This window comes from Lissotriton helveticus, chromosome 6 (assembly GCF_964261635.1).
Source record: "Lissotriton helveticus chromosome 6, aLisHel1.1, whole genome shotgun sequence".
Classification (NCBI taxonomy): domain Eukaryota; kingdom Metazoa; phylum Chordata; class Amphibia; order Caudata; family Salamandridae; genus Lissotriton; species Lissotriton helveticus.
The window spans coordinates 1,524,222,090-1,525,375,522 of NC_136067.1; the positions used below are offsets into that span (position 1 = coordinate 1,524,222,090).

A 1,153,433-nucleotide genomic window follows, 5' to 3' on the forward strand; every position below is an offset into this window, starting at 1 on the left:
TGAAAACAGTGCTTCTTCAGACGCCTACAAGGCTCACGTCATCTAAAGAAACGTATGATCTACAAGTCGCAAGGACGACTGCAGAGATACATACATTATTATCAACCAATTCCCCCGTACATTTCGCGGAAATCCTGAGCGAAATCTTAAATATTTCTGATACCACAGGGGTCTCAAAGGTATTTAAGACAGTATTTTCGATGGCATTAACACCATTCAAAGCCATACTGGGTATTTTTCCAGACTTCGTCCATTCGATTTTTGGCGGACTTCCCCTGATCCTAGGACTAATTGCAGGAATCCTATTCCTAGTCCTTATTTTTCGTTATGGCAACCCATGTCACAGAACAAAATCTCACGACAATGGAAGATACGATCCTAGCCATTGGATACCGGGACCGGATATCAAAAATCCTGGGACTCTCCCGGCTTAGAGACCTAAACATGACTTGGTTTCTATCATTTCGACCAATGTGGCAAAGGTGTGTTTTACCTGTACTAAGGTGTCTGCTATGCGGAGAAGAATGCGTGTTAGACACCTGTCTGACGCTACAATCGGATGCGCCAGTGGATGCAGATACACTGTTGGTTCCTACCAAGGTTCACGCACTGTGCTGCCCTCAAAGGCTGCCAATTCTGATGACGGCATTCCTGGAATCTTCACCACTGCGATTGAAGAGTAGTGAAGTTCAAGATGAAAGCAGCATCGAACAGGTACGACCTTCTGTCAGCAATGCAAATCAGAATGTCAATGGAGACAATCATGCGCATGAATGCATGGTTACCCCTATTTCCGACTTAGTGGAACTTTCCCATGAAGCTGTTGACAGTTTTTTCGAAAGCCTGAATGATATGATGTTCTCTCCGGAACAGAAATAGAGACTTTTGAGTAAACTCGCACACGGCGTTCCCTGAATTCGGCCTTCAACTTTAAAAATAAAGTCACATGAACAATTACAATCCAGTTCACGGACAGCAACTTTTTTCAGCAAGCCCCTAAAATATTTTTCTATATATTTTTTCCCGGGACACTGATCTTCTGCTTAAAGTAAGAAACTATTCCTAGAGAACTAAGATTTCTATTTTTTTAGATTCTTTATAGACTTTATATAGACTTTAGCTGCCCACTGGTATGTTCACAATATATTTTATGTGATGAAATGGTTTCGACTTTTTTTCTGTATAGCCATATTAAGAGCCATTTCATGTGTATTTATCATATACCAACAAACAATAATGCATAACAATGCGTGTTTACTTTTGCATTTGATTCATAGCTTAAGTGCATACGATATATATGACTGCAATTTTTCAGTATATTTGAAAATTTCAAAATGCATTTATGTATTTTGGGGTGGTAAGGTATACACTATACTCTATAGTATGTTGTACTATGTTATACTATGCATAGATTAGTAGATATGACCATAGTTAGCGTGGAGTGGGTGTCGTGTATTTCTATAGGTTCTGAATCGATCCCCCTATTCCTGACCCTATTCTGGTTAAACTACCTAGCTAGTTAACTAACAGTCAGCCCATGAGGCAAGAAATTCCCCATGATGCAGATACCGTTATCTGACGCAGTCACACTACGGCACAGGAACGTGTTATCTGATTAGGTCATAACGCTTGAGATCTAATTAGACAAGCGATATTCCTCCAGCCCCTGATAAGGCATACGACGTTCTCATAACAAATCAAACCTATGACAACCTGGATAATCCGTGCGGCCATTGTTTTGATTTCACAGAGAACTTTAGTAAAGAATGTGCTAACGAGCAAGTCGTATGACATCTTTATTGACGTACCTATGTCCATCCTTACGTCAATCCCGGCACCTTTAAGGTATAAATATTGCCGATCTTGCCCTATGCAAAACACACGCGTGGTGACAAGACGGAGCAGCCATACTTGCCGAAGCCAAGAGCAGAAGCAGACCCCGCAGGCAGCAGCCCCGCCTTCCTGACGCGCTGAGAGACGCGCTGCTATCTCAAGCCGAGAGACCCAGCACCGGCGCTTCCGGGTAGCCCTCGCAGGCAGCCTGGAATATCGAGAGCAGAGAAAGAGATACCATTCCTCATTCATCCTAAATTCCAGGTACAGAACTGAATAACCCCTCCTAGAGAATTCTTTAGTTATTCACTTGGCAAAAACAAACTTAACTTAAACTGTAACTTTCTATTCCCGCCCACGCATTAGACTTAGGTCAGGTACACGGGGTAGGCGTATTTAGAAACACCAGTTGAGTACGTTTAGTCAAATGTATATGTGTATGTAAATATATTTAAATCATTTTAAACATCATATGGCTCAGAAACCATATCAATGTTTTTACAGTATTATTTTATACTATTGCTTCTAATGTATGCACTTTACTTAACTATAAGTATCGCAATAATATCGATCCATTTCTCTTGTACGAGAAAAGAGACTGATCAATAAATAACACCTTTTATTGAACACGCCCGTCTCTTCCTTTTCTCTACATTCTGATGAGACTAAGAATGCACGTACTGACTGAGTAAAATAATTGCCTTGTGCTCACACGACTCTCGAGATTGACTCTTGATTAGGGGAGAGCAAAGTTGTCATGTTCTATGGTTGTCAGAAACTAAATCCCTTCTTGTCTAATCAGGGAAGTTAATCCTTCCTTGAACATTCGAGAAAGTTTCTAGCGAACTCTGAGCTTAGCTGGCAAACCCAAAAATTAAGTCTAGTATCGACAGTAGTAGACCTAGTTAACGTCTGGCCTAGGCCTTTACTGCTGTAGGTACTATTCCAATGCGCAGAGCCTATTGGGAAAATAGGAACTACACTACAGTTTGATCACGTTTATCTCAAACAACCTTAAAATTAAACAGGCCCATTATTATTTACACTCCAAATACTTCCAGCTTATAGTTTTAAGAGACCTAAAAGGAGCAAAGATTATTATTATTAATTTTTATAATAATATTCCGAGGGAAGAAATGGTGGTTGCAATGAAGCAACTCAAGGAGGAAGTTCAGGTAGAGGTAGATAAAAACAATGAAGAATTTGTAATTTTATGGGGGGGAGATTTTAACTGTCCACTTTGTCCCAAAGGTAGTCAGGGACTATGTGGGCTAATGACAGATAGAGACACGAATCTGACCCACTTTGACCATAATCTAATGGGGGATTTGCTGAACGAAATACTATTTACGTTTGACTTAGGGTTTGCTAATGAAACAGCGCTAAAACCCGCACCCTTTATTCCCACTTTTGTTGGTAGAGGATTGACGTCAGCTATTGATTTTATTATCACCTCCAGTAACCTTAACCATAGAGCGGTGGAGGTTACAAACATCCCATTGCCGATAAGTGATCATTTCCCGCAATGCCTTAAGGTAGTTGATCTATTCCCAGACCCATCTACGGCCGCGCCTCCTGTTGGGGCAGCGGTTGATGTGGTTCTCGGGAGACAAAATGGGTACTCACTTAAGTGGAGCAAAATAGTCCCCGCAATGTTCTTTAAGAAACTCTGGGAGGCGTGCTCTACTAGCTTTTTGACCTGTTTGGGAAATGATGCGAGTAGTGATCAAATTATTGAGCATTTTGGTATCATTGCCGCAAATATAAAAAGCAGTTTAAGGGTGGAGTCAAAGCGTAGTGGTAAGGGATGTAAGAGTTGGTTTAATAATGCATGCACTAGGGCGCTGAAAAATTTAAAACATGCAGTTCATAGAAGCCCCAGAGACCTAGGCGAAATAAGAACATGTAGGTCAGTATACAACCAGGCCCTTAAAGAAAGGAAAACTGCGCTAAATAAGGAGGCATTAGATTCACTCTGTGAGGCCTCACAATCCAAAAATTCTGCTGCATTCTGGAAAGTAATTAATACACCTTTTCCTTATGAAACCCACACTGCGCGAATTGAGATTGCAATAGATGAGGATAATTGGGTGGATCATTTCTCCAATCTTTATATGGCTCAGGATGACAATCAAGGAGGAGGCCCACAGATTAGTTTGGATTTACAACCAGGGCCAAATTTGATTGTTACACTTGATGAGGTACTGCTTGCTTTAAAAGCAACTAAGGGAGGAAAGGCAGCTGGGCCCGATGGGATTCCGGCGGACCTTTTTAAAGCAAACTCTGAAATCTGGGGGCCTATATTGGTACAACTTTTTAATGCAGCTTTGTCAAGGGGCTTAAAAGATTCCTGGTTCACCTCTGTTATTGTCCCTATTTACAAGAAGGGGGATAGAAACAGCTGTGCCTGTTATAGGCCCATCTCCCTTCTTGATTCCTCAATAAAAATCTTGGGTCGAATAGTGTTGGCAAGACTCCAAAGCTGGGCGGAAGAAAATGACGTCATGAGTGACTTGCAATTTGGTTTTCAAAAAGGGATCGGCACAATTGAGCAAGGCCTAAACTTAATGTTACTACAGCACAAGTATATAAGGATTAAGTCGGAACGCTTGTATTTTACTTTTGTGGATCTTTCATCTGCGTTCGACTGCGTGTCACATGCCAAATTATGGGCAGTAATGAAAGGTATGGGAGTGGATAATACTATCATTTGTTTTCTGAGGGAACTTTATAGTGGAGCCACAGCTTCTGTTCGCTACGGTAGAGGGGGGGAATGCTCCAGAAAATTCAGTGTGGGCCGTGGAGTTCGTCAAGGTTGTGTGCTGGCACCTTTTCTCTTCCTCCTCTACATTAACGGGCTTGAGCATCATCTGCTGCATGAGTGCGGGGATATGCCCAGGGTCGGGAGGAGGGCTATCCCTGCGCTCATGTATGCGGATGGTGCCGTGCTTATGGCACGCACACCGCAGGCTCTGCAAAAGCTAGTAGTAAGCTTTGAGAAGTTTATGCTGAATCTAGATTTGCTGGTTAATTGTAGCAAAACATTCACAATGAACTGTGGCCCCAAATCAAGTAAACCAATGAAAAGAATGTTTTTAAATAATCTTCCACTAGACAATACCCCAACCTTTTCTTATTTGGGCATTTTATTTCATGAGTCAGGTTCATGGACAAGTGCAATTAAGGCCAGAACTCTTTTATTTATGAAAACGATCATGGCTCTAAAGAACTTTGTCAGAAAATTGGGCAGGAAACCAATAAAAGAACTATTAACAATATATAAAGCAACATGCTTATCTGTGGCTATGTACGGCTCAGGTTTGTGGGGGTATGCAAATGTTGATCCTATCCAGGTTGTGGAAAATAAGTTTATGAGGGAAGTCCTTGCTGTTCCACAGTGCGTTGCCACATTCAATTGTCACGCCGAACTGGGTCAATCTCATATATCAGATATTATCAAAATTCAACCCATCCTGTTGTGGCACAGGGTTTGGACTACAAATGAATGTACTATGAACCGGGCTCTTTTACAGGACACCCTGCGCCTGGAGCATGTGGAGAGATCACAGTGGCTGGGATATGTTAAGTGCTTCCTAACTGACTTGGGGTGCTATTCTTATTTTTCGGATCCATCTACAATGGATAGCATCTCAAGGAGCACATTAAAAGCCCTCTGCCTGGACCATCTTGAGGACAAGAGGAAGAGAGTTGAAACTCTGAAACATTCTGTACAATCCCACCACCCTACTCTATGCGAGACTAAGACTGTACAGCCTTATCTTTCCCTGCCCATGTCAAACTATGATCGTTTTCTTTTAACTCGATTTAGATTTTGTATATATTTTAGATTGGTGTCCTTTCCTAGTATGAACCTATGGACTCGCATCCTGCCCACTTGCCCATGCGATGGCATTTCACAACAATCGGACATTCATATCCTTTTCTTTTGCAGATTTTATAGAGCCTCTCGTATTGAAATCATCGTCCCTTTTTTAAAAGAAATGAATTTAACCAGATGCCGCCCAGCTTTTTTAGAGGTCCAGAGAATGGATACGGTTTTAACTGTAACTGTGGTTTTAAAATTTTTAAAAACTGTGTTTCATTTACGGAAACAAATGACTAGGGAAATGGTTTAAATCTCCCTCACTGAACACCTATTTTTAGAGTTGTAATCATTGTAGCCTGTTGTATATGTTTGTTACTTTTATGGTTATTTGTATTTTAACCGAATAAAGTTTTGAAACTGAAACTGACTGCTTATTTCTGGGCCAGCAAAATAATGAGCTGTTAACCATAATCATAAGACTGGAAGTTTGTTGCAGGATCAGCACATTATTTATTTCCTCCACCCTCAATCTCTGATTAATGCCATTATAGCAATAGTTTAACTTATATCTGAAACCCTAAACTTCAAGTTTCTGGGAATGCACCCTGCTTTCAGACAACTCACTTCTTATTCTCGCCTTCAGTTTCATGCTCACCCTGCACTCGCAGCGATCACAATGCACTCACACTGATCACCATGCACTCATAGCGATCACAATGCACTCACACTGATCACAATGCACTCACACCATTCACCCGCTCATCCTGCACTCACAGTGATCACAAAGCACTCACACTGATCACAATGCACTCACACTGATCAGCATGCACTCACAACATTCACCCGCTCACCCTGCACTCACAATGATCACAATGCCCTCACACTGATCACAATGCACACACACTGATCACCATGCACTCACAACATTCACCCGCTCTCCCTGCACTCGCAGTGATCATAATGCACTCACAGTGAACACAATGCACTCACACTGATCACCATGCACTCACAACATTCACCCGCTCACCTTGTTCTCAGTGATCACTCTGCACTAAAAATGTGCTTGCATTGTTCACTCTGTACCTCACCCTGCAGTCACACAAGCACACTTCTCATCCTGCACTCATGTGACACTTCACTCACCTGTCCCCCCCTCACTGCTCAATCTGTAGCTCACTTAAACAAGGCCATGACTAACCATGCACTAATTCATCCCATTCTGCACTTACAGCCCAACCCAAATTCCTATGGTCAACCCACTCAACCTGAAGTCACTCCTTTTACCCTACTCTCACACTGTTGCATTGCTCTCCGTTCAGTCACAGGGGCACTCTTGTCACCCACACAGTGCAGAAGGTTAAAGTACCTGGTACACAGAAGATGTACCATTCACATCACAGATCTGAGTGTGAGTAAACTATGAGTATTTTGTCAGACAAGTGCTATAGAGAGATGAGGTGTATTGTTGGTGAGTGGTAGTGAGGGAATTCATGGAGAAGGTGGAAAGACTGTTGCACGGTGTGCGACCAGTGCTAGGGCCAGCCCTGGCTGGGAGTGTTAAACCCTCCGAAGTTCGGGTCTAGTGGATCCCCGATTCTGCCTATTATTATTTATATTTGTAGTGCGCTACTGTTACCTAAGGGTGTCCCGGGGCTAATAACCATCTGCCTGCAATGTGAGAGAGGCATCCGGGGTTGGGAGAGGAGAGAGGGATGGAAGGAAGGGGTGAGAGGAAAGGGGCATGGGTAAACTGCTTAACTCTGCACAAGACTGCCAGGGGTTGAAGGGACCCTTGCTGCTCCTGGCCATGGCCAGGTGAGCTTCTAATGTGGCAGCGCGTATTCCTGCGGAGTGGGAGGCCCTTCACAAAGGTTGACTAGGCATCTTTCCGATGTTAATTGCTGTGTTTTGGTTATAAACTGGTACTGATGGGGTGAAATCTTTCCTCAGTGTTACTGTGTTTAAAACATTTCAAAAATATAAAGCAATGCTATCCCACAATACGCAGCATCACAGAACATTATTTACATTTTCTACTCACACAATTTAGTCAAGCCTGTCGCATAATTTGGTCCTCACCTGTCTCATAATTCCAGTAGCCCTGCCTAGAGGTTTAGAAATTTTTGTCAGGAGGGGGTCCTTACGCCTGTAAATGTTGACAGGTGGGTCTCGGCATCCAAAAGTTTAAAGACCTCTGGTGTACTCTAACAAAACTATTCCAGTATATGTACCTCAGACCGAGGGAAAGAAAACGTACCTCCGTGAAGAGTCTGCATCTGTTCACAGCATTGTAAAAGGAGCACTGAACACGTACGGGCAAAATACTGGCTCAGTGGAAGGAAACGTGCATGCACTACGCTGAGTGAGCAGCAGCTGAGTGCTGTTCACACACAACTTACAGCTAGGGTGACCAACTGGCATTGGTGCAAATTCAGGACGGTGAGTGTAAAAATTCAGGACAAAGGGTCAAAATTCAGGACACAAATTCAGGACAGGAGGTCAAAATTCAGGACAAAACTTCAGGACAATAGGTACGTTTTACAGACACATCAGAGGTCGCGCAATAGTATATAAGTAAGCCCAGCCATTTTCAAACATATTCAACCATTTGCAAACCTATCCATCATGTATCCTTCCATCTATCATTTCACTCATCCATCCCTTCATCTATCCCCTCATCCATCCTTTCATTCATCCTCCATTATCCATCCATCCATCCACCCTATCCATCTGTACACTTATCCATCCACTCTTCATCTCATCCATCCATTCACTCATCCATTCAGCCATTTACCCTTTCACCATTCCAGCCATCCTTTCACTTGCTAATCCTTCCACCCATCCACTCTTTTAGCCATCCATCCATCCTCCCTTTCTCTCTCCATCGACCCTTTCACTTAGCCATCCTTCCTTCCATCCATCCATCCACCCACCCATCCATCCATCTACTCATCCACTCATGAATCCATCCATTGACCCTATCACTCATCCATCTATCATTTCACTCCTTCACACATCTATTCATCCTTTTGTCCATCTACCTTCCCTTTCCCTCACTCATCCATCCTTACATCCATCCTTTCACTCATACGTCCATTCATTCACCCTTGCACTTACCAATCCATCAATCCATCCATCATTTCACTCATCCACCTACCCACCCATCATCCACCCAACCATACACCCACCCACCATCCACCCACCCACTCAACCATCCTTTCACCCACCCACCATCCAATCCACTGATCCATGCTTTCACCCACCCACCATCCACCTACCCACTCATCCATCCATCCTTTCACCCACCCACTCATCATCCATCCATCCATCCTTTCACCCACCCACTCTCCATCCATCCATCCTTTCACCCACCCATCATCCATCCATCCATCCATCCGTCCTTCCCCTCATCATCCATCCATCCTTCCCCTCATCATTCATCCATCCATCCTTTTCCCTCATCATCCATCCATCCTTTTCCCTCATCATCCATCCATCCTTCTACCCACCCACTCATCATCCATCCATCCTTCCCCTCATCATCCATCGATCCTTTCACCCACCCCCTCATCATCCATCCATTCCCTCATCATCCATCCTTTCACCCACCCCCTCATCATCCATCCACCCTATCCCTTATCATCCATCCACCCTCCCCCCCTCATCATCCATCCATCCTTCCCCTCATCATCCAGCCATCCATCCTTTCCCTCATCATCCATCCTTCCCCTCATCATCCATCCATCCTTTCACACACCCATCCAATCATCCTTCCCCTCCATCCATCCCCTCATCCATCCATCCCCTCATCAATCCAACCCCTCATCCATCCTTCCCCTCATCCATCCTTCCTTCCCCTCATCCATCCTTCCTTCCCCTCATCCATCCATGCATCCCCTCATCCATCCATCCTTCCCCTCATCCATCCTTCCTTCCCCTCATCCATCCTTCCTATCATCCATCCTTCCCCTCACCCATTCCATCCATCCCATCCATTTATCCTTCCCCTCATCCATCCATCCTTCCCCTCATCCATCCAACCATCCATCTCCTCATCCATCATCCTTCCCCTCATCCATCATCCAGCTACCCTCCCACCCATACATCCAGCTATTTACATTTTCTCTCCATCCTTCCCCTCACTCATCAATCCATCCATCCTCTCTCATTATCCATTTATTCAATCTTTCATTCATCTATTCACCCTTTCACTAATTCATCCAGCCATTCACCCATCCCTTCACTTACTTACGCGCCCACCTTTCCATATTAATTTTGAGCTGAGCCCTTTTGAGAAGAGGCCCATCAAAAACTTCACCCTCGCTGCAGGGGCCGTTCCAGGAATGGGACAGAAGCCACCCAGGGCGGAGACAGGATCCACCACAGGGGGGGGGGGGGGGAAAGAGCCATCACAGGCGGGGGTGGACTGGAGCCACCACATGGGGGGACAGGAGCCATCACAGGTGGGGGGGGCGTGGACTGGAGCCACCACATGGGGGGACAGGAGACATCACTGAGGGGAGGGCAGGAGCCATCACAGGGGAGGGAACAGGATCCACCAGGGTGGGCACAGGGGTGGGCATGCAGTATTCTAGTATCATCGTGGGCTCCTCGCCCCCTCCTACACAAGAAAAGGAAGACAGGCTCTCTGTCCAAAATGCCACCCCCCACTGTGATGTACAGTACTTACAGGAGATACTCTAAGAGAACTGATTGTCCTCCATACTTTGTTAATCAGTGTGGGTGCGATTGTGCCATTTCTTTATTGTATTACATTATAGACTGCATGTTTGAAGAACCGAGGTTTGCTTACAATTTAGTGACAGTAATTAAGCTCGGTGACGAGAAGCACGTGCTGCCTCGGTGTAATCACGGGTGTAATCTGGCCGAGTCTAGGGTGTTTGGGGCCCTGGGTAGAAATGGAATGTGTGAGCCCCCATCTAAACAGCAGAGACGTGAAGCATTATGGGCAGTTTGCATCTCAATAGATGCCCCTGCTCCTGAACCTGCAGCCCCTCCCTCTCAGTCACCTTCGAAGCACCTCTTAACAGGTCATCAAGGGCTGGAGGTGTGAGGGTTGCCATCCCGCTGCGCCTCTCCAATGCTGCTGAGTATCTGAGGAGCTTTGGTGCAGCATCGGAGTGAAGAAGGGAGGTGGGTGCAAGCTGTGCCGGCTTTAGGGTGGGGCAACCGGTGCCCTGTCAAAATGACGGACAAATGGCGTCCGTTAAAGAATCCTTCACGGACAACGGACAGACGGACGAAATTACGGACTGTCCGTGAAATTTACGGACGGTTGGTCACCCTGCTTACAGCGGGTGAGTCATAAGAACCAGTGGGGGAGCACTAAAGGTCCCAGGAACAATGGTAGCTGACCGGGAAGTGCAGTTTGCCGCGAGGAGGCATGAATAGTGTGTGAAAGTTGAAATGATAACAGATATCGGATGATTGCTAGCGCGAAAGGTGGCACAATGAAGATCTAATATTCATAACATTAAACATGCATACAAATTACAGTTTTAATGATAACAGCTGATAATTGCTAGAGTGAATAGTAGATAATGATCTATTATTAATAACATCAAACATGCAAATAAATTAAGGAAAAATAGGTTGATTGAGAATATAAAGTCAACCTGCATGCTTCATGAACCATTTTGGGTCAATCACATGACGTGAGGAAATATCATGTCTTGAATTAATCGCAAGGCATAGAAGCAATAATGAGCATGACTATGCATACAAGTTCCCCATTATGCATATCCCATGTACAGTTTATTGGAAAAGCATTACACAATTGAAAACATTTGTGGGCTAAAGAATTTGAATAACCTCTCAGGGAGCAGGCTCCCCCCAAAAATTGTGGAAATACATAAGACAGTTTGTGGAGTGCCCAGGTTCTCAGACAGTTGGTAGAGTAACTTCACAAAATAAACATACGGTTGGTTAGATGTCTTGGTGACTCACTGATACAATGGAAGACAAGATGTAAATATACTTGTTCATTCCATGATAATTGGGCACTACTGCCATCTAACTCATTTAAACCATTCTGGATGGTATCTAGGGAGTGCATCCATTTGCATTCATGTGGTGAGAACCAGCTGAATGTCTCCACCCCTGATACCCAACGTGTCCTTCTCAAGGACAACCCACCTGATATTTTCTGGTCGATGATTGACTCTCTGGAAGTGTTCTACAAGTGGTGCCCCAGCTACGGCACACCTCACTCTACTACAGTGTTGTAAAACCCAAGCTTTCCCTTTTTGACATGTCTGTCCAATGTACATCAAATCACACAGACCGAGGATGGCATAAATGACATCGGATGTATTGCAATTAGTGTGTGTTTTGAAGTCGATTACATGGTTTTTGTAGTTCAATTGTTTGGTCTGAATGGTTAGACTACATGCCTTGCATTGTCCACATTTGAAATGTCCTGTTATTTCCGGAAGATGCCAAAGGGACTGAATGGAAGGTGACAGGAACGTCTCTAAGAGATAGCGAACCACATTATCACATATGCTCTTTCCTTTCTTGAATGAGTCTATTACTCAAGTCTTCGTAACTTTATTGGGCACTAGTAAAGTTTCCGTGGGGTTGAACCAAGCTCTTTTTCGAGCGTGCTTCATCAGTCTTCTTGAATACCCTCTCTCTATGAGGCGAACCATGAGGTTTTTTGATTCCACCAGGTAGTCCTTCTTGCATGAGCAGTTACGGTGAATCCTATGAAATTGTCTGAAAGGCAAATTGTCTTGCAATCCTCAAGGGTGATGACTGTGATATCTCAGTAATGAATTGCACTCAGTTGGCTTCCTGAACAGTGTTGTGTACAATACGTTATTGTCTGCTTTGATGGAGATATCCAATAAATCATTTGTACTTGAGTCTGAGTGCATGATGAAGTTGATGTCAGTGGACAGTTGGTTACAGACACAAAAAGAAGGTGTCCAGTTTGATTGAGCTCCCCGTCCAGATGAGCAGAACGTCATCGATGTAACGTTTCCATAAGGTTACATGATCATACTATGGGTTAGTTTCATTGTACACAAAGGTGCTTTCCAAATGATCCTTGTATATATTGTAGATGTTCATGTTTCAGATTAAGTTTGTTTCCACTGGGACCATTCCCTCCTTGTGCTGATAAACAATTAGCTAACATTTGTATCTATGACAAAAGTGTTCCACAACTGAAGCCATCTTAATTTATTCAAAACTGTACAAAGTAAAGCCTTTCCTTTAGAAATTAACGAATTGAGGGTGTTCTATTTAACAAAGAAATTATGGGTGGTGCTCTAAAAACATAAAATGAGGCAATGGCAGCAAAACCGACTACGGAAGACAGGAGGGTGGGTACTGCGGCACTCGCACGGAAACTAGAGCAAGCTGACTACAGGAGGTCAGGCTGAGATGGACAATAATCGGGCCATGGAAGACAGGAGGGAGATGGCAGGGGCAGAAGGTAACCATTCAGTAAAGGCAGAGGCAGGATAATGGACCACAGATGGAAGGATAGAGGGTACAGGGGAAAGTACATGGAGAATACAGGGCAGGGTAAAGGGGGCAGGGGTAGCAAGCTAACCACAGAGGGAAGGCCATCATGGGCAGGGGCAGCAAGCTGACCTTGGCAAGCAGGCAGGAGATGGCAGCAGCAGGCAGATGGAAAATGGAGTTCGAAAGGAGGAAATCAGGGGCAGCAAGTTGAACATTGAGGACAGGCCTCCATATGCAGGGGATGCACAATGGACCACGGAGGGAAGAAGGGAGAGTGCAGGGAATGCACACAGAGACCTGAGAGCATGGGAGAGGGCATGACTGTGCATACAGAGAATGTAGGCAGGAGCAACACTTTGACCATGAGAACTATGTGGGAGGCGACAAGGGCAAGCAGAGAGAGAATGGAGGGCAGGTGGAGCAAGCTGACTATTCAGACAGCAAGGGCAGCAAGCTGACCAGGGGGGCGGGAGGGAGACAGCAGTGATATGCAGATTGAGAACAGAGAGCAGGTAGGAGGGGACAGGGGAAGCAAGCTATCCACAGATGGCAGACTACTGCGGGTTGGCCACCCTCGGGAAGTCCAGTCAAGGGAATATCCCTGAGTCTGGCTTTATACATCGTGTAGGTTCTAGATGTCTATATATTGTTATTCCTACAAATTCCAGATTTTTATGGGTAACCAGGCCCTCCGTTTCACTTTCAGTGTGGAAATGGGGACAGCCCTCAGAGACCTCATTCATTCATGCTTCCCCCCCATGGGGGATGGGGGCAGCCTTTTACCAACTCTAAAACTATAGTATGTGTGTGAGTGAATAGAACTTGTGTGGGAACACAACAAGCTCTGTTATGTTATGTTATGTTATGTTATTTATTGATTTCTATAGCGCACGGCTACTCAAAAAGAGTATCCCGGCGCTTTAATGGAGAAAGAAACAATGCTGCCACATAGAAAACATAACACCAAGATAAAAACTAACAGAAGAATAGGCCAGAAGTTAGCGGGAGACCGGCTACTGAGTAAACAGCCACGTTTTGAGGCCCTTCCTGAAAGCCAGTAGGCTGGTCGCTCCCCGTAGGGCCAGTGGTAAAGAGTTCCAGAGCTGAGATGCCAGCAGTCCGAAAGAGCGGCCTCCAAGGCGCGCTTTCTTTACCCGGGGAACAACTGCAAGGTGCAAGGCTTCCGACCTTAGAGACCTGGTCGGATGATAAAAGACCAGTCTCTTTTGGAGGTACTTGGCTCCCTCCTTGTGAAGGGCTTTATAGGCCAAGGTCAGCGCCTTAAAGGCAATCCTCTTGCGGATAGGAAGCCAGTGTAACGTTGCCAACAAACCCGAGGCCCTGGAACGCCTGCTAAGGCCAAAGACTGCCCTGGCAGCGGCATTCTGTGCCACTTGTAGCCGCTGCAACAAGTACTCTGGGAGGCCCAGGTAAAGAACGTTGGAATAATCCAACCTGGACCCGATCAGAGCCTGGACAGTCAGCGTCCTATGTTCCACGGATAACAGAGGAAGAAACCTCCGCAACATCCTGAGGATGCCAAAGCACATGCCCGACACCCCCAGGATCTGGGATTTTAAGGAAAGCCTGTTATCCATCTTCACCCCCAGATTCTTAGCGACCTGAGAGGAGCAGGACGGAGGGAACATATCCCGAGGCCACCAGGTCTGCCAGTCTGGTTCTGTATCGCACCCAAAGAAAAGAACTTCGGACTTGTCGGAATTGCACTTAAGGCTGTTTAGATGGAACCAGTGAAAAACAGCCCCAAGGCAATCCCGAATGCTCTCCCCATCAAAGTCGCCTCCTCTCTTACAAGAGAAGAGGAGCTGGGTGTCATCCGCATAGGATACGATCTGGGCACCATGCGACTCCACCAGCGCCGCCAATGGGGTCATAATGATGTTAAAGAGGGTCGGGCTCAAAATAGAACCCTGAGGGACCCCGACTCCCAGAGGCGGCATCGCGGCGGAATCCGGCGGGGCCCAGATCGACTGCCGGCGGCCGGCTAGGAAAGAAGAAAACCAGTCGAGCACCGTCCCCCGTAGGCCAATCTCGAAAAGTCTGGCGAGAAGACCATCATGGGGAACGGTGTCGAACGCCGCCGACAGATCTAATATCACCAGCATGACTTTGCCCCCCGAGTCCAGAACCCCTTTAATGGTTTCCGAGACCTCAAGGAGCGCTGTCTCAGTACTGAGATGGGGACGAAAGCCCGATTGGGTGGCGTGCAGAATCTCATGAGATTCAAGAAAGTTGGAGAGCACTCCTTGGACGTGCTTTTCCAGAATCTTCGTGAGGGCCGGCAGCAAAGAAATGGGCCTATAATTAACCGGGGCCTTCGGATCTAGGCCAGATTTTTTAAGCAATGGAATCACCATCGCCTGCTTCCAGGCCTGCGGGACCACGCCGAGCCTCAGCGAAAGATTTAAAAGCGGATTAGCCAACGGGTTGATCACCTCCGCGACTTTCGCCAGAAATTTGGCAGGGCATGGGTCAAGAGGAGAGCCCGATTTTAAATTGCCCATAAGAGCCAGAGAGTCCGGAGCAGAGATAGAAGGAAACACACTCAACGTCGCCCCTGGCCCAGCCTGTGGCAGTGTGGTAATGTCGGGTTCAGTCTGGCCCGCAGACACTGGTGCCAGGAATGACTCCTGAATGCGTTGGATCTTGCTTGTAAAAAAAACAGCAAGGTCCGTGGCCCAGGAGCTAGATGGTTTTTGGGTCGAGGTGTTGGACCAAGGTGTGGTGAATTCTCTTACAATGGAGAAAATCTCCTTGCAAGAGTTGGACGCAGCATCAATCCTCCTTGCTAGATAGGCTCTTTTTTCCAAACGGATATCCCGGTGATAAGCCTTAACCACCGTTTTGTATGTCAACTTGGCGCCAGTGTCATATTGCGCCCGCCAGGCTCTTTCGGCTACCTTGCACTGCTGCCGCGTAGCCGACAGTGCAGCGGTAAACCAAGGTGCAGAGACCCGTTTCGGTGTCGGGCGAGATGTTACTTCCGGGGCAAGATCGTTTAGCCTATCCAATAGCCAGTCTTGCATGGTCTGTAGATCCCTGTCTAGATCACCCACAAAAAGGCAGGGATGGGCCTCAGCTGCCTGGGCCAACATCTCCGGGGTAACACGATGGAAAGCCCTGTGGACACGACCCTGTTGGTGTACCGGGAAAGGCACAGATTTAACTATGCCCTTGATGACAAATTTTGCAAGAAAGTGGTCCGACCACAGGACAGGAGTGATCTCTATATCCTCAAGGGGAACAGACGAGAAGACCTGGTCAAGGGTATGCCCCTTCTCATGCGTAGGCTCCTGAAAATAAGGGGTGAGCCCCAGCGGGGTCAGCGCCTCCGAAAGTTTAGCGGCTGCCGGATCGGATGAATCATCCATCCGGAAGTTAAAATCACCAGCTACGATGAAATGTTCGGCTTTCAGGGCCAGCTCCACCAGTATCATATCTTATGTCAGTAATCACCCAGGGATATTCCCTTGACTGGTTGTCACTGTACCCTGTTCCCTGGTGCTAGTGGGGTACTCTCTCCCTTCTGTAAACACCCTCGGGAAGTGCCTGGTCCAACCTTTGCTATGCATGGCCAAAGACAAAACAAAAGTTAAAGAGACAATATTGTTAGGTATGGTAATATGATCTTTACTTTCATTAAAACAAACCCATATATTCTCAGAAAAACAAAGATTAAAGTGATGTAAATGTATTTGGATTTATATAGCGCACGAATCACCCAGGGGTCTCAAGGCGCTTGCTTAGGGAACCCGTCCTGGTATTCCCCTGTGAGATACCCGGCAGGGTATCCACAAAGTGAAAGCCAGGCAACCCGCCTCGAGGGGCCGTAATGGAGATTAAGCAAGCTATTGCCCAGAGTCGCAGAGTGTGACCCCGTGAGTCGAGTAGGCACCGGAGCGAGAATTGTCGAGTCCGTGGAATTTTGAGCCCGAGACCCGCTGAGGCGGGGAATCGAACCCTGGTCCACAGCCGATCTCAGCTTCCGGGTCTGCCGCCTCTAACCACTGAGCCACGCTTCTCCACCGTTATAGTCTTTTAAAAATGAATGTTTATGTACTCACAAAATTATTGACATTTACCAGTTATAATTCAGTGATCTAACTCTTACTTTTGTGTATACCATAATTTCACATAAAAACTATCAAAATGGTTCTAGAAGACAGTACTTGTTGGTTAATGTTCCTTGAACGATTCACTAACATTAAGGTGATGGGTTTATCTGCAACAGGGTACAAATGAGTCACATTGAGATGCATTTTTTTGCCATTAAGAATTCAAGGTGACATAGCCTGATGAAACATGTGTTGATTACAGAAGATGTGCTGAAGAAAGAGGCTCAAAGAAACATGGAACAAAGAACTAAAATGAACGAGTCATTTGGATTATTTACTACGCTGCAAACTGTGCTCACAAGAATGGGTTTCGCTTGATTTTGGACTTTATTTACCTTAGGGGCATTTATGTGACTACTCCTTTGCCATATTAGAGCACATACTAAGTCCATTGTGATTTTCTTCATGCTACTGGGTAAAGAGTTTGAGCTGACATAACTCTGGTCATCATAGTGATTGTTATATATTAGTGTGTGTGTGTGTGTGTGTGTGAGAGAGAGAGAGTGTGTGTTTGTATAAATAATATAACGTACCTGCATGGTAAAGTCACACATTGCAAGGTGCCTAAAAGCTAGTGTGTGTGGTACTTACCTGTATGGTAAAGACTGAATGGTAATGGAACTGCACAGTAATGGATGTGTGGTAAAAGTTACATCCACCAGTGTCTGTGTGTCCATATATTGGATTCACTAGTTATTCTTAATTTTCAAAGTGTGGGTACTTGGTGGGGGGCAAGGTGATGAAGAACATGTTCCTCTAGATTTATTGGTGTGTTCGCTTGTGCATGATTTGCAGTTTTTGGGGATGTTCTTATTTCTCATTGCAGATATTCAGCTCACTGGAACAACTGCTGTTGCACTACATCTCCAAAGGGCATATGTACAAAACTGTTTTATGACCGGAAATAGGTTGATGCTCAGAGCTGGTCTGTTAATGCCCACAAAACACCATTTCTAATGTACATATACCAAATGCCAAGTCGATAACTTATTACTGAATCACAATTTGATTTAGTAACTTGGTATTTGGAATGGTCATGTTTAAGGCATCCCCTCCAAATCCAGAATCGCAGTGGTATGTATGAATGTTTCGTGACCGAATTACAGTCACAAAACATTTATATTTTACTGACCCCTCAAAGGAGGTGTTAACTACTCGCAAATTGGAAGTAGGCCAAAAGGGACTTTTGGAAACTTCAAACAAATATTTTTAAGAGCAGGTACTTGTCTCACAAACCACTGCTACTCAATGAATGAAAATTAAACATTTAAATTTAGTTTTTGAAACATGTTCCATTTCCCTTTAAGGAAACCGGGCTGGATTAAAAAAAAATAGACTGCTTTAATAATAAGCAATCACAGACATGGTGGACTTCTGACAAGAGCAGGCCACCATGTCTTTGATTGCTGCAATTCCTAATCGGTCTCAAAGTGAGACCTACCTCATTAATATTCATGAGGATGATGGATTGTGACCCACTGGAAAATGCTATTTAAGAGTTGTACTTTTTTGTACATTAGGAATTGCAGCTTCCTATTTGCTATTCTGTAAGAATCGTAATTAGGAAATCACAATTCTTAATTTTCGTATATATGACCCCAAGTGTTTCTTTTTCAATGTTCTTCTTTGCATTTTATATTAACAATGTTTTAATGTGCAAACATTTTTCCAGCATCATCGCACTTATCACGCTCAGGGTGATTTTGATTGTCTGCATTTTAAATATTATGCTGACCTATTTTGCAACTCTTGGTTTGCCTCTGTGTGTCTCCTTTCTTCAAAACAACCATCACTTACAAAATATGTGTAATCTTGCCTGGTAGAGCTAAGGTGTTATCCCACCTTGATAAATGCAATTCTTTAATCATCTGCCTGTTATCTGAGGAGATCTGAGTCTTGCAATCTATCCAGAATTCATCAGCCTGCTTGGCGCAGAGATAACATTATGCCAGAGTAAATGAATTATACTGGCTTGCAGTAGTCAGCATTCTGTTTTTCAAGCATTTTGCTTGATTCATAAACCTTTTTATCAGTGTACTCCCATCTACTTAGTAGACAGGCTGACCTTGTTCGGCGATTTTCTCCCTGAGTGCTTTATCATCAGCGTGCTGCTATGAATCCCAAAATGCTAATTAATTCACTCTCCTGGTCATTCGTTTCCAGTCAAAATCTAATTAACCATCATTTTTTTTATATGTGTCCTTGTATGCACACAATCTCCGTTTTACGAAAAAAATACTTTAAACGTGATTTCTTGTTTAACGACTTGCAATATTTAAAAACACTAGCCTGGTTTGTTAAAATACTTTATAGTCAACTACATTTGAAATGCCAAACAATTTTTATTATATTGAATTGTTAGAAATCTATTTCTTATAGCGTATGTCACGAAATATGAATATGTGGATGGTGGTCAGAAAAAAGACCTTACCTAAAAATATTAATGAATGCATTTTGAGAATGCAGAAATCTATCTGTCTCAGTGTTTTGTAAGCCTCAGCATCTTCTAAATTACTTGTTGTGCTTCTTTAAAAGTGGAACGCTACAGCTAGGTATTTTCAATGCAGAGCAGAGATATCCTTGAGTAAGGCATTAAGAATGTATAAGGAACTCCAAAATATCTTCAAATTAAGACCGTATATAAAAAATGAAAACGTAGCTCTCTCCTTCGGCATCATATTAAATCACATCTACTGGAACATTTAACATTGAATAAAATACTGTTTGTAATATTGCTAGTTCACATGGTGAGCATTACTACAAGAGCTAGTATTTAAACACTCATCTATCTACAAATGTGTTTGATCAGAAAATCGAAGGAAAAATACTTTAGGGCAGAAATATTGTTGTATACAGATAGAGGACAAGAATACTGTGAATGTACGTTTTTATGGGTAAGCACAGTTTTAGTATACTTAAGTCCACATATACATTTACTTTGAAGACATACATATCTTCAAGGTAAGTAGATGTGGAGTTAAGAATAGTGTTGTATCCTGAGATTTACATTACCTTGTAAATCAGCCTAGGTCTTCCTAGCTGCTCAGCCAGAGCAAGAGTTGGTGACGGAATGTTGGTGTGCCTGTGATGAATGGAATGCCTGGGTGCCTGTGTGGATGAGTGTGTGACAGTTGGAGATGGGCTGAGCAGCTAGGCAGGCTGCTCCTGGTGGGGCTGGCAGGGGCTGGCACTGGAGTCATAAGAGCTGGTTTTAGAGTTGTACCAAGGTAATCCCTGTTTGATATCACTAGACATGGATTATTAAAGAAGATTTCAAGAAACCTACATCCTGACTACAAGTGTCTTCTTATACAAAGTACCACATATTTTTGGCAACGAGGACCAAGGACCAAGACCCAAGCGTACTTAAGGAATGAACACAAATCCAGAGACTCCTAAGAAATCTTTGTAACCAGCTTAACTTGAAGAAAAAAAAGGAAAGAAAAGTATGGAGTAAAAGGCAAGTTAGCCCCACCAGTGTCCAGTCATCGGACGGCCCCAACTTGTTGCCTGATCCTACTCTATGGACTTGTCCACAGGTATGGCCTGTTTGCAGTTTGGGTTTGTTTGTTGAGACTTGACCCTGCAGTATGGATGTATCCACTGCGCAAGAGAACTTTGGTTGGTCAAGTTTAGAGTTATGTCTAACTCTGTGAAGTAAGGAGCGCCTGTGACTGTTCAAGAGATGAGTTATGGACTAACTCAGTGAATATTTTCACTTGTACCACACAGGAGCGGTGTGGTTGTGACAATCTGTGCAGTATGTATCTCATATTACTAATGGCTTGATCTTCAAGTAAGGAAGTAACTTGCTGGAGATGTAATGGAGAACTGTGGCAGATCAAGATTAAAGGCGTTAAGCTTCGTGCCTTTAAAGCACAGTCATGGTCATTTTTCCTAGAGGATACCGGCATGACCATGAACAACTAAGTGAAGATAATTCACAGGCGCCACCTAGGAGTAGTGTGGCTGTTACTATTTGTGAATGATGTTCGACACATGAGCAATAGAAAGATTATTTAGAAAGACACACAAAGCAGAATCAATAAAGAATTGTGACTGTTAAAGTTTGAAGCTAATTCACAAGTGCAACACAAGTGTGGCGTGGTGTTGTTAACTCAAGTGCTCTGGTAACAAGGTGTGTGTTTTTTAAACATTTTCACATAGTGGATATTTATCAGAATTACGTGGAGCAGTTCTATACCACAACCTAATGGTAGTTTTTTTCCACAGAATCATACGTAGCACTGTGAAGGTTTGAAAATCCTCTCAACTACTGGTTTATTCTGGCTATATGTGTGGATTTATGTGCTGACCCGGTGCGTTATAGATTGGGTTGCGCTATGCACAGTATATAGTTTGAACGCTGCTTATTCTGTTTCACGTTTGTGTTACTGTCAGCGCTGAGGACTTTGAAATATTACATTCAGTCAAGGCTTCGCTCATATGTTCGATGTTACCGCTGATGAATGGCAGTTTAACCGCGACATTTTAATTGGTAACACGAGACATTGGCTCGCGCAAGCTTACCTCCATTTGAAGCCGCGTGATATCTCGTCATGCTGGATTCGTCATCTGCTTTGTCTACGTCAGCTTTCTCCTTGGTGTGATTTCAACGCAGGAAGATGCTGCTGATGTACGTGCGGCACCACACGTGTGCCGTGAACTACCCGGCTTGACGCCAAATACGTGACGCCATCTTTGGTCTGACACTCTTTGCCTTTGTGCTCACTCCCTCCGTTTTGCCAACCACGTCTTTTTGTGCAATCCTGGATGTTACTTTTGGAACATGAAATATGGTCTCTGGGCATAAAACACAATGCTGGGTCTCTTCAATAAGATGCTCTTCTGCAATCGACGTTGAAATAGCTGTCAATTTCGTGGGATCGAGTGACTCTTTACCAAGTCAGTCATCTGATATCAGGACCTGGTTTGCACTATTTTTAAGTCTGCGATCTTCACATAGACCTTGGGTAATGTTTTGAGCAACTAGTTTTGTATCTCTTTGGTGAAGAGATTGATGTGCCCTGTGACTTTCATTTATTACACATTGTCATTATCGTCTTATATTGTCCTCGGTCTCACGGTTAAGTTCTTAACTGTGGTTTCTGGTTTATTACAACTTGGGAATTCTGCATTGTTGTTATCTCCTGCATTTATATGTGTGGTTACCATTGTTACACATGTTGTGTTTGCTTTACAACAAGTTTCAGGATGTGTGCACTGTATCTTAGTGTGCACAGTGTTCTACATCTCGGGTAAGAGATCGCTCACCGGTGGGGGCCATAGCGTTCTACTGTTGTTGGCATTGTACTTTTATTTGCTGTGCAACGTTAGTATTTCTATTAGTGTTTGTGATGCCTCAGTTTTTATGCTATTTACAGCTTGGCACTTCTTAGTCTCTTGGTGTGAGGACATCATTGGTTTCCCCTTAGTTGAGGGTGGTTCTGGTGGGTGGTCCCCATTTTCTTGTGTTATATGTGTGTAAGTCGCCCCGCGCCTCACATGTTGTTTTGTGTGTAAGTCCCCCTGCGTCTCTCGTGTTGTTCTGTGTAAGTTGTCCTGCGCTTCAGATGTTGTTGTGTGTAAGTCGCCCTGCGCATCACGTGTTGTCCTGTGTAAGTCGCCCTGCGCATCATGTTTTGTCCTGTGTAAGTCGTCCTGCACTTCAGGTGTTGTCGTGTGTAAGTCGTCCTGCGCGTTACATGTTGTTCTGTGTAAGTCGCCCCGCGCTTCAGATGCAGTTGTGTGTAAGTCGCCCTGCACCTCACCGTGTGTGTGTACCCTCTGTGTGGTCAATATTGTGGTACACGTGTGTTTGTAGCATTTGTACACCCTTGTTGTTAGATTCTGGCCTTGGGTGTTTGTCGTGGGGTGTGTGCACCCTTCTCTTCTAAATTTTCTTTTGTGCTTTTGGGAAAGGACGGGGTTGTTTCTATTTGTAATGTGATATTGTTTTACATTGTTGCTTTACATTGTTTTGCCTTCCCTTATCGCAATTGTGTGATGCTTTATTTCTAATAAATCTTAACAACTTTCATTAGTGTAGATGGGGGTTTTTGTATGCATGTAATTTGATGCATGTTTTTACTATGCCATATTATGCCCATCTTTTCTAGTTTGCTTTGTTCTTCCTTTGGTGATGTTTTAATTTCTTTTTCATCCCTAGGTTATGAACTTTATTGTATTGTGTATAGTCCCTTTCTTATTAGATCTGTTTTCATTTTAAAAGGAAAGGGATAATGTTGTATCCTGAGATTTACATTACCTTGTAAATCAGCCTAGGTCTTCCTAGCTGCTCAGCCAGAGCAAGAGTTGGTGACGGAATGTTGGTGTGCCTGTGATGAATGGAATGACTGGGTGCCTGTGTGGATGAGTGTGTGACAGTTGGAGATGGGCTGAGCAGCTAGGCAGGCTGCTCCTGGTGGGGCTGGCAGGGGCTGGCACAGGAGTCATAAGAGCTGGATTTAGAGTTGTACCAAGTTAATCCCTGTTTGATATCACTAGACATGGATTATTAAAGAAGATTTCAAGAAACCTATATCCTGACTACAAGTGTCTTCTTATACAAAGTACCACAAATAGCAAATTGCTAAATACCTATTTGCACTTACGATGTCTTTATTTTGGTCATCAATTTTTTTGCAGCAATAACTTAGGCACTAAATATTTTTCTCGTCAATATTCTGTCGTACAACCTCCATCGTCTGCCTCCATAATTGTGGGTGTGATGTTTTCTTCCCAGTCAGTGGTGTTATTCTAAAGCCTCCCGAAGTACCACAGTCTTGCTTACAACACCAAATCCATAGCATACCACTCCCATTATCAATTCATGGTGTCATGCTTTCCTCATTTTTTGCAGTCATTTTTAATTATCTTTTTAATATTTTGCAAGCTTTGTGATATGGAAAGCTTACAAAATAGAGGAACAACTCTAGGGGATTTTTCCAGTAGTAGGAAGGTATGAGGGTAACAAGTGGAGTGGCACCATTTTGCAGCCATGCCCCTTTAGAGTCCCATACGTACTGCCACATCAACTCCCTGGTCCTCAAACAACCCCTACGCATAGGCACCTGCCCTTATATTAAGCCTTACATCTGAACCCCCGTTTTCCAAGAAATTCAAACCAAACCTTATCCCTCATTCACTACACCATCCTGTACATTTATCACAAGTCTGAGGCTGCTCCCAACCTCAGGATAACCTGTCCATCGTGGGAAGAACCCCCTGTAACTGGAAACAACCCAATTGGGCTGATATGGATGATTTAACTTCAAAGCAAGGTTTTCAACCTTCACAGGAGAAAAATAAACTTATACCTTCACAGGAAAAAAAAACTTCTCTCCTACTTACCACTAAATAACACCACTAGAGTGTCACTTTTTTGACACTCTGGTGGGGTTGCTCTCAACCCCAAATTAACAAGGTGGCATTAAGCCATGTAACATGGCTTGATGCCATCTTGTAAATATGCCCCTCACCGCAGCAGTCAGTGTAACATAGGGGAGGGAAATTTGTGTAGCAATGGGTGTTCCGTCGCAACACCCATTGCTTTTTGACACTATCCTATATTTACAAGGATGGGACAGCAGCAAAAAACCGACACCTGGGAATACCTGAACTTAGGATGGTGAGACGAGGAGAAATCATAAATGTCCGAGGAGAACTCATTCATTTCTCCTTGTATTTTGCTCTTTGTATGTGTACTGCATTCTGCAGCACACATAGAAATAGCAAATTGCCGTAGGGTGTGGCCAACTGCCGGATAAGATGGCCGAACAAGAACGCGGCTCAAGTTCTGATCCCTTGAATCCCGATTATCCGTACACATATCTGCACCAAATAAGTGTACTCACGCCTGAATCAAGGTCGCGGAAGTCGGCCGCCACAATTCTGTGAGCAGACGGGACCTGGGCTGGTGTCTGGAGCCTGCTGCGACTCGCTGGCTGAGTGAAGCTGTGTGGCCATGGCCTCGCGTACCTGCGCGGCTGAGTGAACAGACCGAGAGCGAGCCTGAGGGGCAAAGTCCCGACTGGTGCTTGGCTGCGAGTGACTCACAAATGCAGAAGGCTGCAGCGGCTAACTACCGTAAGGTGACCAGATCCCAGGCCAGTAAGTAGCTGTGGGTGGCAAGGGCGTGCAGATGCAGGATTGCTGCACGGGCCGATATAAATGGTGCTACTGGGTGCAAGTGGCCGGAGCAGCGGATCACTAATGGCAGTGCGCCTGTGTCGGGCCCGGCCACGCCGAGCAGCCAAGAACACTGAATGGCACTGCGGGAGCGGCAAACCCATACAAGAATGAGCACTGACAAAACACTGTCCATAGACTGATGAGTCGCATTGAAGTAGACCTGACTCTCACCTGATGAGCGCCATTGATCCCTGACCACAGTAACTGTGCTGAATAACCTGCAGGCCATCCAACCTTGGAAAACCTGAGGCGGCAACACAGCTAGACAGCACACGCCTTGGGGCAACAGACTGAATAAGCCAGCGGGGGCGGTGATCTACCGCACATGACACACAACTGAAAGGAGAGCCGTGATGTCAAGGGCCCCCCACACACAACCTACTGCCAAGTGCTGCACTGCGTGGTTGTTCTCCTGCAACACTTCCTGACACTGTGCACTTGTGGAGTGCCAGAGACAGACCTAGCTATAGTGTCATGCGATGCTAGGGGAGACATCACCGTGAGTATTGCTGGTGAGGAGGTGAGCCCAGCAGGGAAAGCCAACAGGCCAACGGGTGGGTATTACCGGGTAGAGGGTGGGGAGGACCCTGATACCCTCCCCTTACCCCACGACAATAGTTTACCTACTAAAATCCAATGAACTTCACCATGTCCGGAAGCAAGGGAAGTCGTGGTTCCCACCAGCCTAAGCTGGACAAGATGGCACGGTTCCAGACCCACGAAGGGACCAATGTCATGTGCAGGCTGACGCATCACAAACAGCGCATGGCACGCCTCTAGCACAAAATGCTCCTACACTCCAGGACATTCTCTCTGCAGTCACAGTGGTGCGTACATCACTTGAATCTCGCATTGACTCAATTTTCATAGAAATCGCCATCATCCGGGCTGACTGTCGCAAAATGGATGAGCGAATGAAAGAAGTGGAAGAAGTAACCCAGGGCCTAGCTACCACCCCAAGGGACTTGAGAAACAGGTTACAGGCTACAGGCTACCAGTCAGGCAATGGTGGACCAACTTGATGACTACAAAAGCAGGGCCAGAAGGAATAACGTAAGAATTATCGGGGTTCCTGAGAAAGCAGAAGGTCATGCCATGGATTTGTTCGTGGAGAATTTAATCACACAGCCCCTGCAGCCCAAGTCTCTCTCCAAATATTTCTCCATTGAACAAGCACACCGAGTACCTGTCAAGATCTTACCTAATTTATTTTCGCTGGAACGTCATGGATCTGAAGTATGGTCCTCAACTTCGCCCAGTCACCACTTGCCACCGACACTTAGTCTCTGCCGGGTAACAATGGTAATCAGGGGAAGAAGGGAAACAAAACAAGGAATAAAGGGAAAGAAACCAAACACATTCTTCAGCACCACGGCACAGTCAGGAAGATGAAATGCTGTGAATAGGAAAAAGGGTAACAATTACAAAGTGATAATATATCTATATCCCTATTGTATTATTTACTACAAAATGTGTAACTACCTTAAGTTTCCCCTCTTCAAGGTGTAATGTGTAATTGCTGTACAATGATGTATGATAGACTCTGGTGCTAGGAATACTGGTGCTAAGAAATAAAAGAACACAATAAAGCAACAACCTTATATTTTAACAATAAGCAAAAAGGTATGTATAAGCTTGTCTGTTTGTTACCTATTCTAATGTAGCTTGCTGGGTACATTTCAAATAACTCTAATTATTCATAACATAATATTCCTTCATGCAGGTACTCGATTAAAGGCCTTGTTCCTCTTTATAAGTGGCAGAGACAAGAAGGGAGCGAACCCCACAACGCAGGAGCAATGGAGAAGGTAAATATACAAAAAATAATATTGAAATTAGCATTGACAGCGCAGCCGCGCTGTTACTGTGTTAGCCAGAAGAAGATTTTGATTTAAATGTCCTCTTTTCCTTTTTACACTGCAGATCCAAGTGACTGGAAAGTCCAGGGAGCAGCGAGAAACCCCGGCGCCAGGAATGACCCGAGAACGTCAAAAACGCGCAGAATGCCCGCCGAGCACGAAGTGAGAGAGGCAGCCACATGAAGTCTGAACGCCACTTCAACGCCCGATGAGATGCCCTACAAAACACAACCTTCAGGAACACAGCAGGTTGGTAAGAACCATCCGTGAGAACGCTAAGCGTTTGCTGCTTGTGGAGATGCCCGATTTGACCCCCGCAGCCTTTCCCATGCAGGCGCAATAGCGCACGGTGGCCATTTTGGTAGTTTTTTACGTGCGCGGCTGTATCATACTCACGCACTCCTGACAGTACCTGGGGGCAAACCCAAACCTGGGCAGCCTCCCAGGCCTATACTGCCCTGTGTTTTTATTTTCCGTGACAGGGATGTGATCCTACAAACTGTGCGTTGTTCTCCTCCTCTCAACACCATCATGTTTTTCCCGGATTTCACAATAAAGATGCAAAGACAGCGCAGAAGTTTCCTCGAAGTCAAGCAGGCCTTGAGGGAAAGAGCGCTACCATACCCGATGCTATGCCCCACAAAACTCAGGGTGGAATCTGAGGGCAAAGCATGGTTCTTCACAGAGCCGGAGGCAGCCTGGGAGTGGCTGGATGGATGGCAGTAGGTGGGAGGCCCAAACAACTCAGACAGGCTTAGGAGACAGACAGGAAAAGATGAAAATGGTGCTACGTCAGACAAAAAAAGTGAGGGACATTACTGATGCAGAATGAATGGAGAGCGGCTGGTCTGGCCCCGCATCGTACCATGTGGGCAGTGACAAGTATAGAGACACACATGAAGGACCCAGTAGTTACACATAAGAACTTTGAAGTTCATTATATAACTATGCTACATAAGGGCCCTGGTGGACCTGCATGACCGGATGCTGGACAGAAGACGATGGGGCAATGCCCTGGAGCAGAACTGACTGAGTATATAAGTTGAGAATCTATAAGCACAGACTATTTGTCATATGTGTATCTGGGGTCAAAGGGGTTGGGGATCCAGGTCCAATGGTCCACATCTCCCCCGAAATTGAGAAGGGAGGGCGACTGGCGCTCTGCAAAGGTGTGGTGGTGGGTAGCTCAAAGTCCATCTTGCAGGGAGGCAGGGTGGGGGGGGAGGAATTTGAAAGTTGAGGGGAGTTTATCACTGTTTAATTGCATCACAAAAGTTATTAATTGGCTACAGCGCATATCCATCACTGTTTCCCGCTCATTCCATCAGGCATATAAATACCGCAATGTACAAACTAAGCATTCGCCATGCAGCTGACAAGACATCTCCACCCCAAAAAACTAATTGTTGATACTGGGCCCATTGCGGCCCCCATGCAAACGCAGTGAAAGTTACCAGCGCCCCTGGGAAAATGAGAGTTGAGGTTGCACTAAACCTACCCTCCTGGAATGTCAATGGGTTGGGTGATAAACTCAAGCAGCGGGTGGTGCTCCAATACTTTTAACCACAGGCATCAGACATAATTTTGCTGCAAGAAACTCACCTTGTTTGGAATACCTGCAGGTCACTGGATAGATGGGGATAAAAGCTCTTAGTCCACTAGGGATTTACTATTGGGTCGAGAGGGGTATCGTTATTAATGTGGAAAAATCTCTCATTTATGGTGACTCGCACACACAGACGAATACGGGCGCTTTGCGGCAATGTCGGGGACCTGGGAGGGTAGGTGTATGAATATCCTCTCTGTATACATACCTTCGGCCTTGCATAATGTAACTTTACCGGAACTGAGTAAGATGATTCTTGACTTACCAGATGGCAAAATAGTGATAGGAGGAGACCTCAATATGACTCTGTGCAACAAGATGGACAGATACTCTCCCAGGGATAATCTACGATCAAAAAACAAAATGGCTGAATTTTTAGTGGCGGTTGGCTTGACTGATGTATGGCGGGCGACTCACCCACATGCACAACAATATACATACTATTCAGCTGTCCATAAAAACAACTCCCTAATTGACTACATTCTTACAATGGCAGAGACAGCACACTATTTTACTGGGGTTGAGTACTTAGCGAGGGGCATTTCAGACTATACCCCCATAAAGGCGCAATACTTGGTGAGTACTGCCCACACCCCTAGAACAAACACGATTAGCCCATGGAGCCGTAAATCTCACAAATAAAGGCCAGCCTGGTCAAGGATACCGACTATTACTTCATGGAGAATGTGGGGTCGGTCCAGTCATCACACATTCTATGGGAGGCCTACTAAACTTTGATTAAGGGCCGGGTCCTCTCCCTTGCAGTGGGCCATAGGAAAGAGAACAAGCATTTGCAATGCAACAGGTCTCGCATTAGTTAGAGTTAGAGAATTTGGCATTGTTTATATTTAGCAGGATATGTTTGCTGGTTTGTGTACTGTGTGTGTTAGGGAATGGCAGGTTTGTATGTATTTATGGAGTAAGTATGTATATTATAGCGTTCCCAGGCCATGTTTACGTTGCCAGTGAGGCTAACAGTAGACATATACACAGAGACAAACATACAGAGAGACACATGCACCGATACACACATAGAGACAAATATACACAAACGCACACAGAGAGACAGACATGCACATAGAAACATACACACAGAGATGCACACATAGAGACTGACACACATATAGAGACGCACACACAGACATACACATAGAAACAAAGATGCACACACAGAGAAGAGACGTACTTACAGAGCCAAATGCACATAGAGAGACGCACACACAGAGATAGAGACGCACACACAGAAAAATACATGCAGATAGAGACAAGCACACCGAAACAGAGATGTGCACCGAGAGACAGAAACACACACATAGAGATGCACACACAGACACAGATACAGAAACGCGAACACAGCAAAAAACACACGCAGACAGAGATATGCACACAAGACAGAGACATGCACACAGACACAGAAACGCACACACAGAGACAGAGGCGTATACATAAAGAGAGACGCACACACAGAGACAGACACGCACACATAGAGACTGTGACACACACACACACACAGACAGATAGTTTGGTAGCTAAATGGGCTAAAAAGATGTGTGTAAACACATTGGAAAAAAAATATTGCAACACCAATTGCAACAAAAGTCTATAAATTGTAGGCCCAAAAAATGTGCATTTATTTTTGTAGCAATGGTGGCATGCTGCGCTTTAAATGAATATGTTTAAAAGTAAAGTGCACCATACTGCGATTGCTACAATAGTTCATTGTGAATGCGTTAACAATTGATGTGTGCACTGATGGCTGGTGGTGTGTGTGCCTGTAGAAATTGTGCACTGATGATGTGTGGTTGTGTGTGTGGTTGTGTGTGTGTGGTTCTGTGTTTGTGTGGTTTGTGTGTGTGGTTGTGCATGTGTGGTTGTGGGTGTGTGGTTGTGTGTGTGCTTGCGGTTGTGTGTGTGCTTGTGGTTGTGTGTGGTTGTGTGTGTGTGGTTGTGTGTGTGGTTGTGGGAGTGGTTGTGCGTGTGGTTGTGTGTGGTTGTGTGTGTGGTTGTGTGTGTGGTTGTGTGTGTTTGTGTGTGGTTAGGTGTGGTTGTGTGTATTTATGTGTGTGTGGTTGTGTGTGTGGTTGTGTGCGTGTGGTTGTGCATGTGGTTGGGTGTGTTTGTGTGTTTGTGTGTGTTTGTGTGTGTGGGGTTAGGTGTGGTTGTGTGTATTTGTGTGTGTGGCTGTGTGTGTGGTTGTGTGTGTGTGTTTGTGTGCGTGGTTAGGTGTGGTTGTGTGTATTTATGTGTGTGTGGTTGTGTGTGTGTGGTTGTGTGTGTTTGTGTGTGTGGTTCGGTGTGGTTGTGTGTATTTATGTGTGTGGTTCTGTGTGTGGTTGTGTGTGGGTGGCTGTGTGTGTGGTTAGGTGTGGTTGTGTGTGTTTATGTGTGTGTGTGTGTGTGGTTGTGCATGTGGTTGTGTGTGTGGTTGTGTGTGTGTGGTTGTGTGTGTGGTTGTGTGTTTGGTTGGGTGTGGTTGCCTCTCCCTCCCACACCAGAATTTAACGAGCCACTAATTATGTGAGCCTAAGTCTTTTCTGCTCACTTCTTTCCTGGCACTTCTGGGAGATGCAAAGAAGAACGAGGCCCCTGGTCATCTGGGATAAAATGCAATACTTGGAACATGGCTTAGCAGCAGCCGCCACATAATACAAGGGCAGACAGGACAGGGACAGTGAGCAGAGGCAGAGAGCACGTGAGAGACTGTGCACAATGAACCCTGAGGGTATAAAGGGTAGAGGCAAACAGCTGTGGGCCAGAGAGGAGTGGTGGAACAGACCCCAGTGTTAGAACAGGCACGGAGGACAGGGGGAGAGCAGACAGGACAGGGACAGTGATCAGAGGCAGAGAGCATGTGAGGGACAGTGCACAGTGAACCCTGAGGGTATAAAGGGTGGAAGCAGAGAGGAGAGGTGGAATAGACCCCAAGGGTAGAACAGGCACAGAGGACAGGGGGAGGACAGACAGGACAGGGACAGTGAGCAAAGAGGGAAGATGCAAGAGAGTCCGAGGGCAGAATAAACAAGGAGAGCAGGGAGGAGTGGGCAGTGAGCAGAGGGCAGAGATTGAAGTAGACAGATGGCGTGAGGGTGAATGTGACAGTAGGCAAGTAGCAGAGGGCGCACAAAGGATAAAGGGCAGGTAGCACAAGGGCAGTGAGCACGAGAGTACAGTCCAAAGTTAGGATAGGGCAGAGAGCACAAAAGTCCTGCAAGAAGTCAGGATAGGGCAGAGCGCACCAGAGTAAAATCCAAAGTTAGGATAGGGCAGAGAGCACAAGAATACAGTCCGAAGTTAGGATAGGGCAGAGAGCACGAGAGTACTGTCAGAAGTCAGGATAGGGCAGAGAGCACAAGAGTACTGTCTGATGTCAGGATAGGGCAGAGAGCACGAGAGTACAGTCCGAAGTTAGGATAGGGCAGAGAGCATGAAAGCACTGCAAGAAGTCAGGATAGGGCAGAGAGCACAAGAGTACTGTCAGAAGTTAGGATGGGGGCATAGAGCACGAGAGTACAGTCCGAAGTCAGGATAGGGAATAGAGCACGAGAGTACTGTCAGAATTCAGAATAGGGCATAGAGCACAAGACTACAGTCTGAAGTCAGGATAGGGCAGAGAGCACGAGAGTACTGTCAGAAGTCAGGATAGGGCAGAGAGCACGAGAGTACTGTCAGAAGTCAGGTTAGTGCATAGAGCACAAGACTACAGTCAGAAGTCAGGATATGGCAGAGAGCACGAGAGTACAGTCCGAAGTCAGGATAGGGCAGAGAGCACAAGAGTACAGTCAGAAGTCAGGATAGGGCAGAGAGCACAAGAGTACAGTCAGAAGCCAGGATAGGGTAGAGAGCACGAGAGTACAGTCAGAAGTCAGGATAGGGCAGAGAGCACAAGAGTACAGTCCGAAGTTAGGATGGGGCAGAGAGCACAAGAGTACAGTCCGGAGTTAGGATAGGGCAGAGAGCAGGAGAGTACAGTCAGCACATTGCAAATGATAATGTCTTTTACTCATGTGTTATGAGTGTATACATGTGGTGTAGTAAAAAAAAAGAGAACATGGGAGAAAATAAACAGAAGGGGGCTGAAAGCCGCCATTTTACTGTTGCATGCTTACATATCTTTCTTAGAGCAGCAAGTGTGTTTCAGAGGCAGACAGCAGGGTGTGTATCAATACGAAACAAGTAATCTTGCCTTGTAATTCCCAGTACCTGGTGCATTTAGCGTCCGCCTGTACAGCCTCCAGCTTGGAAACAAGTACCCCATGAAGGAGAAGAGAAACAGAAACCGGAGGAGCAAGAAGGGAGTAGGTGGAAGAAGAAACGCTGAACCTGGGCGTTTGCTGCTTGTGGAGATGCCCGATTTGACCCCCGCAGCCTTTCCCATGCAGGCGCAATAGCGCCCGGTGGCCATTTTGGTAGTTTTTTACGTGCGCGGCTGTATCATACTCACGCACTCCTGACAGTACCTGGGGGCAAACCCAAACCTGGGCAGCCTCCCAGGCCTATACTGCCCTGTGTTTTTATTTTCCGTGACAGGGATGTGATCCTACAAACTGTGCGTTGTTCTCCTCCTCTCAACACCATCATGTTTTTCCCGGATTTCACAATAAAGATGCAAAGACAGCGCAGAAGTTTCCTCGAAGTCAAGCAGGCCTTGAGGGAAAGAGCGCTACCATACCCGATGCTATGCCCCACAAAACTCAGGGTGGAATCTGAGGGCAAAGCATGGTTCTTCACAGAGCCGGAGGCAGCCTGGGAGTGGCTGGATGGATGGCAGTAGGTGGGAGGCCCAAACAACTCAGACAGGCTTAGGAGACAGACAGGAAAAGATGAAAATGGTGCTACGTCAGACAAAAAAAGTGAGGGACATTACTGATGCAGAATGAATGGAGAGCGGCTGGTCTGGCCCCGCATCGTACCATGTGGGCAGTGACAAGTATAGAGACACACATGAAGGACCCAGTAGTTACACATAAGAACTTTGAAGTTCATTATATAACTATGCTACATAAGGGCCCTGGTGGACCTGCATGACCGGATGCTGGACAGAAGACGATGGGGCAATGCCCTGGAGCAGAACTGACTGAGTATATAAGTTGAGAATCTATAAGCACAGACTATTTGTCATATGTGTATCTGGGGTCAAAGGGGTTGGGGATCCAGGTCCAATGGTCCACATCTCCCCCGAAATTGAGAAGGGAGGGCGACTGGCGCTCTGCAAAGGTGTGGTGGTGGGTAGCTCAAAGTCCATCTTGCAGGGAGGCAGGGTGGGGGGGGAGGAATTTGAAAGTTGAGGGGAGTTTATCACTGTTTAATTGCATCACAAAAGTTATTAATTGGCTACAGCGCATATCCATCACTGTTTCCCGCTCATTCCATCAGGCATATAAATACCGCAATGTACAAACTAAGCATTCGCCATGCAGCTGATAAGACATCTCCACCCCAAAAAACTAATTGTTGATACTGGGCCCATTGCGGCCCCCATGCAAACGCAGTGAAAGTTACCAGCGCCCCTGGGAAAATGAGAGTTGAGGTTGCACTAAACCTACCCTCCTGGAATGTCAATGGGTTGGGTGATAAACTCAAGCAGCGGGTGGTGCTCCAATACTTTTAACCACAGGCATCAGACATAATTTTGCTGCAAGAAACTCACCTTGTTTGGAATACCTGCAGGTCACTGGATAGATGGGGATAAAAGCTCTTAGTCCACTAGGGATTTACTATTGGGTCGAGAGGGGTATCGTTATTAATGTGGAAAAATCTCTCATTTATGGTGACTCGCACACACAGACGAATACGGGCGCTTTGCGGCAATGTCGGGGACCTGGGAGGGTAGGTGTATGAATATCCTCTCTGTATACATACCTTCGGCCTTGCATAATGTAACTTTACCGGAACTGAGTAAGATGATTCTTGACTTACCAGATGGCAAAATAGTGATAGGAGGAGACCTCAATATGACTCTGTGCAACAAGATGGACAGATACTCTCCCAGGGATAATCTACGATCAAAAAACAAAATGGCTGAATTTTTAGTGGCGGTTGGCTTGACTGATGTATGGCGGGCGACTCACCCACATGCACAACAATATACATACTATTCAGCTGTCCATAAAAACAACTCCCTAATTGACTACATTCTTACAATGGCAGAGACAGCACACTATTTTACTGGGGTTGAGTACTTAGCGAGGGGCATTTCAGACTATACCCCCATAAAGGCGCAATACTTGGTGAGTACTGCCCACACCCCTAGAACAAACACGATTAGCCCATGGAGCCGTAAATCTCACAAATAAAGGCCAGCCTGGTCAAGGATACCGACTATTACTTCATGGAGAATGTGGGGTCGGTCCAGTCATCACACATTCTATGGGAGGCCTACTAAACTTTGATTAAGGGCCGGGTCCTCTCCCTTGCAGTGGGCCATAGGAAAGAGAACAAGCATTTGCAATGCAACAGGTCTCGCATTAGTTAGAGTTAGAGAATTTGGCATTGTTTATATTTAGCAGGATATGTTTGCTGGTTTGTGTACTGTGTGTGTTAGGGAATGGCAGGTTTGTATGTATTTATGGAGTAAGTATGTATATTATAGCGTTCCCAGGCCATGTTTACGTTGCCAGTGAGGCTAACAGTAGACATATACACAGAGACAAACATACAGAGAGACACATGCACCGATACACACATAGAGACAAATATACACAAACGCACACAGAGAGACAGACATGCACATAGAAACATACACACAGAGATGCACACATAGAGACTGACACACATATAGAGACGCACACACAGACATACACATAGAAACAAAGATGCACACACAGAGAAGAGACGTACTTACAGAGCCAAATGCACATAGAGAGACGCACACACAGAGATAGAGACGCACACACAGAAAAATACATGCAGATAGAGACAAGCACACCGAAACAGAGATGTGCACCGAGAGACAGAAACACACACATAGAGATGCACACACAGACACAGATACAGAAACGCGAACACAGCAAAAAACACACGCAGACAGAGATATGCACACAAGACAGAGACATGCACACAGACACAGAAACGCACACACAGAGACAGAGGCGTATACATAAAGAGAGACGCACACACAGAGACAGACACGCACACATAGAGACTGTGACACACACACACACACAGACAGATAGTTTGGTAGCTAAATGGGCTAAAAAGATGTGTGTAAACACATTGGAAAAAAAATATTGCAACACCAATTGCAACAAAAGTCTATAAATTGTAGGCCCAAAAAATGTGCATTTATTTTTGTAGCAATGGTGGCATGCTGCGCTTTAAATGAATATGTTTAAAAGTAAAGTGCACCATACTGCGATTGCTACAATAGTTCATTGTGAATGCGTTAACAATTGATGTGTGCACTGATGGCTGGTGGTGTGTGTGCCTGTAGAAATTGTGCACTGATGATGTGTGGTTGTGTGTGTGGTTGTGTGTGTGTGGTTCTGTGTTTGTGTGGTTTGTGTGTGTGGTTGTGCATGTGTGGTTGTGGGTGTGTGGTTGTGTGTGTGCTTGCGGTTGTGTGTGTGCTTGTGGTTGTGTGTGGTTGTGTGTGTGTGGTTGTGTGTGTGGTTGTGGGAGTGGTTGTGCGTGTGGTTGTGTGTGGTTGTGTGTGTGGTTGTGTGTGTGGTTGTGTGTGTTTGTGTGTGGTTAGGTGTGGTTGTGTGTATTTATGTGTGTGTGGTTGTGTGTGTGGTTGTGTGCGTGTGGTTGTGCATGTGGTTGGGTGTGTTTGTGTGTTTGTGTGTGTTTGTGTGTGTGGGGTTAGGTGTGGTTGTGTGTATTTGTGTGTGTGGCTGTGTGTGTGGTTGTGTGTGTGTGTTTGTGTGCGTGGTTAGGTGTGGTTGTGTGTATTTATGTGTGTGTGGTTGTGTGTGTGTGGTTGTGTGTGTTTGTGTGTGTGGTTCGGTGTGGTTGTGTGTATTTATGTGTGTGGTTCTGTGTGTGGTTGTGTGTGGGTGGCTGTGTGTGTGGTTAGGTGTGGTTGTGTGTGTTTATGTGTGTGTGTGTGTGTGGTTGTGCATGTGGTTGTGTGTGTGGTTGTGTGTGTGTGGTTGTGTGTGTGGTTGTGTGTTTGGTTGGGTGTGGTTGCCTCTCCCTCCCACACCAGAATTTAACGAGCCACTAATTATGTGAGCCTAAGTCTTTTCTGCTCACTTCTTTCCTGGCACTTCTGGGAGATGCAAAGAAGAACGAGGCCCCTGGTCATCTGGGATAAAATGCAATACTTGGAACATGGCTTAGCAGCAGCCGCCACATAATACAAGGGCAGACAGGACAGGGACAGTGAGCAGAGGCAGAGAGCACGTGAGAGACTGTGCACAATGAACCCTGAGGGTATAAAGGGTAGAGGCAAACAGCTGTGGGCCAGAGAGGAGTGGTGGAACAGACCCCAGTGTTAGAACAGGCACGGAGGACAGGGGGAGAGCAGACAGGACAGGGACAGTGATCAGAGGCAGAGAGCATGTGAGGGACAGTGCACAGTGAACCCTGAGGGTATAAAGGGTGGAAGCAGAGAGGAGAGGTGGAATAGACCCCAAGGGTAGAACAGGCACAGAGGACAGGGGGAGGACAGACAGGACAGGGACAGTGAGCAAAGAGGGAAGATGCAAGAGAGTCCGAGGGCAGAATAAACAAGGAGAGCAGGGAGGAGTGGGCAGTGAGCAGAGGGCAGAGATTGAAGTAGACAGATGGCATGAGGGTGAATGTGACAGTAGGCAAGTAGCAGAGGGCGCACAAAGGATAAAGGGCAGGTAGCACAAGGGCAGTGAGCACGAGAGTACAGTCCAAAGTTAGGATAGGGCAGAGAGCACAAAAGTCCTGCAAGAAGTCAGGATAGGGCAGAGCGCACCAGAGTAAAATCCAAAGTTAGGATAGGGCAGAGAGCACAAAAATACAGTCCGAAGTTAGGATAGGGCAGAGAGCACGAGAGTACTGTCAGAAGTCAGGATAGGGCAGAGAGCACAAGAGTACTGTCTGATGTCAGGATAGGGCAGAGAGCACGAGAGTACAGTCCGAAGTTAGGATAGGGCAGAGAGCATGAAAGCACTGCAAGAAGTCAGGATAGGGCAGAGAGCACAAGAGTACTGTCAGAAGTTAGGATGGGGGCATAGAGCACGAGAGTACAGTCCGAAGTCAGGATAGGGAATAGAGCACGAGAGTACTGTCAGAATTCAGAATAGGGCATAGAGCACAAGACTACAGTCTGAAGTCAGGATAGGGCAGAGAGCACGAGAGTACTGTCAGAAGTCAGGATAGGGCAGAGAGCACGAGAGTACTGTCAGAAGTCAGGTTAGTGCATAGAGCACAAGACTACAGTCAGAAGTCAGGATATGGCAGAGAGCACGAGAGTACAGTCCGAAGTCAGGATAGGGCAGAGAGCACAAGAGTACAGTCAGAAGTCAGGATAGGGCAGAGAGCACAAGAGTACAGTCAGAAGCCAGGATAGGGTAGAGAGCACGAGAGTACAGTCAGAAGTCAGGATAGGGCAGAGAGCACAAGAGTACAGTCCGAAGTTAGGATGGGGCAGAGAGCACAAGAGTACAGTCCGGAGTTAGGATAGGGCAGAGAGCAGGAGAGTACAGTCAGCACATTGCAAATGATAATGTCTTTTACTCATGTGTTATGAGTGTATACATGTGGTGTAGTAAAAAAAAAAGAGAACATGGGAGAAAATAAACAGAAGGGGGCTGAAAGCCGCCATTTTACTGTTGCATGCTTACATATCTTTCTTAGAGCAGCAAGTGTGTTTCAGAGGCAGACAGCAGGGTGTGTATCAATACGAAACAAGTAATCTTGCCTTGTAATTCCCAGTACCTGGTGCATTTAGCGTCCGCCTGTACAGCCTCCAGCTTGGAAACAAGTACCCCATGAAGGAGAAGAGAAACAGAAACCGGAGGAGCAAGAAGGGAGTAGGTGGAAGAAGAAACGCTGAACCTGGGCCTCCAGCTCAGTAACAGCAGGGGAGACATTAAAAAAAGAACACAAGGGAAAAACAGAAGCAGGCTGAAAACTGGTACCCCACAGAATTTCGTGCAGCTTATGTTAACGAGCTTGGATTGAGGAGAGGGCTGTTATCATCTATGGAGAAGCACAAAGACGCGAACCTGTGGCTCTTACAACAATGCTGAGGTTGAACGAGGGGAAGGCAAGTCACATATTTATAGGTGTTTGGTTACTAAATATATAGTTTAAACCCATACATGATGACTTGACATTACACACATACACACCTGTGCCACGAAATAAGATGCACACAGTGGTTTGTTCCACTAAGTGTCCAGGGAAGGAAGATTGCATACGGACACACGGTCCTGCAGGAAGGTAAAGGTCCACCTCCCCATGCTGTCATTTCTACCCCACAACAAATGCACCCTCCGTGCATTATTCCTGACAGCAGCTCAGCTCCATGATCATTCCAACCGTGAAAATCCCTGACCTGGAAGTGAAAGCACACTCTGCATGAGCGTCACTATCTTACTACAGCACAAATCAGGTCTTTCCAACCCGTGCTTGTACACTCACAAACATCACTGCCTTTCTTGAATAAATATGCATCTCTACAACTATGCTGGTCTAGATTAAGTGGGCATACAAAACAAAATATGGCCCCTGTAATGCAATGCCTCAACGCTACCGCCGACTCAGTTTCATGTAATACTAAGCATTAGCAAGTGACAGAATGTGTTTTTGCCTGACCCTGATATGACCGCTAATGACAACTCTAAACTTGTTTTTATTGGGAATAATATCCTACGTGTTATCGATGTTTCATTTTGGTAGTAGTGTAACGTGCTTGGCTGATACAAAATATGAATTCATAAAACGTCCTACCGTTGAAAGTAAAGCCGTCAGCATGCCAGTTGCTGCTATCAAACTCACAGAAAGCATGTCAGGGTTGGGCTTCACCCCCGAGTGAGAAATGTTCTACACCCTTGTTCTTTGTTGGGTCTGATCGCTTTTAATAGTCTGGCATCGCCCTTGTCTGGTTTCCGGTCCCGTCCCACACACCTTGATCCTGCCTCACCTGATGCGGCACACGGCTCGCAGCCTTCGCCTCCAGACCAAATATTCCCTTTTTATGCATTTTGTGTGGGCAGTTTACAAAATACATTCTACAATATAATCCGAAGCGCAGCCAGAAGAGTTCCCACAGGTGTAAGTAAAAAGTCACCTGCTTGTCTGGGCTCAAAAATGTATCACCGTGGCCTCATTAATGCGTCTGCTTTACCTGCCCACTCACTTTCAGCAAAGAAAAGACACGTTTGCCAAAAATAGCCAATTTTCAGCTGCGCCGCAGACTTCAGGAAGCGTTAGCTGAGCGGGTTATCAGGGAAACTGCAGATGAAAATCACTGTAGAGCAGCTAAACCTGTCTGTTGGATCGTGTGCCATGGCACACAAGAATTTCGAGTAGCTGTGCACTGTGGTGTGCAACATTGCAAAGTTTTCGCCTGTGAACTTTCCAAAAGATTTTCACAAACCTCCAGGCTTCACAAACTTTGAAAAGTTTGCAACGTTAAAAAAAGAGCTGAGCTTGGGTTATGAGATCGCGGCTCAGCGCACACCATTTAAAAGACGTCAGCGGTTGTTTTCTTAGGTTGCTTCGCCGTGAAATGGATCCGAAAAAAACAAGGTGGAAGTGGACTATCATCCTTAAAGGCCATTTCGTTTTCTGACACGAGGTGTCTCACTTTACAAGTCCATAACAAACTGTGCAATCTCCTTCGCCAACCCTGCATGCTTTTATTCCACCCATCCACCCAGTCTGAGTCCGCATCAAACCTTCTGTGGCTGGCCTAGCAGTGAATAACAGATTTAGGGTTCTGTCTGGTTTTACTCCGATTGCTACGGATGCATGGAGGGCACTAGCGGTGGGCTTTTTAATATGAGAATAGCGAATGCCCATGTTTGGAAAATGAAGTCTGTTAACATGTCACGGATTTTATCACATCTATCTTTCGCTAAGCCCTGCACACTTCGTGCAACAAATTCGGTAATTTACATTTAGGTACTGAATATACACACATTCCTTTTCCATGCAGCAGTGGAAAATGGGACACATTACACATCATATCTGTTGTAACATTAATCAGAAATAGAATATGATAGTAACATTACATTAGGCATTTCAAGAGTGTTTTCAAAAGCACAGACTCGTCTCTTTCTATTCAGCCACGCACAGAGGCACCCTGCACGAAGACGTGAAATTGCACATCCAGAATGGTATATTAATGCACCAGTAATGCACTCGAAGTGGCATTTGGCATAGGACACCGTTCATCACATCCCTTCTCATACACCCTTGCGCACAGGACCATAGTCTGCCCTACACACGGAGTAGCAATCACCAGTGCAATGAACCTTGTACGCAATCACTGCACAATGAGTAACAGGATACCGTGCTGCACTTTGCACATAACACACTTACTGCGGCTTATGCAAAGGTGTATACGCATTCTTTAGTGCATAAGAAGCTTGACGTTTAGCAAGAGACTCTCGCAAAGAGTCCAGTATGAACTTGCACTCCACTACAGAGTGTTTGCAGTATGCAAATGCTTAAGTAATGGGACCGAGAGCCAGTCTGTTTGTTGAAGTCTGCGTCTCTCTGCGATTCTGACAGGTTCCTGCAGGTCGGCCAGGCGCAGGGTCTCGGACAGCACCCAGATGTAGTTGTGCCTGAAGCGCAGGGTCTCTATCTTGGCGAGGCGGGTTGTCGGGTGCGGCCTCGGGATAGGCGAGTTGACACATGTTGAATTAGCACATAACACTCTAGCTGTTGTTTCGCTCATTGCCATCAACTTACAGCGATCACATCCAAAAGTTTCCTTTGTTGCCAACTCCAGCCAAGTACTAACAAGACGTCAGCATTTAGTTGCTTCGCCGTGAAATGGATACAAAAAAAAAGAAGCTCATGAGTGGTGCGCGCGGGCGAGCGCCACTGCGAGCATATGTCTTTAATTATCGCAGCCGTGTCTGGCTGCGATAATTGAAGACATATGGGCTTTGGTGCGCGTAACAGACGCCAATAGGCAATAGGCGGAGCCACACAACTGCCTATGGCCTATTGTGTGTTCTGTTAAAAAACAGCACGCACGCAAAGCCCAATCAAAATGGACCTAGGAAATAACACACACAAGCTGTGTGGAATTTCCAGGTCCATTTTTGAAACCCTACCAGAAGGCCTTTTCGCTACTCTTCGCTTGCGAGCCCTAAAAATAGACAACTAGTGGAATTAGAACAGGGCATTCTGATAAGGGATTAGGCCATGGAGGGCACTTGGGACGAGACAGAAATTCACATCTTAGAACTCAAAAGGAAAGAATACAAGGATGTAGCAACCAAAAAGGTTGGTGCTAGGCAGTTTTATTAGTGCTAGGGGAAATGCAGGGGTGTGCCATATTTTTTGTAAATATAGCAAATGCCTACGTTTCAAAAATGACGGAGTGTGGCGTTAGCAATTTTGGAGTAACACCGCGCTGCAACATTTCATTGTAAATAATCCCCCTGATTTCAACCAATCTAAAGAAAAATAAGTGGCTGTGTTCAATATCATTGCTAGAATCAGCTCTGAGCCAAAAGCTTGCTTACTGGTTGAAGATACTTTTAACTGCACTTGCTCTTAACTTATGCTGAACCCACAGCAAAATGGCCTGGTGAAAATTACCTTAAAGTCCTCAGTGATAAGTCATACGTGTAGCACTTGGAAGCAAACTGATTCCATGTCAATTGATTGAGTCATTTAAACACAAAGAGAGAGAAAGGGAATTTGTTGTGGAGCTACTGTTGGTCCCCTTATGATCAATCAATAAACAAAAGGAAGAGTGATTCCAACTGGAAAGCATTACCTTGAGGAGTCCTGGAGTGTTTTTAAAAAAGAATCCTCACTCACCAACCTAGTAGGTGACATGCTTCATCATAGGGTTCCCACCTGAGGGGCTGAGTGCCTCTTGGTGTGCTACGATGCCTGATTGCAGCGGAGCAGGGTTTTTTGACTGTGCCGGGAGTGAAAAATAACACAGTGAAGTTTAAAATTAAAGCTTTTAACCCCTTCCACACTCATGACGAGCTGGGCTCGTCATGAGGTAGCATCCTGCTACGCTGATGACGAGCCCAGCTCGTCATGTAACATGTGTTTTTGTTGCTTCCAGCACACAGCGGGAAAATGCATAGCATCGATGTGGTTAATAGTGTAGAAGTAAGGTAAGATTAAAAGGTGGTAAATATGGATGTTTCAATTGGCCTAATTGACCAATAACATCCGGAGTGAGTAGGTGGTGGCCGGTCTACATGTTTGAGCCTCCTTACGTAATTAGCGAGGCTTTGATCAGGACCAGGTAAGCCACGGGGTATGCACACACTAGGGTGTACCCTCACCTGTGGCAGGGTTTACCGTTAACTTACGGTTTTGGACCTTCAGTGTTGTCTGAAGGGAAATAGATATTGTTTTTGAAAGAGCGTTACCCCATGGATCCCAGCAGGGGCGGTGGACTATTGTCACACATATGCCAAATCCAAGAGTCCACTGGACACCTGGTTCGAATGGGGTGAAACAGAAAGATAATGTTGGAGCAGAAGCAGTGCCTAATTTGTTTCAGGGGTTTCCAATGCTTGGCACCGGAACCTAATTGTCAGCACCGGCTCTAGTGACAGTCCATCACTGTCTTTTTAATTTTGAGATGAGCACCACAACTGTGTTTATTTAGTCAATATACACTGAAAATGAATAATACCACCCTCTCATGCTATTAATATAGCTTTATGTGGCCTGAAATAGCCCGAATTGTAACACTTTTAAGAGTGAGATGGTTGAGTGTTATGTTGGTACTGCCTTTGGCAGCTCTGGCAGGGTATGGGTGGTGTAGGCTGCAGTGTCTTTTTCGACCAGGGTCCTGGCACTTTATGTTTTTTACAAATTAACCACTGAGCAGAAGGTCTATGCCAGATATATTTGAACCGTTTTAGTATCTTTAATGGAGTTTGCAGCATTCTAATTTTCCAATACAGTATTATAGACTACTTCTGGGGGGTATAACAGTTATTATGATAGGCCCTGAAACAGAGTCATAGGCAGGAGATCACAGGTGAAAGCCTATAATGTTGGAAGGCCCTTTAACAGTCAGTATATACCAACACAGAACGGCTATAATGTTGATAGAACATTCAACAAACTGAGAATATAATGTTCTAAATCAAAAATGGAGAAGCAGATAAACAAATATTAGAATGGTGTATTACAAGGTATGTACCAGCCATTATGGGCCCTCGGCTATTTCATTGTCTTCAGTGAAGTTCTCAACGCTCCAATTATCTAATTGGTATTATTTCCCTAAGAGAGATAGGCTTGTCAGCTGTTGAGGCTAGTACCACGGGGAGCATATCTGAGATGTACTGCAGCAGAAATATGCTGGGGTAGGGGTGGAGACAGCCATTCAATTGCTCCATTCAGCTCACCACTTTGTTTTGAAAAAAGGCATAATAAATATTGCAGTATGAGTATGTCTGGTGTTTATCAATACATATGTCCAATGCTGCATCCTCAAAACTACAGGTCCTTGACACACAATTAAAGATCTTCATTCATTGCTGTATTTGAGTGTTCACTCAAACCGAACTTTATCGCAGAGGCTGCCCCCACGAAGGGGGGGCTCGAGAGCCGGCACCATAACGGTCGCGTTGCTCCTCTCCTCCCCCCCAGGAACAAGTCAGTGTGCCAAAAAGTTGGCACGCAAGCAGCCAAGGGCGCAAAAGGAGCCCGGGCTCACCGCAACACATGGACCGCCAGGACCAATGGTGGGGGGAGCGAGATAAGAAGCACCCAATGAGGGGCCTAGCCAACAGGCAGGCCACCAGGACAGCAAAGGAGAGGGGGGATATAAGGCTGCTCCCCCAGGTGAGCTCCATGTCAACGGTCGGAGCAGGCGGAGCAGCGCCTGGAGCAGAAGTTTCCCACCCACCCACACCGAAGGTACAACAATGTCGCAGGCTGAGGCTTAAGGGCAGGTGTGGCAGAGAACTACGCGGATTAGGGTTGGTAACAAGGCACACCGGGGGGCGGTGTGCCAGGATGGGACCACTAACCTTGGGATGCCCCACAGCTGGGAGAGCTGGCCAGAGGGTAAGACCACTCACCTTCAGATGCCTCACTGCTGGGTGAGGCGGCTTACCAAAAAAGGGGGGGTAGAAAAAACGGAGACGGCGCTCAAAGCCCAGCCCCCGCCGGATGGCAGGGCACAAGGTAGCGATTCATAGCCTAACTCCTTGGACAGAAGCTACCCCTCTCCTCCACACAAGGGAAGCCCAGAAAATCCAACCTAGAGAAAGGGAAAAGAGACTAACATAAGCAAAATGCAAATGTCAGGTATACTATCACTGTATTCCAAAATAAAAACTGCGGCCAATAAATGACCACAACAAAAAGAAGGGTGTGTTGGTTATTTAGTTGGCAGAAAGGGTATGCAGTATGGTGGATGTTGCAAAGAGGGGAGGTGGGGGCGAGTGCGAAGGTTATTATTTTGCAATTCTCTATTTATTTATGTGTTGGTAATTAACTGTTCTTTGCTGAACTTTCTTGCCTGCACCTCTCATTGTTATTATCGTGTTACATCTGTCATAAGTGATACAGGTATACAATTGTATATATAATTCATCTCATCCTTTGAAATATCTTGTTAAATTGTCTTTTCCCACTTCTATGTATTAATTTATGAGTGCAACTTCCTGTTGCTCTACATTTGAATGTGATTCAAGGGTGTTCCATTCCACATGGAACCTATTCTTTATCCTTGTTTAAACACATCTGTTGATAACCTACTAGGTAGCATAATTATCAAGCTTGAAGTTTATCATCTGCATATTTACAGCTTTTTATGAAAATTCTGTTTTGATTATTACACCCAGAACGTTTTCCCCCTGCAAACCTATCACGCTGCCGACCATTTTCAAGACTTCAATTTGAAAGAAACTGTAGTGCACTTCAGCAATGCTATTTTGCTGCCTTTCATAGCGCTTGTGTATTATTTTTTACAGAGCATCTTTGCATTATCACATACGGGCTGCATTGTCCTCGTATGTACTGCTCTCCATAGGCAGCTTGTTCTGATGATTTTATGCTATTCAATGTTTATCACAGCTTGTATAAATTGCTGTGGCATTTTAAATCTACAGTTTGTTGATTATGTCTGCTGTCATTAAATATGTTTTTAGGTTGAATAAAACCCTTTAAATTATGGACTTACAAGACAAAGATCCCAGGAAGGACAGGTCTCTTAGCTGGCGGTGGACAGTGTTCAGTCCAGACAAAGGGTAAACCGAGGCACCTTCAATAAATATGAAGCCACTAACCAAAGAAGGAGTATTGACAATTCGTTTGATTATAATATTTTCACACAGCCTGCCTTCCATTACATTCGGTAATGATCTTACTCTTGATCAATAGGTACACGGGTGTTCCTCAAATTTGGATGTCAGACTTCACCAATAATTTTGTTTTTGAGCAGACAGGTCGGCACTTGTTCGTTCCACGGACAAAGGTAGAACTTCATATTCCATGCAGAGAGAGGCATTGTCCACTTGAGTTTGTGTGCATTTGCATTTTGTTGCAGTGCTTTTATTCATGCCAGATCTGTTCCTTATCTCCATATGCTCCAAAGTTGTATGTGTGTGTAAGAAAATGCGTCTTTTTGTAAGGACACTGCCATTTTCTTCCGGACTGATATTGTTGTTGTCTTTTTTTTACTCTGTGCACGGGGACACTGGTAACTAGGACCCAGTGCATATGCTCTGACCAATACAACTTGTAAAACATGGCCATAATCCAGACATATTTAACTGACCTATAAGTTCCTATGGTATATGTTACAAAAGTGTACCCAGTGTCTGTAAGTTAAATTTCACTAGTGGACTTCTTGTACCACCACCAAAGTGGCATTGCAAAACGTGTCTCCAGGCCTGTCCCTGCAGCCTGGGTATGTAGATTAAAACTGCCAAATTGACCTGCAAAATAACCTTCTTCTCAGGCCTAAGCCTTCTTTTTTAATACTTAGTCACTCCTAAGGTAGGCTCTAAGTATCCAATGGGCAGGGTGCATGGTATTTTTAAAGTAGGACATGTATTTTCTATGCTGTAAATGTTCTGGAAGTGAAAAACTTCCAAAGTTGTTTAGCCTTGGGCAAGGCTGGCTCTCCCATTAAAAAGCACTGGGTCATATTATAATACCCTATAATGCTTAACTTCAATTGGGAAGTAGCTGGGGATATGATTCAAGGACTCATTTTGATAGTAATTTATAGTAATTTAAAAACTATCTTAATGGTCAAGTCAGATTGCATGTGACTATTTTGAAAATGAGACTGTTAGAAAGTTTAAATTTTTCTGTCTGAGCCAAATCTGCCTTTCTGCCGGTGTCCATTATTGCCCAGGAGCTGAATGGCTCCTTGTTTAGGTGTCAAGTGGCTGAGACAAAGAGAGATGGCTGACCTTCTCCTGACAGCGGGGCCATCTCAGCTGTGTCAAGGAACTTCATAATCTTGAAGGGATGCTTACTGAGTCATAGGCAGGCGCAATTCACACCTGTCCTACTAGCCAGCCAGACACCTTTCCCAGTGGGGGTGTTGTGTAATTCCTATAAACCTATATGGGATCTGTGTGTTTAGACAACATACACTTTAGGATTGGTGTCCGGACTGATTCTAGACACCCCTAACGGGTATTTTAGCCTGTATACCAGTTATCTAACAGTGCCACTAGAAACCCCTCTTACCAAGGAGAGAATAGTTCTGGGCATCTATCGAACATGACAACCCTGATCCCTCAGAATCGTAGAACCAGTGTACTACTTTTTGCTCAGTCACTCGTGCTCACTTCGTGTCAGAGAGATACACAGTATAAGCAGTGGGGGTGTTTACCAATAAGAATTTATTTAACCAGTGTCAGTCTAGTGTAAAATAGGTGTGCAACCATTAGACAGTAACATATATAAATGATTATAAGCATTAACAGAGTAAAAGGATGGCAGATTTCTGCCATCATGCTACAACAAAGAATACAGGCAAGTATATAAAATACATGACAGTAAAATGCGTACTACTATGATGCAACCCTAACTAGATGTACCTAAATGTACCTAGCATGAATGTGGGTGTAAAAGCCAAGAATCCCTTTAGGATAAAGTCAACCATGTTACCCAAAGTGAGAGACTGTAGGACCCCATCTTGGTTTTGAGATGGACAACCCACAAGGGATGTCAGATCACCTGCAGGCTGGCTTGTCTGCTTGCAGGAGCCTCAGCATCTCGCATCAGTGAGTCAGCATGGAAGTCCTTTTCTCCTCTGACTACCTCAGCAAGATATGGTGTATGTACCCAAAGTGGTACCCCCTCGGGAAATACCTTGCTGTGTCATGTCGGACTAGGATGACAGAAGGCATGACCCTTTTACATAGTTATTTTTATTTTTTTATTTATTTATTTCCACATAATACATGAGACAATCGGAATGAGCCACTTATACATATGTAAGTATAAAATTGCAACCGTTCATTTCAATATACAGAGTCAGTATCTTAAACCATCAGATCAAAAAATAAAAAATCTGAAAAACCTTTGTGGTACAAAGAGCAAATTGCATGATCTGACTAAGTAGAAAAAAACATTCATTCATTATAATATAATTATCATGTGGAGCCAAAAAAAGAGATAATAAGTCTTTGAACAAACCAAGGATAAAGACATGAGAAATACGAGCATTTTTGGATAAATGGATAGATAAACACAAACGGGATTTAGATTTCAAGCTCCAAGTACCGTCTTACATAACCCCATATTTGTTCACCAAGCTTTCTCTTACGATGACCCTTCAGTGCATACAAACTGTTCTCCATATTAAATATTGTGCAAAAATGCGCCCTCCACATTTAAAAAAAGGGCGGTTCCTGCTGCAGCCAGAAAGATGCAATGCTAAGTCTATATACAGCGGTGGCTAAAAATTTTAAATACACATGTTGTCTTGGTATGAGAGTCTCGACTGCTCCCATTTCTACCCCTAAAAGAATTTGCGTGGCTGTTAATTGAAGTGGGGTCCCAGTAATGTCTGACAACATTTCTCCACCTGCATTAATAACGGTGCTAACATTGAACAGCTAAAGAAAACATGCAAATCATCTGCAGATGAATATCCACAGCGGAAACATTTACCAATTGCATCCCCCGGACATTTTGAGATCTTATCAGGTGTGTAATATAAGTTGAAAAGTGACTTAAAATGCTGCGCGGATAACTTTGCCGAGAGGAACACATTTTTGGCCATTTCCAAAGAAATTTCAATCTGTATATCATGCCTACCTAATTTGGTCCCCCATTAAACGTTTTGTTGTTCAATATCATTAGCCTTCAGAATTAACATATGACCATATAATACCCCAATCCTTGCATTTTTCACAATATATTCTATCAAATAATTAGCTTGAAAAATACCTCCACAATTCACCAAATGATTCCTGATTTGTAAATACTTAACAAACTGTTCTCTAGGGAGCTGGTACTGTTCCCTCAATTGTTCGAAAGATTTCAAACAGCCATCACTATATAAATCCCCCACCATCCTTATACCTTTCCCCCTCCAGTGGTAAACCACCTGATCCCATAAATCCAATGGCAAAAATATTGAGGATACCAAGGGAGTATACCAAGAAATTTTCCCAAAGCAGAACATATTCCGTACAACCCTCCAAACTTTATATGCTGCAGCCAAGGTCTTAAATCTTGTGCGTTTATAATAGCTCCACTCAAGATGCAGAAACAAACAATTTCTCGCGTTAACCCCTAAAAGCATCTGATATATAGATGGGCATTCAGCAATGTCCAAAGGAGGGGCCACTGTTAACAAGACATTCATTCCTTGTAACATACAAGCATAATAATACAACGTAAAGTCTGGTACAGACCAGCCACCTAATTTTCTTGGTAAAATCATATATCGAACTGCCCTGCGGGCCTTGCCACCAGACCACATAAAACGCATACAAATAGTTTGGACCTGTATCAAAGTTGGCCTAGGGATTTCTAGAGGAACACATCTAAAAAAAGAAAGTATTTTCGGGAGTATCATCATTTTTAATAAACTGCATCGCCCACTAGGGAGAGATGTAGACATTCCGCCTGATCTAGTTGTTTCTTTATCCCCGAAATAAAACCCTCCCAATTAGATTTGACCAAGGCAGTTGTAGAGACCCTTAAATTAATCCCCAGATAAGTAACCTCCTGGAATACCCTTGGGTCTACATACTTTGGCATATTAGCACATAACAACTGGGTCTTAGCAGCATTCAATTTATAGCCAGATACCAGACCAAATTTTAAGGCTAGATCTTCAATCTCCTGCATCGCTGCAGTTGGACACTGTGTAATGACGGCAACATCGTCCACGTAAGCGACGACCTTGAATTGATAGGTTTGTATCGTGACCGGTTGTATCTTAGCACTAACAGCCAACATTCTTAAAAACGGCTCGATATATAATGAAAATAAAACAGGGGAACAGGGGCAGCCTTGCCTGGTTCCCCTTTGTATTTGAACCACCTCTGACACGAGTCCCATGGTGCTAATGCGGGCTATAGGTTGGCGATACAATGTCTGAAAAGATGTTATAAACTCTCAACCAAACCCACGACACCTAATAACATCCCACAAAAAGCACCATGCGACCCGGTCAAAAGCCTTCTCTGCATCTAACAAAATCAAACATAATGGCTCCCGGGTTACATTAACATAATCAAACAAAGTTATCACAAGCCGAACATGGTTCACCTTTCCTCGGTGTGGGATAAACCTATGATGTATAGTAGAAACTAACGGAGTGATAACAGATGACAGCCTGTTGGCTAAGATCTTGGAATAGATCTTCCCATCCGCATTTAAAAGCGAAATGGGACAAAAAGAGCCGGGCAAATTCACCGGCTTGCCTTTTTTATGAAACACTACTATACAAGCTTCGCTCCAGCTCCTAGGGGGGTCCCTTTTCTGAGCCATGCGCATTGTTAAGAGGAGATCTTCCTTTAAAACAGAGAAAAAAGTTTTATACATTTCAACCGGCAGCTTATCAGGCCCTGCCGCCTTTCCACTTGCCAGCCCATAAACTGCTAATTCCAACTCTACTAATGACATAGGGGCTTCTAGAGCTTCTGACTCCTGTATAGGAAGATCTGACATGCAATACTGATTAATAAGAGTAGCGGCCGCATCGCTATCACACTCATCCCTAGAGTATAATTTCTCATAGTATTGTCTAAACACCTCTAAAATACCACTTCCATTTTCAACAGAGTTACCATTGGAGTCCAGAATATTATCTATCCGTTGGGTTGCTTCCCTCACTCTTAATTTTTGGGCGAGGCATCTGCCACTTGCCTCGCCGTACTCATAATGCATTTGCTGTTTAATAAAAAACTTTTTTGACGTTTCCTTAGACCAATAAACGTTTAGTCTTGCTTTGCACTGAGCCACCGATGTGATTGATTCAGTTATGTCCTCACCCGTCTGAATTTCCTGAACGAGTAACTCCTCAGCCTTCATCAATCCTTGGTATAGCTCTTGAAACTTAACTGCCTGTTTTTTTTTGGTTATATAAACCAAAACTCAAAGCTTCTCCTCTAAACGCAGCCTTGAAGCTATCCCAAACTTATCCGACACTGCTAGTCCGTCGATTTATATTAAAAAAAGTAGTGATCCATTGCTGCATATTTTCAATAAATTGCTGCTCCAATAAAAGTTTGCGGTCAAAAGAAAAACCTCTTGGCATTATAACTGCTGTTATGACAGATATTGATAAAATTATCGTCCCATGATCAGATGTAATTATTGGGTACACCTGAATCTCAGCCTGATTTAATGATGACTTTGCAGCAAAAAAATAATCAAGCCGAACTAACTTACGATGGGGAAAGGAAAAAAACGTATATCCAGGAGCCGATCCTCTTAAATAAGCCCACACGTCCACCAACCCATGAGCCATCAATAATGCCTGTAGTGCCTTAAATACACGTGGTTTCCTACCAATATATTTCGCCTTTTCATTACATATGATATTGGGTGCCAAATTTATTTTTAAATCCCCACACAGGATCAATGGTGTGGGCCAAGATGCCAATTCCACATTTAGAAACTCTAGAGTATCCCTTTGGCACCTGGAGCGATAAATTCCCCCCCCCTCTTTTTTTCCCTTTTTCTCTCTTTTCCTCTTCTCTTCTTCTCTCTCCACCGCAGCCAAGAATTTTGTTATACTGCATTGTATTATACTTGTAAAATTTATTTTCAATAAAATACTTTGAAATATAGAAACTCTAGAGTATCTGCCTCATCTAAATTTGCCCCATACACTGAGCAGATCGTAAAAATTGTAGGACCTACAATACATTCTAGAATTACCCACCTGCCCAGTCCATCAGTTAAAACTATACCTGTGTTGCCTATGTGCTTTTTACCCAGAATTGCAACTCCTCTAGCCGTCCCTGAAAATTTAGTGGAGGCTAAAAGATTATATCCCAACTCCGCAAGCAGGTGACGTTCGCCCAAACCATATGAGTCTCTTGGAGACAAATTATATCACAATATAAAGCATGAAGCTCTAGCGCCACCCGCCGTCTTTTATCCAGTGAATTCAGCCTCCTCACATTCAATGTCCCTATCCTAATACCCCTACCCGCCATTTACTTACATCACAACAAGGTCGTTTAGCTCCAAAGACTGTCACAGTCCCTCCACAAAATGACTAATTTCCCTATTGTACTCATGTATTGTTTTTTGTTTTTCACCACCCCCACCCCACCCCGCACCCCCTTCCATCCCATCCCCCCACCACCCAAAATAAGGCTTAAGGACCATGTCCTCAGTGATGTAGAAGTGTTTTTACCACATGCCCCCCCTATAGACTCCCCTGCCCCCACCCTTTATTTATCTCTCTCCTTATTGAATCATACAACCTAATATTAGCTTAGGTATCCATTGACAGACCTCCAGTTAAAAAACAGCTTATTCAAATATATATGCCCCATTACTCTAGAGTCATATTTACAGATTTTTCCACTCATATTCCAATGAAGCATATATATATTAGCCCCTGACTTAAGGGGATACATAAAAATAAATCAACATCAGCTGGGGAAAAAAACAAAAAAAACACATAATCAATCAGAGAATATCTATAAGTAGTAAAGAGAGAACCCCTGTAACCTATATCAGAAAGAACCAAAGTTACACATTTCACCCCAGGCTGCAGCCGTTATACATTCTAGTGTCACCTCAAAAAAACGTATTTATTTAACCGATGTGATTATAATACTGTCATTTAGCGTTTCGGGCTCTTATCCATATCCTTCATGTAATCCTGCACTGTCGTCGCGGACATAAAGTATCTGGTTTGGCCTCTAAAAATAATCTTTAATTTAGCTGGGTTGAGCAAAAAAACTTGAGCCCCCTTAGCCTGGAGGGGAGCAATTAATTTCCTGAGTAGCCATCGTTCATGCACTGTTGCAGGGCAAAAATCGGGACGCACGAAAAAAACTCACACCCCATACCAGACCGCTTTTTCTCCGGGCGTGCCAGGTCATATAGCGCTTACCGAAGTAAATAGTTTTTCAAACAGATTAGAATTGCCCTGGGGTATGAGTTTGAATCAGCTTGTCTCTCCTTTCCACGCTGCGGTAGCGCAAAAGGGAACCTATGTGCCCGAATAACTTCTGTTTCCTAATCCCAGGCATTAAGTTCTGGGAAGGCTTCCTTAAATAGTTGAATGATAAATTTACGTGGATCTGAGCCTTCCTTTGTCTCGGCTATACCTAACACACGAAGATTGTTGCGACGTGCACGATTCTGTAAGTCCGTAAGATTCCACTCCACGTCTAATTTAGATTTTTGCAAAGTCTCGATAGTCGATTGTTGCTTGGCCAAACTGTCTTCTGCTGAGGAGACTCTCTCCTCTACCTCTACCACCCACGTAGTAACCTCAGCACATGTCTTGACCAGGCGTCGTACTGTATTCTGGAGCTTCCTAACAGCCCCTTGTGTGCGTAGCCCTTCAGCCTTAGTCTCACTACGGTGCGCCATTATACTTTTGTAAATCAAACTGAGAGTGATCGAATTCTCTTCCAAATCGTCCTCCAAATTAAACTGAGCTAGAGGGAGACTCCGATCTTGCGCTGACCCTTCACACACCATCTTTCTTACTGTTTTGTGGGGGGAAGCTTGCTCAAACTCCTCTCCTTCCTCATCATCCGGTAAATCCCCCCACTCACCAGGGTTGCTAGAACTGTCTTCGTCAGCATCGGGCTCTTTATCTGACGCTACCGTTAAGTCGGACATCTAGTAAAATTTCCCATCCGATCCTGCATATTCTGACTCACTGCCTTTATACATTATTCCAGTAATAGTATCAGTAGTTACATCTATGGTTGAACCTAGACCTGGACCTGGATCAGGTAGTGAACTGGTGTCTGGTGTAACAATTGCTGTCAGTTCATTGCCATTCTTTGCTGGGCTGGCTAGTAACAAAATTGGTGAAGCTCCAATAGAAGTACTCACGGTCGCCCCGACCGACCGGAGCTCATGCTGTGTACTGGGAACTGGACAGGCATCCCTCGTCGCCGCAGAGTCCACATTTGCTTTTGCCTTTGCGCCTGCATTTTATTAAATATTGCAGGAACAGATCGTGGCTTAGCAGGAAGATCTTGATTTAGAGGCGCTGTTTGAGCATGGGAGCCACCCTGTATCTTCGTTGCCGCTGCCAGCCCATGGTGATTATTGCTGGCCTCAGAACCCAGAGCAGAGCCGTTCAGATTACTGGTAGCGTTATCTCTTGCCTGGCTGTTTACTTGACTGCTTTTACTTGAGCCTGCTCCACGAGTACCTGACACAGTGTTGCCATTAATCGCTCTCGCAACAGTAACCACACCATTAGGCAATGTATCAATGTCTCCTGTAGCTAGTGCAGTGGCTGGCACCATAGAATTGGCCACCTCAGCTGGGGGGACCCCCCCTTGTTTCTTCGAGCCTCCTCTCCCCCTCGCCATTGCTGCAGCTCAATATAAGTCTCACCTCGCCCCCAATACAGCCGCCCTGCGACCAAATGTCGGGAGATTAATCGAGCCGTTGATATCTTCGAGGCGATAAACCTTCAACACTCAGTGGTGAGCTGTGAGCTGCAAAACAGTCCAAGACAGTCCGAAGCCGAAGGGAAAATTCAAGAAAAAGACACTTGCCGTGCCGAGCCCAGTCCACCCAGTCTGCTCAGCCCGCCATTAGCCGCCTCCTTGCCAATGTGCCTCCAGCTGCTGTACGTCCGAGACGCCTGGGAGCTTCAGAAACTACACCTCGGCGTTGAGTCTCCCAAACAATGTGCCGCGCCACATCCAACAGCTCCGTCTCGAGCACCTGCCACAGAAACCCCTGCCAAAGAAACGCCTCCCAAACGCCGAGACAACACAGGAGCAGACCGGCAAACCTCCACTGTTCGAAAAAGCAGTTCAATTCTGCTCAGCTCTGCTCACACTGGTATTACCCTTAGCGCTGCACCCGGGAGAATTGGTAACTACCGGGGGTAGAGGGAAGTCACACGGGGCTTGTTGATGGAGCACCTCACACAGCCACACTAGCGGCCGCGATCTTGCCTCCCGATAATAATGAAAAAACTTACATAGCTATTATGCATGATATGGTAGGTCTGCTGTCCTGCTGTGATTCCAAGAATCCTCATGCATAAGAAATGAGGCTTAAGCTTTTCGGAGAAAACCCCATGTCATCTTTGGACATTACTGTAACTAGGTAAAAGATCAGTACTAAGAATCGTTATGTAGTGTATTGGTAGAGGGAGAATATAGGTGAAAGGTTGGGTGACTACCTGAGCCTATGTTGGGGTACTTACATGGAACATAACATGGAAGGAGATACCCCTGAAGTGGTTCAGAGTAACTACAAGTTAGGGTTTGACCTTTATCATAGCCACGCCTCTGGGTGGGCACAGTGAGCTCTGCACAGAGCAAGAAAGGTTTTGCCATGTTGATTTTAGGCAGAGAGGGGCACTTTTGTAGGAAGGCTGCATGGTATTGTCTACTTCATCAAAAAGCCTAAAGGATATGCACTCATCACATGTTTACAAACATAGGGGTCGATTACGATGGCGTCCGCCATATTAGGATGGGAAACACTGTCAAAGGTCCGTACGCGGCGGAAGAGCACTCACCGCCGCGGAACTCGGCCCGACCCCGGGGCAGACGTAACCAATCCAGAGACACCGCCGTACGGAATGACGTCTCTGACCGCCCTCCAAATCATGATAGCGGGAAACACACATAAAATTGCTGCAGAAAAACAACCTGCCTGAACACCGCGGATTCCCCACAGCGAAGATGCAACACATTGCAGAGATACCCACCACAAGCAGATCGCCGTCATGGACCCAGCGCTACACGCATTTCCGATACTCTTCCTGCTCCACCACCAGCAAGTCATGGACCATCATCGACGACGACGCAGGTACGCCAACCCACCAATTGCTGTCGGAAGGGGAGTACCTGCCAGGGCTGTGACGTTGGAAGGGGGAGTGTCATGTTTGAGAAACTACATTGACGATCGCACCAAGATATCCACAATTCAAGTACACAACCAGGAATGACAACGACAAACCACAAAACATGATTCACTAGCTTTATTTAACATAATAGGTGTATAATCTTAGAGTATTCAAGACCATGGGCACTGGGTACAACAGAGCAGGTACATCAGAGGCAGCACGTGAGAGGGCAGAATGCAGTATCAGAACAGCAACAGGGCAGTGCGGCCAACAGAGCAGGTACATCAGAGGCACCATATGAGATGTGCTAAGTGCATCAACAGTCCATTGCACAGAACAGTTACATCACTGGCAGCACATGAGAGGGCAGAATGCAGTATCAGAACAGCAACAGGGCATTTTGGCCAACATAGCAGGTACATCACTGGCAGCACGTGAGAGGGCAGAATGCAGTATCAGAACAGCAACAGGGCATTGTGGCCAACAGAGCAGGTACATCACTGGCAGCACATGAGAGGGCAGAATGCAGTATCAGAACAGCAACAGGGCAGTGTGGCCAACAGAGCAGGTACATCAGAGGCAACATATGAGATGGGCTAAGTGCATCAACAGTCCATTGCACAGAACAGTTACATCACTGGCAGCACGGGAGAGGGCAGAATGCAGTATCAGAACAGCAACAGGGCATTGTGGCCAACAGAGCAGGTACATCAGAGGCAGCGTATGAGAGGGGCTAAGTGCATCAACAGTCCATTGCACAGAACAGTTACATCACTGGCAGCATATGAGAGGGGATAAGTGCATCAACAGTCCATTGCACAGAACAGTTACATCACTGGCAGCACATGAGAGGGCAGAATGCAGTATCAGAACAGCAACAGGGCAGTGTAGACAACAGAGCAGGTACATCAGAGGCAGCATATGAGAGGGGCTAAGTGCATCAACAGTCAATTGCACAGAGCAGGTACATCAGACACAGCATATGAGAGGAGCTAAGTGCATAAACAGTCCAATGCACAGAACAGTTACATCACTGGCAGCACATGAGAGGGCAGAATGCAGTATCAGAACAGCAACAGGGCAGTGTAGCCAACAGAGCAGGTACATCAGAGGCAGCATTCGAGAGAGGATAAGTGCATCAACAGTCCATTGCACAGAACAGTTACATCACTGGCAGCAAATGAGAGGGCAGAATGCAGTATCAGTACAGCAACAGGGCAGTGTGGCCAACAGAGCAGGTACATCAGAGGCAAAATATGAGATGGGCTAAGTGCATCAACAGTCCATTGCACAGAACAGTTACATCACTAGCAGCATGTGAGAGGGCAGAATGCAGTATCAGAACAGCAACAGGGCATTGTGGCCAACAGAGCAGGTACATCAGAGGCAGCATATGAGAGGGGCTAAGTGCATCAACAGTCCATTGCACAGAGCAGGCACATCAGAGGCAGCATATGAGAGGGGATAAGTGCATCAACAGTCCATTGCACAGAACAGTTACATCACTGGCAGCACATGAGAGGGCAGAATGCAGTATCAGAACAGCAACAGGGCAGTGTGGCCAACAGAGCAGGTACATCAGAGGCAACATATGAGATGGGCTAAGTGCATCAACAGTCCATTGCACAGAACCGTTACATCACTGGCAGCACGTGAGAGGGCAGAATGCAGTATCAGAACAGCAACAGGGCATTGTGGCCAACAGAGCAGGTACATCAGAGGCAGCATATGAGAGGGGCGAAGTGCATCAACAGTCCATTGCACAGAACAGTTACATCACTGGCAGCATAGGAGAGGGGATAAGTGCATCAACAGTCCATTGCACAGAACAGTAACATTAGTGGCAGCACATGAGAGGGCAGAATGCAGTATCAGAACAGCAACAGGGCATTGTGGACAACAGAGCAGGTACATCAGAGGCAGCATATTAGAGGGGCTAAGTGCATCAACAGTCCATTGCACAGAACAGTTACATCACTGGCAGCATATGAGAGGGGATAAGTGCATCAACAGTCCATTGCACAGAACAGTAACATCACTGGCAGCACATGAGAGGGCAGAATGCAGTATCAGAACAGCAACAGGGCAGTGTGGCCAACAGAGCAGGTACATCAGAGGCAACATATGAGATGGGCTAAGTGCATCAACAGTCCATTGCACAGAACAGTTACATTACGGGCAGCACATGAGAGGGCAGAATGCAGTATCAGAACAGCAACAGGGCAGTGTGGCCAACAGAGCAGGTACATCAGAGGCAGCATATGAGAGGGGATAAGTGCATCAACAGAACAGTTACATCACTGGCAGCACGTGAGAGGGCAGAATGCAGTATCAGAACAGCAACAGGGCATTGTGGCCAACAGAGCAGGTACATCAGAGGCAGCATATGAGAGGGGCGAAGTGCATCAACAGTCCATTGCACAGAACAGTTACATCACTGGCAGCATAGGAGAGGGGATAAGTGCATCAACAGTCCATTGCACAGAACAGTAACATTACTGGCAGCACATGAGAGGGCAGAATGCAGTATCAGAACAGCAACAGGGCATTGTGGACAACAGAGCAGGTACATCAGAGGCAGCATATTAGAGGGGCTAAGTGCATCAACAGTCCATTGCACAGAACAGTTACATCACTGGCAGCATATGAGAGGGGATAAGTGCATCAACAGTCCATTGCACAGAACAGTAACATCACTGGCAGCACATGAGAGGGCAGAATGCAGTATCAGAACAGCAACAGGGCAGTGTGGCCAACAGAGCAGGTACATCAGAGGCAACATATGAGATGGGCTAAGTGCATCAACAGTCCATTGCACAGAACAGTTACATTACTGGCAGCACATGAGAGGGCAGAATGCAGTATCAGAACAGCAACAGGGCAGTGTGGCCAACAGAGCAGGTACATCAGAGGCAGCATATGAGAGGGGATAAGTGCATCAACAGAACAGTTACATCACTGGCAGCACGTGAGATGGCAGATTGCAGTATCAGAACAGCAACAGGGCATTGTGGCCAACAGAGCAGGTACATCAGAGGCAGCATATGAGAGGGGCGAAGTGCATCAACAGTCCATTGCACAGAACAGTTACATCACTGGCAGCATGTGAGAGGGGATAAGTGCATCAACAGTCCATTGCACAGAACAGTAACATCACTGGCAGCACATGAGAGGGCAGAATGCAGTATCAGAACAGTAACAGGGCATTGTGGACAACAGAGCAGGTACATCCGAGGCAGCATAGGAGAGGGGCTAAGTGCATCAACAGTTCATTGCACAGAACAGTTACCTCACTGGCAGCATAGGAGAGGGGATAAGTGCATCAACAGTCCATTGCACAGAACAGTAACATTACTGGCAGCACATGAGAGGGCAGAATGCAGTATCAGAACAGCAACAGGGCATTGTGGACAACAGAGCAGGTACATCAGAGGCAGCATATTAGAGGGGCTAAGTGCATCAACAGTCCATTGCACAGAACAGTTACATCACTGGCAGCATATGAGAGGGGATAAGTGCATCAACAGTCCATTGCACAGAACAGTAACATCACTGGCAGCACATGAGAGGGCAGAATGCAGTATCAGAACAGCAACAGGGCAGTGTGGCCAACAGAGCAGGTACATCAGAGGCAACATATGAGATGGGCTAAGTGCATCAACAGTCCATTGCACAGAACAGTTACATTACTGGCAGCACATGAGAGGGCAGAATGCAGTATCAGAACAGCAACAGGGCAGTGTGGCCAACAGAGCAGGTACATCAGAGGCAGCATATGAGAGGGGATAAGTGCATCAACAGAACAGTTACATCACTGGCAGCACGTGAGATGGCAGATTGCAGTATCAGAACAGCAACAGGGCATTGTGGCCAACAGAGCAGGTACATCAGAGGCAGCATATGAGAGGGGCGAAGTGCATCAACAGTCCATTGCACAGAACAGTTACATCACTGGCAGCATGTGAGAGGGGATAAGTGCATCAACAGTCCATTGCACAGAACAGTAACATCACTGGCAGCACATGAGAGGGCAGAATGCAGTATCAGAACAGTAACAGGGCATTGTGGACAACAGAGCAGGTACATCCGAGGCAGCATAGGAGAGGGGCTAAGTGCATCAACAGTTCATTGCACAGAACAGTTACATCACTGGCAGCATATGAGAGGGGATACGTGCCTCAACAGTCCATTGCACAGAACAGTAACATCACTGGAAGCACATGAGAGGGCAGAATGCAGTATCAGAACAGCAACAGGGCAGTGTGACCAACAGAGCAGGTACATCAGAGGCAACATATGAGATGGGCTAAGTGCATCAACAGTCCATTGCACAGAACAGTTACATCACTGGCAGCACATGAGAGGGCAGAATGCAGTATCAGAACAGCAACAGGGCAGTGTGGCCAACAGAGCAGGTACATCAGAGGCAGCATATGAGGGGGCTAAGTGCATCAACAGTCCATCGCACAGAGCAGGTACATCAGAGGCAGCATATGAGAGGGGATAAGTGCATCAACAGTCCATTGCACAGAACAGTTACATCACTGGCAGCACATGAGAGGACAGAATGCAGTATCAGAACAGCAACAGGGCATTGTGGCCAACATAGCAGGTACATCACTGGCAGCACGTGAGAGGGCAGAATGCAGTATCAGAACAGCAACAGGGCATTGTGGCCAACAGAGCAGGTACATCACTGGCAGCACATGAGAGGGCAGAATGCAGTATCAGAACAGCAACAGGGCAGTGTGGCCAACAGAGCAGGTACATCAGAGGCAACATATGATATGGGCTAAGTGCATCAAAAGTCCATTGCAAAGAACAGTTACATCACTGGCAGCACGTGAGAGGGCAGAATGCAGTATCAGAACAGCAACAGGGCATTGTGGCCAACAGAGCAGGTACATCAGAGGCAGCATATGAGAGGGGCTAAGTGCATCAACAGTCCATTGCACAGAACAGTTACATCACTGGCAGCATATGAGAGGGGATAAGTGCATCAACAGTCCATTGCACAGAACAGTTACATCACTGGCAGCACATGAGAGGGCAGAATGCAGTATCAGAACAGCAACAGGGCAGTGTAGCCAACAGAGCAGGTACATCAGAGGCAGCATATGAGAGGGGCTAAGTGCATCAACAGTCAATTGCACAGAGCAGGTACATCAGACGCAGCATATGAGAGAAGCTAAGTGCATAAACAGTCCATTGCACATAGCAGGTACATCAGAGGCAGCATATGAGAGGGGATAAGTGCATCAACAGTCCATTGCACAGAACAGTTACATCACTGGCAGCACATGAGAGGGCAGAATGTTGTATCAGTACAGCAACAGGGCAGTGTGGCCAACAGAGCAGGTACATCAGAGGCAAAATATGAGATGAGCTAAGTGCATCAACAGTCCATTGCACAGAACAGTTACATCACTAGCAGCATGTGAGAGGGCAGAATGCAGTATCAGAGCAGCAACAGGGCATTGTGGCCAACAGAGCAGGTACATCAGAGGCAGCACATGAGGGGGGCTAAGTGCATCAACAGTCCATTGCACAGAGCAGGCACATCAGAGGCAGCATATGAGAGGGGATAAGTGCATCAACAGTCCATTGCACAGAACAGTTACATCACTGGCAGCACATGAGAGGGCAGAATGCAGTATCAGAACAGCAACAGGGCAGTGTGGCCAACAGAGCAGGTACATCAGAGGCAACATATGAGATGGGCTAAGTGCATCAACAGTCCATTGCACAGAACCGTTACATCACTGGCAGCACGTGAGAGGGCAGAATGCAGTATCAGAACAGCAACAGGGCATTGTGGCCAACAGAGCAGGTACATCAGAGGCAGCATATGAGAGGGGCGAAGTGTATCAACAGTCCATTGCACAGAACCGTTACATCACTGGCAGCATGTGAGAGGGGATAAGTGCATCAACAGTCCATTGCACAGAACAGTAACATCACTGGCAGCACATGAGAGGGCAGAATGCAGTATCAGAACAGCAACAGGGCATTGTGGCCAACAGAGCAGGTACACCAGAGGCAGCATATGAGAGGGGCTAAGTGCATCAACAGTCCTTTGCACAGAACAGTTACATCACTGGCAGCATATGAGAGGGGATAAGTGCATCAACAGTCCATTGCACAGAACTGTAACATCACTGGCAGCACATGAGAGGGCAGAATGCAGTATCAGAACAGCAACAGGGCAGTGTGGCCAACAGAGCAGGTACATCAGAGGCAACATATGAGATGGGCTAAGTGCATCAACAGTCCATTGCACAGAACAGTTACATCACTGGCAGCACATGAGAGGGGATAAGTGCATCAACAGTCCATTGCACAGAACAGTTACATCACTGGCAGCGCATGAGAGGGCAGAATGCAGTATCAGAACAGCAACAGGGCATTGTGGCCAACATAGCAGGTACATCACTGGCAGCACCTGAGAGGGCAGAATGCAGTATCAGAACAGCAACAGGGCATTGTGGCCAACAGAGCAAGTACATCACTGTCAGCACATGAGAGGGCAGAATGCAGTATCAGAACAGCAACAGGGCAGTGTGGCCAACAGAGCAGGTACATCAGAGGCAACATATGAGATGGGCTAAGTGCATCAACAGTCCATTGCAAAGAACAGTTACATCACTGGCAGCACGTGAGAGGGCAGAATGCAGTATCAGAACAGCAACAGGGCATTGTGGCCAACAGAGCAGGTACATCAGAGGCAGCATATGAGAGGGGCTAAGTGCATCAACAGTCCATTGCACAGAACAGTTACATCACTGGCAGCATATGAGAGGGGATAAGTGCATCAACAGTCCATTGCACAGAACAGTTACATCACTGGCAGCACATGAGAGGGCAGAATGCAGTATCAGAACAGCAACAGGGCAGTGTAGCCAACAGAGCAGGTACATCAGAGGCAGCATATGAGAGGGGCTAAGTGCATCAACAGTCAATTGCACAGAGCAGGTACATCAGACGCAGCATATGAGAGGAGTTAAGTGCATAAACAGTCCATTGCACATAGCAGGTACATCAGAGGCAGCATATGAGAGGGGATAAGTGCATCAACAGTCCATTGCACAGAACAGTTACATCACTGGCAGCACATGAGAGGGCAGAATGCAGTATCAGTACAGCAACAGGGCAGTGTGGCCAACAGAGCAGGTACATCAGAGGCAGCACATGAGAGGGGCTAAGTGCATCAACAGTCCATTGCACAGAGCAGGCACATCAGAGGCAGCATATGAGAGGGGATAAGTGCATCAACAGTCCATTGCAGAGAACAGTTACATCACTGGCAGCACGTGAGAGGGCAGAATGCAGTATCAGAACAGCAACAGGGCATTGTGGCCAACAGAGCAGGTACATCAGAGGCAGCATATGAGAGGGGCGAAGTGCATCAATAGTCCATTGCACAGAGCAGTTACATCACTGGCAGCATGTGAGAGGGGATAAGTGCATCAACAGTCCATTGCACAGAACAGTAACATCACTGGCAGCACATGAGAGAGCAGAATGCAGTATCAGAACAGCAACAGGGCATTGTGGCCAACAGAGCAGGTACATCAGAGGCAGCATATGAGAGGGGCTAAGTGCATCAACAGTCCATTGCACAGAACAGTAACATCACTGGCAGCACATGAGAGGGCAGAATGCAGTATCAGAACAGCAACAGGGCAGTGTGGCCAACAGAGCAGCTACATCAGAGGCAACATATGAGATGGGCTAAGTGCATCAACAGTCCATTGCACAGAACCGTTACATCACTGGCAGCACGTGAGAGGGCAGAATGCAGTATCAGAACAGCAACAGGGCATTGTGACCAACAGAGCAGGTACATCAGAGGCAGCATATGAGAGGGGCGAAGTGCATTAACAGTCCATTCCACAGAACAGTTACATCACTGGCAGCATGTGAGAGGGGATAAGTGCATCAAAAGTCCATTGCACAGAACAGTAACATCACTGGCAGCACGTGAGAGGGCAGAATGCAGTATCAGAACAGCAACAGGGCATTGTGGCAACAGAGCAGGTACATCAGAGGCAGCATATGAGAGGGGCGAAGTGCATCAACAGTCCATTGCACAGAACAGGTACATCACTGGCAGCATGTGAGAGGGGATAAGTGCATCAACAGTCCATTGCACAGAACAGTTACATCACTGCCAGCACATGAGAGGGGATAAGTGCATCAACAGTCCATTGCACAGAACAGTTACATCACTGGCAGCACATGAGAGGGCAGAATGCAGTATCAGAACAGCAACAGGGCATTGTGGCCAACATAGCAGGTACATCACTGGCAGCACGTGAGAGGGCAGAATGCAGTATCAGAACAGCAACAGGGCATTGTGGCCAACATAGCAGGTACATCACTGGCAACACGTGAGAGGGCAGAATGCAGTATCAGAACAGCAACAGGGCATTGTGGCCAACAGAGCAGGTACATCAGAGGCAGCATATGAGAGGGGCTAAGTGCATCAACAGTCCATTGCACAGAACAGTAACATCACTGGCAGCACATGAGAGGGCAGAATGCAGTATCAGAACAGCAACAGGGCAGTGTGGCCAACAGAGCAGCTACATCAGAGGCAACATATGAGATGGGCTAAGTGCATCAACAGTCCATTGCACAGAACCGTTACATCACTGGCAGCACGTGAGAGGGCAGAATGCAGTATCAGAACAGCAACAGGGCATTGTGGCCAACAGAGCAGGTACATCCGAGGCAGCATATGAGAGGGGCGAAGTGCATTAACAGTCCATTGCACAGAACAGTTACATCACTGGCAGCATGTGAGAGGGGATAAGTGCATCAAAAGTCCATTGCACAGAACAGTTACATCACTAGCAGCATGTGAGAGGGCAGAATGCAGTATCAGAGCAGCAACAGGGCATTGTGGCCAACAGAGCAGGTACATCAGAGGCAGCACATGAGGGGGGCTAAGTGCATCAACAGTCCATTGCACAGAGCAGGCACATCAGAGGCAGCATATGAGAGGGGATAAGTGCATCAACAGTCCATTGCACAGAACAGTTACATCACTGGCAGCACATGAGAGGGCAGAATGCAGTATCAGAACAGCAACAGGGCAGTGTGGCCAACAGAGCAGGTACATCAGAGGCAACATATGAGATGGGCTAAGTGCATCAACAGTCCATTGCACAGAACCGTTACATCACTGGCAGCACGTGAGAGGGCAGAATGCAGTATCAGAACAGCAACAGGGCATTGTGGCCAACAGAGCAGGTACATCAGAGGCAGCATATGAGAGGGGCGAAGTGTATCAACAGTCCATTGCACAGAACCGTTACATCACTGGCAGCATGTGAGAGGGGATAAGTGCATCAACAGTCCATTGCACAGAACAGTAACATCACTGGCAGCACATGAGAGGGCAGAATGCAGTATCAGAACAGCAACAGGGCATTGTGGCCAACAGAGCAGGTACACCAGAGGCAGCATATGAGAGGGGCTAAGTGCATCAACAGTCCTTTGCACAGAACAGTTACATCACTGGCAGCATATGAGAGGGGATAAGTGCATCAACAGTCCATTGCACAGAACAGTAACATCACTGGCAGCACATGAGAGGGCAGAATGCAGTATCAGAACAGCAACAGGGCAGTGTGGCCAACAGAGCAGGTACATCAGAGGCAACATATGAGATGGGCTAAGTGCATCAACAGTCCATTGCACAGAACAGTTACATCACTGGCAGCACATGAGAGGGGATAAGTGCATCAACAGTCCATTGCACAGAACAGTTACATCACTGGCAGCGCATGAGAGGGCAGAATGCAGTATCAGAACAGCAACAGGGCATTGTGGCCAACATAGCAGGTACATCACTGGCAGCACCTGAGAGGGCAGAATGCAGTATCAGAACAGCAACAGGGCATTGTGGCCAACAGAGCAAGTACATCACTGTCAGCACATGAGAGGGCAGAATGCAGTATCAGAACAGCAACAGGGCAGTGTGGCCAACAGAGCAGGTACATCAGAGGCAACATATGAGATGGGCTAAGTGCATCAACAGTCCATTGCAAAGAACAGTTACATCACTGGCAGCACGTGAGAGGGCAGAATGCAGTATCAGAACAGCAACAGGGCATTGTGGCCAACAGAGCAGGTACATCAGAGGCAGCATATGAGAGGGGCTAAGTGCATCAACAGTCCATTGCACAGAACAGTTACATCACTGGCAGCATATGAGAGGGGATAAGTGCATCAACAGTCCATTGCACAGAACAGTTACATCACTGGCAGCACATGAGAGGGCAGAATGCAGTATCAGAACAGCAACAGGGCAGTGTAGCCAACAGAGCAGGTACATCAGAGGCAGCATATGAGAGGGGCTAAGTGCATCAACAGTCAATTGCACAGAGCAGGTACATCAGACGCAGCATATGAGAGGAGTTAAGTGCATAAACAGTCCATTGCACATAGCAGGTACATCAGAGGCAGCATATGAGAGGGGATAAGTGCATCAACAGTCCATTGCACAGAACAGTTACATCACTGGCAGCACATGAGAGGGCAGAATGCAGTATCAGTACAGCAACAGGGCAGTGTGGCCAACAGAGCAGGTACATCAGAGGCAGCACATGAGAGGGGCTAAGTGCATCAACAGTCCATTGCACAGAGCAGGCACATCAGAGGCAGCATATGAGAGGGGATAAGTGCATCAACAGTCCATTGCAGAGAACAGTTACATCACTGGCAGCACGTGAGAGGGCAGAATGCAGTATCAGAACAGCAACAGGGCATTGTGGCCAACAGAGCAGGTACATCAGAGGCAGCATATGAGAGGGGCGAAGTGCATCAATAGTCCATTGCACAGAGCAGTTACATCACTGGCAGCATGTGAGAGGGGATAAGTGCATCAACAGTCCATTGCACAGAACAGTAACATCACTGGCAGCACATGAGAGAGCAGAATGCAGTATCAGAACAGCAACAGGGCATTGTGGCCAACAGAGCAGGTACATCAGAGGCAGCATATGAGAGGGGCTAAGTGCATCAACAGTCCATTGCACAGAACAGTAACATCACTGGCAGCACATGAGAGGGCAGAATGCAGTATCAGAACAGCAACAGGGCAGTGTGGCCAACAGAGCAGCTACATCAGAGGCAACATATGAGATGGGCTAAGTGCATCAACAGTCCATTGCACAGAACCGTTACATCACTGGCAGCACGTGAGAGGGCAGAATGCAGTATCAGAACAGCAACAGGGCATTGTGACCAACAGAGCAGGTACATCAGAGGCAGCATATGAGAGGGGCGAAGTGCATTAACAGTCCATTCCACAGAACAGTTACATCACTGGCAGCATGTGAGAGGGGATAAGTGCATCAAAAGTCCATTGCACAGAACAGTAACATCACTGGCAGCACGTGAGAGGGCAGAATGCAGTATCAGAACAGCAACAGGGCATTGTGGCAACAGAGCAGGTACATCAGAGGCAGCATATGAGAGGGGCGAAGTGCATCAACAGTCCATTGCACAGAACAGGTACATCACTGGCAGCATGTGAGAGGGGATAAGTGCATCAACAGTCCATTGCACAGAACAGTTACATCACTGCCAGCACATGAGAGGGGATAAGTGCATCAACAGTCCATTGCACAGAACAGTTACATCACTGGCAGCACATGAGAGGGCAGAATGCAGTATCAGAACAGCAACAGGGCATTGTGGCCAACATAGCAGGTACATCACTGGCAGCACGTGAGAGGGCAGAATGCAGTATCAGAACAGCAACAGGGCATTGTGGCCAACATAGCAGGTACATCACTGGCAACACGTGAGAGGGCAGAATGCAGTATCAGAACAGCAACAGGGCATTGTGGCCAACAGAGCAGGTACATCAGAGGCAGCATATGAGAGGGGCTAAGTGCATCAACAGTCCATTGCACAGAACAGTAACATCACTGGCAGCACATGAGAGGGCAGAATGCAGTATCAGAACAGCAACAGGGCAGTGTGGCCAACAGAGCAGCTACATCAGAGGCAACATATGAGATGGGCTAAGTGCATCAACAGTCCATTGCACAGAACCGTTACATCACTGGCAGCACGTGAGAGGGCAGAATGCAGTATCAGAACAGCAACAGGGCATTGTGGCCAACAGAGCAGGTACATCCGAGGCAGCATATGAGAGGGGCGAAGTGCATTAACAGTCCATTGCACAGAACAGTTACATCACTGGCAGCATGTGAGAGGGGATAAGTGCATCAAAAGTCCATTGCACAGAACAGTAACATCACTGGCAGCACATGAGAGGGCTGAATGCAGTATCAGAACTGCAACAGGGCATTGTGGCCAACAGAGCAGGTACATCAGAGGCAGCATATGAGAGGGGCTAAGTGCATCAACAGTCCATTGCACAGAACAGTTACATCACAGGCAGCATATGAGAGGGGATAAGTGCATCAACAGTCCATTGCACAGAACAGTAACATCACTGGCAGCACATGAGAGGGCAGAATGCAGTATCAGAACAGCAACAGGGCAGTGTGGCCAACAGAGCAGGTACATCAGAGGCAACATATGAGATGGGCTAAGTGCATCAACAGTCCATTGAACAGAACATTTACATCACTGGCAGCACATGAGAGGGCAGAATGCAGTATCAGAACAGCAACAGGGCAGTGTGGCCAACAGAGCAGGTACATCAGAGGCAGCATATGAGAGGGGATAAGTGCATCAACAGTCCATTGCACAGAACAGTTACATCACTGGCAGCACATGAGAGGGCAGAATGCAGTATCAGAACACCAACAGGGCAGTGTGGCCAACAGAGCAGGTACATCAGAGGCAGCATATGAGAGGGGCTAAGTGCATCAACAGTCCATTGCACAGAGCAGGTACATCAGAGGCAGCATATGAGAGGGTATAAGTGCATCAACATTCCATTGCACAGAACAGTTACATCACTGGCAGCACATGAGAGGGCAGAATGCAGTATCAGAACAGCAACAGGGCAGTGTGGCCAACAGAGCAGGTATATCATAGGCAACATATGAGATGGGCTAAGTGCATCAACAGTCCATTGCACAGAACAGTTACATCACTGGCAGCACATGAGAGGGCTGAATGCAGTATCAGAACAGCAACAGGGCATTGTGCCAAACAGAGCAGGTACTAATTAAGAACAACAGCGGTCCCATGCATACACAATGCTGTAGGTAAATGAATATAGACAGAATCAATTCTATATTTAGAGCGACATGTCCAGCCAGACAGTGGTCTTTAAATTTACTCAATATGCAAAGAATTACAACCAGAAGGAATACCTTCAACATTCACCAGTGTGGGGCACAAGCCTGTACCCTGACACTCCTAGATTCCACACTGAGAGGAGAAAAAGAAGGGCTTTTGTAAGGCTAAAGTGACGTTTTCTGTTTCAATATTCATATGTACAGAAATATCATGGGGCACCATTTACAATACATTACATATAAGTCAGGTTATGTATAAGGTGCGAGGCAGGTCGACGGCGTTTCGGTCCCACTACTTTAGATCATGGAGACCATCATCAGGACATTAAGTAATGCCTTAGCGTATATAAAGCCTCTAAATGCCTGAGGGAGGGAAAGAGGAGAGGAATTGACAAATGTAAATTTTCATAAAATTATTACTGTGACTTGGAGTGATCTTATTTATAAACAGACGCGGTGACTTCGTGACGTTTCCTATTAACTTAGGATGGATGACATGCGGACAAGTAACTCTCTTTCACATTTGATGCCATTTACGAGGGAAACTGCACAATTCAGGCGAAAGGGTGACCGTGTGGGTGACCAATGGTGGACTAATTGATCATGCGTTTGGGTGGAGTGATTGGATGGAGGCCGTGGGGTACTGACAGTAGTGTGCAACAGAGCAGGTAAAACACTGGCTACCCAAGTACATGGGTCAACCGACCCGTCCCAAGGACATTAATAATGCTAGGGTGGTTACATTCGTCAATCTACACACAAAGTAAAATGACATGTGAGTGATGGCAACTAAACCTCACACCACAGAATCTGGTGGACTGTTTGAATTACTCGCCTCGGACACACTTCCAGCACCAGAAACTGGAGTGTGAGACACAGCCACCGATATACTGACTAAAACATGAGCCATAGACCCAGACACACTGCCAGCACCAGCAACAGGAGTGTGAGACACAGCCACCGGGATGTATGTCATCACAACGCATGCTTTTACTACGCATGCCTTTACAACGCAGGTTTTACAACGCAAGTCGTTACAACGACTTGCGTTGGGGGGCGCTGGATAGTGGAATAGTTTAATTTACTATTCCAACTCCAGTCCCCTTGGATAGGAGGGAAGGTTTTGGATAGTAAATTAAACTATTCCCTATCCAACAGCGCCCTCCAGCGCAAGTCATTGTAATGACTTACGTTGTAAATCCTGCGTTGTAATGGTAGTGCGTCGTAAAAGTTGCGTTTTGATGGATGTTTCCCCAGCCACCGATCTACTGACTGACACATGAGCCATAGACCCAGACGCACTGCCAGGACATGTCCCTGTACAGTGACCAACAAATACCATGGCTGCATCTGACACATGAGAGTGGCGGACACACACAGTGCCAGTACCTGCAACAGGAGAGGGCACAACTGACACAGTGCTACTACATGATGCATGACAGCGAACAATAGACATAGTGCCACTATCTGACACATGAGAGTGAACTGCAGCTGAGCCACTAGGACCACTGAAATGATGAGCCACAGGGCTGTATGGGCCAGGAGGCAGGGTGGCGATGGGAGCTGGGGACAGCTGTACTGGAGCGACATTGTGGTGGTTAGGTCTCACTGGTGTGTGTCTCGGTTTCTTTGTGAAATGTAGGGGCACCCCGGACATGACTGGACTGGTAAGTGGAGTGGCATCATCAGACATCAAAGGTGGATCATGTGCTTGTGGTGGTCTGCTCTCTGGGGACGTGCTGGACCCTGCCTGTCGTTTGCTGTGGGCCTGCCGTCTGCCCTCTGCATCATGTGTAATGGGGGATGCAACAACAGTGTACTCCTTCCTCTGCTTCTGCGGGGCGTGGATGGGAGTAGAGGTATGGGGGGACTCCACCGCTGACACATGTGTTGTACGTTCCTTCAACAACATCAGCCTCAGTGCAGCCAGGGGTGATGTATGCCTGTCCTTGATGGCGCTTGTGTCCATGGGAGAACCCTTGGCCATGGGATGTGCCTTGGACATAGGAGGTGTCCTGTCTCTGGAATGTCTCTGATCCCAGGGTGGTGCCCTGTCCCTGGGTGCAGACTTGTCCATTGTAGTGTCCCTCTCCTTTGAAGCGACCTTGCCCTTGTGAGTGTCCCTGCTCTTGGGAGGTGCCCTTTCCTTTGTAGTGTCCTTATCCTTGGGAGTGTCCCTGCTCTTGGGAGGTGCCCTTTCCTTTGTAGTGTCCTTGTCCTTGGGAGTGTCCCTACTCTTGGGAGGTGCCCATTCCTTTGTGTTGTCCTTGTCCCTGGGAGTATCCCTGCTCTTGGGAGGTGCCCTTTCCTTTGTAATGTCCTTGTCCTTGGGTGTGTCCCTGCTCTTGGGAGGTGCCCTTTCCTTTGTAGTGTCCTCATCCTTGGGAGTGTCCTTGCTCTTGGGAGGTGCCCTTTCCTTTGTAGTGTCCTTGTCCTTGGGAGTGTCCCTGCTCTTGGGAGGTGCCCTTTCCTTTGTAGTGTCCTTGTCCTCGGGAGTGACCCTGGAGTTGGGAGGTGCCCTTGCCTTGGGAGTACCTTTTGTGGGGGATGCCTCTGTAGCATGTGAAGCCATTTCCCCCAACACTCCGTGATGATCCTGTGTGTCAACTCCAGTGTAGCTCACGTCGTCTTCGGTGAAAGATATCCCAGTCCTAGGGGATGGTGTCTGTGCCCTCTGTGCCCTGCCTTGCTGCCTGTGGCTGCTTCTAGTGAAATAACCTGCATAAGAGGCCTGGTCTGAAAATTCACTCTCCCCTGAAACATCTAGTGGTGTGGATGGTGGTACAGAAGTACCACCCTGTCTATGCAACTGTACAATGGCTGAAGACACAGTGTTTGCTAATGACTGAACTGTTCTGTGGAGACCAGCAACATCACCATGCATCCCCTCCATGAATGCCACCACCTGCCCCAACTTCCTATCGTGGTCTTGGAATGCATTGATCATGTTGGTCTGCCCTACACACAGCTGTCGCAGCAGATCTACTGCCTCAGCACAAAGTGCACTTTGTGTCACAGGGGCAGGCTCTGCGGTGCCTGGACCGAAGGCAAATCTGCTCCCCTTACTCTGACGAGCACGAGCAGTAAATGTTGCAGTGGGTGGCAGTGTGGGCCCTGTGTGCTGTGTCCCGACTGAAGGTGTCGATTGCCCACTCCCTGTCTGTGACAACAGTGCTGACTCACCAACACTGTTTGATGATGAGGAAGATGGTGTTTCCACTTGTGAGTCCTCTGGTACGGTTCTGTCCCCCTCTCCGTGGCTGCCCTCTTCAGTGTCAGTCTGCGTGTGTGTGATTTCGGATCCGGATGCATTGCCACCACTCATCTCCGTAGTCTGTGGGTCCGTGCCCTCTGCCAAAGCTGAAAGAGAGAGAAAAGAGTTTTACCTAGGTGCCACACTCACGTATTGAATGTTACAAAATCACAACTTTCCTTACAGTCGAACAACATGTATCACCCATCCTGCACACGACACACCCCTACCGGACATCCTCATAGCAAATAACCGTTGTTGGCTGTGAAACATGTACATAATAGAAACAGGGCAACTGCATGCAGTCGAGCACACATGTCATGCCATGGGACCACAGACCTCAAGGGCATGTCCTGGAACCCTCAAATACAAAGCAAGTGGTATGACCACCTGGCGGACATGGAGGCTACCGCTCACTCCGCTAATGGCACCTACAAGCAATTTCAGCCAAACAAACGCACCACGGATGTCACTACTGTGTATGAGCACCAATACATGCATGCACTCACAAGTCTCACACACATACAGTCTGCTTACCGCTAGTTTGCTGATGATCCCCTCCCAGCCGGGCGGACAGGTCAGGATGCGTCACAGCAATGATAATGTGCATTAGAGGGGTCATGGTGCGTCGGGCCAGACGGGTTGATCTTGGAATCATCCCCAGTGTCATCTCTGCAACATTCTTGCTCAGCCTGGATATGTCGTCCCAGCGCTTGTGGCAGTGTGTGTGTCGTCTCTTGCACACCCTCACTGCCCGTACATCACGTGCTATTGTCCTCCATACGGCCTTGCGAAGGTGCAGCTTGACCTACCATGATGGGAGACAAGAGGGAAACGTCAGTGGACCGTTTGACATTCACAAACATCACAGAAACACGTATCTTCATGCAGCCATGCTCAGTACAACACATGTGAAGGCCCCTTAGCACACCGCCAAGCTTGCAGAAGCCAGGAGTCAGTGACCACCTCATGCCCACCAACATGTTCCCCACTGCACTTAGCACCTGTCCGGGGACACCGTATAGCCGGTCATAGTGGCTGAGCACACCGTCCACAAGGACTTCAGGCTCTGCTGCGGAGAAGGGACGAGACCGGGTCTCTCGCACTCCCTGCATGGCAACGTTCATGAACGTGGCAGTACCGAAGCAGTTGTTGGCTATCTCAGCAGCAGCAGGTCGAGGTGATGGTCGGAGGCAGCAGTTGTTGGCTATCTCAGCAGCAGCAGGTCGAGGTGATGGTCGCAGGCAGCAGTTGTTGGCTATCTCAGCAGCAGCAGGTCGAGGTGATGGTCGCAGGCAGCAGTTGTTGGCTATCCCAGCAGCAGCAGGTCGAGGTGATGGTCCCAGGCAGCAGTGACTGAAAGCAGTGAATGTGTGCTGCCGAAATTCACACGTATATAGGGCCCAGAGCTCATATCCGTGGCACACGTCTGCAGCTATTGGTTTTCCCGGGATGCCTCATTGAAAAAGAGCCAATGAGTGGCCCTGGTGTGGCGGTGCACGGCTTCCGCTATATTTGAATGCGCATACGCGCCCCGCGTAACCTATTTCTATTGGCTACATGTGCACGGACCGTCACGGTCACAGATCTGCAACCGCATGTGCGCGCTTCCGCCACGGTGCATCATTTGAACAATTTCAAAGCCTGGCGTCGACATGGCGGTGCACGCATTACGTGTGGGCGGTGCAGGCTAACACGTACTTTTTGGTGGGCGACCGGCCTTCCCCGGTGGTGGGTGACTGGCCTGGACCGGCGGTGGGTGACCGGCCTTCACCCGGCGGTGGGTGACCGGGTGCTGCAATGTGACTGTAAGGGGGGTATAAACTGCCATTTCATATTGCATATTCAGAAGTATGTGTTGGCCTGCACCGCCCATAGCGACGCCACTGACTGTTCATTCTCAAATGATGCACCGTCGTGGTAGTCCGCACATTCGTTATGAGGGGTGTGGCCGTGATAGTACTTGTCCATACAGCATATGTCATGCACAATATCATGAACTACGATCATCTTCTGTGTAGGTGGAAGGCGTCCACACATGGCATATGTACACACACTGCATGTCTCCGCACACATTTAATGTTGACAGTTGTACATGTGTGTTAGGACATGTACAGAATGCTGCAACTATCATGGTGTCAAGTCAATGGCCCCGTCGCCACGTAAGTATTTCATGTCCACTTTTTGTCATGTGTAGTCATACTATTGACCTTGCCAGTGGTTAACTATGGCTATTGATGTGCACCCAAGTTACAACACATGTACATGGCGACGTGTTGACGTCTTGGTTTTGCGTACACACGTTTAAATTCATACACATCTACACAGTACTTCAAGGGTGTCTAACTACATTCAGGAGCTGTTGTGAGTGTGTGGTTTGTGTGTGCAAGTAACAATGATGGGGGTATACATGCATTCTGTATATGCGTATGTGTGTTGCCTGTTGTGTGCCCATGCATGTCATGTGAGGATGCCCAGCATTGTAGGTGGGGTCATTGGTGCATGAAGACAAGGAGGGTGTGTTCCATGTTCGTATTGTGTGTGCACGTGCATGTGTGTCTGTGGTGACGCTTGTCCACATTTGGGTCCTCAGTCATGTGTTCTTGTCACTTCTTTAGACCTGTGTGCACGTTACATTGGACATGTTTGCACACATGATGTTGTGTGTGGCAGAACATTTGTTTAGTTTTTATCTTTATTGCATTAAATATTGGTCACATAACACATATGAGCATTGTCGGCAACATGTCTTATTTGTATTGTGTTTGTCAACATGTGATAGTGTGGAACAGCTATGCGTTGTTGGTCAATTGACATCTGCTCCCATATACTCCCACACAGGAGGGCTCCCAATGTGCATCGACCATACACTGTGCTGGAGGACATGGTTGACGAGGAGGTGATCCGCAAATTCCGGCTTGATCGACGTAGATTGCTGGAGCTTGTAGCCCAATTGTCACCTCATCTGCAGCCACGCAGAACATATCCTGGAGCTATTACACCCACAGCAAAGGTGATGGCGGCACTTCAAGTCTTTGCAACTGGCACCTACCAGTACACAGTTGGACATGCCGGGGGATGTCCCAATCCATGTTCAGCATGGTACTGCGGGATGTTCTGAATGCCATGATGCTTTACAAGGATGTGTACATCCATTTTCCACGGCCGGCAGAGTTGGCAGCAGTCAAAGGGGACTTCTATGCCCTGGCACACATACCACACGTAGTGGGTTCCATTGATGGCACGCATATCGCTCTCATTCCCCCCAAGGCTCGTGAGCCTGTATATCGCAATCGAAAGCACTACCATTCGATGAACGTGCAGGTGGTGTGCCTGGCTGACAACATCATCTCCCATGTTTGTGCCAGATTCCCAGGCTCCGCACATGACTCACACATCCTGCGGAGCAGCAGTGTCCCCCAACTGATGGCTAATCTGCATCCAGAACGTGCGTGGCTTGTAGGTGAGTATGCTGTGAGGACAGTTGTGTTGTATGTGTGGCATGGTGTACCCACCAATCCTGGTAATGATATTAGTGCCTGTCATCCCCCCACATAGGCGACTCTGCATACCCAAACCGACCGTGGCTGCTGAGTCCCATACATAATCCAACTACTCCTGGTGAAATGCGTTATAATGATGCCCATGGGAGGACACGTCGAGTGGTGGAACGTACTTTTGGACTGCTGAAGTCTAGGTTTCGCTGCCTGGACAGAACCGGAGGGGCCCTACCATACTCACCAGGCAAAGTATGCAGAATCGTGATTGCCTGCTGCATGCTCCACAACCTGGCCTTGCGCAATAATATTAAACTGATCATGGACCCTGAAGACCAACAGGTTGCTCAGCCTCCCATCCCACCCATGTCGACTGATGAGGATAGTGGTGAGGAAGAAGGTGTGGACCAGAGGCGTCAGCTCATTGATCGCTATTTCCCTTGAATGTGAGTAACTACCTCTTATGCAGCCAGACAATGTGTGATGTATGTTTGCTGGTGGAGTGTGGATGTGGTGTGTCTATGATGCCTGGTCTGGTATGTACGGTTTGCACATGTGTGTGGTAGATGGTGTACATGCAATGCTCCCTGATGTGTGCCCTGTGATCCACTTAATTGGTGATGAGTGTGGTTTGTGGGATGTTGCAGTACAGTGTGTTTTGATGGGTGTGAATCACTTTCCTGACCTGTGTTTGTTGTTCTCTCATTATCCCTAGGTCACTTCCACAGAGGCATGATTCTCAGCAACATTGATCCCTGCACCTGGTAACGTTACATTCTAGGACAATCATGTGACTAAAACATGGAGGCCACATATCATTGAGTGTTTACGTGATGTTTATTAACAGGTTGTGCATTGATGTTGGTGCATATTTACAAAGAAGTGTTGGGGGGGAGTGAGAGTTGAAGGTCATGGCAGATGAAAACACCGTGGGGACACCACATTGTGTGATGTCCAGCTAGTCCAACAGACGCGTGCCAATGCTTGGCACTGTGGGGCAGGATAGTTGGCAGGGTGAATGGCAGGCTCAAGCAAGGGTGAAGTCATTGGCGGCCCCTCTTAGAGCGGGTAAATGGGGCATTACCACTGCTCTCACCGGGATCCTGCCTCGGACGGCCCCTCCGTCTTGGAGCCGGAGCGGAGACAGCTGTGGGGGCAGGTTGGTCAGGGGCCACCTCCCTGTCCGTGTTTTAGGTGTGGGTGGCGGTGGTGTTGGTGACCGGTCCCGCTGGGCACTTGGGTGAGGGGGTGGTGGTGTGGCGCGGGATAGCTAGTCCCTCCACAGAGCAGTTTGCTGGCCCATGAGGTCCACAATTTGGCCTATGTGGGTATCAATGGACCGCAACAGATGACTGCTCTCTTGTGAGTCTTGGTGGGCCCGATCAGACAGTGCGTGCGACCGCTCATAGGAGGCATGGACTCTGGCGATGGCTTCCAGGGTTTCCGCGCCAGGATGGGGTGGGTGTCCTTCCCCACCTTGCCGGACAACTGCACTCCTGGTTGTGAGCTGTGCCCTCACCTGTGTCCTCTCACGTCCACTCTCCCTGCTTGCCTGGGATGTCCATGGCCCATCATCGGCCGATGGGTCAGGCAGGGTGGCACAGGCAGGAGTGGTGGTGGTGGTGGCTGCACAGCTCACAATGGCTGGTATTGGTGTGGTGACACAGGCAGAGGTGGTGGAGGCAGTGATGTCCTGGGAGCCTGATGGCCCTGAAAGTCTGCTTGGGCCCGCATCGTCCTCTGCACCCGAGCTGGCAATGGGATCGTCCCCAGAGTGTCCGTGCTGTGAGGTGGGCGACTGGTGCTGGCGGTTGCTGCTTTCGCCAGTCAAGTTGCGATCACCTGAGGGACAAGATTATCATGATCAATGCTGTGGACATGACATGTTTTTGGTACCCACATTACAATTCAATAACCTCTCTCACACACCCCACCCACCACCACCCTCCCTGTGGACATGGGGGCCTGTAGGGAGTTGTAGTGCTGGTCTCTCACACACCCCACCCACCACCACCCTCCCTGTGGACATGGGGGCCTGTTGGGAGTTGTAGTGCTGGTCTAACTCACACCCCACCCACCTCTCACACACACCCCACCACCCTCCCTATGGACATGGGGGCCTGTAGGGAGTTGTAGTGCTGGTCTCTCACACACCCCACCCACCACCACCCTCCCTGTGGACATGGGGGCCTGTAGGGAGTTGTAGTGCTGGTCTCTCACACACCCCACCCACCACCACCCTCCCTGTGGACATGGGGGCCTGTTGGGAGTTGTAGTGCTGGTCTCACTCACACCCCACCCACCTCTCACACACACCCCACCACCCTCCCTGTGGACATGGGGGCCTGTAGGGTGTTGTAGTGCTGATCTCTCACACACGCCACCCACCACCAACCGCCCTGTGGACATGGGGGCCTGTTGGGAGTTGTAGTGCTGGTCTCACTCACACCCCACCCACCTCTCACACACACCCCACCACTCTCCCTGTGGACATGGGGGCCTGTAGGGTGTTGTAGTGCTGATCTCTCTCACACGCCACCCACCACCACCCGCCCTGTGGACATGGGGGCCTGTAGGGAGTTGTAGTGCTGGTCTCTCACACACCCCACCCACCACCACCCTCCATGTGGACATGGGGGCCTGTAGGGAGTTGTAGTGCTGGTCTCTCACACGCCCCACCCACCACCACCCTTCCTGTCGACATGGGGGCCTGTAGGGAGTTGTAGTGCTGGTCTCTCACACACCCCACCCACCACCACCCTCCCTGTGGACATGGGGGCCTGTAGGGAGTTGTAGTGCTGGTCTCTCACACACCCCACCCACCACCACCCTTCTTGTGGACATGGGGGCCTGTAGGGAGTTGTAGTGCTGGTCTCTCACACACCCCACCCACCACCACCCTCCCTGTAGAGATGGGGGCCAGTAGGGAGTTGTAGTGCTGGTCTCCCACACACCCCACCCACCACCACCCTCCCTGTGGACATGGGGGCCTGTAGGGAGTTGTAGTGCTGGTCTCTCACACACCCCACCCACCACCACCCTCCCTGTGGACATGGGGGCCTGTAGGGAGTTGTAGTGCTGATCTCTCACACACCCCACCCACCACCACCCTCCCTGTGGACATGGGGGCCTGTTGGGAGTTGTAGTGCTGGTCTCTCACACACCCCACCCACCACCACCCTCCCTGTGGACTTGGGGGCCTGTAGGGAGTTGTAGTGCTGGTCTCTCACACACCCCACCCACCACCACCCTCCCTGTGGACATGGGGGCCTGTAGGGAGTTGTAGTGCTGGTCTCTCACACACCCCACCCACCACCACCCTCCCTGTGGACATGGGGGCCTGTAGGGAGTTGTAGTGCTTGTCTCTCACACACCCCACCCACCACCACCCTCCCTGTGGACATTGGGGCCTGTAGGGAGTTGTAGTGCTGGTCTCTCACACACCACACCCACCACCACCCTCCCTGTGGACATAGGGGCCTGTTGGGTGTTGTAGTGCTGGTCTCACTCACACCCCACCGACCTCTCACACACACCCCACCACCCTCCATGTGGACATGGGGGCCTGTAGGGAGTTGTAGTGCTGGTCTCTCACACACCCCACCCACCACCACCCTCCCTGTGGACAATGATGCCTGTTGGGAGTTGTAGTGCTGGCTGCGTTGCCAACATGCAAGGCTGAAAACGTAGGTGGCAACATTTGTGCTTGGTCATGGTGTGTGCATTTGAGGTCAGGACTTCAGATTTGGGTGACTATGTGGACCACATGCATGGATTTGAGCCTGGGAGATGTGTGTTGTCAGTTGTGCAAGGCAGACCATGTCAGTGTGATAGTGGTGATTGGTTTGTACTTACCAGCCTCTAGTCCTTCCTCGATTTCTAACAGGCTCTCAGGGTGCAGTATGCCCAGCACCTTCTCCTCCCATTCTGCATATGGTATGGGCTCCGGGGGAGTGCCGCCGCCAGTGTGGTGTGCCCGCAGGTGGTTCTTTGCCCTGATGCCTTTCACCCTTGTCTTGAGGTCGTGCCACCGCCTCTGGATCTCGTGTTTGGTGCGTGGCACGGTCCCTGACGCATTCACTTTGGTCACTATCCTGTCCCACATGTTGTTTTTGGTTGCCACGGTGGTCTGCTGGTCTAGGGTGCCGAAGAGATGTGGTTCGACACGGATGATTTCATCCACCATGACCTTCAACTCACTCTCAGTGAACTTGGGATTTTTCTTTGGTGCCATGGTGTGTGATGTGCAAGGTGTTGGTGGGGTGTGGTGGATGTGCAGGTGTGTGGTGTGTAGGGATGGTGTGATGGGTGTTTGTGTGGTGGGTGTGTTTGTGTGCAGGTTGTATGTGTGTTTTTGTGTGTCTGCTGTTCGTGGTATTCAGCCTCTTGCTTGCAGCTGTGCTGTGATGCAAAGGATTGTGGTTGTGGGAGGGATCCATTTTATACTCTGTGTGGTGGTTGTGTTCCAATGGTTGTTGCCAATCAGGTGTTCTGTGGGTGTGTTGACTTGAGTGCATTTTTCGGTGCTTGGGGGGGTGTCATTGTGGCGTGTAGTTGCTGTGGGTGGGTGTTTCAGGTGGGTGGGTGTCCTGTTTAGTGTGTTTTGTATTTACTTCCGTCAGCCATTTTGTAATCGGTTTGACGGAAGGAATGGTGTTCATGTGGTCCTTCCGCAGTCATGCTCCGTTTGTCGATGTATTATTTCCGCTGCTGTCATGGTAGGATGTGAGTTCCGTTGGACTGGCGGCGTTATCCTAATCGCGAGACCGGAGCCTCCGCAGGTATTGCGGCGGATGTGCCTGTTCCCACGGTCATGTCCGTCCGCGGCTGAGGGTGTTTCTTTGGTACCGTCCGCTTGCGGCGGTCTTTGGTGTGCTCCGTCCGCCGCGGACGGTGTTTGATGTGATCCATCTGCCGCGGTCGGAGTTTCTTCACATTATTATCCTAATCGCACCGGCGGTTTATCCGCGGAGCGGTCGGGAGTATTTTTGCCGCGCCCATGGTGGACGGTACCCGTTTTCTGTCCGCAATCCTAATGAGCCCCATAATACGTAGCATACCATACTATTAATAAATCAGAATGCAAGGAGTTATATAAGAGGTGTTCATGCAAAACTTGCAGATACATGCGTGGCCGATGCCTCGAGGGCAATCGCATAAAGTACTGAAATTTTGACAGAGATACAACCTGAGTGAAAAAAAACTGAAAAAAAACTAAGAAGCACTTTTGCAAATCTTTGCCTTTCCTCCTCGCGATCTTGTTTCTTATTTCTACACGTAGATCAGAATAAGGATTTGAAATTATACCAAGAATCTTTTCAATAATAATGTACTTATAGTTATGTAAGAAATGCTTTTCTATAGATCACCTCTTTGTATTCCTCTATCATTCAATATTGTTGTCACTAAAATATGCTGTTTTTATTTTTCTTCTGCTTTCGGACCTTTTTTCCAGTTCACTGACACAACATCGATGTAAAAAATATTGATGTGAAAAATATCGAGTAGAAAATATAGACAACAAAAATATCGACTCCTATACTTAAACAGGTAAGTACAAAAATATTGATGCAAAAAATATAGATGTAAAAAATATTGATTTAAATATATATACAAAATAAAATAATATACATTAAATATTATTAATTTTCACAAAATACATGAAATGTAATGTACATTTTTACAAAATATAACAAATACATTTACAAAAAAATATAAACATACAAACATTATAATTTATATGTCATCAGGGCTGGAAAAAAGGAAAAATACACATGTAAATGTTGACATCTATCAAAGTTATAAAATACAATTATCCAATACAAACTACATGCCTTTTGTTATAAATATCCAATGATCCCCTTCAAGCCTTCCTATATACAACCTAGCACCCATCTGTTCACCCAAGATGTTATCACATAATTGTTGATTTGTTGAACTGTTGATTTGATGTTGTATGAGTTTTTGGAACGATGATTTTTGAAAAGCATTTGATTGAGAAATAATAAATGGAACATTTCTACAAAAGCAAGCTTGCCTGTGGATAGGGTTCTTAGTGAATGCAATAATTGATTGATTACCATAGTAAGGACAACGAACAGTTTTCCAAGAGTTGGAATAGTTTTGCGGATTTAGGGCCCGATGTAGGTAATCCCAGATTACAGATTCTTAAATACCGAATCATACCGATTCGGTATTTAAGAACTGGCAATCGGGATGTAGGTAATATTACCGTATTAATTACCGAATCGGTATGATTCGGTAATTAATGAATCGGTATTTACTGATTCGGTAATTGCCATTTATTCCTATGGGCCTCAGACCTTGGGCCTTTTCTAGTGGGTAGGTGAGCTAATTGGCTTGCTACTCACCTAGCAGTAAGGAGCATGGTTGCCATACCTCTAAACCTTTCAGACCTGCCTCAGTGGCGTCATTGAAATCACCTGATATTTGACTCCAATAACATCACAAGAAATGATGTCACATGACATTTTAACTTAGTAACATCAAAGTAAGTGACATCACTTTTGACCTAATGACTAGATGCAAGACGGATGTTCTGGTGATGCTATCAAATGTGAAATATGAATTAGCCACACTTGGAAGACCAGACCCCCTCCTATACCTGTTGGTAATAGATTCAAATAAAACAAACATTAACAAAGTCAATAGGTCTGGATTTAGCAAATCAGGGACCCCAAATTGGAGAAATGCCCAGTAAAAGCATATCACCTCCAAACTAAGGGCCTGATTACGATGGCGGTTTTCCCGCATCCTCCGGGCCGGCGGAAGCCACCGCCGGCCCGGAGGATGCGGGAAAACCGCTGCGGACTGAAAAAGACCCCCCTGCCAGATTAGGATGGCTGGGGGATCGTTTTTCAGTCCGCAGCTTTTCCGCCGCGGCCGCCTTCCGACCGCGGCGTAAAAGCTTTACCATGGCTGGCGGTGTCTATCAGACACCGCCAGCCATATTAGGATGTCTGTAGAAAGATGCCTTTACACGGCGGAATTTCCGCCGTGTAAAGGCATACGGATTTTTGTTTGGGGGCCCGTTGCGGGCCCCCAGGGTTGAAGGGGGGTGGGGGGGAGGTACCTATGGTACCCCCCTGCATTTGCCTGCACAAAGCGGCAGGCACCGCGAGGTGCCTGCCGCTTTGTGCATGCAAATGCACAACTTACATTTTTATCATTGCGGCGGGTGCTGGTTCAAGCAGCACCCGCCGCAATGATAAAAATACAGGATGTGACCGCCAGGGTGGCGGTCACATCCTAATTTGCACGGAGGGACCATCGCTGCCCCTGCGGACGGTCCCTCCTACTCTATGGTGGCGGACGGACTCAGGTCCGTCCGCCATCATAATTGGCCCCCAAGAGACAACTCTAATCTTTCCAGAGTGTCTAGGAGCCAGAGTTCACAGCAGACACTTTCATTTTCTGCTTTTATCTTGGGGTAAAATCCCTCGATATCACACACAAGGAGTGCATAGAAGATTATCGTATGGAATGCATAATTTTCAGAGTCAATGTTTTAAATGGGTAGCAATCTGTTGCACACAATAATGCATTTCTGAAACACCACGTATAACTTGTTCACCCAAGCTAATGAACATTTGATACATTTCACATACACAACTGCTACACAATAAACATTTAAAGTGCATTGTGAATTAGAACACAATCACATCACTTAAGAACTTTGCTTTCTTTTCTCTTAATAACTCTACCTTGGTACCCGAGTGTAGTAACATGTTTGTCTCATTCCTGACGTTCAATGCTCCTGAAGCAGTTATTTTGCCTAAGACTGTTTCGTTCTCGTCTTTCTGGACTCCTGAATCACCTTTGTAGCTCACTTGCCCACCCCTCCTATTCATTCAGCAGGCACCTCACCAGTAAACGAGTTGCTTGGAGAACTCACCTCGACCTCTTTTGATGTATGTCATTTTGAGTAAAACTAGATGTGTACATCCTAGCAACCTTTATAATGGATATCACCTATTGTGGGTGAGGGACACGCATCCTATTTAAGCAATACCTGAGTTAAAAATGCATTATATTCCAGCTTACAACACAAGAAAATATTTCTTCATAGGAAACGTATTGGCATTAGTCTTAGTTCTGCGTACCTTAGGAAGAAGAACTGCACCATCCCTGTAAATAAATATTCTGTAGACCACCTATATTTACACCCACTCCATAATCTGGTCAGAGGTTGCCGTTTGGTCTTAGGACAAGGGTGTAGGAGACAATAATGAACAGATTTAGCAACACTTTGCACTGCCACAAAGTGATGCAAAGCAGTCAAGTCTTAATAACATCTTTACTTGACAGCACAAATATTTACACATGTGGAAAATTTGCTTTAAATGAATTCAAATGGCTCTTTATAATACTTTAGGGCCCATTATGATGGTGGGTGGAGGCACCACCGCGGTACTGGTGATGACAGAAAATGACTTTCCGCACGCCAGCTGCGGTCCTCACGCCCGCCATGTTCGTATGGTCAAACATAGCCCATTTCCCGTCCACCGCTGTGTGACGCGAACTGCTGTAAAAATGCGCCCGCCACCGCTGCTGTGGGAGCCAATAGAGACCCACCGAAGTGCACAATGACGTCAAGACCGCTGTACAAATCAGGATGCCCCAAACAGCCAGTCGCACCAAAGCGGAGAAACCGCCCAACAAGATACAGCGGAAGCTCGACAGCGGAGCGCAAAACCAGCATCCCAGGCCTCACCGCCCGGTCCTGATCGCAATGGACCCTGCCCTAAACATCTTCCTGGTGCTGTACCTGATACACTACCAGCCACTCATGCCGCTGCAGGTACGCAATAACACAACTGCGCAGACAACAAAAACACATTACCCATGTGCAGATACAGGGTTCCTGTCCACACCAGACACCATGGTGGGGACAGGAACACATCCACAAGTGTACTCACACATGTCCTACCTGTCACCAAATCACCCCTCCGCATCCAGGTCACCTATCTACCGTATCTTGAAGTAATGTCTCAGTCACGTCACTGCAGCGGAGAAGCAGCGTGAAAACATGCACACAATGTAGTAGGCAGGGCCAGCGCCAGGCATGGGCAGTCCACTAAGATCACAGGGCCACACCTCCACACTCCACACACTAGACCCCCCCAACATGAAGGGACCTGCCATGTGCCCCTCCTGTGCTCCCCCATGCACAATAACCAGCCAGGTGAACCCGCACCCTGCAACACACACCAAACAACTAGGGAGCCAGCCTCAGCAGGTGTGGCTGCAGAGGAACACACAGCACAGAAGCACAGGGCCAGGGCAACCCACACACCACAACAACACCATACTCATGGCAAGAATACAGAGTCCAATCACAAAATAAACACATACACAGATAATGAACAATCGCTCAACTGGACACACAGCCTGCCAAGTCACACAGACATACCCCACACTGACACACAGCCACATACACAGACCACATGCCAGCAGCAATGGAGGACAACAAATAGGAAACCCAAAGTGAAGTGCATAAAAATGGAAGGCCAAGGAGCTAACCACCAAGCATGTGTATATCACGTGCAAGAGAAGGAACATATAACAACACCCTCAGCCCATCAAATCACACATGGCTGGCACAGTGAGCAACGTTTAACCACAGTCACCTCAGTGCAACAACTCAGGGGGACAGGAAGGCAACCCATGTATAGGCACAGTAATGAAAGGAAGGGTATGGAGTCAAACAGTGAACAGCCACACATCTGTATCCAACTACATGATAGAAGTATGTCAGCAGCATAACACACAGGGCCCATTGCAACAGTCAATGACTGTCAAACACAATTATGAACCTTCACACATACCCCCCATTCACACCTGCAGCACACAATGCCAGAGTCAAACACACAGAAGGGTGTCAATAATGTCCAGTCAATATACTGACAAAAATCACACTCCCTGGGGGGTATCCACAAACACCACACACACACACAGGGATGCCTGAACCAATGCTTGCACAAAAACAGTAGCCAAACACATAACTCAATAAAGACACACAAAGAACTACAACAAGACCAGACATGACCTGTGCAGCAAAACTGTGGAATGGGAGCACAGATACAAAAGTAGTACACAATCTCATCAGTCAGGAACAATCATTACAAAACAATCATGGACACAAACTGAGAGAAATGGGCCTATAATGACACACAGACAGACATACCACACCACCCATCAAGTCAACATGGAGTCATAGTGTACCACATGCCTTCACATGCACAAGAATGACAAGAGACAGCTCAAATATGAGAGGAGAAAACACCAAGGATGCACCTAAAAAAAGCACAGGAGCTAGAATATACCTAAGTTCATGTGACAGACACACAAGTAAGGCACACCACACTGGCAACACACATCTAAATGAAACACACCAACAAAACACACACACTGACATGCAAATAGAACACGACACAGAGCATCTGTCATCGGCGAGAGACAACACAGCCCAAACACTGCACACAGCCACATCATTTATTTATTTAATTTTATTTATTTTAGGAGTTTTGTATAGCGCTAGCTGGACCCGAGGGTATCAGAGCGCTTCACAGCATGTACAATTATGAGCATTATCGGCATAAACACAATCAACAACGTGCACAATTATGAGCATTATAGACATATATACAATACAGATATTGTGCTCGAACATGAGGATTGAGGCTGTGAGGTTTCAGACAAAGGAGCTAACTTGCTAGGAATGAGTAGGGTGTCTATCAATCAAGACGAGCCTCCAAGAATTTTTCTTTGTTCAAGCAAGACGGGTCAACCCGTCGTTTTCTCGTTCTGGGACAACTATTTCAGAACATATGCGGAGTTGCGGTAAGGTGTTGAACCGTTTCCGGTGTATCTTGTGTTCTTACCGTTTCGTTCGAAATTGATCTAGGAAGAGGGCTTTGAGTAGGTTCTTGAATTTCGGGAATTAAGGGGTTGTTCTGATGTGGGGGGATTGAGTTCCAGATCTTTGGTGCATTTCCCGCAAAAGATTTAGTTGCGGTTTTGTGTTTCTGACTTTTCAGTGGGATGAATAGTAGAGTGTTGGAACTCCTGAGGTTCCTGGACTGGCCGGTCCTTTTGAGTTTGGCGGCCAGGTATTCTGGTTTGCCTGTGTGAAGGGCTTTATGCGTGAGGCAGGTCGTTCTGAAGCTGGCTCGCAATTCAATTGAGAGCCAAGTTCCCTGAGTGCGGGAGAGATGTGGTCGAATTTCTTAGTTCCTGTGACCATTCTTGCTGCAGCATTGAGGGTTGTTTTCAGTGGGCTTAGGTGTGATTTTGCTGTCCCGATCAGGGCTGCGATTCCATAGTCAATTCTGGAGAGCACCAGTGCTTGGGTGGCCTGCTGAAGGTCTTTCGGGGGAAGGAAGCGTTTTATTTTGTATGGAAGTTTCAGATTGAGAAAAGCGCTTTTGACGGATCTTGTGATGTGTTTTTTCATGTCCAGTTTGGGATCTAGGGTGATACCTAGAGATTTCACCGAGTCCGCCGGGGTGAGGGTGCCATTGAGGGTGTCAATGGCTTTAAGCCATTCTTTGATTTGGGCGTTTTTGTCTCTGTTGGAGATGAGGAGTACTTCTGTTTTCTAATGATTGAGTTTTAGGTGGTTTGTTGTGAGCCAGTGTTGAACCTCTTTGAGCGTGACATTTAGTCTATGTATGTCGTCAATGGGGTTAGTTTCCAGATAAAGCTGTGTGTCATGCGCATAGAGGTGGAAGGGGATGTTGGAATTCCTGAGTAGTGTGATAAGGGGTTCCATGTAGATATTGAAAAGTTGGGGGGAGAGTACTGACCCTTGTGGAACACCTCTGTTGACGGGGTGGGGGTTGGACTCAAAGTTTTTAATTTTTATTCTTTGTGAGCGGTTGAGGAGAAAGGAAGCGAACCAGTGGAGGACCGTCATTTCAAGGCCTGCTCTTTCTTGAAGGACTTTGAGGAGTAGGGTGTGATCAACTGTATCGAAAGCGGCCGATAAGTCTAGGAAAATGAGAAGGCAGCATTGGTCTGAGTCAAGTGACTTATGTAGATCGTCTATGACATTTAGGATTGCGGTTTCGATGCTGCAGCCCTTTCTGAATCCCGATTGGTGGGGGTCTAGGAGCTTGATGTTATCCAGGTGTTGCCTCCGCCTCTCTGCTCTAGTCTATCTTTGTTAATCATTGTAAGTCCGTGAAGCACAGCATGTCCATGTTGGGGTAAGACAGGTTGTTTAGCCAGGTTTCCGTGATAAAAGCAACATCTAGGTCATAGGAGAGGATAGCTTCTGCTAGTTCTGTTGCATATTTTAGTCCGATCTGCAGTTGATGAGCATGCATTTCAATGGGGGTTCTTCTTCTTACCTCGACTTGCTGGATTGGACTGTAGGTAGGGAGGTTAGGTGAGCTGGGGGTCTAGGGACTCTTGGGGGGGTTGTTCCCTTCCAACTCCTGTAATTACTTGGATCGTGGATTTGGGTGAGGAGTTCAAAGGTGGGGCATATGCTAAGGCAAATGGTATTGCTTCCTGGAGGGATGTATAGATTTGGGGGAGGGGTCCGGGGGGTTCATATGATGAGGCGAGTATTGTCGCTTCCTGGGGGAAAAGAGTGGATTTTGCTCTTCTTGTCTGTCTGTTTGGATCTCGTTCCCAGGTTTAATGGTTGAAGGTCGGGTTCCGGGTGGGACAGGCGGCCCACTGGGGGGGGGGGTTGCTCCTTCTGGGTTGTGAGGGGATTGGAGGAGCTACGGAGTGTTGAGTGGGCATTCGGATTTTATCTAGGGAGGATAGGGTTTCGTTCAGGCCTTGTACCAAGGTTTCAAGCTGAGATTCTAGAAGGTTGAGGCGTTGCGTCATGTTATCTGTGGAGGTGGGAAGGGTAACCTGGATGGCGCTGTGCTTTGGGGAAGGGGTTATAGTCCAGTCTTGTTGGATGATGGTGGAGGAGCTGCTGGGATTGTTGTTTCTGAGAGGGCTCTTGGCTAGGGGGGAAGCTGGCTCTGGTCGAGGGTCATGCTGGGTGTGGGGAGGGGCTGTGGTGAGGTTGTGGTTGGGGGTAGGGCTCCGCTCTGGGAGGATGTTTGGTATTGCGGGTGGCAGGGTTGGATGTTGGAGGGAACCTTAATCGGAGGGGAAGAGTGGCGGTAAGTGCCATTGGAGGGCAGGGGAGGGGATCGAGAAGAGGGCGCGAGAGTGTTCGATTGCCTTGTTAGCTGTTGGAGGCTCTTAGGGGAGTGGTCCGAGCGTGAAGTGTGTTATGTAATGGTGCCTTCTTTAGCGAGAGGAAGAGGGAATCGAAGACCTCAAGGTTATCATTTTTTGCCTGTATCAGGATAGTGCCATTCTCTAAAATGGTTATGGAGATGTTGCCGGTTAGGGTCTGATGTTTCGGGAGAGAGATCGTTAGTTTACTGCTATGGGCTGTGATGGTGGATTTGGAGACAAGGAGATGTGAGTTGTGGATGGTGACCCAGTTGTCGGGTCTGTCAGTGTGGAAGATAAAGTCAATTTTTAGCTGCCCTCTCTAGGAGCAGTGGTATGTGTCTACGACTAGCGTTTCGGGGTGTTGTCTGACCACTCTGTGTTTAAAGTGTTTTTTTGCTTTACTAGGGAGTCTGGGGGGGAAGTTATAGCGATTGAGTTCGGACCATGGGGTGTCAAGTAGTTAGGGGTTCGGGGATAGGCAGCCATTTGCGTGGCCGGTGGCATCTTAGCTAGGTTAAAAAGGAGGTGGCGTTCCTCTTGTGTGGAGAAGGGAGAGTGCTGTGTGGGGGAGAGAGAGCTGAATGTCGGGAAGGAGGGTTTGGAAGGTAGAGGGGTAATCTCTGGGAGAGAGGGCAGTTAGCTAGGCGTCAGAGGGGTCCTCTGATTGGCCTGGGTACCGGTTAGTTTGGTGTGGTGGGGGATCAAGGATTGAGGATCGAGGGGAGTGGGGTTTGGAGTGCGGCCGGAGGGTGGCTACAGTACCTTGTGGGTCCAGTGATTGGGGATCCCTTTTGACGGGACCTTATTAAGGCCCTGGTAGACAGTTGAGAGACCAACCTTTAGGGGCTGTCAGCACTAACCTTAGAGTTCTTGGGGCAGTGGACTCCAGGGTTGACAGGGGTCTTCTTATTGGTTTATTGCTGGACTTTCTTTACGTTGGTGGCCCCTCTAGGGTCGGGTAACTGGTGTTCCTAGCGTGTTCTTGCCCAGGGCTTCATTCCCTACTTGGGATGCAAAGCGAGGCAGTTTGAGGTCGTCTTGGGATCATAACGCAGGTCCTCTTCTCATACAGCTTTGGGGGTTGTCGGCTCTTGTTAGTCAAGCGTCCTCGTTAGACCGTGATGTCTGTAGTTTTGTGGCTCTTTGGGGGCTTGTTTCAGACTCAGGTTAAAAAAGTGTCAGCCATTTTTAAGTCAGGCATCTGGGACTGCTGCGTTGTTGGGTCCCTGTGTGCTATTCCTGGCTCAGACCGTCATCCTCAATTAAGTTGAGGGTCCCCACTACCCTGGTGTTGCTGGGTCATGAGGTTCCGGCTATCCGGGGTCAGTGCCGGTCTTGAGTGTTGATCCAGGGCCAGGAGCTCAGCCCGGAAGCTCCTTCCTTGCGACCATCTTGCAGGATTTCTCTATAGTTATAGCACATCATAAACATATGCCCCCTGTCATGAGGCTGTACGTTTTCTGCTAGAGAGTGTGATCTCTTGATCTGTGCCCACCTCAGAGTGGATATAAGCCTGTCACATACAGCTTCTGGATTCATGTTTGCATCATTGCGGGCGGCCATTTTGGGGTCTAGTGGCACCATTGCAGTGGTGTGAGACTGGGCTCTGAGTCTATCCGTAGTTTCCTGATCTCGTCGCCACTCTAGACCATAGTGGATGTCATCCCACCGTCAACAATGCTGCGGTGAGCCCAAGTCTGTCTCCGTCACCTATAGATTATTGTTTTCAGGATTGCATCGATACGGGTGGCCATTTTGGGGTCAGGCGGCACCAGTGCAGTGGTGCGACATGGGGCTCTGAGTCTGCAGTCTTTCCAATGCGATTTTTCCTGGTCTCGTCGCCACTCCTGACCAAAGCTGTGGTCGTCCCACCGTCGACAATGCTCTTGTGAGCCCAGGTCCTTCTCCGTGGGGGTGAACCGCTCTTGAAACAACCCGAGTCTCTCCCGATGTTCAGCTTGCTCCCGAGCTCTCTCCTCTTCACCTTGGGACCAGGTGAGTGTAAGCTCCGATATAGCTGGGGCTAGAGGGGGTCGCTCCTTGGAAGAGCTCCGGTGAGCCCATGTCAGATTATCTGGGGCGATCCGACCCCAGTGTCGCCCACGTCTTCCTTGGTGTCCGGACGCTTCCTGGGTCCGCTGATCTTCACCTATGGGACCGTCTGATCTCTGTGCCTGTTTTTAGGGGGAGTCAGGGGGGGTCGCTCCGGTCAGGATTTGCACTGTTATGATCCCGGATCAGGAGCTTAGCACGGTAGCTCCTTCCTTGTGACCATCTTGCATGACACACAACAGATGCACATGCCAAGAAATCACATTACAAACACAGCAGAACAACAGGGCATGCTCACCAGTCAAGGACAAGGCAACATACACTCACAGTACGGCATGCACATCAAGCATACCAGTTCCACACAGATATGAGTGACACACCATGAACACCCACAACAACAATCAAAACAACACACAGACAATAGCACACCCAGGAAGTTAAGCAGCGCAAGGAGCACGCGGTAACTCCAGTAATTTAATTCTCGGTGATCTGAATATACGGCAGAATGAGACAAACAATCCTCTAATCCAATTGCTATCCAGTCTCCTAAGTGATAACAATATTACACAATATTGTACAGAGGAGACACACTACAAAGGAGCCACACTGGATGCCATCATTGCACAAAAGAACTCAATCACGATCAACCACATACTTCCCGTCGACTGGTCTGATCACCACGTGATACTATTTCATATCAATCACCCCACTCTCTCCCAAAAACCCCCTCAAGATCCTCCCAAATGGGGGAGAAACCTTTCTCAAGCGCCCCTGGATATCCTGGAAGATCAGATAAGCTCACTCCTCCCGGACAACAAAGACCACCTATCCACCAGTGACCTCACTGATCGGTACAATTCCAAGCTAGTGTCCTTTCTTGACAAAATAGCTCCACATAGGCTCAAGAGGAGCAGAACCATTCCATCCAGAACATGGTTCAACTCTGACCTCAACTCAGAAAGGAGAATCTTAAGGGCCAAAGAAAGAAAATGGAGAAACAACCCGACCGTCATCCTTCGCGATCAACTGAAATCAGCCCCTAGGAAATACAACAACCACGTCAAAAACAAGAAATCCAGCTTCTTTCGCGAGGCACTGGACAGTGCCAAAAATAGACCGAAGGAGCTTTATAGCATCATCAGACAACAAACCTCCAAGCCAGTGGACTCATCCGTACAGGCGTCCAAAGAACTCTGCGACAACTTCGCCCACTTCTTCAACAACAAGATCACAAAAATCGAACTATCATTAGCCCCCAACAACTCACACCCATAAAGAGTATCACGGATGTACCCCATGCTCTCTCTCCGGGCTCTTCATCCATCCCCTGGCTGAGCTTTCGCCCCGTGCAAGAAACAGAGATAATCTCGTTGATCTCCACCGCCAAACCATCAGCGCACATCTCAGATCCCATTCCTCCCATGCTAATCAAAAAAATGAAACACGCTTTTGCACCGAATTTGGGCAATATCATAAACAGCTCCTTAAAAAATGGAGGGGTTCCCGACTGCCTTAAAATGGGGCAAGTCACCCCCCTGCTGAAAAACCCCGGTCTAGATGCGACTGATTTGAACAATTTCAGACCTGTATCAAACCTCCCCTTGCTCTCAAAAACACTTGAACTTTGCGTACTTCATCAATTAACACAGCTCCTGGATAACATCAACCTATTGGACCTCCACCAGTCTGGTTTTAGAAAAGGCTGCATCACAGAAACTGTGATTCTGAACATCATGGATGACATCCATGGATCACTAGACTGTAACAAATTCTGCCTCCTCATTCTCCTTGGCCTCTCGGCAGCATTCGACACGATGGACCACAAACTCCTCATCGGTGCTCTTCAAGAAATAGCTGGTCTCGGCGAGGTAGTTCTCAGTGATTTTCCTCCTTTATACACAATCGCACACAAAAAATCAAAATCAATAACTTCACCTCCGAAACACAGCAAGTCAACAAGGGCGTCCCCCAAAGTTCGGTGCTCTCTCCACAACTCTTTAACATCTACATGGAACCGCTATCCAAACCACTCAGAAAAGCTAACATCCGCTTCCACCTCTACGCGGACGATACGCAGATCTATGTGGAAACTACCTCGCTCAAAGACATCCAAAGATTAAAGGACGTCTTGAAAGATGTGCAAGAATGGCTGACAAACAATCACTTGAAACTAAATCCAGACAAAACCGAGACACTCCTCATTTCGAACAAGGAGGATAACCCACAAATCTTGAATGGTTAAAGGCTATCGATGCGCTCAAAGGGTATCTTACTCTAGCAGACTCTGTCAAATCTCTAGGCATCACCTTAGACCCAAAACTGAACATGATGAAACACATTAAGAACTCGGCCAAAAGTGCATTCCTTAACCTGAGACTTCTGAACAAAATCAAACCCTATATTCCAACAAAGGATCTCAAACTGGCCACACAATCTCTGGTACTGTCAAGACTGGACTATGGGAACGCAGTCCTAACAGGAATTCCAAAATCGCATCTGGCACTGATCAAAACAACACTACATGCGAAAGCCAGAATGATCACTGGCATAAAAAAATCGGAACACATCTCCCCTGCACTTAAAGAACTCAAATGGGTTCCAGTAGAAATACGAAGTAACTTCAGAACGGCCTGCCTAACCCACAAAGCCATCCATACAGGCAAACCCGAATACCTAGCAAAAAAACTCAAAAAGGCAGGTCAGGCCAGAAATTCGAGAAGCTCTAACTCCCTCCTACTCATCCCACCTAAAACTAGAAGGAAAAGAACAGCGGACTGCTCTTTCACTGGAAACGCCCCCAACATTTGGAATTCCATCCCTCCGCACATCAGAACCATACCCTCCTTTTTGGAATTCAAAAGTCAACTCAACACGGAACAGATAGCAAGCATAGAGCTAAATGATCCCTAAGATCCTTGAAACCAAAGAAGCTCCACAGGACAATTATGTCGTTCTATACTATGCAATTCGTTTATTGTACATCGCTCACTTGTCATGTTTCTGTTGAATATATACTATGCTCCTACTGTAAAGCGCTCTGATACCTCTGGGTCTTGACAGCGCTATAGAAAACTTCTAAAATAAATAAATAAATAAACAGTTGAACTGCATATGAGCAACCATGACTGCAAAACAGTACATGGAAATCACATATAACCATTTGCGAAAATGTCCTGAGTGGCACATTGCTCCTGTGCACAGATATGCACCACAAAGCACAGTGTTACAATTGAAGTGATGGGGGGGCATGCACACAGGCAAGCCAAGGGGACAGCTGACATGAAAGTGAAGTGTTGTGTAGGTCAGTAGTGGACATGGCAGGAGTGTACCATAAACAAATCGATGTAGTGCAGACTCACAATGGGTAGGCATCTGAAGCACAGATAGGGGATGTATAACATCACACACCACATGCCATACAGGAGACAATAAAGCCCCATGTGACTACTATGTATGAGAAAACACACCCACACTGTCAGTGTGACTGAGCAGGTCTGCACAATGACCACAAGTATCGGATGTACGACGTTACAACGCATACTATTACAACGTATGCTTTTACAACGCATTTTTTACAACGCGTTGTATACTACAACGCAATATTTTACAACGACTACTATTACAACGCGATATAGAGTAAGTAATAGAAAAGTACTATTACAACGAATACTCTTACAACGCATACTTTTACAACGCATTAAAATGCGTTTTTTTTTATATATAAAATCTGTCACGGGATGCAGGGAAATTAGGGGTTTTGGGTGGGGAAGTGTTTTAAAATGTGGAGATAAACTGCACGGAAATAGTCTGAAATTACAGATTTTTTTTAAAATTAATACTCGAGTAACAAATTTAATACTCGAGTAACAAAATTAGTACTCACATTTATAAAAATTCTCAAATTTTACTGAGCAAAATATTATCTTTCTTTTAAAACGGCCTTTAAAACATAGAAACTTTATTAAGAAAATGAAAAATAAAGATTTCATTTCAACGAAAAGATATTGCTTATATAAATCCGCCATTTTAAGTACTTATTTTAACAAAGAAGTCCATCAACTATTTCCTTGACCTTAAAGATAAACACAAGTCTCAAAATGGATGCTAAGAACGGAACGAAATTATCAAAACATCACTTCATAACCAAACATTTTAAATTAAACGTTTCCACATTATAAATCTTACTATAAAATTAGAAGTGTAACGGTGTAAATTAAAAAATTAATGATGCTACTGAGTAAAACATATAAATAGAAGCAAGACACCATTTTACATTCAGTTGATTATCAACTCCCAGAGTAAGCAGACGTCAACTGGTGACTCTCTGACCTCTTGAACTACATATCAGCAGTAGCCAACTTTATAGCGTTTATTCACGGATATTCAAGTAAGTACTTAATATGAAGTAAAAGAATGTTTATGTTGAACATTTATTCAAGTTAATTTAAACATTTTAACTTTATTAAAACGGTTAATATTACCATATTAGCCATTATTTTAAAAAATACCAGATTATATTAACAAAGTTCTCTCAATAATCCAATGTAAATATAAATGTAATTTTTATGAAAACGTTATTAATATCTCATGTGGCAGTAATTATTTTTGAAAATTCAGATAACTTGTTTTAAGCAACGATAAATTTTTATTTTTTTCTAAAACAGTTCTCCAAAGAAGTGACACTCATACATAAGCTTCTTTTCATCAAAAGCTTGTTTTCTACTAATGAACATATCTCAAGGCGACTTATATTAAGGTATTTTTTTCAACAATTTATCTAAAAACCTGACTAAATATTTTACAAACCTTACTAGAAAATAATCCTTAGCGAAATTCACACAGATAAACCAACTAAGTTTACGAAAAACATCGTTTCAATTTTCTACAAAAAACAAATAATTTTAAAAAGGTAAATTATTGAATATTATTAGATATACGAATTTATTTCAGAAAGCAAAATTCGATTATGCACTTCTCGGTTATCATTTACTCGAAAAAATAGTTCTGATTTATACCAAAAAAAATTAAAATTCATTTTAGATACTGAAAATTATCTTTTGAGGCCCTCCAAACAAGACTCATACTGAGGATATACCTCGACAGACAAAACCAACAAAGAAACATCCAAATAATTACAATTATTACTAAGGTAAGTGCTTGATAGTGTTAATACTCTATTGTAACTCTATAAAAGTGCATCAGTAGAGTAAGTACTGGATAGTGTAGGGGTGTCACTTACTATACTAACTCCAGGTAAATGCATATGTATAATAAGTGATGGATAGTGTAGGGATACCACTTACTATTCTAACTCCAGGAAAGTGCATATGTGGGATAAGTGCTGGATAGTGTAGGGATGCCATTTACTATTACAACTCCAGGAAAGTGCATCAATAGAGTAAGTGCTGGATATTGTAGGGGTGGCACTTACTATTTTAACTCCAATAAAGTGCATCAGTAGGGTAAGTGCTGGATAGTGTAAGTGTGCCACTTAGTATTCCAACTCCATAAAAGTGCATGAGTAGGGTAAGTGCTGAATAGTGTAGGGATGCCACTTACTATTGGAACTCCATTAAATTGTATTAGTTTACTAAGTTCTGGGTAGAATAAGTGTACCAATGATTAATCTGATGTTTAAAAAAGTGAGACATTTCTAAAAAAGTTATACATTCAAAATACATGTTTTATACCAAATTGAAAAAGATTCATTTAGTAATTTGCCATACATTCAAATTTTAGAAATAATCAAATTACATGAAACATGTATAAAACATTTGAAACAATCTCCATTTTTGTATTTTAGAATCCAACTGGAAGATCCCAACCAGAAAAACCAATCAACCAAAAACCAACCAGGAAGAGCAGCAAGAAGCAAACACCAAAAACCAAAGGTAATTTATCATAAAAATCACCTCTAAAGCAGAAAATTATGAGCATAACATTTATATATCCATTTTATAATAAACAAACGAATATCATCAGAATAGTAAGTGCAGTTTAATGTAAATGAGTCACTTTCAATTCTAACACCAGCAATTTGAATCTATAGGAATAATGTGAAATATTTTTGAAGTGCACATTTCTTATCAAAAACGTTGAAAAGTGCTACATGAATGTAAATTTCGAAAAGTATAGGAGTACCACTTACTATTCGACTTCCATGAAAATGCATCAGTAGGGTAATTGCTGGATAGTGTAGGGGTGCCACTTAATATTCCAACTCCAGGAAAGTGCCTCAGTAGGGTAAGTGCTGGATAGTGTAGGGGTATCACTTAATAATCCAATTCCAGGAAAGTGCATCAGTAGGGTAAGTGCTGGATAGTGTAGGGGTGCCACTTAATAATCTAACTTCAGGAAAGTGCATCAGTAGGGTAAGTAATGGATAGTGTAGGGGTGCCACTTACTATTCCTACTCCATGAAAGTGCTTCAGTAGGATAAGTGCTGGATATTGCATAGGTTATAATTAGTATTCCAACTCCATAAAATTGCATCAGTAGGGTAAGTGCTGGATAGTGAATGTATGCCACTTACTATTCTAACTCCAATAAAGGGCATCAGTTGGATAAGTGCTGGACAGAATAAGTGTACCAATGATTATTCTAATGTTTAAAAAAGTGAGACATTTCTGAAAAAGTTATACATTCAAAATACATGTTTTATACCAAATTGAAAAAGAATCATTTAGTAATTTGCCATACATTCAAATTTTAAACATAATCAAATTATATGAAACATGTGTAAAACATTTTAAACAATCTCCAATTTCTATTTTAGAATCCAACTGGAAGATCCAAACCAGAGAAACCAAACAACCAAGAACCAAAACAAACATAAATTAGAAGACCAGAAAGAGCAGCAAGAAGCAAACACCAAAAACCTAAGGTAATTTATCATAAAAATCACCTCTAAAGCACAAAATTATGAGCAAAATATATATATATCCATTTTATAAAAAACAAACAAATATCATCAGATTACTAAGTGCTATTTAATGTAAATGAGTCACTTTCAATTCTAACACCAGCAATTTGAAGCAGTAGAATTAATATGAAATATTTTTAAAGTGCACTTTTTTTATCAAAACCGGTGAAAAGTGCTACATGAATGTAAATGTCGAAAAGTATAGAAGTACCAGTTACTATTCAACTTCCATGAAAGTGCATCAGTAGGGTAAGTGCTGGATAGTGTAGGAGTACCACTTAATATTCCAACTCCAGGAAAGTGCCTCAGTAGGGTAAGTGCTGAATACTGTAGGGGTACCACTTAATATTCCAACTCCAGGAAAGTGCCTCAGTAGAGTAAGTGCTGGATAGTGTAGGGGTACCACTTAATATTCCAACTCCAGGAAAGTGCCTCAGTAGGGTAAGTGCTGGATAGTGTAGGGGTGCCACTTAATATTCCAACTCCCGGAAAGTGCCTCAGTAGGGTAAGTGCTGGATAGTGTAGGGGTGCCACTTAATATTCCAACTCCCGGAAAGTGCCTCAGTAGGGTCAGTGCTGGATAGTGTAGGGGTGCCACTTAATATTCTAACTCCAGGAAAGTGCATCAGTAGGGTAAGTAATGGATAGTGTAGGGGTGCCACTTAATATTCTAACTCCAGGAAAGTGCATCAGTAGGGTAAGTAATGGATAGTATAGGGGTGCCACTTACTATTCCTACTCCATGAAAGTGCTTCAGTAGGATAAGTGCTGGATAGTGCATGGGTTATAATGAGTATTCCAACTCCATAAAATTGCATCAGTAGGGTAAGTGCTGGATAGTGAATGTATGCCACTTACTATTCTAACTCCAATAAAGTGCACAAGTTGGGTAAGTGCTGGACAGAATAAATGTACCAATTATTATTCTGATGTTTAAAAAAGTGAGACATTTCTGAAAAAGTTATACATTCAAAATACATGTTTTATACCAAATTGAAAAAGAATCATTTAGTAATTTGCCATACATTCTAATTTTTGAAAAAATGAAATTACATGATACATGTGGAAAACATTTGAAACAATCTCCAATTTGTATTTTAGAATCCAACTGGAAGATCCAAACCAGACAAACCAATCAACCAAGAACCAAAACAAACATAAATTAGAAGACCAGGAAGAACAGCAAGAAGCAAACACCAAAAACCTAAGGTAATTTATCATAAAAGTCACCTCTAAAGCACAAAATTATGAGCAAAATATATATATATCCATTTAAAAAAATATATATATATCATCAGATTACTAAGTGCTATTTAATGTAAATGAGTCACTTTAAATTCTAACACCAGCAATTTGAAGCAGTAGAATTAATATGAAATATTTTTAAAGTGCACTTTTTTTATCAAAACCGGTGAAAAGTGCTACATGAATGTAAATGTCGAAAAGTATAGAATTACCAGTTACTATTCAACTTCCATGAAAGTGCATCAGTAGGGTAAGTGCTGGATAGTGTAGGAGTACAACTTAATATTCCAACTCCAGGAAAGTGCCTCAGTAGGGTAAGTGCTGAATACTGTAGGGGTACCACTTAATATTCCAACTCCAGGAAAGTGCCTCAGTAGAGTAAGTACTAGATAGTGTAGGGGTACCACTTAATATTCCAACTCCAGGAAAGTGCCTCAGTAGGGTAAGTGCTGGATAGTGTAGAGGTGCCACTTAATATTCCACCTCCCAGAAAGTGCCTCAGTAGGGTAAATGCTGGATAGTGTAGGGGTGCCACTTAATATTCTAACTCCAGGAAAGTGCATCAGTAGGGTAAGTAATGGATAGTGTAGGGGTGCCACTTAATATTCTAACTCCAGGAAAGTGCATCAGTAGGGTATGTGCTGTATAGTGTAGGCGTTTAAATTACTATTCCAACTCCAGGAAAGTGCATCAGTAGGGTAAGTGCTGGATAGCGTAGGAGTTCCAATTACTATTCCAACTCCTGGAAAGTGCATCAGTAGGGTAAGTGCTGGATAGTGTAGGGGTTCCAATTACTATTCCAACTCCAGGAAAGTGCATCAGTAGGGTAAGTGCTGGATAGTGTAGGGGTTCCAATTACTATTCCAACTCCTGGAAAATGCATCAGTAGGGTAAGTGCTGTATAGTGTAGGGGTTCCAATTACTATTCCATCTCCAGGAAAGTACATCAGTAGGGTAAGTGCTGTATAGTGTAGGGGTTCCAATTACTATTCCAACTCCAGGAAAGTGTATCAGTAGGGTAAGTGCTGGATAGTGTAGGGGTTCCAATTACTATTCCAACTCCAGGAAAGTGCATCAGTAGGGTAAGTGCTGGATAGTGTAGGGGTTCCAATTACTATTCCAACTCCTGGAAAGTGCATCAGTAGGGTAAGTGCTGGATAGTGTAGAGGTTCCAATTACTATTCCAACTCCAGGAAAGTGCATCAGTAGGGTAAGTGCTGTATAGTGTAGGGGTTCCAATTACTATTCCAACTCCAGGAAAGTGTATCAGTAGGGTAAGTGCTGGATAGTGTAGGGGTTCCAATTACTATTCCAACTCCAGGAAAGTGCATCAGTAGGGTAAGTGCTGGATAGTGTAGGGGTTCCAATTACTATACCAACTCCTGGAAAGTGCATCAGTAGGGTAAGTGCTGTATAGTGTAGGGGTTCCAATTACTATTCCAACTCCAGGAAAGTGCATCAGTAGGGTAAGTGCTGGATAGTGTAAGTGTAGCACTTACTATATTAACTCTGAAATTTAATTTAAACATGAAAAAATGTATCCTTTTCTAACAAATAAAACATATATATATATATAAAACATAATAATTTTCTTTTTTTTTTTTTGTCAACAGATAATGTCAAGCCAGGCCACAGCATCCTATATTAAATCCAGGAAAGGGAACAGACTTCTGCAACATTGTTGGTATATATATTGTAATGAAAGATTAAGTGAACCAAGGAAACATTGGAGGTGTGTGAAATATTATTCTTCCCGTTGCAGCGGCAGAGCGGTTACTATTGGTGACATCATAGTAAATACCACTGAACATAACCACTCTGCCTCTGCAATGGAGATTGAAATACGTCAAACAATTAACGAGATGAAAGATATTGCATCCACCTCCAATGAAACTCCTGGTTCAATTTTAAGAGAGGTTGCACAGCAAGTCCCTGGTCATATTGCTTGTAATATGCCTATTATACCCAATTTGCGTAGAATTATCCAACGTAAAAAGCAGGCAAGTAACACACACACAGTTACCCCTCAAACTTTTGCTGACATAACTATTCCTCATGACCTTACTCTGTCTTTCTCTAATGAACCTTTTTTACTCTATGACAACCAAAACCCTCTGAAACGTATTTTAATATTTAGTACTCCCCGCAACCTTTTTAAGTTAGAGAATACTGAAATTTGGATGATGGATGGGACGTTTAAATGTACACCCCATCCATTCACTCAAATTTACAGCATTCATGTTCAAATTAACAAAAATGTAGTTCCCTTAGTGTACAGTTTACTACCAGATAAGCAATCTGCAACCTACACTGAATTTTTAACAGTGATTAAAGACAAAACATCTGGCAAAAGTCCTCGGAAAATCATTATTGATTTTGAATTGACTATGATCAATGTGATCAACAAATTGTACGTGGATCCCCAAATTCAGGGGTGTTTTTTTCATTTTTCCCAGGCATATTGGCGTAAGTTACAAAAAACATCCCTGGTTACAGATTACTGCTCAGATAGTAAACTGCAATTTGAATTAAAAAAATTAACAGCACTTTGTTTTGTACCTCCTGAAAGTGTAGACAAGTACTACACTGCAATTTCTGAATCAGAATATTATGTCGAAAATGAAGAAAAATTGGCTCCCTTGTTAAATTACTTTGAGGACACATGGATTGGACATCTAAGCCGATCAGGTCGCAGGAGGAAGCCACGTTTCCATGTGGAGTGGTGGAACTGCTACTCAACCTGCTTAGAAGGAGGTGCTAAAACAAACAATGCCATAGAGGGATGGCATAACTCCTTCAGTCATACAATTGGTAAACATCATCCAAATTTCTACTCTTTTTTGAAAACTTTGAAGAAGGAGCAAAGTTTTCAAGAAATGAGACTAGCTCAAGCATTAACAGGTAGCCTAAATCCACGACCTTCTAAGCAAGCTAAGGAAATGTCTGAGAGACTATTGGGAGTACTTCAACAATTTTCGTTGACAGTGGCATTAGACTACCTGGAAAATGTTGCTAACATATTACATTTCTAATCATTTTTCACAATTTTACTTTCCTGCTTTGACCTAAATTTTTTTTACAAATTTAATTTAATTGGCATTTTTGTTTAAAAAATGTTTTCAATTTTTTGTCGGGTTCCTTTACCTTTAATAAATTTTTTTTTTAAATTCCTCATTTTTGCCGAGAAGGTAATGTCACATTCCAAAACTTATATTTTCCCAAAAAAATCCAAAATATGTCTTTAAAGCAATACATCAAATCACCGCCTCAAAACGAAAAATACAATATACAAAAATGTAAAGCTTTGAAACGAAAAAAAACCACTAATCCAAAAAAAAATGACTCCTTTTTTTTCGTACAATTCGAAATAAACAGTTTTATTTATCAAACACCTTGTGCAAAGCAATCATTTTGGAAAAAACAAACAAACTATCCTATTTCTCCTCTTCAACTTGTCAATCGATAAACATATCTAAGTTTATTCAAACAATTAAACGTTCAAAATGTTTTCAATAAATCAAACATATATACTTATTTTCACTCTGTATCCATGACATTTTTTGTTACATAACCCGACGTAGACATATGCAAGTAATATGTTCGGCGACATGCTGAAACAAACTTTAAACATCATTTAACAACTATCGCAACCTCTCCTTAATCTTTCATTACAATATATATGTTCAATAAAGTTTTTTAATTAGAAAATAACTTTATAAAGTTTCCTACCTGAGCGCAGATCAGCTTCCAGCTGCTTCCAGCAATCGATGCTATCCAAAATGGCCGCTAACGTCGACGTCAACGTAAAGACGTCATCAAAATGTAACAAGATAAACAAAGGACTACTTATTATACATTATTAAATAAAATATATTATTTCATTTCACATGTTATTTGATGTTGTAAAATTATTAAAAAATATGAAGTATATTAATACAAATTTAAATTTTTATTATATATTTTTTTAACAAAAATAAAACAATTTTGTAAAGAACGTCATTGTCTTTATACTTTTTTACTTCATTAATTTTACTCTTTAAGTATTTTATTCACTACGATAAATAATGTTTTTGTTCACTTACCTGTATGCTGGTCTTGTTTTCATTTTCTCTCTCCTCCTTCTGTTCTTTTTCGTCCTTACTAATCCATTGCGTTGGTTACTATGGAGCGGTCATTGCAATAAACGAAGGACTAAACCTCCCATTGAAATCAATGTTAAACCGTGGGAAAAATGCCAAAAATGTTTTTAATTGTATGTGTATCATTTTGAAAAAAATATATATATTTTAAATAATTAATTTGTAAATAAATATATTTTTTAATAATAATTTTTTACTTAATATAATTATATAAAGTTAATTTTAAATCTTTTAAATTAATAATCTTCATTAAATCATTAATCACTTCATTTAGTTAAAACAATTAATTTTTTTTTAAAAATACCTGAGTATTAATTTTTGTTACATTAATCCAAGAATATAATTTATTAATAAAATATTAAAATATAAATATAAAATATTCAATACTTAGACTTTTATTAAATAATACATGAGTATTATTAATATAATAATTAATTAATTGAAAAGAAATAATTGTAATATATTTTTTAAAAATTACATTTACTAAAATAATATATTTTTAACAATTACATTTACTAAATTAATACATGAGTATTTTTGATTGTTATTTTAAACCTATTATCAACATTTGTCCAATATATTATTTAATAATTTAATATAAAAATAATTAAAATAAATATTTCAAACAATTACTTTTTCTAAAAAGATACCTGAGTATTAATTTTTGTACTTTAAATAAATAGTTTAATAATTAAAATGTTAAAATATATATTTAATACATATGAATTAATTTATAATATTATTAACATTTATCTAACAATAACACCAACATTAAATTTAAATAATTAAATATTTATTACTGAAAATAAATACCTGAATATTAACACCAACATTAAATTTAAATAATTAAATATTTATTACTGAAAATAAATACCTGAGTATTAATGCTTGTGATTTATTGTGATAACATGTATCCAATAAATAAAAAAATAATTATATTATATATTTAAAACAATTACTTTTTCTAAAAAGATACCTGAGTATTAATTTTTGTAATTTAAATAAATAGTTTAATAATTAAAATTTTAAAATATTTTTGTAATACATAACTCAAAATAAAAACCTGAGTATTAATGCTTGTGATTATAATCATTTTAGCATTTTAGCAATTTAAAATTAAATACATTGAATAAATATACAACATTTTTATTTTTAAATAAATTTTAAAATTCATAAATTTACGTTGTAATAACATGCGTTGTAATAGTTTTTGCGTTGTAATAACGTGTGTTGTAATAACATGCGTTGTAATAGTTTTTGCGTTGTAAAATTTACGTTGTAACAGCACTGCGTTGTAATAGTTGCGTTGTAAAGGTCGTTTCCCCAAGTATCAAGACTCATGGCTGATCACCAAAACACAACACTGACTTGCCAGTCACACACTCTGCATACTCACAACTGCCACCAACAACAAATAGGAGTCAGTCAGAACTGCAAGGCCACACCAACACAACACAACATACAACTCAGACATGTGCACAAAGTCACAAGCACAGGGCTTACCAATCCAAACAACAGGCACTCAACTCCTGGGTGACACATGTGTGCAATTGACATTGCAGGGGCACACCCACATCAACACTATTGACAAAGTCACCCCTTCACACTGCACACTTCATGAACACACAAGTGCACACATTGACTTTTACACCCGTGACTAGGACCAGAGTGATGTTGATACTGTAGTTCCTAATAAACCAACATCATTGCACCCCCAAGCCTCCGAGTCAAGAAGAACTGAAGTGCCGGTCACCTCCTTAGAACCCTTAAAAAATAAAACAAGCCATTGGCAATGTTGAAGTGGCATATAGAGCATGTGTCACAGTAAACCATACCCACGCAGAAAACGCTTTATTTAGCAAGGACACTGACAAGGCAGACAGCAGGAGTAACTGTTTTTATTCACATATTACACAGATAGTCACCACAAGTAGACAACAGCAATGCCAGTGGCCAGGACAAAGTGCAGATGAGGTACATGACATCATGCACAGGGAAGGGGCAAACAGCAGTGAACATCAAGGTTAGTGGCCAGTCCAATGTGCAGAGTAGTTACATGAGATCCTGCACATGCAAGTGGCAAACAACAGTGAACAACAAGGCCAGTGGCCAGCACAAAGTGCAGAGTAAGTACATGAGAAGCTGCACAGGGAATGTGTGTACTGTAGCCTGCCATGGTCAGCAACACAGTCGGGGGTAACAATGAGCAGTACAGGCACTGCTTTGGGCGAGACTGGAGTGTGAGGGGGACTTCCACTCAGACTTGGCTGTCAGTTTGCCTGGGAGGTGGCTGTGTCTCAGTGACAGTTGGAGGACTGGACAGGGAGAGAGAGCCCAGCTGAGGTAGAGGCATCAGTGGCCTGGGAAGCCAAAGGGCTGCTTGGGTCAGGCGGTGTAGTGGCACGTGGAGGTGGAGTCATGCTGCTGTGAGACACAGTGTGGGTGGGAGATTGTGGAGGGGTGCCTTTCCACTTCTTGGGGTCTCTAAATGGCTTCCCTGTCTTGGGATTCATGGAAAGTGGTGTGGATACAACAGGCACACTCACCACCAAAGCTGCATCAGGTGCAGACAGTGGCCCTCCCTCTGGGGACATGCTGGATATAGCAGTACGCTTGGCCTGGCCTCGCCTTTACCCCTCCATTGCCTGTTTACGAGGTGTATCCCCTACAGTGCCCTCCTTTCTCTGCTTCACAGGGCTTTTGATGGTAGCTGAGGTCATGGGTGAATCTGCCTTGGTGCTCTTCTTATGTGTGCTCTTAGCAGGCACCACCTTCTCAGCGGGCACATAAACTGTCTGCCTGTCTTTGCGAGAGGCTTTTGGGACAGGAGAGTCCTTGGCTGGGGATGCCTCTGATGCATGTGACCCTGAGGACTGCTTCTTGGCTTTGTGGCCCTAGGTGTTGCCTGACGGGCTTTTGTCTTTGCGTTCTGGGGTGGCTTAATTTTCTGTGGCGATTGTGTCTGCACCCTGAACCACTTGGACTGCTCCTGCTGTGTGTGCTGTATCTTGCCCTTGAGGTCTGTGGTGTATGGTCACTACCGTCAGATGTGGCCACTGGCAGGTGGTGGACAAAGGGACTGGAGCTGGATTCAGAGATTGTGCCAGTTGAATGGCTGCCGTCACTACTGAGGACAAAGACTGGACAGTCCGGTATACCGCGCCCACGTCTGAATGAATGTCCTCCATGAAAGCAACCACCTGTGCCAACTTTTTGTTGTGATTGAGGAAGGCATTGAGGAGAGCTGTCTGGCCCACACACAGCTGGCGCAAAAGGTCCACAGACTCAGCACTGATGGAAGCAGGAGGGGTAGGGGCAAGGGCAGTGGTGCCTGGGGTGAAGGACACTCTTCCCTACTTACTCATGCGAACACGGTTAGCAACAGTGGCAATAGTTGGGAGGGCGGGCACTGTACGCTGTATGGTGGAAGAGGAGGCAGATTCCCCATTCCCTGTGCCCACCAACATAGATGCGTCACCGCTGGCGTCCGATGACGTTGAGGTTTGCGTCTCTGGGTGTGATTCCTCAAGCAGACTCCTGTCCTTATCCGAGGCACTGGTCACATCTGTGTCACTGTGCTTGTGTGCAGCAGTTGTGCTTGATGCCTCACCACTGGTGTCCATCCCCTGTCATTCTGTGCCCACAAGAGATGCTGCATGAGAGAGAGATGAAGGGTCAGTTTGTTGACATCAACAGAACAATCATATGCAAGCAAAGCATCACAAAAGATTATGAAATCTCCATGTTGCACATCACCCAGTGCAATAACATCTTGCAACCTCAATTTTTAACTCAAATCTGGCGTGTCAATAAGCAAAGGGGGCATAAGTGAGCCATGTGATGACCACTCCGCACAATATCATTCCGGTAGCTCCATTCAACCAGACACACAAATAGCTCTGTGCACACCTAGTGCCCTGATGGGGGAAAATATGTACCCCACAACATGTTTCCACTGTCATATCTGAATGGAGCAGAAGGGGACAACACAGATACAAACCACAACCTAACAGTCCACAATGGCCATGAGCTTATGCCATCCACCATGTTGTACTTTGGAGCACAACTACTGTTGCACATTGGTGTCAGATGTCTAAGTCTCACCATTCTGAGGTCAGGCAATGCACACATTGATGAAAGCACACTCAGATTATGCACACTGCCATGCCCTTACATGGGATTTCCCAGATTACCCCAATGCAGACGATACCTGAAGCCCACAACTCAGAATGTAATGGTTATGCCTATTACTCAGATTACATTAGGAAGTACAGGTAGGGCAAATGCATGACAGCTGCACCCAACACAGAGGCCAATTACAACCCACTGCATCACACTACCAACATCACATAGCCCAGCACTTGCCCAGGCTGTGAACACATACAGCCACTCACAGCCAAAGTTTCCCTTCCAAGAATACTCACCCCTAGTTTTCTGCTGATGGTCCTTCAAATGTGCATCCAGCTCAGGCTGTGTAACGGCCAAGATGCTGGCCATTGGTGGTGTCATGCTCTGCCGCACCAACCTGCCAGTCAGAGGGAGCAGCCACCGCGTCATCTCCGCCACATTCTTGCTCAGCCGGCAGATGTCATCCCACCTCTTGTGACAGTGTGTGCGCCGTCGGTTTGAGACACCCAGAGCCCGCACCTTGCATGCAATGGCCCTCCACACAGCCTTACACTGGTGGACTTCGAGCTGCAGGCATGGGAGACAAGAGGGGGAAAATCAGTGACACAGTGTTATGTACCAATATCTCTCAGTATTGGAGCATGATACTAATTTATCACAAATTCATATATATGTCCAACAGAGACAATACAGCATCTCACATAGTACATTAGCATGGGAGAACGTAAATGCATGCAGGTATGAGCGTGGACACAGTACCTGCCCATCTCAATCACATGCAGGATGCCAGCATAGAAAGCTATGTGTAGGCTGCCCACATCTACTGTCCATTTTTTAGTTGAGCAAGACGTACAGTACATATCAATATTTTTTGGGGTAGACTCACTGTGTCTAACACTGCGCAGCCCTCAATGTCCTATCCCTGTGAATGGCTCAATGTGTCATGGAAGTCACATTGAGGGACATGATCTTACAAACTCACACCCTTCTCACAAGGCCTGTCGTGTGCAATCTACAGTGCTGAGATGGCTCATTGATGGAGAGTCCCGCAAAAATTACACATGTAACACTCTATATTCAGTGATGTGTCCTTGTCAGATTTGGCGGTGACTGTGCAGGCCAGGTGGGCTCACACTGAGGTCCAATGAGGGGCATCAGAAATGTCACATGAAGGGACAATTTGAGAGTGGAAACAGTGCCTACACATGCTAGTCAGTACACATGCTGGTGCAAATTGAGGGTGCTGTGCACAATAGTACAGCAATCTGCTGTGTCATCGGTGAATGCCCACCAATAGTGTCAACCTTGGGTAATGAAGTCCTGAGCATAGTGCTGAACTGGAGATGATGTACAATTTTGAGCCAGATACAATTCCACCACTACCCTCTAGACGAAAACCCCAGCTAAGGCCACAGATGGGCCTGTGAAAGGACATTAGGGACCCACACAGCCAATCACACAAGCAATCACTGCCCTGACTCCTGCATTGCCAACTTGCTGCGTCACTGTATGGCTGACAAGACAATACATGTCCCTCCAATCTTGATGTGCAGGCAGGGAGATGTGTGAAATAGGCTATACACCCTTTTACCCAGGACACAGCATTCTAGGCACTGCATGACAAAACCCCACACTCTCAGGCACATACTGCAGCAGATCAACTTCATGTGTGCCCCCACTTCACTCTCACTCCTACTCTGGAAGACATACCACAACATTTGGAGCACCATATAGCCTTGGATACTGTGTGAAGGGACTGACACGGATCTTCTCAGTCCTCAACATCACTGTGGCCAGGAGACAGCAGCAGCAGTTGGTGTGGCACACAACATTTACAACACGTGACACTACAACGCAGGCATTACAACACATACCATTACAAAGCATGACACTACATCGCATGTCACTACAACGCAGGCATTACAACGCATACCATTACAACGCATACCATTACAGTTAGAATAGTAATTTTTAACCCCTACATAATCCAACACTTACCCTACTGTTGCACCCCCTGGAGTTAGAATAGTAATTTCTACCCCTATACTATCCAATACTTACCTTAAATGCAATGTAATGGTATTCGTTGTAAAGGTATGCGTTGTAAAGGTAGTATGCAATGTAATAGAATGCGTTGTAAAGGTAGTTTTATAAAATGCATGTAGTGTCATGCGATGTAATGGAATGCGTTGTAGTGGATGTTGCAATGTAAAAACTGCGTTGTAAGTGCATGCGTTGTAAATGTATGCGTTGGCACATCATACATTCTATGGTGTTGAGGGGTGGCAGGCAGCAGGCCCTGGAGACAGCAGCAGCAACAGTTGGTGGTGAGGGCTGTCAGGCAGCAGGCCCTGGAGACAGCAGCAGCAGCAGTTGATGGTGAGGGGTGGCAGGCAGCAGGCCCTGAAGTCAGCAGCAGCAACAGTTGGTGGTGAGGGGTGGCAGTCAGCAGGCTCTGGAGACAGAAGTAGCAGCAGGTGGTGGTGAGGGGTCTCCATCAGCAGGCTCTGGAGTCAGGGGCAGAAGCAGGTGGTGGTGAGGGGTCTCAGGCAGCAGGCTCTGGAGACAGGAGCAGCAGCAGCAGCAGGTAGTGGTGAGGGGTTTAAGGCAGCAGGCTCTGGAAGCAGTGGAAATGTGAGGCTTTCTCCCACACATATATAGCCCCCTGGGGTCATTTAAGTGGTTCTAAGCTGCAGCAATTGGTGTTCCCAGTCAGTCTTTTTCAAATGCATGCAATGACCGGCTCCGCAGTGTAGGAGCACGCCTACCGCGATTTTCAAAACTTGAATTGCGCTACCGCGATTTTGTTTCCCATTGACTGTAAGGGCATGGTCCATGGCGGTGACACACCGCAGGGGCCAGGTGAGCGCTAGCGCGGTGGTGCATCTTTCAAATGCAGCCAATGACCAGCTCCGTGGTGGCGGAGCACGCCTACTGCGATGTTCAAAACTTGCATTGTGCTATCACGATTGCTGTTCCCGTTGGCTATAAGGGCATGGTCCATGGCGGTGATGCACGGCAGGTGCCAGGCGGTTGCTCCCGCGATTTGGGAGTTGGAGCATGCCAACCGCCATTTGACCATGTGTTTATGCCCATAACTACCGTGATTGTGTCTTGGGCATAGGCGGTGACACACCGCATGTACCAGGTGGTAGCTACAACAATATGGGTGCCATACATTGCCATGAATGACCGTGATTCGGGTGGAGGAGCATGCCAACCTCCAGTTGACCATGTGTATATGCCCAATCACTACCGCAATTGTGTTTTGGGCATTGGCGGTGACACACCGCAGGAACCAGGCGGTATCTACTGTGATTTGGGTTGCGGGGCATGCCAAATGCCATTGGACCATGTGCATATGCCTATCACTACCGCAAATGTGTCTTGGGCATTGGCAGTAAAACACCGCAGGTGCCAAGCGATATCTACCGCGACTTGGGTGGCTGAGCATGCCAACTGCCATTTGACCATGTGTTTATGCCTATCACTACCGTGATTGTGTCTTGGGCATTGGCGATGACATACCGCAGGTACCAGGCGTAACTACCACAATATGGGTGCCATACATTGCCATGAATGACCGTGATTTGGGTGGTGGAGCATGCCAACCACCATTTGACCATGTGCATATGCCTATCCCTACCTCAATTGTGTCTTGGGCATTGGCAGTGACACAACGCATGTGCCAGGCAGTAGCTACCGTGATATGGGCGTCATACATTGCCATGAATTACAGTGATTTGGGTGGCGGTACACTTTGACAGCACCTATGGACAAGTGTGAAAGGCCAATGTACAGTTCTCAACAGTGCACAGTGGCCACATGATCAATGGTACATGATTGTGCACACAATGCCAATGTCACATTTACCTCACTGCTGACTACACATGCCATGTTTGTGTTTATACTTTGGGACATTGGCATGTACACCATCACATGTCCCTTGTGATATTGCTGGGCATGCCCTCAGAACAGTGTTGTGGTGAACCCTCCAATGGGTACACATGGAAAGTGTGTAAATGCTGAGCAACTCACGGTGATGATTGTCTTACTGAACAATGTGCTGATTTGAGTGTCTACTTTTCCTGGCTCATGCATATACCTGTTATTCTTGCACAGACTGTGCTCAGTGTGTTGATGATGTGTGCCCTTTTTGACTTACGCCTGAGGGTGTGGCAGGTTCAGCAGCTAGGTATGAGACAGTCATGTTGCTGTTTCACACATAAGCTGTGTGAGATACTCTCAAGGCTGCTCATGCAAGATGTGGCAAGATCCTTTGGGCATTCTCATAATCAGATATTGTATTGTAGGTACTTGCTGTGTGAAAAGTGGACAAGTGTACGACTAGTGTAGCTGAAGGTGTCCCTACATCTAAGGTGTGCTGGAAGCTCAACTGTGATGCTAGTCATTGTTGCCGTTGTGTCAGTCAAAACGTAAGATGTCAGAAACATCCCCTAGTGGATTGCATTGACATGTGTCCTCTCTCATCTCACCTAGGAGGAGACCAAATGTGCCTCGTCCCTTCACAGTGCTGGCAGACATGGAGGATGAGGATGTCATACAGAAATTCCATCTGGATAGAGACACCCTCAAAGACCTATGTGCTATATTGGAGCCCCCACCTGCAGCCTCGCAGGACATATGCTGCTTTGGTGCTTTCACACCAATGTCTAAGGTGATGACGGCCCTGTCTTTTTTTGCTTCTGGATCTTTCCAGTAAATGGTGTCCAGTAGTGTAGGTGTTCAGCATGGTGCTGCGTGATGTCCTGTCCGCTATGATGATCTATAAGGACAGATATATCCATTTCCTCAGGGGGCGTGAATTGGCGGGTGTTAAGGGGGATGTTTTTGCCCTTGGACACATCCCCCATGTTGTTGGTGCCATTGATTTCACACATGTTGGGCTGGTTCCACCACAGGCACGTGAGCACAACTTCAGAAATAGTAAACATTTCCACTCCATAAATGTGCAAGTGGCGTGCCAGGTGGGTATGATCATCTCGCACGTGTGTGCCAAATTTCCAGGCTCAGCCCATAACTCATACATCATGCGCAACAGCATTATACCACAGCTGATGACTAACCCGCTACCTGAGTGTGCATGGATTGTGGGTGAGTATGCAGAGTCAATTAGTGTGCTGTGTGTGTGACATGCTGTCCTCTGCCACAGTAACATTACAAGGTTACTCTGTGTTTCATACACCTAGGTGACTCTGCATATCCCAACCGACCTTGGTTGCTGAGCCCACTGCAGAATCCCAGGACACCTGCTGAAGTCCACTACAATAATGCCCATGGGAGGAGACGTCGTGTGGTGGAGCGTACTTTTGGTCTCCTGAAGTCATGATTTCGCTGCCTGTACAAGACCGGAGGTGCACTGATGTACTCGCCCAGGAAGGTGTGTCAGATAGTAGTTGAATGCTGCATGCTCCACAAGTTGGCCATTCGCAAGGAGAACCTCCTGCTCCTGGATGCTGATGAGCAGCCAAGGCCTCCACCTGCAAACCAACCCATGTTCAGTGACAAGGATAGTGGAGAGGAGGATGGAATCGATCTGCGTCAACAGCTCATCAACCGCTACTTCGCTTGAAGGTGAGTGACGATGTACAACGGACCCACTGTCTGATGATTTCGCTGTTGTTGGCAAGCTGTATGTGACCTTTGTGACTACAGCCGGTTGTTGACTCAGTGGTGGCTGACAATGTTTCTGGAACAGGGTATTTTGGCACATCTACAGGATGTGTATGCTGGCACTATTGCTCATTGTGATGTGTGCATGATGAAGTAGCTTGATGGTAAGAGTTGTGTGATGTCTGTGAGGCCAACCCCTGACTTGTGAATCTTGTTCTGTTGTGTTTTTCTAGGTTCCTTCAGTCTCTCCTTGCCTAAATACATTTGATACTCCTGGGACATTGTAATCATGGTGAAGACTGCTCATCCTGGAATAAACACGGAGCAGAAACAATGACGTGTGTAAGGAGGATTTATTTACAATGGTGATATGTGAGGGGTTGAACATTTACAATGAGGTGATTATTGAAGCAGTGAGTTGACAGTTATGGTAAATGAGAGAATAGAGTAGCCACCACATTGATAATGTCATGACCCAGTCAAACAGAGAGATGCCATTCATAAGGGAGTGTGGGTAAAAACACTTCAAAAAGGCAATGTAGTAGTGAAACTCTGTTTATTTAGACCATAGTCTTTAAACTCCACAGATCTTATAAATACATAAAACTATACAATACCAGACAACAACAAGGAGAAACTCATTAGCGTTTAAAATCACACAGTTACTTTGAGGATAGCTTTGCTTAATACATCTGTAATAAAATCGTATCTACCATCGCCCCTAGTGGCCTGTGTATTTCCAATTTTCTAGACTCAGTTATAAAAGTTTAAAACCTCATAAGAACATAATTAAACAATGATAGCATAGACCCTAAAATTAAAAGGATACTTTACCCACTTCTTCCTCCTTAGCAGCAATAGATTAAAACCATTTGGTCTATAGTTAACTTTGGTCTCAAGCCTTTATCTACTTACTGGGTGGGTTTAAAGATAAATGAATCACTATCCTTGCTTAAGTTTTTCCCTTGCAAAACAATTTACACCTCTCATATAATTTTCTAGTGCAATTGCGATATCCAGATTTTTCATTTCTATCAGTAGCGTAATGGCTTGCGCTCGTGACCTCATTCCGTATTTTACAAATAGTGGCCGTAAAACAGTGTTCTCACCTCTAAAACCATAAGGCAATCTAACAATATGTGCAATATTTCAAACTTTGTCCCAAGCCCGCATTTGCATGTTCCGTCAGGATATAGCATTTCTGCCTTTAGTTTCCCCTCCATTAGCCATGGGTTAGTGCCAATTCGTATCTTCAATATTTCGCATCTAAACCCGTGGTTTGCCAGAGTTTCTAGATATGGGTACCAAGCTACATTCTCCCACGATTTTATCATGCATTGGACCTTTTTTTTCTTTCTCAAGTATTCTAGGTCCTGGTTCATCAATTGCTCCATGCCTTTGGCACTAAGTAAACTCTTGGTGAAAGCTACATCTAAGGGATTCTGGTTTGCTCTCACCTTTAGGCTCCCAGTTATCGCCTTTATTTTCCTTCTCGCTTCCTTTGCCTATTTTCGGCTGCTATGCCGGATTTCCTCACTGCACCAATGTGAAATCTTCTGCGCCCCACCCTTTGGTTTGACATTTCCAAAATCTTGCCAGGGCCATTTGGGCCTGACTATTCAATGCTATTGTTCTTGTCTCTAATCTAATTGCCTGTATCATGGCTGAACTTGGTAGGGTCAATAGCATTTTTAGGGCCTTACCTTCCTCCCGATCCCACCCTCCTTTGCCACTTAAGTGGAGAACTTCTACCATATACAGTACTTGGGGCGGGATCATAGCTTCATAAGCATTTAACATTGGTTTATGTGACATGTCCCCATAGTCTTTATTAAATTCTTTCAGTCCACAGATGGAAGAAGACGCTTTAGCTTTTTGGGCTTCCTAGTGTGTACCCTATTTTTGGGAGATTTCAAACCATAAGCCTAGGTATTTATATTGATTTACGATTTCCAATTTTGTTTGACCTAGATACCAGCTAAAACTTTTAGTCCTTTTACCAAAACATAGAATCTTCATTTTGTCCATATTTACCACTAAAAGTTTAGTCTCACAGTAGACTCTAAAAGCATTTAATTTTCTCTGTAGCCCTAGCTCTGTTTGATCAATTATCACTAGGTCGTCCGCATATAGCAGGCTTGCTACTTTCCTACCGCTCATTCTGGGGCTTGCGCTTCTTTCTACTTGAAGTGCTGCTGGTAGGTCTGCTAAAAAAATTGAAAAGAGGAGGTGGGCCAGGATGCAGCCCTGTCTTAGCCCATTTCCTATGGCTATTTTCTTTGTCAGTGCCCCTTGAGTGTCCTTAATTACTTGGGCCCAGTTTCCTCTGTGTAATTCTTTTAGAATGGCCAGTAGGCCTAGTGGGATATCATATTTAATCAAGCTCTCCCATAAGCTCCTACTGTCCACCAAATCAAAGGCCGCCCGGAAGTCGATGAAACAACAGTACATTTTCCCCTTTTGTTCTATCGACTTCCGGGCAAGTGCCCAGAGAGCATAGCAATGGTCTACAGTGGAATGCCCTTCTTTGAATCCCCCTGTTCTACTGGGACAATTGAATTCTGTTCTACCCAATTTTTTAGTTTGCCTAACACTATTTTTGCAAATATCTTCTCCCCGATATCTAACAAATTAATTAATCTGTAGTTTTTTGGGGTATGCATATCACCTTTCTTGTGTTTGGGCCTTATTATTGCCCCTTTTCAGTTGTTAGGGAACCTCCCAGTATCTAAAATGACTCGGAACATTTTGGCAAAAAATTCAGCTCACCAGTCCATCTGGGTTTTAATTATCAGGGCAGGGAGGTTGTCTGGAACAGCTGCTCTTGTTAAATTCAGGCTCTTTATCGTGCTTTTCATTTCAGAGACCGAAAAGTTGTGTTTTATATCTGCTACCAGACCGCTCCAATCTGGATGCAGATTCTCTACTCGCTTTCTCCCGGGACTATATAAGTCCTGCAAATATTCCTCCCAAGCTGCTTCTTCCACTACACAGTTTATTATGGCCATCTGGCGATCCGCTGCCGAATGAACTAGTTTCCAGATCTGGCGTAGGTTCCTTGTCTCAATTGCCTCAAGTAATTTTGACCAACAGCCTTCTTTATATTCTCTTTTTGTCCTAATTAGCATATTATATTCTCTTTTTAGATTTACGAGGGCATTTCCACTACCCTGCGCACCCTTTATGAATTGGCGACGTGCCATTCTCCTCACTTCTCTCTTCTTTTCCAGGCATTCCTTTGTGAACCACCGTCCTTGTCCCTCTGGCTTTGAATGGTTCACTTTGTCATTTATTTTACCTTTTCTCAATCCATCACTAAGGGTTTGGACCACTTCCTCGATTTTACCCACGTACCAATCTAATCCCTGGTCACTCACTGTGCCCAGTTCTAAGTTCTGTTGTAACCTTACCGGGCCACATATTCTTCTGTTAACCTAGTTGTGCACCGCCTGGGGTATTCCACCTGTTGTTCAATGACTTGGGTACGGGGGTTTAAATGTACATCTGGGAGCTCCAGATCTAAAATGTTATGGTCACTCCCTTTTCTATTTGAAATCCTAAACCCTTTAATTAGTTGGAAGCTCCAGGGGGTCATGAAAACATAATCGATTGGGCAGTTTTGGGAACCTAACTTAAACGTTTTCTTTGCTGGGCAATCTAAGGTGGATCTTCCATTTAGGCAAAAGATGCTTTTAGTCCCCAAAAAGTTTCCCAGCTGGATGTCCTTAACAGTTGTTATACATTCTGGGAAAGTTGCTTGTGTTATATCTTAAGCCTCTAATACTTCTTGGAACCAGCAGTCTACTTTCTTGGGGTGTAATTTATGATTAAAATCGCCCATTAGCATAATCAAATCCATTCCATATATTTCACAAATTGTATCCATATCTTCTTTAAAATACCCCATTTCTGCTGCGTATTCCTCTGTAGTACCCCATTGCATATATACATTTATAAACATTATCATATTCATTTTTGCTAAATCAGATAGAATTATCCTACAAGTGAGCAGCCATTTACACTTTACGGTTATTTCAGTCACCTTCTTCACTATTTTAGTTGACACCAGAGTCATTATTCCCCCCGCTGGGCGGCCAAATCTATGCTTCTTTGCTAATCAGTTTAGCTGGCAGAAGCCGTCGAATGTCGGGGGCTTGCCACATGGCCAAGTCTCCTGGATACACATAATCTCAGTATTTTCTCCTAATTCCCTTATGTTTTTTGTTTAGCTCTGTCTCAAAGCCCATTTATATTCTAGGAGGCTATTCTTATGCTATGTGGCGTACCCTTTACCTATTCAACGTCATCTAGCCAGCCTTCCTCCCCATGCCCCTCAGAGACTCTAATTGAGGGACCTTCGTGGCCTATATCCTTGCTCCAGTTTCCCCACCAATTTTCCACATTTGAGTTATTTGCTACTATGTTATTATTTCCCAGGGGGACTCCTTCATCTTTTTCCGGGTCACTTATCCATACCTGTCTCTTTCTTAATCCTGCATGACACGTTAGGAAATGTTTTCCTTGCCACTCTTTCCCTTCTACTTCTAATTGCATTTCCTCTTCAGCTATTAGCCGTATTCCCTCTTTCTGTAGCTCACTTGCTGCTTTCTCAATCAAACTCTTTACCAGATTCGATACATCATTACTCCGGTCACATCCTTACCTTCTTTATTTTGCCTAAATCTCACTTATCTTAGGTTATTTGATCCTATATCTTTCAGATTATGGCATTTGGCAAACCCTTGCAGGAGTTGTGACCTATTTAGCGGCAACCTCTTTCCTAACATTTTACCCCCTTTACCTAATGGGATTGGTTCAAAGTATAGCCACTTATTCTCTCTCCCCTCTTTCTTTCCCCCATTTAATGTCAGGGGTTGTGTCGTATAGGCCTTTTATATCTGAGTGTTAGGTCTGCTACTTCGTACCTCCGGGTGATCCATGGTTGCAAACTTCCTCTATAGACACAACCTGGCTGTCTCCCAGATTCGTTGGGCTGTGTTATGATTTTATTCTTAACATGATTCTTCTGTGGACCCGAGTTACTATCTAAGTACACATTTTTTTCTTGCTTTTTTGAGGTTTTCTTCTTTATTATACTCATAGTGGTGTTGGGTAACTTTGATTTATACCCCCTTTCACCCAACACCTTCTCCACCCTTGGGCCTTTCTCTATATTCTCGCGCCCCTTCTTTTGTGGTTTCCTTCCTAAACGCCTCGCTCTATTTATTTGACCACGTCTAGTCATCTCTCCTCTTCTTATTACCCGCATTGGCCACTTTAAGATATACACTTCATGGTTTTCTTTGGGTGATTCGGCAATTTCTGCCTGTACCTCTACCCGGGGTTGAGGGTGGGGGACTGGGACTTGTCTTACCATAGATGGCATGTGGCATCTAATCCCCTGCAACTCCCCCTCTATTTTAGCTAGATACATTTTTTGAGTTTTTAAGATATCATTATTTGATAATGTCGCTTCTAAAAGTCCTTGTAGGGTTCTTTGTAGTATTAGCATTAGCTCCAACATCGATGATGCGGGCATTGCTGAGAGTTCCCGGTTTGTCTCAGGGGTTAAGTTCAGATCCGCACTCTGTTCTGGACTGGCATTCCGATTTTCAGGCTGACTTTTCTTTTCGCTTCTTCTCTGATTTGACTTACTGGACATCTACAGGATGTGTATGTTGGCACTGTTGCTCATTGTGATGTGTGCATGATGAAGTAGCTTGATGGTAAGTGTTGTGTGATGTCTGTGAGGCCAACCCCTGACTAGTGAATCTTGGTATGTTGTGTTTTACTAGGTCCCTTCAGCCTCTCCTTGCCTACATACATTTGATACTCCTGGTACATTGTAATCATGGTGAAGACTGCACATCCTGGAATGAACACGGAGCAGAAACAATGACGTGTGTAATGAGGATTTATTTACAATTTTGATATGTGAGGGGTTCAACGTTTACATTGAGGTGATTAATGAAGCCGTGAGTTGACAGTTATGGTAAATGAGAGAATAGAGTAGCCACCACATTGACAATGTGGTGACCCAGTCCAACAGAGAGATGCCATTCATGAGGGAGTGTGGGTAAGAACAGTCCAAAAAGGCAATGTAGTAGTGAAGAGGGTTGCCTTCATGGCTTGGTCTGTGACTGACATTTGGCAGGTGCTTTGCCACAGGATACTCTGAGGAATTTCTTGGGATGGCCCTTTCGTCGCTTGGCAGGGGGGCCTCTGCTGTAGCGCAATTGGGGTCTGAGGACTCAACCCCCTCTGTGGCCGACGTAAAGGATGTTGAACTGTCATTCTGCGGCTCACCAGAGGGAGGTGGAGGTGTTGGTTGTGGTGCAGGCCTGTCCCTCAGTACCGCCACTAGCTGGCCCAAGAGGTCCACAATTTGGATGTCCATAGACCTCATCAGCAGGAGAAGCTCGCGTGAATCTTCTTCTGACTGGCCAATTCATCCCTGGGCCAGGGTATAGGCCCCAAGTACTTTGTTGATGTTGTCCAGGGCTTCGGTTCCAGGGTCTGGTTGTCTGTGACTGACTCTTGCCCTCCCACCTGCCCTTCTGGCATGGACCTGTTGCCTCACCATAGTGGCCCCCGCATTCTCTCCCTGCCCTCCTCAGTTGGTGGTGTGGGTGGGTTATCCCCTGGGGCAGGGAGAGTGTTGCAGGCAGCACTGGTGGTGGTGATGGTGGAGGACGCACAGGCCGTAACAGCAGGGTTCTGCGGATATGTTGGTGTTGCTGCAGATGTGGTGGGGGATGATCGGGTCCCGGGACCTGTTGCGCCCTGGCACACCAGATGGGCTGGCTTCGAGCTCCTTGTCCTCTGAATCCCGGGAGTCAACATCAGAGAGTCCATGTTGAGGGAGGGGGAGACTGGATCTGCAGGTTGATGGTGTTGTCCTCTGCAGTCAGTTCTTGGTCACCTGTGTAATTGTAGTGCACCACGCAAGCTTTGTGTTAGTTGTATATTACTCACTGTTTGTACACCACACAGTTGACTAATCCTCACATTATTTGTATGCACACTACTTGGCCTCCTTGACATGATGTTGAGGTACATGCATTACTTGTCCATGGTGTGACATGTTGAAACATACCATGCGCCACGCGCATATTTTGTGATTACAGGGACATGCTGCCATCTAGTGACTAGCGCAACAAAGAATTAATGTAAAGCTTCTTTGTTGATTACCCTGCCTGGCAGACATTACATCTGAGCCTGAACAGGCTATTGTCATCTCAGGCATACCTTTGTCATGTCATGTGCAAATCTAAATTTGTACCACCAACCATGCTTTCTTTGCTTTCATATGGTCCTTGATGCTCTGACCACATGGCATTTACACATGGCATTTACACATGGCATTCAGTGCTATGCATGATTGTGCACAGACTTTCTTCTACATGTGAATTGGTGTGTCACACTTTGTTTGCTGTGACAGTTACATTTGCTTAGCTGTCTGCATACTGTGAGTGGCATTAGGATCTGTGTGTATTTTTGTGTGATGAGAGGGCTGGTGTTGGCATATGGCACCATGCTTTTTGAGAGGAATGGCTGGGTGCATGTACTGGCTACTTACCTATTCTGTTTTGCCATTTGTGTTGGATTTGTGACACATCTCTGTCTGTGTTTGCTGGAAGCTTACAACCTGCTCAGGGGTGGGACAAGAGAGCATAATATGTCTACCTACCTGTTAATTTGAAGTGGACAGTGCAATGTCTGACATATGCATCTGGTTTGGAGGGAGTGCTCCATCTGGATGATTTGTGGTAGAAGGGGGCATGGTGGTAGTAGTAGTGCAGGCCTCACCCACAAACCCCCCCTCCCTGAGAAGATGGCTACCTACCTATGAGTTTGGATGTTGTACTACAATGACTGCCACATACTTCTGGGGGTGTGGGGAGTGCTCCATCTTGCTAAGCTGGGAAAGAAGGAGGCATGGTGGGAGTTGTTGTGCAGGCCTCCCAACCCCTAACAGCCCTCCCAGGGAAGATGGCTACCTATGTGTGAGTTTGGTTGTTGTAGTACAATGGCTGCCACATGCTTCTGGAGTGGGAGTGTCACATCCTGCTCAGGGTGGGACAGGGGTGCCTGGTGGGTATAGTAGTGCAGGCCTCTCAGCCCCAAACAGCCCTCCCTGTGAAGATGGCTACCTACATGTGAGTTTGGTTGTTGTACTACAATGGCTGCCACATGCTTCTGGAGGGGTGGGGAGCGCTCCATCTTCCTGAGCTGGGGAACAAAGAGGCATGATGGGAGTTGTGCAGGCCTACCAGCCCCAAACAGCCCTCCCAGGGAAGATGGCTACCTACCTGTGAGTTTGGTTGTTGTACTACAATGGCTGCCACATGCTTCTGGAGGGGGGAGTGCCACATCCTGCTCAGAGGTGGGACGAGGTGCCTGGGGGGAGTTGTAGTGCAGGCCTCCCAGCAGAAAACAGACCTCCCAGGGAACATGGCTTCCTACCTGTCAGTTTGGCTGTTGCACTACAATGGCTGCAACATGCTATTGGGTGGGTGGGGAGTGCTCCATCTTGCTAAGCTGGGAAACAAGGAGGCATGGTGGGAGTTGGTAGCTACCTACCTGTGAGTTTAGTTTTTGTACTGCAATGGCTGCTACATGCTTCTGGGTGGGGGGAGTGCTACACCCTGCTCAGGGGTGGGGCAGGGCGGTCTGCTGGGAGTTGTAGTGCTGTTGCCCGGACACGTACAACCCTGTATATGTTGTCTACCTTAGGGGTGATTCAGATGGAGTGAATGTTACATCTGTGAGACATGTGTTGGATATTGTGGTGCTTTTGAATATACTTGTGCCTCTGAGATGTAGCTTTGTAGTTGTGATGGACAGTACATAGCAGTGTCATGTTCTACATTTGTTTGTACTTACCAGCCTGCACTCCCCCTGCAATTCCTGTGAGACTCTGCAGTATGGGAAGCACTTTCTCCTCCCATGCAGTGATTGCTCTTGGTGGAATGGGAGGCCCACCGCCAGTCCTCTGAGCCAGCTCATGGTTCTTGTTCCTCTTTTCTTTCACAACCCTCTTCAAGTAATGCCACCACTTCATGATTTCATTTATTGAGCGCGGGGTCGTCCCTACTGCATTAACCTTGTCGACTATCCTTGCCCACATTTGTGCTCTTGTGGCTAAAGGTGTTTGTTGGACCAGGCTACCAAACACTTGTGGTTCTACTCTGATTATCTCATCTACCATGACTGTCAACTCACTCTCTGTGAATTTGGGCATTTTCTGTGGTGCAATGATGTGTGATGTGCAGAGGGGATAGAGGTGCAGGGGTGTAAGTGGTAGGGGTGGGGGTGATGTGTATGGTGTGTGATGTGCAGAGGGGTTAGAGGTGCAGGTGTGGAAGTGGTGGTGGTGCTGTGTGTGGTGTGAGTAGTGATGGAGTGTTGATTTGCCTCTCCTTTCAGCTGTGGTGTTTGCCCCTTCACTTCTGGAGTATGGTGAGGAGTGTGGTCAGGGAAGGGGCTGGGTTTATAATCAGCTATGTGGGTGTGTCAAAATGGGATATTGCTGTCAGGTGCGTTGTGTGGGTTGTCCTGGGATTTGTATTTTTGTAGTTGCCATGTGGGTGTGTCTTTTGGGTGTGTTAGGTGTTTTTGAGGGCAGGGCTAGTTTGCTGTGTGCACATTGTGGCCTTGTTGTGAGTTTTTTCTGTCGACCGCCATATTTGTCACAGAGCATCCGCAGCAGTGGCTATGCTACAGCTCCTCCGCCGGCACTCCCATTCTTCACTGTTTGCGACTGCGGCGGTCGGAGACAGCGGAACGTACTATGGTCACATCGGATATATCCTAATTTTCTGTTCATTCTCTTCCCTGTCCTGGTGGCGGTTTGGTGATTGTCCGTCTCAAATATGACCGCCGCGGAAGGATTTTAGCCTTCTCCGCCCGCCAGGGGTGGTTTTTAGTTTCCTCGTTCCACCGCAGTCAGATTTTTTGGGTGGTTGATCCTAATTGTACCGCCGGTTTTGTCGCAGTACCGGCAGACGGTTGATTTCCACTGCCATGACAGTCGGGGTGGTTCCCCACCGCCATCCTAATAGACCCCTAAGTGTCAAGAAGGCATCTGATGGTTGGTGCATGGGTGTTCCAATGCTACCACCCATGTTTTTTTACTCAAAGACCTAACTACCAACAATGGTAGTCAGGGCTATGTGCTATAAAGTAACACCACCTCGAGGTAGGGGCTAACAAGGAAAAATACTTTCTTCTATCTTTTGCATGTGTGCTCCACTGTACAGCACATAAACAATGCAGGAAATGTCTTAGAGTACACCTAACAAAAGAGACACAAATGATGGATGGAATGTAGAACAGATCAAACATTCACCCCATTCACGCGATCTGGGTAAAATCCATTGTTCTTTTTCTCACATGCCATCCCAGTTTAGACCCAGCCATATACAAATCAGTCTTGACCCTGCTTCTCATGGGAACAGTTCACTATGAACTGCCAAGCCTGATCCTCCCTGGACCAGAAAGAAGCGTCCTGGGACTGGCTCCATGATATCAACCCTCATCATGCAGGCTAGCTTGAATCCAGTTGCACAGTGAGCCTGTGACCCACGTTTTGGCATACCTAGTGTACTAAGGGTGAGAAAGCAAAAGACACACAATATTAGACAGAATGCGGAATAAATCAAATATTCACCCCAGTCAGGAGATCTGGGTTAAATCCAGTGTTCTTTTGCTCACCATGCCACCCCAGTTTAGTCCCAGCCATATGCAACTCAGTCTTGATTCTGCTCCTGATGGGAACAGTCCAGCCTGAAATGTTAAGCCAGTGCTACTACATTCAAGCTAGCCTGGCTGATGAGGGGTGATACCCCAAAACTGGTCCCTGGACCAGAAACAAGCATCCTGGGACCAGTTTGGGGGTACCACCCCTCATCAGCCACGTTAGCTTGAATCCAATGGCACAGTGAGCCTGGAACCCACATCTGGGCATGCCCAGCGTACTTAGGGCAACGAAGCAAATGACACACAAATAATGAACAGAATGCGGAACAAATTAACCATTCACCCCAGTCAAGAGATTTGGGGTTAACTCCATCATTCTTTTGCTCACCATGCCACCCCAGTTTAGACCCAGCTATATGCAAATCAGTCTTGACCCTGCTCCTCATGGGAACAGTCCAGCCCAAACTGCCAAGCCAGATCCTCCCTGGCCCAAAAAAAGCATCCTGGGACTGGTTTCGGGGTATCACCTATCATCAGCCAGGTTAGCTTCAACCAAAGGGCACAGTGGGCCCATGACTTATGTCTGGGCATACCTGGCACACTTTGGGCAAGAAAACAAAAAAAAACACAAATGAAGGATGGAATGCAGAAAAAAATAAACAATTCAGCCCTAGTCATGAGATCTGGTATTAAATCCATCATTCTTTTGCTCACTTTACCACCCCAGTTTAACTCTGCTCCTCATGGGAACAGTCCAGCCTGAACTGCCAAGCCAGGCCGTCCCTGATCAGAAACAAGAATTTGAATACTGGTTTCAGGGTATTACCCATCATCAGCCAAGCTAGCTTGAATCCAGTGGCACAGTGAGTATGGGTCCCACGCCTGGGCCTTTCCAGCGCATTTAGGGCGAGAAAGCAAAACAAACACAAATGATGGATGGAACGTGGAAGAAAGCAAACATTTACTCCTAGTCAAGAGATCTGGGTTAAATCCATTGTTCTTTTGCTCACCATGCCACCCCAGTTTAGACTGAGCCATATGGAAATCAGACTTGACACTGCTCCTCGTGGGAACAGTCCACCAAGAATTGCCTAGTCAGGTCCTCCTTTGCAGGCTGTGCCAATGGATTCAAGCTAGCCTATGTGATAAGGGGTGATACTCCGAAGCAGGTCCCATGATGTTTGCCTCTAGTCCATGGAGGAAAGTGCTTGGCAGTTCTGGCTGGATTGTTTCCATGAGAAACAGGGTCAAGACTGATTCGCCTATGGCTTGGCCCAAACATGGGTGGATTAGTGAGCAAAAGAACTATGGATTTAATCCAGATCTCTTGACTGGGGTTCAACGTTTGATTTATTCAGCATTCCGTCCATCATTTTTCTCTCTGTTAGACTTGGCATACTTGGTGTGGTTTCCCTTGCCTTTTTGTCTCTACCTCCTTTATTTTTGATGGTATGCTGGATCTTGTTTTGCTGGCATAGGTGCTTTGGGCACTTTCTCACTGCTGATCAATTTAAAAGTGCAAGTGCTCCCTGTGTAAACTGTTACTACGATTGGTTATCCATGATTGAGACATTTGATTTACTGGTAAGTACCTAGTATAGTGCCCTGTGTGGGACCTGGGCCTGTAAATCAAATGCTACTAAATGGCCTGCAGCACTGATTGTGCCACCCACCTGAGTAGTCCTGTAAAGTTATCGCAGACCTGAAGTGCCTGCGTGCACAGTTGCGACTGCCATGTTGCCCTGGCAAGTGCACACGCTTGCCTGGACCCTAACCTTTACTTTTCATACATGTAAGGCCTCCCTCAGTGAGGCCCAGGGTACCCCCAATGAGCTGACTGCAGTGTATGTAAACGGTAGCACATGCACTGGGTTTTACATGTCCTGATAATGAAATACTGCCAATTGTGTTTTTCACTATTGAAAGGCTATCTGTTCCAAAGGCTAACATGGGAGTTGCCTTGTAACATCTTTCAAGAATAACTTTACATTGGGACAGGACAGAGAAGTAGAGTCAAGGCTCAGAATTTATTAACATATTTTTAGGAAGATGGTTTTTAAACTGTGTGTTTGAAAATGCCACCATTAGAAATTAGGCATTTTTCGAGGAGGAGTACTGCCCCTTTGCTGATTGTGCTTTGCTGGTTTGGCCTGCAGTTGCTGCTTATACCAAGGAGAGGACAAATACTGGAACGTTGCTGTGAACCTGCTTGAAGAACTATCTCCAAGGGCCTGTGTGTGCTGGGCTCCTGTTCTGAAGTCTCAGGGACAAACATACATCACCACCACCCTTTGATGAGCCCCTGGACTCTTCTGTGGACATATGTATTCAAAAGGGTGTCAATTCCAGTTCCTAAACTCTGAGAATTGTGTGATTGGTTCTGCAAAGCAAGAAAAATAACTCTGCCCTTAGCGTTGCCACCAGTGACGCTGCAACCTGCACCAAGGCCACAGTGTGTGAAGTGCATAACACACGGCCCAGCCTGCACAGCAGCTCCGAAGCTCTTCAGTGCCAGCCGGTGCCACATATATCAGCCTTTCTGATGCCTGCGCTCACACCGTCACCATCACTGCCAGCGCCAGCATCCCATTATTGCGGAGCTGATAGCTGTCGAGGGTCACATCCCAAACTCTTCGAAGTCACATTGCCTAACCGGAACCAACGCCTCTCCATTGACATGGCCTAACTTCCCCTGTCCTGTATTCAATGCTTCGCCTCCTTGTAGACCTGATGCCTTGCATCCCCCGTGACAAACGGGAACCAGCCTCGCCTTGGCACAACGCCTCACCTCCACGACTCTGTGCATCGTCTACTGACTTAGTTTCCTAGGTACTGCTGTTTGGGGATCCGTGTGACTCCATGCCCGACGCTGCGTAACTCGTGGTCGGCTCGTACTTTGGATTTGTGGCTGTCATGATGTTGTAATAGCTTCAGGTGGAGCTATTTGTTTCTAAATGCACTATTTGTGAAGTACCTATTCTAAAGGTGATATCTTAATACTTGTATGTTGGATTTTTGTTGTGTTAGTCATGTTTGTCATGTTTGGTTTAGAGAAATATACTGTATTGTTCTAAACTGGTGTGGTGACCATTTATGGTGTTTTCACTGTGTTATTGCATGTTTGGGTACAAATACTTTATACATTGCATTTTGGAAAGGCCTGTCTGCTCATACCAAACTAACAAGGAGGTGAGTATGGGTTATCTAAAGTGCGTAAATCCCTTACTCTGACTAGAACTAATGGTCCCTACTTGGACAAAGGAGCATACCTCTGCCAATTAGAGACCCCCTTTTCTAACACACTCTAAGTGAATTGGGCATTCCAAGATGTGGGTCCCTTGCTCACAGTGTCAAGCTAGTCTAGCTGAAGACCCCGAAACCGGTCCCAAGATTAAGCATGGGCGAATTTTTCGAATTGGCAATCCGCGCAATTGCGTATTTACGGATTCGCAATCCACAAAATCGGCAAACTCTCGCGAATTATGCGGATTTTTTTTTGGGGTTCGCAAGTGTTTCTGCCGTTTCGCGAGGGTTTTTTACCAGTTCGCAAACTTACTTGTCGGGTAGCAACGGTCGCGACCATGATGTTTCTACGTCTGGTTCATCAAAGCACCCTCTTTTTCACCACTACCACCCTCTGTTTCGCCACCCTCTGACTCACCCATGCCACCCTCTGTTTCATCACTGTAGATTATGGGGGGAAAAGCACACCTGCCCTGCCTCAACTGACATGAATGAATTAGGGGCTGATTGATTAATGTGTCACTGAATTTGAACTTCCAGTCTGGCACCTGCTTCCTTATCTGTAATTGCTTTCTGTTGCAGTCTAATTTTTTTTAGCAGGACCTTTGGCATACTTGTAGCTATTCTCTGAGCCTGCTGTGAGGGTCAGAGCAGGGTCATAGAATAGTTGCAAGTAGGCAACTGAACTCTGGAGGGGCCCCTCAGGAAGCACTAGAGGGAATGGTTACTAATGTTAAGATTGAACTTTTGCACCTGCTGAGTGCTTTCAGTTTTGCAAAAATCGTTTTTCTGCAATTTCGCGCGATTCGCGGGGCGCGAATTCGTGCGAGATCATTTTCAGAAGCCGCGAAATTGTGGGAATACACGATTTGGTTTTTTTTGCGGCGTGTTTGTTCGCGTGATTTTTTGCGTGTTCGCAAGCCGCTTGTAGCGCAACGTTTGCGAAGTTACCCTAGCGGTCGTACATGGGCGCGGCCATTTTGTTTGTGTGACGTATTTCCATTTCCGGGTGCTATGTGTAATCTCGCAAAGTGTGCAGCTCGCTAGTACATCTTCGCGTGTGATCGCGGGGAAAATCTCGCGCGAACTTACCCACGCGGTCGTCAACGGGCGCGGCCATCTTGTTTTTCATTCATTGCTATGGTTCTAGGCATGCTTTCTGTATCCTCTGTCAATCTCTGCCATCCTTTGCTTGTTTGAAGTTTTTTTGTTCTATTTTACTTATTATCTATCCCTCTATTTTTCTAGCTCTATATTTTTGTGTTTTCTGCTACTTTGGGTTAATTTTAAACTACTTTTTTTAACTCTTTTCTTTTCTTCTTCCCTATTCTATTTCTTCTTTATTATTTACCTTCCTTCCTGCCCAGACCATGGTAAAGGGAGCCTTTGCGGGCGTTTGAGGGGGGAGCAAGTTATAGCTCGGGAGATTTTTAGTGCGGAGGAGGTGGCCGCACTATTCTTTCATGTCCAGCGCCGCCTCCCCAAGACCATCATGGGATGCGGCAAGATCGCTACCGGCTACGGGATCCCGGAGCACCGGAAGCGGTGGGAGAAGGTGTGTCGGGCCATGTTTGAACACTCTGGGGTCCGGCGCACCTACAACCAGGCCACCCACCGCTGGACGGATCTCATGGACCGGGAACGCGACTTGCTGGACGTGCTCGGCATCGAGATCCCCGGGCTTGGTGAGTAGTAGTAGCTATTTCTAGCTATTTCATCACTACTCCCGCTCTGTGTGTTATTATATTGCAAATTTTTGTTTTTTACCAAGAGCAATAATGCTGCCGATTACATTGTAGGTAAATTATATTTCAAAATCTTCTGTGCATTTCAGATGCACTGCTCTCCTTCTCAGTAGCCTTGCTAATATGCTTATTTGCTTTCTATTTTGTGTTCATTTCATTGGCCTGAGAAAATATGTATGAGTGTAGTGTAAAGAACTGCGTAATGCTAGACAATAAGGGTCAGATTTTCAATTACCGGCGCATCCCTGCAAAGTAGCAGGGATGCGCCAGTAATTGTGCGCCACGCCACCACCACCCATGGTGCGCCGTATTTACGATGCGGCGCACCTTGGGCCCAAAACGTCACAGAAGCATTACGCATCTGTGCCATAAAGGCGGCGCATTGCTGGAGTTGCGTCACAACGATGGCGCAGCTCCAGCAATGCTCTGGGGTGCCCTATCTCCCCAATGCTGCGTCAAGCCGTACGTCTGCTTCAAGCAGGCGCAGGGTTTGAGTCACGAATCATTGTCCTAAAAGTGACTGATTGACATCTTGTAGATTTCCCTCAGCCACTTTTAGGATGCGTTCCTGCGCAGAAACGCCCTCCTTTGCGCCGGAACGCCCCCTGATGACGCAGGGCTTTACAACGTGCTGCATCTCCCATATGCGTCATGTTGTTAATATATGCCGCACCATGGCGCCTCTTTTGTTATGCTTCTGCATCACAAAAGTCACGCAACAATGGAGCAAAAGAGCCGCAAGGGGCTTGTAAATCTGCCCCTACAGACTCAAGTCCAGTCCTTCCTTTGTACACCTGACAATAAGAAGAAATAGTGGTGGTGGATTGATAGTTTGAGTATTTTAATGACTGGTTAATGTAGTAGGAAAGTTTTTAGTGTTGTCGCTGATCTGCAGTCACGATGGAGTTTGTCTGTCACTTCGCATGCTGCGGACTGCTGCCTGCCAGTCCTAGGCGAACCTTTTTAGTAGTTTGTTTAGTGAGTTGCATAACTTTCCAAGTCGACGGTCCGCAAATCAAGCAATACTAATATTGTAGTAGACCACATGAGATAGGTCAATATATCCCGTTGAATAGTTGTCTATTTGCTATTTCGCCAAAAGATTTTGTTATTGTTCTTTTGGTTGACAACAATCATCCATGTTTTTGGGTCTTTCTTTCTTTCATGTTGTACATCAGCTCCCCCCAGGGGCAAGAGGACATTGGAGGAGGCTGCTGCTGCTGAACAAGGCCAGGATCGGTCAGGCGAGGGCTCCTTTGCTGGCCCCGGTAAGTTTTAATTTTAATATAGACTAGAGTACCTATTTTTTCCTAGCGTTCCTCATTCGATTTTTTCTAAATCGTTTTTGATCTTCTTGTAGACTGTATCTAAATTCTTATCCTGCCTCGACTATGACTCCCTGTGGTATTACTAGATTATTCTTATTAGTCTGTCTGTGTAGCTAACTAAGATTGAACATTTGGCAAAAGGTGTAAAACGAAACTCCCATTCTAGTCAGCAATAGCTCTATGCACTGAGTGCAGTCCTCTGGGATTGTCCATAATGTCTTTTCAAGTCTTCTAAATGTTTATGCTTTGACAATTAACAACAATAAAAAGGTGAATGACCACCAAGAAAGAATAAGATACTACTTTACTTTTGGTTTGGATAGGAGGACAATCCATACTACTACTGTTGCAGGGACAAATCTGTACAAACCGAACTATGGACACTAAATAGTGCATTGTTTATCAATTATAATAGGCGCAGGTAGACTTTCCACATACCTCAGTGATATCAGACTTTGAAGAACACCCAATCTCCTTACTGACTAGATAGTGTGGCAGAGTCATTTAGCTCCCGAATTCATTGATGAATGATCCCCAATGATGATTATCCAACGCAGGACAAGAGTACGGAGTCAGAGTCCAGAAGTGTCAGAGGCGCGGGCTCATGCATTGTAAATTGCAAAACCTTTTGCTCATTCACTCATGACCAAAAACCACAGAGTCTATTTAAGTTTTAAAGCTTTATTAAAAGTAAAAATATTTATTAAAATCAAGTTTGTCATAAAACATAAATGGTTGATTCAAAATGGAAAAGTGCTTATAGTGATTTATTTCACACATTTATTGTGGGCGAGCCAAGCCCTCACCTGGTTTGAACTTTAATTTTTCTTTTTGGTGCTGAATCGTTGGTCCCTCCGTTCTAGCGATGATGATTTGTTCTTAGAAGTGAAGCTTCTGTCTGTTATGAGACAAATGGTGCGTGTTAAAAAGCAAGCATGCATCAGTTGTGCCAAAAAGTGCAGCAAGACAACACCCTTCCCTGGAAAAAGGGACATTTTTACTTTAGAGTAGACAGTCACAAATTATTAGATTGTTTTCTGTGTTCACATTTCTTCATTCCTAGACAAAATACTAGTGATTGGTGTATGTCTATGACATCTAACATTCTTAAATGTACTTTGTAGGTGGAACATCTGGTGCTGGGCCCAGCGCGGAGGTGGAGGAGGAAAGTTCTGGGGAGGAGGCGGTGCAAGTGCCGGACCAAACTGCTGCGCGGGTTGCCACGGTGATGGCGGGCAGTGGTAAGCTCTTATATTCCTTACTTATTGAGATTGCAGACTGCATAGTGTGCTCCCCGTGAGAAAACGTAAGGTTTGTCCAGATGAGAGACATGAAGAAGAATGATTGACATATAGTTTGAATGGATGGATGCCTGGATCATGGAACCATCTGACTCTTAGATAGCATATGTGTATCTCAAGAGAGTAGACGGTCACTGGATGAACTAAGTGTTACTTTGAAGAGCATGTAACACCGCACCCGCTCGTCCGTCCCAGTGTAGGAAAGGCAAGGAAAAGAAGTTGCAATTTTGTCCGAATACTACCATGGATAGTAGCAGTAGTTTGTATTGCAAGCACAGCATATATCCGGCTATTACGATGGCCACTCACTACCTCTGTTAATAAGTTTAGTAGAACTCGGTCATTCTTGTGTTGATGTATCACTGTTCACTCAATAAAAAGCAAAGCACCTAAAGACATCCCATATGTAAGGAAATACATACCATGTGCAGTGATAGATAATCAGATTATTTATCTTCTTCATTTTCCTTTTCTAGTATCTATTCATTGGCACTGTAGGGTGAAAGTTAAATTAATTAAGCAGTAGCCCTTGTAACAGAGTATTCTCAGTGCCACCCATAATAGAAAAGTAAGAGCATCACCACCTGCATGTACTGGACTGGTACAGTAACGCAAGTCTGTCTCACTCATCATGGCGGGCGTCTGTTTTTCTTGGGTGCAAGTTGACTGCGCTGGCATTATGCCGGCTTGCAGAAGTTAACGTACCAATTTTGCTAAACAAGAGAGAAGAAGAAGAATAAGACTGGTGTACTGTCATAGTCGACTCTAATGGAGTGAGTCCATAGTGCTCGTAGAATTGATTCCTTAAACTCCCACTAATGTTAGAGCAAGGATGAAGAAGTGGGAGGTTAGATAGATACTGGACACAATAGGTATGTACTGCGCTTGCAAGTTGCTACTTCTACTGTGACACAACTTTCTGCTGAATCATTTTGTGTTAATCTTAAAGAGCATTGGTTACAGACTATGTCTTTCTTTCTTCATATAGATGCTCCTTCCAAACCAACAAGGAAGGAGCTGGCTGAAAGGGCCCGGCAACGGAGGCTGAAGGCCACTGTCGCCGAATATCGGCGGCTGGTGGCCCAGGAGGAGGAGGACACGCAGAGTACGTCAACAACATCCATGGCGACACCTGCATCCTCCTCCGCGCTCCCTGGGTCAGCCAGTCAGCGCAGCAGGTCTCCAGCGGTACGGAGCCGGGGTACCGCAGCCACCCGCCACCGCCGAGCAGCAAAGAAATCGGCTGCCTCCCACAGCAGTTGCAAAAAAAGGATGCACCGCCTTTCCCTGAGGGTTTCCTACCTCAAGCAGGAGCTCCTCAACACCAAAACCCTGCTCGAGACCCTCCGCAAGGAGCATGCTGACCTGGCCCGAAAAGTCAACAGCAGCCAGAAGGAGGAGACTGTCCCTTGCCCCTTTTTTAAAGACTTCTGGGGGGTGGGAATTGGGAGTTGGGTTTTCTACTTTTTTGGACTTAGTTTTTAGGGACATTTGTTGGGGTTCGGGTGGGGGGCTGGGTTGGGTCTTGCGGGAGATTTTTTATGTTACTGGATATATAAATATACTTTAAACTTAAACTTAGCATACGTGTTTTTACTGCTTTTGAGGCTGGTGGGTGGGGGTTTAACAGTCCTGAAACTTAAGTGGCATCTTGATTCAAGTTGTGTACTACTAATGGCACAAATGGCACTAATGGCACAAATGTTTTCAAAACTAAGTGCCTCTCACAGAGTAAGTGAATTCAATAGTCCTAGGACCGTCACTCTCTCGTCTCTCCTAATACTCCATTATACTACCTCCCCCCAAACGCTTATCTTACCTGTAATTTGTGTTTGGAAATAGGGATAGGCACAGGGCTGGCTGCACGCGAAATGGCGATTAAGGTTGGCAATCCTGGGCGGATGAAATGTCATCATTGTGGCGGTACTTGTGGTGTTACACAGTGACAGTTGCAGCATCTGAAAAAAAGAAAATGAAACCTTGTTTGTCCTTACCGTAGCATTAGAACGGTACAATAGAGAATATAGCAGGTGACAGTACACTAGAACAGTGCCACAATGTAGCCTAACAAATGGTAAAGTATTGAAAGTATAACTACTACTTGCGTTGAATTTCTTTGACATTGGCTACTATTACAAGAAATAGTACTGAAGGTGAAGGACACGGCAGCGTAATAATTTCATTTGCCACGTGTAGGAGGAGGATGTTCTTGATGACCAATCAAGTTGATGGCGCACATGAAAATCTGCTTTCATTTGCCAATAGGGACTCAGTGTCAAGCTGAGTAAGAATATATCCTCGGATTCCTTCACCAGCCTGTTGCTATGACCTTATCCTCCCCAGCAAGTGTGTGGAATTATTGCTGTCATTTAGTCACACATCAATCAAAACCACACAGCCCGGGGGAAGAGGGTTAGGGTTTGGAAAATGGATGGGAATGGGGTTTTTTGGGAAAGTTTTGTTGAGAGAAGAAAAAAAAAGCACAGCATAGACAAACAATAATTGAAGATAAACAAATCTTTGGGTACAAAGCTAACCATGAATCTTTTAAGTGACATAAAGGAAGTGCATGCACTACTGCATGCATGGTTACTGAAAAGTAAGTAGTACTTTCGACAACCGTGAATGAAAGAATGCGACAGTACAGGGCTGCAGTAATAATTATGCGTTTTCACTTGCCTATCTCTGCACTCAGAGAAACACTTCGTACATTAAATTAGGTTTGAAAAATAGCAGAGGTAAAACCTATCCAATGGCTGTAGGGATGAATTTAGAAGCAGAGATCAAAGAAATGCAGAGTCCCACTCATAGAAGTTCACATCAATAACATTACTTAAAAGATAATTAGAAAAGAACGGATACTGTATCTGTATGTTGTTGTAGTTGTCCTGTTGAATTTGGGAAGTTGTAAGATGCATCCAACCATTCCTCTTATTAGCGGGACTCCTCCATTCCATCTGACGCTCCGTCCATCAATGTTGGTGACCAGAAGACACCCTGTCCACTGCCTGCCTGGCGGATGCTGAATTGCGGCTCGCTAATGTGAAGCCTGACTTCATCCTTTTCCCATTGCACAGGCTGAAACCCGGCCTGTAATTATTGATGGAAAAACAGGAAGTGATATTAGAACACCACTGACAAATAAATATAAGGTATGTACGCTGTGTAGTGCAAAAAATCACACTTTGAGTTTCCTAATAGACAGTACAATATTTTTGAAAGTGCGTATTCTGACTGAGTCTCCTTTTGAAGGATAAATAAGTATGGGCGAATTAATTTACCGGATCTTTCCCCTCAAGCTAGGTGTACTGTAAACTGTGTTTTAGAACAAAATTAGACCTTCCCAGCAGTGCTCCCAGACCCTTACTAAACCCAGTCGCAAAAATGTAGAAGACCCCCAATCAGATCTCAAAAAACGAGGCTTAGTAGAAAATGGTGACAAAACGTACTTTGAAAGTAAAGTAGGCCCAAATCCCCCCTTATCCACCGTGGATTGTATTCAAACCACTTGCAAGCAAGCAAAAGTATCCATACCCAGCATCGCTCCAAGACTCGCAAACCCCCCCACAAACAGCCCCCCGCCCAAACACATGCAATACAATACTGCTAACCCTAACGTGCCCTAAGTTAAGAATAGTGGCAAGCGCTTTCTTTAACTAGGCCAAATCCCCCCTTCCCCACCATGGATTTTCTTCAAACCACTTGCAACCAAAATTACACATTCCCACAAGTGCTCTAAGACCCCAGAAATCAGTTGCAAAAATCTAGAACACCCCGAAACACATACAATCCTGCTGCTAGTGCTAACCCCAACGAGCCCTAAGTTAATGTGCAAAAACGCTTTTCCTCATGGATTTTCTCCAAAACACTTTTCTCCGGTATTAGACCTTCCCAGCAATGCCCCAAGACCCGCCAACCCACCCGCAAAAAAGCACAACACCCCCAAACAGGCAAAAAGCAAAAATGGAAAATCGCTGGGCAGCTAGGTCATAACTCCACTTTTCCACCACGGATGTCCTGGAAAACAAATGCAATCAAAATTAGACTGTGCCAGCATTGCTCCCAGACCACAAAACCCACCCACAAACACCAGGAACCCCCCCCAAACAGGCCACCGAAAACATGAGAGTGAGCAAAATGGCAAAAACATTTTTTGCTCCGATTTTCTCCAAACCACTTTTATCTGGTATTAAACCTTCCCAGCAATGGCCCCAGAGCCGTCAGCCCAGGCGGAAACAAGTACAAGACCCCCAAACAGGCAAAAAGCAAAACTACAAAAATGGGGACTTAGTAATTTTCCTGGCAAATTCCCAGCATCACTCCACGCGCGCTCTGCAGCTAGGCCCTAACTCCCCTTTGCCACCACGGATTTTCTTCAAACCACTTGCAATGAAAAGTATCCATACCCAGCGTTGCTCAAAGACCCCAAAACTCACCCACAAACACCAGGAAGCCCCCCAAACAGGCCCCCGAAAACGCTGTAGTGAGCGAAATGTCAGAAAATGCAAAAACGTTTTCCTCATGGATTTTCTTCAAAACACTTTTATCCGGTACTAAACCTTCCCAGCAATGCCCCAAGACCCGCCAACCCACCCGCAAAAAAGCACAACACCCCCAAACAGGCAAAAAGAAAAAATGGAAAATCTCATACTTAGAATATTTTTCGGCCTTCTTTCAATTCTGTCCAAACGCGCTGTGCAGCAAGGTCATAACTCGACTTTTCCACCATGGATGTCCTGGAAAACAAATGCAATCAAAATTAGACTGTGCCAGCGTTGCTCCCAGACCCCAAAATCCACCCACAAACACCAGGAACCCCCCAAACAGGCCACCGAAAACATGAGAGTGAGCAAAAAGGCAAAAACTTTTTTTGCTCCGATTTTCTCCAAACCACTTTTATCCGGTATTAGACCTTCACAGCAATGGCCCCAGAGCCGTCAACTCACCCGCAAAGAAGTAGAACAGCCCCAAAAGTGCAGAGTCTTTCTTCATTGGGCGTAATCCAGCCATCTGCTTTGAGGGAAATAGGAGTCTGGAGGAGGAGGATAGAGGAGCATGTTCTTGTGAACTTGTGAACCTGAGGAATGCAGACTGCGGCACCTTCAAATCAATAAGCAAATAAGTGAAGACAGTTCTGCTGATGGGCTTGTTTTTGTGATTAGGTGATTAAAGTTTTTGTTATATAGATTTTGCAAAACAAAGAAAGAGACACACAGGAATAAAAGTGAATAAGGACGAAAAAGAAAGTTAGTGATTCATTGACTCATTTTCAAGGCTCGGTGTCAGGGAAGAAGAGCTCGTCCTCAAACTCTGCGAATTCATACAGGAGTAGGTCACTTAACATAGAAGAACTTCCCTCATCTAAGTTGGTGTCCTCCTCGTCTTCTTCCTGCGTGCATTCTCGTATTTTGTAATCTGGTGGTATGAGGTGCTGATTCATCTTGATCATTGTTAACCTCTCCACATTTTTGGGCGAGAGGCGGGTCCTTTTGGAAGTTACAATGCCACCAGCAGCACTGAAAACACGTTCAGAAGATACACTTGCAAGTGGGCAAGACAAGTAATTTATAGCCAGGTTGGTGATCTCTGGCCAAGCAACTGTTTTCCCATGCCAATACGCCAATGGGTCATGAAAACGATGGACCGCTGTTGAGTCATTCAGATAGGCCTGCACCATCAACTCAAGGTTCTCCCGGGTTCCTCCACTTTGCTTACTTTTTTCTGGGACCATTTCAGAAGCAAACCCAAGCTGAGTTAGCCAATCCTCTTCATCACCCGATATTACTGTTGTGTCTGGTGCAGATGATACGGTTGCTGGTGTCGTTAACGGCTGAGAGGGAAAATCACTCACTTCTGCCACAGCCACAAAGGCAGAAGGGGATTTTTTTGACTGCGGACAGCCTGCTGATGCTGATGTACTGCCTTTTCCTTCCAATTTCCTGCCGTTCTCTTTCAAACCGAGTGGCTGACACAGCTAGCCAATGTTTGTACTTTGTAACATCTGCGTCATCAAAAGGAAAGAATACTCTGCCTGCCACTGCCTTTTTGTACCGTGGATCCAGAATAGTAGCACAAATGTAATGCTCTTCTGTCTTGATCATTTCAAGACGATCATCGCCAAGTAGGCGGTGTAATAACGTCTCCGCCAACTCGAATGCTTCTTCCTTTCCATCTTTTTCAAACTTAGAACACACCGCCTTCAGTCGGTGCTCTAGCATGCTCAACAATGGGATAGCTTTTCCCAAATTACAGTCCTCCCTGCTGACTGCACGCGTGAAGACCTCAAAAGGACGAAGCATGTCTGTCAGGCTTTTAACTAGGTGCCATTGCTCCACCTGTATCCTCAAGTCCATCATAGGTGTACCCAGTTTAAAAAAATACTGATCGACTACCGCATACTGCTCATACAGACGCTCAAGCATGTAGAAGGTTGAGTTCCAAGGTGTTGCCACCTCCTGGATGAGTGCTTTCACTGGCAATTTATGTTCATATTGCAGGCACCTCAGCTGCTTCCGGGCCTTAAAAGAATGGTTGAAATGTGTGCGCATTCTTCGGCAGGTGGTCAGTAACTCGGAGACTTTCTTCACTCAAGAATTTTTTAACAACCAGGTTTATACAGTGCGCCAGACACGGCACTCTGAAATAGTTACCCATATCCATGGCCTTAACTACATTGGCGCCATTATCCGTGGAAACATAACCAATCATGCGTTTTCTTGGGGACAGCCATTGAAAGACCTTTGTGTTAAACTCGTGCAAAATGTTTTCTGCTGTATGAGTTTTCTCCATGGCAAACATGGCTATTGTTGCATGTTTCCGAGCAGCTTAATAAACTTAGTCCTCATCAACACCTGCGTTTATCTTGTCTTTAACCCCTGAAAAAGAGACCCAGTGTGCAGTGATGCACATGTAATCAGTGGCTGCGCAACTGCTCCACATGTCTGTTGTCAGATGTATAGTGTGAACAGCACTCTTCTGCAAAGCTGCCCCAATCACCTCCAGCACATCTTCATGTAGTGCTGGAATCACAACTCTGGCAAAATAGAACCGGCTAGGAACCTTCCATTTAGGGCAGAACGTTGCCACCATTTCAAGAAAACCCACCCCTTCCACAAAAGAAAAAGGGAGAAGGTCCAGCGCTAGCATTTTAGCCAGCCTACTGTTATACAGACGCGCCATTGGGTGGTTGCGTTCATATGGCGCTTCTGAAAACAACATGCTTCTAATGGTGGGCTGGACCATTTTACGGGATGATGATGACTTCTGCGACCCAGTTACGCTCCGTGATGAACTTTTCCGCGTTGGTGTCTCACTCTCTCCCACACTCTTAGTGTGGCTCATAGATTTGCTGCTGACAGGGGTACTGGGTGTAAGTGAAGAAATGTTTGACGCTTCTTCTTCATCCTCGTCATCAGCAGATGAAACATCAACGGATACAATTTGTTGACTTGCAATTCGGGCATCCTTGATCTCCCTTAGGTGCGCATGCCAATTGACAGTGTGCTATCTCTCAAGATGACCTCTCTGGCCTCCGGTACACTAGTTGGTACCAAGCTTACCACGACTAACTCGAACCTTACAAATGGTACAAATGGCTATGTTTTCCCTTGTTGGGCTAACACTAAAGAATTCCCTAACTGCAGACTTCAAATGTCTGTGGGGAGCGGAGGAGGCGATACTGGGAATGCTGCTAATGCCAGATGAACTGGAGGATGTGTGTTGCCGACATTTAGTATGTTGTGCACTTACAGCACCACTAATTGAGGACATGGAGGTCGAGGTAGATGGAGGTCCCTTCTGGCGAGAAAATATGGAAGCTGTAGGTCGTGGTGTTGGTGTACTAGTTAACTGCATTCGTGGTGGTGGTCCCATTCCCACGTCGCCATCATCATCATCACGCTCAGCAGCATTTCGGGCTAGGGTGAAAATGTCTGTGTGCTGCATGCCCGCTGAGGCTGGAGTGACGCCTATGATGACTGCGTCGTCATCATGAGAGTCTTCATCAGCAGGAGCAGTATACGCCCCTTCTTGTTCAGCGTCATCATCAAACTCCATGACTCTGAGACTTTCGGGGACCTTCCTTTTACGCTTAGCTACCTTTGTTAGATCATGGTGTGCCTCACTCTCAGACGGCCGTGGTGGTTCCCAAGTTTGATCCATATCATCAGAAGGAAGGGGGCTTGAAGAAAAAGTAGACACCATCCTTGATCTTTTCCTTGCTGGGGATCTGGAAGACAATAAATCATCAGGAGGAGTGGCTTCCTCATGTGATACCTCGGCTTGAATGTCGATTTCCTGATGTGCCCCTACTTCGGGAGGAACAACTATTGTGGGCACTTGTGCCGCTCCATGCACCTCTGCTTGCTCCTCTCCTTGCACCGCCTCTCCTTCCACATGTACTTGGGCTTGTACTTGCACATGTGGTTGTTGTTGCGGCTGTGGTTGTTCAACACTCGTCAGATGAGTTACAACAACCTGTGTTGATTGTGGGATGCTGCTACTTTCTTGCGATGAGCCAACATCACTGGTCGATGGTGATTGAACAACTATACTGGCTGCCTCTGCAGCACTCAAGGGCTTGGACCTAAGTTGGCGTGGTGGTGGTGGCACTGAGCCCAATGGAGCGGAGGTGCTGCTCCCAGCTTGGTCCCCAGCAGACCCCGCTGCTGCTGCAGGCGTACTTTTTTTATCCCAAAAAAAGTGGCGGTCGTCACACCAGTCTCCTTGGTAAGTGGCGCCAGTTGCTTCTTCTGCTCCTTACTGGCAACTTTCTTGCTAGAGGAGCTACGGGCAACTTTTTTTGGGGCCATCTTCTTCAGATTTCAGAACAGCAGGCCGCAGTTGCAAAAGTTGCAGAGTTGTCTTGTCTGTGGCCACACGTGACGTCGCGTGACATTATGCTGCACACACCGCTGCACGACTTCTTCCTGGCACTGGTGGTTCTCTTGTGCACCTAAAAGCAATGGAAGACAGAGGAACATCAGTTATACACCCCCAAAAATTGAAAAACATGCACACATCAGCACAATCCCATGCCATCCATGCACTCAATGATGTTTAAATTCAAGACACCCCACAGAAAGACTAGGCCCATGCACCACTCACTACCCCTGGGCATAATGGATGAAAGCTAGGCAAAATGGGTGCAGGCCTGAGAACACTGCCTGCCTTCAAAATGGCCACTTGCACCCCAAGCACATGGCCAGGGCCTGCCTGTACCAGAACTCAAAATGGCCCCCACCCACAAGGCCAGTCCCCATCAACACCCCAAAAAAAGTTAAAACACACAAAAATCACCACAATCCAATGCCATCCATGATGTTTACATTAAAGAGACCCCACAGAAAGACTCAGTCCATGCACCACTCACTACCCCTGGGCAAAAGGCTCCAACAGCAGCCCCAAAAATCGAAAAACACACAAAAATCAGCACAATCCCATGCCATCCATGCCCTCAATGATGTTTAAATTCAAGACACCCCACAGAAAGACTAGGCCCATGCACCACTCACTATCCCTGGGCATAATGGATGAAAGCTAGGCAAAAAAATGGGTGCAGGCCTGAGAACACTGCCTGCCTTCAAAATGGCCCCTTGCACCCCAAGCACATGGCCAGGGCCTGCCTGTACCAGCACTCAAAATGGCCCCCCACCCACATGGACAGGCCCCATCAACACCCTCAAAAATCATCGAAAAACACACAAAAATCAACACAATCCAATGCCATCCATGCCCTCCATGATGTTTACATGAAAGAGACCCCACAGAAAGACTCAGTCCATGCACCACTGGGTACCCCTGGGCAAAAGGCCCCAACAGCAGCCAGAAAAATCGAAAAAACACACAAATCAGCACAATCCCATGCCATCCATGCCCTCAATGATGTTTAAATTCAAGACACCCCACAGAAAGACTAGGTCCATGCACCACTCACTACCCCTGGGCATAATGGATGAAAGCTAGGCAAAAAAATGGGTGCAGGCCTGAGAACACTGCCTGCCTTCAAAATGTTTAACAACAAGGGGTGGTGATGGACAGAGTTTCTGAATTAAGCAGAATACTCTCACCCAGTCAGGAGATCAGGGCTAGATCCAACACCGTTTTTTAGCTCACTGCACCATCCCAGTTCAGAACCTGGCTATATGCAAATTAGTATGTTCCTCTCCCAGTGCATGATGGGAACAGGGCAAACCAAACTACCAAGCCAATTCTTACACTGGGAAGAAAACAAGCTTCCGGGGACCGGTTTCTGGCATTTCAGCCGTCGTCGGCCCGGTTTGCTTGAATCCTGATGGTGCAATGAGCAAGGGACTCACATCTGAGTATACCCTTCCACGCTTAGGGTGGACAAAATATTTAACAACAAGGGGTGGTGATGGACAGAGTTTCTGAATTAAGCAGAATACTCTCACCCAGTCAAGAGATCAGGGCTAGATCCAACACCGTTTTTTAGCTCACTGCACCATCCCAGTTCAGAACCTGGCTATATGCAAATTAGTCTGTTCCTGTCCCAGTGCATGATGGGAACAGGGCAAACCAAACTACCAAGCCAATTCTTACACTGGGAACGAAACAAGCTTCCGGGGACCGGTCTCTGGCATTTCAGCCGTCGTCGGCCCGGCTTGCTTGAATCCTGATGGTGCAATGAGCAAGGGACTCACATCTGAGTATACCCTTCCACGCTTAGGGTGGACAAAATATTTAACAACAAGGGGTGGTGATGGACAGAGTTTCTGAATTAAGCAGAATACTCTCACCCAGTCAAGAGATCAGGGCTAGATCCAACACCGTTTTTTAGCTCACTGCACCATCCCAGTTCAGAACCTGGCTATATGCAAATTAGTCTGTTCCTGTCCCAGTGCATGATGGGAACAGGGCAAACCAAAACTACCAAGCCAATTCTTACACTGGGAAGGAAACAAGCTTCCGGGGACCGGTTTCTGGCATTTCAGCCGTCGTCGGCCCGGCTTGCTTAAATCCTGATGGTGCAATGAGCAAGGGACTCACATCTGAGTATACCCTTCCACGCTTAGGGTGGACAAAATATTTAACAACAAGGGGTGGTGATGGACAGAGTTTCTGAATTAAGCAGAATACTCTCACCCAGTCAAGAGATCAGGGCTAGATCCAACACCGTTTTTTAGCTCACTGCACCATCCCAGTTCAGAACCTGGCTATATGCAAATTAGTCTGTTCCTGTCCCAGTGCATGATGGGAACAGGGCAAACCAAACTACCAAGCCAATTCTTACACTGGGAAGGAAACAAGCTTCCGGGGACCGGTTTCTGGCATTTCAGCCGTCGTCGGCCCGGCTTGCTTGAATCCTGATGGTGCAATGAGCAAGGGACTTCAAAATGGCCACTTACCCCAAGCACATGGCCAGGGCCTGCCTGTACCAGCACTCAAAATGGCCCCCACCCACATGGCCAGTCCCCATCAACACCCCAAAAAAGGTAAAACACACAAAAATCACCACAATCCAATGCCATCCATGATGTTTACATTAAAGAGACCCCACAGAAAGACTTAGTCCATGCACCACTCACTACCCCAAGGCAAAAGGCCCCAACAGCAGCCCCAAAAATCGAAAAACACACAAAAATCAGCACAATCCCATGCCATCCATGCCCTCAATGATGTTTAAATTCAAGACACCCCACAGAAAGACTAGGCCCAAGCACCACTCACTACCCCTGGGCATAATGGATGAAAGCTAGGCAAAAAAATGGGTGCAGGCCTGAGAACACTGCCTGCCTTCGAAATGGCTCCTTGCACCCCAAGCACATGGCCAGGCCGGGGGCCCTGCCTGTACCTGCACTCAAAATGGCCCCCACCCACATGGACAGGCCCCATCAACACCCCCAAAAATCGATAAACACACAAAAATCAACACAATCCAATGCCATCCATGCCCTCCATGATGTTTACATGAAAGAGACCCCACAGAAAGACACAGTCCATGCACCACTGGGTACCCCTGGGCAAAAGGCCCCAACAGCAGCCAAAAAAATCGAAAAAAAGCAAAAATCAGCACACTCCCATGCCATCCATGCCCTCAATTATGTTAAAATTCAAGATACCCCACAGAAAGACTTGGTCCATGCACCACTCACTACCCCTGGGCATAATGGATGAAAGCTTAGGCAAAATGGGTGCAGGCCTGGGAACACTGCCTGCCTTCAAAATGGCCCCTTGCACCCCAAGCACATGGCCAGGCCGGGGGCCCTGCCTGTACCTGCACTCAAAATGGCCCCCACCCACATGGACAGGCCCCATCAACACCCCCAAAAATCGATAAACACACAAAAATCAACACAATCCAATGCCATCCATGCCCTCCATGATGTTTACATGAAAGAGACCCCACAGAAAGACACAGTCCATGCACCACTGGGTACCCCTGGGCAAAAGGCCCCAACAGCAGCCAAAAAAATCGAAAAAAAGCAAAAATCAGCACAATCCCATGCCATCCATGCCCTCAATTATGTTAAAATTCAAGATACCCCACAGAAAGACTTGGTCCATGCACCACTCACTACCCCTGGGCATAATGGATGAAAGCTTAGGCAAAATGGGTGCAGGCCTGGGAACACTGCCTGCCTTCAAAATGGCCCCTTGCACCCCAAGCACATGGCCAGGCCGGGGGCCCTGCCTGTACCAGCACTCAAAATGGCCCCCACCCACATGGACAGGCCCCATCAACAGCCCAAAAATCGAAAAACACACACAAATCAACACAATCCAATGCCATCCATGCCCTCCATGATGTTTACATGAAAGAGACCCCACAGAAAGACACAGTCCATACACCACTGGGTACCCCTGGGCAAAAGGCCCCAACAGCAGCCAATAAAATCGAAAAAACACTAAAATCAGCAAAATCCCATGCCATCCATGCCCTCAATGATGTTTAAATTCAAGACACCCCACAGAAAGACTAGGTCCATGCACCACTCACTACCCCTGGGCATAATGGATGAAAGCTAGGCAAAAAAATGGGTGCAGGCCTGAGAACACTGCCTGCCTTCAAAATGGCCACTTGCACCCCAAGCACATGGCCAGGGCCTGCCTGTACCAGCACTCAAAATGGCCCCCACCCACATGACCAGTCCCCATCAACACCCCAAAAAAAGTTAAAACACACAAAAATCATCACCACAATCCAATGCCATCCATGATGTTTACATTAAAGAGACCCCACAGAAAGACTCAGTCCATGCACCACTCACTACCCCTGGGCAAAAGGCCCCAACAGCAGCCCCAAAAATCTAAAAACACACAAAAATCAGCACAATCCCATGCCATCCATGCCCTCAATGATGTTTAAATTCAAGACACCCCACAGAAAGACTAGGCCCATGCACCACTCACTACCCCTGGGCATAATGGATGAAAGCTAGGCAAAAAAATGGGTGCAGGCCTGAGAACACTGCCTGCCTTCAAAATGGCCCCTTGCACCCCAAGCACATGGCCAGGGCCTGCCTGTACCAGCACTCAAAATGGCCCCCACCCAAATGGACAGGCCCCATCAACACCCTCAAAAACCGAAAAACACACAAAAATCAACACAATCCAATGCCATCCATGCCCTCCATGATGTTTACATGAAAGAGACCCCACAGAAAGACTCAGTTCATGCACCACTGGGTACCCCTGGGCAAAAGGCCCCAACAGCAGCCAAAAAAATTAAAAAAAAACTCAAAAATCAGCACACTCCCATGCCATCCATGCCCTCAATTATGTTAAAATTCAAGATACCCCACAGAAAGACTTGGTCCATGCACCACTCACTACCCCTGGGCATAATGGATGAAAGCTTAGGCAAAATGGGTGCAGGCCTGGGAACACTGCCTGCCTTCAAAATGGCCCCTTGCACCCCAAGCACATGGCCAGGCCGGGGGCCCTGCCTGTACCTGCACTCAAAATGGCCCCCACCCACATGGACAGGCCCCATCAACACCCCCAAAAATCGATAAACACACAAAAATCAACACAATCCAATGCCATCCATGCCCTCCATGATGTTTACATGAAAGAGACCCCACAGAAAGACACAGTCCATGCACCACTGGGTACCCCTGGGCAAAAGGCCCCAACAGCAGCCAAAAAAATCGAAAAAAAGCAAAAATCAGCACAATCCCATGCCATCCATGCCCTCAATTATGTTAAAATTCAAGATACCCCACAGAAAGACTTGGTCCATGCACCACTCACTACCCCTGGGCATAATGGATGAAAGCTTAGGCAAAATGGGTGCAGGCCTGGGAACACTGCCTGCCTTCAAAATGGCCCCTTGCACCCCAAGCACATGGCCAGGCCGGGGGCCCTGCCTGTACCAGCACTCAAAATGGCCCCCACCCACATGGACAGGCCCCATCAACAGCCCAAAAATCGAAAAACACACACAAATCAACACAATCCAATGCCATCCATGCCCTCCATGATGTTTACATGAAAGAGACCCCACAGAAAGACACAGTCCATACACCACTGGGTACCCCTGGGCAAAAGGCCCCAACAGCAGCCAATAAAATCGAAAAAACACTAAAATCAGCAAAATCCCATGCCATCCATGCCCTCAATGATGTTTAAATTCAAGACACCCCACAGAAAGACTAGGTCCATGCACCACTCACTACCCCTGGGCATAATGGATGAAAGCTAGGCAAAAAAATGGGTGCAGGCCTGAGAACACTGCCTGCCTTCAAAATGGCCACTTGCACCCCAAGCACATGGCCAGGGCCTGCCTGTACCAGCACTCAAAATGGCCCCCACCCACATGACCAGTCCCCATCAACACCCCAAAAAAAGTTAAAACACACAAAAATCATCACCACAATCCAATGCCATCCATGATGTTTACATTAAAGAGACCCCACAGAAAGACTCAGTCCATGCACCACTCACTACCCCTGGGCAAAAGGCCCCAACAGCAGCCCCAAAAATCTAAAAACACACAAAAATCAGCACAATCCCATGCCATCCATGCCCTCAATGATGTTTAAATTCAAGACACCCCACAGAAAGACTAGGCCCATGCACCACTCACTACCCCTGGGCATAATGGATGAAAGCTAGGCAAAAAAATGGGTGCAGGCCTGAGAACACTGCCTGCCTTCAAAATGGCCCCTTGCACCCCAAGCACATGGCCAGGGCCTGCCTGTACCAGCACTCAAAATGGCCCCCACCCAAATGGACAGGCCCCATCAACACCCTCAAAAACCGAAAAACACACAAAAATCAACACAATCCAATGCCATCCATGCCCTCCATGATGTTTACATGAAAGAGACCCCACAGAAAGACTCAGTTCATGCACCACTGGGTACCCCTGGGCAAAAGGCCCCAACAGCAGCCAAAAAAATTAAAAAAAACTCAAAAATCAGCACAATCCCATGCCATCCATGCCCTCAATGATGTTAAAATTCAAGACACCCCACAGAAAGACTGGGTCCATGCACCATTCACTACCCCTGGGCATAATGGATAAAAGCTTAGGCAAAATGGGTGCAGGCCTGAGAACACTGCCTGCCTTCAAAATGGCCCCTTCCAGCCAAAGCACATGGCCAGGCCGGGGGCCCTGCCTGTACCAGCACTCAAAATCGCCCCCACCCACATGGACAGGCCCCATCAACACCCCCAAAAATCGAAAAACACACAAAAATCAACACACTCCAATGCCATCCATGCCCTCCATGATGTTTACATTAAAGAGACCCCACAGAAAGACTTAGTCCATGCACCACTGGGTACCCCTGGCCAAAAGGCCCCAACAGCAGCCAAAAAAATCGAAAAAAAACCACAAAAATCAGCACAATCCCATGCCATCCATGCCCTCAATGATGTTAAAATTCAAGACACCCCACAGAAAGACTTGGTCCATGCACCACTCACTACCCCTGGGCATAATGGATGAAAGCTTAGGCAAAATGGGTGCAGGCCTGAGAACACTGCCTGCCTTCAAAATGGCCCCTTGCACCCCAAGCACATGGCCAGGCCGGGGGCCCTGCCTGTACCAGCACTCAAAATGGCCCCCACCCACATGGACAGGCCCCATCAACACCCCAAAAATCGAAAAACACACAAAAATCAACACAATCCAATGCCATCCATGCCCTCCATGATGTTTACATGAAAGAGACCCCACAGAAAGACTCAGTCCATGCACCACTTGGTACCCCTGGGCAAAAGGCCCCAACAGCAGCCAAAAAAATCGAAAAAAACACAAAAATCAGCCCAATCCCATGCCATCCATTCCCTCAATGATGTGTAAATTCAAGACACCCCACAGAAAGACTTGGTCCATGCACCACTCACTACCCCTGGGCATAATGGATGAAAGCTAGGCAAAATGGGTGCAGGCCTGAGAACACTGCCTGCCTTCAAAATGGCCACTTGCACCCCAAGCACATGGCCAGTCTGGGGGCCCTGCCTGTACCAGCACTCAAAATGGCCCCCACCCACATGGGCAGGCCCCATCAACACCCCCAAAAATCGAAAAACACACAATAATCAGCACAATCCCATGACATCCATGCCCTCAATGATGTTTAAATTCAAGACACCCCACAGAAAGACTAGGCCCATGCACCACTCACTACCCCTGGGCATAATGGATGAAAGCTAGGCAAAAAAATGGGTGCAGGCCTGAGAATACTGCCTGCCTTCGAAATGGCCCCTTGCACCCCAAGCACATGGCCAGGCCGGGGGCCCTGCCTGTACCAGCACTCAAAATGGCCCCCACCCACATGGACAGGCCCCATCAACACCCCCAAAAATCGAAAAACACACAAAAATCAACACAATCCAATGCCATCCATGCCCTCCATGATGTTTACATGAAAGAGACCCCACAGAAAGACACAGTCCATGCACCACTGGGTACCCCTGGGCAAAAGGCCCCAACAGCAGCCAAAAAATCGAAAAAAAACAAAAATCAGCACAATCCCATGCCATCCATGCCCTCAATGATGTTAAAATTCAAGACACCCCACAGAAAGACTTGGTCCATGCACCACTCACTACCCCTGGGCATAATGGATGAAAGCTTAGGCAAAATGGGTGCAGGCGTGAGAACACTGCCTGCCTTCAAAATGGCCCCTTGCACCCCAAGCACATGGCCAGGCCGGGGGCCCTGCCTGTACCAGCACTCAAAATGGCCCCACCCACATGGACAGGCCCCATCAACAGCCCAAAAATGAAAAACACACAAAAATCAACACAATCCAATGCCATCCATGCCCTCCATGATGTTTACATGAAAGAGACCCCACAGAAAGACACAGTCCATGCACCACTGGGTACCCCTGGGCAAAAGGCCCCAACAGCAGCCAAATAAATCGAAAAAACACAAAAATCAGCAAAATCCCATGCCATCCATGCCCTCAATGATGTTTAAATTCAAGACACCCCACAGAAAGACTAGGTCCATGCACCACTCACTACCATGCACCACTCACTACCCCTGGGCATAATGGATGAAAGCTAGGCAAAATGGGTGCAGGCGTGAGAACACTGCCTGCCTTCAAAATGGCCACTTGCACCCCAAGCACATGGCCAGGCTGGGGGTCCTGCCTGTACCAGCACTCAAAATGGCCCCCACACAAATGGACAGGCCCCATCAACACCCCCAAAAATCGAAAAACACACAAAAATCAACACAATCCAATGCCATCCATGCCCTCCATGATGTTTACATGAAAGAGACCCCACAGAAAGACACAGCCCATGCACCTCTGGGTACCCCTGGGCAAAAGGCCCCAACAGCAGCCAAAAACAAAAACAAAAATCAGCACAATCCCATGCCATCCATGCCCTCAATGATGTTTAAATTCAACAAAACAGTTGTATCAAGCACCCATAACTAACCCTGGTCCTACTGGATACTGTGGCTACCCACAATATATTTTATTTAATGTTCTGAAAAAGATCCAAAATTGTAGTTGCAGCAACTGTAATGCCCCAAACAAACTTACTTGTGAAATTTGATTTCTAATCCAAAAGTGATCCAAAGAAAGTCAAAAAGGCCTCAAATCCAAATATCCAGCAGCATCCACAAAAAGTAATCCTTCGAGGTCAAGATCCAAATGAAAGTGACCAGAACATGAACAAAGCACTAGGAGGAGCCTGCTGGACAGGAACAGGAAGTTGGAGACTGTGGGGCACTTCCTTCCTCCCCCCCCAACCCCCAAAATGGACTCCTTGCAAAAAAAAGTTCAGGCAAATGTCAACCTGAGGAGTTACTCTGATAAAAATCATCATTTTCAGAAGGTTTATGCTGCTTGCTGGTGGATTTCTTGTGCAGAATTGCAAATTTTGCAATTTCGCGAGTGCGAGATTGTTGCTGCCCGCCGTATTTACGTGTTCGCAATTGCGAACTCTCGCGATGCGTGCTGTGCAAGGTGGCAAGCCGCGATGACATAATCGCGGTCGCCAAACTCCCGCGGGATCCCGCAGCAAGATCCAAAATGGCGCAGCACACGCAAAATATGGAGAAAAACAACTCTGCAAACGCTGAATGACGGTAAGTGAACGGCGCGCGCCGCAATATTGTATCACCAAGCAAAAAAATCCGCTGCGTGCGAATTTACGAATTTTCAGCAAATTCGCGAGAGTTCGCGGATTGCGAATTTGCCGAAAATCCGCAAATTCCACGAGCGGAACGGATTTTACGCCCATGCTTACCCAAGATGCTTGTTTCTGGTCCAGGGAGGACCCAGCTTGGCAGTTCAGGATGGACTGTTTCCATGAGATGAAGGGTCAAGACTGATTTGCATATGGCTAGGTCCAAACTGGGGTGGTGTAGTGAGCAAAAGAATGATGGATTTGACCCAGATCCCCTGACTGGGGGTGAATGTTTAATGTATTCAGTATTCTGTCCATCATCATATGTTGTCACAGCATTTTTCCACCTAAGTGGGATGGGTATGCCCATATGTGGGTCCATTGGTTGCTCTGCCACTGGATTCAAGCTAGCTTGGCTGATGAAGGGTGAAGCCCCAAACCAGTCACACGATGCTTGTTTACGGTCTAGGGGGATGCGGCTTGGCAGTTTGGGATGGACTGTTCCAATGAGCAGCGGGGCAAGACTGATTTGCATATGGAGTTAAAACTGGGGTGGCTTAGTGAGCAAAAGAACAATGGATTTAACCCAGATCTCTTGACCGGGGGTTCATTTTTAATGTAGTCAGCATTCTGTCCATCATTTATTGTCACAGCATTATATTATACCCAAGCATAGTATTTTGTACTGGATGGACACCCTATCAGTATAAAACCAATACTAGATATCACATAGACACCTTTGCACTTTGGAGCAAAGGTGTAGGTGTGGCACTAAGCAGCCTGTTTGTGCACCAGTGCTGCGGAAGAGAGCTACAGTACCCTATCTTAATATATGTGTCTCTGCATTGCTCCTTCCCCCAGTGCAATGCAGTACATCAACTTTGCTTCCTGTGCTGCTTTGCATAGCTTTTAATAAATGTAGCCTTACATTTCCACGAGGGTTATGGACATCCACTCAGCAGGTCGATGATAATTTGAATAATCAATGAAATCGCAGGTAGTGGCACTAGAGGAACAAGCACGAAAGTGAGTTGTTACTAATGACAAAAACAAATATAAAATTGCTAACATAACCTAAATACTAATAAAATGGCTAAAACATTCCTGAAATGGACTCATCTAATCTACAATTTGAGGGAATCATCACATGTACTCCAAATCTTTGAAAAGCATCACTACCACAAGCTTTTTATGTTATGTGGTTGCACAGTATGCCTTTCACTCTGAGTGACATTGTGCAAAAATACAGTGTCTTCATAAATACACATTACAAAAATTATTGACCAAAACTCGATGTAAACAGAAAAGATGATTGAATCCAAGAGTATGTGATCATCGTCAAACAGTCAATGTTTTGGACTGGTTAATGCAATATTCAGAAAGGATTGCTGGTGTGGATATTACATTGCTGGAAGGTAAGCAGATAAGATAAAATAAGGGCAAAACAAGAGAGACTGCTACCAGGCAAGAACATGCAGGTCCTACTTCGCAAATGTAAACGCACACTTTTGGCTATTTGGAGTAGTTCGTTTTTAGGCCTCCATAACTTTATGTCCACATAAGATATCCACGGCAAATGTGTGGCCCTTTTTCCACCATCCTGGCGATTATAAATGTGCCTAGGGATTCTGGATTCCACAGGCGGGCACTGTGAAAATTGGCAAAATATAGCAACATTTTGAGTTTTTGAGAAGAATAAGAAAAAAATGCTTGGGATAAAAGTGTCTGTTTGTTTCTTAAAAATGGCATAAACCAATCGTTTGCTGTGCAGATGTCACCATCGTCTGTACTTTCCGGAACATGCAGAGTGGAATCAAAAAACAAATTTTTAACCACAGTTTTAGCATTTTTCAAAGAGGTGGCCCATTTCTTATCTTTTTGGTACTTTCAACCTACTTCCAGTGTGTGGTGGATGCCAGTGTAAGACCCATGGGTGATCTAGGAGAGCTATAGGTTTCTGAAAAGTAGACATAATTCTGAATTCAGCAAGGGGTCATATATGTAGCTCTATCAAGGGTTTCCCAATGACACTAACTTTTGAAATAAAGGATCATTGAAAATTAGTAGGAAAAACAATCCATTTGTGGCAGCGTTTTCATCTGTAATTCGTGTGACATGTGTCTTCCCATTCTGGTATGATCATAAAATATATAAGCATTGTATATTCCCTTCTGGATCAGGCGAGTAACATTTTATACCAAGAGCGAGTTTTACTATTCGCATTATATGGCTGAAGATTATGATCATTGATATCCACTCTGCTTATGTACTTGTAGTCAAGTATACAGGGGGCTTGTAAATTTTATCCATCTGACCTAAACCACGACGTGGACATGCTCTCAACATGAAATATTGTGAACATTTTCACATAACACCAATTAGAGAAATTGACTGCGAGCACTTATATTAGAATGTAGTGTAATGTACAGTGATTTTCTTTCAGCTTCTTACAAACCTGCTCTTGCGGGAATCCTTTGAGGCGACAACAAACTGTACTGCATGCCACAGTTACAGCTTTGTACAGTTTACTGAACTGCTCTACTCCCGTATAGAACTTGTCCACATACAGGTTATATCCTTAGTGCCTGTATAATCTCCCATATAATCTTTCTCAAGATGCATGGGAAGACAACCTACAGGGTTTAGAGTGGAGTCTTTCCTGTATACACTCTCAAGCGGTATACAGAGCCAGTAGAGTTCTCACAAAGCATGTACAACCTGATTCCACTGCAAGCTCAATTGCTCATAATTTACTACCTGAACAGCAACTGCCCTTTGCACAGGGTCAAGGATTCATCAATGGCTATATTCTTTTCAGAAATATAAATCTCTGGAAACCTTGCAGACATATCTTCCATGACAGGCCACATTTTAAACAACCCATCATGGTCTGAATGGTTCCGGTCCAATGCAGCGGAATTGTCATTGAAATGCAGCATATGCTGCAATAGCAAAAAACTATCTCTGCTCATATAAAGATGGGTGTTACCCAAACTGTACGAGTAGACCAATAGGACTTCAAGCTTGGTTTGTGCACTAACCCAATTTTGAGTCTAAGGCCCAAAAACATCTTCAACTCTTCAGGTGAAATTAGAGTCCACTGGTGTGCCCCAGAATGAAGCCCTAGAGTGCCTCCATGCTTCCTCAGTAATTGTTTAACACGCTAATTTGTTTACTGTACAATTTGTTCAAGGAAGTTGGCATCCCGAAAAAGATGTATGTAGTCAATCAGCAACAAATTGGCTCTATCAACTTTAAATCCAGTGTTGCCAGTGAATGGTGGAATTTGGGGCTGACCTAAATTTAGGGGCAACCATGAGAGCACTCCATCGTGCTTGCCACCTCAAATGCCTGTTTTCTGGGCTGGTATAACTTGCTACGGTTGCTACGGTTGCTCTGCTGGACAGACTGTGTTGGTGAAGGGACAGCACAACTGCATCATCATGTCCCACAGAATCGCTGGCAGATGGAACTCCACTGGCTGAAAAGTCGCTTCCAGATTGTGCTCCATTTTACTCTCCCTCAGATGCTGTCTCAGTATCGGTTGTCTCAGTCTGTGATCCTGCATCAGAGTTATAATCCATAACCTGAGTTATAGCCTGGGCAGCAGTCATCCAATGAGATGCCATCTCTGCTCAATGTTTAAATCCTTCCTACTAAAACACTATTGTATGCAGACGTTTTGTTCTATATCATCTGGTGGGTGTGTGCGTCGGTGAGTTCTGTGCAAAAGAAAATTTTTACAAAACCAGACTTATCTTTTTGGTAACTCTGGAGGTTTGTCAACGACATTAAAAAAGACACAGAATTACTTCACCTCACCACATATCCAATACCACAGCATACATTTGTCAAGGCAACTTTATTGTTGAAGGAGCTGTTGGGCATTGCCAATATAAAAGTAATTATGCTTCATAATACAGCACTTTTTTATTGATAGTATGACTTCATTACTTTATGATTTGCAACCATGGTAATACTGTCTGGTAAATATTGAAATGTGTGTTAACACCCCTGGGGTCACAATCTGTCTCCAGGGAAAACAAGTTTCAAAACAATATATATATATGGCCCCCAAAGGTGGTCAACCCATCTGCGGGGGTCGACCCTCTACCTACATTTCTTTTTTTGTTTTGGGAAATGTGTGGTTTCCCCAGGGCCCACGATCAAGTAGCTATTACCTCATAGTTTGTGAATATCAAAAAAATAGTAAACGTACTGAAAAATGTAAGTTTACCTTTGTGAATCAGGCGTGCAGTGCAGTGTTCATCTTTATGACTTTAAATAAACTGGTCACAGATACCCAGAATGTTCAGATGATTAGCCTAGTTAGATAGACAGTTGGGAGCATGCAATAGTGGAAAACAAATATTAAAGGTCAGCAGTCAGGTGTATGGGCTAATTAGCAAATGTGCTACTCAATAAAAAGCAGCTACCCCATCTTCTCAAAAAATCAATACAGAATAAAGACATCTGGTTGTATAAATAAAAAACTGTCTGCAGGAAGCTATCAGATCCCAAATTATTTGTAAAATACACTTGGGGCATATTTATGAGAGGATTGCATTACGTTTGTACCTCGTAACATGGTACATGCACGATGCAAACCTCTAAGTCACATTTCTGAAGCCATGCAGGCCACTCTGCGTGGCTCTGAGTGGCTTAAACAATCTGGAGTAACACAATGCAGGACAAAACACTGTGTTGCATTACTCTGCCCTGGGTAGGCGTTCCATGGACATTGTGTGGGTGTTCCCACGTCACTCTCATGGAATTTGAGCATCCCCAGATTTACAAGAACCTGCAAACCTGGGGATGCTCCAAAATATTTCACCTTACCAGGTGAGGCGGAACGAGGAGAAATATCTCTATTTCTCCTCTCTCTATGTGTGCTGCATTCAACCCACATAGAAAGAGGGATATGCCTACCAGGTTTGTTTTTATGTAGGAAGGTACCCCTACCTGCACAAAACAACCCTGCATGCAACACAGGCACCCATGCAAAATGGTGCAAGGGTGCCTGCATTGGTGCTAGGCCGCCAAATGGGTATCAGAACAAGGGAAAGGACAAGAATGCGCATAATTGACTTAAATCGGCGCATTCCTGCCCTTTCCCTATCATGCAGTTGCTGCACTGCGTCACAAGCTCATAAATAATTGTGCAAGTTCTATGCTAAATATTTCAGTTTGATCATTTGAAAATCAAACTTTTGATTAGAGTTGTTTCCAAAACCCTTAAGAAACAACAAATATTAATGTATTCAAGTGGCAGCATATGCACTTCTAGTGAAACTTACCCCTCTGACTTCTGGAAAGCAGGGAGGCATCTGTACATGACTATTCCTTCAATGCAGTACTGATATACAAGACAATCATTAAATTTTGATAACGTCTCACAATACCGTATAGTCTGTCTTTATTAAAATAATTTTAATCACGCTTTTCCGGGACTGTAATAAAATGGAAAATATTCACCCACTGTGTTTACGAGTATCCCTGCTGAGGTCTCACAAAACTAAACTTCAAATGAAAATTTCAGCATTAAGTGTGCATTAGGGATAAAAGCTGCAAGGCAAGCATGAATTCTTTAATGGGGTTTGGTTCAAACAAGCGATATATGTGCACACCAATGGCATTTGTTGTGTAAAAACTGTTAGCTTTGACGTTTCTTTCATTGCCTTATTGCAATTCCCTTTGGTCAGTTGCTGGAAAAGGTCTGGAAAGTGTGATTGTAAATTGCAATTATTATAGTAACCTCATGAGGCTTTCAGGTGTTTACACGTGATGGTCATTAATTAACGGCTGCTAATGAAACATGGACTGTTGGAGTGGAGCAGGGTAAAGGTGAAAACGAGTCCTTACTTCAGCCTTTAAAAGGAAAGTCAGAAGATTAAGGTGGATACAAAACATACTTGTTTTGCTGAGATTGACAATGAAAAAAGAAACATGCTTCAAAGCTACAATGAAAAAATACATTTTCATTTGTCAAAGGTGTCTCAACACCACTAATACAGCTATGTAACTGTGGCAACCCTAACATAGCACTCCCTGGGCCTGGTTTATTTACAAATAAGTGAGTACTAACATATTATCCATGCATGCCTAGGTTGCAACCGTAATGTGATGTCAAAATGCTTGAGGCTTTTGTGGGGAAAAATATAGCAAGTGCTGGACTAATGGCCCAATCTGTGCTGCTAGAAAATGTCGGTGTGACACAGGTTTATTTATTCCTGATCAGAGGAGCAAGATGGAGGCAGCCAGACATAAGCCATCCATTGCTTCATTCCTTTGGTTTGGTGTGCGAGGACACATGCTGGCACAGCAATCTGTGTGGGCACCAGTGCTCTCAGAGATGTAACAGAACAGGAAGGGGTTTCATTTCATTCATGAGTACTCTCATCTGGCCTGTTTGTAAACAAAAAAAAACAAATAGATAGCATGTAGAGTTCTAAGAGGAACACCCTAATTTGCCAGGTGAGGCTACATTATTTTTATTTGTGCGCCCATAACCCTATAGCTGTTCCATGACAGGTTTGAGCAGCTTATACAGCCTTAGTTTTCCCTTTTATGATAGTGCACGCGCTCGTCTTTCTTCTCTTACAAATGTAGAGTTACATGGTCCTCATCTACTAACACCTGGCAACTGGTGATTTAACACTGCCCAAATGTGTTTCAGAGCTAGAATCTTTTGCACTCTCCTCTTATCGAACTACAAAACAAGTACATTAAAGGCCTGGCCATGTTCCATCTTGTGAACACGCGTTAACACTAAATTTACCTTAAAAGACACAGTACAGGGCAAGCCCCGTGTAGTCAATGAGGAGTCTGAGGTAAGGGCAATATCAGAGACAATGGCTCCCGAGGTATGATGTACATATAGGGCCAGATGTACTTGTTTTTACTGTCACAGTGAAACTTGCAGTTTGCAACCATACAGAATATATCTTACAATGTATTGAACTTTCTTTAAGAGTTGGTAATTTTTTACTAACCCAAAAATGGCTTTGTGATTTCGTTTTTGAATTTACATGTTGTAGGCATTCCTTCTGCATTGCAAGGTTTTATGACCAAAATTCGGTCGCAAAACATTGAAAATGTACCTCCTCCTGAATTGAGGGGATAGGCCATTTGCAAGAGGAAGGCATCATTTTGGAACCCATTCCTATTTGTAAATGTAAAAAAAAGTTTGCTGGCGATTAGACACCGGTCAAGGGATCACTGCCGACTCTAAAACAAACTTCGAATAATAGTATTTGTGCTACATTTTTTTTTTGCCAAAGAATTTCGCTGTCTGCACCTAGTGCCTAATCAGTACTTTGGGGCTGATTAGGATCGCGGTGAATCCGCATCCTCCGGGCCGGCGGAAGCCACCGCCGACCCGGAGGATGCGGATTCACCACTGCGGAGGCTCCAAAGACCCACCGCCAGATTAGGATGGCTGGTGGGTCAGAAAGACCGACTGCCGCTTTTCTGCCGCGGTCGCATTCCGACCGCGGCGGAAAAGCTTTGATAAGGTGGAGGTGTCTATCAGACACCGCTAGCCATATTAGGATGGGGCAGAAGACAAGCTTTTCCGCGGCGGCTTTTCTGCCATGGAAAAGCATGTGGTCTTTCGTTTTTGGGGGCTTGTTGCGAGCCCCCAGGGTGTTGGGGGGTGGGGGGTGCACATGGGGGGTACCTACGGTACCCCCCTGCATATGCATGCACAAAGCGGCAGGCACCGCGCGGTGCCTGCCGCTTTGTGCATGTATATGCAAAGCATGCACTTTTAACCTTGCGGCGGGCGCTGCTTCAAGGAGCACCCGCCGCAATGTTAAACATAGGGTATGTGACCGCCAGGGTGGCGGTCACATCCTAATCTGCATTGAGGGAACGTCGCAGCCCCTGCGGACGTTCCCTCCACCTCGGGGGTTGCCGACGGACGCAGGTCCGTCCGCCATCCTAATAGGCCCCTAAATTTGAGCAGGTAGTTTTCGGTGCTCGGCACTGGCACCTAATTGTCAATATCTGCATTTATGGCAGTTGCCACATGGTGGTGCTGTTTTTTCAATTAAAATATGTGTAATTCAATAAACATTAAAAACAACTAAAACCTGCCACCCAAGACATTCTTATAGCTTTGGGGGCCTCAAACAGTCTGAAATGTCAAACTTGTAGCAGTGTGATGGTTAGTAATTGTGTAGGTACTGTAATAAAAGGCGCTGGCAGCGGCAATGAGTGGTGCAAGCTGTGGCGGCTTCCTGACAAGGGCCATACACTGTCCCTAATTAAGCAGCGCTGCATTCAGAGGTGTCGAAATGCCCATCGCCTGGGTGGAGAGGAGAGCATTGTAACGAGGGGTAACTCCTGTAAAAAAAAACACAACAAAACGGAAATCACCAAGTGATCGAGAGTGTGTTGGTGTTTGCCCTGCTGTGAATTGTCCACTAATCTAAAAATAAGTAATCTTTTGTTTTCAATTTTAAAGACTATCTTTTTGGTTCTTAGGTCAGTTTATTACATCCTTTTACTGACCCCAAATATGCTGGTTGTTAAGTTGCAAACAGATGTTTGTCATTTGTTTTTTGTACATGGGGTCCATCATTTTAAAATCAAGTGAAGGACTCTCGAGGGTGGTCGGAGCGAGTGAATGTTATGAGTTCAACATACAATAAAAAGCCCACATTTTGAAGTTGGTATCAATTTAACATATTCTAGTTTGATTTAGAAATATAGTACACAGTGAAAAGTGAGTAAATATCATGATATGTGTGCAAAAGTGCTGCAATCCCATCTGTTAAAAAGGTTTTAGGAGATTAAGCTACAGCGTAGATCTGCCCATTGTTTGGATTTCTCTAAGGTACAAAAAGGGAAGTTAGAAAGTATCCATTTCATCAACGAAGAGATACTCTATATAAGGTGTGAGGATTTTCGTGTATTACACTAACAAAAACTGTCCAGGGCTCAGTCAGGCTCATTTGCACAACCTTAAGTTCGTCCCTGGTAGGTATGGCTTTGAGCAGCAAGGCTTAAACAAAGGAACTAGTGTAACACATTCAACAGTACAAAATAACAAAATAAGAAAGCCAGGCAACATGAAATAAAAACAACACCAATTTAAAAACAGATTATATTTTTATGAATTTTTAGAGTCCTTAATGATCCAAATCCACTGGAGTGTTCTGGTGATACAGCTTTTAAATGGTTTGTCATTTTTTAATTCAACTGCAAACAAGCATTGGTCAATCAAATGTTTATAAACTATTTTGACTACTATTGTCCAGCTTGGTGACCAAATCTGACAGGGAAAAAGTCTGGGGGCCAATGGGATAGAAATTGACAGTTACCTGGCCACCAGAGTGTTTTTCAGTCCAGTTCCAAACTTTATGACGCAACCACCATAGACTTTAATGGAGTGGTCCTGATGCTTATGATACAGGATGAAAAGATGTTCAAGGATGCTCTGGTTATGGTGCAGTAAAAAGGGGGCCTTTGTGATGATTCCTCGGTCCTCAGGACATGTGGGATGACTTTGTTCACAGAGGTTGGGCTACCAGTCTCCATACACCACGGTCCTGGTGAAATCCTTTAGTAGGGGCTAAGGGGCTAGTGTCCCTCTGGGTGACCAATCTGGATGTTGATGACAGACCTGGGTCCAGAAGACTCGGGTGCAACTTTTGGCCTCTGAGGACTGGTCTTTTGGGACCCCCTACAGCAGCAAGCATGGTGGCTAGCAACTGTCCTACTTGAGCTGTGCTGATCCTGGTGCAGGTTCCAGGAGGTCAATGCACAGTTACTTTGAGTCACTCATTTGATCTGAAGTTGGCACACAACCTTTTCCCAAGCCAGAAGCCACAGGCACAGTCCTCTCTTCACTGGCCCAATGTGTAGCAGGTGTAGTCCAGCAAATTGTGCAGCCTCTCTTTGTGCAATCCAGGGGGGGGGCAGCAAGGCAGTCCTTCTTCAGTCCTTATTTCAGTTGCAACATAATCTGAGGTTCAGGGTGCTAGGAATGCCATATTTATTCACAGAAATTGTCCTGGGGGATGATGTGGACACTGGCCAATGGGTTCCAGGTGCTCTCCCTCTTGGTGACAGTTTTCCGGCTATGTGTGGCACCTGGCAATCTGAGAGAGCACAATTTTGTCTCCTCTCAAGATGTCTTGAATCTTCCTTGTATGTCAGGAGCTTGGTAGCCCACCCTAAAGGTGTAGCAACCTGAGGCCTACACACCCACAGAAAAACAAGTTTGTGTACTGGATTTCCCTTACTGTCCATATCTCCAACCTATATCCCTGAGCAAAGAGCAGCCCCTCAGCAGTATGAATGCCATCTGCCATTCAAAGGCGGTGTTACATTTGAAGCTCACCTTTTGGACTAACACCATGAGTGGTTTCAAGCGAAGGGGAGGTAACACCTCATGTTTTAGCACGCTGCTATTGCTCTTAAGCCTGGGAGACATTCACATGACTCCCCAGGTGGGCAAAATGCTGTACATGTGAGGCCACTGGACTGCTGGGCACAGAAGGGCAACTTTCTAAAGGTAGCATTTTTTTAATAGTGGTATTACATTTGTCTTAGTTTAATGTCACAATTAATTTGACACCTTACACTGCCTTGCTAGGTAGTCCCATTCATAAGTTAGCCATGTTAAGGGGTCAGCTGGAAACCCTGTGCTAGCCAATGGGACTATTAGCATTTCTGAGGCCAGCCCGCCGCTTACCTGTGTCACAACTTACAACCGCATCTCAAACCAAGTGGGCAACATAATAAACAAAAACTGGAGGATCCTAAACACAGGCAGTCATGAATGGTCACAACCATTATTCGCCTACAAAAAATCCAACAGCCTGAGGGACCAACTGGTGTCGACACGACCAAGAACCAATGAATGCACAGCAAGCACCATACTACACACTGCGTGGGGCCTGCCTAGAGTGACGGGACACTACCCCTGTGGAGACTGCAGCATCTGCGATCTGACACAGCACAGCAAGACCCTCGACCTGGAACCAGGAAGGGCTTGGCACTTGTGGGACACCCCCGCGCCGCACGGCCACCAGCTGCTGCGTGTGCCCCATTGCCTTGCCTAAACTGCCTCGCTGCTTGCCTCGCTGCCGCTGACCACGCCCCCGCCTCCGAGCGGCGTGGTCCGTGCTCGCCTGCCGATTGCCTTAACTGTTGTTGTTTTGTGATCTTGTTTTTCTCTCCATTTGTGCCGGTTTCCTTGTAAATTTGTGCCCGTGTTAGCATTTTCCTTCCTGTTTGTCCGCCTTCCTCGCCGCCCTCCGCTCTCCCTCCCCGCTTCCCGCCACCGCCGCTTACCCCGCCCCTTTTTCTCTTCTGTACCCTCCCCGCTCCCGCCTCCCAGCTGCTCCGCCCACCCGCGCACTTGGCCTTATATGGCGACCGTGCGACGCAGGTGAGTGTGACCCACTTGTGGGACACCCCCGCGCCGCACGGCCACCAGCTGCTGCGTGTGCCCCATTGCCTTGCCTAAACTGCCTCGCTGCTTGCCTCGCTGCCGCTGACCACGCCCCCTCCTCCGAGCGGCGTGGTCCGTGCTCGCCTGCCGATTGCCTTAACTGTTGTTGTTTTGTGATCTTGTTTTTCTCTCCATTTGTGCCTGTTTCCTTGTAAATTTGTGCCCGTGTTAGCATTTTCCTTCCTGTTTGTCCGCCTTCCTCGCCGCCCTCCGCTCTCCCTCCCCGCTTCCCGCCACCGCCGCTTACCCCGCCCCTTTTTCTCTTCTGTACCCTCCCCGCTCCCGCCTCCCAGCTGCTCCGCCCACCCGCGCACTTCGCCTTATATGGCGACCGTGCGAACGCGCAGCGGTCACGCGCAGCGGGCGCGCCGATTGTGCGCCGAAGGCGCGCCAAAGGTAAGCCCGTCCGCGCCTGGACCGCGCCCAGTGCCAGGACCCCTGGCCCTCGAGGACCCCGACCGACCCGCCTGACGTACACCGCCGCCACCCTCTTCGCACTCAACTCCGGCCGAGTCCCAGGATGCTACAGAGCCACCCCACGACGCGTCCACGGACCCTTCAGCTGCAACACCTGCAAGTTCTCCTGCATCCGGACCTGCCCGACACCAGCACCTGCCATGCCGAACACCAGCAGCAACCACCTCAAGTGCATCCTGCTCAACACCCGCTCCGTCCACAGACACACCATCGAACTCTGGAACCTCCTCGACACCACAGCCCCTGACGTTGCCTTCATCACGGAGACCTGGATGAACGCCTCCTCAGCGCCCGACATCGCCATCGCCATCCCAGAAGGATACAAGATCACCCGGAAGGACCGCAACGCCAACCAGGTGGGAGGAGGCATCGCCATCATCCACAAGAACACCATCCGCATCACGACCAGCACCAACAACACCCCACCCTCCGCCGAACACCTGCACTTCCAGATCCACACCGACCCGAAGACCACCCTCAGAGGCACCCTGATCTACCGACCTCCGGGACCACGCACTCAATTCAGCGAGGACATCGCCGACTTCATCAGCCCGCACGCCCTCCCCTCCGCCGACTACATCCTCCTGGGGGACTTCAACTTCCACCTGGAGAACAACAACGACTGCAACACCAACACCCTGCTCGACAACCTCGCCAACCTTGGACTCAAGCAGCTGGTGTCCACCCCCACCCACCTCGCCGGACACACTCTCGACGCCATCTTCTCATCCAGCAAAGACATCGCCTTCAGCCACGCCACAGAACTCCACTGGACAGATCACAGATGCATCCACTTCACCTTCAGAAGAACAACGACTCACCACCACCAGCAACAGGTTGCCCGAAGAAGCTGGAACAAGATCACAGCCGACCAGCTCGCCGCCTCCCTGAGCCAGCACCCTCCGGCCAGCTCAGCGAACCCCAGCCAGGCCGCCGACAACCTCACGAAGTGGATCAGCAACTGCGCGGACGAACTCGCCCCACTGAGGACCCCGCCCAGCAGACCCGGCAGCAAGAGAGCCCCATGGTTCACCGACGAACTCAAGAGCTCCAAGAAGAACTGCCGAGCCCTCGAGAAAGCCTGGAGAAGGGAACCCACGCCGGACAACAGGACCACCCTCAAGCTCGCCACCCGGAAACACCACCAACTGATCCGCATCACCAAGAAAACGGCTTTCAAAAACCGACTGGACAACAACGCACACAACTGCAAGGAACTCTTCAACATCGTGAAAGAGCTCGCCAACCCCAACGCCGGAAACAACGACATCACCCCCTCGCAAGACCTCTGCAACTCCCTCGCCTCCTACTTCCACAACAAAATCGCGGACATACACTACAGCTTCAGCACTCAACCGACGCACGCCACGACCGCAGCATCGCCACCCACCACCACCCTCCGCGCCTGGACCCCGGTCAACACCGAAGACACCGTCCACACGATGAACTCCGTCCACTCCGGATCTCCGACCGACCCCTGCCCTCACCACGTCTTCAACAAAGCCGACGCGGTCATCGCTCCCCACCTGCGGGACATCATCAACACCTCATTCGACACCGCCACCTTCCCCGAGAGCTGGAAGCACGCCGAACTCAGCGCTCTACTGAAGAAACCTACAGCAGACCCCACCGAACTCAAGAATTACCGCCCCATCTCTCTACTCCCGTTCCCAGCCAAAGTCATCGAGAAGACCGTCAACAAACAGCTGGCCGCCTTCCTCGAGACGAATGGATCCCTCGACCCATCGCAGTCTGGATTCCGTGCCAACCACAGCACCGAGACCGCCCTCATCGCCGCCACTGACGACATCCGAGCCCTGATGGACAACGGGGAAACAGCGGCCCTCATCCTCCTAGACCTCTCCGCGGCTTTCGACACGGTCTGCCACCGCACCCTAGTGCAGCGCCTCAGCAACGTCGGAATCCAGGAGAAGGCGCTGGAATGGATCGTCTCCTTTCTCGTCGGAAGAACACAAAGAGTCCGCCTACCACCGTACAAGTCAGAGGCCACCAAAGTCATCTGCGGCGTCCCTCAAGGATCCTCACTGAGCCCGACTCTCTTCAACGTCTACATGAGCCCCCTCGCGGCCATCGCACGCCAACACAACCTCAACATAATCTCCTACGCCGATGACACCCAGCTGATCCTCTCCCTGACCAACGACCCCGCCGCCGCCAGAGCCAACCTGCACGAAGGGATGAGAGAGGTAGCCGAGTGGATGACGACGAGCCGCCTGAAGCTGAACACAGATAAGACGGAGGTCCTCATCCTGGGCTCCTCGCCCTCCGCCTGGGACGGCTCCTGGTGGCCCCCCGCCCTGGGCACCGCACCCAAACCGACGGACCACGCACGCAACCTGGGTTTCATCTTGGACTCCTCCCTCTCCATGACCAGGCAAGTCAACGCCGTCTCCTCGTCGTGTTTCAACATCCTGCGCATGCTTCGGAAGATCTTCTGGTGGATCCCCACAGAGACCAGGAAGACCGTCACCCAGGCCCTCGTCACCAGCCGACTGGACTACGGCAACGCACTCTACGCCGGAACCACCGCCAAGAACCAGAAGAGACTCCAGCGCATCCAGAACGCCACAGCCAGACTCATCCTCGACATCCCACGACAAAGCCACATCTCCGGACACCTAAGAGACCTGCACTGGCTCCCGGTCAACAAGAGAATCACCTTCCGCCTCCTTACCCACGCACACAAAGCTCTCCACAACCAAGGCCCGAGCTACCTCAACAACCGCATCAACTTCTACACCCCCAAACGCCACCTCCGATCCGCCAGCCACGCCCTCGCCGCCGTCCCACGCATCCGCAGAGCCACAACAGGAGGAAGGTCCTTCTCCTACCTGGCCGCCAAGACCTGGGACTCCCTCCCGGCCGACCTGCGCCTGACCCAAGACCACCTCTCCTTCAGGAAGAAGCTCAAGACCTGGCTGTTCGAGCAGTAGCGGCACCCCCCCCCCCAAGCGCCTCGAGACCCTACGGGTAGGTAGTGCGCTCTATAAATGTCTTTGATTGATTGATTGATTGGCATCAACTGAAGCATACCAATTGTAATTCCACGAATCTAATATACCTCATTGAGTGCCCGTGCAAACTCAGATACATAGGGATGACAACGAGAAAAGTGTGCACGCGGATCACAGAACACAGAAGCACGATCCGGTGCAAAAAGTCCAACAGCAGACTCATGGAACACTTTCTCACTACAGGACACACCCCTAACGATATGCGGTGGACAGTAATTGAACAAATTCCGGTCCACCCCACTGACAATGAGAAAAACCTCCTCACCAAAGAACAGCTCTGGATCTTTAGACTGTCAACCCACATCCAGGGCCTAAATGACAACATTCCTTGGAACAGCCTAAAGAAATAATCATCTTGCCTCGGAATAGCTTAAAGAAATCATCCCTTGTCCTTTTTAGCCACCTCTACAAACCCAGCAAGGCTGTGCCAAACATACATGCCTCTATTCCATGCAACGCCTAAAACACTACCAGTAACCAGTGATTTGCCCCTTTACTGAGTACCAGAGCATAGCTCACATGAGCACTGCACCGCCCACCACACTGCACTGACTAGGGGATCGAATCAGCACCTCTGCCCAGTCATACACTTTTTATTTTATTTCTTTATTTCGTTATCCCTTATTTTTTAGTAACACACAAGGCAGCAAATTCCTTTATTGCATAAAAATCCTTTATTGCATAAAATTCGTTATTATGTAAACCATTGCGGAGATTTATTCTTCACTAAAGCCACGACAACCGTCTAGGGCACGAGCACATGCATCTTTCTTCTCTGTCTATCCCACAGATGCTGGCTAGAGAGAGACTTGCCTACTGAGAGTAGCACTGGGAGCACGCTACTCACACAGACCACGCCCCTCCTCAACGAGCTACACCTGTGATCAAGAGAGGGTATTTAAAGCCTCCTTCTGCAAGCACTCAGTTCCTTCGGACCTTGCGACCGGATCACAGGTGTTCCATTGGGCTTGGAGACACAGCCAAGTAAGTAAGGAGGCCGGTCCCCGCTCGCGGTACAGCCGCCAGTCATGCTGCCTTTGGCCATAACTGAGCGTGCAGCCCTTTACCGCTAGCAGCGTGTGACCTCCCCTCCTTTTTAGACATTACCTTTTTTCTCCTTTTTCTCCACTTCCAGAGTGCTAATAAGTCCCGACCCTCTGGCGAAAGTCCAGGGAGTTTTGTCCTCTGTTGACAGGAGTAAGCATCCTACTTGTAGATAATTTGCACATTTATTTTATGCATCTAGGTACTAGCACCTTTAGCGCCTATACCAAACCGGCAATTGCCACGTTCCGTCACAAGCACCTACACCCCCGCCTTATTCGCTCACACGTCTAGGCACCAGGCGCTAACCCACCCATGTGCGTGGTTGGGTATACAACCTTTACCACGCAACTTTTACCACGACCTACCTTTACCACGCAATTTTTACAACGCAGGATCCATTACAACGAAGTACCATTACAACGCATGTATTTACAACGCAGTACCTTTACCACGCATACCATTACAACGTAAGTATTGGTAAGTATATAATTTTATCAAAAATATTATAAGTTTGTGTTTTTGGGTAAAGGGGTATTTTTAGGGTTTAGGGTCAGTTTTGTGTTTTTGGGTAAAGGGGTATTTTTAGGGTTCAGGGTCAGTTTTGGGTTTTTGGGTAAAGGGGTATTTTTAGGGTTCAGGGTCAGTTTTCAGTTTTTGGGTAAAGGGGTATTTTTAGGGTTCAGGGTCAGTTTTCAGTTTTTGGGTAAAGGGGTATTTTTAGGGTTCAGGGTCAGTTTTCAGTTTTTGGGTAAAGGGGTATTTTTAGGGTTCAGGGTTAGTTTTCAGTTTTTGGGTAAAGGGGTATTTTTAGGGTTCAGGGTCAGTTTTCAGTTTTTGGGTAAAGGGGTATTTTTAGGGTTCAGGGTTAGTTTTGGGTTTTTGGGTAAAGGGGTATTTTTAGGGTGCAGGGTCAGTTTTCAGTTTTTGGGTAAAGGGGTATTTTTAGGGTTCAGGGTCAGTTTTCAGTTTTTGGGTAAAGGGGTATTTTTAGGGTTCAGGGTCAGTTTTCAGTTTTTGGGTAAAGGGGTATTTTTAGGGTTCAGGGTTAGTTTTCAGTTTTTGGGTAAAGGGGTATTTTTAGGGTTCAGGGTCAGTTTTCAGTTTTTGGGTAAAGGGGTATTTTTAGGGTTCAGGGTTAGTTTTGGGTTTTTGGGTAAAGGGGTATTTTTAGGGTTCAGGGTCAGTTTTCAGTTTTTGGGTAAAGGGGTATTTTTAGGGTTCAGGGTCAGTTTTCAGTTTTTGGGTAAAGGGGTATTTTTAGGGTTCAGGGTCAGTTTTTGGTTTTTGGGGTAAAGGGGTACAGGATAAATTAAATTAAATAAAATAATTAAATTAAATAAAAATAAATAAATTAAATTAATTAAATTAAATAATTAAATTAAATTAAATAAAAATAAATTAAATTACATTAATTAAATTAAAATAAATTAAATTACATTAATTAAATTAAATTACAATAAATTAAGTTAATTAAATTAAATTACATTAAATTAAATTAATTAAATTAAATTAAATTAAATCAATTTAATTAAATTACATTAAATTATAATAAAATAATTAAATTCAATTAAAATAAATTGATTATATTTAATTACATTAAATTAAATTAAATTAAATTAATTAAATTAAATTAAATTAAATTAATTAAATTAAAATAAATTAAATTACATTAATTAAATTAAATTACAATAAATTAAATTAATTAAATTAAATTACATTAAATTACATTACTTAAATTAAATTAAATTAATTTAATTAAATTACATTAAATTACATTAAATATATTAAATTAAATTAAATTAATTAAAATAAATTAAATTAAATTAATTAAATTAAATTAAATTAATTGTAATTAATTTACATTTCAAAAAATATTATATACTTACTAATACTTACGTTGTAATGGTATGCGTGGTAAAGGTACTGCGTTGTAAATACATGCGTTGTAATGGTACTTCGTTGTAATGGATCCTGCGTTGTAAAAATTGCGTGGTAAAGGTAGTCGTGGTAAAAGTATGCGTTGTAACGTCATACATCCGCGTGGTTGACAATATTGCATTTTTTAACTTTATGTGTCTCTTGTTTGTCCTTTTTTCCTTTACAGGTACAAACTGAGAGGAAATACCTCTTACATATATAAGCTCCTTAGCGCGTGCTTCACATACAGGGCACTATTAATCACATAGATCCATGTAACACCACCACACATAGGTCCTGAAGAAAGCCAGTTTAATAAAAAGGCCTGGCTGAAACTAGTCGACCACAGTGGACGCGGGAGACCATAAGTCAACCCCTACACGTCCCAAGCCTTTGTTTTTAACCTCTGCCTGGGGCCCACTAATAAAGTTAGGGACCCCAAGGACAGAATTTTTAAATCTCACGCAACACACCTGCACAGCACACTCACCTTCCAAAAAACTCGCTCCGCAGTAATCTGGCATTGCAGCACACCTGAGGCACACTCGGTGCCTCGGGTGGTGCCCGATGTTGAAGCATGCCACCAACTAGGTTGGTGGGTCAGGGCCTTCATACCAAACCAAATGGTTTCCCATGTAGACACATAGCACACAGACATAGCTAGTTCTCTTTGATTAACCACTATATCCCAGGGGAAACGAACTAGCTACTCTAGTTTCTCTCTCTCTCCTGCTTTTCTCTATAGGGTTACATATGGAATTCTGGTTTAGGAATATCAACAAATGTGGATTCATACCGTAGCAAGTGGAAATATATTCATCTAATGTTTTCCATATAAGAGATCGTATTAAAGGAGATTGTTTAGTTTTGTAAAAATCTATTCCTTTCCTTAGATAAAGAATTCAATCCCACCAACCTTGTACAGATAAAAGTTTAGCAGATTTTTGTTTCAAAGTAATGGATTTGATTGCACGTGAAAAACGAAGATCAAACAATTTCAAATCCATATGTGATGAAGGAGTAGTAAGGGAAAAATATGTATTTATAATAATGTTTAAGGTTAGAGGTGTATCAAACTTAACAATGTTAGAAATAGTGTTCCAATCATTAAACCAAAATTGGAAAATAAGCGGATAGTCAAAAAACATGTGGTGTACCAGATTATGTGTTACTATGCTAACAATCTGGTTTATCAGAAAGATCTGCATCAAATAATTTGACAGGAGACCAATAACAATTATTTAAAATAAATTAATTGGATTGGCAAATAGATTCCCAACTACAAATATTGCAGAGCCATTTTTTCTTTATTCTCAGTGGGGTACAATTGGTTTTAAGAATAGGATTCAAAAATTGTCACAGTTGTGTAAGGTAATAATTTATATTTTAGATATTATAGAGGCAATATGACCAGAAAATCTATGAATATTAAAGAAATGCTCTATATCTGAATATGAAGGTTGAAGAATAGAACACATCTAGGCATTGAGGATTGTGTTGCATAAGACCACATGTTGACGGTAAGCAGATGATGGAATATGATATTTGTATTGCAGATCTGAGATGGACAAGAACATGTTGTTATGATGGATATCAGAAATATAAAACATCCCTGCATCAATCCATGTAGACTAACACGAGATAGGTATATATAATTTGATCCTAGAATTATACCACAGTGATGCTTTTTAGAATGAACAATTTTATTGTGAAATAATGCATCAACATTATTGATAGCACGTTATGTTACATTTAGGATTGAAAATGTACACCCTAGTTTACGAATGTCCATGGTAAGGATTGCAAGTAGAGGAAAATGAGCAGCAATATTCCTCTCAAACAGAACCCAACTTGGTGTACGATCAATGACTGAGTGTGGAAACCAATGATCACTTTGTGCAGATAAAAAAGAGAAATTACATTTTTCAAAATCAGGAAGACCAAAAACCACCTTCCAATTTTGAGAGTTGTCATGTTTTATATTTAATCCTAGTGGGCCTGTTATTCCAAATTAATTTAGTGAGAGTTGTATTGAGGTTCTTATAAAAAGTTGTGGGAAATGACAGAGGTAGCATAGATAGCCATATAATATTTGTGGCATAATTACCATCTTAATAGTTTCCAATTTCCTATATCAGATAAATTCAAAGATAACCATTTTTATAATTTCTCTGTAATATAGGAAATAACTTTTTTGCAATTTATGTCAACAGTGCCCTTTATTGAATTTTTAAAATGCATTCCTAAATACTTTAGACTAGATGAATTCTAAATAATATTGGTATCACTAAGCATACCTTTTGTACAATACACATTCAGTGGAAAAGTCTGTTTTATTATTCAATCAATCAATCAATCAGGAGTTTGTATAGAGTGACTACTCATCCATGAGAGTCTCAAGGCGCTGAGGGGGCTGCTGAACCGTCTGGGCGTGGAGGATCTGTTGAAGATCCAGGTCTTGAGGTTCTTCCTGAATTGGGTCAGTAACAGGTATTGCCTGAGGTGGAGGGGCAGGGTGTTCCAGATCTTGGCTGCGAGATAGGAGAAGGATCTTCCTCCAGTTCTGATCTTGTGAATCCGTAGGACAGTGGCCATGGCAAGTTGGGTGGAGTGAAGTTGTATGGCAGGTAGTGAAGTGCGAGGTGGTGGTTCAGACATGCTGGTACTGCATCATGGAGAGCTTTGAGGGCATGTGTGAGAAGCTTGAAGGTGATTCTCTTGTTGATTGGGAGTCAGTGGAGTTGTCAGAAGTGTTGCTGTGGCTGCTGCGGGTGATATCGGGGACCTGTCTGGCTGCAGGGTTTTGGAATTTCTATAGTTACCTGAGCTGTTTCTGGGTAACACCGATGTAAGGTGCATTGCCGTAGTCAAGTCTACTGGTGATGAGTGCGTGGGTGACCATCTTTCTGGATTCTGTGGCGATCCATCTAAATGTCTTTCAAAGCAGGATGCGGATACAGCATTGATTTGTTGGTTCATTGTGAGTGAGAAATCCAGTATGTTTCCGAGGGCGCGTGCATGGTATGTAGTGGTGGGAGGGGTTCCTAGTGCTGTGTCCACCAGGAGCCCTCCCAAGCTGAGAGGGCGGGTCCCAAGATGAGTACTTCCATCTTGTCAGAGTTGAGCTTGAGGCAGCTGTCTTTCATCCATGTGGCAACATCCTTCATTCTGCTGTGAAAGTTGATTTTGGCCGCTGTGGGTTCATTGATGAGGATCAACCGGATGTCGTCGGTGTAGGAGATGATGTAAAGTCTGTGGTTTCTGACACTGACCGATGGGGGAGCCATGTAGATGTTGAAGAGGGTGGGGCTCAGGGAGGAGCCCTGGGGCACTCTGTAGCTGATCTTTGTAGGTTCCTAGAGGAACAGGGTAATCTGACTCTCTGTGTTCGATAAGGAAGGAGTGGATCCAGTCCAGTGCATGTGTCGTGGATGCCGGCATCCTGAAGTCTCGTGATTAGGGTGTGGGTTAAGAAGGTGTTGAAGGCAACCGACAGGTCCAGTAGGATGAGGGATGTGGTTTCGGCTTGTTGAGGAGGAAGGAGATGTTGTCAGAGTGTGGTCTCAGTGATGTGGTTGCTTTGGAAGCCGGATTGGGAGGTGCCAGGATGTGGTTCTCGTCAATCAACTCGGAGAAATGGGAGTTGGTGGCCTTTTCAATGACCTGGCCTGGGAAGGGATAGAGATATGTTGGAAGTTTTTTAGGTCTGTCGGGTCGGCGGATGGCTTCTTCAGTAGGGTGTTGATCTTGGCGAGTTTCCAGTCATCGGGGAAGGTGGCAGTTTTGATGGAGCTGTTGATGGTGCGGCGAAGCTCAGGGGCGATAGAGGCGGCTGCTCTATGGAAGGTGTGATATGGGTATGGATCAGATGGGGCTCCCGAGTGGATGCTCTTCATGGTGTTGACTGTGTCGTCTGTGGTAACAGAGTCCAGTTGCGCATGATCTGTTGGGATGCGGGGTGTTTGCGTGTGGAGGTGACAGGCATTGTGGCAAGGTCTTGGGCGTCGAAGTTGTCATAGATCTGCCTCATCTTGTAGTGGCAGAAGAAGCCAGGTTTTTTGCAGAGGTCTTGGGAGGGTGGGATGTCTGTGATTCGCTGTTCGGCCTGGTGAACTCCATGATGATGGCAATGGTGTATTGATGGGTGACATATAAAGTAGGACACAATCTGCATGAACAGAGGTTTATAGAGTTGTGTTATTAACAGCAATCCCTGTAGTGTCTGGTGAATTATGGAGAAGACACAATGAAGGTACAAAGGTCAGTAAAACGATTTGGAGAGAGAGGTCATCCTTGTCTTGTACCTCTATATAAAGCAAAGGATGCGGAGGAGGTACCATTAACATATATTGTTGCTTGAGGTGCTGAATACAAAGCCTGTACCATTGAAAGAGATGTTGCGCCAAAATCAAATGCCTCCATAGCGGATGTATGACGTTACAACGCATACTTTTACCACGACTACCTTTACCACGCAATTTTTACAACGCAGGATCCATTACAACGAAGTACCATTACAACGCATGTATTTACAACGCAGTACCTTTACCACGCATACCATTACAACGTAAGTATTAGTAAGTATATAATATTTTTTGAAATGTAAATTAATTAAAATGAATTTAATTTAATTTAATTAATTTAATTTAATTTATTTTAATTAATTTAATTTAATTTAATATATTTAATGTAATTTAATGTAATTTAAATAAATTAATGTAATTTAATTTAAGTAATGTAATTTAATGTAATTTAATTTAATTCATTTAATTTATTGTAATTTAATTTAATTAATGTAATTTAATTTATTTTAATTTAATTAATTTAATTTAATTTAATTTAATTTAATTTAATTTAATGTAATTTAATATAATCAATTTATTTTAATTGAATTTAATTATTTTATTATAATTTAATGCAATTTAATTAAATTGATTTAATTTAATTTAATGTAATTTAATTTAATTAATTTAATTTATTGTAATTTATTTTTAATTAATGTAATTAAATTTATTTTAATTTAATTAATGTAATTTAATTTATTTTAATTTAATTTAATTTAATTATTTAATTTAATTAATTTATTTTTATTTAATTTAATTATTTTATTTTATTTAATTTATCCTGTACCCCTTTACCCCAAAAACCAAAAACTGACCCTGAACCCTAAAAATACCCCTTTACCCAAAAACTGAAAACTGACCCTGAACCCTAAAAATACCTCTTTACCCAAAAACTGAAAACTGACCCTGAACCCTAAAAATACCCCTTTACCCAAAAACCCAAAACTAACCCTGAACCCTAAAAATACCCCTTTACCCAAAAACTGAAAACTGACCCTGAACCCTAAAAATACCCCTTTACCCAAAAACTGAAAACTGACCCTGAACCCTAAAAATACCCCTTTACCCAAAAACTGAAAACTGACCCTGAACCCTAAATATACCCTTTTACCCAAAAACTGAAAACTGACCCTGAACCCTAAAAATACCCCTCTACCCAAAAACTGAAAACTGACCCTGAACCCTAAAAATACCCCTTTACCCAAAAACCCAAAACTGACCCTGAACCCTAAAAATACCCCTTTACCCAAAAACACAAAACTGACCCTAAACCCTAAAAATACCCCTTTACCCAAAAACCCAAACTTATAATATTTTTGATAAAATTATATACTTACCAATACTTACGTTGTAATGGTATGCGTGGTAAAGGTACTGCGTTGTAAATACATGCGTTGTAATGGTACTTCGTTGTAATGGATCCTGCGTTGTAAAAATTGCGTGGTAAAGGTAGGTCGTGGAAAAAGTTGCGTGGTAAAGGTTGTATACCCTCCATAGCTTTCAACAAAAATGTCCAATTAACTTTAGCAAATGCTTTTTTAGCATTTAGAGCTAGAAGACCAATAGGATATTTTAGATATGGAAGCAACAGTATGAAAGACAAGTCTAGTGTTGTATGCTGATAATCGTCCCTCCATAAAACCAGTTTGGTCTGGGTGGAAAATATTAATTAGAACTTGGAATAGTCTAAGTGCAGTGATTTTGGCATTCATTTTGCAGTCTTAACTAATAAGTGAGATGGGGTGAAAGTTTGAGAGTAATCATTGGTAGTAAAATGATTGAGGCATCTTTAAACATTCCCTCAACAGAAGCACTGCAAGAAAAATCCTGAAATAAGGATAAGGGGACCGGAGCTATTTGAGCGGAGACAGCTCTGTAGATTTCTGTTGGAATTCCATCACGGTCAGGTTCACTTTGAGACTTTGATGAGTTAATTGCAGAGTATACCTCTTCTATATTTAAAGGGCCATCAAAAATATTTCTGTCTGTATGGGATGATGTTGGTAAATTACATTGAGAAGGGAATTAATCAGTTGTAGCATCAGGAGCAGTGTGGGGTTTACTGTATAGGTTTGAGTACAATTCTTGGAATTCTTGAGCTATTTCTGTATTAGATAATAGTAGGTGAGCATTTGAGAAACGAATAGCAGGTATCTGTAACTTATCTCTTTTAATACGTAAATAGTTAACAAAAATACAACCTGCTTTATTAGCTTCAAACTGGAAATAACTTTCTTTTTACAAATATAAAGATTCACTCATTTACTAAGCAATGTATTGTATTCATAGCAATGGGTTTTCAATTTTAGCTTAACTTGTATATCTGCAGAAGATATAAACTGTTGTTCAGCTAAAGAGATTTGTTTCTCTAGTAATGATAATTTGGTATTAAAATACTTCTTCTCATATGCCATTATGGAAATGGAAATGGAAATGCCTCATATGTACACTTTGAAAGTGTTCCAATGAGTAACATTTGCGGTATCTTCAAGTTTATTGTTTTGAAAATAATATGTGATAGCAGGTACTAGTCTGAGATGATTTTGGTCAGAAAGTAAACTTTCAGTATTCATTCTCCACCTAAATGTATTTTGAGGAACGTCAGTTAAGGTTAAAGAAATTGAGAGTAAAACATGTTCTGATTTGGTTATGGGTTTTATTTTAGAGTTGGAATCATATGAGTTAAATGTCTGGAGGATAATAAACATTCACTATGTGAATGTGTAGAATGAGCATTGGAAAAGAGTGTAGAATATTTATCAGTTGGGTTTGTGATTCAATTAATTATTATTCTAATTTAGTGGTTGAAAAAAAGGCTTTAAATAATGCACATGTTTTTGTAGGATGAAAATTAACTGTGGAAAATCTATCTAAGACTGGGTCACATTTGGTACATCAAGAAGATGCTCATAAGAACGTGCAAAAGAGGAGGAGTGCTCAAGAATTAAAGGAGTGAATGAAAAGAGCGAGAGTTGGTGACATTTTAAAAACAAGGAGAAACATATAATGGTTCAATGATTCTTGGACCACGTATAACTCTAATCTGTAAAAACGTGCATCTAAAGAGTTCTGATTGTCAAACATTAATGTAAAAGTACTGTGTGTAAAATACAATATGTGGTAAAGATATGAGAATCATTGAACCAGTATATGTTTTCTCCTTGTTTTTAAAATGTCACCAACTCTGGCTTCTTTTCATTCACTCCTTTAATTCTTGAGCATTCCTCCCCTTTTGCACCTTCTTATGAGCATCCTCTTGATGTACCAAATGTGTCAAAAATTGTTTTGACTTCCAAATGTTTATTGAAATTTGAGAGAATAAAAAGAAGTTGTTTATTCTCCAGCAGATCGGTCTGGGTTGTTGCATTTTCAGTTCAAATGTCCTGCATTGAATACTGTGAGCAAATGAGGGAAAGCTCAAAATAAGGAGCTCATAATTATAAGCTAGATTAATTCTATCCTAAATCCAGGTCTAGGACCATTGTTTTTGATACAGAACTGTACCCAGGTCCAGGAACATTTTGGGTCACCCCATTTTTGATAATGGATGTTCTCATATGACTCATTTAATCAAAGGAGGGAGAGAGAAGCAGAGATTCATTCCGCTTACATTAGGTATAGAAGAAATCAGAGAAGAATGAATCACAAATTCTGTTATTACCAGAGTCCAGGTCTAGGGTTCTGGTATGTCGAAGACCCTTATTCATATGCGACAAGTGGCGTGGTATATCTTGGTTTTCCACCCTGTCAGCTATGTGAGTAGCCTCATCATTGTGTCCTTTATCACTTGAACACTGGGTTTCCAAGTGATCTCCTTTTCACACCGAGGAGGACCGTCTGGTTATATGACAGTTGTGATAAAGAGTGTTCTAGCGTACTGTTCCAGCAAAAGTGTTCTAGCGCAGTGTAAGCTAAAATACCTCCTGTCCTTAGTTTGAATTTTTAATTATTGAGGCTGGGGCAAGATTAAAAAGTGTAGGGTGGGGCTCTGTCAGTAGTGCTACTGTTCCACTGCACCTGGTGATAGTTCGTGGAAGGTCAAAATGTTTCGGCCCTTGGTAGCCCTCACGGGTCTGTGGGCATTCTTCAGGATCAGATCGTAGTTGGCTATTATCAAAAATGGCCTTTGGTAGGTAAGTAGGGTACTCACTAATCTTCGTCGAGCTCATTTGCTCAACTTCGTTTTAGAGTAATAGTTGCTGATTTAGTCTATAACTCTGGAGAGATATACAGTACAGATAGAAATACATTACAATTTAGGTATTATCATGCTCTGTTTTAGCAAAATTAACATTGTAAAGCTGGAACAGTGAAGGTTTAGTGGTGGGCATGATTTGAATTACAAACTATCTAGATGAGCTTGTGAACGGATCACTGACATGATATAGAATGACAAAATATAGACTTACCAAAATATATTCACCAAAATATAGCATGCCAAAATATCGAATTCCTATCTACAAACAGGTAAGTACAAAAATATTGAATCCAAAATATAGTCTGTAAAAAATATAGTCAGTCAAAATATCGAATTTTTTTAAATGTCTTAAAAGTAATTTAAAATTAATGAAATAATAAATATAATTAACTAAAACATACTTAAAAATACTTAAATAACCTTAAAAGTAAGATATAATTAATTTAAGTTATTAATAAAAAATGTACAATATTTTACCGTAGGATAGCAGGAGGGTAACATTTAATATTACCACTCCAGTGAGTGCAACAGTAGGGAAAGCGTTGGATAGCGTAGGGGTAAAAAATACTATTCCCACTCCAGTGAGTGCAACAGTAGGGAAAGCGTTGGATAGCGTAGGGGTAAAAAGTACTATTCCCACTCCAAAGAGTGCAACAGTAGGGAAAGCGTTGGATAGCGTAGGGGTAAAAAGTACTATTCCCACTCCAGAGAGTGCAACAGTAGGGAAAGCGTTGGATAGCGTAGGGGTAAAAATTACTATTCCCACTCCAGAGAGTGCAACAGTAGGGAAAGCGTTGGATAGCGTAGGGGTAAAAAATACTATTCCCACTCCAGTGAGTGCAACAGTAGGGAAAGCGTTGGATAGCGTAAGGGTAAAAATTACTATTCCCACTCCAGAGAGTGCAACAGTAGGGAAAGCGTTGGATAGCGGGAGGGTAAAAAATACTATTCCCACTCCAGTGAGTGCAACAGTAGGGAAAGCGTTGGATAGCGTACGGGTAAAAAATACTATTCCCACTCGAGAGAGTACAACAGTAGGGAAAGCGTTGGATAGCATAAGGGTAACAATTACTATTCCCACTCCAGAGAGTGCAACAGTAGGGAAAGCGTTGGATAGCGGGAGGGTAAAAATTACTATTCCAACTCCAGAGCGTGCAACAGTAGGGAAAGCGTTGGATAGCGTAGGGGTAAAAATTACTATTCCCACTCCAGAGAGTGCAACAGTAGGGAAAGCGTTGGATATTGGAAGGGTAAAAATTACTATTTCCACTCCAGAGAGTACAACAGTAGGGAAAGCATTGGATAGCGTAGGGGTAAAAATTACTATTCCCACTCCAGAGAGTGCAACAGTAGGGAAAGCGTTGGATAGCGTAGGGGTAAAAAATACTATTCCCACTCGAGAGAGTGCAACAGTAGGGAAAGCGTTGGATATTGGAAGGGTAAAAATTACTATTTCCACTCCAGAAAGTACAACAGTAGGGAAAGCATTGGATAGCGTAGGGGTAAAAATTACTATTCCCACTCCAGAGAGTGCAACAGTAGGGAAAGCGTTGGATAGCGTAGGGGTAAAAAATACTATTCCCACTCGAGAGAGTGCAACAGTAGGGAAAGCGTTGGATAGCGGGAGGGTGAAAATTACTATTCCCACTCCAGTGAGTTTAAGAGTAGGGAAAGTAATGATTTAATATATTATTAAAAATAAATTAAATATCAATACCAATAAAACATTAATTGAAATTAATAACCAATTTAATATTATGTAATAATTAATTAGAAATACAACTACATATGAGTTATTAAAAATTAATAACCCATTCATAATTATTTAACAACGAATTAATTTTCAATAACAAAAACGAATTAATTATAAAAATAATACCAATTAAAAATTAACAGTAAATTAATTATCAATACACAAAAAGTATTTTTAATATGTAATTAATTACAATTACATTACTTCCCACCCTAATCCCCTATAAACCCACATCCCACTACAGAAAATACATTAATACAATTATCATAATTATCTAATATTTAATTAATACAAAATAATTACCAATTAATAAAAATTAATTGCCAATTAATAGAAATTAATTACCAATTAAAAATGAATTAACAATAAATTTAAAATCAATACCAATAAATGAAAAAAATGATTTACTTAATTACAATTAAATTACTTCCCACCATATTCCCCTATAAACCCACAACCCGCTACAGAAAATAAATTTAGAAAATTAACATAATTAACAATTAATCAATTAATAAAAATTAATTACCAATTAAAAAATAACAATAAATTCAAAATGAATACCAATAAATAAATAAAAATATTTAATTAATTACAATTAACTTACTTCCCACCCTATTCCCCTATAAACCCACAATCCGCTACAGAACTAAAAAGCTACATTTTATTAAAAATTAATAATAATTGCTAAAAATTAATATTTAATTTAATATAATTAAATTACTTCCCACCCTATTCCCCTATAAACCCACAACCCGCTACAGAATTAAATTACGCAAAAACTTAAATAACATAAAATTCATTACTTAAAATACATTAAACATACATTACAAAAATTAATATACACTTTTCACACATATACTAACATACAAAACACTTAAAAAATTGATATTATTAAAAAAATCGATATATTTAATGCCTATATTGTATACTTCGATATTTTGACTTCTATATTTTGAAAATCGATATTACTTACCCTAAATTCGATATGTTTAACCCCTATATTGTGTCCATTCGATATTTTGTCCATTCTATATTTTTACTTCGATATTATGTCCATTCTATATTTTGGAATCGATATTATGACTGTTTACCCTTGTGGATAAAGCCTGAAATAGTTTAGTGCAACTGTAAAGCCTGTGTGGTGTGAGATCTGTCCTCTCTAGTAGTGAGGATGGAGTGCATTTCATTCATAGGATCTGGTGGATGGTTTCATGTCAAGGACAAAGTGATGGTTCATATTGAAACATCTTCATAACACAAAGCCCATTTATATAAAGTAATATAGCAGTGCCCAAAATGCGTGAGGTTTGTCTTTCAGAATGGGATGGTTTCGGTGCAAATCTAAGCAATGTTAAAGTTAGTCCTGGATGTGAGACATTTCTTGCGGTATGATGGTGAGCGTGTTCTCAGTTACTGCATGACGACTAGGAGGACAAAATGTAAATATGTATCTTTTACTAGATACCCATTATGTGACAACCGCACAAAATTATAGGAAGTAATTAAACTTTCTCTATATGCCTGGCTAGCTCTTAAATGTTGTTCGGGCGACAGGATTACATATATTTAGTTCAACGCACATGGTTATTTCACGTTAATTGTGATTCAGTAATGGTCTCAAATGTTAAATGTGCGAGGCGCACAAAATTATTGTAGGTGATTGGTACATGGTGTAGAAATTCTCGCCAGATTAGCCTTTACATGTAGAGCTGGGCAATGGATTTACATATTATTCGTGTGTTCCTCGTATTCAGCGTGCTTGGTCAAGTCATGTTTACTGTGGCCCTGGCCTATTCCTTGAAGGTTCGCTATCGGCCATATAATGCCTGTTACATGATGACAGGTTAAAGTGCTTTGAGTGTGTCTGTCTGCAGATATACACTGGTTACGTGATAGCGCGCAGGCAGGTGAAAACATTGCCAATGTAATGGAGGTGTGACAGTGTGTTGCTATTATATTAAGGAACAAAAAACACCTTTTGAAGGAGAGCAATTTGGCTTCTGCGAGTTTGCAAAGGCATCTTGCTCCAGGAAATCAAATGGTTGTTTATGAGGACAGGCGTGTGATCCAGCGGCCTATAGAAAATATATCATAAACAACGATACCCAACTTCATAACCTATAAACAAAATTCTATACTAAATATGGACCCATTTATAAACCTGACATATTTTGGGCCTACTGAATCAGGTGGTCAGATTAAATCTATATACACATTATCTACAAACTATATACATTTTTATACATCTGCGAAAAGAATATTGTCATAAGAATAAAATTTATCCATTTAAATGACCACCATTGGCGACGTGATCTAGCTAATAGTAACCTACACTCCTAAATAACCAAGACCAGCTTGTTTGTCAAAAGTAAGATTTTATTTACTAAATTATGGTATATAAGTTGATAGTTTTATAAATGAATTTTATTTGCAATAAAGCAAGCATGATTGTAAGAAATATGAGAAAAATACAATTTAAGCAAGTAAATCAAAATCAAAGAGAATATTTAAAGTTTAGCATTTCTAAAACCTAATTCCCTAACTGAATTAAATAGATAGAAATTAAAGAAAAGTTCTTTGAGGATTCTTACGTGCTCCACGCAAAGTCCGACAGCACATCACCCTCATCGGAAAGTCAGAAAGCAGCAGCCAGCCCATCCCTAGGGGCATGACTTTTTATACCTTTCTACGCTAACTAAACTACGCAAAGGAAAGTTTTCAGAAATCTTCGACGTCCCATTGGCTGAGAGTGACAAGTGACATGTCACCCACTTTTCAAAAGTTCTATTAAATCACTTTTCTTAGAGACCATTGTCTCTTCCACGTGAAACCAGGAGCTTCCTGAGTTTGCAACAAATGTTCAAATTTGTTCTCACTACGTCCAAGCAACTTCCGCGGATGCCAAGTTAAGGCTGACAAAATGTTCATTTTCGACCTTGGCCATGTCCGACAGAATGATGACAGCACATCAGTTTTTGCTTTGTGAATGCAGCTTTGATAAACGCTTTAATTCAGAATGGGCGTCTCGTGACTTTTGCAGAATTACAAGTCAGCTCTTTTCTGCGACTCAAGTGACTAGGCCCAAAAGCAGGCAACTTAAGCTTTCTAGTATAAAACAAACACAAGAAAAGTATTAATGTGAGAAATAATGTAGATTCTGTATCCACCCCAAGATTTACTAATCAATTAACCCACCCGATTAATCAAAATGTTATCTAGCCATTGCAAACAAATAAAGCAGCGTTTATATCTACCAGTCTCCGTTATTCCATGAGACTTATATGCACCTAGAATAGTAGAAATGACATCACACAGACAAGGAAAAGCAAAACAAGCACATGCTTCTTTTAAGTTTGCAGCAGTTAGTAATGACAAAAACGAAAACAATAAATTATTTTATTATTTTGCACGAACAAAAAGATGCAACAATTATGCACGTTTATGAGCACACATGTTAGTCCCCCCATGTGTAAAGTTTAATCTAAGTTGTATTAGCACGACATATCATAAATCATTAATATTATTATTCATGTTATGGAAATGTGACTTCACGAGATTAAACAAAATTTTGTTTTCTATCTCGCTCCATCAACTCCCTCATCTGGTGATTAACAAATCACCACACCAGCACTCAAAATTTTGATAATTTAAATTTCTAAGAAATCGATTCAAATTCATTTGTATCAGTAAACCTAAAAGTCTGTTTCTGCATAATCTTTGGAATTAGCATAACGCTCTCTATGTAACTCCTGTAATTCGATTTCTCTTTCTTCTTCTTTTCTGAGTTTATAGATTCTTTTCTTCTCTTTCAACTGTTTCTTTCTTTTATGTAACAAACAACTTATTTTGGTCAAAATAAAAATGAATACTATTATAATCAAAGGTGCCAGAATCTTGCCAAGAATTGAACTTCCAATATCATGAAACCAGTTTTTAATTGCTTGAAACCTTTTTGAAAGTTTCCCTGTAAAATCATCTTCTTCTAAAGGAATTATCTCTGAATGCATTTGTGTAATATTCTTAATATACATTTCAATATTCTTACTTTCATCAGGTATATATGTACAACAATGTTGTACATGTAAAATGCCACAGACTCCTCCCTCTTTTGCTAGGAGTATGTCTAAAGCAAGGCGATCTTGAATTACCATGGATCTAATTGCAATAACTTCAACATTCACTAATTGAAATCCATCAGCTGTGTCAGTTGATAATCTATCAACTATAGTGGACAATTTTCTGATTCTCCCTGCATTTAGGGTTATACCAACAAAAGGTATTACAGCTTGAAAAATATCTCCCAGAACTTCAGTAAAAGTTTCTCTTTTAACTCTATTTACATAATTATGAATTTTAAACAATCCTTCTGAATCTCTGTCAACATGAAACACTTTAGGAAAAACAATTCCCACATAACAAGTTCCATACCAGTGGTCTGGAAGGTTGTAGTAGGCTTTGTCACCACAAACAAAATAAATCCCAGGAAAGATAGGATCTTTTCCACCTTTAAATCCCCAACCTCCCAAAATCTGATAAGTATCTTCACAGTTACTTGCACCTACAAAGTAATTATCAAAAAGTGTATTATCTCTTCTAATGCAAAGTTTTCCACTAACTGGTTTGTCTATGTGAATTGCAATATTTTCAAGCATTTTGCCATTTAATTTCTCATCCTCTTTTTGCCAGAAACTTGACTTAGTCTGCTTGACTAATTCATTCCTCTTATAAATTGCTCTTCTCTCCTCAACCATATTCAAAAATTTCTTTCCTTCAGCACTTAATTTACATGTTAGATTATTCTTGTAAGCATACTCGTAAGTGAGTTCGTTAGTAACAAGGAAAAATTCTCTCATTTGTTTTGCTTTCTTATGCTTATTTAAAGCATTATCAATCTTAATATTTGCATAAATTTCATCATAATTTGAATAGTAATATTCTAAACGTCCAGTTTGATAAAATAAACTAGTTAATACACTACATGTTACAGCATAAGTGAGAGGAAGCATATTATATGTTACTCCCTCAGAAACAGAAGCAGGTAACTTAACGCAGACGTAGCAGTCTTTTGCATCCATTACCTTAACATATTCACTCAATAGCTTTGTGAATGTATTACTTGAGAAATCACCAATTGATTTATCTTGATGAATGTTAGGCTGATGATCAATAACTTTTGTAGACGCACTATGTTTAGTTTGGCTAACCAGAGCTTTGCTTGTTATGTTAACTTTGTGTAATTCTCTATTCATTTCCAAAGGGATAATCACAGCTAGAACCAACCAGAGCAGAACTAAAATGAGCAGACACACCAGAGTCATCTTACAGCATCTTTTAAAAACAGAACACTTTGAAGTGCTCTCCTTAACATAAGGCATTCTTGGTTAATTTTAGCCTCAAAAAAATAAAAATAAATTTTAAAATTCTAAATTTATATTTACACCCCCCTTTTAAAATATTTTTTTTTTTTTTTTTTTTAAAACCCTAAACAAGATTTCTTCGACCTTATGTCATACATAAGTTTTCTTCAACTAAACAGTTTTTCTTCGACCTTGTGTCAACTAACAAATTTTCTTCAGCCTTTTGCCAATTTAATATTTCTGTACCTCAATCATTGTCACTAATTTCTTGGATTTCGTTTTCTTCTTCACTACTATCATATATATCAATAACAGGTGGAATTACTAAGTAAGTCCACTCAGGAGACTTGTATTTTTGGTTTGGTCTTATTATTCTCTTCCCTTTTCTCGATATCACTTCAATTTTTCTTCCAACTCCAACTTCTTTTCCAGGACTCTTTTGACTACTGATTTCTTCAACTTGTTCTTTTGGCTTTTTGATCAATCTGACTCTCAATCTTCCACCTGGCCAGTAGTCTGCTTTTCTCACGTACTTCTTCTTTGGTTCAGAATTATTTGATTCTGACTTCCAAGTCCTTTTCTTTCTATTTTCACTTTCACCTTCCACGTCACTTTCTTCAGTTTCGTAGTCTGAAATTTCAATTGACTCAGGAACTTCTCTATTCGGCAATTTCACTCCTTCAGGAACTTCACTTTGTCTTCCATCACTGGTACTTGGTAATTCGTTTTCCTCCTCTTCCTCAATTACCCCCAACTTCCCAGATTTCGGATTTTTGTTCCTTACTTCAGAGTTTATTCTCTGCCTTTCGATACTCTCCTGGTCTGAAACTTCTTTTTGTTCTGCTTCTTTGTCTTCAATGTAGACAACCGAATCCTCAGTTATCTTTCCTTTTAACAGATTCTCTTCACCTTCAGAATCTATTTCAATTATTTCCAAGTCTTTTCTTGTCAAATTTCCATTCACTGGCACAGTTTCCAGATGTCGACTTTCTTGTCGATCTTCAGAATCTGGAATTATTTCACCTTCTGTTTCGCCTTCTGCTTCAGAATCAGAATCGTCTGTAGTATCACTTTCAACATCAGAACTCTCAGGAGTTGGTACTGGAATAGTATGACTAGGATGAATCCAACGTTTCAATCCTCTGCACTTTACAGCATTAGTAGTGATTAAAATTATCTGCCTAGGTTTCTGCCATCTAGGAGCTAGACAATTCCTTCTCCGATGTACTTTCGTTCTGACCCAATCGCCAGGTCTCAGATCATGTGTCAAAACCTTTTCATCTGATTGAGCTTCAGTTCCCACCTGATTAGATACAGAAGTTACCATATCAGATAACCTTTTACAGTAATCCAAAATAGCACTGTCATTTATGCTCAACAGTTTACCTACAGGTACAAAAGCTTGCCTCATAACTCTTCCCATTAAAATTTCATGAGGACTCAAACCTGTCTTTTTATCTGGTGTACTTCTTAATGACATCAAAACAAGTGGAAGAGCATCAGTCCATTTTATACCTGTTTCAAGACACATTTTTCCAATTCTGTTTTTAATTGTTCCATTTATTTGTTCAACTACTCCTGATGCCTCTGGTCTGTATGCACAGTGTATTTTCTGCTCAATGCTCAAAGCTTCGCAAATTAACTTCATCAGTTTGTTATCAAAATGGCTTCCTCCATCACTCTCAATAGTGACTGGAAAACCGTACCTTGGGATGATTTCTCTGAGCATTAGTTTTGCCACTGTAATTGAATCACAATGTCGTGTAGGGAAAGCCTCTACCCATCTTGAAAATAAGCATACAATTACAAGCACATATTTCAAACAATTGTGTAAGGGCATTTCAATGAAATCCATTTGTAACCTGGTAAAGGGACCACCTTCTCGACCAATTATTCCTGTCCCCACCACTGATTTTCTGTTTGGATTCATTTGTTGGCATGACAAACACCTTTGACAAAAGGATTCTGCAATAGTTCTAAACTTGGTATTGAACCATGTTTCTCTGAAAAGTCTAACCATAGAATCTCTTCCTAGATGTGCTGGACCATGATATAATCTGGCCATGTCAGCAATCAAACAATTTGGTAAGACTACTCTGCCATCTTTGTAAACCCACACTCCATCTTCTTCACGTGGTCTACAATCTGATCTTAACCATAAGTCTTTTTCTTCATCTTCTGCTTCATTTTGTAAATCTCTAATCTCATGCCATGTTTCTACAACAGTTGTTAGCATTAATGAATTTGAATCAGTTTCTTTACTCCTCTCCCGATTGTATGAATAATTTTTCCTTGCGCAGTATTTAGCTGTTTCGTCTGCGAAGGCATTTCCCTTGGAAATATAATCAGTTCCTCTAGTGTGCGCTGCACACTTAACAATGGCGATTTCTTTTGGCAATTGTATTGCTTCAATTAATCTCCTAATGAAAACTGCATTTTTAATTGGTGATCCTGCTGATGTCATGTATCCTCTCTGTGACCAGAGTTGTCCATAATCATGCACAACTCCGTACCCATACTGACTATCAGTAATGATGGTAACTCTTATATCCTTTGATATTTCACATGCACGAATTAAAGCAATCAATTCAGCCACCTGTGCTGAACGAACTCCTTCAAGACATGATGCTTCTTCAATATCTACGACTGTACAAACTGAATATGAAGCTTTTAAGACACCTCCTTCGGATCTTAAGCATGACCCATCTACAAAGTAGACAAAATCCGATTCAGACAAAGGTCTGTCTTTGATGTCTTTTCTTGGTTTAGTGCAGAATTCCATGACATCTAAACATTCATGTTCTGTTTCAATGTCATCAACAATTTCAGAATCAGGCAGTAATGTAGAAGGATTCAGATTTAAACATCTTGAAATCGAAACATTATCTGCTCCTAGTATGATTTTCTCATACTTTGTCAATCTACTACTTGTTAGATGTTGAGTCTTACCTCTTGTCAGTAATATTTCAACTGAATGAGGCACAAAAACTTTCACAGGAAATCCCATAATGATCCCCTCACTTTGTTCGAGGCTGATACTTGTAGCTGCAACTGCTTTCAAACAACCTGGTAATGCTTTAGCAATTGGATCAAGAACTGCAGAGAAGTATGCAATAGGTTTCTTTAAATTTCCGTGTCTCTGAATTAACACAGATAATGCACATCCTTCTCTCTCACTGCAATACAGTTCAAAATCTTTCTCATAATTTGGCATGCCTAAAGCAGGAGCTTGGCATAAGCTCTTTTTCAGGTTCTCAAAAGAGTCCATCTCAGCATCATTGAGAATAATTGGATCTTTTACATCTGACTTTGTCAGTCTTTGTAGTGGTTTTGCAATTACTGAAAATCCACTTATCCATTGTCGACAGTAACCAACCATTCCCAAGAACATTCTTACCTGTCTTTGTGTTCTTGGTGGTAACATTGCTTGAATCATTTTTATTCTTTCTATCGTTACTTGTCTTTTTCCCTTTGCAATTCTGTGACCAAGATATTTTGCTTCTTGTTTACAAAACTGTAGTTTTGCTGGGGACACTTTATGTCCTTCTTCTGCAAGGCGATTTAACAGAATTATTGTGTCTGTTACACAATTTTCTCTTGTCTTTGCAGCTATTAACAAATCATCAATATACTGCACTAGCGTAGACCTACCAGGTAAGTCTAGATCTTCTAATGATCTTTTTAACAGTTCGTTAAAAATTGAAGGACTTTCTGTATAGCCCTGAGGGATTCTTGACCATCCGAGGGTCTTACCTTGGAATCTGAAAGCAAAGATTTCATAACTGTCTGGATGTAAGGGAACAGTAAAGAATGCATTGCAAAGGTCAATGACTGTATACCATTCAGCATCATGTGGAATCTGAAATAGAATTACTGCTGGATTTGGAACCACAGGACAACATGGAACGACAATTTGATTAACCTTTCTCAAATCTTGTACGATTCTAAATGTTCCGTTAGACTTTTTAACTCCCATAATTGGTGAATTACAAGAGCTACTCTCCATTTCTTTTAATACACCTTGCTTGATTAATTTTTCAATTATAGGTGTAATACCTTCAATTGTTTCTGTTTTCATTTTATATTGTGGAGTGTTTGGAAATTCTATTCCCTGTTTCAATGTAATTTTTACTGGATCTACGTTTTTCATTAGACCCATCTCATTTCCAGTAAAATCCCATATTTCAGATTTCACTGTTTCTTTGAGTTCTTCAGGTAAATCTTTTTCTTCAAATGCAGGAAACAATTTTGTTTCTTCTGCTTCCATCATCATCATTGTCATTCTGTATAAACCATCTTCCTCCATTGTTTGTAATTCAACTCCATCAGGAGAACAATATATTCTACAATTCATTTTACATAGGATGTCTCTGCCCAATAGATTTACTGGACTACTATTACAAACCACAAATCTGTGTTTATCTCTGTAGTTTCCAATTTCAACTGGTACTGGATCAGTTAAGTCAGTTTTAATTTGTTGATTACTTACTCCGACAACTTGGATGGTATCCCCAGAGAGAGGTAGGTTTTCAATTTCCACTGATCTAACAGTAGAACGGGTAGCACCAGTGTCCACTAGAAAAGTGATGTCTACATCATTAACTTTCCCGTTTACAAAAGGACCAGACTGGTCAACCTCAAGAGTGGCTCCAACAACACACTCTTCCTCCTCTCTCGGGCACCGTCAACAATAATCATCAGAATCGCTATCTTGACTTTCTGCTAATAAAAATTGTTGTGAAGCATTTTGCATTTGAACCCTTTGCTGCTTTTGCTGTTTTTGTGGTTTTATTACCTGTTCACTTCCCTGAAATCCCACGTTTGGATTATATTTTTGAACTCCCCCAAAATTCGGAAAAGGTGGTTGTGGCAATTGGTCTTGACGATTATTCACCTGTTGCTGTTGCTGTTGCTGTTGCTGAATATTTAATTCGTTTAACCCCTGTTGCATCTGTAGCTGTCGCTGCAGGTCAACACCATTCTGCATCTGTGGATTCAATAAGGGATTCTTTAAGTTTTTAGGAGGATGAGGACACTCGTCTCTCCAATGTCCAATTTCGCCACAATTAAAACAAGGTAATCTTTGTTTCAACTCCTCAATCTTTGGGCTAAATTTCTTTGGGAAATTATTACTTTTAAACTTTCCTTGTATCTGGTTTGTATTTCCAGTTTGAACAAAATTAGTGTTCTTATTTCCCATGCTGGCAATCTGTTGCTCAGCCACCTTTACCTGAGCCCACATGGCTTTCTCCTTCAGCTTCTTCTGTTTTACTTCTATTTCATCACTGCAATACTTAGCCTTTCTTAGAATATCATCTACAGATAGTGATTGCCATCCGACAATACTATTTCTGATCATTTCTCCAATTTCAGGTTTTAGTCCATAAACAAATCTATAGACAAAATGGCTCATGTCTTTTTCATCTAATTTTTCATAACCACTGTATTGTTTAAAAATTAACAGTAGTCTTTCATAAAAAGAATGAACTGATTCTTTTGTTTCCTGTTCTGTTCTTTCTATTTTAACCCAATCGACTTCTTTGGGTGGAATTTTGTTTTTCATCCAAACAATTACTTTTTCATAAAAATCCATTACAAGTGGATTTGGAGCACCTGTTTCTTTGATTCGCTAGGGTTCTGTTTTTGGCCAACTAATCGATATTTTACATTCTGTCCAAAGATCAGATGGAACGACAATATCAAAAAATCCATCTAAATCAATCCACAGAACTTTTGATACTTTGATAAATCTATCGACTTGCCTGTACCACTCAACTGGTTTCTCCCTCAATTTTGGAAAGTCATTTGTAAATAACAGAATGTCCTGTCTCGACCAAGGGACATGAACATATCCTCCACCTGCAATTTCTCTCATTGGAAATTGTTTTGACAATTTTTCCAATCTTTCATCTTCCTTCTTTTTCGTCCATTTTACTCTCCATTTGTTCAGTTCTCCTAGCTTTTTGATATAGACAATCAAATCTTTAATATGAACTATTCTTCCCATTGAGTTTAAACTCTCGATGTCACTTTCTGAAAAGTCTAATCTGTAATGTTTCGCAAAATTCTTTTGTTTACTCACATCGATTTCAAGTTCTGCTGCTAGATCCTCTAGTTGATCATATTTGTTTTTCGTTTTCCACTGTATGCTTTTACAAATGAACAGTAGTTCATCATCTCGATAGTAATTTAAACTATCTGGACCAATTGTTCCAATTATTAATTCTTCGATATTCGCTTTTAATTTGGCCACATCTAGTTTTGGTGTGGTTACCCTGACTTCAGGACTCCCTATATCTGATATAGCACCCATTGGTGTTTTTGGAGATAAATCCTCATTAAAGGTTAAATCAGGCATTCTCGATTTAGAAGAGTTTATTTCAGATAAGTCTGAATAAAATTTTTCAGCAGCCTTTTGAATTTCTGTATTTAAAGGAATAGTTAATCCAGTTTTGTTTGTTTCCTTTTGATCAAATACGGGCTGAACAGGACCAATTGTTACTGGAACTGTCACAGCTTCCATGCCTTTTGTCATTCTTTTTATTAATTCTTCTTTAGATCTTAAATATTCATTATAATCAACATCTTCAACATTTCTTGCCTCTCTTGTATAATCTTTTGGAGGTTCTCTTGCTCTTGGAGCCATTGTAAAATGTCTACCTTCATTTCGAGCATTCTCGAATTCTGGTCTTCTAGGAGTTTCAATGATTTCACAATTATTTGGATAAAGTTTAGGAGCTTCATTAATTGGAGGTGCACTCGGTGAAGTTTCAGTAGAAACCACCGGAGTAGACCATGATCTAGGAGGTCTCAAAGGCTGATTCTTTCTAGCAGTTGTATATATTTCTTCCATAACTGCATCCTCAGATTCACTTTCCATAGATTTCCCTGTAGGAGTACCCATTACCATTTCATGAATTAAATACAATCCTTCACTCATGTTTCCCTGTCTCCACATTCGCAATCTATCTTCATGAGTTTCTCTTCTCCAAGGTGGATTTTTAGAAGGTCTTTTAATTCCACTAGCTTCTCTTTGTAACTGATACATCTCGTCTTCCCACTCAACTAAAGCTTCAAATTGAGTTGGTCTCGGTTTCGGAACAAGAGCATTCATTTTCTCTCGTAAATTTCTTAAGACTTTTACATTAAATGAACCATCATCAGGCCAAGTTAAAACACCGTCGTTTTTAGTATAGCGTTTCCAACTATCGAACCATAAGACAGTATGATATCCATATTCACCTTCCATATACGCTGCAGGTGTTTTGTACTTATGAAGTAGTTTACCACCTCGCGTTTCGATTTTCTTGTCAGGTGAAAATAAATTCTTAAACTTCTGAAATAATGTTGGCTTTTTCTCAACATGTTTAAAATGATAACTCATTTTTAGGAGTTAAATCTAATTCACAAAATCGTTCGTAAAATATTTCCGGGATGTTCCGAAAAACAACCAATCCGTGCGCGAAACACACCAACAAGCCAATGACAGTTGAGCTACGTCACTTTTCTGCTCAACCAATAAAATTGGAGTTTTTCCGAAGGACCAATCAGCTCACAGGCCGTCAGAGACTCAAGAGCCAATCAGAATATAGCTTGTGACGTAGGTCACCCAATCCCAGCGCGGCTCTGTGACGTACACAGCAGCTGCGGTTTCTCGTTTCTCACTCCTGGCGCTTACCCCTCCTTCACAAAATCTTTTCACAGCGCCATTTTAAGAACACTTTTCAGTGTAAATTAATTCTTAACAATGACTATAAGGACAACATCTGTTCGTTTCACTATTTAGGATAGTTTACATACATTCAAGTATCCACACTTCGGAATAGACGGCGCTATTCACACTAAGGATAATATTCAATTGTTAGTAGAGTAACCTTACCCCACCCTTCTAACACGTATAATTATGAACTCGCTTTGCTCTGAACCCACCGCGAAGTGAAAGTTCTAAGAGTTCCACTTGAACATAAAATACAATTCAAACTCGCACTTTCACACTGAAATTTCCCTAATTTCAAACACACATGAAATCCGTACAGGACTCTCACCTATTTATAGAAATCATGCACCGTTAGCAAAATAACGACGTTATCCGTACAGGGCTCTCACCTGTTTATAGATATGAAACATGTACCCGTACAGGACTCTAACCTGTTTATAGATAATCATGCACCGACGCTAATTTACCCTTCACTCAAGCTCGGGTATAACTAATACTCTTATCACAGTGAGTTTTATGGAAGGCGCTTTGTCCCTATTCTCATGCTGCTTTAATTTCTTAGAAAACCCTCACTATACAAGATTCACACCTAGCCCTAAAACTGTGCTGCTCGGCGACAACACTATGGTACACGGCGATACCTCTTGTGATACTCGGCGATATCACTACAAACAGAACAGATGGCTTGCGTGACTAATTTCTCGCCACACAATCTATACCGGTATAGCTTACAGATAGCACGAAAAACGAACTCAACATGTGTTAAAACATCGATCCTATTTCCATACCATAATATTTTAGTAACCCTTAGCAACCACCATATTACCTTGGTTACTCTTAGCAACCATCAATTTCTGCTACCAGAGAATTGATCCAGCGGCCTATAGAAAATATATCATAAACAACGATACCCAACTTCATAACCTATAAACAAAATTCTATACTAAATATGGACCCATTTATAAACCTGACATATTTTGGGCCTACTGAATCAGGTGGTCAGATTAAATCTATATACACATTATCTACAAACTATATACATTTTTATACATCTGCGAAAAGAATATTGTCATAAGAATAAAATTTATCCATTTAAATGACCACCATTGGCGACGTGATCTAGCTAATAGTAACCTACACTCCTAAATAACCAAGACCAGCTTGTTTGTCAAAAGTAAGATTTTATTTACTAAATTATGGTATATAAGTTGATAGTTTTATAAATGAATTTTATTTGCAATAAAGCAAGCATGATTGTAAGAAATATGAGAAAAATACAATTTAAGCAAGTAAATCAAAATCAAAGAGAATATTTAAAGTTTAGCATTTCTAAAACCTAATTCCCTAACTGAATTAAATAGATAGAAATTAAAGAAAAGTTCTTTGAGGATTCTTACGTGCTCCACGCAAAGTCCGACAGCACATCACCCTCATCGGAAAGTCAGAAAGCAGCAGCCAGCCCATCCCTAGGGGCATGACTTTTTATAACTTTCTACGCTAACTAAACTACGCAAAGGAAAGTTTTCAGAAATCTTCGACGTCCCATTGGCTGAGAGTGACAAGTGACATGTCACCCACTTTTCAAAAGTTCTATTAAATCACTTTTCTTAGAGACCATTGTCTCTTCCACGTGAAACCAGGAGCTTCCTGAGTTTGCAACAAATGTTCAAATTTGTTCTCACTACGTCCAAGCAACTTCCGCGGATGCCAAGTTAAGGCTGACAAAATGTTCATTTTCGACCTTGGCCATGTCCGACAGAATGATGACAGCACATCAGTTTTTGCTTTGTGAATGCAGCTTTGATAAACGCTTTAATTCAGAATGGGCGTCTCGTGACTTTTGCAGAATTACAAGTCAGCTCTTTTCTGCGACTCAAGTGACTAGGCCCAAAAGCAGGCAACTTAAGCTTTCTAGTATAAAACAAACACAAGAAAAGTATTAATGTGAGAAATAATGTAGATTCTGTATCCACCCCAAGATTAACTAATTAATTAACCCACCCGATTAATCAAAATGTTATCTAGCCATTGCAAACAAATAAAGCAGCGTTTATATCTACCAGTCTCCGTTATTCCATGAGACTTATATGCACCTAGAATAGTAGAAATGACATCACACAGACAAGGAAAAGCAAAACAAGCACATGCTTCTTTTAAGTTTGCAGCAGTTAGTAATGACAAAAACGAAAACAATAAATTATTTTATTATTTTGCACGAACAAAAAGATGCAACAATTATGCACGTTTATGAGCACACATGTTAGTCCCCCCATGTGTAAAGTTTAATCTAAGTTGTATTAGCACGACATATCATAAATCATTAATATTATTATTCATGTTATGGAAATGTGACTTCACGAGATTAAACAAAATTTTGTTTTCTATCTCGCTCCATCACGTGTTGAAGTGCCAGGGGAGGGAGTCTAAGAGAGATTAAAATCAAGTTACCTTATTGAGCTCCTGGTCGCGCTTGTGCTGACTCTGTCCTTATCGCCCCGGATTTAGTTATGATTGGCAGGAAGTCAGTGCTATTTTGACCTCATGAATGTGGTAAAAATGGAAGAAAGGCTGGATGTTTAGGTATTTTTTTTCTTTAGTAGAAAAGGATTGTTGAACAACAAAAAAAGGGAGAAACAGATATCTTAGTTTTGAAAGTGGTCAAGTGATCACCTAGATGGGGTGGCTCAGTGACACTTAAGATGGCACCATATATTATTACAGTGTGTTGTCATGGTGCGTCCGCTGTCATTCCTCAGAGGTGACGTACCTCTTATTGGTATAGAACTGGGTCTGGACTCTGGGGGTGACATGGTCTTATGCTGTATTATGCATAGTTCCTTATTCTGATATATTGTTGTTTTGATGTTTGAACTGGGACTTTCAGTGTATTGCCAAGAGCCAAGGTATATAGGTCTTCAGACAGTAGACCCACCGCTGTTCCTTTTCATAGAGGTGAGGTACCTCTTATTGGTATAGAACTGGGTCTGGCCTCTGGGGGTGACATGGTCTTATGCTGTATTATGCATAGTTCATTATTCTGATATTGTTGTTTTGATGTTTGAACTGGGACTTTCAGTGTATTGCCAAGAGCCAAGGTATATAGGTCTTCAGACAGTAGACCCACCGCTGTTCCTTTTCAAAGAGGATACACACTGCAATGTTGTTCTTCATGTTAGGGTTTCCAAAATGACCTACTGAATGTCCTCTGTGGTGTGTTTCATGTTGAGAAAGTAAGTGCTCATTCGGGTGGTGGATTTACCGCATTTGATGTTACTCCAGTGTTAACAGATCCTCTGTTTTGCTCTTCTGCAGGTCATGCCAATGTACTTAAGGCTGCAGGGACAGATAATCATGTAAATAATGTGAGTTGTATTGCAATTGGTGTGCTATTTGATCGTCCACTCAAAATTTTCAATCAGTTTTAGACTCTTGGTGGCTTTACTACGTTTGCAAACGGAACAAGATCCGTGGGGTTAATGACCAAGGATGGGTGGTAGGTTCCACATTGTAGTCACTATTTCTTCCTGGGGTCTTTTTTGGGGTGGTCTTGTATGTACTAGCAAGTCCCGGATATTCCTAATTCTTTTGTTTGCAAACCTTGGTTTTGGCCAGTTAAATGTTCCTGATCTTAAGATACGCCAGTGTTTATTGACTGATTTTTTCACCAAATTGGTGACTGTACTGTAAGTTGTGACGCACGTCAGGACATCTGGGTTATTTTCTTTGTTATTTGTTGCTAGGAGGTTGTTGTCTGGCATTTCCGTATGACTTTGTCTAGATATTCTCGTTGTCTAAGCTTTTGGCTCAGATCTTTTGCTTGTGCCTTGTAATCCTGTATGTTGTTGCAGTTTTGCCTGATGCACATAAAATGGCTACAAGGAAGATTTTCGCTTAGAGGATGAGGATGAAAATTGTTGTGGGACAGCAGACATTTTTCTGCTGTGGGTTTGTAGAAGGTTTTTGTGTTGATCTTACTGCCTTCTCTGTAGATGGTAATGTCCAGGAAGTCTAGTTGCTGTTCGCTTGCTGTGTAGGTGAACCAGAGGAATTCGTCTTGTGTATTCAGCCATTGATGAAATTCTGGTAGAGTATTCGGTGTTCCCTTCCAAATCATTTGCACGTCGATTATATAGCACTTCCAGAATAGATTCTTAGTTCTGAAGGAGTTGGTGTCATTTAGGATGTGTTTGTCCTCAAAGGTACTGACATGAGGGCCAGCCAAACTTGGGGCGAATGTACTGCCTATGGATGTACCGTGGGTTTTGAGGTACAGGGTATTTTCATATTCAAAGTAGTTTTCTGTCAACGCTAGACGACAATATTCCATGATGAAATGTCTAGGGGTGTTGTGACTCCATTGTTGTTTAAAGAGGATATCTTCTATGGTTTGTATGGTGGCCTCTTGTGGCGGGCTTGTGTAGAGGCAGTCTATATTGAGTCCTACCATGCATGTTGTTCCTTCCTGATATGTCTGGTCTTTGAGTTGATTCAGGAGATCCAGTGTGTCTTTTAGTTATGTAGGAGTATTTTGTGCAAGTGGTCGACAAATAGAGATAAATGTTCTAATGTAGAACCAATGCCTGAGACGATAGGGCATCCTGGAGGTGGTGTTTTCTTTTTGTGAATCTTTGGAAGTGAATTGAAGTATGGTATCTTCGGTGTCTGGGTTTTGAGAAAGTCTGCTTAATTTTTTGATATCCAGTAGTTGGTTTTGCCCTCTTCTAGCATTGATTCTATTGTTTTATTCACAGAGTTGGGTCTTGATTGAGAATTCTGTAGTATCTGTCATCTGCTAAGAGAGCCATGCATTGTTGGTTGTAATCCTCTGCAGTCAGTAGGAAGATAAACCATCCTTTATTGCTGGCTTGATTATTAGACCCTCTTGTTATCTTAGTTCTTGGAGGGTCAGACATTTTATGTCATGTTCATGTATGGTTTACCTGTTCTTTCTTTTAGATTATCCACTTCTTTGAAAATGGCCTGTTCAAAGGCCAGTATTTCTACTGGTGTTGAAGTGTTAGGGGGACAGAAGGTCGATTTCTTTCTTAAATCTATGTCTTCATCTTTTGTGAGATTTTCTTTATCTTTGAAGAAAGCTTTTAGTGTTATTTTGCGGCAGAACTCGGCTAGTTCACACTGAATTTTAAATTTGTCAAATGAGGGGGAGGAGCTTCGCGCGTTTCCATGATGGACGCGTGAGCTAAGGGCTCCCGAGACCCTTTCTGCCTCCCGCGATTATCCTGTGAACGATCCTGATTATGACGACGGGTACTTTTCGTTGATGCCCTGCTGATGTCCACGTCCTTTTCGAAATTCGATTTGGCCGCCGGATGCCGGACTTACTGCACTTTGAAGATTGCGGCCTACATCGTATGCCAACCGGGGGTTTGAGTCCCCGAGGTACCCAGGTGGCAATTGAACAACAACGGCTGATGTGCCACGCCCTCTGCCCCTGGTGTACTTTCAGTTTCGTTTTTGGTCGCTGTTGTGCACGCCCTGCTGCCGATCGGCGCTCCGGACCTGTTATTGCTGCCGACCTTCAGCCAGCGCTTGGTCCATACTCTCTCGCCGTTTCGAGCTTGCCACAACGGACATTATTTTGATCAGACCCTACTGATCCTGTTGGAGTTGGTTGCCCGTCATGGCGGGCAGGGCGGTTATCGAGAAGCGTACCACCAGAGGCCCGTCCCGGGGGGGGGGGTCGCCCAATCCCAAACTATTGATCGATTTACTCGCCCGCGGGGCTCCCCGGGCGGGTCGAGTGGTACCCTAGAGGAAGCTGGTGACGGTTCTCCTGAGAACGAGGAGCCGACCCTGAAGGACATTATGGGCGCCATTGCGAGTGTTCAGTCCAACATGAGCCAGCAATACGAAACCTTGGCGGCTAAGATCGATACGGTGGCGATTGATGTCACCCTCATCAGAGCGGACTTGGGGAAAACTAACGAACGTGTTAAGTCCCTTGACATCAAGACTGCTAGCTTGACCACGGATGTCTCGGATCTCCAGACCACAGTCCGCAATCTCCGGACTACCTCTGATCTGCTTGCCAGTCGGCTGGAAGATTTCGAGGGCCGGGCCAGGCGCAATAACGTGCGCATCGTCGGGGTCCCGGAGAACTCTGCTGACCTGCCTGTTGATATCCTGGTGGAGGACCTCGTATTGAAACATTTGGCACCAAAGGGCCTTAGTAAATTCTTCGCTGTGGAGCGTGCTCATCGTGTTCCGGGTGGGAAGCCGAAGTTGGGAGCCGCTCCGCGACCCATAATTGCCAGGCTTTTCAATTTTCGTGACAGGGACGCTATCCTGCAAGCTTCACGAATGAATGGACCCACTAAATTTGAGAATGCATCGATTAGTTTCTATCCAGACTTTACTCAGGCGGTGCAGAAACAACGAATGGGCTTTACGAGAGTGAAACGGCGCCTTCGAGACTTGGGACTGAAATATGGTATGCTTTTCCCGGCCCACCTACGTATCGAACGTGAAGATCGGGCGTTCTTCTTTGACCGCCCTGAGGTGGATAGTGACTGGTTGGACACTTTGTTGACGCGCCAGGAGGACCCGGAGACCTCGAGGGGCGCAGAAGGTGGCTTGGAGGACCAGGAGCAGTGAGTCTACATCGGCGACCCTGAATCTGCGGCAGTGGCTCAGAGACTTTGTTCTGTTATGTTGTGAATGCCCAGGGGTGTGGGGGGTTTAGGGAATCTTCCTCCTCTGGGGATTTTTTCTCTCTTCTTGTAGGTTAGGTAATGGGGTGACAGGCACACTGCAAGTTGGGGTGGCTTTCAGGTCTACCGCAGGGGTGCAGGGAGGGGGGTTTGTGTTTGGTGGGTTCACTGGGGGTGGTGGGGGGGTTGTTTCCTCTTTGTTTGTTTCGAGGCTGCGCTTTGTTTCATATTGGCTGCTATGTGATTGTTCCGGGGTGGGAGGACAGACTGTTTTCTTCTGGGATGGGGGGTAGGGGGCTTAGGGTGTTGAGCTGGAACGTTAACGGTCTCGGGGACAGGATAAAACGTGGGATAGTACTGCAATATTTAAAGATGTTCCCCGGATGTGGTCTTGCTCCAGGAGACTCACTTGGTGGGTAATACATGTCATGCGCTGAACAGACGGGGCTACCGTTTGGTGGCCCACTCCGGCTTCACCACCGGATCGAGGGGGGCGGGTATCCTGGTTAGAAACTCCCTCCCCCTGGAGATAGATGGCACGGCGTTGGATGACAGAGGCCGCTATGCAGCTGTTATGGGGAGGTGGGAGGGAAAGTCGATCTCCATATTGTCTGTTTACGTTCCGCCTGGTCTGCAGTCTACTACATTCACCGACTTGGGTGGGGTAATTCTGGGGTTGCCTGATGGCTTGCTGGTGGTGGGTGGGGACTTTAATTCCGTGTTAAATGGAGAGTGTGATCGTAGCCCCCCCAGGCTCCTCCCTGCATCGCAGCTATGGCTGGGGAAATTTCTGGATGCTTTTGGGTTGGTGGACTGTTGGAGACAGCTGCACCCTGACCGGCTTCAATATACCTTCCACTCGGGAGCTCACGGAAGTCTCTCGAGACTCGACTATATCCTTGTGCCGGTGGTGCAGTTGGTCTCGGTGCGAGAAGTTAAGCACTTGGCGAGGGGGATTTCCGACCACTCCCCGCTCTGGCTCCACATAGACGTACATCCGGGGGCTGGGGGCCGGATTGCACCGATCAATCCATGGCATCTTCAGAAACCCAAAATTAGATCGGAGGTGGTCAAATGTATGAACTTTTACTTCGCTGAAAATGAGGGATCTGCGTCCTCCCCGGTCTCCCTATGGGAGGCCTATAAAACTGTGATCCGTGGTCAAACTTTGTCACTGGTGGCTGGCGGGAGGAGGCGCAAGAATGAGGTGGTGGTGAAGTTGGAGTCTGAGATTGCCGTGTTGGAGGAACGTTTGGAGTCCGGGGTTACACCTGAGAGATTGCACTTCTTGGCTCTTAAGCAATCTGACTACAGGGCCTTGGTGACTGACGCGGCTGAGGCAATGAATCGTGTGCAACAAGGGCGTCTGTATGATGTGGGTGATAAAGCGGGGAAGTTGCTTGCTTGGCTGGATAAGCGTGATAGACTGAATCGTGTGGTGCCTGTTGTTGAGAAAATTGATGGAACGCGAGTCGTGGACCCTGTCGAGATAGTCGATGTGTTTGCCCAGCATTTTTGGGTTGTGTATGCGCTGGTCTCGACTATCCCGGAGGAGGATTCGCACTTGTTACTTTGTGATCTTGTGCTGCCTTGTCTCTCTGAGTCGGACAGGGTGCTTATGGAGGCGGATATTTCTATTGACGAGGTTGCGCTCGGTATACGCCACCTTCGCTCGGGGAAGGCCTCTGGTCCTAACGGTATACCAGTTGAGTTGTATAAGCTATGCCCTGATAAGATGGCGCCGTATCTGCTTCGTATGTTTGCGGCATCGCGAGACCTTGGGTCCCTTCCCAGGGACCAGAGGCTGGCCTCCATTGTGGTTATCCATAAGGATGGCAAGCCACGCGAGAGTTGTTCCTCGTATCGTCCGATTTCACTCTTAAATGCGGAACCCAAGATATTGACAAAACTTTTGGCAAACCGCCTGGTCACGGTGATTGGCGAGTTAGTTCACCCTGATCAGTCTGGTTTTATTCCCCGACGTAACACTGCGCTCAATCTTCGTCGTCTTCATGGCGTCCTTGCGAGGGCGGGATCTCTCAGCGAGCCGGCCATCTTGGTCTCTCTTGATGCCTCGATGGCCTTCGACACAGTTGAGTGGCCATACTTGTGGGCTACTCTCGCCAAATTCGGTTTTGGTCCAAAATTCATTGCGTGGGTCAAACTTCTGTATGAGCAACCGTTGGCACAGGTTGTGGTTAATGGTAGAGCCTCGGAACCCTTTGTTCTTGGGCGTGGCACGAGGCAGGGATGTCCTTTGTCGCCGCTCCTATTCGCACTTGCGTTGGAACCCCTCGCTGCTTGGCTCCGCTGGGAGCCTTCCCTGAAGGGTATTCGGTGGTCCCCTGATTTCGAGGATCGTGTGTCACTATATGCCGATGACATTTTGTTGTACCTGACGTCTCCCCGTAAGTCGCTAGGGGTCCTTTTTGATGTCTTGAGTTCTTTTGGACGTAACTCCGGTCTGGTCATCAATTGGGCCAAGTCTTGTATCTTCCCGTTAACCGATGACTCCCTCTCTCTGCCCCGAGTGTGCCCGATCCCGGTCTCTAGGGATGGCTTTAAGTACTTGGGGATTTATATTTTGCTTGACCCTGTGGTACGCTATGAGCGGAACTTGTTGCCTCCACTTGCCCGGCTTCGGTCGGACGTTGCGGCGTGGTGTAATTTACCCCTGTCCCCCCTGGGACGGGCAGCTCTGTTCAAAATGATGTCAAAATGATGTCTCTTTCCCGTTTTCTATATGCCGTCCAAAATACACTTGATCTAGTGCCGGCTAGCTATTTTCGTGAAATCAAGTGCCTTCAGAGGAAGCTCGTGTGGGCTGGCCGGCCCCGTATTGCGTTGGCCTAGCTGACGTTGCCCTGGTACGATGGTGGCATAGCGTTGCCTGATATTAAACAATACTTCTGGGCATCTCAACTGAGCGCCGTGAACCATGCTATGTATGGTCCGGTTCCGAATCCCGCATTTGAAATGGACCGGTTGCTCTTGCCCGTGGGTGATTATTACCGGGCGCTCTATTCTAGCTTGACGGGGCCCACTGGAGTAGCGGTGCGAGTGTGGGGCAGCGCGACTGCGGCTACCGGATGGGTGGACAGACTGTCCAAGGCTACCCCTCTGTTTGCTGCGGAACGGCTCGGTGAACTAAGGACGTCAAAGGGTTTCGATAGGTGGGATCTAATTGGAATTAGTAAAGTGGGCGACCTCTGGGTTAAGAATAGGGTTAAGACCTTCGCTGAATTGAAACAGGAATATAATCTGAATGACATGGAATATTTTCGCTACCTCCAGATCCGTCATGCCATTGAGTCGGTTTTTCCAGCCGGTTCTGATATCCCAGAGTGCTCCCCCCTGGAGGATAGAGTGCTGGACGGACATGTTCCGGACAGCACTATCTCTCTTATTTATAAAAAACTCATCAACGATAGATCGGACTTGCTTGTTCAGCTTCGTAGTACGTGGACTGACGATGGGCTGGAACTGGATGATGAGGACTGGCAGGCTGCGATATCCTCTCCCAAAGAGGTTGCGATTCCGGCGCGTCTGCGACTCGTTCAGCTGAAGATTCTGCATCGGGTGTATGTCACGGGTCCACGATTGATGCGCATGGGTTTTTCAGCGGATGGGCTGTGTCGCCGTGGCTGTGGTATGCTTGCTACCTTCCTCCATATCATATGGGAATGTCCGGATGTAGTGTCTTTTTGGACTAGAGTGCATGCGGTAATGGGAGAGGTAACGGGTGTTGAGTTGCTGCCTGAGGCCAGACGCTGCTTGTTAAACATATGGGAACCGAATGATTGCACTGCCGCCCAGAATCAATGGGTCACGCTGGGTAACATGGTTGCGAAAAGGGACATCGCTCAACTGTGGGGATCCCAGAGGGCACCATCGGTTCGCAAGTGGGAAGACAATATGGACTGGTGCATGTTCAGAGAGAAAGTTGTCTATGTCTCCCGTGGCAGGCCGCGGAAATGGGGTAGAATATGGGACCAATGGAACTCACACCGTGGGGAGATCTGTGATCCCCCTCTCCCTGATCCTCCTGATACACCCTGCTCCCCTTGACTGTGTGTTTCGGCTTCCTCCTGTACTATGTAGTTGCTATGTATCTGGCTCTGGGTCCCCCCTCCCCTCTCCTGGAAGTGCTCCTGCTTTTTCGTATTGTTATTTGATTGCCTCTCCCCGTCCCCCATGGGACGTGCACAATAACCCTAGGTACAGCCTCGATCTTCTTTTTGGTTATGTTTCTTTGTTCGATTGTATAAAAAATGAAACCTTTCCATCTCCTATCGTTAAATATTTGGTTAATATCTTGCACTATTGCTGCCGGACCCTCGGTTGTTGGCTGAAGAGCTGTGTAGCACTATATTGCTTTTATTATGTGTTGTTGGCCGGCCCTGGCGGTTGTAGGCCTGTAACTGTATTTTTCTTCCTAATAAAGGTTTAAAAAAAAAAAAAAAAATGTGTCAAATGATGATGTGGGTACAAACCCTAAGCCATTATTCAGGACTCTCTGTTGGTCATTGGTGAGTATGATGTTAGTGAGGTTCACTATTAGTGACTCGTTGTGCTGGGCCCCGGTCTCTCTCTGTCTTTTGACATACTGCGCCGTTTGGACCTGTCAATCCTGCTCGTTCCAGGTCACTCATTTTCTCCTTCCTCTGCGTTGGTTTGGGCCTCTTCCTAAAAAAGGTGGTCTCATTGCCTGGAAATTCAGAGGCAGTGGTGGTCCTTGCATATATGGGTTCATCCATCCTGTGAATGGTGGTGAGTACGGTTGGAACATAGGGTGTTGATGGTCACTGTATTGTGGTGTTCTTCAATTTTGCCACCTTCACGTGGGGCATTTATTCTGTCCTCTATTATATATTGTACCTCATCATTACTCCAAACTGTATTATTTGAAGAGTTGCCGCCAACGGATTCATTGTCACTTTGTGCTACTGGTGCAGAATAATTCTCCTTGATGTAAGGGTACATTTTCTTTTGTGAGAGATCTTTTCCTCGTTTTTGTATTTTGTTCTGGATAAGGTAATCTTTCATCTTAGCCATTTTGTTGTTGATTTCATCCAAATTTTTTTTAAATAGATATGTACTGTAGTTTTCAATTTGGCTTCAATCTTTTGGATTTTTATAGTGAGTGCTTCAGATAGTCTTGTTTCATTTTTATAGTAAGTGCTTCAGAAAGTCTTGTTGCTGTTTTTATGATTAGTACCAAGTAGTCTCTCATACATTTCCATGATATAGCTGCCCAATCTTTTCAGAATCATTTTTCTTGGAGGAAAATCCTCAGGCGTTGTGTACCCAGAGGCCTTTGGGGGCCGCATTGGCCCAAATATATTCCATCATAGTGAGGCCATGAATCGCAGTTTTTACTTTTGTAATCGGTGAAGTCTTCCCAGTCATTGGTTTGGACTAGGGTTTCAGTGAGTTCTGTCTCCTTTAACAGCGACGGTCCAGATAGAATTGCATTAATCTCTTCATGTGTGTAACTGAATCCTTGGTTATCTGTCACATTTGTAATAATGGTGTGTTAAAGTGGTAGGAGTGTTTTGAATTTATAGAAAGAATTGAATTGGTAGCGTGTTCCAGTAGAAACAGGTCACAGGGAATCTGTACATATAGTCCTCTCGACAGAGAGACTTTCTACTTTTGGTAGAGAACTAGAGATTTTCGAAATCTCCCACAGCTGCAAGCTGCTGTATTACTCAGTAAAGAAAAGGAGGGAGGGAGAAGCAGAGATTCATTCAGCTTCCGTTAAGTATAGAAGAAATCAGAGGAGAATGAAGAACACATTCTGTGATTACCAGGTCCTAGGATTGTGGTATGTCGAAGACCCTCACTCACATGTGACAAGTGGCCTCATCATTGGGTCGTTTTTAATCACCCAAAAACTGGGTTCTCGAAATCATCTCCTTTTTCGCCCGGAGGTGGACCGTCTGGATATATGACAGTTGTGATTAAAAGTGCAAAAGTGTTCTAGTGTAGTGTCTTCGACACACCAGAACCCTAGACCCTGGTAATAACATAATTTGTGATTCATTCTCCTCTGATTTCTTCTGTTCTCATATGACTCCACAAAAATGCTACTGTTCTAGTCAAATCAAATTCAAATTCAAATTTCAAAGCTTTATTCGGTTTAAAAACAAAAACCATAAAAGCATACTACATCAATGCGTTTAAAATTCATCAAATTCACAATAAAAGTTTCTGATCTGATTACAAGCTAAAAACACCATCGACAGTCTATATTAATTATGCAATATATACAATGTTCTAATTTTTGGTATAGTACTATAACAGAGTACAGGAGAATGAGCAGTGGAATCCATATATTTATAATTGTAAGGCATAATATAAAAAAAGGCGTAATAAAATCCATATATATACACAAATGGATACAAGGTTACTGATTTTCGCAATGGCTTCCCATAGTGTTCCTGAACCTGGTAACAGCCTTTAAGAAGGAAGAAATGACCATGATGGTATGTTAATTTGCCAACATTTGTAATCTTAAAAAGGTTGTTCTACTTTGTCTTAGGTCCCATCTTCCAAGGATAGGCATTAAAAAAGTTTTCCTTGGTACAACATAGTATTTGCAAAATAAAGTGCAGTGCCTAGTTGTTTGTATTGAAATATTGTTGCATGGACATATGGGAGAATGTTTTGTGCATTCATTTGTTTCAGGAAATGTGATCAATCTAAAGAAAGACCCACAACGAAAACGGACCCAAAGCATGCAGGAGAAACTGCTCTGTACTAATGCCAGATAGGGTTGTTCTCTAGATGGTTCAGGCAATGTGCATTTAGAGATTTTATGGATACAGTTTCCAAACTACTAGGTTTATCGAAGTATTCCGGGTGGCCTATGTCATGTATCATTCTTTTTATATAACTAATCCAAGGCATATTCCCACCCTATTCAACTTGAGGCAATCTATGATTACGTCTCTGTTGAAACCCATCTCCGTAGATGCCCATACCGTATGCCATAAAAGGAGAGGATTGATCTTTATAATGTCAGAAATATATGAGAGACCAAGTTCCCTGTGGCAGCTAAAAGTGGCGGTAGAACTAGGAACTGCCAACAAATAGTGCATGAAGGTGTTTTCACAACATTGGATTTGATCTGTATCATCAATCAATCAATCAATCAATCATAGCATTTGTATAGCGCACTACTCACCCGGAGGGTCTCAAGGCGCTTGGGGAGGGGGGGGTCCGCTACTGCTCGAACAGCCAGGTCTTGAGCTGCTTCCTGAAGGCGAGGTGGTCTTGGGTCAGGCGGAGGTGGGTCGGGAGGGAGTTCCAAGTCTTGGCGGCCAGGTGGGAGAAGGATCTTCCTCCTGTTGTGGCTCTTCGGATGCGGGGGACGGCGGCGAGGGCGTGGCTGGTCGATCGAAGGTGGCGTGTGGGAGCGTAGAAGTTGAGGCGGCTGTTGAGGTAACTCGGGCCTTGGTTGTGCAGGGCTTTGTGTGCGTGGGTGAGGAGGCGGAAGGTGATTCTCTTGTTGACCGGGAGCCAGTGCAGGTCTCTCAGGTGTCTGGAGATGTGGCTTCGTCTGGGGATGTCGAGGATGAGTCTTGCTGAGGCGTTCTGGATTCCCTGGAGTCTCTTCTAGAGCTTGGCGGTGGTTCCGGCGTAGAGGGCGTTGCCGTAGTCCAGACGGCTGGTGACGAGGGCCTGGGTGACCGTCTTCCTGGTCTCGGTGGGGATCCACCGGAAGATCTTACGTAGCATGCGCAGGATGTTGAAACAAGACGAGGAGACGGCGTTGACTTGTCTGGTCATGGAGAGGGAGGAGTCCAGGATGACGCCCAGGTTGCGTGCGTGGTCTGTTGGTTTGGGTGCGGAGCCCAGGGCGGGTGGCCACCAGGAGTCGTCCCAGGCGGAGGGCGAGGAGCCCAGGATGAGAACTTCCGTCTTGTCTGAGTTCAGTTTCAGGCGGCTAGTCATCATCCATTCGGCTACGTGTTTCCTTCGTGTAGGTCGGCTCTGGCGGTGGCGGGGTCATTGGTCAGGGAGAGGATCAGCTGTGTGTCGTCGGCGTAGGAGATGATGTTGAGGTTGTGTTGGCGTGCGATGGCCGCAAGGGGGCTCATGTAGACATTGAAGAGGGTGGGGCTGAGCGAGGAGCCTTGAGGAACGCCGCAGATGACTTCGGTGGCCTCTGACCTGAACGGGGGTAGGCGGACTCTCTGTGTTCTTCCAGCGAGGAAGGAGATGATCCATTCCAGTGCCTTCTCCTGGATTCCGACGTTCCTGAGGCGTTGCACTAGGGTGCGGTGGCAGACAGTGTCGAATGCCGCGGAGAGGTCTAGGAGGATGAGGGCCGATGTTTCTCCGTTGTCAAGCAGGGCACGGATGTCATCGGTGGCAGCGATGAGGGCGGTCTCGGTGCTGTGGTTGGCCCTGAAGCCCGACTGTGAGGGGTCGAGGGATCCATTCGTCTCGAGGAAGGCGGCCAGCTGCTTGTTGACTGTCTTCTCGATGACTTTGGCTGGAAATGGGAGGAGCGAGATGGGGCGGTAGTTCTTGAGTTCGGTGGGGTCTGCTGTTGGTTTCTTTAGTAGAGCGCTGAGTTCGGCGTGCTTCCAGCTCTCAGGGAAGGTTGCGGTGTCGAAGGAGGCATTGATGATGTCCCGTAGCTGGGGTGCGATGGCGGCGTCGGCTTTGTTGAAGACGTGGTGAGGGCAGGGGTCGGTTGGAGATCCGGAGTGGATGGAGTTCATTGTGCGGATGGTGTCTTCGGTGTTGATAGGGGTCCAGGCGCTGAGGGTGGTGGTGGGGGGCGTTGGTGCGGTCGTGGGGAGCGTTGGTTGTGTGCTGAAGCTGTTGTGTATGTCAGCGATCTTGTTGTGGAAGTAGGAGGCGAGGGAGTTGCGGAGGTCTTGTGATGGGGTGATGTCGTTGATTCCGGCGTTGGGGTTGGAGAGCTCTTTCACGATGTTGAAGAGTTCCTTGCTGTTGTGTGCGCTGTTGTCCAGTCTTTCCTTGAATGCTGTTTTCTTGGTGGCGCGAATCAGTTGATGGTGTTTTCGAGTGGCGAGCTTGAGGGTGGTCATGTTGTCCGGTGTTGGGTCTCTTCTCCATGCTTTCTCGAGAGCTCGGCAGTTCTTCTTGGAGCTCTTGAGTTCGTCTGTGAACCAGGATGCTTTCTTGTTGCCGGGTCTGCTGGGCGGGGTCCTCAGTGGGGCGAGGTCGTCTGCGCAGTTGCTGATCCACTTTGTGAGGTTGTCGGCGGCCTGGCTGGGGTTTGCGGAGCTGGCGGGAGGGTGCTGGTTCAGGGCTGCGGTGAGCTGGTCGGCCGTGATCTTGTTCCAGCTTCTTCGTGCAACCTGTTGCTGGTGGTGGTGGATCAATGCCCCAGATGCCAGCCCTATATATCCCTGTTGAAATACATTTGGATTTATAAATGGCCAGCAACTCTGGGAAGGGTCTTCTACCTAGTTTCTTAGAAAAGTTGGTAACTGCTCCTATGGCTCTCGAGAGGGTCAGCTTCCTAGTATTCATGGCCGCTTTCCAAAATCCCATTCTGTCAAAAGTTAGTCCTAAGTAAAATAATCTGTCCGTGATTTCAATTTTTTTGTTATCGATAAAGATGTCACATGTCTTTCTTGTTTTTGCCCTGCAACTCATTGTAAATGTCTTAGCGCTGTTAACCTTTAAGCCCCTGTCTTTCATATAGGCAACAAAGTTATAAACAGACCATTGTAATCCCAACTATGTCCGTGACATTATAACAGCGTCATCCACGTATAATAGGATATGGACGGGGTACCCCTAATGGTTGGATAATCATGTTGATGCTCGCTCAAGTACTATCCTAGGCTATTTAAATAGAGCGAGAAAAACAAGTGCGCAAGTATGCTCCCTTGCCTCAACCCTCTTTTTATAGGGAACTTGGCTGAGCATCCCCCCTGTTTCCCGTATCGTACCCTCGCACCTGCCCCCCTGTATAATTCCTTTATGAACATCAACAATGACAAATCAGCCTTTAGATATTTAAGAGTATTCCACAGCTTGTCATGTTTGACACAATCGAAAGCGGAGCATAAGTCCACAAACGTGAGGAAAAGTTTGCCCTTCTTTGCTTTTGTGTATTTATCTATAATTAATGAAAATTTAAGACCCTGTTCAGTGGTACCTAAACCTGATACTGGAAGATTGATAGGACTCCTGTCTCTTCAGCCCATGTCTGTAGCTTGTTTAAAATGCCCCTTCCCACTATTTTCATGAAAGCATCCAATAAAGAAATCGGGCAATAACAACTAGGTTTGTTTCTGTTCCCCTTTTTTAAATATAGGTATCACAATTGCGTCAACCCATGTGGGCATCAACCTGTGGCGATTACAGCTAATTAATAAGTTCGTTAAAAGGGGAGCCCATAGCCCTATATAGATTTATACAGCCATAGTGCTTTCCTTGAGTCACTCTTGTTTATGGCTCTAATTACCTCCTGAAGGGAAATATCGATCTCTGAGGGAAAGGGTCCATGATCGATATTGTCTTCTCTTCCCAGCACTTCTATCGTTGTCATATTGTCATCTATGGACGTATCAGTGTAGAGCCCTGAAAAAAGTTCTACCCACTTGTCTCCACTAATGACCATATCTATAGTGTCGGTCTCTCTATTATTTAAAAAAGGAGCATTGACTGCTCTCCAAAAACCAATGTTATCTTTCTTTATGCAGGCCTCATGTAGAGCCTCCCATGCTTCCCTTTTTAATTGTGCCCTGCGGGTATTTAACGCTAATTGGTACAAGGTTCCTGCCTGACTTACTATATGCTTACACCTAGGTTCATTATGCAGAGCATTTTTTAAATGGGTATGGGCCTTCGTGCATTCTTTATCAAACCATCCCAGTGAGGATTGCTGCCCGTGTCGCTTTTCTCGCATTAGTAGTTTCCGGGCCTCAGCTGTTATCCTATGGAAGGCATTAAAGATATCTTTGTCATCCCTATCCTGGGATGACAAAGGCATATCTCTATTTCCTCTAGTGTTGTTAATCAAATGTTGAAGGAATTCCTCAGGATCCACTTTTGCCCAATTAAGAGTATACACATTGGTGCTGGCAAGATGGATGTCAAAATTATATAGCAAATTTCTATCAGTTCTTCTCGCCAGCCCTCTTATGGAGAGATCTAAGTAAATTGGATAGTGGTCGCTCATTAAGATATCAAGAGTCTTACAAATAAGTACATTACAGGGGTACCTCTTAGGAATTAGGGCAAAATCAATGATTGAATTACGTCCCCTCCGGTTGGAGGTCGGTTGGAATGGTATGGAAGGTGAATATAGTTCATTTGCATAACCTAGATCAGATTGAAAGGCTATGTCTTTTAACAAATCTCCTAGGCTTGTGTGTGAAAAGTGTGAGGGTACATCTTCATTGTCCTTCCCCTAACCACAGATACCATGTCCACTGTATTGACACAAGGAGCAATTAAAATCGCCCACCCAAATAATGAACATGTCCCCCGACATTTATCCTTCAAGATTTTTTAAGGATTTACACAGGATAGTTAGGACGTTCATTGTCAATGTTTTAGGAATGTTATTATATAGGTTTATTAAAACTGCATCCTTTTGCCCACCTAGGTTCATTGTGAGGATCTGATCAAATTCACTGACAACTATGATTTTGATACTAATAACCCCTGCCGCATTGGAGACATAGGTACATAGGCCTCCTTTATTACGACCATGCTTACTGGCACTCGCTGGGGTGTTAAATATTTGAAAGCCATTTATATGCATCTCCTCAGTTGCCCTTGTTTCTTGGAGGCAGATTATAGCATATTCGTCTATATAAATTAACCACTGGGGGGCTCTTACTTTGGCCGATAATCCTGTGATCGTCCAGGATAATATTTTACATGTTCTACTGGTGTTTGACTTAATCAATTCTCCTTTGTTTGCCCTTTGTATACCTAGTGTAGTATGTTTGATTGGACCCTTGCTGGTGTCGCTCAGAATTTTTGCTGGGGCTACACATCTGTCCCCGACCTCCCTGTTGTTATCTTTGGGCAACGGTTGATCTAATGCCTTCTTGCGCTGGATGTTAGAATTGTATCCCTCAGTGTCTGAGTATCTCGCCATTTGGGGAATTGTACCCGTTTTCCTTTGGACCACCTCCCCCCCTAAATTTGGGGTGGGTCAATCTAGATCTTCCATGTTAGTGTTGCAAAGCGATTCCATCCTGCTATATATCCCACATGGGAATCCCTAGTGAATTTTCTAACATGGGGATCCCATACAGGTTTTTTTCCATCGGGCCTATGTAGACACGGCTAGGGTGGATAAAAGGCTCCTAATGGCAATACATTTATTGCATCATTGATAAAGAATATTACCTGTAAGAAACAAGGACCCCCTGAAAAAGTGGATACTACAAGTCCTAGGTCAGGGATTAATAGCATGTGAAATAGCAACCACGGCACTTGAACTAAGAATTCTTTCCAATCAATTAAATAAATTTAAAGAAGAAGTAGTAGGTCTGTACTCAAAATTTATTATTGACCTTATCTAAAAACAACAATCACAAAACATACAAAATAACCATCAATTTAGACATTATCAAAGTATTCATAAATTCAACAATACATAATCCATACACATTAAAAAGTAACAAATCATAGTTTAAAAGATGGCATACAGATGGTTCTCTACGCGCGTTTCGGCGACCAGCGCCTTCTTCTGGAGTAGCCACGTATGTCCTAAAAATAGGAAAAAGCAATAAAAGAAAAACAATATTCAAAACAATATAACATAATAGATTTAAAGATACCTATATATAAATAAAGATTCATAACACAATTAAAATCTGGTACAGTTAACCTACAGCAATATAATTACATCTTCTTTTTAGAGGAACAAAAACGAGTTTAAATAACTCAGTACTGCCCTAAATAAGGGCTTTCATTTCTTTGTGCATTTCAGTTTCAAACCTAGGATCAACATGTAGAGAAAAGGGGGGTGAGGGGGAGGGGGGGGTTTAAAAACCATGAGTTGAATTTCCTGAATGGGTGAAACAGCATTTATTTCTGATTATAAACATAGAGAGGAAACACCATTATTTTTAGGCAGAAGTGCTCCCATATGTTGAAAAGTAACAACAGCCTACTTACTCAATTAAGGAAGTAGACAGCAACCTGATTTCATGAAGCCTCAGCGTAAATGCATAAAAATCTTCTACGAGGCAATGAGTGATAAAGGTAAGTAATTGCTCTTGTATAAAGCTGTTTATTTAGCACACCATTTACAGCTATAATACTTACATGTTCTAGCATGAACTTAGTCGCAGAATAACCTCAAAAAGTAAATTAATATCTGATAGTGGTGAGGGGATAGAACAGGATAAGCTGAAATGAGAAGTACATTTTAATTATGCAACCCTTTTTCCCTTAAAGTGAGATTGAGAGCGTAAGATATTCTAATAAAAATCACTTCAAGTTACCTGATCCTAATTCAAGACTGTCTTGTCTCACTAATAGTTGACTGAAGTGGTCAGCACAATTGTATAATAAGAGGGTTGTGGAGGAGTCAGGGAAAATAATGAATGAGAAATACCTTTCCTGGAACGCAGAGGTTACACCAGTCAGTTCCATATGGAAACCACCGAGGACTTGGCAGCGCTCCCTATTATTCAGGTTCAGGGCAGACACCGCAAAATATGTTTTCGAATAGGGTACCAGACCAATCTAGATGCGATAATATGCCTGTGAAATGACGATGCAACCTAGTCCATGTTTAATTTCCTCTTTTTCTTATCAAATTGTATATGTTACACACTAAAAGCTTTTTGGTCCCACTATTGAGAGTTGAAACATAAGACATAGGGGCATATTTCCAACAAGTAGCGATAATTATTGCTAGATAGGCTAGCGATGATTTTTTTTATTGCTGCCTATCACTGGATATGTTAGCTGAGAAAAAATGCTATTAGCAAAGTTTTTCTCCATTGTGCTAAAATATCCAGCGATAGCGGCGAAATGCGTGATTATCGCTGAGAATACAGCGATATTCACGCATTAGCGACGAAATGCTCTTAGCCATGTTATCCACCTCCCATTGGATAACATGGCTAAGAACTGGTCTGAGCAGGCGTTAGTTTTTGGCGTTAGCGGGAATATTTCCATCGCTACGCCTGCCTTGCTAATAGGCGATAGCAACGTTAGCGACTGCTTTCAGTCGCTAACAGGTTGGGTACGCCCACTTTGCATGTCATTAGCGATAAATATCGCTGACATGCAAAGCGGGCCCCAAACCGCTCGCTATCGCCTACAAGCTGCCGCTAACATCAGTTAGCGACAGCTTGCTAATAGAGCGATAGAATTATCGCCGCTTAGCGGTCGAAAACGGCCGCTAAACCGTCGATAATTGCCTATCGCCACCCTTGGTAATATGCCCCCTAGAGCCCAAGCCATTCTTGCATTACAAGGTCTTTCAGTCGATGAAACATGTGTTGCTCTAATCTGCTTTCTTTGTGCTGCCATCCGATCATGCAGAACTATGCATCTTATTTAAAAGATGTAAGGCTGCGACAACCGGTAGGGATTACAATTTGGAAAGAACTCAAGTATAGAGATGTAACCTCTGGCTGCGAGAAATGTGATTTTGTAATATTTTTAAAGGATAAATTGCCCGGAACAATCAAGAGTAGTACCAGGAAATCTATCCATTCATTGGGCGGGTCATAAAGTAGGCTTCTATTGGCAGATTTATATAACCTGTGTTATTATATTCTAAACTATCAATAATTAGCCATCAGAAGAGTGTATTGGGAGTGATTTTGTACCTAAGTATTAAACTTATTTTTAAATGTAAGATAATAATTGTATGTTCTTATATGCACTTTTAGGGTTTCCTATGCAAAACCGAATAAAGATATTTTAATTTGATTGATAAATATCTCATATATAGTGACATTTTATTTATTGTTACTTCTATTTTTACTGACTTTTGATCTTTTGTTTATTTCATGTGTGTTATGGGCTGTACCCAAAATACATTATTTGATTGATTGACTTCTGAAATTTAGATTGAAGAGGTGGGATGCTCAAAGTTCTTATTATTTTATTGTTTAATAGATTTTAATAAAAAGTTTAACAAAAGACTAAAGCCAACACATGTTTCAGGAGCTCTTAATTTATTTGTCGCTTCATCAGGGTAAAACACAGGTCTTTCCTAATATGTACAACTGGGTTTACTGGATGAGGTCAAAAGATTAGGGAAATCCGGTCGCCCAGTTGTAGGAGCAGGCAGAGTTCCTTAATACCATTAAGCTTTTTCTTCTGTCTGCTCCAGATCCTGTCTCCATCAATTATCATGCCGCCATTTCAATTGGGTACAGACCCTTGACATATAACACAATAAATTCTCCACAATATTGAGGAATGTCATTGTTCCTACAACTTGAAGACCAGATTTCTATAACCATTTGACCTCATCCAGTAAACCGTGTAATACATATTGATAAACCCCTGTGTTTTGCCCTGTTGAAGTGACAAAAAAGTAAGATGTTGTAAAACACTATTAAACAATAAAATATTGAGAACTTTGAGCATCTCGTCTCTTCAAGATAAACTAAATTGGTCTGTGACCTTAGGAAGGTGGTTCTGCTGATGTGACTGGCAGACTGAAGAGCCATTTTCAACAGTCAAGGTTCATGACACCTGAAGCTCTCTAGCAATCTAGAGTAGCTTAAAGTGTGCAAAATGGCTAGGTGAGGCTATGACCTTAGGATCACAGCTTTTAAGGTGAAGTTGACTGAAAATGTGCCTATCATTTGAGAATATGTGGTAGTGTTCCATGTGGTATGTACCTACGCACCAGAGTATGGTAAAAAGTGGTGCAACACACCCACTTGGCAAAATGCTCAAGTCCAGGCCTCCTGATTATGGACATCAGCTGTATCTTCATGGCTGATATGTAAGGGTAAGTCATTTTGCGCTGACTTTCATTGAATGAGAGTGATGGCCCACAAAATACTGTGTTAAATTCATTGGCACTGAATATTGACAACAACTGATATCTTCTCGTTCTCTGTACAGAAATTAATAATTGAGGAGATACATGGGGCAGGGGAGAAAACTGTGGGGATGCACCCAGTACTCACTCCAGAAAAGGCCTCAGAACACACCATGGACAGTTTAAATTGTTCTATTAAAGATCTACCTTTTTACAATATGGGTTGCTGTGGATCAGGGGCCTGGGCACAGCCACCATCCAAGAAACCTTCCAAAGCCAGACATTTCTGAAACGCAGACCCCCAGGGGACTTTAGGTTCTGACGTGCATGAATATCACAATGTAATTTATCCACAATGCCCAGCAAACTTCAAACTTTGTCTAACATCATACATTTTCCTCATTTTTCTATGATGGAATCTTCTGGAATCTGTAGGGATCCACTTAATTCCTGCCACCCAGTGTTTCCATACTTGTTCTAAAAAAAAGCTATATCAGTTGTGTGGCTAGATGTAGTATCCACAACATGAACAGCTCAAACGATGAGCAATGTGAATCCTTCATGTGGACCCCCATGGTCCTTAGTTGTTCTTTTCTTCCCTAGTGGAATTTCTGCCTGACTCCATTTTCGGGCAGATTGTGAGTAAGCATCCCCTTATGCTCCCAGGGGGTTACAAATATTGATTGTGATCATGAGGGTGACCAGAGCCCATGGCCCAGAAGGGCCGCTCCCCCAAAATGAAATAATTACTGTCTAGTGGTGTGGATGGTTGCTTGGGCATCGCCCTGTGAGGGCACTCCCCTAGTCTGGATTCCTTCTAGAGAGACACCATTGGAAATAGGAGATTTTCCCCTTTCCAATTATTCCTATCCCTGTAAATGCAGTGCTTTTGGCCGAGCTATGCCCCAGAGAATCATTGGAAGTGAAAGTTAAATGAGCTGATTAGATCATTTAAATTTCGCTGTGACGTTTATGACATTAGTGCGCCATGCTTGCAAATTGCCATTGGAAAAATAACAGACTTGGCCGGCTGGGGAATCTCTTCCTCAGCAGTCCGATCTTAAGTAAAAAAAGGGAATAGGTGCTTTGTCATGACCTCAACGTCAATAGCTCACACCGTAAGCACTCTTTAACGTGCAAGTCATGTCACTTGGCATGGTGTGTTTAAACCACAACTGCAATACAATGTGCTGAAAGAGGGGTTTGGAATTCCTGGTATTCAGGTATACAGAATAATCTCTCATGAGGAGACCTCCCTTTCCAAAGTGAATTATGAATTGCAGTATGAAAATTAATCTATTGTTAGTCGCATACAAATTTGGTTGTGTATCTTATTTCAGGTCACAGGACTGGCTTCCCCCTTTCAGGCCTAGTCAATCAATCATTCAGGTGTTTGTTAAGCATGACTACTCACCCGTAACAGTCTCAAGGTGCTGTGAGGGGGGTGCAAGTTCCAGTCCATCAAGGAGGGGGGTCTGTCGAAGAGCCAGGTTTTGACGTTTCTCACGAAGATGGAGAGCGATGTTGTCTGTCTGAGGTGGAGCGGAAGGGCGTTTCAGACTCTGGCCATGAGGAAGAGGTAGGAGTGGGCTCCTGATCTGGTCTTTGTGGTGCGAGGATCATGGAGTAGGAGAGCTGGGCTGATTGTAGGGTCCTTTGGGGTGCATGGAATGTGAGTCGGCTGTTCAGGAATGCTGGTCCGGTGTCGTGGAGAGCCTTGTGTGCGTGGGTGAAAATCTTAAAGTTGATTCTAGCCTCGATGGGGAGCCGGTGGAGTGAGTGCAGGGGCTTGGAGATGTGTCAGTGTCTTGGCAGGTTCTGGATGTTTTATAGCTTGCGTGTGAGTTTTTTGTTTATTGCGGTGTAGAGTGCGTTGCCATAGTCGAGTCTGATGGTGATGAGGGCATGAGTGTGCTCGAGGGCGATTCATTTGAAGGTCTTACATAGGAGGAGGAGGGTGTGGAAGCAGGAGGATGCGGCGGAGATGATCTGGTGGTCCATTTTGAGCTCTGAGTCCAGGATGATTCCAAGGTTGTGTGCGTGGTCTGTGGTGGTGGGTGGGCTTCCGAGGGCGGAGGCCACCAGGTGTCGTTCCAGGCATCGGGATTTGGGCCCATGATGAGTACTTCTGTTTTGTTGTTGTTGAGTTGTAGGCAGCTACTTTTCGGGTTCGTGGGATAAGGAGAGGATGAATTGGGTGTCATCTGCGTATGACACAATGTTGAGTCCGTAGGTTCTGACAATGGGGGCGAGCGGAGCCATGTAGACATTGAAGAGCATGGGGCTGAGGGAGGACCCCTGGGGGACTCCGCAGGTGGTTGGTGTAGGATCTGAGAAGAAAGGGGGAGTCTGACCTGCTGCATTCTGATGGAGAGGAAGAAGTGGATCCAGTCGAGGCCCTTGTCCTGGATTCCTGCTTTGTGCAGTCTGCGTATTAGGTTGGTGAGAGACTGTGTTGAACGCTGCTGAGAGGTTGAGGAGGATGAGGGCTTCTGTTTCTCCTCTGTCCAGCAGGGAGTGAATGTTGTATGTTGCATTGAGGAGGGTGGTTTCTGTGCTGTCGTTTTTTCTGACGCCAGACTGGGAGGAGTAGAGGATGTTGTGCTCTTCGATGAAGGTGGCGAATTGGCTGTTGATGGCTTTCTCAATGACTTTCGCTGGGACCGTGAGTAGGGGGGTGGGTCTGTAGTTCTTGAAGTCGGTGGGGTCCACTGAGGGCTTCTTCAGGAGGGGGTTGATCTTGGCCTGTTTCCAGATGTCGGGGAAAGAGGCGTTCATCAGGGAACGGTTGATGGTGTGGCGGAGCAAGGGTGCGATAGTGTTGGTGGCTCTGTTGAAGATGTGGTGGGGGCAGGGGTCCATGTGGGCCAGGAGTGGATTGACTTCATTGTCTTCAGTGTGTCTTGGGTGGTGAGGGCTGTCCAGTTGTCAATCGGTGGCTGGCGAGGGTTCAGTGTGTTGGTTGTCTTCGTCGAAGTTGTCCTAGATGTTCTTGATTTTGTGGTGGAAGAAGGTGCTGAGTTTGTTGCAGAGGTCTTGTGAGGGAGGGATGTCAGTAGACTCGCTGATGGGTTGAGCGAACTCCTTGATGATGCTGAAGAGTTCTTTGCTGTTGTGCGCGTGTGTGGAGATTCTGTCTTCAATCCATTTTTTTCTCATTATTCTGATGAGTTGGTGGTGGGCGTTGGTGGTGGCTCTGAAGTCGTTGTGGGCCTCTGTGGATTTGGTGTTCCTCCAGGCCTTTTCAATGTGGCGGCATGCGCGTCAGGACTCTCAAAGTTCAGTGGTAAACCATCTGGCTTTCTTGGCATGAGTGTTGTTGTATTTCTTGATGGGAGCTATGGTAAGAGATCCATCTGTGCAGGTTTTGGGCTGCGGTGTTGGGGTCGTCGTCTTCCGCGATGGTTGGGGTGTAGCTGCTAAGTGAGGAGGTGAACTGGTCGTCAGTGATTTTGGTCCAGTTTCTTCATGGGAGAAGGTGCTAGTGCCTGTGGATTGTGGGTGTTCTGAAGGTGAAGTAAATGCATCAGTGGTCTGTCCACAGGAGTTTGGTGGTGTGGCTGAAAGTGAGGGAGTTCCCTGTTGTGAAGAGGGGGTCGAGGGTGTTTCCTGCTGAGGGTTCGGTCACGATCTGGCGTAGTCCAATGTTGTGGAGGTTGTCCAGAAGGGATGTGGTGTTGGGGTCAAGTTAGTTGTAGTTAGGGGATGGAACTTTCACTTTAAAGGTCTGAGCATATACATTAATGGAAGAAATGGAGCAAGCCCTATAAGTGGTGCATGGGCATAGGGCAAGGTGTGATCTCTTTATTAGATGGGAAAAGAACAAAAAATATGTTAAGAGCTGCTGCAGCTGCTGGAGTCCCAAATTTTCAGTGTGCCTTCAGGGGTGGGTCCCCATTTAAATGTGAAACCAACTACACTAAAGTCAATCACAACAACTTGCATGCAGATGAAATATATACGCCAGGCGAAACACAGAGAACTATTTAGGTTTCATCTGGCCTTAATAGTTCCTTGCCCTGCCTGAAAATCTTCTAAACAATATGACCTTCCCAGAGCCCATGAAAGTATCTCCTTTCAGCAGGATATTTTCAAAAGGTTCCAAAAGGAGCCACAAGGGGAAGGGAGCCTTTCCTTCATGGATGAAGGGCTATTACCCCACATAGAACAGTGCAAACAGCAGCGGATCTAAACCTGGCCACAGGGTAGTGACTGAATTCATGTTATTCACACAATGCAGGAACAACTTAGGGCCAGATTTAAATCTTGGTGGTCAGACCGCTGGTCTGTTGTGGTGGTGGGACTGAGTACTCTGTCAAGCCGAAAGCCGTATTTAGATGTACATTCAATACAGGCAAGACTTTCGCGGCAATGATCTCTTATGCTCACAAAGGTCTTGGGATTGGCAGTGTCCTGGTGGCAGAGTACTGACAGGGGTAACTACGGCAGTGGGGAGACAGGTAAGTATAATTTTATTTTAAACATAAAGCATAATAATGTTATGTCTGTTTAAGAGATAATCTTTGCCCCCCACCCCCGAAAGTAAACCAAGGTAACTTCTTTTCAATATCTTCGTGTCACATGTTTTGCTCCATGTGTGTCTTTAGTTCCAGGACTGAGTCAATCCTCAGTGCGATTCGTCCACGGACACATGTATTGGTGTGGTGCTATAGCAATTGAATTGGTAACCTTGAGCCTTGAGAAATCCCCAAGCCTAATAGCCGCAAAGGGGGCTAAACACATGACACAACAATATTGAAAAGAAGTTTCCTTGGTTTACTTTCCCCAAACATTCTCTCTAAAACTACTATTAACTGGGGTATGTAAGGTCCAAACCCCATTGGAGTGTTCCCCGGCATAAAATACTGGGTAGGCAGGAAGAGGGTGTTGGATCTTGCATCAATACATTTTATATGTTGTGTCATTGTACATATGTATTTGTAGGATAAGTGCAGTGTGCATTATGTGTGCATACTACCTTGTACCCCACCAACATACACACACCATGCAATCTATACCCACATACACCACAGATACCTACCTATGATTTCCTCAAAACAGGATGCAGGTCCATCACGGTCAAGGTGCAGCAGGACAAGGGTACCTGGATGAAGGAGAAGAGGATGAAACTGCATCTTGTTCCTCCAAAAAAGGTGAGATTTCACCCATTTTTGTCCCATTCCACCAAATCAAAGTGGGTGGGATTGCCATCGGAATTCCCTTAGAAACAGCTCACATCCATATACTGATGGCAGGAATGCTGACCCCTACTGCCTGCAGCCCATCCTGCGATCGGGCTGGGAAGCAAAGTCCGGGCAGGGTTAGTGGGACCCTGGCGGTCTTCCATCCCACTGAAATCCAGCATCGTAATTGGGCGGCAGACCGTCAGGTAGGTGGGAGGGAAGGCCGCCAAAAAAGCCCACTATGTCAGGTCCCGCAAATATCTAAATCAGGCCCTTAGATATAAGTGCTGCATCTTAAGCATTCTGTAAACTATAAATGGTTTAGAAATCCATCTCCTGGCTTTGCCATAATATATTCATGGCATACAACCCTTAATCTGCAAAGAAAGATAACAGTTTCTGCTATTCTTGATAATAAATCTACAGACGGTTGCAGAAGGCAAAACAGCTGCTGCAACCGACTCGATGTCCATTAACTAAACACTGTAGGTCAAGATCCATGGAGTTCACTTGGAGTGCACAGAGACTTGTATTTCATTTAGTTGAAGCTGCACTTTAGAATATTACTCTTCTTCACTTTCTTAACTGGCCCTGGTCCTACCCTCCAAATAAGATATTTCGGATATGGTCAGAAAACTAGTTATTTATTTGTGAGGAGGAACTCTTATCAGCATATTAACCACACCCGGTTAGGTCTCAATAGAAGTCTTAGAGGAATTCTGCTGTACTCCTGATAGCTAAGGCACAAAAAGCAGGTAATATCTCAGACACATGGATGTGATGTTCAAACAGTACCATCAATTTAAAGTCAAGAAAATGACACAGTACAATTTCTACACTAATTTAGAAAACATAGAGAAAATATTAACATCTTCGATGCTCATGACGAGACCAGCTCGTCATGAGGCACAGTGGAGTTGTGCTCATGATGAGCTGGTGTCGTCAAAACGGCTCCGCTCCGCCCACGCGTGATTGATTCCCCGCCTGTGCGGACGAATTAATCAGTGGGCGGGGTTGTGACGAGACCAGCTCGTCATGAGCACAGCTCCACTGTGACTCATGACGAGCTGGTCTCTTCACAAGCACTGTGGCGCTGCGCTCACCCCCCCCACACCGTGGGTGAATTGCCCCCACAGGGAAGGGGTTAAAGCAAAAGACACCAAAATGATTCATCACACATGCGATTTAAATATTTTCAAGTTTTAAGGCAAAAAGTGCCTCAAAAAGTAAAGTGTCATAAAAAATATTAGTTTGGTAAAATATTTTATTGGCACATACCAACAGAAGAACACATGTGTGTGACAGTACTCAAACATATAGAATGACATTCAAATGTATTTCTTTGAAGCTCAGCTCAAACTAGGACAATTAGAAATCATCAAATCATCAGTATCTCATTCTCCACAAAGTATTACATTGCATTGTTGTTTCCTTTGTCTCAACTCTCCTATGACATCCCTCAACCCCAGCATGTAATAAAGTATGTATATGCATATTCCTTCTTGTCACAATCTCCTCCTGCGCCCTCTCTTTCACAACCCCATCCTGTGCCCCCTGCTTAGTGGTCTAGCATGCAGGGCTCAGGTTGTATTACCCTGTGGTACTTTTTGGTATGCACCCATAATTCTATTGAGCTTGAATCCATACAAGTGTGCACCAGAACCTGTGAACCAATAGATGATCTGTACCTGCTGTTACTAGGGCCTTGGTGTGGTTTTCCATCGAATCCCTGCAAGCTTCCTCCAGAATTCCCATGAGCTAATGACAAGCCTTGCGCCAGCTGTTTCTAGGGACTTGGTGGGTTTTCGATTGAATCCCTACAGGCCCCCTGAGAATCCTGTGAGCCAATGGCAAGCACTTACTCCCACTGTTACTGGGACCTTGGTGTTGTTTTCCTTTATGAATGTTCCAGTGAAAACAAAACATTTGTTTCCTTTTATTTGGTTCCAATCATCAAGTTGCACCTGCCCATTCTATAAGGTCAAAACAAGTGACCTAACATGTGTTTTCTTCAAGGTCTGAGTACCTGCCGGATGGCCATGTGCCCCAAGTGCCACACGTGATCTAGCTACATCCGTTGAGCCTTCGAGAGGGTATATATACCCACCCAAACCTGAGTCGTAGCTTGGCCTCGCTCACTGTTGAACAACCTTGCCCCTTTCCACTCATCTGAAGAATTCAGCTAAAACACAGAAGTGCTCCAGTCTCCATCAAGTCCAAGTAAGCTAATGGTTCATGAGGCTCCCACTCCATTGAAGTCTTCTTCCTATCTCTCTCCAGCACAGCTACTGCGGACCCCCGCGACTCCCTGAGTCAAAGCCATGAGATCTTCTTTGAACTTCAGTCAAATGGTAGAACCAGGCTAAGTACTTGATATCAGGTTAGTGCACACTAATCCTCCTATAGTAGTAAGCAGGACAGAGTATCAGTGCCTTCAAGGACTAAAGACTTTTCCTTCATACCCTCTCTGCAATTTACTCCAGCGATTCTTGTGTGTTATATTCTGGACCCTTCCTGCAACCTTGGTACTAGAACTGTGAAAGCACAAGGATTAAAGACTTTAGCTACAGGTTTCTCTGATGAACAGAAATACCAAGAGAAAGCACTTCAGAGTCTTCGATATATACATGAACCTTGTACTCCAACCTGTGTTCTGAGTGTATCCTTGGGAGGGCAATTAACTCCTATCTTTGTTCCGAGTTTATCCTTAGGAGTGCAAGTAATTCTAATCTGTGTTCTGCATTTATCCCTGGGAGTGAAACACTCCAATTTGTGATTTTGGTTAATCTGCTCTCATGACGTGCTGTTGATGAAACCTGAAAATGCATGCCACTGAAGTAAATGCATGGTCATTGTATGTAGAGAACTCTTAGTTTGGTTTCTCTGATTAACAGTAATACCAAGAGAAAGAACTTCAGAGCCTTCGATATATACATGAACCTTGTACTCCAACCTGTGTTCCGAGTGCATCCTTGGGAGTGTAATTAACTCCAACCTGTGTTTTGAGTGTATCCTTGGAAGTGCAAGTAACTCCAACCTTTGTTCCGAGTTTATCCTTGGGAGTACAAGTAACTCCAGTCTGTGTTCTGCATTTATCCCTGGGAGTGACACACTCCAATTTCTGATTTTGGTTATTCTGCTCTCATGACGTGCTGTTGATGAAACCTGTAAATGCATGCCACTGAAGTAAATTCATGGTCAATGTATGTAGAGAACTGTTAGTGTACTGATGGTAACTGCCTCCTCTTGCTATTTCCAGTGTATTGCATCATCGCAAAACCAGAGGTTCTGGTCCAGTGTACATCTATCTCACAAACACAGAAGGTCTCAGGAATGGCCAATACGTTTACACAGTGTCATGCAGCCACTAATCAGATCCAATACTGAATCATTTCTTATTTTATCCCAACTTCCCTAGGACCGTGAGTGATCTAAGGAGTTTGGTTCCTTGATCTTGTGCAGCTCAGAAAGGGATAGGAGTTCCAGCATCGGCTCCAATGTCGGTTCCGTGGTTGGGAACAGGTTAGTGCATGACACCTGTCACAGAGCACACATTTTAGTTTTGTTTGTGTATATTAAATATCAGTTTTTGTATATTCGTGCTAGATCATCCACTCGTGTTTTGTCTATTGTGTTATCTATATCTTATGAAAACCACATCAGAAAAATCATAGTCATAGTGCCATCTGGCTCCTTACTTATCATTCAGCTCTTGTTCACCCCATGGAGGTCTAAAATCATTTTTGTTGGCCAATATCAAGAGGAGCCCATCCCATTCCATTGCTCATGGCTGCCCTACTTTCGTATTTCATTTCTAAATGTTTGCCCTTCTGCTGCCTGAACCCATTTAGAAAGTTGCATATAACAGTGTGTTATTCCTGGTGCAATATATTCCTTCCAGGACATAGTTAATTGCCCTTTGATCAAGATCAGCGAATCTACACTACATTCTAATGTGTCTGGGCTTCATAAATTCCCACATGTGTGGCCTTGGACTCTGATCTAACCTGGTGCTAGTAATCTCTTCCATATTGACAAATACCTCCTTCTTCCACTATGACTGTGAGGATAAGTATAACTGCAACACGTAGAGTAGTGAAGAAAGCTTGATCGTAGTCCTCTCGCCGGACATTTTACAATGCGAGCTTTCACAAAGCCCGAGCATCTCAAATGCAGCGCATTGATCACCGTGCAGCATGCCATGAATCTGCATCTCTGTGCCACTGGCAGCCAGTGGAGGTCCCAAGTCACCCGCGTGAAAGAACCCCCTCTTGGAAGCTATACTATCAGCCTAGCAGCCTGGTTTTGAATTAACTGAAGCTTTCGCAAGAGACATTTCGGGAGATCCAGATAGAGAGAGTTTGTGTTATCCAATCTGGAAAAACCAGTGCCAAGATAACTTGGATCAAGGCCTCTCTCATCAGGAATTTCCTAATCTTTGTTATCCAGCGAAGTTGCAGGAAACAAGCTGAGGTCACTGCACTGACCTGCTGTTTACATGATAGATCCTCGTCGATGATCACCCCCAAACTTTTTACTGCCCTTTTCGGAGTGGGAGGGAAGGCCATCTTACTAGGCCACCACCCTGGATTCCAACATACCGTTCTACCCTTAGTGAGGACTATCTCAGTTTTGTCTGAGTTAAGTTTCAGTTGTCTAGCTGCATCACTGTCATCAATTGCGAACAACAGTTGCATATCATCCGCCTTGTTGAAGATGTTTACTTCCATCATCTTAAGGGATCTGACCAAAGGTTGTATGTAGATGTTGAATAAGTTGGGGAGAGAGAGGACCCTTGGGGCACACCACATCCCACCTTAACCTCTTTAGAGGAATAAGGAGCGAGTTGCACTGATTGATGAGATGAGATACAGTTTGTTTAGTTTAATGTATGATGTGCAATGTAGAATATTAAATTGTCATAATTTGAATGTTGCAGTTATGGAAACCACTTTAGGGTACTCTGAAATTTTCTGGAAGTGTTAGTCCATTAATACACCACCAAATCTTTTGCCTACCTTGTCCTCTTTAGCCTTAGGCCTATTTTGGTCATGCCATGTAACATAAAATTGTGTCACTGCTTTTCAGCCCCAACCCAGCAGTAAAGGTATTATGTTCTGTAGATCTGATAGACTCTGATTAATTTAACACATATATTTAAATATGGTTACCTATGCATTAAAATCCAAAAAGCTTTGGAACTTGTATAGCACATCAACCTTTACCAAATCCCTCAGGAAATTCACACCCACACCTGTCCACAGCTTCATGTACCGGGTACCCACATCCTGATGGATGTTCCTGCCCCTCTCTCCATGGATTTGGGTGTCTTAATCCTTGGACCGTTGACCTCTTATTCTCTGATTGGGTCGGAATTATAAAGTACAAGGGGTTTCCAAGTGCTAATTCTCTTCGCTGAACCATTGACGAAGTCCAACCTACCAAAACGCCTAGCGCCCTTAGCCAAGCTGCACAGGATGGTAACTTGCTAGAGACCCAGGTAATGCATATTTCCCTACGTGCAATTTGATTAGAATTAATAAAAGTTGCTCTAATGATTTTCTATTCTTCCCAATAAAGCCAACATTTTCAAAAATCCCAAACATAATCAAAGAAAGGCTTACCTCTATCTTTGTTTTCAAAATAGCTGTCAATATCTTACCCACTTCTAGCCAATAAGCATGAACACCTGGGCACTGCCAAAACATGTGCACATCATATGCTTTGGCCAATCCATATTTCAAGCAACAACGGATTTCCCCTCCTATTCTGGATAGTTTCTTGGGGGACCAGTATACTCTATGTACAGTAAAAAGATGATTCTTCTTTAATGGAGCATATTTAACAAACAACCACAGCATGTTCAAAGATACTTGCCCCAGAGATGTTAAGTCGGTGTCAGGTAGCTCAAATTTCCACTTTCCCTCCAGAGGTATGTTATAGCGGTCTTCCTCCTGTTCCAACATCCAGTACCATTTAGTGATTTTATTTTGTAGAGGGTTGCCGCATAGTGCCGTCTCCCAGTTATTCGGGCCACTAAGTACTTGACTTTGAGCCAATCTTGTCAATTGGAAGTATTTAAATCTGGACAAATGACTGTTTGTTTCCTTTGATAAGTACTCCCAGGAGATTGCACCATGCTCATCCATCAAATGGCCCAATTTCTCCATTACGGTTTCCATAAGTGGCGTGGACAGTGAATCTTGTAAACACTAAGGAGTCCCAAGTGATTTCCAAATTGGGGCCATATAGCTATAATAAGGTAAGTCTAATATTCTCCAAACTTGAATCCTGTTCTCAGGACCTTTTAAAAAATGTAGGGTGCCTGTACTTAAACATGAAGTAACTGCCTTGTTCAGCAAAGTCATGGGTCAAAGCTCCATAGCATGGCCACCTTGATTGACAATTTTTGGTTAGGTGTACTCTAAGATTTTTCAGCTGAAAAGTCCGGGAGGGCAAGCCCACCTGCAATTTTTTTCTTGCGTAAAGTTTTCCAGGCAATTTTTGGATTTTTGCTAGCTCAAACAAAACTAGTCAGGTCACTTTGTAGTTTACTGTAACACTTTACCTCGAAGTGCAGCGGTAAAGCATTAAATATGAAGGTAAACTCCAGGAGAATCATCATCTTAATCAGATTTACCCAGCCTATAATTGATAAAGGCAGATTTAGTAGTAGTGAAGTTAGGACTCCTAACTTTAGGACTCCTAAATGCATTCTGTGAATACCGAAAGTCTTAAAATTAGGAATTTTCTCAATTTAGTAGTAGTAAAGTTAGGACTCCTAACTTTTGGACTCCTAAATGCCTTCTGTGAATACCGAAAGTCTTAAAATAAGGGTTTTTCTCAGTTTAGTAGTAGTAAAGTTAGGACTCCTTACTTTAGAACTCCTAAATGCCTGCTGTGAATACCGAAAGTCTCAAAATTAGGATGTTTCTCAATTTAGTAGTAGTAAAGTTAGGACTCCTAACTTTCGGACTCCTAAATGCCTTCTGTGGATACTGAAAGTCTTAAAATTAGGATATTTCTCAACTTTACTAATACTAAACTGAGAAAAATCCTAATTTTAAGACTTTCGATTGTTTCAAGAGTTGAAGAATTCTCCTTCTCCTATCTGCTACTCTCAAACCATTTATATTCCAGTTTAGTATCCTTGGGATGTGTTTTATTATCTAGATTAGCAATCTTCTAGCAGTGTCCCACTTCCAGCGCTCCATATTCTGCGTGTGATTTTCGCATATGAAGACCATATATATTAAATTGTGCTCAGGTGGTCTGCTCGAGTTGTGGGGTCTCCTATGCCAGTGATCAAGGGCGCTGTGACGCCCGAAACGCGTTTGGCAATATTTGTGCGCTGGAACCAGGCTGATGCACTCTTCGGATTAAATGAACTAAACACGCTGTGTTGTGGCTTCATCTGTTGTGGGCAACTCTGGTTTTGGATTTATAGCGGCAAGCTCGGCCGCGATGAAGCCCCACTGCGCATCATGCAGGTCCGTAGTGCAGGATATCAAGAGGCACTACATGGAACAGTGTGTTCGTTCTGAGGAGCATGAATGCTATGTCAAGCCTGGCTGCAGCACATACCCACTGGGGTAAGACTGTTCATTTTTCTGGGGACCCACATCGCCCACTGGGGTTGTATTGAAGAGCGGACTACATTTACCAGAAACCTTCACAGCACACGCCCACAGGGGCGGAACATTAAATTGTGCTCAGGTGGTCTGCTCGAGTTGTGGGGTCTCCTATGCCAGTGATCAAGGGCGCTGTGACGCCCGAAACGCGTTTGGCAATATTTGTGCGCTGGAACCAGGCTGATGCACTCTTCGGATTAAATGAACTAAACACGCTGTGTTGTTGCTTCATCTGTTGTGGGCAACTCTGGTTTTGGATATATATATATATATATATATATATATATATATATATATATCTATATATATATATAGGAGGTACGTGGCGCTCCCGAAGCTGTAACCAGCAAAGCAATGACAGCCGAACAGCAAATCAGGAACAGCGAGACCCAAGGATGGTGCAAATGTTCTTTTATTTAAATATTAGCCCAGCACCAGTCCGCCATGACGCGTTTCGGCTAGAGATAGCCTTGATCACATGACAAACGTCACGAGGGCTGATCACCCATTTAAAGTGCAAAATGCCATCACATGGAATGGAAACAAAAGAAATACTATCAGTGTTTCCATGTTTTTACAATTATTACATTACGGCATAAATGCCAGTATTGCACACAATTTCAAACGATTGGTCATAGATTGTAGTTAATACAAACAATTATCATCGACCGAACACTACCATTTACAGGAATAGATATCTATTTACATGAGTATGCATGGCAACGGCTACAACAAACTTTTAAAATGATATAAAAGTTAAAAGCCGAATAAATAGTTATATACAAATAAAATATAATATATAACCATTAAAATTCCAAAACTTTGTACAAAATACGCTCTAATTGTAAAGTTCCGTTATCATGAACTCCTAATAATGTACAGTGGTGCCCAAGTGGGCTGTAAATGTCAAGACCAGTTGTAGGTACTGTACATGTGCAAAATCGCTGTTAGTGCAAAACATTGCGATGGCATTAAAGTGCTCCCAAGAATGTGAAATTGATAAAAATTCAAACGAAAATAAAATTTAAAATGGTCGTGGAGAGTTTCAGGGACATGTTGAACAATTAATTTAAAATTCATATGTCACAGTTCATAGAAAGGTTCAAGCTTCATTACAAAATTCAAGATAAGGATAAGGATAGAAGTGCAGTAAGCAAGCAAAGCAGCATACGGTTAAACAATTATTCAGAGATAGGTGTGGCAATCCTCCCCAGTATTAAGACCTTGCGGTGCCTTGGTGTCAAGTAGTATTATATAGCGAGTCTCCAATTTACGTAAAAGGGACTCCCTATCACCGCCTCTCCTTTGGGGAGGAACACAATCTATCGCAAAGTACTTTAATAAGGATGCATCCTTTCCATGTTTACTTTCAAAATGCCTGGCTACAGGATATGTCGCATCTGCGTGGGTGATAGCTCGCAGATGCTGTAGAATTCGTTTGTGCACTTGTGGTCGAGTGCTACCTACATATCTCAACCCGCACGGGCATTCCAGAACATAAACTACAAACTCAGATTTGCAGTTTAATTTCTGTTTGATTTTGATTGGAAAAGGTGAAAGAGGGGTAGAAACCTCCGTTTTACTAATGCCGTGTTTACATGCTTTGCAAATTGAGCACCTCAAAAATCCTTTGCTCCCACTGAGCCATGAACCTGAATTTACCTCAGGGCTACTAGAAACGAGACTGTCTTGCATTGCCCGGGCTTTGCGATAGGTAATGCTGGGTTGTTTAGACATGTGGGAACCAATTATCGGGTCACTAGAGATTCGTCGGGTGTAAATGATAGACGGCAGTGTCGAAGCCTAACGGGTGAAAAGCGTATGTCAAAGGGGGCAGGGGGGTCTGCCAAATAAATCTTTTTTGATCAAGATACTGACTTGGAGTGCCGTCTATCCTTAGCCCGACGTGAGGCACTACAAGTCCCATAAGTCCCATCCAGGGCGTGCATCTAAGCAAGAAGGGGGGTGGTGCCTCAAGCGCTCCTTCATAACTGCCAAAGCCTCTGAAGAGAAGTGGGGACACTTCGAAACGCGTCAGGCATCCAAGGCAGTTTGAACAGTTAAAGGATATCGCTGTGCTGGAGGCGTGCTTACCATTTAAGGCTCCTTGTGGGCAGCTGAGGTCCGGGTGCTTCTTTGTACGTTGGGTACTTTGGAGCTGGAATATTTACGCGGCGACCCATGCCGCGGAAGGAGCACCACCCTGAAAGAACCAGGGGCCATGCGGTCTTGACTACGAGCCAAGAACATGGGACAGCAGCATATGGATTCTGCACGAATTCCACACAGCGAGGCCCATCTGTGGGCTTGAAATGTTACCGACTGAACATTAGCGCGACGTGAGGCACTACAAGTCCCATAAGTCCCATCCAGGGCGTGCATCTAAGCAAGAAGGGGGGTGGTGCCTCAAGTGCTCCTTCATAACTGCCAAAGCCTCTGAAGAGAAGTGGGGACACTTCGAAACACGTCAGGCATCCAAGGCAGTTTGAACAGTTAAAGGATATCCCTGTGCTGGAGGCGTGCTTACCATTTAAGGCTCCTTGTGGGCATCTGAGGTCCGGGTGCTCCTTTGTACGTTGGGTACTTTGGAGCTGGAATATTTACGCGGCGACCCATGCCGCGGAAGGAGCACCACCCTGAAAGAACCGGAGGCCATGCGGTCTTGACTACGGGCCGAGAACATGGGACAGCAGCATATGGATTCTGCACGAATTCCACACCGCGAGGCCCATCTGTGGGCTTGAAATGTTACCGACTGAACATTAGCGCGACGTGAGGCACTACAAGTCCCATAAGTCCCATCCAGGGCGTGCATCTAAGCAAGAAGGGGGGTGGTGCCTCAAGCACTCCTTCATAACGGCCAAAGCCTCTGAAGAGAAGTGGGGACACTTCGAAACGCGTCAGTCATCCAAGGCAGTTTGAACAGTTAAAGGATATCCCTGTGCTGGAGGCGTGCTTACCATTTAAGGCTCCTTGTGGGCAGCTGAGGTCCGGGTGCTCCTTTGTACATTGGGTACTTTGGAGCTGGAATATTTACGCGGCGACCCATGCCGCGGAAGGAGCACCACCCTGAAAGAACCGGGGGCTATGCGGTCTTGACTACGGGCCGAGAACATGGGACAGCAGCATATGGATTCTGCACGAATTCCACACCGCGAGGCCCATCTGTGGGCTTGAAATGTTACCGACTGAACATTAGCGCGACGTGAGGCACTACAAGTCCCATAAGTCCCATCCAGGGCGTGCATCTAAGCAAGAAGGGGGGTGGTGCCTCAAGCGCTCCTTCATACCTGCCAAAGCCTCTGAAGAGAAGTGGGGACACTTCGAAACGCGTCAGGCATCCAAGGCAGTTTGAACAGTTAAAGGATATCGCTGTGCTGGAGGCGTGCTTACCATTTGAGGCTCCTTGTGGGCAGCTGAGGTCCGGGTGCTCCTTTGTACGTTGGGTACTTTGGAGCTGGAATACTTATGCGGCGACCCATGCCGCGGAAGGAGCACCACCCTGAAAGAACCGGGGGCCATGCGGTCTTGACTACGGGCCGAGAACATGGGACAGCAGCATATGGATTCTGCACTAATTCCACACCGCGAGGCCCATCTGTGGGCTTGAAATGTTACCGACTGAACATTAGCGCGACGTGAGGCACTACAAGTCCCAAAAAGTCCCATCCTGGGCGTGCATCTAAGCAAGAAGGGTGGTGGTGCCTCAAGCGCTCCTTCATAACTGCCAAAGCCTCTGAAGAGAAGTGGGGACACTTCGAAACACGTCAGGCATCCAAGGCAGTTTGAACAGTTAAAGGATATTGCTGTGATGGAGGCGTGCTTACCATTTAAGGCTCCTTGTGGGCAGCGGAGGTCCGGGTGCTCCTTTGTACGTTGGGTACTTTGGAGCTGGAATATTTACGCGGCGACCCATGTCGCGGAAGGAGCATCACCCTGAAAGAACCGGGGGCCATGCGGTCTTGACTACGGGCCGAGAACAAGGGACAGCAGCATATGGATTCTGCACGAATTCCACACCGCGAGGCCCATCTGTGGGCTTGAAATGTTACCGACTGAACATTAGCGCGACGTGAGGCACTACAAGTCCCATAAGTCCCATCCAGGGCGTGCATCTAAGCAAGAAGGGGGGTGGTGCCTCAAGCGCTCCTTCATAACTGCCAAAGCCTCTGAAGAGAAGTGGGGACACTTCGAAACGCGTCAGGCATCCAAGGCAGTTTGAACAGTTAAAGGATATCGCTGTGCTGGAGGCGTGCTTACCATTTAAGGCTCCTTGTGGGCAGCTGAGGTCCGGGTGCTCCTTTGTACGTTGGGTACTTTGGAGCTGGAATATTTACGCGGCGACCCATGCCACGGAAGGAGCACCACCCTGAAAGAACCGGGGGCCATGCGGTCTTGACTACGGGCCGAGAACATGGGACAGCAGCATATGGATTCTGCACGAATTCCACACCGCGAGGCCCATCTGTGGGCTTTAAATGTTACCGACTGAACATTAGCGCGACGTGAGGCACTACAAGTCCCATAAGTCCCATCCAGGGCGTGCATCTAAGCAAGAAGGGGGGTGGTGCCTCAAGCGCTCCTTCATAACTGCCAAAGCCTCTGAAGAGAAGTGGGGACACTTTGAAACGCGTCAGGCATCCAAGGCAGTTTGAACAGTTAAAGCATTTCGCTGTGCTGGAGGCGTGCTTACCATTTGAGGCTCCTTGTGGGCAGCTGAGGTCCGGGTGCTCCTTTGTACGTTGGGTACTTTGGAGCTGGAATATTTACGTGGCGACCCATGCCGCGGAAGGAGCACCACCCTGAAAGAACCGGGGGCCATGCGGTCTTGACTACGGGCCGAGAACATGGGACAGCAGCATATGGATTCTGCACGAATTCCACATCGCGAGGCCCATCTGTGGGCTTGAAATGTTACCGACTGAACATTAGCGCGACGTGAGGCACTACAAGTCCCATAAATCCCATCCAGGGCGTGCATCTAAGCAAGAAGGGGGGTGGTGCCTCAAGAGCTCCTTCATAACTGCCAAAGCCTCTGAAGAGAAGTGGGGACACTTCGAAACGCGTCAGGCATCCAAGGCAGTTTGAACAGTTAAAGGATATCGCTGTGCTGGAGGCGTGCTTACCATTTAAGGCTCCTTGTGGGCAGCTGAGGTCCGGGTGCTCCTTTGTACGTTGGGTACTTTGGAGCTGGAATATATATATATATATATATATATATATATTATGGTACAAAGTGCCCTGAAGCAATAAGAGGTCATGCGACAGAGCCTCGCCATGCGGCTCCTTAATGCAGCCTGCCTTCCTGCTCTTTCATAAATCCAATTGCCAACGCGTTTTGGGGAACAACCCCTTCTTCTCGGGCTGCCAGTAATGAAAACACCTGAGCCTCGCACTCTTTTCACTCTACAGCTTTATTGAATTGCATCACTTCCCCCAGTGGGCGTGTGCTCGGTGTAAGTCTTTGATGTATGCTGGGACATGGAGTCCTGAGTGCGAACATTAATCTTCTCTTTTAGTAAGTTCAAATATTTCATACATTATCAAGGCGCATTTAAATCCTGTAGTAGGTTAAGAGCATTTCGGCAGACAAATTTTGCATATTTAGGCACTGTGCTGGTACTGTCTTGATTCGTGCAAAACAACAGCCTCACCCTGCTGGTATATGGAATTCTCCTCCAGCTTTCGCGGCGATGGTGCTCCTCCTCACGGCCAGGCTGCCGTGTTAATTTATTATCGTCCAAAGTGCCCTGAAGCAATAGGAGGTCACACGACAGAGCCTCGCCATGCGGCTCCTTAATGCAGCCTGCCTTCCTGCTCTTTCATAAATCCAAATGCCAACGCGTTTCGGGGAACAACCCCTTCTTCTCGGGCTGCCAGTAATGAAAACACCTGAGCCTCGCACTCTTTTCTCTCTACAGCTTTATTGAATTGCATCACTTCCCCCAGTGGGCGTGTGCTCGGTGTAAGTCTTTGATGTATGCTGGGACATGGAGTCCTGAGTGCGAACATTAGTCTTCTCTTTTAGTAAGTTCAAATATTTCATACATTATCAAGGCGCATTTAAATCCTATAGTAGGTTAAGAGCATTTCGGCAGACAAATTTTGCATATTTAGGCACTGTGCTGGTACTGTCTTGATTCGTGCAAAACAACAGCCTCACCCTGCTGGTGTATGGAATTCTCCTCCAGCTTTCGCGGCGATGGTGCTCCTCCTCACGGCCAGGCTGCCGTGTTAATTTATTATCGTCCAAAGTGCCCTGAAGCAATAGGAGGTCACGCGACAGAGCCTCGCCATGCGGCTCCTTAATGCAGCCTGCCTTCCTGCTCTTTCATAAATCCAATTGCCAACGCGTTTCGGGGAACAACCCCTTCTTCTCGGGCTACCAGTAATGAAAACACCTGAGCCTCGCACTCTTTTCACTCTACAGCTTTATTGAATTGCATCACTTTCCCCAGTGGGCGTGTGCTCGGAGTAAGTCTTTGATGTATGCTGGGACATGGAGTCCTGAGTGCGAACATTAATCTTCTCTTTTAGTAAGTTCAAATATTTCATACATTATCAAGGCGCATTTAAATCCTGTAGTAGGTTAAGAGCATTTCGGCAGACACATTTTGCATATTTAGGCACTGTGCTGGTACTGTCTTGATTCGTGCAAAACAACACAATAACACAATATATATATATATATATATATATATATATATATATATATACCGCCACTCACTCGAGATTCGTCGGGTGTAAATGATAGACGGCAGTGTCGAAGCCTAACGGGTGAAAAGCGTATGTCAAAGGGGGCAGGGGGGTCTGCCAAATAAATCTTTTTTGATCAAGATACTGACTTGGAGTGCCGTCTATCCTTTACACCCGACGAATCTCGATTGAGTGGCGACATTGAAACGCGGTTCACCACCGCGAGGCAGAGCACCCGGGAGAAGGAGGAGCGACGGCGGTGAACGAGCTGTTCTAAAAAAAAAATATATATATATATATTACCTACTGGCGGTCGCCAGTAGGTATATATAGTTAGGATTTTTTCTCTATGGGATTTTTGAAAATTCTATGTCTAATAACTTTGCCGTTTGTGGACGGAATTGGCTGAAATTTTCAGGAAAATGGCACATTTTGTTTCTGAGCAGCCTTTGAAAATTTGGGGGGGGTTCGTCAAGGGGGGGCCGAGAAAAAAGGGGGGTCCCAAAACGCGTTTTTCCCATGTTAATTTCCATAGGGCGGTTGGCCTCACTTTTAGACCGAACGGCTGAATGGATTTGCACGAAACTTGGCAAAATTGTAGGGACTGGTAGCCCGATGTGCCTTTTGTAGGTCTCAATATATGTGCTCCAGTGGATTTTGAGAAATTAACGTTTAAAAAAAGATATATATCTGTAAGCGCGGACCGGGCAGCGGCCTAGGACGCGTACTTTTCGCGCAACGGAGCTTTGTGAAGCGAAGCTGATTGGTTCTCCGGCGTCTGTCAACATTCCAAACAGTCCGTAGTGGCCGCAAACAGTCCGTAGTGGCCGCCATCTTGTCTCTCGGTAGGATCGAGAGACAAGAGGAGGCCAAAGCGAAGGGGTAAATGACCATAAGGGGGAATAGTAGATCCTCGCTGACCCCCTAGGTTTGATGTGGAGGTTTTAAAAGGGCCCCGCGGGGCAAAAAAAAAAATTATAATAATAATCTTACGGCTGAATGGATTTGCACGAAACTTGGCAAAATTGTAGGGACTGGTAGCCCGATGTGCCTTTGCTAGGTCTCAATATATGTGCTTCAGTGGATTTTGAGAAATTAACGTTCAAAAAAAGATATATATCTGTAACAGCGCACCGCTTCGCGTACTTTTCGCGTTACGGAGCTTTGCGAAGCGAAGCTGATTGGCTCTCCGGTGTCTGTAAACATTCCAAACAGTCCGTAGCGGCCGCCATCTTGTCTCTCGGTAGGATCGAGAGACAAGAGGAGGCCAAAGCGAAGGGGCAAATGACCATAAGGGGGCATAGTAGATCCTCGCTGATCCCCTAGGTTTGATGTGGAGGTTTTAAAAGGGCCCCGCGGGGCAAAAAAAATAAATAATAATAATAATCGAACGGCTGAATGGATTTGCACGAAACTTGGTAAAATATTAGGGACTGGTAGCCCGATGTGCCTTTGCTAGGTCTCAATATATGTGCTTCAGTGCATTTTGAGAAATTAACGTTCAAAAACAAGATATATATCTGTAACAGCGCTCCGCTTCGCGGAGATAAAATTATATCTGTATTACCTAGCTGTTGCTAACACCAGTTAGCGACGGCTAGTAGGAGATAGCGACCATCTTGGGCCCCACTTTGCATGTGAGTGATATTTATCACTAATGACATGCAAAGTGGGCATGCCAAGATGTTAGCGACTGGAAACAGTCGCTAACATCGCTATCTCCTATTATCAACTTTTGGAAATATTCGAGATAAGCGCGAATATCTCCAAAAAGTAACAGCTGCCCTGAGCAGTTCTTAGCCATGTTATCCTATGGGAGGTGGATAACATGGCTAAGAGGATTAGCTCGGTAATGCATGAATATCGCTGAGTTTTCAGCGATATTAATGCATTGCGGTCGGTTTTTATCGTATTTGCGATAAACTTTGATAATAGCAAGGTTTATCTGCGATAATTTCTGACGGTAAAAAAATCTTTGCAATGCATCGTTAGGGATAAATATCGCTTAACTTTGGTAATATGCCCCAACGTCTGTTAACGTTCGATTCGAAGGAAATCAGGAAGTGTTGAAAAACATTGTCTGCGCCATCTTGTCTTTTTTCAAATGCCACACTTTTGTCGTGCACGGCAGCCATTTTAGATGCCTTGACCAGACCCACTCTGTGCACGCTGTCGATCCTTAGCATGGCTCCCCACCCTCGCAAGCATCTCCCCCAGGCAGTGGTCACCCCCGCTCTCTGTCTTATGCATGGGTAATAAACCTCCCCCCATCTGCGCTGCTCTTTCCTGAGAATCACACCCTGTGCCCGCCCGACACCTCCCTTTCGCCCTATTCACTACTGCACCCTCTGACACTCCTTTTCCTCTGTGTCCGATTGTCCAGGCTGGTCCTAGGGTATCAGCTAGCCCTGCAGATGTAGTTTATGGCCACAGCTGTAAAGATTCACCCCTCTTCAAAGGAGTTATAGTAGATCAAGGCCCACACTCGATGAGATCCGTCACAGCAGAAGCGTTGCTATTATCTGAAAACCATCCTGTATTGTGATTGGGGAGGGGACCGAGCGTGAAGCGGAAGATTCCAGGGATGACTCTTTGTACATCAAAGTTTTTACAATTATGTGTCACATTAAAAATATATAGCACTCCGACAAAGTAGTAAGATTATAAAACTTTAATAATTTATAAATATATACAAGAAAACAAAAATAGTAATAACATATAAACATTTTTAGGGAAAAACAACGAAGTAGCGGTCGGCTGTGCGAATAGTCCCAACGCAGTACAACGTCCAGATTTCCGGCGTGGGGCGGGTCATCAGTAGCAAACTGTTGTGCGAATAGTTCCAAGGCAGCAGAACGCGCTGAAATCTAGATGACACGAAAGTGATGTCTAGTAAGTTGCCACCCAGCAAATAACGGCGTGGGGCGTCGCGGGGGGTGGGTCTTCAGTAGCAAACTGTTGTGCGAATAGTTCCAAGGCAGCAGAACGATGGCACCAAGGTGATGTCCAGTAAGTTGCCGCACTGGTTTTGGTATCCTACAATGCTGCTCCGAATAACGGCGTGGGGCGCCCCGGGGGAGGCGGCGTGAACGGGCCTCTCCAGGTGGAGTGTCATCTGTTGTAGTGGGGCGCCCCTTTACCGTTTCAGTTGCCATTCCGTCCGTTTTTGGTCCACTGTGTCAAAAGCCGCAATTCAGCTGAGTTGCGCCCACTCTTGCGGTGCAGCGATAGGCGGCTGTCACAGGACTCTCAAAATGGCGGCAGGCTCTTTCCTTTTTGGGCCTGGTCCACTGAAATGGCCCTGGGACACCTTGGAAATCGGACGCTTGTCTGCTAGGTCTTGGACCCCATTCTCGAAAGCGTCCCCTCCGCCTTGAGAATTCATCAAAAGTTTTGGGGGCCCCGACTCCTGCAGGCTTCTGGTGGGGAGCGGCTGCCATGATTGCTCGCGGAATGACTACGACGGAGCTACGAGATGGTGGTGCTCTCATGCTGACGCCAGCTTCAGTCTGAAACATCCAGAAACAAGGTGGGGCTTTCATCGTTTGGAAAAAAAAAAAGTTTTCATCCAATGAAAAGTGTTGTTTTTAGGTCATATGATCAAGCCTTCCATCATTAGGAAACCAAAAGTAAAATGAACCAATGAAAAGTTTTATAAACAAGTCACATGACCTGTTATGCGGCATAGGGTATAAAATGCGGAGAAAATACGTTGGCACGTGAGGCGGCGTCAGTAGCGGACCGATGTGCGAATAGGCCGAAGGCAGCACAACGCGCCAAGATCCGGATGGCACCGAGGTGGTGTCCAGCAAGTTGCAGCACTGGTGTGGCCATCCTACAATGTTGAAAGTCGGCGTGGGGCGCCCCGTTGGCCTGTGAGTTTGCGTCAGTAGCGGACCGATGTGCGAATAGGCCGAAGGCAGCACAACGCGCCAAGATCCGGATGGCACCGAGGTGGTGTCTAGTAAGTTGCCGCACTGGTGTGGCCATCCTACAATGCTGAAAGTCGGCGTGGGGCGCCCTGTTGGCCTGTGAGATGGTGTCAGTAGCGGACTGATGTGCGAATGGGGCCAAAGGCAGCGCAACAATATTTTCTGACGAGAAGACACCACAAGGCGCTGAGATGCCAAGATCCGGATGGCACCGAGGTGATGTCTAAGTTGCGGACTGATGTGCGAATGGGGCCAAAGGTAGCGTAACAATATTTTCTGTATGGAAGATACCACTAGGCGTTGAGATGCCAAGATTCGGATGGCACCGAGGTGATGTCTAGCAAGTTGGTGTGGTCATCCTACAATGCTGAAACTCGGCGTGGGTCGCCCCATTAGCCTGTGAGATGGCGTCAGTAGCGGACCGATGTGCGAATAGGCCGAAGGCAGCACAACGCGCCAAGATCCGGATGTCACAGTGGTGGTTTCATAGTTGAGAGGCACTTCATCTGCAGTGGGGCGCCGAGATCCGGATGGCACCGAGGTGATGTCTAGCAAGTTGCTGTACTGGTGTGGTCATCCTACAATGCTGAAAGTCGGCGTGGGGCGCCCCATTAGCCTGTGAGATGGCGTCAGTAGCGGACTGATGTGCGAATAGGCCGAAGGCAGCACAACGCGCCAAGATCCGGATGGCACCGAGGTGGTGTCCAGCAACTTGCCGCACTGGTGTGGCCATCCTACAATGCTGCGCCGAAAGTCGGCGTGGGGCGCCCCGTTGGCCTGTGAGTTCGCGTCAGTCAGTGGGGGCTGTTTGAGGATCTGACTGCATTGGAAAGCAATGTGATGCTGTGCGTCGCCCCCAAGATGGAGGTTCCTCGGCTGCAGTGGGGCGCCCCTTGGTGTTTCACTCGCTATGCAGCTGAGTTGCGTGCGCACTTGTGGCGAATAGGCCGAAGGCAGCACAACGCGCCGAGATCTGGATGGCACCGAGGTGGTGTCCAGCAATTTGCCGCACTGGTGTGGCCATCCTACAATGCTGCGCCGAAAGTCGGCGTGGGGTGCCCCGTTGGCCTGTGAGGTGGCGTCAGTAGCGGACCGATGTGTGAATAGGCCGGAACCAGCACAAGGCGCCAAGATCCGGATGGCACCGAGGTGGTGTCATAGTTGAGAGTTCTGAGCAGCGCTTGTAACACTGTCTGAAGCTTATTTGCACCTGCTGCAGCTTCACTATTGCCCTGGTGTGGCCTAAGATCGCCCATGACATAGGCGGCCACCTCCCGGGGTCCGGCGGAACTTTTTTCCTTTTCCTTTCTGCATCTTGTCCCAAATTCGTTTGACCTGAAGACACGACCAGGTCCCTGAATGTGTGCAGGGGGACGCTATTGATTGAATCAAAATGGCGGCTTCACACAAAGCTGACTCAAGCGTTTTCTGGTGGTTTCATAGTTGAGAGGCACTTCATCTGCAGTGGGGCGCCGAGATCCGGATGGCACCGAGGTGATGTCTAGCAAGTTGCTGTACTTGTGTGGTCATCCTACAATGCTGAAACTCGGCGTGGGTCGCCCCATTAGCCTGTGAGATAGCTGTTCTTTGGATTTGGGCCTGGTCCACTAAAATGGCCCTGGGACACCTAAGAACTCGAACGCTCGATTTTTTTTTCCTTTCCTGTACATGCAAAAAAAGGTAAATGCCCGGTATGTTACACGCTTCATCTGCCACGATGAACTCTCCAGAGGAAACGAAAAAATATATAGTTGTGGTAACTATACCATGCATCGTCATATGGAGAGGTGGCACCAATTAATTATAGTGCTGCATAAAAGAGAGATTTGGAGGAGAACCCCTGACCTGCTAGTACATTCATCAAAGAAGTGGCACTGAGAGCTTCAGAGGCAAGGGAAACGGTCCCAAATATTTAGAAGAACTTTGGAAAGATTAAAATGACATGTTTAGATTGTGGTAAATTAATTTCATGTGGGCAGATGAGTGTTACTCTAATAAATACAGCATATGAACATCATCATAGTCGATGGTTGGTAGAGACATTTTGACTATATCCTGGACCTGCCCGTCCTCGCCCAAAATGGCGCCGGAATAAATGGGACTCGTAACTCCTTGTTGTGTACTGGTTGCAGAACCTTGAAATCACGAGATACGTATGCAGTTTTGAAGCACATGGCGGGCGGGGACGAGAATTGATTGAATATTTCGACATCCCTATTGATATTAAGTTCTGATGTGTTATTGATTACTGTACTGTTGAAAGTTCGAATTAACGTCACCCATGGTACTTGCCCGCAAATGTATATCTAGATAATTTTATTGTAACTGGCCCTGTCGTATTTTAATTATAAAATGTACGTCCACCGATTCCATAACTGTTAGACACCTTAGTTCTTGCAACCTAATGGCCCGCCCGTTACGTTCCTCTACAGTGTAAATGTCTACTCATCACATACGATTACAGTTTGCTCCGTGGCCGGCCCACGTGGTTATAGGCTCGTATTTGTATAATGAAATTTTCACAATAAAGGTTTTTAAAAGAAAACATGGTAGTAGTATATACATTGGTAAAGTTTGTAATAATAGTCACTGTTTTAGAATCATTAAAAGGCAAGTGAAATAAAGCAGACCAATTACATGAAGGGTAAAAGGTATAATACGCAGGAACGCAGTAAAGATAAATGGTCAAGGGCTGTTGTGTTTTCTATTCCTGCAACATAAAGTGATCGATAAGAATCTCATATTCAGGCGTATCGGCGACTAAGACAGCAGGTCGACCCTCTTTTGCTCAACGGCTCCATCATGGGACGAAGAAACGCTCTTTTTCTCGAAAAAAGAATATATTTTACTTGCAGGACAGTTGTAAAATTTCCGGGAAAGTACATTAGCCTGGAACATTATAACATATATTTAAGAAAAAATAATGTTCGGAAGTAATGAAAAGCGTAATTTTTAGGTCATATGAGCAAGCCTTTCATCATTACAATAAGAAAAGTAAAATGAACCAATGAAAAGTTTTATTAACAAGTCACATGACTTGTTATGCTTACGTTACGCGCTGCGCGCCCCGGATGACTTCCGGATGCGCTAACGCGGCGCGTCATATGACGCATTACGCGACAACGCAGGTCCAGAATATAGTCAAAATGTCTCCACCAACCAGCGGTCGGAACACAACCCCTTTCAGCAGGCTAAATAGTTCTGTTAAATGAGAACAGAAGGGACAGGCAACAAGAACCATCAGTGAAAGAGGGGAGGGCTAGTTCTTCTCTACTGGGTTACATTGGGGCGCTACCGGAACTGATCGAATTGGTAGTCTACAGTGTTTCTGGATGTTTCAGACTGAAGCTGGGGTTAGCATGAGAGCAGCATCATTTCGTAGCTCCGTCGTGGCCATTCCGCAACCAATCATGGCAGCCGCTCTTTATCGTTATTTTGGGCGGGGTGGGTGGCGGAGCCGAGCTGTTTTGCAGCCATCATTGTGTGGAGTTCAGTTCATCTCACTAGTTTTGTATTTGTCATGAGGGGTTGTTCCTAATGTTTCTATTTTAGCGAGGTCAAAAAGAGATCCCATTAGTGGCCTACTGATTTTGCTCGATTCCTTTTCTTTTTTTTTACACGATTTTTCGTTATCTGCAAAGACTAAACAGAGTATTGCGACTCTGTGTTTGTTTGTAAATAGAGAATGAACCAAAGAGAACTAATTCTAAAACAGTAAATACTTGGATAACAATCAATCAAATGGAGAGAGAAGCAGGCACGACGGATTACAACGGGGGCAAAGGCCTGCGTTAACTACCTTTCACTATCTGCAAAGAGAGAGTACTCCTAATAGAAATGAGGGGGGGGGGCACCATTCAAAGCAGATCAGTGTGCATAAACACGAAAATGTTTTCACTTACCACGTACTTGACATTCGACAGCTTATGATATTTGCTATTAAAAAACCATTGAAATTCACTGAAAAAACCATAGGTTATAGACCATATATAGTTAGGAATTAGCATTTACAAAACCTTGAAAATTCACTGAAAAAACCATAGGTTATAGACCATATATAGTTAGGAATTAGCATTTAAAAAACCTTATTTTACTCACACAAAACCATTGAAATTACATATATAGTTAGTTGCACTAACTATATATCGCGCACCTGCAATCCACTGCTGATGATGTCACATATTACATCATTCATGACATGGTCAGTGACATCACTGATGACATCACTGATGACATCTCAAATGACATCACTGATGACATCACTGATGACAACATCCAGTGACTGTATGTTTCTGTAAAGTTAAAATGTGTCTTACATATTGAAGAATGAGTGGAAGTATAAGTGTCTGGACAAAGGATTTAGTAGGTGCATGACTGAATGCATGAGTGAGTGATTAAATGTGTCTCACTGAGTGCATGGGTTAGTGACTAAAGTGTCTTAATTTGTGCATCATTATGTCTGTTGTTCTGTAAACTGCTGCATGTTTTGATCAGTAGCTATATAATTAACTATATGGGTTACTGATTGATTGTCCAAGTATTTGTATGGGAGACTGAGTGTGTGTGTGGCTGGCTGGGAGGTGTGTGACTCTGTGCAGATCAATGTGTACTTGTATCAATGATTGTATAACAAGGTAAGTATGTGTTAGTATATGTTTGAAAATGTAAGGTGCTCTATGTTTAACTGTATAGACAAGAAAATGGAAGTGTCATTGATTCTTTACAGGACTGACTAGGTGTGTGAGTAACTCCATGGATGAGTGGCAGACTGTGAGTGTCTGTATAGGTGTATGAGTGCATATGATAGTGTTGTAAAGATGAGTGATTGTATGTATGAATGATAGTATGGGTGAATGAGTGAAGGTGTGTGTAGACGTAGGAATCAGTGAGTGCGTATGTAGTAACTAGTATTGGTGTGTCAATGGTTTCAAAAATTATATTCTGTATTTAACACTGGGTGAAACAGAGGTTATATTAAAATGTGAGGAGATGCATTGTATTGTCATATGAATGATATCATCAGTGATGTGGTCATTGATGTCAAATGAGATGTCATCAGTGATGTCATCAGTGATGTCATTTGAGATGTCATCAGTGATGTCATCAGTGATGTCACTGACCATGTCATGAATGATGTAATATGTGACATCATCAGCAGTGGATTGCAGGTGCGCGATATATAGTTAGTGCAACTAACTATATATGTAATTTCAATGGTTTTGTGTGAGTAAATTAAGGTTTTTTAAATGCTAATTCCTAACTATATATGGTCTATAACCTATGGTTTTTTCAGTGAATTTTCAAGGTTTTGTAAATGCTAATTCCTAACTATATATGGTCTATAACCTATGGTTTTTTCAGTGAATATATATATATATATATATATATATATATATATATATCAAAGCTCCAGCTTGTGTCCCACAGTTGAGAGGCACACGAATAGACAACAAGGAGCTCCAAACTTAAACTCCTTTATTGAAAGGTATGAAGGACACCAGCCAGCCGATCTCTTTCACAGCCGGTCCACCGCTGCCTACGCGTTTCGAATGTCTAATTCTTCCTCAGAGGCTGACAGTGAAAACGGAAAAGAAACAGCTGGAGCTTTGATTTTAGGTGGCGGTCCAGCCACCGAGAGAGCACCACCCAGTGAACAAAGGGGGCCACGAGGGATTGTATCTACTACCCCTCACAGGTGGAGTGGCGACAAAGGATTTAGAGGGAGACCCGCCCGCTGAGACCCATCCGTGGGTTTTAAATATGTCAGCAGAACATTGTAGGCACTTCAAATGGAACGCATTTCCTACCGGGACTCCAACTCTCATAAGCACTTGCGCAGCATCATCATGATCTGCCCATTGGATGAGCTACTTGCATTTAGGAGAGCCGTGAAAACATTTATTTTTCATACTGGATCCTAGGACTCCATTTTCCAATTCTTTGCCTTTACTGAGTTGTGTTTCTTCCCCAGATAGAGCGCCGGGACGCCCCTTTGCTGGGGCAGCTGTGCGCTCTAGAAATGGAAATAACATAACATAACATAACATTGGAGGGCGCGCAATCAGATGTACTTAAGAGGCGGGGACCGGACTGTGTCTTTTCCGTTTTCACTGTCAGCCTCTGAGGAAGAGTTAGACATTCGAAACGCGTCAGGCAGCGGTGGACCGGCTGTGAAAGAGATCGGCTGACTGGTGTCCTTCATACCTTTCAATAAAGGAGTTTAAGCTTGGAGCTCCTTGTTGTCTATTCGTGTGCCTCTCAACTGTGGGACACAAGCTGGAGCTTTGATATATATATATATATATTCACTGAAAAAACCATAGGTTATAGACCATATATAGTTAGGAATTAGCATTTAAAAAACCTTATTTTACTCACACAAAACCATTGAAATTCCATATATAGTTAGTTGCACTAACTATATATTGCGCACCCGCAATCCACTGCTGATCATGTCACATATTACATCATTCATGACATGGTCAGTGACATCACTGATGACATCACTGATGACATCAGTGATGTCATTTGAGATGTCATCAGTGATGTCACTGACCATGTCATGAATGATGTAATATGTGACATGATCAGCAGTGGATTGCGGGTGCGCAATATATAGTTAGTGCAACTAACTATATATGGAATTTCAATGGTTTTGTGTGAGTAAAATAAGGTTTTTTAAATGCTAATTCCTAACTATATATGGTCTATAACCTATGGTTTTTTCAGTGAATTTTCAAGGTTTTGTAAATGCTAATTCCTAACTATATATGGTCTATAACCTATGGTTTTTTCAGTGAATTTCAATGGTTTTTTAATAGCAAATATCATAAGCTGTCGAATGTCAAGTACGTGGTAAGTGAAAACATTTTCGTGTTTATGCACACTGATCTGCTTTGAATGGTGCCCCCCCCCCTCATTTCTATTAGGAGTACTCTCTCTTTGCAGATAGTGAAAGGTAGTTAACGCAGGCCTTTGCCCCCGTTGTAATCCGTCGTGCCTGCTTCTCTCTCCATTTGATTGATTGTTATCCAAGTATTTACTGTTTTAGAATTAGTTCTCTTTGGTTCATTCTCTATTTACAAACAAACACAGAGTCGCAATACTCTGTTTAGTCTTTGCAGATAACGAAAAATCGTGTAAAAAAAAGAAAAGGAATCGAGCAAAATCAGTAGGCCACTAATGGGATCTCTTTTTGACCTCGCTAAAATAGAAACATTAGGAACAACCCCTCATGACAAATACAAAACTAGTGAGATGAACTGAACTCCACACAATGATGGCTGCAAAACAGCTCGGCTCCGCCACCCACCCCGCCCAAAATAACGATAAAGAGCGGCTGCCATGATTGGTTGCGGAATGGCCACGACGGAGCTACGAAATGATGCTGCTCTCATGCTAACCCCAGCTTCAGTCTGAAACATCCAGAAACACTGTAGACTACCAATTCGATCAGTTCCGGTAGCGCCCCAATGTAACCCGGTAGAGAAGAACTAGCCCTCCCCTCTTTGACTGATGGTTCTTGTTGCCTGTCCCTTCTGTTGTCATTTAACAGAACTATTTAGCCTGCTGAAAGGGGTTGTGTTCCGACCGCTGGTTGGTGGAGACATTTTGACTATATTCTGGACCTGCGTTGTCGCGTAATGCGTCATATGACGCGCCGCGTTAGCGCATCCGGAAGTCATCCGGGGCGCGCAGCGCGTAACGTAAGCATAACAAGTCATGTGACTTGTTAATAAAACTTTTCATTGGTTCATTTTACTTTTCTTATTGTAATGATGAAAGGCTTGGTCATATGACCTAAAAATTACGCTTTTCATTACTTCCGAACATTATTTTTTCTTAAATATATGTTATAATGTTCCAGACTAATGTACTTTCCCGGAAATTTTACAACTGTCCTGCAAGTAAAATATATTCTTTTTTCGAGAAAAAGAGCGTTTCTTCGTCCCATGATGGAGCCGTTGAGCAAAAGAGGGTCGACCTGCTGTCTTAGTCGCCGATACGCCTGAATATGAGATTCTTATCGATCACTTTATGTTGCAGGAATAGAAAACACAACAGCCCTTGACCATTTATCTTTACTGCGTTCCTTCGTATTATACCTTTTACCCTTCATGTAATTGGTCTGCTTTATTTCACTTGCCTTTTAATGATTCTAAAACAGTGACTATTATTACAAACTTTACCAATGTATATACTACTACCATGTTTTCTTTTAAAAACCTTTATTGTGAAAATTTCATTATACAAATACGAGCCTATAACCACGTGGGCCGGCCACGGAGCAAACTGTAATCGTATGTGATGAGTAGACATTTACACTGTAGAGGAACGTAACGGGCGGGCCATTAGGTTGCAAGAACTAAGGTGTCTAACAGTTACGGAATCGGTGGACGTACATTTTATAATTAAAATACGACAGGGCCAGTTACAATAAAATTATCTAGATATACATTTGCGGGCAAGTACCATGGGTGACGTTAATTCGAACTTTCAACAGTACAGTAATCAATAACACATCAGAACTTAATATCAATAGGGATGTCGAAATATTCAATCAATTCTCGTCCCCGCCCGCCATGTGCTTCAAAACTGCATACGTATCTCGTGATTTCAAGGTTCTGCAACCAGTACACAACAAGGAGTTACGAGTCCCATTTATTCCGGCGCCATTTTGGGCGAGGACGGGCAGGTCCAGGATATAGTCAAAATGTCTCTACCAACCATCGACTATGATGATGTTCATATGCTGTATTTATTAGAGTAACACTCATCTGTCCACATGAAATTAATTTGCCACAATCTAAACATGTCATTTTAATCTTTCCAAAGTTCTTCTAAAAATTTGGGACCGTTTCCCTTGCCTCTGAAGCTCTCAGTGCCACTTCTTTGATGAATGTACTAGCAGGTCAGAGGTTCTCCTCCAAATCTCTCTTTTATGCAGCACTATAATTAATTGGTGCCACCTCTCCATATGACGATGCATGGTATAGTTACCACAACTATATTTTTTTTCGGTTCCTCTGGAGAGTTCATCGTGGCAGATGAAGCGTGTAACGTACCGGGCATTTACCTTTTTTTGCATGTACAGGAAAGGAAAAAAAAATCGAGCGTCCGAGTTCTAAGGTGTCCCAGGGCCATTTTAGTGGAGGACATGATACAGCGATAATGCCCTGGATAAGGACACTTCCTTCGGGCACCCCACGCCGTCTTTCGGCGCAGCATTGTAGGATGGCCACACCAGTGCGGCAAATTGCTGGACACCACCTCGGTGCCATCCAGATCTCGGCGCGTTGTGCTGCCTTCGGCCTATTCGCCACAAGTGCGCACGCAACTCAGCTGCATAGCGAGTGAAACACCAAGGGGCGCCCCACTGCAGCCGAGGAACCTCCATCTTGGGGGCGACGCACAGCATCACATTGCTTTCCAATGCAGTCAGATCCTCAAACAGCCCCCACTGACTGACGCGAACTCACAGGCCAACGGGGCGCCCCACGCCGACTTTCGGCGCAGCATTGTAGGATGGCCACACCAGTGCGGCAAGTTGCTGGACACCACCTCGGTGCCATCCGGATCTTGGCGCGTTGTGCTGCCTTTGGCCCCATTCGCACATCAGTCCGCTACTGACGCCATCTCACAGGCTAATGGGGCGCCCCACGCCGACTTTCAGCATTGTAGGATGACCACACCAGTACAGCAACTTGCTAGACATCACCTCGGTGCCATCCGGATCTCGGCGCCCCACTGCAGATGAAGTGCCTCTCAACTATGAAACCACCACTGTGACATCCGGATCTTGGCGCGTTGTGCTGCCTTCGGCCTATTCGCACATCGGTCCGCTACTGACGCCATCTCACAGGCTAATGGGGCGACCCACACCGAGTTTCAGCATTGTAGGATGACCACACCAGTGCAGCAACTTGCTAGACATCACCTCGGTGCCATCCGAATCTTGGCATCTCAACGCCTAGTGGTATCTTCCATACAGAAAATATTGTTACGCTACCTTTGGCCCCATTCGCACATCAGTCCGCAACTTAGACATCACCTCGGTGCCATCCGGATCTTGGCATCTCAGCGCCTTGTGGTGTCAGTCAGAAAATATTGTTGCGCTGCCTTTGGCCCCATTCGCACATCAGTCCGCTACTGACACCATCTCACAGGCCAACAGGGCGCCCCACGCCGACTTTCAGCATTGTAGGATGGCCACACCAGTGCGGCAACTTACTAGACACCACCTCGGTGCCATCCGGATCTTGGCGCGTTGTGCTGCCTTCGGCCTATTCGCACATCGGTCCGCTACTGACGCAAACTCACAGGCCAACGGGGCGCCCCACGCCGACTTTCAACATTGTAGGATGCCCACACCAGTGCTGCAACTTGCTGGACACCACCTCGGTGCCATCCGGATCTTGGCGCGCTGTGTTGCCTTCGGCCTATTCGCACATCGGTCCGCTACTGACGCCGCCTCACGTGCCAACGTATTTTCTCCGCATTTTATACCCTATGCCGCATAACAGGTCATGTGACTTGTTTATAAAACTTTTCATTGGTTCATTTTACTTTTGGTTTCCTAATGATGGAAGGCTTGATCATATGACCTAAAAACAACACTTTTCATTGGATGAAAACTTTTTTTTTTTCCAAACGATGAAAGCCCCACCTTGTTTCTGGATGTTTCAGACTGAAGCTGGCGTCAGCATGAGAGCACCACCATCTCGTAGCTCCGTCGTAGTCATTCCGCGAGCAATCATGGCAGCCGCTCCCCACCAGAAGCCTGCAGGAGTCGGGGCCCCCAAAACTTTTGATGAATTCTCAAGGCGGAGGGGACGCTTTCGAGAATGGGGTCCGAGACCTAGCAGACAAGCGTCCGATTTCCAAGGTGTCCCAGGGCCATTTCAGTGGACCAGGCCCAAAAAGGAAAGAGCCTGCCGCCATTTTGAGAGTCCTGTGACAGCCGCCTATCGCTGCACCGCAAGAGTGGGCGCAACTCAGCTGAATTGCGGCTTTTGACACAGTGGACCAAAAACGGACGGAATGGCAACTGAAACGGTAAAGGGGCGCCCCACTACAACAGATGACACTCCACCTGGAGAGGCCCGTTCACGCCGCCTCCCCCGGGGCGCCCCACGCCGTTATTCGGAGCAGCATTGTAGGATACCAAAACCAGTGCGGCAACTTACTGGACATCACCTTGGTGCCATCGTTCTGCTGCCTTGGAACTATTCGCACAACAGTTTGCTACTGAAGACCCACCCCCCGCGACGCCCCACGCCGTTATTTGCTGGGTGGCAACTTACTAGACATCACTTTCGTGTCATCTAGATTTCAGCGCGTTCTGCTGCCTTGGAACTATTCGCACAACAGTTTGCTACTGATGACCCGCCCCACGCCGGAAATCTGGACGTTGTGCTGCGTTGGGACTATTCGCACAGCCGACCGCTACTTCGTTGTTTTTCCCTAAAAATGTTTATATGTTATTACTATTTTTGTTTTCTTGTATATATTTATAAATTATTAAAGTTTTATAATCTTACTACTTTGTCGGAGTGCTATATATTTTTAATGTGACACATAATTGTAAAAACTTTGATGTACAAAGAGTCATCCCTGGAATCTTCCACTTCACGCTCGGTCCCCTCCCCAATCACAATACAGGATGGTTTTCAGATAATAGCAACGCTTCTGCTGTGACGGATCTCATCGAGTGTGGGCCTTGATCTACTATAACTCCTTTGAAGAGGGGTGAATCTTTACAGCTGTGGCCATAAACTACATCTGCAGGGCTAGCTGATACCCTAGGACCAGCCTGGACAATCGGACACAGAGGAAAAGGAGTGTCAGAGGGTGCAGTAGTGAATAGGGCGAAAGGGAGGTGTCGGGCGGGCACAGGGTGTGATTCTCAGGAAAGAGCAGCGCAGATGGGGGGAGGTTTATTACCCATGCATAAGACAGAGAGCGGGGGTGACCACTGCCTGGGGGAGATGCTTGCGAGGGTGGGGAGCCATGCTAAGGATCGACAGCGTGCACAGAGTGGGTCTGGTCAAGGCATCTAAAATGGCTGCCGTGCACGACAAAAGTGTGGCATTTGAAAAAAGACAAGATGGCGCAGACAATGTTTTTCAACACTTCCTGATTTCCTTCGAATCGAACGTTAACAGACGTTGGGGCATATTACCAAAGTTAAGCGATATTTATCCCTAACGATGCATTGCAAAGATTTTTTTACCGTCAGAAATTATCGCAGATAAACCTTGCTATTATCAAAGTTTATCGCAAATACGATAAAAACCGACCGCAATGCATTAATATCGCTGAAAACTCAGCGATATTCATGCATTACCGAGCTAATCCTCTTAGCCATGTTATCCACCTCCCATAGGATAACATGGCTAAGAACTGCTCAGGGCAGCTGTTACTTTTTGGAGATATTCGCGCTTATCTCGAATATTTCCAAAAGTTGATAATAGGAGATAGCGATGTTAGCGACTGTTTCCAGTCGCTAACATCTTGGCATGCCCACTTTGCATGTCATTAGTGATAAATATCACTCACATGCAAAGTGGGGCCCAAGATGGTCGCTATCTCCTACTAGCCGTCGCTAACTGGTGTTAGCAACAGCTAGGTAATACAGATATAATTTTATCTCCGCGAAGCGGAGCGCTGTTACAGATATATATCTTGTTTTTGAACGTTAATTTCTCAAAATGCACTGAAGCACATATATTGAGACCTAGCAAAGGCACATCGGGCTACCAGTCCCTAATATTTTACCAAGTTTCGTGCAAATCCATTCAGCCGTTCGATTATTATTATTATTTATTTTTTTTGCCCCGCGGGGCCCTTTTAAAACCTCCACATCAAACCTAGGGGATCAGCGAGGATCTACTATGCCCCCTTATGGTCATTTGCCCCTTCGCTTTGGCCTCCTCTTGTCTCTCGATCCTACCGAGAGACAAGATGGCGGCCGCTACGGACTGTTTGGAATGTTTACAGACACCGGAGAGCCAATCAGCTTCGCTTCGCAAAGCTCCGTAACGCGAAAAGTACGCGAAGCGGTGCGCTGTTACAGATATATATCTTTTTTTGAACGTTAATTTCTCAAAATCCACTGAAGCACATATATTGAGACCTAGCAAAGGCACATCGGGCTACCAGTCCCTACAATTTTGCCAAGTTTCGTGCAAATCCATTCAGCCGTAAGATTATTATTATAATTTTTTTTTTTTGCCCCGCGGGGCCCTTTTAAAACCTCCACATCAAACCTAGGGGGTCAGCGAGGATCTACTATTCCCCCTTATGGTCATTTGCCCCTTCGCTTTGGCCTCCTCTTGTCTCTCGATCCTACCGAGAGACAAGATGGCGGCCACTACGGACTGTTTGCGGCCACTACGGACTGTTTGGAATGTTGACAGACGCCGGAGAACCAATCAGCTTCGCTTCACAAAGCTCCGTTGCGCGAAAAGTACGCGTCCTAGGCCGCTGCCCGGTCCGCGCTTACAGATATATATCTTTTTTTAAACGTTAATTTCTCAAAATCCACTGGAGCACATATATTGAGACCTACAAAAGGCACATCGGGCTACCAGTCCCTACAATTTTGCCAAGTTTCGTGCAAATCCATTCAGCCGTTCGGGCTAAAAGTGAGGCCAACCGCCCTATGGAAATTAACATGGGAAAAACGCGTTTTGGGACCCCCCTTTTTTCTCGGCCCCCCCTTGACGAACCCCCCCCAAATTTTCAAAGGCTGCTCAGAAACAAAATGTGCCATTTTCCTGAAAATTTCAGCCAATTCCGTCCACAAACGGCAAAGTTATTAGACATAGAATTTTCAAAAATCCCATAGAGAAAAAATCCTAACTATATATACCTACTGGCGACCGCCAGTAGGTAATATAAAGATATATGTGAAATCAGCTGGTCATTTCAGCTGTATTCCGATGGGATGAAGGAGCCGGCCGGCCAGTAAGTCGGAACTGGCACATATTCCCAATAGGATGGCGTTTCTGCCATTGGCATTACAATGTCGCTTTCTGACAAGCTTTCCACGCCGGGCTTTCCAACATGGAAAGTCTGTCAGAAAGTGACTTTTTTTGGGCCTCTAGCAAGGCCCCCTTTCTCTCTGCCGCTTCAAGTTGGTGGCCGAGGGGACACAGGTGACCCCTGCTAATCCCTGCACTGCTAGCCTGCCACGCTGGCAGGGATTAAGAGAATCTCCCATTTCTCTATGGCAACAGTGTCAGTCAGAGGCAACTCCGACCCACATCGTAATGAGGCCCTAAATGTGAACATTTTGTCAGGATGATTTTTTTAAAGCATTGTTTGAAAATTAGTATTCATACATTATATTAATTTAATGTAATGAATATAATTTGTATTTATTGTTTGGTACATTTGTATTTTATTATTTCATACAAAAAATAACTATTTTAATGAGTATACCATTATATTGTTCATTAAAATATTTTTTGAATGTTTTTAAAGAATATTAAGCATTAATAAATGTCCCTACACTTTCCCACAGGGGATCTCCATCTTGCAGTGAACATCTCTTCCAAAAGGTGCTCAGTTCCTAGTAGTAACTTGACACTTATAAATTCTGTTGTAGGAGGCTCTACCATCTCATATGTAGGGAAGCACTTGTAAATCTCCACTTCAAAATGGTGGATAGCAAAAAAGTAGAGTTACACACAGGTTAAGGAGTAAATATAAACATGAGTAAATAATCCTATGTATAATTACATTTGTGAACCGAGCCGTGAGAATGTAGGGCTAGATGTATGAATAACTGGTTGCAAAATACTAGATGCAATTTGTGACAATTATTTTTGCAAATAGTAAAGAATTTCTGAACTGATCTATGTATTAATAGGTCAGTTCGTAAAATTCCAAATTGTCGCGGGTCATGTTATGACCTACTACATAAATATTATTGACACAGGTCACAAAATACGAATCTCTACTATCAGAGGCCAGTACAGAGATGGTGGTCTTCTGCAGTCAGAAGACCAACATGTCTGTGATCGCTTTTCAATAAAGCTAACTTTCTCTTCCCATTTGTAAATGGTCTTCCATCTCCTTTGAGGTCTGGTAAGCTTTCAAGTGTTTCTTAATTTAATGTGTAGAATACCGATTCTATATTTGGAACGGGTGCCTACAAAAAGCAACTTACAGCCCGGAAACATTCTAAATGCACTCTCCTAAAATCGGATTAGTACATCTGAAAAATAATTTTTGCTGTTGCAAAGACGGAATCTGAACCTTTGCGACCAAAAAATGCTTATTATTATAGCAGCTCCAATGTTTCTCGGACATTACACTTGTGGCACTGGTTTTGTATCGAGAGCTTAAAGCCGGAGAGCGTATCGGTCTGCACTACGTGCATTATTAGAGTAACCTGAAGATAGAGGAAGTTGTTTTTGCTCTTACTAATGAAATACGACATGGCACATTAGTAGGAATCGATATATGGAGCAGGATTTTCTAGTTGAACCAAAAGGTAACCTGAAGATAGAGGAAGTTGTTTTTGCTCTTACAAATGAAATACGACATGGCACACAAGTAGGAATCGACATATAGAACAGGATTTACTAGTTGAACCATAAGCTTTAATATCTTATGGCATACTGCCTCGCTGAACATCAGATACGCTCTCTACAAAGTACCGACCCGGCGTCAAAGACTCTCCTTTTCGTCTTTTTATATTGGGTTTCTAAAGTATACTACCCATAACCAATCAGTATACATGGTTCATCTTTCTGTTTTGGTTGTTCATGGATTAAGAACAACGATCTGCTTTTAATTGTCCCCTGGAATTTTGGGTTTGATTGTCTGGAAGAGGTCCTGAGGAAGGTGGCCTTGTGCCGCCGAAACGCGCGTCGACCAAGTGCGGGGTCTCATACTGAGTTTTGGGACCTACTAATTGGCGTGATGACTCTGCCAATTAAGATTCAGTTTCCTTTTTTTCAGATGCTGTGTTTTTTTAATGAAGTGCAGGTATGATTGTGGTAGTATCTTGTGATTGAGTGTATGATACCAGGGGCTCATCTATTTATTTGAAGCATATTGTGTTATATTTTTTGTATATATTTATTGTTATACTTGTCTCTTTTTTGTATGAATTATGAAAATATTTATAAACTGTAACTGTGATAAAATGTTTCTTATGAATCAAAATATAATGAAAAAAATATAAAAACACTAAAGTATTGACAAATTGAATAATAAAAAGCTTTATATTTTTGAAGAAAATAAAAATGATTGTTGTGTATCTGTCACCGAGATTAAACTAAGAAATGGATGTATACCAGTATTTGAGATTATGGCCATTGTTGGAACAATTCCTCTTATTGATACTTGTGGCACTGCATACATAGCCACTTCTTTTTAATTTGCAATGCATGGCAGTACTTATGTTTGTTTGAGTGCAAGGCCTCTCTCGTTGAAGAACTCTCAATGTAATTAAGGTCTCTGTCTATGGACCAAACAAACCTATTTATTCTTCTCAGCAAAGGAAATCTTGTATTCCTTTCTTACAAAGTTTCATTTATTTGCAATATTGAATACATGACGCAGTGTTCCTGCTGCTAGGATTTGAGCAATGGCAATATGTATCTCTTCTATACTGCTTCGGTGAGATATTAAAAAATATGCGAGTTCAGATCATTGCATGGGGGATACACACAGGTCCTCGATTACGTGGCATCATTCATTTCCAGGAATCAAAAGGGGGAATTAGATTTACAGTAGGTTGCTAATTAAATATGCCTTCCTAAAATGCAATGGGAATATTTTTATTGTATCGATGTTTCTCTCACATTCAGATGGAAATATTGAAGCAAACAGCATCCTAACTTAGAGCAGGTTGAGTAAAACAAAACAAATCAAAGTTAAACAAATGCACAGAGGCAACATTTAAAACAAAACATGTTTATCAAGTATTGTTTTGCCACATGATCTTTAATCTCAAAAAATGTATATTAGTTTGAGCTTGAATTTATGACTGAAATAGCTTTTTAAGAAATGAAACAACAAAAACATAAACTGAGTCATTTTTAAAAGAGTACAGTACTCTCATTTTCATGAATATTTTATGGCGAAGAAGTAGGCGAATTAAATGAACATGTATGGCTCATTTGATGAAGGCTGCACCGTTTGATGACACAAATGCATCATCTAGAAAAGAAAATCAAAACTCATAAAGTAAAAAATCAACTATTATACTTGTGCAAACAAAAGCATTTTAAACGCCTCAGAAAGTCGTGTCTATGGCATCAGGGAATCCAGTCAATTGGGGAGCAAGCCTTTTTGGCTTGTGGATGCTCACCTTTTCATTAGACACTGTATGGGCCTCATTTATGAAAAGTGCCGCATCGCTGCGTGAAAACAGCGATGCGGCACTTTTCACTGCGCACTCCTTGCGACACCAATGATGCGTCATATTTAATGTATGACGCATCATGTTGCAAGGAGTTACAGATACGTCCGTATTTCGGATGTATCTGTAGCGCAAAAGTGACGCATTGCTGGAGTGTGTTACAAAAGTGACGCAACTCCAGCAATGCGCCCTTTCACATGAGGCAAGCCCCATGTGAAAGGGCCTGCGTCAGTCTTACGCCTGCCTTGAGGCAGGCGCAAGATTTTGACTCAACGGCGTCCTAAAAGTGACGCAGTGAAATCTCATAGATTTCACTGCGTCACTTCTTTGACCCTTCGTTGCGTCAATACGCTCCCCTTGCATACATTATACCTGGCGCAGGTATAATGTGGCGCAGGGATTTACAAAGTGACGCATCTACCTAGATGCGTCACTTTGTAAATATGGTGCAACAAGGCACATTATTTACGATGCTGATGCGTCACAAAAAGTGACGCACCAGCGGCGTAAAAGTGACGCACGGCCTCATAAATGAGGCCCTGTATATGTTTGTGGCTCAGAGTCCAATGTAACCCTTCGTTCTCCCATCACTGCTTCAGTCTTATAGAGCACTCTCATCTCTGTTCGAAGAAAATCCCCAACTTTGTGATGAACAATTGCGAGACAAAAGGCCTACCAACTGCACATGATCATTATATGGCAGGTCACATAAGACTTATGTTATTACATAGAACAACGGGTCCTCATGCTTCAAATACATTTGATCGGCAAAACCCGGACATGTGTGTGCCCAGATTTTGATGCATAGCCTATTCTACTAAATTAGCCAGATTGGGCTTTGTGTGAAAAACAAACGCCTACTTTAAGCACATGTTTATAACGACAAACATTGAAGTGTGCTGCGGCTAAGTTTGTTCTAGAAGGGCACACTTGTAGTGTAAATCCTTTGTTAAACAGCAACTATCACCTCTGCACCGTAGAGCGGGGCTGTGCCTCATGCAAAGCAGTCTATGTGTGCACCAGTGCAATGCAGGCAATTTGTTTTCTGTGCTGCGTTGCATGAAAAGTGTGTAAATCTCAAAAACGGTTTGTACATTACCATGCATTAAAAGTTCTCCATCCTATTTTATGCTTGGAGCTGGGTCTCTCAAATGTCTACTTTTTTGCTTACAGAGTTCCAAGTATTATGGAACCCATAAAGAGAAGTTTCCAGTTGTGAATAACTCCCCATTCCTTGGTAACATGGGTGTTTTGTTGGTCTTTTTTGCTATTTATTTTTATTATCTTTAGTAATAAAGTAATATTTCAGGAAAAAAAAAATCCTCTGGCAATTTAGGGTCTTATTTACGGTCCCCTTGTGCCGCTGGTGCGTCACTCTTCCAGCGGTGCAGTGTGTAGACCCATATCTACGAGGCCACTTTGTGTGGCTTTTCATGGCATTGTAGATATGGTGTAAGGCAACACACTGCAGGTCGCTGTGTTGCCTCACACTGTGTCAGGGATGTGTTCCAATTTGTGTTGAGTTGGGTGTTCCCATGCAACACCCATGGGCTTTTTATGCATTCCCAGATTTGCAAGGATCTGTAAACTTGAGAAAGAGTCAAAACCGAATCCCTCCCCAGGGCAGGCGTAATGAAGAGAAATAACTTAATTTCTCCTTGTTTTTACTCATTCTTTGTGTGCTGCATTTTACAGCACACAAAGAAAGAGGAAAACACCACCATGGAATGTTTCTGTGCCGGAAGGTGCCCCTTCCTGCGCACAAGCAACCCTGCCAAGAATGCAGACACCCTTGCACCATGGTACAAATGTGCCTGCATTGGTGCAAGGTACCATAATGTGCATCAGCACTGGTTGAAAGATAAGGAATGCACTGTATCTCGTAAATATGGTGTATTTCTTGCAGCACTGCCCTATGCGAACCCCTGTCCATTTCTTGTGAGAGCATGCACTGTTATCGCAAGGATTACCCAGAGACAGCGAGGAAGAGGAGGAGGGCAGCCCAGAGACGCCGCAGTACGGGTAAGTGGTTTTCATTTTACTTTTCATTAAAGTCTAATTCATTGTTAATAGGTGGGGTGGAGGCGGGGGCTGGCCGACTCCGCTCCGGAGTGTGCAGAGATTTGCCTACTCCACTTTCTCCATGGAACTCAGAGTGGGCAAATCTCTGCACACTCCGCAGGCGGAGCAGAGTTCTCCGCTCGCGGTTAGAATCAACTATTGCAACAGCCTTTATGCAGGAACCAATAAATCCGTTCTTCATAAACTTCAGATGGTTCAACATTCTGCAGCAAGATTAGTCCTAAAATGGCCTAGGAAATCATCTGAATCAGCCGCTCTTAAAGACTGCAATGGTTACCAATAAATCAGTTCTTCATAAACTCCAGATGGTTCAACTTTGTGCAGCAAGATTAGTCCTAAAATGGCCTAGGAAATCATCTGCATCAGCTGCACTTAAAAGACTGCACTGCTTACCCATCCACAAAATAATACTGTTTGAAATCCTAATAATTACTTTCAGAAGCATCTCCGGTCTACGTTCTCTCACTATGTACCTTGCCGCACGCTTAGATCTTCCAATTTAAATTTATTAAAACCCCCAGCCTTCAGAAGTATCTCAAAAGGGGGCAAATCTGTTGCTGTGTTAGGCACAAAGGTTTGGAACCAACTCCCTAGTAGCCTCTGTTTCATTCAATCAGAAACCCTTTTTAGGAAGTCCCTGAAAACCTGGATTTTTACTGCCCCAGATGTACTATGCAAAGCAGTCATCTAACACCTCTCAGTCCAGTTCTCATTTTTGTTTTGCTCTGCCTTCAACTCAACAACTATATCACCATGATACTCCTCGGAGTGTAAGCTGCACTCTATAAATACTCTGTAACATATGATAATATAACATCTGACGGATCGTGTCTGTGGCCACCTCCGATTAGGAGAACATTTTCAGTGATTATTTTCTACATGCCTTGATCTCTTGACTTTTATCTAATTTATTATCACTTACATTGTTCAAGATCCTGACAATATTGTTCTGTAATGTCGTTTGCTTTAAAGAAGTACACTATTGGAGTTGTTCCTTGGGGAGATTATTTAAATGGTTAAACCAAGGTTTATTATGTTTGTCTCTTTTGCATTGAGTTCCAGTAACTGATCGCTTTTCATATCTGGAATTAGTTCAGTCCAGAAGTTATTCCAATAGAATATTTAATACACAAGTCTCCTTCCAATGAGCTAGCTCATTAAGCAGTCACAATTCATTTTTCAATAATCTATTAATATTTTGTGTTGTCTTGTTTTAATTGAGTATACTGTGCATACAACTGTGTTACTGAATATTGACGACAACAATATTGGGGTACAAGAATATTGAGGACAGAATACCGAGGGACAATATAGCAAAAGTTAAGTGCATACAGGGAAGTACATGCACCACGTATATGGGGAATTCGGTATAGAAAGTTTAGGCTTAACTGTTGACATTAGATTATATCTATATTCTATTATTCTATATTTTTATTCTGCCTTGAAATAGTGTGGCATCTATGTGATTTCAACATTCAGGAGTCACACCTGTGCCTACCATGAATAGAACTTCATATACGTAGGAATACTAACTGGGTAGGGGAGAGACGCTGCCCATTTTCTAACAAAATATGATATGAAATAACATGACATGACTTTGTAGGTTGTTGTTGATAACATGTACTCCAGAGTTGCATTTTTCGCTCAATATATTTTCTCCGTTATAATGTTCTAAGTGACTTGATTGCTTTTTCAGACTGATACTCTCAAGTAAAAATAGGAAGTACTCCTCATCCGAATTTCTGGAGATCAAATTTGCACCAGAATATCAAGGTCTACATATTGGTTAGTTAAATATTGAGTCCGAAGTACCTTTTATTCCATTGGAGTTAAAAATAGAAACTCTACACACAATGAAGCCACATTTTGAAACGATTTTTATACCCCAATGGTTACGTCAGTTTATATTTTTGTTATCAATATTCTGCATGGAAGCCGGAAGATCATGGTTCTATTAACACAAAGATGCACTTGGTTTACAAAAAAAACCAATATTGGGTATATTTGTGACATTTTGACATTACAGAGAATATACGATAACCCTTATTAAAAGCTAATTGCTTGGCAGTCAACTCCATTTGAAATTGTTACCTAATTTTCATCATGGCAAACAAGAAACTGCAGATGGTGTAAACAGTGATTACCTGGGGATCCTTTTTTTGTTATTCCAAATATGCCAATCCGCGATCCATACTGGAAAGGGTTATGCTTTTTTTGGCACCATGAGATGCCGATTCTCACAGGTTTGTGAATAGTATTCTGGATCATGCCATCTTATGTTCAACAGCTGTTTTCCAAGCTTTAGCTTTCTCAGTTATTACAATATTGCAGAAATATGTGGGGATTACAATATGCATAATTTCAAGTTGCTGTAAAAATTAATTTAATAGACAAATAATATTGCTTTCTTGGAGCACTCCGATTATGCCACTGCAAAAGCAACGTAATACCCATAGGACCAACCACTATTTTCTCTGTGGCTCCTTATTCAACTAGTTCAGAATTTGATCAAGGAAAGATATTGCATTGTACATGGATGCTCATCTGAATGATCAGCTAATTTACCACATGGATTAAATATTTCTATGCACTAGCTAGGAATTCAGTTTACTCCACTGACTGCACTTACTAGCCAAACTATCACATCACATTTAAATCCACTTATTTGAATTCATAACTATGAACCAAGATTCAGAGAATTGGGTCAAGACTATCCGAAAAATACCCACAGACCAAAAATAAAAGTGGTATGAAACGCGTATTACAGAAACCACACAGGCCAAGATACCAAATTTAGACTCAAAATCTTGCCTTGTGAGAATCAATAAAGAAGTGGCAAAAGAAACCCATACTCCCAGTCTTTGCACGATATGAAGAGAGAGTAAAGTCATAGTTTGAAATTGACTTTACTCGATTTCTCTAAGTTCTTACTCTAGACTAACATTGTAACTATGACGCAAGGGATAAGTGCTATGCTTTTCCATATAAAAGCCACCAACTTATGCTGTGTAGTATTCCTTCCTTATGAAATTTGCATAAAGCCTGAACATCTGAAGATATTTATCACAAGTTTACAGACCCCGGTTACACTAATCCCCATATGAATTAATTATATCAATTAACATACTGCTTAAAACCAGGAGAATTCCCATTCTGATCATCACTGTTCATTTTTGCTTTAAACAGAGAATTTAATATTGCATTTTGTAATATTAATATCTTGGCCCTCACGTGTTGGCCTATGAAGAAAATCTGAAATTAATAAAGGTTCCTACTTGACTTAAGAAGCTTGTCTATTAAGATTCATAGCTAACCATTAGATTGACCTCAAATACAGTCTGAGTTTAAACTGAAGGAAACACTTTCAATTGGCAGCATAACTAGTGGATTTTGTAAAATTGTCACATAATGAAGAGAAGTGCTGAACATTATTTTTACACTTAATGTGCTACTGTCAACTTCAAACCTGCCAAACAGCTGCCAATCTGCTTTACTCAAATTGACCCGCAAATATCCAAGTTCCTCCTCCTCTCTGGACTGCTCCATCTTACAAGTGGTACAAAAGGGGGTGGTGATGGACGGAGCATCAGAACCAATCAAACACTCACACCCAGTCAAAAGATCTGGGTTTGATCCATCACCGTTCTTTAGCCCACTCTGCCACCCCAGTTCAGACATGGCTATATGCAAATCAGTCTGACCCTGTGCCTCATGGGAACAGTCTAGCCCGAACTGCCAAGCAATGCCTTGCCATTTTTGACCCTGTGCCTCATGGGAACAGTCCAGCCCGAACTGGATCTCTGTACTGGGGTGAATGTACGACATTGTTCTGCACTCTGTCCATCACCTGTTGTTTTTGCATCCATCTTACAAGTGGCAAACCTTTTGAGACCTGCCTACAGTAGATCGTTCGGTTCTGACAAGCATCCAAAAATATGCTGGTAATCCTGTGCCCTTACCTATATTTGGTCCAGATGATTTGGTCATATAGTCCCAGTAAGGATTACACTGAATTAGCTTCTTATAGGGTGGAGGAGTTTATCCAAGCTAGAAAACATAGTCCATTATTCCATAATGAAGCTCACCAAACTACCTAACTGCTAAAGTGGTCATCTTTGGAGGCTAACAATGGTCCTGAAATGAAAACTGTCTCTAAGTCGAAATGACAGCCTTCAAAAAATCATTAAATACAAAAGAAGCTTGGGCAGGGAGGGGACCTAGAGTGTGAAACTCCACCCCTCTCACCAACATGATGAATTCATCATATATTAACTGTAAGTGAGAAAATAAGACCCTACTGCTGGACCTGGCCCTTTCTGCAAGGTCACCCCAGATTGTATCCTTCCTCTGCAACCCCTCATGGTTGGCTTTTAAGGCTCTATACACTTTTTTCAGTGCTAACCAGAGGTAAAGTGCTTGTGCTCACCCCTAAAATATAGTAACATTGGCCCACATCTGATTGACACATTTAATTTACTTGTAAGTCCCTACTATATGGTACTACCTGTACCAAGGAACTGTAAATTAAAAGCTACAAGTTGGCTTCAGCACTAATTGCGCGGATAGCTAACAACAAAAAGGAATTTGTGCTACTTGAAGCTACTTTTATCTAATACTTTAAAAATGAATATCTCAGATTCTTCTCATTAGATTTTTTAGTTCTGGTATTATTTCATTTATTAACATGTACTCTATCTAATTTGAGTTGGGATTTTTCTTGTGTTGAGGTTTCACTTTATTACAGTTTTAGTGCTGCTTAGATACGTTACACATTGTCTCTGACTTCTTTTGTGCCAACCTACCTGAGGGATGAACACAGGTCATTTTAGTGATTTTTGTTGTTCACCCTGACAAGGACTGTATTTATTATTTGAATGGTGCTTCCACCCCTTACAACTAATAACCCAATCTCTTCCACATTCTATGGCACTTCCACTTGGGAATAACTACTTGATGATCTTGACCCTGAGTATTTGACAAACAAACTGAGAATGCCATAAAAGTGTATTTGATACTATATTATGTTACAAAGATGTGTAAATTCAGACGTGCTACTTGGCTCTGATTTATCCTCCCCTCACTGACATCATAAGTATGTAAAAGTTATTTATTCTTGTCTTTTTGTATGGTTGACATTTCTATTTGTTATCAGGTTTTTCGTTCACATGCTGCACTTGTATATACGTATTCTGCTTGCTAAATCTCAATTCAACAGTAATAGATCTGGTTCATGCTATAAAAATGCAAATAAATACATTTAGCAGTATTTTTTCTATTATAAAATAGCTTACGATCGAAGTAGGAGAAAACTGCAAAGGACTTCTTTAGGTCATTTACTTTGTGCTGTTCTTGGAGCCACGGGACGGACCTTTGTTTGCTGCTTTGACCCCTGGAAAGGAAGCCAGCACCTTGCCGGACCCGCTTCCCGGGTCCCGCATCGCTGTCAGACCTTGAGGCAGAGACTGCGTCTGAGGGCTTTTGGACTTCTGGTTGTTGAGCCGTGGGGAGCGCTGATAGGGCAGCAGGGCTGCGAGCTGTCTCACAGGGACTCAATTTACCAGGAGCTCCTGCGTGAGTAACTGAACCGCAACACCTGGGCCGCTCTCCCTGCCTGCCACGCCCCGCCTCGTTGGTTCAAATACCTGCATATCGCCCTCACCTGTGGGATTCCCTTTGTGCTGTTCTTGGAGCCACGGGACGGACCTTTGTTTGCTGCTTTGACCCCTGGAAAGGAAGCCAGCACCTCGCCGGACCCGCTTCGCGGGTCCCGCATCGCTGTCGGACCTTGAGGCAGAGACTGCGCCTGAGGGCTTTTGGACTTCTGCTTGTTGAGCCGTGGGGAGCGCTGATAGGGCAGCAGGGCTGCGAGCTGTCTCACAGGCACTCAATTTCCCAGGAGCCCCTGCGTGAGTAACTGACCCGCAACACCAGGGCCGCTCTCCCTGCATGCCACGCCCCCCGCCCCTTCTCCCTACTTTACTGACTCGTTATACCGCTGCGCGGGAGCGCCCGGGGCTAAGCCCGGGCAAAGGGCGGGTCCTCTTCGGCCCTCCGAGGCCCGTAGGGTCTGGTCTGGGCCAGAACTCCTGGTTTTGTTTCAGGTGACTGTATTGTATTATGCATAATCACGGGGGCCTTTAGTAACGTGAGCAAATCTCTGTGCCTCTATTTCTATTCGAGGTATTAAGGAACTAGGGTCTTTGGGTTGTGCTCAGCTCATCCAGGTATTAATCTCCAGCCAAAGTGATGTGCACTCGTGAAACACGAAGCAAAGCTGCGGCTGGAGCTTCTAAATTGACAGGCACACTAGATAATTTCATTGTGCGCACTAACTCTTTAATTGATGAGGGAATAGCCCTCATGGAAAGAAGGGTGTCCCAGGATCTCGCACAAGCGAGAAGGTCCTCACTAGGCCCTATAGACTCTGCACACACACCAAGTAAATCCCAATGTATTCCTGAATCCAACCCTTCCTCTACCCCCTTATTAGCAGTCTCCCTCACTCCTTCTTTGGTTCCCTCATTAGCTATTGATCATCAAGATACGATACTCTTACAAAGGGGCATACTGGAGGGCGCTATCCCTAAACGCACCCAACCACATCATAAGGACAATGGCGACCGCATAGTTATTTATGATTAGGCAGGACCCCCAGCGGTGCTGCCAGTACCAGTGGTGGGCTTGAGGAGGGGAGAGCTAATTTGGATAATTTGGGTAATAGTGTTGGGAGAGTAGAGGCGCCTCATGTATCCCGCCCTCTATCGATGGGCATTCCTGACGATACAGCCTCAAATATTAGTGGGGAAAGCATCCTTGAGCGAGCAGCTTGGATGAAATTTCAGAGGGTACAGAAGATAGGAACTGTATATTTATGAGCTCCTTATCTGATCTTATTACGTCTTTACTTTCTCCTTTGGAGATCAGATTACAGGGCATTGAACATCAGCTCCAGACTTTAAACCGAGAGCTAAAAATCCGGACAAATGCTCCCACCCAAAAAGCTCCTGGTACACTAGCTTTGGCTGGGTCAAAACCGCCTCTATCGACTAAACAGTCTGAAGGGAAAAATCCCACCCCCAAAATGTGCTTGCCCAAAACCCCCACCCCTAAGAGCAATATAAATTGTATCACTAAGTTGCCTACTAATGTCCCTAGCAAATCGCTGGAAAAATATGGTCCCATTATCCCTGCTCCTAAATCCCTTACATCACTCCCAGTGAACCCCAAGGTACGCCGGAATATTAGTCTACCACCTGATGCCTGCCCTTATATTATAGTTCTAACAGGTGTCCCCGAACTTGCCCCCGCAACATCAGAACCATTTTGGGCCCTAAAAAACAAAGTCTGCCACTGGTTAGATAGAAACTACCCACTTCCACCCAATATTCATACTAATCTGCTTATGGTGGAGAGAGCACCGTGGGTTGGCGAGAATAAAAAAAACATCCAGGGCGACTGTGTGGTTGTGACATTTGAGGACTCACGATCGGTGGAGCATATTTGTGCTGGGCCCCCTTGTAACAACAACTCTTCAATTTTAGCTAAACCCCTTTCCTATTTTTATATGGTTGCAGATCATGGCAGTAATAGGTGGAGCTGGTTTAGAGCCTCTAAGTATATGAGTGGGGGAATGAGAGGGGAGCCTCTGTTGGATCACAACATAAACCAGTGGGATGAGGGTCTTGATGGAGGATGGAACACAGTACAAAGAAGAGCTGGTAGGCCCCCTTTTGGTGCTAATCAGTTCAATGGGTATGGTTTGGTCAACAGCACAATCCTCTTCCAATACCCTGTTTCAATCGATATAGTGGTCTGGAAGCAGTTGATTGACATCCAACCCACTCATCTGGTGATGATGATACAAGGGAGGTGGTAACTTCTCCATTGGTTGTACTTGGAAGTGGTAGGGGGGGCCAAGCGAATATGGAAACTATTTGCCCTAGTTTGGGTGAATCTGAACATAGCCTTACAGTCACAACTAAGGTACCATCGGCACCCCTCACCCCGATTAATATCCTTTCATGGAACATAGCAGGGCTTAGGAGAAACCTTGTTAACCCAGAATGGAGCAACTTTATTGATTCCTTCCAAATTTGTACGTTTCAGGAAACTTGGTCCTTATCCCCGCAATACAAAAACGGGTATTCTACCTCTTTTGTCCCAGCAGTTTCCTCAGGGAAAGGACGCCCCTCTGGAGGTTTGCTCATCTGGGTGAAGGTTAATCTAAACTGCACTGTCATTACACATAAAGTTTATTCTAATGATATTTTGCACATTTCCCTGAAAAGTCCACATGGGGGTATTGTACATCTTTTTTGTGTTTATGCAAGAGGGGTTCAGGGTGGTTTAACCTCGCCAATAATTGAGCTGCTGGATGTTAAGCTTTCAGAACTGCCGCCGAGGTCCCACATTTTGGTGGGGGGTGATTTTAACTGTACATTTGAACCTTTGGATGATGAGGATATACTGGGTTTGAGTTCTGAGGGTTGGAGACAGACAATTCCCCCTTTAGCATTGGCTCCTATTAAGAAATGGTCTGCCAGAGCAATCCAGTTGAGTGCCCTCACCCTGGAACACAACTTACGGGCTCTAAATGGACGGACTACATCCGATCGTGACGGGGCAATGACCTACGATAGGCTAGGCTGCCCATCACGAATCGATTACATTCTTTTAGATGTACAATCTTGGGCCAGTTTAGTAGACAAGGAGGTTAGACAGACCTCAGACAGTGATCACAACCCATTATGTATGAAAATCAGTTGGGCTAATGGAATTTGTAAGAGTGGGGGGCCTGAGCTGATCACTAAGGAGGTCTTCCCCTCCAACTGTAATCGGAAACTAAGATGGGATGTGGTAAAATGTGAAGAGGGGAAAATTAACAGCATTAGGGAGCTAGTCACAGCAGAAACCGACAGCCTCTCAGCGGTGGAATTGGCAGATCCCCACTTTTCAGGGCCTAACTTGCTAGCCCAGTACAAAAACCTAACTGTTAAAATAGGAAAGTATTTTCTTAAAAACCCCCAGGGGCCCACTCGAGTGGATCTCAGACCCCCGAAGGCTAATCCATGGTACACAGTGAACTGTAGAGAAAAGAGGAAGGCTATTGCACTGGCCATAAAATCGAAAGACCCTATAGTAGTGAGATTAGCTAGAAAAGAGTACCGCAGCACCATAACCTTAGCCAAGAAAAATTGGGAGGAGGAGCATTGGCAACAGCTCAAGGTCGCTGCCTGTGGAAAGAACTCAACTGTTTTTTGGAAATTAATCAATGTCTTAGATCGCAGGGGAGTTGACCCTATTTTAAACCATATTAATGAACAGCAATGGTATGCCCATTTCTTAAAACTGTATTGTGAGGATGGTGCCGTAGCTCCCTCAATACCACCATCCGTGGGTAATCAGATTAACCCTAGATCGGACTTGGGGAGTAAGGCGGATTCATTCACCCCGCGAGAAGTTAGAGATGCCATCTTAAAAATTCTTCCAGGTAAGGCAGCCGGTTCAGACGGTCTGCCTGGGGACCTATTATTACACAATCCCAAAATTTGGGCTGAGTATGTAGCATGTTTAATGAACCTAATTCAGCAAGGCCACCCCGTCCCGGAATCATGGAAAGGGGCGGAGGTGATCACGATACACAAAAAAGGTGATAGAGAGGACCCTGCCAACTACAGACCAATCAGTTTAATTGACACCATTCAAAAGGTAGTTGGCAGGGTCATTATAAATCGAGTAGAGACTTGGCTTATGGACGATGGTATTCTAACCCACTTCCAGGCCGGGTTTAGGCGGAATGTTGGGGCAGTGGATCAGGTCTTCCGGTTTTGTGCGGTCTATTGGAAGTCAGTATTAATTACCAAGGGCAGCCTTTACTTGGCTTTCATAGACCTGAAAACTGCGTTTGATGTTATTCCACGTGCCAAATTATGGGAGGTTCTATTGGCCTTGGGGTTTCCTAGTTATTTGCTGCAATTTGTTATCAAGCTCCATGAGAATAACTATGCAAGGATACGGTGGGGGATTCAGGGCCAATTGACAGGGAGGGTACCAGTTAACAGAGGGGTGCGGCAGGGATGTGTGATGGCCCCGACACTGTTCTCCTTCTTTATGAATGGGGTGGTGGACCATTTGAGGGAGGACCCTGCGGATGCCCCTGTCCTCGCCGGGGAGAAAACCCCCACACTCCTCTTTGCGGACGATACCCTCTTGATGTCCAAGACCCCCCAGGGTCTCCAAAAACTGCTTGACCATTTTTCCCTCTTCTGTAAAGATTGTGGGCTAACAGTAAATACCTCGAAAACAAAGTTAATGGTTTTATCCACACACAGAAAGGTTAGGAAGGCTTATCTTACATTGTATGGGTCCCCTCTAGAGGTTGTGAGTGAATTTGACTATCTTGGGGTAAGGTTGTCCAACAATATGAGCTGGGATTTCCATATAACAAAGATGGTATTAAATCTCAAAAGGGTCTCTGGAGCTATACTAAAGAACCAGCGTCTTTCCATTAGCAGACCGGTGGCCCCCGCGTTGGCAGTCTACGAAGGGAAGGCTTTAGCTTCGGCAGTCTACGGCTCCGAACTATGGGGTGCCGAAAACACCAAGACCCTAGCTACTGCGGAGAACAAGTTCATTAGGGACTTAGTCTCACTCCCAGTTTCAACCCCCTTGACACCACTATTTTTTGATATGGGTAAAAAACCTATTACAGATAAAGTCCAACTAAGGCCGCTGTTATACTGGGTGCGCCTTAGAAGGACACAAGAACTAGCACAATACGCTCGAGTGTTGGACGAGTTAATCTCCCTAAATGTCACAAACAAAATAAAGTGGCTAAATAACCTCAAAACGTTGGTAATATCCATAGGTTTGGGAGAGTTCTGGGTCTCACAATGCCCCCCCGCCAAACAAGTTGTCAAAAAACTTTATTGGGATTGGGTTGAGGCTAAGGTCAACTCTAACTCAAACCAGGGAACCCTGACGTCCAACTTTTTGGATCATAAACCTTCAAGGAAGCTAGAACATTTCCTGGATTTTATCCAATTACCTAGAGATAGAACTTTGTTTTTTAAATTACGATATGGTACCCTGCCCCTTAAAAAATTCATGGAAGGGTGGAAGACCAAGGGAGGGCATGACTTGAACTGCCCTGGCTGCCCATGTCCAGAGGAAACCTTTGGCCACATTATGTTTGCATGTACAGCCTATAAGCATGTTAGAGCTAAATGGTTGAAACCAGTATGCAGGGAATTAGGAGTGAAGGATCACAGATCAGCCCTGTGTCTTATTTCAACCAACACTGTTTCCATGTTTATTATTTGTGGGGTCGCCAAATATCTAGCGGGTGCCTGGCTAATTCGCTCAAGGTTGTTGGGCAATGTGCAACTCTTTTTTTAGAAATAATGTATTGTTTTTAACTTTGTTTTTACTCTTGTTGTTCTGGATGGAATTGTAGAACTATTGGATGGATTGTTTTATGTATTTTTCTTTTTTAAATTTTTGTACTTTTATGATATATATCTATCGAATAAAGTATTACAACATTTATTTTGTTACATTGCTGTGATATATGATATTTCATTTATTAGATATACGCATTTCATTTATTAGATATAAGCATTCAGACAATCTTATCCCTACTACTTTTGTCATAGATAGTGGGAAAGGTTGAGGCAAACCTTTATTAAATGACTTCTCATTTGAGGAATTGAAATGCTTGCCAATTGACATAATCCATCGTTCACGATCACATTTGCATCATCTGCAAGTAGTAACGTGCATTTGTATTCATAATGGTTGGAATATCATGTCTCCTCTAAGTTCGAACAGGAGTTTGGAAAGCATTTATTTTTTTACACAACATATTCTTGTAATCATAAGAATGCATCCTTTGCTGTGTGGCAAGACATCAGGAGATATTTCAAAGGGCTTATGAGAATACACTTTTTGACAACAGGGGGCACTTGGATCTGTATTGACGTTGAAGGGATGTTTCTTGTGATTGAACTCACAGTGTAGAGTTTCTGGTAAATATATCCACATACTATGTGAATATATTTAAATAAATCTACCTTAATGGAAGCAGTGAAGGGTGGTTCAGAAATCCTACCCCACACCTTTTCATTTGCCTGTGTTTCTGCAATGGCTACCAATTCATTGGTATGTTTGTGGGCCTTTACTTACTGAAATCCCTATGATGGAGCAAGGGCATCGTAGAAAAGAGACTTGCTCGGAAGCAATCCTTTTGATTAACTTTTAATATTGTATTAACCATGTATTGTGACAATTAATACACATAACATTGAACATAAAGGATAGAGAAGCTTGCCTATGTGTATTACTAATAAGTAACTTGAGTGAAATTCTAAAATGGCTGCTATCGGGAAATCTGTATTGCGCATGCGTCCGATGCATCTATGCAGTAGGATGAGTTGTCGTTTGGAGGAATTTTCTTGCGCATAAGCAGACGCTATTAAAATGGCTGCTTAAGAATCAGTTATACAGACATTTTTTACAAAAAGTTTGAGTCTGGCTGTTTATTAACATATTGGTTTAACTTTATATTAGCAACATATTTGTGAAAAAAACAACAGTCTTAAAAAATAACTTTCAACATCTAAACACACGAATAAACCTAAGTTCCAAACAAATATCAAACTATCCATTGCTATCTAAACTTATGGGGATTCAAAAACTGCTGAAAAACTAGTGTACTCCACAATGTCTGACAAGATCTTCTCTAGAGGGACGAACAAAAAATATTCATGTGGGACAACATCCATGTTATACCATCTAAAAATCTATCATGTAAACCTCTCTAACTGTTGATCAAGCAGAGTGAAGCTGGAGGACCATCTACGTCAGTGGCAGCTGCAACAATTCCTGGCCTGAAACTCCCTTCTGAGGTGTATACTACTGCAAATGATATGGCTCCAGAGTTGTCAAGAATGGCCACATAATGCATGGACTGTATCAGCGCCAAAGCCGGCGGAGTACCGTGTGTGCCTACCTGCACGCTTTGCCATCCGGGGTCCCTGACCTGCTTCCAGCTTTGTCTGCCTGGGGTTTTTGAGCGTCCCGCCGAGGGAGAACAGCCGCCAGCACTCCGCACCCGCTGTGTCCTCCCCCCGCCGCAGCCCTCCTACACCGGGACTGCCGCCGAGTGGGGGAGTAGACTACAGCCCCCAGAAGCCTCCGCGACTGGCCCGGAAGTCGCGTAGAGGCTTAGCGCCTGGAGGCGCTGTAAAAGGGGCTGACCTTGCGGAGGAGCGGGTGTATCAGCGCCAAAGCCGGCGGAGTACCGTGTGTGCCTACCTGCACGCTTTGCCATCCGGGGTCCCTGACCTGCTTCCAGCTTTGTCTGCCTGGGGTTTTTGAGCGTCCCGCCGAGGGAGAACAGCCGCCAGCACTCCGCACCCGCTGTGTCCTCCCCCCGCCGCAGCCCTCCTACACCGGGACTGCCGCCGAGTGGAGGAGTAGACTACAGCCCCCAGAAGCCTCCGCGACTGGCCCGGAAGTCGCGTAGAGGCTTAGCGCCTGGAGGCGCTGTAAAAGGGGCTGACCTTGCGGAGGAGCGGGTGTATCAGCGCCAAAGCCGGCGGAGTACCGTGTGTGCCTACCTGCACGCTTTGCCATTTGGGGTCCCTGACCTGCTTCCAGCTTTGTCTGCCTGGGGTTTTTGAGCGTCCCGCCGAGGGAGAACAGCCGCCAGCACTCCGCACCCGCTGTGTCCTCCCCCCGCCGCAGCCCTCCTACACCGGGACTGCTGCCGAGTGGGGGAGTAGACTACAGCCCCCAGAAGCCTCCGCGACTGGCCCGGAAGTCGCATAGAGGCTTAGTGCCTGGAGGCGCTGTAAAAGGGGCTGACCTTGCGGAGGAGCGGGTGTATCAGCGCCAAAGCCGGCGGAGTACCGTGTGTGCCTACCTGCACGCTTTGCCATCCGGGGTCCCTGACCTGCTTCCAGCTTTGTCTGCCTGGAGTTTTTGAGCGTCCCGCCGAGGGAGAACAGCTGCCAGCACTCCGCACCTGCTGTGTCCTCCCCCCGCCGCAGCCCTCCTACACCGGGACTGCCGCCGAGTGGGGGAGTAGATTACAGCCCCCAGAAGCCTCCGCGACTGGCCCGGAAGTCGCGTAGAGGCTTAGCGCCTGGAGGCGCTGTAAAAGGGGCTGACCTTGCGGAGGAGCGGGTGTATCAGCGCCAAAGCCGGCGGAGTACCGTGTGTGCCTACCTGCACGCTTTGCCATCCGGGGTCCCTGACCTGCTTCCAGCTTTGTCTGCCTGGGGTTTTTGAGCGTCCCGCCGAGGGAGAACAGCCGCCAGCACTCCGCACCCGCTGTGTCCTCCCCCCGCCTCAGCCCTTCTACACCGGGACTGCCGCCGAGTGGGGGAGTAGACTACAGCCCCCAGAAGCCTCCGCGACTGGCCCGGAAGTCGCGTAGAGGCTTAGCGCCTGGAGGCGCTGTAAAAGGGGCTGACCTTCCCGCGTCGCGGGACCGCGCGCGGGGCCATGCCCGGGGCTAAGCCCGGGCAAAGGGCGGGCCCTCTGTGGCCCTCAGAGGCCTGAGGAGTCTGGGCTGGGCACAACCCCCTGGCCTATTCATTACCACCCCTAAGGTATTTACCTCATTGTTTATAATACTCCACATATATCGTACCTATGGAGCCGAAGTCAAATACCAAGAACTTGGTCAAAAAGACGCCCATTCGTACACGCTCTGTCACAAGGAACACTGCTACTGTAAAAACTCCGCTACCAACATTAACTGCAATCGATCGTATGTTGCAACAAACTATCGTGGTGGTAGCTAACGCTATTGAAAATACCGAGAGACGTTTATCTCTACCACCCAGTGCTTGCTTAACTCAGCACATATCACAAACTGTTGAATGCAGCGTAAATAACATAAACAATATAAATGTGACAACATTATCAAATGACTCCATCTTAATGCAATCCTATACGGGCCTTCCCGGGGGTGAGCCTCCCCACGTGGAAAATGATCTCATAATTTCTGCATTATTTGAAGACAGGGAAAGTCGGTTGTCAATAACGCCAAATCTACAGATTGATGATACACCACCTGAGGCATCGGGGCACAGTAATACGCCCAAGTTTAACGCAGTTTTGATTCCTTCCGAGAACGAAGATCTCATCCCCGTAACTGATTCGTCCATCATTAGCTGTGCAGATAGCACGCCTGCTCATCGCTCTGCCCACAGTAGACCCAGGCGCACACGCTATAGAAAACTACTGGCCCCAAGCAGGGTATATGTGAAACAAAGGGGTAGGAAAAAGAAAGCAACTTCGTTACAATTAGAGCAGGTAAACAGAGGAGAGCCCCCACCTTCACAGTCAAGTTTAAACTCTGGGTCAAGAGGCAACACTGATCCCACCACATTTAATGTGGATTCTTTAATGTGTCAAATTGCAGATGCAATGAAGCTCCTTATTTTCCCCCTAACCGACAAACTTGATCTGATATGTAAAAGGGTGGAAAATTTGGAGAAATTAGGCTTAGCTAAGTTAGATATCCTCGAAAACCTGGGCTTGCAAGTTTTTTCAACTTCCTTGCATGTACCCCACATAAATAAGGATAACCTGACTGCAACTAATACAATTAATACACAGGTCCCCCCTGTTAGAAATGTCGCCCCAACGACAACTATTGCCAAGCCTAGTAACATGCATAACTCTACCAGAAGTAACATGATAAGTGGGCCCTCTGAGACAAGAGGTAGAGAAGCAATTGGTCATACCCCAGAAAACGGGAATTTACTAGCACACAGTCAATATAATAACATTATTCCCGCAGTGATTAACCTCCCACCAGAAAGTAGACCATATGTGGCTATCCTTGCTAACGTCCCGAAATTAAAACCCTCCCAATTTGAAAATAACGAAACACTTAAAAATAAAATTTTACATTGGCTCGTCCCCAATTGTGGATTCCCTCTACGAGGGGCAAGTCAAATTCTTTCAACCCAAAGGGTAGGGTGGGTGGGCCCTAGCAAAAAGGAAATAAGTGGGGACTGTGTAATTATAAATTATAAAACTACCGAATGGGCAAGAGATTCCATCCTTAATGCCCCGATTCCATCCAATAATGATTACAACACCACCCTGTTCCCACTGGACTACTTTTATAGGAATCAGGTGGGATTTAAAGTCCCAGTGCAGAATTTCAAACACCCCAGAGCAATAAATATGCTACGTCTCCCTGCACGGCAGGCTCCAGCACAACCAGCTGGGCCCTCCATGCCCCCTCACGGCCAAAACATCCAGTATGTACCACAGCAACCCCCGAATTTACCTGTACCGCAGGCTCTAGTGCAACCAGCTGGGCACCTTATGTTTCTCCATGGCCAAAAGACTCAACATGCATTACAGCAACCATCGAATCTATTTAGAACACCTAACCCAAATTATCTCAATTTTAATGTTCCTGGGTAAGGTACCAGTGTTCATGGCCAATATGCTGTCCCAACATCTAACAGATTCCAGATACTCAACTCACTAGATGAAAATGACTGACTGGGGGACACTGTTGCTGTTGGATTACCTGTAATTGAAGAACCTAGGTTGACGGTTGCCGATATAACTGAGGACCCCATAACAGTCACTGCTGTAGTAACAACCGATGACTCAATCCCGGTAGACGTAATCATACGTAACTGTGAGAACGAGCCGGAGAATTATACAACACCATCATTCACAACAGCTACTGACCCACCGTACGTAGCAACAGATGAAAATTTGAGGGTCATCACCAGGAATATAGCAGGGTTAGCCTCTAAGGTTAACACCCCCATCTGGGCTGATTTTATCAAACAGGGTTACGACATTATCTGCCTGCAAGAAACCTGGGTCAAGGAAGATGTACACATTGAGGGATACACATCTTTTAGTGTGCAGGCTGTGGCCTCCCAGGCCGGTAGAGCCAAGGGTGGGCTGGTGACTCTGATATCTACTGCACTGACCGAATTCCGCGTAAGTGGCCACACTATATTAGGAGAGCACGCCTCTGTTCTGCGCATGATTCACAGCAGATGCAGAGATCTAATAGTAGTGAATTTTTACAACAACATTGTGGGGCATAAACGGGAACTGATTATTTCCGATATTGAGCAGGCCATTGATGTGTCCCTCTCAAGTACACCCAAACAAGCTGCAATCCTCTGGGCTGGAGACTTTAACATCAAAACATGCAACTATGCCCTCAAGGGGGCATGCGGCCACAGGGAGGAGTACATGGGAAGGGAACCTAATGTATATAACCACTTCCCGCATAACAACTATGGTGGTGTTTTAAATAAATTACTTGCTAAATATGACCTGGACCTTTTAGAATGCAATAAGAATGCAAACAACGACAGGTGCCCGACGTTTCATGGTAGAAATGATAGAGCGCGCGAGGCCACCCGACCAATAGTTTTCGCCGTTTCCGGCTTCAGGGCCCATATACTTTTCAATTATCACCATATACCTCGATCAGGTGACTTCACGAGCTCTACCAAGTTGTGTGTGTGTGTTCCCTACTATTATTTCAGTGCACCCGACTTACCATCCACCGATGCGGGTACCTAATGACCACAATGAATCAGGGAGCTAGCTGTAAAGAAAGGCAACAAAATACAAACCCAACCAACAACATTCAAATACTGTTTAAATGACCACGGACAACTGGAAGTTTTAAAATGTTTATCTAAAGTTCATTATTTTCTTGCATGAGGTACAGTAAAATAAGGCAATCAATGACCAAGATAACGTAAATTATATAGGCATAAAGAAATAATGACAGAGTAATCATTAAAGTACTGATAAAATGTAACGAGAAGAATACTATGCAATTCAGTATTATCTAAACATGGGCAGACTAAGTGTGGGTAATTATAGGAGGGCCTACAATGAGTAACACGCTTCACTTAAAGTAAAGGGGCCTTTGAACAGTCTAGGCAATGAAGTTCTAGACCATATCAGGAAGTGACAAACTGCAATGCAAAATATAATTTCTAACAAATGAGAAGACATAGGAACAAACTTATGAAAAAATGTAATTGACTTTCAATAGATGCGGAAAGGCATGGAAAATATAACATATGCAATGATGAACTTTATTAAAGCAAAAGTTAGAAATTCAGAAGGTGCAAGATTTTAAGAGTTTTCAGAGCAATATTTACCTAGAAAGGTGTGGAAACCAAACCCTGGCCACGGGTCAGTTAAGGACAGGAAACCCTCAAGGAAGGATACCCCTCAAAGGACAGCAGGTGCAGAATGGACACCCAGGACAGAACAGGATACCCTCGGAATAGGAATCAGGACAGGACCCTCAGGACAGGACAGCAAACCCTCAGGACAGGACCTCTTCAGGACAGGACCGGAACCCACAGTTCGGAAGCAACGCCTGCGCTCCACCCGCTCTGCAGCTATCGATCAAGACCCCGATTGGGTCAGCGAACTCCCAGCTAAGTGCTTCGCCAGCACTTTAAGGTTCAGTAGAACCTCAGTCTATGGTCAAATTCGGACAGAGTGCTTCTCAGCGCTCTGTATCTTCAGTCACCTATTGAGTGCGTTGGGTCAGTGACAGGTCAGCTAAACCAGACAAGTCGGACGGCTCCCCAGGGGAACCCAGGGTAGATATACAGTTTGGGGACAGCGTACCACCCCCCAATGTTGCAAAGTGTCAGAATCCCTCAATGTCGATTGGTCCTAAGGTAGGATTTGGGTAACACACCAATCATAACAGTCTATTTGTATGCCACATTAACATATTTTGGTACCGCCTAGTGGGATAGTGGTTCCCATGAGAGACTACACGGCAAGCAGCAATACAATTACATTGTAACATATAAGGAGCCATATTCGCTGTTCTCGCAGGGCAGAGGTGACTTTCTCAGGAGCATCTCGCCCATCGCTGCCAACTGGCTATGTTCCATCAGTCAAGGTCCGCTGTGCCTCGGCAAGTCGCGCAGGCGCAGAAGGACCTCCAAAATTGTTCTCGGTACAGACAAACCCCATTCCCCGCGGTACATGAAAAGTAAGCGAAAAACAAATTAATACATAGTAATGTCAATATGGAAACACATCACAGGATTTGTACTTTTAACTCATCATCAAGAAATAAAACTATTGCGTTTAAATGTTAGCCACATTGATACAGTCACAAGAGCAGTGGCACGAGCAGTACCACATGATAAGCACAGCTATGAATTACGCATGCGCATAACTTTCCCTCCACTTCTGCAGACGCGTCAGGACACGTGAGTGTGGCTGACGCATGCGCAGTAACTAAATACAAGCGGCGGCCATTTTTAGATGACTCGAGTAAATTATTTTAGTAAAACACATGTGCAAGCTTCACGATCCTTATCAAAACTAAACATAAATATTAGTAAAACATACACTTGTTACCGTATTACACATAAACGAGGTTCTTGACTTCGGCAAGCCGCAAATATGCGAAGCTTTGCTTCATCAATCCCCTCTTTGATGATATTTACTATCATCACAAAAAATGGAACCAGATGCCAACTTTCTTTCACACTTTATAAAGTTCTATTTCTTCCAGCAGTCGTTCTAACTTTTCTCTCTCAGTTTTAGTAGGGTGAGAAGTCTTCACCTTTTTGTATATCTGATCATTCACTTCCTCCAACTCAATCTCATCCACACTCCGTTTCAACCCTCTTGCATTTACCTCGTGCTTCTTGGTGCGCTTGCGGCATTTACAACAGATAAAAATGAGAAATATAATAAGACCTATAATACCAATTGGCATCAGTATCTTGAACAACAAGCTTTTACCTATGCTAGCAAGCCAATGACCTACATTTGAGAGACCATCTACCAGTCTCTTCCAGGCACTATCAACCTCGAGTGGTTTGAGTTCCTTTGCCAGATTAGTAATGTTTTTCACATATCTTTTGATCTGTACACTTTTATCCGGAATATAAGTGCAACAATGTTGCGCCTTCAACATCCGGCAGACTCCGCCCTCTTTCGCTAATAAGGTGTCAAGAGCAAGTCGATTCTGCAAAACCATTGATCTGATCGCAACCATTTCGGTATTGACCAGCAGAAATCCATGAGCTGTTTCAGTAGACAGCACATCCACTATAGTAGACAATTTGCAAATTCTGTGAGTGTTCAGAACCACTCCCACTCCAGGTATCAGTGCACTGAAAATACTACCCATAATTTCACCTATACTTTCTCTTTTACTACGCACTAAGCCATTAGTATCTTCATTGCTTCCAGCTTTCCCATTCACATGGTATATTTTCGGGAAGACAATGCCAAAGTAGCAGCTTCCATACCAGTGATCCGGCAATTTGAAATAAGCCTTGTCCCCACAAATATAATAAATTCCAGGAAACACCGGCTCTGACCCATTTTTGAAACCCCAACCTCCAATTACCTTGTAATTATGTTCACATTCACTGGAACCAATGAAAACATTATTATAATAGCTAGTCTTCTCGCGGTGAAGACATAGCTTGCCTTTCTTTTCAAAATCCAGCAACAGAGCAGGACCCGCTCCACCAGATGAGGTGCCTTCCATGTTCTCTGCCCACTTTGGCTTTTTCTGACTTTCGTCATTAGCCTTCTTTTGAATTTTAATTCTTCTTTTCTCTGCCATGTTCAGGAACATCTTTTCCTGCTCACGCAAAGAACAAGTCAAGTTATCTCTGTGTGCGTCTGCTATGTCAATGTTACCTATAGTCAGAAAGTAGTCGCCCATATATCTTATGGAGTCACTTTTGGTATGTACAGGATTCAAGTTCCCACGTATCGGAAGTTCAGAAAAGATCACGTCATTATTAGAGTAATAGTACTGTAATGGTCCTCTTTTGTAAAATAAACTAGCTAAAATGCTACAGGAGATTCCATATGTCAATGGCAGGTGATGGTATGTCACGCCTTCAGCCACAGAAGTAGGTAGCTTCATGCAGACATAGCAATCTTCAATTTCCATAGTCTCTACATAGTGTATTAACAAGTTTGCGAAAACATTTAAATGTGTTTTATTCTTAACTCCATGATAATGTAGTCCTCCCTCATCTGATGCTTCTAAGTCTCGTTTTGTTTGTCTCAGTGCTCTCTCATGTCTTGTTACACTCTGTGTTGTCAACTCCTCACTGTCAGTATTTACAGTTTCAGTAGGGACAATGTTAGTATCTTTACTTACAGCAAAGGGAATGAAAATTGTTAGTCCTATCCAGATGACTATCAGTACTACTACACTACATATACACACCTTGCAACACGTCTTAAAACAGCTGCAACTAGGTCTACCATTCACTGTTGAATCAGACATTTTGGCTCAGAAGGAGTTTCTCGACCCCTCTTTTTGGCTTTACACAACTAGCTTACTTTGTACAAATTCACGGTGGTTCGTCTTCTTCTTCAGCTGAGTACTCAGGGACGGGCTCTCCGTCGCTCACGTCAGTTATATCAAGATCTTCAAGTTCTTCCAAAACGAGTGTCCATTCAGGAGACTTGTATTTCTTGTTTTGTCTTTTTAATCGTTCACTCCTTCTTTTGGAAGAGTTTTCTTCTTGCTCTGCTATCCGTGCACTTCTCCTTGCTTCTGCACGTTTCTCTTCCACCGTCTTTATCCTTAGCCTTAGTCTCTTTATGAACCTAGGCTCAAGGTTGTTTCTTTTCTTTAGTCTCTTAGTTGGTACTTGAACTTCACCTTCTTCTCTTATTCTCTTGTTCTCTTTAGCTTGTGGCAATTCTTCTCCACTTTCTTCTTCTACTTCCCCTATCTGGCTAGTTCCAGGGCTAGCATCGAATTCTTCTGCCTGGTTGCTAATCTGGCCTTGTTCAGGAATATTTTGTTTTTGGCTTTCGATTGTCTCTGTTTCTGTTTCTGTTTCTGTTTCCTGAACCCGTTCTCCTAACCCTCTCTGATCCTGTTCAAGCACTTCGATCTCTTGATTTTCTTCTGCTCGAACTATCACTCTATTTCTAGTCTCTCCCTTATCTGCATCAGGTGTTAGCGGTGGTGTATCGAACACCTGTTCTGTCCCTGTCTGACCTTCTCCTTCCTCAGTTTTGATGTGAATCTCAAGCGGCTGAGGTTCTTCGCCTGTGCCTTGCTTTTCCTGGCTAATCCACTCTCTACCTTCACACAGTCGTTCTCTTGTTCTGATGGGATCTTCGGTCAGATCAATCATCGGTATCCATTCTTCTGGCCATATGCTTGGCAGCTCGTCTTCAGCTACTCCTGGCTCAGTTTCCTGGACCTCTTCAGCAGGCTGGATTCTTGGCAGTTCGTAGTCAACTACTCCTGGGCCAACGTCTGCTGTTCCTGCAACCTGACTGGTGCTGGGCTGCTCGTTGTCAGCTGCTTCTGGACTGGCTCCTGCAGGGTCCTCTGCTGGTTGCCCCTCTTCTGCAAATTCTTTGTCTGGTAATACCTTCTGGGTGTGTCCAGCGTGGATCCACTGGGGAACACCTGCGACCTTCACTGCAGTGGTTGTTACCAGGATTACTTGGCGTTTCTTTCCCCACCTTGGTGCCAGACAGCTTGATCGAGTGTGCTTCTTTATTTTGACCCAGTCTCCTGGAACCAGGCTGTGGAGAGGAGTCGTTGGATTGAGGATGCCGTCGTCTCCAATCTGGCGAGAGATAGAACGCACTTGGTCACCCAATCTTCTGCAGTATTCAAGCACCAAATCATCAGTAATACTCAACAGTTTGCTTCCTGGCACCCATGCTTGTCTCATTACTCTTCCCATAATGATTTCATGGGGACTTAGGCCTGTCTTGCGGTCAGGAACACTTCTCAGTCCCATCAGGACCAGGGGCAGGGCCTTCACCCAGGTCATGCCAGTAGCATTTGTCAGCTTTGCTAGCCTGTTTTTGATAGTTCCATTTACTTGTTCCACTATTCCAGAAGCCTCTGGGTGGTATGCACAATGCAGTTTCTGCCTTATTCCAAAGGCTTTACAGAGTTCAGCCAGTATTTCATTCTGGAAATGTCCACCCTTATCTGATTCAATAATGTATGGTATTCCGAATCTAGGTATCAGTTCTTTTAGTAAACACTTCGCTACTGTCAGTGCGTCACTTTTGGGAGTAGGGTAAGCTTCTACCCATTTCGAGAATACGCACACAATGACAAGGACATATCGCTTTCCTTCACAACGGGGCATGGTGATGAAATCAGTCTGTATTTTTATAAAGGGACCCCCTGATCTCCCAATTTTGCTCAGTTCAACCATTGTCCTCTTGCCTGGGTTCATCTGTTGACATGACAGGCACCTCTGGCAGAGGGACTCTGCTACCTTCCTGAACTTTTTACTGTACCAAGTCTGTTGAAATACCAGAATCATGGCATCCCTACCAATGTGTGATCCTTCGTGTATTAATCTTGCCATTGTGCCAAGCAAGTGTCGGGGTAACACAGGCATACCAGTTGGGCCCAAAATCACACCATCCACACGTCTCGGTCTACACCCATCCTCCTTCCATTTCTCTCTTTCTTGCCAAGGAGCCGATTCCTGCCACTCTCTCACTTCATCCCAAGTAGGCACTTCCTCAAACACCTGAAGCTGGCAGCTGGTTCCTGGCCCCCCTCGTTTTGGATTTACAATATACCGATCTTTGGCGCACCATTGGGCCACTCGATCAGCATAATCGTTTCCCAGTGATACTTTGTCCATGCTCTTTTTATGAGCAGCACATTTTACCACTGCCAGTTCTTTGGGCAACTGGATGGCCTCTAAAAGGTCATGAACAACCTTTGCATTCCGAATGGGAGTACCTGAGGAAGTCATGAATTCCCTCTGTAGCCACAATTGGCCAAAGTCATGCACAACTCCATAACAGTACTGACTGTCAGTATACACTGTTATGCGTAAGTCCTTCCCAATTTTGCAAGCTTTTATCATAGCAATTAATTCGGCTACTTGTGCAGACTTGATGTTATATAGGTAACCTGCTTCTTCAATTTTTGTAAAAGAGACTACTGCATAAGCAGCACTCAGGCCTCCTAGTTCATGTCTTAGACAGGAACCATCCACAAATAGTTCTTTATCATGTTCAGGCAATGGCGTTTCTTTTATGTCTGGGCGTGGTTTAGTACTGAACTCTGTCAGGTCAATGCAGTCATGTTCATCATCATCCCCACCTTCCATTTCCAAGGGGTCGGGGAGCAAAGTGGCAGGGTTCAGAATACCGCACCTAACAATGCTTACATTTGCTGCACCCACAAGAATCCTCTCGTATTTAGTCAGCCGACTAGGGGTGAGATACTGCGTTTTAGTTCTGGTCAATAGAATTACTACTCCATGCGAAACATACACAGTCACAGGATGTCCCATGACAATGGACTCACTCTGTTCCAAACTTGCACAAGTAGCAGCTACTGCTTTCAGACAGCCTGGTAACCCAGCAGCTACTGGGTCCAAAGTGGCAGAGAAATAGGCCACAGGCCTTCTGGTCGTGCCATGTTCTTGAGTCAGGACTGACAATGCGCAATTATCGCGAGTGTCACAGAATAAGGCAAATTCTTTGGAATAATCAGGCATTCCCAGCGCAGGGGCTGTACACAGACAGTTTTTCAGTTTTGTGAAAGCCATTAGGCTTTCATCGTCCCACTCTACAATATCTGGCATTCCTCTCGTGGTCATTTTTATCAAAGGCCGGGCTAAGGCTGCAAATCCCAGAATCCACTGCCTGCAGTACCCTAGTACACCCAGGAACATTCTGACATCTTTTTGAGTACGGGGCAACTGCATCTTTTGAATTATTCTCACTCTTTCTGATGTGACTTTTCTGACACCCTTTTCTATCTGGTGTCCTAGATATTTCACTGATTTCGCACAGAACTGTAGTTTGTCAGGGGCCACTTTATGCCCTTTCTCACACAGATGATTTAGGAGGGCAATGGTGTCAACTATACAGTCCCTATGACTTTTAGACGCCAGTAGAAGGTCGTCTATGTACTGCACTAACACAGAGTTCCCAGGTAAGATCAAAGTCTCTAGACATTTTTTCAAGATCTGATTAAAGATAGAGGGGCTCTCTGTATACCCTTGAGGGACCCGGTTCCAACAATACACGTGACCTTCGAAGGCAAATGAGAAAAGAAATTTGCTGTCGGGGTGCAGGGGTATCGAAAAGAATGCATGACATAAATCAATCACAGTGAACCACTCAGCATCCCAAGGAATCTGGTACAGAATCACTGCAGGGTTCGGGACAATAGGGCAGCAAGGAACTACAATTTTGTTAACCTTTCTCAGGTCTTGCACTACCCTATACTTGCCACTAGGCTTCTTGATGCCCATAATCGGTGAGTTGCATGGGCTGCTCATTACTTCCTGTATGATGTCTCCTTCTAATAATTTTTGAATTTCCAGAGTGACACCTGCTTTCACTTCAGCATTCATTCGGTAGGGCCTAGTGTTAGGATATACTGCATTGTCCTTGATGGCTATCTGTATAGGGTCCACATCTTTCATTAACCCCACATCTTTTCCAGTGAAATCCCACACCTCTGGCTTTACTGCTTCCTGGAGTTCTTGGGGCAAGTCCTGCAGGGTCAATCTTTTAATTTCCGAGTCAGGTCTAAGTAACAATAGTTTATAAATGCCATCTTCATCTGGGGTCTGTATTTCAACACCCTTTGGTGTGCAAAAGATGGTACAGTTCATTTTGCACAGCAAATCACGACCCAGTAGATTCACTGGACTGGTGTCACAGACGACAAATCTATGCATTTGTTTAAAATTTCCAATTGAAATCTCCATTGGTTCGGTAACAGGAGTACTAATCAATTGATTAGATACACCCACTACTTGGATATTTTCTCCCGAGAGGGGTAGGTTTGGAACGTCCACTGTTCTTACAGTAGAACGGGTAGCGCCAGTGTCCAACAGAAAGGTGACATCATTTCCGTCAACCTTTCCTTCAATGTATGGTCCAGTCTGGTCTACCGGCAAGGAAGCGCCAAGTACGCACTCCTCGTCCTCCCCTCTCAGGCCCCGTCAGTCCTGATCATTACAAAGGAAGGTATCATTTAGCAGATACTGCGAAGTTGCTGTATTTCTGTTCTCCCCGCTTTCCCAAACTTCTATCTCCTCACCCTCTGCCGGTCTTCCCCTGTATACCTGCTTGGGTGCTCGAGGCACCTGAACTGTTTTTACCTGGGGTTGAGTCTTTCTTGGTTTTTCTTTCTGCGTCTGTGGAGTTAAATCAGGAGTTTTTGCATTATCATTTAATAATTGGGGACACTCGTTTCGCCAGTGTCCAATTTTGCCGCACTGATGGCAGGGAAATTTCTTCATAGCCTCTTCCCTGCTAAATTTGGGCCGGGGCTTTCCTCCACCCCCTCCCCCAGGATTTTGGCTCTCAGCATTTTTAACCATGTTACTCAATTGTTTTTCCTGCTGTTCTGCGAGCTTCACCTGAGCCCACATCACCTTTTCCTTAAGGGCCTTTTTCTTTTCTGCCATCTCGTCCTCACAGTACTTAGCGTACCGCAGGACCTCATCCATTTTCTTAGTATGCCAACAGATTTTATTATCTTTTATCCACTGACAAATTTCAGGTCTTAAACCATTTACAAACCTGTAAATAAAGTGCGTCATGTCCTTCAAATCGATGTTATCAATACCACTGTATGTTTTAAATACCTGCAATAACCTCTCATAGAAGGAGTGCACTGTCTCGTCCCTTTCCTGTGTTGTTCTATCTATTTTTGTCCAATCCGTTTCCTTTGCGGGCACCTTTTCTTTCAAATGCTGAATTACCTGCTCATATTTTCGCATGACATCCTTTGATGGCTCCCCTGTTTCCTTATTTCTTGGGTACTCCTCACTAGGCCAGTCTATGGCTATTTTACACTGGGTCCATAAATCTACTGGAACCACAATGTCGAAAAACCCATCCAGGTCTTTCCACAGACATTTCTGTACCTTCACGAACCTCTCCACCTGCCTGTACCAGTCAACTGGTTTCTCTCGTAATTTTGGAAAATCGTTCGTGAAGGACACAATATCCTGCCTAGACCAGGGGACATGTACATATTTCCCTCCTGGAACTTCGCGCATGGGGCATAACTGCTCAGGTTTTTCTACCTCCCTTAAAGCAAATTCAGGAGTCACTTGTCGGGAGCGAACCTCTTCCCTCTTTTTCGCCCACCTGCTTCTCCATCTTTCCACATCTCCCCATTTCTGCAGTACCCCCATTAATTCTTTAATCTGCAGCTTTTTTCCCGCCACATTCAGGTGCTCTATATCTTTGTCTGAGAAGTCTGCTCTGTACGGTTTCTGTAAGGGCTTGGATTTTGAGATATCTACCCCCATACTAACTGCTGTTTCGCTCAGTTTTTCGTGGAGCACTCTGGTGTTCCTTGTAAAGCTTTTACATATGAACGACAATTCTTCTTCAGAGTAAGTGTTCAATCGATCCAACCCCACATTTCCTGCCATTAATTCTTCTATTTCTACCCTCAGTTTGTAGAGGTCTAAAGGTTTCGTTTGCGGAGTCTGTTTCTCTAATTCACGACTCCAACTCTCAATTTCGTCCGGAGTTACCAGAGAGACATTCCTAGTACCTGATGCTGTCTCTAATTTGATTTCTTTTGTATTAAAAGGGTTATGCCTCTGCTGCATTCCCTTTCCGGTCTGTTTGTTTGGCAAGTCCAAGAACGCAACTTCAGACTCGCACTCACTGGACTGATCATCTATGATTATCGGTTCCTGTCTCGGGGGTGCCATGACTGGGGTCATAACTGGAGTAATCGGATTTCCCTGACCATTTCCGTACAATGGGACCACCGGTCCAATAGTTACTGGAATAGTCAATGCCTCAGGACTGGTATTTAACTGGGAGATTTTCTGAATTATTTCTGTCCTTTGTCTAGTTAGAGCCTCTTGCTCCTTTTCCACTAGTATCCTTCTTAAAGTGGTGTCATGTAATATCTGTGGGGTCAAGGGAGGAGTAAAACTCGGGGCAGTAGGATGCGTTTCACTTGGTCCCCCACCATAATTTGGTTTCGGAAATAAAGTTCCAGTGTTAAAGGACCTGCGTTCTTCCCCATATGGAGGTTGAACAAAAGGCAGTCCTGAATTCGATGGTTTCTCTTCGCTTTCATACAAGGGTCTGGGGAAAAAAACTTTCGTACTTGAATATTTTTCTTCCTGGCTTGCGGGCACTTTGGGATATATATCCCTTGTTTCCGCCGGTTCGGGTTTCTCAGGATAGGGCAATACTTGACCACCCCCTCCCAGTCCTAAGAATCTGTCTTCTTCCTTGAGGAAGTGGCGTCGGGGAGCATCTCCTACACTGGAAGGGCGGGTTCCCTCATTATAAGGTGGCGGACTTCTGGTACAAATGTCATCTAGCAATTCATCATCTGATTCCCCCGGACCCCCCCAATGTTTACACTTTTCGGTGCTTTTCTCACCTGCTCCAACGTTATGACATGCCGGCATCATGGGAAACAGACCCTCAACAATCATGCTCTGCCTCCACTGTTTCATCCTTTTATCCCGGGACTCCTGTTTCTGCCTGGGGTACCACTTGGTCAAACCCTTGTCCATTCGGGGTCTCTCTCTTTCAAAAGCCTCAATCTCCCATTCCTCTAATGCCTCATACTGCGTTAGTCTCGGTCTGGGATGCAGTTCATTCATTCGGGTTCTTAAATTAAATAAAATCCTTCCATTGAAAGTACCATCTAACGGAAAAGCCAATACTCCGTCATCTTTTGTGTACTTCACCCAATTCTCCAACCACACACAGGTATTGTACCCTCGGTCAAACATCATAAATGAGGCAGGAGTATTAGGTGGTGGGACAAGAACACCTTCTCTAGATTTAATCGGTTTGTCCGTTTTAAAATAATTTTTCACCTTACTTACAAGGGACATTTTTCTCTTAGTTCCGTACATAATATCGTATCTATTAGTCTTCCACTGATCCCTTTCAAACCCTAGGTGCCTTGGATCAGGTCGAGTTCCTGTAGTCTGCGAGTGCCACATACGACTTCTGCGCTAAACTTTGTTTACAAACTACCTCCAATCAGAACGTGCTTCAGAAATTCGTGCAACCAATGGGTGCGCGACACTAAATAAGCTCCGCCAATGGGTGCGCGGCCCCTTCGTGAGACAGTTCCCACGCTCCGGCGCTCACCCCTCCTTTACAATTCCAGCTCCGCTACCCGCCCGCTGCTTCTACCAATCCCAGTGCGGCACAGAGTGACGTCAGAGACGCTTCGCGGCTGACCCCCTCCCTTCACAAGGTAACGGAAACTTTCTTTCTTTTAAAGTGCTCAGTGCTTGGTTATTTTACAACAAATACACATTCGCCACAGTGCTCAAGTGTCTAGACAGAGAAAGAATTGTTTTACTGCAAGTAAACTACTTCCATTTACTTTTCACTCGCTGCGGGCAGATCTCTTCCGCCTACCCTTCACTCTAGCATCGGTGAACCTGTTATTCCCCTAAACTCATCCACTTCTTTCCGGGATATATTCCGAGTTTAAGGTTTCTCAGCGAACCCCTCTGCTTTCACGCTAGCTCCGAGGAACCTGCTACTCTTCCGATGTGACCCTTACTAGGTTACGCCACTATGGGAATTTTGCCAATGAACCCCGTTACTGTCATTTATTCACACATGTATTCAGAAAAACCCTAGTTAGTGCTTCCCGGTTATCCTAACCTGCACCTAACTTTCCTCGAGCCTGTGACCTCAGGACAATGGATTCTATTCACCACTTGCCCTTTCAATTCCCCGGGGAGTTCGGACAACATGAAACGATACGGTTTACAAATGCATGGATTAGTACATATAACAATATAAGAACAAGAATAATAACAATGCAAAAATTCATGAGTTTCAGCAGCGTATTCACAAGAGAATGATCAGGTCTCTTAGAACAGCCGCTCTTCTAGCAGCATCAATATACTAGCAGCTTCCGACTCAACTAGTCCAACTAGTCCCTGCCTTACTCTCAACTAGTCCCTAACCATCCTCTAGCTACCAGAAAAACTGATAGAGCGCGCGAGGCCACCCGACCAATAGTTTTCGCCGTTTCCGGCTTCAGGGCCCATATACTTTTCAATTATCACCATATACCTCGATCAGGTGACTTCACGAGCTCTACCAAGTTGTGTGTGTGTGTTCCCTACTATTATTTCAGTGCACCCGACTTACCATCCACCGATGCGGGTACCTAATGACCACAATGAATCAGGGAGCTAGCTGTAAAGAAAGGCAACAAAATACAAACCCAACCAACAACATTCAAATACTGTTTAAATGACCACGGACAACTGGAAGTTTTAAAATGTTTATCTAAAGTTCATTATTTTCTTGCATGAGGTACAGTAAAATAAGGCAATCAATGACCAAGATAACGTCAATTATATAGGCATAAAGAAATAATGACAGAGTAATCATTAAAGTACTGATAAAATGTAACGAGAAGAATACTATGCAATTCAGTATTATCTAAACATGGGCAGACTAAGTGTGGGTAATTATAGGAGGGCCTACAATGAGTAACACGCTTCACTTAAAGTAAAGGGGCCTTTGAACAGTCTAGGCAATGAAGTTCTAGACCATATCAGGAAGTGACAAACTGCAATGCAAAATATAATTTCTAACAAATGAGAAGACATAGGAACAAACTTATGAAAAAATGTAATTGACTTTCAATAGATGCGGAAAGGCATGGAAAATATAACATATGCAATGATGAACTTTATTAAAGCAAAAGTTAGAAATTCAGAAGGTGCAAGATTTTAAGAGTTTTCAGAGCAATATTTACCTAGAAAGGTGTGGAAACCAAACCCTGGCCACGGGTCAGTTAAGGACAGGAAACCCTCAAGGAAGGATACCCCTCAAAGGACAGCAGGTGCAGAATGGACACCCAGGACAGAACAGGATACCCTCGGAATAGGAATCAGGACAGGACCCTCAGGACAGGACAGCAAACCCTCAGGACAGGACCTCTTCAGGACAGGACCGGAACCCACAGTTCGGAAGCAACGCCTGCGCTCCACCCGCTCTGCAGCTATCGATCAAGACCCCGATTGGGTCAGCGAACTCCCAGCTAAGTGCTTCGCCAGCACTTTAAGGTTCAGTAGAACCTCAGTCTATGGTCAAATTCGGACAGAGTGCTTCTCAGCGCTCTGTATCTTCAGTCACCTATTGAGTGCGTTGGGTCAGTGACAGGTCAGCTAAACCAGACAAGTCGGACGGCTCCCCAGGGGAACCCAGGGTAGATATACAGTTTGGGGACAGCGTACCACCCCCCAATGTTGCAAAGTGTCAGAATCCCTCAATGTCGATTGGTCCTAAGGTAGGATTTGGGTAACACACCAATCATAACAGTCTATTTGTATGCCACATTAACATATTTTGGTACCGCCTAGTGGGATAGTGGTTCCCATGAGAGACTACACGGCAAGCAGCAATACAATTACATTGTAACATATAAGGAGCCATATTCGCTGTTCTCGCAGGGCAGAGGTGACTTTCTCAGGAGCATCTCGCCCATCGCTGCCAACTGGCTATGTTCCATCAGTCAAGGTCCGCTGTGCCTCGGCAAGTCGCGCAGGCGCAGAAGGACCTCCAAAATGGTTCTCGGTACAGACAAACCCCATTCCCCGCGGTACATGAAAAGTAAGCGAAAAACAAATTAATACATAGTAATGTCAATATGGAAACACATCAAAGGATTTGTACTTTTAACTCATCATCAAGAAATAAAACTATTGCGTTTAAATGTTAGCCACATTGATACAGTCACAAGTGCAGTGGCACGAGCAGTACCACATGATAAGCACAGCTATGAATTACGCATGCGCATAACTTTCCCTCCACTTCTGCAGACGCGTCAGGACACGTGAGTGTGGCTGACGCATGCGCAGTAACTAAATACAAGCGGCGGCCATTTTTAGATGACTCGAGTAAATTATTTTAGTAAAACACATGTGCAAGCTTCACGATCCTTATCAAAACTAAACATAAATATTAGTAAAACATACACTTGTTACCGTATTACACATAAACGAGGTTCTTGACTTCGGCAAGCCGCAAATATGCGAAGCTTTGCTTCATCAGAAACAGTCGGTCTTTCATTGACCATATAATGATATCCTGTTCCGTAGTTTACATTAACGTCTGGGTGATCGAACAAACTGTCAGTGACCACAACAGTGTAACGGTTGAACTATTGGGTTGGGGAGCCAAAAGGAACATTTATGCCCAACCAATCCAGGACATTGTGGCAGAAAGACCTAATGGGATGAAGGTGAAATGGTTAAAAGTGGACCCTAACCAATTTGTAGCCAACGTGATTACAAACTGTAGCAGAGAGGTTGAATATTGTCTGTCATCTAACCCATGCCCGCGAACTTTGTTATCAAATTTCTTAAATATAACACAAGCGATCGAGAAATCCTTGACACAAAAAGTTCGAAAATTAAGGAAAGTCAAGGCGGCATGGTTTGATAAAATTTGTGCACAATCACTCAAAAGGTTGAAAACCCTACTTGATGCTACTCCAAGAGACGCTAGCAAGATCAGAGAAGAGCGTCATAACTATAAAACTGCACTCTCCACCAGGAAGAAGGAATTACAGGATGAGGCATGGGCCAAACTAGATCTGGCTGCTGACACCAAAGACCACAAACTTTTTTGGGACACTGTAAACAGCCCATCCTTGAAGAATGATAATTTTCCCGAGCTAACTTCACACGTCAGTTGCCGGGCCTGGATTACACATTTTACAGGGATTTTTAACTCCGAAATTACCTCTGGTTTTATTCCTGATTTTAATCCTAATGTTTTAACTGATACATCAACCTGTTTTAAATGGGAAAAGATATTGTTTTCTGTGACATTAAACGAGGTGACCGAGGCAATTGAAATGAGTAAGGGGGGGGAAGCCCCGGGACCGGATGGGGTCCCTGTGGACTTTTGCAAATTTGAGATTACCCTATGGGCCCCGATTTTGACCCGTTACTTTAATGCTGCTATTGAAGATAAGTTGCCAACTTCATGGGGTCAATCAATTATCGTGCCTCTCTTTAAAAAGGGTTCTAGGGCAGAAGCACGTAATTATCGACCAATTTCACTTTTGGACTCGTCGTTAAAGATTTTGAGTCGTGTACTCCTGGCAAGACTAGAGTCCTGGGTTGAAGACAACAATATTCTCTCACCAATTCAATACGGGTTCCGCAGGGGTCTAGGGACTATGGAGCAGTGCGTGAACCTGGAACTCATCATCGGCAAATACACGAAGGCCAAGGAAGGGAATCTGTTTATGTGCTTTGCCGACCTAAGTTCCGCTTTCGATCTGGTGGAACACGCACTGCTCTGGCCTACACTACTTGCCATGGGCGCCCCGCCCGAAATCATTCACCTTTTGGCTAGAATGTACAGTAGCCTTTCAAGTAAGGTCAGATTTGGAACAGACGGTGAATGCACCCCCTTTTTTAAAGTCGGCAGAGGGATTCGACAAGGGTGTGTGTTAGCCCCTCTTTTATTTTCCCTTTTTATTAACCAGGTTGATCAATTTTTACAAGACTCCCACGCCGATGCACCTATTATTAATGGAAAGCAAACACCCGTCCTTTTATACGCGGACGACGCGGTCCTGATTTCCAGGACCGCAAATGGGTTGCAAAGGCTAATTGAGAAATTTCATAGTTTTATTCTTGGCAGGAAGCTTAAAATTAACAAGGGCAAAACAATGACCATGACCTGTGGAAAGAAAACGAAGAAAAACAAAACATTCTTTTTAGATAGGGATAAACTCGAGGCCGTCCAACAATTTTGTTACCTAGGTATCATCTTCTCAGGCGATGGGAGATGGGCAAACGAACAATCAAGTGTTGACCTGAAAATGACTAGAAATGTAAACTGTATTTTCAGATTTGCCTCAAAACTAGGGGGTCGTAGAATCCGAGAGATGATCTCTATTTATAATTCAAGGTGTTTATCCTCTGCCTTATATGGAGCAGGGATATGGGGATATAATACCCAGATTGGCCTATCCATTCAGCAGGAGGAAAACAAGTACCTAAAACGATTATTATGCCTCCCTGCTTCGGCCTCAAATGAGATCACCCACAGAGAGTTAGGTATAAATCATGTTATAGATTTAGTTGCACTGCGCCCCCTGTCCCTTTGGCGGTCCATATGGGCCAAAGAAGAAACCAAGTTTACCCAGGATTTAATCATTGAGTGTATTAAACTTGACCATCACTCAAAAATTCCCTGGCTAAAACACATTCAATCTTGGTATAAGACCCTTTTTGGCCAGGACATTTTTAAAGATTTACTAACAGAATCAGTTTTAACTAAACGTGATCTCAAATTGACTTACCTGGACCACGCAAAAGGGATCAGAATGAAGGAGTATGCAACACAACGTACGTTCAAACTATATATGGAATATAATCTCAGTACAGGTCTTTCCTCCTACCTCACATTTGTCAGTATTAATTCCCATCGTTTTGTTTTAGCCCGACTGAGGTTGGGAATAGTTCACCACCTTGTGGCCTTCCCCACAGCAAAAAAACCCGGAACATGTTTGTGTCCATGTGATGGGAAATCCAAACAGAGCACCTGCCACTTTTTACTTTTTTGTAATTTTTATACTGGTTTTAGAAAGTTTTATCTGAAGCAATTATTTTTAGATCATAACATGTGCAATTCTAGAGCCGCAATGCAACTGATATTTTACTTGGCTTCTCCGGATGTGTGTTATCGCGTGGCCACTTATATTTTAAAATGTCTGTGGCAAAGAAAATCTATAATAATATGACCTTTTCCCCTCGAATATCCCTCAGACTGTTAAATTTTAAATAGTACCTGTCCTTGCACTAGCGTTCTTTGCACAAACCTCTATTTTTCAACAAATTGCTGCTACAACGCTTACAGCGACCTAATAGCCCCGCACTTTATATTTATTTGGAATTATATGTCTATTAGCACTTTATGTATATAACAGGTTCCTTGAACTTCTGCACTTTACATCTGCACTTTTGCACTTATTTTTGTATAACAACTGCTGCTAGACTACACAGAGTGATTACTACTAACTATTATACTTTAAGTGGTATATGACTCTTGCAATGGCATTTCTTTGCACTAGCACCTTTTGCACAGACTTTTAGTGTATATAAAATGCTGCTATGACGTTTATAGGGACAAAATGACCTCTTGTTCCCCATACATTTTCTTTGATATGTTGATAGTACTTTGTGTACACAATAGGTTGTGCGAAATCCTTTTCGCTTGTACAATAACAGCTGCTAAAATACACAGAGTGACCAATTAATTATGCTTCTAAAAATGATATCCCTGTACTAATTGAACCAAACAAGAATGGTATGGATATCGTTGTTATTTTTCTTTTTTAAAAACTGTTTCATTATCCAATTGACATAAATATGATTGAAACTGTATTTATGTGTTGCTACATGGTTGTACTTGTTCCAACCGAATAAAGCATTTTTGAATTGAATTGAATTGCATGGACTGTAGTGTTGTTATAAGTGAAGGTGAGCAGTGTGTTACAGGTATTTAAAATGCTGCCAAAAATCATACATGGTGTTTTTCCCCCCTTTTATCTTTTTTGCACATTTCATAAGAAGTGTTCAAGTGAGCAGCAAGAAGGCAATGCAAAGCTGAAGGACCCCCGACTTCAATAGCAGCACAACAACATCAAAGCAGAGAGTCCATTCAAGAGTCCGACTTCAAGATTTAGCTTCACAGTTTTCCCTGATGGCATCATACACCATGGATTGTTGAGTTGTAGTTAGTGCTGGAGAGCAGTCCATAACGGTCCTTCGCAATACTGGAAAGAATAATAAATGTTGATATATTTTTTTATTTTTGACATTCATAGTTTTTCTACATTAGCAGGCATTTTATTATCTTACAAAATGGGCATCTTATATCTACCTATTGTTCATGTTATTATCTTCCAATTTATTGTAACACTACTTACATATAACCTGCACTATGCACAAGTCAAACCATCCCTGTACAAATAAATACACAGCTAACTTTTGCCAGTTATCATATTTTAATTTTTCACTTTTTAAATATGTGAAAGGTCTGTGTTTAAATCTTCTTGTAAATGCATCAACAACATATACAAAAATACTCTGTTTTTTTACAGAACACTCTATTGTATTTTATAATCTCTTTTTTTAAAACTATCAACTGTAGTATATGTGTCTTGTACTGCAACTCCTCTTAGCAACTCTTCATTTTCCCTAGAATCCTGCTCAGGACCAAAGAAACAAAACTGCACATTATCAGAAACATTTTCTACGTCTGTCACACTACGATGCAAAAGTGCTCTAATTATTTCTCCAAAACATAAACCAAGAGTTTTCACATAATGCAATCTCCTACCTAAAGTTTGCATTGTTGAGTGGTATAACCTATTTTGTGATTTAAACTTTGCCTTGGAAAGATACATAGGCATTTTCTTAATTTATCAATTGATTCCTGTCTAATACTATAAACAATACTACAATTCCATTTGTATACAGTGCCCTGACTACACCTTCTTCGTACCTCTTCTGCAATACCTTCTTCTACATTTCTAGATATCATCACCTATTTTGCTATAGGGCTTCAATTTTCATTTGATAACATTCTCCTCTTTAAACAATAGTGTGAACTACTTTGTTATCCTGGACATAGCTTTCTTCATTAAAGAAAGCCTCTATAGAAGAAGTATGTATCCATTGTCCACTAAAAGATGTACAACAGTGCTTCTATTCACTAATCTTTTCTTCTACTTTTGTCTCCTCATGCAAAACACTATTTTGTCAAGAGACTTTATTGTATTTAGAATCAAAATGAAAAGCTTATCTTCAAAGCAAAAACCTTATCAACTACTCTCACAGCTCATTCTTTCTGTTTTACTGCATCTCTCTTTCTTCTACACTTTTTTAAATTTAACACTAAATTTACAAGCCTGAAACTATGCAATCATTATAACATTTACGCAGAGCCAATAAGGTTCTGCGCAAGGTGATTAGATGAATGAATGTGTAGTGCCTGCATACTTCAATAACTACATAATTTCTGCCTGCCTAATTGCAAGAGTGCATGTATAGTTTCTTGATAATTGAATAACTCCATGAGTAGTGAATCATTGATTTGATAACTGCCTGAGTAGTGGTTGGATGATTTCACGACTGCCTGAATACTGCTGAGTGACTGAGAGTACATTAATTCCTGTTAGATACATAACAATTGTCACAATATTTCTGAACCATTCATTATCTCCTGTCAGTATCAAACTACCTGTTTTACAGTATACACACTTTTATTCTGAGATATGTTTGAGTGAAATCTGGGTATTAAACTTTATGTATAATTGTATACATGGCCTTCTAGAAACATACATTGCTTTGCTACTGAGAGTGGACATTCATCAGTACATTTTTAAAACGGAAAACAACATTTTGACATTTTTCAAAGCACAAAATCTTTAGCGAATGGCATATCTACATCATTTCTCAAATACTTCTTCTGCTTCTAAAACTTGTATTCAACATATCTCCAACAAATGTTACACTCGAAATGAAGCTAGCACAAGAACTCCTAAGGCATTTTGCACTATTAATCCTTCTCAATTTTAAGCAAAGCATGTTTAAAGAAAAATACAACCCTCCCCTTATACATGACATTTTCATCAGCCTTACTAAACATAGATCACCAGGTAAACATATATGTGATTACTCAATAGTTATATACCTTCAAGCCATCTTTCCCAAAATATATACCTCTCTGTATCTTTAAGCAAACTTAAAAGTCCCACTGTATATATAGCTATGTGCAAGCACCAAAAGTATATCGCACCATCTAAGCATATGCAAAGTGGTCATATAAGTTAAAACCACATTGACAAACACTTCCCAATATATAGCTAACATGTATTACTTCTTTCTAATTACATACACACAGACAACATGTTCTCATCTTTTATTGCTCACTACACTATTTCTGTTTAATAATGGTACTAAAAGTACTACAACCCCCAGAATGCAAATGACAGATGTATCTATTCTGCACATGATGTTTACACATTTAAAACATTCTTAGTTCCTCATTGCAACTTTCCAGAAAACTATACTGGTAATTTTCAATGAAAAACACAATGAAATAAACAGGCACTAATTCATTTTCTCTTACTTCCCAAAACACACCTCTTTCCTGCTTAGTTGGTGTATGGTGCTTCTCCCACAGTGCCTACAACAGTTTGCAGTTTCAGCACTGGGACGCACCTTTGCAGGGGCAGCTATGCGCTTTACAAAACATATAACATAACATAACATAACCTCTTAAACATATACCCTCTAATAGATGCAGTTCTACCCATACAGTTTTTCTCATCGCTGTGATACTCCTTTTAATCAAACTCCCATATACATCTTCAATTCTAATGCACATTTTAAAAATAATTACAAAGTTATGTACATACCATTGAATTCAGTTTGTAGATTATATTGTTGTTTTATCTCTTTCTGAATAGTTTAGACAGTGTTATGATTTGTAAAAAACTAAGCACAAGAACAGTTTATCACTCTCATACAAAGCAAGTTTAAAATGGCAACCCCTTCAAATTTCCAGTCTATCATCATGAGAAAAACAGCAAATGAAATCATTTCTTTCATTTTAGAGTACTGAATCTCCACTTGTGAATGGTTAGCATCTGTTAAGCCTTTCCCTCCCTTTTGAAACAAGGTTCCCGTTGACGCATTTTTGCTATCATCTCGTAATAATTGCAAAAAAAAAACCAGGAGTTCAAACCAATACCTAGCTTCATTTTTTTAACATTTAAATACTACACAACAGTTTATTACATAGTCCTGAGTTGGAAATTAAAACTTGCCATTACTTACATTATGTCATCACTCCTCAACTTGTAAAAAATAAATTCTGTCTCTTTAACACCCTTCCCCCAATATAGTCTTATCTCAGAGTACTTAGCAAATCAGTGGAACCAGTAGGTCAGCAGTTCACAGCGCATTCTAGATAGAACATTCTGCTTTAAAATAAGATACAGCAGATGTGGTTTACTACACAGTTTTGAAGGCATTTCCATGTCTGTATTACATTTCCTTTTTTAAACAACAGCCACTAATAAGACTTCTTTCTCATCCATCTAACACACTACCTAATTTTATTCACTTTCGTGCTGACAGCATCCAATGAAATATGTGTATACATATATATATATATTTGCACTAACTATATATCGCGCACCCGCAATCCACTGCTGATGATGTCACATATTACATCATTCATGACATGGTCAGTGACATCACTGATGACATCACTGATGACATCTCAAATGACATCACTGATGACATCACTGATGACAACATCCAGTGACTGTACGTTTCTGTAAAGTTAAAATATGTCTTACATATTGAAGAATGAGTGGAAGTATAAGTGTCTGGACGAAGGATTTAGTAGGTTCATGACTGAATGTATGAGTGAGTGATTAAATGTGTCTCACTGAGTGCATGGGTTAGTGACTAAACTGTCTTAATTTGTGCATCATTATGTCTGTTGTTCTGTAAACTGCTGCATGTGTTGATCAGTAGCTATATGAGTAACTATATGGGTTATTGATTGATTGTCCAAGTATTTGTATGGGAGACTGAGTGTGTGTGTGGCTGGCTGGGAGGTGTGTGACTCTGTGCAGATCAATGTGTACTTGTATCAATGATTGTATAAGAGAGTAAGTATGTGTTAGTATATGTTTGAAAATGTAAGGTGCTCTATGTTTAACTGTATAGATTAGCAAATGGAAGTGTGATTGATTCTTTACAGGACTGACTAGGTGTGTGAGTAACTCCATGGATGAGTGGCAGAGTGTGAGTGTCTGTATAGGTGTATGAGTGCATATGATAGTGTTGTAAAGATGAGTGATTGTATGTATGAATGATTGTATGGGTGAATGAGTGAATGTGTGTGTAGACATAGGAATCAGTGAGTGCGTATGTAGTAACTAGTATTGGTGTGTCAATGGTTTCAAAAATTATACTCTGTATTTAACACTGGGTGTAACAGAGGTTATATTAAAATGTGAGGAGATGCATTGTATTGTCACATGAATGATATCATCAGTGATGTGGTCATTGATGTCAAATGAGATGTCATCAGTGATGTCATCAGTGATGTCATTTGAGATGTCATCAGTGATGTCATCAGTGATGTCACTGACTATGTCATGAATGATGTAATATGTGACATCATCAGCAGTGGATTGCGGGTGCGCGATATATAGTTAGTGCAACTAACTATATATGGAATTTCAATGGTTTTGTGTGAGTAAAATAAGGTTTTTTAAATGCTAATTCCTAACTATATATGGTCTATAACCTATGGTTTTTTCAGTGAATTTTCAAGGTTTTGTAAATGCTAATTCCTAACTATATATGGTCTATAACCTATGGTTTTTTCAGTGAATTTCAATGGTTTTTTAATAGCAAATATCAAAAGCTTTTAAATGTCAAGTACGTGGTAGGTAAAAACATTTTCGTGTTTATGCACGCTGATGTGCTTTGAACGCTGCCCCCCCCCTCTTTTCTTTTAGGAGTATTCTCTCTTTGCAGATAGTGAAGGGTAGGTAACGCAGGCCTTTGCCCCCGTTGTAATCCGTCGTGCCTGCTTCCCTCTCCATTTGATTGATTGTTATCCAAGCATTTACTGTTTTGGAATTGGTTCTCTTTGGTTCATTCTCTATTTAGAAACAAGCACAGAGTCGCAATACTCTGTTTAGTATTTGCAGATAGTGAAGGATAGGTAACGCAGGCTTTAGCCCCCGTTGTAATCCGTTGTGCCTATTTTTATCCCTCATTTGATTGATTGTTTGGCCGAACATTGATCGTTCAGAATTGGTTCTCTTTGGGTGATTCTCTATTCACAAATAAGCACAGAGTCGCAATACTCTGTTTAGTCTTTGCGGATAGTGAAGGATAGGTAGTGCAGACTTTTGTCCCCTTTGTAATCCGTCATGCCTATCTCTGCCCCGTTTGTTGGTAGTTGGTTCAGCCCGGGCCGTTTATTAGAGGTAGATCATCCGACTCCACCGGAGGACACCCCTAATAAAAAGGACATATATATAAAATGCGGACTAGCCGCTGTATCGTGCAAGCAAACTATAACATAAAAATCGTTAGAAAAAACAAAAGGAATCAAGCAAAATCAGTAGGCCACTGATGGGATCTCTTTTTGACCTCGCTAAAATAGAAACATTAGGAACAACCCCTCATGAGAAATATGAAACTAGTGAGAGGAACCGAGCTCGACGCCATGATGGCTGCAAGACAGCTCGGCTCCGCCGCCCACCCCGCCCAAAATAACGACAAACCCTATGCAAATATTATAAATATATACAACACACCAGCAAAGTAACAGGGTAAAACATTTTATTAAATAACTATTTACATGGCAGCCTGCTGCAACATCGATCCAAATGCATGACGCTGTCCCTGTCCCTCCTTCCTTAAAGTAGCAATGCTGGGCTACTTTGGGCTACTTTTTAGTAGGATGTGGGCTTTAGAAAGTCTACAAAGGCCATCACCCGGCGAGGTAGCGGCCTAGGGGTGGAGGACCGTTGTGCAAATAGCCCGGGGGCGAAACCACGCGCCAAGGCTCGTCCCCAATACACCCAGAGATGATGTCCAGCAAGTTGTGTGGGGGGATGCCTTGCTGATGCCGCCACCCCCCCACCTTCTTGTTGCCTGATCCGGCCAGCTCAATCGATCGAGCATGAGACTCTTAAACCCAGGGTCGTAGGCCCGGCCATCTTAGTGTAATGCATGCCGCCGTTCCCGGGATTTCTCCCCGACTACTCTGCGGCCTACGAGATGGAGAGGCCGGGGCGTTGACTAGGCGGGGCCTCCGGCCGCAACCACAGCGCCAACGATCACTGCTGACGGAGGGGAGCCTTGCCGGTGAGAGCCACTGATCTGAAGAACCGCTGCCTGCGGTGCCTCCCTGAGCCGCTTGACGGAGGCCCCCGAGGGGCGGTGTGGTGGCGCGGACTCGGAGGGGGCGCTTGGCTCCTGCCCCCTCCCCAAGTCTTGTTGCCCTGGTGTAGCCTGAGATCGCCCCCGACATAGGCGGCCGGCTCCCGGGGTCCGGCGGGACTTTTAGCCTTTTGGTGACTCTTCCATTCTGGACCTTGTCCCACAATCCGTTTGACCACGTCCTGCGGTGCCCTCGCAATGCGGCCTGGTCCCTGAATGTGTGCGGGGGGACGGTATTGATTGGATCAAGATGGCGGCTTCACACAAAGCTGACTCAAGTGTTGCTGCTGATGCTATGCAGACAAAAACTGGTTTTCAGTTTGTACATTCTTCAGGATTTTTCCATCCAAGGCTGGTTGAGAGTTTGTAGAACGATGGCTTCAGATTTTCAACATACTACTCTTCAACATTCTTCATAAATGTAAGAATGTGAGACTCACTAGGAGAACGGCCGTTTATCTTTCCTTTCAAAATGCTGCCAACAATATTTTCTGTATGGAAGACACCATCTTGTAGCATAAAGGGCTGCGTCAAGGGTGGTATTGCCCAGAATGTCTTGTTTTCAAGTGCTCGTAATGACGAAGCCAGGACTGTGGCAGAGCGTCCAAAATCTACAAAAAACACCACTGCCAACTCTTCAATAACTTCCATCACCCAGCACCGCATTTCCAAAGAAACAGCATAGCAAGCTTTCGTGGCCTTTAGAGTTTTCGGAAGCAGTTTCCCAAGACCATCACTGCAGCCATTGCAATCCAACAGAGGAACTTTTTCCAAGATCGGCATATTAACAGGGCTGCTGGTGTAATCGGGGCTCTTGCAGCCATTCAACTTAATTGAAGCTTTCACAATGACAGGACGCCCACTGAACTTCGTGCCATGACATTTACTTATAACATTCTGCTGGGTCTTCGCCGAACTGAAGTCTACAAATGCAAAGCATTTCATTCCGCTTTGACATTTCTTGACATGTAGTGGGTTGAAGTCTTTAAAGAGGTCCACAATTTGCTCCTCAGTCACATCACTTGAAAGATTCCCCAAGCCAGGCAGGTCCCACACCACTTGAAAGGACCTGCCTGGCCTCGACCAAAATGGCGCCAGTATGGGAGCGACTTGCAACTCCTTATGACGTTCTAGTTACTTAGCCTTGACGTTATGGGGGATGTATGCGGTCTTTGTGCACATGGCGGGCGGGGAAGGGTACTGACTGGGCATACGGACAACCCTATTGATGTCGGTTTTTCATTATTGATTATTGTATTATTATAGCTTCGAAGTAATGTTACCCATGATACTCGCCCTTGGTGTGCGTATGGACGATTTTATTGTAACTGATCCTGTTATACTTTCGAATAAAAAATCAACCTTCACTGATCCTGCAACCGTTTGTCATGTTTATTTTTTTCAATTAAATGGCTCGCTTGTTACATACTCCTATACCCTGGCTTTTGACCCTTTCCTACGCGCGGTCTGTACTACCGCCCTCGGGCGATCTATGTAATGAACAGACTACCATTGCCGAGACACAAGGGAATGCATCTCAGAGAGATAAGTCAAGTACGTGGTAGATAAAAACATTTTCGTGTTTATGCACGCTGATGTGCTTTGAACGCTGCCCCCCCTCTTTTCTTTTTCTGCAGGTTACATTGGAATTTCAGCTAAAGTATGGAGAAGACCTAAACCGCACCGTGTTCCACGCGAGGAAAAATAGGCTAGCTCTGTGAGACGGTACATTATATGTACGAGCTATCTCTGGGAGCGTGAAAGATTGTATGGTATGAATGTGCGCATGGGCCCTGATTTGTACGGTATGAATGCGTATGTGTGGCGCACGTTTGGGTCAATAAAAGAATGCTTTTTGTATGACTGAGACGTTGATCGAACGGTTAATGGAATGAGAAAAATAAGCCCGAACATGGTATCCGCATGTGAAGGACGAAAAAGAATATAGCACTTTCCTTACTTAGGAACGACTCTCTCTGGAGCTAGTGAATGGGAGAGTAGCCTACACCAGAAACTTGAAGGGTTATTTCAGTACGACGAACCCGACCCCAACCGATATTCCAAATGTACACCCAAAATAATGCGCACCAGTAAGTCGATTTATGTGCTGACTAAATAAGAGAAGTTAGCTCGGCTCCGCCGCCCACCCCGCCCAAAATAACGACAAACCCTATGCAAATATTATAAATATATACAACACACCAGCAAAGTAACAGGGTAAAACGTTTTATTAAATAACTATTTACATGGCAGCCTGCTGCAACATCGATCCAAATGCATGACGCTGTTCCTGTCGAGGTAGCATAGCTGGCGGCCTAGGGGTGGAGGACCGTTGTGCAAATAGCCCAGGGGCGACACCACGCGCCAAGGCCCGTCCCCGCGGTCAGCTGCAGCAGGGCGACCCTTAGCGTTTCACTCCCCGGTCAGCTGCACCATGACTGCCATTGGCGTTCCACTCGGTTGGATGTCCGGGGACCCGCTACGGTGGCCGGGGTGAAGAGCGGCTGTTGCTGCGGAACGCTCAAAATGGCGGCCGACTCCCCGGATTTGGGCCTGGTCCACTAGAACGACTCTGGACTACCCTGGAACTCGAATGCTTGCCTGCTCGGGCATGAGCCCCACTCTTGAAGATGTCCTCTCAGTTTTAAAGGTTCTACGAGAGTCGTTGGCCCTCGACTCCCGCGGGCTTCCGATGGGGGCAACCGCCACTGTTGCTCGACTATCCCCCATGGATATACCGCTGCCACGGGTGTCCGCCGCCTTATCCACATCTGGTGCCGTAAGGGAGGCTGATTCAGTGCATCGGCGGAGGGATACGCCTGCTGTCCCGCTCTCCGGAAGTGGCCACAACATTGTCACAGGATGGTAGTGCTCTCATGCTGACGCCAGTTTTTGTCCGAATTACTAAGAGACACTGTAGACTGCCAACTTGATCAGCTCCGGTGGGACCTCAGCGTGACCCGGTAGGGAAGATTTTGCCTCCCTCGCCTTTGAGTCATGGTTCATGCTGCCTGTTCTTTCTGTTGGCGCTAACGAACTTTTTGAACTGCCGAAAAGTATTCTGGTCCTGCCGCTACTTATTGGAGACATTGAACTATACTCTGAACCTGCCTGGCCTCGACCAAAATGGCGCCAGTATGGGAGCGACTTGCAACTCCTTATGATGTTCTAGTTATTTAGCCTTGACGTTATGGGGGATGTATGCGGTCTTTGTGCACATGGCGGGCGGGGAAGGGTACTGACTGGGCATACGGACAACCCTATTGATGTCGATTTTTCATTATTGATTATTGTATTAATAAAGCTTCGAAGTAATGTTACCCATGATACTCGCCCATGGTGTGCGTATGGACGATTTTATTGTAACTGATCCTGTTATACTTTCAATTATAAAATCAACCTTCACTGATCCTGCAACCGTTTGTCACGTTTAGTATTTTCAATTAAATGGCTCGCTTGTTACATACTCCTATACCCCTGGCTTTTGACCCTTTCCTACGCGCGGTCTGTACTACCGCCCTCGGGCGATCTATGTAATGAACAGACTACCATTGCCGAAACACAAGGGAATGCATCTCAGAGAGATAAGTCAAGTACGTGGTAGATAAAAACATTTTCGTGTTTATGCACGCTGATGTGCTTTGAACGCTGCCCCCCACCCCTCATCATTTAGATTACTACCGCCCATTGCACAAAAGCGTACCGGGCGCTCCCCACGCAAAAAAAAACGTTTTTGTTTTTTTTTTGCCCCGCGGGGCCCTTTTAAAGCCTCCACATCAAACCTAGGGGGTCAGGGAGGATCTACTATGCCCCCTTATGGTCATTTCCCCCTTTGTTTTGGCCTCCTCTTGTCTCTCGATCCTACCGAGAGACAAGATGGCGGCCGCTCCGGACTGTTTAGAATGTTGACAGACACCGGAGAGCCAATCAGCTTCGCTTCGCGAAGTTCCGTTACGCGTCAAGTACGCGAACCGGAGCGCTACCCGGAGCGCTGTTACAGATATATATATTTTTTTGAACGTTAATTTATCAAAATCCACTGGAGCACATATATTGAGACCTAGCAAAGGCACATCGGGCTAACAGTCCCTACAATTTTGCCAAGTTTCATGCAAATCCATTCAGCCGTTCGGGCTAAAAGTGAGGCCAACCGCCCTATGGAAATTAACATGGGAAAAACGCGTCTTGGGACCCCCCTTTTTTCTCGGCCCCCCCTTGACGAACCCCCCCCAAATTTTCAGGGGCTGCTCAGAAACAAAATGTTCCATTTTCCTGAAAATTTCAGCCAATTCCGTCCACAAACGGCAAAGTTATTAGACATAGAATTTTCAAAAATCCCATAGAGAAAAAATCCTAACTATATATACCTACTGGCAACCGCCAGTAGGTAATATATATATACATATATATATATATATATATATATATATATATATATATATATATATATATATATATATATTGTAATAAAAAACACATCCATTTTACATGCTTTTCTAATGGAAAACTACCTCATTTAGCGATATAGACATCTCCTGACCTTCACTTCAAAATGCTTACAGTATGGATTGTTTGCCACAGCTACATCTATTGGGCTAAAGAGGCTGCAAAAAACAGAGGTTTTGACATTGACTTTGGTTTGCAAAATTTGCACATTACTTGGTTTGCCAAGAGAGGGTTAAAATGTTATCAGTTGCTAGCTTTGGTTAAATCCATTGTGGATTCCCAAGCTCCTCGCCTCATGATTGTGCACTTTGGTGCATTGACCTAGGCAAATTGACTAGGGTAGACCTGGAAATCCTAATGAAAGAAACCTTTGCAGAACTGATGTTGATTTTCCCTCATGCTGTCTTGGTGTTCTCCAATATATGCCAAATACAGAAATGGAAGTTGTCTAATCAATTCTGTTCACAGATTGACGAAGCCAAGAAACATGTTAATAACACTGTTTCTGCATTCATCATATACCATCTCATGGGCTGTATTTATAACAACATTCTGTGTTTTGACATGCAAGGAAGCTGTTCCTAAGTAACCTAAAACTCTGCATTCAGTCTTATGTGTAGCAGCTCTTATGTGTAGCAGACATATACCGGACCCCCCAGGATTTAGCAGTTTTGCGATTTCCTGATTTGCAAAAAAATTGTGAAATCTGCACTTTTGTCAAAATGCCGCAATGTCCTCAAAAGATGTAAAATTTAAAAAACTGTCTCTTTGCTGCCACTAAACCATTAAAAGGAGGGTGAGCAACATGCATGCAGCAGAGGTGATACATTCCTCTGTCTCCTGCCTTTGAAATGCACCTCGCCCCCTCTTGAACAATTAGCCTGCATGCCGCCTCACACCTTTGTGTGTCCCGCACGGAACCTGCAGGCCATTAGAAAGCATAAGTCTGCGATATTTTTGTGGCTGGCTCAGTTTTGCCCACCACAAAAATACCACGAATTTGTAGGTTTTGGGCACAAAATTTTGCTTTTTTGGCAGTGAAATTTTCCATCTAAAGCCGCAAAATCCTGGGGATTCTACACACTAGAGGTTTGTTACTGTACACCTCAAACTCATGTTTTTCTAGTATATTTCTGGAACAACCATCTCTAAAACCTATTTTCAGTTTTTGTGGTGACTCTGGAGAGCGCAATGACGTTGCTCCTAATGCATCCTGGGGACACATCACTTAAACGGAAAGCAAAAGCAGGATTTCAATAGCCACCACCACATTAAAAAAACGTATAACTATATAATTAATTATAACCATCACAGTAGATAACTCACCTTATAAATAACTCTACAAAAACATTTATCGGAATCTCAATATCTCTATAAGAATGTGCATTAATGATTCATCAATATTCCCGCGACATTGATAGTTGCGAAGCCACCGCAATGGTACATGGGGAACCACACTGGCCACATACCTTGTATCACTAACACCTTCATTTCTCAATCATGAGGTCAGTGTATCGCCACCCTGACCCCTTATGTGGGCTTTCACACACATTTTCAGCCCCAGGAAAAGTTCATGATAGATATAATGGTGGCCGCAATTTTCTTTTTATGTTGCGACCAGCCAATCACAGCATTCCCCTTTGCACGTCCATTCACGATTTATCACATAAACTTAGCGAAATATCAGCTGCGAGCTATCACTATAAATTTAAACTTACATTTCTCAAAAACTACTGAATGGATTTATACCAAATAAGCAACAGGCACTTCCTTCAACTGACATCTACCTCCCTGCCAAATTTGTTGTAAGTCCGTTCAACGGTTGAGGATGTGGAGGTGGCTAAAGTTTCCTATGGAAATTAACATTACAAACGCAACCTTATTTCACACCCCAATTTCTCGGTCCCCACTCCACAGATTACACCCACACTTTCCCACTCAATAGTTCCTAGTGTTACACTTTTTGGGCAAAATTTCATGCAGATTGGTCAAACAATGCCAAAGTTAGAGCCAAGTCAAAAGCTGCTTTTCCTATGGAAACTAGGTCCTAACTATAACTACCTACTGGTGACTGCCAGTATATACATTTATTTATAATATATATTTATATATATTATATATATAAATTCCTCTGTGCTCTCCCTCGTGCAGCCCGAACCACCACCAAAACGAAGGTTCCGTCGTCGCAAGGACCCCAAGAGAGTAGGTCCTATCACATCCAACTTTTCCTTCACAACAAAGGATGACGAGGTCGTATGTGGTTTCCCGAAGTTTTATTTTTCGGCCACTATCAAACGCATTTCAACTGCACAGCAGTCTTGCTCACTGATACCGAGATATCGAGCGTGGCCATTTTTAAAACTTTTTTCCGTGATTCACACGTGTTCTCTAACAAATACAACTTTAGTGCAAGTGAAAAAAGACTCGTAGTTCATTACATTGCGGTACACAGTAAATTCAGAACCTCAATGCTCATGATACGTATATCAAATTCATGTCAGAGTGCAAGTCATTTTTTCATCCAAGATCATGTTAAAACAATTATAGAAAAGTTATAAAAGAATTCATTTCTATTTACAACATTTACATTGTTCTCAACAACACACATTTTCAAATTGATGCGTTTCTCTTCAACACTCGATATGCCCTAATTTCACTATAAAATTATAGACAGTAAAATCCATAATAAGTATTCTAGTCTTATAAACCTTTATAGTTTTCTTGGTTTACCCCAATGGAGATAATACGGCCCAAGTGGGCATCTAACATGAAAAATGTATTACTTAAAACCGTATCAAGCCCAAGGGGGCACTGTTTCGTCTACCTCCTCAAATTTATATCCTACGAGTTACTATTAAAACCTCTCCATTACCACATTTAGAACAAAGCTAATTTACAATTCCGACCTTATGCCTTTTCTACTTATTCTTACAGATGCGTGTGGAAATGTTATAACTCCAGTATTAATTTTCTAGACCTAACAGTTTATGTCATTGAAGGTAGAGTAGAAACAAAACTCTACAGAAAAGATACTTCAGGGAATACATTACTACACGCAAAGAGTTTCCATCCGAGTAAAGCGAAGCATCCCCTATGGTGAATGTTGTTGCACAAAGAGAAACTGCAGTGAAGCGATAGAAACAGGAAAATAACTCAATCTTTTAAAGAAAGGGTTCAAAACTAGAGGTTATCCAGATGAATGGGTTGACACTATCATAACTAGAGCTTCCAGAAAAACGAGAGAACAAATTCTGTTCGAGAAGGATAAAATACAACAAGGAAGCAGGAAAAACAATGTAGATTTATAACTACATTCAGTAAACAGCAAGATAAACTTAAAAGTATCCTAAACAGGCACTGGCATATCATTAAAAATGATCCACTGCTAGGAACAGCAGTACCCTGGAGACCATAAGTTACATTTCACAGGGCAAGATCCTTTAAACAGGTGTTGGACAGAAGTAATTTGAGAAACTCTCAACCTAAAACAACTTGGTTAAATAAACAGCAAGGGTTTGTGAAATATTTGAAATGCAATGCAAGCATACATGGAAAAAATACTGAGCAATATACACCAGGGCTGACCAAGAAAACAATTAAAGTCAAGGGAAAGTATTCCTGCAAAGTTATGCTGTGTACGTGCTGCAGTGCCCCTGTGGCTTGCATTACATCAGCAGCACAATTTTAGAAGTCCACAAAAGGATCCTACAGCATCTGAGGGCGATAAAGAATGGAGATCGGTCCTGTCCTGTGGCACGCCATTTCGAAAAAGTCCACAACAAAGATGCTAGGGGACTAACTTATTTTGTGATTGATTCTGTGGCAGAGAATATCAGATGGGGCTACAGAGAAAAAGCGTTGAGGGGGTCCTGAATATTGAGGAAGATTTCCACATGCATCTGTAAGAATAAGTAAAAAAAGCATAGGTCGGAACTGTAAATTAGATTTGTTCTAAATGTGTAAATTTAGAGGTTTTAATAGTGACTGGTAGTATATAAATTTGAGGAGGTATAAATTGCACTCAGACATGAATTTGAAATACGTATCATGAGCATTGAGGTTCTGAATTTACCATGTACCGCAATGTGATGAACTACGAGTCTTTTTTACTTGCACTAAAGTTGTAGTTGTTAGAGAACACGTGTGAATCATGGAAAAAAAGTTTCAAAAATGGCTTCGCTCGATACCTCAGTATCAGTGAGCAAGAATACTGTGCAGTTGAAACACGTTTGATAGTGGCTGAAAAATAACTACACACAACGTCATTATCCGTTGTTGTGAAGGAAAAGTTGGATTATATATATATATATATATATATATATATATATATATATATATTATATATATATATATATATATATATATATATATATATATATATATATATATATATATATATATATATATATATATATATATATATATATATATATATATATATATATATATATTCTACTTGCAGTCGCCAGTAGGTAGTTATAGTTAGGACCTGTTATCCATAGGAAAATCGCAACATTCTATTGGCAATAACTTTAGTGTCGATTGATGAATCTTCTTGAAATTTTCCAAACTTTTGGCCAGCTCAGTTCCGCTCCTTCCCTAAATGTTTGGGGGTGAATGGTCAAGTGGGGGCTGAGTAAAAAGGGGGTCCCAAAACGTGTTTTCCCCATGCAATTTCCCTTAGGACATTTAGCCACGGCTACAGCCCTAACGGCTGTACGGAATTACACCAAATTTGCCAGAGAGGTAGTCCTCAGTTCCGACTTGTGCCTTTTGCTTATATGGTATCAATCTGTTCAGTAGTTCCTGAGAAAATTACGGTTAAATTAATTTATATATCTATGGGCGCAGTGGATTCGCTGTTTGTGCGAGGATTGGCATCGTAGCATAAGCGCACCGTCCCGATCACGCGCTCAATGCAAATTGGCTGCCAAGCGGTTGTAAACATTCGAAACCAGGAACTGTTGGCAGCCATTTTACTCCTCGGTATAAGCGAGGCTGAAGAAGTCTGTGAAATATGGGTGCAAAACATGAAAAGGGGCAGGGTATACACACCCTGACCCCCTAGGCCTGCTTAGGGGGTCCCATAAGGACCCATAGGGCAAACAAATAAGAACATTCTTTTTTTTTTAAAAGCAATCGCGGGATGCGCATAGGACCCACGCATTTCGCTGCCAGAAAAAACGAAGCATGTATGTTTGAGATATACATCAAGCTTATGTGTTTAGATCTTGGGTGGCTCTTAAAAGAGCCCTTGTGTTTATTGAGAGATTTTAGTACCTACAAGTAAGTACCGACGCAGAGTCTAAAGTTTATGAGGAAGATTCTGCTCCCTTCATCTGTAAAATATACACCATCTCTCCTATAGATGCTATGCATATTGAAACGCAGATTGTTATGGTATATGGACCCCATTCTATAGTCTCGGAGAAAAGCAGAAACAGATTTATTCACATGTTTTCTAGCTTTCTCAATCTGTGGACAAAATTGATTGGACCAGTTCCATTTCTGCCTTTGGCATATGTTAGAATAGACAAAAGCAGTTCGGGGGAAAAGTGACATCAATTCTCCAAAGGTGTCCTTCATAAGCATTTCCAGATCTAACCCAGTGAAATGAAATGAAATGAAAATGCGTTTAATATAGCGCGAAATAGCTGCCCGGAGGCGTCCAAGCGCTGAAATTGCATAAAATTGTAGGCAGTGAGACCAATTGGTACAGAGGGAGAGAAGAAGAAACTATTTATTGAACAAAATTTTTTTTCAAATGTTTCCTAAATGAAGTCAGGTCTGAGTTCGACCTTAATTGGAGTGGTAGATTGTTCCACAGTTTGGCTGCGTTCACGGTAAAAGAACGGCCGCCTGACCTGGCCCGGTTAACTTTGGGCACCGTGGCAAGGTAAGCGCTGGCTGAGCGTAATTGTCTACTGGGGAGGTATGGGGTAATTAGTGGACGATTAATCAAAGGGCCAGTTGCCCAGAATGACTGGTGGGCGATGCAGAGGGATTTGAAGGCAATCCTGTCTCTCACAGGGAGCCAATGTAATTTTGCTAATCCAGGTTTAGCAGAGGACCTGCGGATTTGGAGTAGAGTACGGGCTGCACAGTTTTGGATTACCTGTAACTTCCGCAGAGTAAAGTCAGGAGCTCCCAAATAAAGTGCATTTCCGAAGTCCAACCTGGAGTGGATCAATCCCTGTACTACAGTCTGCCTAGCTTGGAAAGGTAACAGGGGGAGAATCTTCCTCAGCATTCTAATAATGCCAAAACAGGTGGCAGACAGCTTAACAGCCTGATGGTCCAGCGTTAGGGCTCTGTCTAGCCAAATGCCCAAGCTCTTAATGGCATCCTTTGGTACTGGGGGGGGGCCCAGACAGGCCGGCCAGATGGAGCTCAGCGAGGATGGGGCTGAGCGTCCCAACATCATAACCTCTGTCTTGTCCCCATTAAGTTTGAGGCAAGACAGGGTCATCCAGTTGTTCACTTTGCTCAGACATCCAGCCAGATCGACTATGGCCGTAGGGTCCACAGCCTGCGTCAATGAGACCACCAACTGAGTATCGTCCGCGCAGTCAAAGTGCCTAGGTCATTGCCACCAGAGTGCACAATTATGAGGTCAGGGTGTTGGAGATGTAAAAAGGATTTCACCAATGGCATCAATTGGTGCCACTTTAACCCTCACTGTCCAATCCATTTAATGTCTACATTTGGTAAACCTAGGTCTTTGTGCATTCGTGTGTGTTCTGCATACCTTTGGCTCAAGAAAATATAGTTGTGTCCCACAATCCACACTCTAAGCATCTTGAAAGGAGGTCTGGATGCACTCAGATGGTTTCTGTAAATGAAATGGCTGTTTGAAAACTAAGATTTATCTAAAATGGTGGATAAGATGCAGTGTTGAAAAACAGAATAGACATGATTGGTTGTTTGACAACATTCTACGCTGAAAACTCGGGTGCATGTTTCTGTTTTTTAAAAGCATGATTCTTATTGGTCATCAGAACGGGATTGAAAAGAACATTACGTAGGATAAGCTGGTATATTGAGAAGTCAAGCACACTTGCTGTTTTCATTAGCAACATTGTGTGATGAAATGTTCTGTCTTCGGGAGCCGGCATTGCTTTTTCGCATGGGGAGATGCTACTTGTATGTGGAAATGCAATCTGTTTTAGATTTTGAAAGTGAGAACAGATTTCACTGTTCTATCTTTCAAAATGCAAACCAAGTTTGCTATGGGAGGGCGGAAGCTGTGAGTGTCCCGCCGTATCAAAGCAAACAGCAGTGTTCCAGTGTTCCAGTGTTCCAGGGATAGGCACACTAGGACACTGCAGGAGCTGGCCTTCAGGTGTGGCGGTCCCTAGGGCGGTCCCTAGGGCCCTCGAGGGCACCAGGCGAAGGGCCACGCAGTCTGCCTCCCATAATATACAAATTCCCGGGGGTGATGGTTCCCTTGGCTTGAGGGGGGTTGTTGAGGCCCACACACTTCTAATTTTGTAGGGGGGGCTTGGACGCGAAAGTGGTGCAAGGGGGTTATAAATCTGGTACACAGTGTTTTGTTTTACTTTGCTTTCCTTTTTGGTCTTGTAGAGGATCCAGGGTTAATATAATGTTTTTTGTACATCCAGTACCTTTCAACCCTACCCCCAAAAGGCTTTCTGCCTGTTACCATAGTAACAGTTCGTGGAGCGCTTAAATGAGCACAGATGCTAGAAGTTCACCACACTATGTTGCTAATGGAAAAAGTTACTGTGTTGTAGTTTTAAAACTTTTCCCTAGGAACCGTTAGTCGTAGCTATAGACTCTGGTAAAGATCTGGTAAAGAGTTAGCCTCAGAATTATACTTTTATTAAAACAATAAATAACTGGAACGTAACTTAAAGATAACAATAAATAAATAACTAGAAACATAACTTTAACAAAACAATATAATAAACAACATGTGATATGGATTCAAATAGAAGTACGGTAGGTAATCTTCAAAACCAAAAAGAAAATTAGTGTTTAAAATTAGATCGATGTGACTAAATGAGGTCAAACATTACAAGTCAAAGTAACACTTGACGCAATTTCCTTCTTTTAATGTGTGCAGTGTGCCTTATGCATTTCACTTGTCTTATAGGCCCGCGTTCAAGCGGTGTCTGTATGGACGTGCCTACTGCATCAGATTTACATTACAGATCAACAGGTCTTTAAAATGATTCAGAGATGAGACAGAATTAGGTGAGAGATCAAGTCATTATGCAGGACAATATTCTTTAGGGCTTATTTACAAAACTCTTGCGCCACTATTGTGTTACTTATCTCATATTGAAAGTGACAGAAAAGTGGCGCAAGGGGCTTGTAAATAAGCTCTTTTATTTCTAATGCATTTAATCAGAGGCATTGTATATTTAGGCCGCTCTGCTTACTTTGTGTAAACACTGTGACCAGCAGATTTCACAACTTGAACTCAGCTTTGGTTCTACATGGCAAAGTGGACAGCAGCGTCCATAACTTTAAAAGCGAAAGAGAAACAATATGAGAGAGAGTGAGAGAGAGAAAGAGAGGGAAAACTACATTAAAACTGTGAGAGAGAAAAAGTTATAGATGGAGCAGATTTACAAAACCAGCCTCCACCACCCATGGACCTTCCTCCTCGTTGTTGCCACCTCCTTTGCTGTGCCTTATCAATCAAATCTCTTCACTTGACCGTGGGTGTACTCGCTCTCAAAACGCTTCCACTGGCCATTGTACATGCAGACTTTGGTCCACCCTTTTTATCCATTTTTGCACTTTGAGATATAACGTCCTACCTCTATTCTTCATCTCCTACTTTCTCCTTTCAAATTCTCTTGGAAAGACCTTATTAAGCCTTCAAGAGAAAAAGTAAGAAGGCTCGGAAACCACTTTATATGTGAGCTCTGTATGCCATCCTAATACCCAATCATCTAATTACATGCTTGCTACCTTTCTGTAATGCACTTCAGTTGCAGTGTCCATTCTTGTCTGACTGTGTGTGTCACAACAATTAATGGGACAATTTTTCTGCATATTTTTAATAAAGCACTTGACACAATGCATAGTGACATTGTATTTATTGTAAATAGTTATTGAATGTTTTGAAATGAATGTCTACAATACTTAAAACAGGTGAATGCAAGAAAAGTTACTTGCCGCATATGCAAGACTGCTTTCAAGAGGAGACCCCAATAAAAAGTACTCGTGTGGAACTGCAAGTATGCGGAAGCACTTGCAGACCAAGCATCCGGTCAACTTTGCAAGGGGAGAGTTAAGGAGATTGAGAGATGCTCTTCCTGCTTCATCAGAAGGCCCAAGTACCAGTGGAGATACACCGTCAACCTCTACTGCACAGCCTAATATACGTCCCCAATTTGGAACCCTTTAAGAGAAAAAGTAAGAAGGTTGGGAGCTTTGTATGCCATCCTAATACCTAATCATCCATTAGTTATACAGAGACCCCCTGTATCAGACCCATCCATACAAGTGTGATTTGGAGATTATATGCCACCAAAAACCCCTCAAGTACTTATATCCGTTACTTTTTAACTTCATCGACTAGTCATATTGAGAGTATTTATCTTAACATTATCCGTTAAAATTTGTAAATCTTTTTGGCTGCATACAGTAGAGAAAGACTCTAAATGTAAAAAAGAAGTATATTAGCGCATCATAACAGCAATGGTAAAAATTGTAGTGCTTAATTTGCAATATGTTCTACATGCTTCCAGGGGTTTACTGATCGAGTACATAGGACAGTCACAACTGTTCAAAACAACTCCATTAGGTCCATTGCAATTTTCATTGAGCTTGTCACAACTAGTACGTGCCATGTTTGAGACATCGGTATAATGAGCTAGAATTGGGGGATATACTTTTGTCAATCTCTGCAATTGGCTGCTGACTTATGTAACATTCTGCAAAGTGAAAAAAGAGTTAAAATGTATATGTTGTACAAATGTCCAAGCTTAATTTTAATGTACATAAAAACAATTGTTCTCAACAGGATTGGGGTTGAAAAGCAATCATCAGGGGTTTCAAACCAACCGCGTTAGCACCATACTAGTGGTTAGACAAAATCATATGCGAATACCAATATGCTTCCGATGGGCACTATGGATGCGCTCAGTAGGCGTTCACAAGTGTCATCCCTAGCAGCCCTCTTTCCTATTTACAACTATTCTAACGAAAACAGTTATTAACATAAAATAACATAAAGTAATGTATCTTCAACAAATTAATGTTTAAAAAAACCTAATGGAAGTATCATTACCAGCATGCAAAAAACACCACAATTGTAGCTGTCCTGTTATTTTTGGTTAGAGTCTATCACTAACTGCCATTGGTTATATTCGGATGCTTCAATATCTGTGGGAAAACCTTTTAGAGATATACGAATGGTTATGTTAAATATTTCAACATGTCGAGATTATAAGTTGTACCTAAAGGCATCTTGGTAGCATTATTGACTAATTTTACAAGCTTTTCTTCCATATCGGCAATACGGTACGGTCCAGTAAACTTATGTTCCAAAATGCCTCCTTTTCTTGTTGTTCGCTTGCAATATGTCAGAAGTACTAACTCTCCTTCTCTAAAGGTGTACAGCTTATATATTAGTATGCTTATATAAACCATTTGTCTTTGGGTGATAGGTTGCACTTACAGAACGTTCTATTAAAATAGGAAATAGCATTGCATTATACAAATGTTAGGCCGGGATTGGTCACTCACTTCATTCACAAACTCCTGGCCTTGATCTGATAGAACCCTTTTTGGACTTCCATGATCTAGAAATTGACAAATAAACATCAAGGAAAATTGAAAGACATGCCTTCAAATAAAAAAATCAAAACAACATTTTCATTTTGTATCTCAAGTGCAGGCGGAAAACGTGTAACGAGCATTTAAATGAGAAACATATGGGTTTCAGAAACAAACGTCTATAAGACTATCACAATGGAGATCTACATTTTATAAAAATATTTATAGCATCAAGAAAAATTATAACTCACACATTGTTCAATTCCAAATGACATATTTGGCCAATAAAATCGTGAGGACATGCTTTTTTTTTCATTTTGTTGATACCAGAATGCCCACTAATAAGAGACGAACAGAATTCAGAAAAAAAGTTTTGGGCTGCTACAGCACCATTGACAACTTTAGTGTTCTTTTCTTTACTAGTGTAGAACAAGCTACCATCTATTGAAAAAATAGAAAAGAAAACATTACAATGAAAAAACATGAATTAAAAAATTATTGTACTGTCAATGGTGAATTTTTTAGACAGTCTATGCAATCCATGCTTCTGGACTTTAGTGAAATCTTCAGCATACACATTATGTGTCACATAATGAAAAAGCTCTTGGTACTTAGTGGCATCCATTTCTATTTAAAATTAGGATAAACATAAACACAAGGTTAAGAGAATATCATCACATGCTCACAGTACATTGCAATACCATAAATAACTAAATATGTGAGTGAGTACACCAATAATATAATAACTGCCCCCCCATCCCTGACCCCTCACTCTACTTACAAAGTTTAAAGAAGGGACGGCCACGTGGTGCAGCACTTCACAATCATGTTGCCTCACATTCAGGGCCAGGGAGAATAAGTGGTTGCTGTAAATACCCAGAAACAGAGGCCACAAGTAAGCCTCAAAGGAAAGTCCACTTTCATGAAGATGTCAAGGTGTAACTTAGTGAAAAGAAGCTGCTTCAGCAACGAGGCCTGTGCGTGGGATGGCCACGTTGTGCAGTGCTTCACAATCAGCGTGGGAGAGATTAAGTGCCACAGAGAGATTAAGTGATTTGCAAACACACAGGTTGGACTCTGTTTGTAAAATGGTCGGCGCTACACACTGTGGTTATCTCAAGTTGGTGGTACCAGAACGTGCTGCTTAACTTGTCAGTTGTATATCAATGATTACCACTAGTACTCTAAGCCTTAAATAAAACCTGCCCTACAAATGGGGACCACAAAACCTTTTCACTCTGGCGCAGCACTTACCAATAAGCCACAGGGAACAGGAGCAGCTCCTCGCACCCCTCTCATCGAAGTTTCAGAACATTTGACTACTTACCAAGCTTTAATTCCTAGGAAAGATGTTTGTACAGAAATACTACACCACCTTTCCAACTTCAAAATATGAAATACCTTTCAAGATACCTTTCTTCCCAAATGCAGCACAGAACATAGCCCCTTCAAATACTCAATGATGTTCCATATATTTAAGATGAAGGCAGCACCAGTTATCTTGAGATTCTAAACCAAGACAAGTTAAAGAAGCAGGAAACCGTGCTAAAATACACTGCTTCAATAACGGCCACGTGGCGCTTGGCAAAAGAAACGCAGCAGGATTAAGTGATTTGCACAGAAGAAAGGATAGCAAATCAAGTTTAATGTTATTAAAAAACATGGAGAGCGTGCTAAAATACAACATTGGCCAATCGATTACATGTGCAGTGCAGGGAGAGGAAGCAGCACGTGGCGCACTATGTAAATAATGAAAGGCGGCAGGATAAGTGATTTGCCCAGAAACATAGCCTACCAAGGCAAGTTATTCGACGTATAAGAGCTGGAAACCGTGCTAAAATACACTATTGCCGAAAACATTACTTTTGCAATGTATGGGGCACGTGACGCACTGCTTACATGAGAAAAACTACATTGCATTAACTTGAACAGCACGTAGCACACTGCTGCGGGAACGGCCACGTGGCGCTTGGCAATTAAAGAAATGCAGCAGTATTAAGTGATTAGCACAGAAACAAAGGTTACAAAGTTAACTTTAACAATATAAACAAGCATTTGCAATGCAATAGGTCTTGCATTAGGAAAGTTTGAGCTATTCAGATTGTAAATGACACTTTTTTTATTTATGTATTGGTTTTGAAAATAGTGAAATTAATAGCTTTGTTATTTACAATGCTAATAGTTTTAACTTTCGCAAATGTGACACCTATAGCATTTGTAATGCAATATGTGTTGTATTTACGTGACTTAGATGTATTGATATTACAAATAACAATGGCTTTTAATTTTTTTAATCATTAATAGGAGCGTTTGTTATATAAGGCCAAGAAACTCTTGCTTGTGAATGTGCACTTTATGTTGAACATGTTCCAGTACTCTTAAACAAAGCCATCAGGCTTGCGGATAACATCATGTACTATAAGCTAGGCTCACTCTCTTGTGCTCTTACTTCTGGTGTTTCAGAGGTGTTCTGCAGCGAGGGTTTGTCCTGGTTTGCAGTTCTGCCCTCTGATGATGCATCTTCAAACCTAAGTTTGGACTTTGGATGTAACGGGATGCTGAATAAATCAGACTGTGACAAACGATGTTCTTGGAGGGTGAGTTTCCGTTGGATGTTTCCTGACATTCCTTATTGAACCACAGTATTCCAGCGTGACCTTTGCTCCTTTGCACTACCTTCTTTCAGAATGGAGTGAAGACAGGTGGTCAGTGGTGAAAAAGACGTGTATCAATCTTGAAGTATACTGTGTATCCTTGGGACCTAAATGCAGAAAATAACTGCAGGTAACTAATAGGTGCAACCACAAGCAGGGCTGGACTGGAAACCAAACTCAGCCCTGGAAATCAGCCCACCCTGCAGGAGGCCGTGCCTGGAATGGGGTCCTTGGGGCAGCGCCGGGTCACAGCAGCCGACTAGGGAAAGAATGGCCACTGAGACCCTGGGCACAAGCTTCTCCAGGCTATATTTAATAAGGTTCCAAGCCAGAGCGTTGATGCGTGTAAAAGTCTTAAGCTGCCATCCCGAGCACTTGAACCCTCACACAGTTAGCCGGTTGCGCATGGATGCAAATGCGGGTGGTATTTATTGAACTCATACTGTTTTTAACTAACAATTTATCTAAGCAAATCCAGGGAAAAGGCCTGGTAAAAAGTGACGCATGAGGATTTCGGCAGCTAAATACCGGCTATGCCTGTTATGCCTCTTTACAATGTGGAATACTTGGAATAGGAAGTATCTAGCTCATCCCATGTACATTCAACCCCGCGATATCACTGTTCAGTGCCAGTGGCTAGAACGCTTCCCTATTCTCGCCTACTTCGAATCATGCCCACGTCTCTGCTCCTTGCAGATGTCACTCTTTCTCCATCAGTGTATTATGAAGAACAGACTCTCTGTAACCAATACATGGTGCAACAAGGCGCTGGAGCACAGGAAGTCCAGCGAGGGCTGGCAGTCCAGGAGCAGCGGCTGCCGGCCGGGCCCGCGCACAGCAGCCGCCAGAGACGGCGAGCGTCCACTGACATCACCATCATCATGGGGCTGTGGTGCGCGGCAGAGACGTCGCTGTGAGCGTGCACATCGGCAGCTCCGACACTGACTCACGCGAGCGACCCAATCCCATGCGCGCGTGGCTAGCTCTTGTCTCTCCCTCTCCCATTGACGATGCTGGGTGCGTGGCCAGCTCTTGTCTCGACAGCTATAGCCGACAGCTATAGTCCTCGAAGCAAGAGCGCGCTTTCGCGCGCTTTTCGCAGCGAGACCTAAAAAGCAGGAAAGCGTGCCTAAAAACAACATTGCCAAATCAAACAAAAATTTGTATTTACGCGGTACTTAAAGTTCGTTCAGATTAATTAACTTAATTACCCTTAAAAAAAGTGCTCACCTACGAAGAAGTGGATACGAACACTATCAATGGTTGTGACTGCGGAATAGGAAAAGTTTGAGTTCAGCGATGCGATGCAAGAAGTGAACACTATCGACAGGGTTGTGACTGCCGAATAGGAAAAGTTTGAGAAGGTTGGATGGTTATAAATGCTTTGCAGAACGATGATTGGTTGAACCGTGATTGGGCATATTGTAATTGAGCATGCACAAATAAAATGAAATACGTTGGGGTACACGGCCAGATGGTGGGATGTATTATGCGCATGCATAACATTAACACGCATGCGCTACCACAAACATGCATACGCAAAGTGAAGGCAACTCCTAGGGGGGTACATACACAGATGGGGTTCTGATATCGGTAGGATAGGCAGGAGGCGGGGAGCCGGCGGGACCTTGTGGGGATTGGAGACCCCCCCACGGTCCCCAATAGTGAGGGACATCCCGGGAGATGGGCTCCCCATGTCGTCAGTGATGTTATTTGAGATGTCATCAGTGATGTCATCAGTGATGTCACTGACCATGTCATGAATCATGTAATATGTGACATCATCAGCAGTGGATTGCGGGTGCGCGAGTTATAGTTAGTAAAACTAACTATAACGGGGGAATTTTGATGATTTTGTACGAGTGAAATGTCCAACTAACTATAACACCCCTGAAACCTGTGGTTTTTTCAGTGAATTTCTGAGGTTTTTTAAATGCTAATTCCTAACTATAACATGCCTGACTGATGAGGTTCATTTATGGCCCTGATGCACATTTTACATCTTAATGGAAAACACCTACAAATAAAAACATAGCAGGGGCTCGAGTTGAATCTTCCTTTCTGTAAAGCACAAATGATCCTAACTTCATGGGCTTGGAGAAGGCAAAGCAAAACAATCTGAAATAATTATTGGAGGTGAAGCATGGTTGATCTATTGGAGAGCAATCTGATCTGTAGTGACTGTGATGAGTGGTTTCTTTCTTGAACTGAAAGAAGCGTCCATTATTCTCCCTTTTAATTACCCTGAGAATGCAAATGCCCAGGTCATCTGCAAGGTCTGCCCATTTGGCCCCACCCTGTTTTCCTTAGTAGTTTGCAAAGGTCTTCCCTCCTTTTCCCACTATGATGTACAGATTTCCAAAACGACTCTGAGAGCGTTTCCCACCATTTTTGGTGATGCGTTCTTGATGCAGAGGAGTTTTGCCGTCATATCACTCAAGCAAAGAAGCACTTAAAATAGTTAGGAGGAAGTACCCTTGTTCGGTGGAGAGTCTGCTTTGTAGTCTCGTCCTGTTCTCTAGATGAAGATTCATGTTATCTCAAAATTGTGGATCAAGATGCTTGACGAACGATCACATTGCTGAAAATTAAATGCACACAAGGTCACTGTAGACATAAACTCATGGTCATTTATGCTGCTGTAGTGTAGAATATGCATTAGTTGCTATCCTATGAGGTAGCACTTGCTAATTAAGCAGTAGAAAGTACTCCAGTTGGGTAGGTATTTTGTGCAGTCAGTGATGTCATTTGAGATGTCATGAGTGATGTCACTGACCATGTCATGAGTGAGGTAATATGTGAGGTCATCAACTTTGCATTGCAGGCGACGTAACTACTGAATTTCACTGGATTTGTGCAAGTGAAATCTATATTCTCCCTGCATCTTTAATTATATATATATATATATATATATATGTGACCAAGCACCCTAGAGGAGTGAAACGCGTTGTGGAAGGCACTTGCCTGAGACATTTTATGCCATAATAAACTGTCTTCCCTGCTTTGAAACTTCTATTTGTGTGGGGGTCGTTTTTCATTGTTTGGAATTAAGAGGTCCGTGCCTGCATGCTATTTGCTGCTGTTCCAGTACGGGGACGGGCAGGATTTGTTTATATATATATATATATATATATATATATATATATATATATATATATATATATATATATATATATTACCTACTGGCGGTTGCCAGTAGGTATATATAGTTAGGATTTTTTATCTATGGGATTTTTGAAAATTCGATGTCGAATAACTTTGGCGTTTGAGGACGGAATTGGCTGACATTTTCAGGAAAATGGCACATTTTGTTTCTGAGCAGCCCCTAAAAATTTGGGGGGGTTTCTTCAAGGGGGGGCCGAGAAAAAAGGGGGGTCCCAAAACGCGTTTTCCCATGCAATTTTCCATAGGGCGGTTGGACTCACTTTTAGCTCGAACGGCTAAATGGATTTCCACGAAACTTGGCAAAATTGTAGATATTGTTTGCCCGATGTGCCTTTGCTAGGCCTTAATATATGTGCTCCAGTGGATTTTGATAAATTAACGTTCAACAAAATATATATATCTGTAACAGCGCTCCGGTTAGCGCCCCGGTTCGCGTACCTGACGCGTAACGGAACTTAGCGAAGCGAAGCTGATTGGCTCTCTGGTGTCTGTCAACATTCTAAACAGTCCGGAGCGGCCGCCATCTTGTCTCTCGGTAGGATCGAGAGACAAGAGAAGGCCTAAACAAAGGGGGAAATGACCATAAGGGGGCATAGTAGATCCTCCCTGACCCCCTAGGTTTGATGTGGAGGCTTTAAAAGGGCCCAGCGGGGCAAAAAAATAAATAAATATTTTTTTCGTTTTTTTGCGTGGGGAGCGCCCGGTACGCACACCGGAAAGCGGTCCGGGGAGCGTACTATGAGGAAAAAAGAATGATAGACTTTTCAAATATTGTATGTTTATTGATTGTTCGTTTTGTTGTTTTTTTTTTTTTTTTATTTGATTATTAAATATACATTTATTTTTGTGATTGTTTTTCAAAATTTAATAGAACGTCTAACCTTTGACTGTCCGAAATGTCGTCATTTTCAGTGAACATAACTTCCAACATTTGAGTGTCCGAAATGTCCTTATTTTGAGTGAACATAACTTGCAACATATGAGTGTCTGAAATGTCCTCATTTTGAAGGAGGAAATCTACAGATTGTACACATTGTAGTAGTTCATGGTCCCGTGATTCATCCATGAATTCAATGTCATTTGGTTCAATGTTTTCTTGATTGGTCTCTGCAAGGACAATTTCAAATGACACTTTTTGTTCTCCTTCCATTTTGCCTGAAATTTGCATAAAAAAATATATATATCAGTAGAGATAGGGCACTGTTGGGATTAATTTTAGATAGGTAGTTTTTAACAGTGAATTTATCTTTGGACAGTGTATGGTATCAGACTGGAAGTAGAAATATAAAAAAGTGTATGTGATGAAACCTAGGTAAATTGATAATTATACAAGACAAGCCTAAATCCATCCACAACTATAACAGAGAAGTCTATCTAAATCTATAACTATTACAGAGGGATAGTATATAACTATCAGAAAAAGTTTTCCATATTAACTTAAAGTGCACAATATACTTCAGTTTTCAAAATAACATCTTACCTTTTAAAAACAGTTTAAGTTGTCAGTGAAAATGCTCTTGCAATGTACTTCAGGAAGTAGTAGTCAAAATGGCTGTGTTTCTCACTCTTTCTTTATATATATTCAGGTACATAACCAATCAAATGTCAGGTAAAAAAAGTAGAAAATGAAAGTAACATTTTAATTGGTTGTCAATACCAACACTTCAGATGTGTTTTGTGAAGTAATTTACCTCAGGAGGTTGTGTACATTTCTGTTATCAGCATAACTTTGAGCCCAGTGGATATAACTATGTCCAACAATCCAGACAGAAAACATGGTGAGAGGAGGTTCTGCTGCAGTCAGATGAAGTGTGGTAATGAAATGGCAGTTGAAACAGTAGGAGTATGTAATGAAAAAAACTGTGGAGTTTCTGTGCTAATGAATCAGTAGCAGTGATTGGTGGATTTTGATTGCTGAAAACAGAATGTTAGGGTGCATGGATGAGTTCTTTGAAAGATGTAATTTGAATGGTCAAGAAAAAATCATTTTATGAAAGATTGCACTGGATACGCAGGTGTACTGAGAGTTCAGAGTTCAATTGAAACATTGTTGTGTGAACTTGTAAACATGAGAGGTCTTTCAGGAGGTGGTTGCTATGGAAAAAAGACAGAAAGGGCAGAGGGGGGAAGGGTGTTGATTTGAAAAAAGTGAGGGAAGAGCTTTCATTGGGTGACATGAGAGATAAGTGTGATGAATTACAGCATTTCTGTGCCATTGTTGGTTGCAGCCTCTGGAGTGCATACCCTTTGCTCTGCTAAAGAAAAATTGGTGTGTGTCTGAGACTGTTTTGAAACTCAAAAAGTATTTGCTAAGGTGAGAAAAGATTCATTTAATTTAGATAGAGAATAGTATGCTTTAGGGATAAATTTATGAAGAAAGTTGTGTATTTAAAATTTTGCTTTGTCTCAAGTGTTTTACAAATAGATTTAGTTTCTTTGAGTTTCATAGCCATGTTAAAAGTGACGCAAAAGTGGTGGAAGGGCCTTAAAAATACGCTTTCATGTGTGTTAGGGCATTTTAAGTCACTTCCCCATGAATGTGGGTAAATAAGTGATTTACTTGATGTGTTTAAAAAAGTTTTTTGAAATCAATTAGGTTTCTTGATATGTACTGCTAGAGTTTCATAGGCTGCTTGGGGCATATTTACAAGGCCTTTGAGTCACTTTGATGTTATTTTCCCCATTTTAATTTAAGACATTTCCCCGTGGTGCAAAGTTCTTGTAAATACGCCCCCATGTGTGCTTGGCAAATTTAGACTTTGTTTCTTTGAGTTACATAGCCATGTTAAAAGTGACGCAAAAATAGTGCAAGGGCTTTAAAAATAATCTTTCATGTGTGTTAGGGCATTTTAAGTCACTTCCTCATGAATGTGGGAAAATAATTATTTTTTTTGATGTGTTTAAAAACGTTTTTTGAAATCAATTAGGTTACTTGATGTGTACTGCTAGAGTTTCATAGGCTGCTTGAGGCATATTTACAAGGCCTTTGAGTCACTTTGATGTTATTTTCCCCATTTTAATTTAAGACATTTCCCCGTGGTGCAAAGTCATTGTAAATACGCCCCCATGTGTGCTTGGCAAATTTAAGTACTGACAGGGTGTGCTTCTACATAGGACAAATAATCATATGCTAGACTACATCTGCACAATGAGATACCTAAGCAAAGGAAACACAGGTGATGTGATTTTGAAATGAGCAAAAATATTTGCACGTTTTTTAATTACATCACCTGTGTTTCCTAACATTACGAATCACATTGTGCAGATGAGGTTTACGCCTGTCCAGGGAGACAGAGGAGGTCTGGCCTTTGTTCAAGAGTGCAGTGGACATGACTCACTTCATTGGTAGGCCTGCACATGTATTATTTCCTCTGTACTCTTCAATAAGCCTAAATTTCATCTGCAACCGTGAGTAGGCCTCACCTCAAACAAACCTCTGGATAGGCCACACCTTATTGTCATCCTGAATCAATCATTTAAAATGTTAGGGACAGATTTATGATGGCCGTGCGCCTCTTTTGCACAGCTGTTGCGTCACTTTTGTGACGCAGCAGTGGTGCAAAAGATGCACCATGTTGCAAGATAGGCCTCACTTCATCTGCAACAAGATACCGTCAGTTTAAACTGTATACATTTAGGACTGTGTAGGGGGCATGGAGAAGCTGAGGTTTCTGTAAGTGTCAAAGTTGTTGCATACAGTGCTCACCTTCTACGTACTCTTTCATATGCTAGACTACATCTGCACAATGAGATACCTAAGCAAAGGAAACACAGGTGATGTGATTGTGAAATGAGCAAAAGAAATTGCACGTTTTTCAATTACATCACCTGTGTTTCCTAACATTATGAATCACATTGTGCAGATGAGGTTTAGGCCTGTCCAGGGAGACAGAGGAGGTCTGGCCTTTGTTCAAGAGTGCAGTGGACATGACTCACTTAATTGGTAGGCCTGCACATGTACTATCTCCTCTGTACTCTTCAACAAGCCTAAATTTCATCTGTAACACTGAGTAGGCCTCACCTCAAACAAAACTCTATATAGGCCACACCTTTTTGGCATCCTGAATCATTCATTTAAAATGTTAGGGGCAGATTTATGATGGCCGTGCATCTCTTTTGCGCCGCTGTTGCGTCACTTTTGTGACGCAGCAGTGGTGCAAAAGATGCACCATGTTGCAAGATAGGCCTCACTTCATCTGCAACAAGATACCGTCAGGTTAAACTGTATACATTTAGGACTGTGTAGGGGGCATGGAGAAGCTGAGGTTTCTGTAAGTGTCAAAGTTGTTGCATACAGTGCTCACCTTCTACGTACTCTTTCATATGCTAGACTACATCTGCACAATGAGATACCTAAGTAAAGGAAACACAGGTGATGTGATTGTGAAATGAGCGAAAAAAATTGCACGTTTTTCAATTACATCACCTGTGTTTCCTAACATTACGAATCACATTGTGCAGATCAGGTTTAGGCCTGTCCAGGGAGACAGAGGAGGTCTGGCCTTTGTTCAAGAGTGCAGTGGACATGACTCACTTCATTGGTAGGCCTGCACATGTATTATCTCCTCTGTACTCTTCAATAAGCCTAAATTTCATCTGCAACCCTGAGTAGGCCTCACCTCAAACAAACCTCTGGATAGGCCACACCTTATCGTCATCCTGATTCAATCATTTAAAATGTTAGGGGCAGATTTATGATGGCCGTGCATCTCTTTTGCGCCGCTGTTGCGTCACTTTTGTGACGCAGCAGTGGTGCAAAAGATGCACCATGTTGCAAGATAGGCCTCACTTCATCTGCAACAAGATACCGTTAGTTTAAACTGTATACATTTAGGACTGTGTAGGGGGCATGGAGAAGCTGAGGTTTCTGTAAGTGTCAAAGTTGTTGCATACAGTGCTCACCTTCTATGTACTCTTTCATATGCTAGACTACATCTGCACAATGAGATACCAAAGCAAAGGAAACACAGGTGATGTGATTGTGAAATGAGCAAAAAAAATTGCACGTTTTTCAATTACATCACCTGTGTTTCCTAACATTACGAATCACATTGTGCAGATCAGGTTTAGGCCTGTCCAGGGAGACAGAGGAGGTCTGGCCTTTGTTCAAGAGTGCAGTGGACATGACTCACTTAATTGGTAGGCCTGCACATGTACTATCTCTTCTGTACTCTTCAACAAGCCTAAATTTCATCTGTAACCCTGAGTAGGCCTCACCTCAAACAAAACTCTATATAGGCCACACCTTTTCGGCATCCTGAATCATTCATTTAAAATGTTAGTGGCAGATTTATGATGGCTGTGCATCTCTTTTGCGCTGCTGTTGCGTCACTTTTGTGACGCAGCAGTGGTGCAAAAGATGCACCATGTTGCAAGATAGGCCTCACTTCATCTGCAACAAGATACCGTCAGTTTAAACTGTATACATTTAGGACTGTGTAGGGGGCATGGAGAATCTGAGGTTTCTGTAAGTGTCAAAGTTGTTGCATACAGTGCTCACCTTCTATGTACTCTTTCATATGCTAGACTACATCTGCACAATGAGATACCAAAGCAAAGGAAACACAGGTGATGTGATTGTGAAATGAGCAAAACAAATTGCACGTTTTTCAATTACATCACCTGTGTTTCCTAACATTACGAATCACATTGTGCAGATCAGGTTTAGGCCTGTCCAGGGAGACAGAGGAGGTCTGGCCTTTGTTCAAGAGTGCAGTGGACATGACTCACTTCATTGGTAGGCCTGCACATGTATTATCTCCTCTCTACTCTTCAATAAGCCTAAATTTCATCTGCAACCCTGAGTAGGCCTCACCTCAAACAAACCTCTGGATAGGCCACACCTTATCGTCATCCTGATTCAATCATTTAAAATGTTAGGGGCAGATTTATGATGGCCGTGCATCTCTTTTGCGCCGCTGTTGCGTCACTTTTGTGACGCAGCAGTGGTGCAAAAGATGCACCATGTTGCAAGATAGGCCTCACTTCATCTGCAACAAGATACCGTTAGTTTAAACTGTATACATTTAGGACTGTGTAGGGGGCATGGAGAAGCTGAGGTTTCTGTAAGTGTCAAAGTTGTTGCATACAGTGCTCACCTTCTATGTACTCTTTCATATGCTAGACTACATCTGCACAATGAGATACCAAAGCAAAGGAAACACAGGTGATGTGATTGTGAAATGAGCAAAAAAAATTGCACGTTTTTCAATTACATCACCTGTGTTTCCTAACATTACGAATCACATTGTGCAGATCAGGTTTAGGCCTGTCCAGGGAGACAGAGGAGGTCTGGCCTTTGTTCAAGAGTGCAGTGGACATGACTCACTTAATTGGTAGGCCTGCACATGTACTATCTCCTCTGTACTCTTCAACAAGCCTAAATTTAATCTGTAACCCTGAGTAGGCCTCACCTCAAACAAAACTCTATATAGGCCACACCTTTTCGGCATCCTGAATCATTCATTTAAAATGTTAGTGGCAGATTTATGATGGCTGTGCATCTCTTTTGCGCTGCTGTTGCGTCACTTTTGTGACGCAGCAGTGGTGCAAAAGATGCACCATGTTACAAGATAGGCCTCACTTCATCTGCAACAAGATACCGTCAGTTTAAACTGTATACATTTAGGACTGTGTAGGGGGCATGGAGAATCTGAGGTTTCTGTAAGTGTGAAAGTTGTTGCATACAGTGCTCACCTTCTACGCACTCTTTCATATGCTAGACTACATCTGCACAATGAGATACCTAAGCAAAGGAAACACAGGTGATGTGATTGTGAAATGAGCAAAACAAATTGCACGTTTTTCAATTACATCACCTGTGTTTCCTAACATTACGAATCACATTGTGCAGATCAGGTTTAGGCCTGTCCAGGGAGACAGAGGTGATCTGGCCTTTGTTCAAGAGTGCAGTGGACATGACTCACTTAATTGGTAGGCCTGCACATGTACTATCTCCTCTGTACTCTTCAAAAAGCCTAAATTTAATCTGTAACCCTGAGTAGGCCTCACCTCAAACAAAACTCTACATAGGCCACACCTTTTCGGCATCCTGAATCATTCATTTAAAATGTTAGTGGCAGATTTATGATGGCTGTGCATCTCTTTTGCGCTGCTGTTGCGTCACTTTTGTGACGCAGCAGTGGTGCAAAAGATGCACCATGTTGCAAGATAGGCCTCACTTCATCTGCAACAAGATACCGTCAGTTTAAACTGTATACATTCAGGACTGTGTAGGGGGCATGGAGAATCTGAGGTTTCTGTAAGTGTGAAAGTTGTTGCATACAGTGCTCACCTTCTACGTACTCTTTCATATGCTAGACTACATCTGCACAATGAGATACCTAAGCAAAGGAAACACAGGTGATGTGATTGTGAAATGAGCAAAACAAATTGCACGTTTTTCAATTACATCACCTGTGTTTCCTAACATTACGAATCACATTGTGCAGATCAGGTTTAGGCCTGTCCAGGGAGACAGAGGAGGTCTGGCCTTTGTTCAAGAGTGCAGTGGACATGACTCACTTAATTGGTAGGCCTGCACATGTACTATCTCTTCTGTACTCTTCAACAAGCCTAAATTTCATCTGTAACCCTGAGTAGGCCTCACCTCAAACAAAACTCTATATAGGCCACACCTTTTTGGCATCCTGAATCATTCATTTAAAATGTTAGGGGCAGATTTATGATGGCCGTGCATCTCTTTTGCGCCGCTGTTGCGTCACTTTTGTGACGCAGCAGTGGTGCAAAAGATGCACCATGTTGCAAGATAGGCCTCACTTCATCTGCAACAAGATACCGTCAGGTTAAACTGTATACATTTAGGACTGTGTAGGGGGCATGGAGAAGCTGAGGTTTCTGTAAGTGTCAAAGTTGTTGCATACAGTGCTCACCTTCTACGTACTCTTTCATATGCTAGACTAAATCTGCACAATGAGATACCTAAGTAAAGGAAACACAGGTGATGTGATTGTGAAATGAGCGAAAAAAATTGCACGTTTTTCAATTACATCACCTGTGTTTCCTAACATTACGAATCACATTGTGCAGATCAGGTTTAGGCCTGTCCAGGGAGACAGAGGAGGTCTGGCCTTTGTTCAAGAGTGCAGTGGACATGACTCACTTCATTGGTAGGCCTGCACATGTATTATCTCCTCTGTACTCTTCAATAAGCCTAAATTTCATCTGCAACCCTGAGTAGGCCTCACCTCAAACAAACCTCTGGATAGGCCACACCTTATCGTCATCCTGATTCAATCATTTAAAATGTTAGGGGCAGATTTATGATGGCCGTGCATCTCTTTTGCGCCGCTGTTGCGTCACTTTTGTGACGCAGCAGTGGTGCAAAAGATGCACCATGTTGCAAGATAGGCCTCACTTCATCTGCAACAAGATACCGTTAGTTTAAACTGTATACATTTAGGACTGTGTAGGGGGCATGGAGAAGCTGAGGTTTCTGTAAGTGTCAAAGTTGTTGCATACAGTGCTCACCTTCTATGTACTCTTTCATATGCTAGACTACATCTGCACAATGAGATACCAAAGCAAAGGAAACACAGGTGATGTGATTGTGAAATGAGCAAAAAAAATTGCACGTTTTTCAATTACATCACCTGTGTTTCCTAACATTACGAATCACATTGTGCAGATCAGGTTTAGGCCTGTCCAGGGAGACAGAGGAGGTCTGGCCTTTGTTCAAGAGTGCAGTGGACATGACTCACTTAATTGGTAGGCCTGCACATGTACTATCTCTTCTGTACTCTTAAACAAGCCTAAATTTCATCTGTAACCCTGAGTAGGCCTCACCTCAAACAAAACTCTATATAGGCCACACCTTTTCGGCATCCTGAATCATTCATTTAAAATGTTAGTGGCAGATTTATGATGGCTGTGCATCTCTTTTGCGCTGCTGTTGCGTCACTTTTGTGACGCAGCAGTGGTGCAAAAGATGCACCATGTTGCAAGATAGGCCTCACTTCATCTGCAACAAGATACCGTCAGTTTAAACTGTATACATTTAGGACTGTGTAGGGGGCATGGAGAATCTGAGGTTTCTGTAAGTGTCAAAGTTGTTGCATACAGTGCTCACCTTCTATGTACTCTTTCATATGCTAGACTACATCTGCACAATGAGATACCAAAGCAAAGGAAACACAGGTGATGTGATTGTGAAATGAGCAAAACAAATTGCACGTTTTTCAATTACATCACCTGTGTTTCCTAACATTACGAATCACATTGTGCAGATGAGGTTTAGGCCTGTCCAGGGAGACAGAGGAGGTCTGGCCTTTGTTCAAGAGTGCAGTGGACATGACTCACTTAATTGGTAGGCCTGCACATGTACTATCTCCTCTGTACTCTTCAACAAGCCTACATTTCATCTGTAACCCTGAGTAGGCCTCACCTCAAACAAAACTCTATATAGGCCACACCTTTTTGGCATCCTGAATCATTCATTTAAAATGTTAGGGGCAGATTTATGATGGCCGTGCATCTCTTTTGCGCCGCTGTTGCGTCACTTTTGTGACGCAGCAGTGGTGCAAAAGATGCACCATGTTGCAAGATAGGCCTCACTTCATCTGCAACAAGATACCGTCAGGTTAAACTGTATACATTTAGGACTGTGTAGGGGGCATGGAGAAGCTGAGGTTTCTGTAAGTGTCAAAGTTGTTGCATACAGTGCTCACCTTCTACGTACTCTTTGATATGCTAGACTACATCTGCACAATGAGATACCTAAGCAAAGGAAACACAGGTGATGTGATTGTGAAATGAGCAAAAAAAATTGCACGTTTTTCAATTACATCACCTGTGTTTCCTAACATTACGAATCACATTGTGCAGATCAGGTTTAGGCCTGTCCAGGGAGACAGAGGAGGTCTGGCCTTTGTTCAAGAGTGCAGTGGACATGACTCACTTCATTGGTAGGCCTGCACATGTATTATCTCCTCTCTACTCTTCAACAAGCCTAAATTTCATCTGCAACCCTGAGTAGGCCTCACCTCAAACAAACCTCTGGATAGGCCACACCTTATCGTCATCCTGATTCAATCATTTAAAATGTTAGGGGCAGATTTATGATGGCCGTGCATCTCTTTTGCGCCGCTGTTGCGTCACTTTTGTGACGCAGCAGTGGTGCAAAAGATGCACCATGTTGCAAGATAGGCCTCACTTCATCTGCAACAAGATACCGTTAGTTTAAACTGTATACATTTAGGACTGTGTAGGGGGCATGGAGAAGCTGAGGTTTCTGTAAGTGTCAAAGTTGTTGCATACAGTGCTCACCTTCTATGTACTCTTTCATATGCTAGACTACATCTGCACAATGAGATACCAAAGCAAAGGAAACACAGGTGATGTGATTGTGAAATGAGCAAAAAAAATTGCACGTTTTTCAATTACATCACCTGTGTTTCCTAACATTACGAATCACATTGTGCAGATCAGGTTTAGGCCTGTCCAGGGAGACAGAGGAGGTCTGGCCTTTGTTCAAGAGTGCAGTGGACATGACTCACTTAATTGGTAGGCCTGCACATGTACTATCTCCTCTGTACTCTTCAACAAGCCTAAATTTAATCTGTAACCCTGAGTAGGCCTCACCTCAAACAAAACTCTATATAGGCCACACCTTTTCGGCATCCTGAATCATTCATTTAAAATGTTAGTGGCAGATTTATGATGGCTGTGCATCTCTTTTGCGCTGCTGTTGCGTCACTTTTGTGACGCAGCAGTGGTGCAAAAGATGCACCATGTTGCAAGATAGGCCTCACTTCATCTGCAACAAGATACCGTCAGTTTAAACTGTATACATTTAGGACTGTGTAGGGGGCATGGAGAATCTGAGGTTTCTGTAAGTGTCAAAGTTGTTGCATACAGTGCTCACCTTCTATGTACTCTTTCATATGCTAGACTACATCTGCACAATGAGATACCAAAGCAAAGGAAACACAGGTGATGTGATTGTGAAATGAGCAAAACAAATTGCACGTTTTTCAATTACATCACCTGTGTTTCCTAACATTACGAATCACATTGTGCAGATGAGGTTTAGGCCTGTCCAGGGAGACAGAGGAGGTCTGGCCTTTGTTCAAGAGTGCAGTGGACATGACTCACTTAATTGGTAGGCCTGCACATGTACTATCTCCTCTGTACTCTTCAACAAGCCTACATTTCATCTGTAACCCTGAGTAGGCCTCACCTCAAACAAAACTCTATATAGGCCACACCTTTTTGGCATCCTGAATCATTCATTTAAAATGTTAGGGGCAGATTTATGATGGCCGTGCATCTCTTTTGCGCCGCTGTTGCGTCACTTTTGTGACGCAGCAGTGGTGCAAAAGATGCACCATGTTGCAAGATAGGCCTCACTTCATCTGCAACAAGATACCGTCAGGTTAAACTGTATACATTTAGGACTGTGTAGGGGGCATGGAGAAGCTGAGGTTTCTGTAAGTGTCAAAGTTGTTGCATACAGTGCTCACCTTCTACGTACTCTTTGATATGCTAGACTACATCTGCACAATGAGATACCTAAGCAAAGGAAACACAGGTGATGTGATTGTGAAATGAGCAAAAAAAATTGCACGTTTTTCAATTACATCACCTGTGTTTCCTAACATTACGAATCACATTGTGCAGATCAGGTTTAGGCCTGTCCAGGGAGACAGAGGAGGTCTGGCCTTTGTTCAAGAGTGCAGTGGACATGACTCACTTCATTGGTAGGCCTGCACATGTATTATCTCCTCTCTACTCTTCAACAAGCCTAAATTTCATCTGCAACCCTGAGTAGGCCTCACCTCAAACAAACCTCTGGATAGGCCACACCTTATCGTCATCCTGATTCAATCATTTAAAATGTTAGGGGCAGATTTATGATGGCCGTGCATCTCTTTTGCGCCGCTGTTGCGTCACTTTTGTGACGCAGCAGTGGTGCAAAAGATGCACCATGTTGCAAGATAGGCCTCACTTCATCTGCAACAAGATACCGTTAGTTTAAACTGTATACATTTAGGACTGTGTAGGGGGCATGGAGAAGCTGAGGTTTCTGTAAGTGTCAAAGTTGTTGCATACAGTGCTCACCTTCTATGTACTCTTTCATATGCTAGACTACATCTGCACAATGAGATACCAAAGCAAAGGAAACACAGGTGATGTGATTGTGAAATGAGCAAAAAAAATTGCACGTTTTTCAATTACATCACCTGTGTTTCCTAACATTACGAATCACATTGTGCAGATCAGGTTTAGGCCTGTCCAGGGAGACAGAGGAGGTCTGGCCTTTGTTCAAGAGTGCAGTGGACATGACTCACTTAATTGGTAGGCCTGCACATGTACTATCTCCTCTGTACTCTTCAACAAGCCTAAATTTAATCTGTAACCCTGAGTAGGCCTCACCTCAAACAAAACTCTATATAGGCCACACCTTTTCGGCATCCTGAATCATTCATTTAAAATGTTAGTGGCAGATTTATGATGGCTGTGCATCTCTTTTGCGCTGCTGTTGCGTCACTTTTGTGACGCAGCAGTGGTGCAAAAGATGCACCATGTTGCAAGATAGGCCTCACTTCATCTGCAACAAGATACCGTCAGTTTAAACTGTATACATTTAGGACTGTGTAGGGGGCATGGAGAATCTGAGGTTTCTGTAAGTGTGAAAGTTGTTGCATACAGTGCTCACCTTCTACTTACTCTTTCATATGCTAGACTACATCTGCACAATGAGATACCTAAGCAAAGGAAACACAGGTGATGTGATTGTGAAATGAGCAAAACAAATTGCACGTTTTTCAATTACATCACCTGTGTTTCCTAACATTACGAATCACATTGTGCAGATCAGGTTTAGGCCTGTCCAGGGAGACAGAGGTGATCTGGCCTTTGTTCAAGAGTGCAGTGGACATGACTCACTTAATTGGTAGGCCTGCACATGTACTATCTCCTCTGTACTCTTCAACAAGCCTAAATTTAATCTGTAACCCTGAGTAGGCCTCACCTCAAACAAAACTCTATATAGGCCACACCTTTTCCGCATCCTGAATCATTCATTTAAAATGTTAGTGGCAGATTTATGATGGCTGTGTATCTCTTTTGCGCTGCTGTTGCGTCACTTTTGTGGCGCAGCAGTGGTGCAAAAGATGCACCATGTTGCAAGATAGGCCTCACTTCATCTGCAACAAGATACCGTCAGTTTAAACTGTATACATTTAGGACTGTGTAGGGGGCATGGAGAATCTGAGGTTTCTGTAAGTGTCAAAGTTGTTGCATACAGTGCTCACCTTCTATGTACTCTTTCATATGCTAGACTACATCTGCACAATGAGATACCAAAGCAAAGGAAACACAGGTGATGTGATTGTGAAATGAGCAAAACAAATTGCACGTTTTTCAATTACATCACCTTTGTTTCCTAACATTACGAATCACATTGTGCAGATGAGGTTTAGGCCTGTCCAGGGAGACAGAGGAGGTCTGGCCTTTGTTCAAGAGTGCAGTGGACATGACTCACTTAATTGGTAGGCCTGCACATGTACTATCTCCTCTGTACTCTTCAACAAGCCTACATTTCATCTGTAACCCTGAGTAGGCCTCACCTCAAACAAAACTCTATATAGGCCACACCTTTTTGGCATCCTGAATCATTCATTTAAAATGTTAGGGGCAGATTTATGATGGCCGTGCATCTCTTTTGCGCCGCTGTTGCGTCACTTTTGTGACGCAGCAGTGGTGCAAAAGATGCACCATGTTGCAAGATAGGCCTCACTTCATCTGCAACAAGATACCGTCAGGTTAAACTGTATACATTTAGGACTGTGTAGGGGGCATGGAGAAGCTGAGGTTTCTGTAAGTGTCAAAGTTGTTGCATACAGTGCTCACCTTCTACGTACTCTTTCATATGCTAGACTACATCTGCACAATGAGATACCTAAGCAAAGGAAACACAGGTGATGTGATTGTGAAATGAGCAAAAAAAATTGCACGTTTTTCAATTACATCACCTGTGTTTCCTAACATTACGAATCACATTGTGCAGATCAGGTTTAGGCCTGTCCAGGGAGACAGAGGAGGTCTGGCCTTTGTTCAAGAGTGCAGTGGACATGACTCACTTCATTGGTAGGCCTGCACATGTATTATCTCCTCTCTACTCTTCAATAAGCCTAAATTTCATCTGCAACCCTGAGTAGGCCTCACCTCAAACAAACCTCTGGATAGGTCACACCTTATCGTCATCCTGATTCAATCATTTAAAATGTTAGGGGCAGATTTATGATGGCCGTGCATCTCTTTTGCGCCGCTGTTGCGTCACTTTTGTGACGCAGCAGTGGTGCAAAAGATGCACCATGTTGCAAGATAGGCCTCACTTCATCTGCAACAAGATACCGTTAGTTTAAACTGTATACATTTAGGACTGTGTAGGGGGCATGGAGAAGCTGAGGTTTCTGTAAGTGTCAAAGTTGTTGCATACAGTGCTCACCTTCTATGTACTCTTTCATATGCTAGACTACATCTGCACAATGAGATACCAAAGCAAAGGAAACACAGGTGATGTGATTGTGAAATGAGCAAAAAAAATTGCACGTTTTTCAATTACATCACCTGTGTTTCCTAACATTACGAATCACATTGTGCAGATCAGGTTTAGGCCTGTCCAGGGAGACAGAGGAGGTCTGGCCTTTGTTCAAGAGTGCAGTGGACATGACTCACTTAATTGGTAGGCCTGCACATGTACTATCTCCTCTGTACTCTTCAACAAGCCTAAATTTAATCTGTAACCCTGAGTAGGCCTCACCTCAAACAAAACTCTATATAGGCCACACCTTTTCGGCATCCTGAATCATTCATTTAAAATGTTAGTGGCAGATTTATGATGGCTGTGCATCTCTTTTGCGCTGCTGTTGCGTCACTTTTGTGACGCAGCAGTGGTGCAAAAGATGCACCATGTTGCAAGATAGGCCTCACTTCATCTGCAACAAGATACCGTCAGTTTAAACTGTATACATTTAGGACTGTGTAGGGGGCATGGAGAATCTGAGGTTTCTGTAAGTGTGAAAGTTGTTGCATACAGTGCTCACCTTCTACGTACTCTTTCATATGCTAGACTACATCTGCACAATGAGATACCTAAGCAAAGGAAACACAGGTGATGTGATTGTGAAATGAGCAAAACAAATTGCAAGTTTTTCAATTACATCACCTGTGTTTCCTAACATTACGAATCACATTGTGCAGATCAGGTTTAGGCCTGTCCAGGGAGACAGAGGAGGTCTGGCCTTTGTTCAAGAGTGCAGTGGACATGACTCACTTAATTGGTAGGCCTGCACATGTACTATCTCTTCTGTACTCTTCAACAAGCCTAAATTTCATCTGTAACCCTGAGTAGGCCTCACCTCAAACAAAACTCTATATAGGCCACACCTTTTCGGCATCCTGAATCATTCATTTAAAATGTTAGTGGCAGATTTATGATGGCTGTGCATCTCTTTTGCGCTGCTGTTGCGTCACTTTTGTGACTCAGCAGTGGTGCAAAAGATGCACCATGTTGCAAGATAGGCCTCACTTCATCTGCAACAAGATACCGTCAGTTTAAACTGTATACATTTAGGAATGTGTAGGGGGCATGGAGAAGCTGAGGTTTCTGTAAGTGTCAAAGTTGTTGCATACAGTGCTCACCTTCTATGTACTCTTTCATATGCTAGACTACATCTGCACAATGCGATACCAAAGCAAAGGAAACACAGGTGATATTGTGAAATGAGCAAAAAAAATTGCACGTTTTTCAATTACATCACCTGTTTTTCCTAACATTACGAATCACATTGTGCAGATGAGGTTTAGGCCTGTCCAGGGAGACAGAGGAGGTCTGGCCTTTGTTCAAGAGTGCAGTGGACATGACTCACTTAATTGGTAGGCCTGCACATGTACTATCTCCTCTGTACTCTTCAACAAGCCTACATTTCATCTGTAACCCTGAGTAGGCCTCACCTCAAACAAAACTCTATATAGGCCACACCTTTTTGGCATCCTGAATCATTCATTTAAAATGTTAGGGGCAGATTTATGATGGCCGTGCATCTCTTTTGCGCCGCTGTTGCGTCACTTTTGTGACGCAGCAGTGGTGCAAAAGATGCACCATGTTGCAAGATAGGCCTCACTTCATCTGCAACAAGATACCGTCAGGTTAAACTGTATACATTTAGGACTGTGTAGGGGGCATGGAGAAGCTGAGGTTTCTGTAAGTGTCAAAGTTGTTGCATACAGTGCTCACCTTCTACGTACTCTTTCATATGCTAGACTACATCTGCACAATGAGATACCTAAGCAAAGGAAACACAGGTGATGTGATTGTGAAATGAGCAAAAAAAATTGCACGTTTTTCAATTACATCACCTGTGTTTCCTAACATTACGAATCACATTGTGCAGATCAGGTTTAGGCCTGTCCAGGGAGACAGAGGAGGTCTGGCCTTTGTTCAAGAGTGCAGTGGACATGACTCACTTCATTGGTAGGCCTGCACATGTATTATCTCCTCTGTACTCTTCAATAAGCCTAAATTTCATCTGCAACCCTGAGTAGGCCTCACCTCAAACAAACCTCTGGATAGGCCACACCTTATCGTCATCCTGATTCAATCATTTAAAATGTTAGGGGCAGATTTATGATGGCCGCGCATCTCTTTTGCGCCGCTGTTGCGTCACTTTTGTGACGCAGCAGTGGTGCAAAAGATGCACCATGTTGCAAGATAGGCCTCACTTCATCTGCAACAAGATACCGTTAGTTTAAACTGTATACATTTAGGACTGTGTAGGGGGCATGGAGAAGCTGAGGTTTCTGTAAGTGTCAAAGTTGTTGCATACAGTGCTCACCTTCTATGTACTCTTTCATATGCTAGACTACATCTGCACAATGAGATACCAAAGCAAAGGAAACACAGGTGATGTGATTGTGAAATGAGCAAAAAAAATTGCATGTTTTTCAATTACATCACCTGTGTTTCCTAACATTACGAATCACATTGTGCAGATCAGGTTTAGGCCTGTCCAGGGAGACAGAGGAGGTCTGGCCTTTGTTCAAGAGTGCAGTGGACATGACTCACTTAATTGGTAGGCCTGCACATGTACTATCTCCTCTGTACTCTTCAACAAGCCTAAATTTAATCTGTAACCCTGAGTAGGCCTCACCTCAAACAAAACTCTATATAGGCCACACCTTTTCGGCATCCTGAATCATTCATTTAAAATGTTAGTGGCAGATTTATGATGGCTGTGCATCTCTTTTGCGCTGCTGTTGCGTCACTTTTGTGACGCAGCAGTGGTGCAAAAGATGCACCATGTTGCAAGATAGGCCTCACTTCATCTGCAACAAGATACCGTCAGTTTAAACTGTATACATTTAGGACTGTGTAGGGGGCATGGAGAATCTGAGGTTTCTGTAAGTGTCAAAGTTGTTGCATACAGTGCTCACCTTCTATGTACTCTTTCATATGCTAGACTACATCTGCACAATGAGATACCAAAGCAAAGGAAACACAGGTGATGTGATTGTGAAATGAGCAAAACAAATTGCACGTTTTTCAATTACATCACCTGTGTTTCCTAACATTACGAATCACATTGTGCAGATGAGGTTTAGGCCTGTCCAGGGAGACAGAGGAGGTCTGGCCTTTGTTCAAGAGTGCAGTGGACATGACTCACTTAATTGGTAGGCCTGCACATGTACTATCTCCTCTGTACTCTTCAACAAGCCTACATTTCATCTGTAACCCTGAGTAGGCCTCACCTCAAACAAAACTCTATATAGGCCACACCTTTTTGGCATCCTGAATCATTCATTTAAAATGTTAGGGGCAGATTTATGATGGCCGTGCATCTCTTTTGCGCCGCTGTTGCGTCACTTTTGTGACGCAGCAGTGGTGCAAAAGATGCACCATGTTGCAAGATAGGCCTCACTTCATCTGCAACAAGATACCGTCAGGTTAAACTGTATACATTTAGGACTGTGTAGGGGGCATGGAGAAGCTGAGGTTTCTGTAAGTGTCAAAGTTGTTGCATACAGTGCTCACCTTCTACGTACTCTTTGATATGCTAGACTACATCTGCACAATGAGATACCTAAGCAAAGGAAACACAGGTGATGTGATTGTGAAATGAGCAAAAAAAATTGCACGTTTTTCAATTACATCACCTGTGTTTCCTAACATTACGAATCACATTGTGCAGATCAGGTTTAGGCCTGTCCAGGGAGACAGAGGAGGTCTGGCCTTTGTTCAAGAGTGCAGTGGACATGACTCACTTCATTGGTAGGCCTGCACATGTATTATCTCCTCTCTACTCTTCAACAAGCCTAAATTTCATCTGCAACCCTGAGTAGGCCTCACCTCAAACAAACCTCTGGATAGGCCACACCTTATCGTCATCCTGATTCAATCATTTAAAATGTTAGGGGCAGATTTATGATGGCCGTGCATCTCTTTTGCGCCGCTGTTGCGTCACTTTTGTGACGCAGCAGTGGTGCAAAAGATGCACCATGTTGCAAGATAGGCCTCACTTCATCTGCAACAAGATACCGTTAGTTTAAACTGTATACATTTAGGACTGTGTAGGGGGCATGGAGAAGCTGAGGTTTCTGTAAGTGTCAAAGTTGTTGCATACAGTGCTCACCTTCTATGTACTCTTTCATATGCTAGACTACATCTGCACAATGAGATACCAAAGCAAAGGAAACACAGGTGATGTGATTGTGAAATGAGCAAAAAAAATTGCACGTTTTTCAATTACATCACCTGTGTTTCCTAACATTACGAATCACATTGTGCAGATCAGGTTTAGGCCTGTCCAGGGAGACAGAGGAGGTCTGGCCTTTGTTCAAGAGTGCAGTGGACATGACTCACTTAATTGGTAGGCCTGCACATGTACTATCTCCTCTGTACTCTTCAACAAGCCTAAATTTAATCTGTAACCCTGAGTAGGCCTCACCTCAAACAAAACTCTATATAGGCCACACCTTTTCGGCATCCTGAATCATTCATTTAAAATGTTAGTGGCAGATTTATGATGGCTGTGCATCTCTTTTGCGCTGCTGTTGCGTCACTTTTGTGACGCAGCAGTGGTGCAAAAGATGCACCATGTTGCAAGATAGGCCTCACTTCATCTGCAACAAGATACCGTCAGTTTAAACTGTATACATTTAGGACTGTGTAGGGGGCATGGAGAATCTGAGATTTCTGTAAGTGTGAAAGTTGTTGCATACAGTGCTCACCTTCTACTTACTCTTTCATATGCTAGACTACATCTGCACAATGAGATACCTAAGCAAAGGAAACACAGGTGATGTGATTGTGAAATGAGCAAAACAAATTGCACGTTTTTCAATTACATCACCTGTGTTTCCTAACATTACGAATCACATTGTGCAGATCAGGTTTAGGCCTGTCCAGGGAGACAGAGGTGATCTGGCCTTTGTTCAAGAGTGCAGTGGACATGACTCACTTAATTGGTAGGCCTGCACATGTACTATCTCCTCTGTACTCTTCAACAAGCCTAAATTTAATCTGTAACCCTGAGTAGGCCTCACCTCAAACAAAACTCTATATAGGCCACACCTTTTCCGCATCCTGAATCATTCATTTAAAATGTTAGTGGCAGATTTATGATGGCTGTGTATCTCTTTTGCGCTGCTGTTGCGTCACTTTTGTGGCGCAGCAGTGGTGCAAAAGATGCACCATGTTGCAAGATAGGCCTCACTTCATCTGCAACAAGATACCGTCAGTTTAAACTGTATACATTTAGGACTGTGTAGGGGGCATGGAGAATCTGAGGTTTCTGTAAGTGTCAAAGTTGTTGCATACAGTGCTCACCTTCTATGTACTCTTTCATATGCTAGACTACATCTGCACAATGAGATACCAAAGCAAAGGAAACACAGGTGATGTGATTGTGAAATGAGCAAAACAAATTGCACTTTTTTCAATTACATCACCTTTGTTTCCTAACATTACGAATCACATTGTGCAGATGAGGTTTAGGCCTGTCCAGGGAGACAGAGGAGGTCTGGCCTTTGTTCAAGAGTGCAGTGGACATGACTCACTTAATTGGTAGGCCTGCACATGTACTATCTCCTCTGTACTCTTCAACAAGCCTACATTTCATCTGTAACCCTGAGTAGGCCTCACCTCAAACAAAACTCTATATAGGCCACACCTTTTTGGCATCCTGAATCATTCATTTAAAATGTTAGGGGCAGATTTATGATGGCCGTGCATCTCTTTTGCGCCGCTGTTGCGTCACTTTTGTGACGCAGCAGTGGTGCAAAAGATGCACCATGTTGCAAGATAGGCCTCACTTCATCTGCAACAAGATACCGTCAGGTTAAACTGTATACATTTAGGACTGTGTAGGGGGCATGGAGAAGCTGAGGTTTCTGTAAGTGTCAAAGTTGTTGCATACAGTGCTCACCTTCTACGTACTCTTTCATATGCTAGACTACATCTGCACAATGAGATACCTAAGCAAAGGAAACACAGGTGATGTGATTGTGAAATGAGCAAAAAAAATTGCACGTTTTTCAATTACATCACCTGTGTTTCCTAACATTACGAATCACATTGTGCAGATCAGGTTTAGGCCTGTCCAGGGAGACAGAGGAGGTCTGGCCTTTGTTCAAGAGTGCAGTGGACATGACTCACTTCATTGGTAGGCCTGCACATGTATTATCTCCTCTCTACTCTTCAATAAGCCTAAATTTCATCTGCAACCCTGAGTAGGCCTCACCTCAAACAAACCTCTGGATAGGTCACACCTTATCGTCATCCTGATTCAATCATTTAAAATGTTAGGGGCAGATTTATGATGGCCGTGCATCTCTTTTGCGCCGCTGTTGCGTCACTTTTGTGACGCAGCAGTGGTGCAAAAGATGCACCATGTTGCAAGATAGGCCTCACTTCATCTGCAACAAGATACCGTTAGTTTAAACTGTATACATTTAGGACTGTGTAGGGGGCATGGAGAAGCTGAGGTTTCTGTAAGTGTCAAAGTTGTTGCATACAGTGCTCACCTTCTATGTACTCTTTCATATGCTAGACTACATCTGCACAATGAGATACCAAAGCAAAGGAAACACAGGTGATGTGATTGTGAAATGAGCAAAAAAAATTGCACGTTTTTCAATTACATCACCTGTGTTTCCTAACATTACGAATCACATTGTGCAGATCAGGTTTAGGCCTGTCCAGGGAGACAGAGGAGGTCTGGCCTTTGTTCAAGAGTGCAGTGGACATGACTCACTTAATTGGTAGGCCTGCACATGTACTATCTCCTCTGTACTCTTCAACAAGCCTAAATTTAATCTGTAACCCTGAGTAGGCCTCACCTCAAACAAAACTCTATATAGGCCACACCTTTTCGGCATCCTGAATCATTCATTTAAAATGTTAGTGGCAGATTTATGATGGCTGTGCATCTCTTTTGCGCTGCTGTTGCGTCACTTTTGTGACGCAGCAGTGGTGCAAAAGATGCACCATGTTGCAAGATAGGCCTCACTTCATCTGCAACAAGATACCGTCAGTTTAAACTGTATACATTTAGGACTGTGTAGGGGGCATGGAGAATCTGAGGTTTCTGTAAGTGTGAAAGTTGTTGCATACAGTGCTCACCTTCTACGTACTCTTTCATATGCTAGACTACATCTGCACAATGAGATACCTAAGCAAAGGAAACACAGGTGATGTGATTGTGAAATGAGCAAAACAAATTGCAAGTTTTTCAATTACATCACCTGTGTTTCCTAACATTACGAATCACATTGTGCAGATCAGGTTTAGGCCTGTCCAGGGAGACAGAGGAGGTCTGGCCTTTGTTCAAGAGTGCAGTGGACATGACTCACTTAATTGGTAGGCCTGCACATGTACTATCTCTTCTGTACTCTTCAACAAGCCTAAATTTCATCTGTAACCCTGAGTAGGCCTCACCTCAAACAAAACTCTATATAGGCCACACCTTTTCGGCATCCTGAATCATTCATTTAAAATGTTAGTGGCAGATTTATGATGGCTGTGCATCTCTTTTGCGCTGCTGTTGCGTCACTTTTGTGACTCAGCAGTGGTGCAAAAGATGCACCATGTTGCAAGATAGGCCTCACTTCATCTGCAACAAGATACCGTCAGTTTAAACTGTATACATTTAGGAATGTGTAGGGGGCATGGAGAAGCTGAGGTTTCTGTAAGTGTCAAAGTTGTTGCATACAGTGCTCACCTTCTATGTACTCTTTCATATGCTAGACTACATCTGCACAATGCGATACCAAAGCAAAGGAAACACAGGTGATATTGTGAAATGAGCAAAAAAAATTGCACGTTTTTCAATTACATCACCTGTTTTTCCTAACATTACGAATCACATTGTGCAGATGAGGTTTAGGCCTGTCCAGGGAGACAGAGGAGGTCTGGCCTTTGTTCAAGAGTGCAGTGGACATGACTCACTTAATTGGTAGGCCTGCACATGTACTATCTCCTCTGTACTCTTCAACAAGCCTACATTTCATCTGTAACCCTGAGTAGGCCTCACCTCAAACAAAACTCTATATAGGCCACACCTTTTTGGCATCCTGAATCATTCATTTAAAATGTTAGGGGCAGATTTATGATGGCCGTGCATCTCTTTTGCGCCGCTGTTGCGTCACTTTTGTGACGCAGCAGTGGTGCAAAAGATGCACCATGTTGCAAGATAGGCCTCACTTCATCTGCAACAAGATACCGTCAGGTTAAACTGTATACATTTAGGACTGTGTAGGGGGCATGGAGAAGCTGAGGTTTCTGTAAGTGTCAAAGTTGTTGCATACAGTGCTCACCTTCTACGTACTCTTTCATATGCTAGACTACATCTGCACAATGAGATACCTAAGCAAAGGAAACACAGGTGATGTGATTGTGAAATGAGCAAAAAAAATTGCACGTTTTTCAATTACATCACCTGTGTTTCCTAACATTACGAATCACATTGTGCAGATCAGGTTTAGGCCTGTCCAGGGAGACAGAGGAGGTCTGGCCTTTGTTCAAGAGTGCAGTGGACATGACTCACTTCATTGGTAGGCCTGCACTGTATTATCTCCTCTCTACTCTTCAATAAGCCTAAATTTCATCTGCAACCCTGAGTAGGCCTCACCTCAAACAAACCTCTGGATAGGCCACACCTTATCGTCATCCTGATTCAATCATTTAAAATGTTAGGGGCAGATTTATGATGGCCGTGCATCTCTTTTGCGCCGCTGTTGCGTCACTTTTGTGACGCAGCAGTGGTGCAAAAGATGCACCATGTTGCAAGATAGGCCTCACTTCATCTGCAACAAGATACCGTTAGTTTAAACTGTATACATTTAGGACTGTGTAGGGGGCATGGAGAAGCTGAGGTTTCTGTAAGTGTCAAAGTTGTTGCATACAGTGCTCACCTTCTATGTACTCTTTCATATGCTAGACTACATCTGCACAATGAGATACCAAAGCAAAGGAAACACAGGTGATATGATTGTGAAATGAGCAAAAAAAATTGCACGTTTTTCAATTACATCACCTGTGTTTCCTAACATTACGAATCACATTGTGCAGATCAGGTTTAGGCCTGTCCAGGGAGACAGAGGAGGTCTGGCCTTTGTTCAAGAGTGCAGTGGACATGACTCACTTAATTGGTAGGCCTGCACATGTACTATCTCCTCTGTACTCTTCAACAAGCCTAAATTTAATCTGTAACCCTGAGTAGGCCTCACCTCAAACAAAACTCTATATAGGCCACACCTTTTCGGCATCCTGAATCATTCATTTAAAATGTTAGTGGCAGATTTATGATGGCTGTGCATCTCTTTTGCGCTGCTGTTGCGTCACTTTTGTGACGCAGCAGTGGTGCAAAAGATGCACCATGTTGCAAGATAGGCCTCACTTCATCTGCAACAAGATACCGTCAGTTTAAACTGTATACATTTAGGACTGTGTAGGGGGCATGGAGAATCTGAGGTTTCTGTAAGTGTGAAAGTTGTTGCATACAGTGCTCACCTTCTACGTACTCTTTCATATGCTAGACTACATCTGCACAATGAGATACCTAAGCAAAGGAAACACAGGTGATGTGATTGTGAAATGAGCAAAACAAATTGCAAGTTTTTCAATTACATCACCTGTGTTTCCTAACATTACGAATCACATTGTGCAGATCAGGTTTAGGCCTGTCCAGGGAGACAGAGGTGATCTGGCCTTTGTTCAAGAGTGCAGTGGACATGACTCACTTAATTGGTAGGCCTGCACATGTACTATCTCCTCTGTACTCTTCAACAAGCCTAAATTTAATCTGTAACCCTGAGTAGGCCTCACCTCAAACAAAACTCTATATAGGCCACACCTTTTCCGCATCCTGAATCATTCATTTAAAATGTTAGTGGCAGATTTATGATGGCTGTGTATCTCTTTTGCGCTGCTGTTGCGTCACTTTTGTGGCGCAGCAGTGGTGCAAAAGATGCACCATGTTGCAAGATAGGCCTCACTTCATCTGCAACAAGATACCGTCAGTTTAAACTGTATACATTTAGGACTGTGTAGGGGGCATGGAGAATCTGAGGTTTCTGTAAGTGTCAAAGTTGTTGCATACAGTGCTCACCTTCTATGTACTCTTTCATATGCTAGACTACATCTGCACAATGAGATACCAAAGCAAAGGAAACACAGGTGATGTGATTGTGAAATGAGCAAAACAAATTGCACTTTTTTCAATTACATCACCTTTGTTTCCTAACATTACGAATCACATTGTGCAGATGAGGTTTAGGCCTGTCCAGGGAGACAGAGGAGGTCTGGCCTTTGTTCAAGAGTGCAGTGGACATGACTCACTTAATTGGTAGGCCTGCACATGTACTATCTCCTCTGTACTCTTCAACAAGCCTACATTTCATCTGTAACCCTGAGTAGGCCTCACCTCAAACAAAACTCTATATAGGCCACACCTTTTTGGCATCCTGAATCATTCATTTAAAATGTTAGGGGCAGATTTATGATGGCCGTGCATCTCTTTTGCGCCGCTGTTGCGTCACTTTTGTGACGCAGCAGTGGTGCAAAAGATGCACCATGTTGCAAGATAGGCCTCACTTCATCTGCAACAAGATACCGTCAGGTTAAACTGTATACATTTAGGACTGTGTAGGGGGCATGGAGAAGCTGAGGTTTCTGTAAGTGTCAAAGTTGTTGCATACAGTGCTCACCTTCTACGTACTCTTTCATATGCTAGACTACATCTGCACAATGAGATACCTAAGCAAAGGAAACACAGGTGATGTGATTGTGAAATGAGCAAAAAAAATTGCACGTTTTTCAATTACATCACCTGTGTTTCCTAACATTACGAATCACATTGTGCAGATCAGGTTTAGGCCTGTCCAGGGAGACAGAGGAGGTCTGGCCTTTGTTCAAGAGTGCAGTGGACATGACTCACTTCATTGGTAGGCCTGCACATGTATTATCTCCTCTCTACTCTTCAATAAGCCTAAATTTCATCTGCAACCCTGAGTAGGCCTCACCTCAAACAAACCTCTGGATAGGTCACACCTTATCGTCATCCTGATTCAATCATTTAAAATGTTAGGGGCAGATTTATGATGGCCGTGCATCTCTTTTGCGCCGCTGTTGCGTCACTTTTGTGACGCAGCAGTGGTGCAAAAGATGCACCATGTTGCAAGATAGGCCTCACTTCATCTGCAACAAGATACCGTTAGTTTAAACTGTATACATTTAGGACTGTGTAGGGGGCATGGAGAAGCTGAGGTTTCTGTAAGTGTCAAAGTTGTTGCATACAGTGCTCACCTTCTATGTACTCTTTCATATGCTAGACTACATCTGCACAATGAGATACCAAAGCAAAGGAAACACAGGTGATGTGATTGTGAAATGAGCAAAAAAAATTGCACGTTTTTCAATTACATCACCTGTGTTTCCTAACATTACGAATCACATTGTGCAGATCAGGTTTAGGCCTGTCCAGGGAGACAGAGGAGGTCTGGCCTTTGTTCAAGAGTGCAGTGGACATGACTCACTTAATTGGTAGGCCTGCACATGTACTATCTCCTCTGTACTCTTCAACAAGCCTAAATTTAATCTGTAACCCTGAGTAGGCCTCACCTCAAACAAAACTCTATATAGGCCACACCTTTTCGGCATCCTGAATCATTCATTTAAAATGTTAGTGGCAGATTTATGATGGCTGTGCATCTCTTTTGCGCTGCTGTTGCGTCACTTTTGTGACGCAGCAGTGGTGCAAAAGATGCACCATGTTGCAAGATAGGCCTCACTTCATCTGCAACAAGATACCGTCAGTTTAAACTGTATACATTTAGGACTGTGTAGGGGGCATGGAGAATCTGAGGTTTCTGTAAGTGTGAAAGTTGTTGCATACAGTGCTCACCTTCTACGTACTCTTTCATATGCTAGACTACATCTGCACAATGAGATACCTAAGCAAAGGAAACACAGGTGATGTGATTGTGAAATGAGCAAAACAAATTGCAAGTTTTTCAATTACATCACCTGTGTTTCCTAACATTACGAATCACATTGTGCAGATCAGGTTTAGGCCTGTCCAGGGAGACAGAGGAGGTCTGGCCTTTGTTCAAGAGTGCAGTGGACATGACTCACTTAATTGGTAGGCCTGCACATGTACTATCTCTTCTGTACTCTTCAACAAGCCTAAATTTCATCTGTAACCCTGAGTAGGCCTCACCTCAAACAAAACTCTATATAGGCCACACCTTTTCGGCATCCTGAATCATTCATTTAAAATGTTAGTGGCAGATTTATGATGGCTGTGCATCTCTTTTGCGCTGCTGTTGCGTCACTTTTGTGACTCAGCAGTGGTGCAAAAGATGCACCATGTTGCAAGATAGGCCTCACTTCATCTGCAACAAGATACCGTCAGTTTAAACTGTATACATTTAGGAATGTGTAGGGGGCATGGAGAAGCTGAGGTTTCTGTAAGTGTCAAAGTTGTTGCATACAGTGCTCACCTTCTATGTACTCTTTCATATGCTAGACTACATCTGCACAATGCGATACCAAAGCAAAGGAAACACAGGTGATATTGTGAAATGAGCAAAAAAAATTGCACGTTTTTCAATTACATCACCTGTTTTTCCTAACATTACGAATCACATTGTGCAGATGAGGTTTAGGCCTGTCCAGGGAGACAGAGGAGGTCTGGCCTTTGTTCAAGAGTGCAGTGGACATGACTCACTTAATTGGTAGGCCTGCACATGTACTATCTCCTCTGTACTCTTCAACAAGCCTACATTTCATCTGTAACCCTGAGTAGGCCTCACCTCAAACAAAACTCTATATAGGCCACACCTTTTTGGCATCCTGAATCATTCATTTAAAATGTTAGGGGCAGATTTATGATGGCCGTGCATCTCTTTTGCGCCGCTGTTGCGTCACTTTTGTGACGCAGCAGTGGTGCAAAAGATGCACCATGTTGCAAGATAGGCCTCACTTCATCTGCAACAAGATACCGTCAGGTTAAACTGTATACATTTAGGACTGTGTAGGGGGCATGGAGAAGCTGAGGTTTCTGTAAGTGTCAAAGTTGTTGCATACAGTGCTCACCTTCTACGTACTCTTTCATATGCTAGACTACATCTGCACAATGAGATACCTAAGCAAAGGAAACACAGGTGATGTGATTGTGAAATGAGCAAAAAAAATTGCACGTTTTTCAATTACATCACCTGTGTTTCCTAACATTACGAATCACATTGTGCAGATCAGGTTTAGGCCTGTCCAGGGAGACAGAGGAGGTCTGGCCTTTGTTCAAGAGTGCAGTGGACATGACTCACTTCATTGGTAGGCCTGCACTGTATTATCTCCTCTCTACTCTTCAATAAGCCTAAATTTCATCTGCAACCCTGAGTAGGCCTCACCTCAAACAAACCTCTGGATAGGCCACACCTTATCGTCATCCTGATTCAATCATTTAAAATGTTAGGGGCAGATTTATGATGGCCGTGCATCTCTTTTGCGCCGCTGTTGCGTCACTTTTGTGACGCAGCAGTGGTGCAAAAGATGCACCATGTTGCAAGATAGGCCTCACTTCATCTGCAACAAGATACCGTTAGTTTAAACTGTATACATTTAGGACTGTGTAGGGGGCATGGAGAAGCTGAGGTTTCTGTAAGTGTCAAAGTTGTTGCATACAGTGCTCACCTTCTATGTACTCTTTCATATGCTAGACTACATCTGCACAATGAGATACCAAAGCAAAGGAAACACAGGTGATATGATTGTGAAATGAGCAAAAAAAATTGCACGTTTTTCAATTACATCACCTGTGTTTCCTAACATTACGAATCACATTGTGCAGATCAGGTTTAGGCCTGTCCAGGGAGACAGAGGAGGTCTGGCCTTTGTTCAAGAGTGCAGTGGACATGACTCACTTAATTGGTAGGCCTGCACATGTACTATCTCCTCTGTACTCTTCAACAAGCCTAAATTTAATCTGTAACCCTGAGTAGGCCTCACCTCAAACAAAACTCTATATAGGCCACACCTTTTCGGCATCCTGAATCATTCATTTAAAATGTTAGTGGCAGATTTATGATGGCTGTGCATCTCTTTTGCGCTGCTGTTGCGTCACTTTTGTGACGCAGCAGTGGTGCAAAAGATGCACCATGTTGCAAGATAGGCCTCACTTCATCTGCAACAAGATACCGTCAGTTTAAACTGTATACATTTAGGACTGTGTAGGGGGCATGGAGAATCTGAGGTTTCTGTAAGTGTGAAAGTTGTTGCATACAGTGCTCACCTTCTACGTACTCTTTCATATGCTAGACTACATCTGCACAATGAGATACCTAAGCAAAGGAAACACAGGTGATGTGATTGTGAAATGAGCAAAACAAATTGCAAGTTTTTCAATTACATCACCTGTGTTTCCTAACATTACGAATCACATTGTGCAGATCAGGTTTAGGCCTGTCCAGGGAGACAGAGGAGGTCTGGCCTTTGTTCAAGAGTGCAGTGGACATGACTCACTTAATTGGTAGGCCTGCACATGTACTATCTCTTCTGTACTCTTCAACAAGCCTAAATTTCATCTGTAACCCTGAGTAGGCCTCACCTCAAACAAAACTCTATATAGGCCACACCTTTTCGGCATCCTGAATCATTCATTTAAAATGTTAGTGGCAGATTTATGATGGCTGTGCATCTCTTTTGCGCTGCTGTTGCGTCACTTTTGTGACGCAGCAGTGGTGCAAAAGATGCACCATGTTGCAAGATAGGCCTCACTTCATCTGCAACAAGATACCGTCAGTTTAAACTGTATACATTTAGGACTGTGTAGGGGGCATGGAGAATCTGAGGTTTCTGTAAGTGTCAAAGTTGTTGCATACAGTGCTCACCTTCTATGTACTCTTTCATATGCTAGACTACATCTGCACAATGCGATACCAAAGCAAAGGAAACACAGGTGATGTGATTGTGAAATGAGCAAAACAAATTGCACGTTTTTCAATTACATCACCTGTGTTTCCTAACATTACGAATCACATTGTGCAGATGAGGTTTAGGCCTGTCCAGGGAGACAGAGGAGGTCTGGCCTTTGTTCAAGAGTGCAGTGGACATGACTCACTTAATTGGTAGGCCTGCACATGTACTATCTCCTCTGTACTCTTCAACAAGCCTACATTTCATCTGTAACCCTGAGTAGGCCTCACCTCAAACAAAACTCTATATAGGCCACACCTTTTTGGCATCCTGAATCATTCATTTAAAATGTTAGGGGCAGATTTATGATGGCCGTGCATCTCTTTTGCGCCGCTGTTGCGTCACTTTTGTGACGCAGCAGTGGTGCAAAAGATGCACCATGTTGCAAGATAGGCCTCACTTCATCTGCAACAAGATACCGTCAGGTTAAACTGTATACATTTAGGACTGTGTAGGGGGCATGGAGAAGCTGAGGTTTCTGTAAGTGTCAAAGTTGTTGCATACAGTGCTCACCTTCTACGTACTCTTTCATATGCTAGACTACATCTGCACAATGAGATACCTAAGCAAAGGAAACACAGGTGATGTGATTGTGAAATGAGCAAAAAAAATTGCACATTTTTCAATTACATCACCTGTGTTTCCTAACATTACGAATCACATTGTGCAGATCAGGTTTAGGCCTGTCCAGGGAGACAGAGGAGGTCTGGCCTTTGTTCAAGAGTGCAGTGGACATGACTCACTTCATTGGTAGGCCTGCACATGTATTATCTCCTCTCTACTCTTCAATAAGCCTAAATTTCATCTGCAACCCTGAGTAGGCCTCACCTCAAACAAACCTCTGGATAGGTCACACCTTATCGTCATCCTGATTCAATCATTTAAAATGTTAGGGGCAGATTTATGATGGCCGTGCATCTCTTTTGCGCCGCTGTTGCGTCACTTTTGTGACGCAGCAGTGGTGCAAAAGATGCACCATGTTGCAAGATAGGCCTCACTTCATCTGCAACAAGATACCGTTAGTTTAAACTGTATACATTTAGGACTGTGTAGGGGGCATGGAGAAGCTGAGGTTTCTGTAAGTGTCAAAGTTGTTGCATACAGTGCTCACCTTCTATGTACTCTTTCATATGCTAGACTACATCTGCACAATGAGATACCAAAGCAAAGGAAACACAGGTGATGTGATTGTGAAATGAGCAAAAAAAATTGCACGTTTTTCAATTACATCACCTGTGTTTCCTAACATTACGAATCACATTGTGCAGATCAGGTTTAGGCCTGTCCAAGGAGACAGAGGAGGTCTGGCCTTTGTTCAAGAGTGCAGTGGACATGACTCACTTAATTGGTAGGCCTGCACATGTACTATCTCCTCTGTACTCTTCAACAAGCCTAAATTTAATCTGTAACCCTGAGTAGGCCTCACCTCAAACAAAACTCTATATAGGCCACACCTTTTCGGCATCCTGAATCATTCATTTAAAATGTTAGTGGCAGATTTATGATGGCTGTGCATCTCTTTTGCGCTGCTGTTGCGTCACTTTTGTGACGCAGCAGTGGTGCAAAAGATGCACCATGTTGCAAGATAGGCCTCACTTCATCTGCAACAAGATACCGTCAGTTTAAACTGTATACATTTAGGACTGTGTAGGGGGCATGGAGAATCTGAGGTTTCTGTAAGTGTGAAAGTTGTTGCATACAGTGCTCACCTTCTACGTACTCTTTCATATGCTAGACTACATCTGCACAATGAGATACCTAAGCAAAGGAAACACAGGTGATGTGATTGTGAAATGAGCAAAACAAATTGCAAGTTTTTCAATTACATCACCTGTGTTTCCTAACATTACGAATCACATTGTGCAGATCAGGTTTAGGCCTGTCCAGGGAGACAGAGGAGGTCTGGCCTTTGTTCAAGAGTGCAGTGGACATGACTCACTTAATTGGTAGGCCTGCACATGTACTATCTCTTCTGTACTCTTCAACAAGCCTAAATTTCATCTGTAACCCTGAGTAGGCCTCACCTCAAACAAAACTCTATATAGGCCAAACCTTTTCGGCATCCTGAATCATTCATTTAAAATGTTAGTGGCAGATTTATGATGGCTGTGCATCTCTTTTGCGCTGCTGTTGCGTCACTTTTGTGACTCAGCAGTGGTGCAAAAGATGCACCATGTTGCAAGATAGGCCTCACTTCATCTGCAACAAGATACCGTCAGTTTAAACTGTATACATTTAGGAATGTGTAGGGGGCATGGAGAAGCTGAGGTTTCTGTAAGTGTCAAAGTTGTTGCATACAGTGCTCACCTTCTATGTACTCTTTCATATGCTAGACTACATCTGCACAATGCGATACCAAAGCAAAGGAAACACAGGTGATGTGATTGTGAAATGAGCAAAAAAAATTGCACGTTTTTCAATTACATCACCTGTGTTTCCTAACATTACGAATCACATTGTGCAGATGAGGTTTAGGCCTGTCCAGGGAGACAGAGGAGGTCTGGCCTTTGTTCAAGAGTGCAGTGGACATGACTCACTTAATTGGTAGGCCTGCACATGTACTATCTCCTCTGTACTCTTCAACAAGCCTACATTTCATCTGTAACCCTGAGTAGGCCTCACCTCAAACAAAACTCTATATAGGCCACACCTTTTTGGCATCCTGAATCATTCATTTAAAATGTTAGGGGCAGATTTATGATGGCCGTGCATCTCTTTTGCGCCGCTGTTGCGTCACTTTTGTGACGCAGCAGTGGTGCAAAAGATGCACCATGTTGCAAGATAGGCCTCACTTCATCTGCAACAAGATACCGTCAGGTTAAACTGTATACATTTAGGACTGTGTAGGGGGCATGGAGAAGCTGAGGTTTCTGTAAGTGTCAAAGTTGTTGCATACAGTGCTCACCTTCTACGTACTCTTTCATATGCTAGACTACATCTGCACAATGAGATACCTAAGCAAAGGAAACACAGGTGATGTGATTGTGAAATGAGCAAAAAAAATTGCACATTTTTCAATTACATCACCTGTGTTTCCTAACATTACGAATCACATTGTGCAGATCAGGTTTAGGCCTGTCCAGGGAGACAGAGGAGGTCTGGCCTTTGTTCAAGAGTGCAGTGGACATGACTCACTTCATTGGTAGGCCTGCACATGTATTATCTCCTCTCTACTCTTCAATAAGCCTAAATTTCATCTGCAACCCTGAGTAGGCCTCACCTCAAACAAACCTCTGGATAGGCCACACCTTATCGTCATCCTGATTCAATCATTTAAAATGTTAGGGGCAGATTTATGATGGCCGTGCATCTCTTTTGCGCCGCTGTTGCGTCACTTTTGTGACGCAGCAGTGGTGCAAAAGATGCACCATAATGCAAGATAGGCCTCACTTCATCTGCAACAAGATACCGTTAGTTTAAACTGTATACATTTAGGACTGTGTAGGGGGCATGGAGAAGCTGAGGTTTCTGTAAGTGTCAAAGTTGTTGCATACAGTGCTCACCTTCTATGTACTCTTTCATATGCTAGACTACATCTGCACAATGAGATACCAAAGCAAAGGAAACACAGGTGATGTGATTGTGAAATGAGCAAAACAAATTGCACGTTTTTCAATTACATCACCTGTGTTTCCTAACATTACGAATCACATTGTGCAGATCAGGTTTAGGCCTGTCCAAGGAGACAGAGGAGGTCTGGCCTTTGTTCAAGAGTGCAGTGGACATGACTCACTTAATTGGTAGGCCTGCACATGTACTATCTCCTCTGTACTCTTCAACAAGCCTAAATTTAATCTGTAACCCTGAGTAGGCCTCACCTCAAACAAAATTCTATATAGGCCACACCTTTTCGGCATCCTGAATCATTCATTTAAAATGTTAGTGGCAGATTTATGATGGCTGTGCATCTCTTTTGCGCTGCTGTTGCGTCACTTTTGTGACGCAGCAGTGGTGCAAAAGATGCACCATGTTGCAAGATAGGCCTCACTTCATCTGCAACAAGATACCGTCAGTTTAAACTGTATACATTTAGGACTGTGTAGGGGGCATGGAGAATCTGAGGTTTCTGTAAGTGTGAAAGTTGTTGCATACAGTGCTCACCTTCTACGCACTCTTTCATATGCTAGACTACATCTGCACAATGAGATACCTAAGCAAAGGAAACACAGGTGATGTGATTGTGAAATGAGCAAAACAAATTGCACGTTTTTCAATTACATCACCTGTGTTTCCTAACATTACGAATCACATTGTGCAGATCAGGTTTAGGCCTGTCCAGGGAGACAGAGGTGATCTGGCCTTTGTTCAAGAGTGCAGTGGACATGACTCACTTAATTGGTAGGCCTGCACATGTACTATCTCCTCTGTACTCTTCAACAAGCCTAAATTTAATCTGTAACCCTGAGTAGGCCTCACCTCAAACAAAACTCTATATAGGCCACACCTTTTCGGCATCCTGAATCATTCATTTAAAATGTTAGTGGCAGATTTATGATGGCTGTGCATCTCTTTTGCGCTGCTGTTGCGTCACTTTTGTGACGCAGCAGTGGTGCAAAAGATGCACCATGTTGCAAGATAGGCCTCACTTCATCTGCAACAAGATACCGTCAGTTTAAACTGTATACATTCAGGACTGTGTAGGGGGCATGGAGAATCTGAGGTTTCTGTAAGTGTGAAAGTTGTTGCATACAGTGCTCACCTTCTACGTACTCTTTCATATGCTAGACTACATCTGCACAATGAGATATCTAAGCAAAGGAAACACAGGTGATGTGATTGTGAAATGAGCAAAACAAATTGCACGTTTTTCAATTACATCACCTGTGTTTCCTAACATTACGAATCACATTGTGCAGATCAGGTTTAGGCCTGTCCAGGGAGACAGAGGAGGTCTGGCCTTTGTTCAAGAGTGCAGTGGACATGACTCACTTAATTGGTAGGCCTGCACATGTACTATCTCTTCTGTACTCTTCAACAAGCCTAAATTTCATCTGTAACCCTGAGTAGGCCTCACCTCAAACAAAACTCTATATAGGCCACACCTTTTTGGCATCCTGAATCATTCATTTAAAATGTTAGGGGCAGATTTATGATGGCCGTGCATCTCTTTTGCGCCGCTGTTGCGTCACTTTTGTGACGCAGCAGTGGTGCAAAAGATGCACCATGTTGCAAGATAGGCCTCACTTCATCTGCAACAAGATACCGTCAGGTTAAACTGTATACATTTAGGACTGTGTAGGGGGCATGGAGAAGCTGAGGTTTCTGTAAGTGTCAAAGATGTTGCATACAGTGCTCACCTTCTACGTACTCTTTCATATGCTAGACTACATCTGCACAATGAGATACCTAAGTAAAGGAAACACAGGTGATGTGATTGTGAAATGAGCGAAAAAAATTGCACGTTTTTCAATTACATCACCTGTGTTTCCTAACATTACGAATCACATTGTGCAGATCAGGTTTAGGCCTGTCCAGGGAGACAGAGGAGGTCTGGCCTTTGTTCAAGAGTGCAGTGGACATGACTCACTTCATTGGTAGGCCTGCACATGTATTATCTCCTCTGTACTCTTCAATAAGCCTAAATTTCATCTGCAACCCTGAGTAGGCCTCACCTCAAACAAACCTCTGGATAGGCCACACCTTATCGTCATCCTGATTCAATCATTTAAAATGTTAGGGGCAGATTTATGATGGCCGTGCATCTCTTTTGCGCCGCTGTTGCGTCACTTTTGTGACGCAGCAGTGGTGCAAAAGATGCACCATGTTGCAAGATAGGCCTCACTTCATCTGCAACAAGATACCGTTAGTTTAAACTGTATACATTTAGGACTGTGTAGGGGGCATGGAGAAGCTGAGGTTTCTGTAAGTGTCAAAGTTGTTGCATACAGTGCTCACCTTCTATGTACTCTTTCATATGCTAGACTACATCTGCACAATGAGATACCAAAGCAAAGGAAACACAGGTGATGTGATTGTGAAATGAGCAAAAAAAATTGCAAGTTTTTCAATTACATCACCTGTGTTTCCTAACATTACGAATCACATTGTGCAGATCAGGTTTAGGCCTGTCCAGGGAGACAGAGGAGGTCTGGCCTTTGTTCAAGAGTGCAGTGGACATGACTCACTTAATTGGTAGGCCTGCACATGTACTATCTCTTCTGTACTCTTCAACAAGCCTAAATTTCATCTGTAACCCTGAGTAGGCCTCACCTCAAACAAAACTCTATATAGGCCACACCTTTTCCGCATCCTGAATCATTCATTTAAAATGTTAGTGGCAGATTTATGATGGCTGTGTATCTCTTTTGCGCTGCTGTTGCGTCACTTTTGTGACGCAGCAGTGGTGCAAAAGATGCACCATGTTGCAAGATAGGCCTCACTTCATCTGCAACAAGATACCGTCAGTTTAAACTGTATACATTTAGGACTGTGTAGGGGGCATGGAGAATCTGAGGTTTCTGTAAGTGTCGAAGTTGTTGCATACAGTGCTCACCTTCTATGTACTCTTTCATATGCTAGACTACATCTGCACAATGAGATACCAAAGCAAAGGAAACACAGGTGATGTGATTGTGAAATGAGCAAAACAAATTGCACGTTTTTCAATTACATCACCTGTGTTTCCTAACATTACGAATCACATTGTGCAGATGAGGTTTAGGCCTGTCCAGGAAGACAGAGGAGGTCTGGCCTTTGTTCAAGAGTGCAGTGGACATGACTCACTTAATTGGTAGGCCTGCACATGTACTATCTCCTCTGTACTCTTCAACAAGCCTATATTTCATCTGTAACCTGAGTAGGCCTCACCTCAAACAAAACTCTATATAGGCCACACCTTTTTGGCATCCTGAATCATTCATTTAAAATGTTAGGGGCAGATTTATGATGGCCGTGCATCTCTTTTGCGCCGCTGTTGCGTCACTTTTGTGACGCAGCAGTGGTGCAAAAGATGCACCATGTTGCAAGATAGGCCTCACTTCATCTGCAACAAGATACCGTCAGGTTAAACTGTATACATTTAGGACTGTGTAGGGGGCATGGAGAAGCTGAGGTTTCTGTAAGTGTCAAAGTTGTTGCATACAGTGCTCACCTTCTACGTACTCTTTCATATGCTAGACTACATCTGCACAATGAGATACCTAAGCAAAGGAAACACAGGTGATGTGATTGTGAAATGAGCAAAAAAAATTGCACGTTTTTCAATTACATCACCTGTGTTTCCTAACATTACGAATCACATTGTGCAGATCAGGTTTAGGCCTGTCCAGGGAGACAGAGGAGGTCTGGCCTTTGTTCAAGAGTGCAGTGGACATGACTCACTTCATTGGTAGGCCTGCACATGTATTATCTCCTCTCTACTCTTCAATAAGCCTAAATTTCATCTGCAACCCTGAGTAGGCCTCACCTCAAACAAACCTCTGGATAGGTCACACCTTATCGTCATCCTGATTCAATCATTTAAAATGTTAGGGGCAGATTTATGATGGCCGTGCATCTCTTTTGCGCCGCTGTTGCGTCACTTTTGTGACGCAGCAGTGGTGCAAAAGATGCACCATGTTGCAAGATAGGCCTCACTTCATCTGCAACAAGATACCGTTAGTTTAAACTGTATACATTTAGGACTGTGTAGGGGGCATGGAGAAGCTGAGGTTTCTGTAAGTGTCAAAGTTGTTGCATACAGTGCTCACCTTCTATGTACTCTTTCATATGCTAGACTACATCTGCACAATGAGATACCAAAGCAAAGGAAACACAGGTGATGTGATTGTGAAATGAGCAAAAAAAATTGCACGTTTTTCAATTACATCACCTGTGTTTCCTAACATTACGAATCACATTGTGCAGATCAGGTTTAGGCCTGTCCAGGGAGACAGAGGAGGTCTGGCCTTTGTTCAAGAGTGCAGTGGACATGACTCACTTAATTGGTAGGCCTGCACATGTACTATCTCTTCTGTACTCTTCAACAAGCCTAAATTTCATCTGTAACCCTGAGTAGGCCTCACCTCAAACAAAACTCTATATAGGCCACACCTTTTCGGCATCCTGAATCATTCATTTAAAATGTTAGTGGCAGATTTATGATGGCTGTGCATCTCTTTTGCGCTGCTGTTGCGTCACTTTTGTGACTCAGCAGTGGTGCAAAAGATGCACCATGTTGCAAGATAGGCCTCACTTCATCTGCAACAAGATACCGTCAGTTTAAACTGTATACATTTAGGAATGTGTAGGGGGCATGGAGAAGCTGAGGTTTCTGTAAGTGTCAAAGTTGTTGCATACAGTGCTCACCTTCTATGTACTCTTTCATATGCTAGACTACATCTGCACAATGCGATACCAAAGCAAAGGAAACACAGGTGATATTGTGAAATGAGCAAAAAAAATTGCACGTTTTTCAATTACATCACCTGTTTTTCCTAACATTACGAATCACATTGTGCAGATGAGGTTTAGGCCTATCCAGGGAGACAGAGGAGGTCTGGCCTTTGTTCAAGAGTGCAGTGGACATGACTCACTTAATTGGTAGGCCTGCACATGTACTATCTCCTCTGTACTCTTCAACAAGCCTACATTTCATCTGTAACCCTGAGTAGGCCTCACCTCAAACAAAACTCTATATAGGCCACACCTTTTTGGCATCCTGAATCATTCATTTAAAATGTTAGGGGCAGATTTATGATGGCCGTGCATCTCTTTTGCGCCGCTGTTGCGTCACTTTTGTGACGCAGCAGTGGTGCAAAAGATGCACCATGTTGCAAGATAGGCCTCACTTCATCTGCAACAAGATACCGTCAGGTTAAACTGTATACATTTAGGACTGTGTAGGGGGCATGGAGAAGCTGAGGTTTCTGTAAGTGTCAAAGTTGTTGCATACAGTGCTCACCTTCTACGTACTCTTTCATATGCTAGACTACATCTGCACAATGAGATACCTAAGCAAAGGAAACACAGGTGATGTGATTGTGAAATGAGCAAAAAAAATTGCACGTTTTTCAATTACATCACCTGTGTTTCCTAACATTACGAATCACATTGTGCAGATCAGGTTTAGGCCTGTCCAGGGAGACAGAGGAGGTCTGGCCTTTGTTCAAGAGTGCAGTGGACATGACTCACTTCATTGGTAGGCCTGCACATGTATTATCTCCTCTGTACTCTTCAATAAGCCTAAATTTCATCTGCAACCCTGAGTAGGCCTCACCTCAAACAAACCTCTGGATAGGCCACACCTTATCGTCATCCTGATTCAATCATTTAAAATGTTAGGGGCAGATTTATGATGGCCGTGCATCTCTTTTGCGCCGCTGTTGCGTCACTTTTGTGACGCAGCAGTGGTGCAAAAGATGCACCATGTTGCAAGATAGGCCTCACTTCATCTGCAACAAGATACCGTTAGTTTAAACTGTATACATTTAGGACTGTGTAGGGGGCATGGAGAAGCTGAGGTTTCTGTAAGTGTCAAAGTTGTTGCATACAGTGCTCACCTTCTATGTACTCTTTCATATGCTAGACTACATCTGCACAATGAGATACCAAAGCAAAGGAAACACAGGTGATGTGATTGTGAAATGAGCAAAAAAAATTGCACGTTTTTCAATTACATCACCTGTGTTTCCTAACATTACGAATCACATTGTGCAGATCAGGTTTAGGCCTGTCCAGGGAGACAGAGGAGGTCTGGCCTTTGTTCAAGAGTGCAGTGGACATGACTCACTTAATTGGTAGGCCTGCACATGTACTATCTCTTCTGTACTCTTCAACAAGCCTAAATTTCATCTGTAACCCTGAGTAGGCCTCACCTCAAACAAAACTCTATATAGGCCACACCTTTTCCGCATCCTGAATCATTAATTTAAAATGTTAGTGGCAGATTTATGATGGCTGTGCATCTCTTTTGCACTGCTGTTGCGTCACTTTTGTGACGCAGCAGTGGTGCAAAAGATGCACCATGTTGCAAGATAGGCCTCACTTCATCTGCAACAAGATACCGTCAGTTTAAACTGTATACATTTAGGACTGTGTAGGGGGCATGGAGAATCTGAGGTTTCTGTAAGTGTCAAAGTTGTTGCATACAGTGCTCACCTTCTATGTACTCTTTCATATGCTAGACTACATCTGCACAATGAGATACCAAAGCAAAGGAAACACAGGTGATGTGATTGTGAAATGAGCAAAAAAAATTGCACGTTTTTCAATTACATCACCTGTGTTTCCTAACATTACGAATCACATTGTGCAGATGAGGTTTAGGCCTGTCCAGGGAGACAGAGGAGGTCTGGCCTTTGTTCAAGAGTGCAGTGGACATGACTCACTTAATTGGTAGGCCTGCACATGTACTATCTCCTCTGTACTCTTCAACAAGCCTACATTTCATCTGTAACCCTGAGTAGGCCTCACCTCAAACAAAACTCTATATAGGCCACACCTTTTTGGCATCCTGAATCATTCATTTAAAATGTTAGGGGCAGATTTATGATGGCCGTGCATCTCTTTTGCGCCGCTGTTGCGTCACTTTTGTGACGCAGCAGTGGTGCAAAAGATGCACCATGTTGCAAGATAGGCTTCACTTCATCTGCAACAAGATACCGTCAGGTTAAACTGTATACATTTAGGACTGTGTAGGGGGCATGGAGAAGCTGAGGTTTCTGTAAGTGTCAAAGTTGTTGCATACAGTGCTCACCTTCTACATACTCTTTCATATGCTAGACTACATCTGCACAATGAGATACCTAAGCAAAGGAAACACAGGTGATGTGATTGTGAAATGAGCAAAAAAAATTGCACGTTTTTCAATTACATCACCTGTGTTTCCTAACATTACGAATCACATTGTGCAGATCAGGTTTAGGCCTGTCCAGGGAGACAGAGGAGGTCTGGCCTTTGTTCAAGAGTGCAGTGGACATGACTCACTTCATTGGTAGGCCTGCACTGTATTATCTCCTCTCTACTCTTCAATAAGCCTAAATTTCATCTGCAACCCTGAGTAGGCCTCACCTCAAACAAACCTCTGGATAGGCCACACCTTATCGTCATCCTGATTCAATCATTTAAAATGTTAGGGGCAGATTTATGATGGCCGTGCATCTCTTTTGCGCCGCTGTTGCGTCACTTTTGTGACGCAGCAGTGGTGCAAAAGATGCACCATGTTGCAAGATAGGCCTCACTTCATCTGCAACAAGATACCGTTAGTTTAAACTGTATACATTTAGGACTGTGTAGGGGGCATGGAGAAGCTGAGGTTTCTGTAAGTGTCAAAGTTGTTGCATACAGTGCTCACCTTCTATGTACTCTTTCATATGCTAGACTACATCTGCACAATGAGATACCAAAGCAAAGGAAACACAGGTGATATGATTGTGAAATGAGCAAAAAAAATTGCACGTTTTTCAATTACATCACCTGTGTTTCCTAACATTACGAATCACATTGTGCAGATCAGGTTTAGGCCTGTCCAGGGAGACAGAGGAGGTCTGGCCTTTGTTCAAGAGTGCAGTGGACATGACTCACTTAATTGGTAGGCCTGCACATGTACTATCTCCTCTGTACTCTTCAACAAGCCTAAATTTAATCTGTAACCCTGAGTAGGCCTCACCTCAAACAAAACTCTATATAGGCCACACCTTTTCGGCATCCTGAATCATTCATTTAAAATGTTAGTGGCAGATTTATGATGGCTGTGCATCTCTTTTGCGCTGCTGTTGCGTCACTTTTGTGACGCAGCAGTGGTGCAAAAGATGCACCATGTTGCAAGATAGGCCTCACTTCATCTGCAACAAGATACCGTCAGTTTAAACTGTATACATTTAGGACTGTGTAGGGGGCATGGAGAATCTGAGGTTTCTGTAAGTGTGAAAGTTGTTGCATACAGTGCTCACCTTCTACGTACTCTTTCATATGCTAGACTACATCTGCACAATGAGATACCTAAGCAAAGGAAACACAGGTGATGTGATTGTGAAATGAGCAAAACAAATTGCAAGTTTTTCAATTACATCACCTGTGTTTCCTAACATTACGAATCACATTGTGCAGATCAGGTTTAGGCCTGTCCAGGGAGACAGAGGAGGTCTGGCCTTTGTTCAAGAGTGCAGTGGACATGACTCACTTAATTGGTAGGCCTGCACATGTACTATCTCTTCTGTACTCTTCAACAAGCCTAAATTTCATCTGTAACCCTGAGTAGGCCTCACCTCAAACAAAACTCTATATAGGCCACACCTTTTCGGCATCCTGAATCATTCATTTAAAATGTTAGTGGCAGATTTATGATGGCTGTGCATCTCTTTTGCGCTGCTGTTGCGTCACTTTTGTGACTCAGCAGTGGTGCAAAAGATGCACCATGTTGCAAGATAGGCCTCACTTCATCTGCAACAAGATACCGTCAGTTTAAACTGTATACATTTAGGAATGTGTAGGGGGCATGGAGAAGCTGAGGTTTCTGTAAGTGTCAAAGTTGTTGCATACAGTGCTCACCTTCTATGTACTCTTTCATATGCTAGACTACATCTGCACAATGCGATACCAAAGCAAAGGAAACACAGGTGATGTGATTGTGAAATGAGCAAAAAAAATTGCACGTTTTTCAATTACATCACCTGTGTTTCCTAACATTACGAATCACATTGTGCAGATGAGGTTTAGGCCTGTCCAGGGAGACAGAGGAGGTCTGGCCTTTGTTCAAGAGTGCAGTGGACATGACTCACTTAATTGGTAGGCCTGCACATGTACTATCTCCTCTGTACTCTTCAACAAGCCTACATTTCATCTGTAACCCTGAGTAGGCCTCACCTCAAACAAAACTCTATATAGGCCACACCTTTTTGGCATCCTGAATCATTCATTTAAAATGTTAGGGGCAGATTTATGATGGCCGTGCATCTCTTTTGCGCCGCTGTTGCGTCACTTTTGTGACGCAGCAGTGGTGCAAAAGATGCACCATGTTGCAAGATAGGCCTCACTTCATCTGCAACAAGATACCGTTAGTTTAAACTGTATACATTTAGGACTGTGTAGGGGGCATGGAGAAGCTGAGGTTTCTGTAAGTGTCAAAGTTGTTGCATACAGTGCTCACCTTCTATGTACTCTTTCATATGCTAGACTACATCTGCACAATGAGATACCAAAGCAAAGGAAACACAGGTGATGTGATTGTGAAATGAGCAAAACAAATTGCACGTTTTTCAATTACATCACCTGTGTTTCCTAACATTACGAATCACATTGTGCAGATCAGGTTTAGGCCTGTCCAGGGAGACAGAGGAGGTCTGGCCTTTGTTCAAGAGTGCAGTGGACATGACTCACTTAATTGGTAGGCCTGCACATGTACTATCTCCTCTGTACTCTTCAACAAGCCTAAATTTAATCTGTAACCCTGAGTAGGCCTCACCTCAAACAAAATTCTATATAGGCCACACCTTTTCGGCATCCTGAATCATTCATTTAAAATGTTAGTGGCAGATTTATGATGGCTGTGCATCTCTTTTGCGCTGCTGTTGCGTCACTTTTGTGACGCAGCAGTGGTGCAAAAGATGCACCATGTTGCAAGATAGGCCTCACTTCATCTGCAACAAGATACCGTCAGTTTAAACTGTATACATTTAGGACTGTGTAGGGGGCATGGAGAATCTGAGGTTTCTGTAAGTGTGAAAGTTGTTGCATACAGTGCTCACCTTCTACGCACTCTTTCATATGCTAGACTACATCTGCACAATGAGATACCTAAGCAAAGGAAACACAGGTGATGTGATTGTGAAATGAGCAAAACAAATTGCACGTTTTTCAATTACATCACCTGTGTTTCCTAACATTACGAATCACATTGTGCAGATCAGGTTTAGGCCTGTCCAGGGAGACAGAGGTGATCTGGCCTTTGTTCAAGAGTGCAGTGGACATGACTCACTTAATTGGTAGGCCTGCACATGTACTATCTCCTCTGTACTCTTCAACAAGCCTAAATTTAATCTGTAACCCTGAGTAGGCCTCACCTCAAACAAAACTCTATATAGGCCACACCTTTTCGGCATCCTGAATCATTCATTTAAAATGTTAGTGGCAGATTTATGATGGCTGTGCATCTCTTTTGCGCTGCTGTTGCGTCACTTTTGTGACGCAGCAGTGGTGCAAAAGATGCACCATGTTGCAAGATAGGCCTCACTTCATCTGCAACAAGATACCGTCAGTTTAAACTGTATACATTCAGGACTGTGTAGGGGGCATGGAGAATCTGAGGTTTCTGTAAGTGTGAAAGTTGTTGCATACAGTGCTCACCTTCTACGTACTCTTTCATATGCTAGACTACATCTGCACAATGAGATATCTAAGCAAAGGAAACACAGGTGATGTGATTGTGAAATGAGCAAAACAAATTGCACGTTTTTCAATTACATCACCTGTGTTTCCTAACATTACGAATCACATTGTGCAGATCAGGTTTAGGCCTGTCCAGGGAGACAGAGGAGGTCTGGCCTTTGTTCAAGAGTGCAGTGGACATGACTCACTTAATTGGTAGGCCTGCACATGTACTATCTCTTCTGTACTCTTCAACAAGCCTAAATTTCATCTGTAACCCTGAGTAGGCCTCACCTCAAACAAAACTCTATATAGGCCACACCTTTTTGGCATCCTGAATCATTCATTTAAAATGTTAGGGGCAGATTTATGATGGCCGTGCATCTCTTTTGCGCCGCTGTTGCGTCACTTTTGTGACGCAGCAGTGGTGCAAAAGATGCACCATGTTGCAAGATAGGCCTCACTTCATCTGCAACAAGATACCGTCAGGTTAAACTGTATACATTTAGGACTGTGTAGGGGGCATGGAGAAGCTGAGGTTTCTGTAAGTGTCAAAGATGTTGCATACAGTGCTCACCTTCTACGTACTCTTTCATATGCTAGACTACATCTGCACAATGAGATACCTAAGTAAAGGAAACACAGGTGATGTGATTGTGAAATGAGCGAAAAAAATTGCACGTTTTTCAATTACATCACCTGTGTTTCCTAACATTACGAATCACATTGTGCAGATCAGGTTTAGGCCTGTCCAGGGAGACAGAGGAGGTCTGGCCTTTGTTCAAGAGTGCAGTGGACATGACTCACTTCATTGGTAGGCCTGCACATGTATTATCTCCTCTGTACTCTTCAATAAGCCTAAATTTCATCTGCAACCCTGAGTAGGCCTCACCTCAAACAAACCTCTGGATAGGCCACACCTTATCGTCATCCTGATTCAATCATTTAAAATGTTAGGGGCAGATTTATGATGGCCGTGCATCTCTTTTGCGCCGCTGTTGCGTCACTTTTGTGACGCAGCAGTGGTGCAAAAGATGCACCATGTTGCAAGATAGGCCTCACTTCATCTGCAACAAGATACCGTTAGTTTAAACTGTATACATTTAGGACTGTGTAGGGGGCATGGAGAAGCTGAGGTTTCTGTAAGTGTCAAAGTTGTTGCATACAGTGCTCACCTTCTATGTACTCTTTCATATGCTAGACTACATCTGCACAATGAGATACCAAAGCAAAGGAAACACAGGTGATGTGATTGTGAAATGAGCAAAAAAAATTGCAAGTTTTTCAATTACATCACCTGTGTTTCCTAACATTACGAATCACATTGTGCAGATCAGGTTTAGGCCTGTCCAGGGAGACAGAGGAGGTCTGGCCTTTGTTCAAGAGTGCAGTGGACATGACTCACTTAATTGGTAGGCCTGCACATGTACTATCTCTTCTGTACTCTTCAACAAGCCTAAATTTCATCTGTAACCCTGAGTAGGCCTCACCTCAAACAAAACTCTATATAGGCCACACCTTTTCCGCATCCTGAATCATTCATTTAAAATGTTAGTGGCAGATTTATGATGGCTGTGTATCTCTTTTGCGCTGCTGTTGCGTCACTTTTGTGACGCAGCAGTGGTGCAAAAGATGCACCATGTTGCAAGATAGGCCTCACTTCATCTGCAACAAGATACCGTCAGTTTAAACTGTATACATTTAGGACTGTGTAGGGGGCATGGAGAATCTGAGGTTTCTGTAAGTGTCGAAGTTGTTGCATACAGTGCTCACCTTCTATGTACTCTTTCATATGCTAGACTACATCTGCACAATGAGATACCAAAGCAAAGGAAACACAGGTGATGTGATTGTGAAATGAGCAAAACAAATTGCACGTTTTTCAATTACATCACCTGTGTTTCCTAACATTACGAATCACATTGTGCAGATGAGGTTTAGGCCTGTCCAGGAAGACAGAGGAGGTCTGGCCTTTGTTCAAGAGTGCAGTGGACATGACTCACTTAATTGGTAGGCCTGCACATGTACTATCTCCTCTGTACTCTTCAACAAGCCTATATTTCATCTGTAACCTGAGTAGGCCTCACCTCAAACAAAACTCTATATAGGCCACACCTTTTTGGCATCCTGAATCATTCATTTAAAATGTTAGGGGCAGATTTATGATGGCCGTGCATCTCTTTTGCGCCGCTGTTGCGTCACTTTTGTGACGCAGCAGTGGTGCAAAAGATGCACCATGTTGCAAGATAGGCCTCACTTCATCTGCAACAAGATACCGTCAGGTTAAACTGTATACATTTAGGACTGTGTAGGGGGCATGGAGAAGCTGAGGTTTCTGTAAGTGTCAAAGTTGTTGCATACAGTGCTCACCTTCTACGTACTCTTTCATATGCTAGACTACATCTGCACAATGAGATACCTAAGCAAAGGAAACACAGGTGATGTGATTGTGAAATGAGCAAAAAAAATTGCACGTTTTTCAATTACATCACCTGTGTTTCCTAACATTACGAATCACATTGTGCAGATCAGGTTTAGGCCTGTCCAGGGAGACAGAGGAGGTCTGGCCTTTGTTCAAGAGTGCAGTGGACATGACTCACTTCATTGGTAGGCCTGCACATGTATTATCTCCTCTCTACTCTTCAATAAGCCTAAATTTCATCTGCAACCCTGAGTAGGCCTCACCTCAAACAAACCTCTGGATAGGTCACACCTTATCGTCATCCTGATTCAATCATTTAAAATGTTAGGGGCAGATTTATGATGGCCGTGCATCTCTTTTGCGCCGCTGTTGCGTCACTTTTGTGACGCAGCAGTGGTGCAAAAGATGCACCATGTTGCAAGATAGGCCTCACTTCATCTGCAACAAGATACCGTTAGTTTAAACTGTATACATTTAGGACTGTGTAGGGGGCATGGAGAAGCTGAGGTTTCTGTAAGTGTCAAAGTTGTTGCATACAGTGCTCACCTTCTATGTACTCTTTCATATGCTAGACTACATCTGCACAATGAGATACCAAAGCAAAGGAAACACAGGTGATGTGATTGTGAAATGAGCAAAAAAAATTGCACGTTTTTCAATTACATCACCTGTGTTTCCTAACATTACGAATCACATTGTGCAGATCAGGTTTAGGCCTGTCCAGGGAGACAGAGGAGGTCTGGCCTTTGTTCAAGAGTGCAGTGGACATGACTCACTTAATTGGTAGGCCTGCACATGTACTATCTCCTCTGTACTCTTCAACAAGCCTAAATTTAATCTGTAACCCTGAGTAGGCCTCACCTCAAACAAAACTCTATAGAGGCCACACCTTTTCGGCATCCTGAATCATTCATTTAAAATGTTAGTGGCAGATTTATGATGGCTGTGCATCTCTTTTGCGCTGCTGTTGCGTCACTTTTGTGACGCAGCAGTGGTGCAAAAGATGCACCATGTTGCAAGATAGGCCTCACTTCATCTGCAACAAGATACCGTCAGTTTAAACTGTATACATTTAGGAATGTGTAGGGGGCATGGAGAATCTGAGGTTTCTGTAAGTGTGAAAGTTGTTGCATACAGTGCTCACCTTCTACGTACTCTTTCATATGCTAGACTACATCTGCACAATGAGATACCTAAGCAAAGGAAACACAGGTGATGTGATTGTGAAATGAGCAAAACAAATTGCAAGTTTTTCAATTACATCACCTGTGTTTCCTAACATTACGAATCACATTGTGCAGATCAGGTTTAGGCCTGTCCAGGGAGACAGAGGAGGTCTGGCCTTTGTTCAAGAGTGCAGTGGACATGACTCACTTAATTGGTAGGCCTGCACATGTACTATCTCTTCTGTACTCTTCAACAAGCCTAAATTTCATCTGTAACCCTGAGTAGGCCTCACCTCAAACAAAACTCTATATAGGCCACACCTTTTCCGCATCCTGAATCATTCATTTAAAATGTTAGTGGCAGATTTATGATGGCTGTGCATCTCTTTTGCGCTGCTGTTGCGTCACTTTTGTGACGCAGCAGTGGTGCAAAAGATGCACCATGTTGCAAGAGAGGCCTCACTTCATCTGCAACAAGATACCGTCAGTTTAAACTGTATACATTTAGGACTGTGTAGGGGGCATGGAGAATCTGAGGTTTCTGTAAGTGTCAAAGTTGTTGCATACAGTGCTCACCTTCTATGTACTCTTTCATATGCTAGACTACATCTGCACAATGAGATACCAAAGCAAAGGAAACACAGGTGATGTGATTGTGAAATGAGCAAAATAAATTGCACGTTTTTCAATTACATCACCTGTGTTTTCTAACATTACGAATCACATTGTGCAGATGAGGTTTAGGCCTGTCCAGGGAGACAGAGGAGGTCTGGCCTTTGTTCAAGAGTGCAGTGGACATGACTCACTTAATTGGTAGGCCTGCACATGTACTATCTCCTCTGTACTCTTCAACAAGCCTACATTTCATCTGTAACCCTGAGTAGGCCTCACCTCAAACAAAACTCTATATAGGCCACACCTTTTTGGCATCCTGAATCATTCATTTAAAATGTTAGGGGCAGATTTATGATGGCCGTGCATCTCTTTTGCGCCGCTGTTGCGTCACTTTTGTGACGCAGCAGTGGTGCAAAAGATGCACCATGTTGCAAGATAGGCCTCACTTCATCTGCAACAAGATACCGTCAGGTTAAACTGTATACATTTAGGACTGTGTAGGGGGCATGGAGAAGCTGAGGTTTCTGTAAGTGTCAAAGTTGTTGCATACAGTGCTCACCTTCTACGTACTCTTTCATATGCTAGACTACATCTGCACAATGAGATACCTAAGCAAAGGAAACACAGGTGATGTGATTGTGAAATGAGCAAAAAAAATTGCACGTTTTTCAATTACATCACCTGTGTTTCCTAACATTACGAATCACATTGTGCAGATCAGGTTTAGGCCTGTCCAGGGAGACAGAGGAGGTCTGGCCTTTGTTCAAGAGTGCAGTGGACATGACTCACTTCATTGGTAGGCCTGCACATGTATTATCTCCTCTCTACTCTTCAATAAGCCTAAATTTCATCTGCAACCCTGAGTAGGCCTCACCTCAAACAAACCTCTGGATAGGCCACACCTTATCGTCATCCTGATTCAATCATTTAAAATGTTAGGGGCAGATTTATGATGGCTGTGCATCTCTTTTGCGCTGTTGTTGCGTCACTTTTGTGACTCAGCAGTGGTGCAAAAGATGCACCATGTTGCAAGATAGGCCTCACTTCATCTGCAACAAGATACCGTCAGTTTAAACTGTATACATTTAGGAATGTGTAGGGGGCATGGAGAAGCTGAGGTTTCTGTAAGTGTCAAAGTTGTTGCATACAGTGCTCACCTTCTATGTACTCTTTCATATGCTAGACTACATCTGCACAATGCGATACCAAAGCAAAGGAAACACAGGTGATGTGATTGTGAAATGAGCAAAAAAAATTGCACGTTTTTCAATTACATCACCTGTGTTTCCTAACATTACGAATCACATTGTGCAGATGAGGTTTAGGCCTGTCCAGGGAGACAGAGGAGGTCTGGCCTTTGTTCAAGAGTGCAGTGGACATGACTCACTTAATTGGTAGGCCTGCACATGTACTATCTCCTCTGTACTCTTCAACAAGCCTACATTTCATCTGTAACCCTGAGTAGGCCTCACCTCAAACAAAACTCTATATAGGCCACACCTTTTTGGCATCCTGAATCATTCATTTAAAATGTTAGGGGCAGATTTATGATGGCCGTGCATCTCTTTTGCGCCGCTGTTGCGTCACTTTTGTGACGCAGCAGTGGTGCAAAAGATGCACCATGTTGCAAGATAGGCCTCACTTCATCTGCAACAAGATACCGTCAGGTTAAACTGTATACATTTAGGACTGTGTAGGGGGCATGGAGAAGCTGAGGTTTCTGTAAGTGTCAAAGTTGTTGCATACAGTGCTCACCTTCTACGTACTCTTTCATATGCTAGACTACATCTGCACAATGAGATACCTAAGCAAAGGAAACACAGGTGATGTGATTGTGAAATGAGCAAAAAAAATTGCACGTTTTTCAATTACATCACCTGTGTTTCCTAACATTACGAATCACATTGTGCAGATCAGGTTTAGGCCTGTCCAGGGAGACAGAGGAGGTCTGGCCTTTGTTCAAGAGTGCAGTGGACATGACTCACTTCATTGGTAGGCCTGCACATGTATTATCTCCTCTGTACTCTTCAATAAGCCTAAATTTCATCTGCAACCCTGAGTAGGCCTCACCTCAAACAAACCTCTGGATAGGCCACACCTTATCGTCATCCTGATTCAATCATTTAAAATGTTAGGGGCAGATTTATGATGGCCGTGCATCTCTTTTGCGCCGCTGTTGCGTCACTTTTGTGACGCAGCAGTGGTGCAAAAGATGCACCATGTTGCAAGATAGGCCTCACTTCATCTGCAACAAGATACCGTTAGTTTAAACTGTATACATTTAGGACTGTGTAGGGGGCATGGAGAAGCTGAGGTTTCTGTAAGTGTCAAAGTTGTTGCATACAGTGCTCACCTTCTATGTACTCTTTCATATGCTAGACTACATCTGCACAATGAGATACCAAAGCAAAGGAAACACAGGTGATGTGATTGTGAAATGAGCAAAAAAAATTGCACGTTTTTCAATTACATCACCTGTGTTTCCTAACATTACGAATCACATTGTGCAGATCAGGTTTAGGCCTGTCCAGGGAGACAGAGGAGGTCTGGCCTTTGTTCAAGAGTGCAGTGGACATGACTCACTTAATTGGTAGGCCTGCACATGTACTATCTCTTCTGTACTCTTCAACAAGCCTAAATTTCATCTGTAACCCTGAGTAGGCCTCACCTCAAACAAAACTCTATATAGGCCACACCTTTTCCGCATCCTGAATCATTCATTTAAAATGTTAGTGGCAGATTTATGATGGCTGTGCATCTCTTTTGCGCTGCTGTTGCGTCACTTTTGTGACGCAGCAGTGGTGCAAAAGATGCACCATGTTGCAAGATAGGCCTCACTTCATCTGCAACAAGATACCGTCAGTTTAAACTGTATACATTTAGGACTGTGTAGGGGGCATGGAGAATCTGAGGTTTCTGTAAGTGTCAAAGTTGTTGCATACAGTGCTCACCTTCTATGTACTCTTTCATATGCTAGACTACATCTGCACAATGAGATACCAAAGCAAAGGAAACACAGGTGATGTGATTGTGAAATGAGCAAAAAAAATTGCACGTTTTTCAATTACATCACCTGTGTTTCCTAACATTACGAATCACATTGTGCAGATGAGGTTTAGGCCTGTCCAGGGAGACAGAGGAGGTCTGGCCTTTGTTGAAGAGTGCAGTGGACATGACTCACTTAATTGGTAGGCCTGCACATGTACTATCTCCTCTGTACTCTTCAACAAGCCTACATTTCATCTGTAACCCTGAGTAGGCCTCACCTCAAACAAAACTCTATATAGGCCACACCTTTTTGGCATCCTGAATCATTCATTTAAAATGTTAGGGGCAGATTTATGATGGCCGTGCATCTCTTTTGCGCCGCTGTTGCGTCACTTTTGTGACGCAGCAGTGGTGCAAAAGATGCACCATGTTGCAAGATAGGCCTCACTTCATCTGCAACAAGATACCGTCAGGTTAAACTGTATACATTTAGGACTGTGTAGGGGGCATGGAGAAGCTGAGGTTTCTGTAAGTGTCAAAGTTGTTGCATACAGTGCTCACCTTCTACGTACTCTTTCATATGCTAGACTACATCTGCACAATGAGATACCTAAGCAAAGGAAACACAGGTGATGTGATTGTGAAATGAGCAAAAAAAATTGCACGTTTTTCAATTACATCACCTGTGTTTCCTAACATTACGAATCACATTGTGCAGATCAGGTTTAGGCCTGTCCAGGGAGACAGAGGAGGTCTGGCCTTTGTTCAAGAGTGCAGTGGACATGACTCACTTAATTGGTAGGCCTGCACATGTACTATCTCCTCTGTACTCTTCAACAAGCCTAAATTTAATCTGTAACCCTGAGTAGGCCTCACCTCAAACAAAACTCTATATAGGCCACACCTTTTCGGCATCCTGAATCATTCATTTAAAATGTTAGTGGCAGATTTATGATGGATGTGCATCTCTTTTGCGCTGCTGTTGCGTCACTTTTGTGACGCAGCAGTGGTGCAAAAGATGCACCATGTTGCAAGATAGGCCTCACTTCATCTGCAACAAGATACCGTCAGTTTAAACTGTATACATTTAGGACTGTGTAGGGGGCATGGAGAATCTGAGGTTTCTGTAAGTGTGAAAGTTGTTGCATACAGTGCTCACCTTCTACATACTCTTTCATATGCTAGACTACATCTGCACAATGAGATACCTAAGTAAAGGAAACACAGGAAACACAGGTGATGTGATTGTGAAATGAGCAAAACAAATTGCACGTTTTTCAATTACATCACCTGTGTTTCCTAACATTACGAATCACATTGTGCAGATCAGGTTTAGGCCTGTCCAGGGAGACCGAGGTGGTCTGGCCTTTGTTCAAGAGTGCAGTGGACATGACTCACTTAATTGGTAGGCCTGCACATGTACTATCTCCTCTGTACTCTTCAACAAGCCTAAATTTAATCTGTAACCCTGAGTAGGCCTCACCTCAAACAAAACTCTATATAGGCCACACCTTTTCGGCATCCTGAATCATTCATTTAAAATGTTAGTGGCAGATTTATGATGGCTGTGCATCTCTTTTGCGCTGCTGTTGCGTCACTTTTGTGACGCAGCAGTGGTGCAAAAGATGCACCATGTTGCAAGATAGGCCTCACTTCATCTGCAACAAGATACCGTCAGTTTAAACTGTATACATTTAGGACTGTGTAGGGGGCATGGAGAATCTGAGGTTTCTGTAAGTGTGAAAGTTGTTGCATACAGTGCTCACCTACTACGTACTCTTTCATATGCTAGACTACATCTGCACAATGAGATACCTAAGCAAAGGAAACACAGGTGATGTGATGGTGAAATGAGCAAAACAAATTGCAAGTTTTTCAATTACATCACCTGTGTTTCCTAACATTACGAATCACATTGTGCAGATCAGGTTTAGGCCTGTCCAGGGAGACAGAGGAGGTCTGGCCTTTGTTCAAGAGTGCAGTGGACATGACTCACTTAATTGGTAGGCCTGCACATGTAATATCTCTTCTGTACTCTTCAACAAGCCTAAATTTCATCTGTAACCCTGAGTAGGCCTCACCTCAAACAAAACTCTATATAGGCCACACCTTTTCGGCATCCTGAATCATTCATTTAAAATGTTAGTGGCAGATTTATGATGGCTGTGCATCTCTTTTGCGCTGCTGTTGCGTCACTTTTGTGACGCAGCAGTGGTGCAAAAGATGCACCATGTTGCAAGATAGGCCTCACTTCATCTGCAACAAGATACCGTCAGTTTAAACTGTATACATTTAGGACTGTGTAGGGGGCATGGAGAAGCTGAGGTTTCTGTAAGTGTCAAAGTTGTTGCATACAGTGCTCACCTTCTACGTACTCTTTCATATGCTAGACTACATCTGCACAATGAGATACCTAAGCAAAGGAAACACAGGTGATGTGATTGTGAAATGAGCAAAACAAATTGCACGTTTTTCAATTACATCACCTGTGTTTCCTAACATTACGAATCACATTGTGCAGATCAGGTTTAGGCCTGTCCAGGGAGACAGAGGTGGTCTGGCCTTTGTTCAAGAGTGCAGTGGACATGACTCACTTAATTGGTAGGCCTGCACATGTACTATCTCTTCTGTACTCTTCAACAAGCCTAAATTTCATCTGTAACCCTGAGTAGGCCTCACCTCAAACAAAACTCTATATAGGCCACACCTTTTCCGCATCCTGAATCATTCATTTAAAATGTTAGTGGCAGATTTATGATGGCTGTGCATCTCTTTTGCGCTGCTGTTGCGTCACTTTTGTGACGCAGCAGTGGTGCAAAAGATGCACCATGTTGCAAGATAGGCCTCACTTCATCTGCAACAAGATACCGTCAGTTTAAACTGTATACATTTAGGACTGTGTAGGGGGCATGGAGAATCTGAGGTTTCTGTAAGTGTCAAAGTTGTTGCATACAGTGCTCACCTTCTATGTACTCTTTCATATGCTAGACTACATCTGCACAATGAGATACCAAAGCAAAGGAAACACAGGTGATGTGATTGTGAAATGAGCAAAAAAAATTGCACGTTTTTCAATTACATCACCTGTGTTTCCTAACATTACGAATCACATTGTGCAGATGAGGTTTAGGCCTGTCCAGGGAGACAGAGGAGGTCTGGCCTTTGTTCAAGAGTGCAGTGGACATGACTCACTTAATTGGTAGGCCTGCACATGTACTATCTCCTCTGTACTCTTCAACAAGCCTACATTTCATCTGTAACCCTGAGTAGGCCTCACCTCAAACGAAACTCTATATAGGCCACACCTTTTTGGCATCCTGAATCATTCATTTAAAATGTTAGGGGCAGATTTATGATGGCCGTGCATCTCTTTTGCGCCGCTGTTGCGTCACTTTTGTGACGCAGCAGTGGTGCAAAAGATGCACCATGTTGCAAGATAGGCCTCACTTCATCTGCAACAAGATACCGTCAGGTTAAACTGTATACATTTAGGACTGTGTAGGGGGCATGGAGAAGCTGAGGTTTCTGTAAGTGTCAAAGTTGTTGCATACAGTGCTCACCTTCTACGTACTCTTTCATATGCTAGACTACATCTGCACAATGAGATACCTAAGCAAAGGAAACACAGGTGATGTGATTGTGAAATGAGCAAAAAAAATTGCACGTTTTTCAATTACATCACCTGTGTTTCCTAACATTACGAATCACATTGTGCAGATCAGGTTTAGGCCTGTCCAGGGAGACAGAGGAGGTCTGGCCTTTGTTCAAGAGTGCAGTGGACATGACTCACTTCATTGGTAGGCCTGCACATGTATTATCTCCTCTCTACTCTTCAATAAGCCTAAATTTCATCTGCAACCCTGAGTAGGCCTCACATCAAACAAACCTCTGGATAGGCCACACCTTATCGTCATCCTGATTCAATCATTTAAAATGTTAGGGGCAGATTTATGATGGCCGTGCATCTCTTTTGCGACGCAGCAGTGGTGCAAAAGATGCACCATGTTGCAAGATAGGCCTCACTTCATCTGCAACAAGATACCGTTAGTTTAAACTGTATACATTTAGGACTGTGTAGGGGGCATGGAGAAGCTGAGGTTTCTGTAAGTGTCAAAGTTGTTGCATACAGGGCTCACCTTCTATGTACTCTTTCATATGCTAGACTACATCTGCACAATGAGATACCAAAGCAAAGGAAACACAGGTGATGTGATTGTGAAATGAGCAAAAAAAATTGCACGTTTTTCAATTACATCACCTGTGTTTCCTAACATTACGAATCACATTGTGCAGATCAGGTTTAGGCCTGTCCAGGGAGACAGAGGAGGTCTGGCCTTTGTTCAAGAGTGCAGTGGACATGACTCACTTAATTGGTAGGCCTGCACATGTACTATCTCCTCTGTACTCTTCAACAAGCCTAAATTTAATCTGTAACCCTGAGTAGGCCTCACCTCAAACAAAACTCTATATAGGCCACACCTTTTCGGCATCCTGAATCATTCATTTAAAATGTTAGTGGCAGATTTATGATGGATGTGCATCTCTTTTGCGCTGCTGTTGCGTCACTTTTGTGACGCAGCAGTGGTGCAAAAGATGCACCATGTTGCAAGATAGGCCTCACTTCATCTGCAACAAGATACCGTCAGTTTAAACTGTATACATTTAGGACTGTGTAGGGGGCATGGAGAATCTGAGGTTTCTGTAAGTGTGAAAGTTGTTGCATACAGTGCTCACCTTCTACGTACTCTTTCATATGCTAGACTACATCTGCACAATGAGATACCTAAGCAAAGGAAACACAGGTGATGTGATTGTGAAATGAGCAAAACAAATTGCACGTTTTTCAATTACATCACCTGTGTTTCCTAACATTACGAATCACATTGTGCAGATCAGGTTTAGGCCTGTCCAGGGAGACCGAGGTGGTCTGGCCTTTGTTCAAGAGTGCAGTGGACATGACTCACTTAATTGGTAGGCCTGCACATGTACTATCTCCTCTGTACTCTTCAACAAGCCTAAATTTAATCTGTAACCCTGAGTAGGCCTCACCTCAAACAAAACTCTATATAGGCCACACCTTTTCGGCATCCTGAATCATTCATTTAAAATTTTAGTGGCAGATTTATGATGGCTGTGCATCTCTTTTGCGCTGCTGTTGCGTCACTTTTGTGACGCAGCAGTGGTGCAAAAGATGCACCATGTTGCAAGATAGGCCTCACTTCATCTGCAACAAGATACCGTCAGTTTAAACTGTATACATTTAGGACTGTGTAGGGGGCATGGAGAATCTGAGGTTTCTGTAAGTGTGAAAGTTGTTGCATACAGTGCTCACCTACTACGTACTCTTTCATATGCTAGACTACATCTGCACAATGAGATACCTAAGCAAAGGAAACACAGGTGATGTGATGGTGAAATGAGCAAAACAAATTGCAAGTTTTTCAATTACATCACCTGTGTTTCCTAACATTACGAATCACATTGTGCAGATCAGGTTTAGGCCTGTCCAGGGAGACAGAGGAGGTCTGGCCTTTGTTCAAGAGTGCAGTGGACATGACTCACTTAATTGGTAGGCCTGCACATGTAATATCTCTTCTGTACTCTTCAACAAGCCTAAATTTCATCTGTAACCCTGAGTAGGCCTCACCTCAAACAAAACTCTATATAGGCCACACCTTTTCGGCATCCTGAATCATTCATTTAAAATGTTAGTGGCAGATTTATGATGGCTGTGCATCTCTTTTGCGCTGCTGTTGCGTCACTTTTGTGACGCAGCAGTGGTGCAAAAGATGCACCATGTTGCAAGATAGGCCTCACTTCATCTGCAACAAGATACCGTCAGTTTAAACTGTATACATTTAGGACTGTGTAGGGGGCATGGAGAAGCTGAGGTTTCTGTAAGTGTCAAAGTTGTTGCATACAGTGCTCACCTTATACGTACTCTTTCATATGCTAGACTACATCTGCACAATGAGATACCTAAGCAAAGGAAACACAGGTGATGTGATTGTGAAATGAGCAAAAAAAATTGCACGTTTTTCAATTACATCACCTGTGTTTCCTAACATTACGAATCACATTGTGCAGATCAGGTTTAGGCCTGTCCAGGGAGACAGAGGAGGTCTGGCCTTTGTTCAAGAGTGCAGTGGACATGACTCACTTCATTGGTAGGCCTGCACATGTATTATCTCCTCTCTACTCTTCAATAAGCCTAAATTTCATCTGCAACCCTGAGTAGGCCTCACCTCAAACAAACCTCTGGATAGGCCACACCTTATCGTCATCCTGATTCAATCATTTAAAATGTTAGGGGCAGATTTATGATGGCCGTGCATCTCTTTTGCGCCGCTGTTGCGTCACTTTTGTGACGCAGCAGTGGTGCAAAAGATGCACCATGTTGCAAGATAGGCCTCACTTCATCTGCAACAAGATACCGTTAGTTTAAACTGTATACATTTAGGACTGTGTAGGGGGCATGGAGAAGCTGAGGTTTCTGTAAGTGTCAAAGTTGTTGCATACAGTGCTCACCTTCTATGTACTCTTTCATATGCTAGACTACATCTGCACAATGAGATACCAAAGCAAAGGAAACACAGGTGATGTGATTGTGAAATGAGCAAAAAAAATGGCACGTTTTTCAATTACATCACCTGTGTTTCCTAACATTACGAATCACATTGTGCAGATCAGGTTTAGGCCTGTCCAGGGAGACAGAGGAGGTCTGGCCTTTGTTCAAGAGTGCAGTGGACATGACTCACTTAATTGGTAGGCCTGCACATGTACTATCTCCTCTGTACTCTTCAACAAGCCTAAATTTAATCTGTAACCCTGAGTAGGCCTCACCTCAAACAAAACTCTATATAGGCCACACCTTTTCGGCATCCTGAATCATTCATTTAAAATGTTAGTGGCAGATTTATGATGGATGTGCATCTCTTTTGCGCTGCTGTTGCGTCACTTTTGTGACGCAGCAGTGGTGCAAAAGATGCACCATGTTGCAAGATAGGCCTCACTTCATCTGCAACAAGATACCGTCAGTTTAAACTGTATACATTTAGGACTGTGTAGGGGGCATGGAGAATCTGAGGTTTCTGTAAGTGTGAAAGTTGTTGCATACAGTGCTCACCTTCTACATACTCTTTCATATGCTAGACTACATCTGCACAATGAGATACCTAAGTAAAGGAAACACAGGAAACACAGGTGATGTGATTGTGAAATGAGCAAAACAAATTGCACGTTTTTCAATTACATCACCTGTGTTTCCTAACATTACGAATCACATTGTGCAGATCAGGTTTAGGCCTGTCCAGGGAGACCGAGGTGGTCTGGCCTTTGTTCAAGAGTGCAGTGGACATGACTCACTTAATTGGTAGGCCTGCACATGTACTATCTCCTCTGTACTCTTCAACAAGCCTAAATTTAATCTGTAACCCTGAGTAGGCCTCACCTCAAACAAAACTCTATATAGGCCACACCTTTTCGGCATCCTGAATCATTCATTTAAAATGTTAGTGGCAGATTTATGATGGCTGTGCATCTCTTTTGCGCTGCTGTTGCGTCACTTTTGTGACGCAGCAGTGGTGCAAAAGATGCACCATGTTGCAAGATAGGCCTCACTTCATCTGCAACAAGATACCGTCAGTTTAAACTGTATACATTTAGGACTGTGTAGGGGGCATGGAGAATCTGAGGTTTCTGTAAGTGTGAAAGTTGTTGCATACAGTGCTCACCTACTACGTACTCTTTCATATGCTAGACTACATCTGCACAATGAGATACCTAAGCAAAGGAAACACAGGTGATGTGATGGTGAAATGAGCAAAACAAATTGCAAGTTTTTCAATTACATCACCTGTGTTTCCTAACATTACGAATCACATTGTGCAGATCAGGTTTAGGCCTGTCCAGGGAGACAGAGGAGGTCTGGCCTTTGTTCAAGAGTGCAGTGGACATGACTCACTTAATTGGTAGGCCTGCACATGTAATATCTCTTCTGTACTCTTCAACAAGCCTAAATTTCATCTGTAACCCTGAGTAGGCCTCACCTCAAACAAAACTCTATATAGGCCACACCTTTTCGGCATCCTGAATCATTCATTTAAAATGTTAGTGGCAGATTTATGATGGCTGTGCATCTCTTTTGCGCTGCTGTTGCGTCACTTTTGTGACGCAGCAGTGGTGCAAAAGATGCACCATGTTGCAAGATAGGCCTCACTTCATCTGCAACAAGATACCGTCAGTTTAAACTGTATACATTTAGGACTGTGTAGGGGGCATGGAGAAGCTGAGGTTTCTGTAAGTGTCAAAGTTGTTGCATACAGTGCTCACCTTCTACGTACTCTTTCATATGCTAGACTACATCTGCACAATGAGATACCTAAGCAAAGGAAACACAGGTGATGTGATTGTGAAATGAGCAAAACAAATTGCACGTTTTTCAATTACATCACCTGTGTTTCCTAACATTACGAATCACATTGTGCAGATCAGGTTTAGGCCTGTCCAGGGAGACAGAGGTGGTCTGGCCTTTGTTCAAGAGTGCAGTGGACATGACTCACTTAATTGGTAGGCCTGCACATGTACTATCTCTTCTGTACTCTTCAACAAGCCTAAATTTCATCTGTAACCCTGAGTAGGCCTCACCTCAAACAAAACTCTATATAGGCCACACCTTTTCCGCATCCTGAATCATTCATTTAAAATGTTAGTGGCAGATTTATGATGGCTGTGCATCTCTTTTGCGCTGCTGTTGCGTCACTTTTGTGACGCAGCAGTGGTGCAAAAGATGCACCATGTTGCAAGATAGGCCTCACTTCATCTGCAACAAGATACCGTCAGTTTAAACTGTATACATTTAGGACTGTGTAGGGGGCATGGAGAATCTGAGGTTTCTGTAAGTGTCAAAGTTGTTGCATACAGTGCTCACCTTCTATGTACTCTTTCATATGCTAGACTACATCTGCACAATGAGATACCAAAGCAAAGGAAACACAGGTGATGTGATTGTGAAATGAGCAAAAAAAATTGCACGTTTTTCAATTACATCACCTGTGTTTCCTAACATTACGAATCACATTGTGCAGATGAGGTTTAGGCCTGTCCAGGGAGACAGAGGAGGTCTGGCCTTTGTTCAAGAGTGCAGTGGACATGACTCACTTAATTGGTAGGCCTGCACATGTACTATCTCCTCTGTACTCTTCAACAAGCCTACATTTCATCTGTAACCCTGAGTAGGCCTCACCTCAAACGAAACTCTATATAGGCCACACCTTTTTGGCATCCTGAATCATTCATTTAAAATGTTAGGGGCAGATTTATGATGGCCGTGCATCTCTTTTGCGCCGCTGTTGCGTCACTTTTGTGACGCAGCAGTGGTGCAAAAGATGCACCATGTTGCAAGATAGGCCTCACTTCATCTGCAACAAGATACCGTCAGGTTAAACTGTATACATTTAGGACTGTGTAGGGGGCATGGAGAAGCTGAGGTTTCTGTAAGTGTCAAAGTTGTTGCATACAGTGCTCACCTTCTACGTACTCTTTCATATGCTAGACTACATCTGCACAATGAGATACCTAAGCAAAGGAAACACAGGTGATGTGATTGTGAAATGAGCAAAAAAAATTGCACGTTTTTCAATTACATCACCTGTGTTTCCTAACATTACGAATCACATTGTGCAGATCAGGTTTAGGCCTGTCCAGGGAGACAGAGGAGGTCTGGCCTTTGTTCAAGAGTGCAGTGGACATGACTCACTTCATTGGTAGGCCTGCACATGTATTATCTCCTCTCTACTCTTCAATAAGCCTAAATTTCATCTGCAACCCTGAGTAGGCCTCACATCAAACAAACCTCTGGATAGGCCACACCTTATCGTCATCCTGATTCAATCATTTAAAATGTTAGGGGCAGATTTATGATGGCCGTGCATCTCTTTTGCGACGCAGCAGTGGTGCAAAAGATGCACCATGTTGCAAGATAGGCCTCACTTCATCTGCAACAAGATACCGTTAGTTTAAACTGTATACATTTAGGACTGTGTAGGGGGCATGGAGAAGCTGAGGTTTCTGTAAGTGTCAAAGTTGTTGCATACAGGGCTCACCTTCTATGTACTCTTTCATATGCTAGACTACATCTGCACAATGAGATACCAAAGCAAAGGAAACACAGGTGATGTGATTGTGAAATGAGCAAAAAAAATTGCACGTTTTTCAATTACATCACCTGTGTTTCCTAACATTACGAATCACATTGTGCAGATCAGGTTTAGGCCTGTCCAGGGAGACAGAGGAGGTCTGGCCTTTGTTCAAGAGTGCAGTGGACATGACTCACTTAATTGGTAGGCCTGCACATGTACTATCTCCTCTGTACTCTTCAACAAGCCTAAATTTAATCTGTAACCCTGAGTAGGCCTCACCTCAAACAAAACTCTATATAGGCCACACCTTTTCGGCATCCTGAATCATTCATTTAAAATGTTAGTGGCAGATTTATGATGGATGTGCATCTCTTTTGCGCTGCTGTTGCGTCACTTTTGTGACGCAGCAGTGGTGCAAAAGATGCACCATGTTGCAAGATAGGCCTCACTTCATCTGCAACAAGATACCGTCAGTTTAAACTGTATACATTTAGGACTGTGTAGGGGGCATGGAGAATCTGAGGTTTCTGTAAGTGTGAAAGTTGTTGCATACAGTGCTCACCTTCTACGTACTCTTTCATATGCTAGACTACATCTGCACAATGAGATACCTAAGCAAAGGAAACACAGGTGATGTGATTGTGAAATGAGCAAAACAAATTGCACGTTTTTCAATTACATCACCTGTGTTTCCTAACATTACGAATCACATTGTGCAGATCAGGTTTAGGCCTGTCCAGGGAGACCGAGGTGGTCTGGCCTTTGTTCAAGAGTGCAGTGGACATGACTCACTTAATTGGTAGGCCTGCACATGTACTATCTCCTCTGTACTCTTCAACAAGCCTAAATTTAATCTGTAACCCTGAGTAGGCCTCACCTCAAACAAAACTCTATATAGGCCACACCTTTTCGGCATCCTGAATCATTCATTTAAAATTTTAGTGGCAGATTTATGATGGCTGTGCATCTCTTTTGCGCTGCTGTTGCGTCACTTTTGTGACGCAGCAGTGGTGCAAAAGATGCACCATGTTGCAAGATAGGCCTCACTTCATCTGCAACAAGATACCGTCAGTTTAAACTGTATACATTTAGGACTGTGTAGGGGGCATGGAGAATCTGAGGTTTCTGTAAGTGTGAAAGTTGTTGCATACAGTGCTCACCTACTACGTACTCTTTCATATGCTAGACTACATCTGCACAATGAGATACCTAAGCAAAGGAAACACAGGTGATGTGATGGTGAAATGAGCAAAACAAATTGCAAGTTTTTCAATTACATCACCTGTGTTTCCTAACATTACGAATCACATTGTGCAGATCAGGTTTAGGCCTGTCCAGGGAGACAGAGGAGGTCTGGCCTTTGTTCAAGAGTGCAGTGGACATGACTCACTTAATTGGTAGGCCTGCACATGTAATATCTCTTCTGTACTCTTCAACAAGCCTAAATTTCATCTGTAACCCTGAGTAGGCCTCACCTCAAACAAAACTCTATATAGGCCACACCTTTTCGGCATCCTGAATCATTCATTTAAAATGTTAGTGGCAGATTTATGATGGCTGTGCATCTCTTTTGCGCTGCTGTTGCGTCACTTTTGTGACGCAGCAGTGGTGCAAAAGATGCACCATGTTGCAAGATAGGCCTCACTTCATCTGCAACAAGATACCGTCAGTTTAAACTGTATACATTTAGGACTGTGTAGGGGGCATGGAGAAGCTGAGGTTTCTGTAAGTGTCAAAGTTGTTGCATACAGTGCTCACCTTATACGTACTCTTTCATATGCTAGACTACATCTGCACAATGAGATACCTAAGCAAAGGAAACACAGGTGATGTGATTGTGAAATGAGCAAAACAAATTGCACGTTTTTCAATTACATCACCTGTGTTTCCTAACATTACGAATCACATTGTGCAGATCAGGTTTAGGCCTGTCCAGGGAGACAGAGGTGGTCTGGCCTTTGTTCAAGAGTGCAGTGGACATGACTCACTTAATTGGTAGGCCTGCACATGTACTATCTCCTCTGTACTCTTCAACAAGCCTAAATTTAATCTGTAACCCTGAGTAGGCCTCACCTCAAACAAAACTCTATATAGGCCACACCTTTTCGGCATCCTGAATCATTCATTTAAAATGTTAGTGGCAGATTTATGATGGCTGTGCATCTCTTTTGCGCTGCTGTTGCGTCACTTTTGTGACGCAGCAGTGGTGCAAAAGATGCACCATGTTGCAAGATAGGCCTCACTTCATCTGCAACAAGATACCGTCAGTTTAAACTGTATACATTTAGGACTGTGTAGGGGGCATGGAGAATCTGAGGTTTCTGTAAGTGTGAAAGTTGTTGCATACAGTGCTCACCTACTACGTACTCTTTCATATGCTAGACTACATCTGCACAATGAGATACCTAAGCAAAGGAAACACAGGTGATGTGATGGTGAAATGAGCAAAACAAATTGCAAGTTTTTCAATTACATCACCTGTGTTTGCTAACATTACGAATCACATTGTGCAGATCAGGTTTAGGCCTGTCCAGGGAGACAGAGGAGGTCTGGCCTTTGTGCAAGAGTGCAGTGGACATGACTCACTTAATTGGTAGGCCTGCACATGTACTATCTCTTCTGTACTCTTCAACATGCCTAAATTTCATCTGTAACCCTGAGTAGGCCTCACCTCAAACAAAACTCTATATAGGCCACACCTTTTCGGCATCCTGAATCATTCATTTAAAATGTTAGTGGCAGATTTATGATGGCTGTGCATCTCTTTTGCGCTGCTGTTGCGTCACTTTTGTGACGCAGCAGTGGTGCAAAAGATGCACCATGTTGCAAGATAGGCCTCACTTCATCTGCAACAAGATACCGTCAGTTTAAACTGTATACATTTAGGACTGTGTAGGGGGCATGGAGAAGCTGAGGTTTCTGTAAGTGTCAAAGTTGTTGCATACAGTGCTCACCTTCTATGTACTCTTTCATATGCTAGACTACATCTGCACAATGCGATACCAAAGCAAAGGAAACACAGGTGATGTGATTGTGAAATGAGCAAAAAAAATTGCACGTTTTTCAATTACATCACCTGTGTTTCCTAACATTACGAATCACATTGTGCAGATGAGGTTTAGGCCTGTCCAGGGAGACAGAGGAGGTCTGGCCTTTGTTCAAGAGTGCAGTGGACATGACTCACTTAATTGGTAGGCCTGCACATGTACTATCTCCTCTGTACTCTTCAACAAGCCTACATTTCATCTGTAACCCTGAGTAGGCCTCACCTCAAACAAAACTCTATATAGGCCACACCTTTTTGGCATCCTGAATCATTCATTTAAAATGTTAGGGGCAGATTTATGATGGCCGTGCATCTCTTTTGCGCCGCTGTTGCGTCACTTTTGTGACGCAGCAGTGGTGCAAAAGATGCACCATGTTGCAAGATAGGCCTCACTTCATCTGCAACAAGATACCGTCAGGTTAAACTGTATACATTTAGGACTGTGTAGGGGGCATGGAGAAGCTGAGGTTTCTGTAAGTGTCAAAGTTGTTGCATACAGTGCTCACCTTCTACGTACTCTTTCATATGCTAGACTACATCTGCACAATGAGATACCTAAGCAAAGGAAACACAGGTGATGTGATTGTGAAATGAGCAAAAAAAATTGCAAGTTTTTCAATTACATCACCTGTGTTTCCTAACATTACGAATCACATTGTGCAGATCAGGTTTAGACCTGTCCAGGGAGACAGAGGAGGTCTGGCCTTTGTTCAAGAGTGCAGTGGACATGACTCACTTCATTGGTAGGCCTGCACATGTATTATCTCCTCTGTACTCTTCAATAAGCCTAAATTTCATCTGCAACCCTGAGTAGGCCTCACCTCAAACAAACCTCTGGATAGGCCACACCTTATCGTCATCCTGATTCAATCATTTAAAATGTTAGGGGCAGATTTATGATGGCCGTGCATCTCTTTTGCGCCGCTGTTGCGTCACTTTTGTGACGCAGCAGTGGTGCAAAAGATGCACCATGTTGCAAGATAGGCCTCACTTCATCTGCAACAAGATACCGTTAGTTTAAACTGTATACATTTAGGACTGTGTAGGGGGCATGGAGAAGCTGAGGTTTCTGTAAGTGTCAAAGTTGTTGCATACAGTGCTCACCTTCTATGTACTCTTTCATATGCTAGACTACATCTGCACAATGAGATACCAAAGCAAAGGAAACACAGGTGATGTGATTGTGAAATGAGCAAAAAAAATTGCACGTTTTTCAATTACATCACCTGTGTTTCCTAACATTACGAATCACATTGTGCAGATCAGGTTTAGGCCTGTCCAGGGAGACAGAGGAGGTCTGGCCTTTGTTCAAGAGTGCAGTGGACATGACTCACTTAATTGGTAGGCCTGCACATGTACTATCTCCTCTGTACTCTTCAACAAGCCTAAATTTAATCTGTAACCCTGAGTAGGCCTCACCTCAAACAAAACTCTATATAGGCCACACCTTTTCGGCATCCTGAATCATTCATTTAAAATGTTAGTGGCAGATTTATGATGGATGTGCATCTCTTTTGCGCTGCTGTTGCGTCACTTTTGTGACGCAGCAGTGGTGCAAAAGATGCACCATGTTGCAAGATAGGCCTCACTTCATCTGCAACAAGATACCGTCAGTTTAAACTGTATACATTTAGGACTGTGTAGGGGGCATGGAGAATCTGAGGTTTCTGTAAGTGTGAAAGTTGTTGCATACAGTGCTCACCTTCTACGTACTCTTTCATATGCTAGACTACATCTGCACAATGAGATACCTAAGCAAAGGAAACACAGGTGATGTGATTGTGAAATGAGCAAAACAAATTGCACGTTTTTCAATTACATCACCTGTGTTTCCTAACATTACGAATCACATTGTGCAGATCAGGTTTAGGCCTGTCCAGGGAGACCGAGGTGGTCTGGCCTTTGTTCAAGAGTGCAGTGGACATGACTCACTTAATTGGTAGGCCTGCACATGTACTATCTCCTCTGTACTCTTCAACAAGCCTAAATTTAATCTGTAACCCTGAGTAGGCCTCACCTCAAACAAAACTCTATATAGGCCACACCTTTTCGGCATCCTGAATCATTCATTTAAAATGTTAGTGGCAGATTTATGATGGCTGTGCATCTCTTTTGCGCTGCTGTTGCGTCACTTTTGTGACGCAGCAGTGGTGCAAAAGATGCACCATGTTGCAAGATAGGCCTCACTTCATCTGCAACAAGATACCGTCAGTTTAAACTGTATACATTTAGGACTGTGTAGGGGGCATGGAGAAGCTGAGGTTTCTGTAAGTGTCAAAGTTGTTGCATACAGTGCTCACCTTCTACGTACTCTTTCATATGCTAGACTACATCTGCACAATGAGATACCTAAGCAAAGGAAACACAGGTGATGTGATTGTGAAATGAGCAAAACAAATTGCACGTTTTTCAATTACATCACCTGTGTTTCCTAACATTACGAATCACATTGTGCAGATCAGGTTTAGGCCTGTCCAGGGAGACAGAGGTGGTCTGGCCTTTGTTCAAGAGTGCAGTGGACATGACTCACTTAATTGGTAGGCCTGCACATGTACTATCTCCTCTGTACTCTTCAACAAGCCTAAATTTAATCTGTAACCCTGAGTAGGCCTCACCTCAAACAAAACTCTATATAGGCCACACCTTTTCGGCATCCTGAATCATTCATTTAAAATGTTAGTGGCAGATTTATGATGGCTGTGCATCTCTTTTGCGCTGCTGTTGCGTCACTTTTGTGACGCAGCAGTGGTGCAAAAGATGCACCATGTTGCAAGATAGGCCTCACTTCATCTGCAACAAGATACCGTCAGTTTAAACTGTATACATTTAGGACTGTGTAGGGGGCATGGAGAAGCTGAGGTTTCTGTAAGTGTCAAAGTTGTTGCATACAGTGCTCACCTTCTATGTACTCTTTCATATGCTAGACTACATCTGCACAATGCGATACCAAAGCAAAGGAAACACAGGTGATGTGATTGTGAAATGAGCAAAAAAAATTGCACGTTTTTCAATTACATCACCTGTGTTTCCTAACATTACGAATCACATTGTGCAGATGAGGTTTAGGCCTGTCCAGGGAGACAGAGGAGGTCTGGCCTTTGTTCAAGAGTGCAGTGGACATGACTCACTTAATTGGTAGGCCTGCACATGTACTATCTCCTCTGTACTCTTCAACAAGCCTACATTTCATCTGTAACCCTGAGTAGGCCTCACCTCAAACAAAACTCTATATAGGCCACACCTTTTTGGCATCCTGAATCATTCATTTAAAATGTTAGGGGCAGATTTATGATGGCCGTGCATCTCTTTTGCGCCGCTGTTGCGTCACTTTTGTGACGCAGCAGTGGTGCAAAAGATGCACCATGTTGCAAGATAGGCCTCACTTCATCTGCAACAAGATACCGTCAGGTTAAACTGTATACATTTAGGACTGTGTAGGGGGCATGGAGAAGCTGAGGTTTCTGTAAGTGTCAAAGTTGTTGCATACAGTGCTCACCTTCTACGTACTCTTTCATATGCTAGACTACATCTGCACAATGAGATACCTAAGCAAAGGAAACACAGGTGATGTGATTGTGAAATGAGCAAAAAAAATTGCAAGTTTTTCAATTACATCACCTGTGTTTCCTAACATTACGAATCACATTGTGCAGATCAGGTTTAGGCCTGTCCAGGGAGACAGAGGAGGTCTGGCCTTTGTTCAAGAGTGCAGTGGACATGACTCACTTCATTGGTAGGCCTGCACATGTATTATCTCCTCTGTACTCTTCAATAAGCCTAAATTTCATCTGCAACCCTGAGTAGGCCTCACCTCAAACAAACCTCTGGATAGGCCACACCTTATCGTCATCCTGATTCAATCATTTAAAATGTTAGGGGCAGATTTATGATGGCCGTGCATCTCTTTTGCGCCGCTGTTGCGTCACTTTTGTGACGCAGCAGTGGTGCAAAAGATGCACCATGTTGCAAGATAGGCCTCACTTCATCTGCAACAAGATACCGTTAGTTTAAACTGTATACATTTAGGACTGTGTAGGGGGCATGGAGAAGCTGAGGTTTCTGTAAGTGTCAAAGTTGTTGCATACAGTGCTCACCTTCTATGTACTCTTTCATATGCTAGACTACATCTGCACAATGAGATACCAAAGCAAAGGAAACACAGGTGATGTGATTGTGAAATGAGCAAAAAAAATTGCACGTTTTTCAATTACATCACCTGTGTTTCCTAACATTACGAATCACATTGTGCAGATCAGGTTTAGGCCTGTCCAGGGAGACAGAGGAGGTCTGGCCTTTGTTCAAGAGTGCAGTGGACATGACTCACTTAATTGGTAGGCCTGCACATGTACTATCTACTCTGTACTCTTCAACAAGCCTAAATTTAATCTGTAACCCTGAGTAGGCCTCACCTCAAACAAAACTCTATATAGGCCACACCTTTTCGGCATCCTGAATCATTCATTTAAAATGTTAGTGGCAGATTTATGATGGATGTGCATCTCTTTTGCGCTGCTGTTGCGTCACTTTTGTGACGCAGCAGTGGTGCAAAAGATGCACCATGTTGCAAGATAGGCCTCACTTCATCTGTAACAAGATACCGTCAGTTTAAACTGTATACATTTAGGACTGTGTAGGGGGCATGGAGAATCTGAGGTTTCTGTAAGTGTGAAAGTTGTTGCATACAGTGCTCACCTTCTACGTACTCTTTCATATGCTAGACTACATCTGCACAATGAGATACCTAAGCAAAGGAAACACAGGTGATGTGATTGTGAAATGAGCAAAACAAATTGCACGTTTTTCAATTACATCACCTGTGTTTCCTAACATTACGAATCACATTGTGCAGATCAGGTTTAGGCCTGTCCAGGGAGACCGAGGTGGTCTGGCCTTTGTTCAAGAGTGCAGTGGACATGACTCACTTAATTGGTAGGCCTGCACATGTACTATCTCCTCTGTACTCTTCAACAAGCCTAAATGTAATCTGTAACCCTGAGTAGGCCTCACCTCAAACAAAACTCTATATAGGCCACACCTTTTCGGCATCCTGAATCATTCATTTAAAATGTTAGTGGCAGATTTATGATGGCTGTGCATCTCTTTTACGCTGCTGTTGCGTCACTTTTGTGACGCAGCAGTGGTGCAAAAGATGCACCATGTTGCAAGATAGGCCTCACTTCATCTGCAACAAGATACCGTCAGTTTAAACTGTATACATTTAGGACTGTGTAGGGGGCATGGAGAAGCTGAGGTTTCTGTAAGTGTCAAAGTTGTTGCATACAGTGCTCACCTTCTACGTACTCTTTCATATGCTAGACTACATCTGCACAATGAGATACCTAAGCAAAGGAAACACAGGTGATGTGATTGTGAAATGAGCAAAACAAATTGCACGTTTTTCAATTACATCACCTGTGTTTCCTAACATTACGAATCACATTGTGCAGATCAGGTTTAGGCCTGTCCAGGGAGACAGAGGTGGTCTGGCCTTTGTTCAAGAGTGCAGTGGACATGACTCACTTAATTGGTAGGCCTGCACATGTACTATCTCCTCTGTACTCTTCAACAAGCCTAAATTTAATCTGTAACCCTGAGTAGGCCTCACCTCAAACAAAACTCTATATAGGCCACACCTTTTCGGCATCCTGAATCATTCATTTAAAATGTTAGTGGCAGATTTATGATGGCTGTGCATCTCTTTTGCGCTGCTGTTGCGTCACTTTTGTGACGCAGCAGTGGTGCAAAAGATGCACCATGTTGCAAGATAGGCCTCACTTCATCTGCAACAAGATACCGTCAGTTTAAACTGTATACATTTAGGACTGTGTAGGGGGCATGGAGAATCTGAGGTTTCTGTAAGTGTGAAAGTTGTTGCATACAGTGCTCACCTACTACGTACTCTTTCATATGCTAGACTACATCTGCACAATGAGATACCTAAGCAAAGGAAACACAGGTGATGTGATTGTGAAATGAGCAAAAAAAATTGCACGTTTTTCAATTACATCACCTGTGTTTCCTAACATTACGAATCACATTGTGCAGATGAGGTTTAGGCCTGTCCAGGGAGACAGAGGAGGTCTGGCCTTTGTTCAAGAGTGCAGTGGACATGACTCACTTAATTGGTAGGCCTGCACATGTACTATCTCCTCTGTACTCTTCAACAAGCCTACATTTCATCTGTAACCCTGAGTAGGCCTCACCTCAAACAAAACTCTATATAGGCCACACCTTTTTGGCATCCTGAATCATTCATTTAAAATGTTAGGGGCAGATTTATGATGGCCGTGCATCTCTTTTGCGCCGCTGTTGCGTCACTTTTGTGACGCAGCAGTGGTGCAAAAGATGCACCATGTTGCAAGATAGGCCTCACTTCATCTGCAACAAGATACCGTCAGGTTAAACTGTATACATTTAGGACTGTGTAGGGGGCATGGAGAAGCTGAGGTTTCTGTAAGTGTCAAAGTTGTTGCATACAGTGCTCACCTTCTACGTACTCTTTCATATGCTAGACTACATCTGCACAATGAGATACCTAAGCAAAGGAAACACAGGTGATGTGATTGTGAAATGAGCAAAAAAAATTGCAAGTTTTTCAATTACATCACCTGTGTTTCCTAACATTACGAATCACATTGGGCAGATCAGGTTTAGGCCTGTCCAGGGAGACAGAGGAGGTCTGGCCTTTGTTCAAGAGTGCAGTGGACATGACTCACTTCATTGGTAGGCCTGCACATGTATTATCTCCTCTGTACTCTTCAATAAGCCTAAATTTCATCTGCAACCCTGAGTAGGCCTCACCTCAAACAAACCTCTGGATAGGCCACACCTTATCGTCATCCTGATTCAATCATTTAAAATGTTAGGGGCAGATTTATGATGGCCGTGCATCTCTTTTGCGCCGCTGAAGCGTCACTTTTGTGACGCAGCAGTGGTGCAAAAGATGCACCATGTTGCAAGATAGGCCTCACTTCATCTGCAACAAGATACCGTTAGTTTAAACTGTATACATTTAGGACTGTGTAGGGGGCATGGAGAAGCTGAGGTTTCTGTAAGTGTCAAAGTTGTTGCATACAGGGCTCACCTTCTATGTACTCTTTCATATGCTAGACTACATCTGCACAATGAGATACCAAAGCAAAGGAAACACAGGTGATGTGATTGTGAAATGAGCAAAAAAAATTGCACGTTTTTCAATTACATCACCTGTGTTTCCTAACATTACGAATCACATTGTGCAGATCAGGTTTAGGCCTGTCCAGGGAGACAGAGGAGGTCTGGCCTTTGTTCAAGAGTGCAGTGGACATGACTCACTTCATTGGTAGGCCTGCACATGTATTATCTCCTCTGTACTCTTCAATAAGCCTAAATTTCATCTGCAACCCTGAGTAGGCCTCACCTCAAACAAACCTCTAGATAGGCCACACCTTATCGTCATCCTGATTCAATCATTTAAAATGTTAGGGGCAGATTCATGATGGCTGTGCATCTCTTTTGCGCTGCTGTTGCGTCACTTTTGTGATGCAGCATGGGTGCAAAAGATGCACCATGTTGCAAGATAGGCCTCACTTCATCTGCAACAAGATACCGTCAGTTTAAACTGTATACATTTAGGACTGTGTAGGGGGCATGGAGAATCTGAGGTTTCTGTAAGTGTGAAAGTTGTTGCATACAGTGCTCACCTTCTACGTGCACGTTTTTCAATTACATCACCTGTGTTTCCTAACATTACGAATCACATTGTGCAGATCAGGTTTAGGCCTGTCCAGGGAGACAGAGGAGGTCTGGCCTTTGTTCAAGAGTGCAGTGGACATGACTCACTTCATTGGTAGGCCTGCACATGTACTATCTCCTCTGTACTCTTCAACAAGTCTAAATTTCATCTGTAACCCTGAGTAGGCCTCACCTCAAACAAACCCCTGGATAGGCCACACCTTATCGGCATCCTGAACCAATCATTTAAAATGTTAGGGGCAGATTTATGATGGCCGTGTGCCTCTTTTGCGCCGCTGTGCATCACTTTTGTGACGCAGCGGCGGCGCAAAAGATGCGCTATGTTGCGACATATTTACAACTTGATGCATCTAGGCAGATGTGTCACGGTGTAAAGTCCTGTGCCACATGAAACCTGCTTCAGGTTTCATGTGGGCGTTTTGTTGCAGGGTGGGCATTCATTTGCATGAAAGCCCTGTAAAACTAACACAGTGAAATTTAGAAGATTTCAATGAGTCAGCTTTATGGCATTGCTGAAACAAATCCTTACGCCTGTTTGAAACAGGCATAAGGAGTGATGCACCATGCAATGTGTGGCTTGCCCCTGTGCATTGCAGTAGACATGTCGCGCTTACGACGTGATTCCTGCAATGTGCCGCTTTTGCGGCACAGATGCGTGACGCATCTGTGCTGTTTTTGCTCAATGGTGCTCCACATTGTAAATGCGGCACATCATGGGTGGCAGAGCAGCAGCGCACGTTTACTGGTGCATCCCTGGGGATGCGCCAGTTAACATAAATCTGCCCCTTTACATTTAAGTATGAGCCGGGGACACAGAGTTGGTGAGGCTTATCCAAGGTTAAGAAGAGATGAGTCCTGTTCACTGAAAACTTAGACATAGGCCTCACCTCCTCAGCATCGCTGGACATGGTTAAATAATATCTGCAAAATGTTACTCTTGTTAAACAATTTTACTATTATAGTCTCTGAGATTTGTCTCTTACTCTGCAACATCTCATTGTTGTTCTCTTTCTTTAAAGATAACGACAACATCAAGCATGAGTGATAATGAGCAATCTGTTGATCTCGAACTTATCATTGAACTTGTCATTGAAACATCAGTGGAAGTAGATCCCTTGGATGATTTAAATCCTGTGGATGATGAAGAATATGATGAGGATGCCGATTTGTCAGAATTGTATGACATAGGGTGGGAAGCTGACCTGCTCGAGCCTATGGAACTGTAAAGACTTATTTTTAAAAGTTACTGGAAATGAAAAGTAACCATGTTAACCGTTTCATTTAAAATTAAACACAACTTCAAAAACAGCTTGTGTGAAGTGTCTTTAATAAAATAGTGAAATATTGTAATAAAATTAGTTCAGATTGACATATAAAAGAGCAAAGGTCAAATGTAGAAGCATTCCATTTCTTTGCTACTATTTGTGAGTTTTAAATTTGCCAATGCACTAAAAATTATTGTATGTAGAATTGAAAAGTAGTGTGTTAATTTTTTGACGACTGGTATTGATTTACTGTTTGGTAATAGTGGTTAATAACATTTTTTATTATATTTTACCACAGATTCAACTGCAGATCATTTCAAAATTACAGAATGCCTTCGAAGCAAAGAAGGAGAAAGGCTACAAAGCGTCAAACACAGCAGCTTACTACATGCTTGCAGCAGTCCTCTACAATAAAAACTTGTCAAGTCACCAAAAAAGGTCCGGGTAAGAGAACGAAATCTTTCCTAAAAAAAATTCACAGAAAAAAAAGTATCAGGCATTCGAAATTAAGCGAAAGTTATTTATTTTGATAATCAATAGAATTAGGAAACTAAACAAGGTAATTTATGATTTCAAAACAAATAGTAGATGGAAGAGAACAGTTAATCGTAGTAATTTTTGTGAAGTTTTTTCAGGAGAATGGATGCATAGTTCAAGTTGTGAGGCATTTTTTAATGAGGAGAGTTATTTCCAGGATAATGATTTGGTGCATGCAGTTGACACCAGTGGTCGAGCATATGAGGTGAAAGATGGCTGTCCGGTTGAAAAAGAAAAACTTGTGTCAACAGAGGCAGAAGAGGTGTTAGGTAATGAGGTTTTAGGAAGACGTCCTAAGGGACCAGTGTACACCTGGAAGTGTAGTAGTATTTGCAGTGTGCGACAGGATTCCATCAATTTGCTTTGTGATTTTGTACGGACATTTAATAAGAAAAGTTTAAAACAGAAAATGAAGTTGTTGCAAGAATTAGATCCTTGCAGAGTGAGAGAAGTGACAGGTTTGCATGGTCATTCACTGGCTTGTCTATCCAGGAGAGTATGCCAGAGTGTTTTTCATCATTTCAGGATGCTAGCAGTGCATCATAATAAAGTGAGGAAATTATTTAGAATGTTGTATTATGCTAAGAGTCCAGCAATTATGCTTAAACAATTATGCACTGCTCTTTTGCATGGTTCTGAAGTAGATGTGAAGAATATTTGTGAAGAAATTGAGTTTTGTTACTTTGCAAGTAAAGAGAAGAATGTTGAAATTGACCCAGAAGTAGAAGGTAATGTGGAAGAGAGTGTACAGGTTTCCAGTACAGATAATTTTCAGAAGGAAATTGCCACGTTTCAGGTGAAATCAAGTGAGAGGCCTAATTTCACTTGTGTGTGTTGTCGACGCACTTATTATAAGAATCAGACTAAGTTAGTGGATTTATATGCAAAAAGTGAAAGGGAAAATAATAGTGAATGGAAGGATTTCGCAACATACTTGATGGTAGAAAATTGTTTTGATTTGGGATTGGATCAACGTGTGTGCACTTATTGTTGTAACAAATTAAATCAAAACCAGATGCCTGCTAGAGCGGTTCATAATAATCTGGAATTGGTTGACATTCCTTCTGAATTGAAGGATTTAAATACTTATGAATCTATTTTGATTCAAAGTGTCCATCCCTTTCAGGCTATTGTACGAATGGAGCCAAAGACAGGGAAATTGCCTCCATCAGATTTACAGAGAGGATTAAAGAGAAGAGTTGTTTATTTGCCTCTAGATTTGAAGAAAAACATTAATACAATTGGAGTAGAGAAAGTGGAAGAGGAACCTCTGGTTATCTTAGTTAATGGGGTTCCGACAAAGAGTAAGAAAATCTGGCAAGATTTAGTGGATGTTAGGAAAGTCAAAAAGGCAACATTGTATTTGAAGAAAAACAATAAGTACTACAAGAATGTATATGTTGCAGAAGAGGAAGTAGGTGAAGAAGAGGACAGCGATTTGTGTACTGAACAAATTGAGAAAGTAGAAGCCTCTAAAAATGAAGAAATATATGAACATTATAGTGTTCATCCTTTGCATTCCAAGGAAGTCATGGGGAATGCTATTGAGTTGTTTCAAATGAAACAAGCCAAAGGGAGTCCCATTAGTGTTTGGGAGGAAAGTTTGGAAGCTCGGTGTTTCCCACAACTATTTCCAACAGGTCAAGGAGGAAGATATGATGAGCGACCTGATCAAATTCCTGCTTCTGAATACCGGACTTTACGATTGTATGCAGAAGATCCTAGGTTTCGTCAATGCATTCCCTATTTGTTTCATCTACTGTTTGAAAGCGATCTGTCTGGACTGTCATATGCAGTGAACCACATCTTGAAAAGTGGTATACAGATGCAAAATATCTCAGCAAGGGACTTTACGGATAAAGTCAATGTGCAAGACAGTATTTTGGATTCTCACCTGATTAATCTCATGGCATGTCAGCGTGGTACTAATGAGTACTGGTACCGTCGACATGGAGATTTAAAATGTATGCTGAGGAACTTAGGACCTCCCACATGGTTCCTCACTCTCAGCTGTGCCGAATATGGCTGGGAAGACTTACTTGAATTTCTACGAGAGGCAAATGGAAACATTGAAAATATCAAATTCAAGACACCCGGAGAACTGTGCTCTTTGGATCCAGTGAATGTATGCAGGTACTTCAATCATAGATTTGAAGCTATGATGTCTTTCATCATGAACAAGAAAAATCCACCTCTTGGAGAGGTATTGGATTTCTTCTGGAGAAAGGAGTATCAAGCAAGAGGTGCTCCTCATATACATATGCTACTATGGATTAAAGATGCACCCAAATTTGGAACAGATCCGGATGACTTAGTGATGAGTTTCATAGAACAGTATTCTACATGTGCTGTTCCAAAGACAAAGGAAGACAAAAGCCTAAGAGAACAAGTTTTACGCTTTCAAAGCCATCGTTGTGGAAAGTACTGTCGTCGTAAATTCAGAAACAAGGACAAGTTCTACACAAAATGTCGTTTCGCCTTTCCACGACCGGTGATTTCTAAAGGAAGAGTGAACAGTTTGATGCCTTCGCTGCGACATAATGTGACAAGGAAATCACCCAAAAATACATACAATTTGAAAAGAAACGAAGAGTCCAAGTACATCAACGACTAAAACCCAGTGATTTTGTCCATGTGGAATGCTAACATGGATATACAGTTTGTGGCTGATAACTGTATGGCTGTGGCTTGGTATGTGACATCTTACATCACAAAAAAAGAAAAGACAGAATTGAAGGATATGTGGGAGGACATTTCCCATGAAAAGAGCCTCAGTAAGAAGTTGTTCAGTTTCAGTCTGAAGATGTTGTCGCATCGAGAAATCGGAGCTTACGAATGTTCTGACCAGTTATCTTCAGCAAGTCTCTATGCCAAATCTAGGAGTATCATTTGGGCGAGTCTTGGTCTTGCTGCAACACGTAATCGAGTTCTGAAACCTGTACGGGAAATTGAGTATTTGGCGGAGAAGGAGCCAAACAGTACAGATATTTTGAAGACCAACATGTTGGATACATATTATCCAAATAGAAGCAGTCACCTCGAGAATGTTTGTCTGTATGAGGTTCTACAAAATTACATATTCAAGAGGAACATCAAAGAAGATATTGATAAAGGAGTGTATGCTGTAATTGGAAGTGAGGCATGTCTGGTCAAGCAAAGAAAATGCCGATTGGTAAATCATCGAAAATTGAGTGGCGAATCTCCTGAAAGAAAAGAGTTTTTCTATTTAGCTCTTTTGCAACTTTTCAAGCCTTGGCGTGCAGAAGAGGAACTGCTTGGAGATTTCCTCTGTTACGAAGACTCTTTCAATGCAGCCAAGGAGACTATAGAATGTCCTGTTTTTCCAAAATATCTAGAAATGTTGAATGCGGAAATCGAGCAGGAAGCAACGATTGCAGCCGAGATTGCTAGAGACAGTTCTCAGGACAGTCAGAGTTCTGTTTCATTGAGTCAGGATCCACTAGGAGGACCAGTTATCGAAAATGAAGCTGCAACTGCCGTGATTGAAGTGGAAAGAGCCATGGCACATGCTCAGGAGGATGCGGTTAACTTAGAAGATTTGGAAAGACAACTCAACGTTGAGCAGAGGAAAATATATGACGAAGTTACCAACCAAATTGATCATGGATTAAGTCATGAGAAGAAAGAGTGCTCATGTACGTCGTTGAAGCCTGTCCGACTGTACGTGAGTGGAGAAGCAGGAACTGGAAAAAGTTTCCTCATTAAAGCAATTTCATGTTATTTGCAGAAAAGGACTGAGTCATCGCTGTCTTGTGTTGTCCCTGCTCCAACTGGACTGGCAGCACATAACATTAAAGGTATTACTTTGCATCTTCTACTGATGCTGCCAGTGGAGCATGATAACAAATTACAATACCACAAGTTATCTGGAGATGCTTGTTGTGAAGTTTCAAGAGTCTTGAGGAAAATGAAACTTCTTATCATTGACAAAGTAAGCATGGTTTCCAATGTCATGCTTGCCTTTGTGCATTTGAGAATGCAGGAAGTTCTTAAAACAGAGTATGATGTGTTATTTGGTGGCAAACACATCATTGTTTTCGGTGATCTTCTGCAGCTGACACCAGTGAAAGGACAACCAGTGTTTAAACTACTTACACATGAAGATACCAGGAAGTGCCTAGGGAGCATTGGCAACGTTAATATATGGTTAAACTTTAATTATGCTGAACTGCGTGAAAATATGCGTCAAGCGAAGGATGAAGATTATAAGAATATTCTACAAGATGTTAGAGTCGGAAAAGTGACCGAGCATGGGAAAGAAGCTTTACATGCACGATTACTGTCAAATTTGTATCCAGAAGAAGACGTTCTGCCAGAGAATATTTTTCGGAAAATTACTGAGAAGAAATCTGGAATATGTTTGATGCCAACTCTTGCAGAATGTGCCAACTTCAACAACAAAATGTTGAATTTAGAAAACCAAGAGATTGTGAAACTGGAAGCTATTGACAGAATAGAGCATATGGGAGCAACAATTATTTTGTCTGAGAATTTGAAATCTAAATTGGATTCATTAGAGAAGACTATATCTAAAACTGCTGGTTTTGAAAAGACTCTAAATGTGTGCTTAAATTGCCGTATCATTTTGAGAAGGAATTTACATGTTGAAAGAGGTCTGGTAAATGAATCAATGGGTAATGTTGTTGATTTTGAGAAATACAGAAATAGAGATGGAATTGAATTTTTAAAAATTAAGGGGTATATTATCAAGGGGTTTATCTCCGCTTTTTTGGCTTTAAAAGCCAAGAAAGCGGAGATAAAATTATCTCCCTATTACCAAGCTGTCGCTAACACCAGTTAGTGACAGCTAATAGGAGATAGCGACCATCTTGGGCCCCGCTTTGCATGTCAGTGATATTTATCACTAATGACATGCAAAGTGGGCGTGCCAAGATGTTAGCGACTGGAAACAGTCGCTAACATCGCTATCTCGTATTACCAACTTTTGGAGATATTCGCGCTAAGCGCGAATATCTCCAAAAGCTAACACCTGCCCTGAGCAGTTCTTCATCATGTTATCCAATGGGAGGTGGATAACATGGCTAAGAGCATTTGCTCGATAATGCATGAATATCGCGGACTTTTCAGCGATATTCATGCATTGCGGCCGTTTTTTATCGCATTTGCGATAAACCTTGCTAATAGCAAGGTTTATCTGCGATAAAAATCGCCGATGTGCGGCGATAATTTTTGTCTCTAAACAAGTTAGAGACAAAAATTATCGCTAGTTGTTGGTAATATACCCCTAAATTTGATGGCATTGAGGAAGTACAGTTAATTGGTCGTTGCTCTGCTAGATTTTTGCTTGTAAAAGACTTATATGTTCGCCGTAAGCAGTTTCCTGTTTGCTTGGCATATGCGGTGACAATCTATAAATCGCAAGGTTTAAGTGTTGACAGTGCATTGGTGAATATTGGCAGTTCTGTGTTCAAGGAGGGAATGGCATATGTGGCATTGTCACGAGTCAGAACTTTATCGGGATTATACTTGATTGAGTGTGATGTCACAAACATTTGTGCGGATCTAGATTGTGTTAAGGAATACAATAGGTTAAGAAGAGAGTATGCGCCACATTTGCATCAATATCCTTTGTTTGAGAAACGTGTGGTAGGCCGGAAACGAAGAAATGTGACCAATAGTAGGGAGGTTGTAGCAAAAAGACGAAATGTCGATGAACCCGAAATTATAAGCAGAAAGAAAATGGATTCTGTTGAAGATGTTGTTGGTTTTCAATTTGAAAATAGTTCTGGTGTCAACTGCTATGCTAATGTAGTGGTTAATGTTGTGTTTTCTCTAGAAACTTTAAAAGAAGAGATTGTGGTCAATTCGGATCAAAGATTTTACAGTTTGTTGAATTCTGTGTTAGAGAAATGTAGCACTTATAGAACAAAAATAGAAAGTGTGTCTGAAGTTCGAAATCTGTTAGACAAATGTTCAGGTCAAACGCAATTCTCTCAAAATATTCAGCAAGATTGTCAGGAGTTTTTAATGTATATGCTTGATGTATTGCAAGATGAAGGTGTAGATGTAGATCATCTGTTTGGCCTTTCTTATCAATGGCGGCATGACTGCGAGAACTGTAGGGTATCAAGTACTACTAGTGTAGACTCAGAAAGATTTATATATTTAACTTTGCCAGACAGTAAATCAGTGTCCTTTAATAAGCTAGTAAAAGCAGCCGATCACAACATGGAGTGTAGCCAATGTAAGTCTGCAATGTTGTCCACATTATTTATACGAACATATGGCCAGTATGTCATTTTAATGTTCCAACGATGTAGGCCTGATGGAACAAAATTGACAACTTTAATTAAAAATGTTGTGGCTTCGCAGTTGTCAATATCAGGAAGGACTTTTGTAACTGCAGCAATTATATATCATGACGGTCCTTCAACAACATCAGGACATTACACAGCTTATTTGAAGTCTAGAAACGGCTGGTCATTCTGCAATGATTCTGTTTTAACTTTTAAAAAAAAATTGCCTTTTGACCTTAAAAATTCTTACCTGGTGTTTTTACAACCAAAATTGTAGGGAAAGAATCTCGGGATTTGCTCTGAGGAATTTCAAGAGGTTCTAATGGCTCCTACACTATTTGGCCTTGAGGATAAGTGTAGTACAGAGTAAAAAGTTATTTTTGAGTTTTAAGTAGTTCCTGAAAAAAAAGAAGGTTTTCTTACAGAAAGTGGTGGGCATGGATTAGTTAAAGGACAACAGAGTATTTCCCAAAGCAAACAGTGTTCTTACCATAACACTTGACGTCATGGAAAAATAACTGCACTTTGAATGAGTTCAGAAAAACTGTTTCTTTTAATAAGATAATTCAAGCAGCCAATCAAAACATGGAGTAGAGGTAATGTAAGTCTGCAATGCTGTCCACATTTTTTGAACAAACTTTTGGTTATAATGTCATTTAAAAATTCCAACTATAAAAACCTGATGAAAGTAAGTTTTCAACTTTAATTACAAATGTTGTGGCTACACAGTCGTTGATTTTAGGAAGAACATTTCTAACTGCAGCTATTATATGACATGATGGTCCTTTGACAACATCCACTTATTACACAGCTTATTGAAAATGTAAAAAAAGCTGATGTTTCGGAAATGATTCACATTTGACTATGAAACAATGTTGCCTTTTGACTTAAAAATATTCTTACTTTCTGTTTTTAGAAGAAAGAATTTTGGGTAGGTAACTGGCCTATAATGATTCTAGGAGTTGATATAATTTTATGTACTGTTTTAAATTGCTTTGTGATTAAAAGTGATGTAGAGAATTAAATAATTGTAGTAGTCATAGAGGTAGTGTAAGTCTGCTTCATAGTAAGCAGTATCAGTGTCATAGGAAATGTGGAACATGAGTGAGCAAGAAGGGTAAAATATTACTAGTACAGGATTGTGAAAGTGATCTTGAACGTTTTCTTTCTGAAAGTTGCGGAAAAAGAAAATGACGGGATTTGCTTAGAAGAATTCCAAGAGTTATAAATGGCTCTTACACGATTTGGCCTTGAGGAGAAGTGCGGTAGAGAGCGAGAAGTCATTTATTGTATGTAACATATTTGTCAAAACGATGGAGCTTTTCTTTCAGAAAGTGGCGGGCTGAAAATAATAACAGCACAACAGAGTGTAAGCTGTTCATAGGACATCCTTCGACGTCATGGAAAGTAAGTTATTTTTAAGGAGTTCTGATTTCTGATTGGTTATGTTATATGGGTTTTTTTTCCCCTGTTATATGATGAATACCTTCAAGTCACTGTTTTTAGTGAAATTTGATATATTCTGAGAACAGCAAAAATAAACCATTTAACATGTATAATTAATTCTGTACTTTGTATAGTGAATTTTAATTTGTACTCGTCTTATCTCATGCTCACTCATCTTTTACTACCTTCTATCAATCCTCCTTACATACTCACATTGCCTTTTGTTTTATTCTCTTTCACCCTTGCTCTCTAACTCCACTTATCTTTCAACCTTTGTTTCCCTAATCCAACTCTGTTTTTTTCTCCCTTGCACCATTTTCCAACTTTTAGACCTTCTGATTCGCTTGTCTTTTCCATCTTTCCTCCCTTTGTTTTCTAAATTAAATATTTTTGGGTTCTCCTTTTTTGGTGCAATCAGTTATTATAACTCAGCCTCACTCATTTATCTTTCTTTGTTGCCTCACTCAATCTGTATCTGACACTCTTTCCTTCACTTCCTCTGTCTCCTCTCTCCCTCACTCTCTTTTCCTTATTCACCCTTTCCTTATATAGTTTACCTTACTCACTTTCTTTTAGTAGCTTACACAACTTCAATTTAGTTTTCTCTTCTATCCTTCTTTTCTGTCACTGAAAGTATCTTCCTTTTTTTTCTCTTAGTAATTTACTCTATTACAATTTCTTTTTGTCTCTGACTGTCTATCACCGTTTCTTTCTCTTTTTTTTGTGCATGTTTATCTCTAACTTTATTTCTTTGTAAAATTGGATGATTGTCAATCTTTTCCCTTGTCTTTTCTAATTATTAAATACGTTTTAATATTTTTCAAATTTTTGTTCTTTCTTTCACAGATTGAAAATATAAAAATAACAAGTGACTAAGTTAACGACAATTATAAGGTAAGTATTTTGTACTCTTTTCGTTACATTTCTATCACATTTAACATCTATTAGTTCCACTGTTTCATTTGTTTAACCCTCAGTTTCCTGCCTTTGCTACTTCCCTCATTCCTTTTTCTATTACTTACTTACTCTACTCCTTCCACTCCTTTTCTCAGTCCCTCTGTTCTCATAGTTCCTCACTCCTGTTCACTCACTCCGTCTCTATTACTCTCACTATCTCTGACTCATCACTCTTTCACTACTTGTTCATTATGCTTTCTCCCTGTAGTTCAAGCACACTAAGGGGCATATTATCAACACAGGCGATAAAATTATCGCTACTTTTATCGGCAGAAAAATGCCGCAAAAGCGGCTTTAGCGGCAGTTTTCTGCCGCAAAAGCGGCTTTAGCGGCAGTTTTCTGCCGATAAAAGCAGAGATAATTTTATCGCCTGTGTTGATAATATGCCCTATGTTATTTATATTTCTTTGCTGTTTCAATTATTCCTTTTCTGTCACTTCTTCTTTTCTGCTTTCTGTTTTTTCTCTCTGTTATTCCACATGTTTTAACCTTAGTCACTATCATACATCTTGTTTTATTCCTACTTACTTTTGCTCACTGTTTTCTTAACACTTTCCCTCAGGATTGTTCTTTTAGTCCGGTTCTATCCCTACCTCTCATTCCACATCCTTTACTGTTTTTCTTCTTAATTTGATCATTCACTCACATTCTCCAAGAAACTCTTGTTTATTATTCTTCTACTCTCCTTTTTTTCTTTCACTTACTTATCTATGTTGTTTTTCTCAATTATACACTCTTACATCTTTTCTTTGGTAAATAGATCTATTAAATAGTATCTCTGTGTTACTCCCTGTAGCTGTCTTTATTTTCACATTACTCTCTGTTTCCTTCCCTTATACTCACTCTTCCTTTTTTGAAATAAAATTTTTTTTGTTTCGCTTCCGGTTCGTGTACCGGGTAGCGAACCGGGAAGCGAATCAAAAGAAATAGAGGTTGCCAGAGTGCTAAACATTCTAGCAATTTTTCATAAATGGGAGGTAGTTCTGAAAAGAACTTTTTTTTAAATTGTTTTTGTTGTTTTATATTTTTTTTATTATTTTTCTGAACATTTTTTTACTTTTTTTAATTTTTTGAACGGTTTTATATATTGTTTTGTTTTTTTGGGGGGGGAAACGAAAATGATTCATTATAAAGGGCTCAACAGGAGCAACAACAAAAAAAGATAATTTATTTTCTGGGGCGTTTTGGACAATTATGATTGTCAATAGCTACATTGATTAAATTTATGCTACTTTCCCTGTAGCAAATCAATTGGCCGCAATAAACGCACACTTGTTTCACACTCCCAAACTTCATCTGTATATTTGGGACCGTCTCCCTCGCCTCTGGTCCCGTCACTGCCTCTACATTTGATGTTCTGGCCACAGGAGGGGGGTTATCCTGCAGGTCACGTACCTGCGCAGCACTATAATTAATAGGGTGCCACCTCTCCATGTGGCGATGCATGGTGTAATTGCCATAGCTATATTTCTTGTCTGTCCCTCTGGACAGAACTTTTTTGCAGATAAGGCAAGTAACATAGCGGGCATTTACTTTTTTTTGGCCCCGGGGATATTTGAAAAATTGCCAAATGAAATTTTCATTGACATGGGACCTCCTAGGCTCTTCACGCAAAAACTGCCTCTCTTGCTCCTCTTCCTCTTCTTCCTCTTCTTCCTCCTCTTGCTGAACGATAACCTGAGGAGGTGGTCCTCTCTTCCAAGGAGGTGGTGGTGGTGGTGGGGGTGCACCAGCTGCAGCTACAAGACTTGCCATTTCTAAGTAATCAAAAAAGGTCTTCCTCTCACAAAGTTGAAAGTCAGAGTGAGGAAACAAGGAGGGTTTTCATCATTTGGGAAAAAAAATAGTTCTAAACCAAGGAAAAGTGTTATTTTTAGGTCACATGACCTAGCCTTACATCATTAGGAAACCAAAAGTGAAATGAACCAATGAAAAGTTTTATTAACAAGTCACATGACCTGTTATGCTTACGTTACGCGCTCCGCGCCGCGCCCCGGATCGCTTCCGGGAAGCTGCGCTTCGCGCCTCGCTTCGCGCACTGGAGCACTTCCGGGTGCGCTAACGCGGCGCGTCATATGACGCATTACGCGACAACGCGGTACGTCGTGGTTACGCGACGCGTCACGATGTTGTTTACTAACGCAGCAGTTGCGCAAACGGAACGTTTACCGGTTCGCGGACCGAGTCGCGGCACCAAATTGAGCTAACGGGAAGCTACCCGGTTCGCGGACAATGAGGGAAACAAAAAAAATAATACAAAAAAATACAAAAAAAAATCGTATTAAAAACATATAAAATATATTTTTCGATTTAAAGAAGAATACATTTTAAATGATATTTGCTATTAAAAAACCATTGAAATTCACTGAAAAAACCATAGGTTATAGACCATATATAGTTAGGAATTAGCATTTACAAAACCTTGAAAATTCACTGAAAAAACCATAGGTTATACACCATATATAGTTAGGAATTAACATTTACAACACCTTATTTTACTCACACAAAACCATTGAAATTCGCATATATATCGCGCACCCGCAATCCACTGCTGATGATGTCACATATTACATCATTCATGACATGGTCAGTGACATCACTGATGACATCACTGATGACATCTCAAATGACATCACTGATGACATCACTGATGACATCTCAAATGACATCACTGATGACATCATCCAGTGACTGTGTGTTTCTGTAAAGTTTAAATATGTTTTACATATTGAAGAATGAGTGGATGTATAAGTGTCTGGATGAAGGTTTTAGTAGGTGCATGAGCAAGAAAAGACTAACAGCGGAAGTATGTCTTCACTATTTGTTACACATGTGGCACTGGTGATCACCACTAGGGGGAGGTGATGTCATCACCATAAGCATATAAAAAAGCATCATTATTCTTAACATGTTGCAGCGTGAACAAGGGCTTTCTAGCTCGAAACGCGTCGCTGGTTCTGTTGGTAATAAAACATCTTTTGCTGACTTCGTTGGTCCGTTCCTCATTTCTGCTGGCGTGGAAGCGGTGTCTGCGAGCGCAGAGCGTGCTGAGGAGGAGCCTTGATTTCATATTGAACGGAAGTGGATTTGCTTCCGTAATGGACCCCTTCATCGTAAGCTGACAGCCGCTTTCAAATCACCTATGTTGGATCTCGAGTGGGAATTCCAGCGGCTGTCCCCGGGTGAACTGAAATCTTACCGAGACTGTAATTGGCGGTTGGAGCGGCCCCATAGGATCGCGTCGGAGGACGCGGGACACGGAGCGGTTCCCGCCATCTACGTGCGGTGAGTCCATTCAACGCAATACTACCCGGGGGTGAAGTTGTCAAGCAGCCGTAATATAGCGGGCGGAAGAATTACGTTTGCCTGCTAGTTCTCCATAAAAATAACAGAACCAAAAAAACAACATGAACGAAGAGGAAATAGATAAACTGCGGGAGGAAGCCACTCTCACATTGTTTGATGGGACCGACAATCCCCCAGGTCAAGACAAAGTATCATCGCAGGGTGATCGCAACATCATGCAAACAAGGGATTTGAAATATTTATTTAAAGAACTAGAAAAATTGCGTAAAGCAGAATGTACAAAATGGTGGGAACATAAATCCCTGAGTAAATAAGAAGAAGTTGGTCGGGTCCCTCGTGGATTGCGTCTTATACTGGCTCCCTGTTTTGATAAACCGGATCCGGCGATGCTGCAGGAGTGGGGGGAAAGCAACCTGGCGGCGTCTATGAATCTGGTTTGCATTTTAATTAAATATGCTGTGAGTGACCGAGCAAAACTGTTGGATCAAATTAAAACTGTGGAAATGGAAATAACCGCTTGCCCGGAACCTTCAGAAATTAAAAAATTGACGGACAGTATGAACGAGCAATTACGCAAACATGAGGAAAGAATTAAAATCAGAAAAGCCACCAAGTTCACTCGTGACGCCGACGACTACCGCTACGGCAGGATTTTCACATTCTCGCGAAAATATAACACAGCTAAAAGACAAGCTTATACAAAGAAGAAAAATGCTACGGGAGGTAATATGAATAATGTCAATTCAGCCACCAGTGCCAGCACAGTAGTATTAGGTGCTCTAACAACGAGGGGGCCGAACAAAACAACGAGGCCTCATCTGTAACAAGCGCATCTAGTGTGGAATCATTATCATCTGGCTCCACGAGCTCGGATTTAAACTCAATGGGACTGGAAACATTCAATCTCCAGCAAGACATGGATTTTGTGGTGGAAGAGAGACTCCAAACTCTGAGGTCTTGGCAACCCAATACACAAATAGGCAAAGGAGGAACCAACGCCGGAAAGCACGACGGCGCAGATGGAAACAGCGCCAGTGTGCAGCAACAACAAAAGAAAAAGAAAAAAACATGGGGGAAACGCCGTTAGTTGACAACACCATCATCAATCTCTCTAACGTTACCCTGAATACAGCTGAAGAACAATTACTTTCGTTAGGTTTGAACTACTCACCCATACAGAGCCTTAATTATGCCATGACCAGAGTGGATCTCTTTCGCTTTATGAGAAAGCTAAAACTAAAAAAACATTTTGCCTTACAAACTGCTAAAGATCTCAACAAATCAAATGATCTGAATGAGGAGACAGAGTCCAATGAGATATATGAATTATGTGCATCAGATACTCATACTTTTTTGGACGCTAATGAATTGCTGAACTCCCATAATAATTCGGAACTAGACCCTGAAGAGGCAACACAGAGTCGTCTAAAGCGAATATCCATTTTCCAAAAAGGTGCTGGTTTGAGTCCTTTTCGCAGCAAATCGAAATTCATCCCTTTAATGCCTAAGGATGCGATCGATACCTTCCACGACTGCGTCACCAATGATATAAAAAAACTTTATACACAAGTAAACAACAAACATCGGAAAAAAGAGATACACATGAAATGCGCTTATGATAAGTTGATGAGGAAATTGGAAGACAATCCGGACATCGTGATAAAAAAATCAGATAAGGGGGGTAATCTGGTGATTTGGCCCAAACAGGATTATATTAAGGAGGCCAAACGCCAGCTTGGAGACCCTTTATGTTATACTACAGCCTCACAAAAAGAATATGAGAACGCTACATCTAAACTCCACAAGATGTTAAGTCAATGGAAAAGAGAGGGTTTGATTTCATCTGAAGAGTACAAATTTATGTACATTAATTTTCCTATTTTGCCCTCTCTTTACCTCATCCCGAAGGTACACAAAGCTGTACAACCTATACCCGGCAGGCCTATTGTATCGGCCATAGGCAGTGTGGGTGAGAAAGTGGGGGAATAAATCGATTTTTTCCTCCAGGATTTTGTGAAACATCTCCCCAGCTTTACCCGGGATACCAGTGACTTTATCACGAAAATTTCCAGCATTAAGTGGGACAGTGATATGTGGCTTATCTCATTGGACGTAGAGGCATTGTACACTAGTATAGACCATGTACAAGGGCTTTCCGCAGTACAACATTACCTCTCCAGCAGACCAATCATGTACTATGAACATAATAAGGTCATTTTGAGCCTCATGGAATGGTGTCTCCACAACAATTTTTTCTCCTTTGGTAAGGAGATGTATAGACAACTGAGAGGAGTGACGATGGGGGCCTGCTTCTCTCCCAGCTATGCGTGCTTGCATGTTGGCTGGTGGGAGGAGCAGGTCCTCAATGTACGCCACAAAGCTTGGATGGAGGGACACGTGATGTGCTTTCTGAGGTACATTGATGACATATTTATTGCTTGGAGAGGTAGTAAAGAGGAAGCCCTCTTATTTATTCAAGACATCAATTGTCACGGTTGTGGCTCCTCAGGATCGGAGAGATGCTCTATAGGGGTCCACCTCCAGACGTTCCTGCACTCTGGTGTCTACACGATACAGAGTGCAAGATAGTCAGGCGAGGGAAAAAGTCGGGGCTAAAGAACCCCTGGGAGTCAGGTCCTGAAACAACAAAGGAAAGAACACGTATCAGAACACGCCCTCTCTTACTGTTACAGTAAATGACAGATAACATACAGGAGTGTACCTGAGATGTTTCCAGGAGGCGACCCCTTCCCGTTCCAGCTCCGTCGATGGGGAAAGAACGAAGCTCCAACAATGGTGGAAGAACCCCTTCCACGGGAAACGGGAAAAGACTGACTCCCCAGTGCAAACAAAGAAGAAGAAAGTAAACTAAACCCTCCCAAACAGTATCGGAAAGTAAACGAGTTCCAAGAGGGTGCAAATCCAGCGTCTCTTGACTCTACAGTAAAGGAACCCCACTGCAAAGGAGAGCGCACTCAGCCGAGTGTCCAATATCACAACCCAAGAATGAGTGAGGGTGCGGAGGGGGCAATCCTGCGTCTCCCACACCACTCCAAGAAGCAACTGAGCGGCAATGCCAGCTGGCACCACCGCAAAGCACCAGGAACTTCCTTAGGCGAACGTGAAGGGGGCAATCCTGCGTCTCACACGTTGCGCCTAGTAAGTGTATCTGGGCAACAATACCAGCCGGTAATATTCCTCGAACAGGTATATCTCCGAAGCTCGCGCTGAGGGGGCAATCCTGCGTCTCACGCGCTAACTTCTCCAGGTCAAACAGAACCAGCCGGTATCTGCTGCGGTCCCCAAAACTAGGGAAAGACAAGGTTGATGGCAAGAGCGCTGAGGGGGCAATCCAGCGTCTCACGCGCCTCACCAACCCTTAGAAAACAGTAGACAACACCAGCCGGTGTTGTCGAAAGATTCACACAACAGGTGAGAGTCGGAGGGGGCAATCCTGCGTCTCCCGTCTCACTCACCGCTCCAAGGTAGGCAGCCCAGCCGGTACCTGCCACAACAAAGTCCGTGGTTCAGCCGAACCACGAAAATAGGGTCTTGTTCCACAACCACGGAACAAGTACCAGGACTCCGTCAAAACTCCGCCAAACTCCGCGGGAACAAGGCATCCGCCTACAGCCCTTCCAGGATGACGAATCACGAGCACCGATGTTTAGTTCCCATGATGCTTATGCTTTCTCGGGCCCTGCCCACCTCCCTAAGCCTTCTGGGAGATGTAGTTCTATAGTTTAGGCAGGCACCCAGGTCGGATCCTGACATCAATAGCAATTCACTCAATCTCAACTTCACAGCGCACATTGATAAAAACAGAATTCAATTTCTAGATGTTGAGGTATATGTTACTAACTGTACACTTAACACAACACTACACAGAAAACCGACAGCGGGCAATGCTACATTGCACGCAACTAGTATGCATCCGAAACACACCATTTCAGGAATCCCGTATGGTGAAATTTTGAGGCTAAAAAGGATTTGTAGCTCCCCTTTAGACTATAACAATTGTCTAGGAGACCTCATGACAAGATTAAAAGCTCTGGCTATTCAGACACTATTTTAAATGCAGCCATGAATAAATCCTTATCCAGATCTAGGGAGAGTCTCTTTCCTGTATCCATCTCTGAAACTGAAGACTCTAATAATATTGAGCCCCAGTTGGAATGCCCGCGTCTTATTACAACGTACAGCAGAGAGGACAGAAAAATCAGGTCCATTTTGAATAAGAATTGGCCAATTGTTTTGAGTGACCATATACTCAACACCAGATTACCTGTTACCCCTACTGTGACTTTTAGACGCGCAAAAACTATGGGCAATTCTTTGGATAAGACAGCCCCTGAACTGCAAATGAAAAAACCTTGGTTACGCCCTACCAGAGGTTTTTATAGATGCACTAGTTGCCGTACATGTAAATTCGGTACCACCACTACACATTATTCCACCCCTTTTAGTACAGGGCCTAAACTGATTACTGGTCACTATACCTGTAGGACAGATCATGCTGTCTATGTCCTGGCATGCACCTGTGGGCTTAGATATGTTGGCAGCACTAAGCTCCAGGTGCATGTCCGGATATTACAGCATCTACGGGCTATATTACATAGTGACCCGGCTTATCCGGTTGCCCGGCATTTTAAACGGGTACACAATAATGATTTGAAATGCCTTAGTTACTTTGTTATTGGAGCAGTACCATGCTTGAAAAGAGGGGGCGATCGTGAATTGCAGCTGAGAAAACTGGAGTCTAGATTTATTCTTGAGCTCGATAGCCGTTGGCCAAATGGGCTTAACAATATTGAAGAAATGCACCATTATCTATAAATATCTATGTCTTTGGTTGCAGCTTATCTGAGCTTTCAGTATTTATCCAGTATTCTTTTTCATGTGTGGTCTCTGTCCTCCTAGTTAGGTTCCCTATTAGGAGTTACATTTCATTCCAGTACCAGCATGGCTGATTACATCTCTATTCTTCACTGTACCGATTCTTTGCTGAGTAGTTTCTGTGTTTATATACCAGTGATTCTAGGATTTACATGCATTTTTTCCAAACATATACTTCCATCTATTTTATTGGTATTTTACAGTTCTGTATTTATCCTGACATCTGAGTCTTTTGAATTTGAATTTTGTCTAGTCTTATACTTGAACTGTATTATTCTGATTTAGAGTAGATGTATATATATATATATGTATATATTTTTTGTCTCATGTATAGGTTTTTTACTGTATAGTTGTTCTTGATATGTGTGAGTGTATATATATGAGATATGATATTATTTTTACATATTCTCTTTTTTAACGTTTTTGATACATAGTTTTACCGTTTGTAAATTTTAGAGAACCTTCTACTCAATAATGCAGTCCAATATGAATTCGTGAAATTGAAAATGTTGATTAACATGAAGCATTAGGTATCTCTGCTCTGATGGTAATGCGGCTTATCCTTGCACTTTGCACTTTTTGAAATATTCTCTCACTTATGCACTTTTTTATACACTTATTGCACTTTAACTTTCGCTGCTATAATGCATTGATTTGCACATGTACATACAATATTTGAGATGATTTATCGAGCCCCCTTTTTGTTGATGGTTTATTGATTGTTTACATCCTGTGATATTTGGGATTTTAATAACCATCTCGATGTAGCAGTAGGGTTATTACTTGGATTTAACCAGGAATTGTATTGTCTCTATGTATCATGAGCAAGAAATGACTAACAGCGGAAGTATGTCTTCACTATTTGTTACACATGTGGCACTGGTGATCACCACTAGGGGGAGGTGATGTCATCACCATAAGAATATAAAAAAGCATCATTATTCTTAACATTTTGCAGCGTGAACAAGGGCTTTCTAGCTCGAAATGCGTCGCTGTTTCTGTTGGTAATAAAACATCTTTTGCTGACTTCGTTGGTCCGTTCCTCATTTCTGCTGGCGCGGAAGCGGTGTCTGCGAGCGCAGAGCGTGCTGAGGAGGAGCCTTGATTTCATATATATATATATATTGACTGAAACTTAGTGTCTCTACCAGCTTCCTGTCTCTAGCGGGAGCCAGCATTGCTCTGACACATTGGGGGAAGCCAAAAATGCTGTTCCCTGAGTGTCGGAGCAATTTTTTATCTTGACAGCGGGCAGGGCAACTTATGAAAACTCTGCACTCAGTGAGCGGGAACTGTTTTCCTGCTTATGTCTGCTGGGAGCAGACTTACAGCTTACACTTGCTTGGCGAGAGCTGTCAAAACTCCTGCCAAGTGAAAGCAAACTGCAATCTCCTGCAAGAGTGGAGCCCGTGGCAAACTGCACCAACATCTCCTGCAGCTTGGCCTTGCAGAAGGAAAGGGACGTGGAGCATGTGGACCCACTCCCCTAGCCATTTAAGGCCCTGGGGACCATCACCCCTTAGGCCCAGCTCCTGCGATGTCCTGAGGTGCCCACTCATGGGACATAGCTGTTTCTCTCACTTGGCTTTGCTCCAGCAGACTGGAGCATGTAAAATGCTCCTGCCCTATAGGAGCAGACTTATGGGAAACAGATGAGCAATTGCACATGCCTACAGGGAGCAGCATTTTAAGCTGCTTCTTGCAGGTGGGAACAATGCTGACTCCTACAAGAGGCCGGGAGCCAGCTGGCGGTCTGTGGGGATATTGTTGCTCCTCCTGTGGCCTCCAACAAAAAGCCATTCAGTGTACCCACTATGTAGTAGCCAGGCCCAGAGAGTTGGGGTCCCCGGGGTCAATATAGGTCCTGGGAGGAGGTGGCATGCTCCCGTCCCATTTCAGTATCTGGCCCTGTATGAAGAGTTTGAAACAGGCACTACCGAGAAAAATCTTTCAAACATGGGTATAACAATGAATCAACCTTGTGCCACAAAATTTAAACCACCCTCAACGTTTTATCCAATGATGCCTAAAGACACTATAGATGAATTTTGCAATATTGTAGTGGAGGATCTTAAAGGACTACAATACAAAATATCGCGAAGGGCCAGACAAATCAGGTACATGGAAAAACAGTATAGTAACCTGATTAAGAAACTGAGGAGCAATTCTAACCTGATAATTAACAAAGCTGATAAGGGGGGCACTACAGTCATCTGGCCCCGAACCCTTTACATGGAGGAAGCAGAACGACATTTGAGTGACACGGCCTGTTACAGGATAGGCAGTTTCAATGACATTAAATGCCTAAAAGACACCATACACAAAGAATTGAACCAATGGAAGCGTGAAGGGTTGTTAAGTAGGCACGAACATGCATTTTTGAAAAATGATCACCCAGTCACGCCCTTCTTTTATCTAATTCCTAAGATTCATTAGCAAACTACACCAGTACCTGGGCGACCGATCATCTCAGCCCAGGGCAGCTTATTAGAATCCATTTCTAAATATGTGGATCATTTTTTACATGAACATGTGGAAGCCCTACCTTCTTTCATCAAAGACACTCAACACTTCCTCTCAAAATTAATGGTATTGAGTGGGAAAGTGATTTTGTGCTTATAGCTTTGGACATTAGCTCACTTTATACCAGTATTTTACATACAGATGGACTCAATGCCGTAATATATTTTTGGGGGAAACGCAGCATTATGCATAGTCAGCACCGTATCATGTTGCTTAGAATGATAGAACTTTGTTTGAACAATAATTATTTTTTGTTTAACAGGGAAGTATATCAGCAACTGAGAGGAGTGGCTATGGGGGCATGCTTCTCCCCCACCTATGCATGTTTACATGTAGGGTGGTGGGAGGAGCATGTCCTCAGAGGTTCACTCCGTGGCTCATTCTCCAGTAACATAGCTCATTTTTGGCGTTTCATTGACAACATCTGTATGATTTGGAGGGGCACACGAGAATCTGCTATTGAGTTTGTCGATAGAATCAATGACAACGAGCTGAATCTGCAATTTACTTCCCAAATCAGTACTAGTCAGATCCAATTTCTGGATGTAGAAATATACATCTGCAATAACAAATTGCAAACTTGGCTCCATAGAAAAACAACAGCGGGCAATGCGATTCTGCACGCTAGTAGTTCGCATCCGGGTCACCTTATCAGAAGTATCCCCTACGGGGAATTTCTGAGGATGCGTAGGATCTGCAGTTCGGAGTCGGATTTGGAGAAATGCCAAAATGAGGCATTTAACAGATTCTGTGCTCGTGGTTATAGTGCCTCGTTGTTACAGGAGGCAAAAGATAAGGCAAATAGATCTAGCAGAGAAGAATGTCTCACTGCAGGAAGCACTAACATCACCCGTAAATCAGAGGTGTCTAATGACAAGATTAACCTTATCACCACCTTTAGTGTGGAGGAAAGAAAAGTGAGGGGGATACTTAAAAAACACTGGCCGTTACTTAAGACTCACGTCAGTTTAGCTTCATTGTTACCAGACGAACCCTCAATTACTTTCAGAAGAGCACCCTCTATGAGGGATGTTCTAGTTAAATCTAGCCCTGAGGTAGTAGTAAAGAAGAACTGGTTATCGGACAAATTCGTTTTTTTTAAGTGTATCTCATGCAGTGCATGTAAGTTTGGAATTAACACCAATGAATATTACTCTGCATTTGATCCTAAACCTATTTAGATCAAGGGATATTACACCTGTCGCACTGACTTTGTGGTTTATGTACTCCAGTATACTTGCTTGCTCAAGTACATTGGGAGTACTAAACTACAAGCCTTCAATCGTATCCTCCAGCACCTAAGAGCGATTGTCAATTCAGACGAAAGTTATCCAGTGGCGCGGCACTTTGAATTGGTCCACAAAAGGAATTTGAATGATTTAAAGTACTTTATCATTGATGCAGTATCTAAAAACATCAGGGGTGGCAACAGAGAAAGACAATTGAGACAGCTGGAAAGTAAATATATATTACTTCTAGACACTAGGATCCCAAAAGGGATGAACACAGGGGAGGATTTGCATTGTTTTTTATAACAAGAGTATAGTATAATCTTGTCAGTCTATCTGTTTGTTCATTGAACTTGTGTATATAGTTCTAGCTACAGGTTATCTATGCTGGCATCATCCCCTGTTGATATTACCAGCATGTCCTAGGTACCAGCTCTGAATGTCTCATTTAAGCTATTTTCTATCTATTTCTGTCAACCTGTTGCCCGGAGTGTAAGATTTCCCAACCTTTGAATTCGGCCCTCAGCGGACACGTTAATATCCAAAGTCACCTTATATATATCAGGGTAACGAGAGAGGGGGTTTCTGCTTCTATTTGGGAGCATTCTCTAGTGGGAAAAGGGCACTACGCCACAATATTCCGATCTTAAATGCTGCCATTCTGTAATCTAATCGCACATATCCATATATTGTACAGTTATTATTTTTTATAACATTAGAACACGTGGATCATCATTATAGTGGTTCTGAACATGTTTTCTTCCAATGTTTCCCCGTTTATAGTGATACAATTTTAACTTGGTAAAATGATATGATGAGTCCATATTTATTTCCAAGTTCACAGTAATTTTGCACTTTGCACTAATTTGCACTTTATTATAGATCACTTGCACTAGCACTTTCAGATTGTGCGTGGGCTATTTATATTTAATATTACAGCTTTGTATATAGACGATTTTAAGATATATGTAGTTTAAACATGGTGTACATTCTTCATTAAGTCGATGTGGTCGAACATGTTTTTATTATCGTATTTCCTCTATGAGATTTTATTCTGATGAGTAACATCCAACTAGAATGGAATAGTGTCTATATTGGTATTTATGAAATTTGTTATTTACCAAATGATTTGATTAATGAGAGTATTTAATCACCACATCGTATACAAACGGATTTTTTTCAGAATGTGTTTTTTACAATATGTTTTCTATGTCTATGTGCTGTTAACGCCCAGCCACTGATCGTGCATAGTATTTAATCACAGTTATTGGTTCCTATTGTCATGTGAACAAGGCTACAGTGACGTAGCCGAAACGCGTCATGCTGGAGACAAGGGGTCAATAAACCACCTTTGCATTTACCTCAAGCGCTTTTCTTGTGGTCTGTACCTGTGTTGAAGTCGGAATCCAGGTCCGACAGGCAGGAGTTGGGATCGTATTTCAATTGGGCGGTGTGCGGCCGTTGCCGCCTTTACAGACCCTCCTTTCACTATGGGCTGCCGGGCTATGCGGTCGAACGCGGAAGCAATAGAACAATTGACCCGGAAGGAGTAATTGAGCTGACAGCCCCCCCGCAGTGGTGAAAGACTAACTCACCCACCAAAGAACTCGGAGGTATCGGTGTTGGGGCCTCGTTGGAGTCGGACGACGCCGAGAAGTAACCACCCGAAGACCGCTGGGGTAAGTCGGTGAAAGTTTGTTTGCCCTCATTTGCACACTACACCATTGTTGCGGGAGAAAGGATTCACATGCACTATTAAGTTTAATCAGCCAAGAAATCTCAATATAGAAGTTCTGGGCTGAGGAATTGGTTTATTGCCCCATACAAAATGTCTACACCAGCAGAGGCTTTGAGGAACCGGGAAGCATTGGCGGACGCCATGTTTGTTAATGTACCGGCACTAAAGACTAGAACTGATACTACTAAGTCCGGTGATGCTGCACTAATTTAAAAGGTAAATTAAAGAAATTGGAGAAACTACTGAGGACCGAAGTGACTAAGTGGTGGGAAAAACGCTCACTGGAAAAATACAAGGAAGTGGGACGCGTGCCTAGGGGTTGAGGGTTCTAATAGCACCATCTTTTGAGAACCCCAACCCCCTCATGCTCAAAGAATGGGCTTCTGGGAACCTGGACGCTTCCATGAATATGGTTTGTCTGCTGATCAAATACGCGGAAATTGACCGCAATGATATTCTGAAGGAAATTGAGCAATTGAATAAAGAGCTGGATGAGGATGAAAATAAGGATTACATAAAAAAGTACAGAGAACAAATAGATGTAAGGCTGGTAAAACATCAAGAAACCATCAGCACCAGGAAGCAATATAAGTTTGCGCACGATAAAAATGACTATGAAACGGGAAGAATATTCACGTGTGCGCGCAAATTTGATAATGCAAAGCGACAAGCCCTGGTACCTAACAACACCAATTAAACATCTAAAGGGAATCAAAGTGTAGAGCTATCTGAAACGGAGTTAAGCTCTGTGGCAAGCAGCAGTGATTCAGATGATGGAGCGGTGGGCATGTCGAGTCAAGGCAAAATACCTACAAAATATACCCTCTCAGAAGAGCTGGGTTTTCTCGTAGAAGACAGATTCAAGACACTGCGACCGCAAACTCGTCAACACCGGAAAATAAATGTAGAACAAACAACAAAGGGCGCAGTGTAAGGAGGAAATTCAGGAGGCAGAGTCTCAGCAAAGAGAGGCAGGGAAAAGAAATGAAAATAGATCCACCTCCTGTTATGAATAATGGAAACACAGTTGTTGAGGATCAGTTGCACAATGATTCTGATGACAACACAGTGATTAATCTGTCAGACAACACCCTCACAAAGGCCGAATTGCAACTTCTTTCCTTAGGTCTCTCGTACTGTCCTAAGAACTCGTTCAACTACGTTCAAACTCGGATAGACGTTTTTAATTTTTTCCTGAAGCTCAAGCTCAAGAAACACTTCAAGCTGTCTAACGCTCAAGTTCGGGCATCTGAGATTATTGGGAGTTCTCAACCCTCTAATATTTTTCAGGTATCAGATGTGAAAGCTTTACGAGTGGCTCAGGATTCGGCCCTGATGAAGAGTTTGAAACCGGCACTACCCAGGAAAATCTTTCAAACATGGGCATAACAATGAATCAACCTTGTGCCACAAAATTTAAACCACCCTCAACTCTTTATCCAATGATGCCTAAAGACAATATAGATGCATTTTGCGATATTGTAGTGGAAGATCTTAAAGGACTACAATACAAAATATCGTGAAGGGCCAGACGAATCAGGTACATGGAAAAACAGTATAGTAACCTGATTAAGAAACTGAGGAGCAATTCTTACCTGATAATTAACAAAGCTGATAAGGGGGGCAATACAGTCAACTGGCCCCAAACCCTTTACATGGAGGAAGCAGAACGACATTTGAGTGACACGGTCTGTTACAGGATAGGCAGTTTCAATGACATTAAATGCCTAAAAGACACCATACACAAAGAATTGAACCAAAGGAAGCGTGAAGGGTTGTTAAGTAAGCAGGAACATGCATTTTTGAAAAATGATCACCCGGTCACGCCCTTCTTTTATCTAATTCCTAAGATTCATAACAAACTACACCAGTACCTGGGCAACCGATCATCTCAGCCCAGGGCAGCTTATTAGAATCCATTTCTAAATATGTGGATCATTTTTTACATGAACATGTGGAAGCCCTACCTTCTTTCATCAAAGACACTGGACACTTCCTCTCAAAAATGAATGGTATTGAGTGGGAAAGTGATTTTGTGCTTATATCTTTGGACATTAGCTCACTTTATACCAGTATTTTACATACAGATGGACTCAACGCCGTAAAATATTTTTGGGGGAAACGCAGCATTATGCATAGTCAGCACAGTATCATGTTGCTTAGAATGATAGAACTTTGTTTGAACAATAATTATTTTTTGTTTAACAGGGAAGTATATCAGCAACTGAGAGGAGTGGCTATGGGGGCATGCTTCTCCCCCACCTTTGCATGTTTACATGTAGGGTGGTGGGAGGAGCATGTCCTCAGAGGTTCACTCGCTGGCTCATTCTCCAGTAACATAGCTCATTTTTGGAGTTTCATTGACGACATCTGTATGAGTTGGAGGGGCACACTAGAATCTGCTATTGAGTTTGTCGATAGAATCAATGACAACTAGCTGAATCTGCAATTTACTTCCCAAATCAGTACTAGTTAGATCCAATTTCTGGATGTAGAAATATACATCTTCAATAACAAATTGCAAACTCGGCTCCATAGAAAAACAACAGCGGGCAATGCGATTCTGCACGCTAGTAGTTCGCATCCGGGTCACCTTATCAGAAGTAGCCCTACGGGGAATTTCTGAGGATGCGTAGGATCTGCAGTTCGGAGTCGGATTTGGAGAATTTCCAAAATGAGGCATTTCTCAAAGATAAACGCCGCAGCGTGTGCACTCAGTTATCAATCTTTGAAAAATCATTAAGTGAAAACAGTTCAACTAATTTCTACATTGCGTGCAAGAGGTGAAAGGTCCTGCTAGACCTTTGGGCTGAAAGCAAAAAAAATGTCCGGGAAATTTTCCAGGGACCTTATGCACTGCGCTATTCACTCAAACGAGTGTAAACCATGAATTTCCATACAATGAAGTGAGTTTTTTTGAGCATTCACAAAGTTAGACAACAGTATTCATTATGATAAACAATTCAATTAAATGTTGCAGACATCGACATCAAAAGTTTGTTGATCGATGGATGTTTATTAAATATTCTTCTGAAGTTGTTGAGTAATAACAAAATCAGGTACTAGAAGCAAAACGTACAGTTATACATCCCAATACATTTCGGGCTAAACATTCTGCCCTTCGTCAGGGGAATCTATGAAATAATAATAATACATAATAATCAACAATATCGGCAGTGATATCACGGCAAATCATTCAATGAGGTCAAGAGGTGTATGATGTTTAAGGCGCAACACATCAATATAGTATGTTGATAGTGAACCATCAACAGAAAGACTTGTATTATCAAGATTGTGACCAAAAGAAACCACCCTAGTGTGATGGACTGAAACAACGAGAGAACATGCAAAGAGTAGGTAATGAAAGTCGAACGGAAAAAGCCTCGTGGGAACGAATAAAAACCATGCAAGTGTAGCTGAACCGTACACCTGAAAGACGGGCAAGGGGTTGGGTGAACGGGAAATCGAGCAGAGGTTCAACGTGCATTTAACCTGAAACCATGCGGGATTTAACGCTTACTGAAAGTATCGGATGGGCGCACAGGGGAGCCCTTTGAAGGTAATGTGAGGCTTGGATCGTTATCCAAAAATGAAACCAACTGGAAAAAATTATTAAACCAGTTATAATGGGCAAAAAGCGCAATATCGTGAAGCGGAGTATGTATTGCAGTGAACTAAATTCACACGCTAAGTGCTTACGCGGGTGCGTGGTCACGATCGCGATGAAGTCTAGCATCCCTGCCAAATGAATAACAAGGAGCGATGAGGAAAATAATCTAACACAGTGATCTGTGTGAAGGAAACGCAATCACAAAAAAACGGGGACTCACCCGGAATTGGAACTCGTCAGTTTTCAGGTTACCGGAAAGTGTCTGCGAGTATATGAGTGACGAGAGTGGGAGAGACTTCCTATATTCATATTTGAAAGTGAAAAGAGGACTAACGTGGCGGTCGACATCTTGAGTGAGGGGATGCCGCGGCGTTGGTGCAATGAAGTGAATGTACTGAGTCATTGGACAGCACATGAAACTGCCTCTTCACGTGTACACAATCTTCTAAAAGCAATGTGAGAGAATCCTGACACAAACAGATTTTGAGCAGCTGAATAATGGGAGTTTACAAGAAGCATGCCAGTTCGAATTTGTCATTTAACCCTGTGGGGGTCAGGGTTTGCATAAACCATATCCAGTGTGATTCTCGCTGTGATAGTACCTGCGCTCGACGTTCAGGGTTGGGCTCAATAACCTCCAGTATGCCAAGTTTTAATTGAGCAATGTTGTGCCTGCTGTTAAGCCAGTGTTGAGCTAAAGGAGAGTTCACGTTCTGTGTCCGTATACGGCTCTTGTGTTCAGTGATGCGAATACGCAAGCTGCGCTCTGTCTTCCCTACATAATAAAGGTCACAAGGACATTTTATATAATACACAACATAATTGCTATTGCAAGTAGCTGTATATTTGAGAGCGATGGGTTTGCCTGACCTGGGATGATGGATGGTTTTGCCAGTGATGGCATTGTTACAATTGGAGCAATTCATGCATTTAAGCAACCCTTTATGCTGTGCCATTTGGTTGAGAGGGATTAGAGTTGAAAACTTCCTTCAGATTACGTGCTCTTCTTTATGCAAAGAGCGGTGGCAAACTGAACATGTCCCCAAAATCTTGTTCAGATTGTAATAAGGACCATCGGTTAAGTATAATAGTTTTCACAAGTTTAGATTGGGTTGAGAAGGTGGATACAAACACTTCTCTGGGAGCCGTTTTTGGCTCCATTTTTTTCTTTAGAAGAGTTTCTCAAGTTACCGTAGAGGCTTGAGTTGCTGCTTGTTCAAGAATGGTATCAGGGTAACCTCTCTGTCTGTATTTGTCTTTGAAGACCTCAATCGTCTGCACTGGCCGTTACTTAAGACTGACGTCAGTTTAGCTTCATTGTTACCAGACGAACCCTCAATTACTTTCAGAAGAGCACCCTCTATGAGGGATGTTCTAGTTAAATCTAGCCCTGAGGTACTAGTAAAGAAGAACTGGTTATCGGACAAATTAGGTTTTTTTAAGTGTATCTCATGCAGAGCATGTAAGTTTGGAATTAACACCAATGAATATTACTCTGCATTTGATCCTGAACCTATTTAGATCAAGGGACATTACACCTGTCGCACTGACTTCACAGTAATTTTGCACTTTGCACTAATTTGCACTTTATTATAGATCACTTGCACTAGCACTTTCAGGTTGTGCGTGGGCTATTTATGTTTAATATTACAGCTTTGTATATAGATGATTTTAGGATATATGTAGTTTAAACATGGTGCACATTCTTCATTACGTCGATGTGGTCGAACATGTTTTTATTATCGTATTTCCTCTATGAGATTTTATTCTGATGAGTAACATCCAACTAGAATGGAATAGTGTCTATATTGGTATTTATGAAATTTGTTATTTACCAAATGATTTGATTAATGAGAGTATTTAATCACCACATCGTATACAAACAGATTTTGTTTCAGAATGTGTTTTTTACAATATGTTTTCTATGTCTATGTGCTGTTAACGCCCAGCCACTGATCGTGCTTAGTATTTAATCACAGCTATTGGTTCCTATTGTCATGTGAACAAGGCTACAGTGACGTAGCCGAAACGCGTCATGCTGGAGACAAGGGGTCAATAAACCACCTTTGCATTTACCTCAAGCGCTTTTTTTGTGGTCTGTACCTGTGTTGAAGTCGGAATCTAGGTCAGGCAGGCAGGAGTTGAGATCATATATATATATATATATATATTCACTGAAAAAACCATAGGTTATAGACCATATATAGTTAGGAATTAGCATTTAAAAAACCTTATTTTACTCACACAAAACCATTGAAATTCCATATATAGTTAGTTGCACTAACTATATATCGCGCACCTGCAATCCACTGCTGATGATGTCACATATTACATCATTCATGACATGGTCAGTGACATCACTGATGACATCACTGATGACATCTCAAATGACATCACTGATGACATCACTGATGACAACATCCAGTGACTGTATGTTTCTGTAAAGTTAAAATATATCTTACATATTGAAGAATGAGTGGATGTATAAGTGTCTGGATGAAGGATTTAGTAGGTGCGTGACTGACTGTATGAGTGAGTGATTAAATGTGTCTCACTGAATGCATGGGTTAGTGACTAAACTGTCTTAATTTGTGCATCATTATGTCTGTTGTTCTGTAAACTGCTGCATGTGTTGATCATTAGCTATACGAGAGGCTATATGTGTTATTAATTGCTTGCCCAAGTATTTCTATGGGAGATTGAGTTTGTGTGGGGGTGGCTGAAAGGTGTGTGACTCTATGCATAGATGTGTGAACAGTTTATTCACTAGGTGTATGAGTTCAAGAGTGCATGTGGAAACAGCTACATGGGCAGTTGACTGTGTGCATGAGTGTATTGATGAGTAAATGGATATCTCAATGCTACATGTCATAGTAAGTACATATGTAAAACACAGTACATGTGAGAGTTGGCATATATAAATAACTGTGCATGAGAGCCACCGAATGAGTGAGTGGTTGTATCGATCATTGTGAACTTGTATCAGGGATTGTATAAGAGAGTAAATATGTGTTAGTATATGTTTCAATAAGTAAGGTGTGTTTAACTGTATAGTTGAAGAAATGGAGATGAGATTGTTTCTTTGCATGACTGACTGGGTGTGTGAGTAACTCCATGGATGAGTGGAAGTGTGTGAGTGTCTGTATACACTGAGTGTATCTAAGATTATATTAGAGTCTGAAGAGGTTTATCGTATTAGCACAAGAATGATGTCAAATGAGATGTCATTAGTGATATCATCAGTGATGTCATTTGAGATGTCATCAGTGATGTCATCAGTGATGTCACTGACCATGTCATGAATGATGTAATATGTGACATCATCAGCAGTGGATTGCAGGTGCGCGATATATAGTTAGTGCAACTAACTATATATGGAATTTCAATGGTTTTGTGTGAGTAAAATAAGGTTTTTTAAATGCTAATTCCTAACTATATATGGTCTATAACCTATGGTTTTTTCAGTGAATTTTCAAGGTTTTGTAAATGCTAATTCCTAACTATATATGGTCTATAACCTATGGTTTTTTCAGTGAATTTCAATGGTTTTTTAATAGCAAATATCATAAGCTGTCGAATGTCAAGTACGTGGTAAGTGAAAGCATTTTCGTGTTTATGCACACTGATCTGCTTTGAATGGTGCCCCCCCCCCCTCATTTCTATTAGGAGTACTCTCTCTTTGCAGATAGTGAAAGGTAGTTAACGCAGGTCTTTGCCCCCATTGTAATCCGTCGTGCCTGCTTCTCTCTCCATTTGATTCATTGTTATCCAAGTATTTACTGTTTTAGAATTAGTTCTCTTTGGTTCATTCTCTATTTACAAACAAACACAGAGTCGCAATACTCTGTTTAGTCTTTGCAGATAACGAAAAATCGTGTAAAAAAAAAGAAAAGGAATCGAGCAAAATCAGTAGGCCACTAATGGGATCTCTTTTTGACCTCGCTAAAATAGAAACATTAGGAACAACCCCTCATGACAAATACAAAACTAGTGAGATGAACTGAACTCCACACAATGATGGCTGCAAAACAGCTCGGCTCCGCCACCCACCCCGCCCAAAATAACGATAAAGAACGGCTGCCATGATTGGTTGCGGAATGACCACGACGGAGCTACGAAATGGTGCTGCTCTCATGCTAACCCCAGCTTCAGTCTGAAACATCCAGAAACACTGTAGACTACCAATTCGATCAGTTCCGGTAGCGCCCCAATGTAACCCGGTAGAGAAGAACTAGCCCTCCCCTCTTTGACTGATGGTTCTTGTTGCCTGTCCCTTCTGTTGTCATTTAACAGAACTATTTAGCCTGCTGAAAGGGGTTGTGTTCCGACCGCTGGTTGGTGGAGACATTTTGACTATATTCTGTACCTGCGTTGTCGCGTAATGCGTCATATGACGCGCCGCGTTAGCGCATCCGGAAGTCATCCGGGGCGCGCAGCGCATAACGTAAGCATAACAAGTCATGTGACTTGTTAATAAAACTTTTCATTGGTTCATTTTACTTTTCTTATTGTAATGATGAAAGGCTTGGTCATATGACCTAAAAATTACGCTTTTCATTACTTCCGAACATTATTTTTTCTTAAATATATGTTATAATGTTCCAGGCTAATGTACTTTCCCGGAAATTTTACAACTGTCCTGCAAGTAAAATATATTCTTTTTTCGAGAAAAAGAGCGTTTCTTCGTCCCATGACGGAGCCGTTGATCAAAAGAGGGTCGACCTGCTGTCTTAGTCGCCGATACGCCTGAATATGAGATTCTTATCGATCACTTTATGTTGCAGGAATAGAAAACACAACAGCCCTTGACCATTTATCTTTACTGCGTTCCTTCGTATTATACCTTTTACCCTTCATGTAATTGGTCTGCTTTATTTCACTTGCCTTTTAATGATTCTAAAACAGTGACTATTATTAAAAACTTTACCAATGTATATACTACTACCATGTTTTCTTTTAAAAACCTTTATTGTGAAAATTTCATTATACAAATACGAGCCTATAACCACGTGGGCCGGCCACGGAGCAAACTGTAATCGTATATGATGAATAGACATTTACACTGTAGAGGAACGTAACGGGCGGGCCATTAGGTTGCAAGAACTAAGGTGTCTAACAGTTACGGAATCGGTGGACGTACATTTTATAATTAAAATACGACAGGGCCAGTTACAATAAAATTATCTAGATATACATTTGCGGGCAAGTACCATGGGTGACGTTAATTCGAACTTTCAACAGTACAGTAATCAATAACACATCAGAACTTAATATCAATAGGGATGTCGAAATATTCAATCAATTCTCGTCCCCGCCCGCCATGTGCTTCAAAACTGCATACGTATCTCGTGATTTCAAGGTTCTGCAACCAGTACACAACAAGGAGTTACGAGTCCCATTTATTCTGGCGCCATTTTGGGCGAGGACGGGCAGGTCCAGGATATAGTCAAAATGTCTCTACCAACCATCGACTATGATGATGTTCATATGCTGTATTTATTAGAGTAACACTCATCTGTCCACATGAAATTAATTTGCCACAATCTAAACATGTCATTTTAATCTTTCCAAAGTTCTTCTAAATATTTGGGACCGTTTCCCTTGCCTCTGAAGCTCTCAGTGCCACTTCTTTGATGAATGTACTAGCAGGTCAGGGGTTCTCCTCCAAATCTCTCTTTTATGCAGCACTATAATTAATTGGTGCCACCTCTCCATATGACGATGCATGGTATAGTTACCACAACTATATTTTTTTTCGGTTCCTCTGGAGAGTTCATCGTGGCAGATGAAGCGTGTAACGTACCGGGCATTTACCTTTTTTTGCATGTACAGGAAAGGAAAAAAAAATCGAGCGTCCGAGTTCTAAGGTGTCCCAGGGCCATTTTGGTGGACCAGGCCCAAATCCAAAGAACAGCTATCTCACAGGCTAATGGGGCGACCCACGCCGAGTTTCAGCATTGTAGGATGACCACACAAGTACAGCAACTTGCTAGACATCACCTCGGTGCCATCCGGATCTCGGCGCCCCACTGCAGATGAAGTGCCTCTCAACTATGAAACCACCACGGTGACATCCGGATCTTGGCGCGTTGTGCTGCCTTCGGCCTATTCGCACATCGGTCCGCTACTGACGCCATCTCACAGGCTAATGGGGCGACCCACGCCGAGTTTCAGCATTGTAGGATGACCACACCAGTACAGCAACTTACTAGACATCACCTCGGTGCCATCCGGATCTCGGCGCCCCACTGCAGATGAAGTGCCTCTCAACTATGAAACCACCACGGTGACATCCGGATCTTGGCGCGTTGTGCTGCCTTCGGCCTATTCGCACATCGGTCCGCTACTGACGCCATCTCACAGGCTAATGGGGCGACCCACGCCGAGTTTCAGCATTGTAGGATGACCACACCAACTTGCTAGACATCACCTCAGTGCCATCCGAATCTTGGCATCTCAACGCCTAGTGGTATCTTCCATACAAAAAATATTGTTACGCTGCCTTTGGCCCCATTCGCACATCAGTCCGCAACTTAGACATCACCTCGGTGCCATCCGGATCTTGGCATCTCAGCGCCTTGTGGTGTCAGTCAGAAAATATTGTTGTGCTGCCTTCGGCCTATTCGCACATCGGTCCGCTACTGACGCCATCTCACAGGCCAACGGGGCGCCCCACGCCGACTTTCAGCATTGTAGGATGGCCACACCAGTGCGGCAACTTGCTACACACCACCTCGGTGCCATCCGGATCTTGGCATCTCAGCGCCTTGTGGTGTCTTCTACTCCGGAAATATAGTAGAAAATATTGTTGCGCTGCCTTTGGCCCCATTCACACATCAGTCCGCTACTGACACCATCTCACAGGCCAACGGGGCGCCCCACGCCGACTTTCAACATTGTAGGATGGCCACAGAAGTGCGACAACTTACTAGACACCACCTCGGTGCCATCCGGATCTTGGCGCGTTGTGCTGCCTTCGGCCTATTCGCACATCGGTCCGCTACTGACGCAAACTCACAGGCCAACGGGGCGCCCCACGCCGACTTTCAGCATTGTAGGATGGCCACACCAGTGCGGCAACTTCCTACACACCACCTCGGTGCCATCCGGATCTTGGCGCGTAGTGAAGCTGCAGCAGCTGCAAATAAGCTTCAGACAGTGTTACAACCGCTGCTCAGAACTCTCAACTATGACACCACCTCGGTGCCATCCGGATCTTAGCGCGTTGTATTGCCTTCGGCCTATTCGCACATCGGTCCGCTACTGACGCCGCCTCACGTGCCAACGTATTTTCTCCGCATTTTATACCCTATGCCGCATAACAGGTCATGTGACTTGTTTATAAAACTTTTCATTGGTTCATTTTACTTTTGGTTTCCTAATGATGGAAGGCTTGATCATATGACCTAAAAACAACACTTTTCATTGGATGAAAACTTTTTTTTTCCCCCAAACGATGAAAGCCCCACCTTGTTTCTGGATGTTTCAGACTAAACTGGCGTCACCATGAGAGCACCACCATCTCGTAGCTCCGTCGTGGTCATTCCGCGAGCAATCATGGCAGCCGCTCCCCACCAGAAGCCTGCAGGACTCGGGGCCCCCAAAACTTTTGATGAATTCTCAAGGCGGAGGGGACGCTTTCGAGAATGGGGTCCAAGACCTAGCAGACAAGCGTCCGATTTCCAAGGTGTCCCAGGGCCATTTCAGTGGACCAGGCCCAAAAAGGAAACAGCCTGCCGCCATTTTGAGAGTCCTGTGACAGCCGCCTATCGCTGCACCGCAAGAGTGGGCGCAACTCAGCTGAATGGCGGATTTTGACACAGTGGACCAAAAGCGGGCGGAATGGCAACTGAAACGGTAAAGGGGCGCCCCACTAAAACAGATGAGACTCCACCTGGAGAGGCCCGTTCACGCCGCCTCCCCCGGGGCGCTCCACGCCGTTATTCGGAGCAGCATTGTAGGATACCAAAACCAGTGCGGCAACTTACTGGACATCACCTTGGTGCCATCGTTCTGCTGCCTTGGAACTATTCGCACAACAGTTTGCTACTGATGACCCACCCCCCGCGACGCCCCATGCCGTTATTTGCTGGGTGGCAACTTACTAGACATCACTTTCGTGTCATCTAGATTTCGGCGCGTTCTGCTGCCTTGGAACTATTCGCACAACAGTTTGCTACTGATGACCCACCCCCCGCGACGCCCCACGCCGGAAATCTGGACGTTGTGCTGCGTTGGGACTATTCGCACAGCCGACCGCTACTTCGTTGTTTTTCTCTAAAAATGTTTATATGTTATTACTATTTTTGTTTTCTTGTATATATTTATAAATTATTAAAGTTTTATAATCTTACTACTTTGTCGGAGTGCTATATATTTTTAATGTGACACATAATTGTAAAAACTTTGATGTACAAAGAGTCATCCCTGGAATCTTCCGCTTCACGCTCGGTCCCCTCCCCAATCACAATACAGGATGGTTTTCAGATAATAGCAACGCTTCTGCTGTGACGGATCTCATCGAGTGTGGGCCTTGATCTACTATAACTCCTTTGAAGACGGGTGATTCTTTACAGCTGTGGCCATAAACTACATCTGCAGGGCTAGCTGATAGCCTAGGACCGGCCTGGACAATCGGACACAGAGGAAAAGGAGTGTCAGAGGGTGCGGTAGTGAATAGGGCGAAAGGGAGGTGTCGGGCGGGCACAGGGTGTGATTCTCAGGGAAGAACAGCGCAGATGGGGGGAGTTTTATTACCCATGCATAAAACAGAGAGCGGGGGTGACCACTGCCTGGGGGAGATGCTTGCGAGGGTGGGGAGCCATGCTAAGGATCGACAGCGTGCACAGAGTGGATCTGGTCAAGGCATCTAAAATGCCTGCCGTGCACGACAAAAGTGTGGCATTTGAAAAAAGACAAGATGGCGCACACAATGTTTTTCAACAATTCCTGATTTCCTTCGAATCGAACGTTAACAGACGTTGGGGCATATTACCAAAGTTAAGCGATATTTATCCCTAACGATGCATTGCAAAGATTTTTTTACCGTCAGAAATTATCGCAGATAAACCTTGCTATTATCAAGGTTTATCGCAAATACGATAAAAAACGAGCGCAATGCATTAATATCGCTGAAAACTCCGCGATATTCATGCATTACCGAGCTAATGCTCTTAGCCATGTTATCCACCTCCCATTGGATAACATGGCTAAGAACTGCTCAGGGCAGCTGTTACTTTTTGGAGATATTCGCGCTTATCTCGAATATTTCCAAAAGTTGATAATAGGAGATAGCGATGTTAGCGACTGTTTCCAGTCGCTAACATCTTGGCATGCCCACTTTGCATGTCATTAGTGATAAATATCACTCACATGCAAAGTGGGACCCAAGATGGTCGCTATCTCCTACTAGCCGTCGCTAACTGGTGTTAGCAACAGCTAGGTAATACAGATATAATTTTATCTCCGCGAAGCGGAGCGCTGTTACAGATATATATCTTGTTTTTGAACGTTAATTTCTCAAAATGCACTGAAGCACATATATTGAGACATAGCAAAGGCACATCGGGCTACCAGTCCCTAATATTTTACCAAGTTTCGTGCAAATCCATTCAGCCGTTCGATTATTATTATTATTTTTTTTTTTTGCCCCGCGGGGCCCTTTTAAAACCTCCACATCAAACCTAGGGGGTCAGCGAGGATCTACTATGCCCCCTTATGGTCATCAGCCGTTCGATTATTATTATTATTTTTTTTTTTTGCCCCGCGGGGCCCTTTTAAAACCTCCACATCAAACCTAGGGGGTCAGCGAGGATCTACTATGCCCCCTTATGGTCATTTGCCCCTTCGCTTTGGCCTCCTCTTGTCTCTCGATCCTACCGAGAGACAAGATGGCGGCCGCTACGTACTGTTTGGAATGTTTACAGACACCGGAGAGCCAATCAGCTTCGCTTCGCAAAGCTCCGTAACGCGAAAAGTACGCGAAGCGGTGCGCTGTTACAGATATATATCTTTTTTTGAACGTTAATTTCTCAAAATCCACTGAAGCACATATATTGAGACCTAGCAAAGGCACATCGGGCTACCAGTCCCTACAATTTTGCCAAGTTTCGTGCAAATCCATTCAGCCGTTCGATTATTATTATTATTATTTTTTTTTGCCCCGCGGGGCCCTTTTAAAACCTCCACATCAAACCTAGGGGGTCAGCGAGGATCTACTATGCCCCCTTATAGTTATTTCCCCCTTTGTTTTGACCTCCTCTTGTCTCTCGATCCTACCGAGAGACAAGATGGCGGCCGCTACGGACTGTTTGGAATGTTGACAGACGCCGGAGAACCAATCAGCTTCGCTTCACAAAGCTCCGTTGCTCGAAAAGTCCGCGAACCAGAGCGCTAACCGGTCCGCTGTTACAGATATATATCTTTTTTTAAACGTTAATTTCTCAAAATCCACTGGAGCACATATATTGAGACCTACAAAAGGCACATCGGGCTACCAGTCCCTACAATTTTGCCAAGTTTCGTGCAAATCCATTCAGCCGTTCGGGCTAAAAGTGAGGCCAACCGCCCTATGGAAAACTCAATGTTAAAAACACGTTTTGGGACCCCCCTTTTTTCTCGGCCCCCACTGGACGAACCCCCCCCAAATTTTCAAGGGCTGCTCAGAAACAAAATGTGCCATTTTCCTGAAAATTTCAGCCGATTCCGTCCACAAACGCCAAAGTTATTAGACATAGAATTTTCAAAAAACCCATAGAGAAAAAATCCTAACTATATATACCTACTGGCGACCGCCAGTAGGTAATATATATATATATATATATATATATATATATATATATATATATATATATATATATTACCTACTGGCGATCGCCAGTAGGTATATATAGTTAGGATTGATTTCCATGGGGAAATCGCAACATTCTATTGGGAATAACTTTGGCGCCGGTTGATGAATCTGCCTGAATTTTCCAGCAACGTTGCCTCGCGGCGCTCCGGTCCTTCCCTGAAAGTTAGGGGGGGATTTGTCAAGCGGGGGCCGAGATAAACGGGGGGTCCCAAAACGTGTTTTCCCCATGTTAATTTCCATAGGGCGGTCTGTCGCACTTTTAGCTCGAACAGCAGAATGGATTTCCACCAAACTTGGCAAAATTGTAGGGACTGGTACCCCGATGTGCCTTTGCTATGTCTCAAGATATATGCTCCAGTGGTTTTTACGAAAATTTACTTTGACAAATATATATTGGGCTACATTGGGCTATATATATGTTAGAGCCCAAATGTAGCCCAATGTAGCCCAATGTAGCCCAAAGATGGCCACCAGAGACAAAAAAAACAAATGTAGCCCAAATATCAGCCAGATGTAGCCCAACTATAGCCCAATGACAGAATGTCCCAGAGTGTTCTAAAGAACAAGTAGAGCGCTAACAGTCTTACTTATGACAAAAGTATGGCACACCTGAAGTCATCTTGATTGGAATAAAGTGTTAACACTTAAAACATTTAATTTGCAAAGGAATAAAATGAGGGGGTTCATTTTGCCATAGAAATTATGATTAGTGCTGAAGAAAGAAAAATTAGTGCACATTTTGAGTGACTTTTCAAATCCTCTTATATTTCATTAAAACAATTCTGATATGCAGTCTCCCAAGATGGCCACCAGAGACAAAAGAGCCCAAATGTAGCCCAAATATCAGCCAGATGTAGCCCAAATATTGCCCAATGACAGAATGTCCCAGAGTGTTCTAAAGAACAACTAGAACGCTAACAGTCTTACTTATGACAAAAGTATGGCACACCTGAAGTCATCTTGATTGGAATAAAGTGGTAACACTTAATACATTTAATTTGAAAAGGAACAAAATAAGGGGTTTCATTTTGCCATAGAAATTTTATATATATATATATATTACCTACTGGCGGTCGCCAGTAGGTAGTTATAGTTACGATCGTTTTCCATAGGAAATCTGCAACATTCTATTGGGAATAACTTTGGCGCCGAATGAGGGATCTGCCTGTAATTTGCCTTAACTTTGCCTCCCTGCGCTCCGCTCCTTCCCTGAAAGTTTCGGGGGGGATCCGTCAAGCGGGGGCCGAGATAAAAGGGGGGTCCCAAAACGTGTTTTCCCCATGTTAATTTCCATAGGGCGGTTGGACTCACTTTTAGCCTAAACGGCTGAATGGATTTCCACCAAACTTGGCAAAATTGTAGGGACTGGTACCCCGATGTGCCTTTGCTATGTCTCAAGATATATGCTCCAGTGGTTTTTACGAAAATTAACTTTGAAAAAATATATATTGGGCTACATTGGGCTATATATATGTTAGAGCCCAAATGTAGCCCAATGTAGCCCAATGTAGCCCAATGTAGCCCAAAGATGGCCACCAGAGACAAAAAAAACAAATGTAGCCCAAATATCAGCCAGATGTAGCCCAACTATAGCCCAATACCAGAATGTCCCAGAGTGTTCTAAAGAACAACTAGAGCGCTAACAGTCTTACTTATGACAAAATTACGGCACACCTGAAGTCATCTTGATTGGAATAAAGTGTTAACACTTAAAACATTTAATTTGCAAAGGAACAAAATGAGGGGGTTCATTTTGCCATAGAAATTTTATATATATATATATATATATATATATATATATATATATATATTCACTGAAAAAACCATAGGTTAGAGACCATATATAGTTAGCTGGACATTTTATTGACATAAAACCAATGAAATTCCATATATAGTTAGTTGCACTAACTATATATCGCGCACCCGCACTCCACTGCTGATGATGTCACATATTACATCATTCATGACATGGTCAGTGACATCACTGATGACATCACTGATGACATCTCAAATGACATCACTGATGACATCACTGATGACATCTCAAATGACATCACTGATGACATCATCTAGTGTCTGTGTGTTTTTGTAAAGTTTAAATATGTTTTACATATTGAAGAATGAGTGGATGTATGGAAGACTGAGTGTGTGTGTGGCTGGCTGGGAGGTGTGTGACTCTGTGCATATCAATGTGTACTTTTATCAGTGATTGTATAAGAGAGTAAGTATGTGTTAGTATGTGTGTGAAAAGTATGGTGTTCTGTGTTTAACTGTATAGATGAGGAAATCGAAGTGTGATTGATTCTTCACAGGACTGACTAGGTGTATGAGTGCATATGATAGTGTTGTAATAATGAGCGACTGTATGTATGAGTGATTGTATGGGTGAATGTGTGTGTAGACGTAGGAATCAGTGAGTGCGTATGTAGTAACTGGTATTGGTGTGTCATGATGTCATCAGTGATGTCATTTGAGATGTCATCAGTGATGTCATTTGAGATGTCATCAGTGATGTCATCAGTGATGTCACTGAAATATGGTGTTCTGTGTTTAACTGTATAGATGAGGAAATGGAAGTGTGATTGATTCTTTACAGGACTGACTAGGTGTGTGAGTAACTCCATGGATGAGTGGCAGTGTGTGAGTGTCTGCATAGGTGTATGAGTGCATATGATAGTGTTGTAATAATGAGTGACTGTATGTATGAGTGATTGTATGGGTGAATGAGTGAATGTGTGTGTAGACGTAGGAATCAGTGAGTGCGTATGTAGTAACTGGTATTGGTGTGTCATGATGTCATCAGTGATGTCATTTGAGATGTCATCAGTGATGTCATCAGTGATGTCATTTGAGATGTCATCAGTGATGTCATCAGTGATGTCACTGACCATGTCATGAATGATGTAATATGTGACATCATCAGCAGTGGATTGCGGGTGCGCGATATATAGTTAGTGCAACTAACTATATATGGAATTTCATTGGTTTTATGTCAATAAAATGTCCAGCTAACTATATATGGTCTCTAACCTATGGTTTTTTCAGTGAATTTTCGAAGTTTTGTAAATGCAAATTCCTAACTATATATGGTCTATAACCTATGGTTTTTTCAGTGAATTTCATTGGTTTTTTAAAAGCTAATATCTATAGCTGTAAAATATATTCTTTATTACGTGACGTATCACGTAGCCACGTGAGACGCCTCATGACGCGTCGCATAACCGTGACGTATCGGCTCTGCAGCGCAAACAAAACCCGTAACGTAAGCGTGCCGGAGCACGCTTACAGATATATATATTTTTTTTAACCTTAATTAGACAAAATCCACACGTGCACATATCTTGAGGCCTTGCAAAAGCACATCAAACAAACAGTCCCTGAAATTTTGCCAAGTTTGCTGGAAATCTATTCCCTTAATTTTTTTTTTACTGTTTCTCTTGGTTTTCCCCTTGTTACGCTTACCGGGACGCTACCCGGTACGCGAACCGGACACTCCAAAAACACAAGATGGCGGACTCCCGTTACGCTGCGGGTTAGCTGCCCGGTTCGCGTACCGGGAAGCGCCTCTACCGCGAAAAATCGCGGGGGACTTTAATATCCCCCTCATCAATCCTAGGGGGTCAGGAGGGGTTTACCTTGCCCCCTTTCCTTCATTTCCCCCTTCTTTTTTCACCACATCTTGTCTCTCGAACCTACCGAGAGACAAGATGGCGGCCGCTCCGGACTGTTTACAATGTTGACAGCTACGCTGCCGGTTAGCTGCCCGGTTAGCTGCCCGGTGAGCTGCCCGGTGAGCTGCCCGGTTCGCGTACCGGGACGCGCCTCTACGGCGTAAAATCGCAAAAAAAAACATTTTTTTATTTTTTGCCCCGCGGGGCACTTTAATATCCCCCTCATCAATCCTAGGGGGTCAGGAGTGGTCTACCTTGCCCCCTTTCCTTCATTTCCCCCTTCGTTTTTCACCACATCTTGTCTCTCGATCATACCGAGAGACAAGATGGCGGCCGCTCCGGACTGTTTAGAATGTTGACAGACACCGGAGAGCCAATCAGCTTCGCTTTGCGAAGTTCCGTTACGCGTCAGGTACGCGAACCGGGGCGCTAACCGGAGCGCTGTCACAGATATATATATTTTTTTAAACGTTAATTTCTCAAAATCCACTGGAGCACATATATTGAGACATAGCAAAGGCACGTCGGGCAAACCATATCTACAATTTTGCCAAGTTTCATGTAAATCTATTCAGCCGTTCGAGCTAAAAGTGAGTCCAACCGCCTTATGGAAAAATGAATGGGAAAAACGCGTTTTGGGACCCCCCTTTTTTCTCGGCCCCCCCTTGACGAAACCCCCCCCAAATTTTCAGGGGCTGCTCAGAAACAAAATGTGCCATTTTCCTGAAAATTTCAGCCAATTCCGTCCACAAACGCCAAAGTTATTAGACATAGAATTTTCAGAAATCCCATAGAGAAAAAATCCTAACTATATATACCCACTGGCTATCGCCAGTAGGTAATATACATATATAAACATATATAATCTGCATATCTATATAAATATAAATGCATGCATACATATACATATATGCATACATATGCATGTTATTTACATGAAAGTTTTAAAAACACTAATAAAAGCAAAGCTAAAAAGCCACCTCATTACAAACAGAATGGCTTTAACTTAAACGAGGGCGAGATCTATTGCATTTTCAATGCTTGTTTACTTTGGTTCTATCAAGAAGGCATTCAGATGTGTCACACATTTGCCATAAATTCTGAATGTTAGCACTCTAGTTGCTCATTAGATCACTGTAGTAAAGCTAGTGCTCACCAGGGAAGTCTGCTGCTAATCATGGTTTGCAACCATTTTCCCGCATTTTTTATTCCGCAGACTTTCAGTCCGCATACCATTATCCCGCAAGGTCATTGACCTCGCATACCATTATCCCGCATTTTTTCAAAACGCATGTGCATTTATCGCGCATGCCTTTACAAAGAATTACGTTTTAAAGGCATGTATGGTAAATGCATTTGACGAGAGAGGTAAGTGGGTTTGTGTTAATTTTTTCGTGGGTTAATGATTGTGTAGTGTAGTGTAGTGTTGTGTAGTGTAGTGTTGTGTTAGTGTAGTGTCGAGTTGTGGTGGTTGTTTAGTGTAGGGTCATGCTGGGGGTAGTGTTTTAGGGTTTAGGGTTGTGTTGTAGTGTTTGCATAGTGTAGGGTCATGCTGGGGGTAGTGTTTTAGGGTTTAGGGTAGTGTTGTAGAGTTTGCGTAGTGTAGGGTCATGCTGGGGGTAGTGTTTTAGGGTTTAGGGTTGTGTTTTAGTATTTGCGTAGTGTAGGGTCATGCTGGGTCTAGTGTTTTAGGGTTTAGGGTAGTGTTGTAGTGTTTGCATAGTGTAGGGTCATGCTGGGCGTAGTGTTTTAGGGTTTAGGATAGTGTTGTAGTGTTTGCGTAGTGTAGGGTCATGCTGGGGGTAGTGTTTTAGGGTTTTGGGTAGTGTTGTAGTGTTTGCGTAGTGTAGGGTCATGCTGGGGTGTAGTATTTTAGGGTTTAGGGTAGTGTTGTAGTGTTTGCGTAGTGTAGGGTCATGCTGGGGGTAGTGTTTTAGGGTTTTGGGTAGTGTTGTAGTGTTTGCGTAGTGTAGGGTCATGCTGGGGGTAGTGTTTTAGGGTTTTGGGTAGTGTTGTAGTGTTTGCGTAGTGTAGGGTCATGCTGGGGTGTAGTGTTTTAGGGTTTTGGGTAGTGTTGTAGTGTTTGCGTAGTGTAGGGTCATGCTGGGGTGTAGTGTTTTAGGGTTTAGGGTAGTGTTGTAGTGTTTGCGTAGTGTAGGGTCATGCTGGGGGTAGTGTTTTAGGGTTTAGGGAAGTGTTGTAGTGTTTGCGTAGTGTAGGGTCATGCTGGGGGTAGTGTTTTAGGGTTTAGGGTAGTGTTGTAGTGTTTGCGTAGTGTAGGGTCATGCTAGGGGTAGTGTTTTAGGGTTTAGGGTAGTGTTGTAGTGTTTGCGTAGTGTAGGGTCATGCTGGGGTGTAGTGTTTTAGGGTTTTGGGTAGTGTTGTAGTGTTTGCGTAGTGTAGGGTCATGCTGGGGGTAGTGTTTTAGGGTTTAGGGTAGTGTTGTAGTGTTTGCGTAGTGTAGAGTCATGCTGGGGGTAGTGTTTTAGGGTTTAGGGTTGTGTTGTAGTGTTTGCGTAGTGTAGGGTCATGCTGGGGGTAGTGTTTTAGGGTTTAGGGTTGTGTTGTAGTGTTTGTGTAGTGTAGGGTCATGCTGGGGGTAGTGTTTTAGGGTTTAGGGTAGTGTTGTAGTGTTTGTGTAGTGTAGGGTCATGCTGGGGTGTAGTGTTTTAGGGTTTTGGGTAGTGTTGTAGTGTTTGCGTAGTGTAGGGTCATGCTGGGGGTAGTGTTTTAGGGTTTAGGGTAGTGTTGTAGTGTTTGTGTAGTGTAGGGTCATGCTGGGGGTAGTGTTTTAGGGTTTAGGGTAGTGTTGTACTGTTTGTGTAGTGTAGGGTCATGCTGGGGGTAGTGTTTTAGGGTTTAGGGTAGTTTAGTTGTTTAGTGTATGCTAAAGGCATATTCGTTCTAAAAGTTTTCGTTATTTTAATATGCGGCCTAATAGTACATGCGGGATTTTTTTTGCGGACTGATGGTATGCGGGATTTCGTCATATATTCGCTAATCATACTTTCTATGGCAAAATGAACCCCCTCATTTTGTTCCTTTTTAAATTATATGTTTTAAGAGTTACCACTTTATTCCAATCAAGATGGCTTCAGGTGTGCCATACCTTTGTAATAAGTAGGACTGTTAGCACTCTAGTTGTTCTTTAGAACACTCTGGGACATTCTGTCATTGGGCTATAGTTGGGCTACATCTGGCTGATATTTGGGCTACATTTGTTTTTTTTGTCTCTGGTGGCCATCTTTGGGCTACATTGGGCTACATTGGGCTACATTGGGCTACATTTGGGCTCCAACATATATATAGCCCAATGTAGCCCAATATATATTTTTCAAAGTTAATTTTTGTAAAAACCACTGGAGCCTATATCTTGAGACATAGCAAAGGCACATCGGGCTACCAGTCCCTACAATTTTGCCAAGTTTGGTGTAAATCCATTCAGCCGTTCAGGCTAAAAGTGAGGCCAACCGCCCTATGGAAAATTGCATGGGAAAAACACGTTTTGGGACCCCCCTTTTTTCTCGGCCCCCCCTTGACGAAACCCCCCCAAATTTTCAGGGGCTGCTCAGAAACAAAATGTTCCATTTTCCTGAAAATTTCAGCCAATTCTGTCCTCAAACGCCAAAGTTATTCGACATAGAATTTTCAAAAATCCCATAGGAAAAAAATCCTAACTATATATACCTACTGGCTATCGCCAGTAGGTAATATATATATATATATATATATTACCTACTGGCGGTCGCCAGTAGGTAGTTATAGTTAGGATCGTTTTCCATAGGAAATCTGCAACATTCTATTGGGAATAACTTTGGCGCCGAATGAGGGATCTGCCTGTAATTTGCCTTAACTTTGCCTCCCTGCGCTCCGCTCCTTCCCTGAAAGTTTCGGGGGGGATCCGTCAAGCGGGGGCCGAGATAAAAGGGGGGATTTACACCAAACTTGGCAAAATTGTAGGGACTGGTACCCCGATGTGCCTTTGCTATGTCTCAAGATATATGCTCCAGTGGTTTTTACGAAAATTAACTTTGAAAAAATATATATTGGGCTACATTGGGCTATATATATGTTAGAGCCCAAATGTAGCCCAATGTAGCCCAATGTAGCCCAATGTAGCCCAAAGATGGCCACCAGAGACAAAAAAAACAAATGTAGCCCAAATATCAGCCAGATGTAGCCCAACTATAGCCCAATAACAGAATGTCCGAGAGTGTTCTAAAGAACAACTAGAGCGCTAACAGTCTTACTTATGACAAAATTACGGCACACCTGAAGTCATCTTGATTGGAATAAAGTGTTAACACTTAAAACATTTAATTTGCAAAGGAACAAAATGAGGGGGTTCATTTTGCCATAGAAATTTTATAAATATATATATATATTCACTGAAAAAACCATAGGTTATAGACCATATATAGTTAGGAATTAGCATTTAAAAAACCTTTTTTTCTCACGCAAAACCATTGAAATTCCATATATAGTTAGTTAGTTGCACTAACTATATATCGCGCACCCGCAATCCACTGCTGATCATGTCACATATTACATCATTCATGACATGGTCAGTGACATCACTGATGACATCACTGATGACATCTCAAATGGCATCACTGATGACATCACTGATGACAACATCCAGTGACTGTATGTGTCTGTAAAGTTAAAATATGTCTTACATATTGAAGAATGAGTGGAAGTATACGTGTCTGGACGAAGGATTTAGTAGGTGCATGACTGAATGTATGAGTGAGTGATTAAATGTGTCTCACTGAGTGCATGGGTTTGTGACTAAACTGTCTTAATTTGTGCATCATTATGTCTGTTGTTCTGTAAACTGCTGCATGTGTTGATCAGTAGCTATATGATTAACCATATGGGTTATTGATTGATTGTCCAAGTATTTGTATGGGAGACTGAGTGTGTGTGTGGCTGGCTGGGAGGTGTGTGACTCTGTGCAGATCAATGTGTACTTGTATCAATGATTGTATAAGAGAGTAAGTATGTGTTAGTATATGTTTGAAAATGTAAGGTGCTCTATGTTTAACTGTATAGACAAGAAAATGGAAGTGTGATTGATTCTTTACAGGACTGACTAGGTGTGTGAGTAACTCCATGGATGAGTGGCAGAGTGTGAGTGTCTGTATAGGTGTATGAGTGCATATGATAGTGTTGTAAAGATGAGTGATTGTATGTATGAATGATTGTATGGGTGAATGAGTGAATGTGTGTGTAGACATAGGAATCAGTGAGTGCGTATGTAGTAACTAGTATTGGTGTGTCAATGGTTTCAAAAATTATACTCTGTATTTAACACTGGGTGTAACAGAGGTTATATTAAAATGTGAGGAGATGCATTGTATTGTCACATGAATGATATCATCAGTAATGTGGTCATTGATGTCAAATGAGATGTCATCAGTGATGTCATCAGTGATGTCATTTGAGATGTCATCAGTGATGTCATCAGTGATGTCACTGACCATGTCATGAATGATGTAATATGTGCACATGATCAGCAGTGGATTGCGGGTGCGCGATATATAGTTAGTGCAACTAACTAACTATATATGGAATTTCAATGGTTTTGTGTGAGTAAAAAAAGGTTTTTTAAATGCTAATTCCTAACTATATATGGTCTATAACCTATGGTTTTTTCAGTGAATTTTCAAGGTTTTGTAAATGCTAATTCCTAACTATATATGGTCTATAACCTATGGTTTTTTCAGTGAATTTCATTGGTTTTTTAAAAGCTAATATCTATATCTGTAAAATATATTCTTTATTACGTGACGTATCACGCAGCCACGTGAGACGCCTCATGACACGTCGCATAACCGTGACGTATCGGCTCTGCAGCGCAAACAAAACCCGTAACGTAAGCGCGCCGGAGCACGCTTACAGATATATATATCTTTTTTAACCTTAATTAGACAAAATCCACACGTGCACATATCTTGAGGCCTTGCAAAGGCACATCAAACAAACAGTCCCTACAATTTTTCAAAGTTTTCTTGATAATCTATTCCATTATTTTTTTTTTACTGTTTCTCTTGTTACGCTTACCGGGATGCTACCCGGTACGCGAACCGGACGCTCCAAAAACACAAGATGGCGGACTCCCGTTACGCTGCCGGTTAGCTGCCCGGTTCGCGTACCGGGAAGCGCCTCTACCGCGAAAAATCGCAATTCTTTTTTTTTTTGCCCCGCGGGGGACTTTAATATCCCCCTCATCAATCCTAGGGGGTCAGGAGGGGTTTACCTTGCCCCCTTTCCTTCATTTCCCCCTTCGTTTTTCACCACATCTTGTCTCTCGAACCTACCGAGAAACAAGATGGCGGCCGCTCCGGACTGTTTACAATGTTGACAGCTACGCTGCCGGTTAGCTGCCTGGTTAGCTGCCCGGTGAGCTGCCGGGTTCGCGTACCGGGACGCGCCTCTACTGCGAAAATTTTTATTTTTTTATTTTTTGCCCCGCGGGGCACTTTAATATCCCCCTCATCAATCCTAGGGGGTCAGGAGGGGTCTACCTTGCCCCCTTTCCTTCATTCCCTCCTTCGTTTTTCACCACATCTTGTCTCTCGATCCTACCGAGAGACAAGATGGCGGCCGCTCCGGACTGTTTAGAATGTTGACAGACACCGGAGAGCCAATCAGCTTCGCTTCGCGAAGTTCCGTTACGCGTCAGGTACGCGAACCGGGGCGCTGCCCGGAGCGCGCTTACAGATATATATCTTTTTTTTAACGTTAATTTCTCAAAATCCACTGGAGCACATATCTTGAGACCTAGCAAAGGCACATCGGGCTAACAGTCCCTACAATTTTGCCAAGTTTCGTGCAAATCCATTCAGCCGTTCGGGCTAAAAGTGAGGCCAACCGCCCTATGGAAATTAACATGGGAAAAACATGTTTGGGACCCCCCTTTTTTCTCGGCCCCCCCTTGACGAACCCCAAATTTTCAGTGGCTGCTCAGAAACAAAATGTTCCATTTTCCTGAAAATTTCAGCCAATTCTGTCCACAAACGCCAAAGTTATTAGACATAGAATTTTCAAAAATCCCATAGAGAAAAAATCCTAACTATATATACCTACTGGCGACCGCCAGTAGGTAATGTATATATATATATATATATATATATATTACCTACTGGCGATCGCCAGTAGGTAGTTATAGTTAGGATCGTTTTCCATAGGAAATCTGCAACATTCTATTGGGAATAACTTTGGCGCCGAATGAGGGATCTGCCTGTAATTTGCCTTAACTTTGCCTCGCTGCGCTCCGCTCCTTCCCTGAAAGTTTCGGGGGGGATCCGTCAAGCGGGGGCCGAGATAAAAGGGGGGTCCCAAAACGTGTTTTCCCCATGTTAATTTCCATAGGGCGGTTGGACTCACTTTTAGCCCAAACGGCTGAATGGATTTCCACCAAACTTGGCAAAATTGTAGGGACTGGTACCCCGATGTGCCTTTGCTATGTCTCAAGATATATGCTCCAGTGGTTTTTACGAAAATTAACTTTGAAAAAATATATATTGGGCTACATTGGGCTATATATATGTTAGAGCCCAAATGTAGCCCAATGTAGCCCAATGTAGCCCAATGTAGCCCAAAGATGGCCACCAGAGACAAAAAAAACAAATGTAGCCCAAATATCAGCCAGATGTAGCCCAACTATAGCCCAATACCAGAATGTCCCAGAGTGTTCTAAAGAACAACTAGAGCGCAAACAGTCTTACTTATGACAAAAGTATGGCACACCTGAAGTCATCTTGATTGGAATAAAGTGTTAACACTTAAAACATTTAATTTGCAAAGGAACAAAATGAGGGGGTTCATTTTGCCATAGAAATTATGATTAGTGCTGAAGAAAGAAAAATTAGTGCACATTTTGAGTGACTTCTCAAATCCTCTTATATTTCATTAAAAAAATTCTGATATGCAGTCTCCCAAGATGGCCACCAGAGACAAAAGAGCCCAAATGTAGCCCAAATATCAGCCAGATGTAGCCCAAATATTGCCCAATGACAGAATGTCCCAGAGTGTTCTAAAGAACAACTAGAACGCTAACAGTCTTACTTATGACAAAAGTATGGCACACCTGAAGTCATCTTGATTGGAATAAAATGGTAACACTTAATACATTTAATTTGAAAAGGAACATAATGAGGGGTTTCATTTTGCCATAGAAATTTTATATATATATATATATATATATATATATATATATATATATATATATATATATATTACCTACTGGCGGTCGCCAGTAGGTAGTTATAGTTACGATCGTTTTCCATAGGAAATCTGCAACATTCTATTGGGAATAACTTTGGCGCCGAATGAGGGATCTGCCTGTAATTTGCCTTAACTTTGCCTCCCTGCACTCCGCTCCTTCCCTGAAAGTTTCGGGGGGGATCCGTCAAGCGGGGGCCGAGATAAAAGGGGGGTCCCAAAACGTGTTTTCCCCATGTTAATTTCCATAGGGCGGTTGGACTCACTTTTAGCCCAAACGGCTGAATGGATTTCCACCAAACTTGGCAAAATTGTAGGGACTGGTACCCCGATGTGCCTTTGCTATGTCTCAAGATATATGCTCCAGTGGTTTTTACGAAAATTAACTTTGAAAAAATATATATTGGGCTACATTGGGCTATATATATGTTAGAGCCCAAATGTAGCCCAATGTAGCCCAATGTAGCCCAAAGATGGCCACCAGAGACAAAAAAAACAAATGTAGCCCAAATATCAGCCAGATATAGCCCAACTATAGCCCAATACCAGAATGTCCCAGAGTGTTCTAAAGAACAACTAGAGCGCTAACAGTCTTACTTATGACAAAATTACGGCACACCTGAAGTCATCTTGATTGGAATAAAGTGTTAACACTTAAAACATTTAATTTGCAAAGGAACAAAATGAGGGGGCTCATTTTGCCATAGAAATTTTATAAATATATATATATTACCTACTGGCGGTCGCCAGTAGGTATATATAGTTAGGATTTTTTCTCTATGGGATTTTTGAAAATTCTATGTCTAATAACTTTGGGGTTTGTGGACGGAATTGGCTGAAATTTTCAGGAAAATGGAACATTTTGTTTCTGAGCAGCCCCTGAAAATTTGGGGGGGGGGTTCGTCAAGGGGGGGCCGAGAAAAAAGGGGGGTCCCAAAACGTGTTTTTAACATTGAGTTTTCCATAGGGCGGTTGGCCTCACTTTTAGCCCGAACGGCTGAATGGATTTCCACAAAACTTGGCAAAATTGTAGGGACTGGTAGCCCGATGTGCCTTTGCTAGGTCTCAATATATGTGCTTCAGTGGATTTTGAGAAATTAACGTTCAAAAAAATATATATATCTGTAACAGCGGACCGGGCAGCGCTCCGGTTCGCGGACTTTTCGCGGTACGGAGCTTTGTGAAGCGAAGCTGATTAGTTCTCCGGCGTCTGTGAACATTCCAAACAGTCCGTAGCGGCCGCCATCTTGTCTCTCGGTAGGATCGAGAGACAAGAGGAGGCCAAAGCGAAGGGGCAAATGACCATAAGGGGGCATAGTAGATCCTCGCTGACCCCCTAGGTTTGATGTGGAGGTTTTAAAAGGGCCCCGCGGGGCAAAAAAAAAAAATAATAATAATAATCGAACGGCTGAATGGATTTGCACGAAACTTGGCAAAATATTAGGGACTGGTAGCCCGATGTGCCTTTGCTAGGTCTCAATATATGTGCTCCAGTGGATTTTGAGAAATTAACGTTCAAAAAAAGATATATATCTGTAACAGCGCTCCGCTTCGCGTACTTTTCGCGTTACGGAGCTTTGCGAAGCTGATTGGTTCTCCGGCGTCTGTAAACATTCCAAACAGTCCATAGCGGCCGCCATCTTGTCTCTCGGTAGGATCGAGAGACAAGAGGAGGCCAAAGCGAAGGGGCAAATGACCATAAGGGGGCATAGTAGATCCTCCCTGACCCCCGAGGTTTGATGTGGAGGTTTTAAAAGGGCCCCGCAGGGCAAAGAAAAAAATAATAATAATAATCGAACGGCTGAATGGATTTGCACGAAACTTGGCAAAATTGTAGGGACTGGTAGCTCGATGTGCCTTTGCTAGGTCTCAATATATGTGCTTCAGTGGATTTTGAGAAATTAACGTTCAAAAAAAGATATATATCTGTAACAGCGCTCCGCTTCGCGGAGATAAAATTATCTCTGTATTACCTAGCTGTTGCTAACACCAGTTAGCGACCGCTAGTAGGAGATAGCGACCATCTTGGGCCCCACTTTGCATGTCAGTGATATTTATCACTAATGACATGCAAAGTGGGCATGCCAAGATGTTAGCGACTTGAAACAGTCGCTAACATCGCTATCTCCTATTACCAACTTTTGGAGATATTCGTGCTAAGCGCGAATATCTCCAAAAGCTACCACCTGCCCTGAGCAGTTCTTAGCCATGTTATCCAATGGGAGGTGGATAACATGGCTAAGAGCATTAGCTCGGTAATGCATGAATATCGCTGAGTTTTCAGCGATATTAATGCATTGCGGTCGTTTTTTATGGCATTTGCGATAAACCTTGATAATAGCAAGGTTTATCTGCGATAATTTCTGACGATGCTTAGCGGTAAAAAATTCGTTGCTAAGCATCGTTAGGGATAAATATCGCTTAACTTTGGTAATATGCCCCAACGTCTGTTAACGTTCGATTCGAAGGAAATCAGGAAATGTTGAAAAACATTGTCTGCGCCATCTTGCCTTTTTTCAAATGCCACACTTTTGTCGTGCACGGCAGCCATTTTAGATGACTTGACCAGACCCACTCTCTGCACGCTGTCGATCCTTAGCATGGCTCCCCACCCTCGCAAGCATCTCCCCCAGGCACTGGTCACCCCCGCTCTCTGTCTTATGCATGGGTAATAAACCTCCCCCCATCTGCGCTGTTCTTCCCTGAGAATCACACCCTGTGCCCGCCCGACACCTCCCTTTCGCCCTATTCACAACCGCACCCTCTGACACTCCTTTTCCTCTGTGTCCGATTGTCCAGGCCGGTCCTAGGCTATCAGCTAGCCCTGCAGATGTAGTTTATGGCCCCAGCTGTAAAGAATCACCCTTCTTCAAAGGAGTTATAGTAGATCAAGGCCCACACTCGATGAGATCCGTCACAGCACACGCGTTCCTACTATCTGAAAACCATCCTGTATTGTGATTGGGGAGGGGACCGAGCCTGAAGCGGAAGATTCCAGGGATGACTCTTTGTACATCAAAGTTTTTACAATTATGTGTCACATTAAAAATATATAGCACTCCAACAAAGTAGTAAGATTATAAAACTTTAATAACTTATAAATATATACAACAAAACAAAAACAGTAAAAACATATAAACATTTTTAGGGAAAAACAACGAAGTAGCGGTCGGCTGTGCGAATAGACCCAACGCAGCACAACGTCCAGATTTCTGGACGGCACCCAGGTGATGTTGCCTGGGTGCCGCACTGATTTCGGCATCCGGCGTGGGGCGTCGCGGGGGGTGGGTCATCAGTAGCAAACTGTTGTGCGAATAGTTCCAAGGCAGCAGAACGATGGCACCAAGGTGATGTCCAGTAAGTTGCCGCACTGGTTTTGGTATCCTACAATGCTACTCCGAATAACGGCGTGGGGCGCCCCGGGGGGGGGGGGAGGCGGCGTGAACGGGCCTCTCCAGGTGGAGTCTCGTCTGTTGTAGTGGGGCGCCCCTTTACCGTTTCAGTTGCCATTCCGTCCGCTTTTGGTCCACTGTGTCAAAATCCGCAATTCAGCTGAGTTGCGCCCACTCTTGCGGTGCAGCGATAGGCGGCTGCCACAGGACTCTCAAAATGGCGGCAGGCTCTTTTCTTTTTGGGCCTGGTCCACTGAAATGGCCCTGGGACACCTTGGAAATCGGACGACTGTCTGCTAGGTCTTGGACCCCATTCTCGAAAGCGTCCCCTCCGCCTTGAGGATTCAACAAAAGTTTTGGGGGCCCCCGACTCCTGCAGGCTTCTGGTGGGGAGCGGCTGCCATGATTGCTCGCGGAATGACCACGACGGAGCCACGAGATGGTGGTGCTTTCATGCTGACGCCAGCTTCAGTCTGAAACATCCAGAAACAAGGTGGGGCTTTCATCGTTTGGGAAAAAAAAAAGTTTTCATCCAATGAAAAGTGTTATTTTTAGGTCATATGATCAAGCCTTCCATCATTAGGAAACCAAAAGTAAAATGAACCAATGAAAAGTTTTATAAACAAGTCACATGACCTGTTATGCGGCATAGGGTATAAAATGCGGAGAAAATACGTTGGCACGTGAGGCGGCGTCAGTAGCGGACCGATGTGCGAATAGGCCGAAGGCAACACAACGCGCCAAGATCCGGATGGCACCGAGGTGGTGTCCAGCAAGTTGCAGCACTGGTGTGGCCATCCTACAATGCTGAAAGTCGGCGTGGGGCGCCCCGTTGGCCTGTGAGTTCGCGTCAGTAGCGGACCGATGTGCGAATAGGCCGAAGGCAGCACAACGCGCCAAGATCCGGATGGCACCGAGGTGGTGTCTAGTAAGTTGCCGCACTGGTGTGGCCATCCTACAATGTTGAAAGTCGGCGTGGGGCGCCCCGTTTTGGCACGTGAGGCAGCGTTAGTAGCGGACCGATGTGCGAATAGGCCGAAGGCAACACAACGCGCCAAGATCCGGATGGCACCGAGGTGGTGTCCAGCAAGTTGCAGCACTGGTGTGGCCATCCTACAATGCTGAAAGTCGGCGTGGGGCGCCCCGTTGGCCTGTGAGTTCGCGTCAGTAGCGGACCGATGTGCGAATAGGCCGAAGGCAGCACAACGCGCCAAGATCCGGATGGCACCGAGGTGGTGTCTAGTAAGTTGCCGCACTGGTGTGGCCATACTACAATGTTGAAAGTCGGCGTGGGGCGCCCCGTTGGCCTGTGAGATGGCGTCAGTAGCGGACCGATGTGCGAATGGGGCCAAAGGCAGCGCAACAATATTTTCGGAATAGAAGACACCACAAGGCGCTGAGATGCCAACATCCGGATGGCACCGAGGTGGTGTCTAGCAAGTTGTGGCACTGGTGTGGCCATCCTACAATGGTATAAGTCGGCGTGGGGCGCCCTGTTGGCCTGTGAGATGGTGTCAGTAGCGGACCGATGTGCGAATGGGGCCAAAGGCAGCGCAACAATATTTTCTGACTCGAAGACACCACAAGGCGCTGAGATGCCAAGATCCGGATGGCACCGAGGTGATGTCTAGCAAGTTGCTGTACTGGTGTGGCCATCCTACAATGCTGAAACTCGGCATGGGGCGCCCCATTAGCCTGTGAGATGGCGTCAGTAGCGGACCGATGTGCGAATGGGGCCAAAGGCAGCGCAACAATATTTTCTGAATAGAAGACACCACAAGGCGCTGAGATGCCAAGATCCGGATGGCACCGAGGTGGTGTCTAGTAAGGTGCACTGGTGTGGCCATCCTACAATGCTGAAAGTCGGCGTGGGGTGCCCCGTTGGCCTGTGAGATGGCGGCAGTAGCGGACCGATGTGCGAATGGGGCCAAAGGCAGCGCAACAATATTTTTGGAATAGAAGACACCAGAAGGCGCTGAGATTCGGTTAGCACCGAGGTGGTGTCTAGCAAGCTATGCAGCTGAGTTGCGTGTGCACTTGCGGCGAATAGGTCGAAGGCAGCACAACAATGTTTTCTGAATAGAAGACACCACAAGGCGCTGAGATTCGGTTACCACCGAGGTGGTGTCTAGCAAGTTGCTGCACTGGTGTGGCCATCCTACAATACTGCTCCGAATAACGGCGTGGGGTGCCCGAAGGGGGGGGGGAGGCGGCGTGAACGGGCCTTCCTAGGTGGAGGCTCGTCTGCTGTAGTGGGGCGCCCCTTTACCGTTTCAGTTGCCATTCAGCTGAGTTTTGGCCGCTCTTGATGTTACAGCGACAGGCGGCTGCAACAGGACTCTCAAAATGGCGGCCTGTTCTTTGGATTTGGGCCTGGTCCACTAAAATGGCCCTGGGACACCTTAGAACTCGGACGCTCGATTTTTTTTTCCTTTCCTCTACATGCAAAAAAAGGTAAATGCCCGGTACGTTATACGCTTCATCTGCCACGATGTACTCTCCAGAGGAACCGAAAAAAAATATAGTTATGGTAATTATACAATGCATCGTCATATGGAGAGGTGGCACCAATTAATTATAGTGCTGCATAAAAGAGAGATTTGGAGGAGAACCCCCGACCTGCCAGTACATTCATCAAAGAAGTGGCACTGACAGCATCAGAGGCAAGGGAAACGGTCCCAAATATTTAGAAGAACTTTGCAAAGATTAAAATGACATGTTTAGATTGTGGCAAATTATTTCATGTGGACAGATGAGTGTTACTCTATAAATACAGCATATGAACATCATCATAGTCGATGGTTGGTAGAGACATTTTGACTATATCCTGGACCTGCCCGTCCTCGCCCAAAATGGCGACGGAATAAATGGGACTCGTAACTCCTTGTTGTGTACTGGTTGCAGAACCTTGAAATCACGAGATACGTATGCAATTTTGAAGCACATGGCGGGCGGGGACGAGAATTGATTGAGTATTTCGACATCCCTATTGATATTAAGTTCTGATGTGTTATTGATTGAAAGTTCGATTTAACGTCACGCATGGTACTTGCCCGCAAATGTATATCTAGATAATTTTATTGTAACTGGCCCTGTCGTATTTTAATTATAAAATGTACGTCCACCGATTGCGCAACTGTTAGACACCTTAGTTCTTGCAACCTAATGGCCCGCCCGTTACGTTCCTCTACAGTGTAAATGTCTACTCATCATATACGATTACAGTTTGCTCCGTGGCCGGCCCACGTGGTTATAGGCTCGTATTTGTATAATGACATTTTCACATTAAAGGTTTTTAAAAGAAAACATGGTAGTAGTATATACATTGGTAAAGTTTTTAATAATAGTCACTGTTTTAGAATCATTAAAAGGCAAGTGAAATAAAGCAGACCAATCACATGAAGGGTAAAAGGTATAATACGCAGGAACGCAGTAAAGATAAATGGTCAAGGGCTGTTGTGTTTTCTACTCCTGCAACATAAAGTGATCGATAAGAATCTCATATTCAGGCGTATCGGCGACTAAGACAGCAGGTCGACCCTCTTTTGCTCAACGGCTCCGTCATGGGACGAAGAAACGCCCTTTTTCTCGTAAAAAGAATATATTTTACTTGCAGGACAGTTGTAAATTTTCCGGGAAAGTACATTAGCCTGGAACATTATAACATATATTTAAGAAAAAATAATGTTCGGAAGTAATAAAAAGCGTAATTTTTAGGTCATATGACCAAGCCTTTCATCATTAGAATAAGAAAAGTAAAATGAACCAATGAAAAGTTTTATTAACAAGTCACATGACCTGTTATGCTTACGTTACGCGCTGTGCGTCGCGCCCCGGATGACTTCCGGATGCGCTAACGTGGCGCGTCATATGACGCATTACGCGACAACGCAGGTCCAGAATATAGTCAAAATGTCTCCACCAACCAGCGGTCGGAACACAACCCCTTTCAGCAGGCTAAATAGTTCTGTTAAATGACAACAGAAGGGACAGGCAACAAGAACCATCAGTCAAAGAGGGGAGGGCTAGTTCTTCTCTACCGGGTTTCATTGGGGCGCTACCGGAACTGATCGAATTAGTAGTCTACAGTGTTTCTGGATGTTTCAGACTGAAGCTGGCGTTAGCATGAGAGCACCACCATTTCGTAGCTCCGTCGTGGCCATTCCGCGAGCAATCATGGCAGCCGCTCTTTATCGTTATTTTGGGCGGGGTGGGTGGCGGAGCCGAGCTGTATTGCAGCCATCATGGTGTGGAGTTCAGTTCATCTCACTAGTTTCGTATTTGTCATGAGGGGTTGTTCTTAATGTTTCTATTTTAGCGAGGTCAAAAAGAGATCCCATTAGTGGCCTACTGATTTTGCTCGATTCCTTTAGTTTTTTTACACGATTTTTCGTTATCTGCAAAGACTAAACAGAGTATTGCGACTCTGTGTTTGTTTGTAAATAAAGAATGAACCAAAGAGAACCAATTCTAAAACAGTAAATGCTTGGATAACAATCAATCAAATGGAGAGAGAAGCAGGCACAACGTATTACAACGGGGGCAAAGGCCTGCGTTAACTACCTTTCACTATCTGCAAAGAGAGAGTACTCCTAATAGAAATGAGGGGGGGGGGGCAGCATTCAAAGCAGATTAGTGTGCATAAACACGAAAATGTTTTTACTTACCACGTACTTGACATTCGACAGCTTATGATATTTGCTATTAAAAAACCATTGAAATTCACTGAAAAAACCATAGGTTATAGACCATATATAGTTAGGAATTAGCATTGACAAAACCTTGAAAATTCACTGAAAAAACCGTAGGTTATAGACCATATATAGTTAGGAATTAGCATTTACAAAACCTTGAAAATTCACTGAAAAAACCATAGGTTATAGACCATATATCGTTAGGAATTAGCATTTAAAAAACCTTATTTTACCCACACAAAACCATTGAAATTCCATATATAGTTAGTTGTACTAACTATATATCGCGCTCCCGCAATCCACTGCTGATGATGTCACATATTACATCATTCATGACATGGTCAGTGACATCACTGATGACATCACTGATGACATCTCAAATGACATCACTGATGACATCACTGATGACATCTCATTTGACATCAATGACCACATCACTGATGATATCATTCATGTGACAATACAATGCATCTCCTCACATTTTATTATAACCTCTGTTTCACCCAGTGTTAAATACAGAGTATAATTTTTGAAACCATTGACACACCAATACTAGTTACTACATACGCACTCACTGATTCCTACGTCTACACACACCTTCACTCATTCACCCATACAATCATTCATACATACATTCACTCATCTTTACAACACTATCATATGCACTCATACACCTATACAGACACTCACAGTCTGCCACTCATCCATGGAGTTACTCACTCACGTAGTCAGTCATGTAAAGAATCAATGACACTTCCATTTTCTTGTCTATACAGTTAAACATAGAGCACCTTACATTTTCAAACATATACTAACACATACTTACCTTCTTATACAATCATTGATACAAGTACACATTGATCTGCACAGAGTCACACACCTCCCAGCCAGCCACACACACACTCAGTCTCCCATACAAATACTTGGGCAATCAATCAATAACCCATATAGTTACTCATACAGCTACTGATCAACACATGCAGCAGTTTACAGAACAACAGACATAATGATGCACAAATTAAGACAGTTTAGTCACTAACCCATGCACTCAGTGAGACACATTTAATCACTCACTCATACAGTTAGTCATGCACCTACTAAATCCTTCGTCCAGACACTTATACATCCACTCATTCTTCAATATGTAAGACATATTTAAACTTTACAGAAACAAAAAATCACTGGATGTTGTTATCAGTCATGTCATCAGTGATGTCATTTGAGATGTCATCAGTGATGTCATCAGTGATGTCATTTGAGATGTCATCAGTGATGTCATCAGTGATGTCACTGACCATGTCATGAATGATGTAATATGTGACATCATCAGCAGTGGATTGCGGGTGCGCGATATATAGTTAGTGCAACTAACTATATATGGAATTTCAATGGTTTTGTTTGAGTAAAATAAGGTTTTGTAAATGCTAATTCCTAACTATATATGGTCTATAACCTATGGTTTTTTCAGTGAATTTTCAAGGTTTTGTAAATGCTAATTCCTAACTATATATGGTCTATAACCTATGGTTTTTTCAGTGAATTTCATTGGTTTTTTAACAGCTAATATCTGTAGCTGTAAAATGTATTCTTCTTTAAATCCAAAAATATATTTTATATGTTTATGAATAATTTTTTTTTTAAATATTTTTTTTTCTTCGTTCCCGCTTCGCGAATCGGGAAGCTTCCCGTTAGCTGACCTTGATGCCGCGAAATAGACCGCGAGCCGGTAAACGTTTCTTTACCGCAACTGCCGCGTTAGAAAACAACATCGTGACGCCTCCCGTCCGCATGACGTTTCACGTTGTCGCGTGATACGTCATATGACGTGCTACGTTAGCGAACTGGTACGCGAAGCGAGTCGCAAAGCGCAGGTTTCTGGAAGCAAACCGGGAGGCCCTGCAAAGCGCTTAACGTAAACACAGCAGGTCATGTGACTTGGTAATAACACTTTTCATTGGTTCATTTCACTTTTGGTTTCCTAATGATGTAAGACTAGGTCATATAATCTAAAATGAACACTTTTCATTGGTTGAGAACTCTTGTTTTTCCCAAATGATGAAAATCCCTCCTTCTTTCCTCACTCTGACTTTCATCATTGTGAGAGAAAGACCCTTTGTGATCACTGAGCAATGGCTTCTTTAGTAGCTTCAGCTGGTGCTTCCCCACCACCTCCACCACATCCAAGGAAGAGTGGACCACCTGCTCAAGTTATAATTCAACAAGAAGAGGAAGAAGAGGAACAGAACGACGAGCACGAAGAGAGGCAGTTTTTGCCTGAGGAGCCCAGGACGTCTCACCGGAAAGAAAACTTCATTTGGCAATTTTTTTAAATTCCCAAAGGTCAGAAAAAAGTAAATGCAAGATACGTAACTTGCCTTATATGTCAAGATAGACTGTCCAGAGGAACCGAGAAAAAATACAGTTTCGGAAACTACACAATGCATCGCCATATGACTAGGTGGCATCCTAACAACTACAGTGCTGCACAGTTTCGGAACGACCTAGATAATCTCCCTATTATGGCCAGAAGATCTGTTGTACCGGAAGTAACGGGACCAGAGGGCAGGGAGATGGTGCCAAATATACAAATGAGATTTGGTGAAGTAAAACACATCTGCGTATATTGCGATGGATTCATTTGCTACGGAGAAAGAAGCATCACTCTGATCAACAGAGCTATTGACTATCATATGCAAGTTTGTACGAAACGCCCAAAATAATAAATACTTTTTTTTTGTTTTGTTGCTCCTGTTGACCCCTTTACAATGAATCGTTTTCATTGCCCCCTCCAAGAAAAACCCCAAAAAATATAAAACTGTTCAGAAAAATTCAAAAAAAGTAAAAAAATGTTCCGAATAATAATAAAAAAAATATAAAACAACAAAAACAATAAAAAAAAAAGTTCTTTTCAGAACTACCTCCCCGTTATTAAAAAATTGGTACAATATTTGGAACTGTGCCAACCTCTATTTCTCTTAGTTCGCTTCCCAGTTCGCTCGCCGGTACGCGAACCGGAAGCGAACCAAAAACAGTAAGTATAAGGGAAGGAAACAGACACTTATGTTAAAAGAAAGACAGCTATAGGGGAGTAAACTAGAGATACTATTACCCGTAATCCACTGCTGATGATGTCACATATCACATCATTCATGACATGCTCAGTGACATCATCAGCAGAGGATTGCGGGTTTTTTGGCAACGTGCCTTATCCACGGTTTAATAACGCTGCCTTTTGCTTTATATAAGGTCGTTATGAACCTTTAGGTAGTGCTTTTCTTCATGAGGTCTGGTCGCTTCCATACACATACAGATGTTTCAAAGATGATCAAGAAGTTTATCTGAATGGAGAGGAATGCACTGAGACGCCAGATCATTCACTAATGTGTAGGCACATACAGTTACACGGTTCATGCAACAAACACCGACCAAATATGGCTTGCGTGTTGCAAGGCACGCCAGTTCCTGCTATCATCCCCACGTTCAAGTTGTTGGAAAATGGTAGTTATTTGATGCTCAATAATGAAGATTGTTCTGGGTTAATTAAAAGTATTCCTTTTATCGTAACAGTAAGTGAACGGGTTATTTGCTGCAGAAATGTTCTATTTCCTCCCACACATGAACATAGGGAGTTTTCAATCTCGCCACAAATACCAACCTTGGGAGCAGATTTCAACGGCATGGCAAGAATAAGAGCTCTTTTGTCTCAGAGAGAGGTGGCCTTGAGTTCGGCCCGTGAAACTTTCGTGCTTCACATAGCGAACACCCGTACAGAGGTGCAGACCCTTTTCAATTCAGATTTGCCTTTCCATTTCAGCAAGATGTTTCGGACTATCTTTAACGCATCCTCCACAAAGGCCCTGGCGCACTTTTTTAAAGTTGTTACCAGTGGTCTCGTGACTTCATTTGAGAAAATCTTTGGAGTCATCCCTGCTTTCTTTCATTCTATTTTTTCCACTCTGCTTCGTGGATTGCCATTTTTACTTGTATTACCAGCGGACGCTCTTGTGCTTTTTTACATTTTTAAATATGGATGTCCCTCCTATGCAACCTCCCGCCCTGCAGCTGCTGACACTGTTCCGCAATCGCATGCTAGAATATTATGGCACAATGCCGTTGGCGATATTAAGCACGGCATATGGATTATCTTTTCGATTCTCCTACTTCACCTGTGTCCAGCCTGTATTTCACTGCCTGACCTGTGATTTCGATTGGGCCATTGATTTGTGTCTCTGTGGACCGGTTTCTCCTGACGTCGACTTTAATCAGCTGATGACTCCTATCATTACTCACGAGTTGGTTTGTCCTGGCGAAAGGATTATGGCTGTGGCATTGATGCATGGACTAATTGGTCCCTGGAATTTACTGGCGGCAACACAGTCTTTCTTGGAACAGAGCTTTCTTGAAAACCTACCGAGCTGTCCTCTGATGGTGATAGAGGATCCGGTGCTGGGAGAGCACGTATGTTCTTTTCCGCTTTTAAATTGGATGGCTGAACTCTTTTCGGATGAAGACGGTGACTTCCTATTGGAGGCTGTTGCAGCTTATTTTGCATACACAGTTATGTCATAGACCTTTTTCATTTTTGATATGCTGAGTACTAGCATTTCATTGACAATTCATTGACTTATTTGTCAAGTTTTTATTATTTAGCTTGCCTATTGGCTTAAGACTCGATAAAGTACTTGGCTGTTTTATTTTTCTTTAGCATTAAATTTTCCTAGTTTTTAATATTTTACCTTGCGGACCGTCCACATATAAAGTTGCAATCTGCTCTCATGAGATGGCACTTCTATTATCTTATTCAGTTCGTTTCCGGATCATGGGGAGGTGTCATCTAGGTCCTGGATATCTTTACACCGTGTTAAGTTAGCATGGGCTCATTACCGGTTTAAACGCCATTTTTCCTTTTTTGCAACTTCTGCACACGACACTTAGTTGTTGCTTTAGCTTTCAACCTAATAGTTCATCGTGATTTACATGAGAATAATATGTTATTGCTCTACTATCTGCTTTACTTGTTAAACTATATCTGTACAGCGAGTGCTGAAGTTTCAAGAACAACACGATACAGAATTGTTATGAGGTCTGATCTCCACGACTTCATACTCATAACATAAGTGCAGCTTCTGCCAATTCTGGGCATGAGGCGGGTTTTATATTAGTTTGCCGAACACACATACACAACACTTGATGCGGTTCACATGAAGAGAGAGCTGGTGTATGCTGATGTGATTCCTTCAAATCTAAGACACTAAAGTATGGGCACGCCCTAAACCAACACAAAGAGACCTTCTTAGCAAATAATATAATATGTGTATTAGGGAGGGTGAGATATAAGCAGCCGCGGGCCGTGGAGGGAGTTACGATGGGGCAGGGAGGCGGGGAGTGGGAGGGGCAGGGTGGAGCCCTCTCCACCCTGCCCCTCCCCCTCCCCGCCTCCCTGCCCCACCGTAACTCCCTCCACGGCCCGTGGCTGCTTATAAGTGTTGATAACTCTTATTCATTTACAGCATGTTAACATACTGTCACCATTCGCTTTTTATGTACTAGTAACTATGCTGGTAATTTTGCTACTGATAATATGTGTACTTGTATTATCTAAGATACTACGCCTGAGAAGACGGCATTAGTAAATAAACATTTCAAATACACATGTGTTCTTCTTAACTCCATGTTCTGGTTTCTAAGAAATATATAACGACCGACTGTTCATGAGTTCCACGTATCCTGAGGTACTATAAGTTCATATTCTGGATTGTCTAAACATTGAGAGTTTGTTATATCCAATGTGACACTGTACCTAGCTTGCTAAGGGGTTTTTGAGTACTAAGGTGAGTTTTGGGGCACCCTAATTCGCCGAGGTTCCAATCCTCTGTCCACAGTTCTGTGTGAGAACAGAAACCCTGCGACAGGGGCACCCCCGACCCTTCCTGGAGCTTCATCACACTTGCGATACAACTCCAGCAATGCGCCACCTTTACGGCACAGTTACATCACGCATCTGTGCTGTTTTTGCCCCATGATGCGCCGCATTGTAAATGCAGCACACCATAGGTGACGGAACAGCGGCACAGAATGACTAACACATCCCTGGTGATGCGCCAGTCATCATAAATCTATCCCTATGCTTCTTATCTTGTTCGAGATGAACCGCCATATGTATCATCAAAGTTTTTTGCATTTCCTAAATAGCGAACTTTAAGGAATAAATAGCGATTCTTTACCATTCCTAGTTTGCGATTAGCTATTTGCTAATTACAAATTACCCATTCATTTCCTTCATTTCCATAGGGCGGTTGGACTCACTTTTAGCTCGAACGGCTGAATGGATTTCCACGAAACTTGGCAAAATTGTAGGGACTGGTAGCCCGATGTGCCTTTGCTATGTCTCAAGATATATGCTCCAGTGGTTTTTACGAAAATTAACTTTGAAAAATATATATTGGGCTACATTGGCCTATATATATGTTGGAGCCCAAATGTAGCCCAATGTAGCCCAATGAAGCCCAATGAAGCCCAATGTAGCCCAATGTAGCCCAAAGATGGCCGCCAGAGACAAAAAAAACAAATGTAGCCCAAATATCAGCCAGATGTAGCCCAACTATAGCCCAGTGACAGAATGACCAATCAGCTTCGCAAACCTCCGTTACGCGAAGCGGAGCGCTGTTACAGATATATATCTTTTTTTGAACGTTAATTTCTCAAAATCCACTAGAGCACATATATTGAGACCTAGCAAAGGCACATCGGGCTACCAGTCCCTAATATTTTACCAAGTTTCGTGCAAATCCATTCAGCCGTTCGATTATTATTATTATTTTTTTTTTTGCCCCGCGGGGCCCTTTTAAAACCTCCACATCAAACCTAGGGGGTCAGCGAGGATCTACTATTCCCCCTTATGGTCATTTGCCCCTTCGCTTTGGCCTCCTCTTGTCTCTCGATCCTACCGAGAGACAAGATGGCGGCCGCTACGGACTGTTTGGAATGTTGACAGACGCCGGAGAACCAATCAGCTTCGCTTCACAAAGCTCCGTTGCGCGAAAAGTACGCGTCCTGGAGCGCTGCCCGGTCCGCTGTTACAGATATATATCTTTTTTTAAACGTCAATTTCTCAAAATCCACTGTAGCACATATATTGAGACCTACAAAAGGCACATCGGGCTACCAGTCCCTACAATTTTGCCAAGTTTCGTGCAAATCCATTCAGCCGTTCGGGCTAAAAGTGAGGCCAACCGCCCTATGGAAAACTCAATGTTAAAAACACGTTTTGGGACCCCCCTTTTTTCTCGGCCCCCCCTTGACGAACCCCCCCCAAATTTTCAAGGGCTGCTCAGAAACAAAATGTGCCATTTTCCTGAAAATTTCAGCCAATTCCGTCCACAATTTATTAGACAAAGTTATTAGACATAGAATTTTCAAAAATCCCATAGAGAAAAAATCCTAACTATATATACCTACTGGCGACCGCCAGTAGGTAATATATATATATATATATATATATATATATATATATATATATATATATATATATATATATATATATATATATATATATATATATATATATTCACTGAAAAATAGGTTATAGACCATATATAGGGGCTCATTAGGATGGCGGACGGAAGAGCCACCGCGGCCCTGTAGTAGGCGGGAAAAGCCTTTTCCGTGTCCGCCTGCCGCGGATACTCCGTCCGCCATATCAGGATAGGAAAACGTGTCAAATTCCCGTCCGCGACGGGAAAGCACGCTCCGCCGCCGAACTACACACGAGAGCGTGGCGGACGGAACACATCCGGAGGCCACGCCGTACGGACTGACGTCGAAGACCGTCCTCCAAATCAAGATGGCGGAAAATACACATAAAACCGCAGCGGAAAAACAACCTGTCTGAACACGGCGGAATCCCCACTGCGAAGACAGGTGACATAGCAGAGATACCCACCGCAAGCTGACCAACACCATGGACCCAGCGCTACACGCTTTCCCGATGCTCTTCGCGATCCACCACGTCCTAGTCATGGCCCACCACGGACGACGACGCAGGTAAGGCACAAACCATTGGCTGTCTGCAGGGGAATACCAGTAAGGGACGTGACGTAGGGAGGGGGAGTGTCATGTTACCGAAACCACTGATGAGAAGCATATACAAATACACATTAGTAGTACGCAAGCAGGAATGACAACGACAGACCACGAGACCTGATAGACTACCTTTATTGTACAAAATAGGGGTAAAATCACAGTGTATGCGTGAGCATGGGCAAAGTGGGCACCACAGCAGCTACATCATTGGCAGTCAACGAGAGGGCAGAATGCAGTATCAGAGCATCAACAGGGCATTGTGCAGTACAGAGCAGCTACATCAGAGGCAGTCAACGAGAGGGCAGAATGCAGTATCAGAGCATCAACAGGGCATTGTGCAGTACAGAGCAGGTACATCATTGGCAGTCAACGAGAGGGCAGAATGCAGTATCAGAGCATCAACAGGGCATTGTGCAGTACAGAGCAGCTACATCAGAGGCAGTCAACGAGAGGGCAGAATGCAGTATCAGAGCATCAACAGGGCATTGTGCAGTACAGAGCAGGTACATCATTGGCAGTCAACGAGAGGGCAGAATGCAGTATCAGAGCATCAACAGGGCATTGTGCAGTACAGAGCAGGTACATCATTGGCAGTCAACGAGAGGGCAGAATGCAGTATCAGAGCATCAACAGGGCATTGTGCAGTACAGAGCAGCTACATCAGAGGCAGTCAACGAGAGGGCAGAATGCAGTATCAGAGCATCAACAGGGCATTGTGCAGTACAGAGCAGCTACATCAGAGGCAGTAAACGAGAGGGCAGAATACAGTATCAGAGCATCAACAGGGCATTGTGCAGTACAGAGCAGCTACATCAGAGGCAGTCAACGAGAGGGCAGAATGCAGTATCAGAGCATCAACAGGGCATTGTGCAGTACAGAGCAGCTACATCAGAGGCAGTCAACGAGAGGGCAGAATGCAGTATCAGAGCATCAACAGGGCAATGTGCAGTACAGAACAGGTCCATCATTGGCAGCACATGAGAGGGGCTAAGTGCATCAACAGTCCATTGCACAGAACAGGTCCATCATTGGCAGCACATGAGAGGGGCTAAGTGCATCAACAGTCCATTGCACAGAACAGGTCCAGAGGCAGCACATGAGAGGGGCTAAGTGCATCAACAGTCCATTGCACAGAACAGGTCCATCACAGGCAGCACATGAGAGGGGCTAAGTGCATCAACAGTCCATTGCACAGAACAGGTCCATCATTGGCAGCACATGAGAGGGGCTAAGTGCATCAACAGTCCATTGCACAGAACAGGTCCATCACAGGCAGCACATGAGAGGGGCTAAGTGCATCAACAGTCCATTGCACAGAACAGGTCCATCATTGGCAGCACATGAGAGGGGCTAAGTGCACCAACAGTCCATTGCACAGAACAGGTCCATCAGAGGCAGCACATGAGAGGGGCTAAGTGCATCAACAGTCCATTGCACAGAACAGGTCCATCATTGGCAGCACATGAGAGGGGCAGAATGCAGTATCAGAGCATCAACAGGGCAATGTGCAGTACAGAACAGGTACATCAGAGGCAGTAAACGAGAGGGCAGAATGCAGTATCAGAGCATCAACAGGGCAATGTGCAGTACAGAACAGGTACATCAGAGGCAGCACAACTACGTGTCCCTACCAAACCGTCACAGGGACCACAAGAGTGCCACGCAGTTCTCAATGGACACACCATGTGAACTAACATTTGAGTGAAGTGTACAGCACCTCACATCACAGAATCAGGGGGACTGCGTGAACTACCTGCCTCGGACACACTGGCAGCACCAGCAACAGGAGTGTGAGACACAGACACAGCCCGAGTGACACACACATGGGCCACGGACCCAGACACACTGGCAGCACCAGCAACAGGAGTGTGAGATACAGCCACAGCCCGAGTGACACACACATGGGCCACGGACCCAGACACACTGGCAGCACCAGCAACAGGAGTGTGAGACACAGACACAGCCCGAGTGACACACACATGGGCCACGGACCCAGACACACTGGCAGCACCAGCAACAGGAGTGTGAGACACAGCCACAGCCCGAGTGACACACACATGGGCCACGGACCCAGACACACTGGCAGCACCAGCAACAGGAGTGTGAGACACAGCCACAGATGTAGTCACTGACACGTGAGCCACTGACCCAGAAAGACTGCCAGCACCAGAAACAGGAGTGTGCAACACAGCCACAGATCTCCTAACTGACACGTGAGCCATAGACCCACATACCCTGCCAGGATCTGCAACACGAGAGGGCACAACTGACACTGTGCCACCATCTGATACACGAGAGTCAACTGCACCAGCGCCACTGGGACAACTGAAATGATGAGCCACAGGGCTGTATGGGCCAGGAGGCAGGGTGGGCCTGGGAGCTGGGGATAGCTCACCTAGAGCCAAATCGGGGTTGGCAGGTGTCAATGGTGTGTGTCTGCGTTTCTTAGGGTGGTGTGAGTGCACCCTGGACAGGACAGGACTGCCAAGTGGTGGGGACTCCAAAGAATCACCACCCAGCATAGGTGGAGCAACTGCTGCGGGGGATCTGGTTTCGGGGGACGTGCTGGAGCCTGCTTGTCGTTTGCTCTGTGCCTGCCGCCTGGACTCGGAATGATGTGTAATGGGGGATGCAACAACAGGGGACACCCTCCTCTGCTTCTGACTGGCCTGGATGGGAGTGGAGGTATGGGTGGACTCCGCCGCGGAGACATCAGTGTTGCGTTTAGTAGAAAACATCAGCCTCAGTGCAGCCAGGGGTGAAGTATGCCTGTCCTTGATAGCGCCATTGTCCATGCCAGATGCCTTGTCCGTAGGATGTGCCTTATCCTTAGGTGGAGTGTTGTCTCTGGATGTAGCCTGTGCCCTGCTCGCCGCCCTGTTCCTGCCAGCAGACTTGTCGTCTGTGGTGCACCTGTCTCCAGCAGACACCTGCTGTCTGTGTGTGTCCCTGTCCTTGGGAGAGTCCCTTACCTCTGCTGTGGGCCTGCTCTTGGGAGTCTCCCTGCTCTTAGTAGGTGCCTTAGTCTTCTCACTGTCCTTGGGAGTGTCCCTTACCTCTGCTGTGGGCCTGCTCTTGGGAGTCTCCCTGCTCTTAGTAGGTGCCTTAGTCTTCTCACTGTCCTTGGGAGTCTCCCTTACCTCTGCTGTGGGCCTGCTCTTGGGAGTCTCCCTGCTCTTAGTAGGTGCCTTAGTCTTCTCACTGTCCTTGGGAGTCTCCCTTACCTCTGCTGTGGGCCTGCTCTTGGGAGTCTCCCTGCTCTTAGTAGGTGCCTTAGTCTTCTCACTGTCCTTGGGAGTCTCCCTTACCTCTGCTGTGGGCCTGCTCTTGGGAGTCTCCCTGCTCTTAGTAGGTGCCTTAGTCTTCTCACTGTCCTTGGGAGTCTCCCTTACCTCTGCTGTGGGCCTGCTCTTGGGAGTCTCCCTGCTCTTAGTAGGTGCCTTTGTCTTCTGACTGGCCTTGTCCAAGGAACAGTCCATGGACATGTGACTATCCCTTGCCTTGGGAGTACCTTTCATGTTGAATGGCTGTGTAGCTCCGGAAGGCATGTCCCCCAACAACACTTGTGGATCCTGTGTGTGTACTCCAGTGCATCTGACGTCGTCTACGTGAACAGATTTAGCTGATCTAGGGGATGGGGTCTGTGCCCTGCGTGCCCTGACGTGCTGTCTGACGCTGCTTCTAGTGCAATAAGCTGTATTTGAGTCCTGCTCAGAATAATCACTACCCCCTGAGACATCCAGCGGTGTAGATGGTGAAACAGAAGTAGCACCCTGTTCGTTCGACTGTACTATTGCAGACGACACACTGCTTGCCAATGACTGCACTGTCCTGTGTAGACCTGCAAGATCGCCATGCATCCCTTCCATGAATGCCACCACCTGCCCCAACTTCCTATCATGGTCCTGGAAAGCATTTGTCATATTGGTCTGCCCCACACACAGCTGTCTGAGCAGATCAACGGCCTCAGCACACAGTGCATTTTGGCTCACCGTGGCAGGGGCAGCGGTGCCTGCACCGAACGCCACTCTGCTCCCCCTACTCCTCCGGCCACGAACAGTACATGGTGCAGTTGGCGGAAGTGTGGGCCCTGTGTGCTGTCTTACGACAGAAGGTGGTGAGTGCCCACTCCCAGTCTGTGACAACAGTGCAGGCTCACCCAGAGTGTCCGACGAGGAGGACGATGGCGTCTCCACATGCGAGTCCTCAGGGACGGTCCTGTCCCCCTCTCCGGCGCTGGCCTCCTCCGTGTCAGTCTGCGTGTGTGCGAAGTCTGAGCCGGACTCATTTCCTCGGCTACTCTCCACCGTCTGTGGCTGAGTGTCCTCTGTCAAAGCTGAAATGCACAGAAAAGATGTGTGAGTCATGGGCACACTCACGTACAGAAGGAACAGGATAGCCAAATCACATAGCAGACAAAGGTTTAGGAGCCCTCATCCTGCACATGGCCCACCCCTACCAGTCATCCTCACATTTTCTGCCATGGGGCCATGGACCACTAGGGGATGTGCTTTTACACTCAACTACTAAGCAAGTGGCGTGTCAACATGGCGGACCTGGATGTCAAATGAGTACCACCCAATGGGACCAAAAAGGCATCACAGGCATACATACGCAACACGGAACTCAATAGTGTGTCTGTGCACCAATACATGCATAGCACTCACAGGTTTCCTACACAGACAGTATGCTCACCGCTAGTTTGCTGTCGATCGGCACTCAGACGTTCGGCCAGTTCAGGATGCGTCACTGCAATGATACGGTGCATGAGAGGGGTCATGGAGCGTCGGGCCAGACGGGGCGTCCTTGGAATCAGGCCCAGTGTTACTTCCGCTACATTCTTGCTCAGCCTGGAAATGTCGTCCCAGCGTTTGTGGCAGTGTGTATGTCGTCTGTTGCACACCCCCAATGCCCGTACTTCCCTTGCTATGCTCCTCCACAGGTCCTTGCGAAGGTGCAGCTTGACCTACCATGATGGGAGACAAAAGGGTGTAAGTCAGTGGACAGGTGGCCTGTCACACACATAGGGGCAAGACGTTACTGTCAGCAGCCATGCACAATCAGGAACATATGTCTAGCCCACACTACACAGCTAAGATAGAAATAGGCCTGATCATTTGGCCCCCTCATGCACACCAACATGTCCCACACTGCACTTACCACCCGTCCCGGTGCGCCGTAGAGGCGTCCATAGTTGCGGAGTACACCGTCCACGAGGACATCAAGCTCCGCGGCGGTGAAGGGTCGAGACCGGATCTCTTTGCCTGACGACATGGCAAGATCACGGAGTATGGCACTAGAGCAGCAGTCGGTGGTCAGCTCAGCAGCAGCAGCAGGTCGAGGTGATGGTCACAGGCAGCAGTCGGTGGTCAGCTCAGCAGCAGCAGCAGGTCGAGGTGATGGTCACAGGCAGCAGTCGGTGGTCAGCTCAGCAGCAGCAGCAGGTCGAGGTGATGGTCACAGGCAGCAATGGTCCCCAGGGTAGGAAGTTTCATTTTGGCCAACACACATATATAGGGCCCTCAGCACGTGTCAGTGGCATACGTCGCCAGCAATTGGTCAGCCCTGGAAGCGTGATCGTGAAATGGTCCAATGACTGGCCCTGTTGTTGCGGTGCACAGCTTCCTCTACTTGCGATTGGCCGTATGCGGCCAGCGTCCCTCTTCCCATTGGCTGCATGTGCAGGGACCGTCACGGGCACACATCGGCAACCGCACGTGCAAGCCTCACGGAAGGAAGCTTCAGTTGCAACAATGTTGTATCACTGGCGCCTCCATGGCGGTGCACGTACACAGCGGGGGAGGTGCAGGCCTATACACCCTGTAGATGTACTCAATGGACATGCCAGTTCATGACCCCCCTTACAGTCACCTTGCATCATCCACCGTACACCGGCCGGAGCGGCCGGCCCATGAACAACCGCCGTGCCAGGCCCTGCCCAGGACCGCAGTGCCGGCCATGGCAACAACCGCCATTGCACGGCCCTTCCACTACCGCCGTGCCAGGCCCTGCCCAGGACCGCCGTGCCGGCCATGGCAACAACCGCCATTGCACGGCCCTTCCACTACCGCCGTTCCCTGGCGGTCCGTGCAATGGCGGTTGTTGCCATGGCCGGCACGGCGGTCCTGGGCAGGGCCTGGCACGGCGGTTGTTCATGGGCCGGCCGCTCCGGCCGGTGTACGGTGGATGATGCAAGGTGACTGTAAGGGGGGTCATGAACTGGCATGTCCATTGAGTACATCTACAGGGTGTATAGGCCTGCACCTCCCCCGCTGTGTACGTGCACCGCCATGGAGGCGCCAGTGATACAACATTGTTGCAAATCGACCATCCGTCCCGGAACCTTACACATGCACTTGCCGGTGTGTGGGCGTGACGGTCTGTGCACGTGCAGACAGTGTGAATGTCAAAGGCGGCCCGCGTATGCCCAGACGTAAACAGCGGATGCAGTGCACCGCCATGGCGTGATCAATGTTAGCATCTTAGCCGATGATGCACCTTGTACCATTGTCTGCAGCTGCCTGCTCACGGTTGTGTGCGTGATTGCGTGGCTACACATGTCATGCTCCATCCCATGTGTGTCCATACCATGGCCATCGGTGAGCCACAAGTGTCCATCACGTGTGCATGTCCACATCGGGTAGTACCCTACACAATTCAGTCGTACCTCACATGTACACAGTAGATCCCGTATGAATGGGCACCTGTGAATCAGTTGTCAGTGAGTGGTATGTGTCAGATGATGACTATGGTGGGGGTTCTGTTGTGTACTGTACATGTGTGTTGCCTATTGTGTCCCCATGCATGTGATGTCCGTATGCCCACCATTCCTGGTGTTGCCATTGGGGCATCATGATATGGGGGGGTGGGGGGGTGTTTAATTTAGTATGTGTGCATGTACTTGCATGTGTGCATGTGATGTTGGGCCTACACATGTGGGTCATGTCACATGTCTGGTTGGCAGTGATGTTGAGGTGAGACACTGTGCATTGCACATGTTGCTAAACATCATGTTGCTAGTGGATGCACATTGTAGCTACGTCGGTCCATGTTGTCCTGACAATCAGAGGAGTCACACATATGACAAGCATACACTGGATACTACATGTTGGTAGAGGGCGTTGACATGTGATTGAGGTGCACACACGTGCGTTGTATGTTAATTGACTTCCATTCCATCTACTCCCACACAGGAGGGCTCCAAATGTCCTTCGCCCATACACTGTGCTGGAGGATATGGTGGACGAGGAGGTGATCCGGAAATTCAGGCTGGATCGCCGTCGATTGTTGCAACTTGTGACCCTATTGTCTCCTCACCTGCAGCCGCGAAGAACCTATCCAGGTTCCATGACACCCACGCAAAAGGTGATGGCGGCACTCCATTTCTTCGCAACAGGCACATTCCAGTACACAGTTGGAGATGCCGGGGGAATGTCACAGGCCATGTTCAGCACGGTACTCCGGGATGTACTGACAGCCATGATGCTGTACAAGCATGACTATATACATTTCCCTCAGGCGGCGGACTTGCCAGCGGTCAAAGCTGGCTTCTATGCCCTGGGTCGTATACCACACGTTGTGGGTTCCATTGATGGCACGCATATCGCGATCATTGCACCACGGGCACGTGAGCAGGTGTATAGGAATCGGAAACACTTCCATTCCCTGAACGTGCAGGTGGTGTGCCAGGCCGACAACATCATCTCACATGTGTGTGCAAGATTCCCTGGCTCTGCACATGACGCCCACATCATGCGGAGCAGCATGGTCCCCCAACTGATGGCTAATCTTCGTCCAGCACAAGCGTGGCTTGTTGGTGAGTATGCTGTGGTGACAGGAGTTATATCTGTGTGGCATGGTGTGCCCCACAATGCAGGTTGTGATGTTTCTCTCTCTCTCTCTTCCACCAACACAGGCGACTCGGCTTACCCAAACAGGCCTTGGCTGCTCAGTCCCTTACGCAATCCCACTACACCAGGAGAAATGAGATACAATGATGCCCATGGTAGGACACGTCGAGTGGTAGAACGGACATTTGGCCTGCTCAAGTCAAGGTTTCGGTGCCTGGATAAGACTGGAGGGGCCCTGCCTTACTCACCAGGCAAAGTATGCAAGATTGTGATAGCGTGATGCATGCTTCACAACCTGGCTGTGCGCTATAACATTGAACTGCTCTTGGACCCTGATGAACTGCAAGTTCCTCGCCCTCCCGACCCAGCCATGTCAACTGATGAGGATAGTGGTGAGGAGGAAGGTGTGGACCAGAGGCGCCAGATCATTGATCGCTACTTCCCTTGATTGTGAGTGTGCTCCTCTTGTGCTGCTTGGGTATGCCCTGTGAATGTGTGCTGGTGTTGTGGCATAGTGGTGTGCTTCATCTCTGTGTTCTGCTATGTGATGCATGCATGTGTGTGTGTGTGCTAAATTGTGGCCAATGCACGTCTCCATGATGTGTGTCGTCTCATCCATTACTGTTGTGATGCGTGTGGGTAGTTAAATGTTGCACTGCAGTGTGTTCTGATGTGTGTGATCTTGTTTCCTGACGTGTCTTTGCGGTTTCTATTTTCCCTAGGTCACTCCCGCAGCGCCATGATTCTGTACCAGTTGGATACCTGTACCTAGTAACATCTGTTTCTGATGCATCCATGTGAATAAACATGGAGACAACACATGATTGAGTGAGTAAGTGGCTTTTATTTACAAAATGTGCATGGGTGTAGGTGCATATTTACAAATGAGTGAAGGGGTGGGGGAGTGAGAGTTGAAGGTTATGGCAGATGAAATGTCCGTGCGGACACCACATAGGGTGGTGTCTGCCTAGTACAGCAGGCCTGTGGCAGGTGGGACCGGATAGTTGGCAGGGTGAATGGCATGCGCAGGTACTGGGACAGTCATTTTCTGTTCCTCTTGGAGCGTGTGGCAGGTGCTTCCACACTGCTGTCGCCCACTTCCAGCCTCGGTCGGCCCCTCCGTCTTACTGCCGGTACGGTGTCAGCTGGTTGCGCAGGGGCATCGGGTACCACATCCGCCGCAGGTGGCGGTGGCGGTGGCGGTGGCGGTGGCGGTGGCGGTGTTTGTGGCCTGATTGTCCTGGTGAAGATGTCCACTAGTTGGCCAAGCCGCCTCTCAATGGCCCCCAACATTGCAGTGTTATCTACAAAGTCCTGGTGGGCCCGGTCTGCCTGTGCCTGACCACGTTGGTAGCTCACCTCCACCCTGCCCAGTGCCTCCAATGACTGTTGCACTGGATTGGGTGTGTTGGTATCCTCCCGTGTTCTTTGACGTATGCTCCTGCCTGCCGGATCTGGCCTTGCATCTCTGCCTTGCCTCACACTCTCCCTGCGTGGCTGGGATGGCGCTGGCACGGCGTTGGCCGTTGGGTTGGGCAGGGTGGCAGGAGTGGTGGTAGCAGTGGTGGTGGTGGTGGAGGTGGTGCTGGTGGTGGCTGTGCAGGTCACAGTGGCCGGTGTTGTCACAATGGCAGAGGCCGTAGTTGTTGGTGCAGGGGTGACCTGGGAGCCAGATGGCCCTGGCTGGCTGCTTGTGCCGGGATCATCCTCTGCCCCGGAGGTGGCTGGCCAATCGTCCCCTGAGACGTCTGTGATTGGCGAGTCTGGAGGGCGGGTGTTGCTTCCAGCTGTCAGATGAGGATGACCTGCAAAACCAAAATGTGATGATGAGTAATGTGGACTTGACAGGTTGTTTTCACTTTTTTGGCCGATTCTGTCTGCACTGGTACTCACCCCACCCACCACCCACCACCACCGCCACCGCCATCCCTATGGACATGGGGGCCTGTTGGGAGTTGTGGTTCCATCCCCTCACACCCACCACCACCCACCACCACCGCCACCGCCATCCCTATGGACATGGGGGCCTGTTGGGAGTTGTAGTTCCATCCCCTCACACCCACCGCCACCCACCACCACCGCCACCGCCATCCCTATGGACATGGGGGCCTGTTGGGAGTTGTGGTTCCATCCCCTCACACCCACCACCACCCACCACCACCGCCACCGCCATCCCTATGGACATGGGGGCCTGTTGGGAGTTGTAGTTCCATCCCCTCACACCCACCGCCACCCACCACCACCGCCACCGCCATCCCTATGGACATGGGGGCCTGTTGGGAGTTGTGGTTCCATCCCCTCACACCCACCACCACCGCCACCGCCATCCCTATGGACATGGGGGCCTGTTGGGAGTTGTGGTTCCATCCCCTCACACCCACCACCACCCACCACCACCGCCACCGCCATCCCTATGGACATGGGGGCCTGTTGGGAGTTGTAGTTCCATCCCCTCACACCCACCGCCACCCACCACCACCGCCACCGCCATCCCTATGGACATGGGGGCCTGTTGGGAGTTGTAGTTCCATCCCCTCACACCCACCGCCACCGCCACCGCCATCCCTATGGACATGGGGGCCTGTTGGAGTGATTTCGACGTTGGTGAGTATGTGGACTGCATGCATGGGTTGGGGTCTGGGAGATGTGTCTTCACAGTTGTGTGAGGCACACCATGTAGTAGTGCTCGTGGTGCTTGGTTTGTACTTACCAGCCTCTTCTCCCTCAGGAAGTCCATCAAGGCTCTCAGGGTGGATGATGGTCATCACCTTCTCCTCCCACTCGGTGTATGGTAAGGGCTCCGGAGGGGTTCCACCGCCTGTATGATTAGCCCGGAGATAGTTCTTGGCTCGTATGGCTTTGACTCGGGTCTTTAGATCGTGCCACCGCCTCTGGATGTCCTGCTTCGTCCTCGGGACGCTCCCGGAGGCATTCACCCTGGTGACTATCCGGTCCCACATGCTGTTTCTCCTGGCTATGCTGGTCTGCTGCACTAGGGCCCCGAATAAGTGGGGTTCCACACGGATGATCTCATCGACCATAACCTTCAACTCGGTGTCAGTGAATTTGGGTTTTTTTTTTGGTGCCATGGTGTGTGGTGCTCGGGGTGTGGGTTTGCGTGGATGGGGTGGTGCAGGTGTGTGGTGTGTAAGAATGGTGTGGTGGGTGTTTGTGTGGTGGGTGTGTTTGGGTGTGGGTTGTGTGAATGCTATTTCTCTTTGGGCTCAGTTCAGTGGTGTGTCCTGCTAGCAGCTATGCTGTGATGCAGAGGAGTTGTGGAGTGGGTGGGAGTTCTTTTATGGTGTGTGTCTAGACCGTGTCTGAATGGTTATTGGCAGTCAGGTGCTAGGTGGGAGTGTTGGCAGGTGTGGATTGTGTGGTGCTTGGCGGTGGATCATTGTGTGTTGTGATTGGTTTGGATATTTTCGGTGGGTGGGCGTTTTTTTTCGTGTGTTTGGTGATAAACTTCCGTGCCAATGTATGGCATTGGTTTGACAGTAGGGATGTTGTTTGTGTTGTCGTTCCGCTGTGGTGCACGGATTCTCGGTGCATTGGTTCCGCTGCGGACGTGGATGGCGGTGACTACCGGGGTACTTGCGGAGTTATCCTAATTGCGGACACGGACATTGCGCAGGTATAGCGGGGGTGGTGGATGTATTCGCGGTCATGTGCGTACGCGGCGGTCGGTGTTTTTACTGTTCCGTCCGCCTGCCGCGGACTCAGGTGTACTCCGACCGCCGCGGACGGGGATTGGAGTGCTCCGTACGCCGCGGTCGGCGTTTTTTGTATGTTTTATCCTAATTGCTGTTGCGGATTTTCCGCGGACAGGTCCGGAGTAGCTTGCCACCTTCCGCGGCGGACGGTACACGTTTCCGTCCGCCATCCTAATCGACCCCATAGTTAGGAATTAGCATTTACAAAACCTTGAAAATTCACTGAAAAAACCATAGGTTATAGACCATATATAGTTAGGAATTAGCATTTAAAAAACCTTATTTTACTCACACAAAACCATTAAAATTCCATATATAGTTAGTTGTACTAACTATATATCGCGCACCCGCAATCCACTGCTGATCATGTCACATATTACATCATTCATGACATGGTCAGTGACATCACTGATGACATCACTGATGACATCTCAAATGACATCACTGATGACATCACTGATGACATCTCAAATGACATCACTGATGACATCACAACTAAATGAGTGGATGTATAAGTGTCTGAATGAAGGTTTTAGTAGGTGCGTGACTGACTGTATGAGTGAGTGATTAAATGTGTCTCACTGAATGCATAGGTTAGTGACTAAACTGTCTTAATTTGTGCATCATTATGTCTGGTATTCTGTAAACTGCTGCATGTGTTGATCAGTAGCTATATGAGTAACTATATGGGTTATTGATTGATTGCCCAAGTATTTGTATGGGAGACTGAGTGTGTGTGTGGCTGGCTGGGAGATGTGTGACTCTGTGCAGATCAATGTATTCTTGTATCAATGATTTATAAGAGAGTAAGTATGTGTTAGAATATGTTTGAAAATGTAAGGTACTCTATGTTTAACTGTATAGATTAGAAAATGGAAGTGTGATTGATTCTTTACAGGACTGACTAGGTGTGTGAGTAACTCCAAGGATGAGTGGCAGAGTGTGAGTGTCTGTATAGGGTGTATGAGTGCATATGATAGTGTTGTAAAGATGAGTGATTGTATGTATGAATGATTGTATGGGTGAATGAGTGAATGTGTGTGTAGACGTAGGAATCAGTGAGTGCGTATGTAGTAACTAGTATTGGTGTGTCAATTGTTTAAAAAAATATGTTCTGTATTTAACACTGGGTGTAACAGAGGTTATATTAAAGTGTGAGGAGATGCATTGTATTGTCACATGAATGATATCATCAGTGATGTGACCATTGATTTCAAATGAGATGTCATCAGTGATGTCATTTGAGATGTTATCAGTGATGTCATTTGAGATGTTATCAGTGATGTCATCAGTGATGTCATTTGAGATGTCATCAGTGATGTCATCAGTGATGTCATTTGAGATGTCATCAGTGATGTCATCAGTGATGTCATTTGAGATGTCATCAGTGATGTCATCAGTGATGTCACTGACCATGTCATGAATGATGTAATATGTGACATGATCAGCAGTGGATTGCGGGTGCGCGATATATAGTTAGTACAACTAACTATATATGGAATTTCAATGGTTTTGTGTGAGTAAAATAAGGTTTTTTAAATGCTAATTCCTAACTATATATGGTCTATAACCTATGGTTTTTTCAGTGAATTTTCAAGGTTTTGTAAATGCTAATTCCTAACTATATATGGTCTATAACCTATGGTTTTTTCAGTGAATTTCATTGGTTTTTTAAAAGCTAATATCTATAGCTGTAAAAATTATTCTTCTTTAAATCCAAAAATATATTTTATATGTTTATTAATAATTTTTTTTAAATATTTTTTTTGTTTCGCTCCCGGTCCGCGAACCGGGAAGCTTCCCGTTAGCTCACTTTGATTCCGCGACCCGGTCCGCGAACCGGTAAGAAATCAACATAGTGACGGTATCGCGTTGCCGCGTAATGCGTCTTATGACGTACTGCGTTAGCGCACCCGGAAGTGCCCCGGGGCGCGGACCGAGGCGCGAAACGCAGCTCCCCGGAAGCGATCCGCGGCGCGAAAGCGCAACGTATCGCGTTGCCGCGAAATGCGTCTTGTGACGTATCGCGTTAGCGCACCCGGAAGTGTCCCGGGGCGCGTACCGAGGCGCGAAGTGGAGCGAACCGGAAGCTAACCGGGGAGCGTTCCGCAGCGCGTAACATGAGCGTGAGAGGTCATGTGACTTGTTAATAAAACTTTTCATTGGTTCATTTCACTTTTGGTTTCATAATGATGGAAGGCTAGGTCAGGTGACTTAAAAATAACACTTTTCATTGGTTGAGAAGTATTGCTTTTTCCCAAATGATGAAACCCCTCCTTCTTTCCTCACTCTGACTTTCATCATTGTGAGAGGAAGACCTATTTTGCTTCTTGGAAAATGGCTTCATTGGTAGCTTCAGCTGGTGGACCCCCACCACCACCACCACCTCCTCATGGGAAGAAAGGACCACCTCCCCAGGTCCTTACCAACACTGAGGAGGAAGAGGAAGAAATGGATGAGGAGGGAGAAGAACCACAATTTTTAGAAGAGTTGCCCCGGGTTTCCAGAAAGAAAGCCAGTTTCATCTGGCAGTTTTTTTCAATACCTCGTGGGCAAAAAAAAGTCAACGCGAGGTATGTCACCTGCCTGATATGCAAGGAACAATTGTCCAGAGGGACGGACAAAAAAAATAGCTTTGGCAATCACACTAAGCACAGGCACATGACGAGGAAACATCCCCTAAATTACAGCCGGGCGGAATTAAGGGATATGCACGACAATCCCAGACCAACTCCTGTGGCCAGACCAACAATACCGGTTTCTCTATCACCAGAAGAGGCACGGGAAACTGTGCCAAATATTCAACAAAATTTTGGGCACATGATCCACTTATGTATGCACTGTTGTGCATTATTAGCTTGTGGCAACATGAGCATCAATGCACTGAACCTGGCGTATGAACACCATGATTGCCCTAACCGCCCCCAGTAATTTTTTTTTGCTCCTGTTGAGCCCTTTTCAATGCCTGTTTTTTGTTGTTTCCCCCCCCCAAAAAAAAACCAAAAAAAATATAAAATCGTTCAAAAAATACAAAAAAAACAAAAAATGTTCAAAAAATAAAAAAATATATAAAACAACAAAAATATTAAAAAAAAAGTTCTTTTCAGAACTACCTTCCCTTTCCAAAAAAATTGCTAGAATGTTTAGCACTCTGGCAAGCTCTATTTCTTTTGGTTCGCTTTCGGGTTAGCTTCCCGGTACGCGGACCGGGAGCTAACCAAAAAAAAAAAAAAAAAAAAAAAAAGTGTAAGTATAAGGAAAGGAAACAGAGAGTGATGTTAAAAGAAAGACAGCTATAGGGAGTAAAGAAGAGATACTGTTTAATAGATCTATTTACCGAAGAAAAGACAGAAGAGGGTATAATTGTGAAAAACAAAATAGATAACGAAGTGAAAGAAAAAAAAAAGAGAGTATAACATTAACAAAGAAGAGTTTCTTGGAGAATGTGAGTGAATGTTCAAAATAAGATTAAAAAATGAGGAATAACAGAGAGAAAAAATAGAAAACAGAAAACAAAAAATAACAGAAAAAGATTAATTGAAACAGCAAAGAAATGTAATTAACATAGAGCCATATCATCAACATAGGCAATAAAAGTTTTGCAGCTTTTATTGACAGAAATGTGTCGCTAAAGCTGCTTTTGTGGCAGAAAACTGCCACTAAAACCACTTTTGCACCAGTTTTCTGCCAATAAAAAGAGCAATAATTTTATTGGCTGTGTTCATAATATTACCCTTAGTGTGCTTCAACTACACAGAGAAAGCATTATGAACAAGTAGTGATAGAGTGATCAGTCAAAGACACTAAGAGTAATAGAGACGCAGTGAGTGAACAAGAGTGAGGAACTATGAGAAGAGAGGGACTGAGAAAAAGAGTGGAAGGAGTTGAGTAAGTAGGTAATAGAGAAAGGAATGAGGGAAGTAGCAAAGGCAGGAAACTGAGGGTTAAAGAAATGAAGCAGTGGAACTAATAGTAGTTAAATGTGATAGAAATGTAACGAAAAGAGTACAAAATATTTACCTTATAATTGTCGTTAAATTACTCACTTTTTGTTTTTATACTTTCAATCTGTGAAAGAGAGAACAAACATTTGAAAAATATTAAAACATGTATTTAAAAATTAGAAAAGACAAGGGAAAAGATTGAAGGACAAACAGTTTTTCAACAACTTTGACACTTACAGAAGCTTCTGCTTCTCCAGGCCCCCTACACAGTCCTAAAGATATACATTTTAAACTAACAGTATCTTGATGCAGATGAAGTGAGGCCTATCTTAAAACATGGTGCATCTTTTGCATTGCTGTTGTTTCAGAAAAGTGTCGCAAGACACTAAAATTTTAAATAATTGCTTCAGGATGCCAATAAGATGTCTACTATCCAGAGGTTTGTTTGAGGTGAGGCCTACTCAGGGTTGCAGATGAGATTTACACTTGTTGAAGAGTACAGAGGAGATAATACATGTGAAGGTCTACCAATGAAGTGAGTCATGTCCACTGCACTCTTCAACAAAGTTCAAACCTCCTATGTTTCCCTGGACAGACCTAAACTTGATCTGCACAATGTGATTCGTAATGATAGGAAACACAGGTGATGTAAATGAAATACGTGCAATTTATTTTGCTCATTTCACAATCACATCACTTGTGTTTCCTTTGCTTAGGTATCTCATTGTGCAGATGTAGTCTATCATATGAAAGAGTACGCAGAAGTGCAGCACTGCATGCAACAACTTTGACACTTACAGAAGCCTCAGCTTCTCCATGCCTCCTACACAGTTCTACATATACATCATAAATGCAAACAGTACAGAATTAATTATACATGTTAAATGGTTTATTTTTGCTGTTCTCAGAATGTATAAAAATTCACTAAAAACAGTGACTTGAAGGTATTCATCATATAACAGCGGGGAAAAAAAAACACAATCAAAATGATTGTGTTTAAAAAACCCATACAACATAAGAAATGAAAATTCAGAACTCGTTAAAGTTAACTTACTTTCCATGACGTCCAAGGATGTCCTATGAACAGCTTACACTCTTTTGTGCTGTTATTACTTTCAGCCCGCCACTTTCTGAAAGAAAATCTCCATCGTTTTTAAAAACACATTACATGCAATAAATGACTTCTTGCTCTCTACCACAATTTTCCACAAGGCCAAATCTGGTCAGAGCCATTTATAACTCTTGGATTTCTTGTAAGCCAATCCCGTCATTTGGCATTTCCGCAACTTTCAGAATTAAAATGTTGAAGATCATTTTCACAATCCTGGAATAGTAATATCTTCCCCTTCTTGCTCAGTCATGTTCTACATTTCCTATGACACTGATACTGCTTACTATGAAGCAGACTTACACTACCTCTATGACTACTACAATTATTTAATTCTCTACATCACTTTTAATCACAAAGCAATGTAAAACAGTAGACAGCATTGCAGACTTACATTCCCTCTACTCCATGTTTTGATTGGCTGCTTCAATTAGCTTATAAAAAGAAACAGTTTTTCTGAACTCATTGAAAGTGCATGTATTTCTCCATGATGTCCAGTCCTATGGTTAGAAGTTATGTCTCTGAACTACACTTATCCTCAAGGCCAAATTGTGTAGGAGCCATTAGAACTTCTTGAAATTCCACAGAGCACATCCCAAGCTTATTTCCCTAAAATTTTGGTTTTAAAAACACCAGGTAAGTGTTTTTAAGGTCATACGGCAATTTTTTTTTGAAAATTAAAACAGAATCATTGCAGAATGACCAGCCATTTCTAGACTTTAAATAAGCTGTGTAATGTCCTGATGTTATTGAAGGGCCGTCATGATATATAATTGCTGCAGTTACAAAAGTCCTTCCTGATATTGACAACTGCGAAGCTACAAAATTTTTCATTAAAGTTGTCAATTTTGTTCCATCAGGCCTACATCGTTGGAACATTAAAATGACATACTGGCCATATGTTCGTATAAATAATGTGGACATCATTTCAGATTTACATTGCCTACACTCCATGTTGTGATCAGCTGCTTTTACTAGCTTATTAAAGGAGACTGATTTACTGTCTGGCAAAGTTAAATATATAAATCTTTCTGAGTCTACACTAGTAGTACTTGATACCATACAGTTCTCGCAGTCATGCTGCCATTGATAAGAAAGCCCAAACAGCTGATCTACATCTACACCTTCAGCATGCAATACATCAAGCATATACATTAAAAACTCCTGACAATCTTGCTGAATATTTTGAGAGAATTGTGTTTGGCCTGAACATCTGTCTAACAGATTTCGAATTTCAGACACACTTTCTATGTTTCTTCTATCAGTGGTACATTTCTCTAACACAGAATTTAACAAACTGCAAAATCTTTGATCAGAATTGACCACAATCTCTTCTTTTACATTTTTTAGAGAAAACAAAACATTAACCACTACATTAGCATAGCAGTTGACACCAGAACTGTTTTCAAACTGAAAACCAACAACATCTTCAACAGAATCCTTTTTGTTTCTGCTTGTAATTTTAGGTTCATTGACTTTTTGTCTTTTTGCTACAACCTCCCCAGTATTGTTCTCATTTCTTCGTTTCCGGCCTACCACACGTTTCTCAAACAAAGGATACTGAGGCAAATGTGGCGCATACTCTCTTCTTAACCTATTGTATTCCTTAACACAATCTAGATCCGCACAAATGTTTGTGACATCACACTCAATCAAGTACAATCCCGATAAAGTTCTAACTCGTGACAATGCCACATATGACATACCCTCCTTGAACACAGAACTGCCAATATTCACCAATGCACTGTCTACCTTGCGATTTATGAATTGTCACCGCATATGCCAAGCAAACAGGAAACTGCTTACGGCAAACATATAAGTCTTTTACAAGCAAAAATCTAGCAGAACAACGAGCAATTAGCTGTACTTCCTCAATGCCATCAAATTTAATTTTTAAAAATTCAATTCCATCTCTATTTCTGTATTTCACAAAATCAACAACATTACCCATTGATCCATTTACCAGACCTCTTTCAACATGTAAATTCCTTCTTAAAATTATACGGCAGTTCAAGCACACATTCAGAGTCTTTTCAAAACCTGCAGTTTTAGATATACTCTTCTCTAATGAATCCAATTTTGTTTTCAGATTCTCAGACAAAATAATTGTTGATCCCATATGCTCTACTCTATCAATAGCTTCCAGTTTCACAATCTCTTGCTTTTCTAAATGCAACATTTTGTTGTTAAATTTGGCACATTCTGCAAGAGTTGGCATCAAACATATTCCAGATTTCTTCTCAGTAATTTTCTGAAAAATATTCTCAGGCACAACATCTTGTTCTGGATATAAATTTGACAGTAATCGTGCATGTAAAGCTTCTTTCCCATGCTCGGTCACTTTTCCAATTCTAACATCTTGTAGAATAGTCTTGTAAACTTCATCCTTTGCCTGACGCATATTTTCATGCAGTTCAGCATAATTGAAGTTTAACCATATATTGACGTTGCCAATGCTGCCTAGGCACTTCCTGGTATCTTCATGCGTGAGCATTTTGAACACAGGTTGCCCTTTCACTGGTGTCAGCTGCAGAAGATCTCCGAAAACAATGATGTGTTTGCCACCAAATAACACATCATACTCTGTTTTGAGAACTTCTTGCATCCTCAAATGCACAAAGGCAAGCATGACATTGGAAACCATGCTTACTTCGTCAATGATAAGAAGTTTCATTTTCCTCAAGATTCTTGAAACTTCAAAACAAGCATCTCCAGATAGCTTGTGATATTGTAATTTGTTGTCATGCTCCACTGGCAGCATCAGTAAACGATGTAAAGTAATCCCTTTAATATTATGTGCTGCCAGTCCAGTTGGAGCAGTGACAACACAAGACAGCGATGACTCTGTCCTTTCCTGCAAATAGCATGAAATTGCTTTAATGAGGAAACTTTTTCCAGTTCCCGCTTCTCCACTCACGTATAGTCGGACAGGCTTCAACGACGTACATGAGCACTCTTTCTTATCATGACTTAATCCATGATCAATTTGCATGGTAACTTCGTCATATATTTTCCTCTGCTCAACGTTGAGTTGTCTTTCCAACTCTTCTAAGTTAACCGCATCCTCTTGAGCATGTGCCATGGCTCTTTCCACTTCATTCATAGCAGTGGCAGCTTCATTTTCGATAACAGGTCCTCCTAGTGGATCCTGACTCAATGAAGCAGAACTCTGACTGTCCTGAGAACTGTCTCTGGCAATCTCGGCTGCAATCGTTGCTTCCTGCTCAATTTCCGCATTCAACATTTCTACATATTTGGGAAAAGCAGGACATTCTATGGTCTCCTTGGCGGCATTGAAAGAGTCTTCGTAACAGAGGAAATCTCCAAGCAGTTCCTCTTCTGCACGCCAAGGCTTGAAAAGTTGCAAAAGTGCTAAATAGAAAAACTCCTTTTTTTCAGGAGATTCGCCACTCAATTTTCGATGGTTTACCAAGTGGCATTTTCTTTGCTTGACCAGACATCCCTCACTTCCTATTACAGCATACACTCCTTTCTCAGTATCTTCTTTGATGTTCCTCTTGAATATGTAATTTTGCAGAACCTCATACAGACAAACATTCTCGAGGTGACTGCTTCGATTTGGATAATATGTATCCAACATGTTTGTCTTCAAAATGTCGGTACTGTTTGGCTCCTTTTCTGCCAAATACTCAATTTCCCGCACAGGTTTGAGAACTCGATTACGCGTTGCTGCAAGACCAAGACTCGCCCAAACGATACTCCTGGACTTGGCATAGAGACTTGCTGAAGACAACCGGTCAGAACATTCGTACGCTCCGATTTCTCGATGCGACAACATCTTCAGACTGAAACTGTACAACTTCTTGCTGAGGCTCTTTTCATGGGAAATGTCCTCCCACATATCCTTCAATTCTGTCTTCTCTTTTTTGGTGATGTAAGACGTCACATACCGAGCCACAGCCATACAGTTATCAGCCACAAACTGTATATCCATGTTAGCATTCCACATGGACAAAATCACCGGGTTGTAGTCGTTGATGTACTTGGACTCTTGGTTCCTCTTCAAATTGTAAGTGTTTTTAGGTGATTTATTCATGACATTGTGTCGCAGCGAAGACATCAAACTGTTTACTCTTCCTTTAGAAATCACCGGTCGTGGAAAGCCGAAACGACATTTAGTGTAGAACTTGTCCTTATTTCGGAATTTACGACGGCAGTACTTTCCACATCGATGGCTTTGGAAACGCAGAACTTTTTCTCTTAGGCTTTTCTTCTCCTTTGCGTTTGGAACAGCACACGTAGAATACTGTTGGATGAAACTCATCACTGAGTCTTCTGGATCCGTTCCAAATTTAGGTGCATCCTTGATCCACAGCAACATATGTATATGAGGAGCACCTCTTGCTTGGTACTCCTTTCTCCAGAAGAAATCCAACACCTCTCCAAGAGGTGGATTCTTCTTATTCATGATGAAAGACATCATAGCTTCAAATCTATGATTGAAGTACCTACATACATTGACTGGATCCAAAGAGCACAGTTCTCCAGGTGTCTTGAATTCGATGTTATCTACGTTAGCATTTGCCTCTCGTAGAAATTCAAGTAAGTCTTCCCAGCCATACTCGGCACAGCTCAGAGTGAGGAACCATGTGGGAGTACCTAAGTTCCTCAGCATACATTTTAAATCACCATGACGACGGTACCAGTACTCATTAGTACCACGCTGACACGCCATGAGATTAATCAGGTGAGAATCCAAAATACTGTCTTGGACATTGACTTTATCCATAAAGTCACTTGCCGAGATGTTTTGCATGTGTATACCACTTTTCAAGATGTGGTTCACTGCATATGACAGTCCAGAAAGATCGCTTTCAAACAGGAGATGAAACAAATAGGGAATGCATTGTCGAAACCTAGCATCTCCTGCATACAATCGCAAAGTCCGGTATTCAGAAGCAGGAATTTGATGAGGTCGCTCATCATATCTTCCTCCCTGACCTGTTGGAAAAAGCTGTGGGAAACACCGAGCTTCCAAACTTTCCTCCCAAACACTAATGGGACTCCCTTTGGCTTGTTTCATTTGAAACAACTCAATAGCATTCCCCATGACTTCCTTGGAATGCAAAGGATGAACACTATAATGTTCATATATTTCTTCACTAGTAGAGGGTTCTACTTTCTCAATTTGACCAGCACACAAATCGCTATCCTCTTCCTCATTTACTTCCTCTTCTGCAACATATACATTCTTATAGTATTTATTATTTTTTTTCAAATACAATGTTGCCTTTTTAACTTTCCTAACATCTACTAAATCTTGCCATATTTTCTTATTCTTTGTCGGAACCCCATTAACTAAGATAACCAGAGGTTCCTCTTCCACTTTTTCTACTCCAATTGTGTTAATGTTTTTCTTCAAATCTAGAGGCAAATAAACAACTCTTCCCTTTAATCCTCTCTGTAAATCTGATGGAGGCAATTTCCCTGTCTTTGGCTCCATTCTTACAATAGCCTGAAAGGGATAGATACTTTGAATCAAAATAGATTCATAAGTATTTAAATCCTTCAATTCAGAAGGAATCTCAACCAATTCCAGATTATTATGAACTGCTCTAGCAGGCATCTGGTTTTGATTTAATTTGCAACAACAATAAGTACACACACGTTGATCCAATCCCAAATCAAAACAATTTTCTACCATCAAGTATGTTGCGAAATCCTTCCATTCACTATTATTTTCCCTTTCACTTTTTGCATATAAATCCACTAACTTAGTCTGATTCTTATAATAAGTGCGTCGACAACACACACAAGTGAAATTAGGCCTCTCACTTGATTTCACCTCAAATGTCGCAATTTCCCTCTGGAAATTATCTGTACTGGAAACCTGTACACTATCTTCCACATGACCCTCTTCTTCTTGCTCAATTTCAACATTCTCCTCTTTACTTCCAAAGTAACAAAACTCAATTTCTTCACATATATTCTTCACATCCATTTCAGAACCATGCAAAAGAGCAGCGCATAATTTTTTAAGCATAATTGCTGGACTCTTAGCATAATACAACATTCTAACTAATTTCCTCACTTTATTATGATGCACTGCTAGCATCCTGAAATGATGAAAAACACTCTGGCATACTCTCCTGGAAAGACAAGCCAGTGAATGACCATGCAAACCTGTCACTTCTTTCACTCTGCAAGGATCTAATTCTTGCAACAACCTTATTTTCTGCTTCAAACTTTTCTTATTAAATGACCGTACAAAATCACAAAGCAAATTGATGGAATCCTGTCGCACACTGCAAATACTACTACACTTCCAGGTGTACACAGGACCCTTAGCACGTCTTCCTAAAACCTCATTACCTAACACCTCTTCTGCCTCTGTTGTCACAAGTTTTTCTTTTTCAACTGGACAACCATCTTTCACTTCATAAGCACGACCACTGGTGTCAACTGCATGCACCAAATCATTATCCTGGAAATAACTCTCCTCATTAAAAAATGCCTCACAGCTTGAACTATGCATCCATTCTCCAGAAAAAACTTCACAAAAATTACTACGATTAACTATTCTCTTCCATCTACTATTTCTTTTGAAATCATAAATTGCCTTGTTTAGCTTCCTAATTCTATTGATTATCAAAATAAATAACTTACGTTTAATTTCAAATGCCTGATCAATAACTTTCTCAACTTTTTTTTTTCTCTTATAAAAAACCAGTTTCTGTTGACGTTTCTTAATATTTTTTAACAAATTGCCAATTATCCTGTTGCGGAACATTCGTTTACGAATCTCCCTAAACTGTTGTTTCCTTCTACTATCATGCACAGAGTTATCTCTTGCTCTAGCAGTAACATTTTTCATTGGCCTTTCCTTTCCATTTGATTTCCTTCTCGTTTTATGGACTGAAACATTTTCTGTAGTAATATTTTTTTTACTACACATATTTCTTATGAATTGTTTTGTGCTCTTACCCGGTGCTTTCTTCGTGACTTGACAAATCTTTTTGTTAGAGGACTGCTGCTTATTTTTTTTCACCTGCTGTCTTTGACGTTTTGCAGCCTTTCTCTGTCTTTCTATTGTAGGCATGGTGAAATCTTGAAATAATCTGCAGTTGAATCTGTGGTAAAATATATAAAAAAATGTTATTAACCATTATTACCAAACAGTAAAACAATAACAGTGATCTTCAAAATATTTTGCATTTCCTAAATAGCGAATTTTAAGGAATAAATAGCGATTCTTTACCATTCCTAATTTGCAATGAGCAAATTGCTAATTGCAAGTTACCCATTCATTTCCATGGGCTAGGAGGCTCATAGGAATGAAGGTTTAATTTGCGATTAGCAATTTGCTCATCACAAATTAGGAATTTATCCAAGGGTGCAGGGGTGTCTCAAGAACACCCTGCTGCACCCCTGAAAAAGAAATTTGGGGGCATATGGCACACATACATGCCCTAAGGGCATGTGTTGGCGTCATATGGGACCTTTTGTTTTTTTTAAAAAAAGCTTTTTGAAAAGAATTCACAAATGACCACCAATTTACCACAATAGTTTCCAAATCCTTAATGTCATTTTTACATATTTTTTGTTTGATATATTGCATTTAAGTAGTCACAAAATTTGCAAATCCTTCAGTGCAATTGCAAAATAAGGAATAGCAAATTTTGCTACTCCTTATTTTGCATCAAACTTGTTTGATACATACCATTTGTCTAATTTACATTTGCAAAGGCCGAAATTCGTAGAATTTTGATCTTTGCGAATGCTAATTAGCTTTATACATATGGCCCCAAGTGAGGCCTGTCTTGCGAAATGGTGCATCTTTTGCATCACTGCTGCATCGGTTTCATGTGGTACGTTTTTTTTACACCATGACATATCTGCCTAAATGCATCAATTTGTAATGTTGTCGCCTCATAGCAAATCTTTTCCACCGCCGCTGCATCATAAAAGTGACGCACAGTGGCAGAAAAGAGGCATACACCTATCATAAATCTGTCCCTAGCATTTTAAATGATGAATCCAGGATGACAATAAGGTGTGGCCTATCCAAAGGTTTGTTTAAGTTGAGGCCTACTCAGAATTGCAGATTAAAGTTACGCGTGATGAAAAATAAAGAGGAGATAATACATGTAAAGGCCTACCAATGAAGTAAGTAATGTCCACTTTATTGCACCAGTCATCATAAATGTATCCCTAAGCTTCTTATCTTGTTACAGATGAACCACCATATGTACCATCAAACTATTTTGCATTTCCTAAATAGCAAATTTTAAGGAATAAATAGCAATTCTTTACCATTCCTAATTTGCAATGAGCAAATTGCTAATTGCAAATTACCCATTCATTTCCATGGGCTAGGAGGCTCATAGGAATGAAGGTTGCAATTTGCGATTAGCAATTACCTCATCACAAAAAATGGAATTTTTTCAAGCGTGCAGGGGTATCTCAAGAACACCCTGCTGCACCCCTGAAAAAGAAATTTGGGGGCATATGGCACACATACATGCCCTAAGGACATGTATGGGCGTCATATGGGACCTTTTGTTTTTTAGAAAAAAATGCTTTTTGAAAAGAATTCGCAAATTACCACAAACTAGAAGTTGGTGGTAGTTTCCAAATCCTTAATATCATTTTTTACATATTTTTTGTTTGATACATTGCATTTAAGGAATCGTAAAATTTGCAAATCCTTCAGTGCAATCGCAAAATAAGGAATAGCAAATTTTGAATTAAGGACATTTTAAGTCATTTCCATATGTGCAGTGTTTTGAAATTATGATTTGAAAATCGTTTTTGGGGAAAAGTAATGGTTTGCAAATTTATGACAAGGACATAATGGTGTATGCTTCTCTATAAGGCATTTCAGTGTCTCTGATGTCATTTTTCCCATATTACATTATAAGACCTTTCCCCATGGAGCACATTCCTTGTAAATATGCTCCCACCTGAGCATGGCGAATTTAGATTTTGACTGTTTGAGTCACATAACCATGTTAAAAGTGACCCAAAAAAATTGCAAACGTTTTAAAAAAACACATTCATGTGTCTTAAGGACATTTTAAGTCATTTCCCCATGGACAGTGTTTTCTAAGTGGCGCAAAAGAGGCATACACCTATCATAAATCTGTCCCTAGCATTTTAAATGATTAATTCAGGATGACAATAAGATGTGGCCTATCCAGAGGTTTGTTTAAGGTGAGGCCTACTCAGGATTGCAGATTAAAGTTACGCTTGATGAAGAATACAGAGGACATAATACATGTAAAGCTCTACCAATGAAGTAAGTGATGTCAACTTCATTGCGCCAGTCATCATAAATGTATCCCTAAGCTTCTTATCTTCTTAGACATCAACCGCCATATGTATCATATAACTATTTTGCATTTCCAAAATAGCGAATTTTAAGGAATAAATAGCGATTCTTTACCATTCCAAATTTGCGATGAGCAAATTGCTAATTGCAAATTACCCATTCATTTCCATGGGCTAGGAGGCTCATATAAATGAAGGTGCAATTTGCGATTAACAATTTGCTCATCGCAAATTAGGAATTTTTCCAAAGCTGCAGGGGTGTCTCAATAACATCCTGCTGCACCCCTGAAAAAGAAATTTGGGGGCATATGGCGCACATAAATTTTAACAACATACCTTTAGGGGGAGAGGTGTGGCGCCGCGGCCAGGGCGACTGACGCTGGAATCTGGGGATCACGGTTCGATCCCCGGCTCCGGCGGCACATTAGCCCAGCACCATGTGACTCTGGGCAATAGCTCGCTTAATCTTCCCGACGGCCCCCAGCGCCTAGAGACCCTTACGGGTGATTGTGCGCTTTACAAATGTGGACTTTACTTTACTTTACCTCAAAAACGATTTTCAAATCATAATTTCAAAACACTGCACATGGGAAAATTACTTAAAATGTCCTTAAGACACATAAAAGCGTTTTTTGATTGCCTTTGCAGCATGTTTGTATCACTTTTAACATGGCTATGTAACACAAACATTCAAAATCTAAATTTGCCATGCACAGGTGGGAGCATATTTACAAGCAATTTGCGCCACAGACAAAGGTCTTACACTAAAATGGGAAAAATAACATCAGGGACAGTCAATTGCCTTATAAAGAAGCATACACCATTATGTCCTTGTCATAAATTTAAAAACAATTCCTTTTCCCCAAAAACGATTTTCAAATCATAATTTCAAAACACTGCACATGGGAAAATGACTTAAAATGTCCTTAAGACACATGAAAGCGTTTTTTGATTGCTTTTCCAGCATGGTTGGGTCACTTTTAACATGGCTATGTAACACAAACATTTAAAATCTAAATTTACCATGCACAGGTGGGAGCATATTTACAAGCAATTTGCGCCACAGAGAAAAGTCTTACATTAAAATGGGAAAAATAACATCAGGGACAGTCAATTGCCTTATAAAGAAGCATACACCATTATGTCCTTGTCATAAATTTAAAAACAATTCCTTTACCTCAAAAACGATTTTCAAATCATAATTTCAAAACACTACACATGGGAAAATTACTTAAAATGTCCTTAAGACACATAAAAGCGTTTTTTGATTGCCTTTCCTGCATGGTTGGGTCACTTTTAACATGGCTATGTAACACAAACATTCAAAATCTAAATTTTCCATGCACAGGTGGGAGCATATTTACAAGCAATTTGCGCCACATAATTCATAATTTTCTCCTTAAAGCACACTATTCTCTATCTAAATTAAAGAAATATTTTCTCACCTTAGCAAATACTTTGAGTTTGAAAACAGTCTCAGAAACACACCAATTTGTCTTCAGCAGAGCAAAAGGTATGCACTCCAGAGTCTGCAGCTATCAAAAGCACAGAAATGCTGTAATTCTTCACACATATTTCTCATGTCACCCAATCAAAACTCTTCCCTCACTTTTTTTCAAATGAAAACCCTTCCCCCCTCTGCCCTTTCTGTCTTTTCTGCATGGCAACCACCTCTTGGAAGACTTCTGGTGTTTGCAAGTTCACACAACTTTGTTGCAATTGAACTCTGAACTCTCAGTGCACCTGCATATCCAGTGCATTCTTTCATTTAATGATTTTTTATTGACCATTCAAAATACATCTTTCAAAGAACACATCCGTGCACCCTAACTTTCTGTTTTCAGCAATCAAAATCCACCAATCACTGTTACTGCTTCATGAACACAGAAACTCCACAGTTTTTTTCATTTTAAACTCTCATTTTTTCAACTGCCATTTCATTGCCACACTTCATCTGACTGCAGGAGAATCTTCTCTCACCATGTTTTCTGTCTGGATTGTTGGACATAGTTATATTCACTGGGCTCAAAGGTACGTTGAAAACAGGAAATTACCTAACCTCAATTTACAAGATGTGGAAATTAAGTGGTTTGGCCACAGAAGATTAAAATGTCACCAATTGATACCATTGGTGAAAACCTTTATGCATTTGCCCAAACCTGACCTGTTAATTGTGCACTGTGGAGGTAATGACTTGGGCACTTTGACTGGTGTAGGTCTGGAAATGCTTTTAAAGGACACCTTTGAGCAATTGATGGCACTTTTTCCTCAGACTGCCTTGGTATATTCAAATATATGCCAAAGACAGAAATGGAGGTGGTCAAACCAATTTTGTCCACAAATTGAGAAGTCGAGGAAGCATGTAAACAAATCCGTTTCAGCTTACATGAGAGACCATGGAATGGGCTTCCTGTACAACAATAACTTGCGTTACTACATGCAAGATATCTACAGAGGAGATGGAGTTCACTTCTCAGATGAGGGCAACAGAGTTTTCACTCTGAATTTAAGAATGTGCATTGGTACCTACTTATAAGTACCTAAATGTACCATAAACCCAAAAGCTCTTCTCAGAGCTACCCTACATCTGATCACTCACAATTATTATTTTACTCTAACATTTTTCACTAATTTCCAACAAAGTACGCTCCCTGGGGCGCTACCCGGTACGCGAACCGGGAGCTAACCTCGCGAAATTTTTTTTTAAAATGTTTTTTTTTCGCACATATAAGCCTCCTCAGCCACCCTCAGAAAACCTAGGGGGTCAAGATAACTCTACCGTGCCCCCTTCTACCCATTCTGAACATTATTTGCCCTCCATCTTGTATCTTAATTCGACCGAAACACAAAATGGTGGACTCCCGGAACGCTTAAGGTTCGCGAACCGGGGCGCTCAACGGTTCGCGTACCGGGTCGCTCTCTGGGAAGCGCACCATCAAAAAAGGTGGGAAAGTAGTTCACAGAAAAGCCACTGGAGACAATTTCACCAAATATAGATTAGCTCATACTACATACCAATCCCTACCATTTTCACAAATTTGATTGGAATTCCATTTAGTCATTTAGCCTGTAGACCTCTCTAAATACCCTGAGGTAAATTACTTCACAAAACACATCTGAAGTGTTGGAATTGACAACCAATGAAAATGTTACTTTCATTTTCTATTCTTTTTTACCTGACATTTCATTGGTTATATACCTGAATATATATAAAGGAAGAGAAGAAAACACAGCCATTTTGACTACTACTTCTTGCTGTACATTTCAATAGTATTTTCACTAATTCCTTCAACTTCTTTCTAAAGGTAAGTTTTTATTTTTAAAACTGAAGTATATTGTGCACTATAAGTTAATATGGTAAAATTTTTCTGATAGATATATACTATCCCTCTGTAGTAGTTATAGATTTAGAGAGACTTCTCTGTTATAGTTATGGATGGAGTTAGGCTTCTCTTGTATAATTATGAATTTACTTACGTTAAATCACATACACTTTTTTATATTCCTACTTCCACTCTGATACTATACACTGCCCAAAGATAAATTCACTGATAAAAAATGCCTATCTAAAATTATTCCCAACATTGCCCTATCTCTACTAATATATATTTTTTTAATCCAAATTTCAGGCAAAATGGAAGGCGAAAACCAAGTTTCTTTTGAAATGGACCTGCAAGAGAGCAGCCAAGAATTGATTGATACAATTGATCAAATTGACATTGAATTTTTCGATGAAACTTGGGACAATGAACTACTGCAATGTGTACAAGCAGTAGATAACCTCCTTGCAAATGAGGACATTTTACACCCTCAGAGACTACAATGTATATTCCATGATAATTATGACATTTCTGACAATGAAATGTTAGAAAGTTTAATAAATTATGAAACACAATCACATTAAAAAAAATGCTTAAAAAATAAAGAAAATAAAAAATAATCAACAAAAACAACAATCAATTAACATACAGCATTTGAAAAGTCTATCATTCATTTTTCATTGCAGTACGCTGCCCAGAACGCTTCCCGGTTCGCGGACCGGGCGCTCCCCACGCAAAAAAAACAATTTTTTTTTTTTGTTTTTGTTGCCCCGCGGGGCCCTTTTAAAACCTCCACATTAAACCTAGGGGGTCAGGGAGGATCTAGTATGCCCCCTTATGGTCATTTTCGCCTTTGTTTTGGCCTCCTCTTGTCTCTCAATCCTACCGAGAGACAAGATGGCGGCCGCTCCGGACTGTTTAGAATGTTGACAGACACCGGAGAGCCAATCAGCTTAGCTACGCGAAGTTCCGGTACGCTTAAGGTCCGCGGACCGGAGCGCTGCCCGGAGCGCGCTTACAGATATATATCTTTTTTTAAACGTTAATTTCTCAAAATCCACTGGAGCACATATATTGAGACCTAGAAAAGGCACATCGGGCTACCAGTCCCTACAATTTTGCCAAGTTTCATGGAAATCCATTCAGCCGTTCGGGCTAAAAGTGAGGCCAACCACCCTATGGAAAACTCAATGTTAAAAACACGTTTTGGGACCCCCCTTTTTCTCGGCCCCCCCTGGACGAACACACCCCAAATTTTCAGGGGCTGCTCAGAAACTAAATGTTCCATTTTCCAGAAAATTTCATCCAATTCCGTCCACAAACGCCAAAGTTATTAGACATAGAATTTTCAAAAATCCCATAGGGAAAAAATCCTAACTATATATACCTACTGGCGACCGCCAGTAGGTAATATATATATATGTATATATATTACCTACTGGCGGTCGCCAGTAGGTATATATAGTTAGGATTTTTTCCCTATGGGTTTTTTGAAAATTCTATGTCTAATAACTTTGGCGTTTGTGGACGGAATTGGCTGAAATTTTCTGGAAAATGGCACATTTTGTTTCTGAGCAGCCCCTGGAAATTTGGGGGGAGTTGGTCCAGGGGGGGCCGAGAAAAAAGGGGGGTCCCAAAACGTGTTTTTAACATTGAGTTTTCCATAGGGCGGTTAGCCTCACTTTTAGCCCGAACGGCTGAATGGATTTGCACGAAACTTGGCAAAATTGTAGGGACTGGTAGCCCGATGTGCCTTTTGTACGTCTCAATATATGTGCTGCAGTGGATTTTGAGAAAATAACGTTCAAAAAAAGATATATATCTGTAAGCGCGGACCAGGCAGCGCCCCGGTACGCGTACTTGACGCGTAACGGAACTTCGCGTAGCGAAGTTGATTGGCTCTCCGGTGTCTGTCAACATTCTAAACAGTCCGGAGCGGCCGCCATCTTGTCTCTCGGTAGGATCGAGAGACAAGAGGAGGCAAAAGCGAAGGGGCAAATGACCATAAGGGGGCATAGTAGATCCTCCCTGACCCCCTAGGTTTGATGTGGAGGCTTTAAAGGGGCCCCGCTAAGCAAAAAAAAAAAATTTTTTTTTTGTTTTTTTTCGTGGTTAGCGCCCGGTACGCGAACCGGGAAGCGTTCTGGGGAGCGTATCACAATGAAAAATGAATGATAGACTTTTCAAATGCTGTATGTTAATTGATTGTTGGTTTTGTTGATTATTTTTTTTTTTTTTTAAGCTTTTTTTATTGTGTTTCATAATTTATTAAACTTTCTAACATTTCATTGTCAGAAATTTCATAATCATGGAATATAGATTGTAGTCTCTGAGGTTGTAAAATGTCCTCATTTGCAAGGAGGTTATCTACTGCTTGTACACATTGCAGTAGTTCTTGGTCCCAAGTTTCATCCATAAATTCAATCTCATTTGGATCAATGATTTCTGTGTTGGACTCTGGAAGGACAATTTCAAATGAAATGTTTTGTTCACTTTCCATTTTTCCTGAAATTTGCATAAAAAAAATATATATTAGTAGAGGTAGGGCACTGTTGGGATTAATTTTAGATAGGCAGTTTTTAACAGAGAATTTATCTTTGGGCAGTGTATAGTATCAGAGTGGAAGTAGGAATATAAAAAAGTGTATCTAAATTTATAAGTACTACAGAGGGATAGTATATAACTAACAGAAAAAGTTTGCCATATTAACTTAAAGTGCACAATATACTTCAGTTTTAAAAATAACAACTTACCTTTAAAAAGAAGTTGAAGTTATTAATGAAAATCCTAATGAAATGTACACCAGGAAGTAGTAGTCAAAATGGCTGTGTTTCCTTCTCTTCCTTTATATATATTCGGGTACATAACCAATCAAATGTGAGGTAAAAAAAGTAGAAAATGAAAGTAACATTTTAATTGGTTGTCAATTCCAACATTTCAGATGTGTTTTGTGAAGTAATTTACCTCACGGTATTTAGAGAGGTCTACAGGCTAAATGGCTAAATGGAATTCCAATCAAATTTGTGAAAATGGTAGGGATTGGTATGTAGTATGAGCTAATCTATATTTGGTGAAATTGTCTCCAGTGGCTTTTCTGTAAACTACTTTCCCACCTTTTTTGATGGTGCGCTTCCCAGGGAGCGACCCGGTACGCGAACCGTTGAGCGCCCCGGTTCGCGTACCTTAAGCGTTCCGGGAGTCCACCATTTTGTGTTTCGGTCGAATTAAGATACAAGATGGAGGGCAAATAATGTTCAGAATGGGTAGAAGGGGGCACGGTAGACTTATCTTGACCCCCTAGGTTTTCTGAGGGTGGCTGAGGAGGTTTATATGTGCGAAAAAAAAACATTTTTTTTAAAAATTTCGCGAGGTTAGCTCCCGGTACGCGTACCGGGAAGCGCCCCAGGGAGTGTACTTTGTTGAAAATTAGTGAAAAAAGTTAGAGTAAAATAATAATTGTGAGTGATTAGATGTAGGGTAGCTCTGAGAAGAGCTTTTGGGTTTATGGTACATTTTGGTACTTATAAGTAGGTACCAATGCACATTTTTAAATTCAGAGTGAAAACTCTGTTGCCCTCATCTGAGAAGTGAACTCCATCTCCTCTGTAGATATCTTGCATGTAGTAACGCAAGTTATTGTTGTACAGGGAGCCCATTCCATGGTCTCTCATGTAAGCTGAAACAGATTTGTTTACATGCTTCCTCGACTTCTCAATTTGTGGACAAAATTGGTTTGACCACCTCCATTTCTGTCTTTGGCATATATTTGAATATACCAAGGCAGTCTGAGGAAAAAGTGCCATTAATTGCTCAAAGGTGTCCTTTAAAAGCATTTCCAGACCTACACCAGTCAAAGTGCCCAAGTCATTACCTCCACAGTGCACAATTAACAGGTCAGGTTTTGGCAAATGCATAAAGGTTTTCACCAATGGTATCAATTGGTGACATTTTAATCCTCTGTGGCCAAACCACTTAATTTCCACATCTTGTAAATTGAGGTTAGGTAAATTCCTGCTTTCAACGTACCTTTGAGCCCAGTGAATATAACTATGACCAACAATCCAGACAGAAAACATGGTGAGAGAAGGTTCTCCTGCAGTCAGATGAAGTGTGGCAATGAAATGGCAGTAGAAAAAATGAGAGTGTAAAATGAAAAAAACTGTGGAGTTTCTGTGTTCATGAAGCAGTAACAGTGATTGGTGGATTTTGATTGCTGAAAACAGAAAGTTAGGGTGCACGGATGTGTTCTTTGAAAGATGTATTTTGAATGGTCAATAAAAAATCATTAAATGAAAGAATGCACTGGATATGCAGGTGCACTGAGAGTTCAGAGTTCAATTGCAACATTGTTGTGTCAACTTGCAAACACCAGATTTTTTCCAAGAGGTGGTTGCTATGGAAAATAGGCAGAAAGGGCAGAGGGGGAAGGGTTTTCATTTGAAAAAAAGTGAGGGAAGAGTTTTGATTGGGTGACATGAGAAATATGTGTGAAGAATTACACCATTTCTGTGCTTTTGATAGCTGCAGACTCTGGAGTGCATACCTTTTGCTCTGCTGAAGACAAATTGGTGTGTTTCTTAGACTGTTTTCAAACTCAAAGTATTTGCTAAGGTGAGAAAATATTTCTTTACTTTAGATAGAGAATAGTGTGCTTTAAGGAGAAAATTATGATTTATGTGGCGCAAATTGCTTGTAAATATGCTCTCACATGTGCATGGAAAATTTTGATTTTGAATGTTAGTGTTATATAGCCATGTTAAAAGTGACGCAACCATGCTGGAAAGCCAATCAAAAAATGATTTCATGTGTTTTAATGACATTTTAAGTCATTTTCTGATGTGCAGTGTTTAGAAATTATGATTTGAAAATCGTTTTTGTGGAAAAGGAATTGTTTTTAAATTCATGACAAGGATATAATGGTGTATGGTTCTTTATAAGAAATTGACTGTCCTTGATGTTATTTTTCTCATTTTAGTGTAAGACCTTTCTCTGTGGCGCAAATTGCTTGTAAATATGCTCTCACATGTGCATGGAAAATTTAGATTTTGAATGTTTGTGTTAAATAGCCATGTTAAAAGTGACCAAACCATGCTGGGAAGGCAATCAAAAAACGCTTTCATGTGTTTTAATGACATTTTAAGTCATTTTCCCATGTGCAGTGTTTAGAAATTATGGTTTTAAAATCGTTTTTGGGGAAAAGGAATTGTTTATAAAATCATGACAAGGACATAATGGTGTATGGTTCTTTATAAGGCAATTGACTGTTCCTGATGTTATTTTTCTCATTTTAGTGTAAGACCTTTCTCTGTGGCGCAAATTGCTTGTAAATATGCTCTTACATGTGCATGAAAATTTTAATTATAAATGTTTGTGTTACATAGCCATGATAAAAGTGAACCAACCATGCAGGAAAGCCAATCAAAAAACGCTTTCATGTTTTTCAATGACATTTTAAGTCATTTTCTCATGTGCAGTTTTTTGAAATTATGATTTGAAAATCGTTTTTGGGAAAAAGGAATTGTTTTTAAATTCATGAGAAGGACATAATGGTGTATGGTTCTTTATAAGGCAATTGACTGTCCCTGATGTTATTTTTCTCATTTTAATGTCAGACCTTTCTTTGTGGCGCAAATTGCTTGTAAATATGCTCCCACCTGTACATGGAAAATTTTGATTTTGAATGTTTATGTTACATAGCCATGTTAAAAGTGACCCTACCATGCAGGAAAGCCAATCAAAAAACGCTTTTATGTGTCTTAAGGACAATTTAAGTAATTTTCCCATGTGTAGTGTTTTGAAGTTATGATTTGAAAATCGTTTTTGAGGTAAAGGAATGTTGTTAAAATTTATGTTCGCCATATGCCCCCAAATTTCTTTTTCAGGGTTGCAGCAGGGTGTTCTTGAGACACCCCTGCACCTTTGGAATAAATTCCTAATTTGTGATGAGCAAATTGTTAATCGCAAATTGCACCTTCATTTATATGAGCCTCCTAGCCCATGGAAATGAATGGGTAATTTGCAATTAGCAATTTTCTCAAACAAATTTGGAATGGTAAAGAATCGCTATTTATTCCTTAAAATTCGCTTTTTTGGAAATGCAAAATAGTTATATGATACATATGGCGGTTGATGTCTAACAAGATAAGAAGCTTATGGATACATTTATGATGACTGGTGCAATGAAGTAGAAATCACTTACTTCATTGGTAGGCCTTTACAATAAATTATCTCCTCTGTATTCTTCATCAAGCGTAACTTTAATCTGCAATCCTGAGTAGGCCTCACCTTAAACAAACCTCTGGATAGGCCACATCTTATTGTCATCCTGATTTAATCATTTATAATGCTAGGGACAGATTTATGATAGGTGTATACCCCTTTTGTGCCACTTAGAAAACATTGTCCATGGGGAAATGACTTAAAATGTCATTAAGACACATGAATGTTTTTTTTTAAAACGTTTGCAATTTTTTTGGGTCACTTTCAACATGGCTATGTGTCTGAAACAGTCAAAATCTAAATTTGCAATGCACAGGTGGGAGCATATTTACAAGGAATGTGCTTCATGGGGAAAGGTCTTATAATGTAATATGGGAAAAATGACATTAGAGATACTGAAATGCCTTATAGAGAAGCATACACCATTATGTCCTTGTCATAAATTTGCAAACCATTACTTTTCCCCAAAAACGATTTTCAAATTATATTTTGAAAACACTGCACATGTGGAAATTACTTAAAATGTCAATAATTCAAAATTTGTGATTCCTTAAATGCAATGTATCAAAAAAATATATGTAAAAAATGATATTAAGGATTTGGAAACTACCACCAACTTCTAGTTTGTGGTAATTTGCGAATTCTTTTCAAAAAGCATTTAAAAAAAAAAAAAAAAAAAGGTCCCATATGACGCCCATACATGCCATTAGGGCATGTAGGTGTGCCATGTGCTCCCAAATTTCTTTTTCAGGGGTGCAGCAGGGTGTTCTTGAGATACCCCTGCACGCTTGAAAAAAATCCTATTTTGTGATGAGCTAATTGCTAATCACAACTTGCAACATTAATTCCTATGAGCCTCCTAGCCTATGGAAATGAATGGGTAATTTGCAATTAGCAATTTGCTCATTGCAAATTAGGAATAGTAAAGAATCGCTATTTATTCCTTAAAATTTGCTATTTATAATATGTAAAATATTTTGATGATACATATGGCAGTTCATCTGTAACAAGATAAGAAGCTTAGGGATAGATTTATGATGAGTGGCGCATCACCAGGGATGTGACAGTCATCCTGCGCCACTGTTCCGCCACCCATGTTGTGCTGCATTTACAATGCGGCGCAGCATGGGGCAAAAACGGCACAGATGCGTGACGCATCTGTGCCGTAAAGGTGGCGCATTGCTGGAGTTGTATCGTAAGTGCGATGCAGCTCCAGCAAGGCTCAGGGGTGCCCCATCTATACAATGCTGCGTCAAGACCTATGCCAGCTTCAAGCAGGCGCAGGGTTTTGAAGCAGCTTTCTCCTATCTGATTGTAAATGCGGCACACCATGGGTGGTAAAGCAGTGGTGCACATTAACTGGTGCATGCCTGGGGATGTGCCATTTAATATAAATCTGCACTTTAACATTTGAGTATGTGCAGGGGACACAGAGTCGTTGAGGCTTATCCAAGGTTAAGAACAGATGAGTCCTGTTCAGTGAAAAATTAGACATAGGCTTCACCTGCTCAGCATCGCTGGACATGGCTAAATAATAGCTGCAAAATGTTACTCTTGTTAAATAATTTTACTATTATAATCTGTGAGATTTGTCTCTTACTCTGCAACATCTCATTGTTGTTATCTTTATTTAAAGATAAAGACAACCTCAACATGAGCGACAATCTGCAATCAGTTGATTTTGACCTCATCATTGAACTTGTAATTGAAACATCAGTGGATGTTGATCCATTGGATGATTTAAATCCTGAGGATGAAGAAGAGCGTGATGAGGATGCAGATTTGTCCGAATTATATGATATAGGATGGGAAGCTGACCTGCTTGAGCCTTTGGAATTATAAACATTTATTTTTAAAATTTATAATCAATAAAAAGTAAAAAGGTAAACCGTTTAATTTAAAAATAAAGACACCTTCAAAAACAGGTTATGTGTAGTGTCTTCAATAAAATATTAAAATATGCTCATAAAATTAGATCAGATTCACATATAAAATAGCATAGGTGACATAAATATAAATGTCATTTTTTTTCTGGTATTTCTGTATTGTAAATTTGACTAAAAAAATCTTCTATTTAAAATGTCAAGTAGTGTGTTAAGTTTTTGATCACTGTTATTGTTTTATGATAGGTGTATACCTCTTTTGTGCCACTTAGAAAACATTGTCCATGGGGAAATGACTTAAAATGTCATTAAGACACATGAATGTTTTTTTTTAAAACGTTTGCAATTTTTTTGGGTCACTTTCAACATGGCTATGTGTCTGAAACAGTCAAAATCTAAATTTGCAATGCACAGGTGGGAGCATATTTACAAGGAATGTGCTTCATGGGGAAAGGTCTTATAATGTAATATGGGAAAAATGACATTAGAGATACTGAAATGCCTTATAGAGAAGCATACACCATTATGTCCTTGTCATAAATTTGCAAACCATTACTTTTCCCAAAAAATGGCAATGACTAAAAAATCTTCAAATTAAATTGTCAAGTAGTGTGTTATGTTTTTGATCACTATTACTGATTTACTGTTTGATAATAATGTTTAATAACATTTTTTATTATATTTTTCCTCAGATTCAACTGCAGATCATTTCAAGATTTAAATATGCCTACAAAAATAAGAGAGATAAAGGCTGCAAAACGTCAAAGACAGCAGGAGAAAAAAAAAACGCAGCAGTCCTCTAACAAAAAGATTTCTCAAGCCATGAAGAAAGCACCGGGTAAGAGCTCTAAATATTTCATAAGAAATATTTCTAATAAAAAAAATATTAGTACAGAAAATGTTTCAATCCATAACATGACAAGTAAATCAAATGGAAAGAAAAGGACAAATGAAAATGTTACTGCTAGAGCAAGAGATAAATCTGTGCATGATAGTAGAAGGAAACAACAGTTTAGGGAGATTCGTAAACGAATGTTCCGTAACAGGATAATTGGCAATTTGTTAAAAAATATTAAGAAAGGTCAACAGAAATTAGTTTTTTATAGGAGAAAAAAAAAAGTTGAGAAAGTTATTGATCAGGCTTTTGAAATTAAACGTAAGTTATTTATTTTGATAATCAATAGAATTAGGAAGCTAAACAAGGCAATTTTTGATTTGAAAAGAAATAGTAGATGGAAGAGAATAGTTAATCGTAGTAATTTTTGTGAAGTTTTTTCTGGAGAATGGATACATAGTTCAAGCTGTGAGGCATTTTTTAATGAAGAGAGTTATTTCCAGGATAATGATTTGGTGCATGCAGTTGACATCAGTGGTCGTGCTTATGAAGTGAAAGATGGTTGTCCAGTTGAAAAAGAAAAAGTTGTGACAACAGAGGCAGAAGAGTTGTTAGGTAATGAGGTTTTAGGAAGACGTGCTAAGGGTCCTGTGTACACCTGGAAGTGTAGTAGTATTTGCAGTGTGCGACAGGATTCCATCAATTTGCTTTGTGATTTTGTACGGACATTTAACAAGAAAAGTTTGAAGCAGAAAATAAGGTTGTTGCAAGAATTAGATCCTTGCAGAGTGAGAGAAGTGACAGGTTTGCATGGTCATTCACTGGCTTGTCTTTCCAGGAGAGTATGCCAGAGTGTTTTTCATCATTTCAGGATGCTAGCAGTGCATCATAACAAAGTGAGGAAGTTAGTTAGACTGTTGTATTATGCTAAGAGTCCAGCAATTATGCTGAAACAATTATGCGCTGCTCTTTTGCATGGTTCTGAAATAGATGTGAAGAATATATGTGAAGAAATTGAGTTTTGTTACTTTGGAAGTAAAGAGGAGAATGTTGAAATTGAGCAAGAAGTAGAGGGTCATTTGGAAGATAGTGTACAGGTTTCCAGTACAGATAATTTCCAGAGGGAAATTGCGACGTTTGACATGAAATCAAGTGAGAGGCCTAATTTCACTTGTGTGTGTTGTAGACGCACTTATTATAAGAATCAGACTAAGTTAGTGGATTTATATGCAAAAAGTGAAAGGGAAAATAATAGTGAATGGAAGGATTTTGCAACATACTTGATGGTAGAAAATTGTTTTGATTTGGGATTGGATCAACGTGTGTGTACTTATTGTTGTAACAAATTAAAACAAAACCAGATGCCTGCTAGAGCAGTTCATAATAATCTGGAATTGGTTGAGATTCCTTCTGAATTGAAGGACTTAAATACTTATGAATCTATTTTGATTCAAAGTATCCATCCCTTTCAGGCTATTGTAAGAATGGAGCCAAAGACAGGGAAATTGCCTCCATCAGATTTACAGAGAGGATTAAAGGGAAGAGTTGTTTATTTGCCTCTAGATTTCAAGAAAAACATTAACACAATTGGAGTAGAAAAAGTGGAAGAGGAACCTCTGGTTATATTAGTTAATGGGGTTCCGACAAAGAATAAGAAAATATGGCAAGATTTAGTAGATGTTAGGAAAGTTAAAAAGGCAACATTGTATTTGAAAAAAAATAATAAATACTATAAGAATGTATATGTTGCAGAAGAGGAAGTAAGTGAGGAAGAGGATAGCGATTTGTGTGCTGGTCAAATTGAGAAAGTAGAACCCTCTACTAGTGAGGAAATATATGAACATTATAGTGTTCATCCTTTGCATTCAAAGGAAGTCATGGGGAATGCTATTGAGTTGTTTCAAATGAAACAAGCCAAAGGGAGTCCCATTAGTGTTTGGGAGGAAAGTTTGGAAGCTCGGTGTTTCCCACAGCTTTTTCCAACAGGTCAGGGAGGAAGATATGATGAGCGACCTCATCAAATTCCTGCTTCTGAATACCGGACTTTGCGATTGTATGCAGGAGATGCTAGGTTTCGACAATGCATTCCTTATTTGTTTCATCTCCTGTTTGAAAGCGATCTGTCTGGACTGTCATATGCAGTGAACCACATCTTGAAAAGTGGTATACACATGCAAAACATCTCGGCAAGTGATTTTATGGATAAAGTGAATGTCCAAGATAGTATTTTGGATTCTCACCTGATTAATCTCATGGCGTGTCAGCGTGGTACTAATGAGTACTGGTACCGTCGTCATGGTGATTTAAAATGTATGCTGAGGAACTTAGGTACTCCCACATGGTTCCTCACTCTGAGTTGTGCCGAGTATGGCTGGGAAGACTTACTTCAATTTCTACGAGAGGCAAATGCTAACGTAGAAAACATCGAATTCAAGACACCCGGAGAACTGTGCTCTTTGGATCCAGTCAATGTATGTAGGTACTTCAATCATAGATTTGAAGCTATGATGTCTTTCATCATGAATAAGAAGAATCCACCTCTTGGAGAGGTGTTGGATTTCTTCTGGAGAAAGGAGTACCAAGCAAGAGGTGCTCCTCATATACATATGTTGCTGTGGATCAAGGATGCACCTAAATTTGGAACGGATCCAGAAGACTCAGTGATGAGTTTCATCCAACAGTATTCTACGTGTGCTGTTCCAAACGCAAAGGAGAAGAAAAGCCTAAGAGAAAAAGTTCTGCGTTTCCAAAGCCATCGATGTGGAAAGTACTGCCGTCGTAAATTCCGAAACAAAGACAAGTACTACACCAAATGTCGTTTCGGCTTTCCACGACCGGTGATTTCTAAAGGAAGAGTAAACAGTTTGATGTCTTCGCTGCGACATAATGTGATGAAGAAATCACCTAAAAACACTTACAATTTGAAGAGGAACGAAGAGTCCAAGTACATCAACGACTACAACCCGGTGATTTTGTCCATGTGGAATGCTAACATGGATATACAGTTTGTGGCTGATAACTGTATGGCTGTGGCTCGGTATGTGACGTCTTACATCACCAAAAAAGAGAAGACAGAATTGAAGGATATGTGGGAGGACATTTCCCATGAAAAGAGCCTCAGCAAGAAGTTGTACAGTTTCAGTCTGAAGATGTTGTCGCATCGAGAAATCGGAGCGTACGAATGTTCTGACCGGTTGTCTTCAGCAAGTCTCTATGCCAAGTCCAGGAGTATCGTTTGGGCGAGTCTTGGTCTTGCTGCAACGCGTAATCGAGTTCTCAAACCTGTGCGGGAAATTGAGTATTTGGCGGAAAAGGAGCCAAACAGTACCGACATTTTGAAGACAAACATGTTGGATACATATTATCCAAATCGAAGCAGTCACCTAGAGAATGTTTGTCTGTATGAGGTTCTGCAAAATTACATGTTCAAGAGGAACATCAAAGAAGATACTGAGAAAGGACTGTATGCTGTAATAGGAAGTGAGGGATGTCTGGTCAAGCAAAGAAAATGCCACTTGATAAACCATCGAAAATTGAGTGGCGAATCTCCTGAAAAAAAGGAGTTTTTCTATTTAGCACTTTTGCAACTTTTCAAGCCTTGGCGTGCAGAAGAGGAACTGCTTGGAGATTTCCTCTGTTACGAAGACTCTTTCAATGCCGCCAAGGAGACCATAGAATGTCCTGCTTTTCCCAAATATGTAGAAATGTTGAATGCGGAAATTGAGCAGGAAGCAATGATTGCAGCCGAGATTGCCAGAGACAGTTCTCAGGACAGTCAGAGTTCTGCTTCATTGAGTCAGGATCCACTAGGAGGACCTCTTATTGAAAATGAAGCTGCCACTGCTATGAATGAGGTGGAAAGAGCCATGGCACATGCTCAAGAGGATGCGGTTAACTTAGAAGAGTTGGAAAGGCAACTCAACGTTGAGCAGAGGAAAATATATGACGAAGTTACCATGCAAATTGATCATGGATTAAGTCATGATAAGAAAGAGTGCTCATGTACGTCGTTGAAGCCTGTCCGACTGTACGTGAGTGGAGAAGCAGGAACTGGAAAAAGTTTCCTCATTAAAGCAATTTCATGCTATTTGCAGGAAAGGACAGAGTCATCGCTGTCTTGTGTTGTCACTGCTCCAACTGGACTGGCAGCACATAATATTAAAGGGATTACTTTACATCGTTTACTGATGCTGCCAGTGGAGCATGACAATAAATTAGAATATCACAAGCTATCTGGAGATGCTTGTTTTGAAGTTTCAAGAATCTTGAGGAAAATGAAACTTCTTATCATTGACGAAGTAAGCATGGTTTCCAATGTCATGCTTGCCTTTGTGCATTTGAGGATGCAAGAAGTTCTCAAAACAGAGTATGATGTGTTATTTGGTGGCAAACACATCATTGTTTTCGGAGATCTTCTGCAGCTGACACCAGTGAAAGGGCAACCTGTGTTCAAAATGCTCACGCATGAAGATACCAGGAAGTGCCTAGGCAGCATTGGCAACGTCAATATATGGTTAAACTTCAATTATGCTGAACTGCATGAAAATATGCGTCAGGCAAAGGATGAAGTTTACAAGACTATTCTACAAGATGTTAGAATTGGAAAAGTGACCGAGCATGGGAAAGAAGCTTTACATGCACGATTACTGTCAAATTTATATCCAGAACAAGATGTTGTGCCTGAGAATATTTTTCAGAAAATTACTGAGAAGAAATCTGGAATATGTTTGATGCCAACTCTTGCAGAATGTGCCAAATTTAACAACAAAATGTTGCATTTAGAAAAGCAAGAGATTGTGAAAGTGGAAGCTATTGATAGAGTAGAGCATATGGGATCAACAATTATTTTGTCTGAGAATCTGAAAACAAAATTGGATTCATTAGAGAAGAGTATATCTAAAACTGCAGGTTTTGAAAAGACTCTGAATGTGTGCTTGAACTGCCGTATAATTTTAAGAAGGAATTTACATGTTGAAAGAGGTCTGGTAAATGGATCAATGGGTAATGTTGTTGATTTTGTGAAATACAGAAATAGAGATGGAATTGAATTTTTAAAAATTAAATTTGCTGGCATTGAGGAAGTACAGCTAATTGCTCATTGTTCTGCTAGATTTTTGCTTGTAAAAGACTTATATGTTCGCCGTAAGCAGTTCCCTGTTTGCTTGGCATATGCGGTGACAATTCATAAATCGCAAGGTTTAAGTGTAGACACTGCATTGGTGAATATTGGCAGTTCTGTGTTCAAGGAGGGTATGGCATATGTGGCATTGTCACGAGTTAGAACTTTATCGGGATTGTACTTGATTGAGTGTGATGTCAGAAACATTTGTGCAGATCTAGATTGTGTTAAGGAATACAATAGGTTAAGAAGAGAGTATGCGCCACATTTGCCTCAGTTTCCTTTGTTTGAGAAACGTCTGGTAGGCCGGAAACAAAGAAATGAGAACAATACTGGGGAGTTTGTAGCAAAAAGACAAAAAGTGAATGAACCTAAAATTACAAGCAGAAACAAAGAGGATTCTGTTGAAGATGTTGTTGGTTTTCAGTTTGAAAACAGCTCTGGTGTCAACTGCTATGCTAATGTAGTAATTAATGTTTTGTTTTCTCTAAAAAATGTAAAAGAAGAGATTGTGGTCAATTCTGATCAAAGATTTTGCAGTTTGTTAAATTCTGTGTTAGAGAAATGTACCACTGATAGAAGAAACATAGAAAGTGTGTCTGAAATTAGAAATCTGTTAGATAGATGTTCAGGCCAAACACAATTCTCTCAAAATATTCAGCAAGATTGTCAGGAGTTTTTAATGTATATGCTTGATGTATTACATGCTGAAGGTGTAGATGTAGATCAGCTGTTTGGGCTTTCTTATCAATGGCAGCATGACTGCGAGAACTGTATGGTATCAAGTACTACTAGTGTAGACTCAGAAAGATTTATATATTTAACTTTGCCAGACAGTAAATCAGTCTCCTTTAATAAGCTAGTAAAAGCTGCTAATCACAACATGGAGTGTAGCCAATGTAAATCTGAAATGATGTCCACATTATTTATACGAACATATGGCCAGTACGTCATTTTAATGTTCCAACGATGTAGGCCTGATGGAACAAAATTGACAACTTTAATAAAAAAATTTGTAGCTTCGCAGTTGTCAATATCAGGAAGGACTTTTGTAACTACAGCAATTATATATCATGACGGCCCTTCAATATCATCAGGACATTACACAGCTTATTTAAAGTCTAGAAATGGCTGGTCATTCTGCAATGATTCTGTTTTAATTTTCACCAAAAAATTGCTGTATGACCTTAAAAACTCTTACCTGGTGTTTTTAAAACCAAAATTTTAGGAAAATAATCTCGGGATATGATCTGTGGAATTTCAAGAAGTTCTAATGGCTCCTACACAATTTGGCCTTGAGGATAAGTGTAGTTCAGAGACATAACTTCTAATCATAGGATTGGACATCATGGAGATGTATGTGCACTTTAAATGAGTTCAGAAAAACTGTTTCTTTTCATAAGCTAATTGAAGCAGCCAATCAAAACATGGAGTAGAGGGAATGTAAGTCTGCAATGCTGTCTACTGTTTTACATTGCTTTGTGATTAAAAGTGATGTAGAGAATTAAATAATTGTAGTACTCATAGAGGTAGTGTAAGTCTGCTTCATATTAAGCAGTATCAGTGTCATAGGAAATGTAGAACATGACTGAGCAAGAAGGGGAAGATATTACTATTCCAGGATTGTGAAAATGATCTTCAACATTTTAATTCTGAAAGTTGCGGAAATGCCAAATGATGGGATTGGCTTACAAGAAATCCAAGAGTTATAAATATCTCTGACTAGATTTGGCCTTGTGGAAAATAGTGGTAGAGAGCAAGAAGTCATTTATTGCATGTAACGTGTTTTTAAAAACGATGGAGGTTTTCTTTCAGAAAGTGGCGGGCTGAAAGTAATAACAGCACAAAAGAGTGTAAGCTGTTCATAGGACATCCTTGGACGTCATGGAAAGTAAGTTAACTTTAAGGAGTTCTGAATTTTAATTTCTGATGTTGTATGGGTTTTTTAAACACAATCATTTTGATTGTGTTTTTTTTTCCCCGCTGTTACATGATGAATACCTTCAAGTCACTGTTTTTAGTGAATTTTGATACATTCTGAGAACAGCAAAAATAAACCATTTAACATGTATAATTAATTCTGTACTGTTTGCATTTATGATGTATATGTAGAACTGTGTAGGAGGCATGGAGAAGGTGAGTTTTCTGTAAGTGTTAAATTTATTGTATGCAGTGCTGCACTTCTACGTATTCTTTCATATGCTGGACTACATCTGCACAATGAGATACCTAAGCAAAGGAAACACAAGTGATGTGATTGTGAAATGAGCAAAATAAATTGCACATATTTCAATTACATCACCTGTGTTTCCTATCATTACGAATCACATTGTGCAGATCAAGTTTAGGTCTGTCCAGGGAAACATAGGAGGTTTCTACTTTGTTGAAGAGTGCAGTGGACATGACTCACTTCATTAGTAGACTTTCACAGATATTATCTCCTCTGTACACTTCAACAAGTGTAAATCTCATCTTGAACTCTGAGTAGGCCTCACCTCAAACAAATCTCTGGATAGGAGACATGTTATTGGCATACTGAAGCGACACTTTTCTGAAACAAGAGCAATGCAAAAGATGCACCATGTTTTAAGATAGGCCTCACTTCATCTGCATCAAGATACTGTTAGTTTAAAATGTATATCTTTAGGATTGTGTAGAGGACCTGGAGAAGCAGAAGCTTCTGTCAGTGTCAAAGTTGTTGAAAAACTATTTGTCCTTCAATATTTTCCCTTGTCTTTTGTAATTTTTAAATACATATTTTAATTTTTTTCAAATGTTGGTTCTCTCTTTCACAGATTGAAAGTATAGAAATAAAATGTGATTAATTTAACGGCAATTACAAGGTAAATAGTTGTACTCTTTTCGTTACATTTCTATCACATTCACCTACTATTAGATCCACTGCTTCACTTCTTTAATCCTCAGTTTCCTGCCTTTGCTACTTTCCTCATTCCTTTCTCTATTACCTATTTACTCAACTCCTTCCACTCTTTTTCTCAGTCCCTCTGTTCTCATAGTTCCTCAGTCTTGTTCACTCACTCCATCTCTATTACTCTTAGTGTCTGTGAATTACTTTCCCAACTTTTTTTTTTTTTGGACCGCTTCCCGGGAAGTTGCCCGGTTCGCAAACCAGCAGCGTTATGGCAGTCCACCATTTTGTGTTTCGGTCGAATCAAGATACAAGATGGAGGGCAAATAATGTTCAGAATGGGTAGAAGGGGGCACGGTAGATGTATCTTGACCCCCTTGGTTTTCTGAGGGTGGCTGAGGAGGACCATAGTTCTTCACTCTTGTTCACTCTCTCTGTTTCTATTAATGTCACTGTTTATGACTGATCAAAAAAATGTTTTTTAAAAAAGAACAGTAACTATAAGGGAAGGAAATAGACAGTTATGTTAAAAGAAAGACAGCTATAGGGAGTAAACTAAGGATACTGTTACCCACAATCCACTGCTGTTGATGTTACTGACCATGTCATGAATGATGTAATATGTGACATCATCAGCAGTGGATTGTAGGTAACAGTATCCTTAGTTTACTCCCTAGAGCTGTCTTTCTTTTAACATAACTGTCTGTTTGCTTACCTTATACTTACTGTTCTTTTTTTGTAAAAATATTTTTTTTGGTTAGCTTCCGGTACGCGTACCGGGTAGCGCTCCGGGAGCGAACTAAGAGAAATAGAGGTTGGCAGAGTTCCAAATATTCTACCAATTTTTTTATAATGGGGAGTTAGTTCTGAAAAGAACTTTTTTTTTATGTTTTTGTTGTTTTATATTTTTTTTAGTATTTTTTGAACATTTTTTTACTTTTTTTGTATTTTCTGAACGTTTTTAAAATTTTTTTGGTTTTTTTTTGGGGGGGGGAAACAAAAACGATCCATTATAAAGGGCTCAACAGGAGCAAAAAAAAAAAAAAAAGAATTTATTTTTTGGTGCGTCTCGTACAAACATTAATATGATTTTGAATTGCTCGCAAAATCAAAGTGATGCTACTTTCTCTGTAGCAGATGAAAGTGCCACATTCCACGCACACTTGCTTTACGTGCCCAAACAACATTTGGATGTTTGCGATCATCTCCCTCGCCTCTGGTCCCGACACCTCTGGAACCACCGATCTTCTTGCCATTGGGAGGGGATTTTGTTGTTCGTCACGTAGCTGGGCAGCACTATAATTATTTGGGTGCCACCTACTCATATGCCGATGCATAGTATGATTGCCATAACTGTATTTTTTATCAGTGCCCCTTGACAATCTATCGCCGCATATGCGGCAAAACACGTAACGTGCATTGACTTTCTTTTGCCCCTCAGGAATTCTGTAGAATTGCCAGATATAATTCTCCTTCCGATTGTACCTCCTGGGCTCCTCTGGCAAAAACTCATGCTCTTCCTCCTCTTCCTCCTCTTCCTGTTCTTCCTCTTCTTGCAAAATTACTTCTGCAGGTGGTCCTCTCTTTCTTGGATTTGGTGGAGGTGGTGGGCTAGCACCAGCTGAAGCTACTAATGAAGCCATCACAAAGTATCAATAAAGGGTCTTTCTCTCACCAAGATGAAAGTCAGAGTGATGAAAGAAGGAGGGGTTTTCATCATTTGGGAAAAACAAAAGTTCTAAACCAATGAAAAGTGTCCATTTTAGATCACATGACCTTGTATTACATCATTAGGAAACCAAAAGTGAAATGAACCAATGAAAAGTGTTATTACCGAGTCACATGACCTGCTATGTTTACATTACGCGGTCGGCGCCGCGCATCGCTTCCGGTTCGCGTACCGGTGCGCTTCCGGGTACGCTAACGTAGCACGTAATATGACGTATTACGCGAGAACGCGAAACGTCATGCTGACGCGAAGCGTCGCGATGTTGTTTTGTAACGCGAGAGGTGCGCAAAAGGAACGTTTACCAGTTCGCGTACCGGGTCGCGCCTCCGGATTGAGCTAACGGGAAGCTAACCGGTACGCGTACTGGGAGCGAAACAAAAAAAAATAAAAAAAAAATTGTATAAAAAACATGTAAAAAATATTTTTCTTTTTAAAGAATAATACATTGTAAAGGTTTTGATATTAGCTATTAAAAAACCAATGAAATTCACTGAAAAAACCATAGGTTATACACCATATATAGTTAGGAATTAGCATTTAAAAAACCTTATTTTACTCACACAAAACCAATGAAATTCCATATATAGTTAGTTGTACTAACTATATATCACGCACCCGCAATCCACTGCTGATGATGTCACATATTACATCATTCATGACATGGTCAGTGACATCACTGATGACATCACTGATGACATCTCAAATGACATCACTGATGACATCACTGATGACATCTCAAATGACATCACTGATGACATCACTGATGACAACATCCAGTGACTGTATTTTTCTGTAAAGTTAAAATATGTCTTACATATTTATGAATGAGTCGATGTATAAGTGTCTGGACGAAGGATTTAGTAGGTGCATGACTGAATGTATGAGTGAGTGATTAAATGTGTCTCACTGAGTGCATGGGTTAGTGACTAAACTGTCTTAATTTGTGCATCATTATGTCTGTTGTTCTGTAAACTGCTGCATGTGTTGATCAGTAGCTATATGAGTAACTATATAGGTTATTGATTGGTTGCACAAGCATTTGTATGGGAGACTGAGTGTGTGTGTGGGTGGCTGGGAAGTGTATGACTCTGTGCATAGATGTATGGATTCAAAAGTGCATGTTGGAAACAGCTGTATGGGCGGTTGACTGTGTGCATGACTGTATTGGTGAGTGAATAGATATCTCAGTGCTACATGTCAAATTAAGTACATATGTAAAATACAGTACATGTGAGAGTTGACATATATAAATAACTGTGCATAAGAGCCAGTGAATGTGTGAGTGGCTGTATGGATCATTGTGAACTTGTATCCAGGATTGTATAAGTGAGTAAATATGTTTTAGTATATGTTTGAATAAGTAAGGTGTGTTTAACTGTATAGTTAAGGAAACGGAGGTGTGATTGATTGTTTGCATGACTGTCTAGGTGTGTGTGTAACTTCATGGATGAGTGACAATCTGTGAGTCTGTGTTTACACTGAGTGTATCTAAGGTTATATTACAGTCTGAAGAGGTTCATCGTATTATCACATGAATGATTTCATCAGTGATGTCATCAGTGATGTCATTTGAGATGTCATCAGTGATGTCATCAGTGATGTCATTTGAGATGTCATCAGTGATGTCATCAGTGATGTCACTGACCATGTCATGAATGATGTAATATGTGACATCATCAGCAGTGGATTGCGGGTGCGTGATATATAGTTAGTACAACTAACTATATATGGAATTTCATTGGTTTTGTGTGAGTAAAATAAGGTTTTTTAAATGCTAATTCCTAACTATATATGGTGTATAACCTATGGTTTTTTCAGTGAATATATATATATATATATTACCTACTGGCGGTCGCCAGTAGGTAGTTATAGTTAGGATCGTTTTCCATAGGAAATCTGCAACATTCTATTGGGAATAACTTTGGCGCCGAATGAGGGATCTGCCTGTAATTTGCCTTAACTTTGCCTCGCTGCGCTCCGCTCCTTCCCTGAAAGTTTCGGGGGGGATCCGTCAAGCGGGGGCCGAGATAAAAGGGGGGTCCCAAAACGTGTTTCCCCATGTTAATTTCTATAGGGCGGTTGGACTCACTTTTAGCCCAAACGGCTGAATGGATTTCCACCAAACTTGGCAAAATTGTAGGGACTGGTACCCCGATGTGCCTTTGCTATGTCTCAAGATATATGCTCCAGTGGTTTTTACGAAAATTAACTTTGAAAAAATATATATTAGGCTACATTGGGCTATATATATGTTAGAGCCCAAATGTAGCCCAATGTAGCCCAATGTAGCCCAAAGATGGCCACCAGAGACAAAAAAACAAATGTAGCCCAAATATCAGCCAGATGTAGCCCAACTATAGCCCAATGACAGAATGTCCCAGAGTGTTCTAAAGAACAACTAGAGCGCTAACAGTCTTACTTATGACAAAAGAATGGCACACCTGAAGTCATCTTGATTGGAATAAAGTGTTAACACTTAAAACATTTAATTTGCAAAGGAACAAAATGAGGGGGTTCATTTTGCCATAGAAATTATGATTAGTGCTGAAGAAAGAAAAATTAGTGCACATTTTGAGTGACTTCTCAAATCCTCTTATATTTCATTAAAAAAATTCTGATATGCAGTCTCCCAAGATGGCCACCAGAGGCAAAAGAGCCCAAATGTAGCCCAAATATCAGCCAGATGTAGCCCAAATATTGCCCAATGACAGAATGTCCCAGAGTGTTCTAAAGAACAACTAGAACGCTAAAAGTCTTACTTATGACAAAAGTATGGCACACCTGAAGTCATCTTGATTGGAATAAAGTGGTAACACTTAATACATTTAATTTGAAAAGGAACAAAATGAGGGGTTTCATTTTGCCATAGAAATTTTATATATATATATATATATTCACTGAAAAAACCATAGGTTATAGACCATATATAGTTAGGAATTAGCATTTAAAAAACCTTATTTTACTCACACAAAACCATTGAAATTCCATATATAGTTAGTTGCACTAACTATATATCGCGCACCCGCAATCCACTGCTGATCATGTCACATATTACATCATTCATGACATGGTCAGTGACATCACTGATGACATCACTGATGACATCTCAAATGACATCACTGATGACAACATCCAGTGACTGTATGTTTCTGTAAAGTTAAAATATGTCTTACATATTGAAGAATGAGTGGATGTATAAGTGTCTAGATGAAGGATTTAGTAGGTGCGTGACTGACTGTATGAGTGAGTGATTAAATGTGTCTCACTGAATGCATGGGTTAGTGACTAAACTGTCTTAATTTGTGCATCATTATGTCTGTTGTGATGTAAACTGCTGCATGTGTTGATCATTAGCTATACGAGAGGCTATATGTGTTATTGATTGGTTGCCCAAATATTTGTATGGGAGTTTGAGTTTGTGTAGGGGTGGCTGGGAGGTGTGTGACTCTGTGCATAGATGTGTGAGCAGTTGATTCACTAGGTGTATGAGTTCAAGAGTGCATGTGGAAACAGCTACATGGGCAGTTGACTGTGTGCATGAGTGTATTGATGAGTGAATGGATATCTCAATGCTACATGTCATAGTAAGTACATATGTAAAACACAGTACATGTGAGAGTTGGCATATATAAATAACTGTGCATGAGAGCCACTGAATGTGTGAGTGGTTGTATGGATCATTGTGAACTTGTATCAGGGATTGTATAAGAGAGTAAATATGTGTTAGTATATGTTTGAATAAGTAAGGTGTGTATAACTGTATAGTTGAAGAAATGAAGGTGAGATTGTTTCTTTGCATGACTGACTAGGTGTGTGAGTAACTCCATGGATGAGTGACAGTGTGTGAGTGTCTGTATATACTGAGTGTATCTAAGGTTATATTAGAGTCTGAAGAGGTTTATCGTATTAGCACAAGAATGATGTCAAATGAGATGTCATCATTGATGTCATCAGTGATGTCATTTGAGATGTCATCAGTGATGTCATCAGTGATGTCACTGACCATGTCATGAATGATGTAATATGTGACATGATCAGCAGTGGATTGCGGGTGCGCGATATATAGTTAGTGCAACTAACTATATATGGAATTTCAATGGTTTTGTGTGAGTAAAATAAGGTTTTTTAAATGCTAATTCCTAACTATATATGGTCTATAACCTATGGTTTTTTCAGTGAATTTTCAAGGTTTTGTAAATGCTAATTCCTAACTATATATGGTCTATAACCTATGGTTTTTTCAGTGAATTTCAATGGTTTTTTAATAGCAAATATCATAAACTGTCGAATGTCAAGTACGTGGTAAGTAAAAACATTTTCGTGTTTATGCACACTGATCTGCTTTGAATGTTGCCCCCCACCCCTCATTTCTATTAGGAGTACTCTCTCTTTGCAGATAGTGAAGGGTAGTTAACGCAGGCCTTTGCCCCCGTTGTAATCCGTCGTGCCTGCTTCTCTCTCCATTTGATTGATTGTTCTCTTTGGTTCATTCTCTATTTACAAACAAGCACAGAGTCGCAATACTCTGTTTAGTCTTTGCAGATAGCGAAAAATCGTGTAAAAAAACAAAAGGAATCGAGCAAAATCAGTAGGCCACTAATGGGATCTCTTTTTGACCTCGCTAAAATAGAAACATTAGGAACAACCTGTTGAAAATAGCAATGTGTATGTACATAAGCGGCGTTCATTTGTGTTCACAGTACCCCTTGTTGATTGTTTGAATCGAGCATTGAATTGTTCGAAGTTGGTTCTCTTAAGGATCTTCTCTGCCTGCAAACGAGGAAGAATAGGAATATTCTCTCTCCCTTTGCAGATAGTGAAGGGTAGGTAACGCAAGCCTTTAACACGTCGTACCTATTTCATTCCTCATTGATTGATTGATTGTCCGAACATTGACTGTTTGGGAATTAGTTATTTTTGGAGGTATTCCCTGTTTGCAAATAAACGTAGGAAAATCTTTGCAAGTAGTGAAAGGGTACGTAATGCGGACCTTTCTCCCCCGTTGTAATCTGTCATGCCTATCTACTCCCCACTGATTGATGCACCTGTTTCACCCGGACCATTTACTAGAGATAGGTCATCTGGCCCGACCAGAGAGCACCCCTAGTGAAAAGGACATATGCAATAATAACGAAGTGATCACTGTATCCTGTTAACAGAAACTTTAGCATGAAACAACCTGGAAAGAAAAGAATAGGAAAACGAAAATCAGTAGGCCACTGATGAACTTTTTATTAAATAACAAACAAAGAAACGATAACAATACGTAATGATAAAACCTATTATTGTCCTAGAAACAAGAAACGTTAGAAGTAAGCCCGTAATAAGAAACCTGACAACATCGCCCCTCACTGCCCCAAAACGTGTCTGTCCCACCGCCTGCCACGGCCAAATAACGGCAAACTGGGAAAGATAGAAGTCAGCAGACATCCGCCCCATTCTAGAAACTTCCAAAGGGCAACAGGTTTTCGGCTACGCCCAGCCGGAAGCAACACATATAAGGCGGGTCCTGCTGCCACGCCTCGGCCAGGAGATCATCACGTAGGGTGTAGCCGGAGGAGAGGCCGAGGCCAGCGGGACCCGGCCAGGGGGATTGACAACACTGGAGAGTTTCAGGTAGGGGGAATGTCCCTGTCCTCGACCCTCCCCTCTCTCTCCCAGTCCGGCCGCGGTGGCCCTTGAGAGTTGCAGGTTGTCCCTCCACACTCTCTCCCGGTCCGGCCACCAACGGCCGGGGGCTGGGGCCGACGGGATCCGGCTGCAGCCGATGAGCCAAGGAACCCGTTCATGGGGCCAGAGCAAAGGGCGTCCGGCCGCCATCCACCGGAGGTGCGGCCCAAAGACGGACGGGACATTTCATCTTTCTTTTATAATGGCTGCGACAACACTGGGGGGGATGTCTTGCACATGCCTCCGACCCCCCCCCTCATCCTCATCGCCTGGTCCGGCCATAACAAATGTCAAGCGAGACGCCGTGGGGTGCACTGGGAGGGAGAGACGGTGCAAACAGGCCTCTCCCGCCTCCCCAGGTGGAGGCTTCCCAGCTGCACCCTCAGCGCTCCAGGCGCCCGGAAAAGGGTTCTTCCACTGTGGCGATGCTGCAACGTCTCGCCCGGCCGCTCATTTGACCCCGCGATCGCCAGTAGCTACCGAACTCTCAAAATGGCGGTCGACCTGGCAAGAGCGGGCCCAGCATAAAGAAATGGCCCGGTCACTGGTTGACTCCACCACCGTAGTCCTCCACGACCTTGAAGATTCTAGAGGAGCCGCGGGAGTCTCCGACCCCCGCAGACACCCCCGATGGGGAATGACTGCCATGATCGCCCGTGGAGTGACGAAACTGTATCCGCGGGACGTCGGCGCTCCCATGCTGCCACCAGCCTCAGTTTGAATGACTAGAATCCTGCTGACCTCAGTTCCGGTGAAAGCACAGTGTGACCCGGTAGGAAAAATTGTTGCACCCCCTCCCCTTTTTGACTGATAGTTCAAACCACCGATCCTTTCCTTTGCCCTTTTACCGGAACTATGGACTGCCTCCCCCTCTTTTACATTTTCTAGAGAAAACAAAACATTAACCACTACATTAGCATAGCAGTTGACACCAGAACTGTTTTCAAATTGAAAACCAACAACATCTTCAACAGAATCCTTTTTGTTTCTGCTGTGACCCTGCTACAGCACAGGCATTGTCCCCAGCAGTAATTCTGCAATGCCGGTAAGTATAGCTGTGGTGCCTACTGGACTCACTCACCCCCGCGGCGCCCCACGCCGTTATTTGCTGGGCGGCAACTTACTAGACATCACCTTCGTGACATCCAGATTTCAGCGCTTTCTGCTGCCTTGGAACTATTCGCACAACAGACCGCTACTGACAATCCACCCCCCGGGACGCCCCACGCCGGATACCCAAATCAGTGCGGCACCCAGGCAACATCTTCTGAATTTTCATAATTTGAAAGAACTAGTAACATGTCCTCATCAGAAATTTCCTCATGAAAAGTCTGCAATGATGATTCTTGTAACTCTATGGTCTCCAAACATTCGATAAATTCGCCATCAAGAGATTGATCAAAAAAATCATTCAAGTCATCTCCTCCTTGTGAGAATATTTCATTATTGGTGCTGTCAATTTCAATAAATGTATTGGATAATTCAAAAGAAATTGCCACGGTCTCTTCGTTGTTTAAATGTTTTTACTGTTTTTGTTTTGTTGTATATATTTATAAGTTATTAAAGTTTTATAATCCTACTACTTTGTTGGAGTGCTATATATTTTTAATATGACACATAATTGTAAAAACTTTGATGTACAAAGAGTCATCCCTGGAATCTTCCGCTTCAGGCTCGGTCCCCTCCCCAATCACAATACAGGATGGTTTTCAGATAGTAGGAACACGTGTGGTGTGACGGATCTCATCGGGTGTGGGCCTTGATCTACTATAACTCCTTTGAAGAGGGGTGATTCTTTACAGCTGGGGCCATAAACTACATCTGCAGGGCTAGCTGATAGCCTGGACAATCGGACACAGAGGAAGAGGAGTGTCAGAGGGTGCGGTAGTGAATAGGGCGAAAGGGAGGTGTCGGGCGGGCACAGAGTGTGATTCTCAGGGAAGAGCAGCGCAGATGGGGGGAGGTTTATTGCCCATGCATAAGACAGAGAGCGGGGGTGACCAGTGCCTGGGGAAGATGCTTGCGAAGGTGGGGAGCCATGCTAAGGATCGACAGCGTGCAGAGAGTGGGTCTGGTCAAGGCATCTAAAATGGCTGCCGTGCACGACAAAAGTGTGGCATTTCAAAAAAGGCAAGATGGCGCAGACAATGTTTTTCAACACTTCCTCATTTCCTTCGAATCGAACGTTAACAGACGTTGGTGCATATTACCAAAGTTAAGCGATATTTATCGCTAACGATGCTTAGCAACACATTTTTTACCGCTAAGCATCGTCAGAAATTATCGAAGATAAACCTTGCTATTATCAAGGTTTATCGCAAATGCGATAAAAAACGGCCGCAATGCATGAATATCGCTAAAAAGTCAGCGATATTCATGCATTACCGAGCTAATGCTCTTAGCCATGTTATCCACCTCCCATTGGATAACATGGCTAAGAACTGCTCAGGGCAGGTGTTAGTTTTTGGAGATATTCGATATAGCGCGAATATCTCCAAAAGTTGGTAATAGGAGATAGATATCTTGCATGTTGTAATGCAAGTTATTGTGGTATATGGAACTCATACCATAATCTCTCAGGAAAGCAGAAACTGATCCTTTTGGGACCGCCTGAGAAGGCCTAGGAGGTGAGGGGTACTCTACTTTGCCCCCTTTTCACGTTCCAAACTATTTTTTTTACTCTCTTCTGTAATTACACAAAATGGCAGCGATAAGTTGCATCAGAGACAGACAGTGAGAGAAAGGAGGCCGGAGATGAAGAAGAGATGTCAAATACACATTGGAGATAATATAGTGGGAGAAGGGAAGTAAATATGAGTAAACTTACCATGTAACATAAAAATGTTGCACTCTATACTATAAGTCTCATTTTATACTACAATCACTTCGCTACAACCTCATAAATTAAAAATAAAAATGAATAATGTCTCAAACAATTTTTGATTTCTAAATATAAATTTATTCTTCTGAATTTTCAAAATTTGAAAGAACTAGTAACATGTCCTCATCAGGAATTTCCTCTTCAATCATCTCATCTAGAATCTCCTCATGAAAAGTCTGCAATGATGATTCTTCTAACTCTATGGTCTCCAAACATTCGATAAATTCGCCATCAACAGATTGATCAAAAAAATGATTCAAGTCATCTCCTCCTTGTGACAATATTTCATTATTGGTGCTCTCAATTTCAATAAATGTAGTGGATAATTCAAAAGAAATTGCCACGGTCTCTTCATTGTGAGCCATTTTATTTTGAAATTGCTTGCTGTAAATTGCAGAAAAAAATAATCACTTTCATTTATCGTTTTTAGTAATACATAATATAAAACTAACTTTATCAAGTATTTAGTATAACAGAAGGACTGTAAATAAATAACAGAAAACATTTTTCAAATTATCTTCAAGTGTACAACATAGTTCCCCTTACAAATTAACAACTCACCTTTTTAAAAGTAGGAGAAGTGTTAGTACTGTGTAAATCAAACACCAGCAATTGACCACCAAAAATTCCTCACAAATGTACCTCAGACAGTAGTATCACAAAATGGCTGTGGTTTCCTCTCATTTTAGATATATACATAACCAATTAACTTTCATCACACACAAATACAAAACCAAAGTAACATTTTAATTGGTTCTAAATTTCAACACTTTCAAATGTGTTTTCCCCATGCAATTTTCCATAGGACATTTAGATACGTCTACAGCCTGAATGGCTGAACGGAATTACACCAAACTTGGCAAAATGGTACATCAAACCTAAGAGGTCAGGGAGGATCTACTATGCCCCCTTATGGTCATTTGCCCCTTCGCTTTGGCCTCCTCTTGTCTCTCGATCCTACCGAGAGACAAGATGGCGGCCGCTACGGACTGTTTGGAATGTTTACAGACGCCGGAGAACCAATCAGCTTCGCAAAGCTCCGTAACGCGAAAAGTACGCGAATCGGAGCGCTGTTACAGATATATATCTTTTTTTGAACGTTAATTTCTCAAAATCCACTGGAGCACATATATTGAGACCTAGCAAAGGCACATCGGGCTACCAGTCCCTACAATTTTGCCAAGTTTCGTGCAAATCCATTCAGCCGTTCGATTATTATAATTTTTTTTTTTTTTGCCCCGCGGGGCCCTTTTAAAACCTCCACATCAAACCTAGAGGGTCAGGGAGGATCTGCTATGCCCCCTTATGGTCATTTGCCCCTTCGCTTTGGCCTCCTCTTGTCTCTCGATCCTACCGAGAGACAAGATGGCGGCCGCTACGGACTGTTTGGAATGTTTACAGACGCCGGAGAACCAATCAGCTTCGCTTCACAAAGCTCCGTAAAGCGTAAAGTCCGCGAACCGGAGCGCTGCCTGGTCCGCTGTTACAGATATATATCTTTTTTTGAACGTTAATTTCTCAAAATCCACTGGAGCACATATATTGAGACCTAGCAAAGGCACATCGGGCTACCAGTCCCTACAATTTTGCCAAGTTTCGTGCAAATCCATTCAGCCGTTCGGGCTAAAAGTGAGGCCAACCGCCCTATGGAAAACTCAATGTTAAAAACACGTTTTGGGACCCCCCTTTTTTCTCGGCCCCCCCTTGACGAAACCCCCCCAAATTTTCAGGGGCTGCTCAGAAACAAAATGTTCCATTTTCCTGAACATTTCAGCCAATTCCGTCCACAAACGCCAATGTTATTAGACATAGAATTTTCAAAAATCCCATAGAGAAAAAATCCTAACTATATATACCTACTGGCGACCGCCAGTAGGTAATATATATATATATATATATATATATATATATATATTCACTGAAAAAACCATAGGTTTCACACAAGTTATAGTTAGGAATTTGCATTTAAAAAACCTATTAAATTCACTGAAAAAAACATAGGTTTCACACCAGTTATAGTTAGGTGGAAATTTTACTCGCATAAAACCATTGAAATTCTCACGTTATAGTTAGTTGGACTCACTATAACTTGCGCGTGCAATGCACTGCTGATGACGTCACATATTACATCACTCATGACATGGTCAGTGACATCACTCATGACATCACTGATGACATCTCAAATGACATCACTGATGACATCATCCAGTGAATGTGTATCTTTCTGAAAAATAAATATTTTTTATATATGTATATCTAAAGGTTGATGGAAGAATAAATGGTTAAATAAATGTCTAAATGGATGTTTTTTTTGTGTAAAATTGATTGGTTAACTGACTTATTAAATGTATCTTAGTGAATACATATATTAGCGAGTAATGTTTAAATATTTAAATATCTGTATCTGTGTCTCACTTTGTGTATAATTGGCTGCATGGGTTGGTGAGTAGCTACATGAGTGTGCATATGGGTTATTAGTTGTTTTTTTGAGTATCAGTATCAGTGTCTGTAGGGTTTGGTGGGGGATATTACTTAGAGCACAGATGCATGAATGAGTGACTCACTATTTGTATGTATTTTGAAGACAGCATGTGTGCTAGACTGTATGGGTGGATGATTGTGTGTATGGGTGGGTTAGTGAGTATGTGTTTTTATAATTGATTGTTTAAGAGAGTAAATATGTTTCCGTTTCTGTAGAAGTATGTGTAGTGGTGTGTATATAGCAGTATAATCAAGTAAATGTTTTTTTGATAGTTTATTTGCATGTGTGAATTTGTGTGTGAGTAACTATATGGATGAGTATTAGTGTGTAACAGGATGTATAGGTGTATGAGTACATATGATGAGTAAGTACATGCATGAGTGACTATATAGAACTGTTGGTGAATGAGTGGATGTGTATGTAGATGTTGGAATTACCTAATAAGTTGTTGTAATTGGTATTGGTTTCTCCTTTTTTAAGAAAATGTTAGTTTCTATTTTTGAATGTGTGTGTCAAAGGTTATTTTATGCTGATAGGAGGTCTGCCACTTTGTCACAAGGATGTTGTCATCAGTGATGTCATTTGAGATGTCATCAGTGATGTCATGAGTGATGTCACTGACTATGTCATGAGTGATGTAATATGTGACGTCATCAGCAGTGCATTGCACGCGCAAGTTATAGTGAGTCCAACTAACTATAACGTGGGAATTTCAATGGTTTTATGCGAGTAAACTTTCCACCTAACTATAACTGGTGCGAAACCTATGGTTTTTTCAGTGAATATATATATATATATATATATATATATATATATATATATATATATATATATTACCTACTGGCGGTCGCCAGTAGGTATATATAGTTAGGATTGATTTCCATAGGGAAATCGCAACATTCTATTGGGAATAACTTTGGCGCCGGTTGAGGAATCTGCCTGATTTTTTCAGCAACTTTGCCTCGCAGTGCGCCGGTCCTTCCCTGAAAGTTTGGGGGGGATTCGTCAAGCGGGGGCCGAGATAAAAGGGGTCCCAAAATGTGTTTTCCCCATGTTAATTTCCATAGGGCGGTCTGTTGCACTTTTAGCTCGAACGGCTGAATGGATTTTCACCAAACTTGGCAAAATTGTAGGGACTGGTAGCCCGATGTGCCTTTGCTATGTCTCAAGATATGTGCTCCAGAGGATTTTGAGTAATTTAGGTTCAAAAAAATGTATATATCTATGGCCGCGCCCCGGTACGCGCACCGGGGAGCGCTCCGGGTGCACCACGCGACTTGCCCACGGGAAGCTGATTGGTTCTCGGGTGTCTGTAAACATTCAAAACAGTCCGCAGCGGCCGCCATCTTGTGTCTCGGTAGGATTGAGACACAAGTGGTGGCAAAAATCAAAGGGGAAATTACCAAAAGGGGGCGGGGTAGACCCCCCCTGACCCCCTAGGTTTGATGTGGGGGCCATTAAAGGGTCCCGCGGGGCAAAACAAAAATGTTTTTTTTCCCCGTTTTTCGCAGGGGGAGCGCCCGGTACGCGCACCGGGGAGCGTACCATGGGGAAAAATAGTGAAAAACTTATATAATCATAATAGTAAATAATTAAATAATCATTTTGAGAGATTAAAGGTAGGGTAGCTCTGAAAATAGCTTTTGGTTCTGTGGCTGTTTTAGGTACCTACAAGAACGTCCCACACACACCCACATGCACACAACCCCACACCTCCTCACCCACACACTCCCCACACACACCTCACACACGCACACCTCCACCCACACCCAAACACCCCACACCCCCACATCCCACACACACACCTTACACATCCACACCCACACCCACACATCCCACACACACACACTCACACACACACCTCACCCCCCCCAACACACACACATGCACACACAGATACCTCACAGACACACCTCACACATCCCACACACACACACCTCCCCCCACACACACACGCACACCTCACAGACACACCCACACATCCCACACATACACACACATCCTACACACATACCCCCCACACCCACACACACCCCACACACACCTCACACACCCACACCCCCAACTACACCCAAACACCCCACACACCCACACCCACACACACACCTTACACACCTACATCCCCACCCACACCCACATACCCCACACACCTACACACACCTATACACCTCATCCCCCCTCAGACATACACACACACACACACCTCACAGACACACCCCACACATCCCCCACACACACCTCACCCCTTCCCCACACACACACACCTCTGACACACACCTCACACACACACACACACACACTCACACACACACCTCACACACACACACACACAGCCACACACACACTCCCCTCACACCCACACACCCCCACGCACACACCCACACACACACCCCACACACACACCCACACATCCTACACACACACACCCCACACACATACCCCCCCACACATACCCCACACACTCCCCCACACACACACACACCACACACGCACACTCATTATTTTTTTTATTTTTTTGAGGGGGTGCCCCACACACATACCCCGACACACACACACCCCACACCCCCCCACACACCCCCCACCATACCTTATACACCCACACCTCCACCCACACCCAAACACCCCACACACCCACACACACACCATACACCCCCACACCCCACCTACACCCACACACCCCACCCACACACACCTCACTCCCCCCCACACACACACCTCACAGACACACCCCACACATCCCCCACACACACCTCACCCCCACACACACACACACACCTCTGACACACACACCCCCACACACACACACACACACCCACACACACATTCCTCACGCCCACACACACCCACACACACACACACACACACCCATACATCCTACACACACACCCCACACACATACCCCCCACACACACCCCACACCCACCCCCCCCACACACACACACACCACTCACACACACACTCATTATTTTTTTATTATTTTTTTGAGGGGGTGCGCGCCCCGGTACACGTATCGGTACACGTACCGGTACGCGTACCCTGGAGAAAAAAAGAAAGACAGAGTTTTTTTTAAATGTAGCATTTTTATATAAATTGGAGGTAGTTCTGAAAAGAACTGTTTTTTTTATTCTTATTGTTGTTTTATATTGTTTTTATTGTTTTTTTGTACCTCGCGACTTTTAAAAAATATATATATATATTATTTGTTTTGCCTTGGGGGTCCTTGTGGGACCCCCTGAGCAGGCCTAGGGGGTCAGGGTGTTTCTACTCTGGCCCCTTTGCAAGTTTCACACCTTTGTTTCACTCCTTTCTTGTGCCTTGGTTCGAACAAGGCACAAGATGGCTGCCAGGGACACCCAGTATGCAAGGGGAATTAGTTCCCCCTCTTCAAACATGCACGGGGGCTGTGTTGCAGAGAGGTGTAAAAAAGGGTGTGGCCTCATTACACCTCTATGCAATGCAGCCATCTGACGCATACTGGAGGCTCCTGGTGGGCTAGTTGGCCCCCAGGGACCCCCATTATGCAAGGGGAATTAGGTCCCCCTCTGCAAACGCGCCAGGCGGCTGCGTTGCAGAGAGGTGTAACAAGGGGCATAGCCTCATTACACCTCTGCAATGCAGCCCCCTGGCGCATACTGGAGGTTCCAGGTGGGCTAGTTGGCCCCCAGGGGCCCCCAGTATGCAGGGGGAATGAGTTCCCCCTCTTCAAACATGCACGGGGGCTGCGTTGAAGAGAGGTGTAAAAAGGGCCGTGGCTTAATTACACCTCTCTGCAATGCAGTCCCCTGGTGCATACTGGAGATTCCTGGTGGGCTTTCAGGTCTTATATAGTTAGGAATTAGCATTAAAAAAAATTTTGAAATTCACTGAAAAAAACATAGGTTTCAGGCCTTATATAGTTAGGAATTAGCATTTAAAAAAACTTTGAAATTCACTGAAAAAACCATAGGTTTCAGGCCTTATATAGTTAGGAATTAGCATTTAAAAAAACCTTGCAAATTCACTGAAAAAACCATAGGTTTCAGGCCTTATATAGTTAGGAATTAGCATTTAAAAAACCTTGCAAATTCAATGAAAAAACCATAGGTTTCAGGCCTTATATAGTTAGGAATTAGCATTTAAAAAACCTTGCAAATTCACTGAAAAAAACATAGGTTTCAGGCCTTATATAGTTAGGAATTAGGCACAAGAAAGCAGAAAAACAAACGTGTAGAACACAAAAAGGGGGCATGGTAGGAACACCCTGACCCCCTAGGGCTGCTCAGGTGGTCCCAGTAGGATATTAACATATTTAAACGTTATCCGCTAATAGAATTCGCATTTAAAAAACCTTTGAAATTCACTGAAAAAACCATAGGTTTCAGGCCTTATATAGTTAGGAATTAGCATTTAAAAAACCTTTGAAATTCACTAAAAAAACCATAGGTTTCAGACCTTATATAGTTATGAATTAGCATTTAAAAAAACCTTTGAAATTCACTGAAAAAACCATAGGTTTCAGGCCTTATATAGTTAGGAATTAGCATTTAAAAAAACCTGTGAAATTCACTGAAAAAACATAGGTTTCAGGAGTTATATAGTTAGGAATTAGCTTTTACAAAACCTTTGAAATTCACTCAAAAATCTATAAGTTTTAGTGGTGTTATAGTTAGCTGGACATTTTACTCATACAAAACCATTGAAATTGCTCCTATATACTTAGTTGTACTAAGTATATATCGCGCACCCGCAATCCACTGCTGATGATGTCACATATTAGATCATTCATGACATGGTCAGTGACATCACTGATGACATCTCAAATGACATCACTGATGACATCACTGATGACATCATCCAGTGAATGTGGTTTGCTTCGTTATTTAAATATGCATTATATATATAGCAATTTGCATTGAAGAATGAGTGGATATATAAATAAATATTTGGATGGAGGATTTAGTAGCAGTGTAATTGACTGTTTACTTGACCATTTTATAATGTCTCACTAAATATAGTGGATAGTGACTAAACTGTGTGAATATCTGTATCACTTTGTCAGTTGTTGTGTAAACTGATTCTACAGTTGGTTACTAGCTATGTGAAAGTCTATATTAGTTATTGATTAGTTAACTGAGTATTTGTATGGGAGTGTGAAAGTGTGTGTGGTTCGGTGGAGGGTGTGTGACTGTCCAAAGATGTGTGAATAGTTTATTCAGTAGATATATGAAGTTAAAACTACATGTTCTAACAGTTTGGGTGAGGGAATCTCTTTATGGGTGTGGTGATGAGCAAATATATTTCTCAAAGGTACAGGTCCAACAAACTAGAAAAATAAAAGGCAGTGTATGTGTCAGTTGTTGTATATAAATAAGTATACATAAGACACAATGATTGTGTGAGTGACTGTATGGATAACTGTATACTTGTAATAATGATTTTATAATTCACTAAGTATGACTTACTATCTAAATGAATAGAAGAAGTGGTGTTTGTATAAGTGTTTTGCTAAGTAAATATGTAAGTATGATCCATTGTTTGCATAAGTGAGTAGGATGACTTCATATGTGAATAGGATGCGTGCTGTTGTTTAATGTCGATATAGATGTATAAGTATTTTTGATAGTGTTCTATTGTTCATTGACAGCATGTATGAGTGAATCCATAGGTAAGGGATTAGATGTGTGTATGCATGTATGAATCACTGAGTGGATTTTTAGATACTTGTATTGCTGTGACAATGGATTTAAATATGATACTCTGTATTTTACAAAGAGTGATGAAAAATTGTAATAGTGTATGAAAAGGTGTATGTGATTGTCACGTGGATGATGCCATCAGTGATGTCATCAGTGATGTCATTTGAGATGTCATCAGTGATGTCACTGACCATGTCATGAATGATCTAATATGTGACATCATCAGCAGTGGATTGTGGGTGCGCGATATATACTTAGTACAACTAACTATATAGGAGCAATTTCAATGGTTTTGTATGAGTAAAATGTCCAGCTAACTATAACACCACTAAAACTTATAGTTTTTTGAGTGAATTTCAAAGGTTTTGTAAAAGCTAATTCCTAACTATATAACTCCTGAAACTTATGGTTTTTTCAGTGAATTTCAAAGGTTTTTTTAAATGCTAATTCCTAACTATATAACGCCTGAAACCTATGGTTTTTTCAGTGAATATATATATATATAAATATATATATATATATTCACTGAAACTTAGTGACTCTACCAGCTTCCTGTCTCTAGCGGGAGCCAGCATTGCTCTGACACATTGGGGGAAGCCAAAAATGCTGTTCCCTGAGTGTTGGAGCAATTTTTTATCTTGACAGTGGGCAGGGCAAATTATGAAAACTCTGCACTCAGTGAGCGGGAACCATTTTCCTGCTAATGTCTGCTGGGAGCAGACTTACAGCTTGCTCTTGCTTGGCGAGAGCTGTCAAACGTCCTGCCAAGTGAAAGCAAACTGCAATCTCCTGCAAGAGTGGAGCCCGTGGCCAACTGCACCAACATCCGCTGCGGCTTGGCCTTGCAGAAGGAAAGGGACGTGGAGCATGTGGACCCACTCCCCTAGCCATTTAAGGCCCTGGGGACCATCACCCCTTAGGCCCAGCTCCTGCAATATCCTGAGGTGCCCACTCATGGGACATAGCTGTTTCTCTCACTTGGCTTTGCTCCAGCAGACTGGAGCATGTAAAATGCTCCTGCCCTATAGGAGCAGACTTATGGGAAACAGATGAGCAATTGCACATGCCTACAGGGAGCAGCATTTTAAGCTGCTTCTTGCAGGTGGGAGCAATGCTGACTCCTGCAAGAGGCCGGGAGCCAGCTGGGGGTCTGTGGGGATATTGTTGCTCCTATAACACACACTACATAGAAGGGGGTCCAAGGGCTGGCTTAAAGACTGCAACTAGATACACGCCCCTACTTACAACAGTTATACACAAAAAGTATCTAGGAGTCAGACAATAAAAGAAAAGAAAAAGACAACAGCTCCAGTCATCAAAAGCCCATGGTAAACCTGAATAACACCACGTGATATGTTAAAAATCAAAAAACACGTGATAACTGGGAAAATTAAACCCAAGGGTAGGTGGAAATATTCCCATCAGTTGTCGATCTGTACCGCCACTTTTTCATCATGTGGGTTTTTCCTTAGCCAGGAGTGAATGCAAACGCAGTGCCCAGAGTGTAAAAGAGACTGTGAGAGCAAAACGACTCTTATATCTGCGGGATTGGCAATGTGGATTAAAGAGTCAGTGTAGAAAGACAACCGAAAAAGCAGTGCAAAGAAAAAGGTAAGTAGTAATAACCTAAATTTAGATGAGACTGAGTAAAAGTGTGATTTTAATGATTTCTCTCAGCCCTCCAAGATTAAAAATACTTGAAAAACAACAGATTTAACAAAATATCTGTTTAGCGGAAATTGATCAACATGTTTCTGCATAAATGGATAGTGCCAATGCATTCATCAGGACCTAGTTACTGCTACTGCTTTTCAATAAGTGAAAGGAAATATTTAAAAGGGAATTATATCACCTGATTTCCAGGTTGAGTACTCCACCACAATCTAAAAATACCAAGATACCAAAGAGAAAAAGATGATAGGAGACAAACATTTTGAATTAAACATAATAAACTCATATGTAGTTTATATTTCATTAAAAGGATTTCCATATATCCATATTGCGCCACTCACCCTGTAGTTGTGGGGATGGCGCCTCACCTCACCTGGCTGCAGCTCAGGTACTGAGGAGCACCGCTCTATATCGGAAAAGAACACTCTCAGTAAATGCTCCACTGTAAATATGTCCAGAAAAAAAGAACCCTTATTCAAAGGAACACTCATGCAGGGGTGTTTCCAAATGAATTTGTAAGACCACATGATATCGTAGACAGTGTGCAGCAATAACCGTCACCTCTGTACACACGATTGATGAAATAGGTGGTCTTACGTTTCATTATCAAAACTTGAAAACTCCTCATTTTACAAGACTAATTAGGAAAAAGTAGCGGGGATTTAATATGCTTGCGCTGACATGTTCACTAGAGGTGGTGTGAGAAGTGCCGAACTCGATCTTACAATGCACAGTGTCTATTAAGACCAGGCGGCGCCTAGTAAAGATACAATCAGACACTCACTGTTAGTATTCGATCAATGCGGCAAAATGTAGCATTATCCTGCTGTTTTCTTAAACATGCCTACGCCATGCTCGTTCGAGCTAGCGCTTGAAAAGGCACCACCCTTCTTCGCGCACGAGCAGGGCCACTTACCTCTCCGTCGGTGTCTCCCGGCGTTCCTCTGCGCTTACTGGGGAGGCACCGATATTGTTGCTCCCCCTGTGGTCTCCAACAAAAAGCCATTGAGTGTACCCACTATGTAGTAGCCAGGCTCAATATAGGTCCTGGGAGGAGGCGGCATGCTCCCGTCCCATTTCAGTGTCTGACCATGCCCTGCGCCAATATTGGCTCAGAGAGGGGGACTGCATGTCTTTAGTGTTAAGCCAACATTGGCCTGGGAAGGGGTCTGCATGTCTCTCTCTCCATTTAGTGTCTGGCCAGGCCCTGAGGGATTGGGTCCCCGGGGCCAATACTGGTCCTGTAAGGGGGTTGCATGCCCCCTTTAAGAAAAAGTCTGGCCCTAGGGAATGGGGTTCAAGGGCTTGGGAAGGGAGGCAGAGTGCCCTCTCCCCATTTAAATAGGAAGTGGATGCCCTGGGTGGGCTCATGGGTACACACTATTTATTGAGCAGGTCCCAAGGGATGGGGTCTCCGAAGGCCAATTTTGGCCCAGAGAGGGGGACTGCATACCTCCTCTTTATAAGAAGCCCAGGACCCGGGAGATAGGGTCCCCAGGGATGATATTGTCTGGGGTAGGGGAGCTGTTTCCTTTCCTCCTAATAATTTAATGATTTGCTTCTTCTCGGGGGAGGCTGGGACACCACTGCTTGGTTCACTTGGTATTACTTTCGGGCCCTCTTTGGAACTCCCTCGGCTTACCCTTGTCCCCCCACTTCTCAGCTGGGGACCCTGCCAACCTCTGGGGAAGTCTCCCACAAAACCTTTGTGGACCCGGGTGCTGACCCAGTGGTCCGCCTCCTCAGCAAGCTTCCTAAGGTTAGTCAACTTGCTATCAATCAGGTGCTGGTGTAGCTCTGGAAAACAGTTACTAGAAAAATGCTCCCAAACAAATCATACAAAGGCTCAAACGTTTCCACTTTGCTGTCTTTTACCCAGCGATCCATTGCTCTGCAGAAGAAATACACATATTCAACCCACGTGGTACCCTCTAACTTCTTACAGGTTCTAAACCTCTGCCTGTACATTTCTCGGGTCAAACCATAACGGGTCATCAAAGCTATACAGGAGTAAATAACACCTAAAATAGGAGCACGGCATAAAATCTCACAGGTAAAAGCTTGTAGAGATTTGTAGAAATATTCATGGAATTCATGAGAAATTAAAAGCAGTCCTATATATTTATTCCAATCACAGCATAATATAAGTAGATGTGTAACTTTTTTAGTCTTAATCTCTGTAACAAAATTGGAGATAGCTGAGGCCTATTCATAAAGGAATTTTGTAGTATGTAAAGTAGTACTCTCCTACTCTCCTAGAACTCTGTTATGTACCAATACATGCCTTTGTGAATTGGCCCTAAAGTTTCTAAAATAGAAATAAAATGGAATATTCAGGGAATATTCATATATATATATTTTTTGATATTTTATAAACCGTGCTTAAAATTTCAGTTATAGAGCAAAGCAACATATCCTTTGCGCTAGAGCAGAAAAAGAGGGCAAAACCACATCCACCATTTTTGATGCTCAGTCAATCAATCAATCAGGATTTATTAAGTGCTGCTAATCACCCGATTGGGCATCTAGGCACTTGCAGGTCCTTGAGGCTCATTCGAACAGCCAGGTTTTGAGGGCCCTTTAGGATTCCAGACTGAGGTGATGGTCTGGAGGTGTGTGTGGAGGCTGTTCCAGGTCTTTTCTGCATGATATAGATTAGGGGAAACATATTTTACTGCAGTCCATTACATTGCATGATTTCTGCACAAGGGAAAATAGTAGAAACTGATTGTGAAGCTAATCATAAAAATATGTTATCACATGTATTATTTACACATCATTACACATTTGTAATAGACCATTTAGTATATAATTTACAGCCCCTAAATCACGACCTTTACAAAGAAATTAGAGTGCAATCTCTTGTATCTAAGCAATACAAAATGTAATATATTGTTCTCGTCTCAAGTAACCAGCTTTTGCAGTTAAAAGGTAAAGAATATTTCTTTTCTAAATGTCTTCTCATTCAATTACAAAACAAAAAATATTTTGTGAAATCAGTTTACTTCAAATTTTGCTCTGGTGTAAAAGTAGAAATTGGTGCAAATTGAGTGTTTCTTTTTTCACAATAGTGCAAAGTTTATGTGATATTGTGCTTCATTTCGTGGTTCAACTGGGGCCATATTATATATGCGGAGCATTTTCCTGGTTAGTGCTGTGCGTACCTTTCAAAAGTTGCACCCAACGCTAACCAGTAAAATGTGCTGCGTTATAGTGCATATGCTGCCCCCAGGGGAGCCGCAAATTTAGGTGAAAAACAGAGAGGCTGGTTTGATGACGCTCCATGTGTCATGGTGCAGGCGGCAATCCACCTGCACTTTGAAGGGGGATTAGAGATCTTTCTGCAGGCGGGTGCAGTGAGTGACTGTACCAGTGAGTGACTGTACCCACCTGTAAGGGGATATCTGGAGGGATCCATGGGAACCCCCTTTCCCCCCATCCAGAGGGCTGCCATCAGGGTGTGCAGTCACTGCGCCACCGTGACACACTCTTAGTGCACCACCTGACAGTTTCTTTGCCTCTGCGCCCATGTCTGTAATATTTTGTGGGCGCTGAGGCAAAGGGATTCCCTCATTTGTGTGGGGCCAAGCTCCCATGCAACTGAGGGAACACCTTCTCATGATCGCACTGGTGCTTTATGTGTGCCAGTGTGTTGTAACTAGCCTCTTAGCATGGCCCATCACCCTTGTGCCCATTTCCCCCTCCCTTACAGCTGCACTTGGTACATCCCATGTGTCAACTGGCGCTCGCTCTAGAATGTTGACAGAGCAGCGCCACTCACAGAAGACAGCTGACGACATCCATGTATACTTAAAGAATAAAGAACCTGTTAACCGTTGTATGTAGTGCCGTGAATTACAACATTCTTTGGCGACGAGGACGAGGAAAGCTGTGCCAGGGACAGCGGATGTCGCCCCCCTGGTGAAGTCATTGCTGTCATTGCTGTCAAAGTTTTTGAAGTTTTAAGAAGGCGAGTCTGAGGTGTCGCGGGAGAAAAAAGAAAATGAAAAACGGAGCCAGAGTGAAGAAGATGGATGCGGCGCGAGCGTGAAACGCGCTGACTCCAAAGCACTGCAAGTAAGAGGTCGTGACCCTACAGCCTCTATTCCCCTGTGATTCAGCCCACGGGGTGAGAAGGGTGGCGGGAACATTCATCGGGTGTCGGGCCGGGCACCGTGAATTCCTTGCACCCAGTTCAGCGCAGCTTCTGATACCAGCGCGTTTCAGTCGTGTGTCATAACGGGCACAGTTAGAGCGCAGGCGGAGCGCGAAGAAAGCAACGACGCCTGAGAGGAATCGAGCAGTTTCAGTGGGCGGTGTGAGAGAAAGGGATAAAGCGATCCAAGCATTTCGCTGCGCTCTGCGCTTCTCTGGGTCAGTGTAACTGTGGCGTGAAGAGGAAAAGGAAAGCCAAACGCTTCGCCTAGTCTACGATGTGAGGCAGCGTGTTTGCTTAGAGGTCGTCTCATATCGTGCTGCACTAATTAACTTAACTCTCGTCTGTGAAAGAGAGAGCATTGAACAGATTTGGTGGAGAAGCTTACCTGTTTTCACCTCGAGACACCACGAGTTTTCTGACATGACTGGGTGAGATTGTATGAGGGGAAGTCACCTCAACAGGAAGGTCCCGCCAGTGGGAGGGGGCCAGTACCCCATTGGTCTGAGGAGTGGCATTTGGTGGAAGTAGAAAGGGGACTACCACTAATTTCATCAAAAAATTGTTCTCTTATTTAATACTTGTGTTGATTTCAAAGACGAGTGAAATTGGTGTTCTTTGGGGTTACACAGTGAACAGTTACAGTGTCTTATTATTTATAATTAAGGTTTCCCCTGCACATCTTTGGTCTGCCTCGCAGGCAAGGTCTTTTCCAGGTAATTTAACCCTGCATGGCAATGGCGGGGGCGGGCATGAGTCAACCTCCCCCCTTTTTAAATGAATTAGGAGAACCTGACATACCATGGAAGAGGTGGGAAGGCATTTTCAAATCGTATCTAATTGCCATAGGTGGTAGCAATTATACCAATATACGCAAGCAACACATACTACTCCACAACTTGGGTACTCATGGGAGAAAGATCTATGAAGACATAACAGGGAGGTTAGTGGAAGACGAGCAAGAGGAAGTGGAGGAAGGTGTCAATGTGTATGAAAGCACACTCAGGGAACTGGGAGCTCATTTTAAGGAGAAGATAAATGTAGTAATGGAAAGGCACAAGTTTTTTAAGAGGGTGCAGAAGAGGGAAGAAAAGGTGAGCAATTACATAGCGGTACTGAGAGGGTTGTCCGCTACATGCGAATTTGGGCAAATCACTGACTCTTTAATCAGAGATCAATTGGTGCGGTGCACTAATGACACTAAGACTCAGGAGGAGTTACTCACCAAGAATCCAAACCTAGAAGAAGCTATTAACATAGCCAAGGGTCTGGAACATACCGCGAGATGCATTAGGGAGATGAAATCACCTGAGGGGGCAAGTAAAGAGAGGACGGAAAATAAGCCTAGTACTGAGGGAGAAACTGTTTGCAAAGTGGGAGACAAAAACAAAGAGGGGGTGCGTAGTAAGTCAGGCCCCATTGTGTGTTTCAAATGTGGGAGTTCGAACCATTTGGCAAGTAACTGGAAGTGTCCTGCTAGGAATGTACAGTGTAGGAAATGCAACAGGTGGGGACACTTCTCTAAAGTGTGTAAAACGCCAGTCAAAAATGTGAATGTCATTGAAGAAAACAATCAAGGGGAGGAAGGGGAAAGATCATATGTTTTTCAAGTGAGTGGGGATGAGGATGATGACGCGATCTCGTATCCAAAATGTGATGTTCATTTAGATGGAGTTAAATTTAGTATGTATGCTGATTCCTGCTCCCCCTACACCCTGGTGGATAAAAATGTATTTGAGGAAAAGTTTGCTAATCACCCTGTAAAATTGCTGCAACCTGATATCAATCCCAAAGGGTACAATGAAGGGAGAATACCACTGGAGGGCATGGTGACGATGAGGATTTCCTTTAAGGATAGACACACGGTGGGAAAGGTGTATGTTTCCTCCAGGGGCTCTACACTGCTGGGCTGGAAGCATCAGAAACAGTTAGGCATCAAATTAGACCCAAATAACACAGAACAAGTGATGTTAATTGACCCTTTGGGCATAGCGGGGAACCTCACGGAAGAGTTTAAAGATGTGTTCAGTGACAATCTAGGGGTGTTTAGGAACTATATGCACAAGATCATCCTCAAGGAGGGGGCAGAACCTGTGGTGCATAAGACTAGATCCATACCCTTGCGCATGAGAGAGCCCCTTGAGCAGGAACTTCAGAGACTGATTAGTCAGGGAGTCATCGAAGAAATTGAAAGTTCGGCTTGGTTGGCCCCAATTGTGATCACGGCAAAAGATGGAGGGAATACCATTAGGCTTTGTGTGGACCTGAGAGGCCTCAACGCCAACATCCTGGTGGACAGATATCCCCTTCCCAGAATAGGCGAAATGTTGAGCACGATTAAAGGAGCAAAGTATTTCAGTGTGCTGGACTTATCATCAGCCTATTATCAGATTAGACTTCACCCAGATTCTCAATTGCTCACTGCATTCACAACCCCGTTTGGAAACTTCAAGTTTTTGCGCATGCCATTTGGTTTGGCGTCTGCGGCTGCGGCCTTCCAAAGAGTTATGCAACATGTATTAAAGGACTGCATGAACACCCTGTGCTTCCAAGATGACATACTAATCTACGGGGGCAATGAGGCAGAGCACAACGAAATGGCTAAGGCGGTATTGAGAAAATTGAGAGATGTGGGATTCACCACAAAACCTTCAAAATGTAAATTAGGGGTGTGCGCTGTAGACTACCTAGGGCACACTCTCTCGGAAGAAGGGATCAAGCCGAAGAGTGACCTGATCAGGGCGGTGAGAGACGCTCCCACTCCAGAGTCAAAAGAGGACATTCTGTCATTTCTGGGTCTTGCTGAATACATGGCCAAGTTCATTAAAGACTTTGCCATGGTGTCACAGCCCCTAAGAGACTTGATTAAAAAAGACAGTGTTTTCAAGTGGGGCAAAGAACAAGAGATGGCAATGAGAGACATCAAGAAGGCCATCATTGAAGCCCCATTCATAGGGAAGTTTGATCCCAACGGAGAGACCATCATCTCGACGGATGCCAGCAACCGTGGGATAGGGGCCACCCTAGCACAAAGAGAAGGGAGCAAAGTCAATGTGGTGGCTTTTGCATCCAGGACTCTCACAGCATCAGAAAAAAACTACTCTACTATAGAGAAAGAAGCACTAGCGGTCTACTGGGCAGTCTGCCACTACAAATTTTTCATCTGGGGAACTCCTTTCGAAGTGCAGACTGACCACAAGCCATTGGTCTCTTTGTTCACAAAAAAAGATATGGAGAGCATGACGCCACGTATAGCCAAGTGGGCAGTCGGTCTACAAGCCTACAATTTCAGTGTGTCTTACATTCCTGGACTGCAGAATAGAGTAGCTGATTTCCTGTCGAGAGCGCCGGCGGAGGAAGAGGTGGTGGAGAAGATGAGAAGTGACCCAATTCTGGAGTTGCGGCTAGCAGCCGTGGAAAAGGATACCTGGGAGATTCAAATGGGTCAGGATGAGACACTGAAGAAAGTAAGGAGGTTTATACTCACGGGATGGCCGAAGAAGTGTAAAGACTTAGAGACCGAGATCCAACCATATTGGAACGTGAGAGAGGATCTATCAGTGGAGGGAGATTTAATATTGAAATCCGGGAAACTGGTCCCTCCAGAAGCATTGAGAAACCAAATTGTGGAGCTAGCTCACGAAGGTCACTTGGGAAGAAGCCTGAGCAAGGCTAGACTTCGCACAGACTACTGGTTCCCAATGATGGACAGTGAGATGGAGGACAAGGTGCGAGATTGCTACGCATGCAGCTTGAGCGACAAGTCCAAGACCGTGAGAAGAGCACCCTTGTCACCTGTGGAGGTACCTGAAGCTCCGTGGAACAAGCTTGGCTTGGACATAACCGGGCCGATACATGGTAGGGGGCCTCATGACTGGTACCTGATAGTCATGGTGGATTACTATTCGAGTTGGGTGACCTACAAAGTAGTACACAACGTGAACACCCGAACGATCATCGAGTTCATGAGAGAAGTGTTCACAAGAGAAGGAGTGCCTGAGACCCTGGTGACGGATAATGGCGTACAGCTTATATCGGAAGAGATGAAGGAATTCCTCAAGGACTGTTCCATTGCACATGTCCGCACGCCACTGTACTGCCCCAAAGCTAACGGCAAGGTGGAAAGAGTCAACCGCATGGTGAAAGAGTGCATACAGCTGGCAAAACAAGCGGGACGGAACATCGAGGAAGCACTAAGGGACATGCTGTGGGCATATCATACCACGCCTAAGTCTACCACAGGATGCACACCTTTCGAGCTACTTAGAGGAAGAAAAGCGGGCACTAAACTCACACCCAGTTGGATGGGAAGGAGTCAAATTGTGGAAGCCAACCCCCAGGAGATCAAGAGAAAAATTGAAGCCAATCAACGCAAATACAAAGAGTGGTATGACAGGAAGTGGGGAGCTAAGGAGAGAGGATTCCAGCAAGGACAGAGAGTTTGGGTAAAGAAGCCGGAGAGACTGAGAATAGGAGGAGACAAATTCTATGCCCCCAGTACGATCAAGACTCTTAACAAGAATTCCGTGGTCATGGAAGATGGAAGAATGTGGAGCCAGGACAGGGTAGTGCCAGCAGGTAGAGAAGTTTCCGGGCCACACACAGCGAGGTTTGAGGGAGGAGACGTCAGAGGGGAGACAAGATTGGACAGGAGAAGTGGTAGGCAAAGGCACGCCCCCCAATGGCAAAAACAGTTTCTAATGAGATAGCTCCTATCAGAAATTCATTCTTGTTCTGCATATGTTCTCATCTTCTGTTACCTGTTTCTGTAGGGAGGATGATGTGTTGTAACTAGCCTCTTAGCATGGCCCATCACCCTTGTGCCCATTTCCCCCTCCCTTACAGCTGCACTTGGTACATCCCATGTGTCAACTGGCGCTCGCTCTAGAATGTTGACAGAGCAGCGCCACTCACAGAAGACAGCTGACGACATCCATGTATACTTAAAGAATAAAGAACCTGTTAACCGTTGTATGTAGTGCCGTGAATTACAACACAGTGCTATCGGTACTACAGAAGGGGACTCCCCTTCTGTAATACCAAAGTGCCCCGGGATGCACAAAGCGGGCGTAAATGGCTGTGGTGCCCCAAGGGCAATTCTGTAATACTAAGTAGCTCATTAGCCCTTTTGCCTTTTGCACCATGTGTACATCTATGTGTTTTCCCATTGTGATCTGTAATATCAAGAGGCTCAAAGGGACATCTTTGTGCTTCACAAACTCCCAAATAAGTCCTTTTTTTTATCTCATACTATGGTGAGTGTAGGAGGGAATATTATATGGATGAAAAGAGAAGGTGAAAGATGAAACGCTTGCAAAAGTCACACCCATTGCCTTCCCACATTTTAACAGACAAAGACCAGCCATATACAAAACAGCTTTGGCCCTGCTCAGAAATAATCGTCCCAGCACAAACTGCCGGGTCACGTCACTCAGATTGAGAATGACATTCCAAAACAACTCCATGGTAAGGTCAGGCACACACACGAATCTTGATAAAAACAATGTAAAAATGGATAAAATAAAAAAAATGTCAAGCAAGACCTAAAAAAGTTTACAAATCAAATATGCGCTTTAGTACAACATATTTATTAAAGTTATGGGGTTCCTCTAGTACTTATGTCACTGGATGGCACTTGCACTTCGACTGGTATATTAAAAAGTAAACTTCCTTTGAGCTATAGTGGTTCTTAGAGAAGTTGTACTAAAGTATAATACTTTTTGGAAGACACTAATTGAACCGGTTCATAACTTACCACCGAAAACTAATTGAATACATTGAAAACAAAATTAGATCTAATTGAATACATTGAAAACAAACGCATTTCTGTCATCCGAGCAGTTATGCATGTTTCATGTTGATTAATTCCACTTTCCATGCCATTACACATTGCAATTCAATCAACTGAAAGTATACACCGTGGATGCATATCTTTGCTGCGACTTAAAGACAAATTAGCACATGCTGTAACAAAATAGTCTGTTCCAATCTGTGGTCAACCAGTAAGAACATTAGCATCAAAATATTGTTATTCAGCTAGGAAATGAGCGACAGTGATAAAATGCACTGACAGGAGAGAAACAGAATGCAGCTAATGCATCTCTCGAAAACAAGATATCATATTATGAGAGTTAAATTAGAATATTTTCGAAATCTCAAGGGTGGAATTTAAAATGTTTATTTACTTAGGAGGTAAAGATGTATGACTTTTCATCCTCGCTTACTTTCCATGGGCAATGCTAACTTTAAATTACATGTCAAGGCAGGCCCATTATGAAGAAGATCCCTTCATCAAAGTGGTATGGGCATTGCATTATTAAGTGTGATACAAACCCCAGCTAAAAAGTACAACAATAAAAGGTTTACCGTAGACATTTCTATGCAAATAAAAACACAAACATCTAAATGTTAACACTGAATAAAGACCCCTTAAATGTTTAAATACTTGGGTTAGCCCCTTCCCCACCCACAGTACTGACCTCTTTTTAAGGTCTGGCCAGAGAACTGAAATCATATATAGATAATATACTCACTTATAGTTAATTTTAGCCAGCCATATTCATCTTTTGGTCTGTTATTGTGCCATTCAAATTTTCCTCCATCCACTACAATATCAGGTAAAGACTCAGTCCACTTTTGCCATTGGCTAAACTTGAGGGGTGTTGCTTGCCATTCCTGCTCTGGAATCTTGTTCGGCCAATTATAGTATTCAGGCTGACGCCAGAGATGTCAATTAACGTCCTTATTTAATAGGAGTACACTTTTGACATCAGATGAGGCCTGGAATTCGCAGCCATTTTGACTTATTTTTGACTTGTGTTGTATCCTGATGAGGCCACAAAGATATTGACCAACACACGTCAATCTTCCTCATAGAGCAATTTACCACCAGAACCTTTACGGTTGTAATGATTAGAGATTGTGAAGGATACTATACTAATGTAGGTGTTTCTGCCTTAACCTTATACCGCCCTACCAATAGGAGGATCACGTACTAATGATCTATATTGTACGTTTGGAAAATGTCGTTAACAAGGGCAATAGTTAGCAACTTATTTTTATATTTTTGAGTATGAAAGTTATGTAATGAAATTGTGCAAAAGAAGATATACATTGTATGTATTTAGCTACCTTAGGTCTTCGTAGTTTGGACTATGGACTGTATTTGCATGCATATGTACGTGTTTGTGGAACTCTGCAAATAGGTAACATTTTCGATATTTCAGCCTACTAATTGAATTGGCCTGCCCAACAATAATTGACTATAGTCCAAGGTTCCAAGGTGTGTGATTTACCCTGGAGAGTCTGGAGAATAAAACCAAAACGTGGCAAAATGTTGTTTAGCAGCAACAAAAGGTTTGTTGTGCTATGATAATACTTGATCCGTCTTTCAGAAACAGCCAGAGTCAAAAGATATTTTCTCAGAAGTTTATTTTTCATTTTCTTAGTAGCAATCAATATTTTTTGCTTTCATGGTTTCTAATTTCTATCTACCTGCAGCTTGAACGGAATGATGTTTGAAAACCAAGGAATGGATGAACGCCAAAAGTTATATTTTTCTGAGGCCAATTTTTAGATTTGCGAGGGGGAACTTTCTTTCATTGCTCAAGGTTTTCCCAATGATTGAAATAAACGTCTAATAAAAATAGTAGGCAAAAAAGAGATATAGGTTGCAAGGTTCTTATATGTACGTATTTCGACTGAATTCGGATCTACAAAACGAATGTAAAATTATGTGCATCAGACTCGTCCGTTCACAGAGTAATACTGTTCTGTCCAAGTTTCCAAAAACCTGCAAAACCCAGACCCATCAACTGCTATGTGGCTTACTATAATTAATCATTGTGTACTGAACATTTGTCACTTCACAAGGAATATCCATGACTAAAAAATAGGTGTTAAGAAAGCAAGTCATTCTTTAAATGTCCTAAAAAATCCTGAGTTTATGGACTGTGGTTTATTAGACCCACTTTGAACTATGATTTACCTGTAATGTCCGGTTAATTTGAAAATATTTACATGCTGACTTACAACTCAAACCCAATAAAAAAGAGAAATTTCATAGGTGATGACACTTTTCCTGCTAAAAATGTTAACCACATATGTTGGTTGTATTATGGCATGATACAGGAAACACCAGAACGGATGCTCATGAGCAGCCGCGGCCTGTGGAGGGAGTTGCGGTGGGGTAGGCAGGCCGGGCGGGGGGTGATAAACACCGGAATATGGATGATTACAGGTAGGTAAACAATTAAATTAACAAAACGAATTTCGTAGCGCGCCCAGAATAGTTAATAACAGAACACTAAACAGTAGTAATAGGCAAAGGGTCGGATGTACAAAGGTCAAGTCACCAATCACTCAGTGTTACGCAAACTATCTGGTGTCCAACCGGCCCCTCATTTTCTAATGTGACTTGTGCATCACAAAATTCACAGTAATGGGGGGTTAGAAAACCGTTTGCGTCACAAAATATGCATGAGGGAATATGCATTTTGTGATTCTCCCTGAAAATGTCTGTGAATGTATGGATGGCAACCTGTGAGATGTAGCAGAACTCCATCATTTTAGGTATGTTCACTTCTGTCAACATTTGATTTCAAAGCAGCTCTTGTGGCTTGTGGCTTAAAGGACAAGAGATGCCTTAAGCAATGTGAGAATTGAACAAAACAACAAAGGTGTGCTCCTAGTGAAGGTCAAACTAGGTCAAGTCACACAACATAACAATAACATCAAACCCTCAATTCATAATATTACATGAGTTATTGAAATGCTAAATCCAAATAGGGATTGTGCTTGGACTTTTCAGATTTGCTTACACAAATTCTTATCAAAATGTCATCCAAATTCATGCACTCATAATCAAAATTTATATTGACTATACAAAATATAAACAGTGAGTGAGGAGTCATGAAAAGTGTTAAGACAATCACAGCAAAAACATGTTTTGATATACAAAGACATACATAACAAAAACTGATCATTTAACACAAGAAATTATAAACAATGTACCATGCAACTTGTTGGACCTGGTCTTCTCTGCAGGGTTGCCCCTAAACCTTTTGGCTTTACCCTTCCTGAATTCCCGAATTCATTTTTGTTAGCATTTGGACTCTTTGCACTTTATCACTACTAACCAGTGCTAAATTGCACCGCTCTCTAAATCAGACATGGTACGATTAGCCTACATCTGATTGGCATATTTAATTTACTTATAAGTCCCTAGTGGATGGTAAACATGGTACGTAGTGCTTCATAAATTAAATGCTACTAGTAGGCCTGCAGCACTCGTTTTGCCACCAACTGAATTAGCACTTTAATAGTTGTCTTAGCCTGCCACTGCAGCCTGTAGTCATTAACAACACTGGATGTAGGGGTACACGGGGTGGTGGAGCACACCCAAATTAACCATGATGGAGTTATGAAGGAGAATGAGCAATGACAATACCTCTAACTTTTGTTTTTTTATCTTGTAATGTTTGCTGTGTCAAATGTCTGGCTCAGTCTTGTGATACATTTCTCCTCATTCTTTTACCATGCAGAATGGTATTTTCTTTAACCACAAAGAGGATTTTGTAAAGTGAAATATGTGACAAGCTTGCTAGGGTACTGGGAGTATGTAAGAAGGGATAAAGGATATCATTTATTTCTAAAAGCACATTTATTTATTTAAAATTTATAGTGCGCAACAGCTACCCGCAGTGGGTTTCCCGGCGCAAGGGATAGACTGAAGAAGAAAAACTGACATCAATCATAGCTATAATGGGTAATTTTTAAAAAAAGTAAGGTTTTCAGTTTTTTTCGAAAACTGAGCATGTTGGTCTCAGTCTTCATGGCAATGGGCAGGGCATTCCAGAGTTTGGGGCCAAGATGGGAGAAAGATCTTCCACCCATCTTCACTAGCTTAAATCTGGGGATGACATAGTCGCAGTTAGCCAAAGATCTCAAAGTACGACAGGGCCTGTAGGGTTGAACCAAGCTTTGAAGGTATAATGGGGCAGAACCCTGCTTGATTTTGAAAATGTAGCATAAAGCTTTAAATTTAATTCGACTCGAGATCTTGAGCCAGTGGAGATCTCGAAGAGCCTGCGCAGCCAAAGACCTCCTCGGGATATTACAGAGGAGACGGGCTGATGAATTTTGTATGACCTGTAGTTTCCTTACAGTCGCAGCATCTGCACCAAGATAAAGAACATTTCCGTAGTCCAGGCGAGATGTTACTAAAGCCTGAACTACTGTTCTTCTCGTGGCAAGGGGCAACATCCAGAGAATTTTTTGGAGCCATCTTAAGGTGGTAAAACAGATGGCCGCCACCTTGGTGGCTTGTTGCCTCATAGACAGTTTGTCATCAATAAGGAAACCCAGGTTACGTACCACCTGGACTGGAAGAGGAGTAGGACCCATGGTGCTGGGCCAGTGTTGAGGGCCCCAAAGATCCTTCTGCTTCCCCAAGATGATGATCTCGGTTTTGTCACCGTTAAGCTTGAGGAGATGCCTCTGCATCCACTCAGCCACAAGTGACAAACCAATTTTTAGACCAGACACGTTGCCATCTTCGGCACTGGAGAGGGAAAAGACGATCTGCGTGTCATCGGCGTACGAAAAAATACTCAGCCCGGCTTCCTCTGCGATGGTAGCGAGAGGTTTGATGTAAATATTGAAAAGCAACGGGCTGAGAATAGACCCCTGAGGGACACCATACGCCGAAGAGCAAGTCGTAGATGCAGCTTTCTGAGAAAAAACTTGGAATGTGCGCTCACTTAAGTAGGAGGCAAACCAAGCAAGTGCGGGGCCAGCTATTCCAAGGGAGCGGAGAGAATTTAGTAGGATGGAGTGGGACACGGTATCGAACGCTGCGCTCAAATCCAAAAGGATGAGAGCAGAAGTTTCACCGCGATCGATGCAGTGCCGAAGTCTCTCCGTCACCCACATTATTAATAAAACAACGTAAAATGAAGAATACAGATATTTAAAAATATCAGCAGTTAGGAAAGCACAAATGAACCATATTTTCTACTCTGAGTGTGATGGAAATAAAGATTGTAATAGGATAAAAACAAATCAAGACACTTGTTGATGTACACATGATATAAATTTACATATAGGTGCACTGTATTTGAAAACCCTAATGTGTTCTTAAGGTTTTCATTCCCTAGTAGTGAAGAACTCCTACATTTGTTTTTTACTCCCATGGGAAAGCATTTAGGTACCATATTACATTTAATAAGTGCTAACCATTGATTGGGACCTGATAGGAACGTCATGTTAGGCTCAAATGAATTGTAATTTAAAATCCTCCTTAATGGTAAAGTCAGATTTATGTTACAATTCTGAAAATGCTACTTTTAAAAAGTTGGGTCTCCTAAAGGGGAGTGATTCTGTTAAGGACTGTGGAGGCTAGAATCAAAATAATGTCTCTGCAATACAATGAGTCCCAGACCATAAACTACCATCAGTTGTAGAGCAGGGATCTTCACGAGTCTCCCTACTCAGGTTCTACCAATGAACTTCTTCTTACTTTTTTCACAAAAAGTATGGACCCCCCTATCCAAATTTTTAAGTACAACCCAACTTGTTCAATAAATATTCTTACGCTGATCCTTTGTCTGATTCATTATCTTTCTTATTGCTTCTTTTCAAAGATTCTGTATCATACTTTCGTATGTACATGTAAACGATTTACACACTTTACAGTAACATAAATATATAACAAACTTCACTGGGGCAATATGCAAATAATTAATAAAGGTTCACGATTCAAACAATAACTAACAGTATATGGCAACATAACTTACACATAAACAGTCCATAAATAAAGAGACATGTCTTTTTACATTACACATATATGACATATATTTACAAGTGCTTTGTTCCTCTAACGTATTGCAAATTAAACCAAGTGTCTTATTGGGGTGTCATGTGTCCTTCTCTTGTTTATTGTTGGGACTGAATACCCTTGTGTCCTCGCACATATTTCTATACTGACACTAATTTAAGGTCCTGATAAGGTCAGAGCTTTGAATAGATAGGTTCTTGGGGCCCCCTTAATCACGCTTTTTGTGGGGTGCCTCATGTGCACCAGTTAATTGTTTATTCTTGACCTTTATGGGGAATACGTCGACGCATTTCGACTTTCAGTAGTGGACTTTGGTGGTGGTTGTATGGAAGGTCTCCTTCAGGGCCAAACATGTTCTTTAGAGTCACTCTGGATGTATTAAAGGACATGGCAAACATTCTGGGGTGTCACATGAGGATTATAATGTAGTGGTACTTTTACCACACTTTTTCAATCACATACCATGGAGAAATAAAGATTTCTTGGGGTGTGTTACACTTCCTGCATGGAAGACTGTCTTCCATGGTGTACGCGGTGGGCTTTGCGCCTCTCTTTCTTATCCTTTGGCCTGTGGATACATAGGCAGGGAGAACTTGAATGTTGGGTTTATATAATCAGCGTGGAATACTTGGTATTGTGAATATTTTGGCTAGTATTCCTACTGTGTCCAATTCATGCATCATGTCCGACTCAGACTGCGTGAGTTGTGGTTGTAATTCTGCTTTGAGTGCCCCACATTACCTGCGCAGGGTTTTTTCCATGGTGCTTGCAGCTCCTCACTAACATAGAAAAGCTAATCACTGGTGGTCGTGTGTCTGTAAATGCCAAACGAGGATTAACATGCATACTGGACGTCATATTGCCTAAATGCATGCTATGGTTGAACATGGGCATGCCTTGTTTTGTGGTGGTGTGTTTTTATTTTAAGGGAAACTGGGATAGCCAATTTCCATTATGTATCAGCAGAGAGCTGTGTTGGTGAGCTCTTACTTTGATTTGTGGGGGGTGTATATGCAGTGCACTAAAGGTTATTCGCCAGAAAAAAACGCTGATTGTTTGCTTCCGATTATTGCAGGCTACTGTGGTGTGTCATATTACCACTTTCATAAGAGTAGCTGTGAGCATGCTAGTGATCCTTAAAAACAGGGTGACCGGTGGGAGATAGGGCTAGCTCCCTGCCAGTGGTGAAAACCTTCATGTGGTGTTCCTTTTATGTTTGGTCATGCCCAATTCCCACTTGTACTAGTTGCCTAGGTTAGGATCTTACTTGGATTAAATCTGATATGCCTTTGTGAGCGTCGCCTTTCTCGCTCCTTGTAACTGCAAGCATCTAAACTGGGCACGCTACAGGGAGGAGGACGTAGAAGAACTACTACGAAGACCATCCATGCTAAACATTGGCAATACTACCACTAATGCAAGACAAAAAACGGAAATTGAAAAAATAATAAGGCTTAAGAAGAAGCAGGGTAGAATAGAACTTCATGGGGAGGTCTTATTGGAACACCTAAGAGCAGGTACAATCCCTGTAGGATTGCAGCTGAAGAACGTCCCCGTCATTTTTGTCGACCAACCAGAATGTTTAGGTGATTTCAGTCACATAGGGACAAAATGCTCATGAGACTGGATGTTCCTATCAATCAGGGCAGCGGAATGCCTTAGCATAAAATAATTGGAACTAATCAAAGAACTAGAAGAAGCCCTCCTAAACAATGATGCAATAGAAAACGCACAGGCACTACTAACAAACCTTGAAAAATAGAACACCACATTAAAGACAAACAGGAAGACTTCAAAAAAGCTAAACTACAGAAGGACATCCTTAACTTTAGAGAACAAAAAGCTTACCAATACTTAGATAAAGAATATTACAAACAATCAGCCAACACCAGAGTCCTGAGAACGTATGGTGGATGAAGCAAACAACAAATTTTCTCCTTCTCGGACGCATCGTCATATTTAGACAGCTCAAGTGACGCTGAACTATAGACAAGCAATAGAGAGAACCAGCAAGGCCAATTCTACCAAGCCCCGGAACCTTTTTTAGACAGAGGCCAAGGACGCCCACGAGGCAGAAATAGGGCAAAACAATGGTTCAACCCCAACCAATACCAGGGCGAGATAACAACAAGGAGACAGACCTACAGATGGTAGGAAATTAAAAGAATCCCATTTATAATCTGTCCAACATCACTCTTACCCAAGACAAAATTAAAGTCCTCAGCAAAGGCCTGTCATTTATTCTTACAAGCAAACCTGATATGGGCCAGACAAAATTGGAGATCATCCAACTAGTCAGAAAAATGAGACTCAAATCCTTATTTGCAGAAAAAACAAATACGTCAGAAAGGAATTACTCAGGTCTGAAAGAACAGTCTACGTTCTTTCCACCCACATCGAGTACTCCAATGGAACTTATAACCTTCAAGAAGGATTTCATTAGAGATTTGGAGGACCTAGATTGCAAGAGGAAATTTACCAAGTGTAACATGACATAAAAAGAAAAAGAGGCCTTGGAAAACCTGATGAATAACCAAGACATCATAAGCACGCTCATAGAGTACCGGCCAGGCCGCCGAAGCCAGGAGCTCCCCCCGACCAGTGGTAGCTAGACTGTTACATTTCCATGATAGAGACCATATTTTACAATGTTCCCGACAAAAATGAGCCCTCCACATTGCTTCAACTTCAATAATCTTTATTACGTTGCAATATCATCATAAAAGATAAACAAAATACATGATATTTATACACAATACATAATATACGTGGCCACATTATCATCAACAAATGTACAAGAATGTACAATTCAAAAAGTGCTAGTGCATGACCAAATACTATCCCTGAGCCCTCCACATTGATAATAGCAATGTTATGATTTTCCCAGATTTTACAAGAGAGGTTCAGCGCAGCATGGCCTTGTACATTGCTGTCAAGACCAGATTACGTCAAATGAACCAGCCGTACGCAATGTTGTACCCTGCTCGGCTCAGGGTGGCGGATCCAGCGGGAGCACAATTCTTCAGATCACTGCAGGAGGTGTGGGATTGGCTGGAAACCCGTGGCCCACCGGAGCAATCAATGTCATCTACAAGACCCTCGCAACAAAGCCCACGGGGACGGGGAGCAGGAGTGTGGTTTCGAGAACAGTGGTGCGGTCCGTTAGTTTCCGGTGATCTGCATGTAGATGAGTGAGGTCGATGGCCACCTTGTCAATTTTAGATTCCAGGGAGGTGCGGGTCTGATTGATGGTTTCTTCCAGCCGCTCCATTGCAGCAAGCACCGCATCCAGTTTATTCGCATTTTGGTCCGTGAGTCCCTGTTTTGCCCTTTTGTCTGATTTAGACTTGGACGGCAGCGGTGGGGCCTGTGTTCTTCCTGTTCCAGTCCGCGCCTAGGTGCCACCCGACATGAGTTATAGAGTTCGCACACTTATGCTATTCCGTGTACGGCAGAACCCCAATACGATGTCTTCAGGGCACGAGCTTCACAGCATGGCCCGTGTCGACGCTAATGGGCCGCGATCAGTAGCTGCTTCACAGCTCGAGGCTTCAGCTGCAGGGCTCCCCCACCACACGCAGGTATCACCTCCGCAGCACGGTTGTCGTCCACACCATGCAATCACTCAGGTCGCGCCACGCAGTGGCGTATATCTTCACCTCAGTAAGAGGTCATTTATGTTTGGCAGCGTCAGTGGTGTAAGTATCCGCGGGCGCCAGCAAGGCTTACCCTTGGACACCACCCGGGCAAACTGTGCGGGGTTTACCAGGTGTGGTACACCAGAGCAGAGACGTGCCCGCGCTAATAGTGCAGCTACCGCCAGAGTAACAGTGCGTGCCTCATTTCTGCCATAAGCTTCGGTGGGCTGTGCACCAAGATATTTTCTAGCTACCTGCACAGCGCCGGCTCGGGGGTTCACCAGCTTTTAGGATCTTAGGCATCAGTTGGGGCAGGCTTAACTTTCTCCGATGTATAGCTCCCACTAGGGCACCTGCAGTCCATTTAATATTACATAGCCGCAGGTATATCAAATCATGTCTCTACCGCAGCCAGCGATGTCTCAATTGGCATCATGGGGGAGCCTGGCTTCCCAAGAATGGACCGGCAGTTCACAGCAGGCAACTTCGTGGCGGGGGCTCACCTTTTTCAATCACGCCGTGAGGGCTACGGCAGCGCAGGTGATCTAGGCAGCGTCTTCACCCGCTATCCTCCTCCTTTCGCCCCAGTGGCCAGCTGTCGATCCGGGTGGTCTCATGCAGCGGAGACATGCAGGGGGTTTAACAGGGGCCCCAACTTCACCCCGCTGCCCATCGGTGGGTATTAAATGAGGCGGTGGCAGGGTGAACAGCTGCAGTTTCCTTCTGTCGGCGGGGGGCTCACCTACTTCAATCGCGCCGTGAGGGCAACGGCGGTGCAGGCAATCTGGGTATTGTCTTCACCCCCTACCCTCCTCCTCCACCGCAGTGGCCAGCAGACAATCCGGGGGTCTCATGCAGCAGAGACGTGCAGGCGGTTCATCAGGGGCCCCAACTGTGCTCCGCTGCCCATCGGTGGGTATTTATTGAGGCAGCGGCAAGGTGAACAGACGCAGTTCTCTCCCATCAGCGGGGCTCACCTACTTCAATGCGCCGTGATGGCAACGGCGGTGCAGGCGATCTGGGCAGTGTCATCGCCCACGATCCTTCTCCTCCTGCTGTAGTAGCCAGCAGTCGATCCAGGGGCCTCATACAGCAGAGACGGGCAGGCGATTCAGCAGGGGTCCCGACTTCACTCGTCGCCCATCAGTGGGTATTCAGTGAAGTGGCGGCAGGGTGAACAGCCATAGTCCACTTCTGTTGGTTCATTTAATCTGCGCCTTCTTTCGCTGGCTTTTGGCTGGAGCTAAGCCCCGGGCTTGCTTAGTCGGAGCTGGCCTCACAGGGATTGTGCGCCGGGCGGCCCACCCATACGGGATCTGCAAATCGGGACCCGGGCAAGGTGAAATCAGCAGCGGAGCTCCGGGCTGTTGTCCTGGCAAAGTTACGCCTGGTAAGAGCCTTCGTAGGCAACCACATTTGGAGAGCAGGGCCTGTTTAGGGTAGCCTCCGACTTAGCTCTACCCAGACATGCCTGCCTCCATTGCAGTCGCAGCCACGCCCTCCCCCACGCTGGTTCAGTATGATGCCTCAAATTAGATAAAGCATGAAAGATTCCCTGTTTGGCCTATATAAAGAACTGCTGCTACAGTTTTGACATGCCTGATTTGATCAGTAAGCCACATGCAATATCTTTGCCTTGCAAGGGTTGAGTTAAGGTTTGTTTTTACTATTTTTCCAACAACGCTAGAGATCACTATGTATTCCAAAAATAAAATGTGGTGAATATTTATTAATCCAATCATCTTCATGAATAGCACCATACTTACTTGGGTCACAAAAATCCAGCACCGATATTTTTTAAATTTTGTTAGGCTTGAGACTATACATTACCTAGTTGCTTTCCCAACACAGGTGATTATTTTGACAAGCTTACAGCATGTCCCTGTGACTGCTGTTCATCACAAAGTACAATTCATTTTATGCTACCTGTATGTAAATTTTTCATAGCTCCTAGATAGTGGTTATTGCTTCCCATTTTAAAGCATGCTGGTCGTAGGCAATGTAGACCTGCCATGATTTTCTTGCAATCAGTCTCTTCCGTATTAATATGCTTGACTTTGGCTAAATACATTCAATTGTCAATCAAGCTGAGAGAACTCTTGACTTGATCTACAGGGTATGCTACGTAATTTTAGTTACTGTACTGTGCTTTGTAGAATACCCTTGCACTTTACGAATGAGTTGTTTTTATATGTTTTTAATAGGAGATATATTGTATGCTGACCAATTTCAAAGTTGCAATATGTTTTTTGTTCATAAGAAATAGTGTGTTTATGCTTGTTTTAATGATGCACTACTTGTAATGTATTGGGGCTGCATGAAATTTGATGTATCTTGTGTTATTATATTTTTTCTTTTATGTTTATATTTTTTACCAAAGATCATTTGAAGTAGCCATCCCACAGGGCTACAAGATCACCCGCAGAGACCGCACCAACGGAGTTGGAGGGGGAATCACCATCATCCACAAGGACACCCTCAGAGTCTTGACCAACAACAACGACACCCTCACCACTGCCGAGCATATGCACTTCCAGATCCACACCGACCCCAACACGACCCTCCAAAGAACACTCATCTACAGACCACCCAGACCAAGACCACAGTTCAGCGACACCATCGCCGACCTCGTCAGCACCCACGCCCTCGCTTCCACGGACTACATCCTCCTCGGGGACCTGAACTTCCACCTCGAGAATAACAACGACGCCAACTCCCTGGTGGACAACCTCGCCAACCTTGGACTCAAACAGCTCGTGACGACACCCACCCATGCCGCCGGACACACGCTGGACCCTTTCTTCTCCACGAGCCTCCACGTCTCCTTCAACCACACCACCGAACCCCACTGGACCGACCACAGATGCGTCCACTTCACCTTCAGGAAACCCACCACACACCACCGCACCCAACAGCTACCACGCCGCTGCTGGGGCAAAGTCACCAAGGAGCAACTGACTACCACCCTCGCCCTAACACCACCCGCTACCCCACCAACCCCGACACCACCGCGACCAACCTCAAACAGGGGATCAACGACTGCGCCAACACCCTCGCCCCTCTCAAGACCTCCACAACCAACCACACCAACAAGAAAGCCGCCTGGTTCACCGAAGACCTCCGGACCTCCAAGCGCACCTGTCGGAAGCTGGAGAAGAAATGGCTCCACGACCAAACACCAGACAGCCACAAGAGCGCCACCCGCAAACACCACCAACTCATCAGGACCGCCCAGAGGACAACCTTCAAGGACCGCCTAGACAACAATGCACACAACACCAAAGAGCTCTTCAGCATTGTGAAAGAACTCTCCAACCCCAGCTTCAACACCAACAAAATACCACCATCACAAGACCTGTGCGACTCCCTGGCCACCTTCTTTCACCGCAAGATCACCGACATCCACGACAGCTTCAACTCCGAGAACCCCACACCCACCACCGAGTCCACCACCCCCGCGACCACTACCCATACCAGCAGCCTGACCGCCTGGTCCAACGTCAGCGACGAAGACACCATTAAAACCATGAACTCCATCCACTCCGGATCCCATTCCGACCCCTGCCCTCACCATGTCTTCAACAAAGCCAGCACTACCATCGCGCCCCACCTCCGGAAAACAATCAACAGTTCCTTCGAGACAGCAACCTTCCTGGAAAGCTGGAAGCACGCTGAGATCAACGCCCTTCTAAAGAAGCCCAAGGCGGACCCCAAGGATCTCAAGAACTTCCGGCCCATCTCCCTGCTCCCGTTACCGGCGAAAGTGACAGAGAAGATTGTCAACAAACAGCTAACCCGCTACCTCGAAGACAACAACATCCTGGACCCTTCCCAATCCGGTTTTCGCAGCAACCACAGCACTGAGACCGCCCTCATCGCCAACACTGACGACATCAGCATCCTAATGGACAAAGGAGAAACAGCCACCCTCATCCTCCTGGACCTATCAGCAGCCTTTGACACAGTCTGCCACCGCACCCTATCAGCACGTCTCCATTACGCCGGAATTCAAGAGAAGGCCCTGGCTTGGACCACATCCTTCCTCTCCGGCAAAACACAGAGCGCCCGCCTCCCACCCTTCTGCTCAAAAACCACAGAGCTCATCTGCGGCGTCCCACAGGGATTCTCCCTCAGCCCGACGCTGTTCAATATCTACATGGCACCGCTCGCCCACGTCGCACGTCAACATAACCTCAAATCACCTCCTACGCGGACGACACCCAGCTGATCAAATCCCTCACCGAAGACCCCACACCGCCAAAGCCAATCTCCACAGAGGAATGAAGGCTGTAGCCGACTGGATGAAGGACAACAGACTGAAGCTGAATTCAGACAAGACAGAGGTCCTCATTCTCGGACCCACCCCATCAGCCTGGGACGACTCTTGGTGGCCCACATCGCTAGGCACTGCCCCGGAACCCACAGACCACGCACGCAACCTGGGGGTCATCCTCTACTTCACCCTCTCCATGACCAGTCAAGTCAACGCCGTCTCTGCATCCTGCTTCAACACCCTCCGAATGCTCCGCAGGATCTTCAAATGGATCCCTCCAGACACGAGAAAAACCGTCACCCAGGCCCTAGTCACCAACAGTCTCGACTACGGGAACGCTCTCTACTCAGGAACAACAACCAAGCTCCTGAGACGACTACAACGAATCCAGAACGCCTCGGCACGCCTGATCCTCGACGTCCCCCAACGCAGCCACATCACACCCCACTTGAGAGGCCTGCACTGGCTCCCCGTCATGAAGAGGATCACCTTCAAACTTCTCATCCACGCACACAAAGCACTACACAACGCCGGACCTACGTACCTCAACAACCGACTCAGCTTCCACATCCCCACCCGAAGCCTCCGCTCAACCAACCTCGCCCTCGCCACAGTTCCTCGTATCCGAAAAACCACCGCCGACGGCAGATCTTTCTCCTACCTCGCCGCCAAGACCTAGAACGCTCTCCCGACCAGCCTATGACAGACTCAGGACCTGCTGGCCTTCAGAAGACTTCTCAAGACCTGGCTCTTCGATCAGTAGCGACCCCCCACCCCCCACACCCTAGCGCCCTGAGACCCTCACGGGTATGTAGCGCGCTTTAGAAATGCATTGATTGATTGATTGATTGATTGATTGAGAATTCATAAGGGGTTATGGCATAATCAAAATCACAGTCTGGATAAAATGATGGTCACAGTTTCTAAGCAGAATGCTCTGCCCCTTCCCAATATAATTGGAAAGGTTGATTACAGTCTTCTTGTTCATGTGACAGGACTGTATGACAGAATGTTAAAGGGGACCCAACACAAGTCAACAATTTTCATTGTACATGGTCCTGCTATTTAGGCAGCAGAACAGACACATCCAAAATGGTGCCCATAGTCCTCAGCTTTGTTAGCATACCTGTGGACTGTGAAACTCAAAGACCCATGTTCGGTCCCCTTCCATAGCTTGTGACCCCAGTGCAGAGACTATTGAATATACTGCTTGAAGGAAGGGTAACTTTTCCTATTGGGATCTGCAGACCGTACAACATCGGCAAACCTTGTTATTTATTCCCAATCTATGAAGAGCTTGTTGGGGGATCCCTACGTAGTAGTGGGTATCAGAGTGAGCACATCCTGACCTCCTTATGTGGCTTTCATTTTTTTCAGGATGCGGAAATTGTGCCCCACATCCTGTAAAGGATTAACCTGTGTCAAAGTTATTAGTACATGCCCCGCAACCGACTGACCCATACTATGCACACCTGCATACTGCTGCTCACAGACTCCAATCTCACAGGTATTTCACATGGTCTAGACAAAATGCTATGCACATAGCCTTCAACCTCACTGGTTCCCCAAAAGGCCTGACAAAAGCCTACTGGGAACAACCCCTTCCCATTTTTCTATGCCTTTACCCATGCCCCTTTACAAGTCTATTGAATTCTAAGATCCTTGCACTGAGCTTAACTTACTCATAGCATTGCACATGCCAATCATTTTTATTAACTAGTGCCAATGTTAACAGCAAACAAATGCTTTCTTCAGCCTTCCCTAATTATGCCCCATCTTGATGGGTTTACATGTAACTCAATATGTGAAGAGGAAGTTAAACATGCTAACGGTATACTTACTTGTGCACAGGGCCATAATACAACACCAAAGAGAGTAACATATAAAAGTCTTTTTGACCCCCTTTAATTTTCCCCCTTTATCAGATCTGCATCATGCAGATTTTTTAACCAGTTAATAGCGAATGAAAAGTTTTTGACACACCCTTTTTAACTCTCTATAATGGATGTTGCATACAGTTCAATATATTAAAATTAAGCACTACATGATAAGGGCCTGCAAAATGTCATGCAGGTTTGTAATAATAGCCCAAAATTATTAATATCTGAGATTTTGTTGATGCCCCCTTTAAATTCCCACAGCCATTTCAATTAATTGATTGGAAAAAACTTGAAATAACAACAAAAAAACTAATCATGCTACAAGTTTGCAAAAATGGGTCCTGATTGTATGCAGCAGTAATACTTTTTTTAATCAACCTTTAACCTGTTCCTTCCCTTTAACCTGTGAATCAGCATACATTTTAATATACTTAGGGGCACATGCATCATTGTAAATTGCATTCGCAAATGGTGTGAATCGCAAAATTCGGCCGTTTGCGAATGCAATTTCAACTTTTGGGATGCATCATCCTTTTTTGTACTTTTCGTAATTTAAGAAATCGCAAAATTGCGATTTTTGAAATTGCAAATGCATTTAAGGAATCTCAAATTGAGATTCCTTAAATGCGATGCATCAAACTTAAAAAATTAGCGATTTTGCTAATAAGGGGAGCAAATTACCATGAAGTTGACCTTCATGATAATTTGCGACAACTTTTAAAAATGCTCTAAAGTGCATTTTTCAAAGTTCCATTTTACACACACACACATGCCCTTGGGGCATATGTGTGTGCAAGATGTACTTATAGGCAGATTTCAGGGGCGCAACAGGGTGTCCTTTGGACACCCCTGCACCCTTGCATTCTCAATTTGCGATTCTCTAATGGAGAATTGCAAATTGAGAATGTCTTCCCATTCATTCCTATGGGCCTCTAGGCCCATAGGAATGAATTGGGAGGTATTCCTTAATTGCGATTCTCAATTAGGGAATCGCAATTAAGGAATTTTAAGAAATCGCTATTTTTTTTGCGATTTCTTGATGTATTGCAGTTTGCAATTCCTTTATTGCGATTCCTTATTTTTCGCAATTAAGGAATCGCAAAAAGCAATATTGATGCATGTGCCCCTTACAGTGAGACTAATTCGCTAAATGTCACCACATTTTCAGTAGATTCATTAAACGGCACTAAAGTTGTAAACATACCAATATACTTCTATACATATTACACACCATTTAAACAAAATATCGGCCAACAAATATTGTCTGACCCTGGGTGGTGGAGTGAGCTAAAGAATGGTGATGGATTAAACCCAGATCAGTTGACTGGGGGTGAGTGTTTGATTTGCTCAAACGCTCCGTCCATCATCCCCTTTAGTATAATAAATATTGTGTGGACAAAATAATGGGTTGAGGATATTGAGGACAAAAATATTGTGACTGTAAGTTTCTATAAGTAAGCAAAGTTTTACTACATATAACTTCACATAAATGTACCTTGATGATATGTATATCTTCAAGGAACATAGATGTGGAGTTAAGAATAGTAAATCTATACTTTACTATTTGCACTTACCTTTTCGATATTTTGGCACTTTATATTTTGGACACAATATTTTGTCCACACAATATATTTTGGTTTCCAATATTTTGTGAGTGATCCATATTACATAGACCAAAATATTGTCTGTGCAATTCTGATTAAGGAAAGTTTCCATTGAAAATTCACTATTGTTGAGCCATTTGAAACATCTGCACAAAAGATTAAAAATTGTTGGCTTCCTGCTGACAAGTTTAATGCAGATCCATCAAGTATGGGCCACAAAAAAGAGGTGGAAATGAGTTTCCATTTTAGCTCCCAGTACATTATTATCTACTCAGTACAAACAAATGGTTGAACATTATTACTTCAAGCTTGGCATGGAAGTAGAACTTTACACAAGTTCTGCTGCTTGGTTTAGTGTAAATGCATTCAGTAGATTTTGAGAATAAGTGCATAAAACGTATTTCAGACTGGGCACGAATAAGTTAAAATATGGAGGTATCTAGACCAATAATCTGGAAATTCAGTGAATACAGGTTCATTTACCTATTGAGCGCTCAAATTAATATAATATTCAAAGTTGGTGAGAGAGCTTTTTCTTCTAACAATCTTTTTGGTTCCTTAAAATCTAAAGCCAGGCTTACAAACCTGAAGCTCTCTGATTGCCTGGCTGCATAGATAAAATATGTTGCTGCTGCCATTTAAGGTGCTTTGGCCCCAGAGGCCTGAAAAATAGATTAGAAATTAGCCAAAATGACCCATCAAAGAACCAATTGACCCATCAAAGAACAAAATTAAACAGATGGAGGCTGGACCAGCCAAAGAGAGTTGGGTACAAGGCTGACTGCCTCCCACTGCGGCATCATCCGTGGCCGACCCATGAATCCATCCCCTATGTCCAACCCTTGCTGCGCATGGCCTAAGGACTTGGACAGTGAAAATCAGTCATAAATAGGAGGCGCAGTAACAGTTGAAGATGGCATATAATCAAAACACCGAGGTAATTCACAAAACATGTAAAAGTTAAAATAAAGTGATGATTGGCCTTGGTTATAAGACCTTAACACGTGTTTAGCATTTCACAGAAAAATCACAGTTAAAGTGACTCTATCACTACGAGCACAACTTTTAAAAAAACACTGACATTTGCCAGTTATGGTTAAAGTGATTCTATCACTACGAGCACAACTTTAAAAAAACACTGACATTGGCCAGTTATGGTAAGGTAAGTATCCACAAATTGCATCTCTGTTGTGCACTGCATATGACCTCATATATGACATCAGTCATGATGTGTTATATGAAACTTTTGATGACTTCTCAAATGGCATTATTGATTACATCACTTCTAAGATCACTGATTACAACATCCAAAGGTACTAGGTACTGGCATTGACATTAGATTTGAATATTCTATTGATGTGAATCATTAATTTCGATGTTTACATTATACAAGTAAAATCTTTTTATTATGAGTTGTCTTAAATCTACAGTTTGTTTTAATGTAATCAATGATATCATTTAATATGTAACGAGTGATGTAATATGTGAGGTCATGGGCAGTGCATGTAGCGGACACAAGTTATAGTTAGCTCAGTAAAATATAACTGGTAAATTTCAGTGTTTTGACATTTAAAATCATATTTTACATAATATTACCATCCTAATTACATTGTTACTTCAACATTTTGTTGTTGTATGAATTTAAATCTTTTTTCATGTAAAATAACATCTTATTACTATACCCTACTATAATGTCACTTCAAGCGTTGTTTACATCAATGAATGTCTGGACCTGACTTGCGAAATGACCCCGTGGCCAACCTCCATGGGTGGCCACCTCCCTTCCCCCTCATGTCCTTCAGCTGAGTGTGGCATGGGGTTGGCTGTAACCCCAAAATTTGCAGGTGGCCAATGCCCTGTTGCTGACTAGCCCCGTCACCCCCATGGCCACACAACTCTCAACAGACACCCATCCCACATTTTCAATTTAAACATTTTATTTTTTTGGTACTGCGTACTCCTAGGAAGAGCGGGTCAGAGCAAGCTTCACTTTTTAATGAATGAATGGTCTAGCTGTACCATGAAATAGTCCTGTGGGACCACACGGGAGGGCGATTCTGAGTCCTGCTGTACTTCCTTGGGACCTCACAAGAGTAAAGTGAGACCTGTTCCACTAATTTGTTTTTTAATATTATTTTGGCCCTTGGTCGAGAGGGGGCATGTTTTCTTAGTATCCATCTAGCTGTCTGCCATATTTTGTGTAGTTCTGTTTTTTTGTATTGCTTCCCAACATTTCTATGGAAAGTGAATATTAAAAAAAATTGCATGCTGTGTTTTATTGTTTGTGGCTGGCTGGCTGGCATATTTAATTTAAGCATGTCTTCCTTGTCTGTACTTTGCAGAGTGCAATTGTGAGGGCGGGCAATGTCTGCTCATGTGCAGTGCATTATTTCGCTCATATCATTGAGTACATTCTTTATTGTCCCCAGCCGTAGGATAGTTTTGGCTTCAAATCGGCATAGTAGGGAGTCTGAGCATCTTCTTTTCATGTGTTTAAGGACTGGCTACTTTATGTCTTGTGGCCCATGCCTTTTTTCTTTACAGTTTTGGACAATTTGTGCATTCTGGTCTTTACAATAAATTCTGGATCTATGATGGGTAATCCTCTTATTACGTTGTTGGTTGCCTTGCCAATGTATGCAGTGTGCAGGGGCACACTACACAGTATACTACGTTTGTGGTATTACAGTTGGTGAATTCTTCATGTATGATTTTTTTCCTTTGTATTCAAATTTGTCGCCTTCAATGGTACTTGCGCATAAAGTGCAGTTTCTGTATCGGTTGTGACCTTTAATGTAGGGAAGAGCATGCATACTTTGGTTGGAGACCTTTGGTTTCGTCATTTGGGTATTAGCGCGTACCAATTTGTCTTTAATGTTTTTGTTCCTTTTAAGCGCACAAATTGGTATTTCTCTCAGTTCCTCTAAACCTTTTACTGTGTGTTAAATTCTTCTGACTATTGTTTTACCTCATTGGCAATGCCAGAGAAAGGGGTTACACAGACCAACGGTTTTTCCTTTTCATTTCTTTTTGGGACCAGGAACATTTCCCTTGGGGTGTACCATGCCCTTATAATGGATCTTTTGAGAAATGTACTTGGGTAGTTTCTTTCCTACAGTTTAGCTAGCAGGGTCTTTGGGTTGTTGAAGTAGTCCTCCTTCTTTGTACAGTTTCTTCTATTTTCAAAAACTGGCTTTACAGTAGGTTCTCTCCTATGTTCCTTTGGTGGACGCTTGAAAAATGGAGGAGCATGTTTCTATCAGTTTGTTTGGTGTGTAGGGTAGTGTATTTTACCCCTTCGTCAGGTTTCACAAAGACATCTAGGACCTTCATTTCCTCCTTGCTTTTATTGATTGTGAACTGTATGTCTTGGTTTCTGTTGTTCAACCACTCGTGGACCTATTGTAGTGTTTCAGGAGATCCCCTCCACAGAATGTACACATCGACAATATATCGATGCCATATCTGTTTATGGCCTTTGTATGGATTGTACCAATCTTTTTTCGTTCATGGCCTTAAACATCACTACCATTTCTGGGACAAAGGGACAACCCATTGTGGTCCCTTTGATCTGTAGAAACCATTCTTCATTGAATGAAAGAAATTGTATTTGAGGCATACCTCTGCCATCTCAACTAGGTATGCTGTGGGTACATTGTGGGGGCGAGCACGGTTGTCTAGAAAAATCTTCAGCGATTCCAGGCCAGCCTCTTGTGGAATGTTGGTATACAGGCTGACTATGTCTAGTGTAACCAAGTATTCACTTTCTGGGTCAAAGGTGAGGCCTTCCAGTATGGTTATGGTCTACATTGTGTCTCTTAGGTAACTTGGTTTTGCTTGAACTAATGGTTTTAGGACAGTGTCAATGTACTTAATGGTCATTCTAGAATCAAATGTACGCCTTAAATTATGGGTCTTCCAGGTGGGTTGATTGGATCTACATGTATTTTTGGAAGCACATGCATCAAAGGTGTTCTTGGATTATCATTGTAGAGGTACTTGGCTTCCATTTAGGATAGCCATCCTTGCTCATCTCCTTTTTTGTTAATTCAGTGAGTTTTTGTTGCACTACTTTACTTAGATCTTGTTCAATTTTTCTGTGGTGGTCCAGGTTTAGCAATAGGCGGGTGATTTCTGCCTCGTATTTTGTTCTCTCTACGACGATGATTGCACCACCTTTGTCTGCGGGCTTGATTTTTTTTTTAACAGTTTTTATTATTTTACATCATATTCAAATACATCGCCCGGTAACGGGCCAAACAGTCAAAGTCACGTGGCACATTCCCCGTTGACATTAACAATTATACAGGATTGCCTGTGGAAGTAAGTCCTGCCCCATGTTCTGCACATTTCCCAATGTGTGGGCATTATTCCACTGATTATTCTCAACTAACCCTGCCCCCAACTTCAACTATCCGCCGCCTTTCCCCCACCCTCACCACCCTCCCAGGCATGTCATGGAAGGACTAACCCCTGCAACTCTGGAGACCGTAACCCCCATCAGACCATCCCGTCATCCCCCACCCAACGTCCGTCCTCCAATCTGAAACCCACGGCCCACACTCCTTCTCCATCATCACCCCCCAACCTCTCGCCTAACGCCACTAAAATCTTCAAACACAATCTACTCAAGCGACACCCGGGAACCCTCATAGCCGACCTCTACCACAACTCCTCTGAAGGCAAGACAAAAACTGACCTTATCTTCTACACCACCCACCAAGCCAAATGGAAAAATAACCTAGCCACCCACCTACGAGTTACCAAAGCCACCAACATCCCCCACGGCCAAAGACTAAGTATATCCAAGTCTCCCCCACTCTCAATTAACGCCACCATAACCCTATACAGAGATGGCAAAATCATGGTCCAAGCCAACGACTTCAACCTACACCAATTCGAACTCACCTTCCCTAAGCTGCGCAACTCACACCTGACCCCAGAAAGACCGGACCTACCTAATTCCATAGACTCACCCCCCCACAAACAAAATTGCCCTCTATCCTCCACTCCCACCCCCCCAACCACACCTCCCACCCTAAAAACCATCCCCCCGCCCCACCCTCCAAGCCCCCCAAAACATCCTCCCTAATCCCCCTCCTCACACAAACTCGACCACCCGCCCAACCTATCACCGACCATCGGACGAAACCAGTCTTGCTCTCTCGAGCAATACCCTACACAATCCCTCACACCACCGCTTATCGGAAGACACACGCCTCTCCACTTCTCCTACCCCCCCCAACCCACACCCCCAACCTAACCCGCCACCCTGCCCATCCCCTCCCCTGCATCGCAATAATATTCAAAACTCCTGTCGCAACCAACAGCCCCAGTCAGTTACGCCTCCCGAACCCACCCCTCCCCAATCCCCAGAGACAATGAAAGTAATAAACGAGCACCTCACTCGCATAGAAAAACAACTCAAGTCCCTCCTACCTCTGTCCTCGACTCACCTTTCAACCATAATTGAAAACCTATCCCTACTTCACATCCAATTCAACACTATCACCCAAGCCATCAACAAAATCCTTTTCAACACCACTGCGCCCTCCTCCCCCTCCAAACATCCAAGACCCCCCTCCCTCTCAAACGTCAGTGAGCCACCCCAACAGCCTAATCTCAGGACGCCCAGCCGGCGCTCATCCCCTCGCAACTTCCTTGTCTTCCTTGTCTGTACTTTGCAGAGTGCAATTGTGAGGGCGGGCAATGTCTGCTCATGTGCAGTGCATTATTTCGCTCATATCATTGAGTCCATTCTTGATTGTCCCCAGCCGTAGGATAGTTTTGGCTTCAAACCGGCATAGAAGGGAGTCTGAGCATCTTCTTTTCATGTGTTTAAGGACTGGCTACTTTATGTCTTGTGGCCCATGCCTTTTTTCTTCCCAGTTTTGGACCATTGGTGCATTCTGGACTTATATATAACAAGGTATAGAGAGTAAAGGGATTTTATCCACTTGAGTGGACGGAAGGGTACTCCCGTTCCCCTGGATAGGTAGCTATATAACAAATTGAGGAGTACCACCAAAGATGAGGCTACGTAGCCGATATTGGTGGAATGAGACTAGTGTGAAAGAAGAAGTCCTTCCTTGTTTTTTAGGAACCCCTCACTCACCGACCTGGTCGGTGACATGCTTCATCATCGGGGCCACCTTGACAGCCGAGTGCCGCCAAGGTGTGCTGCGACACCTGGAATACAGTGGAGCTGGTATGTGAGTGATGAATGTGAAAAAAGGAAAAAGAGTCAGTGAGTTAAAAATTGTCCTGGTATGACTTATCAAAATATTATTTATTTTAAGGCTACTGGACAATATTAAAAACAGTGTGTGTTGATACAATAAAGGCTTTAATAGGACCTAGTGTATCTATAGTATGTGTGGGTCTACATGTTTCAAACCAGAGTGGGAGTTACCGGTTTTTCATCAGGACCAAAAGGATGTGAAAGGAGTTGGGTGGTCAAGGTACACTAACACCCTGCCATACCTGCAACCCTTTCAGGACCCTAAATAGCGAAATTGCTAAGTGGGTAAAAGTAAATTGTTACCCAAAAAGTGGTTACTCAAAGATAACAAAAACTCCGTAATGGAGAAATGCTAGCTGCACGGGGTTTTGAGGGGAGAGGCAGCAGAGCGCAAAACGTATTAGTTTCTCTGCTCGGAAAACGGCATTTAACCTACTCAGCCCCTCCGCGCTCCCGTGCGGGACAGAAGTGCAGCGTTCGAGTTAAAGGCAGCCGCCATTGCGGGCGCGGGGGGCGTGGCAGGCCGGCAACGCGTCATGACGTTCACGTTCACATTGTGTCTCTTAGGTAACTTGTGTTGCTTGAACTAATGGTTTTAGGAAAGTGTCAATGTACTTAACGGTCTTTCTAGAATCAAATGTATACCTTAAATTATGGGTCTTCCAGGTGGGTTGATTGGATCCATATGTATTTTTGGAAGGACATGCATCAAAGGTGTTTTGGGATTATCATTGTAGAGGTACTTGGCTTCCATTTTGGATAGCCATCCTTGCTCTTCTCCTTTTTGTGTTAATTCAGTGAGTTTTTGTTGCACTACTTTACTTAGATCGTGTTCAATTTTTCTTTGGTGGTCCTGGTTTAGCAATAGGCGGGTGATTTCTGCCTCGTATTTTGTTCTCTACATGACGATGATTGCACCACCTTTGTCTGCGGGCTTGATTTTTTTTTTTTTTTTTTTTTTTTATTGTTTTACATCATATTCAAATACATCGCCCGGTAACGGGCCAAACAGTCAAAGTCACCTGGCACATTCCCCGTTGACATTAACAATTATACAGGATTGCCTGTGGAAGTAAGTCTTGCCCTCTGTTCTGCACATTTGCCAATGTGTGGGCATTATTCCACTGATTATTCTCAACTAACCCTGCCCCCAACTTCAACTATCCCCCGTCCTCCCCCCACCCTCACCACCCTCCCAGGCATGTTGTGCAAGGACCAACCCCTGCAACTCTGGAGACCGTAACCCCCATCAGATCATCCCGTCATCCCCCACCCAACGTCCGCCCTCCAACCTGAAACCCCACGGCCCACACTCCTTCTCCATCATCTACCCCCCAACCTCTCGCCTAACGCCACTAAAATCTTCAAACACAATCTACTCAAGCGACACCCGGAAACCCTCATAGCCAACCTCTACCACAACTCCTCTGAAGGCAAGACTAAAACTGACCTAATCTTCTACACCACCCACCAAGCCAAATGGAAAAATAACCTAGCCACCCACCTACGAGTTACCAAAGCCACCAACATCCCCCACGGCCAAAGACTAAGTATATCCAAGTCTCCCCCACTCCCAATTAACGCCACCATAACCCTATACAGAAATGGCAAAATCATGGTCCAAGCCAACAACTTCAACCTACACCAATTCGAACTCACCTTCCCTAAGCGTAACCCCATCCTGACCCCAGAAAGACCGGACCTACCTAATTCCGTAGACTCACCCCCCACAAGCAAAATTGCCCTCAATCCCCCACTCCCACCCTCCAACCACACCTCCCACCCCAAAAACCAGCCCCCCACCCTCCAAGCCCTCCAAAACATCCTTCCCAATCCCCCTCCTCACACAAACTCGAGCACCCGCCCAACCTATCACCGACCATCGGACGAAACCAGTCGTGCTCTCTCGAGCAATACCCTACACAATCCCCGACACCACCGCTTATCGGAAGACACACGCCTCTCCACTTCTCCTAACCCCCCAACCCACACCCCCAACCTAACCCGCCACCCTGCCCCTCCCCTCCCCCACACCGCAACAACATTCAAAACCCCTGTCGCAACCAACAGCCCCAGTCAGTTACGCCTCCTGAACCCACCCATCATCCAATCCCCAGAGACAATGGAAGTAATAAACGAGCGCCTCACTCGCATAGAAAAACAACTCAAGTCCCTCCTAGCTCTGTCCCCGACTCACCTCTCAACCATAATTGAAAACCTATCCCTACTTGACATCCAATTCAACACTATCACCCATGCCATCAACAAAATCCTTCTCAACACCACTGCGCCCTCCTCCCCTCCAAACATCCAAGACTCCCCTCCCTCTCAAACGCCAGTGAACCACCCCAACAGCCTAATCTCAGGACGCCCAGCTGGCGCTCATCCCCTCGCAACTCCCAATCCACCAGACCAAATAGAACGACCCCCTCCCTCTCAAACACCAGTGAGCCACCACAACAGCCCAATATCATGACGCCCAGCTGGCGCTCCTCGCCCCACAACTCCCAATCCAACAGACCAAAAAGAACGACCCCTGTTATGTCTCCGAGAGAGGCCTTGATTCTTGCTAAAACCTATGACCCCAGAAAAACACTAACCCGCCTTCGCACATCCAAGTAATCACCGGTATAGGTAGAGACAACCCCCAACCTAGGCCCACAAAACGTCCCCCCAACGCACAACAATCCCCCAAGCCCCCCCTCTCAAACCCACTCCAACAGCGGCCTGGTAAACTGTATGCTTATAAAATGCAGATCCGCAACCAAGCACGCTATTGAGCTGGCTGATGCCATACTGTGTAACAACACTGACATTGCGTCACCGAAACCTGGCTCAAAGAAATATCTTACCCGCTCCTTGACCTCCTAGTTCCCCCTGGCTTCTCCATCATCAACAAAGACAGGATTGACCAAAGTGGTGGCGGCATTGCCATTATCCACAAGAACAACATCAACATAACGGAACTCAAAACTCACACCTTCTCTACCTCCGAATACCTTAACACCATCATTACACGGCCAAACAACAAATCAACAAAATGCTATCTCATCTACCACCCCCCAGGAAACTCTCTGGTGTTCAGTGACCAATTCTCGGACCTACTAACTCAGTGCTCCCTAGCGAACTCTGACAACATCTTCCTAGGTGACTTCAACCTCCCTTGGAACAATGATGATGACACTGTTATACAGTCCCTAAATGAACTCCTTCTCACAAACGAGCTCACCCAACACTGCAAGGGTCAAACCCACAACAAGGGCTCTACCCTAGATGCTATCATAGCCAGAAGCGAAACTATAACCATAAATCACATTCTCCCTATTGACTGGTCAGATCACCACATTATCCTGTTCAGTATCAACCAAACAGTAGCTCCTCCAATCAAGTCTCAAATCACCCACCAATGGCCCAGAAATCTCAAAGACATCCCCCTCCCGGACCTTCAAGAAACAATAACATCGCTGCTCCCAACCTGCTCAGACAATCTCAACACGGTCGAGCTCACCACTCTGTACAACAAAACAGTGACAACCGCCCTTGACCAACTAGCCCCCCTAAAACTCAAACGGGTTAGAGACATCCCCTCCCGAGCCTGGTTCAATAACGACCTCAACTCCGAACGAAGAAAAGTAAGAGCCGCTGGGAGACTCTGGAGAGGGAACCCATCCACAATCAACCTCTCCCAACTCAGAAAAGAACCCAACAACTACAAAAAACACATAATCAAGGAGAAAGCAACCTTCTTCTGGAACGCACTAGACAAAGCCAAAAACCGCCCCAAAGAACTTCTCAACATCATCCAGAGACAGACCTCCAAGCCCACCAAGGCTAACCCCCCTGCCTCCAAACTGCAGTGTAACAATCTGGCTAAATTCTTCGATGACAAAATTGCCAAAATTGAGCTCTCCCTAGACCACCAGCCCCAATCCCAACAGAGTATATCCACACCCCTTATGAAACCTCTCCCATCCACAACCCACAACACGCTCATTGAAGCCGAGACCACTCCTCCATCGACCCCCAAACTAGCCCCCCACCCTTGCCCCCCATCCCCCCCAAGCAATGGAAAGAATTCATCCCCCACTCCGAAGAGGACATTTCTAATGTGATTGCTAACTCCAAACCCTCCAACCATTTCGCAGACCCATTACCCGCCTCCCTACCCAAGAACCTCAACCTCACCCTAACCCCTCTGTGGACAAAGATTATCAACAGCTCTCTAAACAATGTACTGATGCCCGACTGCCTCAAATTAGGCCAATTCACCCCCCTCCTAAAAAAACCTCAGGCCGACCCTAATGACCTCAAAAATTTTAGGCCCATCTCCAACCTCCCTTTCCTGGCCAAAATCCTAGAGAAATCCGTTCTCTCTCAATTGAACCACCACCTGGAAGCTAATAACCTACTCGATTCACACCAATCTGGGTTCAGAAAAGGTTGCAGCACAGAAACAGCTATACTGAGCATTACAAACGACATTCACAACTCCCTTGACTCCAACAAATGCTGCCTACTTGTCCTACTGGACCTATCAGCTCCCTTTGACATGATTGACCACAACCTACTCTTAGGCGCCCTTCAAAAACGCGTAGGAGCTGATGGTAATGTCCTAAAATGGTTCTCCTCATTTCTACATAACCGTTCACAACTCATAAAAATCAAACACTCAATGTCCGACACCTCTCCCTCAACTTGAGGTGTTCCTCAAGGCTCAGTCCTCTCCCCCACACTCTTCAACATTTACATATAACCACTCACCGCCATTCTAAAACAAGCAAGCATCGACTATCATCTCTATGCTGACGACACCCAGTCGTACCTCGAAGTCTCTTCTATCAACGACATCCTCCGCCTAAACTCCACTCTCTCTAAAATAGAACATTGGCTAACTCTCAACCACCTCAAACTCAACCAAGAAAAAACCAAAATGCTTGTCTTCTCAAATCACGGGCAACCCGCTCAGATCCAAGAATGGCTAAACCACCTAACCGCTCTAAACTGCAAACTCACTCCAGCAAACTCAGTCAAATCACTAGGGATCTCTCTAGACCCAAGCCTCAACATGAGTTCCCACATCAAATCCACGGCTAAAGGCGCCCTCTACAACCTAAAACTCCTCAACAAAATCAAACCCTTCATACCCCCCAAGGACCTAAAAACTGCAACACAATCTCTAGTTCTTTCCAGACTTGACTATGGCAATGCCACTCTAACCGGGTCAGCTAGAACACATACAGCCCCCTTGAGAGCCACCCTAAACGCTGCAGCAAGAATGGTCTCAGGGACCAGGAAATTTGACCACATCACTCCTACTCTACAGGCTCTAAAATGGCTACCCATCGAAGCACGCTGCACCTACAAAACGGCCTGCCTCACACATAAAGCCTTGCAAACAGGCAAACCGGATTACCTCGCCGCCAAACTCACAAAAGCTGGACAAACAAGAAACCTCAGAAGCTCCAACTCACTCCTCCTAATCCCCCCAAAAAGACATAAACAAAGAGCACTCTCCTGCTCTTTCTCTGGGAATGCCCCAAAAAACTGGAACTCTCTCCCCACTCACATCAGGACGAATCCCTCTTTCACGATCTTCAAGAGGCAACTAAAAGAATTTCTCCTCCACCGCCACCTCTATGCTTCCGGACAATGACTTCGTTACTCTTGGTACCCAATATCCTTGTGATTCCAATTATACTTTATTGCTTATGTTTTCACTTGTATTCTGTGAAGCGCTCTGATACCCCAGGTCTTGCAAGTGCTATATAAAACTCCAAAAATAAAAAAATAAAATAAAATAAAATAAATCTGAAGCATATAGTGCATCGGGGTGGTAATAGTCGCCACAGGGCCGGCCATCTCTCCCAAGGGTCAGTAGCAAGTATGGATTGACATGATGAGTTGTATTCAAGCCCAAATGTTTATCAATCTATGGCTACCACGGGGTCACCAACCGGGGCATCATAATCATCATCCTCAGGGGTCTGAAGTGCCATAGCCAACCTGTAAATGTAAATGTACATGTATTTATATAGCGCAAATCACCGACACGGTATCTAAGCGCTTGCTTAGGGAACCCGTCCTGGTATTCCCCTGTGAGATACCCCGGCAGGGTACCCACAAGGTGAAAGCCAGGCATCCCGCCGCGAGGGGCCGCAGTGGAGATTAAGCAAGCTATTGCCCAGAGTCGCAGAGTGTGACCCCGTGAGTCGAGTAGGCACCGGAGCGAGAATTATCGAGTCCGTGGAATTTTTGAGCCCGAGACCCGCCGAGGCGGGGAATCGAACCCTGGTCCACGGCCGATCTCAGCTTCCGGGTCTGTCGCCTCTAACCAACCTCTCCCACGCCCTCGCCCTCTCCAGCGCCATCTTGTTGCCCGTTCGATGTGCAATTTGTAATAGAATAGTACCCTCACATTCAGCCCACTTTTGAAATTCTGCCTTTCACCTAGTTATGCTAGTCCCCTTTTTTGCTTTACAATGGGCGGTGATGGATCTTTTGGCCAAGAGGAAACCCAAATCGATAAATTTGCTAGTGATTTTGTTCTTTGAGGTGTGGGGGAACCAATGAAGGATACAGTGTGCCATGGAGAGATTCAAGTCCATATCAGTAAGGTCCATCAATACAGTTGTCACCTCCGCCCAAAAGTTGTCAAGGAACGGGCAGTCCCACAGCATGTGTTTAAACTCCGCCTCATCTGCTGCACATCTTGGGCAGGACGCTGGGTGGGTCGGAAAATACCTATGCAACGAGCTGGTGTGAGGTATGCTCTGTGGAGGATGTGAAAGTGTACTAACTAAAATCTCACGTTTCTCGTGCTTTTCCAGGTCTTCTCTACTATGTCGCTCCATGCCCTATCTGGGATGTTGCTCGCCAAGTCTGTTTATAATTTGAGATTCAGGGCCGTCAGTGGGGATAAGCATTCTATGGTCATGCGTCTATAAAGACACGTCACCGCATTTATGGTGCCCGCCGCCATCACCACACTGGCACCCCATAGAAGTCGGTGGTTCCATGAGGTCCGTGTTCTAATGCTTCCTGATGGCTGCCGTGAGGGCAGTATATTGTAGGAAATCTCCTCCTGGTAGATCATATTGGTCCCGCAAAGCGTCAAATGGGATCAAGGCTCCCTCCTTGTAGAGGTCTCCCATTGTCGCCAGCCCCTGCTGTTTCCAGATCTCCTGTCTCTGCCAATTACCCCCATGCAGTAGGGCCCTGCACATCTTCAGTGGAATTTCAGATGCATAAGGGCACTTAATAGCCGCCCTCCGCAGGTACCTATTCCAGCATTTCCGCGCCGTAGCAAACTCCAAGGTGAGGGGCGTTTCCCCGAGCGGGAACCGCAGCACTATGCGGGATAGCACCATAAGGGGGCCCCATACTTCCCTAGCCTCTTCCTCAATCCTGGTGGCTCTGGCAACCCATTGTGCGAGCCACTGAAATTGGGCTGCTAGATAATATGTTTTGTAGTCTGGAACCGCTAGCCCTCCTGCACGGGGCCTCATGAGCGTACTGAGGGCCACCCTACATCTGCCCTTTCCCCATAGAAACGATGTGACCATTGTTCTGAGCTGCTTGAAATAAGTTGCTGGTATCCAGATCGGGAAGGCCCTGAGTATCACAGGCGCGGTAAAGTCACCATTTTAGGAAGCGCCACCCGACCTGCCACTGACAGTGTCAGGGATCCCCAGAACTCGAAGTTGGCCTCGGTCACCCTGATTGCCTTTCCAATGTTCCCTTCCAGAACATCACCTTGTTCATGGTAGACAAGCGTCCCCAAGTAGGGCAAGCAACTGTCCTCCGATTGCACCCCCTCCATATTCTGCGGACCCCCCCTGCCCCTGCGTGCCAGGAATAGACATGATTTCACCCAGTTTACCTTCAATCCAGCCACTTTGCTCCTATCTTTCATCAGGGATTTGGCCCCCTCGTAAGGCTTCACATGTATTTGCCAGGAACAGTAAGAGATCATCTGCGTTTAGTGCAATGTGATGGATCTGACCATAGACGTCGAGACCCTGGTATGCCCGTCCCGATCTAGCACGTGCTGCCAAGGGCTCCATTGCCATAGCAAATAGCAATGGGGAGAGGGGACATCCCTGGCGCGTGCCCCTTCCTCCTCCGCATGGTTCTGAGATCACCCCCGTCTTGACCCTGGCCGTGGAGTCTGCATATAACAGGGCTGTCCAACTCACAAAATCTGGCCCTAGACCCATTTTTCGCATTACATGGTACAGGTACGCCCACTCCAAGCTGTCAAAGGCTTTTTCTATGTCGATTGCAAAGACCGCAGCAGAGTCCGCATTGTAGGAGTCCGCCTCTAACATATGGAAGAACCGCCTGATATTTAACGCTTTGTTTCGGGCTGGGATGAACCCAGATTGGTCGGCATGTATGAGGGTGGGCATGTGAGGGAGCAGTAAGCCGGCCAGGATCCTGCTCAATACTTTATAGTCAATTTTGAGCATGGATAGAGGCCTGTATGCCGCTCTGTCCCAGGGTTGTTTACCCAGTTTCAACAAAGGAATGATGATCGCTTCCCTGCCGATTCTCTTAGCCTCATTATATAGGCGCGTGAGCTGTAGGGCAAGCAAATCAGTGTAGGCAAGATAAAATTCTACTGGCAAGCCATCTGTGCCTGGGTTTTTTTTTTACTACGGGCCATAGTTTGATGGCTGCCCGAACCTCCTGAATTTCGATCTCCCACCCCAATACCTTTGCGCATCCTCGTCCAGGGCTAGCAGATCAACCCCCCGCGTAAACTCCTGTAGCTCTTCCTCTGAGGGGACTACTCGACTACGATAGAGCTCAGTATAATAGTCGTAGAATAACTCGTTGATCCTCTGTTAATCAAATCTAGCTACCCCCATCTGATCTCGCAGCTCCAGTATAACTGAGCCGTGGCGGTCCGGATTTGCCAACCAAGCGAGGAGGGCGCCCGATAAATCCCTTTCACAGTGAGCTCGTGTGATGTACGTTTTATAGTCGAAGCAGCGCAGTCATTCCACATTGGCGGCCACTGCTTCTCTAGCTTCTATTAGTTCGGCTTGTTTGGCCGGGTTCTCAGGCCTATCTTTCTCTAGTGTTCGCATGCGCTTATTGTCTCTTTGAATGTCCCGGAAGAGGACCTTTCTAACCCCTGTTAGAGTGGACATGCACCTCCCCCTTGTCAGGTCCTTGAATCCTCAGAATCGTACGATGCTTAAATGGGTTCCACCTCCCGACAGCCCTAAGGTCTGAGTAAAACAACAGACACATTGGAGTGATCAGGCGAGGGAAGGGAAGGATGGGGACAGCAGGGAGGGAGACCTTTAATGAGAACAAGGCACTATGAGACAAAAACATACACCACTACTATATAGAATAATATTATTCTAATACAAGCATTAAACCTCTACATAAATAACACAAGGCAAAAATACTTGTAAAGGAAAATAACGAAGCGATGCTTTGCAACAAGTAGTCCATAGAAGAGCAGCCACGAGCAACCTATGGGCAGAATGGGATACATCAGTATAGACTCAAACGTATCACGTTATGCTGGAGTTAGGATGTAACACCAAACATACCATTTAGATTGTCAGTGGTCTCTCAACAGGGGGGTATTTGGAGCTGGCCCCAGAAGTAAGCTCAACAAGCCCCTGCTGTATAAGATAAATAAACAGGAGGTTATAATTCCAGCAGACGTACTGAAATAATGCAGCGCCTCCCGGGTTAGATTCACCACTGAGAAACACTCTAAGAAATCTTGGCACAATGTGTGTGCCCAAAGTTGGCAATTGCAAATACCCAAAGTTAAGGTTACCAAAACTAAGTACTAAATTTGTGGTAATTGTATCTCCATTACCATCTAAACATACACTCTCTCTGTGGGAGATTGTTAATGTGAAACTGACTGAACAGCCCCGCATGAACCGTGGGGGTTCGTCCAACGGGACTGTAAGGTAGAAAACCAGGCAGTGAATTCAAAGCAAGGAAATTCAAGGAATTAGTACATGAGTAATAAGGCTGAACTCTCCGCTAAGTGGAGGTTAGACTTACCGCCTGCAGGAAATTACTCGAGCAGTTCCGCAAGAACCGAAGGTAGGTTCGTCCAACGGGACTGCGCAGCAAAGGAAAGTAACAGTCAGCGGCAAAACCTCCCTGGCAGAATTCAAATCAAGGCAATACGAACAGATAACAGAAACAGAGAAAATTGGTGCGGCAGCACCCCTACCAGTCCTCTCAACGATACGGCGCCCCGGAACCTGTCATAAGCGGGAACGCGCTGACGTCAGACGCGTACCAGCCCCAGCGTCTCATGGGAATTGTAGTCCCTTTCCCATGCGCTATTACATGCTGCAATATTCCTGGCTCGTGGCAGTGTTCTCCGCCGGCCTCCACCATGCGCCCCAACAGTACCTCCCTCTCCCGAAGAACACTGACAGAGACATGGTTTAAGAGGGTAGCCTTTATGGAAGAGCCTGGTGTACCTAGGAGCATGAACCCCTGTAGCTGGTTGCCATGAGTTCTCCTCGTTGCCATATCCCTTCCAAGACACCAAATACCATAGCCTAGTTCAATAGATTTTTGAATCTACTATACCCCTCACCTCATGTTCGAATTCATTGTTAACCAAGATAGGCACAGAGCCGCCCTTAGGTTTAGAGCGAGAGGGCTTAACCAACAATGTGTGAAAAGCAGGGTGAATCCGTAGGCTAGAAGGCAACGCCAATTTGACCATTACTGGATTGACCAGTTTGACAACTTTACATGGGCCTATGTATTTAGGATTAAAGACACTATATCGCTTAAACCTGATGTTTTTGGTAAAAAGCCATACATAGTCCCCCTTCCTGTACACTGGTCCTGGTTGCCTGCATTTGTCTGAATATGCCTTGTACCTCGATTTAGCCACCCTCAGATTGCTCTCCACCTCCCTCAAGGTGTGGTGGATTTGTGTCACTCTTTCATGTACCTCAGGGAAAGACGTGGAGTGAGCAGGGTGTAAAAAGGGGGTGAAGTTAGGATGAAAACCATAGGTGCAGTAAAAAGGGGCATGTTTCGTGGAGCTATGTGTAGCGCTATTGTACGCTATTTCTGCTAACCATAGTCTGTCGACCCATGCTTCTGTAGTGACCTCCGCGTAACATCTAAGGTACTGTTTTAGGGTTTAATTCACTCGCTCCGTCTGACCATCCGTCTGGGGGTGGAAGCTGGTAGAGGTGTCAGGCCTTATTCCTAATGCTGAGCACCACACCCTCCAGAAGTTGGCTGTGAACTGTCCCCCCCTATCAGAGGCGATGACCTTGGGTAACCCATATAATCTCACTACGTGAGTCAGCACCAACTGGGCTAACATGCTAGCTGAGGGTACCTGTTTGCATGCTATGAAGTGGGCCATTTTAGTTAAATAATCCACTACCACCAATAGGACAGTATACCCCTTATCGGCGGGCATTCCGACCACGAAGTCCATAGAGATATGTTCCCAGGTTTGGTCTGGAGTGGGAAGGGGTTGTAGCAGTCCCGTCTGTCTACCATGCATAGTTTTCATCTGGCTGTAAATAGTTTATTCAGCGACCCATTTGGTAACATCGTTTTTTTATGGTGGGCCACCAGAACTGACGTAGTATTCTTTCCAGAGTCTTTTCCTTGCCATTGTGTCCAGCACAAGGCGCATTGTTGTGACACCACCAAAAGGCTTGTTTTCGTAGGGCATTGATAGGTAACAAAAGATGTTTGTTCCCTATCGGAAGACCTTGGATAACCTTCCAGTCGGCGTTTTTCCCCAGCCAGTCTTTCCATTTGTTGCGGAGTATATTCTGAGCGATGCTACGAAGAAAGGTCTCAGTACACGTTACTCCAATCATATTCTGGGGGTTAATGATAGCATTCTTAACAACTTCTTCTGTTCTTACAGGCGTGGTTTGACAGGATAGAGCATCCGTTCTCTTGTTCTCCTTTCCGAGGCGATAAGTCACCAAGAAGTTGTATTCGTCAAAAAACAATATCCATCGCAATTGACGCGGTGTTAGGTGTTGTGCGGCTGTCATAAATTGGAGGTTGCGATGGTCTGTATACACTGTTACTACGTGCCGGGCCCCCACGAGTAGATGTCTCCAATCCAGAAAAGCCATCTTGATGGCTAGCAGTTCCTTTTCCGCTATATTGTAGTTCTGCACGGCAGGGTTGAGTTTCTTTGACAAATAGGCCACGGGATGTAACTGACCTGTACTTGTGTGACGTTGTGAAAGAACAGCTCCTACTGCGGAGTCAGAAGCGTCTGCTTCTACAATATATGTTTTTTCTGGGTCGGCATGCACCAATACAGGTGCTGAAACAAAGGCTTGTTTCAAGGCTTCAAAACCCTTTTGAGCCTCATCTCTCCATGAGAAGGCCACCTATTTTCTCAACAGCCGCGTCAAGAGGGCCTCCAAATCCGAGAAATTATTAATAGATCTGCGGTAAAAATTGGCGAACCCAATAAAACACTGTATGTCACGGACATTCACAGGTGTAGGCCAGTCTTTAACGGCGAGTTCCGATATTTCCTGACCCCACAGTGTTAGGATTACCCCTAGGAATTCAACCGAGGTTACGCTGATCTCACACTTGCTGAGCTTGCAGTATAGGTGGTGTTCTGACAGGGTCCGTAGGATGGTTTGTACGTGCTCCGTGTGTTGTTCTCAACTAGATGAATAGATAAAAATGTCATCAATATAGACTACGACGAACTGGTCCAAATATTCCTGCAGAACGTCATTTAAGAAAAACTGGAACGCCGCAGGGGCATTACACAACCCAAAGGGCATCACCAAGTATTCATATAGCCCGAAACGGGTTTTGAATGCCGTCTTCCATTCATCTCCGGGTCGCATGTGGACTAAATGATAGGCTCCTTTTAGATCCAAGCATGTAAAGATCACCGCCTTTTTGACCTCTCCAGTAGTACATGTATCAGAGGCAAAGGATAAATGTTTTTTACCGTAATGGCGTTCAGGGCTCTGAAGTCTATGCAAGCGCATAGCTCCCCATTGGCCTTAGGGATAAAAAACAATGGAGAGGCTGCCGGGGACTTGGAATCCTGTATAAACCCCAACGCCAATTGTTTATCCAGATAAGCACGTAGATGCAGGTTTTTTGGTTCTGTAAGTGCATATACCCTACCTGTCGGTATGTTGGCACCCAGTACCAAATCGATTTGGCAGCAGTAGGGGCGATGGGGCAGTAGGATTTCTGCCTTGGTTTCACTGAACACTTCTGCGTATTATTGGTATTCTTCTGGCAAGGTGACATCGTGTTCTAGCGCTATTGCCACGTGATGAACACCAGCTAGAGCTGAAACAGGACTGCTGCTGGTAGGATTACAAAGTTTGAGACAGTAGTCTGAGGTAAACTGAAGAGTTTGGTTTTTCCAATCCACTGTGGGATTGTGTTTTCTTAACCAAGGAAGTCCTAAAATCACCCCGTACTGGGGGACCTGAATGATGTTGAAGATCATTGTCTCCTGGTGGTTACTCCCCATTAAGATCTCAAGGGCTCCCGTTTGTAGGCGGAAGGGTCCGGAATCTAATCTTCTTCCGTCCACTGCAAACACCGCCTCTGGTGGTTTCGTTTATTGCAGGGTTATTCCCAGGGTCACCCCCTGCATTTTGTCCATGAAGCAACCGGTGGCTCCGGAATCCAACATGGGTTTAACCAAATGCCATTTCTCCTGAATTGGTAGTTAGACGCCCACGTAAAAATGAATTCTTTCCTTTATGACTTCGCCATCCAGCGAAGGGATGTATGCACTAATTGAAGCGGTCCCTTCCTCCAACTTCAAGCTCTCTCGTTTCCCACTAGGGCTTCTGAAGCAACAACTGACATCTTTCTAAAGTCTGTCCTCGGTTTGAGTCTCAGCGTGCATTCCTTTATGAAGTGACCTTTTTTGCCGCAATAGATACACAAACCTTTCTTGTGCCTGTAATCTCTTTCTTCCGTGGTGAGAGGCGATCCCACCGCCCCGATCTCCATGGGTTTCGCCTTCAGATGTGGACTGTTCTCAGTAATCCGTGATTGCTCAAGGCAAGGAGAGTATCTGTCTCTCTTTTTATGCTCTCCTTTTCTTTTGCAGAGGCGATGATCTAATCTGAGAACCAAACTGATAAGGTCTTCGCAAGAGGAAGGTTGGGGATCTATCTGGGCCAGTATATCCTTCATGTCCTCTCGTAATCCTTTATGGAATATAACAGCTTGTTTCTCCTCTGGCCATTCGGTTTCTGTGATCAACCTCCGGAAATCATTGAGGTATGCAATTAGGTCTCTGTTCCCTTGATTGAGATCCAGTAGTTCCCAGTCTGCCGATAATGTGGCTGCTCTACGATTGAAGGTTCTCTTGAATTCTGTGATGAACGAATCCCAGTCGTGCAATAAGGGGTCCTCTCTTTTCACCAAGGGCACTGCCCATTGTGCTGCAACCCCGGCCAAATAGGAAATCAGGAAGCCTACCCTAGCGTGATTGGTGTTGAATACTTTTAGTTTACATGAGAAATGTAACAAGATTTGTGTAAAAACACCTGAACCTTACTACTGTCCCCATAAAAACGTTTAGGTGAAGCTATGGTATGGGAGTGGGGATCTCCACTACTACGGGTGCCATGTGGGATGAATGAGACATTCCCATATCAAACGGATTCCTGGCCATTCGATCTACCTGGGCCTGTAGGGAAGCTGTTTATGCCATAGAAGCACTTAATTCGGCATGTACTAAAGCCAAAGCGGCCATCACATCCTCTAAGGAGGCCATTACAGCGTACAACTGGGAGTATAACAATTCTTGGGCCGTTGTTTCTGTCAGGTCCTTGAATCCTCAGAATCGTACGATGCTTAAATGGGTTCCACCTCCCGACAGCCCCAAGGTCGGAGTGAAACAACAAACACGTTGGAGTGATCAGGGGAGGGAAGGGAAGGATGAGGACAGCAGGGAGGGAGATCTGTAATGAGAACAAGGCACTATGAGACAAAAACATGCACTACTACTATATAGAATAATAATACTCTAATACAAGCATTAAACCTCTACAAAAATAACACAAGGCTAAAATACCTGTGAAGGAAAATAACGAAGCGATGCTTTGCAACCAGTAGTCCATGTAAGAGCAGCCACTAGCAACCTATGGGCGGAATGGGATACCTCAGTATAGACTCAAACGTATCAGGTTATGCTGGAGATAGGACGTAACACCAAACACACCATCTAGATTGTCAGTGGTCTCTCAACAGGGGGGTATTTGGAGCTGGCCCCAGAAGTAAGCGCAACAAGAACCTGCTGTATAAGATAAATAAACAAGGAAGGTTATAATTCCAGCAGACGCACTGAAATAATGCAGCGCCTCCCGGGTTAGATTCACCACTGAGAAACACTCCAAGAAATCTTGGCACAATGTGTGTACCCAAAGTTGGTAATTGCAAATACCCAAAGTTAAGGTTACCAACACTAAGTACTAAATGTGTGGCAATTGTATCTCCAGTACCATCTAAACATACACTCTCTCTGTGGGAGATTGTCAATGTAAAACTGACTGAAAAGCCCTGCATGAACCGTGGGGGGTTCGTCCAATGGGACTGTAAGGTAGAAAACCAGGCAGTGATTTCAAAGCAAGGAAATTCAAGGAATTACTACGTGAGTAATAAGGCTGAACTCTCCGCTGAGTGGAGGTTAGACTGACCGCCTGCAGGAAATCACTCGAGCAGTCCCGCAAGAACCGAAGGTAGATTCGTCCAACGGGACTGCGCAGCGAAGGAAAGTAACAGTTAGCTTCCAAACCTCCTTGGCAGTAGTTAAATCAAGGCAATACGAACAGATAACAGAAACAGAGAAAATCGGTGTGGCAGCACCCCTACCAGTCCTCTCAACGATATGGCAGCAATCAGAATCAACGGCACCCGCTTGGCGCCCCGGAACCGGTCATAAGCAGGAATACACCGACGTCAGACGTGTACCTGCCCCAGCGCCTCATGGGAATTGTAGTCCCTTTCCCATGCGCTATTACAAACTGCAATATTCCTGGCTCCTGGCAGTGTTCTCCGGCGGCCTCCACCATGCGCCGGAACACCCCTAAGGACTGCTTTAGAGGCTTCCCACTCCACGTTCACAGAAGCAGCTGTTCCCTCATTAACCTGGAAGTATTCCGTGATAGCTGTCGCAATAGTGGTACGGATTACCTGATCATCTAGAGCTTCCGTTATCAGTCTCCAGGTGGGAATCTTGGGGCGTGAGCGTGTCCATTGTAAGTGGGCTAGTACTGGATTGTGATCGGATATTGTCCTGTGAGGTATTCGCTGCTACTAATCTCCCCATGGACGTCAGGCGATTACAAAATGGCGTTGAGGTGGACATGTGGCTCATGGAGAGCGGAGAAGAAGGAGTAATCTCGGGCCAAAGGGTGCTGGGCTCGCCAGGTATCAATTAACCCCATTTCTGCTGCCAACTATGCCGTGTTTCTGCCAGTCTGTGCGCCGGCGCACTAGTAAGGGGGGACGGGAGCGATCCAAGGTGACATCTGCAGTGCAATTAAAGTCGCCCCCAGCATCAGTGTTCTCATGAGAGCAGTCGCTAATTTGCGTGACAGTAAGGAGAAGAAGGCCGTTGATCTGTATTAGGCACGTATATGCAACCCAGGGTGAGGTCCCTGCCATCTAGTTTTCCCTGTACCACCACTTAGCTGCCCTCAGGGTCAATCACTTGTGTTGTGCATTGGAATGGGACTCCAGCTCTTACCCAAATCAGTACCTCCCTTGCAAATGCAGAGTATGCGTTGTGGAAGACCTGACACCTCCAGCGGCGTTGTAACGCTCTCCCCTCTTGCACCAGGAGATGGGTTTCCTGGAAGAATGCAATTTGGATGCCCCACTGAATCAAATAGGAGTGTATCTTGTGGCGCCTGAACATAGAATGCATGCCCCGCACATTCCACGAGAGACATGCTAAACCTAGTGGGGGTCCCATTGCAGATATTTATTTGGTACACCTTGAAACATAGCCTTTCCCACTACACGCCTGGATCCCCTAAAAAAAATGCCCTCAACAAGTAAAAAATCCCCAACTTCCTCTCCCCAGGATAGGCACCCAAAGAGGCATTCCCATCCAAACTATGGTAATATCCACTAACGTCTAGGAACAAAATAAGGGGCTGACTTTGATTTATCTAGGCAAGGCTTCCTAGGGTGCCTCCTCCCCAACCATTTGTCCAGATTAGAAGCCCCCATTTCAGTTGTCTGTTACCTAACAGTCCAAGTGAGGTTCCCACCAGTTCGAGAAGGTCACACCCTCGACGCAGGAACGCCAGGCCCCCAGCAGGACTGTTAAGAACACACGAAATCGCTCCTCTCATCCCAAATCATCCACAGACCGGGGCGTGATCTTCAGCATGCCTGCTCCCACGCCCTCGCTGTTGCTCAGATCCATGAAGATCTCCAATCCGCTGCTCAGATGTGTGCTCCCACCTGGCGATGAGCCCAGGCTGCTCCGACTGTGCGACACAACCGCCTGCGGAGATCTATGCCACACCAGGCTGAGTTCCCTGGATGACGGGAGGCTCATACCAGGCGTAACTTTGCCAGGACAACAGCCCGGAGCTCCGCTGCTGATTTCACCTTGCCCGGGCCCCGCTTTGCAGATCCCATCTGGGTAGGCCGCCCGGCGCACAATCCCTGTGCGGCCAGCTGCCACTAATTGAGCCTGGGGCTTTGCTCCACCCAAAAGGCTGCGAAAGATTGCGCAGATGAAATGAACCAACGGAAGCGAACTGTGGCTGTTCACCCTGCCGCCACTTCACTGAATACCCACCGATGGGCGGCAGAGCACAGCTGGGTCCCCTTCTGAACTGCTCGCACGTCTCTGCTGCATGAGACCCCCCCAGATCAGCTGCTGGCCACTGCAGCGGAGGAGGAGGGTAGCGGGTGAAGACAATACCCGGATCGCCTGCGCCGCCATTGCCCTCACGGAGCAATTGAAGTAGGTAAGCCCCCCGTCAACGGATGGGAACTGCGGCTGTTCACCCTGCCGCCACCTCAATTAATACCCACCGATGGGCAGCGGGGTGAAGTTGGGGCCCCTGTTAAACCCCCTGAATGTCTTTGCTACATGAGACCCCCCCGGATCGACTGCTGGGCACTGCGACTAAAGGAGGAGGATAGCGGGTAAAGACGCTGCCCAGATCACCTGCGCTGCCGTAGCCCTCACGGCGCGATTGAAAAAGGTGACCCCCACCGCGAGGTTGCCTGCTGTGAACTGCCGGTCCATTCTTGGGATGCCAGGCTCCCCCATGATGCCAATTGAGACATCGCTGGCTGCGGTAGAGACATGATTTGATATACCTGCGGCTATGTAATATTAAATGGACTGCAGGTGCCCTAGTGGGAGCTATACATGGGAGAAAGTTAAGCCTGCCCCAACTGATGCCTAAGATCTACAAAGCTGGTGATCCCCCAGCCGGCGCTGTGCAGAAAATATCTTGGTGCAGAGCCCACCGAAGCTTATGGCAGAAATGAGGCACGCACTGTTACTCTGGCGGTAGCTGCACTATTAGCGCGGGCATGTCTCTGCTCTGGTGTACCACACCTGGTAAACCCCGCACAGTTTGCCCGGGTGGTGTCCAAGGGTAGGCCTTGCTGGCGCCCGCGGATACTTACACCACTGACGCTGCCAAACATAAATGACCTCTTACTGAGGTGAAGATATACGCCACTGCTTGGCGCGACCTGAGTGATTGCATGGTGTGGACGACAGCCGTGCTGCGGAGGTGATATCAGCGTGTGGCGGGGGAGCCCTGCAGCTGAAGCCTCGAGCTGTGAAGCAGATACTGATTGCGGCACATTAGCGTCGACACGGGCCATGCTGTGAAGCTCGCGCCCTGAAGACATCGTATTGGGGTTCTGCCGTACACGGAATAGCATAAGTGTGCGAACTCTATAACTCATGTCGGGTGGCACCCGAGCGCGGACCGGAATGGGAGAAACACAGGCCCCACTGCTGCCCTCCAAGTCTAAATCAAACAAGATGGCGAAACAGGGACTCACGGACCAAATTGCCAATAAACTGGATGCGGTGCTTGCTGCAATGGAGCGGCTGGAAGAAACCATCAATCAGACCCGCACCTCCCTGGAATCTAACTTTGACAAGGTGGCCATCGACCTCACTCATCTGCATGCAGATCACCTGAAGCTAACGGGTAGCGCCACTGTTCTGGAAACCACTCTCGCTGACATCAAACCACAGGTGGATCATACGGACAAACATGTACAAGATTTATTGAACTGAGTGGAGTTCCTGGAGGACAGAGCTGAGGATACTGAAGAGTGAGCACGGCGAAACAACGTGCGAATAGTGGGTGTGGCGGAACAATGGGAAGGAAGGGAGCTTACCTCGCACATGGAAAATTGGCTCAGAGACCTGCTACCTGAGGCGACCCTCTCGCCTCACTTTGTCATAGGACGTGCACATAGAGTTCCAGTGAGACCCCCTCCTACAGGATCGAACCCGTGACCCTTACTCCTCTGGCTCCTCAACTATCGAGACCGGGGCTCCATCCTACAGGAAACCAGAAAGCTGCAAGATATCGACATAGACAGTCATAAAATAATGTTTTTTCCGGACTATACCATCCAGGTGCAGAGACAGATATAGAGATTCTCATTCATGGTGGTGAAAAAATGCCTTCGGCAAAACAACCTGAAATATTCTCTGCTCTTTCCGATGCTCCTACGGGTGGTTGCAAGTGACAAAACACACTTCTTCACCACATCCGAAGAGGCAGAGGATTGGCTGGACACCTTCACTGCTGCGGGACCTCGAGACACTGCCGTGACAGCGACCCTACCGAAGCTTAGAGGCCCCTTCTGCCGCCGCCGGGGATAGTGAAGGTCAGCAGGGGCGCAGACACCGCCTTCACCAACTATAGGACAACACTCTGATTTGATTCTCAGTGGACAACGAGAACCTTCCAGTATATGTTCCGGTACGATTATTTTGGGAACTGGAAGGATTAACCTGGGGCCTAATATGGAATGCGGGGCGGCCCAGAATAGCATTGCAGAAATTATATGCGCCACCGGAATGTGGAGGCTTGGCGGTTTCTCATTTGGAACTATATTACTTAGCTAGAAAGCTACAATGGGTCACAAAGTGGTTGAGCGGCAAGAGACTTTGGAACACGCAGATCGAGTCATCATCATGGACGCAGACTCAGATCTTTTGGGGACACCAGCTGATCTATAGAGGGGTCATTAAAGTAATGTTTATGATTGGGTGTAAAGGTGGACCCTGTTAGAATATTCCCCAGGTGAGAAGGTAGACAAAATCAGAGGAGTAAATAAAATCCAATTATGAATGAAAAAAAGGGTTTGAGTAGTATTGAGGAGCTCTAGAGGTTTTATGAATATTAAACCATATTTTATCCCAAAGAGGAACCGACCAATCTTGAGATAAATCTTTTCCCAGGCTAACTCAGTTTTACTTTTAGGTCTATCTATAAGAGATTGAAAGGATTTATAAAGAAAAGAAGCAGAAGGAGAATGATCTAATGCAGAAGATATGGATTGAGATATAGAGGGAATATCAGTGGTCACGGGTAATGATTGAATATATTGAACAACGACAGGACAAAGTAAGTCACATTGTGCACGAGAAGATGGGGGAAGAGAGAATTGCGATCTAATATCCGAGAAGGGGAGAGGTTGATTATGAGAAAGAAGTTGAGAAATCCATCGTAAACCTTTGGAATGCCAAGACTTCCAGTAAATAGTACTTTTACGAATTTGAATATGTTTATTGTGCCAGATAGGTTGGAGGTTGATGGAATTAAAAGAAGGATAAGAGGAGGATAGAAAAGGTAGAAGAAGAGTACGAGAATGTGAAATAACAGTGTGTCCAAGAGAAGTTAAGTTGGAAGAAAAAGAAAGAATTTCCCGAAACTCAAAAGGAGAGAAAAAGGAAGACTCTATTTTTAGCCAAAGAGGGGTATAAAATGTGAGATCAGTGGAAATCCAACGAGCAGCTTGTTTCAGGGAGAAAGCACGATGATATGTCCTAAAATCAGGGAAACGAAGTCCGCCTTGAGACTTATCCTTCTTCAGAGAAGCAAGAGCTATTCGAGAATGTTTGCCTTTCCATAGAAACTTTTGCAGAGTAGCGTCAATCCTCTTGAAATAATAACCAGGAATGTGGACAGGATTATGGATATAGTATATAATACAATCGGAGATAACATCATTTTGATTTAATCGAGGCGACCCCACCAGGAAAGGAAGAGAGGACTCCATCGGGTAATGGACAAATCCAATTTTTTTATTATAGAATCAAAGTTTATTTTCAGAGTGTCTGACAAAAGGGGAGCAAACCAAACACCTAAATATTTGATCTTAGAGGGCTGTCAAAAGAAACCAGATTGTTCGAAAAGATGTTTTTGGCATAAATTATTTAAAGGGAGAATCTCACATTTGTCGACATTAAGACGGTAACCAGAGACTTGAGAGAAAGAAGAGACCTGCTGTAGGAAGAAAGGAAGAGAAGACTGAGGGTTAGAACAATATAAAAGAATTTTGTCAGCATAAGCAGAAAGTTTAACTTGTTGAGAACCAAAATGAAACCCAGAAATATTATCATCAAGTCGAATTTTGGTCAAAAAAGGTTCCAAAGCTAAAACAAATAACAAAGGAGACAATGAACAACCCTGTCGAACACCTCTGTGTAAGGGGAAGTAATCAGAGATCATACATTAGCAAATATAGAAGCTTGAGGACCAGAATAGAGTAATGAAATAAGAGTAATAAATTTAGGTGGGAAACCAGCCCATTGCAGAGCATGAAACATAAAGTCCCAGCTAAACCTATCAAATGCTTTTTCAGCATCTAAAGAGATGGCGGCTAAAGGATAATTGAGCGAAGAGGCTTTACTCAGAATATTGAAAAAGATGCGAGAATTGTCAGAAGAAAGTCTTCCCTTGACAAAACCCGTTTGTTCCGGGCCAATTAAATCGGGTAGCAATGGATCCATTCTGAGAGCCAAAATCTTGGCAAAAATATTATAGTCAGTATTAACCAAAGAAATAGTGCGATAATTTTTGCAGAGAGTATGGTCCTTGCCATCTTTAGGGATTAAACAAATCATAGCTTCTTGAAATGAGCCTCGAGAGGAGCCGGAATCTAGAAATGATTGAAACAAAAGTAGTAGATTAGCTAGAAGAAGAGAAGCAAAATGACCATAAAATTCAATGGTAAATCCATCAGGGCCAGGTGCTTTCCCACGACGTAAAACCGAGACAGCATGTGAAATTTCAGCAAGTGAGATGTCCAATTCCAAGGACCTAAAATCAACGTGGGTAGAAGGGGGTGAAGGAATAGATTGAAAATAGGAAGGAAGATCGGCCGAATCTGGGACGAATTCAGGGGTGTAAAGGTTTTGATAAAAGGTGATAAATTCATTAAGAATATCCTTTTATTTGAATAGAGCAGCACCGGTAGGACTTTGAACAGATTCAATTTTAGTCCTCTCTTTCTGTACTTTCAAGTAATTGGCAAGCAATTTTCCCATTTTATTCTGCCCTCCATAATAGCGGGAATTACATTTTAATAAGAAATTGGAGGCCGCGTCTGTAGTTAATTTATTAAAAGTAAATTTGGCATCAATAAGTTCTTTAAGGGAGGATTCAGTGTTGGAATGATAGTACGCGTATTCAAGGAGTTTAATTTTATTAAGAAGTTGGGTCGATTTAGCTTCCATGGATTTCTTCCTCTGTGAGACAAAATTGATAATAAAACCTCGAGCAGCTGCCTTAAAAGAGTCCCACACCATAGCAAAAGAGGAGTCTGGGGTGTGATTAAACAGAAAAAAATCAGTGGCAAAGTCAGTGAATTTAGTACAAAAATTGAAATCAAGGAGTAGGGAACTATTAAACCTCCATTGACCTGGATGAGGGGAAAAGGGAATGAGATCAATATCCACATGAACGGGAGCATGGTCTGAAATTAAAATGGAACCAATGTCAGAGGAAGTAGCGTGTTGGGCTAACGATTTAGATAGGAAAAGATAATCTATACGGGATTGGGAATGGTGGGAAGGGGAATAGAAACTATATTCTCTAAGGTCCGCATAGTCTCCAAATATCTACTAAAGCTTTTTGATGTATGGAAGTAGTAAATTGAGTATGCATTTTGGACGTACAAAATTTTACTTTGGAATTTCGATCAAGTATAGGGTCAAGAACTTGATTACAGTCACCACCAAGAATAAGGTAACCATCATTAAGTGAGTACAATTTTTCAGAGAGTTTAGGCCAAAAGATTTATCAACACCAGTAGGGGCGTAAACGTTGAAAATAACTAAAGGAATCTTATCTATAACTAATTTAACAATCACCCAACGACCATCAGTATCATATTCATAAGAAATAAGAGAAACATTCAGTTTTTTATGACAGAAAATCACAACACCATTTTTCGTACCCACAGCAGGGGAGTTAAATACGTGACCCACCCAACTACTCTTAAGCTTAGAGGCTTCATTATCTGAGAGGTGGGATTCTTGAAGTAGGGCGACATCAGTCTTAAGCTTTTCAAGATGAGACAACACCTGCTGCCTTTTAATTGGGTTATTCAAACCTCTAACATTCCATGTAGTAACTCGGAATGCAAATCAATAAAAGAGTATGAACAAATAATTTAAGCTTACGAGAGCAATCAAGAAATAGTGTAAAGAAAGAAAGTAAAGAGAAGAACAATAGAATAAAAGAGAAGAGAAGATGAAGGTAGAGAAAAGAAGAAGGAGAGAAAAATGAGGAGATTCGAAGAGAAAGGGAAAAGGAACAAGAAGACAGTACAAGTCAAATACAGACGACTGAAAAACATACTTACGGAAACAAACGAAAAACGAGGGTGACGGCGCCAAAAGACGACAACGGTAGACAACGAGAGCGAGCACCGAACAACCGCTACAAAAACATCAGGAATGTACAAAACTTATGGGACACACCAGGGGAGGTAGGAGGAATGTGACATCTGTAAAAAAAAAAAAAGAAAGGAAGATATTAATTATGAGGAGGGAACGTGAGAAAAAGAACATAATTAGACAAAGGGAAAAAGTAACGACAATTAATGAAATCCCAACGTGACGAAAAACATAAACATAGGACCAACTCTATGGAGAACCAGTTAAACAGTTATAGAACCAGTTAAACAATTCCTGAGGTGTCCATAACATCTGCTCCAGATGACAAAGGAATTCTTGTAGAGCCACTGGATCTTCAAACGTGGTAGTCTTGTCTTTGTAAGTAACCGTGAAGAGACAAGGATGAAGCAGGCCATATCTGGTGTTGAGAGCCCGTAACTGAGGACGCATATCCAAAAACTTTTTCCGAAGGTCAGCTGTTGCTTTAGCTACGTCTTGTGATAGGAATAGACGATGACCTTCCCACATAATTTGCTTTTTTTACTTTACCAGCTGATAAAACCTGTAGAAGATCAGTATATTGTAGAAACAGCATGATGACACCTCGGGGTTTGTTAGACAGCTTGGGACCAAGTCTATGGGCTCTCTGAATGTTGATGGAAGATGAGGCGGGTAAGTCCAGAATCTTTGGAGAAAAGACTGAAAGAAGGCAGTAGGGTTTGACCCTTCTGAAAGTTCTGGAAGACCATATAGGCGAAGGTTGTTCCTGCGGTTTTGATTTTCCAAATCCTCCACTTGACGTTTGAGTTGAAGTATATCCGCCTCCATAGAAGAGATACGAGAGCAAGAGGCTTGAAGAGATTCTGCTGATTGTTCTATAATCAGAATACGAGAATCCAATGAAGACCATTTATCGTGCAAAGTCTGTATAGTTTTGGTGGTCATTTCCATGAATGGTTTGAGGGCACGTATCTCCTCCAGAATGAGATCCATAGAGGAAGAGGATGAGGTAGAACTCGGAGAAGGGGGGTCCTTCTTTAGGCGCTTGGTAAATACTGCCGTTGTTGGAAGTTTACTAGCAGTTTGCATTTTGGGAGATGGTCCAGGATGTAAATCAGATCTTGATGTAGGAATGTCCTCCATATCCTGTAAAGTGGAATCAGAGTCCGAGCATACAGTTGACTTGTTAGCCACAGAGAGCTTAAGCTTACGCAGTTTCCCCATAAAGAAGCAAAAGATAATGTGAAAAAAGGCTTAGGTTATCTATTCTGTATGCCACAAAAACGGTGTCGAAGAACTCCAGTTGGTTGAGATGAAAAGAAACATGAAGAAGCCAGTCAAAATGGCGGCAAATCCAGTTCAGGGAACATGTTGAGGAGAAAAAATGCGCAAAGACCAGTAAAGCGACATTGAGGGAGACATAGAGCCCAAAAATAGGAAAAGAATGCAGTAAAAGTCATAAACATGTAGGCTTATGAAGAGGAAAACGTTCCACAAAGCAGCACATTCCAGGGAGAGAATCGCGCGAAAACGAAAACAAAATGGCGGCTGGAATCGGGAAGATCGAGTCGCGCTGAAATTAAGAATGAGTAACCATCCTAATGCGATTGAAGTTAGAGCGCTAGACTCACCTCATGCTCAGACATCCAAATGTGGCTAGTATGGTGAAAATCCTCCGGTGAAGCCGCCGAAAAATGAGCAAGAGCGGAGGTCGACGCAGGAGCTCCGCTATCACACCACCATCTTAGACGGCGCGCAAGCCACGCCCCCTACTTAGGAAGTTCTGACTGTCTTCTTAAATTTGCAAATTAGCAGTACTGTCTATGGAACCATTTAACAGTATGAACATCTATTGTTGAAGCCCATAGGTCCAAATGCAATTGCACATACAAATAGCCATTGATTTTTGATCAGCATTGCAGCCCTGAAAGAAAGAGTAACTCAATTGAATCTAATATATATGTGAAAACCTAACTGTCTACTTGGAGCACTAATATGTGTCGAAAAGTCTGACAGAATTAACATCCATTGTTGAAGCCAATTAGGCAATTTGGAATTGCTCATAAAAATAGCCTTTGATTTTTTTATTATAGTGCTGCTATGAAAGGAAGTCTTATAAACGTGGGTGTTATATAAGTGTCTAATTGGTCAATACATAAATTGCACGTATGTAAAATTAATTGATAATCTACAAACAGCCCTGTGAAGCCCTGTGAAGTCACAATATGACTGAAATGTATGTCTGCTTTCTCCTTCTTTTAAGATAAGCAGTATATACATATTGGTATATTGTTCTAGATTTATGGAATGTATGTGATATTGCTAGAGGTCTGTTGTCTAGCTACATGCTGGGATTTGTATTTGTTTGAGGAGTGATGAGCAGGCATTTTGCCTTGATAAGATGTTCATACAGGTGCTTAAACATGTTGACAACCACAATGCAGTAAAAGAGGTGTATCTTATATATCTCTAAAGTGTTCATTCTTCGCTTTGCTCAGTTCTTGTTCATTGTCAAAATGGGTTCTTGCACCACTGTTGTGATAGATGGACATATTCACAAAATGCAAGCAGACATGTTCATCAATGATTACAATTTGAATTGATGAATTCAAACTCTAGGTATATCAGTAGTTTGATTTAAAGATGGTTTGTCTGATTGCTTTACTTCTCAATTTAGGAAGCTGGGAGAAAAAGACTGAACTGTTTACCATCTCTGATTGAACTCTCATTAAGTTAAACAATCGATTAACAAAAAAAATAAAAGTAAGTTTATGTGAGAACTCTTGAGATTTCTCATGGTAGCTTGGCATGGGGAACAGGCTACTCTCAGAATAGAAATTTTAGTGTAAAGTATCTTAGTTGAAAAACCCAACATCAGGAAAACAGAAAGGATGAGAAATGCAACGATTGAAACAAAATTGAAATGACAACAATCTAGTGGGAGGATCAGTAGCTATCTAATTAAAAACAAAAGTGAAACTGTCAATAAAAGAAATTGGGAATTTGAATATCAATGTTAGTTTGACCCTCCAGAGCAGTCTGCTGCTTTCGGCTAAGTTTGCACTGTAGTAATACCACACTTATGAATGTGTGGGTCAGATAAAGCCTAGTAGTTCCCCCTTATCAACTGCTTTACCTTCTGACTCAGTCAAAAATCAAAATGCACAATCATTCAGTTGAGTAAGGTAGGATGCTGTGGATAGAATATGAGGCTGGTTTACATACAAATTTGAGGTCCCACTAAAGCCTTGACCTTTGGTGCTGCTATAAACATCAAATGGGGAAAATGTTTAAAATGCCTATGGTATTGCATTACTGGGTAACATGGTTAGGGAGTCATGACTAATTAGAGATACCTGGCTTCTGTGGTCCTACAGGAGCCTGAAAGTTCATGGAAAAAGGATCCTTTTGAGATGAAGTTTCAAACGTTGCCCTCTGAGAGTAAAACTAGCTTGTGTCAGGTCTCCTGAAGTACATAAATGTGATTTCAAAGACACAATGCTGAATCTATCATTTCCAGTCATGTCTACAATTCTCAAACTCTAAAGAACAAGCCCCAGAATTCCATGTCACAAATACAAGGAAAGAACCTCACAACCACTTATTTCAGCAAGAGCTTCTGCTCCATTTCCACTGGCATGCTAGTTCCTTTTCCAAAGTGCCCTTAATTCTTTATTACCGTGGGCACTTTGAAGAGTCCAGCACTTCTGTTATTTTAGACTTGTGTTTAACTTTGTGAATTAAAGAGGAAACAGTGATTACCAATTGATACCCAAGGTGACAAGCCTGTCTAAGTTTATTCTCTTCTTCATCAGGTTCCATCAGAAATTTGATTTCTAAGTGTTGGGAGCCCCAGTTCATTGGATTGACATAGAAGTGGGGTGGAATAAACCAACCCTGACCCTGGAATAGTTCCCATGCTGTCCACACCCAAGGATCTCAGCACTTCCTTTTCCTTTACACTTCCAGAAGCACAATTTCAAAAGAGTAGAAAAAAGTTTCAAGCCTGCTTAGGTTTAAGGGATTCCTGAGCCGATCCCTTAGCTTGACCATTGTTATTGTGTCACCCTTTTGACATCAAAGGGCTCCACATCAAACTGGTCACCAAACGTTTGTATGTCCCTGGCTCCAAGCATCTGGTGTGATTGTAGGAAGGCCTATCTCTCAGGCCTTTTCTCTCTGTGCTTAATCTTTGACATTTTAAAGAGAATGACAGGTGGTCCTGCCTGCCCTCCTCTGTGACACCTGCTCCAAATTTTCTCTCTTCCACTCTACCTTTTCCAACTATCTTATATGTAGAGAGGATGTGTTTCACTGATGCTCCTCCAATTTGTAGCACATCTCATGGTGCGGGAACATTAATGGGATAAAAATGTCTCAGCAAGAAGCAAGCACCGAGAGTAATGGATGGAATTGCTAGCAGAGTTCACTGCCTGGATTTTGGTAAACCTTCCAAGATTGATTTAGCTATACTGAAGAACCTGAAAATTAGGATGCTGAGGTTCCGTGAAAATTATTACGATGTTCTGGGCATTACCGAATATGGACGAGTTTGGTATCTACGAACCGCAAATGACGAGTTCGGCAAGTGTGCGAATTTTCGCTACACTACCTGCCAGGGTTCGTCTAATATTACGTGTTCTTCATCTGAACCCTTGGGTTCCATTTTAGATACGGCATCCATTTTGTTTCTTGCCCTCACGTAGTCAGCGAGCAGGTAAATGTTCGCTTCTTGACCCTCTAGTTCCCAGCCTTGCGAAAGACGCATATTCCTTTCATGCGTCTTTATGGCCGGAGGAATGATACAGTGAAGGCAGATGGCTCAGCTTGAGGGTAATCTGGTCGTGCCGGTCTATTGTGACAGCCGTGCAGGCGATGGGATCCAGCTCTTTGATCCTAAGATCATGCTTCCGATATTACCCCCACACTCTTTTCTCTACACGTGTCTGACTTCCTTGCAGCTGCTCTTGTCTCTTCTTCTTTGTCATTTACAACTCTAATGGGTGTGCCTAATGGTGGGAAGATGTACTTTTACAGTTGGGAACCGGCATTGCTATTGTAATTATGTTCCGGGATTCTGAACACATGAAAGCGACCTCTCTGAAGTTTACTGTGAGAACCGAATTGTAATCTTTTGTCCACATGTTATGCAATGGCAACATTCTGTATAAAAGAGAGCGACCTACAAACGTAATTTGAAGCAGACTCTCAGAACCTACACACTGTTGTACTTCTTGTGACTTTTGCCTCCCTGCAGTAATAAACGCTGATCTTTGACGCCGAAGGAAGTTTCCCGTGTCTCTGTAATTTGTGCGCCGAAACAGGTATCCCATGAAGGTTATAGGTGTTGTTCCCTGGCACCGCTGGTACTGTTAAAAGTCCAGTCCTTCAGTTGGCGCCCAACGTGGAGCGACTTCAGCGGTACCGGTCCAAAGCCTGATGATCGTGAGGAACTTCGTGTGAAATCTCCGAGGGAAGGTGCACCCCGCTTCATCGATCCTGTTGTCGAAATAAGTGGCCCGAAGTTTTTCCCTGCGAAGATTCCCGCCTCCTGACGGCTGCGACGGACCGATGCCCTGACTGTCGACCTGTCTTCGACGCCCGGCGTAGACCTTACGTACAAGCGAGACGATAGACGGGCCTTCCTGGTGACGCCATTGAAGTTCTGAGTTAAGTATTTGTGGGTCGCTCCCAGTCCTTAGTGGTTGTTCTAGCTTTTTGAAAGCTTTGTTGTTAGCCTTTAAGGCTTTGTTGTAATAGCTCACCGAGCTTTGTAATAGCCTCCTCAGGCTTTGTGGTTAGCTCTCTGAGCTTTGTGGTAGTGTAGGAGAGTAGGGTCTGCAATCCTATGATCACCCAGATTTTTGCTTTTTGCTGCACTGGTTTACGACTTTCCCTGGCTGTGGGCCTGCTAATCAGACCCACAGCCTAGCTGTTCTCTCTATCCAAATTGTACTCAGGTACTGAATTGGCCCTGGGCCCTCTCCAAGTCCCTGTACCCAGGGCTGAGGTGCACCCAGAAGTCTCCCAGGGGCTGAAGCATGTATTGTGCCACCCCTGGATTGACTAACTAAAACTGGCACAACTGGCTGCACGACAGCTGGGGCAAGGTGGTGTACTCACCCTTTGCTTTAGATATAGTATACCTATATCTAACCCTAAAAATGGACACACAGATCTCCTATCAGTCACTCCTATAGCAGGCCTTAACAATCCTGAAGGCAGAGTGCTTGGAATCGTGTGAGATGGTGCTCTAGCATGAGCTGAGCCTGTCTGCGGCTTTCGGGATCCATCCCTTAGCCGTTTCCATGATATCGCATACCATATACTCTTAAGTGCATTATAATCCTTGCGGTTAAATGCCAACTCTGGTATCGCTTTATCAAAACATGTCGAGTAAGGTGTCATACGAATTGGAATACTAACCCCTCGCCAATTCTGGCGACGGGGTTAGCATTCCACCCTTCTAGAGGGACACGACATGCATGTAACCTATAACCCGGTTAAAAGTCAGACAGAGCCTTAGCATCCACAAAATGGATGCTGCCACCGAGACACAAGTCTGCCCTCCTGCTGCTGGGAGTCCTCCCAGAGCAGGAGATAAGGACAAAGGGTTTCCTGCCAGGGGCGGTGCCAGCACCGTCCCAGACAGGGTTTTGTGTATTGTAGGTAGGCAGGGCTTTAGAGGAAGGTGACTGCACGTGGCACCCCGGTGCTCACTGTGCATAGGCTGGCTGGAACCAGTTCCAGGGGCACTCCAGCCCCTGGCCTGGGGAAAAGCCCACCAAGGAAGTGGGTGTAACCACCCCCCTCCTGGTCCCACCCATAGGGCAGGACCTAGTCGCGTGCCAGCCCCCTTTTCCCAGATAAAGGTAGAGACTGGCCCCCTTCCAAATCAGATCATCTTTGGAATCAAGACACGACTTTCTGCGAAAGGACTTCAAGATTTCCTTCTTCAAGATTCTCCCTTGTGACTAAGGAGTAGTCACCCTGCATCCGCAGGCACCATCTAAAGAACACTGCGGTCTGCTGTAAGTCCTTCCTCCGGAATCCGACTGCCCAGCTCGACGAGAACCGGCTTCCCTGGCACCTCTGACCTCTACCCACCTCTACAGCCCAGCTGAGAACCGTGGGTGCGACGAGACCTCAAGGGACCGGCCATCTTCAAGACTGCCCGGCTTCTTTCCAGCAAGCCCGCCGAGTAATCTACTGGTGAGTGCTTTGGGGTCCGAGAAGCCCCGACTCTGAGCAGCTCCAGCTCCGAAGTGCAGCCCCCCAGCATCTCCACGATCTGCGTGGGGCCCTTCTGCTTTCCGCTGCTCACCGCGTTGTTTGGCTACTAGCCCGTTGGCTTGTGGCCTTCCTGACGACGCCCGACGACATTTCTGCTGCTGGTCTGGTTGCTCCAGACTGGCCCTTGCTCCCTTCCAGAAGAGGAGCACCCCGGACCCTCCTGGTCCACTCAAGACGCCATTTTGAGTCCACCGCGTGGGCTTGAATTAGCCAAGGCTTGTTGCCCAATCCTGGGTAACTTCGACGCCGACGACTTCATCCTTCGTGGGACAGCTCGCACCTCCATCCTGGTCGCCGACAACGCCTCCTGGTCCGAGAGACTGCAGAGCCCAGCAGCGCCCACTCACCTGACTGCGGTGACTTCGCCCGGTGCCATCCCGGTGCCCACTTAATCACTGGCTAGTGATTCAAGAACTTGGTCCCCTCTGCTTTCAGGTTTTCTTCTTCCTTGATCCAGGCTTGGATCCATCGAACTTTTCTTCACTGGTCGCCTGCCAGCAACTTCTTCCTTCCAGGCTCCTGGTCCGGCAACGAGATCCCCGACGTCTTTTCAGACCTATGCAGCTGCAGCCCCTGGGCTAGGTAACTTCGGCACTCCGGTGTCCCAGCATAGCCTCACTATCCAAGGGTCAGGATCCACTGTCGTTTTCTCCCTACCAGGTCGGGTTCGCCCGTGAACACTAACTTTGTGAATTCTAGCTTCCATAGACTTTGTCCCGCATCCCGCGTGAGAGTGCACACTCTGCACCCGAGTCCCCTGGGCCTCCTAGTAGTAATCTAACGATTCCCTAGTCCAGTCCTAGCGATTCCAAAGCCTATTAGTACTGTTACTTACCTGCTAGTAATTCGCATTCCACTTTTAGAGTATATGGTTTTTCGTGCCCCTCGGGCATTTGTGTATAACGTGCTAACTTAAAGTATTTTCATAAGAGTTTTGTTGTGTGCTTAGCTCCCTGTCTCATAAAGAGCCAGGGTAGTCTTGTTATAAATAAATACACTGTTTATTTTCATAACAACTTGTGTGGTGTCCTTTCACTGGGTGTTCAAGGGGTAATGTGATGGTAAAACAGCTGGCTTAACACGCCCTCTAGAGTCTTAGCCTTAGACTGCTCGTATCCATGCTACTAGGATAGCTGGTCTATAAGGTTGACTTACAACCAATCATCAATAAGGGTTGTTTGGACTGATATATAGTGATCACTAGAATAGTGAGCACTGCACATCAGGCCAACTTCTCACATTGGTGAGCAGCGGTTGGGATTTGAGCTTGCTGTTGTTTTACCACACATGCCCTAAGAATATCTTGTGAAAGATCACATAAGTACTAAAGGTACATATAACTTAGCTTAGAATACTCTGAGTTCTACTGAACCAGCTGTTGTAGCTCCTAGGGCCTAGCACACCCTAAACTACAACTCTAGCAAGGGATCAGTAGGCAAACATATAGTGTAGGTAAGTGCACCACTTACACCTCACTAGAAAAGCATGTCGACTCAGGGGGACTCTACTGAGACTCCCCTGGTCAGTGTTGACCCTCCACAGGTCACTTCAAGATATGCAGCTCTCAGTTTCCATGAGATGAGACAGATCTGTGTCTCCAGAAAACTGAAGCAGGGGTCTAACCCCACCACTTCCTTTCTGATAGGTCTCTTAGAGACATATGATGCCAGAAAGCTTTCTCAGTTACATGAGAACATGCCAGCCTTAGAGGGAACCTCTGGGGATCCAGATCTCCCCAACACTGATTCAGCAGTTGAGGAGGAGGATCAGGAGGTACTCTCTGGGGATGAGGTAGACAAAGGTCTTGAGGTAGTCAGAAGGCTAACTAGGACCAACTTAGACTTACTTGGGCTAGGATCTGGGGGCCCCCCAGTACTAACCCGAAGTGGGCCTAACCTTGGAGTTAGGAGAGATAGATCTCTTTCTAGGGACTCCAATAGATCTCTGCACTCTAATGCCTCTTCTCAGGGGAGAAGGAATCCTCCACAGAGGAGATTTACTTCCCCTCAGAGAAGGGAGCATGAAGCTAGGATGAGACAAGCTGAACTGAGGATTGAAAGGGAAGAAATTGCCCTGGCCAAAGAAAAGCTTGCCCTGGCAAGAGAGCAGCAGATGAGTGGGCTAGCTCCCACTGGTGGCAGCAATCTCCCAAGAGATAAAGAGAAGGGTTTAGATACTAAACACCTGACTAAAATAGTGCCCCCCTTTAAGCAAGGGGATGACATCCAGAAATGGATGGCTGCTCTGGAGAGGGCCTGCACTGTGCAGGGCATTCCCCAGAGTCAGTGGGCAGCTATACTGTGGCTCTCCTTTGATGGTAAAGGTAGAGATAAGCTCCTCACTACAAGAGTGGAGGATGCTAACAATTACCAGGTCCTGAAGAATACACTGGTTGATGGGTTTGGTTTAACCACTGAGCAGTACAGGTTGCTGTTCAGAGACACCCAGAAAACTCAGTCTCAGGACTGGTCTGATTTTGTGGATTGTGCCACTAAGGCTTTGGAGGGCTGGTTGCTGGGTAGCAAGGTTACAGATTACACAGGATTGTATAATCTAATGATGAGAGAACAAATTTTGAACAATTGTCAGAACCAGTTGCTGCACCAGCACCTTGTTGATTCAGATCTGACCTCTCCCCAAGAATTGGGAAAGAAGGCAGACAAATGGGTCAGGACAAGGATCAAGCAGAACCAGAACCAGAACCAGGGTGGTCAGAAGAAAGCAGACCAGAAGGGTAATGTTAAGAATGAGCAAAATGACCAGAAGTCTTCACCAGGTCCCCAACAAACCAAAGAGGGTGGGGGTCAGGCTTCCCAGAAGAAGAAGACTCAAGAAGGCCAGTCAAAAAGGTGGTGCCAGTACTGCAAAAGTAAATCTCACTGGTTTAGTGAGTGCACCAAAAGAGGAGGACAAACTCCTGCCACTACAGCTCCTAAAGCAACTGCACCCCCTAGTACAGTCAGTAGTGGTAGTGTCACTCCCAAGGCATTAGTTGGGTTAACCTTGGGTACTGAGGGGTCTGACAACTTAGTTGGCACACTCACTCAGGCTGTCCTTGTCTGTACAGGGGATATGGATATGTCCCCTGAAATAAGTCCCAATACTTTGGGCAAATACAGGCAGACACCTTTGATAAATGGCAAAATGGCTCAGGCCTATAGGGACACTTGTGCAGTGTCACCATGGTGACACCTAACTTTGTGGACCCTGGACAGATCATGCCAGGTACTGATTTCCTGGTGACCAATGCCAGCAATGTCACTACTAGTCATAGTGTGGCAATTGTGGCTTTCTCCTGGGGTGGAGTGAAGGGACAAAAGAAAGTTGTAGTCAGTTCAGACCTCCCAGTTGATTGTTTGTTGGGCAATGATTTGGAGTCATCACAATGGGCAGAAGTGGAGCAGAGGACTCACATGGAGATGTTAGGCTTGCCAGCACATGTGCTTGCTGTGACTAGGTCACAGGCCAGAAGATGCCCCACTGAACAGGTGCTGGATCCTGAAACTATGGACCAGACACCTCCCAAGAAGAAGAGCAGTAAGGGTAAGGCTTTGCCTTCCCCCTTGCCCCAGGTTGAGGATCAAGTCTCTGAGGAGGCTGATCTAGAAGAGCTGAGGGAAACTGAGCCTAAAGAGCTTGAACTTGATCAAGTTGAGTTTCTGGGCTCAGGGGGACCCTCCAGAGCAGACCTGGGGAAGGAACAGTTGAGCTGCCCTTCCCTTGAACCCCTCAGACAGCAGGCTGCTGCTGAGGCTGCAGGGAATGCCACAGGTGCCCACAGGGTATACTGGGAAGATGGACTCCTGTACTCTGAGTCAAGAGACCCCAAGCCTGGTGCAACCAGGAGGCTGGTCATCCCCTTGTCTCTGAGAGGTTTCCTCCTCACCTTGGCCCATGAGATTCCCCTTGCAGGTCATTTAGGTCAGACAAAGACTTGGGACAGGCTTGTCTCACACTTTCACTGGCCCCATATGAATGAGAATACCAAGGAGTTTTGTCGCTCATGTGTCACTTGCCAAGCCAGTGGTAAGTCAGGTGGCACAACAAAGGCCCCCCTCATACCACTACCTGTGGTGGGGGTTCCCTTTGAAAGAGTGGGGATTGACATTGTTGGTCCAATGGAACCCCAGACAGCATCAGGACACAAGTTTATACTGGTGGTGGTGGACCATGCCACCAGGTATCCTGAGGCTATTCCCCTTAGGACCACTACAGCCCCTGTAGTGGCAAGAGCCCTAGTTGGAGTGTTCTCCAGAGTGGGTTTCCCTAAGGAGGTCGTTTCTGACAGAGGTACAAACTTCATGTCAGGATATCTGACTGCCATGTGGAAAGAGTGTGGTGTGAACTACAAGTTCACCACACCCTATCATCCACAATGCAATGGGCTTGTTGAGAGATTCAACAGGACCCTGAAAGGGATGATTCATGGACTACCTGAACCTCTTAGGAGAAGATGGGATGTCCTGATCCCCTGCCTCTTGTTTGCTTACAGAGAGGTCCCACAGAAGGGGGTTGGCTACAGCCCTTTTGAGCTTCTGTATGGGCATCCTGTAAGAGGACCCCTGTGTTTGGTGAAGGAAGGATGGGAGAGACCTCTCAAAAAGCCTGCAACCAACATAGTGGACTATGTACTTGGCCTCCGCTCCAGGATGGCTGAGTATATGGAAAAGGCATCTAAAAACCTTGAGGCCAGCCAGGAACTTCAAAAAGCTTGGCATGACCAAAAGGCTGTACTGACTGTGTACCAGCCAGGACAGAAGGTGTGGGTGCTGGAGCCAGTGACCCCAGCAGCTCTGAAAGACAAATGGTCTGGGCCCCACACCATCATTGAGCAAAAGGGAGAGGTTACCTACTTGGTGGACCTTGGAACTCCCAGGAGCCCTCTCAGAGTGCTCCATGTTAACAGGCTCAAGGCATATGTTGACAGGAAGGACATGAGCTTGCTCATGGCCACAGATGAGGGACAGGAGGAAGAGAGTGACCCTCTCCCAGACCTGCTCACTCAGAATCCTGATGATGGGTCAGTTGATGGTGTTGTCTTTTGTGGCAGCCTCACTGAACATCAGCAACAGGATTGCAGGCAAGTTCTGCAATCCTTTCGACATATGTTCTCTCTGACACCCAGCCAAACTGATTGGTGTACCCATGATGTTGACACTGGAGACAGTCTGCCTGTCAAGAGTAAAATCTACAGACAGCCTGATCATGTTAGAGACTGCATCAAAACTGAAGTGCAGAAAATGTTGGAACTGGGAGTCATTGAGCCCTCAGATAGCCCTTGGGCTAGCCCAGTAGTTCTAGTGCCAAAGCCTCACACCCAGGGTGGTAAGAGAGAGATGAGGTTTTGCGTAGACTACAGAGGCCTCAATGCAGTCACTAAGACTGATGCCCACCCAATACCAAGAGCAGATGAGCTTATAGATAGATTGGCTTCTGCCAACTTCTTAAGCACATTTGATTTGACAGCTGGGTATTGGCAAATCAGGTTAGCTGAGGAAGCCAAACCCAAGACAGCATTTTCTACCCCTGGAGGGCATTATCAATTTGTGGTAATGCCCTTTGGACTGAAAAATGCACCTGCCACCTTCCAAAGGTTGGTGAATCAAGTCCTCACTGGGCTGGATGACTTCTGTGCAGCTTATCTTGACGATATTGCTGTCTTTAGCTCCACCTGGGAGGATCACCTGGTCCACCTGAGGAAAGTGTTAGAGGCCCTGCAAAAGGCAGGCCTCACTATCAAGGCCACAAAGTGCCAGATAGGGCAGACACAGGTTGTATACCTGGGCCACCTTGTGGGTGGAGGCCAGGTTCAGCCACTGGAGAGTAAGATACAGGCCATCAAGGACTGGACTCCTCCAATCACCCAGACTCAGGTTCGAGCTTTCTTGGGCCTGACTGGGTACTATAGGAAGTTTGTCAGAAATTATGGGTCCATAGTGACCCCCCTTAATGACCTGACAAGCAAGAAGATGCCAAAGAAAGTTCAGTGGACAGCAAGCTGTCAGAAAGCATTCAATGACCTAAAGCAGGCCATGTGCACAGCACCTATCCTCAAGAGTCCAGATTACTCCAAGCCATTCATTGTCCAAACAGATGCTTCTGAGTTGGGTGTGGGAGCTGTTCTGTCTCAACTGAATTTTGATGGTAATGATCAGCCTATTGCTTTCATTAGTAGAAGGTTGACACCCAGAGAGAAAAATTGGTCAGCTATTGAGAGGGAGGCCTTTGCTGTGGTCTGGGCCCTGAAGAAGCTGAGGGCCTACTTGTTTGGCACTCACTTCACCATTCAGACAGACCATAAGCCCCTCTTGTGGCTAAATCAGATGAAGGGTGAAAACCCCAAACTGCTTAGGTGGTCCATTTCCCTACAGGGGATGGATTTTACAGTGGAGCATAGACCTGGGACTGATCACAGCAATGCTGATGGGCTCTCCAGGTATTTCCACTTAGAGCAAGAAGACTCACCTGGTCAAGGTTAGTTTATTGTCCCAAAGTTTGGGGGGGGTCATGTAGGAGAGTAGGGTCTGCAATCCTATGATCACCCAGATTTTTGCTTTTTGCTGCACTGGTTTACGACTTTCCCTGGCTGTGGGCCTGCTAATCAGACCCACAGCCTAGCTGTTCTCTCTATCCAAATTGTACTCAGGTACTGAATTGGCCCTGGGCCCTCTCCAAGTCCCTGTACCCAGGGCTGAGGTGCACCCAGAAGTCTCCCAGGGGCTGAAGCATGTATTGTGCCACCCCTGGATTGACTAACTAAAACTGGCACAACTGGCTGCACGACAGCTGGGGCAAGGTGGTGTACTCACCCTTTGCTTTAGATATAGTATACCTATATCTAACCCTAAAAATGGACACACAGATCTCCTATCAGTCACTCCTATAGCAGGCCTTAACAATCCTGAAGGCAGAGTGCTTGGAATCGTGTGAGATGGTGCTCTAGCATGAGCTGAGCCTGTCTGCGGCTTTCGGGATCCATCCCTTAGCCGTTTCCATGATATCGCATACCATATACTCTTAAGTGCATTATAATCCTCGCGGTTAAATGCCAACTCTGGTATCGCTTTATCAAAACATGTCGAGTAAGGTGTCATACGAATTGGAATACTAACCCCTCGCCAATTCTGGCGACGGGGTTAGCATTCCACCCTTCTAGAGGGACACGACATGCATGTAACCTATAACCCGGTTAAAAGTCAGACAGAGCCTTAGCATCCACAAAATGGATGCTGCCACCGAGACACAAGTCTGCCCTCCTGCTGCTGGGAGTCCTCCCAGAGCAGGAGATAAGGACAAAGGGTTTCCTGCCAGGGGCGGTGCCAGCACCGTCCCAGACAGGGTTTTGTGTATTGTAGGTAGGCAGGGCTTTAGAGGAAGGTGACTGCACGTGGCACCCCGGTGCTCACTGTGCATAGGCTGGCTGGAACCAGTTCCAGGGGCACTCCAGCCCCTGGCCTGGGGAAAAGCCCGCCAAGGAAGTGGGTGTAACCACCCCCCTCCTGGTCCCACCCATAGGGCAGGACCTAGTCGCGTGCCAGCCCCCTTTTCCCAGATAAAGGTAGAGACTGGCCCCCTTCCAAATCAGATCATCTTTGGAATCAAGACACGACTTTCTGCGAAAGGACTTCAAGATTTCCTTCTTCAAGATTCTCCCTTGTGACTAAGGAGTAGTCACCCTGCATCCGCAGGCACCATCTAAAGAACACTGCGGTCTGCTGTAAGTCCTTCCTCCGGAATCCGACTGCCCAGCTCGACGAGAACCGGCTTCCCTGGCACCTCTGACCTCTACCCACCTCTACAGCCCAGCTGAGAACCGTGGGTGCGACGAGACCTCAAGGGACCGGCCATCTTCAAGACTGCCCGGCTTCTTTCCAGCAAGCCCGCCGAGTAATCTACTGGTGAGTGCTTTGGGGTCCGAGAAGCCCCGACTCTGAGCAGCTCCAGCTCCGAAGTGCAGCCCCCCAGCATCTCCACGATCTGCGTGGGGCCCTTCTGCTTTCCGCTGCTCACCGCGTTGTTTGGCTACTAGCCCGTTGGCTTGTGGCCTTCCTGACGACGCCCGACGACATTTCTGCTGCTGGTCTGGTTGCTCCAGACTGGCCCTTGCTCCCTTCCAGAAGAGGAGCACCCCGGACCCTCCTGGTCCACTCAAGACGCCATTTTGAGTCCACCGCGTGGGCTTGAATTAGCCAAGGCTTGTTGCCCAATCCTGGGTAACTTCGACGCCGACGACTTCATCCTTCGTGGGACAGCTCGCACCTCCATCCTGGTCGCCGACAACGCCTCCTGGTCCGAGAGACTGCAGAGCCCAGCAGCGCCCACTCACCTGACTGCGGTGACTTCGCCCGGTGCCATCCTGGTGCCCACTTAATCACTGGCTAGTGATTCAAGAACTTGGTCCCCTCTGCTTTCAGGTTTTCTTCTTCCTTGATCCAGGCTTGGATCCATCGAACTTTTCTTCACTGGTCGCCTGCCAGCAACTTCTTCCTTCCAGGCTCCTGGTCCGGCAACGAGATCCCCGACGTCTTTTCAGACCTATGCAGCTGCAGCCCCTGGGCTAGGTAACTTCGGCACTCCGGTGTCCCAGCATAGCCTCACTATCCAAGGGTCAGGATCCACTGTCGTTTTCTCCCTACCAGGTCGGGTTCGCCCGTGAACACTAACTTTGTGAATTCTAGCTTCCATAGACTTTGTCCCGCATCCCGCGTGAGAGTGCACACTCTGCACCCGAGTCCCCTGGGCCTCCTAGTAGTAATCTAACGATTCCCTAGTCCAGTCCTAGCGATTCCAAAGCCTATTAGTACTGTTACTTACCTGCTAGTAATTCGCATTCCACTTTTAGAGTATATGGTTTTTCGTGCCCCTCGGGCATTTGTGTATAACGTGCTAACTTAAAGTATTTTCATAAGAGTTTTGTTGTGTGCTTAGCTCCCTGTCTCATAAAGAGCCAGGGTAGTCTTGTTATAAATAAATACACTGTTTATTTTCATAACAACTTGTGTGGTGTCCTTTCACTGGGTGTTCAAGGGGTAATGTGATGGTAAAACAGCTGGCTTAACACGCCCTCTAGAGTCTTAGCCTTAGACTGCTCGTATCCATGCTACTAGGATAGCTGGTCTATAAGGTTGACTTACAACCAATCATCAATAAGGGTTGTTTGGACTGATATATAGTGATCACTAGAATAGTGAGCACTGCACATCAGGCCAACTTCTCACAGGTAGCCTTAAGGCTTTGTTGTATTGCATGGTTCCATTGCATTTGTGGTTCTTAGTATTGGTTCTTAGTATTATTTGACAGTTGCAATTGCCAAAAACCGAGGGTTTTGACTTACACGAGGTTTTATTGCTTCGGTAATCCTTGAAGTTTGATACTAGGTTAGTGTGCACGATGCCTAGCCATAGTGGTTTGTTTCGTATTTTCCAATGTTGCGCAACGGATTCCCGGTTGGAGGACTCGTGTCCGATACCTCCAGTTGGAACTCCAATACATGATCTTTATAGTCGACATGGGGTGGGTCCTATAATATATAATGATTACTGGGTCCGCTATACAAAGAAAGACGGTGACCTTAGATGGCCACCACATGGAACTTTTGAACTTTCGATTTTAGACAATCTTGAGGCTAAATTATTTTTAAAGAAAGCTAGGCCAGCTATGTTTGATTCCTTTCGGATATGGCGTAAAGAGGCCAAGCAGAAAGAAATCAAACAACTTAAAAAGGATCAAAAACAAGGGTTCGTTCCGATAATGCAAACTATACGAGAATGTAAACAGGACAAAGAAGAAAAGGAAATGGAAATCTCTACTAGATTGCATCACATGAAAATAGATAAATGTTACCCGGTTTTACCGAATAATCTAGAAAAGAAAGAAGAAGATTTGAAGGAGGATTCCTTGTTATCATATTTGATGAAATCACCACCTCCTTATGTACAGGGTGCTACTGCTCCTGTAGCTGCTCCTGTTATTCCTCCTGTAGTTCCCCTTGTTGCTCCAGTGGCTGCGGGCCAGCCCGTTGTTAACCCTACGTTTGTTTCACCACCTGTCCTTGTTCCTACTGCTCCTGTACCTGTACCTTCGCAGACTGTTGTTTCTGCTACTCCAACTATCTTGTCAGTTCCTACTATGCCTTCTTTCACCTCCAGTGTTGTTGCCCCTGTTTTTCTTTCCCCTTCTGTTCGTAAGCGTGTTCCTAACTCTGTTGCTACCCTTTATTCACCTCTTTCTGGTCCGTTATTTTCGTCTGATTCATCTGAAACTCCTCAGAGACGGAGTCAGATCCCTAGTGGTAGGGAGAAAGAAACGTTAGTAACCATGGCACATAGGTGGATAAGACATCCTGCCAACTACACTCCTCGTGTGGTCTTTGACACGTTTTCTCAGTTTAATGAGCCTACGCAGAGATTCGTGTTTGAGGAGATGTGTAACTTTTTGAGGGAAGAATGGTATAATGATGATGTAGATAATGTACCGTCTGACATAATTGAACTTCAGAGTCACTTTTCGACTGGTATGATTATAGGAGACGATGTGCGACGTGCCGTGGAACGCTTATTAGCGTTTAGATCCACAGCACATTCTCGGGTGTCCTCAGATGATACCACTGAGAATTGGAAAGCGGTTCCTGGTCAGTATCCTATGAGAGAGGTTCCGCCACTTTGGGTGCCTGGTGACCCTGCTGCTAACCCTCCAATTCTACCGCATTTTCGAAGGGTATGGATACATCTTCCATGGAAACGATCGGAAGTTTTGCAAGTGAAGCAATCCTTACCCGATCCGCGTAAAAATCCGGCTGGTTATTATAAGGAGTTATCACAACTGGTAGAAGCTTCTATTATGAACCTTGCCGACATCGACATGTTGTTTGGCAATGTTGTACCGCAACCAGTTTGGGCCAAAATTCGTCAAGCCAACCACGCAGTTGAATTAGGGGGTGATTGGGCTGCACTGCTAGCGGCTGATGCATTACAAGTTGGTGGGGCTAAGCCCGACCAGCTAATCTTAGACTTGCCGCAGAAAATCATTACGCTCATGAAAACTATCATGCCAGCGATGAAGGTGAACTGGGATAAGTTATCAGCTTGTAAGCAAAAGAAAGACGAGAGTGTCTCGGATTTCTTTACAAGGTTTGAGGAAGCGTTTGTCGACCACAGCGGACAGGACATGGGAGCTGAGGGAGGCCAGCGGTTATTTGTTGACAAATTTGTGTCAAATTTGTTGCCTGAATTAAGCAACAAACTGAAAAATTCAGAGAGTGCGTGGGCAGTTTCAACCCCTGCGCAAATACTAGCAACAGCCCAGTATTATGAGAATAGGGAAAAGGAAGAAAGTGATCGTGTAGAGAAGAAAAGGAAGGAGCTAAAAACGAAGGTTTTGTTACAGCAAGCATACCCTCCACGATCAAACCAAACTGATTCACAACAGCAGTATCGACCACGAGCACAGCCCGATAGGACACAGCCGCGTTCTGACAACTTTGATTATAGATCTTCCCTTGGGTATAATCAGTGCGCATATTGTAAGAAAGAGGGACACCTAAAATATGATTGTCTTGCCTTACGGGACCGCCTAAATGGTGTGTCAGCACGAGGAAATCGTGGTAGTGGTCCCCAACAGGCATCACGAGGTAGAGGTCGTGGTTCATCCCACAATCAGAGTGATCGTTATCAAAATCAATCAGATGCAAATAATTGTTTTGACCAGCGAAATGCAGGGTCAGTCCGATCTGCACAGTATAATGTGGACGATTATTACGTAGAGCATGAGACTGTTGTAAATGACCATTACTAGGACAGCCAACGACAAAGAGAGGGAGTAGTGTCAGTTCCGGTCGATCAGAGTGGGCCTTACGTTGCAGTGGCTACATCGGGTGTAGTTGAGCCTTTTCTGTTAGACACTGGTGCGACGAAAAGTTCCATCAGGCATTCGAAACTCCCTGGCGCACCTTTGTCTGGCTTAACGAACGTTTCCGTTGGATTCTCTGGCGCCCCTGTTAGCAACCCAGTCTCTAGTCCTTTGCCTCTTATGATTGGTCCTCGTGAGCTAACGGCTCCACTGATTCTATCTACAGGTTGTGGTGAAAATCTTTTGGGCCTGGATTTGTTGAAACGACTATATGCAACATTGTATTGTTCCCCCGCAGGAGTGGAGCTTACATTGGGACGGAGAGTGATCTCTCCCATGTATTTGTCGGTCGATAAATTCCCACCGGAATTGAGTTCCCTCCCTGCGTCCCTATGGGCCACAGGTCCCAATGATGTGGGCCTGTTAGACATTCCACCCTATGTGATTCAATTGAAACCAAATGCGCGATTACCACGTTTACCTCAATATCGTATTTCTCTTGAGGGCGAACGAGCGCTGTTAGCAATCGTTCATGATCTCATTGGAAAAGGTGTTGTTGAAGAAACTCGTGGAAACGTTTGTAACAGCCCTGTATTGCCAATTCTGAAACGAACTGACCCAACTAAACCTCCTGTGTATCGTTTCGTTATAGATTTGAGAGAGGTAAATAAAATAGTGGTTCCACAATTTCCTGTGGTTCCTGACATTACGGCCTTACTAACAATGATTCCGGCATCTGCCTCCTGGTTCACGGTGATCGATCTAAAGAATGCCTTCTTTAGTATTCCGATTGCCGAGGAAAGCAGAGACCTATTCGGATTCTCATTAGGTGGTCGCAGTTTTAGGTTAAAACGCGCTCCACAGGGCTACTGTGAGAGTCCGTCAATCTACAGCCAAGCACTTAAAGGTCAACTTGATGCCTTTGTATTACCTAAAGGTGCAGCTTTGATTCAATACGTTGATGATCTTTTAGTGGCAGCTGATACAGAACCTATTTGCAAAACAGCTACGGTATCTTTGTTACACTATCTACATGACTTACACCACAAGGTATCGCCTTCAAAGCTACAGTATTGTTGTCAAGAAGTTACCTATTTAGGTCACTTATTGTCAAGAGAAGGGAGAAGGTTGACCCCAGAGAGAATTGCAGCGATTACCCGAATGACTGTGCCAAAAACCCAGAGAGATGTTCGCGCCTTTTTAGGTATTACGTCCTATTGCAGACAATGGATTCCAAATTTTTCATTGTTGGCGAAACCATTGATAGCCCTTACGTGCAAGGATGTTTCATCCCCATTGCCTTGGACTGAAGAGTGTCAGAAAAGTTTTTCTGAATTACGTGATGCGTTGTGTTCGGCTCCTGTGTTGGGCACTCCTGATTACAGTAAGCCGTTTACACTATACGTTCACGAGAGGGATGGTTGTGCGTTGAGTGTTCTGGCACAACCTTTTGGCGGCAAACAACGCCCATGTGCCTATTTTTCTTCGACTTTAGACCCAGTAGCAAGAGCCTTGCCAAGTTGTTTAAGGGCAACAGCGGCAGCTGCGGCGTCCATTCGACAGTCCGCAGGTCTAGTCATGGATAATATGCTTACAGTAATGGTTCCACATGCAGTTGACACTCTATTGAATCGAACGAAAACTCAACATCTGACAAGCGCAAGATTGTCTGGATATGAGTTGACGTTGCTGGCCAGTCACATACGGATAAAACGATGTAATGTGTTGAATCCAGCAACATTGCTGCCGATTGACACAGAATCAAATGGTGAAGCAGTACATGACTGCTATCTCAGAACTGAGGAGGAAACTAAGGGTCGTATTGACCTAAAAGATACTCCATTGACAGATCCCGATGGTACTTTGTATGTGGATGGTTCCTGTTTTAAGTTGCCGAACGGTGATGTGACAACTGCGTATGCTGTAGTTACATTGAGAACGATTGTGGAAAGCGAAAGACTAAGTCAGAATTCGGCTCAGGCTGCTGAGTTAATCGCTTTGACGAGAGCGTGTGTGTTGTCTAAAGATAAACGGGTGAATGTGTTTACAGATAGCCAGTATGCGTTTGGTGTGGCACATAGTTTTGGACGACTGTGGAGAGAGAGAGGATTCCTTACGTCGCATGGCACGAAGATTCAACATGGTCAGCTTGTAAATGATCTTTTAGATGCACTCACATTGCCTAAACAAGTGGCCATAGTCAAATGTAGCGCACATCAGAAAGTAACAGATGATGTGGGTCGTGGAAATGCGTTTGCGGATGAAACGGCTAAAGAGACGGCTAAAGATTTGACGAACAGAATGTATGTTACGAGCTCAGTGAGATGGCCAACAGAGACTGGTATGTGTGAAGACACATTTGAAAGCGTGAAAGGAATACAGAATGAAGCCACTGAGACGGAAAGGACTAAATGGAGAGAGAGCACGGGAAGATTAGATGAGAATGGATGTTGGGTTGATCTATCAGAGAAACAGAGATGGATGTTACCGGATGCGTATGTGCTCGCTGTTGTTACAATGGCTCATGGTATGGCGCACATCAACACGAAAGGTATATGCAAGTTGTTGTCTCATGTATGGAAGAATGATGGGATTACTAAGTGTGCTGAGAGAGTGGTTAAAAATTGTATGGTGTGTTTGATGCACAATCCTGGTAAGGGCACCCCCACTCCACCTGGTCATTTTGCCCCTCCTACGTACCCTTTCGAAGTTATCCAGTTGGACTTTATCCACATGGACCGATGTAATAACTTGAAGTATGTGTTGGTTGTGGTGTGTGCATTCTCTAGGTGGATTGAGGCCTACCCCCTTAAGGATAATACGGCTTTATCCACGGCAAAAATTTTGCTCAAAGAGTATTTTCCCCGCTACGGAATGCCTCGGGTCGTATGGTCGGACAACGGAAGTGAGTTTGTTGGGAGTGTGATGAAGAGTGTGTGTCGCGGTTTAGGGATAGTACAAAAATTTCATAGTGCAAACCATCCACAATCAGCAGGCTTGGTGGAGGGATATAATGGCACTCTAAAACTGAAATTGGCTAAAATTCAGGCAACAACTGGTTTATCTTGGCCCGACGCTTTGCCTCTGGCTCTCCTGTCGACCAGGGCAACTGTACACTCTCGAGTAGGGCTCAGCCCATATGAGATTGTGTTCGGTCGTCCTGCTAATATATGGGGAGTCCCAAGACCTAAGGAAGTTGACAGAATTGAATACCCTATGTTGATCGATTATCTCTATGATCTGACTGCTAAATTGAGTTTGATTCACCAACAGGTCTTTGAGGCTCTGTCGTCACAAACAGAGGGTCCTGGTCATCGGCTCCAACCAGGAGACTGGATCCTCGTCCGAAACTACGGACGAAAACGAAACCTTGAACCAAGATTTGTGGGCCCGTTTCAGGTGCAGCTGGCTACGAGGACGGCGGTTCGACTACACGGACGCCGGAACTGGGTACACGCTACCCACACCAAAAGAGTCCCGCTTCCTCTGCCGTCGGACACTTGGATGAGAAGAGGTCTTTCTTCATCTGAGACCGACACTCCACAACATTTCGTTCCATTCAGCGAAGCTCGGCTTGTATCTGACACCGTTGTTGATTCCCCTCAAACAATTTCCTCCACGTCAACCTTGGAAAATTTGACTGTTGAACAATCACCTGAACAATTGAGCACTCCTTTGCCGTCCAATCCACTGTTTGAAGATCAGACTCACCCTGGAAGTAGCCGATATTTTCTTCGTCCACGAACAAGCCACAAATAAAAAGATTTTTTTTTGTTTCTAGGTTCTACATTGCTCTGAAAACAGTGGACATTATATATTGTGTATCTTTTTCTTTTTCGTACAGCCAAGAACATTATTTAGCTAGAACCTACCATCCAGGTTGACCGTAAGGCCGTGCGGGTACTTCCTTCTGTTTAGCAGCTATCGACACAAGGTTGGTTTCTATTATCGATTTCTGGGAACTCCTGGAAATTGATAACCGCTACTCAGAACGAAGTGCGTCAAGAACGTCGCGGACGGTCGTTAGGGGATGGAATCATCATTGTCTGAGCTGTCGAAAAGAGAAGAAATGTTGGCGCAAAGATCTACATTGCATAAAATATTTCATACAAAATGGTTTTTCTTACAGGTGGTCATACTATTCCTGACTATATCTATGTTACTGGTAGGGGGAGTATATTATGGGTCCCAATTCTTATTGTCTTCTGCTACATCTACTCTCCCATCTCGTGATCTATATTTCGTTTCTACTGTCTCTCCACATTCCTTTTATCTTCTGCCTCAACACGAACAAGTCAGACGTGCGGAATTCAGAAACAACTCTTTTATTCAACTCTTGCATCAGCATCAGTTAGTGGTAAACACTACCAACTGTTGGGTGTGTGGGTTAATGCCACATACCATGGATAAGGGTATTCCGTACTTAGTTCTGCCTTATAGTGCACAAGGGTCAGCTCGAGCATTACAAACTATGTTCCGTAGCGCACTAGATTCCTACCCCCATCGAGAACCACGGTCAGCAAACTCTGGTCCTGGTCCGTACCACAAGACTCTGGCGAGAGCTATTGCAGACTTAGATAGAGATATTTTTGACGCATCGCTCATCCCAGAGGAAGAGGTGCGAGCATATAAGGAACTAAGTGAGGCTGAGTACAGCTTATCAGTGGGTGAGAGGCAGCTTAAAAGCTCGCCACCAATATGGATTGTACCTCACCTTGGTAATTTCTGCTTGAAAGGTCTTGGTCGAAATCCGAGAGCTCAGTTTGGGGAGAGTGCTTGTACCGAGACGTATGTCTTACCGACGCTCTCTTCTCCTGTCTTCCTGCCTGCCAAGGGTACCTACTTTGTATGTTATGATCGAGCCTATACGTGGTTACCTCATGACTTCTCGGGTACCTGCTATATTGCGAATCTTTTGCCTCCCACTTTCACTGTGGCCTCTGATTATCACAGAAATAGAATTGTGAGAGGTGTGGTTAGCAAAGAAGATACTTCCGGACAAGAAGCGGGAGACTTCTTTAAGGGTTTCCTACCGTTCTGGGGACCGATGGTTAATAGCAGGAACTTGAGGCAGTTAACTCGTGTAGTAGAATCAACTGCCAACATAACTGCAAATGCCCTTGGTAATTTGACAGCCGAACTCCAGGCGGATAGACTAATGACGTTGCAGAACCGTATGGTTCTAGATATCGTTCTAGCAGATAGAGGTGGGGTTTGTAAAGTCATCCATTCGAGCTGCTGCGTATTCATACCTGATAACGCTCCAACGGTTTATCAAGCCATCTCTAAGTTGCACAAAAGTTCGGAGTCCATACACGTGGACGAAGGAAATTGGACGCTTCTGGGATGGTTTTGGGGTCTGATATCAACTTGGGGTTGGAAGATTCTGATGATCATAGGGGTTGTTGTGACATTTCTGTTCTCATGTTGTCTTTGTGTGCAATGTGGTCCTGCCTTATGTGGCCTTTGTGCTACGACGTGTATAAGACAGCCCGTTGTCACCAAAGAGGCATTGAAGGATAGAATAATGTATCAACAACATCTGGATGATCTGATGAGTATCGAAATCGATTATGATTCCGACTAGTGCTTGCCTACATGAGGGCAAAAGGACCGTCTGAGGTTCCGTAAAAATTATTACGATGTTCTGGGCATTACCGAATATGGACGAGTTTGGTATCTACGAACCGCAAATGACGAGTTCGGCAAGTGTGCGAATTTTCGCTACACTACCTGCCAGGGTTCGTCTAATATTACGTGTTCTTCATCTGAACCCTTGGGTTCCATTTTAGATACGGCATCCATTTTGTTTCTTGCCCTCACGTAGTCAGCGAGCAGGTAAATGTTCGCTTCTTGACCCTCTAGTTCCCAGCCTTGCGAAAGACACATATTCCTTTCATGCGTCTTTATGGCCGGAGGAATGATACAGTGAAGGCAGATGGCTCAGCTTGAGGGTAATCTGGTCGTGCCGGTCTATTGTGACAGCCGTGCAGGCGATGGGATCCAGCTCTTTGATCCTAAGATCATGCTTCCGATATTACCCCCACACTCTTTTCTCTACACGTGTCTGACTTCCTTGCAGCTGCTCTTGTCTCTTCTTCTTTGTCATTTACAACTCTAATGGGTGTGCCTAATGGTGGGAAGATGTACTTTTACAGTTGGGAACCGGCATTGCTATTGTAATTATGTTCCGGGATTCTGAACACATGAAAGCGACCTCTCTGAAGTTTACTGTGAGAACCGAATTGTAATCTTTTGTCCACATGTTATGCAATGGCAACATTCTGTATAAAAGAGAGCGACCTACAAACGTAATTTGAAGCAGACTCTCAGAACCTACACACTGTTGTACTTCTTGTGACTTTTGCCTCCCTGCAGTAATAAACGCTGATCTTTGACGCCGAAGGAAGTTTCCCGTGTCTCTGTAATTTGTGCGCCGAAACAGGTATCCCATGAAGGTTATAGGTGTTGTTCCCTGGCACCGCTGGTACTGTTAAAAGTCCAGTCCTTCAATGCCCACTATTCCTATTTTGAGGGTATTGAAGTGGAAGCAGGAACAGACTGTGACATTTTAGAAATAATTATCTCTCTTCTTGGACATTCTAGTGAGCCAGATATAGCTGCATGCTTAAGCTGCTTGCTGTACAGAAAATTTTAGATTGAAACAAGGTCAGCTCTCATACTTGAACAAAGAGACCTGCTACCAAGCTGAACCTTAAAGAAGCCTTCATCTCACTGGCATCTCCGCATCCAGACCTTGGTGAAGAAGTGCTGCGAGGTACTTGGCTGAACACTCTTAATATAGGCAAATTGGGTAGACGAGTTGGCCTAACAGCTAGGGGGGTCGACCTCGAATCTGGGGAACCGGGTTAGAGCCTCGGCAAGGACGCGCAATTTCCTGTGATTCTGGGAAAATCACGTAATCACCCAGTGCCTAGCATAAAAGAATGTGTCCTCCTGTAACGCAACTGGTGCTCATGTAAAGTGCTCTGATACCCGATACCTTCGGGTCAAGATCGCTCTATATAAAACTCTGTAAAAAAACGAACTGTTTCTGTAATAAATAGTGTGCTTTGGGTGTCAAGCAAACGTTAGCTCCTCGATGGTACATTCTTAGAGAAGGTCCCATGTTCCTAGAGGAACTCTTTTACTCATGGAGAATTCCCTTCTGATTGAAAGCTCTAGGAATTCTAAGTGAATTGTGTATAAAGACATGGTCTGCTGTAGTCTACAGGCTCTGGCTGCAGTGTCACTTATAATGTAACTAGATTTGAGACAGTCCAGACACAGAACTAGCCTATTTGGAAGAGTCCCATATATCTGGGCTACTGGGAGGCCATTGTGGATGTGATCCCCATGGCAAAAAAAACATTTGAAGCACTTAAGTCAAAAAGATTGGGAACCAGAGATGAGTAGATAAGTTACCTCTAATAATGGCTGCCTAAAAGTGCATGAATGGTGAGCTAGCCTGTAGATCCAAATGACCGAGAAGTCCCCGCACAGAAGCAGCCTGCAGCCTGTAGAACCCAGGTAATTATCATTTCATTTCCTTAGCCTGAGCATCCGTGGCAATATTTATAAAAAATTCACACAAATGCAGCAAGCCAACTTGCTGTGCTGTGTGAAAGGGCAGGGATGCGCCGTATTTACTATTATATGGCACATTCCTGTCCTCCTAGTCCTGGTGCACTTTTGACTGCCTAGGGCCAATAAAGGTACCCTTGCATTATGCAGGAAGGATTGTCTTTGTGCAGAAAGAGAAACCTTCTTGCACAAAAGCAATCTTTCGAGGAATTTTCTTCTTTCTATAAAGAGGAAACAAAGAGGAGAAATAAAGATATTTTCCTCATTGCGGCTCTGGTGAGAGGCATACAATCCTGACTCATTCCCGAGACTGCCAATATTGGTAAATCTGGGAATGTGTCTGAATCCATGAGTGGATGAGCAGGAACAGCCAAGCTCCACCAATGGCTGACCTTCCTGCTCTAAGCAACGCAAGGCAGGGATTTGCTCTACTTTGTGTTACTCTACATTTATCAATCTACTCAGGGCCACGCAAAGTAGCCTTGCATAGCTTGATAATTCTCATTTAGGTTTTGCATCGCCCTTGCAACCCTTGCACGGCGCAAAGGTGACGCAAAAAGTTGATAAATATGTCCCAATATGTATACTATCCAGCTGGGATTCTCTAGTGAATTCTTTTAGTTAATACAAGGCATTCTGTTTTGTGATTCCTCCTACTTCTACAGAGATTCTGTTTGCTTTCTATAGTTACTATTGATCCCCGGATCAATGTTATTATTTGTATTGTATTTTCTCTAATGTTTTCTTTCAGTCTACCTGTTGGGCTGATTTCTTTATTTTGTAGACTGTCATTGATGTTAGTAAAGTGATTTGCCTGACCAACCACGAGATACCAGCATGCCTTGAGGTGGATAAAAAATAAGCAGAATTTTAGGCTAAAGGGACCTGCTGTGCTACCTTCTGCGGAAAAAGACAGGAAATATGTGTCCTGGTTTGCACAGGAATCTCACCATTGGCTTCACCAACTAATGGTGAACATGTCGGTTATTGCAAATATTATTAACAGAATTTACCAGAAGGGAACATTTGCCGAGATGCTCACAGTTTGCTTCCTCCCTGCACTGGAAGCATCGTTTGTTGGTTGTTACACATCACACATGCAAGCATTTCCTTTCGAACTGATTTGCACAATTAATTCAAAGTTATACCCCACAGTACTGGGTTGGCCGCATTACAGCTTTGGTGGACATGAATACTCGCCTATCTAGTGGTACCATGTTACTACCACAAAGCACATCGTTTTTTATGGTTTGTAATAAGCATTCGGGGAGTGGGACCTTCAACACACGTTAAGCCCTAGCAATTCCAACACAAAAGACACGATTACAAGCATATCTACTTTCATAATTCGGGCACGGTAAGTTGTTTTTTGCCGCTCTTTTCCCTCTGTCTTCTTCTTATTTGTCTCTCCCATTTACGAATAACCTTTTTGTTGCCAGCAACTCATGTATTATAAACTACACTTACCCAAAATGTCTATCTCTGCCAAGTCTTACCATCCATGCTATGTTCATATATACTTTAGTTGCTCAACATTTCCCACACACAGAGAGTTCTCCATATTCATTTTTTAATACATGCATTTGTTTTTACGTAGCTTATGTAGAGCAAAAAACCCCGATGACATATCAGACCATCTTTGGATAATAATTATAAACAATTTGCTGGAAGAGAATAATGCATGAAAAAACAGAGAGAATTTAGACAAACAGTAAAGTATCACATATTATTCTGTAGGATCTTGACATGCGTTTACCCAGGGAATGGGTCCCTATTCATGAAGTTAATTCTACCAGTGGCAATGTCTGCAGAGTCAGATTTAAGCCTGTGCCTGGGCATACATCTATCAAATCACGGTGTTGCCTTATTCTGCACAAGGGAGGTGTTCCATGGGTGTTGCGTGGGTGTTCCAGTGCAACTCCCATGGGGCCTCATTTATGAGAAATGACGCATCGCTGCGTGAAAGCAGGGATGCGTCACTCACAGTGCACACTCCTTGCGACATACCTGATGCGTCATATTTAATGTATGACGCATCATGTCGCAAGGAGTTACAGATACGTCAGTATTTCTGACGTATCTGAAAGCGCAAAAGTGACGCATTGCTGGAATGTCACAAAAGTGACGCAACTCCAGCAATCCGCCCTTTCACATCGGGCAAGCCCCATGTGAAAGGGCCTGCGTCAGTCTCACGCCTGCTGTGAGGCAGGCGCAAGATTTTGACGCAATGGGGTCCTAGAAGTGATGCAGTGAAATCTCATAGATTTCACTGCGTCACTTCTACGATGCTTTTTGCGGGGGATCGCCCCCCGTGCATACATTATACCTGACGCAGGTATAATGTAGCGCAGGGGTTTACAAAGTGACGCATCTGCTTAGATGCGTCACTTTGTAAATAGTGCGCAACAGGAGGCATGTTTTACGCCGCCGATGCGTCACAAAAAGTGACGCATCTGAAGCGAAAAATTGACGCAAGGCCTCATAAATGAGGCCCATGGTTTTGAAACATTCCCAGGTATGAATGCACCAAAAAGATACGCTACCTCAGGTGTGGCGTTACATGGAAAAATATCTTTATTTCTCCATGTTACTTCCTGTTTCTATGTGTGCTGCATTCTGTAGCACACATAGAAAGAGAAATCTGCCTCTCTGAATCGTGTTTGCACAGGAAGGAGTCTATTCCTGCACGAAAACAATCCTGCCTGCTATGCAGGCCCCACTGCACCACAGCGCAAGTGTGTCTGCAGTGGCACTAGGCAGCCGAAACAGCGCCAGCAAAGGGAAAAGGACAGCAATGTGTTGTATCCTTTTAAATACGGCGATTCCTGTCCTTTCCCTGTCAAGCATCACAGCTCAGCAAGGTGACTTACTGCGCTGCACTGCGTGACTTTTTTGTGAATATGCTCCCAAGTGCTCATTGTTACATTTAAGGCTGATTGCCTAAAATTCTTATGATTAATAAATTCTTTGGACACATTAATTCTTTATTTTCTTCTTTATTATTCATGAATGTGTTATAATGTACCATGCTCCAGCTATAACAATGTTGAGGGGCATCAGCTAAACACAAGTGACTAATTGCAATGCTAACAACTACACGAATAAACATGTTTATAGGGTTATACATGATCGTATGTATGCTACGATGCTAAATAGTACATGGCCGTTTATGAGATCTGCCTCCATTTATGTCACATGTTGGCAAACTTATTTTAACATTATCTTAAAACTGTGTGCGTTTGCACCCATGACAAAGTCAATGATTGCTGCAGTGTGTATTTTCTGAGCGAAAATCTTAATCAATGGGAATCAGGGTCTTTATAATCTTTGAATGTGCACCACAATCTTTAATCCTTCAGAAGAGGCCAATTTCAAGCTTGTCTGCTTCTTTTACTGGAGTTAAAAGACATCTTAGCAAAATTCTTCAAACAGATAAAACTCATTATTAATGATTCATTACAAAAAAAGCAAAGGGAATCTGTTTCTATATATAGTCTTCTTTTGAATTCAGCTAGGATCTGTCACACACCAGCCGAAATGTATGCAAGTAATGAACCCAAGCTGTGAAATCTTTTAGAAAATTGGCTTTGCCTAATTATTACAACAGAGAAGAGAAAATTCACCCTACCCGATGGACATTTGGAATGTATTAAGTTAAAGTTTGGGCAGGGGTAGATAGAACCTGTCAAAAGATGCCACAAGGAGAGAAGATGATGTGTGCTGGACCTGGAGGCATCGCTAAACTACGTAATATACCAATGCTTGATGAATGAACATTGAATTGGAATTGTAAACAAATTGGCCAATATAGTGAAGGTGGAATCCTGTTACATAGAGGGGACTGAAGTGTTTTATGGTTAAGACAAATGTATCATGTTTCACTATCAAGCCAAGTAAATTCAAGGACAAAGGCATTTGTAATGAGCCTTAACCCAAAGGTGTCTAGGCGCTGGATGTTTTCATGGCATGCCTTGTAATGTCATGCGTTGTAATGACATGCATTGTAATGGCAATTTGTTGTAATGGAATTCGATGTAAAGGCACTTCCGTTGGAAAAGTTGCGTTGTCAAGGCATTACAATGTAATGCCTGTGTTGTAATGGACGTTTCCCTTTGGTAACTTGTTACTGAATCACAATTTGCATTTGAGACCTAATACCAATTGGCTATTTAGAAGGGGCATGTTTAGGGCATCCTTTCAAAATATCGAATCACAGTGGCATGTAACAATGTTTTGCAACTGAATTCCGGTCACAAAACTGTAATACGCTACCAACACTTCCAAATTGTTGGTAACCTAGTCACAAATTTGAAGGGGTCCTTTGAGAATGTTAAACAAAACGCCTTGCTGGACTCTTGTTGCACCAGTGAGAGGGTGTTGAACCCCTTACATTAACCCACCCTCACTGAACAGGGCCCCATCCCACAAGCTACCAAGATGCAAAGGAGCCAAGAAGCGCTGATTGGCAAGGGGCGGGCCACCCACACATTTGTGCTAAAAAATGCTTTTGCTGATCACGCTGCGAGGGACAACTTGCTGGACTTTTGTTGCACCAGCTAGGGGCTGTTGAGCCCCTTACCTTGACCCACGTTCACCAGACGGGACCTCCAGTCTCATAAGCTACCACACTGCAAAGACGCCTACACATGCTGACTGGAAAGTGGCAGGGCTGCCCACACATCTGCTGCAAAAAGCGCTTTTGCCTATTCTGCTGTGCAGTACACCTTGCAGGACTCTTGTTGCACCAATGATGGGGTGCAGAGCCCCATACCTTGGCCCATGCTCCCTGGACGGCACCTCTAGTCCCATAGTCTACTGCGCTGCTAAAGCGCCAAGGAACGCTTCTTGGAAAGGGGTGTGCCACCCACACATCCACAATACAAAGCACTGTTGCTGAGCCAGCTGTGTGGGACCAGCACAGGCCACACCCGGGTTAAGCCCAAGTTAAGGGTGGGCCCATCCTGGGCCCATCAGTGCCAGGAAGAGGTAGGGTAGGGCGACTCTCTTGGTTCTATGGCAAGACGTTGTTGGAGGGTCTGGAGTACAGGTACATTTTACATTGTTGACTACAGCATTGATATTTAAGTTTTCTCGGCTACCCTGTTGCTCTTCTACTACATCAGCACCTTTGCTTGCTGTAGGCCTGTCGCCGGGTTGGACTCTCCTTGCCCTCTCCATTCAGATGGTTGTGATCATGCGGAGGCTGCTTTGACTCATGTGCTCCAGTTGGGAAACATATACTTTCCCTCTTCACATTGCCCCCCCTGATAGACCTCTTATCTATGCTTAAGATAGGGACATAGATCATTGCACTGATAACTGCAGAGGAAGGAAGGGCCTAACTACATTACCATACACTTTCCAGCCTGAGTAATTGTAGAAGGGCCTCAATTATCTGCAATTGGACAACATTCATGGTTGTGTTAGGTGTTGGGCGGGACATTCCTGGGAAGGATCACTGAGTTCCATTGCAGCCCTTGCAGCAGGACTATTTGATCCAAATGGGCCTTAGAGTTCCATCTGTGCTTATGATAATTTCATGTTTATTGTCCTCCCATAGTGCAACATAGTTTTTCGGGTGCACCTAAAGGATTACCCAACGGAGGTGCGTTACTATCGCTCAACTGTGATGCTCTTCTGTATGCTGGGTTGTACTTTTGAATTTATTTGGTGATTACTAACTGGCTTTTATTTGCTGATAAGATAGGTAAATGGAAAGCTGCAGAATATCACTCTGATTCCACCCACTACTAAAAGCAGCTCTATTGACAAAATGCTCCAGAGAGCTTTGGGGGTAATTAGCATGGAAACAGAGCTCATAGAATGGCAATTTTCCCTACAAACAGGGGCACCCCCAGGGTTGGGATCAGACCTAGTTATATCACCTACTAATAGGTTGACACTTACCCTCATATTGCCTCACCTGTAATCAGTGATTCTGTGACTGAATCAGTGACTGATGATGGGTCAATTACCACTGAAATTATTACACCTTCAGGTTGGTTCAAGAGAGCTAGACAATAAGGTAACAAAAATCAGAAGGCAGCAAGCCAAACCTGCCCCAGTCCCACTTTACCCACAAATAGCTGCCTACTGCAACCTCCAAGGAAACCGTTGGGGAAACCCCTCTGTTTAAATCTGTTTGGCAAGAGTAATCAGTGGATGAATGATTGTGTAAAGTAAAGTTAGAGAGCTCCTCCTGAAAGAACTTTCCCACTTAGTTCCAGTTTCAGAGCAATTGAGAAGAATCTGACTACTATTAGACAGGCTCAAGTACCAACAGGGCTAGCCAACCTCCCAGATCCTAGGGATTCTAGGGCCGTTTGGGATGTATTGTCTGAGGAATGTCTCACTATAAGTAGACCAGGGCTCTTGTTACAAACTCTGTCCTTAGAGACCAGACCCACCCAAGATGCCACTAACGTTAATCAAGGGCCGTCCTGCTTGGACTGTCCATTATTGCCCCCATCTTGTACATCTAAGAAAACTCTTGCATAGTGATGAGGGCGCTATGCCTGATGGATCACCCACTATCTATAATTCTGGGTTTAGTTGACCCTCTGGAAGCCATAAACAACCAGTGGTAAATCGTACACCATCGGCCTGCCCACATGTAGTGATTCTAATTACAAAACCTTTTGAAGGTTGTACAACACAGAGACTTTTCCCTGTCACAGGCAAACAACATATTATTCACCCAAAGGGTTGCTAGGATTGGAACAGGTTGTGTGAATCAAGGTGGAGACAGCGTCATCATTCATTTTAGATTCCTATCACTGACCCAGGATATGCTATTAGGATACGCATGCAATTCCAGTGAGGAGTAACAATGATAAACTTCCTCTAAGTTACTTTTGTATGTCAATGCTCAACTACATACGCCTGCAAACTTGCAACCATTGAGTCCATACAACCCACTATTCTCTGCCTACATTAACCAATTAGGCAATGGTGATATTTACACAATACCAACTTCAAATTGATATGATTCTTTAGCAAGTGTAGATTGACTTACTCCAGGTAAACAGTGTACATTGTCTACAGCCAATATATAGGGGTCGGACCTCTGGGTGACAATTCAGCCAAAAGCGGGGACCAAAACTAGCTCTTCTAATAACAAGCATAAAATAGGGCATGATTCGTGTGACTGCCCCAGGGTATGCTGCTGGCCTCCGGCTAGCAAGGGGCTGTCGAAGACGGGGTCCTTCAGCACAGATTTGCTGCACAATAATAGAGAAAACAGTTCTGGTTTACAACCAACAGCGGTGGGCCAACAGCTAGACAGTGTTGTAGGTATCCAAATTACTCCAGTGGAATTTAGCACTAACTAGGGAAGTATGACACTTCTGTTGGATATTATGGGTATTCAAATTTCACCACAAAAACCAGAAGTAATAGTGACACCTTTCCAAGCTCCAATGACCACCAATGAGGGGATTTTTGCCGTCACTGCATTAGGTCTACTGGCTAAGCTCATGTTGTGGAACATAGCAGTCTGGCTTGAAAACTTAACTGTTGAGTATGGCTTGAATTTATAGAGCTGCATGATTTTGCCTTTTTTCAGGAGACCTGGTCTTTGAAGCCCCTCCACTGTGTAGGTTATGTTAACGTCTAAAAGGAAGCTGTAATTAAAGGAAAGGGCAGGCCATCAGGGGGACTTACAATCTGGACTAGAACTACATTAACAGGCAGGTCATTGTAACTAGGCAGACGATCGGAGCAGTCCGAATTGACAGATTCATACCAAAGAGTAATACTATTCCTGTGGCATGATTGGTTCCGTGGCCGGTTCAAGTAAGTTGAAGAATCTGCTCCTTCACTATCAATCAATCAATCAATCAATCACGGCATTTATAAAGCGCGCTACTCACCCGGGAGGGTCTCTAGGCGCTGGGGGAGGGGGACCGCTACTGCTCGAACAGCCAGGTCTTGAGCTGCCTTCTGAAGGAGAGATGGTCCTGGGTTCGCCGAAGGTGGGTGGGGAGGGTGTTCCAGGTCTTGGCTGCCAGGTAGGAGAAGGATCTTCCTCCGGCGGTGGCTTTGCAGATGCGTGGTATGGTGGCGAGGGCGTGGCTGGTCGATTGTAGCTGGCGGGTGGGCGTGTAGAAGGTCATGCGGTCGTTGAGGTACTTGGGGCCCAGGTCGTGGAGAGCCTTGTGTGCGTGGGTGAGGAGTCTGAACGTGATCCTCTTGCTGACGGGGAGCCAGTGCAGGTCTCCCAGGTGTCCGGTGATGTGGCTGTGTCGTGGGATGTCCAGGATGAGTCGTGCAGAGGCGTTCTGGATGCGCTGGAGTCTTTTTTGAAGTTTGGCTGTGGTTCCGGTGTAGAGGGTGTTCCCGTAGTCCAGGCGGCTGGTGACGAGTGCCTGGGTGACGGTCTTCCTGGTTTCAGTGGGGATCCATCTGAAGATCTTGCGGAGCTTGCCCAGGGTGTTGAAGCATGAAGATGAGACGGCGTTGACTTGTCTGGTCATCGACATGGAGGAGTCCAGGATGAAGCCCAGGTTGCGTGCCTGGTCTGTTGGCTTGGGAGCGGTGCCCAGGGCCGGGGGCCACCAGGAGTCGTCCCAGGCGGAGGGTGATGATCCCAGGATGAGGACTTCCGTTTTGTCTGAGTTCAGTTTGAGGCGGCTGTTCCTCATCCAGTCAGCAACGTCTTTCATCCCTTCGTGTAGGTTGGCTCTAGCGGTGGTGGGGTCGTTGGTGAGGGAGAGGATCAGCTGGGTGTCGTCGGCGTAGGAGATGATGTTGAGGTTGTGTTGGCGTGCGATGGCTGCGAGGGGGCTCATGTAGATGTTGAAGAGGGTTGGGCTGAGGGAAGATCCTTGTGGTACGTCGCAGATGACTTCGGTGGCCTCGGATCTGAACGAGGGGAGGCGGACTCTCTGGGTTCTTCCGGCGAGGAATGAGATGATCCACTCCAGTGCTTTCTCTCGGATTCCGATGTTGCTGAGGCGCTTCACTAGGGTGTGGTGGCAGACGGTGTCGAACACCGCAGAGAGGTCCAAGAGGATGAGGGCCGCTGTTTCACCGTTGTCGATCAGGGTTCTCATGTCGTCTGTGGCTGTGATTAGGGCGGTCTCGGTGCTGTGGTTGGCCCGGAACCCGGACTGCGAGGGGTCGAGGGATCCGTTCGTCTCGAGGAAGGCGGCAAGCTGTCTGTTGACGGTCTTCTCGATGACTTTGGCCGGAAAGGGAAGGAGCGAGATGGGACGGTAGTTCTTGAGGTCGGTAGGGTCCGCCGTTGGTTTCTTCAGGAGGGCGGTCAGCTCGGCGTGCTTCCAGCTTTCCAACTTCCTATACTAAGTGGGGTAATGTACTTCTGCCATCGACCACGATTGAGCAACCTATGATTAAGACCGTTTGTCAGCCCACCAGTTCGACTCTCACACGGGGCACACAACCGGGTCCCCGTGTGAGTATTCCCTTTTCCTCTCTCACTTTACCGGTGTCTCACTCATTTCACTGTCTCACGAGGCTGAACAATCGCCATCAGATTGTCCAAATATCCCTTGGTCCTGAAGAGACCCTGCACTGTAAAAGGGTTGAAACGCCGTCGACTCTATTTGAAAGCGAACCAGTTTAACAACTCTGGCTATTGTACACAGAAGCTGGAATCATTACTAATTTATTCTTTGATTGCCTTTTTAAAAATTGTGGAAACCAAGATGTACACGTTACATGTTTTTCACTGTTTGTTTTATGGTTCCATTTCACTTGGAGACACAAAAGCACTATTGTTTTTCTTGGTCTGTGTATATATCAATTTGAATTTTACAAATCTGATAAAAAGAATTAATGCAAACATAAAGTCTGCAAGGCCCTCTTTCTTTCTGACATCTCCTTAAACCATTTTTGTCATTGTGATCGGCATTTGATTATTATTATAGATTAGCCTAACATCTCACAGCATCCCAAGCATGGCCATGGTGAGAAAAATAAAGGATGTATCTCTAAGTTCTAGGTGGACTGGACCCCACGTTGTGCTCCTGATTACCCTAACAAAACTAAAGGTGCTGGGATGTCCCGAGTGGCTGCACAGAACACGATGCAGGGCTGCACCAACAACGCCTGAGGCAGTGGTACCTATAACAGATGAGCACCGGCCACCTTTGGAGCAGCGCGAAACACCGGACAAGGGGGAGACAGACCAGACCTTTCCTAACAACAACACTGAGGGTACATCATCAAGTGTCCCAGGAACAGTGACACCAACTAATGCTGTTTAGTGAAGCACGCAACGCAGTCTAGAAAAAGGTGATGGTCTGCACCTGCCAAAAATAGGCTGAAGAGGACAAAGCAGGGCAGGTCTGGGAAACCGGACCTGAACACGATGACTACAAACCAGGAGGAGATGCAAATGACAGAGCACCTTGAGAACTTTCATTATTGACACTTACAGGAAGTAGGAGAGGGGTGGGCGCACACCGCCTCACACTCCAGCACTCAGTTTGCCCAGATGCATCATAATAAATGCAGTGCATGATAACGCTTTCTTCGGTGTCTGGCTTTAGTTTTTCACCCTTGTTGGTGCAGCCAGTGCTGTGTATCTCTAGGCATGTGTTTCAGGATAATTGTCCTTCTTCAGTAGAGAGCAACACTTTTTTGGGGGTGCTGGATATGCTGCCCAAAGTCTTCTCAGGTATCGGTACCACTCGCTGGGCACAGATGCATCAACCAGAGCTCGTCAGCTCGTTAGCTCAAGGGAGCCTTTTCAAATAGGAGGGGGGTTGGCGCACACCGCCTCACACTTCAGCACTCAGTTTGCCCCGATGCATCATAATAAATGCAGTGCATGATAACACTTTCTTCGGTGTCAGGCTTTCGTTTTTCACCCCTGTTGGTGCAGCCAGTGCTGTGTATCTCTAGACACGCGTTTCAGGATAATTGTCCTTCTTCAGAAGAGAGCAACACTTTTTTGGGGGTGCTGAAGATGCTGCCCAAAGTCTTCTCAGGTCTCGGTACTACTCGCTGGGCCTAGGTGCATCAACCAGAGCTCGTCATCTCGTTAGCTCAAGGGAGCTTTTTCAAATAGGAGGGGTGTGGGCGCACACCGCCTCACACTCCAGCACTCAGTTTGCCCCGATGCATCATAATAAATGCAGTGCATGATAACACTTTCTTCGGTGTCAGGCTTTAATTTTTCACCCTTGTTGGTGTAGCCAGTGCTGTCTATCTCTAGACAGGTGTTTCAGGAAGATTGTCCTTCTTCAGTAGAGAGCAACACTTTTTTGGGGGTGCTGGAGATGCTGCCCAAAGTCTTCTCAGGTCTCAGTACCACTCGCTGGGCGCAGGTGCATCAACAGAGCTCATCAGCTCGTTAGATCAAAGGAACCTTTTCAAATAGGAGGGGGGTGGGCGCACACCACCTCACACTCTAGCACTCAGTTTGCCCCGATGCATCATAATAAATGCAGTGCATGATAACACTTTCTTCGGTGTAAGGCTGTAGTTTTTCACCCTTGTTGGTGCAGCCAGTGCTGTGTATCTCTAGACACATGTTTCAGGATATATATATATATATATACATATATCTATACTACTATTATAAAGGAAGAACTTTGAACCTTTGAGGCGGGTAAACTCGGAAACCACAGCGCCAATCCACACACCCGATACATTGTTGTAATCGTCAGGGTGTGTAGATGGACATAGGCTATATAAACGTAATAAATATACGTTATTTAAAAAATTTACCGGAAAAAAAATGTAGTCCCTTGGAAGAAGCGCCGGCCGTGACGTGCGTGATGACGTGAGGAGCGCGGGGAGGAGCGGCGTCCAGGAGCGCGAGGAGGACCGGTGGACATGGCTAGGGGAGGAGCGACGGACAGTCGGTGAGGAGCGGCGGATAGGCGGGGAGGAGCGGTGAGCGGCGGATCAGGTAGGTTATTTATTTATTTAGTTAGGAGCGGCGGAAAAATGAAGCAAGAATGACAATCGTGAGCAAGAGGAAGCAAATGGAGCATTACAAAAGTGAGCCAAACGGTGCGTTACAGGAGGAAAAAGTTATGTGTGCAGGTTACAAAAGCGTACAAAGTAAACATAGAGCTATAATCCTGCATTACAGGAGGAAAAAGTGACGTGTGCAGGTTACAAAAGCATACAAAGTAAACATAGAGGTATAATGCTGCAATATATGGAGGAAGGCTCCAGGGGACCCACGGACAACGTTGGGGCGGGCGGGGGCCCTGAAGCCTAATTGCTCCCAGACAACGTCGGGATGGGTTGCTAGTATATATATATTTATATATATATATTTAATGGAACTTGATATTGCTATCAAACAATCAAACAGGAGGAATATTGTGAGGAAAAATATATATCTATATGTTTGCATCAGCCAAATAGGTGAATCAATCCCAAATTATCCCCCACACTATCTCAGACCCACTGAGCTAACTATGTCTGTCTCTGACCAACTGCTTTCTCTGTGCTCCTAAAATCACCCCTCCTTTACAAATCTATTCTAGCCTGACCCAAGGACCTTTATTGCCCTTTCTGACACATCCTGATCCCCTGAATATCTATGTGGTGCAGAAGAAGCTTGTTCCAAGACGGGACACTGGGATGTGCGTCTGCCTTCTGCCTTGGCATGCCAATAAAAGCAGAAAGGTGCAAATACATTTCCTCTGTTTTGTGGCTGCTGGTGTCTGTGTTTGCTTTGGGTCGCTGTGAGGAGGGTTGGAAGATGTATTACCCAATGCTCAACGCTTGTTTTGTATTTAACAAATGATGGTATGGTTCTTACCGGCAGGAGATGAAAACAACAGGAAGTAGGATTCATGGGAAGTTGTTTTTGAACAGCAATGAAATAAAGCTGTGTCTTCAAGGACAAATGTCTGAAAGTGTATTATGTTCCTATGAGAGAATGGGGAGTTTGCTTATATCCAGGAGTTGCTCATATTCTATTGGTGGATAAAGAAGACGAAGGAAAATGAAGTTGCAATATAGAATTTGTGTGTTTATATTAGTGCATGTTACTAGAGTGGGGCAGATTCCTTTCCCGACATTCTGGCCAGATACTCATCTCTGATTTATTACTGTGAATAATTTCCAGTCTTTGAAGGCTTTATGCTTGCTCATTGATCTCCCTCTCTTATCAGCACTCCTCACTAGGTTTCTGAACTGACACCTTTTTTTCGCTTTATACTAAATTATTTAAAATAGGATGTTTCCTTTATGGAACACACTTGTTATATTTATACTATTTTGACTGTGATCTTAACTAATATTTTGCTCTATTTGAAAATCAAATGTTGATTGTTGGATTGACAGTGGAGAAGCGTGGCTCAGTGGTTAGAGGCGGCAGACCCGGAAGCTGAGATCGGCCGTGGAGACCAGGGTTCGATTCCCCGCCTTGGCGGGTCTCGGGCTCAAAAAAATTCCACGGACTCGACAATTCTCACTCTGGTGTCTACTCAACTCACGGGGTCACACTCTGCGACTCTGGGCAATAGCTTGCTTAATCTCCACTACGACCCCTCGCGGCGGGATGCCTGGCTTTCACCTTGTGGACACCCTGCTGGGTTTTCTCACAGGGGAATACCAGGACGGGTTCCCTAAGCAAGTGCCGGGACGCTTACGGGCAGCTGTGCGCTTTACAAGTAGAAACACATTTACATTTACATTTTATTTCTTTCAGTGCTGAAATCTAAAGATTAATGCCTAATGAATAAACAGATTAAAGACTAAAATATATGAAAATAAAACCTTTTAACTCACACTAACTCTACTGATTGAATTTAAAGTATTTAATAATTTATTGTTATGCAAATATTTGCTCCTCATTTCTCTTTAAGACCAACAAAGGTCCGTGCGATCAGTGGTGGGCGTTATTTCATGGTTATACTTGAAAAATGAGATATAGAAAAACCTGCTCCCTTAGTACTTAGCCATAAAACTATATATGGCAGTAGACTGAAATGAGGACTGTAAAATCTTCCAAAAACAGCTCCGTATATGGTAAAAAAAAAGCTGGGGAATGTCCTTACCCAAACTAGGATGGGCAATATAGAAAATGCTAGAGGATGAGTGACATATATTAACCCCTGCCATTGTAGAAATCTCTACAGATGTTGTTGTTCCGGGATATCCGATGTAATTACATATTACAGTTGCCATTTTATGGGTTTTCAGCATTAGACACGCCTATCATGGATTGATTGATTGATACGGATGGCTATCAATGCAGTGATTTTGACCTGGGAGAACCACATAAAGAAAAATACAGTTAATCCAAGCATCAAGTCAACCAAAGACTGTACCATAAGCAATGGCCTCTTCCATGGACACTGTCATTTCTTGAGAGAACTAGATGTGACAAGAGGCACCCTTATATTGAACTGACATGCACTGCTATCATTATTCAAAACAGAGAGGACTGATATTATGTTAATATGGAAGGAATCTGATAACCGACTGTGAGATAAATACATATGCTGGCATTAAACATTTGCATTAAACAGCTGTTTGGTAAAGTATATGTTTGTCAAATAGAGTAAAATCATTTATATTTCACTGCTACTGACCACTTCCATGGAGTTTGCAGATTTGACCTCTGGTTGACTGGATGCTGCTTTAGATGATGTGGAACAGATTCCACGAATAGGTATGTTTATTTATTTTTTATTTTTAAGGAGTAATATTGTCAAAGCAGTCGGTTTTAACTGCAGCTTGTTAGATAGAATATTGAATTTTTTAATGCTTGTTTTTTAGTTCTTTTATTACAATATTTAAGGGTGGGGCAGAAGTGCAGGTTCCGTTACCTTCTCACAAAAACTTTGCTTTGATTTTATATTTGAGACCCTACACCTCCCATTCCATTCCTTCTGTTGTATTTCTCCCCTGTCATCCGCATGCTCCACAACATATTCAGTCAGCAAAACAATTTATCAAGTTTACATGCGACGGGCACGTCACAGGTAGTGGCCAGGTTTTAATTATATTTTAAAACATAAGGTGGGAGGATAAAGTAATGGGTGCTGGGCACATCAAAGGTAAACAAAGAGAACAAAATATAATGTGTGTGACTCTCCAAAAGGGGATTGGGGTATGTCCAGTGTTAGAGAAGGACTCCGTAGCAAATAGGGTTGGGGCTAGAAATGTCTAAAATTGTACATAAGACAACAAGATGAAAGGTAGTAAGTGTATATTTTCATAAATTCTAAAAACGCACACAGCTAAATAATTTCTAGTTAAACTCTCAAATCCATCAAATGTATTTATAACTGTCTCAGGATAACTATTCCTAGTAATTAGAAAAATGCTTTTTTTAGTAAAGACAGCTCACCTGAGCAAGAGTACTAATAAAGCTTACAGTAACACCTGTTGTACCTGTTGTTGACAAAACAATAAAGAGAGTTATAACAAAAAAAAGCCTACAGTACTTACAGCATGGTCTCTTGGTATACTGAGTAGTTAAATGAACCTGTTTATTCAGTTGATATTTACAGAATATTTTACATAGGTAGAAATGAATATGTAACCAGAGAGCTTCCCACTGGGCCAATAATTTATATCCTGTTCGTTTGCCAATTCTACATACACCGGATTCTGGCAGATCAGAGTGGAGGACATAGATGTTCTTTTCATATTTGGAATCCTTAAACAGTCATATTATAGTGTCCCAAATGAGGAGTTGGACTCCATATCTTAACCAAGCTACAAACTCTTCAAAATGCTGCTGCACGCTTGGTGCTAGGTCTCCCCCCAGGTCCCCCTCCTTGCCCTGTCTTAGACAATTGCACTGGCTCCCAGTGCGACAAAGAAGTCAGTTTAAGATCCTTAGTCTCACGCATAAACTTTTATATGGGACAGGACCTTCTTATCTTGTCGAGAAAGTGGCCAGATATAAACCCTCCAGAGCCTTAAGGTTCAGTACTAAAATCCTTCTGGTACAGCCTAGGGCTAGAACGTCGAGGATGGGCTGTAGAGCCTTTTCTTACCTAGCCCCTCAACTATGGAATAAACTACCTACACATCTGCAGTCCCTTTCCAATCATCAGGCTTTTCGTAAGGGCTTAAAAACCTGGCTCTTTCCGAATTAATCTCCTCTCCTCCGCTCCCTCTCACACTTGGTTGTCGTTTGTTGCTAAGCGCCTTGAGACTTTTGTGATTTGTGCGCTATACAAGAAACTATGACTATGACTATGACTATATGAGGTGTCTCCATTTAAAGAAAGCCGTTAAAACGGACACAAGACATTCACAATGCTTCACTGTGATAAGTCTAAGCAAGTTTGAGAGAAATTCATCATTTTTATTATCGTTATGAGAAAATATATATTTTTGCCACACAAAGGATATGCCCACAGTTTCGAAACAGAGGTTGCAATGCCAGCACCACCCATCTTTTTGCCGGGAAGTGTAATATTGTAATGATTTTAAAGCTCAGTGTTCCATGAATGGACTTTGTTCGGACTGCACATCTATGCAGTACAGGTTAGGACTCATTCATTTTTGAAGAGCTAACATTTATTGACTATTTTTAAGTTTTTGTTCTAATTCTACCCAGATGAAAAGGAGGCATAAACCGACCTAACCAGTTTGGATGCATCTCTCTACTAAAGAGTGTGCTTAAATTGACAGGTGCTGTTCGGTTCTAAGTACCTGCACTTCTTTTAACTTGAAAGGGAGAATACCTGCACCTCTCAGCACTGCAACAATCTATTTAATGGGAGAGTACCAGCATAGTACAGGCAAGTTCTGAAGCTTACTCTAGTAAGCGTTTAACATTGGAACCATCGGCCTGTGCTGCTGCCGAATGGTTTGCTTCAGAAACTACGTCACGCCTCGGTGCCTTTAAGGAACGAACTTACATTAGTTACAGGAGAACTGCAACTAATGTAGGTTTCAAACATTCATTGATTGCACTGTGGAGTTGGGAATGAACAGTGCGGCATAATGTGCGCAGGTAGAAGCTGAGAAAGCAGCCCACGAAAACCTCTGTAAAAAACACACCAGTAGCGATTCAGCGAGAACTAGCAGAAAAATGTCTCCTCGTAAGGGCAAGGAAAAGAAGGAAGAGCAGGTCATCAGCCTGGGACCTCAAGTTGCAGAGGGTGAATTTGTGTTTGGAGAGTGCCATATATATTCGCTTCCTTAAACGATACTTTCGTCCATGTCACCGATCTGTCTGGCAAGGAAACCATTTGTTGTGTGACTGGTGGAATGAAAGTGAAGGCTGACAGAGATGAATCCTCCCCATATGCCGCCATGTTGGCAGCTCAGGATGTGGCCCAGTGATGCAAGGAGCTTGGCATCACTGCCTTTCATATTAAGTTACGCGCAACAGGTGGAAACAGGACCAAGACACCAGGACCAGGTGCTCAGTCAGCCCTAATAGCCTTGGCCCGTTCTGGAATGAAGATTGGTCGTATCGAGGATGTGACCCCAATTCCTTCTGATAGCACTCGCAGAAAGGGCGGTCGCCGTGGTCGTTGTCTGTAAATTTAGTTTGTCACACAAAACAATACATAAAGCCACAAAAAAAACAACACCAACTCTCAGGAGCAAAACGTTACAATGCCCCAGGAAGTTCTGCTTAGCAAGAGAGGATATCAGCGGTAATTGCTCTCATAAATAAAAATGCCACTCTGTTTTTAGCAGAGAGCGCTTGTCTTTTAGCTTCTTTGATAACATGGCTTTTGGAGTCCTGGCACATCTGGGAGCTGAGTGGTGGGGAAGGTCGCTGTTAGTGGTGCCTGGCACTAGTGGGCTCTATGGTTGGCTGGTGATGAGCTCACCATGGTTTCAAACTGCTGGAAGCACTGGGCTGCAACATTGACTGGTACAGGCGGGCCTCTCAATTGTGAGAGTCCCCTTTTAAAAAGCATTGTTATTATAAAGGAAAATAAAAGCGCTGTTTGCTGATACAATCCTGAAAGATAAAACGCAAAAGATAAACCGTGGTATATTCTCTTTAAAACTTCCACAAAATGCGGAACTAATAACATGCATGTAGACAACGGAGTGCCCTTTAAACATAGTAATTATTATTTGAAAAACTATAAGTCCTGTTTCCTGATACCATGCTAAAAGAAAACCACAGTATATTCCTTTTAAAATATCAGCAAAAATGCAGCAATAATGCAATGTCAATTTCGAAATTTCCTTTAGAGAGTTTGATACAGGCAGACCACGAGGAAGTGACCGAGGCCAGGAAGGTTGGAGGGCGGGCCCAGCAGCACGAGAGGAACCGGTCACAGCAGTCGGCCTAGAGGGGAAATAAAAATAAAACACAAGCGGGGCAAGGGCGTTGTAAATTTGACCGACATAGCATGATTTACAGCCCTGTTTACAGAAACAGCTTTGCAGAGAAGCTAAGCTCAGACCAAGAACGCTCTGCAAATGAAAAGGGAAACTTTGCCAAACTCAAGCAAGAAACCAAGAAAAAAAATCCCCAAAGAAGGGATAAAGACAACAAAGCGTAATGATATCGTAGTTAGTTCATGCTGCTGAAGGGAACAAAAGAGAAAAGGAGGGACCAGGAGGCAAGAATGACCACTAGCAAGCAAGGCTTTTTAAAGGGCAGTGCAACAAACACATAAAAAGCAGGGGGGTGGCTTTAAGCTCACAAGAGAAGAATACAAGAAGTCACTCTTGACCTAAAAATGGAAAAAGGTAAAAATGAAATAATAAAATAATGGCATTCCCTAGAATAATGGACTAATTAATGAGGCATGTAGGGCTCTCCAAAGCTATGAAAAAAACTCCTTTATCTAATATGTTGTTGATCAGTCAGTCATCCATCATTAAACCCATCGTTTACCTTGCTTCTCACATTTCTTTCTTCTGACAGTTTATTTTTCAAAGAAATGCACTCCACTCTTCTACTCAATAGTTTGACGCCGCTTCCACCTTTGATGGTTAAGGAGAAAGTGCACTGTTCTGGAGCCATGAACGTTCCTAATTCTATAGAACTATGCCCTCCATACTTTGAATTTTCACTTAAGTATTACTCTTTATCTTAAGAGTCTAAAGGCTGTGAAGGAGATAGCATGAGTGAGCAGCAACTAAAATTTGATATTTAAATAGTCTGGACTGTCATATTCTTTCAAAGAAAGATGTGCCATGCCCTTAAGGTGACTGTCATCAATGCCTCTCTCTCTCAACAATTTCCTTAGCTCTCGCATCCAATCCATCCAAACTTTCTTCCCCTCTTCCCCAATTGTAATATTAATTGTCCTATAATTTATTTCCGACATTAACAGATCTCATATTTAATGGGTCAGATGTAGCACATGCTATGGTAAATGTGTCCAGGGAGATTTTTGTATTTAGTAAGCACCACCCACAACGCATGCACCCTCCTAAATGTGTACTATCCCACCAAAAACGGAACATTCATCCTCTCTAAATTCAAAATATTCCACATGTAAAAACACACCCGCCCTCTCTAGGAACACCAACTATGTTACCCTCAACAAAAGCCACGCCTTTCTGAACGCTCACTATTCTACCTACAGTCCTACAATTATCCTTCATATACCTATGGCCTTCTCTTCAAAAGAGGGATGCCACCCCCTCCCACATCCTTGCTCACATCTTACTAAAGAGGATCTCTTCGAAATTCATCACACCCCGGCATGGCGATCAAATTTACAATTGAAATGCAGCGCAAAACAGCGCCTTACTGTTAACTTAATGCTGTGGGTTGGTCCGATGGTGGATAGGAGAGGGTGTTGGGACCTTAGGAACAGTGGTGTAGGAAGGGGGTGCGATGGGTGCAGTCCGCCCCAGGTGTCATTACTGAGGGGGGTGACAACATTGGAAAAATGTGTGTTTTAAACACATATTTTTGCCATTTTGTCAAGCCGGGGCTGACAAGAAATTTTCCTCACCGGGTACCACCAGACTTTGCTACGGCACTGCTTAGGATGGCTGTGTGCAGTTTCCTGGTGTCAAGCTGGCTTCCAGGTACGAGCAACACAGAGATTGTGATTCATCAGCCAAATAGGCCCACTGCAGCCAGATCCACATATGCCATATGTGCTATCTATTTTTACAATTCGGACATTTTTGTATACTACATATTTGCATGCAATTTCCCTTTCCTAAACGATCCTTGTCATAGAAAGGCACACATCAGCATGGACCTGGTTGCCATTTACACACAATTCACCAAATTTAGCAAATGCATCCTGTTGTAGTATTTTTTCTTTGATAATACTGCTACACCCAAATAGGTTATTTTGTGTGTGCTACACAAACAAATTAGACATAAGCAAACATATCCTGGCAACTGCTTTCTATCAGGGTTGGACAGATCCCTCACAAAAGATGCCAGGAATGTTGACGCAGTCACACAGACATATTTTTTTCAGGCTCTTTTTTTCATTTTCCAGAAGAAACCAACCTCATGTTGTATTATCTATTATTAAAGATAGCTAGAATGGGTCACTACAGCCCTCATTAATAGACCACCATCTATCTGAGGATCATATGTTGTATTAAATTATTACCAGGGAGGGCCACAAAGACGGTTGTGAAATTAGACAATGGATAAAATATTAGGCGACAGTACTGCTACAGAAACATTGTTCAAAGTCATATACGTTTTGCTCTGGACGTGTGATGTACATATATATATATGATGGGTAAATTGTAGACTCAACATTGGCTTTCGAAGATATTCTTTTAGGTTGGCGGTTGGCTAATTTAGGGCCTCATGTATCAAAGGGTTTTAACCATTCTTTGTCTATGGAAATATGTGTTAGCACATATGGACCATAGTGTTTTAGCTGAATGTGAGGCATGCAACATAGAACTGAAGTCTTATTACTACAGAGTGCCTCTATATCTTTCCTGGTCCGAAATTAGAGCTCCAAGGCATAGCCGTTTTCACCTTTTCAACCATAGGGGCATGGCAGTCATGTCAATATAGGCTAGTAAGGGATCCTCAATATATAGACTCACCATTCCTGGTGATTAGTTAAGGGAACAAGCCCATCTCATTAAAAAAAGTTTTATAAACCTCAAAAGTAGTTTTGATAAATATGGCTTTCATTGGGAAGGGGTTGAAGGATTCCCATTATTTTGGCTTCTAGATTCCCAAAAATGTTTTCATTACTAAAGGAACCTGCCGCTAAATAAATTATTTATGAAAAATACTCTATCAATAACACTGCATCATTCTTACTGATTTTGTCGGTGGGTATTTATGGCGTGCTGCACATGCTGCTGTGAATTATGGTGTTTCTGTGCCCACATTCCACCACAGCAAAGGCAAAATATAAAAATCACACATGGGTTGTTCCTCCATTAAGGCGGAAGAGTGTCGCCCCCACTAACTAAATTGCCCAAGATATGGAAAAATAAAATGGTAATAAACTTAATTTATATCCAGGTTACTTTTCCAAACCCCATTCTGAGCTGAGCGTCAGGACAGGGGGAGGGGGGGCCTCTCTTGTTTATGCTGCTGCCAGTCGGGCAGCAGCAGAAAGCAGTGATGGGCGGGGCAGTTAGGTTTAAACTGCACATGTCTTTTTTGCCAACCATCTTGTGATGGCCAGCAGTTTAAACCTTTTGCTGGGTTGGAGACGGCATAGGGCTCCAGTGTCCTTGGGAGTGGCAAGAGAGGGTGCTTCCTTCAATTCTGGTGCTGCTTTCATGATGCATGAAAGCAGCACCAGGATTGGTTACTGCAGCTTCCTGTACCTGCTACGTTGGAGCCTCTTTGCCTGCCTGGACCCAAGCAAGGAGGACATGGCGCAAGGATCGAAGGTAAGTGTATTTTTTTACTTTATTTGTTAATAAATTATTCCCCGGCCCACTAGCCTCCTTACATGCCATCCGCCACTGGTATCATATACCGGACATGTCTCCTGATTCGGGTAACCAACTGGCATGGGTGCAAATTCAGGACGGTGAGTGTAAAAATTCAGGACAAAGGGTCAAAGTTCAGGACAAAAATTCTGGACAGGAAGTCAAAATTCAGGACAAAAGGTAAGTTTCACAGACACATCAGAAGAGGTTGTGCAATAGGCCGATAGTATATAAGTAAGTAAATAGACAGCCACTTAAGTACAAGTGAAGAGAAGTTTATATTAGGTTGAGACAATTGTGCACTTCATGGTTTTTCAGTATGCGTGCAGCTTGGAGCAAATGTGCAGGTCTTTTTGAGGTCAAAACCCCCCTCACCTTTCCAGCCTACCAGGGAAACGCCATATGCCCGGTCAGGCTAGTCTGGCCTTGCTACCACCCTCCAATGGAGACCCTCCTCTTCACATAGACCCTCTCTCATGTGTATTCAATTTCTTTTATAGTGCTACTCATCCCAAGGTAGTAGGACAGGGTGTTGGAGTGCGTTACATCACACACATATTAAATAGAGACAATGACTCATATAAATGTGAAAGTCAATCTATAGCATGGGTATTCACAAACTTTCTCTCGGGGACCAAATTTACAGTGTGGTTTGTGGCCGAGGGCCGCACCGGTGGGGGCGGTGTCAGTGGGGGAGGGGGCGGGGCCCGAGCAACAAAAAAAACTGGTACCATGAGGTTGATCACTGGTCCCTGCAGCGGACGCCTTCGTCCACTGAGCCACCAGACCCGACATACACACATCTCTATATCTCTCTCGCTCTTTCTCAGTCTCTCTCTCTCTCTCTCTCTCTCTCTCTCTCTCTCTCCGTGTCCCTCCCTCTCTCTCTCTCTCTCTTCCTCCCTCTCTCTACCTCTCTCTCCCTCTCTGTCTCCCTCTGTGTCACCCTCTCTGACTGTCTCACTCCCTCTCACTCCCGCTCTCCCTCTGTCTCACTCACTCTGACTGTCTCACTCCCTCTCTCCCTCTGTCTCACTCACTCTGACTGTCTCACTCCCTCTCTCCCTCTGTCTCACTCACTCTGACTGTCTCACACTCTCTCTGTCTCCCTCTCTCTCTCTCTTTCCCTCTCCCTGTTACCCTCTCCCTCTCTCTCTTTCCCTCTCCCTCACTCTGTTTCGCTCTCCTCACTCTGTTTCCCTCTCCCTCACTCTGTTTCCCTCTCCCTCCTTCCCTCTGTCTCCCTCTCTCTCCTTCCCTCTCCCTCCTTCCCTCTGTCTCCGTCTCTCTCCTTCCCCCTCCCTCACTCTGAGGTCTCCCTCCCTCACTCTGTCTCCCTCCCTCACTCTTTCTCCCTCCCTCACTCTGTCTCCCTCCCGCGCTCTGCTTCCCTCCCTCGCTCTCCCTCTGTCTGCCTCTCCCTCAACTCTCCCTCTGTCTGCCTCTGTCTCCCTCCCTCGCTCTCCCTCTGTCTGTCTGTCTCCCTCCCTCGGCCTCTGTCTCCCTCCCTCGCTCTCCCTTGCTCTCCCTCGCTCTCCCACGATCTCCCTCGCTCTCCCTTTGTCTGCCTCTCCCTCGCTCTCCCTCTGTCTGGCTCTCCCTCGCTCTCCCTCCCTTGCTCTCCCTCTGTCTGCCTCTGTCTCCCTCCCTCAGCCTCTGTCTCCCTCCCTCACTCTCCCTCTGTCTGCCTCTCCCTCGCTCTCCCTCTGTCTGGCTCTCCCTCGCTCTCCCTCTGTCTGCCTCTGTCTCCCTCCCTTGGCCTCTGTCTCCCTCCCTCGCTCTCCCTCTGTCTGGCTCTCCCTCGCTCTTCCTCCCTCGCTCTCTCTCATTCTGCCTCTGTCTCCCCCCTCAGCCTCTGTCTCCCTCCCTCGCTCTCCCTCTGTCTGCCTCTCCCTCGCACTCCCTTGCTCTCCCTCAGTCTGTCTCTCCCTCGCTCTCCCTCCCCCGCTCTCCCTCTGTCTGCCTCTGTCTCCCTCCCTCAGCCTCTGTCTCCCTCCCTCGCACTCCCTCTGTCTGCCTCTCCCTCGCTCTCCCTCTGTCTGGCTCTCCCTCGCTCTCCCTCTGTCTGCCTCTGTCTCCCTCGGCCTCTGTCTCCCTCCCTCGCTCTCCTTCTGTCTGGCTCTCCCTCACTCTTCCTCCCTCGCTCTCCCTCTGTTTGCCTCTGTCTCCCTCCCTCAGCCTCTGTCTCCCTCCTTCACTCTCCCTCTGTCTGCCTCTCCCTCGCTCTCCCTCTTTCTGGCTCTCCCTCGCTCTCCCTCGATCTCCCTCGCTCTCCCTCCTTCCCTCTGTCTCCCTCTCTCTCCTTCCCCCTCCCTCACTCTGAGGTCTCCCTCACTCTGAGGTCTCCCTCCCTCACTCTGTCTACCTCCCTCACTCTGTCTCCCTCCCTCGCTCTGCTTCCCTCCCTCGCTCTCCCTCTGTCTGCCTCTCCCTCAACTCTCCCTCTGTCTGCCTCTGTCTCCCTCCCTCGCTCTCCCTCTGTCTGCCTGTCTCCCTCCCTCGGCCTCTGTCTCCCTCCCTCGCTCTCCCTTGCTCTCCCTTGCTCTCCCTTGCTCTCCCTCGATCTCCCTTGCTCTCCCTCTGTCTGCCTCTCCCTCGCTCTCCCTCTGTCTGGCTCTCCCTCGCTCTCCCTCCCTCGCTCTCCCTCTGTCTGCCTCTGTCTCCCTCCCTCAGCCTCTGTCTCCCTCCCTCGCTCTCCCTCTGTCTGCCTCTCCCTCGCTCTCCCTCTGTCTGGCTCTCCCTCACTCTCCCTCTGTCTGCCTCTGTCTCCCTCTCTCGGCCTCTGTCTCCCTCCCTCGCTCTCCCTCTGTCTGGCTCTCCCTCGCTCTTCCTCCCTCACTCTCCCTCTGTCTGCCTCTGTCTCCCTCCCTCAGCCTCTGTCTCCCTCCCTCGCTCTCCCTCTGTCTGCCTCTCCCTCGCTCTCCCTCTGTCTGGCTCTCCCTCGCTCTCCCTCCCTCGCTCTCCCTCTGTCTGCCTCTGTCTCCATCCCTCAGCCTCTGTCTCCCTCCCTCGCTCTCCCTCTGTCTGCCTCTCCCTCGCTCTCCCTCGCTCTCCCTCTGTCTGGCTCTCCCTCGCTCTCCCTCTGTCTGCCTCTGTCTCCCTCCCTCGGCCTCTGTCTCCCTCCCTCGCTCTCCCTCTGTCTGGCTCTCCCTCGCTCTTCCTCCCTCGCTCTCCCTCTGTCTGCCTCTGTCTCCCTCCCTCAGCCTCTGTCTCCCTCCCTCGCTCTCCCTCTGTCTGCCTCTCCCTCGCTCTCCCTCTTTCTGGCTCTCCATCGCTCTGCCTCGCTCTCCCTCGATCTCCCTCGCTCTCTCTCTGTCTGCCTCTCCCTCACTCTCCCTCTGTCTGGCTCTCCCTCGCTCTCCCTCCTTCGCTCTCCCTCTCTCTGCCTCTGTCTCCCTCCCTCAGCCTCTGTCTCCCTCCCTCGCACTCCCTTTGTCTGCCTCTCCCTCGCTCTCCCTCGCCCTCCCTCTGTCTGGCTCTCCCTCGCTCTCCCTCTGTCTGCCTCTGTCTCCCTCCCTCGGCCTCTGTCTCCCTCCCTCGCTCTCTCTCTGTCTGGCTCTCCCTCGCTCTTCCTCCCTCGCTCTCCCTCTGTCTGCCTCTGTCTCCCTCCCTCGCTCTCCCTCTGTCTGCCTCTCCCTCGCTCTCCCTCGCTCTCCCTCTTTCTGGCTCTCCCTCGCTCTCCCTCGCTCTCCCTCTGTCTGCCTCCCCCTCACTCTCCCTCTGTCTGGCTCTCCCTCGCTCTCCCTCCTTCGCTCTCCCTCTGTCTGCCTCTGTCTCCCTCCCTCAGCCTCTGTCTCCCTCCCTCGCACTCCCTCTGTCTGCCTCTCCCTCGCTCTCCCTCGCTCTCCCTCTGTCTGCCTCTCCTTCGCTCTCCCTCTGTCTGGCTCTCCCTCGCTCCTCCTCCCTCGCTCTCCTTCTGTCTGCCTCTGTCTCCCTCCCTCAGCCTCTGTCTCCCTCCCTCGCTCTCCCTCTGTCTGCATCTCCCTCGCTCTCCCTCTGTCTGGCTCTCCCTCGCTCTCCCTCCCTCGCTCTCCCTCTGTCTGCCTCTGTCTCCCTCCCTCAGCCTCTGTCTACCTCCCTCGCTCTCCCTCTGTCTGCCTCTCCCTCGCTCTCCCTCGCTCTCCCTCTGTCTGGCTCTCCCTCGCTCTCCCTCTGTCTGCCTCTGTCTCCCTCCCTCGGCCTCTGTCTCCCTCCCTCGCTCTCCCTCTGTCTGGCTCTCCCTCGCTCTTCCTCCCTCGCTCTCCCTCTGTCTGCCTCTGTCTCCCTCCCTCAGCCTCTGTCTCCCTCCCTCGCTCTCCCTCTGTCTGCCTCTCCCTCGCTCTCCCTCACTCTCTCTCGCTCTCCCTCTTTCTGGCTCTCCCTCGCTCTCCCTCTATCTCCCTTGCTCTCCCTCTGTCTGCCTCTCCCTCGCTCTCCCTCTGTCTGGCTCTCCCTCGCTCTCCCTCCTTCGCTCTCCCTCTGTCTGCCTCTGTCTCCCTCCTTCAGCCTCTGTCTCCCTCCCTCGCTCTCCCTCTGTCTGCCTCTCCCTCGCTCTCCCTCTGTCTGGCTCTCCCTCGCTCTGCCTCTGTCTGCCTCTGTCTCTCTCCCTCGGCCTCTGTCTGCCTCTCCCTCGCTCTCCCTCTGTCTGGCTCTCCCTCGCTCTTCCTCCCTCGCTCTCCCTCTGTCTCCCTCCCTCAGCCTCTGTCTCCCTCCCTCGCTCTCCCTCTTTATGCCTCTCCCTCGCTCTCCATCTGTCTGGCTCTCCCTCACTCTCCCTCCCTCGCTCTCCCTCTGTCTGCCTCTGTCTCCCTCCCTCACTTTCCATCACTCTCCCGCGCTCTCCCTCGATCTCCCTCGCTCTCCCTCTGTCTGCCTATCCCTCGCTCTCCCTCAGGGAGGGAGATGTGTGTCTGTCCTAAACCCCCCAACACTCACCCCAGTGTATGTCAGGGGAAAGGAGATTAGTATCTGTCCTAAGCCCCAGCCTTTCAGAGCAGCTTTGAGGGGAGCAGCAAAGTTCAGCAGCATCGGTGACAACAGCAGACACCGGACTCTGAAAAGAGGACGAGTGAGGGAGAGGGGAAAGGAGAAACATAGATAGAGTGCATTGGATGTGGGAATGACGAGAGCAATGCTCCAGGGCATTGAAAGTTGAGACAGAAGGGAAAGGTGTTTTCAAACAAATATTTCTTTATTTGATTTTAATTAAAGACAAGAAAAACAGGTATGAGCACATCAGGATCCGTAGTTGTGGACAGCTTGTATCAATAATGCATATGCTGTGACATGGCATGCACATATCTGTGCAATACATGTGATTCGCTCAGTGCCTCAGTCTCCCTCCCTCGCTCTCCCTCTGTCTACCTCTGTCTCTCTCCCCTTCTTCCTCCCTCTCTCTCCCTCTCTCACCCTCTTCACCTCATCCTGCCTGTGTGTGCCTGGGCTGAGACAGCTTCCGGGCACACACACACACAGCCGCACCCGAGCAATTGACAGGTCTTTAAAAGACCATTCCCCTGTTAATGAGGCTTTGTTCACCTCGTAGGCCCCTGCAGCTCCACAGAATCGCCCGACCCCGGCCCCCACAGAGCAGCAGTCTCTTGACTCGCGCTGCCGCAGGGGTTTTTGCTGACACTCTTAATAAAATATATTTACATTAAAACACGGGTACGATGTTTGGACGGTCCGCGGGCCGCCAGGGAAGGCTTGCCGGGCCGCCAGCGGCCCGCGGGCCGTACTATGAGTACCCCTGATCTATATGAAATGTACTTAAGATAACTGGGGTTACAAGGTGTGTAATCATCCTTTCATCCATCATTCAGTCTTTCACCATTCATTCTGTCCTTCCATCTGTATGCCCATCCATATCATCATCTACCCTTCCATTAATCCATCATTCCATTCATCCATCCCTCCATCCATCCTTTCACTCATCCATCCCTCCATTCATCTTTTCACCTTATGCATCCATACACTCATCCATCCACTCCTCCACTCATCCATCCATTCACTCATCCATCCAGCCGTCTACCCTTTCACCCATCCAGCCATTCTTTTATTTACTCATGCATCCACCCAGTCACTCATTCTTCCACCGATTCACCCTTTCAGTCACCCATCCATCCATCCTCTCTTTCTCTCTCCATCCCACTTTCATTTAGAAATAAATCCTTGTATCCCACCATCCATCTACTCATCCATTCATGAATCCATCCATTGACCCTATCACTCATCCATCCATCCTTTATCTAATCCATCCACCCTTTCACTCCTTCATTCATCCACCCATCCTTTCTCTCATCCATCCACCCTTTCACTCCTTCATTCATCCACCCATCCATCCTTTTTCTCATCCATCCTTCCTTTCACTACTTCATTCATCCATCCATCCTTTCTCTCAACCATCCATCCTTTAACTCACTCATCCAGCCTTATATCCTCCCTTTTACTTATCCATCCATCCAGTCACCCTTTCACTTATCAATTCATCAATCCATCCAACAGTTAACTCATCCATCCATCCATTCACTTGCCTGTCATCCACCCTTTCACTCATCCATCCTTTCACTCATCAATCCTTTTACCCTTCCATCTGCCCTTCCACCCATACATCCATTTACCTTTTCTCTCATCCATCTTTTACTCACTCAACCATCCATCCATCCGTTCTCTCACTATTCATCCATTCACCCTTTCATTCATCCATTCACCCTTTCACTAATCCAGCCATCCAGCTATCATCAACCCATTCCTTCACTCACCCACCTTTTCACATTAATTATGAGCTGAGGCTTGCCTGCAGAGTTGCAGACAGACGTGGCCTATCAAGGACTTCACGCCTGCTGTAGTTCCTAAAGCAAGGGATGGGGCAGGGAGGGTTCACTAGACCGCCGTACAGAGACAATCCGAAAAAGTGGAAGTCATGCATGATGCACGATGCCACTGTGACATGGTATTGTTTCCAGGGCTTTAAGTGGGATGAAGAAACTGTGGGGTCTCTCCAAAGGGGGTGTTCGATGTAATTAAGGGCATGGCTTAGGAACACCTAAGCTAAAAACCTGTGCTTAGAATAGTGGGCCGCCTAACTGGTAATTTGCTGCTTCTGCCATTGCATCCAGATATATAACACAACAAGTAGTGTTACACCTACAAGCCAGAATTATTGGCTTTGTCAATGGTTGTTAGTTAAATAAAATAAAAAAAGCGGCAGCCATTGCTAAGTTGAATATAACATTGAAAATGCGTCAGTTTTAAAATGATGAGACAGTGAAAGACCCTTAACCCTTTCTTAAACGTCTTTCACCAGCTTCTTTTCATGAACTGGATTCTCACCTAGCAGCATGGGCGTTTTTGTTTATTTCTTCCACCTGACTGAATGTCCAGCCCTAGACCGAGGCAGGAGGAGGCCCACTACATGCAGTAAGAGCCCAGACTGGCCCATTGTCATCCTGTATGTGGCAATGAGACGCAGAAAGAAGGACAATGGGTGGGGTGGGGCTGCTCTTGTGCTCTGAGGCTGAGTGCGAGGTGGCCCCATCAGGAGCTGAGGCTTCATGAAGGGAACAGCGCTGCTCCCTGCCATGTCCAAAATTACGACCAAAAGGCGGCGTCCTTGAAAGGGATCATCATGGACAACGAACGTGAGTTCCAAATTACGGACGGTCCGTGAAATTTATGGACAGTTGTTTACCCTACTCCAGATACACAATTGAGGCCTGAGTTCAGTGGCTTGGGAATGCTTGGACTCAGAGAAATGGGGAATTATAGTGGGAAGCAGTGGATGTCCACACCTGATTTTAATGACAATTCTTCATTTACAATCTGTTTTCCACTTGCACATTTTGCCTACTTTTTGCTGATGAAGTGTCTAGCGTAGAAACAATGGACTGTGTGTGAAGTTTTATTGATTTATTTATATATGTATTTATTACTTATTTATTTATTTATAGAGCACGACCCCAGCCACTGGTGCAATTAGGCACTCTACAAATACCAAGTACCATTGCCGTTTGACATCTGATAAATTCAATTAAGAAGTAATTTATAATTGCAGAGGTACTTATAAACCCAGTTTGACAGGTAACTCCGGTTATTGGACCAAGAGGATTTACACCCCACACAGAATGAGGGTATTAGTAGGGATCTCTTTCAGTGAAATGTGCCAGTAGGTAATGTTTCCTGTGACAGTCATCGTGTCTGGCAACGCATTTGTAACTAATAACAGAAAGACAAGGCTGACATGGGCCCCAATGTACGCATGGAAACTGCCCACCTTAACATCAATTTGATAATAAAACTGGAATGTAGTGGGCCCTCAGATCTCTGGACCTCAGTGCTACTGCACCTACCGCACTGTCTCTAAGTACACCACCGTCCACTAGCCAGAGGCATGCCAACTCAAATTTCAACACAAAAATTTGGGGTAGAAACAAAGGCAATTTTTTTCCATAACATAGGCACTAAAAGTCTTTGGCTGCTCTTTTGCGAGACTAAAGGTAACTTGAGGTAGCAAATTAAGGTGACAGAAAGTAAACATGAATTGGGTGTACGTGTACTGCATACATGCCTCAGGCATTGCACACAATTGTTAATAGTTTCAGCAAATAAAACCAAGCCTGGTGTTAGACCTGACATCCTAGACCTGTTCTTCCCACACGCTTTTTGTCACTACCCCTCCTGTTTTCTGAATTCGTTTTTGTTGATACTAGGACTTTAACCAGTGCTAAAGTTCTTGTGCTCTCTCCTTAAAACATGGTAAAATTGGCTTACACCTGACTAGCCATTTAATTTACATATATACGTCCCTAGTATATAGTACTAAATATACCTGGGGCATGTGAAGAACTACAGAAAAATCTGCAAGCCCAGTATTTGTTTACAAATGTTCCACCAAATCACAGGCCACCAAACGCATTATCAACCAATGTTTTTAGTTATTACAATCTGAGGCGTTTTTTTTTGTTTTTTTGGGGGGGGATTGGGTAACATCTTAATGCAGTACATGCGCTTTCATTATTATTACATCGATTATCATAATGGTAAGTTATATCTCTGCCTAGTGGAAGAGAGATATATAGTCTTTCTCCCCATCTGAATAGAAAACTCTCTGTTGAAGGGGGTCGTGGTTTCGGCGCCGTTCAGGATGGCTGCCTGAAGACGTCGCTCCTCCGCACCGATCCTCTCTACAACGGATTAGCCCGGCTAAACTTGCAGCGGAATGTGTGGAGCATCTGGTGAGCCTATTTCGGAGACTCTTGCGCCTACGGACATCTCCGCAGCCTCTCTGGCGTCATTGCCCCCCATTTTACGACTTTCCTCAGTGCTCCGCCACGTCGCAGCACCATGGCTCTAATGCGTGAGATTTGTCCAGCTACTAATTTGACTCTGTTGCTTTAAAAACGTTGCCGACCTGGTGAAAATGCTGTCCAGTGTCGTGGTGGTTGTTTCCTTTGCCGGCTTCTACTGTGCTTCCTGTGTTGTGCTTATGCTCGCAATGGTGAAATTTTCTTGAGGAGAGTATCAGCTGTTATATGCGAATGACGGCATAACTTACAGCTTCTAAGTATTATGTTTATGCTCCTTGCGATAGCGATAGCAGCCTAATGACTTCCCACATGCCTTTGCTATAGATTCAGTGTTTTACCTCCAATTTAATGTGTGGTCTCATTTTTACAATTTATTGGTGGGGGTTGCGCTGACAGGAAGTACTGTTATTGTATGGCTTCTATTTAACCCCTTCTGCCGGGTTTTTGTCGGAGTTACTGGATCCTATTAACTATGTTGTGCTGCGGCTTGTGAATTTGCTGTATATCATAGTTCTTGGAGCCTCTGCTGCACCACGCATATTATTACTTCAACAGCTCCTCCTGCGGCATTTCACTCCGCCATTTTGAAGCTCTCCAGGTTGCGTCTCCCTATGTTACGGAGTCAGCGTATTTTTGGAGTGCTCCCTATCTCACACTTAACAGACTGTTTTATCTGCTTCCTGTCTCTGCCAATACTGCCAATATAGCCTATTTACAACGCTGATAGTCTAAATAATTGTTACTTCTGCACTCGCTGTTGCTCATCAACCATTACCTAAGGAACCTCATATATACGATTTCTACATTGTTCTCTTTGTTTTCGGATCTACAGCCTACTGAGTCACGTCTACTGAGCCACTTTTGCTGTTTAAGTGTACTGCAATACCCCATACACTTTGTGAACGCTGCATCTGAGCCCATATTTATCGCTCATCTCGTCTATGGGCAAACTGCGCAAACCCAAATTTGTTTTTGTGCCTTCCATATCTACTCAGGAATCATCCTCTTTAACTCCTAGTCTTCCTATCGCTGCAACACAGATGCCTGGCGTGACACCCAATCGTTCTGCCGCTCATCCTTCTACATATTCCAAAGCTTCTCCTCCTACTACAGCGCCCAAACGACTGAAGCAGGATCCTCCTTCTCCGGACAAGTCATCTGCTACCATTTCCATGGAACTAATTCTCGAGGAAATCCGCGCTTTGCGCCCATTTGTAGAGGAGACTAGAAACGATATGCAGATTTTGAAGGAAAATTGGTCTTCCATGGACAGTAGACTCACCTCTGTTGAACAACAAGTTTTGGTCATTCCAACTAATTCTCAACGAATCTCTGCTTTCGAAAAGTCTGTCTAATCCCTTCAGCAGCACACAGAGGATTTGGAAATTCGGAACAGGAGGAACAATCTTCGCGTTTATGGTCTGCCTGAATCTCGTGAGACTGATGATCCTGTAAATTTTTTCTCCTCCTTTCTTCCGAAATTGCTCGACATGCCTCCTCATACTACCCTTAGTATCCAGAGAGCTCACAGACTGGGTCCTCCTTCATCTACTTCCACAAAGCCTCGTGGAGTCATTATACTCTTCTTGAAGTTCACGGACTTACTTTCTGTCCTTTCTGCAGCAAGAGCCAAGCGTCAAGTTTCCTGGCTTGGTCAGAGAGTTTTTATTTCCCAAGATGTCTCCAGTGTTACTGCATCTCGCAGAAAGGAATTCCTGAATCTTCGTGCTCCTTTGAGGTCTTTGGGTGCTAGATATGGCTTATTCCACCCTTGTACCTTTAAGGTTACTCACCAGAATCGTACTTGGACTTTTTTGGATCCGAATGAACTTAAGAACTTTATTCATATCCAATCTAATGGCAGCATGGATACATCTACTCCACCTACGGAATAATTGACTCAGTATTTACAATTTGTTTCTTGTTCTGTATCTTCTTCCGGTTCTCCTGTTGGTGTTTCTTTTACAGTTATTATGTACTCCCTTGATTACTATGTCTTACCTGTGTAGCTATTATCTCCATTGTATTGCTCTTCTCTAATGTTGTTTTCTCCCTTTCATCTCCTCAGTTACGTCGCCACAAGTTTGTGCTCCTTGTTCCCCTAGCTACATGACTCCTATTCCTTGGTTTCCTAATAGTGTCCCGGTGCGGTTGGACTCCTGTTCTTCGGGTTACCCGTCTTGTTGAGTGTCGCCACTACCCCAACCATCTATTTGTTTCCTCCTTCAGGTATGTTCATTTCAGTCGTCCTTTTGGATATGTACTGTCTCTTCTCTTTCTTCATCGTTTTCTTCGTCGTTGACTCCCCTTCCTTTCTCTTCTTTCAGCATTTTCCTTCTTCTGTTGTTGCTTGTGCTCGTTTTTTATCCTTTCCCATTTTCCTTTCTTCTTTCATTTGTTGCTTCTCTTTCTGCTCCCTTTTTACTTACATCTCTTTCCTTTTCTTCTTCCTTTCCTTTTTTCACCAATTTTATTTTATTCCTTCTAGCCTTTTATACTTTGTATTCTACCTTCTCTTTTTCCAAGGCACTTATTCTTCTCTTATTCTCTACTCTCTCACCTTCTTTTTGTGCATTTTTTCATTCACATATTTCTTGTGTCTTTTTGCGGTAATTGCAATGTTTCTGTTTTTAAAGTTTTATTTATCATATTTACCATGTTTCAAAATTCAGAGTTATATCTTGGAATGTTAAAGGTTTTAATAATCCCATTAAACGACAGAGGATACTTGCCCACCTATCTTCCTATACACCTGATATTGTTCTTTTACAGGAGACTCACCTTGATGATGTAAAATCTCTTAAACTGAAGAGGAGTTGGGTGGGTAATGTGTAGTTTTTGTCAACAGATAACAAAAAGAATGGGGTTGCCATTTTAGTCCATAAAAAACTTACATGTAAAGTTTTGCTTGAGGAGAAGGATTTGGAGGGTCATTGGATCTTGGCCAAACTGTTGATTGATTCTATCCCCCTGACTGTCTTCAATGTTTATGGTCCTACCCAGCGTGATTGTGTGTTTTGGTCGATCATCACAAGTATGTGTACACAAAACAAAGATGACTTTTTCCTTTTGGGTGGTGATTGTAATCAAATTGTTGATCCCTTTCTAGATCGTAGGTCCAACGTTCGTTTTGTTCCACATAAGTCTCACAAACAATTTTTGAACACTATGGGCCAGATGTAGGTCGCCAATTACCGGTCGGTAACGGCCGATTTCGGCCGTTACCGACCGGTATTTGGGATTTGGCATGTAGGGGGCATTTCATTTACAGAATCGGTATATTTACAGATTCGGTAAATTTACAGATTCGGTAAAATATCGAATCGGTAAATTTACCGATTCTGGAAATCAAGATGTAGGTGGCACTGTAATCAGTGCCACAGGCCCTTACCGAATCGTTATTTACCATGGAATACTATTCCATGGTAAATAACAAATTCTAGTGTGCATGCACATCTGTGCATGTACACCTGTGCCATGTGGCACACAGACATGCCCTAAGGGCATGTCTGTGTGTCACATGGCACACAAGCCTGAAACAGGGGTGCAACAGGGTGTCAAAGTGACACCCTCTCCCCCTTGTAAATTCGGTAATTTTACTGATTCTGTAATTACAGAATCGGTATTTGCTATTGAATCCTATGGGCTTCAAGGCCCATAGGAATCAATGGCAAATACCAATTCTGTAATTACAGAATCGGTAATTACCGAATCTTACAGATTCGGTAATTGTAAATTAAGAATTACCTACATCTGCCTCCTTCTAATTTACCGATTCATAAATACCGAATCGGTAAAATTCGGTATCCATGAGTCGGTAAATTAGATTTACCTACATCTGGGCCTATATCCCAAGCTAACCTTTCAGATTCCTGGCGACTCACGCATCCAGATACCCCTGACTACTCCTTTTTTTCACACCCTCATGAGTCCTTTTCTAGACTGGATTATATCTTTCTCTCTCACCTTCTTACTCAGAATCTTTTCTCTTCTTCTATCAAGCCTATTGTAATTTCAGATCATGCCCCCATGGTAACAGATATTGACCTGCTCCCCCCTCGCCCCAAATCCTCTCATTAGCGTTTTAACTCCTCGCTTCTTACTGACCCCGACTTTTCTTCCTCTTTCCGTTCTTTCACCAATGACTTCTTCCTTACCAATTCTACCCCTGATATTTCCCCACATACTCTTTGGGATTCTTTTAAAGCGACGGCAAGGGGTTTTATTATCGATTTTGTTTCCCGAAAGAAAAAAAAATGTATCCAAAAGCATAAAGCCTCTCTTGCCCATATTAAGAAATTGGAACACCAGTTCTATACTTCTTCGGCCAAATGTATGTCATCAGATCTCTTGCGCGCCAACATTTCCTTTAACAAGCTATCTACGAATAATGCATCCTCTATTCTTCTTCGGAGTAGTGCTCGATATTATGGCGGGCGTAATAAGTCTGGCAAACATTTGGCTAATTATCTTAAATCCCGGAAGGAGCGTACTTGTATTGAATCTATTTTTTCCCCGGATAACTCTCTTCTTCATGAAACCGATAAAATTCTTGAACAATTCCAACTTTTTTACAAGAATCTCTATACTCCAGAATCTCCTCCTTCTCCCTCTATGCTACATTCTTACTTTGAGAAACTCCCTAAACCCTGCACCCCAGATCTTGATTTCGCTTCTCTGGACCTTGATCTCACTCTTCAGGAGCTGTCTGTGGCGCTTTCCTCCCTTACTAAAGGTAAAACTCCTGGTCCAGATGGATTCCCAGTAGAATTTTATTTACATTTCTCTGATCTCCTTTTCCCCAGGCTATTGACACTTTTTCAGTCCTTTGCTTCTTTGGGTTCGGCTGCGGGCACTTTTCAGGATGCTACCATTTGTCTGATCCCTAAGGAAGGTAGAGACCCAAAATGTTGTAAAAATTACCGCCCTATCTCGTTAGTTAATGTCGATTATAAACTTTTTGCCAAGCTACTTGCATTACGACTTGACTCTTTTATGCCGGTTCTAGTTGGCAAAGAGCAGTGTGGGTTTATCAAGGGTAGACTCACTTCAGATAATTCTCGTCTTTTCCTCAACGTCATGAATAAAGCCCCTTCTTGCCGTTCCCTTTAGCCGCTATCTTAGTCAACGCTGAAAAAGCTTTTGACCGGGTGGATTGGTCTTTCTTATTTGCTTCTCTTGCTTGGCATGGCTTTGGTCCCAAGTTCATTTCGCTCGTATCTTTATTATATTCTTCGCCCAAAGCTTCTGTTCTGGTTAATGGCCGCCTTTCTTCCTCTTTTAACCTTCAAGGAGGTGTTCGGCAGGGCTGCCCTCTCTCCCCCCTTCTTTTTGTTTTGGCTCTTAACCCTTTTTATCCTCTATTCACCAGAATACCTCCATTTCTGGCTTTCCCTATGGATCGAATCAGTTGAAACTCTCTGCTTACGCCGACGATATCCTTCTGTTCATTTCAAACCCGGAATCCTCTATCCCTCCTTTACTGGCTGAATTTGATAATTTTTCCCTTGTTTCTGGTTACAAGATTAATTCTGACAAGACAGAAATTCTTCCCTTAACGAAGTTCTGCCTCCCTCATCTTTTCTCTTCTACTGGCTTTGCCTGGAATACTACCAAGATCAAATATCTTGGGATTTGGTTTTCTAATTCTATTGCATCTTCTGTTAGGTTAAATATGTACGCTGCCCTTTCACGTATTGATCAGTTGTTTTCCTCTTGGAATCCGCTCTTTCTCTCTTGGTGGGGCAGATTGGACTCTGTTAAGATGATGATCGCTCCCATTCTTATCTACATGTTTTCTATGCTTCCCGTTCATATTCCTGCTCTATATTTTAAGGGTCTTGACTCCTCTATTTCGAAATTTCTTTGAAAGGGCAAAAGATCTAGGATCTCTCTCATTTCACTTCGTAAATCCAAATCTAATGGCGGTGTTAACTTCCCTGACTTTCGTGTATATTATAAGTCCTTTACCTTCCTTCAGGCTTCCCGCTGGTTTTTCGGTGCAGCCTCGCCTTTCTCTCCTCTTTGGCTCTCCATAGAGCAAACCTTTCGATCGCCTTTTTCATTTGTTGAGTTAATCCGTTTTTCGTCCAAGTCCCCTTACCACTCCTTCCCATTGTTTAAGCACACTTCCTCTCTCTTGCGCCCCTTATTCTCCTTATCAGTCACTTCACGTGAATCCTTTTTACAGCAACCCATCTGGTATAATTCGCTCCTTCTTATTTATAATAGGCCTATATGCTGGAGTTCTTGGAGGTGGAAGGGTATCATTTGGATTCACCAACTCTTTGACGGTACTACCCCTTGTTCGGTTCCTCTTTTTCAGCTTCAATTTTCTTGTCCTCCTTCCTTCTTGCATAAATATGCTGTTCTTATGGGAGTAATTCTAGAGCGTTACTACTCTCTCTCTCCTACACTATCACTTGTTCCCCCTTCTGCTCTTCTGCCGCTACTTTCCACTCTCCCCAAAGCGTCAGTTATATACAAATTATTTCCCTCCCCTAATCCGGACCGTCCTAAATCCAAAATTAAACTTTCTTGGGAAGCTGATCTAGGTTGTGTATGGCCCATTTCTCTTTGGCATAAACTTTGGCTCAAATCCTTGAAGGTTTCTCGCTCTGCTTTTCTTACTCAATCTCTCTTTTTTCTGTATCACATACTTTATCTTTCACCTCTTCCTCTTTCTCGCTTTTCTTCATCCTCTGACTCTGCATGTTGGACTTGTCACTAACCCTCGGCAGATCTTATACACATGTTCTTTTTCTGTCCTAGGGTCTCTGTTCTTTGGAACCAGGTTTGGCGCTGCATTTCTCAAATATTTTCTCTCTCCATTCTACACTCACCCTCTATTCTTTTCCTAGGCAGTCTCTCAGATGCACTTACTTTGCCGCCACACTCCTCTGGTCTTTTTGACCTTATGCTTGCCCTCACTTTTCAACATATTTCTTCCAATTGGAAATCCCTTACAAAAGTTTCCATGCAACATTGGTGGAACTCCGTATGTCACTTTCATAGATTGGATGTCTCCTTTGCCTCCTCCTGCAATCCCCCTCGTAATGTTGAGCTTTTTTGGCTTCCTCTTACTGTTTATTTAGATCAGTTGGCCTTAAATAAAACTCCTTTACCTACTGACGTTGGAAATTTTAAACCCCTTTAGATGGCCTTATCCTCTGTTATGTTTATACTTATGATTATGCTTATATTGTTATGCTTATACTGTTGTGCTTATATTGTTATATTTATATGCTTGTGTTTATATTTATAGGTTCATATCTACATTTGTATGTTGTTGAACTTATTTTTGAGGATGTTTATTGCATTTCGTAATTCTCTCAAGTTTTCCCGAGATGTTATGCAGTTTTTGCTGATTATTTCCTTTTTCCCCTTGCCTCTTTCTTTTTCCCTCGCTTACTTTTCCTTCCTTTTCATTTTGCTCTTCCTTCCCCTCTTTCCCTCTCTTTCCCCTTCCCCCCTTCCTTTTTCCCTTTAAAATCTCATAAAATGCTTTGGGGATATATTCTGATGACGCTAGGATTGTTATGCTTTATTCTTCAATATATTTTGTATTTCCCTTCCTTTTGTCATTTTGTTCCCTTAAATATTGCTCTAACAAAGCTTTTCAAACGGAAGAACACTCTGTTGATGACGGTGCATGTAAGGCACTGTAGCCAGTAGTTTCATCACACGGTGTAAAGAAAACATCAGCCCAAACACATCCAATTAGACAGTATGGCCATTTAAACTGCATACTCCGAAAACATTTCCAAAGTACTTTCAAAGCATTCATTTTATCTAAAACGTTTTCATCCAATGGAAATCGAATGTGTCACACATTTTCGACAAGGTACCTTTTCTCTCTTGTCTCATACAAATCCCAAACTAAGTGCAATGAAAATGATAGATCAGGCTTGAGAAGTCCATTAATCTATTGTCTGCTACAACCAATCTTACCTCCCTGACAACCCCAACGTGCTCAGATTACCTTTAGGAAGCAGTAGTGTTCGCATTTCCAGATATATGGTTGCAGTCGACCTTCCTTTAAGATGTTGCTTGTCAGAATGATGCAAATTAAACACCCGAGGTGCACTTTCGTGTTTCTATCAACAAGTAAAGTCCCTTTGATCAATACTCTTTTTCCAGGCACTATAATTTTGGCTTCAGTTTCACGGGCAGCCTAAAAATTCAAACAACCTCCATTAGACATCAGCAGCACACAGTCCAGTCACATCCTGCCCTCTAAAGTATTTTTCCCCTAAAGTGTGACTTGATTTCAAATGGATGTAATCATGGTACACTGAACTAGCTTTCTTGTTTTTGGTCGATAATGTGCTTTTCAAACACTCTCCAGCAAAATCGCATTCTGAACGTCCCTTAATGAGATCGAATAGGAATGCCCTGTTTTCTCTGCACAGCCAAATGTCAAGTTTCCTTTCCTATTCAGAATAAATGTGACGATGTTGATAGCTACATACCTGACAGTGCTCATGTTTATAGATCCTTCTCCCATTCTTGCGCCTCTTCCTGAAGAGAAAATTCCCGAAACTATGTAGAATATGTAAATGCGAATATGTAACATATAGGACCCGATTCACATGCACTAGCTGTAAAAGCGAAAGATGAATATTTCAACCCATATGCCCAATCACAAAGACAGCGTCTACAGATTATTATGTGGACACATGCCACTCTAGAAAACCAACGACATCGTTCCTTGTCTCAAATGACTTGGAGGAAGTGAGTGTTCCTAACAGAGTGGTGTTGGACAGCCAAAGTCCCTTAATGTTGTTGACATTTATATTTAAACCTTTTTGAGCCATACGAAGTGGTGAAGTAGGTGTGGGAATGTGAAGAGAGGGATGGCGTTCTTTACGGCAAATAACAATGTAAACATTTTGACATCTTGCAACAGTCTTTCCTTCGAGTACTCTACCCCATCTGCCAAACATCCCTCCTTCCTGGCTCAACGTCCCTTTTGATGGTTATACCGGCTTTGTGGGTCTCTGTATCATTGACATAGTGTGCCTACTTCGAGTTCACCACAGTGACAAGCGATATAAACCTGCCGCATTTTATATGTTGTAGGAAACTAGTAACCAATTACAGCTAGATATGTTTATGGTACACTATGACCTAGTCTGGCAGTGCACTTACAAAATGAGTAATGCACCATTCGTAATACTGCACACTTCTGTCAACATATGAGGAAAACTACCTTCTTGAGAAGTCCATTGATCAGGTGAAGCAGGTATCAGATACTCAACTCTCATGCAACATTAAGGGATAAGCCAATCAACATAGAGGGTATGGGTGAGTACATTCCGAGCAATTAAATATTCTACCAGGGAGCACATTTCCAGAGAGTAATGAGGTGCTGTGGTGGTCATCTGTAGAGAGTGTGACCACTCTCTCAGAATTCATCCCTTAGCCAGAGATAAGTTTGTGAACATATACTTGGTGATATGACCACCTCCCCCGTCCACAATTTCAGCCGCCAATGTGAGCATCGTCCATAGTGGGGACAAATGTAATTTAGGCAGTCTTCCCATTTCTAGCACCCATCACCTCAACAAACAAAGTAGTGGTGACAACCTTCTTCTACAAAGAAAGCCATGAACCATGGTTATTCGTAAATTAAGAACTCAGAAATGTTGCTGGTATAGGTTCCATTAGATCAAGTGTTTCCTAAAAGTGTAAGAAGCAGCAATGTACAACAAACACAAGAAGTGTCAGTGATTAAGAGCCCTCTTTTTTTTTTACAGATCTGAGCACCTAGGAATATTTAAGGACTTTGGAACAATCAGAATCCATACGTCATAATATATCTGAGTTGAGTATTTTTTCTGGTTTAGCGACTTTGGTCATGCCGGCAGTAAATTTGATGCTTGTGTTGGGGTTCTTATTCGAAAGGGAGAGTAAGAGATGCATGTCGTCGGGATAAGAGAGAATATTGATGTAGAGTTTGCTGATGATGTTGGCCAGAGGGATTATGTGAGTGCTGAAGTGGGTGGGGCTGAGCAATGAACCTTAAGGCACTTCAGAGGTGAAGTTGCAGGCTTCTGAGGAGTAAGGTCCCGGGCAGGCAACTCATTTTCTATCCATTAAGAAGGAGCAGGTCCAGCAGAGAGGACGTCATTGGATGCCAAAATTACACAGAAGCCTGATGAGGATGGGGTGTGAGACCATGTCAAATGCTGCATTGAGGTCCAGGAGAATGAGGGCTGCTGTGCCGCACCTGTCAAGGATCACCCATATGTTGACTTTAGCAGCAATGAGTGCTGTTTCTGTACTGTGGTTGGGCCTGAATGTGCACTGCGTGGCAACAAGGAGCTGGAGGTTGTTGAGGTGGTCAGAGAGGCATCAGATGATTAGTTTCTCTAAGACCTTTTCCACGTATGGTAGGAGGAAAATGGGTTTGTAGTTAGACTGTGTGGCAGGGTCAGTGGATGGTTTTTTGAGCATGCACATGATGGTGGCATATTTCCAGGTGTCCAAAAATGCAGCTGATTTAATGGATGTGAGAGGATGGGTGTTAGTGCTTTGCTGATTGGTAGCAGTCCCCTAGTTAAGGCAAGGAGAGGATAAGGATCAGATGGGCCCCTGGAGTGAATGATGTTCATGGTAGATGGGATTTCAATGGTGGTGATGGCAAGCCACAAGGTCTGGGTCGTTCTTCAGTCATGATGGGAAGTTGAGTCATGACAGTGACAGAATATGCTGTATATAGAGGTAATTTTGCTACAGACAAATTCTTTGAGATTGTTGCAAAAGTTTTGTTAGGGGATAATTTTGCTGGAGGGGCAGGAGGTACAGTAACATCTTTGATGATGGAGAACATGTTGCTGCTGCGGTTTGTGCTGGTGTCAATCCGATCTGCAAGAGCTGTGCATTTGGTGCTCTGTATCTGCTGAAGGTAGAGTGTTAGGGCAGATTACAAGATGTCTTTATCTGTTGTGTCTTGACCATTCGTGCTACAGTTGGCTGCAGTGACCAGGATGCTGTGGCAAAATCATGACACTAGCGCTCTTTCCTTTGCAAGATGTAGGATGTATTGGGACTGTAAGCAATCTTGTGCCTAAATCCTAAAAAATAACTCAGATTGCACAAAGGCTACCATGAAGTAGGACATTATTATGAATACAGAACTACAATGCCCAAACTCTACCAAGCAATAAGAAGTTAGATGACAGAAAAGATTATAGTGGGTCATATGATATAATATTGACAAAACAATATTGATTCAAAACAATATTGAAAACAATATTAATTACCAAAATAGTATCATCCGATACATAACCAAAAAATACACAAATATCAATAACAAAAATATCTAATTAAGTTATATTGAAAACAGAAATATTGATAGACAAAATATTGTTAACTCATCAAATACATACATAACACATAAAATATTGAAGAAAAAAAATTGTTAACAATACTTTCAGCCAAAAATAAATAAAACATTATACTAGGATTTTTTTAATAATCATATAACGTAAAACCTGTAACAACTATAACATTAATATAATTTTTATGAAACCAATATTCCCTAAAAAACAATTATAACATAAAAAACCGTGAACTCCAATGCAAATTAATTGTAACATATAATACCCTAAAACAAATACAGGCATTAAAAAAATTACACCAGAGTTGCAGCAATAAAAATAAATATTATAATAAATACAAACATAATTATAAATAAATATAACAATTTATAGAACCCTTGACCTAATAAACACACAACTATAAAAACAGTAGAGAAAAGAGCCAAAAACGCTACAACTTGATGAAGACGAAACCCTGCCAGATTTCCATAAGAAAACTCAGGATCAACATTTCACAAAAATATCTACAAACAACCAAGTAAATACAGAAAACACTGTAACATAACTGCCGAACATCGTGTCTACCTTATTTTTAAATAAATACCATGGTCCATATTTATGGCCACATCATGCAGTGCAGCGGAATTGCTGTGCTGCACTGTGTGACAAGGAAAGGGCAGGAAAGTGCCGTATTTAAGGCAACACGGCACATTCCTGCCTTTTTGCCCTGGTGCACTTTTCACTGCAAGGGTGCCTGGGTTGTAAGGAAGGCGTCCCTTCCTACACAAAAACAATCCCCTGAGGCATTTTCCTCTTTCTGTATGTGCTGCAGAATAAAAGAGGAAAAGACAAGGAGAAATATGTTTTTTTTCACCTCACCTCGGAGACATAGGTTTTTGGCTCATTCTCAGGTCTAAAAATTCTAACAAATCTGGGAATGCATCAAAATTCACAGATGTTGCATAAAAATCACCCAAGCTACACCCACCCAACACCTTCCTGGTGTAGCACACCAATTTGTGGTGAGTTGCTTTTCTTGAGATTTACAAAATCACTCACGACAGCGTAAAGTGGCCTTGCATGGCTTCCTAAATCTAATTTTTAAATTTTCGTCGCTCTTGCATCATCAATTCAAAGTGGCTTGGAAATATGCCCCCTATTACCTACCTTTGCTTTTATATCGCCAGACCACACTGACGTTAGCAAAAAAGATTCTCCACACCCACCCCATGTTCATTGACGTCAAACTTGACAAACACACCTTGCAAGTAAGTAAAAGTCCCAAAACCAAACCCCTAAAACTTAAACCAATCCCCAACTACATTAATGATATTGTAGACTCAAACTAAAACAAACACTTTCTGTCTAACAGGGAAAGGCATCCCATGTGACCCACATCTCCACTGAATTGAACAAAACCAGAAAAATAGAAACAGCACATTGGAAGGACAGCAAATATGCATGAGAAATGGTTTGTCGGTTGACCGGGGTGAGAGCCCTGGTCAAGCACCAGCCACAATTCCTTGCATGGTGCACCACAAAAAGTCACTAAATTAGACTGTGCTTAACCCTGTTTTTTCGATTGAGCCTCAAGCACTGTAGGCATGTTGTAATCATATAAGATGTAAATGGATTTAGTCAGGGGAAACCCCAAGCAAAGTAGCGAGGTAGCCTCCCATGCCTGGCTGAAGAAGGAGAGCATGTTTTAATTCCCGTGAGCAGGGACTCATAGATTTTATATAGTTAATGTGGATCCTAAATGCCTCCCAAAATTGTTTTAGCTCATTTATCAGTGCTGGCAGAGACGTGTCCGGACACGTATGAATACATAACACATTGTCAGCAAACGGTGCTAACAGGTAGGATTCTCTGTCCACCTTGAGACTTCGTGTCTCAGGTATCGTTTTAAAATGTTGGACCAGCGGCTCCATCGTATGGGCGAAAATGAATGGAGAAAGAGGGCAACATTGTCTAGAGCTCTTACTGAGGGGTATCAAAGGTGAGAGAGCATCATTGACTCTGATACATGAGGTAGGGATTTTGAAGCTAGTCAACAAATAGGTAGTCATAGAGGGGCCCAAGGTGTTTTTGAAAGGACCGCCTGGAGAAATTGCCAGTCCACACAATCAAATGTCTTTTTCATGTCTAGTGAGAGGAGGAGGGTAGTGCCTTTGGTCTGTTCCAGCACATCAATCACATTCACTGCTAATTGAACATTATCTCGGGTCTGTCCATTTCTGATAAACTCTTACTGACAACTTGATAGCAACAAGAGCCAGATGGAATGGATGTGGGAAACCAGAATGGAAGAAAATATTTTGAAATCAAAATTTAGCAGGGCAATGGGCCTATATGAATAACAGGCTGTGGGGTCCTTGATTGGTATCAATAGTAGTGTAACTGTAGGCTCCTCGATGGTTGGTGTTACTGATTTAGTGTAAAGGAAGGACTCCAAACCCTTAGCCAGGGTCTAGAATAGCAGCTCACAATAGGACTTATAAAATGAAACTGAAAACCCATCAGCATTATTGACATTCAAATTGTGGATGACTGCTCTAATCACAAAGGGGCTGACGGGCTCCTCCAGCCCTTGGAGTAGTGTGGGGTCAACATGGAGAAAGGCAAGATCTTGCCGATACCATTCCTGCATGGGCTCCGGAGGAGGGTGGGCCTTCTATAATGATACGTAGTGGGTCTTTAAGAGATGGAGAATGTCTGGTGTGCCAGTATATAACGTCCCCTCTTCATCCCGGATGGAGGAAATATGATTTCTAGTCTGCTTCCTTCACAGCTTGTATGCCAGTAACCTATAGCCTTGTCCCCCTTTTCATAATATTTCTGGTTTCTGTATAGCAGTTTTCATGTAGCATCAGTCAGAAAAAGCTGCTCAAGCTTACCTCAGACCCGCTCCAGCTCCCTGCAAACCCCATACAAGCCTGTTGCCTTATGCTGGGTCTCAAGCCGCAAGAGGCGGACCTCAAGATCCTTCATCTTGGCTTTGGCTAACTTGACAAAGGTCGATGCATGCTGTATGAGTTCGCCTCAGAGGACTGCGTTAGCTGCATCATACACAGTGGCACAAGACACATATTTGGTGTAATTTTCCTTACAGTAATGTTCCAGGGGCACTTGCACCTAGTCCTGCAGCACTAAGTCACGAAATGCTATATAGTTGATATGCTACGTTGGGTCTTGCGCTGTAAAGAAGCTCTTGTGTCCAACTACAGAAACACCAGAACTTTAGCCGACAGAGTGAGGGTTTCTAAGGAGGTTGATAAAATACAGGTTGAAGTGAGGCGGTAATTAATAAATAATCGATCTGTGTGTGGGTTTTGTTGACATTAGAATAATGGCTGTAATCCCTCTCAACAATGTGGGTCGTTCTCCAGATATCTAGTAGATGTAGATCCTGAATGCCCTGCATCAGGACTGTTGGGGTCAGATAGCAGTTGCTGTGGTCCACCAAGCAGTCTAGGGTATTGTCCATCACTGTGTTGAAATCTCCGCAATGATTAGGTCCCCACCAGTGAAGTATGAAACAAATGGGAGTAGGGAGCTATACAACTCATCCTTGCTATTATTAGGTCCATGGGAAGAGAAGAGAGTAGTCAACCATGCACCCAGACTAATTCTTAAGCCCCCAACCCGGCCTCCCAAGTCCACCTGAAATGAGCCTATGTTTGAGAGCAGACCCACCTAATTAGTGTGGTTGCCCCCTTGGTTTTAGTGGGGCCAGGAGGATGGTACTGGAGTGGGTACCAGTAGGAGTAGAGTCTCATAGTATCAGACGCCAAGAGGTGAGTGTCCTGTAACATGACTATGTCTACCTCCTTAGTGTGCAGCCACTTCAGGAAAGCTTTCCATTTAATTGGCAAATTGAGACCCTAAACATTCAGCGAAAGTATATTAAACGGTTGTGTCATCTAACTGAGGTGGTGTATTATTGCACTCATGATAGACAGGTGTGGGATAGGTACCAAACATTGTGACAAGACACTCCCCACCGTGAAGGCACTTGCTACCTGAAGCAAACATGTTCTGAAAAGTTGTGTGCTCCCTGGAGCAGTACGTGAGAAAGGGACAGTAAACATCAAATTGAACTGGGCAACATTATGAAAACCAAAACCATGCTCAGTGGGGAAGACCCGGCATGGCGGCCGAAATTCGTACATCTGCCAAAAATGAGAGGAGCAGCTCGTGAGGATACTTCAGGGGCCCACACCCGCCCATCATGCAAATACGGAATACTACAATGAGGTCGCATGATTCTGGCTGTGGTAGCCGCCAACGAGGTGAGCACAGCGGCCTGTCCAGACTACTCAGAGAGCCCCAGAGGCCCGCAAGCCAAGGACTTTTGGGAAAATCAGTGAATTCAAATGTGGCATGCATCCAGTGAACAGTCATTCAATATTCGATAGTGGCATATCCCTTCGCTGGTCACGCCAGTTCAGTAACTTTCTTGGTGGCCCGTCGGGTTCCCTCGACAATACCTGTCACCATTCATTTCCCCTAGAAGAGCGGGGGACTGCCACAGAGGAACTATCACTTTCAGCTAAGAAGTTCATCTGTGGTAGGGTTTGAGCCTTGCCTGGCATGGAAACTCATTTGCTGTCCACGTTGAAGAGTAGGCAGAGATGAATTTCCAGTGGTACAGAATGTTATTGCTGTGTAAGTAGGTCAGCACCTCCCTGAAGTCCTGGTGCTTGGCCAGCATCTGAAGTGAGATGTCTTGGAAGAGGGTGAGATTGTCATCCCTGAAAATTATGGAGTTCAACTTCCAAACTGCTTTCAGGACATCTTCTTTAACCTGGTAGAAGTGGACTCTAATAAGAATATCCAGTGCTAGCTGATTCCTTTGCTGATATATGAAGAAGACACAGTGTGTGTGGTCAAGGGTGAGATCCTTGCCATCTGACTCCTGACTGATGTGACAGAACAATGCCTGCACATAGGTTTCCAGTTCAGAGTTGGGGATGTTGACACTCACTCCCCTAATCCTTATGTTATTGCAGTTAGAACGGTTCTTGCAGTCTTCTAGTGTATTGCTGAGGAGCCGTTGTTGGGCCTCCAGAGCTGACACCCTCTTGCCAAGAACCTGATCCTGTTGTTTCCACTCGGTCCATATGGGATTCACCTCCTTTCACTGACTAAAGTGGCACTCACGGCCGCAATGTCCTTCCTCATTTCCAGGAGGAGGAATTGTATATCTCACTTCATTGCAGGAAGTTGTAACTCTGACCTGGATGTGCTATTTCCAAGTGGTGCCTCCTCTGCATCTTAGAGACACTGTTGTTCTTCAATGGTTTCACGACAGACAGCATGTTCCTTATGGTGGAGGGCCTCAAGGGATAATGTTGCATGGATGTTATGAAGGGAGTGCCCCCTCGCAAAGAATCTGCCGTCAGCAATTTGTGAGAATGCTCGATGACAGAAGAAGACCTGATCCTAAAGTTTGAAAAATTGGTCATATCACCATTGCAGACTGATAGCAGAGGTGTAGGGGTTCAACAATCACCCACAAGGCCATTGTTATGCAGGCACGCAATGTTCCTATTTAAAGTCTCAGGGTGCCGCCCGGCGGTGCATGGAAAGCAAGAAGGCATCACAGCTCCGGCTCCAAGTCCACGAGAGAACCGGCTACCATCACTCAGCACTGGATCCTCACTGCCAGAGCCTACACTCCCATGCGAGTGACCATCTTGAGTTTATCGCCACTGCAGGCCTGTCAGCATGGGCACTAGTATACTTTGCGCTGCCATCCATCTGGCTGCCCCGGTTGTCCCCACTTCTCGAGGCGAGGGTCCACTCACTGCCCTATCAAAGGCATTTATGTGGCAATATCAGGCGTATCTGGGAGCCCCAGTTCGGGAGCTCAGAAGAGGCATGCCATCTTAGTTCCCTGACCAGGCCACGCCCTACACATTCCCCAATCTTAAAACAGTATTAGCATGTACAAGAAAATCCACAACCCATACCATTGCTCCTCCTAGAATATAAGAGGACATAAACAAGCCGTCAAGGGAGTAGCCACAAAATGAAAATGCCCCCCACTTGAACCACATCTTTACTCACACCAAGCACATGAGGCTAGCAACCCCAGTCGTCTTAGGAGAGTTACCATCACCGTTTAATCATCCATCAAACCACATTTACATCCATCTTTTTACACATCCACCCACCAAAATCTCCACATATTTCTCCATGGCGACTTTCACCCATTCATCCTTGAACTTTTTCCCATATTTCCAATCCTCATCCATTCACTCATTCACCGTATTACCTATCGATTCTTCAGCTCTTTTATCCATTGCCTCACCCTTCTATCTATCTTTTTATGATGCCCTCCTAACATTCTCCTTTTGTTCCTTTTTTCTTTAAAATTTCTCTAATTTCATCCTTCCTTTTTTCCTCCTATTTACCTACCTTTTGTCTGTCATAATTACTTTTTCCTTTCTTACCTTTGTCTCTACATAAGTTTTAGGTTTTGCTTAGATAGCATGCACTGTCATTGTGAAAAACCGACCCTAACATAGTATTGGTTGGCATCATAGTCACTCACATTTTGCTGCTTCTCATAGGTCTTCACGTCACCTTTGCCTCTGGTTCCAATGTCTCTGCCCTTTCAATGTAGCATAGACCAAAGACTGATTGATGTCTTGATTGTTGTTCTACTGCGCTGCTTGTGCTTGGATTGTTGTACTTTTTTGTGTCTGTTTACTTCGTGCCCCTCTCCCGCATATCTCCTGCCCATCTGCACCACTCTGAAATCTCTCATTTACCCATCCTGATTGCCTCCTGGGCATAACTTATCCTCAACACTATCCGAGGTGCTTCATTTGTCTCTTTTCCACCCTCCCTACTACTTCTGCACCTCTCCCAAGCAGTGGTGGCCGCCACATAAAAAAAGTGGTGGGGTACGGGGGCACTATAATGAAAATAAAATATTTTTTTTAAGTTACATTTACTTGCTGCTGGCTGCCTCCTGTGTCATGCCTCGTTTCTGGGACTTCCTTGTCCCAGCAGACACTGTGACTACAACGGTCCAATCCTGAGCTGGCTGAAAAGACGCTCCGCTCAGGGAGACTGTGGGGTTTCTCTAACATGGCTGTTCAATACAGTCGAATTAGAGAAACCTAAGTGGGCATGTGTGCTTTGGTCAGCCTAAGACGCCCGACCAAACCCACATGAGCACTTAGGGAGTGCACATTGCACTTCTTTTTCCCCCTCTCCTCCCATGCTTTGGCCCGTCCCTCCCTGCCCACGCTGACTGAGCCAGCAGCTTAAAAATAAAACGATAATGAAATATTGTTTTCTTGCTGTGATGCTGGCTCTGAGTCGATGGGGCGATGCGCCTCCCCCATTGTGGAGGAGCCGCCCCTGCTCCTATGCCTCTTTTTAAATCCATCCTGTCCTCACTTATCTCATTGCTCTGCCATTGTAGAACATGCAGTGTGCCTCTTTTGTACCCCTGCACTGCTCTTGCATCTCTCTTGCATACCTCTTGCATTTATCCTGTACCCCAAGAGCACCACTTATATGCTGCCGATGAACCTTTTCTTTGTTTCTCCTAAAACCACTTCCCTTCTTTCCTGCACTTCTTTGACAGTCTTTCTGCCATCATCCAGTGCCCCACTGGAATCTCTCCGGTGTTCCCTCTGTACTTCTTCTTCTTTGCCCCGCTCCTGCACCTCCCCTTACCTTTCCTGAGTTTCTCCTGAGCCCTTTCTCCACCTTCGCCCTCTTCTGCTCATCACCTACACATCTCAGAGCCCTTTAATCCTCCTGCTCCCAGGATGGGACCTGTGAACATGCCCAAGATGTTTAAATCTACAATAAAACTGAGATATTGCTTGACTTTCTCAAAAATCAGCCACATTTTGTTAAAGATAGCAATATGTATGTACATAAGCGGCGTTCATTTGTGTTCTCAGTGCCCCTTGGTGTAAACAGAACGAATATCGCTAAAATACTGACTGTATTATCCCGCTAGCACAGACCCATGCTCACACGTACACGACAGCCATTTTAGGTACCATGGTCTCCCTGTTCACGATTGCTCATCAGCGCCACTTCCATGACCTCGCGAGCATCCCCCATGCACCCTGACTGCCCCCGCTCTCTCATGCACAAGTCAGGAGCCCTCCCCTCCCGCATGACTCTGTCCCTAAGAATCGCACCCCACGCCTGACCAACACCTCCTGTCCCTCCATGAATACCCCTCCTTTGATAACCTCTTCCTCTGAGCCTAAACGTCAGCACTGACCGCTGGTCATCCTTTAGCCCGAGGATACAGTTTATTGCCCACTACTGTATGCACTCGTCCCTCCTGAAAGAGGCCACTATTGATTATGACATCCCCACCCCCGGAGATTCGATCAGGCGCACACATTCCAAAGAGATCGGCAGAACACTCAGCTGCGTGATAGCCCCTCCCAATCAATGAGGGGAAAGGGTCTCTACTGTTGTCATGTGTTGGAGTGGGCCGGAACTGGGGGGGTGACAGGGATATCGTTCTGATGTCATTCTCATGCTCTATAAATGCCCTTATTGTAATAACAGGCGTCCACATGTCTTGAACCTGTGTATAAAAGATGAAGCCCCAGAGAACCTTGTTAGAGCACCTCCCGAAGACACTATGCGAGTGTCCCAAAGGACAGGCTCTCCTCATGAGCAATAAACTCTGTTCTTGTTTTCCTACTTCCAGTGCCCGTCTCTTTATTTGGTAATTATTCAGGATGGAAACGAAGAGTCGCCCTGCGCCAGCAGCCTGGGCATCCGGGGCGTTATGGGCTGACTTTTCTACAATTGGCGCCCTAAACGCGGGGCCCATCAGCGACATAGGGTCCGGTAAGAGAGGTCCAGACGATGGGGTGAACATCTAAATGATTGGAGTATACCTGCCTTGAGAGGGCCCTCGTCCGGCTGCCGATTGAATGAACTTCACCGATTCCGAACGGACCTCTCTCAAGTGACCTGTTGTCCTGACTGGGATCCCACAGGAATGCTGCGGTAAAAACATGGAGAAAAGAGACCGATTGGGCGCTGGAAAAAGGAAAGGCAAAGAACTGTCCACATGGTCCGGTCCGGGTAAGGTCGTGACACACGACAAATTGCGACATTGATTGATTGATTGATTGTTTGATAATACTAGTATTGCCTATTGATTGCTTCTGGGAGATTCTCTATTTGCAAACAAACACAGAATCACCATACTCTGTTTAGTCTTTGCAGATAGTGAAGGGTAGGCAACGCAAAACTTTAACACGTCGTGCCTATTCTTTTTCTCCCCATTGATTGATTGATTGAATCGAGCATTGAATTGTTCGAAGTTGGTTCTCGTAGGAATCTTCTCTGCCTGCAAACGGGGAAGAATAGCAACATTCTCTCTCCCTTTTGCAGAGAGTGAAGGGTAGGCAACGCAAAACTTTAACACGTCGTGCCTATTTCGTTCCTCATTGATTGATTGTTTGCCCGAACATTGACTGTTTGGGAGTTGGTTCTTTTTGGAGGTATTCTCTATTTTTGCAAACGAGCACAGAAGTCGCCATACTCTAGTCTTTGCAAGTAGTGAAGGGTAGGTAATGCGGACCTTTGTCCCCCGTTGTAATCTGTCATACCTACCTACTCCCCACTGACTGATACGCCAGTCTCACTCGGACCATTTACTAGAGGAACGTCATCTGGCCCGACCAGAGAACACCCCTAGTGAAAAGGACACATACACTAATAACTAAGTGATCACTGTAACCTGTTAACAGAAGCTTTAGCATGAAACAACCTGGAAAGAAAGGAATGGGAAAACGAAATCAGTAGGCCACTGATGAACATGAACTTTTATTTAAAATAACGAACAAGAAACGATAACAATACGTAATAATAAAACCTATTAATACCCTAGAAACAATAAAATAAGAACGGTAAACTGTAGAAAATCAAAGTCAGCAGAACATCCGCCCCCACTCTGGAAGCTTCCAGAATGGGGCAGGGCTGCGGCCACGCCCAGCCAAAAGCAACCCATATAAGGCGGGTCCTGCTGCCAACAGTCGGCCAGGAAATCGTAACATAGGGTGGAGCCGGAGGAGAGATAGGGGCCAGCGGGACCCAGCCAGGGGATCGCCTTGACCACACTGGAGAGTTGCAGGGGGGGGGAATGTCTCCTCGACCCTCCCCTCTCTCCCCCAGTCCGGCCACAACGGCCCTTGAGAGTTGCAGGTAGTCCCGCCACATGCTCCCCCGGTCCGGCCACCAACGGTCAGGGGCCGATGGGATCCGGCTGCAGCCGATAAACCAAGGAACCCGTTCATGAGGCCAGAGCAAAGGGGCGTCCGGCCGACATCCACCGGAAGCCCGGCCCAGAGACGGACGGGCCATTTTTTCCTTTTCTCCTTCGTAATGGCAGTGACAACACGCCAGGCGACACTTCTTTCTTTTCTCCTCCGTAATAGCAGCAGCAACACGCCAGGCGCCACTTCTTTCTTGTATAATGGCTGCGACAACTCTGGGGGGGGGGTGTCTTGTACATACCTCCGACCCCCCTCGTCCTCATCGCCTGGTCCGGCCACAACAAATGTCCAGCGAGACGCCGTGGGGTGCGCTGAAGGGGGAGAGACGGTGCGAACAGGCCTCTCCCGCCTCCTCAGGTGAAGGCTTCCCAACTGCACCCTCAGCGCTCCAGGCGCCCGGAAAGGGTTTGTCCACTATGGCGATGCCGCGACGCCTCATCCAGCAGGTTGGAGCCCATCCGCTCCTTTGAACCCGCGATTGCTGGCGGCTGCCGAACTCCCAAGATGGCGGTCGACCCGGCAAGAGTGGGCCCAGCATGCAGGTATGGCCTGGTCACTTGTTGACTCCACCATCATAGTTCTCCACAACCTTGAAGATTCTAGAGGAGCCGCGGGAGTCCCCGACTCCCGCAAATACCCCCGATGGGGAATAACTGCCATGATTGCCCACGGAACGATGGAAATGTAGCCGCAGGATGTCGGCGCTCCCATACTGGCGCCAGCCTCAGTTTGAATGACTAGAATCCTGCAGACCACAGTTCGGATCAGTTCCGGTGAAAGCACAGTGTGACCCGGTAGGAACGTTGTTGCCTCCCTCCCCCTTTTTTTTTTGACTGATGGTTCAAACCACCGATCCTTTCTTTTGCCCTTTAACGGAACTTTGGACTACCAAAGGAAGCTCTGGGCCCAACCACGAGTTTTCAGACATTTAGACTATGCCTGATTCTGCCTGACTACACCCAAGATGGCGCCGAAGCAAATGAAACCCTCAACTCTTTATTGTACCCCGATTGCTCAGCCTTGGTGTCATAGGATATGTATGAAGTTTTTAAACTTTTAGATGAATATAGGATGTGTACTGATTGTGAGTTCGAAACAATGGATTGATATAGGATGTATACTGTCAGCTCGAACAATGAATTGATATGAGATGGGTACTGATTGGGTGTTCGGACAACGAAGGACAATGAATTTGCGTAAGATGGGTACCGATTGAACATTCGGACAATGAATTGTTGTTGAGTTTGGCGCATCATGGTCATTGAAAATTCGAAATTTTGATGTTTATAATATTCGCTCACGCTAAAAGATTCAATATGATTTCATTGCGCTTTTCGCACTTTATGTATGAAATAAACGACCACCGACTCCATTAAAGCTTTTTTGCTAATAAAGTATCCTCACATCTACAGTTTCAGCCTGCTCCGTGGCTGGTCCACTGAAGAGTAGGCCTGTATTTATGCACCGACATCCTTATTAAAGAGTTTTGAGAAAGCAACTATAATTGTCTGTGTAACTTGATAAAGTTTTGAATGAATGATCCCTATTTTTTCGATATAACTAGAATGAAGACGGAATGACTAAGCTCGATTAGATAAAAGGTTGAAAAGTATAGTACGCAGAAATATTGCAAATAGGAAGGGCCAAACTTTAGTTGTGTATTTCTTCCTTTTTATACAGCCATAGGCAACAGCTAAAGATCCTGGTATTTCGCCTATACTTTATATGCTACCTGCATAAGAAAGGTCACGCTAAGGGTCCACCTGAGCTTAAACGCCCCAGTTGGCAGTGACTGCATCCCGTGGAAAATAGACTGAGTATGCAGTAAGTAAGAAGTCTTTCTGGGTTTGTACGCGCGAGTGCGTATCAATGTAGCCTCCTGCTCTCCCCTTCCCTTCTTTTCCCTCTCTCTGCAGGTCACCTCGGAATGCCGACTAATGTACGAAGATGGTGATCCAGCGGACGACGAGACAGGAAAAAGGGTCTGATTATAGTATCTAACCGCAGCAAACCCCAAATCAAGCAAAAAGGAATAATGTACACCCTTGATTAAGCATTCTTACGTTTACCTAAGTAGAAAAAGTTTAGGGTATTTCGAGGTAAGGGTTACACAAGTATCCTCCGCCGAGAGGACTAGGGATATTACCAATATTTGAAAACCTACTACCTCCCTTTTTTCGCATCCTCATAGACATATAACTAAAAGCTGCCCCATTGCCCTCCAATTGACACCAACGGTTGTCTCAGCCTGGAAACGCACTTGCTAAAATGACTCGAATAAACCTCCGTGAGCATTAGCCCGACCAGGTTAGTTTATGACCAGTTGCCAACAGCGTAAGTGTGTACAATCAAAGCCACCAGTAAAAGGCAGCCAACGAATAAAAGATAAGAAACAGGTAAAAAGAGCTCAGGACAATAAGTATGCGCAGCATACAGAAAAGGATAATTGTGGCCAATAACTGTTTTATGTTTTGTCTTGGATCTTTGTATGTAATACCGGTACTGTCTTCCCCGTCTGAGTTTGTGTGTACGTGATGTATGGATCTACGTCGTCTCTCCGCATGTGTTTACGCATTACTTAACCCCTGCTGTTCTATGTTGTGTGCGCACTGAATGGACCATTATTGTACACGTCTCTCTCTCTCTCCGCGACATACGTGCACCAAATGGTTCGTTTAGAAGTGCGACTCTCTCTCTCTCTCTCTCTCTCTCTCTCTCACACTCTCTCTCTCTCTCTCTCTCACACTCTCTCTCTCTCTCTCTCTCTCACTCTCTCTCTCTCTCTCTCTCTCTCTCTCTCTCCAAAAAACCACCCCTGTTTTCCTCTTCTTGTATAGTGACGTTGTGCCCCTCCGGCACAAACATAATTGGGTTTCCTCGAACGCCAAGGTGTTCAACAAAATTGACCAAAACCAAAACGATTGTGACTTGCCATATAACTACCTCTCCTTTCTGCAAAACGATGGAACCCGAGTTGGTAATGAAGGAAAGGACAGGTAAGACGACGGATGTCCCCTAATCTGGCCTTTTATAAAGGGAACTATTACGTCAATGGTCTTCTGTTTTAGGAATGCGATCCCCAATGCCCCGATTGCCCCACCCCCTCGCACCTAAGTGCGGATGTCCAGAGCACCCCGCTTCTCCCGATCAACCCCAGACCCACGCTACCCACGAAACGTAATTTGAGGACCTCGATTAACGGTCATCCCCCAGGAAAGCCATGTTTTACATCCACCACTCCCCCTTCTTCATGATGATAATACCCCTGCTTGCAAGAATTAGCCGACCCCGAAGGAAGATGTACTATTGTCGATACTTGGGTTAAAGAGAAGAACGAGTCTCTGCATAAGGACTCGATTTTTTTTGTAACGTAATACATTGTGTACAAAAGCCAAATTTCTCTTATCATATGTCGCGAATGAATGCCAAACCAGCCTACATATTCAATATGCAATGCCCTTCTCCAGACTCCATTAGTGACGACCTCTGACTGTGACCGATGAACTTATCCCCCACCTACTCAGGAATGGGGAAGGAATTGAGATGTATATCTGTTCTTTCGACCAGTTTTCTAAAACTTGTTTTTCACCCATTCAAAGATACAATCACCGGAGGAGAGGAGCTGGACGTGATGCACAGCCTGGCCACAGATCATGGAGCACGTGTGACGACCAAAGGTGGAGCCGCAGAGCAACGTGACGTGGGACGAGGCATAACTTTCAAACTCAGCAGATGGAGGAATGAAGGGCTGCCTTGAAGCCCTCGACTCGCTGACCCTCTTGTGCCTGAAGTCCCCGTCCCCCTTTTTAGTCCGATTGTTGGGCTTGCCTGCTCATCATCCTTTGCTCCCTTGGTCCCTTGGTGTGTTCAAAGATCTGGCCCCACTCCGCCCTCTCTTCCCTCGATTATTCAACAAACCTCTTTCATATAAACTTTGACTATGGACTGGGATTTTGCCACGAAAGACAAGAAAGACACGCAGGTGCCCAGCATAAGGCATCCCTAAGAAAATAAGTTAGGAAACAGGACTGTGATCTAACAGCAGAGGACTGATCGCACCCTGCAATGTGTAAGGACGATTCCGAGCTGGACTTATAGCTCCACCGCCGGTGCTCAGCAGCGCCAACAAAAGAAGACGGACTCTGTTAAAAGACATTGCGACAAAGACCCTCCCCCTTTCCAGAACTTTCTATTCACCCCTTGACTAAATTACTTGTATCAAATTGAATACTTCCCTCAGCCATTTTGTGTTGCCTTTTAAGAAATGTTTCATCGGTCACTCATGTGGTTAGGTTTTCTGAAAATTCCCTATAATACTGACAAACCAGAAGGTATCAGAACGTTCTTTCTGTACGTGATGCCACTAGAGAGAAAAATGTGAACTTGGTTTTTATGTATCGGAAAATTTTTTCTTGATTCTACACCGACTAAATATTATGCCGATTTCTAAGCTTGTATAAAAGAGCCCAACAGACGTAGTTTGACACGCATTGTTTTCTGCCTATCACATCGACTGTGTAGAAAATGAACGTGCTTATGTAAAAAGTGGGGACTGTTAAAGATAGCAATATGTATGTACATAAGCGGCGTTCATTTGTGTTCTCAGTGCCCCTTGGTGTAAACAGAACGAATATCGCTAAAATACTGACTGTATTATCCCGCTAGCACAGACCCATGCTCACACATACACGACAGCCATTTTAGGTACCATGGTCTCCCTGTTCACGATTGCTCATCAGCGCCACTTCCATGACCTCGCGAGCATCCCCCATGCACCCTGACTGCCCCCGCTCTCTCATGCACAAGTCAGGAGCCCTCCCCTCCCGCATGACTCTGTCCCTAAGAATCGCACCCCACGCCTGACCAACACCTCCTGTCCCTCCATGAATACCCCTCCTTTGATAACCTCTTCCTCTGAGCCTAAACGTCAGCACTGACCGCTGGTCATCCTTTAGCCCGAGGATACAGTTTATTGCCCACTACTGTATGCACTCGTCCCTCCTGAAAGAGGCCACTATTGATTATGACATCCCCACCCCCGGAGATTCGATCAGGCGCACACATTCCAAAGAGATCGGCAGAACACTCAGCTGCGTGATAGCCCCTCCCAATCAATGAGGGGAAAGGGTCTCTACTGTTGTCATGTGTTGGAGTGGGCCGGAACTGGGGGGGTGACAGGGATATCGTTCTGATGTCATTCTCATGCTCTATAAATGCCCTTATTGTAATAACAGGCGTCCACATGTCTTGAACCTGTGTATAAAAGATGAAGCCCCAGAGAACCTTGTTAGAGCACCTCCCGAAGACACTATGCGAGTGTCCCAAAGGACAGGCTCTCCTCATGAGCAATAAACTCTGTTCTTGTTTTCCTACTTCCAGTGCCCGTCTCTTTATTTGGTAATTATTCAGGATGGAAACGAAGAGTCGCCCTGCGCCAGCAGCCTGGGCATCCGGGGCGTTATGGGCTGACTTTTCTACAATTGGCGCCCTAAACGCGGGGCCCATCAGCGACATAGGGTCCGGTAAGAGAGGTCCAGACGATGGGGTGAACATCTAAATGATTGGAGTATACCTGCCTTGAGAGGGCCCTCGTCCGGCTGCCGATTGAATGAACTTCACCGATTCCGAACGGACCTCTCTCAAGTGACCTGTTGTCCTGACTGGGATCCCACAGGAATGCTGCGGTAAAAACATGGAGAAAAGAGACCGATTGGGCGCTGGAAAAAGGAAAGGCAAAGAACTGTCCACATGGTCCGGTCCGGGTAAGGTCGTGACACACGACAAATTGCGACATTGATTGATTGATTGATTGTTTGATAATACTAGTATTGCCTATTGATTGCTTCTGGGAGATTCTCTATTTGCAAACAAACACAGAATCACCATACTCTGTTTAGTCTTTGCAGATAGTGAAGGGTAGGCAACGCAAAACTTTAACACGTCGTGCCTATTCTTTTTCTCCCCATTGATTGATTGATTGAATCGAGCATTGAATTGTTCGAAGTTGGTTCTCGTAGGAATCTTCTCTGCCTGCAAACGGGGAAGAATAGCAACATTCTCTCTCCCTTTTGCAGAGAGTGAAGGGTAGGCAACGCAAAACTTTAACACGTCGTGCCTATTTCGTTCCTCATTGATTGATTGTTTGCCCGAACATTGACTGTTTGGGAGTTGGTTCTTTTTGGAGGTATTCTCTATTTTTGCAAACGAGCACAGAAGTCGCCATACTCTAGTCTTTGCAAGTAGTGAAGGGTAGGTAATGCGGACCTTTGTCCCCCGTTGTAATCTGTCATACCTACCTACTCCCCACTGACTGATACGCCAGTCTCACTCGGACCATTTACTAGAGGAACGTCATCTGGCCCGACCAGAGAACACCCCTAGTGAAAAGGACACATACACTAATAACTAAGTGATCACTGTAACCTGTTAACAGAAGCTTTAGCATGAAACAACCTGGAAAGAAAGGAATGGGAAAACGAAATCAGTAGGCCACTGATGAACATGAACTTTTATTTCAAATAACGAACAAGAAACGATAACAATACGTAATAATAAAACCTATTAATACCCTAGAAACAATAAAATAAGAACGGTAAACTGTAGAAAATCAAAGTCAGCAGAACATCCGCCCCCACTCTGGAAGCTTCCAGAATGGGGCAGGGCTGCGGCCACGCCCAGCCAAAAGCAACCCATATAAGGCGGGTCCTGCTGCCAACAGTCGGCCAGGAAATCGTAACATAGGGTGGAGCCGGAGGAGAGATAGGGGCCAGCGGGACCCAGCCAGGGGATCGCCTTGACCACACTGGAGAGTTGCAGGGGGGGGAATGTCTCCTCGACCCTCCCCTCTCTCCCCCAGTCCGGCCACAACGGCCCTTGAGAGTTGCAGGTAGTCCCGCCACATGCTCCCCCGGTCCGGCCACCAACGGTCAGGGGCCGATGGGATCCGGCTGCAGCCGATAAACCAAGGAACCCGTTCATGAGGCCAGAGCAAAGGGGCGTCCGGCCGACATCCACCGGAAGCCCGGCCAAGAGACGGACGGGACATTTTTTCCTTTTCTCCTTCGTAATGGCAGTGACAACACGCCAGGCGACACTTCTTTCTTTTCTCCTCCGTAATAGCAGCAGCAACACGCCAGGCGCCACTTCTTTCTTGTATAATGGCTGCGACAACTCTGGGGGGGGGGGTGTCTTGTACATACCTCCGACCCCCCTCGTCCTCATCGCCTGGTCCGGCCACAACAAATGTCCAGCGAGACGCCGTGGGGTGCGCTGAAGGGGGAGAGACGGTGCGAACAGGCCTCTCCCGCCTCCTCAGGTGAAGGCTTCCCAACTGCACCCTCAGCGCTCCAGGCGCCCGGAAAGGGTTTGTCCACTATGGCGATGCCGCGACGCCTCATCCAGCAGGTTGGAGCCCATCCGCTCCTTTGAACCCGCGATTGCTGGCGGCTGCCGAACTCCCAAGATGGCGGTCGACCCGGCAAGAGTGGGCCCAGCATGCAGGTATGGCCTGGTCACTTGTTGACTCCACCATCATAGTTCTCCACAACCTTGAAGATTCTAGAGGAGCCGCGGGAGTCCCCGACTCCCGCAAATACCCCCGATGGGGAATAACTGCCATGATTGCCCACGGAACGATGGAAATGTAGCCGCAGGACGTCGGCGCTCCCATACTGGCGCCAGCCTCAGTTTGAATGACTAGAATCCTGCAGACCACAGTTCGGATCAGTTCCGGTGAAAGCACAGTGTGACCCGGTAGGAACGTTGTTGCCTCCCTCCCCCTTTTTTTTTTGACTGATGGTTCAAACCACCGATCCTTTCTTTTGCCCTTTAACGGAACTTTGGACTACCAAAGGAAGCTCTGGGCCCAACCACGAGTTTTCAGACATTTAGACTATGCCTGATTCTGCCTGACTACACCCAAGATGGCGCCGAAGCAAATGAAACCCTCAACTCTTTATTGTACCCCGATTGCTCAGCCTTGGTGTCATAGGATATGTATGAAGTTTTTAAACTTTTAGATGAATATAGGATGTGTACTGATTGTGAGTTCGAAACAATGGATTGATATAGGATGTATACTGTCAGCTCGAACAATGAATTGATATGAGATGGGTACTGATTGGGTGTTCGGACAACGAAGGACAATGAATTTGCGTAAGATGGGTACCGATTGAACATTCGGACAATGAATTGTTGTTGAGTTTGGCGCATCATGGTCATTGAAAATTCGAAATTTTTATGTTTATAATATTCGCTCACGCTAAAAGATTCAATATGATTTCATTGCGCTTTTCGCACTTTATGTATGAAATAAACGACCACCGACTCCATTAAAGCTTTTTTGCTAATAAAGTATCCTCACATCTACAGTTTCAGCCTGCTCCGTGGCTGGTCCACTGAAGAGTAGGCCTGTATTTATGCACCGACATCCTTATTAAAGAGTTTTGAGAAAGCAACTATAATTGTCTGTGTAACTTGATAAAGTTTTGAATGAATGATCCCTATTTTTTCGATATAACTAGAATGAAGACGGAATGACTAAGCTCGATTAGATAAAAGGTTGAAAAGTATAGTACGCAGAAATATTGCAAATAGGAAGGGCCAAACTTTAGTTGTGTATTTCTTCCTTTTTATACAGCCATAGGCAACAGCTAAAGATCCTGGTATTTCGCCTATACTTTATATGCTACCTGCATAAGAAAGGTCACGCTAAGGGTCCACCTGAGCTTAAACGCCCCAGTTGGCAGTGACTGCATCCCGTGGAAAATAGACTGAGTATGCAGTAAGTAAGAAGTCTTTCTGGGTTTGTACGCGCGAGTGCGTATCAATGTAGCCTCCTGCTCTCCCCTTCCCTTCTTTTCCCTCTCTCTGCAGGTCACCTCGGAATGCCGACTAATGTACGAAGATGGTGATCCAGCGGACGACGAGACAGGAAAAAGGGTCTGATTATAGTATCTAACCGCGGCAAACCCCAAATCAAGCAAAAAGGAATAATGTACACCCTTGATTAAGCATTCTTACGTTTACCTAAGTAGAAAAAGTTTAGGGTATTTCGAGGTAAGGGTTACACAAGTATCCTCCGCCGAGAGGACTAGGGATATTACCAATATTTGAAAACCTACTACATCCCTTTTTTCGCATCCTCATAGACATATAACTAAAAGCTGCCCCATTGCCCTCCAATTGACACCAACGGTTGTCTCAGCCTGGAAACGCACTTGCTAAAATGACTCGAATAAACCTCCGTGAGCATTAGGCCGACCAGGTTAGTTTATGACCAGTTGCCAACAGCGTAAGTGTGTACAATCAAAGCCACCAGTAAAAGGCAGCCAACGAATAAAAGATAAGAAACAGGTAAAAAGAGCTCAGGACAATAAGTATGCACAGCATACAGAAAAGGATAATTGTGGCCAATAACTGTTTTATGTTTTGTCTTGGATCTTTGTATGTAATACCGGTACTGTCTTCCCTGTCTGAGTTTGTGTGTACGTGATGTATGGATCTACGTCGTCTCTCCGCATGTGTTTACGCATTACTTAACCCCTGCTGTTCTATGTTGTGTGCGCACTGAATGGACCATTATTGTACACGTCTCTCTCTCTCTCCGCGACATACGTGCACCAAATGGTTCGTTTAGAAGTGCGACTCTCTCTCTCTCTCTCTCTCTCTCTCTCTCACACTCTCTCTCTCTCTCTCTCTCTCTCACACTCTCTCTCTCTCTCTCTCTCTCACTCTCTCTCTCTCTCTCTCTCTCTCTCTCTCTCTCCAAAAAACCACCCCTGTTTTCCTCTTCTTGTATAGTGACGTTGTGCCCCTCCGGCACAAACATAATTGGGTTTCCTCGAACGCCAAGGTGTTCAACAAAATTGACCAAAACCAAAACGATTGTGACTTGCCATATAACTACCTCTCCTTTCTGCAAAACGATGGAACCCGAGTTGGTAATGAAGGAAAGGACAGGTAAGACGACGGATGTCCCCTAATCTGGCCTTTTATAAAGGGAACTATTACGTCAATGGTCTTCTGTTTTAGGAATGCGATCCCCAATGCCCCGATTGCCCCACCCCCTCGCACCTAAGTGCGGATGTCCAGAGCACCCCGCTTCTCCCGATCAACCCCAGACCCACGCTACCCACGAAACGTAATTTGAGGACCTCGATTAACGGTCATCCCCCAGGAAAGCCATGTTTTACATCCACCACTCCCCCTTCTTCATGATGATAATACCCCTGCTTGCAAGAATTAGCCGACCCCGAAGGAAGATGTACTATTGTCGATACTTGGGTTAAAGGGAAGAACGAGTCTCTGCATAAGGACTCGATTTTTTTTGTAACGTAATACATTGTGTACAAAAGCCAAATTTCTCTTATCATATGTCGCGAATGAATGCCAAACCAGCCTATATATTCAATATGCAATGCCCTTCTCCAGACTCCATTAGTGACGACCTCTGACTGTGACCGATGAACTTATCCCCCACCTACTCAGGAATGGGGAAGGAATTGAGATGTATATCTGTTCTTTCGACCAGTTTTCTAAAACTTGTTTTTCACCCATTCAAAGATACAATCACCGGAGGAGAGGAGCTGGACGTGATGCACAGCCTGGCCACAGATCATGGAGCACGTGTGACGACCAAAGGTGGAGCCGCAGAGCAACGTGACGTGGGACGAGGCATAACTTTCAAACTCAGCAGATGGAGGAATGAAGGGCTGCCTTGAAGCCCTCGACTCGCTGACCCTCTTGTGCCTGAAGTCCCCGTCCCCCTTTTTAGTCCGATTGTTGGGCTTGCCTGCTCATCATCCTTTGCTCCCTTGGTCCCTTGGTGTGTTCAAAGATCTGGCCCCACTCCGCCCTCTCTTCCCTCGATTATTCAACAAACCTCTTTCATATAAACTTTGACTATGGACTGGGATTTTGCCACGAAAGACAAGAAAGACACGCAGGTGCCCAGCATAAGGCATCCCTAAGAAAATAAGTTAGGAAACAGGACTGTGATCTAACAGCAGAGGACTGATCGCACCCTGCAATGTGTAAGGACGATTCCGAGCTGGACTTATAGCTCCACCGCCGGTGCTCAGCAGCGCCAACAAAAGAAGACGGACTCTGTTAAAAGACATTGCGACAAAGACCCTCCCCCTTTCCAGAACTTTCTATTCACCCCTTGACTAAATTACTTGTATCAAATTGAATACTTCCCTCAGCCATTTTGTGTTGCCTTTTAAGAAATGTTTCATCGGTCACTCATGTGGTTAGGTTTTCTGAAAATTCCCTATAATACTGACAAACCAGAAGGTATCAGAACGTTCTTTCTGTACGTGATGCCACTAGAGAGAAAAATGTGAACTTGGTTTTTATGTATCGGAAAAATTTTTCTTGATTCTACACCGACTAAATATTATGCCGATTTCTAAGCTTGTATAAAAGAGCCCAACAGACGTAGTTTGACACGCATTGTATTCTGCCTATCACATCGACTGTGTAGAAAATGAACGTGCTTATGTAAAAAGTGGGGACTGTTAAAGATAGCAATATGTATGTACATAAGCGGCGTTCATTTGTGTTCTCAGTGCCCCTTGGTGTAAACAGAACGAATATCGCTAAAATACTGACTGTATTATCCCGCTAGCACAGACCCATGCTCACACGTACACGACAGCCATTTTAGGTACCATGGTCTCCCTGTTCCCGATCGCTCATCAGCGCCACTTCCCTGACCTCGCGAGCATCCCCCATGCACCCTGACTGCCCCCGCTCTCTCATGCACAAGTCAAGAGCCCTCCCCTCCCGCATGACTCTGTCCCTAAGAATCGCACCCCACGCCTGACCAACACCTCCTGTCCCTCCATGAATACCCCTCCTCTGATAACCTCTTCCTCTGAGCCTAAACGTCAGCACTGACCGCTGGTCATCCTTTAGCCCGAGGATACAGTTTATTGCCCACTACTGTATGCACTCGTCCTTCCTGAAAGAGGCCACTATTGATTATGACATCCCCACCCCCGGAGATTCGATCAGGCGTACACATTCCAAAGAGATCGGCAGAACACTCAGCTGCGTGATAGCCCCTCCCAATCAATGAGGGGAAAGGGTCTCTACTGTTGTCATGTGTTGGAGTGGGCCGGAACTGGGGGGGTGACAGGGATATCGTTCTGATGTCATTCTCATGCTCTATAAATGCCCTTATTGTAATAACAGGCGTCCACATGTCTTGAACCTGTGTATAAAAGATGAAGCCCCAGAGAACCTTGTTAGAGCACCTCCCGAAGACACTATGCGAGTGTCCCAAAGGACAGGCTCTCCTCATGAGCAATAAACTCTGTTCTTGTTTTCCTACTTCCAGTGCCCGTCTCTTTATTTGGTAATTATTCAGGATGGAAACGAAGAGTCGCCCTGCGCCAGCAGCCTGGGCATCCGGGGCGTTATGGGCTGACTTTTCTACAATTTCGAGATTCCTTTTTTTCTCTTGATTTCTCGATAAACACAGACAGTACCTGATATATTTTTTAGATCTGAGATTGGACCTTAATGCGTCTAGTTGGTTCATTTTGTCATTGAGTTGTTTGAGTTGGGGAGGAGAGAGCGGTACCCAACTGGAAACATCACAGCCTATACTAAAGAAGGGACCAGAAGATAGAAGCACATTAGGTTGGGATGGAAAGGTTGTTCTGTCTAAAGCAACACCAAGGATAGCCTGCCCCTCTCCTTCTGACCTCTTTGCCTACATGCTTTACTTTTTCAGATTCAGTTTATACGCTGGGTGGTGCCAGTCTGGCAAAGGGTACAGGTTCTCACTTTGTATTTTGAGGTTTGAGTCTAAGACAGCTACTCCCAGTCCCAGCAGAGGAGGCCCATTCTGAATGTTCAGACTACAAAGTTTGCACAGCCTATTCTGATCCAGTAGGCAGCACAGACACTCTTGCTAAATTTCCATTATAGAGATCAGGAACTTTTAAAAATAGGTGAAAGAGCAACTTTCTATTCATAATAGAGTTACTGTTGTAGGGGCATAATGAACTTCTGCGGCACATTATGTACCTAATTTTATATAAGGTACATATCAGCATATGATTTGTTTCTAAGCACGCAATATGTTCGGTATCATTCAGTGTGTAAAATTGGGGGAAGCAAGATTATATAGTTTTTGTTACATGGGCTAAAGTTCAGATTCATCAACATTCACATGAAATCTCAATAGCCCAGACACACAGAATTGCAAAGATAAAACACACCATGCAACCATCCTGGCACAGACGGTTCGTGGTGTCCTGTGTCAGGTGGGAGGGGTTCACATGGCCTCCATTCTTTCATCGCAGTCTTGTACTTATAGAGCGATCAACTCTAAGTCCTAGAATGCAAAACATCAGTACTGGGAGGCTTCTGTACTGACACCGTGGGACATGTTAAGATCTCTCCTCCAGACTCTGTACACTCTTCAATCCAGCAGAGAAACGATGACCTACAGCCTCAAAGGCAAAGTAACTAATGGCTATAGGTTTAGTGGTATCAGAAGCTGCAGAAGTGAACATCATTTGCATAAGACCATAACTTCCCTAACTCACCAACACCTGGAGCCCCTCTCCACAAGTTCTGCTTTTAAATTCACGTTTGATTGCCCTCCGACTTTACGTACTATTATTTGTCACAATCTGCACATCCATGTGACGGATATGAAACAAGCATAGGCAAAGTCAATTGAGTTCGACCGTTTTTAAAAAAAAATATTGGATAGCACCACTGGCTGCTGTGCAACATGGTTGGTTTAAAGTAAAGACAAATAAAGCAAGAGTCATATGTTCAACCCTGGCTGCGTCATATCACTTTTTTTCTTTACTTTAAGGCATGTTGCACAGCTGCCCATGCTTCTATGCAACATGTTTAAAAAACGTTGACAAAGTCAATAGATCTGGCATAGGTGAAACCTATTGGCTTTGCCAATGTTTGTTCTATTCGTCCCTCTGTATTTCCCTAATTTTTGTGATTTCATCCTCTTTCTTTCCCTCTTTTAAGTTTCAAGTTTAATTTATTATGATACTTAGGGGCATATTATCAAGGGGGTTTGTCTCCGCTTTTTTGGCTTTAAAAGCCAAGAAAGCGGAGATAAAATGATCTCCCTATTACCTAGCTGTCGCTAACACCAGTTAGCGACAGCTAGTAGGAGATAGCGACCATCTTGGGCCCCACTTTGCATGTCAGTGATATTTATCACTAATGACATGCAAAGTGGGCGTGCCAAGATGTTAGCGACTGGAAACAGTCGCTAACATCGCTATCTCCAAAAGCTAACACCTGCCCTGAGCAGTTCTTAGCCATGTTATCCAATGGGAGGTGGATAACATGGCTAAGAGCATTAGCTCGGTAATGCATGAATATCGCTGACTTTTCAGCGATATTCATGCATTGCGGCCGTTTTTTATGGCATTTGCGATAAACCTTGGTAATACCAAGGTTTATCTGCGATAAAAATCAGCGGTAAATTTTTGTCTCTAACCAAGCAATAGCGATAATTATCGCTATTGCTTGGTAATATGCCCCTTAATTCCAACGGAGGTCCACATAATGTTCCACTAGTAAAAAGTAGTACATAATACATAATAAAATCAGCAATGGAAAGTTTAAAACTTCAATAGATTACATAAATCACTTAGACACATCATTTACTGTCCTTTATAAAGTGACGAGGTGCATAGCACCACAGAAGATATGAGAGTATTGCATACTATAATCATATAAATGCAACCTTTGGAAATTACTTCATACTTAGTGCAATGGAAAATATGTAAATATTACATGTCAATATGCAAGACCAAAGCACTTTATACTCTAGGCCAACGAGCTCGAGCAATTCTCAGCCTCTGGAAGGAGGTAATGTGCACCATAAGGCATAATGAAAGCAAATACTGCATATAAAAACTTGATCAATGAATTCATTTTCGAGCTTTTGTAAAGTGAAAACGTGCATAGTGCAACATAAGGTGTGCAAATATTGCATAATACAGTCTGACAAATACAACCTTTGAGAACAACATAATATATACGTTAAAATAGCATATGCTATTATTGCGTGTCTGAACAACATGGCCAGAGGTAGCACTTTTAGGTTTAAAGTATTTTATTAGAGTTTCTGCAACAAGAAAAACAATAATACATACAAAGGAATACAGACATCATAAAAGTATACAGCAAAGACTCTCCCCAAGAACCCCATCAGTATCCGGAGAGGACTAGCCAGGCGAGTGTAGAGCCCCAATAAGAGCGTGAGCGCCATGATGCACTTGTTCCAAAACCAGAACACCCCCCCCAACTCCCACCCCTCCCCGTCCCAGCTCCCCCCCACCCCCCCGTGCCTGAGCGAATGTCCAGCAACACCCTCACTTCCAGAAAGGAACCCCGCGCCCTCCCCTCCTCTCCCCCCCACCCATTAGGAAATCGGGGTGGTCAGCCGCAGCAGTCGGAGATACCGTGGACAGGTGATCTCTTTGAATTCTGATTGCAATAGGACACCAAAAGGCTGCCACAGGTCATCAAATCTGTCTACCTCCCCCGCCACCGTGAGGGACATCTTCTCCATCCCTAGAACATGCCACAACCTGTGTAACCAGCCCGTGGTTGTGGGAAGCGTGGTGGTACGCCAATATATAAGGATGTTCTGGATCGCCGACCCCAGAGCGATCGCTATCTGTCTGCCCCTCCTAGAGCGCAGTGGGTACATCAGGCCATTGGGTAACCCTAGCAAAACATAGGCAGGAAGGCGCGGCAATTCTATGTCAAAGCACTGATCTATATCATCCAGGACCTCCCTCCAATACGGACCCAGCAACGGACAATCCCATAAAATGTGCGAGAGTGTTCCCGTCTGCCCACATTCGCGCCAGCAGGTGTCCTGTATGTGATGGTTCATGTCGTGCAGCCTCTGAGGCGTATAGTACCAGTACGTAGATATCTTCGTAAAAGTCTCCGTGAGCCCAGTGTGGTAGGCCGAGTGCCGAGCTCGATACGAAATGTCGTCCCATTCCTTGTGACTCAGCGTCCTGCCCAGCTCCCGCTCCCAGCGCGCCCTCCCGGGGCTATAAAAGTGATGGGGGGGGGGCTGTAGTAGCCGGTAAAGATCCGAGATAAGCTTGGCGTCGGAGGAGCGCGTCGCAAGCCACAGCTCGTATGGGGTAAGTTTCCGATCCGCCAGATCTCGCACCTGCGGCTGTAACGCCCAGTGGCGAACCTGCAGGTATCGCATACGCTCCGTCTCGGGTAAGTGGTATTCCCTGCACAAGTCAGTGAACGACACAGCACCCTCCGGGCCATAAATATGAACCAATGCACAGCACCTGGCCGTCTGCCAGAGCGAAAAAGCTCCAGGCTCCGTTCCGGGCCGGAAGTCAGGATTCCCCGCCAAGGGAGTAAGTGGCGACGGGAAGGTGGTAAGTTCATGTCGAGTGCACACGGCATCCCAGACGCGGAGCGTGGCCTGCGTGACAAAGGACGCATACAGATTGGGGGGCCTGTGACTCCTGCGTAGGAAAGGTATTTCCTGCAGAGTCCTGCCCGCCACCGCCTGATCCTGAAACAGCCAGTGTCTGTCCGACTCCCATTTACTCCATTCAACCAAGTAGCGCAACTGCGCCGCCTGGAAGTACTTGTGTAAGTCCGGGATGCCGAGGCCCCCGGACTCGGGTGCCAGTGTGGAGAGGGCTCTACGGAGTCTAGGTTTACGACCCTGCCAAACAAATCGAGCGATATCAGCCTGCGTCTGTCGAACCCATCCCTTCGGAGGCTGTAAAGGCAAAGCACGGAACAGATACAGCACCTGCGGCAAGAGAGTCATTTTCACTGCAGCAATGCGTCCCAACAGTGATAGCGTACCTTTGCTCCACTGGAGCAACTCTTCTTTCAGTTTGGTCCCTAAGGCCGCATAGTTAGCCGTAACCATGGCAGGCAGGGATGGTGCCAGCAGTACCCCCAGGTATGGGATCTGATCTCTAGACCATTGCAAGGGGAAGCGGTTTTGCAGCTCCAACCTGGTAGCCGAGGCGAGCGAGATGTCAAGGGCCGCCGATTTCTTTATGTTCATTTTGAACCCCGCCACAGCCGCAAAAGCGTCCAACTCTGCGAGGCAGGCAGGGAGCGCCTCCTTCGGGTTGTCGAGCATAAAGATCACGTCATCCGCATAGAGGCTGATCGTGTGGATGTAGCCGCCCATCTTGACACCCGTCACTTCTGGGTTACTTCTAATCCTCTGGGCAAAAGGCTCCATATACAGAGCGAAGAGCAGTGGGGACAGGGGGCACCCCTGCCTAGTACCCCGTTCAATCGCGAATTGGCCCGAATTGCAGCCATTGACCCTCACCGTCGCAGTGGGAAACTTGTAACAGTTAAGTATTAGGGTGCGAAACCTCTCGCCCAACCCCAGCCTACAGAGAACCTTCTCGAGGTAGGGCCAATGCACCCGATCGAACGCCTTTTCGGCGTCCACCGAAAGCAGCATATGCTCCCCGGGGATCCGAGAGGTCTTCTCCAGAACGTGGACCACCCGCTTGGTGTTGTCCACTGTCTGCCGGCCCGGGACAAACCCGGCCTGATCCGGATCCACCAACCCCGGCAGATGAGGCGCCAAACGTGCGGCCAGGATCCCGGTGTAAAGCTTAAGGTCTACATTGAGCAGCGAGATCGGCCTATAGGATGCACATTCGGTGCGGGGCTTTCCCGGCTTGGGAATAACCGACACCGTCGCCCTCAGTAGATCCGGGGGGATGGCCCCAGACTCCGCGAAGGAGTTAAAGAGTCGTGTCAGCAGCGGGGCCAGTTCCGGGCAGAATGTTTTGTAGAAGAGTGGAGTATAACCGTCGGGCCCTGGGGCCTTCCCATGCTTGAGTCGGGAGATAGCCCCAATCACTTCTTCCGGGCGGATATCCCGGTCCAGGTAATCAGCCTGTTCCGGTGAGAGTACCGGGAGGTCGACCGATGTGAGGTAATCAGCCTCTGCCGAGGCTGATGGGGGCTCGCCAGCGTAGAGGTCCGCATAGTATCGGCGGAAGCCTTCCGCTATCTGGTCGTCCTCCGTGACCAACCCGCCTCCGGGGACGGACAGGCCCTCGACCTTCTGGCGTTGGTGTCGTACCCGCAGTTTATTCGCTAGCAACCGGCCGCAACGGTCACCGCCAGTATAGTATGCGTGCTTCAGGCGCAGCGCCGCATATTCCGCCCTGTCCATGTCCAGCGCGGCGAGAAGCTTCCGCGTCGCTTTGAGCTGCCTCCAGACTCTGGGGGCCCCTGTCCTTTGGTGTACCTGTTCTAGCTCCCGAACCGTACCCGTAAGTTCGTCCCTCTTCCGCTGTCTATCCCTGTTCTCCGCCGAGGAGATGGAAATGAACTCTCCCCGCAGCACCGCCTTCAGGGCTGACCACTGCGTCGCCCGGGTGGTATCGTCGTTCTCGTTGTGCTCCCGGAACCCAGCAATTGCGGCCCGGATCCGCGACAGTACCTCCCGTCGGTGCAGCAGAGTGTCCCGGAGGCGCCAGACCCCGCGTCTCGGGGATATCGGCGGCAACTGGAAGCATCCCGACACCGGAGCATGGTCCGACAATGTGAGGACCCCTATGTCAGATGCTGTCGCAAGTGCGGCCAACGGCCCCGTCACCAGGAGGTAGTCCAGCCTGGCGTAAGTCCTATGTGCGTGGGAGTAATAGGAATAGGCCCTCGAGGCGGGATGTAAATGTCTCCAAAGATCGTGCATGTCCAGGTCTCCTAAGTGTGAGGCACTAAGCTGTGAAATTTCCCCAGTCTGTGGACGGCGCTGCGCGGATCTGTCTAAAGATGAATTGAAGACCATATTCAGGTCACCACCAATGAGTATATGCCTATCTGGGGTAGTCGCAATATCGGCTAGAGCAGACTGCAGAAACAAGTCCTGGCGATCATTAGTGCTATACACCGAACCCACCGTGAAAGGGAAACCCCCTAACCTAAATCTGTATGCCAGGAGCCTCCCCTTCTGCTCCGCCACCTTGTGCAGTACCTCCCCCCTGAACTTCCCAGCCACCAAGATAGCAACCCCTGCCGTTTTAGTAGTCCCAGAGGAGAAAAGCTGAACCGGGAACTTCGGGGACCGCAACCTGGAACAGTCCCGGGCCAGGAGATGCGTTTCTTGCAAAAGGCAGATATCCGCCTGGGTGCTCTCAAGAAGGGATAGTATCGCCCTGCGCTTGACCGGGTTATTCAAACCCTTCACATTAAGGGTAACGATCTTCAGGGCCATGAGTAAACAATGGAGAAAGAGCTGCAATGGGGCCCGGAGACACAGGAAACACCCCGCCAGGTGGGGAGGCGGAGCGGGGCAGGCGCAGGAGCGAGCCACGGTGAAATAACCAAAGGGGAGGTGACATGTGAACCTGTAGTAGCAGGGGCCCAGGCCGAACACAACAGAAGGCCAGCACCACCCCACCCCCCCTCTCCCAGCGCAGGAAGAACACAGCAACAACAGCACCCTGAAACCAGAGAGCCCGCCCAGCACACCATCAGAATCCCCTCCCGAACAGATACCTCCCCACTCAAGAAAGGCAACATGAGGGCACAAAAAGCACAGCCTAAGGCAAATGAGGCACATCCCAAACCCCGAACCCTCCCCACCCCAACACCCCGAACAACCCTCAAACTCCCCAACTCCCCATCTCTCCGTCTCTCTCCCACCCCATTACACAGACCCCCTCCCACGCTCCCCAACAACAACCTTAATGGTCTGAAAAACCCCATTGTCCCAGTCCAGCCCCTAACGGGCAAGTCTGTGGTAAAGTGTCCGAGTGGACGTCCAGCCACCATCCATGCCCCCCCAGAGCCCCCCACCCCCCCCGGAACCCTCAAACCTGCAGTGCCAGTAAAGCCAAGATGATCTCCCCCAAGACGATGCTCAAGCCGTCAAGGCCACGTCACTGGACGACGTGGAGCCGGATACCTCCCGAATGGCGCTGTCCATTTCCGCTCTGACCGTAGGAGAGTCCGGTCGAGAAGGCTGAGGCGTGGTCCGGCGCCGTCGGACTGTCTGCCAGCCCCCTCTAGAATTGCGGCGGCGTGGCGTCGGGACATCCTCCTCAGTAGCGGTGATTCCTAGCACCCCACACGTGTCTTGGAGGGATCTCAGTTGGTGCAATGTCCCGTTCCAGCGAAAAATAAGCCTGAAGGGGTGGCCCCAAGAGTATTGCGTGTCGTGCTCTCTTAGAAAGTCCGTGGCAATTTTGAAGGACTTGCGTTTCTGCAACGTAATCGCGGACAGATCATGAAACAACGCAATCTGGTGACCCCTGAAGCTCAACGGTTGTTTCTGACGGGCTTCACGGAGGATACGCTCCTTCAGAGGGAAATCCGGGAGAAAGGCCAATATATCTGGGGGTGGTGCCGAGGCCCTACGCGGGAGGCCCACTCTATGCGCCCTGTCAATCCTCACCGGAAAGTCAGCCGCTTCGCCCAGGACATCCCGGAACAGGTCTCGTAGGTAGGCCGTGACGTCCTCCCCCTCCTCTTTGGACGGAACGCCCCTGACCCTGATGTTGTTGCGCCTGGACCGATTTTCAAGGTCCTCGGCGTGGGCCTGGAGGTCGATCTGCTGGTCCCGAAGCCGCAGCACTTCCTGTTGCAAGTTCGTGATCTCCTCGTCCCTGGATAGATTAGCGTCCTCCATGGTGGCAACCCGCTCACCAAGCGAATCAACTTCTCTTCTCACCTCTCGGACCTCGCCCGCCACCTCCTGCTTCAGGGTCTGAAAATCCTCCCTGAGTGTGCTAAACAGCGACTCCAGAAAAGACCTGGTGACCGGGGGTTCACCCCCCTCTGCCCCACGAGATCCGGACGAGGGGCTCGGCGTCGGCTGGGATCTGTCCTGTCTCGGGGCACCCCTACCCAACATCTCGGGTAAGGTACGCTCACCTTTCTTGCCTCCCCTGTTACCTGACATCGCAGAGGCGGCGGTGCGTCGCAGGGAGAGGGCCCGCGAACCACGTGGGCTCCCGCAGCAAGTCGGTTCAGTGCAGATCCGGGGCTCCCAGGCAGCGCCTCAAAGCTCCCCAACAGACTGGATGAGAGATGAGCACGACCAGCACTCCGCTGCAACACTCTCTTAGTGCGTCCCTGCTTCCCAGGAGCGGGTCACCACCCCGTCTCCCGGCTCCCGGCCGTGTCGCCGCTCCACCGCAGCCTTCCAGGTGGGCACCGCCGCCCTATGAGACCCTGCGCCGGGTGAGCCACACCCCGGCCAGCACCCTCTGGTCAATCAGGCTCCTGCAGGGCCCCAGGCACAGCACGCGGGCCCAGCAAGCCCACTGGGGGACGAGGTCGGCAGCACAAGCCCGAGGGGCACAGGCCCGGCAGTGGGCAGGGTCACCGAAGTTCGTTGGCGCCTTCCGCCCGGGCCCCGCGTGTGGGCCCCCCAATGCAGCCACCAGATCAGTCTCACCGGTCACAGGCAGGCACAGGCGTCTCACCGGGGTCCAAGCCGGGCCACTCCAGAGCCGGGGCCCGCAAAGGAACTCCGCTCGTGTCTCCGGCCTGCTAGGCCTCCAGGCTCCGCAAATCCCCGGGTCTGCGTAGTGCTCCTCCCCGACTCCTCTCACCACTAGGGGCGGATGGCGCCGCACCGCCAAGGGCCAAGGCCGCCGGCTCTTCACGCCAGGGAGCACCGGCGCCGCCGGGGGGGGACTCGACCGTGCCCCCGCTGGTCAGCGGGCCCGGGAACGCCCCACCACACCGGGGTGCCGCGGGGCAGCCGCTCTCCCTCCGCCCGGCCTTGCTCAGGCCGCGCTCTCCGCCCGCCTCAGGGGCCTGCTCTCCGCGGCGTCGCTCTCCGCGTCTGTGCCTCCGGGGGCTCCACAAACGCTCACACCGGGCTCCCGGCCGCTTCTGCACCCCTCTCCGCTAGATCTGGGGGAGATCAGCGGTGCAGGATGGGTCAAGGGCTCCGGGGACTCAGGAGCTCACGGAAGGAGCGACCGGTCAGCCCGCCATCTTGGCCACGCCCCCGAGGTAGCACTTTTAAAGCACAATCCATCAGCACATTTGAGACATACTTTAATATTAATTTTAAACACCCACCAATAATGCACCAAGGCCCTAATAGATGTTCAAAAAGGATCTACAAAAGTATAAATCTTGTTACCTATCATTTCATTCATGGGAAACATTACAAATTTACGAGCACCCAAGGCAGAATGTATGTTCCATTTGATCAAAAAAGGCCTTAAAAAATGGCGATGAGCTTTCTGTAACATGGGACACACAAATAGTACGTAGTTGAGATGTTGGATATATAGATGGCACAACTCATATCTTCTATTCTTTTTGTGAATCCCAAATGCCAGTAATCACATGCAAAGGGAGCAGATCCAATCTCAGCAATAGGATCAGTCTTCTGATCCCATGGGGCAAATTCCAGATTGAGTAAAGCTGAGGTTTGTTCCCCTAATTACTCTCCTGAACCACTTAATTATGTGGCTATGGTTGGCATAGGGCAATATCTCTAGCCAGGCTTATTTTAAACAACGAGCCCTTTATTAAGCTCTTCAGAGCTAACTTGGGCATAGGAGCATCTACATGCAGGTCGAACCCAAAAGTTTCTTTGACCCATTCAAAAGACCTAAAAATCAGCTTTCCATTCTTTTTGAAAGAGAAATGTTCAACCAGGGCTGCCCGCAATGTTCCCTCCTCTCCGCATAGAAGTGAACTTCCCCACCTCAAAACAGTAGCCAGTGAGAAAGAGTAAGAAGATACTAAACCAAACTCCAAACGCGAAGCGTGAGGAGCTTTAAGTGTGTTCAAAATACATAACTGTAATCCCCTCAAAAGAGTGCCGGTAACTCATATCTTGTACTTCACACGCATAGCACAAACAAGGAGGGGTTTTAGCTCTATATACTGACAGGACCTGCCCAAAATGATGTCTCCCACAAATAATTTAAAATCTGTTCAGGGCATTTGCCCGAGTGAGGGCTGAGCTCGAACGCAACTTCAAATGATCAGCATACTGCCCATTCTTGGAGAAGATCTTACTGAGATAGAGATATTAGTCCACTATTCCTAATTTATCTGTACCCAAATACCAGTTAAGATTCCTCTTTAGTCTTGACCCATTCTTACAAAAGATCAAGACTTTACTTTTAGTAATATTAATTTTCACAAAGTCGACTACTGCATACTTTGACAACGCCACAAGACGAAGCTGCACGCCAATAGGGTTTAAGTCCATAATGGCTACATCATCAGCATATAGTAGCGAGCCAAAGGGCATTGCATAAATTCTGGGTGGATCACCGTTCACTTGATTTAAGGTACTTGGAAGATCGCAAATATAGAGGAAAAACAGCAGGGTGGCAACAAGCAGCTCTGTTCAGGACCGTTTTGAGTTTTAACCTTACTGGAAAAACCCTGCATCCCTCCTGCCAGAATTTGATACTAGGTATCTGAATGTAGTCCCACAATAAGACCCAAAAGGTGGAGTGGGGGCGTGGCTTTGCAGGCCAGCATGGCTGACGTGAGCTGAGCACGCTCCGTCCAGCCTCACACTGATCCTGAATATATCCTGCCTCTTCGGCGCTCAATCGAGTCCATTGGCTGTCCCGTCAACATTTGCCAGCTGAAGACTATCCCCTAAGCCGGTATTTGGTGTTTACCGGATGGTCGCGGGCAGAGGTGCGGTGATCGGCGGCGGCCTGCTTACGATACAGCCATACTCCGAGCTGCGGCGTTGCCTGGATTTCATTGCAGCATCGTCCAGCCGTGACCACAGAGGAGGTGCACCTTGTGCCAGCGGCGGTGGGAGCCTCAGCTGAGGTTTGCGAAGGAGAGCCAGCCTGACAACGTTGGTGGTCCTGCAGTCCCGAGCTGGGGGAGCTGATACAATTGATGGCCTGATCGGGTCGTAGTATTGCGTGGTTAAGGCCTTGGGAGTGCGCAGCGGGGCCAGCCGGCCGCCATCATAGTGCCACAGCTTCTGCATGAACAGCTCCTGGTGGAGTGGGGGCCTCCAGGGATAATTGGGCACCCCACATATGAGTACCGCCGCATTGTCTCGGGGTGGCCCGGCAGCGGCCGCTGCCTCCCGACCCTCTGTCCTCCCCCATCCTTTAAGGGGTTGCACCATTTGGGGGGGTCGGTGGTCAGGTCGGGATACAGGGGGGGAATCAGGTGAAAGCGGCATTGGGAGAGGGAAGATCCTGTTTGTTGACCTGGTCGGAGTGGCCCACTGTGCTCCTTCCCAGCCCCCACAGACTATCCAGTTGCATTTGTTGGCTGCCGACCGGAAAGCGCGAGGACTTGGGGTTGGGGCAATATTCCTGATCTTGGCACGACCAGTGAGGCATGTTGGGGACGTCGGCGACCAAGCCAGGTCGTGGTGGGGAGCGTTGCTGGGGTCGGCGCCCTTGATTGCTCGTTGTGGTCCTGGCATTCCCCACCCCATTTTAGACCTCTTCAAGGGTAGCACCACCAGAGGTTCAGTGGCCGCAGGGGGGTATTATGATCGGGGGTGCCTCTGGGGGGTTTAGCAGGGCCGTCCAGACAAAAGGCGGTGTGGGGGCGGCCTGCTCCACCTGGATGGTACCGAGTGTGGGACCTCGACCTCCATCTCAACAGCTACACACTTACCCTTTGGGGGCTTTCCGGCCGGGGTCAGAAGCAGTGATTGGGCCACTATGACCAGAGACAAGCCCGGGGATGGCTCTACTAAACAGAGTACCATTGTCATGTCTGGCATCTCTCCTATGCCAGTCTAGTTATCCTGTGGAATGTTATCAATGGTTTTCTTCTTCCTCCTTAACTTATACCTGTAACCTAACTTGGAATAAATACCTTAACCTTCCACTTCGTCTGAGTCCTGCTTCCTACACCAACACTACAACCATGTATAAATTCACGAGCCAGGGAGCTCTGGCGGCGGTGCCCGGGCGTCTCAAAATGCTATACCAGATAATGCGGCCCTCATGGCCGCCATTACGCAATCTAGAGACACCTTGGAAGCCAAGATCCGGGCAGTGGTCTCTGATGTATTGTTCCTATGGCAGGACCTGAGCAATGCGGTAGCTCGCATTACAGAGACAGAGACAAGAATCTTGGACGTGGAAGATGTGGTCGCCACACTGCAGCAGAAAGTATCATCCCTCGAGACCACCCAGCGGGGCCTAGCCTTAAGAGTGGAAGGGGAGGGCGCAACGCAACAACCTGCGCTTTGTTGGCTTTCTGGAGGACCGCGAGAAGGGGAATACGGAGCGAATTCTTATGGACTGGCTCGAGGGTTGGTTCCCCGCTGGGGAACTCTCGACTTGCTTTGTGGTGCAACGTGCGCACAGGGCTCTGATGCAGAAGCCCCTCCCAGGTGCCCATCCGCGTCTGTCATCGCCAAGCTCCTCAATTACCATGCCAGGGACACCATCCTGAAACAAGCCCGGGCTAAGGAACCATTGCTGTTCAATAACTCATGCATCCTATTCTTTCTGGAGTACACTAAGCTGGTGCAGCACCGGCTGCAGTTGTTCCTGGCTGCCAAGGCCCGCCGCCATGAACTCAAGCTCCCTTAAGCTCTACTTTATCCGGCCAGGCTCCGGGGAGTGTACTGGTCCCATGCCCACTTCTTTGACACAGCGGAGGAGGTGTTTCACTGGACGGATGAAACTGTGCGGCTCCGTCCTCACTCTCCCCCGGGAAGAGAATCCAACTTTTCTACAGGTAAGCCTGCCCAGAATCAACACGGGCCGAGGGGAAGAGGAGGCTGACGCTTAAAATCCAAGCACCGCTCACAATCTGCAGGTCCCGCGGCCCTGGAGGGGTCCGTGTCTCTGCCACATGTTTCAGCGGACTGACACCAGGATGACCTTGCAACTTTCCATACTTGAGTATTCTGTATGGGCCGAAGGGCCTCGTATGTTGGCAAGTCTCTCCGTGGGGCTCCACATAAGGGGAGGAGGCCACTAAACAATGGGCTGTGACTTGGGGATCCGTTGGTGGGTGAGGGGTGGGACCTCCTGTTGTGGTCAGCCTGCTCTGCCTGGTGCAACAGGTACTTCACTATTTTGGAGGTCCAGGGTGGGGGGTAGTTGTTGGTTTGTGTTTTTTTGGGGGGGGTTTGTGGGGTTGCTGCACTGTCTACTTGTGTTCTGGACTCTGTTACGTCTTGTGGAAGATCCCTGTTGCTGCCATGGTACTGTGTAGGATCTGCACAGAGAAGGAATGTCTGTTAATACATGAAAGGCCCCTGGTCTTGTGAGGGTTCTTAGCTGGAATGTTAGAGGGGCACTAGACAAGATCAAAGGGGGGGCTACTCTGAAGTCCGCCAAACAAGCTCGCGAGGATGTATTATTGTTGCAGGAGACCCACCTCATGGGGACTTAGGCAGTATGCTTCCAGCGCTTCGGATTTACACGGATCTTTCATTCCGGGTTTGTGAGTGGGGGGTTGCTATTTTAATACACAGTAGGGTTGCATACACACATGTTAAAACTTGGGGAGATCTTCAGGGCAGGTACGTGTTTGTGCAGGGCATGGTAGGGGGTGAGATTTTTGTACTGGGGAGCGCCTATCCCCCTGTCTCTCTCCCCGGGGTTAGCCAAAAAGATTCTGACCCTGTGGTCGGATATACCTGAGGGCCTTGCGGTGGTGGGAGGGGATTGGAATGACGTGATGGATGTAGCCTTTAATAAATTGAGGTCCCGGGGTCCATCGGAGGCCCGCTAACCCACTAAATTGTACTCCTTAGTGACGAGTCTTGATTGGGTAGACCCCTGGCGAAGGATGCATGGCAATGTACAGGGCTATACATATCTTTCGGCAGTCGATGGTTCCTTCTCCCGCCTGGATTTTATGTTCATCCCAAGGGTCTTTGACTGCAGAGTGGTAGCAGCCGGAATCCTCCCACACAGACTTTCTGACCGCTCTCCAGTGGCACTTACTATACGAGCTGAGGGAGCCTGTGGGCCATTCCGATGGAGCCTTTCAGTCAGGAACCTTTAGAAGGAAGACTACAGGGACCAAATGGAAGCTGCCCTTGATCAATATTTAGCCACTAACTTGGGCTCGGTCTCGGGGGCTGGGACTCTTTGGGAGGCCTTGAAGCCCACCATTCGGGGGGGGTGGACATCTAATTTTACGCCGCGGCCCAAAGACAGCATAAAGAGGCCCTGGTTCGAGCGGAAGCCACTATTCTACTATTCTTGAGTTGGAGGCGCGCGGCAGGAAAGAGGGTGGGCGACATGCTCGTCATCGGCTACTGCTAGCACAGGAGGAATATTCTCATATCCTCTTAGATGAGGCTCGACAGGCCAGGCTAGCTCCTAGTAGTAGGATATACCAATGGGGTGACAAATCTGGTAAAATGCTGCACCGATTGTGTCAGATTTGCGTCATGTTGTGGGGTTGGATGGCTCCCTGTGTCTGGAGCGTCGGCTATCACGAGCAGTTTTGCAGGGCATTATGCTCAATTATATGCCCCTACGAAATGCCTCCCAGCGGAAGTCATTGATCATTTTTGGGACGATCTCCCACCAAAGGCACTCTCTGATGCAATCAGGGAGGAATTGGAAGGCCCGCTCACTTAAGAAGAACTGGGGGCGGCCCTCGGAGATCTTAATTCCGGCAATGCCCCAGGCCCTAATGGCTTTCAATGTGAATTCATTAAAAAATATTTTTTGCAGTTGGGACCCCACTACCGCAGGGTGGTCGAGGGGGCCAGGGACCCGGGGAGTCTGCCCAGCGACTGGTGTCATGCAGAGATAGTAGTTTTCCATAAGCCCGGTAGACCGCCAGAACATCACGCTTCGTATCACCCTATCTCCCTCCTGAACGTGGACGCCAAGATGCAATCAGGGAGGAATTGGAAGGCCCGCTCACTTAAGAAGAACTGGGGGCGGCCCTCGGAGATCTTAATTCCGGCAATGCCCCAGGCCCTAATGGCTTTCAATGAACGAAACCTCAGATCTCACACCATTCCCTGGGGGAAAAGGGTTGGGATAAAATAAGAAAAGAGAAATGTGCAGTACTGGATCGCCCAGCAGCTGTGAGACACAGCGTAACAGGATTTTTCACTTCTGAGACCTTCTACGTTTGCAAAGTATATATGTACTGAACTAGAACTTCAGGCTTTACAATGACGCAATGCACTGGAGATAAATAGAAGAGGCATATCATCACTACAATAACAGGGCTCTACATGCAATGAACAAGCATTAACTTCAGTGACATAAACTTACAGGTTTCCTCAGCAGCTCGGCATGAGAGCAGAGTAATCAAAATCACAAATGGGAGTGTGGCATTGCTAGGAATAAACTTGAAATACTAATTGGAGTCGTTTGCACTCCCAGGGATAAATTTGGTACATAGGTTGGAATTACTTACACTCCCAGAGGATACAATCAGAACACAGGGTTGGAGTTACTTGCACTCCCAAGACTCAGGGCAAAGGTGTGAGTTTCTTATACTCCCAAGGATACATTCAAAGCAAAGGTTGGTGCTGACTGCACTCCTAAGGGTACACTCGGAACACAGGGTGGGGTACAAGATTGATGCATATATCAAAGACTATGAAGTGCTTTCTCTTGGCACACTGTTCTTCAAAGAAACACAGAACTAAAGACTTTAATCATTGCACTGTGACAGTTCCAGTGTATAAACACACAAGAAGCACTGGAGTAATCAGAGAGGACATGGAGGAAAAGTCTATAGCCTTTGAAGACGGGGATGCTTGGTCCTTTTTACTGCTATAGTAGGTTTAGTGCGCACTAACCTGATATCAAGTACTTAGTCTAGTACTTCCACTTGACTGAAGTTCGAAGATGTTCTCAAGGCATTGACTCAGGTAGTTGCAGTGAGTTCAGAGTACCTATTCAGGAGGGAGAGAGAAGGAAGACAACAAGGAATTTGGTGCCACAGGTTTGAATGGATTTGAATGAGACTGGAGCACTTCTCGGTTCTGGCAGGATTCTTCAGGTGATTGGGAAAGGTGACGCTTGTTCGTGCAGGGAGCAAGGCCAAGCCACAATTCGGGATTGGGCGGGGTTTATATACCCTCTTGAAGGCTCAATGGATGTAGCTAGATCATGTGCAGCATGTGGGGCACATGGCCGCCTGGAAGGATCTCGAACCTTGGAGAAAACACATGTTAACTCACTCTCTTTAACCTTACCGAATGAGCAGTTTCAAATTGTTGATTGGAACCAAATAACAGGATATTATGTCTCATTTTCACTTGAATGTGCATAGTGGAAAACAACACCAAACCCCCAGTAACAGCTAGAGCAAGGCTTGCCATTGGCTCATGGGATTTAGGGGGAATATTGCAGGGATTCAATGAAAAACCACACAAAGGGCCTAGTAACAGTGGGTGCAGTCAATCCATTGGTTCACAGGATTTAGGGAAGCATAGGTTATGAGGGTGATGGGGAACCATCAGTCATGAGGGTACTGGGGGAACATCAGTTATGAAGGTGCTAGAGGAACACTTGTCATGAGGATGCTGGGGACACATCAGTCATAAAGGTGTTGTGGAAGCATCAGTTATGAGGGTGCTGGGAGAACATCTGTCACAAGGATGCTGGGGAAACATCAGTCATGAGGGTGTTGGGGGAATATCCGTCATGAGGATGCTGGGGAAACATCCGTCATAAAGGTGTTGTGGAAGCATCAATTAGGAGGGTGCTGGGGGAACATTTGTCATGAGGATGTTGGGGAAACATCAGTCATGAGGGTGTTGTGGGAACATCAATTATGAGGCTGCTAGGGGAACATCGGTCATGAGGATGCTGGGGAAACATCAGTCATGAGGGTGTTGGGGGAACATCAATCATGAGGATGCTGGGGAAACATCAGTCATGATATCATAGCATGCCATTAAGTGCCATAGGAATAAAGCAACATGAGCCCTGCACACTAGACCACTACGCAGGGGGTGCAGGAAGGAGCTGTGACAGAGAGGGTGCAGTTGGCGATAAAGGGGTCACTAAGGACTAACAAGACTCCGGGAGGGGGCCACATGTCCCCTCTGCCCTTTATTTTATGTGGTGGCCATGGGGAATAGCGTCCCCAGGTTCTGAAAAGGCTCACGGAGGGGAGCCGTGTAGCTTATTGTCCTAATGTTGTGAAAAAGTGGTTAGTGTGGGTCGAAATACCTTCTTATTTGTGAAGGCAACCACAACCACTGTGGTATGTTTTCAATCCTGAATTTGTTTTTCTTCATACCAAACATTCTTCGAATATACTGCTTACTAGTATGAATGTCATGTGACTCCTATACCTTGTAGTCCTCATTGGCTTATGTATGATTTACAGCCGTATGGTTCTTTGTCTCTATTTAATGTGTGTGATGTAAAGTGGTATGACACCTTAAACTTGTCTGAGTAATGCTTAAAAACAAATGAAATGCACGTTAGAAAGGGCTTATGAAGAGAGTAGGGGCCCTGATGGAGGGTGGTAGTGAGGGAATCTATGCAGCAGGTGGTCACAGGAAAGGGGGTACCAAAAAAGATTGTAGCATTGTGCGGCACCAGTTTTAAACCTGGCACTGGTGATTATGGCTTTGTGAGCAGATGTTCAATTCACTAAATGCTCTTGCAGTCTGCAGTTTGTTGCTCAGCTGAAATAGGTAGAAGAGGTTGACATTACCTCACACCTTTTACTCTCAGATGCAGTTTGAAGAATATATAATACTCTGTGTCGTGACTGTGTACCACACTGCAGTGTGAGTGGGGGCTACAGGACTGCATTTCTATTGCCCTTCTGAGGCTGAGAGGGATGTGACACTGACGTGAGGGTTTGGAAGGGGAGATGAACAATGTGCATAAGAAAAAAGATGTTGCAATCCCAGCCAAGATCAGAACCTTACATCGTATGGTGCTGCACGTGGTACACTCCCCTAATGACATCTGCAAGCAGTCATAAGGATATGACCGAGTGCAGAATTCTCATGTTTCCAAGTCCCATGCCTGAGCAGCTCATCCAGGTCAGGTTTTTTACTTGCATTCCTCAACTTGTAGTCTTCTAAATTAGCCCATCATAAAATTGGGACTACAAGTCCCAGAATGCTTAGTAAATAGCTGGTTTTGATAAGCTACTCATGCAAGGGGCAGCTTTGCTACCTTGTGAAGGCAAATTTAGTATTCGGTTTTACGACCTACTCCATTCCCCAGCCACCACTTACTAAAAGGGTCAGGTTTACTATTTCCACACCAAACTAAACCCTGTTCAGAAAAGGTGTTGGACATTAGAGGGGCCAGAGTAAGTATTTCCACTTCATACTAAAACATATTGAAGAATGTGTTGGACACTGAAGGTGCCAGATTTACTATTCTCACTTCAGACTAAATTACCTTGGACAAGGTGTTGTACACCAAAGGGGTCAAATGTACCACTTCCACTCCAAACTAAAACCATCTTGGTGAAGGTGTTGGACACTGATCAGATTTACCGCTCCTACTCCAAACTAAAACATTGTGAGAAATTGTGTTGGCTGAGTGGATTGTTAACCATGCTCAAGCAATAGCCACAATCCCTGTCAGAGTGCGCCACTGAAGTCACTAAATTAGTCTGTGCTAACCCTCTGGTAGCTTGGCACAATAGCAGTCAGGCTTAGAGGCAAAGTGTAAAGTATTGATGCAGCACACAAGCAGTAATAAAGTGAAAACACAACGCAAGAAAACTCACACAAATTTAGAAACATTGAGTACATTTTGATTAATTATTTGACACCAAAATGTCAAACATTCCAACAGTAAAACTGGAGTTCTGCTTTTATAAAGTTTAAGGTATAAACGAGTGCCTAAAAGATGAAAGCACCAATGGCGGACATCTAGGCATGTGAGACAGGGTCAAAGTAAAATCATATTGCAGACTGCGATGGAGTACAAGTCTGATACAAAAAGTGGATTGGCCCTGTTAATGCTTACCTTTGGACTTAGAAGAAATTGAATCAAAAAGTTGTCTGAGAAGGTAATGTTCAGCGGGGCACTGTTGCAGACGTTGTCCAAGGAGGAGGCGTCATCATCAGGAAGCCACTGGATGAAGTTGCGGTGAAGATTTCTACATTTGGACTTAGTTTCTTTTTTTAATTCAAAAACCTGGCTGAAGGCTGTAGCTGACAAGAGTTTTACAAGACCAGATTCCCTTTTGGTGAAGGACCGCTGAACATGATTTGCTGCTGGGTAGAAGAACGCAGTGGGGTCTGGTCTCCTCTCGTTTCTCGGAGCAGTTTTTTGTCAAAAATCTTTTAAGTCTCAAGTTTTGAATTTTGGCAATCGTAGCACCTTTATCAACACAACCAAACGTTCATGACTTGAGGGACACCACTTGGGAGTTTGGAACTCACTAAGGCTGAGTCCAGGTGGCGGTTCAAGATAGTTGGAGCCACCACTGTCCTTGAAGCACTGATAAGAAGGCCAGAAAACTAGACATTGAAGTCACTCTAGTAGTCCTGGGTTCAGCAGAGTTCAAACAGCAGGGCAGGCCTCTGAGGGCTCCATGCAGGCACCAGGCAACAAAGGTACAGCAAAGCAGTATTCGGAAGTACACAGCAACAGGCAGTCAGTCCTATGAGAGTCCTTCCATAGGTTGAGAAAGTGAACTGAAGAGTGGGTATGAGGGTCCTATTTTTATACTTAGTGTCTTCATTTAAGTAGAAGATGGTACTAAAGAATTACATTTGAAGCGCTTAAAGCTTCCTGCCTCCCCTGCCATAGCTCCAAGCTGGCTGCTTGAACAATGCAGGGGTGACAAGTTTTTGTGTGAAGGCAGGGCACAGCCTATTCAGCTGCAAGTAGGGATGTGCCCAGCCTGCCCTCCCATTCTACCAGTGATGGTCTATCTACGCACACCTAATCCCTCTACTGTGTGGATGTCTGGAAGGAATAAACAAAGTCCAACTGCAAACTCCACCCAGTCATGTGAATCATGTACAGGCTGCAGGCACCAAATGGCTAGGGCTAGAAAATGCCAGCTTTCTAAAAGAAACAACACCAATGCCTGGACTGATATCTTTTCACACAATCATTCACCAATGAGATAACACACAAGTGTTATGATCATCAGATGTTTATTAATTGCTTTCTTTTTGGTTTTCTCTTCAAAACCTTTTTTGAAATATTTTCTTTGCTCAATTCACATAAATTACCTATACAAACTTTAGCAATACACAGAGAAAACATCAATGACATATACAAAAAAGGAAAGAACTGTGACATTGAGGAAACTAGTAATATGTTTGGTGGTGCCGCAACAGCACCACCAGCATATTACCAGCCTCACACTGCTGCAAGACCATCAGGGATCGCGTATCCCTGGGGGCAGCAGGGGTTCTGTGGCTGATCTGACCACCATATTTTGAATATGGAGCATGGGCCACCGTAGTCATAATAAGGTCCCTAACCACACAATCACAAATATCAATGTAATTCCAATAAAAACATACAAACTGAAAATATATAAATCCATTAAAACTAAATTACACAATATGCATTTATTTTAACACTAATGTGTTTAAAGTATTGATTTTTTTAAAAAAAAGTTACATACACTACATTTAATTGTACGGTTAGGACTAAAAGAAAATATATTATAACTTTTTTAAAATAGAAATTTCTAACAAATAATAAACATATTTCTTTCAATTAAAAAAAATTAAGTATCAAGACACATTCTTAAATATATATTCCAAATTTTATTTAAAATTTAGTTTCACTAAATGATAAAAAACACTCATTTTTTAATAAAAATTTTTATTTACAGTGATTGCAGTAAATTCTTACCACTAATGGTGCTTAATTGTGTTAAGTATTTAACAACAAGGGGTGGTGATGGACAGAGTTTCTGAATTAAGCAGAATACTCTCACCCAGTCAAGAGATCAGGGCTAGATCCAACACCGTTTTTTAGCTCACTGCACCATCCCAGTTCAGAACCTCGCTATATGCAAATTAGTCTGTTCCTGTCCCAGTGCATGATGGGAACAGGGCAAACCAAACTACCAAGCCAAATCTTACACTGGGAAGGAAACAAGCTTCCGGGGACCGGTTTCTGGCATTTCAGCCGTCGTCGGCCCGGCTTGCTTGAATCCTGATGGTGCAATGAGCAAGGGACTCACATCTGAGTATACCCTTCACGCTTAGGGTGGACAAAATATTTAACAACAAGGGGTGGTGATGGACAGAGTTTCTGAATTAAGCAGAATACTCTCACCCAGTCAAGAGATCAGGGCTAGATCCAACACCGTTTTTTAGCTCACTGCACCATCCCAGTTCAGAACCTGGCTATATGCAAATTAGTCTGTTCCTGTCCCAGTGCATGATGGGAACAGGGCAAAACAAACTACCAAGCCAATTCTTACACTGGGAAGGAAACAAGCTTCCTGGGACCGGTTTCTGGCATTTCAGCCGTCGTCGGCCCGGCTTGCTTGAATCCTGATGGTGCAATGAGCAAGGGACTCACATCTGAGTATACCCTTCCACGCTTAGGGTGGACAAAATATTTAACAACAAGGGGTGGTGATGGACAGAGTTTCTGAATTAAGCAGAATACTCTCACCCAGTCAAGAGATCAGGGCTAGATCCAACACCGTTTTTTAGCTCACTGCACCATCCCAGTTCAGAACCTGGCTATATCCAAATTAGTCTGTTCCTGTCCCAGTGCATGATGGGAACAGGGCAAACCAAACTACCAAGCCAATTCTTACACTGGGAAGGAAACAAGCTTCCGGGGACCGGTTTCTGGCATTTCAGCCGTTGTCGGCCCGGCTTGCTTGAATCCTGATGGTGCAATGAGCAATTGTGTTAAGTGGCATAAAGGCTTTAGTTCGGGAATTTTGTTTGACAACCATCACATGAAATGTCAATACTGTAGTTCTACTGAACCCGCAAACCTACTGATTGCGCCACCTTTGAGATAATTTAAATACTTGTCCTGTGCAGAATTCATCAATTCTTTTAAACTGCAAACTATCCTAGTTTAAAGAAATCTAAAATGAGTCGCAGCTCTCCTATGACATAACACGAAAAAAATCTAAACACTCTCCATCCTCTAAAACTAGCTCTAGAGTTGTTTGTCCATAAAGTGGTTTACTACTTAACATCTGCCTCTGGTAAGTATTTCTGGGTGAAACAATTTCAAATCTCCCACATTTGGCAAACCTTTTCAAACAAGGCAATGTAAAAACGCAATCTTTGGTTCATATAGCACAGACAACAGTTCTAAAACCCACTTTAGGTGTGTTTATGCCCCATAAATAGAGCAGACTTGGTGCTGATTACCATAATGAGTGATCTATGCCAACAGGAAGGGGATAGTTTTTAGGGCACCCTGAATAGAACTGTCAGTTGAGTTTGACTTTTCTCTCATGTTGTAACCCTTGGATGTGTAGTATCTCAGGAACACACTGTTACACCAAATTATGTGGTTATATCTTACTAGCCTTTAGCTGCATCAATTTCTTCTATTGGCATTGATCGATACATGTTTGATGGTTAATGGTTGCTAGTGGGAGTCAAGTAGTTCAGGCTGGGCACTAAGATAACTTAAGCCTATAAATAAATCCCTGGAAATCAACTTGAAATACCTCTCTATTGACCATTCATTCGTTGTATTTAACTGTCGCACATCACTGACTCATGTCCACCCAGACTCTCTTCCAAATATGTTCTTAGACCAAAATGTAAGCACTTACAGTAATTTATTAATTTAAAATCGTTCCTTATTTTTGCATTTATTTTCACGAAAAAGTTTTTACAGAATTATTCTCAAACAATACACATAAACATAAGTGATAAATTAACATTTTCAACACAATTTATACAACTCATTTTATATTGTCAAAACACTAATACATAGACAAAGTTAAAAAAACATAAAAACATAATCAATGAAATTTACATTTGCATTACTCCACTTGTTGTTTAAGACAAACAGTTCTAATTATTTAATTAGATACCGGTCTAATCCAAAAGCCCTATATATTTTGGAAGGGTGCTGGGTACAAGAATTTCTATGTATCTCACTATCTCTCGGCTCTTATGGATTGTATCATAGGCGTCGACGCGTTTCGGTGGTTAAAGCCAATAGATATGGGCCACCTTCTTCAGGATGTTGTTTCATGTGGGGTCCCTTTTTCCATTAAAAAATATTTCTGTACAAATAAAATAAACAGACAATAAGCTTAACGTAACCATGTGTTATGTCATACGTTATACATCCTCCTACCATTACTATAATCCCACTCTGGAAATGCTTATTCCAACCTAGGGATTGGCCAACAAACCACTGTTTTTACTATCATTTTGTATACCGATGTATTCAATTCCAGTTAGTATTTCCACAGAGCATACCATTCAACTATATGTTGTATGCATATCAGATCAGTTTACATTCCATAACCAAACCCAAATCTTTTTGGTAGGAGAGTTTACCACTTTGTTCCATACCATAATTATACCAACATCAGTGTCCATGAAATACACATTTACATTTTACTATATTCTCTGTCATCCCAATATCTTGGAATATATTGTGCATTACATTTTGGTTTATGAGGGATCATGCACACCAACATTCTTTCCATCAACATACATGCAACCAAGTCCTTTCCTTATACTAACCTTCACGGTTTCTAGTTAGTTCCCTGATGTTAAAATTCTGCTCTTGGTTTATAAGTGCATGCTCCAGTTAATAGATTGATATCTCTAATTTCGGAGAAAAGAAACACACTGCTTCAATCTTTTCTACATGTAAAATATTTGTGTCCACTCGTACTCTATTGGCCAAAATGATTTACCTTTCCTATTGTATGTTAGGGCATGAGGTCCACCTTTTCTTATCCCGTAGTCTGGTTGAGATAACTTTTACCAGCCCATTAAGTCTTTGTTGATAAGGTACTTCGACTTCTCTATAATTGTATTGTGGAGATATAATCAAATGAGCTTCCATAAATCACTCTCCTATGTATTTATTTAAATAGGATTAATTCTTGCTCTTAAGGGTTTTACTATCCCTTACCTTTCTTTCTAATGATGTGCATACTCCCGTAGCGGATATTGGGAAGCACGAAAACACCCCGGGCACTAAGATAGTCAAATGTGTTTTCATTAAAAAACATAGGACTTTCGGCTCTAGTTGCTCTTTTATCATATTCAGTAATGACTTGTTTCTGATCATTCATGTGCGCAAGTTACAAACCTTGAGTAGTGGTTCTTAAAAAGTCTGAAAAAATGTTACTGTATTTCTCCAGCAGATGCAACATGAAGGTACACCCAGTTTTGTATCAGGTTGAGCTAAGTTTAAGCTTCAGGCACATTCTCCATTGGTATAATTGCACTTCACTTTGAATACAGTCTTGATGTCTCCAAGAATTAATACAATTAATGAGGAAAGGACTGGAGGAACAATGGGGCATATGTACAAGGATTTAACGCCGCATTAGGGGCACTTTTCCAATGGTTTTCCGGAGAGATTTTTATTGCCGCATGTACATGCTGGCGCTAACCTCTGTTAGCAGCAGTTTTCCAGCAAAAACATCCATTATAAAGATCGCAACTTCTGTTTGCGATAATGACATGCAAGGGAGGCGTTCCCATACAAAAATGGCTGCCAACCCCACTTCACGATATTTACAAGGGAATTCTTGAAGGTAGGAGGACCAAAAAGACTGCCTCTAACTGCAGTTAGAGACAGTTTTTTAAGACCAGAAAATAGCTGGTCTTAAAAATGGAGACAACACTTGGGGCCTCATTTCAGCAGGTTTTGGTGCTGGACTGCGCTTCAAGCAATTTTGCTGTGCTGCCCTGCGACAAAACTACAGGGCAGGACTGTGCTCCATCAATAAGATAGTGCGCATTCCTGAGCCTCACTCATGAAAAGTGTTGCAGCGCTGTGACAAGACAGCGTTGCAACACTTTTTACTACTAAATCTTGCTACACCAAGGATGGGCTGGATTCACTGGACAGCACTCCATGAGCAAGTAATGACAGATACGTCTGGAATCTTGACGTATCTGTCTGCACTAAAGTCATGCATTGCTGCGGGCGCTAGAGAGCGCGCAAACGGAATGGCCACACTGCTGTGAGGCTCCTGCTTCCTGGGACCGAGATCCTGCAATTACCCTAAGCAATTGGGCGATAAATGAGCTAATTTAGCAAGCGAACTGTGAAACTACCCCGTGGCGATAATCGGGGTGAAGTGCGGCAGGGTTGGAGGCAAAGAGCCACGGCGAAGAGCGATTGAACTTTGAACCGCGCCGCCCCCCTGAAGTGCACGGGAATCTGACTCGGCTGTGGTGGCTGGGAAAGGCCGAGGATATCCACGAGGTGGCCAGGCCGCACAACCGGAGGCAACACAGTAAGTCCGCGTTCTCTTTGCACCAGAGAAGTAAAGCTAGCACAGCACAGGGGTGTTCTGCCGGTGCGGCAGGGCGCAGAGAGAATATTTGAGGAGGCACTAGCATTGGAGGCAGGAGCGCAAACCTCGCTAGAACTACTACACAAGGGACACTGCTGACGCGCTGTTGGAAGATGCGATCGCGCTGCGGTCGGAGATGTAGGCTTCTTTGAGAACAAGGAGCAAGGAGCCTGAATAGCGGCGCAACAGAAGAGTGCACCTACTTCCCCCCCCTACTGTGGTGGCATACTGTGTGCCGAGGCGGGTCTTTGAAAGTGCCGAGGGACCGAACATCCTGTGACAATTACAGGAGACTGCGCCCCTTGCTGAATGGTTGCTCTGAGGTGCGGGTTTCGAACTGAAGAAGTCCTTCGGTTGTGTTCCCCCCTCTTCCCACCTCGGCTGAAGACCTGTACGGCCAGCGTGAGAGCTGCAACGAGGGGGAGATGCACGATGGGAGAGCGGGGATGACCGGTGCAGAGCGCGTGAGGCAGACTGAGATGGACGGCACCATTTCCCCTGTAGGAGGCACAGCATTGTAAGGCGCTCTGCTGGGGGTGGTGATTCTCAGGCCATAAAGGGTAGCCGCACATATTGTGTGTGCTGAATGCCGCCCGCAGTGGCAGTTTCCTGGAGATAGCAGCCCAAAGGAAACGCGTCCTGCGGGGCATTGAAAGAGGCAAACGAGATCACGAAAGATCGCCATACAGTGGAGGAAAAAAAGCTGGCATTTATGGTGTGCTGATACAGCGGACTACAGTAGGGGGCAAGCAACTGATCTAGCGAGGAGAACGCTGTTGAGAAGTACTGGCCAGAGGAGGTTGCAGCGACAGCAGTGTGGGGACGGACCGGTTGCCGAAGACAAGGGGGGCCGCATGACAACTGGAACCAGCCCTCGCAATTACACCCAGATTGGCGGTGGCGTACTGATCACTTCTGAAATATACGCGGAAGTGTTATACATTCTCTAGCAACATGGGGAAGCCTGATACCTGGCAGCCGAAATTGAATTTTGATGCGGCAAAGAAAGGTGGCAAGTCCATAGCTGATGACCAGGAGCAGGACATGACTGAGCGTGCTAGAGGGGGGACCACTTCGCAGGCATCGGCCATGGCCAATATCTTACAGGAGATGAGGCAAGGCTTTGCAACAGTGGTGGACAAGATGGACCGGATGTCCTCTAGGATGGATGCCATTGCCCATAAGCTAGATGGACATGAAGATCGCATTAAGGAGGCGGAACGACGCATCTCTGAATCTGAGGACGTCACGGCAACGCATACGGCGCAACTCACGAGAATGGATAAACTTCTACGCGTCATAGCCGCAAAGAACGAGGACTTGGAAGCGCGTAGTCGACGCAACAACATACGCGTCATAGGCATACCAGAATCGACAAATACTGGCAGAATGGAGGACTATATAGAGAAACTATTATTGGAATCTATTGGCAGCGACGTCTTCTCCTCACAATTCATAAGTGGAAAGAGCGCACAGAACCCTAGGACCGCACCCGGCACCTGGTACCCCCCGCGACCTATTATTGCACGGCTACTGAATTACAGAGACCGAGATGTGGCCCTTAGGGCAGCAAGGAATAAGCAGAAGTTGACTTATGATGGTACCTCCTTTTCCATATACCCAGACTTCACGTCCATGTGGAAGTCAAGCGGAAACTACGCTTGGAGCAAATTGATTATGCGCTCCTCTATCCGGCAAAACTAACAGTGACGCACCAAGGAAAACAGCGTTTTTTCACGTCTCCCCAGCAGGTAGAGGACTTCCTCCGAACATTGAACCATGGGAACCGAAGTGGAGTGCGGCCGGAGGCGTCACAACGGGAGGCGACTTGAATGAACATGAGGAATGGGAGTGACTGTATCCAGGGCAGTGATTTACATATGCTCAGGAGAACTATTGCAGACTGGTAGGCTGTCCTGGTTGATCTAGCTGATATGAAGTGAGATCATTCCAGTGAGGTTCAATCGCTTATATGTTATAATGGTCCCAGGCCCGTTCCCATACCCTTCTCGACAGGCTCAACAGCGCCTTTAGAGGGGTAATTAAAGGGAGCGAGGAGGCAGCGTGGCTATCTAGTAGATCCCCCCAACGGGTATTCCCCCATGGAAACAAAAGTTTTGAAATGTAACAAGGGAGGGATGTTCCAATTGGGAGGCAAGGTGGGAGGGTGGGCACGGGATTCTGGCAAGATTAGGTTGCTTCAGTGGGTGGGGGGAGCGAGTTTGTGAGTATTGTTGTTGGGACGCATGTCTGGAGGGGTTTGTTTGGGAGGGTTACTTGGTGCACATGGTTGTCAAAATGCATGGCTATGGAAAGTTTTTGTTTATGGTCGTACATATGGGGCAAGGGTACTCTGAACTCTCCTTGTTGTACTGCAGACACAGTTACTGGACAGATGTGGGTCGTAGATTTGAGACAGGGGCGCTCCGCCTCAATGGAACACTGCAGGGATGTAGACTGCCTAACTCATGTGCTCCACTGGCAGCACTAACCTGAACATTCTTACATGGAACATGCGGGGGCTGGGAGATCCGCGTAAGAGAAGCCAAATACTGTCCTATCTTGAACGGCACCAGGTACATGTAGCAATGCTACAAGAGACACACTTCGACCCGAGACGTAACAACACATTTGCCTTTAAATGGACAGCACACAGGATCTTCTCGTCCTTTTCTTCATATGCGAGAGGTGTGGAGATTCTGGTAAAAAAGGGCACCCCTTTTTTTTTGGTGGGAGCCACGTGGGATACACAGGGGAGATACTCCTGGCCTGGGGGCGGTTGGGGCCCGATTCCGTTACCCTAGCCTGTTGTTATGGTCCAAATATAGATGACCCGATTTTTTTTACGGAACTATGGGCAAAAATTGTAGACATTGGACCCAATCATATCATATGGGGTGGTGATTTTAACATGACACGTAGTCCAGACATTGATAGATCTCACCCCGCCCCCCATCATTATACAAAAGTCTGTGCCACGCTCCATTCTACACTCACGGACCACCAACTGATAGATGCGTGGAGACACTTGCACCCCAGCGACCTAGAGGGTACCTACTTTACTGCGCAGGCGGCGACATGGGCACGATTAGACTATATATTCCTGAGCGTAGGGCTATGTCCAGCTATCCTACAGGCACAAAACCTAGCCAGGACCTATTCGGATCATGCACCGGTCCGACTTACACTGTCTTTCCCAGATTATGGCCCCCCAAAGAATAGCTGGATACTGCAACCTGCTATATTGCTGGATACAGTGTTCCTGGAAGAACTAAGGGAGGAAATCAAAGATTTTTTTCTGCGTAATAAAGACTCAGTCGACAGTGTAGAAATTATTTGGGAAGCATTCAAAGTAATGCTACGAGGCTTTTGCATAGCGAAAGGAGCTGGGGTACTTAAGGATATAACGAATACATTACGCAGGCTTGAGACCGAACTTAAAACAGAGAAGGCTAGCTACGGGACCAGATAGCATAGCACAATCGCAGTTTAGAACAAAACTCACAGACTATATGGAGGAGGCGGGTAGGGAGGTGAGATTCCGGGGTGAGTACTGGGTGGCACGCCGCTACGGTGAGGGAGAAAGGCCTGGGAAGGTGCTGGCTGAGACGATTAGGCGAGGGCGAGTTTCTAATGTAATTCTGGAAGTAGAAAGGTCGGATGGTATTATATACAGAGACACAGCGAACATACTCAATGCCTTTGTTGCGCACTACACAGCGTTGTACACCACCACGAGAACGGAGAAAATGAACCTAGATGAATATTTGGGCGACGTATCGCTGGGATGGCTGAGTGATGTAAAGCGGAGATTTTTGAGTGCTCCGTTTGAGCAATATGAAGTCAGGGAGGCCATCATGCAAATGCTGTCGGGTAAGGCTACAGGGTCGGACGGTGTACCCGTCGAATTTTACAAAACTTATATTGATATGATGGCTCCCATACTGCGTGAGGTGTATGAAAATGCTCTGGAGGTGGGGCGTCTCCCGCCCTCCATGAGAGAGGCAGGCATCATTTCCCTTTTAAAGCCAGGGAAGGCACCGCAACACTGTGATTCGTATAGGCCCCTATCACTGCTCAATTGTAATGTTAAAATATTGGCTAAGCTCATAGCTAACCGGCTTGGTCTACTCATGGAAAATGTAATATTGCCTGATCAATCGGGCTTCGTACCCAGGCGTGATACATCCCATAACTTACGGACACTGTTCACAGTCTTGAATAATGTATCGTCGGAATTACTTTTGGTGACGGTTTTCTTAGATGCCACAAAGGCCTTCAACTCCATTGAGTGGGACTATGTGTTTGGCGTCATGTCCCGTATGGGATTCACCCCCTCTGTTTATTGATTGGATACGATTGTTATATTGTTCACCTACAGCTAGAGTGATGATTAATGGTAAAACGCCTGAGGGTTTTTCGATAACGAGAGGTACGAGGCAGGGATGCCCCTTGTCCCCTCTGCTGTTCGCGATTGCCGTGGAACCACTTGCAGCTAAACTGCGTCAACATCACAGAGACAGAGCTCTGCGATGTAACATGAGGCAGATATTGGTTTCCCTCTAAGCGGACGACATCACACTTTATATACGAGACCCCCAACAGAACTTAAATCTTATCCTTCGCGAATTTATAGTGTTTGGGAGGCTTTCGGGGGTCGAGATAAATTGGGGTAAGTCTTACATCTTTCCCCTTACGGATGCAACGAGTCGCTGTCCCCTGGATTACCCAATGGCATGGTGTGAGGATGAACTGAAATACTTAGGCATCCGTGTGACGAGAGATAGAGACGAACTGATGCATCTTAATTACAGAACCACTATGGTGCGAATTACAGATAATGTGTCAAGATGGATCACCCTCTCTCTTTCCATGGCGGGACGTGTGTCCTTGATTAGGATGGTTATATTGCCACAGCTGCTCTACCTGTTTCTTAATATTCCCATCCACCCAGGGACATTATTTTTTAAACAACTGAGGTTGGAGCTGACACGGTTAGTGTGGGGATGTAAAACCGCGAGATTGCAGTGGAGTGTCTTAACGAAGCCATATTCTCAGGGAGTGTTTGGTGTACCGAACTTTGAATTATATTATTACAGCGCACAGGCGCATTATGCTCATTTTTGGGTGCATCAGCCACGTTATATGCCTCAGGTGGCAGGGGAGCATTGGCTTGCTCTTCCTATCCCCATTGAGGGGACTGTGTACTCTCCGAATCCCGCTCGAGATAAGGATCCGACCACGGTGAGTTGCACGGTGGCTGCATGGGCATATATGGGTAAGGCGTTAGATGCGACTATGATTTATTCACCATTGTTGTCACTGGTGTACTATCCTGCCATTCCACTTCTTCAGGAAACACTATTCCACAACTTTAGAGATCAAACTCGGATACAAAATTGGGGGACATGTACCATGAGGGGACATTCCGTATAGTAGCACATATTTTCCAGAATATACCACAAACGCCGCTGGACACCTTCCTGTACATTCGCCTGCGGCAGGGAATTCATTCTGTGACTCCTGATTTCCCCTCAGAGCCACCAGCATTTGCACCACTGCAGTTGACACTCCAGAGTGAGAAAGCTAAACGACTGGTGTCTATACTATACAAAGCAATACATACACAAAAGATGGAGCAGGCTGCAGGGGGAAGGCAAAAATGGGACAACGAACTAGGTATAGCTTTGTCGGACAAACAGTGGGAATTCTGTTCACTACAAACTGAAAAAATCTCAGCCAGCAGTAGGCTTCGGGTTATCCACTATAAATTCCTTCACAGGCTGTAATATACCCCAGCTAGGTTGTATAGACACAAACTACGGGACTCTGAGTCATGTGAGAGATGTCGAACTGCAGGTGCTGACTTCCTGCACCTGGCATGGGACTGCCCGGAGGTGTATGAGTACTGGACACAGATTTATCAGGCACTGACCGCTATGATAAATGCCCAGATTGACATGTCCCCACTGATGGCTTTATTGGGATAAGTAGAGGGGCTACGGGTGGAGCATCGTAGGTTTGTCTCTCTGGCGCTGCTACTAGCTAAGAGGAGAGTGGCGTGCCGCTGGGGGAGAGGCAGAGCGCCCAAATTTAAGGTGTGGCTTAATGACTTAATATATTGCCAGGAGCAGTTGGCGACCTATGCTGAACTTTTGCCAGTGACATCCAGGCCCCGGGATATCTGGGCACCACTGCAATGTTATCTATTGTCACACCCTCGGAGAAGTCCTACTGTAGAGGAGTAAGCCTGTTCGAGTACAAAAACTGTGATACATAAATGTGAACTATCAAGATTGAGACACACCTGTTGATGTGCTAATGTACAAACTTGAACTGAGAAATGATTAAGTGTTAATTATGTGGCTGGTTGATGCCTTCCTGATTTGTGATGAAGGTGACCTTTTCCCTTGCCTGTCCTTCCCTTTTATATGACCAGGGGTCTTTCCAGAGTTGTTACTGTTCTGCTACTTCTGTACTGACAATGTGAAATAATTGAATTGCTTGCCTAGTAACAATTATATTGACCACTCCTTGGAGGACTAATAATTTTATAGGTGACAATGGATTGTAATATTACGATACATTCGGATGACTATATGTATGTGACTACATGTATACCAGATTTGTGGCTGTTTTTGTTTTGTAAAAAGCAATAAAAAGAGTTTAAAAAAAAAAGTCATGCATTGCTTCAGTCGTGTCACAACCATGACGCAACTCCAGCAATGCATGGGGCCAGCCTATCCCTCTGGCACTGCATCACCCTTACCATCATGCAGCCGTAAGGTACTGACGCAGTGTGGTTCTTGAGGGGTGCCCAGGTGTCGGCGCCGTTGGAGATCCATCGGTGGCAGTTTCGCGCTGCAGTGTCATCATCTGTAAGCGTTGGCGGAGTGGTGGTGCTGAGGGAGTTGACAAGACGTACTTTGGTGGCCTTGATCCAGCTGCGAGGGGGCGATGATGGCGGTGGTGTACAGTGGGCATGGTGAAGACGTGATGTATACAATGATGGTCAGTCCAGGATAGTCCGGTGGCATAGCTGTAGTTGAAGGTCCCGTTGGTGAAGGAGAAATGCTCTACCGTGTGTCCTGCTATTTGGCTTGCTGTGTGACTAGCTGCTTGAGTCTGATGTTGGGGAGCTGCCCCAGGAGGGGGTGGTGTTCTGGTAACTGGCGTTGTCCATGTGGAACTTGAGTTCACCCAGTAGGATGTCGTCGGTGGATGGGAGAGCCTGGTATGCAATGAGGTCTACAATGGTATCGGAGAATGGGTGTCCATGGCCCGGGGTCCTGGAGATGAGGATGCCACAGAGGATGGGGTTGGGGTTGATCTGGATCTGGAAGTTGAGGTGTTCCATGGTCACCGTTGGGCCATTAGAGTGCATGGTCAGTCGGAGTGTGCTTCTGTAGGTGATGGCAATGCCTCCTCCTGGACAGTCGGGGTGGTCCTTGCGGGTGATTTAGTAGCCGAGAAGGTAATGCCATTGGATTCTAGCTAGCCTAGCTGATGAGGGGTGAAACTCTGAAATCGGTCCTTGGATGCTTGTTTCCAGTCCAGGGAGAACCTGGACTGGCAGCTCAGTCAAGAGCAGAGTCAAGACTGATATGCATACGGGTAGGTTTAAACTGGAATGGCATGGGGAGCAAAAAAATGATGGATTTAAGCCCAGATCTCTGTACTGAGGTGAATGTTTGACATTGTTCAACGTCTGTCGATTGTTCTTTGCATTTGTCACCCCGAGAGGGACGGGTATGCCCAGACATAGGTCCTGTGCTCCCCATGCCACTGTGTTCAAGCTAGCCTGGCTGATGAGGGGTGAAACGCTGAAACGGGTCCTAGGATGCTTGTTTCTGGTCCAGGGAGAACCTGGCCTGGCAGTTCGGGCTGGACTGTTCCAACAGGGAGCAGGTTCAAGGCTCATTTGCATATGGCTGGGTTTAAACTGGAATGGCATGGGGAGCAGAACAATGATGGATTTAGGCCCAGATCTCTGTACTGGGGTGAATGTGTGACATTGTTAAGCATTCTCTCCATCAATTGTTCTTTTTGCAGACATTGAGAAGGTAACATTTTTAGCTGAACCAACCTGATCCCTGCATCTATTTTGCACTCTGTGTCATTCAGCCTAAACTTGTGACTAGCACAACCAGGTGACTGTGAATAGCACTGTTGTTTTAGGAGCTTTAATTTCCTAAACTTTTTTAATTGCTGTATCTCGTTGTATGTCCCCAGTTGTCATTTCGGTCTCATTTCATTTATTAAATGTTACTCCATTTTTCTAAATTGGTGTGTGTATTTTCCTGTGTGGTGTTTTTCCTTTATTACTGTTTAAATGTTGTATCAATACTTTTCATATTGCCTCTAAGTTAAGCTTGACTGATTTGTGCAAAGCTGCCAGAGCGTTAAACACAGGTTAATTTAGTGACTTTTTGTTGTTCACCCTGACAAGGATTGTGGTTGTTGCCTAACCAGGGCTCAACCAAAAACTCAATTTCTCTCACACGTCCTGTAGTTTAAGGAAATCATTGGAGAGGTGGCTAATTAAATTGTGTTCCACATCTATTTAATCTTTGGTCCTGACTAGATGGGGGTGGACTTTGGGAGGGGGCTCAAAGCATGTGTGTTAGCAATGTGTTTGAGACTGATATCTAACCTTTTCCCTTGTATGACCTTTGATTAGTCTTTCTTTTTCCTTTTTGTCTGGGAGTGTGGGGGAAATTGAGAAAGCTGTAAATGAGTCTATGTTGGTGATTACAGTCGGTAATTTAATACACGTGTTAGAATCGAGTTGGCCCCCTCTACTATTGGTGTGGCCTTCAATCAGGCCACCAATAACGGACAGTCCCTCTGGAGGATGAATTATTCAGTTAAGAGCAATATTAGTTTCTTGTGCAACCACAAATCTCTTCCCAAACTCGGTTAGACTCAATGATAATGACCCCATCGCGTTTGTGCAATATGTTCCAATGGAAGTTGTTGAAAGACCCGTCTTTCCCCTCCCCCTTTGGCTGCAGCTGCTTTCCTCCTACCAATGTTTCATAAATGCTCTTCTTCCTTGGCCAATCTGGAAAGTATGGCCATTGAGAATGGCCCAGTCTCTTCCAGGCTCTCAGGGGTGCAGACTAGCCTGTCTTTGCCTGGTTTTGACAGGGGAACAGACTGGACATGTCATGGGAGCATCCAGTGCTGCGGGAATTGCAGATGTGCTTTATAGCACAGAAGTGACAGTGTCCCCTCCTCCTCAGAGCGTAGCTAGGTAACAGCAGCACAGGATCACGTGCCCATAGGTACTAGGCTCCCAAACAGAGTGCGGTGTGCTGAGGGAAGTGCAGGTGTGCTTTATGGCATCCAGCAGCAGCAACAAAGGATCCTGGAGCTTGTAGTTTCTTGGCTCACAGACTGCATTTGTTATTGATATTTAGTTAATGTTGGTGTCATTTGTTTTATTGTGTTGTAAGTATTTTTATTTTCCATATTATAGTATTCAGCAATATTTGTATCTATGATCTTTTTGTTGTTGATATTTATGTTGCTTGCATTTGGAATGAAGAATGTCAATACTAGGGTTATTAATGGCCGTGCCACAATATTTTTGCTTCACAATATTTTTGCACTTGTTATTTCGTCTTACAACCCACATGACAATTAAGGACATGCAGATGACACAAAAACAGAGGGATCGAATACCTAAGGAAAAATAAAAGTGTGATAAGTGCAAATAACCCCAAAATGCACCTCTTCGCTCTGTACTGTTTGCACCACAATTTAATGACCTGTAGTGGGAAACAAATTGAGCCATGCAAATCTACCTTTCTGCTGGAAGGCTAGCACAATAATTGATTTTGGTATTTTTGTTTAACACAAAATTTAAAAAAAACACATTTTACAGAACGGAAAGAAGCTGCAGATTCCTTTTAAAAGTATATTTAAAATTTTACCAGAGTGGGCAAAATCTTTGGAAGAGACACTCAAGAAATTCTAACCAGTGTGTCTATTAAAGGCACTATATCATATAGGCTTTTTGGCACTTGAAAATCGATTGCACTGCCTCCTTAATGCGATCAAAGTTTATTGGCGAAACAGTAAATTAATGTACTTAGGGCAATATTTATCATAATTGCATGCAACACAACAAGACTTTGCTGCACTGCATGAAGGAGAGAGGGCAGACATACACCATATCTATCCAGACATGGTGCATTCCTGCTTTCTGCCTGCACTGGCTCACAAGCTACTGACTAACGCCAACACAGGCACTCTTGCACTATGACGCATGAGTGCCTATGTTACAGGCAGGATTGCTTTTGTGCAGGAAGGGACAAATGTAGTATACATACAAAGAGGAAGAAGCGAGGAGAACTAAAAAAAAATTCTCCGCATTACGCCTCCCTTGGAAAAGCGTAGCATTCTTACTCATTCCCAGGTCTACCAATATTGGAAAATCTGGGAATGTCTCAAAATCCATGGGTGAATGGGTGAGAACAACCCCACTCCACCCATGGGATGCCTCTCTGGAGCAGAGTAACGCAAAGCAGCAACTTGTGCAGCCTTGCATTGCTCCAGATTTACCAAGCCACGCAGGGCCACACAAGGTTATAGGTTATAGGTTTTTGAGTCGCCATGCACCCGCTTGTGTGGCGCAAGGGCACACAAAACCCTTGATAACTATGCCCCTTCGTGTTCATTTTATTATCCAAGCACTTACCTCACACAATGGTGCCTTAGAAGAATATGGAAGACTGTGAAGAATATCTGGGCTGTAAAAGATGATTTCAATAAAGATTGTGGGCCTGATTCATGAATGTCACCCCGCGCCGTTTAGCCTGAAACTACTCCCCTTATGCTTTTTTTTTGCAAAACATTTTTTATTGCCATTTCTTTTTTTCACACCGTACATACGTTGCATTTATTCCAGGAAAAACATTTTACAGATCATAGTTCGAGACAGTGTAAGATAAATACTCTATTTCTTCAAGTGTCTCTGCCTACATAAGGAAGTATACATGTATGAAGCATGTGTCTGTGAATGATCGTCTATCGCATGCACGATGTGTTCAGCGCCAGCTGGAGGGGCAGGCACCATGGTTAACATCTTGCTGTAGTTATGGTAACAATCTTCAACCGGGATACTCCCCTTATGCTTGTAAGGTATTCACAAAAAGATACCTTCCAGACAGAAATGGTTTTACTACTGCACAATTGTATGCCACCAGTAAATACAATTATTCTGTGGTAACCCTAAGCAAGGAATGGAGTGTGGGCAGATGATGGCATGGTCTTAATGAAAAGTTTGTGAATGACCCACACTTGTGGGCATTTACAAGCTCCTTTATGACAATTTCCTACCTTGAAATTGTCAGAGAAATACACCAGATAAGGGTTGTTGTAGCTACATTTCCTACGTGGAAAGGATAATGGGAATACACCAAATTCCATTGTGGTAGAGGAAGGGGTTTTTCCATGTGGCAATGCCTTCTCCCCGGGGGCCCAAAAAAATGCATTTTGGACAGAGGGAAGCATTTCCTTAATGTGGGACTGTACTGTGTGCACAACTCTACATTTGTGAAATAGCAAATATCAAATAACGCTCCAAGTTGTATGCCAAGAAAGTTGTGACCATTACAGCCTACCAGGCATATTACTTGAAATGTTTGTGAATTGCTGAACTGTGTAAATGTACATACTTATTACTATGTTTATGGGTGTAGTTCCATGAGCATTTTAAGGGATCACTGACAGAATATCGAGGAGCAAAATATCGACCTTCCAAAATATTGTGGAGAAAATATAGAATGCCAGAATATCGACTTCCTATCTACAAACAGGTAAGTACAAAAATATCGACTCCAAAAGATCGATTGTAAAAAATATAGACAGTCAAAATATCGAATTTTTTAAATGTCTTAAAAGTAATTTAAATTAATATAATAATAAATATAATTAATTTAAACATACTTAAAATACTTAAATAAACTTAAAATTAATAAATAATTAATGTAACTTAAAAAAACGAATAATAATTTTAATACATATATTTCTATATATATACATATTATTAATAAAACATATCCAATATTTTTACCGTAGGATAGCTAGAGGGTTAAATTTACTATTACCACTCCAGTGAGTGCAACAGTATGGAAACGGTTGGATAGCGTAGGGGTAAAAATATTAATATTCCCACTCCAGTGAGTGCAACAGTAGGGAAAGCGCTGGATAGCGTATGGGTAAAAATTACTATTCCCACTCCAGAGAGTGCAACAGTAGGGAACGCGTTGGATAGCGTAGGGGTAAAAATGACTATTTCCACTCCAGTGAGTGCAATAGTAGGGAAAACGTTGGATAGCGTAGGGGTTTAAATTACTATTCTCACTCCAGTGAATGCAACAGTAGGGAAAGTGTTGGATAGCGTAGGGGTAACAATTACTATTCCCACTCCAGAGAGTGCAACAGTAGGGAAAGCGTTGGATAGCGTAGGGGTAAAAATGACTATTCCCACTCCAGAGAGTGCAACAGTAGGGAAAGCGTTGGATAGCGTAGGGGTAAAAATGACTATTTCCACTCCAGTGAGTGCAATAGTAGGGAAAACGTTGGATAGCGTAGGGATTTAAATTACTATTCCCACTCCAGTGAGTGCAACAGTAGGGAAAGCGTTGGATAGCGTAGGGGTAAAAATTATTATTCCCACTCCAGAGAGTGCAACACTAGGGAAAGCGTTGGCTAGCGTAGGGGTAAAAATTACTATTCCCACTCCAGTGAGTGCAACAGTAGGAAAAGCGTTAGATAGCGTAGGGGTAAAAATTACTATTCCCACTCCAGAGAGTGTAACAGTAGGGAAAGCGTTGGATAGAGTAGGGGTTTAAATTACTATACCCACTCCAGTGAGTGCAACAGTAGGGAAAGCGTGGATAGCGTAGGGGTAAAAAATACTATTTCCACTCCAGTGAGTGCAATAGTAGGGAAAGCGTTGGATAGCGTAGGGGTTTAAATTACTATTCCCACTCCAGTGAGTGCAACAGTAGGGAAAGCGTTGGATAGCGTAGGGGTAAAAATTACTATTCCCACTCCAGAGAGTGCAACAGTAGGGAATGCGTTGGATAGTGGGAGGGTAAAAATTACTATTCCCACTCCAGTGAGTGCAACAGTAGGGAAAGTAAATACTTCAGATATAAATAAAAATAACATAAATATTAATACCAATTACAAATTAATTTAAATAATTAAATTTTTTATATATTATATTAATTAATCAATTATAAATACAAATAAACATTAATTTTTAATAATTACCTACTAATACAAATTATATACCAATTAACAATAAATTAATGAACAATTTAAAAATAATTAAAAATTAGATCAAAAAATAAAAAATTTAAAAATGTAATTACTTACAATTAAATTACTTCCCACCCTATTCCCCTATAAACCCACAACCCATTACAGAAAATAAATTAATTAAATTAACATAATTATCAAATAATCAATTATTTAAAATTAATTAACAATTATATTTTTATTATTTACCAATTTATAATTAACTAACAATTAATTCAAAATAAATACCAATAAATAAATTAACATATTTAACTAATTATATTTAAATTACTTCCCACCCTATTCGCCTCTAAACCCACAACCCGCTACAGAAAATAAATTACAAAAAATAACTTATTCATCAATTAATCAATTAAAATTAATTACCAATTATATTTTAATTAATTACCAATTAATTAACAATAATTCAAAATATATACCAATAAATAAATTAACATATTTAATTAATTATAATTAAATTTCTTCCCACCCTATTCCCCTATAAACCCACAACCCGCTACAGAAAATAAATTACTAACATTAACATATTCATCAATTAATCAATTAAAAATAATTACCAATTATATTTTAATTAATTACCAATTAATAATTAATTAACAATTAATTCAAAACAAATACCAATAATTAAATAACATATTTAATTAATTATAATTAAATTACTTCCCACCCTATTCCCCTATAAACCCACAACCCGCTACAGAATTATATTACACAAAAATTAAAAATAATAATAACTTACCTCAAATTCGATATTTTTGTTGTCTATATTCTGTCCATGCGATATTTTGTCCATTCTATATTTTTGATTCGATATTAATGCTATTCTATTCGATATTAATACTATTCTATTTGATATTTTGGTAATCTATATTCTGTCTAGTCGATATTATGTCTATTCTATATTTTGTACTCGATATTATTGCTACTAGATATTAAAAACTCGATATTTTGACTGTACACCCATTTTAAGTGAATCAGGCCATTTTTATACAGAGAAACAAAGACTATTGATACAGAGTGTAAGCTCTCTGGCTTACAGTGTAATCCTATTATGGTTCCAATTGAGGAAGTAGATTGAATACAAAGATAGAGGATGAGAAAAAAAGTAGATGAAACCAAACTAAGTGAGAAAAAATAAATAATATATTTGGTAAAAGGGATATACAATGTTTTTCTTCATCTAATGAGAATGCCTCAATTTTTACAGAAACTGTAATCCAAGTTAATTCTTACCCCAGGCATTTATTCAAGGGTTCCCACAACATGGATCATTGCTATGTATCTGTTCTTGTTTGCCACTTTATTAGGGGTGCAATGTATCAAAAGCAAAACATTTTGCGAGTAGGTCGGCTATTACTCAGGATTTCATCCAGGCACAGAATATGCCCTCACTTCCATCTGGGATGACCTTAAAAACACAGTAGACTAGAATGGGGTCACTGCACTACTTCTCTTGAATCTTTCAGGTGCCTTCGACATAGTTCATCATGGCACTCTAATCCAAAGACTCCATAAAGCCAGCATAGAATGGACTGCTCTGGACTGGATCATATCTACATTAAAAACAGATCAAATGTCATCTATACTCCCCTTGCTCATACAAACCCTACTTCATAAAAACAGGGGTCCCTCAAGGCTCCATCATCTCACCAATGCTTTTTAACACCTACATGAAGTCATTACCAGCAATGATCAATGAATTACACCTCATATGCTATAACTGAGCAGATGACACACAAGTACTTATTAAACTGGAAAGCACCAAAGACATTGGAAAGTCAAAAATCTTTAGTTGGCTCCGAGCTATTGATCAGTGGATGACATGGAGCCATCTCAAATTAAATGCATCCAAAACTCAAAATACTCACATGTGGTGATTGGAAAATAATGACCCACTTTGGTCTTGGCCTGACCATTTGGGACCACCCCCTAAAGTATGCAAGACAGTAAGAAATCTTGTAATTACCATGGGCTCCAAGCTATCAATGTATGTCCAAGTGCATAGGTTAGCAAGATTAAGCATTATTACTATGAAAAGTATGCATCTTTCCCCATATAAGATTTCCAAAGGTCCAAACAACTATAACTCTTGTACTCTCTAAACTTGATTACTCCAATGGCCTCTACCATGTATCATCTTTATCAACTATGGAAAGACTACAACAAATTCAGAACTCTTCTGCCAAACTTCTCCTACGTGTAATGCCACAAGTACACATCTCCCCTGCTTTGAGGACCCTACATTGGTTGCCGGTTGCCAAAAGATTCCCCTTCAAGCAGCTTTGTATCACCCAAAAAGCAACATATGGAACACGACTATGTTTCAGCAAGAATAAAGTCATTAAATGCATACTCCTCAAAACACCTGCATACAAAAACAAAACATGATTCGTACATCTTTCTCCATTCAAGCAGTCAAACTGGAATTTATTATCCTCAAACTAAAGATCCATGAATAACTATCTTATTTTCAGAAGACTACTCAAAATTTGGCTTTTTCTTACATGGCCATCATACTCAAAACACAAATGTGCAGCATATGCTGGTGTATGTAAAAATTTATAATTTGATTATATGTATGTATTTAAATCTGGCACTAGGAGATGATGGACGAAGCGCTGAAATGTTTCAGACACTCACCCCCAGTCACAGATCTGGGTTGAATCCATCATCGTTCTTTAGCTCACTTCACCACCCCAGTTCAGACCCAGCTATATGCAAATCAGTCTTGACCCTGTACCTTATGGGATCAGTCCAGCCCGAATTGCCAAGCCAAGTCTTCCCTGGACTGGAAACAAGCATCCTCAGACCGGTTTCAGGGTAACACCCCTCATCAGCCACACTAGCTTGAATTCAGAGACAAAATGACAAGGAACCCACGTCTGGGCAAACCCTGGAAATTTAGGGTGAACAAAGCAAACACAAGGCAAACACAAGGAGATGGTGGACGGACTGCTGATACATTTCAGACAGTCACCCACAGTCACAGATCTGGGTTGAATCCAAAATCATTCTTTAGCTCACCTCACCACCCCAGTTCAGACCATCCATCATTTGTTCCTTTTGCTTTTGCCGCCCTAAGTGGAAAAAGTATGCTCAGACTTGGGTCCCGTGCTCACTGCACCACTGGATCAGAGTCTCCACACCCTTTCCAGTTCATGCTGGACTGTTCCCATGGGAAACAGGGTCAAGGCTGATTTGCATATGGCTGAGTCCAAACTGGGGTGTTGTGGTGAGCTAAAGAACAATGGATTAAACCCAGATCTTTGTGACTGGGGGTGAATGTTTGCATTGTTCAGAATTCCGCCCATCATTTGTTCCTTTTGCTTTTGTATTTAAATCTGTGCATTTCTTTGTACAAATATATATACTACTTATGGTTTAAAACTATAAATAGATACTTTGGATTTCTTTCAGTGAATTTCTAAGGTTTTTTTTTAATTCTATTTCCTAACCATAACGTCCATGTAACCTTTGGGTTTTTTAAAGTGAATTTCTAAGGTTTTTTAAATTCTATCTCCTAAGTATAACATCACGTAACCTTTGTTTTTTTCAGCAAATTTGTATTTTTTTAACTAGTAGCCATGTTTGTAGAGTGGTGGAGCTAGGGGGTGGGACCTCCGAACCAGCTTACAGCAATCCCACTGTGTGGAACTTACTGGTAGTAGCAGGAGAGGTTCTTTGCCCCCCAATGACCCTCAGCATTCAAGAGCGCTTCATCCCTCTACCAGAAGTGCACCAAGCGGCACATTTGCAGAGGGGTGGAGAAAGGGGGAGGGGCCTGTGCAGCCTCTCAGTAATCCCGCTTGATTTCCGCTTCCTCTAAACCCCTGCTGGACCCCCCGCAGCCGATCTGAGCGCTGCTAGGGGGCAGGAAAAACAAGGAAACAGCCGCCATCGTTGGGGAGGTGGGAGGGGAGCGCTGCTGCTGCCTGGCCACGCCCACCCCGAGACACACCCATAAAACCTCACCCTTCGCGACGCTGGGTAAAATGCTCACTCTCTACTCCTGAGGCGGAAAGCCGGGAGGTGAGAGACACGTAGAGAATTAGTGCAGAAGGCTAAAACTTCGATTTTAAGATTTTTAAGCTTGTACTTTTATGTGTATTGTGGAGAAACTGTTGCTATTTTAAAATTACCTATTTTAAACTGCTGATTGTGAGAAACTGTCGAGTGCAGACTTTGGCTCACATTATCTTTTAAATTCACTTACTGGCAAAGCGCTTGATTTCCGCTTCCTCTAAACCCCTGTTGGACCCCCCGCAGCCGATCTGAGCGCTGCTAGGGGGCAGGAAAAACAAGGAAACAGCCGCCATCGTTGGGGAGGTGGGAGGGGAGCGCTGCTGCTGCCTGGCCACGCCCACCCGAGACACACCTCCAATAAATGTCTGACGGTCACAGGAGGCGCAGCGGACGGGCGCAGCGGGCACGCCGGAAGCGCGCCGAAGGCGCGCCAAAGGCAAGCCCGTCTGTGCCCGTCCGTGACCGCCCGGGAGCAGGGGCAGGACCCCCTGCTGGTTCCAACCTCCATAAAAGGTACAGCGCCTGGGAAATACGGAAACTCTGCCCCCCCCCTAGACCATCCCTGCCGACACAGCATTAATGTAAATAATCTAGAGAAAAAATGCGCTCATTGTGCCTTCTCCGTAAACAGAAATCTGGGATCAAGGCAAAAAGGGAAGATATTGAACCTGGCTCTACTAAACTGCCGCTCCCTAGGAAAACACAAGATGGAGGTGCATGACTACCTTACAGATGGCCGAACCGACGCCCTCTTTCTTACGGAAACGTGGCTTAACGCCACCTCGGCACCTGACATTTTGATGGCCCTCCCACCAGGATACGACATCAAAAGAATAGACAGACCAAAGGGAAAAGGGGGTGGGATCGCCATAATTCATAAACAGGACTTGACCTGTACGTTAGAGGGAAGGGATATTGATAAAAGCGAAACTGGTTTTTTCTCCATCTCAGTTCACCAGGAATACTGCATCAGGGGATATCTTATATATCGCCCACCTGGCCCCGCAGCTACTTTTTCCACTCAATTGTTGGAAACCCTTACGCTCTCTGCTCTTGAACATGAAAGACTTCTCCTGCTAGGGGATTTAAACTATCATTTTGATGACCTCAAGAATAACGAGGCTCAGGAAATTAAACAGGAGTTAGCTGGCATTCAGATGCTACTCAAATCAGAACAACCTACTCACTGTCAGGGACATCTCCTAGACCCCATCTTTGCCAGCTGGGATGCCCTAACCATAGACCCTCCCACCCCAGTCATATGGTCCGACCACCACCTGGTAACTTTCAGGGTATCGGTACCAGATGATGGACTACACAAGGAACCCGCCCACTTCAACAAACGCAGGAAATGGAATAAGTTCTCCACTGAGGCCTTCAATAGAATTATAACACTTGAAGCCCCCCCTGGAGACAAAGATTTAGAATCCGCCTGCTTAAATCTTAATAAAATGATAATGAAGGCGCTGGACCACACAGCACCATGGACGGATAAGGCCCCGGTTAGACGTACCAAATCCGCCCCTTGGTTCAACGGTGAACTCCGGGACCAAAAAGCAAAATGCAAAATCTACGAGAGGATATGGCGGTCACATTACCATGAGGCAGACAGAATAGAGTACAAGAACAGGCTCAAAATATACCACGCACTCATTCGTAAAACTAAGAAGTCCTACCTTTGCAACAGAATTAAAGACGCTGACAATTCCATGAAGGAAATGTTTTTAATTTATAGGGACCTTTCCGACCTCACCTCACTAACCACACCCATAACGGGATCAGTCAAAACATGCGATTTAATAGCAGAGTTTTTTGCTAATAAAGTGGACAAAATCTATGCTAGCTTCCCAGACAAAGCCAGAACAGGCAGGGAACAGGAAGACAACTATTTGCATATACAGGAGGATAAATGCCTCTCAGCATTCACTGTCCCGTCTAAAGAAATCCTTCTCAACATAGCTAACAGTATCAAATCTGGCTCACCTAGTGATCCAGCAACCCCTAAAAGACTCTACGGTAGCATTATCACCCTGGAACCCCATATTAGACACATCCTGGCTCTCTCTTTCAATACAGGACAAGTCCCTACTACATGGAAAAAAGCGACTGTCCTTCCCCTGAGGAAAAAAACCAATATTAGCATTGACAAACTGGATAACCTCAGACCCATCTCTCTCCTGCCCTACTTCGCTAAAATTGCGGAGAAAGCTGTAAATACACAGCTTTCAGCTTTTGCAGAAGCAAGTGGACTCCTCCATCCCTCTCAGTCGGGTTTTCGAGCCCATTACTCGACCGAATCAGCCTTGTTATCCTCAACAGAAACCCTACGAGGATATGCTGACAAAGGCCAGACGGCGGCACTAATTCTTCTGGACCTGAGTGCCGCTTTCGACACTGTAGCCCATCACACCCTGCTACAGTGCCTGAAAAAGGGCGGAGTGAGAGGGAAAGCTTGGGAATGGATGAAATCCTTCCTAACAGACCGAACCTTCCAGGTCGCCCAGGGACAGTTCAAGTCTAAGGAAATAGAACTTAATCAGGGAGTACCACAGGGCTCCAGCCTCAGCCCCACCCTCTTCAATCTATATGTAGCCCCCGTAGGAGGAATTACAGAAACGTTTGGGGTTGAAATAGTGTCGTATGCGGACGACACGCAACTGACTGTAACCCTTACACAACCTGAGAAGCAAAGTGCCTCCAACTTTGCAGCCTGCATGCAGAAGGTGGCATGCTGGATGGCAGACAATTGCCTATGATTGAATGGCAATAAAACGGAGGTACTAATCATAGGCAAAGCTCCATCAGTATGGACTTCAGCGTGGTGGCCGGAAGAGCTGGGAGATCTACCCACACCTACCCACTTAGTAAAGAACTTAGGGATCTGGATAGATAGAAACCTCACGCTCGACCACCAGACAAAACAGGTAGCAGGAACCCGTTTCGGGACACTACGAGTCCTCAGGAAAACGCTCGACCTCATGCCGGTATCAGTGCGCCAAACCATAGTACACAGCCTAATAACATCGAGGCTGGACTACGGGAACGTCCTGTACCTTGGAGCCAACGAAAAAAGTCTTTCCAGACTCCAACGGATACAGAACGCAGCGGCCCGTCTGATCCTAAAATTACCCAGGAGAGCATCATCAAAAAAAGCCCTGAAAGCCCTCCACTGGCTCCCGATCAGGGAACGGGTGACTTTTAAGGCCTTATGCACAGGCCATCGCATCCTGCATGACAAAGGTCCGAAATACCTTCACGGTCTATTGCAATGGTATGAACCTACCCGACATCTGAGATCACGTGGGACAGGACAGGTACATGTCCCGAGGGTCCAGACAGCCAAAATGGGGGGGAAATCCTCCAGAGTCCAAACGGCCAAGAAATGGAATCAACTTCCAGTGGAACTGCGAACGGAACCATCTGAGTCTAAATTCAGAAAAGACTTGAAAACTCTACTCTTCCCCAAAAACTAAAATCGTAGGAAGCATCAGCACTGAACATCATCATTAGCATTTACAGCGCGGGGACACACTTGCTAGTGTAACCAGGCGCTCTACAAAATACTAATAAAATCGGCTGAATTATAACATCACTGTACCTTTGGTTTTTTTCCTGTGAATTTTCTAAGGTTTTTTAAATTCTATTTCCTTACTATAATGTCCCTGTAACCTTTGTTTTTAAGTGAATTCCTAAGGTTATTACATTTCTGTCTCCTAACTATAACATGGCAGTAACCTTGGTGTTTTTAAGCAAATTCCTATTTTTTTTTTAACTAGTAGTCACGTATTCCGAGTGGAGAAAGGGTGTGGGGACTCTGAACCAGCTTTCTGCATTTCCGCTGTGCATGAATTACTGGAGGCAGCAGGCCCCAAGGACCCTCAGCATCCAAGAGGGCTTCATCCCCCAACTAGTAGTGTACCAGGGGGCACATTTGCAGGGTGGTGGAGAAAGGGGGCGGGCCTGCGAAGACCTCTCAGCAATCCCGCTGTATGAGACTTACTGGAGGAAACAAGAGGGGTTCCTGGCCCCCAAGGACCCTCAGTTTGCAAGGGGCCTCATCCCCCAACCAGTAGTGCACCAGGAGGCGTGTTTACAGAGTGGTGGACAAAGGGGATATGGTCTCTGATAGCGTCTCAGCAATCCTGCTGTGTGGGACTTACTGGAGGTAACAAGAGGGGTTGTTGGCCCCCAAGGACCAGTAGCATTCAAGGAGACTTTATTCCCCAACAAGTTGTCAACCAGGAAGCCCCTTTGCACAATGGTTGAGAAAGGGGGTGGGGCCTTTGGCAACCTTCCCCAGGCCAGACTTTTCTTCATTTTTTAAATTATATTAGGGTAATGGGCCACGTGGCTCCCCTTCCCTGGGCCAATTTTGACCCTGAGGACCCCTGGGTCAGGTCTTTTTACAATAGGGAGGGAGACTGAGCGACCACAATTCTGGTGCTGATTTTGGCCCCAGGGTCCCCATCCCCCAGGCCCAGCCTTTTTTTTACATTTTTAGTGGTAATATGGGAGGGGGCCATGCAGCCCCACTCTTTAAGATGAAATCAGCCCTGGGGACCCCATCCCCCTGGGCCTGGCTTATTTGTAATATGGGGAGGGGTGGCATGGCCCCCTCCCTGGCCGATTATGGCCATGGGTACCTCATTCTCCGGGGCCCAGCCTTTATTATGTTATTATTGTCCAAGGGGAGGGGGGATGCATGACAGCCCTCCCAAAAAGAAGTTGGCTTCAGGGAAGTCCCTGAGGCCCCCCATTACAAATTTAAAAGGGGAGGTGGTGGTCCGCCGGGCATGGGGATCCACAGAGCACCCCAATTTCTTTTTTGAATGTGGCCCCGGGTAGATGGTGGTCCCTTGGGCCGGTGGTTCGAGAGGGCCCTCCTTTAACAGTGAATACGCCCCGGTGAGGTGGTGGTTCTGGGCATTTAAAAGCCTTAGGAGGGGGGCCTGTGCACCCCCTCCTTTATTTTTCACATGCCCTAGGACTTATCCCACTGAGGGGCAAATTAGTAAAGAAGCATGGGAGCCTGTGCTTCTTTTCCTTTTTTTTGTAGGAACTGTGGATCCAACGCAGCTCCTGCTGAAAATTAAACAAAAAAAGTTATTTTAGGCTCTGCTGGGTCCCTGTGAACCCCCCACCCCCTAGGAGGCCTAGGGAGTCAGGGTATTCCTACCCTGCAACCTTTTCATTTTCTTTTACAATTTTACTGGGACTTGGCTCAAGCCGTGTCCCAAGTGAGGATACCAACACTTCCTGGTTTGAAGTGTTGGCAACTAATCAGATCTCAGCACGAGATCGAGAGGGGTCATGGTTCCTCCACATTCCTATATAAACAATTGAACTTTTATTTGAATAACTCCACACCTACTGAACGGATTTACCCCAAATCACAAAAGTAACTTTCCTGGACCAACATCTGCCAAATTTGTTACAAATCTATTCAGCAGTTCAGGCTGTAGCCATGTATAAAGTTCCTGTGGAAATTAACATGGGGCAAATGCATTTTGGGACCCCTCCTTTTTCTCGCCCCATGCTTGACGGATCGCCACAAAACTTTTAAGACAGCAGCTGAACTGAAAGCCAAACTAGTTTTGAAAATTTTGTTAAGATTCATCAAATGATGTCAAAGTTATTGGCAAATACAAGAACACTCTTCATATGGAAAGTGCATCCTAACCATAACCACCTAGGTAGTTTATATATATATATTGTGGCTGAGATATATAGATGATTTATTTATAATCTGGAATGGCAGTACAGAACTAGCAGATTCATTTGTAACGATGCTAAATGACAACGACTGGAACTTAAGGTTTGAAGGTACAATGAGTAGAACCAATGCCAAATTTTTAGATCTGGAAGTAACGGTATCTAATGACAAATTGGTGACTACTTTATTTAGAAAAGAATCTGCAGGTAATACACTCCTGCACGCAGGAAGCAGTCATCCCCCCACGCTTATCCGCAGCATCCCTTATGGGGAGTTCCTTCGGGCCCGAAGGAACTGCAAAACACAGGGAGACTTTGACCATGAATGCGATCTTATGACTAGCAGATTTGTGGAGCGAGGGTATAATATGGATGTTGTAAGACTTTCAAGACAAAAAGCTAGTCAGTTTTCCCAGAGTGAATTGTTGGATTCTTCTAGCACTAAAAAAGATACCATCAAGATTAGATATATTTCACTTCCAACTCTGGGTCTATTAGGGTGCGACAATGCTTAGCTAAGCATTGGAAAGTACTAAAAACAGAAGCAACCCTAGATGAAGTTGTCCAAGATCTTCCGAGCCTTACTTTCAGAAAGGGTCAATCCCTCAAAGACAAACTATGCAGCAATGACACTGTAAGGACGAAAGAATCCCCTTTGGACATTAAGGGATTTTATACATGCATGGCCTGTAAGGCCTGCAAATTTAGCCACAACTTTAAGAAAGTCTTTTATCCAGTGGAAAATGTGGAAAAACCGATTGACAAACATCTAACCTGTTTATCTGATTATTGCGTCTATGTTCTAACATGCCCGTGTTCTAAGAAATACGTGGGCAGCACCATGTTTGCTGCCAAGAAACGGGTGTTAGAACATATGAGAGCGATACAAAATAAAGACAAACTGTCACCCCTTGCCCGGCATTTTGAGGAATTGCACCAAAGCAATCGTGATTTGTTACGCTTCTTTGTTGTAGACAGTATTCAGCCCAGCAATAGGGGAGGCGATAGAATTCGCAAACTAAGACAATTGGAATCTCAATACATTTTGAATTTAGATTCCAAGATTCCTAAAGGGTTGAATTCTGAGGAAGAAATGGCATTGTTTTTGGGGGAATAATTGCTGATTAGCAGTATTCCACTTACCAAATGGGAACCCATGGTACAACAACGGTTACTAATCCCCATCTGGGGCCCACACTGTTTGATCCTTGGCTGTTCTCGTTTACTGTTTTCTGTTTTAAGATGAATATGAATTATCCTGAGTCTAATTAGCTTCCATATGTTTTTAATATTCACTTATTGCACTTGTTTTAATTTAACTAAGATTGGAGTCGATTCTTTCTATAGGGTTGGAAGTATAACCGTTGTCTGACTAATAATGAGCCATGGGTGTTCTCTTTCTAGATTGGGACATCATCTGTCAGGTGAATTGGAAATTGGAATTGGAATATACCTTAAGAAAAATTGGAAGAAGGAATTATATGGACTACATATTCGATCAATTAGGCTAAAGCATGGGAATTTTTGTAATTTATATCACGTTTATTCAACCCACTTGGGTACAGTTTGCTTTGGTTTTTCGTGTGTTAACTCCTTATTGTTGATTTTGATTTTTGATTAGAGACAAATAATTTCTTCTTCTCGAATGTGAAGAAATGCCACTGGGCATGTGCAATCCGTTTACCAATGGGTCATAGAATAATTTTCTTTCACCTCCAGTTATGCCTTGCCACCAGGCATAAACTATCTAGTTAGCAGACATTAATCCCCTGTTATCCCACTTGGGTTTTACGGTATACAACCTTTACCACGCAATTTTTACAACGACCTACCTTTACCACGCAATTTTTACAACGCAGGATCCATTACAACGAAGTACCATTACAACGCATGTATTTACATCGCAGGTACCTTTACAACGCATACCATTACAACGTAAGTATTGGTAAGTATATAATTTTATCAAAAATAATATAAGTTTGAGTTTTTGGGTAAAGGGGTATTTTTAGGGTTCAGGGTCAGTTTGGGGTTTTTGGGTAAAGGGGTATTTTTAGGGTTCAGGGTCAGTTTTGAGTTTTTTGGGTAAAGGGGTATTTTTAGGGTTCAGTGTCAGTTTTGGGTTTTTGGGTAAAGGGGTATTTTTAGGGTTTAGGGTCAGTTTTGAGTTTTTGGGTAAAGGGGTATTTTTAGGGTTTAGGGTCAGTTTTGGGTTTTTGGGTAAAGGGGTATTTTTAGGGTTCAGGGTCAGTTTTGGGTTTTTGGGTAAAGGGGTATTTTTAGGGTTCAGGGTCAGTTTGGGGTTTTTGGGTAAAGGGGTATTTTTAGGGTTCATGGTCAGTTTGGGGTTTTTGGGTAAAGGGGTATTTTTAGGGTTCAGGGTCAGTTTTGGGTTTTTTGGGTAAAGGGGTACAGGGTAAAAATTAAGTACAATAAATTTTAAATTACATTAAATTAAATTAATTAAATTAAATTAAATTAAATTAATTAAATTAAATTAAATTAATTAAATCAAATTAAATTAAATTAAATTATATTAATTTTAATTAATTTACATTTAAAAAAATATTATAACCTTACCAATACTTACGTTGTAATGGTATGCGTTGTAAAGGTATCTGCGTTGTAAATACATGCGTTGTAATGGTACTTCGTTGTAATGGATCCTGCGTTGTAAAAATTGCGTGGTAAAGGTAGGCGTTGTAAAAGTATGCGTTGTAACGTCATACATCCGGGTTTTACGGATCAGTTATAGCTAGAAGCACAAAAGGCTCACCAGTGAGTTTTAAAGTTATGGCATACTGTTCAAAATTACAATGCCAATATACGGTCATTTGCTCAATATGAAATGTCAATAACGATATTGCTAAGGGCAATTAATTTGGATATAGCCAATGAGCATGCATATTAATTTGCGGATAATTGAGTCACAATAAGAACACGTTATTGCGTGAATGCATATTATTTGAATTATTGTATATTTCAGATATTAAGAACCGTTTTTGAAAAAATAAGTGCTAAAAATATAATATTAGCTGATGAGGAAATTAGAACAGATGCAATTTAAAATGAAATGACACATTTTACAATTTTTTTGTTTGCTTTGGTATTACTACGACACTTTTCAAGATGGCCGACCCAAAGAACTGTGACAGTCTGTTTTTTGTTTTGTTTATTTTCTGTGTGTAATCACGTGCACTAAATATAAGCAATGGCCGTGCAGTAATGCTTTACCCGTGAGCAAGGCGGTTACCCGCCGAAACGTGTAGGGTTTTGTTTGATGGCTTATGGTTTTATGAATAAATCCAGAATATAACCATACAGACGAAGGACTAATCTTTATTTCCTGTGCGGAGTGCCTGGTACTGGTCAAGTACGCGAAACTGCATATATATATATATATATATATATATATATATATATATATATATATATATATATATATATATATATATTACCTACTGGCGGTCGCCAGTGGGTAGTTATAGTTAGGATTGTTTTCCATAGGGAAATCGCAACATTCTATTGGGAATAACTTTGGCGCCGGTTGAGGAATCTGCCTGAAATTTTCCTCAACTTTGCCTCGCGGCTCTCCGCTCCTTCCGTGAAGGTTTGGGGGGGATTCGTCAATCGGGGGCCGAGATAAAAGGGGGGTCCCAAAACGTCTTTTCCCCATGTTAATTTCCATAGGGCGGTCGAACTCACTTTTAGCTTGAACGGCTGAATGGATTTCCACCAAACTTGGCAAAATTGTAGGGACTGGTAGCCCGATGTGCCTTTGCTATGTCTCAAGATATGTGCTCCAGTGGATTTTGAGTAATTTAGATTCAAAAAAATATATATATCTATAGGCGCGCCCCGGTACGCGTACCGGGCGCGTACCAGCGTGCGACGCGAGTTCGTGAGCGGAAAGCTGATTGGCTCTCGGGTGTCTGTAAACATTCCAAACAGTCCGGAGCAGCCGCCATCTTGTGTCTCGGTAGGATCGAGACACTAGAGGTGGCAAAAAACAAAGGGGCAAATGACCAAAAGGGGGCAGGGTAGACCCCCCCTGACCCCCTATTTTTGATGTGGGGGCCATAAAAGGCTCCGCGGGGCAAAAAAACGACAAATAAAAAATTTCGATTTTCGCGGGGGGAGCGCCTGGTACGCGCACCGGGGAGCGTACCGGGGAGCGTAGCATGGGGAAAACCCAGTTCATTCACTGCGTCACCTCTACGACCCTTTCTTGCGTCAATACACTCCTTTTGCATACATTACACCTGACGTAGGTATAATGTGGCGCAGGGGTTTACAAAGTGACGCATCTACCTAGATGCGTCACTTTGTAAATATGACTCAATAAGGTGCATTTTTAACAGCACTGGTGCGTCACAAAAAGTGACGCACCGGTGGCGTAAAAGTGACGCATGGCCTCATAAATGAGGCCTTCAGTCTTCTACTCATGCGTCATATTAAATATATGACGTATTATGTCGCAAGTACTTTTAGATACGTCAGTATTTCAGACGTATCTGTAAGCGCAAAAGTGATGCATTGCTGGAGAATGTCACAAAAATGATGCAACTCCAGCAATGCATCTTTTCTTACCCTTCCACACCCCCGTTCCTTTTCTACATTTTGTTTGAATAACCACATTCCCCATGTTCACTCTCCTTCTCCTTACTTTCGTTCCCAACACTCACCTTCTTTCAGTCCCCCTACTTCACTTCCTTTCTCCTCTCATACTTTCCTGTTCTTTCTTACTCATTTTCCTTTCATTTATCAATGCACTCCACTTCACTTACTCTTTTTCATTTTTTTAAGAATATAGCTCTTTGATGAGAATTGGAGGTAGTTCTGAAAATAACTTTTCTTTTTCTTCTTTTTTCTTTTTTAAGAACTACAACAAAAACAGGGAATGGAAACTGCTCAACAGGAGCAAAAAAAAATTAGGGCTGGTAACGGCAGTGATGGTTCTCCAATGCTCGAACCATGAGCAGAACACTTTGCTCCCCACAGGAAAGTAGCTGATCACAGTATCTGCATTTAAGGGCACCTTTGTTAAATGCAGGCTGAATGTTCGGAACCTGCTCTTGTGATCTCCTCCTCAGCGATGGTGTTCGTCCTCTGGTTGATGTAGAGGCCCCATCACTGGGAACTTTTTGTGCCAGAGCCCTGACACTTTCCCGGGCAAAATTCTGGGGGTGCCTTCTCTCCACATGGCGAATCATTGTGGAGTTCCCAAAAGAATATTTTTTATTGGGGTTACCCCGTGACAGGACTGTGTGACAGATCCTGCACTCCACTTTTGGAGCATTTACCTTCTTCTGGTGATCAGGTATGGAAAAAAAATTCCAGATGAAATGTTCTTTGTATTTTGGCTGAGGAGGCTCTTCATCGATGAATTCATTGGAGTCATCTTCACTGCTGGATGGTCTGGCAGCCATGATAATCCAAGATATCCAACAAAGAACCGACAGCAAAATAGGCAGGTCTTTCAGTCACAAAAGTGAAAGAAGAAGTGAAGGAAATGGGTGGGAATTTCATTCTTTATAAAAAAAATGTTAGCAACCAATGAAAAGTGTTATTTTCAGGGCACATGACCCGACGCGCTTACGCTGCGCGCCCCGGGGCGCTTACGTAGCGCGTTCGTATGCGCGTTTGTGCTTCCGGGTGCGCTTACGCTGTGCGTATCACGCAGACGCGGCTACGCGATACGTTACGATGTTGTTTTCGTTTGCGGCCATAGCGCTAACGGGACGCTCACCGGTACGCGCCCTGGGGCGCACCGTAACACTGCGCTTACCGGTGAGCGCACCGGTACGCGCCCCGGGAGCACTCCGGACAAAACATTTAAAAAAATATATATATTACATAATTATACAATATAAAATTCAATTCAATATCACATTTCATACCTATAGAGATTTGCTATTAAAAAACCTATGAAATTCACTGAAAAAACCATAGGTTTCACACCAGTTATAGTTAGGAATTAGCATTTAAAAAACCTATTAAATTCACTGAAAAAACCATAGGTTTCACACCAGTTATAGTTAGCTGATGGCCAGAGCCCTGACACTTTCCCGGGCAAAATTCTGGGGGTGCCTTCTTTCCACATGGCGAATCATTGCGGAGTTCCCCACATTCCCCATGTTCACTCTCCTTCTCCTTACTTTCGTTCCCAACACTCACCTTCTTTCAGTCCCCCTACTTCACTTCCTTTCTCCTCTCATACTTTCCTGTTCTTTCTGATGACACCATCCAGTGAATGTGTGTCTTTCTGAAAAATAAATATTAGTGAGTAATGTTTAAATATTTAAATATATGTATTAGTGTTTCACTTTGTGTATAAGTGGCTGCATGGGTTGGTGAGTAGCTACATGTGTATGTATATGGGTTATTAGATGTTTTTCTTAGTATCAGTATGAGTGTTTCTATGGTTTGGTGGGGTATTACTTAGCACATAGATGCATGAATGACTGACTCTCTCTTTGTATTTGTTTTGAAGACAGCATATGTGCAGGACTGTATGGGTGGATGAGTGTGTATATGTGTGTGTTAGTGAGTGAATGACTGTCTCACTAGGGTTTTTATCAGTAACTACATATGTTTTAATCTAGTATATGTGAATATTGATGTATATAAGTGAGTATATGTGAGAGTGAGGGATGGTAAGAGTTCTTGTTTAAATTAGTATGTGTTTCTATAAGTGATTGTTTAAAAGAGTAAGTATGTGTAAGTTTCCTTAGAAGTAAAGTGGTAGGGTGTGTATAGCTGTATATGCAAATAAATGGATGTTCAATAGTTTATTTGCATGTGTGAGTATGTGTGTGAGTAACTTATGGATAACTGTCGGTGTGTAACAGGATGTATAGGTGTATCACTACATATGATGAGTGAGTATATGTATGAGTGACTACATAGAACTGTTGGTGAATGAGTGGATGTGTATATAGATGGTGGAATTACTGAATTGGTTGTTGTAACTGGTATGGGTATCTCCATTTTTTTGAAAATTGTAGTTTCTATTTTACAATATGTGTTTCAAGGGTTACAGTGAAAGGAGGTCTGTCACAAGGATGGTGTCATCAGTGATGTCATGAGTGATGTCACTGACCATGTCATGAGTGATGTAATATGTGACGTCATCAGCAGTGCATTGCACGCGCAAGTTATAGTGAGTCCAACTAACTATAACGTGGGAATTTCAATGGTTTTATGCGAGTAAAACTTCCAGCTAACTATAACTGGTGTGAAACCTATGGTTTTTTAAGTGAATTTAATAGGTTTTTTAAATGCTAATTCCTAACAATAACTGGTGTGAAACCTATGGTTTTTTCAGTGAATATATATATATATATATATATATATATATATATATATATATATATATATATATATATATATATATCTATATTATTCCTCACCAACCATCATCTTTGCATGATCCAGCCGCACTCTCCCTACATATCCAATCAAGGCGACACAGGAAATCCGGATGCTTCATTTAATTTATACTTTTCATCGTGTAGCACCACCCAACGCAAGACTCCAATGTGTTTGGCTTACGTCTTCAACAGGGCAAGTCCAAGTTTTGCGAATGACTCCATATCAACAACTTCAGATTTGTGGCTACTAAAAAAAATGCGTATTTTTTTATTTATGACCAATTTCTAATCATTAGATTTTTCATTATGAATTAGGGATTGTGCACAGTGAAAATGATTGTAAGCCACAGCTGGATTGCTGGATACAGGTGAGCTTTTGAACAAACTACAAAAAATATATGAGTGAGCTTTTGAATAGACTACGAACACCTTATATCTGCCACCAGAATAGTCTATCAGCCATAATAATATATTATAATTGCTGTCTTGCCAATTGTGCAAAAAGCTTCAAGGAAAGACCTTATTACCAATTTCTCTTTTCCCTACTTCAATTAATTAATTTTTGTGTTTAACAATTAGTCTCATGGGGGAATATTGAGAACTCTACAATAATGATTAGGTGTGTGCAAAATTTGCATTTGCTTAAGAACGTAAAATTTTGGAAACATCATGCAAAGTTATGAGTAATTACATGAAATGCCAAAATTACATTGGCAGTGTATTTTGGCTGGAGATATGTCCTCACATCTAGTGCCCGATTACGATTGCGGTGAATCCGCATCCTCCGATCCGGATTCACCGCTGCGTTGAGAGAAATGACCCCCCCGCCAGATTAGGATGGCGGGGGTGTCATCTGCGGACGGCAAGACCGTCCGCCGCTTTTCTGCTGCGAGACCGCGGCCGAAAAGCTCTAATATGGTGGCGGTGTCTATCAGACACTGCCAGCCATATGAGGATTTGCTTAGGGATATGCCTTTCCGCAGCGGCAATGCCGTCACGAAAAGGCATACAGTCTTTTCTTTGGGGGCCCGTTGTGGGCCCCCAGGGTGAAGGGGGAGTGGGGGTGCACATGGGGTGTACCTATGGTACCCCCCTGCATTTGCATGCACGAAGCGGCAGGCACCGTGCGGTGCCTGCCGCTTTGTGCATGCAAATGCACTGCTTGCATTTTTAATATTGCGGCGGGTGCTGCTTCAAGCAGCACCCGCCGCAATGCTAAACATACAGGATGTGACCGCCATGGTGGCGGTCACATCCTAATTTGCACGGAGGGACTGCCGCTGCCCCTGCGGACGGTCCCTCCACCTCTGGGTTGGCGGACAGACGCAGGTCTGTGCGCCATCCTAATAGGGCCCCTAGTTTGGCAGCAAGGATGGATTTTATGCTAAAAAATGTAAAACAACAGCAACTTCTATTCTGTTGTTTGTTTTGTTCCCGGACTTTCACTGTAAATTTTCACAGTGAACAGCACATTTCAGGAACATTTTTACTGTGAATGGCATGTAATTATGTGTGACATAACATAAAAGGGAAATTTCTGGAATTTCAAGTAACAAGAGTAATATTAAATGACCAAACCAACACTAGATTACGTTAGAAATGTTATCTGGTTTGTTATGATAACAAAAATGCAAACAGATTTGGTTTTCTTGATGGAGCACAAACACAACCTTTCACATCCTGAGAAGAAGGAGAAGTGTGTGTGTGTGTATATTTTGGTATGTGTAACATGTAGATAGGTCACTGCGTAGTTTACATTTAGGTTAGTTGATCATATGCTTATGGGTCTGTGTTTTTATTTAATTTCCTATCACAATATGTGATACATTTAATAAATTATATGATTATATGCTTATGGGACTTTCTTTTATTGCATTTTATTAATCATAATTTGTAAATATAGCAAATGATTTACAAAAAGAGGCTGAAACCTAAATAACCACACAAGTCACAATGTGGAAAATATTTTGAAAGTGTGGTGCTCAGATCTGGGGGATCCGCCTGCTAGGCCCCCATAAGCGGAAACAATCCACAAACTAATTAGTGAAAGAGATCAGCACCCACTATTTGAAACAAGTAAAATCAGAGAAATTGAAACAATTCATTCATAAAAAGCACTTGAATTGAAAATTGCATAGACTCCAAACAAATTCTTCATAATTCTTTATTCAAGTTGCACAGAAAAGTAGCCAACGCGTTTTGTCCCATTCCAGAGACTTCTTCAGGGCTTTGTCTTTATAGTGCGATTTGTCTCACAACATCTATTCATATTACAGTTTTCAATTTGAAAAATAACATTAGTCAAAGCCTACTGAATCTCCATAGTATTGGAGAAATATTCGCAGTCATGCATTGGAACAGTTCTAGCCCATGTCGGCAGTCAAATCTTAATAACAAAAACTAAAGTTTCACAGTGTCCGTAGGAAATGTATGATACACGCGTTGGCTACTTTTCTGTGCAACATGAATAAACAATTATGAAGAATTTGATTGGAGTCTGTGCAATTTTCAATTCAAGTGCGTTTTATGAATGAATTGTTTCAATTTCTCTGATTTTGGTTGTTACAAATAGCGGGAGCTGATCTCTTACACTAACAATGTGTAAATATGATCACAACATTTGTATCATATAATAATAATTGTAAGTACTTCACCTTTGGAATACTGAAGAAAAATATAATATAAAAATAAATAAATAAACAAATAAAAAAACAAAATGAACAATAAATACATTAACTTTACGTAAAAAAATACATTTGCTTTATCTACAGCAGCACTTGAAAGTCTGAGTTTTGAAATATTTATCCATACATGTACATATAGAACTTTATAGATTATCACTTTATCTCTTTATTAATTTCTATATATATGTATCCTATTTTATGTAGCCCTCAAGAGCAGAAGGCTACTCCTGGATCCAGGACCCATGAGGGGTGGTGCATAATGCCAGCGGAGCATGCCTGCTCAGCAAAATCCCAAACCCGGGACACACGCTCAGGACCCAGTCACGGTGTCAGGATAATTACTATATTTATAGTCTCATAACACATTTCAACTGTCATGTGGTCTTGACCATTTTATGTAGCTATGTATCTATATATCTTTATTACTTTACTCCCACTGTAGAAAAAAAAATCTCCACCTCTCTCCAATTCACTACTCTATGTTTCATCCTCTACCTCTTTCAATATATCCCCTTCCTTCACTCTATGACTCATCCCAAACCTCATTTAACTGGTATGATCTCCTGAATAACCCTTTCTAGACTCTTCTCTCATCTAGCCCTCCTTTGACTCATCCCAAACTTCACTTTACTACAATGATCTCCCAAATAACACCTTCTGCACTCTTCCCTCCTCTATCCCTACTATATCCTAGTCAATCCAACTAACAGAATCACATGTCCACCACTGCAATCAACAATGTATATTTGCCTATACTAATCGACCATGCTGAGCTCTGGAGTAGCCTGCTCCTTCCCGAAAAACGCTTTAACGCCTCCTCAAGGGTAGTAGGCGCAATAAATACAATTACGATAACAATTATACACTGTGGTTCTACGTTGTCTCAAGAGGAATGACCGCAAAAAGCAGTGTCCATTTAAAAAAATGCAGAAATAAGAACACCCTCCGACTGTAAAATGAAATTGAGATAAACCGAACATTAGCGCAAATTAGCACCACCTGGACAGTTTCAATAATCCAGCCCGTAAGCACTTTTCATTCAACCGCCCTTTGCTTTAGCTGGTCGAGGCTCGTTTTGAGAGCCCAAATCCTAGGGATAGTAAAGGGAATTACCCCCAGGTCCCTTATGTCCTCGTCCCATTAATAAAAATATGGAGATAACCATCTCCCGACAGAAAAAAACGATCAAAAGAATGCTGGGACACTAACCCCGCCCCTCCCACCGGGAGTACATAACGGGTACTTACCCAGCAGTCTCCCTGTTCTTTTTTCTGTCTGTCGACAGTTTGGTCTGGATGCTGGTGCTGCTCCTGCTCCTGCTGGGCTGGGGTGGTGTGCGCTTATTTTCATCTCCCCCCCCGCCTGGCTGCCTGGCTTCGCGGGTGGGGTGGTTTCCTTGAGTCTGCCACCTGGCCTGCCGGGCTTGCTGGGTGTCGGGCCAGTTCCTGGCTGAGGATTCCTGTCGACCGGCCCTTTGCGGCTGGTGCGCCGCCTCCCGAGGTTCCTGCCGGGTCGCTGTGCGCGTCTTCCTGTGGCCTGGCCGGGTGGAAGACGCGCTGCGCTTTCTGTCCAGGATTTCCAATGCCGGTTGCTGGGAGTGGGGACCTCGATTCTGGGGGTGTTTCGGCCCCCGCTCTGGGTGAGTCCCGCGTAGCGGTGGTTTCTTTCTACTCACCCTGCCTGTCTTTGAGCATTGTTTTTCTCCCGCTTCCACTGCCTCCGGCTGTTCCTGCACCTCGCTCCGCTAGTTGGGCGTGAGGCCATCTCCCGCTGGTTCCCTGGCCTGTGTTGCCCGCCTCTCTGGTTCGTTGTGGCTTCCGGGTTGGTGTGGCCGGCTTGTTGGTGGGTGCCCGTTTTTCTTGGGGTCGGGCCCCTTTTTGTCCCCTGTCCGGCTCTGTCTCAGCGGCCCCCTGCTCCTGGGCTGCCTTGGTCTGCCGGGAGGGGGGGTCTCCGGGGTACAGGGCCGGCACGGCCCGTCCGCTGCTCGCCTGCAGCTCCCCTGCCTTTTCTGGGGTTCCTTTGTTGAGATATATCATTTTGGCTGTCGGACTCTGTGGCATGGCACTGTCTGCTTCCTCCCTGTCACTCGGGGTTCTCCCCTTCACGCAGCGGCTACTAAATGCCGCCCTGGCAATGCCCTGTTGTGTGCTGCGAGTCTGTTGGCCCCCCTTGGCGTTCTCTTGCGGGGTGGTGCTTTATGACTCTTGCATTTCTTCCTTGGGTGTCCTACCTCGTGAGGGGGGGGTTCCTCCTGTGGTGGTGCTTGTTCCTGTCTTCGGGGACTTGTCTTGGGCTGCTGGGTGCTGCCTGCTGCTGTGGCATTCTGTGTGTCGGGGCCTCGGCTCTTACGTGGAGTTGGGTGTCTGTAGTGCTCTTTCGGACTTTCGGGTGGCTCTGGCGTTGGTGGCTCTTCGCTGTGTGCGGGTCCGGGGGTTGGTCTCTGCGCTGGTGATTCCTTGTCTCCGTTGCTGTTTTGCTTTGGTGCCTTTGTTTTGGCCTCTTTGTGGTTTGTGCTTGGCCTTAGTCTGGGGAGCCGGGGCTTGGTCCCGGGACTCCCTGGGTGGCTTTTCTGCTCTTTGCTGGTTCTGCACTTGTGGCGTGTCCTCCTGTGCGGCTTGGTTGTCGCTGTGCTCTGGGCGCTCCATTGGGTTTGTGCTTCTTGATGGGGCGGATGTGGCCTTACAGCTATTGCGTTCGGCCTCCTAGCTGGGGATGTGTGTTCGTGTCTCGGCTACGGCGCTGCGCAGCCTGTGATTCTGGGCGTCTCACTTACTCTCCGTGTGCAGGCTGTCTGTATCGGAGTATGGAGTCCTTTGTTGTTCTCCTTGCCTTTGCTTTGGGCGTCTCTCGCTCTGGGTTCCCTGGTCATGTTTTTGCGACTCTGGTCCTGGTTTCTGCCTTCGAGGGGCCTTTTTTTGTTTAGGGTGTTGTTGCTTGGTGGATTTGCGCTGCGGTCTTCTCCTTGTGCTTCAGGGCTGTGCTTGTCTTCTCGGCTCTGGCGTTGCCTTCTTGGCTGCCTGGGGCTCTCTGTCGGTTGGGGGCCTTGTTTTTGTTGGTGGCCCTTCCTGCCTTCCGGGTTTTGGGGGCTGTGGCTTTCTTGCTCCCGTTGGCTCTGTACTTCCCCGTTTCAGGGTGGGGGGGTCTTTGTGGCTCCCTTCCTTCTTTTTTGCTGCGGTCCCTCTCTGGGTTTATCGCTCCTGGCCTGGCCTTGGCCTTGCCTGTATCTTTGTGTTGCTGCTCTGGGCTCCTGTGCCTCAGGGGGTTTCTGCCTGTTTGTGGGGCCTGTGGCGGTGGTGCCTGGTAATTTCGGGCTTCCTGCTACTGTTTTGCCTCTCCTGGTTCTTTTCCGGGTTGCCTTGCCTGCGCTTCTGCGTTGTGCTTGCGGTCACCCTTGTTTGTGCTGCTTTTTGCCCGGTTTGCCCTCTGGCCCTGTCGTTGGGGCTCGGTGCGGGTCCTCCTTGGCCTTGGCCTTGCCCTGGGCCGGGTGCTGCGGACCTGGCTTCCGGGGGTTGTTGCCTTTGGCCTTTCCTCCCTGCGGTTGGCTTCTCTCCCTGTTGTGGTCTCCCGCTTGGCTTCCGGTTGGGCTTGTTGCCTCCCCGGGCTCCCCTGGCGCTGTGTTGCTGGTCTGCCCTCCTTTCGGAGGCTGTCCCCCTTTTGCCTGTGTGCTTGGGTTGCGCTGGTCGCTTTTCTCTGGTCCTCGCTGCTGCGTGGTGTTCTGGGAGGCTCGCCTGCTCTGGTGCCTTGGTTGTGTGTGGCTTCCCCTGGGGTGTCTTAGGTTGGCTTCTTCGCCTTCTGGCTGGGCTTCTGCCTGTGTGTTTCCTCCTGCTTCTTCGGGTCTCGTCTGGGGCCCGTTTTGCTGCTTGGGTGGTCCTTGTTTGCTGCCTGGGTGGCTTCCCCTTTTCCGGTTGGGGTCTGCTGGGTCTCTTTGGCCTGCGTGTGCTTTCTCTGGCTTGGCTCACTGTGGTGTGGGCGGGTATTGTCCCTTCCCTTTCTGGTGGTCCTTTTGCCGGAGTTGTGCTTCCGCTTTCCCTGTTCTCCTGTTCCGGGGGCTGTGTTTCGGTCTTCCTGGTCTGAGGGCTTGAGGTTGCTTCTGCTCCCTGTTGGCTCCTGTCCTTGGCTGGTCTGCGGGGCGCCCTGCTTGGGTTTGCCTGGTTGCGCTTTTTCTGCTGTTCGGGCCTGCCTGTTTGGACCTGGCGCTTCTTGGCGGGTGTCTTGCCTGCCTGTGGGGGGGTTGGTCCCTCTGCTTTCGGGATCCAGTCCCTTGTGCGTGGGGTGTGTTCCTGCCGTTCTGGAGTCTGGTTCTGTTTCTGGCTCTGGCTCCTGTTTCCCTGCTTGCCTCCTCATTGGTTTCGTTTGGGCGCTGCCAGGGCTGTGCTCTGCTGGGGCCTTCCTTTCCTTTATGCCTTCCCACGTTTTGGGTTTGGCCTTCGGGTCCTTCGGGTCCTTCGGGTCCTGCGGGTTGCTTGGCCTTGGCTTCCGGGATTTGTCTTGGGTTGCCATTTGTGCCCTGTGGGGTTCGTCCCCTGCTCGTGCCCTGCCTTGGGTCGTGCTGGGCTTCCTCGCTGGTTTCGGTTGCTTCTGTGTTCCCTCTCCCCTGTTGGGTTGGGGTTCCGTGCTGTGCTGTTTGGCCCTGTCCCGCTCCTGTGGGTGCTCTGGGGGTTGTTGGCCCTCGGTCTCGCTGCCCTCTGTGGGCTTCTGGGGCTTGCCTGTTGCTGGGCTTCGGGTGCTTGCTGGTCGTCTTGGCTTCTCCTCCTGCTGGGCTTGAGGGGTTCCTTGCGGTTGCTTCCTGGCCCTCTGCTTTGGCTGTTTGGGGTCTTCTTTGCTTGCCCCTTTTTGGTTGGGCTTGGCTGTGGTTGGTGTTGGCCCCTTTGGGTTCCCTTGCTTGGTCTTGGGTTCGCTGGGTCTTTTGTCCGTTTGGTTGCTCCCCTCCTCTGTTGTTCGGGGCGTGCCTTCTTCGGGCTGTTGCTTCCTGCTCCGGTTTCCTCCGGTTGGCTGGGGCTGTGTTCTGGGGTTCCTGTGGTTCTTTCTGTTCCCTTTCCTCCTTGGTGTTCCGGGTCTCTTAGTCCTGGATGGTTGCCCTTGTGGTTTTTTGCTGGTCGGGTCACCTGGGGGTGATGGGTCCCTTGTGGCCTTGGGGTTTGCCTCTTTCCTGTCCGTGGGCTCTGTCTCGCCTTCCGGGTTGGTTGCTGGTGGTCTGGCTGCCGTTGCTGGCCCTATCTGTTCGGCCTGCTATTCTTTGGGGGTTTCCAGGGGTGTTTTCCTCTGGTCGCACTGTGGTCGTTTCTGGTGCTTCTCTTCTCTTCTGGTTTGGTCCTTCCCTTGGTGGCCTTCTCGGCCCCTCTTTCCGGGGGCCGCATTTGTTGTTCTTGGCTGGGTCTTGGCGTTCCTCTGACCTGCTGGTTTACTGGGTGTTTCTTTTTCTTTCCGGGCCGGGTTTTGACTGGCTTGGGCTCTCTGTGCCTGGGTTTGGCTTTGGTTGCCCGGTTCTGGCTTCCTGGCCTAGTGGTTCTCGGCCTGTTTCTTCTTTGGGTGGCCTCCTCGCGGATTTTTCTCCTTGCCTCGGTTGGCTGGTGTGTCCGTCCTCTCCCCTTCTCTGGTTGGCGGTGGGGTGTTCCTGCTTGGCCTGGTTGCCCTCTGTGGTGGTGGTTCTGGTCCTCTGGTTGCTCCTCTGTTCTTTTGGTTGGGTGCTTCCTGGTTTGGTGGGGCTCCTCCTTGTCGGGGGCCCTGCTTGGGGTTTCCCCGGTTCTGCCTCTTGCTTCCTGCGGTTGCTACCTTGGGGTGTTTCCTGAGTTGGCTTCTGTTTGGTTTGGGAAGGCCGGCTTTTCTGCTTTGGTATTCTCCATATTTTTATGAATGGGACGAGGACATAAGGGACCTGGGGGTAATGCTCTATTACTTACCGGTAATCTTCATTACTCCGGGTCCCGTTGTCCTCGTCCCATTCATACTCCCCGTCCTCCCTCCTGGGCGGCCGGCCTTCCTGTCTTGGGCTTGGTTGTTCAGGGAGACTGCTGGGTAAGTACCCCTTATGTACTCCCGGTGGGTGGGGCGGGGTTAGTGTCCCAGCATTCTTTTGATCGTTTTTTTCTGAAGGTAGATGGTTATCTCCATATTTTTATGAATGGGACGAGGACAACGGGACCCGGAGTAATGAAGATTACCGGTAAGTAATAGAGCATTCTTATTCTTTTTTACCGTTCCTAATAAATGGTCGTATCTGCAATAAATCTATCGTTTTTAGATCATTTGTGGCAAAGAGATAGGGCAGTGTACGTGGTTTATACTATTTTTATACGAGCCTTGATTTTTGTGAAATAATGTGTTTTACAGCATCATGTGTTTCAAGTGTGGCACTTCGCTCATCCAACTTTATTGATTTGCTAAATGACATGGTAAGGGTTGACCCTGATTACCAGGTGGAAAAAAACACACTGTGAGTGATATTAGAACAAAATGCAGCGATTAACTCTGCACCGCTCAAAGTATATTTTTTATTTCTAGAATACATTCTTAGATCGGCAAACAATGTGTTTTTAAATTCAGTTTGCATTTACCTTTTTTCTAATGTCACCATTATGAAGAAAATGCGAACACCATTTCTTTGCAGAAATCATGTTGCTGAAAGCAGTAAATTGACGTTGCTAGAATTTCAGGAACTATTTTTACGCATGGATACAACTCCACATCCAGTTGCCATGCTTGATTGGACACTTATTGCATTGTTTTGATTGAAGGGAGAAAAAAAATACTGTTTCTAAGTGAAGTGTCATCTAAACCTTAACTAATGCACTGGGTGTCCGCGGATGGCCTCGGTATTTCTTCTGTTTTCAGTCGCTCTTCTGTGTGGTTCTGCTGCAAACATATCTCAAAAGGCAATGACAAAGTCATCAACAGCATCACAGCCAAGCGAGGCAACCATGGCTTTAGGTTAGGCCTCGGGCTGCAACAATCTGTTTTTCTGCACAGCGACAGATAAAGCGTTGCCCGGTATCGGGGTAATCTCTGCAAAGGAGGGAAGATTTTTCATGAAAGAAATAGAATGCTCATGCATCGCCTTTGTCAAGATACATTATTTCCACCCCACGTCGTGTTCACATCTTTCACATCCTTAACTGGCTTAAGGAAGCGGAAACTCATTCATTATTTACATTATTTCCTCAAATAGGAATGCGCACCTCTCCCACTTTAACTCAGCATATGTTCTCAAGCAGTATGTATGAAATTAAAGACAGAATTTGAATTGCTTTGCTGTTGAAGGCATATTCCGTATACCGTTTGATACAAATTGACATATATTTTTTAGTATTCAGAACCCTGGTTTAAATTTGTTTAAAATGATTTTACATGTTTAGAAGAATATAGCAGGCCCCGAGTGCACATTCTCGATTGTGAAAAGTAATTTGTTATCTATTGCACCGTGCTTACAATCATTCATGTAATAGCTATAACAGACACACTCTTTTTTCAAAAGTGTACATATTTGTGTATATCATTTTCAATTATTCGTTTCTTCTCTAAAACATTTTCATGAATGGGGATTTAGATGTCAATTCAAGAATCGTATTGCGATTCAGGAACTCCACTGATATTAGGTGATCTTGAGCAGCGCTCTTTATTGCCAGTGCATTGGTTTAAAATAATCGCAACAGATTTCTCTGTAGGAATTCTCATCATAGTATTCACATTACCAGGAAGACAGTTATGTCAGCCTTCTTCCAGTAAACCTATCAACCATAAAATAGTCTTCAAAACCTTACCTTGAAGGAAAGGCTACAAATAATGTACAGCATCACTCAATATACATTGTGGCATCTGTCAAAGCCGATGCTAGTAGGAAACAGCAAGCAAAACCCCAATTTTGAAGGACCAGAGTCAAAAAGTAGATTAATAATTTAGGGTGAAGTTACCCTAACAACTAATGAACACACGATTGTTAGGTTAAAGCACTGCATTTGGGAAATCTCTTCTCTGTCTTCGTAGCAGAGTGTAGTAACCTGTATTGTATTTTTCTTGTTACTTTCTCCCTAGCTGCTCAGCTAGTGTGAATGTGATGCATGACATGTTGGTGTGATGGAAATGAATGGAATGTTTGTATGCCTGGATACTTGAGTGTGACAGTTGGAGTATGGGCTGAGCAGGTGGCAGACTGCTGCAGGTGGGGCTGCATCACATGAATGTAATAACCTGTAACTACAACTAATAAATATACCTGAAGTACATCACGGCAACCTGGAGTTAATTACTACACAGAGGCATAACAGTCATCAGATTACCAAGAGAATAAGCAAACAGGCACCAAATTCATCACAATCAGAACAAGCATTTGCAATGCAACAGGTCTCGCATTTACGCGAGTTTGAGCTATTGGTATTGTAAATGACTATGCCTTTCATTTTTGTTTTTGAAACATAAATAAAACGCATTGTTATTTACAATGCCAGTAGCTTAAACTCGCGTAAATGCAAGACCTATTGCATTGCAAATGCTTGTTTAGTTTGGGACGTTTGAGATTCCTCCCCTCCCCCTGAACTTCACTGACTAAGTTAAACCCCTGGTCACTGGTGGACAGTGAGTAGCCTGCATTGGTACAGAACCCTGGTGACACTGGTCACTGGTGCATGGTAAGCAATTTACAATAATGGAGAGGTGCTGGTGCCCACCTAGGGCACAGAACAGTAGGAGAAATTATATATTATCAGCAACCAAGAGACTGGGTCTGGTAAAGCTGGCTATACTTGATATGGAGCTGCAGGGGACATTGGTACATGGAGGGTACATTGGGGGATGGTAAGATGCCTCCACGGTCCAGGATATAGTGATGTTAGAGCAGTGGAGGGACGGGGGAGCCACCTAGCTTGGTAATGCACCTACTATGATGATGTGCACACATAGATGTGGCCTAACTGCTAGAGTGGTTGCCCACAAAGCTAGGGGACCGGGTTCGAATCTCAGCTAGGACGCTCACCACCCTGTGATTCTGGGCATATCACTTAAATAACAAAATGAATGTGTCCGTCTGATTATTTTTTTTTTTAAAGGTACAGTGATGGTTAGACTTACTGAGCAGTCTGCCCTGGACATAGAGGTGTTGGATGGCACCCATGCATGCATGGCACATGGTCAGCAGGCTGGGCACTTGCTGCCACTGCGCTAGCTGCTGAGCACTGGCATGCTGGGGGCTCTCAGCATTCCTTGAAAGTGCTACGGGGGTTGGTGAATGCCAGTTCCCGGCAGCGGTCTCCTGGGGCAGTGTAGCGTGGTGAACATTCTCTACTGTCCGTGGAGCTGGGGTGGGCAGCCGCAGGCTGGCCTGTGCTCTCCCTAACAGCTGCTTTGTGTATCCAACTGAGGGGGCGCACTGCGTGGCCGGCCTGTGGGAGCAGGAGTGAGCAGCACGGCGGTCTGTGAGGACAGAGCTGAATCCAGGCGCTGATCGAAGAGGCAGCCACGACCGCTCCAGAGGAGCCCTCGGGAAGCTCGCCTGCCCCCATGCCCCATGGAGGATGCTAGCCATAGCTGCGAGGCCCTGCCTGCTGCTGCTGCTCTGCTCACCACACACTATTGTATCACAGGTCACACAATGCATATGAGCACACACTGCTTGCCTGCCACAGACTGTCTCACCTCACACTGCATGTGTTAAACAGACTTGACTTTTTACTACACACACTCATATTACACACTTCATGTCTACCACATCCTGGACCTCTCGGCACAGAACCTGTTTTGCTATGATGTATTGCCTTACGGATCCGCAGCGCCTATATGCCTTTGTTGGCACAGGAGCGCACTAATAAAAATAAATCAAACCTTGGCGCGCATTGCGTAACTGAACACTATTATTTACAACAAGGGGTGGTGATGGACAGAGTCTCTGAATTAAGCAGAGTACTCTCACCCAGTCAAGAGATCAGGGCTAGATCCAACACCGTTTTTTAGCTCATTGCACCATCCCAGTTTCAGAACCTGGCTGTATGCAAATTAGTCTGTCCCTGGCCCAGTGCATCATGGGAACAGGGCAGACCAGACTACAGAAGCCAATTCTTACACTGGGAAGGAAACAAGCTTCCGGGGACCGGTTTCTGGCATTTCAGCCGTCTTCGGCCCGGCTTGCTTGAATCCTGATGGTGCAATGAGCAAGGGACTCACATCTGAGTATACCCTTCCACCCTAAGCGTGGAAGGGTATACTCAGACATGAGTCCCTTGCTCATTGCACCATCAGGATTCAAGCAAGCCGGGCCGAAGACGGCTGCAATGCCAGAAACCGGTCCCCGGAAGCTTGTTTCCTTCCCAGTGTAAGAATTGGCTTTTGTAGTTTGGTTTGCCCTGTTCCCATCATGCACTGGGACAGGAACAGACTAATTTGCATACAGCCAGGTTCTGAAACTGGGATTGTGCATTGAGCTAAAAAACGGTGTTGGATCTAGCCCTGATCTCTTGACTGGGTGAGAGTATTCTGCTTAATTCAGAGACTCTGTCCCTCACCACCCCTTGTTGTAAATATTTTTGTCCACCCTAAGCATGGAAGGGTATACTCAGACATGAGTCCCTTGCTCATTGCACCATCAGGATTCAAGCAAGCCGGGCCGAAGACGGCTGTAATGCCAGAAACCGGTCCCCGGAAGCTTGTTTCCTTCCCAGTGTAAGAATTGGCTTTTGTAGTTTGGTTTGCCCTGTTCCCATCATGCACTGGGACAGGAACAGACTAATTTGAATACAGCCAGGTTCTGAAACTGGGATGGTGCATTGAGCTAAAAAACGGTGTTGGATCTAGCCCTGATCTCTTGACTGGGTGAGAGTATTCTGCTTAATTCAGAGACTCTGTCCCTCACCACCCCTTGTTGTAAATATTTTTGTCCACCCTAAGCGTGGAAGGGTATACTCAGACATGAGTCCCTTGCTCATTGCACCATCAGGATTCAAGCAAGCCGGGCCGAAGACGACTGTAATGCCAGAAACCGGTCCCCGGAAGCTTGTTTCCTTCCCAGTGTAAGAATTGGCTTTTGTAGTTTGGTTTGCCCTGTTCCCATCATGCACTGGGACAGGAACAGACTAATTTGCATACAGCCAGGTTCTGAAACTGGGATGGTGCATTGAGCTAAAAAACAGTGTTGGATCTAGCCCTGATCTCTTGACTGGGTGAGAGTATTGTGCTTAATTCAGAGACTCTGTCCCTCACCACCCCTTGTTGTAAATATTTTTGTCCACCCTAAGCGTGGAAGGGTATACTCAGACATGAGTCCCTTGCTCATTGCACCATCAGGATTCAAGCAAGCCGGGCCGAAGACGGCTGTAATGCCAGAAACCGGTCCCCGGAAGCTTGTTTCCTTCCCAGTGTAAGAATTGGCTTTTGTAGTTTGGTTTGCCCTGTTCCCATCATGCACTGGGACAGGAACAGACTAATTTGCATACAGCCAGGTTCTGAAACTGGGATGGTGCATTGAGCTAAAAAACGGTGTTGGATCTAGCCCTGATCTCTTGACTGGGTGAGAGTATTCTGCTTAATTCAGAGACTCTGTCCCTCACCACCCCTTGTTGTAAATATAACTGAACACTATAGCATAGAGTGCGCTGCTTGGTCTTTTAGCGCTGGACAACATATACTCTTTTATATCGGACGTCACACACACTGATTTTGCTCTTGTACTCTGTGTGTTCCACGTTTCACCACACTCTAATCTTCTTGAAGCATTCTTGCTATGTGTAGTCACAGTTCCTCTAATCAGGAGGCCCACCCCGCATTTTTTTTGTTTTTTACATTTCCAAAAAACCCAGCAGATGCTCGCGCGAGTTACTTTTAAGTCAAAAGTTCAGACTGCCTCATGTTCACGGGTGAGAACCCTCAACTTAACTGCGGCATGCCAGATCTGATGGCTCGGAGGACTAATGGATTCACTGTAGGGATCTGGGATGTTGAAATCCCGCTGGGCGTACTCAGTCTTTCATTCTCCTGAGGTCGATACAAAATTACCATTGGGTTGGGTAAGAATAAACGCCTGTCAGTCCGAGTCGAGAAACTCTTCTGGTGCGCTTTACACATACTCGTTATACTATGCAACAGGTTTAGGCATGGTACATGCAGTCACCGACACAGCACTCTGTAGGATACCGTCTTCTCGCACGTTTGCAGCACCTCGAGGCTGGTACTTCAGGGCGCGACTCGCCTTCCAGATTACAGATAGCAAGCTGCCTCCCGCACTGTGCCCCAAGCGCCATTCTGCATTCTTCAGAAGTAATAAATAATCGAGGCGGGTTTGTGCTATCTGGGCTGCTCCCGGCAGCCTTTACCATAGTTACCAGCAGGCGGCCAGCCGAGGGAAAGAGGTCTGGCTGGCAAAGGCCAGACAGATGAGAGCAGTGCAACCACCCACGGTTAACATAGTTCAGATATCCCACTGACACACACAACTAGCCATAAACGAATCTTATCAATGAAATTGGAGAGAGCCTCGTGTACACTGTGATGGGAGGAATATATCATTTGGACTAAAGAGTGATGAATATATATTAATCAGAAGCAAAGCTAGAGTCATTCAGTACCTAAAAACTGTGCGACTTAAGACTGCAGAACTTCCAGGTCACACAGAGCATACCCCCTAGGGTGGGGTTCTGTAAGGGGGGGGGGGAATTGTGCTCTGAATCCAACCCATATCAATAGGGTGACATGGGGGGCCGCTGTAAGGTCGTTTGCAAAGGTAGTTCGGAGCAGCAGCCCTTCTGCTTAACCCACGTCGAATCAAGTGGTGTGGTGTCTCTTGCCTGAAGCCTGCCTGTTTATCAGCGCCGCGCACCTCTCTGCAGACTCCCCCTGCATTCCACGAGGCGCGCGACGTGATCCGATCATTTCCTGTTGTTTTTTCTTGTTTTGCTATGTGGTGCGTGGTGCCATTCTCAGCAGCCCATCGGAGAGCACTGCTTTCCACCACACTCTCTTCACCCGATGGAAAAATGCGAAAAGCGATTTAAAGTCCAGCTGTAACCCGGAGGGGGGTCTGCCATACCTCCGTCCTGTGCAGCAGAAGTGGCGGTAAAGGGAAGGAGACGCAGACACACAAACAGCCATGCACACTCGCGAACACACATACACACAAGCACAGACAAAACACACGACATCTGTCCCTGGGTGGCTTGAACAGGCTCTTAATTTGAAGCAGGGCTCTGTCCACTCAAGGACACCTCTCAGCTTGTTGTGCGGGAAGACGATCTGAACTAAGAATTACAAGTGCCGGGACGGGAGGTCTAGGAACCAAGGGAGACGTCCAGCTGTCTCAGCGAGGAGTGCACATCAAGCGAGCAGATCCCTGTTTCATAGACTACTGTGATGGAAAACACAGGGTACGCTATCCGGTATCACACATAATGCCGACTGACCCCTACTGGAGTCAGAGACATTCACACGTACTCAAATGATATATCACATACACCAGCAACCATAGCAGCTTTTAACTTGTATGAAGCGCGAGACATTGTACACAATGGGCATTACTCAGTATGGGTTTAACTTCCAACAACTGAGAAACATCTCACGCCTAACCCAAGCACTGTGCCGGGACCGTGCGTGCGGTGACGGCAGACGCAAACTGTGAATGATCGATAAAGCGCCTCGAGATATGTACGTATGTTTGCACACTGTTGGCAAGATAGCTCTCTCTGGGTCAGACCTAAACATACCAAGAAGGGCTTCAACTATGTCGGGAATAAATAATCCTCAGAATCCCTCGTTGCTGTTACAAGTGAAGGAGAGCCTTCGCTTCGAAACTCACCTTCTTTTATGAATCTGTAGATCCGAGGGGCTGTACCCTGGGATTAACTGAAAATGTACCCCTTCGATAGCAAGTACAGGATTCACGGCCTAGATGCGCTCGACCTCGGACCTGGGGAACCCGGTTCGAGTCTCGGTCATGTCGCTAAACCTCCTGCGATTCTGGGCAAATCACTTCATCCCTCCGAGCCTAACAAAACGAATGTGTGTCCGAGCAACAACAAGCTTCGACGCTTATCAGCGCCACGCGCCTCTCTCCAGACTCCTCTGCATTCCAGAGAGGCGCGCGACGCAATCCGGTCTGCTGGCATGCTGTGGAGACAAGACCTGGCCGTGCGCACAACGTTATCCTATGGGGAAACACTGCGCGCGGCCAGGTCTTGTCTCCCTTCGTCGGGTCTCAGACTGCTGAGACGACGACTTTAGTTCTCGCTTGCGAGAACGCGCTTTCAGCGCGTTCGTCGTAGGCGAGACCTAAAAAGGGAACTTGAGATATGAATGGTTAACCGTTCAATGCAAACAGCACATTGAAAAAGTAAAGTGATTTATAGGTAAGTAAATAGTGTTGGCATCCATGAACACCACCTTGGACTACCCATGTGTCTAGTTTTCAGAAACATGTGGGGTTTATAGGTTCCTTGGTGTCATCTGACATCAGTTCCAAGTAGGACAGCTACTCACACCCCAAATATCAACTTAATTTCAAACTTCTTTCGTGCACCTTCAATTCTTGGGTCCAGTGCTTAATTTGCAAGCAAATCTGTGCCAGGGCTCTCGTCTCGAGGCCAATACAGCTTGCACCCCCCATTGCCCCAGCCAGTGCTGCCAATGACAATACCAACGGAACTAGTAACGATCACAGTCCTAAAAGTGTGACAATTCATACTATTTCAGGCCCCTAAAGCTAAGAGAATGGCTTTGGCACCAGGTATTCGTAATTTTTATTGTATATTGAATTAAGTAATAATTGTTGTTATGCGCATCTCTAAATTACCCAAACAGCACTGCCAGGTGGCAGACTATCATAAGTGCAGGTGTTGACAATTGAGCGCTGGGACTGAACACTGGAAACCACAAAGTCAAATTAAGCAGTGCCTGTGTGAAAGGAATGAAGCAAACCTGGGGCCCCTAATCAGTTGGGAGATTTGGGGCAAAGAAGGATGATAGGATTTATGCTATTATTTTTAGCTGCCTTTTGTAGGACATTTTTAATACATTTCCAAAGAATCACTTGGCATTCCGGATATGTCCAAGTTTTGCAATTGACTCCATATCAACAACTTCAGATACTTTGCTACTTTAAAAATGTATATATTTTTTATTTATGACCACTTTCTGATCACAGCTAGATTGCTGGATGTGGGTGAGCTTTTGAGCAAACTACAAATAATATAAATGAAAGAGCTGGCCGAGGGATTACTGCAGGCCTTCCGAATGGTGGATGGGTATTCGGAACTCCGGTTGGCTTTAATTTCTGACTGACTCCAACAAAATCGGTCAGTCAGAAATTATTACAAACAGGAGATTATGATGCGGAACAGTTGGCTCTGACCTAGGGTCGGAGCCAATCTTTACCACATTGTAATCGGCCCAAGGAGTCGGTCGGAATGCTTACCAACTGACATTGTAATGAGGCCCTTGTTGGTTGTGTTTTTCCTAATGTGACTTGGAAGGCATAGCACTACATATATATATATATATTACCTACTGGCGGTCGCCAGTAGGTATATATAGTTAGGATTTTTTCTCTATGGGATTTTTGAAAATTCTATGTCTAATAACTTTGGCGTTTGTGGACGGAATTGGCTGAAATTTTCAGGAAAATGGCACATTTTGTTTCTGAGCAGCCCTTAAAAATTTGGGGGGGGTTCGTCAAGGGGGGGCCGAGAAAAAAGGGGGGTCCCAAAACGTGTTTTTAACATTGAGTTTTCCATAGGGCGGTTGGCCTCACTTTTAGCCCGAACGGCTTAATGGATTTGCACGAAACTTGGCAAAATTGTAGGGACTGGTAGCCCGATGTGCCTTTGCTAGGTCTCAATATATGTGCTCCAGTGGATTTTGAGAAATTAACGTTCAAAAAAAGATATATATCTGTAACAGCGGACCGGGCAGCGCTCCGGTTCGCGGACTTTTCGCGGTACGGAGCTTTGTGAAGCGAAGCTGATTGGTTCTCCGGCGTCTGTGAACATTCCAAACAATCCGTAGCGGCCGCCATCTTGTCTCTCGGTAGGATCGAGAGACAAGAGGAGGCCAAAGCGAAGGGGCAAATGACCATAAGGGGGCATAGTAGATCCTCGCTGACCCCCTAGGTTTGATGTGGAGGTTTTAAAAGGGTCCCGCGGGGCAAAAAAAAATAATAATAATAATAATCGAACGGCTGAATGGATTTGCACGAAACTTGGTAAAATATTAGGGACTGGTAGCCCGATGTGCCTTTGCTAGGTCTCAATATATGTGCTCCAGTGGATTTTGAGAAATTAACGTTCAAAAAAAGATATATATCTGTAACAGCGCTCCGCTTCGCGTAACGGAGGTTTGCGAAGCTGATTGGTTCTCCGGCGTCTGTAAACATTGCAAACAGTCCGTAGCGGCCGCCATCTTGTCTCTCGGTAGGATTGAGAGACAAGAGGAGCCAAAGCGAAGGGGCAAATGACCATAAGGGGGCATAGTAGATCCTCCTTGACCTCTTAGGTTTGATGTGGAGGTTTTAAAAGGGCCCCGCGGGGCAAAAAAAAAAATAATAATAATAATCGAACGGCTGAATGGATTTGCACGAAACTTGGCAAAATTGTAGGGACTGGTAGCTCGATGTGCCTTTGCTAGGTCTCAATATATGTGCTTCAGTGGATTTTGAGAAATTAACGTTCAAAAACAAGATATATATCTGTAACAGCGCTCCGCTTCGCGGAGATAAAATTATATCTGTATTACCTAGCTGTTGCTAACACCAGTTAGCGACGGCTAGTAGGAGATAGCGACCTTCTTGGGCCCCACTTTGCATGTGAGTGATATTTATCACTAATGACATGCAAAGTGGGCATGCCAAGATGTTAGCGACTGGAAACAGTCGCTAACATCGCTATTTCCTATTATCAACTTTTGGAAATATTCGCGATAAGCGCAAATATCTCCAATAGCTAGCACCTGCCCTGAGCAGTTCTTAGCCATGTTATCCAATGGGAGGTGGATAACATGGCTAAGAGCATTAGCTCGGTAATGCATGAATATCGCTGAGTTTTCAGCGATATTAATGCATTGCGGTCGTTTTTTATCGTATTTGCGATAAACCTTGATAATAGCAAGGTTTATCTGCGATAATTTCTGACGATGCTTAGCGGTAAAAAAATCGTTGCTAAGCATCGTTAGGGATAAATATCGCTTAACTTTGGTAATATGCCCCAACGTCTGTTAACGTTCGATTCGAAGGAAATCAGGAAGTGTTGAAAAACATTGTCTGCGCCATCTTGTCTTTTTTCAAATGCCACACTTTTGTCGTGCACGGCAGTCATTTTAGATGCCTTGACCAGACCCACTCTGTGCACGCTGTCGATCCTTGGCATGGCTCCCCACCCTCGCAAGCATCTCCCCCAGGCAGTGGTCACCCCCGCTCTCTGTCTTATGCATGGGTAATAAACCTCCCCCCATCTGCGCTGCTCTTCCCTGAGAATCACACCCTGTGCCCGCCCGACACCTCCCTTTCGTCCTATTCACTACCGCACCCTCTGACACTCCTTTTCCTCTGTGTCCGATTGTCCAGGCCGGTCCTAGGGTATCAGCTAGCCCTGCAGATGTAGTTTATGGCCCCAGCTGTAAAGAATCACCCCTCTTCAAAGGAGTTATAGTAGATCAAGGCCCACACTCGATGAGATCCGTCACAGCAGACGCGTTCCTATTATCTGAAAACCATCCTGTATTGTGATTGGGGAGGGGACCGAGCCTGAAGCGGAAGATTCCAGGGATGACTCTTTGTACATCAAAGTTTTTACAATTATGTGTCACATTAAAATATATAGCACTCCGACAAAGTAGTAAGATTATAAAACTTTAATAACTTATAAATATATACAAGAAAACAAAAACAGTAATAACATATAAACATTTTTAGGGAAAAACAACGAAGTAGCGGTCGGCTGTGCGAATAGTCCCAACGCAGCACAACGTCCAGATTTCTGGCGTGGGGCGTCGCGGGGGGTGGGTCATCAGTAGCAAACTGTTGTGCGAATAGTTCCAAGGCAGCAGAACGATGGCACCAAGGTGATGTCCAGTAAGTTGCCGCACTGGTTTTGGTATCCTACAATGCTGCTCCGAATAACGGCGTGGGGCGCCCCGGGGGAGGCGGCGTGAACGGGCCTCTCCAGGTGGAGTCTCATCTGTTGTAGTGGGGCGCCCCTTTACCGTTTCAGTTGCCATTCCGTCCGTTTTTGGTCCACTGTGTCAAAAGCCGCAATTCAGCTGAGTTGCGCCCACTCTTGCGGTGCAGCGATAGTCGGCTGTCACAGGACTCTCAAAATGGCGGCAGGCTGTTTCCTTTTTGGGCCTGGTCCACTGAAATGGCCCTGGGACACCTTGGAAATCGGACGCTTGTCTGCTAGGTCTTGGACCCCATTCTCGAAAGCGTCCCCTCCGCCTTGAGGATTCATCAAAAGTTTTGGGGGCCCCCGACTCCTGTAGGCTTCTGGTGGGGAGCGGCTGCCATGATTGCTCGCGGAATGACCACGACGGAGCTACGAGATGGTGGTGCTCTCATGCTGACGCCAGCTTCAGTCTGAAACATCCAGAAACAAGGTGGGGCTTTCATCGTTTGGGAAAAAAAAAGTTTTCATCCAATGAAAAGTGTTGTTTTTAGGTCATATGATCAAGCCTTCCATCATTAGGAAACCAAAAGTAAAATGAACCAATGAAAAGTTTTATAAACAAGTCACATGACCTGTTATGCGGCATAGGGTATAAAATGCAGAGAAAATACGTTGGCACGTGAGGCGGCGTCAGTAGCGGACCGATGTGCGAATAGGCCGAAGGCAACACAACGCGCCAAGATCCGGATGGCACCGAGGTGGTGTCCAGCAAGTTGCAGCACTGGTGTGGCCATCCTACAATGCTGAAAGTCGGCGTGGGGCGCCCTGTTGGCCTGTGAGTTCGCGTCAGTAGCGGACCGATGTGCGAATAGGCCGAAGGCAGCACAACGCGCCAAGATCCGGATGGCACCGAGGTGGTGTCTAGTAAGGTGCAGTGGTGTGGCCATCCTACAATGTTGAAAGTCGGCGTGGGGCGCCCCATTGGCCTGTGAGATGGCGTCAGTAGCGGACCGATGTGCGAATGGGGCCAAAGGCAGCGCAACAATATTTTCGGAATAGAAGACACCACAAGGCGCTGAGATGCCAAGATCCGGATGGCACCGAGGTGGTGTCTAGCAAGTTGTGGCACTGGTGTGGCCATCCTACAATGGTAAAAGTCGGCGTGGGGCGCCCTGTTGGCCTGTGAGATGGTGTCAGTAGCGGACTGATGTGCGAATGGGGCCAAAGGCAGCGCAACAATATTTTCTGACTGACACCACAAGGCGCTGAGATGCCAAGATCCGGATGGCACTGAGGTGATGTCTAGGAAGTTGCTGTACTGGTGTGGCCATCCTACAATGGTAAAAGTCGGCGTGGGGCGCCCTGTTGGCCTGTGAGATGGTGTCAGTTGCGGACCGATGTGCGAATGGGGCCAAAGGCAGCGCAACAATATTTTCTGTATGGAAGATACCACTAGGCGTTGAGATGCCAAGATCCAGATGGCACCGAGGTGATGTCTAGCAAGTTGCTGTACTGGTGTGGTCATCCTACAATGCTGAAACTCGGCGTGGGGCGCCCCATTAGCCTCTGAGATGGCGTCAGTAGCGGACCGATGTGTGAATAGGCCGGAACCAGCACAAGGCGCCAAGATCCGGATGTCACCGTGGTGGTTTTATAGTTGAGAGGCACTTCATCTGCAGTGGGGTGCCGAGATCCGGATGGCACCGAGGTGATGTCTAGCAAGTTGCTGTACTGGTGTGGTCATCCTACAATGCTGAAACTCGGCGTGGGGCGCCCCATTAGTCTGTGAGATGGCGTCAGTAGCGGACCGATGTGCGAATAGGCCGAAGGCAGCACAACGCGCCAAGATCCGGATGTCACCGTGGTGGTTTCATAGTTGAGAGGCACTTCATCTGCAGTGGGGCGCCGAGATCCGGATGGCACCGAGGTGATGTCTAGCAAGTTGCTGTACTGGTGTGGTCATCCTACAATGCTGAAACTCGGCGTGGGGCGCCCCATTAGCCTGTGAGATGGCGTCAGTAGCGGACCGATGTGCGAATAGGCCGAAGGCAGCACAACGCGCCAAGATCCGGATGTCACCGTGGTGGTTTCATAGTTGAGAGGCACTTCATCTGCAGTGGGGCGCCGAGATCCGGATGGCACCGAGGTGATGTCTAGCAAGTTGCTGTACTGGTGTGGTCATCCTACAATGCTGAAACTCGGCGTGGGGCGCCCCATTAGCCTGTGAGATGGCGTCAGTAGCGGACCGATGTGCGAATGGGGCCAAAGGCAGCGCAACAATGTTTTCTGAATAGAAGACACCACAAGGCGCTGAGATTCGGTTACCACCGAGGTGATGTGTAGCAAGTTGCCGCACTGGTGTGGCCATCCTACAATACTGCTCCGAATAACGGCGTGGGGTGCCCGAAGGGGGGGGGGGAGGGCGTGAACGGGCCTTCCTAGGTGGAGGCTCGTCTGCTGTAGTGGGGCGCCCCTTTACCGTTTCAGTTGCCATTCAGCTGAGTTTCGGCTGCTCTTGATGCTACAGCGACAGGCGGCTGCAACAGGACTCTCAAAATGGCGGCCTGTTCTTTGGATTTGGGCCTGGTCCACTAAAATGGCCCTGGGACACCTTAGAACTCGGACGCTCGATTTTTTTTTCCTTTCCTGTACATGCAAAAAAAGGTAAATGCCCGCTACGTTACACGCTTCATCTGCCACGATGAACTCTCCAGAGGAACCGAAAAAAAATATAGTTATGGTAACTATACCATGCATCGTCATATGGAGAGGTGGCACCAATTAATTATAGTGCTGCATAAAAGAGAGATTTGGAGGAGAACCCCTGACCTGCTAGTACATTCATCAAAGAAGTGGCACTGACAGCATCAGAGGCAAGGGAAACGGTCCCAAATATTTAGAAGAACTTTGGAAAGATTAAAATGACATGTTTAGATTGTGGCAAATTAATTTCATGTGGACAGATGAGTGTTACTCTAATAAATACAGCATATGAACATCATCATAGTCGATGGTTGGTAGAGACATTTTGACTATATCCTAGACCTGCCCGTCCTCGCCCAAAATGGCGCCGGAATAAATGGGACTCGTAACTCCTTGTTGTGTACTGGTTGCAGAACCTTGAAATCACAAGATACGTATGCAGTTTTGAAGCACATGGCGGGCGGGGACGAGAATTGATTGAATATTTTGACATCCCTATTGATATTAAGTTCTGATGTGTTATTGATTACTGTACTATTGAAAGTTCGAATTTACGTCACCCATGGTACTTGCCCGCAAATGTATATCTAGATAATTTTATTGTAACTGGCCCTGTCGTATTTTAATTATAAAATGTACGTCCACCGATTCCGTAACTGTTAGACACCTTAGTTCTTGCAACCTAATGGCCCGCCCGTTACGTTCCTCTACAGTGTAAATGTCTACTCATCATATACGATTACAGTTTGCTCCGTGGCCGGCCCACGTGGTTATAGGCTCGTATTTGTATAATGAAATTTTCACAATAAAGGTTTTTAAAAGAAAACATGGTAGTAGTATATACATTGGTAACGTTTTTAATAATAGTCACTGTTTTAGAATCATTAAAAGGCAAGTGAAATAAAGCAGACCAATTACATGAAGGGTAAAAGGTATAATACGAAGGAACGCAGTAAAGATAAATGGTCAAGGGCTGTTGTGTTTTCTATTCCTGCAACATAAAGTGATCGATAAGAATCTCATATTCAGGCTTATCGGCGACTAAGACAGCAGGTCGACCCTCTTTTGCTCAACGGCTCCGTCATGGGACGAAGAAACGCTCTTTTTCTCGAAAAAAGAATATATTTTACTTGCAGGACAGTTGTAAATTTTGCGGGAAAGTACATTAGCCTGGAACATTATAACATATATTTAAGAAAAAATAATGTTCGGAAGTAATAAAAAGCGTAATTTTTAGGTCATATGACCAAGCCTTTCATCATTAGAATAAGAAAAGTAAAATGAACCAATGAAAAGTTTTATTAACAAGTCACATGACTTGTTATGCTTACGTTACGCGCTGCGCGCCCCGGATGACTTCCGGATGCGCTAACGCGGCGCGTCATATGACGCATTACGCGACAACGCAGGTCCAGAATATAGTCAAAATGTCTCCACCAACCAGCGGTCGGAACACAACCCCTTTCAGCAGGCTAAATAGTTCTGTTAAATGACAACAGAAGGGACAGGCAACAAGAACCATTAGTCAAAGAGGGGAGGGCTAGTTCTTCTCTACCGGGTTACATTGGGGCGCTACCGGAACTGATCGAATTGGTAGTCTACAGTGTTTCTGGATGTTTCAGACTGAAGCTGGGGTTAGCATGAGAGCAGCACCATTTCGTAGCTCCGTCGTGGCCATTCCGCAACCAATCATGGCAGCCGCTCTTTATCGTTATTTTGGGCGGGGTGGGTGGCGGAGCCGAGCTGTTTTGCAGCCATCATTGTGTGGAGTTCAGTTCATTTCACTAGTTTTGTATTTGTCATGAGGGGTTGTTCCTAATGTTTCTATTTTAGCGAGGTCAAAAAGAGATCCCATTAGTGGCCTACTGATTTTGCTCGATTCATTTTCTTTTTTTTTTACACGATTTTTCGTTATCTGCAAAGACTAAACAGAGTATTGCGACTCTGTGTTTGTTTGTAAATAGAGAATGAACCAAAGAGAACCAATTCTAAAACAGTAAATACTTGGATAACAATCAATCAAATGGAGAGAGAAGCAGGCACGACGTATTACAACGGGGGCAAAGGCCTGCGTTAACTACCCTTCACTATCTGCAAAGAGAGAGTACTCCTAATAGAAATGAGGGGGGGGGGGCACCATTCAAAGCAGATCAGTGTGCATAAACACGAAAATGTTTTCACTTACCACGTACTTGACATTCGACAGCTTATGATATTTGCTATTAAAAAACCATTGAAATTCACTGAAAAAAACCATAGGTTATAGACCATATATAGTTAGGAATTAGCATTTACAAAACCTTGAAAATTCACTGAAAAAACCATAGGTTATAGACCATATATAGTTAGGAATTAGCATTTAAAAAACCTTATTTTACTCACACAAAACCATTGAAATTCCATATATAGTTAGTTGCACTAACTATATATCGCGCACCCGCAATCCACTGCTGATGATGTCACATATTACATCATTCATGACATGGTCAGTGACATCACTGATGACATCACTGATGACATCTCAAATGACATCACTGATGACATCACTGATGACATCTCATTTGACATCAATGACCACATCACTGATGATATCATTCATGTGACAATACAATGCATCTCCTCACATTTTAATATAACCTCTGTTTCACCCAGTGTTAAATACAGAGTATAATTTTTGAAACCATTGACACACCAATACTAGTTACTACATATGTACTCACTGATTCCTACGTCCATCTACACACACATTCACTCATTCACCCATACAATCATTCATACATACAATCACTCATCTTTACAACACTATCATATGCACTCATACACCTATACAGACACTCACACTCTGCCACTCATCCATGGAGTTACTCACACACCTAGTCAGTCCTGTAAAGAATCAATCACACTTCCATTTTCTTGTCTATACAGTTAAACATAGAGCACCTTACATTTTCAAACATATACTAACACATACTTACCTTGTTATACAATCATTGATATAAGTACACATTGATCTGCACAGAGTCACACACCTCCCAGCCAGCCACACACACACTCATTCTCCCATACAAATACTTGGACAATCAATCAGTAACCCATATAGTTAATCATATAGCTCCTGATCAACACATGCAGCAGTTTACAGAACAACAGACATAATGATGCACAAATTAAGACACTTTAGTCACTAACCCATGCACTCAGTGAGACACATTTAATCACTCACTCATACATTCAGTCATGCACCTACTAAATCCTTTGTCCAGACACTTATACTTCCACTCATTCTTCAATATGTAAGACACATTTTAACTTTACAGAAACATACAGTCACTGGATGTTGTCATCAGTGATGTCATCAGTGATGTCATTTGAGATGTCATCAGTGATGTCATCAGTGATGTCACTGACCATGTCATGAATGATGTAATATGTGACATCATCAGCAGTGGATTGCGGGTGCGCGATATATAGTTAGTGCAACTAACTATATATGGAATTTCAATGGTTTTGTGTGAGTAAAATAAGGTTTTTTAAATGCTAATTCCTAACTATATATGGTCTATAACCTATGGTTTTTTCAGTGAATTTTCAAGGTTTTGTAAATGCTAATTCCTAACTATATATGGTCTATAACCTATGGTTTTTTCAGTGAATATATATATATATATATATATATATATATATATATATATATATATATATATATATATATATATATATATTTATATATATATATTACGCTCCATGGGGTTGTCCAAGTAGCGGGTAGCACCCGAGCCTGCGTGCGCCTTCCCCAAAGCGTTAGTTGGTATGGGCAGTTGCGTGTTTTAAATAGGCCCGACGCGTTTCGGAAATTTATTTTCCTCATCAGGGGCCAGCAGTAAAGTGCACGACGTCTACCATCTCCCTATATGAAAACACACATTGTGCTTGTGGGAGATGTAGTCCATATATCCTGGATGGATGCACTTTCAAATTACTGCTCGTTCCAAAGGCTCTACCATGAGCCCCAAACATCACTCCTGTCCTCATCCATCGCGCAGCTCCACATACGAGACTCCTTGGATAGCGAGTCTCGTGGCCCCCGTTTCTTCGAGGTGGTGCAACCCAGCGGCAGGACCGCCGCTAATGTATTACGCTCCATGGGGTTGTCCAAGTAGCGGGTAGCACCCGAGCCTGCGTGCGCCTTCCCCAAAGCGTTAGTTGGTATGGGCAGTTGCGTGTTTTAAATAGGCCCGACGCGTTTCGGAAATTTATTTTCCTCATCAGGGGCCAGCAGTAAAGTGCACGATGTCTACCATCTCCCTATATGAAAACACACATTGTGCTTGTGGGAGATGTAGTCCATATATCCTGGATGGATGCACTTTCAAATTACTGCTCGTTCCAAAGGCTCTACCATGAGCCCCAAACATCACTCCTGTCCTCATCCATCGCGCAGCTCCACATACGAGACTCCTTGGATAGCGAGTCTCGTGGCCCCCGTTTCTTCGAGGTGGTGCAACCCAGCGGCAGGACCGCCGCTAATGTATTACGCTCCATGGGGTTGTCCAAGTAGCGGGTAGCACCCGAGCCTGCGTGCGCCTTCCCCAAAGCGTTAGTTGGTATGGGCATTTGCGTGTTTGAAATTGGCCCGACGCGTTTCGGAAATTTATTTTCCTCATCAGGGGCCAGCAGTAAAGTGCACGACGTCTACCACCTCCCTATATGAAAACACACATTGTGCTTGTGGGAGATGTAGTCCATATACCCTGGATCGATGCACTTTCAAATTACTGCTCGTTCCAAAGGCTCTACCATGAGCCCCAAATATCACTCCTGTCCTCATCCATCGCGCAGCTCCACATACGAGACTCCTTGGATAGCGAGTCTCGTGGCCCCGTTTCTTTGAGGTGGTGCAACCGAGCGGCAGGACCGCCGCTACTGTATTACGCTCCATGGGGTTGTCCAAGTAGCGGGTAGCACCCGAGCCTGCGTCCGCCTTCCCCAAAGCGTTAGTTGGTATGGGCAGTTGCGTGTTTGAAATAGGCCCGACGCGTTTCGGAATTTTTTTTTCCTCATCAGGGTCCAGCAGTAAAGTGCACGACGTCTACCATCTCCCTATATGAAAACACACATTGTGCTTGTGGGGGATGTAGTCCATATATCCTGGATGGATGCACTTTCAAATAACTGCTCATTCCAAAGGCTCTACCATGAGCCCCAAACATCACTCCTGTCCTCATCCATCGCGCAGCTCCACATACGAGACTCCTTGGATAGCGAGTCTCGTGGCCCCCGTTTCTTCGAGGTGGTGCAACCCAGCGGCAGGACCGCCGCTAATGTATTACGCTCCATGGGGTTGTCCAAGTAGCGGGTAGCACCCGAGCCTGCGTGCGCCTTCCCCAAAGCGTTAGTTGGTATGGGCAGTTGCGTGTTTGAAATAGGCCCAACGCGTTTCGGAAATGTATTTTCCTCATCAGGGGCCAGCAGTAAAGTGCACGACGTCTACCATCTCCCTATATGAAAACACACATTGTGCTTGTGGGAGATGTAGTCCATATATCCTGGATGGATGCACTTTCAAATTACTGCTCGTTCCAAAGGCTCTACCATGAGACCCAAACATCACTCCTGTCCTCATCCATCGTGCAGCTCCACATACGAGACTCCTTGGATAGCGAGTCACGTGGCCCCCGTTTCTTCGAGGTGGTGCAAACCAGCGGCAGGACCGCCGCTAATGTATTACGCTCCATGAGGTTGTCCAAGTAGCGGGTAGCACCCGAGCCTGCGTGCGCCTTCCCCAAAGCGTTAGTTGGTATGGGCATTTGCGTGTTTGAAATAGGCCCGACGCGTTTCGGAAATTTATTTTCCTCATCAGGGGGCAGCAGTAAAGTGCACGACGTCTACCACCTCCCTATATGAAAACACACATTGTGCTTGTGGGAGATGTAGTCCATATATCCTGGATCGATGCACTTTCAAAATATTGCTCGTTCCAAAGGTTCTACCATGAGCCCCAAATATCACTCCTGTCCTCATCCATCGCGCAGCTCCACATACGAGACTCCTTGGATAGCGAGTCTCGTGGCCCCCGTTTCTTCGAGGTGGTGCAACCCAGCGGCAGGACCGCCGCTAATGTATTACGCTCCATGGGGTTGTCCAAGTAGCGGGTAGCACCCGAGCCTGCGTGCGCCTTCCCCAAAGCGTTAGTTGGTATGGGCAGTTGCGTGTTTGAAATAGGCCCGACGTGTTTCGGAAATTTATTTTCCTCATCAGGGGCCAGCAGTAAAGTGCACGACGTCTACCATCTCCATATATGAAAACACACATTGTGCTTGTGGGAGATGTAGTCCGTATATCCTGGATCGATGCACTTTCAAATTACTGCTCGTTCCAAAGGCTCTGCCATGAGCCCCAAATATCACTCCTGTCCTCATCCATCGCGCAGCTCCACATAGAAGACTCCTTGGATAGCGAGTCTCGTGGCTCCCGTTTCTTCGAGGTGGTGCAACCCAGCGGCAGGACCGCCGCTAATGTATTACGCTCCATGGGGTTGTCCAAGTAGCGGGTAGCACCCGAGCCTGCGTGCGCCTTCCCCAAAGTGTTAGTCGGTATGGGCAGTTGCGTATTTGAAATAGGCCCGACGCGTTTCGGAAATTTATTTTCCTCATCAGGGGCCAGCAGTAAAGTGCACGACGTCTACCACCTCCCTATATGAAAACACACATTGTGCTTGTGGGAGATGTAGTCCATATATCCTGGATCGATGCACTTTCAAATTACTGCTCGTTCCAAAGGCTCTACCATGATCCCCAAATATCACTCCTGTCCTCATCCATCGCGCAGCTCCACATACGAGACTCCTTAGATAGCGAGTCTCGTGGCCCCCGTTTCTTCGGGGTGGTGCAACCCAGCGGCAGGACCGCCGCTAATGTATTACGCTCCATGGGGTTGTCCAAGTAGCGGGTAGCACCCGAGCCTGCGTGCGCCTTCCCCAAAGCGTTTGTTGGTATGGGCAGTTGCGTGTTTGAAATAGGCCCGACGCGTTTGGGAAATTTATTTTCCTCATCAGGGGCCAGCAGTAAAGTGCACGACGTCTACCACCTCCCTATATGAAAACACACATTGTGCTTGTGGGAGATGTAGTCCATATATCCTGGATCGATGCACTTTCAAATAACTGCTCGTTCCAAAGGCTCTACCATGAGCCCCAAACATCACTCCTGTCCTCATCCATCGCGCAGCTCCACATACGAGACTCCTTGGATAGCGAGTCTCGTGGCCCCCGTTTCTTCGAGGTGGTGCAACCCAGCGGCAGGACCGCCGCTAATGTATTACGCTCCATGGGGTTGTCCAAGTAGCGGGTAGCACCCGAGCCTGCGTGCGCCTTCCCCAAAGCGTTAGTTGGTATGGGCATTTGCGTGTTTGAAATTGCCCCGACGCGTTTCGGAAATGTATTTTCCTCATCAGGGGCCAGCAGTAAAGTGAACGACGTCTACCATCTCCCTAAATGAAAACACACATTGTGCTTGTGGGAGATGTAGTCCATATATCCTGGTTGGATGCACTTTCAAATTACTGCTCGTTCCAAAGGCTCTACCATGAGCCCAAAACATCACTTCTGTCCTCATCCATCGCGCAGCTCCACATACGAGACTCCTTGGATAGCGAGTCTCGTGGCCCCCGTTTCTTCGAGGTGGTGCAACCCAGCGGCAGGACCGCCGCTAATGTATTACGCTCCATGGGGTTGTCCAAGTAGCGGGTAGCACCCTGAGCCTGCGTGCGCCTTCCCCAAAGCGTTAGTTGGTATCGGCAGTTGAGTGTTTGAAATAGGCCCGACGCGTTTCGGAAATTTATTTTCCTCATCAGGGGCCAGCAGTAAAGTGCACGACGTCTACCATCTCCCTATATGAAAACACAAATTGTGCTTGTGGGGGATGTAGTCCATATATCCTGGATGGATGCACTTTCAAATAACTGCTCGTTCCAAAGGCTCTACCATGAGCCCCAAACATCACTCCTGTCCTCATCCATCGCGCAGCTCCACATACGAGACTCCTTGGATAGCGAGTCTCGTGGCCCCCGTTTCTTCGAGGTGGTGCAACCCCGCGGCAGGACCGCCGCTAATGTATTACGCTCCATGGGGTTGTCCAAGTAGCGGGTAGCACCCGAGCCTGCGTGCGCCTTCCCCAAAGAGTTAGTTGGTATGGGCAGTTGCGTGTTTGAAATAGGCCCGACGCGTTTCGGAAATTTATTTTCCTCATCAGGGGCCAGCAGTAAAGTGCACGACGTCTACCATCTCCGTATATGAAAACACACATTGTGCTTGTGGTGGAAGGAAGTCCATATATCCTGGATGGATGCACTTTCAAATAACTGCTCGTTCCAAAGGCTCTGCCATGAGCCCCAAACATCACTCCTGTCCTCATCCATCGCGCAGCTCCACATACGAGACTCCTTGGATAGCGAGTCTCGTGGCCCCCGTTTCTTCGAGGTGGTGCAACCCAGCGGCAGGACCGCCGCTAATGTATTACACTCCATGGGGTTGTCCAAGTAGCAGGTAGCACCCGCGCCTGCGTGCGCCTTCCCCAAAGCGTTAGTTGGTATCGGCAGTTGAGTGTTTGAAATAGGCCCGACGCGTTTCGGAAATTTATTTTCCTCATCAGGGGCCAGCAGTAAAGTGCACGACGTCTACCAACTCCCTATATGAAAACACACATTGTGCTTGTGGGAGATGTAGTCCATATATCCTGGATGGATGCACTTTCAAATTACTGCTCGTTCCAAAGGCTCTACCATGAGCCCCAAACATCACTCCTGTCCTCATCCATCGCGCAGCTCCACATACGAGACTCCTTGGATAGCGAGTCTCGTGGCCCCCGTTTCTTCGAGGTGGTGCAACCCAGCGGCAGGACCGCCGCTAATGTATTACGCTCCATGGGGTTGTCCAAGTAGCGGGTAGCACCCGAGCCTGCGTGCGCCTTCCCCAAAGCGTTAGTTAGTATGGGCAGTTGCATGTTTGAAATAGGCCCGACGCGTTTCGGAAATTTATTTTACTCATCAGGGGCCAGCAGTAAAGTGCACGACGTCTACCATCCCCCTATATGAAAACACACATTGTGCTTGTGGGAGATGTAGTCCATTTATCCTGGATGGATGCACTTTCAAATTACTGCTCCTTCCAAAGGCTCTACCATGAGCCCCAAACATCACTCCTGTCCTCATCCATCGCACAGCTCCACATACGAGACTCCTTGGATAGCGAGTCTCGTGGCCCCCGTTTCTTCGAGGTAGTGCAACCCAGCGGCAGGACCGCTGCTAATGTATTACGCTCCATGGGGTTGTCCAAGTAGCGGGTAGCACGCGAGCCTGCGTGCGCCTTCCCCAAAGCGTTAGTTGGTATGGGCAGTTGCGTGTTTGAAATAGGCCCGACGCGTTTCAGAAATTTATTTTACTCATCAGGGGCCAGCAGTAAAGTGCACGACGTTTACCACCTCCATATATGAAAACACACATTGTGCTTGTGAGAGATGTAGTCCGTATATCCTGGATCGATGCACTTTCAAATTACTGCTCGTTCCAAAGGCTCTGCCATGAGCCCCAAATATCACTCCTGTCCTCATCCATCGCGCAGCTCCACATACAAGACTCCTTGGATAGCGAGTCTCGTGGCCCCCGTTTCTTCGAGGTGGTGCAACCCAGCGGCAGGACCGCCGCTAATGTATTACGCTCCATGGGGTTGTCCAAGTAGCGGGTAGCACCCGAGCCTGCGTGCGCCTTCCCCAAAGCGTTCCCCAAAGGTATGGGCAGTTACGTGTTTGAAATAGGCCCGACGCGTTTCGGAAATTTATTTTCCTCATCAGGGGCCAGCAGTAAAGTGCACGACGTCTACCATCTCCGTATATGAAAACACACATTGTGCTTGTGGGGGATGTAGTCCATATATCCTGGATGGATGCACTTTCAAATAACTGCTCGTTCCAAAGGCTCTGCCATGAGCCCCAAACATCACTCCTGTCCTCATCCATCGCGCAGCTCCACATACGAGACTCCTTGGATAGCGAGTCTCGTGGCCCCCGTTTCTTCGAGGTGGTGCAACCCAGCGGCAGGACCGCCGCTAATGTATTACACTCCATGGGGTTGTCCAAGTAGCGGGTATTCACCCGAGCCTGCGTGCGCCTTCCCCAAAGCGTTAGTTGGTATCGGCAGTTGAGTGTTTGAAATAGGCCCGACGCGTTTCGGAAATTTATTTTCCTCATCAGGGGCCAGCAGTAAAGTGCACGACGTCTACCAACTCCCTATATGAAAACACACATTGTGCGTGTGGGAGATGTAGTCCATATATCCTGGATGGATGCACTTTCAAATTACTGCTCGTTCCAAAGGCTCTACCATGAGCCCCAAACATCACTCCTGTCCTCATCCATCGCGCAGCTCCACATACGAGACTCCTTGGATAGCGAGTCTCGTGGCCCCCGTTTCTTCGAGGTGGTGCAACCCAGCGGCAGGACCGCCGCTAATGTATTACGCTCCATGGGGTTGTCCAAGTAGCGGGTAGCACCCGAGCCTGCGTGCGCCTTCCCCAAAGCGTTAGTTAGTATGGGCAGTTGCATGTTTGAAATAGGCCCGACGCGTTTCGGAAATTTATTTTACTCATCAGGGGCCAGCAGTAAAGTGCACGACGTCTACCATCCCCCTATATGAAAACACACATTGTGCTTGTGGGAGATGTAGTCCATTTATCCTGGATGGATGCACTTTCAAATTACTGCTCCTTCCAAAGGCTCTACCATGAGCCCCAAACATCACTCCTGTCCTCATCCATCGCACAGCTCCACATACGAGACTCCTTGGATAGCGAGTCTCGTGGCCCCCGTTTCTTCGAGGTAGTGCAACCCAGCGGCAGGACCGCTGCTAATGTATTACGCTCCATGGGGTTGTCCAAGTAGCGGGTAGCACGCGAGCCTGCGTGCGCCTTCCCCAAAGCGTTAGTTGGTATGGGCAGTTGCGTGTTTGAAATAGGCCCGACGCGTTTCAGAAATGTATTTTACTCATCAGGGGCCAGCAGTAAAGTGCACGACGTTTACCACCTCCATATATGAAAACACACATTGTGCTTGTGGGAGATGTAGTCCGTATATCCTGGATCGATGCACTTTCAAATTACTGCTCGTTCCAAAGGCTCTGCCATGAGCCCCAAATATCACTCCTGTCCTCATCCATCGCGCAGCTCCACATACAAGACTCCTTGGATAGCGAGTCTCGTGGCCCCCGTTTCTTCGAGGTGGTGCAACCCAGCGGCAGGACCGCCGCTAATGTATTACGCTCCATGGGGTTGTCCAAGTAGCGGGTAGCACCCGAGCCTGCGTGCGCCTTCCCCAAAGCGTTAGTCGGTATGGGCAGTTGCGTGTTTGAAATAGGCCCGACGCGTTTCGGAAATTTATTTTCCTCATCAGGGGCCAGCAGTAAAGTGCACGACGTCTACCACCTCCCTATATGAAAACACACATTGTGCTTGTGGGAGATGTAGGCCATATATCCTGGATCGATGCACTTTCAAATAACTTCTCGTTCCAAAGGCTCTACCATGAGCCCCAAACATCACTCCTGTCCTCATCCATCGCGCAGCTCCACATACGAGACTCCTTGGATAGCGAGTCTCGTGGCCCCCGTTTCTTCGAGGTGGTGCAACCCAGCGGCAGGACCGCCACTAATGTATTACGCTCCATGGGGTTGTCCAAGTAGCGGGTAGCACCCGAGCCTGCGTGCGCCTTCCCCAAAGCGTTAGTTGGTATGGGCAGTTGCGTGTTTGAAATAGGCCCGACGCATTTCGGAAATTTATTTTCCTCATCAGGGGCCAGCAGTAAAGTGCACGACGTCTACCATCTCCCTAAATGAAAACACACATTGTGCTTGTGGGAGATGTAGTCCATATATCCTGGATGGATGCACTTTCAAATTACTGCTCGTTCCAAAGGCTCTACCATGAGCCCAAAACATCACTTCTGTCCTCATCCATCGCGCAGCTCCACATACGAGACTCCTTGGATAGCGAGTCTCGTGGCCCCCGTTTCTTCGAGGTGGTGCAACCCAGCGGCAGGACCGCCGCTAATGTATTACGCTCCATGGGGTTGTCCAAGTAGCGGGTAGCACCCGAGCCTGCGTGCGCCTTCCCCAAAGCGTTAGTTGGTATCGGCAGTTGAGTGTTTGAAATAGGCCCGACGCGTTTCGGAAATTTATTTTCCTCATCAGGGGCCAGCAGTAAAGTGCACGACGTCTAACATCTCCTTATATGAAAACACAAATTGTGCTTGTGGGGGATGTAGTCCATATATCCTGGATGGATGCACTTTCAAATAACTGCTCGTTCCAAAGGCTCTACCATGAGCCCCAAACATCACTCCTGTCCTCATCCATCGCGCAGCTCCACATACGAGACTCCTTGGATAGCGAGTCTCGTGGCCCCCGTTTCTTCGAGGTGGTGCAACCCAGCGGCAGGACCGCCGCTAATGTATTACGCTCCATGTGGTTGTCCAAGTAGCGGGTAGCACCCGAGCCTGCGTGCGCCTTCCCCAAAGAGTTAGTTGGTATGGGCAGTTGCGTGTTTGAAATAGGCCCGACGCGTTTCGGAAATTTATTTTCCTCATCAGGGGCCAGCAGTAAAGTGCACGACGTCTACCATCTCCGTATATGAAAACACATATTGTGCTTGTGGGAGATGTAGTCCATATATCCTGGATGGATGCACTTTCAAATTACTGCTCGTTCCAAAGGCTCTACCATGAGCCCAAAACATCACTTCTGTCCTCATCCATCGCGCAGCTCCACATACGAGACTCCTTGGATAGCGAGTCTCGTGGCCCCCGTTTCTTCGAGGTGGTGCAACCCAGCGGCAGGACCGCCGCTAATGTATTACGCTCCATGGGGTTGTCCAAGTAGCGGGTAGCACCCGAGCCTGCGTGCGCCTTCCCCAAAGCGTTAGTTGGTATCGGCAGTTGAGTGTTTGAAATAGGCCCGACGCGTTTCGGAAATTTATTTTCCTCATCAGGGGCCAGCAGTAAAGTGCACGACGTCTAACATCTCCTTATATGAAAACACAAATTGTGCTTGTGGGGGATGTAGTCCATATATCCTGGATGGATGCACTTTCAAATAACTGCTCGTTCCAAAGGCTCTACCATGAGCCCCAAACATCACTCCTGTCCTCATCCATCGCGCAGCTCCACATACGAGACTCCTTGGATAGCGAGTCTCGTGGCCCCCGTTTCTTCGAGGTGGTGCAACCCAGCGGCAGGACCGCCGCTAATGTATTACGCTCCATGTGGTTGTCCAAGTAGCGGGTAGCACCCGAGCCTGCGTGCGCCTTCCCCAAAGAGTTAGTTGGTATGGGCAGTTGCGTGTTTGAAATAGGCCCGACGCGTTTCGGAAATTTATTTTCCTCATCAGGGGCCAGCAGTAAAGTGCACGACGTCTACCATCTCCGTATATGAAAACACATATTGTGCTTGTGGGGGATGTAGTCCATATATCCTGGATGGATGCACTTTCAAATAAATGCTCGTTCCAAAGGCTCTACCATGAGCCCCAAACATCACTCCTGTCCTCATCCATCGCGCAGCTCCACATACGAGACTCCTTGGATAGCGAGTCTCGTGGCCCCCGTTTCTTCGAGGTGGTGCAACCCAGCGGCAGGACCGCCGCTAATGTATTACGCTCCATGTGGTTGTCCAAGTAGCGGGTAGCACCCGAGCCTGCGTGCGCCTTCCCCAAAGAGTTAGTTGGTATGGGCAGTTGCGTGTTTGAAATAGGCCCGACGCGTTTCGGAAATTTATTTTCCTCATCAGGGGCCAGCAGTAAAGTGCACGACGTCTACCATCTCCGTATATGAAAACACATATTGTGCTTGTGGGAGATGTAGTCCATATATCCTGGATGGATGCACTTTCAAATTACTGCTCGTTCCAAAGGCTCTACCATGAGCCCAAAACATCACTTCTGTCCTCATCCATCGCGCAGCTCCACATACGAGACTCCTTGGATAGCGAGTCTCGTGGCCCCCGTTTCTTCGAGGTGGTGCAACCCAGCGGCAGGACCGCCGCTAATGTATTACGCTCCATGGGGTTGTCCAAGTAGCGGGTAGCACCCGAGCCTGCGTGCGCCTTCCCCAAAGCGTTAGTTGGTATCGGCAGTTGAGTGTTTGAAATAGGCCCGACGCGTTTCGGAAATTTATTTTCCTCATCAGGGGCCAGCAGTAAAGTGCACGACGTCTAACATCTCCTTATATGAAAACACAAATTGTGCTTGTGGGGGATGTAGTCCATATATCCTGGATGGATGCACTTTCAAATAACTGCTCGTTCCAAAGGCTCTACCATGAGCCCCAAACATCACTCCTGTCCTCATCCATCGCGCAGCTCCACATACGAGACTCCTTGGATAGCGAGTCTCGTGGCCCCCGTTTCTTCGAGGTGGTGCAACCCAGCGGCAGGACCGCCGCTAATGTATTACGCTCCATGTGGTTGTCCAAGTAGCGGGTAGCACCCGAGCCTGCGTGCGCCTTCCCCAAAGAGTTAGTTGGTATGGGCAGTTGCGTGTTTGAAATAGGCCCGACGCGTTTCGGAAATTTATTTTCCTCATCAGGGGCCAGCAGTAAAGTGCACGACGTCTACCATCTCCGTATATGAAAACACATATTGTGCTTGTGGGGGATGTAGTCCATATATCCTGGATGGATGCACTTTCAAATAAATGCTCGTTCCAAAGGCTCTACCATGAGCCCCAAACATCACTCCTGTCCTCATCCATCGCGCAGCTCCACATACGAGACTCCTTGGATAGCGAGTCTCGTGGCCCCCGTTTCTTCGAGTTGGTGCAACCCAGCGGCAGGATCGCCGCTAATGTATTACACTCCATGGGGTTGTCCAAGTAGCGGGTAGCACCCGAGCCTGCGTGCGCCTTCCCCAAAGCGTTAGTTGGTATCGGCAGTTGAGTGTTTGAAATAGGCCCGACGCGTTTCGGAAATTTATTTTCCTCATCAGGGGCCAGCAGTAAAGTGAACGACGTCTACCAACTCCCTATATGAAAACACACATTGTGCTTGTGGGAGATGTAGTCCATATATCCTGGATGGATGCACTTTCAAATTACTGCCCGTTCCAAAGGCTCTACCATGAGCCCCAAACATCACTCCTGTCCTCATCCATCGCGCAGCTCCACATACGAGACTCCTTGGATAGCGAGTCTCGTGGCCCCCGTTTCTTCGAGGTGGTGCAACCCAGCGGCAGGACATCCGCTAATGTATTACGCTCCATGGGATTGTCCAAGTAGCGGGTAGCACCCGAGCCTGCGTGCGCCTTCCCCAAAGCGTTAGTTGGTATGGGCAGTTGCATGTTTGAAATAGGCCCGACGCGTTTCGGAAATGTATTTTCCTCATCAGGGGCCAGCAGTAAAGTGCACGACGTCTACCATCCCCCTATATGAAAACACACATTGTGCTTGTGGGAGATGTAGTCCATATATCCTGGATGGATGCACTTTCAAATTACTGCCCGTTCCAAAGGCTCTACCATGAGCCCCAAACATCACTCCTGTCCTCATCCATCGCGCAGCTCCACATACGAGACTCCTTGGATAGCGAGTCTCGTGGCCCCCGTTTCTTCGAGGTGGTGCAACCCAGCGGCAGGACCGCCGCTAATGTATTACGCTCCATGGGATTGTCCAAGTAGCGGGTAGCACCCGAGCCTGCGTGCGCCTTCCCCAAAGCGTTAGTTGGTATGGGCAGTTGCATGTTTGAAATAGGCCCGACGCGCTTCGGAAATGTATTTCCCTCATCAGGGGCCAGCAGTAAAGTGCACTAAGTCTACCATCCCCCTATATGAAAACACACATTGTGCTTGTGGGAGATGTAGTCCATATATCCTGGATGGATGCACTTTCAAATTACTGCTCCTTCCAAAGGCTCTATCATGAGCCCCAAAATTCACGCCTGTCCTCATCCATCACGCAGCTCCACATACGAGACTCCTTGGGTAGCGAGTCTCGTGGCCCCCGTTTCTTCGAGGTGGTGCAACCCAGCGGCAGGACCGCTGCTAATGTATTACGCTCCCTGGGGTTGTCCAAGTAGGGGGTAGCACCCGAGCCTGCGTGCGCCTTCCCCAAAGCGTTAGTTGGTATGGGCAGTTGCATGTTTGAAATAGGCCCGACGCGCTTCGGAAATGTATTTCCCTCATCAGGGGCCAGCAGTAAAGTGCACGACGTCTACCATCCCCCTATATGAAAACACACATTGTGCTTGTGGGAGATGTAGTCCATATATCCTGGATGGATGCACTTTCAAATTACTGCTCCTTCCAAAGGCTCTATCATGAGCCCCAAAATTCACGCCTGTCCTCATCCATCGCGCAGCTCCACATACGAGACTCCTTGGATAGCGAGTCTCGTGGCCCCCGTTTCTTCGAGGTGGTGCAACCCAGCGGCAGGACCGCTGCTAATGTATTACGCTCCCTGGGGTTGTCCAAGTAGGGGGTAGCACCCGAGCCTGCGTGCGCCTTCCCCAAAGCATTAGTTGGTATGGGCAGTTGCGTGTTTGAAATAGGCCCGACGCGTTTCGGACATTTATTTTACTCATCAGGGGCCAGCAGTAAAGTGCACGACGTCTACCACCTCCCTATATGAAAACACACATTGTGCATGTGGGAGATGTAGTCCGTATATCCTGGATCGATGCACTTTCAAATTACTGCTCGTTCCAAAGGCTCTACCATGAGCCCCAAATATCACTCCTGTCCTCATCCATCGCGCAGCTCCACATACAAGACTCCTTGGATAGCGAGTCTCGTGGCCCTCGTTTCTGCGAGGTGGTGCAACCCAGCGGCAGGACCGCCGTTAATGTATTACGCTCCATGGGTTTGTCCAAGTAGCGGGTAGCACCCGAGCCTGCTTCCGCCTTCCCCAAAGCGTTAGTCGGTATGGGCAGTTGCGTGTTTGAAATAGGCCCGACGCGTTTCGGAAATTTATTTTCCTCATCAGGGGCCAGCAGTACAGTGCACAACGTCTACCATCTCCCTAAATGAAAACACACATTGTGCTTGTGGGAGATGTAGTCCATATATCCTGGATGGATGCACTTTCAAATTACTGCTCGTTCCAAAGGCTCTACCATGAGCCCCAAACATCACTTCTGTCCTCATCCATCGCGCAGCTCCACATACGAGACTCCTTGGATAGCGAGTCTCGTGGCCCCCGTTTCTTCGAGGTGGTGCAACCCAGCGGCAGGACCGTCGCTAATGTATTACGCTCCATGGGGTTGTCCAAGTAGCGGGTAGCACCCGAGCCTGCGTGCGCCTTCCCCAAAGAGTTAGTTGGTATGGGCAGTTGCGTGTTTGAAATAGGCCCGACGCGTTTTGAAAATTTATTTTCCTCATCAGGGGCCAGCAGTAAAGTGCACGACGTCTACCATCTCCCTATATGAAAACACACATTGTGCTTGTGGGGGATGTAGTCCATATATCCTGGATGGATGCACTTTCAAATAACTGCTCGTTCCAAAGGCTCTACCATGAGCCCCAAACATCACTGCTGTCCTCATCCATCGCGCAGCTCCACATACGAGACTCCTTGGATAGCGAGTCTCGTGGCCCCCGTTTCTTCGAGGTGGTGCAACCCAGCGGCAGGACCGCCGCTAATGTATTACGCTCCATGGGGTTGTCCAAGTAGTGGGTAGCACCCGAGCCTGCGTGCGCCTTCCCCAAAGCGTTAGTTGGTATGGGCAGTTGCGTGTTTGAAATAGGCCCGACGCGTTTCGGAAATTTATTTTCCTCATCAGGGGCCAGCAGTAAAGTGCACGACGTCTACCATCTCCCTAAATGAAAACACACATTGTGCTTGTGGGAGATGTAGTCCATATATCCTGGATGGATGCACTTTCAAATTACTGCTCGTTCCAAAGGCTCTACCATGAGCCCCAAACATCACTCCTGTCCTCATCCATCGCGCAGCTCCACATACGAGACTCCTTGGATAGCGAGTCTCGTGGCCCCCGTTTCTTCGAGGTGGTGTAACCCAGCGGCAGGACCGCCGCTAATGTATTACACTCCATGGGGTTGTCCAAGTAGCGGGTAGCACCCGAGCCTGCGTGCGCCTTCCCCAAAGCGTTAGTTGGTATGGGCAGTTGCGTGTTTGAAATAGGCCCAACGCGTTTCGGAAATTTATTTTCCTCATCAGGGGCCAGCAGTAAAGTGCACGACGTCTACCAACTCCCTACATGAAAACACACATTGTGCTTGTGGGAGATGTAGTCCATATATCCTGGATGGATGCACTTTCAAATTACTGCTCGTTCCAAAGGCTCTACCATGAGCCCCAAACATCACTCCTGTCCTCATCCATCGCGCAGCTCCACATACGAGACACCTTGGATAGCGAGTCTCGTGGCCCCCGTTTCTTCGAGGTGGTGCAACCCAGCGGCAGGACCGCCGCTAATGTATTACGCTCCGTGGGGTTGTCCAAGTAGGGGGTAGCACCCGAGCCTGCGTGCGCCTTCCCCAAAGCATTAGTTGGTATGGGCAGTTGCGTGTTTGAAATAGGCCCGACGCGTTTCGGACATTTATTTTACTCATCAGGGGCCAGCAGTAAAGTGCACGACGTCTACCACCTCCCTATATGAAAACACACATTGTGCTTGTGGGAGATGTAGTCCGTATATCCTGGATCGATGCACTTTCAAATTACTGCTCGTTCCAAAGGCTCTACCATGAGCCCCAAATATCACTCCTGTCCTCATCCATCGCGCAGCTCCACATACAAGACTCCTTGGATAGCGAGTCTCGTGGCCCTCGTTTCTTCGAGGTGGTGCAACCCAGCGGCAGGACCGCCGTTAATGTATTACGCTCCATGGGTTTGTCCAAGTAGCGGGTAGCACCCGAGCCTGCTTCCGCCTTCCCCAAAGCGTTAGTCGGTATGGGCAGTTGCGTGTTTGAAATAGGCCCGACGCGTTTCGGAAATTTATTTTCCTCATCAGGGGCCAGCAGTACAGTGCACAACGTCTACCATCTCCCTAAATGAAAACACACATTGTGCTTGTGGGAGATGTAGTCCATATATCCTGGATGGATGCACTTTCAAATTACTACTCGTTCCAAAGGCTCTACCATGAGCCCCAAACATCACTTCTGTCCTCATCCATCGCGCAGCTCCACATACGAGACTCCTTGGATAGCGAGTCTCGTGGCCCCCGTTTCTTCGAGGTGGTGCAACCCAGCGGCAGGACCGTCGCTAATGTATTACGCTCCATGGGGTTGTCCAAGTAGCGGGTAGCACCCGAGCCTGCGTGCGCCTTCCCCAAAGAGTTAGTTGGTATGGGCAGTTGCGTGTTTGAAATAGGCCCGACGCGTTTTGAAAATTTATTTTCCTCATCAGGGGCCAGCAGTAAAGTGCACGACGTCTACCATCTCCCTATATGAAAACACACATTGTGCTTGTGGGGGATGTAGTCCATATATCCTGGATGGATGCACTTTCAAATAACTGCTCGTTCCAAAGGCTCTACCATGAGCCCCAAACATCACTGCTGTCCTCATCCATCGCGCAGCTCCACATACGAGACTCCTTGGATAGCGAGTCTCGTGGCCCCCGTTTCTTCGAGGTGGTGCAACCCAGCGGCAGGACCGCCGCTAATGTATTACGCTCCATGGGTTTGTCCAAGTAGTGGGTAGCACCCGAGCCTGCGTGCGCCTTCCCCAAAGCGTTAGTTGGTATGGGCAGTTGCGTGTTTGAAATAGGCCCGACGCGTTTCGGAAATTTATTTTCCTCATCAGGGGCCAGCAGTAAAGTGCACGACGTCTACCATCTCCCTAAATGAAAACACACATTGTGCTTGTGGGAGATGTAGTCCATATATCCTGGATGGATGCACTTTCAAATTACTGCTCGTTCCAAAGGCTCTACCATGAGCCCCAAACATCACTCCTGTCCTCATCCATCGCGCAGCTCCACATACGAGACTCCTTGGATAGCGAGTCTCGTGGCCCCCGTTTCTTCGAGGTGGTGTAACCCAGCGGCAGGACCGCCGCTAATGTATTACACTCCATGAGGTTGTCCAAGTAGCGGGTAGCACCCGAGCCTGCGTGCGCCTTCCCCAAAGCGTTAGTTGGTATGGGCAGTTGCGTGTTTGAAATAGGCCCAACGCGTTTCGGAAATTTATTTTCCTCATCAGGGGCCAGCAGTAAAGTGCACGACGTCTACCAACTCCCTACATGAAAACACACATTGTGCTTGTGGGAGATGTAGTCCATATATCCTGGATGGATGCACTTTCAAATTACTGCTCGTTCCAAAGGCTCTACCATGAGCCCCAAACATCACTCCTGTCCTCATCCATCGCGCAGCTCCACATACGAGACACCTTGGATAGCGAGTCTCGTGGCCCCCGTTTCTTCGAGGTGGTGCAACCCAGCGGCAGGACCGCCGCTAATGTATTACGCTCCGTGGGGTTGTCCAAGTAGCGGGTAGCACCCGAGCCTGCGTGCGCCTTCCCCAAAGCGTTAGTTGGTATGGGCAGTTGCGTGTTTGAAATAGGCCCGACGCGTTTCGGAAATTCATTTTCCTCATCAGGGGCCAGCAGTAAAGTGCACGGCGTCTACCATCTCCCTATATGAAAACACACATTGTGCTTGTGGGAGATGTAGTCCATATATCCTGGATGGATGCACTTTCAAATTACTGCTCGTTCCAAAGGCTCTACCATGAGCCCCAAACATCACTCCTGTCCTCATCCATCACACATCTCCACATACGAGACTCCTTGGTTAGCGAGTCTCGTGGCCCCCGTTTATTCGAGGTGGTGCAACCCAGCGGCAGGACCGCTGCTAATGTATTATGCTCCATGGGGTTGTCCAAGTAGCGGGTAGCACCCGAGCCTGCGTGCGCCTTCCCCAAAGCGTTAGTTGGTATGGGCAGTTGCGTGTTTGTAATAGGCCCGACGCGTTTCGGAAATTCATTTTCCTCATCAGGGGCCAGCAGTAAAGTGCACGGCGTCTACCATCTCCCTATATGAAAACACACATTGTGCTTGTGGGAGATGTGGTCCATATATCCTGGATGGAAGCACTTTCAAATTACTGCTCGTTCCAAAGGCTCTACCATGAGCCCCAAACATCACTCCTGTCCTCATCCATCGCGCAGCTCCAGATACGAGACTCCTTGGATAGCGAGTATCGTGGCCCCCGTTTCTTCGAGGTGGTGCAACCCAGCGGCAGGACCCCCGCTAATGTATTACGCTCCATGGGGCCGCAGAGCTGGGAAGCTGCCCGGCTTATGCGGGAGGACTGGTACCAAATTGGTCTTCCTAGCCCACGCAGCTCATTGAGGGCATGCATCAGCGATCCTCTGTTGTCCCGTACCTATTCAAGGTTTTAAGAGCACAACACGGACACTACAGTAACCATAATGCAGTGGGAGACTGCGTATCCTATCAGCAGGCGGCAGCTGTGATTAAAGTGTCTGCGCATGTTACCGTACAACGGAGGTGACCGGCCTTTGAAAAAGCTGGAAGCGAAACGCGTCAGGCCGCATTACGTGAGCTGGCAGTCCTAGAGGAATCACCGATCCTGGTGTGCTCCCCACACTGTTGGGCAACCTTGGAGCATTCATTTACACGCGGCCGTCCTGCCGTGGGGGGAGCACCACTGCTTGTAATGTAAGCAGGCCGCAGAGCTGGGAAGCTGCCCGGCTTATGCGGGAGGACTGGTACCAAATTGGACTTCCTAGCCCACGCAGCTCATTGAGGGCATGCATCAGCAATCCTCTGTTGTCCCGTACGTATTCAAGGTTTTAAGAGCGCAACACGGACACTACAATAACCATAATGCAATGGGAGACTGCGTATCCTATCAGCAGGCGGCAGCTGTGATTAAAGTATCTGCGCATGTTACCGTACAACGGAGGTGACCGGTCTTTGAAAAAGCTGGAAGCGAAACGCGTCAGGCCGCATTATGTGAGCTGGCAGTCCTAGAGGAATCACCGATCCTGGTGTGCTCCCCACACTGTTGGGCAACCTTGGAGCATTCATTTACACGCGGCCGTCCTGCCACGGGGGGAGCACCACTGCTTGTAAAGTAAGCGGGCCGCAGAGCTGGGAAGCTGCCCGGCTTATGCGGGAGGTCTGGTACCAAATTGGACTTCCTAGCCCATGCAGCTCATTGAGGGCATGCATCAGCGATCCTCTGTTGTCCCGTACCTATTCAAGGTTTTAAGAGTGCAACACGGACACTACAATAACCATAATGCAATGGGAGACTGCATATCTTATCAGCAGGTGGCAGCTGTGATTAAAGTGTCTGCGCATGTTACGGTACAACGGAGGTGACCGGCCTTTGAAAAAGCTGGAAGCGAAACGCGCCAGGCCGCATTATGTGAGCTGGCAGTCCTAGAGGAATCGCCGATCCTGGTGTGCTCCCCACACTGTTGGGCAACCCTGGAGCATTCATTTCCACGCGGCTGTCCTGCCGCGGGGGAGCACCACTGCTTGTAATGTAAGCAGGCCGCAGAACTGGGAAGCTGCCCGGCTTATGCGGGAGGACTGGTACCAAATTGGACTTCCTAGCCCACGCAGCTCATTGAGGGCATGCATCAGCGATCCTCTGTTGTCCCGTACCTATTCAAGGTTTTAAGAGCGCAACACGGACACTACAATAACCATAATGCAATGGGAGACTGAGGATCCTATCAGCAGGCGGCAGCTGTGATTAAAGTGTCTGCGCATGTTACCGTACAACGGAGGTGACCGGCCTTTGAAAAAGCTGGAAGCGAAACGCGTCAGGCCGCATTACGTGATTTGGCAGTCTTAGAGGAATCACCGATCCTGGTGTCCTCCCCACGCTGTTGGGCAACCTTGGAGCATTCATTTACACGCGGCTGTCTTGCCGCGGGGGGAGCACCACTGCCTGTAATGTAAGCGGGCCGCAGAGCTGGGAAGCTGCCCGGCTTATGCGGGAGTACTGGTACCAAATTGGACTTCCTAGCCCACGCAGCTCATTGAGGGCATGCATCAGCGATCCTCTGTTGTCCCGTACCTATTCAAGGTTTTAAGAGCGCAACACAGACACTACAATAACCATAATGCAATGGGAAACTGCGTATCCTATCAGCAGGCGGCAGCTGTGATTAAAGTGTCTGCGCATGTTACCATACAACGGAGGTGACCGGCTTTTGAAAAAGCTGGAAGCGAAACGCGCCAGGCCGCATTACGTGAGCTTGCCAGTCCTAGAGGAATCACCGATCCTGGTGTGCTCCCCACACTGTTGGGCAACCTTGGAGCATTCATTTACATGCGGCCGTCCTGCCGCGGGGGGAGCACCACTGCTTGTAATGTAAGCGGGCCGCAGAGCTGGGAAGGACTGATACCAAATTGGACTTCCTAGCCCACGCAGCTCATTGAGGGCATGCATCAGCGATCCTCTGTTGTCCCGTACCTATTCAAGGTTTTAAGAGCGCAACACGGACACTACAATAACCATAATGCAATGGGAGACTGTGTATCCTATCAGCAGGCGGCAGCTGTGATTAAAGTGTCTGCGCATGTTACCGTACAACGGAGGTGACCGGCCTTTGAAAAAGCTGGAAGCAAAACGCGTCAGGCCGCATTACGTGAGCTGGCAGTCCTAGAGGAATCACCAATCCTGGTGTGCTCCCCTCACTGTTGGGCAACCTTGGAGCATTCATTTACACGCGGCCGTCTTGCTGCGGGGGGAGCACCACTGCTTGTAATGTAAGCGGGCCGCAGAGCTGGGAAGCTACCCGGCTTATGCGGGAGGACTGGTACCAAATTGGACTTCCTAGCCCACGCAGCTCATTGAGGGCATGCATCAGCGATCCTCTGTAGTCCCGTACCTATTCAAGGTTTTAAGAGCGCAACACAGACAGTACAATAACCATAATGCAATGGGAGACTGCGTATCCTATCAGCAGGCGGCAGCTGTGAATAAAGTGTCTGCGCATGTTACCGTACAATGGAGGTGACCGGCCTTTGAAAAAGCTGGAAGCGAAACGCGTCAGGCCGCATTACGTGAGCTGGCAGTCCTAGAGGAATCACCGATCCTGGTGTGCTCCCCACACTGTTGGGCAACCTTGGAGCATTCATATATAGCTATGAATAGCTACATGTTAGCCGAAACGCGTCATCCTGCCCGACATCTCGCACCATTTATAATTAAATAAAGTCACTGCATCCAGCAGTGTATGCTGATTTTGGAGTCCGTGTCTTTCTCCGTTGGTGGTTACATGCGCCGGAGTGGTAATTGGTGATATATATATATATATATATATATTGCCAACTCAGTACTGAAAATGACATAAAGTGGGATCAAGAATATGTAGAATTTAGGGTCAGACTGGGACAGAAAATATGCACAGGCACCAAAGTAAATGTTGCCCTCATTAGTAAATTAAACAGCTAGAAAATAAATCAATGTATGCAAATTGAGGCACCTTTGAATTTGTAAAGAACGCCTCATAAGAACTTTTAGAACTTTTAAGATATGGAAGCCCTCGTGAATTTTGAGTTTGCTGTAGATAATGTTTGGTTCAATACCAGGGAAACCAGCAGTAAATACCAGCCCAGTAGACCATAAAACATGCCCACAAACAGCCGAAAAAAAATGGCCCATACTCTGACCTGTCAGAACAACCCATCACTACTTGGTTGCCCTATAGGCCTGTCCGAGCCTGGCAGCCTTGGCATTCTGCACGCTGATATTCAGTAGCACCAACCATTCTCTTCTTAGTAAAACTTTGAGCCCCGGCACTTATTCTTTTACAAATTAAGTACTGTCTTAATGTCACATGTGAATTGGGCGCGGAAGGGCACAGAGACATTTTGCAGTCTAGGAGAGAGCCACCTTCCCGGGTATTGTTTACTAATTGTTTGGGGAGTTCGAGGCCAACTCAAGTCCGGGGATCGTCATACTCCGGCCTTTATTTAAATATGCAGGTTGGGCCTCGGCAGTCCCTGAAGCCTCGGTGGTCATAGGCAGTGCCTTATTTGTTCTGTAATCACACGGGCAATACTTATGGTGTTATAAAGTGATACACTCATAGAACTTTTGCAGTTGTACAATTACTCAGGATTCATTTGTCTAACAGTTAGTTAGATTATGTTTTGTAGGTGCACTCTAATATTAAATAATGTTGTCCTTAAAATCTTCTATAAATAGATGATTATCACAATAATAATAGTCAAGTGTTGTCAGGAAAAGAAGACCTACAAACTCAGTTATTTATTTAAAAAAGTTACCTTTATTAAAACAGAAATAAATAAAAATGTAACTTTAACAGAACAGTATAATAAACAAACGTGGGTTGAACTCCAGTGGAAGCAGCGTAGGAAACCTGCATGACAAAAATTAAACATAAGTACGTGTGCTATGTGGAAGAGGTAAAGACAGCTAGTTCAAATGAAAGGACCATAGTGAAAATGGAAGGGAAGGCAGTGGGTAGAAGGGAGAAGGGGAGGGAGAGTTAAAAGAAGAGAGGGAGGAGGAGACAGAGCGTCGGCCTATGACACTCAGCCCTTAGTGTTTACCCTCCATCACCCGTTTGTCTAGGACGCTGGGGTCTGCGAGAAAGAGTGTGGTTTAAGAAGTCCTTAAAATTAAATAAATGAAGCCAGAGATCATGGGCCATATTATGAAGGAAGGGCGATAGAATTATTGCCGCTTTAGTGGCAGGAAACTGCTGTTAAAGCGGCGATAATGGGTTCATAATATGCCCTTGTGAATTCCCTTAGAAGCTCAGGCTCTGGTGTTAACCTGGGATTCTATTGGCATTAACAAGGGCATATTATCAACCCCTTATCGTCACGTTAGCGGCAGTTTCCGGTCGCTAAAGTGGTGATAATGTTAACGCCGTTCTTTGATAATATAGTCCTACATTATTAGCTATGGGAAAATCGCTTGCATGCACCTGTGCACCCAGGGTGCTGCAACCCAGGCCCTTCCCCAGCTCTGTGCTCAATTGTAGGTCTTGCACACTGAGGCTTCACTGCTCATTTGCCACCACTGGTGTGTCCCACGAAGTTGCAAGCTTCGAGTCCGGGGTACATATGTATGGTAGACCAGGTCTCCAAAATGGAACAGTGTCTTGATATTGCCATGGAAGGTGTTAGAATGCTCAGGGCATCATTGCGGGGAGAGCTGACGCTCAGGCCCTTTTGAGCCAATCAATGGAATTTCTGTAAAGGGAGAAATAATTTAATGGTGAAATCTTCTGGAGGTAAATGAAGGTTTATTTTAAGCTTGATAGAAAATAGGAGTTGAGTGCGCAGTCTGGCTGATGCATCCCACACCTCTTGCAGCATCGCGCTGAAGAGGTGTCTGTAGGGCAGCGCTGCCTGCTGACGCTGCCTGCTGACTCAGGCCTACATTACGGTCCAGCAGGTCTTTAAAATGAGACAGAGATGATACTGAATGAGGTGAGAGATCATATCATTATGCACTGCAATATCGTTTGTTGGCACCTGCGCAGCGACGCTGATGCGCCTCACCCCTCTTGCCGCACTGCATTCAATTGGAGGCCCGTGCACCTGCTTACCTGCACCTGCTTACCTGCTGTCATTGTTGTGTGAGCAAACACTACTGGCAGCAATGTTCACAACTTGAATTCAGCCTTGATTTATTAATTACGCAGAGAACTTTACTCTATGTCATCGAATTTTGGGAAGAAAAAGTGACAAAAAGCATTCCTCGATGTGTATGTTAACTACTGCCTTCAATCTGCACTGCGTACAGCAGGATTTACAACTTGAAAAGAGAAAGAGAAACAGTGTGAGAGAGAGACAGAGAAAGAGAGAAAGTGTGAGAGAGAGAAAGGAAGAAATGAAGCAGGAGAGGGAGTGTTGTCACTAGAGAAAATCTTTGCAGCTCACCTTTCTGCCACCGGTGTGTATCCAACCATGTGCCGGGTCATAGTGCACCCACAAGTTTAGTGATCTGAAAGATAGTATAGAATTAGTAATTGTAGAGTACATACAACTGCACGCATATTTCTCTGTTTTGCCTCTGCGCACCCAGGCTGCTGTACCCCATCAACTCCCAGTGCAAGGAGGTGTCTGTGCACTCTTTCTCTGCCAGGGTGCTGTACCCCATCCACTCCCACTGCCCAGCGGTGACTTCCCATTCCTGCGCATCCAGACTGCTGCACCCCATCCACTCCCACTGCCCGGAGGTGAGTGCCCGTTCCTGCACACCCGGACTGCTGCACCCCATTCATTCCCACTGTCCAGAGGTAATTGTCCGTGCCTGCGCATCCAGACTGCTGCACCCCATCCACTCCCACTGCCCTGAGGTGATTGTCCGTTCCTGCGCACCCAGACTGCTGTACTCCATCCACTCCCACTGCTCAGGGGGACTGCCCATTCCTGCGCACCCAGACTGCTGTACCCATCAACTCCCACTGCATAGAGGTGTTTGCCTGATCCTGTGCACTCAGGCTGCTGCACACTATCCACTCCCACCGCCATGAGGTGACTTCTCGCTGCTGCGGTAAGAAGCTCTCTGCTCACCTTGTGCCACCAGCGTGTGTGAAAGAGGGTCCCAAAACCAAGATGGGGGAGAACGGACCACTTGTAACTACGTTTCCAGGGGTTTTTTTCTCAATAAAAAACCCTCATGCATGCATTTAGTTGGTAGGCGGTATATCTTGGTTCTCCGCCAGTTACGATGCGTTGGTGCATCATCATTGGGTCTTTTTTTGTTGTATGCTCACCTCTATCCGGAGGTAACCACTGGATACATAGTAGTGTTCAGATATGGTGTCAAAAAAGAATGTGAATTAAAAATATCTGGGCCATCTCAAGTCAATCGTTTTATTACAAACAAGATGATTCAGGATAGATAACAAAGGTGGTGTGTAGATATGGATCAAGTTATTATGTCCTCTATACTGTTGGTTAAAATCAGGCTGACATGTTTCAGCCCCACTGCGCCCAGCCGGGTCTATGGGGCTTTCTTCAGGACCTAATCAAAGGGTAAGTACGTAAACGACTTGTGCAGCAACTGTTAGTCGTTCTTTTGTTCCACTTTTTAACAATAAGGCCAATTGTGCCTGTAATCAGAAAGAGACACAAAAACAAAGACATATACAACAAACACCAACATTTACATTCAAATGTTCCATATAATAGCTACAACCCGTTCTATGTCTAGCTTTGTTATCTGAGTTCGCTATCAGCCCTCTTCATCTTAAAACATCATGTGATAATGTAGTTATTGGAAAGTGCACGGAGGTTTCTAAACAGATGTTGATTCTATCTTAAAGACATCTCTTATAAGTTCCTTTTTATTGACAATTCATCTTGGGCGTATAGGTCCATTAAGCTCACTCTCGAATGGATTGGTAGTTAAAAAGTGAGTTTATCTTTTATTTCGATATTCGTTCATATTTTCCAAATGCTTCTAAAAGGTATTGTTAGGCGCTTATGTGTGGTATGATTTAGAGAGGCTCTATGTTGACAATATCCAGAAGACGTGATATCAAGCAGTGAGCACGTGTTCGTAATGTCATCTCTAAATAAGTGCCCATAAACTCGCTCATACATACTGGTTGCGTCAACACAAGGCATGGCTACTTTTCATAATTGTTTACTTCTAGTATTGCGGTAAGGGTTACATATCCGCGTTTCAGTAGTTATGGCTAGTACAGCATTGTGTAAAACAAATGGCGGTCTCTTAAATAGCGATGACTATTGTTGTAAACGCGATCTCGCTTTTACCTCACATTTATATCTTTTTCGTTTCCTCTGGCGGCTCGAGACAATTTCTCTTTGTCTATGGGAAGCGGAAAAGCATACGTTAACGTTCCCGCTTACTTCATTCTTGCACACATTCATGTCCTCGCGTTCTCCTTACCGGCATGTAGTGATTCCCTTTCTTGTGCTGACTCTGCCCCCGGAAGTCAAGGGCAGGAAGTTCCCTCATTCTTTTTCTATCATCCATAACAATGGAGGTAGAAAAGGACCTATCTTCCATAACACTAGAGGTGGAAAAAAAACTATTGTGTTCCTCGTGTGTTATGGTGTTCTTTATCTCTATTAAATCTGTACTTATGTCACAAAGGGCTAGAATATTAAGAATTAAAAGACTGGTGACATATATTCATTCAAAATTCAGAAATCTTTGTCAATACATATTAAAGATGTTAAAGTGTATAATTTAGTTTATAAAGGGCTAGGTATCCCATTTATGTATCATATCAGGATTTTTTATATATTCACATTTTCTCTGTGGTCACGTATTTTTTAGGAGTTAGTGATCCTAAATGTAGCTGTATGATGTCTGCAATACAGTTGGTGCCATGGTACATCATCATTAAGTCCTTGGACAATTGTTTGTAGACGGTCCACCCATCTCTGTTCTTTTTCGAATAGAATCCGCTCGGCATTGTGTTCCCCAATCCTCACTTTTACTTTTCGGCATGACATGCCTATGTATTTCATGTCACAAGGACACATAATCATGTATATTACGTGAGTTGAATTGCAATAGGTGTGTTGCCGTTGGGCCCAGACTAAGCTTGCAGACAGGTTGAGGGTCTTTGTTGCTGAAGTCAATTTGCATACCACACATGATCCACAGGGAAAATGTCCTGTAACTGAGTACATATTCCAGTTCATTGTGATGTTTTCTGTCCTTGATTTAAGCTGTGGTCAAGTGTGGACCAACATATCTTTTACATTTCTTGTCCTCCTGTTCGCGAATCTGGGCTTTGGCCAGTTTGAAAGAGGGTTCACCACATGCCGAAGCAAACTTCTCAAGCATTGTCAGGATGGCCACGCATCATCGCAGGTTCTACACAAATTAAGCTCTGGTGGTGTTGGGGGGGACGCCAATTCGTGAAACAAAGCCTGTTAGATAAAAAGCAAGATAAGATTGTGCATCAATCGTTCATCAAAGGAGAGCGGAAGAGAGAGAGAGAAAGAGTGAGAGAGTGACACTGAAGAGAATCTTTGCAGCTCACCTTTCTGTCACCGGTGTGTATCCCACCACGTGTAGAATCATAGTGCACCCTGAAGCTCTACATCTGAAAGATAGTAGAGAATTAGTAATTGTAGGAAAGTCCAGTATGCAGGAATCAAAAGACAGAGACGGTAATTCTCTTGCTGTGAACTGATCCTCAGAACACGTCTTGTATGCAGCAAGTATAAAGGAAGAATGACTGAACCTCCGTTAATTTCTACTTTCCAACCTTTTCACATTTAAAACATAACATTCTGAAAGCGATGCGAGGCAGCTACGAGCTGTGAGAGGAATGTCACGTTTGTGTCTGCATGCTTCGATGCTCGCAACACACCTAACCCCCTTAAAAACATGCATTTGCAATGCAATAAGTCTTGCATTATTAAAGTTTGAGCTATTGGCATTGCGAAATAATGCAACACCAAAAGCGCAAACTTTAATAATGCGAGACCTATTGTATTGCAAATGTTTGGTCTACGAAAGAGTTCAACCTAAAATGATATTGCAGAAACCATTATGTATGACAGATTTTTTAACAGGAATAACACGATGGAATATATTACGACTGGTAATTGCCACTATCTTAATCCGGACTATAATAACACTGCTCTTTCACCTCCCCTCACCCCCATTAAGAACACAACCACCTGCACAGTCCCAACTATTTTAATGGGCTTCTATTTACCAATAATTACTAAAAAGGTACGCGTAAGCCATAGTACCACTGCCCACTGGCTGCTGTTGCTGGGGCTGCGGAACACTTTCCTAATTCAATATCTACGCGTAGATATGGGTGAGGGACCAGGCCAGTCCTGAGCAGAGGGGGAACCAGTGGTGCATGCGCAATACAGAGAAGCGGAGGGAGGGAGCATGGCAGCATCAGCGAGGCAAACCCGTGCTCCTGTGCGTGCTAGCCACCATTGGGAATGGGCGTTACAAAGGTGGGACATGCGCCCTCCTTTGCCCAATCTCAGTGAAGCAGTCGTTTGTGCCAGGGGGATGATAAATGATGTGTAAATTGCACAATAGGGTGGAGTTGCTACAAATGTAGAGTGCGAGATATTCGCAGAAGTCAGTGGAATCTGCCAGACGTTCTCTGACACTGAGGTTAGAGCAGTAGATGTAGGTGATGCCTCCTCCTTTCTTGCTGGATTGCCTGTCCTGCCTGGCTATGTTATAGCCGGGAGGGACTAAGAGGTCCAGGCAAGGAGATGAAGGATCGTTGAGCCATGATTCTGTTGGAATTGCTAAGTCAGTTTTTTTTCAGGATGAGTACAGCAATGTCAACGGCGTACTTAAACGCCGATCGGCAGTTGATTAAAAGACCAGACAGAGAGGAATCAGCGGGAGTGTCGGGAGTCAGGGTGGACAAGTGTACTGGCGCTAGGTTGTCCTTGACCACACTTCTGTTGCGGAGGGTAGCCAATCTGTTGGGGTTGATAGAGACTGTGCGGATTGGAATAGTCTTCCAAACCTGTTGCCTCATTAAGACTCCACTTTCTGCAGGGATTCTTGTTAGACAAGGTGTGTGTTGTCTTAATAGTCCATTGCTTTCTCATTGATAAAACAGTCATGCCATCCTGCTTTTGTTTGGTGGCATACGTGAATAGTGATTTTTGTCTGTCCAAGCTTGGAATTCATATTTACAACTCACACCAGACGCAGTTGAGCATATCAATTGTGTGTAATTTGTCATTTATGGATGACTGACAAAGCCATGATTGCTGCTGTTCAGGTCACACAGAGCTGAACTATGAGTGCTGTGATGTCTGTTAGATTGCCAAGTGCCACATGTGGCAAGCATAGAGGACAGAGAGTGCACAGAAAGGAAATGTGTCTGTCTACTGTGCAGATCCTACAGGATGGAGAGTCACATCCATGCTCTTAGTTGTCACACAGGGGAGGATGTGTTTGTGGGAATATACGTCCTAGCTGCAGATATATTATCAAGGTTGCATGTACTGAGCTTGCGTAAACAACCGTAAATGTGAGAGTGACTAGTCTTTCAAATTTTTGGTTGGAGTGGAGATTTATATGTCATGGTGGCAGGACAAATTTCATGATTTTCAGAGAGTGTAAGGTATGATTGGGTTCAAAGACAGTTCTTGTGTAGGAGACATGAGGTATCCACATTCAACTTATGTGAGTGTTTAAAGATGCAAGGGCACGATTTAGAGTATGCAACTGGTTAAATTCTGTTCAAGGTATGGTATGAATAGATAGATGTAATAGGTGAAAAACCACTTAGACAAGGTTTTATTCTGGCAGGCGATGAGAGCTGTCGTCTATGCCTCTTTAGTGAGGGATGTCTGTAACCGGGCAGTTTCAATGAGTGAGGACAGTTGTTGATGTGTATAAGTCAATGGTGGTATGGAACATCGAAGTCATATATGGATGTAACGGTAAACATCAGTTACATCGCGGTGTTTACACCGCAATACCTTTACAACGCAGGCATTACAATGCAAGTCATTACAATGATTTGCGGTGGATGGCGCTCTAACCTAAGGAATAGTATAATTTACTATTCCAACACATTCCCTACTGTACGTAGACTAGAGTTGGAATAATAAATCATACTATTCCTAAGTCCACAAGGGCCACAGTGATGCAAGGTTAAACGTGTCCTTTGTGACAAAGTGGATAAGTGTTTGTAAAGGGTATACATCAGTTGTGTAATTTAGGGTGCTGAACAGTGACATATGAGGTGACATATGAGGTGTTGTATAGTTGATATATGTTGTTTTTCCAATATGTGGAAGCATCTGTTTCAAAAATGACAATCTATAGAACTTAGTATGGTGGGTGTCTGTTCACATGTAGATGGCTGAGGACATATTCATTATGCAATGTAAGTGTCTTGTTCTGAGATGTGGTAATGGGTTAAGTGAGCATGTCAGAGTGGGCTGTGGTGCTGTACATTGTCAAATGAGTGCAGTCTAAGACATCACTGAGGGTGAAACTAGTTATGAGAGAGGTCCATTTGACATGTTATGTTCGATGTTTGCTGATGAGGTGATGAATGCAGTACACTGTGTACATGTCATGTATGGGAGAGGTGTTGTGATAAAGAGTAGTTATGTGAGTGTAAGTGTTGAGGTAAGAAGGGCAGTACAAGTGTGAGATTGGGAGAATCAGTTTTGAAGTGTTTAAGTATACTGATTGAACTTGTGAGATAGACATACTTTACCTTCTAGATGCACCAGAGGGTGCTTATGACAGGCTTATATGTGTTTTGAGAGACGTACATGTACTTTCAGGTGGATGTGAGAGGGGTCATTGCCACACAACTGGAGATCATGCAGGCCATGAGGTAATGTTTAAATTTACATATGCGTATGTAAGTAGGTATAAACAGTAGCCAGATAAAATATGTAGATGTGGAATGTGTTTGCCGTAGCTTGCTGTCTGCACTGAATGTTCATGACTGATTGTTGTAAGGGCCGCTCTGAGTACACCGGCATAGGCACAACCCTACTGTTCTCACAGGACAATTTGCCTCCACCTAGACTTGCCTTTTCTCAGTTGTGTGTGGGGAGCTGTGTGGAGTTACCCTTTGTAGGTAGTTGTAGTCACTGATTGTTCATTCTTGCCCTGGCTTACTGCCTTTTGATGGAAGTGGTGATTGCTTATATTCAAATGTCATGATGCTGAAATAATTGATGACAGTCCATTGTTTAGAGGGCTATATACCCCTCTAGTGAGAACTCAATGATGTGTTTTGTTGTGCCACCTGGTGTCAGACTACCTCAGCTATGCACCCTCACAAGTCACAGTAGACTACACACGCATGGTTGGTATTGGCATTCTGACATTTCAAGTTCAAAGTATGGGGACACAAAGGGAGATATACACATTGTGATGATATATCTGCTTGTGCTTTGGTAAACAAATTGCACTGTATGCAAACACTCATGTGACACTTGAGCATTACACCCAGTTTCAACTGAGTGTTTGCATTGTCCATATTTTGAAACCTCTAATTAGGTTGTGCAAAGGTAGCCCTTGTGTGTGTCCATGCGTGCTCCCATTTTGCACATTAGACACTGCCCTGGAGCATGATGTCAATATGTCTTTGAGGAATGTCTACTTGAAAATAGAAGTAGAAACCCAAGTAGGGACCCTTCATTCTATTCAGGGTAAGGGGATTACACTTCTAAAATAACTCCAGCTCACCCCCTCAGTAGCTCTGCACAAGCAGTCAGGTTTATCTTAGAGGCAATGTGTAAAACAATGCCACATAACACCCAAATGCTTAATGCAGCACACACAGAAGTTGAAAAATTGCATTTTTTTAAAATGATTGTTTATGTGCAGAAAGGGGGACCTTCCTGTGCATAAACAATAATTGTCCTTTTGTTGTTTTCATGTGTGCTCCACAATGCAGCACACATGAGTACAGCAAAAATTTGCAGAAATTAATCATTTCTCTTCGTTGCACCAGGGTAAGACCAGGTTTTTCCTGGTCTTAATTCTTGCACTGCCTCCTATTTATGCATCCCTTGTAAATAGGAGGCAGTGTCAGATTCAATGGGTATTACGGTGAAACGTCCACAGCAACACCCATATCCCTCCACCTTCCACGCTAAGCATAACCTGAAAGGGGGCCCTATTTACAAGGCAGCGTTAAGCCATGTTAAGTGGCTTAACGCAAATAAGGCAAAGAAAGCCCCTATTACCACAGGACTGTCTTAAAAGGTTCTTCACCTTTATTGGGAAAAGTTGTAAGGATTCAAAAATGCCATCCAACCACTGGAAGTTATTTGTGGCAGGTGCCAATTCGCTTAGGCTCTGCTTGGTTGAAGATAACATCTTGGAGTTATCTTTCATCAGTGCCAGTTCACCACTGATCGGCTTTAGTAAAGTAGCCCTGCTCAGATAGTAGCAAAGATGGACCACTTAATATGTCTGACATCAGTGACAGTGTGTTACTAATTGCTCCAATTGCAGTCAACATTGTGAACGTCAGGGGTATTTCATCCTATTCTGAGGTTTTCAGGTCATGTTGTGACTTGGCTGTAAGTTGGGTATTATGCCCTATCTCTAGATTCGGCTCAGTAGGTTTTGAAGCCTGCCCAAAAGGGGTGGCGTAATCCGGGTTGCATGATATTTCCAACTCCAGCTGTTGATCCAGCGGTATTGAGTTAATAAAAGAATCGGCCGATATTTAGGCTTCACAAACTCGAGGTTGATGTCCGTGTCTCCTGCTGCAGTTGAATTCTCATGGTTGAAGATAGAATTGGGTTCCAGATTGGAATTAATTTCACCATTGATAATTAATTCTGATGTTGTTTGATTTGTTGCTTGGGTGACCCCAGAGGGTGGTATGCCAATATGAGCACGCATAATAGTTGCATGTGTAATCCCCATGCATTTCGGTGGTGCACTGGATATTGTTCCATCTGGGAGTGGTGTTCTTGACCCAGAATTTTAACATAGAGGTATGTTTACAAGGAGATATTTTTTCCTGAGGCAGTCATGCATAGATTGCTGTATGGGGTTTACTGCTACAGGCTTAGACTTTTGCGGTAAACCTGCTTCATCCCTCTCCATGCGAAGAAGCGATGACATTTTGAACTATGCGCTTTGCTTTTTGTACCTAGAATGTGTCTGCTGTAGGGTGTTTTGAAGAGTCCTTGGATTTGTTTGAGGCTATTGAACTTTGTGCGAATGCTGACTACCAGGTTTTGCTGCATAGGTTTTCATCCTCCACAGATGTTGCTTGCCTTTTGAGGAGAAATAGGAAGCACCACTCGGAGAGAAGTAAGCTGTATACTACAGATTTGTTTTGGTGACCAAGCGCACACTAGCAGAAAGATGGTGACTCATTTAGACTGTTGGGGTTTTGTTGAATGGGAATATCATGGAATTAACTTGGGTAGGACAAAACTAGAGGTAAGTGCAGCTATGTGCAACTGTGTGTGTGTATAAAGAGTGGCCCTTCACCTTCCACCATTAGATATTCTTTACCTCACCTTAAGATCCTTTAGAATAATACTGGAGTCCAGACTGGGGACAGCTTACTGGGATGCTTTTGGGGAGACAGCTGACCTTAATGTTGGTGAAGACAACCAGTCTTTTGAGGTATTATCAGGGTAGGAGTGACTGGTGAGCAAGCCACACCAGCATCTCGGCTGGCCGCTTCTGCGCACTGTGATCCTCAACTCTGCAATTCTCTGCCTACTCCACAGCTACGTCACTTCACGAATGGATCTTCCATCTGAAAAAGCTTTCAATTTGGTGGAGAAGGCGAGCAGGGTCAGATGTAGGAGGGTGTTAAGAAAGAATATTGAGTAGGAAATGTCGACTTACAAAAATATCGAGTTTCAGAAATATCAACAGCAAGAATATTGTGGTCGAGAATATTGAATTTAAGGTAAGAAATATTTGTTTTAAAAATATAGAGGTCATTAATATTTTTTGCAAAATATATAGTTGTTTAAAATATCGATTTTTTATTATTGTCATGTATTTTAGTTTATATTTTAAATGTATGTGACATATTTTTTTTGTAAAAGTATTGTTTATTTTTTTTAATATATGTGTTAAATTTTAGTAATTATACATTTTATTTGAATACAATTTTGCATTTTTTAATTCTGGAGCGGGTTGTGGGTTTATAGGGGAGTAGTGTGGGAAGTAATTTAATTATAATTTAAAAAAATTGTATTTAAAAACTTTTTATTTCTTTTTTTCTCATCAAATAATACAGATACAATATCAACAAGTGTACATAAATAGCTAACATGTGGATCTAAAAAACTAGCCAAGATAAGTAGTGTACAGAAATGCGGTAGCAGCACTAATTCTTCATACAGTACAGTTTGTACACAGATTCTGGGGTTAAAAGTAAGTACTTGTTAGAACTAGGATTTCTGGTTGGCTAAGGCTTGCGCCAAAGCTAGGCAGAAACCACCACTCTAGTCAGGGCAAGGGAGTTACACGCCTAAGATAACCCCTGCTCACCCCCTTGGTAGCTTAGCACGAGCAGACAGGCTTATCCCGGAGGCAATGTGTAAAGCATTTGCGAACGCACACAGCAACCACATCCCAGGCACACTACAAAAGGAACTCCACACAAGGTTATATAAAAATAACTTTTGTATTGTCAAAACACATCAGATAGTAATCATACCATATACATTGTGCCAACTGGCACGGGCAATATTCACAAGGGATTATGTACACAGGACAGGGCCTCATGGACCACTGTCAGGAATAAGCACATGGTAGAACTAGCACTTAGGACATAGAACAATTGTAGCACCAAATAACAATTGTAGAACACAACCAGTAACCACTGGTAAAAGGTAAGTACCTCCTACGCAATCCTAAGACACCTTAGGCCTATATCACGCAGGGAACCATGAACTCACTAGCATAACTATACTAGGAAACACAACCTCCTAAGCATAAAAATACATTTTATGGGTATCAAACACATGGTGCGCAAAACATACTACACACAGTACATTCCCTAATACCCAAAGTATTACATAAATCACATTAAGGTCCAGGTTGCACCACTGCGCCAAAACCCAAATGTAGCAGCTGCCCACTACTTGCTGGACAGCTGAGGACAAGCACAGGGCCTAAACGCTGCAGCTGGCACTAAGTGCTGCGCAGCTGGGGAAGGCCAAAGTAGGGATGAAAGAGTGCGACTCACTCCTGAGTCCAAAGACATGTCCCTAGAAAGAAAACCTAAACGGTGCAGCTGCCCACTACTTGCTGGGCAGCTGTGAATCAAAAACTGTGACAGGGCTCTCACTAGCCCTTTGGACAAAGACTGCGCCAGCTGCTGGAGCCCTCTGGCTCTAGAAATACATATCACGCACAGGGTTGGAGCCATCTAGGCTCTGGAAAAGGATGCGCAGTACGTGGGAGCCCTCCAGGCTCTAGAATAGTTCTGGGGCGTTGGAGCCATCTGGCTCTAGGAACAAACATACCCCCTAGGAGCACACTGGTTCATTAAACAATTATGCATCACTTGTTGGAGCCCCGCATGGGCTCATCCAATCACTAATAAAATGTTGGGGTGGCCCACTACCATCCGGGGCCGCCCTAAATGCACCAACTTTGTCCCCTAAAGCGTGGACAGAACACGGGTCATACGGCCGAACAAGGACAGCAGACCCCACCCCTTTCACTTTCTTCACACGCGGGGCTTCCCTCGCTCATGGGAGCATCAGCAGCCCTGGCTGGCACTTTTCTCCTCACCCGGGCGGCTGCAGGCAATTTTCTCGGCGCGACGGTAGCGGGCGGGGCTCTCTCGCTCCGGAGAGCCTTGTCAGGTCCCGCTGCACCGTGCTTCCCCGGGGGACAACTTCTCTAGGCTGCAGGGCTCCCTCCGCTCATGGGAGCCCTGCCGGGCTGCCATGCTCCTTCTCTCCCTACTCGGGAGATCAACATGGCACGGCTTCCCCCAGGCAGGGGGAAGTGGAAATTACCATCTCCAGGCCCCGCCCACATTCAGGCGGCCAGGCCTGACTTCAGGTTTGCCACGGGCTGCGGCGGTGAACTTTGGAGGGCAGAAACAAGGGGTAGGCTCCCTCGGTAAAAGAAACAAAAGTAGAGGCGGGGTGGGCACTCGCCAGGGCACCTATAAAAAGGGGTGGCACCCTTAAATAATTAAATAAGCGGGATGGACACCCGCAGTGCAACAAAAGGGCAGGAACGCTTCCCCTGCAGGGAAAATGACAGAGCTCTGCCCACACATGAAAGATAAAGCACTCACAAGGCGCTGGGGGCACAGAAACTATAAAGCCCCCAAAGAAGGACCCCCCAAAACAAAAAGAGGTCCCAGCAACAAAGTCCTGAGGTGAGAGGGCAGGAGGGTGTCCAGGAAGAAGTCCTCCAGCAATCCAGGGGCTGGGCAGGGCCCAGGGAGGCAAGCCTACCCCTGGGCCCCAGCAGCAGCACACCCCTGGTAGATTCTAGTTGAGCACAAGAACATTTTACAGGAGGTCACAGCCTCTTTTTATACACACACTTCCTTTGTTTCCAAAGGTGCAGGCAAGGGTCGAACCAGATGCAACTGGTTCCTGAGCACTTTATTTTGCTCAGCCCCTCTCTCTATTCACAGGGTGGGTCAGGGACATCAGACACACCACAGGGGGCGGAGCCAGCATTGTGGAGGGAAAGCACAGCCCTATTCAGGTCCCAGGTGCAGCCCCTCCCTGCCATCAACATGCAGATCTCCCCATTCACCACCGGGGCAGACCCATCCTGACTCCTGGAGTCAGGCACACCAGCCAGCTCCAGCAAAATCACAAGCCAGACAGCCAATTCACATTTATTACACAGACATGCCAACTTCTAGAAGTGGCACTTCCACACCAGACACATTAAATCCATGCACATCATCGCGCAGCATTTAATCTCACGAGTTCGCACATACCAAACTCGACCCTGCACTCCCACACATCAGGAACTACTATGGACACACATATTCCCCATGCATTCCTTTCGGAGGGCAGGCCACTCACCACACATACACAGAGAGCTCACGCACTTTAAACTGTCCCACAGTAAAAAAGTGCGCAGAGGCCTAAAATCACCAACACCAGGTTACAGAAACAGGCTAGGCAAAAGCAAAAGGTTTCGGGGTGAACCTGCCAAAAGGGCCAAGTCCAACAGTACTTAATGAAACAAATCCAGCCATGTTGTTACAGCTCCCCCTATCTTCCTCCCCTTCCTTTTAGCCTGCATGCCCTTATGAGCATACACAGCCATTTCAAATTGATATACATGTATAAAACGCCCCTTCCATTGCTGAAAGGTCGGAGGTAAAATATCTAACCATGATGAAGAACTACACCGTCTAAAAACTGTCAATGCAATAAAAAACATTTCCATCCCAGGACCTGACAATGTTGTGTCCACCCCCAATAACATAAGTTGCGGTGATGGGGTGATTTTCCATTTCAATTCCTCCCCCAAAAAGCCCACGATTTCTAATTCTAACAGTTTTAAGCTGGGGCAGGAGTAAAATATATGAACCAGTACCGCCTCCATTGCCTGACATCTGGGGCACCTAGTCCCGGTCACGCCACCCCATTTTGCAATCTTTGCTGGAGGTATATAAAGATCAAACAGCGGCTTATAATGTTGTGACTGCAAATTTGATGCAAACATAATTGTTCCTCCCAGCTTCACTGATTTCAAAAATTCAGAGTCAGCCAGCTTAACTTTATTGATACAATCAACATCTGTTGCTGTGCCCTAACTGCCAAAAACCATCCTATGTACTCACTGTACTCGTAGCGATCCTACTCTTTGGACAGGTGCTTCACAGCTGTTTTCTCTGCAAAGTGTTCATTTAGGCGTACCTTAGTGATAGCTATCAAGTTTGAAACAGGGGCTGAATCTTTCCCGTTTTTAACAGCACTAATTAATTCTTCCAGACTGCTTAGCATTTGATAAAGCCCGCTACCTCATCCACACGCCTTCTTCTGTTCAGAGATACTAAAATCAGGGTTTCGCCTCTTACCCCCACCTTAAATGAGTCCCAGACTATTCCCGCATCAGCACTTCCTTTATTTAGCTAAAAAAAAAACACAATCCTGGACTTCATGTGTTTGACATAGTCAGGATCCAGCCGCAGCCCCCTCTCAAATGTCTACTTTCTAGGTGCACGAATCAGCCTTGTACTGGGAAACTCAAAAATAATCGGATAATGATCGGACAACGCTCTAGGCAATAATTCAACAAGTGCCCCCCTAACCAATATGGGTGATACATTAAAAAATAAACCAACCTTGCGAAACGAATCATTTGTTTCTCTGTTTGTCAGTAGGAGAGCGAGTAAGACACTATAGCTAGTCAGACCTGGGCTCATGGGCATTAAGGTGGTAGGAAGGCACATCCCCTATGCACTGAGGTCCCATAATCCTGCGCATAGTTCTGTGTATGTGCAGGATCCCTGCAACAGGAGGTGGTGCTCTTTTTGGACATTTGAGATCCCCTTTCTGGACCCCATACTCGTAGCACTCATAGCACTTGATGGGATTGGGTTTCTAACCTTTGGTAAGGTAGGATGTCTTCTAGTGCAAGATTGGGAATGGGAGCCAGAACTTTTTCTCTGTGAGCTGTTTTGGGGGCTTTTAGAGAACTCAGTCTTTTTATCCCTCCCCTCCTTCATTTATTTGGGACTCTGACCACTCTTGTGGGAGTCCCCACTGGATACCTTTTTGGACACTGTGGTGCAGACCCAGAGGTCCCCCTCCTCAGTAAGCTTGCTATCAACCAGGTGGTAGAACAGCTCTTGAAAATAAGTAACAAGAATGTGCCCATTCACAAAAAAGTAGTACAACCCTTCATAATTAATAACTTTGCTGCCTTCACCCATCCATTCAGTGCCTTGCCAGCACACTCCAGAAAATTCACCCATGTTTGTGTAGAGCCTTTGTGACTAGCGCTGAACCATTGCCTGTACCAAAACTCCCTGACTAAATTGGTCTGCATGACAGTGTAGTTGGTCTGGGCCCCCACCTCTAGTTTAAGGAGTGTGTCCCTTCTCACCATGGGCATGTACCTCCTAAGACCACCCACCCATACCTCCTCTGGGAACCTGTGCACTTTCAAAGCAACTTTATAGGCTGCCATCCATTTATCTATGTTATCCCTCACATTGTAACTGGCTATTATATTTTGGGGGATATGGAAACTCATGTCAGACTGCAGGTATGCTGCCACCAATATGGTTTTTGCTGCTTCCCAGTTGAAGGGATCTGATAGGCAGCTCTCTGAGTCTAAGCTCAAGGGCCAACTTCCTTTCCTCCCTGGTCAGAGCCTTCTCCTCTAGAAGATGTTCTTTCTCAATTTGGGCAGGGCTTGATCCCTGACAATCTTGGCAAGCTCTAGTCTGAGTTTCCTCTCCCTCCTGCCACCTGTCCGCTAGCTCCTTTGAGAACAGGCTCTTTGAAGACACACTGCTGCCTGGACCACTAGTCCTGGGAGGAAATTGCTCCTTCCTCTGTAGGCTGCATGTCAAGACCTTCTGCTGGACCCTACTCTGATCCTTTTTCTGACACAGATCCCTTCACATCCAATTCTCCTTCTGGGTGGACCTCTGCCAATTCTCTAAAGGCTTTCTGAAGCTATGCCTTCTTGGCACATCCCTTATGAACATCCCTTTCTCCTGGCAGAACCCCTTGAGCTGAGTCACTGTGTGTGACCAGCTCACATTTCATCCTGCCAGGTAGAACCACAGATATTTCAGAGGAAGATGGGACTTGGGCAAAAAGACTTTAGAAAAATCTAAAGATGTTAGAACAGGGAGAATTGAACAAGGCTTGAATTTGTCTCGTTATAGAGTTGTAGTAAAAAATGAGTTACTATATGGTATTGCTCAAACACAAGTCCTATACTCACCGTTGATCACCGATGTTAGAAATGGGCAGGAACCACCACTCTAGTCAGGGTAAGCTATATACACAATACGATAACCTGTGCTCACCCTCTTGTAGCTTGGCACAGAGTAGTCAGGCTTTTCTACAAAGGCAATGTGTAAATCTTTGTGCAACACACATACACAAACACAGTACCACAATGGATACACCACATAAAGGGGTCGATTCCGATTTGGGAAAAAAACGTCCATATGATTTGTATCCGGAGCCCTCTCCGTACGAATCGTACCCGTCCGTCCGAGTCGCGAAGTACGATCCGTATTCCTTGAATCCGTCTGAATCTTCGCGATCTGTACGTATTGCAAGGCTGAAACCGTGAACCGTACGACTCGTACACATACCGTACGACTCATACACATGCCGTACAACCCGACGAGTACGATCCGGACCGGGTATGAGGATGCGATTCGTACGGTCCACGTCAGGTAAGGGCGAATCATACGGAAAAGCACACAAACAGATACACACTGTACCGTCCGTACCCCCATGATCGCAGGGGTACGCACCGTTCCCCTGCGATCATGGGGTGTACGAGCCGTACCCCCATTGTACGATCGGTGTACGAGCCGTACCCCCATTGTACGATCGGTGTACGAGCCGTACCCCATGTACGATGGGTGTATGAGCCGTGCCCCCATCGTACAATGGGGGTACGGCTCGTACACCCATCGTATATGGGGTACGGCTCGTACACCCATCGTACATGGGGTACGGCTCATACACCCATCGTACCATGGGGTACGGCTCGTACACCGATCGTACAATGGGGGTACGGCTCGTACACCCATCGTACATGGGGTATGGCTCGTACACCGATCGTACAATGGGGGTACAGCTCGTACACCCATCGTACATGGGGTACGGCTGGTACACCGATCGTACAATAGGGGTACGGCTCGTACACCCATCGTACATGGGGTACGGCTCGTACACCCATCGTACAATGGGGGTACGGCTCGTACACCGATCGTACAATGGGGTATGGCTCGTACACCCATCGTACATGGGGTACGGCTCATACACCCATCGTACAATGGGGGTACGGCTCGTACACCCCATGATCGCAGGGCTACGGTGCATACCCCTGCGATCATGGGGGGTACGCACCGTACCCGGGGGGGGCGTTCCGTACCTGTTTCGGCGCGAACTCTGCTTTTACGGGTGTTTTCAGCTCCCGTAGAAAAAGGGTTGTAAGGTTCGTACCCGACACGTATCGTACTTGCTGTGTCGTAAAAACCAGCCGCAAACCGTACAGATGTCGCGTACAGCGGGCTCCGAGGGAGAATCGTACGGAGATTAGAGTCATACGGTGTCTTGTACGACTCGTATGGAGTACGGCTCCTAGTACGAATCGTACTTCGTCGTACGTACGGGGGACGTTGCAGGGTACGATTCGTACGGGAAAAATGCTCCAAACGGCTATTCGGAGTGGTTTTTCCCGAATCGGAATCGACCCCAAAGTCTCAACACAGGCTTAGACAAATAGGGAATATGTATCTGAGTAAAACAAGACCAAAACATCCGGAGCCCTCTCCGTACGAATCGTACCCGTCCGTCCGAGTCGCGAAGTACGATCCGTATTCCTTGAATCCGTCTGAATCGTCCCGATCCGTACGTATTGCAAGGCTGAAACCGTGAACCGTACGACTCGTACACATACCATACGACTCATACACATGCCGTACAACCCAACGAGTACGATCCGGACCGGGTATGAGGATGCGATTCGTACGGTCCACGTCAGGTAAGGGCGAGTCATACGGAAAAGCACACAAACGCATACACACCGTACCGTCCCTACCCCCATGATCGCAGGGGTACGCACCGTTCCCCTCCGATCATGGGGTGTACGAGCCGTACCCCCATTGTACGATCGGTGTACGAGCCGTACCCCCATTGTACAATCGGTGTACAAGCCGTACCCCCATTGTACGATCGGTGTACGAGCCGTACCCCCATTGTACGATCAGTGTACGAGCCGTACCCCATGTACGATGGGTGTACGAGCCGTGCCCCCATCGTACAATGGGGGTACGGCTCGTACACCCATCGTACATGGGGTACGGCTCGTACACCCATCGTACATGGGGTACGGCTCGTACACCCATCGTACAATGGGGTACGGCTCGTACACCGATTGTACAATGGGAGTATGGCTCGTACACCCATCGTACATGGGGTACGGCTCATACACCCATCGTACAATGGGGGTACGACTCGTACACCCCATGATCGCAGGGCTACGGTGCATACACCTGCGATCATGGGGGGTACGCACCGTACCCGGGGGGGGGCGTTTGGTACCTGTTTCGGCACGAACTCTGCTTTTACGGCTGTTTTCAGCTCCCGTAGAAAAAGGGTCGTATGGTTCGTACCCGACACGTATCGTACTTGCTGGGTCGTAAAAACCAGCCGCAAACCATACAGATGTCGCGTACAGCGGGCTCCGAGGGAGAATCGTACGGAGATTAGAGTCATACGGTGTCTTGTACGACTCGTACGGAGTACGGCTCCTGGTACGAATCGTACTTCGTCGTACGTACGGGGGACGTTGCAGGGTACGATTCGTACGGGAAAAATGCTCCAAACGGCTATTCGGAGTGGTTTTTCCCAAATCGGAATCGACCCCAAAGTCTCAACACAGGCTTAGACAAATAGGGAATATGTATCTGAGTAAAACAAGACCAAAACAACAAAAATCAAATTAGTAGAAGTTGAGATATCAATTTTTCAAGATTAAATTCAAAAACAGTGCTCAGAAGTCAATAGCGCTAAAAGGTTACTTGAGGTCATGCTAGGACAGGGTAAATCCAAAGTTGAGGCGAAAATGATCAAAGGCAGGTAGGCTACAGGACCCAGGCAGATCCCACGAACAAAGTACTTTGGATGGATCAAAGTGTCAAAGTCGAAGACTCAAGGTGAGCAGGTGAGAAGGTGCATTATTGTCCGAGAAGGCGCAGCATTATAATCAATTCATAGATAGAGGAGAGCATTGGTGCCGATCTACACCATCAGTGGAAGCTTCGGTGTTGAACCCCTTAGCGATGAAGGTGCTGCATTGATGTCGAGCAGCAATGTCCATCGGCGTCGAGGCGTGCTGGCTGTAGACGTGCTGTCTTTGAATGGCTGTTGTTTCAACATTGAATGTGATGCGTCAGTTCCTATAGGTACAGAATAACCGCTACTTTGATGTCAATGTAGAAGAAGCTGCAAGAACCCATTTATGAGGCCCAGAACTTGTAGAGGGCACCTCAGGCAAGAGTAGGACTCACAGAAGGCAGAGTCCAGCAGCACCACCAGAATTGCAGGAAGTCTCTTGTGTCCTTGTGTCTTTTAAAGTGTCAGAGACCCAGTACTTATATCAAAAAGTGCCTTTGAAGTAAGGGGTGACTTCAAAACAACTCTCTGAAGTACACAGGATCCCTTTCAACCCAGTCATGTCTGGCAGGTTAACTCTGGGGGGTAAATTAATGCATTGTATGAGGACAGGACACAGCCTATTCAGATTTAGGTGTGAGCCATCTCTCACCCTTCCTGTCCAGGAAGGCTATCAGTATGCAGATGAATCCAGCTGAGTTATGTGGCACAACCAGCCCTTCCAGTGTTTGTGACTGTCTAGAGGGAATGCACTGAGTGTACCTGTCACCCATTCCAGATGTGTATTGGAGACAGGCTGTCAGGCACAAAGAGGAATAACTACAGAAAAATGTTGCATTTCTAAAGTAGTAATGTTAAATCCGGCTTTGGCAGTAAGGAGGGTTTATGATTACCACTCCAAATAAATCTAACAGAAAAAGCTACTCCTCTCTGATCAGGAAATGCAACTTAGAAGTATATTAAGGATTTCCTAGTGCCGTTCTATGAGAGGGGTAGGCCTCACACTCGCAGTAGTGAAAAACGAAACAGGCTGTTTGTTACTACTAGGACATGCAAAGTTTAAAGGTACATGTCCTACATTTGACCTGCATAGCATCCTGCCCTTGGGTTACTCAGGACCTTCCTTAGGGGTGGCCTATATATAATAAAAAGGGAGTTTAAGGCCTGTCAAGTAGTTTTGAATGCCAATCCAAAGTGGCAGTAAACTACACACACAGGCCCTGAAGTGGCAGGTCTGAGACAAGTTCGAAAGGCTACTTCTGTGAGTGGCACAATCAGTGCTGCAGCCCACTAGTAGAATTTGAAGTACACACCCTGGGTATATTATATACCACTTGGTAAAGAGTTAGAATATCGAGTTGGAAATGTCGACTTGCTCTAATATTGAGTGCAGAATATCGAGATACAGAAATATCGACTGCAAGAATATCGTGTCAAGAATATTGAGTTTAAGGTAAGAAATATTGTTTTTAAATATCAAAGCCATTATTATAATTTGCAAAAATATAGTTGTTAAAAATATCTTTTTTTAAGTTAATGTTATGTATTTTAGTATGTATTTTAAATGTATGTGCTCTATTTTTGTGCGTAAGTATTGCATTTTGTTTTATATACGTGTTACATTTTTAGAAGTTATTAGTTTAATTTTAATAACATTTTGTGTTTTAGTACCATAGCACATTTTTGGTTTATAGGGGAATAGGGTGGGAAGTAATTTAATTATAATGAATGTAATATTAATTGGTATTTATTGGTATTTATTTGATTTTGATTTTATAGTGTTAATTGTGTGAATTAATTTAATATTACTTAATTAATAATAGGCTGTGAATTTGTATTGATTAATTGGTAAATGTGTTAATTGTGTAATTTTTTAGTAGCGGGTTGTGGGTTTATAGGGGAATAAGGTGGGAGGTAATGTACTTATAATAAAAGTATTACTATTTTTTATTAAATAATATGTATATAGTTCATATTTTATATTGATAAATGTGGGAATTTGAGTATTAATAATTATTTATTAATTGGTTGTTAATTATTAACTAATTTGTAATTATGTTAATTGTGTCCTTTTTTTAGGAGTGGGTTGTGGGTTGATAGGGGAGTAGGGTGGGAGGTAATTTAATTGTAATACACTTATTAATATTTTTAATATAATATTTATTTTATTTTATAGTGTTAATTGTATGAACTAATGTATTAATAATTATTTATAGTTTGCTTGTTAATTGTTAATTCATTAATTGTTAATTAATTCTGTTAATTGTGGCAAGTTTTAAGAAATTGGTGGTGGCGTTTATTTTATAGGGGAATATAGTGGGAGGAAGGGAGAAACATTCTTTATAAGTAATGACATATTTGTAAATTAAAGCTAAATAATTATTACATTTTAAATATGGCAGTTGTGTAATTATTTTGATGTGTGAGTTGTGGGATTTATAGTGGTTATTGGTGGGAAGTAATTTGAATTAATTAATGATTGGTTGTAAATTGATAATAATTTATTAATGTAAAATTAGTTATGGAAATTGTGTAAATAATTATAGGTGTGTGTTTTGGTGTTTATTGGGGTAGAGTGTAAAAAGTAATTTAGTTTAAATTAATTAATCATTACTTGATTATTAATATTCATTTATTAATTGGTAACTATTTGTGGTAATTGTTTATTTTTATTTTGCTTAGAGATTTAGGTTCTATAGCTGTAATGTTTGGTTAGTACACTAATTTTTACCTTTTTAAATGTGTGTTTAATTAATAATATTTGTTCAATTGATAATTGTGTTAATTATGGAGGTACACTTTTTTTTTTAAATTGAGATGTGTGTTGTAAATTGTGTCTTGTCATAGGGTAGGCAACATTTATTTCTATTACAAAATATTTATTTGTTTGTTAATTTCTTGTTACATTAAAAAAATGAATCTTTTTTTGTACAGGTTAGATTTTTTCTACATTATAGTATGTTTCTGTGTTTTTCATATTTTTATATATGTTTTGTTTTTGTTTTTTTTATTATATTTTGTATGGTACTTGTTTTTTTGTTTGTTTTCAAATTTGAATTTTCTTTAGTGGGAATCGTAATTGTTATCCCTCTGCTATCTAACACTTTTCCTACTGTGGCATTCCCAGGAGTGGGAATAGTAATTTTTACTCTTACACTATCCAACACTTTTCTGACTGTTGCACTCGCTGGGGTGGGAATAGTCATTTTTACCCCTCCACTATCCAACACTTTCCCTACTGTTGCACTTGCTGGAGTGGGAATAGTACATTATTCCCCTACGCTATCCAACACTTTCCCTACTGTTGTACTCACTGGAGTGGGAATAGTAATTTTTCCCTTCTGCTATCCAACACTTTCCCTACTGTTAAACTCATTGGAGTGGGAATAGTAAATTATTTCCCTCCACTGTCTAACACTTTCCCTACTGTTGCACTCGCTGGAGTGGGAATAGTAATTTTTATCCCTCCACTATCCAACTCTTTCCCTACTGTTACATTCGCCGGAGATGGAAGAGTAATTTTTATCCCTTTGCTAGCCAACGCTTTCACTACTGTTGCACTTGCTGGAGTGGGAATAATAATGTTTCCCCTTCGCTATCCAACACTTTCCCTACTGTTACACTCATTAGAGGGAAATTAGTAAATTATTCCACTCCACTATCCAACACTTTCTCTACACTGTTGCACTTATTGGAGTGGGAATAGTAAATGATTCCCCTCCGCTGTCCAACATTTTCCCTACTGAGTGGGAATAGTAATTTTTTTCCCTATGCTATCCAACGCTTTCACTACTGTTGCACTAAATGTAGTGTAAAATGTAGGTTTACAAAATATTACATATTTTAATATTTTAATTTGTAATATAATTTTTTTAAATAATTTTTATGTTACAGGTGTATGTATATATATGTATTTATAATTAATAATATATTTCTAACATTTTATAATTAATATTTCTTTTTATTTAATAATTATTTTTCAGCAAATATATATATTACATTTTATATATGTTTGTTTAATTTATTTCAACATTAAATTGATTACTTATAATTGTTAACATTTTCAAATAAATCTAAATATTTTTTTTAAGTCAATTGTATTATTTAATTTATTTTACATTATTTCTTATACATCTAAAAAACTATGGGGGTGATTGGGACCGCCCACCATAAGGGCGGGGGTCCCATGGGGGGTATTAGGGTGCGCCCACCACTGTGTCGGGTGCATCCTGCATGTTTAGCATTGTTGCGGGCGGTGCTCTCAGCACCGCCCGCTACAATGCTAAACATGCATGTATGCATTTACATAAACAAAGCGGCAGGCACCGTGCGGTGCCTGCCGCTTTGTTTATGTAAATGCAGGGGGGTACCACAGGTACCCCCCGTGTGCACCCCCCACCTCTCCTTCACTCTGGGGGCCCGCAGGGGGCCCCCAGAGTGAAGACCGCATGCCTTTCCCTGGCGGCATCCATGGTAATATGGCTGGCAGTGTCTAATAGACACCGCCACCATAATAAACCTTTTCCGCCCCGGCCGCAAGTCTTTCCGTCTGCCGCGGTCCCCCCTGCCATACTAATATGGTGGGGGGTCATTTAGCTGAGGATGGTGGGCGGATTTCCCCCGCCAGGTCGGCGGTGGCTACCGCCAGACTGGCGGGGGTAATCCGCCCGCCATCCCAATGACCCCCTATATTTTGTACTTCTATATTTTTAACAACAATATTTTGTTCTCGCTATTGTTTTTACTTACCATTATAAAGAAAGGAGGTTGATATTTTTTACAACAACATTTATGTCCCGATATTTGTGTAACTCGATATTCTGGTATTCGATATTCTGTCAGTGATCCATACCACTTTACAAGGGACTTAGCAGTACAACAAATTTGCAAATCCGGTGCACACCATTGTCATCACGTTTGGGGGAGAAGCACATGCACTTTAGCACTGGCTAGCAGTTGTAAATTGCTCAGAGTCCTAAGGCCAACAAAAGAATCAGCAAAAGTGGGGGGCAAAAGGCAAAACATTGGGGGAAAGACAACCCTAATGATGACAATCTAACATTGATGCTCAACTCTTTTCCATGAGGGTAGTTTAAACCCCCTTTCTAGGTATTTTTTGATGCCCTAGTGGTGACCTACAAGACAACTGCCTTACCAAGCTGCCTGGGGTCAGACATCTTTGAATCCACTAGATGCTGGTGTAAATGGTAATGACAGTTACTCAAGATGTGCTCCTTCATGATCAGATTATATAGGCCATCATAAGTAGTGGCTACATTGTACCAAATATGCTAGAGATGTTATTCAGACATCTGCAACATCAAATCAGGATTGCTGTGTGTCTTTGTGTGTGTCCCAGATCTTCTTCTGGCACTCTTCAGGTGACACATTTTCTGCACAAGGGTATCCTTCATGTGAGTGTAGGAGTCAGCTACTCACTTCTAGAGTCAGGAGTATATCCTTCCAAGTGTTGATACTAAAGTCCCACTGTAGTACTCCCCAGTTCTCACCATGTGCATTTTTAATACTCTTTCATAGAAAATAACCTATTTGTCAATGTCATCGCCCACCACACAGTTAGGCACCATACCATTGGGGAATTGAGGAGTGTTTGTCTCCTGTAGACATCTCACCATTGCTGCAACGATTTTCTTTGGATCTCAGGGGTCCTAAACTGGCCTTCTTTTACTCTAAGACCAGTGAAAGGATATTTTCCCCCATGCTATGGTTGCATGTTTGGCTTGCAGCTCCCTTGCTGATTGAATGTCATTGAGCTTCAACTGGCTAATGACCAGTTCAGAAGAGGTTAGGCTGGCTGAACTTGCCTTACTCCCAGCCCTGGATATTACACCAGAAAATCCATCTTGGCACAGGTGAGCCACTCTCCCTTCATCCTCTAGGGCAGCATCCAACACTTTATCCTCAAATGGGACCTGTGCTTCACAAGCTTCTTCCCAGGCTTCTTCTCAGGCCTCTTCTCAGGCCTTGAGGACCTTTCCATAACCTGCCTCCCTAGCATTTTGACCCAACTTCAAAGGCGTTCCTTTGCATATGGCCTTCATCTCCATTACTTTGAGAGCTGTCAGGGTAACCAGACACAGACTCCATGTTTGCTTAAACTTTTAAAAAGTGAAAAAATTGGAAGCAAATCAGCAAAATATAAAACATTGCCTAATCAGAAACCTGGTGCCAATTAAAAACCAAAAATCTGTTTTTGGGTTTAGTTCAATGTATTGCCCCAAATTCTGTGATACTCTACATGGGTGACCTGGAGATCACTAAAATACTGATCCCTACTAACCGGCACTTGAACAATATATCAACCTGGAAATGCTATATCAACAATATTTTCTTAAATTGGCACGGCGAACAGGCAGCATTATTGAAGTACCTAACATTGCTCAATACTAACAGTAATGGTGTACTGTTCACACTAATTTACAGCAGGACAGAATTTTTTTGCTAGACCTAATGATTAGACATATAGAGGGAGAACTATTTACTGTACTCTATAGGAAACCAAAAGAGAGAACACTCTATTACACTTTGCGGGATTCAGTCCCATTCTCACAATTTCTCTGCATCAGGAGAAACTGTTCATTTAAAGAAGACTACTTTCGTGAAGCCAACATTTTGGCAGATAAATTACAGTCCACAGGATACCCACGCAACTTAGTTTGCAGATCAATCAAGAGAGCTTGGTACTACCCACAAGACAGTCTCCATATAACAAAAAGAAACAAGCATTAGGAATGCATTAGGGCTCAGGTTTGTTTTAAGTTAGAGATAATGGCATTGTAAATGGCAATGTGTTTTAGGCACTCTGCACTACCACTCTGCACTCTGCACTACCACTCTGCACTCTGCACTACCACTCTGCACTACCACTCTGCACTCTGCACTACCACTCTGCACTCTGCACTACCACTCTGCACTCTGCACTACCACTCTGCACTCTGCACTACCACTCTGCACTACCACTCTGCACTACCACTCTGCACTACCACTCTGCACTCTGCACTCCCACTCAGCACTGCCACTCTGCACTACCACTCTGCACTGCCACTCTGCACTACCACTCTGCACTGCCACTCTGCACTACCACTCTGCCCTCTGCACTGCCACTCTGCACTTCCACTCTGCCCTCTGCACTGCCACTCTGCACTACCACTCTGCACTGCCACTCTGCACTACCACTCTGCCCTCTGCACTACCACTCTGCACTACCACTCTGCACTGCCACTCTGCACTGCCACTCTGCACTACCACTCTGCACTCTGCACTACCCCTCTGCACTGCCACTCTGCCCTCTGCACTACCACTCTGCACTGCCACTCTGCACTACCACTCTGCCCTCTGCACTACCACTCTGCACTGCCACTCTGCACTACCACTCTGCCCTCTGCACTACCACTCTGCACTGCCACTCTGCACTACCACTCTGCCCTCTGCACTACCACTCTGCACTGCCACTCTGCACTACCACTCTGCCCTCTGCACTACCACTCTGCACTGCCACTCTGCACTACCACTCTGCCCTCTGCACTACCACTCTGACCTCTGCACTGCCACTCTGCACTGCCACTCTGCCCTCTGCACTACCACTCTGCACTCTGCACTACCACTCTGCACTGCCACTCTGCCCTCTGCACTACCACTCTGCACTGCCACTCTGCACTGCCACTCTGCACGGCCACTCTGCACTGCCACTCTGCACTGCCACTCTGCACTGCCACTCTGCACTACGCACTGCCACTCTGCACTGCCACTCTGCACTGCCACTCTGCACTCTGCACTACCACTCTGCACTGCCACTCTGCACTACGCACTGCCACTCTGCACTACGCACTGCCACTCTGCACTGCCACTCTGCACTGCCACTCTGCACTGCCACTCTGCACTGCCACTCTGCACTGCCACTCTGCACTACGCACTACCACTCTGCACTACGCACTACCACTCTGCACTACGCACTACCACTACGCACTACCACTCTGCACTACGCACTACCTCTCTGCACTGCCACTCTGCACTACGCACTACCACTCTGCACTGCCACTCTGCACTACGCACTACCACTCTGCACTGCCACTCTGCACTACGCACTCCCACTCTGCACTGCCACTCTGCACTATGCACTACCACTCTGCACTGCCACTCTGCACTACGCACTACCACTCTGCACTGCCACTCTGCACTACGCACTACCACTCTGCACTGCCACTCTGCACTACGCACTACCACTCTGCACTCTGCACTACCACTCTGCACTACGCACTACCACTCTGTACTACGCACTACCACTCTGCACTACGCACTACCACTCTGCACTACCACTCTGCACTACGCACTACCACTCTGCACTGCCACTCTGCACTGCCACTCTGCACTACGCAGTACCACTCTGCACTGCCACTCTGCACTACGCACTACCACTCTGCACTGCCACTCTGCACTACGCACTACCTCTCTGCACTCTGCACTACGCACTACCACTCTGCACTACGCACTACCACTCTGCACTACGCACTACCACTACGCACTACCACTCTGCACTACGCACTACCACTCTGCACTGCCACTCTGCACTACGCACTACCACTCTGCACTGCCACTCTGCACTACGCACTACCACTCTGCACTGCCACTCTGCACTACGCACTACCACTCTGCACTCTGCACTACGCACTACCACTCTGCACTGCCACTCTGCACTACGCACTGCCACTCTGCACTACGCACTGCCACTCTGCACTACGCACTGCCACTCTGCACTACGCACTGCCACTCTGCACTCTGCACTGCCACTCTGCACTGCCATTCTGCACTGCCACTCTGCACTCTGCACTGCCACTCTGCACTACGCACTACCACTCTGCACTACGCACTACCACTCTGCACTACGCACTACCACTATGCACTACCACTCTGCACTACGCACTACCACTCTGCACTACCACTCTGCACTACGCACTACCACTCTGCACTGCCACTCTGCACTACGCACTACCACTCTGCACTGCCACTCTGCTCTACGCACTACCACTCTGCACTGCCACTCTGCACTACGCACTACCACTCTGCACTACGCCTCTGCACTACGCCTCTGCACTCTGCACTACGCCTCTGCACTACGCCTCTGCACTCTGCACTATGCCTCTGCACTCTGCACTACGCCTCTGCACTACGCCTCTGCACTCTGCACTCCGCCTCTGCACTACGCCTCTGCACTCTGCTCTACGCCTCTGTACTACGCCTCTGCACTCTGCACTGCCACTCTGCACTACGCACTACCACTCTGCACTGCCCGTCTGCACTACGCACTACCACTCTGCACTATGCCTCTGCACTACGCCTCTGCACTCTGCACTACGCCTCTGCACTACACCTCTGCACTACGCCTCTGCACTACGCCTCTGCACTACGCCTCTGCACTCTGCACTATGCCTCTGCACTACGCCTCTGCACTACGCCTCTGCACTACGCCTCTGCACTACGCACTACGCCTCTGCACTACGCACTACGCCTCTGCACTCTGCACTACGCCTCTGCACTACGCACTACGCCTCTGCACTCTGCACTACGCCTCTGCACTACGCCTCTGCACTACGCACTACCACTCTGCACTATGCACTACCACTCTGCACTACGCCTCTGCACTACGCCTCTGCACTACGCACTACGCCTCTGCATTTTGCACTACGCCTCTGCACTACACCTCTGCACTACGCACTACGCCTCTGCACTACGCCTCTGCACTCTGCACTATGCCTCTGCACTACGCCTCTGCACTCTGCACTGCCACTCTGCACCACGCACTACCACTCTGCACTGCCACTCTGCACTACGCACTACCACTCTGCACTACGCCTCGGCACTCTGCACTACGCCTCTGCACTACGCCTCTGCACTCTGCACTACGCCTCTGCACTACGCCTCTGCACTACGCACTATGCCTCTGCACTACGCACTACCACTCTGCACTACGCACTACCACTCTGCACTACGCCTCTGCACTACGCCTCTGCACTATGCACTACGCCTCTGCACTCTGCACTACGCCTCTGCACTACGCCTCTGCACTACGCACTACGCCTCTGCACTCTGCACTACGCCTCTGCACTACGCCTCTGCACTCTGCACTACGCCTCTGCACTACGCACTACGCCTCTGCACTACGCACTACCACTCTGCACTACGCACTACCACTCTGCACTACGCCTCTGCACTACGCACTACCACTCTTCACTACGCACTACCACTACGCACTACCACTCTGCACTACGCACTACCACTCTGCACTACGCCTCTGCACTACGCCTCTGCACTATGCACTACCACTCTCCACTACGCCTCTGCACTATGCACTACCACTCTGCACTACGCCTCTGCACTACGCACTACCACTCTGCACTACGCCTCTGCACTACGCCTCTGCACTACGCCTCTGCACTACGCCTCTGCACTACGCACTACGCCTCTGCACTACGCCTCTGCACTCTGCACTACGCCTCTGCACTACGCACTACCACTCTGCACTACGCACTACGCCTCTGCACTACGCCTCTGCACTATGCACTACCACTCTGCACTATGCCTCTGCACTACGCACTACCACTCTACACTACTCCTCTGCACTACGCACTACCACTCATTACTACGACTCTGCACTACGCACTACCACTCTGCACGACGCCTCTGCACTACGCCTCTGCACTACGCACTACGCCTCTGCACTACGCCTCTGCACTACGCACTACCACTCTGCACTACGCACTACGCCTCTGCACTACGCCTCTGCACTACGCACTACCACTCTGCACTATGCCTCTGCACTACGCACTACCACTCTGCACTACGCCTCTGCACTATGCACTACCACTCTGCACTATGCCTCTGCACTACGCACTACGCCTCTGCACTACGCCTCTGCACTCTGCACTACGCCTCTGCACTACGCCTCTGCACTATGCACTACCACTCTGCACTACGCACTACCACTCTGCACTACGCACTACCACTCTGCACTACGCCTCTGCACTACGCACTACCACTCTGCACTACGCACTACCACTACGCACTACACCTCTGCACTACGCACTACCACTCTGCACTACGCCTCTGCACTACGCACTACCACTCTGCACTACGCCTCTGCACTACGCCTCTGCACTACGCACTACCACTCTGCACTACGCCTCTGTACTACGAACTACCACTCTGCACTACGCCTCTGCACTACGCCTCTGCACTACGCACTACGCCTCTGCACTCTGCACTATGCCTCTGCACTACGCACTACAACTCTGCACTACGCCTCTGCACTACGCACTACCACTCTGCACTACACCTCTGCACTCTGCACTACGCCTCTGCACTACGCCTCTGCACTACGCCTCTCCACTATGCCTCTGCACTCTGCACTACGCCTCTGCACTCTGCACTACGCCTCTGCACTACGCACTATGCCTCTGCACTACGCCTCTGCACTACGCCTCTGCACTACGCACCACGCCTCTGCACTACGCACTACACCTCTGCACTACGCCTCTGCACTACGCCTCTGCACTACGCACTACGCCTCTGCACTACGCCTCTGCACTACGCCTCTGCACTATGCACTACGCCTCTGCACTACGCCTCTGCACTACACACTACCACTCTGCACTACGCCTCTGCACTACGCCTCTGCACTACGCCTCTGCACTACGCACTACCACTCTGCACTACGCCTCTGCACTACGCCTCTGCACTACGCACTACCACTCTGCACTACGCATTATGCCTCTGCACTATGCCTCTGCACTATGCACTACCTCTCTGCACTACGCACTACGCCTCTGCACTATGCCTCTGCACTACGCACTACCACTCTGCACTACGCCTCTGCACTACGCACTATGCCTCTGCACTACGCACTACCACTCTGCACTACAACTCTGCACTATGCACTACCACTCTGCACTACGCACTATGCCTCTGCACTACGCACTATGCCTCTGCACTACGCACTACCACTCTGCACTACGCCTCTGCACTACCACTCTGCACTACGCACTACGCCTCTGCACTACGCCTCTGCACTACCACTCTGCACTATGCACTATGCCTCTGCACTACGCCTCTGCACTACGCACTACCACTCTGCACTACGCCTCTGCACTATGCCTCTGCACTACGCACTATGCCTCTGCACTCTGCACTACGCCTCTGCACTACGCCTCTGCACTATGCACTACGCCTCTGCACTCTGCACTACGCCTCTGCACTACGCCTCTGCACTCTGCACTACGCCTCTGCACTACACGCACTACCACTCTGCACTACGCACTACGCCTCTGCACTACACCTCTGCACTACGCACTACCACTCTGCATACCACTCTGCACTACGCCTCTGCACTACGCACTACGCCTCTGCACTACGCACTACCACTCTGCACTACGCACTACCACTCTGCACTACGCACTACCACTCTGCACTATGCACTACCACTCTGCACTACGCCTCTGCACTCTGCACTACGCCTCTGCACTACGCACTACGCCTCTGCACTACGCCTCTGCACTACGCCTCTGCACTACGCCTCTGCACTACGCCTCTGCACTACGCCTCTGCACTCTGCACTACGCCTCTGCACTCTGCACTACGCCTCTGCACTACGCACTACACCGCTGCACTACGCCTCTGCACTACGCCTCTGCACTACGCACTACGCCTCTGCACTACGCACTACGCCTCTGCACTACGCCTCTGCACTATGCACTACGCCTCTGCACTACGCCTCTGCACTACGCCTCTGCACTACGCCTCTGCACTACGCACTACGCCTCTGCACTACGCCTCTGCACTACGCACTACCACTCTGCACTACGCCTCTGCACTACGCCTCTGCACTACACACTACCACTCTGCACTACGCACTATGCCTCTGCACTACGCCTCTGCACTACGCACTACCACTCTGCACTACGCACTACGCCTCTGCACTACGCACTACCACTCTGCTCTACACCTCTGCACTACGCACTACGCCTCTGCACTACGCACTACCACTCTGCACTACGCCTCTGCACTACGCCTCTGCACTACGCACTACGCCTCTGCACTCTGCACTACGCCTCTGTACTACGCCTCTGCACTACGCACTACGCCTCTGCACTCTGCACTACGCCTCTGCACTACGCACTACGCCTCTGCACTACGCACTACCACTCTGCACTACGCACTACCACTCTGCACTACGCCTCTGCACTACGCACTACCACTCTGTACTACGCACTACCACTACGCACTACCACTCTGCACTATGCACTACCACTCTGCACTACGCCTCTGCACTACGCCTCTGCACTACGCACTACCACTCTGCACTACGCCTCTGCACTACGCACTACCACTCTGCACTACGCCTCTGCACTACGCACTACCACTCTGCACTACGCCTCTGCACTACGCACTACGCCTCTGCACTACGCCTCTGCACTACGCACTACGCCTCTGCACTACGCCTCTGAACTCTGCACTACGCCTCTGCACTACGCCTCTGCACTATGCACTACCACTCTGCACTATGCCTCTGCACTACGCCTCTGCACTACGCACTATCACTCTGCACTACGCCTCTGCACTACGCACTACCACTCTGCACTACGCCTCTGCACTACGCACTACCACTCTGCACTACGCCTCTGCACTACGCACTACCACTCTGCACTACGCCTCTGCACTACGCACTACGCCTCTGCACTACGCCTCTGCACTACGCACTACGCCTCTGCACTACGCCTCTGAACTCTGCACTACGCCTCTGCACTACGCCTCTGCACTATGCACTACCACTCTGCACTATGCCTCTGCACTACGCCTCTGCACTACGCACTATCACTCTGCACTACGCCTCTGCACTACGCACTACCACTCTGCACTACGCCTCTGCACTACGCACTACCACTCTGCACTACGCCTCTGCACTACGCCTCTGCACTACGCACTACGCCTCTGCACTACGCCTCTGCACTACGCACTACGCCTCTGCACTATGCCTCTGCACTACGCACTACCACTCTGCACTACGCCTCTGCACTACGCACTACCACTCTACACTACGCCTCTGCACTACGCACTACCACTCTGCACTACGCCTCTGCACTACTCCTCTGCACTACGCACTACGCCTCTGCACTACGCCTCTGCACTCTGCACTACGCCTCTGCACTACGCCTCTGCACTATGCACTACCACTCTGCACTACGCACTACCACTCTGCACTACGCACTACCACTCTGCACTACGCCTCTGCACTACGCACTACAGCATCTGCAGAACTAACACATTGCCCTAGGCCAGGCCTCCGCCACGCCGGCCCTCCGTGGTTGGCTGGTCGAGCACATTCCGCAGGGGCATAGATAAGCATCCCCGCGCCAGACATCGAGTCCAGAAATCTCCGAGCCTTAGGCACACGCTCTGCCCGGCTGCCCCCTCCACTTCACACGGCAGTGAATCACACAGCGAGAGATAAGAACTGAGAAGGAGTCAGCGCTCGTGATGTGTGAAAAGTTCAAGCAGGACACCTCTCTTAACCATCTGGATTGCATTACACGGGCACTCTGACAGCTCCTAATTAAGATTAATCACTCTGCCGTGCTCGTTCTCGCACAGAATATGCCACATTGGGCACGCGTAAATTACTTACAGCCTATCACGTCAACGCTACTAAATACACAGCGCAGGGAAGACGAATCACTAGGCAGATGCCATAAAAAACTAAGGAATGTGCCAGCCGGACCCCTTTCTGCATTTTTTTTTTTAACACATAAGAGCTCGGAAGCTTCGCCTCCACTTCGTGGTGGCTTAGGCCCGAGCCCTAAAAAAGACACATAATTGCTTAGTCTTCGTCATAACTTTCTCTCGAATACCCAACAAAGTGAAGAAAAGCATCCTAAAAACTGTCCACTACTAAATGCCAGTGACTTAAATTTTGAAATACCCTTTTTTGCATTCTACAAAAATAAGAACATTAAAGATCATCTTGTGGAAAAGTAAATTTTGCCATGTTCTGTGTCCCTACGTGTTCCCCATCTTATGTTGTATGTGCATGATTAATATGCATATGTATTCCCCATGATCGATTAAAGACGCAATTACAGTTGTGTCCATCTCTAGTATGCCAGTTCCTAGTTTTCGTGAATACAACGAGCATCAGGCCTATGTAAAGTTATGTTGCCACGTTTTACAGTGTGCACGTTAAATTCATTGAAAAGTCTCCGTTTCTAGGCCTCAAAAGGACCCGGACTCAGATTCAGCTCCTGTCTCCTGAACCCTCTCCGAGGAGCGATACAGCCCCCACCTGTATCCCTGACCCTTCACTTACTTCCTGCCTCACAGTGCCCGGCTCGGCCTGGCTCTGCCTGCAAGTCTGCCAAGAGTATGTTATGATTCCAGTTATCAGTCCAGCTCTCCTTCTCTGCATTCCTAAGCTACTGAATCGCATCAATAGTTTCAGTCATCGTCTAGCCTTTACGTCTCCATGTAAGAGAAATACTGTATTTATGGTCATTTAATATTCCTCAACACACACTACATGTAGAACAATGCATGCACCAGTCTTAGTGTCTGTTAGCCTTTGCCCTGATAACTTTTGGATTCTATCAACATGTTCTCTAAACATCAGATACTAGATAGTGTTTAGGTACATGTCGCTCTGACTCTCCAGACTTTTCGTCTCTCCTTCTAGCTCAGAAGTCATAGCCCCCAGCTTCTCCCTAGTTACACGTCATTGCCAGCTTGCGCGCACCACTAGGTTAGAGGTCCCGGCTCCTTAGGTAGCCCCCTCCATGTTTCCGCCCCATTTGTGACATATTCCGTTACGTTTACATCACATGTCTATGTATACGCCCTGTTCACGCCTCTTGTTACACCTCCTTTCTGCCTTATCTCTCGCGACTGTTACAGGCCCCACCCACTGTTACGCCTACTGTATGTACTGTAATGTATTTTGTTTAACTATATATACTTGTGCACTGTTATTAAAAGTTGCTAGCCATCCCAGATCTTGCCCGTGCAGGTTGTCCTGTTCCTGTCCTTTATGCTGTATTAAAACCTGCAAACTCCTACTACCTCGAATCTTGACTCTTATTTATTGAGCTATCTGTTATTGTTATGTCCAGTCAAAAATAGAGGTATTATTTATTTATTTACCACAATCTGGTCAGAGCTAGTCTCCCATCTAAAAAAAAACCACAGACACTTAATGATCTCTGTGCCCTTCCCTCTCTAACTGTTCATTCAAAATGTGGCAACTGTGTTGCATTTCAGTATACTATTGAAAGTAAGGAATTTGTGTTTGATGCCACCAGAATTTCTCAAGAGCACTTTTTCAATTGTAACACTCTGTGGGACATATTCTCAAGAACGTTAGATAACCTTCGCAAAAGTAACTTAACGCAACTTCCAACATCGCAGTCTATTGTGGGAAACTTACACCGTGTTAACGAAGCATTCTCAACACAGTGGTACCATGCGATAGTCTCCAGATAACGCATCGAATGTCAGCGTTAAAATCAACACCACGCTGCAAAAATGCGACACGCGAATGCAACAAATCTTGCGATGAGGCCAATTGCGGTACAAAAAGCAGCAAAAACCAGCAACAGGTCTGCAAATCCCATCCGTCTAGTGGGAAAATGCACTATAAAAACTACAGAAACAACACACCAGAAACAATCCAAAGCACGTAGCAACATGGATGTGCCATGACCGAGCACAGAGTCCAGTGCGAATCTCAAAACCCCCACAGACCACCAGTAAGTAACAATGGGGACAGCTAAGGAGAAGAGGGAGAGGAAGACAGGGTGCAGTCTGCAGCAAATTAGATTTTCGTCACAGAGGTGACAGAACACTACCATCAACTGACCCACAAGTATACCACCAGGAATGCGGTTGGAGTGTCAAGGAGGCCAATCGAGGAGGCCAAGAGGCGCTGGCATTATGTGATAACCTGTACGAGGCACCAACCCACTGCCAACAGGAAGGCAGCAACGGTGACAGGAGGTGGGAGTCCTGTGCCACAGGAGGAGCTGGAGGAAACCAAGGGCACAGTCATCAGTGTGGAGACGGTGCAAGGAGTAGGGAGTACAGACACAGCTTGAGAGGACCTGACCCAACATCAACAGGGTGAGTAACGACCAGGGACTGGGAGGACGGGGGGAGATGAGCACATTAGCACACATGCACAATGAGATGTAGCACACTGCACACCCACAATGACCCTGGATCATGTCCCTGAACCCCGTGGCACACTACAGCACACACACATTGCAATAACAGCACACCCACATTGACGACAATGTGGTACAATGCAAAAACCAGACACTGCAGAACAGAGGACACAACTGGCTCCGCACACGCGCAGAAACAGGCCTACTATATCTGACAGAGCTGGAAACTGTGAAATGGCAATGTACGCGTACAACCTCACATCCGTCATCTAGTCAAAATGTACACGGTCCCGCATCCAAATCCTGCACCTCTAAAACAGTCACAATGTACATTGTCATAGAGTCTGCATGTAAACAAGAACAATGCGCCAACATACATGTCAACACAATGTCAACATGCACATCCCCTTCACATTGCAGCGGGACACACAACACTTGCAACAGAGCACAGAAGACCACACATTTGTAATGCCGGAGAGGACCACCACACCTTTAACACCGACGCCCTACAACAGCCCATGGACATCCCACACAACCCACCATCAGGACCCAGGCAGCCAAGCTACTTAAAGGAGAACACAGACCCTGCATCATACCACACAGCAGCAAGCACCCACAAGCATGGTTGGCTCACAACACTTCACCGATCCACACATTGCACCCCAATGCCAGGTGTCAGAACGCCAAACGGAGGTGACCGAAAAGGTGCGGGTGGGCTCCGAACCAATGGAAGGTGAACTAGATCACATACGAGGGTGTCTATTATCCTTCAGGGACCACCTACACACCACAAAGGAGACCCACACTGCCATAGAGACACATGCAGATGCACATTCACAGTACAAAACTACATCCAGGGGCACGCAAGTAGCAGTCACACACTCATGTTGGCTCTGTGTATGACGGCCCAGGCCACTCCTCTTCCAAATTGAGTGGGTGACGACAAAGCTACATGTCCAAGCTCCAACTCGCTGCCTGCGGTCATATGTCTGCGCCCACTGTACACAGCACAATGTAATGTTGTATGGCCCAGGGCCCTCATGCGTACAACAAGACCACAGGGGGACACACAGATATTATGTTGAACTGGCTACAGGCACGCGCACCCGGCCCCTTTGTTGGCAGGGCCACATGTACAGTGACGTCTGTACTTGATGTGTGTGGGGTGAGTGTAAGCCAGCCCTCACGGAGTACTTGATGCTGGCAACAACTTGAACCGTCAACACAAGTACAACGGAAACTGAAAACACCTGCGTAACAGAGTCAACGGCTGAGCAACATGCAAACAGGAGTGCTCGTGAGTTGCAGTGCACTGAGTTTGGGGCACTAGAGCTGAGCGCTCTCATGTGGTGAAAATAACTAGGCTTTTGTCCATTCGGGATATTCACGATGCAGATGCAGTGGTTTGTGTTAGACCTGCATCATCTTCCTCATCAATGTCCCAGGTCTCCCACACTGCCTGAGGTGACATTACTGCGCAACTTCTCCACAGCAAAAAACTCAATCAGCAACAGTCCATGGGTTTTGGTGCACTGAGTCAGTGGCACGTGGAATGCTGAGCAGGGGATCAAAGCGGTACAAAAGGGGGTGATGATGGACGGAGCATCTGAACCAATCAAACACTCACAGCCAGTCAACAGATCTGGGTTTAATCCATCACCATTCTTTAATCAATCAATCAATCAATCATGCCATTTGTATAGCGCACTACTCACCCGGGAGGGTCTCAAGGCGCTTGGGGGGAGGGGTATGCTACTGCTCGAACAGCCAGGTCTTGAGTTGTTTCCTGAAGGCGAGATGGTCCTGGGTCAGCTGAAGGTGGATGGGGAGGGAGTTCCAAGTCTTGGCAGCCAGGTAAGAGAAGGATCTTCCTCCGGTGGTGGCTCTTCGGATGCGTGGTACGGCTGCCAGGGCGAGGCTGGTGGACCGTAGCTGGCGGGTGGGCGTGTAGAAGGTCAGGCGGTCGTTGAGGTACTTGGGGCCCAGGTTGTGGAGAGACTTGTGTGCGTGGGTGAGGAGCCGGAACGTGATCCTCTTGTCGACGGGGAGCCAGTGCAGGTTCCTCAGGTGCTGGAGATGTGGCTGCGTCGGGGGACATCCAGGATGAGTTGGGCGGAGGCGTTCTGGATGCGCTGGAGTCTTTTCTGTAGCTTGGCTGTGGTTCCGGCGTAGAGGGCGTTTCCGTAGTCCAGTCGGCTGGTGCCGAGTGCCTGGGTGACAGTCTTCCTGGTCTCGGTCGGGATCCAGCGGAAGATCTTGCGAAGCATACGCAGGGTGTTGAAGCACGATGAGGAGACGGCGTTGACTTGTCTGGTCATCGAGAGGGAGGGGTCCAGGATGAAGCCCAGGTTGCGTGCGTGGTCGGTTGGCTTGGGTGCGGTGCCCAGGGCTGGGGGCCACCAGGAGTCGTCCCAGGCGGAGGGCGAAGATCCCAGGATGAGGACTTCCGTCTTGTCCGAGTTCAGTTTCAGGCGGCTGTCCTTCATCCACTCAGCGACGTCTTTCATCCCTTCGTGTAGGCAGGTTCTGGCGGTGTCGGGGTCTCTGGTGAGGGAAAGGATCAGCTGGGTGCCGTCGGCATAAGAGATGATGTTGAGGTTGTGCTGGCGTGCGATGGCTGCGAGAGGTTTCATGTAGATGTTGAAGAGGGTGGGGCTAGCCCACTCTGCCACCCCAACTGCCAAGCCATACCTTCCCTGGACCGGATTCAAGCTTCCTAGGACCGGTTTCTGACATTACAGCCGTCTTCAGCCAGGCTTGCTTGAATCTAGTGGCAAAGTGAGCAAGGGACTCACGTCTGAGCATACTCTGCCAACTTACGGCGAACAAAGCGGTACAAAAGGGGGTGATGATGGACGTCCATCACCACCCCCTTTTATTCCACTTTGTTCGCCATAAGTTGGCAGGGAAGGCATGGCTTGGCAGTTCGGGCTGGACTGTTCCCATAAGGCACAGGGTCAGACTGATTTGCATATGGCCATGTCTGAACTGGGTGGCAGAGTGGGCTAAAGAACGGTGATGGATTAAACCCAGATTTGTTGACTGGGTCTGAGTGTTTGATTGGTTCAGATGCCCCGTCCATCAACACCCCCTTTTGTACCACTTTGTTCGCCATAAGTTGGCAGGGTATGCTCAGACGTGAGTCCCTTGCTCACTTTGCCACTGGATTCAAGCAAGCCGGGCTGAAGACGGCTCAAATGCCAGAAACCGGTCCTCGGAAGCTTGTTTCCGATCCAGGGAAGGCATGGCTTGGCAGTTCGGGCTGGACTGTTCCCATGAGGCACAGGGTCGGACTGATTTGCATATGGCCATGTCTGAACTGGTGTGGCAGAGTGGGCTAAAGAACGGTGATGGATTAAACCCAGATCTGTTGACTGGGTGTGAGTGTTTGATTGGTTCAGATGCTCCGTCCATCACCACCCCCTTTTGTAACCCTTTGAGCAGGGGATCAGGCAGATGATAGCATCCTCGACAGGTGTGAGCAACTCCGTCAGTCTGCCAGTACCACTGTTTCAACTCTTGAAGATGATGGTTGGAGGTAGTCCTGGCGTTGGTGGTGTGTGCCTCCTGCGGTGATGACACGTCCAGGCCGGTCATGACTCGATTGGATGTGTGAGCCCTGGTGGACTGCAGTTGAGGTCGGAAGCAGTGGACAGCATAGGGCCACATACACATGGTGTCGAAGAACACCATCTCAGATGTCATCCAATATAACAGAAGAAGGGGTCCCTGACTTGACCAGCACAGAGTTAGTGGCCCAGGATGCACAGCGGCCAGCACAGGCACCCCGCCATGGGGCGGTGACTTGTGGTCCACTGAGGCCACGCACACTAAGTGGGTCCTCGTCGAAGGTGAATGTGGCAGAGGGTTGCATGGGACAGTGGAAGGTGTTCTCCAGGGCATGATGCAGAGGTCTGATGTCATCTGGAAGCAGCAAATGGGGGAGTGGAAAGCGACAGCCTCGTTGCCACCTCCAATTCGGTATCAGGTACATTAGTATGAAAACTACCCCCTAGTCCATAGACTCAGACACCACCAATGTATGATCAGAGAGTGTCCATAAATGTCAGGGAACAGACGTAGTTGCAGTGGCTGAGAGGGGATGCAGTCTGCGATGATGCCGGTACACTGATATATACTCCGCCATTGCTAAATAAAGACTCAGTCCCAAATTTGTGACCTACTGGACCACAGTGTAGGCAGGAGGCAGCGGTCAGCAGTGGCCCACAGCCATGTGTGGTAGGCTCACGATGCACAGAGTTAGTGACACCAGGGCAGTTTTCGGTAGTGTTCGATTACCATTTTATACGTTTTTTATTTCCAGAGTTGTATACAGATGACACGGCAAATTAGATTTGTACAATTGTCTTAATCAATACATAAATAACAATATTGCTGCCTTCTTATTTTTTCCCCTTTCCTTCTTTCTTCTCTTCCCCCTTTAAAACATTTGCTTCCAACATAGAGCAAGATCCTAAAGAAAATATTAAGAGGAAAGAGAAAAATATAAAGCGGCTAAAAGAAAACACAATAATCTAAGTTAACTCATAATATTTGCTGTAGGACTCAACCAGTCTCTAGAAAATCTGTTAAAGCTCCCCAAATTGATGAACCAATACGCTTTTTCCTTACCCCTTTTACTGCATATAAACTCCATTCTAGTTCATAAATATTATAAAGTTTAGCCCTCCAGAATTCGAACGTGGGAGGCTCTGGCTGTAGCCATTCCGTGGCGATACATAGCCTGGCGATTGTCATGGCTAAGAATAAAAAGAGTTTGTGTTTGCCTAATGCTGAATCGTCATCCACATTTGGATCAGTTCCCAATAACATAAGCATTGAAGATATCTTAATTGGGCTATGCAATACAGTAGAAATACATTTCTCCAAGCTATTCTTAAATGGGGACAACTTAATGCAATAATAGAATACATGTGACATATCAGCATCGAGATCCCCACATCGAAAACACTTCCCATCATATCTACTGCCCCAGGTGGCCAATCGCTTAGGGGTATAATATAGCCTAAATACCGTTTTATATATTTGAGCTTTTAAGTTAGCTGCCAAACAAATCTCCTTGGCCATGCATAGAGTATCCTGAATATCGACTTCTGGGACAGGTAACTGATTTTGCCAATAATGATTAAATTTATGCATATCATCATCTCTGCCCTCCATCATCAGCGAATATAATGATCCAATCTTTTTCCTGATACGGATCCCTTCAACTAGTATGTTCGGTACTGGTGTAATTTTTTTTTTTAAACAAAAATCGCGGATTTGTAGATATTTAAAAAAGGATGCCTGAGACAAATCATATTTTTTACCAATGTTCCAAAAGTAGCAAATGTAGAGTTCTCATCATATAGATCTCCAATTTTTCTTAACCCTTTATTTGACCACCCCTTTGTGACATTATCCCAAAAAATAGAGGGTAATATTTTGTCCGCAGTGAAGGGGGTATAATAGGAGATTCTTCCTAAATTAACTAGTTTCCGAATACTTCTCCAAACTTTAAAGGCAGAAACTAAAACCTTGAAACGAGTACGCTTGTAGTAGTTACCCTCCAGTTCTTTTAATAAACTCCCTTTCGCTTGTTCTCCTAATAGCAGATAAAATATAGAGGGTGAGTCTGCTTCATCCTCTATAGGTTCTCCTGTCAGCATAAAACGCATCCTTTGCAAAAAGCAAGCATAATAGTAAAACAGAAAGTCGGGTAAGCCACGCCCGCCCCTTTCTTCCGGAAGCGTTAGCCAATTCATGGCACGTCGAGTTTTACCTGGGGACCAGAAAAATTTCAGACACACAGTCTGAAGCTGATGTAAGTATTTTACTAGGAATTCCAGTGGAATGCTTCGAAATAAGTATAGTACTTTTGGTAGAATGTTCATTTTGATAATATTCCCTCTTCCTATAATAGAAATTTGCAGACGCCCCCATCTTACCAAAGATTGCTTGGTTTGGTTTATTGTTTCTTCCCAGTTGCTATCTACTATTCCTTGCATTTGAGCTCCAATTTTTATACCCAAGTATGTGACCTCAGAAGTAACTCTTGAATCGTTAAATTGTATAGTCGCTGTACATAAGATTTGGGTTTTTGCTGAATTTAATTTATAACCAGACCTGGCGCCGAACTCTTCTGCTAGTTGCTCTATCTCTCTTAATGCCTGCCCAGGTTTGGTAGTTATGATCGCAATATCGTCTGCGTATGCAAATATTGAGTATGAAATCTCATTGACTACAAAGGTTTAATATTGTAATATTGGGTGAATTACGCAAACTAATAATAAAAGGGTTTATAAATAAAACAAAAAGCAGCGGAGAGCATGGGCACCCTTGCCGAGTCCCTCGAGTGATATTAAACTTTTCAGATTTTAAACCCATAGCAACTATTCTTGCGTTAGGTGCCTTATATAGTACCTGAATGGCAGTCATGAAAGCTTGACCAAATCGCATCCTCCTCATCACCTCCCATAAATATACCCACTCATCAAGTAATATCAATGCTAGATCCCTCTTTTCTACTTCCGCTATATCGAGTAATGTGATGACTCTATTTATATGTGAAACTGTGCCCCTTTTGGGGATAAACCCATGTTGAACATTTGATACCAATGGTGTAATAACTTTGTATAATCGATTCGCAATCATTTTTGAATATAGCTTACTATCACAGTTAAGCAGTGATATGGGCCGATATGAGCCAGGTAACTCAGGAGGTTTCCCTTATTTACCAAAGACGACAATTGCGGCGTCATCCCAATGTTGGGGGCTATCCCCTTCTGTGCCATTCTGAAAGTATCCAACATAACCTGTTTTAATGGTTCAAAAAACATTTATATACTTCCCCCGGAATAAAATCGGGGCCCGCTGCCTTACCATTTGGTAAGTTTTTTACTGCTATCTCTAATTCCTCCATCGAGAAGGGGCTATACAGAAAATCCGCTTCGCTTTCACCCAACTTATTAAATAAACCCTCATTCCAATTCTATCCTACCTCTTCGTTAGCTTGCCTAGTGTATAGTTCCATATAGAACTGTTGGAATATATTTAAGATGGCTCCTGGCTCTTCATGCATCACCCCGGATTGATCCTGAAGTCTAGGGATCAAACGAGACGTTGCTTTCATTTTTAATCTTAGCGCAAGTGAGCGGCCTATTGACTTTCCATATTCATGAATATGTCTTTTGTTGACTAGGTATTTACTTGCTATCTCTTCCTACCAAACACTAGTGATGCTGGCCCGACAGCGTGCTACTCTGCCCTCTGCCTCTGCTATCGTCTGTGAAGGGTCTCTTTGCCCAATTTTTACAGTCAGTTCCTCTTCTGCGACCCTTAAATGGTTGTACAGGTCTCTCATGTGTGAGCGAATTTTGTTTTGATGAAATATCCCATAGCTAACTGCTTCCCCCCTAAAACAGGCCTTAAATGTATCCCAAACTGTTACAATACTGGCGGTGCCCAAGTTAACATTAAAAAATTCTGTTATCCATTTATTCATATATATTGTATATGACTCATCAAAACACAGTTTCCTATCAAATGAAAAGCTCCTTGGACAAGCTATCTCAGCTTCAATTGGGCATTCAATTAGAATAGGGGAATGATCCGATGATATTCTAGGAAATGTCTGTATATTTATTCCAGACTGAATAGATGTAGAGGTAAAAAAATAGTCCAGCCTGACAAGTTTCTTGTGGGGAGCAGAGTAATAAGTAAATCCAGGGAGTGTTGGATGCTTCTTACTCCAGATATCTACCAAAGCATGGTCAGTTACTAAATCAAATAGAGCTCTAAACACTCGCGGTTTACGACCCTTGTAATTTTCTGGGCCTGCAGCTAATTCCATATTATTTAAATTTATATTCATGTCTCCACATATAATTAATGGAGATCTCCACGTAGATAATTCTATATTTAACAGTCCCAGCACCTCGTCCTCATCCATGTTAGAACCATATATTGAGCATATTGTTAAATTTCCCTGACCCTGACCCAATTTTAACTCCGCTATTGCCCATCTACCCCATTTGTCACTAAGATTGCGGACTGAAATACAGAAATTCTGCCTGACAAGAATCATCACCCCTCTAATCATATTAGTCTGCTTAGAAGCAACTATTAAAGTATATCCTAAGTCCGCAATAAGCTTCCTTTTATCCCATGCTAGATGGGTTTCCTGCAGGCAGAGGATATCAGGTTGCATAACACGAATTTCAGCTGCAATTCTTTTCCGTTTATTGGCATTGTTAAGTCCGGATACGTTAAATGAACAGATTTTAACCTTTCGCGCCATCCAATATTATGAGCACCCTCCAACATTCAACATAATTTCTATCAGAAAACTTTTGTATTATGCTGTATAAAATAACTAAATAGGTGTCCCTGCGCCAACAAAAATCTTCCCCTTCAGCAATGTCACCCGCCCCAACCCTGGATTTTACCCCCTTTTTCACCCCTACCCCAAGTACCCTCCACCTACACCCACTGTCCCCCCGTCTCCCCTCCCTCTCCCCTCTCCCCTCCCACCCAACCCCCCCTTTACCGAGGCCATTGGACTCGCGGTCCGGTTGATGGTGGTGAGCTTGCATCCCTCTCTCTGACACCGTCCACAGGGTCGAGTACAAATAATAGCTCATTTACCACAAATCTCAACTCTTCTAGCTCTAAATTCCTACATCAATACATCAATACTTTGAAACCTATTTACATTGCCATTAACCATTGCCTAAACCTCAATCTGGGTTTAAATCTAAAAGCGACAACAGAAAAAACATAATAAGGAGGCATTCTAGCATTATCCAAATCAGCTACCAAACTCTTGGCTATGACCCAATAAGCCTATACTTATGATTCAGAAACACTCTGTAGATACTCTTTTGCAGCTGAAACATTAGTGAAAAAACGAGTTTTCTCCCTATAAATAACTTTAAGTTTTGCAGGGTTCATAATGAAAGCTTGTGCTCCTTTGCTTTGGAACTGGCTCACTAGCTGCCGCAGCTGCCATCGAGTGTCCATTGTATACTTGCAGTAGTCGGATGTCGCAAAGAAAGTAAATCCTACTCCCATATTTTTACTGTTTGGACGAGTATGCATGTACACATCTTCCCTAGCGCGAAAGTTATTAAAAGCCACAAGAAGGGGTCTAGGTATAATGTCATTTTGTCCTGGTCGAAGTTGAATATTAAAAGGGTATCTGTGCGCTCTCTCAATCTCTCTCTCTCAATCCCATTTACTTAAATCGGGGAATGCCTTCTGGAAGAGCTCTACAACAAACTTGCGGGGGTCTTGCCCCTCTTTACCCTCGGGTATTTGCATCAGCCTTAGGTTGTTACGCCGAGCACGATTTTCGAAATCGGCCATTTTCCACAATAAGTCTTCCTTGTTTGCACTTAAATACTCCGTCACTGCTTTCTCCTTAACCAACTCGTCCTCCATGGTAGATACCCTTGTTTCCACCTCTGTAAACCTTTCACCAAATTCAGAATGGGACTTAACTAACCGTCTAATAGTGTTTGTAGCTTCCGACAAGAATTCTGAATTTTCTGAGTATCCTGCTCCGTTTTGTCCATATGACTCAGTATCGTTTGATAGATGGTGGCGAGGGTGATATCTTCACCTGTGTCTACTTGATATCCGCCGACAGCCCCCTCTGTAATAGAGGCATCTCCTCTCCCTCTCACCATAATCGGACTGTCTTCAGAATATTCTCCCCTCTCCCCTCTCCTCTTCCTCATCACCCTCACTCTCCACCTCATCCATACGCATTTGTTTACTATACTGTGTTGTCAGATCGTCACACGAAGAAGCAGAGTTCTCGGATACTGAGTAAAAATCTCCAGATTCAGCCTCATTAATTATACCCAGATTCTTTTGAGTAGTGAGCTCCAGCTCGTACTCTATATTATCAGAATGATGTACATTTTCTTCATTTTCTACTGTTATCTGACCTTTCTGAGTGGGAAGTGGCGCTTTAACCGCAGGATCTTCACTTCTATTTGCTTGAGTTAATGAACAGTCAGTTTGTAGCTCCACAATCAATTCCCCCTCTACAATGCTCTCCGAAGGTGCTGGCAGTCCCACTTCATTTTCAATATAGCCATTAGCAGCATCCAAGATCAGCATGGGAGTCTCAGCCACATTAGCTGTAGTAAAGTCTGGCAGAGAACTACTCCCTTGAACAATTTGTGTGCCATGAGGTTTCCCTTTTCGTTTCTCCTCGACTGCAGAGAAAAGTGCCGAAATAGTCTGTTTATTCTTATTTTGGCTTTGGTTTTCTGCCTGTTTGTCACTGGTCAGGACTGCTACAGTTTTACTCACCGCAGCCACATTTGTGTCCTTCTCTTTTTCACCCCCTGCAGCGCTCATCATGGCGTTCTGCTCCTGGCCCCGCTTAGTCCGAGCTCCTTTCGGCGGCATTGCAGGGAGAGCCTTCCAGCTGCCTTCCCTCGATTTTCGTGTCCAGCGCTCTCCACTGAGCCAAGCTGCAGCACCTGTGGAGGGTACCGCCCACAAGGCTCGTCGAAGTCTCACCAACGCGGAGACGATCAGCATCGGTATCCGCTCTACACAGCTCTCAAGCGGCAGACGGCTTCAACCTTTTGCGCTCGTATACTTGGTAGAAACTCCCCAAGTAAGTCCTTTAGCGATGTAGGGCTGAAAAAAGTTTTTCTCTGTTGTTTTTTTTTTCCCCCTGTGACCGCTCAGAGTCCACTTGACTTTACATCGGCATCTCCAAACACCCTTTTCGCCAGCACCTTTCGGATTTATTTTGCACCCTCGGAAACAGCATACATTCTGTAGTTAGAGCATTGATGAAAAAAGCCTGGAAGAGAGCAAAGTGTTTCTCTTTTTTTTCGTCGACGACTCCCTACTCAGTAGTAGCTCCTAGGCTCGCGCCTGTGGATCAGAGAGGGGAGGTCCTGCTCACACGTCCGATCGGTCAAACCGTGCGGATGCCATCTTGCCGGTAGTGTTCGATTACCTCCGTAACGATGATCCTTTTTTCCTCACAAATGCAACACGTCATCATCTTAAGCCTCTCCTTGCGTGCAATGATATGTACCCTGCCTTAGAAAAATTGATGCTCAGTCCCAATTGTGTGACCTACTCGAGCGCAGCATAGGCCGAGAGCAGTAATCTGCATGGGTCCACAGAATCTAGCTGTTGTGATGTACGACTAAGGGTGTATAGTGACATACACTCAGCCATAAATAATGTGCGCGGCCATGGTGTAATCAAGACTCAGTTCCGAATGTGTGACCTACTAGTCCGCTGTGTCAGTCGTAAACGAGAAAGGAGTACTGCATGCCTTGCTTGCAGAGGCTGTGACGGGCGTAGCAGGTTGCCAGGGTCACGGGCCTCAGCCTTAGAGCTTGCACAGGCACGTGGTGATCCCTCTTTGACACACAACGGTGTTGGCAGGTGGGCATTGGGGTCTGGGTGTGCAGGGGGGGTTTAGAAAGGTTCGGGACCAGCAGTCCAGGGTGCAGCTGGTGCACCGGATCGCAGGCAACCCTACTCACGGTGAAGGCGTCGGCTTCGTGGCATTCCGGAAAAAGACCATGGCCAGAGTTATGTGCCTTTTATGTACACCCCTATGACGGCCAGCCCACTCCGCTGATGCTTACGGGTGGAACGTAACGAGCTACAGTCCTGCAATCTTCCCCACTGGCTGGGGTGACATAATTTGTGTGCACTGTCCACTAGACTCCACACACCAGCGGTGTGTGTCGACATGGATATGTGTGTGTGGTCTGCATACTGCAGTCTGGCCATAACATCCATGCCACACTTGGCATTGTATACATTCTTATTCATCTTCACTTCCCTCCTTCGCACATGCCTGGTCCCCACCTCTTCCCACTTTCTGGTATTGTGTGGCTGAGGTGCCACGCCGCTGATGGCTAATGTCCATGGCTGGACCACGTTCCCACAGTGAGCTATGCTGTCTTGTCTGGTGGGTGTGCATGTTGTATATGAGCTTGTGACATGTGCTGTTCCTGTGTTGTGAGTTGCATAATTGTGGAGTTGAGGTGTGTGGTGTGTGCATTTGGTATTGGCCAACAGGCAGTGCATTTCCGTGGGTGCCATCCTGGAAGCGCTGGTTGATGTTGGACTGTCAGAGGTGTATGAATCATGCACACTGCCTGGGTGGTTGGTGGCGACGTTGGTGGAGATTCCCCAGTGGTCCACTAGTGCCTGCACACTGGTGGGATACGTGCACTTTCTGTTGCGCTTATTGTGTGCAGTGTTGGTAGGGGCACAAGTAGGTCATGTGTGCAGTAAGCATGAGCGCAAAATCCGTTACGCTCGCGGATTTTGCGAATTTTCGGTAAATTCGCGAACTCCCGCGAATTTACCGCGAATTCGCAAATCCGCGAGCGGCGGATTCCGAGGGCAAAAGTTCAAGCCTGTTGTAACTATTTTACGATGGCGCCGGCAAGCTGCCAGTGCCATCCTAAAATAGTTACTAAATTAGCTTCAACAGGAAGCACTAATAGATAAAATAAAGCAGCTGCTCGTGCATCTGCTTTATTTTATCTATTCGAGCTTCCTGTTGAAGCTAATTTAGTAACTAGTTTAGGATGGCGCTGGCAGCTTGCCGGCGCCATCGTAAAATAGTAACAACTTCTGTATCTTCATCTGCTGGTCTGATCGGTCTCTGACCTTTAATACACACAAGAGGCATATGCACTCGCATGGAAGCCCCGCACGTTTGGCCCCGCTCACACACTCACGGTGGGCACCGTCTAGTTGAAGCTTAAATTCAGTGACTCATTCATCGGCCCAAAAAACATTCGTGAGCGTTGTCAAGGCTGGGCAGGTGTGCCTTCTTCCCAAATATACCATCGAAAATCAGCTGTGATGCTGGACAGAGTCCTTTGCATCCTTGACTTTCACGAGCGCAATGCTTGTGCTGTTCCTGTGGCCAGGAGCTTCTGTATCTTCATCTGCTGGTCTGATCGGTCTCTGACCTTTAATACACACAAGAGGCATATGCACTCGCATGGAAGCCCCGCACGTTTGGCCCCGCTCACACACTCACGGTGGGCACCGTCTAGTTGAAGCTTAAATTCAGTGACTCATTCATCGGCCCAAAAAACATTCGTGAGCGCTGTCAAGGCTGGGCAGGTGTGCCTTCTTCCCAAATATACCATCGAAAATCAGCTGTGATGCTGGACAGAGTCCTTTGCATCCTTGACTTTCACGAGCGCAATGCTCGTGCTGTTCCTGTGGCCAGGAGCTTCTGTATCTGCTGGTCTGATCGGTCTCTGACCTTTAATGCACACAAGATGCATGTGCACTCGCATGGAAGCCCCGCCCCAAATCCGCCGATACGCAAATCCGCTAAATACGCGGATTTTGCGGATCCACGATCCGTGAATACGCAAATCCGTGAATCGTGGATCCGCAAAATCCGCCCATGCTTAGTGTGCAGTCAATTGCCCCCAACACGTGTGGGATGCCAGCTATCGTGTAGACGGCTTGCTTGGTCTCCAGCTGTCCCTGAGCAGTGTGGGGGAAGTATGGATTGTGGGGTACCAAGCTGATGGTGTCATGCATGACCATTGTGAGGGTCTTGGATTGGCCTGGTTGTGTGACTCCTTCAACTCTTGCGGATGTTGGCTGGAAGGTACCAGTGGCCAACAGGTGCTTCACGGCCAGCACATTTGCCTGAGGTGGGATGTTGGTTGTCTGCTGTGTTGGTACCCTCAGCCTGTGGACAATGGTGGTCAGGATGAGGAGGAGGGTTGTTCCTTTGAGCATGTAGTGGGCAATGACATTCTCTGGTGTTGGGTCTGTGAGGTTGGTGCATTTTCGGAGGGTGGTTGTCTTTGTCTGCGCTGCCTCAGTGTTGGTCCGGGGCTGGTGGGGTCCAGGGGGATGGGGGGTCCTGGGCGTGGTGGCAGTGGGTGTTTTGGCCCTCTTGGGTGTCCGGCCCGCATGTTCATTGGCTCCATGGCATCGGTTGTTCTTCAGGTGTGGCTCTGGGCTGGCCTCCTTTTTGTTGTGCAGGTTGTCGTCTGACTTTGCACCGATCAGAGCAGGTGTTAGTTTCCTGTTGCTAACGCGCCTTTTCGTATGTTCTGTGGTCTTTTCACTGATCTGGAAGGTCGTTGAGAATGTTGCACAGTGATGTTGTCACGGCTTTTTGCGCGGGAACGCCTTCTCTGTACCTTATTAGCGATAGTTGCTGGAGTCGTCTGTGGCAATGTTTTTTGCGGTTGCTATCGGGGTAAACTAGTGCGATGGCTGTTAGCACCAGCTTGTGAATAGGGTGATAACTTTACCGCGACTTTGGATGCGATAAAGTGCAGTTAACTCGGCGATACCTCCTTGAGAATATGCCCCTAAATGTGATTTATGCCATCATATGTCCGTGCAACATGATCTACTTTGGCCAAACAATTCAAAAAGTAAGGACTCGCATCTGCCATCATCAGAGCTGTATCAGTTGCACAGTTCTAGGTGCCCCGCTTTTGGATCACCACCCAGAGGTGCGGACATCAAGCAAATCATAAAATAAGTAGGAACTTAAATAGATTGTTCTGACCAAGAACCTACACACAGGTCTAAACCGAATGGAGAACTGGACTCAGTGCTTTCGGTCCATATATGTGAATTTAAACTGTTGCACATTATGCCCTTCACAAAATACATTCTCACAGTCACCAGGCGCAAGAGGAGCCTAACCCTGGAGCCGTAATTGGCTCAGCCAGTCAGAACAGATCTCAATGTGCATTGACTGCTCCGAATGCTGTCAACAATTTACCTCTTTTTTACACCTAGTATATGTTCCTGGTTTAATCTCCACAGCAGCTATGTCCTTAATGATTCACCTGTAACTGTTTGCATACGCCATAACCATTGTATAACTTTAAGTAATTTGTGTCCACCAGTGTTATTCTCGAACAATGCATGACTTTTTTGGAAACATTCCATTGGTTTTTCTCTCTCAACCACAATATGTTTCTTTAAAAAAAAAAAAATAATAATCTGCATATAACAACTTTACTCCATTCTGGCGCTAATTCCCTAAGTAACATGTTTCTATTGACGTTGCGCTAGAATGATAATTAATTGATATATTACTATTTCTCTCTTTCAAACCTATACTAGATCTCTGAACATTCTGTTCCAATATGGCCCCTATTCTTCACCTATTTTCTCTGTACATTTGTCGGTTACACCGGCACTATGTCATCACATCTAACCTTAACGGCATTAATGTCATCACTTCAATTTCACCAGGACTTTTTAGCCTTGTAACTAGCTCTCGCACTTTTGTCCGGGTTGTTATCAGCATTATCAAGCTGCAACTGCCTCCGCTGCTCTCAGTGGTTTCAAACCTCCTGCAAGGCCGCTCAACCATCTACGGTAAGAATCATCGCTCGCATGGGGCTGTTTGGTTCCAGGATGGCTGTCTATTTATCGCTAATGCCACACATTTATTCCCGTAGCTTTAACTTCATTGGCTGGAAGATTGTTTCCCTCAACCGCGTCATGTATTTGCCCCAAACTCCTTGATTATCACAATTGGCTTTCACGCACCAGATCACTGACTTCTCCCTGTCTCTTTTACTCCATGGCAGGGGCGCAACTAGGTCTTAATTTCGGGGGGGGCTAACATGGCAAATGAAGGGGCGTGGCTAATGTTAATCAATGGGGCGGGGCTAAAATGTCAGATAAACGGGATCGATTAATGCTCAGGTCAAGTGGAGAAAACATGCAACCCTAAAATTACCCCCTCGCAACCCAAAACCCATTACCACCCTGAACCCTGAAATCATCCACCTAGAACCCCAAACCCACGCCGATCCCTAAAATTACACCCTTACCCCCCAAAACCCATACCCACCCTGAACCCTAAAATTACCTCTGGCTCCCCAAAACCCATACCCGCACTGATCCCTAAAATTACACCCTTGCCCCCCCAAATCCATTACCACCCTGAACCCCAAAATTACCCCCAGGCACCCCAAAACCCATACCCACCCTGAACCCTAAAATTACCCCCTGGCACCCCAAAACCCATTACCACTCTGGACCCTAAAATCACCCCCTTGAAGCCCAGAAACTCATACCCGCGCTGATCCCTAAAATTACACCCTTGCCCCCCAAACCCATACCCACATTGAACCTTAAAATTACCCCTGGCACCCTAAAACCCATACCCATGCTGAACATTAAATTCTCCCCCTGGCACCCCAAAACCCTGTGGCGTCACTGGGGTTGGTGTCACCCGGTGCGGGTAACTCATGGTGTCACCCCCTCACGACTTACCGCATGGACCACCTCTGTCAGAAATGTACGGCGCTAGGTACTGTCTTACTCCCTCTAGCTCCTTCTCTCTGTCTAGCTCCCTCTCTCTGTCTTACTCCCTCTAGCTCCCTCTGGTTCCCTCTCTCTCTGTCTTACTCCCTCTAGCTCCCTCTCTCTCCCTCTTACTCCCTCTAGCCCCCTCTCTCTTACTCCCTCTAGCTCCCTCTCTCTCTCTCTTACTCCCTCTAGCTCCCTCTCCCTGTCTAGCGCCCTCTAGCTCTCTCTCACTCTGTCTTACTCCCTCTAGATCTCTCTCTCACTCTGTCTTACTCCCTCTAGATCTCTCTCTCTCTCTGTCTTGCTCCCTCTAGCTCCCTCTCTCTCTCTTACTCCCTCTAGCTCCCTCTCTCTGTCTAGCTCCATCTCTCTCTGTCTTACTCCCTCTAGCTCCCTCTGTCTCCCTCTGTCTCCCTCTCCCTTGCTCTCCCTAGCTTCCTCTCTCTCTGTCTTACTCCCTCTAGCTCCCTCTCTCTGTCTAGCTCCCTCTAGCTCCCTCTCTCTCTGTCTTACTCCCTCTAGCTCCCTCTCTCTCTGTATTACTCCCTCTAGCTCCCTCTCTCTCTGTCTTACTCCCTCTAGCTCCCTCTCTCTGTCTAGCTCCGTCTAGCTCCCTCTCTCTGTCTTACTCCCTCTGTCTCCCTCTCTCTCTGTCTTACTCCCTCTAGCTCCCTCTCTCTGTCTAGCTCCCTCTAGCTCCCTCTCTCTCTGTCTTACTCCCTCTAGCTCACTCTCTCTGTCTAGCTCCCTCTAGCTCCCTCTCTCTCTGTCTTACTCCCTCTAGCTCCCTCTCTCTCTGTCTTACTCCCTCTAGCTCCCTCTCTCTCTGTCTAGCTCCCTCTCTCTCTCTGTCTTACTCCTTCTAGCTCCCTCTGTCTCCCTCTCTCACTGTCTTACTCCCTCTAGCTCCCTCTCTCTGTCTAGCTCCCTCTAGCTCCCTCTCTCTCTGTCTTACTCCCTCTAGCTCCCTCTCTCTGTCTAGCTCCCTCTAGCTCCCTCTCTCTCTGTATTACTCCCTCTAGCTCCCTCTCTCTCTGTCTTACTCCCTCTAGCTCCCTCTCTCTGTCTAGCTCCCTCTAGCTCCCTCTCTCTGTCTTACTCCCTCTGTCTCCCTCTCTCTCTGTCTTACTCCCTCTAGCTCCCTCTCTCTGTCTAGCTCCCTCTAGCTCCCTCTCTCTCTGTCTTACTCCCTCTAGCTCACTCTCTCTGTCTAGCTCCCTCTAGCTCCCTCTCTCTCTGTATTACTCCCTCTAGCTCCCCTCTCTCTGTCTTACTCCCTCTAGCTCCCTCTCTCTGTCTAGCTCCCTCTAGCTCCCGCTCTCTGTCTTACTCCCTCTGTCTCCCTCTCTCACTGTCTTACTCCCTCTAGCTCCCTCTCTCTGTCTAGCTCCCTCTAGCTCCCTCTCTCTCTGTCTTACTCCCTCTAGCCCCCTCTCTCTGTCTAGCTCCCTCTCTCTGTCTTACTCCCTCTAGCGCCCTCTCTCTCTGTCTAGCTCCCTCTCCCTCTCTGTCTTGCTCCCTCTAGCTCCCTCTGTCTCCCTCTCTCTCTGTCTTAGTCCCTCTAGCTCCCTCTCTTCCGGTCTTTCTCACTCTAGCTCTCTCGCTCTCTGTCTTACTCCCTCTAGCTCCCTCTCTCTTTCTGTCTTACTCCTTTATCTCCCTCTCTCTCTGTCTTGCTCTCTCTAGCGCCCTCTCTCTGTATTACTCCCTCTAGCTCCCTCTGTCTCCCTCTCTCTCTTACTCCATCTGTCTTCCCTGGATTTGTATAAACAAGAGTGCGATCAACAGGTTGCACTGTAGTGAAAAGCAAGCTGAAATTTGGAACTGGTTCACTGAAAAACTGAAGACTGTGCAAGATACTGAAAAATAGGAAACCATGCACCCTCAGGTGAGCTAGGCTGCTATAGAGTTGCCTTGTGAGCAAAGAAAATTGTAGTCAAGAATTGCAGATCTCCTGCGAGACGCTGGCGAGTGTGAACAGCATGAGGAACAAGCTTGCACAGGGAGCGACAGTAAAGGTGAGAGCAGATGTGAGGCTGCAGTGCAGATTGGTGTCAGCCCATGTGTTGGTGTCACCCGGTGCGGTCCGCACCCCCCGCACCCACCTAGTGACGCCACTGCCAAAACCCATACCCACCCTGAACCCTAAAACTGCCCCCCTGCTCCCCTGACACTCGAAAACCCACACCCACCCTGAAACCTAAAATGTCCCCCCCTCACAAACCCAAAACCCATACCCGCACTGAACCCTAAAATGAACCCCATGGCACCCCAAAACCCATACCCACCCTGAATCCTAAAATTGCCCCCCTGACACCCGAAAACCCATACCCACCCTGAACCCTAAAATTAACTCCATAGCACCCCAAAACCCTTAACCACTCCATAGCACCCCAAAACCCTTAACCACCCTAAACCTTAAAATTACACCCTGGCACCCCAAAACCCATACCCACCGTGAACCCTAAAATTGCCCCCTGACACCCGAAAACCACACCCACCCTAAACTCTAAAATGTCCACCCCCTCATACCCTAAAACTCATACCTGCCCTGAACCCTAACAACCCCATGGCCCCCTAAAACCCATTACCACCCTAAACCATAAAATTACCCCCTGGCACCCCAATTCCCATACCCACCCTGAACCCTAAAATTACCCCAGGAACCCCAAAACCCATGCCCTCCCTGAACACTAAAATTACACCTGGCACCCCAAAACCCATTACCACTCTGACCCCCAAAATTACCCCTGGAACCCTAAAATTACACCCTTGCCCAACAAAATCCATACCCACCCTGAACCCTAAAATTACCCCTGGCACCCCAAAACCCATACCCACGCTGCACCCTAATATTACCCCTGGTTCCCCAAAACCCATACCCACCCTGAAGCCTAAAATTACCCCTGGCACCCCAAAACCCACATCCACCCTGAACGCCTAAATTACCCCCTGGCCCCCATACCAGTCCTGAACCCTAAAATTGCCCCCTGGCACACCAAAACCCATTACTACCCTAAAATTATCCCTGGCACCCTAAAACCCATACCCACTCAGAATCCTACAATTACCCCCTGGCACCCCAATTCGTAACCCACCCTGAACCCTAAAATTACCCACTAGCACCCCAAAAAATGAACACTACAAACTTACACTACATATTCATATTCGGAGGGGACTCTCCTCTTTAGAGAAAGATACATGGCCCTGTTCACCATTTATCTGGTGAGGTGCGCTGTGGATGTGAATTCCCTACAAGTGCATGGACAGCAGGGGGAATGGGATGTCCAGTGCAAGTGAAGCTTTTCATTTGTAAATTAATTCCTTCTGGCGTCATAGCCCAGGGTTTGCGGTCTGTGCACTTGTATGGAATACACATCCATACAAGTGCACAGACAGCAAACCCTGGGATATGACACCAGCAGAAATTCCTTTACAAAGGAAAAGCGTCACCTGCACTGGCCAGCCCTTTCCCCCTGCTGTGTGCATCTTCCCACTCCCACCCCATGCTGAACACATCAAGTGCTTAGGTGAAATCCCTGCCTTCAGGCAAGGATATCACCTCGGCGCTAGTAAAGGAAAACAAGAGGGGGGGGCTGGGGGTTTACTTGATACTGTTCAGAGGCTGGCTGGCTCGGGCTGCCGGGCCTCTCAGAATGCATCAATAACAATGACATTCTCAGCTCCGATGCGCAGTCATCTCAGTGCTTGTCAATTAGCCCGGGCTGAAGAAGACGACGGGGGGGGCTGAAGCCCGGTGAGCCCAATGGGTGTTGCGCGCCTGCTCCATGGTATGTATTCACTTGCTATTTCTAGCATTCACAATGGCTTCACCACTACAGGGAAGTTCCCCGTATTAATATATGATTGACCTATTCCCACAGCTCTTCTGACTTCCAATCCTTCATCATCACGTGGATTCTAGGCTTTTCAGTTACACAAATTACCCATTGATCCATTCCTCAATACCAGGATCTAAGAATCCTTCTCCATCTCTATACATATTTTTGAGCTACAGCCTTTGCGTTGCTTACAGAACCCTGGTAAATATGTTTACTACATCGACCACCAGCCACTTTTCAAAATTCTGCATCTTTATCAAATTAATGCATGTGCTTCCTCTGCTGCGATCAATATCATTGGAAACAATTCCCCCTAAAGCCTATGCATGTTCACGTGTGACTGTGTCACAATAATTTGAATACACTACTGCCAAGGACAAATATTTCTAGCATGTCTCACATTCCACTTAACTGCATGCATAATAATGGATATGTTCCCACCATCATCATTACTTAGCAAGCATTGTTCTTTTCCATACAAATATATTCTCATTTTTACTCCCTCCTCACCTTTCTTGTCCCCATTTTTCCTCTTTTGTCTCCCGTTTTTCTTCTTTCAGAACTTCGTCCAACAAGCAATTGTCTCAGACACTTTGTGTCTTGTCCTAAAGATGATCCCAGCATTGTGTTAACCCGTTCACTGCTAGGCCTCCCCCCCCCGTGCTAAGCCTTTTTTTTGCTATTTGGGTGGTTCGCACTTAGGCCCCTGTAACTTTTTTACCTCATACGATATCCATGCCAAATTTGCGTGCATTTCTTCCAACATGACAGGAATTCCAAAGGTACCCAGGGTTTGTGGGTTCCACTAAAGGGGACCCAGAAATTAGCCAAATTACAGCTAAATTTTGTTTTTGGGGAAAAATTTGAAAGAAGTGCAGCAAATGAAAGCATGTGTTTTTTTCCCTGCAAATGATATCAACAAAGGGTTTGTGGAACTGAAATCAACGTTTTCTCAGCTTTCAGGAACTGACAGACTTTTGTCAGAAAACCAACATTTTTTACACAGTTCTGGCATTTTACTGGGGCATAGCCTATATTTGCTATTTATAGTGCTTTCAACCTTTTTCCAGTTAATGGTAGTAATGGTTATGAAAGTAAATGGATCCTGGAAAGCTGCACATTTTAGGAAAGGAATTAAAATTCTGAATTCAGAAAGGGGTCGTTTGTGTAGATCCTTCAAGGTTTCTTTATTGAAACTAACAGTTGAAAATAGGAAAAATTGAAAATGAGTTGAATAAAACAGCCATTTGTGCCAATATTTTCACCTGTAAGTAGTTCTAATTATGACTGATGTTTGAAAGCAATATACTGTTACAACCGCTGGACGTTTCTGGTAGTGGAGATATATAGGACTTGTAGGTTCACCAAGAACCAGACAAACCCAGATCCAATAACTGAGCAGCATTTTGCAATGGTTTTTTATTATGTACTTGGTACATAGCAATTCATTTTGGAAAATATACACAGTGGAAAATCAGGATGAAAGATACCTATGTATTTCTGAACTAGGCACAAAATATAGAGTTTACAAACAGTAGCTATTTGAACATTCCCAAAATTGTGAGTACCCATACTAGCATGAGAATTATAGGACATTTTTCAAAGTGACTTGTTTTTTGCACACTGTCTTTCATTTGGAAGGCAGAAATGCATTGAAAGTAAATAGGTAATAACAGTTGCTCTACAATTCTGTGTTACCCTAAGTCTCCCAATAAAAATGGTACCTCAATTGTGTGAGTAGGCCTAGTGCCTGTGACAGGAAACAACCCAAAACGCAACGTGCCTAGCTGTATATTTTGAACCCTATCTCTGCCGGCACCTAGGGATACCTAGCAAAACCTATAGATTTTTAAAAACTAGACACCTAGGGGAATCCAGGAGGGGGTGACTTGCCTTGCTGTCACCAGGTTCTGCTACACAGAATCCCTTGCAAACCTCAAACTTTGACAAAAAAACAATATGTTCCTCACATTTATGTGGTGGAAAGTTCTGGAATCTGAATGGATCCACAAAATTCCTCCCACCCTGCATTTCCCAAAGTCGTCAGAGAAAAATGGTACCTCACTTGTGTGGGTAGGCCTAGTGCCCATGACAGGAAATGGCCCAAAACGCAACATGGACACACCATATTTTCACAGTGAAAACTGACCCTTTTAATGCAAAGTGCCTAGCTGTAGAATTTGAACACTAGCTCTGCCAGCATCTAGGGAAACCTAGCAAACCTAAACATTTTAGAAAACTAGACACCAAGGGGGATCCAGAAAGGGGTGACTTGTCTGGCTCTCATCAGGTTCTGTTACCCAGAATCCATTGCAAACCTCAAACTTAGAAAAAACCAAACACATTTTCCTCATATTTATGTGGTGGAAAGTTCTGGAATCTACATGGATCCAAAACATTCCATGCACCCCACATTTCCCAAAGGCTTACTAGAAAAATGGAACCTCATTTGTGTGGGTAGGCCTAGTTTCCTCTACAGGAAACAGCCCAAAACGCAACAAGGACACACCACAATTTCACAGGGAAAACTAACCCTTTTTTGCAAAGTGCCTAGCTGTAGATTTTGAACCCTAGCTCTGCCGGCACCTAGGGAAACCTAACAAACCTATACATTTTTGAAATCTACACAGTGAAGGGAATCCAGGATGGGGTGAATTGTCTGGCTCTCACCAGGTTCTGTTACCAAGAACCCCTTGCAAACCTCAAACCTTGACAAAAAAATACATTTTCCTCACATTTCTGTGGTGGAAAGTTATGGAATCCGAGGGATCCACAACATTCCACCCACCCTGAATTCCCCAATGTCTTTTGAGAAAAATGGTACCTTACTTGTGTAGGTAGGCCTAGTGCCTAAAATGCAACATGGACACATCACATTGCATCAGTGAAAACTGACCCTTTTTTAGGGCTCGGACTCCTCCCCACTGTAAGTGGGAGGAGTTAGAGAACTAATGTTAAAGGAGAAAAAAAAGAAGTATCTCCTAGGGCTTTGGCCGAGAGAAATTCCACACATTCCTTAGCGTGTTCTGTCATCTGGCCAGTGATTCGTCTTCGTTGTGTTGTCGTTTTAATAGGCTTGAAGTGATAGGGTAAATGTAGTTTTGTTCCGCCATTTTGGGCATATTTCGTTCGTGCTCGCGCAAAGAAGTACATTAATTATAATTAGGAGCTGTCAGGGTGCCTCCGTAAGTGAATCCAGATGGCCGGGCGCGTTCACCATTCAGCCTTACTGTTCGGCTATGCGGTCACTAGATGGCGCTGTGGCGAACAAGCTCGAAGTTGCTGTTCGAGGAAGTGAAGGCGACGTGGATGTGTGAGCGAGGATGAGAGAAGCGTTTGTTTCCCCTGTTACCACCCATCCACGGATGGGTGTAATGTCGTGATCCGCTGGAGAGGTCAGCAGGGGGACGTCTGCCGGCTCTTATGGGCTGGATCAAGGTTTGTTAATTTTTATATTTTTTTGCTGTAAAGTGCCTTGATGGCTGTGTAGCGTAAAAAAACCTTCTAAGCGCAAATTTTAAATATTTGCTATTAACAAGATGCAATATATCAGCAACAAGAGAGGGAGGGTATGAGTAGACACTCCTGGACCCCGGGCTAATTCATACACAAACAACAAAGGAGTGACTAGGCACAGGCATTTGAAAACCAATAACCACGGTTCTCTTAACGTGTGGTGAAGGTTAAATAAATGAATAAATAAACCCCCATGTAAAGTGCTCTGTCTTTATCTAAGATAAAATGGTGCTGTCAGTTCCGTTAGTATACCAACTGGTACGCATCTCACCCTCTGGAGCTAGTAATCTGCAGTGGTGAAGCTCTATTCATTTAGAAGGACCCTCACTCACCACTAGTTGGTGACATGCTTCATCATCGGGTCCCCGCTAGGGTGACCGAGTATCACCCTAGCGTGCTACAACGCCTGACTACAGCGGAGCAGGATGTGGTGAGTGGAACAGTGCCCAAATCAAAAAGTGACTAAACGTGTGGTGTCAGTGCAAATTAAAAAATGCATAGGTTGTAACCAGGTCAAAAATATTTTTAATGATGGCCAACCCGCATTGATTAAAAATAGTGAGTGGACTAGACAGGTTCTGAGTTACGGAACCGCAGTCCTAAAAATCGGTCGACATGTTTCTGCTGTTTTATTGCATTTTGCTCAGCTTTCTTCAGGACCTAATAAATAGTCCTCCGGTGGTGTGCGCGCACTAAGGCGTACCCTCCCGGGAGGCTCTAAATGTGAAAAATTAATAAAATTTAAAAGAATGTGTGAAAAATTTTTTTTATCACACAACAGTTGACCATGTCATCTCATGCCATTTGCAGAAACAATCATAGCAACCTATGGGAAAAAAAGGGACAAAGACAAAGACAAACAATGACACATAATTAGATCTCAATTGTGGTCCAATATCTCAGAATAAGCTGCATTAATGGAGCTGACTGGGTGTGTCATACTGGAAACAGAGCCCATCCAAAAGTGACGGTGCAGTATAATATCATTTATATGAGTGCCTCAAAATTCTAGATCAGCACCCAACATGCCCGACCAGTTCTGCCGGTAAAATGCGGGGCAAATCGCATGTATATTCTGCTTTCAAATCAAGTCAGACTTGCCTTATACATATGGCTCATTCGTCCCATAGTATCATTCATAGTCGAGTGAAGGTCTAAACGTTCCGTTTTAACGTCGTATTAACAAGATGCCTCATTGTGCTTTCACCGTGCTATGTCACTTGTCTGCGCCCATTTATTAGGACTGAGGCCTACTTACCTCAATGTCGACACAATGAGGCGTGTGTACACTCGGAAGGCTGAATGTACACAAACACCTCGCTTGTGCCCCCGGCCACGCCTGGCAGGAGTAGCCTGCTTTGCCCAGCCGGGTCCACATACCGTGCCCGGCCAGCCAGACACCACGCCCGCCGGCCCAGAGGGTTTTCTCCATTAGGCAGAGCAGCCGGGAAGGCCGAAGAGAGGCCCCTTCTGTGCACACAGATGGATGTCTGCTCTCCGGAGGCGCTGAAAGGGCTGGGTAACCGAGAGCAGGTCTCACACCCGAGGATTAACACGAGAACCTCACACCTCCAGGCTAAATATACTCAGAACCACGCGCCACCCTTGGTATGGAGCGCGAGGCCCGCCACACGACGGAGTGTGCGGGGGCAACCAAGCCACAGCTCCACTGTGCTCAAGATCACACGAGGAGCTCCCCCGAGCTGAGGGTGACCCCTCGCGGTCCGAAAAGGAGCTGGAAAACCAGGTTCGAGTCTCGGCGGCAACGGCTCACCAGCCTGTGATTCTGGGAAAATCACTTCCTCTCCCCGTGCATCCAAAAATGAACGTGTAAGCGCCCCAATACCTTTGGGTCGAGTTCGCGCTATATAAAACTGCAAAAAACATAGAGATAAAAAAAGCAGACTAGATTGAAAATTGCAATTCGAATAACGACGCAAGACTGGTTCAAGGTCTGCACACCAAAAAGAGTCCGAGGTCGGCCATAAATACCAACATTAATGAAGTGTGTGGTGTACAAGGTATGCCAGTGCTTCTTGGCGTAGGCATGTGCACTGCACCACTGCAAGGTGACACTTCCCATATAATTTTTATCGGGCACCCCTAAAGTTAACATGTGCATAGAATATGTGTTTAGTATATCCAACACCTGCACTTCGATCTGGGGGTGAACCCCTTCCATTTGGGATAGGCCGGGTGTGACGGATCAGGGAGAACGAATACTCACACCTGCAGGTTACAGCTCATGCTTTTCGTACAGTTTTCCCTGCTCACTATTCTGCTGGAGTGTCTAGAAGTGAAACACGCCCATGACTACTGAACGTATGAGAGAGGTACTTGCATTTCACTGGTGTGATGGGTCCGCGGCCTCACGCATGCACCTCGGGGGTCTGTGTTGGAACCCAGGGTCGCAGGCTGAATCTGCGTGAATTCACCCTGCCTTTCATCCTTATGAGGTCGATAAGAAGAGTACATTGAGCTGAACACCACGCCCTGTACAATGACACATGATATGTTAAAGTTGCAGTGTGTGTGGGGGGGGCGGGGTAAGGGGAGATTAAGTGATTTGCCCAGAATCACAGGATGTTGAGCCGAATACCATTTTCTACTATAGGTAGGCGCATACCTCTCTGTTGCAGCAAGAACCTTCAATCATTTAAAATGCGATGCGATGCCCAGTGCAAGTTGAGTCACAAGTAATATATAGGCTATCGGATAGTCTGTGTTTCATTGATAAAATCACATCGACACATTATTTATATATTAATAATACAAGGTTGAATTTAAGTCTGTGGAGATACATGCCTATCACACAGCTCGCGTGCCATGGACACTCTCTTCAGATTCCCCCTCACAAGCAATGTACCCACACGTGTCATTACACCAGTATTGGGGGGGGGGGTTGTTACACAAAAGCATATGTTACCTGCAGGGGAATGGGCGTGTCAGTCAGAGTGAGTATGTCTTGCAAAGTAAGTGAACATGGCAGTATTCGAACAGCACCGCCCCGTGCCCCATACAATTTGAGTTTTACTTCTTTCAAGGACAGGAGTAAATTAGTATGTAGAACACAACAAGGAATGACTGACTACCCCACACTGTATGGTGATCTCGAGGAAGCGGGTTTCCTTCTCTTTGCAAAGTGTTCGGACATTTCTAAAATGCCCGCGATACTCCTTCGACAAAGAAAAGCGAAGCATTTGCAAAAGAATTCCAGAAGTACTCCTGGAAACCACGACATGACAACCTTCAACGCCTGGTCACGAGTAGGAAGCGCTATATAAAAATACACGTGAAATCTTCCCACAAGCGCCCCGCTACCCTCTGAGAATTTCAATCTCCTACAAACACAGGAGTAAATATACAGGAGTACTTTTTTTTTTTAACCACAAATCGAAGCCTGCAGATCTACAGCGGGGTACACATTCCTGCGTTGTCTGTACAGAATTGAAACATTCCTCTGCGGTGCGGGGCTCTGCCAGCACAAGCGTTGGCATGCGGCGGCCAATCGAAAACAGAAATGTTATACACGGCATAATGACAGCTCCATTCCGCGCAATTAGCTGCTCTCTAAACTGAAAGAAAAATGTCAACAAGAGGCGCATACTTGAACTGTGCTGTCAGGGTTAAAAGGGCGCCATGATGGTTCCGCGTCTCCCGGGCTGATGGCTTCAAGCCAACACCCAGTTACAAAACCAGCACATGTCGATGCGGCTGATAAGGGATGCCAGAGGTCTCAGCGCCTGGAAAACAATAACGGACCGGTGCGCTACTGACGACGAATCCCGCGTCAGACAACTCAAGTTTCCAGGTCCAATGAACGACTATCTCTGTCAAATCAGATGTCTCTATGTTGGAAAAAAAAAGTCAGATGTCTCTGCGTTTTGTTTTGTTTTTGCAGTTTTTATTTGCAGTTTTCTATAGCGCTGATTCGACCCGTAGGTATTGTAGCGCTTTATACGAGCACCAGCTACTTTACCCAAGAACACATTAGGGACACAGCCTGCCTTTCTGTACAGCGTTGTCTTGCGACAACGCCACGCCACAGTGGTAGTGAGTCTACAAACACATAGAGGCAGATTTACAAGCTCCCTGCGCCACTTTTGCGTCACTTTTTGGGAAAAGTGGCGCAAGGGGCTTGTAAATAAGCCCGTGGGTATACCTAGGCCGTCTCTTCCGGAGAGTTGAGGTCTGTGAGCGAAGACCTCTGTGTCTCCTGAAAGAAACACGATCCAGGAAGGTCCGGCTATATTTTGGTTCTGTGGTGCTGGGTCTATGCTGACCAGTGACATCAGAGGCTGCATTATAGATAGAGCGCCCTTACAGTGCACCTGTCAAATGTTGCGCAGAGAGTGCTTTATTAGAATGAATGAACTGCCCCAGGGCAGGCGTGAACTCGCGCTGTCCTGGGACAGCCAATACATGTGAAATACAGAGCAAATGTTTAAAACCTGCTCTGTATTTCACTATGCAAGTGTCAACCCATCTGCACTTTTAAGGGGGATTAGAGGTACCCTTGCAGGCACGTGCATTGAAAGACTACACTCACTGCAAGGGGTTGTTTAGGGGGGATTCATAGACCACCCTTCCCTTCCCCTTCCTCCCTCCCAGAGGGCTGCCTTTAAGAGGCGCACTGAAAGTGTGCCACCAGTTTGTGGTGCACTTTGTACCTCTTAAAAGCAAGTGTTAAATGCTAGAGTTTGAGTGTCCGAAGGGCAGCTTTTATGACGTATTAGTTGAAAACAGCCACTGTACATTTCATTTGTTTTGAAGCAAAGCTTTTGCATCTTTGACATATTCCCAAACGTTATCTTCCCCAATCGAGTTGTCATTCCATGACATTTCAGTGAAATTTGAATTAAAAAAAACATTGTTACAACCTGTGAGGTAATGAACGAGATTCTACCTCGCTCAGTTACGTAGCAGCGCAGACCATGATCACGGGGGAATCTCATGTTCGCTGTCGATGGGTTTTATTTGTGGAGTTGTGAACCCTGTGAAAAATAGGGGTTTTATGATTGGCTCTGGCTCCAGAGATTGAAGGCACTGTATTTTCATGTTTTTATCCTTTTTACTGCTTCTGAGAAAGTTCATTTCTTTTCCCCTCTCTGTCAGCTGTAAACTTGTCCTTCTTGCCTTGCCTGAGCTATGGCCACTCTCTCTCCATCTCAGCCCACTTTCCATCCCACAGCACCATTTCCAGCTGTGCGCTTGCTGCTGCCTGACACTTTTCAATGAGCAGATGTCCTGTACTGATAACTGACTCTTACCCAAGTTGTCTTAGAAACTTTCATTATTTTGTCTAAGTCCCTCAGAATTTTCTCTTCCCGCGTAGGTTTTTAGACGCCTCTGATAAGGTGCCTTTATAATCCTGTTTTACTTAATCTGTAACAATTGTTGCTGCTGCTGCCAATAGACCAGTGGTAGGATTCTAGATAAAGATAGAAACTCCACAATCACACCCAAGCACTATTCTTGTATTTGACTAAAATCACATCTAATATACCAATACTTTTGCCTCTGTCGTTTGGAGTATTTTATTTTTACTGATGAGATGCATTATTCTTCTCGTACTTTCAAGGGTATCCAAGCATCACATTCCGATGTTAGAGTAGTCCACACTTGCAGTGTAGTATAATGGTTGCAAGAGATGCTCAAGTAACTGCCCAGCAGATGTCTGACCCGGAGCCCCACTGTACCTCTACACACGAAGCAGTCATCTCACGGGCATGCCTATCCTGACCAACAGCCCGAAGGTTGCCCTGTGGCAGGGGACACCCAAAGGAAGTTACCATCCGTTGGGTGAGCGTAGTCATAGAAGTGTTTAGATCCTGCCAGACGGCCCCAAATACACAGAAAGATCATCTCTGCTGACCTATTTGTAACTCCAATCCAGGAATAAACCACCTGCTCCTGTGAAACTGGGCTCAGTAAAACCTCTTTGAAGGTAGGCTGATGCTCCAAGAGAAGACTTTGACAATAAAAGATGAATGTGACATTTGTTCAATACTGCCCTTTAATGCACTAAAATAAAGCATCTTACATGAAATAACTCAACAAATGCTCAAATATGTGATTAATGACATCGCCACAAAGCAAGGCCTCTTTAATGAATATGATTAAGAGATATCTAGGTCAGATAGACTCAAAACACAACTTCTAGTGAGCCAGAAGAACTCCACCAACACATTGGCATTTACAATGCCATTAGCTCAAACTCAAATAAATCCGAGCCCGATTGCATTTCTAATGCTTGTTTTGTAAAGTGCCTAGCTGTAGATTTTGAGCCCTAACTCTGCCGTCACCTAGGGAAACGTTGAAAACCTATACATTTTTGAAAACTATACACCTAGGGGATTCCAATAAGTTTTCCTCACATTTCGGTGGTGGAAATTTCTGGAATCTGCTTGGATCCACAAATTTCCTTCCACCCAGCATTCCCCCAGGTCTCTTAATAAAAATGGTACCTCACTCGTGTGGGTAGGCCTAGGCCCGCAACAGGAAACAACCCAAAATGCAACATGGACACATCACAATTTCATAATGAAAACTGGCCCTTTTTTTGCAAAATGCTTACCCTTACCGAAGTTGAATACTCCATTTAGTGATTAACCTGTCTTTTTATAGACTATTTTATGCTAATTTTAGTATTCAATAGTGTTCTTTTTGGGAAGGCTATTGCATGAAGACTACTGATATGTGAGCGGTACTTCTTGAATACTAACAGAATACTAAGCACATACTTATTTGTAATCGCATAGTCTTCATTTACAATGCTGAACATTTAGTGAATACAAACAATTTGAATACTACTGGACTTTACACAGACTACAATTAACATTCTATTCAAGCTGCATGCTGAGTGGTAGATCGGTGCCGTGACCCTCAGAGTTGGGGACACATGACCAGCCGCCCAGAAGAATCATGAATGGCCAGGCATTTTCATTCATGCCACCCTGGCTGGCTGGTGGTTCTAGTACGAACTGTAACTTTAAGAAAAGTCGCGTTGGCCTCACCAAATTGCTCCACTCATTCGCCTCGCTGCTAAGAAGTAAGTGCCTCGTGAGTTTTGATGACTTTTAGTATCAGTTTGTTAATGCATTAATTTGCACCCGTCAGTAAAGTTTAGCAGAGGTGAGCGAGTGGCTGCTGGAGGCACTGTGCCTGCAGCTTGTGTGATCTGGTGTAGTTACGGCCGGGCCTCTGTATCTGGCTGACTGACTGAGCTGTGCAGCTGTGAGCCTGTAAAACAATAAACAACTTCGGAGTTTTTGAAATACAGCCAGCCTGAGGCCGCCTGGCTGTGACCCATAATGTAACTTAGTGACGGTGTGGATCAGTCTGTCTTAACCTCGTCGACACTGACTCTCTCTGATGCTTAATGTTCATTGCCTTATGCAGCGCTGGGCGGCTCGAGTAAGTCTGCTGACTTAGTCTGACTCTAATTAGACAGCAGCTGATAATGAGATCAGACGTGTTCATAGCTACCAAGGCTTCAGATTGCTGTGTGACATTCTCATGATTTCAGTGTAGTTGGGGCCTTTAACATCGTCTTGGAGTGGAGACTCGATTGTCAGAGAGCGGCTGGAGTTCAAAGTGCTGTAATGGGTGAACAACCTTTACAACGAAACTATTACAACGCACTACCATTACAACGCGGTCATTACAACGCAAACCATTACAACGCATTGCGCTGGGGGGCGCTCTAGGATAGGGAATAAGTTTAATTTTCTATCCAACACCTTCCCTAGTGTCCACGGAGACTGGAGTTGGAATAGAAAATTATACTTACCACTATCCAGCACCTCTAAGAGCTATGCGTTGTAAAGGTTTGCGATGTAAAAACCGCGTTGTAAAGGCAGGCATTGTAATAGCCTGCGTTGTAACGTCATACATCCGCTGTAATGCATTATCATGCCATTATTATTGATTGCCAGTGCCAGGGTAGGAGCCAGGGGGCACAGTTGGCGCCGCTGGCTTAAAGGAAGGATGGTCTGATACACCGTCATGAATGATCAGATTAATTAGATCATATTCAGACCAGCTGCAGTGCCAGCCTGCCCACTATAACTGATAACAGCAGTCTGTCCTCAGTCAGTGCCCTTCCATTTCTGGTGTTTTTGGTTTTAAGTTCTTCTTGTTGGTCAAATGGATGCAATTTCTGCTATTTATATGTTACCCTGGTCTTCATTGCTTGATTTTGCTTGCGAGAAAGTGAAACTCATAGTTGTGGAAATGTCACTCATAGTTACACTGAAATTATGAAAACGTCAGTCACAGCAATTTGAAACCTTGGCAGCTATGCCCGTGATGAAGGACACGGCAGGTGCCCACCCCACTTATTGCTGTCTTAATTGCAGGTGCCCACCCTGCTTTATGGTGCCACGTGGAGCGGGTGCCCAACCCGCAGTATAACTGACCGTGTCTGCAGCTCTAAAGTAGGATAACTTGAAGTAATTCAAGCGAAGTATGTGGGTCGAAAAACGCAGGGAGCACGTTTGAGCGCACTATCAGATACTCAGTGGAATGTGGCTCTGATATCTGTGTGTGAGCCTGGCATTCTCAGAATTCATTATTACCCAAAAACACCACCGCTCCCACAGTGCCAGGTGAGTGGACTCGCCCGACTGTGGACATACTCCGAGGTACATGTTCAACAGACTAGAGCGCACCCACAAGCGCAGCCCTCCAGGATACTGAGGCAGTGACGCCATCATTTTCTCTCCTTAGACAGGGGCATGGCTTCAGGGAGGTGTTTGGGGTGTTACTTCTCCCCACCAGGAATATTCTTTAATAAATAGCTGGGTACAGGAGCTTTCAGTGGGTATGGTAAAGTGTCTGTCCAATTTCACCCGGGATGTTTAAATACTCACTCATACAAAAAAAACACACATACAAGTTATTGCCTCTGTTTTGAAGTTCTTAAAACATGGTTATTTTACAAAATACTGTGTTTTAAGTACTCTTCACAGCCTGCACTCCTTTTCTGTTCCATGTGCCAATAAGTGCCCCTCATGTACTGCTTCACATAAAATCAGGGCCACTGGAATTATGCGATAGTGCGTCAGCTGCGTTTTTTTCCTAATTATAGATTTCCTGCATTTGCTACATAATCTGAAGATTTTAACAAAATAAAAAAATTGTTTCCAGCTCAAGCGGTTCAAAAATTACTAAAAGTGTAACGACACATGTTGCCATACAGTGGGAGACCTGTTTCAATGCTTGACTGGTCACCTCTCTGTTGCTTATTACTTATATTTGAGTGCTAGACTGGAACAAATGAAGTGCAATCAATTGCCAGTGTTAACAACGACAAATTATTTATGTAATACTATCATTTAATGTGACGCATTTTGCAGAATTATTTGTATTTAATTTACTCAAGCCTGCTGCATAATTTGGCCTTCCACTGCCACATAATTCCAGTGACCCTGCATATATTGATTATCATGATATGCCTGCGAGATTGTTGGAAAATCCGAAGCTCAACACTCTACCCCTGTCCCCCCATTACCCACCCCATCTTACTGACCCTTGGACGTGTGATATCGCGGAGGAATAAAACTGGACACCGCACAAGGTGTCAGTAGATCTTACAGAAGCTGCAGCACACTTTCACTGCTCTGCTGCTACTACAGTCCTCAGTCCAGTACTAGAAGTGCTAAACCTAGCCCCGCACACAACGCATGAAGTCATAATGTCAGGAGCACCCTGAGGGAAAAACAGGTGCATTGATTTATGGAATCCAGTATCTACTAACCTCCCTGAATGTACAGCTGTGAAAAACAGAAGACACTAGCCTAACCTGTTTTGCTATGAATGTGTGTGATCTGAGACGGAGATCACATTTGCAATTTATATAAGCAGGTCTCTGCAGAATTTTAGTACACATCCTTCCAAATAGTAAGATGGACCTGTGGCTGAGCACCAAGCTACAGTCTGCCAGTCATAGGTTCAAAGATGGTGGGATAACTGATGAGGTGTTTCAGTCTTCCCTAAAATAACAAGAGGACATTTGCTTTTGTGGCCACCTCTCTATGGGGCGGATTACGATGGTGGTAAATCCACGACTGCCGGGCCGGCGGTGAGGCCCGCCGGTTCGGCGGTTGCAGATTCACCGCCATCACCCTTAAAATTCACACCACCATATTAGGATGGCGGTGGGAAGGGAAAAGGTACTGCGGGGGACGGAAAGACCAACCGCCATGGTCCCGCAAGGCGGACCTGTTCGGCCCACCTTGCGGGACCAGGTACAGGGGGTTAATGGAGGCGGTGCCCCGCAGGCACCGCCGTGGGTATTTGGATGCTTGTCTTTTCCGGCAGAGTTTCTGCCGTCAAAAGACAGGCAGAAAATGCCTCCGGGCCCGTTGTGGACCCCCAGTGGGGTGGGGTGCTGCACATGGGGGGTACCTATGGTACCTATGGTACCTATGGTACCCCCCAACATTTGCATGTACAAGGTGGCAGGCACCGTACGGTGCCTGCCACGTTGTACACTCAAATGTAAAACATGTATTTTTACATTGTGGCGGGTGCTGCCACCTGCCACAATTTAAACATACAGGATGCGCCCGCCAGTGTGGCGGGAGCATCCTAATTTGTTTTACAGGACCGCCGCACCTATGGCGGGCGGTCCCTTTTGCACCATGATGGCGGGTGGACTTTTTCCGTCCGCCATCGTAATCTGCCCCTATGTACTCATGTATACCCTAACATACTGTATAATCCCTAATCGCCATGCGTGACCCCGTCTGGCAGCAAGCCACTCCAACGCGAGGGCACAGAGGTGCCCGGGCCCCATAGCGTTGTTCATCCCAGCTGCCCCGCTCGCAGAGGGCAGCTGCAACAAGGGGTATGTTTGCTTCCAGAGCCCCAGTGAGGCCCCAGAGGGGAATCCTGAGTGGTTTAGTGTTTGGTATTGGTGGATGGTACAGCTTCTTTGATGGTATAACTCTTTGTAGTTTATGACATGAATGTTGTTCTTTGGTAAAAAAAAATACCAAGCAAGAGTAACAATTCACTGCCCCAGAGCTATCTTAGATATTGGCACATCGTATGCTTTTATTTTATCCATGCTCTGTTTTCCAATGAAGCAGGTTTCTCTTTGGCATTCACCATTGGAATTAATGCGCTCACAGGTGCAATTTCCCTAAATGTCCTCTTTAGGTCTACTTTTCCCAAACCCTCTTGATCCTCTGTTTCTTTCTCCTGCAAGGGCGATGCATCCCCATGGGAAGGAGGACTTCTGAAGATAAACTGTTCCTCAGCAAGATGCATTGATGGTTGTAACCAGGCCAACGTCTTTCGACTATTCTCTTTCTGGTCCTTTGATGGATGCCTCTTTTCAAAATGTTTCTGTACTGGTTCTCTACCGTCATTCTGAGTCCATCTGGCACAGCTAATACTCCATCTTGCACAGAGAGCAGTGTACACCTTCTCTTCTAAAGTGGATGTCGTTGGCTTGCTCACAGTCAGTCCACCAACCAGGTCTCAGTAGCGCTCTCAGCTATGTCGGTTTCTTATTCAGTGCTATTAGAATCTCGTTTGTATAAACCTTCTGAGCTAAGAATTACAGATAAAGGTGTCTTATGCCTTATGTGATAGGATTTTGGTAATGTATTTCCACAGACTCCCTTTATAAACGCGTGGTAAAGCTAATATTTAAGTCGACAAGTTGATGGACGACATGCAGCCCTTATGTTGGACAAGAATTTCATATGCGTCAATGTCAAACGAGTGAACACCATTCAAGGTCACATTACTCTAATAAAAAACTTCAACTCAAAAAGTCATGCTGGTTTTCAAAATCAACATTTTCATAACAAAGCTACATCCTGCCTGGTCTACGGTTCCCTATAGACAATCGTTGAACACGGGCCCCAGGATGAATTACCTGATACCGTTTACCCCGCTGGATACTCACAATCGGTTTTCTCAGCTGTCAGGGCTGGAAGACTGCGATTGAAGTTTGGGGTTTGGGGGGGGGGGAACCGATTTTTATGAAGCAGAGGAAACTGGATTTAACGGAGGGATTATAGAAGCAGGAGTAGTTAGTTTCCCACCAGTCCATACGGGCATTATTAATGAGCTCAATGAAGACTCGAGGCTAGCCGGGCCTATAACTACAATGGCTGGTTGCTCTAAATCCACCACTTCACTGGCCAGGGAGGGGGGGTGTCTTGCAGGCAGGGTGGTTGATGCGAGTCTGACTGTGGTGGGTAATACTTCTATCCCTAGAGGACAACGGGTAATAAACCTCCTTTCCTGGAATATAGCCGGGTTAAAGAGAAAACTGGACATCCCGGAGTGGCATTCATTCATTGAGCAGTTTGATGTTTGCCTCTTCCAGGAAACATGGAGCTTAGTCCCGCTACACAAATCGGGGTACACCACCCACTTCGTGCCTGCTGTTAGCAAAGGCAAGGGTAGACCAGCGGGTGGGCTCACCGTTTGGTTAAAAATAGATCTGAATTGGGGGGTCACATGCCACAAGGTGGAGTGTAATGATTTACTCCACCTTTCGGCAAGAGGACGGGAGGATGTAGCCAGGCTCGATCTTCTTAATGTTTACGCTAGAGGGACATCGGGCGACTCTACCTCTTCGACTCTAACAGCTCTTGAATTGGCCTTAGCCAACTGCCCTTGCTCGGCTAAAATCCTGGTGGGGGGTGACTTTAATTGTACTTTCGAACCCCTCCTTGGAGATGATCCCCTGGGAATTGAAGAGGAGGATTCGAAATGGTCCATTCCAACGCTCTCCCTCCCCCCTATTAAGAAGTGGTCACCTAGGGCCATCCAATTGAACGCACTGACAAGGGATTATAAATTAAGAGCCCTTAATGGCAGGACTCTATCCGACCTGTCAGGGGCAGTGACCTTTAATAGACTCTCGGGCCCGTCCCGAATAGATTACATCTTAATGGATGTTGGATTCTGGGCGGACCTGATTGATATGAAGGTCTCTCCCAGCCAGGATAGTGATCATAACCCCTTGTGCTGTAAGTTTAATTGGGGGGTCTCTAATGTCAGGGGGGTGAGTGACTCCTTAAAAACAACTAAAGAGGTGGTCCCATGTAATAATAATCGTAGACTAAAATGGGACAAGGCTAATCTTAAGGAGGATGATATGAGCACCATTAAAACCCTGATTGAGGGCTTGTCCTCTAAATTAGAGATCTGGGAGGGAGAAAATTGGACCATTGATCCCCAACACCCCTCACTTGACTTTGTCTATAAATCGACAATAGATCAAGTTGGCCAATTTTTCATTTCTAAGGGGAAAGGCATTAGGGCTCCCGCTAAACCCTCCACTCTTTGTAAACCATGGTATACTGAACATTGTAAGAGCACTAGGAAAAACCTGACTAGAGCTCTGCTTTCGGGTGACCCCGCACTGGTTAGAGCGGCCAGGGGGGATTATCTGAAAGCATTGTATCTGGCCAAACGGGAGTGGGAGGAACGACATTGGCAGGAACTCTCCTCGGCTGTGAGCAGCAGGAACTCAAATCTCTTTTGGGATTTGATTAATAAAACAAGGCAGGGAAAATCGCAACCTCTGGCTGTTCATATAACTAGTCAGCAATGGTTTACTCACTTTTCAGCCCTATATGGCGACTTAGAGGACACATCGAGTTCTGGTGCGAATGGGTTGGGCGTTGGGGTTCTACCGGATGAGACTGTCTTGTCATTTTCGTCCTCAGAAGTAATGATGGCAATCAGACACCTTACCCCTAAGAAAGCCGCTGGGCAGGATGGGATCCCCGGAGACTTGCTGATGGCTGAGCCTGAAGTCTGGGCCAAACTAATTGCCAGAATAATAAATCTAATCATGAGGGGTCACCAAGTACCAGACTCCTGGAAAGGTGCCGAGGTAGTTACTGTGCACAAGAAAGGGGCAAGAGATGACCCTGCGAACTACAGACCCATTAGTCTGATTGACATCATCCAGAAAGTGGTCGGCAGGGTCATCATCTCGCGAGTAGATGACTGGATAGAGGAGGCTAGTGTTCTGTCCCACTTACAAGCGGGGTTCAGAAGGAAGGTTGGCACGATGGACCAGGTCTTTCGTTTTTTTGCAATCTATTGGAAGGCGGTTACCATCAAGAAAGGCAGTTTGTATATGGCCTTCATAGATCTCAAGACTGCATTCGACCTGGTCCCTCGTGCAAAACTTTGGCAAATACTTGGTGAAATGGGGTTTCCCAGTAGTCTTCTGTCCCTCATAACGAAGTTGCATGAGGGGAATTATGCGCGGGTTAGATGGGGATCGCAGGGACAACTAACAGATAGGATCCCTGTGCGGAGAGGAGTACGCCAGGGCTGTGTTATGGCTCCGACCCTCTTCTCCCTATTTGTAAACGGAGTGGTGGACCATCTGAAGGGGGAAGAGACGGATGCCCCATCCCTGGCGGGGGAGAGAATCCCCACACTCCTCTTCGCGGACGATACCCTATTAATATCCAAATCCCCGGTGGGCTTACAAAAACTTTTGAACCTGTTTAGCTCCTTTTGCACTACTCGAGGCTTAACCATCAACACATCGAAAACCAAATTGATGGCTTTTGCCCCCTCAAAAAGATTTAAAAATCATTTCGTGCTTAATAGTGCCCCCCTTGAGCTGGTCACATCCTTTGACTATCTAGGAGTCCGGATAAATAGTCGTATGACCTGGAAAGATCACCTTTCCAAAATGCTACTTAGTCATCATCGAGTTTCCGGGGTGACGTTGAAGGAACTCCGGGAATCAAGTAGCAAACCGGTCTCTCCAGTTATGGCCATCTATGAGGGACAGATTCTACCGGCAGCACTATATGGCTCTGAACTTTGGGGGTTCGAAGGGGTTTCAGACCTGATGGTGGCGGAAAACAACTTCTTCAGGAAAGCGGTTGCTCTTCCCGCTTCAACCCCAATGATCCCCCTAAGATTAGATCTGGGCAGAAGATCTTTAAAAGACTTGGTGAGGCTACGCCCGTTGCTTTTTTGGTCCCGACTAAGAAGAACTGAGGAGCTTGCTAAGTATGCAGATGGGTTGGACGATTTACTCCTGCTGGACACATGTAACAAAATAGGATGGTTAAAAAAATTGAAAGATCTGGCCTTTAATCTGGGTCTAAGAGAGGCATGGGAGTCACAATCCCCGCCACCTAAAGCTGTTATAAAAAAACTTTACTGGGATTGGGTACAGAGCAAGGCCACGAGGGCTATGAATGTGGGTTCTCTTACTGACCAATTTTTATCAATTAAGTGTGTGAGGAAATTGGAACCCTTTCTAGACCTGATAACTAAACCGTTGGATCGAGCACTGTATCTGAAATTGCGTTATGGGACTCTCCCGGTGCATGAGTTTACGGCAAGATGGTCAAACTCTGATGCCCTCCCGCGTACCTGCCCCGGCTGTGCGGCCCCAAAGGAATCGGTGGCCCACCTGTTTTTTGCATGCCCAGCTTACAAAGGGGCGCGGAAATTCTGGCTGAAACCCGTCTGCAGGGAATTAGGGTTGAGGTGCCATAGCCAGGCACTTCGTGTCCTCTCTACAGACTCTTCATCTGCCCTCATGATCTGTGGGGTGGCTAAATTTTTGGGAAATGCATGGTTGATACGCTCCCGTTTACTAAATTGTTCCCGGGGGGCTTTTTTAGGCCGTCCCTAACCCTGATGAGCTGTAAAATTTTTCAAAAGGACTTCTCCTTGTTTTTATTGTATTTTATAATCTTTTATTGGTAAATTGGAACTGTATATGTTTATGTATTCTTTTATGGTGATAAATTGCCGAATAAAGATATTACAATATAACAAAGCTGTAGACAAATTTTCTTTAGGCACAACCCTTCTGTGTCAGATTCTAGAAAGGTTTCTCGCACCATTAGTTTCCAACACAAAATTCTAACAAAGTGCCTGACACAATCAGACTCTATGGTACACAAATAAAAAAAGGGTCTCAGCAGTAACCATGTATCTTGTGCATCATGTTTCCCTTTTACTTGGAATGTCCCCAAACCTTCGAGGTGTAGTAGAAACACTAACCGTGTAATGATGGGGAATCACAAAGCATTCGAGTTTACGAACACTGAAGCTCCGTGTATTGTAACAAGATAGCGGCTGAGAGGTGTGGGTGGCTCCAGGAGGAGCAGGGTGAGTCAGCTGCTGAATGGAACACCTGGGCTAAAAGTAGTGGGAGGAGTAATCCCCTGACTCTGAATAGGATGGTGCCTGCACTAGTGAATGCTGGCTCCGCCCCCCTGTGGTGTGTCTGATGGCAAGCCCCACCTGACAAAGGGGAAGAGGAGCTTCCAAAACAAAGTGCTCCAAATCCCCCCTGAACCAGTTGCATTCATTCCTTGATCGGCCACCGTTCCATTGACAGATCACCTGCTTCAACTATCCTTCTATCCCAATGTTTATGAGCTGACATAGACATCCGTTCCTTTTTCAGTTGATTCACTCGCCTCCACACCTATCTATCCAACTCCCCATGTTTCTGTTCATTCACTCATTTACTCATACAAACACGCAGACATGCCTACCTTTTTCAGCGCTTCTCACATGTATCCATTTATTCAGTTACCTACCCACCTGCCCAAGTATCACATCCCCACCCAGGCATCATTTATGCTGTAAGGAGTCCATTACGCATCCAGTTATTCATCCTTCTAACGCCATTATTGTGCAGCATTACTGCCCTATTAGCACTAGGACGCTTGCTATGGGTTTTAGGTATCTGCAAACACCCTGGCATAGAAATGGTTGGCTACACCTAGACGATGGAGCCCTTCTGTCTTAGTTTCATTTTATTTTGTTGGATGGTCGGCAGACAGTGGCACAGGTCAGTCCACTGGGAACATTTAGTTAGCTGAAGGGAAAAGCTCCACGTGTCATACATTTGCTTGTAGAATCTCACTTGTATGCGCAATTACACTATGGAAATGTTAATCTGAAAACTTAGAAGCTATGGGTTTCTCGTTGCTCAAAAGAGTGTCAATTCAGATTTTTCTGATATTTATATGTTTCCCTTATCTTCATTGCTTGATTTTGCTCGCGGGAAAGTGTCACTCATAGTCACAGTACTAAATAGCTGAATTCAGAAAATGCTCGTAACCACCTGCTCTGCATGCCGAAAGAAACATCCATCTAGGCGACTGTTTTCATAGTTCCTCTCTCTCCCATTTTCTATCCCTCCTCAACTTACATCCTATGCCACCAGATCTCTTTTTGCTCTTACCCTAAGGTTAGATCATATATAGAGGAACAACTACATAAATATTCAAGGCCAGAGAAACCTGACAGAAACACCCAGACTCCCAGTCTTCCCAGCTTCCTCTATCTCTCAAACACTACCTAGTCTTCACCTCTGTAGCTGTAGATTTTGAACCCTAGCTCTGCCGGCACCTGAAAAAACCTAGCAAATCTATATATTTTTGAGAAACTAGATACCCAGGGGATTCCAGTTTGGGGTAACTTGTCTGGCTCACACCAGGTTCTGTTACCCAGAATGCCTTGCAAACCTCCAACTTTGACAAAAAAAACAAGTTTAACTCACATTTCTGTGGTGGAAAGCTCTGGAATCTGCGTGGTCCACACATTTCCTACCACCCAGCATTCCCTCATGTCACCTGATAAAAATGGTACCTCACTCGCGTGGGTAGGCCTAGTACCCGCAACAGGAAACAGCCCAAAACGCTACATGGACACACCACAATTTCACAGTGAAAACTGACCATTTTTTTTCAAAGTCCCTAGCTGTAGAATTTGAACACTAGCTCTGCCAGCATATAGGGAAACATAGCAAACCTATAGATTTTTGAAAACTAGACACAAGGGGAATCCAGGAAGGGGTGACTTATCTTACTCTCCTCAGGTTCTGTTACCCAGAATCCATTACAAACCTCAAACTTTGACAAAAAAAACATATTTTCCTCATATTTCTGTGGTGGAAAGTTCTGGAATCTGTGTGGATCTAATACATTTCACCTACCCAGCATTCCCCAAAGTCTTACGAGAATAATGGTACCTCACTTGTGTGGGTAGGCCTAGTACCCGCAACAGGAAATGGGCCAAAATGCAACATTTTCACAGTGAAAACTGACCCTTTTTTTGCAAAGTGCCGAAATGTAGCTTTTTAACCCTAGCTCTGCTGGCACCTAGGGAAACCTAGCAAACCTATACTTTTTTTTAAATCTAGACACTCAGGGGAATCCAGGATGAGGTGACTTGTCTGGCTCTCACCAGGTTCTGTTACCCAGAACCCCTTGCAAACCTCAAACGTTGACAAAAAAAACACATTTTACTCACATTTCTGTGGTGGAAAGTTATGGAATCCGCGGGATCCACAAAATTCCACCCATCCCGCATTCCCCAAAGTCTTCCAAGAAAAAAGTTAACTCACTTGTGTGAGTAGGCCTAGTGCCCATGACAGGAAACGGCCCAAAATGCAACGTGGACACACCACATTTTCACAGTGAAAACTGACCCATTATTTTGCAAAGTGCCTAGCTGTAGATTTTGAGCCCTAGCCCTGCTGGCACCTAGGGAAACCTAGAAAACCAATACATATTTAAAAACTAGAAACCCTGGGGAATTCAGAATGGGGTGACTTGTCTGGCTCCCTCCAGGTTCTGTTACCCAGAATCCCTTGCAAACCTCAAACTTTGACAAAAAAACATATTTGCCTCACATTTCTGTGGTGGAAAGTTCTGGAATCTGCGTGGATCCATTAAATTCCACCCACCACGCATTCCTCAAAGTCTTACAAGAAGAATGGTACCTCACTTGTGTGGGTAAGCCTGGTATCCGCAACAGGAACTGGCCCAAAACGCAACATGGCCACACCACATTTTCACAGTGAAAACTGACCCTTTTTTTGCAAAGTGCCTAGCTGTAGATTTTTAACCCTAGCTCTGCTGGAATCTAGTGAAACCTAGCAAACCTATACATTTTTGAAAAGTAGACACCCAGGAAAATTAAGGATGGGCTGACTTGTTTGGCTCGTGTCAGGTTCTGACCCAGAATCCCTTGCAAATCTCAATCTTTGACAAAAATACCATATTTTCCTCACATTTCTGAAGTGGAAGGTTCTGGAATCTGCATGGATCCACAAAATCCCACCCACCCAGCATTTTCCCAAAGTCTTACTAGAAAAATGGTACCTCACTTGTGTGGGTAGGCCTAGTGCCCGCTACAGGAAAAGCCCCAAAACGCAACAAGGACACACCACATTTTCACAGTGAAAACTAACCTTTTTTTTGCAAAGTGTCAGCTGTAAATTTTGAACCCTAGCTCTGCCGGCACCTAGGGAAACCTAGCAAACCTATACATTTTTTAAAACTAGACACCTAGGGGAATCCAGGATGGGGTGACCTGTCTGGCTCTCACCAGGTTCTGTTACCCAGAACCCCTTGCAAACCTCAAACTTGTACCAAAATACCTTTTTTACATTTCTGTGGTGGAAAGTTCTGGAATCCCCAGGGATCCACAAAATTCCACCCACCCCGCAGTCCCCAACGTCTTCCGAGAAAAATGGTACCCCCTTCTTGACTGGGTAGGCCTAGTGTCCATGACAGGAAACGGCCCAAAACGCATTGTGGATACGCCACATTTTCACAGTGAAAACTGACCCTTTTTTTGGCAAAGTACCTAGCTTTAGATTTTTAACCCTAGCTCTGCTGGAACCTAGGGAAACCTAGCAAACCTATACATTTTTTAAAAGTAGACACCCAGGGAAATTAAGGATGGGCTGACTTGTTTGGCTCGCGCCAGGTTCTGTGACCCAGAATCCCTTGCAAACTTCAAACTTTGACAAAAATACCATATTTTCCTCACATTTCTGTAGTGGAAGGTTCTGGAATCTGCATGGATCCACAAAATCCCACCACCCAGCATTTTCCCAAAGTCTTACTAGAAAAATGGTACCTCACTTGTGTGGGTAGGCCTAGTGCCCGCTACAGGAAATGCCCAAAAACGCAACAAGGACACACCACATTTTCACAGTGAAAACTAACCTTTTTTTTGCAAAGTGTCAGCTGGAAATTTTGAACCCTAGCTCTGCCGGCACCTAGGGAAACCTAGCAAACCTATACATTTTTTAAAACTAGACACCTAGGGGAATCCAGGATGGGGTGACCTGTCTGGCTCTCACCAGGTTCTGTTACCCAGAACCCCTTGCAAACCTCAAACTTTGACCAAAATACCTTTTTTACATTTCTTAGGTGGAAAGTTCTGGAATCCCCAGGGATCCACAAAATTCCACCCACCCCGCATTCCCCAACGTCTTCCGAGAAAAATGGTACCCCCTTCTTGACTGGGTAGGCCTAGTGTCCATGACAGGAAACGGCCCAAAACGCATTGTGGATATGCCACATTTTCACAGTGAAAACTGACCCTTTTTTTGGCAAAGTACCTAGCTGTAGATTTTGAGCCCTACCTCTTCCGGCACCTAGGGAAACCTAGAAAACCTATACATTTTGGAAAACTAGACACCAAGGGGAATCCAGGATGGTGTGATTTGTCTGGCTGTCACCAGGGTCTGCGACCCAGAATCCTTTGCAAACCTCAAACTTTTACCAAAAAAAACACATTTTCCTCACATTTCTGTGGTGAAAAGTTCTGGAATCTTCATGTATTCAAAAAATGTCACCCACCCCGCATTCCCCAAAGTCTTACGAGAAAAACTGTACCACGCCTGTGTGGGTAGGCCTAGTGCCCGTGACAGGAAACGGCCCAAAACGCAATGTGGACACAGCACATTTTCACAGTGAAAACGGACCCTTTTTTTTGCAGTGCCTAGCTGTAGATTTTGAACCCTAGCTCTGCCGTCATCTAGGGAAACCTAGCAAACCAATACATTTCTGAAAACTAGACACCAGCGGGAATGTAGGATGGGGTGACTTGTCTGGCTTCCATAGGGTTCTGTTACCCAGAATCCTTTGCAAACCTCAACCTTTGAAAATAAAACACATTTATCTCACATTTCTGTGGTGGAAAGGTATGGAATCTGCGTGGATCCACTCATTTCCTACCACCCAGCATGTCCCCAGGTCTCTCGATAAAAATGGTAACTCACTCGCGTGGGTGGGTCAAGTATTCACGACAGGCAAGGGCCCAAAACGTATTGAGGAGTCATCAAAATTATCTATCACAAAACAACCTGGTTTTGCAAGAGGGGTCACATGGGTTTAGACCCCGGGCTTGGTGGCCATCTTGCGTAACCTACCAAACCCACAAATGTCTGGAAACTAGACCCAGTAAGGTATGACTTGCATGGACCCCACAACGTTTTCCTACCCAGCATTGAATAAGACGGATAACAAATAACAAAAAACACAAGCTATCTGCCTTTTGCTACAGATTTTGCATCTGTCCTATGAATGACCTGTATTTAGGCTTTAAACCAATCAGAAAGCCCTTTAGAGTTCCGAGGACGACGGGGCCCTAGTGATACTACGCTATAGCCCGTTGATTCCCTAGGGACCAATCAGGGCTCTGCATTTGGGCCTTAGCCCAATAACAGGGCCTCTATGACGGAGACAACAACACCTCAAAGTGACTATTGTAGAAAGGTGTTTCGATGCCTGAGACTTTGGACACCGATACGGAATGGCTCTATAATATCAGAGGAGTGTAATCCGGATCAGTACCATGTTCCACGACAGACGAGATCTAAACCAGACCTACTTGAAATTAAAACCCGACCCCCAATCATTGGGGTAGACATACTATTGGTCAGCAGAGGTCCAGTAACAAGCATCGGTTTGTCTTATTCACTTTTCTAGCTTTTCTGAAAGCAACTGCAGCTCCCTCCATGGTCCACTGGTCATGTGAGCAAATACGGCGCAATGATTGGTCTTTTTTGGTTACATCAACCACGAAGCTCAGTCCAGTCGGTACCTCCGCCCGAGCCTCAGGACAAGGCCAGAGGTACCGACGGACAGGTAAGGAACAACAGGGCGCCATGACTTTGCTCCTCTTGTAATTGAATTTAAAAATTCTTTAACTAAATTTGAATTTTTCTTTAACTATGTGTGAGATCTCAGTCTAGGACTAGATGAAACCATAATAATTAACCACATTGGTTTACTTGTGGAATGTGATATATCTAACCAAGGACATCTAGAAGTCACCAGCGCTGAGTGTTAATAGAGTTAGTTTGATTTTTGACGTTTCCTTGATGTCTTCAGCCTTTTCGACATTATGAGTGATCCAAATACCAATGTTGTTTATGTGCCTCCCTGTGGAGTTACATATAGTGATAAATTGATATGAAGGGTGATACCTTTGTGTACACCACTTTCACATTTATACAAAAAAAAAATCCCACAATCACAGAGCGGGGCCTCTAATTCCTGAGCCGTGGCCAGGAGAGGTGAGGCTTACTCCCAAGCATTATTGGGTGAGTGAAAATCTCTTTTAAATGTATATTACCCTGTATCACTGTTAAAGTTTGATTACGAAGTACAACTAACATGGATTAAATTTTAGGCAGGTGATATGTGTGTTGGATACTGTTATATATGTGTGTGTTTTTGAATTATTTCAGGAAAGAATCCTTTGAAAAACTGGAAGTACCGACGCAGTGAGTAACTAGCGGGCGGCACAATATCCAGTATTATTATTTTGTAACAATTCTCTTGTGATTCGTTGATCATATGTACGTTATTGCAGTAGTGTATCTTGATTTGGTCCTGATGAAAGCCTAAGTAGGGGAGATGCCCCTGCATGGCAGAAACATGTTGACCATGACACCAACTACATAGGACAGTCATTATTTCAGACTGTTATACACTCTCTTTTAATCTTGACACCATGGTTTACCCCGAATAAAAATTTTCCTCATATCATGGTAGCCAATTTTAACTAGCACTCATTTATTGATTTTGATTTGATTACACTTTTTCACTGCAATTCATTTTCCCACACCATAGACATCCACGTATATCATTCTGGGTCGGATCCATCTGGTTTGGTCTTGGAGAATTGGAGAAGTACACACACAATTCAATCAGGTGTGTCTCCTTATCTGGACTTTGACCTCTCCTAATCCCAGATGACGATACTCTGCCATATGGGTGGGCTGATGGGATTCATTTCCTCTCACTGATACACCTCCAGGTTCTAACACACACACACCTTCTAGAAATTAGATTTTTTGTTCCAATCCTGAGGGTTTAATACAGACCGCTACCAGTTTCTTTTCTTGTTGTGATCAGCATACAAATTAGTCTGCTCAACAATCTCAGCCAAAAATACATCATCCATAAACAACTGAAATAACTGTATAGGCAAAATATTTCCACAATTCACCCTGCATCACCCCTAAAGGCAGGCAACACCGGTTGCACCATGTTTGGATGAACCCAGAGTCAAGCACTTCCAATGGCTCTTGCACCTTTGACACATCAGTGTCCTCCACTAAAACAATCACTTCATCCGCACTGAGAGCAGCTTCATCCGCACTGAGAGTAGCTTCATCATCAGATGATTCCTCATGGACAGAAAACTCACTGCCTGAATATTGCACTTCCTCCTCTCCCTCAGATGCACTGTCAGTCTCATAATCATGGTCAAAAGAAGATTCAAAAAGCATACCACCCACCTGCTGAGCAGTAATTCTGCAGCTAGCCATAATCCGTACTAACAAAGGTAACTTGTCAAATGGGGGTCGTGGCTAACAAGCCGATATCGAAGGACGCGTGAGCTCGGAGCTCCGCGCCAGCCCGACTCATTATCTTGTTAAAATTGCTGTTGCCTCGGCTTCTTGGGCATTTACCTGACCACACTGAGCCTGGGGGGTGTCTGGGTCCTTTTTTGGAGAACTTGAGTGCCTGTGGAGCTGAGGCATCCGAGAAGAGCGAGCAAAGAGGCTCTGACCCAGGGGCTCCATGATGGCGGCACTTGCTGCTTTGGATAGACTGATCCGACTGCTGCGGAGGGAACCCCTAAATCCCGTCGCTTCTGCCCAGGGATGGTGAGAGAAGCTCTGCTGCATATTAGCTGACTGTGAGGAACAGCTGGGAGGAACGCTGCCCGGTGCGGTTTTCGAGGCATGGGGGTTCTTGTGTCGCGGCGGGGCCCTCAGGCACCTCCCTGTGATCCTGGAGGCTGGTTTGGGGCTGCCGATCACCATTACTACTGGGGGCCTTGCTGCTATAATGGACATCAGCGGGGGCCCTCACCTGGACATAAGGCCCAGAAATACCTCGCCACCCGCTAGGATAGCATGCATTGTGGCCAGTGCCATTTTACGGCCTCACTCTTTCCCTTCTTTTCTTTTCTGATGCTTATTCGCTTTTTTGGCCTACTGACACTGCATTGCCTTTTCATGCGCTGTTGGGCTGTTGGGGTGGTGGGGGGACTCTGTAATTGTTGTAATGCGCTGTTGGCTTTGGGGCATTGTCTAATGCATGCGGCCCGGCGCTGCTTTGATTGTTGGCTATGTAGCAAGACAGCGCCGGATCGCAGCCACCTTCCCCCTTAAGCCTCTGTAGTTAATAGAAGGTACAGAGGGGCTCATTTATGAAAAATGACGCATCGCTGCATGAAAACAGCGATGCGTCACTTTTCACTGCGCCCTCCTTGCGACACCAATTATGCGTCATATTTGCAGTATGACGCATCATGGCGCAAGGAGTTACAGATACGTCAGTATTTCTGACGTATCTGTATGGCGCAAAAGTGACGCATTGCTGGAGTGTGTCACAAAAGTGACGCAAGTCCAGCAATGTGTCCTTTCACATGGGGCAAGCCCCATGTGAAAGGGCCTGCATCAGTCTTTCGCCTGCTGTGAGGCAGGCGTAAGAAATTGACGCATTTGTGTCCTAGAAGTGGCGCAGTGAAATCTTATAGATTTCACTGCATCACTTCCATGACCCTTTCTTGCGTCAAAACGCCCCCCTTGCATACCTTATACCTGGCGCAGGTATAATGTGGTGCAGGAGTTTACAAAGTGACACATCTACCTAGACGCGTCACTTTGTAAATATGGGGCATCAAGGCGCATTTTTTACGCCACTAGTGCGTCACAAAAAGTGACGCACCGGCGGCGGAAAAGTGACGCACAGCCTCATAAATGAGGCCCAGAGTGTTTAGTTGGTTTGGATGGGGACTAGTGTTTTAGTACCTGTTCTGGGCAGGGGGAGTTGGGTTTATCCTCTTTTTTGTAAAAGGAATGTTACTGAGGCCTCTGCGTGTCACTTTAAGAAGACAACTGGGGTACCGTACACAGCACTATAATGTGTTCGCTGCTTGAATTGAAATGTGTATCATGGAATGTCAGGGGCATGCATACTATGGTGCGCCGCCACAAGGTACATGCTTACTTAGTGCGCAGGGGAATTCAAATCGCCTTCCTCCAAGAAACGCACATCACACACCAGGAGGGTCTCGCCCTGCAGCGTAGATGGGAGGGTCATATTTTCTACACAACTTATTCTGCCTTTACATGGGAAGTATTGATATGGGTTAGGGGGTACTTTTCCACCATAGGATCTCTAAGTCCAGATGGGATTGGCAGCTCCGGTGGGGGTTGGTTGATACGTGGCGGCCACCTCACCCGGAAGAGCGTGATTATGCCTTCTTTTCAGCGCTGCACAAGCTCCATGTTTGGCTCGAATCAATACTGTGCTCCCCAGATCAACATGCGGCAGTCAAACATAGTACCTCACCAGGACACTTTCAGATCATAACCCATTGCTCCTACATATACACTGGTCCCAGGCGCCCACCGCAATCCTAACTTGGCAATTAAATGCAGAGCTCCTAGAAGATCAGGTCTTTCGGGAGGTAATGGGGGCTGGTATTACCCAATATTTCCTCGAGAACACTGGCACGCATCCTCGTCCGCTGTGGAGTGGGATGCCTTTAAGGTTGTTTTGAGGTTCAATGTATTGCCAACATGTTAGGGGCGCGCAAGACGCTACTACAAGATATAGAGACTGCGGATCAGCGCTTGCGAGAGACGGAACAAAACCGACCCGAGCAGCCTAATAGACAGCAAGACTTGTTAGAGGCAAGGGAGGAGGTCACTGTGCGGGTTGAGAGGCTGCGCTGTTTTGATTATAAGAAATATACAGCGCATGCTCATTCAGAGCATGATAAAATCCGGTACGCTGTTGGCTTAGTTAGCCAACCCCGCTAGACGGGGGACGGTCATTTTAGAATTGTGTAGCCTAACGGGGAAATTTGTTATACCCAGCGGGGGATTAATGATCAATTTCACACCTATGACACGGATCTCTGTCAGAGCAAGGTGACATTGAATGAAGATATGCTTGGGGAGTTTCTAGCTACAACTGACCTTCCAAAACTTGATAGGATGCAGGCGGAGTTGCTAAGCCAAGATATAACAGTAGGAGAAGTTAGGGGAGCGATCACACATATGGCGAGGAAAAAGACCCATGCGGTAGATAGCCTGCCAATTTAGTTTTATCTGACCTACATTGATCTCTTAGCTCCTAAGCTAGTGACTCTTCATAATGAAGCAAAGGCCATGGGACAACTGCCTGTCACTACTCATGAAGCTATTATTATCCCACTGCTGAAGCCAGGAAAATAGCCTTCTGATAGGACTGCTTATCGCCCGCTGTCCATGCTTACTACTGATTATAAGATTTTAAGCCGGATTCTAGCGACCCGACTGCTCCCATACATGGCCCACTTAATACACTGGGATCATGCGGGATTCATCCTGACAAGGAACATTGCCATCAATGTGAGGTGCCTGCTTCGCATATTGGAAGCTGATTCCTATCCAAAGGCATCCGCTGCCTTTTTATCGGTTGATATCGAAAAAGCATTCGACCGTCTGGAAAGGCCGCACTTATTTCAGGTCATGTTTGGGCTTGGGTGATACTTTTGTGGCTTGGACGCCATTTTTGTACAAATATTCCACCGCTCGGGTCAAAACGGGTGGACTGATTTTGGATGCCCGCTCTCCCCTCTGTTATTTGCCCTGGCGATGGAGCCTCTAGCGCCCCAGTCTGAATGGGTCAGTAGTATCCGGGGCTCTGTGTGTGTGGCTTCACTCCTTACATCACACTCTATGCCAATGACCTACTCAAATTCCTAGCAAATATGGCTGATGCCCTCGTCGGACCGAAGCATTTACTCTAGGATCTCGAGGTTGTTGCGGGAATCAAGGTGAATTGGGCGAAGTCCTGCAGGTTACCCTCGGCCCCATTGGATGGGGGCCCTTCAATTGTTGACGGGGTGCAGTGAGAGTATCGTTGCTTGACGTACCTGGGGACCAATATTTATCATACGCAGGCTGACCTACGGGAGGGTAATGTCGGTAGAACCATCCGGGGCCTTAAGGGTAACTTAGAATTCTGGGCGATCTTACCTCTCTCTGTGACCGGCCTAGTGGCCCTTCTTAAAATGGTAGCCCTCCCCGGGCCCCTGTATTGTTTTCAAACCCTCCCAATCTGGATACCTGCGTCAATTTTTAAACAGCTTCAATCGATGACCATGGGTTTTCTCTGGGCTACTGGCTAACGAAGGGTGGCGCTGAAAACTCTAATGAGGCCGAAGGCTGACGGTGGACTGGTGGTGCCTGACTCTGAGACATATTATTTGACGGCCCAATGACAGTGGCTTACCTAAACAGTAGCGCTGGAATTTTGGGGACCTGACGAGCGGGATGATGGGCGGGTTCCTGGGCAGGTTTTGTCTCATATTATTTTACAGTTGCCACTGCAGCTCAAGGCACTCACTAACGAGCTACGGACATTTCGGCTTTGTTGAAACAGGAGTCAGCGCAGAGCACAGATCGCTCCTGAGATCCCTTTGACCATGTGCACTGCACTACCGCACAGGGGCAACTGGACTGCTCTGGCATACTGGGGGAAGAGGGGTCTGCCTACAATAGGGGACCTATATGAGGATAACACCCTGCTTCCCTTCGATGCATTGCAGGACAGGTACGACCTACCTCATGGGGACTTTCTGCTTCACTCGTCTCGGCCATCCAAAAGCACTGGAGAGAAGAGCTGTCTGAGCCGTAGACCTCCATGGCTTGTCAGTACGTAGTACTAGTGGCAGGAACTTTTAAGGCAGTTCCCAGTCTATATAGACGTATGATGCGCTGCCTCCGTTGTTGGTGCTACGGCAGAAGTGGGAGGAAGACTTAGGCAAAGAGATCCCCAAGAAGGTGTTGGCTGTGCTGGTTGAACTGTTGTGGAAAATCTCTAGAATTGCCCGTTTCCAGCTGGTGCATTTTTTTATATTGCATAGGGCATATCACACCACTGCAAAGATCAATGCATACTTTGGCATGGGTACAGCGATGTGCCCACGATGCACCACGGTGGGGAGCGAACTTCCGCCACATGATATGGGACTGCCCCCAGCTTGGGACAAATTGGGAGGAGGTGGTTAGGGTATTGTGCAACATTACCGAGAGAGAGATAGGACCCGCTATAAGCCCCTGCTGCACTGGTTCCCCCACACCTCCAAGAACAAGATCACTAGCACATTTTTGGATTTGGGCCTTATTTTGGCCAAAAGAGACATTCCAGCACATTGGATATCCAGGCGTGGCTCAAGTGTTCAGAGGTGGAAAGCTGACATTTTTAAATGGATGGAATACGAGTGCACTATTAGGCTACAGATTGCTAGCTGCGCAAAAAGTGAAATGGCTGTGGAGGCTACAAGGGCTTTGGAAGCATTGATAGTTTTATTGAAAGCCCAAGATGCTGATCTAGAGGTGGATGCACAGCTGGAGACCCGGATGTTTTGCCCTGATGCATGTATGTTCGATACCTGACAATCTATGCCTATTGTATCCCTGATTGACATTACCTTTGTTGCTGCTGTACTCCATGGTATACACTATACGATATCTGTGTTGTGAACTTTTGTGCTACACCCTGCTGTTATCGTGAAAGTTTGCTCTGTGTGACACTCCGGGGAGGGGGAGGGATAAGAGTGTGGGGGGGTTAGGTTTTTTTTGTTTTCTTACAGCAAGCGGCTCAGGTACTGCTCCTATGTCTCTCATTGCTAACTGGCCGTTACTACTATGTTTCTTTCACAACAATTTGGGTGCCAATTGGGGTTATTATCTTGAGGAATGGTATACAGAAATTGCTGGCTACGGAGAGGTAACTTGTACTTTGGGGCGGCCAGAGTATGTTGTTGAAAGATGAGCACCTATTAGATTTTGTATCCTGATTATGTCTGATTACGATTGTTTTGGAACTAATAAAAATGTATTTAAACAAAAAAAAGGTAACTTATCAAACAAGTCAACAACAATAAACACTTTGTAGAATAACTAATAAACAAAATGTCGCTTTATCACAAAGATCTATATACTCCTAAACGATACCACTCACTTGTCAGAAGCAGATACTCACCACCTCCTCTGCACAGACACAGCAAGGACCAACAATATCTCACTAAAAAAGGAAAAGAAAAGAAAATTACACATAAGACAACGCAAACGACATCACAAATAATTTCACGCTCAAAACACAAACTAAATATGCTGATGTTTTGACACCACTTACAAAAAAATCACTTGTGTATGACAATAATACTCATTTGGAGTTAACACAACAACAAAAAAATATTCTTACCAAATAAATGCAACTAGGCAAAACTGCAGAAACCACAAACAAGAACCAAAATCGTTGCACTAGAATAAAAGGAGAAATAAAATATTACAATCACATATGCAAATAATGAACCAGTGCACACACAATCTACCAGCCAAGCTGGTGGGTCGGTGGGCCTAAAACCACAATAATATTCAACCCTATAAAGGGGAATGACCCTTGTCCATGGGGCCGCTCCCCATAAACATTTATATAAAAAACAATCCCTGGTGCCCTAGTGGTCCATCTGAAATAATTTTGGGGCAATCTGCTTCCCCCCTCAGTGGGGCAGAAATGGCCAGACAAAATGTCCCCCAAAGGGGATTGACCCTTGCCCAAGGGGCCCCTCCCCGCATCCATTAGTAATAAAAAAAAAAAACATAAAAGAAATCCCTGGTGGCCCAGTGGTCCATCTAAAATTCATTTTGGCCCATCTCCCCTCCAGGGGGGCAGAAACGGCCAAACAGTATGTCCTTCAAAGAGGCATGACCCTTGCCTAAGAGGCCGCTCCCTGCATGCTTTACCAATATTTAAAAAGAAAATAAAAAAATCCACGATGGCCCAGTGGGCCATCTCAAAATTTATTTGGGCTGATCTGCCACCCCAGGGGGGCAGAGACGACCAAACAATATGTCGCCCAAAGGGGAGCAACCCTTGCCCAACGCGCCACTGCCCGAATACTGTTCAAATAAAATAAAAAAACTACAATAAAAAAAATCCCCAGTGTCTAGTGGCCATTCCTGCTGCATGATCGCACGATCATGCAGCAGGAATGCTCAAAGAGACATCGGAGGAAACGAAAACCCTTTTCTTTCCCAGATGCCTCTTTGTTTCCAAAATTCCCCCCTCCCCGAGAAGAAACGCACCTTCTCTTCCTGGACGTGCTGGAAGCAAATGGCTTCTACTGCGTCCAGTTTCATCTAATGATGTCAGCGCCAATGTGCGCTGACGTCATTAGATGACGTGTAGGAGGGGGTGGGAGAGGGGCAGGGGTGCAGCGGAATGGCTTCCGCTGTACTCCCCGGTGGGGGCAGCATGATCGGTGGTCCCCGGGGGAGCGCTGTCACTTCCCCCGTGGGTGGGTGCTAGGACTGCCAGTAGCCATCCTGAGCACACGCCCACGGTGTCTCAATAGGGCTCCTGGCCGTCCTGAGCACAGAAAGGGATAAAGGGATCAAAACATCGTCAACTTCTTGCACTCTGATATAACCTTATACATTTTATATTAGTATGTGCTATGTTGTTCTAATGTATTTTTTGCTGGCCTAATTGATGTAGTTTTTCTGGTCATGCTTCTTGTAATGCCTGAGCTCTTCTCTTTTTTTTGTTATATATGTTCCCACTTGTATGTTTCCTTTTACTCTGCATTAAATGAATATGTCCAGTTGGACAGCCAAATATAGACATCATTGCATTTCTATATATAAAAATCTCAGCAAATGCTTCCTGGTTAGGGGCCGTTGTTCCTTTAAAACATTCAGTACCCAAGGTCCCAGACCACCATTTGGGTTCCCTTGGTTTTGTAAAACACATTTAGTTCAATGTAGGGATTGCCAACTTGATAGTTGAATGGTAAAACTCAACACAAGTTCTAGATCACACCACTGAATGAACAAAGTGAATTACTAGTTGGAAATAATGGTAGGCTACCACAAGTAATAATGTTATACTATTTAAATCTGAGAGGCACTGAGCGGAAAGGCTTTACTTAAGAAAATGTGAAAGGCCTTCGCGAGTACAAAAATAGTTAAATATTCCAAAAGCCAACACAATTAAAACAGAATAATTTAATGAATGAAATTACACCAAAGCAACAAAAATTCAATACAAGGAACTGAAGATATGAATTTTCCAAACTTTAAATGTAAATAGTGCCAAAAGGTATCAAGCACCAACAGCAGTTATCTGAATGCAGCTGACTTGGTCAAGGGCAAGTTTTCAGGCCAACCACGATGGAGTGCAGGTTGGATACAAGGGCTCAGTTGGTTCCGATGGAGTTACCTCCCGACGTGGACAGAGTAAAAGCAGGCAGTGGGCTGACTTCAAAAGAAGGGCTTGACGTAATCAGATTCCAGCATCAGTACGGTGCCTCAGAGAAATAATTAGTTTTAGACAGGAAAAGGTCTGATGGGAAAAGTTCAAGTTTTCACACCCCAGATGTATCCAACGTCAATTGGTTCTCCTTTGATGGCACAGAATATGAAGGTATGGTTTGGAACCAAAGAGGGTTTCATGCTGATGGATTCTAGTGTTGAGAGAAGAACGTACTGGGTGGCTCAGCAAAGTCAAGCCCAGAGGTGATGTACCCACATCGGATTGACTGAGGAGGTTGCTCCCAGTCTTTGATGGTTTTCCATGTAAAAAGTATGAAAAGAGTTTATAAGTCCCAAGTATTTCAGAATGTTAGGAGAAATATACTTTCACTCAGCCATGGGTGTGTGGACCGAAGTAACACTTGGGGTCAAAGTTCACTCGAGTTGAAGCCGCAATTAGGGTTCAAATCAGGTCCAGTTGTAATTGGTCAGCTGTGATCTTCCAGGAAAGTGGGCTTCTTGCTGCTTTTGTGTCCCAGTAGCTTAATAGAAGGTAAGCCTACAGTTGGAGTCCACTTCTCAGGCCTGGAACAAGAGGGAAGAGGTCCACTCCTTTGGGTTCTTCTCAAATGTATTAAAAGCAGATGCAGGCCATTTTCTGTCTTCTACAAGTTCAGTAGTGTTCGGAAGAGGGATCATAGGGGTGCCACATTTATACCTGCCACTAGTCTGGGGTGGATGTGAGGCAATATAAGCATACTCGGATCCCTCGACCCCAATTTCTTATGTTCCTGGTCATTACCCAAATGGTCATCCTGACAGAGAAACAGAACACCTGCCCATAGCCATCCTTTGTTTCAGCTCTGTGAGCAACTTCATACTTCATCAGGGGGCTATTCAGCTACTGGAAAGGGCATTTAAAGCTTTTACGTTGGTAAGAGGCACCTTTCTAAATGTATTTGTCCACAAATATTTGTTACAAATCTGACTTTATCAATGAATTGGGTTTGTAATAAATATTTTTAAAAGTCCAAAAATGACCTCTTAGCTGGTTCCTAGGCATAGATAGTATTATTTATTTTTAATATTATCTCCAATGTTTTCCTATGGAACAGCTAACCTTGCAACAGTCTAAATATATTTCAGGCCTTTTCTCAGTAAGGACATGTTTAATACTAAACTGTTACATGTCCTTCTTTTAAATACCAAGTTCCCTGCCTTATAGGCTTTAACGCCTACTTAGGAATGATTAAAAGGAGGAGTTAGGCCTGTGAAAATGTATCATTTTGACAGGTCGAATTTGCATTTAAAAATACACTACCATGTTTCTGATGACAGGACAGCACTATGGGTGCTGCAGTCCACTAGTGACATTTGACTTAGAGGCCCTGGGTAGACTTTTTACCATATATTAGTAACCTACAGGAAAGTTAAATAAGTCAATTTGGAGTATAGCCAATTTCAACATGTTATATAGGTCAGAGCATATACACTTCGGACTGGACACAAAACACACAGCAGCATCATTCCCAAAAATTGGGGGTAATTACGTAAAAAATTGCTACATTGCCTAAATATCATTCACAAAACTATATCTTTCGTTTTCGTGTAGATAGATTAAATATACACATTTAATTATTTAAGTGTGATTGGTTCATTATTGCATTTGTTTACATATAACAGGCAACACATGAAGAGACTGAGCTTTCAAGAAGCAAACAGTTGAACATCATAAAATATGTTTAGAGACTACATGTGGGATTTTGAAAAAAGAATTCTTGCTAAAGCTGGCATAGCTACAGTAACAGTGGTACGAAATAAAACATAAGGTCAGCCGTATGTGTCAGTGTTTAAATCACATCCAAATGGAATTCATTTAATCTCAGCGGGGATTTGTAAAATCTCCTTTTTATATACTGCGTGAGTGCCTAATATTATCCATGTATTAAGTGATGGTTTTTTAACTTGGCAATAAACATTAAGTAACTGCGAGCAAGTTGTTGAATTTATGAGCAATTAATTTCTAAAAGCATGTCCAGTGCCAGATGTAACACAGAAATGATTTCCTTCGCCGAGATACAGTATAACACGCTGCCAGAGCAAGTGGAAAGCGTTTTTATGGACCGTGTAGAATCTATATCAGTGTATTATCTTGAGAATCCTTCAAGTTATTTAAGGAATAAAAAGCAAGCAGCTGTAGACTATTGTAGGAGCACATTCGCTTTCACTGGATTCAAACATCTTAAAAGAATACACCGATGCTTTCGATTTTGGAGTCTCCAGTAAGTAATAAAAGCCCTAGCCCTTTAGGGCACTTATCTACATTTGACAGCACTTACCTAAATATGTGCATCTCATATGTATTTTTGCTCCATGCCTTCTCTGAGAAAATCCTGTGGTTTCTTCTTATGTAGACATTCAGGGTACACCCACGCCCTGTTCGGACTTCTAGATTTCCTGATGGGGGGAACTAGTCTTGTGTTATGGTCTTTTACCTCAATAGAGAAGCAAAAAATGTTGGGTCGGTATGTGAGCCTGCTTAATAGTCTGCTGGGCTGGATTTTACTGTTGATTCCCTGATATTAAAACAAGCATTGCCTGCAGCAGACTCAAATCAGTGCAGTCTTCCATACTTTGCAAAACACGTATCCAGTGTGTCCATACAAACTTAAAAACTGCCCCAATTTGCAGACATTGGCCACTTTATTTTAGGTTTCGAATTCACTAAACTGAGGCACACTTTTATTTTCATGCCTTGGACTACTTTCTGCCCCAATTCGACTCCGCAATTGATGTAGATATATTTTACAACCAGTCTCTAAAAAACATAAAATACTTATTAGGATTGTGTTGGTCTTCCTCTGTGCAAAAAAAATGTATAGGGAACCCAGAAAAACAAATACGCTTAGCAACTTTTTCAGGCGACTAGATTTTAAAAAAAGTTTTTCAGAAAATATTGGAGAATCAATAACATGTATTCAGCTTTCAAACCTGGAACCACATTTGTTAAGCAATGTCTGTAGGTTTTCATTTGCAGCAGCAGAGCTTGTGACACTGAGCTTGATTTAGAAAGTATTACTGATGCACTGTACCTTGCGGACTTGCTCCCGTCTTATGCCCTGATTAGGAGAGCCCCAGAGAAAAGGTGCTATTTATCGCATCTGATAGATTCAACTCCTGGGGTTCAAGATTTATCCAGTGCGATAAAAACACCTATTCTGGTGTTTTAGGCAATAACAAGCAGACTTTAGAGTTAACTGTACCAACATCCACATTTCACGATAATGCCTTGCTCTTGTCTACTGTTGGAATCCAGCAGGATTGACTCACCGAAAATATTATGATTACTTTTTTTGGGCTTATCTAAATACACACCTGCTAATGAACGAAACTGGACTAGTGACGCTATGCGCTCGCATGCAGACCGACTTTAATTAAACAAAAGGGGTAAATTGGGGACCGAAGCAGGAAGCAACTGTCCAGTGAATAAACTGATTCCATCAAGAGGAACGCCTGCAGATGCAGCGGTGGAAACTGTTTTTATTTATGGAGTGATAAAAGCCTGCACGTAAAAATACACCACCGATGCCATTAATCTGTAAAAATAAGACAAACACTAACATTTGAGCAAGGAAAGAACGTAAGAAGACGGATGTTATTACTCCAGCCTTCCACGACTACGCTTGGATTTAAAGTATTCTTGTATCACCATCTTATTATTCAAAAGGTGTTGAACAAAGGTTCCGGGCAAAATTATTTTATTTGAGTCACAAATTACAGTCTTGATAAAGATGGTGTTATAAAGTTTACCATCAAAACGCGTCGATGCATTTTACAGAAACACAATCCGTGTAAAGGCTGGAATTACAGAATCATAACTACTGCAGTTTCGAACTCCAGTCCTAACTATTGTGAGTTCAGGGATGTGTACTTTTTAATGACATATTTCCTTTGTCTTGTTGATGTACTCTCATTTCAAACCAGTTCTTTTTACAATCGTATACAATGTTATGAATCAATTCTAGATGTTATGTTAGGAATGCTACAAGCCAAAGACTAGGCATTAAATACTTTATTTATTGTATGATATCATCATTAATAAATAGATCTTTATATTTTTTACAAACAACTTTTTCCAGACTGTTGACCTTGGATTTACAATTATAGTTCTCTCTCATAAGTGGTGAGAACGTGTATGTGGATGAATGAGGCTAGCATGTGAGTGCACAGGTCAGAATTTCTATTGAGCGTTAAGTGCAATCCTAAGGGAACACTTTTTTTGTAATATAATCTAAATGCAGTGCTTAAACAATGCATCATCTGAGATGTATTATTACATTATATATATATATTTCTTCAACGTCTTTGGTTATGGTACATCTCAGTAGGTTACATATATCTCAATTAAATATAAAATGATTCAGGTGGAACTTCTGATCTGAAGTCGTAGGTGTATTTGTGGACACAAACCAATAACACATACCTACCCTTATACATTGAATTTAGGCTCAGGAAGTATCTATTAATAACTAAAATTGAGTGACAAAGCACTTTCATAACTTGCTGAACCACGCAAAATTTTTGGGGAAAAGCCCTGTCAAGGCATCACCCACTCACTGTCTTTACGATGTATCAAAAGAGACGAACAATAATTTTCTTCTTTCCTCTCTTCTATTCTTCAGAGTGAAAGTTCACCTTGCTAACTTTACTGAACTATTTTGTTGACAGCATCTTCCTAATAGCTTTCTTTTTCTTATATATAGCCCTGCATGGAATAGACATAAACGTATCCTGCAGAACACCACAGTAGCTTAATCACAATCAAGACAAATAATATGAAAATAATTTACATCACTGATGAAATGAGATTGACACATTAATACAATTTTTGTGCAAATTAATTTGATTATTTAATTGCTTTCTGGTATGCCTTTCTTGCTGTCAAACGATGTACAAAATACATTTCTAATTTTCTTTTTTGTAAATACTTTACCTTAATTCCTTCAAAATGATGAGGTACTCAAATGACGTTAAAGGGAAAGGTGCATGTCCTCACCTTGAAGTTCATCAAAGACATCCTGAAAAGTTGACATGAATATCTTTTACTGACTTACATCATCAAGATGAATATACTAAGCTAAAATTAGACACCTTTCAATGTGCACTTAAATTAGTAAGAAATCGACTACGTATTTGCTGCTGTCATTTCCTGTCAAAGATATTTACATTTTTGACATTGTGTTAGACTAAACGGTTCAGATAATAATTTCAATATCATTTCATAACATCTCAATCTGTCAAGTCAGGTGGAGGCTGTGAATATGGACTTTGTTCTGAAAGGAGGTCGCTTTTATTGTCTTTTTATAGATGTAAGTTTTATCACAATTGAAAATTGATGTCTAAAGCAGAACTCTGTTTTGTCAAAGAAGTCTCACGATATTTCATTGCATTGTAGATCATATTGATAACATTTTTAACTACGATAAACCTTATCAACTCTAAAATTGGCTTTGTATAGGCAGATCTGTACCACGTGCTAATAAAGTGGGAAGACATGCTGCACATTTCGGATTATACTGGTGAAGTTTGTCTTCGCGCTGACGTTTTTCACAATGCACCATCCACCCGCTCCAAACCTTCAACCTTTAAGACCCTGTCATGTTTCCTTAGATAATTAGAGCATGTCTAGCATTCCTCACAGGTTACATGCTTTCTGGACAAGCCGGTCATCTGAGACAGGGCTGTGGCTTTCGCCTCATGTAATTGCACCAACCTCCTCCATCCAATACAAGTTAGAGTACATGAATGAATGACATTTCTAACGCACATTGGGGCATATTACCAACAACTAGCGATAATTATCGCTATGTTGGCTTAGCGGCTATAATTTTATTGCCGTGTTGCGCCTATTTTTATCGCTTAGGAGCCTTGCTATTATCAAGGTTTATCTCCTAAGCGATAAAAATCAGCCGAAATGCATGAATATCGCTGAAAAGTCAGCGATATTCATGCATTACCGAGCTAATGCTCTTAGCCATGTTATCCACCTGCCATTGGATAACGTGGCTAAGAACTGCTCTGGGCAGGCGTTAGCTTTTGGAGATATTCGCGCTTAGCGCAAATATTTCCAAAAGTAGGTAATAGGAGATTGCGATGTTAGCGACTGTTTCTAGTCGCTAACATCTTGGCACGCCCACTTTGCATGTCATTAGCGATAATTATCGCTGACATGCAAAGTGGGCCCCAAGATGATCGCTATCTCTTACTAGCTGTCGCTAACTAGTGTTAGCGACAGCTAGGTAATAGGGCGATGAATTTGTCGCCGCTTTAGCGGGAAAAATTCCCGCTAAAGCGGCGATAAGGCCCTTGGTAATATGCCCCATTGTTACCCAGAAAAAAGAAGGATCTTGAAGCTGAAATACTAACCATCATAAATAAAGCAATTGCGGTTGATGGAAAAGCCAGGTGTTCTCTTTGAGTAATCTGAGGCATCTCTTAGAGTGGAATGTATAGTGTTCCACATCTTAGCAAAATAGTAGAAGAAAGACTGTCCCACATGTACGAGTATGCCAAAATGGAAGCATTTGCATGAACATGGCTGCAGAGGAGAGAAGAGTGCGCAAAGAGGAATATACGCAGATTTGTTTGGATGTATTTATACCGGGCCAATACACGGGCACAGAGCCTTAAACATGCATCTTTTTCAAGTAGGAACCCAGTGAAAAGAAGGGAGTAAGGATTTGATAAATGTCCTGCGAGAGACATAAGGATCAAGTGTGCAGTTGCATTCTACACAATATGCAGTCTAAACAAAAGTCCAAAATGAAGTCCTGGCCCACAGCCTTCATGCAAGCAGAGGTGGATAAGGAAGAATTGTATGAACTCTTCGAAGTACATCAAAAGATCTACCTGCCACCAATTAAAGTCTCAAGTGGAAGATTTAGAACCAAATTGCAGAATCTCAGTTTTCTCAGAGATAATCTTATTAGAAAACTGGAATTCATTTGCCTGCCAATCGGATCATGTTTCTTAGCTTGTGGTACAGAGGTACTACAAGGAAGTGCCAAAAAAGGAAGCAAAACACTAGATATCTGTACATTTAAAACCTTAATTTCTCAATAACTACTGAACAGATTAACACCAACTCACAAAAAGCTCCTTTTCTGGATACAGATCCAGCATTCTGCCACATTGGGCGTAATTAAGTTGAGCCTTTTTGGCTGTAGCTGTGTCTAAAGTTCTTATGGGGGATTGAATGTTGACCCTGCCTCCAGACTAGGTCGCCCCCACGCGCTGCTGCCGACCTGCCTACCTGCTGGTGAGATCAGCTGCTAATTGCCACCGCCGCTGCCTGCCTGGGACGGCCCAGCCGCCGCTGAGCTGCCCACCTCCTGTTTTTGTCCTTCTCGCCGCTGCCTCCCTGCGGCCCCGCCCCCCTCCAGCCCATTCGCCGCCCCGCTCCCGCCACCCAGCTGCTCCTCCCTCCCGGTTCCTCACTTAAGGGGGCCGCGTAGCAGGGGAAGGGAGCGACCGCTGACCCTGCCTCCAGGCTAGGTCGCCCCCATGCGCTGCTGCCGACCTGCCTACCTGCCGGGGAGATCAGCCGCTAATTGCCACCGCCGCTGCCTGCCTGGAACGGCCCAGCCGCCTCTGAGCCGCCCACCTCCTGTTTTTGTCCTTCCCGCCGCTGCCTCCCTGCGGCCCACCCCCCCTCCAGCCCATTCGCCGCCCCGCTCCCGCCACCCAGCTGTTCCTCCCTCCCGGTTCCTCACTTAAGGGGGCCGCGTAGCAGGCGAAGGGAGAGACCGTTGACCCTGCCTCCAGGCTAGGTCGCCCCCACGCGCTGCTGCCGACCTGCCTACCTGCCGGTGAGATCAGCCACTAATTGCCACCGCCGCTGCCTGCCTGGGACGGCCCTGTCGCTGCTGAGCCGCCCACCTCCTGTTTTTGTCCTTCCCGCCGCTGCCTCCCTGCGTCCCCGCCCCCCCTCCAGCACATTTGCCGCCCCGCTCCCGCCACCCAGCTGCTCCTCCCTCCCGGTTCCTCACTTAAGGGGGCCGCGTAGCGGGCGAAGGGAGCGACCATTGACCCTGCCTCCAGGCTAGGTCGCCCCCACGTGCTGCTGCTGACCTGCATACCTGACGGTGAGATCAGCCGCTAATTACCACCGCCGCTGCCTGCCTGGGACGGCCCAGCTGCCGCTGAGCCACCCACCTCCTGTTTTTGTCCTTCCTGCCGCTGCCTCCCTGCGGCCCCGCCCCCCCTCCAGCCCATTCACCGCTCTGCTCCCGCTACCCAGCTGCTCCTCCCTCCCGGTTCCACACTTATGGAGGCCGCGAAGCGGGCGCGCTGCTGGCGCGCCGAGGGGCACCTAAGGCAAGCCTGTCTGCGCCCGTCCGCGCCTGGACCGCTCCCAGCCCCGACGATGCCAGCCCACGCAACAAACCTACGACGACGCCACCCTCAACGCACTCTACGCCGGTCCGAACCCCGCCTGCTACCGGGCCAACCGAAATGCACCCACGGGCCCTTCACCTGCCAAGACTGCAAATTCACCTGCCTCCGGACCTGCACCGCACCCACAAGGCCAGGCACTACCAACAATCACCTCAAGTGCATCCTGCTCAACACCCGCTCCGTCCACAGACACGCTGTCGAACTCTGAAACCTCCTCGACACAACAGCACCAGATGTCGCCTTCCTCACAGAAATCTGGATGAACGCCTCCTCAGCCCCCGACATCGCCATAGCCATCCCGGAGGGCTACAAGAACACCCGAAGGGACTGCGTGAACCAAACCGGAGGAGGCATCGCCATCGTACACAAAAACACCATCCGAATCACGACCAACACCGACGACACCCTCACCGCTGCCGAGCACCTCCACTTTAATATACACACCGACCCCAAGACCACCCTCAGGGGCACTATCGTCTACAGACCCCCGGGACCACGCACACAATTCAGCGAAGCCATCGCAGACCTCATCAGCCAGCCCGCCCTCACCTCCTCAGACTACATCCTCCTAGGAGACCTCAACTTCCACCTGGAGAACAACAATGACAGCAACACCGTCGCCCTCCTGGACAACCTCGCCAACCTCGGACTCAAGCAACTGGTGAACACCCCCACCCACTATGCCGGTCACATGCTAGACCCCATCTTCTCCTCCAGCAAGCACATCTCCTTCAGCCACTCCACCGGACTCCACTGGGCAGATCACAGCTGCGTCCACTTCAACTTCAGGAGAACCACGACCCACCACCACCCACGACACGTTCCCCGCAGAAGCTGGAGCAAGATCTCCGCCGACCAACTCTCCACCTCCCTCAGCCAGAACCCTCCCACCAGCACGAGGGACCCCAACGAAGCAGCCCGCAACCTCACACAGTGGCTCACTAACTGCGCCGATGACCTCGCACCTCTGAAGAACCCTCCCAGCAGACCCGGCAGCAAGAAAGCCTCATGGTTCACCAACGACCTCAAAAACTCCAAGAAAACCTGCCGCACCCTCGAGAAAGCTTGGACCAGACAACGGAGAACATGACAGCCCTCAAGAACCCCACCCGCAAACACCACCAGCTGATCCGCACCACCAAAAGGACTACATTCAAAGAACGTCTGGACAACAACACTCACAACAGCAAGGAACTCTTCAACATCGTTAAAGAGCTCTCCAACCCCAGCACCTGCAACAACGACATCACACCCTCGCAAGACCTCTGCGACTCACTCGCCTCGTTCTTTCACCGCAAGATCGCCGACATACACAAAAGCTTCGGAGCACAGACCACACACCGAACCACCGAACCAGCGCCCCCCACCACCCTCTGCAACTGGACCCCGGTCAGCACCGAAGACACCACCCGCACGATGAACACCATCCACTCCGGCTCCCCCACCGACCCCTGTCCACACCACATCTTCAACAAAGCCGACTCCATCATCGCACCCCAACTCCGGGACATCATTAACAGCTCCTTCGCATCAGCCACCTTCCCGGAGAGCTGGAAACATGCCGAGCTCAGCGCCCTCTTGAAGAAACCCACGCGGACCCCACGGACCTCAAGAACTTCCGCCCCATCTCGCTCCTCCCTTTTCCTGCCAAAGTCATCGAGAAGACCGTCAACAAACAACTCTCCACCTTCCTCGAGACAAGCGGATCCCTGGACCCCTCGCAGTTCAGGTTCCGAGCAAACCACAGCACCGAGACCGCCCTCATCGCAGCTACAGACGACATCAGGTCCCTGCTCTACAACGGGGAAACAGCGGCACTCATCCTCCTGGACCTCTCAGCAGCCTTCGACACCGTATGCCACCGCACACTAATACAGCGCCTCAGCAACACCGGAATCCAAGGGAAGGCCCTGGAGTGGATCATCTCGTTCCTCGCCGGAAGAACCCAGAGAGTCCGCCCCCCGTTCCGATCCACGGCCACCGAGGTCATCTGCGTGGTTCCGCAAGGATCCTCGCTCAGCCCCACCCTCTTCAACGTCTACATGAGCCCCCTCGCAGCCATTGCACGACAACACAACCTTAACATCATCTCCTACGCCGATGACACCCAGCTGATCCTCTCCCTCACCAATGACCCCACCACCGCCAGAGCCAACCTCCAGGAAGGAATGAAGGACGTCGCGGAATCGATGAAGCTCAGCCGTCTGAAACTGAACTCATCCTGGGACCTTCTCCCTCTAACTGGGACGACTCCTGGTGGCCCCCTGCCCTGGGCACCGCCCCCAAGCCAACGAACCATGCTCGCAACCTGGGCTTCATCCTGGACTCCTCCCTCACGATGTCCAAGCAAGTCAACGCCGTCTCGTCGTCCTGCTTTAACACCCTGCGCATGCTCCGAAAGATCTTCCGGTGGATTCCCACCAAAACCAGGAAGACGGTCACCCAGGCCCTCGTCACCAGCTGACTGGACTACGGGAACACCCTTTACGGCGGAACCACAGCCAAACTCCAGAAAAGACTCCAGCGCATACAGAACGCGTCTGCACGAATCATTCTGGACATCCCTCATTACAGTCACATCTCTGCCCACCTGAGAGACCTGCACTGGCTCCCCGTCAACAAGAGGATCACGTTCAAACTCCTCACCCACGCACACAAGGCTCTCCACGACATGGGCCCCAAGTACCTCAACAGCCGCCTTGCATTCTACACACCCACTCGCCAGCTCCTTTCCGCCAGCCTCGCCCTCGCCACCGTCCCACGTATTCACAGATCCACCGCCGGAGGAAGATCCTTCTCCTACCTGGTGGCCAAGACATGGAACTCCCTCCCCACCCACCTTCGGCTGACCCAGGATCTCAAGACCTGGCTGTTCGAGCAGTAGCGACTCCCCCCTCCCCCCAGCGCCTTGGGACCCTAGCGGGTGAGTAGCGCGCTCTACAAATTTCATGATTGATTGCTTGATTGATTGATTGATTGAAAAGGCTTTTGGGCCCCTTTTTTTCTCATCTCTCACCTGACAGATTACCCCGAAATATTCCAGAAAGGGGCTGAGGTGGGTGAACCTTTTTTTTTTTAGAAAGTTTTGTGAGGATTTGGTAAACGCTGCTAGAGTTATTAGCAAACCAAACAATCTATTTCCTATGGTAGTGGTGTGCTGCAAGTCACTATAAATGTATGATATGAAAGCTCTGCAGTTATGCGAACTAGAATATCAGTGCAGGTCAAGCCTCTGAATGTCTCATTACTGGGATTGTAATTCATGATGCTGTTCAGAAGTTAGCTATTCAGACTATGGTTTGAATGAGTGCAGTCCAGGATGCAGTAGCCAGTTTCCCAGTTTTGTCACAGTAGTTCAGTCTTGACCTATAATAACATCACCATTCAACTATCCTGGGACCCATATACAGACCAATGTACCTCAAACATGATATGCAGCAGCCTCAAGTATTTGAGCACTGACAGGCACACACATGTATATTTTTCAAATACTTTAGCCTTGACAGCCTTGTATCTTGTTATAACATCACAGAGGGGTGGAAGGAGAAATCACACTGCAGTCCCATTTCAAGACAAAACGTCTCTCTCTCCCTCTCCTTAGTTCTTTTATCCACTCCCTTCCCACTCATACATTTACATCTCCTTCTCCAATTCTCCATTTCCATCACATCTTTCTTCTTTGTTACAACGTAATTTCTCTTTGATCCTCAACCCTTGCTCTCCCCTTGACAAACCTTTTTGTCCTGCACCTCCCTTTTTTACCCTCCTCTCTCTAATACTGCTGCCTTACTCTCACTTTTTTTCACACTCTTCGTTCTCTCTTTTTTGTCACACTCTTCTGTCTCTCAACCACCTGCTCTCTTACTTCCCTGATCTCTAACTTCTAACACCTTCACCACCTCCTAGGGCAGGTGCTACTAATTTTGTCACACCAGATGGACAAATCATTTTTATGTGCCCCTTCCTATAATAATGGTGCTGCATTTGCTGATTCTATTGATGAAATGACATCCACGGCTGAAGGAGTTCAAGGTATCTACCTGTTATTTCCCTCGCCAAAACCTGACCTTCCCCTCTCTTTTGTCTCACACAGCATCTTATTATACCCATGTTTCCTCTATTTAGAACTCACACTCACTCAGTCCATTCCTCAGGCACAAGGACTCCATACATCTTTGTCTTTCTCAAGTTCCCCATCCCCTTTTTCTATCTTACATACCTACTGGTCACTCTCGTATATAAAGACTTTTTCACATGCCTCTGCCCTCTCCATCTTCTGACAACCTACTTTCTCCCACCAATATACTTTCCTTTCACTCACTGCACACACACACACACACAAACACACACACACATCTTACTCTTATTCTCACTCATCATTCATACTAACTCTTAAAATATTCTCGTTCATCTCCAGTTCTCACCTTCTTATGACATCGGAAACAAATTACAGGGCTCCTTAATAGATCACATCTTCCTTTTCACAGGTCTTCATAGGAGGGCCTTTGCCTTTAAAGCATTTGAACTTTGCACAACACATGGCCCTTCACCAGTAACCACACAACCATCCCACAGGGTTAAGGTCTCCCCCCCTGGTGCCATTCGCTGGCTTTGGTCCTTGACCCCTGCTCCATTTACAGTCCCTCTCTGCAGCTCTAGGAACACACACTAGTCAGAACCCACTATTAGTAGCACCAGTTACAGGCAAGAGTTCGCCCAGTATTGTCCTCATTCACAGGCTTCTTTGACAAAGCTCAGTCCACTACCAACAACCCAGTATCCACACCTAAGTCCTTTGTCAATATCCCCATAAAAAGTCCAGAATTACTCCAGCACTGGTTCCATAGAAGCCGTCCAATGCACTTGCCCTGGTGACACTGACAGGCCTCAGTATCCCAACACCGGTCCCTTTCAAAACCCTGAGTACCGTAGGATGAGCAACATTAACAGCCCTTGTCCTCTAGCATTGCCCCTTTCAGCACTTTGCATGCTCCAGCACTGGACCCACTCATGTCTATCAGCCCACAGCAGTGGCTAAATTCACAGTTGCCCCATGGGGCATTGGCATGGCCACCTTCATGCCTCCTCTTACCACTTCAGTATATCGCCGACCCACTTCCAGTGTTGGAGTAGCCATATGTTACTTGTGTGAGCCTGGCACTCTAAGGACAGTGCCTTCTGACAGACACCGACACTTCTTAACATCCAGGCTAAAGCAGACATCTTTGTTTATACTTTAATTCCACACCCTCCCTGAATCTGCTGACCCTGCTGCCATCTCAGATGCTGCATTATTCGTGTGACGAAGTATTAAGAAGAGTCCTGAGAAAATCTGAATCACACGGAAGGTGTCAGCTTGTGACCTTGCAGGCTTTGCTTTTTCTCAAAGTCCTACACCAGTGGCCTACAAGACTGGCAATCTTTTCGCCTGATTGTATGAAAGCAGAAACTTGAGGGAACATGTGTGAACAGGTATCTGCTCTTGTGTCCATCGCCTTTTATTACGCTGCTGCCTACTTCTCAAAAGAGGAATTGAGCAGGTTAGAGGATTGGGAGAAGGAGCTGTACCAGAGTGTGATGAAAGAGATCCATGGTGCCCTCATCCCCCTGGGTTATGCCATTGTCAACCCTGACATCTTACTGAGGACTAAACAGTCAGAAGAGCCAGGTGGAAAGGACCAGCAGAATTCAGATGAGGTGGAAAATGGTAAATCTCTAACCGCAGGTGGTGCAGTTTTCAACCCAGAGACTTCCTTGTGGATTAAGGAAGTGGATGAATCTGGGTCTGTGACTCCACATCAGCAGTCTGAACAACAGAGCAAAGAGACCACTAGCCCACCACCGGCAGTATCATCCTTTTTTCAAACCCGACATTCTGTTACAGACTTAGCAGATTGAAGAGCCTGTTGTTGCAGAACATTGGGTCTTCATGGATGGTGCTAACAACCTTGCTTTCCCATTTACCAGTCTGGACATCAAAAATGAGGGGCTGCCGTGTGACTCTGAGGAGAGACAAGGGACAAAGCATTCAGAAATCATTTTCGGATCCTTTAATATAGTCGCAGTGACTGACCCTGAAGATTACGCAGAAAGCACCTCACAACATGAGACATCTCTGAGGGAAGTTAAACAAGTCATTCCTGTGTGTTTTGACAACCAGGACGAGACGTACCAACAACCACCGAGGCCAAGGAAGGAGAAGATTTGACCACCGAGATACCTCATGGACGGATCCTTTGTATGTAAATACAGATCTGATGATGGGTTCTTGACCATGACCCCAGGGGCAAACCCTGAAGATTTCACTGAAATTCCTTCCTTGGCATCACTGGAAGCCATCAGCAACATTATCTTGTGTGTGGATGGGCTGAGTTCATGCTAGAGACTTCAAAAGCCAACAATGGGAAAGGAAGCGTTGCCAAGGTACCGTTTGGGTGATGACTTGGAATATGAATATGAAAGTGACGAGCCTACAATCCCAAAGTGCAGCGAAAGTGACCAAGAAAAGAAACCATACAGATGTGTGGTGAAGCTTTTAATGACATAGCGGAAGCAATGAAACACCAGACGAGCCATACTACGTGGAATGAGAGGGCAACTGCAGCCCTTATAGAGTCCTTCATAAATAATGACTATACCATGTGAAGTCTAGCCAACGAGGAGCATTGTTGGTGCCACTAGTGTGAGAAGTGTTTATTGTAATGAAGAGTGATTTGATTTTGGACCTAGGGGGCTAGGGATCAGTACACGTTTAAAGAGTATAAAGGTACCTCCTATACCATAGATCATGAAAACTTTCAAAAAAGAAATGTCCTTCCTTCGTTTCTCAAATAGTCAACCTATGACCACAATATTGTTTTGTTAGCTTAAATAATAAAACTGCCATTACCATGTGTTAATTCTTGATATAAAATGGTTCCCTTGAAACAAGAGAAAACAATAATGTAAATATAGTTGAATATCATTCTTGTTTACGTATCATTCTTTTTCCTTTCTTCAGGCAACTCAGACTGCAATGAGTCACAATGTGACTCAGAACCGGTACTCTTCTGTGCATCAACATTGCAATTTGACATTCAGTAGCCCCCATATTTGTGATTCAGACTACATATCCCAGCTTCTTTGGTGGGCTATAGGAAGTAGGGCAGAAGATGTTTGAGCAGGTAGCCTCACAAGCAATCCGAGAGCAAGCTTGATCCAGCTACTCTATAATGATGCTTTGGCATTTCTCCCTCCCTCTTTGATTTGATCATGGACAAACCCAGGGTTTGATCACGCCACAGGACGCACAAAGAAAACTGTATTGAGGCCATAGGTTGACGATTTGAGAAATGAAGGAGGGACATTTGTTTTAAAAGAAAATCATGATCTATGGTATTGGGGGTATCTTTATACTACGAGTCCACCAGAAAAACCACACAGGAGCAAAACGGTACACATGTTTCACATCAGAACCCCCATGGGAGAGATGCCATTCTATGCAAAGTTTGTGGTAAAGCCTTCACCGAGTCATACCACTTAAAAGTGCACATGAGAATCCACACCAGTGAGAAACCCTACAAGTGTCTTAAGTGCAGCAGAAGGTTCACTGTCAATTCAGCATCTGAAAGCTTATCGCAGGACTCACAATCATGGAGTGAGCACTCACGTTCTCTGAGTGCAGACGGTGAGCTTCATGGGCCCTGGAGAGGTCACTTCAACACCAACTAATGGCTTGTAAATGGCAAGAATGGAGTGTCCGTGGTACTAATTGTTGGGCACGAGGGGAGCTAAACTAATACCATGGATCAAGTTTGCCTCAGATTGGTTCCAGAGGTTAGGATTGACAAGGATAAGGATCTACCCAGAAAGACTGTGTATGACTGATCTTAACTCTTTAAAATCTAGCTATTGGATCCATATCCGAGATATTCATTTAAATAACCATACAATTGGCAAACTAGCGAATAGATTTTTAGATATTAAGCTGTTCCCTAGTTATGAGGAGTTTTTAAATTGTATTGCCTCCCCTCTAGCCAAGAGTCTTTACATCCATTTTCGTCTTGGCACCTTACCTTAAAGATCTGTAATTAGCCAATGGTACAAGTCTCTCGGTGCTAGTACTTATCCGGCAGTTGGTTTGGCAGATGAAGATGAGGCTTACATGTTATTCTTCTGCCCAAGCTACCACAGCCCCTGCCAGAAATGGATTCTTCCTGTATGCAAAAATCTGAAGGCCACAAAATATATAGTGGCCCTTAGAATACTCAGGAGCGACACAACTCCAGGAATAGCGATTGCTGCAAACAATTTTTTTACAGGCGGTGTGGTACAACTGTGGTAGATTATTGCCTGTGTCCCCAAGTGATTAGGTCTTTCTTTTTAATGTCTCTCTTGCTTTTTAACATTGTTTTTATATATATATTGCTGAAGATAGTTTTTTAAGCATCTATTTTAGTATCCATTGCTCAATTTGCACATAGTTTGTCTAACTTCTGCTTCCATCTGGCATAAATACCGTCTAAAGAAAATAAAAATCGGAATGGTGCCCCCTCTCTTGTAATGAACTGTGCTGTAACATCTTTTATATTAGTTGATCAAATGTCTTTTGTAATGTTTATGCACATGTGCACTTTGGTGGTACTTGGATACCGAATAAAGTTTATTTACTGCTACTGTAGTGTGGGTTTTTGGTTAGAAACAGGTACGGCTAGATACTTGATCACAAAGGTTTCAGTCTTAAGCCCTTTAAGTTCTTTTAAGTGCTCATTATCTGCACTGAGCTTCACAAATAAACCAGCCATTTTCCCTAATAAGAGACTCCCTTTCATTAAGAATCTCAGAAATGTTATCTCATATTAGTCATGCTTTCCCCTAATAGGATAATCTCTCTCTCATTAAGAATGTCGGAAATGTTGCATATTCATTTGGAACGAGCATATCAACGTTATCACATATTGCTGACTATCATTGACAAACATATAGAATATAAGGTTTATTCATAATTTCTGGCACATTGTGAGGTGGAATTTTCTCAATTTCCATAGGAATCATTAAAATAAGACCATACCACTGGCGAACTTAGTGGGCAATCCCAGCGGTTGTTAAATTCCAGGCATTGAAGAGTTTTACATAATTATCAGTACCCTTTTAGGTAATTGTTATTTAGAGCATTCCTGACAAATCCTAAGTAATATCTTTAGATCTTGTCGACCACTTCAAAAGGATTTTGAATGAATGTGCACCACGCAGTCCCTGCCTAGTGTCAATCTTTTTCAAATACTTGAGAGACACCAATGAAGCTTCAGCTTTGCCTTGATTAAGTTTAGAACTAGCAAATTTTGTTGAAAGAGAAGGATTTGATAGCACTGTGGCATCACATCCTCCTCTGGTTTTACTCCACGCGATGTCACTGTGCATTGTTTATGCTGAAACATTCCCCCACTATTTTTTGTACTTGTGTCCAGATTAACAGACTTATAAATGTACATTATTTCAACTCTACACCACGATTGGAACTCAGGTTTTGTAGAACTGCTAAAGCCCAAATGTGCTTTTAGCATGATAGACTTCAGATTCTGGTTCAACATATCGCCACAGCAGACCACATCAATTCTCGAGGCTAAAAGGCAGCCGCGGCCCATGAAGGGAGTTACGGTGTAAAATGCGATGCAGTGCGCGCTACCAAATTCGTTGTATTAATTAAATTGTTTACTTACATCCAATTATCCATATTCTGGTTTTTAGCATCCCCCACCCTGCCGCTCCCACGCCCCACCTTCCTGCCCCACCGTAACTCCCTCCACGGGCCGCGGCTGCTAAAAGGCACATTTCTGATCCGTTCTCGTGGTATATAGAGTGGTGCAATAGTTATGGCCACAAACACAAATGTAACAGGGCTGCTCAATATATTAGTATCAGCAGCTGGCATGATGCAGTGTGTAGTTCAAATGATGTCCTTTTTAAGGAGAGGGGAGTATTCAAGCAAAATTGGTCTGAAGTTTGCAAGGTGCGAACAAACATCACACATGTGTATATTACCCGAAGGTTCACAGGTAAAGGTGGGCGTAGTTCGCGAAGTAGTGCTACGCGTAGCTACGCAAATGCACTTCGCACTATGCGAGCTACGCATAGCACTACGCGAACTGCGTAGTAGCATGTTCGCACTGTACAAGATGTCGTTTTCAATGATTGCACTGTGCGGACAAGCATCTGGCACTGTGCAATCATTGAAAACGGCATCTTGCACAGTGCGAGCTGTACCAGATTTTTACTCGAGCTGCAGCATTCTCAACGTGGACTGGTAGTTTCTCATTGCGAGCGGTCGCGAGCATGCTCGACCACTCGCAATGAGAAACCTGACCTCCCCGCATTGAGAATCTCGCCGGGAGGTTTATTTTCCATGCTCGCGATCGGCAACTTGATGTTGCTGATCGCGAACAAGGAAAAAATCTCGCGAGGATGTCACTTAGCTTGCTCGCGGTCGCCAACTTTACATTGAGGACCGCGAGCAAGCAAAAAATGACCGCTGCACTACGCTACGCATGTTTGCACTGTTCTACGTGCAGTTTGTGTAGTGCGAAGTTGCGCAAACTTCGCAAACAACGCAAGCGTAGCATAGTGCTTTGCCCAGGGTTATTCACAGCTACATCTAGGACACTTTGATTGCATAAGGCTCTTGGATTGACATTATGTATGCTCTGTGTAATATAATATACAGTTGCAACTTTAAATTAGCTCATATGATGATCAATATTAATTGCTTTTATTATAACAGCACACCAAGTCTTCTAGTACCATTTATCAACATATTGTCAAAACACCAACAGACAGTTAATAAAATATACAATACGGGGATCTAATCCACAGGTCACCATGAGGGTCCCTTAGCAAATCTAGAAATACTGTTTTATTCGTCGTATTATTAGTAATTCTCAATTCGCTGAGATTGTCCCATATGAAAAATTGACGTTGGAAATGGGAATCCTTCTGTAAACCAGAAAACGAAGGAAGTATTCCAAAAAATAGTTGCCCCATGTTGTTTAAAAAATGCTGAGGCAAATTCTGACACATAGAATCATTAAAACGTATCGAAGGGAAGAGCGCCCCAGAGCGGAGTATATCTATATATATTAATACAAGAAATTAAAAGATGCCACCACGTATTCCAAGTCAGATGAGCTGTTAACACACATCTACCGAACCCCTTCGATATACATGGGGTTAAACGCGTTAAGAAGAAAACCACCAGCTCCTGACCCCAAGCCTGTCTGCTATATCTTAAAATAGTGATAGATCACATCTTTAAATATAGGACAATATCATATTTGTGTCTCAAGCATCCCAGCAATAAAGTTTAAGCTCACCTTTCTGCACTGGGAGTTTAATAAATCGTATTGCCTTATGAGCCCGCTGATAGCTCCATACATTGTCCCTATTGCTGAATCAAGTCTTTTTTTAAAAAGAATTGGGAATGAGCACAGTTATAGATCGAAAGTGATACAAACGTCTGGGAAGTAGATTAATGTATCATATATTGCATGTACTGGTCAAAGATGAAGGCAATCAATGCCAAATTCGAAATTGTGCAATGCATTGTTTTAACAAAGGTTTATAATTGATACATATTATTTGATTAATATGGCTGCTGAACTTATATGTTGCATCCTTAAAAATATTCTGGTCAGGCCTTGAATTTGCATAATTAATTAAGAGTTATTTGTTTATGTTTGTTACTTGTGAATTATGATTATAAATAAAGAATGTGCCTAATTAATTGGGCACAGTTTCTGTTCCCTTCAGAGCTTGAGTGATGTTACAGAATAGACTGCAATGGCATCTGCATATGATCCGTGTAATCCTGAGGTTAATATACAGATGTCATAATGGGATTAGCACACTGTGAAAGCCTTCAATTGCTGGGACTTAGTTTATAACCCTCAAGCCTCCCTCCAGATCGAGCACGAGAATAAAGGGCATTAAGATAGCAGTGAAACAGGGAGAAAGAGAAACGTAGATAAAATATTGACTAAGGTATGTTAGCGAGTGGGCTGAAAGAGAAAATGCAGAACTAGAACAAGGTGAGCACACAATTCAATACAACTGGCTGCCGAGATGAAGGAGTGCTCCCACTCAGGAACTGCCAGAAAATATAACATATATATTTCACCACCCTTTCTGTCCTGATAGGCGTTATCATTGGAAGACTCCACTCACTTTCTTTAGCCCAAATGCGCCTTGACATACGTCAGATTACATATACCATTACCTCCACTTTCAATTTGAGCTGACCTTTGCCTCAGCATCTTATACTTAGAGGCCACAACTTTAGTGGCCTCATCTGCTTCTAGTGTAGTTTATCAGTAAACATTCTTCAGATTATCTTCAATTTGTACTAATTTATTTGGGTCTGATGCACCTTGGCTACAGCCTTGCCTTTTATATCCCAATATATTTATGGAAGAAATAGGCAGAACTGCCCTCATTCGCTTTAATTACTTTTACAGATAAGGAGTGGGCATTACAGCACCATATAGAACAAAGAAGTCACAATGGAACCCCAACTAATGGGTCTTGTTCAAAGTAACACATCTGGAAAGAATTCAGGTTTGTTTCTCAATAAAATGAAGCAACTAGACAGGGGTAAGCCAGAAACGAATGAGAGTGTTGAGGCGCTAAGAAAATGGAGTGACACCAAAACTGAAGTGAGTTCTCAAAAATGAAGACACCTGTACAACCAAGATAAAATAATTGCTGACCTTTGCCTTAGAAATTGGGTCTCCTAAATTGTAGATATAAAGGAGACACAACAGCAACCGTAAAAAGTGAAAGGTGCCGTTGGTAATGAACAGAAGAAGCAGAGGATGGAAGAGGACTTCTCTAAGAGAAAATAAGAACAGCAGAGAAAAACTAACTTGAACAAAGTAGAATCAGTGGCATGTAGGGCTAAAAGAGAATTACAAAACAAGGTAACCCACGTACACATCTAGGCCAGTGATACTTTCAATGACACTTTCATCAAAAGCAATAAGTTCAAGTTCAAGTTCAAAGATAAGTTTATTATGACCAATTGGTATTTAAACTGCACATACCAACATTGCACAGATACAAATAGAAATATTAAAATATTTTAAAACAACCTAAAACCAAAATTCATTATTTCACATAAAACTTATGTTTATGACATCATACCAATCTGCCTAAAAATTCAATATAGAAAAGCATACATATTATAATTCCAATCATTCAATTTAACTCTAACTGTCCATCCAGGGGCCCTTCTTACCATTTCCTTAATTCTTACGAAGTCTTTTGGCTTCTTGGACAAACTTCGCCAAAGCAATTGCAATGTCCAAGAACGCAGTTATAAGTAAGGAGCTCAATTGCTTGAATCCTTGACCTTATTCCATATTTTAAAAAAGTGGCCTTAAAATCAAACGTCGCACAGATAACAATTTTTGGTAATCCATTAAAATATGAAAACAAGTACATTTCGAACCAATCCTGCATGTACATTTACCAGTATTATCCATTAATATATTTTTTATTTTCTCATTTGACCGTGCAGGGTTGATGCCTATTCTCACCTTTAGTAATTCCAATCTCAACCAGTGGTTCGGTACAGTATCTAAATACAGATATCAATTATCATTACTCCAGCTATTTAACATAAAATGCACAGACTCTTTTTGTTTCAGGTAATTCATGTCGATTAGTTTAGATTTTTCATTTCCCAAGATTTTTAGAACACTCTTCCGTTCTTCAAGACATAGTGACACTGGGTCAATTTTTACTTTTTTAGGATTCACAAATGGAGAGGTGAATCTTTCTGGAAGTTTTTGCCCAGGTTAGTTCACTCTGTTGGATCTCCCTCCTTCACCAGCAAGACACTTTCTCCTCCTCTCCTGATCCTAAACGTTTCCAAATCTACATAGATTTACCTGAACTTGTATGTTCCATGCTAGCCAATCTTGTTCTACCCTAATGGCCTGTACCATTGATGAGTTGGGCAAAGAGAGAAGGGTTTTTAAACATTTCCCTTCCTCCTTGCCCCATGAACATTTACCCCCCCCCAACACAAAATTTCGGCCCCATAATGCATCTGCGGTGGGATCATAGCCTTAAATGCTTTCAACACTGGTCTCTGTGACATTTCTCCATAAATACTATTACATTTTTTCAAACCGCAAATTCCTGATAGGCCTTTGGTTTTCTAGGCCTGTAAGTGCATGCCCCAATTCAACGCTCTTCCAAACCATATTCCCAGATATTTATGTTCAATAACAGCTTCCAATTTTGCCTGCCCCAGAAACTATATTTATGGTTTTTCTTTCCGCAACACAATATTTTAATTTTTTCCATATTTACTATTAAGTGTTTGGATATACAATATGTTTCAAATACATTTAGCTTTCTTTGCAGTCCTAGTTCCGTTTGATCAAGCATAACTAGGTCATCTGCATATAATAGCCAAGACAAGTGCGTTCCATTTACCTTTGGACTTGCTTCTCTTACAGTATTTAATAAATTTAGTAAATCAGCGAGAAAAATAGAAAATAGGAGAGGGGCCAAAACACAGCCCTGTCTTAACCCATTATTAGTTTCTATCTCTTGGGTTAAACCTCCTACAGTGTCTTTAATAAGCTGTGCCCAATTTCCACTGTGCAGCCCTTTAATAACTTCTAAGAGGTTCTAAATGCAATGAATAACATTCAGTAGATCCTTTATGCATATGGACCAGTTGCCATTGCTGCATCAGATCTTGAATAAAGTAAAACTTGCTATCCACCAAACGTCTTAATAACAAATCTGTGCCTCGAACCTATTTTCTTTTTTATTGAAGCGTCTATCAAGAAAGGTGTGTGTGACATTGCCCAATATGATAAAGAAGAAGGGGGTTCGCGTTTTGCGTCCCCGTCTGCTGCACTGCTAGTTAGCCAAGGAACCATTCCTTGTGCATGTCATTTATTCAGCTCTTGTTCAACAATATAATCCATGGTAATCCGTATTTTTATATGATTTTACATCGTTCTCCTGTTTCAAGTATGCTTCAAAAGTGGATCACTCCGGAGACAGCCAGGTGGTGCTTAAAATGTTTTATTTCGCATTTTCAAATGTCTGATGTTGCCGAGGCTTTTACATAGACATGTGCTTCCAACATTATTACGAGCAAACCATTATAATCACCCAATGCATTTCGAACTTTTAGAAAAAAACGTATCTTTTAACCTACAATAACCTTTGCCGAGTATGCAGTTTAATCACACCGTGTTCGCAGCGGCCCCTTTAAGACTAACTAGGGGTGTGGGGAGAGTATACTATTCGGATTAAGTCTTTGGATTCTGCTATGCGTAGATATGAGAGCGAGGTCAAATGGAAGGGGCCGCTGCGAACACGGTGTGATTAAACTGCATACTCGGCAAAGGTTATTGTAGGTTAAAAGATACGTTTTTTTGAACGTTGATGAATTTATTTGTATTATTTTAATGAATTGAATTTGTTACTTTCAGACATTGGTTGATGTGGCCCTTATTTATTTATTATTTTCAGTACCCCTGAAGAAGAACTAAAAGTTCGAAATGCATTGGGTGATTATAATGGTTTGCTCGTAATAATGTTGGAAGCACATGTCTATGTAAAAGCCTCGGCAACATCAGACATTTGAAAATGCGAAATAAAAAATTTTAAGCACCACCTGGCTGTCTCCGGAGTGATCCACTTTTGAAGCATACTTGAAACAGGAGAACGATGTAAAATCATATAAAAATACGGATTACCATGGATTATATTGTTGAACAAGAGCTGAATAAATGACATGCACGAGGAATGGTTCCTTGGCTAACTAGCAGTGCAGCAGACGGGGACGCAAAACGCGAACCCCCTTCTTCTTTATCTTTATACCCCTGTGTTGGGACAAACACAGTTCTGTTTTGCACGCAACTTCCGAAAAGTTTTAAAAAGATGAAACGACATAAGCAATTAAAGGGAAGGTGTGCACACGCTACTCTCTCTCATATTGCCCAATATGACTCAGTATCTTTCAGCGCATGTAAAAAATGTCTGTCATTCAGAAAGATGTCATCCCAGACTCAAACGTTCCCTAGGTCGTACTGTATATCAATGGATGCCTTTTTAAAAAAAAAGTTCTTCCATTCATATGATTTTCTTCAATATGGATACCCATTCAGTATCAATGAGTACAGAAGTATTTCTCCACCTCTCAGCTTTACTTAATCTAGTGACGAAGGACCCAAAAAACAACAAATATTTTGTTTCCAAACTATTTCTGCCACCCTGATGCGTACTGCCAAGGCTACACACAAATCTGATCGGATTACATTTCCAGTGCTTGTTTATAGGAAATATAGATCCATGTCCAGAAGAGCAAATCTTGGGGATATTCCCATAACATATAACATATATTTACAGGTTCCAATGGCATAAAACATATAGTGCATACATACTAATCTCTGCAGTGATTTTATATAATCTCCTAGGGGTGTAATGCAGTCACAACATCTTTTCAGGAAAGAGTCACATGTGCACGAATGTGAGACAGGAGGTACATTTGGAAAAGGGAAAAATATGGCCAATCAAGGAACATGTTTAATAAAATTGTTGATGGCAGTTTATTTATCTAGGAATTTTTGGTTTTACGCAAATCACTGAGTGGCACTGTACAATCAAACATGTGTAGTGCATCGCACCACTGAAAACTAATGTAAGACATTGGGTTATTGGACAAAAGAGATAGAAGCCCCACTCAGGCAACAAGCACAATCCTTGTCAGGGTAAACCACAAAACATCACTAAATTATCCTGTGCTTAACCATCTGTTCGCCAGGCACAAAAACAGTCAGGTCACAACCAATAATGAAGTGAAAAAAATCCACAAGATATATCTCAAACCAAATTGGAAAAATAGATATTTCCTATAAATAAAATGATACTAGAATTACAAAAATCCAATCAGCAAAATAGGGAATGTTGAGGTTTTAATTCCTTAACTGCTGGGCCTTTCCCGCCACTGCTAAGCCCTTTTTGGCTATTTGGGGCAGTCCATAATGTTTTCTCCACCTAATATACCTATGCCAAATTTGAGTCTTTTTTCCCGACATCCTGGAAATTCCAAAGGTTCCCAGGGGTTGTGAATTCCCCTGGAAGACATCTAGAAAATATGTAGAATATAGCAAACTTTTGAGTTTCTTGAAAACAATAGGGAAAAAGTGCTCTAGATAAAAGTGTCTGTTTTTTTCCTAAAAATAGAATCCACAAGCGGTTTACTTTACTAAACTCACCATCTTCCCAGCTTTCATGAACATGCAGGGCTGAATCAGGAAGCCTAATTTTGTAACACAGTTTGGAGATTTTTCTAAGAGGTGTCCTATTTTTCCTATGTTTTGTGCTCTCAACTTACTTCGAGTTTGTGGTGGAAACCATTGTAAAAAGCATGGTTTCCATAAACCTTTTGCTACTTTCTGCCCGTGCTATTCTCAAATCATGGTCATTGCTGCAAATGCGGCGTAGCCGCAGCATCTCACCATATGGTATACTGTTAATTAGATATCTTGTCTGAGCACTGTTCGCGTGTAGGGTAGTATTTCCCGCCGTTTCTTTATGATGTAGCCGGCTCCCTATCCTATTGTTGTTGTGACTAAGAAATTGACAGTATACTTACTGATGTTCATTGTGAAGTGTAGGTTGAATACATTAATGTTTAAAGCTTCAACAAATGTCTCTGCCTCTTATTGTGTACCACGCCATACCACAAATAAATCATCTATATAGCGTATCCAAACCTGAATTTTTGGAATGTATTGGCTATGCTTACCCCTGAGGACCAGCTCCTCCCAGTAGCCCATATGCAGACAGGTATAACTGGGAGAGAAGCTGGATCCCATGGCTACTCCTCTGGTTTGCTGAAACAATAGGTTGTTGAACATAAAATTATTGTTCATTAAACAGAATTCTAACATCTCTAGGAGCATGATGTTGTGTTCTCTCTGAAATGTAGGTCTCTGTGCAAAGTAATATTTAATAGCCGTAATGCCATCATCATGCTTTATACTGGTCTACAAGGACGTTATGTCCATTGTCATCAATAAATAATCGTCCTGCCCCACCACATTGTGAATCTGTCTCAAACAAATCACCAGTATCACGCACATATGACGGAAACAATTTACCAAATTCTTGCAGAAAGAAGTCCACGTACATGGATGTATGCTCAAAAAGGCCTTCCCTTGTCCATATTATTGGGCGCCCAGATGGCATTACAGGGTATTTATGTATTTTAGTATATCGTTGGTGTTACTGGATTATCTTTTTTGAGAAATTTGTATTTATCTATAGTAATTAGTACCTTTGTTTTCCATGGTGATAGTTTGTTGTAATACTTGACGTATACTATTTTCAAATTCATAGCGTTGTTGCGAATATAGCATTCTCTATCATTGAGCTTTTTGTTTATATATATATATATACATATATATATATATATATATATATAGGAATCCACAATCCTGGAACGCCGAACAGCAACAGCAACGGACACAGCCAGGTACAGACCACAAACCAAGGATTTCACAGAAAAATAAAGTGCTTTATTCCATCAATGGGGATGGCGGCATGACGCGTTTCGTCCGGGGAACCCGGACTTGATCACATGACAAGACCCAGAGACATAGGTGGTTAAATACTGGTAATAACACGAAACTCCTCCCACAAATGTAATAGACATAAAAGAACAATCGTTCAATGAAGAAGTATTCCATCCACATAAAATGTACAGTGTAAATAAATGCTAAATGCAAAAAGACACTAAATTCACTATTCATTTTCATCAGCCTTAAAATGTAATGAAAAATTCTGTTTTAAAAGCATAAAGGGCTAGTGCCCAGTGGATAATCATAATACCTTATTTTAGTATATTATGATAGAACGATAAAAGCTAATGTCAGTGGGGGCATAATGTGAAACCAGTATTACAGTTATAATAACCACAAAAAGTTTTTGAAAGTGCCAAGAAGAAAAGTGCAAGGTGCTTAATCCCAATAATTAGCAGCAACCATTGTATATCTAGGAAGAACCTAGAGCAGAATAAAAAACCTAATAAAGTGCAAAAGTGCATAGAAAGTACAAATTTCAGTAAATCGGCAGTGATATAAATGATTCGTTAGGGGACGGGAAAAGGGGAACAGGACCAATCAAATATAACAGAATTCATATATTGCAGCAGACAATAGGATATATATATAATGTAGTACTCAAATAGCACAGCTGGGTATAAAAAGTCAAACTTCAATCCTAAAGTGTTTTAAATATCAGAGTAAACAGTATAAATTCATCCATAAACCATCCATAACATAGTCAAAATAGATTAAAACCACATAAAAACGGTATAAAATCTATTATAAAAAAGTTATGCATATGACGTGATAAAATATTTACAGAAAATTCTTAAGATCTTCTCCCATGTTCAGGCCATTAGGGATCTTACTGTTTAACCTCAAGATATATTGACTCTCTAATTGTCTTAGTCTCTTCTCTCTATCCCCACCCCTTTTGTTCACGGGGACTGCATCAATAACAAAGTATTGCAGGTCATTCAGATTATTATTGTGTACCAGCTTGAAATGTCGTGCCACTGGATAATTGGGGTCAGAATTCACAATAGCACGGAGATGCTGTAAAATACGATTGAATACTTGCAGTTTAGTGCTGCCAACATAGTAAAGCTCGCACGTACATCTTAAAACATAGACCGCATGGTCTGTTTTGCAAGTATACACATTATTTATAGGAATTACTGCATCTGTAAAAGCCTCTACAAATTCACTGGTGTTCACACCGAATTTACATGCCCGGCATGAACTACACTTCCGAAAACCTGTTTTGTTCGAATACCAGTTAGGTTTACTGATGACTTCAGGACTGGTCTTAACAAGAGCATCCCTCATTGAGGGTGCTCGACGAAATGTAATGTTAGGAAGATCACCTACCAGAGGGCCTACTACAATGTCTGTTTTCAAGATGGGCCAATTAGATTTGATGATTTGCCTCATCTTTTTGTGTTGGTTATTGAAGGTAGTAATTAGCCGAATGGCAGATTCCTTAACTGTAGCAACACCCTCTTCTAGAATATCTGAAGCAGGTTGTTCTACCATTGCAGTCGTCTTAGTTGATAAAGCCCTTTTAAGAGAGTTGGTAAGGTTAATAACTTCATAGCCCCTTTGTAAAAATCTTTGGTAAGATCCATTCAAACAGTTCATGAGATCAATCTCATTATTGCATATACGTTTGATTCTTAAAAACTCCCCATAAGGGATGCTCTTAATAAGGTGGTGGGGATGGTTACTCTGGGCATGTAGGATTGAGTTCCCAGCTGTAGATTTTCTATACATCCTAGTCATAATTTCATTGTTCTTAATGTAAACCTCTACATCTAAGAAATTGACACTTACATCGCTTATATTGGCACTAAACTCAAGGTTTAAAGAATTGTTATTGATGTTACTAACAAACTCTTTTGCTGATGAACTGCACCCTTGCCAAATTATAAAAACGTCATCGATGAAGCGCCACATCTTAACAATGCCAATTTCATCCTCCTCCAGACTACGGATACCACCCAGGACGTGCCTCTCCCACCAGCCCACGTGAAGACACGCATAGCTGGGGGAGAAGCACGCACCCATGGCTACACCACGCAGTTGCTGGTAGACTTCATTGTTAAAAAGGAAAAAATTATTCTTAAGGCAAAGATCAATCATGCTAATGAGCATTTTGCTATGTTCATAGAACTTAATGTCCCTATTTGATAAGAAATATTCAATAGCATTTATCCCATCAACATGGTTAATAGAGGTGTACAATGATGTAATGTCCATTACTACAAACTGATAGTTAGAATTCCAAACAACTTCCTTCAATTTACTCAAAAAGTCACCAGTGTCTTTTAGGTAACTAGGAAGAGCTTCCATATACTCGTGTAAATAAAAATCAACATATTTGGAGAGGGGTTCCAACAGGCTATTTTGGGCAGAGATAATTGGCCGCCCTGGTATCGGAGTAATGCCTTTATGGATCTTCGGTAAAAGATACAACGTTGGAGTGATGGGATAGATATTTCCTATAAATAAAATGATACTAGAATTACAAAAATCCAATCAGCAAAATAGGGAATGTTGAGGTTTTAATTCCTTAACTGCTGGGCCTTTCCCGCCACTGCTAAGCCCTTTTTGGCTATTTGGGACAGTCCATAATGTTTTCTCCACCTAATATACCTATGCCAAATGTGAGTCTTTTTTCCCGACATCCTGGAAATTCCAAAGGTTCCCAGGGGTTGTGAATTCCCCTGGAAGACATCTAGAAAATATGTAGAATATAGCAAACTTTTGAGTTTCTTGAAAACAATAGGGAAAAAGTGCTCTAGATAAAAGTGTCTGTTTTTTTCCTAAAAATAGAATCCACAAGCGGTTTACTTTACTAAACTCACCATCTTCCCAGCTTTCATGAACATGCAGGGCTGAATCAGGAAGCCTAATTTTGTAACACAGTTTGGAGATTTTTCTAAGAGGTGTCCTATTTTTCCTATGTTTTGTGCTCTCAACTTACTTCGAGTTTGTGGTGGAAACCATTGTAAAAAGCATGGTTTCCATAAACCCTTTTGCTACTTTCTGCCCGTGCTAATCTCAAATCATGGTCATTGCTGCAAATGCGGCGTAGCCGCAGCATCTCACCATATGGTATACTGTTAATTAGATATCTTGTCTGAGCACTGTTCGCGTGTAGGGTAGTATTTCCCGCCGTTTCTTTATGATGTAGCCGGCTCCCTATCCTATTGTTGTTGTGACTAAGAAATTGACAGTATACTTACTGATGTTCATTGTGAAGTGTAGGTTGAATACATTAATGTTTAAAGCTTCAACAAATGTCTCTGCCTCTTATTGTGTACCACGCCATACCACAAATAAATCATCTATATAGCGTATCCAAACCTGAATTTTTGGGATGTATTGGCTATGCTTACCCCTGAGGACCAGCTCCTCCCAGTAGCCCATATGCAGACAGGTATAACTGGGAGAGAAGCTGGATCCCATGGCTACTCCTCTGGTTTGCTGAAACAAGAGGTTGTTGAACATAAAATTATTGTTCATTAAACAGAATTCTAACATCTCTAGGAGCATGATGTTGTGTTCTCTCTGAAATGTAGGTCTCTGTGCAAAGTAATATTTAATAGCCGTAATGCCATCATCATGCTTTATACTGGTCTACAAGGACGTTATGTCCATTGTCATCAATAAATAATCGTCCTGCCCCACCACATTGTGAATCTGTCTTAAACAAATCACCAGTATCACGCACATATGACGGAAACAATTTACCAAATTCTTGCAGAAAGAAGTCCACGTACATGGATGTATGCTCAAAAAGGCCTTCCCTTGTCCATATTATTGGGCGCCCAGATGGCATTACAGGGTATTTATGTATTTTAGTATATCGTTGGTGTTACTGGATTATCTTTTTTGAGAAATTTGTATTTATCTATAGTAATTAGTACCTTTGTTTTCCATGGTGATAGTTTGTTGTAATACTTGACGTATACTATTTTCAAATTCATAGCGTTGTTGCGAATATAGCATTCTCTATCATTGAGCTTTTTGTTTATATATATATATATACATATATATATATATATATATATATATATATATATATATATATATATATAAAGATAGATAGATAGATAGATAGATAGATAGATAGATAGATAGATAGATAGATAGATAGATAGATAGATAGATAGATAGATAGATAGATAGATAGATAGATAGATAGATAGATAGATAGATAGATAGATAGATAGATAGATAGATAGATAGATAGATAGATAGATAGATAGATAGATAGATAGATAGATAGATAGATAGATAGATAGATAGATAGATAGATAGATAGATCCTACTGGCGATAGCAAGTAGGTAGTTATAGTTAGGACCAAAGTTTCCATAGGAAAAGTGTGTTTTTCTATGCGAATAGCTTTGGCGCTGCCTAATCAATCTCTCAAAAGTTTCCCAACACTTCCCCTTTTTGGTTCAGCTACTTTGTTTAAAGTTTCAGGGTGTTCGATCAAGGGGGGACAAGAATAAAGCGGGAGCCCAAAAAGTGTTTTCCCCATGTTAAGTCTATGGGGATTTTTTATTTTTGAATGTGACTACAGCCCAAACTGCTTAATGGAATTACAGTAATTTTTGCAGAAAGCTAGATGTTGATCCAGAAAGCATGCTTTTTGTGATTTGGTTTAAATTCATTCAGTAGTTTTTCAGATATATAACTTAAAATAGTATAGATATCTGGGGATGAGTCTTTGAAATTGACTCGTGGATACTACTAGAAATGTATTGGCTGCCAATATTTCAAATATTTCAAACAGGAAGTGTTGGCAACCATCTTGGGAGTCTGCTTGAAGCTAAGTCCTACAAAAAAACAAAAAAATAAAGGAAAGGGGTCAGGTTAGTAAACAGGGACCACGTGTGGGTTAAAAGCATTTTTTTAAATTTTGCTTTGAATCTATGGGTGGATCCATGGCAAAATAAAAAAAAAGATGGGCAGGCTCCCATCTGTCTCTTTGAAAAAAAGCCACCTAGTCAGCCAAATACCGAGGGGCATGTTTTTACAAATATGCCCCCCCGGGGAACCGTCACCGCCCCTGACGCCCCTCTACCTGTCCAGGTTTAGTTACTATGCAGGAACCCATATTGTATCCCCTGCAGCTCACTGGGACCACCATAATGTAATGGGGGTCTCGCAGACTCTTCTCCCTGCCTAAGAAACCACCTCTTCCCAGGGGCTTTTAATTTTTGATTTGAGGACCTCATGGACTCTCCAGGGCCCCACGGACTACCACCTCCCCTGAGTCAAAGTGTTTTTTAATAAATGGGAGGGGGCCGTACAGTCCCCTTCATGGGCTGGTCTTGCCACAGACACTGCCACCTCCCCAGGGAAGGTGCTTAATCAAGCACAGTGGGGAGTCGCATGGCCCCCTCCTGATGCCCTGGGTAATGCCAAGCCATAGCAAATGCTGCTCCTTTATCAGCAAATGGGAGCATTAAAAATGCTCACGCTTGCTGAAAGCGAGACAGAATTGCTTTTGCAGGCTCCCGCAGGATGCTGGAAGCAAGCAGGGACCGCAGGGGTCTCCTAGCCCCCACTGCAGTCCACCCCAAAGTGTCTGGGTGCCCTGGGTGGGACCTGGTCAACCTGACTAAAGTATGGGCCCCGGGAATTGGGGCCAATGGGGCTGAAATGTTTTTTTAAAACACCCCAAAACTTGCTGGAGGCCCGCCCCCGTTCACTATCACTCTGCAAACACACTTCCTGGTGCACTGGTGGTTAGGGGATAAAGTCCCCTTGGCTGCAGAGGATCCTTGGGGGCCAACACGCCCTCCTGTTATCTCCAGTGAGACCCAAACAGCGGTATTACTGAAAGGACTTCAGAAGCAATGCCCCCTTTCTCCACCACTGTATAAACGTATCGCCTGGCACACTGCTGGTTGGGGGATGAAGTACCCTTGGCTCTAGAGCATCTTTGGGGGCCAACAAGCCCTACTGTTACCTCCATTAAGTCCCAAACAGAGGAATGGCTCAGAGGTCATAGGAGGCATTGCCCCTTTCTCCACCACTCTGCAAATGCTCCTCCTGGTGCACTACTGTTTGGGGAATGAAGTCATCTTGGATGCTTTGGGTTCTTGGGGGCCCAGAAGCCCTCCTGTTACGTCCAGTAAGTAAAACACAGAAGAATTCCTGAGATCTGGTCAGAGGCCTCAACCCTTTTCTCCACCGCTCTGCAAACATGACTTATAGTTAAAAAAACATAGAAATGTACTTAAAACCAAAGGATACATGGACGTTATAGTTAGCAAATAGAATTTGAAAAAAACATTGTAATTTGCTTTAAAAAACAAAGGTTACAGGGACATTATAGTAAACAAATACCATTAAAAAAGTTTGAAATTCACTGATAAAACTGAAGGTTACAGATTTTACTGATACACACCATTGAAATTCAGCAATTATCATTACCTGAGCTACCTACAGTTTTCTCCCTCACAATGCACTCCTATGGTGGGGGTTTGTGACGTCAGCTGCCCTCACAGTACACTGATGTCACAGATGGGCAAGGTGGGCAGGGGATGACGTGGAAGCAATTCCATGTCTACCCAGCCCCTTCCTTTAAAAAACAGGAATCCTCTGGTGCAAGCGCCAGAAGATTCTAATTTTTCACCCCCGATGTCGGCCAATGATCATTCCACATACTGGTGAGGTAGTGTGTGTGTCGCCCATTGGTCAACACATGCGCCCAAAAGGGTTGAAGTCTTATGTAGAAATAGCAAAAAGTGAAAACTTTTGTTATCTGGTTGCACTAGACCTGAACAAAGTCACACGTTCAGGTCAACAGTGATGAAGCACATACCGAATACAGAACTGAGGTTAATCCACTGTGAGCTGCACCTTTTTTACCTTGGTGCTGTGATGAGAGGTCCTGTATTGTTCTACTTTGCACCTCATTGATTCGGGGAAGCTGCCCATCAGGAGTTGAGAAATGCTACAATTCACCGTCCTGCATTGGGCCTTGTCAAGCTATGCCAGTCCCTGTGTAACTGCCAATCAGTAGCTGTGAGGTGCTGTGAATCAAGGTCCTGAGTCAGCCAGTGTTGCTCTGTGTCAGTTTCAAAGACACCTTCAGTTAAGCGAGGGAGTTCTCCCTGATGACAGCCAATGGTCCAGGACCTAGAGGCACCTCTTGAAGAACAGTACTCACTGTAGTAGAGGCTAGCAGCAAGGCTTAGGCAGGTCCAGACAAGTCCAGTTGGTGCTGGTAAGCTAAGCAGTTACAAGGCAGTCTGCTGGAAGATTGTTGTATCCCTACACCTCAAACAGGAGGTCAGTTTTGAGAAGCAAGATGGCGGCCGCTACTGCAGCCGAGTGAGGAGCTACGTGGCGCTCTGCCTGTAACCGGACTGGGCTCACAGCTGTGCCTGGATAGGGTTGATGCCTCGCCGCCCTGCTCTGACGAGCTGCTTCGGCTTTTTGCTCCCGCGTTTTGTGCTCCGTGACTCGCTCAGTCCAAGCCTGGTTTGAGCATGGCATTTGCGCATTTGTCTGCTTGCTAGGAGGCTTTTTCTCGGCTGAGCTCAGGGGGGACGGAAGCTTCTGTGGAGCCGAGCTGATAGAAGACGCCGAGATGTTGGAGGCGTGGAGCCGCTGAACTGTTCGGGTTTACTGCAGCCTGGTGCACGGCAAGTCAGCTTTTTTTTTATTAAAGGAAGAAAAAGGAAAGAAAAAAGGCTGGGATATTGAAACACTGTTGCGATTTTCCATGCGTTTGTTTTGAAGAGCAGGTCTGTACTTATTTTGACAAGCAATTTCATATGTATTTGGGCTGAAGTGGGCTGAAGCGAATTTTGAGCAGGTTTGCTTCTACTTTTTTTTCTGGATTCCTCTGAGACTGTTTGGACTGCTGGGACATTACTAGAAGTGGTAAATTTTAAAAAAAAAACGTCCATCTGGTATTAACATAAGAGGAGTAGCTTGCTCTGCCTGACATTAACTTACTTAAAAAAGTTATTTTTTACACTTTTGATATATTTGTTCGGACAGCTAATAGTACACAAAAAAATATGGCACCTAAAGGTAGAGGGGGCAGAACAAAAGCAGCTGCCAGCTCAGCTGACGCAAATAACCTAGCTAGTACGACGCCTAGCAACACTGAAAATATTGCTACAAGATCAGCAGTAGAGCTCAACTCTTCAGACAGACCTGCTCTGGAGACCCGCGCTCGCCAGCAAAATTTGACCAGTAAGGTACCAACAATACCTGATTTATTTAGGAAAAAAAATGCAACTATCCCAACCAAGAATACTATGCAGACACCTCGAGATCCTATTAAAGGGAAGGCGCAAGGAGCGCAAGGAGCCGCTGACCCATCAGGTGCTATATCAAAAAATTGTGGTGCTAACCCTCCGCTTACTTTTGCAAAATTAGGGGGTGAGGGCCCTCCCCCCTTGAAGAAGATATCGACAAAGATGTAGTCGAACTTTGCCAAGCAGTAGGTGAAGTTAGAGTATCACCACGAGCTAATGATGGGGGTATCGGAGAGGAAATTGGAGCAGCTTTAACTTTGAACTATGCTGAGTCTATGGAATCAGGAGGTCAATTTTACTCCATGTCCGATGTCTCACTTGCATCCGACGGGGAGATTGGCGAGGATGTGATCAACAAAGGCCATTTACTCTCAAAGGACTGGGCTAATGATCATAATCAAGATTCTGAGGAAGAATTTCCGGGCTCTGACGATTTGGTGAATGAGGGAACTTTAAATACAGTTTGCAAGGTTACAGAGATACAAAACCCTCTTTTGGGTGATAATCTCGGCGTAGTTGCTCAACCGCAGTGGGAAGGCGCTGGAGCACCTCCGGAAACCCAAACTGTACTCCCTGAATTTCTGGAAGGAGAAGAAGAAATCACACTTAAGTCCATCTATAATTTGCAAACTTCTATGTACAGATTATTCATGGCTCATAGAGAGGAGACTAAGGCAGAAGGGCTTCGAACGCAGGGGGCCGTACTAAAATTGCAGAATGTTGTACATCGCTTAGCTAAATCTAGTAACAAAACCATTTCAAGAGTTAATGAGACTGAAGCCCGTATTTCTGCCGTGGAGGATGAACTTTCTACACAGAATAACTCAATTAAGGATTTGGAGAACACTAGGCAAGATATTGACTGGAAGCTGACCGACCTGGAGAACGAAGTACGGCGCAATAATCTGCGCATTTTTGGGGTTGCAGAACGGTCGGAGGGAAGAGACATTCGCCGATTTGTTGTGGACTTGTTCTCGGACGCTTTTCCAGATCTCCAGGGGTGGGTCTGGGATAAAGAAATTATCAGAGCTCATAGTTTCCCCTTTAATCAAAAACGCGATCAGGGTGGGGAGAATAAGAATCCTAGAGCTATTCTTATCTGTTTGCAAAATTACTTGCTCCGTGAGATTCTGTACGACCTAGCTAGACCTTTAAAGACTAGAAAGGGACTGGGACATGAGTTTTTTGTAAGACCTGACTTTTGTCCGGTCACGGTGCAGCAACGTTGGAGATCTAAACAGCTAATTGCTCGAATCCAGTCTAAGGGGGGGCAGGTATTTCTGCTAAACCCTGCAAAACTTAAGGTGGTATATAAGGGGAAAACCACTTTTTTCATGTCTGAGGTTAAAGCACAGCAATTTTTAGACGAAATGAAGTAGAAGACAGGACAAAGGTTATATATTCCTGCTATGTTTTTCTTTTTCTTTATGGTTTTTGGGGCCTTCCTCTTAAGGATGTTGGGGATAAGATCTAATAAGGGCCCGGGTGGATCGGGCAGAACCACTTAGCTCTTTTTTCACTTTCCATCAATGAGGGTTTATGCCCTTAAGCTTCTGGTAGTGGGGTTTTGGCAGAATGGTTGTTTGGGTGGGGTGGTCTGTGGGGGAGGGGTGGGGGGTAAAGGGTGTGGTGCTGGGTGCAGGGAAATACAGCTGAAGGGTGCTTAGTTTTGGTGTATTTGAAATACGTGTGGCTGAGTTTAAATGTAGGAATGTTCTGTTTTTGCAAATCTAAGACTAATTGCGGTATTATATTAACACAAGATAATGGTTAAACTTTCGATCTGTTCTATTAATGTGTGTGGATTAAACGATAAAAGAAAAAGGGGGATAACCGCTCAGGTGTTTAAAGCTATGCGGGCTGATGTAATCTGTATACAGGAGACGCATGTCTCTTGGTCAAACAGGGGATGGCTTAAGGATTTCAGAATGGAGGTTGTGGGATGCTCCCGTCAAAGCTCCTTGATAAGGGGGGTGGCCATTTTGAAGAGGTTTGGGCTGGGGGAAATTAAGAGAGTTAGGGAAGATTCGCTGGGACGATGGGTCATTGCTGAACTCAAACTAGGGGGATCGCTTATTACTATTTGCTCAGTCTATGTGTCTACGGTTGATGACCACAGCTCTTCATCAATTAAGTGTAGAGCTGGCTCTATGGCCATCTAGGTTAATAATATGTGGTGACTTTAATCTCCATTTGGACGAGACATTTGATATCTGTGGAAACACTGCATATGTGGGTAGAAAAAAGAATGTATTTAGGGCAGTTAAGGGGATTGTTCAAGAATACCGCTTGATAGATGTGGGTTTTGAGAAAAGAGGGGGAACTTATGGATGTACTTTCTTTTCCGCCCCACATCAAAAACACTTTAGGCTGGATTATTTTTTTGTTGCAAGGAACTTCTTTAATGAGCTGACACAAATGGAATACAGAGTTCTACCTAAAATTGTATCAGACCACAACCCCATTATGTTTAGTTTTGAGTCAATCTTGCCATCTAGCCCCCGGCCATGGTCTTTTGATCGTAAGCTTTTGTTTGATACATCTTATGTTGAGCATATGAATACTTGGATCCCTGAGTTCTTTTCTAATAATAGGGGCTCTGCCTCGCCAGAGGTAGTTTGGGATACATTTAAGTGTGGGGTTCAAGGAGAAACTTTGAGTTACTCAATAAAAAAACAGAGGATGATCCGAAATCATGAGGAACGCGAGATGAATAAATTGAGACGCATAGAGATTCGTTTAATGCAGGCTTGCAACAGCAGCTCAGCAATAGATAATATTGCTAAGGAATTACTGGCTCATAAGGTTAAGATTCATCAGGGATTCGCTTCAAAGTTTGCTCAGCAACTTGCAGCTTTTCGAACAGAGGTTTACGAGGTGGGAGAAAACTCAGGAAAACACCTGGCTAAGAGGGCAAGGCAGAAAGCTGTTTTCTCCAGTATTGATAAAATTAACGACATGGCAGGTACGACTGTTAATAATCCTTCAGACATACTTAAAGTGTTTTGTGATTTCTACTCAAAACTCTATACTGATGATATGACAGGAGATTGCATAGACCAAATAACTCATTTTACTGGCCAGGCCTTGAATGGCATTTTATCTATGCAGGAGAGGGAGAAGCTGGACTTGCCAATTACTAGGGAAGAGATTGAGCTGTCGCTATTGTCACTGACCTCTGGAAAGGCTGCAGGTCCTGATTTCATTCCCTTGGAGTTTTTTAAATATTTTCGAAATATATTAAGAGCAGAATTGGTGGATTTATTTCAAAGAGCCCAACAAGGTGTTGCCCCTCAGTCTTGGCATGATTCTATCATAACTGTGTTCCTCAAAAAGGGTAAACCTCCTCTGCTACCGTCATCCTTCCGTCCTATTTCCCTTATAAATGCTGAAAGCAAAATCTTTTCTAAAATTCTTGCCTCACGCTTATCTAACATTATATCCCCATTAGCTTCTAAATACCAACATGGCTTTATCCCTTCCCGAGACACTGCGGATCATATCCGACGGTGATTACGTTCTTGGATTGGTCCCAGGCAACCCGGTCTAGTGTTGGACTCATATTTTTAGATGCTGAAAAAGCTTTCGACCGGGTTGCTTGGAACTATCTATGGGATGTTCTAGCAAGGAAGGGATTAGGTCCAGGGTTTTTAACGGCCCTAAAAACGATGTACATTGCTCCAAAAGCGTGCATTCGAATCAATGGCCAACTTTCTCCTTTTTTTTCGATCACCAGGGGCACCCGTCAAGGATGCCCCTTTTCACCTTTACTTTTCGCATTTTACATTGACCCCTTAATCAACCGGTTTATTAAGGAACAAAGGATCAGCCCTATCTGCTTAGCCAATATTAACTATCGTGCTTTGGCTTACGCTGATGATATTGTTATTACAACTACCGATGTTCAGACTGCTCTTCCTGCAATTAACGAACTTGCTAAACAATTTGGGGCATTTTCTGGGTATAACCTCAACTTGGAGAAGACGCAGATTTTATTCTCTGGAGACAACCCCCCTTTAAATATTCCTATTACTTCAGAGGTTTTATACTTAGGAATTAGAATAACTTTGCCTATAGAGAAAATACCTGAACTTAATATAAACCCTGTGATATTTCAAATTAATAATTTGTTACAACGTTTAGATCATTTACACTTATCACTGCATGGTAGACTCAACATTCTAAAAATGCTGATTTTGCCAAAAGTGTTATATATGTACCGCACTATACCGTTGGAATTTCCTCCCTCTTGTTTCAAAAGCTTAGAAAGGATCACTTCCAGGTTTTTATGGGGCTATAAACGTCATCGGAAAGCTTTAAAAAAGATGATACTGAGCAAGGAGTGTGGGGGATGGAATGTCCCTTATTTTTTCTTTTATTACCTAGCAGCAACGCTTCAATTTATTAGACCTCTTATAATTGGTGATAGAGTAGATATTCCGGCTTGTCAAACTCCATCTATTTTTGAATTGATTATGGGTGAGAAAGTGAAAGGTAGCTTTCTTAAGGTTGTCGAGCCGAGCTACCACAAAAAGACGAAGTATAAAACGTTGAAGTCAGCTTTTGGAGCCAGGCAAAAAGTACGGAAGCACCTGTCTATAGCCAAATTAAATCCTTATACCCCTTTAGCATCACATGGGCTCTTACCAAATATCTTTTGTAATTTGACGGTCTATAGATGGGAGCAGAAAGGACTATTATACTTAGGTGACTTATTTAGCAATGGTCTAATTGTATCTTTTCAAGAATTAGAGAACACATTTTTGTTGGCAAGAAACGACTTTTTTAAGTTCCTTCAGATCCGCAGTTTTCTACAGAGTCATACATTTACTGCTTCAGCTAGAATGACAAAAATTTCTCTATTGGAACTTCTACAGAAAAAAAACCCTATAGGTCCTCTCTACTTAAGCCTGATTCAAGAATGTGGGGATGATATGGAACAATGCCAGATGAAATGGGTTGCTAAGTTAGGTCTCCCTGGTATAGGTGTCCTGTCTTCTGTCAAATGTGCTTCAGAATGTTTAATTACAGGGATGATGAAATCTCAGCATTTTATGTGTATACATGATCTTTATTACACTCCCAGTAAGGTTGTTAAGTGGAGTACCACTACTGCGACGAGATGTAGCCGCTGCGGGCTTTACGCAGCTAATGACTTGCATATGTTTTTCCAATGCCCTAAACTTAAGAGTTTTTTTCAACAAACTGAAAGTTTTCTTGCAGTTGTTCTTAATTGTAATATCATAGTAAACATTGAGATGGTGCTACTAGGGATGGACTTCTCTATTTCTAGATCAAAATCCGTAACTTACTTTCTGTTTATTTGTATGGCAGTGGCTAGAGCCTGCATTACCAGGGAGTGGATTAATCCAGATCCTCCTTCCTTTTTTACTTGGCGTGAAAAATTATTGTTTATGTATAATACCGAATCTGCTATTTATAAGCTAAAAGATATCAAAAGAAGAATTTTGGGGGAGAAAATTTGGGCTCCCATCGCTGACTGGATTTGATTTAATTAATTAATTTGTGGGATTCTAAAAGCTTTCTTATGCTTTGTATGCACCCAAGATTTATCTATTTTTTTTGTTGTCTGTTTTTTTTGTATTGCTGTATTTCCCTGCAATGAAACAATAAAATTATTTTTTTTTTAAACAAATCAAACAGGAGGTCAGCCAGCTGACCCTTAGGGTCACCCTGGATGGCCTGGGATGAAACCAAACCTGTCCATTCTTCCTTAGTCAGATAGCAGGGCAGTTTCCCAAAACGCAGGGCAGCATTTCTGGCAGCAGGGCAGTCCTTTCCCTGAACACTCCAGTGGCGGCCAGCTCAGGTAAATGCAGTGGGGCAGAGTGGGGGCGGGGCAGGCGGGATGATAGGTGGGGGAAGTCGACAGATGACGGAATAGGTATAATTAAATAAATTAATAATACTTATTCCATTGTCTGTTAACTTGCCCCCCGCATCGCCCTGCCCCACCCCACCACACTCACCTGTGCCGGACACCGTTTGGGAACTGTCATGCAGCAAGACAGGGTAATGCCACATTTACCAGTGGCTCTAACAAAATTATCAAGCAGAAGACTTTCTATTTTCCACCACTGTATCTGGCTACAGGTCTAAAGTTGTTTTCCAAACATGACATTGTCCTGTAAGCCACATCTATGTACATCACAGCACAATGTGTGTTGCCCATAGTATGTGTTAGAAATTGGGTTTTTGGTTGAGGGGTGTGTACTCTTTTTGACAGCACCCACAATCCGTGTCAGTATGAACCGCGAAAGCCAGTAAATTAACCTGTGCTTAACCTTCTGGTAGCTTGGCAAAAAAAGTAGTTGGACTTAACTTAGAGGCAATGGAAACACAACACAAGAAGAATCCCAACACAATTTGTAAACATAGAGTACATTTTAATAAATAAAATAAGACCAAAACAACAAAAATCCAATCAGAAGAAACAGAGATATGCAATTTCAAAGATTTACATAAGCATAGCACCAAAAAGCACAAGGCTCCACTCATGGTTATATAATCGTACAGGATCAGGGAAAAGTCACAAGGTCAGGCAGACCATGGTGGACTGCGGGTCAGATACAGGGACCAGGTTAGTCCTGCATATAATGTTACCTTCTCAAATTCCGTCTTAAAGTAGCGGGAGAGTGTTACGCATGCTCATCAAAGTAGTGCAATGAGCAGGCTGAACGTTGCAGATGACTGAGACTGTGGTGCAAAGATCCTGTTGGGCATCGCAGATGGTCATTGCTGGTGCTTCATGTTGGTGGTGACTGTGGGCTTTCGATGCTGTATGCGCAAAGTGCAGATCTCTTGTTGCTGGGCATCACTGTGATAACAGTAGCATGAAGAGCTAGGTTCACTGGAGCTTTGTGCTGGCAGTCAACATGGGTGTCAAGATCTCACCGTGAACAGGCCAGTTCAAGGTTCCAAAGAACCCAAAACTTCAGATTTTCTCCTTCTCATCACAGGAGGAGCTCAATGGATGCCAGTCAAAGGTCCAGGACCTGTGGGGGCACTTCTTGGAGATCAGGGACTCTTTCCAGCAGGGGTCAGGCAGGAGGAGGCCGGCCCAGTGCAGCAGGTCAGCTGGACAGGTGCAGAGAGGTCTCTGTGCCTGTGCCAGGTGCAGAGAGGTCTCTGTGCCTGCCACAGGTCAGCCTCCTGACCCTTGGAGTCATTCTGTCAGGGATGAAAGGAGATGGTCCAGTCTTCCGTCTCTGAGAACAGGGTAGGCCTCAAGCAGCAGGGCAGTCCTTCTTCTGTAGAATCCACAGGGCAAGGAGTGTACTGAAAAGTGGGTCTGAGGGCCCTTTTTCATACCTGGTACCGGTTTTGAATTGGGAGCAAATTCTGGAGGTTTCCTCCACAGATGGTTCTGGAATTGCCTTCCTACCTGCCCTTGTCCTAGGATGTCTCGCATGATAAAAGCCTGGCGTTAAGTCCTTTGTGAATGTGCTGATACAGCTCCTTTGGATTGTAAGTGGTGCTGTGCACTGCTCAATCAAGTACTTGTAGAGCACGCTACTTACCTGTGAGGGTCCCAAGGCGCTGAAGGGAGGGGGGTGTGCTGCTACAGCTCAAAGAGCCAGGTCTTGAGGAGTCTTCTGAAGGTGAGTAGGTCTTGGGTCTGCCATATGTGAGTATGGAGGGTGTTCCAGGTCTTGGCGGTGAGGTAGGAGAAGGATCTGCAGGAGGTCGTTCGTTGGATGTGGGGGACAGCGACGAGGGCGAGGCTGGCATAGCGGAGCTGGCGGGTGGGGGTGTGGAAGCTGAGTCTGCTGTTCAGGCAGGCTGGTCCGGTTTTGTGGAGTGCTTTGTGTGTGGGGGTGAGGAGCTTGAAGGTGATCCTCTTGTCGATGGGGAGCCAGTGTAGGTTTCTCAGGTGGGGGGTGATGTGGCTGCGGCAGGGGATGTTGATGATCAGTCGGGCGGAGGCGTTTTGGATGCGTTGCAGTCGTCGTAGGTGTTTGGCTGGGATTCCTGCGTAGAGTGCGTTTCCGTGGTCCAGTCTGCTACTGACGAGGGCCTGTGTCACCGCTCTTCTTGTTTCGGTCTGTATCCACTTGTAGATCCTGCGGAGCATGCAGAGGGTGTTGTAGCAGGGGGAAGAGACGGCATTGACCTGTTTAGACAGGGAGAGGGAGGAGTCGAGGATGAATCCTAGATTGCGTGCGTTGTCGGTGGGTTTTGGTGCTGTTCCCAGTGTGGTCAGCTACCAGGAGTCGTCCCAGGCTGAGGGGGTGGATCCGAGGATGAGGACCTCCGTCTTGTCTGAGTTCAGATTCAGACGGCTGCTCCTCATCCAGTCGGCGACGGCCTTCATTCCCTCGTGGAGGTTGGTTTTGGCGGTGTATGGGTCCTTGGTGAGGGAGAGGATGAGCTGGGTGTCGTCGGCATAGGAGATGATGTTGAGGTCGTGATGGCGGGCCACTAGTGCGAGGGGGGCCATGTAGACGTTGAATAGCGTTGGGCTGAGGGATGAGCCCTGGGGGACGCCGCAGATGATGTCGGTGGCTTTGGATCGGAATGGTGGGAGGTGGAAGCTCTGGGTTCTGCCGGTGAGGAAGGACGTGGTACAGTCAAGAGCCTTCTCTTGGATTCCGGCTTCTAGGAGGCGTGTCTTTAGAGTGAGATGGCAGACCGTGTCGGACGCGGCCGACAGGTCCAGGAGGATGATGGCTGATGTTTCGCCGGTGTCTAGTTGGCGCCTGATGTCATCTGTGGCAACTATGAGGGCTTTCTCGGTGCTGTGGTTTCTTCTGAATCCGGACTGGGATGGGTCCAGGATGTTGTTGTCTTCCAGGTGGCAGGTCAGTTGCATGTTGACGATTTTCTGGATCACTTTCCCCAGGAATGGGAGCAGGGAGATGGGCCGGAAGTTCTTGAGTTCCTTGGGGTCTGCTTTGGGCTTCTTGAGGAGGGCGTTGAATTTGGCGTGCTTCCAGCTTTCCGGGAATGTCACTGTTTCGAAGGAGATGTTGATGACCTTCCGAAGTTGGGGTGCGATGGCTGCGTCTGCTATGTTGAATACGTGGTGTGGGCATGGGTCAGACGGAGATCCTGAGTGGATGCAGTTCATGACCTTGCGTGTCTCGTCATCATTGACGTTGGACCAGGAGGTCAGGCAGTTGGCGCTGGTGTTGTTCACAGGGGAGGGGGAGTCTGGCATCATCAGGGAGATCGTGGTGTTGAAGCTGCCATGGATGTCAGCCATCTTGCAGTGGAAGAAGATGGCCAGTGAGTCGCACAGTTCTTGTGAGGGCGGGATGTCGTTGGCGTTGGTGCTGGGGTTGGAGAGATCTTTTACAATGCTGAAGAGATCTTTGCTGTTGTGTGCGTTGTTATCCAAGCGGTCTTTGAAGGAGGATCTCTTAGCTAATCTGATGAGGTGGTGATGTCTGTGGGTAGCATCCTTGTAGGCTGCGGGGTTGTCTGGTGTGCGTTAGTGGAGCCATGTCTTCTCCAGTTTTCAGCATGCACGTTTGGAGGCCTGGAGCTCGTTGGTGAACCATGTGGCTCTCTTACTGGTGTGGCTGTTGAAGGATTTCTTGAGTGGGGCGAGGGTGTTGGCGCAGTTATTGATCCACTGTCTGAGGTTGAGGGCTGCGGCATCAGAGTTGGTGGGGTCGGTGGGTGGGTTCTTGGCGAGGTAGGTGAGTAGCTGGTCTTCGGTGACTTTGCACCAGCAGCGGCGAGGCAGCTGTTGGGTATGATGGTGCATGGTTGGTTTCTTGAAGGTGAAGTGGATGCAGCGGTGGTCGGTCCAGTGGAGTTCAGTGGTGTGATTGAAGGCGACCTGAGAGCCTGTGGAGAAGATAGGGTCAAGCGTGTGGCCGGCGGTGTGGGTGGGTGTGGTGACGAGTTGTCTGAGGCCGAGGTTGGCGAGGTTGGTGATCAGGGTGGCGGATTTGTCGTTGTTGTTGTTCTCGAGGTGAAAGTTCAGGTCCCCGAGGAGGATGTAGTCCGTGGAGGCGAGTGCGTGGGTGCTGGCGAGGTCGGCGATGGAGTCGCTGAACTGAACACGGGATCCGGGGGGTCTGTAGATGAGTGTTCCTCTGAAGGTGGTGTTGGGGTCGGTGTGTATCCGGAAGCGCAGCTGTACGGCGGTGTTGAGGATGTCGTCTGCGTGGGTGGCGACCTTGAGGGTGGACTTGTGGACGATGGGTATTCCTCCTCCGATTCCATTGGCGCGATCCCTGCGGGTAATCTTGTAGCTGTCCGGGATGGCATGGCATCAGTTCTCGGTCAGGAAGGCCACGTCTGGGGCGGAGGTGTCAAGTAGATCCCAGAGCTCGACGGCGTGCTTGCGTGCGGAACGGGTGTTGAGGAGTACGCAGTGGAGGTGGTTGGTGGTTTGGTGGTTCTGTCGCAGGTGAAGCTGCAGGTGTGGCAGGAGAAGGGTCTGTGGGTCCGTTTCGGGGCGGCCTGGAAGCAGGTGTGGTTTCGGCCGGCGTTGAGTGCGTGGAGGCTGCTGGGGTTGTAGCGGAGTCTGATGTCGTGGCGTTCGTAGGGTCCAGGGGTTCTGGTGCTGGGCGGGGTCCAGGCACAGATGGGCGCGGAAGGGCTTGCCTTAGGCGCGCCTTCGGTGCGGCCGCTTCTCGACCTGCAGAAGAGGAGGCTAGGGACGGAGGAGCAGCTGGGAGGCGGGGGCGGGGAGGCCAAAGGGTGTGCTGGGGGGCGGGGCCACAGGGAGGCAGCGGCGGGAAGACGGGTAGGGGGTGGAGGGCAGGGATGAAGACAGCAGCAGAAGGGGAACCAAGAACAGCAAATCGGCGGGTCTGCAGGTGACGAGTGGCGGTGTGGGGGCGACCTGCCTGCAAGCAGGATCAAAGGTCACTCCCGATCACCGTGGCTCTGCCTGTATTAGAGGAGGCCTGGGAGGGAGGAGCAGCTGGAAAGTGGGAGCTGGAAGGCCGGGTATGGGGCAGTGGGGGGCGGGGGTGAAGACGGCGGCAGAAGGGGAACCAAGAACGGCAATTCAGCGGGTCTGCAGGCGATGAGTGGCGGTGTGGGGGCGACCTGCCTGCAAGCAGGGTCAAAGGTCACTCCCGATCACTGTCGCTCTGCCTGTATTAGAGGAGGCCTGGGAGGGAGGAGCAACTGGGAGGCTGGAGCGGGTAGGCCAATGGGTGTAGTGGGGGCGGGGCCGCAGGGAGGCAGCGGCGGAAAGGCCGGGTAGGGGGTGGTGGGGGGCAGGGGTGAAGACGGCGGCAGAAGGGGAACCAAGAACGGCAAATCAGCTGGTCTGCAGGTGACGAGTGGCGGTGTGGGGGCGACCTGCCTGCAAGCAGGGTCAAAGGTCTCTTATCCTGGCCGGATGGCTCATCCCGCCAACACCTAGTTCCCCTTTGTCTCACTGTCTGGGAGGAATACACAAAGGCCAGCTGCTAACTAGACTTAGTCATGTGACCCAGCATACAGGTACCAGGAACCAAATGGTTTAGACAAAAATATGGAACCTTTCTAAAAGCACCACAAATGCCAGTACTGATTTCAATTCTTCATTTCATTCACACACCATGGTCACACACCTCAGGTGTCATGACCAAATCAATATTTATTCATATTAACTTTTTTTATATTTATCCCAAAAAGAATTATTCATTAATTTAGAACATGTATTTGAATACAATATTTACAACAATGAAGACATCACATAAATAAACAATACACAAAACAAATAGCACATTAACAATAAATATTTCACAACCATTATTAAGCTAAGGTTCTGTTAAAATGAAGTCTTATTTAGAAAGAAAAAATGCCCTTGATACTAGTGTTGTAACACAATAGTCCAATTTGTTCCACAAGGGAGCAACCAAACAATGTCCCTACTGGTATGTGTTTTGTGTATTGTCTATGTGATTTGTTCATTGTTGTAAATATTGTATTACTAATGTCTCTGTATATTGAAAACTTTGGATACAATTTTTTGACAAAATGCTTTTTCTAAATTCATGAATAATTCTTTTTTGTATATATATTTTAAAAAGTTAATATGGATAAATATTGATACTCTCATGATAATTGAGGTGAGTTGTGTGACCATGGTGTGTGAATAAAATGAAGAATTTAAATCAGTACTGGCATTTGTGGTGTTGTTTGGTGTTAGGGCTGATCCTTACTGATTAGGGACCTAATCCTACATAGTTTTGTAGTACCTTTCTAAAAGTGGCACTTTTCAGAATTGTGACTTAAAACCCAACTTTACCATTAAAGAAGGTTTCTAATTATAATTCATCTGAATGTACACAAAAGTTATTAAATGGAATACATCAGTCCAAATTTATCTTATGAGATTTGTAGGCATTGCACTATTGAAAAATCAATAAAAGAGTTTTTCAATACCAGGAGATGTAAAACTGAAAGGTATGTGTGCAACTTTTTAAATACAATGCACACTACCTAAAGGACTGTTTAGGGCCTACCCTAGTGGCAGCTTTTATTTATAAGAAAAGGAAGGTTCAGGTCTGCCAAAAGGTTTATTTGGCCAGGCTGAAATTGTTTAAACCTACACATAGGCTGCGATTGCAGGCTGGAAACATGTTTATTAAAGGGCTACTTTAGTGAGTTGCACAATAAGTGACCATTGGTAGCATTTAATTTACAGACCCTGGGTACATTCAGTAACACCTTGCTTGGACGTATAAGTAAATTAAATGGGTCACTTAGATGCAAGCCAATTTTATACCATTTTTAAATGAGTGAGAACAAGCACTTCAGCACTGGCTAGCAGTCCTCAGGCCATCAAAAATTAATTCCAGCAAAACAGGAGGAGTGAAGCTAAAATGTCTGGGGGAAAGACCACCCTAAGGCTGTCATGTCTAATAGTATGTTGAGCTGGCGGCTGTTGGCACAGTTGACTAAGACATCCACTGCAGGGACATGTGTTTGTCCTTGTAGTCACAGGTTCAGATTTCAGGATGTCCAGGCAACATATCATCCTTCTGAAGTTGATAATCTGAGTGCCATTGAGTTGGGTAACACTAAACATCTGCTGTTCTGTGACAAGATACCCTTCTGGATGAACATGTGCTTTACAAATAGACGTGTAATGTTAGAAAGAAGCATTCATTATTATATATTGTTGTATTATTTGGTCTCTCCATTGTAAGCACAGCACCTGGCCAGCTACAAGAACAAGAATATGTAACACCCACTGATGCTTTTGTTTGAATGAGCAAGATCAGGAAATACATGATCAAGTTATTTATTAGTTATGTGTTTTTGTAATATTTGCAATCATAAATACAACACATTCATTGGCATCTCTAGACCAAGTAAACTAATGGAAAAATATCTTTGACAGCCATTCCCAATAACATATTTCAGCAAGAGAGAAGAAAGAGAGAAATATCATATTTCGGAAATGTCATGCATAAACTCATATATGGCACTGCAAACATCAACATAACATTTGGCCTAACACTAGATGTATGAAATGTATATATCAGTCCCAGTGGGTATTTTGCAATATGCTTCTCTACTCATGTGGTTTTAAATTACGTATGGGCGTAAAATTTGTTCCGCTCGCAAAATTTGTGCATTTTCGCGATCCGCGAATCGCACAAAATCACGGCAAAATCCCCGAATCCGCGAGCGGGACGAATTTTGCTCAGGAAGCACTTACAGGGTTACAGCAGGTGCCCAAGTTGAAGCTAATTTCTTTGTAACCATTTACAAAATGGTTACAAAGAAATTAACTTCAACTTGGGCACCTGCTGTAACCCTGTAAGTGCTTCCCGAGTGGTGCCTCGTTGCCTACTTGCAACTATTCTCTGACCCTGCTCTGACCCTCGAAGCAGGGTGAGAGAATAGTTACAATTAGACAACGAGGCTCCTGTCACAAAAATTAAACCTCAGCAGGAAGCACTCACAGATATAAATAAAGCAGGTGCCCGAGTTGAGCTCAAATTCATTAACGCATTATTTATTTATTTTATTTTATTTTGAAAGTTTTATATAGCGCAAACAAGAACTTTGCAGATATCAGAATGCTTTACATAGAAGGGGGAACATGAGGGAGCATAGTCAAACAGATACATCAGTAATACTAATAGTACAAAAACGTGGGAACATAGAAAATCATGTAAGTAGGTAATACAGGTAAAACAAATGACCAAAGGGGACAACAAGTAGTAAAGATCGGTGCAGAGACTTAAATGAGTCCAGAACAATAGTTCAAGTGTATTTAGCCATGAGGATAGCTTTTACTTCTTCCTTAAACAGTGTAGTGGAGGAAATGAGCCTCGTATCAGGAGGGAGTGAGTTCCAGATCCTGGGTGCCATTCCTGAGAAGGAGCGCTTATAAGTTTTTTCCTTCCGGAATCTTCGAGGCTTCAGCAGAAGATTGTTTGTGCCTCTGGTGTTTCTAGAGCCTCCAGAAATTGTTAGCTTCTGAGTGAGATAGCTGGGTGAGCTCAGGTGGATAGCCTTGTGCGTCATGCAGGCGATTTTCAGATGTATTCTGGCTTCAAAAGGTAGCCAGTTCAAGTATTTCAAGTCAGGTGAGATATGTGAGTGTTTTTTTGACCCAGTGATGAGTCTCGCTGCAGCGTTTAGAGAAGCTCTTAGGGGTGCGGTAGTAGTTAGGGGGAGTCCGCAGAGGGCAATGCTGCCATATTCTATTCGAGGGATGACTAGTGCTTGTACTGCCGTTTGGTAGTCTTTGGCAGGGAGGAAGGGTTTAAGTTTCCTAAGGGTATTGATTTGGTAGTTCGCTCCCTTAGTTGCCTTGCTGATATGTTGCTGCATATTAAGATTGGTGTCCAGTGTTATGCCTAAAGATTTTGCTGAGTCCACGATGGTGGGTTGGACACTGAGTGCAGTTAGGTGTTTAAGCCAAGTTTGTGGGTAGAGATCTTTGCGGGAGGAGAGATAAGAAGGAACTCTGTTTTCAGAGCATTGAGTTTGAGATGATTATCGGCCAGCCAGGATTGGGTGCTTCTGATGGTAGAGTTCAGGAGCAAAATGTCATTGGGGGATTGTACTTTGAGATATAGTTGGGTGTCATCGGCATACATGTGAAAGTGTACATTGGCTGCTTGTAACAAGGTGGTGAGAGGTTCCATAACTAGGTTGAACAAAGTTTGGGATAGGGAGGAGCCTTGGGGGACACCTAGCGAAACAGGTATTGGCGAGGACATCAGGTTGTTGCTCTTGAATTTCTGCGACCTGTTGTGTAGAAAGGAAGTGAACCACTTGAGAACAGTCCCGGATAGACCCATTCTTGTGTTTAAAAGTTCGAGTAAGTTCTCATGTTTGACGGTGTCGAATGCTGAAGAGAGATCAAGAAGGATGAGGAGGCAGGTATCGTTTTGGTCTAGGATTTGAAGGGCGTCGTCAATTATGTGGGTCATAGCAGTTTCTGTACTGTGTCCTGCTCGGAAGCCTGATTGATGAGCGTTGAGGAGATCAAACTGAGCAATGTGTTTAGTCAGTTGTAGTTGAGCGCATTTTTCCAACAGTTTGGCGAGAGTGGGGATATTGGTAATGGGACGGTAGTTGTTTAAATCAGAGGGGTCGGCTGTAGGTTTCTTGAGTAAAGGTGTGACTTGACCCACTTTGAGGGAGTCAGGGATGGTTCCTTGTTGAAGTGAGCTGTTGATAATTTTAGTCCAGAGAGGGAGGAGCCAAGGGGTAAAGTCTTTTACAGCGTTAGCAGGAAGGGGGTCTGTGAGGTGATTGTATGGTTTCAAGGTGCTGAGCAGTTTGCCAATTTCTTCTTCAGAGTAGGTGACAAAGGATGACCATGTAGCATTGTTTTTTAGTTCAGTGGGTGATATGCATTGATGTTTGGAATAGAGGCTTGCGTCACTGAGGAGATCGCTCTTTATGCTGTCAGTTTTTTGGATAAAGAAATCGGAGAATTCTTCACAGGAGGGAGCCTCGCGCGTGATGCTGAGTGGCTGGGGTTGTTCTTTGGATTGTGTTCTGATTAGCTCAAACAGTTTTCTCGGACGGTTTTTTGCTTGGTCGAGCTGGAGGCTGAAGAAGTCTGTTTTTGAGCGTTTAATTTTCCTGAAGAAGGCGTTTCTCTTTTTCTTCAGTGTTTTTAGATGCAGTGCAGATGGATTTGATCTCCAGGTGCGCTCTGCCAATCGCATGGCCCGTCTATCTTCTTTGAGACTCCCGTCGTACCATGGGTTGGAGATTTTAGTGGAGACTCTTTTTAGTTGCATAGGTGCAGCCTCGTTAATTATTGAGGTCATCGCGTTGATATAGTGGTCAGTCAAGGATTGAACGTCCGTAGTGCTGGTAGGGGGAAGTAGGAGATTGCAGCTGTTAGGGGGTAAAGAGTTTGGGTTGAGTTTTTTCAAGTCTCTTCTCCAGATTTTGGGCTTGGAGGATTGAGGCAAGTTAAATTTGACTTTTTCATTGATGAAGAATGTGACAATATGATGATCTGACCAGTCACAGGGTTGGATAGATTTGAGTTGGATAGAGTCTTCTTAGGATATAATAAGGTCGAGGATAGAGCCTTTCTCATGGGTCGGACTGTTGCTTATTTTGGTGAGATCAAGGGCATTGAGGACATTTCTTAGACTATTTACCACCGCGTCATTGTGATCGTTCCAGTGGAGGTTAAAGTCACCGAGGTATATTTGGGTGAGCTGCTTTCCAGAATTGGTTGAGATCATGTCCATGATTTGTTGGGCGAAAGTGGGGTTGTCCCCGGGTGGGAGGTAAATGCTGTGAAGAGAGCATATCGGCTTGCCATCGCTGATAATATCGAGGCAGATGTATTCACAGGAGGTTGGGGAGGGTAAGGAGGGGGAGCTGACTTTCAGAACAGAGAGGTTGTTCCTGTAAATGCATGCGATTCCACCACCTATTTTGCCGGACCTGTCAAGTCTAATGATGTGGTAGTTTGGGGGAACCAGGATGTCCATTATAGGTGTAGAAGATTCGGTTAGCCAGGTTTCAGTCATGATGATTAGGTCAAGGTCCAGAGTTCAGATGAGATCAGCGATGGCGGAGGAATGTCTAGAGGCCGATCTGCAGTTGAGGAGAGTGCATTTGAGACGAGGTTTGTCAAGGGATGTAGCGTGTTCTAGAGAGAGGGGGACTTTTCTAAGGTTATTAGGAATGGATATTCTGTTGTTTAGTGTGGGGGGTCTAAGGGGATTTGAGTGTATCGTGGGAATGGCGAGGTGTGTGGTGGATGTGTGGTGCAGGGGAGCTGGGTCGTAGGAGCGCAGGAGGGTGAGAGTGTCGGGGTCCGAAAGCGTGTTGCGTGGGCGGCGGGGGCGGTTGTTGCGATTGCGGGCAGGGATTGAAGTCCAGTGAGGGGAGTGTTGAGTGCGAGAGTCATCCAGAGGGATGGGGGACATGTTGGGGCGGTTGTTGCGCGTGCGAGCAGGGATTGATGTCAGGTTTGTGGGGAGTTGAATGTGGGAAACATCCTTAAGGGTGGGGGACCTGCTGGGAGGGGAGGTGGTGGTGGGCGAAGGGTGTTTGTTGTGATTGCGAGCAGTGATTGAAGACCAATGTGGGGAGTGTAGAGTGGGAGAGTCATCCGGGAGGGTGGGGGACATGTTGGGGCTGTTTTTGCGATTGCGAATAGGGATTGAGGTCCGGTGAGTGGAGTGTTGAATGAGGGACTTATCCGGAAGGGTGGGGGACCTGTTGGGAGGAGGGAAGGTGGTGGGTGAGGGGTGTTTGGGGTGTGTGAGGAGTAGGTCTTTGATGATGTGAATGTCATCTTTGACCTGGAGGAGGGTGGCCATAATCATGCCCAGTGTGGGGTGAGTGTTGGTGGTGGGGAGGGGGTGAGTCAGGGGTGAGTGACTGACCAGGGAATTGGCGTGCGGGTGGGGGGGTGGGCTGGTGTTCGTGTTCGTGCGGGGCTCCGTGGAGGGGGCCCCGGGGAGAGAGGGTTTGGGAGGGAGGGGTGTGTTTGAGGTAGGGGGGAGGTCGGTGGTATGGGTGAGGGCTTTGGTGGAAGGCAGAGATAGCCGGGTGGAGGGTGAGTGTCTGTTGGTGGTGGTGGGGGTGCAGGTAGTGTCATGGGGGCTGAGAATGGGGGGGGAACGGAGTTGAGGATGGTCCTGTTGTGGGGAGGAGATGTTAAATTAAGTAAGGTGGCATGTTCTGCGTGATTGGTTAGAGGGGGATAGTGTGGACTAAGAATGGGGGGGGATAAAGGGTGGGATTTGTCGATATGCGGGTCGGATTGTTGCTGAACTAGGTTGGACGGGTTGTGGGTGGGAGCTGTGATGTCAGGGTGAGAGGGGTGGACGTGGTATGAGTGGAGGTCCGAGGGTAGGTAGGGGGGGTGAGGGTGCAGATGGTGTATGAGGGGGAGAGATCTGTGATTGTGATTGCGGAATATGTGGTAGCTACAGCTGGTGGGTGAATGGCTGGGGTGCTGGGGGTAGAGGTGAAGTGCGTGTCGTTCTGGTGCTGAACTCGCATGGAGGTGTTGTGAGTGGGAGCTGTGGGATCAGGGGTGGTAGGACTGGAGGTGATAATAGTGGAGGTCCGTTGATTGGCGAGATGCTCTTTGAAGGTGGGGAACAGGTTGTCTAGTAGTTCCAGGTCCCGGTCTCTGGATTGCATTAGGACAATCCCATTGTTGTAGATAGTAATTGTTAGGCCATGTGCTGATTTCTTGGAGGTGGAGATGGTGAGTAAGGTGAGGAACGCTTTTCTCCATTGAGCTCTGCGTTTGGTGTGGAAGATGATATCGGTGTTCAGGGCTCCATTGACCGGTGAGAAGTAGGAGTCGGCAAAGGGGGTTTCAGGGTGGGACCTCAGGCAGTTGTGTTTGAAGCGTTTAGCGGCTTTTTTGGTGGGTAGTTGATTTTATATGTGTACTTGCCAGCAGGATCCATGGCGGTATAGGTAGGCGCGGGTGGGTGAACAATAGTGATATATAGGAATAAAATACAAATATAAACAAGTAGCATGTATCAATAATGATATAAAGAAATACAATACAAATGGGAACAAGTTACATGGATCAATAGTGACACTAGTGAGCACAGCATGTGAGGTAGAAATCGGTTCATTACAGGGGAATAAAAGTGAGATGAGTGCCAGTTATAAAGAAATGTACAAAAAACAACAAGTAGAATATATGAGGTAGCAGTCGGTGCATTACAAAAGCATACAAAAGTGACACGAGTGCAGGTTATAAAATGTACAAAAAAACAAGTAGAAGTGAAATACTGCAATAAGGGGCAGACACTCTGTTACAAAAAGGTGTAGATACAAGGCTATGAAAGGAGCGATATTAGTCTAAAGTGAACCAGTTCTTAGGGTATGAACAAAAGGTGAGAATGACTAGTCCAAGATGGCCGCTCATAAGAGGGACCAGTCAAAAAGAAAGGCCAGTCAAAAATGGCCGCCAAATAGGGGGAGATAGAGACAGCAGTCCTCTGTTTGTTGTTGTAGCTTTGAGAGCAGGGAGGGGTGGTTTCACAATCTATTTGAGTGAGCCCAGTTCCTAGTTTCCTAGCTTGCTGGGAGGGAGTCTTATCTCTAATTTGTAGGTCCTATGTGGGGAAACTACGTCGAAGAGCCTTGTGGGCCTTTGGAGGTACAGGAGTAGATTTATAGTTTCAGTTAGTGACCTCTGCCATTTTGAGCAAAGGAAGTTCAAAAATGTGAGCAAGCGCGTGATGTGAATTAAATACCTTTTGGATATTTTCTGCTCAGTCGGTCCCTTGATGTTGATAGTGAAGTTTAGCAGTGAAGTTTAGCAGCCATCGCGTTTTTCAAACATCGAGGGACTAAGCAAAACAAAAATGTGCGGTGTGTAAGAAGCGGTGTGCATCAGCTTCTGGTTGCATGCTAGTCCCCATACACGTCCGGGGAGCCTCGATCCTCACCAGTGACTGTAGGGCCGCCGGTCCACTCCCAGCGTCCCAGCAGCAGCAAGTGGGGCCGCCGTGACTCTGCTTGCACTTCAGGAAAGACTCGCTGATCCTCGATGATCCCCGCCAGCGTTTGCGGGTCTGTAGGTCTGCATCCCGGGTCTCGGCACTAGCAGGGGGGGGGCGCAGGGAGTCGCATCCGCCGAGGGAGAACCTCGCCGCTGCCCGCAAGGCGGCCAGAGCTCCTGAGCTGCAGCCCCTCCCGCCTCGATAGGCGATGTCGTGTGTCTCCCGCTTGCCTCGCCGTTTGCCTCGGTCTCTCCAGCAGTTCCCTGAGCAGCAACGCAGGACTCTCTCTCGGATCCAGCTCCCGGGGTCCGCTGCATATGAGGGCAGGCTCCAGTCGACTCTCCGATGGGCGTCACAGGAGTCCGGACCATAGACCGATCCCCACAGCCGGCGTTCACGGGCGATCAGGACGCGCTCCGATGCCAGGGCAGCTCCCTCGCAGACCTTCACAGTGGGCACCCGTCGTCCGTAGGCGCCGCCACTTCCCAGCGGGCTCCAGGCAAACGAGGAATCCGTCCCCAAGGCTCCGCCGATGTCCCGGGGCAGCCCGGTGTCTGGGCAGGGAGGGGGGTGTTTCTGCCTTCTCCTACGACGGACCCAGCTTGCGACCAGGGACCCCCTGACGACTCCAGTCAGCGCCGCAGCAGGCTCCAGGTAGCCGGACGTTCATCTCAGGCTCCTCCGATGGCCAGGGGAGCCCAGTGTCCGGCAGAGGCGGGGGCGATTCGGTCCTCTCACGTGCCGCTCAGCCTCCGTGGAGATGGTGGACCCTCAGATGCTCCAGATACCAGGTAGGGTGTTGAAAATAATATTCCAGTTACTTGAGGTAGTTGAGGTGGATGCGCAGCTTGAGATGTCCGGTATGCTGGGTGCTAACAGGGATCCAGAATTGGAATCCCAAGCACTCAGAGCTCTGACCCAGAGCTCCTACCCGGCGGCCATCTTTACAACAATTCTTGCCATTGTTTATTGTACTATGAAATATGCCTAAACAAAATCGTGCTTATACCAAAGTAGGTTTTCAAGTCTGCAAAACAGAACAGAAAAGTAGAGTGAAAGGAAAAATAGCACAGGAAAGAAGATGTTCTAGAAGAGAATATTGAGCACAGCAGTTACCCATTAGTAAAATACAAACAGACCTTTGGCAGAAAACTGGAAGAAGCAAAACAGAAGCAGATCCCGGAGGAATGTCAGAGATTAAAGAGGAACACAAAAGAAAACATTTTTTTAAACAAAAGCATAAATAATAAAAAGTTAGAGGAAGACAGTTCTTGAGTTTTTTTCGAAGTCTCAGATGAAAGAAGAAAGGAAAGTGCAGACGAGCTGGTGCTGGAGAATGTTCTTGCGGAGATCAGCTCAGTTGTTCAATTCCTACAACCAGGTTTAGCATGAGGTGTGAAGTAGTTTTGCCCACCCACTAGCTTCCCCAAATATAGCATTGTTGAGCACCTAGAACTTTAATGGTTGTGTTACTTTGAAAAGCTTTAGTAGTCTGGAGAATCCCTTCCCTCTGTGCTGTGATGCTCCTGAAGGCAGTGCCAACTGCGTTTGGCCCCAACAATGTGTGAGGCGTGGGTGCAGAAGAGTATGGCTATCAAATTTGGCACCATAATCAACTTTCACTTATATCAATTACTTTGACCACCATCAGCAAGATGACCTGGACCAGGTGTGATCCAATCACCAGTACAAAAATCCTACATCGTACATCTAAGCATGATTACTTGTAGTAATAAGAAGGCTTCCACACCTGGGATTCGATTCCTGCTGCCTTGGCGGAAAACGAAGGTCGGGGACTTTGGACAGTGCTTCGGGCTCGGGGTGAGGACCCTCTGGTCTGCATCAAGGAAACAGGAGATATAGGTGGTGCCTCAGTGGTCACAGATGGGCTTCCAAAACTCATTCTTGTGTTACGCGCTGTATTTCTAATGTCACTGCTAGGTGATGTTACAGGCTGAATAGACCGGAATGGGTCTGGAGATTGTATATGGGGTGAAGGTGTCAAAGGAGAGGTTGGACAAGAAGTCTGCCGGGCATAACGGTTTGTGTCCCAGAGCATGGGCTTAGCTGGAGGAGCTGCCCTCGGCAAAGAGCTCACTGGATCCTTGACAGGTGTGAGGATAAAGAGCGATGACTGGAGCTGATAGGGTTGATGCTTTGAGATCTGAAGTTCCTTCTGGGACTGTTCACTTTCTTCAATGTCATTGGTGATTAGTGGAACTGGAGAAGGTTTAGCAGAGTTTTGGGGACTTTTTGTTGGGTGGCTGAAAGACCTTCTGGTAGGAGACATTTGGGTACTGGTAGCATACTTCCATGAAGGTGGCAGTGACATGGTGGGTGATGGTGATCTTAGCATGTCAGGGTGTGTTGGTGACTCAATTACATACTTTTCCATCCTTGACTGCCTTCTGGCAAACAACTCTGCTCCTTTCCCTCCAGCATATGGTAGAGACGGTTGCAGTGATAAAGGAGGTTTGTGGAGGACATCGGGAGACTTCAGACAGGTTGCCCACTCTGGTGGAATATCTGCAGGGGTTGCATGACTTCCTCCCCTTGACCCACTGTCATTCAGAAAATTGGAAGCTTCAGCTCCTAGGGCAAAATGTTCTTCTTCAGGAAGCACCTCTCCCTGATCCTTCTGTTTGCGTTTTTAATCAGAATTCTGAACTAAAGACAGGAGGTCTGGGTTGGGGGACATCTTTGGTTCCTCAATGAAGGTGAACATGGACTTCTTGTTCCCTCTGCGGGCCATGGCATCTTCCAGGACACCTGATTTGGGCATGGGTGATCGCCGCATTTCCAAAACACTTGGCTCTTGGAGGACAACAGGAGACCTCTGTTCTACAGCAGTGGGATACAGAGCAGAATAGGATGGTGGGGATTTGATGTGAGATGGCAAAGGAGGGCTAGACAGGGTCTCAGCATAGGTGGGTGGTGGAGGAAGGTCAATGACTGGGCTACTTGCCTCTGCAACACTGATCTTGGATGGAGACCGGTTTCCAAATGGTCTTGCCGTCCTGTTGGCCACTGAAGCTGGTTTAGATAAGGTTAGACGAACTTCACAATATTGCTTGCTGGGTGTTTCACTCTGTTCTATTGGAACAGCCAGGGAAGGCTGGACTTCACATATGTCTGAGCCAATGGCTCCGTTCTCTGGTGTTTGGGCTAGACTTTCAGTTGGATAATCACTGGTGGGGACTTGCTCCACTTCTGCCATGGGAGACTCAGTGGTGATGAGTGCTGGCATTTCATGTGGCGGGCTCTGATTACCTCGCCCATCTTCCTCTTTTGTATCCTTCAGATTCTCCGTGATTTCATCAGTGACTGGGTTTGTCTCTCCTTCCTCCATTGTAGGCTCCAGTGGCAGCGGTTGAAAATGATTGGAAGGAGATAGGCGCACCAACTCTACTTTCCTTTGTGAGTTGTGGTTCACAAAGACTTGCCTGCCGTTTTGAGAGTGGCAGTCATCCAAAAGTCCTTCTTGTTCTCCCCCCTTGTTGGATCCTGACACATCCACCCTGTCACTCCCGGAGGTGAACTTATTCACCCTCTGCCGACGTTTGTTGACGAGCAGAACTCCCCTCGAATTGGCACCAGGTGGAGTGGTCAAGTGGGCTGCAATTTCCTGGCTCCTAGTTTTGGCCTCCTTCAGCTCTTTCTCAGAGAGACTTGCACTCCTGGAGAGATTTGCTTCCTCGGCTGGTCTCGATCCGAAAGGATGACGTGTTGAACCCTGGCCACTTTCCACTCCTGGTTGGGGTCATCTCTGGTGCCAATACGTGAATTGTCAGCCATCACCGATCTTTGATGTGCTGGCCCTGTTGCTTGCGAAGGAGGCCCAGACTCTCTTGGCTTTGAACTTTCCCCCATTGGCTGACAGCCCTGGGCCCTACTATTCAGTGTGGTGGAAATCCTATTTGTTTTCACTATGGTGTTGCTACCATTCTCCTGTAATTTTGACTCCATGCTTTCTGCTCCTTCTTGCTTGTTTTGCTTTACATTGCCTGTAGTCAGGGGACGCCAAGTTAGTGGACGGCTAGTGAAATTTGCCCCTACTGTCTGTGTTGGGGAACCATACCTTTGTAGACATTCGGGTCCCAGTTTGGGAACACTATAGTTCCTCTCACTCATGTTATCTGATCCACCACGTGTAGCTGGGGACTCAAGAGCCTGCAACATCTTGTTTCGAGTCTACAAGTTCCACTGTTTGCAGAAATTGATGCTGGCAAACTCAGTAATATAGACCCTTGATACACTTCCTTTATTGTTTTGTCAAGGCTCTTTACCCCACAAACATATTGGATAGAGTGCTTTTTCTCCCTCTTCCTATTAAGTCTCCCCACTTTAATACCTGGAGGTTCAGTGGCAGTAATGAACAGATGTTTTCCTAGTACAGCTCCATCCTGAAGGGGCAGGTAGATTCCTAGTATGGTGATGTTTAGATGTATTGAGCTGTTTCTAGTAAAATAGCTAATCTGATGGACTGATGTGTCACCGATAGGCTTGTATTTTTGATAGACGAATGTGTTCTTTTTAGTAGGACTGCTTTTTCAGTGAACAGACATATATGTAGTAGGGGTTCGCAATCATGAAACAGATGTATTAAGACAAGAGTTGCGTGTTCAATGAAGAGACAAGTTCGAAGTCAAGACGTATATGCCTGGTGATGTTTCTCGTAGGCCAGTCACTGTTCTTGCCCATTTTGGTGCATCTTTCTGCAGAACTTGAGAATTGATCTTCAAATTAAATATATGGCATCCTTTAGGAGATTCAGTCAGTTAAAGACATTCAACAGCTTTTCTGGACTATCTCTTCTTTCTCTAAGCCTGCATCAGGACTTGGGCTGATTATAATCAGCCCAAGAATCTAGTGAGCACAGTCGATGCTAGGCAGGTGTGCTTTCTCCCCAGATCTACCATCTACAATTAGCTGTAATCCGTGATGGGGGTCTAGGCATCCACGAGTTTCTCGAGCGCAATCCCCCTGTACTTCCAGTGACCAGGAGGCTGCTTTCTCCTCATTTGCTGCTCTGATCGGTCTCTGATCCTTTATAAAGGAGAGGCATGTGAACTCGCACAGAAGCCCCGCCCTTTGGCCCCCTCCCACACGCACTAGGCTATGCAACCTCTTCCCGCCCTTTCCCCCACTGTGATGGACAGCTCACTCGAGGGACCTCGGCGCCTATGTGCTCAGTGGCAAAATTACAGACACACGGGGTCACTGGAGACAACTCTTCTGGGCCTTTACACAGCTGTAGTGCAGGAAAAGCACGATACATTTACCCAACGAGGTAGCACTTACTGCTTTCTCCTCATCTGCTGCTCTGATCGGCCTCTGACCTTTATAATCAAGAGGCATGTGAACTCGCACAGAAGCCTGGCCCCACACACACTAGGCTATGCAACCTCTTTCCGCCCTTTCCCCCACTGTGATGGACAGCTCACTTGAGGAACCTCGGCGCCTATGGGCGCGGTGGCAAAGTTACAGACACGCGGGGTCACTGGAGACAACTCTTCTGGGCCTTTACACAGCTGTAGTGCAGGAAAAGCACGCTACATTTACCCAACGAGGTAGCACTTACTGATTAGCCAGTAGAAAGTACTCCAGTTGAGTATGGTGCAATTGCAAAAAAATCTGCAATTTCGTGGGGAAATCCGCGAATTCGCAGATTTGTTTGCGAATTCGTGAGAATATGCAAACCGCGAATTCGCAAAATTCCCCCATACTTATTTTAAATAGTCACTCAAATAAAAACTGCAACTAATGTACATACACATATACTGAAATATACTGACACATGTAGATATTGGACTAGCACATGTGCAGACCACAGCATCTCTGACAATCTCTACATGTTTGTTATTGCTAGATCTAGGATAGATGTCCTACAATTTCCTTAAATGAACATCTGGGATTTCTGTTGTCAAAAAAGGAAATCATCACACTGCCCACTGCACCCGAAGCAAAAATATATCAACATAGTGGCTGCTCAAATAAATAGAAGTGGGCGTGGCAAACAAAGTTTTATTTTGTTTTAGAATTTCAAACATTTTATAACTTAAATTTGCACCCTACAAAAAGATTGCGAAAACTGTGGCACTTGAGTGAGCAAAATCATGACATTATGGTCCCAATTATGAGTTGCACGGTACTAGGGTTGATTTACTGGATGGTAAATTTGCATGTGACTTTGCAATTACTGTGTGGTAGCCCAATAATGTTCAATTATGAGTTAATTGTTGGAAGTGGCAACCAAATATACCCACTTAGGGAGAATTTTCTCTAAATCACTGCAAAACTTGCTTCACATACAGAATCTGAAACGGAAAATCGACGTCAACATGCAGGCACTCTTACGATTATATGCCTCGACCGGTCAAAGGCGTTTTTTCTCTCTTCTTCAGTTATATAGTGATAAGATTCCACCAGTACTATCATACGCTCTTCAATACATCCCAGTAAGTCAATGGACATATCTGTACTTAAAAGAAGGGAAAGTCCTTTGGAAACTTACAAAGATGTCTCAAGCAGTGCCAGTACAAGCTCTTCGCCTCGAACTTTCACTAGTTAGCTCTTATGCTAAAGGAATTAGCAATATAATCAGATGGGCATATAACCTCATCCATGCGGAACAAGGAACGCTACAATCCCTATAAAAAAATAGAGACATTCAAACAAGGTTCGCTGAAATATGTATTTTGTAGGAATGTCTCAGTTGCTTTTAAAATATCAAATATTGATTGGTTGCAATCTTGGACTCCTGCCCAACTGAAGCTCTTTTAAAAACATCTGACACCAAGGTTAAGCTTTGAACTTGATACACAGCCTTACTCCAAATTGACACTATATAAAAATCATGCTGAAACAATTGCAACTAGGAAAATACAGCAGTATACCTTTTTTAACCTAAAGCACTGTGTCAGGCGATCGATTATACTACTCCGGCTTGGGATACTCCCTTTAAAATCTCTTACCTACAAGTGGCTCCCAAAAGAAGAAACTAGCACTTACTGTAATCTATGTAATGGCGGGAAGCAAGATCTGGAACACATGTTATTTTGTTTGCCCAAATGTGACAGTTGTAGAAGCAAGAAAAAGGTTTATACAACCCATTCATAGAAAATGCAAAATTAATTCAGTTCAGACCTTTATTTCGCTTTGTAAGGTACCGCCAAATTAATTTGTTTGCTACAATCTATTAAAACATTTTAAATCTTTTTTAACTTTGTACTAGAATGATGATTTTTATCAACTTATTGTTACATTTTAAAGGTACATTTTATGTATTAAATATTTATTGTTCTCAACCGAGAACTAAATCAAATAAATGTAACTTTAACTTGATGAGTTAAACAACAAGAAATGGGAAAATGGCTTTTTTTCTGGTCATAAAATTCTGAATTCTGTGGTGTTTAACGTATGCATTTACTAAAACTGCATTGAGCAGGTGGTAAATGAGCGCAGTGGGAAATATGTGGGGTGGGGGTGTGAGAAGGAGATTGGGCCAGTGTGGGAGGGAGGGAAACATTTTTTTCTATAGATGTAACCATTGTATGTAAAGCTTAGTATGGATTCAGGAAGGGACTTGGGAAGGTGGAACAATGCCTAAACCTTGAAGTCCTGAATGGGAAGCATGCAATAGGCAAAGAATGATTGCTCCATCTTTGCTTCGCCAATCCTTCTAGTGCATTCGACTTAGTAGGTCCCTCAATTTTACTGCTGACCTATGGAGCCTCTATAAATTTGTTAGCCTTCTTGCACACTTATATGAGAACCTCTCAGCAAAAGTGCAGTTCGGCCCAAATGGTGAGTTAACATCCCCTTTTAGAATTAGACGAGGCACTCGCCAAGAATGTGTACTAGCTCCCTTTTTATTTTATTAATTTATCAGCGGGGTCGTTGACACTTTACGGTCCTTCCTGGGTGATGCTCCGATGGTTGCTGGCCACCCGGTACCTGTAGCTCTTTGTGCAGATGGCGCTGTTCTTATTTCAAGGACCTTGGTCGGACTCCAGAGATTATTGGAATCCTTTGCAGATTTTATAGCATCTAGAAAATTAATAATCAAGAAATCCAAAACTTTTATAATGAGCTGTGGAAAATACCCAAGAATGTAAGATCTTTTTATCTTGAGTGGGTCAAGATAGCAAAGGTTCAGTCCTTTTACTATTTGGGTGTCTTCACCTCCAAGGCCTCCGGGACAGGCCATGTATTCAATGCCAGGCTGCAGAGGAAAGTATGGATTTTCTTTAGATTTTCCAGTAACCTCTGCAGCTGACCCATTAAATAGATGGTCCCAATTTCCAAGGCAAAGGCTGTATCTGCAGCAATCTATGGCGGAGGGATGTGGGGTTAGACGGACACTGATTCATCAAGCCGAATTGCGCTCGCAAAGGGCCAGATTCTGAGAATCTGGCCCTTTGCGAGCGCAATTTTTGCATTTGGGATTCATCATCCCAAATGCAAAAATCGGTAATTGCTAATTCGCTAAATTGCGAGGAATTACATTTAAGGAATCTCTATTTGAGATTCCTTAAATGCAATTCATCAACCATTTTTAAATTGCTAATTCGCAATTTCGGGCCGCTATTTACCGAGAGGTCAGACCTCTCGGTAAATAGCAAAAACTTAGAAAAATGCTTTTAAAAGCATTTTTCTAAGTTGCATGTTGCACACACACATGTCCTTTGGACATGTGTGTGCGCAAAACCTGTTTCAATTTGCATTTAAGGGGTGCTACAGGGTGTTCTTTGGACACCCCTGGCACCCTTTAAATCGCTATCTTATTTGCGAGTAGCAAATTGCTAATCGCAAATAAGGAATACTCCCCATTCATTCCTATGGGCCTTTTGGCCCATAGGAATGAATGGGGAGTTATTCCTTATTTGCGATTAGCAATTTGCTACTCGCAAATAAGGAATGTGTAGGAATCGCTATTTATTTAGCAATTCCTACATGAATACCGTTTTGCGAGTCCTTAATAGCGATTCGCTATGAATCGCTATTAGGGGCTCGCAAAACGGCCCGTTGATGAATCAGGCTGAATATCCTTGTAGATTGAGGAAAATAAATTTCTAACAGCTAGATTCATCAAGCCGAAAACGGCTCGCAAAGGGCCAGATTCTGAGAATCTGGCCCTTTGCGAGTGCAATTTTTGCATTTGGGATTCATCATCCCAAATGCAAAAATCGCTAATTGCAAAATCGCATATTTGCGAGGAATTGCATTTAAGGAATCTCTATTTGAGATTCTTTAAATGCAATTCATCAACCATTTTCCATTTGCGAATTTGCAATTTCTGGCCGCTATTTACCACAAAGTCAGACTTCGTGGTAAATAGCGAAAACTCAGAAAAATGCACTTTAGTGCATTTTTCTGAGTGGTATGTTACACACACACATGTCCTTTGGACATGTGTGTGCGCAACATCTGGCTACATTTGCTTTTCAGGGGTGCTACAGGGTGTCCTTTGGACACCCCCGGCATCCTTGAAATCGCATCCTTATTTGCGATTAGCAAATTGCTAATCGCAAATAAGGAATAACTCCTGCCTCGGACACACTGCCAGCACCAGCAACAGGAGTGTGAGACACAGCCACAGCCCGAGTGACAGACACATGGGCCACGGACCCAGACATACTGCCAGCACCAGCATCAGGAGTGTGAGACACAGCCACAGCCCGAGTGACAGACACATGGGCCACGGACCCAGACATACTGCCAGCACCAGCAACAGGAGTGTGAGACACAGCCACAGCCCGAGTGACAGACACATGTGCCACACACCCAGACACACTGCCAGCACCAGCAACAGGAATGTGAGACACAGCCACAGATGTAGTCACTGACACGTGACCCACTGACCCAGACAGACTGCCAGCACCAGAAACAGGAGTGTGCAACACAGCCACAGATCTACTCACTGACACGTGAGCCATAGACCCAGATACACTGCCAGGACCAGCAACAGGAGAGGGCACAACAGAGACTGTGCCACTACATGATGCATGAGAGCCAACAACAGACACAGTGCCTCTATCTGATACATGAGAGTCAACTGCACCTGCGCCACTGGGACCACTGAAATGATGAGCCACAGGGCTGTATGGGCCAGGAGGCAGGGTGGCCCTGGGAGCTGGGGATAGCTGTCCTTGAGCGACATCGGGGTGGGCAGGTGTCAATGGTGTGTGTCTGCGTTTCTTAGGATGTGTGAGTGCACCCTGGACAGGACAGGACTGCCAAGTGGTGGGGACTCTAAAGAATTATCACCCACCATAGGTGGAGCATCTGCAGCCGGGGATTGGGTATCTGGGGACGTGCTGGAGCCTGCTTGTCGTTTGCTGTGTGCCTGCCGCCTGGACTCAGAATCATGTGTAATGGGGGATGCAACAACAGGGGACTCCCTCATCTGCTTCTGACTGGGCCGGATGGGAGTGGAGGTATGGGGGGACTCCGCCGTGGAGACATCTGTTTGGCGTTCAGTTGAAAACATCAGCCTCAGTGCAGTCAGGGGTGAAGTATGCCTGTCCTTGATTGCGTCATTGTCCATGCTAGAAGCCTTGTCCGTAGGATGTGCCTTATCCTTAGGTGGAGTGTTGTCTCTGGATTTTGCCTGTGCCCTGGTCGCCGCCCTGTTCCTGCCAGCAGACTTGTCGTCTGTGGTGCACCTGTCTCCAGTAGACACCTGCTCTCTGTGTGTGTCCCTGGCCTTGGGAGAAGGACCTTGCTCTGTTGTGTGCCTGTCCTTGGGAGTTTACCTGCTCTTAGGAGGTGCCTTTGTCTTCTGACTGTCCTTGTCCTTGGGAGGGTCCCTTTCCTCTGTTGTGGGCCTGCCCTTGGGAGTCTCCCTGCTCTTAGGAGGAGCCTTTGTCTTCTGACTGTCCTTGTCCTTGGGAGGGTCCCTTTCCTCTGTTGTGGGCCTGCCCTTGGGAGTCTCCCTGCTCTTAGGAGGAACCTTTGTCTTCTGACTGTCCTTGTCCTTGGGAGGGTCCCTTTCCTCTGTTGTGGGCCTGCCCTTGGGAGTCTCCCTGCTCTTAGGAGGAGCCTTTGTCTTCTGACTGTCCTTTTCCTTGGGAGGGTCCCTTTCCTCTGTTGTGGGCCTGCCCTTGGGAGTCTCCCTGCTCTTAGGAGGAGCCTTTGTCTTCTGACTGTCCTTGTCCTTGGGAGGGTCCCTTTCCTCTGTTGTGGGCCTGCCCTTGGGAGTCTCCCTGCTCTTAGGAGGAGCCTTTGTCTTCTGACTGTCCTTGTCCTTGGGAGGGTCCCTTTCCTCTGTTGTGGGCCTGCCCTTGGGAGTCTCCCTGCTCTTAGGAGGGTCCTTTGTCTTCTGACTGTCCTTGTCCTTGGGAGGGTCCCTTTCCTCTGTTGTGGGCCTGCCCTTGGGAGTCTCCCTGCTCTTAGGAGGAGCCTTTGTCTTTTGAGTGGCCTTGTCCAAGGGACTGTCCATGGACTTGTGAGTATCCCTTGCCTTGGGAGTACCTTTTGTGTTGAATGCCTGTGTAGCTCCTGAAGGCATGTCCCCCAACAACACGTGTGGATCATGTGTGTGTACTCCAGTGTATCTGACTTTGTCTTTGTGAATAGATTTAGCTGATCTAGGGGATGGGGTCTGTGCCCTGCATGCCCTGACGTGCTGTCTGACGCTGCTTCTAGTGCAATGACCTGTATTTGAGTCCTGCTCTGAATAATCACTACCCCCTGAGACATCCAGTGGTGTAGATGGGGAAACAGAAGTAGCACCCTGTCCATGTGACTGTACTATTGCAGACGACACACTGCTTGCCAATGACTGCACTGTCCTGTGTAGACCAGCAAGATCGCCATGCATCCCTTCCATGAATGCCACCACCTGCACCAACTTCCTATCATGGTCTTGGAAAGCATTTGTCATATTGGTCTGCCCCACACACAGCTGTCGCAGCAGATCAACGGCCTCAGCACACAGTGCATTTTGGCTCACCGTGGCAGGGGCAGTGGTGCCTGCACCGAACGCCACTCTGCTCCCCCTACTCCTGCGGCCACGAACAGTACATGGTGCAGTTGGCGGAAGTATGGGCCCTGTGTGCTGTCTTCCGACAGAAGGTGATGATTGCCAACTCCCAGTCTGTGACAACAGTGCAGGCTCACCAAGAGTTTCCGAAGATGAGGACGATGGTGTCTCCACATGCGAGTCCTCAGGGACGGTCCTGTCTCCCTCTCCGGCGCTGCCCTCCTCTGTGTCAGTCTGCGTGTGTGCGAAGTCTGACCCGGACTCATTTCCTCGACTGTTCTCCTCCGTCTGTGGCCGAGTGTCCTCTGTCATAGCTGAAATGCACATAAAAGAGGTGTAAGTCATGGGCACACTCACGTACAGAAGTACAAGGATTGCCAAATTCCATAGCTGACAAAGTAATTGTAGCCCCCATCCTGCACACGGCCCAACTCTACCAGTCATCCTCACATTACATAAGCGTTGGTGGCCGTGACACTTGTACAGCATGCGGACAGGGCAGGAGCACGTACATCTGCACACATATCCTGCCATGGGGCCATGGACCACTAGGGGATGTGCCTCAACACTCAACTACTAAGCAATTGGCGTGTCAACATTGCGGACCTGGATGTCAAATGACACCCACCCAATGGGACCAACATGGCATCACAGAGATACATACGCAACACGGAACTCAATACTGTGTCTGTGCACCAATACATGCATTGCGCTCACAAGTTTCCTACACAGACAGTATGCTCACCGCTAGTTTGCTGTTGATCGACACTCAGACGTTCGGACAGTTCAGGATGCGTCACTGCAATGATACAGTGCATGAGAGGGGTCATGGAGCGTCGGGCCAGACGGGGCGTCCTTGGAATCATCCCCAGTGTCACTTCCGCTACATTCTTGCTCAGCCTGGAAATGTCGTCCCAGCGTTTGTGGCAGTGTGTATGTCGTCTGTTGCACACCCCCAATGCCCGTACTTCCCGTGCAATGCTCCTCCACACATCCTTGCGAAGGTGCAGCTTGACCTACCATGATGGGAGACAAAAGGGTGTAAGTCAGTGGACAGTTGGTCTGTCACACACATAGGGGCAACACGTATCTGTCAGCAGCCATGCACAATCCGGAACATATGTTGAGCCCACAGTACACAGCTAAGATAGCAGTATGCACGATCATTTGGCCCCCTCATGCACACCAACATGTCCCACACTGCACTTACCACCCGTCCGGGTGCGCCGTAGAGTCGTCCATAGTTGCAGAGCACACCGTCCACGAGGACATCAAGCTCCGCGGCGGTGAAGGGACGAGACCGGATCTCTTTGCCTCTCGACATGGCAAGATCACGGAGTATGGGACTAGAGCAGTAGTCGTTGGTCAGCTCAGCAGCAGCAGCAGGTCGAGGTGATGGTCACAGGCAGCAGTCGTTGGTCAGCTCAGCAGCAGCAGCAGGTCGAGGTGATGGTCACAGGCAGCAGTCGTTGGTCAGCTCAGCAGCAGCAGCAGGTTGAGGTGATGGTTACAGGCAGCAGTCGGTGGTCAGCTCAGCAGCAGCAGCAGGTCGAGGTGATGGTCACAGGCAGCAGTCGGTGGTCAGCTCAGCAGCAGCAGCAGGTCGAGGTGAACAGGCAGCACTGGTTCCCAGGGTAGGATGTGTGCTTTTGGACAACACACATATATAGGGCCCTCAGCACGTCGCCAGCAATTGGTCAGCCCTGGAAGCGTGTTCGTGAAATGGGCCAATGACTGGCCCTGTTGTTGCGGTGCACTGCTTCCGCTACTTGCGATTGGGCATATGCGGCCAGCGGCCCTCTTCCCATTGGCTGCATGTGCATGGACATGGCCGGCACGGCCGTCCTAGGCCCGGCCGCTCCGGCCGGTGTACGGTGGATGATGCAATGTGACTGTAAGAGGGGACATGAACTGGCATGTCCATTGAGTACATCTAAAGGGTGTATAGGCCTGCACCTCCCCCACTGAGTACGTGCACCGCCATGGTGGCGCCAGTGATAGAACATTGTTGCAACTGAAGCATCCGTGCCTGAAGCTTGCACGTGCGGTTGCCGATGTGTGCCCGTGACGGTCCGTGCACATGCAGCCAATGGGAAGAGGGACGCTGGCCACGTATGGCCTTTGGGAAGTAGCGGTAGTTGTGCACCGCCATGGCGGCGCCAATTATGTTATCTTGTCAGACGCTGCACCGTGATGTGTTGTGTGCAGTTGCGTCATGAGGGTTGTGAGCGTGATAGGGAAAGGTCATATGTCATACACTATTGCATGTGTGTCCATACTATGCCCATCGGTGGGCACACAATGGGCAACAGATGTGCATTTGGACGTGTTGACGTCGGGTGTGACCCTACAAACGTTATTACATCTTCACAACTACACAGTACATCACGGCTGTATGGCCAAATTATGCATCTGTTGTCAGTGTGTGGTTCTGGCGAGGTGACTACAGTGGTGGTGGTACGCATGCATTCAGTGTATGTGTTTTGGACGTTGTGTCACCATGCATGTAATTACCGTATGGACAACATTATTGGTGTTGGCATTGGTGCATGATGACATGGTGTGTGTGTATCATTATCGTTTGTGTGCATGCACTTGCATGTGTGTCTGTGATGTGGCTATTAAACATTAGGGTACAGACACACGTATTGTCAGTAAGGTTCACATGTGACTACGTTGCGTTGACACACTTCCTGTTGCAAGTGGCTGCACTTTGTTAAAGGGGCACTACCTATTGTATAGAGTATCAGAGATGTCACACATATGACCATTCTCCCTAGAAAAGTTGTTGTTGCTAATGTTGGCTCACATGTGATGGAGTTGCACACGTATGCGTCGTTTGTAAGTTGACCCAAGTTACATTTCTCTCCCACACAGGAGAGCTCCAAATGTGCATCGGCCATACACTGTGCTGGAGGATATGGTTGATGGAGCTTGTTGCACAATTGTCTCCTCATCTGCAGCCACGAAGGACTTATCCTGGTTCCATTACACCCACAGCAAAGGTGATGGCTGCCCTACACTTTTTTGCTACTGGCACCTTTCAGTACACAGTTGGATATGCCGGGGGGATGTCACAGTCCATGTTCAGCACTGTACTTCGGGATGTTTTAAGAGCTATGATGCTGTACAAGAATGACTACATACATTTCCCACGGGCGGAAGAGTTGGCAGCTGTCAAAGCAGACTTCTATGCACTGGGCCACATACCACACGTTGTGGGTTCAATTGATGGCACACATATCGCTATCATTCCACCACGGGCACGTGAGCAGGTTTTTAGGAATCGCAAACACTTCCATTCGCTGAACGTGCAGGTGGTGTGCCTGGCAAACAACATCATCTCCCATGTGTGTGCAAGATTTCCTGGCTCCGCACATGACGCCCACATCATGCGGAGCAGCATTGTCCCCCAACTGATGGCAAATCTGCGACCCGGTCAAGCGTGGCTTGTTGGTGAGTGTGCAGTGGGGACTTTTGTGATCTCTGTGTGGCATGAGGTAACCACCATTTCTTGTTGTGATATTTGTGTCTGTCATCCCCCTACTTAGGCGACTCGGCGTACCCAAACAGGCCCTGGCTCCTGAGTCCCCTACGTAATCCTACGACAGCGGGTGAAATGCGCTACAATGATGCACATGGAAGGACACGGAGAGTGATCGAACGTACCTTTGGACTGCTAAAGTCTAGGTTTAGGTGCCTGGATAAGACCGGAGGGGCCCTGCCTTACTCACCAGGAAAAGTATGCAGGATCGTGATTGCCTGCTGCATGCTCCACAACCTGGCAGTGCGCAATGACATTGAACTGCTCTTGGACCCTGAAGACGAGCAAGTTCCTCGGCCTCCCATCCCACCCATGTTGACTGATGAGGATAGTGGTGAGGAGGAAGGTGTGGACCAGAGGCACCAGCTCATTGATCGCTACTTCCCTTGAATGTGAGTAAGTACCTCTTGTGCCAGTTGACAATGCCTTTTGTATGTTTGCTGGTGTTGTGTGGATGTGGGGTGCATCAGCTGTGTGTTCTTGTTTGTGATGGGTGCATATGTGTGTCTTCATTTCTTTGCACATACAAGTCTCCATGATGTGTGTCCTCTCATCCCATGCTTTAGTGATGTGTGTAGTTTGTGTAATGTTGCTGTGCAGTGTGTTGTGATGTGTGTGAATCTGTTTCCTGACGTGTGTTTGCTGTCTCTGATTTTCCCTAGGTCACTCCCGCAGCGCCATGATCATGTACGACTAGGATCCCTGCACCTGTTTACGTCTGTTTCTGAAGGCAATCATGTGAATAAACATGGAGGCAAAACATCATTGAGTGTGTAAGTGAAATTTATTTACAGGTTGTGCTTTTGTGCTGGTGAATATTTACAAGTAAGTGGGTGGTGAGGGAGTTGGAGTTGAAGGTAATGGCAGATGAAATGTCCGTGCTGACACCACATTGGGGGTGTCAGGCTAGTCCAGCAGACCAGTGGCTATGATTGTCTATGTGGGACAGGATACTTTGCAGGGTGAATGTCTGGCACAGGCAGTGACAAAGTCATTGGCGGCCCCTCTTGGAGCGTGTGGATGGCGCTCCAACAATGCTCTCACCCACTTCCAGCCTCGGGCGGCCCCTCCGTCTCTGAGGTGGAACAGAGTCAGCTGGGGGTGCAGGTTGGTCATGGGCCACATCCGTCGCCAGGGGCACAGGTGGTGGTGGCGGCGGTGGAGGCGGAGGTGACGGTGGCGGTGGAGGCGGAGTTGACGGTGGCGGTGGAGGTGGAGGTGACGGTGGTGGTGGCGCTACGACAATTGGTGGAGGGGGGGGGGTTGTTCCGGGCAATCCATTCCCTCCACATTGTTGTCTGTTGGCCCATGATGTGCACGATCTGGCCAAGGTACCCAGAGATTTCGCGCAACATGTTGGTGTTGTCCACTGAGTCCTGGTGTGCACGATCTGCATGTTCCTGGGAACGGTCGTACGATGCCTGGCACCTGGCAAGGGCTTGTAGGGACTCTGCCACAGGATGGGGTAGCTGTCCTTCCTCTGTACGGCGGGGTGTGGCTCGCCTTATTGCCTGATGTCCCGTCGCCTCTCTCCTTTGTGGCCCACTCACCCTGCTTGGGTGTGAGGCCGATGGACCTGCATCGTGCGCTGGGTTAGGCTGGGTGGCACAGGCAGGAGTCGTGGTACTGGTGGTACTGGTGGTACTGGTGGTGGTGGTGGTGGTGGGGACTCTGCAGATCACAGAGGCAGGTGTCGCTGGAGTCACACATGCGACGGTTGTCGGGCCCGGGAGTCCCTGTGAGCCAGATGGCCCTGGCTGTGTGCTTGGTCCCGCTCCATCCTCCGCACCGGAGCTGCCTGTGTCCTCGTCACCAGAGAGTCCGGTATGTGCGGGAGGCGAGGCTTGCGGCCGGGTACTGGTTTCCCCAGTCAGTTCACGATCACCTGAGGGACAAGATAGAGCTGGTCAGTAATGTGGACATTACATGTTCATATCGATTTGAAAACATTTGTGTGTCCTGTCGCACACACCCCACACACCACACCCTCCACCACCACCACCCTCCCCGTGAACATGGGGGCCTGTTGGGAGTTGTAGTTTGGACCTCTCACTCACCCCACCCTCCACCACCACCACCCTCCCCGTGTACATGGGGGCCTGTTGGGAGTTGTAGTTTGGACCTCTCACTCACCCCACCCTCCACCACCACCACCCTCCCCGTGTACATGGGGGCCTGTTGGGAGTTGTAGTTTGGACCTCTCACTCACCCCACCCTCCACCACCACCACCCTCCCCGTGTACATGGGGGCCTGTTGGGAGTTGTAGTTTGGACCTCTCACACACCACACCCTCCACCACCACCACCCTCCCCGTGAACATGGGGGCCTGTTGGGAGTTGTAGTTTGGACCTCTCACTCACCCCACCCTCCACCACCACCACCCTCCCCGTGAACATGGGGGCCTGTTGGGAGTTGTAGTTTGGACCTCTCACTCACCCCACCCTCCACCACCACCACCCTCCCCGTGAACATGGGGGCCTGTTGGGAGTTGTAGTTTGGACCTCTCACTCACCCCACCCTCCACCACCACCACCCTCCCCGTGAACATGGGGGCCTGTTGGGAGTTGTAGTTTGGACCTCTCACTCACCCCACCCTCCACCACCACCACCCTCCCCGTGAACATGGGGGCCTGTTGGGAGTTGTAGTTTGGACCTCTCACACACCCCACCCTCCACCCACCACCACCACCCTCCCCGTGAACATGGGGGCCTGTTGGTAGCCATGTACATGTTTGTGAGTAGGTGTCCGACGTGCATGGGTTGGGGCGTAGGTGATGTGTCTTCTCAGTTGTGTGAGCCTGACCATGTCGTACTGATCGTGGGGCTTGGTTTGTACTTACCAGCCTCTTCTCCTTCATCAAGTCCGTCTAGACTCTCTGGGTGAAGTATCACCAGCACCTTCTCCTCCCAATCGGTGAAGGGTATGGGCTCCGGGGGTGTTCCTCCGCCAGTATGATTGGCTCTTGCATAGTTTTTTGCGCGGATGCCTTTCACCCGGGTCTTCAGGTCATGCCACCGCCTCTGAATGTCATGCTTCGTCCTCGGCACGGTCCCTGAAGCATTCACCCGAGTGACGATCCTGTCCCACATGTGGTTCTTTTGCGCCACGGACGTCTGCTGGACTTGGGCCCCCGAAGATGTGGGGCTCAACACGGATGATTTCATCTACCATTACCTTCAACTCTGTCTCCGTGAATGTAGGGTTTTTTTTGGGTGCCATGGTGTGTGGTGCTCAGTGTGTAGGTTGAGTGAGTTGGTGGGTGCAGGTGTGTGGTGTGTGATGTGTAGGAATTGTGTGGTGGGTGTTTGTGTGGTGCGTGTGGTAGGGTGGTGGTTGTGTGTTTTCTATGTGAGTTAGCTGTATCTCGATTAGGGCCTCTTGCTAGCAGCAATGCTGTGATGCAAAGGATTGTGGTAGTGTGTGGGTGTCATTTTATAGTCGTGTCTCAATGGTTGTTGGCAGTCAGGTGGTAGGTGGGCGTGTTGACTAGTGTGCATTATTGGGTACTTGGGGCGTGTCATGCTGGCTTGTGCTTGGTGTTGGTGTATCGGGGGGGGGCCTTGTCAATGTTCGTATGTATGCTTTGTACTTGCGGTACACTTTCTGACATTTGTTTGACGTTAGGGATGTTGTGCGTGTTGGCCTTCCGCAGTAATGCACTGTTTATCGTTGCATTCTTTCCACCACGGACGTGGATGGCTGTGCGTTCCGTGGTACGGGCGGATTTATCCTAATTGCGGACACGGAGTATTCACAGGTATGGCGGTACATGTGTTTTTTTCCGCGGTCATTTCCGTCCGCGGCGGGGGTTGTTCATTGGGCTCCGTCCGCCGCGGACGGAGTTAGATGTGTTCCGTCCACCGCGGACGTTGTTTGTTATGATCCGTCCGCCGCGGTCAGAGTTTCGTGACATGATTATCCTAATCCAAACCGCGGAATCTCCGCGGCGCAGCCGGGAGTAAAATTTCCACGACCATGGCGGACAGTACCCATTTCCATCCGCCATCCTAATCGACCCCAAAGTCTCTCTCATAGACTACTGTGGATGGAGCCCCATCTGTGGTGATACTTACAAAATTGTTTAATGTCATGTGATATGCTTAAAAAAAGTCACAGATGCTGTTCGGTATATTTTCTCATCTAGTACAACTGTGTTTCTGTTTGAAGATTCATGTTAGGCCTTTGGAATTGAGCACAGTCTTGGGTGTGTTAGGCACTGTCAGATGAGAAGGAACACGGTCGTCTCTACATCATTCATGCAGGAACCTTCCGAGCTACATGTTACGGTATTTGGAGTGTGACATCCAAGATGGGAGCAAGAAGTGAAGGATAAGGACTAGCAACTCCATGCTTTTTTTTTAAACTAAGGGACTGTTCAAAATGTACATTTCCGAAACTTTAAATAAATGAGTGTCAACAGCAACTTTTTCTCTGTGCAGCAAAAAGCTGCCTGGTACCTAGCCACACAGTCACCTGTTTTTACCATTCATAGCCCCACCAACCCGTACCCATCTTTGTCTCCTGCTCAGGACTGTTGCATGCTGCCGTCCTCCCAGGCAGCTACCAATGCGATGCACTTTGCTCATCCGCCGTTTCCTGCTCTAGGAAGCAATGCATATGGGCATTATTTAGTGGAAAGGTTCCTGCAGAGGTGGGCAGTAGTTTCAGCTGCCTTCACGATGATCGAAAAGTTCGGATTTTACCCTAATACAGGGCAATATTAGTAAACAAGTTACTATCAAGAATCGACAAACCTCAATGGAGCACAAATATTCCGGGGACACCTCTAGGGAGGTTTCACAGGACTTTATGATATAGTTGTTCAAAACAGACAAACCTGCTGAAAGTTGAAGTACCTGATGGTTCCTGAGGAAAGACTCCTTGCAAAATAAATGCCTGCTGTTCATGAAATTGACCTATTCTGATATACCAGAATAATGATGTTTCCCTAATTTACACATTTCTTAAAGAAACGCGAGAAATGCAACATGCTAGCATAATAGCAGACTCCAATCTCAGAGGGCTCCTGACGCCCTTCCTCAATAGCGTGAGAGATGAGACAAAGAGGAGGGGGGGGGCAAGAGAGGAAAGAGAATTTCAAAGAAGATAGAAAAATGATCACAAGGACAGATAGTAGGTCTCTGCGGGCTGCATAGGTATGCTCAATATAACTGGCCTATGAAATAATGATATGGCACATTCGCCTCTCATATGTAGTTTCCCTCTGCGCTGCGAGCACTTTGCCACAGAACGCGAATCATCCTAACATATAGCCTGATTAGGCCAGGGTGTCATTACCGTTCATTTGTCAACTGCCGTCTAATCTGAGAAAAAGAATGAATATTCTTTTTAGGGTGGTATGCCGTGAATGGATGATTTGTTTTAGGATTTCAAAGCTTTTATTTTGGTATGGTTATTTTTGTGCAGTGCCCACAGACCCACAAGAGGTATTTATGTCGGTATGATGTAGGTAGTATTAGTCCTGTGCAAGTTCAGCCAAAATGCAGCAAGGTATGTCTTCACCTCCATGCTGACATGCATCAGGGTTACAGTGTTTCTGATGTATAAATGAAAGTTGTTCCAGCTCTTGGGCGCACACATAGAAGTTCAAGACATATACAAATTGTAAATAAATAAAAACTAAGCAAATTAATGTTTTACAGATTAAAATACTACACAAAATGTAAAAAATAAAACATTCTTAAGTTATACCAAAAGTATGTCTATGTTGACCTGTGACTGACCAACCCAGGGTCAGTGTATGGAAGAAGGGCTGATCTCTGAACAAAATGTACCACAAATATAAACAAAAGCATGTTTGTGTATAGGGGAGGATGGTTTGAGATTCTCCGGCCTTCCCAAAGAAGTATACACTTGAAAGGAATTGATTAAAGTGTGTGCCCACTATCACACACACAGATAGATTCTCAAACATTTGATCTGGTACTTGTCTGATCCACCCATTCCCAGACAAATTAATACATAGGCACACTGGCTACACTTCATAAAACTTAATTGTATAGCCAAGTTTGGCTAGTTTCCAAGTTGGGAGTAAGTCACACTAAGAGGCTGATTAAGAGTTTGGTGGTCCATTTTACCGCCGAACCTATGGTGGCTGTCCCTAGATCACCAGACTGGTAGTCCACCCGTCATATTACAATTACAGCGGTGGGGCCACCACAGGCCCACCACAATTGCACGGGATCATGGATCCTGCAGCTGTGGCAAGGTGATGGGAGGCCCTAATATGCTGGTGGTGCTGCTACTGCACCGCCAAGCATATTGGGATTTACCTCACTGCCATAATTTTCATGGTGGTGAGGCCGCAAAGAGGGCCCCAAGGGCCCACTGTTTCATCAGGGCCATGGGGTGCCTACAGGAGGGGCACATGTTGTGTCACCGTCTGTGCATTTACCCCCTTTCCTTCACAGCATGGCCTGCATGGCACAGCATGGACTGCACAGTTCATGCAATGCAGGAACACCCTTTGGCGCTCCCATTGCAGTGCCTTTTTAATGGGCACAGCCGTGGAACCACTAAGGCCTCACCTGCCAGACACAAGGTAACTTGTATTTTGGTTTCTGGTCAGTATGGCTTTGACAGCGTGGAAGCAGAGCCCTGGCGTGGCGGCCCGTTCCCACACCACCAAAGTCATATTTAGGCTCCTAGTCACAGAAAACAATCTTTATGATTTGAACTCTCTGTATCTGAAGACAGATGTGTCAGGGTAAAAATCTAGGCATGATCAACCTTCTGTCCAGATGTACAAACATGCTTCTTCAGTGAAGATAGAAAAAGTGAAATGAGATAATTTTCAAACAAAAATATCACTCACCTGCAGTCAGTTCTCCTCTCTAACAACTCCAGAAAAGGAGGCCTACTGTTTTGCCTCAATGACATCCCAGAACGTGAGACATTATTGAATATTAATCAGAAAATAGGTCATAAGACCACCAAATGCATATAAATGTTTCCCAGAAACAAAAGGCATTCAGCAACAAAATAGGAACGGTTTGTTTAATTAAAGAATGTGTTTGGGAGAACAGTTACAGGCATAGGGTTTTAGGACTGTCTCGACTTACAATCAATCTGAAACATGTTTTATTCAATTCATTGACTGTCATAAACAGTTCTGTCAATCTTTTTTTATTAAGGAATGTGAATCGCTGCCTGTGCAGTCAATTCAAGTCAATTCAACTTTATTTGGTTAAAACACAACCAGAAAAGAAATCCAAAAAAGCAAAATATATCGTGCAAGTACATCAGTTTTCAATATCACAATTTAAAAATGGCAACCAGGATAAAATGTATACAACATTTCAAAAGCAGTTTCAATAACATACAATAAAATGGTCGTGAAAGTGCATGTGAACAACAGCATGTGGTATTTTTAAACCAATCCAAGAGTATCAGAGGACAAAACAATATTATAATAATTCTATATATATATATAACATTTAATTTCATGCATTCAGGCATCATGATATAGGTTTCCCTTCATTCTATTAATCACTAATTGTACAGAAGAGACTACAGCAGAACATGCTCTCTCGTTTTCCAGACTGAAAATTAAGAGCAGCTTTCTACACAATTAGATGAGTGATAAAGTGCATGTAAAATAGCAGCTTTGTAGTAGTATAATTATCCACAGCAAAATGAACGCTAAAGTGCATATCAAAAGCAGCATATGATATATTTAAAACAATCCCAGGGTAGTGTAGGACATAGCAATTTTACAGTCATCCTCTGAATATATGCCTTATGTAGTTTCATATAATGAGCCCTCAAGTTGTGAATTTGCCTTCCATCTTTTAATCTCTAGGTGTACATACAAAACCACAGTACAACATACTATCTCATTTTCCAAGCTGCAAATAAAATTAAAAGCATCTTCAAAGGAGTATAGTTTTCCACTGTAAAAAAGGGACATAAAAGAATGTTCCTGATGTCCTTATAAAAGTTACAAAAAGATCAAAATGTAAGGTTGACTGTTTTGGCTTTCCATCACAGAGGCAACATGGTAGTTTTTGTTTCCATTTGCCCATGTCGGTAAAGGTTATTAAGGAATGAAGGATACCCAATTTTGGTCCGGTAAGATAAAATGTATGTCGCATATTTGGTACCCAGAACAAATATTGTTGTATACCTATCTTTCTCAAGCCCTCCCTGTATTCCTTGATTGTCGGATTTAGACTCCCACTAGTTTCCCTCACACATTCCCTAACATCTATAAGCCCCATTTTCAGTTCCTTTTTGCTATTGCATAAAATGTGTGCAGGAGCATTAATATCAATATTCTCATCAAACTCTTTTAGGAGTTTGTTAATATATGGCAGCCATGGAATCTTGTTGCTGTAATCAAGGCTCAGGAAGTCGATTATAATATCCTGAGGGAATCTAGTTCCACTTTTGCTCCAAATCCCGTGTCAGGCAGTTAAAGGGTCTATGCTAATGTAATCATTGATATAGGGAACTGCTAGATCCTTATGTAGTATATATGAGGGAGCTGAATTAGGGACTGCAAGTATTCTCCTTAAAAAAATATTCTCTTGAGTCTGAAGCGTGGCACAGTTAGCCATTCCCCATAATGCAGCACCATAGCAAGATCCTGAGATGCATTTACTCTTATAAAGAGTCAATATCTCTCTTACTGGTTTGTTACCTGTCTTGACAGAGAATCTAAAGATGCCCTCTTTTGATCATAAACATTTTGATCTGCATAATTCAATCTGTGGCCATTAGATGTAAATAGCATACCAAGATATGTGAAGGTATTCGTTTCCACTATCGCTGTCTCCTTAACATGGTGAGTTCTGGTTTTAGACTTCCCTTTCCTACATACTATTGTGAATGTTTTTTTAAGATTGAGCTTTAGGCCCTTTTCTTTGATATATTCCTTAAAGTTCTCAATTGGACATTGAACCTCATTGTCTGCATAGAATAGCACAAACGTTATGTATTCGCTGACTTTGGGGGCATCAGCATTCAATTTTTGTAGAAATTGGTTGACTCCATTAATATAAAAGAAAAATAATAGCTGGGTAAAGTCACAGCCTTGCCTCATCCAGCGTGTTACTCCAAAACATGGGGTACTTACCAATAGACCAAAATCGTACTCTAGCCGGTAAATAGTTATATAGTTGTGACAAATAAATAATGATCTCACATGTGGCACCCATCTTATCCAGTGTCTGCCACAGTTCAAACACACTTGTTAAGTCTACAAAACATAGGTGTAGATGGCCTTTTTTAGAGAGAGTGTATTTACTAATAATTAGGTAGATATTTATGCATTGCTCTATTGTCCCTATCCCTCTCCTGAACCTAAATTGAGTTTCTGTAAGAACTGACTCATCATTTGCCTATCTTTCTAATCTTTCCAAGAGGATCCTACCCATCAATTTTGGGGTTGAGTGAAGAAGAGATATGGGGCGGTAAGAATTTGCGTCTCCCCTGTCTCCCTTCTTAAAGATCGGTACAATAACACTTTGGGGCCGATTCCGATCTGGGTTGGAAGGGCACCGAACGCGATCCGGCTGGAAAAACTACGAGCCGTACACGTGTTTTCCGCCCGACTCGTACAGCTGTACGAGCAAGCAAGTATGATGCGAGCTACGTGAAATTCACCGACCGAGTCGTTTCTGGGTCCAGGCCGCTCCGTACGTCTGGGCAGTAAGCTAACCGTGGCGTGCAATGGATGCGATTTATGACCAAGCCAGTACGATGCACGCGTTGGACAGCCGGTGCGAGCTGGAGTATCCGGCTCGCAAAACGTCTGGGAATTTATCTTTGGGGGTCCCCATCAGACACCCTGTCACCCACAGCCCTACGACTCAGACACAGGGGGAGACCCAAGGGTCTCCCCAAAATAGGTATGTGCGGTGCAGATGGCACTGACGTGTACCCACTGTAGGGGGTGCCCTTGTGTGAGATGTACCCATTCAGTCAATGGGAGCTCATGTACGCGTCATATGATCATCTCCCATTGACTTCTATGGCAGTCCGACCGAACCGAGTCTGGAAGCATACCGCCGCATCGTACTTGCTCGGACAGACTGAAGAACTCGGTCGGAAAACACTCCGGATCCGGCTCGGTCAGACAGCTTTCTGACTCAGATCAGAATCAGCCCCTTTGTGTCCAGGTTATAGGCTAAAAGCCACCCTCTGTGGCTTTACAAACTCTTAATACAATTGGGGCCAAAAAGTTAATATACGATAGGAACATATCTTTGGGTACCCCATCGGGGCCCGGTGCCTTCCCATTGGTGCATCTCTCTAGCGCAACTGTAACCTCTCCCACCATGATGGGATCCAAATTTGGACAGACCATTGTTAAAATATTATTTCCATAAGTTATTGGACTATCATTTTTTTAATTAAATATCTGCCCTAAATAACTCATCCAATCTGAAGGTTGCACTAAGGTCTCAATCTTTGCTGAGGTCTGGTCTTTAAAAAAGGGATAAATTATTATTTTCCAGAAGAATGTTACATCCTTAGTGTCTTCTGCCTGTACTAATTTTCCCCATGCTTGTTCCAGTATTGCTGCTTTTCTTTTGTTTAAGGCCGGTTTATAAGACTTCCTCAAAATGTGATCAGATTGATTTTTCTTGGTCTTTCTTTTAAAAGCCTTTTTCAGATCTTGATTTGCTTTTGAACATGATTGATCAAACCAGCTAGAACGTTGCCTGATGTTCTTTTTATAGTTAATTTTCAAATCTCCTGCTATTGCAGATGTAATATTATAAAAGGCCATAATAAGCTGTGAAGCTGGATATTTCATCTCCATATCTGTGGAGTTATAATTAATGTATCTGATACTGAAACAAGGTGGGCCTCGAACTTGAGTGGACACAAAGCGACCAGTAGGTAACTTGTCCAGATGTCCAGCATGAGGAAAGCCTAATAACTGCATGTACTGTGTCTTCAGTGTCCTGATTGGCTATATGTTCCTAACTTTCTGTGGCATGTGTGCATTATTGGTGTCAATCTCTCTGGATCATTGTGATATCATTGCCCCTATCTGGGGGATTGATCTGGAGTTTCCTGTTCATGCATTTGCATATCAGCTATGTGCATTCCCACCTGTGACCAGTCATCAGTCACCACAGGCCTGAGTCTCAGAGCCTGCCTACCTACGTATTCTTTATAAGATTGTTTATGTAGCACTGAGAGAGCTCAACTAAATGTTTAAAAATAAGATTTCAGAATTCACCAATCTTCCTATCCCAGGTGATCCCAATATTTCTGAACCGCATATAAATTAAGTATCCATTGTCAATGAGAAGCAATTTGTTTCTGCTATGGATAAACTCCATTTGTATTGTTTGGCTCAATACAATTTGGAAATTGGAACCTCATAATATTGATTTTAGTTTCTTCTGTATGCTTTTCCTAGAGAAGATCTAAATCACTCTCTTAAGTAGCAGAATATTTCAGTCTCCCAGCATTACATCAGGAGGCATAGGGATGTTCACCATAGGTCCATATCTTTGCTAGATTTTCAGAACAACCCAAGATTATGTAAATGATTTGAACTGAGATTCATGGTATGTAAATATATCTTATGGGGAAATTGCTGAAAAGATTTCATGGATAAGGCCCACTTTGGACTACGTTAGACAGTCCAGAGGGAGTGTGCACATTCAGACCACTCTGTAGCACTATTCACCAAGTTAAGTTACATTTCATAGTGTAGATATACATCTAGATGAACACTGACGATTCTTCACCTTCTCAAAAGAGAGGATGGAGGTCCATGTGACTGAATGTATGACTAAAATGTTACCATTAGAAACTTTATACCTCTTTGTAGGGATGGCTGCCACCGGGGTTGAGATATTCCTAAGGGAAATATTGGGTACATTACAATTTTAATTAATTCATAAAACATAAATAATAGATGTTAAGTAAAAATTGGTAAAATCTTTTCCCTAAGTTCTGTTCATTCACGACTACCACAGTAAATGACTTCATATGATTTAAACATTTTAAAAATACATTTTGTTTACAAATTAAAACAGTAATATATATTAAACATTTAACATTTACTAATTTTCAATTAAAACATTCAATAAGAAAGCTAAAGATAATTTTAAAATCAGTTCAACTGCAATATATTTTAAAAATAAGTTATTTTATGTTTCTCTTTAGGAAAAGGGTTCCGAACCATTTAATCCCCGTTTCTTTTTTGCTTTTGGATTATCTGTTTTTTGGACGCTAACTGTGAGTGGGTATTAATAGCTAAGTCTCACTCACTGTAAACTCTGCTAAAATGACATGAAGGTAGTAGCCACCAGTGTCGTCTTTTCAAACAATGTCCACTGAAGTGCAGTCGTGATATGAGGCTCTGGGTTGGCTGCAAGTAAGCACATGTGCATACTTGTTAGATTGGGATCTCTTGTTGGAAGAGGTTTGCACCCTGTGCCAAGTAGGGACCATCACTCGAGTCAGGGTTAGTCATATACACACACTAAATAAATCTATGCGCATCATCTGGAGCTTAGCACAGAGCAATCAGGCTTAGCTTAAGAGGCAAAGTTGAAAGTATTTGTGCAATGCTTAAATTACAGTATCTCAATGAAAACACCACATAAAGACTCCACACAGGTTTAGGTAAATAGAGAATGTTTATGTGATTCAAACAAGACCAAAAGGGCAAACTTCCAATGAGTAGTAGTCAAGATATGAAATATGAAAGATTAAATGCGAAAACAGTGCTTAGAAGTCACTAGCAGTCAGAAGGTTACATGAGGTTCGGGGGTCAGAGCAAATTCAAAGTTCAAGCCAAGCGTGATGAATAGCAGGGCAGCGACAGAACTCAGACAGGCCTCACTGAAGAAATACCTTCGGGGGAGCTTTGGCCAACATCGAGTGTCTACTGTGTCATCAGGGAAGTACACAAGCGGGGTCCCGCACCTTTGTGAAGCAGCATTGCATAGTCGCAGAGCCACATAGAGCATCATTGTTGAGCAGCGCAGGCTGTGAATTCTTCATCGTTGACCAGCCTCTGTGTAGTAATTGAGGGCGATGTGGCAGAAATTGTCACGCATTCGAGACAATGTGTTAGTTACTGTGAAAATCAGCTGCAGAATTAACTTTGGAGGCCCAGGACTGGAGGGGGCACCACAGGCAAGGGTAGGACTCACAGATGCACCAGCAGGATTGCAGGAAGGTTTTGTGTTCTTTAAACTTCAGAAAATATGAGGCAAGCCAGCAATCCTTTGAAGTCACTTTGGGTTGTGAGATTGGTTTAGTCTTTGTCCTCAGCAGAGCAGAGATCATCAGACAGCAGGGTGGCTCAGCAAGGCAGAGGAGCAGTTCCTCAGAACAGTCAATCACAGCAAGGTGGAAATCCTTTCAGCACATTAGTCTATCCAGGTGCAGCATTGTCCTGACTTTGTAGGGTCAGATCCCTAATACATACACCCAAAAGAGCCTTCGATGTGAGGATGACCTAAAAAAATATCTCTGAAGTGCACAATGATCCCTTTCAACCCAGTCCTGTCGGCCAGGTTATCTGTAGGTGGTAGTCAACCCCTTTGTGTGAGGTTAGGATACCGCCTATTCAGATGTAAGTGTGAGCCACCGCGCCCACTTCCTGTCCAGGAAGGCTATCAGAATGTAGATGAATGCAGATGGGTCCTCTGTCACACCCAGCCCATCCTGTGTTTGTGGCTGTCTAGAGGGAATGCACAAAGTGTAGCTGTCACCTAGCCCAGACATGTATTAGAGACAGACTGCAGGCACACAGAGCAAGTTAAGAGCAGAGAAATGTCCACTTTCTAAAAGTAGCATTTCTAAAACGGTAATGTCAAATCCAACTTTACCACTAAAGAGGATTTATCACCACCATTTTCAAGATATTAAACATGAAGTGGCTACTCCTTTACAAACATGAATCACAGATCAAAAGATGTTGCAACAAATCTTCAATGCTAGCCTATGGCAGGAGTAGGCTTCACAGCATTGAAAAACAAATGTAGCTGTTTTTCACTGCCATTACATGTTAAACTTAAAGTACATTTCCTGCCTTTTAGTTTCATAGCACATTGCCCTTTGGATCACTTAGGGCCCATAGGGGTGATCTATGTGTGATAAAAAGGGATTTTAAGGTTTGGCAAGTGGTTTTAAATACCAAGTCGAGGTAGCAGTAAACTGCACACCCAGGCCCTCCAATAGCAGGCTTGAGACAGGTTTGAAAAGTTACTTGAGTGGGTAGCACAACCAGTGCTGCAGGCCCACTAGTACTATTTAGATTACAGGCCCTTATTTTGTGGCATACCACTTTACAAGGGACTTACAGGTGAACTAAATATGCCAATCAGGTGTACACCAATTTTGCTATTTCCTAGAAAGAAACACATGCCCTTTAGTGATGGTTAGCAGTAGCAAATTATTTGGAGTCCTAACGCCAACAAAAAGAGTTCAACAAAAAGTGTAGGAGGAAGGCAAAACATTTGGGGAAACCCTGAAAAAAGGGAAATTTTAAACAATACTTGTATGCAAACATGTGTAGCCTGAGCAAGTGGGACAATCGTTCAGTTCAGCTTTGTATCTATGCACAGAAAAACTGTTGCAGATTGAAACTTTCAGGGATTGGTGCTGACCTGGAGTAGGTCTTATAGTACTAGCGTGCATTCATAGTAAAATACTGTAGTGTTTAACTGAAATTTGCGTGAATTTGACACCAAAGAATAGGTTTATCATAGTTGTAGAAAACTGGGTTATGGTCCTGTTGTCCCCCCACTTTTCACTGACAGTTCACTGAGGCATGCTAACCAGAACTCAGTGCCAGCGTTCCTTTCTCCAAAACAAGTTGTTGTCTAATTGCGCTACAATTGTTGCAGGACTTTAGCACCACTAAGACTCACTAATCAATGCAACCCCAGGTACTTAGGGCAGAAGTGCTAAAGAGTGTACCAAAATGCTGCAGCATATCTTACTCCATCCTAAGACTGCCATTGAAAACATGACATGGCAGACTACTGTATGTCATGCCAAAGTCACTGCATCTAATATATGTAACTCATCCCTAAGGTAGGCTATTGAGCCCTAGGGCAGGAAGCATTATATTTTATGTGAAGACATATCTGTATGAGCCGATGTGCTCCTAGGATGTCTAGTTCTATTAATAGTTTTTGCAAGTGAACAGGGAAGCCGTCTTAAGGTATTTACTCGACACTGGTAACAATGAGTTCCCCAGCTACATAATGGTTTCACTGAAACATATGGCGTTTGATATCAAATACCTTGCATTATTAAACCCACACTGAGTCCAATAATGTATTTATCAATACATGCACCCAGAGGGTACCTTAGAGGTACCCCCTGAAACCTACAGCCTGTTAGTGTGCTGGCTGACTGGTCCATTCCAGCCTCCCACCACAGATGAGTTTCTAACCCCCTGGGAGGTGAGTGTCTCGCACTCAGAGGACAGAAACGATGCCTGCTCTAGGGAGATGTTTTATCACCTGCTACCCCTGGGAGGCTGGTACATTAGCATTCCAAGGCAGGAAGCTTGAAAGAGCCCAACACCTTTGGTAAGCAAATCTGGCTTCCCTCAGAGGTGAGAGGATGCAACCCTCCCTGACCAGGTCCCATTTGGCCCCAGGGCAGAGGAAAAATTAGCTATGCAGGGATGTGTTCCACTGGCAGGCTGGACACACCTCTTGGGTGACCAAGTCTGATGTCAAATTACAAAAAATACCACCATCTTGTGTGCGGTGAAATTAGGAATTCTGGAACAGGGTGAAGCCCACTCCCTACAGGAAGTGATCATCTAGAGGGTGTAGAGACCCCAGGAGTAAGTAGCACATTGGCTATTTCCCCTTACTTCTCTTAACACCACTAAATTGAGACGTTAGAGGATCTCTGATACCAGGACTTGAGATTTCTCTGGGCCAAAAGAAGAAGTGGTCAAAGAAGAAGACTGCTGATCCGAGAACCGAGGAGCACGAGTGACTTGGCACCAATATAACAACATGCGGACGATGAGGGTACTCCAGTTGTGTGCACAGTGGGAAATCACTATATTCATTCACTCTTGATATATCTTTTTCTCAAGTTAACACTCACTTGTAGCAGCCCATCGGCAAAAAGCTACTTTAAATAAATTCAGCACCCCAAGGAGCATTTATGTATACTTGCACTAAATCAAAGCATTGAATTATGCAATGTGTCTAGACATCAGTTAATAGAGTTCCATTCAGGTTTCTTTCAGCAATGTGTTCAGTTATTTGTATTACTTCAGTTTCATTTGATGTAAAAATGTCCACAGTACAGATGTTTCATACGATATTCACAAAAAAAGTTGCTTGGCTTAATACACAGTTCATCGGCTACAGCCTACGCGTTTTGTCCCATCCTGGACATCATCAGGGCTGTAAAAATGCAAAAAAAAACACAAAGTCACCACATAGCCAAAAAAAAGGACCAATCTATATCCCATTTATCTTCTAATCTCAATAAGGCAACCTGCCTATATACCATTCACCTCGCAATAGACTCGTTAATTTACTTTTTACGCATATAGAAGTTGCGCGATGATTGACAATGGGAATATGCGCCTTACTTTGTAACACTCGGTGCTCCAGGTTTGACTAGAATAGCGGACACGAAACAGTAATTAGAATTCCGGTGTGGACCGGTGAGGGAACTGTTTACGGAATGAAAGTTGGGTAATTGAAGGCCCAGGATAGGCCCGCTTTGTCTGATGATAACAGTGTAGCTATCCTGTATGTTAATGGGCAGACTACTATAGCGCACAGGAAATAATAAATAGAATTTCCAGTGCGGACCTGAAAGGGAACTGTCTCAGAACGGAAGTTGGTTTATTTAAGGCCCAGGACTGGCTCATTCTACCGGACGAATATAGCAGAGCTATCCTGGATGTTGATTTGTAGACTTGGAGGTCTAACTCATGTAGGAAAAAGGAAAAACAATGGAACGGACCATATAGGAAGCAGGGGAGGAGTTAACATATGGTGATGTGGAATGATACCAGCAAGGTGATTGGTTGACAGGGAACTTAAATTAAGGAGTGAAATGGTTTTTCAGGTACGGCGGGATTTATCGGACCGGCTGTCGTGACGGAAGGATGTTCTGTTGACACAGGAAAAATTGGAAGGTGAGTGGTTGAGAAATGAATGGGTGACAAGGAGTAGGAGTCTTGTGAACACATCTGTAGTAATGGTATTCTCTCCATACTACAGGCTGCTTTGGCAGGAGCAAGATTGGATAATTTGTTGACTGGCGAAATATATAGGAAGCAAATGGATTTCGTTTGTTAAAGTATAATACATTTAGGTAAACCTTCACTGTACATTTTTACAAGAATGTAGATAGAAACATGGGGGTATTATGGCTCAATAGGAATGGAATACTTTGGGAGAATCATATTTTGTCTCCTTTTTCTAATGATAGGTAGCAAACTAGGGTGACTAGGGGAATATGTGAACAGTAACACATGTGTTGCCTTCCTGAATTTAGAGAAGGTGAGCTTTTTGTATTTAATGATATATTGATTAGTCAATACAGGTGAAATTTAAAATGGATGAGGGGAGTATTTAGCATTCTGTCTCCCATATATTAGGACTAGTCTTTTATGACTTGAAGGAAAGAATAGAAGGGGAATACACACAGATGAACTTTGGAGCTTAATGTACTACTTGATGCTTACTGCCAATAATAGGTGAGTCCAATTAGGCAGGGTCTAGAGAGAGTATTGGGGTATCAGTGGTTGTACATGTAATCCTAAAACAGGTTTTTTTGCCTTTCTCCTGTTATAACACTATAGATATTACCGAGGATGGTGGACTTTTAGAAGCAAACATAACATTTGTCTTGTGTTTGGATGGTTATTTTCACATCCACATAGAATTGAAGGTGAGATATCAAATGAGAAAGAGGTGTTTTTGAGTTGTAACATGAACTAAGATAATTACTAATTGTGTATTTACTGTGATGTTCGGATTCAGTTTTTTCCGTTCAAAATGATTTATAACATAGATTGTGAAATAGGTAGGATCATGAGAATAGAATGGCATATAGGCAGGCTGACCTTATATTACAATATGTTTTAGAATGGTATATAGGCAGGTTGCCTTACTGAGATTAGAAGATAAATGGGATATAGATTGGTCCTCTTTTTTGGCTATGTGGTGACTTTGTGTTTTCTTTTCATTTTTACAGCCCTGATGATGAGGAAACAAGTAGGCTCTAGCCGATGAACTGTGTATTAAGCCAAGCAACTTTTTTGTGAATATCGTATGAAACATCTGTACTGTGGAAATTTTTACATCAAATGAAACTGAAGTAATAAAAAGAACTGAACACATTGCTGAAAGAAACCTGAATGGAACTCTTTTTACTGATGTCTAGACAAATTGCATAATTCAATGACTTGGCACCAACCCTGCCAGCCTGCCTACTGTACCCGACCCTTGAACAGAAATGGCCTCATCCTGCCACTATGCAGACCTCAAGAAATCTTCACCAATTACCAAAGGAACTAACTACCTTAGAGGCACCAAAGAAACAAGCCACAGTACGCCAGACTGCCACCTATGGGGACCACAGACACAGCAGCCACACAGGAAGAGGTAACAGTGCTCCTATTGACCAGATCCACCCCCTCTCCAAGTGTGGGGATGCCAGTACCAACAGGAGCTGCACAAACCCCAAACCTGGGATACTGACCCCTTGTAGCAGCCAACGCTTTTTGAGTCCAGTATGGACACCAACTCTAGAGGAAAAAAGGGGGACCCCCTCTGAAACGAATAATTTCTAGGTCAGGGAGAAGAGGGGACAACAACAAAACAATACTATAAGAACTCTCCCTCATGACCCATTTACTTTTTAAGGATCTGTATTATAGATTCCACCAAGGGCACTGACAAATACCAAAGACCATTTGTTTTTTTTACTTTCTTATTTCACTTTATTTAGTCATATTTAGTCATTAATACTGATTTCTTTTCTCTTTTTTACTTTTTCTTTTTTCACTTCTTTCTTTTGTGAGTAAAAAGTTCTAAGATAAACACAATTCTATCACAAATTAACAATACTCCAAGAGATATTTACACAATAAATTACAACTGAATTTCATACATGCCTGGGTAGGGAAAATATGCAACCAAAATCATACATACACACTCCATACATACTTATCACACAACACACTCCATCTGCACGAGTTAACACGTTTCAGTTGTTTGTTTATTGATCACAATTTTATTCACTACGTTCCGTAGGATTAAGTAATAGACTTGGTCAACGCGTTTCGGTGGGGTAAACGATAGTAGAAACCACCTTCTTCAGGGCCCGTCAGAGTATTGCATTAGAGTCTCTACACCCAGGAGTATTCCTTTTATTCTACGCCTTTCTGTTCTCACATCCAAGCGGACTGTTTGGGGATTTTCATATTCTATTTGCGACTGTCTGATATTACTGACTTTTTACAGATGTGTCAGAATGAAGACACTGGGTGGACGCAAATTTTATTTCTTTTTTTATGAACAAGGTTTCCACTAGCTGTTCACTCTTTTTTTTTGTTATATATCCTCCTTTACTTTTATGTTTACTCTTCCTTCTAGCGTTTTTCTTGGGTTGCTCTCCCTTGTTCTTCTTTTATTTATATATCCAATGCTTTTTCAAGACTGTTAGTTAATCCTTTCCACGCTTCTGGTTTAATCCCATCACAGAGTCCCGAGTTGCAGCATGCATCCACATGCTGCAACTCGGGACTCAGTGATGGGATTAAACCAGAAGCGTGGAAAGGATTAACTAACAGTCTTGAAAAAGCATACTCTGAGGGGTCCTGAAGAAGGTGGTTTACTTTCTACCATTGTTTACCCCACCGAAACGCGTTGACCAAGTCTATTACTTAATCCTACGGAATGTAGTGAATAAAATTGTGATCAATAGACAAACAACTGAAACGTGTTAACTCGTGCAGATGGAGTGTGTTGTGTGAAAAGTATGTATGGAGTGTGTATGTATGATTTTGGTTGCATATTTTCCCTACCCAGGCATGTATGAAATTCAGTTGTAGATTATTGTGTAAATATCTCTTGGGGTATTGTTAATTTGTGATAGAATTGTGTTTATCTTAGAAATTTTTACTCACAAAAAAAAGAAGTGAGAAAAAGAAAAAGTAAAAAAGAGAAAATAAATCAGTATTAATGACTAAATATGACTAAATAAAGTGAAATAAGAAAATCAAAAAAATAAATGGTCTTTGGTATTTGTCAGTGCCTTGGTGGAATCTATAATACGGATCTTTAAAAAGTAAATGGTTCATGAGGGAGAGTTCTTATAGTACAGTATGGACACCAACACCAGGAAAAACTGACCTGCATGTCGAGAGGCTTCATGGGCAGTGCGAACTACATTAAGAGTGGCCCAGCTGTGCTGTTTGTCCCTCTGCAGCAGAACCAAAGACAAAGAGTGAGTCTGAGACCATCGCCACACCATGCCTCAAATCACCTATGTCCCATTCTCTAGGGTCTGAGTGCAAGGGAGGTCCCCAGTCCTACAAGAGCTAAGACCACCCTTGTTCTTGCCTCTATTGGACTTCCAGTCACTGCCTGCAACCTCTTTCTGCAGGCCACCTCCAACTGTGAGTGACTCCAGCATGGAAACTCAATGCCAAAAGAACCCACTGCACCTGAGCCCCACAGCCTGAGGAGAAGTGGACCCACAATGTCACCTTGTGCCTGAGGATCTCAAGGGTCAAGCCCACTGCAGGTTCCCCCGGACTGCCGCCCCCCTGCCCTAGCTTGCAGCCTCTTTCTGAACAGACCATTCTCCCATTGAAGTGAATTGGATACCCAATGCCATAACACACCTCTGCACCAGGATGCCCCAGAGCCTCCGGAGGTGACTTGTTTGTGCAGCCCTGGACCTTAAGTGCCTGAATGCAGTACATGTTTTTGCCACATAGGATATTATTACAGCATCCAAAAATTGTACTACATCAACTTATCAAAAATGTTAAATTTTGTAACTCAAAAAGTACTTACCTGATTTTATTGATCTTTGTATCTACATTTCAATAAAGGTATGAGTTCTTTTTATAAATTGGTCTTTGATTTCCTTGTTGAGTGTGTGTCTCATTTACTGCCTTTGTGTGTGCAATAAATGCTTAGCACTACCCTCTGATACGATTGACTGCTTGCCCACACTTCCATAAAAGAGAGCATTTGGGGTGTCATTTGTGCCTCTATAATTCCCCAGGGGGTTTGTCTGGACTCTTTGCATGGTGTACCTCTTTTTGGTCCACTATATAAAGAACTAGCTTCCTACATTGAAAAAGCCTAGAGTCTAGTGTGATGCACTAACCATATGATAAAAATTGATCTCTAGAGCAGATACAATGCCACTTTTCTCACATTTGCACTCATTCTGGAATTTGAGGTTTTGTCATGTTTCTGTGACAGCTCCTCAGTAAATTCCAGGCTTTTATTCCCCCAGCTGGACCATGTGAGGTACTTTGATGGCCAGCTGGAGGATCAAAGTCCTCTGGAGGTAAAAACACGAGGTGCTCCCCTTCGAAGTTTCAGAGGGAAGGGACCAGACAGCTGTGACAGTTAGGGGCAGTGATTAGGATATCAGAGAAGGCCTTTCAAAAGGCCACTTTACGTCCCCATTTTGAATAATACCAGGATGTGGTGCAGGAGGGTTGGGGAGTGTTTGCGAGAGTATATGCTATCCCAGGATGGAGATAAAATTCAGAAAGGGCAAGGCCCTTTAGGTTTGTAAACTTCTAGGGACCAAAGGTTTAGAGCTGCCCACCAGGAGCAAAGCAATGTATACCCAATCAAGAGTTGTCCAACAGGGACTGAGAAAACAGAAGAAATGTGGATCATTTAAAAAGTACCCCCAAGGGCACCGGGGGTCAATTCAGATTACTGAGGTGTGGAGGGGGCATACTTGGAGCCTCTCCCTAGTAAATCCTTTTGTTTCGGGGCCTCAATTTCCATACGGATGTACACCCCAAGAAAAAGAAGCAGGTTGCCATCATGCTTCGGGTCGTGAAATGTACCTTGAGGACCCCAGTTTCCCCAGGGACACCAGAGAAATGAGCACCACTGAGCTCTTATCATTTCCCTACCCCAAGACCTGTGTCTGGAGAGTGACACATGCACCCAGAGCTGTGCTAGCCAGCACTTGTGTGGCTGTAAAGCAGCTGAGCATCATGAGAAGAGCTAGCAGGGACAATGGGGGCTCGGGGGGACATGCAGGTCAGTTTTTACAGGATACAAGTCTTGGGACAGACAAGTCATCTGCATGGTAAGAGACTTGTATCCTTGCACTGAGTACTCAACTGTACTGTTGTCTGGATCCTTAATGATGATTTCATGTCATATACAATATATTTTATCAATCAGTAATGCATATATTTATTGAATTCTATCATGGTTGCTTCATATAGTGCACTATATGAAGTAATGTGATACCATTCAATAAATGTACACATGACTGGTTGATAAAATGTAAATTGAATTTATTTTGCAAATTGTATTTGTCGTTGGTCTATTTTCTCTCTCACAGTGAGCAATTTTCGTTGATTAAGATACATTAATTAGTATTCGTATTTTCCTTTTCACTTCTGCCATTACAACCATTTTGTTATGTATTGAACTGTACCCAGGTCCTTTGGCCATTTGGGTTACCCCATTAGTTTGTAATGGATTTTGTGTCATAGGCAAACATGGATCATGCATGTGTGTAATGAAACAGGCCTGTTTCATGGATTGCTGTCTTCTTGTTATGGAAGGAGCGCCCATAACTCACCCCTTGCCTATATCAGGTAGATGTCGAAGGACGTGCATGACGAAAACATGTTTTGACTCAATGTGTACTCTAAAGAAGTACCCTACACAAAGGGGGAAGTCTGGTGAAGAGAGCACATGGTAAATGTGTGTATGCTGGCAGTGTGTATGTTTAAAATAACACACTCTGGAACAGTATGGAACAGTGAGTGGAGACCGAATGCATTTGCTGCATTTAGGTATATTTGTGGTGTCATAAGACATTAGTACCAAAGTGCTGTGCAGTAAATGTGCTCTGGATGTACACTAAATGCAAGTGTGCCTGCACTGGTTCCTTACATGGATGACCTTGGGTTCCATTTTCGGTAGCTCAGGCCTGCTTGGTGGAAAACATGAGGAGTGGAGGAATGCCCCCAGACAGATTTGTGTATTGCTACATTCTTGTGGTATGAGAGGGACATGCACTGGAGGATGAGAGACCTAGGCTCTCTCTGTGCAATTGGAAGGGCTCTTTGATTCAATGATAGATCACAGGGATAGGATCTGAACACTTTCAGAAAGAAGGAGATGGGGCTGATAAGCAAATCATGAAGAGTAGGGCTGGGAGCCCAGGATTAAGCTGTTGATGCACAAATATCTGTGGTTGACTTCCAGGTGGAAACCTTGGCAACTCTCATGAATCTTGGTGTGAGTTAATCTGTTTCAGAGTCCTCTCTGCTGTGGTAAGCATCCTTCAGGAAGAAGAAGGGAAATATGTCCATTTCAAAGAAGCAAAACCCCAACATTAATCCTCAAAGACTAAGACACTACATTACATTTTGGGTCTGCTAGTCTCCCTGCTGGATAAGGGGATATCACACAAGGGTAACCAAGATCTCCTGCACTGGAGCCTGGAGCACCAGCACTGCCTGCTCACCAAGACCAGAGTGCCTTGTGAGGAGGACAAGGGCATTGGAAGGAGCAAGGTCTGGGGGAGCCCTATCGTGAGGACTCCCTGCGTATGTATACACATACATACATACATACAGTATAAACCATAAATATAAACAATTGAATAAGAAGAAATGTATTCATGAATGTAGACAATAAAGAAATAATACAAATTGAAAAATTTAAGGACAAAAATACTGTGAATATTAAGATAGGTTTATAAATGAAAACAAATAATATAACATTTAAAAAAATAAAAAATAAATCAATACTACACAATCCATTCAGCCAATAATGTTTAACCTATTGGAGTCTAAGAATGTTACATATACTGTTCCCACTATAGCTTATGCAACAGATGGGAAAGTGTTGGACTTCAGTGGAGTTACATTTATTATTCTCACACCAAACAGGGCAACAGTAGGGAAAGCACTGGATTTCAGAGGTATACAATTTACTATTCACACTTCAACCAGCGCAACAGTTGGGAAAGTGTTGGATTTTGGAAGGTTAAAATGTACTATTCCCCCTCCAATCCGTGCAACAGTAGGGAAAGCATTGGATTTTGGAGGGGTGAAAATTACTATTCTCACTCCAGTCTGTTAATTTTTTGAGGCACCTGAGCACCTAGCCTGCCACTTGCCAGTGGCCTCCAGGTCCTGCTTGTTCCAGTCTGATCCCGTTGCCGCCATCTGAACAAGTGACACCGCCCCTTCCCAGGTTTTCCCACCCAGGATTTACCACCTGGGTTTTACCGCACACCATTCTCCCCACCAACATAAGCCCCACCCACCTCAGGATATACATAATGCAGACCAGAGCACAGTCAGGCACAGAGTTCGTACTTCTGGCACACCAAAGGCAAACCCATCTGCATCTGTCTGCAACTGTACCAGGCAAAGACACCTAGCAATCCTGCCCCCCACACAGATATTCCATTGCCCAGCTCTACACTTTCGATGCCGCAACAAAAATTGCCACTGCACTGACCCACGCTCCAGGGTAGGACTTTTCACCTGCACCCACTACCACTGCAACCGAACAGTCCACCTAAACATATTGCAGACACCCCCAAAACAAAAACACCACCTCACATGCGCCCTTCGCAAAATAAGTTCGCAAAGCAAGCTCACCACTGACCTTTGTGACTTCATCTCCACCCTCACACCCGAGATCCTTTTCCTTACTGACACTTGGCTCAACTCCACTTCTGCAACCAAAATTGCCACAGCGATACCCGACAAGATTACCTACCATGACCAAATCAACAAGCCTAGCGGAGGGATTACCATCACACAGAAGGAATTCATCCAATGCACCACCACAAATGACAACATCATGCCAATCATGAAACATCACAACTTCAGACTCTAAACAGACTGCACAACCTCCATCAGGTGAACCCTCACCTTCTCTCCTCTAGGACCGTATTCAGACTTCTGCAATTTTGTTGCCGACTTCATCAACTCCCTCGCCATTGACTCCAGCAACTACTGCACTGCACTGTTTGACATGTTTAAAAATGTGGTCCTTGCTTCCCAGTAGCCTGAAGACTGTAGTCCTATTAAACACATCATACAAAACTAATAATCCACCTTCCTACACTCACTATGTATTAGTGCTATTCCCTGCCTCCGTTGATTTCCATGGGAGTGTATTTTGCTGTAGCAGTTATTTCCGACGTAGGGTATTTGACTTGCCCCAATGCTGGGCTGGAAAACATTTTAGCCTGTTTTGTCAATAGTACCACTGTAAGACAGTGAAGTATGTATTTTGCAAATTACAGTTGTTTCACTCTTATGCGTCTGTGTGTGTGCCTTTGTGCAGGTATTTGGATGTGTGTTTGTTGTACCATGCCTCTCTCTAAGCCCATCCTTCAGTTTCCCTTAACTCCACCCATTTATGTCAAAACATTTTCAGTTTTCCACCCAACCACTACCCTTGTCCCTTCCACATTTACTACTAAAACCTATACTTATGATTGTGAAGATTTGCATCACTGAGGCAGAGATCTTCATTAAAAAACGCTAAGAGAGGCAGAGGTGGCGTTGCGATCGCTGGCCATAGATTTACGAATTGTATTTTGAATTAGTACTACTTTGAGTATTCCTTACTTGCTTTGTCAATAGGTCCTAACTTCCTTATTCCAAGCATGGACAGGTCATCCCATCTAGGTTGTTATGTAGACAGTCGGATATTCATACTCCTCTTTATTCCATTATATATCCTGGACTACAAGGTGGAATTAATTAGAATCAGGTCTGAATGCCCTATTTTAGGATTTTGTCAGAAAAGTCAAATGTTTGCCCTTGCAAAAAACAGACAACATCCACTGCCAGTGCTTTTGGAGCCTATGTATTAAGTACCATATTTAGATAGTATATAGAGGTGTAAGAAATTGGGTTGCCGGTTGAGGCACAAGCAAACCGCAAATTAACTTGTGCTCAACCCTTTTATAGCTTGACCAGTCATGCTTAACTTAGAGTCAATGTGTAAAGCATTTATGCAACACTTCAAACAGTTATAAAGTTGAATATACAACACAAGAAATTCCCACACAATATATTAAAATAGCCTAAATGTTGATAAATAAATAGGGTACAGCCAAAGTAACAAAAATCCACTTAGTAGAAGTGAAGCAAACAATATTTAAAGATTTAGGTGAAAATAGTGCCAAAAAGTCCAAAGTGCCACTCAAGGCCTTCTGGTCATGCGAGATCAGGAGAAAGTCAGAATTTCAGGCTGACCATGATGAAGTACAGGTCAGATACAGGGACCAGGTTAGTCCCACTGAGCAGTTAACTTTTCAGTTGAGCACAAAGCTTACCAGTCACAGTGGAAGGAGACGCAAGGAGCAGGAAAGCATCATGGACGGTCGATAATGTTGCCAAGAGCAGGCCTGGCACTCTGGATGATCATCGTTGTAGCACGAACATCCTGTTTTTATCGTGAGCGGTAGGGCCAGAGCTTCATGGTAGCGCTCCTTGTAAACGGTTGATACAGTAGTGCGAAGAGCCAGATTGACAGAAATTTGTGCAGGCGGGCAATGCAGCGACAAGGTTTTGGTGCCAATGGCCCCTTCGTACTTTTGAAGAGTTCAAAAACGTCATTTCAGCTCTTCTGAGACCACACCAAAGATCCATGATCTGAGGGGGACCACCTGGGGTCTGGGGCTGGCTCCAGCTGGATCTGAGTGCTGGTTCAAGTGGATGGGAGCCGGTTATTTTCCTGTGGTCTGAACAGAAGGTCAGCAGACAAGCCCTTGGAGTCAATCTTGGAGCCCTGTGTGCAGGTGCAGGTTTAATCCTTCTGACTCAGGAGCTAGGGCAGCAGGGCAGCAATACAGCAAGGCTGAAGTCCACCAAGACATTATTTTACCAGCACAGCAGTCTTGCAGAGCAGCAATCTTCAGCAGCACAGCGGTCCTTCTGTCTGGCAGAGTTTCCACAGGCCCAGATATGTTCTGAGGTCTAATATTCGACTGGTGCCTCCTTTGAAGTGGGAGAAGCTTGTAGAGGTTTCTCTTTGAAGTGCACAGGTTTCCTGCCTAACTACAGGGGGTATGCCACCCTTTGTGTGGAGCGGTACAAAAGGGGGTGGTGATGGATGGAGCATCTGAACCAATCAAACACTCACACCCAGTCAACAGATCTGGGTTTAATCCATCACCGTTCTCTAGCCCACTCTGCCACCCCAGTTCAGACATGGCCATATGCAAATCAGTCTGACCCTGTGCCTCATGGGAACAGTCCAGTCCAAACTGCCAAGCCATGCCTTCCCTGGATCGGAAACAAGCTTCCTAGGACAGGTTTCTGGCATTCCAGCCATCTTCAGCCAGGCTTGCTTGAATCCAGTGGCAAAGTGAGCAAGGGACTCACGTCTGAGCATACCCTGCCAACTTATGGCAAACAAAGCGGTACAAAAGGGGGTGGTGATGGACGGAGCATCTGAACCGATCAAACACTCACACCCAGTTAACAGATCTGGGTTTAATCCATCACCGTTCTTTAGCCTACTCTGCCACACCAGTTCAGACATGGCCATATGCAAATCAGACTGACCCTGTGCCTCATGGGAACAGTCCAACCCGAACTGACAAGCCATGCCTTCCCTGGACCAGAAACAAGCTTCCTAGGACCGGTTTCTGGCATTCCAGCCGTCTTCAGCCAGGCTTGCTTGAATCCAGTGGCAAAGTGAGCAAGGGACTCACGTTTGAGCATACCCTGCCAACTTATGGCGAACAAAGCGGTACAAAAGGGGGTGGTGATGGACGGAGCATCTGAACCAATCAAACACTCACACCCAGTCAACAGATCTGGGTTTAATCCATCACCGTTCTATAGCCCACTCTGCCACCCCAGTTCAGACATGGCCATATGCAAATCAGTCTGACCCTGTGCCTCATGGGAACAGTCCAGCCCCAACTGCCAAGCCATGTCTTCCCTGGATCGGAAACAAGCTTCCTAGGACCGGTTTCTGGCATTCCAGCCGTCTTCAGCCAGGCTTGCTTGAATCAGGTGGCAAAGTGAGCAAGGGACTTACGTCAGAGCATACCCTGCCAACTTATGGCGAACAAAGCAGTACAAAAGGAGGTGGTGATGGACGGAGCATATGAACCAATCAAACACTCCTACCCAGTCAACAGATCTGGGTTTAATCCATCACCGTTCTTTATCCCTTTGTGTGGAGGCATGATAACGCCTATACCAGTGTAAATAGGGCTGTACCATGCTCTACCCTCCTATCCGGCGAGTAATGGCCCATCCAGGCACATCTAATCTCTCTATTGCTTTCGACCGTTTAGGAGGATTAGACAAAGCCCAACTACACAGTGACAGGCTGCAGCCACTAAAGGCAGGAAAATGCCAACTTTCTAAAGGGGTATTTTCACATTTTTAATTTAAAGTCTGACTGTCCCATAGGAGAGGCTTTTTCATTACAATTCCACAGACACCAAACATGAACTGGTTGCCTGCTCCCATTTGGATGTTACAGCTTATTAAATGTAACAATGAAACTTCAATGTTATCCTCTGGGAAAAGTAGGCCTTGCAGTCGTGAAAAACGAATTTATGTGTTTTTCACTACCAGGTCATGTAAAACTAAAAACTACATGCCCACATTTTGAAATACACGATACCTGGCCCCCAGGGTTGATCATGGCCTACCCATGGGCTGGCCTATATTTATTAAAAAGGAAGGTTTGAGTCTGGAAAAAGGTTTATTCGACAGGTCGAAATGGGAGGTTTAAAACTGGACAAACAGCTGCAATGGCAGATCTGAGACATGTTTATAAAAACCTACTTTTAGGTTTAAAGTATTTTATTGCATTATTGAAAACATTACACACAAATGAATACAGTCGTCTCAAAAAGGTAATGCGAAGCTTCCGCTATGCAGGAGCGCAACCAGCGTGCAAGGCTCTGCTATCGTGATGTCCATCAGAGCACGGTGCCGGGTGCGTATGCGGCAACGACAACTTCAAGAACCAACAGCCCCATTCCCAACTCCCCCCCTCCCTTCCCACCCTCCGGATACCTTCCCTCCCTCCCCTCGTACTGTGCCAAAGCCGCCCTCTCATACCACTCCTGCGATGTGCCCACCCCTCCCGCCCGTCTATCCTCCCAGACACATTAGCTAGATGGGGTCGCCGGGGATGTTAGTCGTAACAATCGGAGATAACGGGGACAAGTAAGTTCTTTGAATTCCGTCACTAGTAAGGAGTGAAATGGTAGCCACAGATCCTCAAACTTATCCATCTCCCCCGCCACTATAAGGGACATCTTCTCCATCCCCAATACATGCCACTACCTATGCAACCAACCGGTAATGGTGGGGAGTGTGGTGGTGCGCCAGTGGATGAGTATGTTCTGGACAGCAGAGCCCAGGGCAATCGCTATCTGCCTACCCCTGCGAGATCTCAGAGGGTACATCAGCCCGTTGGGTAGACCCAGCAGGACATATGCGGGGAAGCGAGGCAGTTCAACGTCAAAGCGCAGGTCAATCTCGTCCAAGACCTCCTTCCAATAAGGGCTCAGTAGAGGGCAGTCCCATAGAACTTGTGTAAGTGTGCCTATCTGTCCACAATCTCACCAACAGGTGTTCACAATGTTATGGTTCATTTCATGCAGTCTCTCCGGTGTATAGTACCAGTATGTGGATACCTTAGTGAACGTTTCGGTGAATCCGGTATGGTACGCGGAGTGTCGCGCCCGGTAGGAAATGTGGTCCCAGTCTGTGTGACTCAGAGCCCTACCCAGTTCCCGTTCCCAGCGTTCCCGTCCTGGATTATAGACGTGGAAAGAGGAAGGCTGCAGGAGCTTATAGAGATCCGAGATGAGTTTGGAGTCTGAGGTGCGCGTCACGAGCCACTTCTCATAAGGCGTGAGCTTCCGGTCTGCCGAGTCGCGTACCTGCGGTTGAAGCGCCCAGTGACGCACCTGCATATACCGCATCCGTTCCGTCTCAGGCAGGTGGTACTCTCGCCTAAGATCCTGAAACGAGACAACACCGTCCGGGCCGTACATGTGGAACAGCGCACTGCATCTAGCCGTCCGCCAGTGTGCGAAGGCCCCGGACTCCATCCCGGGATGAAAATCCGGGTTCTCGACCAACGGCGTAAACGGGGAAGGGAAGGTAGTGAGATCATGCGCAGCATTCGTGGCGTCCCAGACTCGCATCGGGACCCGTGTGATGAAGGACGCGTATAGGTTGGGGGGGCGGTGAGCTCTGCGTAGGAAGGGCACCTCTTGCAGGGTCCTGCCCGCAACCGCCTGGTCCTAGAACAGCCAATGTTTATCGGATTCCCACCTGATCCACTCCACAAGATACCGTAGTTGCGCCTCCTGGAAGTATTTGTGAAGATCCGGTATGCCCAGACCCCCAGACCCCGGGGCCAGTGTGGATAAGGCTCTCTTGAGTCTGGGTTTGCGGCCCTGCCAGATGAAGCGCGCAATATCTGCTTGAGCCTGCCGGATCCACCCTTTCGGGGGTTGAAGTGGTAGGGCTCGGAATAGATATAGTACCGGCGGCAAGAGTGTCATCTTCACTGCGGCTATTCTGCCCGGCCAAGACAGTGTTCCCCTGTTCCAGCGGGTCAACTCCTCTTTAATTTTCCTGCCTAAGGCCGCGTAGTTGGCGGTCACCATGGCAAACAAAGAGGGTGCCAACAGAATGCCCAGGAAAGGCACCAGGTCCCTGGACCAGCGAATGGGGAAGAGGCCCTGCAATTCGGTTCTCGTGGCGGTGGTTAGCGAGATGTCAAGGGCCGCCGATTTCCCCATATTCATCTTGAAACCAGCCACAGTGGCGAAGTCCTCTAATTCTGCGATACAAGCAGGGAGTGCCCTTCTCGGATCTTCGAGTGTCAGTATAACGTCATCCACGTAGAGGCTAATGGTGTGGGTATACCTCCCCATCCGTACGCCAGTCGCATTCAAATTCTGGCGTATCCTTTGGGCAAATGGCTCCATATAGAGAGCAAAGAGCAGTGGTGACAACGGGCACCCTTGTCTGGTGCCTCGCTCTATCGCAAATTTCTGGGAGCTACAGCCATTCACCCGCACCACCACGGACGGAAATCTATAGCAGTTGAACACCAGGGTGCGAAATTTCTCCCCTATGCCTATCTTTGACAGAACCTTCTCTAAGTAGGGCCAGTGTACCCGGTCGAAGGCTTTCTCCGCGTCAATCGATAGCAGCATCCGCTCCCCGGGGATTCGGGAGGCCTTCTCCAGGATATGGACCACCCTCTTGGTGTTGTCCACCGTTTGCCTCCCGGGGATGAACCCCGCCTGATCCGGGTCTACCAGTCCCAGCAGGTGAGGTGCCAGGCGTGCCGCTAGGATCCCGGTGTACAGCTTGAGATCTACGTTCAAAAGGGAAATCGGCCGGTAGGAGCCGCACTGAGTCCGGTCCTTTCCCGGTTTGGGGATAACCGACACCATAGCTTGGAGTAGGTCCGGGGGGATAGCTCCCGGCTCAGAGAACGATTTAAAAAGGCGCGTTAGGAGCGGCGCCAACTCAGGGCAAAACGTCTTATAGAAAAGAGGCGTGTACCCGTCAGGTCCCGGGGCCTTCCCATGTTTTAGCCGGGAGATGGCCGTGATCACCTCCTCAACCCGATTGTCCTGTTCTAAGTGCTCTGCCTGTTCCGGGGCAAGGAAGGGAAGGTCTACCGAGTCCAGATAGTCTGCCTCGGTCTGTGCTGAAGGGGGTGTGCCCGCATATAAGTCGGTGTAGAATCGGCAGAAACCGTCTGCTATCTGACTATCCTCCATGGCCGTCACCCCAGCGGAAACCGATAGCTCTTTCACCAGGTGCTTTTGGTGCGCCACTCGAAGCTTATTTGGCAGGAGCCGGCCACACCTATCGCCGCCAGTGTAAAACGCATGTTTCAAGCGCAACGCAGCGTATTCCACCCTGTCCATGTCTAATGCAGGCAGGATTTTTTGAGCAGCTTTAAGCTGCTTCCAGACTCTGGGGGCCCCGGTTCTCTGATGCACCTGTTCCAGCTCTCGCACCTTACAGGTAAGTTCGTCTCTCTTGTGCTGTCGCTCTCTATTCTCTGCCGAGGAGACGGCAATAAACTCGCCGCGGAGCACCGCCTTCAACGCGGCCCACTGTGTCGCCCGAGTGGTGTCATCATTATCATTGTGCCGCTGATATTCGTGAATTGCGTCCTGTATATGTTTCACTACTGTCTTCTTATGTAAAAGGGTGTCTCTAAGGCGCCACACCCCTCGCGAAGGAGACGTTGGCGGCAGTCGGAAAGTGCCCGCGACCGGGGCGTGATCCGACAGTGAAAGAACCCCTATTTCCGAGGCCGTGGCTAGGTCGTAGACCGGCCCTGTGACCAGAAGATGATCCAGTCTGGCGTAGGTCTTGTGTGCGTGTGAATAGTAGGAGAAGACTCGGGCGGTAGGGTGGAGACGACGCCACAGATCGTGCAGGTCGAGGTCTTCCATGTGGGATTTGCCCGTCTGCGAGACCTCCTCCGTTTGAGGGTGTCGCTGCGCCGATCTGTCCAAGGACGAATCGAAGACCATAATCAGGTCTCCACTAATAATTATGTGTCTATCCGGGGTGGCCGCGATGTCCACCAAGGTCGAGTGAAGGAACCGCTCCAGGTGGTCATTGAGACTATATATCGAGCCAACAGTAAACACCAGACCTCCCGTCTTGACCCTATAAGCTAGGAGCCTCCCCTTCTGTTCCGCTACTTTATGTAAGGCCTCCCCCTTAAACATTCTAGACACCAGGATTGCGACCCCCGCCGTCTTGGTCGTGCTAGAGGAGAAGAACTGTGTCGGGAATTTCGGGGATCGCAACCTGTGGCAGTCTCTGGCCAGGAGGTGTGTCTCCTGCAAAAGACAAATATCCGCCCGTGTGTTTTCTAGTAGGGACAGTACTGCTCTCCTTTTGACAGGGTTATTCAGCCCTTTCACATTAAGGGTAACAACCTTAAGGGCCATCAGCGATGTGGGTAAGAGCACAGCTTAATCAGCAGGTCACGGCCCGGGAAGGGCGGCGCCATTGTCAATAGTGTGTTGATGTGGTGTGATGTCAGAGCAAATGCAACAACAATATAGTACGGTTCCCGTCCCTCCCCCCCCACTCCCCTAGAACTGCCCCCCAACAGCCCATCCCTGCCTCCCCCTGGAACCCCAGTCCTCGCCTCCCCAACAAACCCCTCACGGAAGCAACCAGCTTCATCGACTCCTCCTCCCCCTGCTCCCCTCCCCAACCTTTCCTCCCGACCCCTCCACTCATCCTGCCTACGCCGAAACTACCCCAACCACCCACCTCCCCCACCCCCCTCTCAACCAACTGTGCAACGAGCACCATTGTCCCAGTCTGGTCCCAATGGACAAGTCCGTGGAAAGTTATTCAAGTGGACGTCCAGCCACAACGCACCCTCCCGCCGCCCCCCAACCCCGGAACCCTTGAACCTGCAAAGATGAAGAGGCCATGGTGATCTCCCCCCGGAGTATGCTCAGGCCCTCAGGGCTATATCACCATTCGCCGTGTCTCTGGTCACCGCATGCACTGCACTGTCCATTGCCGCCCGGATAGTGGGCGAGTCCGGTCTCACGGGCGTAGGTGGGGATCGCCGCTCCTGAATCGTCTGCCAACCATCTCTAGTGATGCGCCGGTGGCGGGGCGCAGGCGTGTCCTCCTCCGTTGCGGTGATTCCCAGCACTCCGCAGGTGTCCTGGAGGGACCGGAGTTGGTGCAAGGTCCCATTCCAACGGAAGATGAGCCGGAAGGGGTGACCCCAGGAGTACTGCATGTCATGTTCCCGCAGGAAGTCCGTAGCTATTTTGAATGCTTTGCGTTTTTGCAGGGTAATGGCCGACAAGTCCTGGAAAAGGGCCACCGGATGGCCACGAAATCGCAAGGACGGCTGCCGCCGTGCTTCTTGAAGAATCCGCTCTTTCAAGGGATAGTCTGGTAGGAAGGCCAAGATGTCGCGGCGGCGCCGAGGCCCGGCGCGGCAGGCCCACTCTGTGTGCTCTGTCGATTCGGACAGGGAAGTCTCCAGGTTCACCCAGTATCTCTCTGAACAAGTCCCTCAAGTACGCGGCGATGTCGTCCCCTTCTTCTTTCGATGGGACGCCTCGGATCTGGATGTTATTGCGCCTGGACCTATTCTCGAGGTCTTCAGCGTGTGCTTGGAGGTCAAGCTGCTGGTCCTTGAGCCGCAGCACTTCCTGCTGTAGTTGGATGATCTCTTCGTCTCGGGAGTGTCCGGCCTCCTCCACCGAAGCCATTCGTTCGCCTAGGGAGTCCACCTCCCTCCGCACCTCCCGGACCTCTCCGGCCACCTCCTGTTTCAGCGTTTGGAAGTCTTCTTGGAGGGAACTGAACAGCGACTCCAGGAAAGATCTAGTGAATGGAGGTTCCCCTCCCTCTGCTCCTCTGGAAGTGTTCGAGGGGCTCGGGCCGGCTGAGACCTCTCTGGCCTGGGGGCACCCCTGCCCAGCATTTCTGGTAGAGTGCGGTCTCCCTTCTTGCCCCCTCTGTTCCCGGCCATCACGTGAGCGGGGGGGCCCGTCAAGTGGCACAGTGCCCGGGAGGAGTCGTGTGGTGTGTCTTTGCGCCTGCAGATTAATCCCTTTGTGGAGTCCGTGCCCAAGGTCACTCCAAGGGGTAATATCGCCAAGTCACACCCCCGCCTGTAGGTTCCCAGGGCACCAGGAGCGCCGGCCCGGGGGAAGCAATCACGGACCACCTCCGGCGCGGGTCACAGTAGCAATGTCCGAAGGTCCGTATGGTGGTGGGTGGAAGGTGATCCAGGCCCCATGGGCGGGGCCAGTCACCAGCATGCCGACCGGCCACTGGGGCACCCCCCTGTGGTGTTGGTGTACTCAGGGCCAGGTCAGGGGCACCCTCTGTCCGGTGGCGATACTCCTCGTGGGGCTCGGGCCTTGAAACACCGCAACCGGAGCCTGAGCCGGCCCCTGCTCCTGCCCGCGGGTCTCCTGGAAGCACCAAGAGCCCGATCCGTAGGGGCCGGTGGAGGTCCGCCCCCCGTGGCGGTCGTAGCAGCTCTCTCCGGTGTCTGCTATGGCAGGCCCCTGATCTCCCCTCCACGCCGGGGGAACATCGAGGGTGCTTTCTCCCCCGGCGCCGAGTGTCTGCAGGCCGCGGGGAGGACGTACAATTAGAGGCCTATTTCCGGTTGCATCCCGGGGCTCGCGTAGCGATCCTACGCCGATCCACCACCGCAGTTCCCGCACACCCAGCCGTTGCGGACTCCGGCTCAGATCCGAGCAGTGGCAGGCAGCCGTGCCTAGTCAGCCTGCGCTGTGCAGAGATATTCCGGGGTGGCCGTCCGCTCACCTCCCTCTTCCGTGCTGGTCTCCGGGGGAGCGGGGAAATCGCGCAACTGCAGGTCCGCCGGCAGGCCCGGTCCCCAGCTGGGGGCGGCGACTCCACACGGATCCCTCCGTAGCGGAATCAGCTCCGGGTCTCAGGAGCGTCGCGCGCCCCCTCGGGTCTCAGTGGGGGCCGGGCAGGACCCGCCCGTCGGCCCCAGCCGGTCCGTGTGTCTCCGAGTCTGCCTCTTCACAGCTACGTCGTTCGCGACTCCGGCCGCCTCAGCTCTCGGTCGGCTTTCCTCTCGGGCCCCCTCCGGAGCTCCGGAGCCGCATCCACCGGGCTACTCGGTGCTCCGAGCCGAGCCGCAGTGTGCCCCTTGCTTCAGGCACCGATCCCCGTGCAGTTGGGGGAAGAACAGCGAATTTCAACGGTTCGAGGGCCCTGAATTACGGGAGCTCATGGACGGCGCGTCCTCTCAGCCCGCCATCTTGGCCACGCCCCAAAAAACCTACTTTTGAAGGTGGCACAATCAGTGCTGCAGGTCCACTACTTGCATTTAATTTACAGGCCCTAGGCACAGGTAGTGCTGCTTTGCAAGGGACTTAGGAGTAAATTAAATATGCCAGTTGGGCATAAGCCAATTCTACCAGGTTTTAAGGAGACAGCACAAGCACGTTTGCACAGGTTAGCAGTGGTAAGGTGTGCAGAGTCTTTGAGCCAGGAAAAACTATTTCAGCAAAACAAGATGGTTGAAGGCAAATGCATTTGGGGATGACCCTGCAGAAAGGGCCAGGCCCAACAAGAGGTAAGATCATTTAGGGGAAATGCACAAAAAGGGCAAGATCCAATTGAACTGTCCAGATTCAAGTGTGACCAGAGCACATCTTCTTCAAACTCTGTCATGATGCTAATGAAGCTTGTAAAATAAGGATGCTATTTTACTGTTTGAAGCATGAATCTGCAGCACTAGCTTTAAGACAAGAAAAAAGAGAGGAACATGGTGGCCACAGCGTGATCGGTCACGGGCTCGCTCCCTCAGACTTACACGAAATCTTGATGGCAGGTTAGGAACTTAGCCTCAATGTGGTTACCTTTGTGTGTGAGACGGCTGGCTCATCGATAGCGGGTCCCTGTCTTCTGTTTCTTGACCGCCCGATGATGAGGGAAGATCTGCGGAGGTAGTGGCAGCCTCACTCCCCTGCAGCTGAGGCTGGCGCATTGGATTTCCAGAATGGGGGCGGAGCAGCTCCCGTGAGGCCGCACTGGCGGTGGGAGGTGGCGGCGGCTGCGCGAGGAAACAGCGGCCTGAACTCTCTGCTTCTGCGGTCCCTGGGGAGAGGTCCAGCCCAGCATCCAGAAGCCAACTACCTGGTTTCAGTGCAGGTAGGGGGGGCCCGGTCTGCACGAGAGGCTCAGACCGAGGTCTCCTAAAGTGGGGTTGTGTTTGCATTGTTGAGACGTCTGGAGTTTGGTGGTCTTTTTTCTTTCCCCGGTGGGTCTGGGTCTGGTAAAGAGAGCGTCCGACAACCAGGTGATCAAAGGGGGTGCTGTTACACGGAGAAGGGAACTGGTCGCTTTCAAGATTGTATTGAGAGGAACATCAATACTCAAGAGGGACTATCCCCCCCAAAATCAAATAGATATTCACTACAAGCAAGAGCAGCACACTTAGCCGCCAATAGAGACATTATACATTTTCCCCAGCAAGTGTCTCTGCCTGTAGCAATAGCACCAGAAGTTAGGAACGAACTCCAAACAACATCAAGGCAGCACAAGCAGGCACTGGGGGTGCAAGATCCTCCTGGTGTCAACATCAGCAAAGCAGTTACAGGGCAAGGTTAGACCACAGGAAAGGAGGAAAAAAAAATCAGCAATTAAAACAAAAGTTACCCCATCGTTGAAAACCTTTTACCAGGTCATCTCGCTCACATCTTCAACTAAATCGCTGCAATCACCAAACAACATCATGCCCAGTCCCACTCAGGGGGGACTCCAGATCATTCATCGACAGCTAAATCAAGCACACCAACTCCAGCCCCACCCCGACATCCAATTCTACACCTAAAGAGAAGACGGGGAAGTCAGCGAAGATAAAGATGGCTAAGATCTGTGAACCAAAACATCTAACCCAACAGCAAACCACACAACCTTTAAAATCTGCCTCAGCAAGGCTGCCGTTACGGGATATCCACCCAGAGATAGATCTCACTAACAGATTTTTAGTGCTAGAGGAACACAAAGAAGCAGTCCAAGAAACTGACCAAGAACAAAGGAATGTGGAAGAAGGGCAAGAACTCAACCAGAAGGATGTAAGTCCCCCTACTTCAACGTTAAATCCACATTCATTAGCTGATTTGTTGCTGGCTATGAAGGAAGAGATGACATCTAGATTCACAGTTTCTGAAGCAAATCAGGCGGAAATGGCTACTCGATTTACAGTCTCAGAGGCGAACCAGGTAGCAATTCGGTCATCCTGTGAGGCCCTTGCTAAAAAATTGGAGGAGATCCTGGCAAGGACTGAAACACTCGAGGAAGAGATCCCAAAATTGAAAGAATCACTAGTGTCTACCTCATTTAGGTTAGAATCTCTCTCTTCCAAGAACAAATAACTGAAGAACGACCTGGAACGCCTAGAGAACCACTCAATGCAAAATAATCTGAAACTTCTGAATGTCCCACAAGCAGTGAAAGGGGAGGACATAAAGGGGTTCCTGATTGCCTTGTTAAAGGCCACAGTCCTTAAAAACCAACCGAGCATTGACCTCAACTATGAGATTCAAAGGGTCCATAGGGATCCTTTTAAAAGAAAGACTGGGAAGCAAAAACCACGTAAAATCTTAGTGAACATTTTATCATATTCTGTTAAGGAGCTCATCCTTTCAGCGGCACTAAAGGAAGGGATTATTTCTTCACCACCTTCCGACCACCCCACTTTCTCTTTTTCTATCAGATCAGACATTTCTGACATAACGGCCACGAGACAGTGGGAGCTGGGGAAGAGACTGGATGAGCTCAATAGCCTTGGGGCAAAAGCGCAATGAAGGTTTCCTGCTACCCTCCGGGTAATGTGGGATAACCACATGCACATATTACGATCCTCAGAAGAAGTTGATACACTCATTGCCAAAATTCAGCATGAAAAACAGGGGGGAAGTAAGAGAGTGATATAGGGGCCTAGTCTGGGGATTTGGTTTTCCTGGCCCGTGGTATATCTATAGTTCCCAGTTAGGGAAAGAAGTCCAAGGGAGCTACACCAGAATAGGCACAGCTTATTGGAAGGGAGGGTTCCTCAGGGTAAAGAGAGGTATGGGGGATTAAAGCGGCACTTAAGGGAGGGCAAGGAAGAATGAGGGTGGGGAGCAGAGTAGGGAAAAAAATGCCTCCTCACACCTCAATTTTCACTTTTGCAATAAGGGAGCAATAAGGAAGTGCATTAACTACGATGATTTCCATGGCCACGACAGGTAGCGTGAAAGATTCACTATATTTCGTGGAATCTAAACGGCCTGAGGTGTCCGCGCAGGTGAAGATTGGTTTTAAAGTATTTAGAGCTTGCACCAGTACAGATATGTTTACTGCAGGAGACACATTTAAATCCAACAGAGTTTCATGAGGTCTTTTCAAAGACTCCATGGGTACAGTGTTTCTGTGTCTCATAACAATCACTGAGCAGCCATGAGGTAGCAATTGTCGTTAAGAAGGGTTTCCCTTGCAGAATCAAGTCTGTTCAAAATGACCAATCTGGTAGATGTGTAATTGCTCTTCTAGATTTTGGGGGAGCCGAGATGACTTGTTCATCTTATTATGGCCCAAATACGGACGACCCTTCATTTTTAGCTAAACTACAAGGGAGTTTAATGCTGGTAAACCCCCCCTGATAATAGGAGGGGACTTCAATGTAAGACTCAACCCAGTAAAAGATAGTTCCAACCTAAGCTATACAATAGCAACCCCTAAATCACGAAGGGTCATGAAAAATATAATTTCAAAATTAAATATAGTCGACCTATGGAGATCTAAGAAAGGTGATGCCCAGGGCTTTACCTATTACAGTAAAAAGTATAGACACTCCTCACGGATAAACTATATGTTGGCTAATAAAAAAGCTCTTAATAATTTTATTAGTATTTCAGTCCAGCCAACTCATCTATCTGATCACGCCCCCCTATTAACAGTTTATTCAATAAGCGGCAATCACCCACAACTAAGATGGAAACTGAACAGAGTAATGCTAATGGACATGGAGATTATGCAATCCATTAGTAGATCCTTCCTAGAATTTTTTTCTTTCAACTTGGGATCAACTTCAATTGATCAAGTATGGGATGCCTGCAAGGCTAATCTGAGAGGCCTATTACATGCCCAAATAAGCTCCAAAAATCAAATAAAGATCCAAGAATTACTTCCCCTCGAGGGAAAGATATCTGTCCTGGAGGTGGAAAGGAGGAAAGTTATTACAGGAGACTTGGGGGAATTAGAGCTGATAGATAGTAAATTGGAGGAGGCCAGACAAAATCTTAGGTCTTTCTTAGACCAGAAATGTAAGGCGTAATGGCAAGCTAGAAACATGGAGATTTTCAAGTATGGGGAGAAGGCAGGGGCACTTCTGGCCTGGAAGGCTAGGGTGGACCGGTCAAAGAACGACATTAATGAGTTAAATATTGATAGCAATGGGAACAAATCAAGTAATCTGGAAGAAATACAAAAGTCCCTGCTATCACTCTTTTCAGATATAAGGAGGATCTTGAACCTACCCAGGCCCAAATATCCTCCTGGCTTAAAGATAAGTCCCTGCCCACCCTAACGGAGGCCTCCAGGGAGGCGCTCGATGCTCCTATAACAATAGAGGAGATCAGGAATCAAATAAAGCGAGCAAAAAATAATAAATCAGCCGGTTTTGACGCTCTCCCCAACAAAATATATAAACTTTTACAAGATGATCTCCTACCGGTACTCCATATGTTAATCAATTCAATCTATTGTTCTAATGGGGTGATGCCAAGATCTTGGAGTGAGGCCACGTTAGACTCCTACCGTCCAATCTCCCTGCTGAACGCATATTATAAGATCTTTATTGGCATTTTAGCAGGGAGATTGGCGAAACTTGCACCCAATTTGATCAATCCTGATCAGAAGGGCTTCATGCTGGGGAGGGTAATTCAAGAATTTAATTATTAATCGGCAACATCGATCTAGCAGAGGCAAGGGAAGACCCATTGGCAGTAGTGGCAATTGACGCCGCTAAAGCCTTCGACCGTGTGTGTTGGAGGTACCTTTGGGGTGTATTAGAGGCCATGGGTATGTGTCCTGTGTTCGTGCAGACTGTAGTAAAGCACTGTTACATGGCTGCGTGGGCTAAAATCCTTTTGAATGGCTCCTTGACTCCAAGCTTCTCAATTCAGAGAGGGACTAGGCAGGGATGTCCCTTGTCTCCCCTTTTATATAACCTTAACATAGAGCCCCTAGCTCAAACCATCAGACTGGACAATACCATCATCCCATTTAAATCATCAAGCTACGAGTGCAAATTGGCACTCTATGCCGATGATGTGATAGTTTATACCAGGGATCAAGATTATGCCATTTCACAACTGGAGCACATGCACAGGGAATTTGGTAAGATCTCAGGGTGTCTCATAAATTCGGATAAGACCGAAGTAATGTGTAGGAACACAACATATAGAGGTGGTCCAGTAAGTAAAGTATTTAGATATCTTGGAATCAAAATAGTCCAAGATTTAAATAAAATCCCGTTGATAAATCTGGGGAAATTAGATAAAGGACATAAATTACCTGTTCGCTAAATGGAAGAACCTCCCCCTGACCATCTATGGGAGGGTTAATCTGGTGAAAATGTCTGTACTCCCTAAATAGACATATATTTTTAATGCAATTCCGCTAACTTTTCCCATTAAAAGCATTAGTAGGATACAGGGGAAAATAGGCAGTTTTATTAGGGGCCAGAAAAATGCTAGGATGTTGTGGAAAAAGCTGAGGAGGAAGCTCCTGAAAGGAGGGTTAGCTCTCCCTGACATTAACTGGTATCTGATGGCCTTTTAATTTAAAGGTGTCAGGATGTTACTAACTTATCCTGAACAAACTGCCTGGGGTAGAGTACTCGAGAAAATGGTTTTAGTGGAGGGTGGTAGTGGACAAGGAGGGTTTTTGTATACATTTGGTGCACCAAGGTTTTTTTAAAGGGTTCAGCTAAAGGTTTTGAAATCAGCCTTATCAAACTGGTATAGAGTCAGGCGCATATGGGGCATAGGGTACTTTTCTGATTTCGCCCCAATCTGGGATTCTCCCGGGACACCACTCTGCATGTGTGATAGTTTGGCGACCCCGATTAAAGGTTTGGGGATGATGAGATGGTCGGATCTTGTAGACTCAGAGGGCATTCTTCCCTGGGAAATTTTACAAGCCAAGATAGGCCCTCTTTTTTCAAGGTTTAAATATCTCCAATTAAAATCCTGGTATGAGTCTAAAGCAGGTGACATTTCTGGGAGCTGGGACCTAGAGCAGTTACTGCAAGATCCCCGACCGAGGAAGAAAGAGATAGCTCTATGGTATGCACGAATTCAAGAAGCAGAGGAAGCTAAGATCCCCACCCCAACATCAGTCTGGAATCAAACATCACTCACCCCACTCTGTGAGGAATAATTTGACTCATCACTCAAGATACTGTAGAAATATATAAAGCCTGCCTCCCTGAAGAAAAAACACTTTTTTGTGATAAATAGGCTATATTGCACCCCAGCCAAAATTGCTAAATTTGCACCCGTCCCGCCACCAAGTTGCCCAAGATGTAGCATCGTTAATGCCAATAATATGCATATATTTTTCCAATGCCCGGAATTAACTACTTTTTGGAAAGGAGTGGGAGACACATTAACAACTATCTTCGAAATAGACATAGTTGTAGATCTACTCCTGGTGTTTTTTGGTAAGAATGATTCCACCAGTGGCGTGCTCGCACAGAAACAAATGGCTCTTCTACTATATTTAATACTCTTGGCAAGGAGAGAGATTTGTACCAAGTGGAAAGCTACCATCCCTCCAGGCACGGAAGACTGTCTGAAAGCCGCTCTTAACATGGAACGGCTAGAACAGGATACTGGGGAGGATGATCCACCCAACATTTGGCGGCCCCTGATAGGATGGGCGCGGCAAAGGCACTTGATCAATTAATGAGGAAAGAACTAAAATGGTCTTTTCCCCCAAAGTCCTATGATTACACCAGTCCTCAAATACATGAGGAAGGCCGTGGGGCCTCGATGGAAACAGTGAGCCACAGGGGCCCCCAGAAGCGAAGAAATTGGCTTGTCAAAACTGTGAACGTTTTTGGTGAGATGAGGACAAAAAAAAAAAAAAAGACAAGGCAAAATAAAATGGCTCTAACATGCTTTGGAACATTTGTGTGTCTAAAGTTATCATGATTTAAAATGAGTAAAGTTATCAAGCTTGAACAATAATTATTGACTGCAGAATGATGTTAAAACTTAAAGTGATTCCAAGTATCAGAAAGCATCTGGTTCATACATGTGGCGACCATCGGTAAGAAAGAGTGGCAAGATTTACTAAGAAGTCAGGCAAATCAGTGCAGCAAATAACAGTTATATGCTGTGTTGCAGGAAAGGGGGAGAGTAGAACAATGTCATATCCACTAAGATGTGATGCTGTCCTCAACTTTACCTTTGTTGACGTACTTTAGCAGCCATGTGCCAACAAAGACACCCATGTGTCATAGTGCAAGGGTGTCTGCGTTCTCTTAAGCATAGTTTTTTTTTTACTGGAATGGGTGTGCGGTACAATGCAGATCATATGCAAAGTAGGAAAAACAAGCAGAAATAAAAGAAATTTCTCGTTGTTTCATCTGCCTCGAGGAGGCGTAGTATTTTTGCACGAATCCTCATCTATAATTCTTTGTAGATAAGGATTTTCATTTAAGCCCAAGGGTGGTTTAATGGGAACGCCCATGCAACACCAATGGAACACACTCTTGATGCAACGCAATGTGAGGCAGTACATTTTGTTACTTTGGGCTACTAGCCTACAAAAAGCCAGAATTGCATTGGATAGTAAATCACACTTTAGGTCGGATTTGCACTACAAAAATAATATTAACCCAATGCAAAGTATCAGTAAATCCGGACCTTGATGTTCTTTGCCAAATTTGTCTTAGATGCGTCCTCCTCTCCTTTAAATACATTGAACTATTTGTTTTACATCAAAATGCTCATTGGCTTATATGTTGTATAGTCAAAGCTATGATATTCATTCACCTGCAGGCTACAAGTATGAATCCTGGAAATGCAGACCCTCTCTGCCTTCCTTCCTTCGAAAGATGAGTAAATTGAGGACCATTAAATCGGGAAATAAAAACCCCTATTATTTACAACTCAATAAAAGTGGAGGCAGCCTATTCTCGCAATGTGGTGTGAAGTGCCACAAAAAAATGTATAACTTGATATCATTTGACGAGGAGTTTTACCTAGTTTCAAATATAAAATTGAAGCAGCAAGACCGGCCAAGGCATTTAAAAGTTCCCACAAGAGCACTGGAACAAGGAAAGTCACACATTAGAATTTATCACACTTGAAAGTGAAGGAAAATCACCTACTGAAGACATTGCTGTAATTTCTTTATGAGCAACTCTATAACAGCAGGGGGAACTGTTCAAGTATTAGCCCACCCCTGACATTTTGTGCAGCCCTGCTAACTCACTGGTAGTTTGAAAAACTTTCATAGATTTACGCTTATCAAAGAAATGAGTTAAAGGTGCTCGGAAGAAACGAAAGGGAAACACCCCCGACACTGATGGACAGGTTTGGAATGGACTAAGACAGAAAATAGGCCTGGGCACAAAAACAAACAAGCATTGGCATAGCCAATAGGTCTCCACTTTGCGACCTTATAAGTGTTTAGCTATGCAGCACATTATCCTGGGTGCTGAACCGCCAGGCATTGACTAGCTATACATTCACTACACGTTGGATCATGCACTCTGATTCAGGAATGCATGCTTTCCTGCTGCACGCTTCATCTTTGTCAGAGGCATTATGGTAACAAACACTGGAGAAAAAAGGGATTGTCAACTCCTCTACTGTTTTCACTATTTTTAAAAGTAGAAGCAAAAGAGAAGTGTCTGAGGCATAAAAACTCAACTTTCCAATTTGCCTGACAGCGATTATAGTCCTGAACGACAAATTACAACCAGTTGTCTGATACAAACTCCTAAGATTATAGAGTGGGACACAAGCCTTGTCAGAGGTTGTCTGTTTCCCCAGTCAGCTCCCACCCCACCTAGCCAGGGTTTTGTCACCACAGTCATGTCCATGAATATGTGTCTCAAGAAAAAAGGACCCCCTTTCCAGACTTCTTAACTTTGCATAAATGCTGCAAAGAAGTCGACCGGAACCAAATCCCCCTTCAATAACATTTACTTAAAACGTTTTGACTGCAACACAGCAGAAGAGCAGTGCGTGCAGCACAACAAAGTCAGCTGAATGTGTCATATATTTCTGTCCTTGGTTACATTTGCTCTTACACAAAGCCTATTCCATAGACTTCAACAGCCTTCGTGTTGAGAACATATCACACTTAAAAGGAAATGTTCTTAATTTACCATCTGAGTTACTTGTAAGGCCGAGGTAAAATAGTGTTGGACATTAAAAACGGGTTTCTGTAAAATCCAGTTATGGTGTCGGTTGCTAGGTGCTGCGCTACGTACATTGAAAAACTATATATTTATATTAGACTAGTGAAAAAATGCCAAAGCATTACAAACAGTTAAGCAGCTCTAAGATGCAACATTGAAACAAGAGTAAAACTCATAGTATCCAAGGTGCTATTGGGTAAACTGATAACCCTGGCTCAATGTGACATTATGTTTCCGGCTCAGGCCATGTTGTAATTATTTAAGGTCATTACAAGTTCTAACTGGAATTCTCTAAGAAACATCAATTGTTGCTGCAAAAAATAAGTGCATCCTGCAAGATCTATTATTTGTAAGTGGGCCCAAGTCACTTCAACCAGGGAGACCAGCACACAGGCCAGATACAATGTTAACAAACAAAAGGATGTCAGTTGATAAGATCTCTGTGGTGTCCTGGAAATTTTTGTCAGCATTCTGTGGATGTGTGTACCTATCAACTTGCTTGGCAAGTCAGGGGTTCTTAGAATGTGTGGAGAGAACTGTCAGCAGTTGATTAAAAGACTCGTTAAAGAAAGGATGACTAGCGTTTTGGGCGCTTAGTTTATACTTAAATAAAGTATAGTTAAGCATCTTACCTCAAAGTGTTATGTCTCTGCTTTACATTTATCTGGTGTGGAGTGACGTTTACATTGTGGTCTCAGCAATCAAGCATTTGTGGAGTGAAGGAGCTGTTTGACCTACTGAATGAAGAGTCGTGGGCATGATCAGTGTTTCTAACCTACGCACATAGCTCGACACATCATCCAGAAGTCGAATGGATTGTTATTAGAACCAAATTATTAATAAAAAATACAAAATTACATGTCACATTTCGATTGTGACATTCCACTGTATGTTTTCTCTGCACCTGGAGACTACAGAACACCCAGAATATTGCTGGAACCATGCACTACACACAAGCCCTCCCCTTTCAACTACATAGCTGTATCGAGCAAACAAACAGATCCATGACTGAACTCGGCTGCACTATTTTAAAACATAGAAAAACCAAAGGGGATGATGAACAGAATGTTGAACATTGCAAGCACTCACCCCCAGTCAATTGATCTGGGTTCAATCCATCATCATTCTTTAGCTTACTCGGCAACCCCAGTGCAAACATGGCCATATGCAAATCGTCTGACCCTGTGCCTCATTTGAACAGTCCAGTCCGAACTGCCAAACCATGTCTTCCCCGGACCGGGAACAAGCATCCTGGGACCGGTTTCTGGCTAATCAGCCATCATCAGCCAGGCTAGCTTGAATCCAGGGGTAGCGTGAGTAAGGGACCCATGTCTGGCCATACCCTGCCAACTTAGGGCAAACAAAGAAAAACCAAAGAGGATGATGAACGGAGTGTTGAACATTGCAAGTACTCACCCCCAGTCTACTGATCTGGGTTCAATCCATCATCATTCTTTAGCTCACTCCACCACCCCAGTGCAGACATGGCCATATGCAAATCAGTCTGACCCTGTGACTCATGGGAACAGTCCAGCCCGAACTGCCAAGCCATGTCTTCCCTGGACCGGAAACAAGCATTCTGGGACCGGTTTCTGGCTAATCAATCGTCATCAGTTTTCTCAAAACAAGAAGAAAGTACATGTTAATCTGATATGGCATGTCCCCCCGCCAGACCTTCCTAACTAGGGTGCATAGAAGCTTCAAGATCTATACGCAGTGAATTGACTGATGACGGTTGAGCGTCCCCTTATACATATGCTAATGAGTCCAGTGGACCCTATCAGATGATGGCTCCACTAGAAAAGCCTTTGAACTAACTGTATGGCCTTCTTTGTTATTTTATACACAATACAGAGCAGAGTGACATATAGATTCCGGTCGTGAGGAATACCTAGAGCCTTGTTGGTCTTTCATGGCAGAAACACGTTGACAGTATATTAGGGTAATCTCTATATCCCTAATTCACTTCACGTTTTAATCCTATCCATTGGGGGCAGCAGAATAAAGAGTTTTTCACCCACCAGGAGATAGTTTTATCCACTTTCCACTTGCAATCTGCCCCTCACTTACCCTACATAGGAAGTAATTAAAATAGTGCTGTAGAACACCCCTGCCCCTCTCCTGTGGGATAGCCGTAGCCCACACTGGGTACCTTTCGGCCCCAGTGTGAGGAGGGGATCCTATGATGAAGCATGTCACCCAGGGGTGAGTGAGGGTTCTCTGCCTAACACAGTTGTGCTTACTTGCTTCCTCCCTGTTCACCCACGTATATAGTGTGAGTTCATTTACATTGGAGCAGTACGGTTGTGTTTGGGTGAATTGTGCTCCCATAGGCCCTCTGAGTGAGTTGATAATGTCTAAAATATACGCATCTCAGGGGAGAAGGCACAACCCTTGATAAACTGAAAGGATCCAAACTTTCATAAGTTGCCGTCTGAGACAGGTGTCCTGTTCTGAGTTACAGACATATTAGAAGCACACCTGTGTATAAAATGGAACTCAGAAGGGCGGATGAGTTTCATAAAGTAGCAGCACTCCGGGGTCTGATAACATGCTGGCAAAGGTCCTGGACAAAAAAAGTGATGTCATGGGAACCCGGGCAGGAAACACGCACAGAGAAAGTTGATCTGCGTGAATGCGCACTCTCCAAGGGGACTGTGGCATCAACAAGCATGCAGTTACCAACACGTCACTGAGGCTACATGCCCCACTAAAAATCCTTCCTGTGTTATCATGACAGCCATGAAGGTACTCATCCCTCAGCAAAGAAGTGGAAAGTCCTCTCCCGTGTGCACATCGCTCCTTCCTCCATATGCATTTACACTGCTGTAAGCGATCCAGTGTCACAAACCAGCTGGCTGTGAGGGAGGGAGACTGCTAGAGTGCATGGACCAAAGGCTTCTGAGATGCTACTGGTTGGACCTGCTTCTGAGACAAACCCTCCTACTGGCTATTGGATTCTGCCGGCCCCAACTTCTTCCTCTTCACCTCCTGCAGCTTCTCCTCCGCTATCTCTGTTGCTTCAGCGCCATTTCCAAGAGACAAGCTGGAGCTCTGAACTGGAAGCAAGTGCATTAAACGCTTCTGATGCAAATGAAAGAGATAGCTACCAGTTCAGTGGCCATCTTCGATAGGAAACCGCTCGTGCTAGTTTTAATAGATAAAAGAAGAATAAAGCTGTGCTCTTCCAGGTAGAACCGAAATTGTGTAACAAAGAATTACTGTGTTAACAGATCGTATTACTACAGTCAATCCATGTGCACTGGACAGAATTGGGACGTGCCTATTGGTTGTAGGGGCTGCATGTGCCTCTGTAGTGTACAAACAATGTGAAAGCTAAACAAGTTAGTTGTCTGAGAGAGTGTGGCGCAACGTACTGAACTGCCAACTCTGGGACTAGGGAACCAGGTTCGAGTCTTGGCATCTGCTCTCCCCATTTCTACAAATAATATGCGATCAGGGTGAATAAAATAACATAATGATGAATCGAAACAAAATACAATACGGAAACAAGATTACAAATGCTGAACTGTAATGGCAATGGTTGAACTCCCTTCAGTGAACGGATACAGGAAGAAAAGCCCACATCAAACAAAATTTTTTAAATGCAGATCCCTACTGGCAATGGTTGAACTCCCTTGGGTGAATGCATACAGGAAGAAAAGCACACATTGAAACAAAAAAAAGTGCGCCAAACAAACCATAAATAAACAAATCATTAGGGGGACATGTAACAGGGGAAGTAGTCATGAAAGTCAAAAGCACATCCAAAGGCTGGACAAATAGCAATGTTTCACCAATGGAAATAAAGGAATTTAGAAAGGCACAAGGAATGACCGAATTAAAATGGATGGGCATGATGAAACCTTATAGAGTAGCTACAGCATGTCTCGAAGAGACATTGCAAGCGCTGCCTTAGCGTGACCCAAAAAAAAGTGTCCCCCATTTGTGAATAAGATAGCTAAAAAACTGGCCCACATTTGCAAATAGGGTGTTTTTGAACTTACAAAGAGATGTTGTGTAGGTGTTTTGCAAACTATAGTAGACTGCATGCATTTGAGCTTGTTGCCTGCATTGTTTGTGGTAATATCAGGGAAATAAACAGAAGGGATAGACCACCAGATCATAACACAAGGCCACAAATCCGGCCCACTCACTGACCTATGAGACCAGCCCCACGGGCACTACTTAATTACCCTATAGGCCAATCCTACCCTGCTAATGGATGTATTGATATAAGGAACAAGGGAACCCAAGTAGCAATCGGTCTGGGACCTTGGGGGTATATACTGTTTCAAAAACAATGGTCCCAAACATTAACAAAGATGGAAACAACCAAATAAATATAGACCGAAATTGAAATCTATTTTCACTGTCCAGCCGGACAGGGTTTAATAACAACTATAATTATATGTAACCAAGCTGTTAAACAATTTCTAAGTGGGACACAACCTTTGTCCAACTACCGCATATGTGAAAACATATGACGTACATATAAGTGAGAGGCAAGGAAGGGGGGCAGTCTGCAGGTTATTCAAGTTAAAACAGACAATTGGTATTGTGGTACACTTTAGGTGATTTTACAATAAAACATTTAAATCATCAAGTGTACATTGTCGACGACGTTTCGATCCTTGATTATTATAGGATCATCATCAGGACATATGGATTCATGCCTCGATGTTTAACAAGAAGACAATGTCATCATTTATTGCATGGTCCAAAGGCCTATGCATGCGGTAACCACTGAAAAGTTCCAAAGAGGGGAGGAACACATCAGGGGCAATGAAGGTCCCGCATTCTCGTCTGGAACCGGTCGAGGGGACAGATGGTTCCAATGGGACGGCGATAGAGCTCCACTATGGGAGTCTGCGGCAGCGTGGGACGGCCCGAGCATCGACTCACTGGCTGCCACAGACTCCCATAATGGAGCTCTATCGCCGTCCCATTGGAACCATCTGTCCCCTCGACCAGTTCCAGACGAGAATGCGGGACCTTCATTGCCCCTGATGTGTTCCTCCCCTCTTTGGAACTTTTCAGTGGTTACCGCATGCATAGGCCTTTGGACCATGCAATAACTGATGACATTGTCTTCTTGTTAAACATCGTGGCATGAATCCATATGTCCTGATGATGATCCTATAATAATCAAAGATCGAAACGTCGTCGACAATGTACACTTGATGATTTAAATGTTTTATTGTAAAATCACCTAAAGTGTACCACAATACCAATTGTCTGTTTTAACTGGAATAACCTGCAGACTGCCCCCCTTCCTTGCCTCTCACTTATATGTACGTCATATGTTTTCACATATGCAGTAGTTGGACACAGGTTGTGTCCCACTTGGAAATTGTTTAACATCTTTGTTACATATAATTATACTTGTTATTAAACCCTGACCGGCTGGACAGTGAATATAGAATTCAATTTCGGTCTATATTTATTTGGTTGTTTCCATCTTTGTTAATGTTTGGGACCATTGTTTTTTGAAACAATGGATGTATTGAGGCAGAGGTTTCTTCAAGAGTTAAAATACTTCTCCATCAATAAAAAAACAATTTCTTACGGGCAAATGTACTTTTATATTACATACAGAAATATGTATGCAAGTGAACACCTTAGAATTCTGTAACAGTCGCAAAATACCAGAAGTACTTTCGAAAATCATCATGTACTCATCAAAAGTCAGTAGTCTATAACGAATGTAAACAATGTGTGTACATTATTTCCATTGATTTTTGTGAATCGGGTCCTATATTTTTTTCGGAGATGCACTCCCCTTCTGTTTATTTACACTGCAAGCTGTTTCCAAATATGGCACATTGTGAAGCAGTTAGCTAAAAGCAAGATTAATTCCAAATAACAGTACCTTTTATAACACTATGTTGATTTCTGTGCCTTTAAATCGCTCACATGGCAGTTATTTATGTGCAGCACTTTCTTGTACATGACACACTGCATTTGTATAAAAAAGAAGACTGTCCAATGATAGAGCCATGACAGTTTTATTTTTCATTGTAAGATAGTCTAAGTTACTGCGCCTACGCATGTCATGTTTTTCAGATTAGTCAGCAAGAAATGTCATGTCACTAGGAATAAATAGGCCCCCATGAGTAAACAATGAATAATATTTATGATTTAGTTTTCATGACAATAAAATCTACTGCATCAAAGTGATCTCTCAATGCAAGACAGCGGTCCCTGGACATTTCAGAGAAACAAGCAAAGCGCATACGTTATAAATGTTCTCTTCTGCTTGAAAAGTAGAGAATGCATGTACGAAAAATAAAATATTGTTTCCATTTGTTCTTTGTAGCAAAATTGCATTTTGAACTAAATATTGAAATAATTAACGTGCTATTTGTTAAACTGTGATTCTTACCACAGGTCCGCGTCAGGCAACAGCGATATTCTAGATTTTGAAATATAACGAGTTGTTGATAAAGAAAACCGTACCTGGGCCTATTGTTTTATCCTAGTGGAGTGGCCTTTCATATTTCCCTAAACCCCCAATATCAATGTCTTGCTATTTTTAATAAGACTACAACGAAATGAGATGTCTTTAAAACTAAAACTCCAAGGAGGTTGTAGAATAGATATTTACAAGAGATGCCAAAAGATTAGAGGAGGAAATACATTCTCACCCTCTAAGGATAAGGGAAAAAATATTACGCCTGATTCACCAAAAAGAAATCCCTGGGGCCTCATTTATGAAAAGTGACGCATCGCTGCGTGAAAACAGCGATGCGTCACTTTTCATTGCACCCTCCTTGCGACACCAATGATGCGTCATATTTACAGTATGACGCATCATGTCGCAAGAAGTTACAGATACATCAGTATTTCTGACGTATCTGTAAGCGCAAAAGTCACGCATTGCTGGAATGAGTCACAAAAGTGACGCAACTCCAGCAATGCGTCCTTTCCCCATGTGAAAGGGCTTGCATCAGTCTTACGCCTGCTGTGAGGCAGGCACAAGATTTTGACGCAACAGCGTCCTAAAAGTGACGCAGTGAAATCTCATAGATTTCACTGCGTCACTATTACGAGGCTTTTTGCGGGGGAACGCCCCCTCTGCATACATTATACCTGACGCAGGTATAATGTAGCGCAGGGGTTTACAAAGTGACGCATCTGCTTAGATGCGTCACTTTGTAAATGTGGTGCAACAAGGCACATTTTTTACTCTACTGGTGCGTCACTAAAAGTGACGTACCAGCGGCGTAAAAGTGACGCAAGGGCTCATAAATGAGGCCCAGGTCTACATCACAGATTTGCGACCTTGAGTGTATGCTTATTTTGGACATTTTAGAATTCCCATAAGTTTTCCAGTCAATCCTATATGCAGCCATGTTGGAAGATTAAAACATTTGTGAATTACACTTTCTCTTGCAAAATATGACTGGGCATACTTTCACATAAGAAAATAGGCAGCAATACACGAGCTATATGTTTTTTCAACATAAAGAAAATATTTTTCCTTTTGTAAGATCACTTTATTTAACACCACCACCAATTTTTGCTCTCCAACGATTGACAAGAGTAAAACTCTGACCTTTCCAGGGTTGATTGAGGTCTAAACTAGCTTTTAAATAGCGTCAAAGATGTACGTTTCTGGGAGTTAAAAAACTCACAAATATCCAGCCGTGGCCCGTGCAGGTAAGATCGGTGGGGCGGATTTCGACATATGATCACGAGGGAAAATTAATTATTTATTTAATTTTCTCTTGAGGACGTCTGTCGAATTCCCTTCCCAACCCTGCCCCACCAGCTCTTACCTGCACGGGCCACGGCTGCAAATATCCTGAATTAGAGAATTGTTTTTGTGCTCACACACCAGGCAGTGCACATGTGTAAGCAAGGTCTAGCTGTACAAATACATTTGAGAATCTAGACTAGCATATTTGAATAACAGGGCTATGCCTGCAGCATTCATAGATTTACCAATGTTCAGTTATTAAATTAAATAATCAGGAGCTTTCCCACAAATGTATGAAGATCATAGATTTCTTTAAAATTAAGTGATCGCGATCAGCTTCCTGTCTTACCCGAGCCTCTAGACTTATTTTAACATGGAGACATGGGGAAACCAATAGGAACCCCAAAAACAAAAACAGGCTGCTACTAGCAAGGGATTGTGCTAAAAATGCCAAGGGAAGTTCCCCCTTTAGACTATAAGGTGGAGGAAGCTATTTTGAGTATCCCCTCTCAGGCTTCATCAGCAGAGTGGGCCAGAGGGATATCAATTTGCAGTTAGAAGTTCACTAGGATATAGGGGCCCAACCAATTATTGGCTAAAAGAAAAAGACAGTTGAATGTGGAGGGAAGAGAACAAAAGATGAGCAATGTAGACCTGCAAAAGTGTCAAGCACGTTTGTATTTAAATACAACATAACAAAGTGTTGTGAACTAGTTACAGAGTGGGAAGAGTACCTTAAGCAGCCAGGGTCTCAAAAGCAGTCCAGCCCATAGGCCTCTATACCTAATCCCCCATTGTCCCTTGCTGGAGTCCCAGATTGTCCACCCTATAAACTCTTTAAATCCCATCTCGCTCTCACCTGGAGGCTAGACACAATATTCCCATCTATTGGTAAGCGTTCCTACTGGCCCTTGAAAACCTGTCTGACTTTGGTCCCAGGCCCACTGAAAAACACATATACACTCTCAGATTAGCCAACAAAACCTTCCCAGCAATCCCGTATTTTCCAGAAAAAGGCCAGCTTATCTCCAAGCAGCGTTGAACAGTTTATTTCAATGCACAGCAACAAAGGAGTTCAAGATTGAGCTACCCTCCAGGAGACACCTGAGAAGGAATTAATCTGTAGGCAGTTCTCACTTAGATCTAGGCTAATGATTTTGGGCATATGTATTAGAACCAACTTTGAGGTAATTGTGCCATGAAACACTGTAACAAAACAATGTTCTCTTGGTCTCTTCATGTGAAGAAAGGATGTACATGTCCTCAGTGGTTCATTGACAAAATATCACCTATGAAAATATTTCTATGCCAAAGTAGTGTGACCAAAATATCAATGTCAAAAATTATTAATTTCATATAAAATAGATTTAATATATATTTCAACAAATATAACAAATACACATTTTGAAGAAAAACAAAAGAAACATATGTATTAATATATATATATATATATATTACCTACTGGCGGTCGCCAGTAGGTATATATAGTTAGGATTTTTTCTCTATGGGATTTTTGAAAATTCTATGTCTAATAACTTTGGCGTTTGTGGACGGAATTGGCTGAAATTTTCAGGAAAATTGAACATTTTGTTTCTGAGCAGCCCCTAAAAATTTGGGGGGGGGTTCGTCAAGGGGGGGCCGAGAAAAAAGGGGGGTCCCAAAACGCGTTTTTCCCATGTTAATTTCCATAGGGCGGTTGGACTCACTTTTAGCTCGAACGGCTGAATGGATTTGCACGAAACTTGGCAAAATTGTAGGGACTGGTAGCCCGATGTGCGTTTGCTAGGTCTCAATATATGTGCTTCAGTGGATTTTGAGAAATTAACGTTCAAAAAAAGATATATATCTGTGACAGCGCTCCGGGTAGCGCTCCGTTTCGCATACTTTTCGCGTTACGGAGCTTTGCGAAGCAAAGCTGATTGGCTCTCCGGTGTCTGTAAACATTCCAAACAGTACAGAGCGGCCGCCATCTTGTCTCTCGGTAGGATCGAGAGACAAGAGGAGGCCAAAGCGAAGGGGCAAATGACCATAAGGGGGCATAGTAGATCCTCCCTGACCCCATAGGTTTGATGTGGAGGCTTTAAAAGGGCTCCGCGGGGCAAAAAAAATCGTTTTTTTTGGTGGGGTGCGCCCAGTTAGCGTAACGGGAAGCGGACTGGGGAGCGTACTACAAGGAAACAAGAATGATTGACTTTTAACTTATTGTATGTTTATAGACTTTTTTAAACTTTTTTTTCTGCTGAGTGACGTCTCGGCCTATCTCCACGGGATGCAGTCCCTACCATCTCGGCGTTTAAGCCCAGGGGGACCGGTAGTGTGGGAGAGATAACGTGTGTTAACGTTCGATTCGAAGGAAATCAGGAAGTGTTGAAAAACATTGTCTGCGCCATCTTGCCTTTTTTCAAATGCCACACTTTTGTCGTGCACGGCAGCCATTTTAGATGCCTTGACCAGACCCACTCTCTGCACGCTGTCGATCCTTAGCATGCCTCCCCACCCTCGCAAGCATCTCCCCCAGGCACTGGTCACCCCCGCTCTCTGTCTTATGCATGGGCAATAAACCTCCCCCATCTGCGCTGCTCTTCCCTGAGAATCACACTCTGTGCCCGCCCGACACCTCCCTTTCGCCCTATTCACTACCGCACCCTCTGACACTCCTCTTCCTCTGTGTCCGATTGTCCAGGCCGGTCCCAGGCTATCAGGTAGCCCTGCAGATGTACTTTATGGCCCCAGCTGTAAAGAATCACCCCTCTTCAAAGGAGTTACAGAAGATCAAGGCACCCACCCGATGAGATCCGTCACACCACACGCGTTCCTACTATCTGAAAACCATCCTGTATTGTGATTGGGGAGGGGACCGAGCCTGAAGCGGAAGATTCCAGGGATGCCTCTTTGTACATCAAAGTTTTTACAATTATGTGTCACATTAAAAATATATAGCACTCCAACAAAGTAGTAGGATTATAAAACTTTAATAACTTATAAATATAAACAACGCAACAAAAACAGTAAAAACATTTAAACATTTTTAGGAAAAAAGAAGGAACAATGGTCAGTAGCGGTCGGTTGTGCGAATAGTCCCAAGGCAGCACAACGTCCTGAGTTCTGGACGGCACCCAGGTGATGTTGCCTGGGTGCCGCACTGGTTTTGGGTATCCTACTGCTGCTCCGAATAACGGCGTGGGGCGTCCCGGGGGGTGGCTCGTCAGTAGCGGTCTGTTGTGCGAATAGTCCCAAGGCAGCAGAACGCGCTGAGATGTGGATGGCACCCAGGTGATGTCAAGTAAGTTGCCGCACTGGTTTTGGTATCCCACAATGCTGCTCCGAATAACGGCGTGGGGCGCCCCGGGGGGGGGGGGGTGAGGCGGCGTGAACGGGCCTCCCCAGGTGGAGGCTCGTCTGCTGTAGTGGGGCGCCCCTTTACCGTTTCAGTTGCCATTCCGCCCGCTTTTGGTACACTGTGTCAAAATCCGCCATTCAGCTGAGTTGCGCCCACTCTTGCGGTGCAGCGATAGGCGGCTGCCACAGGACTCTCAAAATGGCGGCAGGCTCTTTCCTTTTTGGGCCTGGTCCACTGAAATGGCCCTGGGACACCTTGGAAATCGGACGCTTGTCTGCTAGGTCTTGGACCCCATTCTCGAAAGCGTCCCCTCAGCCTTGAGGATTCTACAAAAGTCTTGGGGGCCCCCGACTCCTGCAGGCTTCCGGTGGGGAGCGGCTGCCATGATTGCTCGCGGAATGACCACGACGGAGCCACGAGATGGTGGTGCTCTCATGCTGACGCCAGCTTCAGTCTGAAACATCCAGAAACAAGGTGGGGCTTTCATCGTTTGGGAAAAAAAAAAGTTTTCATCCAATGAAAAGTGTTATTTTTAGGTCATATGATCAAGCCTTCCATCATTAGGAAACCAAAAGTAAAATGAACCAATGAAAAGTTTTATAAACAAGTCACATGACCTGTTATGCGGCATAGGGTATAAAAAGCGTAGAAAATCAGTTGGCACGTGAGGCGGCGTCAGTAGCGGACCGATGTGCGAATAGGCCGAAGGCAGCACAACGCGCCAAGATCCGGATGGAACCGAGGTGGTGTCTAGCAAGTTGCCGCACTGGTGTGGCCATCCTACAATGCTGAAAGTCGGCGTGGGGCGCCCCGTTGGCCTGTGAGTTCGCGTCAGTAGCGGACCGATGTGCGAATAGGCCGAAGGCAGCACAACGCGCCAAGATCCGGATGGCACCGAGGTGGTGTCTTGCAAGTTGCCGCACTGGTGTGGCCATCCTACAATGCTGAAAGTTGGCGTGGGGCGCCTCGTTGGCCTGTGAGATGGCGTCAGTAGCGGAGCGATGTGCGAATAGGCCGAAGGCAGCACAACGCGCCAAGATCCGGATGGCACCGAGGTGGTGTCTAGCAAGTTGCAGCACTGGTGTGGCCATCCTACAATGCTGAAAGTCGGCGTGGGGCGCCCCGTTGGCCTGTGAGTTCGCGTCAGTAGCGGACCGATGTGCGAATAGGCCGAAGGCAGCCCCATGCGCCAAGATCCTGATGGCACCGAGGTGGTGTCTAGCAAGTTGCCGCACTGGTGTGGCCATCCTACAATGCTGAAAGTCGGCGTGGGGCGCCCCGTTGGCCTGTGAGATGGCGTCAGTAGCGGACCGATGTGCGAATAGGCCGAAGGCAGCACAACGCGCCAAGATCCGGATGGCACCGAGGTGGTGTCTAGCAAGTTGCCGCACTGGTGTGGCCATCCTACAATGCTGAAAGTCGGCGTGGGGCGCCCCGTTGGCCTGTGAGATGGCGTCAGTAGCGGACCGATGTGCGAATAGGGCCAAAGGCAGCGCAACGCGCCAAGATCCGGATGGCAACGAGGTGGTGTCTAGCAAGTTGCCGCACTGGTGTGGCCATCCTACAATGCTGCGCCGAAAGTCGGCGTGGGACGCTCCGTTGGCCTGTGAGTTCACGTCAGTCAGTGGGGGTTGTTTGAGGATCTGACTGCATTGGAAAGCAATGTGATGCTGTGCGTCGCCCCCAAGATGAAGGTTCCTCGGCTGCAGTGGGGCGCCCCTTGGTGTTTCACTCGCTATGCAGCTGAGTTGCGTGCGCACTTGCGGCGAATAGGCCGAAGGCAGCCCAACAATATTTTCTGAATAGAAGACACCACAAGGCGCTGAGATTCGGTTGGCACCGAGGTGGTGTCTAGCAAGTTGCCGCACTGGCGTGGCCATCCTACAATCCTGCTCCGAATAACGGCGTGGGGTGCCCGAAGGGGGGGGGGAGGCGGCGTGAACGGGCCTTCCCAGGTGGAGGCTCGTCTGCTGTAGTGGGGCGCCCCTTTACCGTTTCAGTTGCCATTCAGCTGAGTTTTGGCCGCTCTTGATGCTACAGCGACAGGCGGCTGCAACAGGACTCTCAAAATGGCGGCCTGTTCTTTGGATTTCGGCCTGGTCCACTAAAATGGCCCTGGGACGCCTTAGAACTCGGACGCTCGAATTTTTTTTCCTTTCCTCTACATGCAAAAAAGGTAAATGCCCGGTACATTACCTGCCTCATCTGCCACGATGTACTCTCCAGAGGAACCGAAAAAAAATATAGTTATGGTAACTATACCATGCATCGTCATATGGAGAGGTGGCACCGATTAATTATAGTGCTGCACAAAAGAGAGATTTGGAGGAGAACCCCCGACCTGCCAGTACATTCACCAAAGAAGTGACACTGACAGCATCAGAGGCAAGGGAAACGGTCCCAAATATTTAGAAGAACTTTGGAAAGATTAAAATGACATGTTTAGATTGTGGCAAATTAATTTCATGTGGACAGATGAGTGTTACTCTAATAAATACAGCATATGAACATCATCATAGTCGATGGTTGGTAGAGACATTTTGACTATATCCTGGACCTGCCCGTCCTCGCCCAAAATGGCGCCGGAATAAATGGGACTCGTAACTCCTTGTTGTGTACTGGTTGCTGAACCTTGAAATCACGAGATACGTATGCAGTTTTGAAGCACATGGCGGGCGGGGACGAGAATTGATTGAATATTTCGACATCCCTATTGATATTAAGTTCTGATGTGTTATTGATTACTGTACTATTGAAAGTTCGAATTAACGTCACCCATGGTACTTGCCCGCAAATGTATATCTAGATAATTTTATTGTAACTGGCTCTGTCGTATTTTAATTATAAAATGTACGTCCACCGATTCCGCAACTGTTAGACACCTTAGTTCTTGCAACCTAATGGCCCGCCCGTTACGTTCCTCTACAGTGTAAATGTCTACTCATCATATATGATTACAGTTTGCTCCGTGGCCGGCCCACGTGGTTATAGGCCCATATTTGTATACTGACATTTTCACAATAAAGGTTTTTAAAAGAAAACATGGTAGTAGTATTTACATTGGTAAAGTTTTTAATAATAGTCACTGTTTTAGAATCAGTAGAAGGCAAGTGAAATAAAGCAGTCCAATTACATGAAGGGTAAAAGGTATAATACGCAGGAACGCAGTAAAGATAAATGGTCAAGGGCTGTTGTGTTTCTACTTCTGCAACATAAAGTGATCGATAAGAATCTGATATTCAGGCGTATCGGCGACTAAGACAGCAGGCCGAGCCTCTTTTGCTCAACGGCTCCGTCATGGGACGAAGAAACGCCCTTTTTCTCGAAAAAGGAATATATTTTACTTGCATGACAGTTGTAAATTTTCCGGGAAAGTACATTAGCCTGGAACATTATAACATATGTTTAAGAAAAAATAATGTTCGAAAGTAATAAAAAGCGTAATTTTTAGGTCATATGACCAAGCCTTTCATCATTAGAATAAGAAAAGTAAAATGAACCAATGAAAAGTTTTATTAACAAGTCACATGACCTGTTATGCTTACGTTACGCGCTGCGCGCCGCGCCCCAGATCGCTTCCGGGAAGCTGCGCTTCGCGCACCGGAGCACTTCCGGATGCGCTAACGCGGCGCGTCATATGACGCATTACGCGACAACGCAGGTCCAGAATATAGTCAAAATGTCTCCACCAACCAGCGGTCGGAACACAACCCCTTTCAGCAGGCTAAATAGTTCTGTTAAATGACAACAGAAGGGACGGGCAACAAGAACCATCAGTCAAAGAGGGGAGGGCAAGTTCTTCTCTACCGGGTCACGTTGGGGCGCTACCGGAACTGATCGAATTGGTAGTCTACAGTGTTTCTGGATGTTTCAGACTGAAGCTGGCGTTAGCATGAGAGCACCACCATTTCGTAGCTCCGTCGTGGCCATTCCACGAGCAATCATGCTAGCCTCTCTCCACCAGAAGCCTGCGGGAGTCGGGGGCCCCCAAGACTTTTGTAGAATCTTCAAGGCTGAGGGGACGCTTTCGAGAATGGAGCCCAAGCTCTAGCAGACAAGCGTCCGAGTTCCAAGGTGTTGCAGGCCCATTTTAGTGGACCACGCCATATCTGAAGAGCCGGCCGCCATTTTGAGAGTCCTGTGGCAGCCGCCTATCGCTGCACCGCAAGAGCGGGAACAACTCAAGTACATGGTGAGCGAGACGCTGTAGTCAAAAGAGCAGGCGGTAAACAGCTGAATAGCGGAAGAGGCACAGTGTAGCAAAAGCGGGCGGAATGGCAACTGAAACGGTAAAGGGGCGCCCCACTACAGCGTGTCTTTAGGTGAAAAGGATTGTGGGACAAGGTCAAGAATGGAAGAGTCACCAAAAGGCAAAAAGTTCCGCTTGACCCCGGGAGCCGGCCACCTATGTCGGGGGCGATCTCAGGCCACACCAGGGCAACACGACTTGCGGAGGGGGCCGGAGCCAAGCGCCCCCTCCGAGTCCGCGCCATGACACCGTCCCTCGGGGGCCTCCGTCAAGCGGTTCAGGGTGGCACCGCATCACATTGTTTTCAAATGCAGTCACGTCCTCAAACAGCCCCCACTTACATTGAGAATAGTGAAGCTGTAGCAAGTGCAAATAGGCTTCAGACAGTGTTACAAGCACTCCTCAAAACTTTGAATTATCAGAGTGCATGAGCTTCATGCTCGATCGATTGAGCTAGCCGGATCGGGCAACAAAAAGTATAAAATAGTTATGTAAATAGTTATTTAATAAAATGTTTTACCCTGTTACTTTGCTGGTGTGTTGTATATATTTGTAATATTTGCATAGAGTTTATCGTTATTTTGGGCGGGGTGGGTGGCGGAGCCGAGCTGTCTTGCAGCCATCATGGTGTGGAGCTCAGTTCATCTCACTAGTTTCGTATTTCTCATGAGGGGTTGTTCCTAATGTTTCTATTTTAGCGAGGTCAAAAAGAGATCCCATTAGTGGCCTACTGATTTTGCTCGATTCCTTTTGTTTTTTAACACGATTTTTCACTATCTGCAAAGACTAAACAGAGTATTGCGACTCTGTGCTTGTTTGTAAATAGAGAATGAACCAAAGAGAAACAATTCTAAAACAGTAAATGCTTGGATAACAATCAATCAAATGGAGATAGAAGCAGGCACGATGGATTACAACGGGGGCAAAGGCCTGCGTTAACTACCCTTCACTATCTGCAAAGAGAGAGTACTCCTAATAGAAATGAGGGGGAGGGGGGGCAGCATTCAAAGCAGATCAGTGTGCATAAACACGAAAATGTTTTTACTTACCACGTACTTGACATTCGACAGCTTATGATATTTGCTATTAAAAAAACCATTGAAATTCACTGAAAAAACCATAGGTTATAGACCATATATAGTTAGGAATTAGCATTTACAAAACCTTGAAAATTCACTGAAAAAACCATAGGTTATAGACCATATATAGTTAGGGATTAGCATTTAAAAAACCTTATTTTACTCACACAAAACCATTGAAATTCCATATATAGTTAGTTGCACTAACTATATATCGCGCACCCGCAATCCACTGCTGATGATGTCACATATTACATCATTCATGACATGGTCAGTGACATCACTGATGACATCACTGATGACATCTCAAATGACATCACTGATGACATCACTGATGACATCTCAAATGACATCACTGATAACATCTCAAATGACATCACTGATGACATCTCAAATGACATCACTGATGACATCACTGATGACATCTCATTTGACATCAATGACCACATCACTGATGATATCATTCATGTGACAATACAATGCATCTCCTCAAACTTTAATATAACCTCTGTTACACCCAGTGTTAAATACAGAGTATAATTTTTGAAACCATTGACACACCAATACTAGTTACTACATACGCACTCAGTGATTCCTATGTTTACACACACATTCACTCATTTACCCATACAATCATTCATACATACAATCACTCATCTTTACAACACTATCATATGCACTCATACACCTATACAGACTCTCACACTCTGTCACTCATCCATGGAGTTACTCACACACCTAGTCAGTCCTGTAAAGAATCAATCACACTTCCATTTTCTAATCTATACAGTTAAACATAGAGCACCTTACATTTTGAAACATATACTAACACATACTTACTCTCTTATACAATCATTGATACAAGTACACATTGATCTGCACAGAGTCACACACCTCCCAGCCAGCCACACACACACTCAGTCTCCCATACAAATACTTGGGCAATCAATCAATAACCCATATAGTTACTCATATAGCTACTGATCAACACATGCAGCAGTTTACAGAACAACAGACATAATGATGCACAAATTAAGACAGTTTAGTCACTAACCCGTGCACTCAGTGAGACACATTTAATCACTCACTCATACAGTCAGTCACGCAGCTACTAAATCCTTCATCCAGACACTTCTACATCTACTCATTCTTCAATATGTAAAACATATTTAAACTTTACAGAAACACACAGTCACCGGATGATGTCATCAGTGATGTCATTTGAGATGTCATCAGTGATGTCATCAGTGATGTCACTGACCATGTCATGAATGATGTAATATGTGACATCATCAGCAGTGGATTGCGGGTGCGCGATATATAGTTAGTGCAACTAACTATATATGGAATTTCAATGGTTTTGTGTGAGTAAAATAAGGTTTTTTAAATGCTAATCCCTAACTATATATGGTCTATAACCTATGGTTTTTTCAGTGAATATATATATATATATATATATATATATATATATATATATATATATATATATATATATTTACATATATCTAAATAAAAAACTATTATTAAACTGATAATTTTAACTTATATTTTCATTTCAGAATTATTCAAATAATGTAATACTATAACAAAACATATATATATACACACACACATATATATGCATGCACATACACATACACCAATAACATCAAATATTCAAAAAACAAAACATTTTAAATAAAATAAAAAAGTAAACTATAGAACTTTCTTATAATTTTATAAAAATATTTTCCACATTAAAAACACTAATAAGTAGAAATATTATAATTAAAAATAAGCAAAAGCATAATATAAATTGTAACAATATAAAAAATATATAATTTTACATTTAATACATATATTAGTCCCACTACAATTTATACGAAACTGGGCAAAGTGTTCTATTAAAGATGTATAAAATGTACTACTCCCACTTAACGCAACTCAACAGTAGGAAAACTGTTACACCTACACAGGGGAAACTCTCCAGCAGGCACACCATACAATACAACAATAGGGAAAATGTATGATTTCAGGGGGGTCAAATTTACTATTCCCACTTCAGTCAGTGCAACAGTAGGAAAAGTGTTGGATTGCGGAGGAGTAAAATGTACTATTCCCACTCTAAACAATGCAACGGTAGGTAAAGTGTTGGATTGCAGACAGGTCAAATTTACTATTCCCACTTTAGTTGGTGCAACTGTAGTGTAGTTCCTATATTCCCAATAGGCTCTGCGCATTGGAATAATATCTTTAGTAGTGTAGACGTAGGACTGAGGTTAACTAGGTCTTTTACTGACGATATTAGACTTAAGTTTTGTGTGCCAGCTAGCTCAGAGTTCACTAGAAACTTTCTCGAATAGGCGAGGAGGAGTTTAACCTCCCTGGATAGACAAGAAGGGATTTAGTTTCTGACAACCATAGAACATGACAACTTTGCTCTCCCTGATCAAGAGTATATCTCTAGAGTCGTGTGAAAACAAAAGACAGCTATTTTACTCAGTCAATACGTGCATACTTAGTTTCACCAGATTGCAGAGAAAAGGAGAGACGGGCGTTTTCAATAAAAGGTGTTATTTATTGATCAGTCTCTTTTCTCATACAAGAGAAATGAAATGCTACGATTGTAATACTGATGGTTAAGTGAAATGCATACAGTAAAAGCAGGATTATAAAATAATACTGTAAAAGCATTGATATGGTTTCTTAGCCATATGTTACTTTAAAATGGATAAAAGATATACATACATTTATACATTGACTAATCGTACTCAACTGGTGCTTCTAACTACGCCTACCCCGGTGTACCTGACCTAAGCCTAATACATGGGAAGGAGTAAGTAGTAGTTTAAGTTAAGTTTGGTTTGCCAAGAATCTGACTCAAGAATTCTCTGTAAGGGGTTAGTCAGTTCAGTACCTGGGATTTAGAAGGCAGGAGGTCTGGTATCTCTTTCTCAGGACTCGGTATCCCAGTTACCCGCGAGGGCAAGCTGGAAACGCTGGAGGCTGGATTCCTCGGCAAGAGAAAAGGCAGCGTTTTTCCTCAGCGCGTCAAAAGGGGAGGGGCAGCGTCCGTGGGCTCTCGCATCAGCTGGGCTCGCCGGCAAGTAGTCGTTGCTCCAAGCTCATCACCACCGTGTGTCTACTTAGGGCAGTGTCGGTATATTTATACCTGAGAGGTGCCGGGTTTGACGTAAGGATGGACATAGACGTCAATTAAGAACTGGTCGTTCTTACATTCTTTACAGGAGTTCTCGAACGAAATCAAAACAATAGCAGCGGGGATTTCCCAGGTTTGCTGAAGGCTTGGTTTGTTTAGAGAACTCGGTGTGCTTTCTAGGGGGCTGGAGGAATAGTGCTTGCTTAATGTGACAGCATGCGCTATGACTAATTTATGAAACTGGTTTCTGTGCCGTTGTATGGATATTAGTGATTTATAACCGGACAAGGGTCAGAAATTGGAGTATCGATACAGGTCCCTATATAAACACACTACACCCACTCCACGAATTCATGTCCATATTTACTAACCTAATCAATAGTAAACATAACTAATAGTGCATGTGTATACAGAACCACCCAAAATACATTTTTTGCATTTGAAAATAGGCATATTCGAAATACACGAAAATGAGTATAGTTACTGTATGCATTCAAGCAGTGTAATCATTCAAAAAAAAAGGATGCAAATTTTATCTCAGCATGAATGATTTGCGAAAATAACACATGAAATGGCTCTTAATACAGAAGAAAAAGTGCGATACCACTTCATCACATATAAATACATTTACTCGTAAATATGCTAGAGGCTGAGGTAAATTATTGTCTCTAGAGTTCCTACAAATAGAAGCTCTGTTCTCTATGAATAGTTCTACTTTAAGCAGAAGATAAGTGCCAAAAGGTAAATATTTTGGATTTGGGAAAAAAGTTTTCGTTTTCAGTGAAGAAGGAAAAAATTGTCAGTAGCTTTGTTTTTAAAACTGAAGGCCAAATTCAGAGTTCAGGGAACGCTGTGTGCACGTTTGCTTATAGTCACTCTCTCTGTTCTGGTGAAAACATCATTTCAGACAGATTTTCAAAAAAACAGTTTACTGCCTCAGGTGAAAGTTCGACCAAGTTGGAAAATGTCGCTACCATGCAGTCGTGCGCATGTTCGCTTTCAGTGATGTTTTGATCAGCATTGCTTACAGAAGGCCGTACCTGGTTGATGCTGCTTTCATCCTGTACTTCACTACCCTTCAATCGTAGTGGTGAAGTCTCCACAAATGCCGTCATCAGGATTGGTAGCCGCTGGGGACAGCACAATGCATGAGCCTTTACTGGACCCAACAAAGTATCTGCATCCAATGGTACTTCTGATTGTAGTGTAAGACATGTGTCCAACACGCATTCCTCGCCGCATAGCATGCATCTCAATACAGGTAAGACACAATTCTGCCATATGGGTCTGAACGAAAGAAACCAGGTCATATTCAGATCTCTTAGCCGGGCTAATCCAAGGACTTTAGTTATGCGGTCCCGATAGCGTATAGCTAGGATCGTTTCTTCCATTGTTGCTGGAGGTTTGTCTGTGACATGGCTTGCCATAACGAAGCAGGAGTAGCAAAAATAAGATGCCTGCTATGAGTCCCAACAGGAGTGGAAGTCCGCCAAAGACAGAATGGACGAAATCGGGAAATATTCCCAGGACTGCTTTGAATGGAGTCAACAGTCCCGAAAAAACGGACTTAAATACACTCGCGATACCATTTGTATCAGAAATATTTAAGATTTCGCTTAGCATTTCAGCGAAGTGTAGGGGGCAATTTGTCTATAACAATGCATGTATCTCTCCCGTTGTCCTTGCAACTTGGAGATCATACGTTTCTTTTGATGACGTCAAGTGAACTGGCGTCTGTAGGAGAACAGTCTTCATTCTGCTTAAAGTATCAATTCGAATAGAAGAGATTTTTAAACTGGGCCAAATTTTTCCCTCCCTGTCAGGAGTGTCATTCGGAAACAATACTCGCTCACAGCAAGTGACCATGGAGCTCACGCTTAGTAGATAAGGTTTTCCTGGCAGCACGCCACAACATCTGTGATCTACAATTAAAATGTAACTCCCGTTAGAAAGTCTTCTAAAGAATGGTTCTATTTTTGTTGCAGGTGTGCCGAGCTGGTGACATGAAAGGTTATTTGAAGTCCCCTCACAGGCCCCATGTTAACTTATACCCTGACACAGAAGTATACCACTTAGTGATTTTTCACAATTGTTACCACTAAGAAATACACTCTGTCCTTTTTCACTATAACATTTGTGTGTATAAGGTAGGTTCCATGTTGACTTAATGTATCCTTTACCCAACCTTTCATACTGGCCTGCCTGTATATATTTCTGGCAGTATCGAAATTGGAAAGTCGTTATCGGAATAGTTATGATTCCATGTATTATCCATTCAATGACAGGTCGTTCTGACATTGTCAATGGTAATCTCTCAAGTTTTTCAATGCTCAGAATTGTATACTCTGCACCCTTTTGTGCCAAGCTGATTTGTGTATCAGTAAGGTTAAAGATACCGAATAATGACGTTGTGTTGATTAAACGCCAAGGCACGTAGCCTGAACGCAGATTTTGTAACATCCAGCCAAGCTGTACAATAGAACGCAATTGGGACTGACCGTGTTGTAACATCAGTAAGTCTTACTCTATTATATCGATTGCAGATGATACAATACTGTCCAGTGAATATATTCTGGAAGACAGAGTCATTAACCCATTGTCCACAACAGAAAGTGATTTTTCCAAATTAACACGGTCAATTTCCCGTATTTTCTCTGCTGTTTCAATTTGAGTTACTTTCCAAGCTTCGTTGTAAGCTGCATATATAGAGGCCGCTATTAAACGTTTTTGACGCTGTTTGCGTGGTCCCATAATGAAATCACGCAAGTCAGCACCTTCTTTAGGTAAAGTTAAGTGTTGCCTAATTTCTGCCAGTGTGGATGTTCGTAGGCATTCGAGGCAGAGTTTCCCCACACTGTATGTAGTTACAATCCCTGGATGTTGTCTCTGGGAGTATCTAGGGTCTGGCCTGGTTATTGTGAACCCCTCTTTTTTGTTCAGGAATCTATCTTGACAGTTATTCGTGTCTGTGGGCCAGATCAACCATTTTTTCCAATCAGGATTTGTTCTGTTTTGGTTTAAAATATGGGATACGTCTATCTCATCATCTGTAGTGTTATTACTGCCAGGTGTTGGTTTTGGAATAGACGGTTTGTTTAAGTCTTTAATTTTGGCTAGGCCAAAACAGGTTGTCTGTTGAATTGTATCATTCAAGAATATAATTTGTTCTGGGATCATGCAGGCTCTAAACAATGATTCTATACCTGTGACCTGCCAATCTCTTGTACCCCAGATTGTTTTCGTTTCAATGTTATTGTTCCAGAAATCAAAACCGAATGTATTCATTTTGTCAAACAATGTCTCTGAATAGATTAATTTTGTATTTGTAAGCATGGTTTTCATTCCTGTCTTATTTAACAGTTTGAAATAAAATGTTTCTGCATTACTTGTGTTAAACCCTGAGAAATATGGACATTTTTCATAAAATGTTTTCGAACTACCTTTTGGTGGAGTTGCACAATGTTCCCATTGGTTATAATTAAAAACATTTCTAGGTAGAGCAGATTTATGCAGATAATGGTTACCATAGTGGTTGTAACAGTACATCTGGTCATAATTAGATGAACCCTGTAAATAATCATGTTCTGTAAATTTAGCTGACATCACTAGATCTGACATCATATCATTAATACTTTCAAAGTCCCAATCATCAGCAAATGTGCTTGATTTTACAAAGTCACTTAATGAAATCTTGAATTGATGAGGATACTTCAAGAGCTCGACCGGGCCATAGATTTCCTAATCAGTTTTGTCCCATGCTACCCCACCGGGTATAGGATTGGCTGTGAAGTTTACTGAAGAAAGTTCTCTTTTCTCGATGTGTGAAGACTTGTGTGGTTTCAGGACCAAGTTGATTTTCTGACTTGCTGTGTCCATTGTGACATATTTTCCCTCAATGAAATGTCCCAAGTATAGTACCAGGATGAGCCAAAGTATGAGGACAAATACACCTTGTGCCACCCAAAATTCAATCCATGGAGAAATCAGATAGGTTTCTTGTAGTTGATAAAAGAGTTCTTTTGCTTTGTCTTTAAAAGTCTTTGATGTTGTCGGCTATTCCTCAGGCTCGCTTGGATCCTCAGAAAAGTCATCGAAGTTGATGAAATAGCCTGATGCAGTTCTGTCAATTGTTTCAATTGCTTCTGGATTCCTTTTTGTTTTTCGAATTTTCTTTGTTGCATTAGCATAGTCAGTGGTTACATCATTGTAGACTGGTGTTTCTTGATGTAAGATTTGGATTTGGGTTTCAAGAGGTTTAAGTTCCATGGCTTTATTGCATAGTCCTTGTTGATTCACTGTAGGTTTATCATATGTGATTAGTCTCTCAGTTTGAACCTCTATGTTTGTAGCAAACTTTGGTGTTCTGCTATTTCTTGGGAGTCCACTCGGCCTACTACTTATTATCGGCCACATGATTGTGGTTTAACCAGGTCGATGGATACAACTCGGTTCTCCTTTTTACCAGCAAGGGGCGGTAGTACAACTGATCTTGTTCCGTTGATACCTAAGACAGGTACTGCCTTTCTGTAAGAAGGCCCAAATTCCTTCTTCACCGTTATTTTCTCTCTGACCAGATCCCCGATTTTTGGAATCCAGACAGGCCTTGCTGGGACAGGTGGTTTCTCTTCAGTGGTTGTTGGCTGTTGTTTAAATTTTATGTTGCTCAGGTCTTTTCTTGTTTCATTTAAGTCCTGTAAAATAGCCAAACGATCTTTGATATCAAAGCATTTCTCTTTAACCACTGAAGTTTGACTATCGAGGTCCTGGATTAACATTCTAGTCCCAAACAATAATTCGTACGGACTGAAACCTCTCAGAGAATTTCTTGGCAGATTATTAAGACTACGTTGGACACTTATTAAATGTTTGACCCACCCAGCTCCCGAACCTAATACCTTTGCCGTTATAGATTGCTTTATGTCACGGTTTTTTCTTTCCACAATTCCGTTTCCCTCAGGATCAAAGGGACAAGAGTACCGCAATGCAATGCCCATACTGGTCATGGCCTCCTTATAAGCTCGAGAGCTAAAAGCAGGACCCTGGTCAGAATGTAGCATGCCGATTGCGTATGTGCCGATAAAGACTCGCAAATCTTTTATAACAGTTCTGGCGTCAGCCGAGCGCTGGGGCCACATCCAAATAAATCTCGTACATGAATCCACTGCGACCATGATATATTTATAGTTGCCAACCCTTTGTAAGGGACCGCAGTGGTCCAGGTAAACACATGCTAATGGTTTATCTGAGATTAGAAGGGGCGTCTGTGCTGGTCCTTTTACGGTTGATACCTTCATCCTTTGGCATATTTCGCATTCTAGAACATAGTTCCTAGTTTGTCTTCTCATGTGTGGCCACCAGTATCTCTGTTTTAACAGTGATACTGTGGCTTAAACACCAGCATGTACAGAAGCGAGCCCTTCGTGTGCCGCTATAATGAGTCCTAACCTATATTCCATGTTTGGAATTGCCCTATCCCCCACTCCAGGGATTCGAGCAAATGGAACGTTATTCGCGTCAGTTATTTATGAGTACTTTACTGGAAAGCCTTTCGGGAGTGTTTCTATTGCATTTGACCGGGTGATAGCGGCTACGGAAGCCGTTTGGATAGCTGCCTTCGCTGCTTCATCAGCCAATGAAATCCCTGCAACGTGAACGCCATCACGTTGATGACTCAGTGTATGTATCACGTGAGTCTTTTGTCGTTCCTTTTGTAAAAGAACTACTTGTTCCCAAAGCGTTTTGTGCTTGATTGTGCCACCTTTTGCGTCTTTGAAACCGTTCTCAACCCAGATCTGCAAGTATTCATTATAAGACTGCACGCGATAATATGAATCGCACACTATGAGTGTGGGGAATTCACGATCGGTATTTTCAAGCGCCATCTTAAATGCTAGTAGTTCTGCTCGCTGAGCTGTACAATCTCCTAAAGATTGTGTTTTAGTGACCAGTGGTCTAAATTTCCCTCCGTGCCAGTGACCTTTAACGATCGCGCACGCAGCACTGTAAGCTTGTTTACCCCCAACTGCGGGCTGTGCTGATCCGTCTGTATATATTATACAGCCGTAGTGTTCTAGAGGCAGGATTTCGGTCGGCAGAGGACATTCAAATTCATATTGGAGAAATTCTTGTGTTTTTAAATTAGGATCAAATTCGTATACCACGTCTGTTGCAGCAAGAGAATTAACCCACTGTATCCATCTCGGATGTAATGCTTTAGCATTTGGAATGCTTGCCTTTGTTACCGCCTCTAGGGCTGGTATTGGTGTAACGATGATTATTCGTTTACCCTGTGCTAGGGATCTTTCTTTCGCTACAGCAGTCTGTACCGCGGTTAGAATTTTTTCCGTTGGGCTAAATTTTATTTCAGCTTTTGTGTACAAATGAGATTTGTAAGCTATTGGTACCGTTTCTCCCTCATTAGAGGTCAGGTATGTGAATCCGCATCTTCCTGGGATGACTCGGATTACAAGGTTGCGTGTGTTATCGCATGTTTGCAATTTTCTTTTAGTTAACATGTCTGTTTGCAATGATCTCAAAATTTCTGTGTGTTTTTGAGTCCAATTGATTGTTTTATAATCTGGTCTTATTAGGTCATAGAGAGGTTTAACTCTCTCTGCATAATTTAGAATGTACGTTCTACCGAAATTCAGGAAACCTAGAATTGATTGTAGGTTTTTCAGCGTTCTTGGTGCTTGGATTACGGCACATTTCTCTAGGAAATTGTCTGCCAGGCTTTTGCCTTCACTTGATAATTCATATCCTAAAAACAGGACAGTCAGATGGGCAATTCTTGAAGTTGAATTTGTAACCCTCTGCTGCAACCCAAGTATTATGGTGTTCACTCTTTTCAAGTGAGTATCCAAGGCATCATCTGTTAGATAGATGTCATCGACATAAGATAATGCCTCATCATCATATATTTGTAGTAACTCTGTTACTCTCGCTGAGAATAATCCTGGGCTGTTCTTGAACCCCTGTGGTAAACAACATAAATTTTTCTGCGACCCATTTATAGAGAAAGCGGTCTAATATCTGCTTTCAGGTGCTATATTTTGACAAAAGAATCCATTAGAGATGTCTAATGTTGTTTTGTATTTTTTGCGCACTATGTTATTCATTAGTGCTGCACTGTGTGAGTTTTGTAATGCAAAAGTTTTGCAACATGAGTTAAGGTGTCTGTAGTCCAAAACTAGACGATATGAATCATCTGGTTTGGAGACAGGAAACAAAGGATTGTTCATTTGTGAGGTGCATGTTTCAATCACCTCCTGGTATTCAAGTTGATCTAAGATCTCCCTGACCTGTTTTTTTAGCTTCTTGCTTAATTGGGTACTGCCTCTGTGCAGTTGGTTGTGATTTTAACTGGATTTTGTGAGGAAAAGATTCCTCATCCCATCCCACATGGTTTTTATATAATGCAGGAGCTTGGGCTACTGCCCACTTTCTTGCAAGTGTATATTTTTTATGTATTGGAATGTGATTTGAGAAGGCAGGCATAATCATTTCTTCGCTATGAGGGCACTCCCTGACAAACTCTGGTGACCAGTCTTTTTCAGCTAAAAGGATGTCATAGCCTTTTGAGAGGTTATCCCAAAATAGACCCCTTATTTTCCTAGTCTTATCTCCCTCTATACGTAATGTTACTTCGTATATTTTGTGAGGTTTGCTAACTCTGGTGTCTGCAGTTTCCACCTGAATGTATTCATTCGTGTCCACTGTCTCCAGATGATTCATCAGGATCTTGCGAGCTATGCTCACTTCTGCTGCGCTGTCTAGCATTGTCTGAGCCCACTCTCCGTTTTTCAGCTGTGTCCTCAGGATCCTCGGCATGTTTGATTACTTTAATACTGGCTACCTTCTTCTTTGGAAATTGTAACTTTTTACTTTGATGAGCAGGTTCCTTGTCTTTGTACTTGAAGTGCTCTTCACTTTGTTCTGACCGTCCTCTTCTTTCCGATTTCTGCGAGGAAGTCTGAAAAGATCGAGAGGGACGTGTATCAATATCTTGATATCTATCCGGTTTCTTCAAATTATCCCTATTTCTAAGGTTGTATTTTTTCTCAGAGGGCTCCCTCTGGGGAGACTTGTGTCCTTGGTCCAGAGATCCGGAAATTCTGCCTCTATTTGAGTGATTTTTTGTGCTAACCAGAATGGAATTTGTTCCCTTTTAATGGGTACTTTACCTAGACAGGACTGTATGTTCTATGGTGTGATCTTATTTGTGTTCCCCTGATGAGGGGTCAGCTGTGACATTTTAATAGCTGGTTGGACTGTTGAAGTCCGCATTACATATTGGACTAATTGTCTGTGTATTTTAATCAGTTGTTTTAGCTGTACTAAAAGTTCTGGTATTGAATAGTGCTTGCTTAATGTGACAGCATGCGCTATGACTAATTTATGAAACTGGTTTCTGTGCCGTTGTATGGATATTAGTGATTTATAACCGGACAAGGGTCAGAAATTGGAGTATCGATACAGGTCCCTATATAAACACACTACACAACAGTAGGGGACGTGTTTTCGATTGCGGACAGGTAACATTTACTATTCCCTCTTTAGTCAGTGCACCTGTAGGGAAAGTGCTGGATTGAGGATGGGTATAATTTAGTATTCCAAATTGAATAAATTAAAATTAATTTAATTAAATTAAAGTTTTTGATTATCGAGGGGTAAAATTTACTAGTCCCACTCCAGTCAAACGAACAGTAGGGAAAGTTTTGGATTGTGGAGGGGTAAAGTTTACTATGCCCACTCCAGTCACTGCTACAGTAGGGAAAGAGTTGAATTGTGGAGGAGAAAAATGTACTATTCACACTCCAATGAGTGCAACAATAGGGAAAGTGTTGGATTGCGGAGGGGTAAAATTCACTATTCTCAACTCCATTCTGTGCAACAGTAGGGCAAGTGCTGGATTGTAGGAGGGTAAAATGTACTATTCCCACACTAATGAATACAACAGTAGGAGGAGTAAAATGTGCTATTTTCACGCCAGTCAGTTCAACATTAGAAGCAAACAAATTCTCTCCAATACAATAACTGCAAAACCATAGTTAACAAATAAAATATAAATATGTAAAAAAAAATTCTCTTTACATTAAATAAAATAAATTGTTAAATACATATCATAAATACCTGCAAATGAAGGGGCCTATTATGATGTCGGTCGGAGTTTCCTCCAACTGACACAGTGGCAGTCTTGGAACATGACCAACCACCGATCGGCGGTTCTGACCACCTGATTATGATACTACCAAACACTGTTCGGTCACATACCACGATTTCTCTATGGGAGCTTGTGCTACGGCCGTAAACCGGCTGTAATACAGGCTCACATAAAGAAATGGGTGTGTGTGTGTACAATCCTGCACCCTGTGGCAGGCACTGCATGGTGTCAGCCACAGAGTGCAGGGATCTCAGACGGGTGCCCTAGGTACACCCTCGGCTACTAACCGCAGGCCGCAGAGGCAAGGGTGCCCTGCAGGGGGCCCACAAAATCGGAAACCATCATCATAATCCTGATTACAGAATCAGCATCCATAGAGGGTAACCGTGTGGGACGGAAGGCTCCAAGAGCCGATCGGAACTGCATTGGAATGTCCGCCAGTGTACACTCTAACCGCTGAGGCTTTCTGATCGACATTGTAATCGGCCCCAGTATTAAAAATAAAGTAAAAACTCATTTTCATTTAAATAAATAATGTTAAAAAAATTGAATAATTATCCCAAAAATATTTTATTATATAATATTATTTTAGGTACTTCCCCCCATGCCCCTACAATACTCACAACCCACACCTAAATATTAACTCCAAAAACAAATTATTTACACTATTAAAATAAATATTTTTAAATGTATTTTTACTTAATTATCATTCATTTGTTTCCCACAATATACCCCACAAAACACAAACCCACTCATAAAACTTTCCATAACAAAAAATTAATTACATACTTAACATAATTGATTTTCAATGTAATAATTAAGATTAATTAAAAGAATAATTATAACTTAATTCAAATTAATGTATTACTCACCCTATACCCGTACAAAACCCACAACCCAAATGTAAGCAAAAAAGCAACCGCACAATTAAATTAATTATTAATCAATTAAATAATTTTTAATAATTAACAACTAGTTATTAATTAATTACAATTTAATTACTTCCCATCCAGTACCCCTATAAATGCGACAACCCGCACCTAAAATTTGAAATAAAAAAATGAATTGCAGAATTAACATAATTAATTACCAGTTAAATAAATATTATTAATTCGAAACTAATTATTACTTTATTATAACTACATTTTCCCCCACCCTGTACCCCACATGAATACACACAACCATCTACCGTACTAAAAAGCACAATAAATAATTACATTAAATTTCATAACTACTAAAAAACTTAACAACTATATTCAAAACATAAACAATAATTATACAAAAAATCACATATACATTTAAAATATATACTAAAATACATGACAATCATTATAAACAACCTATATTTCTGTAAGCGATAATAATGACTTCGATATTTTAAAAATCTTCTTGACAACGATATTCTTTCAGACGATATTTCGATATTACGATATTTTGGAGACTATATTTTGGTACGACGATATTATAATTTTGATATTTTTTCTAAATATTGTCCTGAGTGATATATAACAAATACTGTTCTTAAGTATAGCACTTCTAATTCCCATTGTAAATCGGACAACTGGAGGTAGAAGCAAGATGGTGACTGTTTGATGGGGTCAGGCAGAGGTCTTCTATCTAGCAGCTCCAGAGCCAGTGCAGGATCCTAAATATGCTCCCAGGTGCTGCGGCTGGTGTAGGACATAATTTGGTTTGGTTGTGATGCGGTGCGGGGAAGAGTCAAACTGGCGAGGTGAAGAAGCTTTTATGAGCTTTGCTGCATTTGATTTTTGGGCTCACTGCCTTTTCTGAGTCGGTGTTACATGGCTGGGACTGAAAACTAACAATGCGGCTGCTGGACACAATTGAAGGCAGTGGCAGGAGCCCTCATCTGGGAATGACCGGAGCGAGAGTTCCACAGGTTCTACGCCCAGACATAGCTTTCGCTGTGCAACAGGAAAAATGGATGCAAGTAAGAAGAAGAGGCAGACTGACCTGCTCCCTCCCCGCTTCACATCCCACACCTACCCCTAGAGTATCCAGCCCCTCCATTGTTGATCTCCTAGGGCAGTCTAGGATTCCTTGAGTGATCCCAGAAGTGAAGGAGTGCTTTGTGATGGACGCTTACGGACCAGAGGAGGTGCAGCATCAACCTGCAGGTTCAATGGCAAATGGGACGGCAGCAGCTCAGTTTATGGATCAGGTGACTGGTGATGTTGAAGTAAAGCAATCTAATATTGCTATCCTACCATTGCTTTCTGAGAGTTCTGGTGCATTATGCTCTCTAGAGGAACAGCAGGTTATAGGTAGGAATTTGGCACTGTCTGAAGGTCGGGGAGAAACATTTGAGAAGGAAGTGTGTAACGTGGAGCAATTGTTGCTCAACAATATGCCTGCTCCTGGGCTCATTTTGGAGAATAGTCACCGTAACTGTCCCAAAACACTGAATAACTTTTGTAAAACACCAGACAACGCACACGTGACATGGTGGGTTCTAAGACTGGAGATCTGGCAACTGATATTGAAGAATGTTTCTTCACTTTATCCAACACCAAGTAATGGTCTGAGGAGGACTTGGATCCAATGGATAGCAGAAATTGCAGCATCACGAGTGGATCCTGTGGATCCTGTGAAAATAATGAATTGCCAACACCTAAGAAGTCTCACAGGAGGAGTAAGAGGTAGATTGGGCAAGAGTTACCACAAGTGGGAATATTCCAGCGTAGCAGCATATTTAGCAGATGCTACCATGGAATCTTTGAGCACAAATCCTCTAACGCTGGAGCTCCTCTATAATACAGTTCTGGTACATAGGAATGAGTCATGAATGGATAATCAGAGAGCACTGGTAGTGGTGCGCGAGCTGCAAGGGAAAGTTGCTAATACCTGTGCCCCAATTGCAGATATGATGGCTAATCTGGAGCAGAGAGCAAAAGCCCTAGAAACTGATATCCCTGCCTCTAAGGGAGTCACTGAGACTCATAAAGCACAACTTATAGATATACAGTGGAAGTTGTAGAAGCATGAAAATCATCAAAGAAGAAACAACCTATGAGTTTTCAGGGTCGCAGAGGTAGTGCAAGGGTCAGACAAGAGAGTTTCAGGGATGGAACTGGTCACAGCAGATTCAAAGAGCACACAAATTCCCAATGGTTTTGAGGCAGATGGGTAATGAGGTGGGAAACTCAGGGCAATTGTGTTAAATTTTGCCAACTAGTTTTGTTAAGGCAAGTGTTCTTTGAAAAGGCACATAAAGACTCTAAGGGACTGTGGAAGGATTTGTATTTGTTGTAGGTCCAGACATGTGCCACAACGCAGTCAAACGGAGATGGTTGCTTAGACAGCTAATAAGACCTTTTCAAGATTAGCGTGCCCGTGTGTTTTCTTATTAATCCAGCAAGTATCAAGGTTATATGGCATAATAAGACATGGACTGTCATAGAACAGTTTGACACTACAGAAAATAACGACAGACACCTTCTCCAGAAAGAACAACGCTGGATATACAGATTGTCCACTCACATTACGGGCCTTAATGACTCTATACCGTGACACTCCTTAACAATCTGAACTGAGTACTCCCCTCCAATGATGTTCCTTGCTTTCTCATCTCTCTCACTCAGTCCATGTTCCCTATTGTTGTGCTTATTAATCTGATTTTTTAATACCCCACTGTGTCTCCTCGTGACACTCAACTAAATTTATTAATTTCCCCCAATGAGGCAATCACTCATGGCACTGTTTCACACATGGTGCCACAATTTGGTAATGCCCCAACCTCCCGCGCATAGACACGCGCTATCTAGTGAAGTTTTTCCAGCATCACAACCCCCGTCTCTCCTTCGCGCATGCGCACGCCTGCAGGCGTGTCCTGCACTGCAGTGAGCAGGCGCGAGAACCACTATACCATTGGGCATGCGCTCCGCGGCAATGACATAGCGTTTTTGCGCGGCTGCAACCCTCCTTCTATTTCCATACTTACACGGGTGAAAAAGATAAACGGGGCTATTTAAACATGATCTGCAAGGTTCTCCTTTCGCATTTCGGGCACCGCAGAAGGACGATAGGTCCAAGGAGGAACCAGACCGGCAATCCCGTGAGTAAATCGACCACGCACTACAGCAACTACTGGGGTAAGCTGTTGATATCTTTCTCCCTACAGGTCGGATACAATTCATCACTGTCACTACCTTCTTTCAGGGTCTCTTTCTCTGCCAGGTGACCCAAGGAAGCTTTGTACAGCAAATAGCTTGTGTGAGGATAATGTTCTTTTATTTACTTACCTGCTCCTCACCATGCAAAAATCCGCTGTCCTAGCTCACCACTGCAATCGGTTTCTAGATAAAACCCACGCAGGTCTTGTCACTGACACGACCACACCCTAGCCAAAACATAGTTCGATCACTCACCTTACAAGTCGGCTGAATGATGCGTAACTTGCCATATAATGCTAACATGACTCTACTTTGTACGTCTGTCTATGTCCCCTATATGTTACGTGTAGCAAAGCGAGAGGGAATCCCCCTCTTACCCATATAGCACCTTAGAGAGTGCTACACTTAGCCAAAAACAACACAACCACTATAATTTAGTTTATTTATTTAAATTGCACTTTATTCACACACTCACTTGGTCCTGAGGAAAGCCTGTTTCAAATTAAAAAAGGCCAGGCTGAAACATGTAGACCACACAGGACGCTGGAGGTCATAATCCATACTCCAATACGTCCGTCTGCCTTTTAAATAACCAACAGGGGCCCAGTAAATTTAAGTATTTCATTACCCTCGGGTACTGGGACCCACTGTATGGTTTTTTAATTTTCACCTTCTCACTCACTACACTGCACACTCAGCGAATATACCAGCTCCGCAGTAAACTGGCGTTGAAGCACACCCGGGACACATTCGGTGTCACTGTGGTGGGCCCGATGATGAAGCATGCCACCAACTAGGTTGGTGGGTGAGGGCTTCTTGAACAAACCAACTGGTTTGCCGGCATACGTACTTCATTGAGTCCCTTTTTCTCCTCTAAAACCTAGCTAGTCCTCCTTTGATTTTGATATATAATAAGACAACTGTCATCACGTCAGAAATTAAAGCAAGGCAATTTCTGCAGAGTCAAGGTCTGTAGATGATTAGCCATTGTAGTCAAGGGATAACAGTCGGGGAGGAAAAGAATATAAAGACTGGGCGGGATTTAAATTGATGGGTCTCTTCTTTATTCTTAGTGTATTTCTCTATAGGATTTAATCATGTCTATGGGGACTTTTTTCCGGTTTTATGTTTGTTTTGGCTTGATTAGGATCTCAGGTTTCTTTTTCTTTTAGGTTAGTTAGGACAGTATGGAGCTCCAGGTTTTGACGGAGAAAGCTCACTCATCTTTAACAGACCAATGGGTGGTCTGTATGCTTCAGGTTGGTGGGAAGGGTGTGGGGGAGAGGAGCTGGGACTTAGAAGGGGAATGTAGGGGGTTAAAGTGGCTCAGGAAGGGTGACAAATCAAAAATGAAACTTGTTGAAATATAAACTCTGCGGTAGGGATCATATGTCTAGGCATTTCATAGATGTCACATGATGTATGATAACTAATTGTCTATATGCTCAATCAATCAATCAATCATTAAAGCTTCATTCAATTTCTCACAATACATTCATAAAAGCACATACAATAACATCACATGATAATTTTTTCACAAACAGGCTGTTTTAAATATCATTACTAAAATATATTTATCGATGCAGAGTTAAAAAGCTTGCTACGACTTCATTCAAGCATGATCAAAAATGTCATATTAAAATTGTTTTTTAAAAGGATACTATTGACCTCATAAAATAATCGTTATCTAGATCGTTATCTAGAAATTGTAGTAATAAAAACACAGGAAGACATTGTCTTAGACCAAGTAACCTTAATATTGGTAAGATCCACTTCCTTCTTTGTATTTCATAAAATTTACAAAATAGGAGTACCTGTATTGTCGATTGCTGAGACATATCATCACATGGGCAATTACTCAATGTTTTAGACCAGTCATTTATAGTGGGAAAACGTATTAATCAATGGAAGATTTCAAGTCTAAAGCGAGTCAGAACAAATCTTTTATGTCCACCTAGAATAGTTTTACGGTACGGCTGGATTCCGTAAGTGGTCAGAATCATTTGGTTGAACTGTACCGTTGGTCTCAATATTTCTACAGAAAATCTATTTGTCTCCAGAAATGTAATACAGTTTATTTTAAAATCTCTTCTGGTAACGGAAATTATGGAGCCAGGGTCTTCATAATTTTCTAGATGCCCAAGGTCATTCATAAAATCTTTTATATATTTTAGCAATGGGATATTAAAGGCCATCTGAAACCTGAGACTATCTTTTATGTTGTCCCGGTTAGAAGTTGTTTTTCTAGAAGTCCAAATCATATGCCACGGAAGGACTGGTTTAATTTTTATTAGGTCCCATATATACGTATCTCCAATTCTGAATGACATATATAGGTAGAGGTACTGCCTGGGACAGCCAGGCATTCTCGACCAGCTGTAGGGGTTGAGGATCACAATAGCCCCACACACCTGCACCAGATATGGCAGTGGTAACACATTTTGCCTGGTATATATGTAGCATCTCTACGAGGGTCTTTTACCCAGTTTCCTTGCAAAGTTCGCTAGGGTGGCCATGGCTTTCAAGGATAATAGCTTCCTAGCTTTAACTGGCTGTGACCATGTCCTCTTTTGGTCAAAGAGAGTACATAAATAAGGGAATGTCTTAGTAAATCCAACCTTTTTGTTATCTATGTATATGTCTGTGAATTTTGTGCTGCCTCTCCCGCACTTCATAATAAAGGTTTCTAAAATATTAACTCTAAGACCAAGATTTTGCACATACACAGTGAAACTTGTCAGCACCCTTGGGAGCCCCAGTTGTGTTTGGGCCATCAGTACGGCACCGTTCGTGTACAGAAGAGCGGGTATATGGCGATTATTGATTTGCGGCAGGTCCTGACACTGATTTACCAATATGCTCAGTCAATGTATGTTGCGACTAAATGATCAGGACAAAAGGTTTAAAGTTGGTAAAATGCTTTGAATGTGGCATCTAGATATATTATGTGAGCAGTAGGCACATATTTCTTGGGATAAGAGGGATCTTCTTCAAATTAGGGGTTATATCCTGATGGCATGTACTTCACAAACTGACTACCCTAGAGTGGTAGTAATAGTTTGTAAAAGAGGGTTTGATTCTCCGGGGCGGAAATTAGTGGATAAACATTGTTGGGGGTTTGTCATGGAGTGTCAGATTCTGGATGGCAAGCTTACTAATTGTTATATTTATGGTTCAAATCTGGACGAAGCAGTGGTTTGAGAAGAGCTGGCGGTATGGGCTACACCCTTAGTGGTTTGTGGGAAATTTCAATATTCATTTGGATATTGGTGATATTGGTAAATAGGCGGCTAAAAATATAGGGCCCGATTCACAGAATGAACTTAAGACTCAATTCTAAACTTACTACTATTTTGGTATTCACAGAATGCACTTACTACTTTTGGCATTCACAGAATGAACTTACTACTTTTGGTATTCACAGAAGTTAGGATTTTGTCTTAAGTTTGTCTTAAGACAAACTTAAGACAGACTTAAGACAGACTTAAGACAAAATCCTAACTTCTGTGAATACCAAAAGTAGTAAGTTCATTCTGTGAATGCCAAAAGTAGTAAGTGCATTCTGTGAATACCAAAATAGTAGTAAGTTTAGGATTGAGTCTTAAGTTCATTCTGTGAATCGGGCCCATAGGTAGGAAACCTGGGGTATACAGGGCACTATCACAATTTTTTAAAAAGCTTGGTATTGTTGATACATAGGATAGGTTGAACGCTCTATATCCAGGCTACACCTCCTTTTTACATCCTCACCAAAAGTATGTCCGACTAGATTACTGACCAGTGTCTCAAGGGCTGGTCAGGAAGGCTACTATTAAAGCATTACCTAGAATCTTTTTCTACCACAACCCACTATTCTTTGAAATTGAAGGGGTAGGGGCAGTGTGATGCTCTGGTAAAAGGTCATTCGAAAGGAAATTGCTCCTAAACCACAATTGTATAGAACATATGAAAAAGAGGATAGTTAACTTATTGGTACTAAATAGCAATAGTGCTTCAGGAGGGGTTGCTTGGGACTCTTTCAAAGCAGGAGTAAAGGAAGTGTTAGACGTGGCTCTCTCTTCAGGGTCACCCCCAGACATGTTGCCGTTACCCTTCCTGTATTTTGGATTTTGTTGACATCTGGACTCTGCACCCTTGACCACTTCTAAACAATTCTAAAATGCGTGTGCTCCCTCCCTAAAACATAGTAAAATTGGCCTGCACCTGTGTGGCACATTTCATTTACTGATATTAAAGTAGTATTGCAAGTACCCAGGGCCTGTGACTTAAATGCTATTGATACAATAATGGACCTGCATCACTCATTATGCCACCCACTAAAGTGACATATTCAAAAGAAACAATCGATGGATGGAATGCTAGACAATGCAAACATTCACCCCCAGTCACAAGGATCCAGGTTTATTCCATCATTCTTTTGCACACCACACCACCCCTGCTTGGACCTAGCCACATGCAAATCAGTCTTGACCCTGTTCCTTAGGGGAACATTCCAGCACGAACTGCCAAGTCAGGTCCTCCCTGGACAGGAAACAAGCATCCTTTGACCGGTTTCAGGACATCACATGAAAATGATGGATTAAAACCAGATCTTTGTTACTGGGGGTGAATGTTTTTATTGTCCAGCATTCCGTCCATCAATTGTTTCTTTTGCATAAGTCACCCACTAAAGTGGAACAATTGCAGCCTATAGTGCTGTTTTAAACTACCAATTTGACCTCGCAAAATACTCCTTTTGCCAGGCCAAAACCTTGCTTTTTAATGGATATTAGACACCTCTAGGGAAGTCCCTGAAAAGCCAATAGTGTTCAGAAGTTTTACATGCCCTGACACTGTGGAAGACTTAGAAGGACAGCCTGGACCCCCGAATAACTGCCTCTATGCTGGAGGCCTGCCTTGTTCTCCAGAGGATGGTCCTGCTGCTAGCAGAGGATTGCCCTGCTGCTTGAGGCATACCTGCTCCCCAGAAGATTGCAATACTGCTAGAGGACTGTCTTGCAGTTTAAATCCAGGACTCCCAGGGTGACTACAAAGACTGGTTGGCTGGCCTCCTGTGTGAACTACAGGGACATAACAAGCTACAGAGACTTTCAACCCAACAACTGGCCTCTGCTGGACTGCATCATAACACCTCAAATGGTGCCCCCCCACAAGTCCTGCAATCTTGGAAGTGGTGTTAGATGTGCTGCACCTGCCTAACTCTAACATTTGGGACGTAGAAAACTGTTCATCAAAAAGTGGCAGAAGTTTCCACAGAGGATCAGGAACTACCTGCCAGTTGATCCACCCAAAGTGCATCGCTGCTCGGCCTGCCTTTATGGTAGCTCCCACTACGTTCTTCTCCAGGCCAGCAATCCTGTTCAGCTAGACCTCCCACCGACAGTATCCAGCTTCATGGAGTCCTCTTCAGCTACAGCTTCCAGCTTCAACCCCGCAAGAGGTTTTCAACTTTAAAAAAGTTGTTTAAATTTGAAGGTAAAAATCTTCACCGGGCTCAACAGCGACAAACTCCCCATCAATGATGACAATCTCCTTGGCCTTGAAATCTGACTTCTACTGCTCATAGTTGTCTCCCACCATTGCTGGCTTCACTGCAACCTCGTCCATCACACCCCGCTGACAACAATTCCTCCTCCGACACAGCCTGCAGCCTTGCTCCTCTGAACTCTACCTTCTCCTGGATGTTTCTTCAAAACTCCTTCTAAGTCTGTAGGTAAACCGAAACTGGTCCCAATCTGCCAAGGTATCCAACCCACGCTCCATTGTGGTTGGCCTTAACCTTTGATTTTGCCCTGCTTCCAGGTACCTGTGGTTGCCGCTTTGATGTTTTAGTCACTAGATTTCACTAAAACATTAACAAATCATTACTCCGGTTCTACTGATTGGATTTAATTTATTTTTGGTGTCATTTTATTTATTAAAATTGATCCTATATTTCTAAATTAAGTTGGATTTTTTCCTGTTTGGCATTTTCACCTTATAACTGTTGTGCGCTGCATAAAAACTTTGCACATTGTCATTAAGTTAAGGCTGGCTGCTTTTGTGCCTAGCTACCAACGGATTAAGCACAGGTAAAATAGTCACTTTTGTGGTTCACCATGACATGAATTATGGTTGTTGCTTGAGTGGGTCTTCCATCGCCCTCAACCAATAATCCAAATTCCTAAAGAAATGGAAGTTTTTAGGGACTTGTTTATTCAGGGAACTTGTAGCAGCAAAAGTAAGACACAGTTTTATGTACATGCTCAGTCTTCCACACACGAAATTAAATGATTATACATTTGTCTAATCCAGCAACATGTCTCCCGCTACTGGCTCATTCTCTAAGCTAGGTGAGCATTCCAATTCTTCATTAAAACTCTGCAATATTCATAGGCAGCGGTTAGGACAAGCAGGCATAATGATATATGGGTTCAAACGTTAATGAGGCTTGTCTCTAGTACTAGCTATCAATTCCCTGGTAGATAGTGACCAGCTGGGTATCAATCAAAATTCAGCATTTTTAGTAGAGTACATGGTATGAATAACGTTTTCTTTTTTTTCTATTTTTTAGAGACAATAAAGATGTTATTAAAGTCAGGGGTCCACAATTACATTTCAGTTCACACTTAAGGCCCTATTCCGATCTCCCCTGTAAAGCCCTCCATTTGACTCCGATCCGTAGCGCTTCATGAGCGATTGTGCACCTGGAGTCCGAGAGAGCGAGTACGATGCATTCAAATGCTTATAGACTCAGTTCGCTTGGACTCCCATTGAACTTTATGGGAGCCTGTATACTGGATGCGTAGATAGGCTCCCGTAGCAAAAAGGGGTGTACGCTTTTGCCCACCCACCCCTTTTTGCTACGGGAGCCTATCTACGCATCCAGTATACAGGCTCCCATAGAGTTCAATGGGAGTCCAAGCGAACTGAGTCTATAAGCATTTGAATGCGTCGTACTCGCTCTCTCGGACTCCTGGTGCACAATCGCTCATGAAGCGCTACGGATCGGAGTCAAATGGAGGGCTTTACAGGCGAGATCGGAATAGGGCCTTAAGTGTGAACTGAAATGTAATCGTGGACCCCTGACTTTAATAACATGTGGTGGGCACCACATGGTGCCCACCACACTGTGCATGCATGGGAAGGGGGGACCCATGGGTACCCCCACGGGTCCGATTCAGAGGGCTCCAGGTGATGGGGGGGGCTGCTACGGGTCCCAAAAGAACAGTTCTGGCAGCTTTTTTGATCCGGATATACCGTATAGTGAAGGCGGGAAACATCCTTTACAATGAAACTTTTACAACGCAGTGCTTTTACAACGCAGGTTTTACAATGAAAACCATTACAACGCATTGCGCTGGGGGGCGCTCTAGGATAGGGAATAGATTTAATTTACTATCCAATACCTTCCCTAGTGTCCACGGGGACTGGAGTTGGAATTGGAGTTGGAATAGTAAATTAAATTATTCACTATCCAGCATCCCAAAGCGCTATGCGTTGTAAAGGTTTGCGTTGTAAAAACTGCGTTGTAACAGCATGCGTGGTAAAAGCATGCGTTGTAACGTCATACATCCGTGAAGGCTGTCCAAATCGTACATCATGCTTGCTCGCTTGGAAACAGACTCCATAGAGCTGTACGAAGCATATGCGTAAGAGTCGTACAGACTGGATTGGGTTGGGAAACGATTTGGTTGGCGCATATGATATCTTTGCATCGTACTTAGATGTTCAGACCTGTGTACTATTTGGTCAGAAAAAAGAGATGCGAATCGGATCCGTTAAAGCCAAATCCGATTTGTAGGCTTTCCGTGCGAGTTCGGAATAGACCCCTTAGTAGCAAATCTTGCAGATTGAACATTAAAAATCACCTAGGATTTCAAATACAAAAAGTATCTGATACAAAGTTGACAGCCTCTTTCAGCCCCCTTTTTAGTAGCTTCTCTAACCGGGTATTACTATTGTCTTTCCTAAATATATCTATGTGTTTATATATTATCCCTAATATTTTTTGCTACTGTACCCTTTTGGTTTTACTTAAAGTGTGCCATATTTAGGCCTGCTCTTATAGCATTTCTTGGTTGTATGAGCCTTTGACGACTTTATTTATTGTATTTATTTATTTATAGCCCAAAAAGGAACACAGCATAAATTACAATTAAGAATACATTTCATCAGGGCCAGAAAAAGAAAGAGAAAGAAAAAAATCATTCAAACGTGTCTTACTACAATAATAAGTGGCATTGCAATACGTTTAAGGAGCTCTGCGACCTAAGAATGTGCTAAACTACTGAGAGTGCACCATATATCCACACCCTGAAGGAAGACCAAATCTTCCTTCCCTGCCCACTCACCCCCCTCTCCGCTCACAATCATATAGAGCACCTCCAAGTTACACATATTCAGCAATCTTATCTCACCAATCTTCAAGGCCCGACCTTCAGAACCTGCAACTTTGGGTAGCTATAAAACATATGTACCAGATCGGCAGAGATGCCCCCACATCAGGGACATTTATCATCCTTCCTTTCCCTCAAGCTAAACAATTTGGCTGGTGTATAGTATAAATTAAAGATAGTTTTAAAATGCTAAGTTTTCAATGCTGCAGTTAATAATACTTTCTTTCCCACCTGAATTGATGCCCGAATGTCTAAATCCGGTATCCCCAATCATGCACCCCCACTTCTCTTCCTGCAAGTCCATATCATCCACTGCCCTGTAATTCAGCTCAGCATACAGCTGCCCAATTGTACTACCCTTGTACATAAATAAATCCAGAAGGGGAATTTGTTCCCCTTAAAATTCATCTAGTTTACACAAACCGTCCCTTAATTGTAAATATGTGAAAAAGAATTGTCCAGGCAATCTGAAACCCTGTTGTAATTCGAAAAAAGAGCACATGCTGTCCTGGCTAAAGAGATCCCCAAATGGGTTATCCCTCCAATATCCCACTGCTTACAAATCCCATTGTGGAATTCCTATGGGAACAAAGGAGAGTGCCATAGCAGGGTATAATAACTATACTTCTTGATTCCCATTATGTTTTTGCATTCTGGCCCTCACTGACTCCACTTCACTAGTCATCTTTGAAAACACCTCACTCCTCGCCGTAGGGGATTTGTAGCCCACGCCACAGACTTTGCAGTCTGGGTGTGAGGAGGGAACCTAATCGTGAAGCATGTCTTATTTGGATGTTTTCCCTGGCAGCTCCATCACATACATTAATTGATATAAAGGACACAATTTGGGTGTATGCGATTTGCCGTTCCTCATTCACTTTATGAAAAGGCGTACATGTTGTGAGTTTTACACAGGTTGAATCTTTATCACCTTCACCTTCACCTTGTGTGTGTAATTATCAGGTGCATGGATACAAATACCAAGAATTTTTTTTTTTTTTTTTAAAGACCTTTATTGTACAATTCTATAAAGACACAGCATATGGCCTACAACCCCGGGGGCCGGCCGCGTTATTCATAATATCTATTCACCGTTTTCAGGTTAACACAGCCTTTCAGCCGACATCCCCGGGGTCGGCGGCGCGCTACATTAAGGTGTACATAGTTCAATCAATTTGTATATCGGATAACCCATAGGTCTATTATTTTCTTATTTTGATTTGTTTTTCTAGTTTTCTTTTAACTTGTAACAAACAAACATGTTGACAATCAATACGACAATAGTTCTACAAAGTGTATGAATATATCCTTGCCTGGGATCAGAGTTTACAGAGACTGCATCCAGTGTGAAGTCCCACTATGCACTCTAATTTGGTCAAGAGGTTAACACATTCAGTTCCACTCCCCCTCTACCTCCTCATCGGAGCTGGCATCGTCGTCTTCTGGTAGTGGATCACACAGGTCTCCTCTATATGTATTCCATAAGGACCAAACCTTGTTCCATTTACGCGGGCAGGCTCTATTGACATACACTGCCCGCTCTGTAAACATTAACAGATCCATTTTTTTGCTCCATTGTGCTAACGTGGGCAGCTCTGGGGCGCCCCATTTTTGCGCTATATGCCGTTTTTCCACCATGATGTCAATGTACCCTATATCATCCCGTACCTGGACAGATCTTGTGGATCCCAAATGTTTAATAGACATTTACGGGGTTCAGGAGTCAGCGATACCTTTAGTGTTTGTGACATTGTGCGCAGTACTTGACGCCAATAAATACCAAGAAATGTATATGTATTTTAGAACTTCATCATTCTCCTAAAGTAATTGGTTGTTTATGTGAAGCAGATGTGAAGCAGATTTACAGATAAAATGGTTTCTTCCTTTTAAGTAACGCATTGGATAAGATATTATTGCTTTGAAAGGGGCAGCATAGATAAACTCTACATATGGCTGTTTTTCATGCTGAAACTGAAAAAATGCCAAATAGGTTATGCAGGCTAAGCAACATCACTCACATGCTATGATCTCACTGTAAAAAAGAAAAAAATGTGTATGAAATATGAGCAAATCAGTCATCGGTGAGAGGCATCACGTGAGTGAAAAAAATGGCAAAAATCATCAAAAATGAAAGCTTGATATACAGTTGTTTTTCTTACAACTATAACTTATTACTGAAAAAGGCTTCAGAACTTTCATAAGAAACATGATCAGAGCCCTTAACTCTAGAATATTAGATTGGATTAAACATGTTTTATTATTGTCACAGGAAATAACTTCTCTAAATGTTTTGTATTTTAAATAGAATAGTTATTCACTCAAAATGCTACTGATATCAAGATCCTTGGCAAGCCGTACCTTGCCTGGGAGCTCCCTACTGCCCCAGTTGAGATTGGTTTAAACTAATAAGCCATGCATTCGGTTGCAGAGCAGTGTACCATAAGCATATTGCAGAAATGTAGGACGTTTCTGGATTATTTCATTAATATCAATGGCAAGATAGCTTCGATAAGCAATGCCGATTACTAAAGAATGTCCAAGATGATGCAATAGACATCTACACCACAAAAGGTAATCAGAGGGGATTTTCTATTTAGTTTTACAGGCCATGAACATGGCACATTTTTTATGCTAAGCAAGTGACATGAAACACAATTGTCAAGCCCTCTTTGCAAGCAGCGCACATTCAAATTAAGGTATACATTCCCTATCCACATGCAGCTATTATCAAATTGTACTCTTTGGAAAGAGGTCTTGGGACAATGGATTTAAGCTGCAGATGTAGATACATTAGCATGCCCTACTTTGCATGCGTGGGTATTCACTACTCACCTCCAAATGATTTCTGAGAGTACCCATGTGGAAAAACTATCTGTTCTGCTTGAATCATGCCATGATCATAATGCGTATTCCCCATCCCAAATGGATGGGGACCAGTGGCGTAACACAGGCCTCCACAGCACCCACAATGCGGGGGAGGGCTCAAGTTGCATGGGGCCCCCTCAGCACAGTAGTCTGACCCAAGAGCTCCTGATTAAATCTGGAGCGGGGTACCTTGATGTACCTTGCAGGGGTGCCCCTCAAGTTTCATTATGCTATTGATGGGGCCTCAAGGTTGACAGGGTGGTTAGTCCATACTGAGACACAGCCCCTCCTGTGATGGCTTTCAGAACCTCCACAATGGTTGGCAAGGCCACCTGCACAGAGCAACATAGAGGTGACCTCACCTGTCACTCTGTGTCTGTTTGCTGCTCACTGTACTACAGTAGCATGTAAATGTAATGAGTGTGCAGCAGAGAGAACGTTTGAATCGGGTTGCACATATGGCGCTTCCATTTGGATGTGCACATGTCCATGCAGAGGCTGTGTACCACTTTTCACGATCTGGTTCTAGTTTGGTTAAAATGTTTAAGTTTTTGTTAGTAAATTCGGAATTCAATAATATCAACTTAATTAATGTTTCCACAATTATTACTAAAAAACACTGTGTTCTATGTAAGGATGGATGTAGAGAAGATCACATTGACTCATTTACTGTTTGCGCCAGTGGGTCTGCCCATAGAGTGGTAGTAGTATCATCACTTACAAATCTAGTTAGAATTGCTGCTTTAATATTAGTTAGACCTCAAACTGAATGTATATACTCTATGCTGAGATGATCGTAAGAAGGTGAGACACATAATATTCAGTGGGCACAGTTCGTTGAAATCAAAGCTCCTCTAAATATTACCTGGATCTAATTGGAGCCATTCATTAAAAGTGGCAACTGGAAAAAACGCTTTATTTAAGAAAATAGATGGCGGAACGTCTGATCCCAATTAACTACCCTATTTTTTCATCAATAAGCCTCTACCAAAACTAAAGAATGAATTGCACTATAGACGCGGAAGTAGCTAATTCGAGTTTTTTACGTAGGGCCTCTACTAAATTCAGACTTTGTAATTTATTTATTTATTCATTTGTGAGTTATATATAGCGTGAACTAGCCCGGAAGGTAACAACAATAACATGAGGTACATCGATTATAGTTAAAAATACATAGTACTGGTAAAATAGGACAAACGGTATGCAATGAGATATGTAGGCAAAATAGCAGCATGTAAACAAGTTACATAAAGCGTAAATAAAAATATATATCAATATTATATCAAAGAAGATTCTGATAGAGGGATGTGAGAACTTAAAGTTCTGAAGTAGAAATAGTAGGGAGTTGCAAGGATAGGGAGAGTAGGTGCAGAGTATTTCCCCGAAGTAGTGAACGAGCATGACAACATAGCACTTAAGATCATGAAAAAGCAATTCACAGAGTAAGCACAACAGCAGAAACTGGAGGTACAACGCGAGCAAAGAAAAATAATTGATAATGGTAAAAAATGAGTAGACAAAATGCAATGGTATATGTAAGCAAGAAGCAGCCAGAACCAGAGTTACATAAAGTGTGAGCGAAATTAAATAGCTACAATAAATCAAAGAAGAGTATGAATGATAGAGTACATAAAAGTTCTAAGGTAGTTTAAAAGGAAGATGTAAAGATTGGGAAAATCAAAGCACAGTTTTCCCTGAGGAAGGTATGGATAGATTTACGCGAAGAGAGCAGTGCAAAATAGTTCCAGGACTCAGGAAAATTACGGAGTAGCAGGAGGCAGCGGACAGATGGTGGGTGGGGTCTAAACAGAGAGCAGGGGCACGGACAAGACCTCAGTGAGAGAGGAATTTGTTGGATTGAACACTTTTTGCTTCTTTCCTGAAGAGGGGTGTGAATCTCAGTACGGATAGAGTTCCAAATGTTTGGGGCCATTCCAGAGACGGATTTTGAAATACATCCTGGCCTCGAATGGTAGCCAATTCAGAGTTTGATGTTCATGGGTAATGTGATCACTGTTTTTGGCACCCGTGATGAGCCTAGCTGACGCATTAAGTGTATGCTTAAGGGGAGCAAGTGAAGTTTTCAGGAGACCCACTAGGGTAGCGCTACAATAGTCTTGTTTTGAAAGTACGAATTCATGAGTCGCAGATGTGAGTTCAACCACGGGGAGCACTTTAAAGCAAGACCAATTTAAAAAAGGTTTTGGAACTTCACCTTGCTTTTGAATTATGCTGAATTGTTTAAGCTTATCCTTCATTAAATTGCTGCCAATCCTGAAATAAACGAAGTTATTCCATTTTACAACTACTTTGATAGTCAGAAACGAAAAATACTGATTAGAGTTCCAGAGTGTAACTTAGATGTGCCAGAAGAGGTAAAATTAAAAAAGTGAAAGAAGAACGTGTCACAGAGCATTTTGTGACATAGCAAATTTAAATATAGCCTACTTGTAAACAGCTTTCAGGCATGTGTGGAATACGTTAACCCAAGAGTCAGATTTAGTAACAGTTTGCGACGCGGAAAAGTCACCAAAAGTGATGAAAACCGGTGCAAAGTGTTGATTTGGGATTTACTTTCAAATATAAAACGTGCTTAGGGCTGCAAATTTACCTAAAAGTATTACAAAGTAATACAAGGTGCTTCTTTGCATCTAGGGGTGTCCCAAGGGCGGTGCACGGGTGTTCCCATGCTACCTTCCATGTTTTTTTACAAAGTCCTATCTACTAACATTATGAGACAGAGCTTTGCACCAAATAAGTACACTTCCTTGAAGCAAAGAAGGAGAAAAGATTTATTCTTTCCAAACATTTCCCAGTTTGTATGTGAGCTGCACTGTACAGTACAGATACAAAGTTGGAAAAGTTATAAACTTAGTTTAAGCATAGCTTTATTTAATGGAAGGCTAACCTTGCAGTACAAAACCTACGACTCCTATGACCTATGATTCAAATGATGCCATTGGATACTTCATCAGTGGTATCTTCAATGATGTAATTCAATATGTCAAGAGTGATGCAATATGTGAGGTCATAAGCAGTGCATGTCTGGGGTGCAGGATATAGCTAGCTCAGTAAACTAAAACTGGTGAATTTCCATTTAAAACAAAAAACATATTTGTAACTGACATTTTTGATATGACATCACTTTAACTGTTGCTTTTTTCAGTGAATCTCATGTGGTTTTTAACATAAAGTAATGTATTTTGATGGTCCAAGCCTGTCAAAGACAGGATAAGGTGGGGCAGGGCCACCACCCCTTGGTTTTGTACTGGGAGGCCTGAGGATGCCACCAACCTGCAACAGCTAAGGTATTTTAACTTTTATATTTCCACTTGTGACAGTTTATCAGAGCATCAGGAGAGTGAATGTGGTGTGTCACCACTGCACAATTGTGTTATCATCAACCATTACTAACCATTATCATGGGGCAAAGAAAGGCAAGGAGCAGCCTTACATGTGCTTCCATTCAGTGTAACTAGAACAAGAAGCCCAAACATGCGGCTACCAATTGTCTGGCCAGAGATATTGATACCTAAAAGCAGTGGAGTGTATACTGAAGGCTAGAGCCTCTATTAAGTAGAGCGCAACCAAAGGGGGGAAGATGGCTGAAATATGTAAGCAGAGGCCAAGTGTGCCTAAGAAAGCCACAAAAGTGGACATCCACCAATCTAAAGAGCAAATAACTATTCCTGAATCGAATTGTTACCCTAAATAACATAACATGTGTATAGAGCACATTCACCCGGGGGTATCTTGGCGCTGAGTAACAGATGTTTATTGTTACCCAAGTCACTGGTACTCATTTTATCGACCTCTGTTGGATGAACCCACCAGGATTTGATCCTGTAACCATGAGGTCAACACAGGCCCCTGTAGTGGACGCATTAGTCCACTGAGCCACCAGACCCGACTAAATCCGATAGCACTGGATCTGTACAAGTAATACTGAATGTAGAGTGCTCACAGTATGAAATATTGCAGCCAGACCAGTCTACCTCTAGCCAACCTCATAATCACTTGTTGAGCACCCCTACTGATGTTTCAATGTGCTGCGCTGATCCCTCAACCCTTGTAGAAGTGGTTCAGAATCATCAAGGCTCTGTGGAAAGAGATACACGACTTAAAGCACACAATCCTAGGCTTAGCAGGTATCCTAGCTTAACTGTCTGGGGGGTGCTGTAGTAATTCCTTCTCGATGATCATTGGAGATCAAAGCTTTATCACCCCACTATGGCCCAGAGGCTCCGAGAAACCTGAAGTTGATCATCAAGAGTATTCATGGGTCCCAGGTAAAGGGATTATGACAGGGAGCAGGAACTATGATCATCTGGGTTACTCGTACATTTGCAACACTGGCACAAGTTTTCCATGTGTATATACAAGGAGTCCACTCCTTAATTCTTCTTGAAGCAAGGCAAAGTCCTTAGGGCTGTAGTACCAGATTGGGCTGCAGGTTCAGTACTTCAGAGTGACGTCCTTAGGTCGCAGATCTAGATTCCAGCATGGCAGTCCTTCTACTCCTGGTAGTTTCCGGAGGCAGATCTGAGGAGCTATGCAGCTTTTCATATTTATCCAGTGTTCCTGGGCATCAATCATGGGGTACCACTGACCAATAGGATGCAGGATACCACTTCCTCCAAAGTGTGGCAAATCATGCTGACCCAACTGTTGCTAATTTTCCTAAACATTCCACTTCCAAGCCTCACCCTAGTGTAATTACAGGGCCTCCTGTGTGACTGGGGTGGAAGGATGTGGGGGTCAGCCTGTGCTGTCCTAATATGTAATTTTCCCTTTGAAGACCAGTTTGGCTATCCTTCACCCCTTCCTGACATCTTCCCTGCAGCTTGTACTTCTCTGCCCACAGGAATCCCATTGTCTATTTAGCAGGGCTTTTCACACCTCATTACAGTTACCTGTCCAGCGTAGGCCACAGCTGGCCATTCAGTAGAGAGGAAAGAACAATTGATGGACAGAATGCTGATCAATGTCAAACATTCACCCTAGTACATAGATTGGGGTCTAAATCCATCGTTTTTTTACTCTCCATGCAGTTCTAGTTTAGACCCAGCCATATGCAAATCAGTCTTGACCCTGTCCCCAATGGGAACAGTCCAGTTAGAACTGCCAAGCGAGGTGCTCCTCGGACCGGAAACAAGCATCCTGGGACTGGTTTCAGGGCATCACCCCTCATCAGCCAGGCTAGCTTAACTCCAGTGTCATGAAGAGCACAGGACCCATGTCTGGGCATACCTGTCCCACTCGGCGGTGACAAATGCAAAAAGAACAATTGATAGACAGAATGCTGATCAATGTCAGCGCTCCATCCACCATCTCCTTCTGTTGCTTTTTTCACCTTAAGTTGGCAGGGCATGCCCAGACGTGGGCCCCTTGCTCACTTTGCCACTGGATTCAAGCTAGCCTGGCTGATGAGGGTGTTACCCAAAAACTAGTCCAGGATGCTTGTTTGCGGTCCGGAGAAGACATGGCTTGGAAGTTCGGGCTGGACCATTCCCATGAGGCACAGGGTCAAGACTGATTTGCATGTAGCTGTGCCTGAACTGGGGTAGCGAAGTGAGCTAAAGAACGATGATGGATTCAACCAAGATCTGTGACTGGGGGTGAGTGTCTGAGAGGCTTCAGCACTCTGTCCATCATCTCCTTGTATTTGTTTTGTTCGCCCTAAGTTGGCAGGGTATGCCCAGACGTGGGTCCTTTGCTCACTTTGCCACTGGATTCAAGCTAGCCTGGCTGATGAGGGGTGTTACCCCGAAACCGGTCCCAGGATGTTTGTTTCAGGTCCAGGAAAGACATGGCTTGGCAGTTTGGGCTGGACTGTTTCCATGAGGCACAGGGTCAAGACTGATTTGCATATAGCTGTGGCTGAACTGGGGTGGCGAAGTGAACTAAAGAACGATGATGGATTCAACCCAGATCTGTGACTGGTGGTGAGTGTCTGAAAAGTTTCAACACACCGTCCATCATATCCTTGTGTTGGATTAATTACAGTATAACAATTGTAAATTCAAGTAAACAACACAATAACATTTTCGGCGAGTTTAGTAAAATCGAGGATAAATAATACCTACAATGATCAAATTAAAATAATAACTCAAATAATGTGAACCAAAGAAAATCATTTTTACAGTTTTAAGGCAAAACGCATTTACAAAAGTAATGTCCTAATTTAAAGTCTTAGATATCAATTGAATGGGACCTGGGTGTAGATTGGAGATTGGATACATAAAGCTAGTCACCCCAGCCAAACCTTTCTAGTTCTAACTTAGTATAATTTTTGGAGGCAGAATGATAAATGCTGAATTGAGCAAGGGTGCCTTGAAGTTGACTTTGTCCTAGTAAAGCTCATCAAGCTCCCGCTGAAGCAACTGGTTTTGGCACCAAAAAATCTGATCGGGACAAAGCTAGATTTTGTGGTCACTGAGTTTGATTGGGTAGATTTTCCTCCTTACCCGAGCTCAAGGATTTACTTTCTGACTTAGTCACTTTTTTTCCCTCGAAATCTCCTGGTGGGGCAAAGCAGAAGCTGTAGCCAGGCAGGGCTTTATGAGGCAGTATATTTTTGCTGTGAGGTTTTGCTGAACATGTTTTCAGTGTGAGAAAAGCTCTGAGATATATGCACTTGCTTTATTTGTCTTCTCGCCTCTGGCAATTCCCAGTTTTCAGGAGGTAGATAAAAGTATTCACTTTTCTCCAACTGTTTTCTGGTCACACCTGCAGCCCCCAGGTCCTTCGGACAGGTTCATAGGCACTGGGTCTGTTTCAATCAGGACACTTACAAGGTCCTGTTCTCTGGGCTATTCTGCGCTGGCTTGTAGTCTTTTGGGATTTTGTGTTCCTGGAACAGGCAAACAAGAGGCCAGCCACCTGTCCTGCTGGGAGCAGTTCCCATCTCTGTGTGTTAGCAGGAGTCAGGTGTCCTTCTGCTCTTTTTTTTCCTACAGGGTTCTCTTTTTTCAGTTGTGGTTTTCAAGTCCAGGAGTATTTTAAGACGGTAATGTGACCTTAATAGTTTTTTAATATGCAGTGTACAACTATGTTATATATTAAACACCCAGCCCTCTGGACTTACAAGGCTTGCTTTATTGGTGACTTAATAATATGTTAAAACTGTTTTTTCCTATATGGCAAGCAGATTTTCCCTTTCAATCTGTCACTGCAGTGCATTCTAATTACACCCCAGATTTTGTGGGCGTGGTCTTGCTGAGCAGCAAGATGGCCACTCTATGAGTGCTCTCTGCATGCCGAGGGAAAATCTGCATAATATCCGCCCTTCTTTGGAACCAACGGGTCAAGATGTCCCGAGCTCTGTGTTCCCAGGGACACGGAGCACACAACAACACAATTTGACTGGGAAAGGCAGCTCCGGATGGCCCCTGCGCCGGCAGCGAGGTTCAGGCCTGCCACGACACCCGCCGGACCACACGGCCTGTTGGCAGCCACACTAGCCTGGGATGCTGGCGGTCCTGGCATGCTGGATCGGGATGCATGGCTGATGACTGTGCGGGAAACGGTCGGCGGCCCAGGCTGATCCATCTGGAAAAAGGAGCACCAGATTGCACACTTACCTTCGAGCTCGCGGACCTGTGCCGACCGTGTCCGCCATCTTGCAAAGGGAGAGAAGAGAAGCAGACGTCTGCCAGCGTCTGTGCTGCGGCTCCCGTGCTGGTGTGAAAGAGTGCCGGATTCTGCCCAGGAGGGAACAGGCTGTGCTGCAGCTACCGAGACCCAGAGGTGCGAATCGGGATGCAAGCTTAGGTGAGGAGCCGGGCAGGGTGGCGGGTGGCTGGAGGCCCTCGCTCGAGACATTGGAGTGCCTGCGAGCTGCCCCCTGCTCAGCCTCTGGAGATGGGCGAATGAATAACATCGCACACCTGATCCTCGCTTGTATCGGTGCATCTGGGCTTGTTCATGGTGCTGAGATGGGGAGGCTGCAGACATAACGCAGAAAGCACACATTGAGATTTTTGCTCTAGTGGCCCAGTGATATTACCGGGAGTGGTTAGGTGGGCCAACCGTGACTGGTGTGCCACGACTCCACCGGAGCTGATCCTGGGACATTTGCAAACATTTGTAAACCACAGCTGGGGCTGCGGTGAGAAAGCAATAGACGTGCCGTGGAGACCGTACAGAGTAATCTCTGCTCTTGTGGACTAGTTGCATTGCAGGGAACGGCGCAGACAACCTCTCATGACTAGTATATTGCGGCTCCACCGTAGACCTACCCAGTGACATCTGTGGGCATTGGTCAGCCGCTTCTGGCGCTGAGGCGAGAAATCCACAGACAAGCTGTGGGAGGTATGCGGGGAGTTCTTCACCATTGTGGCTTAGAGACACTGTGGGGGAGCCTTCTTGAAGGGCCCATTGAGGTACCGCTGAGGGTTACCCTGAGGCGCTAGCAGTTTCTAATCCACCACTGCTGGACGGATCCTAGGACACTGTCTGTTTGCTGATAAGGCTGCAGTGTGTGCCCTCAGAGTGGAATACGGGCATCTTTGTAAGTCTTTTGAAACAGATATTTTTTAACTTAAAGGGCCCCTGCCTTACTATTGATGTCGGAGCTGGTGCTCCTTGAATTTGCAGACAAATGCGTTTAGCTAGGAGCGCCGCATGCCGTGGTTGCCTTACTGGGGTTTGGCGGGATTCCCGATTACATTCACAACACCCATCGCTTCACGGACATGGGCAAACACGAAGCCAAACAGGCAGAAATGTCCTTTGAAAATAAAAGGTTGTTGCAAATGAACTCTGGTACAGAAGGAGAGGGAGACAACCCCGCTGCAACCAACACAGATGATCAGGAAGAGGATCTGCGCACACTCTTACTGGAGATGAGGTCAAGCTTAAAGACCATAGACACCAAGCGTGATGTTCTCACCTCCCAAGTGTATCAGGTCAGGAAATGTGTGGATATGCACAAAAACAGACTGGACCAGCTCGAGAACCACACCTCCGATGCACATGACTTCCAGGTTGAGACCAAGGAGCAACTGTTGCAAATGGACAAATTATTGACTCTGATTAGAGCTAAGAATGACGACCTGAAAGCTTGAGTCAGACAAAACAACATTCGCATCACAAGTGTGCCTGAGACAACGGTAATCTTTAAAATGGAGACTTTTGTGAAGGAACTTCTACGCGAGCTGTTCGGGTCAGACTTATTGACTGTCTTCATTGTGAAAAGGGTGCACCGTATGCTGGGATCAAAGCCGCCTGTGGGGTCCACTCCCCGCCCGATTCTTGCACGGCTGTTGAACTACGGAGATCAAGATGTCGTGCTGCACCTGGCCAGAGAATGTGGGACTATCCAACACAAAGGTAACACTATCTCCTTTTTCCTCGATTTCAACCCACGGTGCCCACAGCGCGCCGTGAGTTTGTGCTAGCCAAGTGTATGCTCCTGCAAGCGGAATTTCCTTATGCGCTACTCTACCTTGCCAAGCTGAAGGTCTCTCATGACGGAACAGCCCACTTTTTGGCGGAGGCAAAATAAACCATGAAGTTTGCTAAACATGTATGTGGGCTGAAATGAGCTACGAAACCTGCGAAAACTCTGAACATTGGCGAACACCTCAGTGACAATGATGGCCAATACTTGTTGAGTAGCGTGAGCCTCTGAGTGTATCATGTTTCAAGCTTCTTGTGGGATACTAGCATTGCTTTGTAGCCACTCTGCTGGTATAGTTTTGATAACTTCAGGGAATCCTAGTTCACATGCCGTTGGTTCCCTTTATTGTTCTCGGCCACCCCACCTTTTGGTAGGGCTGTTTGCCAGTAAACCCACACCTCCGGGGAGAGCTCCCAAATTTTGCTTCCAGGCATTGATCTGAGGCACACTGTTTTGTCTTTTATTAAGGGGGGATGTCTTGCACAACCTGATTAGGGGAGTTGGTGTGGGTGGGGGGAGGGGCGGTGTTGATATGTTGCGTAAGTTTGTCAGGACAGCATTTAATGAAGAGCTAAATGTTATAATTATTTGCAACCCTCAGAACAGTTTAGCATGGAACTCACGAGAATGAGCTGTTTGAAAGACACTGGCACAATGGGTAAACGGGGCTTCCTATGTACTGATCTTCCTAAAATTGGGTACTACACACACACACAACCCAGACGCGGATAACTGACTACAGATTCCTAACTTGGAGCATCCGGGGACTAAACGATCGCAGGAAAGCTAATTAGTCCACTCTTACTTAAGCAGGCATCACATTTACATCTGTCTACTCCAAGAGACCCACTTGAATAGCAAATCTCCCCTTAAATTGCACAACAAATATCAGGTTTATACCTTCTCCTCTATCTACTCTAATTGTGCGAGAGGGGTGGCGATAGTGATTTGGCAAGGGCTTGACTGGAAAACTGTAGATTCGCAGATAGACCCTGAAGGCTGTTTTGTGATTTTTGGGGGGGTATTTGGGGGGGGGGGTTGAAGATGATAATTGTGGCAGTGTATGGACAAAATATCGGTTGCCCCGAATTCTTTCATACTGTTTGGGCCAAAATGCAAATCATTGGGTGTGACACCATAATATGGAGGGGTGATTTTAACGTGGTGCTAAACGATACCTCAAACAGAAAGGGCAGCTCTCGCACACTACACCCTAACTCTAGGGATGCCCTAAATACTATAGTAGAGGGTGGCAGCCTGGTCGCTATTTGAAGGCAGAGGAACCCAGGGGTGGCATAGGGCACATGCATATCAGCCCATCATGAAGCTTGGTCCAGGTTGGATTATTGATTGGTTTCCCGGGACATTGCACCACACATCTCCCCAGAACACTGTCTGACCATGCCCTGTGTCTGCTACAGCTAACTGTCCCAAACACACCACATAAGATGTTTAGCTGGAGGCTAGCCCCTAATGCCCTGCTGGACTCTGCCTTTAAGGAGGAGATATATAGGGACATTGAGGAATACTTTGCTACCAATGGACTAAATATCGATTGCCCCGAATTCTTTCATGTCTGTCTTCATGCATGCAGCACTTTCGGAGGCATTTAAAGTGATTATAAGGGGAAAATGCATTTCATGCCAAGCTGGGGTACTCAAGGCTATTAGAGGCACGCTGACTGGTTTAGAGATTCGCATCAGGGAGCTGGAAACCACGTATTATGCCACTGAAGACCCTGCACTTTTACTGTCTATTAAAGAGTTACTCATTGAATTTGAAGAGGAGGCCCACAGGGAGTTCCAATTTCTGGGCAAATATACCCAAGCTATGTGCTACGGGGAGGGGGAAAGACCTGGCAAAATCCTAGCGAAGATGCAAAAAAAATGCACACAGTCTCTTACATATCTGAGATAGCGGGTGATGATTTAACTGTATTCAGAGGACATCAGGGGTCATGGCCCGCTTTATCAAATTCTATACTAAATTATACACCGCCACTCATCAGATGGTACCAGAGGAGCTCCAATCATTCCTTGAGTCTATTAAATTACTGTGACACAGGAGGACACATATAGAATACCTAGATGAACCCTTTACATCAATTGATATCCTGCAGGTAATAAGCAGTCTGCCAATGGACAGGGCCCCGGTATTCGACGGCTTGACGACGGACTCTTTATAAGGTATATGCTGACTCACTAGCACACCAGATACGTGCAGTCTTCGAGGGGGCTCAGGAATCTGGAATACTCCCTCCATCTAAGCAAGAGGGGATAATTCAGACTATACCAAAACCTGGTAAACCAAGCCACAAGATAGATTCTTACAGGCCACTTTCCCTGATTAATAGTGACGCTAAGATCTATGCCAAATTCCTAGCGAACTGACTGCAGCCTCTGCTCCCTCTGATCGTGAGACCTGACCAATCTGGCTTCATCCTGGGCAGATCCACTTCTCACAATCTCTGCACGTTTTTTACAGTGCTACTTTTTTTAAATCTCAAGGTTAAGGCGCTTGTGACATTTCTTGATGCAACTAAGGCGTTTGATGCGCTGGATTGGCCATACCTTTTCGCTATTCCATGGAGGATGGGCATCAGCCTGACCTTTATAGCACTATTAAACTGCTTTATACGGCTCCCTCAGCCAGACTGCGCAGGAATGGACTCTTGTCGGACCCTTTCCATATATCCCGCTAAACTCGTCAGGGCTAGCCTCTTGCCCCTCACCTCATTGCCACTGCGATGGAGCCAATAGCAGCGAGGTTACACCAACATCATGCTGTAAGGGGATTGGGATTCAGCACTAGAGGGATTTTTATTTCTTTATACGCGGGCGATATGACATTTTACATTACGGACCCTGAGATTAATCTAAGCCCGTTGCTTAGGGAGCTTAACATGTTCGGCGGGCTCTCTGGTATATTTTTTAATTGGACCAAGTCTACTTTATTTCCACTTACAAAGGCCACCACGCCTTTGGACCTGGACCACCCGCTGAAATGGGCGGATGGCCCGCTAAAATATTTCGGCATTTGGCTAAGCTGAGCTGAACATGAAATTTGGAACTTAAATTATGGGAGCGTGGTTTCCTGGCTGGAGGAAAGGACAAAGGTGTGGTTCCTGCTACTGATATCCCTTGCTGGTAGGATAGCCATAGCTAAAATGGTCATCTTCTTGCCTAAATTTTTATACTTATTTGTCTACATCCCAATTCCGCTCACCTGGGCCTTTTTTCACATTATCGGCTCTCTGTGGAGCTCGATAGTCTGGGCTGAGAAGCATGCCCGCGTCTCTTGGGAGCTGATCACACTCCCACTCACGCAGGGAGGACTGGGAGCCCCGGATATTCTGCTTTATGCATTCTGAGTGCAAGCTCCATTTTTACATTACTGGTTACGTCCTACCCCATTTAAGCCCCATGAATCTGTGGAGGTTGACGTCGCAGCACCAGTTCCCCTTCAAGTGGCTATCTGCCAGCCATACCGCAGATTGTGGGATGAAATAGGTATCATATAATATCATATCATATCATATCATATCATATCATATCATTTGTAAAGCGCACTACTTACCTGTGAGGGTCTCAAGGCGCTAAGGGGAGGGGGTGCTGCTATTGCCCGAAGAGCCAGGTCTTGAGGAGTCTTCTGAAGGTGAGCAGGTCTTGGGTCTGTCGCAGGTGGGCAGGGAAGGTGTTCCAGGTCTTGACAGCGAGGAAGGAGAAGGATCTGCCACCTGAGGTTGTTCGTTGGATGCGGGGGACGGCGTCGAGGTTGGCAAAGCGGAGCTGGCGGGTGGGGGTGTAGAAGGTGAGTCTGCTGTTCAGGTAGGCTGGTCCGTGCGTGGGTGAGGAGCTTGAAGGTGATCCTCTTGTTGACGGGAATCCCTAACCTATTTTAAACCACACTACACACATCTACATGTAATTAGGCCCCTCACTCCCACTGCACCCTTAAGGCAAGGAACAAAAGATCTCAGATAAAGAGCCCCTTTAAGGGTGGCCATTGGGCGTTGCAGCGCCGGCCCAACGAGGAGCTGGCTCATATGATGAAGCATGACACCTAGCTTGCTTGGTGTGTGAGAGCCCTAGTTCCGAGAGGAGGAATTCCCTTCCTCTACTGACCCCCTTGTAAATACCTTGCCTTGACATTTCCAGTCTTGGCCCCCCATTGGTGAAGAATATTTCACCTAGGAACTGCATACTCTTCTTTGTCTCACTTGTTTGAAAATGGCAATAAATAAAACATTTTTAACTTACACCCCAGATTTAGCCCTGTCATGCACTAGATATCTTGTCATATATTTGTGTGTTGTAAATGCATTATGAAGCATGCATATTGCAATTAACTCCCAAGCCAATTGTGCATTTTCTGTAACATCTACCATGGTTTTACAGGGAAGTATGCTTATTATGTAAATTCCATGGACAGTACATGGTCTGGGTGGGAAAGCACAGGAGTACAGAAGTTATACTACTATTTAGCAGTGATATAGCACACATAGTTCTACAATCAGCCACGCCAGGCAGTAACACAATGAGTGGACAATATAAAATGATGTTCTTTCATACACAGCTAATTTCCTTAGATCCAAGTTTTGTTGAAGACCAAAAGTGAGAGAATTCGAAAGAAAAATTAAAAGCGATGTATTAGTTACATGTCAAGAGAGGCTACTGTCTGAGGGATTACCTACTCTACCTCCTTTGTGCCTTATCAAGGACCTCCCCTCGTGCTGGTGTTTCATGTCAATACTTTTAGGTACTCTATAGCTAGGATGCTGTCTTGCTCAAGTCAAAATCGAAGTACACACAAGGACAAAATTATTTTTTGTTAGCGTGCATTGTACATCTTTAATTAGGCTACAAATTCACACTGATAAAAACTCGAAGGCAAATTCTACTCTTCCCATTCAGTCAGTCTGTTTCAGCACATACAGCCTACCCTTAATAATAGACTTGTTTTTATTGCATAAAACAAAGTGGTATAAAATTATGTATTTTGCAGAGACGCATTTAATATGGAAACAATTTCATATTTCTGTTAAGTATAGGTTCCATGATTATATTGACAGCCCCAAATCCTCTTTACCAGAGTCATTAGCTAAAAAAAAAATGTATTAATGAAAAGCATACAAAACCCCAACATTCTAAGTGAAATAAGTGTCTTAATACCGCTGCTTCTTGGAGAGAACAGTGTCAACAAACCCTTCTGGAGAAGGTGTGTAATTTTAGCCAACCAAGGAGCGTTTCCTAAACACTACATTATAACTTACAGAATTAAGGACCTCATGTGCAAACTGTTTTAACAGTCGCAAACCATCAGAATCGGTAAATATGAGGGTTTGTGACCACTAAACCACTTTCTGAAATGTACTATATGCAATTAACTACGAGGAAAGGTTTTCAGAATGCTTAAATAGGTTTATGAAACAATCAATCAATATTTGCCATTGCATGTTTGGGGTATCCTTTCAAAACTCGGGTTTGAGACGGATATCCAGTCACAAAATATTAATATTTTACTATCAACTTAAAGGAGGTGGAAATCCATGGAAAGGGGTCTCCAAGAGATCCTTTACCCTTTGTGAATATTGACAAAAACCTTTTTAGGAGTAGGCGGGGGTCCCTGAGACCACAACCTATTCCTAAAAAAAGTTTGTGGAACTTTAACTTTTTTTTAAATGCATCCCGTATTCGTTTAAGGAAAATGGGCTGCAGTATTTAAAAAAAATGATGTATTTATTTAAAAGCAAGCACAGACATGGTGGTCTGCCGGCCCAAGCAGGCCACGGTCCCTGTGATTTTGCCCATAGTGTTTCCCGATTTGAGACCTTCCTCATGAATATTGATGCGGTAGGTCAAATTGCGACTCACTACAAATCTGGATTCTGTGAATCGACCTAATAGTTTATATAACAGTTCGGAAAATCAAAAACTATTTGGTAAAAGCCAGTGCACAATTTGCGACCATTTTTCCTAAATCTATTATTTGCACAATAGGCCCGCTGCATTTGTTTCTAATTTTAACTATAGATAACCAAACAATAAAAACTGGTACTTAATTTGTTGTCCTCTATAAACATTTGAAAAAAATACCCTTTTAACGCCTTAACCGCGGCGGTTTTCCGCCGCAGTGCGGGCGTTCTAAAGAGTGGGCGGGGCTCCGTCGGCCATTAGCCGACGGCAGCACTAGGGAGGTAGTGCTGCCGTCAGCCTTTGCCCGATGGCAGCGCGCAAGGGGTTAAAGCTAATTTTTCCAAAATAAACATTTATATACATTAAGGGGCTGCAAATCAATGTAGCTGAATAATATGTTATTTAGATTATCTAAACCAATAAACGCAGAATCAGACTTCTATTACAGATTTCTAATTGTTAAGGGTTTCAGAATAAGCTTGGTCAATCGGACCTAAGTACTTGTCATAAGTGTTTTAAGCTGTTAATATCTTCATTGGCAAAAAGAAAAGTAAATTTAACCGCAAAAGATATATATGTTAAAGAATGATAAACAAGCTTAAAGTATATCTAACCAGTTAAAAACATTTACGCATGTAGGATTTCTTTTCCAACCACCCTCTAAGGCATTATGTCAAATGGAATCAGAGTTACAGGGTCAATGAAAGTAACCTTGCCAAAATCAAAGCCTGAATTGTAGCTTTAAACAACGCCATGCCACACTGTCCTGTTTTACATGTATCCAAGTATGAAGAAAGGCTTGGTTTGCAGAAAAATATTTGATTATTCCATTTAAAACTCAACGCAATGATTCATTTTTTGCAGCTCTTGCAGTCTACCACTCAAAATAGCACCTCTTGTGCACTATCTGAGCTGAATATCGGCATTTCCTCCAGATTGGACAATTTTACCTTTACTTTGGCCTGAAATATTTAAAAATGCAACCCAATATTTTTTATGATAAACAACTGTGCCAAAGAATTAGACAGAAGACTGTAAAGATTACCAATACTTGGGGAAGGTGGTGATTATTACATGATATTATGACTTTAGTAGCCAGTAGAAATGAACAGTTGTATATGAAATACAGTTAGTGTTGCATCAGATACTTGGATTCAATCAGAAATGTACATGTATATTTATATTTTCGAATACATCATAGGCTTGCAGATAGCTGCATAGTCCACTGTGTAAGATTTGTTACCGACTGGGGGTCTGTAGGGACTTTTCAAATTGGATTATGAAGTGTTTTAGAACAGTTCCCAAGCTGCTCTTGGAGCAATCACTACATTGTCACAATTATAAGTTGTACAGTTCTTGTGGGGTCGAAACGGTGCAGGTACCATGCAGTAACACTCACCTAAGTTAAAACGTCAAAGAAATGCAATAATTATCCAAACCCACTTTTACTTGTCATAGATCTGCACAAAATTCCCAATTCTGAGGAGTTTAGCACTGCCATTTACCACCTGCTTTGAGCATGTCATACACTGGAGAAGGGATGCCTGTGCAGGGTGGGGGGAACCGGGGTCGGGAGGATGTGAATGAGTAGATCAGGCTATGGGGTGCTGTAGGCTGACAGATTTGGCAGGTGAAACAATCCATGCTGCACCTGTGCCCTTGAGAGGGATTGATCACGGTGGGCTATGCTTTTGTTCACACACCCTTCCAGATCAATACACAATACTATTGGCCAGATTGTGTGGGTGGTAAAATTGGCCCTTGTTTTTCCACATCCAGATCACCGAGCCAGACAGGATCTTCTAGAGCAGTATCCCTGATGGTAACACCACTCTGACTGACTCGCAATAGGAAAAAGAACAAGTGATGGACAGAATGCTGAACAATTTAAAACATTCGCCTCAGTATAGTACAGAGATCTGGGCCTAGATCTATTGTTTTTGTGCTCACCATAGCATTCCTGTTTAAACCAAGCCATTTGGAAATCAGTCTTGACCCAGATCCCAATGGGAACATTCCAGCCCGAACTCCCAAGCCAGGTCCTCCCTGGACCAGAAACAAGCATCCTAGGCCCGGTTTCCGGGTATCACCCCTCATCAGCCAGGCTAGCTTGATTCCACTGGCATGGAGAGCACTGGATCCATGTCTGGGCATACGCATCCCACTCAAGGTGACAAATGCAAAAAATACAATTGATGGACAATGTCAAGCATTCACCCCAGTACAGAGATCTGGGCCTAAATCCGTCATTGTTTTGCTCCCCATGACATTCCAGTTTAAACTCAGCCATATGCAAATCATTATTGAACCTGCTCCCAATGGGAACAGTCCAGTCCGAACTGCCAGTCCAGGTCCTGCCTGGACCGGAAACAAGCATCCTAGAACCAGTTTAATGGTATTACTCCTCATCAGCCAGGCTAGCTTGACTTCAGTGGCACAGAGAGCACAGGACCTACGTCTGGGCATACTGGTCCCACTCAGGGTAATAAATGCAAAAGGAACAATTGATGGACAGAATGCTGAACAATGCCAAACATTCACCTCAGTAAAAAGACCTGAGCCTAAATCCATTGCTTTATACTACCCATGCCATTCCAGTTTAAACCCAGCCATATGAAAACCAGTCTTGACCCTGCTCGCAATGGGAACAGTCCAGCCGGAACTGTCAGGCCAGTTCCTCCCTGGACAGGAAACAAGCACCCTAAGATCCAGTTTCGGGGTATCGCCCCTCATCAGCCAGGCTAGCTTGACTCCAGTGGCATGGAGAGCACGGGACCCATGTCTTGGCATACCCGTCCCACTCGGGGTGACAAATTCAGAAAGAACAAATGTTGGACAGAATGCTGAACAATGTTAAACATTCAACCCAGTACAGAGATCTGGACCTAAATCCATCATTTATGTGCTCCCCATGCCATTCCAGTTTAAATCCGGCTATATGCAAATCAGTCTTGACCCTGCTCCCAATAGGAACAGTCCAGCCTGAACTGCCAGGCATGGATCTCCCTGGAATGTAAACAAGCATCCTAGGACCCGTTCTGGGATAGCACCCCTTATCAGCCAGGGTAGCTTGACTCCAGTGGCATGGAGAGCTTGGGACCCACGTCTGAGCTTAGTGCCTCTATCTTGAGTTAAAAATAAAAAAATTACATAGCTCCAGTTCTATTGATTGGAATTTTTGGGGGGATGTTCGAGGGAACATGGCGGCCATGAGGTAAACAGTCATGGGCCGCCGGAGAGGAGAGGTGAGTGGGAGTGGCGGCAGATAGCCCCCCTGCACCGCCCGCCACCTCTGACATGAACAGTGGAACAAGATGTGTACCTCCCGCAGGCTGGAGGGGATGCAGCCTCGATTTATGAGTGGGGCTTGCTCTGTGGGCCACCCGGAGGCAAGGAGAGGGCTCTCACACAATGGCAAGAATCAGCCTATGTCTTCAGGAGGAAGGTGTAGACGGAGAGTTTGTGGGGGATTTCGGTTTGAGCAAGTTGTGCCTCAGTCTCCCAGCATGTGAGTGAAGGCTGGTGAAGTAGCAAAGAAGGTCTGCGAGTACAACAGTGCTTTCCTATGGAGAAGAACCCATTGTCCCTGGAGAAATTAGTTGCCCATTCTCTGAGTTAAGCCTGACTGCTTTGATCCAAGCTACCAGAGGTTTAAGCACATGTTAATTTGTTGCTGCTTGAGACTTCACCCTAACAGTAATGTGGTTGCTGATTGAGTAGGGTTTCACCCCACTCAACCTGTAACCCACTTTTCTACACTTGGGGTCAAAATAATGTTAAAAATGATTAAGGACCAAAATATTGTGAATTTTGTAAAGGTGCGCATAGGTTTACTATACTTAACTCCGCATATATGTACTCTAATTTTAAATTCAGATCTTTAGAATGTGAAAATATGGAGTTAAGAATATTACATTTATACTCACCTATATGCACATACCTTCTCATTATGTTGGTCCTTGTATATTTTGTCACAATACTTTGGCCCCATGATATTTTTGTCCTCTATATTCTGTCACACAACCATGGAAAAACCTTGCTGCATTATTGTTTTTCCCTGCTGGTGAAAATATAATTTATCCTCTCCTTTTTTTGTAGCGTTAGTGATTTTATAAGAGAGTCTACTCTCTTCATGTTATATACAAATGGTGTAATTGACTTCTTAGATAGGGACGTCTGTGATGCATTTAAGATAGGAGGATGGAGGGTCACTGCATTCCTTTCTGCGGACAACAGCTTGCTAATATCTAAGTCACCACAGGGGTTGCAACAGCTCCTGAACTCTTTTCAAATGTGTTGAGCCGGGCCTGGAGCTCAATAGCTCTAAGACTAAATGTATGATTTTTACTAGACAGAAGTTGACACTCTGTAACAGGAGGATGTTATTTGGTGACACTTCCTTAGATATGGTGCCAAATAGTGAGTAGTTGGGTATTAAACTCACAAAAAGATTTATGTTGGGCACCACAGGTGGAAAAAGCACAGCGGTCCCTGGTTCAATACACTGCATACAGAGGGAGAATACACAGAAAAAGCCTCATCTACAGGGGCTCAGGCAAGATAGCGGCCGAGTGCTCGGTCGAGTGAGCTGGTGTCTCTCACCTAGATGAATCACCCCCTCTACATGCTTCAGTTACAGGATACCCTCAATAGTGAGATTGGACAAAGCGAGTGGCATGATTAGAATCATTACGTGCTTACCGACCACTAAATCTGGCGGCACGTACAGGCTTTGGCATTCCCCGGTCCTGTATCTGCCGGCAACTCATCAATACACTGCTCTCCTCAGTGCATGCAGCTCCTGGAGGCATTCGTGTAGCACCATGGCCTCGAAAATCACAGCCAAGACAGCTGCATTCCAGGAGAATCGGCTGATGCAATAAAAGCCCCGCAGGCAGCGCGAGGGGGGAAAGCGGTCGGAGAAGGAGGTATGGACTGCAACCGGGCACCTCTAAAAGCAGCAGTAAGACTAAGCAGACAGTACCGGCTCTCTTCAAAAACGTGACTGTTAAATCCAAAATATCAGCTGATATTGGAGCGAGCAAGCAAGCATAATTGGGCCTCATAAAAACTTTTGAAGGTGTGCAAACAGCAGGAGATGTATCAGTTACTCTGGGTCCCATGCGAGTGGTTAATGAACTTTCTGTTAATGGGGGCCCATGCAGGTATCCCAGTGGTTATTACCCACGAAGATGATTCGGGGACGGGAATCCTGAAACCCGTGTCTAACCTCCCGGCGAATGGGACTATGGGAGATGTAGTCCAGCTAATGGAGAATACTGCAATTCCTGTGTATCCCCTCCCAGCTGTAAATATTCCTGAGTCCAAGGTTACTAAGGCTACTACTATTCGTTCTGTCGATGGTAATGAATCCTCTAGGGAGCATGAAGGGGATACATTTTTTTCCCTATTGGAACACACTGGTTCATTAATGGATGAAGAGGATGATCATGATCCAGAATAGACTGATGATGGTAGTGACATTGGAGATTAGCGGTTAAATGAAGTCCTTAGCAAGGAGATATCGACCCGTGGCCCCAGTACAGTACGTAAAGCTAATGGTTTTAAGGCTCAGGGTGCTTTAAGAGAGGGGGCAGATGTTCTTGGATTACCGTTTAGCGATAACTCTTTCTCTGTGCAGCAAGGCCCAGGGGGAGTATGTTAGCTGCGGGCTCTATTACACCGCATAGCCAGTCTGATCTGCCACCCGGAGAGATTACACTTGCTGCTAAATACCAGACTATAGTGGTGCATCGTGAGGAGTCACGTCAGGAGAGCATACGTACACAGGGGGTGTGCCGTAGAGTCCAAAACCCCATTTGCAGAATCGCTAACACCTGAACGAACATTGCAGCAAGAATTGGAGAGGCCGAGGAGAGGATTTTTAATTTGGAGGATGCCCTAGCAGTACAGAAGATTGCAAAAAACACAGTTGATGGACAGAATGTAGAACAATGTCATACATTCACCCCAGTACAAGGATCTGGGCCTAAATCCATCGTTTTTTTGCACTCCACACCACCCTGGGTTAGACACTGGCTATATGCAAATCAGCTCTGACCCTGTGCCTCATGGGAACAGTCCAGTCCGAACTACCAAGCCATGTCTTTCCCAGACCGGAATCAAGCATCCAAGGACCGGTTTCTGGCTATCAGCCTTCATCAGCCTGGATAGCTTGACTCCAGTGGTGTGGAGAGCCTGGGACTCACGTCTGAGCATACCCAGCCCACTCGGGGTGAAAATTGCAAAAAACACAGTTGATGGACAGAATGTAGAACAATGTCATACATTCACCCCAGTACAAGGATCTGGGCCTAAATCCATCGTTTTTTTGCACTCCACACCACCCTGGGTTAGACACTGGCTATATGCAAATCAGCTCTGACCCTGTGCCTCATGGGAACAGTCCAGTCCGAACTACCAAGCCATGTCTTTCCCAGACCGGAATCAAGCATCCAAGGACCGGTTTCTGGCTATCAGCCTTCATCAGCCTGGATAGCTTGACTCCAGTGGTGTGGAGAGCCTGGGACTCACGTCTGAGCATACCCAGCCCACTCGGGGTGAAAATTGCAAAAAACACAGTTGATGGACAGAATGTAGAACAATGTCATACATTCACCCCAGTACAAGGATCTGGGCCTAAATCCATCGTTTTTTTGCACTCCACACCACCCTGGGTTAGACACTGGCTATATGCAAATCAGCTCTGACCCTGTGCCTCATGGGAACAGTCCAGTCCGAACTACCAAGCCATGTCTTTCCCAGACCGGAATCAAGCATCCAAGGACCGGTTTCTGGCTATCAGCCTTCATCAGCCTGGATAGCTTGACTCCAGTGGTGTGGGGAGCCTGGGACTCACGTCTGAGCATACCCAGCCCACTCGGGGTGAAAATTGCAAAAAACACAGTTGATGGACAGAATGTAGAACAATGTCATACATTCACCCCAGTACAAGGATCTGGGCCTAAATCCATCGTTTTTTTGCACTCCACATCACCCTGGGTTAGACACTGGCTATATGCAAATCAGCTCTGACCCTTTGCATCATGGGAACAGTCCAGTCCGAACTACCAAGCCATGTCTTTCCCAGACCGGAATCAAGCATCCAAGGACCGGTTTCTGGCTATCAGCCTTCATCAGCCTGGATAGCTTGACTCCAGTGGTGTGGAGAGCCTGGGACTCACGTCTGAGCATACCCAGCCCACTCGGGGTGAAAATTGCAAAAAACACAGTTGATGGACAGAACGTAGAACAATGTCATACATTCACCCCAGTACAAGGATCTGGGCCTAAATCCATCGTTTTTTTGCACTCCACACCACCCTGGGTTAGACACTGGCTATATGCAAATCAGCTCTGACCCTGTGCCTCATGGGAACAGTCCAGTCCGAACTACCAAGCCATGTCTTTCCCAGACCGGAATCAAGCATCCAAGGACCGGTTTCTGGCTATCAGCCTTCATCAGCCTGGATAGCTTGACTCCAGTGGTGTGGAGAGCCTGGGACTCACGTCTGAGAATACCCAGCCCACTCGGGGTGAAAATTGCAAAAAACACAGTTGATGGACAGAATGTAGAACAATGTCATACATTCACCCCAGTACAAGGATCTGGGCCTAAATCCATCGTTTTTTTGCACTCCACACCACCCTGGGTTAGACACTGGCTATATGCAAATCAGCTCTGACCCTGTGCCTCATGGGAACAGTCCAGTCCGAACTACCAAGCCATGTCTTTCCCAGACCGGAATCAAGCATCCAAGGACCGGTTTCTGGCTATCAGCCTTCATCAGCCTGGATAGCTTGACTCCAGTGGTGTGGAGAGCCTGGGACTCACGTCTGAGCATACCCAGCCCACTCGGGGTGAAAATTGCAAAAAACACAGTTGATGGACAGAATGTAGAACAATGTCATACATTCACCCCAGTACAAGGATCTGGGCCTAAATCCATCGTTTTTTTGCACTCCACACCACCCTGGGTTAGACACTGGCTATATGCAAATCAGCTCTGACCCTGTGCCTCATGGGAACAGTCCAGTCCGAACTACCAAGCCATGTCTTTCCCAGACCGGAATCAAGCATCCAAGGACCGGTTTCTGGCTATCAGCCTTCATCAGCCTGGATAGCTTGACTCCAGTGGTGTGGAGAGCCTGGGACTCACGTCTGAGCATACCCAGCCCACTCGGGGTGAAAATTGCAAAAAACACAGTTGATGGACAGAATGTAGAACAATGTCATACATTCACCCCAGTACAAGGATCTGGGCCTAAATCCATCGTTTTTTTGCACTCCACACCACCCTGGGTTAGACACTGGCTATATGCAAATCAGCTCTGACCCTGTGCCTCATGGGAACAGTCCAGTCCGAACTACCAAGCCATGTCTTTCCCAGACCGGAATCAAGCATCCAAGGACCGGTTTCTGGCTATCAGCCATCATCAGCCTGGATAGCTTGACTCCAGTGGTGTGGAGAGCCTGGGACTCACGTCTGAGCATACCCAGCCCACTCGGGGTGAAAATTGCAAAAAACACAGTTGATGGACAGAACGTAGAACAATGTCATACATTCACCCCAGTACAAGGATCTGGGCCTAAATCCATCGTTTTTTTGCACTCCACACCACCCTGGGTTAGACACTGGCTATATGCAAATCAGCTCTGACCCTGTGCCTCATGGCAACAGTCCAGTCCGAACTACCAAGCCATGTCTTTCTCAGACCGGAATCAAGCATCCAAGGACCGGTTTCTGGCTATCAGCCTTCTTCAGCGTGGATAGCTTGACTCCAGTGGTGTGGAGAGCCTGGGACTCACGTCTGAGCATACCCAGCCCACTCGGGGTGAAAATTGCAAAAAACACAGTTGATGGACAGAATGTAGAATAATGTCATACATTCACCCCAGTACAAGGATCTGGGCCTAAATCCATCGTTTTTGTTGCACTCCACACCACCCTGGGTTAGACACTGGCTATATGCAAATCAGCTCTGACCCTTTGCCTCATGGAAACAGTCCAGTCCGAACTACCAAGCCATGTCTTTCCCAGACCGGAATCAAGCATCCAAGGACCGGTTTCTGGCTATCAGCCTTCATCAGCCTGGATAGCTTGACTCCAGTGGTGTGGAGAGCCTGGGACTCACGTCTGAGCATACCCAGCCCACTCGGGGTGAAAATTGCAAAAAACACAGTTGATGGACAGAACGTAGAACAATGTCATACATTCACCCCAGTACAAGGATCTGGGCCTAAATCCATCGTTTTTTTGCACTCCACACCACCCTGGGTTAGACACTGGCTATATGCAAATCAGCTCTGACCCTGTGCCTCATGGGAACAGTCCAGTCCGAACTACCAAGCCATGTCTTTCCCAGACCGGAATCAAGCATCCAAGGACCGGTTTCTGGCTATCAGCCTTCATCAGCCTGGATAGCTTGACTCCAGTGGTGTGGAGAGCCTGGGACTCACGTCTGAGCATACCCAGCCCACTCGGGTGAAAATTGCAAAAAACACAGTTGATGGACAGAATGTAGAACAATGTCATACATTCACCCCAGTACAAGGATCTGGGCCTAAATCCATCGTTTTTTTGCACTCCACACCACCCTGGGTTAGACACTGGCTATATGCAAATCAGCTCTGACCCTGTGCCTCATGGGAACAGTCCAGTCCGAACTACCAAGCCATGTCTTTCCCAGACCGGAAACAAGCATCCAAGGACCGGTTTCTGGCTATCAGCCTTCATCAGCCTGGATAGCTTGACTCCAGTGGTGTGGAGAGCCTGGGACTCACGTCTGAGCATACCCAGCCCACTCGGGGTGAAAATTGCAAAAAACACAGTTAATGGACAGAATGTAGAACAATGTCATACATTCACCCCAGTACAAGGATCTGGGCCTAAATCCATCGTTTTTTTGCACTCCACACCACCCTGGGTTAGACACTGGCTATATGCAAATCAGCTCTGACCCTGTGCCTCATGGGAACAGTCCAGTCCGAACTACCAAGCCATGTCTTTCCCAGACCGGAATCAAGCATCCAAGGACCGGTTTCTGGCTATCAGCCTTCATCAGCCTGGATAGCTTGACTCCAGTGGTGTGGAGAGCCTGGGACTCACGTCTGAGCATACCCAGCCCACTCGGGGTGAAAATTGCAAAAAACACAGTTGATGGACAGAATGTAGAACAATGTCATACATTCACCCCAGTACAAGGATCTGGGCCTAAATCCATCGTTTTTTTGCACTCCACACCACCCTGGGTTAGACACTGGCTATATGCAAATCAGCTCTGACCCTGTGCCTCATGGGAATAGTCCAGTCCGAACTACCAAGCCATGTCTTTCCCAGACCGGAATCAAGCATCGAAGGACCGGTTTCTGGCTATCAGCCATCATCAGCCTGGATAGCTTGACTCCAGTGGTGTGGAGAGCCTGGGACTCACGTCTGAGCATACCCAGCCCACTCGGGGTGAAAATTGCAAAAAACACAGTTGATGGACAGAACGTAGAACAATGTCATACATTCACCCCAGTACAAGGATCTGGGCCTAAATCCATCGTTTTTTTGCACTCCACACCACCCTGGGTTAGACACTGGCTATATGCAAATCAGCTCTGACCCTGTGCCTCATGGCAACAGTCCAGTCCGAACTACCAAGCCATGTCTTTCTCAGACCGGAATCAAGCATCCAAGGACCGGTTTCTGGCTATCAGCCTTCATCAGCGTGGATAGCTTGACTCCAGTGGTGTGGAGAGCCTGGGACTCACGTCTGAGCATACCCAGCCCACTCGGGGTGAAAATTGCAAAAAACACAGTTGATGGACAGAACGTAGAACAATGTCATACATTCACCCCAGTACAAGGATCTGGGCCTAAATCCATCGTTTTTTTGCACTCCACACCACCCTGGGTTAGACACTGGCTATATGCAAATCAGCTCTGACCCTGTGCCTCATGGGAACAGTCCAGTCCGAACTACCAAGCCATGTCTTTCCCAGACCGGAATCAAGCATCCAAGGACCGGTTTCTGGCTATCAGCCTTCATCAGCCTGGATAGCTTGACTCCAGTGGTGTGGAGAGCCTGGGACTCACGTCTGAGCATACCCAGCCCACTCGGGGTGAAAATTGCAAAAAACACAGTTGATGGACAGAATGTAGAACAATGTCATACATTCACCCCAGTACAAGGATCTGGGCCTAAATCCATCGTTTTTTTGCACTCCACACCACCCTGGGTTAGACACTGGCTATATGCAAATCAGCTCTGACCCTGTGCCTCATGGGAACAGTCCAGTCCGAACTACCAAGCCATGTCTTTCCCAGACCGGAATCAAGCATCCAAGGACCGGTTTCTGGCTATCAGCCTTCATCAGCCTGGATAGCTTGACTCCAGTGGTGTGGAGAGCCTGGGACTCACGTCTGAGCATACCCAGCCCACTCGGGGTGAAAATTGCAAAAAACACAGTTGATGGACAGAATGTAGAACAATGTCATACATTCACCCCAGTACAAGGATCTGGGCCTAAATCCATCGTTTTTTTGCACTCCACACCACCCTGGGTTAGACAGTGGCTATATGCAAATCAGCTCTGACCCTGTGCCTCATGGGAACAGTCCAGTCCGAACTACCAAGCCATGTCTTTCCCAGACCGGAATCAAGCATCCAAGGACCGGTTTCTGGCTATCAGCCTTCATCAGCCTGGATAGCTTGACTCCAGTGGTGTGGAGAGCCTGGGACTCACGTCTGAGCATACCCAGCCCACTCGGGGTGAAAATTGCAAAAAACACAGTTGATGGACAGAATGTAGAACAATGTCATACATTCACCCCAGTACATGGATCTGGGCCTAAATCCATCGTTTTTTTGCACTCCACACCACCCTGGGTTAGACACTGGCTATATGCAAATCAGCTCTGACCCTGTGCCTCATGGGAACAGTCCAGTCCGAACTACCAAGCCATGTCTTTCCCAGACCGGAATCAAGCATCCAAGGACCGGTTTCTGGCTATCAGCCATCATCAGCCTGGATAGCTTGACTCCAGTGGTGTGGAGAGCCTGGGACTCACGTCTGAGCATACCCAGCCCACTCGGGGTGAAAATTGCAAAAAACACAGTTGATGGACAGAACGTAGAACAATGTCATACATTCACCCCAGTACAAGGATCTGGGCCTAAATCCATCGTTTTTTTGCACTCCACACCACCCTGGGTTAGACACTGGCTATATGCAAATCAGCTCTGACCCTGTGCCTCATGGCAACAGTCCAGTCCGAACTACCAAGCCATGTCTTTCTCAGACCGGAATCAAGCATCCAAGGACCGGTTTCTGGCTATCAGCCTTCTTCAGCGTGGATAGCTTGACTCCAGTGGTGTGGAGAGCCTGGGACTCACGTCTGAGCATACCCAGCCCACTCGGGGTGAAAATTGCAAAAAACACAGTTGATGGACAGAATGTAGAATAATGTCATACATTCACCCCAGTACAAGGATCTGGGCCTAAATCCATCGTTTTTTTGCACTCCACACCACCCTGGGTTAGACACTGGCTATATGCAAATCAGCTCTGACCCTGTGCCTCATGGGAACAGTCCAGTCCGAACTACCAAGCCATGTCTTTCCCAGACCGGAATCAAGCATCCAAGGACCGGTTTCTGGCTATCAGCCATCATCAGCCTGGATAGCTTGACTCCAGTGGTGTGGAGAGCCTGGGACTCACGTCTGAGCATACCCAGCCCACTCGGGGTGAAAATTGCAAAAAACACAGTTGATGGACAGAACGTAGAACAATGTCATACATTCACCCCAGTACAAGGATCTGGGCCTAAATCCATCGGTTTTTTGCACTCCACACCACCCTGGGTTAGACACTGGCTATATGCAAATCAGCTCTGACCCTGTGCCTCATGGCAACAGTCCAGTCCGAACTACCAAGCCATGTCTTTCTCAGACCGGAATCAAGCATCCAAGGACCGGTTTCTGGCTATCAGCCTTCTTCAGCGTGGATAGCTTGACTCCAGTGGTGTGGAGAGCCTGGGACTCACGTCTGAGCATACCCAGCCCACTCGGGGTGAAAATTGCAAAAAACACAGTTGATGGACAGAATGTAGAATAATGTCATACATTCACCCCAGTACAAGGATCTGGGCCTAAATCCATCGTTTTTCTGCACTCCACACCACCCTGGGTTAGACACTGGCTATATGCAAATCAGCTCTGACCCTTTGCCTCATGGAAACAGTCCAGTCCGAACTACCAAGCCATGTCTTTCCCAGACCGGAATCAAGCATCCAAGGACCGGTTTCTGGCTATCAGCCTTCATCAGCCTGGATAGCTTGACTCCAGTGGTGTGGAGAGCCTGGGACTCACGTCTGAGCATACCCAGCCCACTCGGGGTGAAAATTGCAAAAAACACAGTTGATGGACAGAACGTAGAACAATGTCATACATTCACCCCAGTACAAGGATCTGGGCCTAAATCCATCGTTTTTTTGCACTCCACACCACCCTGGGTTAGACACTGGCTATATGCAAATCAGCTCTGACCCTGTGCCTCATGGGAACAGTCCAGTCCGAACTACCAAGCCATGTCTTTCCCAGACCGGAATCAAGCATCCAAGGACCGGTTTCTGGCTATCAGCCTTCATCAGCCTGGATAGCTTGACTCCAGTGGTGTGGAGAGCCTGGGACTCACGTCTGAGCATACCCAGCCCACTCGGGTGAAAATTGCAAAAAACACAGTTGATGAACAGAATGTAGAACAATGTCATACATTCACCCCAGTACAAGGATCTGGGCCTAAATCCATCGTTTTTTTGCACTCCACACCACCCTGGGTTAGACACTGGCTATATGCAAATCAGCTCTGACCCTGTGCCTCATGGGAACAGTCCAGTCCGAACTACCAAGCCATGTCTTTCCCAGACCGGAAACAAGCATCCAAGGACCGGTTTCTGGCTATCAGCCTTCATCAGCCTGGATAGCTTGACTCCAGTGGTGTGGAGAGCCTGGGACTCACGTCTGAGCATACCCAGCCCACTCGGGGTGAAAATTGCAAAAAACACAGTTGATGGACAGAATGTAGAACAATGTCATACATTCACCCCAGTACGAGGATCTGGGCCTAAATCCATCGTTTTTTTGCACTCCACACCACCCTGGGTTAGACACTGGCTATATGCAAATCAGCTCTGACCCTGTGCCTCATGGGAACAGTCCAGTCCGAACTACCAAGCCATGTCTTTCCCTGACCGGAATCAAGCATCCAAGGACCGGTTTCTGGCTATCAGCCTTCATCAGCCTGGATAGCTTGACTCCAGTGGTGTGGAGAGCCTGGGACTCACGTCTGAGCATACCCAGCCCACTCGGGGTGAAAATTGCAAAAAACACAGTTGATGGACAGAATGTAGAACAATGTCATACATTCACCCCAGTACAAGGATCTGGGCCTAAATCCATCGTTTTTTTGCACTCCACACCACCCTGGGTTAGACACTGGCTATATGCAAATCAGCTCTGACCCTGTGCCTCATGGGAACAGTCCAGTCCGAACTACCAAGCCATGTCTTTCCCAGACCGGAATCAAGCATCCAAGGACCGGTTTCTGGCTATCAGCCTTCATCAGCCTGGATAGCTTGACTCCAGTGGTGTGGAGAGCCTGGGACTCACGTCTGAGCATACCCAGCCCACTCGGGGTGAAAATTGCAAAAAACACAGTTGATGGACAGAATGTAGAACAATGTCATACATTCACCCCAGTACAAGGATCTGGGCCTAAATCCATCGTTTTTTTGCACTCCACACCACCCTGGGTTAGACACTGGCTATATGCAAATCAGCTCTGACCCTGTGCCTCATGGGAATAGTCCAGTCCGAACTACCAAGCCATGTCTTTCCCAGACCGGAATCAAGCATCCAAGGACCGGTTTCTGGCTATCAGCCATCATCAGCCTGGATAGCTTGACTCCAGTGGTGTGGAGAGCCTGGGACTCACGTCTGAGCATACCCAGCCCACTCGGGGTGAAAATTGCAAAAAACACAGTTGATGGACAGAACGTAGAACAATGTCATACATTCACCCCAGTACAAGGATCTGGGCCTAAATCCATCGTTTTTTTGCACTCCACACCACCCTGGGTTAGACACTGGCTATATGCAAATCAGCTCTGACCCTGTGCCTCATGGCAACAGTCCAGTCCGAACTACCAAGCCATGTCTTTCTCACACCGGAATCAAGCATCCAAGGACCGGTTTCTGGCTATCAGCCTTCATCAGCGTGGATAGCTTGACTCCAGTGGTGTGGAGAGCCTGGGACTCACGTCTGAGCATACCCAGCCCACTCGGGGTGAAAATTGCAAAAAACACAGTTGATGGACAGAACGTAGAACAATGTCATACATTCACCCCAGTACAAGGATCTGGGCCTAAATCCATCGTTTTTTTGCACTCCACACCACCCTGGGTTAGACACTGGCTATATGCAAATCAGCTCTGACCCTGTGCCTCATGGCAACAGTCCAGTCCGAACTACCAAGCCATGTCTTTCTCAGACCGGAATCAAGCATCCAAGGACCGGTTTCTGGCTATCAGCCTTCATCAGCGTGGATAGCTTGACTCCAGTGGTGTGGAGAGCCTGGGACTCACGTCTGAGCATACCCAGCCCACTCGGGGTGAAAATTGCAAAAAACACAGTTGATGGACAGAACGTAGAACAATGTCATACATTCACCCCAGTACAAGGATCTGGGCCTAAATCCATCGTTTTTTTGCACTCCACACCACCCTGGGTTAGACACTGGCTATATGCAAATCAGCTCTGACCCTGTGCCTCATGGGAATAGTCCAGTCCGAACTACCAAGCCATGTCTTTCCCAGACCGGAATCAAGCATCCAAGGACCGGTTTCTGGCTATCAGCCATCATCAGCCTGGATAGCTTGACTCCAGTGGTGTGGAGAGCCTGGGACTCACGTCTGAGCATACCCAGCCCACTCGGGGTGAAAATTGCAAAAAACACAGTTGATGGACAGAACGTAGAACAATGTCATACATTCACCCCAGTACAAGGATCTGGGCCTAAATCCATCGTTTTTTTGCACTCCACACCACCCTGGGTTAGACACTGGCTATATGCAAATCAGCTCTGACCCTGTGCCTCATGGCAACAGTCCAGTCCGAACTACCAAGCCATGTCTTTCTCAGACCGGAATCAAGCATCCAAGGACCGGTTTCTGGCTATCAGCCTTCATCAGCGTGGATAGCTTGACTCCAGTGGTGTGGAGAGCCTGGGACTCACGTCTGAGCATACCCAGCCCACTCGGGGTGAAAATTGCAAAAAACACAGTTGATGGACAGAATGTAGAATAATGTCATACATTCACCCCAGTACAAGGATCTGGGCCTAAATCCTTCGTTTTTTTGCACTCCACACCACCCTGGGTTAGACACTGGCTATATGCAAATCAGCTCTGACCCTGTGCCTCATGGGAACAGTCCAGTCCGAACTACCAAGCCATGTCTTTCCCAGACCGGAATCAAGCATCCAAGGACCGGTTTCTGGCTATCAGCCTTCATCAGCCTGGATAGCTTGACTCCAGTGGTGTGGAGAGCCTGGGACTCACGTCTGAGCATACCCAGCCCACTCGGGGTGAAAATTGCAAAAAACACAGTTGATGGACAGAATGTAGAACAATGTCATACATTCACCCCAGTACAAGGATCTGGGCCTAAATCCATCATTTTTTTGCACTCCACACCACCCTGGGTTAGACACTGGCTATATGCAAATCAGCTCTGACCCTGTGCCACATGGGAACAGTCCAGTCCGAACTACCAAGCCATGTCTTTCCCAGACCGGAATCAAGCATCCAAGGACCGGTTTCTGGCTATCAGCCTTCATCAGCCTGGATAGCTTGACTCCAGTGGTGTGGAGAGCCTGGGACTCACGTCTGAGCATACCCAGCCCACTCGGGGTGAAAATTGCAAAAAACACAGTTGATGGACAGAATGTAGAACAATGTCATACATTCACCCCAGTACAAGGATCTGGGCCTAAATCCATCGTTTTTTTGCACTCCACACCACCCTGGGTTAGACACTGGCTATATGCAAATCAGCTCTGACCCTGTGCCTCATGGCAACAGTCCAGTCCGAACTACCAAGCCATGTCTTTCCCAGACCGGAATCAAGCATCCAAGGACCGGTTTCTGGCTATCAGCCTTCATTCAGCCTGGATAGCTTGCCTCCAGTGGTGTGGAGAGCCTGGGACTCACGTCTGAGCATCCCCAGCCCACTCGGGGTGAAAATTGCAAAAAACACAGTTGATGGACAGAATGTAGAGCAATGTCATACATTCACCCCAGTACAAGGATCTGGGCCTAAATCCATCATTTTTTTGCACTCCACATCACCCTGGGTTAGACACTGGCTATATGCAAATCAGCTCTGACCCTGTGCCTCATGGGAACAGTCCAGTCCGAACTACCAAGCCATGTCTTTCCCAGACCGGAATCAAGCATCCAAGGACCGGTTTCTGGCTATCAGCCTTCATTCAGCCTGGATAGCTTGACTCCAGTGGTGTGGAGAGCCTGGGACTCACGTCTGAGCATCCCCAGCCCACTCGGGGTGAAAATTGCAAAAAACACAGTTGATGGACAGAATGTAGAACAATGTCATACATTCACCCCAGTACAAGGATCTGGGCCTAAATCCATCATTTTTTTGCACTCCACATCACCCTGGGTTAGACACTGGCTATATGCAAATCAGCTCTGACCCTGTGCCTCATGGGAACAGTCCAGTCCGAACTACCAAGCCATGTCTTTCCCAGACCGGAATCAAGCATCCAAGGACCGGTTTCTGGCTATCAGCCTTCATTCAGCCTGGATAGCTTGACTCCAGTGGTGTGGAGAGCCTGGGACTCACGTCTGAGCATCCCCAGCCCACTCGGGGTGAAAATTGCAAAAAACACAGTTGATGGACAGAATGTAGAACAATGTCATACATTCACCCCAGTACAAGGATCTGGGCCTAAATCCATCATTTTTTTTGCACTCCACATCACCCTGGGTTAGACACTGGCTATATGCAAATCAGCTCTGACCCTGTGCCTCATGGGAACAGTCCTGTCCGAACTACCAAGCCATGTCTTTCCCAGACCGGAATCAAGCATCCAAGGACCCGTTTCTCAAAAATCTTAATGAGCCACCAGGACGACCCATTGTATCTGGGTGCGATTCCTGCCTTGAACCACTTGCCAAATATGTGGACTTCTTTTTGAAGCCTTTTGTCAGCTCTGTTAAATCATATCTCAGAGACACAATGGATTTTCTAGTGAAAGTAGAAGGAACTGAATTCAATCCTGCATCACAATTGCTTGTGACAATGAACGTCATGTCCCTTTATACCCAGATCCCTCAAGGAGAGGCACTGGAAGTCATCGAGCTCTATTTAGAAGCTCGTGTAAGACCACATCGAGTCCCTACCAGTTTTATTTTAAAACTGGCGGAAATAGCGTTGCGGAAAAATTATTTCCGATTCAATGAGCAGTTCTTCATGCAGACCAAAGGGACTGCCATGGGATGCCCATATGCTCCTGAGATGGCTATATTGTATATGGCTGAATATGAGAAGAAATTCATTGAAAAGGATAACCCGTACTGCAGTCAGATCAAACAGTGGTTACGATATATCGACGACGTGTGGCTCCTGTGGCAGGGGAGCCACACTGAGTTGATTGAGTTCCACGGATGGCTTAACTCTAAACATCCAGACATTAAATTTTCAATGACATCCAGTGACACACGAATGACGTTCCTGGATGTGGAGATCACATGTGCAAATGGAAAGTTAGTCTCTTCCTTACATAAGAAGCAGACCGACAAAAACACAATATTGCACCATCAAAGTGACCACCCCAGGCACTTAACCCCTTCGACGCTCATGACGAGCTGGGCTCGTCATGCAGTAGCCTCCTGCTACGCTCATGACGAGCCCAGCTCGTCATGAATAATGGTAATCATGATTTTCCAGCACAGGGGAAAAATCCCCATAGCATTCAAAAGGTTAAGGGCCAACTTACCTTATGGCCAACTACTCCGCATTAGGAGAAATTGTATGGAACTATCGGAGTATGAAAGACATGCGGATACATTCTGTCACGAAATGGAAAGCAGAGGTTATCCTAAAAAATTGCTAAAAAACTCATTCAAGCGGGCACGTTGTACACCGCAAAATGTTTACTACAGGTAAAACCAAGGGTCGAACTGGACCGGTTGGTATGTGTCACCACATTTGGGCCTGATACTAATAGATTCAGGCAAACTGTTTTAAAAAATTGGCACCTATTAGAGAACTTGGATTGTCCCTTTCCCCGCCCCATGTTCGCGTATAGGAGGAACAAAAGCATAGGACAACAACTTGTAAGAGCTGACATAGCAATACCCAAACCTAAGAGTGACCTTTTGTCACAATGGAAAATGAAACCTATAGAGGGACAGCACAAATGTGGGTCATGTGTAGCGTGTGGGACAACTGTGGAAGGGAAGGAATTCCAACATGGAAATACTAAGTGGAAACACTTAAGTTTTTCAAACTGCAAAACACGTAATGTGGTATATGCAGTAATTTGCCCATGTGACAAAATGTATATAGGCAAGACAACGCAACAGGTGAATACGCGCATAACACAACATAAATCACGACTAAAGAATAAGGTGTTGACTGCACCTATGGTGGAGCACTTTATTGAAAATAATCATAATGAGACCGACTTGAAATGGACGGTTTTGTATGTATTACAACAGTCTAGAAACACTGATCATGAGAAAATTCTTTTACAAAAAAGAGGCATATTTGATACTGAAGTTCAAAAGTGCAAAAAGCGGCCTAAATTCACTATCTGAGATATCTAGACTGTAATTTGCTTCAGATACTCTGGCGTGTTTCACTACTGAGATTCACCTTTCTGTATATCCCAGAAGAATTCCCTTTCCAGAAACCCCACTCTAAGATGGCCGCCACAAAAACGCACTTTAACAAGCTTAAAAACCACGTTCCAACATGGCCGCCACACTCGGAATTGTGAGCCAGACACCGGGTTGCAGCGTGATCAAGTAAGTCCTGAAACAACTTTGGTTGATTCACGCAGAAAAGCAGTAGTGATAAAGGGTTTTGTAATATGAGGTTATCTCCTTTAGGGTAAACGATTGGAGGTATTGAGGACCTCATAAGTGGTGCCGACATCGGTGTAGAGCGTGTGCCGTCATATGCAAAAGAAACACGAACAGCCCCAACACAGAGCTACATATAGCAGGTATGCCGAGTAGAGCATTGAGTGCCTTTCTCTCTCGCGTCTTTGTGAACGCGCACTAAATGAGCGTTTCATCCCTCACAGGCTGTAAGTTTTACACCGGGGTGAAAATGAATCTTTATTAATGAAAACGAAGGATCAACGAAAAGATCCAGTCAGGTCGGCGATGGAGTGTGCGTGCCCTTGTTCTGTATAACAATCAAGACAAAAACAGGTTATGACAGTCATATATTTATTTCCAGATTTACAAACAAGAAACTCAGTCAGGATCCACAATCCACTCCCGAACCGGCAATAGCTGGCAGAACAGGTAATTAGACGAATATAAATTAAGTGCAGTGGGAAGCTTTGGCATATATCAACAATCTAGCTAAATAAAGCTTTGCTTTATACACTTTCAGATACCTCGTAAAAAGGCAGAGCCCTGATGAGAATCCTTAGAGTTGACATACCGGATTCGAAACGCGCTGGCGTAAAAAAGATTAGACATTAATTTGTTGAATAGACTGAATGAATTAATTTTGAGTCTGTTTTTTCTATTCTTTTTGAGCTAACTACATCAAGTTGTAGTCCCTTGTGATTAATTGTTTATTTTCACGGAACTGTCAATGACTCATGTCTTTATGTAATCAGTAACAACTTAGTGTATATATATCAGAGCAAATAATCATGTATATATGTGTAGTCATGTGTATGTTTTTGTGTTGTAAATAATTATGAATTGTATATAAGTGTTTGTTGATCAAAATATAAATTACGATAAGGTGTTTTTTTCATACATCAAACAAAAAAAGATAAAAATCAAATAATAAAAGGGTTGAGTGACAAACCCAAATTGACCAGTAAGTGTCGACTTGGTCTTTTCCCTCAAAAATAGAGGATCCAAGTGAGTGTGTGGGCAGCATCTTGTATTTTTGTTAGTTGAATTCTTAGACATTAATAGGGAAAACGCATCTGATCATATGGTTTGGGATGCCCTAAAGGCTGCAGTTCGTGGAGAGACCAAGAGTTTTTCCTCCTTTTGTTGGAAGGCAGGACAAGGGCTGGTGAAGGGTCGTATTGAGGAACTTAGGCTCGCAGCATTAGAATTAACCTCCAAAATTAAGAATGGCTTTAACATAGAGGAGTGTTAGCAGGTGGTTGCTATAATAAAGTCCAAACTCTTGGAGACTTTTGGGCAGGACCTCGCCATTAAGTACCTTCAATATCGCACAATGATGTTTGAATATGGGGAATACTCGGGCAGGGTACTGGCGAAGAGGCTCCAACAGAAAAGTGTGCAGAGTCGTTTCACTAAAATTCAGGATGAAAACAGGATGGTTCAGGATACTCAGGAGGGAGTGAATGATGTGTTTCAAAGGTATTATGCCACACTTTATACTGAAGATATTGGGAGTACTCAGGGGGAGTCAGAGATTGAGGCTTTCTTATTGGGTATGGATACTTCCAAGGTCTCATATGAGCAGAATGAATTGCTATCGGCCCCTATCTCATGGGAGGAGGTTGAGCTAGCTGTTAAAGTCTTAGCCAATGGGAAGGCCACTGGCCCAGATGCCGTGCTTTTGGAGTTTTATAAGATATTCTTAGGGGAGATTTGACAGGATCTTCTAATTGTTCTTAGGGCCGCACAGAGAGGTATTGTTCCCGATTCATGGTGTCAGACTATAATTATTATTTTTTTTAAAAAAGGGAAAGCCTGAGTTGAGTCCATCAACCAATTTCCCTTATTAACAGCGATTCTAAAATATTCTCAAAAATCTTAGCGTCTAGGTTGGCTGAGGTGATTGTTCTATTGGTCTCCCTGCGGTCAACATGGGTTTATCCCGGGTACGGACACAGCGGACCATGTCCGGTGTGTCATTGCTTTACTGGATTGGGCCCAGGTCATGGCCTCTTACCTTGGGTGATCCTGTTGGATGCCGGGAAGGCGTTTGACAGGGTCTCCTGGGGGTTCTTGTGGGCTGTGCTCCAGTGGAAGGGCTTCAGCACTGAATATATACAGGCAATCCGGGCACTGCATACCTCTCCAGAAGCAGCACTGCACATTTCGGGCAAGGAGTCTGGGTATTTTAATATCAGTAGGGGCACTAGGCAAGGGTGTCCATGTTCACCTTTGCTTTTTGCTCTATACATCGACCCTTTTTGACCAAAATCGAGGGGCGCTTGAGTATATTACCGATAAGGATCGATGATACAGAGTACCGGGCCCTGGCCTACGCGGACAACATCGGCGTGTTAACATCAGACGTTTCTTCTGTATTCCGGGCACTCAAGGCTTCTGTTGAACAGTTTGGCTCAGTATCAAGCTAAATGTGGCAAAAACTCAGGTTGTACAAACACCAAATATGCTATACTCTGAGGCCCCAGTTGTCAGCGAAGCAACTTATCTGGGAGTTAAGATCACGGTGGCGGTAGAAACTCTTCCGGACTTGAACATTCTTCCAGTAGTGTATGCGGTAAACGCCAAGTTAGAACGGCTAGATCATCTACATCTCTCTCTTTATGGTCTTTGCAGTGTCCTTAAAATGTTGGTGCTCCCGAAGTTTTTGTACCTTTTCAGCACAATCCCTTTGGAACTTTCACAAAGCAGTTTGGTAAAGGGTGATAGGGTTTGTCATAGGTTTTTTTCGGGGTATCGGCGCTCCCGCAGGGCTGCTAAGTGGAAGGGCCTTCCTCAGGATCGGGGTGGCTGGGTGGTACCCAATCTGTTACTATACTACTGGTCTGTGAATGTGCAATTTTTGGGAATGCCACTGTTGGAGGATAGTGTTGAGGTGTTGCCATGCAATAGACCTACTATTTTTGAGATGGTCTGGGCACGGCGGCTAAGGGCATTTTGTTGGAGGTTTTGGAGCCAAGTTACTTTAAGAGAATTAGATTCAAGGTGATTATAGCTATGTTTCTAATTTGGCAGAAAATTTGGTGGAAACTATCTATTCCCAATGTTAACATACACATTCCATTCAAAGCTGCTCGACTCCTACCCTCTATTTTCCAGGATCAGACTATGTTTAGATGGCAGGCACATGGTTTGCATGTAATAGGGGTTTTAGTGGGGGGTGGTCAAATATCTTCTTTTGCATCCCTGAGAGATACATTTCAGTTGAATATTCATGATTTTTTAAAATATCTTCAGGTTAGAAGCTGTATTTATAAACGTCTTAGTGAAACTTCCTCAATGTTAGATAAACTAGTCATATTTGAATTGATTCAAAAGAAAGCCAGAATAGGGACGGTTTACCAGCACTTACTGTCCAGCCTCCCGGATGACTTGGAGGCACAAAATCTTAAGTGGGAAGGGAAATTTGGTAAGAATGGGGTTGATCTAAGGCCTGTATTGGAGCTAGCCAGTGAGGTTCTGGTCTCTAATAGCCTTCGGACCCAAAGTTATATGACAGTGTTCGACCTTTATTATACGCCTGCAAGAATAGCGAAATGGGGTTGTAGAAAGGGTGATCACTGCGCAAGGTGTGGGCTGTATGCAGCTGACGCTATGGATATGTTTTATTCTTGCCCGAGTTTGTCTGACTTTTTATCTGATGTGGAGCGTTTTTATTAATTCTATGCTTAATATCCTGTGCACATTGACCTCAGAGATGGTGATAATAGGTTTTGAAGGCTCAGTGGCAATTAGGTAGGCAGAGGCGGAAGATGGACTCTAAAATCTGGGCCCCGGTCGAGGAATGGATAAAATAGTATGTATGCCCATTATGTTTAAGGTGTTTACTGTAAGGTGCCGTAGTGCTATGAACTGTTCTTTCTATGGTTCTCCATTTGCTCTCTTTTTATTTATGTGTTTTTCTGCCTATCACATTGTAGATTCTGCTGTATTATCTAACTTCACTGTTTTTTTATGCTTTATATGAAATTTGATGTATAATTGTACTGATTGCCACAATTGTACTGCTTTATTAAAATTGTTTTAAAAGAAAAAGAAAAAGAAAAAGCTCATCTAGAAGGGTGTCTCCTGTATTAGAAATCTACAATGTGAAGGCCCTAGGGACTGTTATATAAATGGAGTAGAGCTGTGGGGTTGTTCACAAACCCAGTGCCTTTCCACAGCGGAGCACAGGTTCATAAGAACTCTGTTGAATCTGCCAGCAAGTACACCACTGACTCCATTATATTTTGTTTTGGCCCAAAAGGGTGTTGCTCGTGTTCGTCAACGGCAAGTTGGAAAGCAAGGAAAATCGCCTTCCCGGCGAGATTTTTCCTCGTTCGCGATCGTCGAGATCAAGTTCATGAGCATGGAAAATCAACCTCCTGGCGAGATTTCTCAAAACAGGCAGTCAGATTTCTTATTGCTCGTGGTCTTGTATGCTCGTGACCGCTCATGTTGAGAAACTATCCGTTTACATTGAGAAAGCTGCTGCTAGAGGAAAAATGTACTCGAGCGGCAGAAAGGAAGCAGCGCCCGCTTGCACTGTGCATGATGCCATTCACGATGATTGCACAGTGCAGACAAGCACCTGGCACTGAAAATCACTGCAAACAGAATTTAACCAACATACTCCACCACTTGGGGAGCTCTGCGTAGTGTGGCAGGTTTTTTTTGCACTTCGAGGAGTTCCGCGTAGCAGCACTCCGCGAACTCCACCCAGACTTTGTCCTATTGGAAATGTAGAGTTACTGTGGGAATCAGTGATTCTGGGTTCCATTTCCCCAACAAATCCTCATTATCCCATGGGGTTTCACCTGGCCCCATCAGCTGCTTTCTTTTTTCTTGTTATCTACACCACCTGATTCACCAGGGATCTCATAACGAAGGTTATAGTCTGAAACTAAACATGGATAGTGTCAATACTTTAGACATATTTACAAGACATTTTTATTTGTGAAATTAATTTTAAGCATGTGAAGGAGTTGGAAATCACTTTAACAATTCAGGGTACACAGACAGGTTCAGGCAATTCATCTCTGATAAATATGAACTTAACAAAACTTAAACCTAGAAAGAACGCTACTCTCTGTTGTGTAAAAAACCCAAATTTGGGATTAGTGTGGCTCATTGAAGTGGGCTCTTAGTACACAGTGTCAAGTAATTAGACAACAGCAAGATATTTCATTGAATAAGAAAGGAAAAGTCAAGACATCGCCCGCAGCAAATTCAATAACTTTGCATTCAGAACTCTCTTAGTGTGCTTGTACTGAGAATCCCATGATAGAGTCAGGCATGCCTTCACAGAGTACGCCATGCGCACTGCAGTTCTTCCTGTAATTCAACCAGAGTAATGGAAGCCCAGTGGAGCCCAGTGGAACCAGGCCCAGCAGCAGGAGCAGGACGGACACCGATTTGGGAGGAAGGTAAGTCTAGTTAGTTGTACTGTCATTCTTATGACTTTTAGGCTTTACTACATGAAAGGTGGTTTGGGGGAACCGGGGCTTTAGCGTGTGGGGTGGGGATCGAGGACTTTAGCATAATTGAGCGGGGGGACCAGGACTTTAGCAGTGGGTGCAGGGGGTATGGGAAGGGGCATGGGGGCACTCCGCAAGGCCATGAAACTCCGCAGAATTTCACTGAGTTTTCTAGTAACTCCATGAAATTCTGCAGAGTACCACTACGCGAGCTCCGCCCACCCCTCAACTCAATGGGGAGACCCAATATCCTAAAAAAATTAAGTCTAACCAAAATTAAAAAAACTAGAAGCTCTGCTACTGCAACACAAAATAACAGCAACAAAACTTAGTATTCTGAAAAGATTAGCTGATTTTCCCTACAACACACTTAGACTTAAATGAGTAATTCAGTACAGTTTCAAATAAAGAATATCAGGAAACAAAAATAAACTCATGCAATTTAGATAGTTATTGTATTATTGTTATAACATCTACGCAAATAAGCAGCTTCTTAAGCATTTGAGTCAAGAATATTAGAGCATGTAGTACGAGACCACACATTTAGTCAGAAGTTCACATCCAAAAGAATGAGTTTAAACAAACATCAGATACAAGATTTCAGGCTTCTACCACCATTAGAGGCAGAAGAATAGTTCAATCGTATTTAATATTCAAAGCAAAGGGATAGCATATTCAATTGTAAAGTCGTCTAAGGATGAGTCCATGAGCATTTGCAAAAAGCAACTATGAAGCAAAAATCTATTTGCATTGTCAAGGAAGAATTCTAAGTTGACTGCATGACTGAAGCAGCATTAGCAAAATGGCAGTTCAAGATAGGGTAAATTAGGCATTGCGATAAAAGGATAAAATCCAAAATGCAATGAGTGGTGTCCCACAGAAAAAATATTGATGACTTGTCAGAAGGGATAAAGGTATGGAGTTGTACCAGAGGAAAATAAACATGGCATTTCATTACTGAAGGAAAAAATAATATGGCGCTGCCCCTCCTTTGGGGTTTCTTCTTTATAATCCTTATGACACCTTAACGGCGTGGTGTCACTCCACTAGTCAGTCCATCCTATGATAAGTTTACATATGTAATCACAAAATCACAAAATACATTTAGGTACTTCTGCATTTTTTCCCTAAGCATTTCATGGGAACAACGTAGGTTTCCGGGCCTCACAGGTTTGTCATTGGTAAGAAAAATTGTAACAGACTATGGCATTGAGTGACAATTGACTTTCCCACCAAGCTATCCCCCCACGAACTTCGGAAGAATGAACTTCGGAAGAATGTCCTTTGTATGTATACTGAAGCATGCACTGAACAAACAAAGCAACATTCACAAAAATGTCAATGAATTACAATGCTTGCTAAGGGAAAATAGCAGCTCAAGAATGAACATTTTTAGAGCTAAAAATGCATACAGCAGGTCTAAATGAGGTAAACTTAATTAGAATCAAATATAATGCATCAAATTATCACTTCATAATAAAAGAAGAAATATAAAGTTTTCCCAAAATAGATTGGCGTTAGGTATGGTCTACTGCCGCAAATTTATCAACATCCATTCATGCCAGTTATTCTTTAAAACCATTTTTACAAAATAGTTTCTACATTTTTAAAATCATTAGCATTTCTACTATCAACTTCTTAGTTAATTTTATTGCAAATTTGCACCACAATCTAATTATAATGCATTTGCAATCAAAGGCAATAGAAATGTTAGGCCTCATCATTAAATCCATTTGTTTTCATCAATACGTAAATAATAAAACATCATTTCAGGTGTAATCTTGTTATGGAAATCTATTCATCAGTGTTATAACTATTTAGCAATGTATTTTAACAAGCACTCTTTTATGGAGCTTTTACCTCACTTGCCTCTTTAGTTGTATCACTTTGTCTATTTTATGCAATGTGCTGCTTCAGGTTTTTGTGTCTAAATCAGTAAAATGTCATGTATTGTGATTTTGAAATATTTGCTCTATCAACCACATCTGAAGCGCGAACATATTGGGAAATTTGTATTTGGGCCCCAAGACTGAGCCTGTCCTCTCCCAGAAATGTTGTGTCGCCTTTGCCTCTGACTGTAGAGTACATAAGCAGTTCCCAGATAAGAACCACAACACGTTTGGGGATCAGCAGTGGCAGAATGGAAGCTACAAATAGTACACCCAGTATCTGTTGGTGCATACACTGGTTGGAAATACAGAGAACAGGATCTTGATTGCATGGGCCTAGATGTTCTCCATCCAGACAAGAATAACTAAGCCTTACAGTAATTCTAAAGTCTCTGCAAACATTTTGTGACGTCCTTAATTAAAACCACAGCTTGTTCTCTGACATCTTGCTAGACAATCAAACACTTACGGTTCAAGGACCCTACCAGTGCTGGTTCAAAAAGTTACCTGATTTCTTCATTAGCAAGATCCAATAATTCAGTGCAGGTACTGTCAACATCAAATTTTCAACATCCTGATTCTGGAAGAAGAAACAGGAGGTTAGTGTAACGTGCAATTGTGTTGACTAGACAAAGAACATCTATGTACAGAGGATAGGCACAGAGCGGGACTGTGTCAGAAAGTTCTAAACTTAAGATGAAATGGAAAAACTATGACAAAATTGGCAAAGCATGTGAGGGAACATGGATACAATCCCTCCATGTCCACTAAAATCTGTGAAACAACACACCCACTGAGAGACTAATGTAAACCATGTGACTAAAACAGGTTTATCAAAACTCACTCTGATACAGTCAAGTAACCCTGTATCCCTGGCTATCCTCATAAAAATATCAGGAGTAATTGATGAAATAAATTAAAGGCACTACCAACTACATAGATGGTGATGGTGAGTGTCATAGAAAGGACCCAAAACAAAAAGAGTGAATAGCCAAGAAGGATATTTTAACATTGTCCTTACTTTCTAAATCCTAGGAGAACCATAATATACAAAGCTTGTTGTACAATTAGAAACAAAAGGCAACGGTTAGTCAGTTGTACCATCATAATACGGAATCATAAGGATTCAAATAAAACATAGTAGAAATATCCAATGGTTTCCCTCTGTTCCAGATTCCTCTCTGTGATCTGAAGGGTGTGCCTGGTTGGAACAACTTGAGAACTAATGTGGAGCTGCTGAGGCTCCAACAATTGGAGATCACAGATCTCTTTCTATCTCAACCCATTTCATTATTGCCTTAGTGGTCTGTAGCTCCAGTATCAACATATAGCGGTGAAATACATGTGTGGGTGACAGCAAACAGTCACTGCTCCTACCAGATCTGGTTATGAGGTTAGCGCTCTGTCAGTATGCAATTCTGCAGATGTTCTGTAAGACTAATATGAACTGCAGCTACATGGTGTCCAGATATGCAAACTACCAAACAGCTGTTCATATCGCTGGAGGATGTGGTTGAAAGCAGGTGAATGAAGCATGTCAACTTTGTGAGCACTTCCATCTCAGATCAGAATAACTTTATCATGCTTAGGCAAAGAGTGCTATTGTAAACCCCAGTGGCACATGGAAGTTGATTTAAGGTACACATATATATAGGAATAAACATGGCTGGAATGATTTGACAGAGTCCCTTTCAATTTGCCCTGATTGGGAAGGACCCAGCCTCAGCACTGTGCAAATGGAACACCTGATGCCAATGTGATATATATGCAAGGCAGTAGTATACTTCCTTCAAACATGGTAGTGCTTAGTGCATGTATTCTGTACTGCCAGTAGTAATGCGGTGTGTGTTACCAGATCAACCTCAGGTAACTTGGTGAATCTTTGGTGAAGTTGGTCGTCTTGCCAGCTGTCTCATGTCTGGTTCTCAATTGATTTAGGAGGGAAACTACCTTGTGATTTTTATTTGAGGAGATAGTCTTATTGGTGATGTCATCAGTGGTATTTATAGCCACACGTTGCGTTTCTGATCTGTTTGGTTGGTAGTGATAATATTAAACTCCGTGTGGAGGTAATGGGGAGAACATAGGAATAATACCCTGGGATGTCCATGGGAGATGCAGGTTGCTGAAATCATTTTCTTTTGAGAAAGCCCTTTCTCCTTTGTATGCTATTGGCCCAATGGTGATCTTGGAGTAGGGTGTACCTTATCTGCAGATGTATTGCCTTGCAGTTCAAGTGTGAATACCGTCGTACAGGTGACCATTCATATTACCATGTATTTTGCTACAAAACATTGGTCAGGTTGCAGCTGATTCGCCTTGTTTGGTACTTTCTACGTCAACTGTGTGTTCACCTTAACCTGGCAGTAGTGGTAGTAGCTCCTGTTGTTCTCATCTACTCCCTTATATGTCAGATATGACAATCACGATGATACGTCCCTTCTCTTTTTTTCAGGATGTTTACTGGCTGTGTGACAGTGTGTGAAATCAGTGTTACCTTGTCTTTGCCCGCCCATTTGTTGGATGTCTTTTGCAGCTAGTGTTGTGTGTCGATTTTTGGGAAGGTCCATATCTCTGTGCATGATGGTACTGTTTTTTGACATTAGTAACAATTCTCTTTCTGCTAGAATAATGTTGTAGGGAAGTCAGTAAAGTTATCACTTTAGTTTCAATTTTCATTATATAGTGGTGTTTGTCTTAGTCTTCGCATTTGATATTTCCCTTTGAAGCTTCCTGTTAATTGTGGTTTCGTTCTCACCAGATGTATTCATACTGGTGCATCAATAACCATAACATATACTGTGTAGTAGCACATGTGATTTCTGTAATGTGTTCTCAGGGAGGTTTATCTAGCCAGGATCAACAGAATTTTTTTTGATATTTTTATGTCCACACTTTGTGTATGTTTTAGAACCGTGTATGCTTGATTGCTGTGTGCTAGCTTTTGAACTTGCATTTCGATTTAGCAAAATTGGTAGATTGTCTCCCATACAATTTCATGGCGTGCTTGAGCTGATCTAAAATGCTTTATCCTGCTAGCGAATACATATATCTAGTCATAATGCCTCAAAACAGCATCTGTTTTTTAGTGAGCAACTTCCAATAAGTTATTAGTTGTCTATTGCAGCTATTACACCCAAGGTCAGACTGGTCTATAGGGCAATCAACCCTAAGGGCTAGGCTGGCAAGTCAGTTTGTGGGTCAGATTTGAGCTGTTTTTGGCCTGGTTTTCCCGGTGGGACGGTTCTTACAAACATTGCCTGCAGCAAGTTCAAATTTATGCAGTCATCCATATCTTGCAAAACAGATATACAGTGTGTCTACAAGTTAAAAACTGCCCCAATATGCAAATATAGGACAATTGTTAGCCGTCAAATTCATTAATGGGAGACACTTTTATTTTGGTACTTGGTCCTATTGTCTACATCAGTCTGACCCTAATTAAACCAGTGGCTGCTATTGGGGGAGAGGTAAGTATGAAGATGTATTTCTGTTATGTATTGCATTGCTTGGAAATAGGATAAAATAAATGGTAATACCTTCAGAAAAGAAAATGGAAAGCAAACTAAAAGACAGCAGGAATTGGTCTAACTGCAAATTATTAAAAGTTGAAAACCTGCATAAAAAGAGCTATATCTATATGTTAAGAAAATTATTGGATGTATTTGCAAATATTGTCATATAAGACTCATAAAAATGTTTATAAGGTACCTAAACAGAGTATACGAATATTTCTGGGACAAGTGATAGATTTTGTGCATAGTGACTACAAGCTTGTCCCTTTAGTAAGAAGTTAACAAACGTCTTTGAACTCTTTGATAAATATGCGCTGTACCTCAAACATTTTGACCAAAACGTCATAAATTAAGCGTTTTATCAGTTTTAGATTTTGGAGACATGTACCTCTTCATAAGAAGTAAAAACAGGCCTCTTGCTCACCCAGGGGTTTGAGACCATATAAATACTCAAATCATACTGAAGCAAACTTGAAACAACAAAGTGCAACCAAAAATACTCCAAGCTAAAAAAAAATCAAAAGTTGCCAGACATAAAATGTCATTAACAAGTCTTCAATTCAAAGACAAACTACTTCTGTAATAAAATAATAGAGCTCACAAACAGTGCTTGAGAACTCAAGTTAGTGCAACATGTTGTCAGCCTCTAATACACATGTTCATTCATACTACAAATCTAGGAATAATGCAGGTCATTTCACTGAATTCATCACTAGAAAACAAAAGAAATCTAGACACCATAACAAACAATTCAAAAACACCCCATGTACTACAGGACAACACCAAAGAGTTTAATTTCTCACTAGTGATACATCATGACATGCATCCCCTAAATGATTAAAAATTGATAGACATGCCAGTAATACCTGCCTGTCAGCAAATGCATTGGCCCATAAAGAATCTCTAATTCTCAAGTGAAAAATTCGAATACAGCCGCTCCAAGCAAAATCTCGAGACTACACCAAACACACCTTCAAAAGAAATATTGACAGTTTGTGTTAAACACCTATATTCTTTAGTGTTTGGATGCACAACAAAAAAAAAGTCCAACTTGATCATTAATAAAGCGGATAAAGGGGGAAACATCGTAATTTGGCCACAAACTTTATACATGGAGGAAGCAGATCGGAACCTAAGAGGCAATACTTGTTATAGGAAAGGCACATTTAATGATATAAGATGCATAAAGGAGACAGTGGTAAAAGAATTGGGACAGTGGGAAAGGGATGGATTATTGAGCAAATATGAATAAAACATTTTAAGAAATGATTTTGCAGTTACTCCAACTCTATACGTCATCCTAAAAATACACATAAATTAATGCCAATACCAGGGCGCCCGGTAATCTCACCCCAGCAAAGCCTCCTTGAACCTCTATCAAAGTATGTGGACCATTTTCTTCATGAATTCGTGGAAGATCTTCCATCATTTGTTAAAGATACAGGTCACTTTTTGTCTAAATTGAATACCACCAAATGGGAAGATGATTATGTACTCATTGTAATGGATATTTGTACCCTCTACACCAGCGTCCATCATGTGGACGGACTTAAAGCAGTAGAATACTTTTTTGAAAAACGCAACATCAACTACCGGCAATATAATGAAATGATTCTGAGAATGATAGAATTATGTTTAAAGAACAATAACTGTATGTTCAACAGGGAAGTCTTTCAGCAACTTCGGGGTGTTGCGATGGGGATATGTTTCTCCTCCAGCTACGCATGCTTGCATGTGGGGTGGTGGGAGGAACGTGTCCTCAGAGGCACCCATGGAGAGCTGTTTGATTCTCATGTGGTGGAATTTTGGCGTTTTATTTATGACGTGTGCATGATTTGGAAACGGTCCCTGGAATCTGCCAATGAATTTGTGAAAATAATCAATGAGAACGACTTAAATTTACAGTTCAGTTCCGATATCAGTAAACAATGTGTCCAATTTCTTGATGTAGATATATATATATAGAGAACAACTTACTACAGACCAGACTACATAGAAAGACAACCGCAGGTAATGCGGTATTGCATGTGAGCAGTTCCCACCCAGGTCATCTGATCAAAAGTATACCGTATGGGGAATTTTTAAGAATGCAGAGAATCTGCAGTTCTGCTAAAGAACTTGTTGAATGCCAAACCCAAACGCGGAATATATATATTGCCCGTGGATACGACCCAAAAATGTTAGAAATGGTGAAATTAAGAGCCAATAGTCATTCAAGAGAACAATGTTTGGGCACCACCTCTAAGGAGAGAACTAAAGAGGTTGGTGGGGTGAATAATGACCCTCACCTATGTAATGATCAGATAAGACTAATAATGACATTTAGCAGTGAGGAGAAAAAAGTTAGGGGCATTATTAATAAGCATAATTAAAACAGGTATAAATTTAATCCCAGTTTCTACCAGATCACCCTCTTAATACCTATAGAACGGGCACCCTCCATGAGGGATGCCCTGGTTAAATCTAGTCCGGAGGTGGTAGCCTCTACCAACTGGCTATCCAAAAGAACAGGCTTTCATAAATGCATTTCATGCCAGGCCTGTAAGTTTGGCATCAACACAACAGAATATTGGAGCGCATTTGCCCCAGATCCCATCAGAATTAAGGGGTTGTTCATTTGTCGCACGGATTTTGTGGTATACATACTTGAATGCACCTGTAAATTAAAATGTATTGGTAGTACCAAATTACAGGTATTCAATCGGATTCTACAACCCCTACGAGCAATAGTGAATTCTGATCAGAGTTATCCAGTAGCTCGTCATTTCAAACTAGTACATGAAAACAATTTGAATGATTTGAGCTATTTTGTTATTGACTCAGTGCCCAAGAACCTTAGAGGCGGGAACAGGGAGAAACAATTAAGACAATTGGAGGCGAAATTTATTGTACTACTCGATACTAGGATTACTAAAGGTCTCAATACGGGGGAGGACCTCCACAATTTTTTGTAAGTGGGGAGAGATCTACTTCCAATCGTTTCTATGTGTACGTACTCTGCATTCTGTTATTCTAAGATGGGGCTGCTGAGAGACAGCTTTTTTTATACCTATCTTGGGGACTGGTTTGGGTCTCGATTTTACCATGATTTTAAACCTAGTTTTTGGTCTGGGTGATGGCGAGCACTCTTGCTGGTTTTTTGGATGGGTTTTTTGGGCTGTTTTAAACAATCTCATCCATTTCAACTATATATTTGTTGTGTCAACAAGGATTAGTGCAATAATACAGAGTTAATTGTTACTGAATTTGCCAATATAATGAATTTTCGTGAACCGGATGGATCATGTAGGTTAATTCACCTGTCAGAATGCTTTTTCTAGGAGGTTTTCTTCAAAGGATTTTTTCAAATATTGAGTATTTAAACTGAAAATAAATCTATGATTCAAGTGCACTTGCACTTTAGTGTTTTAAGAAAGTGTATTAGCATCGGCCTCCTGGCTTTCATTCTTTTTTTAATTATTTATCCAGTAATAGATATGATTTTAATATCTGCCACTGATGCATAATTTTGCACTGTTTCACAGATTAAAAAAAATGTTTTTTTTGCACTTGCACTTTATCGAAGCATTTGTGGTCTCATTCTGACAAGGGCTTATTGTTGAGCTATGGTTCCCTCAAGGGACATGGGGAAGAGTTGTAACCACTTGATTTATATTAGTCAACACATGTTGCTCTATATACAATTTTTACACATGCTGAACAAATGAGGGAACCTATCTTTTACCATATAACATTGAAGTATGTTTTTTAGCTCTACTAATAGCCCTGTTTGACGTGACCTATGTGTCAAGAGAATCACTATAAAAATCCTACTCTGGTTCCAGGGTGTCATGTGATCAAGGCTGTGGCAACACAGCCGAAACGCGTCATGCTAAGATGACTGATATGGCAATAAAAGCACTTTAATTAGTAATGCACATTGATGGTCCGTACCTGTGTTTGTGTTACCAGATGAAGAGGTAATCCAGGATTTCTTGGTTTTATATATATATATATATCGATCTATCTATATATATATCTATATATATATATATATATATATATATATATATATATATATATATATATATATATATATATATATATATATGAGAGAGCGCAAATTGAGAAAAAAAATAGAAGTGCACCATATTTACAAGCACGTTGCATCAGTTTAGTAAAGATTACATAAGAGTGTCGGATTTATAGAGCGAAAATACATAAGAGTGTTTAATTAAAATAGAATGCATATATCAGTGTGAAAAGCTAATGAAGAAGTGTGTAGAGATGTTAGAATGATGTTGAAATCCCATGTTATGTGGCTGTTGTAGAGGAGAATGTAATACTGCTAAACGTAGAAATGTGTAGGCCACATGGCAGTTCACAGAGAATGAAAGGTGCTGTTACACTCTCACATGATATGGTTTTTTAATGTTGTTGTAATTCAAAGTATTATTGATCATAGAACTGAAATATATGTTTTATAGAAGTGTTTCATATAACCATTGTGTGTAATAAGTTAGAATACTGTTTAGACTAAGAAATTAAAGGTTTACAGAGTGCACAGGCCCGTTTCATGTAATTCTAATAGGCCTGAATAGATAAGGTCATTTCTTTTGATCTGCATGTGTTAGTTAGAGGAAGGTCATGTCAAGCATAAATTGCGGAGCCTGCTCGAAGGTTTACGACTTAGAAGATACGGTGGAGGCCGGAATTTGGGGCCCACTGTACAAGTGTCTGTTTGCAGGTGCGAGGAGGTTCCAATCAAGAGAGTGATGAATAGAGTTTTGTTCAGGGAGCCAGGCACAGGCCTGGAGGAGGCTTCAGGAATTTCCTGGGGGGTACCGTCCCGCCGGAGAAGAGCCTGAGAAGCAAGGTCAACGCTAACGATGGGCCCAGAGGAGTAACAGCATGGAAAATGCCAGAACCGACACCACGTGAGGGGCGTCTCTAAAGGGCGTTTCTATTGTAAATGTGATTTTTGTATTAGGGACAGCACCCCTGGGTGGAGTTAGGGCAGATGGTCTGAGGAACCTAGGAGAGCGGATGGGTAGGCAGATAGGATAACTGCGAGACACCGATTCACAACGAAGACTAAGGGAAGTGAGTGATCTTCTTTGGAAGTCACCACGGCTGACACCTTTTTAGGTTAAGATTTTACCAAGTAGGGATGTCACTTAGTCTAGTGTAGGGACAGTCTAATCTGGATTTTCTCCCTTTCTGTAAATGACTCACAAGTTACAGCTTGTGTCTATTCTTGCAACTCTGATGATTTTTGAATTGGTTTTGGTGATATTCTTCTGCCGACTAAGAGCATTTAGAAAATTTATGTTTGTATTGATACAGTATATCTTTTGAACCTTATTTTGAGATGTTTGTATCTCCAGTTAACTTTGGCTTTAAAATACACTTTTAAAACTTATTCGTAGTAAGTGGTTCTTTAGAGTGGTGAAAGTCCTTAACTGATTGACCTAGTAGTGGATTGCCTTTTACTCTATGACAGGTATCAACGGTTCAGTCGACCTGAGTTGGGATCTAGATCTATAGCAATAGATCAGAAATCCCGCCGTAACAGTTGGTAGCAGAGAAGGATGGTTACCTTCTAGAGGAAGGTGATCTAGACTAGGTTAAGATTACCCCAAGAGATCGAGAGATGAGCAGCGGAAGAATCGCCTGCCGAAGAAGGTGCTGACGGTGCGAGAGAAAAGCAGTAGGGTCGGACGAGAGTGAGTATAACAAGGGTCATGCGTTGACAGATTGCGGTGTTTTGTGTTGTATCTGTATTGTAATGTCATGCGGAGTTGAATGACTGTAGTGTGATTGTGAGAGGGTTGTGAGCGCGCGCAACCTGGGTGAAAATCTTAAGTTCGGAGAAGAGCTTAAGTGGTTCGGGTGTATCGAACATCCAGAGTAGTTGTCGACCAGAGTAAAGGGGGTCATGAGGTACCATTGATCGCCCGCAGGACCGAGATAGGGGGAACGCAAGAGTGAATGTGTGGGTAACGGACGCAGGTCGAAAGTTACCGTGTGTAAGAAACCTATCAGTTAAGGCGATTGTCTGGACACGGAAAGACATTCCGTCAGTTAAGGTGACAATTACAGTTAGACTGTGGGCGTACAGTCAAGGGAAGTGATCGCTTGGTCGGAAGTAATCATTTTTCAGAGTATGAATGGGACGCATGCATGACCGGGAGACGAGCTGAGAAAGGAGGGGAACTGCTGCGAAGGGGATACGAGTGACGTCAGCGAGAGCCGCGCTGTGATAGGCCGGTTGATGTGAAGCCGTGCTGTGATAGGCCGGTTGGTGTGAAGCCGTGCTGTGATAGGCCAGTTGGTGTGAAGCCGCGCTGTGATAGGCCGGTTAGCGAGAACCGCGCTGGGATTGGTGGATTGTCATCAGGAAGTAAACGAACGCGGAGAAAATAGAAATTTTGTAGATTTTGAACATGAAGTGTTTTAAATGTTTGAGAGCGATCTTTAAGAGAAAAAGAAGAGAATCTTATTACGGGGAAGAGGCACCGCCAGAGGGTACACCAGCTCACTATATGGCAACGAATGTTGGGTTGCATACTATACTGTGGCTTGATACTTGGAGTAAGATTACAGAAGGGAATGAGGAACTGACTTTTCCGAAATACGGAACGTTTAGACTAGAAGTGTTGCATCAGCTGAAAGCAGTTATGTCCTCATTGAGACCTTTGCCTAGACCAACACAGTTTGAGGCCCTTAATGCGTGGATTAGGGCGGCGCACGACAGGAATCAGAACAGACGCCAAGAAAGGGTAAGGCGATCAGTAAGGGCAGTGCAAGATGCCAAATGGGATGCGGAAGCCAAGAAATGGAGGGTACAGACAATTGAAGTGGATAAGTTGTACCCAGTGAGAGAGGTTACAGGAGAAAAGAGACCCATAGAAGAGGATGACGAGAGCGAGTCGGAGGATGGCCTAATAAATAGGTTGTTGATAGATAGACCGCCTCCGGACAATAGGGAGATAGAAGGTACTGAGCTCCCAAGGGAAGATAGGGTTGACATAGAAGGGAACAGGCCACTCCCTATAACGAATTGGGTACCTCCCAAAGGTGAGGAGACACCTCAACATAGTCCTGTACAGAGAGTAGTCGGAAGGGTTGTGGTGCAGAAGATGCCAGCAACAGAGATGGTTGAGTCTTATGGATTGCCAGATGCTCTTCAAGTACCCGTTACCATAGGTCCTATAGTGTCGGTTTATCACCCAGAGAAAGGGAGAGAGGAAGAACAGGTACGGCTAGACAGAGAAAGAGTTGAGATGGAAAGAAGGAATAACACGACAAATGCCTGGAGGCAATTGCCAGGACCGATAATGTGGAGCACCCCATTGGATTCAGCAGTGGATCCCGTAACAGAACAGGGGGTCAGAGAGGACCGATGGACCTGAGGGGACCACGGCCGAAATCCTATAAAGAGTTGAGGGTTGACTTGAAGGAATGGGATAGGTCCACAGAAGCACCGAGAAACAGGTCAAGAGCAGAAGCTGAATGGGGAAGTCGAGGCAACGGGACATTATCTCACTGCGGGGCTAGCGAAAGCAGTCAGGAGTGGGACGGTAAAAGTCAGGAGAATAGAGGAGTTACACGTCATATTGACGGTGGAAATGGGCAGGAGCGAAAAGGTAGAAGTACGGAGTGTGGAGAGACGTCTCGTCTCATTCAAAGTGAGGGAGACCAAAGGACACAAGAGTACAGGGATAGGTTTAAGTGCACTCTCCACGCACCTGATGATAACGTACAGCACTGGAATCGTGGGAACATGGGGAACCGCGAAGGATCTTGCCATGCGTCGAGTGATCAGAGATCACAGGCAAATTGCGAAGGCATGGGGAATAATGGAATGTCTTACCATGCACCTAGAGAAACCAGGCAGAATGGGAAATGTGGGACTATGGGAAATAGAGAAGTGTTTCACTATACACCCAGAGAGGATGGAACTGCATGGGACCTGGAGAGATGGGAGCATGGGAGGACTCCCCATAACACGCCTGAGCCCAGACGTAGGACTCAGAGCTGTGATGGGAGAGATGTAAATGGACTCTCTAGAGATAGCATACTGAAAGCTGTGATAAAAGCCAAAAGACTCGATGTGACCAGCTTAAAATCTGACCTGGACGAGATAATAGATGGTGCGTTGCCTTTAGAAAGGATTGATATGTACGAACAAGATGAGCTGCTGTTTATAGCAAAAGATATTACTCGGAAGGCAAGAGCAACTCATGAGAAACTGTCTGGACTGGCAGACAAGTATATGGTAGATTTGTCCAGAACAAAGGCATTGCAGGGTAACCATAGGTTGCATTATTCAGATCAGGACTTAGAAGAGAGGAGGACAACTGGATTAAAAACACACACAAGGGAACTGATCACAGGAATAAGAGCATGGAGAGATCTGGACAAATGGGAAGAGAGGTGGTCCAAAAAGGGAACTGTTAGGCGGAGCGCGAATGTGATGTCTCCGGAGGGAAGGCTACTGCAGATGGAGGCATTCCCTTTGCGAGAAATAGCGAATGGGAGTTATGTACACGTGCCCTGGAGTAGGGGAGATTTGGCTGCATTTACCAACTCATTTCCGAAGTTAAGGGAAAGTCCCGTAGAGTGGTACAAGCAGGTAGAGAGGTTTGTCAAGATTTCAAAGGTATTGTGGATTGATTTGAACACCTTATTCGACAATGTGGTCCCAGGAGACTTGTGGATAGCATGCAAGGTTAGTGTCGAATGGCCAACTGCAGAACCAGAAAGGGATGCTAGTACTAATGGACCGTCAGAAAGAGTAATGTTAAAATATGAAAAGGTGATGACATGGCTGAAGGAGAAGGTGCCACCACAAGATATAGATTGGGTAAAAATAGACCGAACAAGACAGGAACCCAAGGAGACAGTTCATGAGTTTTATGAGCGATTGCTGAAAACGTTCAAACAATACAGTGGATTAGATGTAATGGATCCCAAAGAGATAGGACAGTTTGTATCGAAGTTCGTTTTGGGGTTGAGACCTGATATTTGTTTGATGATTCAGCAACATTTAATTTGTTGGCAAAACAAACCATTGGATGAAATCTTGAGATACGCAAGGTATTGCAGTGATGAAATAGATTCCAAAGCAAAGAAACTAAAGGAGAAACTGATGATGGTGCAGATGCAGTCGGCTGGAAAGGGTGGACAGCAGCAACAGGGAACAGGGACGATGGGACGGAAATCAAATAGTCAGAATAAGGACAACGAGGAAAAACCGAGACCTAGAATAGACGTTGCTACATTGAAAAAAACGACAAAGTGTCACCAGTGTCACCAGGTGGGACATTGGAAACGCGAGTGTCCCTATAACCCTGAAAACGGAGAACTAGAAGTAGAGGAGGAGGAAGTTCAAGAAGTTCCAGTTCAAGGGGTGACAGTGCCCAAGAGTAAGGTGGCCAAAGGGGGGACTTCGGCTCCACGAGCTCAGTTCCCGCAGCCACCAAAGATTACAACAGGGGGAAAGATCTATAGACAAATGCCTCTTTTTATAGACGAAGAAGAGTGTTACTACGTTGATCCATTGACGGGACGACGTGTAAGTAGAGAGGAGGACTGTACCCTCGGGGCAGTTCTAGAGGTGGATCAAAGAGGACCGTTTGTTGAGGCTGAAGTGGCAGGGTGTCCTACAACATTCTTAGTAGATACCGGAGCTACTCGATCAACTTTGAGATCGGCAGTGGTTCCAGATCTACCAATGTCGGGGGAAACAATTCAAGTGGTAGGAGTCGCAAATAGGAGAATGACTAACCCTTTGACGGAACCAGTGCCAGTGAGAATAGGAAACTACACCGATGAACATCAGTTTGTAGTATGTGATTCTAGTCCTGTGTGTCTGTTAGGAAGAGACTTATTGTGCAAACTGAACTGCACAATATACTGCACACCTCAGGGAGTGGAGGTACAGACTACAGACGATGATGCTACCTTTAAAGTTGCAAATTCGAGAGTATGCGTAGAACTGTATCCTACCCTGACTGTGGAGGAGCTTCCTTGGGACTTACGAGATACAGTGTCATCAGAGGTATGGGATTATACTGGAGAAGAGATAGGATTGATCAAAGGAGTAGAGCCAGTGAAGATCATGGTAAAACCAAATGTTGAATATCCAAGAACGCCTCAATACAAATTGACCCCGGAGACGATTGCAGGAATAAAACCCGTAATCGACTCTATGATTCAACAGGAAATACTGAAGGAAATCGTGGGTAGTCCATGCAACTCCCCGATTATGGGTTTGCAGAAACCTAGTGGGAAATTTAGAATAGTACAAGATCTTCGAAGGATTAATAACATAGTTGTTTCATGTTGTCCAGTGGTACCGAATCCATCAGTGATATTGTTTCAGATACCATTCCAAGCTGAGTGGTTCACAGTGATAGATCTTTGTCAGGCTTTCTTCTCAATTCCATTAGATGAGGAGAGCCAGTTTCTTTTCGCTTTTAAGCTGGAAAATCGTGTCCTAACATGGTGTCGTATCCCACAGGGGTATACAGAAAGCCCATCAATTTTCAACCAGCTATTGAAGAAAAATCTTGAAAGTCTAGTACTGCCACAGAACTCGGTTCTGGTCCAGTACATAGACGACCTACTTGTTGCGTCAGGAACGGAAGAAGCTTGTAAGATAGATACCATCGCCTTGCTGAACCATTTAGCTGAAAATGGGCATAAGGTATCTCCGAGCAAATTGCAGTACTGTCTGACAGAAGTACAGTACTTGGGTCACCGGATAGAAAAAGGAAAGCGCAAGGTGTCACCAGATAGGAAAGAGGCGATAATGAAGATGAACTCGCCTACAACACTGAGAGAAGTCAGGATGTTCCTAGGAATGGTCGGTTATTGCCGACAGTGGATAGCTAACTTTCCCTGAAGGCAAAACCCTTACAAAAACTGACGCACAAGGAGGTGAGTGATCCGGTACCATGGGACAAGGATTGTTTGATGTCGTTCCTACAGCTGAGAGAGGACTTGTGCCGTGCTCCAGCTTTGGGGATGCCTGATTACGAAAAAACATTTTCACTTTACTACTGCGAAATAGAGGGTTGTGCTTTGTCAGTTTTAGTACAAACTCATGGAAATGCCCGTAGACCAGTTGCATACTTTTCGGCTACTTTAGATCCGGTAGCCGCAGCGTTGCCCGGATGTCTCAAATCCGTTGCTGCAACAGGCGTCAGCATTGAAAGGTGTTAAAATATAGTAATGGGACACCAATTAGTGGTGTATGTACCTCATTCTGTAGAACTGTTATTGACCAGGACCAAGACACAGCACTTAACCAATAATAGGCTCACGCGCTACGAGCAAGTTATTCTTGCTGCGGAGAACGTGACCCTTAAGAGGTGCTCTGTTTTGAATCCTGCTACATTGATGCCACTTCCTAATGATATAGAAGGCGAAGAATGTGAAGATCACGATTGCCTTGATGTGACTGAACTATGCACCAAGCCAAGACCAGATATTGTGGATGAGCCGTTGACTGACCCTGATGAAATTTTCTTTGTTGATGGCTCATGTTTAAGAGACGATACTGGTCGGTTGAGAGCAGCTTATGCTGTTTGCACCATTACTGGAGTTGTGGAAGCCGCTTGCCTGGAAGGAGTACACTCCGCTCAGGTAGCCGAAATCATTGCATTGACACGTGCCTGTTTAGCAGGTAGCAAAATTAGAGTCACCATTTATACCGATAGCCAATATGGTTTCGGTGTAGTTCATGATTTTGGGCAATTGTGGTCTCAGAGAGGTTACATGACCTCCTCTGGTTCGCCTATTCAAAATGGGGAATTTGTGCGACTGTTGTTAGAAGCATTACAAGGTCCAGCAGCAATTGCGATCGTTAAATGTGTAGCCCACACCAAAAATACAGATTTTGTGTCGCAAGGTAATCGATATGCAGACGAAGTTGCTCGATATTGTGCAGAGCAAGGATATTCTTTCACGGAAGTGGAAGTAGGTGGGACTCAGGAAAAGACAGAGTTAAACATGATGCTAGAAACAATTGATACTTGGGAGGATTTAAAAGACATGTAAGAGAACGCACCTGATTCTCAGAAAAAGGCATGGGAAACAGCAGGTTGTGTGAAAAGTGAAATGGATTTGTGGGTTTCAGCAGATGGAAGGGCAGTATTACCTGATGAATTAGTGAGTCCAATGGCACGACAGATACATCGTCCAGTACACTTAGGAAGAGATGCCATGCTGAGGTTATTTAGGCAGACTTGGTATAATCCAAAGTTTAGGATTGCAGCAGAAGCAGTGTGTCAAAGATGTGTCACATGCCAGCAATTGAACGTAGGGAAAAGAACACCAGTTACAATGAGTCACATTGGGAGGTCTGGGGGGCCTTTCAACAGAATGCAATTAGATTTTATTGAGATGCCAAAAATCAACCCCCTCAGGTATGATCTGGTGGTTGTATGCATATTTTCCAGATGGGTCGAAGCATACCCTACACGCAGGTGCGATACACTCACAGTAGCAAAGTTGTTGCTTAGAGAGTTGATCCCGCGCTTTGGGGTGCCGACCTCCTTGGAATCAGACAGAGGAACTCATTTCAACAGTGAAGTTGTGAAGATGCTTTGCTCTGCATTAAACATTGATCAGAAGTTGCACCGTAGCTATCGACCAGAGGCTTCAGGTATCGTGGAGCAGATAAACGGAACTCTAAAGTCCCGAATAGCCAAAGTATGTTCATCGACGTCCTTAAGCTGGCCTGATGCTCTGCCCTTGGTACTCATGAGTATGCGTAGAACACCAGACAGGAGGACAGGTCTCTCTCCACATGAGGTTTTAATGGGGAGGGCAATGAGACTTCCGTCTGTTCCAACTACAGCTTTGTTGAATATTACAGATGACCTGATCCTGGATTACTGCAAGGGACTTTCTGATGTCATTCATTCTGTGTCTCTTCAGGTGCAGGCTGCTGAAGTTCCATCTTCAAGAGACCTATGACTTGTGCCCTGGTGATTGGGTGCTTGTGAAAAAACACGTCCGGAAGAACTGCCTAGACGTGCGTTGGAAGGGGCCCTACCAAATAATCCTGAGAACGAATACTGCTGTAAAGTGTGGAGGGCTGCCAAACTGGATTCATGCTTCCCATACTCGAAGGGTTCCAGCACCCTTAGAATAAACAGCTCCTCTCACGGATGAAAATCCAGCTGTGGACGGCGAACAACTAGAGGGGATCAGTCAAGCTGTGGGGGTGTCGAAAGAAGTTGGGAGTGCTACAGATCCAGCAGAAGAAAGACAGGACAACAGTGAAACTGAAGTTGCCACCGAAGGAGAAAGTTGCTGTGAATACGGCTCAGACACGGATCAAGACAAGAGTGATCAAGAACCGAGTGTGAGGACAAGAAATAGGAGAACAAGGCGTGGAGAAGCTAGTTGGCCTGAAAGAAAGAAGAGGCCAAGCTTGAAGCCAACTCCAGAGAGAACTCTTGCTCCTATATCTGAAGACTCGGATTTGGATGAAGGTGCACAAAGACAGGAACAGGAAGGTCCGAGAAGATCGAGGAGGGTGCGAGTGCCCTGCAGAAGATACGCTACTCCTGAGTGGACCTACCTAGCAGCAGATGTCCAGTGCACGGAGATCCGGGAGGGTGAGGGAAGTGACAGTGACCAGTACTGACCCAATCATAACATTGGAAGTAGTGTTGTTGGTACCAGGAGTGGAGGTCGAAGGGTTGCTGACACTCACTATCCCCAATCCTCCTTATCTGAGCAGGATAAGAGAACTGGTTTTAAACAGAATAGAGTTTCCAACTTTTTGTTCAACGATGCCAACACTCGAGGAGATCATTCTTCGTTTAGAAATATTAGAATACGTGATTAGATCTGCTGGAACACGTATGATTCCAGATTGTTAAAGACTTTGTAAATAAAACAGATTGAAAGATAACCTAGCGCCAAGTGGAAGAACAAGAAATTTAGGGACTTCCCATTTAGTGGACGGAGAAGGGCTAGGGTTGTCTGTTGCTATAGAACTCAAAGACTGATCTTGCAGAAGGGATTATCAGCTTCCAGGTGTGGTTCGGAAAGGCTGAATAAGCAAAGAAAAGAGACTTTGTGTTGTGAAAGAAAATCAGAACTACACTGTCTTGAGATCATGGAGGCCGGCAACCCAAACCGCAAGACAAAATGCATAGTAGGCACACTTTTAGTGGGAGTAATTTTTCTTATAGTTTTAGTAGTTACTATATCATATGTAGTGCGACATGAAAATGAAGAGAAGGCAACAAGGGAAGCAAAAATTGTATCGATACAGAAACCTACTACTGCTGGTCAAAGGGGGGACAATACAGAGAAAGATAAAGCTTTACTAGCAGCAGAGACTCGTAGGTTGCATGTGGATGAATCACAGGGAAATTTCAAATCAAATGCATATGCTAAATTGCTTTATGAATATATTGATGCTATGGAGGCAAAGGATTGCTATGTGTGCATGCAATTGCCAGCCTCTGTAGACGAAGGTATTAGATATCATCATCTTCCATTGACTTATGGAATCACATGTAGTTTGTTGCTTAGTATAATTTATGAACGTGATGGTTTTGAGTATTATTTTTCAAATTTTGATGCTGTTTTACCAGAAGTTCCAAACTACAAGCACATGAACAAGTGGGATTATTATAAGAGTGAAGATAGATTAAAGAAATTTTTTCATTCCTTGGAAAACGTTGGATACTTCACATGCCCGAAGAAATATTTTGACTTGTAAAGTGTCAGAAATTGAGAAAAGGTTTATAGGACAGGTGGATGATCGGTATAGGAGACAGAAGATCTTAAAGGCTTCAGGCCAATGGAAAACAGATTGGACCGAGGAAGAAAGGTCACACAAAAGAAAGGGTAGTAATGGTCCAATAGCTTTAGATAGAGAGCAAAAAGGGAAACTGTGTATATATAGGGGTAAAACCTATTATGAGAATGTGTTTGTGGGAGAAGTAAATTGTGAACATGCTTTCCAATTAGAATATTGTACAAAGGATTTCTTGAAGGGAATGCAGGTGATCCCGAATGTATATTTTGTTTGTGGAAGAAATGCATACGTGAAACTACCGGATAATTGGTATGGATCATGTTATTTAGCAATTGTCTTCCCCAAAATATACCATGCTAAGGATCTAGAAATTATAGAGGGAGGAACTCAAGCTAGAGGAAGAAGGGATGTAAGCTATGAGGAGGTAGTTGGAGACGTATTTGGTGCTATGTTTCCTCTTTTAGGGATAGTACTGAATGATGTCAAGATTAGAAGATTGTCAACAGTTGTAGATAGGTTGTCCGCCAGTACTGCTAGATCATTAATGCTGGTGGAGGGAGAGATGCAATCGATAAGGGCAATGGTTCTTCAGAACCGACTTGCTCTAGACGTTCTGTTAGCCAAAGAGGGAGGAGTCTGTAAGGCTTTGAAGGTTCAGGAATGTTGTACTTACATTCCAGACAATTCAACACCTCTAGAAAAGTATATACGGTACATCACGGAAATTCATCATGAGATTGAGGATTTGACACAGGTAAATGTGTGGGAAAAAGTAGGTCATGGAATGGGTAAAGTTGGAGGTTGGTTTGCCAACCTAGGAAAGGGTTTCATTTGGTACATACTGAAACCTATCATCATAATAGTGATTTGTATAATCACCTTGTGGGGATTGGTGCGGCTGTACCAATGGTATAGATCAAATAGGTTGCAGAGATCCATGAGAGAGCAGGAGAGGAGATTAGCTGCGATGCAGGATAATGAGTACAGGAGTCTGAGGGCTCTAGAGATGATGAAACGAGAGAGTACTGCAACGAGTTCTGTCTGATTCAGTTCATACCTCAGGGATGGTGTTGTGATGGTGATGACTACTAAAAGTCATCAAAGGGGGGAACTGAGAGAGCGCAAATTGAGAAAAAAAATAGAAGTGCACCATATTTACAAGCACGTTGCATCAGTTTAGTAAAGATTACATAAGAGTGTCGGATTTATAGAGAGAAAATACATAAGAGTGTTTAATTAAAATAGAATGCATATATCAGTGTGAAAAGCTAATGTAGAAGTGTGTAGAGATGTTAGAATGATGTTGAAATCCCATGTTATGTGGCTGTTGTAGAGGAGAATGTAATACTGCTAAACGTAGAAATGTGTAGGCCACATGGCAGTTCACAAAGAATGAAAGGTGCTGTTACACTCTCACATGATATGGTTTTTTAATGTTGTTGTAATTCAAAGTATTATTGATCATAGAACTGAAATATATGTTTTATAGAAGTGTTTCATATAACCATTGTGTGTAATAAGTTAGAATACTGTTTAGACTAAGAAATTAAAGGTTTACAGAGTGCACAGGCCCGTTTCATGTAATTCTAATAGGCCTGAATAGATAAGGTCATTTCTTTTGATCTGCATGTGTTAGTTAGAGGAAGGTCATGTTAAGCATAAATTGCGGAGCCTGCTCGAAGGTTTACGACTTAGAAGATACGGTGGAGGCCGGAATTTGGGGCCCACTGTACAAGTGTCTGTTTGCAGGTGCGAGGAGGTTCCAATCAAGAGAGTGATGAATAGAGTTTTGTTCAGGGAGCCAGGCACAGGCCTGGAGGAGGCTTCAGGAATTTCCTGGGGGGTACCGTCCTGCCGGAGAAGAGCCTGAGAAGCAAGGTCAACGCTAACGATGGGCCCAGAGGAGTATCAGCATGGAAAATGCCAGAACCGACACCACGTGAGGGGCGTCTCTAAAGGGCGTTTCTATTGTAAATGTGATTTTTGTATTAGGGACAGCACCCCTGGGTGGAGTTAGGGCAGATGGTCTGAGGAACCTAAGAGAGCGGATGGGTAGGCAGATAGGATAACTGCGAGACACCGATTCACAACGAAGACTAAGGGAAGTGAGTGATCTTCTTTGGAAGTCACCACGGCTGACACCTTTTTAGGTTAAGATTTTACTAAGTAGGGATGTCACTTAGTCTAGTGTAGGGACAGTCTAATCTGGATTTTCTTCCTTTCTGTAAATGACTCACAAGTTACAGCTTGTGTCTATTCTTGCAACTCTGATGATTTTTGAATTGGTTTTGGTGATATTCTTCTGCCGACTAAGAGCATTTAGAAAATTAATGTTTGTATTGATACCAGTATATCTTTTGAACCTTATTTTGAGATGTTTGTATCTCCAGTTAACTTTGGCTTTATAATAAACTTTTAAAACGTATTCGTAGTAAGTGGTTCTTTAGAGTGGTGAAAGTCCTTAACTGATTGACCTAGTAGTGGATTGCCTTTTACTCTATGACAGGTATCAACGGTTCAGTCGACCTGAGTTGGGATCTAGATCTATAGCAATGGATCAGAAATCCCGCCGTAACATATATATATATATATATATATATATATAGATATATATAGATATATATCTATATATATATATATATATATAAAAGGCACTCATGCAGCAGCAGTCCATCAATGGACCAACATTCACATTACAGGATTCAGCCTGACGCGTTTCGGAAATAAACTCCTTATTCATAGGCTTGGTTTCGCAAAGTTTGCAGCATTTCCTGCTACACCTCTATTCAATCAGCTGCATTCCAAGAGGCTACTCTGATGAGTAATCTCCCAAGGTGTTGTGGGATTCGTAGTGCATACATCTTACTCAAATAGGTGCTGCGTTTTAAGGATCCCCATCGATAACCCTCCAATGAGCCCTTAAATGTGCATGGTCTTAATCCACAGAGTTGCTGCCCCAAACGAAATTGGCATGATTCCAGCTCCATGGCCCTACTTACAATCAGTTCAGTGGTGCGTCCTCCACAGCTGGGCTGCTGTGAGTATATTCAGCTCCAAAGTTGCCCCAAGGCGAGGATGCCCTCATGCAGCAGCAGTTCACCAATGGACCAACATTCACATTACAGGATTCAGCCTGACGTGTTTCGGAAATAAACTCCTCATTCAAAGGCTTGGTTTTGAAAAGTTCGCAGCAATTCCTGCCACGCCTTTATTAAATCAGCTGCCTTCCAATAGGCTACTCCAATGAGCAATCCCCAAAGGTGTTGTGGGACTCATAGTGTATACATCTTACTTAAATGGGTGCTGCGTTCTAAGGATCCCCATCGATAATCGTCCAAATGGGCCCCGAAATGTGCGTGGTCTTAATCCTCAGTGCTGCTGCCCCAAAGGAATTTGGCATGATTCCAGCTCCATGGCCCTACTTACAATCAGTTTGGTGGTGCGTCCTCCACGGCTGGGCTGCCATGAATATATTCAGCTCCAGATGTTGCCCCAAGGCGAGGACGCACTCATGCAGAAGCAGTTCACCAATGGATCAACATTCACAATACAGGATTCAGCCTGACACGTTTTGGAAATAAACTCTTTATTCATAGGCTTGTTGTCGCAAATTTCGCAGCATTTCCTGCCACACCTTTATTCAATCAGCTGCCTTGCAATAGGCTACTCCGATGAGCAACCCCAAAGGTGTTGTGGGATTCGTAGTGCATACATCTTACCCAAATGGGTGCTGCATTCTAAGGAACCATATCAATAACCCTCCAATGGGCCCCAAAATGTGTGTATTCTTAATCCTCAACGCTGCTGCCCAAAAATGAACTTGGCATGATTCCAGCTCCATGGCCCTACTTACAATCAGATGGTGGTGCGTCCTCCTCGGCTGGGCTGCCGTGAATATATTCAGCTCCAGATGTTGCCCCAAGGCGAGGACGCACTCATGCAGAAGCAGTTCACCAATGGATCAACATTCACAATACAGGATTCAGCCTGACACGTTTTGGAAATAAACTCTTTATTCATAGGCTTGTTGTCGCAAATTTCGCAGCATTTCCTGCCACACCTTTATTCAATCAGCTGCCTTGCAATAGGCTACTCCGATGAGCAACCCCCAAAGGTGTTGTGGGATTCGTAGTGCATACATCTTACCCAAATGGGTGCTGCGTTCTAAGGAACCATATCAATAACCCTCCAATGGGCCCCAAAATGTGTGTATTCCTAATCCTCAGTGCTGCTGTCCAAAAATGAACTTGGCATGATTCCAGCTCCATGGCCCTACTTACAATCAGTTTGGTGGTGCGTCCTGAACGGCTGGGCTGCCATGAATAAATTCAGCTCCAAAGTTGCCCAAAGTCGATGACGCACTCATGCAGCAGCAGTTCACCAATGGACCAACATTCACATTACAGGATTCAGCCTGACGCATTTCGGAAGAAACTCATTATTCATAGGCTTGTTTTCGCAAAGTTCATAGCGTTTCCTGCCACACCTTTATTCAATCAGCTGCCCTCCAAATGGCTACTCTGATGAGCAATCCCCCAAGGCGCTGTGGGATTCGGAGTATATACATCTTAACCAAATGGGTGCTGCATTCTAAGGATCCCCATTGATAACCTTCCAATGGGCCCGGAAATGTGCGTGGTCTTAATCCTCAGCGCTGCTGCCCCAAAGGAACTTGCCATGATTCCAGCTCCATGGCCCTAATTGCAATCAGTTTCATGGTGCGTCGCCCACGGCTGGTCTGCCGTGAACATATTCAGCTACAAAGTTGCCCCAAGGGGAGGACGCACTCATGCAGCAGCAGTTCACCAATGGACTAACATTCATATTACAGGATTCAGCCAGACACGTTTCGGAAAAAAACTCCTTATTCATAGGCTTGGTTTCACAAAGTTCATAGCGTTTCCTGCTACACCTTTATTCCATCAGCTGCCTTCCAAGAGGCTACTCTGATGAGCAATCCCCCAAGTTGTTTTGGGATTCGTAGTGCATACATCTTACCCAAATGGTTGCTGCGTTTTAAGGATTCCCATTGATAACCCTACAATGGGCCCCCGAAATGTGCGTGGTCTGAATTCTCAGAGCTGCTGCCCCAAAGGAACTTGGAATGATTCCAGCACCATGGCCCTATTTACAATAAGTTTGGTGGTGCCTCCTACTCGGCTGGCCTGCCGTGAGTATATTCAGCTCCAAAGTTGCCCCAAGGCGAGGACGCACTCATGCAGCAGCAGTTTACTAATGGACCAACATTCACAATACAGGTTTAAGCCTGACGGGTTTCGGAAATAAACTCCTTATTCATAGGCTTGGTTCTGCAAAGTTCGCAGCATTTCCTGCCACACCTTTATTCAATCAGCTGCCTTCCAATAGGCTACTCCGATGAGCAATCCCCCAAGGTGTTGTGGGATTCGTAGTGCATATATCTTACCCAAATGGGTGTTGCGTTCTAAGGATCCCCATCAATAACCCTCCAATGGGCCCTGAAATGTGTGTGGTCTTAATCCTCAGCACTGTTCCCCCAAAGGAATTGGCATGGGTCCAACTCCATGGCCATACTTACAATCAGTTTGGTGGTGCGTCTCCTCGACTGGGCTGCTGTGAATATATTCAGCAAAAAACACAGTTGATGGACAGAATGTAGAACAATGTCATACATTCACCCCAGTACAAGGATCTGGGCCTAAATCCATTGTTTTTTTGCACTCCACACCACCCTGGGTTAGACACTGGCTATATGCAAATCAGCTCTGACCCTGTGCCTCATGGGAACAGTCCAGTCCGAACTACCAAGTCATGTCTTTCCCAGACCGGAATCAAGCATCCAAGGACCGGTTTCTGGCTATCAGCCTTCATTCAGCCTGGATAGCTTGACTCCAGTGGTGTGGAGAGCCTGGGACTCACGTCTGAGCATACCCAGCCCACTCGGGCTGAAAATTTCAAAAAACACAGTTGATGGACAGAATGTAAAACAATGTCATACATTCACCCCAGTACAAGGATCTGGGCCTAAATCCATCGTTTTTTTGCACTCCACACCACCCTGGGTTGGGCTGGGTATGCTCAGACGTGAGTCCCAGGCTCTCCACACCACTGGAGTCAAGCTATCCAGACTGAATGAAGGCTGATAGCCAGAAACTGGTCCTTGGATGCTTGATTCCGGTCTGGGAAAGACATGGCTTGGTAGTTCGGACTGGACTGTTCCCATGAGGCACAGGGTCAGAGCTGATTTGCATATAGCCAGTGTCTAACCCAGGGTGGTGTGGAGTGCAAAAAAACGATGGATTTAGGCCCAGATCCTTGTACTGGGGTGAATGTATGACATTGTTCTACATTCTGTCCATCAACTGTGTTTTTTGCAATTTTCACCCCGAGTGGGCTGGGTATGCTCAGACGTGAGTCCCAGGCTCTCCACACCACTGGAGTCAAGCTATACAGGCTGAATGAAGGCTGATAGCCAGAAACCGGTCCTTGGATGCTTGATTCTGGTCTGGGAAAGACATGGCTTGGTAGTTCGGACTGGACTGTTCCCATGAGGCACAGGGTCAGAGCTGATTTGCATATAGCCAGTGTCTAACCCAGGGTGGTGTGGAGTGCAAAAAAACGATGGATTTAGGCCCAGATCCTTGTACTGGGGTGAATGTATGACATTGTTCTACATTCTGTCCATCAACTGTGTTTTTTGCAATTTTCACCCCGAGTGGGCTGGGTATGCTCAGACGTGAGTCCCAGGCTCTCCACACCACTGGAGTCAAGCTATCCAGGCTGAATGAAGGCTGATAGCCAGAAACCGGTCCTTGGATGCTTGATTCCGGTCTGGGAAAGACATGGCTTGGTAGTTCGGACTGGACTGTTCCCATGAGGCACAGGGTCAGAGCTGATTTGCATATAGCCAGTGTCTAACCCAGGGTGGTGTGGAGTGCAAAAAAAAGATGGATTTAGGCCCAGATCCTTGGACTGGGGTGAATGTATGACATTGTTCTACATTCTGTCCATCAACTGTGTTTTTTGTGAATATATTCAGCTCCAAAGTTGCCCCAAGGCGAGGTCGCACTCATGCAGCAGCAGTTAACCAATTGACCAACATTCACATTACAGGATTCAGCCTGACGTGTTTTGGAAATAAACTCCTTATTCATAGGCTTTGTTTCGCAAAGTTTGCTGTGTTTCCTGCCACACCTTTATTCAATCAGCTGCCTTCCAATGGCTACTTCGATGAGCGATCCCCCAAGGTGTTGTGCAATTCATAGTGCATACATCTTACCTAAATGGGTGCTGCGTTCTAAGGGTCCCCATCGATAACCTCCATTGGGCCCCGAAACGTGCATGGTCCTAATCCTTAGCTATTTATTTATTGTGGAGGTCAACATTCTGGTAAACTTCTCACTTGTTATGAGCTATTTTGGTGCTGATTCAAACTAACTCCATGTTTGCTTTCTGTACGGATTCTTAATTTTGAATACACTTTCATGGTTTGGACTTCAAATCTTGTCTTGTGTAGGTTTTCTTTAATTTCCTCTGGCCTTCATCCTTTGGGATTCACAAGGCCCTGGTCCTGCATAACTGGTCCTTTGGTGAATTATTAGTACAAATTGCCAACAGTAACATACATATGCATCAAAGATACGGCCCTCAAATATCTGCAAAAGAAAATGTTGCACTACACCCAGCATGCTATCATGAGGTTCCTACGAATCAAGTAAGGATGTTTATTCAGACAACATAACTCTCAGAATATGGGGACTGAATCCACACATATCAGAGTATGTTAGCCTTAATCCAAGATAGCTCACAGTGTGCCATCTGGACTCCTAACCTTCCAGAGTGCCAGATTGTACCTGCAACCTCAGAACCACTCTAATTCCCCAAGTAAATCGTGGAAACAGATCTTCCCTTTCATTGTTACTCTGACATGCCCAAGGGAGACAAAAGAATGATACAAATTGGCTTGTCAAACATTTATTGAAACAATTGTATTCTTGTGTAAACAGTGTGAGTTGCAGTTATTAATAGGATGAAACAAAGCATTGTAACCTGCATCAAAAGAATGGAGAAAAAACAGTTCAGCCATTATAATGTCGCAGTGTGATTATGATTATACTTATTAGTATACCCCTACCTAATACTACCTACACTACTGAGTGCATAGTGGGGTACCCTCTGCCAGGTCCCTTGGGACAAGCCAATTTATACTTTTCTGATGCTATAATATTTTTAGTGAATGACTACTGGACACGGTCAATTTAACCATGACTACCTAGCAATTACTTCTCTTGGGCGTAATCCTGACTGCTCTAATCCTGTGGTCCCAGTCTTTTGGTATGTTATGTCTTTTCCGCCTTCCCATCCTTCTCTTGTTCTATGTTATATATTCTGGCAAACACGGCTATCAGCACAGGAGCATTTTTAAGAGAGTCTTGCGTCACGTTTGCACCACAGAAAGTGGTGCATACGTGATGCAAGCCTCTAAGCTTGCATCATTTATGCACCTTTTTTATTATAAATCTTGTGCCACTCGCGAATGTATGCATTTTTATATTGATTATTTTAGTGTCTGTATGCTGGGCACATTTTGGGGAAACCTTTTCCCACCGTATCAAACGCGCAGTTCTCTGGCAGCTCTCCGGTCCACTGCAACTAGGCAGCTGGTTGATTGAGTGGAGAGAGTCTGCCCACTCACTTCTTGGTACTCGTGGGCCATCATTAGCAGCGGTTAGCGCTCCAATTGCTGACTCTTCCAGGGGCATAAAAACCACCGCGCCTGTGGCCGCACAGCAGAGAAGGAGGCTTTTGTATTTTAAACCTTGTGCCACTCGTGAATGTATGCATTTTTAAATTGATTATTTTAGTGTCTGTATGCTGGGTACACTTTGGGGAAACCTTTTCCTACCATATCTCATGTCAGTTCTCTGGCAGCTCTCTGGTCCACCACAACCAGGCAGCTGGTTGAATGAGTGGAGAGAGTCTGCCCACTCACTTCCTGGTACTCACAGGCCGTCATTAGCAGCGGTTAGCGCTCCAGTTGCTGATTCTTCCGGGGGCATAAAAACCACTGCGCCTGCGGCCGCGCAGCAGAGAAGGAGGCTTTTATATTTTACACCTTGTGCCACTCGTGAATGTATGCATTTTTAAATTGATTATTTTAGTGTCTGTATGCTGGGCACACTTTGGGGAAACCTTTTCCTACTGTATCTCACACGCAGTTCTCTGGCAACTCTTCAGTCGACCGCAACCAGGCAGCTGGTTAATTTAGTGGAGAGAGTCTGCCCCCTCACTTCCTGGTACTCGCGGGCCGCCATTAGCCAGTTGTTGACTCTTCCGGGGGTATAAAAACTACGTGCCTGCGGGCGGGCAGCTGATGCACCGCTGGCACGCCTAAGGCAAGCCCATCTGCATCTGTCCGTGCCTGAACGCTGCCGGCTGCCAGGAGATGCTGCCCGTATTCCAACAGGTATGTCCTGTGGCTAGGATGTACTATCCGAGAGAGAGGTTGTTGCAATTGGGACTGGGGGAGAAATAATCCTCAAGCAGTGGAGACCCTCTCGGATGGGAGCTGCCCTCATTGTGGCTGGTCATTAGAAGACACCGCACGTACCCTACGCGCCACTCATGCGGACTCGACGGGGAATCTTTTAGGTAGATGACAGTCTGCTGGGATAGAGAAGCAGTCTGAGGGGGAACCAGCAAATCCCTCTCAGGGGCTCTATCTTATTGACAGATATATCCCAAAATATGTGGCAGAAATTTGGGATTTGTTAGACGCCGCCAAACCGGATATCTGTCTTTTTACTGAGACATGGCTGAACAACGATGCCACACCAGCATTGGCCATGGCATTCCCAGCGGATTATTCGGTTGTGCACTTTGACAGATCAGGAAAGATGGGCAGTGGTTTGGCAATCGCCTCATGTCCCCCTTTTCATTTTAAGACTCTTGACACTGTCTCTACCCCCAATCTAGAGCTGCTGATTTTCAGAGTGCAATGAGCCCATATGATTGAATGGATGGGAGCTCTAGTGTATCACCCTCCTGGAGGAAATAAGAGAGAATTTTGCACAGCAGCTATGAGAAATGCTGGCCCCATTCATGCTGCAAACAGACAAGTCCCTACTCGTATGGGACTTCAACGACCATCTGGAGGCTCTCGCCAACGTAGAGTCTGTCTGCCTGCTTACAGCCATGGAGTCACTTAATCTCTCTTCTAGAGTAGTTAGCCCAACTCACTTGGCGGGTCATGTATTGGACACCATCTTTCCCAACATCTCAGGACTAATAGTGAAACCTCCGCAGAGGGTAGGCTGGATGGACCACTCGGTACTAAGCTTTTCCTGGTCCCCCTTAACCCCTTCGACGCTCATGACGAGCCCAGCTCGTCATGGAGTTTCCATTGACTTCAATGGAAATTATATTCAAAGCCATAAAACACCTTAGCATCCAAGTGGTTAAAATCGTGTGGTCTTTCGCAACCTCGCAAAGAACTCCGCAGAGCTTGGAAAAAGGTGACAGCTTCCGCCTTTAGCCGTGGTTATACTCCTCCTTCAGTATTTATGAACTGCAATGATTGTGACATGGCTTTAGATTTATTTGAGGCCTCTATAACAGATGTCCTCGACTCCATTGCACCACTGAAGATGGTAAAAATTCAGGCCAGGTCAGCACTGCCCCCTGGTATAGAGATACACTTGGAAGGGAAAAAGCCCTATATAGGGTAAAAGAAAGGAAATGGAGAAAATCAAAATCTGACCAAGATGAACAGTGCTACCGAGACGCCCACAGAATTTATTTAAATAGCTGTAATGCAGCCAGGAGAACCTATTTAGGCTCTCGCATCCTGGGAGCCAAAGACTCCTCGCTGGAGCTTTTTGCCATTCTGAAGGAGTTTACAAATCCACGGGCGAATAATCCACTTCCGCCATCAACACAGGAAGTATGTGATCACTTAGCGACCCACTTCACTAATAAGATCGACACAATATATCGATCCTTCGGGCCTGAAGAGGACGTCATGAGAAAGCCCCTCTCCAGGGAAACCCTGCTCCCAAAGCTTATAATACTTCCCCATCATTACTGGTGAGCAGGTGGGTGTTCTACTGTCTCAGACGAAATCGGGTCCTGCTTTAGACCCGGTACCACCTGCGGTTATGTCCGAGCTAAACCCGGTCTTAGTGGACACACTTGCAGACATCTGTAACATCTCATTAGCGACCGCCACTTTTCCACGCAAATGGAAAAATGCACACATTAGGCCCCTGCTAAAAAAGGCTCTAGCAGATCCTACTAATCTACAGAATTACTGGCCAATCTCCCTTCTCCCTTTTTGCTCTAAAATCATGGAGACACTAATCATCCGACATCTTTCTAGCTATCTAGAGCAGAACAAAATAATAGATCCATCCCAGTCTGGCATCCATGCATCCTATAGCATCGAGGCCGCCTTGCTAGAGGTTACCAATAAGCTAAGGATGTCACTGGATAAGCACTCTCCAGTTATGTTAGTGCTGCTATATCTGTCAGCAGCCTTTGACACCATCTCTCATCGTATCCTGTTGAACAGGCTTCAAGAGATTGGTGTCAGAGGTCTGGCTGTTAAATGGATTCAGAATTATCTGTCCAACAGAACACAATGCGTCCAGATGGCATCTTTTGTGTCACATACAGATGCGGTGGATATGGGGGTTCCACAAGGCTCTATATTGAGCCCCATGTTATTCGACCTATATGTCGCCCCCTTGGCCTCAATCGTCAAAAACAGTGGGTTTGAAACCATATCCTACGGTGACTCGCTCCTCTCCCTAGAGTTGAGTGGTCGCTCCCCAGTGTCCCTCCGAGATCGCTGGTATCGTTTTTGGCGCTTTGCTCTGTTTAATTGCAACTGTGTTTTGTGCCTGTGCCTGCTGATCGCCACTGAGCAAACTTGCACTTAAATTGTGTGTTTACTTGGCTGACTCGAGCCTGTCTGCGCGCTGTGCCGCTCTGCTCCCACGGCTGCATAGTTGATTGTGCCTGCTGCCTGCCTGGCCGCCGCTGAGCTTGCCTGCATTTTGCTTGAATATTTTAAGTGTATTTCCACTCGGTTTGCGCGTTTGCAGTGCTCCCCCTCCGCCTCCATTTTGTTTATTGTTGTGCTCGTCTTTGGCCTGCCCCGCCTCCCAGCTGAGACGCCCTCGCCCCTCCCCCTCCACCATCCATATATGACAGTTGCTCCCGCGCGCAGCGTTTACGCGCAGCGTTCGCGCCCAATTTGCGCCGAAGGTGCGCCAAAGGTAAGCCCGTCTACGCCCGTCCGCGCCTGGACCGCGCCCAGCACCAGTCCCCCTGCCCTTCGCTCTGCCCAGCCCTCCCGCATTACCTACGATGCCGCCACCCTCCTAGCCCTTAACCCCGGTCGCGCCCCCACCTGCGTCCAAGCCGCTCCCGGACACACCCATGGACCATTCTCTTGCTACTCCTGCAAATTCAGCGGCACCGACAACATCTCCGCTACGACCACACCACAGACTCCCGACCCCAACCACTTACAATGCATCCTTCTCAACACCCGCTCGGTGCACAGGCACGCCATTGACCTATGGAACCTACTAGACACCTTCTCTCCAGACGTCGCCTTCCTAACGGAAACATGGATGAACGCTTCCTCCGCCCCAGACATCACCATCGCCATCCCGGAAGACTATAAGATCACACGCAAAGACCGTACCAGCCACACAGGAGGAGGCATCGCTATCGTCCATAAGAAATCAATCCGCATCTCAACCAGCTCTGACACCAACCTCACCAACTCCGAACACCTCCACTTCCAAATACACATCGACCCCAAGACCACACTCAGAGGCACCCTCCTCTACAGACCACCAGGACCCCGCGCTAAATTCAGTGAAGACATCACGGACTTCATCACTCCACACGCGCTCCCCTCCAAAGAATACATCCTTCTGGGAGACCTCAACTTTCACCTCGAAAAGATCAACGACCGCAACACCACCACCCTCTTGGACAACCTCGCCAACCTCGGACTTAAACAACTAGTCACTTCCCCCACCCACATCGCTGGTCACACACTCGACCCCATCTTCACCTCTAGCAATCATGTCTCCTTCAGCCACACTACGGATCTCCTCTGGACTGACCACAGCTGCGTTCACTTCACCTACAACAAGCCAAAACCCACTATCCACCTCCAACCAACTCTGCAAAGAAACTGGAACAAGATCACCACCGACCAGATCTCCGCATCGCTCCTTCGAAACACCCCAGCCCACTCTTCTAACCCAGACCAAGCCGCCGCCAACTTCACCCTATGGCTATCCAACACCGCCGACACCTTAGCACCACTGAAAAAACGTCAAAACAAACCTGTCAACAAGAAGGCCTCATGGTTCAACGATGATCTTAAGAAGTCCAAGAAACTCTGCCGATCCCTTGAAAAGGCCTGGAAAAAAGACCCAACCACTAGCACCAAGGACGCCTTCAAAAACGCCACCCGCACTCACCACCAACTAATCCGAAAGGCCAAGAAAACAGCATTCAAGGATCGACTTGACAACAACGCCCACAACAGCAAGGAACTCTTCAACATCGTCAAGGAATTCTCCAACCCCTCAGCCAACTCCAACGACATCACCCCCTCTCAAGCCCTCTCCGACTCCCTAGCCTCATTCTTCTACAACAAAATTGCAGACATCCACAACAGCTTCGACAACCAACCCGGAGACCGACCCACCCAACCATTTGCTGAACACTCTCCCCCCATGAACACCCTCAACGACTGGAACCCAATCTCTACTGAAGACACAATCCGCCTGATGAATTCCATCCACTCAGGCTCCCCCACGGACCCATGTCCTCATCACATCTTCAACAAAGCAGACTCCGTCATAGCACCGCACCTACGAGACGTCATCAACTGCTCCTTCAACTCCGCCACCTTCCCGGAAAGCTGGAAACACGCTGAACTCACCGCCCTTCTGAAAAAACCCACAGCGGACCCCACCGAACTCAAAAATTACCGCCCCATTTCGCTCCTTCCATTCCCGGCCAAAGTCATCGAGAAAGCCGTCAACATCCAGCTCGCCGCTTTCCTCGAAGCCAACAAATCCCTCGACTCCTCACAATCTGGCTTCCGAGCAAAACACAGCACTGAGACCGCCTTCATCGCAGCAACAGACGACATTCGAACTCTATTGGACAACGGAGACACAGTCGCCCTCATCCTCCTCGACCTCTCGGCAGCATTCGACACAGTTTGTCACAGCACCCTGTTACAACGCCTCAATAACATCGGAATACAAGGAAAAGCACTTGAATGGATCACCTCGTTCCTCACCGGAAGAACCCAGAGAGTCCGCCTCCCACCATTCAAGTCCGAGGCCACTGAAGTCATCTGTGGTGTACCTCAAGGATCCTCACTCAGCCCCACCCTCTTCAACGTCTACATGAGCCCCCTCGCGGCCATCGCCTGCCAACACAACCTCAACATCATCTCCTACGCGGATGACACTCAACTAATCCTTTCTCTCACCAATGACCCCAGCACCGCCAAAACTAACCTACACGAAGGAATGAAAGAAGTTGCCGAATGGATGAAACAAAGCTGTCTGAAACTGAACTCAGACAAAACAGAAGTCCTCATATTAGGTACATCCCCCTCTGCATGGGACGACTCTTGGTGGCCGGAAGCCCTTGGAAAAGCACCCATTCCGACAGACCACGCACGGAACCTAGGCGTCATCCTGGATTCTTCACTCTCAATGGACAGACAAGTCAGCGCAGTTACCTCATCCTGCTTCAACATTCTTCGCATGCTCAGAAAAACATTTCGCTGGATCCCCACCGAAACAAGGAAAACAGTCACCCATGCTCTAGTCACGAGCCGTCTGGACTACGGAAACACCCTCTACGCAGGTACTACCGCTAAACTCCAGAAGAAACTCCAACGAATCCAAAACGCCTCAGCCAGGATCATTTTAGACATCCCGCGCAACAAACACATCTCTGGTCACCTGAAAGACCTCCATTGGCTACCCGTCAATAAGAGAATCACCTTCCGACTGCTAACCCACGCACACAAATCACTCTACGACATCGGACCAGAATGCCTCAACTCACGACTATCCTTCTACACCCCCTCCCGCCAACTTCGCTCTTCCAGCCAAGCCCTCGCCACTGTACCTCGCATCAACAAGACCACCATGGGAGGCAGATCATTCTCTTACCTGGCTGCTAAAACATGGAACTCACTCCCCGCTTACCTTCGCCTCACCCAGAACCACCTAGCATTCAGAAAGCAACTTAAAACGTGGATATTTGACAAGTAATCCTCCTCCCATCTCTAAGCGCCTTGAGACCCTCTGGGTAGGTAGTGCGCTATATAAATTTCTCTGACTTGACTTGACTTGATGATATGCAACTGATAGTGTCCATAGAGAATGACCCTGCAGTAACAAAAGCTAAGTTCATAAACTGTATGACTAGCATAGCAAGTTGGATGAGGAAGAACGTCCTGCAACTTAACTCTTCCAAAACTGAAATATTGTTGTTTGGCAAGGCAGAAGAACTGTGGACCTCTGACTGTTGGCTATCAGAACTAGGAGAAGCTCCTTCCCCAAGAAGGTGGGCTAAGAACCTAGGTGTTAGAATAGACAATGTGATGGAAGAACAGGTGAAGACTCTTGCAGGCACCTGCTTCGTGATCATGCAGATGCTCAGAAAGATCTTCCCCTGGATCCCGCTAAACGCCAGAAAGACCCTCATTAAGTCGCTCCTAATCAGTCGCCTTGACTATAGCAACTCTTTGTTGGTAGGAATTATCCAAACTGAAGGTTGTGCAAAATACGGCAGCTCATCCCGCCCTTAATAATAAAGCAGCACAAACCCCTTCCCTTCCTCTCCTACGCCTACTTCATTGGCTTCCTGTTAGGAAACAAACTCTCTTCAAGCTGCTATGCATGGTCTTTAAGTCCCTGCATGGAATGGGACCGGCTTACTTGACTAATAAAATTGAACGCTATCAACCTGGCCGACAACTCAGATCCAGCAATCATAGCCTGCTCTGCAGCCGGAGGATAAGGAAAGCTAAAATGGGTGGTTGTGCATTTTCTTATATGGCCCCCAAACATTGGAATGAGCACCCTGAACAAATTTGTGCCTGCCCCCAACCTACCACAATTAAAAAAAATGCTCAAGACCTGGCTATTCTGAAGATTTTATTTTAAATGTAGCCTTCCCTCTCTGGCGCCAAGAGATCCCCCTGGGAATGATTCATGCGCCATACAATTGAGTCTAAAGTAAAAGTAAAAGTAAGTCAGATTTAGGAAGCCACGCAAAACTACATTGCATGGCTTCATATGATTTCATTAATCTGGGATAAGGCAACACAGTGCAAATCACTGTGTTGCCTTACCCTGCATGAGGGAGGCATTCCATGGGCATTGTGGTCGGTGTTCCCAAACAAATCCCATGGTTTCTGACGCATTCTCAGATTTATTAAACTGGGTAAACCTGGAAATGCGACAAAAAGCTACACCTCTCCAGGTGAGGCATAAAGAGGAGAAATTTGTTTAGTTCTCATCGTTTTTCCTCTTTCTATGAATGCAGCACATAGAATGAGGATAATGCCTTGATGGATTGTTTTTGTATAGGAAGGAGCCCCTTCCTGCACAAAAACAATCCTGACTACAACACAGGCACCTTTGCACCATAGGGCAAAGGTGCCTGCAAATGGTGCTAGGCTGCTGAAACAATGCCAGCACAGGGGAAAAGGACAGGAATGCGCCTTATTGCTTAAATATGACGCATTCCTGCCCCTTCCCCAATGATGCAGAGCAGCGCATGTAGGTGATGGGAACCATCCATTACAATGCAGTCATTACAATGACCTACCTTTACAACGCAACTATTACAACACAACTGCATTTACATCGCATACCATTGAAACGCATGCCATTACAACGCATTATAAGGTAAGTAGTGGTGAATTTTTAGTATTAGGGTGGGTAGGGGTTTTGGGGTACATGAAAATAGTAATTTTTACCCCTTCACTATCCAAAACTTACCCTACTGTTGCACTCACTGGAGTGATAGTAGTACTTTTTACCCCTATACTATCCAACACTTACCCTACTGTTGCTCTAAAAGTATTATGTGTTGTAATGGTATGTGTTGTAATGGTATCGATGTAATGGAATGCGTTGTAATGGTAGTTTTAAAAATGCGTTGTAATGGCATGCGTTGTAAAATCATGCAATGCAATGGTAATTGTGATGTAAAGACTGTGTTGTAAAAGCATGCATTGTAATTGCATGTGTTGTAACGTCATATATTCCTAGGTGACTTGTTGTGCTGCCCTGTGCCACTATGTTCATAATTATGCCCACTGTATGTACAGCCACAATGAATTCCATCTTAATACTTCAGTGCCTAGGAGCTATTCAGTGTGCTCGTTATAAGCAAGATAATCATGAACAAAAACATAGATATAAACAGAAAACATAACTTGAAGTATCGAGGTTACAAATGGGTGTCCGGCAGTGCAGCCATTTGTTTAGTCAGCAACGCTACAGCCACAAAGAATACCATATTATTACCTCAGTGCATAGACGCAATCCATTTCTTCACTGTGTAGCAATTTGTCTAGTCAGCAGCACTAGCAATGATTGGCTTGCTAACTGTCTACAGCGATCCTCAGATAATAAGCAGTTGCAGACGTTCCATTTAGTATTCATAGACGGCTGCCCAGCTTAATTGTTTTTCCAATTGCAAAGTTTGATAAGAAATTCCCTACATGATATTGTTAGAGTTAATGCCATCATTATTGTTGTTCTGAGAGCCAATGTCTACATTACACTCCTATTAGAATTTCCTCAAGGCATTTTTGCCCTTAGGTGAGATAACTCATCACATTTGCAAACACCAATATAAGTTGCAATATCTTAACTAGATGAAAGCACTAATATAAAGATACACGCCAAGATAAGATATATCAGTATATCTCCCTTTTATTTAGCCTGAGAATAGTTCCTTCTCACAGTCCACATTTACAAAAGCAAAACGCACTCTAACTGGGTCATAGAGACAGACATGTTAGTAATATCAATGGGTAAAATTTCAAATACTCCGCTTTAGTGCTTAAACACATTAGGAATTAGTGAAATATGTGCCCACTAACAATTGTCACTAGGTTGCAACAGCAGGTAATTGCTTATGCTAACAAGTACACAAGTGACAACGTGCACCAGAAATAGGGTAAATGCATTTTGTGGGCATTTACATGCATTTGCTTACACCTAGATTTTAAAAAGTTACAAACACCATATACATTTGTTTCTATATATGTTAATGATTTTACCTGCCACAAATTTTTGTTGTAACATGCAACATTTTTTATCATAGGCTTTAGCTTGAGTGTAATCCATGCCAGGATAAATAATTAGAAAGACATTTGCTATTTTTAAGCATATAATTATTAGAGTGTGCTACATGGTGCCCCATGATTAAATCATTTTACCATATCAAGAAACAGCATTAAAGCTATGGTTTGGACTAGTATCAACCTTACCAAACAACTAAATCAGCTTCTTTAATTCATATTTCACTGTTATTAAAACTCGTCAAAGAAGCACATCTTTGCCCCTGCACAAGGGGGGCAGCACCATAACATGTCAAAATAACATATTATCAAAGCTACATAAATTATTCAAAACACAGTTTAGAGATTGCCAGATTTTTCCTGGAGGATGCGGACGTTTGGTGAGGCCCACACAGTGATGTATTAAAGTATGCTTTATTCCAATTATAAGTAGATACTTGCACCAGCTTCTAACCCAACATCATCTTATGTCAACTGTTCATTTCAATTGCCTCTTCTCATTCAATCCCATACACACACACCAACATTCCTATCTCAATTACAGATAACCTGTGCACGCGCACACTCACAAACACACACACACACACACACACTTTCATATGTACTCTCACATAGACTCAAAATACCACAATTTCTTGTCATTAGACAGAGACCGGATACTTCTTTTGGAGCACATAAACAGAATGTTTGAAACTCACAGTCAGCTCTGTTCAGAATTCCAATTCTAACCAGAATTGGAAAGCATCGTATTAGCTCAAATGCCATCCTTATAAATTAGAAAAATGTACTTTTGCTGTTTTCCCAAAAATTGCTTTGAAAAGAATTTGCTAGAGCACTGAGCTGGAAAATGACACAGGCATTTATAATTTCTGGTACAGTATTAGAATTGTGAACTGACATAGTGCATCCTAGCCCGCCTGGAATATGTAAGTATTTTTGCTGATATCTAATGATTCTTGAAATATGCTTTCCTATGGCCTCTTCTTCCTCACAGAGTGGGGGTAATTATTTAAAATAAAATCAGGGTACAAACAGAAAACTCTGTGGTGGCCTGGAAAGCCTCTGAAGAGTAACGGCCAAAAAGGACCAAGGAAGAGGAATTAGAGTAATGGGATACCTTTCATCAACCTCCAAAATGTGCGTGGTGTGCATAATGTGACAGGTGATTAAGATCCATAAGTCCTTTCCTGGAAGTGACGTCAGCTCCGGCTCACATGGCACAGTAGTGATGTCCCAGTGACCCCCTAATCCTGGAGTCTCCCCTCAGGAAATGAAGTAATTGAGACATCACTTCCTGACCATGTGACCAATTAGTTATGTCACCTGTGATCCAGTAGCCCAGAAGTCACTTCTCTGGAAATTAAGTAATCAAGACATCACTTTCGGACTATCCGCTATATGTATCAAGCTATTTAGCATTCGCAAAGGCCGAAATTCTGCGAATTTCGGCCTTTGCGAATGCTAATTAGACAAATGGAATGTATCAAACTAGTTTGATGCAAAATAAGGAATAGCAAAATTTGCTAATCCTTATTTTGCGATTGCACTTAAGGAATTGCAAATTTTGCGATTCCTTAAATGCAATGTATCAAACAAATAAAATGCAAAAAATGCCATTAAGGATTAGCAAATTACCACCAACTTCTAGTTGGTGGTAATTTGCGAATTCTTATCAAAAATCTTTTTTGATAAAAACCAAAGGTGCCATATGACGCCCATACATGCCCTTAGGGCATGTATGTGCGCCATATGCCCCCAAATGTCTTTTTCAGGGGTGCAGCAGGGTGTTCTTGAGACACCCCTGCACCCTTGGAAACATCCCTAATTTGCGATCAGCAAATTGCTAATTGCAAATTGCACTTTCATTCCTATGGGCCTCCTGGCCCATGGAAATGAAGGGGTAATTTGCGATTGACAATTTGCTAATCTCAAATTAAGGAATGCTAAGGAATCGCTATTGGAAAGCGATTTTATACATACATACCGTTTTGCATTTCCTAAATAGCGATTCCTTAAAATTCGCTATTTAGGAAATGCAAAATGGTTTGTTGATACATATAGCGGTATATCTCCAGAAACGAAGTCATCAAGATGTCACTTCTAGGACATTTGACCTGGTAGTGATGCCACCTGTGAACCCTAACCTGGACGTCCCTCCTCTAGAAATGAAGTCATCGAGATGTCACTTCTGGCCCATGTGACCCCTGATCCAGAAGTCCTTCTGAACAGGAAGTGATGCTGCCCATGACCCCTTATCCTGGAAGCACCCACAACTCCTGACCTGAAAGTCCTGCCCACAAAATGATACTTTCTATGAGGCTTAACCGAGAAGGCATACCCTGATGTGACACTGCCCCATGGCTCATATGACCAGAAAGTGACATCAAGAAAGTGATTTCTTTTAGCTAAGTGTAGATATATAAGGAGGTCCTCAGACAGTCCCAGTTAAAAAAACGTGCTATGCTGCACACAAGAGCCACGTGCATCATGAAAAGATATAGTGGCATATGCATCAAAAATCGGTATTCCATGTCCTTATTAGCGAAAAATAAGGAATCGCTAATAAGGACATGCAAACCGCGATGCATCAAGAGATTCGGTATTAATTAACGAATCGGTAAAAATCGGTATCATATAGCGAAAGTACGATAGCGAGACACCATTAGCAAATACCGAATTAGCAAATACCGAATCGGTATTAGCGAATTCGGTAATTGCGAATTCGGTAAAAAGACGCGACGCATCGGAAGCAGGCTGATGACATCACAACCAGGAAGTAGGACAGCCCATGCTCCATTCAGTCCCCGAAGAGCTCAGAGGAGGAGGCAGAGCACAGGAGCTGAGGAGTCAGACTGAACCAGCAGCAACCAGGATGAGGCAAGCAGTTTAAGATGGAGAAGGAGGCCCCCCAGCAGGGAAAGGACACACACAGGAAGAGAAAGCGCAAGTTCTCTGATAAGGAACTTGAAATCCTGATTGAGTGCGTAACCAGCAATAATGACAAACTGTTTGGGAAGCTGTGCCAGAGGCGGAAAAAAGAAAGATGTGGCTGCCCATCAAGGACAAGGTGAATGCTTGCGGAGTCACCCACCGCAGCATTAAAGACTTAAAAAAACGCTGGTATGACCTGCGTAAAAGGGCCAAGGAGAGGATCGCTCAGAGGGTCAAGGATGCAGCAGGCAGAGGTGGGGGCACATCCAATGTGACACTGAACACTGTCCTGGAGGACCTAGTGGAGTCAACTATTGAACCTGAAGCTGTTGTGGGGGTCACACAACTGGACACCTCTGGTGCTGCGGAAGGAGGACAAGGTAAGATGCATGGCAGCGTAGCAATGCAGCGTGTAGTCAATCCCTGCCCACTCCCCCATGCCAGACCCAGTGCACATGTAGCCGTGCCTAAAACACATACCCTCACCATAGTGTTGCACCATGGGAGTTGTAGTCAATACATGAATGAGTGCATGTCTGACCCCAGAGGTGAATGAAATGAAAACAGCAGCAAAGGGCCAAATGTCTGTCCAAATATGTACTTTATATAGAGAAAATAATGCAATATCCACATACAATAACTAAATATTAACTGTGCACTGTTTCACACACAGATGAATCCCCCATGGAATCAGACGACAGTGGCCACCTCGTCATCTCTGAGACACCAGTGGTGACTGATGCGGAGTGCTCACAGGGACATGAAGCCATGTCCTCCCCTTCACCACCACCACGGACACCACCTCTACCAACGCCATCCATGCGGACAAAGACACCACCACCACCACCGCCATCCATGCGGACAAAAACACCACCTCCACCACCACCACTGGTGCGGACAAAAACACCACCTCCACCACCACCACCAGTGCGGACAACTCCGCAGAGCCGCAGGGCAGATGTTCCCTCCCTGCACGAGATGGAGACGGAGCAGAGTACAGCAGCCCAAAATGTCCCACGCCAGGCTGTCGTCACTCCAACCACCCAAACAGCAGCACGTCAGCGTGTCAGACAGAGGGCCGTGTCCCTGGGTAGGGCTGCAGCAGGACCAGTGGATCCGGCCGAAGGGTACGCAGTAGTTGAGACCCGGATGCTGTGTGTCCTGCGCCTGCAGGGGAGACACATGGGTGCAATGAAACTCACCATGACAAAACTGTGTAACAGATTAGAAAACATGACTGACGCTGTGCGTGAGCACACCACAGCCGTAGCTGCGGGCAACAATGAAATCAAGCTTTGCCTGCAGGAACTGACACGTGCTGTAGTCACAGGCCAACAAAGTGAGCGCCGGAGGCACAGGCAGATCATGCTCGCTACAAATTCCACCAATAGGGCCATCACTAAGCTGTGCAACAGCACAGCTGTGCTATCCCACAGGTCCGTGTCCCTGCAAGTGGACCTAGGGCATTATTGTGGGGATGTGGCAAGGGCCCTCGAGAGAGTGACCACTGCAGTGGAGCATCTGCAGTCTGGAACAGCCGGTGTCAGCAGTGTGGGAGTGGATGAGGGGAGTGAGGCAGCCTCCAGTGTGAGCAGCGTCTCCCTGCCAGAGACCAGCGGGAGGAGGCGCAGTGTGAGCAGCGCAACAGCCACTGACACCCATCGTGGAGATGCGGAGGAGTCATGGGACAGGAGACTGGGGGTACATGGCAAACGCAAGTAGACATGCGGCAATGTCTCACTATCCATGGTGACGTAACCATGGGCCAACTATAGTGCCACAAGCAGCACCCGTGTTGACAAGCGACTATTTTAGTTTAACTTTTACTGCAGCTGCATCATGTTTGTGTTACATATTTCTGCACCAGTCAGGTGTTCATGACCATTAAACCCTTGCAAACCAGATCATGTTGTCAAGGCTCTCTCTTACCTGTCTCAGAAATGATGCCGTGTGATGTATGTCCGCCTCCGTTGCCCTTCTGCTGTGTTGACCATTAAGAAAAAATGGGGTAACCCTAAGGCATGGACCTGGGTATACAATGTTATCAAAAGACAATGGTCCTGAACCTATGAATTCCAAACCTAATATATTTTAGTGACTTTTCATTTACTTCCAAGGAGCACCCACAACACAGTATGCGCTGTACCGAAAATTTAGTACCACAAGATTAACATAAAACCACGGTTAGGAGAAAACATTTTAATTTCGTTTTCCATTTTCTACAACAAACATTTTTATATAGAAAGTATTTTTATATACATCATCAAAAATTTAGTCAATAAAAACAGAGTGGTCGCCCAAACAAGGAAAAAAGGAGTGCAAGAAAAGCCCTGCTCAAGAAAGTAAAGTGAATGATCCGAGAGACGAGATCATAGAGGTGCTCAAAAAGTCATAATATTAAACACAGCAATATCCAACATGTATATTGTATTTTTGAAACCTGGCCAAATAATAAGATCAAAGAACAATGTTATTGCAACTAGGCATATCAGTCCTAGAGTTATTTAGCACTATATACAATATTAGTTGGTCCAAGGTTTACTACAAATGACGTCGACGTTTCGACTCGTCTTATGCCCATACGGAGATTTGAACCTGGGGAGTGCGAGTCTTCATCAGGACGAAGAGAATACAAGGGCAACCAAGGGATAAGGATAACCCTAAAGAGATTGATAAAGAGAATTACTAACCGTGGTCCTAAAGATTCAAATGAAAATTAAAATGTTGGGCACATGCGTCTGTTGGTGTTGGGGGGGTTGCTGTGCACGTAGTTCATCCTCTCCGTCCACCTCTATGGGTATCCCCCTACGGGTGGCGATGTTGTGCAGGATGGCACAGACAGCTATGACCTGGCAGCAGGTCACTGGGTCATACTGCAAGGCACCTCCTGTCTTGTGCAGTATTCGGAAGTGACTCTTGAGGATGCCGAATGTACGCTCCACCACATTCCTTGTGCTGATGTGTGCTCTGTTGTAGCGCTGCTCTTGAGGTGTTGCTGGGTTGAGATAGGGAGTGAGTAGATACTCACGCAATGCATAAGCGCTGTCACCTGCGGGATGGGGAGAGAATGGTCATCAGCATGAATGCAATGATACATGTGGGGATGGAGTAAACGATGATGCATCAATATGTACCTAGTAGGTGTCCCTCTCCAAATTCACCATTGATCAGGCGCCTGTGGATGCCACTGTGACGGAAGATGTAAGCGTTGTGTGTGCTCCCAGGGAATTCGGCTACAAGGTCCGTAATGATGTACTTAGCATTGCACACGACCTGCACATTAATAGAATGATATGACTTCCGGTTGCGGAATATGTATTCGGTGGCTGAGGGAGGACAGATGGGGACATGCGTGCAGTCAACACACCCTATCACATGGGGGAATTGTGCCACCTGGTAGAACTCCCGTTTGGTGCAGGTCAGCTGCTGGGGGGTTGTGGGGAAGGTGATGTGGCGATGTATGAATGTCAGCATGGCCTCTAGGAACCGGTGGAAGAAGCGTGATAATGCGCTTTGCGACACGCCTCCGGTCTCTGCTATTACCCCCTGGAAGCTTCCAGACGCCAGCAGGTGCAGGCAGCATAGGACCTGGACATGGGCTGGTATGGCGTTGGTCCTACGGGCCTCGTGCTGCAGTAATGGTTCCAGATCTGCTATTAGGCGCATGATCATGGCACGGTTGAGTCTGTACTTATCGTACACCTGTTCCTCGGTCTGCACCAGCAATGTGATGCGCACCCTGAAGACCCTGTCCTGGATCATCCTCCTGTGCTCAGCCTGGGTGTTGATCCTCCTCCTCCTAGCAAACACGTAGAGGGCAGCCATTTTGGAAGACTTGTGGGGTTTCCCGGTGCATTTGTGAAGGGTTACTGATTGTCAGCACCTGCTAAAAACATTTTTTTTTCATTCCTTCAAATAACTTTACCTCCAGTTTGAGATTCCCCTTATTTTGCTCATGCTAAATAGCGATTTTGGCATTTTTCGGTATTAGCGATTTTTCATGCATTCCATTGCGATTCTTTATTAGCGATTCGGTATTTCCGAGGTCAGCTTTGGTGTTCGTTATTTCCGCTTGTCTGATTAGCGAATCGGTAATTTACCAAGGGGATTTTTTTAGCGATTCTTTATTTTTTACCGATTTGGGGTTGATGCATTGCATTTTCTGGTTTTGCGTTCGGTATCGGCCTGTTTTACCGATTCGGTATTTTAACGGGAGGTATTTTGCTTGATGCATCTGCCAGATAGTTACTATGACAACCCTATGCCTTCTGCTAGACGTCTGAATACTATTGATAATTGTTAGAGTCGATTGATGCCACCATCACCAGAGGGTCGCAGCATCCTATATTTAAAGATCAAAGCCATGATGTCATAGGTTTTAAGGAAGAGCTCTGCCAGCAGTTATCAAACCTCAGAATGCATGACGTGCCACAGTCAATATCTTCTATTAAGGCGGAAAGATGCAGTGATGCCTTAGATATCGAAAACACAACTGAAAATAACTTTGCTGAGATGGAAATTGTGGTAGACTCTATAAATGTTCCTGACTCACAAGTGTAATAAGATATGGGGATTTTGGATGATATGACCCCTGGTGCTGCTGGCGCCCAGAGCCCATGCACCAACCCTGAAGAAGGTTATACATCTACGGAAGTATATGACTCTCAGGAGCGAAGAGGTGCCTTAGAACGAGCAGAATGCTTTGAAGTGAGTAAAATATATTCACTTGTGTTGATAAACTGCATGCACATACATATTTAATAGGAATGAATAAATTGTCTTTCTTTCTTATTGAACTCAAGAAAGCATCTACGAAAATTGAAAGTTATGAGGGTCCACAGCCGTCATTTACACCTGTTAATTTTTATTGCTTATGCTATTCAAAACAGAATGAAAGTTTAAATCCCCAAAGCAGAGAGATGTGTAAGAAGTGTGTATACTATGAAGATTTTGGCAATTTTGAAAAAGGAGATTAAGGATTTGGCAGCCGCTGGTGTAAATGCCTCTTTAAAGTGAGAGTTTTATACCCATTGTTATTGAGATAAAAACAAAGATCCTCAAAAGGACGCCCACGAATATCTACAAGCCTCATACATGTCAAGAACTATTCACCGCATATGTTTTTGTTAGATCCTCTCAAAGTTTACATATTGTTATGGCTGTTGTATAATTTGATAGGGGAAAATGTGTACGCTGATATGATACATATCTTGGTAAAAATATTCAGAGCGATTCAAGCAACTTCTAACCCTGACAGAAAACTTGATATAAGGCCAATGTACGTTTTTTGTTATACAGCAATATTATAAAGACTCAGAGGGTCAGTGATAGCCACACTCCTTTGCTAAGGTGTGTGCAGGTCAAGGGTGACAATAACACATTTGTAAATATTCAGTATGTCAAGCTTGACTACATAAAAATTTCTAAGAACCACTTTGACACTTTGCCATTTAACTGACGATCAATCGCAGGAAGTGGCCTTTAAATATGGTAAAGTGATTATGAAGCTTAATTTAAGACCATGACATGATTGAATTTTGAAAAGAAATCAACATGGTGTTCATGAAAACATATGGAGACCCTTCCCTATATAAGGAATATTACTGTAATCAGAACGTATATTGAGGCCCCGCTTTCTCCCAAGGCGCGTCTGTTATGCATGACACCTGAATGGGAGTCTTTTTTTAATACTTGTTCAGCAGTATGTGCCTTTCTTAAGAAAAGCATTTGAAATAGCCAAACCCCATGTTAAAGCGACGGCTGCAAACATCGCTCATGATGTTTGTGCTCCGATACATCAGCTGTTGATGAGCACATGAGCACACAGCTCCAAGTATGAGCCGAACTTCTGTACAGGTACCAAAAGGAACTGAATAGCATCATGCCAAGAAGGTCCACCACTGCCCCATAAAAAAAGGAAGCGCACTTCGAAAGTTTCTCACAAAAGAACAACATATTTTAAACTCAAAAAGCAATAGCAAAGTCCTTTGTAAGCTGTAACACTAGGGAATATGTCAAGTCAGAGTGAGACTTGTTATGGAAGTTAACCTTTTAGCAGCTTTAACCCCTCCGATGCTGCGGAGGGCCCCCGGTCGTCCCACGTGATGGTGGGCATGTGCGGAGGATGGCCGGGCGGCCATCCGAACCCCACCAACTGATTAGAACGACAGCACTGTGGCAGAATTCGTGCCGCGGTCAAGGTGTTAACACCTCTGGCCCCATATTAAGAGTTATTTTTATCTGGATCTTCAGACATGTATATGGATCGCAACTATACCCTTTGCACCTGATTTGTAAAATCACAAAAGCTGATGTGGCCAATATAGAACTGTATGTCAAAGTTACAGCAATTTCTTACCCCACTGCTACTATTTTTAACCAAGTAGATATCACCCTGGGAGACTTTCATAAGGTCTCATAACCCAAAGTGATAATATGTATGCTTAAAGAGCTTATATCAAGAGCATTCTCAACTATAGGAATGATGCCGTGGATACCCAACTTTCAGCAGGGCAAGATACACTTCTTCTTAATGGGGTTCATCTTAATGTAAAACATTTCATAACAGAGATGCATTTTGCCTCATCAATGGAGCTACTGAGCAATATAAATTGGTGATACTTTCAGTCAGTTTGTTTTGAAAGTGAGTGAAAGTGTCGCCCAGCATCAGATTGGCACATGCTGAAGCATTTCAACTATCAAACATCACATATGCAATTGACAGAGTGACTTTGTAGATGTTCAGCATACCTGCAGGGACACGCTTTGCTCAGCAGCAACATTATTTTTGAAGCAACTTCTGAAGCACAACATTATAGGTTTTGTTGGCATACTGCCTTTAGTGGGGTGTATGCCGCAAATCCGTTCAATTTCAAACACTATGACATCATATGGCTCTGTTCCACGATGCAACTGTGATCCCTGTGAAGCCCTACATGCCAAGTTTTGATAACAGCAATTTTGTTCCTAAATATCTTGGTTTGCTTTCAATAACTGGAAAACATTTATGGAGCTCTCGTGTTGCTGCAGCCAGAGAAGGATATTGGTCCGGATACAAACTGTTTGCTTTTGATCTGGGCCCTGATATGGAAGATAGTGATCATTATAACCTTATCAAAAATGGCAATCTTAAAGTCAAAGTACATTTTAAAAAACCACTTGCAGCAAACGTGAATATGTTGGTATTTTTTGTGTTTGACAGTGTGCTACAAATCAATCACGCCAGGCAAATTTTGTTTATCTATAAAAATAAGAAAAAATTTATATCTTTCAGATATCCAATTTTTTGAGTGGCCATAGATACGCAAATTATTTTTAAAGTTATTTTTTTAGTTGCAATCCTCCCTAAAGATAGTTAGCTTGAAAAGCCTCTTACCCTAGTATTTAACACAGATTTCCAGTATAAGGAAGGAATTCATTGGGCCGTTCTGTTTTTAGATACAGACAAAGTAATTGTCTTTGACTGTTTTGCAGTTTTTCCTTAATATAGCATATAAACAAAGCCTTTAGTCTCCTATTTAAAAAAGCAGCAAAAGTGTTAGAATATAATAAAGTACCAGGCCATGATACTCCGGCTATCACGTGTGGCGAGCAGTGGGTCTATTGTATACGTAAAATATCACAGGGTAAGCTATTGAAACTGTACTCAGATGACCTTGTGAAAAATTATCATATTATTATCAAACACATAAAAGTAGGCTTGATTGGAGCAAAAACAATGTCTAAAGATGCTTACATATTCTGCCAAAATTTTTTAATAATTTAACTGGATTTGTAATGTTGTATTATACCTGTTATTTTGTAACTCAGAGATAAAATCCTATGCTAACGTCTCAGTGATGATTCTCTATTATTATAAACTTTAAGCAGAACATATTTTCAAACATATATATTACTTTTTTATGCGTGTGGGATATTTTGCATGATATGTTTTTTGTACTTATCAAATATTAAGCCCCATAGTAATTCAAAATAAGAAAGGAAACTGTAAAAAGTTTTAAAGTTTTTTATTTGCAAAGATTTTAAAAACACTTGTTGCAGGCTTTTTCCATTTAAACATTTCATTAAGCTAGCATGAGCAGGAATACAAAGAGAACAAAGCATCGGGTCATCATTACCATTCAGATATCAGAAGAAAGTAATGACCACTTTTATGAATAGAATTATCATTTTTCTAGTCCTAAGCAAAAGCAAGTCCTAAAATCATCTAGTAGCTCCTATGCATTTCAGTGACTATTATATACTCAGGTGAGACAGTGGCGATCCTTATCAATGCTCTCAGGTGAAATGGGAATAACCTTTATCAGAGTAGAGACAGAACACTACTTTAAAACGATGCCAGCAGAACAGTAAGAACAGTCACACAAATTTACTTATGGTGGACCATTTTGGATGTTAGGGGCGGAGCCACTAGATGCTATTCCTCTTCCATGGCAATTCAGTCAAATGGGAACATATCCAACACCCACTTTATACAGTGGCACTGGAAACACTTGTGCAACTATGCCAAAGTCCATTCTAAGCCTCTTTGGTAGGCTTCAATCATCCATCAAATCTGCTTCCGTTGTCTTCTTCCGCGTTGGGCCTCTTGATCCAGGCCTTCCATGAAAATAATGCTTCTCAGTATCTGTTGGAGTGCCCTCCTGGCAAACACTCACAGCTCACTCGAAAGTCTCAATGTCTCAATGCAGTGCACCAGTGTCTCTCCTCTGCGGCTGGCACGACAGATATTGTGCTCTTTGTTGGTCATGGGCACAGATCATCTCGGGCAGACCCGGGTCTACATTCTCAGGCTCCAACACTCATTATTCAGTGTCAGAGGGCGCTTGGGCTGCTCTTTCATTTTATTTTTCCTTTCATCATGGGTACCACAATGTAGTGCCTTTTGCCAATCTTGGATCCTCCGGTGCACTGCCCTTCCGTTGGAGCAAAGAAAAGGGGGGTGGCCAAAACTCAGGCCAAGGGGCTCAAGGGACCGCGCGCTGTCAGAGGTTACCAGCACATGACAGGTAGAAAACTAAAGCCTCAAACCAATCCTTTCAACAACAACAGGGATCCTTCTCTTTTGCTTCTTTTGCACTGAAACTCTGGTTCTGTGGCAAACAGGGAACCAGCTCCTCCTCCTTGTCTGATGTCCAACGCCATCTGATGGAGCAAGCACGATGCTTTGGAGATACCATTGATGGCGCGCTGGCGATCGCTGTCCAACCGTAGTACTTTCTGGGTGCTGGGACTGTAGGTCCAAGATGTCTGCCCTTTATCTGTAGCTGTCACTGATGGAAACTAGGACTCAATCAGCTTAAATCCGTGTTCTGCAGGTTATTATGACTCTTCCTTTTACTCTGGAAGATCCCGCAGAACCTAGTGACATAGGAAATGTGACACAGTTGTTAGTTTCCTTCAAATTAGGGCAAAAACAGTTCATTGTATTTAACAATGGGACTGCAAGCAGGTGGCCTGCAATCTTCAAAGGAGTGGCCATATGCCATGGGATTACTCTGGTCTGGAATGTACTGTCACTCTCAAAGGCAAAAGCAGTACTTCTAGTCTCTTCAATTGGGTACCCTTCATTATTCTCACTAACTTTACTGTGGGAGCATATCCTCTGCCATTTAATGGTAGATAGCTACATGGGAAGTCTATCTAAATGTGTGTCCTCACACATAGTGGCAGTGTGTAATGGGGAAAACATTTTTTTTAATGCTTACATCTAGGTGTTCCTAAATTCCTTATCTAGAACACCTCAAAAGGGAAATCACATGATACAGATTATCAGGGACATGTAGATACCTCCCTTTAATAATTGTGCATCAGGTTCACTATGCAATACACAGGCTAATGATCAAAATGTGGACACAAAAGACAAGAACTAGAAAGTCCTGGTATTTCCATGATTAGAACACATCTGATCCCACCAAAAATGAGAGCAGCAGGAACAAAAGGGAAAAAAAAATTTAAAATAGGCATTGAAAATTTGTCATGTTCAAAAAAATAAACGTAAGGTATCTCCTATTGAGGTGGAAAACTTGTCTTACTATAGTATTGAGTCAGTTAACCAGTCCATCACTACCCTGACAGAGTTGTATGACGCGATATCACGGACATAGATATCAAGCGCATTTACATTGCGGCTTTTAAATCGCAACGGCGATGACATCGCAATTTAAACATCGCGCGTTGTTGCGCCGCTAATGCGGCCTTTTAATTACATCGCCGACATTACATCGCGCGACATAACAACGCGATGTTTGTGCCCTACAGCCAACTTCTATTGGTTCTTCATCGATGTGATTGGTGTTCCCCTTTGGAAACACATAGGCTTATTCCGCACTTCAATGTTCATTGAGACTGGGCCAGGTCGCTAGCATTTGTGATAACTGTTTGAATTGCCAGTGGTAAACTTTTGGGTGGTTTGACATTAACATCATATTGTGGATTTTTCACCATTTGCCTGAAGATTTTCACAAAATACAAGTTTGCAATTTTACCAGCTAATATTGTTTTTTTCATTTTACTTTATTTAGACTTTTCTAGTATGAAGGTTGCAAAGTGGCAAAGAAAACAATGAAAGTACAGCATAACCACATATACTCAAACAATATTTCTTACATTCCCAAAGAGGAAAATGCATTCTGCTTTCCATTTTACAACAAAGCTTGTTACCCTCACGCAATTTTAAATGTAAGGAAAAACAAGCACTTGCAATGCAATAGGTCGCGCATTTACTTACGTTTGAGCTATTGGCAGTGAGGAATTTCAGGGAGGAATGGAGGACCCTGTGAGCTTGGCTGTGCTCTTAAAGGGAGGGCGGGAGGACTTGCCTCCTGGGAGCTGACATATGATCTTAGAGAGGGAGATGGTGAGGTGGTCTCTTGTGGGCTGTGTTGTGTGAGTCAAGAGAGGTATGGGGTCCTGGTAACAGTTTTGTAGCCTTAGTACTCAGCCTCCAGCGCTGCAGTAATAGGAACACAGAACCGCATTTGGAAATAGAAGACACAGAGATGACTAAGGGATATGTGTGAAGCGGTGCCTTTGGAGGCAGGAGATAAGTCCACGTAACAACCCACCCCCCTACTAAATATTACACGTCATCGGTGAGTCAATACTCCAATTCTGGACTTTGGCACAAGTGTAAGGAACCCCATACATTCTGAGTGGTATGGTCCGTGTCACGTTAATAGAACTCATTGGTCTAAAGTCCCACATAACAATGTTTTGTAGAAGGAAAAACTGAACTGGAAAGTTGAGCCCTCCTTCTGATCTTTCATTGCTTGGTTTCCCCAGACAGGCCAAGGGGCCTAATTTGATTCTTGAGTTATGACGAAATGCAACAGTTCATAAGATTGAAGGACATCAACATTATTGTTTACCACCCAGAAACAGTCTCGTCACTAAATTCAACCAAAGGTAGACAGGGTTAATAAATAATTTAGCATGGTCCAGACACGACCATTAGATGACCTTCTACCTTGATGATGTTTATTGTATGTGTTGTAAATAGAAGTCTGGAGCCTGGTATCATTTAGGTTGCTTTATTCAAGTTAGTCAAGTCTTCAAGATGTTAAGATAAGATAAAGAGAAGACCCACCAGGAGTGACCAGCTGCCACTCAGCCTGCCTGGTGCCAACTGCCAATTGTCACCAGGCTAAGCCCCAAACACTCCATGATGTCACCAAAGGTTCTATTGGTGACGTCATGTGAATGACAGTGAAATCCCACAGGCAGAAAAGAGACAGGCTAAATACAACACATCTCCTTTCTTTAGGGAAATCAAAAGAGACAATATTAGAATAGGTAGAATAGGTAAAATAAGCTTCGATGTACTCCCCCACATAAAAGTACACAGTACATTCGAAAAGATAAAGTTACTAACACATCCCAAACAGTTGCGAACACAAGTCAATCACAACTCGTCCCAAACACAACTAGTCCCATCCCCTTTCCTTGGGAAACACAAACACAAACTGATTTCGTGCCAAAAATTAATGGAGTCCACTTTGCTACGTAACGGGGTACAACCCTCCCCTTGAACTGCACCTTGGAGTAGCCATTGCTCCGTCCCCAATTACCTAAATGGGGTACACAACGGGGTACAACTCTCCCCATGAACTGCACCTTGGAGTAACCATTGCTCCGCCCCCAATTTCCTAATGGGGTACTCACCACCCTTTAAACTAAAAACAATAAAAACAAACTCTGCAGCGTAACACCACACCTTGGAGTTGCCATTGCTCCGCCCCCAATTTTCTAATGGGATACTCACCACCCTTAAAAACACTTAACTAGGACACATATGGTCCCAAACACTAGGACACATACAGTCCCAAACACCAGGACACATATAGTTCCAAACACCTCACTTCATGAACCTAAAACAATTTGAAAATGCAGCTTAGATGTCTAAAAAAAACAAATGCCACTCACCACCCCAAAAACACAAACATGGCGTCACCCACCACTCACTTGTCACTCACTTGTCACTCACCACCCCTAGAGTATACTGCATGGGGCCACCTGCCACAAGAAACTCTTCACCCTCACACTAATCACCACTAACTTATCCCTTAGCACTCACTCAACCACACAAATCACGAGACAAACATCAAAATGACCAGCATAACAATGTTAGAGAAAGTCTCGTGCTCCCGAGATGTCCTCAGAAGTAGGAAAACACTCCATGATGTCACCAAAGGTTCTATTGGTGACGTCATGTGAATGACAGTGAAATCCCACAGGCAGAAAAGAGACAGGCTAAATACAACAGTATGATGCCCTCCATGAGCCTCCATTGGCCTGAGCCCCTCTGAATTACCTTGCGTGAGAGAGCGCCAACAAATCTTAGACCTATTAAAATGACGATAGGTCAACCAAGCCCCACATCGTGATAGAATGTGTTTTTTCTTTAATCACAACAAGAGAAAGCAGGACAAGTCTTTTCTTTGGTGCAAAAACACTTGAAAACCTGACACACACTGCAGAAAAAATACTGTGATTCTGGGGGCACGTTGTGCCACCTGCAAGTAAGGAGAAAGTAGCAGCTCCTTGAATAAACTCTTGGTGCAATGGAAAGGTCTGTGTAACATCACTCCCTCAGTCCCATTACCTACAGACTGCAAGTCACCAATTCTCATGAAACTAACTACATAACATCTAATGTGGTGGACTCACAACACAGTGAGGTGACACAACAGATGAACTCTGCAGTCTAGAACAAGCACCAAATCCCACATATTCTCCTAACCTGTCTCCTCGTGGAAACAGAGAATTACACCCATGTGTTGGCAAGTAATGTAATTTATTTTCTTAAAATCCATGTTTAATCATGTTACCATGCCATCATATTGACACACCAAAGGGTATTGGTTTGAGTGCCGCAACATCATTAATGGCTACCACAAACCAGAGCCAACTAGATGTACAGAAAATATTAAAGGTTGATATCACTGATTCTCACTGGTGCTTTAGGAGGCCAGGAATGCAGTGTCTATAAGTCTCTTTGGCATAGGTTATTTCTCACAATGCATGTTGTATGGCCTTGCGCGCACGCTCACACCCCATATGCCTGCTCCCCCTCCTTGTCCCCATCTGCGAGACTGAGCATTCATTTATCCATCCATCCATCCATTCATCCATCCATTCATCCCTCCCACCCACCCAAGCATCCACCCACCATACGGTCCGCCATCATCCATCCATCCATTCATCCATACAACCATTCATCTGCCCATTCATCCATCCCCCTCCGTGTGTCAGGTGTGCATGCATCCACCCACCATACGGTCCGCCATCATCCATCCATTCATTCCCCCCACCCATCCATGCATCCATCCACCATACGGCCCGCCATCATCCATACATTCATCCATCCATCCATTCATCCATCCATTCATCCGTCCATTCATCCATCCCCCTCCATGTGTCAGGCGGTCCGCCATCATCCATTCATCTATCCATCCACCCACCCCCTCCCATCCATGCATCCATCCACCATACGGTCCGCCATCATCCATTCATCTATCCATCCACCCACCCAGCACGCATCCATGCATCCATCCACCATACGGTCCACCATCATCCATCCATCCATTCACCCATTCATCCATCCATCCATTCATCCGTCCATTCATCCATCCCCCTCCATGTGTCAGGTGTCCATGCATCCACCCACCATATGGTCCGCCATCATCCATCCATTCATCCCCCCACCCATCCATGCATCCATCCATCATACGGTCCGCCATCATCCATCCACTCACCCAGCACCCATCCATGCATCCATCCACCATCCATCCCCGCCATGTGTCAGGTGTGCTTCTGTGCTCGTGTCAGGTGTGCTTCTGTGCTCATTTCTCCTACCAGCACCCATCCATGCATCCATCCACCATCCATCCCCCGCCATGTGTCAGGTGTGCTTCTGTGCTTGTGTCAGGTGTGCTTCTGTGCTCATTTCTCCTACAAAGGCGGGACTAGTACTTCAGCTCATTCCGTTTCAAGTCCTCGGGCAGCTGGTGTTGTTGCGACGTTTTCAAGTCCTGTGCTGCACTGGAGCAAGCTGTTGTTGCCACTTTTGCCACTTTTACATCGCAGGATCGTTGTAGTGGTATGCGATGTTAATGTCATCGCGCCGTGCTCGCATGCGTATTGAATGCATGTGATGCAAACAATCCTGCGATGTAAAAAATCGCGGTGCGATGGCACAGCGATGTGTTTACATCGATGTCATTGGTGTTCCCCCCTGACAGTCAGACTGGAAAACATCGAAGTGGGCCTAAAGAAAATTCTTGAAAACCAGTCTGGTCATACAAAAGGGAATTATACATAATATCGGGGTCCCTGGTACATCACTGCAGTCTGGAAGTGTGAACTTGAACAATACACCAACAATAATAAAAGGGCTGACTGGTGAAAGGAATACGGAAAAAGGGAAATGGGACTAGGACACAGCTAAAATCCCCAATAACTAGGCAAAATGCTACATTAATCAGGTTAGAAGCGGCAAAAGAAAAATCTATAGGAAGAACAAGAAATTACTTGGGTGATAGTCAGGCATGTGACACAACACCAAGAGTACGGGTGATACACAAAACACCAGAGTAGTACACACATTTTAACTCTACCACCGGCCGCTACACCATATACTGTAATCTCGGCTACTGTTCCAGTTCCTTCCCCAGGGAAAAATGAAACCTGGTTTCCTTTAAGGAACAAAGCCATACACTACCTAGGAAGCAGAACAGGATTAACTAGTGCAATATCATTAGGAAAGTTTAGGTCACCTTTAGCAAGAGCCGCAGTTTTTTTGTTCCTCCTTAGGGTCCAATCAGGGAACATTTAATCAAGGGCTGCCTGTTCCTTAAGGGAAGGGGCAGTAACATGGCTAACTGCAGGCGACACACTTTTAATCCTACATATCTCTTTTTCTTTTCTTCAATGCCATTATAGCCAAATAGACATACACTGATGAAGTGTTGTCTGTCATGTTCTCAGCATGAAGTATCATATCTGTGAAATTTAGTAACCAGAACAAGCCCAACCAACTGTTGCATAGCGATGGACATCGTCATGACCATCCCCTCACAACACAGAGGAGCTTTTAATAGTATTAAACAACAAAAACATAGAAACAAAGACATGCTGTTGCAGGGTTTCTGTACTCACACAGAACTGTGCACAGAGGAGTGGAACCTCGGCAAATTAGGGTGTCCCAAAACTTACCTTAGCAACCAACTCACCCCTTACCGAGCTAGCTACAGTGTCTCATTGGACATATCAAACTTCCAATGTTTAGACAAACCAGAACATGAACTTACAGTACCTCAGGGTACGTGGGACTCATGAACACTCTTTCGTTATATTATCATTACAAACCAGAACATGGAGTAAAGAGGACACATGTGCATTTGAAATGTTTATTTACTAATGCCGTCTTCTCAGGCGCAGTATCTTAGATAATACAAGTATACATATTATCAGTAGCAAAATTATCAGCATAGTTACTAAGACATAAAAAGCGAATGGTGACAGCATGTTAACATGCTGTAATGAATAAGAGTTAACAACACTTATATCTCACCCTCCCTAACACATATATTATATTATTAGCTAAGAAGGTCTCTTTGGGTTGTTTTAGGGCGGGCCCATACCTTAGTGTCCTAGCATGAAGGAATCACATCAGCATACACCAGCTCTCTCTGCATGTGCACCGCATCAAGTGTGTTAACAATTCTCGTGCAAAGCAATATCAATCCCGCCTCAAGCCCAAGTTGGCAAAGGCTGCACTTGTGTTATGACTATGAAGGCGTGGAGATCAGACCTCATAACAATTCCATATCGTGTTGCTCCTGAAACTTCAGCACTCACCGTGCAGACATGGTTTATTAAACAAAACTGATATCAGAGCAATAACATATTATTCTCACATACACCACGGCAAACAACTAGGTTGAAAGCTAAGTCAACAATTAAGGGTCGTGTGCAGAAGTTGCAAGAAAGGAAAAATGGCGTTTAAATCTCAAATGTACCTATGCTAACTTAACACGATATAAGGATATATAGGAGCTATATAACACCCCCCCATGATCCGAGAACGGACTAAATAAGATAACAGAAGTGCCATCACATGAGAGCAGAATCCAACAATAAACGAGCATGAATAAAAATTCAATTATAAAAACTAATGTTAAAAAAAGCCCACAAGTATAATGTGGCTCAAGCCAATAGGCAAGCAAAAAATAAAACGTCTTGACCAAAAGTCAATAAAAGCAAGGAAATGCTATTAATCAGCATGTCAATTCGAGGCAGTGTTTATGATAAGACTGTATATGAAAAGTAAGCTGCAACAGCCTCCAGGAGGAAGTCACTGTCCTCATCCGAAAACAGTTCAGCCATCCAATTTAAAAGATGAAAGGAACATACGTGATCACCCAGCACCGGATCCTCTATAACCATCAGAGGACAGCTCGGTGGGTTTTCAAGAAAACTTCGTTCCAAGAAATTTTGCGCTGCCGACAACACATCCCAGGGACCCATTAGTCCATGTGCCACCGCCAAGGCCATAATCCTTTCGTCAGAACAAACCAACTCGTGAGCAATGATAGGACTCATCAGTTGATCAAAATCGACGTCAGAAGATATCGGTCCGCAGAGACACAAATCAATGGCCCAAAGGAAATCACAGGTCAGGCAGCGAAATACAGGCTGGACACAGGTGAAATAGGAGAACCGAAAAGATAATCCAAACGCCGTGCTTAGAGTCGCCAACGGCAGTGTGCCATAATAATCAAGCATGCGGTTGCGAAACCGCGTCAGTAGCAGTTGAGCGTGGTCTTGCACAGGAAGGGCATCTATATTTAAAAAGGCAGAAAACCACCAAAGCGCCAGCCGCTAATGCAAGTAAAAACGGGAACCCTCCAAATAAGGATGAAAAAATAGAATGGAAGAAGGCAGGGATGACTCCAAAAATCTTCTCAAAGGAAGTCACGAGACCACCGCTAACAACTTTAAAAAAATGTGCTAGGCCCGTTGTGGAGGATGCGTTAAAGATAGAACGAACCATGGCTCCGAAATGCAAAGGCAAATCAGTATTTAAAAGAGCCTGAACCTCCGTACGGGTGTTAGCAATGTGAAGCACGAAAGTTTCACGGGCCGAGCTCAAGGCCACCTCTTTCTGGGACAATAGAGCTCTTATTCTAGCCATGCCGCTGAATTCTGCTCCCAAGGTCGGTATCTGTGGCCAAATGGAAGACTCCCTATGTTCACGTGTGGGAGGATAAAGAACATTTCTGCAGCAAATAACTCGCTCACTTACTGTTACTATGAAAGCTATACCTTTAATTAACCCACAACAGTTTTCATTATTGAGCATTAAATAACTACCATTCTCTAACAATTTAAACGTGGGGATGATAACAGGAACTGGCGTGCCCTGTAAAACGCAAGCCATATTCGGTCGGTCCTTGTTACATGAACCGTGTAACTGTATGTGTCTGCACATTAAAGAATGATCTGGAGTCTCAGTACACTCATCCCCTGTCAGATAAACCTCCTGTTCATCCTTGAAACATCTGTATGTGTATGGGAGTGACCAGACCTCATGAAGAAAACCGCTACCCAAGGGTTCAAAACGACCTATCGGCACATATTTCATACAATTTGAAAACTTATATAAAGCAAAAGGCAGTGTTATTAAACCGTGGATAAGCCACGTAGCAGCAGTGGCTTCTGCCACAGAAAAAGGTAAAGATTCCAACCTTTCAATATGTAGCATAGAAAAGGAAGCATCACGCATTGAAAGCAAGCGTTGTTTGTCTGTCAAATTAAACGGTGCAAATAAAGAGGAAACGTTCATGTATCCCCAGGGAACTTTACCCATTTTCAGAGTCTGAAGTGTCCATGCAAACTGCATGATTGACCGTAATTGATTTTGACCATGGTATAATACTGACACTTCATCATGCACAATATCAACAACAGACGACACAATATTATCTAATGTGTAAATTCTAGAGGAAAGCACATTAATGCTATTGTCAACCACTGCAAGCACTTTCTCAAGATTCGCCTGATCAATAGCCCTAAGGCGTGAAGCAGCCTCAATCTGTGAGAGTTTCCAAATTTCATTGTAAACCCCATATAACCACCTTTTCGACCTGCCTCTAGCTGGGCCTTTAATGAAATCATTCAAATCCACGTCTGCATTCAGTTTGGAAAGGTGATACTTAACCGCAGGTAAAGTTGAATGTTTCAGCCAAGCTTGACACAACTTGCCCACAGAGTAAGAGGTGGCCTTATGACTCAAATCAAACCGGGGATCAGATCTAACAGTCTTAAAACCGTCAGTTATATTTAAAAATCTTTTTTGGCAAGAATCAGCACTACGGTGCCAAAGCAGCCAACCCTTGGGATTCATACTGGAAATGTTAAAGGAGGAATTAAGAAGCAGAGCCTGTATATCTTTAATGGACAATTGAGTAAAATTACTCCAATTCTCATATTCCTCCAACTCCGGGAAAGACGGGGTGTTTAACCTTTTAGATGTAGCCAATCCAAAGCATGTGGTCTGGGAAATGGTTTCATTTAAAAACAACATATGATTCGGGATGAGACATGCACGGTGCAAAGCCTCAGTGCCTCGTACCTGCCAGGCCCTTGAACCCCAAACCGATTTAAGGTCTATTGTTTCCTTCCATAACTCATAGCCCCCAGTAACTAATTGATCTAGGAAGGCCTTCGAATACAACAATTTTGTATCGGTAAGTCTAACCTTGGACAGTGGCTGTTTGTGAAATGTAAAATAAAAGGACTCGGGATTGGTCTGGTTAAAGTCAGTGAAATAAGTATACTTTTTAAGAAACGTTTCCGAACTCCCTTGTGTAGGTGCCGGGCAATGTTCCCACTGAGTAAAATTAACAGCATCCCTTCGGGAAGATGTCTTGTGTAAGAAGTGATTGCCATAATGTTGGTAACAGAACAATTCACCATAATTAGCAGATTCCAAATATAAATCCTCAGCATCAAAAGCAGCATAGTATTTTAAATCAGAAAACAAACTTTCCACAGCATTAACATCCCAATCATCAGAACGAATGTTTTGTTTCACCACATCCCCCATATTAACTCTTAGTACATTAGGAACATTAACGACTTTCGTTGGGCCATGAATCTGAAAACGAACTGCATCCCACGCGATTCCATCCAGAACAGGCCATGCTGTGATGTTAACCAAAGTCAAGTCTCTTTTTAATCTGTGTGTAGAATGTGAAGAGGAAAGTGGGGCCAAAGTTCCATTTAAATGAGTAATGCAAGTTCTCTCCTCGACATAGTGTCCATCCATAATTCGAAAAAAATAAAACACAAAACCAATTGACATAAAAAGGTAAACCGAAAAAAGGACCAGCCAAATGTATATCCACGGAGGTATCAAAAAATGTTTTTTAAACATGCTAGCATATACCGCAATTTGAGAGGGTTTTTTCGAGGCAAGGGAAGCAGAGTCAAATGAAAATCTGGATTCCGTGGCTAAACGAGCTTGCAGGTCAGGCATGGACAAATCAGTGGGGTATGTATAGTCTGTCTCATCAATGTTAGTTCCGGGTAAATTATTTAATAATGGACTGGAAACAGCAGGTAATTCGATGGCCACTTCAGGTTCAATATTAGAAGCAGTGGGCATAATTGAATTTCTCACAATGGAAGGACAGGAAACAGCTGGTGTCATGCTAAGAAGAATCGGCCACTCTGTGTATCTTGACATTGTCAATAGAAATAAACCTGTTTTCTTTACGACCTGGAAGTGGTGGTAAAATGACTGTTCTTGTGCCCTTCACTCCAATCACTGGGACTGGAGCTCGATAGGAGGGACCAAACTCTTTCTTGTTGTCGATCTTCTCTCGAACCAGTTCTCCAACTTGGGGTAGCCAGCCAACTACCGGGATCTGCAACGCATCATCCGATGTGGAGGGCAAATGTTCCTTTGCAAGACTGTCTCTGGTCTTTTGTAGATTCTGTAAAACATTGCAATGTTCATCTGCGTCAAAGGAAGTGGCGCGAACCACAGAGTCTAGACCGTCAAGGTCAGGGACGTACATCTTGATGCCAAAGAGCATTTCGTATGGGGTCCGCCCACCCAGAGACCTTCTAGGGAGATTATTAAGAGCACGCTGCACGCCATAGAGGTGAGCCAGCCAGTTTCTGCCAGTGCCTATAACTCGGGCTGTCAAAGATTGCTTTAAATCACGGTTCATTCGTTCAACTACACTATTACCCTCAGGTCTGTAGGGTGACGAAAACTTGACTTGGACCCCCATCGAAGTCATGGCATCCTTATACGCCTTAGAGGCGAAAGCCGGACCCTGATCCGAATGGAAGGTACCACAGGCAAAAATCCCTATAAAGATACGCAAATCTCTAATGACAGTCCGTGAATCAGCGCTGCGATGTGGCCATACCCACACAAAGCGTGTGCATGAGTCAACTGCTACTAAGATGTACTTATATGCAGTATCAGATGAAAAAGGACCGCAGTGATCTAAATAAACACAACCTAGCGGTTTATTAGAAATGTACAACTGAGTCTGTGGCGGACGCGTAGCAGTTGAAGGTTTAATCTGCTGGCATATGTCACAAAGAAGGACATAATCACGCGTCTGTTTGTACAGTCCCCGCCACCAGAAACGTAGTTGTAATTGAGTTACAGTGGCCGAGACGCCCGCATGCGCAGACGCCACACCTTCATGAGCCGCTGTAATCAAGTCTGCTCTGCGATCCGAGTTGGGAATCAGCCGTTCCCCAACATCAGGAATTGTCACAAAAGGAACCTTTTCGGGACTTAAGTGGTATTTATACTTCGAAGGGAATCCCGCAGGATGTTTACTTCCCTTCTCAGAGGCAGCAATCGCTGCCAAGATGTCGCTATCAATCTTGGTTTTAGACCTAGTAACTGCTGCAACTAAGTATGTAGATACTGCTGATTTCGCTGCTTCATCAGCAAGCGAGTTGCCAACAGCGTGAACTCCTACGCGCTGATGACCGAGAGTATGAATCACATAAACGAGTGGCAACATAGCCTTAAGCTCTGCCACTCGAACCCAGATCATTTTATGTTTTATTGTGCTACCCTTGGAATCATGAAAATCATTTTGAATCCAAAAGAACAAGTTTTCATTGTAAGACTGGACACAGTAGTAAGAATCACTTACAATTAGAGTAGTAACACTTGGATCTGCGTACTCTAACGCTAGTAATAGAGCACGAAGCTCTGCCAATTGTGCGGTGCAATCGCCCAGGGGCATCGTGTGCACTTCCCTGGAAATGAACTCATCATTCAACATAGCACCGACCACAATGGCGCATGTGGAAACGTAGGCATGTTTAGAGCCATGCGCAACCTGCGCCGACCCATCAGTGTAAATGATGCAATGGAAGTCCTCCAAAGGTCGCATAGCCAGAGGAGCAGGATGAACGAATTCATACTGCAAGTACTCTTGCGACCGTAAGGAGGCGTCAAAAATAAACATGACATCCGTGGATGACAATGACGCAGCCCACTGAATCCACCGAGGGTGCAAAGCTTTTGAATTTGGTACACTGGCTTTCGTGACTGCCTCCAAGTGAGGACAGGGTGTTACCACTAGCATGCGTTTCCCCTGAGACAGTGCTCGTTCCTTAAGAATTGCCATCAGTACAGCAGTTAAAACCTTTTCCACTGTGGGAAACCGCAACTCAGCCGAAGTGTACAAGTGTGACTTGTAAGCAATAGGTACTGTGTCACCTTCATTAAAAGTGAGGTATGTGAAACCCACCGTCCCAGGAATTATTCTTATTACCAGGTTGGTGTGGATATCACGAGTCAGTAAATATTTAGAAGCGAGCAGATCAGCCTGCAAGGATTGCAAAATGGCTGAATGCTCAGGCAGCCAGCATGATTTTGAGAAAGTTGGTTGTATCAAAGCATACAAAGGCTTGATACGCTGGGCATATTCCGGAATGTAAGTTCTGCCGGTTGCGGTACAGAGCCGGCGCAAGAGCCCGAGCCCACTCTTCTGCAAAATGCTGCGCATGCTCAGTCGAGACTGTGTGCGCGAAACTGGGCAGGATTACCTCCTCCCCTCGCGGCGCTGCGAGCACAAAAGGCGGGGGCCAGTCAGCCTCCGAAAGCAAAATATCATATGTAGACGAAAGGTTCTCCCAAAATACCCCTCTGACAGTACGTTGTATGTCACCTTCAATTAACAGGACAATTTCAAAAAGTCTTTCAGGGGGAGCTAAACTCGTATCCGCTGTTTCTATCACAACGAACACATCAGTCGCTGTCACCCTCAGTAGTGGACGGAGCGCCTCTCTGACTATGGTAATCTCCGCCGCGCTGTCCAGCAAGGTCAGAGCCCACGTCAGATTCCGAAGCCGCGTTCTCACTATCTGTGGCATATCTATGCGCTGTTAAGGCTGCGACTTTCTTCTTCGCAAACTGCGGACGCTTAGGCGTAGAATCCTCCTGCTTCACTGCGCCGTCCGTCTGGCGGGGCTGACCACGTCCTTGTTGGCCACCACGTCCACGTCCACCCCCTCCTCCTCCACCGGTCTTCGGGGCCGATGTCTCCTGAAAGGAACGAGGAGAGCGTTGATCAGAACCCTGAAATCGATCAGGTGATTTAATCATCGCGCGATCGCGCAAATCATAAACTTTGTCTGTCGGCGCAGGAGCTTGTACTGCAGGAAAAGAATCCTGAGTCTGTGTATTCTTCTTCCCCTGTGTTTGTTTCTTAGGCCAATTTTGTTTCTTGGACTTGGGCTGGACATCTGTCACTGCAGATTGTCCCTGAGGTTGTTTTTTCTCCTCTACAGGAAAATATTACAGACCCCTACTTGTGCGGCCAATTGTCTTATAAGCGGCCACCACAATCTTTGCTAACTGGCGGGGTTTGTCGGCATCGGGCAGAGCAGCCAAAGCATTCGACACCTGAAAGTTAACTGCATCTCCTTTAACATTGGAGAGAATGAGATCACTTACAATCTCAAAAGAACCACACAGGCGCATACCCAATTCAACCGCTGCCTCTGGACCGTGATCATTCTGAACACGTCTAATGATTTCAGGCAGGGCAGTCATAGACGGGGTGCCGAAGCACCTCGTATAAACTGCCGCAAATGTTTTCCCCCAGCTTTCACAGTCAACAAGTTCAGGAGTGATATCCTTCGGTAGAGTAATCGTTAACATTCTATGTTTATCAGCAGGAGTAGAATTCGGAAAAACCGCCTCCAGTTGATCAAACTTCTCTGCTAGCCAGAATGGGAAGTCATCGTTGTCAACAGGACGCGCACCAAAAACCGAATTAACCATCACTGGATTGAGACGCATTCCGCCTCGATCCAAGGGAACGGCCGCACCCCCCTGGGGACCACCAGGCAGGTGGCGACCGATGTATTGCACTAAAGCACGAATCACGGATATGGAAACAACATGTAGCCTGCGAATTTCTGCAAGGGTACAAGCCCCGTGATTCGTGTGCGGGGTAAAGCCACCCAACGCAGGCCAATTTGTACCTGGAATTGAGAGTGGACCTAACCTCGCTGCGGACAAAGAGTGGGGGAGGGCGCCATCAAACCAAACTCGATGCTGCCAATGAACAATAGGTATTTCCAATGCCCTGTACGGCGTATACTCAGCCGGGACATCCGAGGCGGTGTAGGAGTGGAACAAACCAGAATTAGCGTCCACAGCCGGAAACGTAACCCAAGAGTAAAACAACTCGTAAGGAAACGCCGGATCTGCACATACCACGAAAATCACAGCCATCCCATCTACTGGGACCTGGTACGTCTGAAGATGGTTGCGTACCGCTACGCGACTATGCTGCGCAATAGCCACCGCCGCCATGACAGTACTGGAAACAAGAAAACACAAAGAATACTTTGTAGCACAACTGGGTAGTAATTCAAAGAAACCGTTTAAGAATGAATCAAGCTTGAATAAAGACCTATTTCAAAAAATAGGTAGGTTTCACCGACACCCCGTTTTCCGGAAACGGATGTGAAGGGGTTAAGGCATGAACGATAAACTACTCGAGTGTCATGAAATAAGACCACCGAAACCGTTGGGCGCCATGTTGCAGGGTTTCTGTACTCACACAGAACTGTGCACAGAGGAGTGGAACCTCGGCAAATTAGGGTGTCCCAAAACTTACCTTAGCAACTAACTCACCCCTTACCGAGCTAGCTACAGTGTCTCATTGGACATATCAAACTTCCAATGTTTAGACAAACCAGAACATGAACTTACAGTACCTCAGGGTACGTGGGACTCATGAACACTCTTTCGTTATATTATCATTACAAACCAGAACATGGAGTAAAGAGGACACATGTGCATTTGAAATGTTTATTTACTAATGCCGTCTTCTCAGGCGCAGTATCTTAGATAATACAAGTATACTTATTATCAGTAGCAAAATTATCAGCATAGTTACTAAGACATAAAAAGCGAATGGTGACAGCATGTTAACATGCTGTAATGAATAAGAGTTAACAACACTTATATCTCACCCTCCCTAACACATATATTATATTATTAGCTAAGAAGGTCTCTTTGGGTTGTTTTAGGGCGGGCCCATACCTTAGTGTCCTAGCATGAAGGAATCACATCAGCATACACCAGCTCTCTCTGCATGTGCACCGCATCACGTGTGTTAACAATTCTCGTGCAAAGCAATATCTATCCCGCCTCAAGCCCAAGTTGGCAAAGGCTGCACTTGTGTTATGACTATGAAGGCGTGGAGATCAGACCTCATAACAATTCCATATCGTGTTGCTCCTGAAACTTCAGCACTCACCGTGCAGACATGGTTTATTAAACAAAACTGATATCAGAGCAATAACATATTATTCTCACATACACCACGGCAAACAACTAGGTTGAAAGCTAAGTCAACAATTAAGGGTCGTGTGCAGAAGTTGCAAGAAAGGAAAAATGGCGTTTAAATCTCAAATGTACCTATGCTAACTTAACACGATATAAGGATATATAGGAGCTATATAACAATGCATAACAGAAAAACACACATGCCAAGCCATCAGGTAGACAAATTACAATAGCATATGTAAATGAGCGGTGACGCACCACACCATGTTATGCACTTTATGCACTGTGATCCTGCAGCCCAAAACCCAATATTCTGGCCTGCCTAATTTGTCAGGCTTAAAATTAACATTCAATTTCTTTACTTTCCTCACCCCCTTTGACAGCAGGTCACCTTAGTGGTGATTGGCTGTCAAATACAACTTACTGTGTCGCTTCTGACACACAGGATCAGCAGGAACAACATCTAAGCATGTTAAGCCACCTTAATTTTGACTGTCCAAAAGTAAAACTGTTTCACAGACACTCTGTGTGTCCCTTGCGCCACAATTTTTCCTGTGAAAAATAAATTTGAATTTGCTAATCCATTTTACCTAGGCATGTAGCCCACAACATTCTAAGAAAGAGCTTCATCTTATTTTCTGTCTAAAACTAATGCAACATTTTATTTTCTGTTAAATGAAGGCAACTACATGGACATTATTTTTCAAGAGCAGAAGCAGTGTGCAATATACTTCTCTAAGAATCCAAAAGTCAGCTATTTGTATTATACCTAAATGTATGCAGTTACTAAAGCCTAAGGCACTTTAGAGCTACTGTAAATGGCAAGAATGCTGTTTAAATAGTCTATTTTATCCAATATCGACTTTGATATTTGGGGCACTTAAAAATAAATATCCTATAATTGTGTTACATATTAATCATCCTCAGAATGTTCTTTACAGATTGCAGAGATTGGACATTAGACATATCTCATGTAAATCCTTAGAAAAATGGTTTTTTTACGCCTGCGCCAAGTGAAATTCCATATGCAAATGTCCTCCTTATGCGGTACAACACAATTTAAATTAGATTTTAATGCTAGGAGGTCATAGTATGAGTATTAAGCTTTATAAATATTAAAAAACGATTTTAAAAGCACTTTAAAAAAAAAAAATTCCATAAATAATAATTTTTCTTTTAATAAAACCAATAATTTTTGATAATCCCACATATAAAAGCAAGCTGCATCCCTTGCCTATCATATTTAGACGCATTCATTCACAAGCCTAAGCACAGAAGCCTAACTTGAAACATGACACATTTTGCGCCACTTTTTTTTTAAAAGGACAATTATTATTTAGCAACAGAACCAAGAATATGCTTACAAAATTGCTTAAAGAGAGGAAACCCGTAATTGAAATGTTTTCCTGTGATACAAAATAATGAACCTTATTTTTGTAACCTTTTTTAAAACAGCATTCTGAAATGCAAAGTTTCACCCGTGTTTAACTGAGGAAGTCCTGGCTGTGTAAACATCCCTGTCTATTCGTGGCCTACAAAATCGACAGCTGCTTGCTTAGCGGCAGTAAAGGCTGTTTCTCAGTGTTGAAACGTGAGCACGGTGGCTGTCTATTTAAAACTAAGACTTTTTAAATTTTAAAATGCGTGTGGAATACAGCAAAATCCAATGTATTCAGATGATGTGTTTGCCTGTTACTATCTAATACAATGTATCTAAGGAAAATGCGTTATAATTGTTTAATTATTACCCAACACACAATTTCATTTTTGAGGCCTTTATATACCTATTGAATGTGATGTTTAATTTTATCTTTTAAGCATTTAACAGTTTGTACATGTGCATAATTGCTTACTCTATAAATTAAATAGCAACATATAGCTATTGTAGCATATCATATGGTTAATTTCTAAATTTTTATTTAATTTCTAATTAATATTAATTAACTAACATTTTGCATAACAGACTGAAGACAACAAGAAAGACCACAAACACATATTGAGCACATTTCAGACATATACAGAAAGGGGTCAAACACTCAGGACACACAATACAGCGCGCTTAATAGCCATCATTTCATAAATAGCGCTATCGCTATTTACTTACAGAAGTTGCACTAATGGGAAAACCACAAACCACATAGATATTTAAACACACATTTAACCCACAGATCAATACTTAGGACAGAAACAAAGGACAGCCCACAGACTGTACTTAAACCAAACCATTTGTAAATACTAGTTTTAAATCATATTTACAAGAAGCGCTTCTCAATAATATTCCAAAGACTGCAAAAACAGCCCAACAAACTGTTTTAATTCCAAGAAGCCAAAATACACTCAATTCACTAGCTTTGGCTGGCAGAACACCAACAATCGCTCTGCATATCTCCATTCATAAAATTGCGCAGAAAAAGGATCCTTGTATGTATTTTGGCATATTTTAATTACCTGGGGATGCAGAATCACCAAGGAAGAAAATATGTTGTTATACCTAAACCTATTTAGGTATTCCCTCAAGGGAGCCAGCTAATTCAATTCATATCTCACTATGGTACCTTCAAAAAGCAACACATTCTTCTATGTGTGCTTGAAACAGGCATGCCAAAAATAGTGCAAAATATGCAGTATTATATTCAAAGTAGCTCCTAAAGTACTTTTTGTACGTTGAGCTGTTCAAATTTCATAGGAGTAGAGAAAAATCTCCTCATTACCTGCCCATATATGGTGCAACAAATATATGGTTTTTCATACAATACTTGGCCAATTTCAAATTCATATCATATTCATGTTCAAAATCAAGCTCCCGGGTAAGTGTACCTAAACTAAGCTTACTAATCGGGTCCCGGGTAAGTGTTCCTAGACTACCTTACCAATCGGGTTTCAAACCTACAACAAATGCCGCAAAATGGTTCTTACCAAACAAATGGTTGTCCAAATTCTAACTGCCAAGTTCTAAATGACCTAACGGTATTTTTTTTTAAATACTCACGCCAAAAAGGTTCTCAGTCAGGGGTAACATCATGTGGAGGAGCAAAATCAGGAAGATCAGAAATATACTGGGCTGAGGAGACAGTAAATCCCCAGAATCTCCATGCACAGAGTACCTCCTTAGTAGAATCCTGTTATGTCCTCCTCAGTAGATTTCTGTCTCCTGACAAGATCACTCCCTCAGATAGTCACTTCTGATGAGGTCCACGTTGGAGCGCCAAACTGTAGTAATCAAAAATCTACTTCTCAGGGGTTCCACTGATACTTAGGCCATTTAAACCAACAAAGAAGAAATTGGCACAGAAGCTGAAATATAAAAGAGCATTTTTATTAAACTCAAATGAGTTGAGACTACGTCACACAGAAGCCTAAGCAACTGAATGAGGCAGTCTGAGGAGTACAGGAAACGGAGGCTTTTATATGCTAAGGGTTACATACTCAGCATAAGACTAAGGGGCCGTCCTGGCTCATGTAAGCATGCAAAAAGACTAAGTTGGGCATACAAGATCTACTTGCTCAACAAAGTGGGAGGAGAGTTACTTCTCCATACAGCAGAAAAAATAGCCTGACAGTTATACTAGAGAGGCAGGTGCATTCTACTAGCTAGGTCCTTCTGGGCATGTGCGAAGTGGAAGATGTTAAACATAGTTTGTCTCTAGGCAGGATACAAGAGCAGTTAACAGAAAGGTAGGACAGAGCACATGGCAAACAAAATGAAGGCCAGAAATACAAAATGGCTTTCAGCTCATGCTAACAAATCTGTCCAATATTTAACACAGTGACGTCACTTCCTGTGCTGATAGGGGATGGGAAATGAAGTCCTCTTGCTTAGCTTCTTCTTTTAAAGACAGTTTTGGCCAGAAAACCAGTAATGTCACTTCCTGTCCAGATGGATGATGAGAAATTTGTGATGTGACATCCAGTGCAGGTGGATGATAGTAGATCCATTTATGTCACTTCCTGTGCTGATGGGAAAAATTCCTCTCTGTGATTATTCCATTTTCACAATTTTCCCTTTAATTGACAAATAGGGGAACCCAAATTACAATTATATAATATCAGTTGCTGATGACCACATAAGTGGTTGAGTCAGAATTTGAACCCAGGTCTTGTGATTCCACAGCCAACTGTCAACAACTTAATTACCTAATGCACTTGTTTACATTTTTTTCAAAGGTGACTTCGGTTGAAGTGTTTGGGAAAGGTGCTTCATCAATTGCTGCAGGTGGACTGGTTGCATCACTGAACTGAAGAGTGAGGTGCAACTCTAGGCATTCAAAGAGGACACAACTAGGCTGACAGGGAGTTTGCCTGGAAGTTCTGAGAATGCATAAAGGCGAAAATGTGAGTAGTAGGGCTAATGTGAGTGGTGGCTGATGTCTTTATGGGAGTGCCCCATGGGACACACAGAGGTGGGCCGGGACTGTGGTAGTTTTGAATGGGACGCATAAAGAAGGACTGGTGTTCATTATCACAGGGTTTTGACATACTACAAACAAGAATCATTAGTTGGGTATCCAGCTGGATGCAGTCAATGTGGGATTACATAGTCAGTAAGATTCGTCCATCCTGTGCTACCGTGTCCCACTCAAACAGCTTCATGATTCCTTCTCCAACTCAACATGTCTGCCCCCATTTTCCAGTGGCACAATTAAAGGATGACAATATTTATGAAAGAGTTATCACCTTGCAATATTAACACATGTTTGTGATTCATAATCCAATCATGTAATGTAATATTATATTTTATGTCAAATATGTTTTATAAGTATCGCAGAAACTAATGCTGCTGTTTATATGGTAAACACCAGATCTGCCCAACACATTGCAAGATTATTCGAACTTTCCCTGTATTTGTATGTCTGCTAAGATCATATTTAACAAAACACATCATTACAATAAGGTAACATAGCAATACTATACCTATCAGTCATTTAAAGGCAACATGCACTTTCAAACACGAGTATCAACACAGCATTCTTGCATCTGGGGGAAAAGCAGCATGAACCACGCTTTTTGTGTAGGTGCGAAATGATGCCTCAAATACCCTAATTTCCAAGGTCTTTCTCTCTGTCTACTCCATTTTCAACTCATTAAACAGAAGAATGTGCCAAATTCAACAGCTCATGAGACTACGAGTTGATCAGTGTATTCTTTTTTTTTTTTATTAAATTTGTTTTTATTGTTGCAACAAAGTATATCAGTACAGCGTAAACTATCCGCCGACGTGGCCTCAACATTCAGCCACGAGCAGCCATGCGTGCAACGTTTTCTTGTTTCATATGACTGGTACATATATACATGTCTTCAGTTACTCAGTACATTATAATCGTGCAAAGACGCCTGCCGGCTGGGAAACGGTGGAACAGCGTCGCCCTAGGGGCGATGAAGAATGACGGGCAGGCAAGGTCTCGTCATAATAGCGCAGGATCTGTACTTGTCCATATATACCAGTGAACAGGGAGGGAAACCAAACTGTGGGAGGGAAGCATGTAGGCGCTAGCAGGGTCTTAACAGGGGGATATGGACGGCTTGATGAGTGTATTCTGACCTATTCTTAAACCCCTGTATTTGCATGGGCCAGAATTATGAGCTAGAAAGAATTTAAGGCATCCGATAATTATCAGACGCATTAAATACCTCAACCCTCATTACATTTCTGCAGGTCAAACCTGCCGCAATTTAACAGGGGAAATGTACACAGTTTTTACCTTATCATGTGGATTTTGGTGCAGTAAACCAACATACGCATGTCATTCCCCACCAACTCATAATAGGTTTTATTTATTGTACCCGACAAATAACAAACCCACGGTATCATAATTTATCAGGTGCGATAAAGAGCACCTCAACTCATAATCAGGGCCTTGGTGTGATAATTTCTCACTCGGATGAGATTTTAATTTCCTTTTCTGCTACGGGATCCCCTTTGCCATACGGGATTGTTTTTTTTACCAGTGTTTCCAGGTAGCTGCATTTTCCTGTGCAGACTGCTCCTCTTTTTTAGATGTTCTGTTCATAAATATGTACATATCACACTCCATATATTATAAACAGTTGCATATTGGAACAACACATGTCTTTATCACTCATGCCGTTAGTTACTCAGCAGTCTTTACAACACGCATATCGTTACAACATGCCTTGGAGAAAGTGTTGGAATTTGGCGCATTATAATTTACTATTCCAACTTCAGTCTGCACAACACTAGGAAATACATTGGACTTTCACTAAGGCATGTCATTGTAACAACATGTATGGTAAAGGAATGCGTGGCAAAAACGCAGTCATTCTAATGGCCACATTGAAACTAGAGCTTGTGGTTCGCCTGTCGTGGTAAAGGCTGCTTCCCATGATAATTTATAAACCAGCAGCATAAAAAGTAATTTAATCAAATACTTTAGAGTGAAGAAGGTTATTCATATTCTAGTATCCATTCCCCGCCTGCCAGAACAATTTCCAGAAAAAAAATGTTGGAATATTGTATAAACTCTATGTGCCCTGTTTGGAAGAAAGATTTTGGGATATTCACAAGGGAAGGAAACCTCATGAGAAAGTATATCATTGGTTGTATATACAAAAGCCCTAGTACAAATGTAAAGACGCCTGGCAGCCAGTGCCATCGTCTACTACAGACATTAATTTGTGTTTGTATAATTAGCAATATTTTTAATAATAAAATAAAAGCTGGGAAGTTTCAACAGCTGGTGAATTATTTCTGAGCGTTGGCAAAGGCAGTGCAATGATGACAAACTGTTTTCAATATTTTCAAGCATAATCAAAACATTTCGCCCACTTTTAAGGCTAATCGTGAAAGATACCTCTGCAGTTTTGGAGATTGATATGCTTCTGTATGATGCCACCTTGAGCAAATTTTAACTAACAGGATTTAGTTTACTTTACTGTGATCTGGAGCTGTCACCACTGACATAACGTGCTTTTATAAAGCACATGTTTACCCGTAGGTATCGTGGCACTGAATAACAGATGCTCATTGTTACCCAACTTAATGCTACTCATTTTATTGACCTCAGATGGATGAAACGCTCGGCCAGGATTTGAACCTGTAACCAAGAGGTCGAACACAGGCCCCCGCAGTGGATGCAATAGTCCACTGAGCACCAGACCTGGCCACTTGAATCACATCTAAGATAATTGCCAGTTTATACTGACTGTTTGCAAACATGGTTTCATTTTGCCAGATTGAGGGAGGAGTGCACTAACCTTTCATTTTTTCCTTTTCATTATAATTTCTATGAGACCTTTCTCTTTATAGGGCTAGATACGTCATTGCATTCAGGGTTCAGTTTTTGCAGCGTTCTTTATTTATCAATATTTTAGGGTTAACTTTGCTTATTGATTTTAATACATGAACACCCCCGTACACCCCAAAGCCGAGTGATTACGACTGGAAGCAGGGACCACGAGAAGCATAATAAACAGAACATATAATAATAGTAATAATAGGGAAGCTTATAAAGCGCCTGGTTACGCACCCCGGCGTGTTACCGCGCTGTAGTAAGTGAAAACAGCATGCCCTCAACTATGCTCACTGCAACTTAGCTACTGTACAAACAGATGGGTCTTGAGCTTTCCCCTGAACCTTGCCTCTGATGGCTCCAGACAGAGCTCCAGCGGGAGTTTATTCCAGCTCCTTGCTGCAAGGAGCCGGAAGGACCTGCCCCCCATACGGGCCTTTTTAATTCTGGGGATCACTAATAGGCCACAACCAGAAGATCTAAGGGAACGGGCCGGCCTGTACTTAGTTATAAGGCTATGCAGCGGCCTCGGTGCTTTGCCCCCAATAATACGGTGGCACATACACAGAGCCTTGAACTCAATTCTCCTTCTAACCGGAAGCCAGTGTAGTGCCTGCAGCGCGGCCTTCAAGGCAGATCTTCTAGGGAGCCTCAGGACCAGCCGGGCTGCGGCATTTTGTAACACCTGAGGGCGATCAAGGCTCCTCACCATGGCACCCAGATAAGGAGGTTACCATAATCCAGTCGTGCGGTGACAAGAGCGTGCACTAGCGTCCGTCTAGCCTCCGTCGGGAGGAGGTCCAGCACTTTCCGCAGACCTTTCAGGACCCCAAAACACACCTCCACCACCGACTAATCTGGGGCACAAATGTTAAATAAGCGTCGAGCCACACACCTAGATTTTTCGCTTGCTGGCATGGCGTATGAACCCGGCCCAAACAGGTGGGCCACCATGCTGATGACCACACAGATGGGCCTACCCCCACCACGAGCACTCCTGTCTTGCTACCGTTCAAACTCAGGCAGTTGGTAGACATCCATGAGGCAAACTCCTGCATGCATGCTCTGAAGTTGACAGCAGCCAAATCAGGTGTCCGCCACAGGGAGATGACCAGCTGCGTGTCTCGGCATAGGACACAATTCGCAAACCATAGCCCTCAACTATAGTTGCTACAGGAGAAACATAAAGATTAAATAGAGTCGGGCTCAAGGCCGAACCCTGTGGTATGCCCTGACCCAAGTTGACCACTCTAGAGTAGTAATCTCCCTGCCTAACCTGAAATCCCTGGTTAGATAGGAAGGACTGAATCCATTTCAGTGAAGCCTCTGAGATCCCAACCTTATTCAGACACTGTAGCAAGGTGAAGTGTGCTACAGTGTCGAAGGCTGCACTCAGGTCTAGGAGGATAAGGGCCATAGTCTGACCCTCATCCACCCCCTGTCTGATGGTCTCAATAGCCATTAGCAGAGCTGACTTCGTGGAATGGCGGGGTCTAAATCCAAACTGTGTCAAGTGGAGCAGATTGGCTTCTTCCACATACGTCATCAGTTGGGAATTCACGACCTTCTCTGCCGCTTTGGCCACATGGGGTAGAAGCGAAATCGGGCAAAGGTTCTCCAACTTCTCATAGCTGATATTAGGCTTTTTCGGAAGGGGGAGAACCACCGCCTGCTTCCACCCCTCAGGCACCGTATGCGTCCCTCCTTTAGTCAAAGCAGCATTAAACTTGGCCTGGGTGAATTTGGCCCATTTACGGCTGGGGTAGTTAGAGAGAGCCTGTTCCTGGTCTCTAACATCGGGAATTCGCACCATAAAGGGCACAAAAAAGTGATCCGACCAGGGGACGGGGATAGGGGGATTTACTTCCACTTCCTCCCAGTTGGCAAATACGGGGTCCAATAAGTGACCCTGCTGATGGGTGGGGACCTTTACTTTCAAATCCAGTTGGAGTGCCTGCAATTCCTGACAGAAGCCTGCCACCCTTCTATCAAGTGAGTTCTCCAAATGTATGTTAAGAACCCCCAGCACAAGAAATGTATCCCTCCGTAAAGCCGCTTCCGTAAGTCCCTCCACCAGGCTGTCGGTGAAACGGGTATAGGGGCCTGGAGGTCTATAAATCAGGAACCCTTTTATCGTAGCACGGGCCTTCACCCTAATAGTAAAGGCACCCGTCTCACTATCCGCTACCGTTAGCTGTTCCAATTGACAGCACAACAGCTGTTTGGAAGCAATTGCTATTCCCCCCCTCTACCTAAGGCCCGGTCCCGTCTGACCATCGTATACCCTTCAGGGAGTGCCTCAATTATGTCTGACTCCGAATCAGCATCCAGCCATGTTTCCGTGAGGAACAGGAGGTCCAATCCTTTGTCAGTAAGAAGGTCATAAACATCTAGCGCATGTTTGCGCATTTAGCAACCCACATGCCAGCCTAATTTCCTTCAACTTTCCTTCATCTGCCACACAGAACGTATATTGGCAATTTTTGCAGCATACATCCTCCTCCACCTTCATGCTATGGTGAAATAAGTTAGGGGTTTTAGGACGGAGTTCCATGAGTTGGCCCAAACTCCACTGTGTTCTTACACCATTTTGTCCAGGGGTTATGGCCCCGGTCCCCGCACAGCCGCGGACGGGCGCAGACGGGCTTGCGTTTGGCGCGCCTGCTGCGCTCGTCCGCTACGCGGCAGAGTGGACATCCGCCTTTTAACCCTCCCAGCGTCTAGATCTCCTGATCACTAGACCACTGACCGCCCCCCCTGCGCACTGGAAGTGGCTGCCTCTGACCTTCCTCGCCCTCCGCGCAATGGTGCTTGTCACCACGTCGGACCAGGGTGGGAAGGAGGCGAGATGAGAGCAGCCCCCGGAATAGTGTAGCGTCCCTTCAGGTAAGCCCACTAAGTGCTCAACTCCGTGCAAAAATAATAAAAATACAATGTTAAAAGAGGAAGCCTAAATCGCTATCCTCACAATGCCTCAAGAAACAGTTTTTAAAATGCAGCCGGTAAAATTTCCTGATAGCGCCGTATACAGCGGCTGGGACACTGCCACTTTCCACTCATATTGGACACAGTCGCTAATTTGTGTTACTTTAAATAGATCTAACTCGATTTAAAGGTATTGGGTCGCTTTATATGTGAACAAATTACACACTTTTTTATTAGATACTGGAAGATTAAGTGATTTGCTAGTGATCATAAGATATTGATCGGGAGCCGAGACTACAACCTGAATCCCCAATCCTAATGTCTGCAGCTCTGACTGTAATGCCACGTCCTCTCTGTAGTAAGGTAATAAAGTAAGGGAGAGTATGTGGTCTGACGGCTAGATTGTCAAATTTGGAGCTGGAAAACCAAGGTTTGAACCTCCGAGTCCCATCCAAACGCTGTGATTCTGGGCAAATCACTTCATCTCCCTGAGCTTACCAAAATATGAATGTATCCTTCTGTAAGGTAAGCAGTGCTCATGTAAAGCGCTCCAATACCTTCGGGTCGAGCTCTTGCAATACAAATCTGCAACAACAAAAAAATATTCAGAAACTAAAGGTCACAGAACAATAAACTAAGGGGCAGATTTACAAGCCCCTTGCACAACTTTTGCGTCACTTTTCATGTTAAAAATGATGCAAAAGTGGCGCAGGGGCCTTGTAAATAAGCCCCTTAAATCCCTTCACTTGTCGTGCCCCCTCCAACCCCTCTGACTAAGCTGACCCCGCAGTTTTAGGAATCATACACTTGAGCTCCATCCGTTTCTTTGTTGTGGGTGCAGTCGACTCCTGTTGGGACATCCAGACGGTACATTCAATCAAATGTACTCCACTCAAATCAATAACAAATCTGTGGTCCAAATCTAAAGAAAAGGCTGCAAATGCTTTCCATATATTGTTCAGCTTTCTGTAAAATTAGTTGCAAATGCGGTTTATAAAGGGAGTTCACTAAGCTACCTTAGCTTCAAGAATAATACTTTGACTCCTGGGGTACAAGTAAGATATAATTAATTATTGCTTTCAGCGATAACATCAAAAGTTCAGTGAACATTATTTTACCTAAGTTTCAAACTCCAAAAACATGATTTCTGTTTGATGTTCACCCATCTTTACATATTACTGGGAGCTAGGGCAGAAGTTTATGAAAGTACTTTAAGTCATATGAAACCAGCTTTTTAGCTGAATAATAAACACTTTTAGACTTTTTATGGTAATTGGTTGTGAATGATGCAGACTGATGGTATTCACAGAATCTGTCAAACTGAACATGAACGATGGTGCGAAATCATAAACAGTTCCTTAAAAACTGGCATCATACCAGATTGTCGAGCTCCGTGCCAGAAAGTTACTGCCAGAGTGAGATAGCCTCGTTGCCGCTTACCTTCAACGCTGGAGAGGTGACAGGTACCCCCATCGGTGCATTGGAGGACAGAAGTAAGATGTAAGAGGTTTTGACTTCGGATTTCAGAAATCGGCTATTCCGGCTCCACGGCTCCCGGCTCCACACTGCTCGAATCACAGCGGCCGCAACCCGCAGTAGCTCGGCGTTTCGAGAGGGGGGTGGAGCCCACGAACGCAGACCACAAACGCGGATGCACGTAGTGGTTTTGCAGCGTTGAGCGAGTGCTAAGAGTGCTAAGAGACTAAGAGACTGTGGAGTAGCAGCAGGAAAAGCAGCCAGGAGTGTTTTACTTTTACCGGCAGGATTTTCTGAGAAATAAGTTTTGACACAACTCCTTACGGATGAAGGTGAGGTGATGTTGTTTTCCTTAGGGCGTGCCGGGAGCGGTTGAGTAAGGAAAGGTGGGGAGGCAGGCGGGGAAGGCAACCCGGCTTGGTTTAGACAGTCTTACCGGCACAGCCTGTCAACTGATAGGAGAGTGAAATTGTCGTCCCCAGGGGGTGATTAAGCTGACTATAGGCTATTAAAACGGGATGGTTTTCATCACACCGGTTACCTCCAAGTTCCCAGGTGCCGCTTGTGAGCACCCGAGCCAGGGCGTTACTACCTGCCCGGAGAATGGATTAAGACGGTGGCAGACAGCGTTTAGAGCCAGAAAACACTGTCTGCAAGCTCTTAGTAAAGTAGCCCAAACGTTTAGAGGGAGAGCGAGTAGGGCAGAGTTATGGCCAAGACTCTATCAGTATTTTGTTGACTCGAATGACTCGAATGAAAATCCACGGGCCGACCCCTTATTCTCAGCCCAAGAACCCAAATGTGGGGGGTAAAGAGAGGTATTTCAGGTGACTAGCAGTCTGCCCTCTTCATTTGGTGACTCTTGTACAAACAATTTAGAGGCAGCAGAGCAGTTAACAAGTCCATCTGGATTAACATTTACCAGTTAGGCAGAAGAGGGGATTGTTCATATCTTGGCAGCGTCAGCTCCTTTTGGTTGTTTGGACACATTTGATATAAGGCTTGGCGTTGTAGGCGCGCCAGATGGTCTAAAACTGGAGGGGTTGAGGGGAGATCCAGAAGTATCGCAAGCTGTATCTAAAGATTTAAAAGAGGTTATACCCCCAAGTAAACAGTCAAGACCTCTCTTTTTGGTAGTCCCAGAAAAGGAGAGAGTTGAGCAGAACCCAATTTTAACTGAGGCAGAGGCAGAGGCAAGTAAGGCTAAAACGGCTAAAACGGCGGGGTTAGACACTACAGTAAAATCTAGTTACAGCCTCAGAAATAAGCAGTTCCTTAAAACTTTGGCTCCCCCTACTCCTAAGCAGGCGGTAATTCCTAGAGTTACAAGGAGAGTTACACGGAAAGCATTGAACTTACAGGCAGGAGTTGCCGTAAATAAAAAGGGAGTGCCGGGCGATAAATTGGCCCTAGGAAAGAGAGGAAAAGGTGATAAAGTAAAAGTTACGCCGTCCTTAAGATCTTATTTTAAAGCGCAGGAA

At 44.7% G+C, this 1,153,433-nt stretch overlaps 1 protein-coding gene and 2 pseudogenes across 1 annotated transcript; 2 read left to right on the plus strand and 1 right to left on the minus strand.

Moving 5' to 3' along the window:
- The first annotated feature begins 626,730 nt into the window (after positions 1 to 626,730).
- Positions 626,731 to 627,214, plus strand: LOC144761807 (small ribosomal subunit protein uS11 pseudogene; annotated as a pseudogene).
- A 259,191-nt stretch (positions 627,215 to 886,405) lies between these two features.
- LOC144762759 (zinc finger protein 398-like) lies at positions 886,406 to 888,655 on the plus strand (annotated as a pseudogene).
- A 40,782-nt stretch (positions 888,656 to 929,437) lies between these two features.
- LOC144761808 (synaptopodin-like) lies at positions 929,438 to 931,928 on the minus strand. The gene is given in 2 exon segments (XM_078647048.1): positions 929,438 to 931,439; positions 931,442 to 931,928. Coding segments are annotated over 2 exon segments (2,457 nt in total). The 3' UTR covers positions 929,438 to 929,469.
- Positions 931,929 to 1,153,433: the final 221,505 nt, after the last annotated feature.